Source organism: Schistocerca piceifrons, chromosome 6 (genome assembly GCF_021461385.2).
Source record: "Schistocerca piceifrons isolate TAMUIC-IGC-003096 chromosome 6, iqSchPice1.1, whole genome shotgun sequence".
NCBI lineage: Eukaryota > Metazoa > Arthropoda > Insecta > Orthoptera > Acrididae > Schistocerca > Schistocerca piceifrons.
Genome location: NC_060143.1, coordinates 378,858,568 through 379,876,697, shown reverse-complemented (window position 1 = coordinate 379,876,697; position 1,018,130 = coordinate 378,858,568). Strand labels below are relative to the sequence as shown.

Below are 1,018,130 nucleotides of genomic sequence, written 5' to 3'. Positions count from 1 at the left end.
ATGGTCTTTGCCTTCTTTGGCGCACTTTCACCAGCCTTCGCCCATTGTTATGAGTGCGTGTAATGAAGGATCCAAGTTTCATCAACAGTCACAAATCGGCGCCAGAAGTCTTATGGCTTGCGATTGAACGTCACCAGACGCTGCGCTGAAATGTTGTGCCGGATGCGATTTAGTCGACGGTGAGCAGTCGCGCCACTTTCCTCACACACAGCTTCTTCGCAGCAAATTCTTCGTGCTCAGCAGAAAGGCCTACAATGTAAGCAATATCACAAATTTTTATATGTCGGTCTCTCATTACCGTATCACGAACTTTTTGAATGGTTTCCCTTGTGGTGATCTCAAGTGGACGACCGGAGTGTGTTTCGTCTTTGGTGATTGTCCGACTGCGTTTAATTTCATGAATCCAAAAGTAATTGGTATTCAATGATGGTGGAGAGTCGGCGTGAACTTGATGCAATTCTATTTTGACCTGTGTGGCAGTCCAACTCTTCAAAGAAGAAAGCTTAATAACAGTACTAAACTCAGTTTATCCATTTCCTATTGCACGCCACATTTGTCTTTCCTAAGTTTCCGAAGGATCCTCGGCCGTACGCAGCGGTACATTAAAGGACAGTTTATTGACGGTTGTGTTGTAACCTGCAGATATTTACTGAAGAACAAAAAAAAGGCTGGTAAACAGCAGAAGACCTGACATTTTGCAGAAAGACGTCGTATGTCTACCCATCAACGTGAACTTTTGGTCATTCCACTTCCAGTCAAATCACTGTAAGTGGAACATAAGAAACTCGCATGGAATGCAGTACCTACATTATGTAACGTACCAAATAAGCCACCGCAACTGAAGCTCAAAGAAAAACCAAAGAGATGTGACAATAAAACGTAGAGGAAACCAATTCCACATTAGCTGCTATATTTGATCCACAAACGGCAAGAATCTTAAACAGACTTGGTGTTGAAGCAAAGGTAATTACATATACAAAAATATTTATTATGAGAAAGACAAGTGAAGTTTAAATGTCTGAATCATTAGACTTCATACAAAATTGTTACGTCTCAAGAAAAATACTTGTCTTAATGAGAAAAGACAACAACAGAAGTATATCATTCTCAGGCATGAAATATGTAAGCTGCATTTATACGGATACTCAAAATAATTTCCTCACGAATAAGTTTTAGGTTTCTCACTAAATCAGTGAGATTTCACTATTTTTACATTTATTCCACGGTCGTTCATGCCTCTAAATAATTTATTAATGCTCCGAACGCAAAAACGGTAACTATTTTGTTAATTTAAGTAGAAAAATAATTAAAAACTACATTAATGTAACTGCTGACTTTCTCGCCGCTAGGGCGCTAATATCGTTCTATCTACCAGACAATAACAATTTTCACAGCAGTATGTGTCGCAACTCAATACATTAGGTTATGATCTTACTATGTATTTGCGTGGCGAATTAACAAGTAATTTTATCTACAAACGTAAGTTGTCTGCACGAAAATATTTCGCTGCTGTATTTTGCAATTACTTACAGTTATTTTCGAAGTGTCCGTCCAGATTCGCACGCTCCTCTGTTGGAGGAATGCACAGAGAAACGCGATACATGTGTTTGAGAACCTCCACTCGCATGTTGCTCTTTTCACTTCAAAAAGCACGTTGTTTATGTTGCTGCTGTGTGTGTGTGTGTGTGTGTGTGTGTGTAGTTCTAGAAAGCCTGTATACAGAGAGTGACCAATGTTCTTTACACCACAGATAATATGCACAGGCGGCCGCCATTTGTTTGCCAGAATTTGCTCGGGAAATACTGCCTGTTGACTATCACAAGACACCATAGCGGATACTCTAGCTTGTTATTTAATATATGGCTATTATACATTTAATGTGGGGTACATTATAGTATGTACTATTACAACTTTCAGGAAAATGTGGGAATCGATCAGGCAAAACGTTTCATTTGGATTATTTTAGACTCTCTGAAGGGTTTCCAGAGTTCCCTGCTTGGATATTCAGTGTGGATGTTAGTAGCCTCTAAACTGTATATAGTTTTATCATTTTCAGCTTAATATATTTTTGATTACCCAGAAACTTATATTAATTTGACCGCTGTACCTATTAATTTTAGACTGCCTTACGCGTCTTGGCCTTGCACTCAAATGTCATCAAGCAATGCAGACCAGATACTTGGTCTTCATGTTTGACAAACTCAGTTTCGTTTTATCTAAGAAAGTGTTATAGGTATTTTGGGCCTCTAAGAACTGCGTAAGGGTGAAACACACGAGGCAGCATAAAAATAATAAATACTGTGGTCAAGACAATGTCAGTTCTTGAGTGCATTGAAAATGGTCACAATATGTCACAAAGTGCTGCTATGTGTTTAGTTCTAGAAAGCCTGTATACAGAGAGAGAGTACCCAATGTTTGCTGTTTTACATGAGATCATAGTGTATCTCGAAACTATGTCTTATACCGGAAAAACAGAGAAGGCATACTTCTCTGACGATATTTAGAAATGATAAAGAATGAAAGCAAGGTGAAACACTATAAATACCTTACATTGTCGGCTGGAGAGCAGTAAATTAATTCAGTGTATAGAAAACTTCTGAAATGAAGTTTTTAATTGCCTTGATCACGTATATGTGCTCTGGATTTTTCGACGGGACAAAGCTGCCATCCACAGTGTACAGGTTATGAAATCATGCTGTGCGACTAACCGCAGTGTTGTTTTCGTACTATCGTAATGGACTCATAACAAAAAGAGAGTATAACACTAAAAAAATAGCCGTGTCTTCACGGCAAGACAACGTCATACAAGTGTGGCACATGAAGAAGTGCCACATATGTCTGGGTTGGCTGCCGGCTACATACTAAACCACCTTCGTATACAGGGTGTTACAGAAAGGTAAGGCCAATATTTCAGGAAACATTCCTCACACACAAATAAAGAAAAGATGTTATGTGGACATGTGTCCGGAAACGCTTAATTTCCATCTTAGAGCTCATTTTAGTTTCGTCAGTATGTACTTCCTCGATTCACCGCCATCATTTCATACGAGTACTCTACCTGTGCTGCTAGAACATGTGCCTTTACAAGTACGACACAACATGTGGTTCTTGCACGATGGAGCTCCTGCACATTTCAGTCGAAGTGTTCGTACGCTTCCCAACAACAGATTCGGTGACCGATGGATTGGTAGAGGCGGACCATATTCCATGGCCTCCACGCTCTCCTGACCTCAACCCTCTTGACTTTCATTTATGGGGGCATTTGAAAGCTCTTGTCTACGCAACCCCGGTACCAAATGTAGAGACTCTTTGTGCTCGTATTGTGGACAGCTGTGATACAATACGCCATTCCCCAGGGCTGCATCAGCGTATCAGGGATTCCATGCGACGGAGGGTGGATGCATGTATCCTCCCTAATGCAGGACATTTTGAACATTTCCTGTAACAAAGTGTTTGAAGTCACGCTGGTACGTTCTGTTGCTGTGTGTTTCCATTCCATGATTAATGTGATTTGAAGAGAAGTAATAAAATGAGCTATAACATGGAAAGTAAGCGTTTCCGGACACATGTCCACATAACATATTTTCTTTCTGTGTTTGTGAGAAATGTTTCCAGAAATTTTTGGCCGTACCTTTTTGTAACACCCCGTATAAGCACGGCCAGGTGAGTTTTGTTACATCTGTCCCTAGATCCAGGTACATACAGCGCAAGCCACCATAAATTTCATGGCGCAGGGTACCTTGTAACACTTTCTCTTTCCTGTTTCCTTCACAAATAGAGCGACAGGTAAAACAACTGTCTTAAGGCCTCTCTACGAGCCTTAATTTCCCGTGGTGTTTACGCGAAAAGTACGTTAGCGGCAGTAGAATCGATTTGCAGTCGGCTGCAAATGCTGGTTTCTGAATTGGCACATTAATGCCTTGTGGAAACAGCTCCGGGGTCCCTCCAGAGATTCCCTTTTGAGTTCACGAAGCATCTCAGTACTACTCGGGTGCTGATCGAACCTACCAGTAACAAATCTAGCAACTCGCCTCTAAATTGCTCCGATGTCTTTCTGTAACCTGAACTGGTGGAGATCCCAAACACTTAGAATAGTACTCACGAATGGGTCGAAGCAGCGTTTCATACGCTGTTTCCCTTGTGGATGAGCTACACTTTCCCAAAATTCTCCCTGCTCATTTCATTTCATATCGCTTTGCGACATTATGTCTAAGTATTTATTCGAAGTAACTACGCCAAACTGCATCTTACTAATGCTGTTTCCAAATGTTGCCAGACTGTTTTTCCTACTTATCCGCATTAACTTACATTTTTCAACATTTATAGCAAGCTAACGTACATCACACTAACCAGAAATTGTGTATAAATCATTTTGTATATTCCTGCAGTCACTCGACGAAACCTTCCTGTGTACCATTAGTAAACAGTCGTAAATTGCCTCTCACAGTGTCCGTCGGGTCATTTACGTACATAGAGAATAAAAGAGGTACTATCACACTTCCCCGGAGCCGGCCGGAATGACCGAGCGTTTCTAGGCGCTTCAGTCTGGAACCGCGCGATCGCTACGGTAGCAGGTTCGAATTCTGCCTCGGTCATGGATGTGTGTGATGTCCTTAGATTAGTCAGGTTTAAGTAGTTCTAAGTTCTAGGGGACTGAAGAAGTCAGATTTTAAGTCCCATAGTGCTCAGAGCCATTTGAACCATTTTTGAACACTTCCCCGGGGCGCTCCTGGTGATCCTTGCCTGTGATGAACACTCGCCGTCGACGACCATGTACTGGTTCTATTACTTAAAATGTCTTTAAGCCACCGATATACATCTGTGAACCTTAACCGTAAACCCCTGAGCCACCGATGTATCTGTGAACCTAAACCATATGCCCGGACTTTCGCCAACAATCCACAGCAGGCCACCATGTCAGATGCTTTCCGGAAATCTAGGAATATGCAATCTGTCTGTTGCCCATGGTTTGTGGGATATCTAGTGAGAAAAGAGCAAGCAGAGCTTCGCACGAACGATGCTTTTTAAATCTTCATTGGGATGTGGACAGAAGCTCTTTTTCTCAAGGAAATTTGTTACACTCGAACTCAGAATAAGCTCAAGAATTCTGCTGCAAACCGATGTTAAGGATATTGATCTTTAATACTGTTTTCATACAGCATGAATCACCTAATTGAACCGCAAATATTTCGATAACAGAAAGCGGCGTTGACATGAGGATTTCACAGAATGGTAGGCAGGGGCCCGCTTACGCAGCCCAAACACAGAATGTTATGTGTTTCAAATGTTATTTCTTCTTCTTCTTTCGAATAACCCATCTGTAAGGTACGATGAATCAATTCTAGCTGCTCTTCAGTGTGTTAGATTTCCTTAATTTCCAAATTTCCTTCATTCTTTTAAAGTGTTGTTCCCTTTCTTCTTGAGTTTACTTTCGTCCATTTGTTTTCTTTCTCTCCTGAAATTCTGACTTTTGAACTGCCATTCTGAAATGTGTTCTGTTTTCTGTCTATTGTAATTCCAGCGTTTTCGTCCTTTTCAGTTTCTATGAACCATGCGGGCCAGGATTTGCAGCTATTGAGTAGTGTGAATATCGGAATCGTTAGTCTGTTGTTATCCATTCTGAATATATGTCCAAAAAACTGTAGTCTTCTATTCCTCATTAGTTTTTCAGTTCTCAAGTATAGCTCTCTGCTTGGTCTTACTGTATTCAGCATCATCGTTCCTTTTATTCCCCAGTATTTTCCTTAAAATTCTTCTTTCGACCATCTCTAGTTTCTCAAGATCTCTATTGCACTTGACCGCGAAAGGCAAAGGTCCCGAGTTCGAGCCTCGTTCCGGCACACAGTTTTAATCTGCCAGGAAGTTTCATATCAGCGCACACTTCGCTGCAGAGTGAAAATCTCATTCTGGATCTGTATTTCTTGTTAGTTTAAGTGTTTCTGCCTCATATACAGCTTCAGGTCTGGCCACTGTTTGGTAATTACTTAATTTCGTGTTCCAGGACAAGGATTTTTTGTTGTAAACGTTTTTGGTCATATGAAACACTCTTTCCGTTTTGTGCACCCTAGTTTCTATAGCTGCCTTTTCTTTTGCATTGTATGTAATCCACTTTCATAGGTATTTAAAGGAATCGGTTTTGTGTATTGTATTGTTGTCAACTGCAATATTTTTGCGGAGCATCACAGAGATTTGTCATAAACTTTGTTTTTTCAAAGGATATTTGTAGTCCTACTTTGACTGCTTGGTTTTGCAGCTCTCTTATGTGTTATTGGGCATTATCTAGCGAAACGGTAATTAATGCCACGTCATCTGCGAAGGCTAAACAGTCGACAGTGATCTTGTTTCGATTTCTTCCTAATTGAATCCCTTTAGTATTGATGGCGTTCCTCCATTCTCGAACTACCTTCTCTAACACACAATTGAAAAGCAGAGGTGACCATTCATCTCCCTATCGGTTACCTGACTAATAAACATTTTGAGAGCTCTCCCCTAAGTTTTACTTTCGATTTTGTATTTGTCAAAGCTGCTTTAATTATTTCAGTTTTTTAGTATCGAGTCATAATTCTTTTAAGATATCAAGCAGTGTATTTTTGTAAATTGAATCATAGGCGTTTTTTAAAATCCACAAAAGTAATTACATACTTTAAGTTCCTGACTTTCCTCATTTCTATTACGTTCTTTAAGTTTAATATTTGTTCTGCACATGACCTTGCCTTCCTAAACCCAGCCTGATACTCTCCTAGTTGTTTGTCAAGTATTTCTTTTGCTCTTTTTAAAAGCGGCTTATACAATATCTTATAGGTCACTGGTAAGAGGGAGATTCCCCTATAATTGCTAAAGGTCTGTTTTCTTCTCTTTTTTATTTAGTCGACATATTAGTGCAGATGTCCATTCTGGTGGTAAGCTGTGTGTTGTCCAGATCTCTCTGAGTATTTCTGATAGACACTGTATTATGTTGTCACTAGAGTACTTCCATTGTTCAGCAACTGTATTATCCTTTCCAGGTGCTTTATTATTTTAAGGTCTTTTATGATTTCTTTGATTTCTTGTGTGGTTGGCGGCTTTGAGTGTGGTGGTGTTGGGTTTACAATATAGAAACGAAATTTTTCTTTCGGTGGATCACAGTTATGTAGTTCTTCAAAGTATTCGGCAAGTATTCTACAGTTCTCTGTGCTAGTATATGTAACTTTCTTCGTTTTTGGGTCCGTGAAAAATAGACTTGGTGGAGTATATTTCTTTAAGCTACTTTTAAAAGTTTTCTGTATGAAGTTGGGGTTTATTGATGCTAGTTGGTCTTTCATGTATTGTACTTTGATCTTTTTAAGGCATTTTGATGCTTACTTCCGGGCTTGTTTTAGGGAGTTCCTATTTTTATCATTTCTATTTGCATTCCATATGTTCCAGCCTCGTTGTCTTGTTAGGATTAGTTTGTCACACTCATCATTCCACCAGGCATGTTTCCATTGCTTTTTAAGTCGTTCCCATGTTTTAGGTGTTCTCTTTTCCAAAAGTATCCTGAAATTATCGTCCATAGTTAATTTCTGAGTGTCAAACTTTTTAGGTGGATATTGGCTCTTTCTTTATTATATTGGCCTAATTTTGAATTTAACGATAGATAGATAGTGATCTGAATCTAAACCTGCACTCTTAACAACTTTTACATGGAGTATCTCTAGTGTAAACTCTCTGCTTATAGAAATATGGTCAAGTTGTTCTCCCCACAGACTGGATTCGTGGACACCCATTTAGTTTGTTTCCTAGGGATTTTTTTGAAAGATGTAAATTTTAGAACTGTGTCATGTTCTCTGCACCGGGACCATCCGACCGCCGTGTCATCGTCAGCTGAGGATGCGGATAGGAGGGGCGTGTGGTCAGCACACCTCACTCCCAGTCGTTAAGATGGTTTTCTTTGACCGGAGCCACTACTATTCGGTCGAGTAGCTCCTCAGTTGGCATCACGAGGCTGAGTGCATCCCGAAAAATGGCAACAGCGCATGGCCGCCTGGATGGTCACCCATCCAAGTGCCGGCGACCCCCGACAGCGCTTAACTTCGGTGATCTGACAAGAACCGGTGAATCCACTGCGGCAAGGCCGTTGCCATTCATGTTTTCTGCAAAAATTAATAAATCTTTCTCCATTTGCAATGGTCCTTTTATGTTATTTACTTAGAAAAGTACAAATATTTAAATGGAACAATGCCCGTTGACAGTACCACAATCAAAGTAGACCAAATTACAAAGTCAGTGGCGCCTGTCGCAGGATTCTTGTGCAAGTAGATGACTAGACATCGTAGTTTGAACATTGTAAACATCGACTGTTGTTTGTTCCACGTTGTAGCTAAACGAATACGAATTTCAAATGGGTGCGTGTGTGCAGCCTTACACAGATGTTGATAAGTCTCCGTAGTTTACGTAATTGTTAGATAGGACACTGCCTAGGACAAACGAAAGGCAAACCACTGTAGGGTCTGATACGTAAAGAACTATTGTACCCTAAAAGCCTGAACTCAAAATGACCGGCACCAGCGTGAGTACAAGCTTGCAGTCTGTCGAACACGTTCTAACATTTCAGAGCAAATTGCAGCACACGCAGCAGTAATAAGCCATTTCGTATCATCTGTAATTGTTTGAAGAGGTTGATATCTGTTGGGATATATTTCTGCATAGACGATCCACTAACGAACGGCATACTTCCTACATTCGCCATAAACCACGATTATGTCCGCTTTTCTTGCACTGGGAAATACCAAGCACGTTCTACTATGTCTAATATCACACAATAGGTGACAGGACCGTTGAAGTACAGTCAAGTGTACACACAACACAATGTAAACAAACATAAAATCGACGGCTAACATCTAAGGTATAGGATGGGACAAACAGCTGTCGGTGTTTCCAATTCTCACAGTACGATAACTCGCAAACTGCTTCCACTAGTTTACTGTTACGAACACCACTGACATTTTCATTTACGCTACTTTTAAGATTTGACTGACAATAGTCATTGACTCATTTAAACATTTCTAACTGTGTACAAAATCTGCATTTTCTTCAACGGCTGCAAATACGTGCCATTGCCTACAATTCAGTTCCGCCTATCGATAGTACATTCCATGTCCGAAATATTAGCGATACCCTGTATAAAACAATCGCCTGTGGTTTTTTCCTTTCGCTTGGAACTTTTCGTTGGGCGAGAGATTGGCGATAAATGTTGATGTAGATGTAACGCAAGCTGAGTAAGGGGTCAGTGCCGTAAAGTACTCACTGTAAAACTGAACAGTGATTCCATCTGGATCTGGTGACTTATTTGTTTTCAGCTCTTTCAGTTGCTTCTCCACACTACGAATAACAATTTCTATGTCCTCCATGCAGGAGTCTGTAAGACAGTCAAACTACAGTATGTTTGTACTATGCTCTTTCGTGAATGATTTTCTGAAACATGTAATTCAAAATTTCAGCTTTCCTTTTGCTGTCTTCTATTGGCACCACAGACTGGTCGACGAGGAACTTAATGGAAGCCTTCTACCCGTTTAGTGATTTTACGTGTGACTAGAATTTTGTTGCATTCTCGCTAAGGTACAACGGTAGAAGTTGTATGCTCCTAGCATTGCTTTTCTTACAGACAAATTAATTTCTACAACTTTTCCCTGTCAACATTTGCGCTCTCTTATTTGAACTGAGCGTGCAACAATCTCTGTTTCCTCAGCATTTTGATAATTTGATTATTCAGCCATGGAGAGCCCCTTACCATTTGTTCACTTACTTAACATATACGTCTCCAGAACACGATTTACATTCAGTTTAAGCTTCGCCAGTAACCGTCTACGGGCGTCATAATGAAGCTACACGATGGCCATTCAAGTTGGATGTTAACAACTGCTTATGTTCTTTTTGTAGCTCAATCCAGATATAGTGGAGGCAAGTGAAGTAAAAAGAAAAGAAGACAGGGATTTATAGTCACACGAATACAGGCAAATATCAATAGCAGCAGAAAAGTGCATAAAGTGATTAGGATTCCTTATGGATAGAAGGTAGTCCAAAGAATGAGCTACGGTGAACAGTTCAGTGATGGGTTTGCTCTCATCAAAATCGACAAAAAACCAACACCCACAACAAAGTTTATGTATGTATATCGACGTGGCAAGCAGAAGATGAAGACATTGAGAAAGTGTATGTGAATATTGAAACAGTAATTCAATGCATAAATGGAGATGAAAACTACGATAATGACTGAAGAGACTTGAATGTCTCTGGGAAAAATGTAATTATAAGGTCTAGGAGATGAAGACGTAATAGTCATCAGGGGAATGGAATGTGGTTGTAGGCGAAGGAGTAAAGGAAACGGTTACGGGAAAATATGAGCTTGGTACTAGGAATGAAAGAGCAGAAAGACTGAGTTCTGCAAAAAATTTCACATGGTAATGGTGAATACTCTGTTCAAAAGTCACAGGAAGAGGAGATGTACTCGAAAAAGGCAGGGAGATACAGGAAGATAACAATAAGATTACATCATGGTCAGACAGAAATTCCGAAATCAGAAATTGGACAGTAAGGCGTACCCAGGAGTAGATATAGACTCATCACAATTTAGTAATGATGAAGAGTTGTCTGAAGTTTAAGAGACTATTCAAGAAGAAACAGGGCGCAAAGAAATGGAATACGGGGTATCTAGGAATGAAGAGAGACACTTCAAGTTTTCTGAGCTCATAGACAGTACGATAATAAATAGCTCCCTAAACATTTCATTTGAAGGGGAATGGAAACCTCTAAAAAGGGCAATCACAGAAGCTGAAAAAAAACATAGGTACAAGGAAGGTGACTGCGAAGAAACTACGTGTAACAGAAGGAATACTTCAGTTGATCGATGGAAGAAGGAACTACAAAAATGTTCAGGGAAATTCAGGAACATAAAAATACAAGTCACTTGGGAATGAAATAAGTAGCAAGTGTAGGAAAGCTAAGGCGAACTCGCTGTATGAAAAATTTGAAGAACTCTAAAAAGAAATGCTTGTCTGAAGGACTGACTCCGCTTATAGAGAAGCCGAAACAGTCTTTGGTGAAACTAAAAGGCGGTATCATTAAGACTACAGTGGGAATACCACTGGCAAACGCAAAAGAAAGAGACGATAGGTGGAGATATTCCATTGAAGGTCACTCTGAGGGGGACAACTTCTATGATATGATACAAGAAGAAACAGGAGAGAGGTCCAGTATTAGAATCAGAATTTAAAAAAGCTCTGGAAGGCTTAAAAAATCAAATAAGGCAGAAAGGGTAGATAACATTCCATTGGAATTTCTCAAATCGTTGGGGGAAATGCAACAAAAAGATTATTCACGTTGGGGTGTAGAATGTATGAGACTTACGATATACCACTAGACTATCGGAAAAATATTATCGAGACCATTCCGAAAATTGTAAGAGACGACAAGTGCGAGAATTATCGCATGAACGGCTTAACAGGTAAGGCATTGAAACTGCTGACAAGAATAATATACAGAAGGTACGTTAGGTGATGATCTGTTTCGCTTTAAGGAAGACAAAGACACCAGAGAGGCAGTTCTAACGCACGGATTGATAATGCAAGCAAGACTCAAGAAAAACAGGACAAGTTCATAGGATCTATAGGCCTGCAAAAAGTGTTCGACAGTGTAAAATGGTGTAAGACGTTCGAAATTCTGAGAAAAATAGCGTTAAGCTACAGGGAAAGACGGGTTCAAATGGTTCAAATGGCTCTGAGCACTAAGGGGCTTAACATCTGTGGTCATCAGTCCCCTAGAACTTAGAACTACTTAAACCTAAATAACCAAGGACATCACACACATCCATACCCGAGGCAGGATTCGAACCTGCGACCGCAGCGGTCACGCGGTTCCAGACTGAAGAAAGACGGGTAATATACAGCATGTACAAGAATCAAGAGGGAACAGTAAGACTCGAAGACCAAGAAGGAAGTGCCCTACTTTTCAATATATAATCGAAGAAACAATGTCAGAAATAAAAGAAAGGTTCAAGGATGGAATTAAAATTGAAGATGGAAGGATATCAATGATAAGACTAGCTGATGACATTGCCATCCTCATTGAAAATAAGGAAGAATTACAGAATCTGTTGAATGAAATGGACAGTCTAATATGTACAGAATATGGATTGAGAGTAAATCGAAGAAAGACGAAAGTAATGAGAAGTAGCAGAAATGAGAACAGCGAGCAACTTAACATTAGAATTGGGATCACGAAGTAGACGAAGTTAAGGCATTCCGCTACATGGCAACAAATAACTTGTGACGGACGGCGCAAGGAGGACGTAAAAAGCGGAAAAGGCATTCGTGGCCGAGAGAAGTCTGCTATTATCAAACATAGGTCTGAACTTGGGGAAGAAACCTCTGAGAATGTGCGTTTGGAACACAGCATTATATCGTAGTGAGACATAAACAGTGGGAAAACCGGGAAAGAAGAGAGTCGAAGCATTTGAGATGTAGTGTTATAGAATAATGTTGAAAATTAGGTGGACTGATAAGGTAAGGAATGATCAGGTTCCCCGCAGAATCGGCTAGGAAAGGATTGAGGGAGGACAAAAAAGCAACTCAGAGGCGGGCTGCTAGATTCGTTACTGGTAGGTTTGATCATCACGCGAGTGTTACGGAAATGCTTCAGGAACACGGGTGGGAGTCTCTAGAGGAAAGGAGGCGTTCTTTTCGTGAATCGCTACTGAGGAAATTTAGAGAACCAGCATTTAAGGCTAACTGCAGTACAATTTTACAGCCGCCAACTTACATTTCGCGGAAAGACCACAAAGATTAGGGCTCATACAGAGGCATATAGGCAGTCATTTTTCCCTCGTTCTGTTTGGGAGTGGAACAGGGAGAGAAGATGCTAGTTGTGGTACGAGGTACCCTCCGCCACGCACCGTATGGTGGGTTGCGGAGTATGTGTGTAGATGTAGATGAATATATGTATGCATATAAGAGCACTGACAAGAAGTAGGGAATAACTTCTATGGTACTAAAGAGAGAGCTGCTGTGGGTAAAAACTGTAGAAGAAGACAAAAATTGGAATATATCCAGTAAACACTTGAGAATGTAGGTGCTACTGTGAGATGAAAAGGTGGGCACAGGAGAGGTGTTACTGGTCGGCCGCAGCCGGCCGTTGTGGCCGAGCGGTTCTAGGCGATTCAGTCCGGAGCTGCGCTGCTGCTACGGTCGCAAGTTCGAATCCTGCCTCGGGCATGGATGTGTGTGATGTCCTTAGGTTAGTTAGGTTTAAGTAGTTCTAAGGGACAGATGACCTCAGATGTTAAGTCCCATAGTGCTCAGAGCCATTTGAGCCATGTAAACTGGTCGATCGCATCAAACCAGCAAACCAGTCAGAAGACTGGGTGGATTTGTTAACTTTCGTAACCATCATCGCTGTGACATCATGATCACTAATCCCTGTTTATACGCTGACATCGTCTCTGATACCACATCACTAATCCCTGTTCATTTACTTACACTTTCGATAAAGTCAGGTCTGACAAAGTTAAAAGGTCTACAATATTTCCATTGCGTGTGGATTGTCTAACCAGTTGCTCAACGCAAATTTCGGAAAACGAGTTCAGATGCACTTCACTGGACTGCCTGGCCGTGCTAACTGCAGTGTATGCATAGACTTTCGAGCCGATACTCAGTGGGTTACAGTAACTTCTAACTAATATTGCATAATCTGGTTATTTCCGCGATACAGACCATAGATTTCCGTTGAATGGCCCTAAACCTGTCACGGTGGAATTAGGTGACCAGTAAAGACATCCATCAATGAATTTGACTTCACCTAGATCCGTTGTACGCGCCCAGATGACTTCGATGTCAGTAGACAGAACATTCTTGTCAACTGCAGTGAACACTCCACCTCCTATTGAATCTACTCTGTCTTTCCGAAATACGTTCCGTGAATCGCTAATGACCTCAGAGCTTTCCACTTTGCGTTTCAGCCAGCTCCCCGTTGTGAGCCGAATTTGAGCGTGAGAAATTTCGGGGAGGGCTGTAAATTTGTGATCTTTGTCACGAAATTTCGACAATTGACTGTTAAAATTTTGACTATCGAAGTGTCTCTACTTTGTACGTGATATGATTTCGTTCTATAGATATCAACTAGCGAGCTTTCATCACAGGATCTGAAACTACCGCCTAGCCTAAGAAATCAGCTTGTGCTCTTCATAAGTGCTCTGGTACCTGTAGAGCTACATCCTTTGTACAACTTACTGACTGAAATGCGGTAGGGAGCTGGTGTTGAGTGTAGAGGTACTGAGGCATAATGAATTTATTAAAGATGCTAAAAACACTAATGACTTTATTTTTAGAAAGCAAAAGTCCAAGAATAACATTAACAAATTGCCTCCAGAACTGAAAAGACTAAATTTCAATACAATTGATAGCAAGCACCTCAAAATGGCAACAGTATAAAATCACTTCCTTTTAGTAAAGAATATTAAATGAAGCAAACGTACTTTTATATTACAAACAGCAGAACATATGATCAAATGAATACGTCACAAATATCAACCCATCGGTTGTTACCATTAACTACCAAAACGCCATTGCCTTCGAAGTGGCCAAAATCACTGACAAGTGTGGTTCACATTTATGATGATAGAGGCGGTGGCAGGGGCAAGGATAATAGCAATTAATTCTTCCGTCTTTACTAACGTAGGACGACGGTTGCCGCTAGCACAGTACTAGAAACCTTCATTAAAAATTTTAATCATGGTACACAGGCATCTTTAACCAGACAACAGTTAACAAGAGATACAATCACCTATCCTGTAACACAGATACAACTCGTTAATTATTTAATAAATATAAAACATACTACAAACGCAGAAAAGTATGAACATTATGCAGGAAACTTTGACTACTGAGGCATAAAATTTTTCTTTACCCTTTTTTTGTGAATGCTGTTTGCTGTTTAGTAAACAGATCGAGCTCGTGATACTGGGCAACAGGTAACTACACTACTGGCCATTAAAATTGCTCGTGATACTGGGCAACAGGTAACTACACTACTGGCCATTAAAATTGCTACACCAAGAAGAAACGCAGATGATAAATGCGTATTCATTGGACAAATATATTATACTAGAACTGACACGTGATTACATTTTCACGCAGTTTGGGTGCATAGATCCTGAGAAATCAGTACCCAGTACAACCACTTCTGGCCGCAATAACGGCCTTGATACGCCTGGGCATTGAGTCAAACAGAGCTTAGACGGCGTGTACAGGTACAGCTGACCATGCAGCTTCGACACGATACCACAGTTCATCAAGAGTAGTGACTGGCGTATTGTGACGAGCCAGTTGCTCGGCCACCATTGACCAGACGTTTTCAGTTGGTGGGAGACCTGGAGAATGTGCTGGCCAGGACAGCAGGCGAACATTTTCTGTATCCAGAAAGGCCTGTACAGGACCTGCAACACGCGATCGTGCATTATCCTGCTGAAATGTAGGGTTTCGCAGGGATCGAATCAAGGGTAGAGCCACGGGTCGTAACACATCTGAAATGTAATGTCAACTGTTCACAGTGCGGTCAATGCGAACAAGAGGTGACCGAGACGTGTAACCAATGGCACCATCACGTCAGGTGATACGCCAGTATGGCGATGACAAATACACGCTTCCAATGTGCGTTCACCGCGATGTCGCCAAACACAGATGCGACCATCATGATGCTGTAAACAGACCTGGATTTATCCGAAAAAAATGGAGTTTTGCCATTCGTGCACCAAGGTTCGTCGTTGAGCGCACCATCGCATTCGCTTCTGTCTGTGATGCAGCGTCAAGGGTAACCGCAGCCATGGTCTCGGAGCTGATAGTCCCTACTGCTGCAAACGTCGTCGAACTGTTCGTGCAGATGGTTGTTGTCTTGCAAACGTCCCCATCTTTTGATTCAGGGATCGAGACATGGCTGCACGATCCGTTACAGCCATGCGGATAAGATGCCTGTCATCTCGACTGCTAGTGATACGTGGCCGTTGGGATCCAGCACGGCGTTCCGTATTACCCTGCTGAACCCACCGATTCCATATTCTGCTAACAGTCATCGGATCTGGACCAACGCGAACAGCAATGTCGCGATACCATAAACCGCAGTCGCGATAGGCTACAATCCGACCTTTATGTAAGCCGGAAACCTGATGGTACGCATTTCTCCTCCTTACACGAGGCATCACGACAACGTTCCACCAGGCAACGCCGCTCAACTGCTGTTTGTGTATCAGAAATCGGTTGGAAAGTTTCCTCATGTCTGCACGTTGTAGCTGTCGCCACTGGCGCCAACCTTCTGTGAATGCTCTGAAAAGCTAATCGTTTGCATATCACAGCATCTTCTTCCTGTCGCTTAAATTCCGCGTCTGTAGCACGTCATCTTCGTAGTGTAGCAATTTTAATGGCCAGTAGTGTATATACATGCCCCAGAAATAAAGTAGCTGGATTGAACAATTTTCACTGGCTATAAAGCACAATTCGTAAATTATAAGAATTTCATCTGCATTCTATACTCTTAGATTCTAAAATCAGATTGTAATAGTGACAGACACAAGCCCACACACATTGTCAGAACTGAAATCAAGTAGTATCAGGCAAAACGTTCATAAATAACACATATATATGTAACAACGGGTAACCTGGATACGGAGTCAAAATAGACACCACGCGGCGCCAAGTGACGTGCAGAGGGATCGGATGCTCACTGTGATTGAGGGCTGGTTTCTCAGGATGGGTTACGATTGTGGATGGGGCCGTAATCAGTTACTATCGGTTGCACAACAAATACGTAAACTTTATTTAAAGAAATTAAAATTTTAAAACAATCTCTTAAAAAAAGCAATTGACTCTATGACGGATCAAAGAAAAAAAGAAGTGAAATTATTACTCAGCTGAAGGCCACAAACAATAATCAGAAAATTACAAATATCCTTAAAACAAACATCACAATCTAAGGAATCAGGACAAGTGGTTCTCAACAAGTACTCCAAGGGTCTGCCTGGGAAGGTAACTCGAACAAAAGGTAAGGTGAGACAGGCAGCCAAGAGTTGTACTCACGTAACAGGATGGCAACTCAAACTAGGGGCAGCTTAAGCGCCGACCGACCGACTAACCAATCCGCCTAACGTCCGATCACTGCTACACCGATGGACTATTTTTAGGCAAGGGCGAAGAGACGGACAGCGCTACGTCTTCAGAAAACACTCAAGGCCGAAGGAAACACTAGCACCAAGGTAGACCTCCTAGAAAATATGCACAGTACAATACAAGAATCTGTCGAACTACACGCCGTGTCGGACAGCACCAACACGACGAGGAAAGGTACACTGCCGGAAAAGTACGCTAACCTCCAGGGCAGGTAACTGGGGTGCTAGCGGCCACAGGCGGAAAAATACCGCTGTTTGCAAAAAAATGGTTCAAATGGCTCTGAGCACTATGGGACTTAACATCTGATGTCATCAGTCCCCTAGAAATTAGAACTACTTAAACCTAACTAACCTAAGGACATCACACACATCCATGCCCGAGGCAGGATTCGAACCTGCGACCGTAGCGGTCACGCGGTTCCAAACTGACGCGCTTAGAACCGCACGGCCACACCGGCCGGCCGGCTGTTTGCACTTCACTGATAAGAATAATACTAAATTCAATTATGAATAACAAATAGAGAAAGACGGCAGCAATATTTCACTGCCTCGAAACACTTCACTCGTTGCCGCCAGGCTCAGCGACCCTGGGAGCAAGAATCGGCCGACCAAAGGCGAAATCTCAGAATAGTCAGGGCTGCATTAGCAGTTAACTCTTCACTCAACTTTAACATCCAGGGTTTGGTGCGCGATGAAGTCGTCGCTCCTCGTTGATCTGGCAGTGGCAATACGCTGCCAGCGGCCCTGACTTCCCCTCGCACTGCACGGACATGCCCGCTGCTGCGCCCCCAACCGACCTGAAGTCCGTTCGTAACTCCCCACTCCACACAACGCGACCCGGAAATACTAGTGGTCGCTCCAAAGATAGTACCACAGTAATCGTATCGATAAGCACTGCTGCTCGCACTCACGGGCAGGCAAGCCAGCAAATTAGTGACGCCAGTAAATCGAATAAGAAACGAGATGCCATAACCGCAATGACAAGATGCCAAGCAATAAACGGCATGAACACGAGCCACGCACGGCTCAGTGATTTCTCGTAAAATCTAGCACCCATTGACAAACACTTGCTTAGAGAGCGCCGATAGAAGGATGTAACGAAGATTACTCGTAGTCGGAAACCCACGGGTATCATCCAGCCGACGCCACCGCGTCCAGTACTTGCAAAGTTCAGACCGGACTCCAACCCGGCACCACAATAGACACAAACTGCTTGCAACATCAATAGCAGAGGACACGCCGCCGGATACTGTGCGTCCTGCCCAAGTAACTTTTAACGGCAATGTTCACGGCTGCGACGAACACTCGGCCCCGCAAGACCCACAGTCAGCGAGGGCACCACTCTTGCTAACAGGCCACGGCCGACGCTTGGCCACAACAACACGCCGCCTCACTTGCGCTCCTCGCCGACCGTGTCACACTCTCCTCTCCTCCAGGACGCCGCAGCCCTTAACTACCTTCTCCTCCGACCTGCCCTCTACCGGCGGCAGTAGCGCCCCATGTGCTCTTGCGGCCAGAGAGTTTCCAAATCCGCGGGAATTACGCGAAATTAAACGCAGGCGCACGACTGTACCCTGCACTCTCGATAGCCGGAGTCAGGCACGCCGCCACATCTCGGTTGAAGCCTCCCGGCTGTCACACCCATGGCACACTGGAATTCCTACCGGTCCTGGACGACATTTCCCTAAAGAGGTTCATAACGAGCTGTCATTGGAGCTCCCAATGACTACCAAACCCCTCACCCCGCGCCCCTGCTGAAGCACCTGTCGCCGGCCGCGGTGGCCGTGCGGTTCTAGGCGCACCAGTCCGGAGCCGCGCTGCTGCTACGGTCGCAGGTTCGAATCCTGCCTCGGGCGTGGATGTGTGTGATGTCCTTAGGTTAGTTAGGTTTAAGTAGTTCTAAGTTCTAGGGGACTTATGACCACAGCAGTTGAGTCCCATAGTGCTCAGAGCCATTTGAACCATTTTTTGAAGCACCTGTCACCTGTCCACTCACTAGTTTAATGCCTGTCCACTCACAGGGTTAATGGGCGAGGCCACACGGTCATTCACCACATTGATTCTCCGCCTCGAGCCACCATGTAACAACCCTTCCCCACCCTGCAGTGATTGAGGATCCCCCGCGTCGGTTGCGCTGGAAGGTGCCTCGACAGCTGAGCCCGTGGGCGAAACAAGCGACACCTGAGCCGTCCCATGGGACGCGCCAGTTTCTTCGCTGCCGCCACATCCTTAGGCAGCAGCCTGCAGATGGTTCACTGTGGCCATAAGCGTCTTCAGCTTATCGTGTACTGCGGCCAGCTCCTCCCTCGTCCACACGTAGCACAGACGCACCCTACCACTAGTAAGTTGTGAATTGTGAGTTAAACAATGAAAACAACCAGAAAAGGCTAAATATGTGACTCGCTAGTCTCCGGGTGCTTCACCAACGGAGAATGGCAGCTGATTAAACTGTGGTGAACGGTTTTGGCCATTCAAAAAGAAACAAACGAAAGACGACTGCGTGAATGTACACCTTATTATGCGGACATTATATCGTGACAGCCGGCCACAACCGTAAACAAACGAGAACTTAGACTGAATGAGGGGAGCCGAGCGGTGTGGGGGAATAAGCGCCGCCTCCCTATCGAAGGGCTACCATCCTACGTCAGCATCCTGTGCATCCATAAAAGCAGAACGGTCATAAGGATCGCTGATTCCTTTTGTTGGGGCGAGAGTCGCATTCAAATCCCTTTATGCACCAGGGGCAGTCTCTTCACTCATTTCAAAATAAGAAAAAAAAGCAGCAAGCAATCGACAACACATAGCACAAAGCTACCGCGCAATTGTTTGCTGCGATTGGCAGTGGTAGTTCAGGCCCGACCTCTACTGGTGTCTTGCGCAAGCATAGTTCAAAACACTCCCCACCTAAAACTGCCACGATATAGTGTTCACATAATACCTTTACTAATACGAATTACTACACCTCTAAAACACAAAAATACTCAATGAATTTAAGAATTGAACACAGAATGAAATCACATTAAACTGAGAACACAAACAGAGAATCTAAATATGCTACTTGGTAAGGTCCTGGTGTTTCACCATCGAAAGCTGACAGCTGGCTAGTGGCACGCCTATGAATTTCTTCGATGTCTTCCTGTAATCCGACCTGGTGGGGATTCCAAACACTCCAGCAATACAAAGGAATGAGTCCCACAAGTGTTCCGTACGCGGTCAGCCTTATAAATAAGCTACACTTTCTTAGAATACCGCCCAATAAACCGAATTAGTTCTTTCGTCTACCCTACAGTTTATCTTATCTGTTCATTGTGTTTCAAGTCGCTTTATAGCGTTACACGCAGATATTTAATCGATGTACCCACTACTGATAGCGCTTTCCAACACCACTGTACTTTTTCCCCATTCATCTGCATTAACTTACATTTTTCCACACTTAAGAGTAAGCTGCCCTCGATTACATCTAATAAATGTCTAAATATGCTTTCCTCTGATGTCGATTCGCTTAGATACATCTAGGCACTTCTTATATATTATGCACAGTATGCACGAGTATACGTGTACCTCAGAGTGTCAGTGTTAATCATCAGTGGAACGGGTTTTCATGACAAGTTTCAAATGGTTCAAATGGCTCTGCGCACTATAGGACTTAACTTGTGAAGTCATCAGTCCCGTATAACTTAAAACTACTTAAACCTAACTAACCTAAGGACATCACACACATCCATGCCCGAGGCAGGATTCGAACCTGCGACCATAGCGATCGTGCGGTTCCAGACTGTAGCGCCTAGAACCGCTCGGCCACCGCAGCTGACATGACAAGGTAGTTATTCAACAATTATAATGTTTTTACGGCGTTTAATGACTCTGAAATACTCGAAAACATAGCTGGATAACGCAGCAGCCGTCAGTGCAGTGTCTACGCTGATGTCAATATTTTCTATGAACTGTTCACCTCTTGATACGGCCATATTTGAGACTAAATTAAACTGCGAGGTACTGTAACCTAGGTCGAAGCGGAGGTTCTAACGCTTAACGTAGGGACCAGAACACCAGTCATAAATTCCATAGAAAGGGAAGCTTCCTGAAATGGCAAGCTGTAACGTGGACAAAGCTTGTGCGGCAATTGAGTGAAATGAATCTATGAAAACCATGGGAGAAGATCGCCAAAAACGGTAAGACAAATATATCCAGTAGGTTGTGGGTATTATCGGCAAAAGAGCAGCCCAATATCACGTTAACCACAAGAATTTGTTATCAGCACACGTGTCACGAGGCTGCAACAAAAAAATGGTTCAAATGGCTCTGAGCACTATGGGACTTAACTTCTGTGGTCATCAGTCCCATAGAACTTAGAACTACTTAAACCTAACCAACCTAAGGACATCACACACATCCATGCCCGAGGCAGGATTCGAACCTGCGACCGTAGCAGTCCCGCGGTTCCGGACTGAGGCTGCAACACCTATAATAGAGAAACTGTTGGTTACTTTAGGACTATCACATAGAAGTATATACTGGGCGTTAAAAAAGTGTCACATATCCCTACAGGTGGTTAACTGGTCAAAACTAGAAGAAAAGTTCCTATTGAGTCCTGCCAACATTGAATTATTAAACTGTTCTGTCTGGCGCCACTGGCTCAGGTGTAGTATCGACTATCCATCTTGCGGCCTCATTGCCAGTATCTATGAGGAAGAGGTGGAATCTGTGGGTTGTGTCCTTAGAAGGTCTTTGCTTGCCGATATACACACGGGGTTCGCTGGCCCGAGAGGGAGGTATGAAGTTTGGGAATTGGCCGTAGCGTCGCGACAAGAGGTGGTCTTGAGGTCTGAGCGGCCGAAACCATGAGCTGCGCAAGGAAGGCCTGCGCAGAGCGAAGATATCGGAGTACTTCAACGGGGTCAGCGCCGACTACAAGCAGCAAGCCGACATCCCGTCAGTTGGTTGGCAACATTGGTGTCGGACGACCGCTCTTGGCCTCGCCGCCCTCTTCTAACCTGGACTCGCATTCGGGAGGAGGTTCCTTTGAAAGGGCACGGCTGACTTCCTTCAACGCCCTTCCCTAATCCGATGAGGCCGATGACCTCGCTGTTTGGTCTCTTCCCTCACACAATCCAATCCCTCTTCTACCTGGCTTTCATCGGCACCACTCAGTAACCGCTGCGACGCACCGTGGATCCATGGAACTTCCTGCTGATAAAGGGGAGTGACTTTCTGTAATCCTCGTGTGATTTGTGTCATTGTCTACCTGCCCTCCCTATTATTTTCTGGTTTGAACCCGACCCTCAGAGTTTTCCTCGGTCGGCTCTTTGGTTGTAAATATAGGCCGTAGTATTGTACTAAGACACTAGTTGTCGTTTGAAAATTTGTCCCGCTATTATATTGCCTTTCCTATCTGGTTTGTACCAGATCATTAATGTTCTAATGAATCAGCTCTTGGTCCTAAATACAGCCGAGACAATTGTAGTAAGGCACAGGTTGCCGTTAAACAAAAGAGAGACCTTGCAGTTAGATTTTGACGTTAACCGGCTCAGTTCTTTGATTGTAATTTCATTTCTCAGTCATTAGTTATGATCTGAACAACCTGTTGTACTAAGCTGTTCGTTGCTGTGCTTGAAAGACCTGGTCATTATTGGTGTATTTTAGGTGGATCTTTTGGTTCCACCGAGTGAGTTCTCTTGTAATCCTTTAATGTAATGTTTTAGGACGTTCCTTCAGAGCGGTCTTAATAGCTGACAATCAGTTTAACTTTGAAAGTATCAACAGCCAACTGTCACCAGGGCTTTAGTCAAAATAAAATTGTCGGAAGGGACGCGTTGGGGTCCAGTCGCCGCTTGGTTTCCGATCGAAATTAAAAGGTTGGTGGCTTTGAAGTAAGACTTATCATTGTCACATTCTTTCCTAATCTGTTTAACCTTTAAGTGCAGGTGTGCATCTTAACCCCGAACCTTCCGACATACAGCTTTCAAATTAAAAGTTACGTCATCTGTTTTGAGTAACTGAATCACTCTTGTCGTCAATGGTTCTTATATAGTTGTCATGTGTTGAGAAGGGTATATAAGACAGACTGTGTCCAGCGCGGTAGTAAACACCCCTGTTTCACCCGATAACGGGCGGGCTGTACGCCCGGCCGTCTTGTAATCATTTTCATGTTGTTTGCTGTTGTGCAATACAGCACTTGAGATTTCTTCTGTAAAAGCTTATTCAACTGAGGGTTTAAGGTCAAAAGAATTTTGCAAATTTGTTCATTTTGATAAAAAATTTATGGTTGTGTATTGTTAAATAAAAAGTGTGAAAAGAAAGTTATGTTGGTGGGTCCTCCCTTCCACGTTTTCCTTAATTCCAGTAAGAACCACGTCTCACTTATAATGATATTTTATTTATCTATTTATTTATTTAACTTTGTCTGATTCTAGCCACCACATCATCTCTTTCGTCAGACCAGGTTTTCACACATACGGTGTCATTTTTACATAACACTTTTCTATGAAATAATTTTAATATCATAAATAAAATTAAAATGGTTTGAGTGTCTGAAGTGGCAACGTGAGTAAATAATACTGACTGTGAACTAATAAAGTTAATACTGGCAGTACTTCTACTACTAGTGCTGGTGCTGCTAATAGTGATAATAGTAATAATAACAATAATCACAATAATAACAATAATGTTAGTGGCAGACACAAAAAGAATTTATAGGTGTAAAGACGTTTATGATATAGCGAGTTCTGGGGAAAGGAAATTTAAGGAGATTCCGCCAGCTAAGAATATTGGGAAAAGTGGAGGATCTGCTTGAAGAGAAGGGTGTAAAAGAGGGGACGACTGCTACAGGGACAGTGGTAGTCCTTATTGTTGATTTAGTAGATATGTCTTCCGAAGCTGGAGGTGTTGTTCAGTTCTCTGATATACTGTCAGAGGTTATTCCAGAGGCGGATTCCTATTGCTGAGAAGGTCTTCGAGTTAGTGGGTGAAGTCATTTTGTTGTGATGTGGATGGGTGTTTCTGCCATGTTGTTTAGACAAGATCTTGAGTCGCTGCGACAGCAGAGACAGTTTGGAAATCTCTGCGCTTGTCTGCAAGTAGCCAGGATAGCTGTGCATATGTTGGTGAATACGATCCAAGAGTCTAACGTCACAGATATAACGAACGCCGCCATTCATAAACAGTTCCAAGCTATCCTGAGAAAGGCCTTGCAGGGTAACATCGCTGTAATCAATGATAGGAGATATAAGTGTTTGTTCAAGTTTCTTTTTCAGATCAAGATGGAATAGCTTTTTACTCGTATACTTTAGTAAGGTAAGGAGAGATGCTGATGCCTTCTCGCACACTGTAGTTACGTGCTCAGTACAATTGAGATTTCCATCTATTATTACACCTAGATTCTTTGATGAGGGAGAGAATGTGATATTTGCCCCCTTAGGACTAAAGATGGTAGGGAATTCCCAATATTTCGGGCTAATGAGCCTAAAACGATCAACCGATGCCACTTTGGTTTTGGATGGGTTGAGATTCAATCCCATATCCTGCGCCCATTTTACTGGTGCACACAAGTCGATTCTGACATTCTCGACAGCTGTCTTTAGGTGTGCTGGTTTTGCACTTGGATACAACTGAATATGTAATGAAGTCAATATCCATTGAAATACAGGTCAATCTCTCTTCTCAAATGGCTCAAATGGCTCTGAGCATTACGGGACTTAACATCTGAGGTCATCAGTCCCCCATAACTTAGAACTACTTAAACCTAACTAACCTAATGACATCACACACATCCTTGCCAGAGGCACGATTCGAACCTGCGACCGGAGCGAATCTCTCTTCTCATTTCCATCTGTCTCTTACGTAGTAGACACTATAGCAGTGGTGCATCCTGACACAGTCATCAGATCTTCTTCGCAGTGAATCACACACTCTTTGAGATACACTTGGTTTCATTCGGACTGCGTCACATGCATTGGCTGTACGTTTCTGCAACGTCATCATTGTCGGCGGGTGGCGTATACACCAACGCACAGCTAGAAAAACAACGTTAAGATCGAGTGAACGGGCAGGTTTTGCTACCGGATCTCCTCGGAAAATTCATCGCCTGTGAAACGTTGCAGTGAAGTTCTGCTGCGCGATCCGTAGAAAATGGGGTGGTGCCCAACCGTGCATAAACCACAGTAGTTGACTTCTGCATGGTTTCATCTGCATCTACATACATACTCCGCAAGCCACTGTACGGTTCGGGGGAGTGGTGGGGGGTTACACTGTAACACAGCTCAAAAATGGTTCAAATGGCTCTAAGCACTATGCGACTTAACATCTGAGGTCATTAGTCCCCTAGACTTAGAACGACTTAAACCTAACTAACCTAAGGACATCACACACATCCATGCCCGAGGCAGGATTCGAACCTGCGACCGTAGCAGCAGCGTGGTTCCGGACTGAAGCGCCTAGAACCGCTCGGCCACTGCGGCCGCCCCTGTAGCACAACTAGTCACTTCCTTTCCTGTTCCACTTGTAGACAAAATGAGGGAAAAACGACTGACTATACGCCTCCCAATGAGCCCTAACTTCTCGTATCTTATCTTCGTGGTCCCTATGCGAATTGTATTTTGGCAGCTGTAGGATAGTTCTGCTGTCAGCTTCAAATGCCGGTTCTCTAAATTTTCCAGCAGTGTTCTTAGTAATGAATGTTTTCTTCCCTCTAGGAATTCTCACTCGAGCTCCTGAAGCATATCCCTAACACTTACGTTTTGTTCAAATGAACCGGCAACAAATCCTGCAGACCGCCTTTAAATTGCTTAGATGTCTTCCTTCAGACCGACCTGGTACGGATCCCAAACACTCTAGCAGTACTCAAGAATAGGTCGCACCAGCGTTCTGTGCGCGGTCTCCCTTACAGGTGAACCACTATTTCCTAAAATTCTCCCAATACACCGAAGTCGACCATTCGCCTTCCCTACCACAGATCGCACATGCTCGTTCCACCTGGTATCGCTTTTTAACGTTACACCCAGGGTATCGAACAGGACACGACTAATGGTGTATCCGAAAATTATGGGTTTGTTTTCCCTATTCATCACCATTAACTTGCTTTTTTCTACACTAAGGGCCAGCTGTCATTCATCACATCAACGTTCACCAATAGCGCTGGTAGCTCATAGCGCAGTGAACTGCAACAGTAAGACGGCTTACACCGTCGAATACCACAAATTACTCGTTACAATTAAAGCGGTCCGTATCTCAATTGGTATTCATTTCCCGACAAATAATTATAGGGAGTTTTCTTGTAGCTTTGACCAATATCACGGGTACCTCCTGTGGGAACATGTGAGACTTTAAAAAAAAGACCACACTGTACATTAGGGAACGCGACACTAAAAGAAGTAGAAATAGAGAGGATACACGATGTAGACTGGCAATAGCAAGAAAAGTATTTCTGAAAAAGAGAAAGTTCTTAGTATCCACACAATGTATAAAAATGGATGTACATATGTATGTATGTTCCACATTTTCTCCTAAACCACTGGCCCGATTTCAACCAAACTTGTTACACGTGTCATTTACTTTCTGAAAAGAATCAGTGTGGGGGTAAGAACCGCTCTTATACAAAGGGATGGCCGTCGGGGTGAAAAAGAAGTGTAGCGAACGACGCGAGAATACCCATACTTTAATTATGCATAAGCATAAAGAGAATTGCAACAAACTTTACACATAATTTCTTACCCTTACAAAAAGATTTTGTAACTGAAGACCTACACAAAATGACGAACGGTGAAAAATTTGTCGCTTATTCCATTTTCGCTGTTCATACAGTAAAACTGCGATATGAAGCAGGAAGTTTCAATTCATTACTTCTTTACTATCGACTGTATTCGTGACACTTTTTGCAGACAGTATTTACATATACCACACAATGTACCAGAAGAATTACATCATTGTACGGCACTTAGTTCAGGATATACGACGTCTAAATCACTGAATGCGTGAAAAACTATCGCATCATGCAAGACGTTTTAATTTATTACTTCTCTACTACCAATTCTATTCACAAAACATTTCGGAGACAGCTGACATACACCACTAAATGTACCTGCAAAATTACATCACTGTACAGCACGAAGTTCAGAAGATACGACGTCATAAACATTAAGCTGCGTGAGAACGAAACTGCAAGGGCGAAATTTGTTAGAAATATATATTAAATACACGCATGTGTACACATACGGATGAAATACTTTAAATATGTGTGAAATATATTTGACGTGTACATTTGGGAGCAAAGCTATGGGTAAAAGGACATCCTAAACCCCTAGAACAATTTCAATCAAATTTGGTACACATATTAGATACAATCTGGAAAGAAATACTGTAGGGGTAAGAACAACCAGCCTCCTGTTGGAGTGAGTGTAATTACGTGTAGAGAGAGGAGGGACGATGAGGAGATGGACAAACAGCGAGAGGAAAGCAGGAGATAGGCATGCACAGAAGGAAAAGGAGATGGACAAAGAGAGAAGGTAGAAAGAGATAGACAAAGAGAGGGTAAGAGGGAGATGGCAAAGAGAGAGGTAGGAGGAGATGGAATTAGAGGGAGGAGGAGGATGTCGACAAATGGGGAACAAACAGATGGCCAGAGGGGGGGGGGGGGCGGAGGATCAGATGGGCAGATCGGCAGAGAGAGAGAGAGGGAGAAAGAGATGGAATGGCCGAAGGAGATGGGCAGAGTCTATGGGGGTGGAGGAAGCGGACAGAGAGATGGGGTGGTGGTGACATACAGACGGAAGGTTGGAGGAGACGGTCAGGAACGGGTGGGATGTATAGGGAGAGAGGAGAGAAGGGAGGTGGATAAAGAGAGAGGGATGGGTAGACATAGGGGGAGGAGGTGTTGGATAGAGACAGACGGAAGGAGGAGATGGACAAGATAGAGGGCAAGAGGAGATGGAGAGAGGGAGGGGGGAAGAGGAGAGGGACAGTTAGAGAAGGGAAGATTGGAATAAATAAATACCTGGACAACGTCAGGTTTCTCGGCTAGTCTAATATAAATTTAAATGTTAGCAAATCTTTTATGAATGTATCTGTCTGGAGATTATAGCATTTTATGGAAAGGAAATGACGACGATGAACAAATCAGACAAGGAGACAGTAGAAACTTTTGAAATGTGGTTCTATAGAACAACATTGACGATTAGATGGATGGATCGAATAACTAACGAGCAAGTACTGAATCGAATTGGGTGAAAAAAGAAATTTGTGGTACAACGAGACAGGACGTATTTGGGGCATCAAAAATCGTGAATTTGTTGGTGCAAGAAAATATGGGGGGGGGGGGGGGGGAGAGGGAGACTAAGACTTGACGATAGCAAGCAGATTCAAGTGGATGTAGTCTGCAATAGTTGAAGAGGATAGACAAACACATAGAAAAGTATTTTTACACAAGCTCATGCTGTAACAAACCAAAAGTTGTAAATAAAAAATATTATATAATATGAGGAAGCTAGTAAAAATATTCTCATGTTTACAGCCAGATTGGAGGATTTGAAAGAAAAAGCGACAGAGCAACTCTACAGCAAATTACTCAACCATTAAGACCAAGTTGGCAGAACGTCACTGAAGTTTAAGCTCGAAAAAAAAAACAGTCACGAACTGTCAACTCTACGATTAAAAACGTAGGAGATACAAATGTAGTGCACAATTCGAAAGATCTGTAGTAGCTTCACTAGCCAAAATTGTCTTGCATCAGGCGGATTTACTTTATTAGTGAGTAGCTTTCCCAGAGACTAGTTAACAAAGTCATTAATATCAAATATGCCAGACCGCGAACCATTTATCTGCCTTTCGTACCCCAGATCAATCAATTTATAATTCCCTGCAAGTAAGTTTACAGAACGTAGTAACGTAAGCACACGATATAAAAAGGTTATTCGGAGCCTGACATCTCATTAATCATAATCTGTCCAAATATACTTGTTCTTTTAGATTCAATTTACCTGCAAATAGAAATAAAGCATTGCTAATTCCGTGAAGTGGAATAAAAAACCAAATTACGGAGGTTCTTAGAATGTAACAAATATTTATATCAATTGTTTCTAGTTCAAATGGTTCAAATGGCCCTGAGCACTATGGGACTTAACATCTAAGGTCGTCAGTACCCTAGGACTTACAACTACTTCAACCTAACTAACCTAAGGACATCACACACATCCATGCCCGAGGCAGGATTCGAACCTGCGACCGTAGCGGTCGCGCGGTTCCAGACTGAAGCGCCTAGAACCGCTCGACCACACCGGCCGGCAATTGTTTCTAGTCATAAGCTGTAAATATGTCTCTGAAAAATTGTTTTGTACAACAATTCGTAACAACATTAGTCAAACAGTTAAAATCGACAAGAGAATTTGTAATCCTCACTTCGCAAGACCTAAGCAGTTTATGGTTTCATCACATATGGAAAATTGTCAATAACAACATTGGTGGATGAAGTCGCATGTGCCGACAAAGAATATTTATTTAAGAATGTATCTCTCATCACAGTGCCTAATATGCAGGTACTGCATTTACACAGTATTTTAATTACCTGTATATCAGAATCTGCTAATTAATTTCTGTTCCTTTTTCACTAGAAGGGCACTAGTACTGATGGACCATATGGCATCAGGCGACGGCGAATATTCATTTAATTAAGAGCCTCCAAAATTCTTCCACAATTAAAGGTCGTTTGGCTTTCGTTTTTCAGTTGGCTGTATGTTCAATACATGAATTTGTAGTATGTGAGCTGCAGAGACTGTTTGACAAATGTTTAAGTCATATTGTACACATAAAATACCTGAGGATTCTGTCTTCGAGTTATTCTGTAACAGCATCTATATAAATAAAAATGTAATTGTTAGTTTGTTCAGAATGTATATCTCCGAAAGTTCTTCACCGATTGCTTTGAAATTCTGACACAGCCACACGCTGTATTCGAAAACGAGCGTGTTATTATATACCTACTGGAGCGCCATATGCTACTATCAAACATTTCAGCAGATTATAGTATACATCAAAAAGAGACACAAATATCTTATTACCATGGGTCCTACAAAGCATACGTTCTGACATATGATATATGAACACGAGTTCGTAGGGATGATCTTGTGATGCAGTTCATGGCAATGCATTACTTGTCCTACTACAGACAAGTACGACATAATTAACGTTAATTACAACCCCTAGCATGGAATACTGCGAGGTAGGAAGACATCACGAACATGTGGTTGTGGATATGAGCACCGTTGTTACACTGGCGCTCCGTGTCTTACCAACAACGTGCTGGGATACTGCCGTGCAGCATCGATGCAAACATTAGTCGGCTCTGTGGTTCTGCTGTGAGTTGTTCCGTTTACATCCCTGTGTGATTGCGTTGTAGTCGTGTTACATCTGTTTACGTTCGCGTACATTTCTCCTAACTCTAGGTGCATACTGTGATGTCTGGCCTACTTACAGATCACGTTTAAAAAATGATTCAAATGGCTCTGAGCACTATGGGACTTAACATCTGAGGTCATTAGTCCCCTAGAACTTAGAACTACTTAAACCTAACTAACCTAAGGACATCACACACATCCATGCCCGAGGCAGGATTCGAACCTGCGACCGTAGCGGATCACGTTTAAAGTTATTCTGATGTTTGAACTACCAATGAATGTCTTTTATTCCGTGAGGAAAATGGCAGACATTATTTACTGCTATGGTTTAGCAGATGGAGTTAATCTGAGAGCCCGTGACCTGTATACTGAACGATTTCCAGAACGTAGGGTACCACCAGATAAGCTGTTCGACCGATTGTCCAGCGTCTTTGGGGAAACAGATGTGGTAGCACACAACAAAGTAGACAGTGGAAGGCCTTGTTCAGTTCGCACGGCTGAAATGAAGGAACGTGTTCTAAGTGCAGTGGACGACAATCCTGGAACACGAATAGCAGCAGATGGACGTGTTAGTCATCCTTTGGTCTGGGGTACTACATGGGCAAGTTAGTGTCCATACCACGTTCAATATATACTGCACCCGTCGTCTAGGGGTGCCGAAACGGTAGATCAGCGTGTTCGGTCAGACGGTTAGCTGCTCTCTGTAATTAAAAAGAAAAAATTTGAGTGAGTGGGTCAACTATGAACTTGAACACATGCAACTAACATATACGAACAAAATGAGACTAAAAGAAAAGAGGCGCAGCATCTTTGATTAGTAATTTAAACGTTCTCGGTCCCGGGTTCGAGACCCGCCACCGCTTAAATTTTGATTAATAATCAGCATTGGTGGCCGAAGATTTCCGGCATGTCACCCTTCTTCTGCCAACGGCCTTGTGAAAGAGGGCGGAGAAACGGACAGAGGTTCGGGTCACTCTCTCGTCCTTGGGGTCGGAAACTGCCCCTAAAGGCAAAAGAATCAGCAGTTATCAATGGTATGAGGATGCCGAATGCAACGGAAACCACTGCGATAAAGACACACAATGTGTATTCACAAGACATGCGGCCTGTAATTGAAAAACAGTCATGATGATTTCTCCATTGGAAAAACAGTCCGAAATTGTCTCCATTCGTATCTTTGGTCGGGACTGCCAAAGGGTAGGTGACCATGAGGAAAAGATTGAATAACCAACGAAAGGATAACTTTCCACGAGTATGGGCGTGAAATATCAGAAGCTTGAACATGGAAGCTAGAAAATCTGAAAAGGGAAATGCGAAAGTTCGATTTAGATATAGTAGGGGTCAGTGAAGTGAAATGGAAAGAACACAAGGATGTCTGGTCAGATGAGTATAGGATAATATCAACAGCAGCAGAAAATGGTATAACAGGAGTATGATTCGTTATGAACAGAAAGGCAGGGCAGAAAGTGTGTGACTGTGAACAGTTCATTGATAGGGTTGTTCTAATCAAAATCGACAGCAAACCAGCAGTAGTTCCGGTATATATGCCGACGTCACAAGCCGAAGATGAAGAGATACAGAAAGAATATGAGGATACTGAAAAACTAATACAGTTCGTGAAGACAGAGGGAAATCTAATAGTCATGGGGGAGTGGAATGCAGTTGTAAGGGAAGGAGTAGAACAAAACGTGACAGGAGAACGTTGGCATGGGACAAGGAATGTGAGACGAGAAAAACTAATTGACTTCTGTAATAAATTTCTGCTAGAAATAGCGAATACTCTGTTCAAGAACCACAAGAGGAGGAGGCCGGGTGATACTGGAAGATTTCAGTTAGATTAAACCATAGTCAGAAAGAGATTCCGAAATCATATGTTGTTGGTGTTGTGGTCTTCAGTCCTGAGACTGGTTTGATGCAGCTCTCCATGCTACCCTATTCTGTGCAAGTTTCTTCATCTCCCAGTACCTACTGCAACCTACATTCTTCTGAATCTGCTTAGTGTATTCATCTCTTGGTCTACCTCTACGATTTTTATCCTCCACGCTGCCCTCCAATGCTAAATTTGTGATCCCTTGATGCCTCAGAACATGTACTATCAACCGGTCCCTTCTTCTCGTCAAGTTGTGCCACAAACTCCTCTTCTCCCCAATTCTGTTCAATACCTCCTCATTAGTTATGTGATCTACCCATCTAATATTCAGCATTCTTCTGTAGCACCACATTTCGAAAGCTTCTATTCACTTCCTGCCCAAACTATTTATCGTCCATGTTCCACTTCCATACATGGCTACACTCCATTCGAATACTTTCAGAAACGACTTCCTGGCACTTAAATCTATACTCGATGTTAACAAATTTCTCTTCTTCAGAAACGCTTTCCTTGCCATTGCCAGTACACATTTTATATCCTCTCTACTTCGACCATCATCAGTTATTTTGCTCCCCAAATAGCAAAACTCCTTTACTAATTTAAGTGTCTCATTTCCTAATCTGATTCCCACAGCATCACCCGACTTAATTCGACTACATTCGATTATCCTCGTTTTGCTTTTGTTGGTATTCATATTACATCCTCCTTTCAAGACACTGTCCATTCCGTTCAACTGCTCTTCCAAGTCCTTTGCTGTCTCTGACAGAATTACAATGTCATCGGCGAACCTCAAAGTTTTTATTTCTTCTCCATGGATTTTAATACCTACTCCCAATTTTTCTTTCGTTTCCTTTACTGCTTGCTCATTATACAGATTGAATAACATTGGGGAGAGGCTACAACCTTGTCTCACTCCCTTCCCAACCACTGCTTCCCTTTCATGCCCCTCGACTCTTATAACTGCCATCTGGTTTCTGTACTAGTTGTAAACAGCCTTTCGCTCCCTGTGTTTTACCCTTGCCACCTTTAGAATTTGAAAGAGAGTATTCCAATCAACATTGTCAAAAGCTTTCTTCTACAAATGCTAGAAACGTAGGTTTGCCTTTCCTTAATCTTTCTTCTAAGATAAGTCGTAAGGTCAGTATTGCCTCACGTGTTCCAATATTTCAATATTTCTATGGAATCCAAACTGATCTTCCCCGAAGTCGGCTTCTACCAGTTTTTCCATTCGTCTGTAAAGAATTCGTGTTAGTATTTTGCAGCTGTGACTTATTAAACTGACAGTTCGGTAATTTTCACATCTGTCAACACCTGCTTTCTTTGAGATTGGAATTATTATATTCTTCTTGAAGTCTGAGGGTATTTCGCCTGTCTCATACATCTTGCTCTCCAGATGGTAGAGTTTTATCAGGACTGGCTCTCCCAAGGCCGTCAGAAGTTAATGGCATGTTGTCTACTCCCGGGGCCTTGTTTCGACTTAGGTCTTTCAGTGCTCTGTCAAACTCTTCACGCAGTATCGTATCTCCCATTTCATCTTTATCTACATTCTCTTCCATTTCCATAATATTGTCCTCAAGTACATCGCCCGTGTATAGACCCTCTATATACCCCTTCCACCTTTCTGCTTTCCCTTCTTTGGTTAGAACTGTGTTTCCATCAGAGCTCTTGATATTCATACAAGCGGTTCTCTTTTCTCCAAAGGTCTCTTTAATTTTCCTGTAGGCAGTATCTATCTTACCCCTAGTGTGATAAGCCTCTGCATCCTTACATTTGTCCTCTAGCCATCGCTGCTTAGCCATTTTGCACTTCCTATCGATCTCATTTCTGAGACGTTTGTATTCCTTTTTGCCTGTTTCATTTACTGCATTTTTATATTTTCTCCTTTCATCAATTAAATTCAATATTTCTTCTGTTACCCAAGGAGTTCTATTAGCCCTCGTCTTTTTACCTACTTGATCCTATGCTGCCTTCACTACTTCATCCCTCAGAGCTACCCATTCTTCTTCTACTGTACTTCTTTCCCCCATTGCTGTCAATTGTTCCCTTATGTTCTCCCTGAAACTCTATACATCCTCTGGTCTAGTCAGTTTATCCAGGTCCCATCTCCTTTAATTCCCACCTTTTTGCGGTTTCTTCAGTTTTAATCTACAGTTCATAACCAATACAGTGTGGTCAGAGTCCACATCTGCCCCTGGAAATGTCTTACAATTTACAACCTGGTTCCTAAATCTCTGTCTTACCATTATATAATCTATCTGATACCTTTTAGTATCTCCGGGATTCTTCCATGTATACAACCTTCTTTTATGATTCTTGAACTAAGTGTTAGCTATGATTAAGTTGGCTCTGTGCAAAATTCTACCAGACGGCTTCCTCTTTCATTTCTTACCCCCAATCCATACTCATCTACTATGTTTCCTTCTCTCCCTTTTGCTACTCTCGAATTCCAGTCACCCATGACTATTAAATTTTCGTCCCCCTTCACTACCTGAATAATTTCTTTTATCTCATCATACATTTCATCAATTTCTTCATCATCTGCAGAGCTAGTTGGCATATAGACTTGTACTACTGTCGTAGGCGTGGGCTTCGTGTCTATCTTTGCCACAATAATGCGTTCACTATGCTGTTTGTAGTAGCTTACCCGCACTCCTATTTTTTTGTTCATTATTAAACCTACTCCTGCATTACCCCTAATTGATTTTGTATTTATAACCCTGTATTCACCTGACCAAAAGTCTTGTTTCTCCTGCCACCGAACTTCACTAATTCCCACTATATCTAACTTTACCTATCCATTTCCCTTTTTAAATTTTCTGACTTACCTGCCCGTTTAAGGGATCTGACATTCCACACTCCGAACCATAGAACGCCAGTTTTCTTTCTCCTGATAACGACGTCCTCTTGAGTAGTCCCCGCCTGGAGATCCAAATGGGGGACTGTTTTACCTCCGGAATATTTTACCCAAGAGGACGCCATCATCATTTAACCATACAGTAAAGCTGCATGCCCTCGGGAAAAATTACGGCTGTAGTTTCCCCTTGCTTTCAGCCGTTCGCAGTACCAGCACAGCAAGGCCTTTTTGGTTATTGTTACAGGGCCAGATCAGTCAATCATCCAGACTGTTGCCCCTGCAACTACTGAAAAGGCTGCTGCACCTCTTCAGGAACCACATGTTTGTCTGGCCTCTCAACAGATACCCCTCCATTGTGGTTGCACCTAGGGTACGGCCATCTTTATCACTGAGGCATGCAAGCCTCCCCACCAACGGCAAGGTCCATGGTTCATGGGGGGGGGGAGGCCGAAATCATACACTGGATTGTAAAGTGTACCCAGGAGCAGATATAAACTCAGACCACGATGTAGTAGTGATGAAGAGAAGGCTGACGTTTATGACAAAATGGGTGCACAAAAAATGTGAATAAACAAGAAATGATTGTCTGAAGGACTGACTCAGCATACGGGAAAGTCAAAATAACCTTTGGTGAAATTAAAAGCAACGGTGGTAACATTAAGAATGCAACGGGAATTCCACTGTTAAATACAGAGGAGAGAGCAGACAGGTGGAAAAAGTACACTGAAGGCCTCTATGGGGGGGAAGATATGTCTGATGTCACAGAAGAAGAAGCAGGAATCAATTCAGAAGAGATATGGGATCCAGTATTATAATTAGAATTTAAGAGAACTTTGGAGTACTTAAGAAAAATTAAGGCAGAAGAGGTATATACCATTCCATCAGAATTTCTAAAATCATTGTTGAAATTGGCAACAAAATAACTATTCACATTGGTGTATACAATGTATGAGTTTGGTGACATACCACCTACTTTCGGAAAAAATATTGAAAGGGTACAGTACCGCCCGACATTGAAAATAGGTACAACATACTTCATTATTTTTGTCAGAACAACACATTTTTTTTGTAAAATAACTCGATTTCAATTAATACAGCGAAGCCGGATACCAGTGTGGGAAAGAATGACAGTTTATTTATTTAATTGATCACATGTGCACTCCCACAAAGTAAATCCCTACATCCAGTTTGGTGAGATCTGTGAAATGAATGAATGTATGGTCGTCTGCTAACTGCAGATAGTGAATGTGAATATATGATCATCTTTGAGTCGATCCTTTGGCCACCTTTGGTGGGACCAAAGAGATGAAATTTACCAGAGCTTTGAGCACCTGAAATGTGGCTGACCAATATGATAGCAAGGTGCTTCCCCCACCTCGACAGAGATGGGAGAGGACCTAGAGAACGGCCATGTTTCAGCACTCTGCCGCTGGATCTTGTGCTGTTAAGACATGTTTTAGTTGTGCTCCGTAATGACGAAAGAGTGGAGACATGGTATGCATGTGGAATATTTAAGAGTAGTTTGAAATATTAATTTCTCTATTTCAGGAACTTTTGTGGGGAGAATTAAATGTCAGGCAGGTAATATTAATGGGATTGTAGTAATCTTCGGAAGTGACCAACGGTCACAATGAAACCACGTGTAGCAATAAGTTGAAATACTTCCGTGTGCTTAAGTTAATCTGAATTACTAGCGTGTGTACAGTAAGTTGAAATATTTAAGAAATAGCGTGTGTACCATAAGTTGAAATATTTAAGAAATGGCGTGTGCAGGACTTGAAATTAGAGACGAGTACTTCCACGTGGTGAGTACTGTGTGAGTCTCAAACTGTGTATGAGACAAAAGATAAAGAGAAGTACTCGTCCATGGTATCAGTTGAGGACTCGCGTATGTGATGAATATGTTCTTAATGTTACTTTGCGTGATATGATTTCGTGTGACGCTAGATTTAAACTCTGAGAGAGAATCAAGGTGAGTCGGTCGTCTATCCAGCGACGCCACTTGGCTTGCATTGCACAGGAAGACGTGCATATATCTCCAGAGTTCACAGTAGGAAAGTAGAATTACGAAGTGGGGCAGTGTCGTGTGAAACTGGGATAAATATTAATTGAAGTGGGAAAGCTGAAAGTGATAATGTTGTGACTATTCTCTGTGTAGTATTTCATGTTGTAGTGTGGTGTATGTCATGTAATTTGGGTATATGTGGTTTGCATGGGAGAGTAGCGAGGTAGTTTCAAAAGATTAGTGGGTTATGCTTGTTCCTTTAGTACCGCTCGGTCTGGAGGAAAGTTTAGTGATGATGATTGTGAGAGTCGAAGTGTGAGGTATAATAAAAGATCCACCATCCTATCCAGAAAGTGCACTGTAGTGTTAAAAATAATTACGAGACCATAATATAGAGATTCACCATTGTAAAGCCATGCCAACTGGGCGCAATTTCTCATGTGTTATTGTTGTAGGTTGTAGAATTTGTGTGTTTAGGTTAGAGAATTTATCGGAATAAATAAGATAGTAAAAAGAAAAAGATTGGTGGACTTTCCCTTCGAATTGTATGTTGTCATAATGTCCCGAATTTATAATGTGTGCGCCATTCATATTCAGTGCGGTGGCCACGTGTTGACAAAAGCCATTAAATAAAAGACAAAAAAGAAAATGTGGTATTGCCAGTGCGTAGTGTACAGTCAGAGTTCTGTAAATTACTGATAGTCAGATGCGTGTTTCCGTTGCGTATTAATCATATAGGAGGATAACTTGTAACTTAGGTGTGAGTACTAGAGTTCATGTTACTCGATAAATTATGAATGAATCCACTCGCTTGGCAGACCACTCATCTCGCAGGCCTGACTGCTTGATGCCACAGTATGAGCAAGGCATGTGGGTGCCTCTCAATATTATCCACATATTTCCGAAGACTAAGAGCTAGTAAGTGTGAGAATTATAGCACAATCAGCGTAACAGCCCATGCATTGCTGACAAGAATAATATAATGAAAAAAAACTGAAAATTGTTAAATGACTATCAGTTTGGTTTTACAAAAGGTAAAGACACTAGAGAGGCAATTCTGACGTTGCAGCTTGTAATATCTCTTTATATTTGATGAATTATTCTGATACAATTCTACCCTTGAATGACGTTTACTAATTTTCTATCTTCATACTCGCAGAATCCATGCGAAAAGTGGTTCATACAATAGCTATGCCATGAGCGCATAAGAATTCTTTGTAGTACTCTCTCTGGTGGTTGTTAGAAAAAAAAAAAAAAAAAAGAAAGGGAGCTTCCGAGATTGTCTTCGTGTCGATTAGCCTGAGCTTGGTTTGGAAAAACTGTAATCTGATTATTGAGATTTATGACAGGAGATAACTGAGACGAAACTGTACGATTAAAAAGGAAATATATATAGATTGCTCCTTCAAATAAAAGGTGTGTATTGGAAATTTGTGAATTAATGATATTTATCGATATATTGCGTAGTTGTTAATCAGAAGGGAACTTCCGAAAGACTGGATACGAACCTGCATTTAATAATCCAAGAGCTCCATTACTTCTTCGGAAGGTTAAACTTCATCAAAGCCAAATATCCGCTTGATATGAGGTTTCCAGACTGATTATACAACGCTCCCAAAATTACGAGGCATTTTATTTGTACAGATTAGCAGACTGCCGCAAAGCACGAGCCTGCAGAGAAGAAGAATCATCGCCTGATTTCATTCTAACAAGTAAAATTTCAGAATCATTTTGAGTGACTGAGCTATGACTGTGTTTCCTATCGTGAATGATTGATTGCTCGAACGAATTGAGAGCTACAGAATTACGTAGAAAAGATAGGAGGAAAAATTACAAGCTGATAAGTAAGACTAAAGAAATATCAAGGCACGTTCATAGAATTTGTCTACCTGAAAGCTTTCGAGCATGTAAAAAAGATTCATGATGTTCGATATTCAGAGAAAAATAGGGTAAGTTATAAGGAGAAACGGGCAGTACAAAATATGTACAAGAGCCAAAAGGGAGAAATAAGTATGGGCGACTAGGAATGAAGTGTAAGGCAAGCATGGGTGTAAGGCAAGCATGTAGTCTTTCGCCTCTACTGTTCAATCTGGATATCGAAGAAGCACTGATGGAAATAAAAGAAAGGTTAGCAGAGGAATTAAAATTCAAGGTGAAAAGCTATCATTGATACGATTCGCTGATGACATTGTTATCCTGAATGAAACTGAAGAAGAATTAGATGATCTGCTGAGTGGAGTGAATAGTCTGATGAGTACAGAATGTGGACTGAGAGTAAATCGATGAAAGACAAAAGGAACGAGAAATAGGAGAAATGGCAACAGCAAGAAACTTAACATAAGGATTGATGGTCACGAAGCAGACGAAGTTAAGAAATTCTACTACCCAGGCAGTAAAATAACCAATGACGGACATACCGAGGAGGGCAGCTAAAGCAGATAAACACTGGCAAGAAAAACACCACTCCTGGCCAAGAAAAGTCTATTATTATCAAACATAAGCCTTTATTTGAGGAAGAAATTTCTAAGAAAGTACGTTTGGACTACAGCATTTTATGGATATGAATGATGGACTGATGGGGAACGAGAACAGAAGAGAATCGAAGCATTTGAGACATGGTGCTACTGACGAATGTTGAAAATTAGGTGGACTGATAAGGTAAGAAATGAGGAGGTTCTGCTCAGAATCGGAGAGGAAAGGAATATGTGGAATACACTGACAAGGAGAAGGGACAGGATGATAGGGCATCCGTTAAGACATCAGGGAATGACTTCCATGGGAAGATGAAGAGGTTAGCACAGGAGAGGGCTTCGTAGCAGGCCGCATCACACCAGTCAGAAGACTGATTTCTCAACAACAACATAATTTTCAAGCAACAAGGCATCACGATCGATTTGCAATCAGTGTATGGACAAGTGTTACCAGGACCATACTTGCTACCACAGAGATTAACAGGGGCTCGTTATCACCTCTTTCTGAAGGATGTCAGGACAGACTACAGAAGTGGTTCATGCATTATGGCGCACCAGCACATTTTCATTGCCTTGTGGTCAGCATCTGATGAGGACATTTTAAAACCAATGGATTGGCCACGGAGGGCCCATATCTTGGCCTGATCGTTCTGCGGACATAAATCCATTAGACTTCTGGTTAGGGGGACACACTGATCTATGCCACACCAAAATACAATGTGCAGACACTACACGATAACAATATACAATGTTCAAGATCAGAAGGGGGTGGGGGAGAGGAGATGGGCAAAGGGGTGGTAGGAAATGGAGTTAGAAATCGGAAAGGAGGAGATGGGTAGAGCAGGAAGAGAAGGGGAGAGAGAGGGGAAGAGAAGATGGACATGGTACGAGGGGAGAAGGTTGAACCGTGATTTATTTTCAAAGAATATACTAAGAATTTATTTTATTTACTAGCGAATCATCAAGAACATTAACACATTTAATCACACTATGTGAGCGTGGAAGTAGTTGCCGGTGAGTAACTGATGAAAACAAATCAAATTTATTTCAACAAATGGAAATTTTATTCCTAAAATCCTTTTTTGAGAAACAGATGTAAAATTATAATCAGAAAGCACCCTCTAAATTTCAAGTTACAATTTATTCAGAGGCAGAAACAACAAATTTTTGACGGTATGAGCTTTCGGGCTGAGAACCTTGCCGCTCCCTTTTGACACGGCCGTAGTCACGACCGCTCACAACAAAATGGACTACACTGGTACAAATCTGCAACACACCAAATTACTTTAAACTAAAAATTTTAACAACTCAGACAAGCACAATAACTATGCACCCCGTAGGAGGGATGGAAATGGTACAAAACACTAACATTAAAAGATTAACTTGCCACTGAAGCTGCACCTTAATTTTTTAAAAAAAAAAACAAAAAACAAAAAAAAACCTCTTACGGCGGAAGGGTGGCAACTTTATATACTAAAATGACCATTTAAGTAAAACCCATGAAATGCAGTCTTACATAAAATATACAAGGTTGGCCCAAAAATGCTCTACATTAGACATATACCGCCTCTCAAGATAATAGGCAAGATAAAAACATATTTCAGGAATTCGGCCGTTACACTTCAATCAATAAATTCTTTAACACCGAATCCGACAAGCATAAACAGAGGCAGCTATTAACGTATGGCAGATTGACAGGGAGGTTACCGAGCAACCCGAACCGCAGGTTGCTCTGACCCGCCCCTACTCCAATAGGGAAAAATGGACCACCCAATTCATAAATAACCACCTTCCCGCAGGTGGGCAAACAGAGAAGAATGGTGGGACGACCCCAAAACAAAATGGCTGGTGACCTCACCAAGAAAACAAGTAGAATTTAACAAGTAAATGAAACAACGTATCTCCAATCGCTTAGCTTCTAACAAACTGCGATTTCTGGCGAAGACCTGGCGCAGCACCCCCAAAACGCTCTCCCGAACCGTCCTTTGCCAGCCGCTTCAGCGGACGCAGGAAGGCGCGCCGATCTCCCGTCTCACGGCGTCGGAGCCCGCACCGGCCAGACTGATGTCGTGGATTGACTCCTGTTGCTCTCGTGTCGGCCGCGAAGCCACTACCCCTCGCTATACGGCGCGGCCCCCTGGACTCTCGTGGCGACCTCACACGCGCCGACGCCCAAGGCGGGCAAGTCATCTTGTGTCTCAGTGCGCGACCGACGAACCGATCGATCCAACCGCCAATGATCGTTGCCTGAGCAACTCGAGCGGACTGGCGGCCAAACGCACAGATTCAGATGCAGGAACTCAGCCCCGACAGGGCGACCACTAGCTGAGTTCTGTTACTGGCGGAGTGGAAATACTCTCACTTTGCCGGCTTTAAAGTTTGATCCAAACGACCGACATACTAGCACTCCGAACGACAGACAGACATTAATTGCCGCACGAATGTATACGAGAGACGGACCAGCAACTGGTGACGAGTGACTGACCCAGACTCACTCCGACTGACCGACTGGCGAGCTTATGGCGCCCCTTAAATGCACGTGAACAGGGAGACACCAAAGCTACAACGCGGTGCGACGCTCAGAGGTTATGGACAACGAGTGTGGTACGGGGGGGGGGGGGGGGGGGGGAAATTGAGAGAGAGGGGCAAGAGCAGATGGAGAGTTACGTGCGAGGAGAAGATGAACAGAGAGGGGAGGAGAAGGTGATGGACAGAAAGAGGGGGAGGAGGAGGAGACAGACAAAGATAGGGGAGGCAGAGATGGACCGAGGCAGAGGAGAGAAGGTGATTAGGTCGTCTGTTCAATTCCCATATATATTACAAACATGCTCTTGCTCTTTTGTTTTTTGTCCATTTAATCAGACTGAGCCACAGCAACTTGTGGCTGGGAAAAGCTAATATTCAAATAAATAAAAGCTCTCTTTTATAGTATATGCGTGCAGAGCGAGATTATGTTGTTCAGGTAATTGTTACATTTCTTCGCAAAGTGGCTATATGGGGCTGTTGTATTTTAAAATTAAAAAGAAGTTGCCGTGGACATCTCGTAGAAGATAAAAAGAAATTGGAAACCCGTGTTACAACACCGTGCAGCTCCTTCGTTAATCGCTAATAATAATAAGATTTTGGAGAAAATACAGAGCATACCTTACGGCCTGGAGCTACAGTTGAAAATAAGGTGTACATTATAAAACTGCATTTCAGAAAACTGCAACACATATTCTTTCTAAACTAAGATTTGTCTTTTTCTTTCGGCAGTAGGTCTTACGTTTGACGTGGAAACATCGTGTAAAGGAAGACAAGGAAGAGCAATGCTTACTAAAGTTTACTAAGAATCGTGCGCAATATAGCCAGAGTCGAAAGAGAATGTGCATTACACAGATAAACATGAAAAAAAAAACGCGTCTACGTTATACACGTTTCATTGTTATGACGAAAACTGTACATTACGCTAAATTATGTCCGAATCTGTATTCAAGCCTTCTTTTTTAACGTATCACCCAGCAATAAAAATATGTCCTTTAATAATATCAATACAAGGTATGAATCAACTTCTGTTATGAAATCAGCATTCTGCTTCTGTGATGTTTCAGTTTTGTGAGCATTATATCGCGCGTTCGTAGCACGACTTGTGCTGCCATCTGACGATAAGACTCGAAAGCTTTAGAACACAAGCGTCTGCGGAGTACTGCCATCTGCTGGTCAGTTTCGAAACAAATATTGCGCCGTATAGAATTGGATCAACTGAAAGGTATCCTTCGATTCATAGTCGGTTTAAAAGCGAAGATAGTTCAATGATGGTAACGTTAAACGTAGACCGCTGCGTCACCAGTTGCGGATACTACTGAAAATGAAGCTACTTTTAGACGCGAAATGTGGTCGTTTGTTCCTCCCACGAGATCTGTGAACTTTATACCGGGTTACAGCACAAAGTTTTATTAAAATTTTAATGAAATATTTTGTGACCAAGATACCGACTTTTATTATATACTGTTAGTAGTTAACATTACGTGTACGTCGAAGACAAACATAAGCTATATTGCGCAAAGTAGACAAAAAGTACAACACAAAGCATTTTTCAGCTTGTTAACAGGGTGCTTCCGTAAGAGCGTGCAAACACTTGACAGGACATAGAGAATGCTCCACTGAATTGAGGCAGGGAAAATGGGGTTGGAGAAGCCAGCTGAAGGAGATATGGAGATAAATTTCTCTATCGCTTTGTGTAGTATTACTGTATTCCAGCTTATTTACAACTAACATGCTACAAATTTACACGTACTCTGCTGTTTATTTACTTGTACATTCTTTATTTCCTGCAAGGAGAACGAGCCTGATTACTAATAAGTCTACCTGGCCGTGTGAATGGCCGCCTGTACTAGAGATTCGTGCAGAGAGTTCCACATGAGTTGTTGGAGAACTTACCGTTACCTGTTCGTGAGAAGATGTGGATACAACATGACCGTGCACCGCCTCACTTCAGTGTGGATGTCCGGAACCAGCTCTATGCTGTATTTCCTGGTCGCTGGATTGGTAGGCGTGGTCCTATCCCATGGCCTACATGGTCGCCTGACCTGAATCCTTTGATTATTTCCTATTGGGATGTCTAAAGTCACTTGTGTATGAGGCCTCAGTGGATAAGGAGATGGAATTTGTTGCCAAATTTTAGCTGCCTGTGATATGATTCGAAACACACCAGGGGCATTTGTCATGGTGCGTCAAAATCTTGTTCGCCGATGTCATGTTTGCATTGAGTTTGATGGCCGTCAGTTTCAGCAGATTGTGTAAGATACAGTACAAATGGTAACTTCATTGTGTCAATTATGGTACTTGCAGGTAGCTGTAAATAATGAAAATAAACAAGTACACAGTAATTTGACTTTACTTCTATTATCTCCCTCAGCTGGCTTCACCCACCCCGTAAATAATGAAAATAAACAAGTACACAGTAATTTGACTTTACTTCTATTATCTCCCTCAGCTGGCTTCACCCACCCCAGATTCCCTAACTCATATTGTTCAGTGGAGCATCCCCTATGTCCTGTTAAATGTTTGTACGCTCTTATGGAAACATCCTGTATAAGGTCGAGATCACTCCCAGGTGCGTATAATTGTTAGACACACCAAAAAAAAAAAAAAAAAAAATGGTTCAAATGGCTCTGAACACTATGGGACTTAACTTCTGAGGTCATCAGTCCCCTAGAACTTAGAACTACTTAAACCTAACTAACCTACGGACTTCACACACATCCATGCCCGAGGCAGGATTCGAACCTGCGACCGTAGCGGTCGCACGGTTCCAGACTGTAGCGCCTAGAACCGCTCGGCCACTAGGGCCGCCTAGACACACCACCTGTGAAGCTAATTTCTTCCATATCATTCCTGCTTGGCGAAGTGTATAGGTACTACGCGCAATCTTTAATAACAAATCAAGATTTCTTTACCGAGCGAGGTGGCGCAGTGGTTAGCACACTGGACTCGCATTCGGGAGGACGACGGTTCAATCCCGTCTCCAGCCATCCTGATTTAGGTTTTCCGTGATTTCCCTAAATCGTTTCAGGCAAATGCTGGGATGGTTCCTTTCAAATGGCACGGCCGATTTCCTTCCCCATCCTTCCCTAACCCGAGCTAGCGCTCCGTCTCTAATGACCTCGTTGTCGACGGGACGTTAAACAACACTAACCTAACCTAACCAAGATTTCTTTCGGCGTTACAGGCACGAGACATTTATTTTTGGAAGAATAGAGCAAAAATTAAATAAGCGATAAATATTTAATTCCTCTACAGGTTGGTATACAAATTCGCAGCAGATGTAACAACATATCTGAATTAGTAAATAGATTGTCTGCTTTATTTTACAAATGTTAATAATTAAAAAACATACTGGGAACATGAACTTTACATTCCGACACCCCTTGCAATTTGCAATGACTTGCTTTGATTTTTATACTGCTGCAGCTCAACCAAATTTTCGAAAGTATCTTCGGTAAGATAGTCTGCACCCCTTTCTCTTGCTACTGATTTCTAGCAAGACACGGTTCCACAAAAGTGAAGTTCCTGGTGATTCTGGTGCATGTTTCGGTTATCCAATGCTTATCAGTGCAAGTGAAACTTTCTCTCGAAATTCAGTTACGTGCACATTTTTGTCAGTTACCTTTTTGCACATAACATGACCACTGCGAATTGCGCTATTTGTGAGGAGCTCGAACGCAATCTTGTGGCACCATTTCACTCCTTATCGTGAAGTTGAGGAATAAGATACCATTTTATCTCACATGTCTATGAAGTGTTTTGCGGCATTATATTTCAAAATTGTGGATGGTTTTTTGGTTACTCCTTTTCTTGAGGTGGTTACTAACATTTCTGGAACTTCGTTAGTTTCCAGAAAGAAGATCTCTCTCTTGTTTTTCCATTTTTCTAGAATAACATTCGTGATACCCTGCGTGCATAACATTTCACCTTTTTCCTTTTGCTACGGTCGTTGTATCATATTTTTTTGTTATTCCTCAATGTACGAAAGAGATGGGTTGAATGTTTCATTCAACTTATAGACTAAGACAACGCTTGTGTAATAATTGTCGACGTATAAAATATGTTCGACATTCAACAGTGGACCCGTTAACTCCATCCCTAAACGGTAAGACACTTTATGATCTGCTAGAGCAATCTCCTTTCCAGCATAGTTTCATCAATGCATACTTTCTCGCGAGGACAATACGTGAATTTTATTAGATCAGCTGATGGTGAAATTTTTTACAGTTTACCTTTGTGCCAGAGTTGTCCGAAACATGTAGCACACTCAAAAGAGCATCAAACCTGTTGTGGGGCAAAGACTTACTTACTTCATTTCTATACAGTACTCTTTGACCAACAGTTTTGGTGTGTAGATTTTCGATGCAAATCAATCCAAACCACGAATCCAAAAAAGCATTTCTTCATTATTTGCGTCCACTAAATGTTGTAATCTGCTGTGTACTGTACGTTTTTCAATTACAACACTGTCAATAATTCGTTGCTCGGCGTAACGGTTCGTCATGGTGACAATCATTCTCAAAACTGCATCATCAAAAAACAATCGATAAATATCCAGTTCATCACATTTTCCACTCGTTTTCGTCTTCATATGATAAGCAATTCCCTCTATATAGGTTGTGGTAAAATCATTCATATTTCCACTTATATCATGTAAATTAACTTCGGAGACGTCTTCGGGAGGCACATTTGCTGATTCCCCAACAGCAATAGTTTCCGTGTCAGATGTTGTAACAAACTGACAAGAAAACAAGCTGAAATCTCCAAGGAAACACGATTTCAGACACTCATAATCTCTAGCAACATTGCCGCTTGAGTTAACATGACTGTAACAGAGGTCTTAACCCTGCAGTGGTGGCGTGGAAATTCAAATAAATTTGAAAGTCCAAAAGCGACAACGCTTCGAGCTTCTGTTTACTTTAAGATGGATTATTGGTGGACCCTCTCAGTGTTGTGCGAGCGCTGGTCACGTGTGGTGGCCTCACAGGACGTCGTCGATTCGGCAACCTACCAGTGTAGTCCGTGCGACCTGTTACGTAAGTATTTTCAAAAAAACTTTTTTTTTCTTAGTCCAGTTTTTCCACTTTTTTGTTGGAATACATATTACATCTATTCATTATTTTTTTACCATGTATAAACATTTGAAATAATAGTAGAATTTCATTGAATTTTAGGTATATTATGGATCAGAGTCAAGAATCTCGGATTTTGGCATGGCTAAAGGAGACTAAGGATGGGGAAGCTGTTTCCGACTCAAGTTCTAAAGATGTTGATGGAGAGCAGGACCATCAGTCTGAGTCTGCGCAAGAGAGCGAAGTGCCAGGTGAGGCAACTGAGAGCAGTCCTGAATATTCATGCGATGAACCATCCAGGAGAAGCAGACGGGTTGATTTTCATACTGGTGAAGATGACACTATCTGGTCAAAGACTCCTCCTCTCAATATAGGAAGAACTAGAGCTCATAACATTGTGTAAGCTCCTCCTGGTCCTAAGATTGCATGTCCCATTTTTAGACGATAATATCATTTATCTCATAACCAAATACACTAAAATAAAAATAGACCACATCAAGAATAATTTTTCTAGAGAGAGAGATGTTAAACATACAGATCCAACTGAAATAAAGGGACTTGTTGGGATTATGTTGATGAGTGGAGTGCTGAAAATAAGCCAATCGAGCACAAGAATGTTTGACCACATAAAACATACTGAAATTGATGCAATTTATTTGACTATGTTTGAGCAAAGATTTAAATTTCTTATCAGGACTTTGCAATTTGGTGATATTAATGATCGTGAAGTGCGTGCAAAAATTGACAAACTGGCCCCAATATGTTAAATATTTGATCTGTTCCTTACAAACTTTCAACAGTACTTTGTTCCGAGTGCTGAAATGATTTTGGATGAACAACTTTTGGCATTCAGGAGACGCTGTCTATTTAGATAGTACATTCCCAGCAAGCCCTCAAAATATGGACTGAAAGTATTTATTTGCGTTTGTGGATGCTCGCTACCAGCCGGCCGGAGTGGCCAATCGGTTCTAGGCGCTTCAGTCTGGAACCGCGCAACCGCTACGGTCGCAGGTTCGAATCCTGCCTCGGGCATGGATGTACGTGATGTCCTTAGGTTAGTTAGGTTTAAGTAGTTCTAAGTTCTAGGGGACTGATGACCTCAGATGTTAAGTCCCATAGTGCTCAGAGCCATTTGAACCATTTTGCTCGCTACCTCTATACTTTCAACTTGGTAACATATGCAGGCAAACAACCGGAATGGCCGTATCGTTTGAGAAATGAAAGAAGTGATGTGGTAACAAGAGTCGTACATCATGTTCTCTTCACTTCATGTTGCCAAGCAGCTGATTGAAAATAGAATAACCACGGTTGCCTAGGTACGGAAGGACAAAAGAGAAGTGCTCAGGGAATTTCGTGTGGCGAAAGGAAATCCAATAAATTCATCAAAATTTGGCTTCCACCTCTCTTGCACATTGGTTTCTTACGTTCCAAAACCTAACAAAGTAGTGATTTTTATGTCAACAGTGCACAATGACGCAAAAATCGATGCCGAAATAGGATCTAAACATAAACCAGAAATGATAACCCACTACAACCGTACAAAGAGCGGTGTGGATATAGTTGATAACATGTATATGCTTTATGATGTATCCAGAAACTCAAGAAGATGGCCTCTTACCGTATTCTATGATTTGCTGAACCGTAGTGCCCTCAATGCACTTTGGATTTGTACAGCGAACCAAAACTACTCCGTTATTCGACATCGAGATTTTCTTATTGACCTGTCTTCGTCTTGGATGAAATGTTGCGAAGAAGTCTGTCCCTCCTCAGCATTCCTCTCGTGAAAAGTCAGCCAGTAACTTCGGGAACAACACAGAGGAGTTCTGAGGGTCGCTGATACGACTGCAGATGATCAAGGAATAGAAGTACGAGAAAAGTGAGTAACGCGTGTAAAGTTTTTTTTTGCCCCGATCATTCCAAGATTGTATTTTTTGTTCAGAAAATCATGATTAGATTTGTTTTTGCGCAAATATGTGTTTTTTGAAAGTAAATCGAAGCCAATGATGCTATCTTACTTAAAATTGTGACTTTCTGTGAAAAGTGTATTGTTTTTTTCAAATATGATGTCATACGTATGCTTTTTGTTGATAGTTTTAAAAAAAAACATTACTATGGGCAACGTACAAAACACTCAATAAAAATATCTGAAAATTCAATGGTCTCTTTTTTTAGTTGAGAAAATAGTATACATATGTAATCCATGCGACCACTTTCATTTCTTTTTATAGCGCGACCACTGCAGCTTTAAAGGCAAAGAAACAATTGACTAGAGGGCAAACTGCAAGAGTCGACTGTCACACTATCTGGCACCGAATTTTGAACCAAAAGTGCCCAGCCTCTCCAGGAGACCAAGACAACTATATATGCATTTCATTTCAATGTATCTTTGTACGGGATTTATGCACACAGCCTGGAATTTGTGTACCAATTTGATGCAAATGGCTTGCAGGAAAGTCGGCTTGAGTATCAATTTGATAGACATGAGAGCCAATGAGTTAACTTTCAGAGAGCCTTATTTTCATACGGTTGTCATAATATGGTTCACTCAACTACCAGTTCTTCATTGCATTAGTTTTTATTTACCTTTTTCCTTTCGCTCGTCATGAAAAACATTTTTAAACAATACTGGATTCCAATCGTAACGTATTATCGTACTCATATAGAGTTAATTCACACTAACATCATAAATGCGGGAGTAACTCTGTTACGTTTTCACGGCCTAAACCGCTGAAACGATTTTGATGAAGTATGGTATGGAGATAGCTTGAACGATGAGGAAGAACATACGCTAGTTAAGAAACTACGTAGTACATTTATCGATTTGAAGAGTAAAAGCTTTTATTGATTGATATGTTCTACACAATACGATTCAACGTAATGAATACAATATTTATTCAATCCTCAATGTGTTTAATCCACACTTCCGTGCTAATATTATAATTTCGAAAGTAACTCTATTACGTTTTCACGGCTAGGCCACTGAACAGATTTTGGTGAACTTTGGTATGGAGATTGCTTGGATGCTGAAGAAAACCAGAGGTTGCTTTAGAAACTGTGTAGTACAAGATATTTATTTACTTTAATAGTATTACACGGCTTATTGAAAAAAGCATTGACTCGTGGCAGTGATACGTTTTTTGTGTAACTGTGCATCGTAAGAGTAACAGGTAGTATGCGTGAACGCACTGACATGTGTTGTTATCTTTACCTCATTATAGAAGTTCATTTGTCTTAGAGTTTAAGTTTGACTCGATCTAACGCCGTTGTATCTTCAAAAAAATGGCTCTGAGCACTATGGGACTTAACATCTGTGGTCATCAGACCCCTAGAACTTAGAACTACTTAAACCTAACTAACCTAAGGACATCACACACATCCATGCCCGAGGCAGGATTCGAACCTGCGACCGTAGTAGTCGAGCGGTTCCGGACTGAGCGCCCAGAACGTTGTATCTTCAACAATCCCAAATGAAACTTACTTCTGTAAGTCCCAGAAGTGAGTAGAATTATTTATGAGGATATAATACATAATCGGTCGAAAGACTTTCGCAACTTCGGGCTAACGGCGTAGGCGGCAAGCAGTTAAATGCGGAAGGAGAAAATGAGCTCGACAGCATGCTATTCCACGGCGTCATTGATGAAATTAACAAACTTCGAAATGACCTAAAGGCGTTGGAGCTTCAATACTGGTACATTCTGGAGTAAAGTCTATGCAATACAACAAAAACGGCGTTAAGCCCGCAACACCCACACACTGTAGAACAGTGGATACTTCTGCGTAGGTGAAGGACGATTTTAAGCCAGAGTTAAAGAATCTGCAGGCACAAATAAATCCTCCCACTTAGCGACGAAGAAATCACACTTAGAAGTAACAAGATATCCGCCTGCCTGTTTCAGAGGCTCGCTTCTGCCGCAACAGTAATTACTAGCACCTTCATTTATGTGCTCCTAACCGCAAACGTGGTTCGCGGTAATGGAGAACATATTTCGATGGTAAAAGATGATCAGTGTCCGCGAACAGTTCACCTTGCGTGACAAGCAATTTACAGCAACAAACAACAACAGTGATGTCGTATATTATGAGTCACCCGCCGCCAGACAGAATTTGCAATTAGTTGAAAGAAGAGATGATCCATTGACCACAGGCAGGTACTACACTGTCGAGACAAAATTGCGACACCAAGAAGAAGTTGTCGAATATAAACGAAAGTTGGTATGCGTGTTTCTACATCTGAAAGGTGATGTCTATTCAAATTTAGCGCCAGTCACTACTCTTAGGATGCAAATTAGTCAAGAGAGACTCTTGATTAACCGTGATGAGTTGATGCAAGTCAAGAATGCCTTCATGGCGACAAAGACGCCATTATCAACACCTCACTGAGTTTGAACGATGTCTTGTAATAGGGCTAATAGAAGCTGGGTGTTCTTTGCGTGATACTTCAGAAAGAGTTGGCGGGAAGGTAGCCTTTGTACACGATTGCTGGCTGAGGTGGGCACGAGAATGTACGGTTGCAAGAAGATCAAGCTCCAGACGGGCGTGTGGTACTACCGTGTTCGGCGTATGGCTCTGTCGCATCGTACTGCATTTGTAGCAATAATGTGAGCAGCATTTGACACCAAGGTGACCCAACAAACTGTTACAAATCATTTACTTCAAGGAAAGCTCCGAACCAGACGCCCTGTAGCGTGCATTTAGCTCACCACAAACCACCGCCAACCGCCATTTGTGTTTTCTGTGGGGTCAAACGAGAGCCCATTGGAGGGCAGGGTGTAGGTCTGTTGTGATTTCTGACGGAAGCTGGTTGTGCCTCGGTGTCAGTCATGACCGAATGTTGGTTAGAGGGAGGCCATCTGAGGAAATGCAACCAATCTGCCTGTATGCTAGACGCACTCAATCTATACCTGGTATTATCGTCTGGGGTGTGATTTCGTGTGCCAGCAGGAGCACTCTCGTGGTCGTCCCCCGCAACCTGACTACACTTTTAAACGTCAATCTGATGATTCAACCTGTTGTGCTGCCATTTATTAACAGCTCTCCAGGGACTTTTTTCCGATAGGATAGCGGTCGCCCACATACCACCCTACCACTCTACAGGGTCTCAAAAAGTTGCCTTGGCTTGCTCGATCACATCTGTTTCCAACCGAGCATATATGGGACATCATCGGACGACAACTCAAGCGTCCTCCACAACAAGCATCAATTGTCCCTTTATTGACCGAACAAGTGTTCAAATGGTTCAAGTGGCTCTGAGCACTATGGGGCTTAACTTCTGAGGTCATCAGTCCCCTAGAACTTAGAACTACTTAAACCTAACTAAACTAAGGATATCACATCACACACATCCATGCCCGAGGCAGGATTCGAACCTGCGACCGTACGGTCGCACGGTTCCAGACTGTAGCGCCTAGAACCGCTCGACCACTCTGGGCGGTGACCAAGTGTATCAGGCAAACTGACATCCTGCACCCATACAACTTAGTTCATCTACGTTTGCATGTTCGCATTCAACAATCTGGCAGTTACATCCGTTAATAATGTACCAATAGTTCACATGTGCTTACATTAACCTACGACCTAATCACTTAAATATGTTACCTAGACAATTTTATTCCCATACTTTCATTACTCTACACTAATTGTTTTTTACTGCTGCGAGCCGGCCTATCTGGCCGAGCGGTTCTAGGCGCTTCAGTCCGGAACCGCGCTGCTGCTACGGTCGCAGGTCCGAATCCTGCCTCGGGCATGGATGTGTGTGATGTCCTTAGGTTAGTTAGGTTTAAGTAGTTCTAAGTCTAGGGGTCTGATGACCTCAAATCTTAACTTCCATAGTGCTTAGAGCCATTTGAACCATTTAGTGCTTCCATCAGGGCATATCAGGAGATGCGTGGGGACAACACATCATCAGAGTTCTGGCGTCATTTGCGCAACTTGTTAGACAGCTCCAGAGTGCCTGACAAGTTGTTGCTACACATTTATCAGTAACAACTATCGGCACAAGTACTGATGGCGTTGGTGGTATACGACGATTGATCACCTAACAAATTATTGCAGACCTCAGAGTGTCTGTCGTATCGTGAGCTTACGCCTGTTGTGCCGGCAACACACATTACATCCAAGTTACGCGGGCAGCCGGCTTCATAGCAGACAAAATACAAGGGCTACCGCATTACTCACGGCTACCAGACGGCATCACAAGCGCTGACGGAGGTCACAGGCCCAATGTACCTCTTTTTTACTCCCGCCATAGGAAGCAAGCCCGTCTGTGTCCTGGCGCCATGGACTGTACTTAGGCCGGCGCATGGTCCCTGGAAGAGAAGTCCACTCCAAGTGAGCTACCTAGGCCAGGTGCCGAATGCCTTTGCATTCCATCTATTAGAAAATCACTCGGGGCCAATGCTATGCCGTCAGCGCTGTTCGTGCGAATCCTCGCAACCTGGAACCTTCGACGTAGCCTTTCCGGTCGAAGATGTGGATTCCATGGCCGCTATATTTTCTCTTGATATTTACTGACATCACGTCGGACTTCGGCCATACCTCCTGAACATTGACTGTGTCTCATCCTTCAGGTGTCCGCCCCCGGTAGCTGAGTGGTCAGCGCGACAGACTGTTAATCCGAAGGACCCGGGTTCGATTCCCGTATGGGTCGGAGATTTTCTCAGGGGCTGTGTGTTGTGTTGTCCTAATCATCATCATTTCATCCCCATCGACGCGCAAGTCGCCGAAGTGGCGTCAAATCGAAAGACTTGCACCAAGCGAACGGTCTATCCGACGGGAGGCGCTCGTCACACGACATTTCATTTCATCCTTCAGGTCCTTGACCAAGTGCACTGTTCTTCCTGACTGTAGTAGTGAGACATTCTTGCTCTAAGTTCTTCCACGCTAAGTCTACAACGAGAAATTTTCTAAGATACAACGACAGCCGCAATAACCGTATCTGTGTTCTTTAATTATGCAAGTTTTTCTGATTTCATAAACCTTTCATTACACATTTACATGAAAGAGTTTATGGGCCTTCAGCTTTATGTTCTTTTGTTCAGACCACACAATTAACTTGTTGAAGTTAGTTTGTTCGTTAAATATTCAAGTCTTAAGACAGTCAAAGTCATAGTGGTTCTTTTGCGTTCGGTACATATTGAAGAGCTAACATTATTGAAGTCTACGTTCTTAAAACTTTCTCCTGTCGTAGCTGATGATTTGAGAATAACAAACGTTTTAAGCATATTCTACCTGCGCATATTTTCCTTGTGCCACCGCCGGCTAAGACATTAGAGTCTGTGTAATACTGTTGTAATGAACAACGCCACCATGGTGTACCGTAACGACTCGCTGATTGATACATACAGTCTTTTCCCGTTCCTTCAACTGCCTCATGTTGCCATTGACGCTACAGCCGAGCTGACCTCAGGCCATAGTCATAGAGGGCATTTAGGGAAAACTCAAGTGGCAGTCAAAACCTTGAATATGCTAAGTAGTTTTTGGAGGACGTGACTATCAGAAGATTAGCAGAAGATAGGAAGATATGGAGGTAAAAATCATTCACCTTATGTTGTCGAAAGAATAATGTGTTCAAAATGTCAGGACTACCATTACGAACATAAAGTTTGTTATTTAGGACCGGGGTACTCCCTTTTGCGTTCGCAAGTTCTCCTTCTTTCACGGTATACCACGCATCCGTGTTTTAAGCTCTATCTGAGACAGCGCCGATGGCACGTAGCTTTTACTAGGCAGGAAGGCAACCAAGCGAGCGACCAAGTTTGTGTGGATGCCTAATGACCAGGCATCATAGCTATTCGTAAGCTTGAAGGTAGCCTTCCTAAGAAATTATTTCGACCAGTTGGTGCAGCTTTGTGATAATCGACTTAACGCCTCAGACCTTATCAACGTTTCCACAATTATCATGTATTCGTTTTAATGTATATATATATATATATTACAACACTCGGATACACATTATAGTATTATCGTTATGTAACGTATCATACAGGGTGTGGACAAAAGTATGGAAGCACCAAAAACGCAACAAGTTACCAGGTCTATTGCGGTGTAGGAAAACAGTTGGTCTTCAGAACAACTACCAGTCAGACTGGATAAATACAGGTTTTTTGCGGTTTTCAAGGGACTCTTATACAATTTTTCTTGCAAAATGGTGGCATATTCATGTGATGATGGAGATGGATAGCGTTCATGCACCGTTATCTCCAAAGCAGACGACAACGGTTCAAAAACATTGAAATCTGGCGCCTGTGATGACCAGGGTCCACGCAACAATTAATCATTGTGCTCACTAAATCAGTCCTGGACGATGCGAAACACAACTTCACCAGTGAACCACGTACCATCGGATAGAACTGATGAGCCCCATGGTCACATAACCCTTGGCAGTAATGTGAAGGTTGTGTTAGATGTTGATCAGTTTGGCTTTAGCAAAGGTAATGTCACTATAGAAACAGTCCTGACGTGGCGCTTGATAATGGAAGAGAGACACGATCATAAGATTTGTCGATTTGGAAAAGCTTTCTACAGTGTAAAATGGTGCAAGATGTTCGAAATTCTGAGAAGAATAGGAATAAACTATAGGGAAAGAGGGGTGATATACAATTTGTACAAGAACCAAGAGAGAACAATAAGACTGGAAGACCAAAACCAAAGTGCTCAGATTAAAAAGGAGTGCTATCTTTGGCTCCTACTGTTCAATCTATACATTGAAGGAAGAATGATGGAAATAAAAGAAAGGGTCAAGAGTGGGATTAAAATTCAGGAAAAGGATATCAAGATTCGCTGATGACATTGCTATCCACAGTGAATGTGCAGAATAATTACGTTATTTGTTGTACGGCATGAACAGTCTAATGAGGACAGACTATGGGTTGAGAGTAAACAGGAAAACGACTAAAGTAATGAGAAATAGCAGAAACCGGAATAATGAGTAATTTACCATCAAAACTGGTGGTTATGAAGCAGACTAAGTTAAAGACTTCGGCTACCTTGGAATCAACGTAACACGTGGCGAACGGAACAAGGAGGACATAAAAGGCAGGCTAGCGCAGGCAGAGGGGGCATTCCTGGCCAAGAGAAGTCTACTGGTATCAAACATTGACCTTCATTTGAGGAAGATATTTCTCAGAATGTACGTTTGGAGCACAGAGCTGTGTGGTAGTTAACCACGGACAGTGAGAAAACCGGAATGGATGAGAGTCGAAGCGTTTGAGATGTGGTACCACAGAAGGATGAAAAGCAGGTAGATTTGTAAGACTGGGAATGAGAAGTTTCGCAGTAGAATCGGAGCAGAAAGGAGCATATATCCTTGGGGTTGTGAAGCAGCTGAATGGGTTGGAAACAAATAAATCGCCAGGTCCTGATGGGATTCCAATTCGGTTTTACAGAGAGTGCTCTACTGCATTGGCTCCTTACTTAGCTCGCATTTATCGCGAATCTCTTGCCCAACGTAAAGTCCCGAGCGACTGGAAAAAAGCACAGGTGACGCCTGTATATAAGAAGGGTAGGAGGACGGATCCTCAAAATTACAGACAAATATCCTTAACATCGGTTTGTTGCACGATTCTCGAACATATTCTCTGATCGAATATAATGAATTTCCTCGAGACAGAGAAGTTGCTGTCCATACATCAGCACGGCTTTAGAAAGCATCGCTCCTGCGAAACGCAACTCGCCCTTTTTTCACATGATATCTTGCGAATCATGGATGAAGGGTATCAGACGGATGCCATATTCCCTGACTTCGGGAAAGCGTTTGACTCGGTGCCCCACTGCAGATTCCTAACTAAGGTACGAGCATATGGGATTGGTTCCCAAATATGTGAGTGGCTCGAAGACTTCTTAAGTAATAGAACCCAGTATGTTGTCCTAGATGGTGAGTGTTCATCGGAGCTGAGGTTATCATCTGGAGTGCCCCACGGAAGTGTGGTAGGTCCGCTGTTGTTTTCTATCTACATAAACGATCTCTTGGATAGGGTGGATAGCAAAGTGCGGCTGTTTGCTGATGATGCTGTGGTGTACGGGAAGGTGTCGTCGTTGAGTGACTGTAGGAGGATACAAGATGACTTGGACAGCATTTGTGATTGGTGTAAAGAATGGCAGCTAACTCTAAATATAGATAAATGTAAATTAATGCAGATGAATAGGAAAAACAATCCCGTAATGTTTGAATACTCCATTAGCCAAGTCGATTAAATATTTGAGCGTAACATTGCAGAGCGATATGAAGTGGGACAAGCATGTAATGGCAGTTGTGGGGATGGCGAATAGTCGTCTTCGATTCAATGGTAGAATTTTGGGAAGATGTGGTTCATCTGTAAAGGAGACCGATTATAAAACACTATTACGACCTATTCTTGACTACTGCTCGAGCGTTTGGGATCCCTAGCAGGTCGTATTGAGGGAGGCCATAGAAGCAATTCAGAGGCGGGCTGCTAGATTTGTTACTGGTAGGTTTGATCATCACGCGAGTGTTACGGAAATGCTTCAGGAACTCGGGTGGGAGTCTCTGGAGGAAAGGAGGCATTCTTTTCGTGAATCGCTACTGAGGAAATTTAGAGAACCAGCATTTGAGGCTGACTGCAGTACAATTTTACTGCAGCCAAATTATATTTCGCGGAAAGACCACAAAGATAAGAGAGATCAGGGCTCGTACAGAGGCGTATAGGGAGTCATTCTTCCCTCGTTCTGTTTGCGAGTGGAACAGGGAGAGAAGATGCTAGTTGTGGTACGAGGTACCCTCCGCCACGCACCGTATGGTGGATTGCAGAGTATGTATGTAGATGTAGATGTAGATATGGACAACTCTCACAGGAGGAAGGGACAGTGTCATGGGACATGCGTTAATACATAATGGAATAACTTCCATATTACTAGAGAGAACAGTAGAGCATAAAAACTGTAGGGAAAGGCTGAGTGGAATACTTCCAGCAAATATATAATTGAGGACGTAGATTGCAACTGCTACTCTGAAATGAAGAAGTTGGCGCAGAAGAGGAATTCGTGGTGGACCGCTTCAAAATAGCCAGAAAACTAATGATACAAAAGAAAAGACAACTATAACTGTTCTTCACCTATTCCACACTTCATCAGGGCCTCCTCCGTCACCGAGCGAGGTGGCGCAGTGATTAGACACTGGACTCGCATTCGGGAGGACGACGGTTCAATCCCGCGTCCGCCCATCCTGATTTAGGTTTTCCGTGATTTCCCTAAATCACTCCAGGCAAATGCCGGGATGGTTCCTCTGAAAGGGCACGGCCGACTTCCTTCCCCTTCCTTCCCTCATCCGATGCGACCGATGACCACGCTGTCTGGTCTCCTTCCCCAAACCAACCAACCAACCTCCTCCTTCCTCTTTCTTCTCATGCTCCCCATCTGTTCGTCTCTTGATACTACGGCCCTGCTCATACACCAGCCTCTTCCTCACTTTCTGTCTTCCCGCTATCCACTTCAAAACCTACTTTCATCTTCGTAGATACTGCCCAACGGACTCACATTCTACGACCCTACAGATTCGGTTTCTTCTCCCCAGATCTTTTTATTCTAGTGCAAGTCCCTTAGCTTTTTAGTGAAAGTGCAGTGCTCCTTTTTAAAAAGTATGTAACCATTTCTGTAACATGTTTTAAATACATATCTTTGTTTTTATTTTTATCTTTCAGTCCTCCGATTTCAGTTTCATCAACAACGAAAATCAAGAGCTTAATGTTGTGTAAGAACTAGCAATATTTGTCTTTTTATAGATTTAATTAATATATGTAAAATATTTTACCTTCCAATCATGTTTGCTTCATATTCATTTCAATTGTTAAGGCTTTTGAAGAGCTGAATGTTGTATCACTGGCAGCTCACCCTCCGTCCGTATGAGATAGAAGCAATGATATATCAACAAATAAAAAATGGACATGTGGGGAATGGCAAACACACAAGTTCCACGGCCTGCACGTCCATCAGACATCTGACTGCATTGTTCACTATCTCTGTCCACCACCTACAGCAATGTGTTTATGCAACATACGTTGCCAACGCAGAATCATGTCATGGAAGCCTGAGAAACCATTCAGCACAGTTAGGGGACGTTTAAAAGGACTCAACGAACCATGTTCTGACGAACGCATGAGCTTTTGGAAGCAGAAGAACCACTTTTTGAAAATAATTTGTGTTTCTGACATGGAAACTTATAAAATATTATTTAATTTACAACAGAAAAACGAATTTCAGATGAATTTTTTATGGACTACTGTTGTGATATGAATTCCGTACTACAGTTTATATTAGAATTTTTCATACATCGTATAACAGTTGCTTATATAGTGAAGAACGCGAACACTGAAATAACGCTAGGATAGGGTGTCAGGATGCCACAGTCCACCACATATCAGTGGAAGCAACGGTTTAACTGCAGGAGCAATCTCCCGGTCGAATAATTTCACGTAAATATGTACTTGCCACCAAGGTTTTCTAATTTGGTACCAGAGTTTCTAAACGTCACATGTTCCCATAAACCTATTTTATTTTTATGCTTCAAGATCGAAATTCTAAGTATCATTTAGAAAATGATTTCTATATTACGTCGAAAGCTTCTTCAAATAGTTAAGAGTCAATCAACAGTGTCGTGAACACATTTTAATAATTGGGTAACGGTAGATCCAGCTTTTATCTAGTTCTAAGAACTTAAATTTTCCAATAAATTTTCATACAGGCATGAAGTTCTAGAGATAGGGTGTGTGGACTTCCTCTGTAATGCCGAGAACCATTTCCTGAAACGAGTGCATAGTTGGGATATGTGCGGGTGAAATAACTTAGATTGTGTCGAAATATCCGTTTGGCCGCCTTCATACCTCAGTTGTTTGCAAAGATACCGCGACAAAGGTCAAAGGAATCTGTTCAAGGTTTTGTACTCTGATAAATACCGTTCCGAAATGACTCAGGCTTTCATATCTGAGGTTACGTGAATCATCTATATAAGTGAAAAATACGGTGATGGAGATATCGAGATAAACGCTATTGTGCTTTTTGTTGCAAGATGGTTTCCATAGGAACAGCTTTGTATAGTGTCCTTGGAGGATAATGCTACACTTTTCCATGGTGCAATGCGTCGTAACTTTGTTGTCATGCTCTGTGGCGTACGTCACAATGAACCGTCGGCTTCATCACCGAGATACTTGCGAAGGAAGGTCATCCGTCCTATCCATTGACTGATATAGTCGCCATATCTGAATCACAATGCGAACGCTTGGACGCCTTAGGATGACGTGTTGTGTAGTGAAGATTGCCACATTGTATCCTTCACAGTAGTAGAGCTGCTTTGAAGGAGCTGCCGACGTCTTAATAACGTAAGTACTGTGCTCAAATTTCAGGGCCGCATCGAGAGCGTGGCGAACCAGATCTCAGCCAAGGGCGCAGGAACATATGGGGCGCGACCACTGACAAGACGGTCGAAGAGCTAACACAGAGAGAGCTTGAAACACTATTATCGACGTTACCTATATTAACTCGTTAACTTCTTTGTCTGCTTGTATTTAATGTGGTTTCTGTATAATCATGTCTTTTGATGTAACACACATGTACGCGATTTGTTGATAATCTACATCCATTTATGTCACTCTAGAATAATACATACCAGTTCTAAGCAAAGAAGGGAAAGCATAAAGGTGGAAGGATTATATAGAGGGTCTATACAAGGACGATGTACTTGAGGACAATATTATGGAAATGGAAGAGGATGTAGATGAAGATGAAATGGGAGATATGATACTGCGTGAAGAGTTTGACAGAGTACTGAAACACCTAAGTCGAAACAAGGCCCCGGGAGTAGACAAAATTGCATTAGAACTACTGACAGCCTTGGGAGAGTCAGTCCCGGCAAAACTCTACCATTTGGCAAGCAAAATATATGAGACAGGCGAAATACCCTCTGACTTCAAGAAGAATATAATAATTCCAATCCCAAAGAAAGCAGGTGTTGACAGATGTGAAAATTACCTAACTATCAGTTTAATAAGTCACGGCTGCAAAATACTAACGCGAATTCTTTATAGACGAATGGAAAAACTGGTAGAAGCTGACCTCGGGGAAGATCAGTTTGTATTCCGTAGAAATATTGGAACTCGTGAGGCAATACTGACCCTATGACTTATCTTAGAAGCTAGATTAAGAAAAGGCAAATCTACGTCTCTAGCATTTGTAGACTTAGAGAAAGCTTTTGCCAATGTTGACAGGAATACTCTCTTTCTAATTCTGAAGGTGGCAGGGGTAAAATACAGGGAGCGAAAGACTTTTTACAATTTGTGTAGAAACCAGATGGCAGTTATAAGAGTCGAGGGGCATGAAAGGGAAGCAGTGGTTGGGAAGGGAGTCAGACAGGGTTGGAGCCTCTCCCCGATGCTACTCAATCGGTATATTGAGCAAGCAGTAAAGGAAACAAAAGAAAAATTCGGAGTAGGTATTAAAATCCATGGAGAAGAAATAAACATCAACAGAAGCAAAACGAGGATAATGGAATGTAGTCGAATTAACTTGGGTGATGCTGAGGGAACTAAATTAGGAAATGAGACACTTAAAGTAGTAAAGGAGTTTTGTTATTTGAGGAGAAAAATAACTGATGATGGTCGAAGTAGAGAGGACATAAAATGTAGACTGGCAATGGCAAGGAAAGCGTTTCTGAAGAAGAGAAATTTATTAACATCGAGTATAGATTTAAGAGTCAGGAAGTCGTTTCTGAAAGTATTTGTATGGAGTGTAGCCATGTATGAAGTGAAACATGAGCGATAAATAGTTTGGACAGGAAGAGAATAGAAGCTACGGAATGTGGTGCTACAGAAGAATGCTGAAGATTAGATGGATAGATCACATAACTAATGAAGAGGTATTGAACAGAATTGCGGAGGAGTTTGTGGCACAACTTGACTAGAAGAAGGTTGGGTTGATAGGACATGTTCTGAGGCATCAAGGGATCACTAATTTAGTATTGGAGGGCAGCGTGGAGGGTAAAAATCGTATGGAAGACCAAGAGATGTATACACTGAACAAATTCAGAAGGATGTAGGTTGCAGTACGTACTGGGACATGAAGCAGCTTGCACATGATAGAGTAGCAATCTAGAGCTGCATCAAACTAGTCTCAGGACTGAAGACCACAACAACAACAACAGTATAATATATATGTGTAATTTCAAAAGCAATGTTCTGCAAAAGTGCTAGCCACAGAAGGTCGCCAGAGCCACCACCTTCGTCTCAAAAAATCAGTGTGTAATCTGTAATTGCATGTATCAGTTATGTGGTTTCTCACCAAATAATAAGTCTGTGTTATTGAAATTTTGTGTTGAACGGTTATATTTTATCCTTAGTCATTTACCTACACAAGGTCCTCTTCCAGTTGCTGCAATGTTTCCGAGTATCCTATTTTACCGAACTGAGAAGTAATTACTTTATTTAATAATGAGGAATAACTTCCGGGGAAAAGTACATTTCTTTACCATTCAGTGAGTTTTCTTCCTGAAGTACTCCATTTTTTTTATATGAGGGTATTCAAAGTTACACTAAAGTACAATTATAAAGAAAAGATCTAAAGTGCTTTCCTTAAACGTTATTCCTATTGAAAAACAATTAAAGTTATCTGCATGAAACCGTAATCATTCAGAGTAGTCATTGCCTACCAAATTTGAAGGGGGACACGGAAAGAGCCTCCAAAAAGTGTGAATGTTTCGTGCTTTTCATACCTTCGGGCGTCCTCTGGGCAACAGTTGAAATTTCTCTCAACCGCCTGACCTTTCCAGTACAGTAGCATTGCAGTGTGCGATAGGAAAAGTGTAAGGTCTACCTCAAGACCAAAATTGACGATAATGACCTCAAACACTGAAGGCTTATCAACCAGCAAAAAAGAACTTCTTCAAACTATATGTCAAGATATACATTGTGATATTTCGTGCATGCAAGAAACGCACAGAGATATTACTCAAAGAAGACCAAAAATAGCAGGCATGCAGATTACCACTGAGAGACCCCCACATGCAGAATGGTAGTGCCAAAATTTGTGAGGCCCAGTCTAGCAGTACTCTCAGTGTCTCTAACAGAGGAGAACGATATCGAAAGCTTAAAAATTGAGCTGGGCAGTTGTATAGTTACATCCGTCTACAAGCCTCCTGGTGAAAAATTTAACTTCAGTCCTCCGATGAATTTTTAAAATCTGGACACTCACTTCATCGTGGGCGACTTTAACAGCTTCAGTAGCGCTTGGGGACACGAAGTCAATGACCTAAACGGAGAGGAGATACTGAAGTGGGCTGATTGCAAAAGATTAACTCTCTTACACTGCAGGTTACCATCCTTATATAACAGAAGCCGCTGGAGAAGGGGATATAATCCAGACATAGTTTTCGCTAGCGACGCCCTTTCTCGTCACTGAAGACTTTATCATCACCTGTACCTGGCACCCAACATAGGCCAGTCTGCTGTAAAGCGTTTGCGCCTGTTAAATCACAGGTGATCGCGTTCCGTAGGCGGTTCAGCTTTACGAAGGCCAACTAGAGGAAACTCTGGATGAGGCAATACTAAGCATCGAACCTATACCTTCCATGATCGTTTTGTAGGCGCTGTGAAAAGATGCTCTCGCGCTTCGATCCACAGAACCTGCCGTACAACATACATTCCGGGTGTGAATGTCAAAACTGAAAGAATATCGTAGACTGTTTGATGAGGAGCCGTTCGATACGGATACAGTAAAAAAATGGTACAAATGGCTCTGAGCACTATGAGACTTACCTCTGAGGTCATCAGTCCCCTAGAACTTAGAACTGCTTTAACCTAACTAACCTAAGGACATCACATACATCCATGCCCTAGTCAGGATTCGAACCTGCGACCGTAGCGGTCGCACGGTTCCAGACTGTAGCGCCTAGAACCGCTCGGCCACCCCTGCCGGTCTACAGTAAAGCCAGAACAAACACTATCCCAGGAACTGGCGAAAGCCAAACAAAATCGATGACTGAGACGGTAGAGAGTATTGACTTGTCTAAGAGTAGTAGGAAAGCTTGGCAACTGCTCAGACGACTCAGTAATGACTCTACTAAACCCAAAGTAAGAGTCAATGTTACTCCAAATCAAGTCCCCCACCAGGTGATGCTAAATGGGAAAACTGGAGGAAGAAAGATAAAATAGAGATTAACCGGCAACATCCAGAAACAAACTTACTGTCCACTAAGTTTATTTTGGAAGAACTGAAAGCTGCTATTAAAAAGTGTAAATCCGGGAAAGTACCAGAACTTGACAATTTATTGGTGGAGCACGTAAAGCATTTTCACCCTGTGGCCATGGGACGACTACTGGAATTCTATAATAACTTTCTAGCACGACAGCAGATTCCTAAAATCTGGAATAGGACAAAGATCATCGCCACACAGAAACCCGGCGAGACAGCTTGCGATGCCAAGAACTTTCGCCCTGTATCTATGTTGTGCTGTCTCTATAAAATCCTCGAAAGAATGTTGCTTAATCATCTCAGCCCTGTCACCGAGCCAGAACTGATCCCACAACAAGCTGGATTTAGACGCATTAAAAATTGTGCAGTAGAAATCCTCAATATGACACAGAATATCGAGGATGGTTTTGAGCGGAGTTATGTCACAGGAGCAGTATTTGCGGATCTCTCTGCAGCTTATGATGCTGCGCAGCACAATATCACATCAGCTTCATAGGAACTCTCCCTTAGGACCGTAGATTCTGTGTCGAGCTAGACGGTAAGAAAAATAGATTGAGAAAACAAAAAAGCGGTCTGCGCCAAGGTAGCGTCTAAGCACCTATCTTTTTCAATACCTGCAGTAACGATCAATTTCTTAACACAAAAAGCTTCATCTGTGCTGACGATCTGGCGCTAATATCTCAAGCCAAAGATTTCGAAACAATAGGAAGGTATCTAACAAATGTACTTCACACTCTCGCGGCATACTACCCAATTAACTACCTGAAAACGAGCAGCACTATCATCATTCAAAATATCTGGGGGTCACTCTGGACCGTGAGCTTACATTCAGGAAGCACTGCCTAAAGGGAAAGATATCCGCCGGCAACAGCATCATCAGAAACCTCTAAAGTAATGGGTGGGGCGCCCAAGCGGTAGGACTCAGAACATTGGCATTTGCGTTATGTTACTCTGCCGCTGAATACGTCTGACCTGTTTGGTACAGTTCTGTTCATTGCAGACATATGGATGTTGCCTTTAACATATTGAATACCATCAGGATGCTTGAAAGCGACGCCTACCTGTTAACTCTTCAGCTGGTGAGGGTAGCTCCTCACACATAAGACCGGGGGTTGACGCAAGCACAGAGGCACGTAAAGTGGAACTAAACGCTGCTCACCCATTTCATGGACACCCACCTCCCCCACGCCCGGGTTCCCGGGTTCGATTCCCGGCGGGGTCAGGGATTTTCTCTGCCTCGTGATGACTGGGTGTTGTGTGCTGTCCTTAGGTTAGTTAGGTTTAAGTAGTTCTAAGTTCTAGGGGACTGATGACCATAGCTGTTGAGTCCCATAGTGCTCAGAGCCATTTGAACCATTTGAACACCCACCTCCCCTAAGGAGCTGAAATCTAGGAAGAACTTTCAGTAAATTTCCGTCAATGACAGTGCATCACCGTCAATGGCACGACAAAACTTGTGGACAACCAGAAAAGCAAATATCGCGTTATGGATGCCACCTTCGTATGCCCTAACCCCAGATCAAAATCTGGAATGGGAAACGTGTCAGTCCCTCAACAGACTAAGGAGTGGAGCAGGAAGAAAAAAAGTATAGTGTGGTCAAATGGAACTACCTTGGTGACCCATCAACTTTAAGCGAATGTGGAGCCTAACAAACCACCAAGCACCTGTACGACTGTCCTCGGAGCCCAGTTTCCGGCACGTATATGTATTATATTATTAATAATTTATGAGCAGCGAATAAATTCTCTTCTTTATTATACCAGGTGAATGTAATTAAAATGCAACTACTGACGGAGGTCCAATGTGGGCGGTATTTATGGTAAGACAGCGAAACTTGTTAGATATGCTAATGCGTTAATGAGGAATGGACTTACGTTGGGAATAATTAGTTCCAGGTTTGGCCACCAGGTGCAAATCTGGCGCTGTAAACTAATTGTGTGACTGTCCACGCTGTCATTTGACCAGCCACAGCGTGAGTGACCCGTGTGGCTATCGAGAAGACAGGCCGTGGGCTGTTAGTGAACCCTCTTACTTGAACGGCAGTAGTTACAGTGCTGCATTGAGCAGTATCGCCGACTGAAAGGTCTGAGAAGAGGCACGATGCCATTAAATGGTTTAAAGAAGATGGTAATGAAATTCGAAATCACGGTTGAGCTTGGTGTGGCCCTGGAAGAGGATGGCATCCTATCGCGGTGGAATTACTGATGAGGTTGCTGTTGCTGTAATCGACCATGCAGCATGTCTCCCCCCCCCCCCCCCCCCCCGGTAGCTGAATGGTCAGCGTGACGGATTGTCAGTCCTCTGGGCCCGGGTTCGATTCCCGACTGGGTCGGGGAATTTTCTTTGCACAGGGACTGGGTGTTGTGCTGTTCTCATCATCATCCTATCATCCCCATCTGCTGCAGGTCGACGAAGTGGCGTCAAGTTGAAAGACCGGCATCCGGTGAACGGTCTGCCCGACGGGGGGCCCTAGCCATACGATTAAACAAATAAAAAAGAAACATGCAACATATGTCCTGGCTAGTGCTAGTGGCCGTGCAGTGGCACGAGAATTGACCAACATATGGTCAATAGTATAGAAAGTTCTGCGGCCAGATGGTGCAGCAGCCGAAACATCATGATCTTCTGCAACGTTCTGAATTTGCTCTTCGCTTTCCGGTACAGATCGAAGTTGATAACGTGTAGCCAGGCAATATTCTGTGAAGCGACGAGGCAGATTTTACACTACAGGGTGCAGTGAATACACAGAATTTCCGAATTTGGGGTAGTATTAAACCACGTGTCGTGCACGAAGAGCCAATGCACTTGCCGTATGTGACTGTGTGGCGTGGAATTACATACGCTTTTATTCTGGGTCCCTTTTTTGAAGAGAAGACAGTCAGGGGGCCTGTCAGGTGTATGGAGACATCTGCACGTTACCGAGGCATTTTGGTGCAGCATGTCATTCCTTCTTTAGAAGAGAGATGCTGTGTGGAAACCACTGTTATCATGCAAGATGGGGCAACACCTCCTGTCGCTCGCCCAGTGAAACATCTGCTTAATGCAACCTTCCACGAGCGTGTATCTCCAGAGGTTTTGCAGACGCATTGCCTGCAAGATGACCTGATCTGAATCTATGTGACTTTTGGCTCTGTGGATATCTAGAAAGTGTTTAGGATCCTGATCTGAGGGCCAGTACACAGGAACACGTTGTTCATATTCCACCGAAACCGCTGGCAGCAACTGTTGATCACGTCGTTTTACGGTTGCAGTATCTTGTCGACGTCTCTGGTGTTCATAATGAACAAACCGTGTAAGCGGTGGTTAACAATAGAACCAACATTATGCCATTCTCAGTTGTTTGACCTCTTCTGCCCACGTCCCGTCTCTCGTCCATTACACATGGAAACATTTCTATACTTTGTTGCTTTCACAGCACCACATTTGCATCTGGTGGCCGAAACTTGAAGTAACTTCTTTTCCAGCGTAAAACGGCTCCTTACCAACGCATTAACATATCTACCAAGCTTTGTTGTCATGTGATAATTACAGCCCACACTGGGCCTCCGTAAGTTACTGCACTTTCATTATAACCACCCGATACTTATACTAGAATCAGTGTACCACAACTTCCACAAACAACAAAACACAGATTTTTGTCTTACTTCGAATTTTTTAGAAAGTTTATGTAATTTGTAATTTATTTAATACATTTAAATTTTTGGTGAAATGTTATTCATCGTATACTTCATTTAAGTAATGTTTTCATGATGCTTCATTTGTATTAAACCTTCTCGCAAAATACGTAAAATTTTCAAAATCTGTGTGCGGAAAATTGCAGGATGGTAGTTTTATGGGGTGATGGGGGCGGGGGGCCTCGGCTTTGGCAATTATGCCAGGTGGTCTCGTTCAGACTTTCTTTTGTTTATCTCATATCCTTCTCTTTACTTGCAACGGGCCCACTCACCTATAAAAGCGTCTACATTTTTATAAGGTTTCTAATGTTGCTGCACTTACGTCGACAAACAAATCGAAGTAGATGTCAGCTCTTTAGGAACTGTCAAATACGGTAGATTACCTACGAGAGCATGTATCTAACAAAAAAAATGGCTCTGAGCACTATAGGACTCAACTGCTGTGGTCATCAGTCCTCTAGAACTTAGAACTAATTAAACCTAACTAACCTAAGGACATCACATACATCCATGCCCGAGGCAGGATTCGAACCTGCGACCGTAGCAGCAGCGCGGCTCCGGACTGGAGCGCCTAGAACCGCACGACCACCGCGGCCGGCGCTGTATCTAACAACTGCTTCCTTAGAGCTTTGGAATACTATTCAGTGACCACTCGAAAGTAACTCCTGTTAAAGAGTTTGGATCATTATGCTTCTTTTTTTTTGAAAAAGAAAACTTGGTCGAAGGTCAAGAGGGAGGATCCGATTCAGACGATGTGGTATCGTTAGAATATTCTAAAATGCGGTAAATTTTAGTTATTTCAGGCCTGAAGCCTAAACTTTACGAATAAATAGAGGAATTTGTGCGTCCAATTCGTTACAGATATACTTGAGATAACTGGGAGATGATAGCTGCTGCAGTACCTCTTCGGTATCACACACTACTTTCCTGTGTATCATCGAATCACTCTTTTTGTTACATGTTTTTGCTCTTTGGCAAGAGAATGAAAACTGTTAAATAAGTTATATATTGTTATTCAGAATTAAAGAAATTACTTTGTATTCTTCAGTTTCAGTATTTCATTGACGGGGAACAGCACCGTTATTTAAATTCCTTAAAGCATTTATTGATGGTTCTATTAACACTTGCAGTATTTATTCGGAGACTAGTTTCGAATCCTTACAGGTTCATTTTCAAGCCTGACCTACTAAGGCTACAAAAATATTACTTAGTTGTCACTGAACGGGCAACGACCTTGCCGCAGTGGATACACCGGTTCCCGTGAGATCACCGAAGTTAAGCGCTGTCGGGCGTGGCAGGCACTTGGATGGGTGCCCATCCGGACCGCCATGCGCTGTTGCCATTTTTCGGGGTACCTCAGCCTCATGAAGCCAATCGACCGAACAGTAGCGGCTCCAGTCACAGAAAACCATCATAACGACCGGGAGAGCGGTGTGCTGACCACACGCCCCTCCTAACTGCATCCTTATCTGAAGATGACACGGCGGTCGGATGGTCCCAATGGGCCACTTGTGGCCTGAAGACGGAGTGCTGTCACTGAACAGTGATTACAAAAATGATATTACAATAAAAAGTTGGAATGTGACAGAAATTAATTATCTGAAGACAAACATACCTGCACTGACAGTGTCTGGTCTCAGTCACAAACACTGATCGCAAAACATGCTATATAAATGTTTACAGGATGAATGCCACAGCCGGACGGTGTGGCCGAGCGGTTCTAGGCGCTTCAGTCCGGAACTGCGCGACTGCTACGGTCGCAGGTTCGAATCCTGCCTCGGGCATGGATGTGTGTGATGTCCTTAGGTTAGTTAGGTTTAAGTAGTTCTAAGCCCCATAGTGCTCAGAGCCATTTGAACCATTTGAATGCCACAATCCACACATGTCTGTTACCAGGTCCAAATCGAAAGGATGTCAGCCAACAGTATGTCTAAATTGAAGGGGATTACTGCTGTCACACGCAGCTGGACATAACGCGGAATCAGCGGCGACGAGCGAAAATGTTTACCGAACCAAGAATCGAACCTGGGATCTCCTGTTAATTAGGCAGGTTCGTTAAGCAGTACGCCACCCAGGACATAGCGTTACCGCCAATACGCGGACTATATCGATATGCCTCAGGGCCGATCCACATACACATCGAGCGCTACCTATCCAAAGTCGTTGTCCATTTTACTACCATTCGCTACTTTGAGGTTCCCACAAAGAATCATATGCATTTGTGCATTCGCAGTGAAGAAAGTGGATCTATTTTCCAGAACAGACACCATGCATTGATGTAATTTGATACGGCCAGCTGGGCAATATATCCACCTCCTTCATTGCGGATGCATAAGTACGTCTGACCCCATGTACCTCGGTCTGGTACACATTTTCGCTCGTCGCCGCAGATTCCTCGTAATGTCCCCTGCAGCTGAATCAGTGATCACCTTCAATTTACATATAACGTTTCACAGCTGCGGATTCTGCATGGTGTCTGATGTGAACAGAAAACAAGCATTTCATCTTCTAGTGCGCCACCACGGTCAGTAGACGCATCTAATTAAAATAGGAGGCATTGCAGCGCTTTACCAACGTGTCACATGTAATATTAAGAACAAAGAAACAAATCACACTTCTTACTCCATCACAAATTCTGATTCGTACAGACAGATGGCTGTCCTCGAAAAGTCTAAACACATATACGAATTTACATACATGAAACATTTACAAACAATACATATCGTACAATATGCATTAGATGAGTATGTGCCAAGCAAGATCGTAAGAGATGGAAACGAGCCGCCGTGTTACAACAATCTAGTTAGAAAACTGCTACGGAAGCAAAGGGAACTTCACAGCAAACATAAACAAAGCCAAAGCCTTGCAGACAACAAAAATTACACGAAACGAAATGTAGTGTGAGGAGGGCTTTGCGAGAGGCGTTCAATGAATTCGAAAGTAAAGTTCTATGTACTGACTTGGCAGAAAAGCCGAAGAAATTTTGGTCTTATGTCAAAGCGGTAGGTGGATCAAAACAAAATGTCCAGACCCTACGTGACCAAAGCTGTTTCACAGAGGAAGACTGCACTGTAGTTCCTTCTATAGGTTGTCGCACAGATGACAAAATGGTAGATATCGAATTAGATGACAGAGGGATAGAAAAACAATTAAAATTGCTCAAAAGAGGAAAGGCCGCTGGACCTGATGGGATACCAGTTCGATTTTACACAGAGTACGAGAAGGAACTTGCCCCCCTTCTTGCAGCGGTGTACTGTAAGTCTCTAGAAGAGCGCAGCGTTCCAATAGGTTGGAAAAGAGCACAGGTCATCCCCGTTTTCAAGAAGGGACGTCGAACAGATGTGCAGAACTATAGACCTATATCTCTAACGTCGATCAGTTGTAGAATTTTGGAACACGTGTTATGTTCGAGTATAATGACTTTTCTGGAGACTAGAAATCTACTCTGCAGGAATCAGCATGGGTTTCGAAAAGGACGATCGTGTGAAACCCAGCTCGCACTATTCGTCCACGAGACTCAGAGGGCTATAGACACGGGTTCCCAGGTATACGCCGTGTTTCTTGACTTCCGCAAGGCGTTCGATACAGTTCCCCACAGTCGTTTAATGAACAAAGTAAGAGCATATGGACTATCAGACAATTGTGTGATTGGATTGAAGAGTTCCTTAATAACAGAACGCAACATGTCATTCTCAATGGAGAGAAGTCTTCCGAAGTAAGAGTGATTCCAGGTGTGCCGCAGGGGAGCGTCGTAGGACCGTTGCTATTCACAATATATAAATAAATGACCTTGTGGATAACATCGGAAACTCACTGAAGCTTTTTGCGGATGATGCTGTAGTATATCGAGAGGTTGTAACAATGGAAAATTGTACTGAAATGCAGGAGGATCTGCAACGAATTGACGCATGGTGCAGGGAATGGTAATTGAATCTCAATGTAGACAAGTGTAATGTGCTGCGAAATCATAGAAAGAGAGATCCTTTATCATTTAGCTACAATATAGCAGGTCAGCAACTGGAAGCAGTTAATTCCATAAATTATATTAACAGAATCTTCCGTCGGTTCTTGGTAGAACAACATTATAATAATAAATGAAAAGCACCAGTTTGCTTTTGTTCTACAATATTATTTTTATTGCTAACCGGTTTTCGGCTTACAAGGCCATCTTCAGGCATTTACTGAGTATTATCACCAAAGAAGTTAAATGTTAGCAGACAACACTTCCTAATCATAGATAATTTCTTGTTCTGACGCAAAAATACGTCGTGAATAAGATCACTTACACTTTGACGAACTTCTCGATCGAAAACATCGAACTCACACGGGTGTAACTTAGATGTGATTGCCATATGTACCACTTTTAGATGTGTACACACGTTGTCACGAACACGATACCATTTCTTCATTTCTTCCTTTATCCACGTGTATCTTGCGACGTCAACGGCTTTGTTTGCTGCGGCGGATGTTCCTCTTGACTTTATGGAGACGTATTTTGGCGTGATTTTGCGTTGCAAACACTGTTTGTTAAATCAAATGTGTTGTGTTGATTTAGCTTTTTGTCTCAGTAATCTACTATAAAAGACGGATAATTGTGCTGTTGTGGCACATTTTATCATATTAACAGAATCTTCCGTCGGTTCTTGGTAGAACAACATTATAATAATAAATGAAAAGCACCAGTTTGCTTTTGTTCTACAATATTATTTTTATTGCTAACCGGTTTTCGGCTTACAAGGCCATCTTCAGGCATGTACTGAGTATTATCACCAAAGAAGTTAAATGTTAGCAGACAACACTTCCTAATCATAGATAATTTCTTGTTCTGACGCAAAAATACGTCGTGAATAAGATCACTTACACTTTGACGAACTTCTCGATCGAAAACATCGAACTCACACGGGTGTAACTTAGATGTGATTGCCATATGACCACTTTTAGATGTGTACACACGTTGTCACGAACACGATACCATTTCTTCATTTCTTCCTTTATCCACGTGTATCTTGCGACGTCAACGGCTTTGTTTGCTGCGGCGGATGTTCCTCTTGACTTTATGGAGACGTATTTTGGCGTGATTTTGCGTTGCAAACACTGTTTGTTAAATCAAATGTGTTGTGTTGATTTAGCTTTTTGTCTCAGTAATCTACTATAAAAGACGGATAATTGTGCTGTTGTGGCACATTTTATCATATTAACAGAATCTTCCGTCGGTTCTTGGTAGAACAACATTATAATAATAAATGAAAAGCACCAGTTTGCTTTTGTTCTACAATATTATTTTTATTGCTAACCGGTTTTCGGCTTACAAGGCCATCTTCAGGCATTTACTGAGTATTATCACCAAAGAAGTTAAATGTTAGCAGACAACACTTCCTAATCATAGATAATTTCTTGTTCTGACGCAAAAATACGTCGTGAATAAGATCACTTACACTTTGACGAACTTCTCGATCGAAAACATCGAACTCACACGGGTGTAACTTAGATGTGATTGCCATATGTACCACTTTTAGATGTGTACACACGTTGTCACGAACACGATACCATTTCTTCATTTCTTCCTTTATCCACGTGTATCTTGCGACGTCAACGGCTTTGTTTGCTGCGGCGGATGTTCCTCTTGACTTTATGGAGACGTATTTTGGCGTGATTTTGCGTTGCAAACACTGTTTGTTAAATCAAATGTGTTGTGTTGATTTAGCTTTTTGTCTCAGTAATCTACTATAAAAGACGGATAATTGTGCTGTTGTGGCACATTTTATCATATTATCCGTCTTTTATAGTAGATTACTGAGACAAAAAGCTAAATCAACACAACACATTTGATTTAACAAACAGTGTTTGCAACGCAAAATCACGCCAAAATACGTCTCCATAAAGTCAAGAGGAACATCCGCCGCAGCAAACAAAGCCGTTGACGTCGCAAGATACACGTGGATAAAGGAAGAAATGAAGAAATGGTATCGTGTTCGTGACAACGTGTGTACACATCTAAAAGTGGTACATGTGGCAATCACATCTAAGTTACACCCGTGTGAGTTCGATGTTTTCGATCGAGAAGTTCGTCAAAGTGTAAGTGATCTTATTCACGACGTATTTTTGCGTCAGAACAAGAAATTATCTATGATTAGGAAGTGTTGTCTGCTAACATTTAACTTCTTTGGTGATAATACTCAGTAAATGCCTGAAGATGGCCTTGTAAGCCGAAAACCGGTTAGCAATAAAAATAATATTGTAGAACAAAAGCAAACTGGCGCTTTTCATTTATTATTATAATGTTGTTCTACCAAGAACCGACGGAAGATTCTGTTAATATGATAAAATGTGCCACAACAGCACAATTATCCGTCTTTTATAGTAGATTACTGAGACAAAAAGCTAAATCAACACAACACATTTGATTTAACAAACAGTGTTTGCAACGCAAAATCACGCCAAAATACGTCTCCATAAAGTCAAGAGGAACATCCGCCGCAGCAAACAAAGCCGTTGACGTCGCAAGATACACGTGGATAAAGGAAGAAATGAAGAAATGGTATCGTGTTCGTGACAACGTGTGTACACATCTAAAAGTGGTACATATGGCAATCACATCTAAGTTACACCCGTGTGAGTTCGATGTTTTCGATTGAGAAGTTCGTCAAAGTGTAAGTGATCTTATTCACGACGTATTTTTGCGTCAGAACAAGAAATTATCTATGATTAGGAAGTGGTGTCTGCTAACATTTAACTTCTTTGGTGATAATACTCAGTAAATGCCTGAAGATGGCCTTGTAAGCCGAAAACCGGTTAGCAATAAAAATAATATTGTAGAACAAAAGCAAACTGGTGCTTTTCATTTATTATTATAATGTTGTTCTACCAAGAACCGACGGAAGATTCTGTTAATATGATAAAATGTGCCACAACAGCACAATTATCCGTCTTTTATAGTAGATTACTGAGACAAAAAGCTAAATCAACACAACACATTTGATTTAAAAAACAGTGTTTGCAACGCAAAATCACGCCAAAATACGTCTCCATAAAGTCAAGAGGAACATCCGCCGCAGCAAACAAAGCCGTTGACGTCGCAAGATACACGTGGATAAAGGAAGAAATGAAGAAATGGTATCGTGTTCGTGACAACGTGTGTACACATCTAAAAGTGGTACATATGGCAATCACATCTAAGTTACACCCGTGTGAGTTCGATGTTTTCGATCGAGAAGTTCGTCAAAGTGTAAGTGATCTTATTCACGACGTATTTTTGCGTCAGAACAAGAAATTATCTATGATTAGGAAGTGTTGTCTGCTAACATTTAACTTCTTTGGTGATAATACTCAGTAAATGCCTGAAGATGGCCTTGTAAGCCGAAAACCGGTTAGCAATAAAAATAATATTGTAGAACAAAAGCAAACTGGTGCTTTCCATAAATTATCTGGGAGTAGGCATTAGGAGTGATTTAAAATGGACTGACCATATAAAATTAATCGTCGGTAAAGCAGATGCCAGACTGAGATTCATTGGAAGAATCCTAAGGAAATGCAGTCCGAAAACAACGGAAGTAGGTTACAGTACACTTGTTCGCCCGCTGCTTGAATACTGCTAACCGGTTTGGGATCCGTACCAGATAGGATTGATAGAAGACATAGAGAAGACCCAACGGAGAGCAGCGCGCTTCATTAAAGGATTATTTAGTAATCGCGAAAGCGTTACGGAGATGATAGATAAACTCCAGTGGAAGACTCTGCAAGAGAGACGCTCAGTAGCTCGTTGAAATGGTTCAAATGGCTCTGAGCACTATTGGACTTAACTTCTGAGGTCATCAGTCCCCTAGAACTTAGAACTACTTAAACCTAACTAACCTAAGGACATCACACATATCCATGCCCGAAGCAGAGTTCGAACCTGCGACCGTAGCGGTCGCGCGGCTCCAGACTGTAGCGCCTAGAACTGCTCGGCCACCACGGCCGGCCCTCAGTAGCTCGGTACGGGCTTCTGTTGAAGTTTCGAGAACATACCTTCACCGAGGAGTCAAGCAGTATATTGCTCCCTCCTACGTATATCTCGCGAAGAGACCATAAGGATAAAATCAGAGAGATTAGAGCCCACACAGAGGCATACCGACAATCTTTCTTTCCACGAACAATACGAGAAGGGAGAACCGATAGAGGTACTCAAGGTACCCTCCGCCACACACGGTCAGGTGGCTTGCGGAGTATGGATGTAGATGTAGATGTAGATATCGTTAGTTTAGCCAATACGTTTAGTAAAAAACAGGTACATAGTCCTATTAAAACAGCGTCTCATAGCGCCGAATCATTACTACCTCAGGCCATCCCGACCACTTTGAAATCGCCTTGCCCTGTACTCAAAGTACGTAACTGTTTATGCGAATACTTGTGATTTACAGAGGACGAATACTGAAATACGGATACTGAAGCATTTTACGTAATTCCAAACAGCTTTGCGTTACTGGCCATGCATGCTGCATGAACAATCTTTTTCATATAGTGCCCCTATGATCACGCCAACCTGCAGACACACACATCATGATTTGACATAATGTACTCCAATTACAGATGCTCTTAAATGCTCTCCTACGAAACACTGGTTCAGATACAAACATTTTGATCCAACATGGTTGCTGGCTTAATATACATCTCTAATTACGGATTACACTCGAATGGTGTAATACATTTTCGTTCACGGCATTGAAACTAAGGTATTTTCTGGAGGGCACGAAAGTTAATATTATACAAACGGTTCGTGGACGATACATTTGTAAGGTGATAAGAACGATTTGATTCATCTGCACTCCGTCTGCAACCAACAGTTTAGCGGTATTAGGTACACACTAGAGGTCGAGAAAGACAGGAAAATTAAATTTTTAGATTTGGCACTGACCAGGCTTGACGATAAACTTAGCTTTGCGATTTACCGTAAACCCACAGATATTGACGAAATACTTAATGAAAGTTCTAACCATCTCCAGCAACATAAGAAAGCCTACTTCAACGCCACGATATCGCGTCTATTGAAACCACCATTTGAGGAGGAAGAAGTAGAGGGTGAGCTGAATATCTTAAAGCAGGTAGCGGTGACCAATGTGTTTAAATGCGGCATAGTCAGACATATTTTAAAAAAGCAATCACGTAATATGTCACAGAAGGATAAAGATAAGAAATTTATCACTTTACAATATCAAGGCCCCTTATCTCAAAAACTGGCGCATGCGTTTCATAAGGAATATAGAATCGCATTCCGTACCTCCGGGCCGCTACAACAAGGGCTAAGACACAAAGTTGCAGATAAAATGAGGAAGCGTAGATCAAAACTTGAAGCGTCAGGAGTGTATACATTGAAATGTGGAGCCTGTGATAGTTATTACATAGGTCAGACTGGCTGAAGCTTTCTAACACGATTCAGGGACCACATTGGCTCCAATAACAAGCCTGACGTTGGACAGCATTTAATTGCCACTAAACACAAAGCGGGTAGAATAGAAGACGTTCTGGAAATACTGCACAAGGCACCAAAAAGAATGAAGCTAGATATTTTAGAGGAATGGGAAATTTACAAACATAATGTAAAGGAGCCAGATGAACATCTCAATGAGTAATCCGATTTTAGGTATAATATTTCGACCTTTTTAGAAGAGAAATTTAGGGCAATAAAGTAGAGCCCGCTTAGGTAGCACCATGATAAGCTGCGCGTCGAATGGCACACACAATATTCGTCTAGAGTACATTTTAATTTGGATATGGGGACAACTTATTGCTTGAGTCACAGGTAGTCTCTTGTTTCATTAATACCATTATGTATCAGGGCTCCTCTTTCGACGAGAAACATACATAGGCAGGGATCATAGTAAATGAGTCCCTATAACGCACACATGCACATGGCGTAGTAATAATGTGATGATATAGACATGAGGCGTGACTAACTATACCACGCTTCACATGCAAGCCACTGGTGTTGTACGTCGTATTATTTCTTACCACTTTATCAGATCTCATAGTGAATGAACTTTAACACCCTGATCGCTGCATAGGCGGGGGTACGCATTACAACAATGTTGATGATACGCCGTGCAATATACTCACGACGCACAAATGTTTCTTCTTAGTACGTTTGCATGTTTTTAAAAGTACAGCCTAAGGATTAGTTTCCCTAAATGGTGATTTGAGAACTACAAGCTACAGACAGGTACACAATGGCTGAACACATACAGTGTTAAACGACTACGTTGTACATTTGTTATGGTTGCGTTACCTGAGGTGTATTGGGGTTTGAACAAAATCCTATTAGCTACAGTAAGTGGATATGTCGGTTGACCAACCAGGGTTTATAATTGTATACTCAAGCTCCGCAAAATGATCTGGGACATGCAGTGACTTCTCTTTTTTTGATTTCTGGAACTGATTAATAACACGCACTTTGACAAGTGCCTACCCATGTATTTATCAAGATCTGGACATTTCATTGGACTCCCACTCAATGTCACCAGTGTCTTTACGACGCCGTAGGGGGCCACAGTGCCGTTTCCCGATAATGTTATGCAAGGATATTAACAGAGTCTAAGGTTTGTATAGCATGATGTCTAGGATAAATGGTTTCAATGTAATGTGTGCAGCTGACGTGCAAAATGCTCGTACACAGACGGTGGACAACAGCCTGATTTTTAAATTTTTATAAAAAAATATTTCTTGTCTTCCTAAATTTTATTAATTTTAAGTTTTAATTTATTTCGTTTTCAGTTAAAGGTACGTGGGTTTTCGCATGCAGCTACATACAACGGCCCTTTCAGTTTTAATTACCACGCTAGGTCCAAAAGTAGTATATGATGATCTCACAGCGATTAAACAGGAAAGTACTGCTCACTGTATAACACAAAACACAATGTTGCGCACGAGAGTGCTTTCTAGTGGATATTATATCATTTGAGTGTAATCTGTAATTAGAGATGCATATTAAGCCAGCAAACATGTTGGATAAGGATGAATGAATCTGAAACAATGTTTCGCAGGAGAGCGTTTAAGTGCATTTTTAATTGGATCAGCATGTCAGGTGATGTGTGTATAGGGTGGCGTGATCATAGGGGCACTACATGAAAAAGGTTGTTCATACAGCATGCGTGACCAGTAACGCATAATTGTTTGAAATTACGTAAAATGCTTGAGTACCTGTATTTCAGTATTCGTCTTCTAATTCACAACAGGACTCGCATGAACAGACACTCAGTTTCAGTACAGGACATAGTGATTTCAAAGCGGCCGCGCAAGACGAGACTTAGTAAGGATTCTGTGCTATAAGACGTTGTTATAGAAGGATTATGTAACTGTTTTTTGCTAAAAGTACTGGTTAGAAACGATATTATTGTTTTTAAATGCTTTATGTATGTAAACCATATGTATGTAGGCTTTTGGAGGACAGCCATCTGTATGTACGGCGCAGAATTTCTGATGGAGCAAAAATTGCGATTTGTTTCATTGTTCTTTATGTTACACGTGACTGCTTAGTAAAAGCGCTGCAATGCCTCCTATTTTAATTCGGTACGTTTATTGGTCGTTGACGCGTACTGAAACATGAAAAGCTTGTCTTCTCTTCAAATGTGTAACGAGTAGACGTCACACTAATATTGCATTTGTGTAATATCTGTACATTTGCAGTTGTCATTTACTATCCCGATTTCAGGTTTATAAACGGTGCTTAGACACATCCCCATTTTAAAACGCTACACGCCCAGTGGCTATGGATCTGCTGTTGTACGCGACGCGCGACGGTAGCGCCATCGAAAGTTTCCTCGTGCTGTTGGCTGCGTCGATCTCTAGTTTGATTTTGCCTTATAGAGCATGTATTGCAGCTCAGTGTTTATTATTAAGATCAGGCACAAAGAGTGCAGGTATGTTTGTAATCACATAATTAATTTCTGTCACATCTGAACTTTTGTTGTAATACTACTTTTATATTCATTAAGAACTATATACTATTTTTGTAGCTGCTGTAAGCCAGACTTGAAAATGAATCTGTAATGGTTCGAAAGTAGTCGACTCACCTAATAAACACTGCAATTGTTGACAGAACCATCAATAAACGCGTTAAGGAATAAAGAAATTATATTGCGAAGAAGAAAAAAAGTTATCAGTGTATGTCCCTACGAAATCTGACAACACGTTGTTTATTCCTCGACGCAGACAATAATTATGTTTCTGAGTTTTCTTCTATTTTCTTAACCACAATTTGTTTCAAGGAATGTGAACTCAAGGAAGTAAACAAACGTTTAATGCAGCTACTAATGCTTTATCACTCTCCCTCTCTCTCTCTTTCTCCGAGACTCATTTGTCTTCTTCCGTCGTTAAGTCTTTTCATTGTATGAGATGGACTCAGGGTAACGCTATTTCACGTCACCCCCAGACAGTAACCTCCATGGAAATCTCTGAACCATACGCATTTCCATCAGCTTTCCTGTTCACAGTCATCCCACAATTGGCACAGATTACATAGTTGCCAGATTTTCCCGAAAAAAGAAGAGCCAGAGATACAGGTGCAGCCTGTAACATCACAGTCCAAAATTTGCCGGCTAATTCCTACGGCGCTGCAGTCGCATACCCCCACAACTCATCCGCAACAGCTAAGCTTATTAATGATCAGATCAACACGACACTCATGTTTAGTACACACTAGTGAAAGGCTGATCCTATGAAGCACATCAGAGATCCACAACTCTCAAGCTGAATAAAAAACAAAGTCGCACAGTTGAATGAAAGCATTAACCTCTCTCAACTTTTATTATTATTATTGTTTATTGTGTGCGTCTGTTTTCACAGTTTTCATTTACTTCTGCCTCAGCAGAACATCTTCCTGACATAGCCGATGCAATAAGTAATATACCTGAGCACCAGCAGAAATCAAGTCAGCATGCTAAAAGACACCATGATGTATCGGAGAAGGACACAGAATTGTTTCCCGACTTTGCTTTTCCAACGTATCAATTTATGCACCCTTGCGCCACCAGCATTGCATAATCCACCTGATACACTGGAGCAGAAGTGCGTCAGCTTGTAGACTTTTTCCCAGACTTCGGGTTTTCTTTATCACTATAGTTTGCACCACTCGTCGAGGTGCTACCATGATAAAGTGCAGCTATGAAAGCGGTGTTATTCTCTACAACATACAAGATTAATGCGAATGACAGTAAATCCGTCATTGTAGGCTTGTCATCAGATCATGAGAACAATGAAGTGATAATTTTTGAAAACCAACGATTTAGTGACATAAAGGTAACGCTTTCAGACAGTGAGTGGTATCAATTACGCCAAAACACAACACAAATAGCTGGAATGCACTGTTCCTTATACACGATATGTTTCGCTTGATTTCCATACGGTATGTGATGGGGCTACCTAAGAACAGTAAAAATATACAACAAAGAGAATGCCACACAGTGCATTTACTTTCTGAAACTTGATGTGCGCTGAGCCAGCCATCCAGTGTGTGCCGTATGAGCATCTAGATGTTTGTGGGAGGGAAGAATTCCGCCCCTGCACGATTGGCACCCCGTTCTGCACTGTGCCGTCACGTAATGATATTTTGGCGAGGGGGATAATGAGGGTATACTACTGGACAGGTCCTTTTCTCGTTTCTTAATGAGCTATGCTTCACAAATGTTTGTACTCTAACTTTCTTCAATGATGTCTCAAGAAACGAAGGGCATCACGCTTCCAGATTGTTTCGTCGTCTTCCTAAGTGATGTGAACTGGGGTGCAGCAGGGCGATCGTATGGTGTGGTGGTCAGCCTCCTCTGGGCTGTGCGGAGATTTTTTATGTAAGTGGGCTAGTGGAGATCGATGGACGCCGCAAGGAGCCAGTTAAACAACTCCAAATACACTCCTGGAAATGGAAAAAAGAACACATTGACACCGGTGTGTCAGACCCACCATACTTGCTCCGGACACTGCGAGAGGGCTGTACAAGCAATGATCACACGCACGGCACAGCGGACACACCAGGAACCGCGGTGTTGGCCGTCGAATGGCGCTAGCCGCGCAGCATTTGTGCACCGCCGCCGTCAGTGTCAGCCAGTTTGCCGTGGCATACGGAGCTCCATCGCAGTCTTTAACACTGGTAGCATGCCGCGACAGCATGGACGTGAACCGTATGTGCAGTTGACGGACTTTGAGCGAGGGCGTATAGTGGGCATGCGGGAGGCCGGGTGGACGTACCGCCGAATTGCTCAACACCTGGGGCGTGAGGTCTCCACAGTACATTGATGTTGTTGCCAGTGGTCGGCGGAAGGTGCACGTGCCCGTCGACCTGGGACCGGACCGCAGCGACGCACGGATGCACGCCAAGACCGTAGGATCCTACGCAGTGCCGTAGGGGACCGCACCGCCACTTCCCAGCAAATTAGGGACACTGTTGCTCCTGGGGTATCGGCGAGGACCATTCGCAACCGTCTCCATGAAGCTGGGCTACGGTCCCGCACACCGTTAGGCCGTCTTCCGCTCACGCCCCAACATCGTGCAGCCCGCCTCCAGTGGTGTCGCGACAGGCGTGAATGGAGGGACGAATGGAGACGTGTCGTCTTCAGCGATGAGAGTCGCTTCTGCCTTGGTGCCAATGATGGTCGTATGCGTGTTTGCCGCCGTGCAGGTGAGCACCACAATCAGGACTGCATACGACCGAGGCACACAGGGCCAACACCCAGCATCATGGTGTGGGGAGCGATCTCCTACACTGGCCGTACACCACTGGTGATCGTCGAGGGGACACTGAATAGTGCACGGTACATCCAAACCGTCATCGAACCCATCGTTCTACCATTCCTAGACCGGCAAGGGAACTTGCTGTTCCAACAGGACAATGCACGTCCGCATGTATCCAGTACCACCCAACGTGCTCTAGAAGGTGTAAGTCAACTACCCTGGCCAGCAAGATCTCCGGATCTGTCCCCCATTGAGCATGTTTGGGACTGGATGAAGCGTCGTCTCACGCGGTCTGCACGTCCAGCACGAACGCTGGTCCAACTGAGGCGCCAGGTGGAAATGGCATGGCAAGCCGTTCCACAGGACTACATCCAGCATCTCTACGATTGTCTCCATGGGAGAATAGCAGCCTGCATTGCTGCGAAAGGTGGATATACACTGTACTAGTGCCGACATTGTGCATGCTCTATTGCCTGTGTCTATGTGCCTGTCGTTCTGTCAGTGTGATCATGTGATGTATGTGACCCCAGGAATGTGTCAATAAAGTTTCCCCTTCCTGGGACAATGAATTCACGGTGTTCTTATTTCAATTTCCAGGAGTGTACATTATTGCGGCCCCCACCGCAGGTCAAGACAGAAAGTAGCAGCTGGCGGCGGCACTCAGCAGCCTCCCGCTTCTTGTCGCCCCACAACGCTGACAAGGCGCAGCGTCGGCCGGACTGTGGCCTATGACGTAACTGCTTGTGTCAGCGGTGACTCCACCTCTGGACGACCTCGGCTAGCTGTGACTGCTCGTGCACCCTACACTGTCCAGTGGATGGCAGGTTGGTGATGTAACGGCAGCGACCCACTGCCTCCGAGTCGATTTCTGGCGAGCTGCTTTCTGGAGCCAGTGCTGGTGCGTCGTGGCGGCGGCTGCCTCAGGTCCCCCAATCTCAGGGCGTACTGTCCTAATGCAGAGTCAAACTGTGGTCCACAAACCATTCCAAACGACAGCCAAGTGACACAGTCCTGTGGTCATCGAACTGTGATACTAACTGATGTGCCTTTAGCTCAAATGGCTCTGAGCACTGTGGGACTTAACATCCGAGGTCATCAGTCCCCTAGACTTAGAACTACTTAAAACTAACTAACCTAAGGACAGCATATACATCCATGCCCGAGGCAGGATTCGAACCGGCGACCGTAGCAGCAGCGCGGTTCCGGACTGAAGCGCCTAGAACCGCTCGGCCACAAAGGGCGGCTGTGACTTTAGTATAAGTGGCTAGGTATTTATAAGTTTCCAAGCTGTGCTTATTTGGGTGTTGCTATGCCTTGTGGAATGTATACCAAACATTTCGGTGGCAGACAGTGTAGAAAGGTTTATGGCATCTACCACTTGGGTATTGCTGTTCCAATTGTTTCCACATCCTGCCAGCCTGTCTCGCCTCACACCATTGTTAACGCTGTATTATATTTTGTAAAGCAAAACACCTACACTATCCTGCGTCTGGCACTTCTGCAATTCACTTCCAACTTCGTGCATTTATTACCAAATTTGGTTGGTGCGCTACGGTTGCTATGGTGCTCAGAAATCCCACACACCACTATACTAGTCTACAATTAACAGGTACACTTACACACACGGCTCTCATACTTCACTAAGGAAAGGTGCCTGTGGGTGTTGAGGACAGAGAAAACCTTACTAATTAGAGGACTGAACCTGCCCTTCGGGCCTCTCTGCTACTCGTGCCATACTACTTTACTTTAGTGGAGCTTCTTTCCGCCGTCCACAGTACATTTTCCAAGGTGGGTGTGAATATGTCTGATGGAATGAGACTGACTACATTCCAGTCTAGATCATTAATCTGCTGTAATGCTTTCCTTGACTTACGTTGAAATATCTGAATTTCCTAGGTGACCTACGTCTGTTGCAGAGGGAGAAAATTTGAGTCTCTGAGCCTCTTCAGATGTTGGATGAGTTGAGGTTGCACTAATGCGCTTGATACCACTCATGCTGTGAAAAGTATTCCAGTCAGTGGTAGCGGAGTAAATGAAATCGGCAGTGTCTAATACATATTGACAGCAAGCATGTTACATTTCTGACAGGCTCTCCAGTGCAGTAGACAGTTGATAGCTCCAGCTGCTGAACTTTCTTACATAAAAGCTCACTTAACAACAGCACTCATTTGACTAGCTGAAAATAACTCCACTGTATAAATACAAGCTCAGAGAATTAATTCTGTCTTCTCAGATAAGAGAATTGGACAAGAAATGCTGGAGAGGTGTGTCTGTCTGTAACCTGAAAAAAGAGTGTTAGAATCAATTTCCCCTGTAGCTATGTACATAAATTCTGTCACATGCATTACTATTATTAGTAACCCATATATGTGTGTCATGTACGCCTGACACACTTTGTGGAAAAACACAAACACACACACACACACACACACACACACACACACACACACACACACACACATACACATACACATACTTGGCTTGTCCACACACCGCATCACCACTGATTTATAAAGGCGCATTGCAGACGCTTGTGCAACACTCTTTAGTTTCTTCTTGTGACATAGCAGGGTAGATAGAGTGGGAAATCACCAGCTGTCTCATTAGTTTGCAGATCTATGATGAAGGGAACTGCTTGACCACGTTCCAGCGACATACCTCCGTGGCAGTTCACCACCCCTTCCACTCTGTTACACCCCAGAATACAATTTATCCCTTAATAGCTCTACTGCACTTAGATGTGTTACACACTTTTAGTACTTGTTATTTACCCACTTCATTTTCCATCCCTTCCAACTTAGAAGCTATATGCCCCAGATAAAACTGAGTCGAATCATTTTTGTAAGAAATTTAATGTAATTCAATTTTGTACTGGGAAATATTTTCGCTAAAAGCCAGATTTTTGGAGTTATTCAAGAAAAACGTAACAAAGTGGCGTTTAAACAACCCTCTTCCTTTGCCATCCCAACACTAGCGCCTAACAGATGGAGATTTTTAGTATGTTGTTTGTGACACTCGATCCTATCAACGTACAAAAATTGGCGACTACACGAATTATTTCCCCTAACTTTCCTGTGTTGACTGGATGAAGTAGACTTTCAACCACTACTCTCGTGAAAAGTATCGTTCATTCCAGCCAGATGTGTTTGCCATATTTTTGTCACTGTCACTGTTACATCATATAAACGTGTTTAGCTCTCATAGGTTGTCGCTACATGTCTGGTGCGTATAACTTGACGTGTGTGACGGGTTGTGGCTGTGGCTAGGTCACTGCAGGACTCAGTTTCCATTCATCCCACACACAAACTTTTTGTGGCGAACTTTATAAATATAAGATCTTATTTTTTAGTCTTCTGAGGCACTGCACAAGTTCTTTCCTCTATCAGGAGGACAAGTGTGCACCTCCCTATCTTTTTACCCCCTTGCGGAATGTACGTGTTGGCTATGGGTCGTTTTAAATTTTGATGAATTTTCACATTTCCCACGCTATTTTAACTTAGACCATATTGGCCTGTGGTTGCAGCGCCATCACAAACAGCATATTAATGGCAGTAGCCAGAATAACTATTCTGCACTTCCTGTTAGTGAGCAAAATTGGCAGTATGTTGCCACTTCTCTTTTTACGGAGCTGTCACTGCCAGGTGGTGGCACGACTAAAGGGTGAAAGGAACTTAGTGCTTGCTGCCCAATCTGACCCGGCACATTTCAACACTGAACATGGCGGTTCGGCCTGTCATCGGCCAATGGTGGTGCAACTTCTGGATAATTGGCTGGCGGTGTGCCAGATTCATATATCTGCTGTAGTCTCTGAGGGGGTTGTGATTCAATGAGTGAACTTAACGTGAGTCAGCTCTAAGCTTAGGGTGACAATCGTTTCTACTACACTGAAGAGCCACGTGGACTCTACTACTGTCTGAACGGATTAACTCCATGAATCTTGCAGAGCTGTGCATAAATCAGTTAAGAGTACCAGGGGGTGGAAATCTCTTCTGAACAGCATGTTGCAAGGAAACCCAGATATGCTCAATAATGTTCATGTCTGGGGAGTTTCGTGGCCAGCGAAAGTGTTTAAATTCAGAAGGGTGTCCTGGCAGCCACTCTGTAGCAGTTCTGGACGTGCGGAGTGTGACATTGTCCTGCTGAAATTTCCGAAGTTCATCGGAATGCACAATGCACATGAATGGATGCAAATGATCAGACAGGATGCTTACGTACGTGTCACCTGTCAGAGTTGTACCTGCACATAACAGGGGTCCCATATCACTCCAACTGCACACGCCCCATACGATTGCAGCGCCTCCACCAGCGTGAACAGTCCCTTGCTGACATGCAAGGTCCATGGATTCATGAGGTTGTCTCCATAAACCGTACACCACGTTATCAACAGTCCCATGTCGGTGCTGACGTGCTCAGGCGAAGCGTAAAGCTATGTGTCGTACACTCATGAAGGGTACACGAGTGGGCCTTTGGTTCCGAAAGCCCATATCGATGATGTTTCGTTGAATGGTTCACACGCTGACACTTGTTGATGGCCCAGCATTGAAATCTGCAGCGATTTGCGGAAGGGTTGCACTTCTGTCACGTTGAACGATTCTCTTCAGTCGCCGTTGCTCCCATTCTTGTAGATCCTTTTCCGGACGCAGCGATGCTTTACCGGATTCCTGATATTCATGGTACACTCGTGAAATGATCATACGGAAAAACCCACTCTTCATCGCTACCTCGGAGATGCTGTGTCGCATCGCTCGTGCGCCGACTGTAACACCACGTTCAAACTCGCTTAAATGTTGATAACCTGCCATTGTAGCAGCAGTAACCGATCTAACAACTGTGCCAGACACTTGTTGTTTTATATAGGCGTTGCCGTCCGCAGCGCCGTATTCACCTGTTTACACATCTCTGTATTTGAATACGCAAGTGTGTACCAATTTCTTTGGCGCTTCAGTGAATTAAAATTGTTTCAGCAGTAGATAGTCATATTTTTTGAACGCTACAATATAATTTTCGACGTTAGTTACACTTGGAAAGAAAATAAGATACAAAGAATAAAGTAAAAAACCACTTCTAAATATTGTTCCAAATATTGTTTGATGTGTTTATATGTATATATTTTACGAAGCAAATGAATGTTGACGTTTTGAAACGTTTAGATGACACCTTTCCTATTCTTTCAGCTCTCAGCAGCGTGGAGAATTTACCACACGACCATAGTCAAGAACAACCATTATAAATTTTGCTTCGGCCATTAACGGACTTTAATGTCAGTCATAGTTCCTGAATTCTGTTTCTATATTTCGACTTTTTGGAAACTGGATGGTCCTTCATAGCTCACTTTCACCGTTCCAGCGCCATACTACATAGCAGACAGTTTTCACAAGATGGTACAATTTCGACACCACCATGTAAACGAAAAAGACCACTCGTCGCAGGCGATACTCAGTACAGGAGTAATTGGCCTGGAGCTCTGTTGCAACCTCACTTGTCACGAACAGTCGACTGAAACAAGGAAGGTGCTCTTGTACACTGAAGCGCCAAAGAAACTGGTATAGATAAGCGCATTCAAATACAGAGATATGTAAACAGGCAGAATGCGGCACTGCGGTTGGCAACGCCTGTATAAGACAACAGTTGTTAGATTGGTTACTGCTGATACAGTGGCAGGTTATCAAGATTTAAGTGAGTTTGAACTTGGTGTTATAGTCGGCGCACGAGCAATGGGGACACAGCATCTTCGTGGTAGCAATGAAGTGGGGAATTTTCCTGTAAGACCCTTTCACAAGTGTACAGTGAATACCAGGAATCCGGTAAAACATCAAATCTTCGACATCGGTGCGGCCGGGAAAAGATCCTGCAAGAATGGGACCAATGAGGACTGAAGAGAATCGTTCAGAGTGATAGAAGTGCAACACTTCCCACACCTTGCTGCAGATTTTAATGCTATTCCATCAACAAATGTCAGCGTGCGAACCATCCAACGATACATCATCGATATGGGCTTTCGGAGCCGAGGGCACTTTCGTGTACCGTTGATGACTGTACGACACAAAGCTTTACGCCTCACCTGGGCCGGTCAACACCGACATTGGACTGTTGATGACTAGAAACATATTGCCTGATCGGTCGAGTCTCGTTTCAAATTGTATCCAGCGGATGGACGTGTACGGGTATGGAGACAACCTCATGAATCCATGGACTCCGCATGTCAGCAGGGGACTGTTCAAGTTGGTAGAGGCTCTGTATGGTGTGGGGACGTGTGAGTGATATGGGACCCCTGATACTGTTCAAATGATTCAAATGGCTCTGAGCACTATGGGACTTAACATCTGAGGTCATCAGTCCCCTAGAACCTAGAACTACTTAAACCTAACTAACCTAAGGACATCACACACATCCATGCCCGAGGCAGGATTCGAACCTGCGACCGTAGCGGTCGCGCGGTTCCAGACTGAAGCGCCTAGAGCCGCTCGGCCACATCGGCCGGCCCTGATACTGTATGTCTAGATACTACTCTGACAGGTGACAACGTACGTAAGCATTCTGTCTGATCACCTGCACCCATTCCGGTCCATTGCGCATTCCGACGGACTTGGGCAATTCAAGTAGGGCAATACGACACCCCACATGTCTAGAATTGTTGCAGAGTGGCTCCAGGAACAGTCTTCTGAGTTTAAAGACTTCCGCTGCTCATCAAACTCCCCAGACATGAACGTTATTGAGTATATCTGGGATGCCTTCCAACGTGCTGTTCAGAACATCTCCACCGCTCGTGCTCAAGTGGATTTATGGACAGCCCTGTAGGATTCATGGTGTTAATCACCTCCAGCACTAATTCTGACATCAGTCGGGTCCATGCCACGTGGTGTTGCGGCATTTCTGCGTGCTCGCAGAGCCCCTACACGAATTTAGGCGGGTGTACCAGTTTCTTTGGCTCTTCAGTGTAAAAGAGGCCTGAAAGGCGCTTAAGCAATGTCGTATCGAGAACATATTGTCCATGCAAGCAACATATCAATTGCTCCCTCACCTATCATTTGTTCATCCCCTCTCCCTCCCTACTTCAGACATTAGTTGTCTTACTTGGGCTTTAACTCATTTTACTAATATTACCATACATTCATCCCTCTCCGCAGCTGACAGGTAACGTTCGCGCTTTTTAGGTAGTACAGCTTTTCAGCTAGTAGAGCAGGGTTCAATTACTAGTGATAGCGCCAGTTTAAACTGACAAACCCGTCGGTGGAATGGCGTCTGATCAAAATATTTGCATCAGAGCCGGCCGCGGTGGCCGTGCGGTTCTGGGCGCTACAGTCCGGAACCGCGGGACTGCTACGGTCGCAGGTTCGAATCCTGCCTCGGGCATGGATGTGTGTGATGTCTTTAGGTTAGTTAGGTTTAAGTAGTTCTAAGTTCTAGGGGACTGATGACCTAAGATGTTAAGTCCCATAGTGCTCAGAGCCATTTGCATCGGACTGAGAGACACACGACATATATTATTTATTTAGCGATAAATATTATAATAAAACTTTGTTTTTATACGGGGTGGTCAGTAAGTGTCCAAAAAGCTCCTAAGGGTGTCCCAGGTTAGGTTGCGCTGAGAAATAATTGTTAAAAAATTTAATACGTGGCGCAGTTGTTTCCGAGTTAATTTGCGTTGAACTTAGCCAATCAGATCGTTGCGCGGAAAATTCAAGTGCTCCTCCAGAGTCAATACAAAAATTGAACATGGGTTGGTAGTTAGGATCGAACCCCGCCTCAGCTACACTATGTCGGCGATTGCTGCACAAACAAGTTCTCCACGTACGCGTACACCACCATTACTCTGCCATGCAAACAGGGGTTACACTCGTCTGTGAGACGTGACGTTCATTTCCGGGGGGGGGGGGGGGGGGGGGGGGGGAGTTCACCGGGGACCGAACCGCACAATAGCCCTGAGAGAGTGGGTCGGAGTGGGGTGGCGGAGGGGTGAAGTGGACTGCGGTAGTCGTCGTGGGATTGTGGACCACTGCGACTGCAGCGAGGACGGAGCCTCTCCGTCGTTTTTAGGCTCCCGGTCAACATACGATACGATACAAAACAAGGATCGAACAAGAGCCAAAGGCTGAACAGTATTGTGCGCTATCAACTACGCAAAGAGAACACCTGACAGTAATTGTATCGGGTGGGCCGTTTGAACCTGCGCGCAGCAACGTCATTACGTATCTTCAATGCTAATTATCTCGGAAATGGCGGAACGTATCCAATTTTATTCTTAGCACCTATTTCTCAACAGAAGCAATTCTGCAAGACATTTGCAAGCTCTTCAGGCTGTTTCTGACCTTCCTGTATGGCCTGCCGTTGTGGCCGAGCGGTTCTAGGCGCTTCAGTCTGGAACCGCGCGACCGCTACAGTAGCAGGTTCGAATCCTGCCTCGGGCATGGATGTGTGTGGTGTCCTTAGGATAGTTAGGTTTAAGTAATTTTCAGTTCTAGGGGACTGATGACCTCAGATGTTGAGTACCGTACAACTACGAGGGCATGCTGAATTTTTAATGTGAAAACTATTGTTGTTGTTGTTGTTGTTGTTGTTGTGGTCTTCAGTCCTGAGACTGGTTTGATGCAGCTCTCCATGCTACTCTATCCTGTGCAAGCTTCTTCATCTGCCAGTACCTACTGCAACCTACATCCTTCTGTATGTGTTTAATGTATTCATCTCTTGGTCTACCTGTAGGATTTTTGCCCTGCACGCTGCCCTCCAATACCAAATTGGTGATCCCTTGATGCCTCAGAACATGTCCTCCCAACCGGTCTCTTCTTCTGGTCAAGTTGTGCCACAAACTTCTCTTCTCCCCAATCCTATTCAATACCCCCTCATTAGTTAAATGATCTACCCATCTAATCGTCAGCATTCTTCTGTAGCACCACATTTCGAAAGCTTCTATTCTCTCCATTCCGTTCAACTGCTCTTCTAAGTCCTTTGCTGTCTCTGACAGAATTACAATGTCATCGGAGAACCTCAAAGTTTTTATTTCTTCTCCATGGATTTTAATACCTTCTCCGAATTTTTCTTTTGTTTCCTTCACTGCTTGCTCAGTATACAGATTGAATAACTTCGGGGAGAGGCTACAACCCTGTCTCACTCCCTTCCAAACCACTGCTTCCCTTTCATGTCACTCGACTATTATAACTGCCATCTGGTTTCTGTACAAATTGTAAATAGCCTTTCACTCCCTGTATTTTACCCCTGCCACCTTTAGAATTTGAAAGAGAGTATTCCAGTCAACATTGTAAAAAGCTTTCTCTAAGTTTACAAATGCTCGAGACGTAGGTTTGCCTTTCCTTGATCTAGCTTCTAAGATAAGTCGTAGGGTCAGTATTGCCTCACGTGTTACAACATTTCTACGGAATCCAAACTGATCTTCCCCGAGGTCGGCTTGTACTAGTTTTTCCATTCTTCTGTAAAAAATTCGCGTTAGTATTTTGCATCCGTGACTTTAAACTATTAAAGCTTTGTAAATAAAACAAACGTTATTGATGTTCTGCATCTTTATTCTTCATGTCTACATGTTTATATCCCAACAAAGTCACCCTGGCGAGAACAAAAACAATTCTGCCAAAGGGAGATTAATGTGTTGATACCGACGCTGTAGAATGTGACTTGTTGACGGAGCCATAACCTCGTCTCTCCTTGCACCACTTCATCACCATCAGAGTGAAGTTCTCGAAGGTATCCTCTAAGTTTTGGAAGCACGAGAAAATCAAGCCAAGCCGGAACTGTACGGTGCGTTGTGTTGGCTACTCTGGGAGTCCGCACCGACACCAACAAAATGCACAGAAGTTGCGATGGTCGGCGGCAGGAATCCAAAATGATCAGTACATTCACTTTCAGATCATTATAATTCTGTATTTTAAAAAGGAAAGGAACTAAACTTCTCGTAATGAGATGGCTTGATGTGATTAATGCGCTTCCGTGTCTAGTTACATGCAAGTACTTCCATACACTATTAGTACTCGCATAAAGTAGACTAAGTATCGGCTTCCTGTTACTCATACTCTCGAAGTCTGCGACGGAACGGGGTCCCGTAAATTTAAAATATGTTACCCATTGGTCGACTGCTGGTGGGGTCACTCCTGTCTACATAACGGCAGGAAATGGGTAACATATTTCAAATTTACGTAATTTTAGCTGTTGTATAATGGAGTATTTCTGGCGGATATCTGTAATTTCACAGTGTAAACGCCCAGAAGATAACCCTACGTCGGGTTGAAACCGGTTGGCGGTGTAATAATAATAAATGCGATTAAGACTGTTTTTGAATAATTGTGCCTGTGTTATCTGACGATTATGATTTCAACAACCCGATTCCGATGAGTCTCGTCGGTTGCCAAACACAGCCGCCCACTCCGAGCTCTGTCAACACGTTGAGGTTAGCATCCCAGTTTCCACCATTACAACCGCGCACACCCCAGCATCGCACTTTACTGCACATTATCCTACACAGCTTTTATTCTTCCAGGAATTTCAATGGGAATCTCGTTTTTCACACGCAGAAACTCAGTTGCAGCACAAAGTGTCTCACGCACCAACGTAGCTATTGTCATGATATACACTACAATTCGGAGCCCTATAGCGGCAGAGAGCTGCAATTTACGTCAGCGGAGCGGAAAAGTAGACCGAGTTATATGTATGACATGTAATCCCGCAACCGCTATTGAGAACAGAATAAAGAATTATGAGGCTTATCTTTTTAGCAAGCCCTCTTACTAGGGAAAACTGACATGTGTAAAAGACTGCTATAATAGGAGCAGAAACGTTCAAGTAAACATGTGTCCGCAGGCGAGCCGTTTCGGACTACGAAAGCGTGTTTATGAGACATTACTCATTTCAGTATCATATATTGTCCTGGCTGGTATGAATATATGTGACATATTAACTTTTCGATTGAACTGGGCTGAAATTTCATCCTTGCAGTATCATACTTTGCACAACGTTGGGGAATGTGGTACATTCAGGATGCGGCACAGTTAGATTTTGCTGCTGCTGCAAGATGCCATCTAGGGCGCCAGTATGTTGCAAGATACACTCCTGGAAATGGAAAAAAGAACACATTGACACCGGTGTGTCAGACCCACCATACTTGCTCCGGACACTGCGAGAGGGCTGTACAAGCAATGATCACACGCACGGCACAGCGGACACACCAGGAACCGCGGTGTTGGCCGTCGAATGGCGCTAGCTGCGCAGCATTTGTGCACCGCCGCCGTCAGTGTCAGCCAGTTTACCGTGTCATACGGAGCTCCATCGCAGTCTTTAACACTGGAAGCATGCCGCGACAGCGTGGACGTGAACCGTATGTGCAGTTGACGGACTTTGAGCGAGGGCGTATAGTGGGCATGCGGGAGGCCGGGTGGACGTACCGCCGAATTGCTCAACACCTGGGGCGTGAGGTCTCCACAGTACATCGATGTTGTCGCCAGTGGTCGGCGGAAGGTGCACGTGCCCGTCGACCTGGGACCGGACCGCAGCGACGCACGGATGCACGCCAAGACCGTAGGATCCTACGCAGTGCCGTAGGGGACCGCACCGCCACTTCCCAGCAAATTAGGGACACTGTTGCTCCTGGGGTACCGGCGAGGACCATTCGCAACCGTCTCTATGAAGCTGGGCTACGGTTCCGCACACCATTACGCCGTCTTCCGCTCACGCCCCAACATCGTGCAGCCCTCCTCCAGTGGTGTCGCGACAGGCGTGAATGGAGGGACGAATGGAGACGTGTCGTCTTCAGCGATGAGAGTCGCTTCTGCCTTGGTGCCAATGATGGTCGTATGCGTGTTTGGCGCCGTGCAGGTGAGCGCCACAATCAGGACTGCATACGACCGAGGCACACAGGGCCAACACCCGGCATCATGGTGTGAGGAGCGATCTCCTACACTGGCCGTACACCATTGGTGATCGTCGAGGGGACACTGAATAATGCACGGTACATCCAAACCGTCATCGAACCCATCGTTCTACCATTCCTAGACCGGCAAGGGAACTTGCTGTTCCAACAGGACAATGCACGTCCGCATGTATCCCGTGCCACCCAACGTGCTCTAGAAGGTGTAAGTCAACTACCCTGGCCAGCAAGATCTCCGGATCTGTCCCCCATTGAGCATGTTTGGGACTGGATGAAGCGTCGTCTCACGCGATCTGCACGTCCAGCACGAACGCTGGTCCAACTGAGGCGCCAGGTGGAAATGGCATGGCAAGCCGTTCCACAGGACTACATCCAGCATCTCTATGATCGTCTCCATGGGAGAATAGCAGCCTGCATTGCTGCGAAAGGTGGATATACACTGTACTAGTGCCGACATTGTGCATGCTCTGTTGCCTGTGTCTATGTGCCTGTGGTTCTGTCAGTGTGATCATGTGATGTATCTGACCCCAGGAATGTGTCAATAAAGTTTCCCCTTCCTGGGACAATGAATTCACGGTGTTCTTATTTCAATTTCCAGGAGTGTAGATATGGCAGACAGGGCCTGCATCTTGGATACAAAGTCACCTGAACACAGTCTCGTGGATGTTTCTGTCTAGGGTCGCCTCATCTACATCACACTCCGGATGCCACCTAACGGAATGTGGCGGTGGGTTCTTCTGGTACCAGTAACTGGACACCCTCTATCCTGCTCCTCTCTTGAACGGCGCATGAGAAGTATGATTGTCGGTAAGCCTCTGCATTAGCTCAAAGTTGTATTTCGCGAGATGTATGAGGGACGAAGTAATATACTGTAAAGCTTTCCCCCCGAAAGCGTTATCTCGAAATTTCGACAGTAAACCTTACCGTGATGCACAACGCCTTTTTAGCGTCTGCCACTGGAATTTTTTGAGCATCTCCGTAATGCTCTCGAGCCAACTAAACGATTCCGTGACGAAAAACGCCGCTCTTTGTTGGAACTTCTCTATTTCTTGTATCAGTTCCACCTGGTAAGAATCCCATATTGGTGAAAAATACTCAAGAATCGGTCGAATAAGCGCCTTGTCGGCCACTTCCCTTGTGGGTGGGCTACATTTCCTTAAATTTCTTCCCGTGAATCTCAGTCTGTCATCTGCTTTTCGTACTGTTTTATGTAGTCATTCCACTTCAAGCCGCTCTGGTTAGTTACTTCTAGTTACTTTATGGCAGATTCTATTTCCAGTAGTTTGTCGTCTATAGTGTAGTTGTACATTAGTGGAACTGTTTTCCTATGTAAGCGTAATATGTTACGTTTATTCACGTTCAGGTTGAACTGCCAGAACCTGCACCGTTCATCAGTCCTCTGCAGATCATTGTTCAAATGTGTGTGAAATCTTATGGGACTTAACTGCTAAGGTCATCAGTCCCTAAGCTTACACACTACTTAACCTAAATTATCCTAAGGACAAACACACACACCCATGCCCGAGGGAGGACTCTAACCTCCGCCGGGACCAGCCGCAAAGCCCATGACTGCAGCGCCCCAGACCGCTCGGCTAATCCCGCACTGCTTGCAGATGATTCTGGAAACCGATATTGCCTCCTGGCGTTTCTTATAACCTCTTCATCTTTGAACAAAGGGTCTTCCGACACCTTCTTCTACATCATTTGTCCGTATGTAAAAATTAACGGTCTTCTCACACTTCCATGAGGTACTCCAGAATTTAGTTTGCATCTGTGGATCTTGTTCCGTTAAGGGTGTCGCGTTGAGTTCAATCTGCAAGTAAGTCTTGAATCCAGTCGCAAATCTAGTCCGATACTCGGTAAGGTCACATTTTTTTCAGTAACTGGCAGTGTGGGACGGTATCATATACCGTCCTGAAGTCAATAAACACGGCAGGCCCCAACCTGGACATCGTTGTCTATAGCGCTATTGGTCTCATGGAGACAGGGAGAGATTCGAAGTTCTCTGTTTGCGGAATCGTTGTTGACTTTATAGAGGAGATTTTCGTTCTCCGAAAACGCCATAATTCTTTAGCATAAAACTTGTTCCGTGATTCTACAACAGACTGACGGCACGATATAGCCCTATAAATATGTGTATCTGTCCTAAGGCCCTTCTTGAAAAGGAGAATGACCTTCGCTTTTTGCCAGTCATTAATTATCCTTCATTGCTCAAGCGATTTAGGATAAACTGCTGCTAGATGGGGAGCAACTTCTTTCGCATAATCTTTGTAGAATCTTTTAGGTATCTCATCTGGTACTGATGCCTTTCCACTACTAAGCAATTGTAATCGCTTTTCTATTTCGCGACCGGTCATCTAAATATCTACCATTTTGACGTTTGTACGATGATTGAAAGGAGGGACCGTGTTACAGTGTTCCACGGTGGAACAATTTAGGGAGACCGAATTGAGTATTTCGGCCTTTTCTCTGTTATCTTCTGTTTTGGTGCCAGTATTGTCAGTTAGTGAATGAATAGAGGATTTCTAACTATTACTGATTTTACGTAAAGCCAAAACGTCTTGGGATTTTTACTTAGGTCACTTGACAAGGCTTCTCTAATTGCTCTTCTTACCCTCATTTTCGCTTGGTTCAACTTTGTTTGCTAGCTAGGTTTTGATTTCTCTTGAATCTGTAGTGAAACTCTCTGCATCCAAATGCGAGCATGACATATCGAACATCTCCTTTAATGCAAACGAGTTCGCAGGAAATTTCAGATACATTTATACGAACCAGGAGAGCACCTAATACTGAACTCAGTAGCGGCTCATAACCACACATTCGCTATCATTTCGCAAATGACTCATTTGCATTCTTATATTTACCGGAGCGTCGTTGCTCCTGTTACGGTATACTTTCACCTGTATAATTTGACAAAATAAAATGAATCATTTGAGAAAATAAAAAAAGCAGCGTTTCGGCGCCTCTGACGCCCCACTCCGCTTGGCTCCGGAAACGGCCACTTGTGTTGCTTGGGCCCTAAAACGGCACTGGGCTTAAGGGACTGCAGTGTCAGGAGGCTGTCACGTGTGCAGACTGTTACAGGCTCGTGACCTTGTGTCACGGCTACAATGGACTAGCTTAAGCGCTCCCACGCAGTGACAACCTCTGCTCTCCCACGGCCCCAGGTAGGCGGGCGCCTTGCATACCACTACCGTTGTTTACAATTTCGTCGTGTCCCTGCGTTTCTGCAAAAGAATAGATGGGCAGTTGTAATACACCTACTAATCTTTGTAAAAGCCATTAAACAGATACATTTGAGAAAGACTTGAAAATAAGAGGATCGAATTTCTTTGGTGTGTAAAAATCAGCCTTTGAGGTTGAGAAAGTAATGAAGGTAAAGAAAGTCTGATTAAGCTCTGCGACATTTCCTTGTAAAATTAACGATAAATATACTTTCAATCGACTGAAATACTAGAAGAACTGACTGGCGGTACCCAACGGTCAACCTTAGGGTGGCATAGAAAGGGGCGAAGTATTTAGGCATAAAAGTTGTGGACCATTTATTCAGTGACGTGAAGAATCTAACAGGTAATACAATCATCTCGAGACAGAAACTGAAGTACATCGCCGGACAAAGAAAGTGACGCTCCCGGATTACCTGGTTGGATGTCGATGTAACTTTATACTCGGCGGGTACGTAAATTAGTAGACCTGCAATTTTCTGCGACAGGTAGAACTGACTGCCATCAGAGTACATTAGTGTTGTTCTTGTTTAGTGTTGCTACAAGACTTAGTACTGTTTATAAGGGGCGTGAATAACGCCATGTGTTGAGTGATTACAGCGATTGACAGGAGACGCCGCTTATTCGTGGTAGCCAGCATTCTCAGAAACAGACAAGGGTTTTGAAAGACCCTCACTAAGGGTCTCCTTATTGGTGACTGGTCGAATCGCACAATTCCCAGATTTACGGGGCATTCGGATGCTAACAGTGGCCCCATACTGAGCTGCGTGGGAATGTGAAGGCAGGCATATTCGTTATGGTCAACCATATCTGACAACCACAAGGAACAATTCCTCTATTGTGCACCAAGCACGCCATAACCCAGTCACATCTGTGCCTGCCTTCCAAGAACTAGTAATGACAACCCTACAACTCTGTGTCATCCCAAACCATTGCTTTGACGCTAGCAGTAGCCGGATAGGTAATTACCGCCCTTCGCTTATGCCGTTAGCATGAACAGCTGCGTTTGGAGCAGTGCCACGACTGGAAAGCTAGGGCTGCTGATGTAGGACGTCGCATTGTCTTCAGTGATGAATCGCAGTTCTGCTCTACCATGGATAACCACCCACAATGATATAACCAATATGGCGGAGACCTGGGGAGAGGTCTCATTCTTTCAATATTTTTCAGGGGTGCGGCGGTGGTACTCCTGGCGTCATGGTGTGGGGAGTCATCAGGTATGACGTCTGGTCATTACTGGTAGCTATTAAGGGAACTCTGACGATACGACTGTACACACGAACATCCTGCGACCTCATGTGTTACCTCTCGTGGGATAGTATTGTGGTTCAATTTTTCAACAGGACAATGCTCGTTCATACGTGGTACATGTTTCTATGAATTATCTGCGTGATGTTGAGGCTCTACTGCATCCAGCAAGGTCCTCAGATCTGTTCCCAACAGAACACGTTTAGGACCAGCTTGGTTGCCGGTACCATCCCAGTACCAGTATTGGGGCATAAAAGGAACAGTTACAACCTTTGTGGTCAAGCTGCCTTGGGAGAGGATACAACAGCTTATGTTACCCTCCCAACTGGATCAGTGCATGCATGCAGGTCAGTGGGGATACAACGTCAGTAGCATAGGTATATGCTCTTTGATTCACCTTGTTTAGATTGGCAACTCTGGCACACTGAAGTCATTAACCTAGTGATGTCATCAATCTTATCTGTTTCGTCATTTACTTTAATCAGTGATGTCATCACCCTTATCACAGGGATATCACACCCTCCCTTATGACTTCCCTTCCCCTCTCCTACCTACAGCCAATCATAACACAGCATTAAAAATCCAAGATGGCGGAAATAGTCCATTAGTTTTATGTGGAAAAATCTTTCTATTGCCAAGATCGTTCCTAATTTCTCATCATGAGGAAAATCAACAAATCGTGTTAGTGGAAAATTAAAAATCACACCCTCCCCACCAACCCCCGCCCCCCTCCCAATCTCCAACCAATCACAGGGCACTACTTGTTACATCCAGGCAATCACAGCACTGTATAAAAAATTCAAGATGGCAGAAATAGCGCAGTTATGTTTGTGGAAAATTAATAACCATACCCTCTTCCTTATCTCCGCCCAATCATAGTTCAATATCACAAATGCAAGATGACGGAAGAAGACCAATTGTGTGCTATATACCCTCTCCTTCTCCTCTTTTCAACCAGAGTGTAGTGTTAGAAAATAGCCCAATTGTGTTAACTGAAAATTAAAAACCCTTTCCTCCTCCCCCTGCCCCAATCTTCAACCAGTCATAGCTCGGTATTAAAAATCCAAGATGATAGAACCAAACAGAGTGTGCTTGCCACCCTCCTCCCCGTCCTCTTTCAGCAGATCAGAGCATAGTATTACAATGGTGCACCATATATGCAGTAAACAATTATGTAACCCCCATTTGAAAGTCGAATATATTTCTTATTTTCTTGAAAGTCAAAGATATTATTTTCTGACATAAAAATGGTGTCATGTTATTTTATTTAACTCACATTCACAAATCTGTGCTGTAACATTAAAGCTATGTCAATGTCAGAGTTATTTACCTACACATACATACCTTGAGCTTAACATTAAAATCACTCCAAGGTCAAAGATATGCATCATATATGTACACACACGTATCACTATATTTAATACATCAAATACTGTGATATCTAATAACCATTCTTCTCTGTCTCTCTCTCTCTCTCTCCCTCTCTCTCCCTCCCACTCTCTCTTTCTCCTCCACAAACACACACATGTCAAAACGTGTAATCCTGTCAAACATTTTATCTCTTTGTATTTATATGTCAAATTATGTGCTCCTCGCGAACTTGTGATCTCTCTCACACAAAGCAGTCATTCTCCCTCTCTCACCCATATGCACAAATATGATCTCATAAACACATCTCCGTATTTCATTCATCAACTATTGTGACCCTTAAAACATATATTTGAGTCTATCTCACACAATATTAAAAAAAAAGTTCCAATTCTTTTGGCGTCATGTTCAGAAAAAAAATCTATAAATACTCCGAACTCTGAAGCTTTTTCGTCACAAACGTGCATAGAATAGCTGTACACATGTCAGTACAGGGAACTCTTGTTGCTGTGAGCCAAAAAAAGCCCGAGTGCAGAAAAAGTTATATCTCCACACGTCGCAGCTATCATGACTAGATACAACACGGACACAGATAGAGTCTCGCTAACATTTTGTGGAAGAGCAATAGAGGTAGTAGGAAGTAAGACTGAAACACAAAGAAAACACTAGGTGAAAACTGTACTATAAAACAAATTGTTTTTTAAATATTTACATTATTAATATTTTTATAGTATTCGCATTACATTTTTAAGTATTTTTATGTTTAAAATTGAAACCAATCAGATATATGCATTTATACACAATCATCATTCTTTCAAGTATTTACATTATTACAGTAGAAATCAATCAGGCATTTACATTATATTATACAATCATCATTTTTTCTAGTATTTACATTAATTACGTTAATCAAGCATTTGCAATATTTACAATCATCATGATCATTTTTGAAGAGGCACTGTCTCCCAGCCAGTGCATTTACCTCATCGGAAAATGTATACCGTATGTCACCATTAGCTAATAAAGAGAGTATAAATTGTTCAACAGTAGAAAAGCAATGCTGCTTCTGGGGAATGACTAGCTGCCCAGTGGTTTTCACTTCAGAATCCACGAGCACTGCTTGTAATCGTCAATGGTGAACCTATTTACAGAGGAGTGTTTTACGAATTTTGCTCTGCGCACTCTGTGCCCAGACTCCGTTAAAAGACGTACATTTTTGCGTGCAGGCCCACACATTCTGTGACAGGCTCCCCACTCAGCCGTTCCCACGAACCAACCACTTTTTATTGTATTACATCGGTTGTTCTCTATGAAACCTAAACTATGGTATCCCTTATGTACATCGCTCCTGATGCCCTCACACGTTTTTCTGTGGGTTTGGATGCGGTTTATGAGCCTATTAGTGTTTGTGAAGTACAGTTTTACACAAACTGGTGGGAATTTGTTCACTATATATCTGTAATGGACATTACAATGGAGTGTTTTCGAAATATCTAAAATTACCATTCCAATTACGATTAGTTTATCAAAGACTACACTTAGTCTGCTAAGTTCGTTAGCGACAACTTTTCGTTAAAAAATGACACTCCATTGAAAATTAGGTTTTGCAATTGATGCATTCCCCGGAATAGACCCACTCATGATGTTGCTAATCCAAAGTCCTGCACCTTTTGCACATTTTGCACGGTTTTGCTGAATAGAGCATTGTTGAAAGTTTCAAGAAATTTTTCGCAAACTCATTCCGTGCATTCATGTGGTTTTGTGCGTTAATCTTGCTATATGACTTCACCAGGGAACTTGCGTAAACAAGAAGATTCACCGTATCTTTTTTTAAACCAATTTATTTCTCAAACATTGTTTCAGATTTCTGTCATGAGTCATGTAATTTTTCGTACCATTCAAGGTCGTAAACAGTTCCGTTGGTTTATTGTTATCTGATGGTGGTGCCATTTTTTCCGGACATGGGGGTAATCTGAAAGTAAATCGTGAATAATTTTGGGGTGTTCAAGATCTACTAGTGCTTTCGGTACGTATTCTGTATTCGAATCATCCGGAACATTTTAAACATCAAAAATTTTGACCCTTTCCGAAGGAACCCATTCAGAATTAGATATGGGAAGATGTTGCAACATTGCATAGGTATACTAGTTGTTCACATCAGGATATTCATTAATGTCTTCATCATAATCGGACATAAATATGTTTTTCGTAGCTGCATGTCTGCAAGGACAATACACAATTCTGCCTCTGATGTCTCATTCAATAAATTGATATCGCTTATTAGCTGCAACTCATGTTTTGTAATTTCGTACTGAGCATCAAACGGCATACCAGGTGAGATACTAATTTGCTGGATCTAATTCACATGTCTTAAGACAAAGACCGTGAAATAGTTCGAACACGTCAATTTTTAAACATAAATCAGAGTATTGCTCAAGTAATTTTCAATTTAACGCGTTGCATACACTGCAAGATCTTTCGAATTCGGTATCGTTTCGCCTGTCAGAACTCTCAAACTTTTCGGCTGACGACAGGCGATCTTCCAGCAGAACTATTAATTGGTCACATATACATATGGGAAATTTCCTTTTGCTTAACTAAACTCATACTCCTTGGGAAAATATATCCTCGTTATTCTGAGTTCCTCTGGTTTCAGATAGGATTCACACTTTTCGAGTGAACACGTCAGAAAACGTAGTGAATCAATAAATCCTAAGTTTTTGTTGCATCTCTTCTTCTGATACATTACTGAGACACTATTTGTGAAACATTTATGTTTTTCCATATTCGATGGTAGAGTAGAAATCCGACCTGGATTTAATGTAATGTCTTCATCGTCATTTGTTGTCTTTTGTTCATATAGATTCGTGATCGAGAAATGCCCGTTTAATTGCTCTGGTTGTGACACACGACGGTCGCAGTATAGTGATGCCTGTAATTCACACTGCAGCCGAGATGTACTGCACCTCGGTGTGCACCTATGAAATGACTATGATCCCGGAGCTTTACATTGTTTTCCGCAAAGTGTTTCGTGCAATCATGAGAGACTTTTGGTGAGCAAAACGCTGATTCTTCTTCGGGGCTTATTTTCATCATTTTATTTTGTAATAAAAAGGTATTCACAGTCTCGGAGATTATATAGACTCAGTGATACCATGCCGTAGGTACCTACATAGAATTTCATCTAGAAATATCCCTGGTCATAGCTAGAGTGTGTGTGTAATAAGCGACATTGAATGATCTGTGTTAACATATCTGATCAGAATACGAATCAGGGTCTGTACCACGACAGCAACCATCAACTGTTTCCAAACCGTAATCCATACCAACATAATTCACGAAAGGCAGTTCGTTGAAACTCATTTTCTCATTATAATGATTGAAATACGCATTTTACGTACAAAGTATAGAATGTAAAGTTGCAAGTAATATAAATCACACACTTTTTAATCAGTATTCAGTCATCCATTGCAACTGCTCATATACTGCAAAATATTTATATGTTAAAAAGTTATTTATAATGAATTTCATTCGTAGAGTATTTTTTGTGTTGGAGTTTTCCTTCCTACTCACTATGCAGTTTGTTTCCACACAGCGTTAGCGAATATCTATGCCACTCAGCTGGACTGAGTCTTATCAGGATAGCTGAGACATGCAGAGATATCCCCCGCCCCTCCTCTCTCTCTGCACTGGACCTCCATCCCTATCTCTCTCTCTCTCTCTCTCTCTCTCCCTCTCTCTCTCTCTTTCCTCTCTCCCTCATCGCCATCCTCCTCTGTCTCTTTCTTTCTCTCTCTGCGTCGTACCAGCAACTGAACACGTGCACTGACGCTCCATAATATGTGTACTGTATGCATTTCGCTGGAGTATTTGTACTTTTTCACAATAACTTATGAAAGATGACATTCAATAAGGAGACTTAGGTGGAAAGATGTTCACAAACACACATGTGAGTTTCGATCTAATGGAGAAATATTTGCATTTGTCGTATTAAATATGGAGATATGTGTGTGTGCGTATATAATACATATCTCTGGCCTTGGAGCCATTTTAATATCAGACAATAGTTGAGTTTGTGCAGGAAAATAATGCAACACAGTGCTCTTGACATAAGAAATACAGGGTGATCACACCTGTTTTGTACGTATACAATGCATATCTTTGACCTTGGTGTCATTTTAACATTATGTCAGAGTTATCTATGTGTAAATAATGAAGGATACTTTGATATCAGCTTCACTTTAATATTTGTTTTAAAGGACATCATATTCGCCATTGACTGTCAACATAATTCTACATGACTGTGGTCTCTGACCACAAGAAGTTAATCACTTTAATATTGATATTATTAATTTAATATTAAGTGATATTATCACTTTGATATTAAGTAAGAGGTATGCGACTTTCGCGGACGTAATGAATAAGTTTGACTTTAAACTGAGTGGTCTGTTTCCATCATCATGCACTTCATAATTAACTAGAGATAAGGTGGAGTGGGAGGGGAAAGGGCCTGACCTGATGTGCACATCAGAAATGGTACAACTTGACACCATTTTTACGCATTTCGATCTCACTTGGTGGAAAGAGAAAGAGTTTTAAACTTTCCCCTAACACAATTGGGTTATTTCCCAAATCGTGAACTTTTAGGACTCCACTTTGAGAGAGGGAAGGGGAGGAGGGTTTAATCCCAATATCTTGGGTTTTTTAATACTGGGCTGTGATTGGCTGGTGATAAGGGGTGAGGCAGAAGAGATGTATGATGCATAACATGTCTAGTTTGATTTTTTAAATTTATTTTATCCTCGTTGGATACCTCGTCTTAATACTTCACTGCAATTGGTTGGGAAGAGCAGAGAGGAGTGTTTGAACATGAAGCACAACTGAACTAGCTGGACTTTTTAATTTTCCGTCATTTTTTTAAAATTTGCCCACCAATGCCAGCTTAATTTTTTAATTTTCAGCCATCTTTTTTAATTTCCCAGCATCATCCGTCTTTGATTTTTTGATTTCCTACGATTTTTTTTTATATTTCCCGCCATTTTATATGCAAGACAAGCGGCCTATTCCGAATTTCTCGTCTTTTTTTTAATTTCCCGCCGTCCTCCATCCTGGATTTTTTAATTTCCCGCCAAAAGCAACTGCAGCATCGCAACTGTAGTGCCACTCAGGGGCAGAAACTGGAATTATGTGGTAAAGAGTTGATAGACATTCTAGTACGTAGTCATTTATCTACTTTAGTTACCTGGTTGCGGCCTAGAAAGAGATGGGCAGACCAGGCTAAGGAAGATCTCAAGAGGAGGAGAGTAACATGGGTTGTAGTGGAGAGGGAAAAGCTACCTGGCTCGCTGGAAGGAAATCCTGATGATGATGAGTTACGTTGGTGACTCTGGCAAATCGAGGCTATTGACACAACTGCGTCATCATCCTTATTAGTGACGTCATCACTGTTGTCAGTTATGTCACCATATGTATTGGGGGAAGCCACGTTCCCTCTCCCCTCCCCATTCCTTATCTCCAATGAATTATGAAGCATTATTAAAAATCCAAGATGATGGAAAAATTCCAGTTGTGTTAATGGGAAGTTAATAGTAATGTTCTCCCATCCGTCTACCTCCAACCAATCACAGCATACTACTCCTTATCTCCATCTAGTCAATGCAGCATAAGAAATCCTATATGGTGGAAATAGTTCAGTTTTATTAGTGGAAACTTAAAAACCATGTTTTTATGTCCTTATGTCGAGCCAACCATAGAGCAGCATTAAAAATTCAAAATGACCAAAATAGACCAATTGTGTGCTTTATATCCTCTCCCTCTCCACTGTCCAACCAATCAGAGTATAGTATTAGAAAATATACCAATTGTGTTAGTGGGAAATTTAAAAATTGCTTACCTTAACCCACCAATTTACTATTGGAGGGCAGCGTCGAGGGTAAAAATCGTAGAGGGAGACCAAGAGATGAATACACTAAATAGATTCAGAAGGATGTAGGCTGCAGTAGGTACTGGGAAATAAAGAAGCTTGCACAGGATAGAGTAGCATGGAGAGCTGCATCAAACCAATCTCTGGGCTGAAGATGACAACAAGAACAACCCACCCCTATCTCTACTCATTCAAAACACAGTGTAAAAAATCCAAGACGATGGAAGTAAACCAGTTATGCTCTACACAATCTCCCACTCCTCTTTGCAACCAATCAGAGCGTAGTGTTAAAATGGTGTACCAAATGCACAGTAAAAAGTTATGTAATCTCCATTTGAAAGTTGAAGTTGTTATTTAATTGAAAGTCCAAGACACTCATTATTTCTGGCGTAAAAATGGTGTCAGATTACGTATATCATTGTTACAAAAATATAAAACAATGAAAAAACATTCATCGAATCTTAACGTTTCCTTGGATGAAGCCATGTACTGAGATTAATGCACGCAATGCGTTTCAGAAAAATTCCTCGAAACTGATCAACAATTCTGTATTCGACAAAACCATCCAAAATGTGCAAAAAGTGAGGGGTGGGTGGGAGACATTAGATTAGCAGGATCATGGATGGACATAATGGGGGCAGATGCATAAATTGCTAAACCTAATTTTTAAATTTGTATCTTTTTTAATGAAAATCTTGTCACCATTGAACTTATCAGACTAAATGTAGTCCTTTGATAAACCAATCGCATTTGCAGTTGTAATTTTAGATATTTCGAAAACGCTCCTTTTCGATTTCTGTACTGAACAAATTACCGCCAAACTGTGTAAAACAGTGTGACACAAACGGTCCCAGTATGTATCATGGCATCAGCAGTGATGTGCGTAAGATGCTCGACACTTTAGATTTCCCAGCGAATACCCAATACAGTATTCCGCTGGTGAATCAAAATATGGTTGGTTTGATGGAAGAGTAACTGAATAAGGATCCTATCACAAAATGTACGCCCCCAAGACCGAGTCTGCAGCGTAAAGCACAGAGCAAAAAGTGTAAACCCGTGGTCTGCAAATGGGCGTCCTGCAGCGTCCTGCAGCCTGAAGTAAAAGCCACTGAGCAGTTTGTCATTCATTCGAAGTACCAAGTTGTTTCGAATATTAAATAACTTAAACTCAGGATGACAAATGATACATATACTTCCTGATAAGTACAATGGCCTGGGGACATTATGTGGTATCCTCTGCACCTGGCACATATGAAGGAACTATACCTAGTAGGGCCAAAGGTAATAATTAATATGCCGCATATAGAGAGATACAGACCCAGTTTTTTATTTCAACTATTTTCGATATTCATCTAATTTTCCCCGTCGGCAGCACACAGTGAGTTAATGTTATCTGTCTCTCATGTCTACGTGTTCAGCCTTAGTTATATGTATTAAAATACCTTTTCATAGTACAAGAAGACACAGATAGGTATATTGGTGAGATGTAGAACAACAATATCCAAGTTTTAAAGTATGATGACGAGGACCTTACCATGCTAATAGAGCATATATTATCAGGCGTCCAGAAATGGGTAAAGGCATAAATAAAGACGTGCCACACCTCAGTAGTAAAAGAAGTTAAGCAAAATGGCGATAAACTCAACGATAAATTCCAATCACTTGATTTGTCATTGATTAATGTGAGCAGCGTGAACAACGGCCCGAGATGCACAATAATAGCACTAGACCGATCGAGTAGACAGAAAATGTGTCTGCCCGCACGAGTAATATAGTATATGGTCTCAGTCTACAGCCTGTACCTGTCAATACGTTACTGGAGAAGAATGTTCCGTGGAGTAGACAATTAAATGTTCATCTACCTGAAAAATTATCAATTCATACCGTTGTATTCACAAGAGCTTTTCATGACATACTACCAGCACCGTGGAATGAACAACAGTGCCATCCGTTTCGTCAGCGGAAATATCCAAGGAAAAGTGGCATTATGAGACACATAAAATGTGGAACTGTGTCATACTTACAATGAATTCGAACGAACTTCTCTGAACTAGCATTGGTTATGAGATCCAGCAATGTTTAAAAAAAAGAGTTTTCAATCCTGAAACATACAGGGTGAGACTTGATAGTATCAGGAAGTATTTCGAAAAGTACTTCAATAAAACAAAATACTGGGGTGAGAGTAAACTGCCCAAGCGTGTTAGAGTAAATTTTTTTAACACACCAGATTACTCTTTGTCTATCATTGATAATATTGATGTAATTCAGGTGGATGCGCATAGCTCAGGGAATGCACGTACACATACAAGAATAATTCTGATAACAGTAATGGATCGCACAACCGTGGCCTAGAAAGCTACAACATATTTCACTATCGCTGCCAACATGAGCGCCATTCTTCAAACACGCACTGTGACTACCAAGTGTTGCGTTCGTGCAACATTGTTGATAACTGACAAAATGATAACCATCCTCCTAAAGTGGACAACCGCCCATGGAGAAACAGACGTAATGGTTGTTACGTCGTTATTTACCCAGTTATCAAGTTCTTCGTAATAGTCACCAACAGGAGAATCGACATTGATCAAATGAACCGAATCAGGGCACAAAAACAGTAGAAGTGACGAAAGAGGAATTTCAGGCACTGAAATGGATCTCATTGCGACAAGTGAAAATTTGTGCTCGACAATTACTGTAACCAGAATTTCCCGTTTATTGCGAGTGGTCGCCTTAACCATTTCAGCTATACCACCCCGATTTCAGTCCATCCTAAATTCCCATATGTTGCACACTACATAAGTAGTCCCCCCTGTCTAGTATCCCCATTGCTCGTAGTCTCACCTGATTCCCACAAGAGGTCAAACGAAAAGCATATACGTTGTGAAGGTATCATCATTTGCCGTCAAGTTGCATCTAGTTATATCTACTGTTGCAGGATGTAACATGCCACTTCAGTAACGTCTGCTGTTCTTTCACACATGGCCCTCTATTGCTCCCTGCCTTACAGGCAGTATTCAAAAATTTGACGGATTATCGCAGGGGAGTGGAGGATGCAGAAGGAGAGTAGCATGGCCAGTGAGCGCTACAAGAAGTGATGTATCAGCATTGTCTATAACACATGACGCAATTTCTACCAACCTTGACACACGTATCACTTTTTGTCTGGAAAAATATATTTTGACAGTAACACATTCCTAGCACCACTATAGCTCAGAATGAGGGTGAAAAGCTGTAACATGAAAGTGTAACTTAGAACGCCTAGAGCAATGTCAACCAAATTTGGTGAGTACACAATTCGCTATTTGCCTAAAAGTACTGTGAGGATAAGGTGACCCTACTCCTTTGAAGTGCGGTTGGAGATGAGAAGGTGACATCTAAACTTCATTTGTTCCATTTTGACGCCTAAATAGTTAAACCACTTTCCACAGTTTTTTTTTTTTTTCGTGCACCTTGCCCACGAATAATTACAAGCTTCTTCAGGATTCAAATAAAACAGCAGGGTGAAATTTGCTACAGATACCTCTCTGTATCTACATCATATTCCACAAACCACATAAGGGTGTACGGCAGAGGGTACTCATCGTATGAGTAAGTGATCTGCCACTCTGAGTTCCATACGCGAATAGCGTATGGGAAAAATGATTGTAGGTAAGCCCCTGTATTGTCTCTAAGTTCTCTAATTTTCTCGTCATGGTCGTTTCGCGAGATGTGTGTGGGAGGAAGTAATGTGTTGTCCGACTCTTCCCAGAACGTGCTTTCTCGAAAGTTCTATAGCAAACCTCTCCGTGAAGCTCAACAGCTGTCTTGTAATGTCTGCCACCGGAGTTTGTTGAGCATCTCCACAACGCTCTCGCGCCGACTAAACGATCAGGTGGCGAAGTCTATCGATCTTCGTTGAATTTTCTCTGTCTCTTCCATCAGTCCTACCCGGTAAAGACCCCAGATAGATGAACAATACTGAAGAATCGGTCGAACTTGTATGCCACTTCTTACGGCTGTATTACATTTTCTTAAGAGTGATGAGTTTCAGCTTGGCATTTGCTTTTCCTACTGTTTGCTTTATGTGGTCACTCCACTTAACGTCGCTCTGGCTAATTAGTCCTAGATCTTTTACGGTAGATACTGTTTCCAGCAATTTTTCACGAATGGTGTAGCTGTGCAATCACGGATTTCTTTCCTTTCTACGGGGAATACGCTACGTTGAGGGTCATCCGCCAGAGCTTGCACCACTAACCAATCCTCTGCAGGTCACTCTGCAAGTCGACACTGCCTTCTGACGTTGCTACTCTCTTATAAACAACTGCATCGTTTGCGAACAGTCTTAAAGACTTCCTACGCCTTCTACTGGATCATTTATATATACCGTAAAAAGTAACGGTCCTATCACACTTCGTTGGGGTAGCCCGGAGATTACAGCTATCAATTTTGTTCCGTTATGAGCGACGTGTTGAATCCTATCTCAAGGATGGCTTGAATCCAGTCACAAATATAGTCCGATATTCGGTAAGCTCTGATTTTTTTTTTTTTTTTTTTTTTTTTTAGCTGAACAGCAGTGCGGGACGGTGTGAAACGCCTTGCTGGAGTCAGGTAACAGGGCGTCATGCTGACCGCCGTTGTCTACAGCGCTGTGGATCACATAGAGGAACAGGGCGTGATGAATTTCGTAATGTCTCTATTTGCGGAATCCATGTTGATTTTTATAGAAGAGATTTTTCGTTCTTCAAAAACGTCATAAGTCTTGAGCATAATATGTGTTCCATAACTCTACAACAGTTTGACATCAACGTATATCTTTGATATCAAACTGTAATTATGTGAATGTGCTACTTACCATCACTAGGTACCTTAAGCTGCCCCAACTATCTACGATGAACTGCTGTTAGAAGGGGGTAAGTTCAATACTGATCAAACATGTGTGCAAAAATGCCTGAAATATTTGAAATTATCTCTATACGTTGGCCAAACCGCAGGCCAAGGCTAGTAGTAGTTAGAATTAGCTTTCTTGTTTATTTAACGAGCTTATTTGACATACCAGCATTTACTAAAGTCATTCAGTCTCAAAATCAAAACGTAATCAGTGCCACTGAAGGGACCCGATACAATTTTCTTCGCCAATAGTCAATCTGTCACAGTGTTTTTTCATAATTGTTTAACAAGCCAATGCGAACCTTAAGTTTTACTGGGCCAATCTTGTTATGCAGTATTAATCATCATTCTCAGTGCAATATTGTTTAAGGTATTACTCAGGAAAAGTGATTTTAATAGTCTTGGACAGGTAAGCATTAATGTGTTTGCAATATCGTGTATGTATTACTTGAGTGTCACTAATTGCAGAACAAATTGTAATACAGTACTAGCCCTTTTCAAAATGTAACTAGAAATGCTTTTTTCAACACTATCCACTTAAAAATGAGATAACGGTTGTTATGTTTTAACACTTAAGGTATGGTAGTATTCAGTTCTATTTCTGTCCTATACACAACTCACCAATGTGTTTCAGAGACAACGCTCTCATCATCAGGTAGTAAAACTTAGTGCATGAGGTTCAAACAGTAAGACGTCTACAAAGATAATTGCAGCTTTCATAAGACAAACCAGAATAAAAATCATTGGTTTGTTGGTCTTCGTCTTACATCAAAATCGTCGCCTTCTGTCACCAGCCATCCCATCTCAGGCAATATACTGCACCAGGCTGCGTCCTGCTCATCAGCTGCGGGTCCCAGTGTGTCAAGTTGACGGTGCTGCGCAGGTCCAGGGGTACTGCTGTGGAAGCGCAGCTACTGGTTCGTCCATAATGCTCATGCACTGGTCGTCTACTTCGCCTCATTTCTGATCGATCGTCAGTTTGTGGCTGTTCCGTCAAGAGATACTGCAAATTTATAATTACGTAAGCGCCTTAAAATAGTCCTAAAAAAGCCGCTAAGAAACTGAGCCGTTGACAGCTAGAATCGATCTTTTACCACCGAAGACGGTTGCTTAGGACTTGATGCGCATTTCCTCGCTCACTGCGTGAGGGCGGTAAGGTGGTCGGAAAAAACTAAACGCCAGACGCGACTGCGCAAGAGAGAGGATACGACCGTCCACCATTGTGCTCTGAGAGTCAGGCCGCGAGTGGATCGACACGGCTATGTGCGGATAGCCAGTGATCGTTTGGCGTGCAGCAGTACTTTGGCTGTGGGGTTCTGCAAAGGAAATATTCTGCAGAAGACGCCCTTGAGGGGCTTGGAGTCCGTCTTTAGCTTATATAAGGGCGCTGTCAAATGAGAGGCGTGGGACAGCCCCAATGGAACAGCACCACGACCATTACTTCTCCTGAGGATTACCTTTTAAAGCTCATTACGGTGTCACGATAATACAAGCACGACCAGGCATTAATCAGGAATCACCGACCGACACCGTTATGCCATGAACGGCATACTTTAATCCGGAAGTGTTTCCACACTTGGCCCGAAAGCAAACGATCGTGCCATTTTGGATGTCAGATAAATTGTTGCGTTTCTACATTACGACAACGACTACACGGATCCCCGAGACACATTTTATACAGCCTCCACTGATAGTGCTGTCAGCTGCCGTTGTGAATGATTATTGTGCGTTCATGTCAAATATAGGCAGTGGTTGCATTAATGTGACTGGACGTGTACATTGCCCGTTATAAGCGATAGTTTTCTGAAAATTGATAAATAATGAAGAAATACGAGTGAATCAGATCTTCGGACACATAAAATAACGAGAAAGATGAGGCATGTTCTTTGTATAGAAGTATAAAAAAGCTCTCAACATCCGAATGGTTGATTTTAACACCTCAATGCTTTCTGGTCCTCTTGAAGATGGCGGGCCTTTTTCTTCCGGCTTATCAACTCATTTAGGCACCAGATAATAGAGAGATCTTCAATTTAACGTACACTACAAGCCATGGTAAAATTCGACACTCTTACAACAACAAACACTGCCAGAGGTGAAAGAACTGGTAAGTGACAGAATGGATGGCAACAGATTAAGCAAAACAGTGAGCATAGAGAGGAAAAAGAAACAGTATAAAATTATGATGGAATGCTGGAGAGCCAGCCGGTGTGGCCGAGCAGTTCTAGGCGCTTCAGTCTGGAACCGCGTAACCGCTACGGTCGCAGGTTCGAATCCTGCCTCGGGCATGGATGTGTGTGATGTCCTTAGGTTAGTTAGGTTTAAGTAATTCTAAGTTCTAGGGGACTGATGACCTACGATGTTAAGTCCCATAGTGCTCAGAGCCATTTGAATGCTAGAGAGCAGAAAAGAGAAAAAAGGAACTGTACAAAGAATTGAAATTGTCTCCGGATCCTCAGAAAGTCTCGAAGACAGTTAACTCACAACTTACGAACTATTTTGAAATTCTTAACTATTATCGCGGTATTGTTGGTGTCTACGCCGATTGCACAGAACACTGTCATCTCGCCACCCAAAAGTCATAGCTAACTGTCACACCCTCAACCCTGTGAAATGTATCCTCCGCCGGCCGGAGTGGCCGAGCGGTTCTAGGCGCTTCAGTCTGGAACCGCGCGATTGCTCCGGTCGCCTCGGGCATGGATGTGTGTGATGTCCTTAAGTTAGTTAGGTGTCAGTAGTTCTAAGTTCTAGGGTACTGATGACCTCAGATGTAAAGTCCCAAAGTGCTCAGAGCCATTTCAACCATTTTTTTGTCTTCTCCGGCGCCTCTTTGTAAGAAAACACGCTAAAGACACGACGAATCTTGTTAGGTTGCCATTGTTGTCTGACCATAAACATCAGTTACCATAAGCGATTAGTCAGTGAACCAAAGACGGTACTCAGTAGGATGAAAAATTATAAATACAACAGGCAGGGAATTTGTTACTCCTCTTAACAGGTCTACATCTACATACATACTCAGGAAACCACCAAACGCTGTACTAGTTCTCTGTACCAGTATTTCGCTTTCCTTTTCCACACGCAGACAGAGCGAGCGAAAGGCGACTGCTTTTATGTCTCCGTAAAAGCCCTAATTTATCGTATCTAATATTCGCTGCCGTTACGTGAAATGTATGTTGGCGGCAGTAGGATCGTTCTGCAGTCACCTTCAAATGCAGTTCTCTAAATTTTCTCGATAGCGTTCCTCGAAGAGAACGTCGCCCCCCTGCAGGAATTCCCATTTTAGTTCCCGAAGCACCTCCGTAACACTCGCATGTTGTTCGAAACTACTGGAACAGTATTGATTGGCGACTCCATGGAGTGTCCTGTGCACCACGACCAGAGAATGGATATACTTAGAAGGAGAGACAGCATTGGTCGTTTTTTTTTCTTTTATTAACCGCAAAATTGATTTTCGGTCACTTAGTGACCATCCTCAGAGCTGTAATATACAATTTAAATTGGTAGGTGTGCATACCAATTTAAATTGTATATTACAGCACTAGGATGGTCACTAAGTGACCGAAAATCGATTTTGCGGTTAATAAAACAAAAAAATACGACCAGTGCTGTCTCTCCTTCTAAGTATACTGGAACAGTTCTAGTTGCCAGCCTCTGAATTGCTTCGATGTCTCCCTCTAACCCAACCTGGTGCGGATCCCAAATACTCGAGCAGAGTAGGTTGCACTCAAGTCCTATATGCGGTTCTCTTTACAGACGAATCACACTTCCCTAAAATTCTCCCAATAAACCGAATTCAGCCATTCGCCTTCCCTACCACAGTCTTTACATCCTCGTTGTATGTCATATCTCTTTGTAACGTTACGCCCAGATATTTAAACGACGTGACTGTAGGGCAGCACGCCACTAACGCCATATTCGTATATTAGTGGATTGTTTTTACGACTCATTTGCGGTAACATTTTTTCCACTTTAGAGCTAGCTACCGTTCAACACACCACGTAGAAATTTCGTTTAAGTCATCTTGTATCCTACAGCCACTCGCTTACCCTACCTTACACTGCAGCTCGCGTATCATGTCGTTTTTGGAAACCCAGAATCTATTCTGTAGGAATCAACATGGATTCCGGAAACAGCGATCGTGTGAGACCCAACTCGCTTTATTTGTTCATGAGACCCAGAAAATATTAGATACAGGCTCCCAGGTAGATGCTATTTTCCTTGACTTCCGGAAGGCATTCGATACAGTTCCGCACTGTCGCCTAATAAACAAAGTAAGAGCCTACGGAATATCAGACCAGCTGTGTGGCTGGATTGAAGAATTTTTAGCAAATAGAACACAGCATGTTGTTATCAATGGAGAGACGTCTACAGACGTTAAAGTAACCTCTGGCGTGCTACAGGGGAGTGTTATGGGACCATTGCTTTTCAAAATATATATAAATGACCTAGTAGATAGTGTCGGAAGTTCCATGCGGCTTTTCGCGGATGATGCTGTAGTATACAGAGAATATGCAGCATTAGAAAATTGTAGCGAAATGCAGGAAGATCTGCAGCGGATAGGCACTTGGTGCAGGGAGTGGCAACTATCCCTTAACATAGATAAATGTAATGTATAGCGAATACATAGAAAGAAGGATCCTTTATTGTGTGATTATATGCTAGTGGAACAAACACTGGTAGCAGTTACTTCTGTAAAATATCTGGGAGTATGCATACGGAACGATTTGAAGTGGAATGATCATATAAAATTAATTGTTGGTAAGGCTGGTACCAGGTGGAGATTCATTGGGAGAGTCCTTAGAAAATGTAGTCCATCAACAAAGGAGGTGGCTTACAAAACACTCGTTCGACCTATACTTGAGTATTGCTCATCAGTGTGGGATCCGTACCAGATAGGGTTGACGGAAGAGATAGAGAAGATCCAAAGAAGAGTGGCGCGTTTCGTCACAGGGTTATTTGGTAACCGTGATAGCGTTACGGAGATGTTTAGCAAACTCAAGTGGCAGACTCTGCAAGAGAGGCGCTCTGCATCGCGGTGTAGCTTGCTATCCAGGTTTCGAGAGGGTGCGTTTCTGGATGAGGTATCGAGTATATTGTTTCCCCCTACTTATACCTCCCGAGGAGATCACGAATGTAAAATTAGAGAGATTCGAGTTCGCACTGAGGCTTTCCGGCAGTCTTTCTTCCCGCGAAACATACGCGACTGGAACAGGAAAGGGAGGTAATGATAGTGGCACGTAAAGTGCCCTCCGCCACACACCGTTGGGTGGCTTGTGGAGTATAAATGTAGATGTAGATGTAGATCGTCAGCAAACAACCGCAAATTTCTGCCCACCCTGTCCAACAAATCATTTATGTATGTAGAGAACAATAACGGTCCTATCGCACTTATCTGGGTCACTCCTGGCGATACCCTTGTCTCTGATGATGACTCGCCATCGAGGACAGCATACTGGGTTTCATTACTTAAGAAGTCTCCAAGCTACTCATATATCTGTTAACCTCTTCTGTACGCTCGTACCTTCGTTAGGAGTCTCTAGTCGTGTACAGCGTCAAATACTTTTCGGAAATCTAGATACATGGAATCCGCCTGTTGCTCTTCATCAATGGATCGCAGTATATCATGTGAGAAAAGGGCAACCTGATTTTCACATGAGCGATGCTTTCTAAAACCGAACTTGTTCGTGGACATAAGTTCTTCGGTCTTTAGAAAATTTACTATACTCTAACTCAGAATATGTTCCAGAATTTTGCAGCAAACCGATGTTAAGATCATTGGTCTGTAATTTTTCAGGTCCCTATTTTATCCTTCTTATAGAGAGTATTAGGGTGGCCGAGTTCTGACAAGACGGCCCTCCTTGTCTCCCTCAGACAAAAATGGTTCAAATGGCTCTGAGCACTATGGGACTTGACATCTGTGGTCATCAGTCCCCTAAAACTTAGAACTACTTAAACCTAACTAACCTAAGGACATCACACACATCCATGCCCGAGGCAGGATTCGAACCTGCGACCGTAGCAGTCGCGCGGTTCCGGACTGAGCACCTAGAACCGCGAGACCACCGCGGCCGGCCCCCCTCAGACAATGTAGAACCTTTGTGAAATGCATTCACAGGAGGCGCTGCCCAAGGCAGTCGTTTTATGAGCGCGATGGGGTTCGTTGTTGGCCATTCTTGGCGGTGTGCATCGGGAAGGAAATTTCACTGACTGACAGTGGAAACGCGCCTCTTGCAGACGCGGTAACTCCAGCCCCGAAAAGACAGCTCAGGAACTGACGGCTGTGCACATCCCCAGGCGACATACTGGAGCCATCAGAGAGTTGATAGCCTGCTGATTAAGTAGGAAGGTACACCTCCGGCAGACGTACCGATGCCAAAGGTATTCACCAAAACTGTGGGAAGAGTTAAGGCATTTCCGAAAAATCTTCAGGATGTTAGGGGGAGGAACGGGCAGTTGCTCTGGTCTCTTAGACTAACGAGATATACTTCATATATTTCTTGTCATTTCTGAACGAATAGGTTCCCTGTCTTTAGCTTTTACCTTGTGTGTAGGTCGTTGTAAAGAAAATTCATAATAATTGAATTCTGCTTAATTTCATTTTGGTAGTTAATTGATGCGTGAAGAAATTGACAGAGCGTTGAAAGACCTAATGCGGAACAAGACCCGGGACGCAGACAACATTAGATTAGCACTACTGATAACATTAGTGAGCAAGATGTATGAAACAGGAGAAATACCTTCAGACTTCAAGAAGAAGCAGGTGTTTACAGATGAGAAAATTACCGAACTATCAGTTTAATAAATCAAGGTTGCAAAATACTAACAAGAATTCTTTACAAACAAATGGAGAAACTGGTAGAAGCCGACCTCAGAGAACATCAGTTTTGATTCCGTAGAAATGTTGGAACACCCGAGGCAATACAGACACTACGACCTATCTTAGATGATAGAGTAAGGAAAGGCAAACCTACGTTTCTAGCTTTTGTAGACTTAAAGAAAGCTTTTGAACAATGTCGACTGGAATACCCTCTTTCAAATTCTGAAGATGCCAGGTGTAAATTACAGGGAGCGAAGGGGTATTTACAATTCGTACAGAAACCAGATGGAGTTATAAGAGTCGAGGGGCATGAAAGGAAACCAGTGGTTGAGAAGGGAGTGAGACAGGGTTGTAGCATATCCCCAATGTGATTCAATTTGTATATTGAGCAAGCAGTAAAGGAAACAAAAGAAAAATTTGGAGTAGGAATTAAAATCCACGGAGAAGAAATAAAAACTCTGAGGTCTGAAAACTCTGGGGTTTGTCCAATGACACTGCAATTCTGTCAGGGACAGCAAAGGTTCTGGAAGAGCAGCTGAACGGAATGAACAGTATCTTGAAGGAGGATGTAAGATGAACACCAACAAAAGCAAAACGAGGATAATGGAATACAGTCGAATTAAATCAGATGATGCTGAGGAAATCAGATCAGGAAATGAGACACTCAGTGTTGTAGATGAATTTTGCTATTTGGGAAGAAAAATAATTGATGATGGTCGAAGTACCGAGGATTTAAAATAAAGACTGGCCGTGGCAAGGAAAGCGTTTCTGATAATAAGAAATTTGTTAAAGCCGAATTACACACTTCAAAAAAAGTTTAGCATAACCTTGGTTTCGAGAGTTCTGGGACTTGTACACAAAATTGGAATAGAGATCAATATAAACATCATTTCTGCCCTTTTTATTGCTCATGAAAACCACACATTGCATGTTGCACCATCATACAGCCAGATCTTCGGATGTGGTGGCACAGATTGCTGTACACACCAGTACCTCTAATACCCAGTAGTACGTCCTCTTACATTGATGCGTGGCTGCATTCGTTGTGGAACTGTTTGTCCAGATTGTCCCACTCCTCAACGGCGATTCGCCGTAGATCCCTCAGAATGGTTGGTGGGTCATGTCGTCCGCAAACAGCGGGTAGAGTTGCGCTATCGGTCGGAGGATGGCATTCATGTATGGTACAGCCGTTACGGCGCCAACCCTGATCAGCAGCGGCGTACGTCTGCCCCACATAATGCCACCCCAAAACAGCAGAGAACAAACACGACGATTGTCTGGTTGAAGGCATGTGCGACACTCATCGGTGAAAAGAACGTAATACCAGTCCTGAGCGGTCCATTCGGCATGTTGTTGGGCCCATCTGTACCGCGCTGCGTGGTGTCGAGGTTGCTAAGATGAACCTCGCCATGGACGTCGGGAGTGAAGTTGATCGTCTTGCAACCAGTTTGAGTCGTAACACTACGTCCTGTGGCTGCACGGAAAGCATTATTCAACATGGTGGCGCTGTTGTCAGGGTTCCTCCAAGCCATAATCCGTAGGCAGCGATCATCCACTGCAGTAGTAGCCCCTAGGAGGACTGAGCGAAGTATGTCGTTGACAGTTACTGTCTCTCTGTATCTCCTCCATGTCCGAACAACATCGCTTTGGTTCACTCCGAGACGCCTGGGCAATTTTCTTGTTGATAGCCCGTCCTTGCACAATGTAACAATGCGGACGTGATCGAACCGCGGTATTGGCCGTCTAGGCATGGTTGAACTACAGATAAAACGAGCCGTGTACTTCCTTCCCGGTGTAATGACTGTAAGTGGTCGGCTGTCGGACCCCCTCCTTCTCATAGGCGCAGCTCATGCATAGTTCTTTACATCTTTGGGTGGGTTTAGTGACATCTTTCAACAGTCAGAGGGACTGTGTCTGTCATACAATATCCGCAGTCAACGTCTATCTTCAGAAGTTCTGGTAACCGGGGTGATGCAAAACTTGTTTCATGTGCGGAGTATTACGTATCAGGAAGTCTTTTCTGAAAGTATTTGTATGGAGTGTAGTCATGTATGGCAGTGAAACATGGACGATAAATAGTTTAGACAAGGAGAAAATAAGCTTTCGAAATGCGGTTCTACAGAAGAATACTGATGAATAGATGGGTAGATCACGTAACTAATGAAGAGGTACTGAACAGAATTAGAGAGAAGAGGAATTTGTGGCACAACTTGACTAGAAGAAGGGATCGGTTGTTTGGGCACGTTCTGGGGCATCAAGGGATCACCAATTTAGTGTACGAGGAAAGCGTAGACGGTAAAAATCGTAGAGGGAGACAAAGGGATGAATACAGTAGGCAGATTAAGAAAGATGTAGCTTGCAGTAGTTATTCGGAGATGAAGAGGTTTGCACTGAATAGAGTAGCATGGAGAGCTGCATCAAAAAAGTCTCTGGACTGAAGACCACAACAACAATAGTTAATTGATCACATGTCATTTCAAAATAGATTAATCAAGGCTATCAGCCATATCTATAGCCGGCCGCTGTCACCGAGAGATTCTAGGCGCTTGAGTCCGGAACCGCTCTGATGCTGCGGTCGCAGGTCCAATCCTGCCTTGGCCATGGATGTGTGCGTTGTACTTAGATTTAAGTAGTTCTGGTTCTAGGGGACTGATGACCTCAGATGTTAAGTCCCATAGTGCGTAGATGGTTCAAATGGCTCTGAGCACTATGGGACTCAACTGCTGAGGTCATTAGTCCCCTAGAACTTAGAACTAGTTAAACCTAACTAACCTAAGGACATCACACACATCCATGCCCGAGGCAGGATTTGAACCTGCGACCGTAGCGGTCTCGCGGTTCCAGACTGCAGCGCCAGAACCGCGCGGCCACTTCGGCCGGCTATAGTGCGTAGAGCCATTTGATCCATTTTGAACCATATTTATAGGTGAGGGACATTGTTTCTTATTACAATTACGTAGTGCAATTCTTCTTAAAAATAACAGACAGATCATAGGACACACTTCTCTATTTTGTATTAATCATTGATGCTTAGGTATTTAGTGACCCTTGTATTGACTTATTTGTATAAACAAACAGCAACAGTTTGCTTGGTTCCTCCTAACATTGTAACAGACTTCTTTTATTTAGCTCACCCTGCCAGGATAATAGTAGACATCCTTAAATAAAAGTGAACAGCTGATGACATTGTGTTTGTAGTATAAAGGTCTACGTCGTATCCGCCTCATTCAACTGCAGACACAACAGTTATAACACCACTTGGATGCATTCCAAGCTGTTCGACACACAGTATTTTTAGCAGAATATCCCTTCTAACCCCCTATGCCCATTCGTATTGACCGTTTTCGTAGATTTATACTCTTGATGTCGATACAAACCTATGATCACAACCACGCGTCATGCTGAGCATGTACACAGAACAGCAGAAATCCGTCGTAGTTGATACTAAAACTGCAGTTGTTTTGTGAAACGAATTTTTGAATTGATAACATAATCAGTGCTAAGGCCTCCAATAACAACTTGCCTATGTAGATGAATTTGTGGTTGCTCTTGACTTCTCTGTGCACTCGCTTGTACTGCAAAAAATTCCTGCACGAGTTGGAGAACGCAAAGGCTTTTCCAGACTCGCCCGTAACTTTCCTGCCGCCAACAATAGCGGCGATGGTCCGGGACGCTGCCGATGGAGCGGAGCGGTCCACGACCTGCGAGATAACGCCGTGTCACGGTCGCCATGTTGTTCTGCCCGTGACACAAAAACCTGTCCCCGCGTCTGTGGTCACACGTCAAGGCGCGTGCCTCCGTGCTGTCCAAGTCCATCAACGACGCTGTGCACTTCATATTGTCTGATGACGGCGGGACACGTGTGGGAGATTGCGCACACGCGTAATAGTAGCAGTACGGCGTACGTCTTCCTCTGCTGCTATCACCAGTCTCTGCCGTTATTTGCCCAAAGTTAAGCTGCAAGCAACCCGGTTAAACTAGTAACATGTCCTGACAAACAGAAATGATAAGCAAGTCACTTACCACTTCAGCAACTAAAACTCATTGTTGTTGTTGTTGTGGTCTTCAGTCCTGAGACTGGTTTGATGCAGCTCTCCATGCTACTCTATCCTGTGCAAGCTTTTTCATCTCCCAGTACCTACTGCAACCTACATCCTTCTGAATCTGCTTAGTGTATTCATCTCTTGGTCTCCCTCTACGATTTTTACCCTCCACGCTGCCCTCCAATACTAAATTGGTGATCCCTTGATGCCTCAGAACATGTCCTACCAACCGATCCCTTCTTCTGGTCAAGTTGTGCCACAAACTTCTCTTCTCCCCAATCCTATTCAATACTTCCTCATTAGTTATGTGATCTACCCATCTAATCTTCAGCATTCTTCTGTAGCACCACATTTCGAAAGCTTCTATTCTCTTCTTGTCCAAACTATTTATCGTCCATGTTTCACTTCCATACATGGCTACACTCCATACGAATACTTTCAGAAATGACTTCCTGACACTTAAATCAATACTGGATGTTAACAAATTTCTCTTCTTCAGAAACGCTTTCCTTGCCATAGCCAGCCTACATTTTATATCCTCTCTATTTCGACCATCATCAGTTATTTTGCTCCCCAAATAGCAAAACTCCTTTACTACTTTAAGTGTCTCATTTCCTAATCTAATTCCCTCAGCATCACCCGACTTAATTAGACTTCATTTCATTATCCTTGTTTTGCTTTTGTTGATGTTCATCTTATATCCTCCTTTCAAGACACTGTCCATTCCATTCAACTGCTCTTCCAAGTCCTTTGCTGTCTCTGACAGAATCGGCGAACCTCAAAGTTTTTATTTCTTCTCCATGAATTTTAATACCTACTCCGAATTTTTCTTTTGTTTCCTTTACTGCTTGCTCAATATACAGATTGAACAACATCGGGGAGAGGCTACAACCCTGTCTTACTCCCTTCCCAACCACTGCTTCCTTTTCATGTCCCTCGACTCTTATAACTGCCATCTGGTTTCTGTACAAATTGTAAATAGCCTTTCGCTCCCTGTATTTTACCCCTGCCACCTTTAGAATTTGAAAGAGAGTATTCCAGTCAACATTGTCAAAAGCTTTCTCTAAGTCTACAAATGCTAGAAACGTAGGTTTGCCTTTCCTTAATCTTTCTTCTAATATAAATCGTAAGGTCAGTATTGCCTCACGTGTTCCAGTGTTTCTACGGAATCCAAACTGATCTTCCCCGACGTTGGCTTCTACTAGTTTTTCCATTCGTCTGTAAAGAATTCGTGTTAGTATTTTGCAGCTGTGACTTATTAAGCTAATAGTTCGGTAAAAAAAAAAAGTGTGTGAAATGGGACTTAACTGCTAAGGTCATCAGGCCCTAAGCTTACACACTATTTAACCTAAATTATCATAAGGACGAAAACACACGCCCATGCCCGAGGGAGGACTCGAACCTCCGCCGGGACCCTCATTATGTAAGTTCCAAGTTAATGTATGATACATGCAACTAAGTGGACATATATTTCAGCCCTTTGATCATCTGATTCCTAATAAGAATCATTAATCTGAGTACTATCAAGAGCGTGCAGTAGGCACTGGCTAGTGAGCAAAAAACATTTATTGTATAGATAATTCGTGTGCTACATAAGGTGTCATCAAAATATACGTTGAATGAACATTTTTAGCAGCAACTGCTGACGCTACAATCATTTCATGTAATTTGTCCGAAAGTCTGATTCGTTCAAACAGGCAGCGTCAAGTTGGTATACGTTATGCCTTGTCAGTCAGCGTCCAGATACGATAGAGCAAGGTTGTGCTTACCGTGTTTGTCGCGCATCCTTGAATTCGAACAACGTATGAACATTAAGTTCTGTTTAAAGCTGGAAAAAAGTGCCGAAGAAACTCATCACACGTTGATAATGGTGTATGACGACAATACTGTAACTCTGAAGACTGGTTAAGAGTGGTATGAGCGACTCAAAAGCAGAAATGAGTGGGTAAAAGACAATCAACATACGGGACGTCCATCAACCTCAAAAACAGAAGGAAAAGGGCAAAAAGTGACAGAAATTGTTCGTTCAAACAGGTAATTAACTGTTCGAAAGCTTACCGAAGAACTTACCATCTCGTATGGGTCCGTGCGAAGAATTTTATCCGATATTTTGCAAATGAGACGAGTGAGTGCGAAATTTCTTCCCAGACTTTTGAGTGGTCAAGGGATTTCATGTTCAATCTGCACGGAGTTGAAGGATAGTCTTCATTCAGATCCGGGCTTCATATCTAAAACTGTACCAGGAGATGAAACTTGGGACTGTGGGTATGACCCTGAGCCGAAAATTCAGTTCCAAACAGGAAACTAGTGAGTCTCCTCGCCATAAAAAGGCAAGCGCATACTAAAGTCACGCTCATTGTATCTTTCAATACTGATGTCACAGTGCGATCAGTGCTCGTTCCAAAGTTAACAACTGTAAACACTGAATTTACAAGGGCGTCCTGCAATGTTTGAGACACAATTTACGAAGAAAGTGACCACATAAATGGGCCAGTAGCTTCCTCCTTCATCACGGCAACGTGCCGTCCCACACCTCGCTTTTGAATTCGCTAGTGTTTGGCCGGGAAAGTGCTCATGTCTGTCCACATCGACATTACTCGTGACATTTAGCAACATGCGACTTCTGGCTCTTCCCAAAAATTAAAACCGTGCTTAAAAGAAAACGTTTTGACACCATTCCTGATTTGTAGGGAGCCACGATAGAGCTCCTGAACGCCCTTATAAAAGGAATCTTTCAGAAATACTTCCGGGCATGGATTGAAAGATGGAAAAATGTATTGCTAGCGCAGGACAGTACTTTGAGGGACATTAAATGAACTTCCGTGTAAGCTTATTACATTGTTTCTAATAAAATTATTCACCATATTTTTTGATCATGGCCAGTCGGAGTGGCCGAGTGGTTCTAGGCGCTACAGTCTGGAGCTGCGCGACCACTACGGTGATGTCCTTAGGTTAGTTAGGTTTAAGTAGTTCTAAGTTCTAGGGGACTGATGACCTCAGAAGTTAAGTCCCTTAGTGCTAAGAGCCATTTGAACCATTTTTTTGATCACGCTTTGCACTTTGATCTTGTGTCACACTATGCGAGGAACATAAATTCATTGATACGATATGTATTTAAAAATATCAATACATTAACAATAAACTCATGGCATCGTACTAACCACAAGAGTAGCACAGATGGTTCATATAGGTAAAGGAGAATTCAGACGCAGTAGTCAGCTGCAATTCTTAACTGTGTGACACAGTTTGGAGAAATGACTATTACCATACTACTATAAGTAGGTCAACATACAAAACAAAATATATTAGACGTAGAATAATTAAAACAACCTTTACTTGCCCCATAGCACAGCAAAACTGACCTACGGCCATGTGGTTCAACATACAAAAAAAAAAAAAAAAAAAAAAAAACTGGCATGAAATCACACAATTAAGCTGGTAATACGTAGGTAATGAAACAAGCATGAAATCTCGTAATACAGAATGACAAAATCGACGTACAACCATGTGGATCAGTGCACAAAAAAGGTGGCATGAATTCCAAAGGTAAATCGGAAATTTATAGGAACGCAACAAACAGAGTATTCCTAAATTGCATGAAGGAAGGGACAGACTCACTAAACACTTAAATAGCACTCAGGAATATAAATAACCGAAAATAATCGAGACCTACAGGCTCCTCACGCCGGAAAACAGTATACCTGAGCCATCCATCTGCTCATGCCCCATCCTTGCGATCCGCCAAAAACCAAGTGATGACCCTTGAATGTTGGCGAGCCTGCTCTCTCTTCTGGTGGTTCCCGCCCAGAGACTTGTTCTTATGTTTTACTGCCGACATCCACAAAATTCCGAAGATAGCAAGAGCCGACAAGTGTGAGAATTGCCGCACAATCAGCTTGACATCCCATGCATCCAAGTAGCCGACGAGAATAACATGCAGAAGAATGGCACAGAAAACATGATCTGTTAGATAACGATCAATTCATCTTTGGGAAAGGTAAATGCACCAGTGAAGCACTTCTGACGTTTCGGCTGATAATGGGAGCAATACTACAGAAAAATCAAGACACGTTCATAGGTTTTGTCAACCTGGAAAAACGTTCGATAGTGTAATGTGGTACAAGGTGTTCAAAATTCTGAGAAAAAGTGGGTTAAGCTTTAGGCAAAGACGGATAATACGCAATATGTGCAAGGACCAAGAGGGAAGAACAAGACTGGACGAAGTGCTGTGCTTAAAAATGTTGTAAGACAGTAATGCAGTCTTTCGCCCCTACAGTTCCATCTGTACATCGAAGAAGCAATCACTGAAATAAAAGAAATGTTCAAGAGAGGGATTAAAATTCTAGGTGACAGGATATCAGTGATAAAATTCGCTGATGACGTTGTTATATTCAGTGAAAGTGAAGAAGAATTACAGGATCTGTTGAATGGAATGAACGGTCTAATTAATATTGAATCTGGATTGAGAGTAAATTGAAGAAAGATGAAAGTAATGAGAAGTAGAAGAAATGAGAAGATATATCATTAGCAGAACACTAATTACAAGAATCTTGTGGTCGAAATGAAGACCGTTGTTGTTAAATATCGGTCAAAATGGGATTTCACGTCATGCTTGAAGGAAAACCCTCATCCCATTAAAATGTAATCGAACTTAAATAGAATCCTTTAGAAATCATTTTCAGTACCGGGAAGCAGGAGCGATCATTTGTGTCTCGTTATACAACATCTCACGTCCCTCATTGAGAAGAGTATTTCACTAGATGGAGCAAACGAGTCTGACGATATTGTTCTACTCATCGATCCTGAATAATACAGACAGTTCGGCCAGCATTATCCGTCGTACAGTGACAAGGAATTTTGTATACTTCTTCAGTCCCATATCCTCCTCCACTGATCCAAGAGCCGGCCGCGGTGGCCGAGCGGTTCTAGGCGTTTCAGTCCGGAACCGCGCGAAAGCTACGGTCGCAGGTTCGAATCCTGCCTCGGGCATGGGTGTCTGTGATGTCCTTAGGTTAGTTAGGTTTAAGTAGTTCTAAGTTCTAGGGGACTGATGACCTCAGATGTTGAGTCCCATAGTGCTCAGAGCCATTTGAACCAACTGATCCAAGAACAGCTCTAACCTTAGCCGGTGGCATAAATACACTGTTTATGTCATATATTCTTAAAATTCTTGTACTTTATAAGGATGTACTCTTGCAAATGGTAAAAAAACACCATATTTACAAGTATCCTTTGATGGTTTCCTCAGCGGTCCTTCTTGTTAGGTATCAGTACCATCTAACAGGCATCACAGCAACGGAATAGCAAGGTTCCGTGAGACGCCGATAGTAGTCATGTGAGATCCGGTGGACCTAATGGAGCACGCCTGCTGAGCCACACCCCCAGCAACTCTGTACTTCGAGCGTCCTCTGCCGCCGCGACACTGAATGGCCGGCGACAGAGACGTGGTCCACATCACTTATGAAGCTAGGCAAAGACTGTCTAGTCGCGGCTCCGTCATCGTCACTGTTGCTGTTGTAATAGACGACCTCTGTTTCTTAGTGCTTTATTTGTAATACCTTCGTTTGCGTAGAGAAATACAAGTTAAATAAATCTTATTTTTGTGATGTTAACTTGTTTGCTAATCATTTCTGCTCCTGTCCAGGTTACCTACGATGACAGTTGCTGCCCCACCTTGTAGCCCACCTCTCCTTACAGTTTATGAAGTCGTACACAACATGACTCAAAGTTATTTTTAAGCAGTATAGTTATACGGACCAACAAACATATCTTGCTCTTCAGTTCAGACAACCGGTGAAACCAACAGAGCTTACTTGAAAATCTGTTGCTTTCTTACCTTTTGCTGGGAGTCTGTCCTCGGAAATTTCAAGAGCAATGTCTTACTGATAGACATAAGATGTTATATAATCAGACACAACTCATCTGTCCCACTACTAAGAATGTGCTCTAACAGAAATTCTATTTCCTGATGAATTTTGCTAGTAGGGGTAAGAGTTTTCCTTTAAGTAAGACATGGAATCCGATTTTATCTGATATCGAACTACAACGGTCTTCATTTCGACCTGAGAATTCCTTTAATTATTGTTCTGCTTCTTCCAGCAGTGCATTACCAGTTCACCTGTGCTTGATGGCAGCAATGCTGCTGCCCGCGCACACTCGGCGGGCCGGATGCGGTTTATGAAGGAGACGCCGATTCTGTGGCAAACTCAGTTCTAGCGAGACTGTGCATGAGCATACTCACCAAAAGATAGCGGCCAGTTGTTTCGTTGAAATATTGTGTCATGATGACTGCATTGTCCGGTTGCATATCCAGGAACATTATAAAAAAACAGTTGACGAAAAACAATAAAAACTGAAGAAATACTATTTGTTTCCAGAGTGAATACTTTCGCATTCGATTTGCGTTTCATCTGGGGTAACTCCGTGGGACTGGGATGAGGTTATTTCACTGGCCATTCATCAAACCACCGCCTTGTTCTAAAATTCAAAGATACTGATTCGTATTCCTGTATATTGTACAAAGTAATAATGTTGGAGGGATTGAAATAGTGACTAGTTCCGCGGGAGGATGCGAAGTCAAAATACTCCGCTGCATTTTTCCCACATGTCCTCGTTGATGTCACACAGACCATAGCAGTTAAAACTTGAGGAATATCTCGAATATCTCGGCAAAATCTTAAGAGTTCAATGCTACTCCCACATGCATGTAGGTGCAATTCCGTAATTTACTTTTTGACGGTGGCAGAAGGGAGAGATTGGAGAGTTTCTGGTGTTACTTCTGGCTCCCATAGTCGGGAAGACCTCGAGCTCCCACCACACGACTACTCTATTAAGATGCCGGAATGCCGGTAACGAAAAAAATCATCACATCAACGCTACCAAAGAAATGATCAGTCTTAGCTAACAGGCTTCGACACACACGCTTCGTGGAAGTAAATTCTGTATATCAGTACCCAAATATGAAAAAATGGACACATGGTCAATTTTCTTTATTAATTTTCCAAAAATAATGTTCTCTGTGCTCACTCTTGTTTATGGGATCTACTACTCCACATGACGCTCTCCATTGTTGTAGAGCATTCACATTAGTTATTCACTGCAGTCAGATAGTACCTCCAAGTCTGTGGCAATGCTTCCAGGCGAGGCTCGTCGGCTGAATTCCGTCGAGTAAGAAGACACCTAGGCAGTCGAGTTCTTGTTCCCTGATGATTTCATCTCATCTCTAAGCTGCTCACTGTGGGCCACTTACTTATTTACTTGTACATCCATTACCCGTGATCTCTTTCTCACGAATGACAACTGAGAGTTTTGGGTGCTTCATCTACTCTTATAATAAGCCAAGCCGTACAACATAGCATGTTCTAAAAACATTCTTATTTTACTTTATGTATTTATTTATTTAGCGTATGGCTCATAACATCACAGTAAAAATTACAGAAACAACACGATTTTAAAAAAAAAAATCACATATGTATAAACAGAGCAATAAATAACAGTTTGTATATAAGGACACCGCCAATTGTAAATTTACACTCACAGAAGAGCAATCACAAGCAGACGTCCAGCTTAGATAATAAATAGTCGATTGCCTCTTGGGTCGCCATTAGGAAATCCTGTGGGTCACCCTCATATGCCCTTAGTGGGCATTCCTGCACGATGTGTTTGACCGTCTGTCTCTCAGCGCCACAGTCGCAAGCGGCCGAAGGAAGTTTACCCCATCTGTGTAAGGAGTCGGCGCATCTCCCACAGTTGGTTCTGATGCGATTAAGAGTTGACCAAACTTTATGTAGCACTAAAGATATCGTGAAAACCACGATGCATCCATCTATCATTTGCTATCAAGTGCTGAATGGAAAAGCTTCTTGGAACCAACCAAACATACTACAAAACAAGGTTCCTTACGATCCTGTCCTATCTGTATGTGAATCCTAATCTCAGGAACTATTGTATGGATTTTCGTACAGTGTTCACTAATAGATAGACTGAATGAAAGGGAAGGATTCTGGGCACAGAAGATACGTGTAAGGCCACCCAACTTCAGCGTCACGCTGGTGCGACTTAGCATTACTAGGAGGCCAGCACGAGTGATCATCAACTTCTTCAATGAACTGTTATGCAGGACGTAACATGTATTAAGCTGATCAGAGTAGATTTTTTTTGTGTGTGAGTCAACGTTTAAGGGCTGTGAAAGGAAAGGTGGAAAAAACACAAACAGAAAATGTAGCTCAAACCGGACTAGTACTGGAGCTGTGTGGCTGGCAAGTGGCCATTGCGATAGCTTATAGTTCTCATCATTAGCCATGAGATGTCGCACCAAAGCCCAATTAATTATGGAACAGATAACATCGTGCCTAATGAGGATTTTCCTGGCATGTACTGCTTAAGTCGTTTAAGTTACATGAAAGTCATGATATTCAGTTACCTAACGTTCACAGAATTTTAATTATAACTATACAGTTGCTCATAAATAAAATTATCACTATTCCAGACAAGTCATCCAACTGCAGATACTTACAGGGGAACATTTCCAATGGTCTATAAACGGTCTTGATGAAATTTGGCGGGTGTGTAGAGGGGCAAAAGAGTACAATAAGCATTTTTTTGTTTGTGCCCAAATTCACTTCTAACGGGTAAAACACACCACAAAAGGTAAGTTGGCATTTTAGGTTTAGAAGAAATATCTTCGAAACGATGATTCATATAAAAGTTGACACGTAATTAATGTTCTTGAAAATTATGTACTCAGCTTTTGCAATAATTTGAAATTTTGCAAAATACCCCACCACCATTAATTAATATTGAAAAATTAAGACATTTGTTCCAACTTAAATGAAGGAAGCTTTCAAGCCATATACTTTCCTGTGTAATAAAGCTGGTTTCTGAAATATCACCTTTGGAATATAACCTGTACACATTGTGATGGTGGAGTATTTTCAACATACCTAACTGAAATATCTAAACATTCATTACTATTCTAATTATTTATTTTACTCATATTTGTTAATGTATTGAATTGTAATTTTACATTTTACATTCACTTTTTTGGTTTTGGTTTTTAGTTTTCTATTTCACATACATCTATTTTGATAATGGAAAATAATAAGGAACTTAATATTATGGTAAAAGATAATTATAATAATGATAATCTCCAAAGAAATGCTCAAGCCGTAACTTTTTTTACAACTAGCACATATTTCAGTTCCCTGGTAAGCCATGGTGAAGGGAAATGAATATGTACTACTGACTGCAGCTTGAGTATATTGTTTCTTAAGAGGATACTGACACCATAACTGTTCAACAGAACCAGACCTGAAAGCCTTCTCACAAAATTCTTCCAACATCGAAAGCCATTTACGTTCCATAGCTGTACATGTGCCATCGATCCCTTTGTGATCACCAGATGTTTCTTGTCCAGGGGCACGACACCCGCCTTTTCATAATTTTACAAAATACTTATCGTGAGTATGAACCGATAAGTCGAAGATTTCTTTTTGAAGCCCCAAATGCCCTTGTGACAGCATCAAAATCAGGTAAACCAACAAATGACCAGGTCAAAATACACTACTGGCCATTAAAATTGTTACACCAAGAAGAAATGCAGATGATAAACGGGTATTCATTGAGCAAATATATTATACTATAATTGACATGTGATAACATTTTCACGCAGTTTGGGTGCATAGATACTGAGAAATCAGTACCCAGAACAACCACCTCTGGTCGTAATAACGGTCTTGATATGGCTGGGCATTGAGTCAAACAGAGCTTGGATGCGTGTACAGGTACAGCTCCCCATGCAGCGTCAACACGATACCACCGTCGATCAAGAGTAGTGACTGGCGTATTGTGAAGAGCCGGTTGCTCGGCCACCATTGACCAGACGTTTTCAGTTGGTGAGAGATCTGGAGAATGTGCTGGCCAGGGCAGCAGTCGAACATTTTCTGTATCCAGAAAGGCCCGTACAGGACCTGCAACATGCGGTCGTGCGATATCCTGCTGAAATATAGGTTTCGCAGGGATCGAATAAAGGGCAGAGCCACGGGTCGTAACACATCTGAAATGTAACGTCCACTGTTCAAAGTGCCGTCAATGCGAACAAGAGGTGACAGAGACGTGTAACCAATGGCACCCCATACCATCATGCCGGGTGATACGCCAGTATGGCGATGACGAATACACGCTTCCAATGTGCATTCACGCCGATGTCGCCAAACACGGATGCGACCATCATGATGCCGTAAACAGAACCTGGATTCATCCGAAAAAATCACGTTTTGCCATTCGTGCACCCAGGTTCGTTGTTGAGTACACCATCGCAGGTGCTCCTCTGTGTGATGCAGCGTCAAGGGTAACCGCAGCCATGGTCTCCGAGCTGATAGTCCATGCTGCTGCAAACGTCGTCGAACTGTTCGTGCAGATGGTTGTTGTCTTGCAAACGTCCTCATCTGTTGACTCAGGGATCGAGACGTGGCTACACGATCCGTTACAGCCATGCAGATAGGATGCCTGTCATCTCGCCAGCTAGTGATACGAGGCCGTTGGGATCCAGCACGGCGTTCCTATTTCCCTCCTGAACCCGCCGATTCCATATTCTGCCAGCAGTCATTGAATCTCGACCAACGCGAGCAGCAATATCGCGATACGATAAATCGCAATCGCGATTGGCTACAATCCGACCTTTATCAAAGTCGGAAACCTGATGGTACGCATTTCTCCTCCTTACACGAGGCGTCACAACAACGTTTCACCGGGCAACACCGGTCAACTGCTGTTTGTGTATGAGAAATCGGTTGGAAACTTTCCTCATGTCAGCATGTTGTAGGAGTCACCACCGGCGCAATCCTTGTGTGAATGCTCTGAAAAGCTAATCATTTGCATATCACAGCATCTTCTTCCTGTCGGTTAAATTTCGTGTCTGTAGCATGTCACCTTCGTGGTGTAGCAATTTTAATGGTCAGTAGTGTATATTTGAAAGACTTTTTTTTACACTGAGGGAGAAAGATCTGTATTATCGTTTGATTCTTGCGGTGGACAGTGTGAAAGATCCGTTTAGAGCATCACGCATGGAGAGAAGGAACTTGTTCATCCTGTGAACCCAGAGAGCTCGACGGCACAGGAGTAGCCCTGGAGCGTATACAGCTTATGATGCTGGAAGAGCTTGATGGGAAGACTTTCAGATCTGGTTCTGTTAAATGATTGTGATGTCATTAATTTCAGAAACAATCTAATCATGCTGCAGTCATTAGTACATAACCAATCAACTGAAATATGCTTGACACAAATAAGGATATTTCGACCCTCATCCGTGAGAGTTTGAAATCCTGCTGGATTTTTACATTGGTCCATTCCATATCAAATTTCCTGCTTGACCATCACTTATTTCGGCGAAATTCCATGTAAATATTCGCACACTCCATGATGAACATTGGTTTGACACCGTGCACGACTTTTCGCAGAGCGAGCGTGAAGTTTTGGCGTGAAGTTTTGGCGACTTTGAGCCGTCATATCTCGGACAAATATTCTATTGAAAGAAATTAAATTAGACCGTATTGTACAACTGAAAGCGTTGTCTTAAGAATACATAATAATGAGAAGAATTTTACGAGCCACAATCAGCCCTAAAATGTTAGACAAAATCGCCTGAAAACATCGGCGCACGAAAAAATTTCAACGTCATTTATCAGGGATAACGGTACGACGAATGTGAAACTTGACTTGTAGTAACCTAATAACGCATGTTTCTAAAATATTAAATTTCATTTCTGTTCCACTTTCCAATACTGAATAAATTAAGCGCAACCTTGAAGATTTTGTAAAAAGGTGAAAATGCGCAATTTTAGACCTTATTTTGCAAAAATCTGTGTTCCATAAAACTCTCCAAACTGGGCTCATTAGAAAGTCCATGGTTTGACCAGCCTAAAAAGTGTATTTGATTTCCCAACGCGGGCTAACAATGAAAATAATGTACATCCGATACTTCTGTTACAAATACCGCTTTCTATTAAATCTTCAAAACCAGCCATTCGCCCTCCAGAACAGTGGGTAAAATTTCCAACATGGGCCAACAATGCTACATGAACTGGAGCAAACTACGCTGAAAAATCCCACTGCGAATCAAGTTTTAAATTTGGCTTCTTGTACCTCTTTGATTAAAGGCGTGATAAACATAAATATTTGGACACAAAAACATAATAACATAAAGTTTTCCATTATAAAACGTCATTCATGTACCGATTACAAGAACTAATCACATTCAGTTTCCTTTTGGAAAAACAGTTTTCTGTAATTTATCTGTAACTAATCACAGTTAGAAAGAGTATGTCTTCAAGCAATCAGAAAATCACGTTCGATTTTCCAATGTGCTCTAACAATATCTGAAAACGACAAATATGAGAGAGCGTACCCCGGCAACAGGAGACAGGCTACAGCAACCTGTTATCCGTGTTTCGTTACATGTGGTTTTTGTTTTTAAATTGACAATCAATATCTCACCATATTTAGTTGACCCACAATTACGTTGTCATTACAGGTTCAAGAACATGAACCGGCATCCCCGTCGCGGTAGGGAAAGGAAATTTGTGGTGAGTTGTGTGGGACCAAACTGCCGAGGTCATCAGTACCTAGGCTTACACACTACTTAATCTAACTTAACCCTTTCATGGATAAAATTCATTTTTTACATATTTTTAAAATAGCAAGATGATAACAGTTTCTTTTCAGTCCCATTATTATATTTTCACCACCAAAATATTTTTTAAGTTCTCCATTTTTTCACAACAGGAAGTGGGACACACATGTCCCATGAATCAACGCAAGATACCTTGTCTGCTGACTGACTGATTTTGTAATTTTATTTTTTTTAGCCATAAACAGGATTTTGCAGAGAATAAAATAACTACATATTATACATGCATGTAATCTTTTTATTTGTGTAGAGCCAGTGTAAAAAATATTCATTGCATTTCAGTTTTCATGATACATGATCAATACCTACAAAATTTTACATGCCATGAAACTTGGAAAAACATGGTGTGGCACAGAGTGGTACACGACAAGCAGTGCAAACAACTTTTGTTCTCTTCTCTTTAGAGTTTGTGCTGCAGAATTTGCATCGCTTCCTAGTGCCACTGTCTTTCGGTACATGTTTGCCTACGTTCACGAGCCGGGCGTCATCTGGCACACTAGAGACCCTTCTTTTTGCTGGGAAGAAAGTGGGCATTGATCCCCTCTTTTTCCTGCATGAATACCCATTAATCAATTGTCTTGCTAATCTTTACAAATAATGTCTGCTGGGACACATGTGTCCCACTAATTTTATTTCGATTATAAGATAGTACAGTCGCTGAGAAGTACATTCCACACTGTATTTGCACTAAAAAATGATTATTAAGTTAATAATAAGATGAATTACTTACTTCAGACATCGCTGGAAAGTGAGAAATGACGAAAACTGAAGAATGACACAAATAAGTGGCGTTGCAGCGGCCATATATACACGCCAGTCAACAAAAGTAGTCACCGCTTCTCTATCGCCTTTGCAGTGCAGTCCCGATTTTTTCCTTAGGTTCAGTACAGTCGTCCCTAGATGGCAGCACCGTGCAGAGCTGGGTAACATATATCCCGACACTCGAACCGGCACTCAAAGTTAATGGGACATATATGACCCATCAACCACGAAAGGGTTAAACTAACTTACGCTAAGGACAATACAGACACCCATGCCCAAGAGAGAACTCAAAGCTCCGACGGAGGGAGTGCGCGAACCGTGTCAAGGAGCATCAGACCACACGGTCACCCCGCGCGGCGTTGCGGTAGGGTTCACGACCGATAGATGTGCAGTACCAGCTACATGTGGGTCTCTTCGTCCAGGCTCCCAGGCCTCTAATTTGGAACAGCTTTGTTATTTTTTTCACTCATGTAGTCTAGTCCCACGTTTCTTTGTACTTTTGCCTTTTTTTTCTTCTGGGCATCTTCATTTCTTGGACGTTTCTCACAACAACTAGTCAGAATGATTTTCACCTACAATCATGACGGCAACGCTAAAACATGTGACTGTAAGATCGTGCGCTGTTGGCTACCACTAGCTGGCATTATATTACCGCTTGATTTAGCTCTCTTCCGCACTGTAAGATTGCGATTCATTATATGATGTCACTACAGCAACTATGATTACGAAAGTTAATAAATCAGTCAAGAAACCTAAAAGAGTGTTTATTCTAGACAAAGCAATTAAGAAGTTATTATCATCTCACTTGTACAACGCAGTGGCATCACTTCGTTCCAGTAAGATGGATGTAGAGGTTTTTGTAACGGCCTCGTCGCTACTGCTGTCGAGGCCGAGTTGCCACTGTTGTCACGGTAGGCCGAGATTGTGAGTTCGTGAAACAGCTTCTGGTGCAGTACACCGCTAAGGCAATTTCTCCCTGCCGCTATTACACAGCTATGCCACAGGGTGGGTAACAGGATGGGAGAACGGAGGTTCTACAACACTGAAACAAATTAGTAACAAAGTCGCACAAATTAGTTAAACGAGTTTACTTATCTTTGTGACTTGTCGAATATTGAAGTCCGTAACACTGGATGTAATATAACACAAAAAAGGCCCGCAATGGATAAGTGCAAATAATTGTAGGTAAACTTCATAGGACATAGCAAATGTTCACTTCTAAGAGTTCACTAAACGATGTTCCCTGTCTAAGTCGGCCCTGGACGACTGACCTACACTGAAGCACCAAAGAAACTGGTACATCTACATCTACATTTATACTCCGCAAGCCACCCAACGGGGTGTGGGGTAGGGATGTGTATTTAAATACAGCGATATGTAAAGAGGCAGAATACGGTGCTGCGGTCGGCATCGTCTATATGAGACAGAAAGTGGCTGACGCAGTTGTTAGATCTATTACTGCTGCCTCAATGGCAGGTTATAAAGATTTAAGTGAGTTCGAACGTGGTGTTGCAGTCGGCGTACGAGTGATGGGACACAGCATCTTCGAGGTAGCGATGAAGTGGGGATTTTCCCATACTACCATTTCACGAGTGTTTCCGGCAAAACATCGAATCTCCGACATCGCTGCGGCCGGAAAAGATCCTGAAAGAACGCACACAACGACGACTGAATAGAATCGTTCAAAAAGACAGAAGTGCAACCTTTCCGCAAATTGCTGCAGATTTCAGTGCTGGGCCATCGACAAGTGTCAAAGTGCGAACCATTCAACGAAACATCATCGATATGGGCTTTAGGAGCCGAAGGTCCACTTGTGTACCCTTGATGGCTGCACCACACAAAGCTTTACGCTTCACTTGGGCCCATCAACACCGACATTGGATTATTGATGACTGGAAACATGTTGCCTGGTCGGACGAGTCTGTTTTCAAATTGTATCGAGCGGATGGACGTGTACGGGTACGGAGACAAACTCATGAACCCATGAATCCTGCATGTCAGCAGGGGACTGTTCCAGCTGGTGAAAGCTCTGAAATGATGTGGAGCGTGTGCAGTTTGAGTGGTATGGGACACCTGATGCGTCTAGATACGACTCTGACAGGTGAAACGTACGTAAGCATCCTGTCTGATCGCCTGCATCCATTCAAGTCCATTGTGCATTCGATGGACTTGGGCAATTCCAGCAGGACAATGCGACACCCCATACGTCGAGAATGGACACAGTGGCTCCAGGAACACTTTTATGACTTTAAACGCTTCCGCTGGCCACAGAAGTCACCAGACATGAACTTTATTTAGCATATTTGGGTTACCTTGCAACGTGTTGTTCGGAAGATGTCTCCACCCCCTCGTATTTTTACGGATTTATGGGCACCCCTGCAGAATACATGGTATAAATTTCCTCCAGCACTACTTCAGATATTCGTCGAGTCCATGCTACTTTGCGTGCTCGCGGGAGCTCTACAAGATATTAGGCAGGTGTGCCAGTTTCTGTGGTTCTTCATTATATAACCAAGTGGGCGAGAGCGCTCTTCTATTTACCGAGTAGGCTTGTGTCCGTTGTCGTCCGCTCATTGGCGGTTTGCACTCGGCTGGCAATTGGCCGAGGCGGAGTCGATATCTTCTTCAAGAAATGGCTCTGAACAGTATGGGACGTAACTTCTGAGGTCATCAGTCGCCTAGAACTTAGAACTACTTAAACCTAACTAACCTAAGGACATCACACACATCCATGCCCGAGGCAGGATTCGAACCTGCGACCGTAGCGGTCGCGCGGTTCCAGACTGAAGCGCCTAGAACAGCTCGGCCACTTCAGCCGGCGATATCTTCACCGTCAGCGCCGCCCGTGGCGCTGCTGGAACTCGCGAAAGTGGCGGATCTCTATGGTATTGGCACCAACTCGCATCCTAGGTTGTTTTGCACTCTCGGTTCAAAAGGGAACGGTTAAATGACGACAAGCAAAGGTTAGTAGAGATTCGTGCGTCTGTGAAAAAATGTATGCGCGAAACATACAACGATGACCATCGTCACACCTTAGCAAAAGATGTGGCAGAAACTGGGAGAAAATTCTGGTCGTTTGAAAAATCGCTAAGCGGGTCTAAGGCTTCCATTCAGTCCCTTGTTGACCAGTCTGGTGTGGCAGTTGAAGATAGCAAAACGAAGGCTTAAATTTTACATTTCACGTTCAGGAAGTCGTTCACGCAGGAAAATCGTGCCAACTTACCGTCATTTGACCGTCGGACAGACTCCCGTAATAACCATGCTTGGGGTAGAGAAAAAACTGAGAGATTTGAAAAAAAAAATCACCAGGTCCAGATGGAATCCCAGTTCGATTTTATAAAGAGTGCTATACGATTCTGGCTCCTTACCTACCTTGTCTTTATCGTGAATATCTCGCCCAACACCACGACCCAAGCTATTGGAAAAAATCGCAGTTGGCTCTAGTACATAAAAGGGTAAAAGTACGGAGCCCCAAAATTACAGAGCACTATCCCTAACTTCTGTTTGCCACAGAATCTCAAATCGTATATAATGAAATTTCTTGAGGTTGAGAAGCTTATGTTCACGAATCAGCATGGTTTTAGAAAGGATCGCTCGTGCGAAACACAGCTTGACCTTTTCTCACATGATATACTGAGAACTATGGATGGATGTCAACAGCTAGATTCCATATTTCTATATTCCGGGAAAGGATCTGACAAGTTGCCGCTTGCAGGCTGGTAATGAAGGTACGAACTTATGGAATAAGTTCACGGATACACGAGTGCCTCGAAGACTTCTCAAATAATAGAACCAAGTATGTTGTCCTTGACGGCGAGTGTTCATGAGAGACACGCGTATCTTCAGAGTGCACCAGGGAAATGTGAAAGGACTGCTGTTGTCTAGATACATAAATAATTTGTCGGACAGGGCGGGTAGCAGTATACGGTTGTTTGCCGTGTTGTACGGTGAGGTGTGGGCAGTTACGAGACGACTTAGACAAGATTTTCAGTTGTTGTGATGAACTGCAGCTAGCCTTAATTGTGGAAAAATGTAAGTCAATGCAGATGAATAGGACTACCGTTCTGTTTAACACAGTCATGTCGTTTAAATATCTGGGTGAAACGTTCCAAAGCGAAATGAGGTGGTAAGAATACGCAAGAACTGTGGTAGGGGAGGCGAATGGTCGAATTTGGTTCATTGGGAGAAAGATTGCTTCACCTGTAAAGAAGACCGCATATAGGACGCTGGTGCGACCTATCCTGGAGTACTGCTCGAGTGCTTGGGATCCGTACCAGGTCGGATTGAAGGAAGACATCGAAGCATTTCAGAGGCGGGTTGCTAGATTTGTTACTGGTAGTATCGATCAACACGCAAGTATTATGGAGATGCTTCGGCAACTCAAATGGGAATCCCTGGATGGAAGGCGACGTTTATTTAGAGAAACACTACTGAAAAAATTTAGAGAATCGGAATTTGAAGCTGACTGCTGAACGATTCTACTGCCGCCAACGTATATTGCAAAGATAAGATACGAGAAATTACGGCACATACGGAGGCATATAGATAGTCGTTTTTTCCTCGTTCTATTAGCGAATGGAACAGGAAAGGAAATGATAAGTAGTGGTACAGGGTGCACATCAGCACATACCGTACGGTGGCTTGCAGTGTGTCTACGTGGATGCAGATGTACATAAAACTTTTGTATAGTGGGAGAGTAAAAGTTGATAAAAATTATTCATATAGTATGTGATAGTAAATGTGTGATAATAATATCCAAATACGGAGCATTTTAAAGTCTTATATAACTTACACAAAATCTCCTCTGCATTTGTGAATGTTGCTGAAGAAGACAATGAATTTTCATTGAAAATGGTGTAAAACGAGGTGACCCTATTTAAAACTATTTTCAGCAATGCTAGAAAAAGCAAGTTGGGTTGGATAACAAAGAGAAACCAAATTATGGGAAAGAGATTAAATAACCTGAGATTTGTTGACGATATTTTTCTGTTCACAAATAGTACAGAGGAACTTCAAAAACGGGTTAGTGAATTTGCTTTTGTCTGCATTGAAGTTGATCAAAAAAATGAACTGTCATGAAACGGAGATCATGATGAATGAATGGAGACCAGAGGGAAATATATCTGTTGGAAGTACGAAACTGCAAAGTCTCACGGAATAAGTCTATCTGGGTCATCCTGTAAGTATTAATGGAGATCTAAAAACAGAAATATTTCGAAGTATTAAATTAGGCTGGCAAGCGTGTGGAAGACACTCTTCAGATGTCGGTGGCGCGCGGAGTGGCCGTGAGGTTAGAGGCGCCACGTCACGGATTGCGCGGCCCCTCCCACCGGAGGTCCGAGTTCTCCCTCGGGCGTGGGTATGTGTGTTGTTCTTAGCATAAGTTAGTTTAAGTAGTGTGTAAGTCTAGGGACCGATGACCTCAGCAGTTTGGTCCCTTAGGAATTCACACACATTTGAACGTTGTCAGATGTCGACTGAGACGGAAAAAAAATTTTTTTTTGACCTATGTATACTGCCAATAATAGCTTACGACTGTATGACATGAATATTAAATGAATTCATTGTTAGAAAGCCGATTGTTGGGCTACACTAAGAAAGAAAGAAAACACAAATGGACAATAAAGGGCAGTGACATTAATGGAAAGCGCGAGCACCTTGAAATGGCGGTGGACTGGTCGTGTCACTCGCAGAAGTAATGACAGGTAGTCAGAACAAGTAATAGATTGATGCCCAGTTTACGAAAAAACACCAAGGGGAGACCACCGGACAGATGGGACAAAGACTTAAGAAAGACAACGGAACTGAACTGTCAACGGGAGACAGAAATGGAAGAACGGGCAGGGATCATATGCGGCAAGCCGACTCAAAGAGACCACATCACCAATCGATCGAAATGGCTGACGATGAATATCCAGAAACATCAATAACCCATTTTTAACAAAAAATGGTTCAAATGGCTCTGAGCACTATGGCACTTAACATCTCAGGTCATCAGTCCCCTAGAACTTAGAACTAATTAAACCTAACTAACCTAAGGACATCACACACATCCATGCCCGGGGCAGGATTCGAATCTGCGACCGTAGCGGTCGCGCGGTTCCAGACTGAAGCGCCTAGAACCGCTCGGCCACCAGCGGACGGCCATTTTTAACAATTTGTGGAGCAGCTCCCTCCCGCATTACAGGGCACAAATATTCCCTCATATATCTCCGAATTGTGATCTAGCGGGTAAGTCCCTAGACTCCGGCCCTGGGGTCCAGGGTTCAACGCCAGATAGTAAACGCTCTGTTTCCTCGTTCCAGTTGCGTCAGGATGGTTCCAGCTCCACTGAACCTGCTATCAAGTGAGCACGATGGATTTTTTCTGCCTGTAAAAGGCGGCCGGGACGTTGAGCGGCCCACAGTCACACCGTTAGCCCGGTCACAGACTATGCACCACAGACTTTACTGTTTTACGTTTATCTATAAAATAGACTTTTATTTTTAAACAACCTTAACTCTTTCATATCATATATTGAGCTATGTTGTTCTTTAAAACAGTTTAAGGAATTCTGTCGTTTCACGTATTGCAATCAATATATTTATTTAGATTTATTTATGCTCTTGGACAACTGAAAATGCTTTAACAATTGCAGTCACAATTATAAATAAAAGGAAAAACTGAAGAACAATATTCAGGTTGTTTCAGTTGCTTTAGAGCCAGCTGGTGCAAGCAGACAAGGGACAGTCGTGGATGACATGTGGCACTTATCGTTTGGGACAAGTCAGCCCGAAACAAGAATAACCAATAGTTGCAATCGGAAAACGGTTATGTGACGTCCCTCTGCTCTGTTAAAATCATGAATCGGTCAAGGGACGCCGCTGCGAGGGGAGGTCCTTGTCCAAATCGTCAAATTTACGAAAGCGTTTCTAAGAATTCGATCATAGCTACATATTTGTGACAACTGAAAATGTTCAAATTTGTGTGGACTCCTAATGGACCAAACTACTGAGGTCATCGGTCCCTAGACTTACACACTACTTAAACCTACTTAAACTAACTTACGCTACGAACACCCATGCCCAAGGGAGGACTCGAACCTCAGGCGGGAGGGGCAGCGCAATCCGTGACATGGCGCCCTAAACCGAGCGGCCACTCCGCGCGGCTTGTGAGAACTAAGACTTTAAATATGACTGATGCACTTTACATTCGCAACAACTTAAGCTCTGCTCTGAGGCTACTGCCTATCCATGCCTTCGAAACTCACGACATATTTCGAATAAACGGCAAAGTCTTGCTGCCCGTCAAAGCTACAAATGTGATTCCTCCACTTGTCATTCGCAGCAATTTAAGCTGTGCTGTTACGTTCCTGGCTATCCACACCGTCGGAAATGGTGACATATTCGGAACAAAACAGGTAAATATTTGTGACAGGAAGAACGTAAATTCATTTAAGCTGTACTTTTATGTTTCTGGCTAACCACACTCTCAGAAATCGCAACATATTCCCAAAAAGAAAACAAAAAAAAGTTCAGATATTTGTGACCAGAAGGAATATACACTGAAGAGCAAACGAAGCTGGTACACTTGACTAATATCGTGTACATCTCCCGCTAGCACGCAGAAGCGCCGCAACACGACGTGGCGCAGACTCGACTAATGTGTAAAACAGTGCTGGAGGGAACTGGTAACATGAATCACGCAGGCCTGTCGCAAGAGTACGAAGGGACTGACACCCCTTCTGAACAACACGTTGCAAGGCATCCCAGATATGCTCTATAATGTTCATGTCTGGGGAGTTTGGTGGCCAGCGGAAGTGTTTAAGCTCAGAAGAGTGTTCCTGGAGCCACTTTGTAGCAACTCTGGCCGTGCGGAGTATCGCATTGTCCTGCTGGAATTGCTCAAGAACGTCGAAATGGCACAATGGACATGAATGGATGCATGCGATCAGACAGGATGCTTACGTACGTGTCACCTGTCAGAGTCGTATCTAGACGTATCAGGGGTTCCATATCACCCCATTCTGCACACGCCCTACACCATTACAGAGCTTCCAGCAGCTTGAACAGTCCCCTGCTGACATGCAGCATCCGTGGGTTCATCAGGTTGTCTCCATACCCGTGCACGTCCATCCGCTCGATACAATTTGAAATGAGACTCGTCCGACCAGGCAACGTGTTTCCAGTCATCAGCAGTGGAATGTCGGTGTTGACGGCCCCAATGAAGCGTAAGCTTTGTATGGCGCACCCATCAAGGGAACACGAGTGGACCTTCGGCTCCGAAAGCCCGTATCGATGGTGTTTCGTTGAATCGTTCGCACGTTGACACTTGTTGATGGCCCTGCATTGAAATCTGCAGCAATTTGCGGAAGGGTTGCACTTCTGTCACGTTGAACGATTCTCTTCAGTTGTCCTTTGTCCCTTTCTTACAGGATCGTTTTCCGGCCGCAGCGATGTCGGAGATTTGATGTTTTACCTTATTGCTGACATCCATACCGTGAAATGGTCGTATGGGAAAATTCCCACTTCATCGCTACCTCGGAGATGGTGTGTCCCATCGCTCGTGCACCGACTATAACAACCCGTTCAGACTCACTCAAATCATGATAACCTGCCATTGCAGTAGCAGTAACCGACCTAACAACTGCGCCAGACACTTGTCTTATATAGGCGTTGCTGACCGCAGCCCCGTTTCCTGCCTGTTTACATATCTCACTATTTGAGTACGCATGGCTATACTAGTTTCAATACACCAGTTTCTTTAGCGCTTCAGTGTAAATGTCATTGGTGGTTGTGTTACTCACAGTAATTTCATTTTTCTAATCAGACTACAGTCAAAAAAGGAAGAAACTCATTAATGAGAGATAACGCATTTTTATATACTCTAACATCGATTATTGCAGAACGTACCTCTGTTACTGGAATAGGAAAGTCCCAGAATTTAAGCACAGTATTAGATACGGACCTGCACCCCTCTCCTGTACAACTACATGTCTCTAACAACACAATCCCGGCATCCTCTGACAGCCTTTGGCTTCTTTACCATTCATGTTGACATCTCCTTACGTCTTTCAAACCAGTAGTGACATTAACTGACATTTAATTATAACAAATCTTACCTGGAGTGACTTTGTGATAAATATTAGTCGCACCGTTGTCTTGAAACGGAAAGTTACACCCACATACGAAGAAACGCAATATGGCATCTCATACGAAGCCAGTAACGGACGTCACGTGACCGGAATGTCAGACGCTTGCCGTGGTATTCCCGAAGCAATCCTATTGGCTGCCGCTACTCTGAAATGCTATCGGTTTTTCTTTTTTCGTGCCTGGTTGCCCATAACGAACACTTGTGTGGTACATCTGCGCCACCTCGTTACAGTCACGGCTTGAAGAGCCTCGTCATCCCGAGTTGTAGCACATAGTAGTAGCTGTTCTGTCTGTCCCACGTCTCATTCGGCTGAGTTTCCGCCCGGTTGAGCGAAGAAACGTAGCTCAGACAATTTGATGTTGGATTATCGACTAGCAGAGAGATGACACTCCTATTTCCTCGTATCCATAGTACTGAAAAAGCCGCTTAAGAGGCTCATGACGCCTCTACAGCGTTGCTGTCGAGATTGCAGTCGGATTCTAGAACCTTATTGAATGACACCTCATATGGAGAGACACGGTTCTTCTGTATTCTTGCCCATAACTGACTGGGAGCTTGCTGTCTTCTTACGTGAGGTGAAGTATAATGCTGAACATCTGGAGCAACTAAACAGGCGTAAGCTGGCCGCTGTGGCCGAGTGTTTCTAGGCGCTTCAGTCCGGAACCTCGCCGCTGCTACGGTCGCAGGTTCGAATCCTACCTCGGGCATGGATGTGTGTTGTCCTTAGGTTAGTTAGGTTTAAGTAGTTCTAAGTCTAGCGGACTGATGACGTCAGATGTTAAGTCCCATATTGCTTGTATTGTATTGTATTGTATGTTAACCGGGGACCTAGAAACAACGGAGAGGCTCCGTCCCCGCCGCAGCCGCAGTGGTCCGCAACCCCATGACGACTACTGCAGTCCACTTCACCCCTCCGCCGCCCCCACACCGAACCCAGGGTTATTGTGCCGTTCGGCCCCCGGTGGACGCCCCCAGGGAACGTCTCACACCAGACGAGTGTAACCCCTATTTTTGCGTGGCAGAGTAATGGTGATGTACGCGTACGTGGAGATCTTGTTTGAGCAGCAATCGCCGACATAGTGTAGCTGAGGCGGAATAAGGGGAACCAGCCTGCATTCGCCGAGACAGATGGAAAACCGCCTAAAAACTATCCACAGACTGGCCGGCACATCGGACCTCGACACAAGTCCTCCGGGCGGATTCGTGTCGGGGACCAACGCTCCTCCCCACTCCGGAAAGCCGTGCGTTAGACCGCTCGGCTAACCGGCCGGGCCCCATAGTGCTTAGAGTCATTTGAACCATTTTTGAACAGGCATAGGCAGAAGCGTACCTCAAATAATTCGCATGGCCTGCCGAAGCTGAACATCCGCTAGGAGGGTGTGGGAAATGTTGATCCATAAGGCGGAGCAGTACTCAATCGATAAATAAACCGTAATATGCTTGTCCTCAGAGTGCTTACGTCTGCTCCCCACGGGTTTCCAATATTAGCTTATGCACTACATTATCGTGGTTTTCCAGTTTTTCAGCTGTTTTCCGAAGATGGTGCTGATAGGAAACTGACCTTTCCAAAATGCCCTCACGTGCGTATTGTGCATTAAACCGGGGACCTAGAAACAACAGAGAGGCTTCGTCCCGCGGTAGCCCTCAGTGGTTCGCAACCCAACAGGCCATAGCAGTCCACCCACCTCACCGCCGCCCCACACCGAATCCAGGGTTATTGTGCGGTTCGGCCCCCAGTGGACCCCTTCGAGAACGTCTTATACGAGTGTAACCCCAAACGTTTGCGTGGTAATTATGGTGTACGCGTACGTGGAAAAGGTGTTTGCGCAGCAATCGCCGACATAGTGTAACTGAGGCGGAATAAGTGGAACCAGCCCGCATTCGCCGAGGTAGATGGAAAACCGCCTTAACAGCCATCCATAGGCTGGCCGGCACATCGGACTTCGACACTAATCCGCCGGGCGGATTCGTGCCGGGAAGCAGAGCGTTAGACCGCGCTGCTAGCCGGGCAGCCGACACTAAGGTTCATCGGACTGCTGTTCCATTGTAACAAACTGTTTCAGAATTTTACCTGTGGACAGTAGTTTATTGCTCACAAGGGGACCGTACGAACTTTCCCCAACGCTTTCATTCATATTGACAGGATGTTCATATTGACAGGATGTGTAGGTCACTTCTCGCACTTCGTGTGTAAACAGACAGACTCAACTCTCAACCATTTTCCGAAACCGAAGTTGAACATTTTAGGCCTGCTTATATACTTCCTACGATTTCTACCATTCAAGGTGTTCGCATTCAAGCGAGTAAGCGCTTAGTTTCATTAACGCGAGTTCTCTGAATCGAATCTCGCTTGCAGTACCGCTTTTTCTCATTGCCCGTAATTCTGACAACAGATATCTGTGGTAAGCGACGAAATTCTGTGATGACGGAGAACCCTAGAAGGTTTGTTACATTTTCTGAAGTGTCCTGCCAATCAAACGGCAGTCTTTGGTTAGCCTTCCCCACAACATTTTCTACGTGTTGCTTCCAATTTAAGTTGTTCGGAATTGTAATACCTAGGTGTTTAGTTCCTTTTAGCACTCATGTGGATAACTTCACACTTTTCGTTATTTACGGTCAACTGCCACTTTTCGCACCATTCAGATATTTTTTCGAAATCGTTTTGCAGTTTGTTTTGATCTTCTGATCGATAAACGACAGCGTCATCTACAAAAAACCGAAGACGGCTGCTCAGATTGTCTCCCAAATCGTTTATATAGATAAGGAACAGCAAAGGGCCTATAACACTACCTTGGGAAACGCCATAAATCACTTCTATTTTATTCGATGACTTTACGTCAGTTACTACGAACTGTGACCTCTCTGGCAGGAAATCACAAATCGAGTCACATAACTAAGACGATATTCCATAAGCACGCAACTTCACTACGTGCCGCTTGTGTGGTACAGTGTCAGAAGCTTTCCGAAAATCTAGAAATACGGAATCGATCTGAAATTCCTTGTCAATAGCACTCAACACATCATGTGAATAAAGAGCTAGTTGTGTTTCAGAGGAACGATGTTTTCTAAACCAATGTTGACTGTGTGTCTCTAGACCGTTAACTTCGAGGTAATTCATAATGTTCGAACACAATATATGTTCCAAAATCCTGCTGCATATCGACGTTAACGATATGGGCTTGTAATTTACTAGATTACTCCTACTACCTTTCTTGAATATTGGTGTGACCTGTGCAACCTTCCAGTCTTTGGGTACGGATCTTTCGTCGAGCGAACGGTTGTATATGATTGTTAAGTATGGAGCTAATGCATCCGCATAATCCGAAAGGAGCCTAATAGAGTCTGGACCAGATGATTTGCTTTTATTAAGTGATTTAAGTTGCTTCAGTACTCCGAGGTTATTCACTTCTACATTACTCATGCTGACAGCTGTTCTCGATCCGAATTCTGGAATATTTACTTCGTCTTATTTTGTGAAGGCATTTCGGAAGGCTGTGTTTAGTAACTCTGCTTTGGCAGCACTGTCTTCGATAGCACCTCCATTTGCTATCGCGCAGAGATGGCATTGATTGTTTCTTGCCGCTAACATATTTGACATACGACCAGAATCTCTTTGGATTTTCTGCCAGGTTTCGAGACAAGGTTTCGTTGTGGAAACTGTTATAAGCATTTCGAATTGAAGTCCGCGCTAAATTTCGAGCTTCTGTAACCTTGGGGACAACGTCCGTCCCTACATGTAGTTTGTTTTTTCTCGGCACAGTGACGTCTACCAGGAGGACAATGCAACGTGGCACGTTGGTCACAGTGCATTACCGTAATCTTCTGGCAGTCAGACTCCCATGATTATACCCAATCTAGAATCTGTGGGAGCACCTCGATTGGGCTGTTAACACAATCCTCGACCGGGAAACCTAGCGCAGCTGCCCACAGCACTGGAGTCGTTATGGCTTCACATCCCTGTCGTTACCTTCCAGAACCTCACTCACTCTGTTTCTGCACGCCTCGTAGCTGTCCGAGCTGCAAAAGATGGTTATCTACGCTTCTGACAGGTGGTCACATTAAGATGACTGGACTGTGGTTGCGTGGCGCAAACTTTCAGAGTGCGCAACCAAGGCTGAAAGGTGAAGAACGAAATGGCCTATCGTCTCACTGTGAACGACCGGGAGTCGCAAGAGAAGTGGGGGCTCCTGTGCACTAACACCGGTGTGCCTCAATCGAAGCGGGAGTGGAAAAAGGGAAAGTAACGTAGGTCTGTTTTCAATATCTCGCTCGACACTTTGAGACTGAGGAAAGCCGCCACCCACTGGCTTCTGTTCACATAGAAAAAAGTCCATCGAACCGACGTTACAGCAGGAATGTTGCAGCTGTGTCAGGCCTGTCGAGACCACCTCTTTAGCTGCCAAATTATATTGAACGAGTGCTAGATGTATCACTGTGAGCCAGAGAAAATGCAGCAAAGCAAGTAGTGCAAACATATGGATTCACTACCGGAAACCAAGGGAAGACCCAGCCACCAGCGAGCAAGGTAATGTTGAGTTTTTCTTTTTTTGGGAGGCAGGGGGGGGAGGGCCTCGGGCGCTGCACGGTCCGTCGCTAACGGATTATACCCGCAAGGGGCAAACCGTCACTGGAGCAAACTACCGAAATCTCCTGATGAGGTTAATTTATTTATTTAACCTGATCAGATTAGGGCCTTCAGCCTCTCTCTTATATGGGACCAGGGTCTCACATATACAGTACTTACGTAAGAGCCGGCCGGAGTGACCGAACGGTTCTAGGCGCTACAGTGTGGAGCCGCGCGACCGCTACGGTCGCAGATTCGAATCCTGCCTCGGGCATGGATGTGTGAGATGTCCTTAGGTTAGTTAGGTTTAAGTAATTCTAAGTTCTATGGGACTGATGACCTCAGATGTTAAATCCCATAGTCCTCAGAGCCATTTAGAACTACTTACGTAAGAAATAACAATAATTTAGTATGGCAAATAGTAATTGAATGATTCGAGAAAATGTGAATTATTAATGCTGACTAAAAGCTAGTAATGTCAATACTGGTAGTACTTCTGTTACTGCTGTTTCCAATAGCAATAATAATAATAACAATAACGACAATAATAATAATAATAATGATAATGGCAGATGTAAAAGAGTTTATAGGTGTACAAAATACAGGGCTATTACAAATGATTGAAGCGATTTCATAAATTCACTGTAGCTCCATTCATTGACATATGGTCACGACACACTACAGATACGTAGAAAAACTCATAAAGTTTTGTTCGGCTGCAGCCGCACTTCAGGTTTCTGCCGCCAGAGCGCTCGAGAGCGCAGTGAGACAAAATGGCGACAGGAGCCGAGAAAGAGTATGGCGTGCTTGAAATGCACTCAGTCAGTCATAACAGTGCAACGACACTTCAGGACGAAGTTCAACAAAGATGCACCAACTGCTAACTCCATTCGGCGATGGTATGCGCAGTTTAAAGATTCTGGATGCCTCTGTAAGGGGAAATCAATGGGTCGGCCTGCAGTGAGCGAAGAAACGGTTGAACGCGTGCGGGCATGTTTCTCGCGTAGCCCGCGGAAGTCGACGAATAAAGCAAGCAGGGATCTAAACGTACCATAGGATGGTGCTCCACCGCACTTCCATCATGATGTTCGGCATTTCTTAAACAGGAGATTGGAAAACCGATGGATCGGTCGTGGTGGAGATCATGATCGGCAATTCATGTCATTGCCTCCACAGTCTCCCGACTTAACCCCATGCGATTTCTTTCTGTGGGGTTACGTGAAAGATTCAGTGTTTAAACTTCCTCTACCAAGAAACGTGCCAGAACTGCGAGCTCGCATCAACGATGCTTTCGAACTCATTGATGGGGACATGCTGCGCCGAATGTGGGAGGAACTTGATTATCGGCTTGATGTCTGCCGAATCACTAAAGGGACACATATCGAACATTTGTGAATGCCGAAAAAAAATTTTTTGATTTTTTGTATGTGTGTGCAAAGCATTGTGAAAATATCTCAAATAATAAAGTTATTGTAGAGCTGTGAAATCGCTTCAATCATTTGTAATAACCCTGTATATACACTGCTTAACAACTACTAAGTAACAGAGACAGTGTTGGATGAGAATAATCACAAGCAATGATGGACAACATGAGATGGAGCGGCATATTTATAAGGAAAAATGGCGCAAAATGTTCAAATGTGTGTGAAATCTTATGGGACTTAACTGCTAAGCTCATCAGTCCCTAAGCTTACACACTACTTAACCAAAATTATCCTAAGAACAAACACACACACCCATGCCCGAGGGAGGGCTCGAACCTCCGCCGGGACCAACCGCACAGTCCATGACTGCAGCGCCTCAGACCGCTCGGCTAACCCCGCGCGGCAAAAATGGCGCAGATTAAACACAAGGGAAAGCAGCATAACAGGCGTGAGGTCAGACTCCCCAGATAAAAGTCACTTTCAGTAAGGGACATGCCCTCCTCGGGAACTGATGTAGATTTTGCACCTGTTATTCACTGTTGCAGAGTCCATGGACTACTAGCTAAAGTCTGATTGAACTCGGGGTTAATGGTCTAAGAAAGGTTGGAAACCACTGCTTTAGAGGGTCTAAATCTAGGAAATGTCAAGCCAATCTATACGTTAAATATCTTCACATTACAGTGCGTCCGACACCTCAAGTAGTCCCGTCTGGGTGGGCATTGTTTTCCGTAAACAGGGAGTCGGGAATATACAGAAAGTCGGGAACCACTGCACCCCTGAACAAAGCCTTGTGCTGTAACAGTACCTCGCGATAAGATATGCAGCAGTGTTCAGACATTTTGCTTAATGACTGCCCATACCATAATGCCTAGGACATACCGACGATGTTCATGAATATTCTGTAATGTATAACGTCTTCCCCTCTCTCTACCCACACGGTGGCCAAGATAATTTGCCACAGTGAAGCGGAATTCCTTGGAGAACATCATTCTGGACCACTGTTGCTGACCCCAACCACCAAGCTCCCTACATCAACGAAATATTTTTCAATGATGGCATGGTCGAAGTGGGATGCATTTAACATGCTTCCGAGCATACAAACCATCCTGATTTAATTGCAGCAAAATGGTTCTGGCAGACACACATGTACCGCTAGCAGTTGCAAGGTATGCTGTGATCAGCCTAGGAGTGAAACGTCTGTTTCTCTTTGCCACTACGGCTACGAATCGATCCTCTTGCGGTGTATTGGTCCATCTACGACCACCAGCGTGCTTTCACATAGTATTTCCACATCCAGTGGCCTTTTTTAATCGCTAAGCACACATTTGGACACACCCATTACTGTGGTTACAGTAGTGACACTTTGACCGGCTTTGACCATCCTACTACTCGTCCACGGTTGTAAAAACTCAAATGATGTTTTGCAAACACATTGCAGTACCACATCCTTCCTATCACGCCGCCCTTCCTGTGTCACACTCCACAACACCAACTCCTGTATCTTTCATCCCACTGCTGGCGTCCCCCAGGGCACAGTCCTCTCCCCTCTCCTCTATTTCCTGTACACCGCCGCTTTGCCCAAGCCACCCCCACCTCTCCTCCTTTTCCAATATGCTGATGACACAGCCTTACTGGCTCTCTGTCCTACCCTTCAACGGTCCCAACGCACCCTCCAAACCCACCTTGACCACTTCGCTTCTTGGTGTAACCAGTGGTTCCTTCATCTCAACCCCTCCAAAACCCAGGCAATCATCATAGGCCGCAACACCCGCTCCTTCCGCCTCCATGATTTCTACCTCACCATTTATGGTCGCCCCATCCAGCTCACCCCCACCCTGAGATACTTTGGCCTCAACCTCGACCGTTACCTCACCTGGACCCCTCACCTATGGACCATCCAGCAGAAACCCCATTCCCAACTCCTGTCTGGCCGGACATGGGGATTGCATCCTTCCACCATCCTCCACACCTACAAATCCCTCATCCGTCCTATCCTCTGTACTGCCAGCATTGCCTGGATCTCCACACCCACCAGCTTTTACAGAGCCCTCCAAATCCTTGAACATCATCTGCTCCACCTTGCCTTCCGTATCCACCTTCCTTCCCCCACATGGCTCCTGTAGGACCTTTCCCCACCTCCTCCTTTCCTCCATCATCTCCACATCCTTTACACTGTCCACAGGCTTGATCCCCACCCCCCACCTACTCGTTTCCTCCTTCCTCTCCACCCCCTGCCTGTTGCCGCTCCTCTATCGCTGTATCGCTCCCTCTCTCCTCCTCCACAACCTCCATCTCCTTCATCAGGGCAGTTTCCAGCATATCCCTCTCCTGAATGTTGAACTTCGCCATGACATCCACCCTTCCTTCCAACTGTAACCTGGTCTCGTTCCCCCCTCCTTCCTCTCTCCTCGGACACGAAAACCATTGCGTGGCAGGCATTTCCGAAATGACGAGGAGGTCGTTTTCAAGATGGAACTTTTCCTAAACAACCAAGATGCAGTCTTTTAAAACCAAAGTGTCCGCAGGTTCATGCATTGTCGGAAAAAATGTGTCGCATTGAAGAGTAAATACGAAGAGGCGGTCGAACACCATCACCAAGTTTCACTGCCGCATCCTGATTTTTTTCGAGATCATAAAATTAAACATTTTCCGTCTGCCCCTCCTACTTAACGATTAACACTTACTCATACGAGGGTTACAGAAGAAGTTTTTTGCATTAATTCACCCTTTTTTTAACAATGTAACTGTTACAACAATTCAAAATACTCTTCGTAAGCGCATTTCTCCATCTTTTGCAGCCACTTCAAAAACGTCTCAGTCCAAGCTTCTTTAGGGAAGTCACTTACAGTACAGTTGTATGCCTCGATAGTCTCTTCATCGGATGAAAACCGCTGCTCACGAATTTTTTCCTTCGTCTCTAGGAACAGAAAGGTCACACGGAGCCAGGTCAGCTGAATAGGGTGGGAGCGGTAGCACTTGCACTATTGACTTCTCCTGTTGTTCTGACAGCCGTGTGTGCTGAGGCATTGTCGTGTTATTCTTCGATTTTGGGTGCTGTGGGTCCAGTATGGCTGTGACTTCCGGCAGACATTCACTCACATACCAGTCAGCATTGACTGGGCGATGTGTGCCCTAGGTCACAGAGGTGAGATGGCCCATATTGCTGAAGAAAGTAGCTATCATCTTCTTTCCAGAGCTCCACCTTCTCCGAAATTTCGTGGGTGGTTCCTCACGTGGAAAGCATCGTAGTGAAGACTGCCTCTCCATTTAGGTGTCACACTGGAACAACTATATTTCGCACCTGTGACAATATTGAGTGTCTTTGGACCGCCCTTTGTCGAATTTTTCAAGCATAAAACGACGCATACCCGTTCTTCAAACTGAAATAATCCCATTCTCGTCAGACTTCGGCTTTAAGAGTCACTAAAAACTTTTGAGAGAGCCTTCGTAGGTATCCACGCTACCTGCAAAATATCTGAGTGTGCATTTAACGTCCACAAGCTCTTACGATGAACATTGACAGTAGTTCCTGCCTTGACCTCAGATATAAAAGTAATACTGATAAGTCCACAAACTCTTATGGCGAACCTTGATAGAAGTTCCTACTTTGACCTCAGATATAAAAGTAATACTGATAACTCAGACCTGTGACATCCCTTGCGGGCTCCTTGCAAAACACATGGTACTGGGCCAAGAGCACGCTGTGAGGACATCGACAGGAGTCCGTTTTTTAACCCTCCAGGCCGAGGCGTGGGCTGATAACCCCCAGGGGCAGTCTAGGGGCCGCGCCACGCACAGACGGCGACAACGTGCTCATGCCGGATCTTGCACTGACCTCGCCGTCTCCACCTACATTTACTTTTTGGCCTGAAGTCGAGCCCACATTCATCTCTCTCTCAAACCCACAACTCCCCTGGAGGTACGTATCTTTCTTGTAGTCCTTTTGTCCACCTTTGCAGGTTGTAATATACCACTTCAATAACGTCCATATAATAACGTGTCTAGTAAAAGAAATTTCGTCATTTTTCTGAAAGAAGTGACATTGAACGGCTGTGTCCACTTTACTAAAATATAAAACTTTTACTTAGCTAATTGTCTTGAAGGTGGTCTGTTTGTACTCTTTTCGGGGGTATTAAGGTCTCCTATATTTTCTATGCGAAAAAATATATTATTCTAGATGTATATGTGCAGACTGACCCGGCGAATGAAAATTTGTACTAAGATCGTTATTCGAACCCAAGTCTCCTGTTCACTGGGCAAATGTGCTAACAACTACGCCACCCTGGCACAGTGGCTTTGCACAACCGCACTGACAACCCTAGCAAGCCTCCCTCCTCAGTACAAATGCCCATTCACGCCTTCAGGCCTCATACCGCTTTGGTATTCTCCCTAAAGTCGAATAGCGTTTCAGGGGCTCTTGAACTGTACTGGGATATCACCTCAGCATCGAACGAAACAGGGGTCCAGACTGAGCCCCAGGCTTTAATCTTACGAAACTATATGGTTCCAGAAATCTTTCCAAGTGTAAAACATCTGTTACCTATTTGTGCAGATTGAAGTGAAGAATGAAAATTTGTATCAAGGCCAGGATTCGAACCTGGGTCTTCTGTTAATTAGGCAGATGCACTAACCACTATGCCATCCTGGCACAGTGACTTCGTTCAACTGTATAGACTATCCTATCATGCCTTTCTCCTCAGTCCAAATTCCCCATATTTTCATTTGTCGCTTCAGGCTGCACAATACTCGTACACCCACAGATGTTTGAGCCTTGAGAAGGTCTCAGAACTATATATTTTGATTTGATTAAGCGCCTATGCGTGGGTTTCAGACGAGATCACCTGTTTCGTTCGAAGGTGAGCTGCTTTTCCGATACTGTTGAAGAGCCTCTGCCATGCTGTACGAGTTTAGGATGAATGCCAAAGTGGCCTGAAGCGTGAATGCCAATGTTATTGAGGAGGTAGGCGTGTTAGGGTAGTTCGTGCAGGAGATCAGAGCCGCTGTGCTGGGTTGGGTTAGTGGTCAACACATCTGCCTAGTGAGCAAGAAATGCAGGTTCAAATCCTGGCTTTAGTACAAATTTTCAATCATCGCTTTCAGCCTGTACATATATGTCATAGATATTTGGGCTTGAAACAGTATATTGAAACATATAGGTCTGTTTATTACCTCTAGACCTGTCGAGATGACGGTTCATTAACAACTAAATAAAATATGGTCTTCGATGAATCTTTGGTGTTCATAAATTGGTTGGATTAGTAAATACGTCTAATAAAAAGTTCAACAAGACTGTTCTTTCAACAATTAAACATAATTACTCTTCACAACTCCCTTCCCAGGGCTCCATCATACAACTACTCCTCCCACCAATTGTGAGTAAGAAGAAGGACAAAGATATACGTAGTTTAGTAGTCGTCAAAAAAATTCAATGGAGATGTTTGAAACTGTTTTCTACATAAATCGACATTTAAATATTATAAAAGTCTGCGTAAATATTTACACAAATGATTTTACAAAATGAATAAATTTTGTCCTACGTAATTTTAATTATACTTATACTGAAAGTGTATTCAGTGAAATGGTAGTTCACAATCTCTATAAATATCGATTTTTAGGTATGTTGTGGATTGGCAGGAGACCAACCCACTAAATTTAGAGGAAGCCGAAAGGCACGCGTTTAAGCTCACGCAGGCTGGCGTGAGGTCTGGAACAGGACAAGGAATTTAGACTTCAGAAAAAAGGAGGTAACTGGTAGAATACTTAACTTTAATCCGTTAATGTTGAACGTAGCTCTTGTCTGTACATTATTTACAATATCAATAGCAACTGATAATGGCGCCTTGCTAGGTCGTTGCAAATGACGTAGCTGAAGGCTATGCTAACTATCGTCTCGGCAAATGAGAGCGTATTTTGTCAGTGAACCATCGCTAGCAAAGTCGGTTGTACAACTGGGGCGAGTGCTAGGAAGTCTCTCTAGACCTGCCGTGTGGCGGCGCTCGGTCTGCAATCACTGATAGTGGCGACGCGCGGGTCCGACGTATACTAACGAACCGCGGCCGATTTAAAGGCTACCACCTAGCAAGTGTGGTGTCTGGCGGTGACACCACAAGGTACATGTGTTATTTAAGCACACGTGAAGAGATCGATACCCACTGTTATCGTAGATTTCAAAATATGTATTAGGCATGCTTATGTCGCAAGCTCCACAGCTTCCTGTGTTGGGAATGATTTGCAATATCTGAATAATAAACTAATCATAGTTAAAGAATAATTAGCAAATACGATTAATTTTTGAAATGATTTGCAACATTTTAAAAATAAACAAAAACTGGTTAAAGCAAAATTAGCGAATATGATTCATTTAACTGAACAAGTATTTATTAACTCTTACATCTATTTAAGAGCATATGCTTTGACAAAAATATCCACAGCAAGAAAGGCGCAAGTAGATAAACTAAAACACTCTATCACAGTGATAAGACCGGTATTTTTATACACCTGTGAATTTTTTAACGATGATCTATAAGCTGAGCGGAATAGAGGTACTTGAAAGAAGGTTTATTGCAAAAATAATAGCTGCAATACTAACTATACATGTAACGAGGGGTAACTACGAAATGTACGAAAATGTAGAGATATCAGAAGTAATAGCATAGTGGAGATTAGCCTTCTTTGGACACATCTGTCGAAGAACGAAAACAGGCTAACTAAGCAAATATTCCTGTTTTTCTGGAAGATAAAATCGACAATAGCATCGATCACAGAAACAAGGAAAAAAACTAGAAACAACATCAAAGGATAGCCAATAACAAAAGGAAATCATTTTAAGAATAAAATTCTAAATTTAGAAAGTTTTCTAGACAGTAGAAATAAGAAATTGGGAACGACGTGGACAGAAGAAAGGAAAAGATAACATGGGGAGAAGATGGAGGCGTACCGGAAGAACAGGAAACAGCAACAAACAAAGAAGAGGAACTGTGGTTGTTACGCGATCCTTACTTATTTGCTGTGTCCGGACGAGAACATCTAAACTCTCTTCTTTCAAAACCGTGGAGCTCTAATGGCCTTATCATTACACAACAATAGATGTTTAGCAGTGTAAACAAACTCCATCCCTGGGCACATGAGTAAATGTTCAATCATTTTAGCCCCACCTAATCAAGTTTACTTTGCATCTTGTGACCCATGTTCTTAATATATTCAATGCACCCCATGTACTACATTGTTGTTGCTGCCCTCGTGTGATTTCTTCTTTAGGGTGCAGGTTTGTATTTTGCAGAGAATCCAACCATAAAGATAGGCAGTGGGTCTCAGGTCGGCCTTCTAGCGGTACAGTCCGCTGGACAAAGCTCTTCCTTGACTTAAAACGAGTTGTAACTGTTTGGTGGCTATACATTAAGTGGCGTGGGTCGGTTTGCTGCTTTTTCCTCTGTTTCACTGGCTAATTTGGAGCTGATATTTGGTGGTGCTGTGGTCTCAAGTTGAATCAGTCAGCTTATGTACAATATAGTTTGTTTTTTTTGCACATATTTTTCCTTTTAGATAAGTGCAGTGTTTTTAAATGACAAGGAACGGTTCTAGGATGATTCTCAAATCTTTTGGTGTTGTTCGGTGTTGTAGTCTAACCTGTCTCCATTCTATTTCCAACTGTCTTGAGGCTTGTCTAGTATGCAAATGAAACGCGCATATTTGCGTTTTTTCTGGATTAGGTTGCAGGTGATTTTCTTCATAGTAGTTGTCCAAGGTATGCAATGCTTCTGTTAGTTTTCTTCAAATGACGTTTCTTGAGCAATAATGGCAGTGTCGTCCGCATATATAAATCTCTTTATTTCCGGCTCGTGTGACTAGTCATTTGTAGATCTACTGTATAGAAAAGGGGAAAGAACACTCAATTGTGGCAATGCATTCTTTTTATTTCTCAGTCTACTTTTCTTCCCTTGGACAGTTGCGTAGAATCTTCGATTCTGCAAGATGCCTCTTAACATGTAAATTAAAATTTCCTAATGCAATACTGATGTTTTGGTTATGCAACTATTTGGCTTATGGAAGGTAAAATCAGTATGTATTATTTTATTCATGGCTGTAACTTTCAGCAACTGTGGCATATATATTTTTCAGCATAAAATTCAGTTGTCAGTTGCAAATATATTTTTATTATGCTTTACCGTTTTCGATAAATTGATTTGTCCTCTTCAAAAGGTTAGTATTTGTTTAGCATGTGATTCAGTCACCGTAATTTGTCAGTCTGTGTTTACAATAATAATATATAATATGTACATTTCTGAACATGTCTTAGCATTAGCTTCTATGAAAAAGATATTGGCATCTTATATACCAACACTAAGCTTCTGAATATGACAAATTCGTTTGCCGGAAACCGGTTTCGACTGATAGGTCATTTTCAAAACGTTATTTTTGATGTAGCATGTGATCCAATCAGTGTGAATAGTCAGTCAACGTTTACGAAGATCACAGACAATACGTACGTTTGTGGACGTGTCATGACATTATACTTCTATGAAGAAAATATTGACATCTGCTAAACCAGTACTAAGCTTCTGAATATGACAAACTAATTTCTCACGACAGGTAAACCATAATAAAAATATATTTGGAACTGACGACTGAATTTCATTCTGAAAAATTAGGTAATTTGTACACTGACTTAGTAGTGCATGACTGTATCTCAGTTGTTAAAATTTCAATGTTCTTTGTGTCCCTGATACATGTTGACTTAAACTCTATATCTGGGTTACAAATATGGCACTATCATATGTCTCATGAGAGTGTCCTAATATTATCTTCATCTCCGCAATATTGTTCTCTGTGTGTTGCTTGCAATGTTAAAATGTCCCATGAATGTCGTTTGCACTTGCCTGATAGTAAGACTTCTTTCCCTCTTGTCAGTCCTTGAATGTTTAATGAAGTCGTAGCAATTTTTTGTCGTAAAAAAGGTCCAATTTTGTGTGTTTCGCATTTTTCTTTGCTGTTTCCCGGTGGTAGAAGGATTAGCCATTACAATAGTTCAATGTTTCCAGGGCCCGACCGATTGCATTCTCCCTACAACAACTATTAATGGAGGCTCCTTCGATGCGCCCATTTTACGTGATCCTAGTTGGTCAATACGAAAATTTAAAACAAATGGTTTCTCTTTGATTATCTTATTCATATGTCTCTTTGATTATCTTATTATTATTCGGCACAAAACAAAAACAATATTCTCTGAAACACTCTCCAGAACGATCGCCCTCCAGATGAGCTTTCATTACGGTGGATCCTCACGTCGATGTTGTGGCGCCAGTAGAGCCCTTCACCAGACTTAAAAAGTGTCTCATGAATCAAATAATCATTAGTATCGTTTCAAGAATTCAGCAGCTGTGATAAATTAATATGTCAAAAATCCGCCTCAGTTGCGGAATGGTACTGAACTTTACCCAGAAGAAGGCTAGATTACTCTAGCTGAAACATGGGTAAAGACCAGTAACATTCCGCAACTGAGGCGGATTTTTGACATATTAGTGCCGTTTCAAATGACACTCAATCATTACTTTCACAGAACTTAAATTATTTAAGGAATGCAGTCCACGGAAGTTCGCAAAAGACATGAACGTTATCTGTTCCATATTTAATTGACACTTAAAGTGCGATCTCATGGCAGTGATTGGAGCTAGGAGCTACCGAGCTTCCTTGTCCACTGTAGCACCAGTTCAGTGCAAACTACTGTCACTTGCAGCGTTGTCGCTGCTGGAGTACTTATTCTTCCTGTTTTCCTGTCACTGTTAATAAGCATCGATAAAACGAATATCGCATTAGACTAATTAGGGGCCGCTCTACCGAATGGCCATGCAACAGTCCGCTGTAAAAATCGTGTTGTTTGTAACGGGAAACGAATCGACGCTTTACGTCGACGTTGGGCGTAGCAGACGTGAGTGGTATCTGTTTGAGCTGTCTCCAGCTACATATATCAAAAACGAAATTGCATGTATCTGCCAGAATACCAGACAAAACGCGCCTGGCGACCCCTAGGTGGGGCACCCCGTATATCAAGGGCTACGGGCCTTCTCAAGTCGACGATTTGGTAGGTAGATCAGAAAACCGATAGATGGTAAGCTGAGCAAATGGAATCATTCTGTTACTCGTCACAAAAGGACAGCAGCTCAGCTTTCGAAGGCTTCTTAGTTTCTGGGAAAACTATCCACTCTTCAATGCGTAACAAATCCAGCAAGCTTTGAGCCTCGCTGTTAGCAGTAGGACTGTCATTCGTCGTCCGAGGGAAACAAGGAAATGCTACTGTGAGAGAGTCATCATCTATATCTTACAGAGAACCCCACAATGATTTTGCTACTGTCAATGTCGACAGAAGCCTCGAGTTTTGAAGACGAGTGATTTTCACTGGCGAAAAAGTTTTCTGTACGGCATCGGCAGGAAAAGTATTTGTTTACCGACGAAAAGGTGAAAGAATGACCCAGAATATTTTTACATTTGCTGAACAAATAACAAGGTATCGGTAACGGTATGGGCATGGATATTGGAGAGGGGGTGTCGTTTCCTGTGCGAAATGGAAATAAAACTTGAGGTCCGCAACTACCTTGCAAGTCTGGAGACTCTAATGCGGCCTTCTGTGAGAACTAGATTTCACGATGATCAGGTCATATTCCAACATGAGTGCTCGCCCATTCTTATCTCATATGTGGTTAAGAGGTGGCTCCATGACCACAGAAATGTTACCTTACTGGAATGGCCAAATGAAGGAGCTGACACAAATTCTATCGAGGATATTTTGTTTGAAACTGTCAGATTAATTAAGGAAAAGGGACATTCACTGTCTACTAACATCATGTTTTCTCATGCAATGCATGACGCTCGAAACGAGTTGTTTCAATGTCCAAGATATAAGGCTAGAGTTGTGGATTCAATGCCCAACAGACCTCGGGTCATTGTGTAGGCGAAAGTGAAGGCGACTCCGAAAAGCGCTTGCAGAGCTGTCTCCTTTCTTTTCCTGAAGGTTTAGTTTGTGGCGACTAAGCTGTGCTGCTTCATAAGATCCACAGTATTTCCGCCATAGGCTACATAGCAAACATGTCAAGCCTTTTGAGAGATGCTGAAGCTCTCTGTAACTGCCACAAGTTGTCCACAAGAAAATGACATTATTTTTACTTTACCGCATTTAAAAACGTTCCGATTGTTGTATTGTTTGTATTTTGACATTCTAATCTATGACTTCATTTTATTAATACGTGTTTTTCATCAGTTAAAGAGGTTAATATGAAGTTTCAAGGCATAAGGAATAAATGAAAGTTTCTAATTTAAGGAATTCACTATCCTGCAGTTTACATTTTGAACAAAATCTGAAGCCGTCATAGTCCACTGAAGAAGAAAGTCGAAAAAGGTGTCGTGCAAAGAACAGGCTAGTCTTTAAAGGCTCATGGCCATGAAAAAATAAATTGGTGAAAACTATTGCTTATGGTGAGACGCCATAATTGATATGCTGCTTTCTTTAATTTTGAATTTTTTGAACTTTTTGTCAGTCCAGGCACTGAAACTGATACCCATTAATACAGATTGAATTTGGAACATCCCAAATGTGTATCACCGGCATTTTATCAATTTTTTTGGTTTTCAGTGTGCTTTTTATAGCATACTACATCTGTGTATACTGTGTCACATTTTCCTCTTGTTTACTCGTTTAAGTCCAGAATCACATTTTCAGCGATGACGTGGCTGTATGGGTGTAACGAAGGCCAACAAAATAAAAATACTGATCCCTATTATTTTCAACTGTCGGAGACAAATATCCACATTTCTTATAAGAAAGCAGAAAAACATCGATCTGGCTACATAATATTTTTTTATTAAAACCACGACGAGTTCATGCCACTTTAGGTGCATCCTCAGGTGATGTAAATTGTGTCCACAACATTATTTGACGCAATTTATCAGTAACGTGAAGGACGGGGTAGGCTTCAAGACAGCGTAAAATAAAATCATGGACACAATTTATATCACCTGAATATACGTCTAAACTGAAGTGAAACGGGTCGCATTTATAATAAAAAGCTTTTTTACACCCACAGTGGTGATTTTTACCTTCTTATAAAAATGATCCCTATTGTTTGTAAAGAGTATAATACTCGTAAATGTACACTACTGGCCATTAAAATTGCTAGACCAAAAAGAAATGTAGATGATAAACGGATATTCATTGGACAAATATATTATACTCATACACTAATTATATATATATATATATATATATATATATATATATATATATATACATCTCATTACGTTATCATGCAATTTGGGTGCATAGATCCTGAGAAATCAGTACCCAGAACAACCACCTCTGGCCGTAATATCGGCCTTGATACGCCTGGACATTGAGTGAAACATAGCTTGGATGGCATGTACAGGTACAGCTGCCCATGCAGCTTCAACACGATACCACAGTTCATCAAGAGTAGTGACTGGCGTATTGTGACGAGCCAGTTGCTCGGCCACCATTGACCAGAAGTTTTCAATTGGTGAGAGATCTGGAGAATGTGCTGCCCAGGGCAGCATTCGAACATTTTCTGTATCCAGAAAGGCCCGTACAGGACCTGCAACATGCGGTCGTGCATTATCCTGCTGAAATGTAGGGTTTCGCAGGGGCCGAATGAAGGGTACAGCCACGGGTCGTAACACATCTGAAATGTAACGTCCACTGTTCAATATGCCGTCAATGCGAACAAGAGGTGACCGAGACGTGTAACCAATGGCACCCCATACCATCACGCCGGTCGATACGCCAGTATGGCGATGACGAACACACGCTTCCAATGTGCGTTCACCGCGATGTCGCCAAACACGGATGCGACCATCATGATGCTGTAAACAGAACCTGGATTCATCCGAAAAAATGTTTTGCCATTCGTGCACCCAGGTTCTTCATTGAGTACCATCGCAGGCGCTCCTGTCTGTGATGCAGCGTCAAGGGTAACCGCAGCCATGGTCTCCTAACTGATAGTCAATGTTGCTGCAAACGTCGTCGAACTGTTCGTGCAGATGGTTGTTGTCTTGTAAACGTCCCCATCTGTTGACTCAGGGATCGAGATGTGGCTGAACGATCCTTTACAGCCATGCGGATAAGATGCCTGTCATCTCGACTGCTAGTGATACGAGGTCGTTGGGATCCAGCACGGCGTTCCGTATTACCCTCCTCAACCCTCCGATTCCATATTCTGCTAATAGTCATTGGATCTCGACCAAGGCGAGCAGCAATATCGCGATACGATAAACCACAATCGTGGTAGGCTACAATCCGACATTGATCAAAGTCGGAAACCTGATGGTACGCATTTTTCCTCCTTACACGAGGCAGCATAACAATGTTTCACCAGGCAACGCCGGTCAACTGCTGTTTGTCTATGAGAAATCGGTTGGAAACTTTCCTCTTGTCAGCACGTTGTAGGTGTCGCCACCGGCACCAACCTTGTGTGAATGCTCTGAAATGCTAACCATTTGCATATCACAGCATCTTCTTCCTGTCGGTTAAATTTCGCTTCTGTAGCACGTCATCTTGGTGGTGTAGCAATTTTAGTGGCCAGTAGTGTAGTTTGCATCTTATTGTAACTAATGTACATACAGCCTCACATTTTGGTTCATTATCAGGTTCCACGCACCTACCTTAATTGTGTAAAGCTACGAGAGCCGTTCAGAAAGTATCCTCCGGTTGATTTAAAAAAATACACCATGTTAAATAAAAATATTTTAATATATACATCTTACAACTACATCTTTGCACTATTTTTCTACATAGTCTCCATAGCGATTGGGGCACTTATCGTATCTCTTCACAAGCTTTGAAATTCCTTCTGCATAAAAATCACCCGCTTGTGCCTGGAGCCAGCCTGTGACCGCATCTTTGAGCTCTTCGTCGTCATCAAACCGCTGTGACCCGAGCCATTTCTTCAAATGCATGAAGAGGTGATAATCACTTGGCGCCAGGTCTGGGCTGTAAGGTGGATGGTTGATAACGTCCCACTTGAAGGACTCAAGAAGGGCCGTTGTTCTGCGAGCAGAGTGAGGACGGAAGTCAGCATACCACGGCGTTTGTTCTGTATAGCCCGTCGTAACTTTTTTATTGTTTCACAGAACACGTCTTGATTAATGGTCGTACCACGTTCCATGAATTCAACCAACAACACCCCTTTGGTATCCCAAAACACCGTTGCCATCAGTTTTCTGGCAGAAAAATCTTGCGAGGCTTTTCTTGGTTTGGTAGGCGAATTTGAATGTGCCCACATCTTTGATTGTTCTTTTATCTCAGGGTTCACGTACTTAAACCAGGTTTCGTCACCGGTCACGATTCTGTTTAACAATGGTTCTCCTTCGTCCTCATAACGTGACAAAGTCTAATGCAGAGGCCATTCTTTGAGTTTTGTGGTGGTCGGTAAGAATTTTGGCCACCCATCGTGCACAGAACTTACGGTAACCCAATCTTGCTGTCACTATCTCGTACAAGAGAGTCTTAGAAATCTGTGGAAAACCAGTAGACAACTCCGACATTGAGAAACGTCGATTTTCACGAACTTTTGCATCAACTGTCTGAACGAGTTCGTCAGTCACCAATGATGGTCTACCACTCCTCTCTTCATCATGAACGTTTTCTCGTCCACTTTTAAATAAACGTATCCATTCACGGACAACTCCTTCACTCATAACTCTTGGTCCGTACACGGCACAAAGCTCACGATGAATAGCTGCTGCAGAATATCCTTTGGCTGTAAAAAACCTTGTGACAGCACGCACTTCACATTTGGCGGGGTTTTCTATTGCAGCACACATTTCAAACTGCCACAAAAACTAAACTAGCGCAGGTACAACGTTCACTCGACCACGGCTTGATGCCGACTGACCTGTCGAGTGCGTGAACGCACAGATGGCGTCGCTACTCCCCCCACAACCCGCACTGTGACCAATCGGACGTTACTTTCTGAACCGCCCTCGTATAAATTAATGAAGCAAAAAAATAATGTGGCGCTGTTGTTAGCACACTGGACTCTCAGTCGGGAGGACAACGGTTCAAATCCACGTCCGGCCATTCACATTTTGATCTTGCAAGATGTTCCTAAACAGCTCCAGCCAAATGCCGAGCTGGTGCCTTTGAAAGATCACGGCCAGTTCTATTCCCCATCTGCGCTCTATCTTTAATGACCTCGATGTGGACGGGACGTTAAACCATAATCTTCCTTCAAATCACTATGTAACTGTCATATCATGAGTAATACATAAAGATGTATTTAAAACATGTGACTGGTCGCAGCTTCCAAGTTTAATGGGCTACACATTCAACAGATTGCAATTTTAGTGCACCATATACAACGTTTTTAAAGCATCACAGACTGTTGTTGATCTTACCAAGTTGTATTCTAAAGTAAACTAAGGTTAGGAACTTGTCGTTTAGCAACGAAAGAAAGCATTATCGTGAAACATGGTAACTAACGAGCAGACAATCCAAAAATATCAAAATATGTAGGCCTATTTCCTGTTTAATTCATTGCAAAAGATGCATTGCCCAATGCTATAAACTAGGAGCAGAGTCCGTTAGTAGACCGATATCAGGAAATTCAGCCCTCGTAAAGCAAGCCGTCTGTATAAGAAGCGCAACCGAGAATATGCGATGCATTCCTGTACTCAGTCGGAGCACGTGTCGCATCGTTGAGTATCTGTGGATTCCGCCAGAAACCATCATTCTATTATTATTATTATTTTAAGTAACAGCGTCTTTCGCCCGAAAGCACCGATAATATTGTAGGACAGAGACCTGTAGTGTTACACTGAGGTAATTCTGTGAATGTAGTGCGTTTAGTGCGTTACAGCAGTCACTTAATAGCGTTCAAAGCAACAGTCGATGTGGGCACTGTGCTACGTGGTTGTAGGAAGGTCTGAAATGAGTATGAGTTTTTTTTTTGTAGTCGCCATATTGAAGAGAGCCTCGACAGTGAAAGTCTGCAACTTAAATTTGACTTTGCGCTGCTCCTTTTATGAGTACCGTCGAAATGAAACCACAGGAGCAGTACGTAGTTCAGATACAAAATTTATAAATTTTAGAATATTTTTTGCTTGTTATTTGGGACTTTGCTTTGTTTTGGACATCAAGAATTCTTGGAAGTTACGACACGTGGCTAGGACAAATGCGAATTTGCTTTCAAATTATGGCTGATTGAAAACTGCAAGTCCCAGTGGATCCAAAGTGAAACCACCTCCTTAAAACAATTGATTGTTTCCTTTTTGCCAGTTTCTTCTTATATGCGTTTCTCAGTATAGTGATGAAGATTAATTTTGTGAAAAATTTTACAGTTATATATTTTTTGCATACTGTTGGGACTCAAAGGGTTTATCCCGGCAATAGCTCTGCATCAGAGTAAACTGCGACACAACAACCCAGCGATCGAGGATAAACAAGATTTCCTTTTTACACGGCAACCTGCTGCAGCTAAATACACGGAATGTTTTTCAGTTTGCCTTAGACGTCTTAGAAATGCGTCTTACTTTACGTGTACCGGTAATATGAAACTGTTAAACGATAACTCAAAGTCAGATAATATCCGAACACATTCCTATGAAATCTTCTCGCACTTTATTTCTAAATAAATAGTGCTCTCATTGTCACTGCAGTCGACGGAAATTCAATATCAAGTTAGAGTAGAATGAACATCTCCACATATCAAGACCTTACTTTTGAGTGTTTTGTGATGTGACTGGTCTATATAGGTATACACGTTCTGTCATACGTTTACTGCAAAATTACTTTTAATTACAGATAAATTTTCACTTAGGAAACAGAACACCGTGATAAACATGTCCATGTTAAAAATTTATATTCGTGAATGTTTCGTAGATTCGGCGTTGGTAGATGGTATCTCTGTTCCGTTTTCTCCTTGCAATGCTGATCTGCTCAGAACATTTGCACGCAAACAGATGTTCCATTGATACTGGGGAGTGAAGTAAGAATACAGCTTCATCTAGCGACTGAAAAGTATATTTTGGTTAATCATCCAACAGATCTCATAGCGATTATGTGAGTCATCACAGTGGACAGTTCAAAGCTTTACAAGTTACATAGAAACTTCGGATGTTTTGGTACTATATTCCCTTCAAAGATGGTAATTCGACACAAAACTTACGTGTCTGTGAATGTCAAATATATGGGCTGCAAATTTTTTCCTCGCGTAGATGAATGCAAATGGTTCAAATGGCTCTGAGCACTATGGGACTTAACATCTATGGTCATAGATGAATGCACATTAAAAGATAAACCTGGTCCTAGATGTGCTCTGACCTACGACCACATTTTACACATCATTGCGTTGATATATGCGCTGCCTATTCCTAAACTTAGTCTGAACATGCTATGTATTAGGAACAGCAACCTTAATTTTGGAATGATATTTTTTTGAGATTGACACAAAATGGTATTTTATGCTTCTGCCTATTTTAAGTTCAGATCATGAAGGAATGAACGGGTGAGAGAACTTTCATCTCCTCTCTTGTAAGAAGCGTTACCGAGTTTCAAGCTTCTGTAAGAAAATACGGCTCACGCAGAAGCGACAGACGCCATCCGGAAACCACTCATTCTTTTTGTAGTGTTGGCAGAAGCGCCAACACTGTGTTGCTAGAGGAGGCCGAAATGCACGCGTTTAATTACACGCTGACTGGCGTGAGGTCTGGAACAGGACAATATCTTGAGAATTGGAAATAAAGTACGTAGATGATGTAATACTTAACTTTAATCCACAAGTGTAGAACATCTCTCTTGATGATACATGCTTCACATAATAAATATCAATTGAATACGGCGCCTTGCTAGGTCGTAGCAAATGACGTAGCTGAAGGCTATGCTAAATATCGTCTCGGCAAATGAGAGCGTAGTTGTCAGTGAACCTACATCTACATCTACATCTACATTGATACTCCGCAAGCCACCCAACGGTGTGTGGCGGAGGGCACTTTACGTGCCACTGTCATTACCTCCCTTTCCTGTTCCAGTCGCGTATGGTTCGCGGGAAGAACGACTGTCTGAAAGCCTCCGTGCGCGCTCTAATCTCTCTAATTTTACATTCGTGATCTCCTCGGGAAGTATAAGTAGGGGGAAGCAATATATTCGATACCTCATCCAGAAACGCACCCTCTCGAAACCTGGCGAGCAAGCTACACCGCGATGCAGAGCGCCTCTCTTGCAGAGTCTGCCACTTGAGTTTATTAAACATCTCCTTTGCTATGAACGTCGGCTGTACAACTGGGGCGAGTGCTAGTAAGTCTCTCTAGACCTGCCGTGTGGTGGCGCTCGGTCTGCTATCACTGACAGTGGCGATACGCGGGTCCGGCGTATACTAATGGACCGCGGCCGATTTAAAGGCTACCACCCAGCAAGTGTGGTGTCTGGCGGTGACACCACACTTTTATCGCTGAAGAGAAACCGTGGTTTTGATTTCTCTGTATTAATTGAGACGTGCCATAGGATAATGCTGTCCTTCTACATCAGCATTCGTAAAAGAACAAGATTCGTCTTCTAAATCGAAGGAATCAGCGTGCTAAGCATTTAATACTCTACTTTTAATTTTTAGTTTTTGTTCTTGTTTTCACACAGTGTGATTGCCATTACGGAAAATCAAGTCGACATTTAGAATCTTAGACACGACATTTTACTTCACACAAGTTACCCAACAACTTTGGTTTCCTGTTGGAGCCGGCCGGAGTGGCCGTGCGGTTCTGGGCTCTACAGTCTGGAACCGAGCGACCGCTACGGTCGTAGGTTCGAATCCTGCCTCGGGCATGGATGTGTGTGATGTCCTTAGGTTGGTTAGGTTTAATTAGTTCTAAGTTCTAGGCGACTCATGACCTCAGAAGTTAAGTCGCATAGTGCTCAGAGCCATTTGAACCATTTTTTTTTCCTGTTGGAAACATCAAATTAATGCCTGGTTCTAGGAAAACATGTCCGGTTTCGACATAAGACGATAATTGAGAAGTCTGCTTTCTGCTGATTGTATTGGTTGGAGTGGATGGTGTGGCGACCTGGTTTTCGCTTAGTATGCGGAAGGTCTCGTGGTCGATGTTCACCAGCGACAAAAATTTTCAGTCACACCAAAAGACCTACTTCACATCTGGCAATACCAAGCGAAAAACGCCGAGGACGATGTTACTCGTAATTCTCGTCAGACATGACGTCATCCCACTACCAAGCTGGGTGACAACGGATTAGATTAGAGCACGGCAGTGGTGGATGACGCGACCATTAAAAATTGTTTACGTTGCTTACTTTCAAAATGTAGCTTTTGGTAATTACTGAAAAATTGTATGTAAAATATCATTAAGTGCTTACATACGATGGTTCCGAGAAATTCGACTGGTGAAACACAGTTCTCTGTTACACATGTTTCTTTTCTTGCCATCCGTATTGTTTCCAATTGAAGAAACACGTCTGTGAATGAAAACAATAATTTCGTCATAATGTTTACGATACTCATTGTTATTAAAATTTCATGAGCGTTAGTTTTCGCGACAAGAAAAGGAGGTGAGAAGTGTGTAGAAATGCAAGAAACACGATAAAAAGACAGTACTGGAGCCGTCGTTTGCTGACCAATGGTATTTCAGCTTGTGAGATTTGCTTATCTGTAAGCAATGCTCGGTTCTCTGAGTTTTCAATTCAGATATTCGTATGTGTTAACATTAGGCCCCAATAAGTTATCTTATGGTTACCATTAATTAACAACAACAACAACAAGGACCTTGCACACATATGGACACTCACAGTCGATTGTCAATATTTTTGTTTTGGGTACTAAACAAGAAATGGGCTTAGGTATGCAGCTCTTATTCAGGAAATTACAAAATTCGTTTCTCCATTACGTGTGCACTTAAGATACGCTAATAATAAAATTAATAACTGCTGCACCCTGCACCTCGTTGGTTTATTTTTTTCTGGGTACCGTTAGAACTCTTTGTTTCGAGATCGATTCACGACGCCCGGTAGCTCATTATATAAGGGGGCGATCCAAAAGTTTCCGTTTGAGGGCATTGCTATAGCCTATAGGCAACACAGCGCGACTCCGATGCGGTTTATAAGCACCGACATGTGGGCAAGGGGTTAGTGTGCCCTCCCAACGGAAACATTTTGATTGCCCCTTACATTAATAAGGTACAATACTGGCCATTGAAATTGCTACACCAAGAAGAAATGCAGATGATAAACGGGTATTCATTGGACAAATATATTATACTAGAACTGACATGTGATTACATTTTCACGCATTTTGGGTGCATAGATCCTGAGAAATCAGTACCCAGAACAACCACCTCTGGCCATAATAACGGCCTTGATACGCCTGGACATTGAGTCAAACAGAGCGTGGATGGCGTGTACAGGTACAGCTGCCCATGCAACTTCAACACGATACCACAGTTCATCAAGAGTAGTGACTGGCGTATTGTGACGCGACAGTTGCTCAGCCACCATTGACCAGACGTTTTCAATTGGTGAGAGATCTAGAGAATGTGCTGGCCACGGCAGCAGTCGAACATTTTCTGTATCCAGAAAGGCCCGTACAGGACCTGCAACATACGGTCGTGCATTATCCTGCTGAAATGTAGGGTTTCGCAGGGATTGAGTGAAGGGTAGAGCCACGGGTCGTAACCATCTGAAATGTAACGTCCACTGTTCAAAGTGCCGTCAATACGAACAATAGGTGATCTAGACGTGTAACCAATGGCACCCCATACCATCACACCGGGTGATACGCCACTATGGGGATGATAAATACACGCTTGCAAGGTGCGTTCACCGCGATGTCGCCAAACACGCATGCGACCATCATGATGCTGTAAACAGAAACTGGATTCATCCGAAAAAATGACGTTTTGCCATTCGTCGTTGAGTACACCATCGTATATGCTCCTGTCTGTGATGGAGCGTCAAGGGTAACCGCAGCCATGGTCTCCTAACTGATAGTCAATGTTGCTGCAAACGTCGTCGAACTGTTCGTGCAGATGGTTGCTGTCTTGTAAACGTCCCCATCTGTTGACTCAGGGATCGAGACGTGGCTGCACGATCCTTTACAGCCATGCGGATAAGATGCCTGTCATCTCGACTGCTAGTGATACGCGGTCGTTGGGATCCAGCACATCGTTCCGTATTACCCTCCTGAACCCACCGATTCCATATTCTGCTAACAGCCATTAGATTTCGCGATAAACCGCAATCGCGATAGCCTACAATCCGACCTTTATCAAAGTCCGAAACGTGATGGTACGAGGCATCACAACAACGTTTTACCAGGCAATGCCTGTCACCTGCTGTTTGTGTATGAGAAATCAGTTGGAAACTTTCCTCATGTCAGCACGTTGTAGGTGTCGCCACCGGCGCCAACCCTGTGTGAATGCTTTGAAAAGCTAATCATTTGCGTATCACAGCATCTTCTTCCTGTCGGTTAAATTTCGCGTCTGTAGCACATCATCTTCCAGGTATAGCAATTTTTTTGTCCAGTAGTGTATCTATTGAGTGTACTGTCATTAGTCATGACACAGCCATCTTACTCGTATAGTTACTAAATTTACATTAATATTTTAGTTGCAACGTCAACCACAAGTGTTACAACCACTGGAGACGACAATTATAATGAAACCTGCACTGACGAGAAAACCACCAACGATCCACCACGCCAGACGGTTCTCGCCATTCTAGTTCCTGACGGATCGGATGGGCAGAAACCGACAGACGGCCGATCCGAACGATACGCTATGGCTCCTAGACATTCGTAACAAAGGATGTAGAACAGGATCCCTTTTGTCGATTCTGTCAACGAATAAATGTTGTTGCGTGGATCCAGTAAACGTGCCGGTTGTAGCACTCACCAACCAACCGTCGACTCGATCTCATATGAGCAAGGTTACTTTAAGTCTAGCAACTGTCGACAATTTGTTGTCCGTGTTCTACTCCACGGAAATCCATGTTGTGTTAGTAACTTTACCATTCTAGTGTGTAAGAAATGGCTGAATAATGTTCGCAAATTTCAGTTTCAATTCTGATTGCCGTCTTCATTCACTGAAACTATGGTAAAAGGTATAGGAGGATTTAATGTATCATTCGTAAATAGCTTAGAACACTGTGGGAAAGGAAATGGACAGCAGTTTGAAAACCTGTATCCGATATCCACTTCATGTCACAGAAAAAAGCGTGCGAGCTGTTTCTACTGGCTGTGTTGCTCGTAGTTAATAGTTTTCACCTCAGCTTTCGTTCCTTGTAACATAGGCTAGGTAGACACGAGATTGACAATATGTTGGTAGCATTGTGTTTCATAGCCTTTTATGCTCCAGCGCAGACACTAAAGTTTTGGAGTTCAGCATAACGAATAGTCGAGGGGTCTCGCTAATTCTGTCACCGACTGACTACTACAGCTGCGGCTGCCCCAGCCACAAATTCGTTTGTGAATTAGACAAAGAATCGCAGCCAAGTGACAATATTGCCACATACGTTCTGTTCCTCGCATTCGATTTATTAGACAACTTCGGAATTTCGGACGATCAACCATCTATCGCTGTAACGTGACATTAGCTCACACACATGCGATCTGCGGGCAAATCGCGCGTTCCGGAGATGGGCAGCTACGATTCGTCGCTCGTGTGTGCGGCCTCTATTGAGTGGGGCTTCAACTCCCCCGACCGGAGCTAGAGTGATATTAAAGCGCCGACTACACATTACATTTCCTAAGATTGATTGTCCAGTGAAAAGGGTTACGTATCAGTATACAGATGGCAGTTATAAGAGTCGAGGGACATGAAAGGGAAGCAGTGGTTGGGAAGGGAGTGAGACAGGGTTGTAGCTCTCCCCGATGTTATTCAATCTGTATATTGCGCAAGCAGTAAAGGAAACAAAAGAAAAATTCGGAGTAGGTATTAAAATCCATGGAGAAGAAATAAAAACTTTAAGGTTCGCCGATGACATTGTAATTCTGTCAGAGACAGCAAAGGACTTGGAAGAGCAGTTGAACGGAATGGACAGTGTCTTGAAAGGAGGATATAAGATGAACATCAACAAAACCAAAACGAGGATAATGGAATGTAGTCGAATTAAGTCGGGTGATGCTGAGGATATTAGATTGGGAAATGAGACACTTAAAGTAGTAAAGGAGTTTTGCTATTTGGGGAGCAAAATAACTGATTATGGTCGAAGTAGAGAGGATATAAAATGTAGACTGGCAATGGCAAGAAAAGCGTTTCTGAAGAAGAAAAATTTGTTAACATCGAGTATTGATTTAAGTGTCAGGAAGTCGTTTCTGAAAGTATTTGTGTGCAGTGTAGCCATGTATGGAAGTGAAACATGGACGATAAATAGTTTGGACAAGAAGAGAATAGAAGCTTTCGAAATGTGGTGCTACAGAAGAATGCTGAAGATTAGATGGGTAGACCACATAACTATTGAGGAGGTATTGAATAGAATTGGGGAGAAGAGGAGTTTGTGGCACAACTTGACTAAAAGAAGGGATCGGTTGGTAGGACATGTTCTGAGGAATCAAGGGATCACCAATTTAGTATTGGAGGGCAGCGTGGAGGGTAAAAATCGTAGAGACCAAGAGATGAATACACTAAGCAGTTTCAGAAGGATGTAGGCTGCAGTACGTACTGGGAGATGAAGCAGCTTGCACAGGATAGAGCAGCATGGAGAGCTGCATCAAACCAGTCTCAGGACTGAAGACCACAACAACAACAACATCAACAACAATAACAGTATACAAACACTTACAGTTAGTAGATAGATGGTGGAGGACGAAAAACCGACCCCGAGGATAGGCTGCTTATTGTCGCGCACGAGTTGTCATCTGTTGTTTCGAAGCTGTCACGGGTAGATCTGTAAGTACGAAAGTCTTCGCGACTCGGTTAAGACGTGTGAAAGAAATATCTCAGTGTGATGTACCCTCCGTGAACGTACGTATGTTGTCTTTTAACAGGATGGGGCGACCTGTCACACTTCACGAGATACTATCTCACGATTTCTTGGAAGATTCACATAGGAAAGGACTGTCATCAGACGACTGCAGTTGCAGCGTACGTCGTAACTAACCACTAGTGACTGTTATCTGTGGAGCAGTCTAAAGGGAAAAGTGTTCTCAAACAACCGAGTAACGTTAAAAAACCTGAAGTACAATATTCGTAGTGAAATTTTGGTAATCGATGCGGCAGAATTGTCCAGAATGTATGTTGACATGTACTGAAGCACAAGGAGGTCATTTTGAGCACTCATTGTAATGTAATGTAAAAGACAAGATGAATTCAGAAAATATAAACCTTTGTACATGAGTACCTACTTGTTGTATGCTAGTGGCCCGCATCTCGTGGTCGTGCGGTAGCGTTCTCGCTTCCCACGCCCGGGTTCCCGGGTTCGATTCCCGGCGGGGTCAGGGATTTTCTCTGCCTCGTGATGGCTGGGTGTTGTGTGCTGTCCTTAGGTTAGTTAGGTTTAAGTAGTTCTAAGTTCTTGGGGACTTATGACCACAGCAGTTGAGTCCCATAGTGCTCAGAGCCATATGCTAGTGGCTTGCAACAATTCGTGCGTAATTGGGGAGAAGTGTGTAGTCGGGGCCACTTTAACGTGCGCCTTCCTGTATTGGCATCTGAAGCATCACGTTTGCTCTCTCTCACGTATCTGGAATGCAGCATCCACGTGCTATAACGCGCAGGTTCTTTCGAGGACGGCCTCGACAAAAGGAAGACCCTCGGGCAGGTTGACCCCGCCGCCGTCCCTTCCCAAGGTCGCTTCCTCGCCCCGCAGATGCCCTTTAAGTGGAGCCTCTGAATGCGTGGACCGAGTGCTCCCCTTTAACGGCGCGGGTTGCAGGGCGCATGTGCGGCTTTGGCGGCCATCTGTGCGCACGCTCTGACGCATTCGAATAGACAAGACAGGCAGTTTGGTTGCTGCAGCAGGGGAGGCGTGGTGTGTTGTGCCGTGTTGTGTTGCTACGAGTGTGCAAGTACTGTATATGCTACCGTAGTTGATAAGCGGGCAGAATCAGCTGCTTCGTGACGGAGCAGTGGCTGTGAACTTCGCACCGACTGGACTGGTAGTGGTGAGTAAACGCCTTGTCTGACTCAAGAGAGCTGCTCACTACTCACGTGCTTTTATCGCTGACGCAACATTATAGTAGACACGTTCGCTCCCGGTGAAACTGAGTTCGACAATGACTCGTTTTGTAGTGAAGAGTATACATAATGCTCAGGATGTGTTGGGTAACTATTGAGCTTTGTATATAATTAATATGTAGCCGCTTACTCAGGAAAAACAGTTCGTGGAACAATATGCAGTCGTTTAATACCACTCCGGTTTAAAATCGGCATTTGAACACTGAAGATTTGAAGCCTCTACGAGAAAAGTAATGAATGTGAAAAAAAGAAATCTTAGTAGTTGCGACATACTCATTTGGAGCGTAGCCCGAGGTCAGAGTTAGGTTGAAAGGTGACTGGTTGTGAGTTGACGAAGCTAACGTATGTTAGTAGATCCAGTATTTCCACGTCAAATGTGTATAAACAGTGGTGCGCGATTGCGTTCGGTCAACAGCAATACGTTACATTGCCAACTGCCTAAAAATATTAAAACAAGTGTTGTCGTTACAAAAGACTGAATTTTACAGTAATGTGAGCAGTCTCGCATCTACTTTTACTGCAGCTGGTAACTACAAAACCACACGATATGATCAAAAGAAAAGTAAATACTGTTTAAAGACTGCAGTGAGCTATTCGATTATTTCACAGTACAATGATCGCATTTATCTTAGTTCATAATTTTTATTCGATTTTCTTCATCATAAAGCTTTTTGAATAAAATTACAAGTTCCGGCTATGCAATACCCATCTACAGAATCTATAACAGAAAATAAAGAAAATAAATTACTAGAACCTACATTAAGAGATTAGAACAGATGACAGTAGGTATAACAAAACCGCGATATATCTCACATTCTGCGGCAGTGCAACAAGTCGTGGGATGTCAAATAACAAAACTACCATACTAGCGTTGCTGCCTCTGGATCACTGAGGATTTGTCATTTAGATTTTTGTTTATCATTTTCAGAAACTGTTTTTGAAGAACACCAATGTGAAGAAGTAGCACACTATTTGCGTTAAATTATTATTTTCTTCATGCAACTGGTGTGCTATTTCTTCACATCGGGAATTTTGCTATTCCATTCACAGCGTTGCAGGGTCTTTCCCATCTCCTCCGAAAATCGTCGTGAAAAGCCGCGAACTTCATCAAATCCCGGCTCCTAAATACGCGGCTTTTCAACGTTCCGTGTCGCACTACACTTCTGCTACAAACAAGTACAAATAGTTATCGCAAGTTAGTGTTACTGCGAATTTTTTACTTACAAATGAGATACTTGACGTTTTTGCTATTGAGGGGCACGATTATGTGGCTTTATTTGCAGATAATATATTTCCGATATTTTTGTACACTTAAATGAACTAAACAGCAAAGGCAAGGTAGAAACGAAGATATCCTGACTGGAATGTCTAATATTCAAGTATTTATAAATAAGGTAAATTTGTGGATTCAGGCAATTGACCATGGGAGATGTTGCCAACTGCATGGCTCCATGCTAGCGATAATGTGTTGATGGACGTAATTAAAGAACATTTAGCACTCGTGTAGCATAATTTCAAAAAAAATATTCTGGAGAGGGTGATGAAGACTTTGACCGGGTTTACGAATCACTCGTGGATTCGAAAGATCTTCCGAATAATTTCGTTTTAGGCTTACAAGTGAAACTGGCAGATTTGAAGACAGGCAGAACATTGGAATCATAATTTTTCATGGTGACTTTGGGTACATTTTGGTTGTCAATAAGCAGTGAATGCCCGACTATCACCCAGATGGTAGCTTATGTGTTATTAACATTTTCAATTACGTTATTTGCGCGAACTGGGCTTCTCGCCGCTGACTGAAATTAAAATATCGAAGTGAGAGGGACTCGGCATTCTTAGATATTGTCTTGCAGGATAAAATATGAATGTAATATCAAAATTTTGGTGGTTAACTTCGTCTTAGTCGGAAACAAGCAGCTGACAGTGTGTAAAGTCTTTGTTATTGTTTCATGCCCGATCGCAAGTCTGATTGTCCGGAGAACTGAGATAGCGTCTTTTTCAACAGAATCATACAATGAATATCTTTCGTATCTTGCAACTTTACGCAACGTCCGCGCCTGCCGTTCAGAAACAAGCGTCATCTTCCATCTCGAAATGTAAACTGTTGTTGATCGCATTGTTTTGTGATCTCTTCCGCTAAGCGCCCCTCAACAAAATTAGCTGAGGATTGGGAAGTTGTAGCAGTACCGCAATGTCAGAGCGAGCGTGAGAGAGCTCAACAACAGGTTACATTCTAGTATTGGCAAAAGTAGAACAGCTGTCGCTCCATGAGCATCCAGCAAAAAATTTATCATTGAACTGGGCACAGTCACGGTGCATTATATCCACGTATAACATAAATAAACCAATCTCATAATTTCGGAACTTCTTGTTTCGTAAAAATTGCTGGTTTTTAACACAGGATTCGTTTATTTTGGCATCTTGTAAAATCATTGCACGGTGGCCGATATAGAATAATTTTTTTGTGTTTCTTCAGTGGTCTTGAAATCCAACATGTGCGAGAAAAGCAGTGAAGTGTCTTACACTGCCGCGTTATAGCACATTTACCCACATTATTAACTATTTCTATGAACAATTTCTTCCTTACATTCGATTATCGCTCCTTTTGTCATCCTGACTCTCTTATAATGTAACTTTACTGACCATGGACATAGCTTAAAATAATAATTTCAAAACACATCCAGTGGGTAACCTTACAACTATTTTCCGAATCGTTAATATTTTTTTAAATTTGTTAATGACTTTTGGACATAGTCTATGTAGCCTACCTCAAAATGATTTTTTTTTTAACATTTCGCCTAAATGTATAACAGACTGGAACCTCAAAATCCGCGCGGGATTAGCCGAGCGGTCTGAGCGCTGCAGTCCTGGGCTGTGCGGCTGGTCCCGGCGGAGGTTCGAGTCCTCCCTCGGGCATGGGTGTGTGTGTTTGTCCTTAGGATAATTTAGGTTAAGTAGTGTGTAAGCTTAGGGACTGATGACCTTCGCAGTTAAGTCCCATAAGATTTCACATACATTTGAACATTTTTGAATCTTCAAAAGGAAACGTGCGACGAAAGTGCGTTTATAACAACATATCAGTTTAACCTGAAATTGAGTCTGTGAGCTAAGAAAATTAAAATACCATCATTAATATAAAAGGTTTGTTCACATCACAAATAATTATCCTATGTTATTATTTGCACTTTCGCTATAAAATCTCACAGGAGTTTGCACACTTTTTTTCGTCTTCTCTGATTAAGTGTTCAAATGTTCGTTCATAGTGAATTGCCGAGAAGATAGGATAATGTTGAAGTGGTAGAGGTGTTGCCGCAATCTCCCGTGATTGAACTGGAGGCGTGCCATTGTCACTACAAAGTTTCTGCTGTATTTACAATTTTGGTAGGAAGGGCGTTTGGGAGGTTGGGTACCACTGCGGCATAGTGTCTCCCTTTAATTTTGTAAGACTAGTGCAGGTTTTCGTTCCATCGTGCCTTTATTCAAGTCTCTGTGGTATGTAAGAGACTGTCAGGAAATTAAAAAGAAACCTGTTATCTCTTATCTCCCTTAATGATTTGTTACGTGAAAGACCCAAGTTGCACTGCGCTTCAGAGTTCATATTAAATTTTTGATACCAGATGACGGTTCAGAGATCGAAGGAAGATAAGTTCATACTATTTCCAGTAGGAGAGAGCCACGTAAAGGCCCGCTGTGTCCAAACCAGATTCGGTTGAGAAAAGCTTTACTTGATTTACTGTATTATAAACATTGGAAACGTGAGAAATGGGGGATGGGAGCCACCTGAAAAAATTACATTATGGATTAGATTTAGCTTCACAAGGCAGATCTATTGCGGCTGACACTTCATGCTGTTGGGATGTTCTGTGACTTATTTTCCTTACTATAGGTTCTCTGGAGCTGGTCAGAAGTTCTCGCGAATTAGTGCTTCTAATTACACATGAAAATCCCGATATGTGGATCTTCAACAGAGTTAGTGTATATAACTTAATGTCACTTAAATAGTTATTCGCTTCCAGCCAGGACGGCTGCTGGCACTCGTAAGACCTGTACTTCACGTGCTGTGACGTACGCACCACGGCCTGTCTTTCTCGTGGCCTCAAATGGTTCGAATGGCTCTGAGCACTATGGGACTTAACATCTGAGGTCATCAGTCCCCTAGAACTTAGAACTACTTAAACCTAACTAACCTAAGGACATAACACACATCCATGCCCGAGGCAGGATTCGAACCTGCGACCGTAGCAGTCTCGCGGTTCCGGACTGAAGCGCCTAGAACCGCACGGCCACCGCGGCCGGCTCTAATGCTATCGTTCGGTAAATGTCTTGTAAGTGTACTTGTATAAAACTCCCATTTCTGTATTATTCATAACTGGTAGACACTTAGTATTTATGTGAATACAGAGTCTAGTCAAATCTACAAAGGACTTAGTAGCATCAGTCCACTTTTCAGTATGATGATGCGTCCCTCTAGCCTCGATGCAAGCATCGATTCGGTTAGGAAGATTTTGTATCCTCTCCTCAGGCAAGCTGGCCCACAAATGTTGTTACCTGGTCCTTGACATCGCGAACATTGGCACTGGGAAGGACTATACGTCCTATACATGTTCCCTCGGAGCAGGTCCTGTGAACCCAGCTGCACACGAAAGTGCCTCAACACGCACGGCGTTCATGGACAATGACATATATGGAAGTGCATTATCTAGTTGAAAACCGGCACAATAATACTGTCGCATGTGAGGTAACACATGAAGTCGCAGGCTGTCAGTGATATACCGTTAAGTCATTGGGGTTCGCTCGGTCACTAGCAGCCGTCACCTGAAGTCATACACAGTGGCTTCCCACACCATAAAGCCAGGAGCAATATGACTAAGCCTCTCTAGAACAATGGAACTGTTCCCCAGGTCGCCGTCATAGTCACAGACGATTCGTCACTGAGCACAATGCCATCCTATGCATTTGCAGTCCATGCTTCCCTCTCATGGGACCACTCCAAACACACACGTCTGGGGTATGGTGTTAACTAGCCTGGCATCGGACGGTAGTTCCCTAGCCAGGCTGCAGCTACTCTGCGACCCATGGTGCGGGATGACACGGAATGCTGGAGGGAGTCCATTACTTCTGCTCGGATGGTAGACGCAGGTGTCAAGAAGTTACGATGTGCTTGGTGCACAATACTGCGATCCTTCGATGGGGTTATCAGATGTAGCCGACCGTAACCGTAACGACTTGTATTGTATTGTATGGAACTGGGGACCTAGAAACGACGGAGAGGCTTCGTCCCCGCCGTAGCCCGCAGCGGTACACAACCCCACAACAGGCTACAGCAATCCACTCACCCCACCACCGCCCTAAACCGAACCCTGGGTTACTGTGCGTTTCGGCCCCAGGTTTCTCTTTCCTTAGTCTATCTTCTAAGACAGGTCGTAGGGTCGTTATTGCCTCAGGTGTTCCAACATCTCTATGGAATCCATACTGATCTTCCCCAAGATCGCGTTCTACCAGCTTTTTACGTCGGCCTGTAATGAATTCGTGTCAGTATATTGCAGACTTATTAAACTGATACTTCGATAATTTTCGCACCTGCTTTCTTTTGGATTGGAATTATTATATTCTTCTTGAAGTCTGAGGGAATTTCGCATGTCTCAAATATATTGATCACCAGATGGAACAGTTTTGTCATGGCTGGCTCTCCCAAGGCTGTGGAATGTTGTCTACTCCCGGGGCCTTGTTTCGACTTAGGTCCTTCAGTTCTGTCAAATTCTTAACGTAGTATCTTATCTCCGATTTCATATTCGCCTACGTCCTCTTCCATGTCCATAATATTGCCCTCGAGTACATCGCCCTTGTACAGACCCTATATATACTCCTTCCACCTTTCTGCCTTCCCATCTTAGCTCTTGACATTCACACAGATGGTTCTCTTTTCACCAAAGGTCTCTTTAATTTTTCTGTAGGCAGTATCCATCGTGACCCCTAGTGATATACGCCTCTATATCTTTACATTTGTCCTCTAGCCATCCCTGCTTAGCCATTTTGCACTTCCAGTCGATCTAATTTTTTAGACGTAAACATTCCTCTTTTCCTGCTTCATTTACTGCATTTTTATATTGTCTCCGTATGAGCCCTAATTTCTAGCATCATATCTTCGTGGCCCGTATGCGCGATGTATGCTGGCGTGAGCAGAATCGTTCGGCAGTCAGCGTCAAATGCCGGTATCCTAAAGCTTCTTAATAGTGTTTCCCGAAAAGAACGCCGCCTTTCCTCCAGGGATTCCCGTTTGAGTTCCCGAAGAGTCTCCGTATCACTTAAATTTTATTCGAACCTACAAGTAACAGATCTAGTAGCCCTCCTCTGAATTGCTTCGATATTTTCCTTCAATCCGACCTAGTACGCATCCCAAACAATCGAGCAGTACTCAAGAACAGGTCGCACCAGCGCCCTACAGGCGATCTCTTTAACAGGTGAACCACTCTTCCCCAAAATTCTCCCAATAAACCTAAGTCGAACATTTGCCTTCCATGTCACAGTTTTCACATGCTCTTTCCAGTTCTTATCGCTTCGCAACGTTACGCCCAGATATATAAACGACTTGACTGTGTCAGGCAGGACACTGGTAATACTGTATCCGAACATTACCGGTTTGTTCTTCCTACTCATCCGCATTAACTTATCTTTTCTTACATTTAGGGATAGCTACCATTCATTACTTTCTCATGTGGCAGTGACTTTTGACCTTCAATCTTCCGTTCGTGCTGTTTTTCGCTATTTTAGTCATGCAATGAGAGTTAGTGTTTTCTGGGATTTTCATTAGGAAAATTAAGTACATTTTCAAATTAGAGCCCTTTTCCAGGTTTTCTGAAGCCTTTTTCGAAGCTCAAAAAACTGCTTTGTGGGCAGCACGTGAACCGTTTGTATTTAAATGAGAGACGTGATTAATTGCGGGAAACAATGACACCAGCACCTTCCTCTCCTTCCATTTTCTGTTTCATTATGCATGCGTCCCATCGAAATTCAATGAACCTACGCAGCTGCATGGGTCGGTATAAGACAACGACTTAATTCGGCATCTCATTTTCCTAGTTTCTATCGTTCAAGTAGAACTGACTCCAAATACTGAGATTGTCGTACGATTTGTTTACCGAGTTAATGGAAGGCTCTTCCATTAGAAAACTTCTGTCATCCTTTCGAATATGGAGGGTGCATTTTACAAGATATAAGAACAATAGACTTCAACCACTATAAATACCAACATTGAGGACGCTGACCCATGTATTTTAGTAGAAGATACTTGTTGGTCTATATTCGGAAACCCCTCAAAAAAGAAAAAAATATCTGTGCTCAATAAGACATCGGGATGGCTTCTTTTCAACGAGTCAGACCACGCTGTTCCGGTCTTCTTGCGTTTTCCTGCCAGGCTGTGTGTCCACTCGTGAATTTTCTGCCTAAAAGTTTTCCTGTCTTGGCATATCAAATTGTATTAATTAACCCTTCCCTCCGGTCTTCTCTTACTGCACCGATTCATTTTATTGTTTCAATTTTATCTGCATTGTGGCTTTTGTAGAACTCCACAACCTGTCTATTTAAAGCTTTGAGTACCAGTGTTTCTACCAGAAACCACCATTTTATTATTTTTTAAAGTACCGTAGCCCTTCTCATGAAGCCACCGATACTATTGCAAGACAGACATCTAGTGGTACACAGAGAGATTTCCACAAAGATAGTGCATTGTAACAGTTCCGTACAGCTTTCAAAACAACAGTCGTTGCGGAGATGCGCTGCGTGAATGTAAGAGATTATGAAATATGGGGTCTTTATAGCGATCAGATTGAGGAGATAATTAACGCAGAGAGTGAGTATATCTAAAGCTACGTAAAGTAATTTGCGTTTGTACTACTGCTGTCATGAGTGGTTTCTAAATGAAACCACTGGAGCAGTAGGTAATTTTCATACAAATTTATTAAATGTTGAGCGCATATTTATTTCTTATTTATGACTATAATTTGTTCTGCCCTGCGGGTCTGGGGGTTAGAATAGGCCCGAGGTATCCCTGCCTGTCGTAAGAGGCGACTAAAAGGAGTCTCGCACTTTTCGGCACTATAAGTTCAGGTTTCATTTTATGGTTTGACCTACCACTTTCCAAACTCTACATAAGGGGGGGCCATATGGGGAAGGAGGCCATACTTGGTGCATGAGTTATCCATAGTGCCCTTAGATTCGATCTGCTGAACCTCTTCTCCTGGCTTTGCATCTCCACTTACAATTCAACCATTTGGGCGAGGGCACTTTCTGGGGTATATCATTTTCTTTTGTTGTCTCCTATCCTCTTTCGCCCCCATGACAGTATTGGATTTCTCTGCACCAAATATCCAGCACAGTAGCCAGTTCGTTGTTGTGGGGCCATCATGTACCCATTTGGTGGTAGCCCCCTTGCAACACAGTGATCGCACTGCTCATGCCTGAGCTGTAAACTCCCCACATATGCCAAGGAGTAGATGCCTATCTTCCTGGGGCATAAGGACTCCTGGCAAAGGCCATCATGCTAGCTGGCCTGTGCTGTAGCTGGGTAGCGCACGTGGGTGGCATCAGGGCGGATGACCCGCAAAGAAGCGGACTAAGTCAGCTCTTGCTGGTGACCATACTGCACCAGCAGTCTGTAAGAAGGGCAAGATCGAATACAATGCCGACAGGCATGACCCTAAATCGTTTCCCTCCCTCGCTACATGGGAGGAATTTAGGGCTACAGAAAGAAGAGAGCCATATTCGCCTCAGTATTTAGTCTGTAGCAGACCCGTGGTCTAGGGGTAGCGTCTTTGATTCATAATCAAAACGTCTTCGGTCCCGGGTTCGATCCCCGCCACTGCCTAAATTTTGATAAATAATCAGCATTGGCGGCCGAAGACTTCCGGCATAAGAAGTCAGCCTCATTCTGCCAACGGCCTTGTCAAAGAGGGCGGAGGAGCGGATAGAGGTTCAGGGCACTCTCTTGTCCTAGGGGTGGGAAATTGCCCCTAAAGGCGAAAGAATCTGCAATGATCAATGACATGAGGATGCAGAAGGCAATGGAAACCACTGCATTAAAGACACGTAACGTATATCCACAGGACATGTGGCCTGTAATTGAAGAAGTGTCATGATGATCTCTCCATTGGCAAAAGATTCCGGAATAGTCCCCCATTCGGATCTCCGGGAGGGGACTGCCAAGGGGGAGGTTACCATGAGAAAAAGATTGAATAATCAACGAAAGGATAATGTTCTACGAGTCGGGGCGTGGAATGTCAGAAGCTTGAACGTGGTAGGGAAACTAGAAAATCTGAAAAGGGAAATGCAAAGGCTCAATCTAGATATAGTAGGGGTCAGTGAAGTGAAGTGGAAGGAAGACAAGGATTTCTGGTCAGATGAGTATCGGGTAATATCAACAGCAGCAGAAAATGGTATAACAGGTGTAGGATTCGTTATGAATAGGAAAGTAGGGCAGAGGGTGTGTTACTGTGAACAGTTCAGTGACTGGGTTGTTCTAATCAGAATCGACAGCAGACCAACACCGACAACGATAGTTCAGGTATACATGCCGACGTCGCAAGCTGAAGATGAACAGATAGAGAAAGTGTATGAGGATATTGAAAGGATAATGCAGTATGTAAAGGGGGACGAAAATCTAATAGTCATGGGCGACTGGAATGCAGTTGTAGGGGAAGGAGTAGAAGAAAAGGTTACAGGAGAATATGGGCTTGGGACGAGGAATGAAAAAGGAGAAAGACTAATTGAGTTCTGAAACAAGTTTCAGCTAGTAATAGCGAATACCCTGTTCAAGAATCACAAGAGGAGGAGGTATACTTGGAAAAGGCCGGGAGATACGGGAAGATTTCAATTAGATTACATCATGGTCAGACAGAGATTCCGAAATCAGATACTTGATTGTAAGGCGTACCCAGGAGCAGATATAGACTCAGATCACAATATAGTAGTGATGAAGAGTAGGCTGAAGTTCAGGAAGAATCAATAGGCAAAGAAGTGGGATACGGAAGTACTAAGGAATGACTAGATACGTTTGAAGTTCTCTAACGCTATAGATACAGCAATAAGGAATAGCGCAGTAGGCAGTACAGTTGAAGAGGTATGGACATCTCTAAAAAGGGCCATCACAGAAGTTGGGAAGGAAAACATAGGTACAAAGAAGGTAGCGGCGAAGAAACCATGGGTAACAAAAGAAATACTTCAGTTGATTGATGAAAGGAGGAAGTACAAACATGTTCCGGGAAAATCAGGAATACAGACATACAAGTCGCTGAGGAATGAAATAAGTAGGAAGTGCAGGGAAGCTAAGATGAAATGGCTGCAGGAAAAATGTGAAGACATCGAAAAAGATATGATTGTCGGAAGGACAGACTCAGCATACAGGAAAGTCAAAACAACCTTTGGTGTCATTAAAAGCAACGTTGGTAACATTAAGAGTGCAACGGGAATTCCACTGTTAAATGCAGAGGAGAGAGCAGATAGGTGGAAAGAATACATTGAAACCCTCTATGAGAGTGAAGATTTGTCTGATGTGACAGAAGAAGTAACAGGAGTCGATTTAGAAGAGATAGGGGATCCAGTATTGGCATCAGAATTTAAAAGAGCTTTGGAGGACTTACGGTCAAATAAGGCAGAAGGGATAGATAACATTCCATCAGAATTTCTAAAATCATTGGGGGAAGTGGCAACAAAACGACTTTTCACGTTGGTGTGTAGAATATATGAGTCTGGCGACATACAATCTGACTTTCGGAAAAGCATCATCCACACAATTCCGAAGACGGCAAGAGCTGACAAGTGCGAGAATTATCGCACAATCAGCTTAACAGCTCATGCATCGAAGCTGCTTACAAGTATAATATACAGAAGAATGGAAAAGAAAGTTGAGAATGCGCTAGGTGACGATCAGTTTGGCTTTAGGAAAAGTAAAGGGACGAGAGAGGCAATTCTGAAGTTACGGTTAATAATGGAAGCAAGGCTAAAGAAAAATCAAGACACTTTCATAGGATTTGTCGACCTGGAAAAAGCGTTCGACAATATAAAATGGTGCAAGCTGGTCGAGATTCTGAAAAAAGGTAGGGGTAAGCTATAGGGAGAGACGGGTCATATACAATATGTACAACAACCAAGATGGAATAATAAGAGTGGACGATCAAGAACGAAGTGCTCGTATTAAGAAGGGTGTAAGACAAGGCTGTAGCCTTTCGCCCCTACTCTTCAATCTGTACATCGAGGAAGCAATGATGGAAATAAAAGAAAGGTTCAGGAGTGGAATTAAAATACAAGGTGAAAGGATATCAATGATACGATTCGCTGATGACATTGCTATCCTGAGTGAAAGTGAAGAAGAATTAAATGATCTGCTGAACGGAATGAACAGTCTAATGAGTACACAGTATGGTTTGAGAGTAAATCGGAGAAAGACGAAGGTAATGAGAAGTAGTAGAAATGAGAACAGCGAGAAAGTTAACATCAGGATTGATGGTCACGAAGTCAATGAAGTTAAGGAATTCTGCTACCTAGGCAATAAAATAACCATTGACGGACGGAGCAAGGAGGACATCAAAAGCAGACTCGCTATGGCAAAAAAGGCATTTCTGGCCAAGAGAAGTCTACTAATATCAAATACCGGCCTTAATTTGAGGAAGAAATTTCTGAGGATGTACGTCTGGAGTACAGCATTGTATGGTAGTGAAACATGGACTGTGGGAAAACCGGAACAGAAGAGAATCGAAGCATTTGAGATGTGATGCTATAGACGAATGTTGAAAATTGGGTGGACTGATAAGGTAGGGAATGAGGAGGTTCTACGCAGAATCGGAGAGGAAAGGAATATGTGGAAAACACTGATAAGGAGAAGGGATAGGATGATAGGACATCTGCTAAGACATGGTACTAGAGGGAGCTGTAGAGGGCAAAAACTGTAGAGGAAGACAGAGATTGGAATACGTCAAGCAAATAATTGAGGACGTAGGTTGCAAGTGCTACTCTGAGATGAAGAGGTTAGCACAGGAAAGGACCCCCCCTGCGGGTCCGGGGATTAGAATAGGCCCGAGGTATTCCTGCCTGTCGTAAGAGGCGACTAAAAGGAGTCCATCCCCCTTACGGGGATAGTTAGTGCCTGCGTCCGGAGACGGACGGTTTCACGACCTATAATCGTGGTCTTTTTGGTTTTTCACTTCTCGTTTCTTCCTTCCTTTTGTTGGTTCCTTTCTTTGCTCTTCTCCACTTCACTGTCTTCCTTACTCTTTCCCTTGACTTCTCCTTGCCTTCTCATTGCGTTTTTCTCCTTGCCTTCTCATTGCCTTCTTCTCCTTGCCTTCTCATTGCCTTCTTCTCCTTGCTTTCTCATTGCCTTCTTCTCCTTGCCTTCTCTGGTCTCCGCCTCGGCGTTTGAGACAGTCTGTCCTCTTTCTCCCTCTCTCTCTTCTTTTTCCTCTTCTTCCTTCCTCCCTGTGCGTGTCTGAAGGCCGACCCACGCGTTCGCACGCGTAGCCGGTGACGGGGTAACGCGTAAGTCCCCGCCCTGGGTAGACATGTAAGGCACGCGCGTACCCCCTGGTAAAGGCCAGGCCCGGGGAGGGCTGATTGCCTGAGCTGATACCTTCTGACCATGCCGATTGGTCCCTCCGTCTGTTTCTCGGGAGGTGTGACCTGAGGTGTAAACATTCACCTAAGGCGGGAGTGCCCTCTGAGAGGGTCCCCACAAGGAAGGAGCGCGCCATCGGAGACGCTGGCAATCATGGGGGATTCCTCCGCAATGGATTCTACTCCATCGCTTTCGACTTCGACCCACAAACGGAAACGTGACCAGCCAACAGTGACAAAAGTACTACCGCCTGCCCCACAGTTCCTCGTAGTTTCTCGATCTGAGGACGGAAAGGATTTTTCCTCTGTCAACCCTTTCGTTATTCAGAAGGGCGTAGATGCCATAGCCGGATCTGTCAAATCTTGTACCAGGTTGCGTAACGGTACCTTATTACTAGAAACTGAGAGTGCCTTTCAGGCACAAAAACTGCTTCGGGCCACACTCTTGTACACGTTCCCTGTCCGGGTGGAGGCCCACCGCACTTTGAATTCGTCTCGTGGTGTAGTCTATAGTAGCTCCCTCGACGGATTGACTGACGAGGAGCTTCAATCTTTCCTCGCTGAGCAGGGCGTGACGGCTGTCCATCGGGTCATGAAAAAGGTCAACAATGACCTTGTACCGACCCGGACACTTTTCTTAACCTTCGATAGTGTTAAGCTGCCATCGCGCATCAAGGCGGGCTACGAGGTTATTTCTGTTCGCCCCTATGTCCCGACACCTACGCGCTGCTACCAGTGTCAGCGTTTCAATCACACTCGACAGTCTTGCGCCAATGCGGCTAAATGTGTCACTTGTGGCAGGGATGCCCATGAGGGTGACTGTCCACCTCCGTCTCCTCGTTGTGTGAACTGTCAGGGTGACCATGCCGCATCCTCCCGCGACTGTCCTGTCTATAAGGAAGAACGCTGTATCCAGGAAATTCGAGTCAAAGAGAAAGTGTCCACCTCGGCTGCTCGCAAGCTATTGGCTAGTAGGAAGCCCACGCTGCTCCCAGCGGGGAAATACAGCACTGTCCTCGCCTCTCCTCGGACTACCCGGGAGGTAGCAACCCAGACATGCGATCTGACTTCAGCACCACGGTCGTCCGTTCGGCCAGTGCTAAGATCGCGCGGTCGACGTCTCCTCTTCCTCCCATCACCCCACAGACACCAGCCACTTCCTCAGCTTCTGCTAAGTCGAAGACCCCGAAGTCAGATGCACGGGCCTTCAAGAAGGAACCATCCCGTGCAGACTTCCTCCGTCCCTCGACCTCCCAGCCTTCGACCGGTACTTCCACCAAACGTCCTTCTAAAAAGGCGCATTGGAAGCACAGTTCTCCTTCTCCGCCGCGGCGCCTTTCTTCTCCTGCGCCACCCAGCGGTTGCCGCCCCAGGCCGTCATCCGTTTCGCCTGGCCGCACCGCTGGTAGCCGAACATCTGGCCGTTCACCGGCGGAGGACGCTCCCCCTCCCGGCCATCCTCCCGAGATGGCCGATGACCCTATAGACCCCATGGACGATGACTGTCCGCCTCCTGATAGCGGCGGCAGTGCTCGCTCGAAGCCAGGCCCTAAGCGGCCTTTGAGGTGACCCCTTCTTTCATCTTCCTTTTCTTACGATGGCACTTATTAACTGGAATATTCGCAGCATTCGCTCCAACCGAGAGGACTTGACGTTGCTGCTCCGCTTGCATCGTCCGCTTGTCGTAGCCCTCCAGGAAACGAAGCTACGCCCATGCGATCAAATTGCCTTGGCACACTACACCTCTGTGCGTTTTGACCTACCCCCTGTGGTAGGTATCCCAGCTCATGGAGGGGTTATGTTGCTGGTCCGGGATGATATTTACTACGATCCCATCACGTTGCACACCGACCTGCAGGCAGTTGCCATCCGCATTACTCTCCCCACTTTTACATTTTCCATTTGTACCGTTTACACTCCATCGTCATCTGCCGTTACCAGGGCAGACATGACGCAACTTATTGCTCAGCTACCTGCACCATTTTTGTTAACTGGAGACTTCAATGCCCACCATCCTCTTTGGGGCTCTCCAGCATCCTGCCCGAGGGGCTCCTTGTTAGCAGACCTTTTCAACCAGCTCAATCTTGTCTGCCTCAATACTGGCGCCCCTACTTTTCTTTCGGACACATCTCATACCTATTCCCATTTAGACCTCTCTATATGTACTCCCCAACTTGCACGCCGGTTTGAGTGGTATGCACTTGCTGATACATATTCGAGCGACCACTTCCCGTGTGTTATCCATCTCCTGTGGCATACTCCCTCTCCGTACTCCTCTAGTTGGACCATCTCCAAGGCAGACTGGGGGCTCTTCTCTTCCAGGGCGACCTTTCAGGATCAAACCTTCACAAGCTGCGATCGTCAGGTCGCACACCTCACGGAAGTCATTCTCGCTGCTGCTGAATATTCCATCCCTCACCCTACTTCTTCTCCACGTCGCGTACCGGTCCCCTGGTGGACCGCAGCATGTAGAGACGCTTTACGTGCTCGTCGACGTGCTTTACGCACCTTTAAACGCCACCCTACAGTGGCGAATTGTATTAATTATAAACGATTACGTGCTCAGTGTCGTCGTATTATTAAAGAAAGCAAGAAAGCCAGCTGGGCTGCTTTCACAAGCACCTTCAACAGTTTTACCCCTTCTTCTGTTGTCTGGGGTAGCCTGCGCCGGCTATCTGGCACTAAGGTCCACTCCCCAGTTTCTGGCTTGAAGGTCGCGAATGAAGTCCTTGTGGCCCCTGAGGCTGTCTCCAATGCCTTCGGCCGCTTTTTCGCCGAGGTTTCGAGCTCCGCTCATTACCACCCTGCCTTCCTCCCCCGCAAACAGGCAGAGGAGGCTAGGCCACCTGACTTCCGCTCCTCGAATTGTGAAAGTTATAATGCCCCATTCACCATGCGGGAACTCGAAACCGCACTTGGCTGATCACGGTCCTCCGCTCCAGGGCCTGATTCTATTCATATTCAGATGCTGAAGAACCTTTCTCCTGCGGGTAAAGGTTTTCTTCTTCGTACATACAATCGCATCTGGATTGAGGGACATGTTCCCGCATGCTGGCGCGAGTCTATTGTTGTCCCGATTCCTAAGCCGGGGAAGGACAAGCACTTGCCTTCCAGTTATCGACCTATCTCGCTTACCAGCTGTGTCTGTAAAGTGATGGAGCGAATGGTTAACTCTCGATTGGTTTGGCTGCTCGAGTCTCGACGCCTACTTACCAATGTACAATGTGGATTTCGAAGGCGCCGCTCTGCTGTTGACCATCTGGTTACCTTGTCGACCTTCATTATGAATAACTTCTTGCGGAAGCGCCCGACCGCGGCTGTGTTCTTTGATTTGGAGAAGGCTTACGACACCTGTTCGAGGGCGGGCATTCTCCGCACCATGCATACATGGGGCTTTCGCGGTCGCCTCCCTCTTTTTATTCGTTCCTTTTTAATGGATCGACAGTTTCGGGTACGTGTGGGTTCTGTCCTGTCCGACACCTTTCGCCAGGAGAATGGGGTGCCACAGGGCTCAGTTTTGAGCGTCGCTCTCTTCGCCATCGCGATCAATCCAATAATGGATTGCCTCCCGGCTGATGTATCAGGCTCCCTTTTCGTGGACGATTTTACCATCTATTGCAGCGAGCAGTGTACACGTGTCCTGGAGCGCTGTCTTCAGCGTTCTCTTGACCGTCTTTACTCCTGGAGTGTCGCCAATGGCTTCCGTTTTTCTGCCGAGAAGACGGTCTGTATTAACTTCTGGCGCTACAAAGAGTTTCTCCCACCGTCCTTACGACTCGGTCCCGTTGCTCTCCCAATCGTGGAGACAATCAAATTTTTAGGCCTTACCTTTGACAGGAAACTTAGCTGGTCTCCACATGTGTCATATTTGGCCGCCCGTTGTACCCGTTCTTTAAATGTCCTCCGTGTTCTCAGTGGTATGTCGTGGGGAGCGGATCGAACCGTCCTACTTCGTCTATATCGGTCGATCGTCCGCTCCAAGCTGGATTATGGGAGCTTCGTATACTCCTCTGCACGGCCATCCATCTTACGCCGCCTCAACTCCATACAACATCGGGGTTTACGACTTGCGATCGGAGCATTTTATACCAGTCCCGTAGAGAGTCTTCATGCTGACGCTGGCGAATTGCCACTCACCTACCGGCGCGATATACTGCTTTGTCGGTATGCCTGTCGGCTACTGTCAATGCCCGACCATCCGTCTTATCGTTCCTTTTTTGACGACTCTCTTGACCTTCAATACGGGTTGTATGTCTCTGCCTTGCTACCCCCTGGAGTTCGCTTTCGTCGCCTCCTTCAACACCTTCATTTTTCACTCCCTGCAACCTTTCGAGTGGGCGAGAGCCGCACGCCACCTTGGCTCCAGGCTCAGGTCCGCGTTCACCTCGACCCCAGCTCGCTCCCAAAAGAGGTCACCCCCGGTTCGGTCTACCACTCCCGTTTTTTGGAACTTCGTTCGAAGTTCAACAACATGACTTTCATTTATACAGATGGCTCTAAGACCAATGACGGGGTCGGGTGTTCCTTTATTGTCGGGGCACAAAGTTTCCAATACCGGCTCCATGGCCATTGTTCGGTCTTCACAGCTGAGCTCTTTGCCCTCTACCAGGCTGTTCTTTACATCTGCCGCCACCGACATTCTGCTTATGTCATCTGCTCAGATTCCCTGAGCGCCATCCAGAGCCTCAGTGATCCGTACCTGGTTCACCCTTTCGTACACCGGATCCAACGCTCTCTTCAGCAGCTGGTGGACGTCGGTACGCCGGTTAGCTTTATGTGGGTTCCTGGCCATGTCGGTATCCCTGGGAACGAAGCTGCAGATGCCGCGGCCAAGGCTGCGGTCCTCCAGCCTCGGACAGCTTCTTGTTGTGTCCCTTCGTCCGATTTTAGCAGGGTCATTTGTCGGCGCGTTGTGTCGCTGTGGCATGCCGATTGGGCTGCACTTGCCGACAACAAGCTTCGGGCCTTAAAACCTCTTCCCGTGGCTTGGACGTCCTCCTCACGCCCTTCTCGGCGGGAGGAGGTCGTTTTAGCAAGGTTAAAAATTGGACACTGCCGGTTCAGCCATCGCCATCTGCTGACGGCTGCGCCGGCGCCGTTCTGCCCATGTGGGCACTTGCTGACGGTTAGACACATTTTCATGTCCTGTCCAGATCTTAACACACTGCGCCTCGATCTTAACCTGCCTAATACTTTAGATGCCATTTTAGCGGATGACCCACGAGCAGCTGCTCGTGTTCTTTGTTTTATCAATTTGACAAACCTCGCTAAGGACATTTGATGTTTTTTTAATCCTATGCCTGTCAGTCTGTCTTTTATTGTGTTTTCCCTTTTAGTTGTTGTTGTCAACTTGTGCCTCGCGGTGCATTCTTAGAGTAGTCAGGGCGCTAATGACCATTGAAGTTGTGCGCCCGAAAACCACAAAAAAAAAAAAAAAAAAAAAAACAGGAAAGGAATTCGTGGCGGGCCGCATCAAACCAGTCAGTAGACTGATGACAAAAAAAAAAAGCAGAATGGAAAGGGACTCGTTTCCACCTAGGAAGCCTCAATTTTTTGTTGAACATCTTGAGCGTAAGTTTGGGGAAGTGACAGCGCTGTCCAAGATGAGAAGCAGTGCAGTCTTGATTCAGACAGCATCCTCAGCCCAATTCCGAACACTACTCACTTGTGACCGACTGGGTGGTATTCCTGATTCCGTCACTCCACATAAAAGCCTCAAGAAGGTCCAGGGGCTTATTTTCCATCGCGACTTCGTCTTGCAGTCTGACGACGAGCTCCGCACCAATCTAGAACGGTGGGGCGTTCATTTCATCCGGCGTGTTTATAGGGGACCCAAAGAAAACAGGGTTGCTACCGGTGCCTTCATCTTGGCCTTTGAGGGTGATTCATTGCCTGGAAAGGTCAAGGTGATGGTTTACCGCTGTGACGTTAAATCATAGTCCCTCCTCCTATGCGGTGCTCTAAGTGCTGGAAATTCGGGCACACGTGTTCCCGCTGCACTTCCACTGCACCCAGATACTCCATGTGCGCCTCCTCCCACTTGTATCAACTGCAGACAGCAGCACTCACCCTGCTCGCCAGACAGCACAGCACTCCAAAAGGAGCGGAAAGTCATGGAGTACAAAACCCTGGACCAGTTGACTTACCAAGAGGCTAAACGTAAATTTGAGCGATTACACCCTATTTGGTTGACATCCACATACCTTGCAGCTACCTTACCATTGCCATCACAAGTACCAGTTATACCACACTCTGTGCCACTAACAGTGGGCCCTCCAGGCCCCCAGAACACATCTGCCCCCTTGCTGGTAGGGGCGAAATCTCCATCCATTGCTCCCGAAGTACCTACTTGAGGAGCAAGGCCCCCCCCCCCAAACATAGGGGACATTGGTCCCCTCTCCTCAGCCAGAGAAGCAACAGCCTCCTCTGGCTCCTCTAGTGTGGAAGGGGTCCCTTGGAACCCTATCTCCATTAATGCCACAGAAGACACTCACCAGTGGCTAAAGGAGCCGAAAGTTGCTGGACGAAGAGCTTCACAGCCGTCCTCCATGCCTGAAGCTACTTCGCAGAAGTCCTCCCAGCAAGCCCCTAAAGAGAAGCGAGAGGGCAAGCAAACAAAGAAGTCTGCTAAGAAAAAGGACTCTCTGGTGGCCCCAACACCACTACTCCCTACCAATTCTCCTCCTATGGATGAGGTGGAGATCTCGACATCCCCTGAGGACCTGGATCTCACTGATGCCTAATAGCCGCGCGGGATTAGCCAAGCGGTCTAGGCCTTGCAATCATGGACTGTGTGGCTGGTCCTGGTGGAGGTTCGAGTCCTCCCTCGGGCATATGTGTGTTTGTTTGTCCTTAGGATAATTTAGGTTAAGTAGTGTGTAAGCTTAGGGACTGATGACCTTAGCAGCTAAGTCCCATAAGATTTCACTCACATTTGAACATTTTTTGATGCCTCATCCATAATAGAAATGAATACAAATACTCAACCGGTGGCAGCAGGTGATCCTGAGGTGTAACCTGCCTCCTTGCATGCTTCATGCCTTCCCAGCCTCACGATAACGTTATCCTCCAGTGGAATTGCTGCAATTTTTCCACCACCTGGCTGAGCTATGGCAACTGTTAAGTTTTACACCTGCTTTCTGCACTGCCCTTTAGGAAACCTGGTTCCCAGCAACGTGCACCCGTGCCCTTCGTTGCTGTAGGGGATATTAAAAGAACCATAGCGACAATAATAGTGTCAGGTGGAGTTTGTGACTGTCCTGAACTCAGTATGCAGTGAACCAGTGCACCTTCAAACCCCTCTTGAAGATGATGCAGTTCCCCTGAACACATTGGCTACACTGATTCATCAACTCCCTAAACCTTTCCTACTTTTGGGCGATTTTAACGCCCATAACCCCTTATAGGGTGGCACTGTGCTCACTGGCCGAAGTAGAGATGTCGAAACTTTAATGTCTCTACTCGACCTCTGCCTCCTAAATACTGGGGCACCCACAATGTCAATGTGGCTCATTGCACTTATTCAGCCATTGACTTATCCCTGTGCAGCCCCGGACTTCTCCCACCTGTCCGCTGGAGAGCCCACGATGGCTTTTGTGGCAGGGACCACTTTCCCATCTTCCTGTCACTCCCCCACCGCCATTCCCCCTGACGTCTACCAAGATGTGTTTTAAACAAGCAGACAGGAAAGCTTTCACCTCTGCTGTCACCGTTGAATCTCCCCCACATGGTATCATCGATGTGGTAGTTGAGCAGGTCATTAGAACGATCATTTCTGGGGCGGAAAACACGATCCCTTGTTCTTTAGGGTGCCCCCCAGCGAAAGTCAGTGGCTTGATGGTCGCCGGAAATCGCTGAGGCCATTAAAGAGCGTCGGAGACCTCTACAGAGGCATATGAGGCACCGTTCCCTAGAGCACCTTGAGCCCTGGCGGCTAGCGCTAGGGAGTTCGACTTGCTTCACTGATATCGATATTCGTCTGTCCTGCAATCTTTGACTGTTCCCACGCGGGTTTTCCGGGTGAACGTGTGACTAGTGAGTCTCCCATAGTTGCCTGATATGCAGGAGAATGGGGTCCCGCGGGGCTCTGTATTGAGTGTATCTCTATTTTTAGTGTCCATTAACGATCTAGCAGTGCTGTCGGGCCTTCGGTCTCACCTTCTTTGCATGCAGAAGACTTCTGCATTTCGCACTGCTCCTCCAGAACTGGTGCTGCCGAGCGGCCCTTACAGGGAGCCATCCACAAGGTGCAGTCATGGGCTCTAGCTCACAGCTTCCAATTTTCAGCCGCGAAGTCATGTGTCATGCACTTCTGTCAGCGTCGTACCCTTCATCTGGAACCAGAGCTTTTACCTTAATGACGATCCCGTCACTGTAGTGGAGACATATCGATGTTTAGGAGCGCTCAGTCCGGAACCGCACGACTGCTACGGTCGCAGGTTCGAATCCTGCCTCGGGCATGGATGTGTGTGATGTGCTTAGGTTAGTTAGGTTTAAGTAGTTCTAAGTTCTAGGGGACTGATGACCACAGATGTTAAGTCCCATAGTGCTCAGAGCCATTTGAACCATTTTTTGATGCTTAGGACTGGTCCCCGACGCTCAATTGACGTGGCTTTCTCATTTCGTCAGCTGAAGCGGAAGTCCTGGCTGCACCTCAATGCCCTCCACTGCCTGAGCAAAACCAACTGGAGTGCAGATCGCTCTACGCTGGTGCAGCTCTATAGAGCCCTTGTTCAATCCTGCCTTGACTATGGGAGTCCGGTTTATGGTTCGGCGACGCCCTCAGCGTTGCGTTTACACGGCCCAGTGCATCATTGTTGCGTTGACTGGGAACAGGAGCTTTTAGGACGAGTTCGGTGATACGCGTCCTGGTGGAGGCCGGAGTCCCACTGTTGAAGTTTAGGCGTGTACAACTGCTCGCCAGTTACGTTGCACACATTCGTAGTTCACTTGAGCATCCGAATTACCGTCTCGTTTACCCATCCACAGTGGTTCATCTCCCGCATCGGAGGCCCAAGTCAGGGCTTACGATTGCGGTTCGCGTCCAATCTCTTCTGTCTGAAGTGGAGTCCTTGCCTTTACCACCTATAATCGAGGTCCATTCACGTACACCTCCATGGTGTACACCTAGGCCGAAGGTTCGCCTGAACCTTTCACGTGGTCCTAAGGACTCGGTTAACACCGCGGCTCTCCACTGTCGCTTCCTCTCGATTCTTGGCATGTGTTGGGACCATGAAGTGGTTTACACTGACGGAACGCTGGTCATGTTGGCTTCGCGTAGATACATGGAGGACATATTGAACAGCAATCCTTACCAGGTGGCTGCAGTGTTTTCTCTGCAGAGCTGGAGGCCATTTCTCGTGTTCTTGAGCGCATCCTCTCATGCCCTGGTTAGTCGCTTCTTCTCTGTACTGACTCCTTGAGCAGCCTACAAGCTGTCGACCAGTGCTACCCCCGCCATCCTTTGGTTGCGATCATCCAGGAGTCCATGTATGTCCTGGAACGGTCTAGTCATTCCGTGGTATTTGTGTGGACCCCAGCCCACGTCGGAATCCCAGGAAATGAACTTCCCGACAGGCTGACCTAACAGGCTACATGGAAACCGCTTCTGGAGATCGGCATCGTTGTAACTGACCTGCGGTCATTATTACGTCGCAAGCTTTTTCAGCTTTGGGAGACGGAATGACATAAGAGTACGCACAACAAACTGCATGTCATTAAGGAGACTCTGAATGTGTGGAAGACCTCCATTCGGGCCCCTCGCAGGGACTCCGTGGTTCTGTGGCTCACATACGACTGTCGTCCACATCTTGCTGGACTGCCCAGTTTTAGCCGCTCTGCGGCGGACTTTTAACCTTCCCATAATCCTACCTTAGGTGTCGGGCGACAATGCCTCAACAGCAGATTTAGTTTTATGTTTAACTCGTGAGGGTGGGGTGACCGAGCGGTTCTAGGCGCTACAGTCTGAAACCGCGCGACCGCTACGGTCGCAGGTTCGAATCCTGCCTCGGGCATGGGTGTGTGTGATGTCCTTAGGTTAGTTAGGTTCAAGTAGTTCTAAGTTCTAGGGGACTGATGACCTCAGAAGTTAACTCCCATAGTGTTCAGAGCCATTTGAACATTTGAACCGTGAGGGGGGTTTTTATCACACTATCTAAGGGTGGGCATTCAACGTTCTCTCAGAGGTCGCCACTCTCCCTCCATTTTAAGTCTGTCGCATTTTCTTTGCATTTGTTTGTCTTGATGGTCGTCTTTTCCCTACGTGTGTTCATCTCACCTTATCTTTTTTGGGTTGGACATTTTAATGTGTTGCAGAGTGGCTGGCTCGTCCTCTTTTATTACTGTGATCAGCCAGTCCAGACCATCTACTCTATGGTTTCAATACCTTCTCCTACTTTTCCTTGTGGTGTACGTTTTCCCCATTTTTTGTTGGTTCCATTTGTTTTCTTTTTAGGTGTGGTGTTGGGTGTTTTTGTACCTTGTACCTTGAGCCTTGCTTGTGTCAGGGGAAAGGGACTGATGACCTTGTAGTTTGGTCCCTTTAAACCCAAAACCAACGAACCAACCAACCTGGCGCTAGAAGATGTGCCTTTCAAGATATTCCTCCATAATGCCTGTGCTACTGCGTCCAGCCAGCAGGCACGAATGACACAACAACAACACATTTCTGGCTGCAGAATCGAGAATCATAGATCTTGATAAAGTCCACGAAGGTAACTATAGTGTTTTTGCTTTTCCTGTGATGGTGTTCTAATATCCTTTTCAGTCGAAAAATGTCCGTTAAGGTTACTCTCTTTTCGGAAGCCGCCTGATAGCCTCCAATGTTTGACACAAGCTGTTCTTCCACCCTACTCAATAATAATCTTGTCCGACGTTCAATAGTGAGACCCCTCTGTAGTAACCCGGAGTCTTTTTGTCATTCGTCTTATGAGTAATGACGGCTTCTTTCGATTATTTTGATATCTTTCTGTTCATCCTGATATGCACTGTTATGTCGTACCTGTTGTCTTCTGTAAGACAACCCATTGTCTTTCCTCAGCGCAAATGCCATTTTACAGTATTATTCTTGAGAGTGTTAGTTGCTTTTAACACTACCATTCTATTGTTTTCCTTGTCGAACTGTAGCGTTACCACTTATGTAGGTGTTCCAGTGTTCAGCCGATCGTTGAAGTATCCTGCCATTTCCTCACATGCATCTTTCACTCCTATTTGCAGTTCAACAGTTGTCTCACATACTTATTGTATCCCAAGAGGAATTGTCAGTATTCAGAGATATGACAGAGACGATCATTCGATGTCAAAAAGTCAAGTAAAAATAAGGTCTAAAATGCATACCTTTAAGATCTAAGAGTAGTTTGTCACCTTCAGTACTCTGAAACAAATCTCTTCTTTTGGACATCTCCAATAGAATAGACACCAAGCATTTATGCAAGTAATTCGCCTCAATGGGCAATGAATCCAGCACCTTCAGGGCGGATGCACAGTTACGTCCGACCTCCTGCGGGAATCTCAAAGTAGCGAGCGTGGAGCACGTGGACGGGGGATTGCGGATAGGGGGCGCGAGGTGGCAGAGTGGGCTGACAAGGCGGCGTACCGAGGTAGTCCGCGCAGTTGCACTGAACGCTGTGCCAGGGTGGCGCAGTCGTTAAAGCAAGTGCATAGTAAGCAGGAGATCCCGTGTTCGAATCCCAGACCAGCACACATTTTCAGCTGTAGCCGCTGATTCTACATTATGTCCCGAAGCATCTGAAATCAGTATTTCCTTCTCTTTCCTTACTCACATTCCACCTTAAATTGACATAAAACCTCTTCTATTTCAAGATCTTCGCTTTCCATATTTTAAGAGGTAGTAGTATGGATCAAAAGAATGAAAGTATCTAGTAAACATGAGTTCTAAAGTGCATAGCTTAAGAACTGTGAGCACTTGCTCGTCTTGGATACTGGAAACACCGCTACTACTGAACGAATGTCAGGCCTGGCAGTCTAAAGTACGTGGTTAGAATCCAAGAGGTCGCGGGATCGAATCTCGGACGGATCACGGAGTTTTCAGTCTTCGTTTTACCCTAGCCTTCACCTCTCAAAACGAGCGAGGTGGCGCAGTGGCTAGCACACTGGACTCGCATTCGGGAGGACGACGGTTCAATCCCGCGTCCGGCCATCCTGATTTAGGTTTTCCGTGATTTCCATAAATCGCTCCAGGCAAATACCGGGATGGTTCCTTTGAAAGGGCGCACCCGACTTCCTTCCCTTTCCTTCCCTAATGCAATGAGACCGATGACATCGCTGTCTGGTCTCCTCTCCCAAAAAACAACCAACCAATCACCTCTCAACGATATGAAGAGTCGCCAGAAACAGCACGTGGTTCGCGTTCCACGTTAAACGTTGGGTGCCCTTCCCGGGGTTGGATAACTGGGAGAGGTTAAAGGACACGCAAGTCGCCGAAGTGGAGTCCAATAGAAAGACTTGCAACAGGCTGTTGAGACACACGAAACTGTATTAGTACTACTACTACGACTACTACTTCCACTATTATTATTAGAAATAGAAAATCCAGGATGGAATAATGACAATATTAAAAAAAGGATAGTTGCTACTCACCATATAGTGGGCATGCTGATTCGCAGATAGACTCAACAAAAAGTCTGTCAAACAAACATTTCGGCTAAACAGGCCTACACACACACACACACACACACACACACACACACACACACACACACACACACAACCACAGTCTCTGGCTGCTAAGGCCAGACTGCCGTGGCAGTCAGAGACTGTGGTCGTGTGTGTGTGTGTGTGTGTGTGTGTGTGTGTGTGTGTTTGTATTCTCTAATTCTGATGAAGGCCTGTTTGGCTGTTTTGGCTGAAAACTTTGACAGTCTTTTTGTTGGGTCTATCTGCGACTCACCATCTTCACCATTTGATGAGTAGCAACTATTGTTATTGTTGTTGTTCTACTGAAGAAGTGCTCAGCGCTCATGTATTTTTGTGCCAATGTTTACTGGATGTTTTTTGCTTCGATTGATCGTTTGCCATGTCCCTGGATATTACGACGGTATTCCTACCATTTCCTTCATTACAGATAGGCTTAAGGGCCCACGTCGCCTCCGGCGTGCTAGAGGTCGGTAATTGCTTTAAGTCTGTTGTAAGTCACTAAGTACTCTCATGATGAAACACTTCATAAGTATAATCTGGGTAATTTGCGCTCCATTTTAAGCAACAATTAATTTTTGTCACGAAACTCATTGTTTGTGACGTCATTTTTACTGAATTATGGTTCAAATGGCTCTGAGCACTATGGGACTTAACATCTGAGGTCATCAGTCCCCTAGAACTTAGAACTACTTAAACCTAACTAGCATAAGGACATCACACACATCCATGCCCGAGGCAGGATTCGAACCTGCGACGTAGCGGTCGCGCGGTTCCAGACTGTAGCGCCTAGAACCGCTCGGCCACACTGGCCAGTCTTGCCATAAACAACTATAATTTACTATCTAATGTTTTCTGCACAATCGTAACTATTCACCGTTCTGCGTCCACGTGTGCAGACTTCAATACTTAATATGCCGCCCAGGGCAAAATAAGCATTGACGGCTTCCTTTGGCCACGTTTACTTAGAGGTACTAACCAACCTAAGAGCATACAACTCGTAATAGCTATAATTATAAGTCTGAAAATGAAGTAAATACACAGGGTGTCCCAGCTATCTTGTCCACCCACAATATATCTGGAACAATAACAGCTATTGGAAAACGACTTTCACCGGTATCGATGTAGGGCTGGGGCCCATGAATGTACATATTTGGAAACATTCTAAAACGAAAGCATATGTGTTTTTAACACAAACTTATGTTTTTTTAAATGGACCTCCCATATTTTTTCTTCAGCAATCCATAGCATGACAAAGCACATACACAATGGTGTTGATTGCATCGCAATATTCCCATTACATCCCGAGATATTAAGACGCGAAGTTGACGCTTGAAACACCCGACATGCGCTGCTAGCGCACGTCCTGAGGCTCGGGCGTGAACCCCATGCTGCCCGTAATCGCGATGTGATTGACATGCGTAATCACTCTTCCATACTTATCAAGAGGTCCGAAACAAATAATACGGTCTGCTGCCATCCTGCATTAACGTCGTACATTCCAGCAGGTATTTATCCCATAGGCTAGGGGTGATGCGGTTCTGTAACAAATCTGTGTAACGCAATGTTAGTCACAAAGTTAACTTCGCCTATCGTTAATCCGTTACTAAAAAGGTAATGCCGTTCAACGTTAAAACTTTACTTTACTGTAGATCCAGCGCAACTGACAGTTAATCATTCACTCGTAATAGTAAAATTCATGTTGATGGTTTTAGTGAAACGAGCAAGTGGACTAAATGTTTTACCGTTGTTTAGGTAAAAATGTTTTGATTTGGGAAGTTCAGGTAGGACATAGAAGATGAATGTAAACATGTTTAACCAATTAGTTGTATTATCACATAATTATCAATGTTATGTTTATCTAATGCGTTAAATGACAAATTGTTGCAAACAAATGTTTCTTAACATCACTGGGTAAAATGGACTTTGTAGAAACTTCCACTGTGATACCAGCACTACATACTAAACATAGCGTTCACTTCTCATGCTCAAAGTGATGCCCATTGGCTTGCATACATAGGGTCACTCTGCGGAAGAAGGATGCCCTACTTCGTGCTACTGTTTCCTCTTTGATGGCTGTACAAGCATCAATAATGCGTTGCTTCATGTGCTCTGGTGGTGTTGGTTCATGTTGGTAAACAGCATCCTTCACTGCTCCCCAAAGAAAATAATCCAGCGATGTAAGGTCCGGAGATCGGGCAGGCCGCCTAACTGGGCCACCTCGTCCAATCCACCTACCAGGGAACTTACGGTTCAGAAGTCGTCGTGCTCGTAAGGCGTTACGTGCAGGGCATCCGTCATGCTGATACCACATGACCATTCTCCGGTTCAGAGGTACGGTGTCCAAGAGAACAGGAAGATTGTTTCGTATAAATCTGAAGTATTGTCTGCCATTTTGGATGCCATTTATAAAGAAAGGTCCGATAATGGTATCTCCAATAATCCCACACCAAACATTAACTTTCCACGTACGTTGATGCTCTACCTGACGGAGCCATTTTGGATTGTCTGCGGACCAATAATGCATATTCCTCATATTGACAACTCCTTTGTTGGAGAATGATGCCTCGTCGGTAAAGAGAACATCTGCAAAAAAAATTGGATTAGTCAGAAGTTTTTGCTGAGCCCACCGACAAAATGTTACCCTATTGCGGAAGTCATTTCTATGAAGATCCTGGTGTAAATGAACATGGTAAGGATGAAATTTATGACGTTTAAGAATACGCTGTGCACTTGATTTCAACACACCAACTTCACGTTCAATTTGACGTGTGCTGATTTGAGGATTCACAGCTATGGTAGGGAGCACAGCAACTTCTGCACGTTCATCTGTGCGTGTTCTAGGACGATGTCGAGGTCTTGGATTTAAGCTTCCCGTTTCACGTAGACGAGATGTGAGACGACCAAACATCCAGCGCGAAGGCGATGACTTGTCAGGGAATCGTCTTCTGTACAGTCGTTCTGCCTGAACAGCATTTCGTCCACCTACAACAGGGTACAGTACAGGTATGTAGAGTAGGGTAGAAAACAGACATATTAATAATCATAATGTTCGCTAACAGTACTATCAACAAACAAGCAATCTCATAACGTATTTCCCGTCAACGTACATTCTCCATAGATCAGCAGTATTTCTACCATATCTTCATGTGTGTACATTATACTCTACGTGTAAGTTCCACAACACAACGTTTATTCACAATGTGTACTACCTCCGTGCCGTCACTAGATTACTCTGATGCACGACTACACTGGCAAGCGGTTTACTGCACGCCAAAGCAACAACAAATGGGGTGCTCGGAGGGTGGTGGAGTACAGGAGTTTGCAAAGGTCGCAAATCATAAACAAGGCGAAGTGGTAACTGTGGCAGTAGTGAGAACTACGTTGGACACTTGACTAGGTAGAGCCAGGCCCTGCGCGACAGGCACAATGGGTCATATAACGCATTAGATAAACCTTATTTTGGGTGTGCAGGATAAATAAGACAACCTGACGGGTGTACACCGATCGGTACTGGTTCATATTGTGTACGTAGATACGTAAAACGTGCGCGAGGGAAGCCATTATGTGCTTATGAGAGTTGATGGCAGCAGACCGTATTATTCGTTCCGGACTTCTTGATAAGTATGGAGGTGCGATTACACATGCCAATCACATCGCGATTACGGGCTGCATGGGGTTCACGCCTGAGCCTCAGGACGTGCGCTAGCAGCGCATGTCGGGTGTTTCAAGCATCAACTTCGCGTCTCAATATCTCGGGATGTAATGGGAATATTGCGATGCAATCAACGCCATTGTGTATGTGCTTTGTCATGCTATGGATTGCTGAAGAAAAAATATAGGAGGTCCATTTAAAAAAACATAAGTTTGTGTTAAAAAACACATATGCTTTCGTTTTAGAATGTTTCCAAATATGTATATTCATGGGCCTCAGCCCTATATTGATACCGGTGAAAGTCGTTTTCCAATAGCTGTTATTGTTACAGAGATATTTTGGGTGGACAAGATAGCTGGGACACCCTGTATATGTAATGTTTTTCAGTGCACTACCACATCACCAATAAAAATATCTAATACCCTGTATAATTCGGCAGATACATTTCAGTGGTGTATATGGATACCGTCTGTAAACCATGTAGCGAATACAATTAGTCGGAAAGAAGCAATAAATTAAAACGTCATGTTGCCTGATGCAGAGGTTTAACTACGTGGACGGCAGAAATGCAGTAAGCGATCAATTTTTTTCCTTTCTTCGTTTAGTGGAAGGGTTACTAGCGAGAAAAAGTTTCAAAATGGTTTGAAAAAATGTGTCAAGTTTATTGGAGGTCGCTTAGTGGTCTCGTTTTTCGATTGTACCTCTTAAAGAATCGATTATAACAGTATTATAAATTTTTAAATTTGGTCAGAATTAAGGGAAATATCGAAAAACAAATTTTTGTTGCCCCTGGAAACCGTTAGACAACCTGCAACTGGTGCTGGGGTCAGAGTTCCGAGACAGTCGCTTGGTAGTACACTGTATACAGGATGGTCCATTACTACAAGATGTTTCACTGCATGACAGAATGGCGAATGGCGAATATCTCACGAAATAAGCGTCAAACGAAAAACTACAAAGTCGAAACTTGTCTAGCTTGAAGCGGGAAACCAGATGGCGCTATGGTTGGCCCGCTAGATGGCGCTGCCATAGGTCAAACGGATATCAACTGCGTTTTTTTTTAAGTAGGAACCATCAATTTTATCACACATTCGTGTAGTATGTAAAGAAATATGAATGTTTTCGTTGGACCACTTTTTTCGCTTTGTGATAGATGGCGCTGTAATAGTCACAAACGTATAAGTACGTGGTATCACGTAACATTCCGCCAGTGCGGACGGTATTAGCGTCGTGATACATTACCCGTGTTAAAATGGAGCGTATACCAATTGCGGAAAAGGTCGATATCGTGTTGATGTATGGCTATTGTGATCAAAATGCCCACCGTGCGTGTGCTATGTATGCCGTTCGGTATCCTGGACGACATCATCCAAATGTCCGGACCGTTCGCCGGATAGTTACGTTATGTAAGGAAACAGGAAGTGTGCAGCCACATGTGAAACGTCAACCACGACCTGCAACAAATGATGATGCCCAAGCAGGTGTTTTAGCTGCTGTCACGGGCTAATCCGCACATCAGTAGCAGACAAATTGCGCGAGAATCGGGAATCTCAAAAACGTCGGTGTTTAGAATGCTACATCAAAGTCGATTGCACCCTTACCATATTTCCATGCACGAGGAATTGCATGGCGACGACTTTGAACGTCGTGTACAGTTGTGCCACTGGGCAAAAGAGAAATTATAGGACGATGACAGATTTTTTGCAAGCGTTCTATTTAGCGACGAAGCGTCATTCACCAACAGCGGTCACGGAAACCGGTATAACATGCACTATAGGGCAACGGAAAATCCACGATGGCTGCGACAAGTAGAACATCGGCGACCTTTGCGGGTTAATGTATGGTGCAGCATTATGGGAGGGAGGATAATTGGCCCCCATTTTATCGATAGCAATCTAAATGGTGCAATGTATGCTGATTTCCTACGTAATGCTCTACCGATGTTACTACAAGATGTTTCACTGCCTGACAGAATGGCGAATGTACTTCCAACATGATGGATGTCCGGCACGTAGCTCGCGTGCAGTGGAATCGGTATTGAATAGCATATTTCATGACAGGTGGATTGGTTGTCGAAGCACCATACCATGGCCAGCACGTTCACCGTATCTGACGTCTCCGGATTTCTTTCTGTGGGGAAAGTTGAAGAATATTTGCTATCGTGATCCACCGACAACGGCTGACAACATGACAACATGCGTCAGCGCATTGTCAATGCATGTGCTAACATTACGGAAGGCGAACTACTCGCTGTTGAAAGGAATGTCGTTAGCCGGCCGAAGTGGCCGTGCGGTTAAAGGCGCTGCCGTCTGGAACCGAAAGACTGCTACGGTCGCAGGTTCGAATCCTGCCTCGGGCATGGATGTTTGTGATGTCCTTCGGTTAGTTAGGTTTAACTAGTTCTAAGTTCTAGGGGACTAATGACCTCAGCAGTTGAGTCCCATAGTGCTCAGAGCCATTTGAACCATTTGAATGTCGTTGCACGTATTGCCAAATGCATTGAGGTTGACGGACATCATTTTGAGCATTTATTGCATTAATGTGGTATTTACGGGTAATCACGCTGTAACAACAGCGTTCTCAGAAATGGTAAGTTCACAAAGGTACATGAATCACATTGGAACAACCGAAATAAAATGTTCAAACGCGCCTACGTTCTGTATTTTAATTTAAAAAACCTACCTGTTACCAACTGTTCGTCTAAATTGTGAGCCATATGTTTGTGACAATTACAGCGCCATCTATCACAAAGCGAAAAAAGTGATCCAACAAAATCATTCATATTTCTTTTCGTACTACACGAATATGTAATAAAAATGGGGGTTCCTATGTAAAAAAAAAACGCAGTTGATATCCGTTTGACCTGTGGCAGCGCCATCTAGCGGGCCAACCATAGCGCCACCTGGTTTCCCCCTTCAAGCTAGACAAGTTTTGTTCTTTGTAGTTTTTTCGTTTGACGATTATTTCGTGAGATATTTGGCCCGGTCACTATCTATGGACCACCCTGTATATAAATAGGAGAAGTGTGGAATTTGTGACAATCAATTAAAAGGTAAAGTAAGATTCACAAGCAACTCACTGTTTATAGTTATTGATTATGTAGTAGAGGTCTCCTCTCTCTCTCTCTCTCTCTCTCTCTCTCTCTCTCTCTCTCTCTCTCCCCCTCTCTCCTCCTCCCTCCCCCTCCCTCCCTCTCTCCCTCCCTCCCTCCCTCCCTCCCTCTCCCTCCTTCGCGCGCGCGCACATATTCACTAGCAGTTCTTCAGATCTAAAAACCATTATGTGACGACGAAAAAGGATGTAATACTCCAGGACACCCACTGAGATAAGTGCGATAGGACCGCTATTATTCTCTACATACATAAATGATTTGTTGGATAGGGTGGGCAGAAATTTGCGGTTGTTTGCTGACGATCTACATCTACATCTACATTTATACTCCGCAAGCCACCCAACACTGTGTGACGGAGGGCACTTTACGTGCCACTGTCATTACCTCCCTTTCCTGTTCCAGTCCCGTATGGTTCGCGGGAAGAACGACTGTCTGAAAGCCTCCGTGCGCGCTCTAATCTCTCTAATTTTACATTCATGATCTCCTCGGGAGGTATAAGTAGGGGGAAGCAATATATTCGATACCTCATCCAGAAACGCACCCTCTCGAAACCTGGCGAGCAAGCTACACCGCGATGCAGAGCGCCTCTCTTGAAGAGTCTGCCACTTGAGTTTGTTAAACATCTCCGTAACGCTATCACGGTTACCAAATAACCCTGAGACGAAACGCGCCGCTCTTCTTTGGATCTCCGCCAACCCGATCTGGTTGGTTGGTTGGGTTGGGGAAGGAGACCAGACAGCGTGGTCATCGGTCTCATCGGATTAGGGAAGGATGGGGAAGGAAGTCGGCGGTGCCCTTTCAGAGGAACCATCCCGGCATTTACCTGGAGTGATTTAGGGAAATCACGGAAAACCTAAATCAGGATGGCCGGACGCGGGATTGAACCGTCGTCCTTCCGAATGCGAAACCGATCTGGTACGGATCCCACACTGATGAGCAATACTCAAGTATAGGTCGAACGAGTGTTTTGTAAGCCACCTCCTTTGTTGATGGACTACATTTTCTAAGGACTCTCCCAATGAATCTCAACCTGGTACCCGCCTTACCAACAATTAATTTTATATGATCATTCCACTTCAAATCGTTCCGCACGCATACTCCCAGATATTTTACAGAAGTAACTGCTACCAGTGTTTGTTCCGTCATCATATAATCATACAATAAAGGATCTTTCTTTCTATGTATTCGCAATACATTACATTTGTCTGTGTTAAGGGTCAGTTGCCACTCCCTGCACCAAGTGCCTATCCGCTGCAGATCTTCCTGCATTTCGCTACAATTTCCTAATGCTGCAACTTCTTTGTATACTACAGCATCATCCGCGAAAAGCCGCATGGAACTTCCGACACTATCTACTAGGTCATTTATATATATTGTGAAAAGCAATGGTCCCATAACACTCCCCTGTGGCACGCCAGAGGTTACTTTAACGTCTGTAGAAGTCTCCCCATTGACAAAAACATGCTGTGTTCTGTTTGCTAAAAACTCTTCAATCCAGCCACACAGCTGGTCTGATATTCCGTAGGCTCTTACTTTATCAGGCGACAGTGCGGAACTGTATCGAACGCCTTCCGGAAGTCAAGAAAAATAGCATCTACCTGGGAGCCTGTATCTTTTTCTGGGTCTCATGAACAAATAATGCGAGTTGGGTCTCACACGATCGCTGTTTCCGGAATCCATGTTGATTCCTACATAGTAGATTCTGGGTTTCCAAAAACGACATGATACTCGAGCAAAAAACATGATCTAAAATTCTACAACAGATCGACGTCAGAGATACAGGTCTATAGTTTTGCGCATCTGCTCGACGACCCTTCTTGAAGACTGGGACTACCTGTGCTCTTTTCCAATCATTTGGAACCTTCCGTTCCTCTAGAGACTTGCGGTACATGGCTGTTAGAAGGGGGGCAAGTTCTTTCGCGTACTCTGTGTAGAATCGAATTGGTATTCCGTCAGGTCCAGTGGACTTTCCTCTGTTGAGTGATTCCAGTTGCTTTTCTATTCCTTTGACACTTATTTCGATGTCAGCCATTTTTCGTTTGTGCGAGGATTTAGAGAAGGAACTGCAGTGCGGTCTTCCTCTGTGAAACAGCTTTGGAAAAAGATGTTTAGTATTTCAGCTTTACGCGTGTTATCCTCTGTTTCAACACCATCATCATCCCGGAGTGTCTGGATATGCTGTTTCGAGCCACTTACTGATTTAACGTAAGACCAGAACTTCCTAGGATTTTCTGTCAAGTCGGTACATAGAATTTTACTTTCGAATTCACTGAACGCTTCACGCATAGCCCTCCTTACGCTAACTTTGACATCGTTTAGCTTATGTTTGTCTGAGAGGTTTTGGCTGCGTTTAAACTTGGAGTGAAGCTCTCTTTGCTTTCGCAGTAGTTTCCTAACTTTGTTGTTGTACCACGGTGGGTTTTCCCCGTCCCTCACAGTTTTACTCGGCACTTACCTGTCTAAAACGCATTTTACGATTGCCTTGAACTTTTTGCATAAGGCCTCAACATTGTCAGTGTCGAAACAGAAATTTTCGTTTTGATCTGTTAGGTAGTCTGAAATCTGCCTTCTATTACTCTTGCTAACCAGATAAACCTTCCTCCCTTTTTTTATATTCCTATTAACTTCCATATTCAGGGATGCTGCAACGGCCTTATGATCACTGTTCTCTGTTCTGCACATACAGAATCGAAAAAAAATGGTTCAAATGGCTCTGAGCACTATGGGACTCAACATCTTAGGTCATAAGTCCCCTAGAACTTAGAACTACTTAAACCTTACAGCTTGCCACTCAGATTCAGCTTTCTCGTGATTTACCTAATCGCTTAACACAAAGGCCGGGTGGGTTCTTTTGGAAAGCACCAGGCTAATTTCCTTCCTCTATCCGAGCGTGTACGTCGTCTCTAATGACCGCATGGCCGATAGGATTTAGACCCTGGTCTTTCTTCCTCGACGGATTTCATCAGATTCTGCCCGAGTTGTCGGACCGCGCTTACGTTGCCCCTTTCCGCGATAGAACCGCGCGTTGGTTTTGGTTATGAGGTTGGCATTTTTTGTACCTCCTCTCTGAAATGTTGTGCCTGTGCGCTATTTTCACTTTCCAGGGTGTAATTTCTGCTTACAAATATTTCGACATTTTTACGAAAAAATGCAAAATTTCAAATACTTAGAAATTCATATGATTTTGTTGTTTTTTTTAGGTTGTTTTGTGGTAAGATCCTATGGGACTAAACTGCTGAGGTCATCGATCCCTAAGCTTACACAAGACTTAATCTTACTTCAACTAACTTATGCTAAGGACAACATACACACACCCATGCCCAAAGGAGGACTCGTACTTCCAACGGGGAGAGCCGCGGGAACCGTGATAAGGACCCTAGACCGTGCGGCTGCCGTGCGCGGCCTTCTTTGAGGTATCTTGGAGCCAGGACGAGTGGTTAACACACACTCCTCTTCAAAGTAACACTTTGCTTACTCAATTCGGGTAATTACTCTTTAACCTATGATCCCATTTATGACAGCGTGCAGATTCTGAGAGCTCGGAAATCGTGGGTTCAAACTGCGCTTACAAACTATGCGATGTCTATTCCGGCCGACAACACTGCACTGGTCGTTCAGTCAACCGTCTTCTGTTGAAACTTTCTGAGTACAGTGTACACCAATGAAGAGAAGGCAGAGATATTACTCATCCACGGACAATGCAAGTTAGCAGAACAGTAATGACCAGTGCGTATTTTTAAAGGTGACCATGTTTCTGGAAGTCGTAGATGGGACTGTTTTTATAACTGCCCACTACTCGGAATGCAACAAAGCTGTGTAATGGTTATTCTTTATTAAAGCTTACAACGAAATGATTAGCAGGCAGCAAATGATAATATAACAAACATAATCTGAAACATACGCGCATTACTAGTTACTGTATAATTTATAATACACTTGAATCTTAAAAGTTAGTAAACTACTACACACAGATTTTAACACTCACTGTTCATGCCTCCACAGTGCTGTGTTATGTGAATTTGATTCAGCAAATGTTTGTTTCCCGAGGCAGGATTCGAACCTGTGACCGTAGCAGTCCCACGGTTCCGGACTGCAGCGCCAGAACCGCACGGCCACCGCGGCCGGCACACAGTCGAAAAGTTCGGGTCTGTTTGTTAACAGTAGGTCCAAGATGTTATCTCCACGAGTCGGTTCTCTGTTTAATTGCTCGAGGTAATTTTCGGATAGTGCACTCAGTATAATGTCACTCGATGCTCTGTCCCTACCACCCGTCCTAAACATCTGAGTGTCCCAGTCTATATCTGGTAAATTGAAATCTCCACCTAAGACTATAACATGCTGAGAAAATTTATGTGAAATGTATTCCAAATTTTCTCTCAGTTGTTCTGCCACTAATGCTGCTGAGTCGGGAGGTCGGTAAAAGAAGCCAATTATTAACCTAGTTCGGTTGTTGAGTGTAACCTCCACCCATAATAATTCACAGGAACTATCCACTTCTACTTCACTACAGGATAAACTACTACTAACAGCGACGAACACTCCACCACCGGTTACATGCAATCTATCCTTTCTAAACACCGTCTGTACCTTTGTAAAAATTTCGGCAGAATTTATCTCTGGCTTCAGCCAGCTTTCTGTACCTATAACGATTTCAGCTTCGGTGCTTTCTATCAGCGCTTGTAGTTTCGGTACTTTACCAACGCAGCTTCGACAGTTTACAATTACAATACCGATTGCTGCTTTGTCCCCGCATGTCCTGGCTTTGCCCCGCACCCGTTGAGGCTGTTGCCCTTTCTGTACTTGCCCAAGGCCATCTAACCTAAAAACCGCCCAGCGCACGCCACACAACCCCTGCTACCCGTGTAGCCGCTTGTTGCGTGTAGTGGACTCCTGACCTATCCAGCGGAACCCGAAACGCCACGACCCTACGGCGCAAGTCGAGGAATCTGCAGCCCACACGGTCGCAGAACCGTCTCAGCCTCTGATTCAGACCCTCCACTCGGCTCTGTACCAAAGGTCCGCAGTCAGTCCTGTCGATGATGCTGCAGATGATGAGCTCTGCTTTCATCCCGCTAGCGAGACTGGCAGTCTTCACCAAATCAGATAGCCGCCGGAAGCCAGAGAGGATTTCCCCCGATCCATAGCGACACACATCATTGGTGCCGACATGAGCGACCACCTGCAGATGGGTGCACCCTGTACCCTTCATGGCATCCGGAAGCACCCTTTCCACATCTGGAATGACTCCCCCCGGTATGCACACGGAGTGCACATTGGTTTTTTACCCCTCTCTTGCTGCCATATCCCTAAGGGGCCCCATTACGCGCCTGACGTTGGAGAACTACCAGTAAGCCCACCCTCTGCGACCGCCCGGATCTTGTAGACTGAGGGCAACCTCTGGAACAGGACAAGCAGCCATGTCCGGCCGAAGATCAGTATCAGCCTGAGACAGAGCCTGAAACCGGTTCGTCAGACAAACTGGAGAGGCCTTGCGTTCAGCCCTCCGGAATGTCTTTCGCCCCCTGCCACACCTTGAGACGACCTCCCACTCTACCACAGGTGAGGGATCAGCCTCAATGCGGGCAGTATCCCGGGTAACCACAGTCGTGGTCCGATCGGGGGATACGTGTGACGAGCTGGCCGTCCCCGACAAACCCTCATCCGGACCCCCACAGTGATGCCCACTGGCAACAGCCTCAAGCTGTGTGACCGAAGCCAACACTGCCTGAAGCTGGGAGCGAAGGGATGCCAACTCAGTCTGCATCCGAACACAGCAGTTGCAGTCCCTATCCATGCTAAAAACTGTTGTGCAAAGAACGTCTGAACTAATCTACATATTGCGCAAACAAATCGACACAAAATTTAAACGGTTATTAAAATACAAGATTGCCTAGTAAATGCAGTAATGCTGCTACTTGCGCACGGGGGGCCTTAGCCACACGACATTTCATTTTTACTTGCGCACTGCTGACACACTGCTCGGCGGCGGAAGGAGACTACGCGATTTTACACTATTCAGGTACTAAAACGCGATGCTAAAACTCTCAAATACTATAATACGCCCGAAATTTATGAATTAAGGAATGCAAGTAGCAAAAACACGCAAAGAAATTAAGAATTAGACTATGTAACAAATGAGTGAGCTAGGAGTATACGACTTGCTGCTGCAGCTGCTTATCCAACGGCGGCAGGGAGCACACTGACTACTAAAGTATCCTGTTACATGCTTTTTTGCTTCTTCTACGTAAAAGTTATATGACAGCGGGAGTAAACGTTAGACGCTGACGTCCTGTAAGACACAACCTTGAGCAGTTACTAGTAGCAGTCGCGTTCAGTGGACAGAGTTCTGTAAGCCTGTGCCTAAGCACGAGGACTATCCCGCAGAGGACACGGAGAGAAATCAGGACGGCTTAGTCAACAAAGCGAGGATGGTATACAAAACCACACGATCCGCACACAACTGGCATTTAGTTAGGCTTTACACAAGCCTAAGTCAGTCAAGGTTGCCGCTCCCAGCAACTGGCCGCACACATAGTTTGAAAGTTCTGTCGCCGTTTGTTATGGGTTTGGTAAACCGGTTGTTTCTTGACAACGCCAGTTTTCGTCTTGAATGGTGTTTCATACTGTTTGAAATACCCAGAACGGCAGACGCTCTCTCACTATTTTGTGAGAGAGTGCTGCTTATATTCAAATGGAATACGTAAAGGTGTTCGCTGAGCGACATTCTAGAGGGTGTCCGGGAAGTACAGACGAAGATTAAAGTGCTACAGAACATACAGAATTTATTCAAAACGTAATGCGCTTTCTTTTACACACACACACACACACACACACACACACACACACACACACACACACACACACACACGTTAAGTAACTTCTCCCATTTATGTATGAAAAATTATATCCTCCATATGACCACCCAAGCCCAAGCAACAACGAGCAGTGCTTTCATTGAAGTTCTCGATGACACGATCACAAACATCTGACGGGATGCCGTTAATAACCCTTTTAATTTCATCCTTCAATTAGTATATTGTTTGTGGTTTGTTCACGTACACATTTGATTTCACAAATTCCCACAAAAAATGTCACAAGGCGTAAGATCGCATGATGTGGCAGGCGATTTCTGGTCGCCACGCAAATAGATAATTTTTCGAGGAAACTTTTCATTCAGTAGAACAATCGTTCACGGGTTGAGTGACATGTCGCACCGTCTTGTTGAAACCCAAAATCGTCATTTTCATTAATAAGTGGACAAAGTTCAAAATCATCCTACAATATGCGTTAGATGAGTATGTGCCAAGCAAGATCGTAAGAGATGGAAAAGAGCCACCGTGGTAGAACAACCGAGTTAGAAAACTGCTGCGGAAGCAAAAGGAACTTCACAGCAAACATAAACGTAGCCAAAGCCTTGCAGACAAAGAAAAATTACGCGAAGCGAAATGTACTGTGAGGAGGGCTGTGCAAGAGGCGTTCAATGAATTCGAAAGTAAAGTTCTATGTACTGACTTGGCAGAAAATCCTAAGAAATTTCGGTCTTGTGTCAAAGCGGTAGGTGGATCAAAACAAAATGTCCAGACACTCTGTGACCAAAATGGTACTGAAACAGAGGATGACAGACTAAAGGCCGAAATACTAAATGTCTTTTTCCGAAGCTGTTTCACAGAGGAAGACTGCACTGTAGTTCCTTCTCTAGACTGTCGCTCAGATGACAAAATGGTAGATATCGAAATAGGCGACAGAGGGATAGAGAAACAAAATCGCTCAAAAGAGGAAAGGTCGCTGGACCTGATAGGATACCAGTTCGATTTTACACAGAGTACGCGAAGGAACTTGCCCCCCTTCTTGCAGCGGTGTACTGCAGATCTCTAGAAGAGCGTAGCGTTCCAATGGATTGGAAAAGGGCACAGGTCATCCCCGTTTTCAAGAAGGGACATCGAAACGATGTGTAGAACTATAGACCTATATCTCTAACGTCGATCAGTTGTAGAATTTTGGAACACGTATTATGTTCGAGTATAATGACTTTTCTGGAGACTAGAAATCTATTCTGTAGGAATCAGCATGGGTTTCGAAAAAGACGGTCGTGTGAAACCCAGCTCGCGCTATTCGTCCACGAGACTCAGAGGGCCATAGACACGGGTTCACAGGTAGATGCTGTGTTTCTTGACTTCCGCAAGGCGTTCGATACAGTTCCCCACAGTCGTTTAATGAACAAAGTAAGAGCATATGGACTATCAGACCAATTGTGTGATTGGATTGAGGAGTTCCTAGATAACAGAACGCAGCATGTCATTCTCAATGGAGAGAAGTCTTCCGAAGCAAGAGTGATTTCAGGTGTGCCGCAGGGGACTGTCGTAGGACCGTTGCTATTCACAATATACATAAATGACCTGGTGGATGACATCGGAAGTTCACTGAGGCTTTTTTCAGATGATGCTGTGGTGTATCGAGAGGTTGTAACAATGGAAAATTGTACTGAAATGCAGGAGGATCTGCAGCGAATTGACGCATGGTGCAGGGAATGGCAATTGAATCTCAATGTAGACAAGTGTAATGTGCTGCGACTACATAGATAGATAGATCCCTTATCATTTACTTACAAAATAGCAGGTTAGCAACTGGAAGCAGTTAATTCCATAAATTATCTGGGAGTACGCATTAGGAGTGATTTAAAATGGAATGATCATATAAAGTTGATCGTCGGTAAAGCAGATGCCAGACTGAGATTCATTGGAAGAATACTAAGGAAATGCAATCCGAAAACAAAAGAAGTAGGTAACAGTACGCTTGTTCGGCCACAGCTTGAATACTGCTCAGCAGTGTGGGATCCGTACCAGATAGGGTTGATAGAAGAGATAGAGAAGATCCAACGGAGAGCAGCGCACTTCGCTACAGGATCATTTAGTAATCGCGAAAGCGTTACGGAGATGATAGATAAACTCCAGTGGAAGACTCTGCAGGAGAGACGCTCAGTTGCTCGGTACGGGCTTTTGTTAAAGTTTCGAGAACATACCTTTACCGAAGAGTCAAGTAGTATATTGCTCCCTCCTACGTATATCTCGCGAAGAGACCATGAGGATAAAATCAGAGAGATTAGAGCCCACACAGAAGCATACCGACAATCCTTCTTTCCACGAACAATACGAGACTGGAATAGAAGGGAGAACCGATAGAGGTACTCAGGGTACCCTCCGCCACACACCGTCAGGTGGCTTGCGGAGTATGGATGTAGATGTCGAATAAGAGGGGAAACCCATCAGAACGCTTGTTTCGGTAACGGTTTTCATTCACAGTGACGCAGCTCCCTTATCATTTCCAGAACAGTTTTTGCCGATCATTTCTCCTGTCCAGTCGTGCGTTGTGGATGCTTCTTATCTTCCACAGTCACTCCCGGATTTTCGCTACCCCAAATTGGCAGGTCCGCTTATTGACGTACCCCCTGAGGTGGAAGTGCGCCTCATCTGAGGAAATTATTCTTTTTGTGAAGTTCTCGTTCTCCGCTTGTCAAGCCTAGACCCATTAAACAAATCAATTTCTCTTTCCATGACCTGCAGGCTTCAACTCTTGTGTAAGTTGAATCTCGTACGCATGCATTTTGAGATCTTTTGAAAGGATTTCATGCAATGAAGTTGGTAATAAATTCAATTGTTCAGGTCGATGGCGAACCGATTTTGTGGGGATTACGGTCACTTTCTCACGCACGACAGCATTGTTTTCTTTTGTTCGAACATAACGCGGTCGTCCAGTTTTGTTAACGTTTGAATCAGAACCCGTGATCTCAAACTCCCGGATCAATTGCCGAATTTATGATTCGGTTGGAGCAGCATTACGTCCGAGTGTAACAAGCAGTTCACGAACTCTTGCCGTGGGACTTCTACTGTTTTTGTAATTACTTTTTATCACTTGGATAGTGCTCTGTTGTCGTCTGCTCCATAATGAAAATAAACATCAAACAACAATGCTCGCCACACAAAAGCTATCAAGTTGCTAATGAGAAAGATCGCTTATAACAAACATGAAAAAACCACGGCTGCCAACCATCATATGACAAAATGGAGCAAAATCCAAATTCGTCCTTACCTCCCGGACGCCCATTACAGTGCTTGCAGTGTGCTCAAATTAAGGGGCGTAGAGTTCAAATCCCTTTCCAGTCATCCTAAAGTAGGTTTCCTGTCGTTTATTTGAATTACCTTTCAAGAATATTGCTGTAGTTTCTGAAGTGAGGCAACAAGCTATTCCTTCATTCTTTCTCGCTCAGATGATGTAGCGCTCCGTCTTTAATTACAAAATCTAAACTTCATTCCTTCTTCCTCAATAGGTTCAGCTGTATTTGGAATGTGTCTCCAGTTAGAAGAGAGAACGCCTGGCACAGTACTAAGCGGCTAATTAGGGTAATTTGTTCGATTCCCAGTGCCCCAGATTTCTCATCAACCTACCCGCATCTTTGGTCGTTATGCTGTAGAGAAATCTGGAATGAGTTCCTTCAGTCTCATGCGAATACATGAAGAGCTACTTCAAATGAAATGCTGACAGGTGCAATTCTTACAGCAGTAAAGGTTATAGAGAGCAACCTCTGGCACAGACAGGAAAGACAAATAAGGTTCCAGTCTGCGAAATGGAGACAATTGTACTTTGGTATGCAGAAAGTTATTTGGTAATATAGTCGTCCCCAATTCACGTTTACATACAAAGAAGTGGAAGTGTAGTGTTTTGCCCACGATGAGAGACGTGATTCATGCTCTATTGTGCGTCTTCCTAGATGGTAACTCAAGACTGTCAGTCTTTGGGTTATCCTTATAACTTCTCTCATTTCTATTTAGGTAGTCCTACCTTGCAATTTTCTGTAAAATGTTTCTCATAACGTCGAATGTGTCATGCGAAGAATTCAACGTTATATGTTCCGTTGACGAAGGTGAGAGAATAAGTCGGCCGTGATTGCTCAGATGGAACAACCACAGGATTTGTCTCAAGAGGGATTCATTAACTACCCTATAACTAGTCCTACTGCGACCTCTTAATGGTATGAAGTATAATACCATCGCTCTCTTCCCGAACAGACTCATTTTCTTCTCAAGTGGGCCGGTTATGATGATAGTCGAAAAGGAAACCCTGGACATCCTGTAAACCACCAAGTGGATATCCATCACAAAATGAATTGCATGGCTGCAGGCGGTCTTCATTTAGCCGGTACGTGGAAATAAGTAAGATAAAGCATCTTTTTCCACCAGCAGCACATCATTCGCCACCCGTCATCTGGATTCTAGGTGTTGATGTGATGTAAATTAAATTTTAAAAGTGAAATAAAATTCTAGAATCAGTCTGACTCGACTTGAAGTCATTCGTCAATAGTTGTAAGCCAAACGGTGCACCTATCGAGTTTCACTTGTTTCATGTTCAACCTTATGAAATATTGCTTGAATCTCTTTTTTGTTTATTCAATTTGACGTGAAAGAGTGTAAGTGTGTCGTATAGTTGACTATAGCAGTGGGCTGCGCGTTTTAGAGCGTTTTATCTGATTTAGTAATGATAAAATAAAAGAAATAGCAGTAAGGAGCTTAACGTTGCCGTCTAGTGAACAAATCACACGCCCTCTGTCTGTTAGATGTCCCGTGGAGCTCTCAAGTCCAAATACTCAAGACAAACAATTTAGCATATAGGTCTCGAACTGATAATTTCATTTTCGAACACCATGGCCGAAGTAAGCGTCCTAGCAGCTGAGGCGGGTAGAAGTTAATATCTCTACAACTCAGATTTACTTTACCAATTTCATACAAAGCAGTAAAGTGCGCTTGACTACATTTAGTTTGGACTGTTGTCGATATCCCTGCGTCCTGTTTAAGTGGTATCTTTAGTACCAAGCAGATTTCTTAAATTAACCACTTGCTTTCATGACACAAATGTGTACTCATCGTCTTCCAAAATGTTATTTATGTGAAGTAACGATAGTTTTTTCTGTGTTATGTTCTTATATATATATATATTTTACCCTTTTTTATCATCAGGGCCCGGATTCTACCGTCAAATCATATTTTTTGTGAACTTTAGGGTGAATTTTACATTAATTTATGCACTATTCCAGATATTGGAATGTGGAAAAATGCATTTTTATTGTGCGAACCCGGGAATGATTCGCAATTCGCAGTCGCTAAATATGTTTGGGAACTGGATATACATCCCAATCTACTTTTTTACAATTCTATGAAGCTACTACGGCCGGTTGGTGTGAACAGAGACAACGTTTATATACTAGTATCAGATGGTGTTTAATACATGGTTAAAGCAGCCAAGTGGCTTCAGATTTCTCTACCCCATTATGGTGTAAGACACTTGCGTCGCATAGGCGTTGCATAGAGTTGCATGAGAGGTCGCAGTAGCACTAGATAGGGCAGTCAATGAATGCTCGATTCCACTAAAAGCTTAGCATGTTGTATGTTACACGATCTACAATATGTAATGGACAAATGTTAGAAAGTATGGTTTACCTTAATTTCCATCAGCAAATGAAATTGTATAGTTCACATATATACCAAATCAATATCATTAACATAATTTGAGATCTTTTAAGTGTAATTAACAAAAAGCTATAATTAGATAGAAATCCTAATGTTGTGAATTGATATACTGGCGTAAATTTCAGCAAAATTTATAATTTCATTCTCATAATTGTATTATTACACTCCCATAGAAATGTTACGCAAAAAGTCTATGTTATAATTAATTGACAAAATTCATAAATATCAAATTACCTTAAACAGACTTAGGGAATATTAATCAGTCATCTGACGTATTTAACGTGACTTGGGTACTTTGTGTATCACGTAATTAACGAAAAACCGATTAGATCAGTTGTAATTAACTTTTTCCTTAACGATTCTGGAACATTCTGGTTTAAACGCCATTAATTTCAGTGATTTTGGTACCACGAAATTGTCATCTAGAAATCTATTCAGAATGAATCACCGTTTATTGTCTTTAAAACCGTACTAACACTTTGTTGTAAATCATTAACTTTTCATTATAAATCAGTAAATGTAATTCCGCATCGGCATTTTGTACTATGTCTCAATTAATGTTAGGAATAAAATCCAGCGTGAAATCAAGATGTAATTAATAATTTTACTATAGGAATAGTTACTGTAACTTCGTAACCAAGTTTCCACATAAAAATCAAAAGAACAATATTTAGAATTCTATTTAGAAAGAATCATCATTTATTGTTTTTAAAACTGTACTAACAGTTTGTTGTAAATCGTTAACTTTTCGTTATAAGTCAGTAAATGTAGTTGATTTTGACAATAGCCCAAATAACATACGTCGTTAAGATAAGGTATGTATTGAGTGGTGCAAAGCACTTGTCAGTCGCAGTCTGGCCAATGTAATGACGCAGTCTGTAATAGTTGATGTGTTGTCAGTCAGGTTGTTAGAACACAGTTTGTGTTAGAATCTTTGTAAATGCATACGGAAAATACATCTGCTGTTAAAAGGATTCATCAGTGTGTTAGAAAATATTTCAACATCAAAGTTTTCATCACGTCCGAAATCCAGGCAAATCTGCAGTATACATCCCGTAATTACTGGTAGAGGAGATTCGACTATTCAAATATTTCACTGCAAAAACTACAGCACTCTCATACTACAATGACTCTCTCGTAAGGAGAAGTATTTAGCCAGTGCTTCAGTAGGAGTAACATTAGATGGCGCGATCGGATTACCTTGATTTTGGCAAATTAATTTCTTGTGGAAAGAAAATCTATGTGAAAGCTCCCTACCAGTGCACCTTCACTTCCACTCACTCCTGAGGCTGTTCTTGAGCGATGGCGTTCTTGGCTTAATGCTGCTGAGTATTACCACACCAAAATAGTCTTTTGCGAGCTCGATAGCGATGACTCACGTGCATCAAAACTGTGAAAGAGATCTTTGCAGATACTTTCTAGAAACTTGGCGTACATTAAAGCAAACGTCTCAATGGTATCAAAAGCCGTCACACTACTGGAAGCAGCTTGTGCTCTACTACGTGACTTCCTGGATTTCTGCAACATGTACACGGCGAATCAGCTAGAATGTATTTAAATAAACTTATATAAACTCATATTTAATTTTTAAAGTGATATATTCATAAGTTTCAGGTCATAAATGTTTGTATATTTCGCGGTGTTTTAGGTCATTAAAATCTAGACGACCCCCCCCCCCCCCCCCCCAGTACCGCTGGTTATGCAATATTTTCACCCTCCTTCACAGTACGATTCGCTTCTCTCCTACATTTAAAGCCATTAGCTCTTCTCCTTGTTCGTGAAACAGAGCTGTAGACGTCATTTTGCAAAGATCATTTTTATTTATACGGATGCTTGGGCTGTCCTGTACCGCTTATGCTATAAGGACTGCGTGAAAGCACTGCATTCACAACTTACGTTAAAGATTGCAAGGTAGATAAGGAGGAAAACCACAGTCTTAACTTCCCTTCTACATCAAGGGTACTGGAAAAAGAGCACAGTGGGATGGGTAAATCAACCTTGTCATTTTCAAATGAACTCTTACGACATTCTCTCTGACTCATTCTGGGAAACGATAAAAAACTTAAATCTGGTAGGAGATAAGGTACTAGGGGAAGTAAAGCTGTGCTGGAGGGTCGTAAGTTGTGCGAGGGGTACCTGTGTGTGATTCTTGAGACAGGTTAAGAATGAAAATTGACTATCAAGTTAGTAACATAACCATAGATGGAAAAAAGCATATAAAGTTACAAATATTATAAGGAATAGTCAAATGAAGACGAAACAGTAAGAAAACTGTTTATTGTTTCGAAAATAGTCGCCATAACTGTAAATACATTTTTTCCATTGTGAAACAAGACGGCCGGTGCCTTCATGAAAATGTTTGCGGTAGCCTAAGGAACTTTCATTGTACATAGGCGCGCATCTATTCATCCAAAGCAAATTGACTTCCCCGAAAGTCTGGCTTCGGGCATCAGAAATATGGAAATCGCATGGGGGAGATATGGACTGTATGGAGGATGAGAGACAGGGTTGAGATTCTTGTGGAATAACTGGAAAACCTATCATTCTCAAAGAGTTACATTATAGGTTGTAGAAAATTTTCCGCTACCAGTCACAATAAAAGGTTATTTATTTGTCACCCGACCGATTTCGGGCTTACGCTCATCCTCAGGTGTTCATACATTCATGTACTTGTTTATATTGCTGGAGATCACTGTACAAATACAAAAAAAATTATTTGCTAGTGACTAAACAGATACTGGGACAATTGTAAGTGGAAAGGCAGCATTTGTCGAAAATATATCTGTATTTACATAAAAATGAAGCATCATTATTATAGTTACGTTGTGGTGACAGTTTTTCCGCTTAGTTACACACTTATCATTTTCACGTTCATATTTCAGTTTTATAAAGTTTAGCTGCATATTTCACTATTACGATGTGCGCTCGTGAAATACACTGTGTTTACAAACGTGTGGGCTGTGGTTAAAGAACTTAGACGTAGTAAGTGTAAAGATGTTGCTCATACAGAAACATGTAGGTTATGATCAAAGATCTTAGCCACAGGAAGTGCAAGGGTGTTGCACATATAGAAACTTAAAAAGCTGTTATAGACCGCAAAGATTTTTTATATACAATATTAAATTTTTTTGATCCACAATTTTGTCGGAGAACTCAGATCTAGGAAGTCCAATGATATATATATATATATATGTGTGTGTGTGTGTGTGTGTGTGTGTGTGTGTGTGTGTGTGTGTGTGTGTGTGTGAAATTACTAAAAGCTATTACAAATTAAAAATTAGATGACAGCTAGAACTGTTTTGAGCCACACTGTTGTTAGAGAACGTATATCTAGTAAGTACAATGATGTTACACACATGAAATTTTGATAGCTATTAAAAATTATAGTGACACTTACAGCTTGTGTTTACAATATGACTATTACAAATTACGATAATGACACTTGAACTGTTGTATGACTGCTACATCAAATTTCCAAAGAATATTACTTTGTTATTATATCAGAGGATAATTAGTTCTTATTTTTGAATATTTCATGAAATATGTGAAGATTTGTTTTCAAGCTCCACTTGTTCGTTGAGAATAAGGTCTGGTGAGTTAGAGCTATGGATATAAATTTCTAGCTCTTCGAGCGGATTCATTTTCTTTCCTTTGTTCACAGTGTGTAGTTTTTGTAGGTTGTCTATAATGGATGTGGCTGGGTGACAATGGTTCGGTTAAGCCGTCGTTCGGTTGACCGACTTGGGGATAATAGACTCTTACTTGTACTGGAGTATTCGCTCCCTCTGTTTTCCAGGCTTTCATGTGACACTTTACTTCATTTTGTCGGATGATACTTGCAAGTGTGTCTGCAACAGCCAGATACCCTTAGAAACTTAACTAAACCATATAAGGAGCTACGACATATTCGTTCTGAGAACTGCCACAGACGGATCTTGTGATGTGTCCCGGTTCCAAGGACTTCAGATATTTGAATGGACGTACTTGTATGTGATGGGACAATTTGTGTCCAGACACAGCTCAACGCCTCACGTGTTTACAAACAAAGCTCCGTGCCGCCGTAAATAGCTGTTTCCTTGTTGGCGGAAACCAATTAAGCTACGTCCGCGTCACGGTGAAGGAAGGCCGTTTCTGCTTACCATTGTTAAGTGGGCGCCATTTGCATTTGTTTACGGACGGGTGTAACGGCCTCTTTTATCCGGCCTGCTTTGTGAAACGTCGTACGTGCCGAGAGGAACGTTGCCGCCGATTCGAGGTAGTGGCGTGCGTAGGTCGTGTGTTTTCGTCGTCAACTACGCACGCGGGTTGGCGGATATTGTATATCTATTACCGTAAACTATAGAAAATAGCTCGCTGACACACAAAGAACACAATGCGGCAGTTGAGAGCACTGTTATCACAGTGGCCGCAGGTAACAAGTATCGCAATGAGACCGCCACCCGTGTTACATGTCCATAACGAACAACTGCATTGCTGTTTATCCTGTAGATGAGAGTAACTATTACTTCTCTTTAGCAACAACGAGACGTGTTTTTTTAAGTAAATACCATTTTGAAATTTAAAAAAAGACGTGCTAATATATCTAAATAATTTTATTTTTACATGAAAGCCTGTACCTTTATCTACTTTTCTACATAATTTCCACTTCAAGAAACACCTGGGAGGACAGCGTCCTCATGACGAAGTCAAAACAATGGTGATGCAGTGGCTAACAATTCAGGCGGCAGACTTCTGTGAGGAAACTGGTACAACGTTATGACAAGTGCGTCAATATTGAGGGAAATTATGTATAAAAGTAGATTAAGGGACAGGTTTTCATGTAAAAATAAAATTATTGAGATATCGTAGCACGTCTTTTTTAATTTCAAAACGGTACTTACTTAAAAAACACGCCTCGTATCTTTATTAATCAAACATGTACCGCATAATTGCTTCGTGCAAAGGCGGCTTGTAGTGGGGTGCCCAGGAGCTGTGAAATAGTATCTGTATCAAGTAATCATTCAGAGAGAGTCACGAGAAGTCAGTTGTAGTATAAATGTAAGCTGATGTAGACTTTGTGGCCATTTGGCTTCATGAGCACTCTGCCGCTACTGTTTTTTGCGCTTCGAGAAGCAAGCAGTGCTTCCTGCACTGGGTACGAGTTGTGCATGCACTGTGACTGCCGTGATGAAGCGTGAAGTAGCAGTCGGTTAGCACCGTGGTTCCCAACATAAAAGTAAATAAGACGGTAGTTCTGTTTCACAGATTCAAAATATCAATTTTTTGTGCTGAAAATATTCTCTGGAATCCCTTTTTATGTAGTGTTTATCGCAAGTTCGCCAGAAATTCCGTTATCGAGTTAGAATGCGATTTGTGAAAAAGTGTCTCCGGAAACTATTCACAGCTGGAAAAAATAGTCTACACGTAATTTCAGCGATGGTCTAACAGGCATTATGGCAAATACGAGCATGCTCGAAATTGAGATCGGACCAGCCTGTCACAACTTCTGCACAAAAGCGGACGAAAAGCGAATCGAGCGAGCAGAGCAACGGATGAAAGGCGCTGCAGAAAGGCCAACAGGACCATCACAGCCACGAAGAAGATGGTTGAGGCCGTCGTTTTGCACATGGAAGGATTGCTGTATGGTCCACGCTTCGCTGACTAGAGGTAAGTGTATCTTAACTATAAAAACTGTAATCCAACATTCTAAACGCGTCTTTCGCGAAACCATGTTTTTCAAATTGGCAGGAAACATAACTTTTGATTAAAATTTTATGCTTGCATTCTAGTTTGAATTCGCTATCAGCGTACGTAGCCGTTTCGCGAAGTCTTATAAAGTTTGTCGGTGCACGCTTTTTCTCGGTTTTGTAGGCGAAAAAAATGACGTATGATGATTTATACAAAATCATTTCGTTACAGATCCAATAGGAAAGCTTCGGCAATTCCCGTCGATAACCAATGTTCAAGCTGTAAGGCGTCCCTCCATCTGGTGCAGTGGTTGCAGGGAGCGTCCGGTGTGGACGTAAAAATGATTTCTTAGTTCAAGGAGGGCTGCCCCCTTAATCCGGCGGGAAGGGAGAGGTTAAAATGAAATTTTCCGAGGGGGCAGAGAAATGGGAGGAACACAAATTTTGTATATAGTTTATACGAAACGAATTTTTAAAATTATCTTTATCATTATTCCCTTATATAGCAACATTTATTAAATTGGAAATCAGTCCCGAAGTTTCAAAGGCAGACGAATGTCAGAACTATCACATAATCGCCTTGAATGTTTGTATATCCATATTGCTGACAAGATTAATATTCAGAAAAATGGAACAGTAAACAGGGAATCCGTTTGATGATGATTAGTTTTCTTTCGGAAAGGTAATGGCAGGGTAGGTTGTTTTGATGTTACGCTTGATAACGGATCCAAAACTTCATAAAATCGAGATACCTTCGTTGGATATGACGACTGTAAAAAGCCTCTGATGAAGTAAAATAGTAAAAGGTGTTTGAATTCTTACGAAAATAAGTGTAAGCTATAGCCTAAGACGGGTGCAACTTTTTGAAGAACGAAGAGGAAGAAACAAGAGTGGTTGAAAAGAGAGAAGTGCTCGTATTACAAATTATGTAAGTCAGGGATACGATCTTCTCGCCTACTGTCCAACCAGTACATCGAAGAGACAAATAAAGGTCAAATTTCTGGACGAATGGATTTCATTGATAGGATTCGCTGGTGACAATGTTATCCCCAGTGAAAGCGAGGAATTACCAGACTTTTTTCTTTTTTTATAATCACACCACTGAGTATCGAAATGGATTGAGAGTAAACTAAAGAAAGGCGAAAGTAATTAGCAGTAGCACAAATGAGATTAGTGAGAAACTTATCAAAATTACAGACCGCATAGACATATTGAGGGAATTCCGCTGCCTGCGGCATGTTTAAACGGTTGTGTATTGTGTGTATTAAACCGGATACCTAGAAACGACGGAGAGGCTTCGTCCCGTCGTGGCCCTCTGTGGGGGGAAGAGGGGGGGGGGGTGGAAGCATCAGTTACAGCTCGCGGTCATATTTGGTGTTTCTGCAGACAGAAGTAAGTAGCGCCCTCTACATTGTCCAGGCTGTTATCCCCCGTGCTACTACCATTTCTTCGACAGGAAGGTTATGTGTTTTTCAGCAAGACAATGCACGTCCACATACGGTTGCTGCGATGTAACGTGCTCTTAGTGGTGTGCGGCAACTGCCCTGCCCAGCAGGATCACCAGGCATATCGCCAGTTGAGCAATCATCGGCCATGCTGAATCAGGAGCCTGCTCGTTCTTTAGGACTTGCAAGAACCATTGCCGAATTGGAACAAAAGGTGCCAGATGCTGACAGTCTGTTGTTGGATGCCATTCGGCAAATTTATGATCGTTTGCTTACGAGATACACGTCTGTTTGTCGGAACTGGGGGCTACACTGTGTATTAATGCAACTGTTTGGGCATCTTTTACTGTGACGTGTGTTATATTTAGTCTGATTTCGTTATCATGGACTCTTACAGCGATGCAGTACCTGTCAGCTCACTTGTCACTAATATGCCGTTGTCCCTGACGATTTTTCATTTTTTTCAACAGTATATTATTGCGGTGTATGCTATCTTTGAAAATGTATGAAATTCGGTATTACTCAAATTCCCTCCACGACTCTGCAGACAGTCTTTCTTTCCATGACGTTTTCTTACAGCTTTTCGGTATACTTGCACCTCCATTTCAGAAGTTACACTCTCAGTCTCGGCGAGCTGTGGAAGTGATCGTGATTTGTCGGCGTACACTCGAGATTCCAAATATCCCCACTGAAATAAATAATATGGTGCGCAATCACAAGATACGGATGGCTAATTCACATTTTATATTACAGGGTGCAGTGAGCACACAGAACTGGCGAATTTGGGGTTCGAGTCCTCCCTCGTGTGTGTGTGTGTGTGTGTGTGTGTGTGTGTGTGTGTGTGTGTGTGTTGTGGTTCAAATGGCTCTGAGCACTATGGGACTTAACTTCTGAGGTCATCAGTTCCCTAGAACGTAAAACTACTTAAACCTAACTAACCTAAGGACATCACACACAGCCATGCCCGAGGCAGGATTCGAACCTGCGACCGTAGCGGTCGCGCGGTTCCAGACTGAAGCGGCTAGAACCGCTCGGCCACACCGGCCGGTTGTGTGCGTTGTTCTTAGCATAAGTTAGAGTATGTTAGTTTAAGTAGTGTATAAGTCTAAGGACTGATGACCTCTCCAGTTTGGTACCATAGGAATACACGCTCACGCTGACACACACACACACACACACACACACACACACACACACACACACACACTTGAATATTTGTGCACGACGAGCCATTGCATTCGCCGTGTGTGACTGTGTAGTATGGATTCACAAGCACCTTTATTCTCGATCTGTTCTTCTTTGAAGGGAATACACGCAGAGGTCCTGTCAGGTATGTTGTGACATCTGCGTGTTACCGAGAACTCCTTGTGTAGCATGTGATTCCTGCTTTTGATGAGCGCAACTGTGTGGAAGCAACTGTTTTCAAGCAAGATGAGCCAACACCTCATGTCACTCTCCTTGTGAAAAATCTGTTTAATGCAACCTTCCACGAACGTATGGTTCAAATGGCTCTGAGCACTATGGGACTCAACTGCTTAGGTCATTAGTCCCCTAGAACTTAGAACTAGTTAAACCTAATTAACCTAAGGACATCACAAACATCCATGCCCGAGGCAGAATTCGAACCTGCGACCGTAGCGGACTTGCGGTTCCAGACTGCAGCGCCTTTAACCGCTCGGCCACTCCGGCCGGCCACGAACGTAGGATCTCAAGAGATTTTACGGATGTGTGGCATCACCCAATTTTCGGCTGTGGAGGTATTTAAAAGAACGCCTTCACGAGGGACACATTCGGTCTTTACCTGAAGGCCAGTACACGGGAAAACGTCAGATTCCACCGGAACTGCTGGGGGGCAACTGTTGATCACGTCGTTTTGCGGATGTAGCATTTCGTCAACGTCTCTGATGCTCATATTGAAAAAAATTCTACAAGTGGCGGTTAATAGTAAAACCAACATTATGCGTTTCTCACTTGTTTTAACTTTTCTGCCCACGCCTCGTTCCTAATCCATTACATTTGGAAACATTTCTGTATATCTTTCTTGGATTCAAAGTGTCAGATTTGCACCTGGTGGGTAAAATTAGAACTAATTTTTTTCCAGAATAAATCGGTTCCGCCTTAACATATTACCATGTCTGCCATACGATAATTACAGCTCACACTGGACCTTTGTAAGTAGCTGAATTTTGATTATAGCCACCCAGTAAAACTGATAAAAAATATGGATCACTGCAAATTTAAATCTCTAGTCAGCCTATAGTACAGGGTGTACATAAAGTCCAGGAACACTTTCAATTATTTATTGCACAAGAATTAAACATTTTACAGACAATACATATTGCATTTTGATGATAAACTCTGAAAGATTTCTTACAAACATTCGATATACACGACGCACAAATTTCTTTGGATTCCTTATGATTGTCTCTCGTACTCGCTCCACATTCACTTAACCCACACTGGGACGACCGCTTCTCTTTGCCAGGCACAAGCAACCCGTCGGGACGAATTTGTTGTACCAGTGGTAAATGGCCTTCCTTGTTGGTGGCTTCTTACCGTACTTGGATCTAACCATCCGCTGAAGAACTGTAGCACACTAGATTTTGTCGAACTCCAACACACACAAAGCTCGCTCCGCACCCGAACTCGCCATGTTTGCGACTAGCGCTGACTATCGGCATATTACCAAACTACGCTGTGGCGGCATACATGGAAAAAGACTTTCAGGGCTTCTCTTCATAATGACATCTGTATATCTGTACAATGTTTGGTTCTTATGCAATAAATAACTGAAAGTGTTCCCGGACTTTATGTGCACCCTGTACTACTTGTGACAAAATGCTGTAGAATGTTAGCCTATGGAGTCATTTAATTACTGTTCATGGAAGATACTGGACTGGCAGTTTGTAGCGGGCTGTTTGGTGACACTCGGAGTGTTGATGTAAATCACATCCGGCACGTGCTAAGTAGAAGAGCTTCACTAAAGGAAAGGTCACCATCGACTCCTCAAAGTCGCAGAAATTCAGAAAAAAAGAGGAGAAAAAATCGAAGGAACTATTCACAATGGTCGCAAATTTCTCGAAAAAAACTTGGGCCAATATAGCTGCTAACTTTCCAGAAAATCGTATAATCGCTTTCCAACTGGGCTCTGTTAGGCAAGGAAGAGTGGAAGCGAGATAAGTGCCGTAATTTTTGACTGTGTGCTACATCAAAATGTTCCACGTAGCTGAACAGTAGACATGACACTGAAAGAAACGTGTGCAACGCACTGTCAGAATTTTCCTCGGCGGCATTTACATGTAATTCGTCATAGCTTATCTAGAGTAATTTGCGGCCAGCAATTTTTCATTTGCGTAGAAAGAAATGTAGTTACCTCTTTCCGGAGCGGGGGTCGTTAATCTTGCGTCCCAGTCGGTTAGAGATTTCAGATCGCACGTCGGAATCAGTGATACGCATCATTTGCGGAGTGCTTCACATAGACGGCTCCACGTCACTGGGTGGGTGGGGCGGATTTTCACGAACGGGGTTAAAGGGTGTGTAAGCACTGACGAGGCCTTGTCGCGTACCTGTCGCTGGTATGCTACACTACTGGCCCTTTAACATTGCTACACCAAGAAGACATGCAGATGATAAACGGGTATTCATTGTACAAATATATTGTACTACAACTGACATGTGATTACATTTTCACGCACTTTGGGTGCATAGAACCTGAGAAATCAGTACCCAGAACAACCACCTCTGGCCGTAATAACGGTCTTGATACGCCTGGGCATTGAGTCAAACAGAGCTTGGATGGCGTGTACAGGTACAGCTGCCCGTGCGGCTTCAACACGATACCACAGCTCATCACGAATAGTGACTGGCGTATTGTGACGAGCCAGTTGCTCGGCCACCATTGACCAGACGTTTTCAGTTCGTGAGAGATCTGGAGAAGTTCTGGCCAGGGCAGCAGTCGAACATTTTCTGTATCCAGAAAGGCACGTACAGGACCTGCAACATGCGGTCGTGCATTATCCTGCTGAAATGTAGGGTTTCGCAGGGATCGAATGAAGGGCAGAGCCACGGGTCGTAACACATCTAAAATGTAACGTCCACTGTTCAAAGTGCCGTCAATGCGAATAAGAGGTGACCGAGACGTGTAACCAGTGGCACACCATACCATCACGCCAGGTGATACGTCAGTATGGCAACGACGAATACTCGCTTCCAATGTGCGTTCACCGCGATGTCAACAAACACGAATGCGACCATCATAATGCTGTAAACAAAGCCTGGATTCGTCCGACAAAAAATGACGTTTCGCCATTCGTGCACCCAGGTTCATCGTTGAGTATACCATCGCAGACGCTCCTGTCTGTGATGCAGCGTCAAGGGTAACCGCAGCCATGGTCTCCGAGCTGATGGTCTATGCTGCTGCAAACGCCATCTAACTGTTCCTGCAGATGGTTGTTGTCTTACAAACGTCCCCATCTGTTGACTCAGGGATCGAGACGTGGCTGCACTATCCGTTACAGCCATGCGGATAAGATGCCTGTCATCTCGACTGCTAGTGATATGAGGCCGTTGGGATCCAGCACGGCGTTCCGTATTACCCTCCTAAACCCACCGATTCCACATTCCACATTCTGCCAACAGTCATTGGATCCCGACCAACGCGAGCAGCAATGTCGCGATACGATAAACCGCAATCGCGATAGGCTACAATCCGACCTTGATCGAAGTTGGAAACGTGATGTTACGCATTTACCTCCTTACATCACAACGACGTTTCACCAGGCAACGCCGGTCAACTGCTGTTTGTGTATGAGAAATCGGTTGGAAACTTTCCTTATGTCAGCACGTTGTAGGTGTCGCCACCGGCGCCAACCTTGTGTGAATGCTCTGAAAAGCTAATCGTTTGCATATAACAGCATCTTCTTCCTGTCAGATAAATTTCGCGTCTGTAGCACGTCATCTTCGTGGTGTAGCAATTGCAATGGTCCGTAGCGTATTTGTTCTTCGTACTCAGGCATTCTTTCTGTACATTCTTGATGCTGTTGAAAGTTTCCTTTAAAAATCATGGTTTGTTTGATTTTTTGAACTCTTACTGGCTGGATTGATTGGTTGCATCTCTGCTGCTGTTTAGCTTTGGATGACTTTTTGCATTTCCAACTGCGAGGGAAACCAAATATATTTGCCTGTGAGATTACAACATGAATTTAGCCGTATTTTACAATCTTTCTAAGAAAAAGAGCAACCTGATTAAATCCTGGACTTTTCAGTTAATCTGTAATTAAACAAATTGATCCCCGTGTGTTAATTATCTGCTTAACAATTCTGCTCGGGAGATGGACCCTGTGTGTTGATAACTTTTGTAGCAAACTAATCCTGAAATGAAAATGCCTTACCTCGTAACGTAACTGCTTAGAAACGCGGTGCTTGCTGCTCTCTGTGCACGAGCTGCACATTGCTAACTACAGATGCTGAGAGCTTAGAACAATGATCCAGACGACAAGTAAACTATTTTATATACATCATTTAGTGAGGCACTCCTTTAAATCAAAATGAATTGGATCGAGGATGTGTACAATGCTGTTAGCTGAAATATTCCTTTAAAAATGGCTTTTAAATTATCTGATATGTTATTACTCGTACAAAATTCATGTTACAATATTCATTAACACTGCCAGACGGCAACATTGATACCAAACTGGTACTCTCACAAATGTTAGACATACAATTAATAAACATGAAAACTATCTTACAGTGAAAATTACACATCTTAAATGAAAAACATATAGTACCCTGCTATGGATGTCTCATACAACAATGAATGCTAACTACGCGACTCCGGTGCCAATAAATAAAAATTGTCTTCATTCCTTTTCATACTCTTTTCAATCTAAATCACTGATCTACATCTACATGGATGCTCTGCAAATCACATTTAAGTGCCTGGCAGAGGGTTCATCGAACCACCTTCACAGTTCTCTATTATTCCAATCTCGTATAGCGCGCGGAAAGACTGAACACCTATATCTTTCCGTAAGAGCTCTGATTTCCCTTATTTTATCGTGGTGATCGTTCTTCCCTATGAAGGTCGGTGTCAACAAAATATTTTCGCATTCGGAGGAGAAAGTTGGGGATTGGAATTTCGTGAAGATTCCGTCGCAACGAAAAACACCTTTCTTTTAATGATTTCCAGCCCAAATCCAGTATCATTTCTGTGACATTCTCTCCCATATTTCGCGATAGTACAAAACGTGCTGCCTTTATTTGAACTTTTTCAATGTACCCTGTCAGTCTTATCTGGTAAGGATCACACACCGCGCAGCAGTATTCTAAAAGAAGACGGACAAGCGTAGTGTAGGCAGTCTCCTGAGTAGGTCTGTTACATTTTCTAAGTGTCCTGCCAATAAAACGCAGCCATTGGTTAGCCTTCTCCACAATATTTTCTATGTGTTCTTTCTAATTTAAGTTGTTCGTAATTGTAATACCTAGGTAATACTTAGGTAGTAATCAAATACTTCTCCTCTTTTTCACGTTATTCAATCCCAAATCATTTTACTTAAACACAAATGCACTTAACTTTGCATCTACATTGCCATGAGTCGTCTCTTCGGCCTCTGTCTCACTGCTAATGTAACGATAGAACTCCGGCGCTCCTCGCTGCCCAGCAGCGATGACAAAACAAATGCATCTCCTAGCGTAATTCTTACTCTGACCAAAGACTGCGCGCGAGCAATAAGTAATTCAAAATTGTCGCTTAGCGTTTGAGACACCCTAAGTATGTACAAATTCCAGAAATGCAAATAACAAACTCCCAGTAGACCTGTTTCACAGTCACACCACTCGTTTGGAAGGTGACGCAAGACGAAGAGAGAATTTACCCTTTAATCACAGGAATGTGCGTCAGTGTCGTGGGTTAAATACCAAAAGTCATTGCTGTGACTCTACTTAGGTTTGCCCACAGGTGCACACTTCTTTTTAGTCCTGTCCAAACTGAGAGTTTCTCATCTCTAAAGCATTTGACCACGGGCTGCCAACTCAAAAAATGAGCAGAAAGACATTTATTGTTTGACAGCCCAGCGCAATTTCCTCGGCTTTTTAAAGATAAGAGGCAGCTGGACTGTCCAAAATCATTGCGTGAGAATGTAGAGGCGCTGTTGACAGCACAGAAGCAGCTGTGTGCGGGTAGGAGCCTCGCTGACGGCTGCATCGTCATTGTCGGATGAGAAATTTCTCACAGTCTGTTGCGCCCCTTTGTTCCGCCCTCGGAGTTGCCATTGAGCGCGGATCATTTCTGAGAATCGCTGTTTACATCGACTCTACAGGAACTACTAATTTCCCTATCATTTTCTTTTGTACGAAAATGCCTGTCTCTCAGACGAGTAATGTTACGCCTTCTCAGCACCTAATTACTGGAATTCTACGCTGTCATTAATATTCTAGTGGTTCTCTGTGTTTTGAAAAAGGCAGTCAAAACTTCTTAATTTCATGCACTGTACCTAAATACAATGCATGCCAGTAGCGAATTATTTTCTTTGAATGTGAAACTTCTTTCGAAATAGGGGCGGGAGGCACAGGCACTAATGACAGCGCAATGCGAGTAGTCTCATTGTAGATTAGTCTGCAGAAGCTGCGGTAAGGCCAAACGATTCACTATACAGTCGTTTCTTCCTGTGATGGCGAATCTTATACCCAGATATGGAATAGTGGATGTGGAGGACCTTCGTCAGTGATATATATAAAATTTGTCTTCGGACCGTTTCGTCCTCTGTACCAACCTCTTCATATCAGAAACTTCCTGGCAGATTAAAACTGTGTGCCGGACCGAGACTCGAACTCGGGACCTTTGCCTTTCGGGGGCAAGTGCTCTACCACTGGCGGAAGTAAAGCTGTGAGGACGGGGCGTGAGTCGTGCTTGGGTAGCTCAGATGGTAGAGCACTTGCCCACGAAAGGCAAAGGTCCCGAGTACGAGTCTCGGTCCGGCACACAGTTTAAATCTGCCAGGAAGTTTCATATCAGCGCACACTCCGCTGCAGACTGAAAATCTCATTCTCTTCATATCACATTAGTACTTGCATCCAATGTTCTTCATTGGATATACTCCAGTCAGCTTCATATTTGCCACGTTATTATCAGAGAGCATTGGTAATCAAATTGTTTTCAACTGCTGCTGTTGCGATCTTCGCTCTGAAGGATCGTTTAATGTAGCTTTCCATGCTAGGTTAGCCAACGGCCTTGCCGCAGTGGAAACACCGGTTCCTGTCAGATCACCGAAGTTAAGCGCTGTCGGGCTGGGCTTGCACTTGGCTGGGTGACCATTCGGTCTGCCGAGCGCTGTTGGCGTGCGGGGGGCACTCAGCCCTTGTGAGGCAAACTGAGGAGCTCCGGTTTCGGAAACTGATATACGGTCGGGAGAGCGGTGTGTTGACCACGTGGCCCCCCATATCCGCATCCAATGACGCCTCTGGGCTGGGATGACACGGCGGCCAGTCGGTATCGTTGGGCCTTCATGGCCTGTTCGGGAGGAGTTTAGATTTTTTTAGTTTTTTTCCATGCTAGGTTTCCCGGCGAATGGCTGTTCATCTCTGCATAACTACACCTATAAAAGCCTGAATAACCAATTACTGCCACGCGGATCGCTGTGAGACGTAAAAGCATGAGTGTTAATGAAGTTCTGGAACGTTCTGACAGGGATGTGCAGCAATGCCAACCCCAGTACCGTGACCAGCTGCGCTAGATTTCTCGGTTGAGGAATGTCTCAGTTGAGGGTTCTTGGCGCCTACAGCCTGATCAAGGTGATGCCACAGATTCTCGATCGACTTTAAATCAGGGCAGTTCATGGCCATAGTAGTACAGCAAACCATCCTGCTGCTCTGCGAGCCACGCACGTGCACTGCGAGCTGTGTGACACGTTGAATTGTACTGCTGGTAGATGTCGTAGTGCCAATGAAAAACAAATAGCATAATGATGATGATCCCCAAGGATAGATACATACTTGTGTTCATCAATTGTGCCTTCCAGAATGCCGAGATCGTCCAGGGAATGTCACTAAAATATTTCTCAGGCCAAAACGCTTCCACCTGCGACCTGGACCCTTCCGACCATTGTTGTAGAGTGTTCGGATTCAGACGTTTCACTCCGACGGTGCATAAACGGTGATCCATTTAAAAGGTAATCTATCGCCACTGTGGCCGGCCGTTGTGGCCGAGCCGTTCTAGGGGCTTCAGTCTGGAACAGCGCGATCGCCACGGTCGCAGATTCGAATCCTGCCTCGGGCATGGATGTGTGTGATGTCCTTAGGTTAGTTAGGTTTAAGTAGTTCTAAGTCTAGGGGACATGACTTCAGATGTTAAGCCCCATAATGCTTAGAGCCAATTGAACCATTTTTTCGCCACTGTGTCGACGGTCAGTTCCGGTACTGGCGTGCAAATTCCAGCCTTCTTCGCTGATGAACAGCAGTCAGCAAGGCCTGCTGCGGAGGCCTGTACACAGCAACGTTCGCTGAATGGTCGTTGAGGAGACAATTTTTCTAGCCTCTAGGTTCATCAGGGCAGTCAGTTTCTCAGCAGCTGCACGTCTGTTCGCCCATATACATGTCCGCAGTCGTCGTTCCCCCTTGTCATCTATGGCCCATGGTGCACCGCAGTTGCCCCGGTACAGGATTTGGATAGTGTCATTTTGCCATACACTGCATACTTCAACCACGACGGCACTAGAACAGTTTACAAACTTAGTCTTTTCGGTAATGCTTCTAGGCTTGGATTGAAAGCCAGTGATCATGCCCTTTTGGACATCAGATTAATCGCTCTGTTCCGCATTAAGTCAACATCTGATCTGTTTTCCACGTCCACCCCCGCCCCCCCCCCCCTCTCCCCGACCCGAAAAGCTTTATATACTCTCCTCTGCTTGTGTTGCAACCTGACGTTTGTGTAGGGTTATTGCACGTTCTCGTCGAAAATGGGCGGTGCTCAAATTAATGTGACTGGACTGTATACTTAAACCAATATCCATTTGAATCTGCTTGCTATATTCGAGTCTTGGTCTTCCTCTACAACTTTTACCCTGTGAACTTCGCTCAATTACCAAGGACCATTTCTTCATGCCTCTGGATGTATGCTATTATCCGATTACTTCTTTTAGTTAAGTTATTCAATAAGCAACAAATGTCTGTTTTCCACAGTTCGATAGAGTACCCTCTAATTATTTACTTTATCTGCCCATCTATTCTTTAGCATTCTTCTGTAACACCCCATTTCAAACCTGTCTTCTCTTTGTGTGTCTATTTTCTTTATGTGTTTAACGCCAACGTTTCACTTCCGTACAAGGCCACTAGAGAAGTACATCCAGAAAAGACTTCCTAACACTTAAATCAATATTCGATGTTAACAAATTCCTCTTTTTCAGAAATGCTTCCCTTGCTATTTTCAGTCTGCGTGCTATATCCCCCGTACTTTAGCCGTCGTTAGTAATTTTGCTGCCTCCTTATCCATTTCCTTCATCATCAGATGTTTTAATTCGATTACATCCCCTTAGCCTGGTTTTAATTTGTTGGTTTTTATCTTCTGACGTCTGTCTAAGGCGCTATGCATATCGTTCAACTGTTCTTCGTAGTCCTTTTGCCGCCTCTGAAGAGCTTTAATTCCCTTACCAAATTTCTCCGTGGTTTCCTTCACAGCTTTCTTGTACAGACTTAACATCGCCAGGAATAGGATACAATCCGGTTTCACTCCGTTGTTAACTTCACTTTGTAGCGTTTCTCAACAGAAAAAGATAATAAAGAAAATACGACGTATTTTTATATGATTATCGTTTGGTTATGTAGATATGAATTAATTAATTAAAATGTGGTTCATGGATTTTATCTCTGCTAGTAAACATGACTTTTAAGGAAGCACTGAATAACTGGTAAATAGTCACGGACGGTTTTCTTTAAATGTACAAGCGATCTCAGACGCTAAGCGCCGATGTTTAAATATCGTAGCTAAATGGCCAGGATTGCAGTATTTTTCGGAAACTCAAGTGTACATGCTCAACTGGAAACAGGAGAAATTCCCGAAGACATACTTCTGGGAGACAGTGGCTATCAGTGTTGCAGGTTTTTGTTGACGTCGGTACTTCGTGAAGAAACGGCGGATGAGTGGATCTATAATCTTGCCCACAAGAAAGCAAGATCAGCAGTTGAGAGAATGTTTGAGGTACTCAAAACACGATTTCCCTGTTTGAGTTCAGGACTCAGAGTGAAAGTGAATCGTGCAACAGTTATAATAGTTGGACCATTTGTCTTGCACAATATGGCTGTCAACGCATCTGAGCAGGCGCCTGAAATTGATGACAATACATACGCTAGGAGAAAAGTGCATGCAGAATTTGCAGTACCTGCAGAAAATGAAGCCAACAGGGGTCATAATGCAGTGAGAGCGGCATTCATTAAAAACATATTTACGTAAGAAGTTAAAAATTGAAATGTACAAAGTGTCAATTGGAAAGCCAGATTTTTTTTTTTTCCTTTCTTTTAGTTCTAGTTACTTCTGTCTCCTGGTTATTAAATTTCGTATCAGAACAAGAACACCCAAATGATATTATAAACTATCTGTTACACAACCAATTCGTCCCAAAAACATTAATCAGAGATAATGAAAATGTATTGCCGGCCGGTGTGGCCGTGCGGTTAAAGGCGCTGCAGTCTGGAACCGCAAGACCGCAACGGTCGCAGGTTCGAATCCTGCCTCGGGCATGGATGTTTGTGATGTCCTTAGGTTAGTTAGGTTTAACTAGTTCTAAGTTCTAGGGGACTAATGACCTCAGCAGTTGAGTCCCATAGTGCTCAGAGCCATTTGAACCATTTTTTTTGAAAATGTATAAAAAACACAGCATATAACTTCGGGATGAAAAATCTGTCCACGAAGAAATTCCATTAGGCAACATACCAACAGAAAACGAAGGTAACAGCAGTCACAATACGAGTGTAACATTTATTAACAAGGTATTTACACAAAAGGTTAAAAGATTGGAAAAATTTACAATCTGTCAGATTCAGAGTTTCCATTCTTATCTCAAGTTGTGCAAGCAATCAATGTACTTTGATTTTATGTTCACACTCGAGGCATTCTATTCTTCTCTTGTAAAACTTGTATCTCTTATCGAAAACATTTTCTGTTCTTTCGTTTTTGGGATCAGATGCTGACACTAAAACAGAATCCTGGCTGGCTTGGTGCGCATCTACCTGTAATTAGAGGTTATTTCATTTCCAAAATACGCGATGATGTGCTCTCACAGTAAAGTTATTACATTACAGGGTGAATCAAAAAGAATTATCAGATTTTAAAAAATATCATAACTATTATGTTACTTGAGATATGTGCGTGAACAACGTACTGTTGGAAACAAAAGAGCAAACTCTCGAGTTTTACATGGTTCCCGATAGGTAGCAGCAGTGTGCGCCCACTTCAGTTTTAGTAAAAATGGTGTCGGGACAACAAAAAGCGTTTTGTGTTCTACGTTTTGCGCAGTACGGGTCAGTAATAACGGTTCAGCGTGGCTTTCGTATTGGGTATGGTGTGGATCCTCCTACAACACAGAGCGTTAGACGATGGCATGAACAATTCCGTAAAGCAGGTTGTTTGTGTAAAGACAATTCGCCGGGCCGTCCCCGCGTGTCTAAAACAGACGTAGAATGCATCCGCCATAGTTTCACGAGTCCGCGGAAATCCGTTCGACAGCTCAAAATGCCCCCGATGTCCTTCTGGCGTGTGTTGCGTCGACGTTTACACATGGAACCATACAAAATTTAGCTACACCAAGCTCCTCGTGTAGATGACCAAAAAACGTGTGCAGTTCTTTAATTTCATTCTTGGCAACATGGAGGATGACAGTTTTCTTCAACACTTAGTGTTTAGTGACGAGACAACATTCCATTTCAATGGAAAGTTGAACCGTCATAATGTGTGAATATGGGGTGCGAAACAACCACATGAAGTTGTACACCGTGACAGGAAACTTCCAAATTTAATGTGTTTCGTGCAGTTTCACGGGGAAAGGTGTATGGTCAACCTGTCTTTGCCGAGAACACTGTTACAGGAACTCTATATGCTCGAGAACTTTCTTTTCCCACAGTTAGAGAATGATTCGAACGACTTCATTTACCGACGGGATGGGGCACACTGGCATCTGGAAGCGCGTGAATTTTTAAATCAAAGGATTATTGAACGATGGATCGATCGCACTGGACTACATGATTCAGCCTTACATTACTGGCCTCCAAGGTCACCGGACCTCACTGTATGTGATTATTTCTAGTGCAGGTTTATAAAAGACTGTATATATGCCTCCGTTACCAAAGACAATGAATGAACTGAGACGTTGCATAACAGCAGCTGTGCAACTGTAACTCAAGACATGTTCGCAGCAGTGTGGGAACAATTTGAATACCGCATTGACATATGCCGTGCATATCAAGGGGGCATATTGAACACCTATGGAAAGGTATGAAAAAACTGAGTTTCCCATTCATCAAAAAACAAAATTGTTTTTTTATTAGTTTCAGAAAAATAGACGTGCGTAATCGGATGACACACCCTGTATTTAAACGCTTTACCTTTCTTAAGAGGTCAATGTAAACATCCTCTTCTGCGTTTTCATTTTCATTGTCATCAACAAAATATATTCGTGTGAAGTTACAACTATCTCCTCACTGCCAGAGCTGTAACCAGTATTATCTATATCAGAACACGAGAGTAGCGGATAACATTATGAACTACCTTTTACGCAGCAAACTTGCTTCAAAATAATTTATGCGATCGTTTAAAAACTTTTACAAACTGCTACACATTACATCAAGATGAAAATCTGCATCGTCATGGTAGGGACTGGAAATAGTAAAAAAATTGTAGCTTCAGGTCTGCAATTAGCTTTTGTCCACTTTCTGTAACAGTAGGCCTTTCGAAATTACCACCTCAAGTTTTATGCATTTCAACCTTGAATACATTTGACACTGGTTTTGCTCCAGTTTACATACCACATACCTAAAAAATGGAATCTAATAATTAGAAATTGTGTCTTGAAATTATACCTTCTCGTGCGCTAATGCTTTCTTGGTCCTTTTCTTAACGTTTTCGTAACAAGCTCTCAAACTCTTTCAGTCACGATCTGTCCCGATACTACGAGACTTAGTCAACGCCAACTTCTCTCCATGCCTTCACCTTTTTGGCCGCAGTGACTTTATCTGTTTTTTTTTTTTTTTTTTTTTTTTTTTGCTCTCAGTTATATGTTTATATTGTCCCAACACAATTCCCAGCAGTAAATCTTTCTCGTATTGAGAAAATTTTGAGGATCGCTCCTTTTTCTGTTTACTTGCTTCCATAGTTATAGCACGACACCGTCGATAATAAATACTGTGTATCTCTGACGTACGATAAATATCTGCGATCGAAGCACAATAATCGTGTCGATAGTCGATTTCAGCCGTGTTGCCAGAGCATTTTACGCGCTACCTTAGATTAAATCTGAACCTGCTTCGGTGGATCCAAGTTCAGCGTTATACAAGAGAGCTGTCCTGAACGAGCTCAATTTCTGATCGAATTTCAAATTTGATCTCCATTCAGCGATATTCCTAGCTCGGTCCAAGGATAACCTTCGTTCAACACCTACAGATAGAACAACATACCACAGACAATGTAGAAAAAGCAATCGAAATTTTGCATATAACACCTAAAGGTCACTTGCTCAATATTCTGGAAGAGGTCGAAATCTACACATCTACACACATGCACACAAATATCCTCAACGAATACTCAACCAGAAATTAGATCTAAAACATAAACATTGTATAGAAAACTTTATTCAAACCATCGATCATGAAAACGGACAAACAATCAAAGTCATAAGCTAAGCCAAACCAATCACACAATCATAGATAAAAATAAACAACATGGTAACAAAGGGAAATCGATAAGTAACTGCTCTGATGTAAACTTTTAACATCGTTGGTTAATCGTCAAACAAAAAATTGTCAAACACAACAAACAAAATTAAGGCTATAATTTCCAACAAAGCTACGTCAAAAAATAACTTTAAAAGACATGAGAAAAACGCTTAAGTGACTAAACAGCGATGTTATAGGTAAGTAAAGAATTCCATAAATGTATGGTTGTTAATCTCATATATGGCAAGTAGACTACAGTCTGCCCTAGAAAATAGTATACAATAAAACCATTACTCTCAGATCGCCTGATGATGGCAATAGTGATGAAACAGGCCTGTCTTGATTAAATAAACATCTCAAAAAAGAAGCAGCTTTTTGGACTTAATTCATAATGTCTTCACACGATAACGAGGTTGTTTTGAACCACGTTTTTACTGGGTGCAACACCTGGGTTTCTCAGAAGCGTCCAGACCCAAAGCTTCCAGTCAATAGATTGGCATCTTTTACGATCTGCACCAAAAAAAAAATAAATTAATAAATAAAAATAAATCTGGGCGCCAAAAAGATTAAGGTACAGTGTTTTCGGACCTAAAGGGTGTCCTACTCAAAGGCTTAATATGTACAGGAGAGACTAATGCGCAGCAGCCCACTGTCTGACCCTTCATTGACTACGCCGCGCCATTCAAAATGAGGGGCGTGGGTTGTCCAGCGCTATTGTGCTTCTTCACGGCATTGTATTCTGATACGTTGAAGCGGGAAGTTTTAGAACGTCCGCCTTTTAGCTCGTACTTGGTACATTGAGTATGCAGAAGGCGCAGGAAAACTTGTGGTGAGCTACGGCAAACGTTTCAGTTTGAAATGCAATTACGTAGCAAATTTGTTATCAAAATATATTGTGAAATAAGATTTCTTTCGTCATCTCCAATAAAAAAGTTCTGGAGAAACAAACTGTTTCTTTTAGAATAACACTCATATTTCCTCATTTATTGCGACACTAACATGAATTTGCTATCGTTGGTCCTGGGTGCAGCAGAAGAAAAGGGGCAGATACTGTGAAAGGCACACTTCTCACTAGGTCATTAACAGCTCGTCATGGCGGCACTAAGTTTCCGCGGTGCTCGGACAAAGACTCATTCGCTTATCTCAGCTCGAACAATAGCCAGCTTTTACCGAGTATAGTGCGGTGCCCCTCTGTTCTGCGATGGGAAGAATTTAGTCAACTAACATCACTGGTTCAAATGGCTCTGAGCACTGAGGTCATCAGTCCCCTAGACTTAGAACTACTTAAACCTAACTAACCTAAAGACATCACACACATCCATGCCCGAGGCAGGATTCGAGCCTGCGACCGTAGCGGTCGCGCGGTTCCAGACTGACGCGCCTAGAACCGCTCGGCCACACCGACCGGCCAACTAACATCACCGACATCGCATGCTGTTAGGCGCTGGTCGGCTTGTGATTAGCGTTGCTGACTCCCGATCACTGCTCCCATGGTTCTATTCTGCACCTGGTCTCGGTCTTCCTTCGCTCTGAGTTAATGTCGTGTCGTCCTCATTATCATTTCATCATCATCGTAGCGCAAGTCGCACCATATAAAAAGACCTTTACCAGGTGGCCGAACAACCTAGAAGGGGCTCCAGGCGAACAATGTTCATTTTCTAAAATCAGCTGTTGACGTCCACAGTGTTGGACCGAGAGTACGCCAGTTTGGAAAAATAATGAATTGTTAGCGTGTCGTAAGACACCAGCTACATATATATGGCGCCAGGGTTTCTGGAACTATTCAGCAAAATCCGAAGAATTCTTCGGACGGAATCCCTCGGATTTTGCTGAATAGTTCCACCGTAGCGCCATTTTCAGGAGTGGCCAACATTTGCAACTGGTTTTTTTTTTCTTTTTTCTTTTTTTTCCCATACACTTTCGTGTGTGTATGTATTGTAACGTGAGCGTTCAGTCAACAAACAGTGGAAGTTGTGCGCTTACGTAACCGGTATCTGATGAAAAGAGTCGCCAAATCCCTCTGAAATTGTGACACTTTTAATAAAAATAGTCAGAAAACTTACAGCTATGTACTAAAGAAGGGGGGTGGTGGTTAGTCCCGTCGACAACGAGGTCATTAGAGACGGAGAGCAAGCTCGGGTTAGGGAAGGATTGGGAAGGAAATCGGCCGTGCCCTTTCAAAGGAACCATCTCGGCATTCGCCTGAAACGATTTAGGGAAATCACGGAAAACCTAAATCAGGATGGCCGGAGACGAGGTTGAACCGTCGTCCTCCCGAATGCGAGTCCAGTGTACTAACCACTGCGCCACCTCGCTCGGTATGTACTAAAGAAGCTATCATATGAAATTCTGTACTGTTCAGTGAAGCCAACAGTGCTGTAATGCGTGATGCGTAACACGGTACGTGTCTTGCAATTCCAACACACAGAACTAACAGAGTAAAAACCCTGCATAAAATTACAAACTGAACTTCGAAAGAATAAATGCTCAAAATGCTTTTGTAAAAATCCCCTGCAAATTTACACGTCCTAAGTAAGTAAAATATCGAAAATCAAGACCCACACGCGCGAACATGTAAAACTGGACTGTAAAGCCATCCATCCATCGACAGTCGAACATGTTGGCCAACAAGCACCTGACACCAAACCCAACGGCGAACCCAACATGTTGGGTGTGCTCCATACACTGTCAAGCTTCAGACCGAGTTTGATGATACAGCGTCATTTGTGCAATGGATTTCGAATCGGCTTTGGTTGTTTGTGGCGCTATTTTTTGCCTGATCAAAAGGACTTTTTGTTGTTCTCAAAGAAGATTTCTTAAAGGTATTATCTTAGTGTTAACCTGAACTCACTATCTTTTGTCATCAGTCTACTGAATGGTTTGATGCAGCCCGCCACGATTTCCTTTCCTGTGCTAACCTCTTCATCTCAGAGTAGCACTTGCAACCTACGTCCTCAATTATTTGCTTGACGTATTCCAATCTCTGTCTTCCTCTACAGTTTTTGCCCTCTACAGCTCCCTCTAGTACCATGTAAGTCATTTCCTCATGTCTTAGCAGATGTCCTATCATCCTGTCTCTTCTCCTTATCAGTGTTTTCCACATATTCCTTTCCTCTCCGATTCTGCGTAGAACCTCCTCATTCCCTACCTTATCAGTCCACCTAATTTTCAACATTCGTCTACAGCACCACATCTCAAATGCTTCGATTCTCTTCTGTTCCGGTTTTCCCACAGTCCATGTTTCACTACCATACAATGCTGTACTCTAGACGTACATCCTCAGAAATTTCTTCCTCAAATTAAGGCCGGTATTTGATATTAGTAGACTTCTCTTGGCCAGAAATGCCTTTTTTGCCATAGTGAGTCTGCTTTTGATGTCCTCCTTGCTCCGTCCGTCATTGGTTATTTTACTGCCTAGGTAGCAGAATTTCTTAACTTCATTGACTTCGTGACCATCAATCCTGATGTTAAGTTTCTCGCTGTTCTCATTTCTACTACTTCTCATTACCTTCGTCTTTCTCCGATTTACTCTCAAACCATATTGTGTACTCATTAGACTGTTCATTCCGTTCAGCAGATCATTTAATTCTTCTTCGCTTTCACTCAGGATAGCAGTGTCATCAGCGAATCGTATCATTGATATTCTTTCACCTTGTATTTTAATTCCACTCCTGAACCTTTCTTTTATTTCCATCATTGCATCCTCGATGTACAGATTGAAGAGTAGGGGCGAAAGGCTACAGCCTTGTCTTACACCCTTCTTAATACGAGCACTTCGTTCTTGGTCGTCTACTCTTATTATTCCATCTTGGTTGTTGTACATATTGTATATGACCCGTCTCTCCCTATAGCTTACCCCTACTTTTTTCAGAATCTCGAACAGCTTGCACCATTTTATATTGTCGAACGCTTTTTCCAGGTCGACAAATCCTATGAAAGTGTCTTGATTTTTCTTTAGCCTTGTTCCATTATTAGCCGTAACGTCAGAATTGCCTCTCTCGTCCCTTTACTTTTCCTAAAGCCAAACTGATCGTCACCTAGCGAATTCTCAATTTTCTTTTCCATTCTTCTGTATATTATTGTAAGCAGCTTCGATGCATGAGCTGTTACGCTGATTGTGCGATAATTCTCGCACTATCCTTTATCACTCAAATTATTACTTCTTTACATATCATAATGGAGAAAGTGTTATACATACCGATCGTAAAGGTTATTTAAGTTCTGATGGAAATAACAATTTTGTAGTGAGACAGCTGTAGCACGATAGAACACTGAGTCAGATCGGAAGTCGAACCCAGTTCATGGGGTGAAGTTCTAACAATTTTCTATTTTATTTTTTTATTTCTTTTAATTCAAATCCCGATTGACGCCCTCTTGCAAAACCGTCCATGAATGCCACGTCGAAGAGAAATCGTAATGGAGAAATGGTTGTTACCCAGCTTGGGTTTCAAATGCTACAATTGTGCTACAAAGTACTCGAAACAGCGAATACGTCGCCAACAAGTCAAAACCTAACAACATAAATTTTGCTATACGTTGAGAATAATGCAATGGTCTTTTGTGTTTTAAATGTTAAAATTTAGCATAGTAATCTAATGAAACCCAATATAAATCAGTACGTTTATTTCAAACGTTGTAATTACCAATTCATTAAAATATTAAACATTACATTGGCCTTGGGCCTATGTGAAACCTTTGGCAACCTACATTATCACAATTAAAACTATGATTAAAATGCAAATCACAAGATTCTGAAATTGTAAAAAAGTATGACTCCATAGCATTAAAAAATAGATTTATTCACAAAATGGTTAAATACCACTCAAAACCATAAAAAGATAGATGTTACTCAGTATTCATTATTTGCAGCACTATCCACATGCGAAGACTGTTTGAGTTTTACCCTGATCTCATCACTGTTAATTCCTTCGTCAGATAAAGTATTGCCTGCTTCTGTCCGAAAAAGTTGAATGCCAGCATCTGGCATACTTGGGTAGGTGCTCTTGCCGTATTTGAAGACTATAAGTATGAGCAGCTGTATGTCGAGGCTATGCACCTGTTTCTGTAGAAGATTGTTGGGAACGTGCTCATTTGCAATATGGAAAGTAATTGGAAGTACTGGAGGAGTATGAATGAAATGGGCAAAATGCAATGGACGTTGATTGCATATCCTGCTGTGGATGTATCTGCGAAATATGAATTTGATCGCTGATCGTTGTCGATGTAATTGTTGATGAATGGGCGTGTCCGTAACTATGGTACAGAAGGCTTTCAGATGCCTAGTTCTTCATGGAACAGAACACCGGCTATTAATTTTTGAGCAATCGCTTGCTGACGCTGATCCATGTAATCAAAATGGAATGCCACATTATTTCCAAATGTTTAGAACTTCGTCTGACGGTCAGAACAGACGGCCGGCCGGGGTGACCGAGCGCTACAGCCTGGAACCGCGTGACCGCTACGGTCGCAGTTTCGAATCCTGCCTCGGGTATGGATTTGTGTGTTGTCCTTAGGTTAGTTAGGTTTAAGTAGTTCTAAGTTCTAAGGGACTGATGACCTTAGAAGTTAAGTCCCATAGTGCTCAGAGCCATTTTTCAGAACAGACGTAGCAACTCGAAGGAAGTTTCTTGCTCTTTATTCAAAGGTGATACATTATTCATTTTCCTGTACTCGAATGTGGAGTACTTGGCGTAGGTGAGTCACTTCAACCTGGACTTTGGCCAGTTGAAACTATGGGTACACTATATTCAAGTCTTCCTGAGGAAGCGTTGCGCTCCTAATACAAGAAATTGAGTCAAAAGTGTGGTTTTTAAGACAGTTATAAATACAGCACATTTTATAACGATAAGAATCGTGAACTGTAAATTCAGTCCACGTGAGTCATCTTAAAGTTATATTAATCACTGTGTAGATGAAACCTCGCAAAAGATGTTAACCACAGTTTTGCTGATACATCCACATATAGACAGCGACGCACGACGAGGAATCATTGGACGGTCTGGGGGTACTGAATGTCCCCCAAGAAAACGGAGTTTGCACGCCTCCCCTCGGAAAATTTTTACACTTTTACTTTATATCGATGGGTGTTAACGTCCTGGCATAAGGGGTGCATATATTTTTTTGCTAGTAAAACAGAAGTTTGATGGATTTATTTTTACTCAGTGCGAAGTATTCACCGGATTTATGAATCATAACAACTTATGACTATTTGCCAATCCTGGACTCGAAAACCGGACCAGGACGACTGCGCTACCGACTGCTCCATCTGAGCGAGCACGCCTCAAAGCTGGTTCTATTACAGGCCTCTTTTACCCTCCAAACTCCACGATCGATCTCCTTCAATCTCCGCAGAACTAACACCTCCGTAATGCGGTTGACATGGAAAAGCAATGAGTGGTCCTGGGTTAGAGTTTTTGTTATACACACAGTTTTCACTTGTCTTGATTCATCAGCACATAAAAGTTATATTTTTTAAAATTATTCTTACAATAATTAACTTCTATTGCAGTTTCCTTGATGAACATAGCGACAAACTTCAAAAAGTACTGACAGGCTGAAAACTGAGTCGTCGTTACTGAGGGAAGAAGACACGTAGCGATACGCCTGCCACCGGGAGTGGTTCATATTTCTTCAGTTATAAATGATTCTGCAGTATTGTTCTTTTTGCTGTAGTCAGCGAGAACTAAGAGTCTATTTACGTACATTCTGGAACTAATGGAAGAACATCCGACGGAGGAGTACTTATGGAACCAGATTTTTGGGAGTTGATGGAAAACAAGAGACTGAATTTGCCCTCATCGGCAAGTTTCTCTGACGTTAGAGATATTTAATTTCCGTTTACATTTCTTGGAACCGAAGCATTTCCCCCGAGCGAAAATTTAATGAAGCCTTACCCAAACAAAGGAATAATCCACGACGAGAAAATTTTCAACTATCGGCTGTCTCTCAGGGAATAGGAGTGGTAGAAAATGCGTGTGGCATTCTTGCCGACAGGTTTAGATTTCTCTAGACGACAATGAATGTTGACGTAAAAACAGCAGACATTGTTCTTACGTGTTGCGGTCTCCTTATAACTTTTTACGACAAAGAAGTCCTTCGTGCATTACCCCTAGATGCGAAGATATGGAGGATACTGCAGCTAACAGAAGGCGAATGGATACAGTGTACACGTGAACTTCGGGGCCTTCAGAAAAGTAGATGGTATGGTAAAGAGCAGGCAGTCGCTAGTGCAGTTCGAGATTGGTACAAATTTTTTATAACACTGGTGGTATGTTGAATATCAAGAACAAATAATCAAAAAGTGTTGATTGTATGAGGAGGTGCAACCCAACTGAATTGATGTATCATGCAGTATTAATTTCATTAAATACTACAAAATGATTCTAATTATTTTTGCTTGCAGAAACAATCATCATTATTGAAATAATACGAAAAATGAGTCTTCAAAACCTGAACCGCTCCCTTTCCAAACCACCCCCACATTGTTCACCATTTTCTCCAATATTTAGCACATTTCTAGTAAGATCAATAAGTTTTTATTCTTTCCATTTATATATTTGTAATACTTGAGAAGTTGTTACATTACTTAGTCTCTTGTAGTTACTATCAGAAATAAATTAACACTTTTTGATTGTCGCTCACTTCCAAATTTTCTCAACGATAATTTTTTCGTCAAAGTCCGGAAATAGTTCTTTGCCTTTTTCAATAAGCACTGTGTAACCTTCTTTACGGATGTCTTTATTCCTACAACTTTTATTTTTTGAGTGACTTAGGGATGCCTTCAGCTGCTGTTCTCTTTATTTCATGAACGATTGTACAATTTCCGCCATAGGCCGTTTTGGAATATTCTATGGATGATTTTTTAGTAGTAAATTATGCCATATATGTCGTTGCTCCTATGACTCCATGTTATGCTCATAAAATAAATTAGAGAGGTTTTACGCTATTTTAGGAGCACGTTTCTTTAGAGAAGTTGTTGCAAAGCATATACTTCAACATTTAACGTCCCACAAGCATGTTGCTCTCCATACAGTTCAGTATATTCTGTGCAGAGTGTCTGATTGTTATTAAGAAATTTTGATACGTTAATCATTGTAAAAATGCAGTACTGCACACTGCTGAAAAAGACAGACTCAAGCTGCATCAGGGGAACCGGTCGATGGTCAACAAAATCCAAATCCCACCAGGTTGGGGGTTGGGCTTGTGTTGGAGGTAGCTGCTGAGTCGAGTGCCCAACTTGACAAATCAGTTGAGCATGTTGGAAGTGAACTCATCCACAGTCGAACAGGTTGCACCAGCCGCTCCGAGCAAAAGTTTGGCCAACATCTTCGACAACTGATGGGGGCTTAAAGAGTGAGAAAGTCTGACAAGGAAAATGAGATCTGAACTCTACTTCAACTGAACTGTTTTTGATGATATTCTGTAGTAACAGTGAAGATTAAATGACCCTAACAAACTTTCTTGACTTACCTTGTGACAACGGAAAATCGGTACTGCTCAAATGCTGTGAATGTTAAAATGCACTGCAGCAGCAAACCAGCTAAAGAAGTGCCATCCAAGGAAAAGCACCTATGCCAGATACGCATAATACTTTACGCCTTGAGCAACTGCGGTCCAGTAACTGCAATGTGGTGACGCACAATTAAAAAATATAATTTTAGTGAGGGAATCATAAAATAAATTGAACTTATTGCATGATACGGAAGAGATTAGTATTTAAAAACTGTATAATGAAACTTACTTTCATCTATTACAACAATCTTTACAAAATCCACTTCTTAATTAAAAATGTCATTCTGCCACGTAATTCGTTAATAGAATGGCAAATGAGTGGTGAATCTCTAACGCTGAGTCCGAGCCATGTGATCAGATAATTTGTTTAATCTCGTCTTAACACTGAAACTGTTGTTGTTGTTGTTGTTGTGGTCTTCAGTCCTGAGACTGGTTTGATGCAGCTCTCCATGCTACTCTATCCTGTGCAAGCTTTTTCATCTCCCAATACCTACTGCAACCTACATCCTTCTGAATCTGCTTAGTGTATTCATCTCTTGGTCTCCCCCTACGATTTTTACCCTCCACGCTGCCCTCCAATACTAAATTGGTGATCCCTTGATGCCTCAGAACATGTCCTACCAACCGATCCCTTCTTCTGGTCAAGTTGTGCCACAAACTTCTCTTCTCCCCAATCCTATTCAATACTTCCTCATTAGTTATGTGATCTACCCATCTAATCTTCAGCATTCTTCTGTAGCACCACATTTCGAAAGCTTCTATTCTCTTCTTGTCCAAACTATTTATCGTCCATGTTTCACTTCCATACATGGCTACACTCCATACGAATACTTTCAGAAATGACTTCCTGACACTTAAATCAATACTGGATGTTAACAAATTTCTCTTCTTCAGAAACGCTTTCCTTGCCATTGCCAGCCTACATTTTATATCCTCTCTACTTCGACCATCATCAGTTATTTTGCTCCCCAAATAGCAAAACTCCTTTACTACTTTAAGTGCCTCATTTCCTAATCTAATTCCCTCAGCATCACCCGACTTAATTAGACTACATTCCATTATCCTTGTTTTGCTTTTGTTGATGTTCATCTTATATCCTCCTTTCAAGACACTGTCCATTCCATTCAACTGCTCTTCCAAGTCCTTTGCTGTCTCTGACAGAATTACAATGTCATCGGCGAACCTCAAAGTTTTTATTTCTTCTCCATGAATTTTAATACCTACTCCGAATTTTTCTTTTGTTTCCTTTACTGCTTGCTCAATATACAGATTGAACAACATCGGGGACAGGCTACAACCCTGTCTTACTCCCTTCCCAACCACTGCTTCCCTTTCATGTCCCTCGACTCTTATAACTGCCATCTGGTTTCTGTACAAATTGTAAATAGCCTTTCGCTCCCTGTATTTTACCCCTGCCACCTTTAGAATTTGAAAGAGAGTATTCCAGTCAACATTGTCAAAAGCTTTCTCTAAGTCTACAAATGCTAGAAACGTAGGTTTGCCTTTCCTTAATCTTTCTTCTAAGATAAGTCGTAAGGTCAGTATTGCCTCACGTGTTCCAGTGTTTCTACGGAATCCAAACTGATCCTCCCCGAGGTTGGCTTCTACTAGTTTTTCCATTCGTCTGTAAAGAATTCGTGTTAGTATTTTGCAGCTGTGACTTATTAAGCTGATAGTTCGGTAATTTTCACATCTGTCAACACCTGCTTTCTTTGGGATTGGAATTATTATATTCTTCTTGAAGTCTGAGGGTATTTCGCCTGTTTCATACATCTTGCTCACCAGATGGTAGAGTTTTGTCAGGACTGGCTCTCCCACGGCCGTCAGTAGTTCCAATGGAATATTGTCTACTCCGGAGGCCTTGTTTCGACTCAGGTCTTTCAGTGCTCTGTCAAACTCTTCACGCAGTATCGTATCTCCAATTTCATCTTCATCTACATCCTTTTCCATTTCCATAATATTGTCCTCAAGTACATCGCCCTTGTATAGACCCTCTATATACTCCTTCCACCTTTCTGCTTTCCCTTCTTTGCTTAGAACTGGGTTTCCATCTGAACTCTTGATATTCGTACAAGTCGTTCTCTTATCTCCAAAGGTCTCTTTAATTTTCCTGTAGGCGGTATCTATCTTACCCCTAGTGAGATAGGCCTCTACATCCTTACATTTGTCCTCTAGCCATTCCTGCTTAGCCATTTTGCACTTCCTGTCGATCTCATTTTTGAGACGTTTGTATTCCTTTTTGCCTGTTTCACTTACTGCATTTTTATATTTTCTCCTTTCATCAATAACATTCAATATTTCTTCTGTTACCCAAGGATTTCTACTAGCCCTCGTCTTTATACCTACTTGATCCTCTGCTGCCTTCACTACTTCATCCCTCAAAGCTACCCATTCTTCTTCTACTGTATTTATTTCCCCCATTCCTGTCAATTGCTCCCTTATGCTCTCCCTGAATCTCTGTACAACCTCTGGTTCTTTTAGTTTATCCAGGTCCCATCTCCTTAAATTCCCACCTTTTTGCAGTTTCTTCAGTTTTAATCTACAGGTCATAGCCAATAGATTGTGGTCAGAGTCCATATCTGCCCCTGGAAATGTCTTACAATTTAAAACCTGGTTCCTAAATCTCTGTCTTACCATTATATAATCTATCTGATACCTTTTAGTATCTCCAGGGTTCTTCCATGTATACAACCTTCTTTCATGATTCTTAAACCAAGTGTTAGTTATGATTATGTTGTGCTCTGTGCAAAATTCTACCAGGCGGCTTCCTCTTTCATTTCTGTCCCCCAATCCATATTCACCTACTATGTTTCCTTCTCTCCCTTTTCCTACACTCGAATTCCAGTCACCCATGACTATTAAATTTTCGTCTCCCTTCACAATCTGAATAATTTCTTTTATTTCATCATACATTTCTTCAATTTCTTCGTCATCTGCAGAGCTAGTTGGCATATAAACTTGTACTACTGTAGTAGGTGTGGGCTTCGTATCTATCTTGGCCACAATAATGCGTTCACTATGCTGTTTGTAGTAGCTTACCCGCATTCCTATTTTCCTATTCATTATTAAACCTACTCCTGCATTACCCCTATTTGATTTTGTGTTTATAACCCTGTAGTCACCTGACCAGAAGTCTTGTTCCTCCTGCCACCGAACTTCACTAATTCCCACTATATCTAACTTCAACCTATCCATTTCCCTTTTTAAATTTTCTAACCTACCTGCCCGATTAAGGGATCTGACATTCCACGCTCCGATCCGTAGAATGCCAGTTTTCTTTCTCCTGATAACAACATCCTCCTGAGTAGTCCCCGCCCGGAGATCCGAATGGGGGACTATTTTACCTCCGGAATATTTTACCCAAGAGGACGCCATCATCATGTAATCATACAGTAAAGCTGCATGCCCTCGGGAAAAATTACAGCTGTAGTTTCCCCTTGCTTTCAGCCGTTCGCAGTACCAGCACAGCAAGGCCGTTTTGGTTATTGTTACAAGGCCAGATCAGTCAATCATCCAGACTGTTGCCCTTGCAACTACTGAAAAGGCTGCTGCCCCTCTTCAGGAACCACACGTTTGTCTGGCCTCTCAACAGATACCCCTCCGTTGTGGTTGCACCTACGGTACGGCTATCTGTATCGCTGAGGCACGCAAGCCTCCCCACCAACGGCAAGGTCCATGGTTCATGGGGGGGACACTGAAACTAACAGATCCAAATCAATAAAGAAACCATACTAAAAATTTACCTTTTTCAAACGCATCATAAATTATGTGCAAGCAAGCAATGCAGCGACAACATTAAGTGAATCTCTTCCTAATTCCAAAATCAATCTTTCCAAAACCATATTCCCAAACATCAACAATCTCAGCGTTTGCATCTCTGTGTCCTGCTACTTATTCCCACATAGCTCAGCAAGGTGACCGACAACAAACTCTCTCCCTCGAATGCTATAAAGGTAACGACAATGCTAATGACAGTCAAAGATTGCATTGCTTGTACTCAGAACCTCCGTGGCGTAACATATGTGTCTCAATAAAATATACACTGTATAACTATGAAGTATGACTCACCGAATAAAAACAGAACTTAGATCAATCTTACTGAATAGCATAAATAGATCATCAGCCGCGCTACCTGTCCGTTGGAATTTGGCGAAGAGCTTGCGAATGGTTTTCGCGTCGGGTCCTTTCAGAACAGCTTTCGAAAACAGCGCCTTGGTGCCGTAAGACTGTGTTCTAACCTGTGATATTCCAGTACTATAAAAGACACATTGTTCATGTGGAATACATGATTTCAACCCCTTCCTTCGGTACGCTCACATTCTTTCACCTTTGAGCGGTGGAACTGTTATTTCTAGGCTACGGCGCACTCCGTACTGAGATTCCAGCTTCATTTGCTGGCATCTTTTCGGACTATTTTATAAACTTCTGCTCAGAACTGTTGCAGCTTTCACTACAAACATACGGCTTATTGCACCCGTCAGTCGATCTTAGTTTTCGAGATATTTTATTTTGAAATCAGCAACTTCTTCACTGGAAACCCTAGAACTCCAGATGAAGGAACCCGAATCTCTTACAGCTGGGGAATGGAATGGCCAAGTCACATAAATAAAGGAGTACACGGTTTGGAATCACTTTGGCGCCATGTGTGAGCTGTTACACCATACTGTTTAAACCAAACAATGTTCAGCTAACTTCTCCTCCGGAATTCCAGAATGAGGAAATTCTGCAACATTTTGCAGTAGCGGTCGGCATTCACTGTTGCTACACGTCTGGTGCTAGCAACTACTTTCCTGAGACCATTACCAGGAAAGTTGCTTATTTTGTCTTCCAACGCTTGAACCACTTGCAGTTCATGCGGAAGAAATTTCAAATCATCCAATAATCGTGATCATAGTGACAGTTGTAATATTCATGCATGTCGTCATGCTCAACGTCTGGGGCTGCATTCAAGTGTTACGCCCTCTCGTTCCAAGTTCGAACACTTCTTCCCCGGATTGGTGACGGGAGGGACAAAATACTAACAATGATACTCCACTGCCACACCCACCTAAGGATACTGTGCCTCTCGGCTGCAGCCAAACATTAATCCTTATTGTCCGCTGAGCCTCCGTGACAGGACCAGTTCAGATAAAGGTATCCACCGCCGTATTCGTATCTGCGGAGACCACCGCTCCGCTGCTGGTGAGATATCCTCCTATACAGCACTGAACGCGCGTGCAGCATTCAGCGCACATTTCATAAGCGTTGGCATCTGACAGAGACAGTTCGCCATCCGGTAATATGGTAGTGCGAAACTCTTACTGGGAATGCCACCTCATGTTGCTTTTTCTTCACGATGATGTGTGGATCATAACATGCGTTTAGACTTGCAATTTTTGTTGTGATGTAGCTTGATAATAACCGGGGAGAGGAGGGGGGAGCGGGGGAGGGGGAGGGCGAAATTAGCTTCTTGGTAAATCCATACATATCCACATCTCCTCGTAAACTACTGGCGAGTTCAACCAAACGTGGTACACTTGTCCTTTTACTGTCAGGGAGCATCTGCTATGGGGGTAAGAGGAGATATGACGTCATAAACACTGAGACGCGGGAAAACTGCCGCATTGTACATGACGTTTGAATGTGTCACTTCCTTTGTACAAACTCTGTTCTAATCACGTTTTGCAGACAGCATCCACATCTGACTCTGAATGTAACAACAAAATTTTATCATTGTATGACACGTAGATCAGGATATACACTATCTGATCAAAAGTATCTGGACGCCTGGCTGAAAATGACTTAAAAGTTTGTGGCGCCCTCCCTCGGTAATGCTGGAATTCAATATGTTAGCCCACCCTTACCCCTGATGTCAGTTTCCACTCCCGCAGGAATACTTTCAGTCAGGTGCTGGAAGTTTTTTGGGGAATGGGAGCCCGTTCTTCACGGATTGCTGAACTTAGGAGATGTATCGATGTCGGTTGATGAGGCCTGCCGCGAAGTCGGCATTCCAAAACATCCCAAATGTGTTTTGTAGGATTCAGGCCAGGACTCTAAGCAGGCCAGTCCATTACAGGCATTTTATTGGGGTGTAACCACTCCGCCACAGGCCGTGCATTATGAACAGGTGCTCTATCGTGTTGAAAGATGCAATCGTCATCCCCGAATAGCTCAACAATGGGAAGCAAGACGCTACTTAAAACATCTATGTAGGCCTGTGCTGTGATAGTGCCACGCAAAACAACAAGGGGTGCAAGCCCCCTACATGGAAAAACACCCCCACACCCTAACACTACCGCCTCCGAATTGTACTGTTGACACTACACACGCTGGCAGATGTTCAACGGGCATTCGCCATACCTACCTACACCCTGCCATCGGATCGCCACATTGTGTACCGTGATTCGTCACTCCACCCAACTTTTTCAATTGTTCAGTCGTCCAATTTTTTCGCTCCTTAGACCAAGCAAGACTCGTTTGGCATTTACTGGCGTGATGTGTGGCTTATGAGCACGCGCTCGACCACCAAATCCAAGTTTTCTCACCTCCCGCCTAACTGTCATAGTACTTGCAGTGGATCCTGATGCAGTTTGGAATTCCAGTGCGATAGTCTGGATAGATGTCTGCCTATTACACATTACGACCCTCTTCAACTGTCGGCGGTCTCTGTCGGTCAACAGGCGAGGTCGGCCTGTACGCTTTTGTGCTGTACGTGTCCCTTCACGTTTCCACTTTACTACCACGTCGGAAACAGTGGACCTAGGTGTGTTTAGAAGTGTGGAAATCTCGCGTACAGACGTATGACAGAAGTGAGACCCGATCACATGACCATGTTCGAATCCGTGAGTTCCGCGCAGCGCCCCATTCTGCTCTCTCACGACATCTAATGACTCTTGAGGTCGCCGATGTGGAGTACTTGGCAGTAGGTGGCAGCACAATGCACCTAATATGAAAAACGTATGTTTTGGGGGTGTCCGGATACGTTTGATCAGCTAGTGTATAAAGTCACAAACACTGGGATGCGTGAAAAACTGCCGCATCGTGCTTAATGTTTAAATTTATTACTACTTTGCTACTAACTCTGTTCACAGTATACTACGGAGACAGTATCCGCTCATGACTCTGAAAGTACCTACTTCACTACATCACTCTACGACACACAGTACAAGAGATAAACAGAATATGCGTGAAAAATTTCTGCATCACGTATGACGTTTTAATACATTCATTCTTTACCACTAAGACACTCGTAAAGTTGAGTCGAATTAACGAAATCCCTGACACATGGCAGCGATTCTGACAGCTTTCAACTGGCAAGAGCGAACTGCTGTTGATGAAAACAATGGCTGTCTATAGAGCTGTGAAGAGGTTTTGCCATAGAGACGTATATAAAATCACGTTGTAGACACGCGAAGTAGCTTCACCCAGCACTGCACTTGTACACTTGTACATTATGCGTATCTCATTGTAGGACATTCATAATTTTGAAAGTATTTTCACGAATACATGGAAAAGAAATTTTTTTCGATGCTCCACTGCCAACAGAGTTCACTTTCTGTTTTCGTTTTGATATAAAATTGATCAAATGAATACATGCTCACTGCAGGGTTTGTCAGCTTATTTTTAAACATAACTTCATTTGTTTCTCTGAGTGAATTAATCAGTGATGTAAAGCTACTTTGCCTGAGTCCTTGAATCATGGATATTCTGGTAAATTACTTCTGTGGAAGTATTAAAAACTGTAGCCGTTTCAGTCCACAAACTTAGCATCCTGTCTCAGTTCCTGTAATTCAGTAACTATGTTTCTTCGTACAAAGTAATTAAATTCACAACGTCGTCCTGAGTCCACTTCCTGGCAGCTTTCTTCATTAGTTTCTTTGCCGACACATCGCTGACACTCACGATTGTTTTATTTTCGTTTGTTATTTTTTTATAATGTCGTTTGTTAATTCTTTATAATATGTCTATGATCTTTTATATTCGTAGCTTTGTTTATGTACAGAACTTTCGAAATAGGCTAACTGGACGTTTAGGAGGTAAAACGGGCAATGTCTTTGCACAAAAAACATGACACGGCCACGTATTAAGGCTGAAAACACGCAGTTTCGTGGGTATTTTTATTTAATGTATGCAAGAGTACGGCAAAATATGTTACCAAGATGGGGCAGTGAAATATGGCACAAATCTCGGGCGCTATGTTGCTCTCCCGACAATGCCGGTTTTTGTTTGCTGAGAGAGCTACTGCAAGCTGCTCCGAGAGATGGAGGTGGCCGTATACACGAGAAGTCTAAAGTCGCAGAGTGCAACTATCCGAAATCGTGCCCCCATTCTCGGACATTGTGAGAGTTCCTAATGGGCCTAACTGCTGAGGCCATCGGCCCCTAGACTTACACACTACCTAAACTAACTTATGCTCAGAACAACACACGCTCGTGCCCGAGGGAGGACTCGAACCTCCGGCGGGAGTGACCGCGCAATCCCTGACATGGCCCCTTAAACCGCGCGGCCACTCCGCGCGGCTCTTGGACACTCCCGGCTAGCTGACTGTCGGTGCTGTTCACACGACACGTATTACTCGAAAATGCTGTCTGAGAGTGACAACTCGCGTGTGTATACCCAGACTGATGCTTGTCGTCGATCAAGGTTCTCTTCCGTGCTGTTTCATGCATCAAACGTTGCAAAGCTCTTCTCAAGAATCCGTAGTGTCCTTAGTCCTGTACCACCAGCACGAGGCACGTGTGTAAGCTTACCACGTTCCCCACTCCCACGGTTCTTCCAAGGCTGAACGGGAACGATCTGCCCTTGGAAGCAGGTGCAGGAGGAGAACACTTTACTCCGCACGTAGCTCTGGCCGGAGATTGGTTCATCGCTTCTATATTTACCAAAGCTCACAATAGTGGCCAACGATTGAAGAGGTGCCCCAAGTGCAAGAGTTTTTCAGCTATGCAGACGAACCAAGGCAGTTTTTTGTTAAGATGTCTGTCTGCTTTCATTATGACAGCTATCGGCGCCTTTCAAATGCAGGCGAACGTAAAGCCGAGAGCTCATTCACGCAAAATAATCAAGAGCGGTGTAACGTTTCTTCCGCGTCAATCAGGAATGTGAAATGATTCATTGCTGGCTGTCGGTGTTTGGATGAGTGTCTATAAAAAGAGAGTTTAATGTAGCTGGCATACGAGAGATGCGCTGTGGACCGCAACCCCGAGCGATGCACCAAAGGGAGCCTGGCATTGTTGAGTGCTACTCTGTTGCCACTTCCGCTGCGTAAAGCGTTGCCTGCCAGTTCTTAATTACTGGTGGACAACTCTGAAACTGTCACACGAACTGTACACCAGGCGTCATAGTGACCATCAATTAGTTGTTTTTAAACTGCCTGAATATAGAATATTTTATATTGAAACTGGACTCTCATATATTGACGCAATAATGCATCCAAACTCGAGACAAGGACAAAACTGTCACCGAAGCTGTTACGTGATGAAACTTGAAAGTGATCTAGATCTTAAGAGCTCTAATTAGATGTAGATGCTATTCATGTAATGAAATACACATGTTACAAAAATATATTGAGGTGGTCTCTGTTATTCATAAATCCATTCAATCATTAATTCCACAGTGTTGGCACAACTTAGAACTGTGTTGAGGGAAGTACGACTTGCAGCATCTACCGCATACCAATGATATTTTCCTATACTTGGAATACAGGCATATGAAACACCTCGTGCACTTTGAAGTCACAACCTGTTTAGATCCGTGAATGGCCATGACCAGAGAGCTTTGACAAACGAACAATTCTTTCCTTCATACTTATTTACGTAGCTGGAGTTGAGACTCTCTTTACCACGACTGTTTTTCAGAGAGCTAGAGAGAGATTTTTCGGAAACTGCCTCCTTCTATCCATACTTTGTGGCTGGCCAATCTATACAAGAGTCATTGCGTTGATGTGTGCCTGCTCCATTATGACGAACCACAGGCGAAGCGGCTAACGCCTTGTTTGTCTCGCCACAGATGATGTGCTGCATAACTGATCGAAGGTATCAATGGCCACCGTTTGTGGTTTTCCAGTTTCATCATCAGTAGCAGTATACCTATCCATGATCGACAAATGCGGGATTAACTATTCGTTCTTGGTATATAATATAGGATCGAAACCATAAAGACATGTTTCCTCGGGTTTTATATAAACAAATGAAGGGGTTATCTCGTTTTCTTTTCAGAGCGTGTCCAGAGTCGTTACGTTATTTATCGTATAATTTGTCCTTGCACCATTTATCATTACATTTTCGTACCATATTTACTTTTTTATGTGGCATGTAGGCCTTGAAAGGCCCCAGAAACTGAGTAGCTGCTCATCTATAGTGCAATAAGCATGCGGAGTGTATAATGTTTTGATATTTTGCAGTTATTTGCAATAGTATTGCACACCTGATAGGAGGCGGTTTATGTACTTTACCATCGAATCTTAGGCAAGTTTTGAGAAACTTGAAGCGCGTTAGTCTCATTTTTGCGCGAATCAATGTGATCCCAAAATCGTCAGACCATAAATGTTCTAAACCACTTTACTGCTTTTGAGTAGTCCTCCAGCGTAATATAAGCGAATGAGCGAAAGAACGTCACCCTCATTCGTCACATGAGTAAAGTTCTTACCAGAACCATGCAGACTTGTACCTTGAATATTTTGATTGGTGAATGTGACAGTTATTTCTACAACTGACTGATACATCAGAAATTCCACGCTTCTTCCTCTGACTCCATCCTTCACATTGCCTTGAACACCTTGAATATGGACTACAATGTTATCAACAACTAGCTGCCCTCTTCTATTAGGGACAGCTGTGTTCCAACAATGACAATTCTTACCGCGTACGTTCGATGCCTGTCGATCCAGCAGACAGATCAGTTTCGGCATTTGCCAGTAACTGCTGTAGGAGCATCAGCTTCAGGATCACTTTCATCAGGAAAGTCACGTCACTTTCACGTTTGAGTTCATCTAACAGCACTTCCCGCATAGTAAAGTCATTTCTACGTGCCATTTTGATATAAATGTACTCTACGTTTAGCAGTATAACAGTTACGAAATTCCTTCGAATTAACTAAACAACAATGCCACACAGCTTCGAACGTCCGTCATGTACTGGGTTTCACTTAATACTGAATTTACATTCGTGGTAGTAGGATGTGTGTGTGTGTGTGTGTGTGTGTGTGTGTGTGTGTGTGTGTGTGTGTGTGTGTGCGCGCGCGCGCGCAGTAACAAACAAAAATACTCCAGGGTCAGACCGATCCTGGTGTACACGTTTAAGGCTAAGTAAGAAGCATTTTCCAGACACGAAAAATTTGCCTACTTGAAGAAAAAAACGTAACATTCTTGTTCCATAAGACAATGTTGGTGTGTCGAGGTTTCTGAACAGTACTGTTAATTGTTGGCAACACAATTTTCAATTTCAAATAATGCGAAGTATTTCACGCTCAAAAATACTCTAAAGTATGAATATTCTAAAAGTAAGGTACTCTTAAGTCCACTTACGTACTTAGCAATAGCATAATTAAAGTACTGTCACTGGCTTAGTCATTTGTTTATAGAACGTTCCAAAACATTCGAAAACATTAAAGAACGCTTTAGGGTGTTCTAAACCATTGGAGAATATTTTAGTCATTTGAAAACATTCGCTAATATTCGAAAATGTTCGTAAAGCTCGATAACAGTCTCGAATATTTTCTCTTGGAACACATTTGATGTTTGTGACGTTTCGGCAGCACGAATGGCTGGTACTGTCACGTTCACCGTTCTGTCCGCCACCAGCAGTGGAGGATGAATCTTTGACAATGTTAGCCACTCGTGATTGCAAAACGCCAGAAAAATTACGAAACAAATGTCGGTCGATTATCCGGAAAGGAAAACCAACAGTCGTCACTAACGAGTTCGATTTCTGTGTTGGAAGCTTTTTGTTTACGTTTACAGGGTGTAATATATTGGCGTCGCCAAACTTTCGGGGCACGTTCTTCACATTCTCTACAACAAGTACAAACGAAAGGGGCGACTACAGAACCGTGGAACAAGAAAATAATCGTAATGAACAAAGTTCCGAAAACCAAGGGTTTCCTCGATACGACGTATTACAACTGAGTACGTGAATAATGAAAACTATTTAACAGAGTCCTCGAGGATTGAAACTGGAGTGTCCCATCGCCACTGTAGCGCTTGTACGATAGGAATCAAGGGAGAGGATGTTGTTTGGTGGCCGGTATCCTCTTTCTGCACCACACGTTTTGGGAGGGTTCTTTATTTACATTAACAGGAAGCTACTTATCTTTAAGACTGTCCATGTGTTGTGGTACAAGCTCTTCAAATAATATTCCACGTTAGCCTCACTGCTGGTGAAGTACAAGTCCCGCTTTAAACACTACTCCAGTCCTTACACACTCTCGTAGCCACGCCAACTGGAATAGTGTATGAACTGGTGACCGGGACTGAGACCGTGGCCTCCGGTCAGCGGCGGCGATCTAAATACTTGCGGTCGAGAAGGGCATGGCGGAGCGTTGCTTGCGAGTCTGTCTCTGGCCTCTCTCGTGATAGGTGCGCTTTATCCAGCGTCTACTATCGATCTTCTCGCAACATCTTTGGCGACCGGTGCGCTGGCGACAGCTTACACCAGCACACAAACTGCAGGTGTGCGGTTGAGGGCAAAGACATTACAGCAAGGGTTCCACATTGTAACGTTCCAACTGTAACGTTCTTTTGATAAATAATGAGAAAACTTTACAATTACGTAGAATGAATGCCTAAACTGTGGAATGGGTACTAAACTCGAATTATCGTGTAGTGTGTTATAGCTGCGAGTGGTGTGCTTATTCTGTGTTATTGTTGACAAAACTTTACACGAGTTGATTGGGCGACGAAACTCCCAATATGAATAAAGAAATGAAGTCACTGCAAAATACATTCAGCCATTTAGGCACTGAATCATCTCGCCCTGTTCAAAACTGATAACTTTAATCCCTGTGCACATAGCAAATAAATTAAATTGTCTTACCCCTAAAACGGCAACAGAGCAACGCGATATATTCTGGTCTCTCATTAAAAAAATATAAATATGCTAGCTACAGGCTCAGTAGTGTGCAATGCTGGCCGTAATACTTGAAATGGACATGAAACTCATTTGGCTGATAAGAAAATTTAAGAAAATCCAACTTCTTTGAAAAATATATGAGCTGAACTGGGAGGCGGTACTGATAATGGTGAAATACTAATACTGAGATTTTTAGCAAAATTATATTGCAAGTAAAGTTTGGCTTTTCAAAGACATTTGACAATTGAAGTTACACAGCTCTCAATTGATTCACAAACAATGAAATTTACTTCACTAATCCAACATAAATGCCAATCATTAAATTACACATAGTTCTGTTAAAAATCTTAAGCATTACAAAAATGAAATATCTAACTAGCCTTTTCATCAAAACCGCTTACGCACAGTCTGGAGTTACCCAACAATTACAAATCATCAGCCAACTCGTCTGTACTAACGCACTGGCAAAAACAAAAATCGTTATTATTGAACATCTGTACCTTGCTTACATGAAGACTTCTGCTTGCATGTTCAACAGTATTGACATACCTAAATTAATCTAACTCTTAGTGCCCTCACACACCGTGCCACAAAAGCTGCCTACTCCATTGCCTTTCCCTCACAGACAGCTATCTACAACTGAGCGCCAAGCGCTCTCTTACTTCAACACTATAATCATCTCAGACCAGAAGCAGTATCTCTGGGTCTGCAATATATAGCCTATCAAACACATACATCGTTTATAAAATCATATTCTGTTTTTTATAGTTTACATTAATATTATCGTTTTCGGGTGCCACATACAAGTGTGCCCCAGTATACTCCTTTCAACGTCACCACCGTTCATATGAAGGCAGGCTTCAGCAAGTCCCCTCATCGATGCCCGTACATGTTCAAAAAACCCAGGGGTGTTCCGAATGTCTTGACAACCACTCAACATGTGTTCTCATAGTTCATCGCCATGCTTAACGTGGCTAGAATACACCAAAGCTTTTAAATATCCCCCCACAAGAAATCCAATGGATTCAGGCCGGAGGACCTGGGAGATGATGGCGAACCACGACTGTTACAGTTGTTACCAAAGATTCATGCTACGTTACAAGATGTCGCACGGTGTTGCATCCCATATACACTGACAGAAAAAAATCTTAACATCAAAAAGGAGTTATGCGAGGTAAACGAAAGTTGGTAGACGTGTTTCTACATCTGAAATATGATGTCTCTTCAAATTTAGAGACAATCCCATAATAGTGGATCTGGTAGCGTCACTATGAGGATGCAAATCATGCTTGCTTTAAATACATGCTGTGGCGGTCTGAGCGTTAGTTATACCTTTGAGATTGGACGTGGTGAGTTGATGTTCGTGAAGAATGCATTTAAGGCGACAAAGACGCCATTATCAATACCTCACCGAGTTTGAACGAGATCGTGTAATAAGGTAACGACAAAGTGGATGCTCCTTCTGGGATACTTCAGAAAGGCTTGTCAGGAATGTAGTCTCTGCATATGATTGCTGGCATCGGTGGTCGCAGGAATGTAGTCACAAGAAGATAGGGTCCGGATGGCGACGTGTCACTACCGAAAGGGAAGATCATCGTGTTTGGCGTATGGCTCTGGCGCATCGTGAGAAAGCGAACTGTTACAAATCGATTACTTCAAGAACAGCTCCGAGCCAGACGCCCTGTAGCGTGCATTCCACTGACCCCAAACCGCTGTCATTTGCAACTACAGTGACGTCAAGCGAGAGGTCATTGGAGAGCAGGGTAGAGGTTTGTTGAGTTTTCTGATGATGAAAGCTGCTTCCGCTACAGTGCCAGTGATGGCTGTGTGTTGTTTAGGAGGAGGCCAATTGATGGCCTGCCACCAACCTGTGCGTCTGACAGACACACTGGACCTCCACTTGGAGTTATGATCTGGGGCGAGATTTCATTTGACAGCAGGAGAACGCTCTTGGATATCCCGCTCACCCTGACTGCAGATTTGTACTTCAATCTGGTGATGCTATCTGTTATACAGCGATTTACGAAAAGCATTCTAGGGGTTGTTCTCTAACAGGGTAACGCTCGCCCACATGCTGCTGTTGTAACCCAGCATGCATTGCAGAATGTCGACGTGTAGCCTTGGCGCCTTTAATCAACAGATCTATCTCCAGTCGAGCACATACTGGACATCGACAACTTCAGCGTCGTCCACAAACATTAACCGTCCTTCTTATATTGACCGACCAAGTGCAACAGGCATGGTACTCCATCCCATAAACTGACATCCAGCACCCATACAACACAACGGCCGGCCGGTGTGGCTGTGCGGTTAAAGGCGCTTCAGTCTGGAACCGCGTGACCGCTTCGGTCGCAGGTTCCAATCCTGCCTCGGGCATGGATGTGTGTGATGTCGTTAGGTTTAAGTAGTTCTAAGTTCTAGGGGACTTATGACCACAGATGTTGAGTCCCATAGTGCTCAGAGCCATTTGAACCATTTGAACCATACAACACAACGCATGCCCGTTTGAGGGCTCCCATTCAATATTCTGGCGGTTATACCGGTTATTAATGTACCAGCATTCCATATGAAATGGCTTACCTCGTGCTTACATTAACCTGTAATCTTGCAATGTTAATCGTTCCTAGACAAACTTATTCTCGAAACTTCATTACTCTATATTAATTACTTTTTGGTGTTGCCACTTTTTTTCGTCAACGATTTTCAAGAATCGTATAACTTAAGGAGATCGAAACAGCTTCTCAACATTTATATAGCACCATTTTTTCCTCTCGTCGAGAGAAATTCGTATTTTTTTGTGTATTTGGGCTCGCCGAAGAAGTATACAGGTGAATATACCGACAGAATATCATGACCATCTTTTAATTACTAGAATTGATCTACGATGTGCAACTGAATAAAGACGTAACGAGCCCCGATGGGTCAAATCCAGATTTACTGTGTAGATTAAGATGAGTACACGCGAAGCTCTGGCTCATGTGGAAAATGGAATTGGATTATTGGGAGGTAAAGCACAGCCATGTTTATACCGTGCCACATGTTAGAACTGTCACTTTCTGTAACTCATTAACCGTACTTTGACGAGTCCGAATCGTGTAAACAAACGCGGAGCAAACGTGAACATCACGTGTCACACTCATGGGAATGAAGTCGGGCCAAACATTTTTTTATCAGTCGTAAACGGTTGTATTCATTAAGTACATTTTCCAAAAAAAACAATGCACGGCCAGAGAAATGAAACATATGTTGATAACCGAATAAATATAGGAGAGGTAATGTTAAAAGTTGTCCAGTCACCCGACTACAGTTAGAAGACTAGCACTAGGTGAAACACCTCTAACACCTCTTCGGCTTCAAGCGCAATATTAGGTTCATTTCCCAAAACATATCGATCCGATGCAAAAAAAAAAGGATGTGCAAAGTCTGCATCAAACGCAAAGTTAGAAGCAGAACGACATGGGAGTGCAGGGAGAGTAACGTGGCTTTACATCTATCACAATGCTTTCCATGCCATGCAGGACTCTTAATTTTTAGAGTTTTAGGTATCTTGCTAGTAGAAATTCGCTCAAGGGAAACATTTCTTCTTGTAATTACAGTTTTGGTTGACAATATCTACTTTTAGGCGACGTGTTATTCCATTTCTTCTGAAGAAGTCACACCCCAAGCCGCCCATAGATATTGTATTGTCTATTAAACTATTGTTTATGTTTAAAGAATTATGTTTCACAGTATTATATGAGTTACTGTGTATCAAAAAATATATATAATAAGGAACAAAAATCAAAATAGCATTATCTTATACAAGAGCATTATCACGAGAAACAACTAAACGAGTAGCTACATAACAGGTATTCGCATATGTATAGTCTGCAAAATGTTCCTTAGGTCGCTGAGTGGAAAATTCATTGACTGAATGCAAAATTACTTCATTAATCCTTTTTACGCGTTTCGGCGTTTGCCACTATCAAATATACTGGAACTTAAAGCAACCAGTGGACATAATATAGGGTGTCCCATAAAGAACGCAATTTTTAATTTGACAGTAAAACACATAATTTATCTGAAAATTTCTAATATTATTATGTCATGAAATACAAGGACTGCATGAAACAAAATATCAGGCAAATGTTCTCCACTGTTTCGTGTGCACACATCTTCCCTGCGGACAAAATTTTCGAGCCTCTAGAGCAAAGTTTTGCTTGAATTGCTGTTTTGAGTTGAGGGATGGTTCGTGGATTGTTCACATAGACAAAAGATTTGACATACCCCACAAAAAAGTCACATGGTAAAAAATCACACGATCTCGGTGGCCAGTTCTGATGGCCATTGTGAGAAATGAACAGGGTATCTTTCCCTCAGCAACCTTGTTGTTCCAGCGGCAGTGTCTCAAGTTGTTCCATCCTGTCAGAAGTTCTTCCCATTGGAGCCATAAAAACTGTTTTGTTATGTGGCGATAACGATCATCAGTCACTTTCACTTGTTTTCTGTCTCGTCTTCAAAAAAATACGCACCAAGCAGCGACTCGTTCTGGATAAAAACATTTCTCAAGGACCTTGCAAAGATTCTCTGTGGCCAGAATCCGGCAGTTTTGTTTGTTCACATATCGATTAAGCTGGAAGTGTGCCACGTCACTGAAGATTATTTTCTTATGAAAATAACTGTTAAATCTTGTTTTGTAAATACGCAAGCGGCAAATATGGTCCATCGGCTTCAGCTCGTGTGTTAGTTGGATCTTATAAAGGTGCAAATCCAGATCTTCTGTTAAAATTCGATGGAAACTGCTTTGCGTTGTGGGTAACTGTTGGGAACGGCGGCGAATCGACTTCACTGGATGCGCAGCGACGGCCTCACTGACGAGGAGGATATTCTCTACCGATCTACGAGAACGATGACGTCCAGGCGATCTGATGTTCACTGTCGATCCCACATCTTCAATTTTCCCTTCTAATCACTTCACTGTTAAGACATTAGACGCTTTTCACACGAAGTTTTCGAATGGGTTCTGGGTAGTATACAGAGTTCTGGAAATGCACTTTCAAAATCTGGATCCGTTGATCCATCGTGTGTCGCTCCATTTTAGCTAATAAAAATAGCCTCAAATGCCAATTGAGAATGACAATCAGTAATTTCATTAACAACAGACGATAGTCGCTTGAGTTTCTGGTCCAACAACCTAACAGGCTGAAAGAGGTGCTCAGTTTAAAATTTGCGTTCTACATGGAACACCCTTTAGTTACATGTTGTAGTGATAACAAATATATTTCTCGTCGTCATTGCTTTTTCTGGCTCAGGCTCTCGAGGAAAAATGGGTTCCCAATACTCGACAGACATTCAGACATCTTATTGTAAGTGTCCACGACAGAGTTCAAGAAGACGTAAAAGTGAAGTGTGGACGCACCCCATATTAATGTTCACTTATAGGTGTCTGGATACATTTGATTAGATAGTGCGCATACGTCAAGTTTCGTATACGTTAGAAATACGTAAATGGAAAAATATAGGTATTTTAGAAAATGCTTGCGTCTACAACTGGGAGGTACACATTTTATGGACTGCAAGTGATAATAATTATAGTCTTGACACCAAGGAACCTTACTTTAATGTGATTTAATAGTATACTCCACGTGAGATCATCTCTTGACCGACGTAGCTTGTCAATAAATAAATACAAATTACAGCAGCTATTCGTGGTTTCGTGGTGCCGTTCCTTAAGTCATCAAAGAAAGGCAACAATTATTTTTTAATGTGGATGTATTATTTGTTTGTGAATGATACGTGATCCACCAGTAAAGTTCTTCATTTGTCGCAATCTTGATGGATCCAGTATCCAATCTACATGAGTTCTTAGTGTTTTGACATTATTTAAAAAGTAAAGTTCCTTTTATGGACGCGAACAGACAGATTCATTCCTTCAGTTCGTAAATAACAACTTTTATTGTTTCTTTATTTTTTAAATTGCAGTCGCAATAGTTGCCTTTCTTTGATAAATTTAAGATAACAGTTGCTCCAGGTTCTTTTCGTTCGGCGGAGACCCAAGAAGACTGAATTATGTGTACAGTATTTTAAATAATCGTAGTCTCTCATTTTAAGTGAATTTAACCAGAGATATTTCTTTTTATCTACGAAATCCATGGTCACGTAAACGCAGAGGTATTTCTGTAACTATTGTCGGCTTCTAGTAGTATTCTTCTTATTAGGAACTTTGATATAAAACTACGGAACATCCATAATTGCATTAATGCTAGCATAATTTTTTATCGTTTTCGGTAAACAAGGTTGTAGATATTATTAAGTGAATATTTTTTCTCCGTACGTTCATTCTTAGCTGGAACAGGTAACTTGAATGATATTATATATACAGGGTGAACTTTTATATAACCGATAATCCGCAGCGACGGATTCCTGATTGAGAAAGGAAGAAAATAGGTGGTATGAACATGTGTCCGGAAATGGACGGTGTTCGTGCAACAACAAATCGTCCCGGAACACAATATAGGGAAATCCGCTACTGATAATCATTTCGCTCGTTGCAGGCGGTATAGATAGTAGCGGTTGTCATGCAGGAAACACGCAATCGTGCTTTGGCTTCCACCGTGTTGGCGGGCCACTTGTCTGGAGCTTGTACTAGGGTTCATCTCAATATCGTGTAGCACCCGGTCCTCCAAATCTGATATACGCACAGTCCACTTGCACGTTCGTCTGTCTGAAACGACCCATAATCAAACAAATGCCCAAAAAGGACTTGAAATGTTAGTGTCTGTCAGGGTACTTACTTTGGTATTGCTGTGCTCCCTCTCGACCGTTTCCATTTGCTTGACCGTACACAAACACCATCTCGGCTTGTTTCCAATATGCATACTCGACCATTGTGCTGCTTGCAGTACGCCACGTCAATCACACAGCCTGCAACACACAAGTAACACACGTCACGCGGTCAGAGGAACTGTCTATCCGTCTGCGCCGCCTACCGCGTCAACGATGAGTTTCCGGACACCCGCTGATAGGATCTTCTTTCTTTTCCAGTCAGGAATCCGTTCCTGCAGTCTGTCGGTTTTATTAATATTCACCCTGAATGTTGCACATAATAAACTGTACATGTTTCCTCTGAAGTTGGTAACAGAGACGTGACTAAACTTAAAACAGCCGGCCGGAGTGGCCGAGCGGTTCTAGGCGCTACAGCCTGGAACCGCGCGACCGCTACGGTCGCAGGTTCGAACCCTGCCTCAGGCTTGTATGTGTGAGATGTCCTTAGGTTAGTTAGATTTAAGTAGTTCTAAGTTCTAGGGGACTGATGACCTCAGCAGTTAAGTCCCATAGTGTTCAGAGCCACTTGAGCCGAACGAAATACAATGTGTTACCCTATTCTCACTTCAGTTTGTCTTGTGTCACATTTACAAAGAGTAGAAAGTTTGTTTATTTTATTTGAGTAAAAATGAATGCAAAGGTCACCAACACTGAACTCCGGCATCTTCCTGCAATCACTTGATGTCCCCTATTTGTGACAATGACCTGCTAAGCGGATACAGGTGCTACTACCATAGACACGTTGCATCGCTCGTGCGATCTGAAGAAAAAAAAAAGCTTCCATTAGGTACTGGTTACAAATAAATTACGTAACACACACAATCAAATTTACTTTGACCCTATTATAGCACTTTAATAGATATAAATATTACGCGTTATTACATCTCCCACCTGTGATGGCTTAGACGGGAAGAACAGCAGTGTGATAAGTCTCAATGCATTGTCACACTAGAATACGAATTAACCTTAAATAAAAAAGGTATTTTTCGCAACTTTGCACATAGACATGATTGATACAAGCGTAGCATCCCCTAATTCGTCGCGAAGTCACCCTAACAGCCCGAAAGGGCAGTAACACTGACATTTATTTCTGCTTTCAGAATCGTCCACTGAGGCTGTGACTGATTGGTTCATCACTGCCTTGTGCTGAAAAGGTAAGTTCTTCTTTTCGCTATGTGAAACGACCGTAGAATAAAGTTGGTATGATTCCTCCCTGCAGAAATCATTTTGTAGGAGGGCATCGACAGTGCAGTGCTGGGCCCGGTGCTGCAGAATTTCTGTCCCTCGATTACTTGTGTTCTGGTCCAGGGTCGTGCTGTATAGATTTTGAAATTGGTACCGGAAGTTTTCCCCTTCTTTTTTTTTTTTTTTTTTTTTTTTGTTATAGTTCTAGCCCAGTGTGATCATCCACTTCATTCTGCGTGACTCGGACTGCACTATTTACAAAAATTTTTAATTGTATCTCCACTTTCTCTGTTTTGTATACGGAAACTATTTCTGTTAAATTATTTACTGTGGTGTTCGTATTCTTTCTGTTTATATTGCAAGGAACGTCTGTTTATCAGAATTTATTTTAGTTAACGAATGAAAATAAAACATCTGAACGCTGTTATCATAGCCTTTTACTGTTAAAGTTATTTGTAGAATCCAGTGTTGAGTTTCAGCCTCGCAGCGTTTTCAAGTGCAAAAATCGCTGAATGGCCGGAATTATAGCAGCACATTTTACAAATAAATTATCAGTGAAAGGCGACGACGTTGTCTTTAAAAATATTTCATATGAGTGGGATCCCCAAAGAAGCAAAATATAATGAGACTATAATTACCTTTCTACCTGTTTCCTCAGTTTCTACCTAAAAATATTTTCAGTAACGTAATGTTTAAACTTTCTGTTTACATCACTCTTGTTTTGGTTTCTATAATATCGGAGGCCAACGACCTTGCAGTAATGGTAGCACCGGTTCCTACCAGATTACCGAAGTGCTATCTGGCTTGGCTAGCACTTGGATGGGTGACCATCCAGGTCAGCCGAGCACTGGTAGCAATCGGGGTGCACTCAGCCGTTGTGAGGTCAACTGAGGAGCTGCTTGACTGAGAAGTAGCGGCTACGGTCTCGCAAACTGTGACAACGGCTGGGAGGGCGGTGTGCTGACCACATGCCCCTCCATATCTGCATGCAGTGACTCCTACCAGCTGAGAATGACACACGGTTCGGTTGGTACCGTTGGGCTTTCCGACGCCTGTTCGGACGGAGTTTATGGTCGTGGAGACTCATGTCGGTTCTGAAACAAATAACGTCTTCACCTCAAGGTTACTTCCGGTGTCAGGTTACAGCTGAGGCCAAGGTCGAACTGTGCAAACTCACCGAGCCACATTTCAGTGCTACCAGAAAAGTGCTGTTTTGCCAGTGCCTATAATTTGACTGCTGGTGGATCTTAACATGTGGGTGTAGGCCTGGCATCTGATAGCCATTTTGAAGCGATAATTGAAATCGAGAATGTTAAACATCTTGGTACTAGAGTGCAATACACGTGGTATGAATGGGACGCTGCAGCACGATGGACTACATTGAGAGGAAAATGGCGGTAGACTACGACCGGTCGTACACTCCTATTAACGTTCATGTGTTTGTAAGGAGGATATAAATCGTTAATATGTACCCAGGAGCAGTTCTGGAATTAACTTCAAGTGACATTAACATTTATATTAAAAAATCAAGTGTCGGTGAATTCGCGTGACATACTCTGCATTAGTGAAGTGACAGACAAACTAAGCCACTGACGGCCATATGTTAAAGCTGCATACTATGACTTAATAGGTTATTTATGTGACTATACTGTAAATATGAGTCGGTTAGAACAATGTGCAAATTTCTGTGTTCATCCTGGCCAAAGAACAAAAATGTTAATCCCATAAGCATAAAATCTGTAGAAACCGATTTTACACATGAAATATTGATTTCTTTTGTTGCTCCTGTAAGGTTGTATACAATTTGAGAACAGAATGACTGTAAATCTGTGATGACTGATAAAGGGAGTATGTATAAATAAATAATATATTTCCTACAAAATTGTTTCCCCCACAGTTGTGACCAATCCCCATGGAGTCGTTAAAATTTACTGGAGAGGCAGTTGCAAAGCTACCGATTTGTCCGAATACGCAGTCTAAAGAGGCGCATCAATAATTTACTTCCATGAATACACTGCAGGAATACACACCAAGCCTTGTTCAGCCTAGCTCCGGTCAACAGTCGAGTCACAACGAGCAACATCTCTCTCTCTCTCTCTCTCTCTCTCTCTCTCACACACACACACACACACACACACACACACACACACACAAAATCACATCTCTTAGAGAGTGATAATATTTTCTACTACTACCACCACCACCACCACCACCACCACCACCACCACCCCAAATCGTCCACCTCCCTTGCCACCTCTATGAGAGGAACGCCAGGCTAAGGATGGCAGTGAAACTTATTCATCCAAGTATCTCGTATGTACGAGAGTTGATCGAGAATCTTTCTTGGCAATGAAACCCCAGTCCTTTGTGGAGCATTTAGAGGACAAGTTTGTGGAGTTGGAGGGCTTGTCCAAAATGCGGTCAGGGTTGGTCTTGATCAAAATAGCATCCTCTGTCCAGTCACTGGCGCTACTCGCCTGTGACAAGCTGGGGGATTTTTCAGTTTCCATCACGCCCCATTAAAGCTTAAATATGGTCCAGGGTATATTTCACAGCGACCTTCTTTTGCAGTCTGACGATGAGCTGCGCGCCAATTTAGAGCGGCGAGGTGTCCATTTCATCTGACGCGTCCACTGGGGTCTGAGGAATAATTAGGTTGCCACTGGTGCCTTCATCTTGGCCTTTGAGGGTGACACATTACCCGAGAGGGTTAAGGTGATGGTCTACCACTGTGATGTAAAACCATATATCCCTCCCCTGATGCGATGCTTTAAGTGCTAGAACTTTGGCCATATATCTTCCCACTGCACTTCCAGAGTCACATGTTGAGATTGTGGAGGTCCATCACATCCCAATACTCCACCTGCCCCGCCTCCCATCTGTGTCAACTGCGAAGAGCATCATTCCCCTTGCTCGCCAGACAGCAGGATTTTACAGTGCGAAAGGAAAATCATAGAATACAAGAACCTGGACCGACTGACCTACACTGAGGCTAAGAGAAAATGTGCGAGGCTATATTCTACAGATCTATCTACCATCTTCCATTTCGCTGCATGCAGTTGGCTCTCAGAGCCCTTGATGGTGGGGGGGGGGGGGGAGGGAGGGGGGCTCCTGCACAGCCTACTTCAGTAGCAACACCCCCCCCCCCAACCACTGGGGACGTCAGATCCCACTTCTCAGCCGGGGAAGCATAAGTTTTCTTTGGCTCTTCCCACCTGGAAGGGATCCCTTGGGTCACCCCCTTCCAAGTTCCTACCAGTGGCAAAGCTAACAGCCGCCAGTGGCTGAAGCAACCACAGGTAGCTGGTTGTAGGGCTTCATGGTCCTCTTCAGTCCCTGAGACTGAATCAGTGAAGCCCTTGATGGCGGGGGGGCTCCTGCACAGCCTACTTCAGTAGCAACGAGAGAAACTTAAAAAGAGAGAGATTCCCAAGAACCAAGGCATTGTGGGGGCACCTACACCACCACTATCTACAAGCTCTATGTCTGAGGATGATGTCGAGATTCTGGCGTCCACTGAGGACCTAGATCTCGCTGGGCCCTCAGACACTATGACACAACGGATGTCGATCGCACAAGTACTCATCTGATGGCAGTAGGTGACCTTGAGGTGTAGACAGCCTCATTGAGTGTTTCATGCCTTCCAGTCTGATGATAACGTAATCCTCCATTGGAATTGAGGCGGTTTTTTCCACCACCTGACTGAGCTACGGCAACTGTTAAGCTTTACACCTGCTTTCTGCATTGCCCTCCAGGAAACCTGGTTCCCGGCAATGCGGACTGCTGCTCTCCGGGCTATAAGGGATATTACAGGAACCTTAGCGACTGTAATAGTGTGTCAGGTGAGGTTTGCGTCCTGAACTCAGTATGTAGAGAACATGTGCCCCTTCACACCCCACTTCACGCTGTGGTTGTCAGGATAACGACGACGCGGGAAATAACTGTCTGCAATGTATATCTTCGTCCAGATGGTGCAGAACCTCTGAACGTATTGGCTGCACTGATAGAACAACTCTCTGAACCTTTCCTACTTCTGGGAGATTTTAACGCGCATAACTCCTTGTGGGGTGGCGCCGTGCTTACTGGCCGAGGTAGGGAGGTAGAAAATTTACTGTTACAACTTGACGTCTGCCTCTTAAATACAGGTGCCCCCAAACATTTCATTGTGGCACATGGCACACATTCAGCCATTGATCTCTCGATTTGCAGTCCTGGCCTCCTCCCATCCATCCACTGGAGAGCACATGACGACCTGTGTGGTAGTGACCACTTCCCCATCTTCCTGTCACTCCCCCAGCGTCATGCCAATGGACGCCTACCCATATGGGCTTTCAACAAGGCAGACTGGGAAGCCTTCACCTCTGCTGTCACCACTGAATCTTCCCCACAGGGTGCCCCCCACATGGTTGTCGTTAAGCAGGTCACTACAACGATCGTTTATGCGGCGGAAAACGCGATCCCTCATTCTTTAGGGTGCCCCAGCGAAAGGCAGTCCCTTGATGATCGCCGGAAGTCGCTGAGGCAATTAAAGAGCGTCAGCGAGCTCTACAGCGACATAAGCAGCACCCTTCCCTAGATCACATAATAGCCTTTAAGCGGCTCCATGCCCGCGTTCAGCAGCCTATAAAACGATGGAAACAGGAGTGCTCAGAGACGTAGATGTCGCCCATCGGGTGTCATACGTCACATTCCCAAGTCTGGATGAAGATCAGATGTCTTTTTTGGGTACCAGACCCCAACAGGTGCCCCTGGCTCTAACACCAATGGCGTGTTATCTACCGACGCAAACGCGATTGCCGAGCACTTTGCTGAGCACTATGCTCGAGCCTCTGCGTCGGAGAACTATCCGCCAGTCTTTCGCACCTTCAAACGGCGGATGGACAGGAAAGTCCTCTCGTTCACTACAAGCCACAATGAACCCTATGACGCCCCATTTACAGAGTGGCAGCTCCTCAGCGTCCTCGCACATTGCCCTGACAGAACTCCTGGGCCGGATCGGATCCACAGCCAGATGATTAAACATCTCTCATCTGACTATAAGCGACATCTTCTCGTGATCTTCAACCGGATCTGGTGCGATGGCGTCTTTCCATCTCAATGGCGGGAGAGCACCATCATTCCGGTGCTCAATGCCCATCAAAACCCGCTTGATGTGGATAGTGGCCCATCAGCCTCACCAACTTTCTTTGGAAGCTGATAGAATGTATGCGGTTGCGTTGAGTCCTGGAGTCACGTGGATTACTGGCTCCATGTAAGGGCAGCCTTCGCCAGGGTCGCTCTACCACTGATAATCCTGTGTCCCTCGAGTGTGCCATCCGAACAGCCTTTACCAGACGCCTACACCTGTTTGCCGTCTTTTTTGACTTACGTAAAGCATACGACACGACCTGGTGACATTATATCCTTGCCACATTGTATGAGTGGCATTCCAGGGCCCGCTCCCGATTTTTATCCAAAATTTCCTATCGCTTCGTACTTTCCGTGTCCAAGTCGGTGCCCTCCATAGTTCCCCCCGTATTCATGAGAATGGCGTTCCTCAGGGCTGTGTATTGAGTGTCTCTATTTTTAGCGGCTATTAAAGGGTCTAGCAGCAGCAGCAGTAGGGCCGTCGGTCTTACCTTCTCTGTATGCGGATGACTTCTACATTTCTGTCGGCGTCGCATCGCTCATCCAGACCAGAACTTTACCTTAATGACGATCCACTCACTGTAGTGGAGACATATCGATTCTCAGGACTGGTTTTCGACGCCCAGTTGACTTGGCTACTTCACCTTCGTCAGCTTAAGCGGGAGTGCTGGCAGCACCTCAATGCCCTACGCTGCCTGAGCAACACCAACTGGAGTGCAGATCGCTCTCCGCTGCTGCAGCTCTACAGAGCCCTTGTTCAATCCCGCCTTGGCTATGGGAGTCTGGTTTACGGTTCGGCGACGCCCTAAGCGTTGCGTTTACTCGACCCAGTGTACCAATGTGGCGTTCGCCTAGCGCCGGGAGCTTTTAGAAGGAATCCGGTGACCATTGCCCTGGTAGAGGCCGGAGTCCCTCCATTGAAGGTTAGGCGTGCACAACTGCTGGCCAGCTACGTTGCACACGTTCGTAGTTCTCCTGCACATCCGACTTACCGTCTCCTTTTCCCAACCACGGCGGTTCATCTCCCGCACCGGCGGCCCAAGTCGGGGCTTACGATTGTGGTTCGCATCTGGTCCCTTCTGTTTGAACTAGAGTCCTTCCCGTTAGCATCTCTCCTCGAGATCCATTCACATACACCTCCATGATGTACACCTAGACTGCAGATTCTTCTGGACCTTTCACATGGCCCTAAAGACACCGTTAAACCTGCGGCTCTCAGCTGTCGCTTCCTCTCGATTTTCGACATGTACCGGGGCCATGAAGTAGTTTACACCGACGGCTCAATGGCTGTTGGTCACGTAGGCTTTGCGTATGTTCATGGAGGACATATTGAACAGCACTCCTTACCAGACGGCTGCATTGTTTTCACTGCAGAGCTGGCGGCCATATCTCGTTCTCTTGAGCACATCCGCTCATGCCCTAGCGAGTTATTTCTCCTGTGTACTGACTCCTTCAGCAGCCTACAAGCCATCGACCAGTGCTACCCTCTCCATCCTTTGGTAGCGTTCATTCAGGCGTCAATCTATGCCCTGCAACGATCCCGTCGTTCAGTGGTGTTTGTGTGGGCCCCAGAACACGTCGGAATCCCAGGCAACGAAGTTGCCGACAGGCTGGCCAAACATGCCACGTGGAAACAGTTTCTGTAGATGCACATCTCCGAAACTGACCAGGGGATTACGCCACAGGGATTTTCGGCTTTGCGAGGTGGAATGGCATAAGAGTACGCACAACAAACTGCGTGTCATTAAGGAGACTACGAATGTGTGGAAGTCTACCATGTGGTCCTCTCGCAGGGAATTACTTGTCCTCTGCCGGCTCCGCGTTGGACATACGTGGCTAACGCATTGTTACCTCCTCCGTCTCGAGGACCCACCTCGGTATCGCTGTGGCTCACAAATGATGGTCGTCCACTTCTTGCTGGACTGCACACTTTTAGATGCCCTGCGGCGGACTTTCAACTTTCCCAGCACCCTAATACCATGCCTTCGGTGTTGGGCGACAATACCTCCACAGCAGCTTTAGTTTTACGTTTTATTCGTGAGAGTGGGTTTTATACATCTATGTAGGTTTTAGCGCATGTCCTTTGTCCCTCTGTGTCCTCCACCCTAGTGCTTTTAGGATGGTGGTTTTAATATGTTTCAGAGTGGCTGGGTTTTCCTTTTTATACTCATGGTCAGCCAGCCATGGTAATCTGCTCTCTTGTTTTGATCTCTTCTGCATGTTTCTTGAGTCTCTCTGTAGTTCTCTTGTCCGATTTCGTCCATTTTAATATTTGTTGCCCTTCTATCATTTTGTGGTTGTCTCCTTTCTTCCAGCTGTGCTTTTTATGTCTCGATTATTTTACTCCCATCCTTGTGGAATTATTTTAATCGCAACGAGGGACCGATGACCTAGCAGTTTGGTCCCTCGCGCCCTCTTTTAAACCAACCAACCAACACTGGAGAGTGTTAACGTAGAAGTATTTGTCTTCGAAACGGGACTTACACTGTGCGTTTTGAATGGAAACGGCAAACGGTCTCCAAAACAATTCGGAAAGAGATGTAGGATTGGTAGCGTCCTCAAAAACGTTTAGATAACTATCCTTGTAATTCTTTCAAGGCCACAGGAATTCTTGAAACCTTGCGTTTTCTTTAATGCCTACGGGCTTAGAGTACTGGGCTGTTGTTTTTGTCAGAATGTGCCCCGTTTACAATGCGATTTTCTTTGTAAACTATCCACATCAAATCAGAAACAAGTTGTTTCTCGACTTGCAATGTCTAACTGTGGGCAGTGTGCAGTCGTTTCCACTTAAAATTCGAGGTCTGCAAACCATTGCGGATGTTCTAATTTTCGTTCTGGAACTATTTTTTTTCCTTCACCAATTCAACAATATCAGGCTTTCTATCCAAAAATCGTTCCAGGTATGCCCTTAACCAACGTACTTCACAATAATACATAAAGTCTCTATACTCTTCGTTCAGTCCCATCGAAAACTGTTGCAAAAGACAGTGGAATAATGCACGCAACTTCAGAAATGCAGTTCGATTTCTACACGTGATCCATGCTTGCAAATTTAGCACAGAGTTCTCCTTGATGTATAGAAAATTGGACCATGTCCGTCTACCGTTGTAAATTTTTGCTCCTTCACTGTAGAATTTATAGTCCAATTGACTCATATTTACACTGTGCTCATGTAAATAACCTGTAAAGTCTGTGCTGAGTGGTCCACGTATGTTTCGACATTTGAAAACCCACTGTTCATGGTGCGCAAAGCTCGCGTTGGAAGAAGCGCCACGTCATGCCTCGTGTCACGACCTGACGCCTGCAGCAGGAGAGGATGGGGTCTTTCGTTATGTGGGATCCAACAGTGGCGAGTACATCATGAGTAGTGGGCGTGTTCAGTAGTTGGGTGATTGTATTTGCCTGACACCAGTAAGACTTGAGGTTATATAGGCAGCCTTTCGATCATTCTGTTGGTTGCAGCAGAGTGAGCTGGTATACCATCAGAACTTTCACAATATGCAGGTGACTTTGAAGATAACTATCCCAGTTGTGTAGGGTTTAATATGACCAAAGAATTAACCTGGAGTTAAAATCGTTATCTGTTCCAGAACCCATCATGTTCCTCTACTTATAATGCTAGGTGATGCGTGAAAAGGTGGATAATTTAAGACAAAATTAGGATATTCCTTCCAAAGTTGAAAATACGTAGGAATACTTAGTTTTCGATGTGCTTATCCGTGTACTAGGGCTAGAAACACTAACACTGTGCTTCAATGTGTGTTTTTACACCATCGCTTCAGATACTCTGAAAAGTTCAGAAGTTCCCAAAATGTGCATCTCAATATGCAAGAATAATATAATACATATTTCAGTAAGTTACACATTTTACAAAACTCCCAAACTTAAGAAAGTTAATTATCCATGGTATGTTCTAATGAGGGAGGTAAAGAGGAATCCGTGGATCATATTACTTTTTCACAGAAATTGCGAAGGAACACAAAATTTTTCTTCTTCATCTTCTCCTCCTCCTCCTCCTCCTCCTCCTCCTCCTCCTTCTTCTACAGTTTCCAGCTGCTGGCGAAGTCTGTTTAGAACATAAGCCTCTCCATATTTTGCTGTCCTCCCATCACGTTTCTATTGACATTCTGCCCAAGTCTTCTCCTCTAAATCTGAAACTTTATTCCACTACACAATTCATCTGTCTGTTGGTCTTCCTCTATGTCTCTTCGCTTCTATCCCCTGTCTCGGTATCCCACCAACTCCCTTTCTTTCAGCATGCTCATACCATCTTAATCTGGTATTTTCTACGGTCTCTTGCACGGGCTTGTGTTTTACCATTTCTCTCACTGTTTCCTTCCGTACTCCATCCATTCTAGTAAGTCCTATTCTACTTCTTTGAACTTCCATCTGTCAAACTTGTACCCTGCTCATCTACCTTTCCTTCATTAGCCATGTTCCTGACGCATATGTGAGTACTGAAGCATACTCTGCACTGTATAGTATTTGCATAGGTTTTGATGGTTCACACTTGCTTCCAGACCCGGCTTCTTACACTCTACAAGAACTCTTGGGCTTGTGGTCCTCTTTCATTCCTTATCATTCCCCCCACTGTCTTCTACTCTAGATACTCAGGTAATTTTTTAGTACTTGCCAACTAATACTTATATCCCTTGCTACTCTCATTCCTCGTTGTGACCATCACATCACACAACCTTGCATTAAATTTCAATGGATTCTGTCCTATTATAGCCTCCAGTATATTTAGCCTTTCTTGCTCCTCTTCTTCTCTGTTTCCCCATACCATAACATCATCTGTAAACACCTTTTTTGATATTTTTATCTTCTATTCATTCTGCCACCGCTGTTATTAGATCATCCATAAAGATGATGAAAAGAAGAGGGGATAGTGCACTTCTTTGCTTCAGCTCGTTTCTCTGTTCAAACCAGTCCGCCTTCTCTCCTCTCCTCTTCTTTTTACATAAGTCACACTTTCTTGACACATTTCCTTTATCCTTCTGATAGTCAGCCTTCCAATTCCCCTTTTCTGAAGGGTTTCCCATATCTTGCTTCTTTTCACTCTATCATACATCCTATCAATGTCCAGGAACACAGTTACTAAATCCTTACCGTAATAATTGTGTCTACCTTGCAGTTACCTCACACTAAATGTTTGATCCACTGTTCACTTTCCAGATATTTCGAGATAATAATAATTGTTTTTGCATCTCATACTACTAGTGTAAAATGTTTAATTACATTACTATAAATATTTTATAATATTATGTTTCTCTCCGTCCAAAAAAATACGTGTCTACATCTTCTCATAAATGTAGAATTATAATATTAAGTTAATTCTTACTAAATTAAACTTTTAATGATCTATTCAGTTAAATAAAATATCTTAAGTTATTTATATTGAAAGAAACAAAAGATTTTTTAGTTCGTAAACACAAGTTACATGAGAAATCCACATGTGCAAATTATTTATAAATCGTCTAATTTGTGTATTACATAATAAAAAATAATTAACTGTCTGATTAAAGGGCTCTTTTGGTAAGGTAAATACGGTAAATAAATATTACCTCCATTAATGTTACGTAAGACAGACTGCCTTCTTTAGTATCATTATGTGCATCATGCGCATTAATGTAATATTAAAAAAGGTAAGCTAACTAAGCTAATAGGTTCATACACCACTATGTTGTTTCACTGGCATATTGGCAATACATCGTTAAACATTACACAAAACAAGTAAAAGCATTTTTAGTATATTCATGTTCCTTTTCATATTAATGTTGGTGAGGCTTTTTAAAAAAAATTCTTTGATTATGGTAGGCACCTTGGGCGCTACTATACTGATTCAGATCATTCAGGTAGGTCTTTATTATGATACAACTGGCTTCGGCTGTTTATTTTGGTTTGACAGTGCTGACTCCAGTAACTTCCGTCGAAGACGATTATGTTTTTCTACTTGTCCCTAATTACATGTGTTGCACAGCGCTAGAAGAAAGCAGACGTTAAGATAAACGTTTAGCTGAAACTGTGTTTTGTTAACTCAAGTCTCGTGTTGGTCTTAGTTTGCATTAATCACGATGGTCATAATTACTTCTCGGAAAACCATCCGTGAATACTTAGTGTGACTGTGACAGATGTTGTCCGTGAACGAACGCTCGAGCATTGGTACACTCGGAATCTGGATTACAGAGGAAGAATCAGGTTCTCAGGTGGTGTAATGCGTTGGCACAACAAGGATTAGAAACTAGACTGACTGCGAAGACTACTACTGAAAGTGATTTCGAGAAAAAGTACAGATAAAGGCAAAAGCGAGAGCAAGTTTCCGCAATGTACTTTTCACTCTTCAACAGTGTGTACGCCGATCTGAAACTTCCTGGCAGGTTCACCCTGTGATGCACCATTTATTAATAAACCTGAGAAAATGATTACAAATCACCTCACTAACACGTTGAGTACTGACGTAGAACATCGAATTTAATTCATTTTTGTAATATCAAAAAAAAAAATGCATTGCCGTCCACGGCAGTGGATACTGTACATCTGACTTGCCTGCTTTTATGGAGGAGAAATTCTCAAAGCAGTTAGGATACAGCGGCTGCTTACATGTGGAACAAAATATATTTAGTCTTTCTTTTGCACTCACTCTCGTAGTAACCATTTATACTCTTGATGTTCGCTACTTTCTGCCAGTGATTTACCACATGGAATCGGACCTCCTCGACCGCTCTGGAAATGCGCCTCCTTTTCTTTGCTGGTGGTGAAGCTGAGGTCTCCTTTTTGATGTAGCATTTTCAAGTTTTCCCGTGTTTATGAGGCTTCTGGCTACCGGTGCTTTGAGGTTCAGAGGTCAAACTTCATTCCTTGCTGCCTATACAGAAGCCAACAGTTTACCGCAGTCACATCAATGAAACGAAAGAAAATGCGCGAGCATCATCTCCTGTTTCGACGTCTATGGGCATATAAGGCCACGCATTGGTCGTAATGTTGACCCCTCGCGTATGACTGTTGTAGTACGGAACAGAAAAGGGCCAAGGGATATTGATTATTGTCTTCTCCTTTTTGCTTCAACGTTCAACTTGGAACATTGATTGGATAGTAGTACAAGCTGAAGCAACAGGAATGCACTATTTTGTGATTATAATGCCATTTCGTTCAATCACATTCTCATATTACAGGAACGAAAATGACACATAAGAGATTTCTCACTGGAAATACGCAGCGATAGTCATGAAAATGCTTCAATAATCGGTCATGTGTAGTTAATCACGTCGTCATTTGCTTCGTTGATCATATTAGCTAGCTAGTTACATCTCCCATAGATCATCTGAACGATTGTTTTATCGAAATTCTGTGGAACGAGTCAGTTTATGGGAGATCTATACATGATAAGTATTAACATTATTGGACACATCCTTCCATCCTTTCTCATGCAACTGCACTTAGAAAGGAGTCGTTTTTTCTCCACACGTTTTTAAGTAGAAATCCGTCAATGGAATAGGAGTAGTTGTCGAGGAGAAATCATATTAAACTACATTTAAAACCTGCTTCGCTACCTGTCAGACATTTCATGTTATTGGGCAAATGATCAGAAATTGTCGTCGCTGCATACGGAACTCCTCTCTGAACCCCTGACAGCTGTAATAATGAGCAATAAGTCATTTTTCCCTCTAGTGTTGTAGGCATGTACATCAGTGTCCTTCTCAAATTGTGATCTACATGTACATCTACATCTACATACATACTCCACAAGCCACCGTACGGTGCGTGGTGGATGGTACCCTTTACCACAACTGCTTGTTTCCTTTCTGGTTCCAGTCGCAAATAGAGAGAGGGAGAAACCACTGCATATATGCCTCTGCATGAGCCCTAATTTCTCGTATCCTACCTTCGTGGTTGTCGGTGGCAGTAGGATCAAATGCCAGCTCTCTAAACTTTCTCACTAGCGTTCTTCAAGATGAATGTCTTCTTCCCTCCAGGAATTCCCACTTGAGCTCTTGAATCATATCCGAAACATTTTCACGCTGATCGAATCTACCGAGCTCGCCTCTGCGCTGCTTGGATGTCTTCTTTCAATCCGGCTTGGTGCGGATCCCAAACACTCGAGCAGTACTCAAGAACAGGTCGTACTAGCGTCAAATAAGGGGTCTCCTTTACAAATGAACAACACTTTCCTAAAATTCTCCCAATACATCGAAGTCGACCATTCGCCTTCCCTACCACGATCCTCACATGCTTGTTCCATTTCATATCGCCTCGCAACGTTACGCCCAAACATTTAAACGGTGTGACTCTGTCAAGCATGACACTACTTATGCTGTATCCTAACATTACGAGTTTGTTTTTGCTACTCGTACGCATTTACTTTCATTTTTGTACGTTAAGAGCCAGCTGCCATTTATCACGTCAACTAGAATTTTTGTCTAGGTCGTCCTATATCCTCCTACAGTCACTTATCTTCGACACCTTCCTGTACACCACAGCATCATCAGCGAACAACCGCAGATTGCTGGCCACACTGTCTGCCAGTATAAAATAGCTGCGGTCCTATCTCACTTCCCTGGGGCACTCCTGGTAGATTATTTATGACGAATGTCATTAGCGAAAATATGTATTGTGGCGGCGCAGTTAAGGAAAGTGCCACATGTCGATCAATAAAGTAAGATCTATAGTGTACAATGTCCACTTTAGTGTACAGATGTATAATGCGTTACAAAAACTGTAAGATATGTTTAGGCGTATAAAACCTTGATAATTATATAGCAGTACATCTAGACAACAACTGTAAAATTAATTACCAGCCTTGATGACCGGCCATAGAAACAGCCAGGAGTAATAGCGGATGCTGCAGCTGGTTTTCGTTTCATGCCCGCCATCTTAGCTACCTCTGTTTTTTCCAGCCTTTATAAGTCTTAGGAGTTCAGCAGGAACTACCTAGGGAACATCAGCAGTTGGGCCTGGCCGCCACAGTGCTCTGCATATGTCTGCAGGCTTAGGACTGATTCCAAACACCACAAAAACGACCAATGACAGCTGCCCACTGCAGTGGACATGACACACCTAGGATTAAAACTGTATGCCAGACGGGAACTAGAGTCTGAACCCTTTACTAGAAGTCAAAGACTCAGTTTTAATCCGTCAGGTAGTTTCGAATCAGCTCACACTCCTCTGAAAGTGAAACGTTACTTCGAGAAACATTTTCCTAAGCTGTGGCTGACCCATTTCTCCGCAACATCTTTTCTGCCTGAATAGTTCCGTATGCAGGAGAACTTGTGTGAAACTTGGAAAGTTAGAAAGAAATAATGGCGAAAGTAAATCCGTGAGGGGGTTTGTCAATGGAAGGCAAATATTCTGCGTACGAGTCCCCGTGCGGCACACAGTTTTCATCAGCTAGGAACTTAAGAAGCAGTTCACTGGATGTACAGTAGAAATAGAGGATCCTATATCAGTACTTTGTTTAGTTATTTCAGTTTTCTCAACGCGGACATCGGAAATTGTGTCACTTGGTAATGGCTCCTGTCGGCGACAGTGACTATTGGAAAAAAACGGATCCCCAGTTGAAGTTTATGCAACCTCTGTACTTTCGTGATGTCCGCACGGGATCGCCGAGAGATGTCATTAAATGCATGCTCGCTTTATTCCCTGTTGTGTTTTTATCGTCTGTTTGATAGACACTTAGTAACTGTTTATCCATAAGGATGCGTTCTTTCAAGGGGAACAGACGTAAGATTTTTACTTTCGTTTTAGTTCAGTTGCCCCATATTTGTTCGTCACGCGCTTCCCCGGTGTCGCCATGATATAGCAAAACTGATGTCTCCTCGTAGTGTAGCCATTTTGGTCTCGTTTCTAAGACCTGCTGCAACGTAATTCCATTGTGTTGTAACCTTAATTAATGTCAGCTGGTCTGTGAATGGGAAAGAAAGTGTGCGTCATTTATCATGTACTGTTGAGCAATAGGCTCTCGTATAAGGCAAAGTGAAACACAGGAGGAGTGGACTGGTTGAAACTGCAAAGGCATTTTGGGTCTGGAAGTTTGTAACATAGTTGCCTCTCCTCCCTCTTCTCCAATTCTCTCTCCTTCATCACACACACACACACACACACACACACACACACACAATACAGCCTTTCTTCTCGCTACGCAGGAGGAAAGATAAAGGTTTAATGTTCCGTCAACACCGGGTCACTAGAAGTGTAACACGGGCTCCGATTAGGAAAAAATAGGGAAGGAAGTGAACTTGAAGGCAGTGATATAGAAAGGGAAAAGTATTTGATCAAGATGAATTGGGAGATAGGATACTGACAGGAGAATTTGACAGAGCATTGAAGGGTTTTAATCGAAGCAAAGGCTCTGTGGTAGACGACATACTCTCGAAAGTACTGGCAAAATCAATAAAATTTCGCGTCGAAACTGGCGACATGGTTCCTCAAAAGTAAGACTACCATATATTTGTTTAATATATGGGACACCTACAAAGATACTCTTGTATCACGCTCGGGGATGAAGACGACCTGGACATCCACTAGAACGACTTATGGATCCTGTTTAACTGGAACCTAAGCGGGTCAACAATGACTTTTCGTGACTGGAATTGACGATGACGATGATGACGATGGTAATGATAATAATAACAATAATAATAATGACTTTTATCGTCGATATTCATGCAAGGAAATTTCATTTCAAAGATATAAAAACCCATTATTACTTATATAAAACTAGTACAAGAAAGAACACTATCACATTTAAAACAATTTAACATTTCTCACAAATTTTTCATGGATAGAACAAATCTCATGTAGTCATTCATGACTGCTTATTTAAATATTTTGCACTGGTCATATATTTCCGTGCATGGAACAGTGAAATTACATTGTAGCATTAAAGAACTTGCAATCGTAGATTCCAAAATATTGGTCTTGCCACATGACCGGTTCTTATTCATTTTTGAAAAAATACACACTATGGATGAATTTGAGACTGGAAGGCAAAACATAAATTCTGAAACTTACGGGAGGACTGTTATTGCAATGTTTTTCTCCTTGAATACTTTGAAAATGTCTACCCACCTATCCTGACTGCTACAGTGTTAACATTCCATTCACATAATTTTTCTTCTAAAATTGTTTTAGCCACACAAAATTCCTCAAACAAGAGTGAATAGTCAAGGATTACGTTACGTTACTTATATCTTCTATTGTTGAAATATTGGCCTCCACACCTGACAATTTGATTTGAAAGTAGAAAATGGTTCAAATGGCTCTGAGCACTATGGGACTTAACATCTGAGGTTATCAGTCCCCTAGAACTTAGAACTACTTAAACCTAACTAACCTAAGGACATCACAAACATCCATGCCCGAGGCAGGATTCGAACCTGCGACCGTTCCAGACTGTAGCACCTAGAACCGCTCGGCCACCCCGGCCGGCTCTGAAAGTAGACCAATGGAAGTCAGTGTCATGTGGAAATTTCTAACTCCATGAAACTAGATAGTCATATGCTACGCTGTAGGACATATTTACGAATGAGTGAAATCTATCTTGACCTCCGTCGGTCACACTCATAATAGCAGCAACATGGATTTAAGTTGGAGACTCAAAGAATTGTCTGTCCTGTCTCTTACCTTTGTTTTTAGTAGCTCATAACAACCTAATGCTTCTGTAATAAATATTCTGCCTTTCAATTTCTAGAATGCTTGTTTAAAAGATTTTTAGCTGACTGCGCACGAACCTTAACCATTATTCCTCCTTATTGAATAATGAATGCAAAGCAGCAGGGCAACCTGATTCAGACAAGAGAAATGATTTTAAAGCAAGATATAATTTCATAACTCTTTCGAGAGTGCTGCTGGAATCCAGTACTTGCTGATACTCAATATTCATGAATTCACAGAAGTCCTTTAGTCGTTCCACCCTAACAATGTATACATGGAAATTCTTATAAATTTTGCACACAACGTTTTATACATAGACTAGTAACTTGCCTGCTGCTGTTTCTATGCTTTTGTGAATTATATGTGCCATGCAACCAATCCCTACAAGAGACTTCAGACTTACTTCCATTTTACTGGAAACGTTTTCTTTACCTCCTCTCTTTACCTCACCAAGCATACAATTCGTGTTGTCAGCTGTGAGACACACAGATTTTGACTCCAAATTATGGGCCTCTACAACATGTTGCAGACGCGGTTATTAAGACAGCTGTTGTTTAATTTTCGACAGAACAGAAATCTAACAACTTTATATGTAACCCACGTTCAGGTTTGAAATATCTGACAATGACAGAAAGTAATTTAGTAGATTTATGATCGTTGGTATCGATAGAAATGCTTATGATATTCACTTCATTAAAGTCTACAGTAAGAAGCTTTTCGCACTATGGAGCCAATACATTATTGACAACACATTCTTTTTTTTGTCCTAGTACAATTAAAATTGATAACGTAGAGTTTCTTAATCATTTTCGGTGTGCAGTCCATGGAAGTTTAGCTGTAACTGTTCCTTCTGCCGCTGCCAATTTTAATTCTTCATTGCTTGAGGCAGAAGAAATTTGTAAAAGTTACTAACAAAATAAAAAAAAAATTGCAGTAGTTAGTAAGAAAAGTACAGGATTTCAATATTACAATATTCTGTTAAAATGCCTAGGTCGTATTGCGGAAGGAGGTTTCTCGACGATGTTGCAGCAGCTTCTTGAACCCAATTTAAAAAATGGTTCAAATGGCTCTAAGCACTATGGGACTTGACATCTGAGGTCATCAGTCCCACAGATGTAGGACTACGTAAACCTAACTAACCTAAGGACGTCACACACATCCATGCCCGAGACAGGATTCGAACCTGCGACCGTAGCAGCAGCGCGGTTCCGGACTGAAGCGCCTAGAACCGCTCGGCTACAGCGGCCGGCGAACCCAATTTATAATACTTAGTTTTCTCGTGTTGTAAAATACCTGACCTTCCATCATGTGCAATGGAAAAATGCGTTGTGGCAGGTTGTTAAATAAACTTCACAATTTATTTTGGTGCTTTCCAAAAAAGGATACTTTCCCTGGAGTTTAGGTGAAAACATGCACTTGCGTTTAGGTATAATTTGAAGAAGTGTTGTACCGCAGTAGGGAAGAGAGGTGTTCTCTGAATACTGATTGTGTCTACAATACTGAAATGATTATTCACAAAACTGGCAAGAGCACTCGCACTTCATAAAGCATTCAACGCTCAACCACTAAGTCACCACTGAGATGAGGTCGGCACAAGAATGCACAGAAAAGAAATAAGAGTTGTCGATGTTCAAATAAAGAACCAAAACATGTGGCTAAATTTAAACCTTCGCTAAACAATAGTTTTACTTCTCAGGTAAGTCACGCGTTATTGCTGTTCGAAAGTAAATATTGACATGGTTTAGTGCAATCGAGAATAGGAGCATTATTAATTTATGGCAGAAAATTTATTTGCGAAATTTTAGTATACAGGACATTTGTGCGTCCTGACAGAAATAACGGGCACGCTGGACACCTGGCCCAGAAAAGGGGACTGTCCCGTTTTATACGGGACCAATGGTAGGTTTTTCAAAAGAGTAGGTAAAAACGAGAATTAATTTACATTTATTTTCTTGATTTGGGATATGTTGGGCATTATAGTAATACAAATAATTAAATATGAAAGTGCAGCATTATTTGAATTGATGCATTTTTAAAAGTTCAAAATGGATGATGTGTTAATTTAAACATTAGTTTTTATACGTGAAATCTATATTTAGTATTGCTTCATCCAAATCATCTGCGCACTGTTGTGTGGTTGAGACCTTAGCAAACTACTGCACTGAATAGGAGTTCGCTGTTCCCCTCCTCAGATCAGTCGCTAGCCCGTCGTTTATTTCAGGTGTGACACATTCGACTTCTGATCCATCATGCGTAAATCAAAGCTTGCTTTGCTTAGAACACTGTTCTTCATTATTTTGAAGTAGCAATACTTTGCTGATGTCAGCTATGCTGCAACGACGCTTCCAGTAACGCTCTCAACATTTTATATTTAGTAGTTATGTTTTTCTTCTTGCGTATATGTATTCTGACGAAGCCGGAACGTACATCAACACAGCTTTAGTTTGCTTTTTGATTTAATCTAATACTACATTTTCATGGGCTATTAATGCGTGTTTTGAGAACTTAGACCAGTGCAAATAATTTTCTTTTAATGGCTCCGAGCACTATGTGACTTAACTGCTGAGGTCATCAGTCCCCTAGAACTTAGAACTACTTAAACCTAACTAACCTAAGGACATCACAAACATCCATGCCCGAGGCAGGATTCGAACCTGCGACCGCAGCGGTCGCGCGGTTCCAGACTGTAGCGCCTAGAACCGCTCGACCACTCCGGCCGGCTTCTTTTAATGAACACGAGTTTTTCACAATAATTTGGCTTTTTTCTGGATTTCTTTTTCTTGAGATTGAAAAGCATAAAAGAAGCCGAATCATTATGAAAAAACTCATAATTGCAGACTCCTGTTAAATCACTCGTTTACCAGGTAAATGGTATTAAAAGGGAGCCAGAGTTAGCTCTAAAGAAGCTGAGTTGACAACACCGTGCGGTTCTCTCGCGCTCGCCTACCTTTTATACCCAAGAGAATTCTTGTTCGCTTGCGATGTAAACTGGTGTTGTCGATGTAAACTGGTGTTGTTGTTGTTGATATGATGATATTATGACGATGATAACGACGACGACGATGTCAGCGTTGCCGTCGAAAGCTGTTGTAGAACTAAACATACATTGCTAGTCATTAATATGTTGGAAACTTTTATGTAGTATATCAAAACTTAGTTATATAAGAAAATAGGAATCTTAAATTTCCTACACACTATCGTCATTGCTAGCCGTGATTCCTTTATCACTGCAGTCCTGCAGTCTGTCATCATTGTTACTAAGGCAACTCGAAGATGTAAGATGCCTACTCCCTTATTTGTATCTTTCACTCTAGAACCCGCTGTGTTGACGTAACTACGACGATCGGACCAATGTTTATGCTGCCCAGCTTATATTGGGCATCTTACTCCAAAGGAACATGCACCTGAAGACTAAAAATGGGGCTGTGTACCACCGCTACATGCCCTATCAAAATTACCATACTTGACATTAAAAATCTTCACACTCTCTTGCTTACCAGACTGCGCGTTGGGCATAGTCCTTCCACACATCGCTCCCTCCTCCGGCAGGAGGATCCACCATTCCGTGAAGTTTGTGGCGTGCCGCTTTCAGTTCAGCATATTGTGGCTACGTGTGTCCTGTATACTGATATTAGGGCAGCCCACGGTCTCGCTGGAGATCTGCCCGCCATGCTAGCAGATACGGATACCAGCGTTACAAGAGTGAAGAAATTTTGTGAAAGGTCAGGCCTCATCCCTAAACTAGTGGAGAAGGGCGGAAGACTTTCATACATTATAAACTGCTCCGCATGTGGGGACAGCCTTCGTCCCCATCCACGAGATTTGCATGTTGACTTTTCGTCAGGGCGTTGATGACCATGATGTCGAGCGTTGCTTCAGCCCAAATAATCATCATCATCATCATCATCATCATCATCATCATCATCTTCACACGCAGTTAGTTGTAATATATCCGAAAAGGATTCGAAAGGAGATACTGACTTCATAGAACTGAAAGGTTTATTGTCTGTACCACACGCCACGTTACACATTCCTTAAGTTTCTAAGCACACGTACTAACGTTCACTCGTACTTCAGCTTGTTTTTACCTTTCTGAAGTAACCATTGCTTCTACCGATCTTTGCTAACGGCTCGCTTCTAATATTGATGAGTTGTCAATCCCATGCACGAATACTGCAACATTTAATGGATTTATCGAACTTACCACGGCGCACGGGTACGTATCGTCCAAACTCATCTGACCTCCAGCCACGACACACGACTACACTGCCCTTCCGCACCACCCGTTACGGCTGGCGCCAAACCGAGCTTCTCGATCACTGCTACGTGCAGCGTACAGATATCGATACTCAAGAAGTAGCTATATCTGTTACTTTACAAAGTTTGTTGACAACAACGCTCAGTAACAATTCAATTTGCTTGCCTTCAATCGGGGGACCTGTTGACTCCGCACTAATTGTGTGTGTGGAGGGTGACGGGGCAACGGGGAGAAGCACGGAATTTAGTATTTTGTCATGAATAAAGTCTTTCCAGAGGCCACAGGTGAGAATATTTAAGTGCCAGAAACACTGTTAGGGTCGGATCGTGAACTATCGGATCACCAATGTGACAGTAGCGGTACCTAATCTACCAAAACATAACGTATGTCGATGCTCTCTCGACACAATAAGGCAGAAATGGTTATTACTATGGCACAGTGCGTTAGGAAAGTCGCTGTGCATTGGACTACTGATGTGGATTACGTTGGAAGTTCCAAACAAAGATGCCGTACCACAAGCTGGTAGAACTGTTTTTTACAGATACGCGAATGGATTCGGACTACTGTTGCTTTAGATTTAACTGTTCGATTCCGTTGATGGAAGCTAGTGAATGCAATGTGTAGTGTTTAAATGTTTCATTTGTTTTCAAATTATGAGGAACGTATTTTTCTTGTTGAGAATGTGATTCGACAAGGCGATAAATACGCAGAGTTAGTGCAGCAGGTATTTTCTGGAAAATTCTCGGAAACACCAACAGAGCGAGGTGGCGCAGTGCTTAGCACGCTGGACTGGCATTCGGGAGGACGATGGTTCAAACCAGCGTCCGGCCATGCTGCTTTTGGTTTTCCGTGATTCCCCAAATCGCCTCAGAGAAATGCCGGGATGGTTCCTTTGAAAGAGCACCGCCGACTTCCTTCCCCATCCTTCCCTAATCCGATAGGACCGATGACCGCATTGTTTGGTCCCCTACCCCAAATCAACCAACCAACCAAGCGGAAAAATCTGTGCCTCATAGTAATGCGGTTTGTCGACTTAAAAGACAGGCTCAGTGTTGATGCTGAACGAATTAGAAGACCACGTAAACTAAACGAACATAAGTAGTTGGACATTTTGGACTCTATGCATTAGAATTCAACAAAATCCGTGCACAAGTTGACATAAGAAAAAGATACGATATCGGGCTCGCCCCCGCGCACAAAGCTGTTACGCAAACATTGAAATGTTCCCTTAATAAAGTGACAGCAGTGTAGGAGTTGAAAGATTCTGGTCATAGAAAGATTCTGGTCTGGTTAACATCTTATATTGAAAGGAATACCGCTGATATTCTTCGTATCTCCTATTCAGACAAGGCCTGGTTCCACTTCTCTGGCCATGTTAAGAAACACAGCACACGACTATCATCAACGGAGAATCTTCGTGGGACGCCATTATACAATCAGAAAACTGAAGTGTGATTAGCAACATCTAGATGGCGCATTATTGGACCTTTTTTTTTAAGAAGCCGTGAACAATGAACGTTACTCTTTAATGATCCACAATTCCATTGGCCAGCTAATGGAAATCGAAGTAAAATACTCGTGGTTTTAACAAGATGGTGCTACTGCGCACACACCTAACAACACTATGCGTCTTCTGGAGGAGTTGTATGGGGAACTTATGAGCCCCCTCGTTCGCCAGACCTTAGTCCATCTGACTATTTCCTCTGGGAAGCAGCAAAATCTGTAGCGTATCGCAAAATAAAATTAAGCTGGTCCAGTCGTGGACAGCAGCCCGTGGGCGTCATTTTCAATACATTTTGTAACTGTACAGCGGCTTTCCGAACACCCTGTTGATGGAAAGAACATAAACGAATAAAACTTTGTAATTAGCGGAGCGGATAGGTATTATCGGCCGCGACGAGAGCACGGCATGGCAATGGGCTGGCGAAGGGCGTGACGGCGCAGATGGGCGGCCTTTCCAGACGCCATTGTGGGGGCCGCCGCGATGAAAGGACTGCTATTTCAGGCCTAGAGCGAGCTCCATTCTTCTGCGTCGACGCCGTGGCGAAACGCGGCGACGGCTTCTCGCGCACCGCGGCCACGTATCTGCGAGGGTTCACCGCCCTTGCGCAACACCAACGGTATTCTCGAGAACAGAGGTCTCCGAGTAGCGAGCAGTTCCTTCTCGTGAGATCAGCACTGGCATCAGTAAATGTAATGTGGATTAGCGTATTTGCCCACGACATGCCTGAGGAAGTAACGGCTTGTGCACGACACGATTTATCGGCCAATACAAATTTGTTCTCCATTTGTGTGACCACAGTGACCGTAGATGCTTTACAGTTATTAAAGATATTTAAAAATCCATCTTTGCACCTAATAAAAAAAAGTGTGCTTATACACTAACTGATCGTAGTGTCTGAACAGCTTATAGACTAGCCGTCAGGAAATTAGACAACTGATGTTCACACGCGCTCCCTGTCGTTCACAGGCGCTGAGCGCAGCGTTCGGTCGCCTTATTTCTGTCGCCACTTGTACACTGCTTACAGTGCAGTAGGTGAGCGCAAACTGACTGTCCAGTGTTGCCGTCCGATATCGTGCGTTCACTTGCGATTTCTAACCTCCGTGAAGCACTGGCCTGACGTGTGCTTGGTAGTGAGCATAATGCGGGAGCACGGGCCTACGTGTAGTGCTACTCTAGTCGGTGTACGTAAAGGACGAAATGACATTCGAAAACAAACAAAGATTGTCATATATACTGATCTGGTCGACAGTAAGATGCCAGGAATAATATTAATTTTCCACAAGTTCATAAAAGCAGTGCAGTAACATCGGCAGAATCTGTATATGTGAGCAAGTGCTTTGATTATCCAAGAAAGGGATACAAATGAAAACGGAAATCTATGGAATGTGAAGATTTTGGTTAAAAACCCGAAGAACTGTACTTCGATACTACGACAGAGGAGAGTATCCGAGAACTAGAAAAATACACGACGATCTCCGCGAAAAAATTAATTACTGTGGCTTTGGGACCTCTATGTTCTGTCTTACTCGGTCACTTGGTTTTCGGCTCAGAAAGTGTAGTTACCGGAATGCAGAGGCACTGCAGCAGCAAGAACAAAATTTTGTGTACAACGCACTTACTGCGAGCTGATGACAACAGTTGTGTAGCATACGTCGAAAGGTTTCACAAAATCGTGCTCATAAACACACACATCAAAAAAAGTTTTGTGTCACCTCGGTTCCGAGAGTTCCGGAACCTGTACAGAATATAGGAATAGAGATAAACATAAACCTCATTTCCGTCCTTTTTATTGCTCATGAAAACGACACATTGCATGTTGTACCACCATACAGTGACACCATCAGGGCTGGTGGTCCAGATTGCTGTACACACCAGAACCTCTAATACCCAGTAGCACGTCCTCTTGCATTGATGCATGCCTATATTCGTTGTGTCATACTATCCACAAGTTCATCAATGCACTATTGGTTCAGATTGTCCCACTCCTCAACGGCGATTCGGCGTAGGTCCCTCAGACTGGTTGGTGAGTCACGTCATCCATAAAGAGCCCTTTTCAATTCATCCCAGGCATGTTCGATATGGTTCATGTCTGGAGAACATGCTGGCCACTCATGTCGAGCCTGTTGTTAGCCTGAAGGAAGTCATTCCCAAGATGTGCACGATGGGACGATGAGGCGCGAACTGTCGTCCATGAAGACGAATGCCTCGCCAATATGCTGCCGATATGGCTGCACAATAGGTCGGTCGCACAGCCGTTACGACGCCTTCAATGACCACCAACGGCGTACGACGGCCCCACATAATGCCACCCTAAAACAGCAGGAAACCTCCACTTTGCTGCACTCGCCGGACAGTGTTTCTAAGGCGTTCAGCCTGCCCTGGTTGCCTCCAAACACGTCTCCGACGACTGTCTGGTTGAAGGCATACGCGACACTCATCAGTAGAGAGAACGTGATGCCAATCCTGAGCGGTTTATTCGGAATGTTGTGGGGCCTATCTGTACCTCGCTGCATAGTGTCGTGGTTGCCAAGATGGACCTCGCCATGTCGGGAGTGAAGTTGCGCATCATGCAGCCTATTGCGCACAGTTTAAGTCGTAACACGACTTCCTGTGGCTACACGAAAAACATTGCTCAACATTATGGCGTTGCTGTCAGGGTTCCTCCGAGCCGTAATCCGTAGGTATCGGTCATCCACTGCAGTAGTAGCCCTTGGGCGGCCTGAGCGAGGCATGCCATCGACAGTTCCTGTCTCTCTGTATCTCCTCCATGTCCGAACAACATCGCTTTGGTTCACTCCGAGACGTCTGGACACTTCCCTTTCCGAGAACCCTTCCTGGCACAAAGTAACAATGCGGACGCGATCGAACCGCGGTATTGACCGTCTAGGCGTGGTTGAACTAGAGACAACACGAGCTGTCTGCTCCTTCCTGGTGGAATGACTGGAACTGGTCGGCTATGGGACCCTCTTCATCTAATAGGCGCAGCTCATGCATGGTTGTTTACATCTGTGGGCGGGTTTAGCGACATCTCTGAACAGTCAAAGGGACTGTGTCTGTGATATAATATCCACAGTCAACGTCTATCTTCAGGAGTTCTGGAAACCAGATGATGCAGAGCTTTTTTTGATATATGTATTATTTTGCTCGACTTCAACGGAAATGAGACCTGAAAGTACCTACAGTTACTTCTTCATAGCGTACATAGGTGATTTGGGTGATGGGTTCAGTGATGAAGGGTCAGTATCAGGAAGAGCTGCAAACGAAAAGTCTTCGAGGGAGAGGGGGGGGGCGGGAGAGAAGGGAGGGAGTGGGTAGGGAACATTCTCGGCTGTATTAAGGCAGGCCGTCGGAACTAAAATCCTGACCGCAGCCCACAAGTAACGGCGTGCTGTAGTACACAGACTCCCTCGTAGATGAAATGCGTCCATAGCTGACACAATACAGTAATGATGTCTCAGATGTTACCAAAATTAATTTTGAAGTTGTTTAACGTCTACTGGAAGTTTACAATGTCCTACAGAACGCAAATTAATCAGCGACGACATTTTTCGTTCCACAGGCGGAATAGTTTCACACATCTTACGGTATTTTATTTTTATCTAGGAGTACATTTTAATTTTGCGCGGTAAAATGTGTATCACATTCATTCCGTTTTTTTTTTTTCAGTCCAAATATGTCTGTGATTCTGTTATTTCCCCAAGTTGAATTAAAAAATTACTTTTCTTCAAAATTTCTTGTAAAGTTAGTTTTTATTTTTATTTTTGCTTTAGTGCGAGCTGGCAATTTTCTTTTGGAAACGACGCCATCATATACCACACCAAAAACAGACATGTCTGTTTTTCCATAATTTTTACGAACATTTGAAATTATCTAAAACTAGCAATGCTGTAATAAGGTGAGATGACCTTTCGGTGCTTATTTTCGCTACCGCTGCTATGGTGGATACTAATATGGAGTGTGTTCACACTGCACTTCTGTGACGGCCCGAAATCTGCTGGGGACACATTTAATATAGTGTCTGAATATCCGCGGAGAAATAGCGGCCCATTCCTCCTCAAGAGCCGAAACCATAGAAGGTAGTGATGGGGTCGGGAGCTAAATCGACAATCCGACTCATCCCAAAGGCGTTCCATTGTTTTCAGGTCGGGATTCTGGGCGGGTAAGTTCATTTCAGGAATTTTATTCTTCACAAACCAGTGCCTAAAAGATGCTGCTTTATGACAGAATGCATTATTTTGCAGATATGAAGAAGTATAGTCTCCCAAGTGTTTCTCTCCTGTAAACACTATACAATGCGATAATGTGTGTTCATATCCCACCGCATTTAGCGTTTTATCAGGCGCAATAAGGGGACCTCACCCTATCCATGAAAAGCGCCCCATACTGCAACACCACATTTCACTGTTAACACCAGTTGAAGTTCGATTGTTATGGATACCATTTACTTTTATAGTTGTGTCTCCAAACTGAACTCATTCTTAACACTCAGACACACTTTACGATAAACGTCAACTATTTTGCAATTAGCAGACTATTTGCACTTTAGTCAATAAAATTTAAAAAAAACTTTCCACTGAACAAGAAGTTTTAAAAATGGTGACACTTGCTGCCTAACACAGAATAGTTGAAAATGTGGAGTAGGGTTGCAAAAGCTGTGAATAATAATGTAAATTTGGGAAAACATATTTTGTGTACACAAAATACAATTCTGAGATTGCTGTTAATTTAAACTCGTAAAAGAATTACTTACAAGTGACAGAAAAAATAATTTGATTCGATACTAAAGCTTGTAAGTAGGCTGTTTAGGTTTTTATATTGGTAACGCCACGTAGCGCTCTGTATGAAAATCACTGGCTGTGCTGTGTGCAGTCTGTGGCTGGTTGCCATTGTTGTAATATTCGCTATTGTAGTGTTGGGCAGTTGAATGTGAACAGCGCGTAGCGTTGCGCAGTGAGCCTCCAGCAGTGGTGGATGTGGGGAGAGAGATGGCAGAATTTTAAAAGCGGATGGTCTGGACGTGTGACCACCACAAAGAGTAAATATGTAATACTGGATATCATGAACTGATATGACTTTTGAATATTATTAAGGTAAATACATTGTTCTCTATCAAAATCTTTTATTTGCTAACTATGTCTATCAACATTTAGTGCCTTCAGTAGTTAGAATCTTTTATTTAGCTGGCAGTATTGGCGCTCGCTGTATTGCAGTAGTTCGAATAACGAAGATTTCTGTGAGGTAAGTGATTCATGAAAGGTATAGGTTATTGTTAGTTGGCAGGGCCATTCTTTTGTAGGGATTTTTGAAAGTCAGATTGCGTTGCGCTAAAAATATTGTGTGTCATTTTAGTGTTGATCAGAATAAGTAAAGAGAGTAATGTTTGAGTACGTTCAGTTTTGCTCAGCTGTTTGAAAAGCAAATAACGTAAGAGGTTTCCCAGCACAGTAATTCATAAATTTTTCTAAGGGGACATTTCAAGCTATTACATTTATTAAGTTCAAAACAAAGTTCTGAAAGAATTGCTTATGTAGCAGAGATGATTCATTTTACATTCATCTACTTGCATAAGTCTCAAATATAATCTTCGTTCTCAGCACCTGTACAGTCAAGGTGGGTTTTGTGGAAAACCAAGTATTCCTTATTGCTCGATGCGCTAGCTTGGTCTTCACAACAGAACTAACTGTATCGACAGCCAAAAATGTAGCTGTACATAACGATCAGTTACTCTTTTACTTAATAAATTTCATTGAAATAGTCAGTGTAAATTTTTAATAATTCTAGCAAATTTTTTTGAGAACTCTCCTCCAAAAATTTTGCCAGACTACAAAGAAAGCTGTCTGGAGACGAACTGAGATCGCTACAGTGCATTACGGGAACACTTTGAAGTAGCTGTTGCGTCTCCCTCTTGGGAACACCACTCCACAGATGAGAAATTGCTGTATTCCGTATTGCCAGCCTATTTCATGATAGATGTGACTAGAGAACGCAGCGATTGTGTCCGCTATTGCACTGGGAGCGCAATGACAAAGATATAGAAGATTTGAAAAAGAAAACTGTTCTGATTGCAAAAAGACTGCAACCAAGACAATTTCGTAGCGGTTGTTGTACCGGCCAGCCAATGGAGTGGAAAAGATTTTAGACATAGAAGAACCTCATTGTTAGTTTGTGTGTCTCGGGGCTACACTCTTGAGAAAAAGGGTATCGATGGGGGCTGCTGATGAAGGAAGGAAGCAGCTGTTGTCAAGGGTGCACCATTCGCTCCCTCCCTCCCCTGTGTAGGCACCGCATGAGGCCGTGCCATTGAGGACTACAGTGCGCTCTTTATCCCTCGTACTCGGTAACGCTCACAGGGCATGCTCTGTGGTAACGCTCCTGCACGTACACTCTGCAGAACCTTGCTGGAGGGCTGCAGCCTTTCATCTGTCAGTGCATATACGGCGCTGAGTCATAATGATTAACACCTGCTCCAGAGGACGTCCTTTCGGTGGCCTCTTTCCAGATGTGATTATTAGTCATCTGATAAGGACAAGCAACGGTATTGTTCTCCGCCGTTGGTCTATCATTTGGCTCCCCGTTCCCTTGGCACTCGTTCACAATGCGGAGTAGCTGAAAAACTTCAGGTCAGGGACAACTTTCTGGTCTGGGTTCATTTGCCGAATGGTACAGTTCAGAAAATTGAGTCGTCTACGTGGACGCCACAGAGACAGGCTCTACGCTAGGCGGACTAGACAACTTTCAAACCCAACGACCATATTGGAGAAAGTAAGATCACCGGAAATGTTCATCTAGGTCGTGGAGGGTCCCTTTGTCAGTTGTAACGTACCTCGGTGCTACAAATACTATTGCATCGCTGACGGAGAAAATAAGAGTACAGCAGCAATTATGCAGATGCAGAGCATTGTACCATGAGGTATTTCGTGTTGGGTAACACTCTGCAACGTACGGGGAGTTTATGTAAAATTATCGATATCTTAGTCGACCTTGAGTTGCTATCTGACTTAAGTTGGCTCTGTTTAAACGCGCGGTTATGCCACCAGTATCATTTGTATCTAAATTATCATTACACTCTAATTATTAATCAAAAATATGGTGATTGCTAGCTACGAAATCAATAATGCGGTGATTAGCATATGATACCAAATTAAGATTTATTCAGAACAGGATGAGCAATATTTCTAGCATAACATGACAATAGAATACACTCGCTAACCTAACTAGCCTATCATTGGCACAATGTGGCCTCTTTTCCTAACTACTTAAGTGAACACTGAACCCGCAAGTGACTCTATTGCAGTTCTGCCTGAACGGACACAGACTCAGAGAGCGCCAGTCAAAGAGCTAGCGGAATAAGAACTCATTTAGAATTACAGTGCCCTACTTTGACTCATGATTGCTAATATCACCGTAATTCTCTGTGATGATTACGACGGCCGGCCCAGCCAACGTCGTGATGCCGTCTTTTCCGTGAGCGAGCTTGGCTTTAATCTCCAACGTGGACGTGGTTTGCGCCCGTAAACTCCTGTACGTAAGTGTTCAATTGCGGAGTCCGTCAATACTCAAGCTACTTGCACATATGCCAAGAGTAGTTGGTCGACTCAAGTGCGCGGCAGCAAAGGTACACTTCAGATTGCATATGAACACCACAAGTTAGTACAAATCTGTTTCTCTCCTCAGAGGAACAGATAATGCTACGTGTGTGGAGTCGTACGCTCTAAACTATTCAGACTTGGAGAGTAACCTCTGGACTCAATGCCGGTTAACTTCTCCAACCTACTTCACTCCACGCTTTCCAAGCAGGGCAGCCAGACACAGCGACTGCTCTCCTCCACAGCCGACCTCAGTCCTCCTTCAGAGTTTTTGCAAACCTGGCCGTTCTTCGCCGCATGGATCCGTGCGCGTTGGTAGCTAATCACGACACAGAATTCTCCAACGGTTACTGTTGCCGCCAAACTTTTAACACGTATCTCTACGCGCTCTGCGCCAATCCCGTCACAGTCTTCCGCAAATTTTCCACTGCGGCGCGAAATCGTCTTTCTCTCTTTCGCATATAGCTCCTTCTCACTTCTTGTTGTGATGGCCCAGCCTCTCCGAACGTCTTTGGTGGTCTGAAGTGCCAGCCGACAAAGGGGACCGGCCGCGGCCATCCCGTTAGTTTGACATGACATAAACACCTTCCTTAGGTGTTCCGGCTCGTTAGTCTAAGATAGAAAAGTATATTAGCATACTGTGAGATCTGAACCTCCATCCTTCAGTTCCAGAAACCACGACCTTCTCCGTTACGCTATAGCCTTTTCATGTTGTGTGTGTCTTAAGGATCGGTTATGGTGGTATCTCTTGACGGCTTATATCGCTGATGCGTTATTAAATGACATTTAATGATAAGGGGGACATGTTTGTTATACATTTTCAATGCACCGTTGCTTTGAAACGGCATAATGTAAGTTATACTACAAAACAGCTAAATATACAAAAGTAAGTCTGGTGCCTGCCGAATCGATTGTCGAAATTGCGGTGCGCCTCACGATACAGTGTGTGACGTAAAAATGACGTCACAATTGCAGGAAACGTAGTGAGACGAGTGTTACCCTTTTGTATGACTACGAAGCGATATCATCCCGAAGGAAACGAAGGTCATGGAACGATCACTAATTTGTATACATCGTCAAGCAAGTTCCACGTATCAAATGCATTCAAAAAGAAACGAGCCGGAGGATGTTAAATGAAAATGGCTGAAAGAATCACAGTGCTACTGTCAGCGGAAGAAGGTGCGTCCCTCTAGAAGGACGCTGAGTTCCCAAACTCGCCGCTAGAGGGACATGGGGCGCACACTCACGTGCCGACGGCGCTAACAGTACACCCATCGGTTGTCCACTGTGCTTCAGCGACTTCTGATCGGTTTCTTCACGATTTTGGGGAAAAATATTTTTTTTTTCTTTGGGGGGGAACTTTAGAAGAAACAGGGAAGTTGGGAAAATTTAGGGATGAAAATTTCGACACTGGGAAAATTGGATAAGTGCTTTATCTGCCTAGCCTTACTACTAATGCCATCTCTGATGTTTTAGTTCAAACTACACACATTTAGTTTACTAGATATTCGCTAGATCTCTCTCTCTCTCTCTCTCTCTCTCTCTCTCTCTCTCTCTCTCTCTCTCTCTCTCTCTCTCTCCGAGCGACTACTACGGTCGGCTACGGTCGCAGGTTCGAATCCTGCCTCGGACATGGATGTGTGTGATGTCCTTAGGTTAGTTAGGTTTAAGTAGTCCTAAGTTCTAGGGGACTGATGACCTCAAATGTTAAGTCCCATAGTGCTCAGAGCCATTTGAACCAATATTGAGAATCTCTCGAAAACACATCGGAATTGGTATGACTTGTTATGATTAATGCAAGATAATGACGGATCGGCGGTTAAGAGCCTTTAGATGGTGTAAGTAAAAACACAGGCACTTATTTTACATGTTCACAGGACCGTTGTGTGTTGTGTTGGCAGAAGAGCCAACACCGTGTTACTGGTGGAGGCCGAAATGCACGCATTTTAGCTCACGCAGGCTGGCGTGAGGAGGGAAGAACTATACTGACGTGAGGTCTGGAACATGACAAGGAATTAGAATTCAGAAAGCGGACGTAATTAGTTTGATACTTAACTTTAATCCATTAATGATGAACGTCGCTCTTGACGGTACATGATTCACAACATTATTTGTTCAGAATAGTAACTGAATATGGCGCCTTGCTAGGTCGTAGCAAATGACGTAGCTGAAGGCTATGCTAAACAGTCGTCTCTGCAAATGAGAGTGTACGTAAAGAGTGAACCATCGCTAGCAAAGTCGGCTGTACAACTGGGGCGACTGCTAGGCAGTCTCTCTAGACCTGCCGTGTGGCGGCGCTCGGTCTGCAATCACTGATTGTGGCTACACGCGGGTCCGACGTATACTAACGGACCGCGGCCGATTTAAAGGCTACCTACCACCTAGCAAGTGTGATGTCTGGCGGTGACGCCGCATAGGGGATAGAGGTGTCAAGTTGCGAAATGAACTATAGGTGTTGCGCTAATGATAAATCAGTTGTGGTGACGGTACTCTTAACACCGGAGAGTACCGCACCACAATCGATAAGCCGCGCTCGAAACATTCATAGCGCAACAGCTGTGTGGATTGGCAGTACAAACTATACCGATCCGCCAGAGGCCGCAACTGCCAATCTATGTGCATCAGGTTTGTGGATAGCGTCTGGTCGATACCTCCTGAAATACCTGAGCTACCGCTACCGCCGAGTCGTGTACTGTCCCCAGTTAACGGCGAGTCTATAAGCTGCTATGTTCCGTCGCCGCCTCAGAGACTTAGGCTCCGTAGGCATTGTAGGCCAGCTCTGGACTCTACGTAGGCATCACTCAGAGATCCAGTGACTGTACATTAATATTTTAGACGACATGTAATAATTTCAAACGTCTGTTTGTGCTGGATATTTCACAAGAAGAAACATCAATTAAGTTGAGTATTTCTTCATATTTAATAAATATCATTTTATTAATAATTGTTGGGAATCTTTCTGATTGAAGATAACCTACGGTTTCCTCCTGCATTCCCAGCATCAATAGAACATTACAGAAACATGAAGAAAGCAAATGTGGCACCCCTAGAGCAGGTTTTTGACTTTTTGGTCACGTTGTTATTTCATTTACAAATTAAAAATTTTTAGTTTATTTACTGTAATTTTTTGATGCGCACGACAATTTCACGACCCTGAACACACAATTCCACCTCTTCAAACCTCTAATACTGATAGCACACGATACTAGGTGTATCAAAAAGAAGCGTCCGATATGTCACGTCTATATTTCTGAAACTAATTAACAAATACGATGAATTTTGTTTTTTGATGAACTGGAAAACTCAGTTTTTTCATACCTTTTCATAGTTGTTCAGTATGCCCCCCTTGAGATGCACGGCATATGTCATTGCGGTATTCAAATTATTCCCAGACGGGATAGGTGAGCAGACGTTATGGTAGGATGGGCAGGGGTGGGGGGGGGGGGGGTGGTCGCTACCTGTGGGGTCAAGGATGACGACAGCGATATGCCCAAGGATGTTGGCGGAGGCAATGACAACATCGGGGGTGGTGTTGCTTTCGGGAAAGGTGTGTTGGGGAAGGGAAACAAAGTTACCTTGGATGGTGAGGGGCAATTGATGCCACCGCCGAAGGGCGGCAGGGGAGCGGCTATGGATGTTGATGTCTTGAGTTACAGCTGCCACAGCTGCTGTTATGCGATGTCTCAGTTCAGTCATTGGTGTTGGCAATGGAGGCACATAAACAGATTCTTTTATAAATTTCCACAAGAAATAAACACATACAACCAGGTCCGGTGACCCTGGAGGCCAGTAATTTAAAGCTGAGTCATTTGGTCCAATGCGACCGATCCATTGTTCAGTAATACTTTGATTTAAAAATTGCCGCACTTTCAGATGCGAGTGTAGCAATGCCCGATGCTGTTGGTAAATGAAGTCGTTTGAATCAGTCTCCAGCTGTGGAAAAGAAAGTTCGCAAGCATATCGAGATATGTGCTTCCCGTAACAGTGTTCTCATCAAAGAAAAATGTACTAAACACCTTCTCCCGTGAAACTGCACTACACACATTACATTTTGGAAAGTCCCTCCCATGTTGAACAACTTCATGTGGTTGTTCCATACCCCATATTCTCACATCATGACGGTTCACCTGTCCATTTAAATGGGATGTTGCCTCGTCACTAAACACTAAACGTGGAAGAAACTGTCGTCCTTCATCTTGCCAAGAACGAAATTATAGAACTCGACACGTTGTGTATGTCACCTTCACGAAGAGCTTGAAGTAGCTGAATTTTGGATGGTTTGATGAGTAAATGTCGACGCAAGACACGCCAGATGGACATCGGGTGCATGTTGAGCTGTCTAGCTACACGTCGAACAGATTTCTGCGGACTCCTTGTGAAACTATGGCGGATGCGTTTGACGTCTGTGTCAGACACTCGGGGACGGCCCGGCGATTTGCCTTTACAAAAACAACCTGTTCAAAAAAATGGCTCTGAGCACTATGGGACTTAACTTCTGAGGTCATCAGTCCCCTAGAACTTAGAACTACTTAAACCTAACTAACCTAAGGACATCACACACATCCATATCCGAGGCAGGATTCGAACCTGCGACCGTAGTGGTCGCGCGGTTCCAGACTGTAGCGCCTACAACCACTCGGCCACTCCGGCCGGCCAACCTGTTCCTACATGCCATCGTCTAATGTTCTGTGCTGTAGGGGGATCCACACCATACCGAGTAGGAAAGTCACGCTGAACAGTTATTACTGACTCGCACTGCGCAAAACGTGGAACACAATACGCTTTCTCCGACTCCATTTTTACTAGAACTGAAGTGGGCGCACGCTGCTGCTACCTAGCAGGAACCGTGTAAAACTCGAGTTTGCTCTTTCCAACAGTATGTTGTTCACGCACATATCTCAAATAACATAATAGTCGCGACTTTTTAAAATTGGGGTGATTCTTTTTTATACACCCTGTAGTTTAGAGGGGTTAATAAGATTAAGATACCTGGGGAAAAGTTGTCGAAATAGAGGAATTTTTTGAATAGTATGGAAAAATTTCGAAAACTCAACCTGGAAACGCTGCTGCACTCGGTCGTGCTGAAAACAGCGAAATGGAGTCTTCGAAAGAAGAACAAAGGGATCTAGTGCCTTTTCTGGCAGCGAAAAGAGTGCAGTGAATGGAAATTTATCGAAGAATGGTTCAAGTGTATGGAGAGCACTGCATGGCCTTTGCAGCCGGGTCAAGGCGTGACTCAAGCGATTCAGTGAAGGACGGATGTCGTTGGCCGGTGATGCACTGCCTGGAACGCCACACCGCATTGCCGATCCCTTTCTCCAGCAGGTGGAGGCCCCCATTATTCGAGTCGGGCGAATTACGTTAGCAGCCATTGCCGCAGAGGTCGGATCGAGTGTCGAAATTGCATTGTCATTCTTCGGCGAGTTTCCGTTCCCCGCACTCTTTGCGCTGCCAGCAAAGGCACTTCACGCCTTTGCTCTTCTTCTGAAGCCCCGATCTGAGTGTTTTCAGCACGACTGAGTACAAAGGACGTTGGACGCGTCAGCGTGCTCGCCCTTTCGTCACGTGGGTGTGAGCTGGACCTCACGAGAAATAGCGGTTTCGCTACAAAAATTGTGATTTCACACTGGTGGCCTTGTCCGGCATACTTCGCGAACACTCGTCTCCGTGCAGTGCCCGCGATAAATCAGTATGTCATTGAAAAGTTACCCACTAAAGGTCTTAACTTTGACGTGTGCTATCGAGAACTTGGTGCATTTAAGAATTACATTGAAGCGCCAGAGACACAGATATAGGCATGCGTATTCAAATGCCGAGATATATAAACAGGTAGAATACGGCGCTGCGGTTGGCAACGCCATGTAAGACAAGTGTAAAACGCAGTTGTTAGATCGGTTCCTGCTGCTACAATGGCAGGTTATCAAGATTTAAGTGAGTTCGAACGTGGTGTTGTAGTCGGCGCACGAGCGATGGGACACAGCATCTCCGAGGTAGCGATGAAGTCGGGATTTTCCCGTACGACCATTGCATGAGTGTACCGTGAACATGAAAAATCCGGTAAAACATCAGATCTACGACACCGCTGCTGCCTGAAAAAGATCCTGCAAGAATGCGACAAACGACGACCGAAGAGAATCGTTCAACGTGACAGGAGTACAACCCTTCCGCAAACTTCTGCAGGTTTCAGTGCAGGGCCATAAAGAAGTGTCAGCGTGCGAACCATTCAACGAAACATCATCGATACTGGCTTTCGGAGCAGAAGGCACACTCTTGTGTACCCTCGATGACAGCACGACACAAAGCTGTGCGTCTCGCCTGGGCCCGTCAACACCGATATTTGACTGTTGATGACTGGAAGCATGTTGCCTGGTCAGGCGAGTCTCACATCAAATTGTATCGAGCGGATGGGCGTGTATGGGTATGGAAGCAGCCTCAGCCCGCCGTTGTGGCCGAGCGGTTCTAGGCGCTTCAGTCTGGAACCGCGCGACCGGTACGGTCGCAGGTTCGAATCCTGCCTCGGGCATGGATGTGTGTGATGTCCTTAGGTTAGTTAGTTTTAAGTAGTTTTAAGTTCTAGGGGGCTGATGACCTCAGATGTTAAGTCCCATAGTGCTCAGAGCCATTTGAGCCAAACAGCCTCACGTATTATGGACCCTGCATGTCAGCAGGGGACTGTTCACGCTGGCGGAGGCTCTGTAATGGTGTGGGGCGTGTGCGTTGGAGTGATATGAGACCCCCAGAAACGTCTGGGTACGACTCTGACGGGTTGCACGTACGTAAGCATCCTGTCTGATCACCTGCATCCATTCATGTCCATTGTGCACTCCGACGGACTTAGGCAGTTCCACCAGGACAATGTGACACTCCACTCGTCCAGAATTGCTACAAAGTGGCTACAGGAACACTCCTCTCAGTTTAAACACAGACATGAGCGTTATTGAGCATATCTGGAACGCCTTGCAACATGCTGCTCGGAAGAAATCTCCAACCCGTCATAGTCTTACTGATTTATGGACAGCGCTGCGGGATTCATGGTGTCAATTCCCTCCACCACTATTTCAGACTTCCATACCACGACGTTTTGCGGCACTTCTACGTCTTCGCGTGGGCCCTAGACGATATTAGGCAGTTGTACCAGTTTCTTCAGCACTTCAGTTGAAACGCCCCCTTAGAAAAATTTATGAATTACTGTGCTTGGATACCCCTTACGTTATATGATTTTCAAACAGCTGAGCGGAACTGAACGTACTCAGACATTTCGCTCTTTACTTATCCTGATCAACACTAAACTGACACACAATATTTTTAGCGCAACGCAATCTGACTTTCAATAATCCCTACAAAAGAATGGTCCAGGCTAACAATAACCTATACCTTTCATGAATCACCCTCACAAAAATCTTCGTTACTCGAACTTCTGCAATACAGAGAGCGCCAATACTGCCAGCTAAATAAAAGATTCTAACTACTGAAGGCACGAAGTACTGATAGACATACTTAGCAAATTAAAGATTTGATAGAGGACAAACAATGTATTTACCTTAATAGTGTTCAAAAGTCGTAATATATACGTTAGTCCATGACATCCAGTCTTACAAATTTACTGTCTCGATGGACACACGTCCAGATCATCCGCTCTCAAAACTCCGCCATCTCTCTCCCCACATCCACCACTGCTAGCGGGTCACCTCCAACTGCGCAACGCTACGCGCTGTTCACATCCTACTGCTCAACACTACAATAGCGGATATTCCAACAATGTCAATCAGCCACAGACTGCACACAGCACAGACAGTGATTTTCATACAGAGCGCTACGTGGCGTTACCAACATAGAAACCTAAACAGCTACTTACACAGTGTAATTAGTAAACTCGTCTGAAATACACTCCTGGAAATTGAAATAAGAACACCGTGAATTCATTGTCCCAGGAAGGGGAAACTTTATTGACACATTCCTGGGGTCAGATACATCACATGATCACACTGACAGAACCACAGGCACATAGACACAGGCAACAGAGCATGCACAATGTCGGCACTAGTACAGTGTATATCCACCTTTCGCAGCAATGCAGGCTGCTATTCTCCCATGGAGACGATCGTAGAGATGCTGGATGTAGTCCTGTGGAACGGCTTGCCATGCCGTTTCCACCTGGCGCCTCAGTTGGACCAGCGTTCGTGCTGGACGTGCAGACCGCGTGAGACGACGCTTCATCCAGTCCCAAACATGCTCAATGGGGGACAGATCCGGAGATCTTGCTGGCCAGGGTAGTTGACTTACACCTTCTAGAGCACGTTGGGTGGCACGGGATACATGCGGACGTGCATTGTCCCTTGCCGGTCTAGGAATAGTAGAACGATGGGTTCGATGACGGTTTGGATGTACCGTGCACTATTCAGTGTCCCCTCGGCGATCACCAGTGGTGTACGGCCAGTGTAGGAGATCGCTCCCCACACCATGAAGCCGGGTATTGGCCCTGTGTGCCTCGGTCGTATGCAGTCCTGATTGTGGCGCTCACCTGCACAGCGCCAAACACGCATACGACCATGATTGGCACCAAGGCAGAAGCGACTCTCATCGCTGAAGACGACACGTCTCCATTCGTCCCTCCATTCGCGCCTGTCGCGACACCACTGGAGGCGGGCTGCACGATGTTGGGGCGTGAGCGGAAGACGGCCTAACGGTGTGCGGGACCGTAGCCCAGCTTCATGGAGACGGTTGCGAATGGTCCTCGCCGATACCCCAGGAGCAACAGTGTCCCTAATTTGCTGGGAAGTGGCGGTGCGGTCCCCTACGGCACTGCGTAGGATCCTACGGTCTTGGCGTGCATCCGTGCGTCGCTGCGGTCCGGTCCCAGGTCGACGGGCACGTGCACCTTCCGCCGACCACTGGCGACAACATCGATGTACTGTGGAGACCTCACGCCCCACGTGTTGAGCAATTCGGCGGTACGTCCACCCGGCCTCCCGCATGCCCACTATACGCCCTCGCTCAAAGTCCGTCAACTGCACATACGGTTCACGTCCACGCTGTCGCGGCATGCTACCAGTGTTAAAGACTGCGATGGAGCTCCGTATGCCACGGCAAACTGGCTGACACTGACGGCGGCGGTGCACAAATGCTGCGCAGCTAGCGCCATTCGACGGCCAACACCGCGGTTCCTGGTGTGTCCGCTGTGCCGTGCGTGTGATCATTGCTTGTACAGCCCTCTCGCAGTGTCCGGAGCAAGTATGGTGGGTCTGACACACCGGTGTCAATGTGTTCTTTTTTCCATTTCCAGGAGTGTAGTTACTCGCTCCCCCGCCGCATATGGCTTCTGGCACCCTAATTCCTACAGTGTTGTTAGATGTCATGACGTACGCGCCGCGGCCTGTCTTTCTCGTGGGCCTTGGTGTGCTCCTATGTCCCTCTTGCAGCGAGTTTGGGACCTCATCGGTTTTAGAGGTACCACACCTTGTTCTACAGGCAGTGATACTAAGATACTTCCAGCGATTTTAATTTTGAAGCCTCCAGCTCGTTTCTTTTTGAATGCACCTTGTATGTGTGGATTACGAAAGGAATCTATAATAAATAGAGGATACTGGGGTGCGAAGATTTCCAACTTGCTTTAAAGGTTCAAAAATGTAAGAACTGTGGACTTCACAAAGGGGAAAAAGCTTAGTATCCTATGATTATAGTATCAGTGAGTCACCGTTGGAAGCGGTTAACAAATACAAATACCTGAGTGTAATACTTGTATGGATATGAAATGGAGTGAGCACATAGACTCAGTCGTGGGTAAAGCAGGTGGCAACTTCTCTTCAATGGTAGAATACCGAAGGACATGCAATCGGTCTACATAGGGAAAGGCTTACAAATCACTCGTGCGAGCCATCCTAGAATATTTCCCAAGTTGGTGGGACCCGTACCAAAATAAGATTAACGGGGGATATTGAGCGTATACAGAGAAGGGCAACACGAATGGTCAAAGGTTAGTTTGATCCGTGGGAGAGTGTCAGGGAAATTCTGAAGTGCCAAGAACCTGAACTAGCAGGCTCTTGAAGATAGGCGTAAACTATCCCGAGAAAGCGTGCTTACGAAACTTTAAAAATCGACTTTAAATGATGACGCAAGAAGTATGCTAGAAACGCATTACATATCGCTCACATAGAGATCGTGAGGACAAAATTACATTAATTACAGCACGCATGGAAGCAGTTAATCATCCTTTCCGCGATCCATACGTGGCTGGAACAGGAAAAACCCCTAATAACTAGTACAGTGGGATGCACTTCACAGTGGTTGCAGAGTATAGACGTAGATGATGACATAGGAAAGTTTAAGCGGACAGTTGGGACAATGCTAGGGGTTTAGAGGAAGGAGTAGAGAAATACAGCACAGAGTATGTAACCATCGACTGTGAGTATGACATGACAAGAGGGACACATGATAATAACGTGCTGGCATAGAATATCAACGGGAAAATTCTGGAATGTAAAAAAGGGAAATTAGTTTAAGGATTCTTTGAAAAGAACGTCAATTGTTCCTGTATCTTATACGACTCTAAGGCTTATTGGCTAAATGCAAACCTACAGATTAAAAGATTTGGCATTCGATCCCCGGTCAGTCCAGGCTTTTTATCCATCGCTTATTACTTCGCACACCTCTGGGAATTATTTGGTAATAAAAATGCTGAGTAGCGTCGTTGTTCGATGTCCATGTTAAACAGTAGATGTCCTATAAATGGTTGGGTCAGCCAATTCAAGTGAGAGAGGAAGACAAAGGCATACAGTGTCCGATAGGCCAGTGGGCTAACATCGCAGTGCTTCAACAGGCAGTCTTCGGAGTTGATAACAATACTATGACTTTCTTTACTTTTTACCTTATGACCCATGGTAAATGCTTAATCATCTGAAAATATTGATGCAATACTACAGTGCAACGAGATGCTTAGTTACATTCGTAATTGAAGTCACTAAGGGATATTAGGACGCCTTTCGATTTATTATGAGGGAAGAAATTATCAGCAGTGTGGGCAGAATAGGTGTAAGAGATGGTAGTTCATAAACCGTGATCATAGAAAAGGCAAAAAACGCATTTGTCGTATCTAGTAACTGATGATCCACCCGTTGGGGCGTTCTTTTCATGCTATTCGTCAGAAGTAGGCTATATGCGTGGACTGGGTCTCTCTCTCTCTCTCTCTGTCTCTCTCTCTCTCTCTCTCTCTCTCTCTCTCTCAACCCCCCCCCCCTCTTTCTTTCGTTCACCACTAGCAACCACGCAAGCCCAACAGTGCAGACCTACACGTACCCACGGAATAACCACAGGTCATAAAACGCACATAGGCGCACACCTGACGCGGTATTACAGTTAATAATCCCGTGTTACATATAAATTTTACACAAAACCTACTTCTGATCAACTGATAAATACTTCGTGAAAGTCATATGGGACATACCAACAGCTGTGATATAAATACCATCATTTTGCTACCGATTTCGATTATAAAAGATCACCTTCAATCACATAAACTATCATCTTATCATCTCTATGTGTGAACTATCAGTAAGACAGATATGACCATTCTATGTAGATTTAGTTACTACAAGGTCAAATCCGCTTCTAACGTTTTTATCTTTGAGAGTAACATTTTGTAACAAACACAAGTTGAGATTTTGTTCTCTTGAATTTCGACGAAAAGTTTTACTTGTCGATGATAAGTGTTTTGTGTAGATATGTTGATGCAGATGTGGAATTAATGAAATCTACGTGCACATCTCAACTTACGATCGACCAAAAAACGTTATCAGAGGTATACTTTTTGGAGCAGATTTGACCTTGCAGTTTCTAATTCGGCTCAAAATAGTCGTTCCCGATATCACGATTGTTTATCCATGTTGATAATAAGGTAATGGGCGTGTGCCTAATGATGATCGCGTATGATGGAAACAAGTAACAAAGCAGTGATTCCTCCCAATTGTAATCGCTGTTTTCAACGTCATTATCTTTTTTCCCTTAATTGTCAAAATTACTTGGGGGTAGGAAGAAACGACCTTACACTGGGCTAGCGTTCTTGGGAACTGACATTTCTTTATCCAGAAATTGCATTCCTGCAGTAAAGAGTGGAACAATAGTCTTTTATAAGTGAACGCAACACAGTCCCCAGACAGTGCTCAGCCATGCAGGTACACCACTGCAATCCTGAAGAAGATACAAACTGAGGGACCGAAACTTCGAGCACTGAAGATGTTTGAAGTGGAATACGACCCGACGTAACGAATCAGAAGAATTTATAGTCAGCTAGCTCGACCCTGCTGTGTTACCCACGGTTAAACAGTAATTTGTAAAATAAATGACCAGGTGTTTATTTATTGCAATTTCCTATAGTTCATTTTCTCCTGCCACCATCCCTGTCCATCCCCTCCTTCCCCCCCCCCCTACCCCCCACTCTCCATATCCTCGTTCCCCCTCGAACTCTTCATCTCCTTTTTCGCCCATTCTCTGTCCATCATCTCCTTCATCCTCAGTCTTTGTCCACCTCCTCTCCCCCTTCCCCCCACACGTTATCGATCTCCTCCGCTCACTCTTCCTTTCTGTCCAACCACTCCTTCCCCTGTCTTTGTCCTCCTCCTCATCTCCTCTTCCGTATCCACGTTGTCATCCCCAACCCAGCAGGAGGCTGTCGGTGTTTAGCCCGACAGTAATTCTTTCCAGATCGTAACTAAAATATGTACCAAATTCGCTTGAAATCGTTCTGGGGTTCTGGATGAGATTTTCACCCGTGGCTTTGCCCATATACTCGTACGTCAGATATATTTCAAACGTATTTAACATTTTTCGCACTTATTTGTGCACATTTCACACAGCTCAATACTTACGACGTCGTACCTCCTGAATTATGTGTTGTACAATGAAATAATTTCGCTGATATAGTCAGTGGTATATATGAATATTGTCATATATGAATATTGTCTGCAAATTGTGTCGCGAATACGGTTAGTAGTAAAGAAGTAATAAATTAAATGGTTCAAATGGCTCCAAGCACTACGGGTCTTAATATCTGAGGTCATCAGTCCCCTAGAACTTAGAGCTACTTAAACCTAGCTAACCTAAGGATATCACACACATCCATGCCCGAGGCAGGATCCGAACCTGCGACCGTAGCAGCCGCGTGCTTCCGGACTGAAGCGCCTAGAACCGCTCCGCCACAGCGGCCGGCTCGTGCTTCATGCAGCAGTGGTAAGCGATAAACTGTTTTTCTTTCATTGTTTTGTGGTGGTTCTCGGCCAGAAAAGGTTTCTTAAAGGTTTGATATTATGTGTAAAGTTCGTTGCATATCACTAAGTGCTATCATTATCAAATACTGGATGAATAAAGTATCGGAATCGCGCGTCGTGGGCTACACTTCTTTCTCACCCGAACCACTTTGATCGGTATGTGTATATAAGGTATCCTGTGTGTTAATTCACGGTATTAGCTACCCCAATTCCAAATTCCATGTAAATCCGTCCAGCTGTTTCAGCTTGAAGCAGTAAGAAACACACACACACACACACACACACACACACACACACACACACACACACACACACTAAATTTCGCATTTGTGATACATAAAAGATGACAACGTCACGATAGCCTGCAAACTTACATGTGGTCTTAGTTTAAAAACTGTATTTGACACTGACTCGGGCTTGTAACAATTGCATCACACTGCACTAATGGTTCTTCGTGACAAGAGTTGAATCATATTTCACTGCACATAGGGCACTGCTCTGGAATTCAGTGACACTCTCAGCTCCTGCGTAGTGAACACGCTAATAATCGTCCACCAACTCTTGACCTCACAATCTAGTAACCTCACAATCACTTTAGTGTAGAGGCGTGTGTCTTTATCTAGTCGAGTGACTGCCATGCTGAAAGTACCTGGCCGGCCGTTGTGGCCGTGCGGTTCTAGGCGCTTCAGTCTGGAATCGCGTGACCGCTACGGTCGCAGGTTCGAATCCTGCCTCGGGGATGGGTGTGTGTGATGTCCTTAGGTTAGTTAGGTTTAAGTAATTCTATGTTCTAGGGGACTGATGACCTCAGATGTTAAGTCCCATAGTGCTCAGAGCCATTTGATACATTTTTTTTTTTTTTTTTCGAAAGATTCTTCTACATAAACATGTGCCACACTTCTTTTGTAATGAGAAGATTATACGAGTATATACTGTTCGGAGGCAACAGATTCTGAGGCTAATTGAGATTTCATTCAATCTAAAATTAGCCTGCCATTAATGCTTTGAAATATTTACTCAGTTCCCAGTTGCCTGCTGAATAGCATCAAAACTGTTAAAGAAGCAAAATACAGGGCTATTACAAATGATTGAAGCGATTTCATAAACTCACCGTAGCTCCATTCATTGACATATGGTCACGGCACACTACAGATACGTAGAAAAACTCATAAAGTTTTGTTCGGCTGAAGCCGCACTCAGGTTTCTGCCGCCAGAGCGCTCGAGAGCGCAGTGAGACAAAGTGGCGACAGGAGCCGAGAAAGCGTATGTCGTGCTTGAAATGCACTCACATCAGTCAGTCACAACAGTGCAACGACACTTCAGGACGAAGTTCAACAAAGATCCACCAACTGCTAACTCCATTCGGCGATGGTGTGCGCAGTTTAAAGCTTCTGGATGCCTCTGTAAGGGAAAATCAACGGGTCGGACTGCAGTGAGCGAAGAAACGGTTGAACGCGTGCGGGCAAGTTACACGCGTAGCCCGCGGAAAATTGGCTCATGCCAGAACTGGAGACCGACAGCGCCGACTTCATCTTTCAACAGGATGGTGCTCCACCGCACTTCCATCATGATGTTCGGCATTTCTTAAACAGGAGATTGGAAAACCGATGGATCGGTCGTGGTGGAGATCATGATCAGCAATTCATGTCATGGCCTCCACGCTCTCCCAACTTAACCCCATGCGATTTCTTTCTGTGGGGTTATGTGAAAGATTCAGTGTTTAAACCTCCTCTACCAAGAAACGTGCCAGAACTGCGAGCTCGCATCAACGATGCTTTCGAACTCATTGATGGGGACATGCTGCGCCGAGTGTGGGAGGAACTTGATTATCGGTTTGATGTCTGCCGAATCACTAAAGGGGCACATATCGAATATTTGTGAATGCCTAAAAAAACTTTTTGAGTTTTTGTATGTGTGTGCAAAGCATTGTGAAAATATCTCAAATAATAAAGTTATTGTAGAGCTGTGAAATCGCTTCAATCATTTGTAATAACCCTGTATTTCTGTGCATACTAATTACGAGACATAGAAATTCACAAAATTATGGAACACATGCCGCCTTTTCTTTTACGTCATTGTACGTCGAGATCTTGTAATCTCGTTAAATTGCAGATCCACTGGAGTCAAAGATGTGTGGTTTTCGCTGATGAGCGGAAACCAGTACGACACCGGCGGTCACGTCCTCCCGCCGGAGGAGAAAGCATTGTATAACAGCACGTTGCACTGTGTGGAGGCAGGTCAAGGTGGCGTCGGTCCCTCCGCCTGCCGAAAGTAAATAAACGACCGCACTGTCATGCCCCGTGGGTTATCGTCTTTTGCTTCTACCACTTAGAACCGACTGTGGTCAAAACGGCGTTAAGGGCAAGCCACTGAACCGGTAAAATGTGCTGCGACGTGTCACTCAGAAGTTGCATCAATTGTAGAGAGTCCTATATCGTTCTTGATCTCAAACGTCTCACTATCCACCAAAACGAAGCATCGTTTTGTTCTCTTCCTTGTTGCCGAATAATATACTTAATCACTTCGATAACTTCACGACTCGTATAACAGCGGAAACATCATCTGTTAAGTAATACATGGATAGAAACCAGTGAACAGAATTTAATGGCCGGCCGTTGTGGCCGAGCGGTTCTAGACGCTTCAGTCCGGAACCGCGCGACCGCTACGGTCGCAAGTTCGAATCCTGCCTCGGGCATGGATGTGTGTGATGTCCTTAGGTTAGTTAGGTTTAAGTAGTTCTAAGTTCTAGGGGACTGATGACCTCAGATGTTAAGTCCCATAGTTCTCAGAACCATTTGAACCATTTTTTGAAGAATGTAATGCTCCAGATGTTTTGGTGTACATTTTGATGAAACTTTGAATTGGAGGACACGCGTTATTGAACTTCTCAGACAGCTCAAGTCTGCAACTTCTGCTCATTTCATAATTACTGGATTCGTAAATAAACAAATTAGTCGCTAATCGTCGTCGTCGTCGTCGTCAGGGATTAGGCCCCTTCGCCCGCTCCGCCTCAGAATTCGTCATGCCATCTCTTAAGGAGACGGCCAACGTTTATCTTATCTGTTGCGTTATCCCTCTGTTAGCACTAAGCGCTTCGAGACTGGATTGAAAAAAACTATAGAAAAGTTAAGTCGGTGGTTTCAGTGCTTCAGATGCCGTATGCAGTCTCCGCCAACTTTAGTGCGTCTCACAGAACGTCCAGTCAACTATGTAAAAGCGTCAGAAAAGTACTCCTTGGGATGATGATCAGATCGAGCTTCGCGTTGGCTTGAATGTTGGTGATATCAAAGTGTTGACCCTACATGTGAATTTCTGCTGTTTGTTGTGTTGTAGTCAGTTCGCGCTAATAACTCGTCACCCATGACGATTTTTCCCCAGGAAAGAATTGTCCGAGTTTTGAATTTCAATCCCGTCGCGGAAGGCATTCACATGTCGTTTTTTCCGAGAGTGAAGGTGAGCTGATTAGCTTTTCCTCACCCTTTTCTCTGCTTCAAATCCTTCTGGAGAATGTCTTGAACACTTCATTTAAATATGTTGCTCCACTGAGACGTGTCACGGCAACATTGACAAAAGATTGCCGCACGTCCACAGTTAACACTGCCCGCTGACAACTGACGAATCTAACACAAATCTGTTGATTACACTTGTTAGTTCAAGCTGACACAGCACTTACTAGCTGATATCGCTTTTACGTCATGAACAAAAACGCCGTCGGAACGTCTTGAACAGATCGTGTATAGTAATGTAGCTGTATTTTTCCTATTATTAGACATACAGCTAAACGTATTTTAAATTACTTTCACTCATTAATGTCGTGCTTCCTAAATCATGAGTTACTGTAGAACATTTTGGTGTAAGTGTTCGCTGTCCAAAAGTGACAAAATCTGTGGACCTTGGAACTAACAACGAAAACCCACACAAAAGTAAAAGGCTCACCTGCTACTGTGCTCCGATACTTACAGTTGAATATTCCTTCTTTGTGTGCCTATACCGACATCTCAGTACTGGAAATACTACAGTAGTTTGTTTTGACAACGCCGGCGTACGTTGGTCCCTAACAGTGGTAGTGTCCTGGATGCGGCAGCACCGCACACCTACCTTAACTAATAACGTAACGCGATTTTGTAAACCTCTCTATGGCGACGCCTCAGTGTTGTCACACCTGTATAGACGACCGTTGTTTTCGCCTACAGCCGTTTGCATTTCGCAGCTGAAAGCTGACAGTGGGTCTGCGAGCTGTCACGGATTCTCTTACGCCGTTTCGACTATAGTCCCGTGTTTATTAAGGCGTAAATTTCGTTCTCACGTGGAATCTACCGAGTCACCTTATAAGAACCCGCCCGTACTTATTTGACAAAGGCGCGCGAACAGATCGCATTCTGAATTTCGATTTATTATATGATTATTGCAGTGGTAGAAGAAGCGATCGACTAGTGGTATACGAATGGAACAATGATTGGAATGCAAACCTTGTCGACAGAGAAATGATTAGTGTCTCAGCAGTAGTTCCGTTGAAAAACAATTGAAAGAAAACAGCCCTCGGTCACTATTTTTAACGAATTAACCGGGTTTCAACACTGCTAGGAGTGTCTTCCTCAGAATTTAAATCAAAGAATGGTCTATAACATGGTTACAGAATTATGACTAAAAACGTATGATACAGAGTATAGGTACAGAATCATCGTGAAAGATGCAACCTGTAACCGCGTAAGTAACGAGCAGTCCTTAGTGGCTCGCCATCACAATTTTTATCTTAAATATCTTTGCCCTTTTGGCATATTTATTATTTTATAAATGACATATAAGTACTGCCAGTCTTTCACGATGAATCTGTAGTTATACTCTGTATCATACGTTTTTAGTCATAATTCTGTGACCATGTTATAGACCATTCTTTGATTTAAATTCTGAGGAAGACACTCCTAGCAGTGTTGAAACCCGGTTAATTCGTTAAAAATAGTGACCGAGGGCTGTTTCCTTTCAGTTGTGACTATTCACGGTCTCTGAACGTGCAGACATGTACAAAATTTTCCATTGAAAAAGTATGGGGAAGTTACCTATACATGGACCTTTCAGAGGAACAGCCTCAGAATTCGCCTGAATTGATTTGCAGCAACTGTGGGCAACACAAATCAGAGTGCTGCATTTGGAATTTGAACCTCACAGTTCCAGGAGAGAAACTACAGTGCACTAACTAATACAACTGATCGCTCACATCTGTCTTATCACTGATAATGAAGCCAGATTGGCTGTGACTTCAGCTTGACATCATACAACAACAGGCTGCCGCTGGAAAGAAATCAGTCTCAGCATTACACGTACGTGCTGGCGATGGTCGTCATGTAAGTCCCTTCGTGATGCTTCGTCGCTTATGTTATAGTCGCGTTAACTGACTGTTCAGTTGCTTCCTAGTTGAATATTTTATACATTAAAAATGAAAAAACAATACTTGTGTAATATTATACAGTATTTCTTGTTTTATAAGCCGGATATAAGCTGTTACATCATCTTCTGGTACAAAGATAACCAGCTGAAAAGTGTTCCTGTCAGGGCTCAAAAAAGGCGAATATGTTCCTCTTTAAAATACTGACAGAAAGTGGGTAACCAGCTTCCTCAATCCTCATTTCACCTGCTCTTTAAACACGGAACATCCTAAATCCTTATGCCCAGTATCTCTTTGTAGTGCAGTCTTCACAATCAGCATCTGCCTCTCGCTGCCACTTTTTCTCCCATTGCCACCTCTCTCTCTCTCTCTCTCTCTCTCTCTCTCTCTCTCTCTCTCTCTCTCTCTCTCTCTCTCACCACTGTCCACTGTCACCTTCTCTGCCCTCTGCCACTTTCACTATCTCTCTGTCCCACTGCCATTGTCTATGTCCCATTCTTTTCCTCTCCCATTACCACTATCTCTTTGTCTAATTTACAGTCCGTCGCCTGTCTCTTTAGTCAACATTGTCTCCGCTCCACACATGTCCTTGGGGATGGTTTCCTCGGGGTTTGACCCCTACACTGGAAAACGTCAGTTCGTGGGAATAGGGGATGGGGGAAAGCGTGCAAATTTCTTCATGTTAAAGTTTGCCAGGCGAGGGCTCCAGATGCACCTAGCTTATGCACGTTCTCCTATCATTTCTGTTTTTCATTTCCACTGTTTCGTCTCTCTTTTGCCCCAGATATATTTCTCTTTCTCTTTTTTAGTGCCACTGTCTCTCACTGACCATCACTGTCTCCTCCCTCTTTGGCTCCCACTACTACTGTCTTCACCCGTCTCTTTTTCTCTTCTCCTGCCACTTTCTCCTGAGTACCAGCCATATATGCAAATCTATTTACCCCAGCGCCAGCCAATTTTCTGAGCCTGCTTCACTCAGTGCCAGCCATTCTTATAGCATTTTGTCCCTTTGGTACTGATACAGGAATAATCATACATACGTTTTCCTTAGACGGGAATAAAACTTACTTTTTCCTCTTGAAATACGTGTATGTCACTTACGGTTCCCTGCTTTGTAACCTTTCTTCCCCACAAACAAAACTAAAGAAGCTGTTTCCGGGTAGGTGAAAAATTGTTTTTGCGTGTTACGAACTATTTATTTATACAAATGGTAGAGTTTGTGTGTGTATACAGAAATCATGATCGTCTAGCACGTTTTCTCCCGCCTCCAGTTGAATGTCTACGAACGCTTCAGAGGTTCTGAGGACCCTGCATCAGCAACTGGCATCGTGATTTCAGTGTCAGTGCTCGAGTCTGAAATAATATGTAACTTTCATGTTGAACGAATATGAATTACATTTAGCGTAAGTGCGAAGAAATATCACAATAAATTATTTTATCTGAGAACATGTGGAGGAAATATATGTGAAAAATATAGAAAGTTATAGCAATTACCTTTACCGTCTCATCACCGTCAAAAAAATCACTCGGATTATCTCCTGTTTCTTCAAGAATGCGGGGATCTCAGCGTCACTCAGTGGACTACCGCTTGATAATTCGAATCAGAATACACCCGCACTGGTGGCTCACAGTCGGCTGCCACATACGCTTGTTTCGCAGAGCCAAAAGCTTTGTGGCGCGTCCAAGTGGCAGAAACGTGTACTACGAGTATTTGTCTCTCTTGTGAGAACTGCCGCGCCAGTAATATTACTACACGCGCAAAACAAGTCGACACTCGGCGCGGCGGCTGATGATGGCGACGGCAAATGGAAAATGCCTTTACGGTCGCTCCCGTCAAACAATACGCCGAGTGTCAACTTAACTTGCGCGAATAATACGCGCAGGAGATAGGAGTCCAATGAGAAGGGCCTGCCGTAAAATTACTGGCGCGGCGAACGTAAAATTACGAGTGTCGCATTCTTCGCACAGCCGACAGCAGCGTAATATTATGGACATGTCGCTCAGAGTGTTACGGTTCTTCGGTCGCCAAGTGTTACCATCGAATAATTTCCAGGTGAAGTGCTCATTATACAGAGACAGCGCATCATGAAGTTTTATTGGTGAAAAAATGGCGACTAAAAACATCGTATGTTAAACATCAAAAGCATTGTGATGACCACAGAACGCATGCAATATGTTTATTACGTCAGTTAAAATTACATTCACGCATCAGAACGGATATTACGTGCATATTTTACGTGCGTAAGTTCGTATGGTGACATCAAAAGCCTTGTGATGGCCACCGAACGCATGCCATATGTTTATTACGTCAGTTAAAACTGCATTCACGCATCAGAACGGATATTACGAGCATATTTTACGTGCATAACTTCGCAACTTCGAACGTTTCGATCTCAGTAACCGATAACGACATCGAAAAAAATTCCAGGTTCCCCGAGAACATCATCTTAAGAACTTAAAGTAAAATTTTGACGTTTTGCCATGAATAGGAGTTATAGAATCGGCGATCCTCGGAATTGGTACTTTTGTTACCCAAAAATCATATTTTTTCGTGATTTCCTTCGGAACCACCTGTGAACAAAATGGTTCTTTTATAAGCCGGCTAAGGTTCATCCCAGACCACACCTGATGCAAAAGTACCAATCGATCCGCTCAGTTTGCCAGGCTGGAGCACGTGTCCAATGCTTCAATTTTAACCCTGTACTGTAGAAAAGCTACTGTATGCTCGTCCTTCCACTAGGTATACAAATGGACACTACGCCAGGGCCTATTCAAAATACTTGACACTTTCTCTCTGTGATCGATAGAAATTTCGGTATTACCCCCTGAAAATTGCATTTTCTCGCGCGGCTTTTTGCAACATATTGGTTCTGAGCTCGATTCACTATTTCAGAACCAGAATATGTGAGACTGTGAAATTATTGTGGTATCAAAGATTTTGTAACTAGGTGTACGTACAGAGTATCTTAGTTGGTTTTCAAAGATGACAATAATTGTTCCTCCTAGAGGGAGGTAGTGTTGCAAGTCGGCTGTTTAGGTTTTTATGTTGGTAACGTCACCTAGCGCTCTGTATGAATATCACTGACTGTACTAAGTGCAGTCTGTGGCTGGTTTGCATTGTTGGAATTTGCTATTGTAGTGTTGGGCAGTTGGCTGTTAACAGCGCGTAGCGTTGCGCAGTTGGAGGTGAGCCGCCAGCAGTGGTGGATGTGGGGAGAGAGATGGCAGAATTTTAAGAGCGGACGATCTGGACGTGTGTCCGCCAGAAACAGTAAATTTGTAATACTGGATATCATGAACTGATATATATATATATTACGACTTTTGAACACTATTATGGCAAATACATTGTTTGTTCTTTATCAAAATGTTTCATTTGCTAACTATGCCTATCAGTAGTTAGTCCCTTCAGTAGTTAGAATCTTTTATTTAGCTGGCAGTAGTGGCGCTCGCAGTATTGCAGTAGTTTGAGTAACGAAGATTTTTGTGGGGTAGGTGATTCGTGAAAGGTATAGGTTATTGTTAGTCAGGGCCATTCTTATGTAGGGATTTTTGAAAGTCAGATCGCGTTGCGCTAAAAATATTGTGTGTGAGTTTAAGCACAGTCATTTATAATTTTTCTAAGGGGACGTTTCAGTGTTCCTCATACGTTATGCCTTAGCGCCCTCTCCTGCAATAGTAATTGGTAATGTTATGTCCGATTCACTTCTCTTGCTGACTCATCTTGTAGTAGATGTAACACAGCGATGTACACAATGGTTCTGTTCAAATGATTCAAATGGCTCTTAGCGCTATGGGACTTAACAGCTATGGTCATCAGGCCCCTAGAACTTAAAACTACTTAAACCTAACTAACCTAAGGACATCACACAACACCCAGTCATCACGAGGCAGAGAAAAAATGGTTCTGTATTCGAATCGAGAGCTTGTCCACATGGCGCTTACTTACGTGTGTGTGTGAAATCTTATACGACTTAACTGCTAAGGTCATCAGTCCCTAAGATTACAGACTACTTAACCTAAATTATCCTGAGGAAAAACACACACACCTATGCCCGAGGGAGGACTCGAACCTCCGCCGGGACCAGCCGCACAGCTTACTTACGGAAAGGCGAATAGCAACAGGCAGTGCGCAGATAGGATGTATCAGGATACATATTACCGCCGAGAACAACCACAGCATTTGATGCTTACAACAGTGTTTCGCCGTTTGTTTGAGACAAGGTCGTTCCAGCAAGTATCAAATCATGAAGAACGTACCCGAAATATTCCGACACCAGGCTCGGTGATTAACGCTGTGGAAGGCGACCACCGTGTGAGTACCAGGCAGTTGGCCCGCCAGTACAGGGTAAGCCAAACGACCATGTGGAACATTCTCCATGACAATTGTTACTACCCTTATCACCTACAGCATGTGCAGGGCTTACTAGCGACAGACTTTCCACATCGGGAGCAGTTTAGTCACTGGTTTCTTCACCAGGCAACCAAGGTTCCGGGATTTATGCCATTCATACTATCCAGGGGGTAGCGTCTTTGATTCATAATCAGAACGTCTTCGGTCCCGGGTTCGTTCCCCGCCACTGCCTAAATTTTGATAAATAATCAGCATTGGCGGCCGAAGACTTCCAGCATAAGAAGTCAGCCTCATTCTGCCAACGGCCTTGTCAAAGAGGGCGGAGGAGCGGATAGAGGTTCAGGGCACTCTCTTGTCCTAGGGGTGGGAAATTGCCCCTAAAGGCGGAAGAATCAGCAATGATCAACGACATGAGGATGCAGAAGGCAATGGAAACCACTGCATTAAAGACACGTAACGTGTATCCACAGGACATGTGGCCTGTAATTGAAGAAGTGTCATGATGATCTCTCCATTGGCAAAAGATTACGGAATAGTCCCCCACTCGGATCTCCGAGAGGGGACTCCCAAGGGGGAGGTTACCATGAGAAAAAGAGTGAATAATCAACGAAAGGATAACGTTCTACGAGTCGGGGCGTGGAATGTCAGAAGCTTGAACGTGGTAGGGAAACTAGAAAATCTGAAAAGGGAAATGCAAAGGCTCAGTCTAGATATAGTAGGAGTCAGTGAAGTGAAGTGGAAGGAAGACAAGGATTTCTGGTCAGATGAGTATCGGGTAATATCAACAGCAGCAGAAAATGGAATAACAGGTGTAGGATTGGTTATGAATACGAAGGTAGGGCAGAGGGTGTGTTACTGTGAACAGTTCAATGACCGGGTTGTTCTAATCAGAATCGACAGCAGACCAACACCGACAACGATAGTTCAGGTATACATGCCGACGTCGCAAGCTGAAGATGAACAGATAGAGAGAGTGTATGAGGATATTGAAAGGGTAATGCAGTATGTAAAGGGGGACGAAAATCTAATAGTCATGGGGCGACTGGAATGCAGTTGTAAGGGAAGGAGTAGAAGAAAAGGTTACAGGAGAATATGGGCTAGGGACGAGGAATGAAAGAGGAGAAACACTAACTGATTTCTGTACCAAGTTTCAGCTAGTAATAGCGAATACCCTGTTCAAGAATCACAAGAGGAGGAGGTATACTTGGAAAAGGCCGGGAGATACGGGAAAATTTCAATTAGATTACATCATGGTCAGACAGAGATTCCGAAATCAGATACTTGATTGTAAGGCGTACCCAGGAGCAGATATAGACTCAGATCACAATATAGTAGTGATGAAGAGTAGGCTGAAGTTCAAGACATTAGTCAGGAAGAATCAATACGCAAAGAAGTGGGATACGGAAGTACTAAGGAATGACTAGATACGTTTGAAGTTCTCAAACGCTATAGATACAACAATAAGGAATAGCGCATTAGGCAGTACAGTTGAAGAGGAATGGACATCTCTAAAAAGGGCCATCACAGAAGTTGGGAAGGAAAACATAGGTACAAAGAAGGTAGCTGCGAAGAAACCATGGGTAACAGAAGAAATGCTTCAGTTGATTGATGAAAGGAGGAAGTACAAACATGTTCCGGGAAAATCAGGAATACAGAAATACAAGTCGCCGAGGAATGAAATAAATAGGAAGTGCAGGGAAGCTAAGACGAAATGGCTGCAGGAAAAATGTGAAGACATCGAAAAAGATATGATTGTCGGAAGGACAGACTCAGCATACAGGAAAGTCAAAACAACCTTTGGTGACATTAAAAGCAACGGTGGTAACATTAAGAGTGCAACGGGAATTCCACTGTTAAATGCAGAGGAGAGAGCAGATAGGTGGAAAGAATACATTGAAAGCCTCTATGAGGGTGAAGATTTGTCTGATGTGATAGAAGAAGAAACAGGAGTCGATTTAGAAGAGATAGAGGATCCAGTATTAAAATCGGAATTTAAAAGAGCTTTGGAGGACTTACGGTCAAATAAGGCAGAAGGGATAGATAACATTCCATCATAATTTCTAAAATCATTGGGGGAAGTGGCAACAAAACGACTATTCACGTTGGTGTGTAGAATATATGAGTCTGGCGACATACCATCTGACTTTCGGAAAAGCATCATCCACACAATTCCGAAGACGGCAAGAGCTGACAAGTGCGAGAATTATCTCATAATCAGCTTAACAGCTCATGCATCGAAGCTGCTTGCAAGAATAATATACAGAAGAATGGAAAAGAAAATTGAGAATGCGCTAGGTGACGATCAGTTTGGCTTTAGGAAAAGTAAAGGGACGAGAGAGGCAATTCTGACGTTACGGCTAATAATGGAAGCAAGGCTAAAGAAAAATCGAGACACTTTCATAGGATTTGTCGACCTGGAAAAAGCGTTCGACAATATAAAATGGTGCAAGCTGTTCGAGATTCTGAAAAAAGTAGGGGTAAGCTATAGGGAGAGACGGGTCATATACAATATGTACAACAACCAAGAGGGAATAATAAGAGTAGACGATCAAGAACGAAGTGCTCGTATTAAGAAGGGTGTAAGACAAGGCTGTAGCCTTTCGCCCCTACTCTTCAATCTGCACGTCGAGGAAGCAATGATGGAAATAAAAGAAAGGTTCAGGAGTGGAATTAAAATACAAGGTGAAAGGATATCAATGATACGGGTCGCTGATGACATTGCTATCCTGAGTGAAAGTGAAGAAGAATTAAATGATCTGCTGAACGGAATGAACAGTCTAATGAGTACACAGTATGGTTTGAGAGTAAATCGGAGGAAGACAAAGGTAATGAGAAGTAGTAGAAATGAGAACACCGAGAAACTTAACATCAGGATTGATGGTCACGAAGTCAATGAAGTTAAGGAATTCTGCTACCTAGGCAGTAAAATAACCAATGACGGACGGAGCAAGGAGGACATCAAAAGCAGACTCGCTATGGCAAAAAAGGCATTTCTGGCCAAGAGAAGTCTACTAATATCAAATACCGGCCTTAATTTGAGGAAGACATTTCTGAGGATGTACGTCTGGAGTACAGCATTGTATGGTAGTGAAACATGGACTGTGGGAAAATCGGAACAGAAGAGAATCGAAGCATTTGAGATGTGGTGCTATAGACGAATGTTGAAAATTAGGTGGACTGATAAGGTAAGGAATGAGGAGGTTCTACGCAGAATCGGAGAGGAAAGGAATATGTGGAAAACACTGATAAGGAGAAGGGACAGGATGATAGGACATCTGCTAAGACATGAGGGAATGACTTCCATGGTACTAGAGGGAGCTGTAGAGGGCAAAAACTGTAGAGGAAGCCAGATATTGGAATACGTCAAGCAAATAATTGGGGACGTACGTTGCAAGTGCTACTCTGAGATGAAGAGGTTAGCACAGGAAAGGAATTCGTGGCGGGCCGCATCAAACCAGTCAGTAGACTGATGACCAAAAAAGAAACTATCCACTGATGAGGCCACCTTTACGCGGAGTGGTATCTTCAACTCTTATAACAGTCATCTGTGGGGTAGTACGCAAAACACTTGTGGAATGGTGGCAGCGAGTCATCAGCACCGGTGCAGCCGGAATGAGTGGGGCTGGGTAATTGGCGACCGTATTTTGGGACCAGTCTTCCTTCCACGTCGCCTAACAGGCAGGAACTGTCGTCGTTTCTTGCGGGTGACTTTGTCTCCCCCGCTGGAGGAAGTGTCATTGATGATTCAAAGGGATATGTGGCTGCCACATGATGGAGCTCCAGCCCACTTCGCCTTTCACATCCGGACGCATGTCAATGATGTCTTCCCTGGCCGATGGATCGGACGAGAGCGTCCAGTTGCATGGCCTGCTCGTTCACTGGATCTCATCCCGTGCGATTTCTGCTTATAGGGCCATCTCAAAAGTGGCGTGTATGCAGAGCCCATTCCAGAAGTGGAGACACTGTAACAACGTATTCACGCCTGGCCGATGTGAACGTGTGAGACAGAACATGCTACAGCGCGTACAAGCAGCCGTTGAGGCACATGGAAACCATTTTCAACGCATACTGTTAATTGGGCAGCATGGTACAGTGCGCATTAGAGCGCAGTCTCTCTAACAAAGTATGATAGAATAAATCGTCTCTAGCATGGAAATCACGCATTTCCGGACATACGTTCATTAGACCTTTTTTGTTCCGTATCCTCTCATCGATCAATACCCAGAGTTCGTACGCGGTGGAAAAATCGCCATGTATGTAAACTTTGGTGGAAGAATTCTGGGAAAGGGTAGCTTATATCATTTCATCCTCATCACAGACGCGCAAGTCGCCCAATGTGGCGTCAACTGAGTCAAAAATGTTTCAAATGGCTCTGTGCACTATGGGACTTAACATCTGAGGTCATCAGTCTCCTAGAACTTAGAACTACTTACACCTAACTAACCTAAGGACATCACACACATCCACGTCCGAGGTAGGATTCGAATCTGCGACCGTAGCGGTCGCGCAATTCCAGACTTTAGCGCCTAGAACCGCTCGGCCACTCCGGCCGGCCGCGTCAACTGAAATAAGACTTGCACTTGGAGGCCGAACTTTCCCGGATGAGGCCTCCCGTCCAACAATGCCATCCGCTCATTTCCAATTTTTACCGAGTACGGAACAATAGTGGGACCCATTATTGAGTAAGAGTACTGCTCGAATGTTTGAGATCGAAACAAGGTCGGATAAAAGCAAGATATCGAAGCAGTCTAGAGGCGAGCTGCTGGATTCGATGAACATGCGAGCGTTGTCTAAATGCTACGTGAACTGAAAAGGGAATTCGTGGAGGCAAGAATTTGTTGTTTTCGCGAAGCACTGTTGACAAAGTTGGGAAAAATGGCGAGAGACTGCAGAACGATCCTACGGCATCCGAAATACATCTCGCATAAGGATCATGATGGCGAAAGGGGAGAAATGAACTCTCTTAAGGAGTCGTGTAGATAGCCGTTTTTCCCTCGCTCCATTTGCGAGTGGAATAAGAAGGGGAATGACCAGCAGTAAAACAAAATATGATCCGCCACGCACCGTTTGGTGGCTTGGGAAGTATGTATGTAGATGCAGAGAATGCGAACACAAGCAACAGCAGTCCGTTGCCTGACGTTTGCTAAGTTTCTGGTCTTCACTGCATAGACATTTATTACACTACAGGCCATTAAAATTGCTACACCAAGAAGAAATGCAGATGATAAACGGGTATTCATTGGACAAATATAATGTACTAGAACTGACAGGTGATTACATTTTTACGCAATTTGGGTGCATAGATGATGAGAAATCAGTACCCAGAACAACCACCTCTGGCTGTAATAACGGCCTTGATACTCCTGGGCATTGAGTCAAACAGAGCTTGGATGGCGTGTACAGGTACAGCTGCCCATGCAGCTTCAACACGATACCACAGTTCGTCAAGAATAGCGACTGGCGTATTGTGACGAGCCAGTTGCTCGGCCACCATTGACCAGACGTTTTCAATTGGTGAGAGATCTGAAGAATGTGCTGGCCAGGGCAGCAGTCGAACATTTTCTGTATCCAGAATGGCCCGTACAGGACCTGCAACATGAGGTCGTGCATTATCCGGCTGAAATGTAGGGTTTCGCAGGGATCGAATGAAGGGTAGAGCCACGGGTCGTAATACATCTGAAATGTAACGTCCACTGTTCAAATTGCCGTCAATGCGAACAAGAGGGGACCGAGACGTGTAACCAATGGTACCCCATACCATCACACCGGGTGATACGCCAGTATGGCGATGACGAATACACGCTTCCAATGTGCGTTCACCGCGATGTCGCCAAACACGGATGCGACCATCGTGATGCTGTAAACAGAGCCTGGATTCATCCGAAAAAATAACGTTTTGCCATTCGTGCACCCAGGTTCGTCGTTGAGTACACCACCGCAGGCGCTCCTGTCTGTGATGCAGCGTCAAGGGTAACCGCAGCCACGGTCTCCGAGCTGATAGTCCATGATGCTGCAAACGTCATCGAACTGTTCGTGCAGATGGTTGTTGTTTTGCAAACGTCCCCATCTGTTGGCTTAGGGATCGAGACGTGGCTGCACGATCCATTACAGCCATGCGGATAAGATGCCTGTCATCTCGACTGCTAGTGATACGATGCCGTTGGGATCCAGCACGGCGTTCAGTATTACCCTCCTGAACCCACCGATTCCATATTCTGCTAACAGTCATTGGATCTCGACCAACGCGAGCACCAATGTCGCGATAGAATAAACCGCAATCGCGATAGGCTACAGTCCGACCTTTATCAAAGTCGGAAACGTGATGGTACGCATTTCTCCTCCTTACACGAGGCATCACAACAACGTTTCACCAGGCAACGCCGGTCAACTGCTGTTTGTGTATGAGAAATCGGTTGGAAACTTTCCTCATGTCAGCACGTTGTAGGTGTCACCACCGGCGCCAACCTTGTGTGAATGCTCTGAAAAGCTAATCACTTGCATATCACACCATCTTCTTCCTGTCGGTTAAATTTCGCGTCTGTAGCACGTCAACTTCGTGGTGTACCAATTTTAATGACCAGTAGTGTACCTTCACATAACCTCATAGATATTTAAGCGACGACCTATTCACGTTCGGCTAATCTGGATATCCAGTTGATTGGAAATTCTAAAACGGGTAAAGGTGAATTGGAAGCCAAGAAATGTTATGAAACGCAGATTTTAAATAGGAAGGATAGTACGACATATTTATTGTCTTACGGAATGTTTGTTTACATTTATATATTGTGCCCAGTCAGTTAATGTGACCAGGTGCCAAAAGCCTGAATAACCACCTTTTGCAGCGCGTACCGCCGCGAGACGTGTATGAAGGGAGTCAGTGATGTAGGTACCGGCAGGGATGAGGAGCCATGGCGGCTCCATTATCTTGGCCAGCTGCGCTGAGCTTCTCGGTTGAGGACGCATGGCACGATCGGCCCGATCAGGTGGTCCCATGAATTCTCGATTCGATATAAATCGGAGGAGTTTGGTGACCATGGTAGTAAGGTAAACACACCGTGGTGCTCTTCGAACCAGGCACATACACTGCGAGCTGTATGACACGTTGCATTATCAAGCTAGTCTATGCCATCGAGCCGAGGAAAAACAAATGCATGTAGAGGATGGACACAGTGCCCAAGGATAGAGGCACGCTTGCGTTGATCCATTTGGTATTCCAGAATGACGAGATCACCCAGGAAATGCCACGAAAACATACCCCAGACCTTAACGCTCCGTCTACCAGCCCGCACCCTTCCGACGATTGTTGCAGGGTTTTTGCTTTTAGGTGTTTCGAGTAGTACACGCATAATAGTCCAGTGAAACTGTCATAAAAAAAGCCTGTACCTTGCAAAAGGTGGGGTAGAAGATTTTATTTTTTTAACTCGTTGATATTGTTGGAAAGGTTAGAAAACCAAGTTTTGCCAACAAAATTTCTCTTGGGAAAACTTTCTGCAGTCAAAAATCTTCGAAAATTTCAGCCTTTTTTCAGTTTTTTCAGAATATCTCAGTTTCATTTGCTCCTATCGCTTTCACGTCTATTTTCTTTTTTAAAGAGCACAAAATTCTCTACAAATTTGATTTTTACCATTTTTTTCTACTCCCAATATCTAAGGAGCTACAGGCGTCAAAAAATACCAATTTTTCAAATTTCGAGCAAAGTGGCAAATTACCTAATTTTTGAACACTGGTATTTCAGTTTCTATGTGTGTAGTATAAACATATTACTCGTCATGTTATTCATTGGAATTTACCATCTCACTCTGCTGCAGGGCCAGGACAAACAGCATCATATTCAGTAACTACGAACACATTCACGTCGGATTGCGTGAAGTTTATTTGTGATACAATATGTAATACGATTGCATGCAGGTGCCGTACATTTTCTACAGTTGATTGACGTTAATGATCAGTTATAAGAAAAAGTATATAGGAATTGTTCTTTAGTGGACAAAAGCGTATTTATTCTTTGGCGGGCGGAAGGCAATTATCTCTAGTGATTGTTCACAGCGCGCTGACAGCTATTAGCACACAACAACAAGGGTCCTACAGTTTGGAGTCGCTTCCAATCAGTATGTGTTGTGGTGCTGAAAATGAGTATGTCTGATATGAATTTGTGTTTCATTTGCGAAAAAACTGTGGTGAGTGGTGGATGCAATGTCAAGAAGAAAGGACTGAGCACACTTATCGATTGTAGTGCTAAACGCAGGGAGTCTGCTCACACCCGTTTTTTGAAAACGCTCAGTGAAGTGATTGCGCATGAAGCATGCTACAAGAAGTACATTAATGAGAGAATGATGGCAGCTAGCCTTCGACATCCTCAGGAACCAACAGGCGTGCTACGTCGGTCGCAGGGAAAAGGTCAGTTCAGTTTCAAAGAGAAACGCTTCTTATGTTGAAAAGGGAATTCTGATGACATTTTAACCAAGCAGTTACGACTGCCATATGCCAAACGAAATTTTGATGGAGAGTACCTTATCCACAAAGTGACTTGGACTCGAAATGTTTGCTTCAAGTCAATAGCCCAAAGCTATGTTTCTTACCTACAACGTCAATTTAGACCTCAATTTGCTATTGTATTTGATGGGTATCCATGTGAGGGAGACAAATGTAGCACAAAGAGTGCTGAGAGGATTCGTAGGTCCAAAAAACATTCTTCGGTTGACGTTGTGGTTGAATTAGAGACGGTGAACCAAGTCCCTCAGGACAAGTTCTTGTACAACGAACGAAACAAGATGCGTTTGATTACACTTCTTAAAAAGGAATTTCTGGAGTGTAGCGTTGAAGTGCACCAGGCACAAGAAGATGCTGACGTTATGATTGGTTCTTGAAATGACAGATGTTACAAAGATTTTGGAAGTGTTGTCATTGTAGGAGAAGATGTTGACCTGCTTCTGCTCTTGGCCGGTTTGGGGCAAGGCATTGAAAACTTATTTTTCTTAAAGCCAGGAGGAGGAAATGCAGAAGACAAGTGGCTTTCCACTGCATCTTACAGGTTTGACAGTGAATATGTTCTGTTCACTCACGCCTTTAGCGGATGTGATACAACATCCGCTTTTTTTGGCCAAGGAAAAATTAAGTGCTGCAATATTGTTGCGAAAAATGAACACCTAACCTCAGCGCTTTGCACGTTCAATAAACCACATGCTACCCGTGAAGAAATAAAAACAGCAACAGAACAGGTTACTATCGCATTGTATAGTGGAGGTGTCAGCAGTTCCCACACACTAGACCATTTGCGGTACCAGCTATTCGCCAAGTCTGCCACAAAAAGCAAACTGAATCTTGCACGGTTGCCACCTACACTAGATGCTGCACAACATCTTCGCTGCGGACTTACAAACAAGTCCAAATTTGGATGGGAAACTGGAAACCTCCTGAGAAATGAGGCTGGAATCACAGTGACCACGGTCCAATACCCGTTATAATGAGCCAATATCCAGCACCTGAAGCACTTCTTCACATTGTTTCATGCTCATGCAAGCTGAACTGTGGCGGAGCTTGCTCCTGCAGAAAAGCGGGTTTGAAATGTTCTTCAATTTGCAAGAAATGTATTGGGGTCAAATGTGAAAACATGCCAAAATTTTTATATGAAGACAGTGAAGAAGATGTTACTGAGGATGTTGAGGAAACCGCTGACGAAATCAATGAACTTGCTGAGGCTGACTCGCTGTTTAAAGAAGAGGTCAGTCTGGGATCAACTCTAGGTACAGACCCTGAATCCGTAACTCAAGGTATTTCTGGTGACACTGAGGAACCTGGCCCATCAAAACGTTGGAAGTGATGCTCATATCTGTCTCAAGTGCGCTAATGTGCGATATTGCAAGTATTACACACTCAGAACTGTCAACATTTTTTAGTAACTGACAATGCATTTTAATTGTAATAAAGCTATTTATTTTTAATGTCAACTGTGTGGCTTTTATACACAAGAATAATTACCTACCTAATTAGGTTGCCTATTACAGCTGATAATAGTTCAGTTTCCTGAGACAATTTATTTTGTTGTGTGTGTGTGTGTGTGTGTGTGTGTGTGTGTGTGTGTGTGTGTGTGTGTCTAAGTCTCTTAATGATGTATTTTCATATTTATAGTTTTCCAAATACCAGGACTGAGGTGGCCCATAGTGAACTTCAGGTAGTGATGTAAGAATTACAATAGTTGGGTGCCCAGCAATCCTCATGTTGCATACAGAGAAATCGAATACCTGAAAGTGTGGTGGTAAATTCCAACATATAACATGATGTATAATGTATTTATACTATACAAACAGAAACTGAAAAAATAGTGTTAAAAAATAAGGTATCTTGCCATTATGCTCAAAATTTGAAAAACTGGCATTTTTGAGGCGCTGTAGCACCTTAGATATTGGGAGTAGAAAAAAATGGGAAGAATCAAATTTGTAGAGAATTGTGTGCTCTTTAAAAAAGAAAATAGACGTTAAAGCGATAGGAGCAAATGAAACTCAGATATTTTGAAAAAACTGAAAAAGGCCGAAATTTTCCAAGTTTTTTTGACTGCAGAAAGTTTTCCCAAGCGAAATTTTGTTGGCAAAACTCGGTTTTCTAATCTTTCCAACCATATGAACGAGTTGAAAAAATAAACTCTTCTACCCCACCTTTTGCAAGGCATATCTGCAATTTGACTGGACTATAAAACTTGATTCATCTGGCGCCACTCTTTGGGCGTCCAGTTGCGGTATTGGCGTGCAGATTCCACCTTCGTCACCGGTGAACAGAAGTCAACATGGGTGTGTGAACCAGTCACCTGCTGCGGAGGTCTATTCGCAGCAACATTCGCTGTGAGCAGACACTGATTCGTGTCCATTTGTTTCATTTGGACAATCAGTTGCTTAGCAGTTGCACGTCTATTCGCCCATACACTTCTGCACGATCGTCATTGATCCCTGTCATCTATGGCCCATGGTGCATCACAGTTAGCTCGGCGTTGTGTTTGGGTAGCGTCATTATGCCATTTACCGTTTAACTACGGCGGCGCGCTAACAGTTGACAGATTTAGCCGTTTCATAAATGCTTCTATCCTTGGCCCGAAAGCCAATGCTCATGCCATTTTGGACTTCACATAAACCACACCTTTTCCTCATTACGACAGCGACTGCACTGCTTTCCGCGCCTCCCTGATACGCTCTCTATACCCTCCACTACTAGTGCTGCCAACTGCCGTTTGTGACTGGTTCTGCTCGTTGACGTCGAACTTAGGCGATGGTCACATTAATGTGACTGAGTCGTGGGCATGAAGACACTAAAAGCTAAGGATGGACAAGGCTTGGGACCTGGTAGATCAACTGCATCAGATATGTTACTGCTTGGAAATAAAAAAACATCTCTTCAAAGAACACTATCCAGACTTGGAGGAGTATTGCAAGATTACGAAATGAAAATCACCGCGAAGAAAAGTAAATGATGAGAGAATGTGACAAGCCGGCCGATGTGACCGAGTGGTTCTAGGCGCTTCAGTCCGGAACCTCGCTGCCGCCACTGTCGCAGGTTCGAATCCTACCTCGGGCATGGATGTGTTTGATGTCTTTAGGTTAGTTAGGTATAAGTAGTTCTACGTCAAGGGGACTGATGACATGAGATGTTAGGTCCCATAGTACTTAGAGCCATTTGAACCATTTGAATGTGACAAAGAATATGTGAAAACGTAAACAGTAGGTCAAATTGAACAGATTGCACATTAGATATTTGAGATGCGCGCTGACTGATAACTGAACGAGTGAGAAAGAAATAATATCAAGAACTGCAACGGCAAAGGAAGCTTTTCAAAAAAGAAAGCGCTTATTACGCAGCATACTGAGGTTCGAGTTAGGAAAAAGGTTGGTTGAATACTTCGCGTTGAGAGTCTTCTGTACGGCTATGAAAGTTACACACTGAAAAAGAGAGAAGGAGGCAACATTTAAGCATTCGAGATGTGGATTTGGAGGATAATGAGTGGATAAAGGAAACAGTGAAATACCTTCTGGGAAGGGTAAATCAACGAAGAACTCTCCTGGTTAAGGAAAACAGGATGATTCGGACATACACTGCGAGGAAATTAACTCTGGGTTGGGTTGGGTTGGGTTGTTTGGGGAAGGAGACCAGACAGCGAGGTCATCGGTCTCATCGGATTAGGGAAGGGTGGAGAAGGACGTCGGCCGTGCCCTTTCAAAGGAACCATCCCGGCATTTGCCTGGAGTGATTTAGGGAAATCACGGAAAACGTAAATCAGGAAGGCCGGACGCGGGATTGAACCGTCGTCCTCCCGAATGCGAGTCCAGTGTCTAACCACTGCGCCACCTCGCTCGGTCAATTAATTCTGACTGTAGCTGTTGATAATGCAGTGCAAGGACAGAAGATAATAGGAAACATAAGAATAAAATTGCAGCATTAGATGGTGACAGGAATGGTGTGAGGAAACTACCAGTTGTCAGAATGCGTGGTGGTGGTAGTGGGGGTGATGAAGCAGAAGAAGAACAGAAACCTCATGTGGATCGCAAACATAACTGGGATCGAATTTCACATTAAGAAAAAACTTTTAAAACTCCAAAACGAAGATAGGATCTTTCTCAGAAAAACTTTAGAATCAAAATGCGAACGCGTAGACGAAAACATGTCACACGGAGCTAATTAACTCAGAATATCTCGTATGCATTCAGGTAATAACTACTACAGTTTCAAGAACAGACGTATAAAACAACGTTTCCTTATAGATAAAAAATCGCGAACAGAAATAAAGAAGTACTTAAGGAAATCGTTAGATACAGCGAAATCACACAAGACAGTACGAAATTCGAAACCTGAATTTTAAAGCACAAAGTTGCTGAGAAGCACACAAAAGAAAATACAGGATGGACGAAACAATATTCTTAACAAAGAAGAAAAACTGTTAAACAATTTCAAACGCGCTTATTCACGGGGCGTAGGAAATGTTAAAAAAAAGCATAAATATCTCAGTGTCTTTAGAATACTAAAGAGCATTTTAGCATCTTTCCCTGTGGTTTTTCTTTATTATTTTTTTTTTACTGTCAGCTATAAAGAGCGATAGATTAGTCACCCTCAGATAATAAACAAAGATACTGTGAACCGTATCAGTTAAATGTGAAGGCACCAGAGTCTGACTTCAGTGGCGTCGAACCGGGTAGCATGGAGTCAGACGGTAGGATAATAGCTTAGTTCGTTGTTCACGGTTTACCGCCTGTGACAGCAACGCATGCGATACAATCGATCTGTTACGCTCGCGATGTCACAGCAGACAGACCGAGTTAACGATGTTTGAATGAGGGCGGCGATACGACGAAATCTCACACTAATGCGATATTTATACGCCTGTTCACGGATTTCCGGATAGTTTTCTAGCTGAAATACGATTTGTAGGCGTGTTTGCTTCCGGTTATAGAGCCTGGCTGGTGTAATGACAACCCCGCACTACGCGCTGTAATTAGTAGCAAGTGTTTACTAGCTGCTTCCTGGACGTGGGAATGTGCTGTATCTTATCGCAGCTGGCGGGTTGCAGACGCTGCGCTAAGGAACACGCAACCAGTGGCGTGACTTACGCCTCCTGAAGCGTGGAGCATGTCGACAGAAACGGAGATGCGAGACCCTGAGGCTTTGGTAGCACAACATGTAAGGCAAGGTATTTTTCATAAACTTTAACGAGCTGTTAAAGTATTCAACTATTCTTGTGACGGATTAGAAGGGTGTAATCTTCAGTCCGAAACAAAGCAAAACAAATGAGCGTATCTGACTCGATTAAGGTATTAGTACTCCTATAATACGCAAGTTACAGCTCTTGAGTCAACCAAAGCATCAGAGGATTTTCTTTTACATTGGTGGAAACTTATCTGAAACTTGGGAGGCAGATAAAACGAGAATGCTATGTAGTTATGGAGAAAGGATATGGGCGTGGTCGAATCGGCTAAAACAGCCCAGAAGTGATTACGAAACGCGTTGATCTTCAAGTAACCGATTCCCTAACTGTGATGGTATTAATATCACGCAGAAGTCGTCATATGTAGCTGAGATCCTCCAGCACACCGAATTTTATTCTCGAATAGAATTCTAAAATTTTCACTAGTCTTAAATGTTCTTTACTACTGTATTTACAACAAACAACTGATTTTATTGGTTTTAATATATTCACAGTATTTTTATGTTTCTAGATCATTAGGTTTGAGATTTCAGCGAAGAAGTGGGTAATGGTATGAATATTTCCCCACGGTCTTTCAGGCAATCGTCTTTAGAGCTGATTTTGTGTTCAGCTAGCATTTCTCACCTGTAGATTTACTGTTATGATCTCTTCTCTGGTGTAAACAACACCAAGTTCAAAAAAATGGCTCTGAGCACTATGCGACTTAACTTCTGAGGTCATCAGTCGCCTAGAACTTAGAACTAATTAAACCTAACTAACCTAAGGACATCACACACATCCATGCCCGAGGCAGGATTCGAACCTGCGACCGTAGTGCCCGCATCTCGTGGTCGTGCGGTAGCGTTCTCGCTTCCCACGCCCGGGTTCCCGGGTTCGATTCCCGGCGGGGTCAGGGATTTTCTCTGCCTCGTGATGGCTGGGTGTTGTGTGCTGTCCTTAGGTTAGTTAGGTTTAAGTAGTTCTAAGTTCTAGGGGACTTATGACCATAGTTGTTAAGCCCCATAGTGCTCAGAGCCATTTGATTTTGCGACCGTAGCGGTCTCTCGGCTCCAGACTGTGGCGCCTAGAATCGCACGGCCACTCCGGCCGGCAACACCAAGATCAATTACTGTACGTTTCCTACACTATAAAGTATAAAAAAGTATAAAATTAACACGGTAGTAGTTTGTGAGCATATTTACAGCTAGTTTTTTTTTCCCGCGCCTTACATGTAAACAAATAAATTGTCGTGAGTTGATTTCCTAGTCACATCTAATTTTACTGATTATATACTGTGAGCAGCTTCTTTTAATGAAGAATGAACACTGCTGATAGTATTGTTTCACAGATTATGGGACCAATGACCTCAGCAGTTTGGTCCCATAGAACCCTACCACGAATTTCAAAATTTTCTCAAATTATCTTGAAAATCCTAGTCGCTGATATAAGATAAATTATTTCCGCTGACAGTGCACTGTAAATATGCAACTTGACAAAAACAATTTACGGACGCACTTGAATGTAATAGGCATATTATTTACTCGTTTTTTGTTGGTGTCCATAGTTAGAGGGATCATAATGGCATTGAATATTTCTTTCAGATCTGTAAGAAAGACTTCATAGAGGTGGCATAGTTCCATGGCAGCTGAAATTGTGGATAATCGTGTAATTTCTTACTGGAAAGAGGTTACAGTAGAGCATGCAGAAAATTCAGAATCTGTAGAAGACGGTGATGCAGTTTCAGATACTGATATGTGGACAAAAGCTTTTCTGCCTCAAGGAAATTTATTACATTCGAACTGAGAATGTGTTCAAGAATTCTGCAACAGACCGATGTTAAGGGTATTGGTCTGTAATTACGCGGCTTCGTTCTTTTTATTTTTCGAATACACAGGAGTCAAGTGCGGTTTTTTCCAGACGGTCGGTAGCTGGCGCTGGGAGAGATGCGCGGTAGGTGCTATCTAAGGAAAGCAAATTGGAATTACGTCTAGATCTGGCTACTTATTTGTTTCGATCTCTTTTATTTTCTTCCCTACGCCAATGATTCTTATCTCTATGTCCTCTATCCGCTGGTCTGTGCGAGGGTGTGTTTGTACGATCGTCCTGCGACGATGACTTCTTGAACGTGAAATTTAAAACTTTAGCTTCCCTTTTGCTGTCTTTTGTTGCCACCCCAGAGTGATCGGCGAGTGACTGGATAGAAGCCTCCAACCCACTTAATGATTTTATGTATGGCCAGAATTTTCTCGGGCTCTCTGCAAGATCTTACGTTAAGGTATGACGCTATCAGTTGTTGTGTGCTTCCAGCTTTAATCTTCTTAAAGACGCACTAATTTCATTAACTTTCGCCTATCAACTTTTGGACTTTCTTTTTTGAAACGATAGTGCAACAATCTGTGTTTCTTCAGCATTTTCCTAACTTGATTAATAAGCCACGGAGGGTCTCTTCCATCCGTAGTCCACTTACTTCGCTCATACGTCTCCAGAGTGCAATTTACAATGTCTATATTTTGCCCATATTTCCTCTACGTCCGCCATATTGGAAGTAAATCATGTCCATTCATTGTCTAAATGGAATCCTAACAGTTACTTACCTGCTGCCCGCCCCCGGTAGCTGAGTGGTCAGCGTGACAATGTCAGTCCTAAGGGCCCGGGTTCAATTTCCGGCTGGCTCGGATATTTTCTCCGCTCAGGAACTGGGTGTTGTGTTGTCCTAATAATCACCATTTCATCCCCATGCGACGAAATGGCGTCAAATCGAAAGACGTGCAGCCGGCGAACGGTCTACCCCACGAGAGGCCCTACTCACATGACATTTACATGTACTTATCTGCTGTTTCTGGCATAAAGTAGTCTCCTATCCTTTTTGATGGATTACTTCAGTAACCATCGTTGATATGATATATTGATCACTAATCCCTGTCTCTGTACTGACACCGTGGATGACGCCAGACCTGTTCGCAGTTACAAGGTCTAAAATATTTGCATTGCGTGGGGATTGTCTAAATAGTTGTTCAAGGGAGTTTTTGGAAAAGTCTTCAAAAGTACTTCACAAGACTGACTGTCCGTACCATAGATGTCCCAGTCGATATTCAGTAAATTAAAGTCACCTCCAACTAATACTGTATGGTCTGGGCACTACTGAGCTAGACTATCCTTGAATGATTATTCAACTGTTATGACGAAACCAGGTAGCCGTTGAAAACATCTCATAGTTGAATTCACCTAGAATTTATACTCGTGTTCAAATAACTTCACAATCAGGCTCAATGTCGACCTGGATAGACACAATATTTTTGTCGACAGCAATGATCACTCCCCCCTCCTATGGCGTCTAAATTACCTTTCCGATATAGTTCCATGTCTCACTAAATATTTCGAAACTTTCTACTTCTGGTTTCAGCCAACTCTCTGTTCCGAGAATAATTTCAGCGTGACAGCTTTTCTGGAGGGCAGTACCTTCAGGAGCTTCGTTACGAATAGTGCGACAATTTCATGTTAACATTTTGACAATCGAAGTGTGTCTACTTTTTAAGTCATCTGATTTCGCTCTCTGCGTATCGACTGGCGAGCGTTCATTAGAGGACATGAGACTACCGCCTAGCCTAAAAAACCTGCCACTCGAGTAGTTTCATCCTTTGTATAGTGCAACCATGACCCATCAAGGGGAGTGCTACAACTCTCGACCCCACAGTGCAGGTCCAGAAATCTGAAGGCATGACCGTCACAGGATCGACAGAGGCTCTGTTTGAGACCCTCCGCTCGGTTACAAACCAAAAAACCCCAATCGACTATGGGTACTAATCTGCAAATTGTGAGCTTTTATTATTATTATTATTTCTTTCTTGTCTCAGACGTTATGTCTGGTTAAAAATGGAAGGTGTCGCGGACCTTGATCAAGCGTGACTTCCTTTTAACTGTACGGTATATGTTATATTGCATTTAGGAACTTTCGAGTAATTGAACAAGTGTCAATAATTACAGATTTCTGTAGGTGTATATATAAGTTTGGATGTAGCTGTATTGCATTGATGTACTGGTGGATATTGTGTGGTATGACTCCTGTAGTTGATAGTGTAATTGGTATGTCAACTTTATCCTGATGCCACATGTCCTTGACTTCCTCAGCCAGTTGGATGTATTTTTCAATTTTTTCTCCTTTTTTCTTTTGTATATTTGTTGTTTTGGGTATGGATATTTCGATTAGTTGTGTTAATTTCTTCTTTTTATTGGTGAGTATGATGTCAGGTTTGTTATGTGGTGTTGTTTTATCTGTTATAATGGTTCTGTTCCAGTATAATTTGTATTCATCGTTCTCCAGTACATTTTGTGGTGCATACTTGTATGTGGGAACATGTTGTTTTATAAGTTTATGTTGTAAGGCACGCTGTTGATGTATTATTTTTACTACATTGTCATGTCTTCTGGGGTATTCTGTATTTGCTAGTATTGTACATCCGCTTGTGATGTGATCTACTGTTTCTATTTTTTGTTTGCAAAGTCTACATTTATCTGTTGTGGTATTGGGATCTTCAATAATATGCTTGCTGTAATATCTGGTGTTTATTGTTTGATCCTGTATTGCAATCATGAATCCTTCCGTCTCACTGTATATATTGCCTTTTCTTAGCCATGTGTTGGATGCGTCTTGATCGATGTGTGGCTGTGTTAGATGATACAGGTGCTTGCCACGTAGTGTTTTCTTTTTCCAATTTACTTTCTTCGTATCTGTTGATGTTATGTGATCTAAAGGGTTGTAGAAGTGGTTATGAAATTGCAGTGGTGTAGCCGATGTATTTATATGAGTGATTGCTTTGTGTATTTTGCTAGTTTCTGCTCGTTCTATAAAGAATTTTCTTATATTGTCTACCTGTGCATAATGTAGGTTTTGTATGTCGATAAATCCCCTTCCTCCTTCCTTCCTGCTTAGTGTGAATCTTTCTGTTGCTGAATGTATGTGATGTATTCTATATTTGTGGCATTGTGATCGTGTAAGTGTATTGAGTGAGTGCTTCTAGGTCTGTGTTACTCCATTTCACTACTCCAAATGAGTAGGTCAATATTGGTATAGCATAAGTATTTATAGCTTTTGTCTTGTTTCTTGCTGTCAATTCTGTTTTCAGTATTTTTGTTAGTCTTTGTCTATATTTTTCTTTTAGTTCTTCTTTAATATTTGTATTATCTATTCCTATTTTTTGTCTGTATCCTAGACATTTATAGGCATCTGTTTTTTCCATCGCTTCTATGCAGTCGCTGTGGTTATCCAATATGTAATCTTCTTGTTTAGTATGTTTTCCCTTGACTATGCTATTTTTCTTACATTTGTCTGTTCCAAAAGCCATATTTATATCATTGCTGAATATTTCTGTTATCTTTAGTAATTGGTTGAGTTGTTGATTTGTTGCTGCCAGTAGTTTTAGATCATCCATGTATAGCAAATGTGTGATTTTGTGTGGGTATGTTCCAGTGATATTGTATCCATAATTTGTATTATTTAGCATGTTGGATAGTGGGTTCAGAGCAAGGCAGAACCAGAAAGGACTTAATGAGTCTCCTTGGTATATTCCATGCTTAATCTGTATTGGCGGTGATGTGATATTATTTGAATTTGTTTGGATATTAAGTGTGGTTTTCCAATTTTTCATTACTAAGTTTAGGAACTGTATCAATTTAGGATCTACTTTGTATATTTCCAATATTTGTAGTAACCATGAGTGGGGTACACAATCAAAAGCTTTTTGGTAATCAATGTATGCATAGTGTAGCGACCTTTGTTTAGTTTTAGCTTGATATGTCACCTCTGCATCTATTATCAGTTGCTCTTTACATCCTCGTGCTCCTTTGCAATAGTCTTTTTGTTCTTCATTTATAATTTTGTTCTGTGTTGTATGTGTCATTAATTTCTGTGTAATGACTGAAGTTGATATTTTGTATATTGTTGGTAGGCATGTTATGGGGCGATATTTAGCTGGGTTTGCTGTGTCTGCTTGATCTTTAGGTTTCAGATAAGTTATTCCATGTGTAAGTGCATCAGGGAATGTGTATGGGTCTGCATCCACATCTACATTTATACTCCGCAAGCCACCCAACGGTGTGTGGCGGAGGGCACTTTACGTGCCACTGTCATTACCTCCCTTCCATGTTTCAGTCGCGTATGGTTCGCGGGAAGAACGACTGCCGGAAAGCCTCCGTGCCCGCTCTAATCTCTCTAATTTTACATTCGTGATCTCCTCGGGAGGTATAAGTAGGGGGAAGCAATATATTCGATACTTCATCCAGAAACGCACCCTCTCGAAACCTGGACAGCAAGCTACACTGCGATGCAGAGCGCCTCTCTTGCAGAGTCTGCCACTTGAGTTTATTAAACATCTCCGTAACGCTATCACGGTTACCAAATAACCCTGTGACGAAACGCGCCGCTCTTCTTTGGATCTTCTCTATCTCCTCCGTCAAACCGATCTGGTACGGATCCCACGCTGATGAGCAATACTCAAGTATGGGTCGAGCGAGTGTTTTGTAAGCCACCTCCTTTGTTGATGGACTACATTTTCTAAAAACTCTCCCAATGAATCTCGACCTGGTACCCGCCTTACCAACAATTAATTTTATATAATCATTCCACTTCAAATCGTTCCGCACGCATACTCCCAGATATTTTACAGAAGTAACTACTACCAGTGTTTGTTCCGCTATCATATAATCATACATTAAAGGATCCTTCTTTCTATGTATTCGCAATACATTACATTTGTCTATGTTAAGGGACAGTTGCACCTCCCTGCACCAAGTGCCTATCCGCTGCAGATCTTCCTGCATTTCGCTACAATTTTCTAATGCTGCAACTTCTCTGTATACTACAGCATCATCCGCGAAAAGCCGCATGGAACTTCCGACACTATCTACTAGGTCATTTATATATATTGTGAAAAGCAATGGTCCCATAACACTCCCCTGTGGCACGTCAGAGGTTACTTTAACGTCTGTAGACGTCTCTCCACTGAGAACAACATGCTGTGTTCTGTTTGTTAAAAACTCTTCAATCCAGCCACACAGCTGGTCTGATATTCCGTAGGCTCTTACTTTGATTATCAGGCGACAGTGGGGAACTGTATCGAACGCCTTCCGGAAGTCAAGGAAAATAGCATCTACCTGGGAGCCTGTATCTAATATTTTCTGGGTCTCATGAACAAATAAAGCGAGTTGGGTCTCACATGATCGCTGTTTCCGGAACCCATGTTGATTCCTACATAGTAGATTCTGGGTTTCCAAAAACGACATGATACTCGAGCAAAAAACATGTTCTAAAATTCTACAACAGATCGGCGTCAGAGATATAGGTCTATAGTTTTGCGCATCTGCTCGACGACCCTTCTTGAAGACTGGGACTACCTGTGCTCTTCTCCAATCATTTGGAACCTTCCGTTCCCCCAGAGACTTGCGGTACACGGCTGTTAGAAGGGGGGCAAGTTCTTTCGCGTACTCTGTGTAGAATCGAATTGGTATCACGTCAGGTCCAGTGGACTTTCCTCTATTGAGTGATTCCAGTTGCTTTTCTATTCCTTGGACACTTATTTCGATGTCAGCCATTTTTTCGTTTGTGCGAGGATTTAGAGAAGGAACTGCAGTGCGGTCTTCCTCTGTGAAACAGCTTTGGAAAAAGGTGTTTAGTATTTGAGCTTTACGCGTGTTATCCTCTGTTTCAATGCCATCATCATCCCGGAGTGTTTGGATATGCTGTTTCGAGCCACTTACTGATTTAACGTAAGACCAGAACTTCCTAGGATTTTCTGTCAAGTCGGTACATAGAATTTTACTTTCGAATTCACTGAACGCTTCACGCATAGCCCTCCTTACGCTAACTTTGACATCGTTTAGCTCCTGTTTGTCTGAGAGGTTTTGGCTGCGTTTAAACTTTGAGTGAAGCTCTCTTTGCTTTCGCAGTAGTTTCCTAACTTTGTTGTTGTACCACGGTGGGTTTTTCCCGTCCCTCACAGTTTTACTCGGCACGTACCTGTCTAAAACGCATTTTACGATTGCCTTGAACTTTTTCCATAAACACTCAACATTGTCAGTGTCGGAACAGAAATTTTCGTTTTGATCTGTTAGGTAGTCTGAAATCTGCCTTCTATTACTCTTGCTAAACGGATAAACCTTTCTCCCTTTTTTTATATTCCTATTTACTTCCATATTCAGGGATGCTGCAGCGGCCTTATGATCACTGATTCCCTGTTCTGCGCTTACAGAGTCGAAAAGTTCGGGTCTGTTTGTTATCAGTAGGTCCAAGATGTTATCTCCACGAGTCGGTTCTCTGTTAATTGCTCGAGGTAATTTTCGGATAGTGCACTCAGTATAATGTCACTCGATGCTCTGTCCCTACCACCCGTCCTAAACATCTGAGTGTCCCAGTCTATAACTGTTAAATAATTTAGTTAGATGTGCATGTGTTGAGGTGAATTTCTTTAGCCAGAAATTTGCTATTTTACCTTTCCCAGGGGCTTTCCAATTGTGAGTAGAATTAATTGCTTGGGTGACTTCATGTTGCAAAATTATCACTTCAGGCATTTGTGGTATCATCTTGTATGCGTCTGTTTCTGCTTGTATCCACCGTGCATGCCTGTTATGTTGTACTGGGTTTGACCATATGTTGCTACAGAAGTGTTCCATGTCTGTTATGTTTGGTGGATTGTCTATTTTAATGTGTGTGTGTTATCTATTGTCTGGTAAAATTTCTTTTGGTTTGTGTTGAATGTTTGGTTTTGTTTCCTTCTATGTTCACTTTTTTGTATCTTCTAAGTCGTTTGGCCAATGCTTGTAATTTCTGCTTCTTTTCATCTAATTGCTCTATCACTTCTTGTTGTGAGATTTTACCTAACCTTTTTCGTTTTCTTCTGCCATTTCATTTCTTATAAATTGTGTTAGCTGTCCGATATCTTTTTCTATTCTGATCTGTAGCCTGTGTTGCCATGCTGGTTTTGTGGGTTTCTTCTGTGTGTTGGTTGGTTCTGATCTCTGCCTAGTGTGTACATTTAGTGTAGTGAGTGCTCCTATATAAACCAGTAGTTGTAACTCTTCCATAGTTGTGTTTTCATTTATTTTGTTGTGTATGATTGTGTTGATAGTTTTTATTGTTGTTTCGACTTGTGGGTTATTTGGCGGTCTATGCAAGAATGGTCTAATGTCTGTATTTGTGTCTTTGTATTCCATATATGTGTCAGCTGAAATTTTTCTTCTATATCTAACATGTGTGTCACTTCATGTTCTATTTGTGCTTGTTCTGGTGGCTGTCTTAATATTTCGTTTTCCTCTGACTGTTTAATTGATGCGTGTTGTTCTTTGTTTGTTTGCTCTGGGATGTTTGAGTCCATTACTGTATTTTCTTCTTCTTCTGATTGCACATTATTTTGTTCCAGTATTTGTTGTACTTGTTATTTGATGTTTTCTAATTCTGACTGGGGTATCCTGTTATTTTTGATTATTACACGGATCTGATCAGCTAGTCGTTGTTCTGTTAAAAACTTTAATTCTGGGTATCTGGTAATAAATGTTGTGCATACTTGTGATCTGTATCCAGTTGTGTTGGTCCCTAGGTTTGTTGCTTGGTAATAACAGAACATGAGGTGTCGATTAACTTCATCTGACCACCTCATCCTCTGTCTTTGTTTTCCTTCTAGGGTGGTTGCAGGAAGCATATCCTGCAAAACACCTCTATTTGGATTTGAATCATTTTCCAGTTGGCTAGCAGTGTCGTTACCATTGTGGGCGGGCATAGGGTTCAAGCGTCGTCCCCGACCATGACGGCGCTTGTCCGAGGCCTCTTTAGTTCTGTCCTGAACCAACTAATCACACTAAAAGGGGGGTTAGCCCTATTAGTGGTTTGTTCTTTTCGTCGCCTTTTACGACTGGCAGAACATACCGGAGGCCTATTCTTTTCCCGGGCCTCCACGGGAATTATTATTATTTTACCCCTCACCCCGTGTGCCCGCTCGAACCCTCCTGAAGGAGCGGCCACCTGTCCACTCTAGCAGCGTGAATGGGTGGGGACAGACGACGAGCCTCCACATTGACTCTCCACGCGACCGTGTAACAACCCGTCACTCAATCCGCAGAGAGCGCGGATTCCCCACGTCGGGTACACTGCAAGGTGTCCCAACAGCGGAGCCCACGGGTTAAACAAGCAGCACGTGAAGTGTTCCATGCGACGCGTCAGTTTCTCCACTGCGGTCACACCCTGAGGCAGCAGCTTGTAGACAGCTCACTGTGGTTATAAGTATCCTCAACTGTTCGCGAACTGCCGTCAGCTCCTCCTGCGTCCACACACAGCACGCATACATCTACATACATACTCCGCAATCCACCATACGGTGCGTGGCGGAGGGTACCTCCTACCACAACTAGCATCTTCTCTCCCTGTTCCACTCCGAAACAGAACAATGGAAAAATGACTGCATATATGCCCCTGTATGAGCCCTAATCTCTCTTATCTTATCTTTGTGGTCTTCCCGCGAAAATAAGTTGGCGGCAGTAAAATTCTACTGCAGTCAGCCCCAAATGCTGGTTCTCTAAATTTCCTCAGTAGCGATTCACGAAAAGAACGCCTCGATTCCTCCAGAGACTCCCATCCGAGTTCCTGAAGCATTTCCGTAACACTCGCGTGATGATCAAACCTACCAGTAACATATCTAGCAGCCCGCCTCTGGATTGCTTCTATGTCCTCCCTCAATCCGACCTGATAGGGATCCCAAACGCTCGAGCAGTACTCAAGAATAGGTCGTATTAGTGTTTTATAAGCGGCCTCCTTTACAGATGAACCACATCTTCCCAAAATTGTACCAATGAACCGAAGACGACTATCCGCCTTCCCCACAACTGCCATTACATACTTGTCCCACTTCATATCGCTCTGCAATGCTACGCCCAAATATTTAATCGACGTGACTGTGTCAAGCGCTACACAACTAATGGAGTGTTCAAACATTACAGGATTCTTTTCCCTATTCATCCGCATTAATTTACATTTATCTATATTTAGAGTTAGCTGCCATTCTTTACACCAATCACAAATCCTGTCCATGTCATCTTGTATACGCCCTATCCATCCCAGTAAATCAAGAACTAAACTATGAAAACAAACAGAAAAGCATTATATATGTGACTTGGTAGTCCCCTGGTGTTTCACCAACGAAGCCTGACAGCAGTATGCAATCCCAAATTATCCTTTGCCTTTCCTTTCCAAGCCTTATATGAATATATTAATAAGTACTGTATATTGAGCATTATTTTTGTATATTTGCAGTGCATGCAACGAAAAACCTGAAAATAAAAATAAAGTTTCTGCATAGGGACTCGACCCCACAACCCTCGCATTTACCGTTCTGTACTCTTTCCGCTGCGCCAGCCGCTGACTGCAAACTACGATAACATAAATGCCTCATGCCTAACACATTGGTTTTCTTGAACGCTTCTTTCAAAAACCATGCTATGAGTAAGACACGAAACGATTAAGATTGTTAGTTTTCGACCGGACAGCCTGTACTATCATTGGTTTCTTTCAGAATCGTAACCTATGCTCGTTAGTACAGTATGGAAATGTGATAAATTTAGAGAAACAGAACGTTACTATTGCTAAGATTTGTTGTTTTTTGTTTTTTGGGGGAGGAGACCAAACAGCGAGGTGGTTCAAATGGCTCTGAGCACTATGGTACTTAACATCTGAGGTCATCAGTCCCCTAGAACTTACAACTACTTAAACCTAACTAACCTAAGGACATCACACACATCCATTCCCGAGGCAGGATTCGAACCTGCGACCGTAGCGGTCGGCGCGGTTCCAGACTGAAGCGCCTAGAGCCGCTCGGCCACAACGGCCGGCGACAGCGAGGTCATCGGTCTCATCGGATTAGGGAAGGACGGGGAAGGAAGTCGGCGTGCCCTTTCAAAGGAACCATCCTGGCATTTGCCTGGAGCGATTTAGGGAAATCACGGAAAACCTAAATCAGGATTGCCGGACGCGGGATTGAACCGTCGTCCTCCCGAATGAGAGTATTGCTAAGGAATAGAGACATTGTTGTACAGGACTAACCAGTGGCAATGATGGAGGACACGAAATAGTATATACGTAATAGAGGTGGAGTAGTATATTTATAACGAAAAATCGTACAGATTTCACCACATGAGCCGGCCGAAGTGGCCGTGCGGTTAAAGGCGCTGCAGTCTGGAACCGCAAGACCGCTACGGCCGCAGGTTCGAATCCTGCCTCGGGCATGGATGTTTGTGATGTCCTTAGGTTAGTTAGGTTTAACTAGTTCTAAGTTCTAGGAGACTAATGACCTCAGCAGTTGAGTCCCATAGTGCTCAGAGCCATTTGAACCATTTTTTACCACATGAAAACAGCGGGATAACAGACATAAACAACAACCGTATTTGACACAGGTCAGACTCCCAACATAAAGGTGGATATCGGACTCTCAGTAACGAATATGCCTTCCACGGTCACTAACGTACATTTTGCACCTGTTATTCGTATTGGCTACTAAACTGTTGTTGCTTCCTTGGGGATATTGTTTCACGCCTCTCGCTAAATGGTTTTCATTTCTTGCACGGTTCGGGGAGAGGGTGTTCGTTGAGAAACACGTCTTCCAGGAGCATCCCATGCATGCTCAGTGTGATTTTGGTTTACGGTTCGCAAGTTTTTCCAAACTTTCAGTACCTTCACTTTCCAGTGTGTTCGGTACATCATAGGTCCTGTGTGAACGGACATTGTCCTTAAACTGAAAGTCTGGACCTACCGCACCCCTAGAGAGACGGACACGATTCAGAATAATCTTCCTGCAATACCACTGCGCTGTAATGGTAGCTCGCGCAAAGATGTGCAGCGGTGTTCGGCCACTGTGCGTAATGTATGCCCACACCATAACGCCTAGGCCCATACAAATGACGTTCACGACCGTTCTGCGGTGTGTCACGTGTTTCTCTCTCTCTCTCTCTCTCTCTCTCTCTCTCTCTCTCTCTCTCTCTCTCTCTCTCTCTCTCTCTTCCTCTCCCTCCCTCTCCACACAGTGGCCAGTATCACTTGCCAAAGTGAAGAGGCATTCATCGAAGACAGTCACTCGGAGCCCAACCAGCGTTCTCCCTTCGCCAATCAATTCCTTATCAACGATGGCATGGTTGAAGTGGTATACATTTAACAGGCTTCCGAGCATACAAACCAGCCTGATTTAACCGCCGCGAAATGATTCCGGCAGAGACACAACGTGCCGGTATCGGTTTGCAAGGTCTACAGCGACCTGCCTGTGAGTAAGATGCCGTTCCTTTTCGCCACTAGGGGCCACACGATGTGGCGGTCCGTCTACGACCAACGGCATGGTTTCGTATAGCATTTCCACCTTAAGCGCCCTTTTTCTATCACGAGATCTCCTTTTTGGACACACCCATTACTGTAGCCACAGTTGTTGACACTTCGTCACTTCTCGCCCTCTACATTTCCTTTTCCTGCCATTGGTGGGGTTGTGCTGTAGCAACTGGCAGTGCTCCGTAGAAAGTGTCACTTGTTCTCTATCAATTGTCAATCGGTGTAATGACGTAAGGGCTACGAAGCAAATACTTGCTGATGTTGGCGGTGTCGTAAACGAGATAGTTCTGGCCCGATCTCTTCCGTTATCTTACGTAATCATAGTTCAAAACATACCTCGCCTAAAACTGCCACGTTGTAGTGTTTTCACTACAGTAGCAGCTGCAATTTGGTAACATAGCCATGTCGCTTAATCACTATCGTTCACTGCCGTTTTTTCGCACATATTATGGAGCCAATCATGTCAGTACCACATACCGCGTGATTTGCGTTTTTTGCACATCCAAAGCCCTGTAAGCGTCTCCATAACCATCATCGTGCAGTTTGGTTATTTGGAGCACAGAAATGAATGAAAAGTACGCTGTTCATTTGCACCTAATTGTAAATGCTATCCAAGTCATTATAGATTAGTGTAACTTTAGTTTACATTGATGACGAGTACAGGGCGCCGGGAATTACCGAGGCGTATTAATTTATTTTGTGCACTTTACTCCGTACTCTAAGGGGTAGAATGGGCTTTTTTTTTTTAATTTAGCACCTCATGTGTTTTCACCCAAATACTAGGCTAGGAGAGAGGCATAGGGGTTCTCAGTTGGCGATGAATAGGAGGGGATTACCAATTACGGCATTTGCCCAGCTTCAGGCAGTGTTGGCTTCGGTCACACAGCTTGAGGCTGTTGCCAATGGGCATAACTGTGTGGGTCCGGACGGCGGTTTGTCGGGCACGGCCAGCTCGTCCCACGCATCCCCCGATCGGACTACGGCTGTGGCTGCCCGGGATGCTGCTCACATTGAGGCTGACCCCTCACCTGTGGTAGAGTGGGAGGTCGTCTCGAGGTGTGGCAGGGGACGAAAGACATTCCGAAGGGCTGAACGGAAGGCCTCTCCAGTTTTTCTGACGAACCACTTTCAGGCTCTGTCTCCGACTGATACTGATTTTCGGCCGGACATGGCTGCTTGTCCTGTTCTAGAGGTTGGCCCTCAGCCTACAAGATCCGGGCGGTCGCAAAGGGTGGGCTTACAGATAGTTGGGAGCTCCAGCGTCAGGCGCGTAATGGGGCCCGTTAGGGACATGGCTGCAAGGGAGGGGAAGAAAACCAATGTGCACTCCGTGTGCATACCGGAGGGAGTCATTCCAGATTTGGAAAGGGTCGTTCCGGATGCCATGAAGGGTACAGGGTGCACCCATCTGCAGGTGGTCGCTCATGTCGGCACTAATGATGTGTGTCGCTATGGATCCGAGGAAATCCTCGCTGGCTTCCGGCGGCTATCTGATTTGGTGAAGACTGCTAGGCTCGCTAGCGGGATGAAAGCAGAGCTCACCATCTGCAGTATTGTCGACAGGACTGACTGCGGACCTTTGGTACAAAGCCGAGCGGAGGGTCTGAATCAGAGGCTGAGACGGTTCTGCGATCGTGTGGGCTACAGATTCCTAGACTTGCGCCAAAGGGTGGTGGGGTTTCAGGTTCCGCTGGATAGGTCAGGAGTCCACTACACACAGCAGGCGGCTACACGGGTAGCAGGGGTTGTGTGGCGTGGACTGGGCGGTTTTCTTAGGTTAGATGGCCTCGGGCAAGTACTGAAAGGGCAACAGCCTCAAAGGGTGTTAGGACATGCGGGGACCAAGCAGCAATCGGTATTGTAATTGTAAACTGTCGAAGCTGCGTTGGTAAAGTACCGGAACTTCAAGCGTTGATAGAAAGTACCGAAACTGAAATCGTTACAGGTACAGAAAGCTGGCTGAAGCCAGAGATAAATTCTGCCGAAACTTTTACAAAAGCACAGTCGGTGTTTAGAAAGGATAGATTGCATGCAACCGGTGGTGGTGTGTTTGTCGCTGTTAGCAGTATTTTATCCTGTTGTGAAATAGAAGGGAACAGTTCCTGTGAATTATTATGGGTGGAGGTTACACTCAACAACCGAGCTACGTTAATAATTGGCTCGTTTTACCGACCTCCCGACTCAGCAGCATTAGTGGCAGAACAACTGAGAGAAATCTGGAATACATTCCACATAAATTTCCTCAGCATGTTATAGTCTTATGTAGAGATTTCAATTTACCAGATATAGACTGGGACACTCAGATGTTTAGGACGGGTGGTAGGGACAGAGCATCGAGTGACATTATGCTGAGTACACTATCCGAAAATTACCTCGAGCAATTAAACAGAGAACCGACTCGTGGAGATAACATCTTGGACCTACTGATAACAAACAGACCCGAACTTTTCGACTCTGTAAGCGCAGAACAGGGAATCAGTGATCATAAGGCCGCTGCAGCATCCCGGAATATGGAAGTAAATAGGAATATAAAAAAAGGGAGAAAGGTTTATCTGTTTAGCAAGAGTAATAGAAGGCAGATTTCAGACTTCATAACAGACCAAACGAAAATTTCTGTTCCGACACTGACAATGTTGAGTGCTTATGGAAAAAGTTCAAGGCAATCGTAAAACGCGGTTTAGACAGGTACGTGCCGAGTAAAACTGTGAGGGACGGGAAAAACCGACCGTGGTTCGACAACCAAGTTAGGAAACTACTGCGAAAGCAAAGAGAGCTTCACTGCAAATTTAAATGCAGCCAAAACCTCTCAGACAAACAGGAGCTAAACGATGTCAAAGTTAGCGTAAGGAGGGCTATGCGTAAAGTGTTCAGTGAATTCGAAAGTAAAATTCTATGTACCGACTTGACAGAAAATCCTAGGAAGTTCTGGTCTTACGTTAAATCAGTAAGTGCATCGAAACAGCATATCCAGACACTCTGGTATAATAATGGCATTGAAACAGAGGATGGCATGCGTAAAGCTGAAATACTAAACACCTTTCTCCAAAGTTGTTTCACAGAGGAAGACCGCACTGCAGTTCCTTCTCTAAATCCTCGCACGAACGAAAAAATGGCTGACATCGAAATAAGTGTCCAAGGAATAGAAAAGCAACTGAAATCACTCAACAGAGGAAAGTCCGCTGGACCTGACGGGTTACCAATTCGATTCTACACAGAGTACGCGAAAGAACTTGCCCCCTTCTAACAGCCGTGTACCGCAAGTCTCTAGAGGAACGGAAAGTTAAAAATGATTGGAATAGAGCACAGATAGTTCCAGTTCTCAAGAAGGGTCGTCGAGCAGATGCACAAAACTATAGGCCTATATCTCTGACATCGATCTGTTGTAGAATTTTAGAAAATGCTTTTTGCTCGCGTATCATGTCATTTCTGGAAATCCAGAATCTACTATGTAGGAATCAACATGGATTCCGGAAACAACGAACGTGTGAGACCCAACTCGCTTTATTTGTTCATGAGACCCAGAAAATATTAGATACAGGCTCCCAGGTAGATGCTATTTTCCTCGACTTCCGGAAGGCGTTCGATACAGTTCCGCACTGTCGCCAGATAATCAAAGTAAGAGCCTACGGAATATCAGACCAGCTGTGTGGCTGGATTGAAGAGTTTTTAACAAACAGAACACAGCATGTTGTTCTCAGTGGAGAGACGTCTACAGACGTTAAAGTAACTTCTGACGTGCCACAGGGGAGTGTTATGGGACCACTGCTTTTCACAATGTATATAAATGACCTAGTAGATAGTGTCGGAAGTTCCATGCGGCTTTTCGCGAATGATGCTGTAGTATACAGAGAAGTTGCAGCATTAGAAAATTGTAGCGAAATGCAGGAAGATCTGCAGCGGATAGGCACTTGGTGGAGGGAGTGTCAACTGACCCTTAACATAGACAAATGAAATGTATTGCGAATACATAGAAAGAAGGATGCTTTATTGTATGATTATATGATAGCGGAACAAACACTGGTAGTAGTTACTTCTGTAAAATATCTGGGAGTATGCGTGCGGAACGATTTGAAGTGGAATGATTATATAAAATTAATTGTTGGTAAGGCGGGTACCAGGTCGAGATTCATTGGGAGAGTTTTTAGAAAATGTAGTCCATCAACAAAGGAGGTGGCTTACAAAACACTCGTTCGACCTATGCTTGAGTATTGCTCATCAGTGTGGGATCCGTACCAGGTAGGGTTGACAGAGGAGATCGAGAAGATCCAAAGAAGAGCGGCGCATTTCGTCACAGGGTTATTTGGTAAGCGTGATAACGTTACGGAGATGTTTAGCAAACTCAAGTGGCAGACTCTGCAAGAGAGGCGCTCTGCATCGCGGTGTAGCTTGCTGTCCAGGTTTCGAGAGGGTGCGTTTCTGGATGAGGTATCGAATATATTGCTTCCCCCTACTTATACCTTCCCCCTACTTATACCTCCCGAGGAGATCACGAATATAAAATTAGAGAGATTCGAGCGCGCACGGAGGCTTTCCGGCAGTCGTTCTTCCCGCGAACCATACGCGACTGAAACATGGAAGGGAGGTAATGACAATGTCACGTAAAGTGCCCTCCGCCACACACCGTTGGGTGGCTTGCGGAGTATAAATGTAGACGTAGATTTGTCTTACAACCAAAGAAAACATCCCGAAAACGTTGTTCAGACTGAGGTATTATTAAATTTATTTCTGGGACAACCTTGTCAGTTCAGTGTGTGTGTGTGTGTGTGTGTGTGTGTGTGTGTGTGTCGTGTTTGTGTGTGTCGTGTTTGTGCGTGTGTGTGTGTGTCGTGTTTGTGTGTGTCATGTTTGTGTGTGTGTGTGTGTGTCGTGTTTGTGCGTGTGTGTGTGTGTGTGTGTGTGTGTGTGTGTGTGTGTGACAGAGACAATAATAATAATAATGCGGACCCCTGTAGTATAAGAACTACATGGTTCGTACTAAGAGATTTAACAGCATCAACCACATTAAAGGTCCGTAAACTTTCCGAAATAAAATGGCGTGACACATTTGCCTCGACGGAAATGCTTCTGTGTTTGGCGAATACGAAACAATAACCTGACGCTGTTACGACAAATAGCTAAGGATATTAAAGGTTTATTTAGTCGTTCAGCAAATCTCTGTAGTTGGTTCACACTATGACTCCCTCGTAGAGAATTCAGCTTCCTACATAGTTCATTCCCAGCTCTTTTCTTGCACTTGCAAAACAAATTCTTCACTCGCTAAGTACGTACGTTTCGTCTTTCCCAAGAGTTATGTACGAACAGGAGTCCGATTTGCAGACGCTTGGAGGTTTGCTTATGAGGAGACGTTTATTTGTAGTCGACGGTGATTTCAACATCGAACTCAAAGAGCGCAGTCACTTCTGCCAGCTGCAGCTGAAGTAATAGCGTCTTCTCTTCAATTGTTGGGCGGGATTAACTTGCAGTTTCCCCATCAGTAGGTTATGAGCACTAAATGCTGTTATTTGTAGCCGGAACTGTAAAAAAATCAAATTAGACTTATTTTAGTGTGCTCATAGCGGCTATGTGTTGGTATCTCTTCGATGATTTTGTATAATTTACTAACTTCGTGGCCTCATGCTGTTTGCTATGTGCTATTAAGTTTTGTTAAGTTTGGATTAACCAACTGTAAATACAACTGTTGGCTTTAAAAGTACGGTACTTTTCTAAACACGTCGCTGTTGAATTGGTAAGTTCGTCTTTCTCTCTCTTGAGAACCGGCTAGTTACAATAGAGCCCTGTAAATCTAATGCAAGATACCACAAACAATAGAAAGTACTGCCGAACAAAGACTCTTTGATTGCTATAAATTAATCCATATGCAACCAGCAATAAAACTTCAACGATCTATTTGCGTTACTGATTTTTTTTAATTTATTGTATCCGCCTCCCTGCTAAACGATCCACAAAATATATCGCTCATTACACACACCCACGTTTCCGCTTCGCCGCGTGGAGTGGCCGCGCGATTTGAGGCGCCATGTCACGGATTGGCCGGCCCCCTTCCGCTGGAGGTTCGAATCCTCCCTCGGGCATGGGTGTGTATTGTTCTTAGCATAAGTTAGTTTCAGTAGCGTGTACGTCTAGGGACCGATGACCTCAGCAGTGTGGTCCCTTAGGAATTCAACACATTTGAATTTTCCTCTTTCTAGATAAAAATAACCACAAACTTCTGCTAGTAAGTCATAGGGTAAAGTCTGTACCAACTGACAGATATTTATTAGATGGTGTACTCTGGTATTATCAGAGTCTTCGGCTAATCTCTAACGTTGTACCTAGCACTGGAAATGGAAATGAAGTCCCATGCTTATTGACAGAGCGTAGGGGAACGATGCGGGAGACCCGCATCGCCGTTTTAGGCAAGGTCCTAATGGAGGTGGTTTGCCTTTGCCTTCCTCCGACCATAATGGGGACGAATGATAATGACGATGGAGACGACACAACAACACCCAGTCATCTCGGGGCAGGGGAAAATCCCTAGCCCCACCGGGAATCGAATCTGGGACACCGTGCTCGGGAAGCGAGAACGCTACCGCGAGACCACGAGTTGCGGACATAACTAGCATTAAAAAAAGAAGAAGAATAAATGTGATAACAGTGTGTAAGTAAATGTAACCCCAAACTGTGGACAGTGATGTTTGGCACCATGATTTATGAGTTTAATTTAAGAAAATTTTAATAATTAAACTACCACATTTGTGTTAGATTAGCTATTTTCGTACAGACAACATCTTAATCTCATCTGCGCCGGTTATTCCACGAATTCTGCGTCGCAGAACGCAAAGAAAATGTTTGTTTGAAAGGCAGAAAGAATAGTATTCAGAAGTTACCGAATCGTTACGTCAACAGTAAACAGCCATACGTATGCAGGGATACGTATGCTGCTGTCAGCGTGTTTCACAGTTTGGTCAACACGGGCCGCCCTCTGTTTGTACAGCCGGGAGATTTTAGCACGTCGAAACACTGCACACAAGACGTCGGGGATAATATTGTCATTGTGTGTCATGCGCTTCAGGGAGAGAGTGAAACAAATAAACAAACTTGTAAATATGAAACAAATAAATACAATTACCGTACAATCTAAGAAATTTGAGTTTCCTGTAGCAAGTTCTTCAAAGACTTGGAATTACAAGAAGCGACAAATACACTGCTCAAAAGAATTAGGGCAACAAGGGTCAACGGAAGCGTCCGCTTCCACCCGTCTGCTTTGACCCATGACGTAAGGGTGTTGTGGTGTGTGACGTCATTACGGCGCGGAGTTTATGAGCTTGTTGTGTTTGTAGATGTCGTCTTGTTGTGTTTAATGGCGCCCTCTGTGTGTGTGTGTGTGTGTGTGTGTGTGTGTGTGTGTGTGTGTTTCTTTGGAATGGCCGACGTACTCCGCAGCGCCGAAATTTGTTGGTGGTAAGTATTTGCTTTTTGGGTCTATTTTTCTCGAGTTGTAATGTTTTGTGTACCTATTGTGTATTGAATGTGTTTTAATTTACGTAGGGATGTTTGACTTTTGAATTTTTGAGGTGGTGTGGTTTTGGTTTTGTTTTTCGTAGTTTGTGGTTTCTTCGTATCAATAGTTATGGTTGACCTGTACAGGTCAAGAGAAATGACCGACTTCAATTTTCGTGGTTTTATATGTAGGTATTAGTGATTTGGTACCGTCATCTTTGGTCAAGGGAAATATCTGATTCCAATTTTCGTAGTTTTTGCTGTAGGTGTTGGTGTTCTGGTATCGTCAGCTGCGGTTGACCTATATAGGTCAAAGGAAGTGTCCGATTCCTGTAGATTTTGTGTTTTTATTTATTTATTTATTTATTCGTCATTTTGTGTGTTTTGGGATCGTGGTGTGCTTTTTTTTTTTTTTTTTTTTTTTTTTTTTTTTTTTTTTTTTTTTTTTTTTTGTCCCCCCCTAAAACCCCCAATATCCCTCAATTGTCCTGTTAGTTTGACCATATGTTTGAAGGGAGATGTTATTGTCTTATTTATACGTATTTTAGTGTTTGTTGCCGTGTGTATGTAGTGATATTATAGGCTCCATATTGGAGACACTTGGAATAGCGGTTTCCCCCATATTGATGACGTCATGGGTCAAAGCAGACGGGTGGAATCGGACACTTCTGCAATCCCCATTATCTTCTATAAATAAAGTGCACAACAAAAAATCATTACACCCTCGTTCATTTACATAACGAGAAAAGAACTGACCGACAGGTGTCGAAATCAGTGTGGAAGCAATCACTCATCCCGTCATCTTGGGTGCTTTTCTCTGGACTTAAGAGATTCAACAACGTTCATGCAGTCCGCGAGCGTTTATCACCGCCTGATACCTACCTGACATGTTGCTCACAAGTTTGCGGAGGTCACCCGGTGGTATCCGTTCCCACTCTTCAGTGGGCCCTGGAGAGTTCTTGGAGAGTCTGTGGTGGAACAGGACGACCACGAACACGTGTGTCAAGCGTCTCCCACACAATCTCGATAAGGTTTAGGTCGGGACTCACCACTGGCCATTGCATTACTGCAGTGTCCAGGATTCGCAGGACATCACTGGTGACAGCCGCCACATGGGCCCTGACACAATCGCGCGTGAGAAGGAATTCAGGGCTGCCACCGTATGCAACAGCCACCACATGATCTAACAGAAGCTGTTGAATGTACTGCCTGCCGATGATGCGACCATGGAGAACAAGATCCGTACGACTATCAACACTGATGCCTCCCCACACCATCACAGAACTTTGGCCGAATCTACCGATTTCCTGGTCAGCATTTCGAAGGTACCTCTCACTATGGCGTCTCCACATACGAGCACGGGCATCACCTTGCTTTCGAGAAAATCTAGACTCTTCTGTGAATCACACGTTTCACCAGAAACTGCCAGGTGACATGGGGACAGCAGAACTGTAGACCAGCTGCGAGGTGCTGTCGTGTCAAGCAGGGTACTCGAACACGATGTCTGTGCCGTATGTTCCTTTCTCGTAACCTGTTCCTTACAGTCTGGTCGGACACAGTGGCTCCAGTGGGCCTTCTGAGATCATCTTGCACTGCTCTGGCTATAGCCGTGCAGCGCCGCAACATAGAGATGGCCAGATATCGGTATGCACGTTGGGTTGTAATGCGTCAGCAACCTTGTCCAACTCCCCTTGTGTGCTGACCTGTCTCCCTATAGCGCACTGGACTCGCATTCGGGAGGACGACGGTTCAATCCCTTCTCCGGCCATCCTGATTAGGTTTTCCGTGATTTCCCTAAATCGTTTCAGGCAAATGCCGGGATGGTTCCTTTGAAAGGGCACGGCCGATTTCCTTCCCAATCCTTCCCTAACCCGAGCTTGCGCTCCGTCTCTAATGACCTCGTTGTCGACGGGACGTTAAACACTAACCACCACCACCCTATAGCGTGACGGCAAGCTATGGGTGACAGATGGCTTGACATTGGCATCGACAGCAGCACGATGGGAAGTCCATCCTTCTTGCACTGCATTAAGATGATGTACTGCATGTTCTTGGTTGAATAAGACTTCCACAAATGTCAACTGCTGTCTGTGTACCTCGCTAGAGAACAATGGGACACAGGTACTCGCTTCTTTCTGAGGGGACACCTGGTACTGTAATGCATCACACCCGACAGACGGCAAACGACTTTACTTGCTGCGTACATTGAAAGCGAAATGCTCCGGTTATGAACTAAGACCATAGGTGCCACCTGCATCAAAATAGATTTAACATGCCGGACGTTGATACATATTTTGAGCAGTATATCTTTCGGTATTCCAGACTTAAGGTAAGGATGTTATGGTCTACCAAAGAAAAAGCGTAACTACTAGCATGGGCTTCACACGCACATGCGTGAGGTGGTCGCGTGTGTGCATCGTCACTACCTGACACAGGTAAAGAACGACGTGTATCCAGAATGAAATTTTCATTCTGCAGCGCAGTGTATATTTGTACATTTATGTACACTCTACAATGTTAGCTGAAATGATAAAAAAAAGAAAATAGTGTCTCCAATATGCAGTGCAGTATTTAAACTATTGCTGCGGACCAAGTCTACGAGAAACTTTTCCCTGAATTACTAGTGTGTGTTACAAAAGAAAGACGTCACTGTAACAGGGTCTTACATATTAAATGGTACTGAAGAGAATTTTTTTATGTGGAGAGACAAGCTTTGAATTCTCTAGCAAGGGAATTTTTGTATGCAGAACGAGTCGTCTCTCTATAAAAGACGTATTGGGGATTAATTATAATAAATTTGTAACATCAAGATTTTCACCCACAACTCTGGGGGTAGGGGGGGAGGATATCCTGAAACATATCATGTGTTCCGCCACCCCCCCCCCCCCCTCTCCACTTGTCGCTCCTTTTGGGCTATGGCGTAACTAAAAAATGGCGGCAAACGGAATTGTGTGTGTTTCATCATTCGATATCTGTACCACATAATGAAAGGAGCATGAAGTGCGAGCAGAGATCTGTCAGTGTCTCCGGCCACATTAGAAAGAATATGAAGTCTTTAGTTATTAGTCCATCCATCTTTCATTATTATTATTATTAATCTGTTAATATATTTATTTATCTTCTACGTACGTTTTGTTACTTTTTGCAACAACATAATGGGCCCATAATAAGGCACTAGTTGAAGTGGTGGACCAGGACACGCAGGATATAGGGATTCTGTCATATACACAACCATAGCAGCAGCACATACCAATAATATTGGATCAGGTAACTTAGTAAATGTATGCACCCCAGCAACAGCGGCACGAGAGGATGTCGGAGCAGCCATCCGATGTTTCATCAACTCGCCAAGCCACAGCTGAGTGCTTTCAAAATACAGCTCATCGCCAATACTTAATGCGACTGCCAGCGGATTGAAACACTGAATCTAAAATTAGCAACGGATAGTGACTTTGGCGTAATAACTGAAATAAAGAATTTCAGGGGTTGAAAACGCAGTTTTCTTTGATGGAGTGGAATTATCTATGTAGCATGATTGAATACATCAGTGCTCAGATCACAACAGAGTGTGACCCATCTCTTACTCCTGTAGACATATACATATTTATTGTGTATAGGGACGCAGCTCTCAAGCTAATTTCCAGAGACTCCTCCGTTTACTTACGTCATTTTAGTGTTATGAAATTACGTGCTCTAAAATGTGTGTTATCTGTTGCTACAGACAGGTTGAGTCGTTGGTGTCCACATGTCTAAGCTGCATTCTATGACTCTGTAAGCTATTTAAGTGGGCATAGTGTATGTGAGAAGGTTTTGGAACAGCGTGTAAATTTGCGTGTTCATAAATCCTAATATTGCCCTCAGAAGTGTAAAATCTGTAGAAGCAGAATTTATAGATGGAATACCTATATATGGTGACTCAAAAAGGAATTATACAACTTTTCGGAAAGACGTAGAAATTTATTGAGATAACTTACATAGTCAATAGCTGTGTCATTTTGTAGCAAAAAACTTCAAGTTTAACGTAAGTGTCAAGTGTCATTTTGGTTCGATGTGAATACCATTTGTGATGCGGCAAACATCCCACTGTAATCAATTTCTTCCCACACTCCTTGCAGAAAATCGGGCGTAAGTTGTGCGACGGCGTGAATTCGATTTTTCAGTTCGGCTAAATTGTTTGGTAGGGAGGAACATACACACGGTTTGTAATGAAACCCTGAGAAAGAAATCCAATGGTGTCTAGTCTGGTGATCGAGGTGGTCATTGCGATTGCTCCTTCACGGCCAATCCATAGACCTGTCAAGCGATTATCCAGGAAACCTCGATTTTCTATGAGGAAATGAGATGTGGCGAGTTCATAACACACAGCGAGCACGCTCCGCACCAGTAAAAGTAGAAATTTTAATTGCGCACTACGCTGGCGCTGCTGGTGGCGAAATGGAGTACTGATGCACTACGTGAATCAAACTTGGGGTTGTTTGCTATAGAATGACCCATCAACCGATTCTGTAACGCATTTCAATAAATTTCTATATCATTCCAAAGTTGTAAAGCTTTTTTGACTTACCTTGTATATTTTGTTCCTGCTATTGGTTTGAATGTGACACAGAATGAATTTAAGGAATACAGAGAACAGTTATTTGTGAAATATTATAATATAGAATGACTTTAGCCATGTGAGGAATGACAATGTATATCAGTTGGGAATGTATGAATTTCAATGACTGTTGTACTTATGTACGTAGAATTTATGGTGCATCGTAACTAACTGACGTAGGTAAAGAACGACGTGTATCAAAAATGAAATTTTCATTCTGCAGCGCAGTGTATATTTGTAAATATTTGTACACCCTACAATGTTAGCTGAAATCACAAAAAAAGAACATGTTTCCAATTTGCAGTGCAGTATTTAAACTATTGCTGCGGACCAAGTCTACGAGAAATTTTTCCCTGCCTTACTAGTGTGTGTGTTAAAAAACAAAGACGTCATTGTAACATTGTCATGGAGGAGTCTGGCACCCCAAATTATAACCACCTTCCATTGTTATTCACAATTTGTTAAATTTTTTGGTTGACTTTCTGACATTATTCCATAAATTCCAACTTTCAAATAACACACATAAGTGTAGACTTTAACAATTAGCAAGGTACAATATTTTTACCCCACGTTAAGCAAACAATCAACGCATTACGATAAATATGCTCTTGCTAAGTGTCAAGTCTATGAAGAACTTCTGCCCGAATTATCAGTGGGTTAAAAACAATGACATCACTGTAACACTGTTTTAATGGACAAGTGCTTCACTTTGTATAAACGCCATAAATCACACTGTAAAAAATTTCTCTGAGCTCTGCTGTTACCGCCGCCACTGGCATTGTATAGAAACGCAAAGAAAAACTATACCCCGATTAGTGCTCCGTAAGTGCACGCAGCATCGGTCCCCACATTTCTGTTGGGGACGCGGTCCAGCTGCTGCCTTGTTACCGCAGTATGCATTAGAAGGTTATAAATGCCGTACACGTCTGATATGTAAAGCTGCTGGCGGATGAGCGAAAATGAGAAATGCCCCTTCCTTCGTCGCGCACTGGCACCCATATTTCATATAGGTAAACATCATGAGCATCCCACACACACTGGAGAGAGAGAGCAAATGTTTGTGTTCTCTATGTCTGCTGCACAAGACACCATCCGGCAAAACTTTGCCCTCAAACGAAAGATAGCAGCCAGCAAGAAGTACTGGCAGAGTAGCAAACTGGAGAATGTGGGCGCACGGTAGATGAGCTACAACTCGTTGGAACATGTTTTGGTGAAACTTGGTGCCAGTGTGACATCATTAAAACACCGTAAACTTCTGAGCTCTGGCCTTCATTCGCACATGTCGACACCGTGCTGTTTGAAGCGTCGTGAGCCTTAGGATGATGCCACAGTCGGCTACCCTTTTGCACCGTCGCAGAGGAAGATTGTAGGTACCTTTGAGCCAAATTTTAAACTTGTGCCCCGCAGTGAGAGACAATTAAGGGGTTTCAAAAAAAAAAAAAAGTTCAAATGTGTGTGAAGTCTTAGGGGACTGAACTGCTAAGGTCATCAGTCCCTAAGCTTACACACTACATAACCTAAATTATCCTAAGGACAAACACACACACCCATGCCCGAGGGAGGACTCGAACCTCCGTCGGGACCAGCCGCACAGTCCATGACTGCAGCGCCTTAGACCGCTCGGCTAATCCCTCGCGGCCCAATTAAGGGGTTTCGAAGAAAGTGATCCTTTAATTGTGTTGCGAAGTGTACTTCTTGGCCGAGGGACTGATGACCTCGCTGCTTAGTTCGTCAACCCCTGTCCCCCCACGGAGAGCTTACGGGATGCTGGTGATACTCGCGTATGCTCGATGAACCTAGCACCAATTACGCAAGGTAGGACTGCAAGGTGCGTGGATTAACATCTCTCCAGAACGCTTCTAAAGCATCTTAGAGGCCATGCCTCGACATGTTACTGCAATATTGTAAATCGTGGAGGTGTGACTCGCAGTTTACATCGCATTCATCGCCTTCCTACGAGTTTCGGCCAGTAGTGTGTCCGCTGCGTCGGCGCAGTGCGGGGCCGGTGAGGACACGTGAAAGGACGCGGCGAGGCCCGTGGAGGCCCCAAGGCCGGCGCCAGAAAGTGGCTCGCCACGAGCACCGCTGCAGCAGAGGTCATCGCCGGCGAGTCCCGTAGTGGCCGCGGGCTGCCGCAGGATCGCCGCGTTGCGCAATACGGACGCCGAGCCGGGAAAGTCGGCGTCGTCTTCGGCGGCGGCGCTGGGACTCAGCCGAGGAAGATGCTGCCGCGCGCCGCCACGCCTAGCCTAGCCGGCCCGGGCTGCTGCTGTTGCGTCACTGCTGAGCTAACGCGCCGCTATGTTAATGACTCGGGCGATTATTTGACGCCCAGACACGCACCGCGGTCGCTGCCTCGCTGTGGGTGATGCGTGTTTACTGAAGCCACCAAACACGCCGGTCTCGTGCCAACGGAGCCTTCGCCTGGAACGATAATGCTGCTGTAAAAACAGCGATGCGGGAAGTATACGAGGTGTGGCTAGAAAAAAACCGGACTAGTACTGGTGAAACAATAAAACGAATGCAATAAGGCTGAAAGTCGCGTGGCCTGTCACGTGACTCTCGCTCCGCCTACTGCTCGAGTTTCATCTGCCTCCTGCACTCAGTCTGCCCGTGGCGTCTGTTTTAAGTAGTTGCCGTTTTGTCTGTGCGTCGGAAAATGTTGAGTGTACAGAAAGAACAGCGTGTTAACATCAAATTTTGTTTCAAACTAGGAAAATCTGCAAGGGAAACGTTTGTAATGTTACAACAAGTGTACGGCGATGATTGTTTATCGCGAACACAAGTGTTTGAGTGGTTTAAACGATTTAAAGATGGCCGCGAAGACACCAGTGATGACACTCGCACTGGCAGACCATTGTCAGCAAAAACTGATGCAAACATTGAAAAATCGGTAAACTTGTTCGACAAGATCGCCGTTTAACAATCAGAGCAGTGTCTGAGTTAACAGGAGTTGACAAGGAAAGTGTTAGGCAGATTCTTCATGAAAGTTTCAACATGAACAAAGTGAGTTCAAAAATGGTTCCAAACTGTCTCACAATGGAACAGAAGGAACGCCGAAGAATGATTTGTTCTGACATCCTGGAAAACATTGAAAGTGATCCCACCTTCTTACAAAATGTTATTACTTGCGATGAATCGTGGTTTTTTACTTGCGATCCCGAAACTAAACGCCAATCGATGCATTGGAAAACTCCTGGTTCTCCACGACAAAAAAAAGCACGAATGTCAAAATCGAAATTCAAGGCAATGATGATTGTTTTTTTTTATATCAAAGGGATTGTGCACATTGATTGGGTACCAGAGGGACAAACAGTGAATCAGCATTACTACATTAGCGTCCTGGCTACCCTACGTGAGCGAGTACGGAGAAAACGGAACGATTTGTGGAGAAAAAAGTCATGGATCCTTCACCAAGACAATGCCCCAGCTCACAGTGCGTTGTCAGTGAAGACGTTTTTGGCAAAACACAACATTCCCATCTTAGATCATCCACCCTACTCACCTGGTTTGGCCCCCTGTGACTTTTTTCTTTTCCCTAAAGTCAAGTCAGCTTTGAAAGGAACTAGATTTGAGACTGTTGAAGCAGTAAAAGAAAAAGCGACGGAAGCAATGTATGGACTTACCGAAAATGATCTGCAGCATTGCTATGAACAGTGGAAAATTCGTATGGAGCGGTGTAGAGACCGAGGAGGAGAGTACATTGAAGGAGATAACATGAAATTGGAAATAATTGTAAATAAATGTTTTTTCCAGCATCAGTCCGGTTTTTTTCTAGCCGCACCTCGTACAACCACTACCACCGTCATACTTAGCAAAAGATCTTGCTGAAAACCCAAGGAACTTCTAGTCTTACGTAAAATCGGTAAGCGGATCGAAGGCTTCCATCCATCCAGTCACTCACTGATCAGTCGCCGCGCGGGATTAGCCGAGCGGTCTGGGGCGCTGCAGTCGTGGACTGTGCGGCTGGTCCCAGCGGAGGTTCGAGTCCTCCCTCGGCCATGGGTGTGTGTGTTTGTCCTTAGAATAATTTAGGTTAAGTAGTGTGTAAGCTTAGCGACTGATGACCTTAGCAGTTAAGTCCCATAAGATTTCACACACATTTGAACATTTTTTGAACTGATCAGTCTGGCCTGGTAATGGAAGACAGCAAAACGAAAGCTGAAATTTTAAATTTAGCATTTGAGAAATCTTTCACGCAGGAGGATCGTACAAACATACCGCCGTTTGAGTCTCGTACAGATTCCCGTATGGAGGACATAGTGATAGACATCCCTGGGGTTGTGAAGCAGCTGAATGGGTTGAAAATAAATAAATCGCCAGGTCCTGATGGGATTCCAATTCGGTTTTACAGAGAGTACTCTACTGCATTGGCTCTTTACTTAGCGTGCATTTATCGCGAATCTCTTGTCCAACGTAAAGTCCCGAGCGACTGGAAAAAGAAGCGCAGGTGACACCTCTATGTGAGAAGGGTAGAAGGACGGATCCTCAGAATTACAGACCAATATCCTTAACATCGGTTTGTTGCAGAATTCTCGAACATATTCTCAGTTCGAATATAATGAATTTGCTTGAGACAGAGAAGTTGCTATCCATGCATCAGCACGGCTTTACAAAGCATCGCTCCTGCGAAACGCAACTCGCCCTTTTTTCACATGATAGCTTGCGAACCATGGATGAAGGGTATCAGACGGATGCCATATTCCTTCCGGAAAGCGTTTGACTCGGCGCCCCACTGCAGACTCCTAACTAAGGTACGAGCATATGGGATTGGTTCCCAAATATGTGAGTGGCTAGAAGACTTCTTAAGTAATAGAACCCAGCACGTTGTCCTCGATGGTGAGTGTTCATCGGAGGTGAGGTTATCATCTGGAGTCCCCCAGGGAAGTGTGGTAGGTCCGCTGTTGTTTTCTATCTACATAAATGATCTTTTGGATAGAGTGGATAGCAATGTGCGGCTGTTTTTGCTGATGATGCTGTGGTGTACGGGAAGGTGTCGTCGTTGAGTGACTGTAGGAGGATACAAGATGACTTGGACAGGATTTGTGATTGTTGTAAAGAATGGCAGCTAACTCTAAATGTAGATAAATGTAAATTAATGCAGATGAATAGGAAAAAGAATCCCGTAACGTTTGAATACTTCATTAGTAGTGTAGCGCTTGACACAGTCACATCGATTAAATATTTGGGCGTAACATTGCAGAGCGATATGATGAGGGACCAGCATGTAATGGCAGTTGTGGGGGAAGGTGGATAGTCATCTTCGGTTCATTGGTACAATTTTGGTAAGATGTGGTTCATCTGTAAAGGAGACCGCTTATAAAACACCAATACGACCTATTCTTGTATACTGCTCGAGCGTTTGGGATCCCTATCAGGTCGGATTGAGGGAGGACATAGAAGCAATTCAGAGTCGGGCTGCTAGATTTGTTACTGGTAGGTTTGATCATCACGCGAATGTTACGGAAATGCTTCAGGAACTCGGGTGGGAGTCTCTGGAGGAAAGGAGGCGTTCTTTTCGTGAATCGCTACTGAGGAAATTTAGAGAACCAGCATTTGAGGCTGACTGCAGTAGAATTTTACTGCCGCCAACTTATATTTCACGGAAAGACCCAAAGATAAGATAAGAGAGTTTAGGGCTCGTGCAGAGGCATATAGGCAGTCATTTCTCCATCGTTCTGTTTGGGAGTGGAACAGGGAGAGAAGATGCTAGTTGTGGTACGAGGTACCCTCCGCCACGCATCTATGGTGGATTGCGGAGTATGTATGTAGATGTAGAAATGACGTAGAAAGAATCTGGCTTTGATTTGCAGAACAGCAATGCAACAAATCTCTCAAATGTCGGAGTTACAGCCAGATGAAAACTTTCGTCGCACAACCAAGAAAAATAGCTGGACTACATAATTTGCTTTCCTGAAGTATTATACACTCATGCTCATAAATTAAGGATAATGCTGATGCATGGTGAAACAACGCTCTGGTGGGCGCTTTGAGGGTTTAAATCACCTCGGGGTATGACCATGCTGTGCATTTGGCCTGCGGTCGTCGCACGGTGGCACTGGCAGCGGTCTTCATACGGAGAGGTGTGTTGGTGCATGACAGAGTACGGTGCAGCGAGTAAGTGTGCAGACGATTTCAGACGTGCTAATGGTGACTGTGTGTTGAAAAAGACTCAAAGAACACATATTGATGACGTTATGAGGGGTAGAATACTAGGGCGACTGGAGGCTGGTCAAACGCAGCAGGTCGTAGCATGGGCCCTCTGTGTGCCACCAAGTGTGATCTCAAGATCATGGCAACGATTCCAGCAGACATGAAACGTGTCCAGGCGCCACAGTACGGGACGTCCACAGTGTACAACACCACAAGAAGACCGATATCTCACCATCAGTGCCCGCAGACGGCCACGAAGTACAGCAGGTAGCCTTGCTCGGGACCTTACCGCAGCCACTGGAACAGTTGTCTCCAGATACACAGTCTACGGACTGAACAGACATGGTTTATTCGCCCGGAGACCTGCAAAGTGCATTCCACTGATCCCTGGTAACAGGAGAGCCCGTAAAGCATGGTCATTGGAACAGTGGTCCCAGGTTATGTTCACGGACGAGTCCAGGAATAGTCTGAACAGTGATTCTCACCGGGTTTCCATCTGGCGTGAACCAGGAACCAGATGCAAACCTCTTAATGTCCTTGAAAGGGATCTCTATGGAGGTCGTGGTTTGATGGTGTGGAGTGGGATTATGATTGGGGTACGTACACCCCTGCATGTCTATGACAGAGGAACTGTAACAGGTCAGGTGTATCGGGACGTCATTTTGCACCAGTATGTTGCCCGCCTTTCAAGGGTGCAGTGGGTCCCACCTACCTCCTGATGGATGGTAACGCACGGCCCCACCGAGCTACCATTGTGGAGGAATACCTTGAAACAGAAGGTATCTGGCGAATTAAGTGGCCTGCCTGTTCTCCAGATCAAAACCCCATCGAGCACGTCTGGGATGCTCTCGGTCGATGTATCGCTGCACGTCTTCAAACCCCTAGGACACTTCAGGAGTTCCGACGGGTACTGGTGCAAGAATGGGAGGCTATACCCCAGCAGCTGCTCGAGCACCTGATCCAGAGTATGCCAACTCATTGTGCAGCCCGTCTACGTGTGCATGGTGATCATATCCCATATTGATGTCAGGGTACATGCTCAGGAAACAAAGGCGTTTTGTAGCACATGTGTTTCGGGACGGTTTTCTCAACTTATCACCAATACCGTGGACTTACAGATCTGTGTCGTTTGTGTTCCCTATGTGTCTATGCTATCAGCGCCAGTTTTGTGTAGTTTCACGTTGTGTGGCACCACATTCTGCAATTATCCTTATTTTATGAGCATGAGTGTAGATTATGCCAGCAAAAGGATTTTTTGACTGTGAAACTTTCTTAAAAGTTAAATTGTATTGAATGGAACCGTGCGCCGCCCGACATATAGGCAGCTGTAGTTGGTCGATGGATTAGTTCACGAAAAAATTCGACCAGCGTAATACTTTCTCTCCAATGAAGATATTCTTAAAAGATGGGAAATGGTAACGAGAGCTTCAATATATGCATTTGGAAACTGGTACGGGAACATCTTCATTCTTGCCCAAAAAATTGAAATAGCACCATATATAGCTATAGGGTATTAATCTACTCTGGAGAATGTTTTTAAGAATCGTCATAGGGACGGACAGCAAGAACTTCGCGGAGTTGTGTGACAGGAAATGCGTGGCCGTCACGAAACTAGGGATGTCTCAGTTTGTTAAAAAGAGGGCGTATCGAATAAATACAGCACCATATTCAGAATCAGAGCGTGTCTGAGGAAGATGAAGGATGCCTCAATGGCCATAGGATCGCAGAGTAGCCGTAAGTTTTCAAACAACTTTTTCTTTGTCAGTTTAAACTTTGACACTATTTTCTCGAAACAACTTTTTTAAGCACGTGAATCGCTGTAGAGTCTCGAGAGGTTAACTGGTTTGACCATTTTTAATGAAAGGTAATTAAATTTAGGGGATCACAGTGAGATCTTTCTGTATTCGAATTTTCTTTTGAACATTAGTACATAGTTTTTCGATTAGCTGCCATTTTTTGTAGGTATTTTGTAAACCCTCTTCGTCATGACCCTCCATATTCATTCCAATTTAAGAATTTTCTGTTTTTATGAGTTTCAGAAACAGCCACGAGCCTGTACAACGATTAGCGTAAAACAGTACGCGCCGAAAGAGACATACTGCCGCCATTTTTATGAGATTTTTAAAAATGTTCACACGCGGATGTATAGATAATAAGACGGTAAAACTTCCATTTTAATGAAAACAGTTCTTGTATGAAAAAAATCTTTGCCAATTTCTCGTCCCAGGACGTCCCTTTATAAGCAGTGACCAGGAAGAGGATCACATCCGGGCTATAGAGCGTACATTGTAACGCAAGCACAACTACTAACGAAAGACGCTAAATGTAGGAAACATTACACAAACTGTTGACAATTCTGGGTCCTTTGTTAATAAAAGCAACATGTTGTAACACAAGACGAGTCACAGGATAATACGTAAACCCTAATCATACTAGTAAGAGATGAGCGCATGCAGTGCTCGTTACTTCTAAAAAAAATAATACGTACGTTATCCTTGTAGTCCGCCACTATGCACAAGGACAACCGAGACGTAGTAAAATGAACCAGTTGGGTATACAACACGTTACATTTATTTTTAATGGGTTCACTTAGTGAGGAAAAGCTTTAGAATAAGTTAAAGGATTTTGAAATCTAGGTCAAGAACTGAAATTAAGTTATTTATTTGGCCTGATTATCACAGTGAATTAACAAAATGTGATGTTCTCAGAACTTGGACAAAATTTACGAAAGGTCCCTAACTCAGTGGGGAGGTACTAAAAAGTGTGGAAAACTGTATGGAGTAACTACAACAAGATCTGCGTATTTGAGTGGCTCATACTATAACAATAATACAATCAAACAATTTATAATCAAATTAAGCACCAGAAGTTGCATGGCAAAGTAAGCAAGTAACGAGATGCATAGAATAAGGTTCACGTTCCTGCAATTGTGACAGTTACATTCCCCTAAACAGCTAGCATGCATCGTTAAGCATCAGAAGGCAACCTAAGATGATTCTCTCTCTCTCTCTCTCTCTCTCTCTCTCTCTCTCTCTCTCTCTCTCTCTCTCTGTGACGGCACAGAGCAGAATGAGGACAACTCTATGCTGGTGCCAATGTGACAGGCGAGAATGGTTGCTAAATTCATGAAAGAACAGGGGAAGCACATGTAACTTCCCTCCTTTTGCATGCAAGACGCACATTTTTAAAGATGAAGCAGTGTCTTCCTGATTGGTCAACCGTATCCACCAAGAGCACTGTCCAGAGTGATTTGGCTGATCTGGAGTTTTAGAGTGAACACAACTGGCGTCTAGCTCTTTGAAGTACACAGAAACGCAAAAATATAGTGATCAGTTAATAATTGAAGGATGGAGGGGGGGGGGGGGGGGAGGGAGGCGACTGCAGCATTCACTGACAACAGGCGGTGCCCGTGCCTGCCCAACATTCAACAGCCGCAAAATGGGTCACATCCTGACTTCCGCAAAAGTGCCCATGAACCCAGAGAAGGCCCTCTTGACCTAATGAAATACACAGGCTGCCTTCTGTCGACAAAAATGGGCCATAGAGACGTTTCTGGCATCACACCGTTCCCACAAGGTTGCCTGTATTATCATCACTACAGTAACTGAGCAATAACGACAGAAAACAAGTTAATACAATAACGACAGAAAACAAATTAATATCGCGTAGCGATATGTGACTGTAACGTCACACTATTTTTCAGAACCAGTACTACTGAAAATATACAGGGTGTTTCAAAAATGACCGGTATATTTGAAACGGCAATAAAAACTAAACGAGCAGCGATAGAAATACACCGTTTGTTGCAATATGCTTGGGACAACAGTACATTTTCAGGCGGACAAACTTTCGAAATTACAGTAGTTACAATTTTCAACAACAGATGGCGCTGCAAGTGATGTGAAAGATGTAGAAGACAACGCAGTCTGTGGGTGCGCCATTCTGTACGTCGTCTTTCTGCTGTAAGCGTGTGCTGTTCACAACGTGCACGTGTGCTGTAGACAACATGGTTTATTCCTTAGAACAGAGGATTTTTCTGGTGTTGGAATTCCACCGCCTAGAACACAGTGTTGTTGCAACAAGACGAAGTTTTCAACGGAGGTTTAATGTAACCAAAGGACCGAAAAGCGATACAATAAAGGATCTGTTTGAAAAATTTCAACAGACTGGGAACGTGACGGATGAACATGCTGGATAGGTAGGGCGACCACGTACGGCAACCACAGAGGGCAACGCGCAGCTAGTGCAGCAGGTGATCCAACAGCGGCCTCGGGTTTCCGTTCGCCGTGTTGCAGCTGCGGTCCAAATGACGCCAACGTCCACGTATCGTCTCATGCGCCAGAGTTTACACTTCTATCCATACAAAATTCAAACGCGGCAACCCCTCAGCGCCGCTACCATTGCTGCACGAGAGACATTCGCTAACGATATAGTGCACAGGATTGATGACGGCGATGTGCATGTGGGCAGCATTTGGTTTACTGACGAAGCTTATTTTTACCCGGACAGCTTCGTCAATAAACAGAACTGGCGCATATGGGGAACCGAAAAGCCCCATGTTGCAGTCCCATCGCCCCTGCATCCTCAAAAAGTACTGGTCTGGGCCGCCATTTCTTCCAAAGGAATCATTGGCCCATTTTTCAGATCCGAAACGATTACTGCATCACGCTATCTGGACATTCTTCGTGAATTTGTGGCGGTACAAACTGCCTTAGACGACACTGCGAACACCTCGTGGTTTATGCAAGATGGTGCCCGGCCACATCGCACGGCCGACGTCTTTAATTTCCTGAATAAATATTTAGATGATCGTGTGATTGCTTTGGGCTATCCGAAACATACAGGAGGCGGCGTGGATTGGCCTCCCTATTCGCCAGACATGAACCCCTGTGACTTCTTTCTGTGGGGACACTTGAAAGACCAGGTGTACCGCCAGAATCCAGAAACAATTGAACAGCTGAAGCAGTACATCTCATCTGCATGTGAAGCCATTCCGCCCGACACGTTGTCAAAGGTTTCGGGTAATTTCATTCAGAGACTACGCCATATTATTGCTACGCATGGTGGATATGTGGAAAATATCGTACTATAGAGTTTCCCAGACCGCAGCGCCATCTGTTGTTGAAAATTGTAACTACTGTAATTTCGAAAGTTTGTATGCCTGAAAATGTACTGTTGTCCCAAGCATATTGCAACAAACGGTGTATTTCTATCGCTGCTCGTTTAGTTTTTATTGCCGTTTCAAATATACCGGTCATTTTTGAAACACCCTGTGATTAGTAAAAAAGGGTGATCAAAAGGAAGACATTGAAATAAGAATGCTCTTATTGCAGTTTTAGTCTGGTTGGCTCCTGCTGGTGGCTTCCTTCCTTGAATTTGACCTTGCCCTTGCTGATGAGCGCAAAATATACAAATAAGTGCTCCAAGGAGAAACAAATGAACCATCTAAGGTGGAAAACATAGCTGTGCTTGGCCACTTTTCTAATTTAATGTATTTTTCGCGCATACCCAGTGGCACAGATATTTTCAGTAATCGTTTACTGAAACTGGGAAGAGGGAAAGGGACCATGTCCTTAAAGGTTACATGGTGAACCGAGAAAAATCAGAAGAGTTTGCTGGGGAAGGAACTGACTGTATAAACACACCAGATCACTGAAGAAGACGACAACGATGACGATGACGACCAAACTACTGGTTGTGATGGCACTGTAGCTCTAGCCTCTAAAAGAAAGAAATGTTAATTACTGCGATAATAAAACGTGAACTTACATACTGTGCAAATAGCAAGAGACATTTTTTGTGTGATACCTGACGCGAATATGTCTGTCTTATGTTGCTAAATCGCATATTTACTATTAACAAAATACCTTTGGGAAAAACCCATGAGTTTGTGTATGTGGCGGACGACGCGTCTTAAAAGGTAGGAAACAAATACAATAACCAAATTTTTAAAAAAGGTTAATGATAACAATACAGTGTGTCCGGATTGTGACCTAAAAATCAAACTTTAATCACTAAATTCAGCAAAATGTCCCGAGTAGCCTCCTTTAAGCATCTCGGAGAAATTTAAACCAGCGCGGCTAAAACTGGAAATTAACAAAGAAAGAGTTGCAAAACTACAAAAAGCTGGCAAACTCACCAGACATAATTACAACAAAAAACATGCATCCCAAAGCGAAAAAAGTATTTATGACAACAAAGTTTTTAAAAACAAAAGCTCGAATGCATGTGGAACCATAATAATTGGTGGCAGATCAGAAATAAGTCATTCAAAAGGAAAGAAAATTCTGAAAAAAGTGTTAGTATGAAAATGCTAAAATGGAATGTGGATGAAAAAGAAATTGCAGGAGCTCTGTCAAAAAATGGTTCAAATGGCTCTGAGCATTATGGGACTCAACTGCTGAGGTCATAAGTCCCCTAGAACTTAGAACTACTTAAACCTAACCAACCGAAGGACATCACACACATCCATGCCCGAGGCAGGATTCGAACATGCGACCGTAGCGTCGCGCGGTTCCAGATTGCAGCGCCTAGAACCGATCGGCCACTCCGGCCGGCGGAGCTCTGTCAAGTTAGAGCAAAAAACTCAGACACCATCAGGAAATTGTGATTAAATTCTTTGGCGTTCATGAAGAAACAGTCAAGAAAAAACGAAATTTAGAGCCCAAATTCACAAACACAAATTTGCTGAGCATCCATTCAACAAAAAACGTTGTGCACAGAAGAACGCGAAAATACACACAGTGACCGACTTATAAGATAGAAGGGGGGAGGAGGGAGGGGGAGGGGGAAGAGGTGCTAAATAAATTCAGTAGCGCTCCTTACGTAGGCACAAAGAGTACGTAGGACATTTCAAAAAGTTTCCTGTTAAGTGTCATGACACGTTGTCAAGTCTAGAACACATGACACAAAACAGGAAAGGATAACTAGAGATTTGTGATTTCTGTTCCGGCATCGGAACATTTGTCTGCGGTCCATTAGTGACATGCGGTACGCTGTAGCGTTGATAACATTAATACGGAATGTTGATTACCTCCAGTTAGCAGTACAGCGCATTCAGCCATGTGCAGCGGTCTTAACGGTAATATCTGCATTCCGTAGCAACAGAATACCAATCTACTTGCAAAGCTGCTCTCGGTATGGCTAGGGGCTGGTGCGACAGTATGCGATCACTAACATATATCCAGAAAGTATCACAAACATGTTATTTGGTATCCAACTTGCTATTTCATGTACAGAATTATTTCACCTATTCAGATTGTCTTGGCTATTAAATCGTGTTCGAATGAGTTTTCTAGGTAAAGACAACGTTTCGTCCCCATCTCAGGAGGAAATATTCGGTGACTGGAGCGGGATGGAGATTTCCGCTCGGAACGAAACGGATGTTCATCTTAAAAAATTAAAACTAAAACTTCCGACTGCCACTAAATTACCCAGAAAATGCTAATAATTCAAGCAGTTCCAGGTCTGACTGAGTTGTTTGCAGAAGAACATACTCGTCCACAGGGACGAGCTTTGCGTGTTTGTGCTTTGCTATACTGTAGAATGAAATGGGTACCTATGCTCTAAAATAATGAGCTATTTTAGAATGTAGCGTGCTATTTCTGTAGGCTAGCGCAGTCACCATCGGAAAATACGGTGGTTTGTGCGTCCACTGAAAGACATATCGCATCCATTCACAGACACTGTCAAGTCTGGTTTCCCTTCTAGTACAGACAGTGGGTTATCTCTCCCAGCCCAGTCAGAATACGACACGCGGTTTAAAATTAACGCCGGTCACATACGTACAACGATTGGCGATACGGATTTGTTCGGATATTCGTTGTAGTCTCAACTCACTTATTCTGAAAGCTATCCATTACTGTCTGGCTTGGCAAGCCTGCGTATTAAAATGAGAGTGGCAGTAAGAAACCTGCCAGTTCTTGAAATTGATTTATGAGTGACTGGACTCTTCAGTCTAAGAGGACGTACTGTTCCTGAACTTCGCCGTGAATCTAGCTACAAAATTGTAAGTTTACAATAATTTAGCTGAACAAAATTCTGGCGAGAGGAGCTACTATGCAAGTTTACTGCGACTTTCATAAGAAAATCATGGCAAGGAGAGTTATTAAGCAAGATGCGTAAGAGAATAAAGAGCAGTCTTACAGGAACCGGTAACGTATTCATATAACGTTTCGTAGTTCTGGTGCTATCTCACTGAAAAGCAAGCGGGTCAAGTGCATTGACTGATACGATACTTTCAGCTTTTCTGTATTAAGCGCAACAGAAACAGTGGTTAGCCTTTTCTACCAAGATAGGGCGAGGGGAAATGGGTAGCAACTGAAACATAGGAAATTATAATCAAGTTTATTATACAGGAATCCATTATCCTATACCCTTATAAGATATACAGAAACAAGAACATGGATTCAGTCAACGGAACACACCCATTTAAATATTTGCTCCTTAAAATTCATAAGCTATTTAGGCAACAGACCATACAACTAATAAAGACAACCACGCAGTAAGGGCTCTTAAGGAAAAGCTGAGGTTCAAGAATCTGCGGATATACTAAGACTGTCGGGGAAATCACTCGCTACGGTAATACACTGAGCCGGAAAAAGTCAAGAGTTATAGATACATATAAAGATGATTGTAACATCGCTTACGTAAGGTATAAAAGGGCAGTGCATTGGTGGCTGTGTCATTTGTACTCAGGTGATTCTTGTGAAATGGTTTCCGACGTGATTATGGCCACACGACCGGAATTAACAGACCGTTTTCTTTTTTTTTTTTTTTTTTTTGTCATCAGTCTACTGACTGGTTTGATGCGGTCCGCCACGAATTCCTTTCCTGTGCTAACCTCTTCATCTCAGAGTAGCACTTGCAACCTACGTCCTCAACTATTTGCGTGACGTATTCCAATCTCTGGCTTCCTCTACAGTTTTTGCCCTCTACAGCTCCCTCTAGTACCATGGAAGTCATTTCCTCATGTCTTAGCAGATGTCCTATTATCCTGTCCCTTCTCCTTATCAGTGTTTTCCACATATTCCTTTCCTCTCCGATTCTGCGTAGAACCTCCTCATTCCTTACCTTATCAGTCCACCTAATTTTCAACATTCGTCTGTAGCACCACATCTCAAATGCTTCGATTCTCTTCTGTTCCGGTTTTCCCACAGTCCATGTTTCACTACCATACAATGCTGTACTCCAGACGTACATCCTCAGAAATTTCTTCCTCAAATTAAGGCCGGTATTTGATATTAGTAGACTTCTCTTGGCCAGAAATGCCTTTTTTGCCATAGCGAGTCTGCTTTTGATGTCCTCCTTGCTCCGTCCGTCATTGGTTATTTTACTGCCTAGGTAGCAGAATTCCTTAACTTCATTGACTTCGTGACCATCAATCCTGATGTTAAGTTTCTCGCTGTTCTCATTTCTACTACTTCTCATTACCTTTGTCTTTCTCCGATTTACTCTCAAACCATACTGTGTACTCATTAGACTGTTCATTCCGTTCAGCAGATCATTTAATTCTTCTTCACTTTCACTCAGGATAGCAATGTCATCAGCGAATCGTATCATTGATATCCTTCCACCTTGTATTTTTATTCCACTCCTGAACCTTTCTTTTATTTCCATCATTGCTTCCTCGATGTACAGATTGAAGAGTAGGGGCGAAAGGCTACAGCCTTGTCTTACACTCTTCTTAATACGAGCACTTCATTCTTGATCGTCCACTCTTATTATTCCCTCTTGGTTGTTGTACATATTGTATATGACCCGTCTCTCCCTATAGCTTACCCCTACTTTTTTTCAGAATCTCGAACAGCTTGCACCATTTTATATTGTCGAAAGCTTTTTCCAGGTCGACAAATCCTATGAAAGTGTCTTTATTTTTCTTTAGCCTTGCTTCCATTATTAGCCGTAACGTCAGAATTGCCTCTCTTGTCCCTTTACTTTTCCTAAAGCCAAACTGATCGCCACCTAGCGCATTCTCAATTTTCTTTTCCATTCTTCTGTATATTATTCTTGTAATCAGCTTCGATGCATGAGCTGTTAAGCTGATTGTGCGATATTTCTCGCACTTGTCAGTTCTTGCCGTCTTCGGAATTGTGTGGATGATACTTTTCCGAAAGTCAGATGGTATGTCGCCAGGCTCATGTATTCTACACACCAGCGTGAATAGTCGTTTTGTTGCCACTTCCCCCAATGATTTTCGAAATTCTGATGGAATGTTATCTATCCCTTCTGCCTTATTTGACCGTAAGTCCTCCAAAGCTCTTTTAAATTCCGGTTCTAATACTGGATCCCCTATCTCTTCTAAATCGACTCCTGTTTCTTCTTCTATCACATCAGACAAATCTTCACCCTCATAGAGGCTTTCAATGTATTCTTTCCACCTATCTGCTCTCTCCTCTGCATTTAACTGTGGAATTCCCGTTGCACTCTTAATGTTACCACCGTTGATTTTAATGTCACCAAAGGTTGTTTTGACTTTCCTGTATGCTGAGTCTGTCCTTCCGACAATCATATCTTTTTCGATGTCTTCACATTTTTCCTGCAGCCATTTCGTCTTAGCTTCCCTGCACTTAACAGATCATGAACGTACAACGGTAGTTAGAGCTAGAAGCATGGGACATTCCATTTCGGAAATTGTTAGGAATTCAATATTTCAAGATCCACAATGTCAGGAGTGTGACGAGAATATAAAATTTCAGGAATTATCTTTCACCCCGGATAACGCAGTAGCCGACGGCCTTCACTTAACGACCGAGAGTTGCGGTGTTGGCGTAAAGTTGTCAGTGCTAACAACACAAGAAACACTGCGTTAAACGACAGCAGATATCAATGTGTAACGTACAATGCGGCGAAATTTGGCGTTAATGGGCTATGGCAGCAGGCGAACGACGCGAGTGCCTTTCGTAACACCACGATACACGACACCGCCTGCAGCGCCTCTCTTGCGGTCTTGATGACATCGGTTGGAGCCTAGACGAGTGGAAAACCGCAGGCTCGTCAGATGAGGCCAACGGCCTTGCCGCAGTGGTAACACCGGTTCCCGTCAGATGACCAAACTCAAGCGCTGTCGGGTGTGGCTAGCACTTGGATGGGTGACCATCCAGTCTGCCGAGCGCTGTTTGCAAACGGGGTGCGCTCAGCTCTTCTGAGGCAAACTGAGGAGCTACTTGACTGAGAAGCAGCGGCTCCGGTCTCGGAAACTGACATACGGCCGGGAGAACGGTGTGCTAACCACATGCCCCTCCATATCCGCATCCAGTGACTCCTGCGGGCTGAGGATGACACGGCGGCCGGTCGGTACCTTTGGGCCGTCATGGCCTGTTCGGGAGGAGTTCGTCAAATGAGTCCCGATTTCGGTTGGTAAGAGGTGATGGCAGGGTTCAAGTGTGGCGCAGACGCAACGAGGCAGTGTGCGAGTTGGTGGTGGCTGCATAATGTTGTCGGCTGTTTTCACATGGATGGCCTGGGTCCTCTGGTCCAACTGAACCGATCATTGGCTCGAAACGGTTATGTTCGGCTACTTGGCGACCATCTGGAGTCATTCATGGATTTCATGTTCCCAAAGAAATTTTTTGTGTCACTGGACCCAAGTTGGTCGCGTTTGGTTTGGAGAACATACGGGACGTTTCAGGCGAATAATTACGTCACCCAGATCGCCCGACATGACTCCCATCGAACGACAATGGGCCATTGTTGAGAGGTCAGTTCGTGCAAAACATCCTACAATGGGATCGGTTTCGCAATTATAGACGGCTATAGAGGCAGAATGGCTTGACATTTCTCCAGGAGACTTCCTACGTTTTGTTGAGTCAATGCCACGTTGAGCTCCTGCTCTATGCTTGGAAAAAGGAGGTCCGACACGATATTATGCGGTATCCTACGACCTTTGCCACCTCACTGTGTGTGAACAATGAAAACGAGAAGGCTGCTACACACACATACACACACACACACACACACACACAGTATCTTCACTGACTCAGCGTCAGAATAGGTAAATTCGAATATAAACTACTGTAGAGCGTAGGATCATAACAGGAGTATCATAAGATACTCGGACAGTCCACGTAGATTTTATGACAAAGAAACACCTGGAAATTGATGAATTAACCTCGCAATTTATACAGTAGTTGCAGGCAAATTATAGCCTATACCATACAGAAGGAAAGAGGAGATACCACAAAATCACTCATTTCTTATACAGTGCATGTAAATGGTACTCTCAACACATGCTTCATATTACAAAGAAAACAAAGACTTAATACGATTACCGAAGTTTTAGACTTCTGCGAAATTTTCAGAGGACGAAATGATTATTTTTGCTAAAATTCACTGTTGCGATACACACAGTACTATTACGTGATGTAATTGCACTACTGTCAGCGAATGAATTTTCAAATGAGCGTCACAGACTGGCTGTGCACAAAAAACTTGGCCTACGCCTGTGTACTGGGCGCGGTAAGGGAGGGTGATAAGTAGTGGAGGGGGCTCCGTTGTGAGCGAGTTCTGCATGGTAGGGAAGATGCAGTCCGACTTCTGAAGGCTAGGCACATATACATAACTTGTAAGCTACAGGCAGCCAGTCTGAAAACGAACATCGCATTAACAGGTTGTGAGAGTACGATCAATAATTCGACAAAAATGGACGTTCAGAGCCATAGTTCTCATTTGAATACCGAAAAAGAAAGCAATATAAATTCGACCATAAGCTGCCAGAAGGAAATCTCGTAAAATAGAAGAAGAGCAAAAATTGTAGCATAACAAACAAGATCGCTTACTGTCTTGCTGAGATACTGACAGTGTAAAATAAAGAACGTGTATTATGTGGAAACTCTGTCTTTCTACTGAGAACCTGTTCTCCAGCATGGGAGACCTTCTGTGAAGTTTGGAAGTTACGAGTTGAGATACTGGCGGAGGTAAAGCTGTGAGTCGTGCTTGCTTAGCTCAGTTGGTAGAGAAGTTTCCCACGAAAGGCAAAGGTCGTGAGATCGAGTCTCATTCCGGCACACAGTTTTAATGTGCTAGAAAAATTCATATCAGTGCACACTGCAGAGTGAAGAAATCATTGTGAAATTTTTTGCTATGTTCCCCTCGCCTTCATTACTTTTAATGATAGTTTTGCTTCCTTATTTGCTTCGTCTGCTACAAACCTAATCGCTCTTCATATAATCACATGTGCCTGACTTTGAAATCTTCCACTGCAGCTATGATACGTGAAGAAACACACTATTTAAACAGTTACCACGATTTTAATTACTCACTATCAAATGGATATCAGGGTACAGGCCTTCAACAAGCATCCAACGCTGACTGAACAGTCAACTGCAGGAGTAAGTTCACAGAGAAGTTAGCCGAATGTGTCAGACACAGCTTCCCAATGCAGTTCCGGGGGTTAGAATAGGCTCGAGATATTTCTGCCTGTCGTAGGAGGCGACTAAAAGGAGTCCCACATCTTTCGGCCTGTATGGGATGGTCCCCTGTCTGGTTGGGCCATCTTTCTAAATTATCCCCAAGAGCGAACCAATTGAGGAAGGGCGCCTTACATGGTGCATCGTGTCCATCATGCATTGAGATCTTTAGCCCACTTTCTAGTCGTCGCATTGCAGTCCTGCTCATTCTCTCCATCTCTTGAGCGAGGACACCTTCCTGGGTGCGTTTTCCACCATGCACTTTGCATTGTCGCTTTCTGCGCCGACGATGACCATGGACTTCTTAGCACGTTATATCTAGCACGGTAATCAGTCCGTTGTGGTGGCACAACCATGTACCCTGTTGGTTGTAGCCCCCTGACCACACAGGGATCACTCTGCTGATGCCTGCGCCGTTAGCTCCCCACGTATGCCAAGGGGTAGATGCCAATCACCCTGGGGCTTCGGGACTCCCAGCAATGGTCACCGTGCTAGGTGGCCTTTGCTGCGGCTTGGTGGTGCCCGTGGGGAGGGCTCCTGGTCGGAGTGGGTGACATCAGGGCGGATGACACGCCATGAATAAGAGTAAGTCATCTCTTCATCTCTTACTAGTTGTCCGCCGCCAGCAGTCTCTAAGCAGGCAAAGTCTAACTTCAGTGAAAGAATTATGAACCCAAATCGTTCCCCTCCCTGACCACACTATGGGAGGAACACCAGGCTAAGGATGGCAGTGAAGCTTATTCACCCGATACCTCGTATGTACGAGAGTTGATGGGGAATCTTTCTTGTCCATAAAGCCTCAGTTATTTGTAAATCATTTGGAGGACAAGTTTGTGGAGATGGAGGGCTTGTCCAAAATGCGCTCTGGATCAGTCTTGATAATGCCCAGTCACGGGCATTACTCGCTTGTGACAAGTTGGGGGATGTTTCTGTTACCATCACGCCCCATAAGAGCTTAAATATGATCCGGGGTATTATAGTCCACAGCGACCTTCTTTTGCAGTCTGACGACGAGCTGTGGGCCAATTTAGATTGGCGAGGTGTTCAATTCGTCCGGCGCGTCCATCGGGGTCCGAGGGATAGTCAGGTTGCCACCAGTGTCTTCATCTTGGCCTTCGAGGGTGACACATTGCCCGAGAAGATAAGGTGAAGGTCTACTGCTGTGACGTCAAGCCATATATCTACCCCCAGTGTGGTGCTTTAAATGCTGGAAGTTCGGCCTTATGTCTTCCCGGTGTACCACCAGCGTCACATGTCGAGATTGTGGACGCCCATAACATCCCAATATTCCACGTGACCTGCCTCCGATCTGTGTCAACTGTGAAGAGCAACATTCGCCTTGCTCGCTAGATTGCAGGATTTTACAGAAAGAGAGGAAAACCGTGGAATATAAGACGCTGGACCGACTGACCTACACAGAGACTAAGATGAAATTTGATTGCCTACATTCTGTGGCTATGACCTCTTCTTACGCCGCCGCTACGAGAACAATTGTCGCCCCATCAGTTCCTCGCATTCCCGTCGCCTCTCAGAACCAGAAGAGTACACCTGCCGCCTTGATAATGGAGGGCACTTCCCTCTCTGTTGCTCCCACATAACCTACTTTGGGAGCAACACCCCTCCCCCCCCTTTCACAACCATTGGGAATATCAGTCTCCGCCTCTGAGCCATCCGTTGTGGCTAGGCACTTCAGTCTGGAACTGCACTGCTGCTAAGGTTGCAGGTTCAAATCCTGCCTCGGGCATGGATGTGTGTGATGTCCTTAGGTTAGTTAGGTTTAAGTAGTTCTAAGTCTAGGGGACTGATGACTACAGATGTTAAGTCCCATGGTGCTTAGAGCCATTTGAACCCACCTCTGAGCCAGAGAAGCGTAAGACTTCTGCAGCTCGTCTCACTAGGCAGCAGTCCCTTGTGTCACTCCCTTCCCAAGATTCTGTTAGTGGGAAAGATGACACCCACCAGTGGCTGAAGAGCCTAAAAGCAGCTGGTCATAGGGCATCACGGTCATCCTCTGTCCTGGAGAATGAATCAGTGAAGTCCTCCCAGCCAGAGACACCCATGGAGCAGCAAGAGAAATCCAAAAAGAAGGTCCCAAAGACCAAGGGAATTGCGATGGCATCGGCTCCACCGCTACGTCCAAGCTCTGTGTCTGTGGATGAGGTGGAGATTCTAGCGTCCGCTGAGGACCTAGTTCTCACCAGACCCTCAGACACAATGTATATAGGCTGCTCAGGCAAAAAGTCGGTGGCAGCAGGTGACCCTGTGGCGTAAACTAACTCATTGAATTTTCCGTGCCTTCCCAGTCTCACGATGACGTCATCCTCCAGTGGAATTGCGGCGTTTCTTTCCGCCGCCTGACTGAGTTACGGCAACTGTTAAGCTTTACACCTGCTTTCTGCATTGCCCTCCAGGAAACCTGGTTCCCGGCAATGCAGACCCCTGCCCTCCGCAGCTATAAGGGATACTACAGGAACCATAGCGACTACAATCGAGTGTCAGGTGGAGTTTGCGTTCATGCCCTAAACTCAGTCTGTAGTGAAACTATGCCCCTTCAAACCCCCTCTTGAAGCTGTGGCTGTCAGAATAAGATCGACGCAGGAAATAACTGTTTGCAAAGAATATCTTCAAAAAAATGGTTCAAATGGCTCTGAGTACTATGGGACTTAATATCTGAGCTCATCAGTCCCCTAGAACTTAGAACTACTTAAACCTACATCACACACACCCATGCCCGAGGCAGGATTCGAACCTGCGACCGTAGCGGTCGCTCGGTTCCAGACTGAAGCGCCTTTAACCGCGTAGCCACACTGGCCGGCAGAATATCTTCCTCCGGATGATGCAGTATCCCTGAATGTATTAACTGCAGTGATTGATCAACTCCCTAAACCTTTCCTACTTTTGGGAGATTTTAACTCCCATAACCCCTTATGGGGTGGCACCGTACTTACTGGCTGAGACTGAGATGTTGAAACTTCACTGTCTCAGTTCGACAACTGCCTCTTAAATACTGGGGCTGCCACACATTTGAGTGTGGCTCATGGTAGTTACTCGGCCATTGATTTATCAATTTGTAGCCCAGAGCTTCTCCCATCTATCCACTGGAGAGCGCATGACGACCTGTATGGTAATGACCACTTCCCCATCTTCCTGTCACTACATCAGCGTCAAGCCCTTGGACGCCTTCCCAGATGGCAGACAGGGAAACTTTCACCTCTGCTGTCACTGTTGAATCTCCCCCACACGGTAACATCGATTTGATGGTTGAGCAGGTGACTACAACAATCGTTTCTGTGACAGAGAACACGATCCCTAGCCCATTAGGGTGCCCCTAGCGAAAGGTAGGCCCTTGGTGGTGGCCGGAAGTCTCTGAAGCAATTAAGGACCGTACGGGAGCTCTAAAGCGGCATAAGTGGCACCCTTTTCTGGAGCACCTCGTAACCTTTAAACGGTTCCGTGTCCACGTTCGCCAACTTATCAAACGATGGAAGCAGGAGTGTTGAGAGAGATAAGTCTCGGCCATTGGGTGCCATACGTCACCTTCCCAAGTCTGGACAAAGATCAAACATGTTTTCGGGTACCAGACCTCAACAGGTGTTCCCGGTGTTAACATAAATGGCGTATTATCTACCGACGAAAACGCGATTACCGAGCACTTTGCTGAGCGCTGTGCTCGAGCCTCTGCATCGAAGAATTACCATCCAGCCTTTTGCACTTTCAAACGGCGGCTGGAAGGGAAAGTCCTCTCGTTCACTACACGCCACAGTGAATCCTATAACTCCCCATTTACAATGTGGGAACTCCTCAGTGCCCTTGCAGATTGCCCCAACACAGCTCCTGGGCCAGATCGGATCTACAGCCAGATGATTAAATATCTCTCATCTGACTGCAAGCGACATCTCTTCGTGATCTTCAGCCGGATCTGGGGCGATGGCTTCTTTCCATCGCAATGGTGGGAGAGCACCATCATTCCGCTGCTCAAACCTGGTCAAAACCCGCTTGATGTGGATAGTTATCGGACCATCAGCCTCACCAACGTTCGTTGTAAGCTACTGGAACATATGGTTTGTCGGCAGTTGGGTTGGGTCCTGGAGTCACGTGGCCTACTGGCTCCATGTCAGGGCGGCTTCCGCCAGGGTCGCTCTACCACTGATAATCTTGTGTCCCTCGAGTCTGTCATCCGAACAGCCTTTTCCAGACGCCAACACCTGGTTGCTGTCTTATTTGATTTACGAAAAGCGCATGACACCACCTGGCGACATCATATCCTGCGGAAGGTCGTAGAGTACGACGAGATGCGTCACGTCGCACCACCCAGACCGCCTCCCGAGAAGATCGACACGTCATCCAAATGGGATTGCAAGACAGATCTGCGTCGTCCTCGGCTCTGCCGCAACAGAAGAACAATGTAACACATCGTACACTATAAAGGGTAACAGTCTGTCGCCATTTATTACGGCATAGGCTACGTGCGCGTCGTCCTCTTCTCCTACTAAATTTCACGAATGTACACAAAAATCCTAGACGGCAGTGGTGTGTGGAACGAGGTCACTGGGCACAGGAAAGGCATAAGACAGTGTTTTCGGACGAATCCAGATTCTGTTTGTTTGAAAATGATGGCCGCATTTTGGTTCGCCGTAGACAGGCGGGGGGGGGGGGGGGGGGGGGCATCACAGTGAGTGCATTCACGCAAGATATACAGCTCCATCTTAAGAGGTGCTGTTGGGTGCAACCACAAACCATAGTTGGTGATTGTCCAGGGCACCGTGTGCAGTGTTACGTGAATGACGTCCTGCGACCTGTAGCCATACGCTTTCTGCACACCACTCCAGACGACAATTTTTAGCAAGACTGAGCACGACCACATGTTGCTGCACGAACATGTGCCTTCTTGGAGTCGCCGGATGTCAGCCTTCTGCCCTGGTCCGCTGGATCACCAGACTTGTCACCAATGGAAAATGGGTAGAATATGGTGAAACGACATCTGTGACTCATTGTCAACCACCACAGATGAACTTTGGAGCCAGGTGAATACAGCATGGATGGCTATACATAAGGACGCCATTCGCTCCTTATAAGCGTCGATGCAATCACGCATCGAACAAGTTATCAGGGCCTACTACGCAACAGGACACATGCTGAACCGAGGTGACTGAAATGGCCGCCCGGGGTGGTCGAGCGGTTCTGGGCGCTACAATCTGGAACCGCGCGACCGCTACGGTCGCAGGTTCGAATCCTGCCTCGGGCATGAATGTGTGTGATGTCCTTGGGTTAGTTAGGTTTAAGTAGTTCTAAGTTCTAGGGGACTGATGACCTCAGAAGTTAAGTACTATAGTCCTCAGAGCCATTTGAACCTTTTTTACTGAAATGTTCATCATTTCTGCAGAACATACTAATGTACATGTCCTGTGAACATGAACGTCCTATTTCTAGTCGTTCAAGGTGTTTTGTTTTCTCTGAACAGGATTGTATACCTCGTATGCTGTTAGCAAACTACGATGCTGTTCATTTTCGGAACATAACCTACGACCAGCTTAGAGACAGAAGTGATGACACTTTCTGCAGGAACTGACCATCATTTTGCAGGACAATACTCAAGCACGTACAGTGCAAGCTGTTACTGATCTGTTTGACTGGTGGGATTGCTAAGCGCTATACCACCTATTGCACTCCCCTGACTTAATCCCTCGTAAGTTCAACTCGATTTATAAACTGAAGGAAACACTTCACGGCATTCGCTTCAGAACTGCTACAAATTCGTCGGAATAGAACGCGCCGCTCGAACTGTCAACGCAACTGGCACTGCTAAAAGTATCCTACGACTTCCACATCGCTGGCACCGGGTTATACACAATGACACAATGATGTTGACTACTTTGAAGGTCAGTGAAACTTTGAAACACGTAACTATTTTATACGAGCTGTAAGTAAATAGTTGCCACTATTATAGTTCCAACCCTCGTAAATAATTTTTCGAAACGAAGCTTGAAGTTTGGGACGGAAAGTTTACAATCCATGTATAATTATTACTAGTTTTGGCTTGCGACAGTGATACTTAAACTTATAAGGCGATAAGCATTCTAAACTTGAGCACTGCTCAGCGACTAATCGAAAAACTCAAGTTGCCAATAAGTAAAAGAGACAGGAAAACAAACAAATGGATGAGGGAACAGATCAGGATGTAAGACGTATTTCTGACTCCAATGAAAATGAAGTGGAAGTGGGCTAGACATGTAACCAGGAGGGTGGATGGTAAATGACTGAAAGAAATTCATAACTGGATTCCAAAACAAAGTTCGGACACGGCGAGGTATGGAAGATCGGTAAATCATCTCAGAAAATCTGTAGTAGCGTCAAGTTTGTTGTGCAAGAGGAAGTTTGGAGGGGATCTCTGTCCACCAGCTGATATGAAATGAAATGGCCGGTGATTTTGATTATTATTATTATTATTATTATTATTATTCGATCTTCTGCCTTTCTGACAGGCTTGATGCGGCCTGCCGTGACTTCCTCTCATGTCCAGACCTCTTCATGTCAAAGTAGCTCTTATATCATACGTGTTCAGTTACTTGCTGGATGTAGTCCAGTCCCTGTTTTCCACCAAACTTTTTACTCTCTGCAGTTCCCGCTAGTACCATGGAGGTTAATCCCTCATGTCTTACCACTTGTCCCATCATTCTGCCCCTTCTTATTCTCAGTATTCTCCATGTGATTAACTTCCCGTTGCTGCAAATTTTTAAAAAGACACCATAGGCATCATTGACTGTAAAACTGATTTATTTGCACTATTGCATTTCTAATCTTATGGCCGTAATTGAGTACTACATTGCAGAACCTAAGAAATATCGGGCAAAAGTTACATTCAGGGTGCTCAGAAACAGTCTGAATAACTTGTAAATGTGTTAGCAGGATAGGATGTGCTGATAAATAATTGTTTACAGAAATTCGATACGTTGTGCCGTTTCCGAATTAATTAGCATTGAACTTAGCCAATTACACCGCTGCACGCGCAGATTCGAGCGACGTACCAGAGATATTGTCTCCAAACGTTTTCATCGTTTAGTTTCCTAAAACCGAACAAGAGGGCGATGCAGCAATTGGACATGGGGCGTTAGTAAGGATCGAAACGGAGCCAAAAGCTGAGCAGTCCCGTGTGCTAGTATCTACGCTAGGAGAACAATTGACACTAACTTTATCTGGTACGGCGCTTGAATTTGCGCGTGCAGCGATCTGGTTGCTAATTAATTCGAAAATGGCACAACGTATCGAATTTTTTCTTCACAATTATTTCTTATCACAGCCTACCCTGCAACATCTTTACACTCTTTTCAGTCTGTTTCTGACCATGCTGTATAAAATTGCACCTACATCTTTTCGTGCATGCGGCAGTTCTATTACAAAAACGCCAAAAATAACACATCACTTATACTGTGCTTTAGCACATGTGAAATCTGAAGCTCGTCCGACATGTATACATGAGCCTTCGAACTGAAAGAATACAGCATTAAACAAGCCCGAGGCTACGTACGTCGAGAAACTGGCATATATTAAACATTCTGTTACCGATGTTAACACCATTAATATAAATCGCACCAAGATATTGTCCTTGTACACTTTTTACATTGTGGTTTTGCCACTGAGGCAGTTAGTGGGGAAAACCACGTTCACAGATAGTATTTTTTGCTCTCGTCAGAGATCATACATCCCAGAGTAAATATTTGTTGCTAGATTATGATAATACCAGATTTCATTCCTTGACAGAATTTGTGATATGATATAGTCACATGGAGTGAGGGATGAGATAGAAAATTTATTTATTAGGGTGCGGTTCAAAAATGGCTCTGAGCACTATGGGACTCAACTACTGAGGTCATTAGTCCCCTAGAACTTAGAACTAGTTAAACCTAACTAACCTAAGGACATCACAAACATCCATGCCCGAGGCAGGATTCGAACCTGCGACCGTAGCGGTCTTCCAAACTGCAGCGCCTTTAACCGCACGGCCACTTCGGCCGGCTAGGGTGCGGTGTTATCGATAAACATTGTAAGTGCTATGGAATTGCAGACTAAATTTTTACAATATATTTTACATATTAGATAATGGTACGGATAATGCCCTGTAATTGTTGTCAGTTATCCCATCACACATTTTTTTCTCAGTTCAGTATACTTCGTTTATTAAGTTGTTTTTGGTTCAGTCCATCTACGAGTTGTGTTGTGAATGTGATTTGAGCGTTTGTGTTGTTAATATGCTAAAACGTGTAAGTGGTGTGTGTTATTAGTACTGCTATGTTTTTGTGACCATTCAAGCTACTAAAAGTCTTTCACGATGGGTAACGCACGTACCATAACGTCACACCATAAAACTAAATAACTTATCCTACCCCTGAAACCATATGACTGTATCACAATACAGAATGCTGAATTCTGTCAACGAATCTAAAAGTTATATTAAGACACTCTAATAATAATTATTTACCTTGGTATGTATGCTCTCTGACGACAGCAAAAAATACCACCAGTGAATACGCTCTCCCCGCGAACTGCAGCAATTGTCATGTAATAGTGATTTGCCAGTATTTATGTTAAAGCTGTTAACATCGGTAACAGGATATGCAACATACGCCATTTTCGTGATGTGTGTAGCATCCTGCTCGTTTAATGTGGAAGTGCTCTGGCTTTTAAAAGGCTCAACATAGAAATAGGACGATGGCTTGTATTTATGTCAGATGAATTTTAGATTTCACATGCGCTAAAGCACATTGTAAGTAATGTGTTACTTATGACATTTGTGTAACAACTGCCGTATGCATGGCATTATCAGAGCTGTGTTCGAGCACGTTTCGAACTGTTCGAACCGTTTACGTCTAAGTTTGGGAAATCTTGGGTTCTGTTCGATCTTTTGATCGACGTGCGATCTAGTGCCTTTTGTTGGTACTATTACAACGACCTTTCTTAATGTTTTTAATGATTTATAGATTTTAATAATAAAATAATTTAAAATAATTGTGAAACACCGACTGAAAGATCTTCTAGGATGCTGGTCATGCATAACAATGGTACCTAACAAATAAATGAAAGATTGCAATCATGATTCTGTCCAATTCTGGCGCTTTCGCTTATCCTGCCATCAAGTGACGTCTGATGGTACGGTCTCCAAGATGGGTCTTGGTGTTGTAATTCATTCTCGCGATAAAAATTACAGTCACTTTAATATGATATATTTCGCTTGTTTGGCATTTTATTTTTGAGTAATTGTCTTGATTGTTTCATCTTAATTTTTTTGTCTTATTTTCAAACTAATTAAAATCTGGTAACATTTTTATCTGCTATTCTAATACGTAGACAGGCATTAAACTGCTCGATTGCAACCTACTTGGTAAATCACAAACGCCTCTCATAAAGAAATAAAATATTATACTTGACTCGGTCAGGTAATACGTCTATTTTCGTCTTGCCTGTATCAGCGTAATTACTGATATGAGTATTGTAAATTGGTTCAAACACAATAGGAGTGAGTGCAGTGGTAGGATTTATTGCTTTTTTCGTCCAGTGTTTCCCGAAAATCACATTCTAAGCAGATCCGCAACTTGTTTTTATGGCTAGTTCCTAGTTTCTTGCGTATTTCTTGTGCTCGCGCCACGCCGGTCAAGTGTCACGTGATTCTTCGAAGAAGCTCGATACTGTATCGAACTCTGCGACGTATCGGGAAATGTCGAGCCTGTTCAAACGCGAATATCGTTTGCACAGCCCCAGACATTACGTTAATGCCATTTTATATATTTACTCTGTTCATTATTTCTTAGTTTTTGCAGTATACCACTTGACACTGGCTTTAAGACGAAATTGCAATTGTGCAGAAAAATAACTTTTCCAATCGAATTGTTTCCCACATATTATATTGCCGGCCGCAGTGGCCGTGCGGTTAAAGGCGCTGCAGTCTGGAACCGCAAGACCGCTACGGTCGCAGGTTCGAATCCTGCCTCGGGCATGGATGTTTGTGATGTCCTTAGGTTAGTTAGGTTTAACTAGTTCTAAGTTCTAGGGGACTAATGACCTCAGCAGTTGAGTCCCATAGTGCTCAGAGCCATTTGAACCCACATATTATTCTTTTCGCTGTCATGCGTAGTTTTGCTTTAAAAGTAGCAGAAGTCTTTCTCTTCGTCTTCGATATGGTCTCAAAGTTTGATCTTAAGTTTGTCGCTAGTCACGTTTGCTGCTCTTAATTATTTCGTCTTCGTGTGATTATTTCCAATCCAAATTTTGTGTTCGTTAGGCTGTTCATTCTGTTCAACAGATCTTGTAATTCTTCGTTATTTTCACAGAGCATAGCATCTTACCATAGATATTCTTTCACCTAAAATTTTTATCGCATTCAGAAACCATTCTTTTATCTCCGCCATTGCTTCTTCCATCTATGGTTTGAACAGTAGAGGAGAAAGATTGTCTCTGTATTGCTCCCTTTTTAATCCGAGCACTTCGATATTCTTTTTCCGTTCTTATTCTTGGATCGTGCACATATTGTACACCACCCGCCTTTCCCTATAGATTACACCTATCTTCTTGAGAATTTTGAGTATATGGCACCATTTTACCTTGTCGAATATTTATAGCCATCCGAACTCATAATCGAACCCTTTTTATTTTCTCCCTCAGCTGATAAATACTCCAATCTGGGTACCATTACCAAATGCGTATCCACATGTGTATATATATATATATATGGTGATGTAATCAAGGCTAATGCATGGTAGAAACTGTTCGATACGTGTAGGGATCTAAACTAATTAACAAGATCGGAACTATGTAAATTTTATAAGCTTGCTTACAACATTATTTTCACTGAAGTTTGTTATATTTACGTAAAGCGAATCTGTTAACTCAAAGTAAATTCTTGTGTTGTCCTCAATGTAAATGTTTAGATTCTTTGCCTACAGTTGAAATCGCTCTAATCTCTATCACTTGGTGAGAAGAGACGATGCTAAGGCACACCTGTTCCGGTAGCCGTAGTGTGTATTGGAATTTTGTAGCTCGTGTGAGCAGATTAGATTATAGTGGAAACTTAATCGTTATTGTGTGATCAGTTATTTTGGTTTTCAGAAATACAGAAGCTAATTGGGAACTGATCCTTTACATCTCGTCACATAAAGTAATTGGCTCTGAGCACTATGGGACTTAACATCTGTGGTCACCAGCCCCCTAGAACTTAGAACTACTTAAACCTAACTAACCTAAAGACATCACACGCATCCATGCCCGAGGCAGGATTCGAACCTGCGACCGTAGCGCATAAAGTAATTGCTCAGTTATTTCACTAATAACTTTTATTCTACTTGAACCGTGATTTATTTTCAAAGAATATTTTTAAGAATTTATTTTATTTACTAGCGACTCATCAAGAACATTAACACATTTAATCACACTAGGTAAGCATGGAAGTAGTTGCCAGGGAGTAACTGATGAAATCATAAGCAAATTCCTTTTAACAAATGGGGATTTTATTCACTTTAACTTAAAAGAAACAGGCGTAAAATTATAATCAGAAAGCACCTTCTAAATATCAAGTTACAATTTATTCAGAGGCAGAAAGAAACAAGTTTTGACTGTATGAGCATCCACATGGACATCCACGAATAGCCTCTTTCCTTCCATCTTCCCTTACGTCATGACCAGCCAATCATATTAAAGGGCCAATTAAAAGTTTTACAGCCGTGACGTCAGACATCGATAGTCTGTAATAAATAGAAGCACCTATCCCCATGCAAAACCAGTCGTGCCCTGAGGAAGGCCGTTGCAATTCGGCCGAAACGTCGGTTTTAGTTTATTATTCTTATTAGTTTTTAGCAATGATGCGGCACAATACCCAGAATAATTTAAATCACTTTAATCACCAAAAATATTTTATTTGCAACAGCTAGCTTCACCTTCCAGCTACTTCTGTACATAATCACCACTCCGGCTTAGACATTTGCCGTAGCGTTGTACCAACCTTCCAATACCATCGTATCAGAAGGCAGCCGCCTGCACTGTTCACCAATTCTCTACGCTGGTCTGCAGCTCGTTGTCTGTACACTTTCCATCGGAAAATCTGCAAGAGCATCTTCATTGCCCTCGCATGGTGCGCCCGAGAATTGTCATGAAGAAAGAAATGTATGACAGTAACGTTATGAGGGCTGCATGAAATCAGGCGTATTTTCTAGGCATCTTTACGTGCTCACTGTGCACTCAAAACCGAAAATAGTGACGTGACGGTCATACAAGAGACTCTGCCCAACACATACATATGCGCAAAGCTACATTGGATTTTCATGACTAAACGGTCAGTCACCCATTGAGCCATTACGATTTTTTGGCAAGTTCCAGATTTCTTTGTACAGGAAAAACTAGAGACAAAAATCGTACCTTGGAGAAGACAATGTGTCACTGGAAGCATGACTACAATTATTAAAGTGCCATGTCTCAGTATAGATGATCGTTTTTCTTTCATTCATTTGTCAGTTTGATGGGAAAAATTAGTGAGGAAGTACGTTCCCTCACATCATTTTCACTTCAAGCATTAGACCTTCTTTTGTTTTGCCTGTTACGGTATGCATATCCCAACTGGCTTAAATATTCTTATCTGGAGTGTTAGTCTTTCTTCGTGCATTCTTTCAGGATGTTCATTCCAGTTTCTCTATTATCTTGTATTTTATTGAGGATGGTGACTGTATCCAGTTCTTCCCTAATTTCTGAATTTCAAAATCTGTCTGCTCTTGTGCGTCCCTTTACTACTCCTAGGAACCTCATTCCTGTTGCTTGTATGTGATAGTCTTGATGTTTACTTATAACCCATGCATCACTTCCCAAAACAAGCATTGGAACTGCCATTATCCTATAAAATTATATTCATGTTTCTTTCCTCCTTTTATTTTTCACACATCTGTTTATTGTTCCACGTATATTCCCAAACTTCGTTAGTTTCTTCTAGATCTTTGTCATACTCGCACACTTGAAACGTCGCCTTTGAAAAATTATGAATGACACTGCTGGAAAAAGTCTTACGTTATTTGATTTTCAAACAGCTGAGCAAAACTGAACGTACTCAGACATTACTCTCTGTACTTATTTTGATCATCACTAAACTGACACACAACATTTTTTAGTGCAGCGCAGTCTGAGTTTCAATAATCCCTACAAAAGAATGGCCCTGACTAACAATAACCTATACCTTTCATGAACCACTTACCTCATAAAAAACTTAGTTACTCGAACTAATGCAATACAGCGAGCGCCAGTACTGCCAGCTTCATAAAAGATTCTAACTACTGAAGGCACTAACTACTGACACGCATAGTAAGCAAATGAAAGATTTTAGTAGAGAACAAAAAATGTATTTACCTTAATAGCGTTCAAAAGTTATATATATATATATCTCAATTCATGACATCTATCTCTACAAATTTCCTTTTTCTGGCGGACACACGTCCAGATCGTCCGCTTATAGTGACCTCTCAAAACTCTGGCATATCTCTCTCTCTCTCTCTCTCTCTCTCTCTCTCTCTCTCTCTCTCTCTCTCTCCACATCCACCACTGCTGGCGGCTCACCTCCAACTGGCTACGCGATGTTCACATCCAACTGTCCAACACTACACTAGCGAATATTCCAACAATGAGTCCAACCAGCCACAGAATGCACACAGCGAAGTCAGCGATTTTCATACACAGCACCACATGGCATTACCAACATAAAAACCTAAAGAGCCTACTTATGTGATCAAAAATATCCGGACCTCCCCCCCCCCCCCCAAAAAAAAAATACGTTTTTCGTATTAGGTGGATTGTGCTGCCACCTACTGCCAGGTACTCCATATCAGTGATCTCAGTAGTCATTAGACATCGTGAGAGAGCAGAATGGGGCGCTCTGCGGAGCTTACGGACTTCGAATGTGGTCAGGTGATTGGGTGTCACTTGTTCTTACGTCTGTACGCGAGATTTCCACTCTCCTAAACATCCCTAGGTCCACTTCTTCCGATGTGACAGTGAAGTGGAACCGTGAAGGGACACGTACAGCGCAAAAGCGTACAGGTCGACCTCGTCTGTTGACTGACAGAGAGCGCCGACAGTTGAAGAGGGTCGTAATGTGTAGTAGGCAGACATCTATCCAGGCCATCACACAGGAATTCCACACTGCATCATGATCCACTGCAAGTACTATAACAGTTAGGTGGGGGGTGAGAAAACTTGGACTTCATGGTCGAGCGGCTTCTCATAGGCCACACACCACGCCGGTAAATGCCAACCCACGCCTCTCTTGGTGTAAGGAGCGTAAACATTGGACGATTGAACAGTGGAGAAACGTCGTGTGGCGCGAGGAATCAGGGTACAGAATGTGGCGATCCGATGGCAGGGTGTGGGTATGGCGAAATGCCTGGTGAACGTCATCTGCCAGCGAGAGTAGTGTCAACAGTAAAATTCGGAGGCGGTGGTGTCATGGTGTGGTCGTGTTTTTCATGGAGGGGACTTGTACCCCTTGTTCCTTTGCTTGGCACTATCACAGCACAGGCCTACGTTGATGTTTCAAGAACCTTCTTGCTTCCCACTGTTGAAGAGCAATTCGGGTATGGCGATTCCATCTTTCAACACGATCGAGCACCTGTTCATAATGCACAATAACATCCCTGTAATGGACTGGCCTGCACAGAGTTCTGACCTCAATCCTATGGAACACCTTCGGCATATTTTGGAACGGCGACTTCGTGCCAGGCCTAACCGTCCGACATCGATACCTCTCCTCAGTGCAGCACTCCCTGAAGAATGGGCTGCCATTCCCCAAGAAACCTCCCAGCACCTGACTGAATGTATGCCTGCGAGAGTGGAAGCTGTCATCAAGGCTAAGGGTTGGCCAGCATCATATTTAATTTGAGCATTACCGATGGAGGACGCCACGAACTTGTAAGTCATTTTCAGCCAGGTGTCTGGATACTTTCGATCACACAGCCTATGTGACGTCATAACCTAAATAATTTAAATGTGTGATCTGTGCTTTTGTTCTATTCTTGATCATAATTTTTGTCTGTACAGGATATTTCCTTTTGATAGCTATTGATCTCGTCGTCTTTTCTGAACTCGTCAAATGGTACTCTTCACAAATCTTGTATTGTATTGTATTGTATTGTATGTTAGCCGGGGACCTAGAAACGACGGAGAGCCTCCGTCCCCGCCGCAGTCGCAGTGGTCCACAACCCCACGACGACTACCGCAGCCCACTTCACTCCTCTGCCGCCCCACACCGAACCCAGGGTTATTGTGCGGTTCGCCCCTCGGTGGACCCCCCCCCCCCCCCCTCCAGGGAACGTCTCACACCAGACGAGTGTAACCCCTATGTTTGCGTGGTAGAGTAATGGTGCTCTACGCGTACGTGGAGAAATTGTTTGCGCAGCAATCGCCGACATAGTGTAACTGAGGTGAAATAAAGGGAACCAGCCCGCATTCGCCGAGGCAGATGGAAAACCGCCTAAAAACCATCCACAGACTGGCCGGTTCACCGGACCTCGACACAAATCCGCGAGGCGGATTCGTGCTGGGGACCAGGCGCTCCACAGGGTGGGCTTCACAAATCTTACCTAATAAATGTATTTCCCCTTTCTAGGTCATCTTCATTATACGCCAGCAGTGAGGTCTTTTGCATATAAAAAAACAGTTAGAGGGGGAATTGCTGCTTCTCTTAATTCCTCCGTTAAAAATATCCTTCCATTTCCGAATTTCACTATCAAATGATAGAGCACAACAATCAGTCGTCCTTTTCTTGCAGGTTTTATTCGACAGATCTAGATTTCAGCTAGTGCCTAGCCATTGTTAATGCACCATTTCATCGTATCAGTGCATGTTCTGGTTCGTCAGTCCCCTTTTGTACGGGCTTTTGTCACAGTTGTTTCAAAACTACTGTAACAGAAGCCCGAACAACAGGGGACTGACGGACTCAAACATGCATTGATGCGATGAAATGGCCGAAATCTAGATAAGTCGAATAAAACCTGCAAGAAAAGAACGACTGGTTGCTGTACATCATTTGAAAGTCATATCGCAGTCGTTGAGTGTTCCTCGTAGAAGTTAACCTGACGCAAAGAAATGTTATAAGGTATGGGTGAAATGCTACATCCTTGTCTTACTCGTTTGTTTGCGGCTATAGACTGTATTAGAGTGCTATTTATATCAAACATTACAGTTCTGTGTTTGTAGACGTTTTAAAACATTTATTAGGTGTTGGCGATATCGTCTTTTCTTCATAATTGTCTACAATTTCTTCCTGTCAACATTACTGAATACCCGAATAAAATCAAGGAATGCTAAATTGGTTTCCCTATTACACTCTCTTTCGATTATTTGTTTTATTGTAAATACTGTATCTGCTGTCTAGCTGCCCCTCCGAAATCCCATTTATTCTTCGCCTACTAAACGCTCAGCTATAACCTTTAACCTGTAGTTCACTACTCTTGCATAAACTTTGTACATGGTGTCAAGCAAGCTGATTCCTCTATAGTTCTGGCAGCTGTAGCAGCTGTTACCTTCCGTCGTGTACCGTTATGTGACTCGCGGAACAATTATCAATCGGGAGAAAGGTCAAGGGCGTTTCCTATAGCATCTGTCAGCGTCATTAAGGAAGGCAGAAAAACAAGCAAATACTTCTGAGCGGCAGTCGAAGCTGCCGCCAGCATTATCTCTAGCGCTTTAGGGACAACAGTTTCCGACGAGCCAAAAACACGGCAACGTCCTGGAGGCCCGTGGAGGGGACGGACTTGGCGGTGGAAAATTACGCCAAGCAAAACACAGCGTTTGTGTTTGTGTTTGCGCCGGTCGCTAGCTGCACGCTGTTCGCCCGGGGCAGAGATCACGCGTCTGGCGCGGGTCTCTGACTCACGCCCAGTGGAAGCTGCCCGCGCCAGCAGTCTAGCCGAGCACGCGGCTGCCTGCTCTTTTTGCGCCTTGTTGCAGATAACCGCCCAGCTGGGATACGTCACTCGTGGCTTACCCCGCACATGACGCACGGTCGCACGAAGAGCGGGAAGCGAAACAACAGATGTGCTTTCGCTTTGTCCCCGCAGTAAGAGCGAACAGCCAAACTCCACGGAAAGCGTATTCACAGTGAGAGCAGATCGCCCGCCTGTAGCACGAATGTCGGCAATGACGTGCTACTAATTACGCTCATCTACATCTACGCTGTACATCCATACACCACTATCCACCCAACGGCGCTGGCGGAGCATACCCTGTACCCTTACTGATCGTTTCCTTTCCCGCTCCACCCGCAAAAGAACGAAAAAAAAAACTGTCTGTATGCCTCCTTATGAGCCAAAATTTCTAGTACCTTATCTTTGTGGTCCTTATGCGCAGTGTATGTTGGAAGCAACAGAATCGTTCCACAGACGGGTTCAAATGCCGATTCTCTAAATTTTCTCAGTTTTCCTCGAAAAGAACGTTGCCTTTCCTCCAGGGATTCCCATTTGAGTTTCCGAAGCATCACCATAACACTTGCGAGTTGTTCGAACGTACCGTTAACAAATCTAGCAACCCGCCTCCGAACTGCTTCGATATCTTCGTTTAACCCGACCTGGTACGGACCCCAAAAACGCTAGCAGTACTCAAGATTAGGTCGCACCAGCGTTTTTTATGCGGTCTACTTTACAGGTGAACCACTCTTTCCTAAAATTCTCCCGTAGATCGAAGCTAACAATTCGCCTTTCCTACCATAATCCTCATATGCTCGTTCCATTTCATATCCCTTCGCAATGTTACGCCCATATACTTAAACGACATGACTCTGTCAAGGAGGACACTACCGATGCCACGTCCGAACATTAGCCAGAGGTTTTGTGTAAGTCATCTTGTATCATCCTGCAGTCACTCAGCTTCGACACCTTACCGTACACCACAGCATCATCAGCAAACAACGGCAGATAGCTGCCCACCCAGTCTGCCAAATCATTTGTGTATATACAGAATAATAGCAGTCCTATCAAATTTTCCTAGGGCAGTCCTCACGAAATACTTGGCTCTGACGAATAAGAAGTCTTCGAGGCACTCACGTACCTGTGAACCTGTTCCATATGCTCGTACATTCGCTGACAGACTACAAAGTGGCACCGTGTGAAAAACTTTGCGGAAATCTAGAAATATGGAAACTACCTGTTGCTCTTCATCCATACTTCACAGCAAATATTGTGAGAAAAGGGCAAGCTGAGTTTCGCACGACCGATGTTTTCTAAAACGGTGCTGGTTCGTGGACATAAACTCCTCGGTCTCAATACAATTTATTTGATTCGGACTGACAGTGTGTTCGAGGATTTTGCAGCGAATCCGTGTTACGGATATTGGTGTGTAATTTTGCTGGTCCGTTTTACTTTTTTTGTCTTTCTTATACACAGGAATCACCTGGGCTTTTTTCCAGTCGCTTGGGCCTTCGCGTTGGGTGAGAGAATCGCGATAATTACAAGCTAAGTAAGCGGCCAACGCCGTAGATTGCTCATTGTTCGTTAATAGCAGGTACCGATCAATGTTTTCTTCTACAATTTATCGTTAATTTGCCGTCTCAGTTACACATGTATCTGTATGTATAATAATAATAAAAAAACTGTAAGCCGTCATGTTTGTCTTGTAATTTGATCGTAGCTTGGGGCACCGTAAACGCTTTAGTTCATCAAAATCCGATCACGAAGAAAAGGTATCGTAACTCTGTTTCATTCCCTCGTTGCTGCTGATACAACAAGCAGTGTAATATCTGAGATAAAAATTCAGTCTTGGTTGCCGAGGTTTTATTTGTAAATTTTAATGACACGTTTTTCTTGTGGTAGGCATCTTCAGATAACTTACAATGCAAAAAATTACAAAAATGGGTATAAGGAAATGTCCTGATTCCATTCAGTGCAAGAACGTGCTCTACGGAAAAAGATTTTTTATGCAAAGTTACAGAAACTTGTCACGGTGCACGCTGTCAGAAAAAAGATTACACTTAGGATATCAAAAAGTTGAAATCCCCAATGCCCATCAGGTGGGTTCATGAAAAGAATATGTTGGACAAACGAGAAGAATGTTTGAATCCAGGTTTCAAGAACACGTTCTCACAAAGAGAGACCAGACAATACGAAACTCTCCATTTTCAGTACATCTCAAGGCATCTGCTCATTGCCCATCTGCTATAAATAATACGGAAATTTTGCATTTTGCCTATAAGGGACGGAAACTCAATGTACTTGATGAATTAGAGATCGCTAAACGCATATTTTGGGTATCGATGGTCTCGTCAATGATCATCTGAGCGCCAAAAATCAGTCATTTTTTGATATAACGATGTCCCTTTTTAAAGAAGTTTAGCTTCGATGCTGTGAAGTATATTGGTATCTCTTTTTTTTACTCCTTTATCCTTAAGGCATAATTTCATTCTTGTTTTTTATATTTATAACGACATTTTCATTAGGTATAATTATGTTATTGGATAGGTGCCAGTTAACTTTAATGTTATTTTTAGGGCCCTCATGTTGGAAATTATGTGCGCTTTGATTTATAAGGCTATTTAGTGTTCTTTGTATGAATGCGGTCCTGCACAATGGATATAGTGTAGACTATCCAACGCCATCTGTCTGATTCTACTGCACTACTTGCACTCCAGGTCCGATTACCACACTTTTCCGCATTCTGTTTGTCAGCAGGGTCACGTACCCATGTTGTGGTCCCACTCCATGAAACTCTGCTGTGCATTTATTCCTAACTTGCGCGGCGTCCTTTACGCATGACAAAGGGTAAGGCATTTAAGTCCGCCCAGCTAGCCCTGCGATCTAACTCACTGCTTCCCGAGAGGGAAGGCGTACAGGTCCCCGGCACGAATCCGCCCAGTGGATTAGTGTCGAGGTCCGGTGTGCCGGCCAACCTGAGAATGGTTTTTAAGGCGGTTTACCATCTGCCTCCGCGAATGCGGGATTGTTCCCTTATTCCGCCTCAGTTATACTATGTCGGTGATTGATGCACAAACACTGTATGCACGTACACGTACACGTGCCGAACCGCACAATAACCCTGGGTTCGGTGTGGGGCGGCGGTGGGATGGGTGGAGTCCTGGGGCCCGTTGTGGGGCTGTGAACAACTGAGGGCTCCGGCGGGACGTAGTCTCTCCATTGTCTCTAGGTCCCCGGTTCTGTACATCGGTACACAATACACAAAGGCAGTTAAAGAATTTTTCGCTATTTTTTTCACAGTCTACTTAGCCGCCCTTCTTACATCCAATTTATCAAACTTTAAAATTTTTGCACTGGAATCTTTCATCATTCCGGTTCTTTTGAACTTTCTGATATCCTAAGCCTGCAGATGGCTAATTGCATTTTGCCGATGTATTAGCATCGTGCAATCATTTTTATGGACGACGTGCGCCGTGACCAGTTTCTGTACATTTGCATAAAAAATCTTTTGCCGTAGAGCACATTCTTGCACTGAATGGGATCAGGACATTTCCTTATACCCATTTTTGTAAGTTTTTGCATTGTAAGTTATCTGAAGATGCCTACCACAAGAAAAACGTGTCATTAAAATTTACAAATAAAACCTCGGCAACCAAGACTGAATTTTTATCTCAGATATTACACAACTTGTTGTATCAGCAGCAACGAGGGAATGAAACAGAGTTACGATACCTTTTCTTCGTGATCGGATTTTGATGAACTAAAGCGTTTACGGTTTTGTTGCACAACATGGGATCAGCATAAGTCCTTGCACCTATTTCTGTAATTTTTTTCGCAGTAGATAATCTGAACATGCCTACCACAGGCGAAACGGGACTGTATTTTTACCTCAAAAGATACTGTGACTGAAAGTTTTGTCCTTACTAATATTATAAATGCGAAAGTAACACTATCATGTTTTCACGGCTAACCTGCTGACCCGATTCCGATGAAAATTATATGGAGATAACTTGAACCGTGAGGAAGAAAATAGGCTGTATTAGAAAATGTGAAGATTTGATTTGAAGAATATTATGCGAATTAGGTAAAACTACTCTTGGAGATAGCTTGTTTGCTCTTTGACTTTTGATCATCATCATGTTGGTGAAAATGCTTTTTTTGGTTGATACGTGCTACGTTATACGATTCAAAGTAATAATGCAGTGCTTATACAATCTCCAGTGTGATTAATCTGTATTTCCATACTATTTGCTGCATAACGTACACTTTATATTATATATAAGTACTTCAACAGCAGAATAAATAGATGCATGCTCCTGGCCATGCACCTCTGTACACATTGCTATTGCTCGGCAACAACGCTGTGCATGCCGATGCATAGTGTTTGGGACAGGCAGACAGAAGAGGGCAGCTGATGTTACTGCATGTAGAGTGGCTTACTTTTATCACTCGTCATAACGCAGCTTCTGATATGTGAGTGCAGCTGCAGGGTTCTCTTTTTTTTCCTTTATTGGATTTTGATTCCCCCCGAATGAGGCAGGCTGGCAGCAGCTCAGTACGTTGCTCTTCAGCCTACAGAATTTTTAAAACATAAGAAGATAAGAAACAATAAAAGCAGGCGATAAAACGGTAACGAAAATTGTAAAATGGAGGAAAATTGTGGAAAGTTAAAACATAAAACAAATGGTAGGCAATGATAATAAAATACAAAGAAAGTAGACAGGGAATTAAAATACACGGCGACAGTCTGGTTTCTGTTCACAAGAGATATGAAAAACATACCCTGCGGCAGTATGATGTCCGTTCCCAACATGTCGGAAAAGACACACAACTCTTAACAAGGGAAAAAAAGGGGAGGAGGAGAGGAAAAATGAAAGGTGGGGGGGGGACCAACGAAGGGAGAGGACTCAGAAGATGGGAGCAGGGCAGATGCGAAAGGGAATGGAGAAAGACAGAGGAAGGAAACGCAGAAGGGCTCGGGGGAGAGAAGGGAGGCAGAGAGAGGGTAGGCAGGGAGAAAACAGGATGGAAGGGGGGGGGGGCAAGAGGGAGCCCAGGGAAAGGACAAAGGAAAGGAGGGGGAGGTGAGAATCAGAGTTGATAGGAGGGATAAATGGAGGGAGAGAGGGCATCATCTGGGAGGGGGAATTGACAGAAGCCATCTCGGGAAACGAGATGAAGGGTGTACAGCTGGAGGGTAGGGGGGACTCAACAATGAAGGCGTGGCAGAGGGCGGGTGTTGGAGAGGAGAGGAGCAACCAGGGACTGGGGGGGGGGGGGGGAATCAAAACGGCGGGAGGTGTAGAGTGTGTAGATATGTTCAAGGATTAGGAGCAGATAGGGGAAAGGAATCAGGTTGTAGAGGATCCACGTGGTGGACGGGAGGCAGACACGGAAAGTGAGGCTAGTGCATGGCGCTCACAGATCTGGAGGGACTAACAGAATTTGGGCGGGGCGGATATCCAGGTGGGACTGGCATAACAGAGGATGGGACAGATTAAGAATTTGTAGGTGTGGAAGGTGGTAGAGGTGTTCAACCCCCATGTCCGGTGAGAGAGCAGTTTGAGGAATCAGAGGTCTACATCTACATCCATACTCCGCAAGCCACCTGACGGTGTGTGGCAGAGGGTACCCTGAGTACCTCTATCGGTTCTTCCTTCTATTCCAGTCTCATATTGTTCGTGGAAAGAAGGATTGTTGGTATGTCTCTGTGTGGGCTCTAATCTCTCTGATTTTATCCTCATGGTCTCTTCGTGAGATATACGTAGGAGGGAGCAATACACTGCTTGACTCCTCGGTGAAGGTATGTTCTCGAAACTTCAACAAAAGCCCGTACCGAGCTACTGAGCGTCTCTCCTGCAGAGTCTTCCACTGGAGTTTATCTATCATCTCCATAACGCTTTCGCGATTTCTAAATGATCCTGTAAGGAAGAGCGCTGCTTTCCATTGGATCTTATCTCTCTCTTCTATCAACCCTATCTGGTACGGATCCCACACTGCTGAGCAGTAGTCAAGCAGTGGGCGAACAAGCGTACTGTAACCTACTTCCTTTGTTTTCGGATTCCTTAGGATTCTTCCAATGAATCTCAGTCTGGCATCTGCTTTACCGACGATCAACTGTATATGATCATTCCATTTTAAATCACTCCTAATGCGTACTCCCAGATAATTTATGGAATTAACTGCTTCCATTTGCTGACCTGCTATATTGTAGCTAAATGATAAGGGATCTTTCTTTCTATGTATTCGCAACAGATTACACTTGTCTACATTGAGATTCAATTGCCATTCCCTGCACCATGCGTCAATTCGCTGCAGATCCTCCTGCATTTCAGTACAATTTTCCATTGTTACAACCTCTCGATATACCACAGCATCATCCGCAAAAAACCTCTGTGAACTTCCGATGCCATCCACAAGGTCATTTATGTATATTGTGAATAGCAACGGTCCTACGACACTCCCCTGCGGCACACCTGAAATCACTCTTACTTCAGAAGACTTCTCTCCATTGAGAATGACATGCTGCGTTCTGTTATCTAGGAACTCTTCAATCCAATCACACAATTGGTCTGATAGTCCATATGCTCTTACTTTGTTCATTAAACGACTGTGGGGAACTGTATCGAACGCCTTGCGGAAGTCAAGAAACACGGTGTATACGTGGGAACCCGTGTCTATAGCCCTCTGAGTCTCGTGGACGAATAGCGCGAGCTGGGTTTCACACGATAGTCATTTTCGAAACCCATACTGATTCCTACAGAGTAGATTTCTAGTATCCAGAAAAGTCACTATACTCGAACATAACACGTGTTTCAAAATTCTACAACTGATCGACGTTAGAGATATAGGTCTATAGTTCTGCACATCTGTTCCTTCTTGAAAACGGGGATGACCTGTGCCCTTTTCCAATCCTTTGGAACGCTACGCTCTTCTAGAGACCTACAGTACACCACTGCAAGAAGGGGGGCAAGATCCTTCGCGTACTCTGTGTAAAATCGAAGTGGTATCCCATCAGTTTCAGCGGCCTTTCCTCTTTTGAGCGATTTTAATTGTTTCTCTATCCCTCTGTCGTCTATTTCGATATCTACCATTTTGTCATCTGTGCGACAATCTAGAGAAGGAACTACAGTGCAGTCTTTCTCTGTGAAACAGCTTTGGAAAAAGACATTTAGTATTTCGGCCTTTAGTCTGTCATCCTCTGTTTCAGTACCATCTTGGTCCTTTGGATTGGATAGAGCGGAGATGAGGGATCCAGGTGAGGTGATGGTCAATGGTGAGGCAAAGGTAGGTGAGGGTGGGAGAGAGGCAGACAGGATGGGCGCAGATGCTAGGGGAGAAATTAAGGAGCTGGTGGAGCGAGTGGTACAACCTACGATGATTGCCTGGGTCTTGGAAGGATTGACTTTCAGGAGGCATTGGTTACACCATGTGGCAAAAAGGTCAAGGGGATTCTGGAGAAGGCGTTGGGACGATTGGAGGGTAGGAGCAAGGGCAAGGAATGCAGTGTCATCGGCATACTGCAGGAGGTGAACTCAAGTGGGAGGGGGGGGGGGGGGTTGGGGCATATCTGCCATGTACAGGAGGTAGAGGAGAGGACAGAGCCCTGGGGCAGACCTGCAGAGGGGTAGAAGGTGCAGGAATCGGCGTTATGGATGGTAACGTTGGAGGGGCGGCAGGAGAGGAAAGAGGCAATCAGATGGACATAGTTGACAGGTCTCAAGTTTGAACAGGAGACCGGGATGCCAGACACAGTCATAGGCCTTTTCAAGGTCGAGGGAGACAAAAATGGCAGAGTGACAGAAGTTGAGCTAGAGGGAGAGGAGATCAGTGAGGCGTAGGAGTTGGTCATTGGCAGAGAAGGGCGGGCGAAAGTCACACTGAATGTTGGGAAGGAGGTGGTGTCGGTATAGGTGGTGATGGATGCGCCAGGTAAGGATGGATTCCAAGAGTCTGCTGAACACTGAGGTGAGACATATAGAGCGATAGGAAGAGGCATCAGATGGAGGCTTGTTGGGTTTGGAGAACAGCAGGATATGGGAGGTTTTCCACAGGTCGGGGTAGAAGCTGGTGGCAAGGATGACATTATAGAGGGTGGCAACGACTGGAATGAAGGAGGGAGAGCAGTGTTTGAGGTGGCGGTAGGTAACACCATCGTGGCCAGGAGTAGTGTTGCGTTTAATGCGAAGTGTGAAGCTGATGTCCTGTGTAGTGATGGGAGTGTTAAGTTCAGATGGTGGTGTGTGGCCCAAGTACTGGAAGCTTGGAGCAAGGGGAGGAACAGAGGTATTTGTACGGTCGATGACGTCAGGGAAGAGGGAATAATCAAATTGAGGATCATCTGGGATGGAAAAAACATTGGGTAGGTGAGAAGCAAAGTGGTTGGCCACACTGAGGTTGTCAGGAAAGGGACATTTATCAAGGAGGAGAGGGTACTGGGGGATGGGGCGAGTCCCAGTAAGGCAGTGGAAAGCACGCCAATACCTGGAAGAGTTTATTGGGAGTGCGATGTTGGCCTGTGTACATGTCTGTCGCAATGCGCAGTGTTTCTTCACAGTAAGCAGGGTGCGGATGTGTCGTCATAATTGCCGGTGGCGGGTGAGGTGTCTCGGTCACGAGTGCAGACAAAAGAGCGGTAGAGGCGGCGGGATTCACGAAGAAGAAGGACAGCCTGTTGGGGCAGAGCTGGGCAGTGACGGTGGATGGCTTTGGTGGGGATATGGGTGGCGACGGCGTCAGACAAGGTCTGGTGCAGGAAGGCAGCAGTGCAGGAGATGTCATCAGGAGATTGGAGGGTAAGGGTGTGGCCTTCGACCTGGGTGTGAATGGAGTCCCGGTAGGCATCCCAGTTGGCATGGGAGTAATCATGTACAAGTTTAGGAGGGATGTGAGGGCGAGGAGCGGGTCTGGGTTGGTGACCATTAGAGATAGGAGAACGGGAGCATGGTCACTGCCAATGAGGTCAAGGACATCTGTGGTGACGTGCCCAAGGAGGGTGGGAGAGGCAAGGATCACATCAGAAGTGGTATTGGATTCGGGTCGGGTGTGGTGGAGGAGGGGAACCAGGTCTCCCTGGAGGGTGGTGATACACCGATGCCACCACTGGAGGTCGGCAGGAGCTCGGCTGTGGATATTGAGGTCGGCGGTAACCACATAGGTGCAGCCGTAGGCAACAGCTGGTCTATGCTAATAATAAAATTGTAATACCGTCGTGCCTGCCTGTGTGTTTGGGCACGCTAATCTCGAAAACTACAAGACGAATTTTCATGGGGTTCTCACAGGTAATCTGTATGTAGCTTGGGCACCAAATAGGCTTTATTTCATCAAAATCAGAACGTGAAAAGTGTAATATCATAATTTAAAGTTTTATCATCGGCTGCTCAGCTTAGTGCAGCGGATATTTAATCAGCACAGGTTAGTCAATGTGAAAACCAATAGATGGCGCTGTTAGTTTTATCATCTCAGTGACAGATTATTTTTGGATGTTTACATCAATGACAGAATTAAGTGGTGCGATCTTATCTTTATAAATACAGACTAGCAGTGAATTTACGTGCCTAGGAATACGGATTAACTGATTCTGCTTCGTGTTAAAAATTACTGTAAACGCTTTGCTTTTTTCGATATGTTTTATTTATATTCTTTGCTATGAAAAACGAGTTTTGATTTGGGTGCCTATTCATTACATTTTCAGTTCATTTTGTTTACGAATAAAAATGCGTAGAAGATGATCGAGTCTTCCTGAATGCACAAGAGTGGCTAAAAACAGAGGATTAAGTGGTCTCAAAAATCCAGCGATGATCATGAGGCGACATTCGGTGCAGGTCTAGAACATCAGGCTTTAACTCATAGTTTTAAAACTACTTTCGAAAGGGAAGTGCGACGTAACTCTGATAGAAATCATAATGCTCTACCTCACTCCTCGGAACCCTTAACTCACAGAGGCTTAAAGATAGTTCTTTCCAACATAACATCTAGTAGAGGAAATTTTGACGAGAAGTGGCGTAGGCAAGCGAGTTTTTACACCCCAGATCCCTCTTCCCCCTAGCAATTCACCATTTTGCTTTGAACGTATACAACTCCCAGTCAGCTTATGCTACGCGATGGCTATAAAGGAAGCACAAGGCCAAACACTGAGTTTTGCGGGTTTAGATCTTAGTGGCATTTGCTTTTCACACAGCCAGCTCTTTGTGGCTCTCTCCCGTGTTAGTGAAGCAACAAACTCTTCTTTCACGTTCCCAGACACACTAATTTAAACACTATATACAAAATAAATCTCACATTTATGAAGTTTGGGGCACAGCTGTAAATAAATAACGAGAAACGCCGGCTCTTTCTGTTAGTTTTTATAATATGACTAGTTTCGATCAAGGTTGATCGTCTTCAGATACATGTTTTATTTAAGCAACCCGTCGCAATCATTTGGAACTACAAATCAGTATTCTGAATCGCTCCATCTGGATATGACAGGTTGCTTACACAGCTGTAATGGTCACAGTGATACTTTGGCTCACTTGACGTGGCGGTACGATTTGGCATAGCCAAGTGAACAACACGTCTGAACTCAAATTCGCTAATGGTATTGCGATTTCGAGATCCTGCTTAGTGTTGAGTTTAACCTTCGTGAACCAGTCAATTCCATTTTCGCATCCCGACCAACACGAGAATATCGCGAAACGCTAAACATCATTATCGGTAGTCCACGATCGTGCCACTGTCGAATTCCGACACCTGTTATTAAACATATATCCATCAGTGATACAGTCGTCTATTCGTAATTTTTGCTTACTACATTTCATCTCCTTGTTGAACACCACATAAAAATTCGGACAGCAAAGAATCTCATCAAAGTCTTATGTTCTATACTGAGTACCAAAATTCTCCATTAACGGGTAATTTTAATTTCTTTTTTTAGTTTTGTAGGTTCAACTTTCTATTGGTTGAAACAGAAAATATAATAGTACACACAGACCAGGGATGACGACTGTGATAAACTTCTCTACATCTCTCGCCAATAGCATTCATTAAATCGCAGCTGAACTAGGCAGAACGTGTGTAGACGATTCGAAAATATTAAATCCAATTCCTCTCTCTTAAAGACGTCTCCGTACACCTAAATAATTCACCAACCTTCCATCGTACGTCCCATAAAGTCCTCGGGCGTATAATAAATACTGAAATATATTTTTCTCCCATAAAATTCAGTGTATTCAAATCCAGAGGAACTATTTCTTCAGCTCTCAATATTCGATAAACTTTTGTTAATGTTACGAACTTTGTACATTAAAATGAACAAGCCTATTCCGATTAACTGGACTCGATACAAAATCAGTTCCAATAACAAATAGATACGAATTATGATAAAGATCTCAGGGAAAACACAGGCACAATGTGTGCGGGACGATGGAGTTAGACACGTCGTAAGTTGCATCCAGATATTCGACAGCGCGGCCTGTCTTCAAAGGTGTGGGACCGATGTCCATAGTAGTCTGGTCCCTTTAATCCCCCAACCAACCAACCTTCAAAGGTGTCACACATTCTCCCCGTGATAGTCGTTACACTTAACAGACACACATTTTACCATATAATAAAACGTAAAAAACGAGTTGTACATACACTGGGTCGGCGATTACGGGTACCGAGTGTCACCGACAATTTCTTGGAACTTCACTTCTTAGACGAGGCATAACAATCTTCTCACAAACAAAAGAATTCAAATGCGATTTCTGAACAAGAAATCAATTGCGTAAGACTTCCTTGCATACAGAATGTAGACAACGTTACTCCTTCAGAGTTTGTGCTCTTACGCAGAAATGTTCTCATTTACATATCCAAGTAATGTCAGTTTGACGTTAGTTACATGCCGCCTTCATGGTCTTGCAACGTTTAATGGGCAGCAGTCTATAGTTTTCTGTGTCCTTCGGTCACAATCAAGCAGTATTCTATAAGAAACGACGTCGTGTTCCGCCTGGACTGTTGTTTAATGTTTTTGTTTACGATCCCGATTCTCGTTGATGTACCATTCTCAAGTAACACCTGACTGTTGTGTGGCGTCATTGCATATAAATCTACAGGGTGATTCCACAGTTATAAGTGAAAATTCTCTTGATTCTGTAACGCAAAACATCGTGTTACGAACCCTCCAAAGAGACTCACGTGCAGTGACGGGCACGTGGGTGGCCGCCCAAGGCCAGAAACAAAGGATGAATCGAGAGAAATTAACGAATATGAAATCATATGAGACATTCGAGACCTTTTGATGAGAAACAAACTGCTGCTCTATCAATAATTTACATATAAATTTTATTTCGAAGGATTTCAAGATACAACAGCGAATAAAGGCACCTGAATAATTACAGGAACGAAAGAAACCTTGTAGTAACAATCCCTACTTACAGGAGAACCGAGATCTGTAAACAGAGCTCGGCTGTCGTCGTTTCTAGAGGAATTAATAAACTGTTCAAAATGCGGCGGGACCGCTTCTCTAAAATGGTTCAAATGGCTCGGAGCACTATGGGACTTAACAGCTGAGGTCATCAGTCCCCTAGAACTTAGAACTACTTAAACCTAACTAACCTAAGGACATCACACACATCCATGCCCGAGGCAGGATTCAAACCTGCGACCGTAGCGGTCGCGCGGTTCGAGACTGAAGCGCCTAGAACTGCTCAGCCGCACCGGCCGGCACCCGTTTCTCCATGACCCCTCAGGGAGCGGATTTGCGGCTTTACTCCACAACATCAAGGCTAAACTTCTTTAAAAAGAGACATTGTTATATAAAAAAAAGTACAGATTTTTGGTGCTCAGATGATCATTGACGAGACCATTGGTACCGAACATATGCGTTTAGCGATCTCTAATCCATGAAATACATTGAGTTTCCGTCCCTTATGGGCAAAATGCAAAACCTTGTTGTTACTGACAGCAGGCGGGCAATGGTCACATGCCTTTAGATGTACTGAAAATGGCGAGTATTGTATTGTCTGGTGTCTCTTTGTGAGGTGTTCCTGAAACCTGGCTTTAAACATTCCTCTCGTTTGTCCAACATACTCTATTCACGAACCCACTTGACGGGCATCGGGGATTTTCAAATTTTTGACATCCTAACCGCATTTTGCCGACGTATTCGCATCGTGTAATCATTTTTACTGACAGCTGCACCGTGGCAAGTTTCTGTCACTTTGCATAGAAAATCTTTCCCGTAGAGCACGTTCTTGCACTGAATGGGATCAGGACATTTCCTTATACCTATTTTTATAATTTTTTGCATTGTAAGTTATCTGAATTTGAGGAAGAGACAACGGCTTTCGATGGTTCAAACGGCTCTAAGCACTATGGGACTTAAAATCCGAGGTCATCAGTCCCCTCGACTTAGAACTACTTAAACCTAACTAACCTAAGGACAACACACACATCCATGCCTGAGGCGGGATTCGAGCCTGTAGCAGCAGCGCGGTTCACAGTGGCCGGCTGGCTTTCTATAGCATAGCATTTGATTACTTAGAGAAATGGGTTATTTCATTTAATAAATATCAGGTATTTGACTGGATGATGCTGTCTGAAACCCCAGACGGGGTGATGACTGAAAACACTATTATATATCTGACTAAAAATTGTTGAAGACTCCAGGCGAGAATTGTTTTCAGAAATATATGTATCTGAAAGGCTGTTTAGAAACAAAGCATAAGTCGGAAGAACGGTAGTCTAAACACTCTGCGGAAGAAGGATGGATTTACGTTTTTAAGTAAACCGAAAATCTTGAACTCAAATGCCAGCTGCTAAAATTATGTGATTATTTGTTTTCTATTCCCGGAGACATCGTTGTTGTGGAAAGAGTATTTTAGCTATGTCGGCCCAACGGCCTGATGAAAGAAATCGATTAGTGCCAAGGATTGTGGAATCAGTCTTGCAGTGCCAGCCCAGTGATCTGGGGTGCCAGTTTACTACAAGCTGATTTGCATAAGAGTTTTATAAATATGTAGAAAGGAAAAAGAGACTTGCTGAAAAAGGTGAAATCTTCCGAAAAATATGGTGTACCAACTACTTCTGCCTCAACAAGTTCCATGTAATCGTGTTCTAAATAAAAAGTAAATATGTTAAATACATTATTTACTTCAGTGTCTCCCGCCGAGACCCCGGCTATATTCCCGGGTTCGATTCCCGGCGGGGTCAGGGATTTTTCTCTGCCTCGTGATGACTGGGTGTTGTGTGATGTCCTTAGGTTAGTTAGGTTTAAATAGTTCTAAGTTCTAGGGGACTGATGACCATAGATGTTAAGTCCCATAGTGCTCAGAGCCAGCCCAGCTAGATATGGTTCGAATGGATCTAAGCACTATGGGACTTAACATCTGAGGTCATCAGTCTCCTAGACTTAGAACTGATTAAACCTAATTAACCTAAGGACATCACACTCATCCACGCCCGAGGCAGGATTCGAACCTGCGACCGTAGCGTTCGCGCGATTCTAGACTGTAGAGCCTAGAACCGCTCGGCCACTCGGGCCGGCAAGGAGGACTAAAAAAAATGGTTCAAATGGCTCTGAGCACTATGGGACTCAACTGCTGAGGTCATTAGTCCCCTAGAACTTAGAACTAGTTAAACCTAACTAACCTAAGGACATCACAAACATCCATGCCCGAGGCAGGATTCGAACCTGCGACCGCAGCGGTCTTGCGGTTCCAGACTGCAGCGCCTTTAACCGCACGGCCACTTCGGCCGGCGGCAAGGAGGACTGTTTTCATTTTAGCAGAATACGCAATATTCATAGATTACCATAAGAACCATGCTACAGGAATTATTAAATTATTTAATAGCGACTAATAAAAGTCCCGATTGAAGTCGTCTGTAATGTAACATCATACGCTGCCTTGATTTTCTTTCCTATGCTAGTCACTTGTTTAACCGTTACACCTTTGCAACAGTTTAGCTGTCGATATTAACTGCAAGGTATTTAAGAAATTAGTGATTTGAGACATTTTGGTGTGGTACTGAAAATTCACGTGTGTGAGTTTTGGACTTGGCGGTATGCAGCGTCTGTTTATTCGCCGATTCACTCGCTTGACAGGAAGGGCTGTACAAACCGCTGTTATAAGCAGTTCTTCGTGCGACAGTAAACTTTAATTTTTTTTCAAATACTTGCAGTGTGGCTTAGCAGATAGGATTTTGACAGTGCATTTGTTTCGGTGCATTCGTCCTGAAATTTCAGGGTAGGTTTCTGCATGTTGGATTGGACCATTCCCTTGTTAGTCTGGAACCCATTTGTTAAATTTGTGACTGTATTCAAAAATTTTAACCATCCGCTGAGAGTGCTTGGAGTAGAAATGTGCGATGAGACAAGTAAGTGGTGTCGTGGGATTGAACACGTAGCATGTCGTTGTCTCATAACGTATTCAAACGTTCATAAATACTCGGATACTGTAATGAATGCTACAGCGTAGGCTATCGATATATTCGTACGTCAGCAGACAGGCATTCACACTATAAACACAGCAGACATTTATGAACTGAGTCGGCCGTAAAGCGAGCACCTTGCCGCCTTAATCACCTATGAGTAACGGCAACTGCCAGAGCACTGTACCAGGAGTCGTACACGGACTTCTGGCTCTGTCCCAGGTCGGAAGCAGCGGTACGGAAAATGCGACAAAAGTTTATCACGTTGTAATCTGCGCGATCTGGTGATAAAGCTTACGTTGCAAAATGGTTCAAATGGCTCTGAGCACCATGGGACTTAACATATTAGGTCATCAGTCCCCTAGAACTTAGAACTACTTAAACAGAGAGGCAGAGAAAATCCCCAACCCCGCCGGGAATCGAACCCGGGAACCCGGGGCTTACGTTGCATACCGCGTTAGACAATAGGAGTTTAGCAGGCAGTTCAACGACGGATTGTTGGAATTACTCCGGATTCTGGTCATATAGAGTGATGTAAACCATCATCGACTGTTTTCTAACGGGAAATACAACTGTATTTCTTTGTCACCACAATAGAAAAAATTTTAGTCCTCTGAAGTACAGCCTGCTACGGAAAGGAGACGTAGGTCATTCCGATTGCCCTGTCGTCAAGCCGCCTTCTTTTTCTTCGTCTTCTTCTATATAACTTAAGAAGAAAAATTTTGGATCCACTTTAGAACAGTGTTAGAGTTTTTCTATACAGGGTGAACTTAATTGCGGTTCGATCTGCAAAACGCTGTAGAAAGAGAACCACTCCTCAGAATGACGTAAAATTTGAACATCATATTATTGACGCAGGGGAAAACATCATGGAAGCAAAAAGAAAAATAACAGAAGTTTTACCAATGCATGGCGATATAAGCGTCTTAACGCAAACAGGGTCGGCAATAAATGACAGATTAATCGTAATGCGACAGCTATGGTTTGAGTTGCACATTACACTATCCGTACTATTCAATGTGCATTACTGCAAAAGTAAGGCAGTAGACAGCTGTGGCACTGCTAGTTAGGAAAGCCCGTCCAGCACGGCAAGGTCGTACCACATAGGGTGGGAAAAATCGGTGTATAATTGTCGTGAGGCCAAAAACAGCATATAAAGCAAGATGACTTGGGTTTTTCATTGATCTGGGTCCAAAAATCGCATAAAAATCAAAATGATATCGGTTTCTAAATATCGTGAAACTGGCGCAAGACATGTTCGATATGCTGTCCACCGTTTACTGCCACAAGTTGAAATCGAAAACAGTATGTTCCACAAAAGATCAGAGTGTCTCCGGGGTCATGTTCAGAATGCGAAGCGCAATGCATATCTTCAACTCAGCTACGTTTATAATTGGAGAACTGAACACAATATCTTTCAGGTAACCCGACAGCCAGAAGTCATAGGATTGAGATCACGTGATCTGGATTGGCAGGCTGTAGGGAAATGACGGCTGGTAGTTTAGCATATCCGAAATGCCTCTGCAGCAGCTGCTTCACTGGCTGTGCAATGTACGGAAGAGCACCATCTTGCATAAAAATGGCACTACCCAGACGTCCTTGCTGCTGCAGGTTTGGAATGACGTTGGTGCGCAAAAGACTCTCACGGCGTTTAGCAGTGACGGTATAGCTAACAGGACCGGCAGGACTCATCTTGTAAAAATACGGCCCTACGATACACGATACCCTCACAACCAGCACTAAAGTCACCTTTGCAGAATGAAGTCGTACCGGTTGATGTACGTGCGGATATTCCGTTGTCCACATTCTGCATATTGACATGTCCTAGGAGATGTCGGTCGGCTTCGTCTGTCCACAAAATGTTCCACGGCCATTCGCGGCAGCTTCCGAGCGTGCAAGGAATTCCAGAGTGAACGTTTGCCTTCCTGACAGGTCAGCAGGATTGAACTCTTGAACATGGGTGACTTTGTATGGATACCAATGCAGGATGCTTCGTAGAATTGTATGCACCATGCTCGCAGGCATTTCCCGCGCATTTCGTCTTCACACAATACCGCTCGACCTCCTATAATGCTGTGGCCACGTCTTCGACAGATGTCTAATCAACTGCTTTTCTTCCTCTGCCACACCGAACTTAAAAAGAACCTGTCTTTTCGAATCTTGCAGTAATTTTCTCCGGACCCTTATCAGACATCGGACCCTGCCATTTTCCGTACACTTGAGTGTCCGGAACTTCTGGAGGGCTACTGGCGCAGAGTCAACGTTCTTATAAAGGAGCTTTACCAGCAGCGCGCGATCCTTTATGGAGACAGCCATGTCAGGCGTCTCAGACGCAGAGTGAGTGACAGTGGTGTGCCGTGCGTCTCTTGGTGTGTATATTCTGGTTATTACAGCTCCATCTATTGAACAATTTTCGTTAAATTCTTTTGTTCATGACGTTTCTCTCAGCGCCAATAATATGTTGTTCAAATTTGACATCATTCTAAGCAGTAACTCTCTTTCTACAGCGTTTTGAAACTGGATCTTTGTGGACACCATGTATTTACATTTTTTACCTTATTTCTCATCAACCTTGCATCTAACCAAATATTTATTTGTAATGTGACTGTCGTCAGGCGTAAGAGGTTAGAAAATAAAAAAAAAATTGCACTTTCATTTAGTAATACCAAATGGGCTGTTTTTAATTCATCAAGCCATCCATAGTTTTACGAGTTTAAAAGCTCATAATCCGAACTATTTGTGGTAGTCAGTGCAGGCCTCTTCAGTAATGTTGCCAGTATATTTATCCCTTGAAATCTGTCTTAAACCTGCGGTCAACTCACATTAATGTGACCATCAAATATGTTCGACGTCAACGTGCAAGAACTACTCATGGACGGCAAGTGGCTCGAACTATAGCTGAAATTTTCACGAACACGTTAGAAACACGCTTTTTCGTCGATTTCTAGTAGATACCAAAGAAAATTCGGTATAAACGATATGTGGAAGACATTTTAGAACTTTTTGAGGGGTCTGTTACCGATGCAGATATAATGCATGACCAGCTTAATAGCTTACACCCCAGTGTAAACTTTACGAGAGAAATAGAAGTTAACAAAAGTACAAGTTTCCTAGTCCTCCAAATTTCTAATATCAACAGCCAACACAAATTTGGAATTTTTCGTAAGCCAACCACCACGGATTGCACAATAAGTAATGATTCTTGCCATCCAGAGTGCCACAAGCGAGCCTATTTTAACTCTATAATACACTGACTAAGTAACCTGCCGTTAGACGATAATGAAATAAGACAACAACTAGATATCTTTCGAGTACTAACAACCGTTTCAGAGCGTAAATGATCACTGAACTATTTGAGTTAAAAAAGACAGTGCAGATATAACTTACGACATTACACCGGAAAAAGGAAGTGGTAAATAACAAAAACACTAAGTCTGCCACATTACCATACTTAGGTGCAACCTCGGGTAAAATCGTCCAGGTATTCAAGAAACCTAACGTCGGGATCAGTTTTCACACAGACAATACATTAGGCAAAAATCAAACAATGGTAAATCCAAGATGGAATGCAACAATATTATGTAAAGGAAAGTTTCTACTCACCATATAGACTCCCGCAATTAAAGCTATCAGTCATTAAGGCTTTCGTCAACAATAGACCACACGCACACACACACACACACACACACACACACACACAACTAAAGTCTCAGGCAACTGAGAAAAATTCAGTATGTTATCTAAATTTCGTACAAACCAAGATATGATATAATCATACTGAGCTCTATTTTTTATTGCAAACTTTTTCGAATTTCGCGCAGTATCATACCTTAATGCAAATATCACAAAAAATATAATCATTAATGGTATGATCGGCACTTTATCACGAAACTGACATACAAAGCTAAAAATAACGCATAAACAAAACCTCTTCACTGAGTAGTTTCTTCAAAATGATGCGAAATAGACTGCAGGGCATGCGCTTCGATTCTGTTAGCATAGCGCATTGCCACCAGCGGACAGTGAGTATTTAACAGCGGCCTCCCCTTCTGAACGAACGAATAAACTCGCCTAGCGCTTCGGAGGAAAATTCGGCACTGCGCATTGGGTACCGTATCTTACGTTGACTTTTCTTCTTTGCGGTACCATTGGATACTCAATAATTTGCACAGCAGTCACTACATTTCCGACCTGTTAAGGCCTCCTTGGTTTTGGCGTTTGAACGAATAACATTACACTACTTGTTGCCCATGCTGTGGTGACCTAGTTAAAAAGTTTTCCTGAACAGCACTTTTTCCAGATCACTTACTCACTGTAAACATCTGATAAGGCACTACCGAGAGACTGGCACCTCACCACTTGTCATGCAGTACGATTGATGGCCTTGAAATACCATGCAGTTTTGTACCCATATCTGTCATCCAAGTATGAAACGTCCCCTTAGAAAAATTATAAATGACTGTGGTTAAACGGACACACAATATTTTTAGCGCAACGCAATCTGACTTTCAATAATCCCTACAAAAGAATGGCCCTGACTAACATTAACCTATACGTTTCACAAATCACTTACCTCACAAAAATCTTCGTTGCTCGAACTACTGCAATACAGCGAGCGCCACTACTGCCAGCTAAATAAGAGATTCAGACTACTGAAGGCACTAACTAATGACAGGCATAGCTAGCAAATGAAAGATTTTGATAGGGAACAAACAATGTATTTATCTTAATAGTGTTCAAAAGTCATTATATATATAATCAGTCCATGATATCTAATACTACAAATTTACTCTTTCCGAAGAATACACGTCCAGATCGTCCGCTCTCAAAATTCCACCATCTCTCTCCCCACATCCACCACTGCTGGTGGCTCACATGCAACTACGCAACGCTACGCATTGTTAACAGCCAACGGCCCAACACTACAATAGCAAATTCCAACAATGCCACCCAGCCACAGACTGCACACAGCACAGCCAGTGATTTTCATAACAGCGCTACGTGGCGGTGGCGTTACCAACATAAGAACCTAAACAGCCTACTTACTACTCGATGGCAAGCTGGGGTGGAGTCATTCTTGCAGCCAGAGAGTCATCTACATGTAGTAAATCTCACACCCTTCCAAATAAGCTGTACGATAAACTCATCCTGGTGCCCTTCGAACCACCCACATACACTCTGAGATGTGTGATGCGTTGCATTATCCTGCTGGTACAAGACATCATACCATGGAAAAATAAAGTCCAGGTGAGGGTGTACAGGGTCCCCAAGGATAGATGCATACTTTTGTTGATCCATTGTGCCTTCCAGATCACCCAGGTAACGCCAAGAAACCATGCCACCGCCATAATGCTCCCAGCTGGTTACAGTGTGTTCGCTTTCAGGCGTTTCACGCCAAACACGCCAGCGGCAGTCTTGTCATCTAAAAAGGGTATCTGTCGATACTCATTAGACGTCCATTTGCGGTACTGGCGTGGAAATTCCAGCCTTCGTCGCCGAGTAACAGCAGTCACCATGGTTGCATGAACCAGGCCCCTGCTGTGGAGGTCCATACACAGCAACATTCGCTGAACTGTCATTGAGGAGACACTGTTGGTAGCCCCTTGATTCATCAGCGCGGTCAGATACTCGTCTTTTCGCCCATACACGTCTCTGCAACCGTCGTTCAATCCTGTCATCTATGACTCGTGGTGCACCACAGTTTCCTCGGTGCCAGTGTTGGAGAGCGCCATTTCAGAAGTCTTCCCTTGGACCAAATGCCAATGAACATTTCTCTTTTGGACGTCAGATAAATCACTCCGTTCCCTCATTACGACAATGACTGCACTGTTTTCGCGTCCTCCCGACACGATTTATACGGGGTGATCCGTTGATAGTGACCGGGCCAAATATCTCACGAAATAAGCATCAAACGAAAAAACTACAAAGAACGAAACTCGTCCAGCTTGAAAGGGGAAACCAGATGACGCTATGGTTGGCGCGCTAGATGGCGCTGCCATAGGTCAAGCGGATATCAACTGAGTTTTTTTTTTTTTAAATAGGAACCCCCATTTTTATTTCACATTCGTGTAGTACGTTAAGAAATATGAAAGTTTAAGTTAGATCACTTCTTTCGCTTTGTCATAGATGGCGCTGTTATAGCCCCAAACATATGGCTCACAATTTTGACGAACATTTGGTAAAAGGTAGGTTTTTTAAATTAAAATACAGAACGTAGGTACGTTTGAACATTTTATTTCTGTTGTTCCAAAGTGATACATGTACCACTGTGAACTTATAACTTCTGAGAATGCATGCTGTTACAGCGTGATTACCTGTAAATACCACATTAATGCAATAAATGCTCAAAATGATGTCCGTCAACTTCAATGCATTTGGCAATACGTGTAACGACATTCCTCTCAACAGCGAGTAGTTCGCCTTCCGTAAGGTTCACACATGCATTGACAATGCGCTGACGCGCGGGATTAGCCGAGCGGTCTGTGGCGCTGCGGTCATGGACTGTGTGGATGATCCCGGCGGAGGTTCGAGTCCTTCCTCGGGCATGGTGTGTGTGTGTGTGTTTGTCCTTAGTATAATTTAGGTTAAGTAGTGTGTAAGTTTAGGGACTATGACCTTAGCAGTTACGTCCCATAAGATTTCACACACATTTGGACATTTTTCGACAATGTGCTGACGCATGTTGTCAGTCGTTGTCGGTGGGTCACGATAGCAAATATCCTTCAACTTTCCGCACAGAAAGAACTCTGGGGACGTCAGATCCGGTAAAAGTGCGGGCCATGGTATGGTGCTTCGACGACCAATCCACCTGTCATGAAATATGCTATTCAATACCGCTTCAACCGCACGCGAGCTATGTGCCGGACATCCATCATGTTGGAAGTACATCGCAATTCTGTCATGCAGTGAAACATCTTGTAGTAACATCGCTAGAACATTATGTAGGAAATCAGCATACATTGCACCAATTATCCTTCCTCCCATCATGCCCCACCATACATTAACCCGCCAAGGTCGGTGATGTTCCACTCGTCGCAGCCATCGTGGATTCTCCGTTGCCCAATAGTGCATATTATGCCGGTTTATGTTACCGCTGTTGGTTAATGACGCTTCGTCGCTAAATAAAACTCGTGCAAAAAATCCGTCACCGTCCCGTAATTTCTCTTGTGCCCAGTGGCAGAACTGAACAAGACGTTCAAAGTCGTCGTCATGCAATTCGTGGTGCCAAGAATATGGTACGCGTGCAATCGATGTTGATGTAGCATTCTCAACACCGATGTTTTTGAGATTCCCGATTCTCGCGCAATTTGTCTGCTACTGATGTGCGGATTAGCTGCGACAGCAGCTAAAACACGCACTTGGGCATCATCATTTGTTGCAGGTCGTGGTTGACGTTTCACATGTGGCTGAACACTTCCTGTTTCCTTAAATAACGTAACTGTCCGGCGAACGGTCCAGACACTTAGAAGATGTCGTCCAGGATACCGAGCAGCATACATAGCACACGCCCGTTGGGCACTTTGATGACAATAGCCATACGTCAACACTATATCGACCTTTTCCGCAATAGGTAAACGGTCCATTTTAACACGGGTAATGTATCGCGAAGCAAATACCACCCGAACTGGCGGAATGTTACGTGATACCACGTACTTATACGTTTGTGACTATTACAGCGCCATGTATGACAAAGCGAAAAAAGTGGTCCAAATCAGACATTCATATTTCTTTACGCACTACACGAATATGTAACAAAAATGGGCGTTCCTATTTAAAAAAACGCAGTTGATATCCGTTTGACCTATGGCAGCGCCATCTGGTTTCCCCCTTCAAGGTAGACGAGTTTCGTTCTTTGTAGTTTTTTCGTTTGATGCTTATTTCGTGAGATATTTTGCCCGGTCACTATCAATAGACCACCCTGTATACCCTTCTTCACTGATAGTGCTGCCACCCGCCTGCAGAGAGTGGTTATTGCATGTTGACGTCTAATGTAAGGGATGGTCACGTTAATGCGACTGGACTGTGTATCTGAAATCCAATTTATCTATGAAATGTAGTGAACACAGAGATCCGTAATAAGTGTTATTTACAAGTTCAAATGGTTCAAATGGCTCTGAGCACTATGGGACTAGCATCTGAGATCATCAGTCCCCTAGAACGTAGAATTACTTAAACTTAACTAGCCTAAGCAGATCACATACATCCATGCCCGAGGCAAGATTCGAACCTGCGACCGTAGCGGTCACGCGGTTCCAGACTGAAGCGCCTAGTACCGCTCGGCCACACCGGCCGACGATTCCTTTCAGTGTGCTAGAAACAAAGGGCCTTGTGTGTGAAGTGATGGAGCACTCTTCGCTCCCAACAGAGTTGTAAATAGAGAAACATAGATGAGCAAAAAGGAAAACGTGCAGGAGGTGGAAGTGCGTCATGGCGTACGCAAGGCGAGACGACGCTTAGTTACAGAAGTGCGTAGTCACTGCTGTTCTTTGTAGCTACCTAACAAGGGAAGGTCGTCAGCCGTACAGGTTAGCCAGTCGAATAGATATTCTCTCGCCATGGGGGGTTATTACGCTTCAATTATTTTTCGTTGTCCTAGGTCCATAAAATGCATGTCATGGCGAGGGAGTAATTTGAATATTCGCAGACGTTGACGTCAACTGGTGGGGATATCAAACGCAAAGGAGACCTTTGAACTGTTTTGCATTAGTGACGACCAAGGTATTATTTTGAGTATCATTGTTTTGTCTTCATTACGAAGATGCGTGAAAGATTATTTCGTGTCTCGAATGCCAAAATAAAAAAGAATTCCTCACGACTTCTTAACTCTCCAGCGAACTTTCAAGAGTACGACTAATACGTCGTCACTTTATCATAGAAACAAGACTAAATTACGAACAATGGTAAGAATTTCGTACCACACATCATCGTTTTAACTTCTCTTCTATTATTTGTATCGTCTAACTGCATGGAGTAGTTCGACACGCCATTTGATAAACGAATATTTGTGGAAGTATAGTTAGTCAAAGGACATATTTGGCACATACATTTGTATTCAAAATTAGGATACCTGCTAATGATAACTCCAAAAACCACTGCGAAATGCATGGCAGTGTGTACGTCCCATTGAGCCAACAAAAACGAGTTTTGAATAAATAAATCTCTGAATTCAGAATCTAAGTAATAAAACATATTTTACATTACTGGAAAAGCAAAAGTTGAGGTATAACAGTTGGTCACCACTTTCATGCCATTTCGTAATATGTCATTAACTATGCTAGTGAAATGATGCAGCCTCGTGATAAGTTCATTCTTTTCCTTTCCACTATTTTTTTTTAAATTCTGTCCTAATCAATCAGTTACGTAGCTATCCTCTTTAATAATTGTTCATGCTAGTGAATTTATGTAGCTACGTGATACGTTCATTCTTTTCGTTTCCATTAATGTTTTTTTTAATACTGGCCTAATCAATCAGTTATGTAGTTATCCTCTTTAATTATTATTCATAAAGTAAACGTAATATAACTATGACTGAATGTAGTACATGTGGTAAAATGTAAGAACAAGACATTCGTTGATACAAGATGCTACGTTAGCAGGGACATTCACAGGAGATTCTTTCACATTGATTTTCATGTGGATTATATGTGAATAGTGTAAGACTATTTGTGAGTTTCCCACTTACAAATAGGAAGCTGAAGTTTTTAGATGTAATTTGTTCTATGCAGTAAACCAGTTCCGCAAGGAGTATTGTGACACCCTGTTTTAAACAAGTTCATTAAATGAGCATCTTGAGCTTGAAGCTTTTCTGTCCGTGTTTGCTTACAAATAGATTTGTTTTTGGAGAGGGTCTGTCTTGAACAAGACACAGTTTTTCTATTTATTTCCCATACACGTTTCGCTGAACATCATGAGTGGTTTTTTTTATTGTCTTGTACATGCGGTACATCGAAACATGTATGGGAAATAAAAAGAAAAAGAAGAAAAATTGTGTTTTGCTCAAGGCAGACCTTCCCCAAAAGCAAATCATTAAATAAGCCTTCTTTCTTGTATTATTTGCACGACAGATCGTCCTTTACAATTACCTTATGGAGACTGCTTGGATAATATGCAAGTCCTAAGCGCTTCGAAGTGGTTGTTGTAGTACGCTGTTTCTTCGGACTCAATTACGAAAATCGTAATTTGCGTCGAATGACAGCTTAAATGTGGACATAAAGTATTCTGTACATCTTTGTAGGGAGCCAGTAGCTGGACGATTCCTCGTGATCATGTTTCTTGATTAAAAGAAAGAAATAAAGTAGAGTAATGCGTTGGAGTGTGACTTTTGTAATACAATGCTTCCGTAGGTCATACATTGTTTAGTTACGTTTGGTTGTGATCCTTAGCTTTAGAAATCGATGTTTCATTTTAATTTTATTATTTACTTGATCGAGTTCGTTGCTTGTTCTTTCAACACATGTCATATGTGCAGTTACCGTTTATCTGTAATGGTGTTCAAAATTATTGGAGGTATTGTTTCTGCTTGGGCTCAATGGTATTTTTAAGTGTCTAGGGCGGCTTAGTTGATGGCGTCTACGCTAGTCTCGTTAAATGCTTCTACTCTATTCACGTCGCTATTTCTTCTTGTTTTGGCAGGGATACCAATAAATGTTCATACTGTATTTTGAACCTAACAGAAGGATCCTCTTAGTGTCACTATCCTACAGTACAGGAACAAAATATGAATATTACATACTTCCTCCTGCTTAGACAAATGGAGCTAATCGTTTGTACAACATATTCCTAAGAACCAGATCTCGAACAACTTTGAAAATTTTCTTGATATCTTTATCTGTTTCCGAAATACAGAGGTTCAAGGTTGCGCTACTTGTACACGTAAAATACGCAAGTAAAAGCCGGTGTGAGGGGGAAAACGAAGATCATGAACTAACGTAGCACGGGAAAAAAAATGGTTCAAATGGCTCTGAGCACTATGGGACTTAACTTCTGAGGTCATCAGTCCCCTAGAACTTAGAACTACTTAAACCTAACTAACCTAAGGACATCACACACATCCATGCCCGAGGCAGGATTCGAACCTGCGACAGTAGCAGTCGCGCGGTTCCGGACTGAGCGCCTAGAACCACTAGACCACCGCGGCCGGCGTAGCACGGGAAAATACGGTGTAAAGTATCTCCGTGTGCACGTAAAATCTGGTCTGACGTGTAAAATTAGTTTTGCGTTGTTTCAGTTCCACATAAGTAAACTAACAAAACCCTTCTTACCCGTAAAGTTCTCCAGGGAAAAGAAGAGAACCAGCGGAAAAATACTCCTATTGGAGCACAAAAACGGCGAATATGCTCCTGTTTATTAAGACAGATTGAAAAATTGGTCTCCAGCTGCCTCGTTCTACCTTCCTCAGCATCTTTAAAAATTTTCCCAAAAATTTTGGCATGCGAACATATTAGCGCCTTTTTATGTTGGGAGAGAAGGAGACAGTGGCAGTGGGAAAGAGACGGAAAAGTAATAAATACTGGACGGTAGTAGACAGTCGTTGTTGTATAGAAAGGGTGGAGGAGACAGTGCCAGTGGAAGAGGAATAAAGAGGAGGAGGAAGTGGAAATGGGGAGAGCTAGTAATAATGAGACAGTCTATGGCCATGAGAACGAGGAAAAGAGAGATAGCGATACAGGGAAGGGACAGCAGCGGTTGGAAGGAATGAATGAGACAGTGATAGTAAGAGAGAGCAAGAGGGAGACAGAGAGAGGAGACAACGAAGGAGACTGTGGCTGTGAGACAGAGGTCGTGACAGTTAAAGACACACAAAGAGTTAATGGCAATTAGTTGGGCTGTTTGATTGAGTGAGAATAGACAGTAGCACCAGGAGGTGGTCGCTCCCTATGCTGCCCTAGCGATTTAGGGAAGGCTTCTGTGTCCACGGAGTGCTATGGGTGCACAGTATATGATCTGGTACTGACAAGCCGTTATAGCTAATGAAGTCTGGAGTGATGTTGAGTAGTCTCATGGGGCTTGTTTCGTAGTTTTCAAGTAGTTTTAATAGGGCATTGCCATTCCATGTCACCAAAAGACTGACGTGGTATTCAGATCTTCCGTAATGCTGGTTGCGTATTCTAGGAAATCTGTTGGTACTGGGTCACGTGGTGGAATATACTATTCGGATTCGATGGAGAGGCTTAAATTATGGAATGATGGAATTTTTTGTATTCAGTGAGATAGTCTGACGTAGTGAAAGAATGCTACTTCCGTACGTGGCTTTGTTAGATGGGCGACATCTTTCCTGTGACATAGAGGCAGCCTATCAGCAGCTCGTGGTCTTATGATTAGCTTGGCTGACTCTCGATCTCGGCTCCCCGGTCGGGTCGGGGATTTTCTCCGCTCTGGATTGGGTACGTACGTTGTCCTCATGATCATTTCATCATCATCGGCGCACAAGTCGCCGAAAAGGTGTCAACTGAAAAGATCTGCACCAGGCGGCCAAACAACACCAGACTGGAGCTCCCGGCCAGAAAGGCCATACGCCCATTTCGTTTCAGAGACAAGCTGCTATCTCTTGTCTCAAGAATGCAAATGACAGAAATCTGCTCTTCAATGTTAGTGATCTATGAACAGTTGCTTGGTGTGGAACCATTAGCATTAACGCAGCCATTAGTGACGGTTCCGTTACTTTTCGTCGTCGTTTTCAAGCCTATTTTGGGCTTTGCTAGTGTTCAGTTTTGTTTTAAGAGTCTGTTGTGCTTGTTTTTTAATCGGACTGTTCATTGTTAGTACTACCTGTTTCAGTACGTGGCTCTGACAGGACGCGATTTCCTGAGTTAAGTGTTCGTGGTTTGTCTGACTCAGTCTGTTTCATAGGTTGTTTGGCGTTTTGCACTTGACGCAAAAAAAGGACTATGAAACAAGTGGAATTCGACTAGCCGCTGTCACTGTCCGCTGGCGAAAACGAGCTCTTAGTAGCTAGCATAGGTGATCTGGCCACTCGAATGGAAAAAAAGGGTTGAGCTTCTGGGTAAACTAAGTAACAAGAACTATTTACTCTGAAGTAATTTATTCACAGTGATCAGTCACAAAACGGTCAATTGATTAAAAGTACAATTTTCATGGATTTAAAGAATTGAATGCGTAATATTATATCAGGCAGCATGGCCGTGGGGGAGTTGAGGATGCTGTTGGTTTTACTGGACAGATGTCAATTCATCATTTGTTTACAAAAACGGAATATGAACATTACACTTCATAGTAAGAGGCATTTCACTTACAAGTATTAGTAGTTACCAAAAAAATATATCTTCGACCCAAAACTAAAAAGATGCATGACAGTCATAGATCAGTTATCTTGCACACTTTGAACTCTCACCATAACCTTGGCGTAACTGATACACTGTACAATAATTAAATGGTGGCAGCTTAGATCCCTAGCCTTCACATGTATGGAACCATCTGTTACACAATCTCGGCGCTACCAACGCAGTAAGTTTTTAAAATCAATCAAATGGTGGCAAGATTCATAAATAAATCTCCCAGTAAAACTTCACAATCCTTTTCATCACTTAAAAGATACAGGGTTAGGGGCGTATGCAAAAGATAAGCCAAACTGGACACTGATTTTAAAACGAGAGATGAATTAGAAAGACACTTGGCATTCAAAACAAGCCTCTCACTTATACTAGATGTTGTAAGTGCGACCGGAACTGTCGCGGGGTTGAAGTTACGGAAAGCGCGGCGGGACCCGCGGAGCAGTCCACGAACAACAATACAACGGGAGAGGACGGACACGACGAACGAACAACAACAAGATTGACACAACGGAGTAACAAGGAAACCTAACAACCACTGAACAAGGAAGTAAGTAAACTGTCTAACGCGAGGCGATGGGTCCAAAGACGTACGCAAGATTAGACTGGCAGGCTGAGCGACAGGCAGGCGCTTAAGTACTCGATCTGGGACGCCGGTGTTGGCCGCTGCAACCACGTGTTCCACTGTGGCGCCCTCAAAAAGCTCAAATGGCTCTGAGCACTATGGGACTCAACTTCTGAGGTCATTAGTCCCCTATAACTTAGAAATAGTTAAACCTAACTAACCTAAGGACATCACACACATCCATGCCCGAGGCAGGACTCGAACCTGCGACCGTAGCGGTCTCGCTGTTCCAGACTGCAGCGCCTAGAACCGCACGGCCACTTCGGCCGGCGTGGCGCCCTCACTTTAAATGCGGGCCAGGAGGCGCGCGCCGCCACAGCTTACGGCGCGATGGTGCAGAGACCTCTAGGGGTCTTCGACGTCCATGACGGCTGGCGGGGATTCAAATTCCGCGGCGCGCGGTAGCAGATCCCTCCCCCCTGATGCTTGCGCGTAGGGGCGGAAACGCCCCAGACGGTGCCGAGGCGGGCGGCAGTGGGGAGAGGAGCCGGGCTCTTCAACCGCTATTGGCGGGGAGGAAGGGACGCCCGAGGTATCCGTGACAGCCGATCCAGAGTCGAGGGCGTGGGAGGGAGCCACCGATCCACCCGGAGGCGGAGAGGGCCGGCGGCAGGCACGCGGGGTGGCGGCAACCGGGGGCTCGGACGGTGACTCGAGGACCACGTTCGTACCTGAAGGAGGTAGGGACAGATGCGGCGGCGCGAGTCCCGTGGCGGACGCGGGCAGAGCTGATTATAATGGCGGAGCTCCAAGCCTTTCGATGTCTATACCGACGTCACACGCCGCCCATGGGCCGCGACGACCGTGGCGGGTGTCCAACCCGCCTTGCGCCCGTATTCGCGGGCCCACACGGCCGTGCCAGGGGCGTACCGCTGCGAGGGCCGGGAGTGGGGGCGGGAGGAGAATGGCATTAGCAAATGTAGGAGGGTCCGCAACTGTCACCCATTAAGGAGCTCTGCCAGACTGCGTCCGTCAATGGTCGTAGTGCGATAGGTGCTCAAAAACAGGGTGAGGACCGACGTGGTTGGAGATGTGTCGACCGCCTTAGTCAACTGTTGTTTAAAAGTGCAGACAAGCCTCTCGGCCGCGCCATTGGACGAAGGATGGACAGGTGGGCTATAGATATGTTTGACACTGTTGGTCTGACAGAAGTCGTGGAAGGAGGACACCGTGAATTGGAGACCATTATTGGAGACCAATGTGTGTGGCAGACCCTCGATGACGAGAACTTGAGCCAGGGCCATGAGTGTAGCCTCCGTGGTGGTGGATGCCATTCGGACTACAAATGGGTATTTGGAGTAGGCATCAACGATGAGGAAACACATGGACCCCTAAAACGGGCCAGCAAAATCGATATTGATGCGATCCCAGGGCTGGCGAGGCACAGGCCAGGGTGCAAATGACTGAGGGGGACTCTCCTGGTGACGCGTGCAGACAGTGCACCCACGGACCAGGCGCTCAATATCGCCATCAATGACGGGCCAATACACATGCCGGTGAGCCAAAACTTTCATACTGGACAAACCTCAGTGCCCACAGTGTAACAAACTGAGCACCCGAAGCCGGAACGCCGGAGGGATGACCACCCGATGGGCATCTGACTCTGTGGCCAACAGAAGGACATCATCGACCATGGAGAGCCTGTTGGACAGGCGGCGCCAGGGGCTGAAATCAGACTGCATCCGACGAGTGACGTAGGACAGCCACCTGTGGACCCCATAGTTGAGAACCTGCCGCAAGACAGGGTCGCAGTGGGAAGCCGCAGCAATGTGAGCAGCCATAACAGGCAGACTGTCCAGCGCAACCCGGCGGGCGGAATCAATGTGAAAGCAGAGGACCTCCTGTTGGTCAAAGGCTGGATCGGGGCCTGCTGAGAGACGTGACAAAGCGTCCGCGTTAGCATGGCGGGCGGTGGGCTTATACTGGATGGTGTAAGCTTAATTATGTAAAGACAATGCCCAGCTCTGGAGACGTTGAGCCGTCCACTCTGGAAGGTGAGAGTGAGGTCCGAAAAGTGTAACCAAGGGTTTATGGTCCGTCAGGAGGGTGAACTTTGCCCCAAAAAGATAGGTGTGAAATTTTTGGACAGCGAACATGATTGCCAGAGCCTCCTTTTCAACCTGGGAGTAGTTCCGTTGTGCTGGGGTCAACGTCTTAGAGGCATAAGAGATGGGCTGTTCGGAGCCGTCGTCATCCCGGTGCGCAAGGACGGCCCCAATGCCGTATGCTGACGCATCAGCCGCCACAACCAAGGGGCAGTCCGGAGACAAGGGAGTAAGGCAAGGGGCGGACCAGCATCGCCTTTAAAGGGAGAAAAGCTTGGTCACAGGCAGGGGTCCAATCAAAAGGTACCCCTTTGCGATGCAAGTGATTGAGGGGTTGAGCAACAAGGGCAGCCTGGGGCAAGAACGCTAAGTAATAAGTAACCTTGCCCAAAAACACTCAGAGTTCAGATAAGTCTTTGAGATGAGGAAGGGCCTCAATCGCCGCGACATTACGACCTGAAGGGCGAATGCCATCTTTGCTAAGCCAGTGGCCTAAGTATTCCACTTCCGGTTGAAGAAAACAACACTTGTCCAGCCGATAGCGTAAACCAGCAGACTGCAGAGCGTGAAATTTGCAAATGTTCCTGGCGGGAACGCCCGGTGACCAAGATGTCATCCAGATAATTCACACAGGCAGCGATAGGCTTCGTAAGCTGCACCAGGAATTGCTGGAAAATGGCCGGCGCCAAAGAGACACCAAAGGGAAGGCCCTTGTACTTACACAGTCCGAACGGTGTGTTGATAACCATTATGTTCTGAGATTCGGCATCCAAGGGCAACTGGTGGTATGCCTCAGCCAGGTCGATCTTGGAAAAATACTCTCCCCCCGCCAAGCTTGGCAAGAAGGTCTTCCTTCTGGGGCATGGGGTAAGTGTCAATGAGGGACTGAGCATTGACTGTAGCGCTGAAGTCCCCACACAGCCGAAGGAACACATTCGGTTTCCATATGACCACCAGTGGTGTCGCCCATGCACTGTAAGTTAAAGGCTCCAGAACGCCAGCGGCCTGGCGCCCATCAAGTTCCTGCTTGACCGCTGGTGGTAAGGCTACCGGAAGGGGCCGGGCCCAGAAAAAGCGAGGGGGAATGGAACCGTCTCTGTAGGCGACCAAACAGCGAGAGGGAGGCGACAAATCAGGAGAGCCCAGCCGGGTATATGTCGTCATATTAATCAGGGAGACGGTGGCCCCAGTGTCGACCTGAAAACTGATATCCTCAGTGAAAATGCGGAGTGTGAGGAAAAGCTTCCGTGCTGACGGGTCGTCCCGTGGGGCGACCGATTGCACAGCATGGACTGTATCTTGAGGCCCAGTAGGGGCAGGACTGGACCAGGTCGAGCGACTACGACAAACCGATCGGATGTGTCCCTCCTTGTTAACACAGCGTGCACGTTTTTCAGCGATGGGGACAATCAGCCCGCGAATGTGCAGTAAAGCACTGTGGCCAAGGTGGAAGTTGGCCGCGCGACCGGCGACGAGTGGCGACCAAAGGCGCCGATGCCATAGAGCCGTCGGACAACGAGGAGTCCCGACGGCGCTGGCCTCTGTCGGTCAGGCCACGTCGACGTCACGAGGGCGGAACCCGCCGTGACGCCGAGATCGCCGCCACCTGCGGTCGCGCCATAAGACGCTCGTTAGCTGCTTGAGCAATTTCAAAGGAGTGGGCAATGCGGAGAATCTCTTCCAAGGAGGGATTGTCGAGTTTCAGCGCCGCAGTACGGACCTCAGGATCGGGAGCCAGCTGAACCACCACATCCCGGATCAGGGAGTCCACATACGAAGCCTTACACTGCTAATTGGTACACGTAAAATCGCATCGACGGCTGAGACCCTGCAAGTCCGTGATCCAGGAATGATATGATTGACCAGGCTGTTTATGGTACTGGTGGAACTCCAGCCGAGAGGCGACCACATGGTAGCGTTGAGAATAATAGTTTGTCAGCAAAAGGCCGCTCTCCTGGAAAGAGAGGGCCACAGGATCGGACAACGGTGCCAACTTGCGGAGAAGAAAGAACGTGTCCGGGGAGGCCAAAGACAAAAACAAAGACCGCTGCAAGGAGTCGTCCGTGACTTGAAAAGCCGTGAAATGTTGTTTCAGCCGATGTAAGTAGGTTTCCCAGTCCTCGTTAGCGTCATTAGAGGGTGGAAACGATGGCGGACGTGGGAAAGCATCGGACACACGAGAACTCTGAAGCTGTTGTGGTAATGCGTCCCGGGCATCGACTTTGTCCGTTAGCAACTGCAACGACTTTTGTAAGATGTCTAACTGCAGCTGCTGCTGCTGCATGAGCTGCTACTGTTGCTCCAGCAGACAGACCAACTTCGCCTCCATACCAACAACGACCACCGTTTACCTCGTCGCCAAAATGTTGTAACTGCGACCGGAACGGTCGCGGGGTTGAAGTTACGGAAAGCGCGGCGGGACCCGCGGAGCGGCCGTGAACAACAACACAACGGCAGAGGACGGACACGACCAATGAAGGACAGAACGAACAACAACAAGATCGACACAACGGAGTAACAAGGAAACCTAACAACCACTGAACAAGGAAGTAAGTAAACTATCTATGGCGAGGCGATGAGTCCAAAGACGTACGACATATTAGAGTGGCAGGCTGAGCGACAGGCAGGCGCTTAAGTACTCGATCGGGGAAGCCGCTGTTGGCCGCTGCAACCATGTTTTCCACTGTGGCGTCCTCACTCTAAATGCGGGCCAGGAGGCGCGCGCCGCCACAGTTTACGGCGCGATGGTGCAGAGACCACTATGGGTCTTCCACGTCCATGACGTCTGGTCGTGCGGTAGCGTTCTCGCTTCCCACGCCCGGGTTCCCGGGTTCGATTCCCGGCGGGGTCAGGGATTTTCTCTGCCTCGTGATGGCTGGGTGTTGTGTGCTGTCCTTAGGTTAGTTAGGTTTAAGTAGTTCTAAGTTCTAGGGGACTTATGACCACAGCAGTTGAGTCCCATAGTGCTCAGAGCCATGACGTCTGGCGGGTATTCAAATTCCGCGGCGCGCGGTACCAGAAAGAGAACAATGTACCAACATACACAGTTTAACAAGGACCTAAGCTGATGCGATGAAGCACCATTAACTCAAACTATCGAATGACACAAACAAGATGGAAGAAATACACTAAAACGTCAAGACCATAAAGAACCACAATATCAGCCAAAACAACGTCGCTCATAATCGCCCGCAATATCTGCCCAGCGACGTCACCCAAATGCTTTACTAATCAATGATAATGTCTGCCGAATAATGTTGCTCGGACACTGAGTTATGACACTCCTATGTAATCGTCACAAAACGTTCACCATCCTGCAGCAGTAGAGAGGAAAACAGACCTAATAACCTCTACCAGAACAAAACGCACATTGTAGCACAACGAACAGGTGAAGATATCGAAACGACGTTTTTTTGGAAATGACAGACCATCGAAAGGGCTGTTTTATTCTGTGATTAACACTCGATACGTTTTTGTCCAAGCGGAACGGAAACAAGACTGCCTATAACGTACACAATGAGGCCTTGCCCGAATTTTCAAAGCCAAGCAAAGAGAGAGAAACAGGCAAACGGGGTGCGGAAGTGACCAGCCTGAGGTCTAGTTTTGCATGCAAATATTCAATTGCTTGAAAGTACTCAGGGTAATTAAGGAAAACTTAATTACTGAGTTGAGGAAAAATCAAAATATCTCACGAAAAGCTGCTGAGAAGTGTCAAAAAGTTACTCTATTCAAGGCCTAACTACATTGCACATAAAAAGATACATTGGTGCTATACTTAAAGGCTTTTCTCGAATCAAGTATTAAACTTAGGAGTTTCTAGAACAGAAGACGTTAGGAAGGCAAATGAGGTGTCAATAAGATCATACTTTCTGAATAAAACTTGAAAATAAAAAATGAAAGGAACTGGTCAAATACTCAGAGATATGATTTGCATAAAAGAAATAAATAGACAGAGAAACATTCGACGTGCTTTTAGCCCAGCGGTCTAAGGCGCTGCAGTCATGGACTGTGCGGCTGGTCCTGGCGGAGGTTCAAGTCCTCCCTCGGGCATGGGTGTGTGTGTTTGTCATTAGGATAATTTAGGTTAAGTAGTGTGTAAGCTTAGGGACTGATGACCTTAACAGATACGTCCCATAAGATTTCACACACATTTGAACATTTTTTTTTTTTTTTTACGTGCCTTTGAATGATACTCGAAATCATGAAGAGAAAATGAGGTGCATCAAATATCTCTCTAATGTTTTTTATTTCGTACTTTTAAACAAATCATTTCACAAAACGTTTGACTTTTTTCAAAAATTTTGTATGTTTCACTTATACAGACTATTTAGACTAACTGAAACGCTCGGCCTTAACGTTGTCTGCTGATGAATTACGTCCCCACAATCAATTAACAGTAAAATTTCATGGTTGTTCACTGTAATTTGTTAGGAATTCAATGAGTGTGATATACTGAGGTAGGCATGTATACAGTTAATCATTAAGTACTTTGGTAATACTGTAAAAATATACTTGGCATTGCAGTGTAAACAGAATGCTTAAAACTTAGTATACAGAATTGTAGCTGAGTTAATCAAAATATAGAAGTAACGAGGAACGCACCCAAGACCTTACCTCAACCCCATGTGCTAGTCGTAAACGCTACAGTTACGCCACTGCTAGCCTTGCGGTACAGTATTCATTCTTTTGTATTTAGGGAGTCAGTCATTCTTCCGCATGTTTTTGTTGCTGAAAGTTCTTGATCATTTAAAAAACATTCGTCTTTAATTTACTGATGAGATAATCGATTGGTCCTCGGCTGATTCACCTGCGTTTGATGAATTTGCCTGGTGATCTTCGTAATTGGTGATATAAATTATCGCCGGCCGCTGGTGGCCGAGCGGTTCTGGCGCTACAGTCTGGAACCGCGCGACCGCTACGGTCGCAGGTTCGAATCCTGCCTCTGGCATGGATGTGTGTGTTGTCCTTAGGTTAGTTAGGTTTAAGTAGTTCTAAGTTCTAGGGGACTTATGACCTCAGCAGTTGAGTCCCATAGTGCTAAGAGCCATTTGAACCATATAAATTATCAAATTCTCCAGGAAGATTCCTCCCTTTGCAAATTTCATGCGCAGCTTCCCTTTGTCGCCTTATTTTCCTAAGAAAAACTAATTTTGTAGCCCTATTCTACATCTACATCTACATTTATACTCCGCAAGCCACCCAACGGTGTGTGGCGGAGGGCACCTTACGTGCCACTGTCATTACCTTCCTTTCCGGTTGCAGTCGCGTATCGTTCGCGGGAAGAACGACTGCCGGAAAGCCTCCGTACGCGTTCGAATCTCTCTAATTTTACATTCGTGATCTCCTCGGGAGGTATAAGTAGGGGGAAGCAATATATTCGATACCTCATCCAGAAACGCGCCCTCTCGAAACCTGGACAGCTACAGTATTCTACAATATAGCGGCGCCGTTTTATAGAACCATCTGGTCGGCTCTAAGTAGCCATCTTGTAGCGGGAGATGGTCGCTCTCACGCACGACACTCGAGATCTTCGCCCAGTGCTACTGCTTGTTACTGGTGTGTCGCGTATCCAGACGTCGCTCGCTGTCTGTCGCTTCTGACCTTAGTCAACCACATGCGCGATTTTGTATACTTCTATGTGCCGAAGCTTCAGTGCTGTCGCAGTTCTATAGAAGACCGTTGTTTTCCCCTGTAGCTGTTTCTGGTTCGCAGCTGGAAGTTGCCGACAGCACAGGCAGCTGTCACTGAGCTTCCTTAGCCGACTCTACAGTAGGCGTGGTCGTGTTGCAGCAGGTGGCATACCGTCGCCTTCCTCCGAGCTTTGAAGTGACTGACCCAACAGTTACAGGGGGACCCACAGCGTAATGTGGACTACGAGCCGCTTTGCAACTCGGCGGTTTCAATGTAGACTGATAAAGGCTAAGTAAGCGACAAGTGATATTAAAATCCTACTACTCACCGGAGACTGACCCCCACGGCTTGGGTGCGTAGTCTGGCACTTGTCACTGAGTCACTGAGCACGAAAGAGCAGCTCTTTCTGCCAGAGGTTGCTGTGTGAATCAGCGCTCGGAGCTGGCCATGTCTAGAAGGGTACATCTACATCTACATTTATACTCGGCAAGCCACCCAACGGTGTGTGGCGGAGGGCACTTTACGTGCCACTGTCATCACCTCCCTTTTCTGTTCCAGTCGCGTATGGTTCGCGAGAAGAACGACTGTCTGAAAGCCTCCGCGCGCGCTCGAATCTCTCTAATTTTACATTCGTGATCTCCTCGGGAGGTATAAGCAGGGGGAAGCAATATATTCGATACCTCATCCAGAAACGCACCTTCTCGAAAGCTGGCGAGCAAGCTACACCGCGATGCAGAGCGCCTCTCTTGCAGAGTCTGCCACTTGAGTTTGCTAAACATCTCCGTAACGCTATCACGGTTACCAAACAACCCTGTGACGAAATGCGCCGCTCTTCTTTGGATCTTCTCTACCTCCTCCGTCACCCCGATCTGGTTCGGATCTCACACTGGTGAGCAATAATGAAATATAGGTCGAACGAGTGTTTTGTAAGCCACCTCCTTTGTTGATAGAATACATTTTCTAAGGACTCACCCAATGAATCTCAACCTGGCACCAGCCTTACCAACTATTAATTTTATATGGTCATTCCACTTCAAATCGTTCCGCACGCATACTCCCGGATATTTTACAGAAGTAACTGCTACCCGTATTTGTTCCGCTATCATATAATCATACCATAGAGGATCTTTCTTTCTATGTATTCACAATACATTACATTTGTGTATGTTAAGGGTCAGTTGCCACTCCCTGCACCAAGTGCCTATCCGCTGAAGATCTTCCTACATTTCGCTACAATTTTCTAATGCTGCAACTTCTCTGTATACTACAGCATCATCCGCGAAAAGCCGCATGGAACTTCCGACACTATGTGCTAGGTCATTTATATATATTGTGAAAAGCAATGGTCCCATAACACACCCCTGTGGCACGCCAGAGGTTACTTTAACGTCTGTAGACGTCTCTCCATTGATAACAACATGCTGTGTTCTGTTTGCTAAAAACTCTTCAATCCAGCCACACAGCTGGTCTGATATTCCATAGGCTCTTACTTTGTTTATCAGGCGACAGTGCGGAACTGTGTCGAACGCCTTCCGGAAGTCAATGAAAATAGCATCTACCTGGGAGCCTGTATCTAATATTTTCTGGGTCTCACGAACAAATAAAGCGAGTTGGGTCTCACACGATCGCTGTTTCCGGAATCCATGTTGATTCCTACAGAGTAGATTCTGGGTTTCCAATGGCGACAGGATACTCGAGCAAAAAACATGTTCTAAAATTCTATAACAGATTGACGTCAGAGATATAGGTCTATAGTTTTGCGCATCTGCTCGACGACCCTTCTTGAAGACTGGGACTACCTGTGCTCTTTTCCAATCATTTTGAACCTTCCTCTAGAGACTAATAGAGTACACGGCTGTTAGAAGGGGGCAAGTTCTTTCGCGTACTCTGTGTAGAATCGAATTGGTATCCCCTCAGGTCCAGCGGACTTTCCTCTGTTGAGTGATTCCAGTTGCTTTTCTATTCCTTGGACACTTATTTCGATGTCAGCCATTTTTTCGTTCGTGCGAGGATTTAGAGAAGGAATTGCAGTGCGGTCTTCCTCCGTGAAACAGCTTTAGAAAAAGGTGTTTAGTATTTCAGCTTTACGCGTGTCATCCTCTGTTTCAATGCCATCATCATCCCGGAGTGTCTGGATATGCTGTTTCGGTCCGCGCCTGCGCGCCACATTAGCCACGGTGTCTGCCGCCCCGGGCGCGCTGCCAGAGCCGGTGCGCTGTCGGCTGCCTCCTGGCGAGGGGCCGAGGCCGGCCGACGCGTCGCGGTCGGCGGAACTGCAGAGGGCGGGCGGGCGACCGGAAGTGCCCCCATTGTCCCCTGTGTGTGACGAGAGACGGGCCTGCTGCGCTGCGGGAGACGGTTATCACACGACACTGTTCAGTCTGACTAGCACCAAGCACGCACAGTGTTCAAATGTGGACGGCTGCCAACAGCTCGAAATGTACACTACTGGCCATTAATATTGCTACACCACGAAGATGACGTTCTACAGACGCGAAATTTAACCGTCAGGAAGAAGGTGTGGCGATATGCAAATGATTAGCTTTTCAGAGCATTCGCACAAGGTTGGCGCCGGTGGCGACACCTGCAACGTGCTGACACGTTGTAACGAGGAGAAATGCGTACCATCACGTTTCCGACTTTGATAAAGGTCGGATTGTAGCCTATCGCCATTGCGGTTTATCGTATCGCGACATTGCTGCTCGCGTTGGTCGAGATCCAATGACTGTTAGCAGAATATGGAATCGGTGGGTTCGGGAGGGTAATACGGAACGCCGTGCTGGATCCCAACGGCCTCGTATCACTAGCAGTCGAGATGACAGGCATCTTATCCGCAAGGCTCTAACGGATCGTGCAGCCACCTCTCGATCCACGAGTCAACAGATGCGGACGTTCGCAAGGCAACAACCATCTGCACGAACAGTTCGACGAAGTTTGCAGCAGCGTGGACTATCAGCTCGGAGACCATGGCCACGGTTACCCTTGACGCTGCATCACAGACAGGAGCGCCTGCGATAATGTACTCGACGACGAACCTGGGTGCACGAATGGCAAAACGTCATTTTTTCGGATGAATCCATGTTCTGTTTACGGCATCATGATGGTCGCATCCGTGTTTGGCGACATCGCGGTGAACGCACATTGGAAGCGCGTATTCGTTATCGCCATACTGGCGTTTCACCCGGCATGATGGTATGGGGTGCCATTGGTTACACGTCTCGGTCACCTCTTGTTCGCATTGACGGCACTTTGAACAGTGGACGTTACATTTCAGATGTGTTACGACCCGTGGCTCTACCCTTCATTCGATCCCTGCAAAACCCTACATTTCAGCAGGATAATGCACGACCGTATGTTGTAGGTCCTGTACGGGCCTTTCTGGATACAGAAAATGTTCGACTGCTGCCCTGGCCAGCACATTCTCCAGATCTCTCACCAATTGAAAACGTCTGGTCAATGGTAGCCGAGCAACTGGCTCGTCACAATACACCAGTCTCTACTCTTGATGAACTGTGGTATCGTGTTGAAGCTGCATGGACAGCTGTACCTGTACACGCCATCCAAGCTCTGTTTGACTCAATGCCCAGGCGTATCAAGGCCGTTGTTACGGCCAGAGGTGGTTGTTCTGGGTACTGATTTTTCAGGATCTATTCACTCAAATTGCGTGAAAATGTAATCACATGTCAGTTCTAGTATAATATATTTGTCCAATGAATACCCATTTATCATCTGCATTTCTTATTCGTGTAGCAATTTTAATGGCCAGTAGTGTATATATATATTAGGTTGTAAAATTACAGTGAAGAGTGTAATATTTCTGGCTTATTCAGCCATCATATTAGGCTCCAGGAAGCTATTCCCAGGGCAGTGGAGATGCAAGAAGCATAGAGATGACGCAATGTGGGATGAGGTACCGGTGACAGATGTTAGATTCGGTACCATTCCCGTGAGAAAGACCGCCCGCATGATGCTGCTGCTCTGTGATTGGCTGCTGTGTTCGGCGGTAGGGCGCCAAAACGTTAAACTTTAGTTGTTATTATTAATTAAACCTGTCATCCAAATTACTTCATTTTTTAAATAAACATCTCTCAACAGCCAGCTATCAATCAGTCATTTCAAAATTATTATAATCAAAGTATTACTAAAACAAAAGACTGCCGATATTACTGCCGATGCACTTCGGTGGCGTTCGGGTCACGCCTTGCTGGCTTGGCGTGCGAAGTGTCTCGGGCAGTCCGGCTCTCCAGTTCTGACCGTTCCAGTAGACAGACATGTTGTCTGTGGCAGGATGTATTTCATGCTATTTTAGACAGATATAATGACTTTGGAAACATATGTTCAATACGTTGTGATCAAGAATAGTTTATCGTGTCTATATCAATAACAACGCGAGTAGCATCCCAAATGAGTTATAGTTTATTCGTAGCAGCAGTTCCTTGCGAAGTTAATTTCAGCCTCAAGAAAAAGAATCCACGACGTGCGTGCTGTTTTCTGCGCTGGGGACATCATCATCATGAAGACAGCAGGTTAGTGAAGTGTACAAGAACGTGTACTGCATGCACAGTACAAATTTGCTCAGTGACACGTCATCTGCAGTAATGCAGAGGAGGTAAAGAAGGCTGAAAGTATTAACACTATCTCACTTTTATTCCTTTTTTTTCTTGCCATACATGGCATCCCTTGCGGGGAAATCTTCGATGTTTGAGTGCTTTGGAGATATGAGGCATGATTATTAGAGAGCATACTGGAATTTAATTAAAGAGAATTTTACACCAGATGCGTTTCGATTATATTTATAAAGCATCTTCCGTAGTTATTCTGCAAATTGGATACATACGTTTGTACATTGTTGTATGTTTTAGATTAAAAACAAAGTTTTATTCATAAAGTTGGAATGGAAATTACCTTGTTCCTGCCCCTTTTTGTGTATTCTCCCAACCCCTGTTTCTTCTCTGCTTGTTAGCAGCAGTCGATGTCGAAAGCCGTTGGGAGAGTATGTAAACATGAGGCATAAACACAATAGGTAATGTGCACTGCAACTTTATAAACAAAACGTTGCTTTTAATCTAAAACAACCAAAAATGTACGCAGTAGGTATCCAGTTTGCAAATAACCAGGGAAGATGCTTTATAAATGAAAGCGAAATTATTCTGGGGCAAAATTCTCTTTAAATTGCAGTAAGCTTAAGGCGGAAAAACCAGTAATAAATGAAATGTCGTGTGGCCAGGGCCTCCCGTCGGGTAGACCAGTCGCCTGGTGCAGAGTTGACGCCACTTCGACGACTTGCGCGTCGATGGGGATGAGTTGATGATGATGAAGACAACACAACACCCAGTCCCTAAGCGGAGAAAATCTCCGACCCAGCCGGGAATCGAACCCGGGCCCCTTGGCATGACAGTCCGTCGCATTGGCCACTTTTTTTCCACAGTAATAACTGATGAACAAATATGTTCGCAACTAGGCACCATCAACTCAAATGTGAACGCGGCTAAATCGGAAAAATGAAGAATTACACGGTGCACCTGTCAAAAGCCTGAATAACCACCTTTTGCAGCGCAGACGTCTTCAAGATGTGCAAGAAGAGAGTCAGCGAGGTCCTGGAAGGTACCTGCAGGGGTGTGGAGCCATGCCGACTACAGTTTCGTGGTGAGCTGCGCTAGGTTTCTCGCTGGAGGATCCATGACGCGGAAAGCCCAATCGAGTTGACCCCACAGTTTCTCGGTTGGGTTTAAATACGGGGAATTAGGTGGCCAGGGTAGTACGGTAAAATTCTGCTGCTCTTCGAAGCATGCACGTACACTGCCACCTCTGCGAGACGTGGACAAAGTCCCCAAGGATTGACGCGTACTTGTTGATCCACTGTGCCTTCCAAAATGACAACCCAGGGAATGCCACAAAAACATAACCAGAGACCACGACGCTTCCTCCTTCGCTCTCGACCCTTTGCTCTCAGACGTTTCGCGCTGCACATGCCAGTGTCCATCGGACCGATGGGGCGTAAACATTATTCATCTGAAAAAGCCCCCTGTCGCCACTCAGTGAACATGCCGTTGCGTATTGGCGTTGAAATTCCAGCCTTCGTCGCCGAGGAAGAACTGTCAGCATGGTTGGAGACCCATACGCAGCAACGTTCGCTGAACTGTCGTTGAGGAGACACTGCTGATAGCCCCTTGGTCTGGGGGGTCAGCTGCTGAAAACTTACACGTCTGTTCGCCCATACACATCTGCGCAGCAGTCTTTCACCCTTGTGATCGTGGTCCGTAACGCACTACAGTTGCCTCGGTGCCAGTTTTAGACAGCGCCATTCGCCACGCACGGTATACTTCAACCAAGGCGGCAAATGTGCAGTGTACAAACTTATCTCTTTCGGAAGTGCTTGTACCCTTGTAGCGAAAGCAGAAAATCAAGCCTGTTTGGACGTCAAATAATAGCTTTGTTGCCGCAATACAACGACGTGCGTCCCACCGACACCCTTTATATAGAATGAGATTTTCACTCTGCACTGGAGTGTGCGCTGATATTAAACTTCCTGGCAGATTAAAACTGTATGCCGGACTGAGACTCGAACTCGGGACCTTTGCCTTTCACAGGCAAGTGCTCTACCAACTGAGCTACCCAAGCACGACTCACGACCCGTCCTCACAGTTTCAATTCTGCCAGTACCTCATCTCCTAGAAGAGCTTCTGTGAAGTTTGAAAGGTAGGAGACGAGGTACTGACAGAATTGAAGCTGTGAGGAGGGGTTGTGAGTCGTGCTTGGGTAGCTCAGATATTAGAGCACTTGCTCGCGAAAGCCAAAGGTCCCGAGTTCGAGTCTCGGTCCAGCACACAATTTTAATCTGCCAGGAAGTTTCACCCTTTATATACTTTCCACTGCTAGTGCTGAAAGCTGCCGTCTGTGAGTGGTTATTGTACGTTGACATCGAACATAGATGGTAGTCACATTAGCGTGACTGGACCGTGTAGTAACAGAAAACGTGTTACCTTCATGTCACCTAAATTGCAAAAAATTTAGGAGACTGTATCTTCCCTTTCAGAACTTACTTTTATTGTGACTTTTTTTTAAAATTTGCCCTCATTTCGAAAACTAAGAGCAGCTTTTCCATGATTTTCTAGTCTGTATAGTTCATGACATATAATACATGTTTTGAGGACGCATACGAAGAACAAGTTTTCCACTTAAGAAAAAAGTATTTATTATGCTAAAAACCTGAGAGACAAGAGAAGTGATTTCCTTACCATGTAGAAGAACGAACGAAGGCTTACTCAAAATCAAAAGAAACGAGTAAAGACATCATTCCATCGGGCTGTAGTTTAAATTGCTTTATTTGGCACTAATAATTTCAGGCATGGACCGTTTTAAAATGCTTGAGTAACAGATGTGCTGCATCGTTCTGGTCTCGTCACACAAAAGTCACTTGTTATGCGTTTCCTCTTCCGTCGTTAGCTCTAACAGATTTTGTTTAATGTAAGTGCACCACCTGAAAGTCACAGCAGCGTGTGCGGTGCGCTTGATTTTGGCACATTTGTGTTCTTCCTCAATTGCGACACTCCTATTTTGTTACTCAAATTCGCATGTCCTGCGAGTTTATTACCGGTGGGAAGATTTCATCTGATAATCTTGTTTTTAGTATACGCTAGTTATCTTCGCAATCTTGTGTGGCTGACTTCATTATTACTGATGCTGAACTAGAAAATAGCCATTTTTTACTTCAGTATTGCTCATCTGAAAGTAATGTACCTGCGGCAAGTAGTGGAATTAACAGCACAGCTTACCAAGGCCGGGGAGTAGGCGAATGACGTGTCCTCCAGCGAGAGCTAAATGTTTATTTTAATTTTTATTTAAATAATTGAGACATGTCCAAAGGAATTGTTGATAATGATATTAACTCAGTAAAGATAATTCGTACTTAAAATTCTTAAGTTTTGTGTATGAGGGCGTGCCGAAAAGTAACGTCTCTGAATGTTTTGTGTGACACTTTTAAAGGTTTTTAAACAAAACAAACGATATTAACAATCTACATCTTTATTCTTCATTTCTACTTAGCATTTGTTTTTCAACATAGTTACTCTGGCGACGAACACATTTCTCGCAACGAGAGTCCAGTTTGTTGATGCCGTCACTGAAGAATGTTTGACTCCGTCGATGACGCTACAACCCGACCTCTGCTTGCATCATTTCATCACTGTCAAAAGGAAGTCTCGAAGGTGTTCTTCAAATTTTGGAAACAGATGAAAATCGGATGGGGCCAAGTCGAGACCGTATGGAGTATGATCGATGACAGTAAACCCAAGACGTCGGATTGCTGCACATGTCGCAGCTTTGTCCTGCTAAGGAGAGGGTGCTCCACGTGTAGACGAACTCAGCTTCGTTTACAGTCTCAATTACAACACGCTGTTTCTTACGCACAGCCTAAGTTACGTTACAAATCGCCGTGATAAACGCTTCAATTTGGAGCTCTGTAGCCGCCAGTGGGTTGTAATTTGCTTCAGCGAAGCGACAAAATCGACCTAATAGTATTCATCACAACTGACATGGAGAATACCTCAACTGGTATTGAAAACATAATAAAAAATTTTGGAAGCATGACCTTTCAGCACGCCTTCATGGAATGGAAACAAAAATCCATAACTTTACCTTCACAGAAAGATGATGTTGTGGACAGTACAAGGTGTTACGTGGTCGGAGGTGCGACTTATTCTACATCTCCCAGGTAGATGTTTTTGTCATACACATGGGCTACATCATAGAGTTCAAGAGAAGACTGTTCTCACCTTCGATTCACACACAGAAAATCTCTCGCAGACGGAAGCGAGTACTACTACAAGTTGCTAAGGTAAATTAACGTAATCCTGTGTGAACGAGAAATGCGATTTGCAAAAAAAGGGTTTTGTATTTAACTTTTGTTTTCTTTTTTGGGTCATCAGTCTTCTTATTGGTTTAAAGCGGTCTTCCGCGAATCCCTCTCCTGCGCCAGCCTCTTCATCTCAGAATAGTACTTGCTCCCAACGTCCTCAGTTAATTGTTGAATGTATTCCAACCTCTGTGTCGCCCTCTATAGCTTCCTCGAGATCCATCCTTGACCCATCGTGTCATCTCAGATGTTACCCGCAGATCACGAGTCACATATTTCCCGGGGTTGACGAGATATACCGGTCCTGGAACGAACTAGTGACGTCACACTAGTCGGCTTGTCCGCCTCACTTCGCGAATTCTATGCTCCATGCAGGGCCCACGGGAAATCAATATGTAATTAAAAAAGTACCCACTTAAGGTCTTAAATTTCTCTTATGCTGTCGAGAGGCCACATACATTTAAAGGAGCAGTCAAGCATTATAAAACTAGCCTGAAATAGTCACTCGCTTCCAGCCAAGACGGCTGCTGGCACTCGTAAGACCTGTAGTGTCACGTGCTGTGACGTACGCACCACGGCCTGTCTTTCCCGTGGCCTCGCATATTTCCTTATGACCTACTCATTTCTGCCATAAACCTCTTTCGTCGAAATGGTGCACGAAGGAAATAAGTGTAGAAGAGTGAATTAGAGCAACTACACCCAAGAAATACCGAGAAATGGTATGAGCTTTGATGGAACAACAACTTGAGAAGCTGTATTGCAGTATTGACGAAAAGTATGACCATTACACTGACGTTCTCACCTCCTGAAAAACGAAAAGAAGTTTGACCAATATGGCGACAGAATCAGTTGATGAAAAATAAAATTTCGTGTTGCGAGGGCCTCCCGTCGGGTAGACCGGTCGCCTGGTGCAAGTCTCTTTAGTGGACGTCACTTGGGCGACTTGCGCGTCGAATACAGTGGATGAAACTTCAGTTTAAAGACTTGGGATTCACTTCGGAACTTATGGCTGTTTTTAACACTCGTAAGGAACCATTGTTGGTAAGCAATACTTGCGACATGTAGAATTATATTTATCGAGGATCAGCAATGTATAGACACTGAGTGTACCTGTAGTTTTCTCCCCCAGCGTTGGCGCGAGTTCTGCATTGATGGTTCAAAACATTATGACCGTCTGCGTAATAGCGTGATGATACACTTTTGGAAGGCAGTGCAGCAACGATTCTGCATGACATGGATTGCAAAAGTCTTTGCGGGTTTTGGTATGTGTGCACAGAGCTGCCTCCAGCAGGTTCAGATGAGCTGAGCGCGATCGCTAAGACGTCGACGTAAGTCCACTACCATACTCCTCACTGTGGTGTAATTATGTCCTTTTGCCACGGACGGTTATCCTACTGGAAGATGCCATCGCTCTCGGGTAAGACATCCTGCATGAAGAGATGCAGGTGGCCCATGCTGGGGGACGTTCTAAAATCTGTAAAACAAAAAATTCGTGTCACTCTCTCTATTTCTCTCCGAGCTCTTCATCACCACCGTCCCCTGTCTCCATCTAACTTACAGTTTATTAACGTTAGCCAATGCTGGCGTTTTTTACGTTGCATAAACATTCATTTTGTTTCTCTAGCTTTCAGTGCATTCTAGATAAATGGCCAGTAGTGTACATTTTGAGCATGGTGGTGCCTTCCGCCAAACAGTGAGCCTTCTCATTCCAGTGCCAGGTTGTAAAATGTTTTAGCCAGGAGTTTGCTCCATGGAAGATGTTATCTGTTTTTGCTCACAAGGTGGCTGGATATCCTAGGGCGGGACCACAAAGACATGGCCAATGACCGGTGGGCTATTGACCCTTGGCTCTCCCACGACAGTCCTTCCGCGAATTGGATCTAAAGAGCGGTCGACTCTACTGCCTCTGGCGATCCGCGTGCCTCCTCACTATTCAGAATGATTCCAACATTTTCCCGCTTGTACAAGGCAAGCAAATTCGCATTAAAAGTAAAAGAATAGTAAGGTTGCATTTATGATTCACTGAAAATCACTGGTACTGCTGTTTATCATATTCCTAAGTGTCAATTAAATATTCCGACCAAGCGGACGCTAATTACGAATTTGCATTCGTTAAGTGACTGTTTCTGGAAAAACTATCCCATAACACCCATTGGTGCCCACGGTGTCTTCGATTAGAGCCATCAAGAGCCATGGAAGCCTAGATGGATGTCTCTCGTAGCATAATAGTGCCACCAACGTACTGTGTCCGTGACGCAGTCCATGTTCGGAGAAGCCGTTCGGCTGGATAACGTGAGTCAACAGACCAGGTGACACGTTTCCATTTCTCTGTGGACCAATCTCAACGATCCTGTGCCCCGTGCAGCTGTAATTGATGATATAATTGATGACGATTTTGCGTCAACATGGGAACATGTAGCATTCATCTGCTTCGGAGCCCAATGTTCGAAATGTATGTTGAATGAAGTGGTCCAAAACATTTGTGCCTGCACCACCACTGTGCTCAGTCGTCGCACCTGCCACAGATCGCCGCCTATCCTGCTCTACAGATCTGGAATGCCTCCAACTTCAATCGGCGTCCTTCAATCACTTTCCTTAGATGATCATGACAAACGTACACGAACAGCCAACCAACTCCGCCGTTTCCGAGAAGGCCTTTCCCAGGCGCTGGGCCATAACAGTATGTCCTTCGCTAAAGTCGCCTACGTCAGTGGATTTTTGCCATTTGTGGCTCCTAGAATGATTCCTCTCTGCTCTGCTTATACTCGTATATTTTTCCTACCGCGCCATGCACTTGCAACGGCACCAGGCAGCAGTCAGTCTTGCTGTGGGCAGTGGTCATAATATTTTGGTTTATCAGTGTAGCCTATATCAATAATCAACAGCCTACCGCGCGCAGCAGAAAGTTATACAGACAACTAATACAAGCGATACAGATGTCTTCACACTGTGTCAGACACACCCGTGCACCTACGTAGGAGGACTGGACCGGACCGGAAGTAATAATCCACATTGTGCACCCTTGGTGACAACGGAAATCGGTGTGGTAACTTAATTTCAAAGGTCGCCTTCATATAAATGAACATCGTTTAACAGAGAATCATGTGCTGTATACAGATCTTGTCATTGGTCTCTGCGTAAACAATTCAGGTACAGTTCGAGAGCCCGTCAGGTTTAATGATTTCTGTACCACGACAGTAAGTAAGCAGTTATAACAATAATAAATGGAAAAACTCCCTCAAGAAAAAAGACCGTGAGGTACGGATGAAGACTTTCTCCCCTACTTTTCAATATGCACAAGGAAGAAGAATCGACTTAAATAAAAGAATGACTAAGAGGGGGATTAAAATGTAGGGTGAAAAGATATGATAAGATTAGCTGATGACATTGCTAGCCTCAGTAACAGTGAGGAAGAAACGCAAGACCTGTTGAGTGGAACGAACAGTCTATAGAATATCCAGAATATGGGCCGAGAGGAAAACGAAGAACGCCCAAGGTAATGAGGAAGGCATAAATTAGATTAATGAAAAGTGGTGGCTTCGAAGGAGATTGGGTGAAGGATTTCTACCTTGGATGTAAAATAACGCTTTGTTACATAACCGTTTTTCCCGTAACTGATGTAAAACCCAAAGTAGAGAGAGAAATCACACTGGAATAAATTAATCTCAAGCGATAAATGAAATATGAGTCACTACCGGTGATTGCCAAGAGTTAACTGTTATGTAGATTACAATTTACTATATTGAATTGCATCCACACGTAAATAAGAAGCCTCTGTGAAAAAATCTTGCACTTGCTTGTAGGCAAGGGGACGTTCCATGGATCATAAACTGGCAGGGAAAACAGCCACAGCAGAATTCGCGGAGAGTCCTCTGGGCCGCTTGTACGCGTACTAGGGACCTCCCTGGACAGTCTGGGGCTGTGCTTTGAGGAAAGTCGACTCGGCGCCGGATGCACTAAATTGGAAATTTGTGGTAAGTTCCTGTGGGACCAGACTGCTGAGGTGACCGGTCCCTAGGCTTACACACGACCACACTACTTAATCGAACTTAAACGAACTTACACTAAGAACGACACACACACACACACACACACACACACACACACACACACACACACATGCCCGAGGAAAGACTAACCACCGTCGGGGGGGGGGGGGGGGGCGGGGGGGGGGGGGGGGGGAGCGGATGCGCTAAGAGTCATAATGCATATTGTATCTCTAGGCTGTTCGGGGACAACGGAGACACTTTTTACTGAACTGTTTGTGACCTGGGTAACTTGCTGTTTTGGCAAAGTCCTGAAAGAACAACTATTGTGAACAGTTCTGCAGGCAGTCGGAATTCGCTGAAATTCATGAGCCGTTAAGATAACATGTTGGAGAGTGTAATGGGCTCAGAAGTTCATGGTGCCTTTGAAGATTCTTAGAAACCACCAGCGAATTCAGGAACTCAAAAAAATCCCGACTATTTAAAGAAACGTAAAAGCAGGTACCACTGGATACTGTTAATAACTTATGAGTGGGAGTGTGAAATACGATTCTGCTACCCTTATTGGCCAGCACACGAAAGTGGACAGGGAGGGAGAGGGCAGGATGCAGTTATTTAGCTCCAGATACATTGAATTTCGTCACTGGTTAACCACCTGAAATGAGACTAAGTTTCGAATCCTGCCTGGGGCATGCATGTGTGTGATGTCCTTAGGTTAGTTAGGTTTAATTAGTTCTAAGTTCTAGGGGACTTATGACCTCAGATGTTAAGTCCCATAGTGCTCAGAGCCATTTTTTTGAGCCTTCCCCTTAAAAAAAAGTTCGCTTAGGACGTTTTTGTCACAGTTTAGGATCAGATTTGTTTAAATCAAATATTTTTAGTTATATCGCCTCATTCATCTGAGGCGGGTATCATATTTCACTATCTCCAAACACTACGCAACACGTACCAGTCATATTCGCGCATCTTTTCAATGAAGAGACTTCCGACGGGCGTGTGAACCTTCTCGTGGAGGATAAGTGGTGAGCTTCGAGCAACTGAAGTCACGTTTTTTGTATTTATCTCCACAGTTTCGGCAAGAAGTAGCAGTTACTCCACAAGGTACTCACGCTGTCATGAATATTCTTCGGCAATCATAAAGCTCGTTTCACCATGGCTCAACAATAGCAACAATTTGATGGAAGAATTTTTGTAATTAAGAGCAGTCCAGATCGCAATAAATTTATTTTTATTCGCGATGTGGACTGCTATTTAACTTACTTTCATAGATCGTATTAGATGTTTCAGGGAAGTCTGCACTGTGTGATTCATGATTTAAATAATGAAAACTGCACCTGTTACTTATGTTTTGATGTTTAGCACAACACGTTTCGCGAATTTATTCTCATATTCAAGTGCATTTGTGCATAGTGATGATTTGCATGTATGTGATATTCAATATAATGGACGAGGTACAGTATCTTCTAACCGGAAAAATACGCAAGAGACGCAGAAAATCACACACGCGAATAACACCAAACATATTCGTAGAAACAAATGCACTGTAAGATTGTTATATTTAACGAGGTTATTGGATGTGTTAATATTTGTAAAGCAAAATGATATATCTGAAGAATTGTGGTCAGAGAAACAGTTGTTAGGCAACAGTATCTGTGTGAAGCGCTGTGAAGCCGTAGAATCTTGGATAGTAAGTAATGGATAGCTGGGGTGTGCAGCAGCCGGGGGTTGGTTGAGTGTACAGTGTAATGGATGGTCGCACTTTTCGAACTATGTGAATTGCAGATTTATTACAGAGGAGGAATGATGACTCAGAACAATGGTTGGATAGCAACGTTGTGAAATGAAGAACATAATTTTTTTTAAGTGTGTTCATGCATTACATCGTACACTCAATAAATCCCCAGCTGCTGCACACCATAGTTATCCACTACAGACTGTCAAAGATTCTACGACTCCAAAGTGCTGTCATCGCAGGCAGACACAGACACTGTTGCCTAACAACTGTCTCTCTGACCACAATTTTTCAAATATAGCATTTGCCTTTACAAATATTAACACATCCATAACATCATCAAAAAAGAGCCATCTTATAGCACTTGAGAATAAATTCTCGAAACACCTTGTGCTAAGCATCAAAACATAAGTAACTGGTGCAATTTTCGTTATATAAAGCATGGATTGCTTTTTTTCATTAAAATATTAAGTAAGAGCGCTGTGGTTCCTCAAAGACGTCAAAAATTATAAAGCAAGAATGCATCTCATTTAAAGAAGAAAATCTGCTCCAACAAGCCTGCGACGTTCCTTCATTTATGCTTCTGTTCAGCAGTCAAGCAGTCAAAGGGCAATCACGCAGAAATTCATTTCTTGTTGAATAATTACGTTGATGGAATCTTTCTGGTCTCAGAAGGTTTGATATGTTCATCACTTGTTGACTTTTCCGGCCTTCCTGGCCTTGGATAAAGTATACGTTAACGGCAGAATTATACCAAAAGAAGTCATAAAATGAAGTGTCAAACTCTATATTGATTTTGGCGTATTTAGATGTTTTGTGCTAACTTGCGGTATGCCGTTTCACAGCAACGGTGCAATTGAAGATTCATCACAAATACGTCACTCTTATAACTGTCAGTTAATGACGCATCAGCGATATAAGCATCCGAGGGATACTACGATAACCGACACAAAAGACGAAAGTCGCATGTCTTCATTGTAGCGTAGTGGATAAAGACGAAGATTACAAAGTCGAAGGAAATAGTTTCGTGTCTTGCCATGTGGTTTTTTTTCCCTTCATAGCGTTTTTAACACATACTCTCTTAAATGTAATACCCGGATGCTCTGCAATGTTCGCTGTTATTTACATTTCCGTTTGGTTAGAAAACGACCGATGAAATAAATATTTGGCTGCTTATTTTCGAATTTGCGGCAATTTCAGAGCGTTTGGTTAGGCAGGAACCTAAAAGGACAGCTTAAATCACTGCAAGTGAAAAGCGCAGCAATGAAATCCATGTTGTTCTTTGACACAAAGATTTGGCTGTTTATTTCCTAGTTCAAAAATGTTCAAATGTGTGTGAAATCTTATGGGACTTAACTGCTAAGGTCACCAGTCCCTAAGCTTACACACTACTTAACCTAAATTATCCTAAGGACACACACACACACACACACACACACACACACACACACACACACACACACACACACACACACACACACACCAATGCCCGAGGGAGGACTCGAACCTCCGTCGGGACCAGCCGCACAGTCCATGACTGCAGCACCTTAGACCTGTTTCCTAGTGCACGCAATGTTCACGAAGAGACATATACTTCGCAGGCTACAGCCAATGGCACTTCCGGCTGGTATATTCTGCCGATGACTACATGTCTTGGCTAACCATGTACGCTCACACGCCCATTACGAAAACGATTACACCTGGGAGAAACTATAATACTCCACTGCTAAAGCGCGAAAACTTCACTGTTGCACTGTGGGCGCCTGTCTGGTATTTCCGCCCAAGTTTTCATCTTAATCTAAGGCCTTTGCACCTAAACAGCTACAGTACCTGAGGCCTGTTCAAACTTCATTTCAAGATCTCTACTTGAAAACAGATGACTACGAATGAAATAACATAAAATGCACTCCTCTCTCTCATGTCTTCTGCTGCAGCTCAACGTAATTTTTGGTATTGTTACGCCATTCACCATCACAATTACGAACCTATGCATTACTTGTGGCATGGGTCTCGTATTTAAAATATTGTTTCCTTTCTCTAGGAAATGGGAGGAGACAACAGCAAAACGTAAAAAAAAGTTCAAAAGTGTATGTCTTCAATTATAGCCACCAAAATAACGTAAATACTTAGAAGTAAATTATTTAGCAAGTATTTACAGTTTTTTACATTTTAATGCAGCACATTTCATGTAAAGTTCTTTTACGTCTGCTCATTTTCAGGTGCACCTGAAGCTGCCGACAAAAAAATTAGGAGCTGTTGATAGTGCACCGTAAGTAAATCACTATTATTACGTGACTTTCATCCATAATTAGCCATTTTTATATGTAAAGACATGGAAAATTTGCGGCCCTTAACTTAATTTATACATGATCATGTTGTTTTCAGTAACTGTCGAAAAAGTTACTTGAAAAAACACAAAAACCTAGTGACTTTTTGTATCACTGTACAATGGCAAAAGATGTTGACTTTCAATCATCTTCAGTTGCTCAGGTGTAGATGGGTAAAATGCCAAAACGCGTCCTACCGTGAATACACTTATTTAAAAAGTGATTTGGTTGTTGTATTTCTTCAAGTAACTCCTAACTGTCCGCCGCTCGTGGTCTCGTGGTAGCGTTCTAGCTTCCCGAGCACGGGATCCCGGGTTCGATTCCCGGCGGAGTTAGGAATTTTCACCTGCTCCGAGATGACTGGATGTTGTTGTGTCGTCTTCATCATCATCATTCATCCCCATTACGGTCGGAGGAAGGCACCACCTCCATTAGGACCTTGCCTAGTACGGCGGTGCGAGTCTCCCGCAACGTGGCCCTACGCTCTGTCAAGAAGCATTGGACTTCATTTCCACTCCAAATCCTAATTGCTGTGGCATAAAATCCGTTCAAATGTACTCTGCTATTTTCCATTATCACACGACTGGTTCTCTGCGTAAATGACAAACACTGCTCATATCGGTCCAAACGAAGTCCTTTCCTGTAAAACAAAAAGAGAATCTAACTTTTTTCTAACATTCGAGTGTAACGTAACATACATTTTGAAAACAATGGTCGGCCGCTTTGGCCGAGTGGTTCCAGGCGCTTCAGTCCGGAACCGCACTGCTGCTACGGTCGCAGGTTCGAATCCTGCCTCGGGCATGGATGTGTGTGATGTCCTTAGGTTAGTTAGGTTCACGTAGTTCTAAGTCAAGGGGAATGATGACCTCAGATGTTAAGTCCCATAGTGCTTAGAGCCATTTTTTGAAAACAATGAGGTAATCGAATTTTTTTCCTTCTTCACACTAAAGCTTTTGTCCATTCAGTTAAAACTTGTGAAATTTTTGTCGTATGCTTTGTTCAATTGTTTGAGTTTCTGTTAAAAAGCTCTACGGAATATTTGGAATATACGTTCATGATTTTCCCTATTTGAAACAATACTTTTTAAACATATTTCAACAATTAAAATAAATCAGATGGAATACTTTTGCAATTAGACTAGGACATCTATTGTAACAAGAATTCAATGTTGTCCGCTGTCCCTTTAAAACTCAGTCTTAAGCTTGTAACAAGAAATGGCTCACTGTGACGACTAACAACACGCTACATACCGTTAAAGTGGTCTACGAGTGGATGGCATTCTATCTTCTCTTCTCGAAGGGATTCTACTATCCTTTGCCGGTTACCTTACTGCCAGTACCTGACTCACTGCCATATCGTCAGGAGAGAGGATCCATCCCGTTGCCGGTGTGACTCTCCTTTGTCGATGGCCTATATTCTACTGTTACGCCGCAAATAGTTAATTTGGTGCAGCGGAGGAAACTTTAAGACAGCTTCCACGGCTGATGCAAAGAGTGCCGCATAAGCGGGTTAGACAAGAGCAGACCAAAGGTTATTACATTGGGGACCGCTGCTGATTCAACTAGAACAGGGGTATGACGCCAGGCGGTACTATATAACAAGGCGCATCAGGAGTGATAACACCAACGGCACAACGGAAACGCATAGCCATTGCAGTGGTGGCCCAGTTACTTCACACCCGAGCCACGAACTTCTTGTGGCTTACATCATAAAAACCAATACTGTAGCAAATCAAGGACAGGCCAAGAACACGTCATTTTCAGTCAGAGGTATCGCAGTCTGCTAGGTACCACTCTTGAGTGGGTACCAACGTCGGCACGTGAGTCTTACCAGTCTCCATGGCTCATCCAGTCAGACTCATTGTAGTCTGCAGCTGCTAACTGCAGCCCTACTGCTGGTACCAAGTCCGATGCTGTGGACTTAGCGCTCTCTAAGCTGTAGGCCATTTCAGCTGCCGCTCGCCTTGAGGTCTGGAGGTCTCTGGCTCTCATACAGGCCCATGCAGCTATTCATCCGCCTTCGTTTGGCGACGCAAACTACTGGCTGCCTGCCTCTGACCTGGGCAGACATTGCTGGTGAACCATATACACTGGGTCCACACGTTAAAATCGCGCACCAAGTCGCACATAATCCAGGGCTGGTTGGCCACTTGTAGGCAACGCAGCTGAGCCAGTGGAACACCGACTTTTTGGTGACAGTGGCCTGGCACTGCTGTTGGCATAATCGCTTCGTCACCTGTGAGACACTGCCGAGCCCCTGACCATAACACCTTCCACCTCAGTTGATATACGGCTTTCATCCCGCAGGTATTGGCCACCCTGTGAATCGGCACAACTACTCTAGTACTGAGTAATAAATGTGTGGCGTATCAATGCTGTTTCACTGATGACACGTCGGACGTCTACCAGGCACCCACTCACCGCCCCATTGTCACCCTGCTTAGGTGGTGGACTGACCTCCAAGTACCTCATTCCGTTACAGACCAAAAACGCCGACTACCCTGGTCGCTGTACCACTCTTAGCGAACACTGAAGCATGACAACTTTGTCTCTATTGTTAGGCGACGACGTCGAAGCGGGGGAGCTGGTTTTACATTTATTATAGAGAGTGGTTTAAAGTCGGTGTTTGGCCGGCAAGGGCAAGGTGGCGTAAAGTTACTTGTCAGTCTTTGCACCAATTTATTAACGTATCAGAAAAACAGTTTTACAGCCCAATTCAAAACTTAAAGCAACACTGTGCGCTAATACAAAAACATCCGGTAACACATTCATAGTCTCTCACTCAGACCAAAACACCAATTCGTTACAATAAGTATTTAAAAACTCAAGAACAGGTAACAGCCCTAAAGGACACGAAACACTGATGTATGAAATTACCCTGGGGCTGCTCACAAAAATAAGTACAATCAGGAAAAATTCTAAAATGCATAGCAGTATTAAAATAAAGTTGGTCTGCCAAGGCTAGAGCTCCACATACAAGTTTGCTATAACTGTGCGAATTCTTACCTCAAGGCTTGCTCTAAATAGGGATGGACACAGTGTCTAACAAATAACACAATTACAATCCAAAGGTAATATTACCAGGATAACAAATATCGGGACAATTTTAAAGTAGCAAAAAATGACCAAATGCTTTCAAAAATTTCTCAAGGGAGCCTAGACCTTGATTCATAGTGGACTCTGGCAACAGCATTACCAAGAATTCAAGGCTTCTGAACAGTGATTGCGAAAGGGAACTAGAGCGGTAATACAAGAACTACAGAAGAAAATATGCCAAGGGTTCGTTTCAACTGTATGTGCTCACATCACCTGGCAGCAAGTGCAACAAGAGGACTCAGTTCATTGATTATTACGACGCGACTACACTGAATGGTTAACACGACGTACTCAGAAACAGGAGTAATTTTAACACAAAATTAAGACGCCCGCAATAATTAGTAGTGATCCTAGCACAGACTAGAAGCGTAGCAAGAGCTTAGGGAAGCACCATATCACACACACACACACACACACACACACACACACACACACACACACACACACAGCTCAGGAGACTGCCCCATGCTGTGCCTTCCAGAAAGCGACGGGACGGACGGCTCTATAGCAAACAGAGCCGGGCGTGCCGTAATTCCACCGCTGGGCCAGCACACCCTTCTTATCGCCGGCCGAGTATACAGTAGCTACCCAAGCATTCCGTCAAATCCATCCTGCTCACTTGCTCGCCGGTACTTCCTCGATCCCTCCTCTCATGTGCAGTCTTCTGCAGTGCTCGCCATTCCGCCTTGCAGCAAACCACGATCTCTCTTCATGGCTCCGGAGGACGCGGGTGAAATGTTACGGCTGTCGACTTACTAAAAGTAACTAGACCGCTCACTGGCGGTAGTCTAACATTCTCATACTGAAGCTGCCATTTGCAGTACAGTGCTGTGTTTGCACGTAACAAATGATCTCAAATATCTGATAAAACTTAAGGACTCTGTATCCCTGCTAAGAACAAGTGCAAAAATGATATGGCTAGTACAAGACGAGAGTTTATTCAAGTCCACGTTAGTTAAAGAATAAATTACGATAAAATTGTGCAAATGAAGGGAGATAAAACTGCGTTACACGAAAATAAGGACTGAGAAACAAGCGCAAAAGACAAACGCGAAGGATATGCAAGGGAACATTAACTAGGAACATAAAGTGAAAAACTTAATGAATTAAAAATTAATTTCACTATCTGCTACATACATTTCATGCAACTGTCTTGAAACGATAACTTGCCGCATTTTCACTCCTACTTGCAAGAAATGAACCCTACAATCTTGATGTACAGGGCGGGGCAAATAAAAGTGGCCCAGACGAGTGCATAAGATTTGTGGCAGCATTAACGGAGCAGGAAAAGACCCACAGTTACTTTTAATAAGATGGAGCAACTGCCCGTACAGCCGGCCGAACTTTGGAGCACATTTACACGATCTTCACGCCAGACAGATATGTTTGCAGATATCGGTGTTGGTCACGGCCCTAACTAGCCACCCATGTCACCCATGCCACCTGACCTGCCAGTGTGCGATTACTTTGTGGCGAGCTCTCAAGTCTAAAGTGTATCGCAGCAACCCTCACAGTCTTCAAGAACTGCAGCAGAACATTTCGAATGAGACTTCAGCAATTCCAGCAGTCCAGCTATGATCCGCCTTCAGAAACTTGCTAACCAGGCCCAAAAGTGCCAAGAGATGAATGGTGGTCACTTTCCACATCTGCTATCACTAGGTTAGTAATGCATTTCCTTTGCTGTGTTTCTTTGTACCCTGGGACTCTATTCTCCGGTCGACTTTTATTTGCCCCACCCTGTACAATTTCCCGTCTTTTGCGTAGACCTAGCACAGAAAACAAGAAAAGTACAATCATTTAACACAGAATGAAATTACAATGAAATGAATACCCCTGGCTGCACACAGGCGTTGACATAAGTCAATGGGGACAGTTGAAAAATATGTACTCCGACCCGGGATCTCGTGCTTAATGACAGACGCTCTATCCATCGGAGCAACCGAGGACACAGAGGATACTGCGACTGCAGGGACTTAACTCTCGCACGCCTCCCGTGAGACCCACGCTCGCAGCTTATTGTCCCGCACTATATTCATAGTGCCCCTGCCAATTGTACTCATTACTCGCGGCTTTACTGCCGATTCCCGTAAGAGTTCGGCCGGCCGGCGAGGTCAGTAACCGGTTGAAGTCAGTCGACTGAGCATCCGATGAAAGACTCGGGTATAGGAAGATGCGAGATTAAAGGGAAACCTTTGAAAAGCAGCTAAGCAACCTGAAGAGGACCGTTGTAAGCTCGGTCGAAACGTTCAGCATATTACTTGTTTCAGTGTTTCATAACGACGCGGTCTGATATACAAAATTATTTTATTCAAATTGACACCAGCTTCGGAACCCTACGAACTTACAGTAGTGGACCGTGTTTAGTGGTTGTATTGAGGGGCTCATTTATTTGATATAGGAATCTTGAACGGCCTGTTGCGTTTCGGAGTGAACGATCTTGGATTTTGTAATTTTGTCAACGTCAATGAATGGTATATAGCCAATCGTGTACTGTTGTTGAAAGATCAACAAACTTTTACTGTAGAAGACCGTATCATAATTTATGAATAATATTGTGTGGCAGATGATGAAAGACACGCCACGGATAGTTAGCACCCACGGTCGTCGGTCTGATGTAAGTCGCCTCCCTTAAAGATCTGATAGCCGAAACATTACGAATATGGTAACTTTAATTAGAATTTCCAAGGGAGTGGTTATTACACTCTTTAACGGGGCTTCGAGCAGATAATACACGCCCCCGCTATCCGTAAATACTGAGGTGACAAGCGGTATGTGATAGCTATATGCACATTACAGATGTCGGTAGTACCGCGTACGCAAGCTATAAAAGGGCAGTGCGTTGGCGCAGGTCTCATTTCCACTTAGGCTATTCATGTGAAAAGATTTCCGACCTGATTATGGCTGCACGATGGGAATTAACAGACTTTGAACGTGGAATGGTAGTCTACGCTAGACACATGGGACATTCGATTTCGGAAATCGTCAGGGGATTAAATACTCCAAGATCCAGTGTCAAGAGTATGCTGAGAATACCAAATTTCAGGCATTACTTCTCACCAAGGATGACGCACTGAGCGACAGCCTTCACTTAACGACCCAAAAGCAGCGGCATTTGCGTAGAGTTGTCGGTGCTAACAGACCAGCAACACTGCGTGAAATAACAGCAGAAATCAATGAATGTCACATTCGACGAACGCATCAGTTAAGACAGTGCGGTGAAATCTGTCATTACTGGGCAATTGCAGCAGACAACTAACGCGAGTGCCTTTGCTAACGGCACGAAATCGCCTGCAGCGCCTCTCCTGGGCTCGTGACCTTTTCGGTTGGACTACAGAAGACTGGAAAACCGTGGTCTCGTCACATGAGTTCTTATTTCAGATGGCAAGAGCTGATAGTAGGGCTCGTGTGTGGCGCGCACCCCGTGAAGCCATGAACCCAGGTTGTCAACAAGGAACTGCGCAGGCTGGTGGTGGCCCCACAATTGTGTGTGCTGTGTTTACACGGAATGGACTGGATCCTCTGGTCCAATTCAACCTATCATTGATTGGAAATGGTTATGTTCGGATACTATTGGCAGCCATTCATGGGCTTCACGTTCCCATACATGTCACCGGGCTACAAGTCTTCGCGTTTGGTTTGAAGAACATTCTGAACAATTGGAGCGAATGATCCCCAGTCGCCGACACGAATCCCATCGAACAGTTACGAGACGTAATCGACTGGTCAGTTCGTACACAAAATCCTTCACAGGTGACACTTTCGCAATTCCTGACAGCTGTAGAGGCAGCATTGCTCAGTATCGGCTCAAATGGCTGAGTACTATGGGACTTAACTTCTGAGGTCATCAGCCCCTAGAACTTAGAACTACTTAAACCTAACTGACCTATGGACATCACACACATCCATGCCCGAGGCAGGATTCGAACCTGCTCAGTATTTCTGCAGGGGTGTTCCAACGACTTGAGTCCATGCCCCGTTGAGCTGTTGCACTACACCGATACGATGTTAAGAAAGTATCCCGTGACTTCTGTCACCTCAATGTAGTCTACCACCAGACCACAGGGACTTGCGATGTGGGCTCGATGGAGTGATTGCTGATGCCTTGAAAGAGTAGAGAAAGCAACTACTTCATTGAGCCATCATTCTGTTCGCTTTCATTAGTCGCAAATCACAATGAGGCGTAGGTTAATTTGACGAATGTGGACAACGAAAGCGTCCGTGCCGCGTCTCAGATAATGCCAAACCGTTCTGCTGCCATTGTATCATTACTCGTCTTTATCTCTCTCGCTCATCTCGTTATTTAATGTTTCTTATTGCCTGAGAATTGTTTCATACAATTATCTGAGCAATGTCTTCTGAATTTGTCCTTGCATTTATTTTTTGTTATTGATGATTTAAGCACTCTTTGCCGGCTTTTCAGTGCTACTATTGCTGTTCTGTCTGTGTTATTTAATTGTATGTGAACTGGTAGACCCTAATGTAAAATACAAGGTGCGTTCCATAAATAATGCGACAAAATTCATAAAAAATCATTTATTGAATATATTCGTACAAATAATGAAAAATTTTCTATATAGCACCCTCTTGCGTCGATAAACTTCTGGAGGCGGTGTTTCCATGCCTGGAAGGCATCCTGGAATGCCTTTTCCGGAACGTCCTTTAGAGTTGATGTAACATACACCTGGATGCTTGCAATCGTGTCCCAATGTTTTCATTTCATGACTCCTATTAACCGAGGAAACAAAACAAAGCCAGCAGGAGCCAGGTCAGGACTGTAGGGAGGCTGGGAAATGGGAAACCAATGTGGTCTTGGTCCTGGCCAGCAAGTAGTTGACAATGACGGCGCTGTGACTCGGCTTGTAGTCGCAGTGAACTTTCCACGTGTCCTTGATGTCGCTTCAGCAGCGCGAGACCCTCCTTTCCAGTCTTTTGAGCACTTCCAAGTAGAAAGCTGAGTTCACTGTAGTCCCAGTAGGTACGAATTCGTGGTGGACAATGCCTCTGACGTCAAAGAAGACAATGAGCATGGTTTTGATCCTGGACTTGCTCATGAGTGGCTTCTTTGGATGGGGTGGCGATGGGGTGTGCCACTCTGAATTCTGCCTTTTTGTCTCAGGGTCGTACTCAAAAATCCATGACTCATCGCCAGTGAAAACTGAGTTTAAAAAATGAGGGTCATCTCCACACATTTCCAACATTTCTCGGCATTGAAGCACTCGCATGTGTTTGTGTTCGTCGGTCAACACTTTTGGGTCGAATTTGGCACACACCTTTCTCTTGCTGAAATCTTCGGTCACAATGCGGAAAACTGTTGTTTTTGACATGTCTCGAGCTTGTTATGTCAATTGAAGGCTCAGCCGTCTGTCAGAGTTAAAACAAACGCCCACACGTCACATTTTCGTCGACTCGTGCGGTTGATGCCCGTCCACTGCGAGGTTCGTCGGTGATCTCCTCTCGGCCCTCCATGAACGACTTGTGCCATCGGAAAACTGGTGATTTGGACAATCAATCAGTCCGAAAGGCATGCCGAAGTAACGGAAACGTTTCGGTGGCGGACTTCCCAGGTTTAACGCAAAATTTGATAGTATACCGTTGCTCTACAGTCTACACAATGGTCCATTGTGCCGTTTTACATAAACTCAAAACGGGGTTGACGGAAACGCACGTCCTGGCTCTCCGGCAGTTCGCAGTCGAATGAGACAAAGAGCGCTTTGAAGCTAACACCCTCCCCCCTCCCCCCGCTCTCCACTTAGCCCAGCCGGTTACAACATGCTGTGGTGTACTGTTGCGTCAGAAAAAAATTGGTCGGATTACTTATGGAACGCTCTCTGTATATCCATATTTGCAAGTTACTTATAGCTAATTCCACTTCTCGCTTATCAACCTCCATAATTTGCGGTCTCCCAATATGCCTCTTGGATACCCCAGGGAAAACGAAAAACAAAGTCGACCAACGCATCTCAATATCTTCTTTGACCACGCATTACTATCAATTCGTTCCAAATGGCCTTACTGCACTGACATCTGCCTCTCAACAGCTTCCGTTATCTTCCTTTCAGTTTTCATCATTTTTATGAAGTGGACTGCTATTGAAGACTCCAGCACTTCGTCTTCAGTAATGCATAGCAGTTAATCTTTTTTTCTCTCTCTCTTCCTTATTTTTCAAACTTGTGACGCATGTACACATCTACGTGTCGTCTTGTATGTAATCTTTTTATCTTCGTTTCTCGCCTTATTATTCCATTATTTCAGTATCGTGTACGCAAGATATAAAAGGGCAATGCATTGATGAATCTGTTGTTTGTACTCAGGTGATTCATGTCAAAAGGTTTCCGACGTGATTATGGCTGCACAGCGGAAATTAACAGATTTCGTGCTAGACGCATGGGACATTTCATTTCTGAAATCGTTAGGGAATTCAATACCGAGATGTAGTTGCGGAAAACATGCTTTCTCGTTAGGGAATTCAATACCGAGATGTAGTTGCGGAAAACATGCTTTCTTTGCGCAGTGTTATTTAAAATATCGTCTACACTCTTCCAAGCTGCAAGTGTAGCCATGCCTAGATATTTAGAAGAACAAAAATATTTGATGTTAAAATTCTCAGCATCTAAATCGTGTTCGTCACCAACCTTTATCGTATACTCAGACTCTAATGCATTTATGCAAACTGAAGGTGGAGGGAGGAGAAAGGAAAGGTAAGGGAAGGAACTAATGATATCAGCTGCATCGGAACTTTATGCGGAAACAGTGGCATGAGTGATAATGCGTGCCGGACCGCTACTCGAACCCGAGATCTCCAGCTTACTAGGGAGTTGTGTTGATCACTGCACCACAAAGACACAGTGTTTATTGCAAATTCGAGAACTATCTCAGCAAGCTGCCCAGCGAACCCACTTTCCCACCTAGTGATAATCTGTGCCGGACCGGGACTCGAACTCGATGTCTCCAGCTTACTAGGGAGTTGTGTTAACCACTGCACCACCCAGGCGCAGTGTTTATCGCAAATTCGCGAACTATCCCGGATCTTCAGTAATTAACATAAAATTTTGAATTTCAGAGCTCTGAGTTCATTTCATACATTGGTGGCAACTGTCACCAGCTCAAGCCACTCAAGCGCTTAATGAATCAAACAGTTCCCTGTCTTACACGGGCCCTCATACGTTCGGTAATACAGTTAAGCCGCCCATATATTGAACTTCTGAGTGCGCGTGCTGACATTGTCAATACTAGAAAGAATGATGAGCAACAGTGATGGTTCCAAAAATAAACGTAATATTGTCAACATGTACTGAGCGCATGAGGTTGAGAATTGACCGTGTGACAATGTTTTCGCCAGTCAGAGCCGGTTGACAGAGCTTCATGATCCAACCACACGGCTTCAGTGTGCACTCTTCATGCTGTGTACTTGTTATATTACCTCAGATTCAATTTTTCAAGTAATCTTTTAGCATGAAATAGTTTTAGTAGTATGGTGCAAGAGTAATCATAATTATCAATTTGGGGTCGTCAATATAGGATTCACCACAGCATTGCTTTCTTCATTAATTTAAAAACCTAGTGGACCTATTAGCTTATTCATTGTATCAAAAAGGCTTGTACGTCATGTATATGCAATGACTAGTAAGAGTTTTGAGAAATATATCTCAGCCTAACCACAACACCATAAGAAACGTACGTTAATTATACGAATACATCGTTGCAGGATATTTATAATTACTTCATAGGTTTCAATAACGTTCTGGCCAACTGTGCTGACATTACAGCACTAAAATTGAATCATTTTGATGACCTACCTGTCACCGGAAATCTCAAAGTTATGCCTAATCTCTCGTCGAACTCGACTGCCTTTCTCATTAACTATTTTGCTTCTGTCTTTTGTGTCGTGTCAGCATTAGTAATTTCTCGTAAGATGCACGACTCGTCCGAAATTAGTTTATGAAATCTATCGGGCCCACCGGTGGGATTCTAGTTATTAAATTAACATAACGACAAGTCGCTCCTTGTTTAGCCATTGTCGTCGCCATTTCCTCTTCTTCGTTGTTTTCTGTTATTTACCAGTTATATCTAATATAATTACGACACACGATTTTTTTTTTTTTTTTTTTTTGATACTCGACATCTTAACTTGCAAAACCGCATTGCCAACTAACAATATTATTGATAGTGTGAGAGTTGTTCAATATACTGAAGATTTGACAAAGTAGTTTGTCAGATCTAGTGACAAAACAATATACAATGCAGAGAATGAAAGCAATGCAATGTGGGAAGTCATTAAAGAGGAAACAGGGAGGCTTAAAGAAAGGCGTAATAACATGCTTATAAGTGAGGGATATGAAGTAATATATGAACCACAACACCTGGCCAACTATGTGGATTACCATTTTTCAAGTATTGCAGAGAAATTACAATAAAAATTCGCAAAAACCAACATATTAGTTGTACATAATTATGTACTAGGTACAATGAAGTTACTACTAACCACAGAGCATGAAGTCAGTAAAACTGTACAAAACCTAAAAAATAGAAAGTCAGTAGGCTTAAATGAAGTAAAAAAAAAGCGTGCCAAATTCAAAAGAAAACAAAATCTGGAAGATAGATGATGTTTTACCGAAGCTGCTATTAACAGCTTCCAGAACGAAAACTCTGCCTCAAAAATCTGGCAGAAAATCCAAAGAGATTCAGGTCACGTGTAAAGTACAGCAGCGCCAACACGCAATCAATCCCATCAATGCAGGATACCAATGGTGATATTACCGATGACAGAGCCGCTAAAACGGAATTGCTGAACAAGGTTTTCCGAAATTCGACCACCAAAGAAGACGACGTAAATATTCCAGACTTCGAATAAAAACAGCTGCCAACATTAGTAACTTGAGTCACTTAGAAAAAGACACTCTCGGTGTGAGGAAGCAATTTAAATCATTTAATAAAGCCAAGTCCTCTGGTTCATGTTGTATACCAGTTAGGTTCCTTTCAGAATATGCTGATATAACTGTCCGATACTTAATCATATACGAACATATACTCAAAGAACGATTCGTGCCTGAAGACTAGAAATTTGTACGGGTCACATCAATAATCAAGAAAAGAAATAGCAGTAATCCGCAGAATTACAGACTCATATCACTGACCTCATTTGTAATAGGGTTTTGGAACGTGCACTGTGTTCGAACATTATTACGCAACGCTATTTTGTAAACAGCTCTCAGTGTTGTCGGTGTCTATAGACAACTAACGCTTTTGCCGGCAGTCGTTAAGGATATGCGGTTGAAAGCTGGCAACAGCGCTGCTAGCTGTTAGGATCTTCTTTCTCTGATTCGACTATAGATCTTTATTTACGCGAAGGAATGAATGCTATCAACAGGAAATCAGAAATTTGTTTCATATTTCCAGATTTGCAGAAGGCTTTCGAAATGTCGGTGCCTCTAGTTGCTAGCTTCCCGAACATACAACTTTGCCAAATCCTCCCGAAAAGGCCATGAAGGCCCAAAGGTACCGACTGGCCGTCGTGTCATCCTCAGAACACAGGCGTCACTGGATGCGGATATGGAGGGGCATGTGGTCAGCACACCGCTCTCCCGGCCGTATGTCAGTTTCCGAGACCGGAGCCGCTACTTCTCAATGAAGTAGCTCCTCAGTTTGCCTTACAAGGGCTGAGTGCACCCCGCTTGCCAACAGCGCTGGGTAGACCTGATGGTCACCCATACAAGTGCCTGCCCTCTCCGACAGCGCTTAACTTCGGTAATCTGACGGGAACGGGTGTTACCACTGCGGCAAGGCCGTTTGCCTACTTTTGCCAGATTGTGGGTAATTAAAAATACCGATTTATCATTTACCTAAGTAACTTTATTAATAGCGACAGATATCATATACTTGAATAACAATGCGAAACATGTAGCAATAGAGTTGCTCGAAGTAAAAACTGTTTCTAATCGCTTCGACAAGGCTCTATCATCTCCGTAACTATAAACAGTCAATGAATGCTGTAACATCACAGAGCACAACACAAAAGAACTCTTTGACAGTTCGCGGGAATATAGCAGCTGACATCATTCTCAGCTGACTCCACTCGGCGAAATCGTCGCTACAGCAGCTATCGTGGGGGAAGTGCAGTGCCCTACAAAAAGCGTGTTGGTGCTGGTGCTGCTGCTGACGTTGGTGGTGGCCGAAGTCGTGGTCCATCAGTTGGTTGCAGTTCCTGGAACACATATGGGGGCTTGAATCAGTAGAGACGGTGTAAGTAGGCTGTTTAGGTTTTTATGTTGGTAATGCCACGTAGCGCTCTATATGAAAATCACTGACTGTGCTGTGTGAAGTCTGAGGCTGGTTGGCATTGTTGGAATAGTCGCTATTGTAGTGTTGAGCAGTTGGATGTGAACAGCGCGTAGCGTTGCGCAGTTGGAGGTGAACCGTCAGCAGTGGTGGATGTGGGGAGTGAGATGGCGGAGTTTTGAGAGCGGATGATCTGGACATGTGTCCATCAGAAAGATTCAATTTGAAAGACTGGATGTCATGAACTGATTATATATATATGTTTGTTCTCTATCAAAATCTCTCATTTGCTAACTATGCCTATCAGTAGTTAGTGCCTTCAGTAGTTAGAATCTTTTATTGAGTAGGCAGTATTGGCACTCGCTGTATTGCAGTAGTTCGAGTAACGAAGATTTTTGTGAGGTAAGTGATTCATGAAAGGTATAGGTTATTGTTAGTCAGGGCCATTCTTTTGTAGGGATTTTTGAAAGTCAGATTGTGTTGCGCTAAAAATATTGTCAGTTTAAGCACAGTCATTTATAATTTTTCTAAGGGGACGTTTCAACGGTAGAGGGTGTGCCAATTACTGTTATGTCCACAATGCGCGCTCCTCGTTGTAGGACTCTAGGAGGACCTATGTACGGTGGGTGAACGAAAGGTTTGAAGCCATCCGTACGAAACATGACGAGCGTACTTGTTTCCAGGTCATGATTTACAGAGGTGGAAGGTGTACCACGTCGAGAATCTCGGCGAGGATGATCCGAGAAATGTGTTCCTTCAACTGACGAATGAAGTCGCCATGTTGCGGTCAGAAAGTTGGAAGAGATGCACGTCTACAAATTATCCCGGTAGGCTAGCGCTTCACTGTAAATCCGCTGACGATGAATCTAAGTCGGGCTTGTGGGTATTTCTTAGACCAAGTAAGACCACTGATAAAGCTATAGTCCAGTTGGTATCATGGCACACTAGTTTCGCCTTTAGGGAATGGTGTCAGCGTCCGTAATACCGTTACTGGCCGGGTGATAACTTCTTATTTTGTGGTGAACAGTGCCGCTGAATTTGTTCAAGTGAGCGAACAGTTCAGATTCAAACTGGCGACCGCAGTTCGTTGTTACGAGTAGCGAGAAATCAAATAGAGCAATTCACATTGAGACGAAAGTACAGGCTAAGGTTTGTATGCAGATGTTGTCTATTGGCACTGCAACTGCCCAGCGAGTAGATCCATCAATCATGGTCTACATCTACATCGTTACTCTGCAATTCACACTTAAGTGCCTGGTAGAGGGTTCATCGAACCATTTTCATACTACTTCTCTACCATTCCACTCTCGAATGGCGCGTGGGGAAAAGGAACACCTAAATCTTTCCGTTCGAGCTCGGATTTCTCTTATTTTATTATGATGATCATTTCTCCCTACGTAGGTGGGTGTCAACAAAATATTTTCGCATTCGGAAGAGAAAGTTGGTGATTGAAATTTCGTAAATAGATCTCGCCGCAAAGTAAACCGCCTTTGTTTCAGTGACTGTCACCCCAAATCGCGTATCATGTCAGTGACACTCTCACCCCTATTGTGCAGTAACACGAGACGGGCCGCCCTTCTTTGCACTTTTTCGATGTCCTCCGTCATTCCTACCTAGTAAGGATCCCATACCGCGCAGCAATATTCCAGCAGAGGACGGACAAATGTAATGTAGGCTGTCTCTTTAGTGGGTTTGTCGCATCTTCTAAGTGTTCTGCCAAAAAGCGGAGTCTTTGTTTCGCCTTCCCCACGATACTATCTACGTGGTCTTTCCAATTTAAGTTGCTCGTAATTGCAATTTCTAGGTATTTAATTGACACCCCTTAGATTTGTGCGATTTTTCTTTTAGTACCCATGTGGGTGACCTCGCAGTTTTCTTTGTTTAGGGCCAATTGCCACTTTTCGCACCATACAGAAATTCTCTCTAGATTATTTGATCATTTTGTAATTGGAATTGATCGTCTGATGATTTTAGTAGACGGTAAATTACAGCATCATCTGCAAATAATCTAAGGGGGCTGCTAAGATTATCACCTAGATCACTTATGTAAATCAGGAACAGCAGAGGGCCTATGACGCTACCTTGCGGAACGCCAGATATCATTTCTGTTCTACTCGATGATTTACCGTTGCGAGGTGCCGGGGCTAGCAGTGTATTTAACACTACATTCTACTAGAATCTACATATGTAAATGATGCTCTAAGCCCCCCCTATTCTGACTCCGACTTTTGCTGTTGCACAAGGATTAAAAAAAATACGCGAACTGACTCTAATCAACCCTGCCAGTGGAGCAGAAGAGAGTTTGGCACCTGCAATAATTGAATTTGATAAATAAGTGAAGTAAACGAAGGTTTCATTAACATAGTGAGGAATGATAGGGTTGCTCTACCGATTAACAGAATGAAAGTTCTGTCCAAAATAACAATATGATTTATTAAGACTAAACACAAAATAATAAACAAAAACACATGAAACATTTACAATACATCAAATTGGCTCAAATTGGATACTCATACAAACACTGTAAAGGTGAAGTTGTCCCTAAACTAGATTGTGAGGTTTAAGACGAAGTGGTATGTGGAGCCAATTCCTTGCTACTCAAATCATAAGAGAGACACACAGCTAACCCAACATTAATTGCTGCTACTCAAGACAGGACAAAGTTAGAAAAAGACGAACAGGCGCGCTCTGCTGAGCTCTGATAATCACCTAGGAAAATCCCTATCTGCCGGTGCTGCAGACATACATTACCAAACTGTCTTCTTAACTGCCATAACACGATCTGGCGTACCGGAGGCGATGGCTGGTTGCTTCGACGTCCTCGATCGAAAAGCGAGAGCCGACTACCTAGAGCACCCGTACAGGCCAAACACACAACATTCCCACCCCCACGACAGTGGCCGTGGTTAAACGTTCCAATCAGCAACTCGAAACCGGCGGAAAATTCCACTCCATTGCCGGAGCACTACCATTCCACCAATGGAGATTCTTGGCGCCAATTTCTGCGCTGATTTTTGCTACGTCACGGAGCTATGCCCTGAGCAAGCCAATCACAATTTTGCAGAAAGTGCGGGAATTTTCCCGCCACAATTGCCTGGGTACACAAGTCATTCCCACGCCTCGCTGGTAGCCCGCCAGAAAGTGTTTTCGCTAAGTTTCTGCGAAGTAACGGAACCTCTAGCCCAGCCGCTACTTCAGGCCCTGGCGGGCATGTCTCTTGACAATGTCGGCGTCTGGAAAGCATTCACTCGACTGCCTCACACACGTCAGCTTAACCCTCTCGAGATCAGAGGAGCCCGCCTGTCACCGGGCCACCTGGGTGACGAGAGACGCTGCGTGGGAAGTCCGCGTGTGAAGGAATAGGAACTTTTCACTGCATGCAATTAGAGACAAAAATCGTAAGACAGAAATATGAGAGGGGGCTCATGCCACCTCTCACCGTCTATCACTAAGAACTGTGACCTCTCTGAGAGGAAATCACGAATCCAGTCACACAACTGATACTCCAGGTGTACGCAATTTGATTAATAGTCGCTTGTGAGGAATGGTATGAAAAGCCTTATAGAAACCTAGGAATATAGGATCGATCTGAGATCCCTTGTAGACAGCACTCATTACTTTATGGGAATGTAACGTTGACCATTAGATGGAGGCAAGGGGTCTAAACCGTCAATATGCACATGTTCAAACCGTGTAGTTGAATCTGGAAATTCGCCCACAGGTGCTTGCACGTGGCGGGAAGCACTTCACAAATTCCACAGTACTGACATCACATAGGGCTAAACGTCGGGTGTTGTTGCTACGTTGTTGCAACGGCAATAGGGTGTGCTGGAGCATCTGCAGTACTCTGTTGAGATTGCACCAAGACCTACGCATATGATCATGGCAGTACGGTAGGAAGACACAGTGATAGGCTCTCCTCACGTCGATTAATTGTCTCTGAGGTCTATTTGGTGGGATACATCACTAGTCTAGGTCTCTTCTCTCGCTGGACAGAACTTTACGTTTCCCAATATTGCAGTTCGACGAGGGATGATAGCACGTGGAGTGACTCCACAAGTGTGTGAGGTCATCCATACAGGATCGAACTAGGATCGACGATTGATAAAACTGCTCTCTAATAGAGAGGAGAAGTTAGAAATGAGACCATACATTTGTTAGTGTGGCACGATACTGCTTTGTGTATGCAGATCGGCCAATGCTAATGAGTTGTAAAAACCCAAACAGGTGAGTATAGAGCGTCCCTTTCTGTCCTGAGGCACATGAGGCGCAGGTTCTGTCACTATATGTGATCTTCTTCGTGTACTCACAACAACGTGGTCTGCCACAGGGAATCCCTCCAAACGGCTGCCGCGTCCGGAGAGCTAGCAGGCTGTCGCGTGTGGGTCGCGTGTCAGGGTCAACGGTCAGCCTCACTTTCGCTTGTGGCCCGGCGAGGATCCCGCCTAATCCCTCAGGTATACGGCCCGGTGACTGTCAGCTTGCAGGACCGAACGCTCGCCCTCTAGCAGGTAGCCGAAGACCTCTTGTTTTTGCGCTGGCTGGCCTCTGCATTGCCACGATACCTGTCATCTGCACAGTTCTGACAAAAATCTTATGCCCAACTTTTTCCCATGACCTTCTATGTTAAAATAAATTTACATAATGACACATTGATGGTCTGTCATTTCAGACACTCTTATTTTACTTTTATAGTTATTTATCTGTAGCTATCATTATAACATCTAATCTAGACACGGAAATAATTTATTTTGATATATGTGTAGAGACCGATCTCAGTATTGTACATGGTGTGTGATAACTGATGCTATGTAATGGATGAACAACTAAATGTGCGGGCCCTCACCAATATTACTATTACTTACATAGATCGACAGTAGACATGCTCAAGAATTAACTACCATATGCCAACGATCTACATCCTATGTCTTCTGAATAAATTATGTTATTATGCAGGCTGAAGTTTTACTGAACTATAAAGAACATGCAACTATTCTACGTTCGCTCGCCGGTCGTCCCTCCATCTCGGGTCTGTGATTTGATGACCTGAAAAATAACATCCCAACAGGCGCGCGCCAAACACTTGTGGTAGAAAACCCCCACAATATTAATCTAGTTATTGTTAAATCCTACAGTTTGACTTATCCTAGTATATCGTACCCTTTTTTTATTTATTATTTTTTTGTTTACCTTATACAATACTCTTACATAATTCCTGTTACGTTGAGATGTCTCGCTGCTCGCCGCTATTGACGACAGTGGTGTGCGCGCCGTACGACATGGCCTCCGAGTTCTCACTACGCCTCACTGAAACTCCAGAGACTGGGTTAGCCATGGCTATACAAGACAATAAATTTATCGTTGCAACTTCTTTTTCTATGTTATGCAGTATTCGCGATCAAAGCACACCTTTCCAGAGGCAACGTAATATGACCAAGCCAGGACTGGTTCCTGTTGAGGATTCCGTCGCCCACCACACATCAGCTACACAGTATGTCACGAATTTCCAAGTATAATTCCTTGGTTATTCATCTGTGACATTCACAAGCAGCACGCTAAATCCCCAACCAGCACATTGGCGTGGTAGGCTTTATGCCCGCATTTCTACCGTCTAGGCCCTAGGGCACCGTTGGAGTCAAACGCTCACGGGTTCACCCCGACTTGCAAGACAACGATGCTGGCGCATCACTGTAAAAACTATACTGCACATGTTCATCCTCGAAATCACGCAATATACCACAATCTTGCAGTGCACTGACGCGTGCCTGCAGGCATTGGTATGAACGTCTCACGAACTGGTTGTGGCCGCTATGGAGCGTATCACGACTTCTCAGAACGCTTCTAAGAGCACGTTCTTGTATGCGCCCGTTTGTGCGACATCTCCTCACTCATCATTATCCCTCAACATGGACACCAGACAGGAAAGGACTAAAACATTGCTCATGGAAAGGTAGTGTCTCAAACTCCATCGACATTGGAAGTCGCGAACAGAAACAAAAAAAGGATAGCAGCAGTAAATTCTTATGTGAGACAATGCAGCGTGTTAATAATTTAACAATCTTAATCTATTAATGCAACAATTATTGTTCCCCGAAGAAAGGTTCATATATTTGCCTATTCTACTATGTACACCACTTAAACTACTATTATTCCACGAACTTCTTTGTGTGAGAGATGTGGTGGAATCCTATGGACTAGCGCCAATCCCTTGTTAGACTCCCCCTCCTCCGACGTGCATTAGGATTTGCAGGTCTAATTTCAATCTCCTAGTTCTCCTGTTGTCCTTGATTTCGCTCTCTCCAATTACGATCGCTTTGCCGTCCCAGATTCCTTGTCTAGATTGACCCTGTTCCCTGACGTTCTGGTTTCCGTGCCTCTGGTTTCCATAACCTTGAATAGCGTAACCTTGATTTCCGTAACCCTGGTTTCCTAACTGACGAGTGCGATTTTGCGATCTGTTGCCTTCTTCCCTTGCTGGCCCGTGGTATTTGTTATTTTGCGCCTTCTTCCTGTCCTTTGCGTCTTGTTTATCGAAGACTACTTAGAGTTCGCGCAATAGACTCTTGAATGCTTCTATGTCAGATCCACACTTCCCGACAAGTGTCTGTTGATACCTAACAGGCAATTTGGAAAAGCAAAATTTAATGATTTCTCCGTTGCTATATGGATTATCTAAAAACTGATTCTTCTTGAGTAAATCATCAAAAAATTTGGTTGCGTTCCTATGCCCGGACACTTCCAGTTCAGGACAAAATATTATTTCCTCTTTAATCCTGTCTTGCGTTTCCTTTGACCAGTAGGTCCGCAGGAATGCACCAACAAATTCCTGATAAGTCCGACACGTCACTGCCACACCCCGCATCTTTTCCGCGGCTTGGCCTTCGATGTGTCCACACATGAATTCTAATTTTGCGTGGGTTGGCCATGATGACGGTAATGAATTAGTAAACTGCGTCACCCAGCTCTTCGGATGCATCGCCCCTCCATTATCTTTGAACTTCTGGAATTTTAGTATCGACAGGAAGTGATTGTGATCAAAATCCTGTCCGATCCTCGCACTTCTGTTGTCACTCGTTTCCGATACTTGCACGTCTGCTGAGTGTCCTGATCTATCTTGCTGATAACAGTGATTTGCTACCTCTGTATCACAGTGGACGTGGCATTCAGCATTCACTCTTCTAAGTGGGCTGCAATTATTGGAGCTATTACTCTCTGTTTCTGCGTGTGCATCGTTAGTTCCGCACTCTGTCACTGGGCTTGAGCACGGCGGGCTTTTCCTCGGAGACACAATTCTGTGTACTCCATCATTGGTATCCGAACGCGCAGTGCTCGTGTGCCCGTTTCGCTCTAGTATTGATATCCGACTCTCCACTTCTTTCTTTCGTTTCGTGATGTTCGTAACCACAATATTACCTTGAGTCTTTAAGACCGCTAGGGATTTTGAGTGTGCTTGTGTCGCACGTCGCAAGCGCCTTGCGAGTTGAGAAGTTACTTTTGCGATTTTCATTGCCCCTGTTGCTGCCGTTTTGGCTAGGCCTGCTACTTTTTGTGCTACCATTGACATTTGTTTTGCTTCTCCACATTCTTTCTTTATTGTTAGTAATTCCTCCCGAATTTCCCCTATATGCGAAATTATTGCCTCAGTGTCCTTCTTACGCTGTTCGTCAGCTTCTTCCTTCTCCCTCTTACGTTGTTTCTCATCTTCTTCCTTCTCCTTCTTACACTGTTCGTCAGCTTCTGCCTTCTCCTTCTTACGTTGTTTCTCATCTTCTTCCTTCTCCTTCTTACGCTGTTCGTCAGCTTCTTCCTTCTCCTTCTTACGTTGTTTCTCATCTTCTTCCTTCTCCTTCTTACGCTGTTCGTCAGCTTCTTCCTTCTCCTTCTTACGTTGTTTCTCTTCTTCTTCCTTCTCCCTCTTACGCTGTTCGTCAGCTTCTTCTTTCATTGATCGTAGGAAGCTCAGTATTGGGTTTACGTCATCTTTTTGATCCTCTTCAAACGTGGGAGATGTAACTCGGGACACCTGGGCGCTAGAGCTCTGACGTGGCCGAGCTAGCCCCTGTCTGCTCTCATTCGTTTGATTATAAACTTCTGCTACCGTCTCGACCTGTGTGCTTGTCTCTGTTTCATCCTCTACTTCACTATCATAATCACGGCCGCAACGCTGCTCTGAGATCGCGTCCAAATCACCTTCCTCATCAATGACCCTGGCGTCCTGTCCTGCTAAAAATGTGCCCATCTCATCTCCGAACCTATTCCCGTCAGTAAACTGCCCCTTATCCATTATGCTATCTTCTTTTGTTTTAGCTTCGCTCGATAATAGTCGTGCCTTACTTCTCGTTATCATTCATGAAAAACAAATTTATCTAAAATGCACAATAAAATTAACCTACTCCATATATTTTTACACATAGACATAAAATTTCAACAACGCCTCTCCAACACTGTAATTATACGCACGATTTGTTGTGGTACAGAAACCACACACAAACCCGACAGTGTGATGTGATACGGACACACCATCAAAGGAACACAAAAACAATGAACAAAAGAATATATACACTGAAAACAAAAACTGTAATCATGCGCCGCTACTTAAAACTAAATGCGGAACTACCAGAAAAAAAAACTTGGGTATTAATCAATAAAAAAAAATTAAGCAAAAAAAAAATTCTAAATGTCCCTACTACTAATAATACTTGCTTATCAGCGATTCACAGGAAAGATCCGAGGCTAAGGGTCCCCATTTTATGCGAGGTGCCAGGGCTAGCAGTGTATTTAACACTGCATTCTTCTAGAATCTACATATGTAAATGATGCTCTAAGCCCCCCCCTATTCTGACTCCGACTTTTGCTGTTGCACAAGGATTAAAAAAAATACGCGAACTGACTCTAATCAACCCTGCCAGTGGAGCAGAAGAGAGTTTGGCACCTGCAATAATTTAATTTGATAAATAAGTGAAATAAACGAAGGTTTCATTAACATAGTGAGGAATGATAGGGTTGCTCTACCGATTAACAGAATGAAAGTTCTGTCCAAAATAACAATATGATTTATTAAGACTAAACACAAAATAATAAACAAAAACACATGAAACATTTACAATACATCAAATTGGCTCAAATTGGATACTCATACAAACACTGTAAAGGTGAAGTTGTCCCTAAACTAGATTGTGAGGTTTAAGACGAAGTGGTATGTGGAGCCAATTCCTTGCTACTCAAATCATAAGAGAGACACACAGCTAACCCAACATTAATTGCTGCTACTCAAGACAGGACAAAGTTAGAAAAAGACGAACAGGCGCGCTCTGCTGAGCTCTGATAATCACCTAGGAAAATCCCTATCTGCCAGTGCTGCGGACATACATTACCAAACTGTCTTCTTAACTGCCATAACACGATCTGGCGTACCGGAGGCGATGGCTGGTTGCTTCGACTTCCTCGACCGAAAAGCGAGAGCCGACTACCTAGAGCACCCGTACAGGCCAAACACACAACATTCCCACCCCCACGACAGTGGCCGTGGTTAAACGTTCCAATCAGCAACTCGAAACCGGCGGAAAATTCCACTCCATTGCCGGAGCACTACCATTCCACCAATGGAGATTCTTGGCGCCAATTTCTGCGCTGATTTTTGCTACGTCACGGAGCTATGCCCTGAGCAAGCCAATCACAGTTACTATTTTGCAGAAAGCGTGGGAATTTTCCCGCCACAACTGCCTGGGTACACAAGTCATTCCCATGCCTCGCTGGTAGCCCGCCAGAAAGTGTTTTCGCTAAGTTTCTGCGAAGTAACGGAACCTCTAGCCCAGCCGCTACTTCAGGCCCCGGCGGGCGTGTCTCTTGACAATGTCGGCGTCTGGAAAGCATTCACTCGACTGCCTCACACACGTCGGCTTAACCCTCTCGAGATCAGAGGAGCCCGCCTGTCACCAGGACACCTGGGTGACGAGAGACGCTGCGTGGGAAGTCCGCGTGTGAAGGAATAGCAACTTTTCACCGCATGCAATTAGAGACAAAAATCGTAAAACAGAAATATGAGAGGGGGGGCTCATGCCACCTCTCACCGTCTATCACTACGAACTGTGACCTCTCTGAGAGGAAATCACGAATCCAGTCACACAACTGATACTCCAGATGTACGCAATCTGATTAATAGTCGCTTGTGAGGAATGGTATCAAAAGCCTTATAGAAACCTAGGAATATAGGATCGATCTGAGATCCCTTGTAGACAGCACTCATTACTTTATGGGAATGTAACGTTGACCATTAGATGGAGGCAAGGGGTCTAAACCGTCAATATGTACATGTTCAAATCGTGTAGTTGAATCTGGAAATTCGCCCACAGGTGTTTGCACGTGGCGGGAAAGTTTGCTTTGCTGGCATTCGACGCATATAGGAGTCCACTGTCCACAGTGTTTCTGAACTACAGGCCAAACAAGCCGCCGTAAGACTAGGCGGAACGTTGGCCTGACGCCAAGACGGCGCAAGTAGTGCACGCGTTCTAAGGCGATTCTGTGGAATGTAGCTGGCAAGAATTGAGCAGGTTTTCCAGCAGATGAGTCACGATATAATTTGACATCTGCGTCAGGGACGCCAATATGTTGTAAGTCTAAGGCTAATGATGTATCCTTGGGGAGATTATGGAGTTCCTGTTTGGTCTCTTGTGTCTTGGCGAGTCGCCGCGAAATCGATAGTGTTTCGAATGCTGCTGACACAGAAAAGACAATCTGTTACTACATTGTCAATTCCAGGGACTTGTCTGATGTCCGTGTTAATGGCTCTGAGCGATATGGGACTTAACATCTGAGGTCATCAGTCCCCTAGAGCTTAGAACTACTTAAACCTAACTAACCTAAGGACATCACACACACCCATGCCCGGGGCAGGATCCGAACCTGCGCCGTAGCGGTCGCGCGGTTCCAGACTGTAGCGCCTAGAACCGCTCGGCCACCCCGGCCGGCGACGTCCGTGTTAAATTGGGTGACAAATAAAAGTTGATTATGTTTGCGAGGCGAGCAATTGTTTTCGAGAATGCACAAGTGAGCGGCTAATGGTCCACCTTCTAGTTGTGTGCTAAAGTGCCTGATGGCCTCGTAAATCGCAATTAGTTCCCTGTATTTTCTTGTGATGGAGACAGCTTAGGCGAGATAAAAGCCAATGGTTGCCATGTCCCATCGTGAAAGTGCTATAACGCTGCACCTATAACTGTTTGACTCGAGTGTACAACTAATGTGAGTGTGCTGTGTCCGCTGTGCTCTGTTTTGCCACTTCGAAGGCAGAGCTCATGGCATTCGTTCACTGATTCAATGAGCTGCCCTTGATTTTCGGACCAGTGAGTCTTGCGGTCGACAGTTGTTGTAGCTCAGCCGAGTGTAAAAGATTTCGACAACAGGAAGCTTAGCATGTCAGAAAGCGACGTAATTCTTTAGCAGTACTTGGTCGAGCAAACTGTAGGATGGCTTCGACTTTTTCCGGCAATAGTGGCGAACCAGCATATGGAAACTGGTCCTAGAAGATTAATCTGGGACTGACTAAACACACACTTAGCGGCGTTGAGAGTCACGCCATACATTTTTATCCTGCTATTTGTGTTGCTCAGCGCTGGACGAAAAAAACGAGAATATCGCCGAAGTAGCAAAGCAGTGGGGAAGACCTTGCAGTACCGATTCGACAAATCTTTGCCAGGACTGCTCAACACCCCTGAAGCCAAATCTCATAAAAAGACTTTCAAACAATCCAAAGGGAGTGAATATGGATGTATTTGGAATACCTTTCTCTAACACTGCGATTTGTGTAAACACCTTAGCACAATAAAGCATACTGAACAAGGCTGCTCCGAATAAAGCGTGATTATAGTATCATAACTAACGCACTGGGTACCAGTCTGGCATTGTTCGGGCGTTATGTGTACCATAGTCTCCACACGGACGCCATGCACCACCTTTCTTCGGCACGAGATGTACGAGAGACGACCATGGGCTACGGGATGGACGAATGACGCCTTCCTTCAGCATGCCGTCAAACACCGTCTTCGCAATGACTGAGAGGTCGGGAGCTAAATGTCTGCGTCGACACGAGATAGGTGGACCGTCAGTAGTCTTTATACGATGTGCGGTATTGTAACGTACCGCTGTAGACGCCCCAGGCGGACACATCATGCCTGAAAACTGTTGCAGTAGGCCCGCGTACTCTACGTCACCGCTAGCCGTTTGCAGTCTTGGCTCTTTGCACAGTCTTCGCCCAGTGCTCAGTTGCGCTACGTCGGAAACCTGAAGCTGTCAGGACCGTGACGCTGTTGGCAGTTTGCGCGTTGGCCGTATATGGTAGCAGATGGTAGAATACCAAAACGTCGGCTCCAGTGATAAGCTCCGAGACGTCCGCAGTTGTAAAATCCCTTACAATCACACGACGCTGTCCAAGATCCAGTTCCATACACTATGTGCCATGCGTAGTAATAGAAGAAATGAAATGGTCGTGTGGCACTGATGACCGGGAGGTCTCTCCGTGGAAGTTCGGCTGCCGGGTTGCAAGTGTTATTTCACGTGACGCCACACCGGGCGACCTGCTCGTCGGTGATGAGGAAATGATGATGAGGATAACACAACACCAAGTACACGAGCGGAGAAAATCTCCAAGCCGGCCGGGAAACGAACGCGGGCCCGCTACATGGTAGGCAAAGACATTACCACCCGGCTAAGCGGGCGGACTTTAGAAGAAATACCCGCCACAAACGGAACAAGGTTAGTGATCGACTGTCGTGTAACAAAGTCCGTGGAAATATACTCAAATCTGACCCTGTGTCTACAAAATGCTTCAAGCCCGACTATCCGCCGCTTATAAACAGGCGCTGCGATTGTGCTCGGCAATTGGATGATGCACCGATGTCCGACTGCCGCTAGCATTTGGGAAGGCACAAGGTACACTGCATTTGCGCGCCGTATCACCAAATCTGCGATAGTTGGAGTCGAAGTTGTTGCGGAAGAACGGCTTCTTGATCTTTCGCGGTATCGGTTTCCATCGCTACAACGCTCACGCCAAGATAACAACTCGCTAATCTGTTTGGTGAGCACATAAATCTTGCCTGCAAGACTATATTAGTTTGCACGTGTTGCCATTGTTTACGATATGCTGCTACACGAGTCTGTCAGAGTACTCACTGGAATGGAGGTCATTGCGTCCATGATCTTGTCAGCCCAGTTGACCACTGCGTCCAAGAGCACCTCTGTTTGTGAGGCTATTATTGCCTTCACTTGCTGTGACATGGCTCATAACGCACTTAGCAAGTTGTCAGGTAGTGTGCCAATGTCGATCTCGATTTCATGTGCCTGATATACTGACAAGGAACCCCTGAGTGCGAGGCTGCAAGCTCAAACTTTATTGAGGCTCATTCAAATGTGTTGCCTTAATAATTATGACAGGAAAAATATTAGCTGCTAATGACTCACCACATGCACCAGGAGGGCAGCAGAAAATGAGTATCCGGGAGGTGCAGAGATCAACCTTCTATGGTATGTATACATTGTACTTCACACAATGGACATCGTCTGCGATCAAGAAATGTTCAAAACAAACTATCAACTTTCACCATGAACACAGAATGAAAAACGCCGTGTCACACGGATCACAAAGCTTCACACCATCAAAGTTGTAGGCGAACTCCTTGGAATTACAAACCGTGTAGGACGTTCAGCTTGATATCCGCTCTTGAAGAACGCATGTAGAATCACATTGGTGTAACGGTGTGATGAGCACTGATGAAATGTGATGCCATGAAACCGAAAGCGAAACAGTCTGTCGTGCAGCTCACATGGATGTTCAAAAATGGTTCAAATGGCTCTGAGCTCTATGGGACTCAACATCTGTGGTCATCAGTCCCCTAGAACTTAGAACTACTTGAACCTAACTAACCTAAGGATATCACACACATCCATGCCCGAGGCAGGATTCGAACCTGCGACCGTAGCAGCCGCGCGGTTCCGGACTGCGCGCCTAGAACCGCTAGACCACCGCGGCCGGCTCACATGAATGTGATTATCCTTTAGGACGTAGCTGCAGATAGTGCGATAATGTGTCTTATAGGCACTAAATAACAAACATAAAGAGGTTGAATTTGTCGAGTGGTTCCACGTGGTATGAATTGCAATGTCACACACTTTTCAGAAGGGAAAGTTTGGTCTAAAGGAATATTAATTTTATAGATAGACAAGGAATCAAACAAAAGCAAGTCATTTTGGCCAGCTGTTAGGCAAAACCAGTGCTCTTTCCATAATTACAGTTCTCTTATGTCTAATTTTCCGTTTTCGCTTGCCGTGGCGTAAATATTCCCTATTGTCCTTCCAATACCACGCACACAAGAAAGAACTGTAAGGCGAAGAACACTTCAAACCTCTCGCAGCACTATAAATAACTTCCTAGCCAATTTACGATTTAGTCTAACAGTCGAAATAATCGTACATGAATGCGTTAAGGCACTGATGTTAGTTGATCTTGATACATCTCTCTTGGTACCTGTAATTTCCATTCTTTTCATATACCTTCCCTCTTCAAATCCCGACTGATCGAAGTGAAAAAGAAATTGCTTATTGAGCGATGCGATAAGTTTATCTCATCTACAAATTTTCGGGTCGATTCCACAGTATGCTGTGCATCGTCGAATTGACGGTTTGTTTGAATTTTCGTTACCTTACCTGTTCCATTACTGTAGCGAAGTTACGCAACCATCCACAGCTTCCCTTCAAATCACTGTTATCTATCTCCCGCGCAGTTTTATGTGCATAACGCAGTAGGCCACTATCATGCACATCCTGTAAATTGTATCGAGCATACTTGAAAAGCGAGAACACCAGTTTTTGTAACAAGTGCGCTTTGTCCTCCCTTGAATATCCGTAGTTTTTTCCTTGCGTTCTACACGGTCATATTGTTGCGGATTTATTCGAAATCTCGTCATAATAGTTTTTTAAATATTCTGCGGATGATGTTCCATGTACGTAATTATGTTTAGTACCCGCTCCTAGGACAACGATTGTCCTTTACTACGTTTCACTGGAGGCGGGGTTTGTGGCTCCCTGTCCGGCAAGGTGTTGAACTGCACGGCTCGACCTCTGTTTCAGCATCACTTTCACTTGATAAGCACGCATCGTCATCATTGTACTCCTCATGTACATCGTCCGCTCAGTCGAGCATATTCCACCGACTCATCTTGCAGAAACGTTAATTTTTCATCATCCACTTCTTTCTCACTCTGCAAAACTCCTTGGGTACCTTTCTGACGAAATATCAACTTCGATAACTGTTGCTGTACATACAATGCAGTGTTTTCTTTGTTTATCGTTGCCATTGTTCTACTTTGTATAAACATCACTAGGACGGTAACAGTGTTGCGAGTTACTTATCGACTAAGCAGTTCAATTACGTTCACTAGGCTCAGGCTGTCCTCACCATTAGATTTCAGTTTGAAAGTGGAAAATGATACTTCAGTTAATTATAGACGGCATCTCTACAGACTGCGCAGCCAACACATAATTTCTAGGAACGAAGGTTGATTCTCAGTTGAAGTATCGTGCGCACGCGAAGATACTTGGAAACAGAGTGTCATCAGATTCGTGCCCTAATAGTTCTGTCAAAGCCAGTGTTTTTTAGTTACGTACTATTAATGTAGACTCAGTTCATAGCTTTGGAATTCTTTTGTAGGGAACAAATGCACAAATATGGTTTTCAAACTACAGAAATTGACCACAAGAATAATAACCAAAAATAGTAGTTAAGTTCATTGTAAAGATCTGTTCAAAACATTGGTGGTTTTAACTTCACCATCCGATTTCATTTACAAATAAATTGTACACACCAAAAAAAAGTTGATAATTATTGCTCTGTCCATGACCGCGGAAGAGGATCTAGACTGAACTTACATTTATCAAGAAAGAATAAACACGAAACTCACAACAGCATTTTCTACCAACGAATAAACAAGACAGCAAATCTCCCAAGTGAAGCATTTATCATTTCAGATAACTCTTTCACGATATGTTTTTTCCCTTCTTTTTTTCGCTGGAAAAACTTACTCCCAGAGCTATGCAATGTGTAATAGTAACATCTTATCCTCTTTTCGAGTTCAACATCTCACTTGTTGTAGAGCGATGCTTACTCAATTTTTCAGGCTAGCAAATGGGAAGTCGCAGAACACAAAATGGAAACAAGACATCGTCTCTATAGACTAGACATCAGCTGATTGGGTATGTAATGTAACATTATGAAATAACGTGTGTGTAGTGACTGGGAATGAGAAATGAGCAGTGTAGCACTAGCCTTTTACACTATTACACAACGTTTTGTAAGACAGTATTGTACGCTGCGCAACCCTGACAAAGTTGCTCTGATTGAAACAGACTGGCCTTTGTATTCGGGAGGGTGGAGACTCCACTCCTTACCCGGCCATCTTGATATAGGTTTTCCGTGGTTTTTAAAATTACTTCAGGCAGATGCCAAGATAGTTCCTACTACAAGGTCACGGATGTCTACTTGTCCCACCCTTACCTAACTAGACCTGTATCACTAACTTCGTCTACTTCGTGATCATCAATTCTTAGGTTAAGTTTCTCGCTTTTCTCATTTCTGCTAAGTCTCATTACTTTCGTCTTTCTTCCATGTTCTGTCGTCATTAGACTGTTCATTCCATTGAGCAAATCGTGTAATTCTTCTTCACTAGTGATTATTCCATTCAGCAAATCGTGATAACTCTTCTTCACTTTCAATGAGGATAACAATGTCATCGGCGAATCTTATCATTGACAAACTTTCACCTTGAATTATTATCCCACTCTTGCGCCTTTCTTTTGCTTACGTCATTGCTTCTTCGATGTGTTGATTGAACAGTATGGGCGAAAGATTACATCCCTGCCTTACACGCTTTCTGATCCGAACACTTGGTCTTCCAGTCTTATTCATCCCTCTCTTGCACGTATTGTATATTACCCGTCTTTCACTATAGCTTACCCCTACTTTCCTGAGAATTTCGAACATTGTCGAACTTTTTTTCCAGGCTGAAAAATCCTATGAAAGTGCCTTGGTTTTTCTTCACTCTTGGGTTCTCCTGCTTAGCTGAGTGGTAACGTGTTTGTCTACCATGCAGCGGGCACGGTTTCGATTCCTGGCCGGGTTGGAGATTTTCTCCGCTCGTGGACTGGGTGTTGTCCTCATTATCCTTTCATCATCAACTGACACCCAAGTCGCCCAATGTGGTGTCACCTGAAATAAGACTTGCAACTCGGCGGCTGAACTTCCCCGGATGGGCCCTCCCGTCCATCAGTGCCACGCGATCATTTCATTTCAGTCTGGTTTGCATTATCAAATGCAACGTCAGAACTGCCTCTCTGGTAACTTTACCTTTCCTAAAGCCAAACTGATCGTCATCTAGCAGCTCCTCAATCTTCTTTTCCATTCTTCTGTATATTATCCTTGTCAGCATTTTGGATGCATGAGCAGTTAAACTGATTGTGCGATAATTCCCGCACTTCTCTTCGGTATTGTGTGGATGATGCTCTTCCGAAAGCCTGATGGCATAGAGCATCTCATACATCCTACATACTGACGTGAATAGTTGTTTTGTTTCCACTTTCACCAATGATTTTAGAAATTCCGATGGATGTTATCTGTCGCATCTGCCTTATTTTAAGTCATACAGAGCTCTCTTAAATTTTGATTCTAATATTGAATACCCTATCTCCTACCTATAGACTGCTGTTTCGTCTTTTAACACATCATCAGACAAATCTCTCCCCCCCCCCACCCCCCCATAAAGGCCTTCAATGTGCTCTTCCCAACTGTCCGCACTCTTCTCTGCATTTAACAGTGGAATTACCATTGCACCTGTAATGTTACCGGCCTTACTTTTAATTTCACGAATCATTGTTCTGACTTTTCTGTATGCTGAATTATTTCTCTCGACAATCATTTCTCTCTCGATTTCTTCACATTTTTCATGCAATCATTTCGCCTTAGCTTTCCTGCACTTCCTGTTTATTTCATTCGTAAGTAACCTGAGAAAGCAGTATATTACACGTTTTCCCCAGTAGTTTTCTCCTATCCTGAGAATTTCGAACATTCTGCATCATTTTACGTTGGCGAACGCTTTTTCTTCGTAGGCAAATCCTTGAACGTGTCTTGATCTTTCTTAAGTCTTGCTTCCTGCATCAAGCACATAATCAGAACTGCCCCTCCAGCGACTTTCCTTTCCGAAAGCCAAATTGACTGTCATCTAACAGATCCTCAGTTGTCTTTTTCATTCTTCTTCATTGTTGACGGTTATTTCCAGAAAATGCTCACCTGTTCTCTTTATGTTTTATCGTATTTCTGTTTATTCCTGACTTCGCAGAGGAACTGCGGTAACATACGAATTACGTCATTATCAGCGAACGAATCACAGAACAGAATAAAAGATATTAAAACGCCATGTGTTGATCAAAGTGTCGCATCGACTTCGCGTAGCGCTGGAGAATGGGCAATGAGAAACTCCATATGGACACACTGAGGGGAAAAAAACAGAATTTTGCGACGTTGCTAATGATAAGTATAAAAAATTCCGACGGTAGATTATTCAAGTAATACGTAGTGGTGGTAAGCAGCAATTTTCAGCATATAAAATATACAGCCAACCTGTTATACATTGGAAATATGTGTAAAATTTTGACTTATTATTATCATTACTATTATTATTACGCTTGCCTTACAACTTGCCATCTGGTTCGTGATACTGATATGTACATATATTAATTTGTTCTACAATATATTATTCTAATAGTCCTCCAGAGCAGTAAACAGTTTGTGGCACATTGTTGCAAAATTTGTGTTTTTGACAGGTAATAAAAAGAACAGACTCATGTGGGTGTGGATAACGCAATACTGTTTGCGGCCACTGTCTATGGCCTTTCTACGCACCGAGCGAGGTGGCGCAGTGGTAGCACACTGGACTCGCATTCGGGAGGACGACGGTTCAATCCCGTCTCCAGCCATCCTGATTTAGGTTTTCCGTGATTTCCCTAAATCGCTTCAGGCAAATGCTGGGATGGTTCCTTTCAAAGGGCACGGCCGATTTCCTTCCTCATCCTTCCCTAACCCGAGCTAGCGCTCCGTCTCTAATGACCTCGTTGTCGACGGGACGTTAAACAACACTAACCTAACCTAACCTATGGCCTTTCTACCGATGAGTTTCGCGGGCACGAACTCTCAGACTGGGTCATCTGAAACGCAACGTAGGAGCCAGGCCGACTCAATTGGCTGCATCATTAGGAACTACTACGTGACGTTGTCTCTGAGGCTTACGACATCCACTGCTTTTCTTGGCGGCGAGTGAGCGTGCTGAGGTACTGGTTAAATCTGACCGAGACTGCTGCTGGCGCCCATAGCGCTCTTTGTGCACTCACAAGCTGACCACACTTAACAAACTGACGCACAATTCATTTTCCCTTCAGATAATTCAACAGATTACACGAGATAATAGAGGCAATCACTTGTTTGTGCTAGAGTAATATTATGCTTTTTGATTTTGTCTATCGAAAGCTAGGAAAAATCTAGAAAAAAAAGGTTGTTGGAATTGTTTGCGTGCTTCCATTGTACCCCTTCTTGAGGGGGGGGGGGCAGGGGGGAGGGATGGACAGCTCAGAAGAAAGCAGATACATCCGATCACACAAGTCAACAATTATTTATTCTTATTAGAGATAGCGAGAGCATTTACTGTACAATTGCCAGCATCGGCTTTGCCTCACACATCACGAAGTTATTGCTAACATAACAACATTCTTCAGTTTGCGTCGTGTAAAATCAGTATCACGCCTGTTGTGTGCTCTTCAGAAGTAAATAGCATTTTTGTTGGTTTTGTACGTTGAGTGAAAATATCTGCTAAAAGAAGATAATGTAATGAAGAAAATACTATGGATTCACGTATATTACTAAGAGATAATGTCCAATTGGCACAGTGTGTTGTGTGTCGTAACGTCCTTAGTAGTGACACATTGGGGGTATGTGCTTCTTGAACCTCATCTAACAACAGCTCACACGGCGTTTAAAAATAAACCAAAAGAGTTTGCTTTTTCTGGGAAAAGAAATTCTTTAAATCGCATGAAACTGGACTCTTGTGGGATCTATGAGCAGGAAAATGAGGAAGTTACTGAAGCGTCATATGAAATTTCTCTTGTCAAAGACGTAAATCCTCAAACATTAGTGACACATCAATCAAACCTTCCATTTTTAAAGCAACCACAATTGTTTTCGGGGGAGATAGTCAGCGAAAAGTGGACGAGATACCTCCTTCAGACAACAGTGTGCAACGTGGGATCGAGGAAATGGCCCTGATTGTGAAAGAACAGCTGGTGAAAAGACTGAAAACGTCTCCATTTTGTGCACTGCAGTGTGACGATTCAACTGATATAGCTGAACAATTTCACTTAATAATATCGTGCTGATTTATGGAAGAACTATTGGTTTCTAAAAACTTGGAAAGAACATCAAAAGGTTCTGATGTATTTTCTTCCGTTACTGAATTTTTCATTGAAAATGGTCTGTCTTGGGACAGAGGTACGACAATTTGTACTGATGGAACACCAGCCATGTTAAGTTAACCTTCTCACAACCTAAGTATTGCCACAGAAACAAAATCCTAATCTTACTGGCTCGCATTGTATGACCCACAGACAAGCCTAAACTTCTAAAACTAAGTCAAGTGCTGTGATTATTCGTTTTTTCCGAGCCCCACGAGTCCTATGTAATGATCTCAGTACTGAAAAACAATCTTTAATCTTTCACACACAAGTGCAGTGGCTTTCGAAGGGTAATATGCTTAGGACGCTGTATGAATTGAAATCAGAGGCAGAACTGCTTATTTTGAATATAGGGAAAGCTGAAGTTAATCATTCATTCACTGATGACTGCTTTATATTTTCCCTAGAATACCTTGAAGACTTGTTTCAAATCCCAAATAATGTCAATTTGAAACTACAAGGTAGAAACACCGCAATAATGGATGCCAATGATGCCAAAAGAGGCCTTCTTGGAGAGACAACTGTGGAAGCGTCGCATGATGCTTCCGTCAATTTATCATTCCCTCGATTCAGTAATGTTTTAGACAGGCAACAGTGCGACGTCAACGAGCAGAGAGTTATCATCAGTGAACGCCTGTAACGACTTCTAAGATTTCAAAATCATTTTCCGCATTTGTCTTCAGAAGACTGGCAGTGCAAATTAGTAATATCACCCTTCACAATTGACGCGCATGCACTTCTTGATGAATTACAAGAGGATGTAGTTCAATTGAACGGCGTTTCAAGTGCTAAAGAATAGTTTCAACAAAAGGATGTGGAAGAATTTTGGGCAAGTTTCCTTCCTATTTATCCAGGAGTGGCAAAGGAAGCCATAAAATTCCTCATACAGTCACATACCTATGTGAGAGTGGATCCTCGACATTAGCCATCACTAAAACAAAACACCACAGTCACCTGAATGTGTAGAGTGATCTTGGATGTGCTCTAGTCCAAACCAAACATTCAGAAACCGTCTCATTGATGCTCTGAATTTTTCTCGTGACTTCCATCACATCTCATCTTTACTACTGTGATGTAGTTCAACACGGCACAAATAGTGAAAATTCGAGATGCCTCGAGCTAGTGATGAATGCTTGCGTTAGATACGTGTGCAATATACGGTTGTATGATCATATCAGTCCTTCATGCTCCCAGCTAGGTTGGATACGCCCACATAAGGCACGCGATCTCCACACGATGTGCTTACTTCATCGATTTCTTAGCCACTGGTGCCCCAATACTTATCTCCTCACATTAAACACTTATCATCATTCCACAACCGCAATACCAGATCGGATACGTCTAGCATCTTGGCTGTACCTTTACGTAACACAATATCTTTCTCCGTGTCATTCTCCATCTCAGCCATACGACCATGGAACGCGCTCCCCTGTGATCTGCGTCTTATCCAGAACCACTCAACATTCAAGAGGGAACTCAAAACTTACGTATTAGGGACGGTATAGCCGCCATTGTTGTGCCCCTCTCATCTCTTTCTTTCTCTTCTCCATCATAGCTTCGAATTTTACCATTCTATTTCTCTTCCTCTAACCTTTCTACCTCTTATATATCTCTTTCACCCCCATTCTATCGTCTTATGTCTCTGCTCGATGAGCACAACTCGCAAACTGCAAGAACATAACGAGAAAATTTCCAACTAGCAATAGGACTGACATTCATAAAAGAAAAATATGTTTACTTTCATATACATAGTCATTACTATTATTATTATTATTATTATTATTAGTATTAGTATTATTATTCTTGATTGTTATAATAATTTTTTGATTGTTATAATTATCATTGTACTACTGTTATTATCTCTATTTTTTTCTTTAACATTAATACTGTATAACACGTTATATGTCCTTAATGTTCTGTAGAAACTGAAATTCGTTCAATCTGAGTATGCGTGGTTTGGTGTAAGAGAGGGCCTGAAGGCCCTAATCTTGCCAGGTAAAATAAATGCATAAATAAATAAATAAAAAATGTTGGATGTGAAAAGTGTTGTCCAATTAAAAATACTATCATTAGGCGTTCCAGTAAGACAAAGACATTTCTATTTTGGTTACCAAGCCCTTTGAAACAGTTTTATGTAACTCTACATGTGATGATCCCTTTTACTGAAGTGTGGATTGCAGATTATTGTCAAATGAAATTTACAGAAAGAAGCAAATAAATAAATTAACAAATTTATTAAATAAATAAACGTAGGGGACGTGAGGTACTCCGGGGCTGCAAAGGTTGGGAACCACTGTCTTCAAGGGGTTGTCTAAACTACTTAGATGATGATAATGATGATGATACATTGTCATGAGAGATGCTGCAACTGTATATTTATAAAAACTATTTATTTTAACAATGGAGCAACAAATTGTCGTAAATGATTTCTAGTTTAGATCACTTAATGATTGTTTTCAGATCTGATTAATAATGAGTTGTGAAAAGTCAAATTCTTTTGTGAAAGAACTGTCATAAGCTGCAAAATAGGAGGAACATATCTATACCAGTCTTGTAACAGCACTCAGTGGTCTGCAACATGCTTACTGGCAATATCTTGAAGACCAGTGAATGCCGTTACAAGTCTGATATAGAGCTATTCCTCATGTAATAACTCATAATATGTTGGGGGGGGGGGGGGGGCAATGTAAATGTCGTATGGGAAAGTAGGTTGCGATATCTCACGACGTCGGTTGAGCCGTCGGTCGAAAAGGGAGCTCTACTTCCGCGCGTGTGTGAGATTTGCGCATATGTGAGAGATGGGTCGTATGTGTATTTGGAGAGCGTAGGTGAGTTTAAGGGATGCGTGTGTAAGGTAGTGTAATGTGTGTGTTGTATGATGATTATTATGATTATGATGATAATGATAAGAGAACAACAGCCTGCACCTCTCGAATAGCACCAAGGGGACATCCGATGGATGTCACCGTCAACAGTGGCACGTGGTCTCACTTTATGAAACGCTGCAGATGGCTTTGGAATAATCTGGGACAATGCGCAAAGACAGGTGATCGGAAACTATATGCCACTGCCCTTCCTTCCCTTGGAAGCCAAATACAGGCAGTGGAAATTCCATGCATCGCCAGGATTCCAACCGGCTTGTCTTACGTCTCAGTCGTGCCATGTGTTGGCGACATCAGCTATGGATGTGGGTAACACGTTGGAGACCACTGAATGCTGCTAAAAGTTTGATGTAAAACTATTCCTCTTATTTTACGGCGTATGACTGAGTTCTTTGTCAAAAAATATTTGACTTTCCACAACTCGAAATTCGTCAGATCTGAAGGTGCACAATGAAGCCTTGTCACCGCAGTGTTCTTTTTTCCGGGACTGTTAGTAACACAAGGCATGTAAGAGAACTTCGGTGAAGTTAGGAAAGTTGCAAGTGAGATAGTGTATTAGAAACTGCCTATGACTAACAAAAGTGATAACAGAATTACTATTGGAGACAACTTTCATGTAACTGAAATATTCGTGCTGCAGGCCCTCCTACTCAGGACAGCTTTACATGTTTCTCACACTCATCAGTAGGTGAAATGATACCTTCCTGCTAAGGGATTTAGTCCAGTCAACGAAAAAAAGTCAGTGGAAAAATTGATACAGCCACAAGTTTTTGTACAGTGGTTGGTGGGAGTGACAGGAACAACGTACTAAAAATCATGACCAGTGGGATGTGAGCATGGGGGGAGAGGGAGGGTTGGGGAGCTTTTAAACGATATTTCTATGTTTTTCTTAAATAACTCGAAAACCGCGGCTTCCAGCGATAATATGTCCCAGTACAAAATTAAATGCAACTTCCTACAAAAAATTTTCGATTCATCTTATCTCTACGACTAACAGTTTCTGCATTGCAGGGGATGCAAAAATCGGATTATTGAAAATAGGGTTTTAATAGTACAAAATTAATGTTTATTGATAATGAAGTGGATTGATAACAAATGGCTTCAAATGGTTCAAATGGCTCTGAGCACAATGCGACTTAACTTCTGAGGTCATCAGTCGCCTAGAACTTAGAACTAATTAAACCTAACTAACCTAAGGACATCACACACATACATGCCCGAGGCAAGATTCGAACCTGCGACCGTAGCGGTCACGCGGTTCCAGACTGAAGCGCCTAGAACCGCACGGCCACACCGGCCGGCTAATAACAAATATTAAATGCGTGTACCACGGTGCTAGAACCGTATCAAGGCATGTATTGTTTTCTGTTGGTGTGACAGGCTGGAGGGAGAGTTACAGGGTAGATGCGGACGTGTGAGGGAAGTAGGTTCCCGGATTGCGGTCATGCAATTTTCTCCTTCGTTGATCTGTAAACTAAAGGGCGAGCAGGTGATTGCCCAATCTCTCTACTACACTACTTCACAAGGAGAAACTAAAGGGTATTTCACAAAATTATACCGACATCTCCGAGCTTGCCTCTTGAGTCACTGGCGACACAGTGCACAGAAATGTCCACGGGATGTTTATTTTCCACAAAGTGCGTTGACATTATGCGGAATACTGATATGAGTTACTGATAATACTAATGCAAGAAACGCATATGAAGAGTGTCTACGTTAATCTCTGCACACTGTACTACACTGCTAGAGGTGAAATTGATTCCTAACTATCCTCTACGGTAGCTGGAGAGTTCTTCTAGGAAAGACAACTTTTCCCACCATGAGCGCTGCTCGCTTTTCATTTCAAAGCCAGATTACACCTCACTAGCATTTCCTGTCCAGTTCTCGTACGTGAACATTTTCGATTCATCTTTTCGCTACGACTAACAGTTTCTGCATTGCAGGGGATGCAAAAATCGGATTATTGAAAATAGGGTTCTAATAGTACAAAATTTATGTTTATTGATAATGAAGTGGATTGATAACAAATGGCTTCAAATGGTTCAAATGGCTCTGAGCACTATGAGACTTAACATCTGAGGTCATCAGTCCCCTAGACTTAGAACTACTTAAACCTAACTAACCTAAGGACATTACACACATCCATGCCCGAGGCAGGATTCGAACCTGCGACCGTAGCAGCAGCGCGGTTCCGGACTGAAGCGCCAGGAACCGTTCGACCACAGCGGCCAGTTTCATCATTGAAGAAGGACTTGAAAGATGAAGGTTCTGCGAGGAAGTTTGGAAACTAACGTAACACAGTAATCATAATGTTGCTAAGAGAACTGTATGTGCTATTTAGAATACTTGTCTAAAAAATAAAACAATAATCACAAAAATATAGGCCATGATTGCAGTTTTAATTTAAAATTTTGTTTTTGTTATTTTAGTCTTGAAAATATGAGATCTTATTTTGTGAAAAATGCGGTCATGATAGAAAGCAATTTTCAAAATCAGCATTACAAATTGCTTGTAGAACAGCTGTTTTTGAGAAATAATCAGACGAAAATACTGTCTCTTATTTATCATTGTGCGTTAATTATATGTGGCATTCGAAGTCGTCCTCTTGACTGGAAAGAATAATCATTGACACACTTCATAGTGAGCGATTACCCGAGGATGGCACAGGGGCTGAAATCACGATCGCAAATGAAATAAAGAAATTTAGTAGTAGTCCATCCGGAACGTGTTGTCGTTCCTAAAACATTGCACAACTGTGGACAAAAGGAAACAGCAAATAAGTTTTTTTGTATATTCGATGCATTAAGCGTTTAATAATAGGAAAGCTCTGAGATGCTTTAAGTTTGAATGAGGATACACACTACCTGATTCTATGCATGGTAGTACATCTCTATCAAGATTACTCAATAGTGTATCAAGTTTCTTTTTTTTTTTTTAAGTTGGTCTTCGGGACTGCCACATACAGCCATCTTAACACTGAAATGTCATTTCTGACGATACGAACGTAAGGATAACACAAAACACAGTCCCAAAAGCCGATAAAATCTTCGGCCAGGCTGGTAATCGAACCCGGGCTTCTTCAGTTAGCAATGCGCCGCCCTCACTGCACAGCTACCGAGGCGGACTGTGTGTATCAGGCTCATCGTATGACTTGGGATATTAGGTATCAAAACAAAACAGCAGTAACTGGAGGCAGGGATAGTCTCGGTTTCACAAAAAAATCTCACCTGGGAGCCCTCAGCTGAATCCAGATCGCACCACTGAAGAAATTCCAACAATTGTAGTGCCATCATCACAGACAAGTTGCATTTCTCATGCGAATGTAGTAAAAGAATTCATTTGCAATAGTGATAATTGTACGTAACATTTGAGATGAGTAAATCACAATGTTCATGCTTGTTTCACTGACGAGGGGACCTTCTGGGAGGTGCATCGAGTTATGAGCTCCCACGTCGCCTGCTTATAGTGTGGGTAGGCATCTTTAACACCCTAAAATTGTAGGTTTCAATGCGACCTCGTTTTCGAAATATTGTCTGTTAAAGTTTCGGCAGCTCGTTACATACAGAAAAGTTTCATTATTGTGGGAAGTGAGCGAGTAGTCGAGTGGCAAGCGAGCGAGACCCATCTAAGCTACTTTTATTTTCTTTTTGTTTTTTCAGATGCTTGTTTTAATTTATAATTACTTATGAAAATGTTGCAAGGAATTGATTAAAAAGAATTACAAGCCTCTATAAATCAAAATGACGAAGTGGATGCCACATTTTGTTTCAATCTTTTGCGTTTATTTTTATTTTATCAGGAAATTAACCGTAATCAAAACATTGGCATACATAAATTTGCCTAATTACCTGAAAATTGAGAGAAGTTGTTAAAACATTTCTTCAAAAAAAGTCATAAACCCGTCATACAAATGTTGGGACAGGGTCCTAGAAAATTTTATATTTTTCTGATCGTTGACGCGTCGTGGCGCCTAAATCCTGTTTACGGTCTGTGACCGTTGGCGTTTTCCTATTTGTACCTGCCGTTCCACGAATAAAGGGACTCTACTGTCTGAGTACGTGAGTAGCGACGGTTACAACTGCCGAATAAACGTTTCTCGTCAGTTGAAAGCTTGGCTTTGAAGCGTGCAGACGTTTATCCTTTAAAATGGAACAAAAAGTGAAAGTTGTTCACATGTTTTCAGTCATTGCAATTTTTACAATATTGAACATTTGGTGGAAGACCAAGGAAGTCTTTTGTGGGCTCCACCTAACAATGAAGAACGGCAGGAGTTAACAAATTTTGATAAAATTTGACATTCATTGTGTAATTTTGATTTGTAGAGGCTTGTAATTCTTTTTAATTAATTCCTTGCGTAATTTTGATGATTAATTATAAATTACAAAAGGCATTTGGAAAAAAAAGTAGCATAGACAGGTCTCGAACCAGGGTCGCCTGGACGGGAGTCTCGCTCCCTTGTCACTCAGCTACTCGCTCACTTGCCATAATAGTGAAACTTTTGTGTATATAACGAGCTGCCGAAACTTTAAAAGGCAATATTTTAAAAACGAGGCGGCATTGGCACCTACAATTTTAGTGTGTGATAGGTGCCTATCCACACTATAAGGAGGCGAAGGCGAAGTGGGAGCTCATAACGCGATGCACCTCCCAGAAGGTCCCCTCGTGAGGTTCCATAGTCTGAGTCGTGTGATGCAGAACTTAATCCGTGGAGTAATTTCAAGTCTGGTGATTAAGAAGTGCGTAGCATGGATACACTTTCATGTCGTTGAGACCATGGCCGGTGTACGGAGGTCAGTTTGCGCAAGATGCGTCTAATCTGCTCGCAAGCAGGATTCTCACTTTTGAGGCTTTCCCTAAGCTGAGAAAAATCGGCTCTCTAGAGGGCATGAGCGATAGCACAATTATTGTACGGACGTTACCGTCCTGTTTATCATGACATTAGTGGAATCTTTGCTAAATGTGAGCAAAAGCCAGTCACTTAGTAAACGCAGTGCTAGTAGGCGAAGATTGAATGTTGAGCAATTTTCCGGACTTGTTTACGAGACGAGGTTTCAAGAAATTGTGACGCAAGAGTTTCGCAGAAATACTGTGGGAGGTTTAGCATTATACAGAACTCGGAACAGCAGCAATGGCTTTTCAACAAGGGTAAAGGTGCTGACCGGTGGATTTACAATACAAGTGAGTAGAGCGAGCAGGGATTTAGTAGGCAATGGATTTCTTTTGTAAATGGTTAATTTGGAAAGGGCCGTTGGAAAGCTCTGACCGTACTTATATCTAGTGTGGTACTTTCTACTGGCTGTTCTATTTTAGGTTTCATGAATGATAGTTAACGTGAGCCAGATTCGATATACCTTCCGAATTAGATGTCTTTCGATTAAAGTGGCTATAACCTATATTCTTTGTGTAGGACCTAACGTGTTTACTTTGGTGTGCAGTAAACTCTCGCATATTAAGGAGTGTCCTGGAGCTTAAATCTCCATAGATTCAACCATGTTTAAAGAAACCAGAAAATGGTTAAGCGGAGAGTGAATTCTGTGGTTGGAAGGCAGTTTACTGACAAGGGACGCCTTTGACATAGCTGTGAAGCAGCCAAGCAGTTTTCCAGAATTATACTTTTTCCAGAGTTTTTTATAGATATGCTATAGTTCTAGAGTTCTCTGTACAAATTCTGAATAGTTTTATAGGATTTCGTGAAAAAAATCACGTTTTTGAATAGTTGACTAACTCTAAAGGTGATGCCCGAATTGCGAGAAATAAACGTTTTCTTCAGAGTTCTTGGTAGATATGCTACAGTTCTAGAGTTTTCTATACTAAATTTGAATAGTTCTACATCTACATCTACATTATACTCCGCAAGCCACCCAACGGTGTGTGGCGGAGGGCACTTTACGTGCCACTGTAATTACCTCCCTTTTCTGTTCCAGTCACGTATCGTTCGCGGGAAGAACGACTGCCGGAAAGCCTCCGTGCGCAGAATTTCGCGAAGAAAACGCAAGTAATCAGAAAAATTTTAATGTTGTAAATAATTATTTACCAATTTGCGGAAGTAAAATTGTGATCACAATTCTGAATAGCTCCCCAAGAACTCTACAGAAAATCATAATGATATTTTTTGTACAGGTAATAGTGTATGAGGTAACTGCAACAATGAGCGATCTATTTTCACTACAGAAAATGCACGAAATCGCACTAGAGCTCTGATGACAATTCCGATTACAGTTCTGGATAACACCCCAAGACTTTTATCGAAAAACCCATTGTAATTTCTTGTGAAGGTAATCGTTTATAATTATAATAATGTGGGACCCACTTCACTCGTGACAACAGTGAAAGTGAGATTACGTACGTCCATCACATCGTGATTATGAGCAACATACGGTTCACGCTTGCATCTTGAGGTGTGAAACAGCGGCAACGTTTAAGTGAGCTACCCTGTTCTATAAAGATATAGAGAGGAAGCTTGTCCTGCTTTACGCCGAACAATTACACTGGTCACGTCTCGCATATCCTGCTGCGGCACCGCTTCCTACCTTTTGGTCGTGTGTCAGCGGCCTTGACTCTCTTGTTTGAACAAGATAACTGCAATACTTGTTCCTCCCACGATAAAAGTTATCTGCTCCCTATTGTCGCCAGATCCGTTCGTAGAGGACAGCAAATGGCCAGTCTGTGAAGGCAAGGAAAGCATCACATTTTGTCTAAGCAACAGCATTACTCTGTGTGTCATTGATTGTAAAAACTACTCTCAGATGTATTGGAAAACATTGCTCACCTGACAGTCTGCCTCTAACACATCGCCGGCCGCGGTGGCCTAACGGTTCTAGGCGCTGCAGTCCGGAACCGCGGGACTGCTACTGTCGCAGGTTCGAATCCTGCCTCGGGCATGGATGTTTGTGATGTCCTTAGGTTAGTTAGGTTTAAGTAGTTCTAAGTTCTAGGGGACTGATGACCTACGATGTTAAGTCCCGTAGTGCTCAGAGCCGTTTGAACCATTTTTTCTAACACATCGCGCCAATGGTATTTTCAGTTATATTCACCGATCAACCAAATAAGTTTTATTCGTAGGCGTTGGATTAACTCTATAACGAATATTTTTAACGCTATTAGAATCATTACGCTAAACATTGTTTGACTCGTTCACTACCCTTGAATAGCAGAAGCAAAAAAAGGTTACCATCCTTGCAAAGTGGCTGAGTGGGAGGAGATCTCGCAGATCTGTTGATTGTCATGAATTTGATTTATTTTGCTTTAGAAATTGTGTTTTCATCTCAAGGAAAATGGTATGTATGCTGCTTCACATTAATAAGTAATTTTGTATGGGCTCTAATGATCTGAATTTACACACTGGACTAGAATTTACATGACATTGTCTTTATCTCCTACGACAATTACGACAATTTGCTAACACAAAACAGTTTTTTTTTTGTCACTGACGGGCAAGTTGTAAAGAACCAGGCTACGGTTGAAAAGGTCGCTGGTTCGATCCCCAGTTAGTCATAGGACTTTTATGTTTCACTCAGTATTTATTTCACCTCTGGCAGTGTTTATTAATGTGAGAAATACCTAGTTGCGCCATCTCCACGTTAAAGTAGGCCCCCATGGCGTCACTGAGTCAATTCAGAGGTAGTCGAAGACAAGGGCATGCTGCGTCCGGTACGACAGTGTATAGTAAAGTCTTTACGTTTTTAAGAATGCATTGATTCTTTAAAACCATATACTGAACGTTAATTGCTCATCGAGAAGTTTTCTTGGCTTTTGTCTCTAGTAAAAACCGTAGATCTTCCGAGGCGTTTGCCAACATTGGAAACCACTAAGAGTTATTCTGGACTGATAGTGTCATAATATAATTTTAAATCGCATTTACAGTAGTGCCGAGGTTGCATAAAGTTCCCGGTCGCAGGTTCGAGTCCTGCTTCGGGCATGGATGTGTGTGATGTCCTTAGGTTAGTTAGGTTTAAGTAGCTCTTAAGTTCTAGGGGGCTGATGACCTAAGATGTTAAGTCCCATAGTGCTCAGAGCCAGCCATAAAGTTCCACACGTTGATTGTTTACGCATAATAAAGTCCCAAAAACGTCTGAGTTAAATTCTTCGTTTGTGTGGCCATAATGTCCCCAGTTGCTTTATATTTAATGAAGGTTATCTCAACTCGTCTGCGCAGCTATAAGGAAGTCCGTAATTTTTGCAACCAAACTCAGTTAACTTACGTAAATCTCTAGACGAGGAAACTGGTATAAAAAACAGAATCTGCAGGCTAAATTTGACTGAAGATAAAGGAGTAATTATTAACCAGAACAGAGCACAGATAAAAATTTTCATGTATATAATTATGTCGATCAAATACTAAGTATGTGAGAAGAAGAGTGACAAGCCAGTTAAATACTTTCGTGCATACTTACAGATTTTGTCTGACGAATTAGCCAGGTTATTTCAGCACATAAATGCCAAAATAATATCAGCCCCCTAACATAACTGGAGCAAAGTTACCGCCAGTGTCTACAAGTGACACGTACGGAACAGCCGCAAACACGAGTACTTTCAAGACTGTTCAGTCACATGTTACTTGTGCGCGTTTGAGTTTTGTTCTTCCTGTGGCGAAAGTGAGGTTAACCGGGACCTATTAATTATTGACGTAGACCGTGTAATTCTGGATTCGGAAAATGAGAGTAACAGTAGCAATTTTGGAAAAGTAACAATTTGGAGGAAATGTATACAAATTGCTAGGACTTTAACGGAAAAAATAGAATATGCTATGTATTGTTGTTATTAAAGTACATTTCAGATGTTGCTTATTTTCAATGGGACAGCTCCTTTGATGAAATAGTTCCCATTTTTTTATACAACTGAAATCCATCTGGCTTGTGGTCAAAAAGTGCTGCATCTTCCAGTTATTTCTGCAGGTAGGTTCTCCTTCATAGTTAAAAAGGGATGGCAAATCCACTGGGTGTGAGATAATACTTGTAATTGCTCCTTTCCCTTATATCACTGTAATCTTCATTGCCTGAGACGCTGAACTCGTTGGTTTTTGTGTCTGCTGTAGCTACTTATTTAACAACAAGTTCTTATAATTTGTGTTTCAGGTATTGTGTTGGTGAACAAGTAACAAAGCACCTTGCGAAACTATGACGACATGCGATTCTGAAGTCCATTAACAGCCACGTCCTGTACAGTTTGTTTGCTGATTTATGTACGCGCTCAATTTCACTTTTAGTGGAATTTGGTCCTTCCATGATCATGTTCTATTGACTGATATTATTTTGGCATTTATGTGCTGAAATAACCTGGATAATTCGTCAGACAAAATCTGTAAGTATGCACTAAAGTATTTAACTGGCTAGTCACTCTTCTTCTCACATACTTAGTATTTGATCGACATAATCATATACATGAAAATTTTTATCTGTGCTCTGTTCTGGTTAATAATTACTCCTTCATCTTCAGTCAATAGACTCAATTTCACTTTTAGTGGAATTTGGTTCTTCCATGTTCATGTTCTATTTGGTTTATTCTCTCAGAACGTGTTGTGAACATATATGTTGTTATTGTGAAAGTCTGGTAACGTATGACTTACGTGTGATTTCAGGCATTAAACCGAGAATGAAGAATCGTTTTCGTTAAGCACTTCCTGTAACATTTAGTAGAGGTTTATCACCTCATGAGAATGCGAGAACACTGCTGTCTAGACTTGAGTGAGTACAATGAAATGAACACCCTTAGCTGCATATAGACGTTCATACAAGTCAACGGGGACAGTTGAAAATGTGTGCCTCGACCGGGACTCGAACCCGGGATCCCGGGATCTCCTGCTTACATGGCAGACGCTCTATCCTTCTGAGCCACGGAGGACACAGATGATAGTGCGAATGCACAAACAGTGACCGAACTCTTACGGGAATCGGCAATAACGCCGCGAGTAATGAGTAGAATGGGCAGGGGCACTATGAATATAGTGCGGGACAATAAGTTGCGAATGTGGGTCTCACGGGAGGCGTGCCAGAGATAAGCCCGTGCAGTCGCGCTATCCTCTGTGTCCTCGGTGGCTCAGATGGATTAAAGTGTTTTTTTTTTTTTTTTTTAAAAAAAAACTGAGTCCAGGAATCAATGATCAACTTGAACGGATGTCTTGTGACGTCTGCCCAGACCAAACGCAACGAACTATAACGAACAAAATGAAGGTAAATGAAAGATAGATAGAGCGTCTGCCATGTCTGCTGGAGATCCCGGGTTCGAGTCCTGGTCGGCGCACACTTTTTCAACTGTCCCCGTTGACACATATCAACGCCGGTATGCAGCTAAGGGTATTCATTTCATTCCAACGAGCTGCATGGTCACCGATGGTATCTGTTCTTTCGGACATATATACTTGAGTGATTCCCATGCAATATCTTCTCTTTGTTTTTAAAACAAGTCTTGCTGTTGCGCCTGTGGATGCTGCAGTGTTGTTTTTAATGTTTTGGCATGCCATAAAGTCTTCGTCTGAAATTCCTCCCTACACTGTTCCTCTGGACCTTGTCCATAAATTCCAATTGTCGTGTACAGTGACACCTCACTTTTCAGTGACATATCAGAAGAGAAGCGTCATTGATGCAGTTGTAAGTATCCGTATATCAAGTTCCATTGCCACTCTGTTGCGTGACTGCGCGGCAGATGCAGAGTGTAGAAAAGCTTCTGCCATCACGTGTCGGCAGGCCATCACCACACACACCACTAATAGCATGCGCTGTTTGTAAACAGGTTTGGAGCCACGCCTGTTACGCTGAATGCAGAACGAATCGTTCTCTTAACCTGCTACCGATACTGCTGCTATCGGGATGACCTTAGAGCCACGCATGACAGGGAGGGCTAAATGTAACTGACTCGGAAAATATTTGTAAGACTGACTCGGAACTGACCCACAAGAAACGAGAGAACTATCCATCACAGAAAATTGTGGAAACTTATTTAAATGTACCAGTCGGTTGATGTCTCATGTCTGCTAATGCTCATCTCACTTGTACCGAGTACTTCATTGTGCCGCCGGCCGCGGTGGTCTCGCGGTTCTAGGCGCGCGGTCCGGAACCGCGCGACTGCTATGGTCGCAGGTTCGAATCCTGCCTCGGGCATGGATGTGTGTGATGTCCTTAGGTTAGTTAGGTTTAAGTAGTTCTAAGTTCTAGGGGACTGATGACCACAGCTGTTAAGTCCCATAGTGCTCAGAGCCATTTGAACCATTTTTTTCATTGTGCCGTTAAGTCTGAGAGAGTGAGAGCAGCAGACGGGTTTACTAACAAGTTGAGTGCAACACAAAATGGCGCTCCCGATAAAGCAGCACATGTTATTGCCGAGCTTTATGCAAAGCACAATCGGTGAAAAGCGTGTGCGAAACCGTTTGCACACGAGTTTAAGACTGGAACGTATTGGCAAAACCTCCAGCAAAGACTGCAACTCAAAACTTGCTGACAAAATAGTGCGAAACTGGTTCTGTAGCAAATAACAAATCGTAATTACAGTAAGAGGGGCAATCCCGAATCAGTCTCACTCTAAGGTGACAAAAATCATGGGATACCTCCTAATATCTTGTAGGACCTCCTTTTGCTCGGCGAAGTGCAGCATGGACTCAACAAGTCGTTGGAATTCCCCTGCAGAAATAATGAGCCATGCTGCCTCTATAGCGGTTCATAATTGCGAAAGTGTTGCCTCTCGGTTATGTCCGACTGGCTGGCCAAATCAGTCGCTCGAATTGTCCAGTGCGAGCGACGTATCGCAGTGGTTTGCACACTGCGCGCATCAGGGAGAACGACGGATCAAACCCGCGTTCGGCCATCCAGAGTTAGGCTTTCCGTAATTTCTCTAAATCGTTTAAGGGGCTCCGGAAAGGCTCAAAATCATGAAAAGTTCAATTTTTACTTTTTTGCGTTTTCTAAATCTCCAGACTATTACCTTTTAATAGATCTATAATTTATTCAATTCCGAAGACTGCAACTATTTTTAAATTTTTTTTGAAATGTGTTTTACATGGGCGTGACCCACTGTGGCGCTGTTAAACTGCTGTCAAATGGTGTTATTATTAACGTCCGTGTTCATCAGGTACATTTTAGTGATGTGAGATAAAGTATGTGTTGTGGCTAACCTGTGATGGTTCAATATATATCGCTGGTGTGATTGTCGATTGTTTCATGTTTATTTACTCTGTCGTTATCTCGAAAATATTCGTAATTAATTCTGTTTCTTGAGTCTCTGTTTTGTTGAAGTATAATAATGAGTAAAAGTAAAGTTATTAGAAATCCTCTGAATGCTTTTAAGAAAAGGAGAAATGTTGGAAAGCCAAAGGTATGTGTTATTACTGTAAACAAAGACGATAACCAAGTGAGTGAACCTAACCTCTCAAGTACACCTGCCCATAGCAGTCAAAGTGGGAAAGAAAATACTTCACAGAAGAAGCTTGGTTCAATGAGTGAAAACTATGAATGTTTTATGGGCGAATCGGATTGAATGAAATATTTGATATGTCGGTTCTCAAAGGAATTTTTTCAAACTGTGTAAGACGTATTCATTGTAGTGAAGTTGGTCTGGAACTCTCCATAATAAAGCACGTAGGACTTGCTAGTGAAATACGACTGAAATGTGATAAGTGTTCATACATGACCACCTTTTGGAACAGTGTTGCAGTAACTGCAACTGAAGAAAATGGTAGCAAAATCTACGAACACAACATTAGATTTGTTTATTCCTTGCGTTCAGTTGGTAAGGGTGCTACTGCAGGTGCAATTTTCTGTGGCATCATGAATCTTCCAAATCCCCCAACCAAGTTTACGACCTATAATAAATTAATAGGGTCTAAAGTAGAAGATGTCTGTATAGAATCCATGAAGAACGCTGTGAAAGAGGCAGTAATGGAAAATAATGGCAACAGAGATTTGACTGCAGCGTTCGATGGTACCTGGCATAAACGGGGACACACATCTCTTCATGGTGTTGTATCTGCCACCAGTATGTATACAGGGAAAGTTTTAGATGTAGCAGTAATATCAAAGTATTGTAGATGTCAACAAAAATATAAAGGTACACATGAAAATAATTGCAAAGCTAACTATAGTGGCAGTAGTAGAGGAATGGAAGTGACTGGTGTTGCCAGTATATTTCAGCGTTCTGAGGCGTGTGATAAAGTGCGATATGTTAATTACCTTGGTGACGGTGATTCTAAAAGTTTCAAACATGTTCAAGGACTGAAGCCCTATGGTGATGATGTTGTAGTGCAGAAATTTGAGTGTATTGGACACGTACAGAAGCGAATGGGAACAAGACTTCGGCGACTGAAAGCTTCGTACAAAAAACAAAAACTCAGTGATGGTAAAGGGTTGGATGGGAAGGGAAGGTTAACTGACAGTGTAATTGACAAAATACAGAACTATTATGGAATGGCTATTAGGCAAAATACACAAAGTGTCGACGAAATGAAGAAGGCTGTTTGGGCTCTTTTTTTTCATACTTCTTCAACCGATGAAAATCCCCAACATAGCTTGTGTCCCAAAGAAGAAGACAGTTGGTGTAAATATTGTAAGTAGGCTGTTTAGGTTTTTTTTTATTGGTAACGCCACCTCTGTATGAAAATCACTGGCTGTGCTGTGTGCAGTCTGTGGCTGCTTTGCATTGTTGTAATACTCGCCATTGTAGTGTTAGGCAGCTGGCTGTGAACAGCGCGTAGCGTTGCGCAGTTGGAGGTGAGCCGCCAGCAGTGGTGGATGTGGGGAGAGAGATGGCGGAGTTTTGTAATTTGTCGTGAACTGCTATATATATTATGACTATTGAGGTAAACACATTGGTTGTTCTCTATCAAAATCTTTCATTTGCTAACTATGCCTATCAGTAGTTAGTGCCTTCAGTACTTTGAATCTTTTATTTAGCTGGCAGTAGTGGCGCTCGCTGTATTGCAGTAGCTTGAGTAGCGAAGATTTTTGTGAGGTAAGTGATTTGTGAAACTTATAGGTTAATGTTAGTCAGGGCCCATTCTTTTGTAGGGATTATTGAAAGTCAGATTGCGTTGCGCTAACAAAATATTGTGTATCAGTTTAAGGACAGTCGTGTATAATTGTTCAAAGGGGACGTTTCAATATAACAAAGGATTGCTAACTGGTGAAGTGTACACTCATAAGCATAGTCTGCCTCATGCAATAATGGAGGTGATAAAACCTATTTTCAGAGACTTAGCAGCACCTGAACTGTTGAAAAAGTGTATTCACGGAAAAACTCAAAACCCCAATGAAAGTGTAAATAGTGTTATATGGTCGAGAATCCCCAAGACTGTATTTGTTGGAATAGAAACACTTCACTTTGGTGTGTATGATGCTGTTGCGGCTTTCAATGATGGCAACATTGTAAGGTGCAAGGTATTTAGAAATATGGGAATGAAGATAGGTTCTAACATGGTACGAGCGATGCTTGCTTTAGACAAGGAACGCCTTCGGGCTGCAGACAGGGCTGTAAAGAGTCTAGAAATACAAGCAAGAGTAAACAGGAGGAGGAACAAGAGGAAGCTGGAGGAGGAGTTTGCAGAGGATGAAGATAATCCATCCTATGAACCTGGAATGCACTAAAAAGTTAATCCAATCTTTGTCGCTCGATTCCCAAAACTTTTATTTTCTCATACTAATTACATGTTTTCTAAGGATCTTCCAAACATATTTGTTTCAAACTTTCAGTAAATGTTACACAGTACCTTCTGCATAATTTAACACAGCCTTTTTCCAAAAAACTGTATATTTTTGAATATATAAATAAAAAATTGCAAAAAAATGTTGTGAATTTTCATTACAATTGAAAAAAAAATCATCTTTAATAACTGAACTAAAATTTTGTAAAATACCTGTGTTAAGTTGTAGCCCATATTCCAATAAATAATCTGTAAAAAGTTCAACTTCCTACCTCAAATACTTTGTGAGGAAAGATGTAATTTATAAGCGTTATTTTAACATTGCAAGTATAGGGCGTTCCGGAGCCCTTTAAGGCGAACAGCGGGATGGTTCCTTTGAAAGCCAAGGGCGATTTTCTTCTCTATCCTTCCCTAATCCGAACTTGTACTCCGTCTTTAATGACTTCTTTGTCGATGTGGCGTTGAACACAAATCTCCTCCTCCTCCTCCTCCTCCTCCTTGAATTGTTCAGAATGTTCTTCAAACCAACTGTTGGTTCCCAGTGACATGGCGCATTGTCATCCACAAAAATTCAATCGTTATCTGGGAACATGAAGGCCATGAATGGCTGCAAATGGTTTCCGAGTAGCCGAACATAACCATTTCCAGTCAGCAATAGGTTCAGGTGGACGAGAGCACCCAGTCCATTCCATGTAAGCACAGCCCACATCACTATGGAGCCACCACTGCTTACACAGTGCCTTGTAGGCAACCTGGATCAATTGCTTCAAGGCGTTGCGACACACTGGAGCCTTATCATCAGCTCTTGCCAACTGAAATCGGGACTCATCTGGCCAGGTTATCACGAGCTCAGGAGAGGCAGGCAATATCATGCTGTTAACGAAGGCACTCACGTCTGTCTTCTGCTCCATAGCCCATTAATGCCAAATTTTGCCGCACTGTTGTAAGGATACGTTCGTCGTACGTGCTACATAGATTTCTGCTGTTATTTGACGCAGTGTTGCTTGTCTGTTAACACTGGCAACTCTACGCAAACGCCGCTGCTCTCGGTCGTTAAGTGTAATCGTCGGCCACTGCATTGTCCGTGGTGAGAGGTAATGCCTCAGATTTGGTATTCTCGGCACACTCTTAACACTGTGAATCTCGGAATATTGAATTCCCTGACGATTTCAAAAATGGAATGTCCCATGCGCGCAGCTCCAACATCCATTCCGCGTTCTGTCTGCTTATTTCCGTCGTGCGGACATAATCACATCGGAAACCTCTTCACATGAAGAGTCCAAACGACAGCTTTGTCAATGCATTGCCCTTTTATACTTTCTGTACGCGTACTACCACCATCTGTATATGTGCATATCGCTATCCTACATGTGCACATCGCCATCCCAGTGTATTGTAAATACACCCTAAGACAAAGTAAGCTCACCACGAAAGAATGACCCGAATGGGACGGGAATAGGTAGATGTGATGTACGTGCACATACAAACAAAAGATAGCAATTTTACAAAAACTGGCTGATTTATTCAAGAGAAAGAGCTTCACGAATTGACCAAGTTGGTAACTCGGTGGTACATCTAGCCCTTATGGAAGTAGTTATTCAGATTGACATCCTGAGGGGTATAGTGCCAAATCCTGTCCAATTGGCGCTTTGGATAGTCAAAATTCCGAACTGGTTGGAGGGCCCTTTCAGTGTTTCAGATGTTCACAACTAGGGAGAGATCCTGCGATTTTGCTGGTCAATATAGTGTTTGGCAAGCACGAAGACAAGCAGTAGAAATGGCCGTGTTGGGGTGGACGTTATCTTGCTGAAATGTAAAAAAAGGTACGGCTTGCTGTTGAAGGCAAGAAAACAGCGCTTAGGATATCGTCGAAATACTTCCGTGCTGTAAGGGTGCCGCGGGTGACAACCAAAGGGGTATTGCTGCGAAAAGAAATGGTACTGCAGAGCATCACTCCTGGTTGTCGTGCCGTGCGGTGGGCGACAGTCAGGTTAGTATCCCATTACCGTCCGACGCGTCTCCAGACAGCTCTTCGCTGGTCATCGAGGCTCTTTTCGAATCGGGGCTCACCGCTGAAGACAGTTCTGCTCCAGTCAATGAGATTCCAGGTCGAACACGTATCTGACGACGCACCGGACAGCGGTGTGGACAGTTTTATTTTGCCTCTGTTCTATTTTGGCCTGTTCGCGTTTAACAGTCTACCTGTCTCTGGAACAAACTCACTGTATCTCCAGGAGGGTACGGAAAGCATCCTCGTCCGACCATCCAACTTTAGTTTTCTCGTAGTCTTCGTGAGGTAGCCCTAGGCATATTCTAGATGTTGGTTCACTGACGACACGGCCTACTTCCTTCTCCATTCCAATCATTATTTAAGTTTCACACTGGACTTCGCCGGGCGTCAGATCATTCTGCTGTGCCTTTCAAATGGCGACATTGTCTTAGATCATCAACGGAACGTCAACTTAAACTTGCAGAATTCACGGTAAGAACTTTTCGACGTTGACGTCGGGAGAAAGTTAATCTATTTGTACCGCGGTCACTAGAGTGTAACAAAGGAAATTTGTGCTTCCGTGTCTTCGATCGTTATCTTATAGTTTGCTTTATTTTTCGTATACTGCCATTGCTTAATGAGGACTTGGAATTTTTTCCGTGAGTGTTGTTCTACTAAGCCAACGGTCTTGCCGCAGTGGCAACACCGGTTTAGTGTCAGATCACCGACATTAAGCGCTGTCGGGCTGGGCTACCACTTGGATGGGTAACCATCCGGTCTGCCGAGCGCTGTTGTCAAGCGGGCTGCACTCACCCGTTGTGAGGCAAACTGAGGAGCCACTTGATTGAGGAGTAGCGGCTCCGGTCTCGTAAACTGACATAAGGCCGGGAGAGAGGTGTGCTGACCACATGCCCCTCCATATCCGCATCCGGTGATGCCTGTGAGCTGAGGATGACACGGCGGCCGGTCGGTGCCGTTGGGACAGCCAAGGCCTGTTCGGACGGAGTTTTTTTAGTTTTTTAGTTCTTCTACTAAAGAGGCCAAATATCTGAATATGAAAAAGGCTTTAGGTTTTGCGCTACTGTGACAGAAAAAGTACACTGTGTATAAATCCATACATATTACAAATGTGTGTGTGTGTGTGTGTGTGTGTGTGTGTGTGTGTGTGTGTGTCTGTTTTGCATGTCACCTCCTAAACCACTGGACTGACTTCAAGCAAACTTGGCACACATGTACCTTTCTGTCAAGCAACAATCGCTCTGGGGGTAAGAACTACCTACCTGTCACAGCTCAAGAGATATGACGTCATAAACATTAAGCACAAGGCCAGACGCAGCGAGGCACGGGCGTGGACGCACAACTATAAATATATTCCTGGGTAACGCCAGGTTTCGCTACTAGTAAGAACGTAAACATACGTCAAAATATTCATTAAAAACCTTTTAACAGTGAAAAGTCTAGTCTATTGGCGAAGAGAACAACAGCTGTTTTCGCCGTTGTTTGATACTTAGGAAGATAACAAAACACACGAATAAGCTAAAGAGGCTCTATGTATTCCCTTCTAAATATTAGTCTTTTATATGTAATGAGATCGACAGGAAGTGCAAAATGGCTAAGCAGGGATGGCTAGAGGACAAACGTAAGGATGTAGAGGCACATCTTACTAGGGGTAAGATAGATACTGCCTACAGGAAAATTAAAGAGACTTGAGAAAAGAGAACCACTTGTATGAATATCAAGAGCTCAGATGGAAAACCAGTTCTAAGCAAAGAAGGGAAAGCAGAAAGTTGGAAGGAGTATATAGAGGGTCTATACAAGGGTGATGTACTTGAGGACAATATTATGGAAATGGAAGAGGATGTAGATGAAGATGAAATGGGAGATTTCATACTGCGTGAAGAGTTTTACAGGGCACTGAAAGCCGAAACAAGGCCCCGGGAGTAGACAACATTCCATTAGAACTATTGATAGCCTTGGGAGAGCCAGTCCTGACAAAACTCCACCATCTGGTGAGCAAGATGTATGAGACAGGCGAAATACCCTCAGACTTCAAGAAGAATATAATAATTCCAATCCCAAAGAAAGCAGGTGTTGACAGATGTGAAAATTACCGAATTATGAGTTTAATAAGTCACGGCTGCAAAATACTAACACGAATTCTTTATACATGAATGGAAAAACTGGTAGAATCCGACCTCGGGGAAGATCAGTTTGGATTCCGTAGAAATGTTGGAACATGTGAGGCCATACTGACCTTACGACTTATCTTAGAAGAAAGATTAAGGAAAGGCAAACTTACGTTTCTAGTATTTGTAGACATACAGAAAGCTTTTGACAATGTTGACTGGAATACTCTCTTTCAAATTCTGAAGGTGGCAGGGGTAAAATACAGGGAGCGAAAGGCTATTTACAATTTGTACAGAAACCAGGTGGCAGTTATATGAGTCGAGGGGAATGTCAGGGAAGCAGTGGCTGGGAAGGGAGTGAGACAGGGTTGTAGCCTATCCCCGATGTTATTCAATCTGTATACTGAGCAAGCAGTAAAAGAAACAAATGAAAAATTCGGAGTAGGAATTAAAATCCATGTAGAAGAAATGAAAGCTTTGCGGTTCGCCGATGACATTGTAGTTCTGTCAGAGACAGCAAAGAACCTAAAAGAGCAGTTGAAGGGAATGGACAGTGTCTTGAAAGGAGGGTATAAGATGAACACCAACAAAAGCAAAACGAGGATAATGGAATGTAGTAGAATTAAATCGGGTGATGCTGAGGGAATTAGATTAGGAAACGAAACGCTTAAAGTAGTAAATGAGTTTTGCTATTTAGGGAGTAAAATAACTGATGATGGTCGAAGTAGAGAGGATATAAAATGTAGACTGGCAATGGCAAGGAAAGAGTTTCTGAAGAAGAGAAATTTGTTAATATCGAGTATAGATTTAAGTGTCAGGAAGTCGTTTCGTATTTGTATGGAGTGTGGCCATTTATGGAAGTGAAAAGTGGACGATAAATAGTTTGGACAAGAAGAGAATAGAAGCTTTCTAAATGTGGTGCTACAGAAGAATGCTGAAGATTAGATGGGTTGAGCACATAATGAGGAGGTACTGAATAGAATTAGGGAGAAGAGAAATTTGGGGCACACCTTGACTAGAAGAAGGGATCGGTTGGTAGGACATGTTCTGAGGCATCAAGGGATCACCAATTTAGTACTAGAGGGAAGCGTGAAGGGTAAAAATCGTAGAGGGAGACCAAGAGATGAATACACTAAGCAGATTGGGAAAGATGTAAGTTGCACTAGGCACTGGGAGATGAAGAAGCTTGCACAAGATAGAGTGGCATGGAGAGCTGCATCAAACCAGTCTCTGGACATAAGACAACAACAACATGTACAGGTTTTCACCCGCTGTTAAATTTCTGGAAGAAAGTCGTATTCATGTGTTGTTTTGTGACTGACCTCTCCTCTAGTATTTTATTATACGATATTCTTTATTGTAATTTAGCTGGGTATTTGTTTCCCCACACTCACAATAAATAACTTGGACACTCCCCCGTCTTTCTCCATTTTTAAAGCCTCACGTGCCTTAAATATAATTATGTTTATCAGATTAAGCCTATTTATATAGCACACATTTTGACCAGCTTTTTTTTTCTTTTTTTTTTTTTAGTTCGTTTGCATCTTTGACGATACGCTTCTTCTTTTAAGCTCGGTGAACGGCATTTCATCGCGCTGAACACAATGCTGACATCAGCAGTCCATGCTCTCTGATCACGGCACCTCTGCAAACGCAGCCGTTTGTGTTGTGATGTGCCCGCATCTCGTGGTCGTGCGGTACTGTTCTCGCTTCCCACGCCCGGGTTCCCGGGTTCGATTCCCGGCGGGGTCAGGGATTTTCTCTGCCTCGTGATGGCTGGATGTTGTGTGATGTCCTTAGGTTAGTTAGGTTTAAGTAGTTCTAAGTTCTAGGGGACTGATGACCATAGGTGTTAAGTCCCTTAGTGCTCCGAGCCATTTGAACCATTTTTTGTGTTGTGATGTAAACGGCAGACGAAGCAAGGGGACGGTTATTCCCTAGTCCGGCTGCTAGTCATCTCCCGCGAATAGTGCGGGGTGACGCAGAATGTTACAGGGTGTCCGTGACTTGTTCTCGGATATCAGGTGCAGAATCGAAGGGGTTACGATGTGCTTGATGCACTGTACGACTTTACTCCCTTGTGGTTGTCAGACGTGGTCGACCGGAACGAGTATCCTTGCTCTCACTACTACAGTGGAGTCCATTATCAGGGACTGTCTCACCCTAAGCCCTACACCTGTGGATATTACACGATTCGACCACCCGGCGAAATATGGTCGTATAATGAGGCCCTCTTCAGACCTACTTCAGGTTCTAATAACGCTGTCTCACATGAGTACGAGATATCTCCGTATCCTTCACAGATATCACTCAGCACCTGACGCTGTTCACGACCTTTGTATACCTAACGGTCCGTGTAACAAATCTGTACACGAACAAAAGTAATGCACTCTCTAACAAAAAAAATTCGCCAAACAGCCGTGTAAAATAAGCAGTAATTTTATTTTATTTTCGTTACCGCCTTCATGCGAATTGGTGTTCAACTTGTCACATAGAATTGCAACTCTAATAATTTACATATCTGCCGATGGGGCGTACGTGTATGAAATTACACTGACAACCGACCATGTCATGTGGATGCTTCACTTTTTTATTTTTGTCAGGCAGTGTAGTTACACAACACACATTATGGGGTCGTATGCTAGAGCATGGAGTATATGCGTATAAAGGTAGCGCTTTACTGTTTCACATACGTAGTTCACATCAGAGATAATAAGTTGCTACGTCATTCGACGTTAGCATAACACGAAAAATAACAACCTCCGCAGGAAAATGACTTCCTTCAAAAAACTTCTGAAGACTGATGTATTTGTATGTATATGTTTTCTTGGGCGAATAAATGTTTCAGTTTCGAATTGTTTTCCTATTATTTCACTTCTGAACAATCTGGAAAATTTACGGTACAACAAAATTCTTAAGGCTTTCGTGGCCACTTGTTGACAAATTGCCTGTTGATTTCTGTCTCTGGTTCTTCTGCTGAAGTTTGTCCACCACCAGCAATGGAGGGTGAAGCTTTGACAATGCCAGCACTCATGTGCTGGCGAAACGTCAGAAAATCCATCAAACAAACGTCGCCCGGAGAACCCGACACAGAAGCCAACAGACAGTTACGATACAACGTTTGTCAAGAATACCCACAATGAATTTTGCTTTTGCCATTAAAGAACTCTGTAACTGCTTATTCTTTCAATATAGTACTGTATTCCCATATTTTGTAACACGAATGGCATTTCATAGCCTCACTTACAGCGTTCAGTATTGGGCTAAGCAAAGAGAAATATTGACGTTCCGCCTAATGTGAATACACCATAATTTGACGGTGACGTTGGCTTCCTTTCCATCCCGCTCCCCCGTTGAGATCTATTGTGAATTGAGCATCAACATTTCCAGTACACCGCCAACTGCTTGATGGGCCATCCTACATTTTTATTGAAGATTTGAACAATTTTCAGCAGCTTTTAACGTAATCGAGGGCGTTGAAGACCACAGGCCTTATTCCGACGATGCCTCTTATGGGTCACTGTACCCTACTTTAGTACTGACAGTGGTGGCCGCATTACAGGTATCTCACAAGTAGAAGGCAAATACCTATATGGTGAAGAGTACGGAATACTACCAGAAAGCTTTAAGCCCCTCCTTCGCCTTCATTCATTCTCACAACAACATTTTATATTTCTCGCCTTTTGATTATCGAGCTCGTTATAAGAGGTTAAAAAAGGAAGACTTGTGATTTAACTTGTAATCAATGGAGAGGTCTGTACAGTCGGAGTACATTCTCTGGTCAAGCATGACGTTTGTCTTAGATAATTCATGGAACGGGCAGTGAACCTACATCTCCGCACAACCGACGCTCGGGTATAAAGAAATGATAATGGAGCAAACATAACTGTCATTTCATAATTGATACATAGTGTAAGTAAACATGAAAACTCAAGTGTAAGAAATACTAGCGGAATGGAATTGTTACTGAGCACTTAGCAACGAAAGGAAGAATAGAGGCCAGAAACATTTAACTTCATTTGTGGACCTGGAGGACCTCGTTTTTTTTTTTTGGTCATCAGTCTACTGACTGGTTTGATGCGGCCCGCCACGAATTCCTTTCCTGTGCTAACCTCTTCATCTCAGAGTAGCACTTGCAACCTACGTCCTCAATTATTTGCTTGACGTATTCCAATCTCTGTCTTCCTCTACAGTTTTTGCCCTCTACAGCTCCCTCTAGTACCATGGAAGTCATTCCCTCATGTCTTAGCAGATGTCCTATCATCCTGTCCCTTCTCCTTATCAGTGTTTTCCACATATTCCTTTCCTCTCCGATTCTGCGTAGAACCTCCTCATTCCTTACCTTTTCAGTCCACCTAATTTTCAACATTCGTCTATAGCACCACATCTCAAATGCTTCGATTCTCTTCTGTTCCGGTTTTCCCACAGTCCATGTTTCACTACTTTACAATGCTGTACTCCAGACGTACATCCTCAGAAATTTCTTCCTCAAATTAAGGCCGGTATTTGATATTAGTAGACTTCTCTTGGCCAGAGATGCCTTTTTTTGCCATAGCGAGTCTGCTTTTGATGTCCTCCTTGCTCCGTCCGTCATTGTTATTTTACTGCCTAGGTAGCAGAATTCCTTAACTTCATTGACTTCGTGACCATCAATCCTGATGTTAAGTTTCTCTCTGTTCTCATTTCTACTGCTTCTCATTACCTTCGTCTTTCTCCGATTTACTCTCAAACCATACTGTTTACTCATTAGACTGTTCATTCCGTTCAGCAGATCATTTAATTCTTCTTCACTTTCACTCAGGATAGCAATGTCATCAGCTAATCGTATCATTGATATCCTTTCACCTTGTATTTTAATTCCACTCCTGAACCTTTCTTTTATTTCCATCATTGCTTCCTCGATGTACAGATTGAAGAGTAGGGGCGAAAGGCTACAGCCTTGTCTTACACCCTTCTTAATACGAGCACTTCTTTCTTGATCGTCCACTCTTCTTATTCCCTCTTGGTTGTTGTACATATTGTATATGACCCGTCTCTCCCTATAGCTTACCCCTACTTTTTTCAGAATCTGGAACAGCTTGCCCGCATCTCGTGGTCGTGCGGTAGCGTTCTCGCTTCCCACGCCCGGGTTCCGGGTTTAGATTCCCGGCGGGGTCAGGGATTTTCTCTGCCTCGTGATGGCTGGGTGTTGTGTGATGTCCTTAGGTTAGTTAGGTTTAAGTAGTTCTAAGTTCTAGGGGACTGATGACCATAGATGTTAAGTCCCATAGTGCTCAGAGCCATTTGAACCATTTTTGAACAGCTTGCACCATTTTATATTGTCGAACGCTTTTTCCAGGTCGACAAATCCTATGAAAGTGTCTTGATTTTTCTTTAGCCTTGCTTCCATTATTAGCCGTAACGTCAGAGTTGCCTCTCTCGTCCCTTCACTTTTCCTAAAGCCAAACTGATCGTCACCTAGCGCATTCTCAATTTTCTTTTCCATTCTTCTGTATATTATTCTTGTAAGCAGCTTCGATGCACGAGACTCATATATTCTACACACCAACGTGAATAGTCGTTTTGTTGCCACTTCCCCCAATGATTTTAGAAATTCTGATGGAATGTTATCTATCCCTTCTGCCTTATTTGACCGTAAGTCCTCCAAAGCTCTTTTAAATTCCGATTCTAATACTGGCTCCCCTATCTCTTCTAAATCGACTCCTGTTTCTTCTTCTATCACATCAGATAAATCTTCACCCTCATAGAGGCTTTCAATGTATTCTTTGCACCTATCTGCTCTCTCCTCTGCATTTAACAGTGGAATTCCCGTTGCACTCATTATGTTATCACCGCTGCTTTTAATGTCACCAAAGGTTGTTTTGAATTTCCTGTATGCTGAGTCTGTCCTTCCGACAGTCATATCTTTTTCGATGTCTTCACATTTTTCCTGCAGCCATGTCGTCTGAGCTTCCCTTGCACTTCCTACTTATTTCATTCCTCAGCGACTTGTATTTCTGTATTCCTGATTTTCCCGGAACATGTTTGTACTTCCTCTTTTCATCAATCAACTGAAGTATTTCTTCTGTTACCCATGGTTTCTTCGCAGCTACCTTCTTTGTACCTATGTTTTCCTTCCCAACTTCTGTGATGCCCCTTTTGTAGATGTTTCATTCCTCTTCAACTGTACTGCCTACTGCGCTATTCCTTATTGCTGTATCTATAGCGATAGAGAACTTCAAACGTATCTCGTCATTCCTTAGTACTTCCGTATCCCACTTCTTTGCGTATTGATGCTTCCTGACTAATGTATTGAACTTCAGCCTACTCTTCATCACTACTATATTGTGATCTGAGTCTATATCTGCTCCTGGGTACGCCTTACAATCCAGTATATTTTTGCGACTCTTTGGTACAATAGTTAAAATATGACGTCTCAAATATGTAAGAGATGCATTTAGCGGTAAGAGACGAAAACAACAAACAGTAGGAATGGAAAACTTAATATGGAAAGAAGACTCACATTTGCAATGTGTCATCATCGTCGTGGTAGTTGTTGTCATTGTTGTTGTGTTTAATTTTATGCAGAAGAATCAGCCAATAGCGTCTAAAAGTATTGCAGAACAGAAATAAAATTGCAATGGACAAAACTCAGTCCTAAATTTGTTAGTTTAAATATACTCGCTGGCCGATGGTAGATAAAACTTCGAAGGAGTTACTGAGTGGAACAGATAGGGTACTCACCACAGAATGAGAATAGAGGGTGAAAAAATAGAAGTAAATTTGGATCTTATTACCGTTGCTTTGTTAGAGGTGTAGTTCAAGGTCGGAATGAAGAATGTGGGGGAGAAGTCAGCGGCGTACATTCAAAGGGAGCAGTTGCCTTGAGCGGTGCAGCGTGACCATAGTAAACATCAAAATTATGAGCTAAACGGTAGAATAAATGAGAAAATTGTATTGGCAAGAATACAAAAGGACGCTATACAGCGGATTAAGGGAGATGTCTAAAGCACAGCGACGCGCGCCCTGAGGAAACTATCAAGAATTAGGATCTAATGGTAACATACAATGATAACATAAAGGCTATGTTTATAAATCTGTATTCTGAGGTACAAGATTCCATGGGAGTGAATCATGGAAAAGTTGAGGAAGAATACGAAAAAGAACGAGAAACACTGGGTGCGAACCTAAGGGCGGAAGTAATTTTCGCATGGTGTGTAGCTGCAAAGCAACATAGCTCGTTGAAACTTGGACCATACGTAGAACGAACTGGTATAGTATAGTACTGAACGTAGTTGAAAGAAATACGCAACGAGCAGAAAATTACAATCTCGCCACAGTTATTAAATGGAAATAGGAAGCCTGGAATTACTGGTGATGGACAAGCTTGTGATTGTTTTACAAATTTAATTTGACTCAAAACAAATTTTACTATAAACTTCAATTCGAACATTTGCCCTCTTACCGATACAATATACAAATCTTCACTTTAATTGAATTACATAAACACGAGTAAGAATCATATTTTTGCGACCGCAACCAAAATCATTGATAGTAGGTACGGTGAATAATCAATCAAAAACAATCGTTCTTGTTTAACCATATCTCAAAAGACTAATAGCATTATCCAACCAAACTTACCCAGCCACACCATACCACAACTTCATAAACAATAAGAGGTCTTAAAGCTTAATAAAACATAAAGGCCCACAGTGAAACATGCTACTACTAAATATACAAGGCGGGCCAACCAGGGTCGCAAAACTCGCACACAGAAATAATAACAAGTTGCATGCTTATTAAAGATACACAAATGATTAAAAATAGGTGTTAAATAAGAATGGCTACTAATAAATCAACCAGAAAATAACTTACAGAAACGCTGATATTACAACAGGGTGGCCTCACTTAACTAACGGACATAATGACGCAGAATGATTCCCAAATTGCACATAACTTTAGAGAACGGCGTCAAGGCCCATAGCAGTGTTTGGAAGCAATAACGCTACTGCCGGCACACAATACAATAATACAAGCGTTCACTGCCCACGGCTTGTGCACAGTATATATCTATATATGATCCGACCGGCACCACAATGAGCGGTCCTGACAATCCATAACCGCGCCGACGCCAGGGAACAAGCAGTCTTAACAAATGGCCTGCAGCACAAATAGTTTGCAATGAAAACAAGGTCAAATCACAGCCACACTGGAATAAATAATGACACCCCCAAATTCTTACAGAGCAATACTCTTAACATTACCAGTCTCCCAGTAAATTAGCGGGAAACTTTAGAGATCACTTCCAGTTGCCTTAAGGCACTTTCAACATTAAATAAACATACCAAATGCTGCCGTGACACATGATTAAACCATCAACTGTATGGCTGCCGAGCACATACACAACCACAGCCAGTCCCAAAGCTGGCAATATGCACTAAAACAAGTTAAAATTGGCATGAAAACCACTTAAAACACACACTCCACGGATAAACAGAAACGGAATGTGGGACATAAGTCTCTTTAAAAATAAACTGTGGAATCAAGTTCAGAACAGTCTCAGACAGCAACCCATGCCACCATAAATTTCAAAATGCTTCTTAGTTGAACACGGAATAAAGGTCATACGTAACTTGGAGCTTGCAAGTTATGAGCTTGAAGCTGTTCAGCGTTCGGTGACGAACCCACCGCAATTTTGCACGTCAAGGCGCCCAGTGACCGGCGCCGTACATCCTGCGCGCACCAAAAGACAAGGGCGCCGACACGGCGAGGCCCATGCACCACGGTTAGGGACGCGGGCTTGTTTTCAACACAAGTTGGCTCGTTGAACGCCGACAGGTGACTCACTCGTCACACGTGCACCCGGAAAACCGCCGGAGGGGGGGGGGGGGGGGCAGTCAAAGACAGCAGGACAGCCGAATTTCGATTCAGCGATGGAAATGGAACCTCCTAACGCCAGCCGCCACGGCTGAATTACAAAGGGTGAGACATCGTTAGTAGTAGGGTTTATGGTCACCACGGATGACAATTCGTGCTCTGCAACGTGCTCCAAAGCTGACCACAAGTTTGATAAGGAGTTCTTGTGGTAGTGCGATCCATTTCTCCACCATACCGGTTCACAAGTGCTAGCTGGTCATTGGTGCATGCGGAAGTGCTCCAGTGCGCCTGGCCAACGCTTCCCACACGTGCTCGACGGGTGAGGCGAACGGGCGAGCCATTCCGTTCATCGAATATCGTCTAGTTCCAAGACTTTCCCGCCGGCCGCGGTGGTCTCGCGGTTCTAGGCGCGCAGTCCGGAACCGCGCGACTGCTACGGTCGCAGGTTCGAATCCTGCCTCGGGCATGGATGTGTGTGATGTCCTTAGGTTAGTTAGGTTTAAGTAGTTCTAAGTTCTAGGGGACTGATGACCACAGCTGTTAAGTCCCATAGTGCTCAGAGCCAAGACTTCCTCCACCGGTGCAAATCGATGCAGGCGCTGTAACATCCACGAGATAAATTTTAGCTACAGTGCGACGAGAGGAAACTCTAACAGTTATAAACATTATCTATCCGACATATGAAAAACATATTTTTATCTTTAACGTGAGCAATGTTGTCTGAACCATTTCATAACTATTTACTCTCTTTGTCTACTGTTACGTAGCAGTTAGCTAGGATGTAATTTTATTACATATATTTATTAATTTTTATATTATTCCAAAACTCTGTTATAGGTAATGTAATTTTTTTATACTTCTGATGAAGGCTGCCTTAGAGCAGTTGAAACCTAGGTAAAGTTGAAAAAATTTTTACCTGTGCAACCGAAGAGCTATATTTTCAAGTAAAAAAAAAATGGCTCTGAGCACTATGGGACTCAACTGCTGAGGTCATTAGTCCCCTAGAACTTAGAACTAGTTAAACCTAACTAACCGAAGGACATCACAAACATCCATGCCCGAGGCAGGATTCGAACCTGCGACCGTAGCGGTCTTGCGGTTGCAGACTGCAGCGCCTTTAACCCACGGCCACTTCGGCCGGCTTTTCAAGTAATATTATAAATTTCGCCTACGGTTGCTGCATCATCGGCCATGTTCAAAATTGTAATATCGATGTGTATCATATAAAGACAATGATAATTGTAAATTCCTTTTATGATCTGCGTTTGTCTTCCTTTGTTTTTTCCTTTTGTTGATTGGCTTTTGTAGGTTGCGGACGCAAGACGCATATCAAACTGAGGTCTGTTAAGAAATTGTAATTATTTGTTAATTATTACTTGAGAATAGAGTTCATTATTATTATAAATATGAGTAAATAATTATTTGTAACTTTAATTCCTTTCTCAATAAGCATTATCTGTGTTAATTATTTCTTTCCGCTGCAAGGAGCGCAGCCATTGATGATAGCGATTTGTATCGCGTTTTTATCTGTGTTTCTTAGGAAAAAATCAAAGGTTTGCTTGATGAAAATTAGTCTACATAGTGCACAATATGAAAGTAAAGTTTAATAACCATTTCAAATACTTATCCTGTTAAAAGGAAAGTTGGTCTAACAATAGAAATTCTCTATCAGTTGTCTGCCGCCATCTTAACAATTATCTCAGCGGCAAATTCAAATTACGCAGCTCTGCAGACAAATGCCGAAGGTAATAAAAATGTGTAAAAATAAATGTGCACCGGTGGTCCCGAACTCATTTTAATGAAAATAATTCGAATCAGATTGGTTCTTTAAAAACAGTGCTCATAGCACGATCCATACAACAAACTTTTCTAGCTGATGTATCGAGCCGAAATTAATTACGCACGAGTTGCGTATAGAATCTGTTGTATGAACTGTGATTTAGTGACACTTAAACAACTTACGGACAACACTTTAACACAACAGTAACTTTGAGTTCTTTAGTAACTTGACCAAACCTTTAGCCGGGAGAAAAATTATTTAGTAATTACTCACTGTAACAAGATTATCATTTTCATTTACAAATTAGTTAAATACCAAACCACTGAATAACACAGCGAACGCTACAGCGCGCATTGCCATCCAGAAAAATGAAAATACGAACAGGAGGAAGAAGTGCAGTGTCACCGTAACGCTGACCGAAGAGTGCAATGTGTTAAAAGGTTTGGAGGTCAGCCAGCCCTTGCAACGTTATGCCTCCCCACACCGTGACACCCAGACCACGAAAACAATTAAAATTGATCATGCTCAGCAATTTTCCTCGGTGCATTAATACCCTCATATGGCGAGAGGTGGCAGCACGTCTTTTCAGCGATGCGTTTGGTCCTGACTTGATTTTTATGTATGACAATGCGCCAGCACATCGAACTGCGCAGGCAAAGGAACTCTTGGAACGAGAGGATATTTAGGGATTGGACTCCCCTGCCCGTTTCCACGCCAGCGTTGAAGCACTTTGCAGAGCATTCATCGTCCCCTATGGTGGTCACACAGCCTATTATGAACCATGCCCCACCTTTTACTAATGACGAGGCGTTCATTATACATCACGATGACATCGTTGTAATTTCTGTTCGTCCTATCGCGCATTTCTTTCAGTTGGCTTGTGTATTTTAGTGTAGCAATAATTTGTAAGCACGGTCCAAGTTTCATTGAGGTAAGTTACTTGGCAGCATTACATTGTGTGTAAGCTACTTTCATCCTTTTAAATTTTGCTCACCAATGTCAATGAAGCATTTGAAATGTGGGGCCACGTTATACCGATAACATTTCTGCTTTCAGTGTGTTAACTGTATATTATTTTGTTATTCGGGTCTAGTTATAGCGTGAGACGTCTCCATCCATAGAGGATAGCTTAGCACTGACTGAAATGGAATAATTATGTGGCCAGACGAAATGTTAAAATGTATAGAACAGATTACTGAATATTAGTTATGCAGAGATGAAACCAACAGAGAAACTTTGGAGGAAGACATCAAACTGTTAGGAGGACATTAAAGCAGACGTAACTTCCGAGGAACGCTCAAGACTCTTTAATGCATTTTAAATTGCAGAACTTGTACTGGCGTTGCGGAGCCTTAACGACACGTGGGATGAAGGACTCCCAACGTGAATAGATTATGTGTTGGCATAATCACTCTCCAGCATATTTGTCCGTATCCTAATTCTGCAGACAAATTACGGGGCCTGACGCAGCTTGACTCAGCATATTCGTTTCTAAAATAGCGTTCGTCAAGTCTTGAGAACGGCACTTGTCACGGTCATTGCCGAAAATCTTAACACTGAATGAAATTTTAACCGGAGTTGTGCTTAACTGGCTTACAGTAGATGGTTCGGCGTTCTGAACCACTGTGAAAAAGCCATATTTGGTGATACACTCGAGGCTTTAGAGACAAAAGATTGAGAAAGGGGACCTCGTGAACGGACGAAATTACGGGAACTACTCCGAAATAATCAGCAGGAACCTTTTAGTAATGTATCAAGAAAGTTGAAGGTGTAACTCCCTAAGGAGAAGTGTTTAACACTAATGGAAAACTGACTGTGTGTATTTTGCTCATTGTCATTTGTAAATGAGTTGCAAAAAGGAGTTTCATTCCGCTTTCTGGCTTAGTTGGGCATAATTTCTTAAACAGCAATGTTTTTTATCTGTTTAGGTATCTCTGTTTCTAAAGTGTTTCGTGATGGTCCGATGTTATCATTGTCGATAACCATCGTGGGAACGGCGAAGGCTCGCTTGCTTTTGATATGCCGGCGATCATCTATGATGGTACATGAAGGGCAGCCAACATACTGCAGCTCACCGTCCAAATGAACAGCAAGCAAACAGAGTCTTTTAAGTTACCGCAGTTCTGCAGACAAAGCTGCATATAGTGGTTAGTAAAGTACAAGCGCTTTCTACCGAGTACCTGTCGGCAGTTCCCAAGTAGTAAATTACTACCCTTTGATCGATATCCGCGCTACAGCTGCTACACTGCAATCATACTACGACAGGCGTGGATCAGGCGTTTGCATCTGGGAGATCTGGGCTGTGGTACTTTCTTATGGTCTCTTACCCATTCCTCCCTCCCCCTCCGCCTATCCCAGTGCAACTTGCTGTGATCCCAACTTTTAAGAAGCCACAGTTCCTTATGATTCTAATTATAATTACAATAATAAAAAATGTAAAATGCTCTCATTTGCGTCTACTTCCACTACTACTCACATTAATAATAATAACTATTATTATTATTTATTAATTAAAAAGTAATATTATTGTTATTATTATTGATTTCCATTGGTGCTTAGTACCCCGCTTTAGCATAACAATCAAGAAAAGTGCATTTCAGCGAAATATACAGTTTGATAATTTGATAAATGTGTGTTTCATGCAATTAACTTAACCACTATGATAGCAATAAATTCTCACAAATTCGACAGCTTCATAATTTGTCTACTATACTACTATATAAAGGTAAGTCGTTTTTTCAGAGTTGTTACCAAAAATCTCGAAAAGTTGTTGACCAGTTTACTCTGGATTATTACATGATACTCAAAGGAACGCACGGAGTGGCATAGGCCACATGTTTTAAATATGTGTAATCTAAAAGTATATATGCAATATATAAAGGATAAATGTTACCAGAAATGACGAAACGTTACTTAAAAATTTGCTTCAAATTTTTACACGATGCTCTGATGAATATTTAGACAGACACAGGCTATGTATTTTTATTATACATAATATATAAATATATAGCTAATAAAATATCTCCAAAATAACAGACACAATGCGCATGAGAAGAAGACACAATGCGTATGAGAAGAATCCAATTCATGGGGCATTTAGAAAGAATGGACTCAAACAGGTTAACACACAAAATCGATACTTTTTAAAGAACAAAACTACAAGACCGAACTGGTACAAACAGACGGAAAAAGACCTGAGAGAATTAGAGTCTCCAAATCTACATGATAAAAATGAAATCAGAAAAATCACGAACACACGGGGTTTTGAGGAAGAAGAGAGAAAAACTAACCGACATACGTGGTCTACGCAACGAAAGCTAGCCCATTCGTTGTTTATGAAGGAATACTGGGCGAAAAGGAAGGCCAACAAATGTTGATTACGCGTGTTCCTAAGTGATCTATCCGCGAAGAAGAAGAAGAAGAAGAAGAAGAAGAAGAAGAAGGCCGGCCGTGGTGGCCAAGCGGTTAAAGGCGCTACAGTCTGGAACCGTGCGGCCGCTACGGTCGCAGGTTCGAATCCTGCCTCGGGCATGAATGTGTGTGATGTCCTTAGGTTAGTTAGGTTTAAGTAGTTCTAAGTTCTAGGGGACTGATGACCTTAGAAGTTAAGTCCCATAGTGCTCAGAGCCATTTTTGAAAGAAGAAGAAGATATAGCTAATACATAAAGGGGAAACGTTGTTACTGGAAGTATCGAAAACTTCTTGACTGATTTACTTCAATTTTTTGTACTTTACCCTAATAAGCTTTTGGGTAGACATAGGCTGTATATTTTTAAATATATACAAAATGGAAACGTTGTTGGCATAATGTATCTATCAGGTATGTTAATTTCATCTGGTGAACCAATAGTGTTCATATGGCGCACTGTTTGTTGTGACACAGCAGTACATTATTATAATCTGTTTTCGTGTCCGTCACTGCACGTACAGCTCCCAGTTAAACACAGGAGAGACTAGATATTGTCATCTGCTACAGGCAAGCAAGTGGAGGTAGAAGTGCCTGCGACGCAATCCGACAACAACCTGGGGTGTTCCAACCAATTCGTGATTCTGTCAGACGTATAGTGGAAGGCTGCATTGCAATGGATGACAGTTACATGGAGCACGTGTTGTGAAAAGTAGCACAGAGACGTGGTGATCTCTGTCATTAGTGTTAGCAGACCATGAGAGAGAGACAGAGTGTCACTAACTATTGCCACCAACAATAACTCCGGAAGTATGATAGTAGGTGAAAAGTTTGTGGGACAAATGTTGCATGGGACAACGGGGGACATAATATGACGCTGGTTTTTTTGTTGCTAGGTGGTGTCGCTGCAGAGATGTGAAAGTCAACTTTGTTTTCGGAATTTTTTTAATGGGATGCTACAGTTTGGTACTCATTTTCTGATAGCGGCTATCGAGACGAATCGAATGATGTGTAACAGTTAAGGTCTTTGAAAGTCAACGGAGGTCACAAAAGTGGCATGAACGTCCGTTTACAGAAGGTTGCAGCACTGCATTGATAACTATGGTCATCACTTCGATAAGTGGTATTCCTTATGACATCGGTACTTATCGAAGCACATGCTCTGACAATTCTGTCTCGCACATCTTCAGGAGTAGTTGTAACGTCTTTATAAACAATGTCTTTTACAAATCCCCACAAGAAAAATCCAGAGGCGTCAAGTCTGGCGAACGAGCCGGCCACGACACATCTCCTCCGCGTCCAATCCAATGATTTGGGAATTGTCTCTGCAACTCATTCCTACCCATCAGTAAAAAATGTGACGGACACCCATCGTGTTAATACCACATTCCGTGCAATGTTCCTAAAGGTATTTCGTCCAATAACAGACCTAATGTTTCTTGCAGGGATGTGATGTACTTCCTACCATTGAGATTTCCTTCGATGAAGTAGGGCCTATAATTCTGTCCTCCAGAATCCCACATCATTCCTTCACCGACCACGGTTTTTGGTATGTAACTTGCCGCATCCAACACGGATTCTCAGTTGCCCAATAATGCATGGTATGCAAATTAAGATTTCTATGGTTTGTGAATGTAGCCTCATTAGTAAATAAAATCAAATTAATAAATATGTCATCGCTCTGAATCTGAAGTTGATTCGGCAGAATTCAGTGCGACGCATACAATCCGTACCAGTTAATTATTGGTGGAGACTGATATGGTAAGGATGATATTTATGGTAAGGATGATATTTATGGCGATGCAGAACACGAACAACACTACCCTGGCTCATGTCAGATTCGCTTGCGATTTGACGCGAACTAACACAAGGATCTCGAACCACAGTGGCAAGAGTACCAATTTCCGTTTCCTCGTTCGTGACTTTCCTTTGCCGGATATGTTCCGACATGTTAAAGATACAGTTGTTCTCAATTTATTATACCCATATTTAAATGTACTACGTGTAGGGCGTGCACATTGAGGATATCTTTTAGCGTATAAGTCTCTAGCTCTCACTGAATTTCGTTGGCATTCTCCGTAAATGCGAAGCATATCGACATGTTCTTCGAAGGAATACATCATTCACATTCGCTCGATTCGAATAGTCTTACCGTTCCTATTAGTGTTATATTGCGAAACCATCGAATGGTGTTTAGATGTCAAACGCACTTTAGATGGATACGCCCTATTCGGCGAATATTTACTATTCGCACGATATACGACAGAATTGTCAGAGCATGTGCTTTGATAAGTGGATAAGTGCCGAAGTGATAATGAATACCACTCAATTCATGGTAAGAAGACTGCAGCACTGCATTGATACCAATGGTCATGACTTCGAACACCTTCTGTAAATGGACGTTCATGCCACCTTTTGTACCTTCGTTGGCCTTCAAAGACCTTACTGTTACAGGTTATTGTAATCGTCCCTATAGCCGCTATCAGAAAATAAGTACCAAACTATAGCATTCCATTTAAGAAAAACAAAGTTGACCTTCAGATCTCTGACGAGAACGCACCTAGCAAAAAAAAAAAAAAAAAAAGGTTACCAACGTCATATTACGGCCATCGTTGACCCATGCAACACTTGTCCCACAAACTTTTCAGCTACTATCATACTTTCGGAGTTACTCTTGGTGGCAATAGTTAGTGACGCACGCTGTACGCGCGCGCGCACACACACACACACACACACACACACACACACACACACACACACACACACACACTGTGTAACAAACGTTGTATATACAACGCGCTGTTTTATTTTCTTCCTGATGATTTGTTCTCAGAGAAAACAGGACGTTTGCAAAAATCTAAATTTACAGTAACAATAAACAAGCAACTAGATGTAAAATCATAAAATTTTAAAAATTTTCTATAAAACTTCTTAAAACGTTCAATATTTTCTATATAATTTTAAATGCGATTGAGACAATATATTTAAAATTTTGAAAGGTTTTAAAAATTTTACAATTTTCATTTGATTATCTGCTTACAATCGTTTACCCTACTCTGATAATGTGGCATATATTTAACTAGAAACAGGGCTCAAGGTCAGAGGGGGGGTGGGGGTGGAGAGGAAGAGAAGCTGGAAGAGAGAGAGAGAGAGAGAGAGAGAGAGAGAGAGAGAGAGAGAGAGAGAGAGGTGCAAGTAGATTCGGACGTATATCCAGTTCCCATACATATCTACATATTTAGCTATTACGAAGCATTTCCAAGTTCGCTAGTACGATATAAAATCGAAGTGGTCACTCAGCATTAGGATCTATCAGTATTTTCCTGAGCACTAGGACCGTAACCAATCTGTTAAACCCTGCCTAGTCGTCAAAGATGGGATGTCTAGGAAACTTGCTTTCTCGAATCACTGGATAACATTCAAACAAATCGTATTAATGGGTAACAGAAGAAATACTTCAGTTGATTGATGAAAGGAGGAAGTACAAACATGTTCCCGGAAAATCAGGAATACAGAAATACAAGTCGCTGAGGAATGAAATAAATAGGAAGTGCAGGGAAGCTAAGACGACATGGCTGCAGGAAAAATGTGAAGACATCGAAAAAGACATGATTGTCGGAAGGACAGACTCAGCATACAGGAAAGTCAAAACAACCTTTGGTGACATTAAAAGCAACGGTGGTAACATTAAGAGTGCAACGGGAATTCCACTGTTAAATGCAGAGGAGAGAAAGCAGGTAGGTGGAAAGAATACGTTGAAAGCCTCTATGAGGGTGAAGATTTGTCTGATGTGATAGAAGAAGAAACAGGAGTCGATTTAGAAGAGATAGGGGATCCAGTATTAGAATCGGAATTTAAAAGAGCTTTGGAGGACTTACGGTCAAATAAGGGAGAAGGGATAGATAACATTCCATCAGAATTTCTAAAATCATTGGGGGAAGTGGCAACAAAACGACTATTCACGTTGGTGTGTAGAATATGTGAGTCTGGCGACATACCATCTGACTTTCGGAAAAGCATCATCCACACAATTCCGAAGACTGCAAGAGTTGACAAGTGCGAGAATTATCGCACAATCTGCTTAACAGCTCATGCATCGAAGCTGCTTACAAGAATAATATACAGAAGAATGGAAAAGAAAATTGAGAATGCGCTAGGTGACGATCAGTTTGGCTTTAGGAAAAGTAAAGGGACGAGAGAGGTAATTCTGACGTTACGGCTAATAATGGAAGCAAGGCTAAAGAAAAATCAAGACACTTTCATAGGATTTGTCGACCTGGAAAAAGCGTTCGACAATATAAAATGGTACAAGCTGTTCGAGATTCTGAAAAAAGCAGGGGTAAGCTTTAGGGAGAGACGGGTCATATGCAATATGTACAACAACCAAGAGGGAATAATAAGAGTGGACGATCAAGAACGAAGTGCTCGTATTAAGAAGGGTGTAAGACAAGGCTGTAGCCTTTCGCCCCTACTCTTCAATCTGTACATCGAGCAAGCAATGATGCAAATAAAAGAAAGGTTCAGGAGTGGAATTAAAATACAAGGTGAAAGGATATCAATGATACGATTCGCTGATGACATTGCTATCCTGAGTGAAAGTGAAGAAGAATTAAATGATCTGCTGAACGGAATGAACAGTCTAATGAGTACACAGTATGGTTTGAGAGTAAATCGGAGAAAGACGAAGGTAATGAGAAGTAGTAGAAATGAGAACAGCGAGAAACTTAACATCAGGATTGATGGTCACGAAGTCAATGAAGTTAAGGAATTCTGCTACCTAGGCAGTAAAATAACCAATGACGGACGGAGCAAGGAGGACATCAAAAGCAGACTCGCTACGTCAAAAAAGGCATTTCTGGCCAAGAGAAGTCTACTAATATCAAATACCGGCCTTAATTTGAGGAAGAAATTTCTGAGGATGTACGTCTGGAGTACAGCATTGTATGGTAGTGAAAAATGGACTGTGGGAAAACTGGAACAGAAGAGAATCGAAGCATTTGAGATGTGGTGCTATAGACGAATGTTGAAAATTAGGTGGACTGATAAGGTAAGGAATGAGGAGGTTCTACGCAGAATCGGAGAGGAAAGGAATATGTGGAAAACACTGATAAGGAGAAGGTACAGGATGATAGGACATCTGCTAAGACATGAAGGAGTGACTTTCATGGTATTAGAGGGACCTGTAGAGGGCAGAAACTGTAGAGGAAGTCAGAGATTGGAATACGTCAAGCAAATAATTGAGGACGTAGGTTGCAAGTGCTACTCTGAGAGGAAGAGGTTAGCACAGGAAAGGAATTCGTGGCGGGCCGCATCAAACCAGTCAGTAGACTGATGACCAAAAAAAAGGGTTTTTATTATAAAATGAGCAATTACAATACTTAATTTTCTGTTACACAGATATGTCGCTAGCAAAGAGCGACATACGACATAATCATGTTTCTTCAGTCTAACAATTCCAAGGTCGGGTTATATAGATTGTACAAGCAAAGCAAGTAGTGTCGATACTCTTATATAACTCGCTAATCTCGAAGCTACTATTCATCTGGATGGCGATCAGTCGGGCGCGGCGCTTATGTTCTTTACACATAGGGGCCGCTGCTGTTGCGTTGTCGTCCTGGAGTGTGGTCGATCAGCGTGCAATAGGCTGACGCCTTCTCGCAGCCATCCATTCTCTATCACTCCCGACCGGAATGCCGGCGCTTGACCTTACGCTGTTGCAAGGTGCCGGGGTGGAGAATAGTTTGTACCTTTTTAATTCAGATGAATTTTGCATGAGGACTAGACATGCACTCGATGCCCTCCTTATCCACTACCTAATTAATTATGTGCACAATGGTAACGGAAGGAAGGATTGCACACTCACAATAATTTAATAAAAATCGTAATCTACTCAGAAAAAAAGAGAACTTCATCATAATAAAAAACAGGAAATGCGATTTGCATATATCTACGAAATGATATGCGGATTAAATATTACAATGAGATTTATTATACAACAGAACATAAAAGCACATGATTATCGACACAAACAGTAGGTTAGAGGATAGGATATTCTGAACTATTATGCGAATAAAAGTTGGCTCGAGAACAAGGGCTCCTACCCTCTGTGACGCAATAGCTTGACGATAATGACTGGACGTCCTAATAAATCAAATATTACTCTCTCGACTATATTGCAGTATCGCGATTAGTAGTGAGAGCTCACATGGAGAAACAAGCAAGGTGGACTTGTAGCAAAGGGAGCGCGCGTGCTGCTGAGGGATTCAGTATAAAACTGATAAGGTCCTATAATGCCAGAGCCGCAAAATACTGTACCAGTACTTAAATCTGCAGCACGTCATCGGTAGGCAGCGTCCTGTTGATGTAGGCGCCGACTTCAGCCGGCAGCAACTCTGTGTCAACCCCTGGCCACGAAGGCTGTCCGCGAATTCTTAGTTCTACCGAAAACAAGCGACCAAGTCGCAAGCCCGTGTGACTCTGACGAAGATCAGATCCTGAATCTCCCGCCCACGCAACGCAAGAGTGAAGCCAACATTGCTCTACTTCCTACTCTCCTCGAAAAACCGCGAATCAGCATTCAGTTCTGATTCCAAAATTCCCCCACACTGTCTCAGAACATCGTTCACGCCAATAGCGACTGTTCCCTCCAATTTCGAGCAGGGCTTTATGATGTCAGCTAGTCTCAGTTTAAGTTGACCAATCATGCCTCTGTTATTCAGCTGAGTGCACCGAACTTGCCGTTTGACCGGCTACGAAAACAACCTGCCTAGACCACCGGCCATCCAGCACCAGACAGTCGTACCCAGCAGGGCACGGTCCACAGGTATTCTCAGAATCAGAATCAAGAGGACAATGCAGTCAGTCGGTGCCAGGAGACATCGTTCGAGACGCGCCGGAACGATAAACACACAAACTGCGGCGACACTCCATACAGTAGGCGAAACTCGACCGACGTCAGTCGTTCCGCCAGGCGCGCAAGTCCATTATGCGAACCCTCAGAATTCGGGGAGGTGCAGTCCCAAACCGGAAATGCAGTGTGCCACGTCCTCCGATGCTCACCTCGCACAGGCCACACAGGGAAGTAACCCAACATGCAGAGGAATCAAGTGAAAAGTAAGTTTGAGCTCTCAGTACAAATACTCTCATTACAATAACCTTATTCGGTCTGTTACCACCGTGCAATGACATAGAAAATTAATAAAATTAATGAAAATGAGAGGCGATATGCAAAAGAGGGCATGGAACCTCTCAACGCAACACAATCACTGCAGACTAAAGCTATGGCTATGTAAACGTGGGAATTCTGTACTTCTCAGCCGTTACCGCTTATGTTTGGTGAGTCAGATGACTTATTTTAGTGTGGCGGAGGGGGCTCTTTCACTTCTTTTCCCTGTCGTGCCTTACTCGACATCCTGTGGTTTGTCGGCTCCACCTATGGACCAACGAATAGTATTGGATTTGTTACTGACAGCAGGTGCAGCCAGCGTATGAGTGTGCGCCTTTACCTGTCTGAAACATTACCACAAGCACATCCACGTGGGCAAGGCCTCTTATAAGCAACTGTAAAGTTCGCTACGTTAGACATAGCTTATAATTTCTAGAATCTTCAATTTCATGCTACTGTATTCTCCGTAAACTCTCTGTGTGTGGGGGGGGGGGGGGGCGGTGACCATATAACCCCCTCCTTTCCCCTTGAATCCGTATCCGTTGCATCTGGGCCAGTTTATTTTAAGAAACGCCTAATTATGTGTGTTGTTCTACATGTCAATCGATTTTTTTTTGAACCGATAAAACTTGTGCTTACTTTGTGACCGTGTGGGCAGTGTTGAGTGTGCATCTCCGTACTAAACAGGGGGATGCCTAATTACGGAAATAGGATACTACCCAGGGCAAACGCAGTTTTCTTGTGTAACACACCGAGAGTTGAAGAACGAAATTATAATTGCTGAAAATATAATCGCATTTCCGTAATTACATATTTAGAAGCAAACAGGGAAAGCACGTGAGCATCAGTCACAGAATGAAAACAGAGACGAAATGTACCCCGTTACTAGGAAGTCAGAGTCTGTAGACCACTAGTTGTATATCGTAAAGAGTCACAACTAAGATACTTTTCTAGTGCGGCGTAATATATCAAAATATCTTTAAGGGTTCCACCTTGGCCCAATGTTGTTACTTCTTTTTACCTTATGTATCTGAATTTTTAACGACATCTTGGCAATGATATAAGTCCAACAGGGTAGAGCTGCTTGGATAGTTAAGATTTCTTTGTAATCAACCGATATCGAAAATCACCTCATTTTCAACTGACAAACAAGCGGAAAATATGTGTCAGTTTCGTGGAAAAACACTAGCCGCGCCTTAATTAATATACCCATGAGTCATGGCATATTCGGCAAAGACAACAGCACGTCCTGTCATGGAACCTATGGAAGCCATACTGTTAGGTAGCTGCATCACTCAGGTTTTAAACAATGCCAGATGGTAAAAAATATCGTCTGTGATATTATTTCGGGCTTTTTTAATTGTGTGTTTTGTTTGTTTACGGTCGTGTTTAGCGCTGTTAATAGGTCCATCTGGTAGGATTGCGTTAACCGTTACTGCTGTGGTCAGATACTCAGAAGGAGAGCGAGCGACAATATACACTACTGGCCATTAAAATTGCTACAACACGAAGATGACGTGCTACAGACGCGAAATTTAACCGACAGGAAGAAGATGCTGTGATATGCAAATGATTAGCTTTTCAGAGCATTCACACAAGGTTGGCACCGGTGGGGACACCTGCAGGTGGTGACATGAGGAAAGTTTTCAACCGATTTCTCATACACAAACAGCAGGTGACCGGCGTTGCCAGGTGAAACGTTGTTGTGATGCCTCGTGTGAGGAGGAGAAATGCGTACCATCACGTTTCCGATTTTGATAAAAGTCGGATTGTAGCCTATCGCGACTGCGGTTTATCGTTGGTCGAGATCCAATGACTGTTAGCTGAATATGGAATCAGTGGGTTCAGGAGGGTAAGACGGAACGCCGTGCTGGATCCCAACGGCCTCGTATCACTAGCAGTCGATACGACAGGCATCTTATCCGCATGGCTGTAACGGATCGTGCAGCCACGTCTCGATCCATGAGTCAACAGATGGGGACGTTTGCAAGACAACAACCATCTGCACGAACAGTTCGACGACGTTTGCAGCAGCATGGACTATCAGCTCGGAGACCATGGCTGCGGTTACCCTTGACGCTGCATCACAGACAGGAGCGCCTGCGATGGTGTACTCAACGACGAACCTGGGTGCACGAATGGAAAAACGTCATTTTCTCGGATGAATCCAGGTTCTGTTTACAGCATCATGATGGTCGCATCCGTGTTTGGCGACATCGCGGTGAACGCACATTGGAAGCGTGTATTCGTCATCGCCATACTGGCGCATCACCCGGCGCGATGGTATGGGCTGCCATTGGTTACACGTCTCGGTCACCTCTTTTTCGCATTGACGGCACTTTGAACAGTGGACGTTACATTTCGGATGTGTTACGACCCGTGTCTCTACCCTTAATTCGATCCCTGCGTAACCCTACATTTCAGCAGGAAATGTACGACCCCATGTTGCAGGTCCTGTACGGGCCTTTATGGATACAGAAAATGTTCGGCTGCTGCCCTGGCCAGCACATTCTACAGATCTCTCACCAACTGAAAACATCTTGTCAATGGTGGCCGAGCAACAAGCTCGTCACAATACGCCAGTCACTACTCTTGATGAACTGTGGTATCGTGTTGAAGCTGCATGGGCAGCTGTACCTGTACACGCCAACCAAGCTCTGTTTGACTCAATGCCCAGGCCGTTATTACGGCCAGAGGTGGTTGTTCTGGGTACTGATTTCTCAGGATTTATGCACCCAAATTTGCGTGAAAATATTACACAAGTCAGTTCTATTATAATATATTTGTCCAATGAATACCCGTTTATCATCTGCATTTCTTCTTGTTGTAGCAATTCTAATGGCCAGTAGTGTGGCGGTCGGGGTGGCCGAGCAGTTCTCGGCGCTTCGGTCTGGAGCTGCGCGACCGCTACGGTCGCAGGTTCGAATCCTGCCTCGGGTCTGGATGTGTGGTGTCCTTAGGTTAGTTAGGTTTAAGCAGTTCTAAGTTCTAGGGGACTGATGACCTCAGCTGTTAAGTCCCATAGTGCTCAGAGCGAGTAGTGTATGTAGCCATGTCCGGGTCTAGGTCCTAGTGAAGCTGGTTTTCCATTATCACACCACGTCGTGCATGGCTTTCAAGGTCGTGTCTTCTGTAACACGTTGTTGGTTTTCACAAACACTTCAGCAATACAGTATTTGGAGGGTAGGAAGAAAACGATTACCTCGAAACCGAGATCTACTGCAACAGCCTTTGTTTGCAAATTCGTCTGGAGAAACGATTTTTATATACTTTTGTTTGGCGATTACTGTTTGATTCGGTGAAGTTTGACATTGGTGGGTGATATTCCTGTCGGTAGACCCTCGGTATGGAAACAAAGTTGTTAGTATAACTTCTAGCATCACACCTTGAAGTGCAAATGAGAATTCATAATTGTCCGCTGTATCGATGCCTCGACCTTCCTGGGCACTCATCTTTTCACGAACTTAATGACGGTGCTGAAGATGGTCAGTGTTGTCTACGGCAACGAAGGAATGCCATTTCATATAATGGACCGACTGCTGATGTGCATATTAGTTCTCATTAAGCTGTCAGTGCGACCGCAACTCCGGCACCACATCGTCGTGTCCGGCCATTTTCATGCCTCTGATGGCCTCTGTCATTCCGCAGTGCGGTCACAAAAATATTGTCATGGTGATAAGACAGCAAAAGACGAAGAAAAATACATTAGAAGGGTACTGCTGTAGGTCCGGGAGCTACTGGTCCAACTTTTCCGCTGTTTGGCGGCCGGCCGACTACTAATTTCGTATTGTCTTGCGCCGAGGCGACGGTAAACACGGTGAGCCCCAGGGAATTCCTAATACTTCATCCTACGGTCGCTCATTGCGCATCTTGTTGTCCGTCACCAGTCAGTTCACGCTATCCGAAACCTGGGACGGAAATTTTTGCAACTTACTTCTAGTAAATTGTTGTCCTGGATTCTGACTACGGTCTCTCGACGCCAGAAAACTTTTCGTGGCCATTATCACTTTTCACGTTCTTAGACGTAGTGCCGTCTGTTACGTTCGCTCATTCATTACTGCATGAAGTTCACCTCACAGATGTGTCAATGCGTCTGTGAGATGTTCTCAGTTCTATTAGGTTACGAGAACCATATTGTAATAACTGCTTAGGGCACCCTTTGATACTCACGTCGACAAGTCAGATTTCCGAAATGAATTTTCACTCTGCAGTGGAGTGTGTACGCTGATCATGTCAGATTAAAACTCTGTACCGGATTGGAAACTGGAACTTTTGTTCTTTCGGGGGCAAGTGCTCCAAGGCCTAAGAACACTTGGTCGCGAAAGCCAAAGATCCCAAATCGAGCGTCCAGGACACAGTTTTAATCTGCCAGTAAAAGCACTCCGTCGTCAGGCCACGAGTGGCCTACCGGTACCATCCGACCGCCGTGTCATCCTTAGTGGAGGTTGCGGATAGGAGGGGCGTGGGGTCAGTACACCGCTCTCCCGGTCGTTAAGATGGTATTTTTGACCGAAGTTGCTACTATTTGGTCGAGTAGCTCCTCAATTGGCATCACGAGGCTGAGTGCACCCCGAAAAATGGCAACAGCACACGGCGGCCTGGATGGTCACCCATCCAAGAGCCGACCACGCCCGACAGCGCTTAACTTCGGTAATCTCACGGGAACCGGTGTAGCCACTGCGGCAAGGCCGTTGCCCCTTTAATCTGCCAGTAAGTTTTTTAAAAAAAGTGGTTCAAATGGCTCTGAGCACTATGGGACTTAACAGCTATGGTCATCAGTCATCTAGAACTTTGAACTAATTAAACCTAACTAACCTAAGGACAGCACACAACACCCAGTCATCACGACGCAGAGAAAATCCCTGACCCCGCCGGGAATCGAACCCGGGAACACGAGCGCGGGAAGCGAGAACGCTACCGCACGACCACGAGATGCGGGCAGTAAGTTTCAGTTCCTCGAAACAATCCCCAGGGCTGTGACTAACCCATTTCTCAACTATATCGCTTCTTTCAAGAACAATAGTCACGGATGGTATGCGAGAGAACTTCTGTGAAGTTTGGAAGGTAATATACGTGGTACTGGTGGAAGTGAAGCTACAAGGACGGGTCTTGAATCGTACTTGTGTAACTCATTGGGTAGAAAACAAGTCCGCAAAAGGCAAAACTCCCACGTTCGAGTTCCGATTCGGCATTTTAATGTGCTAGATTTGTTATAAATACGCTAACGTTATTCAGAATTGCAAAAACCAAGGATGTATGTTGCTGAAATGAGCTCTGTACCTCAGGTAAATACATAACAATACATTTACGATCAGCTTACTGAATTTATATCATCGTTAATGCAGCTCTATTCAGAAGCAATTTATGTATAGAGTTGAAGTTTTCGGTAAGATATAGCGGGACAAGTGGCGAAATTTCTGACGTACACAACGTTTACAGCTTCCGATATACGACGCCGCTTTTTTTTTTATGGAACTGTTTGCTTTTTGCTGTAGCACTGTGAAGATCTTCCCAAGAGTACTTCAGCATTGCTTGTGTTAAACTTTATCAAATAATAATAAGATAATAGCGCTCAGATGTTGTCCCATGGTCAGGAAGAGAGATTCCACGAAGAACTGCCCTGCTGGACCAAATGTAAGCAAACATCTAACTCTGGAATGGTTCGGTTGTTTATTACTATGACTTTGGAATAAAGTAGTCAAAATGTCCTTGACCGTTGATATATGCTCAGTCTAAAGCGATTCCAGATACGAAAAGAAAATAACAGTATATATGAAACACTTCGTAATGTTCTGGAAAGTTATATTTATTCGATCACGAACTGGATTTGGCTTCTTAGGCCACAAGGGACTTGGTAGAACAGGGGAACAGAATGGACAGTGGCTTGAAAGTAGGATATAAGATGAACGTTATCAAAAGTAAAACAAGGCTAATGAAATGTAGTCGAATTAAGATTAGATTAGAAAACGAGATACCAAACGTAGCAGATGAGTTCTGCTATTTGCACAGCAAAATAACTGATGATGGGCGAAGTAGAGAGGATACAAAATGTAGACCGGCAACGGCAAGAAAAGCATTTGTAAAGAAGAGAAATTTCTTAAATTCGATTATAGATAGTGTCAGAGAAAGTCTTTTCTGAAAGTATTTGTCTGGAGCATGGCCTTGTATGGAAGTGAGATGTAGGCAGTAAATAGTTCAGACAAGAAGAGAATAGAAGTTTTTGAAATCTGGTGCTGTAGGAGAATGCTGAAGATTATATGGTTAAATCATGTAACTAATGAGGAGGTACTGAACAGAACTGGGCAGGAAAGGCGTTTGTGGCGTAAATTGTCCACAAGAAACGATCGTTTGATAGGAAACATTCTGAGACATGAAGGGATCATCCTATTTAGTATTGGAGGGAAGTGTAGGGCGTACAAATTGTAGAGGATAATCAAGAGAATAATGCAGTAAGCAGATTCAACAGAATGTTGGTTGCAGTAGTTATTCGGTAATGAAGAGACTTGCACAGGATAGCGAAGCGTGGAGAGCTGCATCAAACCAGTATTTGGACTGCAGACAACAACAACAACAGCTAGTGCGCTGCTAGCATAGCGGCTATCAGATTCCTGAAGCCTTATACAGTTTCATCTTATAGGGTATCACTTGATTGTGTGAGATTAATTTCCGGTGGAAGGATGCGACTCCTAAGGTCCTCTGAATCCCCTTGTAGATTTGTGTGTAACCTGAGAGCAAGGTGACTATTTTATTTACTGCGCAAGATCACACATTTAAAAACCAAAATAAGTTGTAAACTGAGAGGATAATTTCATTTCTGCAACTAGTATTGGTCAATGTACGCCATCTGCTGTTAGATATGCAGAACAAAAACTTCGCGAAGAATTATAAAAGCCTCCATACTTATATTGTAGAATAAATTTCAGCTTAAAGAACCGCTACGCTAACATTTGAAAAAAGATTTTGGATGTATAGTTGGTTTCATACAGAGCAGGATCCAAGTCACAACGAAAGCTACATTTCAAAAAGAACGAGTAAATAAAATGGGAAATTACACAATAGTGTGTCATTATCATGAAACGTTAAACGGAAAGAGAGAACGTAAAGCTCTGTTGATATCCACTGCGATCCGATATAGACTAATGGTCGCCTGTTTATACCGATAAATATATAAATAAGCTACACTGTGTAAAATGCGAGGCAATCGATCTCGATGCTATTACGGTTATCAGGGAGATATGACAGCAACCTGTAATTCTTTGACTTCTAATGTTTGCAGTGATGACTGCATCTTCTGAAGGTTTTGTCGTAGAATAAATCTACAGAATAACAAACTAATATACCATTGGTCAAGCACAAAAAGCAAAGGGATTAAACACAGGTAACTCATAATTAATAGACTTAAAATCTGTCATCTGTGACAAATTGCGTAAAAGATAACTCATCTTGTCAGTCTGAAAGAATAAAACCATTGACTAATGACGGCTGTATAATCGAGGTGTTTTCCAAGTTCACTGCTCTCATAAGTAGCTCTCCCTTACCCACACCCATGTTAAATCTGCGTAGTGGTATTTGTGTTACCCCCACGATAAGCAGCTTATAGGTTGGTGGCATTTTCGGGTAGGGTACAAATTTCGAGACGGCTTTCGAGCGCTCTGCAGTCGAACGTGGAAAAATGGGTTCAAATGGCTCTGAGCACTATGAAACTTAACTTCTGAGGTCATCAGTCCCCTAGAAGTTACAACTACGTAAACCTAGCTAACCTAAGGACATCACACACATCCATGCCCGAGGCAGGATTCGAACCTGAGACCGTAGCAGTTGCGCGGTTCCAGACTGAAGCGCCTAGAACCGCCCTCCTCATTTCCAAAGTTTCCCCAGAAATAAGTTAACCAGCACTATGTTAGGTTAAAGAAAGGAAACGAAATAATCGCATGCGATCACTGTAACCTCATTGCTTCATCTAAACTAACTCAACTCCCCTGTAGTCGTATTACTAATCGTAAATAAATGAACAGAGTCCCGCTGAACAGCTTGCCACTTTTCAAAAGACACACTGTATGTATCGTATGTCACACGAACCATTTGAAGACGAAACTTTCTGGCAGATTAAAACGTGTCGGACCAAGACTCGAACTCGGTACCTTTCCCTTTCACGGGCAAGTGCTTTACCCTCTGAGCTACCCAAGCACGACGCACGACCCATCCTCACAACTTGACTTCCGCCACTTCATGGTGTTGAAAGCAAACTTTGGTCAACTACATAAACATCCGTAGAATACCCAAAGCCAGACAGATGTTTTGACTGGAGTGTGTGTGTGTGAAATCTTATGGGACTTAACTGCTAAGGTCATTAGTCCCTAAGCTTACACACTCCTTAACCTAAATTATCCTAAGGACAAACACACACACCCATGCCCGAGGGAATACTCGAACCTCCGCGGGACCTGCCGCACAGTCCATGACTGCAGCGCCCGGACCGCTCGGCTAATCCCGCGCGGCTGACCGGAGTTCTTATAATGAAAGTGTACAAAATAAAGTTCCTGAAGCTTCAGTTTCACATTAACACCAAGAAGCACAACTGAGTTCCCCGGTGTTTAGCAACTCCATTTAGTTACTGCATTATCGAGCTAATGCAAATGTTGAACTGCAGCCGCTTAGTTCCTCGCCCACGTCATGTAGAGGAACTAAGGGCGAAAGACGAGAACAATGGTATTAGCTGAAGAGGCGCAGTATCAATATTCACAGCAAGAGAAATCAACTGAAGTGTATGGCATCCCTAACAGTTTCCTTGTACAGATGTGCATCAACTGTAATGGCACAGTAGGAAAAATGATAAACAGAAGAATTCGGTCATCATTGATGGATGATGATTGTGTTCTGGCGTGACCACAAGTGTTAGAATGAAGACGAAGAACGCAAGACAAGAGAAGGTAGTGAAACGATGACGGCCAAAGGTGCGCGGAATGGGACCGCACCACGACGGAAGCGCCCTCGAGCAGAAGTGAATATAAGCGCCGCCCCTGCCAGCCTCGGCCGCTCAGATCGGCTCAATATACGGACATTAGTGGAACATATTCGAGGAGCACAGCACGGCCTAGCAGAATGTGATACAAGAACAGCTAGTAGTGATTCACAAACTGTTGTTCGAAACTTGTTTATAGCAAGTACTCGGATTTATGTTGCATGTCGCCCATCGCTTGCGATACCTTTGTACATTAAAGTTAAGTATTGTCTATCTGATTTGTAGAAATAAAACTATTAATGTTATTTGCTTGATTTATTGTATAGCATCCCGGAACGCAGTATCCCTGAGACACTCTAGTGGGCAAGACTCAACAGGTAGGGATCCAATTATTGGCCATTGATTATTTTCTTACACACCAGTAAGCATAAACGTATCCGTTGCTTTAATTTCCTAGACATCATTTAGTTGCACTTAGAACTGTGCGACAGTTATCATCTTACGTCTTACTTTCCTAAAATCAGTGACGTTAACAATGCGTACTTCGTGAGACAGTTATACTGCCTGACAAAAATGTGAAGCGCACAAGAAGGGGAGGGTATTTGATGTTATTTCAGTGATTACAACATATGGGGCCACTCATCTGTATGATACATTGCTTTTGGCCTGGATACGTGCACTGAGGCACGCTGCCCCACAAATTGTAACTCACCCTCGATATGTACTGGAATGGTGTTGACATCCAAACTGGTCCCACACATGTTCTAGTTGGGACAGATCTGAGAATCTTGCTGGCCTCCGGAATGCCTCTACATCACGTACATAGCTCAAAGATACGTGCCAAGTGTGATCGAACAGTATCTCGTTGAAAAATGACACCACAACTGCCGCGTGGAAGGTAACGCATGACTATAGGATCTCCGTGATGCACTGTTGTGCGCCGGCCGGAGTGGCCGAGCGGTTCTAGGCGCTACAGTCTGGAACCGCGCGACCGCTGCGGTCGCAGGTTCGAATCCTGCCTCGGGCATGGCTGTGTGTGATGTCCTTTGGTTAGTTAGGTTTAAGTAGTTCTAAGATCTAGGGGACTGATGACCTCAGAAGTTAAGTCCCATAGTGCTCAGAGCCATTTGATTTTTTTGTACTGTTGTGCAGTCAGAGTTCTCCTCAAACACTACCAGCTGTGACCTGGTCAAACTCGATGACTGCGCACACAATGATGCCAGGAGTAACACTGCTGTGACTCTCCGAAACACTGGAAGTGTGGGAGGTCTCTCCATGTCACTAACTTTCTCACCGACGATGGTAGTTCAGAACTGCGATTGACTACTGAACACTGTGTGACTCCATTCATCAGCAGTCCATGCTTCCTGGTCATGGCCCCACACCAGACGCAGCGGTTCGTGTTGTGGGTTAGCGGCAGCCTACGCATGGAACGTTAAGACGCTAGCCCAGCTGCTGCTAGTCTCCGACTAATGCTGTGAGTTGGCATAGAATGTTGCACGGGGCCCATTATTTGTTCCCTGATGTGAAGGGGCTAAGACGTACTTGGTGCACACTACGGCAGTCCTCAAAAAATGGCTCTGAGCACTATGGGACTTAACTGCTGTGGTCATCAGTCCCCTAGAACTTTGAACTACTTAAACCTAACTAACCTGAGGACATCACACACATTCATGCCCGAGGCAGGATTCGAACTTGCGACCGTAGCGGTCTCCCGGTTCCGGACTGTAGCGCCTAGAACCGCTCGGCCACTCCGGCCGGCTCTATGGCAGTCCTCTCTCGTGCTGGTCGGATGCGGTCGATCGGAATCTTGATAAGAAGTTGTAAGGTGGCAGAATAAATGAAGGTCAGATTCGCACCTTACATGAGAGCTTTATACATCGCAAGAGGAAGGTGAATATGGCACCTAACTTAATTCGGCGGTAATGGGCAAATTTGCCTAGCAGCGTGTAATGCAAAAAGAGATGTCATTCAATAGTTGGTAATTAACACACCGTTCCTATAATGCATGTTTGAGCGGAAGGTGAAAGAAACAGCGAGAGGCATTTTAGTTTGGAATTCAGAGGGACGACACAGAGACAAGGCCACGCTACAGAGGGTACCACAGAAACCACATAAAGGGGTGTCCCAGGCGGAAAGTCAACGGCCGATCAGGTGATTCAGACATGGAGATCGAGTATAACGGCCCATCTGAGGGAGGACAGGAAAGAAAGTTTTTAGAAAACTCCCTTTCGGAATTCCAAATGGATACGAAACAAGACCAGTCATGCATATTTGATCACGTGTCTAGCAAGTGGTACACACATGAGAGAGCCAATGTACGCATTTAGGCGTCTGGAACGGGCACAAAACGTCCCATTGGCGGAAACGCGCTAGGAAGGAGAAAAGAGCCAAAGTTTCGACGCAGTTTGATGGTAGAGTCCTTGCCATTGGTAGAGTGAGTTTCCACAAAATAAGAGGAATGCCCCTATTGGTCGAAAAAATCCGTGACGTGAAGAACGAAAGAACTCGGGTGGAGAACAGTTCGGCTATGAGTAAGACAAGACGGAAATTTTCTGAGACTCTTATCTGAACTGGCGTCAAGTGCAGAATGGAGCACATAACGTTCTGTACGACGCAGAGGAGTAATTTGTTTGAACTCTGCGTTCGCAACGGCTGATATCCAGCTAGAAATTAGCTATAGCATCGTTTAGCTCCAGCTGTGGAGAAACGAACCGGCCAGTTAGGTAACTGTTCTTGTGAAAACTGAGAGGGCATTATAATATGGACACTGCTCCAACCACGTGCGTGTATATCGCCACATTCTAAGACTAGGGATGAGTATATGTTCTCTCGTATAACGAGAAACATAGGGGAAGTTTCAGCTGGAAAATTCAGCAATGGTGTAATCAGTTTTATAGGAATTTCAGCGGAAGAGAGCGGCCTAGCAGACGACGGCTCATCGCAGCTTAAAGTAAATACCGCGTGCAGAGGCGTAAACTTGTTGGTTCACCAGCTTCCGTCCACTGTAAAGTAGAGCGACCTTGGGTAATCTTTTGCTCAATTTGTCAAATAACTAACCATCCGCTGTAGACTTGATTGTCATCCTAAAAATAGTCCCGAACTTTGAACCGGAAACGGACGATTTCCGTAGTACTGACCAACATCATAACGTAAGTGCAGGAACAATTTTGTAAAGAACTTTAATATTTTCGTGTTTAGGATAATTTAACCTTCTGAGAGTTAATATTTAATATTGTTGTGTTTAGGATTATTTCACTTTTTGATGTCGATGAGATGCGTTATCCTGACAATTGTTTTTTGTTGTCGCATTGAAAACTGTGTAAAAGTGTGTTTTTGTGCTAATGTTGCGACATTAAACATGTCATTTCAACTTACACAGTTGTCTTCAATCCTAGAATAAGTAAACCACAAGTATTGCACCCTTACAAAGTATACCTGCCCCCATGCTCCCATGTGGTCCAACATCGGCCCACTGTCCCATCCGAATGCCCCACAAGTATGGAAATTAACGATTCGACCAGCCGTCCAAATGGAGGCCAACAGTGAGGCCTCTTTCGAACTTTTTCACGTGCTGAGGCCGGCCGTGGTGGCCGAGCGGTTCTAGGCGCTACAGTCTGGACCCGCGCGACCGATACGGTCGCAGGTTCGAATGCTGCCTCGGGAATGGATGTGTGTGATGTCCTTAGGTTAGTTAAGTTTAAGTAGTTTTAAGTTCTCGGAGACTGATGACCTGAGAAGTTAAGTCCCATAGTGCTCCGAGCCATTTGAACCATTTGTCACTTGCTGAGAATGCTGTCTTATACGAGTACACGGCATCTCAATGTCCTTGAAAGTGATCACTCAACATGTGATACTGTTTACGCTCCTTATTGTACCTTATTAAGCCTGATTACAACGCTAAACACGAAGAACGCTAAAGCATTCTGGCGGCCGGTGTACCTGTCACAGAGAACTGCAGCTCTAACCATTTATATCCCCGTCGATGTAAGAAGTTTCACTAACATCCGATCCCGTCACCTGGGTGCTTACTTGTTCTGTAGGTAGTGTACTTCGTGCATGGTTTTACAGGGCTAGGAGACTCAGTGGTTTGACTCAGATCATGTTTCGGGAGGACCAACTGCAGTTAAGTTCATGTGAACTTCAGAGGCGTCTTTTGTGTGTGTACGTGTGTGGGGGCGGGGGGGGGGGGGGGGGGGGGACGTGCGCGAGTATCTAGATGGTTTTGTGTTACGTTGTTCCTAATGCGCTCAGTTACTGTATCGTTTTTTTCTGAATGGCTTTTGTCTTTTTTGTTTTTGCATGCAAAAAATTCTGCCCGTCTACTAACACGTGCACTCCGCTGCAGTTATTACGTAATTTGGGCACATCTCAGACATCGAACAATAACTGTTATTCAGCGACTGCTGGATAAACAAGCTGAAATTCTCGCATCCATTAAAAAGAAGAATGACACCGCTCAGAAGGGAGAATAGTTCGTGATTGTAGCCTAGCTCTGTGCATTTACCTGCAGGATGTCACGCAAATTGTTAGTCAGATATTTCTCACGAAACAAACAGACCTCTCTCTCTCTCTCTCTCTCTCTCTCTCTCTCTCTCTCTCTCTCTCTCACTTCCTGTTGCTGCTTAGGCTTCAGCAATACTTTCTCAACAGCAGGCGTTGACGAAATCCTCGCGACTGAGTGTGTTTTCCGCCGGTACGCGGCATATCTCACGGGAGAAATCAGCGCTTACTGGAGCACGTAGAACAAGCCTGCGGTTCTCACACAGCCTGCAGTGGCAGGTTGCTTACACGAGTGCTGTGGTGCCGGTTGGCGCAACGGGCAGCATTCTGCGACAGGAAATCCCCCACAGAGGCAGCTGGCCGGCGGTTCCGCGTCCCTGCCCTTTCCTGCTCTGTATTGCTTCACTACGGAGCCACGCTATCCAACGTCCAGTGGCCCATGGTACGCTGTGCTAACAGCTGCCGCAGAACCGTTTCGCTAAAAGGTGAGAGTGTCACACGAGAAGAACTGACTCTTACGCGGTACATCCATATTTTTAGGTGAGCAGGATCGTTTTGAATACTAACGCACAATGCATTACGCTCGTACGAGGTGTGTTTTTTAAGTACCGTTTTGAAATTTAAAAAAGACGTGCTAAGATACCTCAATTTTATTTTTTCATGAAAGCCTGTACCTTAATTACTTTTCTACATAATTTCCGTCAATATTGAGGCACTTGCCATATCGTTGTAACAGTTTTTGAATACCCTCCTCATAGAAGTCTGCCGCCTGACTTGTTAACCACTGCATCACCACTGTTTTGACTTACTCATCATCTTGAAGACGCTGACCGCCTATGCGTTTCTCCAAGTGCAGGAACAGATGGTAGTCACTGGGTGCAAGATAGAGGCTGTACGGAGGATGATCTACATCTACATCTACATTTATACTCCGCAAGCCACCCAACGGTGTGTGGCGGAGGGCACTTTACGTGCCACTGTCATTACCTCCCTTTTCTGTTCCAGTCGCGTATGGTTCGCGGGAAGAACAACTGCCGGAAAGCCTCCGTGCGCGCTCGAATCTCTCTAATTTTACATTCGTGATCTCCTCGGGAGGTATAAGTAGGGGAAGCAATTTATTCGATACTTCATCCAGAAACGCACCCTCTCGAAACCTGGACAGCAAGCTACACCGCGATGCAGAGTGCCTCTCTTGCAGAGTCTGCCACTTGAGTTTATTAAACATCTCCGTAACGCTATCACGCTTACCAAATAACCCCGTGACGAAACGCGCCGCTCTTCTTTGGATCTTCTCTATCTCCTCCTTCAACCCGATCTGGTATGGATCCCACACTGATGAGCAGTACTCAAGTATAGGTCGAACGAGTGTTTTATAAGCCACCTCCTTTGTTGATGGACTACATTTTCTAAGGACTCTCCCAATGAATCTCGACCTGGTACCCGCCTTACCTACAATTAATTTTATATGGTCATTCCACTTCGAATCGTTCCGTACGCATACTCCCAGATATTTTACAGAAGTAACTGCTACCAGTGTTTGTTCCGCTATCATATAATCATACAATAAAGGATCCTACTTTCTATGTATTCGCAATACATTACATTTGTCTATGTTAAGGGTCAGTTGCCACACCCTGCACCAAGTGCCTATCCGCTGCAGATCTTCCTGCATTTCGCTACAATTTCCTAATGCTGCAACTTCTCTGTATACTACAGCATCATCCGCGAAAAGCCGCATGGAACTTCCGACACTGTCTACTAGGTCATTTATATATATTGTAAAAAGCAATGGTCCCATAACACTCGCCTGTGACACGCCAGATGTTACTTTGACGTCTGTAGACGTCTCTTCATTGAGGACAACGTGCCGTGTTCTGTTTGCTAAAAACTCTTCAATCCAGTCACACAGCTGGTCTGATATTCCGTAGGCTCTTACTTTGTTTATCAGGCGACAGTGCGGAACTGTATCGAACGCCTTCCGAAAGTCAAGGAAAATAGCATCTACCTGGGAGCCTGTATCTAATATTTTCTGGATCTCATGAACAAATAAAGCGAGCTGGGTCTCACACGATCGCTGTTTCCGGAATCCATGTTGATTCCTACAGAGTAGATTCCGGGTTTCCAGAAACGACATGATACGCGAGCAAAATACATGTTCCAATATTCTACAACAGATCGACGTCAGAGATATAGGTCTATAGTTTTGCGCATCTGCTCGACGACCCTTCTTGAAGACTGGGACTACCTGTGCTCTTTTCAAATCGTTTGGGACCTTCCGTTCCTCTAGAGACTTGCGGTACACGGCTGTTAGATGGGGAGCGAGTTTCCCATCGAAAATATGTGATGAAATCTTTGGTCTGATTCGCCACATGCTGACGGGCATAGTCTTGCAGCAAAACGATGCCCTTGCTCAACTTCCATGGACTGCTGCTTTGAGTCTGGTGTGACGTAGGCCACCCAAGTTTCATCGCCCGTAACAATTTGGCTTAAGAACTCATCACCGTCGTTGTGGTACCGTACAAGGAAAGTCAATGCACTGTCTAAACGTTTGGTTTTGTGCACATCCGTCAACATTTTCGGTACCCAACGTGCGCACAATTTTCGGTAGTTCAAGAGCTCGGTCACAGTGCCATACAAAACACTACGGGAAACATTAGGAAAGTCATCCCGCAAGGAAGAAATCGTAAAGCGTCTGTTTTCTCTCACGTTATTGTCCACTTCCTGCACCAAACTTTCATTAACGACCGAAGGACGCCCACTCCGTTGTTCATCATGCACATTTGTGCGGCCATCTTTAAGTGCTGTCACCCACTCATAATGTTTTCTCTGTAAACTGAGCAGATCTCACGATGAATATCGATCGCTTTTAGGCCTTTAGCACTAAGAAATTTTATAACAGCCCGTACTTCACAGTCGGCGGGACTCAAGTTTATCGGAGGCATCTTAAACACTCTGTACACAACGTAAACAAGGTACAATCAGACTATAATGGGGTCAGTGGGTAGATTAAAGTACAGGCTTACATGTAAAAATAAAATTATTGAGACATCTTTGCACGTCTTTTTTTAAATTCAAAACGGTACTTTCTTAAAAAACACGCCTCGTATCACTCTCATGAATGAAGTAACACAAGACACTGCTGTAACATCATTTGCACGCGTCCATCTGTATACACCGGCAAATTTCACAGACTGTTGTAGAGAGTATTAGTTGGTTTTGTCTAATAGATACAATGATTCACGAGGAAGATTTTTGTGTATAATTTACAAATATTTCGTGCAAATTATTTGAATTATGACGAAGTCAAGTTAAGCTGTGAAAACGATGCCATCGCCACCTAGTGAACAGCCACCGCAACTTGAGAGTGTCGTAGTGCCTCCAGAACGCAGCAAGTGGGATCTAATTTGCATGTGATGTGGCGGTGTAGCGGCGCGTGTGCTGTGTGCTAGGAAACTGAAAGGGTGTGAGATCTATTCCCGGCGGGTCACTTCATTTCACTCTGCGTTTTAATCTAGCATTCACCTCTCAATGAAGTGGAAATACGCATTTCGAGGTATGACGACAATTTCAGACTGCCAATTTCTGCTTCCTCAGATTAGCAGTCACAATTCACACTCTTAACTCATAGCAAATTCTTTGAAAAAAAAAAGGCGTAGTAAGTTACTCAGATTCGAAGTATAGTAATAAATATGACCAAATAACGAAAAGGTAACACCTCGTCATTCGCTGCGTGGCACGGCAAAGAAGCCTGCCATAAGGAGTCCACAACAGAGTATTGCGGCAATAAGCCCTAAACATGAAATCATGAGTGTTGTTTTCTATTTTTCTTGTATTTACACACACGATTTACATACAATATTTACATCAGTTGTAAACATCCTACCTATATCACGATGTGCTCCCATCATTGGCATGAGATGTTCCACCAAACACTAATTCAATATAGAGTACATAACATTCATGCCTCCAGACACCTTTCCTTCGTCCGCAGCTTACATCGCTTAAGTTACGAGTAGATGAAAGTGATGATATTCACTTACTTACCGTTATCCTCCGAAATTTGTTGGTAACTTTATGTTGTGACCCGGAAACAAAATACGCTACGCAAAAGAAGTCGTGTAATCGTAAATACTTTATGCAACCCGTGTGAAGCCTGGCTGGGTCGCTAGTTTTACAATATTTATTGTCTTTGACCCAAAAAATTTCACAGCCACACATATTTGTCTTTGTATCTAAAAATGGCGTAGCAGTCGAAAACCAGTTTCTAAAATAATAATTGTTTTATATTATTACACTAGTTTTTACTATTAAAAACAGTCTTAATCACAGTTTATTTAGTACGGTGACCGGTTTCGACCACTACTGTAGTTGTCTTCAGACCTACAAGTCGTATACAAAGCTTTAATTAGAGGGCTACATACATTAAAGAAAATACATAAAATTAGAAAGCAATAAAACGATGAATTACCAATGAATAAGAACCTCGGCTCACGCCCGGTACTCACAGCTTTACTTCTGCCAGTACCTCGTCTCCTACCTTCCAAACTTTACAGAAGCTCTCCTGCGAACCTTGCAGAACTAGCACTCCTGAAAGAAAGGATATTGCGGAGTCATGGCTTAGCCACAGCCTGGGGGATGTTTCCAGAATGAGATTTTCACTCTGCAGCGGAGTGTGCGCCGATATGAAACTTCCTGACGAGGTACTGGCAGAAGTAAAGCTGTGAGTACCGGGCGTGAGTCGTGCTTCGGTAGCTCAGTTGGTAGAGCACTTGCCCGCGAAAGGCAAGGGTCCCGAGTTCGAGTCTCGGTCGGGCACACAGTTTTAATCTGCCAGGAAGTTTCATATCAGCGCACACTCCGCTTCAGAGTGAAAATCTCATTCTGGAATAAGAACCTCGTTTTGCTACAGAATCACTACTGGAGAAACCAGTGCACGTCTTATTATATATAATGGAGGCTCCGCCACTTCTGACGGAATGATGTCATTACTAACCAACAGGTTATAGGTCGAATAACGAAGTAAAATTTCTTAGTTAAAAAAACATTGTCAAGAAAGAAAATAAACACACACTAAACTTAGCTTATTTAACAGCTATTGTCGATTAAGAAGCGTTAAAAATATTTAAACATGTAGGATAAATGAACTTCGTTTTCACAGAACTTGAGTCGCCCTCTCAAGGCCTGTTAGTTTGGAACCATACCGTCATTTGGAACCATACCGTCAGAAGTGGGCGAAGCCTCCATTATATATAGTAAGACGTGCACTGGTTTCTCCAGTAGTGATTCTCTAGCATAAGGAGGTTCTTATCCATTGGTAATTCATCGTTTTATAGCTTTATAACTTTATGTATTTTCTTTAATGTATGTAGCCCTCTAATTAAAGCTTCATATACGACTTGTATGTTTGAAGATGACCACAGTAGTGGTCGAAACCGGTCACCGTACTACATAAAATGTGATCAAGGCTGTTTTTAATAGTAAATATTTGTCACATATTGATCACTGTCACTCCCATAATGTATTCAAAAGTAATTATATTACAGTAGTGCCGTAAGTCTTTCTCGTATGTTTTAATATGGTCGCGCCTTGTTGACCGTGTTACTGGAAGTTCACTTGGCTTGCCTGAAACAAAAGCACATTTCTTCCAAACAAGCAGAGTTTCCTTACGAGGCGAGGTCTTGCCTCAGCTATCTCTAAACGAATTCATTATCTCTGTCATTGTTTTCCCGGTCTGGGCACGTTCGTGGAGTCACCCACCCGCCTACACACGGGCACGCGCTCGCCACACCGAACATGCCGCTGGCTGGTGTTTATACAGGCATCAAGTGTTCCAGAATACACACATTTCGAGGACGTTCCATATATACTAAATAACCAAAAACTGTTGGCGATCGGGTTTGAACTGGCAGCCCGCAGCACGCTAGCCAGTGGTGCTAAAGTCGTCTTCACACGAACCGTGCTGTCGAACGTCAACGTAGAGCGTGCCGAGTTCAACGTGCTGCTGAACGCTCAAAGCGACGCGACTTGTACGTATGGTACCTGTTCTGTATTACGTATATTCTGAATTACACTACTGGCCATTAAAATTGCCACACCAAGAAGAAATGCAGATGATAAACGGGTATTCATTGTGTGGTGTCACCGCCAGACACCACACTTGCTAGGTGGTAGCCTTTAAATCGGCCGCGGTCCATTAGTATACGTCGGACCCGCGTGTCGCCACTGTCAGTAATTGCAGACCGAGCGCCACCACACGGCAGGTCTAGAGAGACGTCCTGGCACTCACCCCAGTTGTACAGCCGACTTTGCTAGCGAAGCTACACTGACCGATCGCTCTCATTTGCCGAGACGATAGTTAGCATAGCCTTCAGCTACATTTGCTACAACCTAGCAAGGCGCCGTATTCAATTGATAATTAATATTATGAAGCATGTACCGTAACGAGAGATGTTCTACAATTGTGGATTAAAGTTAAGTATTACTTCATCTACGTACTTTATTTGCAATTCTCAAGATATTGTCCTGTTCCAGACCTCACGCCAGTCAGCGTGTAATTAAACGCGTGCATTTCGGCCTCCTCTAGAAACACAGTGTTGGCTCTTCTGCCAACACTACACATTGGACAAATATATTATACTAGAAATGACATGTGATTACATTTTCACGCAATTTGGGTGAAACAACCACCTCTCGCCGTAATAACGGCCTTGATACGCCTGGGCATTGATGGCGTGTACAAGTACAGCTGCCCATGCAGCTTCAACACGATACCACAGTTCATCGAGAGTAGTGACTGGCGTATTGTGACGAGCCAGTTGCTCGGCCAGCATTGACCAGACGTTTTCAGTTGGTGGGAGATCTGCAGAATGTGCTGGCCAGGGCAGCAGTCGAACATTTTCTGTATCCAGAAGGCCTGTACAGGACCTGCAACATCCGATCGTGCATTATCCTGCTGAAATGTAGGGTTTCGCAGGGATCGAATGAAGGGTAGAGCCACGGGTCGTAATACATCTGAAATGTAATGTCCACTGTTCACAGTGCGGTCAATGCGAACAAGAGGTGACCGAGACGTGTAACCAATGGCACCATCACGCCAGGTGATACGCCAGTATGGCGATGACAAATACACGCTTCCAATGTGCGTTCACCGAGATGTCGCCAAACACAGATACCGACCATCATGATGCTGTAAACAGACCTGGATTTATCCGAAAAAAATGGAGTTTTGCCATTCGTGCACCAAGGTTCGTCGTTGAGTGCACCATCGCATTCGCTTCTGTCTGTGATGCAGTGTCAAGGGTAACCGCAGCCATGGTCTCTGAGCTGATAGTCCCTACTGCTGCAAACGTCGTCGAACTGTTCGTGCAGATGGTTGTTGTCTTGCAAACGTCCCCATCTGTTGACGCAGGGATCGAGATGTGGCTGCACGATCCATTACAGCCACGCGGATAAGATGCCTGTCATCTCGACTGCTAGTGATACGAGGCCTTTGGAATCCGTATTACCCTCCTGAACCCACCGATTCCACATTCTTCTAACAGTCATTGGATCTCGACCAACGCGAGTAGCAATGTCGCGATACGTTAAACCGCAACCGCGATAGGCTACAATCTGACCGTTATCAAAGTCGGAAACATGATGGTACGCATTTCTCCTCCTTACACGAGGCATCACAACAACGTTTCAGCCGCAACGCCGGTCAGATGCTGTTTTTGTATGAGAAATCCGTTGGAAACTTTCTTCATGTCAGCACGTTGTAGGTGTCGCCACCGGCGCCAACCTTGTGGGAATGCTCTGAAAAGCTAATAATTTGCATATCACAGCACCTTCTTCCTGTCGGTTAAATTTCGCGTCTGTAGCACGTCATCTTCGTGGTGTAGCAATTTTAATGGCCAGTAGTGTATGTATACGCGACTGCGTCGCGCTCCGCCGGCACTTGTCGGCTGTACGAGGTCTTCTCATGAAGTCCCGGAACCTTGTGTACAAAATTTTTCTACGCTTACCTTTTAATTATTGTGTATGGTCTCCTTCGAAATACTCTACAATTGATACACAGCTCCCAATGCCGTTTCCCATTTCCGAAGCAGCCTTGCTGGATCGCGCAAGGCGCCGTCTGCGATTTTTCTTTCATCTCGTCTATCGTTGTAAATCTTCGTCCTTTCAACAGTGTCTTCAATGTCGGAAATAAAAAAAAGTACTTTGGGGTCAGATCTGGAGAGTACGGATGACGAGACAGCACAGTCATTTCGTTTTTTGTGCAACAGTCAGGCACTAACATAGATGAATGTGCGGGTGCGTTATCGTGATGCAAGAGCCATGAACTGTCTCGCCACATTTCAAGCCGTTTCCTTCACACACATTCTCGCAGCCGTCGCAAAACATCCCGATGGTAGCATCGACTAACAGTTTGTCGCTGTGGCACGAATTCATGATGAACTAATCCTTCAAAGTCAAAGAAACTAGCAGAAAACTGACAAGCTTTTTTTTTGGTCTTGGAGAATCTTTCCCGACCCACTGTGAAGATTTAGCCTTCGTCTCAACATCATAACCGTAGACCTGCGTCTCATCACCAGTTATGATTTTCTTAAGAAACATCTCGTTGTCATTTGCGCGATCTAAAAGCTCTTCATAGACCACAAGGCGGAGGTCTTTCTGGTCTTGACTCATGAGCTGTGGGACAAAATTGGCGGCAGTACTATGCATTCCAAGATGTTGTGTCAGGATTTCATGACATGATTCAACTGAAATGTTACATTCTTCTGCAATTTCTCGGGACAGACAGTTTTCGATTGGCACGCACAATTTCGTTGACGTTCCTGACATGAGCATCGTCGGTAGACGTCGAAGGGCGTCCTGGACGAGAGTCATCTTTAACTTCCGTCCGGCCATTTTTAAACAGTGTGAACCATTCGTAACACCGAGTGCGGCTTAAGCACTCATCACGATAAGATTGCTGCATAATTTGGTGTGCCTCTGTGAAGGTTTTCTTGATTTTGCGCAAAATTTAATGAAGACGCGTTGCTCCTCTAAGTCTGCCGTCTAAAAATTCGTAGGACACAGCTTTCTACTCAGTACAGAGTAATGTAATAAAATAAAAATAGTTGTGACTCTTTTTCTTTACTATCAGTGTAATGTAACAGAATGAATATGAGCCGTGACTTATATAAAAAAGAAACACACATTAATGCAATGGCTCTGCATAAAGGAGAAATAATCAATGTACGAATATTATTAACGGTGTAATATGTTGTTTAATTTAGCCCGACGCGTATAAGCACTCAGTGAACTAGCTCAGTTCTCAGGGGGTTACGGAACTGTAAATACTCGTTTATTTAATTATTAAAACACCATAGATATTCCTCAATATATGCCTAGTCGACGTCAAGTTAAAAGTCGTGTGCTTATAGCACCAGAGAATGTTTCACCAGTCCGTTCACTGTACAACAATAAATTCCGTAACTCAAAATCGTGGTTTCGTCTTGATTCCCAATATGAGATAACAAGCGTAGCTTTTGCAAATGAAATCTTGTACCAGAACTAGAATTCTGTGACTAGGCCTTCCTGCCTGGGATGTTATCTAGCAACTTTGAGAAAATCTGAAAGTGAATCTTATTAAATTATTTGCAGCGGCTTCCAGGCTCGTAGAATCTGAAAGAAAGGTATAGTTCCCTAACCGGCGGCACGTCTCGACGATGAGCTAAAAGAAAGTTCTAAATTATTTTTTAAGATGGCGCCTAACAATGAAGAATTTCTGTTAAGACCCATGTCTACTCTAGACAAGCAAGGTTTAGGATTACAAACGATTTCAACGCGGACACAATTTTTAAGTTACAAACAACTCTATTTTTAGTTTTGTTAATGACCTACATTGGCTGATACAGCAAGATGAACCTTCGTTAAACGTTCCTTACGGTTCGCGTCCAGATCATAAGCCAAAAAGAAGAATAGTAATAATAATGACAAAAGAGGTCAGAGTTCAAACATTGAATCTCAATTCCATGGAATAGGCATATATTGTAGCACAATATATTGTTCCTTGGTAAAACTCGCAAGTTACTCATACAATACTTACCGTAAAAACATGTAATCTATACACTTCACATGTCCACCCAGGAGAAACAGTACAACAGCACTGAACAATAACTAACAGACATACAATAGTGAAACTTCCCAGGGCATGCCGTATTGAATTCCCGCGCAGACTGTTGGCGAAACGCCGTGATGTCATTAGGAAGGCTGGAAGCGAGAAGCGCGAGGCGAGAACACTACGCGTTCATTGTTTATGCAATCAAATTCCCAAATCTCTGCGTTGAAATAAATACAACGCAGTTGTTTATTAGATATTTTTCTTGCTGGTCGATTTGTGGTACAGGAGAAAAATAAGGAATAATTGTGCTACTGCTGAATGTAAAATTGCTTCTTATAAAAATACGGATGTCGTTTGCCATCGATTTCAGAAAGGTAAGAGAACTACAGAGCAAACGGGTGTCACGCTGTAAAAGAAGTGATCCTGTTAATGTGAATAATGAGGGGTTTTGTTGAAATCATTTCCTTCTCGAAGATCGGTAACGGGACTTAAAAAATATGCTTTTAGGGTTTTCTTTCAAAAGATAATTAAAAGCTGACTGTTTACCATTACGAAAAATTCTATATTGGCACGGTGATGCATCCAAGGTTGTCGGGAACAATAGCGAGGACAACGTACATATAATTGCCAGATACTCATTCTCTTTAGAAAAACGTTTCGATGTGTTATCGGCATTGGAACTATTCACGCATTTTCTTTCTTTTTTCGTGAAAAGAGTACGCTGTCTGCATTTGGAAGCATTATCTCTGAAGAAAATTAAATTATATCAGTCGATCAACACAGAGGTAGTACCTTGATCTCGATGTTACTGCTAAACACGAACTAAATTAAGAACTAAGATAAAACTGCTAAGGAGAGGAAACTGCGCTGTGAAAAAAAGTAACAGGATCCTGCACGCTATGTGGAACAAAACAAAGGTAGCTCTTGTACATCCACACGACTACACTGCAATTAACTGCCCGGCAGAGGGTTCACCGAACCACCTCGAAGCTGTTTCTCTACCACTCAAAAAGCGCGCGGGAATAACGAACATTTAACTCTTTCCGTGCGAGATATGATTTCTCTTATTTTGTTACGATAATCATTTCTCCCTATGTAGGTGGGCGCCAAAAAATAAATATTTTCTCATTCGAGGGAGAAAGATGGTGATTGAGATTTCATGACAATATCACACCGCAGGGAAAACGTCTTTCTTTTAAGGATTGCCATCCCAATTCGCGTTATCACATTCGTGGCACACTCTCCCCTATTTCGCGATAATACAATACGGGCTGCCCTTCTTTGAATTTTTTGATATCCTCCGTCAATCCTATCTAACGCGGATACCACACAACACAACAATAATCCAGAAGAGGGCGGAAAAGCATGTTGCAAGCACCCTCTTCACAAGACCTGTTGCATTTTATAAGTGTTCTGCCAATAATTCGCAGACTATGGTTTGTTTTCCCAGAATCTTAATTATGTGATCGTTGCAACTGAAGTTATTCGTAACTGTAATCCGTAAGTATTTAGTTGGATCTGCAGGCTTTAAATTTGTGACATTTATCGTGTAACCGAAATTTAGCGGATTCCTTTAAGTACTCTTGTGGATGACTTCACATGTCAGTTGCCAGTTTTCTTCTGCAGTAAAACAACAAATCAGTTTTTCATACCATGTGAGATTCTATCTTACAACGACAGGTCTTTGGATTCAGTCTCAGAGAAACTTCTTCTGGATTCAGTTATATTACCATTAATGACTGGACCTTCGTAATCTCCAGAGGTGAGTTCACTTGTCCTCCAGTTGACATGTTCAATGAAATAAACGAGTTTGGTGTGACATTTTGCAGTTTTCAGAGCGACGTGTTGCTAAGTGTGACGGAGTGATGCAAAAGATGTTTTCCATAATAACGTTAATGTTTCCTGAAATGCATCACAAAGTGGTTTCTTCCTACGTGAAGCCAAGAACCTTCATTAGAATAGCGCATCTGAACATACAAGCTAAAACAGGAAACATAAAAACTTGCCGTAAAGAAAAATCTCTAATGAGTTGCTTAGTGATCGTCGAGCTACAATGAGTATTTACGAACGAAGTAAGATGTTCTAGTTCTTAATACTGCATTAAGTTTTTGAAGGTGGCTGTTACTATAAAATACTAGTGTTCATGTAGTAATTTTGGTTTAAGCGATGCTTAATAATCTGCATCAGCACTTTACAACTGGCAGGCGTTAGAACTCTAGCGGACCGTGGGAGACAGTATTCCAATGTCCACGAGCGGGAGACCGGAGCAGTATACCCGCTAACATCATACGCGTTAGCCAATAGCAGCGCGACCCCCCGGAATGGCCTACCTCATTGTTTCTAGTTGCCTTGGAAACTTCCGGCAGTTACATGTTAAACACAGGCGAGTGCAACGATGCCAACCGCATTTCGCTCCGACGCACCGTTGGTGCGAAATTACGAATGTTCCGGAAATTTTTGAACAGGCCTGTATCTGACTCGCACATCACTCTGTTTACGAAATAGACGGGAGTAAATTCGTACGTTAGCTCTATTAAAACGTTCATTTGCTTACTCGTTCATATGCTACCCATGTTGTTCTGCTTGTAGTATATATAAATAAAGACTCCAGTATCCTAGGAAAGTACCATGTCCAGTCAATAAGGACATCGCCTTATAAAAGTTCCGTTACAAATACTGCGATACAATTTACAGTAATTCTTCACATAAGATAAAAATTACTTAATCACTTTCAATTTAATTCTTACTTGATCACTGTCCATATTCAGCAACAAAATCTTTACAAAATGTGAAACAGAAAACCTAAAACAAGAAAGTTCAAAATATCTTACTGTAAATAGTGCAAGCTATCTTGTTTACGCACTTATATTTATCATTATTTGTCGATTATTATAGAATATACTTTTAATAAAGTGTAAGAAAGTCTCAGAACCTACTATAAAGCGCTAAGTTTAATATTCATGTAAACTGCTGCAACTGTTTATTTACCAATGGTACAAAGTCAAGAGGACATTCTGTACAGATACAGTCCGCTAGCCAGTACACACTGAATGGCACAGGGCACTTCTTGCCGGTATTATCGATGTTCTGTGCTGTTGCTTTCGCGTATAAAGTGAGTCGGAAGTTCCTTTCCATAAGCTTTGGTCAACGAGCAGCCACAAGTTCAGTTGAGGAAGATTTCTGTAAACGACATCCCCAAACGGATGAAGAGCCACAATAGCATTTTCTATCTTAAGATGACTTAACGTCAAAATTTATATAGCTGGAATGGTTCTTTGTGATTGAAATTAAAAGTAAAATTATTATGTTACAGCCAACAAGCGCTGATCACTCCATCGTGAAAGAATAATTTCAAAGACTTCTCACTTAAGTTCCCTGATATCGGTAATTAGACTTACGTATGGTCTGTACTGGTCTTTTATAATTGTAGCCGCGCCTGGCTGAATTCGTTCAGTGACTTACGTCTTGCCTACTTCACTAGAATTACAAACACTGGAGCGCTAGTCTAGAACTGGCCAGAGTAAGGAATTGTATGCAGTTATCTTTGCAGTTGCACCGATTATTCCCGGGAGTTTCTCAACAAGTCTAGATCTTCCACTTCTAATACTGTAATTTGGTTCTTTCTCTTCGTTATGAATATTATGAATCTCAGTTTTGGTTGGTACATTCCACGGCCAGTTTGGGTTCCGTATGTGTTGTAAAACAAAACAAAACGTTTTCGCATTCACACAATTTTCCTGTGTGATAAAGTGGGATTGGGAGAACACCATTCCCCATCGACTATTCAAGGATGGCAGTATTTTATCACTCTAGTCTCCAGATATATGCGTTCCAAACTCTGTTGGTTTTTTTATAATCTATTTTCTCTGTTGTTGATGTGTCAAAATTCCTTATTTATAAGTATTGAATCTAACAAGAGGACGCCAGGACGTTCGGATCACGGATTGACTTCAAACATTATACACATTTAGTAGTCCTGTAGCACAATATGATGCATAAGTAGTTAGGTGTCCAACTTGCACATTGTGTTGTTGTAACGGACTACTAAAAGTGTACAAAGTTTGAAGCAAATCCGTGATCCGAACTTCATAGTCTCCCCTTGTAAGAGAAAATTGTAAAATAATTTAAAAGCATTGTTCTAAGTATTTATATTGTGATTTTCCCGTGTTGGTAACCAATTGTGGGACCTTTCATCAACTTTATAGTTTTTCTGGAGGACGATTCTTTTCCTGGATTTGCAAAACTGGCGGAAGAGGTGTACTCAGAATATTTTTTTAAATAACATTCGGGTAAAAGAAGGGTTCAAAAATGAAGTTAAAAAGTACATCAATGGCAGAATCCTCTGTGAAAGTGAGGAGGAATCTCAACTGGTACCTCGAAGAGAACGGTCTATTGACACACAAGTCAACATGGATTTAGAAAACATCGTTCTTGTGAACACAACTAGCTCCTTACTCACACGGAGTGTTGAGCCCTATTGACAAGAGATTTCAAATTCATCCCGTATTTCTGGATTTCCAGAAGGTAAACCACACAAGCGGATTGTAGTGAAACTGCGTGCTTATGGAATATCGTCTCAGTTACGTGACCGGATTCGTGATTTCCTATCAGAGAGGTCACAGTTCGTAGTAACAGACGGAAAGTCATCGAGTAAAAGAGAAGTGATTTCTGGTGTTCCTAAAGGTAATCTTATAGGCCCTTTGCTGTTCCTTATATATATATATATATATATATATATATATATATATATATATATATATATATATATATATAAACGATTTAGGAGGCAATCTGAGCAGCCGTCTTAAGTTGTTTGCAGATGATGCTGTCATTTATCGACTAGTAAAGTCATCAGAAGATCAAAACAAATTGCAAAACGAGTTAGAAAAGATATCTGTATGGTGCAAAAATTGGCAATTGATCCTAAATAACGAAAAGTATGAGTGCTAAAAGGAACCATTAAACTTCGATTCCACGATAAATCAGTCATCTAAAGGCCGTAAATTCAACTAAATACCTAGAAATTACAATTGCGAACAACATAAATTGGAAGGGACACATAGAGAGTGTTGTGGGGAAGGCTTACCAAAGACTGTGTGTTATTGGCAAGACAGAGAAAATGTAACAGATCTACTAAAGAGACTGCCTACACTATGCTAGGCCGTCCTCTTTTAGAATACTGCTGCGCGGTGTGAGATCCTTAGCAGATAGGATTGACGGAGTACATCGAAAAAGTTCAAGGAAAGGCAGCACGTTTTGCATTATCGCGAAATAGGGGAGAGAGTGTCACTGAAATGATACAGAATTTGGAGTGGACATCATTAAAAGGTAGGCGTTTTTCGTTGCGACGGAATCTTCTCACGAAATTTCAGTCATCAACTTTCCCCTCCGAATGCGAAAATATGTTGTTGACGCTGATCTACATGGGGAGTAACGATCATCATAATAAAATAAGGGAAATGAGAGCTCTCACGGAAACATAGAGGTGTTAGTTGTTTCCGCGCGCTCTTCGTTATTGGAATAATAGAGAATTATTGTGAAGGTCTTTCGATGAGCCCTGTTCCACGCACTTGAATGTGGTTTGCAGAATATCCATGTAGATGTAGAGACGAAGTTCAGGAATACTGTTACTTTGGAAAAAAAAGATACTAAAGCGAGAAGAAAATACGAATGATGTAAAAGTGGCATTCCTCCACAAAAAAAAATTAAGTCGTCAGTCTTCTGAGTACTTGCTGGCCCGCCACTAATTCTTCACTTGTGCCAAGTTTTTCATCTCAGAGTAGCACTTGCAACCTACGACCTCAGTTATTTACTGGATCATCTTGGCCTTTCTTCTCGTCAGAGTTTTCCATATATTCTTTTCCTCTCCGTTTCTGCGGAGAACCTCCTCATTCCCTATCAGTCCCCCTAATTTACTACATTCTTCTGTAGCACCACGTCTCAAATGCTTCTATTCACTTCTGTTCCGGTTTTCCCACAGTTCATGTTTAACTACCATACAACGCTACATACATTCTCGGAAATTTCTTCCTCAAATTAATGCTTATGTTTGAAACTAGCAGACATCTCTTGGTCAGGAATTTCAATTTTGTCAGAGCTACTAGCCTATTTATGTCCTCCTTGTTCCACTTGTCATGGGTTATTTTGTTGCCTAAGTAGCAAAACTCCTTAATTCATCTACTTTGTAATCCCCAGTCCTGATGTTAAGTTTCTCGCTGTTGTCATTTCTGTTACTCTTCATTACTCTGTCTTTATTGGATTTACTCTCAGACCGTATTCTGTACTGTGATGTGTTTGGAGCTTATGGGTGCTCAACGGCGAGTTTATCAGCACCCTATTTTGTACTCATTAGACTGTTCATTCCATTCAACAGCTGCTGTAATTCTTCTTTTTCACTTATGACAGCAATGTAATCAGTGAAAATTATCTTTAATATCTTTTCACCCAGAATTTTACTCCTACTGTTGAACCTTTCTTTTTTTCTTTGCGTCATTGTTTCTTCGATGTAAACCGAGCTTTTTAAACCGAGCATATCGTTCTTAGTCTTCCATTCTTATTGTTCCCATATTGCACCTCTGCACATTGTCAAACTTAATTTCAGATCGACGATACCTATGAACATGTCTTGACTTTCTTTAAGTTTTTCCTCCCTTATCAACCACAGTGTCAGAACTGCCTCTCTGGTGACCCTACGTTTGCGATAGCCAAACTGATTATCGTCTAAAGATCCTCAGTTCTGTATTGGTGGTAAACGGAGACCTTAACTTAGAAATTTCCGATAATTTACATGCAGTGCACAGTACCGTACAGAAATTAATCATGGACTGTGAGAAAACTGGGAAAAAAAGGGAATAAAATCGTATCATATATGATGTTTGAGATGCTGAAAATTAGAGAGATTCGTGAGATAAGAAATGCACAGGCTTGCCATAGAATCGACAAGGCAAGAGGTTTGTTGAAAACGCTAACTAGAAGAAGGGCATTTGTTAAAACACTTGGATGGTACTAGAGGGAACCGTACATGGAGAAAAAGCTGTAGGGGAACCAGTAGTAACTGAGGCGGTCTATATTCATCTACATCTACATAACTACTCTGCACTTCACACTTCAATTCCTGGCTGCCTTTCCACTCTCTTAACATTGCATGGAGAAAATGAATACTTGTATCGTTCTGTAGGGGCTCTAAGTTCTCTGCTCTTCTTAAGATGGTCATTTCTTCCTATATAAGTTGGCGACAATAAAATATTTTCGCACTCAGAGGATCCTTTCATTGGAGGATCGATGTTCGTCGCTACATAAACAACGAATTTCCGCTGGATTTTGTGTAGTGATGAAAATGATGTGGCTCTGCGCCCCCTCCCCCTCCTCAGGTAGCCTGATGTAACGCTTTTTCCTTTGGGGTGCACTAAGGACCGCATTTACGTAGCCCCACTGCGAAGAACACTGGAACATCTCAGAGAAGGTGTCAGTGCTGTTGTGATTACCATTGGTAGGATGTTGCTACATAACGCAGAGAGAAAGAGACTCATCAGATCATTCTCATATAAGGTATGTTTCTGCTCGTATTCCTTTTATCCGTTGCTTTTCTGTGCCAGTATTCTCTCGCAAGGAAGTTTTGTTTCTTTTCTTCTTTATGTTGTCAGTAATTGGGCACCTTAATCATTCCCATATCATTGTTCCATCATTTAACCTGTTGTGCGTGACTGAAGCTAGTGAATGTGAGTTTTCCTGAGAGTAGCCAGTAGCTGTCTATCTGCTGCTGCATTTCGTTTGCTACTTTAGTTTTACCACTACTTGTATGGAAGCAGAAAGGCAGAGAGATCTAGTTGCATCATCAGAGCTGATTCAATAGCAGGTAAAAAGAGTGAAGGTGGGAGGTAACGACGTTCGCATTTTTTGTGTCTTGCCCCACCAGACAGGAGCGGAAGTGGTTAGACTATGTGTGGAAAGGGTTTCTATTCTGCTGGAGCTTGGTGAGTATGGGCTCGTCTGTGGGCAGCACACGGGTGGAGGTATTTGAATTATTTAGTGTGAATTTCAATCATTTTTCGTTTCAGTCCTTTTCGTAAATAGATATGATCACGCTAATTACCGTAGGAATAATTTCGAATGAAGGTTTTTATCATTCTCGAGGTTCTTTTAGTAAGAACACTTCGGGTATGAGAGACCAAGGCTCGACATGTAGGGTAGACGAAAAAGACTTGGTCTTCCTAGACCGATAGTATAATGGATTTATTCACAGTGTATAGGGCGAAATTACGAGAGGCGGGAGATGAATGTTAGATATTCTTGAGTATTTAGAACCTGAAAGCCGGTGTCTTTGCGTGGCCACTCTGCTACGTGGCCAGTGGTAGAGAGTGAAAGCCCATTCTTTGTTAAAACGTGCACTTTCAGTACGTGAGTGTTGTATGAAATGCATTTCAAATTCCTACTGAATTTTTCTGTTGTACATCGAACCTCTCTTCACTGTGGGAATCTAGATTTCTCAATCGCGTTTTTTACAATCGGTCGGTAAAATGACCTCAGTCTGTAGCTTGGACTATGTATTTTTTTAGCCAAATTATTTTTTGGTTCAAGAATTGATAAGTTCAGAGTATAATATTTAGTTCGTCCTTTCAGTAATTTTCCAACAAACGTTCACGCCTTCAGCGTTCGAGCATCGTTTGCACGCTTTATTATATTTCTGTAAATTTTGTCGAAGCTATAACCGGGGTTTTCTCTGTATGTACTGTGCCATGTGCGACCACGTGTTGATCAGTCTGGGTCTCGTCTCTAGCCAAGATACCCTCAGCTGGTAGCCGTTGAGTTTCGCGGTAGTTTTGGTAGTAATAATGCAGTATTCATTTCTGTGTGTTGTGGCGTGAGCGAGTGTAAGAGTGTTAGATTCGCTTCCCTAATTGGTTTAGAGGAGAGGACAATACCAACTACTATTTTTGTACTTGTGTTGTTTTGTCTATACTTAATCCACGTCCAATCAAATTGTGTAACAAACCATTAGGACCGTATGTTGAAAAGTAATTCTCGAGTTATATATTGCAACCCCGTCCCTTTTCCTAGTGTATTTAAGAAAGAGTGAGTTGAAAACCTCCTTAATAATTAGCGTCCTATTCTGTCTCCTTGGTTAATGTGCTGAATGTAAAAGACAGCTATCGGTTGCGCATTCCTTTTACACTGAAGAGCCAAAGAAACTGGTACACCTGCCTAATATCGCGCAGGGCCCCCGCGAATACGCAGAAGTGCCGCAACACGACTTGGTATGGACTCGACTATTGTCCGAAGCAGTGCTGGAGGGAACTGACCAAGAATCCTGCAGGGCTGCCCATAAAGAGTACGATGGGGTGAAGATCTATTCCGAACAGCACGTTTCAAGGCATCCCAGATACGCTCAATAGTGTTCATGTCTGGGGAGTTTGGTGGCCAGCGAAAGTGTTTAAACTCAAGAGAGTGTTACTGAAGCCACTCTGTAGCAATTCTGGACGTGTGGGGTGTCGCATTGTCCTGCTAGAATTGCCTAAGTCCGTCGGAATGCACAATGGACACGAATGGAAGGTAGGTGACCAGACAGGATGCTTATGTACGTGTCACCTGTCAGAATCGTATCTAGACGCATCAGGGGTCTCACATCACCCTAACTGCACACGCCCCACACCATTATAGAGCCTCCACCAGCTTGAACAATTCCCTGCTGACGTGCAGGGTCCATGGATCGTCTCCTTTCCCGTACACGTCCATCTGCTCGATACAATTTCAAACGGACTTCTCCGACCAGGCAACATGTTTCCAGTCATCAACAGCTCAATGTCGGTGTTGACGGGCCCAGGCGATGCGTAAAGCTTTGTGTCGTGCAAGAGTACACGAGCGGGCCTTCGGCTCCGATAGCCCATGTCGATGATGTTTCGTTGAATGGTTCGCACGCCGACCCTTGTTGATCGTCCAGCATTGAAATCTTCAGTAACTTGAGGATGGGTTGCACTTGTGTCACGTTGAACGATTCTCTTCAGTCGTCGTTGGTCCCGTTCTTGCTGGATCTTCCACCCGCAGCGATGTCGGATATTTGATGTTTTACCAGATTCCTGATATTCAGGCACACACGTGAAACGGTCGTACGGGAAAATCCTCAATTCATCGCTACCTCGGAGATGCTGTGTCCCATCGCTAGTGCGTGTACTGTAACACCACGTTCAAACTCAAATCTTGATAACCTGCCATTGTAGCGGCAGTAACCGAGCTAACAAATGCGCCAGACACTTGTTGTCTTATAAAGGCATTGCCGACCGCAGCGTCATATTCTGCCTATTTACATACATCTGTATGTGAATGCACATGCCTATACCAGTTTCTTTGGCGCTTCAGTGTAAATGATTATCGGATGCAAACTGTTAGTGGGGCTGTAGCTAAATATGAAATGAAAGTAGCTCTCTCCAAACTGAAGTAACTAATGTTTAACCTCTTCTCTACTTGCGTATTTAATGATAATAATGAACAGACACGTTTCAGGATATAGAACGAACTGACCAACATTTGGACCTGTGGCGTATGACCAGAGAAGCACTCATGTTTTTGGCGAGGAGAGGATAAGGGTTAATGACCCCCGTGGCAACGCCACCCCAGCCCCCCACCCCACTCCCTTGGATCCCCGCTTGGTCATGACCCCTTTGCATCACCTCCTGCTTCGGGAAACCCCCGCGAGAAGGAAAGCCGGGGAGACGGCCGCTAGGCGCGTGCCCTTGGCTGCCATCTTGACCACCATCGGCGGCGTCCTTCCCCGTCCCGCGGACCGGCTGTTATTTCCGCAACGCAGCGCGGCCCGGTCGTCGATAGGTCCGGTTCCTGGCCACGTGGAGCCAGCCACTCGCAGACACCGGCGTCTTCCATCTCGCACCGCGCGTCACGTACAGCCGGCTCTCCACGTGCAGCTGAGTGCCGTCGCGAGTGGGAGCGCTTTTTGCCGCGCCATTACAAATCTGTTTTTAACTCTGCAAGCCAGTACCCTTGGCGGCTTCATTTCGAAACTCCCTCAGAATGTTTTTCTTCATCGGAAGCCACAACAGAAACGTTTGAGAATGTTTTCTGAATGTTTTGTGCAGGAGCCGATATAAATTGAGATTGTGGGCTGGGGAGGTGTGTGAAGGATTTGCTGACCCAACAGGGGGGAGATTGGGGGGGGGGGTCCATACGGAGATCCAAGGAGGATCATGGGGGCAAAAGAACAATGTACTAAAACCATTTTGCACCCATCATACAAAACTGACACAACAGAATTCTTCGTTTTTGAGTTTTAGTGTGACAGAGTTGAAGAAACGATTTGACCCTCATCAGAAGTGTGTTTCTATAATTTCATTATTTGATCGTTAGAGGGCAGCTCTGTCACTTTCACTGTCTGGAGTGGGAACGTACTCATAACAACAAGAGCGTTGCAGCATTAGTTGAACAGTGAATTCCATAGCGAATAGATCGTTGTTAAGAAGTTCACTGAGTTGTGTTGTTCTGTTGGATTGTAGCCACAAAAAAGCTGCGTGATAACTTTGTGTCTCTTTAGCTGATGAAGGAAAGCGTAGAATGGTTAAATAATATGGCGTGTGCCAAATTTGAAGAATACTTTCGGAGAATATCGAGTCACGTCAGTTTTAATGAATAACTGAAATATCCCATCTCTGTGCTTTGGCCACAAAAAGTTCCTAATTGTCTGATTTACCCATTGTTAGCTCTCCAAATAAACAAGATACTTTTGATTATAATGTGAGTTTTCTTATTTGCGATAATGTATTGTTGGTATTTTGAGTAGCTTTACTTTGAAGAATTACTTTCAATCTCACTTACTTTTGTCGGTTTTGAAGAAGTGGATTAGGATATTTTGAATTGTCATTTTCTAAGAATATCTACAGCAACATGGCTACTCTACAAATCACAACTAAGTGCATCGCAGAGGGTTCATCGAACCACCTTCACACTAATTCTCTAATATTGCACTCTCAACAGCATGCGGAAGAAAAGAAAATAATATCTGTATCTCTCCGTGAGAGCTCTGATTGCCCTTATTTTATTATGGTGATCGTTGCCCCATATGCAAAAGGCGTCAACAAAATATTTACGCATTCGGAGAAGAAAATTGGTGATTGAAATTTCGTGAGAAATTCCCGCCGCAACAAAACATGCCTTTGTTTTAATGATTTACACCCCAAATTCTGCATCACGTCAGTGACACCCTCACCCTTGTTTCTTGTTAATACAAAACATGATCACATTCTTTGAACTTTCTCGGTGTAATCCGTTAATCCCATCTGGTAAGGATCCCACACCATGCAGCAGTACTCGAAAAACGGAAGGACAAGCGTAGTGTAGGCTGCCTCTTTATTAGATCTGTTGCATCTTCTAAATTTTCTGGCAATAAAATGCACTCTTTGGTTCGCCTTCCTCACAACATTTCCTGTGTGTTCTATCCAATTTAAGGTATTCGTAATTGTAATTTGTAGATATTTAGCTCAATTTATGGCCTTTAAATTAGATTGATCTATCGTGTAACCGAAGTTTTTTTTTAACCAATATGGCCTTTTTTACAAATTTCCCTTTGCCTTTTTATCGTACCATACCTCTTTATTAAGTTCTATCCACATGATAAATGGAATTTCAGTTACAGTATAACATGTGTAGAGATTGTGCGAGGTGCCGGGGCTAGCAGTGTATTTAACACTAAATTCTTCTAGAATCTACATATGTAAATGATGCTCTAAGCCCCCCCTATTCTGACTCCGACTTTTGCTGTTGCACAAGCATTTAAAAAAATACGTGAACTGACTCTAATCAACCCTGCCAGTGGAGTAGAAGAGAGTTTGGCACCTGCAATAATTTAATTTGATAAATAAGTTAAATAAACGAAGGTTTCATTAACATAGTGAGGAATGATAGGGTTGCTCTACCGATTAACAGAATGAAAGTTCTGTCCAAAATAACAATATGATTTATTAAGACTAAACACAAAATAATAAACAAAAACACATGAAACATTTACAATACATCAAATTGGCTCAAATTGGATACTCAAACAAACGCTGTGAATGTGAAGTTGACCCTAAACTAGATTGTGAGGTTTAAGACGAAGTGGTATGTGGAGCCAATTCCTTGCAACTCAAATCTTAAGAGAAAACACATAGCCAACCCAACATTAATTGCTGCTACCCAAGACAGAACAAAGAAAAAGACGAACAGGCGTGCTCTGCTGAGCTCTGATTATCACCTAGGAAAATCCCTGTCTGCCGGTGCTGCGGACAAACCTTACCAATCTGTCTTCTTAACTGCAAGAACACGATTTGGCGTACCGGAGGCGATGGCTGGTTGCTTCGACGTCCTCGACCGAAAGGCTAGAGCCAACTACCTAGAGCACCCGTACAGGCCGAACACACAACATCCCCGCCCCCACGACAGTGGCCGTGGTTAAACGTTCCAATCAGCAACTCGAAAACCGGCGGAAAATTCCACTCCATTGCCGGAGCACTACCATTCCACCAATGGAGATTCTCGGCTCCAATTTCTGCGCTGATTTTGCTACGTCACGGAGCTATGCCCTGAGCAAGCCAATCACAGTTACTATTTTGCAGAAAGCGCGGGAATTTTCCCGCCACAACTGCCTGGGTACACAAGTCATTCCCACGCCTCGCTGGTAGCCCGCCAGAAAGTGTTTTCGCTAAGATTCTGCGAAGTAACGGAACCTCTAACCCAGCCGCTACTTCAGACCCCTCCGGGCGTGTCTTTTGACAATGTCGGCGTCTGCAAAGCATTCACTCGACTTCCTCACACCCGTCAGCTTAGCAGAGCCCGCCTGTCACCGGACCACCCGGGTGACGAGAGACGCTGCGTGGGAAGTCCGCGTGGGAAGGAATAGCGACTTTTCACTGCATGCAATTAGAGTGGAAAATCGTAAGATAGAAATATGAGAGGGGGCTCATGCCACCTCTCAGTTGGGTGACATATTCTTCTAACTGATGTGTGTAACATTGTTGATGTATTTTACACATATGTATTAGTTTGACTTTTGAATTTATATCTCTATTATAAATGGAATTTCAATTACTTTTTGTGATTGCATAGACTTTGGATGACATTTTTCTTACACATTTTTCTTTGACTTTTTATTATACCATTTGTCTTTATTAATTTTTAGCTGTCTGATAAATTAAATTTCAGTTACATTTTGTGATTGTGTAGACATTGGACGACATAGTCTTATAACTCATGTGTAACAGTTTAGTTGGGACTATACTAAGCATGTCCTTCACTTCAACTAGAAAGAAAAGGGGAAACTGTCTGGGCTACTAGCAAATAATTTAAGAGGGGCACCATCACAAGTGGTAAAGCACCAGTGGTTACAAGTGACAGATCAGCAGTTCATTTAGGGTAGGGAGGGCAGAAGCAAAAGATGTTCAGAGACAGGCTGAAAATGACATTCTCATTGATAGAATAGGCAGCCATAAAGCAAATTTTAATGTACATAATTCATGCTGGCAGCCTCTGATTGAAACTAGAGATACTCAAAAATTGGCAGGAAAATTAGGTTCATCCAGTTGTAATTCAGCCAGTGCACAAAATCAGTTATCGTTATTCCATCAGAGTATCCAAGGACTACGGGTTAAGCATAATGAGTTACTTATTTGTGTTGAAGAATTAAAGCTGAGCAAACCAGTTAATATAATGTGCCTCTCTGAATAACATGTGAACACTGGTATAGATATGTTAAATGTTACAGGAATCAAGTTAGCTTCTTACTTCTGTAGAGAAAATATGGAGAAAGAAGGAGCTGCCTCATTTGTCAGAATCTGTTTTGATTTCAAGACTATTTATATCAATAAATTTTGCTCAGAGCAACACTTAGAAGCGTGTGCAACAGAAGTAATATTTCATAATACATCCTTTATAATAGTAGGTATAATAGATCACCATCAGGAAATTTTAACCTCTTCATAAAAAATCTTGAAGCTCTGCTGTCCCATTTCACGGTAAAAATAAGTAAATAGTGGTTTCTGGTGATTTTAATGTGGATTTATTGAAAGTTCTGTCAGTGAACAATTACTGCAGTCAGTAACACTATCGTTCAATTTAGTTCCTACTATGAACTTTGGTACAAAGGATATGTAAATGCTTCGAGACTGCTATTGATAATATCTTTGTAGACAAATCTAGGGAACAAAGGCATATCACAAAACCAATAGTAAATGGGCTGTCTGACCATGACATGCAATATCTTGTGTTAAATGTTGAAACTTGTCAGTATTAAAAATCTATTAAATCTGAGTACAGGAGGGTAATAAATAAATCAGAAATTGAGAAATTCAGGAATCTGCTCGAAGACATGATTTGGATAGATGTTTACAATACTTCTGACTCAAATGGAAAATACAAAACATTCATTAATAAAGTTACCTCCGCTTTTGAAAATGGTTTTCCCCTAAAGATAACTCAAATCACACAGAAGTCAAAAAATAAACAGTCGATTACGCAAGGAATAACGATACCATGTTGGACAAAAAGGACACTGTATCTACTGTCTAGGAACAGCTCTGATGTTAGAATTGTAATGTATGACAAAGAATACAGCAAAATATTGAAGCTGGTAAACCAGGAATCGAAGCAGCTTTATTATGAGAAAAAGATAATATCATCAAGCAACAAAATAATAACTGTATGGGATATAGTGAAGACAGGAACAGGTGAGGTCACAAAGAAAGAGGAACAAATAGCTCTAAAAATAAATGAGACTTTGGTAATAAGTGCATGTAGTGTTGCAAACCTCTTAAACAAGTACTTAATTTCTGTTACCGACAGCTTGGGGTTATCAGGATCGGTGAACAGTGCAATGGAGTATCTGAGACCAGTCAATAAAAATAACATCAGTAAAATGGAAATGACGCTCACGTCTTCCAAAGAAGTAGCATCCATAATAAAATCCTTAAAATCTAAGTATTCCAGTGGGTATGATAACATATCAACAAAGTTAATCAAAGAGTGCTCATGCGAGTTGAGTTCTATCTTGAGTTATTTGTGTAATCAGTCTCGTTGTCAGCGGAACATTTCCAGATTGGCTAAAATATGCTGAAGTTAAGCCTCTTCACAAGGATGGGGGTAAAGATATACCATCAAACTATCGACCAATTTCACTTTTGCTGGCTTTCTCAAAAATATTTGAAAAGGTTATGTTCAAGTGCCTCCTTAAGTATCTGACTGCAAACAATATATTGTCCAAGTCACAGTTTGTATTTCTTAAGGGTTCTGATATAGAAAAATCTATTTACACTTACAGTGAGAATGTAATTAATTCATTAGATAATAAATTACAGGCTACTGGCATTTTCTATGACCTGTCAAAAACCTTTGACTGTGTGAACCACAGCATTCTCTTAAATAAATTAGAATATTATGGTGTCACTGGCAATGCTGCAAAATGATTTGAGTCTTATCTATCTAACAGGAAACAATGGGTGTCGTGAAATTCCTGTGCAGTAAGCAGTCAGTCTTCATCTGGCTAGGAATTAATTGCATGTGGTCTTCCTCAAGGTGACATCTTGCTCTTTCTTGTGTACATTAATGACCTCTCGTCTCTTACATTGCCAGATGCTACGTGGTTTTTTGTTTTTGTTTTATTTTATTTACACATGGTACAAACATTGCAAATAGGTAGCAAGCCAAATACAGATTTAGGAATAGCTGCTAATCAAATGTTCACTGATATTAGTAATTGGTTTAAAGCTAATTCACTGTCATTAAACTTTGAGAAGACCTGCTGTATGGAGTTCAGAGCCTGTAAGAGATTTCCTTCCAGCACGTGTATGACATATGAAGACATGCAGATCAAATAGGTTGACAGTGTTAAATTTCTGGGATTATAACTTGATAATAAATTCAGTCGGAAAGGGCATACCACATAATTGCTTCAGCACTTAAACAAGTCTGTATTTGCAGTGAGAATGGTTGATTATATATATAAATATAACAAAACTTGCATACTTTGGTTACTTTCATTCTACTATGTCATATGGGATCATATTCTGGGGCAAGTCATCAAACTGAGCAAAAGTTTTTATTGTGAAAAAGCATGTGATAAGAATCATGTAGAAACCTGTTCAAGGAACTTCATATTCTAACCACTGCTTCTCAGTATATTTAGTCCTTAATGAAATTTGTTGCAAGTAATACATCTCCACTTCCTACCAATAGCTCGATACATAGTATCAATACTAGGAACAAGAAAAATCTATATGAAGACCTAAAATCACCTGCCTTGGTCCAAAAAGGGGTCCAATATTCAGGAACACATACTTTCAATAAACTGTCAGCAACCATTAAAAACTTTGTTTCAGATAAAGCGCGGTTTGAACAGAGTTTGAAAGACTTTTTGATAGGCAACTCCTTCTACTCTACAGCTGAATATCTTAACAGACTGTTAAGCCAGCTTAAATAAAAATGTTTGTTCGATTTCAGTTTTGACAGCACTTGGTCACAACAGTCAAGATTAGGTATTTTGTGTATGGTAAATTTATTAATTAATGTTTCATTCTGACTGTGTGCTAATTCTGTAAATATTAGCTGTTCCAGTTTACTGCATTGTATTCACCTATTTCGACAATCTCCTGACACATGATCAGGGTAATAAGTATTATATTCAAAAGTTTTAGGTTTTTATGTTACACATTCTGATATGTTCCACACCCAAGAGAATCATGTCATTTTTTGAGTCTACGGAACAAAAACTGAATTTAATCTAATCTAATTTGTAAACCATGTTTCTTCACCAAAAAAAGGAAAAGAAGAAAAAAGGTTAGATTGTAGCATAAGCATAAATTTTCGATGTTACAAATGCACGTATTCTATAGTCCTTTTGTTTTCCTTCAGTCCTAAAAACTGTATATCCTTAACATTAATTTATTTTAATATGTATTTTTGTCGGATATGACTTCACTGCTTGTAATTTCGTGGACTGCTCTGTAGATTGTGTTTTACAGGCTTACATTTTTTACTGGATTGTAAAATATTGTATATTATTACAGTCATCAATCCTGTTACTCTTTTACTTTTTATGTAATTTATTCTTTTATATAATATCAATCAGTGTAGCATATTTCAATTTTGTAATCTGTTTACCACAGAAGTGTTCAAGGGCAACTTCTTTTGATTTATCAAGACTGTCTTCTGTGACTTTGAAGTTCTTTGACTTGTATTGCTATACATCACGTGTTGTCCTTTTGTCAATGTGCCACTGTGTTGTAATTTTCATTTTTATTGGCAATTGCGGTTTTCAGTAGTAACATATGTCAAAGCATGTATGACATATGATAAATCTGCGATAATTTTTGTGAGTATTTCCATTGATTCCACTGTTTTTTTTCTGTTTTGATTTTATATCGTTTCGCAATGTGTAATTGCCTACTTCAGTATGTTGTACACCTGTCGTTGAAGATGGTTTAAGACCGATCCTGGTAAAGGAATAAATGTTATTATCAAAGACAGCACAGTGTTACCAATTTTGTAAAACTCGTACATGCTGTTGACCAGCGTTTAAACAAGATGTTTAGAAATAAAACATTATAAGTAAGCACAAATTGAACATCAAAAGTGACATATGTATATGTTTTATCGTAGAAAAAGTCAGAACTCCAGATAATCTACTGCTGTATGTCAGATCAATACACTACAAGTGACAGAAATAAAACAAAGGGCACTTCTTTGGGGGGCGGGGGGTTATATTATAAATGACTAAAACACTATTTGATCCTGATGTTATATCCGTTCTCCTCAGTGCTGATAATTTAGTCTTTGTGATATTTCATTATGCCGAATATGGTTTTCCCTGCTATATGAAAAGCTTGACATTTTGCATTGTCACTTTTGTAGCAAGAGCGCCATTTGTACCTTTACCAATATCAGTTTCAAAAGATAGGACGTTAAACCCCAATCTTCCTTCAATTTCAAGACTTCTTAACCAACATCTGGAGAATACTGCAGCATAAAAAGTTAGGGCTTCAGCAATGGCAAGGAATTCCACATTTTATTGGCGCGCCGGGATACACAGGCTTGCGTCCTGACCATGTGGTGTCACCGCCAGACACCACACTTGCTAGGTGGTAGCCTTTAAATCGGCCGCGGTCCGCTAGTATACGTCGGACCCGCGTGTCGCCACTGTCAGTGATTGCAGACCGAGCGCCGCCACACGGCAGGTCTAGAGAGACGTCCTAGCACTCGCCCCAGTTGTACAGCCGACTTTGCTAGCGATGGTTCACTGACAAATTACGTTCTCATTTGCCGAGACGATAGTTAGCATAGCCTTCAGCTACGTCATTTGCTACGACCTAGCAAGGCGCCATTATCATTTGCTATTTATCTTGTGATGCATGTACCGTCAGACCGATGGTCACCAATTATGGATTAAAGTTAAGTATTCCACAGCTACGTCCTGTTTTTGCTAGTTCATTTCCGTGTCCTGTTCCAGACCTCACGCCAGCCTGCGTGAGCTTAAACGCGTGCCTTTCGGCTACCCGTCACTGTGGATTGGCTGTCTTGCCAGTCCACAACAGACCACTTACAGAAAATATACCAGCCAGCTAAAGGCACCGGCTCACAGGTAGACCGTACCTGCTGCCAACAATAAATCCGACATGTTCGTGAGTCTAGGGAAGCTGAGTTAGGCTAGATCAGTGAGCTCACTACTACACTGGAGAGACTACACGAAGCAAAGCCTTAACACGTTACGGTACAGCCACCACCGAGGGCGGGACAATCTGTGAAATTTCAGAAGAAATACAATTGTAATTGTGCGTACCATGTGACTCTATCTGGGTTTAGTTTGTAGTTCACTGCTAGCATTCATCTGTATCTACAAATCCTTCCCTGCAAAATCAAATTCGCGATTCATGATATAAACAATGAAACTCTGCAATATCAAAAAAAAAAAAAAAAAAGGTTCAAATAGCTCTGAGCACTATGGGACTTAACATCTATGGTCATCAGTCCCCTAGAACTTAGAACTACTTAAACCTAACTAACCTAAGGACAGCACACAACACCCAGTCATCACGAGGCAGAGAAAATCCCTGACCCCGCCGGGAATCGAACCCGGGAACCCGGGAGTGGGAAGCGATCTGCAATATCTCACTTTTTATAAGTTCTCGTTTTTTGGTGCGTAACTTGATGCGTTTCGAGAATTTATACTCACGTTCAAGTCGAAGTATTTACATTGATGTTTTATGTGCTGTTCTTCCTGTGTGTTGTTCCTCTATCGCCCCGCAATCGTCTTTTTGTGATTCTACTACAATCGCAAAGTCTTAAAAATAAATTTTGTGGTTTTTTAAGTCCTAATATAGTAAAGCTAGTATTGTAAAATGATATTTTCTTTGCCTGTCTGCTTACAGGTACTGTACCTCATTCATCGTGGAGAAATACACATAAACGCAAACCCCAAATCACACTGTTGATAAACCAGTATGTGTTACAAATATATTAAGACAGCACGGCTTCGCAAAGAGTTTGGATGCGGTCAGAAATGTTCAATTTATCTTGCACGGAACATCTCTGACTACATCCAAACTCTTTGGGAAGCCACACCGTTGTAACATCATTCTGCCATATTTCAATTTCACATTAAAAAAAATCGTAAGTTATGATTTATGTGGATTTCTGCACAACGAAAGACGCACAGTACTTGTAAGTAGACAGACGACAAATACTATTTTTTATCATTAGCATCTAAAAGTTCGCAAGATTTATTTTTCTGACTATCCGATTGTTGTTGTTGTTGTTGTGGTCTTCAGTCCTGAGACTGGTTTGATGCAGCTCTCCATGCTACTCTATCCTGTGCAAGCTTTTTCATCTCCCAGTACCTACTGCAACCTACATCCTTCTGAATCTGCTTAGTGTATTCATCTCTTGGTCTCCCTCTACGATTTTTACCCTCCACGCTGCCCTCCAATACTAAATTGGTGATCCCTTGATGCCTCAGAACATGTCCTACCAACCGATCCCTTCTTCTGGTCAAGTTGTGCCACAAACTTCTCTTCTCCCCAATCCTATTCAATACTTCCTCATTAGTTATGTGATCTACCCATCTAATCTTCAGCATTCTTCTGTAGCACCACATTTCGAAAGCTTCTATTCTCTTCTTGTCCAAACTATTTATCGTCCATGTTTCACTTCCATACATGGCTACACTCCATACGAATACTTTCAGAAACGACTTCCTGACACTTAAATCAATACTGGATGTTAACAAATTTCTCTTCTTCAGAAACGCTTTCCTTGCCATTGCCAGCCTACATTTTATATCCTCTCTACTTCGACCATCATCAGTTATTTTGCTCCCCAAATAGCAAAACTCCTTTACTACTTTAAGTGTCTCATTTCCTAATCTAATTCCCTCAGCATCACCCGACTTAATGAGACTACATTCCATTATCCTTGTTTTGCTTTTGTTGATGTTCATCTTATATCCTCCTTTCAAGACACTGTCCATTCCATTCAACTGCTCTTCCAAGTCCTTTGCTGTCTCTGACAGAATTACAATGTCATCGGCGAACCTCAAAGTTTTTATTTCTTCTCCATGAATTTTAATACCTACTCCGAATTTTTCTTTTGTTTCCTTTACTGCTTGCTCAATATACAGATTGAACAACATCGGGGAGAGGCTACAACCCTGTCTTACTCCCTTCCCAACCACTGCTTCCCTTTCATGTCCCTCGACTCTTATAACTGCCATCTGGTTTCTGTACAAATTGTAAATAGCCTTTCGCTCCCTGTATTTTACCCCTGCCACCTTTAGAATTTGAAAGAGAGTATTCCAGTCAACATTGTCAAAAGCTTTCTCTAAGTCTACAAATGCTAGAAACGTAGGTTTGCCTTTCCTTAATCTTTCTTCTAAGATAAGTCGTAAGGTCAGTATTGCCTCACGTGTTCCAGTGTTTCTACGGAATCCAAACTGATCTTCCCCGAGGTTGGCTTCTACTAGTTTTTCCATTCGTCTGTAAAGAATTCGTGTTAGTATTTTGCAGCTGTGACTTATTAAGCTGATAGTTCGGTAATTTTCACATCTGTCAACACCTGCTTTCTTTGGGATTGGAATTATTATATTCTTCTTGAAGTCTGAGGGTATTTCGCCTGTTTCATACATCTTGCTCACCAGATGGTAGAGTTTTGCCAGGACTGGCTCTCCCACGGCCGTCAGTAGTTCCAATGGAACATTGTCTACTCCGGGGGCCTTGTTTCGACTCAGGTCTTTCAGTGCTCTGTCAAACTCTTCACGCAGTATCAAATCTCCCATTTCATCTTCATCTACATCCTCTTCCATTTCCATAATATTGTCCTCAAGTACATTGCCCTTGTATAGACCCTCTATATACTCCTTCCACCTTTCTGCTTTCCCTTCTTTGCTTAGAACTGGGTTTCCATCTAAGCTCTTGATATTCATACAAGTCGTTCTCTTATCTCCAAAGGTCTCTTTAATTTTCCTGTAGGCGGTATCTATCTTACCCCTAGTGAGATAGGCCTCTACATCCTTACATTTGTCCTCTAGCCATCCCTGCTTAGCCATTTTGCACTTCCTGTCGATCTCATTTTTGAGACGTTTGTATTCCTTTTTTCCTGTTTCACTTACTGCATTTTTATATTTTCTCCTTTCATCAATTAAATTCAATATTTCTTCTGTTACCCAAGGATTTCTACTAGCCCTCGTCTTTTTACCTACTTGATCCTCTGCTGCCTTCACTACTTCATCCTTCAAAGCTACCCATTCTTCTTCTACTGTATTTATTTCCCCCATTCCTGTCAATTGCTCCCTTATGCTCTCCCTGAATCTCTGTACAACCTCTGGTTCTTTTAGTTTATCCAGGTCCCATCTCCTTAAATTCCCACCTTTTTGCAGTTTCTTCAGTTTTAATCTACAGGTCATAACCAATAGATTGTGGTCAGAGTCCACATCTGCCCCTGGAAATGTCTTACAATTTAAAACCTGGTTCCTAAATCTCTGTCTTACCATTATATAATCTATCTGATACCTTTTAGTATCTCCAGGGTTCTTCCATGTATACAACCTTCTTTCATGATTCTTAAACCAAGTGTTAGTTATGATTATATTGTGCTCTGTGCAAAATTCTACCAGGCGGCTTCCTCTTTCATTTCTGACCCCCAATCCATATTCACCTACTATGTTTCCTTCTCTCCCTCTTCCTACACTCGAATTCCAGTCACCCATGACTATTAAATTTTCGTCTCCCTTCACAATCTGAATAATTTCTTTTATTTCATCATACATTTCTTCAATTTCTTCGTCATCTGCAGAGCTAGTTGGCATATAAACTTGTACTACTGTAGTAGATGTGGGCTTCGTATCTATCTTGGCCACAATAATGCGTTCACTATGCTGTTTGTAGTAGCTTACCCGCATTCCTATTTTCCTATTCATTATTAAACCTACTCCTGCATTACCCCTATTTGATTTTGTGTTTATAACCCTGTAGTCACCTGACCAGAAGTCTTGTTCCTCCTGCCACCGAACTTCACTAATTCCCACTATATCTTACTTCAACCTATCCATTTCCCTTTTTAAATTTTCTAACCTACCTGCCCGATTAAGGGATCTGACATTCCACGCTCCGATCCGTAGAACGCCAGTTTTCTTTCTCCTGATAACGACATCCTCTTGAGTAGTCCCCGCCCGGAGATCCGAATGGGGGACTATTTTACCTCCGGAATATTTTACCCAAGAGGACGCCATCATCATGTAATCATACAGTAAAGCTGCATGCCCTCGGGAAAAATTACGGCTGTAGTTTCCCCTTGCTTTCAGCCGTTCGCAGTACCAGCACAGCAAGGCCGTTTTGGTTATTGTTACAAGGCCAGATCAGTCAATCATCCAGACTGTTGCCCTTGCAACTACTGAAAAGGCTGCTGCCCCTCTTCAGGAACCACACGTTTGTCTGGCCTCTCAACAGATACCCCTCCGTTGTGGTTGCACCTACGGTACGGCTATCTGTATCGCTGAGGCACGCAAGCGTCCCCACCAACGGCAAGGTCCATGGTTCATGGGGGGGGGGTATTGTTATGAAACCACAAAATGACTACTGCAGGGCAATAGAATCAGAACAACATAAACGACGAATATTACATAAAACACCAATGTAAAATTAGCAACTGATATTGAGAATAAGTTCTGGATATGCGTCATACTATGCATGAAAAAAGTAACTCGTGCAGAGTTTTTACTTGAGCTATGAATGACACAGTTGCAGGCTTTCTAAAAACATCAGTTATCGTGAATGAAATTAAACTTTTCAATTATTCTTCAGTGCTTACATTTATAATTTTCGAATCGCCGCTGAAGATAGTCCTATATTATACTTTTCAAAAATATAGCCGTTATATAAAAGATTTATTGCTTTCACTTTTCGCGTTTAATTTCCTTAATGACGGAACCATATGACGACACAAAATGAGCATAGCATTGACAGGAGAATGTTTTTCATAAAGTTATTTCGCCATATGGCCGATAATTCATTTGATGGTAAGCCCTTATGCTCTATGCCTAACATAGAAAGTTACGTACACGTCATTACTGCTAAACCATTGCTTTGTTCCTCATTCCAAGGACTAAACTAGCTACAAACATAATGAAAAAAACTAACATTTCTGTGAATCTCTTAACAGGTTCTGTTATGTTAACAATTTGCAGACAAACATTTTAGGAAAGTAAGAGATACATGAAATACAATTAATAGTAACATACTGCTGCTATGTATCTTCATGCTAGATTAAAGGCACAAATAAAGTAACAGCCGTTTGCACAGGGCAGCTATACTGCTATGAGGCCGAGATTAGACAACCTTATTATTTTGCCCATGTTTGACATGTTTAAAATGTATTGAATGAAATAAAATAATAAAAACAAAATGTACTGTTTACATGTTATGTTTGGTTAATTTTAGGTGACACTTTGCTGTTTGCTAAATGTAACTAACATATCGAAAGTGTTTTTATAGTTGGAAGGAAAGCCACAGCTCACTACAGTATGGAGAAAATTGAAGTTTAAGGTTTCTTATTTGAGCGCAGCGCCACTTGCAAGTAGCCTGCACCGAGCGAGGTGGCGCAGTGGTTAGCACAATGGACTGTCATTGGGAAGGACGACGGTTCAGTTCCGCGTCCGGTCATCCTGATTTAGGTTGTCCGTGATTTCCCTAAATCGCTCGAGGCAAATGCCGGGATGGTTCCTTTGAAAGGGCACGGCTGACTTCCTTCCTCGTCCTTCCCTAATCCGATGAGACAGATGACTTCGCAGTTTGGTCTCTTTCCCCCAAACAACCCTATCCCAACCCAAGTAGCCTGCAGCTCAGAGCAGTTCGTGGAAGTAGACGCTCGTTCCTCGGTTATCGCGATTGATTGTTATACTTATTGATGGAAGAAAATGGCGAAGAAGAAGAAGCTCAAACACGTCTCATATTTAAGACAAAGGTAAAAAAAATTCCGTTGGGACACTTATTAATCATCTATCAAAAGAGTATGACTCATTTTACGTAATACATACTGGTCCGAGCCTAATTCAAAACATTTGTATAATTTCAATTTTAATCCAATGGGCTGTCTTCCTTTAAAGTAACACCTTTGTTAATTCTAAGTAAATTCGCTGACTGCGAATATATTGGCATTAGCTATGTTAGGAATACACATAACATCTATTGGTGGCATACGAAAAACTGTGCCGAACGGAGATTTCAATGTGAATTTACCGCGTATAGCGATCGGTCGTGTTAACCACTTAGGCTGTCCGGCCGTGCACTTTAATTTATTTCTGATTAGTTGTGGACGGCTGCCAATCGTCATTAATGACTTTTCATCCAGATGTGCTGGTAAATAATACCTATGTGATACTTTCAGGTTGAAGATATGAATGAAAATTCCAGCACTGATGCAAAAGATGACACTCGTGCAGTATACCCCTAACGGTTGTTCCTGTTGGAAGGAAAAGTTGATTTATTAGCTCACAGTCTCAGAAGAAAAAAAAAAGTAGTACAATAAAATTGCTGCAAGGAAAAAAACTGAAATTTGCAAATCAATGAGGCTTTATTTTCGCCTGAAGCTAAAAGCAGTGGCAGTTCACGGCTTGCACATGTGAACAGTAATGAATTTAAAAGATTGCGTAATAAGCTTTTAACTAAAGATTTATCAAAACTTGTTTCATTAGCATTTCCTTTCATAAAAGTTTTCATTTACCTGGTTATAGACTGACGGAAAATATCGCAACACCAACAAATATTTCTTGTCGTTGTGGTCTTCAGTTCTGAGACTGGTTTGATGCAGCTCTCCATGCTACTCTATCCTGTGCAAGCCTCTTCATCTCCCAGTACCTACTGCAACCTACATCCTTCTGAATCTGCTTAGTGTATTCATCTCTTGGTCTCCCTCTACGATTTTTACCCTCCACGCTGCCCTCCAATGCTAAATTTGTGATCCCTTGATGCCTCAAAACATGTCCTACCAACCGATCCCTTCTTCTGGTCAAGTTGTGCCATAAACTTCTCTTCTCCCCAATCCTATTCAATACTTCCTCATTAGTTATGTGATCTACCCATCTAATCTTCAGCATTCTTCTGTAGCACCACATTTCGCAAGCTTCTATTCTCTTCTTGTCCAAACTATTTATCGTCCATGTTTCACTTCCATACATGGCTACACTCCATACAAATACTTTCAGAAATGACTTCCTGACACTTAAATCTATACTCGATGTTAACAAATTTCTCTTCTTCAGAAACGCTTTCCTTGCCATTGCCAATCTACATTTTATATCTTCTCTAATTCGACCATCATTAGTTATTTTGCCGGCCGGTGTGGCCGTGCGGTTCTAGGCACTTCAGTCTGGAACCGCGTGACCGCTACAGTCGCAGGTTCGGATCCTGCCTCGGGCATGGATGTGTGTGATGTCCTTAGGTTAGTTAGGTTTAATTAGTTCTAGGTTCTAGGCGACTGATGACCTCAGAAGTTAAGTCGCATAGTGCTCAGAGCCATTTGAACCATTTTGAATTAGTTATTTTGCTCCCCAAATAGCAAAACTCCTTTACTACTTTAAGTGTCTCATTTCCTAATCTAATTCTCTCAGCATCACCCAACTTAATTCGACTACGTTCCATTATCCACGTTTTGCTTTTGTTGATGTTCATCTTATATCCTCCTTTCAAGACACTGTCCATTCCGTTCAACTGCTCTTCCAGTTCCTTTGCTGTCTCAGACAGAATTACAATTTCTTCTCCCTGGATATTAATACCTACTCCGAATTTTTCTTTTGTTTCCTTTACTGCTTGCTCAATATACAGATTGAATAACATCGGGGAGAGGCTACAACACTGTCTCACTCCCTTCCTAACCACTGCTTTCCTTTCATGCCACTCGACTCTTATAACTGCCACCTGGTTTCTGTACATATTGTAAATAGCCTTTCGCTCCCTGTATTTTACCCCTGCCACCTTTAGAATTTGAAAGAAAGTGTTCCAGTCAACATTGTCAAAAGCTTTCTCTAAGTCTACAATTGCTAGAAACGTAGGTTTGACTTTCCTTAATCTATTTTCTAAGATAAGTCGTAGGGTCAGTATTGCCTCACGTGTTGCAATATTTCTACGGTATCCCCGAGGTCGGCTTCTACCAGTTTTTCCATTCGTCTGTAAAGAATTCGTGTAACAAATAATTAATATACATTAATGAAAATTCAGGAATACATTTGTCTTGTTAACATATTTAAGTAACATTGCAATACAACAGGTTAATGTAAGCGCGATATAAGCAATTACAAATGTGAAACGCTATACGTTATTAACTTGTGTAACCGCCAGTATGTTGAATGGAAGCACGTGTTGCGCATTGTGTTGTACACATGCTGGATGTCAGTTTGTGGGATGAAGTTCCATGACTGTTGCACTTAATTGGTCGACACAGGGACGGTTAATGCTGTTTGTTGATGAATCTGACGTACGATGATATCCCATATGTACTCGATGGGAGACAGACCTGGTGACCGAGTAGGCCAAGATATCTCGACTTTGTAGAGCATGTTAGGTTACAACAACGGTATGCAGGTGAGCGTTATGCTGTTGGAAAAAAACCCTGGAATGCTGTTCATGGACGGTAGCACATTACATGGAATCACCAGATGGACGTACAAATCTGCGCTCAGGGTGTGCAGGTTAACCATGAGAGTGTCCCTGTTGTAAGAAATCGCACACAGACCATAACTCCAGGTGTAGCTCCAGTGTATCTAGCACGAAGACTTGTTGGTTGCAGGCTCTCAACTGGCTTCCTCCTAACCAATACATGGCCATTACTGGCAGCGAAGCAGAACTGGATTTCATCAGAAAACACAACATACCTCCACCCTGCCCTCCAACGAGCTCTCGTAGACACCACTGAAGTCGCAAATGGTGGTGCTTTGGGGTCAATGGAATGCCCAATGACCGCTACAGGACGTGTGGCTCGGAGCTGTCCTTGAAGTAACCGATTTGTGATAGTTCGTTGTGTCACTGTGGTGCCAGCTGCTGCTCAAATTGCCGATGCTGTACGATGCGCCGGAGCCAACGCCGAAACGCCGAACACGATGGTCTTCTCTTACGGTAGTGCCACGTGGCCGTCCGGAGCCAGATGTTCTTTCGGCTGTACATTCTCATGGTCACCGCTGCCAGCAATCATGTACAGTGGCTGCATTTCTGCCAAGCCTTTCTACAGTATCTCAGAAGGAACAATCAGCTTCTCGTAGCCCTATTACACGACCTCATTCGAACTCATTGAGGTACAGATAACGGCGTCTTTGTCGCCTTAAAGGTGTTCTTGACTGAAGCCAACTCACCGCGTGTAATATCAAAGGTAACCAGCCCTCACTATGGTTACAGCGTGTACTTAAATCAGGCCTGATTTGCATCTTCATAGTGGCTCCACTAGCGCCACACTTATGTGACTGGAGCTTCGACCATAAATATAATAGACTGGCCCTGACGTCATTTTCGTGGCTCCAACATCTCTGGGCTAAAGTCACGTGAATGTTGGCAAAATATGGTTGTTTCGTGTTGCGCTTATGGCTGTACTCTGCGTTTTCTATGATAGTGCAGATACGTTTATTGAAATCTGCTGAAGTGACTTTTATGTTTTTTACACTTGAAAGAGAGTATCACGTAAATTAAAGTGTTGAAAGTGATGCCTGTAAAGTCAGACTCATATTAAATTTTGGAAAGTGATAATTCGGTTACAGAAGTAAGTATAACTGTTTCTGGTTCCTACTCATAGGTTCCCTAAGGATGAAAACCGAAGGTAGCTTTGGATACAGGCCCTGAAACGGAAAAACTTTAAACCATCTGCACATACGCGCCTTTTTGTATATACAAGTGAGATTATAATAAGGTAAGAGCACCTATAGTCGACACATGAAGAGAATTTTTTTCTACCTTCTAATACTATTAAATAAATGTAGGCTCCTAAATTATTTTCTGAAACTTCAAAGTCTCACCTTTCATCTAAAATATCACTTTTCTAAACTGATAGTTTAAACTTTTGTAAAAACAGTAGGAACTGAACCTTTGAAGTGCACCTAAAATTGATATCTAAAATGGACCTGCTCCTAAAGTCGGCAATATTGGCACCTATAGTTGACATAATTCCTATATCCCATTTTCTTTTATAAGTGACTAGAGCTCAAAACGCGGCGGATCCAATATTTAAAGCTTTGATACGAGCCCACTCTTACTGTTTAAAAGAATTTTAACGACATTTTACTTTAATTGATAGTTTATAGTAATTTCGTCCCGCTGCCCACCAGAGGGGCGTTCGATGTATTTGTTAGATTTTATAAATGGTACTGTGAACAAATCCAGGTCAAATGTAATTCTGACATAATTTTTCGCAAATAAAAAAGTAATTTTTATTGGAAGCGTTTGGCAGTCAATTGAGAAATGTGGGTAAAATACGATACAAACATAGGATGGCAGACCGCTGATTTGAAATCTTGCCACGTTTTGCCAACAGTCACGTGGTTTATGTTGGAGCCACACCAACCCTATAGCTTCTGCACAGCAAGGCCAGTCTAATAGTATCTATGGTCGAAGGACTGGAGCGAAATTTGAATAGAAAGCGTCTCAGATGTAGACACACGCCTAAGAACTTTCGTTTACGGGGCACAAATCCTTCTTGGTGGGGCAGTTTTTTTTCGTCAGTGTATTACTTCCTTTTCGTATGAATGCCCATTTCCAGGCGCAGTAGTAAGTAGCTATCTTTTCTCGTTTACTCGGCTTCTGAAAGGCGTCTGGCGCAACGCTTGACTTCATACAAATCGAAGGAGCGGTCCTCAGGTTTCCTTTCTGTATATTGCGTATACTGAGCTATTACGTTACGTTGGCGCCTTTTCTGTGTCACAAATACGAACGCGCCAGACCGTACAGCATGCAGCACCTTCAGGCTGCGTTACTTAATAACTCGGCAGGAACAGCTCCCTGCTTGCCCCTGCGCTCCCCCCACGTCTCGCCGGCCTGCTGTGACCTTGACCGCCATGCGCTCGCTCCGCCCCCCCCCCCCCCCCCCTCCGCCCAGGGGACTGAAGCTTTGCCAGTCTGGCAGCCGCGCTGTCACAACCAAGCCCACACCGCGCTTCTGCCGCCTCTTTACTGTTGCGTTGCGATGTCCGTGGAACATGTGTAACGACTTATCTTATTTTCAGTTTAACCAATCAAACGACGTCATGATATACTGCGTTCATCTTAAAAATAATCTTGATGTAAACGTTGCACAATGTATTCGTTCGCCGTTCGCGTTTGCTGGAATATCATTGGGTTTCGTTTCACGTGGAGGTGGAGCGAAAGCCAAGCAGTCTCGAGTACGAAGTACGATGATAAGGATACGTTATGCTGTGCGTTACGGGCACATTGACTGAGCGATAATACAGGATAAGAATTTTACCGGCGCTGTCGACTTGGAGAGCACTGGCCAGCCAGCTGGTGCAACTAACCTGCAGTGGCGTTAACAGTTGCAGTTGCGACGTAGAAAGAGACAAGCAGAGAAACACTACAGCTTCGAACGTCATTTAATTTTTAAACAGAATGAAATTATATTCGCCAAAACTCTGGAAATTTGGCAATGCGCTTCTTCGGGGAGCAGACGGAAAACATAATGTGCTGTCGGACTTAGCTAACATAGTATTGTAATTAAGAACCAGAGCGGAGAAAATTCCTAACTTAAACGTGGGGTAACTTTTCTGCGTGAGCTTTGTATGACGCAAAGACGTATTGCAGTGAGTTCACCGTATAGTTAAATATTGAAGCCACTGAAGGAATTACCTACAGTCTGGTAGTTTCTAAATTCCTTCCGTGTTCGAATCCCGAGAAATTCATTTCAGTAGTGGAACAGTCATGCTACATTCATAAAGAGCTGATCAACAATGGAATCCACGAATCCCAAGCGCCACTTATTTATTTATTTTTTATAATGCACTGTCCTGCATCACGCCAGCGTTGGGCAGTGACGAGTGGCAAAGCTTTGTGCATTAGTTCCAGTACGTCTGGTAGCTTAAATGCCGTGTTATTTCTCGTGACAAATCCCTTAATTTGTCTCCACATCAATTTTATTGTGTTCAGATTGTAGTTGTACGATAGAAACTGTAAAAATGCAGCATTTATGCGGTGTGCTCGATGTCGTCAAAATTATTGTTTCCCATGTTTCCATGACGCCTATCACTCTGGCTGTTGTGAGACTACACCTGTGGTATAAAGCTGTGGACATGATCCACTCCAAATACAGTGTTCGATTTTACACTTTTGCCCCTTTATTTACAATCTTTTATAAAATATCGATAATATCTTATATTTTTGCAATGAAAACTGCAATTATAATTAGAAACTAGAAGACCTGCATTGTTCGTAGAAAAAATATAAGATATTTGCTACTCAGGATAAATTTGGTGAATTTCATATTTAAGTGATTTAGGTATTCAAATTGAACAAAAATAAAAAAATCGATAAACAGACTAAAATGAAATTCGAACCGCGACCCTTGGAAAATACGATTACGCCTCTCCAACGCTATCTGTTGAGCCGCGCGTCTCGTTTACAAAACGTCGTTAGAACTTAGAACTACTTAAACCTGATTAACCTAAGGACATCACACACATCCATGCCCGAGGCAGGACTCGAACCGGCGACCATAGCGGTCACGCGGTTCCGGACTGAAGCGCCTAGAACCGCTTGACCACCGCGGCCGGCAGTACATAAGGTTCCTCGGAAAACGTCAGAGTCGATTTTCTATGTAAACTTGTGAACAACATTTTAAGAACAAGCTGTTTCTCGCCATTTTTAACGGTGTTCGAAGCGCTTGTTCCACAATGGAGCAGGAAACAGCGTCAACCATTTTCACACTGCGACAATCAGACCTGAACAATGCGGAGCCTGCGACTGTACACTGATTTTCAAATAAAAACTGCATAGCTAACGTATGATTAAGAAGAACGTTGATGGCTGTTACTACATCAGAATTTCTGAATTTCATGTATAGTAACGTGGTAATAAGATTCCTAAGATGTAGTAAGAAGGATCTACTTCAAAGAGCGCATCACCAGTGCGAGTACTACGGCAGCAGACCGATTGCCGCGTTTATTTACGACAGGGTAATTATCATGATGGACGAAGTATAGCATCAACAGTCTTTCGCATAAGCGTTCGCCAGGGAGAGGGGACAAAGAGGGGCCACATGCTCTCTTCGGGAATCTATTACGGTATTTTTTCTGAATTTCTAGTAATGATAGTTTACTACTCTACAAAACTGTGTAAGTTACAGAACCTTTTTCTTCTCTCCTTGAATCGAGACCTTCTCAAACCCCGTTGCGTGCGACCGGGTCGATGGTTTTCTCCTCTCGAGGATTGGGTGTTATGTTGCCGTAATGTTCGTAATTGACATTCCACTGTTGAGGGTATACGGACACGTCCAGAATGCCAGTAAGAACTTGCGACGATGATTTCAGAGATTCATCACCACGAAAGTCAATTTTACAGGTCAATTTGAGGGTGATTTTGGGAGATTTCCCACGTTCTTCATATAAGACAGTGGTCCCTAAACTTTCTCAGACCAGTACTCCAGGATGGATTCCGATATTAGCTAGTTCCACCCAGCCGTGCCCCCCACCCACCCTCCCTTTACCGACTTTACCACCTAACTAAACTTTAGAGTGAATAATTTTCTTTGAACGTTTAAGTTTTTAAAATGATGAAAGGTAAATTTTAGGTTTTTTAGCTGCTTTATTAAATCACGAACTAAGGAATCAATTAAACAATTGTTACTGCTTATTTCTAACAATCGTTATTTATAGAATAATGGAACAATCCTCAGTGCATCGCGGGTGGTAACCACAGCTCCTCAGGAAAGAAATCTAACTCTCCACACAAGCTACAAAACACGCTACTTCAGCACCAATTCTCTCCCTAGCGATACTTGATTCACCCACATCTTGCATCCACATTTAAAATCAACCTAATTAAAACGTGTGTACAATACTGTGTTATTGTTCGTAAATCATTTGATTGCTGGACTCATTACCTCTTCCTGGAAAGCTTCAGACTGCCAATGATTTATGTCTGATCACTGCTGCCAAGAATAATAATAATAAAGTCAATAATTCGCCATAAAATGTTACCTGCAAACCAATAATAGTGCAATTTACTGATTTCAAGGAAGCATTTGATTGTATAGACACAGAAACAATAGATAAGGTCATTAGAGAATTTTGTGTTAAATCAAAATTAGCAAACGTAATTCGTGAAACACTTACAGGTACAACATCTAAAGTCAAATTCACGGGAGAAGTATCTCAGCCATTGGAAAAAAAAAAAAAACTGGTGTTAGACAAGGTGATGGTTTATCACCTTTACTGTTTAATTATGTTCTAGAAAAAAGTATGGATATGGAATTCGGAGCTAAAAAATCACAAAATTGAACCAATGACTCTCGGAAGGAAAACAAATGGAATTAAGGTAAGCTGCTTGGCTTTTGCGGATGATTTTACAATATTTTCAGAAAACCAGGCAGAAGCAGTTATTCAAATAAACCTTCTGGAAAAAATAGCAAACAGGACTTTGTCTCAAACTTTCAGCTGAAAAATTCATGACAAATATTAAAAAATGCGCCAAAATTCATAGACACAGATGGGTAAAATAGAGCAGGTAAATAAATGTAAATATCTTGGAGAAACTGTACAACAGAATGGACTAGAAAAATCTACAATAGATGTAAAAATTAACAAAATGGACAGAGCATATGGTTTGACCAAAAATATTTACAACAAGAAATGTATATCTAGAGAAAAAACCAAAACTAAAACACTACACCACAGTGGTACGAGCAGAATGTTTATATGGATTCGAATGCCTAAAGATGAACACAGAGGTACTGGAAAGGAGGATTATTAGAGAAATAATGGGTGCAATAAAAACTGCAGATGGTTGGAAAATATAGAGAACATATCGAAAGTTATGGCCATCATCCTGCAGCCATTATAAATCAAGTCACAAAGGAATTAAAGATTAGCTGCCAATGGGCATTGATATCAATGGGGTAAGCTGAAAATTTGTGCTGGACTGAGATTTGAACACAGGTCTTCTACTTACTACGCAGATTCGCTTACCATTAGGCCATCCGGATTCAGTGGTCACCGCAACAGCACAGACTACCTTAGCACGCCTCCCGTCAGACAGGAAAGGGTATCTGATGAACCCTTAAAGTAACCATATCGAATCCGTTCATAACAATAACGACCCTGTACCGATGCGGGACAAAACCTAAAGAAAAAGAAGAAAAACGTGGTCGGATTTGAAGTTTTGTATGCAAACTAAGTGTTGCAGATGCCATCAGAGTTGAATAAGTCCTTTATAAAGTTCAGTCCCAGGTTATTCACTTCGAGTACTGGTTTTCGGAGTGTCATGTTTCAAATTAACTTGTATAAATAATGTTTCTGCAAAAATACTTTGTTGCAATTACATTTGTTAAATGAAATGAATATCTGTGAAACAAATGATGTGAAGTAATTATGTATATGGTTTATTTATTTTTTAAATTTTTTTCCTCACCTAGTTTACATAGTCACGGGGTGAGGTTTGCGGCACATGGTACAAGCATGTTTTTACGCCTCTGGTATACAGGGAATGAGACCCACATCTCCAACAGATACATCTGTGAGGAGAGTAGCTTCAGTCGCATTATTTCCCGTAATTTTAATCTGCAACCAGCCTCTTTGTCGGAGTGGTAACACCGGTTCCCGCCAGATCACCGAAGTTAACTGCTTTCTGGCCTGGCTAGCACTTGGATGGGTGGCCGTCGGGGTGTGGGCAAGCGGAATGCACGCGCAGCCCATCTGAGACCAATTGAGAAGCTGCTTGATTGGGAAGTAGCGACACCGGTCACGAAAACTGACAACGGCCGGGAGACCACGTGCCCCTCCATATCCGCAACCAGTAAAGCCCATTGTCTGAGGATAACATGGCGGTCGGTCGATACTGTTATGCCCTCCGAGGCCTGTTTGCACGGAGTCTACTTTAGTCTGCGAACAGGTAGTGTTACAAAGTTTCGGCCGCTTCAAATCGCTTAGTAGTTTTCTAGTCATAAGTCGACACACCATAAATATAACTTTGCGAATATACAGATTTTCTGTTAAAACCGACAGCGATGGAGAAAATAAGACAGCACATTGTTGAGTGTACAATTTTTATTTTTAAATTATGTATGCAGGGAAACAGTATACAATGGGAGAAGTAATCTGTGTTGCAGTTTGAATGCCCTGCTATCGTAGTTAAAATCGACTGTGAAAAGAAAACTAAACCGCACAGTTGTACAGCACAGCGTTTTCTTCCTCGCAGTCAATTTTAACTTAAACCTGTACACTGTTGTTTACAAATAATATATAGTCATGTCTCTCCAAATATTTATTAGAGTATCCTGCGAAACAATGAATTAAATGAGTCAAAAAATTTTCGAGATCTTTTTCATTCACATTCTACAGGATTTATTATAATTTTAAGTTCCAGAGTAGGTGAAGTCAGAACGAGAAGCCGAAGTTTATGTCCTGACGCAATTCCCCCAGACCAGGACGTATTCCCTTTCCCACGAAAATTTAGCAATTGTGAAGCGTTGCAGGGTTATCAAGTAGAATTAAGAAATTCGAATAAGTTCTTCTTTTTTGTATTTTACACTCTTTGAATCCTGGTCATTTAAATTTTTGAAGAGTGTGTAGGGTATGAAATAATAATATGGAAAAAGAACCATTTTTGTTACAAATACTTTATGTAGATCATAAATGGCTGTCAAAAAATCAGTCAGCTTATTTATTCCTTGCTGAAACCTGCGGCTCGCTGAAAATTCGTGGACTCAGCAGCCCTCCGCTTTAAATCTTCATGTCTTTTCATAAAATCATAGTAAAAGTCTTTACTCTCCTTCATTTCAATGTTATTGAACCGATGCTTCATTTCCAGTTGCTCTGCATATTTGCACACTGGAAATAAATAATTCATTCTATTCAAAAGGCATAAGCTGACATCTAAACTATCAAAAAGTTTGTAACGTATCGTTTCCTTTTATCACTGACTGTTCTCGGAAAAAAAAATTTCTATTCCTTAAAAAGATTTCATGGCCACCTCTTTGTTTTGTCTATTGCCTAATGTACTCCTCGGAACCGAACATTCCTCTCTCTCTCGCCTGATTGTCATTACAAGAAATCTGACTTTTCTACAGCATCCTTCTTGTTAATTTCATCGCCGGCCGAAGTGGCCGTGCGGTTAAAGGCGCTGCAGTCTGGAACCGCGAGACCGCTACGGTCGCAGGTTCGAATCCTGCCTCGGGCATGGATGTTTGTGATGTCCTTAGGTTAGTTAGGTTTAACTAGTTCTAAGTTCTAGGGGACTAATGACCTCAGCAGTTGAGTCCCATAGTGCTGAGAGCCATTTTTAATTTCATCCCATTTACGTCGTGTCTTCTCGATCTTTGTCCGTTAAAGAAAAAATGAAATGAGCGTTTGTCGTCATTGGCGGGGAGGCCGCTTGCAGGGCAGGTCCGGCCGCCTTGGTGCAGGTCTTACTAGATTCGACTCCACACTGGGCGACCTGCGCGCCGGTTGGGGATGACATGATGATGAAGACAAAACAACACCCAGTCCCTGAGCGGAGAAAATCTCTGACCCAGCCGGAACTCGAACCCGGTCCCGTAGGACGGCAATCCGTCACGCTGACCTCTCAGCTGTCGGGACGGATAAAGAAAAAAACACAAAAAATTAGTTTTTATACTATCTATTTTGTCCGCTACAACCCTAAACTGCTATGTTCGATGTCACTCCCACGTAACACTGTGCTAGTTGAACGTTCCAATTGTTATTACGCGTGATACACATTGTTGTACCCTACAATATGTACAAAAACAACTAAAGATGCAATTAGAAGAAATATTGCTTACTCGCAAACAAAACACAACACTGCAAAGCTAATTCGTACACCGAAAAACACTACCTAGAGTTACATGTTACCACTCCGAACCACACTGTTGTTCTGATGCAAAACTTGCGTGGGTGGTTTTGTTCCCCCATAGTTAAAACTGTGATAGCGTCCGCCTTCTTAGCTAAGTGGTTACGGACTTGCCTAGCATGCAGCGGGTGCGGGTTCGATTACCGGCCGGATTGGAGATTTTCTCCGCTCGGGGACTGGACGTTGTGTTGTTCTCATCATTATCTCATCATTTACCGACGCGCAAGTCGCCCAATGTAGCTTCATCTGAAATAAGACTTACACCCGGCGGGGACCTCCCGGCCAAAAATGCCACACGATCATTTCATTTTTTACTGCAGTGGCGCGACAGGTGCCGTCATAGGGCTGGTACGTGTCCCCGGATTTGTCCTGGTTTTGAGGGCGTCCGTGGGCGTCCCGGTGTGTGTGTGTGTGTGTGTGTGTGTGTGTGTGTGTGTGTGTGTGTGTGTGTGTGTGTGTGTGTGTGTGTAGGGGGGGGGGGTATAAAGTGTCCGGGGTAAACGACGATCTCTTTTGTGTCTGAAGAAATCACATTGATTGGAAATCAGTAGATTATAATAAATCTTCGTTAACTGTGACTTAATAGGGATTGGCGCGTATGTTGTTTCGTACGATTTACACCCATCAAAAAAGTTTTGCATCACCCCAGTTCGAAGAACTCCTGAAGATAGACGTTGACTGTGGATATTGTATCACAGGCACAGTCCCTTTGACTGTTCAGAGATGTCACTAAATCCGCCCAAATATGTAAACAACCATGCATGAGCAGCGCCTGTTACACGGAGGGGGTCCGACAGCCGATCACTTCCAGTCATTCCACCAAAGGAGTTACACGGCTCGTGTTGTCTGTAGTTCAACCATGCCCAGACGGTAAATACCGCGGTTCTATCGCGTCCGCATTTTTACTTTGTGCCAGGAAGGGCTCTCAGCGATGGAAGTGTCCAGGCGTCTCGGAGTAAGTCAAAGCAATGTTGTTCGGACATGGAGGAGAGACAGGAACTGTCGCTTATATGCCTCGCTCAGGACGCTCAAGGGTTGCTACCGCAGTGGGTGACCGCTACCTACGGATTATGGCTCGGAGGATCCCTGACAGCAACGCCACCATGTTGAATAATGCTTTTCGTGCAGCCACAGGACGTCGTGTTACGACTCAAACAAACTGTGAGCAATAGGCTGCAAGATGCGCAACTTCACTCCCGACGTCCAAGGCGAGGTCCATCTTCGCAACCACGACACCATGCAGCGTGGTACAGATGGGCCCAACATGCCGAATGGACCGCTCAGGCCTGGAATCACGTTCTCTTCACCGGTGAGTGTCGCATATGCCTCTGACCAGACAATCGTCGAAGACGTGTTTGGAGGCAACCCGGTCAGGCTGAACACCTTAGACACACTGTCCAGCGAATGCAGCAAGGTGGAGGTACCCTGCAGTTTTGGGGTGGCATTATGTGGGGCCGACATACACCGCTGGTAGTCATGGAAGGCGCCGTAACGGCTATACGATACATGAACGCCATCCTCCGACCGATAGTGCAACAATATCGGCAGCATATTGTTGAGGCATTCGTATTCATGGACGACAATTCGAGCCCCAATCCTGCACATCTTGTGAATGACTTCCTTCAGGATAACGACATCGCTCGACTAAAGTGGCCAGCATGTTCTCCAGACATGAACCCTACCGAACATGCCTGGGATAGATTGAAAAGGTCTGTTTATGGACGACATGACCCTCTAACCATTCTGAGGGTTCTATGCCGAATCGCCGTTGAGGAATAGGACAATCAGGACCAACAGTGCCTTGATGAACTTGCGAATACATGATGAACACAGGCATGCACCAATGCAAGAGGGCGTGCTACTGGGTATTAGAGGTACCGGTGTGTACAGCAATCTGGACCACCACCTCTCAAGGTCTCACTGTATGGTGGCACAACGTGCAATGTGTGGTTTTCATGAGCAATAAAAAGGGTGGAAATGATGTTTATGTTGATCTCTATTCCAGTGTTCTGTACAAGTTCCAGAACTCTCGGAACCGAGGTGATGCAAAACTTTTTTTGATGTGTGTATATTAAAAAACCATCGGCAAGCACGGTCAGACGCTCTACCATATACGTATTTTCCATCCCTGTGACAATCACGATCGCAGCCCCGCGCCGCCGCCCGCCCGGAAGAGGATAACACTCAGTTCATAACACTCAGCTCACAAGTCTTCATACATACGTGACGTCATTCTGGCGTCATACGCTGTATCTAAGACAAAAGGAGCTGTCTACCGACTTTCGTTATCGTTAGGTTCCCAAGAGGTGATTAACAAGTCGTTCAAAACAATGAACTTCATTTCAATTAGAACTGGAGGTCACGTTTTTTCTTTACTGTAACCTATGTTATCCTCGAAGTTAAAGTTCTGCATTCGTTTTGACTGGGCTGGGGATAAGAGAGAGATTAAAATATTGGCAAGAATTAAATCCGAGACTTACTGAAAAGTTATGCTGTTTTCCCCATACACCTTCGTCAACTCCCAGTGTGAGACGACTTTCCGATTTACAAGCAAAAAGCAAGCTGAAGCCCGCCAGCATTGATTCTATTTAACAGAAATGTTCGCTATTATTCATTAACGTTTCTCAGCAACGTAAGTAGGTTTTTAAAAAACTCAGAAAACGAGTTTCTGGAGTTGGTCTGTAATTAAAAACGGTGGATAGCCATTCTAGGAGATGAATTTAAAGTGGCATCTCATCTAACTTATATTCTATGAATATATACTGTCACAAATCACCAGCACATTGAGTATCTCTCGAAAATGTGTCGGTAGTACATTCTGTTGTAATAAAATGACGAAAAACGTCGTATTGATGGTTAAAGATGGACTTTAATAGAAGACATGCTTGTTTGGCAAAGAAGGGTCCTAAAAGAACTAGCTCTTAAATTTTCTTTTATACTATATAGATAGCTGCGATTAAGTTACCTTTTAATTTCTATGCAAATGTTAACCCTTTTTATGGTTTTTGTTGCGAGTAGTAGTTCGTTTTACTAGACGATCAACATGTTTTAAACATTTACCCCCATTTGCGTGTCCCATGCTTAATTTGTAAGTTATTGACAATAGCTCACTCCTTAGAGAGCACTCTTACGTGTATGTGACATAAAGTATTACAGAACACACTTGTACTAAATTAATAAGGAAGTCCCAGAACCTGTAGAAAAGTGAACTTGAAGAAAAAATTAGAAACGGCTACGTTGCCTTCATAACTCCTCACTAATAACACTACACCGAAACAACGTGTCGAAACCTCAGACTTCATGCTGTAACTTAGATTTCTTGAAAACTTTAACCGGCCATATGTCATTATGTGACGCTCAATTGTAACAAATCATGGCAGCAACGACGTATTTTTAAAAATTTTACATGTACCGTTGCCTTGAAAGGCATACTTTCATAACACGAAAGTTATGATACGAAAACTATCAACTAATGAATCCAATATGGCGACTCCCAATGTCCTCACGTCGAACGCTCTACCATGAATAAAAGTCGAGAGCCGTTCCTGCTGTTATTGATAGTGCATGAAGTGTCGAGAACTGAGTCGCCTATCGTGCAACCGTACGTTCACTCCACATGTCCGAGACGCAGATGTGATATTATTATGTTCGATACACTGTTTGGATCGGAGAAAAATAATCCGATTTCGTCCAGATGTCGTGTGTTCGCGAAGCCTTTGTCCGGGTCGGTAATTTAAGTGATGCCGGGCCTTGATGTTACTAGTACTAGAGCTTAGAAATGGTGTTTTCCGAACTGTTTCATGTACTAAGACGACCTTGTCCATTGCTTTTTTGTATTTTACCGACATTTATTTCGTCGATTAACTTTTAAGCAATTGCGTCAAATTAAGCAGGAGATAACCCATGGATACCGCGGTCATGATAAGTTTATTGTGACTAAGAAGCAGGGCAATACTCGTGTGTGTGTGTGTGTGTGTGTGTGTGTGTGTGTGTGTGTGGAAAATTCAGTTTGTTTTTAAAATTGCTCTGATTTGTTTGTCCAGCACCTCGAAATCATAAGAGATATGGTCGAATGTTTTTATGACATCACAATTGTCATTATTCTCTGCTGTAGTCAAGGTATGTTCATGAGTAGTAGAAGTCATTTTTGTTCCTATTAAATGTTAGAAATTGTACGAATGATGCTATTGCTTCCAGATTTTAGTGTCTCTTCTTTCGTATCACTCTAGTGTTGGCTCGACAACGTGGGCCATAAAACTCACATTTCAGTGTAGATGGGTTTTCCTGTGCTTCCATCTTTCCTCTTTCCTTGTAAGACTCTGACGATGCGTCGTTGGTCAAACTTTTTCCTCGAGGCGACGTGATGGATTAAGCTAAGGGACAGAAAAAAGCATTCTATCATAATCTAGGGATTGAGGTGTTCAAATTGTGCAGGACAGACTTTATTCTGCGCAAAAGGCTGATGAAAGTTGTAGAGTTACCTTGCAGAGTTGAAACTGTTAATTTTCTTGGAATGTCTGCGGCTACTGGTCATATATGTTTAGTAATAAAATACTTTTTAAAATACAGGCGTTTCTTCATTGTTACTTTCACTTAGACTGGCTCGTCCAATGTGTCGATCGGTGAAATAGCGCTGGAACCAACGTTGGCTCCAGTGTTGGTACGACACCGTTGCTTGTCGGTATTTCGACCAAACATCGAAGGACGTTGGGCCAATATCGATACACCGACCACATTGGCGTCAACGTCGTTTGTTTTCTGTCTTTGCCATTTCGAAACCGAGTTTGCTTTTTTGTTCGTTCGTTGTTGTCGTATTTACTTTCTAGCGGAGTTCTTCGAAATACCGCAGAAACAGTGGAGCAATGTTATTAACACTCAAAACCACAAATACATCGGCCGTGATTGTGCGTCAGGCATGTTTACGGTTCATCTACACGAATTCAACTCAATGTTGGCTCCAATGAGTAAGTGGCTATATACCGTTGTGCCGTCATCTATGTGTTCTTTTATGTCTTTGTTCCAGATTTTGTACTTGGTTTTCTACTTTAATGGTACATGCGTTTTTTTTGTTTTGTTTTGTTTTATCAGCAGATAGCCGTCTTCAATGATTTTTAAATTAACGCTTTTGCTGGTGTGACCATTTCCCCCCAGCAAGCATATAAATATTCCGTTTTTAAATTGAAACGCCATTTTTTCCTTACAGCATTCTACATTTATTAATGTTCCACATGCGTTTTGCCTTTCTAGATTAAGGCTTCTTCGGTGGATTTAATCTCAAGTAATAGAATTTTGTTTTTAGGTGCAATACTTGTAAATTAAAAACCTGTCTTCAGCATAATCCTTGCTTTAATGAATTATTACTTACACTGACACTTATTCGTCTGTTGGGCCGAAATCTGTGTTTCAGGTTTTATAACCACATTCAACTACCTATCTGCCGTCCTAGCCACAAACGCAAGTTCTCTCTCTCTCTCTCTCTCTCTCTCTCTCTCTCTCTCTCTCTCTCTCCCCCCCCCCTCTCCCTCTCTCTCTCTCTCTCTCTCTCTCTCTCTCTCTCTCTCTCTCTCTCTCTCACACACACACACACACACACACACACACACACACACACACACACAGACAGAGAGAGAGAGAGAGAGAGAGAGAGAGAGAGAGAGAGAGAACAGTCGTTTGGTTGGCCACACTCACTTAAACAAATGAGGAAAGAGTGACCATGTGAACTAACATAACAGTAATCGCTCACAGTTCTCTGTAAAAAAAATCTGCAATTCTTGACTGTTGAGAAGTGATGTTCCATGTTCCATAGTAGTTACTTTACAAAATATGAGAACTGTAAAACAAACAAAAAAGTTGTCGATATTGCGTTTCTAACCTATGACCACATAACCAGATAAGAGGAAATGTAGATTTCCACCGGAACAACGAATAACTTCGAGTATTAATTTGTTAATTTAAAAATTCTGACGTGAACTCTGTGAAACTATATTATTCCTGATTCAATGCACTGAAGCAGCGTTAACATAAAAGGCGAAACACATATTGAATATAAATAAATACAGATTGCAGTAGTAAAAATTTAAATTAAAGGAAAATATTCGTTTTTAAATTGAATCTGTTTCATCATTCTTGCTGACGCGCATTGTATCTATTTTTGTAATCGAAAATTGGTTTCGATGGTTATCTGTTACTTAGTTTTTGCAGTGCATGCGTTAATGACGTGTTTCACTGTGTAGAAAGCGTTGTTATAGCTTGTTAATGCTCAGTTAGTGTCCAGTTGCCTCCGTAATAATTGGCATTGCGTAATTGTGCAACTCTCTTGTTTGCAGGAGACGGAGGTTTGCGCATCATCATGAGTGAGATCAATTAATATCTTCCGAGGCTGTACACAAATTTCTGGTGAGTTGCCTTATTCATATTTTAATTATGAACATTATGTCTCTAAATATAATGAAATTAAAGCATACAAATTCTGGAAAAACTGATGTACTTGCTTTGGATTTCTTGTCACTTTAGTGCTGTCAGCGAAGAACTACTCGAACGGAGCCAAAATATTTCTTGAAATCGTGTTGGCCTGGGATCTGAACCACGATCTTTCCAACCATAGCTATAGTGTCTCAATTACTGCACGGACCCGTTTGCCAGCCATAAGGTACTGACTTGCAATTAGTGCACTCTTAACACCACTCTTACACTAAATGTACAGACTGTGTGCTAGATTCGCTGGGTTCCACCTGAATAACAAGGTGAAATATATAAATTAAACAAGAAACTCAGTTCAGCATTTTTTCCCCAGTAGAAGTATCGTCATTACGCCGCTCTGAAGATCCAGGTGATGGATTATTTAGCAGGTGATGGATTATTTAGCAAATTTTAGTCCTTGTTATCTTGTGGAATTATCACATGCGGAAATGCAGCTGAGTAATGAAGTAGGTAAAAAAGGTAAAGCTGTCATCAACATGAAGATTGGTTTCAAACCACACTGTGATATACTACCCATTGTGTCATAGGTGGTGATATGCCGTGCCTTGATCCGAGCACTGAACTCAGTTAGTAGTTTTAAGAGTATGCGGAACCACATTATATGGAAGCATTATTCACATTAACAAACGTTGTCAATGCTGAAAATAGTGATCAGCGACAAAAATCCTAGGAATGACCGAAGATCTAACCCAAGACCTTTGAATTTTTTGTCAGGTACTTTACTACCGATCTGTACTTAAGAAAAAAAACTTAATATATTCAGATGAAATGGGGAGTGTGAATGTTGTGCGAAGTAGATTACCAAACTTTTGTAGGGGCCTCTACAAAAGTGTTGGAATGTATTTATTCTGTAGTAGTACGTGTTGCTAACAACAAGAATGAACTACAAATGATTTATGATTGCACCATCACAAAAAGACAAAAATAGTTCTCATTTAAATCTCTCCTTTTTGTCCACGCTTCGGAATAAGATTATGTGTTCTTAGGTGCAAGTCTTCTACATGTTTAAATCAGAAATAAAACAAGAAACTGAGGACTCCCAATAAGTTTGAAAGAAAATTTTAAAAAGCTCCCATATATTACACTCCTGTAAATAATCCGATTTATCTAGACTGAAGAGGCCTGTTAGCTGCGTGACTTGGGAGTAATGGTCATTGTTGTCCTGATTTAATTCTTAACATAAAAATGAAGATAACTCATTCTTTCATAAATATCACTCTGTTCCAGAAAGTATTTAACAGTATAGTCATTATTCTTTAAAAAAAAGATGATAAAAATTTGAAAACTCTTTTTAAGTTGTTTATCATTTCACATCTACAAGATACTGGTTTACAGAAAATAAAGTTACAATATCGTTAACACCTAGCAGACAGCATCCTAGAGACTCTGAAGATCTTACAGATATTAGTTGTGGGTGTTACTTATTTCTACCGCTCCTAGGCGTTGTAAGCATATGTTCCACGCCCTGTAGATATTTTCTCCATTGATTTTAAACAGAATCATTATTAATAAAATTAAAGTCAACGTTGAGTACCAAAGTAATTCGCTTTAGAGAGCCAGAATGTATGAAATTCGTAAAAATTGTCATTCGGAAGGACCATTTCATGTGTTGGGTCTGGTGCAAGCAGCGCAATCAAGGGGCCTAGCGGTCACGTGACATCTCCCTCGCTCGTATGGTGCAATCTTTGTCTTAACCGAAAATTTTCGAAATCGTTGTTAAGGATTCGATCGTAGCTTTGTTACAAGCACGTCTATAGGTATGAATGCTGCTCGATTCGTTTGCAGCAGTTTAAGTTGTGCTCTTAGGTTCCTGCTTAACACACATCCGAAAGTCGCAAGTTTAACCTGTACTATTCTTAGGTTCCTGCCTAACCAACCTCGGAAATGCAAACTTATTCGGAGAAAACTGATTATGAAAAAACTATCAGATATTTGTGACAAGGAAAATAAATATCATTGTTGGTTCTGTCACTGGCAGCAATCCCATCTTTTGTTTATTAATCTGACTGAAGTCTCAAAATGGAGGAAACTCGTTAGTGAGAGAGCAACACTGTTTTACATATATAACATCGAATATTCCAGAACATGCTACTTTTAAATGAATAATGAATTTTCAGAATGTGTTACAAACGCAAAGATGAAAAAACAATCAGCGTATATGTAGGTTCGAACAAACTTGCTATAACTCCGCACGACCGGATAGCGCTCATACACATAGTGGTTCTTGGAAAACAGTTCATTGTAAATTTTCTTACGACTTTTGCAGACGATGTGTCATTAACTGTCATTTAATTACAACCAATCGCACCTAGAATGATAAATTTTCATTGCGCCTTTGCCTTAAAACGGCAAACTGTCATAACACGCAAGTTATAATACGAAAATAACCGAAATATGATGAACCGGAACCTAATGTGGCGCCCCAGAAACAACGAACGAGGTACATCGCGTGACTCCTTCAGATGTTAGCCTAATACCAGACGCACTTCTGATTTTTAGTCAGCCGACTTTGGACGTTTCCTACAGCATACCAAAATCTAAGGAGTGCAAGGCCCATCTTACAGAACGGAAGCAAAGAACGACAGTAGCGTTCTTCGTGGCGTGGCAGTGAACTTCTGATACAGTAAAACATGGATAGAAAATCCATATTCTTGGTTTCGAAATAGGAATATTAGATGACATTATTTTTCATTTGTGCTTTATGGGTGAGCCTCGTATCTAGTAGCGAAGTGCGGGCCTGGAGGCTTTTGTGAGTTTGTGTTTGTTGTGGTCTTCAGTCAAGAGGCTGATTCGATGCAGCTCTCCATGCTACTCTATCCTGTGCAGGCTTCGTCATCTTCCAGTACCTATTTCAACCTAAATTCTTCTGAATCTGTTTAGTGTATTCATCTCTTGGTCTCCCTCTACGATTTTACCCTCCGCACTGCCCTCCAATACTAAATTGGTGATCCCTTGATGCCTCAGAATATGTCCTACCAACCGATCCCTTCTTCTAGTCAAGTTGTGCCACAAACTCCTCTTCTCCCCAGTTCTATTCAATACCTCCTCATTAGTTATGTGATCTACCCTTCAGCATTCTTCTGTAGCACCACATTTCGAAAGCTTATATTCTCATTTTGTCTAAACTATTTATCTTCCACGTTTCACTTCCATACGTGGCTACACCCCATACAAATACTTTCAGAAACGACTTCCTGACACTTAAATCAGTACTCGATGTTAACAAATTTCTCTTCTTCAGAAACGCTTTCCTTGCCATCGCCTGTCTACATTTTATATCCTCTCTACTTCGACCATCATCAGTTATTTTGCTCCCCAAATAGCAAAACTCCTTTACTACTTTAACTGTCTCATTTCCTAATCTAATTTCCTCAGCATCACCCGACTTAATTCGACTACATTCCATGACCCTCGTTTTGCTTTTGTTGATGTTCATCTTATATCCTCCTTTCAAGACAGTGTCCATTCCGTTCAGCTGCTCTTACAGGTCCTTTGCTGTCTCTGACAGAATTACAATGTCATCGGCAAACCTCCACGGATTTTAATTCTTACTCTGAATTTTTCTTTTGTTTCCTTTACTGCTTGCTCAATATACAGATTGAATAACATCGGGGACAGGCAACAACCCTGTCTCACTTCCTTCCCAACCACTGCTTCCCTTTCATGCCCCTCGACTCTTATAACTGCCATCTGGTGTCTGCACAAATTTCAAATAGCCTTTCGCTCCCTGTATTTTACCCCTGCCACCTTCAGAATTTGAAAGAGAGTATTCCAGTCAACATTGTCAAAAGCTTTCTCTAAGTCTACAAATGCTAGAAACGTAGGTTTACCTTTCCTTAATCTATTTTCTAAGATAAGTCATAGGGTCAGTAATGCCTCACGTGTTCCAACATTTCTACGGAAACCAAAGTGATCTTCCCGGATGTCGGCTTCTACCAGTTTTTCCATTCGTCTGTAAATAATTCGTGTTAGTATTTTGCAGCCGTGGCTTATTAAACTGATAGTTCGGTAATTTTCACATCTGTCAACACCTTCTTTCTTTGGGTTTGGAATATTATATTCTTCATGAAGTCTGAAGGCATTTCGGCTGTCTCACACATCTTGCTCTCCAGATGGTAGAATTTTGTCAGGCTGCCTGTCCCAAGGCTATCAATAGTTCTAATGGAATGCTATCTACTCCCGGAGCCTTGTTTGGACTTAGGTCTTCCAGTGCTCTTTCAAACTCTTCACGCAGTATCATATATCCCATTTCATCTTCGTCTACATCCTCTTCCACTTCCATAATATTGTCCTCGAGAACATCGCCCTTGTATAGACCCTCTACATACTCCTTTCACCTTTCTGCTTTCCCTTCTTTGCTTAGAACTGGGTTTCCATCTGAGCTCTTCATATTCATGCAAGTGGTTCTCTTTCCTCCAAAGGTATCTTTAATTTTCCTGTAGACAGTATCACCCCGAGTGATATACGCCTCTACACCCTTACATTTGTCCTCTAGCCATGCCTGCTTAGCCAATTTGCACTTCCTGTCTATCTCATTTTTGAGGTGTTTGTATTCCTTTTTGCCTGCTTCATTTACTGCATTTTTGTATTTTCTCCTTTCATCAATTAAATTCAGTACCTCTTCTGTTACCCAAGGATTTCTATTAGCGCTCGTCTTTTTACCTACTTGATCCTCTGCTGCCTTCACTATTTCATTCCTAAAAGCTACCCATTCTTCTTCTACTGTATTTCTTTCCCCCATTCCTGTCAATTGTTCCCTTACACTCTCCCTGAAACTCTGTACAACCTCTGGTTCTTTCAGTTTATCCAGGTCCCATCTCCTTAAATTCCCACCTTTTTGCAGTTTCTTTAGTTTTAATCTACAGTTCATAACCAGTAGATTGTGGTCAGAGTCCACATCTGCCCCTGGAAATGTCTTACAATTTAAAACCTGGTTGCTAAATCTCTGTCTTACCATTATATAATCCATCTGAAACCTTTCAGTATCTCCAGGCTTCTTTTTTGATTCTTGAACCAAAATGATTAAGTTATGCTCTGAGTAAAATTGTACCAGGCGGCTTCCTATTTCATTCCTCACCCCCTTTCCATATTCACCTAATGTGATTCCTTCTCTTCCTTTTCCTACTATCGAATTTCAGTCACCCATGACTATCAAATTTTCGTCTCCCTTCACTATCTGAATAATTTCTTTTATCTCATCATACATTTCATCAATCTCTTCATCATCTGCGGAACTAGTCGGCATATAAACTTGTACTACTGTGGTAGGCGTGGGTTTCGTATCTACACTCCTGGAAATTGAAATAAGAACACCGTGAATTCATTGTCCCAGGAAGGGGAAACTTTATTGACACATTGCTGGGATCAGATACATCACATGATCACACTGACAGAACCACAGGCACATAGACACAGGCAACAGAGCATGCACAATGTCGGCACTAGTACAGTGTATATCCACCTTTCGCAGCAATGCAGGCTGCTATTCTCCCATGGAGACGATCGTAGAGATGCTGGATGTAGTCCTGTGGAACGGCTTGCCATGCCATTTCCACCTGGCGCCTCAGTTGGACCAGCGTTCGTGCTGGACGTGCAGACCGCGTGAGACGACGCTTCATCCAGTCCCAAACATGCTCAATGGGGGACAGATCCGGAGATCTTGCTGGCCAGGGTAGTTGACTTACACCTTCTAGAGCACGTTGGGTGGCACGGAATACATGCGGACGTGCATTGTCCTGTTGGAACAGCAAGTTCCCTTGCCGGTCTAGGAATGGTAGAACGATGGGTTCGATGACGGTTTGGATGTACCGTGCACTATTCAGTGTCCCCTCGACGATCACCAGTGGTGTACGGCCAGTGTAGGAGATCGCTCCCCACACCATGATGCCGGGTGTTGGCCCTGTGTGCCTCGGTTGTATGCAGTCCTGATTGTGGCGCTCACCTGCACGGCGCCAAACACGCATACGACCATCATTGGCACCAAGGCAGAAGCGACTCTCATCGCTGAAGACGACACGTCTCCATTCGTCCCTCCATTCACGCCTGTCGCGACACCACTGGAGGCGGGCTGCACGATGTTGGGGCGTGAGCGGAAGACGGCCTAACGGTGTGCGGGACCGTAGCCCAGCTTCATGGAGACGGTTGCGAATGGTCCTCGCCGATACCCCAGGAGCAACAGTGTCCCTAATTTGCTGGGAAGTGGCGGTGCGGTCCCCTACGGCACTGCGTAGGATCCTACGGTCTTGGCGTGCATCCGTGCGTCGCTGCGATCCGGTCCCAGGTCGACGGGCACGTGCACCTTCCGCCGACCACTGGCGACAACATCGATGTACTGTGGAGACCTCACGCCCCACGTGTTGAGCAATTCGGCGGTACGTCCACCCGGCCTCCCGCATGCCCACTATACGCCCTCGCTCGAAGTCCGTCAACTGCACATACGGTTCACGTCCACGCTGTCGCGGCATGCTACCAGTGTTAAAGACTGCGATGGAGCTCCGTATGCCACGGCAAACTGGCTGACACTGACGGCGGCGGTGCACAAATGCTGCGCAGCTAGCGCCATTCGACGGCCAACACCGCGGTTCCTGGTGTGTCCGCTGTGCCGTGCGTGTGATCATTGCTTGTACAGCCCTCTCGCAGTGTCCGGAGCAAGTATGGTGGGTCTGACACACCGGTGTCAATGTGTTCTTTTTTCCATTTCCAGGGGTGTATTTTGGCCACAATGATGCGTACGCTATGCTGTTTATAGTAGCTTACCCGCATTCCTATTTTTTATTCATTATTAAACTTACTCCTGCATTACCCCTATTTGATTTTGTATTTATAACGCTGTGTTCACCTGACCAGAAGTCTTGTTCCTCCTGCCACCGTACTTCACTAATTCCCACTATATCTAACTTTAACCTATCCATTACCCTTTTTAAATTTTCTAACCTTCCTGCCTGATTACGGGACCTTACATTCCACTCTCCGACCCATAGAACGCCAGTTGATTTTTTCTCCTGATAGCAAAAAAGTGTTCAAATGTGTGTGAAATCTTAGGGGACTTAACTGCTAAGGTCATCAGTCCCTAAGCTGAGCCGGCCGGGGTGGCCGAGCGGTTCCAGGCGCTACAGCCTGGAACCGCGCGACCTCTACGGTCGCAGGTTCGAATCCTGCCTCGGGCATGGATTTGTGTGATGTCCTTAGGTTAGTTAGGTTTAAGTAGTTCTAAGTTCTAGGGGACTGATGACATCAGAAGTTAAGTCCCATAGTGGTCAGAGCCATTTTTTGAACCCTAAGCTGACACACTACTTAACCTAAATTATCCTAAGGACAAACGCACACTCCCATGCCCGAGGGAGGTCTCGAACCTCCGCCGGGACCAGCCGCACAGTGCATGAATGTAGCGCCCAAGACCGCTCCGCTAATCCCGCTTTGTATTTTGATAAAAATTTCCTATCCGTAACTTTACGACTGTCATGGGTACGGACATCAATAAAATGACAGCAAAATGTATAAGACCTGTAATAAGTGAAGAAAGAAGTAGCGTCAATTTTAACTGTTCAGTAATGTCGAACACATTGTTCGATAATGAATGAGATAAAACGTTGAGAATGTTTAAAACGTGCTGTAAGTGTAATAGTCATGAATGACACCACTTCGTTCCAGTTACAGAGGTACAAAAATTAATCAGTGGTAGCAAATAAACAGTATTCCGTACGCTTCATAAATTACGTGAGGGAAGGGCTGTATTTTGTACTACGTTTCTCTGTAGTCCGTCTCCATAGCGTAGCGGTAGCGTTACCGCCTACCATGTAGGGGGCCCGGGTTCGATTTCCGGCAGAGGACTGGGTGTTGTGTGTCCTCCGTCATCATTGACTCGCAAGTCGCCGATGTGGCGTCACCAAAAAAGGACTTGCAATACGGCGGCCTCTCAACCCCGAATGGGGTCTCCCGGCCAACAATGCCATACGATCATTTCATTTCATTTCTGTAAAATGTCGTACAATTCTGATGTACTATACCTAACTCATTGAAAATATCTAACACAGATAACCACAAATCATCAGTGAAAAATAAACTATTATTCGACTTCCATACTTTGATAAAATAACATTTATTGGAATTTAATTTTCTAGTTTTCTACAGTCACAGCAAAGGCAGTATTGTTAAGTTTTTCGATTTGTTGCTTTAACTTTAAAATATAATACGCTATAGCATACTACAGTATACTATCTTACATAAGGTACTCAGTTATCTTTGTTTTCTTTCTGCATTTAAGGTGTGCGTAAGCATTTTGCATTTGACATGCTTTCGTTTTAACGCATGATTTGAAACCAACAGTCTGCCGATAAAAAGAGTTTGAAAATAAATGTTATGTTGTTGTTAGTAATCCCCAAATGCGTAGCAAATAAAAATGAACTTTGGACGTTGTAGCCGATACGTTTCTCCGAAAATGTAATAAAAATTACGTCGTTTTATACATTACCTCGTAATAAGCAATGTCGTATTAGGGGAATTCTTTTAAATACAGCGTCACATAGGATTTAGACAGGACCGTTAGATTTCGTAGTTATAGCCAACACGTCATTAAAAGTGACACCGCTATAAACGGTATCGACGGGGTAAAATGACGATAGTAAGATATTTGTCTCTACCTGTGCAGATCTAGCGAAATGAGCGAGCATAAGGGTTCTGGACAACGAGACATGTGGAGGTTTGGGTCGGTCCTGGAGGCGTTGCACGGATAACGGAAGTGGTTAAGGGAGCGCTCGGGATAAGCGGGAAATGCGGGTTCGAGTCCTGGTCCGGCATAAATTGTCGCGTGTCACAAACAGCTGACGTCAATAGATATTCGCAAAATACGAATCCATTTCGTAATAGACACTTGCTGTAGTTGTTTGTTGTCGTGAGTTTGTTGTGCAGAGGAATGGAAAAGTGGACAAAAGATAGAACAATTTTATAAATGCCATTCATCTACAACCAGAGTTATGGGACGTCTACATTAATATTTACAAAGAGTGCAATCTGAAAAAAAAATTGGCAAACTGTTTCCCATGAGTTCGGAATCACGCTTGATAAAACGCACACAAAATTCCTAAGTCTTACAGTTTACGCCAAAGCAAGACAAAGAAGTTGCTTAAGATGAGTGTAAGCGCAGGTGGCTCTTCATCAGTTTGGTTTGCAATTGATGTCATGAGTTTCATACTGTCTCGAGATGTACTCTTACATGAGGCAGGAATTGATAGTATAAAATTTGTGTTCTTATATCAGACTTCCCTTAATGAAATCTTTCAGTCCTTCTAACAAAGCATTGCATACCTCTTGGTACCGTGAAGTTCATTTATGAATAGTGAACTTCAAATAGGTACATTAAACTTGTACACGAATTACCAATAGCGAGAAACCGAAGGATGGTCACTAAACTGGTTTTAACTGGTATACGCTTTCTCAGTTTTAACAATTCTGGGACAGACTGCATGTACGAGTTGTTCGATATCGTGTTTGGACATTCTGATCAAATTCTGGAACAGGTATGTACCAGCAGTTGTTCACTAGTTAAGTTTTCTGGCCCATTCCGCTTGCTTGAAAAAATAACGCATTCACAAACCTCGATTTCTCTGATGCCTTGTGTGATGTACTCGTAAAAGCAGGAGAGCTTCACTCACATCCATTAGCTTGCATTCGTACATTTTCTGGAAATAGTTTGTCTCTTTGGGAAAACTTCTGTCCCGGAAATGTATTGCCACAAACATTTCTAGGAAATAATGGCCGGTAATGTAGTACATATGGCTGCAATTCGTGTTGCCGGACAACACTGTCAGGAAATATTGTCCGCAATATGCAATTTTTATAGCCCACGTAAACGTATTTAAAGAACAGTGGTCGCAAAAGGATTGTAACCAACAGAGACGAGTGTCATGTATTGTCAATTACTGTCGGTTTCAAAACCGGTGCGAGTTGTTGCTGTGAGTGAATACAGATCCATTTCAGTCAGATTCCGAGGGCACATTGACAAGAGAATTGTATGCAGTGGACATCTGGAGTACGGTACCTCGCAAAAACTGGTGCTCGCAGTCACACAGAGCTGCATACCTTCAGTTGGAAAAGAATAAAGAAACTGGAGAGCACCTGACTGGGGGCGTGTAGCGTGGTCGGACGAGTCTTTATTTTGCGAGGCGTCTGGGGCGCCGACGGCCCGACGAAGGCGTTTTGCCCATAGTGTGTGAAGGCAGCAGGTGGTACAGTGATATTATGGGGTGTTTTTCGGTGTTAATGCCACTGGACAGTGCAGCACTACAAATTTTCTATAGGATTAACATCGGGTGAATCAGCGGGCCATTGGGAGGTGAGCCGAGTAATTCAGGTTACAGTAAACATGAACCACGATGTTACTTCAACATTCTCAGCGCCCGTATGTTGCCTTTTCTTCTGCATCTCCATGATGAGTAAGTTGTGGACACCACTTTCTTCAAAAGGCGAAAATAGCGTTTTCACATTACTACACGCGTATGTTCCTAATCTGACGTGACGAACTCTCAAATATGTTGTCTCACCTCGAATGGCCCGCTAATTCATCCGATGTTAATCCTACAGAAAATCTGTAGTACTATACTGTCCTGTGGTATTAACGTCACCCCTGTCAAAAGCCTGAATAACCACATTTTCCGGCACTGACCGCTGAGAGACGTACAGGAAGTCAGTGGGGATCTAAAGTTACCGACTGGGATGTAGAGCAATGCCGACTTAAGTGCTGTGGCCAGCTGCGATACGTTTATCGGTTAAGGATCCATAGCGCGAACAGCCCGGTAGAGGTGATCTCACAGATTGTCGATTTGGTTAAATACGGAGAGTTTGGTAGCCAGGGAAGTACGATAGAGTTTGAACCACGCATGTACAGTGCAAGCTGTGTAACACGTTGCATTGTCCTGCTGGTAGAAGCCATCGTGCCGAGGAAAAACAAAATGCATGTAGGGGAGACATGGTCCCCGAGGACAGATGCACAATTGTGTTAATCCGTTATCCCTTCCAGGATGACCAACCCAAGGAATGCCATGAAAACTTTCCGCAGGTCATAACGCACCCTCCTCCGGCGTGGTCCCTTCCGACGGTTGTTGCAGGGTGTTCGCTTTCGCACCTTTGACGCCGTACACGCCAACGACTATCTGTGGGATGGAGCACAAAAAGTGATTTAACTGAAAAGGCCCCCTTTCGCCGCTAAATGCGCGTCCAGTTACGGTTCTGGCGTGCAAATTCTAGCCTTCGTCGCCTATGAACAGCAGTTGGTTCAAATGGCTCTGAGCACTATGGGAACATCTGAGGTCATCAGTCCCCTAGACTATGAACTACTTAAACCTAACTAACCTAAGGACGGTACACACATCCATGCCCGAGGCAGGATTCGAATCTGCGACCGTAGCAGCAGCGCGGTTCCGGACTGGCGTGCCTAGAACCGCTCGGCCACAACAGCCGGCTATGAACAGCAGTTAACATGAAACAGGCACCTGCTGCGGAGGCCCATGTTCATTGAGCGATAGGTGAGGAGGTACTGTTTGTAGCCCCTTGGTTTATCTGGTCGATGAGTTGATCAACAGTTAACCGTGTATTCGCACATAGTTGTTGTTGTTGTGGTCTTCAGTCCTGAGACTGGTTTGATGCAGCTCTCCATGCTACTCTATCCTGTGCAAGCCTCTTCATCTCCCAATACATCCTTCTGAATCTGCTTAGTGTATTCATCTCTTGGTCTCCCTCTACGGTTTTTACCCTCCACGCTGCCCTCCAGTACTAAATTAGTGATCCCTTGATGCCTCAGTACATGTCCTACCAACCGATCCCTTCTTCTAGTCAAGTTGTGCCACAAACTCCTCTTCTCCCCATTTCTATTCAATACCTCCTCATTCGTTATGTGATCAACCCATCTAATCTTCAGCATTCTCCTGTAGCACCACATTTCGAAAGCTTCTGTTCTCTTCTTGTCTAAACTATTTATCGTCCATGTTTCACTTCCATACGTGGCTACACTCCATACAAATACTTTCAGAAACGGCTTCCTGACACTTAAATCTATACTCGATGTTAACAAATTTCTCTTCTTCAGAAACGCTTTCCTTGCCATTGACAGTCTACATTTTATATCCTCTCTACTTCGACCATCATCAGTTATTTTGCTCCCCAAATAGCAAAACTCCTTCACTAAAAAATGGTTGAAATGGCTCTGAGCACTGTGGGACTTAACTTCTGTGCTCATCAGTCCCCTAGAACTTAGAACTACTTAAACCTAACTAACCTAAAGACATCACACACATCCATGCCCGAGGCAGGATTCGAACCTGCGACCGTAGCAGTCCCGCGGTTCCGGACTGCGCGCCTAGAACCACTACTTAAACCTAACTAACCTAAGGACATCACACACATCCATGCCCGAGGCAGGATTCGAACCTGCGACCGTAGCAGTCCCGCGGTTCCGGACTGCGCGCCTAGAACCACTAGACCACCGCGGCCGGCTCTCCTTTACTACTTTAGGTGTCTCATTTCCTAATCTAATTCCCTCAGCATCACCCGACTTAATTCGACTATATTCCATTATCCTCGTTTTGCTTTTGTTGATGTTCATCTTATACCCTCCTTTCAAGACACTGTGCATTCCGTTCAACTGCTCTTCCAAGTCCTTTGCTGTCTCTGACAGAATTACAATGTCATCGGCGAACCTCAAAGTTTTTATTTTTTCTCCATGGATTTTAATACCTACTCCGAACCATTCTTTTGTTTCCTTTACTGCTTGCTCAATATGCAGATTGAATAGCATCGGGGAGAGGTTACACGTCTATAGCCATCGTATAGTTCACATCTGTTATCTATGGCCCGTGATGCACCCCATTTGCCTTGTCGAAAGAAATATTCAGTGATTATAAAGACGAAAGTCGTTCGGAAGTGTTGTGTGGTTTGATGGTGAGAACCTGCAGTTTTACACGGTTTTGGGATTCGTCGAGAATATTTCACCGAAGACCTAAATAATTTCACGAACTAAAGTTGGACACCACATCCCATACACATGACACGGCATAGCTCTTGGCTGTACAGATCGATTTCCGTAGAGCGATAAATTATCTAAAGCGATTTGAGGTGGAGAGGTTCCAGCACGGAGACTCAACGAGATCTGCTGCTGCGAAACGCATATGGTATTACCGTATTCTTTAACTTACGGAAAACATTAAGCAATATAGACTTCATAACCACCGCAAACATTATGAAAAGTACTCAAATAAAAGGAGCAAACAGTAAAAGGAATCGCTAGACCAAACCATTAATAAAAATCAATATTAATACGGAATCACATTAATAAAACGCTCATTAAATAATAGAATAAAAATAAGAACTTTAAACAATGATCTTGCCCTTTTGTACGTAGGATAAATCGCTTCGTTTTCGCGTTATGACAGCAATTACACCCCCCCCCCCTCTCCCGACACGTTTTATATACCCTCCATTGGTAGTGTTGGCAGCTGCTGTCTGTGAGTGGTTATTGCACATTGAAGCGAAACATAGGTATGTCTAATGTGACTGGCCCTGTATTTGAAACGGCGCTTGAAACACAAAGGTTAACATCTTCGCAGTTTGATAGCTCCTACAGGTTGATATCATCCATGAGTGATGTCAGCACGGTTCATCGCATACTTGAAGAAACTTGTAGATACAGAAAGGTGTCCATTTTAATGTGCCATCTTCCACATTCTTTTTCTAGCTTCGTCTTTGAAGCAATCTTTGCTGTTATATCTATGGCGCATTGGTGGACTTCCGTATATTCACGGCTGTTGCGGCTACACAATTGTATCTGCCTGAGGTCTTTAAGGCGAGAGTGCCTTCAAACATTGTCAAGCGAGGGCGTATTCGCCACACATGGCTTGCCAGTTGGGAAGGAAAACAAGGCGTTCTGTTTCGTGTCATTCTGTACGGTCTGCTCTGGAGTGCAGGTGCATTTTGCTCGTGTCTGATGGGGTGTACTATCGAGCGTGGCTGTATTAACATACAGGGATATTCAAAAATACGGACCCAATTTAATTAATTTTTATTTCTTCAAATTTAAATTAGAAATAAATTATTTACACTGCGTTGAGAGTAAAAGGATATAAAGTTTCAATTGCTGCTGCTATCGCACTAATGACGGTTGTATAAACGACCGCTAGAGCGCTTCCGCCAACAGAAATCCAGTGCACGTCACTTTTACATACCATACAGCACCAAGTTTTCTGCGTTACTTAGTCCGCAATTTCAGTGCAGACGACATTACGTCTTCTGTTTTGTATTGAACCAACAACTAGGAAATGTACAGAACATTGATTTCAAGAATTTCGATCACTGCGAAGGATAAAGTACCTGCCGACCGCAACGGCGCGTTCTTGTACCGCTTAGATGTCTGACGTGCAAAAAGAAGGGGACACATTGGATATTTATAACATGTGTTTGTAACCGTAATACCTTTCTGTTTCCTCGTACATACGCTGTCGGAGAAAAATCACAACACCGAAAGATTAACGTTGTAAGATCAAAGGTTAATGTAAGCGTGAGATACGCCATTGCAAATGTGAAATGCTGAAACACTAAAAACAGATGTAACTACCAGGATGTTGAATACAAGCATGCAAACGTGCATGCATTATTATGTTTTATAGGTGACGGATGACAGTCTGTGGGATGGAGTTCCTTGCCAGTTGCGCTTGGTCGATCAATACAGGGACGGTTAATACTCTTTGGGGATGATGCTAGAGTTGTCACCCTATGATGTCCCATACGTGCTCCATTGGAGAGAGATCTGGTGATCAAGCAGGCCAAGGCAACATATAGACACTCTGTAGAGCATGTTGGGTTGCAACAGCGATATGTGGGCGAGCTTTATCCTGTTGGAAAACGAATGGCAGCCCAGCAGGTCGAACACCAGACTGACGTACAAATTTGCAGTCAAGGTGTGTGGAATAACCACGAGAGTGCCACTGCTGTCATACAAAATCGCACTCCAGACCATAGCCCCAGGTGTAGGTATAGATCCAGTGTGCCTAGCACACAGATAGGTTGGTCACAAAATCTCAACTGGCCTTTTTCTAACCAACACACGGCCATCATTGGCGCCGAAGCAGAAGCAACTTTCGTGACAAAACACAACAGACCTTCACTCTGCCCCCAATGAGCTCTCGCTTGGCACAACTCAAGTCGAAAATGGTGATGTTTTGGGATCAGTGGAATGCACGCTACAGAGCGTCTGGCTCGGAGCTGTCTTTGAAGTAACCGATTTGTAACAGTTCATTGTGTCACTGTGGTGCCAACTGCTTCTCAAATTGCTGATGCAGATGCAGTACGATGCACCAGAGCCATACGCCGAACACGAGATCCTTCCCTCTTGGTATGGCCTCGCAGATGTACGAAGCCTGAACTCCTTGCGACCGCACATTCTCGTGACCAGCGGTACCAGCAATCATATAAAGAGCTACATTGCTGCCACTATCGAGGAAGGAACATCCAACTTCTCGTAGATCTATTACATGACTTGTTCAAACTTAGGTGTTGATAAGGGCGTTTTTGTCGCCTTAAAAGCGTTCTTCACTTACATCAGCTCACCACGTCCAGTCTCAAAGGTAACTAAAGCTCACGGCCGTTACAGTGTGTATTTCAAGCAAACCTGATTTGCACCCTCACAGTGGCGCTAGCAGCACCACTCTTACGCGATGGGCGCGAAGTTTGTATAGACCTCATCTTTCAGATGTACACTCATGCTCATAAATTAAGGATAACTGCAGAATGTGGTGCCACACAACGTGGAACATAGGGAACACACACGACACAGATATGTAAGTCCACGGTATTGTTGATAAGTTGAGAAAACCATCCCGAAACACATGTAGTACAAAACGCCACTGTTTCCCGAGCATGTACCCCGACATCAATATGGGCTATGATCACCGTGCACACGTACACAGGCCGCACAACGGGTTGGCATACTCTGGATCAGGTGGTCGAGCAACTGCTGGGGTATAGCCTCCCATTCTTGCGCCAGTGCCTGTCGGAGCTCCTGAAGTGTCCTAGGAGTTTGAAGACGTGCAGCGATAAGTCGACCGAGAGCATCCCAGACGTGCTCGGTGGGGTTTAGGTCTGGAGATAAGGCAGGCCACTCCATTCGCCTGGTATCTTCTGTTTCAAGGTACTCCTTCATGATGGCAGCTCGGTGGGGCTGTGAGTTATCATCCATCTGGAGGAAGATGGGACCCACTGCACCCCTGAAAAGGCGGACATACTGGTGCAAAATGACGTCCCGATACACCTGACCTGTTACAGTTCCTCTGTCAAAAACATGCAGGGGTGTACGTGCACCAATCATAGTCCCACCCCACACCATCAAACCACGACCTCCATACAGGTCCCTTTCAACGACATTAAGGGGTTGGTATCTGGTTCCTGGTTGACGCCAGCTGAAAACCCGGCGAGAACCACTGTTCAGACTATAGCTGGACTCGTCTGTGACCATAACCTGGGACCACTGTTCCAATGGCCATGTACGGTGTTCTTGACACCAGGCTTTACGGGCCCTCCTGTGACCAGGAGTCAGTGGAATGCACCTTGCAGGTCTCCGGGCGAATAAACCGTGTCTGTTCAGTCGTCTGTAGACTGTGTGTCTGGAGACAGCTGTTCCAGTGGCTGCGGTAAGATTCCGAGCAAGGCTACCTGCAGTACTCCGTGGCCGTATGCGGGCACTGATGGTGAGAAATCGGTCTTCTTGTGGTGCTGTACACTGTGGACGTCCTGTACTGTATCGCCTGGACACGTTTCCTGTCTTCTGGAATCGTTGCCATAATCTTGCGATCACACTTTGTGGCACACGGAGGGCTCGTGCTACGGCCTGCTGTGTTTGACCAGCCTCCAGTCGCCCTAGTATTCTAACCCTCATAACGTCATCAATAAGTGTTCTTTGAGCCATTTTCAACACAGTCACCATTAGCACGTCTGAAAACGTCTGCACACTTACTCGCTGCACCGTACTCTGACATGCACCAACACACCTCTGCGTATGTGGACTGCTGCCAGCGCCGCCGTGCGACGACCGCAGGTCAAATGCACCGCATGGTCATACCCCGAGGTGATATAAACCCACAAACCGGCCACCAGAGCGTTGTTTCATCATGTATCAGCATTATCCCTATGGGCATGAATGCAGAAACACGCCTACCCACATTAGTTTATGTGGCACAGCTCCAACTTGTCAATGTACATTGCGTTTTTCAGTAAAATTTAATAAACACAACAGGTACACACGACGTAGACTTTAGTCATGAATAATATATTCCCCTTCACTATTTAAAACAGTCTACCAACGCTGGGGTAACTTTTCAATTCCGCAACTGTAGGAATCACGTGGTTTTGAGGCGATGAACTTGTTGAGCTCGTATGTTCGGAGCGCATATTCATCCGGAAGGTTGCTCAATTTAGAGCGGAAAAGGCTGAAAATGTGAGGGTGCAAGATCAGTAGAATAAGGCTTGTTCAAATGGCTCTGAGCACTATGGGACTCAACTGCTGAGGTCATTAGTCCCCTAGAACTTAGAACTAGTTAAACCTAACTAACCTAAGGACATCACAAACATCCATGCCCGAGGCAGGATTCGAACCTGCGACCGTTGCGGTCTTGCGGTTCCAGACTGCAGCGCCTTTAACCGCACGGCCACTTCAGCCGGCAGTAGAATAAGGTGGGTGCGGAATGTCTTCCGAAACCAACTCCTGTATTGTAATTTTTGTCAGTCTAGCAAAGTGGGGGGCGGACGTTTCCATCACTTCACACAGTCCTACTGGTCGTTGTTATTGGACTGCGTCTGCAAGACGTCTCAGTTGTTAACAGCAAAAAATGGTTCAAATGGCTCTGAGCACTATGGGACTCAACTGCTGTGGTCATAAGTCCCCAAAACTTAGAACTACTTAAACCTAACTAACCTAAGGACAGCACACAACACCCAGCCATGTTAACAGCATATGTCAACAGTGATGTTTACACCTCGGGGAAGCAATTCGCAGTGCACCACACCGTCAATGTTCCGCCAGATGCACAATACTATCTTTTGTGATTGCACGCAGTTCTTTGTACGGGGAGTTGCTGCTTTGATTGGGCTCAACCATTCCTTTCTTTCTTTTTTTGTGTGAGGATAAAGACACACGTTGATTTTTGTCTCAGAGCAAGCGAAACCGATAGAGCCGATTTTTGACCCTCCCCCATTGCATGCAAATGTCGCACGATGGTGGAATGATCACAGTTCGTCACCCTTGCCAGTTCTCGAGTACACTAACGAAGATCACCGATGTCAAGGCGATACTCGTTAAAACTAGAAAACCGTTTTCTTGCCATACTCTGTCCAATGGCGTTATCCTTATACACGGCGCAAATGTTTCTTGCTGCGTCTGCTGCTGTCAACCCTTTTTTGAAGTTTATTCTGTCGGAAATGTCCCGATTTCTCCGTTTGGCACTGCATTTTGTAGCGTCCAGAGCTTCAGTCACTATCTCCAAATGACAAAACGATACGATGGAAACTCAAATAGCAGCCGTCAACTACAAATATAAAATGACGGTCGATGAATAAACTCATAGCGTAGGAATACCAAGATGCAAACGAATCTATGCACCAACCTAATAGATTATTCATGTCTGTCTATATTTCATGAAAAAGTTTCTGAGATTGGGTTCATCTTTTTGAATAATTCTGTATATATTGAGAGGGAGGGAGCAATGTATGGAAGCAGCAATGGGCTTGTATTGAGGAAGTGGTTATAACAAGCACATACAAATCCTCTCTATAGTATATTCGAGGACATAAGGCAATGTGTTTATTATTTTACTACTTGCCAAGCTATACTGGAACAGTGAGGTCGCTTAGGCAGTGTTACTGAATGAGCAGCAGACGGGCACTTGTCGTTACGGTCAGTGTGGGGCAGAACCCGTTTTGTTTCTGATTCGTAATTGGAATTAGCAAGCCGATATCTCATTCACCTCTGTGCTGAAGGCACTACATAAATCATGTAACATTATTCTGATTGTTCTGTGTAGAATCCTTGTGCTTTTAGAGATCAAATAATAACCGTCAAGTTAAAAGAAAACTTCATGCCTTTATTACTACACTACTGGCAATTAAAATTGCTACACCAAGAAGAAATGCAGATGATAAACGGGTATTCATTGGACAAATATATTATACTAGAACTGACATGTGCTTACATTTTCACGCAATTTGGGTGCATACATCCTGAGAAATCAGTACCCAGAACAACCACCTGTGGCCGTAAAAACGGCCCCGATACGTTTGGGCATTGACTCAAACAGAGCTTGGATGGCGTGTACAGGTACAGCTGCCCATGCTACTTCAACACGATACCACAGTTCATCAAGAGTAGTGACTGGCGTATTGTGACGAGCCAGTAGCTCGGCCACCATTGACCAGACGTTTTCTATTGGTGAGAGATCTGGAGAATGTGCTGGCCAGGGCAGCAGTCGAACATTTTCTGTATCCAGAAAGGTCCGTACAGGACCTGCTACATTCGGTCGTGCATTATCTTGCTGAGATTTAGGGTTTCGCAGGGATCGAATGAACGATAGAGCTACGGGTCGTAACACATCTGAAATGTAACGTCCACTGTTCAAAGTGCCGTCAATGCGAACAAGAGGTGACCGAGATGAGTAACCAATGGCACCCCATACCATCACGCTGGGTGATACCTCAGTATGGCGATGACGAATACAAGCTTCCAATGTGCGTTCACCGCGATGTCGCCAAACATCGGATGCGACCATCGTGATGCTGTAAGCAGAACCTGGATTCATCCGGAAAAATGACGTTTTGCCATTCGTGCACCCAGGTTCGTCGTTTAGTACACCATCGCAGGCGCTCCTGTCTGTGATGCAGCGTCAAGGGTAACCGCAGCCATGGTCTCTGAGCTGATAGTCCATGCTGCAAACGTCGTCGAACTGTTCGTGCAGATGGTTGTTGTCTTGCAAACGTCCCCATCTGTTGATCGAGACGTGGCTGCACGATCCGTTACAGCCGTGCGGATAAGATGCCTATCATCTTGACTGCTAGTGAGACGAGGCCGTTGGGATCCAGCACGGCGTTCCCTATTACCCTCCTGAACCCACCGATTCCATATTCTGCTAACAGTCATTGGACCTCGACCAACGCGAGCAGCAATGTCGCGATACGATAACCGCAATCGTGATAGGTTACAATCCGACCTTTATCGAAGTCGGAAACGTGATGGTACGAATTTCTTCTCCTTGCACGAGGCATCACAACAACGTTTCACCAGGCAACGCCGGTTAACTGCTGTTTGTGTATGAGAAATCGGTTGGAAACTTTCCTCATGTTACCACGTTGTAGGTTCTAGGTGTTGCCACCGGCGCCAACCTTGTGTGAATGCTCTGAAAAGCTAATCATTTGTGTATCACAGCATCTTCTTCCTGTCGGTTACATTTCGCGTCTGTAGCACGTCATCTTCGTGGTGTAACAATTTTAATGGCCAGTAGTGTATATTCAAAATTAAGTATGTGTGAACATCAGAAAATTATTTTCAGACTACGGAAGGTAAGTTTGCGTCTAGAGTTCCAGGGCAACAGTTGTTTTGTCGTCTCGTTGTTATGCTCTGTAAAAACGTTGCATTGTGATGTCACATAATCAATACTAAAGTAGAAAATCCATTGCAATACATAAGAGTGTCTGTGACGGATTATTCTTGAGGATAGTCAGATCGCGTAATACTACCATTTCCTTTTGACTTAGAAGGCTTTTTTCATTAGGACAATTTCTAGTGAAACTTTAATGTGTACTGCTAGTACTGAAGTTTCGTACAATTTAACAAATACCATACAACCCTTTTCCTCTCCGAATTGAACCCGTTATCAAAGGTAGAAGCGGAGTTAAAAGGTATTAGCCGGTTGTATCCGGGACTGACGATATTTTTGTCTGTTTTGCGTATAAAAGATAATGCCTGTCAATTATTTTGACAGTTACTTTTCGTACAGACTGCGGCAGTGTGCTCTACGTTGAGCAACTAGGTTCGGGGGACGATGGTGGCTCAGGGCCTTTTACGCACGCACCGCGGTGACAAATGACGCGGTCTGCGCTGCAGTGCGTCACGTGTGTCCTTTGCGCAGTGCCATGCTGTTTGCACGGGGTCTCTTCACGTGACAGCGTCCCAGTTCCAAGAAACACCTCAGACGACACTTTCGCTAGTAACCTTGCGAGTACCTTTTGTTGGCGATGTTTTGAAAGGGGCCCGATTTGCATTTTCCTCTTCACTATAACTGTAGCAAAGTTCACTGTGATAGAACCATTTTGACGTATCTGTGTTACTGTATTCTCGTGTGGTAATTCTAAGTGAGAGAAAAGGGCCACGGTGCACCCTTCCTTCCCAGTAAGCAGTTACCGTCTACTCAATTTCGTTGTGCCACCCATGACAATCTGTACTTACGTTATTCCTAGGATTCCATATCTTAATCGGTAAAAATGAAACCCTGAAGCGCCAAAGAAACTGGTATAGGCATGCGTATTCAAGTACAGAGATATATAAGTAGGCAGAATACGGCGCTGCGGCCGGCAACGCCTATATAAGACAAGTGACTGACGCAGTTGTTAGATCAATTACTACTGCTAAAATGGCAGGTTATCAAGATTTAAGTGACTTTGAACATGGTGTTATAGTCGGCGCACGAACGATGGGACACATCACCTCCGAAATAGCAATGATGTCTGAGTTTTCCCGTACGACCATTTCACGAGTGTACCGTAAATATTAGGAATCCGGTAAAGCATCAGCTCTCCGACAGCGCTGCGGCCGGTAAATGATCCTGCATGAACGGGACCAACGACGACTGAAGAGAATCGTTCAACGTGTCAGAAGTGCAACCCTTCTTCAAATTGCTGCACATTTCAATGCTGGGCCATCAACAAGTGTCGGCGTGCGAACCATTCAACGAAAAATCATCGATTATGGGCTTTCCGAGCCGAATGCCCACTCGTGTAACCTTGATGACTGCACGACACGAAGCTTTACTCCTCGCCTGGGCCCGTCGACACCGACATTGGACTGTTGGTGACTGGAGACATGTTGCCTGGTCGGACGAGTCTCAATTAAGATTGTATCGAGCGGATGGACATGTGCGGCTATGGAGACAACCTCATGAACCCATGGACCCTGCATGTCAGCAGGGGACTCTTCAAGCTGGTGGACGCTCTGTAATGGTATGGGGCGTGTGCAGTTGGAGTGATATGGGATCACTGATACGTCTAGATATGGCTGACAGGTGACACGTATTTAAGCACCCTGTCTGATCACCTGTATCCATTCATGTCCATTGTGCATTCCAACGGACTTGGGCAATTCCAGCAGGACAATGCGACACCTCACACGTCAAGAATCGCTAAAGATTGGCTCCAGGAACACTCTTCTGAGTTTAAACACTTCCGCAGGACACCAAACTCCCCAGACTTGAACATTATTGAGCATATCTGGAATACCTTGTGACGTGCTGTTCAGAAGAGATTTCCACCCCCTCGTACTCTTACGGGTTTATGATAGCCCTGCAGGATTCTTGGTGTCAGTTCCCTCGAGCACTATATCAGACATTAGTCGAGTCCATGCCACGTCGTGTTGCGGCACTTCTGCATCCTCGCGGGAGCCCTACACGATACTGGGCAGGTGTACCTTTTGCTCTTCAGTGTAGGATCACTTTGTTGTCCGTCTCGCTGTTTGTCCGACTGTTAAGAACCATTTTTTTTTCAGGAACGGTTGGACGCATCAAGTTGAAATTTATGTCACATACTAAGATGGCGTTCCTTGCCGATGTAAACAATTCAAGCTTCTATGTCAATGCAATCAAAAGAAACTGCTATTAGTCTGAAACATTTTGATGTCTTTCCAGTATTGATCTGTAAGAGGCAGAAAAAGTCGTAATTCTCGATTCACGGGGTGGGTGAACTGTCTATATACACAACTCTGTACGGAACACTCGGTGTGCGGGACCTGCTTGCCCCTACTCGGATTTTTGCACATCGTAACTAGTCAGTCTTCTTGTATTATTATTTTTACAACATTGCGAAGCGCTTCGAACTGGTTTATTTTTTTATTCTTTTAACCTTTGGCATGTCGGGAAAGCAAAACCTTCAGATAATGTTTACGTTACTAGGGCTATTAACAAAACTCTCCGTAGTAGTTCGTCCGGTTGCCACAGTCTTCATTATTTCCACACCAGTACACCCGACTCGCTAAAGAATTAAACCCCGTTTATTGATAGCTTCATACGTCCGATTATCCGCCAGAATAGCCGTGCGCGTTAAAACGCCGCTTCCTGGACGGGGAGATGCGCCGAGCCCGGATCGAATCCGCCCGGCGGATTAGCGACGGGGGTCGGTGTGAGGGCCAGGCTCGATCTGGCCTTCTTGCAGTTTCCCACGTCCCACTAGGCGAGTGCCGTGCTGGTACCCAAATCATCGGCTCAGCCTTAAGATCCGAAACATTTAGCAAACTTTCGCTCACTTTAACATCAATAATACTACATGCAGGTAGCTGAGGTACAGATATTCCGTCCCTAGGGGTAACGGGGTGGCGACAAAAGCGGATGTAGGCACCTCTTAAATTAACAATGCCAAATTCATTGATAACCATGCCTAGCAAGTGCCGCTGTTGCAAAAAGACACAAGCAAAAGAAGAAGAAACGTCTGATTACTTTACCAATGAGCTATTCTGTTAAATATTTCACGTTAATGTAATCCAAAGAGCCCTTTGGAGAAAAGAGAACCACTTGTATGAATATCAAGAGCTAAGGTGGAAACCCAGTTCTAAGCAAAGAAGGGAAAGCAGAAAGGTGGAAGGAGTATATAGAGGGTCTATACAAAGGCGATGTACTTGAGGGCAGTATTATGGAAACGGAAGAGGATGTAGATGAAGATGAAATGGGAGATACGATACTGCGTGAAGAGTTGGACAGAGCACTGAAAGACCTGAGTCGAAGCAAGGCCCCGGGAGTAGACAACATTCCATCAGAACTACTGACGGCTTTGGGAGAGCCAGGCATGACAAACAAAACTCTACCATCTTGTGAGCAAGATGTACGAGACGGGCGAAATACCCTCAGACTTAAAGAAGAATATAATAATTCCAATCCCAAAGAAAGCAGGTGTCGACAGATGTGAAAATTACGGAACTATCAGTTTAATAAGTCACAGCTGCAAAATACTAACACGAATTCTTTACAGACGAATGGAAAAACTGGTAGAAGCCGACCTCAGGGAAGATCAGTTTGAATTCCGTAGAAATATTGGAACACGTGAGGCAATACTGACCTTATGACTTATCTTAGAAGAAAGATTAACGAAAGGCGAACCTATGTTTCTAGCATTTGTAGACTTAGAGAAAGCTTTTGACAATGTTGATTGGAATACTCTCTTTCAAATTCTAAAGGTGGCAGGGGTACAATACAAGGAGCGAAAGGTTATTTACAATTTGTACAGAAACCAAATGGCAGTCATAAGAGTCGAGGGGCATGAAAGGAAAGCAGTGGTTGAGAAGGGAGTGAGACAGGGTTGTAGCCTGTCCCCGATGTTATTCAATCTGTATATTGAGCAAGCAGTAAAGGAAACAAAAGAAAATTTCAGAGTAAGAATTAAAATCCGTGGAGAAGAATGAAAAACTTTGAGGTTTGCCGATGACATTGTAATTCTGTCAGAGACAGCAAAGGACTTGGAAGAGCAGTTGAACGGAATGCACAGTGTCTTGAAAGGAGGATATAAGATGAACATCAACAAAAGCAAAACGAGGGTCATGGGATGTAGTCGAATTAAGTCGGGCGATGCTGAGGGAATTAGATTAGGAAATGAGACACTTAAAGTAGTAAAGGAGTTTTGCTATTTGGGGAGCAAAATAACTGATGATGGTCGAAGTAGAGAAGATATAAAATGTTGACAGACTCTGGCAAGGAAAGCGTTTCTGAAGAAGAGGAATTTGTTAACATTGAGTATAGATTTAAGTGTCAGGAATTCGTTTCTGAAAGTATTTGTATGGAGTGTAGCCATGAAAGTGAAACATGGGCTATAAATAGTTTGGACAAGAAGAGAATAGAAACTTTCGAAATGTGGTGCTACAGAAGAATGCTGAAGATTAGATGGGTAGATCACATAACTAATGATGAAGTATTGAATAGAATTGGGGAGAAGAGGAGTTTGTGGTACAACTTGAGAAAAAGAGGGGACCGGTTAGTAGGGCATGTTGTGAGGCATCAAGGGATCACAAATTTAGCATTTGAGGGCAGCGTGGAGAGTAAAAATCGTAGAGGGAGACCAAGAGATGAATACACTAAGCAGATTCAGAAGGATGTAGGCTGCAGTAAGTACTGGGAGATGAAGAAGCTTGCACAGGATAGGTTAGCATGGAGAGCTGCATCAAACCAGTCTCATGACTGAAGACCACAACAACATGTAATCGAAAAAAAGTGTAGAAAAAATATGAAACTATGTTCAAAGTACGTTGGAAGTCATTAAGTGTATCCATTATCAAACACCAAATTAATATAGTCTGGCTAATCTGCGCTCTAGTTTAAGCATAAACTACTCTTCCACACATTCATTTTCTATGATGCCACACCTCCTGAACTATGTGACAAGTGTACGCTTAGAGGTATATGTGGATTTCGTCTGCAAACTGCGTTACGAAGAGAGTCGGTAGTAAAGAATTAATAAAGTAAAACGTTGTGTCTGATGCTGAAGTTTTGCTCCATGAAAATCGAAAAGTTAGTAAGTGATAATTTTTTTTCTTTTCATCGTTTTGTGGAGAGTGTTAGGGAGGAAAGGTTTCTTAAACATTTTAAGTTATTTGTCGTGTTTGTTTTGGGAGCCGCTAGGTGGTCTCATTCGCAAATACTAAATGAACAAATTCCGAGTATTTTCGCGCTTCGTCAGTAACGCTGCCTTAAGATAATACAGTTATTAACTGTAATTGTTATATTATTGTGTTAAATTTTTTAACCTTTTTGAACTCGGTCATTAATTTTTGTTGCCCCTGGAAGCTGTGAAATAGGCAACCTGCAACTGTTATTGGGTTCCGGGACAGTCGTTTCGTAATATCCCAAATCACGTAATTTCTTGAGTTATCTGGGGTAATACAGAACGTTTGAGTGTTGCCTCTGTCTGCAGTAATAGTCAAGCATGCGTCCAACAAACAAGTTAAAAAACGAGGAGCAGATGTTCGATCACAGCAGCAGCCAGCTATAAGGAAGACCATCACAACTCAACAAAACATATGACAATCTAATTAATAGTCTTAGTAACGTAAATATTATTAGTGTTTGCGTCCCGCGATGTCTGAAGGAAAGCACCAGTGGCTGGAAAGCGTCGCAAAGTTCTAAAATGAATAATCGATAAAGATTTTGATTGACTTCGATGTTCATGTTAATGCTGTCATCAACCCTTATGTTGGTTTGAACACCGTACTGTCTTACGAGGCACTGTCTTAGTGGTGGTGGTATGCCGTTGCCTTATTCCTACCTCGGTTCTGGCTTACCCAGTTAATTATAGAGAGATCTTATGCTTAATGTGGACTACCAACCACAATGCAACATAACATTTTTCACATTAACAGAGCATTGCCAGAGGTGATAGAAGTGACACGAGACAGATAAAAGTATCAGGACTCACTGGAGATCGAAGTGATACGTGACAGATACAAATATCAGGACTCACTGGAGCTAGAACTACAGACCTGTTGACACGTATTCTGGCACCTGGTGACCAAACCACCGAGCAACCTTTATTATACACATTACAAGCACATTAATGTCACCATCTGTAAAAAGCCTGAATAACCATCTTTCGCAGTGCGAACTGATGCGAGATGTGCTGGAAGAGAGTCTGTAAGGTTCTGGAACTTACCGACAGGGATGTGGTGCCATACCCAGCTGCGCTAGGTTTCTCGTTTGAGGATCGATGGCGCGAACAGCCCGATCGAGGTGGCCCCACAGATTTTCGATTGGGTTTAAATATGGGGTTTTTGGCGGCTAGGGGAGTACGGTAAACTCGTCCTGGTGCTATTCCAACCACACACGTACACTGTGAGCTGTGTGATACGTTGCCATCTTGACGAGGCAAAACTAACTACATGTAGGGGTGGACATAGCCCCAAAGGATAGATGCATACTTGGGTTGATCCACTGCTCATTCCCTAATGGCCTGCTGGTATAGGCCATCTTGGCGAGGCAAAACAAACTACACGTAGGGGTGGACATGGTCCCAAAGGATAGATGCATACTTGGGTTGATCCACTGCTCACTCCTTAATGACGTGCTGTTACAGGCCATCTTGGCGAGGCAAAACAAACTACATGTAGGGGTGGACATGGTCCCAAAGGATAGATGCATACTTGGGCTGATCCATTGCTCACTCCCTAATGACCTGCTGGTACAGGCCATCTTGGCGAGGTGAAACAAACTACATGTAGGGATGGACATGGTCCTAAAGGATAGATGCGTACTTGGGTTGATCCATTGTGCCCTCCCTAATGATGAGATCACCCAGATAATGCCACGGAAACTTTCACCAGATTATAACGCTCCCTCCTCAGGCATGGACCCTTTGCTTTCAGAGGTTGCACGCCAAACACGCAAACAGCCATCTGTCCGGTGGAGGACAGATTCATCTGAAAAGTCCGCCTGTCGCCACTCATTGGTACTGGCGTGCAAATTCCAGTCTTCATCGCCAATGAACGGTAGTCAGCATGGGTGCACGAACCAGATGCCTGCTGCAGAGACCCATACACAGCAATGTTCGCTGAACGGCCGTTGAGGAGGTGCTGATGGTAGCCCACTTGTTCATCTGGACGGTCAGTTGCTCTAAAGTTGCACGTGTATTCGCCCGTACACATCTCCGCAGTCGCCGTTCAGTCCTGTCATCCATGACCCGTGGTGTACCACAGTTCGTCGGTGCCCGTTTTGGATAGCGCCATTTCGCCATGCATGGCACGTGAACAGTTAACAAACTTAGCCGTTTCGGAAATGCTTCCACCCTTGGCCAGAAATCAAATGATCACGCCCATCTGGACGTCAGATAAGTCGTTTCTTTCTCTCATTACGACAACGCCTACACTGTTTTCCGCGTTCTTCCAACCCACACCCCCGACCCCCACCTACCGATACCTTTTATATACCCTCCACTGCTAGTGTTGTTACCTGCCGTCTGAAGAGTGGTAATTGCATGTTGACGTTGGACAAATGGTTCAAATGGCTCTGAGCATTATGCGACTTAACTTCTGAGGTCATCAGTCGCCTAGAACTTAGAACTAATTAAACCTAACTAACCTAAGGACATCACACACATCCATGCCCGAGGCGGGATTCTAACCTGCGACCGTAGCGGTCGCTCGGTTCCAGACTGTAGCGCCTAGAACCGCACGGCCACTCCGGCCGGCGACGTCGGACATAGGTGGCAATCACATTACTGTGACCGGACCGGGTCATACAGTGGCGGAAAAACCAATACTGACAGTTTGGCATATGGATTATGTGCACGTTTACCAGGCGACATAACACTGTCGGTGGCACCAGTTTCATGTAAGCCAAACATACATGAAGCAGCATCGAATAATCAACTGAATTTAAACCACTCTGCCGTCTATGTGACTGGAAAGACATGAAGTGGGAACACTGGAAATATAATGCTACTAGCTGCATTAAAACTGAATGGACAGCACGTGGACAGAGTATAAAAAAGAATGCAAAGATAAATATGGGTATCGAAAACTCTCGCCAGAAGCAGGCATTATTATAGAAGATGTGCAAAGATATCTAGAACTAGTAAATCTTAAAGTTGGGAAAATGGCGGCAAAACTGAGAAGACATTTTCGGTGTGCAGAGACAGATGAAAGTTAGAACAGTGTAGCTGCAGAACTGTTGACTAAAACGATACTAGTCAGTAAATTTTTCGCGTTTTGGACCTATGACATTTTCCATCCTCTGAAGCCTTACGGTCTGTATACAATGAATAACTTCGCACAGTGTGAAATCCAAACACGTGAACTTTCTCGGAAGTTATACTGCAAGGAAAGTAATACATATGCAAATAACTTGTAATCTACTTGTGTGTATTCACACAACAAGCCACTGTAGAGTGCATGGGTGGAGGAGGTGGGCTACTTTGTATTAATATTATCATTATCTCTAACTCTTATTACTCCTGTGCGAGGTATACGCTGTAAACAACGTAATTAATGCACAGGTTACGCAGACTGCCGCTTACCCACATTTGCAAACAGAGTTTCGCGTGCGCAAACAAGGTCGCTTGTGCAGCAAAGATTCACATTTAAAGTTATTTTAGCATTCTTCTAATAATTAATAATTAATTCTAATAATTAGAAGAAGAAATACGCCGGGAAAATTTCAGAAGTCACATTATTTTAGCATCTCTGTTACACTTTCGTGTTAGGCGTACCGTCCTCTTACGAAGCTGTCTGCTAATTTCCCAGTTATCTTTGACATCTCCTGCCAGGCGTACATGACGACTCAAAAATGTTTAGCAGTAGTCTATAGGACAGGGTGTCTGAGAAGTCACTCCCTATTTTCAAACAGTCATAATTTCTTTATTTGTGAACCAACTTTCTAACATCATTTGGGGCTTCCACATAAGCTCCAGAATTCTCTACGCCTTTTTAAACGAACTTGTACGTGCCATATTGCTGCCTCAACATATTAGGTGAAAGATTGGCTAACACATCAGATATTACTTTTTCTTTTGTAAACCTTCTTACTCCATCCCCAGAGAAAAAAATCGCAAGGCATTACAACAGGGCTGTGGGCAGGCACCACGTCTGCCAATCCAATGACCTGAGAAATGATCGTGCAGGCATTCGCGGACGTCATTTGCAAAATGTGCGGGTGTTCCATCCTGCATGAAGTGAAGCTGGGTGTTGTTCCATTGTGAAATTACTGGACATACACGCTCATGAAGCATTTTCATATATCTTTCGCCATTCTCTGTGTTTCGCAGAACGAAAGGACCAGCACCTTCGGATGACGAGATACTACACCATACTGTCACTTTCACACGCCCCTTTGCTTTTTCAACACATTCGTACGGGTTTTCGGCTGCCCACTAATGGCAGTTATGCCTGCTTACAAATCCGCCAATATGAAAAACTGCCTCATCAATCCACAGAATATTCTCAAAAAGTTCAGGCCAATCATCATTCCAACGCAAGAAAATTTCTTCAAACTCCAGTCTTCTGTCACAGTCATCAGGAAACAACTGCTGCATATAATGTGGCTTCCACAGCGTAAAAGTGAGATCTGTCTTAAGAATCGTTTCAACTGCGTGAAGTGAAAGGTCACTGACGCAGTGATTTCTTAGGGCTCCTCGTGAGCATTTCACAAGTTCTGTCAACATTCTCAGGTGTCCTCGAAACTGATGTCTTTCTGATCTTCTTGCATCGGCGACACTTCCTGTTGTTAGTAGTTTAGAATGACAATTTTTAACTGTTTTTGTATCCATTGTTACATGGATCCCTCGTTTATCACTCCACCAACTTTGTACTCGCACCACAGATCTCCAGACCTCTAACGAGCTGCTATTTTGGCCCGTTCCTCCATAGTCAACACAGACGGCGTTTCCCAACTGAAACAAAAGAAAAAATGTTAAACACAACCTCAGGAAGTGCTGTTTCTAACAAAAGTAGTTCTAAGAAGATTGGTTAATAAATAAAAAAATGAGAACTGTTTGAAAATAGGGAGTGACTTGTCACACACCCTGTAGAAAGCGCGCCCCTGAGCAAGCGAACGGCGCTTTCACACTGTTATCGTACCGAATTAACTTGCCATTCGACTTCCAGAATTGTAGTGAGGCGGAATTGACGTATATGGTTAAAGCTGATTAGTGGAAAAAGAGTAGCATACACGACATATCTGCGTTATACAGAATTATTGTTTTTATTCCTTCAAATATATGTCACAGTTTGTGTCTCAGATTTACTATTTGTATGGTGTACAGTAATGAAGCTGTATAACTCTCCTTATTCTACAAAATGACAAACGCCGATGGAAATAAGACGAGCGTGCTTCGATATAACATTTTTCCTCAATTAACTCCAGCCATTGACCCAGGTCTTTCGAAAAATCCAAAACGGGACTCTTCAAAAATGTTCGTCGGCTGATAATGGAAATACACGTATTTCGATATACATGTCGCCAATGCTTAGAACACAACAGCTCTAAGCACTGCTCACCTGTGCACATTCGTGACAGCGAGTGTCCATTACACAAATGATGCATTTATAATTGCCTGTCTTTGGCTGCATGAGCCTTGTTTGTCTCAGATGAACTAATTAGGTTCTGTACATGACTGGAAGGCCGAGAGACTATCCTTGGGGCTAGCAAAGCAAAATGAATTTCTTGACGTCAATTGCTTGCGTCAGTCGCACGTCGCTTGATCATTAGCGCTTTGTATCAGGTGTCAGAGACGTGCCCTCTTGTCTCTCTCTCTCTTTTGTAATTTTTGCCATATGAAGAAAGGTCATTTCGCACGTGTCATATTGCACATTGAGGGTAGCCAGTCAGAGGAGTTCATTTTTTTTTCGTTACAAGGCCGAGCCTTTCCAGGCGCGGAACACGATACAAATGGCCCTTCTCAGTCTTAACTCCGTTTTGGGAACATTTGCGGCATATCATCTTTCTCTCAAGGTCGACTGATGTTCCGTTTTAACGTTACTCAGTATGTACAACCCCAGTATGTTACAATTTACACATGTGTGTCGGATTTGGAAATAGTTTTTCTTATCAGTAGATCACCTCTTCGCTTTCAGGGATGGTAATTTGCGATACATTAAATGGAAACCAATCATCGTCCTGACGGCAGCTCATAGTGTTACATTATGAAACCATGGGGTGGTGGATTTCCGGGTTCCGCTTAATAGATGAGGGGCCCATTACACACAGGAATTGGCTTCATGGGTAGCAGGAGCTGTGTTTGGTTGGGGGGGGGGGGGAGGGGAGGGGGGCGGAGTGGGTGGTTTTTTAGGTTAAAAGATTTCGACAAACTACAGAAACATCGGTAGGCTAAAAGGGTGCAGGACAAACACAGGAAGGTGGACTTAGAAACAATCGGTATTGTAGTCGTAAACTGTCGTAGCTGTGTTGCAAAACAACCAGAGCTCCTAGAGCTAATAGAAAGCACTACAGGGCTATTACAAATGATTGAAGCGATTTCATAAATTCACCGTAGCTCCATTCATTGACATATGGTCACGGCACACTACAGATACGTAGAAAAACTCATAGTTTTGTTTGGCTGAAGCCGCACTTCAGGTTTCTGCCGCCAGAGCGCTCGAGATTGCAGTGAGACAAAATGGCGACAGGAGCCGAGAAAGCGTATGTCGTGCTTGAAATGCACTCATATCGGTCAGTCATAACAGTGCAACGACACTTCAGGACGAACAAAGATCCACCAACTGCTAACTCCATTCGGCGATGGTATACGCAGTTTAAAGCTTCTGGATGCCTCTGTAAGGGGAAATCAACGGGTCGGCCTGCAGTGAGCGAAGAAACAGTTGAACGCGTGCGGGCAAGTTTCACGCGTAGCCCGCGGAAGTCGACGAATAAAGCAAGCAGGGAGCTAAACGTACCACAGCCGACGGTTTGGAAAACCTTACGGAAAAGGTTAAAGCAGAAGTCTTACCGTTTACAATTGCTACGAGCCCTGACACCCGATGACAAAGTCAAACGCTTTGAATTTTCGGCGCGGTTGCAACAGCTCATGGAAGAGGATGCGTTCAGTGCGAAACTTGTTTTCAGTGATGAAGCAACATTTTTTCTTAATGGTGAAGTGAACAGACACAATGTGCGAATCTGGGCGGAAGAGAATCCTCACGCATTCGTGCAGCAAATTCGCAATTCACCAAAAGTTAACGTGTTTTGTGTAATCTCACGGTTTAAAGTTTACGGCCCCTTTTTTTCTGCGAAAAAACGTTACAGGACATGTGTATCTGGACATGCTCGAAAATTGGCTCATGCCACAACTGGAGACCGACAGCGTCGACTTCATCTTTCAACAGGATGGTGCTCCACCGCACTTCCATCATGATGTTCGGCATTTCTTAAACAGGAGATTGGAAAACCGATGGATCGGTCGTGGTGGAGATCATGATCGACAATTCATGTCATGGCCTCCACGCTCTCCCGACTTAACCCCATGCGATTTCTTTCTGTGGGGTTATGTGAAAGATTCAGTGTTTAAACCTCCTCTACCACGAAACGTGCCAGAACTGCGAGCTCGCATCAACGATGCTTTCGAACTCATTGATGGGGACATTCTGCGCCGAGTGTGGGAGGAACTTGATTATCGGCTTGATGTCTGCCGAATCACTAAAGGGGCACATATCGAACATTTGTGAATGCCTAAAAAAACATTTTGAGTTTTTCTATGTGTGTGCAAAGCATTGTGAAAATATCTAAATTAAACAGTTACAGGCACGGAAAGCTGGCTAAAGCCGGAAATAAGTTCAGCCGAAATTTTTACAAAGTACCATCTCGCGTTCAGAAAGGATAGGTTAAATACGGTTGATGGTGGAGTGTTTGTTGCTGTCAGCAGTAGTTTACCGTGTCGTGGAATTGAAGTTGATAGTTCCTGTGAGTTAGTGTGTGTAGAGGTTATACTTGATAACCAGAATAAATTGATAATTTGGTCCTTTTACCGACCCCCTGACTCAGATAATACAGTTGCTAAATAGTTTAAAGAAAACTTGAGTCCCATTTCAAGCAGGTACCCCACTCATCAATTATAGTTGGTGGTGACTTCAATCTACCCTCTATATATAGGCGAATATCCTTGTTTAAGGCCAATGATAGGCGTAAAACTCGTCCGAAATCGTTCTGAATGCTTTCTCAGAAAACTCTTTTGAACAGTTAGTTAAGAAGCCCACTCGAAATATAAATGATTGCTAAAACATACTTGACCTGTTTGCAACAAATAATCCTGAGCAAATAAGGAGCATCATGAGCCGGCCGGTGTGGCCATGCGGTTCTAGGCGCGTCAGTTTGGAACCGCGTGACCGCTACGGTCGCAGGTTCGAATCCTGCCTCGGGCATGGATGTGTGTGATGTCCATAGGTTAGTTATGTTTAAATAGTTCTAAGTTCTAGGGGACTGATGACCACAGATGTTGAGTCTCATAGTGCTCAGAGCCATTTGAACCATTTTTTTTTAGCATAATGAACACATACAGGTATTAGTGATCACAAGGCTCCAGCGAGACTAAATACCGTAACATCAAAACCCAGCAACTGAGAGATATGTACCAAATAAACTAAGAAGAGATGGTGCTGATACATTGTGGCAAACCAAAGGTATCACGACATTGTAGCAGAAGCAACGAAAGACACATGCCAGATGTCAAGGAACGCAAAATCCCCAAGATTGGCATAGTTTTCAAGAAGCTCGAAACTTAGCGTGAAATTCAATGCGAGATGCTTTTAATAGTGTCCTTAACGAAATCTTTCTAGAAGTCTGGCAGAAAATCCAAAGAGACTCTGGTCGTATGTAAAGTACACCGGCGGAAACACACAGTTAGTATCCCACAGTAACGATGATGATGATATGGATGACAGTGCCACTAAAGCACAGTTACTAAATACAGTTGTCCGAAATACCTTCAGATGAAGAAGATGAAGATGAAGTAGATATTCCTGTATTCGGATCAAGAACTGTCAACGAGAGTAACTCAGAAGTAGATACCCTAGTATAGCGAATTAGCCTGAATCACTTAATACAAGCAAGGCCTCCGGTTCAGATTGTTTACCAGTCAGGTTCCTTTCAGAGTATGCTGATACAGTAACCCCGTACGTAGCAGTCATATACAACCCCTCGCTAGCTGAAGCATCAGTGCCTAAAGACTAGAAAGTTGCGCAAGCTCTACCAATACCGAAGGAAATAGGAGTATCCTGCTGAATTACTGTCCCACATCGCTAACGTCGATTTGCCATAGGACTTTGTAACATATACCCTGTTCGAACGTTATGGGTCACCTCGGAGAGAACGATTTATTGACGAATAGCTAACATGGATTCAGAATATATGGTTGATGAAAAATTCAACTAGGTCTTTAGTCTCACGAAGTAATGAGTGCTAACGACGGGAGACGTCAAACTGGTTCCATATTTTTAGATTTACGGAAGGCTCTTGACGTCTTTCCTCACAAGCGATACTAATCAACTGCGTGCCTGCGGAGTATCGTCTCAGTTGTGCGACTAGATTCGTGATTTCCTGTCAGAAAGGTCACAATTCGTAGTAACTGACGGAAAGTTTTCGAGTAAAACATACGTAATATTATGGCTTTCGCCACTACTGCTATTACTATTACCACTGCCAGCATTCACTTAGAACTCTTTAGTGAGTAAAATACAGGTATTTTATATCAAGAACGTCTGAGGCAAATTTGAGCCCAGCACCTTACGACTTCCAGACCAGCCATCTTGAGTTTAAACCTCGACGTACGAGTATGACGAGAACGGCCTTGCCGCCGTGGTAACACCAGATCCTGTCAGATCAGCGAAGTTAAGAGCTTTCGGGCTTGGCTAGCCACTTGGATGGGTGACCGTCCGGTCTGCCGAGCGTTGTCGGCAAGAGTGGTCCGCTTAGCCCTTGTGAAGCCAATTGATGAGCAACTTGATCGAAAAGTAGCGGCACCGGTCATTAAAACTGACAACGGCTGGGAGGGCGGTGTGCTGACCACATGCACCTCCATATCCTCATCCAGTGGCGCCTATCGGCTGAGGATGACACGGCGGCCGGTGGGTACCGTTAGGCCTTCAAGGCAAGGCTTGTTCGGACGGTCTTTAGTTCAGCAGTACGAATATGACGAGCATTGTTGCCCCACCCCCTCCCTTCACCTCTTCATCTTCCGCAGGGGTAAACTGACTGGACGTATGATTAATTTACAGAGGAGTGGCCAGTTCCTTATGAGAGTGTTTTTCTTTTCGCGGCGGGGGGGGGGGGGGGGGGGGGGGATAGCTAAGCTACATGTTAGTTGACGCTCCTTGCTATGTACTGAATTGCAAGGGCCCACGCCTCATCAATCACCACCGATTGCAGAGGGCCACGCATAATCATCATCACCGATTTGATTACAATTTATTTATGAGAGGCTTGTCAGCTATAAATGTGATAGAATTGAAAGCTCCAGATGTCCAAGCCCTTTGAAAAAGAACAACATTTTTCGCAATGGGTGGGCGAGGCATGAGGCATTTATGTTAGCGTAGTTTCCAGGTAGTTTTTGGCGCAGAGGAAATAGTGCAGAATGGTAATCCGAGGGGCGTGGGGGTCAAGTTTCTACCTGGGAACTTTTTTATTTTTTTAATTGTCAGTTTTCGTGTTACTTACGGTACAATAATGTTCAACATATTGTATGTCTAACAGTTTTATAAAAAGTCAAGAAAAGGAAAGTCAACGAACGCTTGGAATTGCAAATAAATTTCCAGGAAGGGATGGTAAGGCGCGCATGAGAACTTCTTATACAGTGTGGTCAGAAACAGTTTGAAAAGCTTCTAAGGGTGTTGCAGAATTAAGAAAAAAATTTGATACGTTGTGTCATTTTCGATTTTATTAGCACTGAGGTTAGCTGGTCAGGCCTTTGCGCTCCCAAATCCAAGCGACCCGCGAGAGACAGTCTCACCAAGGGTGTTCTTCTCTGGGTTTCCTAAATACGAACAAAGAGAGCGATACAGAAATTACACATGAGGCTGTAGTAAGAGTCAAGGACTGAGCAGTCTCGTGCGCCACCGTCAATCTACGAGAGCATTGACACTAATTGTATCAGGCGGGCCGTCTGGATCTGGGAGCGCAACGGCCTGATAGACTGACCCCAACGCTAAGTAACGGGGAAACGGAGCAAGTATCGAACGTTCTTCCTAACAATTATTTCTCACAGTTAATAAAATATCCCTTCGACCACGGCATAATAGCCCAGATTATTTTATTTATTGTGACAATTCAGGCCGTGAAAGTTTACATTACAGTTATTTCTCAGCACAACCTACCCTGAAAAATCCTTACAAGTTCCTCAGACTGTTTCTGGTCACCCGCATAAAATTTGATACTTTTATTTTTTTTACAGTTGATGATTTGCAGCTACCGGTGCTTTCCATCGTAAAATGAGAAATGAGGGGCAGAGATAATTTATTGTCATCTTGCGCACTTTATAAACGGTACATTTGTACAGTTGCATTATGGCTTTAAAGTCTTAATAGCAAAACAAACTTGGTTTACATTAAAGTTTTCTCTCATCGCACAGTTTGGCATCAAACCACGCGTGACATGTGATTTCACCAAATGGACAATGCACCAAAGGCTGGCTATGAAATGTATTTTGAAACAGTCTTCTCGGAATTTGATTTCTTTTTCTCTATCTGTGAGATAAGAGAAGTTTTGAATTTTTTCGATCAAATTGTTTACGTAACGATAAGAATAGACATCACAGTTGCACCAGCGAGTACATTTGGGTGTGGGCAGTTGGGGGGGGGGGGAGGGGGGGAGATCAGTTTAATACTGCATGATGGCAGTCCTCCGTCGGCTGCAAAAATCTCGTCGTACAATTGTGGATTTGTTTGTCCTCCTCACGAGTCAGTTAGCAAAAGAAATTTGTTCTCCGGCACATAGGGCTTCATGACCTCAGTCAAAAGATTATTGTTTAAGGCTGTTATTAGTTTATCGGATTTTGATGAAGTACTGACAACATTCCTGTGTTTTGGCACCTTCTCGTGCACTAAATTTTCCCTTTTCCTTTATTATGAGCCTTTTATGCGAATATTAATAAATACAGTATACTGAACAATATTTCGGTTTATATTAAGTGTAAGTAATGTAAATACTGGAAAAAAATGTTTCTGTGTAAGGAGCTGATACATGGCTCTTCGATTACCGTTCTGTACTCTTCACCAGCCGCTGTCTGAGAACTTCTCTAACACAAAGGGCTAGTGCCTCACGTGACGCGCACCAAAACTGATATTTTGTTTCTAAATGCTTGGCCATCTTGAGCTCTCACTTCTATCAATCTTATTTCTGGTCAAGGCCTGAATATACCCCAATTTGGATGAAATGAATGATTACGAGTAGATGCAGTCCCCTTGTGAGATAGATATTCCCTAGATCTTTTTTTAATCCAACATTTTAAGGTTCCTAGATTGAATAATACTCAATTACTACTGAACAATCTGCCGGATGAGTATTTTGTAAGCTACTTTTTTTAGTAATATATAACGTTTCCTTAAAATTTCTCAATGAATCTTGGCCTGGCATTGACTTTTCCTACAAACAGGGTTTTATATTCTCGTTGTGCTTTAGATGGCTCCAGTCTGTTGTTCCAAGCTATTTGTTATTGTTAATGTTTCTTATCGCCCGCATCCTAATCGAACACTAACCGAACTCTTCGCCTATTTATACATAGTATGTTACATTTATTTACATCCAACTGCCACTCCCTGCATCAATCGTCCATCCTCTGCAGGTTTTCCTGCATGGCCTCCTAAGATTGCAACAACTACGTCGTCACTGAACATCCTCATGGTGTTCCGACGTTATTCACTTTACCACTGGTATACACTGTAAACAATAATGCCTGTGTAATACTGTCGTGAGATACTTCTGAAATTATCTTTGCGTCTGTTGTTTTCGTCAAGAAGTTATATCTGCTAGGAAGTTCGTAAGTCAGTAATTTGTTCCGATACACGGTAAGCTCGTATTTTGTTGGATAAACGTGCGAAAGCTTCCAACACCTTCCGAAGACGAAGGACACGGCACACTATAGTCCGGTGTCGTGAGTCAAAAATCAAACCTTTCTTCCATCATTATTATACTTCAGCAATAGGCTGTTGTGATTGATGCGATTTTATGAAGGCAGGTGGTGTACTGTCGAGGTCAGCCGACTCTTACGTACTGCATCTCGCGATCCACATTCCGCGTGTCAAACGTTTCACTGAAACTGTCTCGGAATGTTAGTCCCGTAAGTGTAGGTTCGATGAGCGACAGGTCTGGGCACTGCGAGACCAAGGCAAACTTCTCCAAGGCAGTCGAAGATAACGGCTTGGTTGGTTTCTGGTATGTGCCTATACACTGATGTTCAAAACTTAAGGACGAAAGTGGCTTTCGGTTGATGTGTTACTGTCAAGTAACAAGCCTCGATGCAACTTGAACCATACGTAGAAAGAATTGCTACAGTATAGTACAGAAAATGAAATAAATACGCAATGAGACGAACACTTGCGTTCAAAGACAATAGCTGCACATAGGTTACTGCAATTTATTATGGTCCTCTGGAAATTACAAACGGTGGGACATGCTTCGTAATAGGGTTTATGATCACCACGGACGACTTTGGATACTCTGCGACGCTCTCCAGTGGTGTTTGGGTATGTATGTGTGTGTGTGTGTGTGTGTGTGTGTGTGTGTGTGTGTGAGAGAGAGAGAGAGAGAGAGAGAGAGAGAGAGAAAGAGAAAGAGAGAGAGAGAATTCCTAAGGGACCAAACTGCTGGTCCCTTAGGAATTCTCTCTCTCTCTTTCTCTTTCTCCTCTCTCTCTCTCTCTCTACTCTACTCTACTCTCACAACACACACACACACACACACACACACACACACACACCCATGCCCGAGGGAGGACTCGAACCTCCGGCGGGAGGGGCCGTGCAGTCCGTGACAGGACGCTTTAAACCGCACGGCCACTCCAATGCTGGCCCCGCAAGGTTGGTAGAGAATTCTTGAGGTACGGCGTTCCATTCCTCCACCAAGGGTTGACGATTGCTGGATGGTCGTTGTACATGCGGATTTGCTGCAATACGTCTCTCCGCCTGGTCACACACGTGCGTTGTGGAATTTAAACCGGGAGGAATGGGTAGGCCAGTTCTTTTTGTACCGAGATCTCCTGGTTCTTGTGCTGTTCTATGCGGTCACGCAATGTCATCCATGGAAACGGAGTCAGGACCGAATGCACGTGTCAAAAGACGCGCGTGGGGAAGGAGCACAGTGTCTCAGTAACGTTAAACAGTGAGTGCACCATGTTCAAAGATTTGGAGGTCGTTACAGCCTTGTAACATTATGCCTCCACACAGCATAATACTTGGAACACCAAAACGACCGTGTTTGACAATGTTCCTGGGTGCATTACTTGTTCGCACCTCTCGTCATATGAGAATACTTCCAAAATCCGTACTCAGACTGAATCTGCTCTCACGCGAGTAGAGCACGCGACGCCACTCCTCGTTGGGCCAGTAACTATGCTCTTGATAGCATCGCCAACGGTGTCGTCGATGCTTAGCTATGAATGGGACACAGGGTACTGGTCGTCGGGCAGAGACATCACGCTGACACAGTCGCTGTGCCATTGTGGAGGGTGCGGTTGCATGCCTTGCAGTTTTGTTAAATGTGGTTGAAATCGCACAAGCTGTTTGGCGTTGGTACCTTCCTGCGTGTTACACAGAATAGCTGTCATCTGCTTCTCTAGCTGGCCGTGGTGACCACCTCCTCTTCTCCGCGCAGCAGTGCCTGTGGTTCGGAGAGCTCCCCAGCCACATGAAACAATGCTGTGAGCAACGCCGAACTCCAGGAATACAGGGGTCACACTTCCTATGTCTTCCAGTTTCCAAATATTATCTATTGGCCATGTTGTAATGACGAACACTGCAACAGTACACTAAATGCTCGCTGATTGACACAAAACTGTCTTTCCTCGTTTCTTCAACCATATCATGTTGCGGGGCCAGCTCCATTTGGCGTTTGGGTCACGCTGACATCACTCCATGTGACATCTAGCTTTCTGTAGACGACTGGTTGACGTCTGCCAACATGGTGCCGCAGTTTCATTCATTTCCACCGAATAGTTAATATGTTACGTTACTTTATCTATCTCGTCTGCAAGTTTTGCACAGCAGTGTAGTTACTAAATTCCGAAACATGTCATTTCGCGTCATTGCTCCCTGGTTCACAACTGTGAGACTTGGAACGGTGTGAGGGCGGGATGCTTTGTTACAAAAAAAGTTCTGTCGGCGTGGGGGTTCTGAATAAACTTCAGTTTTGCGTCTCATGAAGCTTCTCTTTATTTGGGTATTCCATATCGTTATGAAATCTAGGTTCTTCGGTCAAGGCTATTTGATGACCTATATATAAACTCGCAATCTATCGTACTTCAGCTAGCACTATGTTACTTGTTTATAGTTTGTGAAAGGTGCTTGGGAAGAACGAACAGGACCCCGTCTGAACTCGAATTTCTATAAAATAATAATAATTATTATATTTTTCGTGAAACTCATTTCGTGAGATACAGGAGATGCTACGTTGTTCGACTCCTCTAAAGTACGCCCTCCAAATTTAACACAAAACTTCTCCATGACTTAATAGCACTTCTTTTGTAATGTGTGTCACTGGAGTTGAATGTGCCTCCGCTCGCCTTTTATCTTCTTCTCTACTAATCCTATCTGGTAAGGCACTCAGTGTGACCATAACCTATACAATAGAAGTCCCCCACCGCTTTATTCTATCCACATTTGAAGGTTAATCTCAGGAACTATTGTAAGGATTTTGATACGGTTTTCACTGATGGATAAAGTTATTCACAAGGAACTTTTCTCTGTGTAATCTGTTACGGTCACAGATAGCAAATACCTTTGATAATAATTTCTTAAATTTAGTAGTAGCACTGGGAAAAACAGATAATGAGTAAAATCAAGAGTTTGTTGAACAAGCAACGTACATAAAGTTCAATCGTATGGGGATGTCTCACCCACTTCTCCTTCTGAAATAAACAAAATTAAACGTTATCTCAAAAATTAAAGCTCATCTGGATTAGATGGAGTTTGCAGCAGAGTACTAAAAACTACTTCTCATATAGTAAACACTGTCTTTTCTGAAATATGCGTCACAAACTCCGGGCGTTTTTCCATAGAAATTGAAATATGCCACTGTTAAACCACTCTTAATGAAGGTGATAGGAGATATGTCAGTAACTATCTACCCGTTGCACTAGTGACATTCAAAAATTTTTGGGAAGGTCAAGTGTTCTAGAACATATCCCACTGAGTAACAATAATATCCTCAGTAAATCCTAGTTTGAATTTAAGAAGAGTTACTTAACTGAGAACGCCATTTACACCTGCACTCACCAAATTTTACACGCTCTAAATAGCAAATAGCACCTGGCCTGCCTAAGGCATTTAAATCTGTGAATAGCAATAGTCTTCTGGATGAACAGAGGTTTCATGGAATTAATTATATACCAAGCCAATGAACAATGTCATGCCTAAATAACCAAATGACAAAGTTACACGTAATAGTTCAACCAAGGCGGAGATTCTTCTCACTGGTGGGGGGGGGGGGAGAATCACTTACGAGAGTCCACAAGGCTCAATTTTAGGTCCACTGTTGTTTTTTACGTTCAACATGCGACAAGCAGAATTAGTTCTTTTTGCGGATGACACTAATATTGGAATCAGTATAAACATATGTACGGCAGCAGAAGAAATGGTAAATAATCTTCTTAAAAGTATTGAGTGGATTTCAACGAATGGTCTCACCCTGAATCTCAAAAAGACACAACATATTCATTTCTGCACATCAAGAGGTACTAGACCTACGATAAATGTAATACATGGCGAGGAAACAACAACTAGGGTGGAAACTTCAAAATTTATAGGTGTCCGTATTGATGAGAATTGAAACTGGAAAAACTTCATTTCGAATCATTGCTAATATTGGGGAGAGACAAATCAGTAAGCTGAAATATTCTAACTATTTTCAATGAACATTGCCATATGGAATAATATGCTGGGGTAACTCAACTTCAAGACAGGAAGTGTTCATTGCTCAAAACCGTGCTGTCAGGATAATCTGTGGTGCTGATATGCGATCATCTTATAGATATCTGTTTAAGGAGTTAGGCATTATGACTAGACTTTTACATTGTATTGATTCCCTTATGAAGTTTGTTGTAAATAATTCACTGCAGCTCAGTAGGAACAATGATGTACATAATTAAAATACCAGAAGAAAAAACTGACATTTATTACTGCACATTAAGGTTGTCTTTAACACAAAAAGAGGTGCACAATACTGCCACTGAAGTTTTTAATCACTTACCCAAAGGTAAGACACTGAGTTTAGGTTTGAAAAAGTGTATCCTTGACCACTCCGTCTATTCTGTAGGAAGAATAAGTTAAGAAGATCAAGATGAAGTCATATTTGCACCTGAATGTGTAATGTGAACGTAAAATGATGTTCCACGTCGTTACGATTAATGGTGCACATGATCCACGGACAGGTACGATAGACAAATCGTCCGATGGTACGCACTTAGCAATACCCGTGTGGAGCCAGGGTAGGTAGGTAGTGTGTACTAACGAATCGGCCGAACTAGTTTTCTGTAAACTGCTTCTCCCGTGGATGAATTTCACAAGCTTCGGATTTTTTCAAGCGAATCTCTGGCGGCCAGCCGAAGTGGCCGAGCGGTTCTAGGCGCTACAGTCTGGAACTGCGCGACCGCTACGGTCGAAGGTTCGAATCCTGTCTCGGGCGTGGATTAGGTCAGTTATGTTTAAGTAGTTCTAAGTTCTAGGGGACTGGTGACCTCAGAAGTTGTCCCATAGTGCTCAGAGGCGTTTTTTTGAATCTCTGGCTTCTGCTTTGCTCGCATTAGATCGCTCCACACGAATACTTCCATACTTTTAGGGTCGCAACTGTTTACTGTAATACACCACCAGTCGTGTTATCGGAGAACAATAGTGCTATGTACTAAGTCTGCAGGCATCGTAGCCATTGTCACTAAAGTTAAAATCCTCTGGGATTTTTGGCCGTGTCATATTTTATTTATATTTGCTGTGCTACAAGTCCCTGCATCACCCATCGATTCGGCGGGGCTTCCAGAATTTGTACAGTTTCCCAGCGTTGTAGCTTTCCTATACACGGAATGACTTTTCATTGTGCATCGAAGATCAAAAGACGCACAGATAGTGCTGTAAAGAATCGGAAAATTGTGCACGGTTTTTCACGCAAACTAATGTTTACGAAGCTATTGCTTCTTTATTCTTGCTCACAAATGACGTCAGAATAATATACAAAGGGCGTTCAATAAGTAATGCAGTACATTTTTTTCTCTGTCAATTTCGATTGAAAAAAATGCAGAATTTGCTGTGGGACACTGTGAAATATTCTCGCTTCACCGTAACGGAGGTGCGTTCCAAGCCAAGAGCGGTCATCGAGTTTCGTTTGACGGAAAACCAGATCATCACAGATATTCATGGGCGCTTGTAGAACGTCTTCGGAGACCTGGCAGTAAACAAAAGCACGATGACACTTTCGGCGAGGCATCTGTTTTCATCGCAACAAGGCCGCACGAACCTGTTCCGATCTCCCGCGCCGGCCGTTGTGGCCGAGCGGTTCTAGGCGCTTCAGTCGGGACCCGCGCTGCTGCAACGGTTGCAGGTTCGAATCCTGCCTCGGGCATGGTTGTGTGTGATGTCCTTAGGTTAGTTAGGTTTAAGTAGTTCTAAGTCTAGGGGACTGATGACCTCAGATGTTAAGTCCCATAGTGCTTAGAGCCATTTGAACCATTTGATCTCCCGCGTGTCGGTCGGCCACACATAGCTGTGACTCCACCCATGTTGGAACGTACGCACTGCCTTATTCACGGCGATCAACGGATCACAGTCAAACACCTCCTGCACAACTACACTCATGCTCATAAATTAAGGATAATTGCAGAATGTGGTGCCACACAACGTGGCGCTACACAAAACTGGTGCTAAGAGCATAATCACATAGGGAGCACACACGACACAGATATGTACGTCAATGGTATCAGTGATAAGCTGAGAATACCGTCCCGAAACACATGTGCTACAAAACTCCACTGTTTCCTGCGCATGTACCTCGACATCAATATGGGATATGATCACCGTGCACACGTACACAGGCCGCACAACGGGTTGGCATACTCCGGATCAGGTGGTCGAGCAGCTGCTGCAGTATAGCCTCCCATTCTTGCACCAGTGCCTGTCGGAGCTCCTGAAGTGTCGTAGAGGTTGGAAGACGTGCAGCGATACGTCGACCGAGAGCGTCCCAGACGTGCTCGATGGGGTTTAGGTCTGGAGAACAGGCAGGCCATTCCATTCGCCTGATGTCTTCTGTTTCAAGGTACTCCTCCACGATGGCAGCTCGGTGGGGCCGTGCGTTATCATCTATCAGGAGGAAGGTGGGACCCACTGCAACCCTGAAAAGGCGGACACACTGGTGCAAAATGACGTCCCAATACACCTGATCTGTTACATTCCTCTGTCAAAGACATGCAGAGGTGTACGTGCACCAATCATAATTCCACCCGACATCATAAAACCACGACCTCCATACAGGTCCCTTCCAAGGACATTAAGGGGTTGGTATCTGGTTCCTGGTTCACGCCAGGTGAAAACCCGGTTAGAATCTGTAGTGTTGGCAGAAGAGCCAACACCGTGTTACTAGAGGAGGCCAAAATGCACGCGTTTTAGCTCACGCAGCTGGCGTGAGGAGGGAAGAACTATAGTGACGTGAGGTCTGGAACATGACAAGGAATTAGAATTTAGAAAGCGGACGTAGCAGGTTTGATACTTAACTTTAATACATTAATGATGAACGTCGCTCTTGAAGGTACATGATTTACAATATCAATATCAATAGAAACTGAATATGGCGACTTGCTAGGTCGTAGAAAATGACGTAGCTGAAGGCTATGCTAAACTGTCGTCTCTGCAAATGAGAGCGTCTGTTGAGAGGCCCCCACATGCCTTGCTCATACTGTGGCATCAAGCAATCAGGCCTGCAAGATGAGTGGTCTGCCAAGCGAGTGGATTCATTCTTATTTGTCGAGTAACATGAACTCTAGTACTCACAATTAAGTTACAAATTATTCTCCTGTATGAATATTACGCGACGGAAAAGCACATCTGACTATTAGTAATTTACACTACTCTGACTGTCCACTACGCACTGGCAATACCACATTTTCTTTTTTTTTTTTTTTTTTTTTTTTTTTTTTAATGGCTTTTATCAACACGTGGCCATCGCACTGAATATGAATGGCGCACACATTATAAATTCTGGATATCATGACAACATACAATTCGAAGGAAAAGGCCACCAATCTTTTTCTTTTAACTATCTTATTTATTCCGATACATTCTATAACCTAAACACACAAATTCTATAACCTACAACAATAACACATGAGAAATTCCGCCCAGTGGGCATGGCTTTACATTGGTGATTCTCTGTCTTATGGTCTCGTAATTATTTAATGCTACAGTGCACTTTCTGGATAGGATGGTGGATCTTTTGCTATATCTCACACTTCGACTCTCTCAACCATCATCACGAAACTTTCCTCCTGACCGAGCGGTACAAAAGGAACATGCATACCCCACTACCTCTGAAACTACCTTGCTACTCTCCCATGCAAACCACACATACTTAAATTACATGACATACACCACACTGCAACATGGAATACAACACAAGGAATCGTCACAACATTATAATCACATCACTTTCAGCTTTCCCACTTCCATTAAAATTCATCCCAGTTTCACATGACACTGACCCATTTCGTAACTTATCTTTCCTACTACGAACTCTGGACGATATATGCACGTCTTCCTGTGCAATGCAAGCCAAGTGACGTTGCTGGATAGACGGCTGACTCACCTTGCTTCTCTCTCAGAGTATTATAGTTTGAATCAAGCGTCACACAGAAACATAACACGCAAAGTAATATTAAGAACATATTCATCACACACGCGAGTCCTCAACTGATACCATGGACGAGTACTTCTCTTTATCCTTTGTCTCATACACAGATCGAGACTCACACAGTACTCACCACGTGGAAGTACTCGTCTAATTTCAAGTCCTCCACACGCCATTTCTTAAATATTTCCAACTTATAGTACACACGCTAGTAATTCAGCTTAACTTAAGCACTCGGAAGTATTTCAACTTATTGCTACATGGGGTTTCATTGTGACCGTTGGTCACTTCCGAAGATTACTACGATCCCATTAATATTACTTGCCTGACATTTAATTCTCCCCACAAAATTTCCTGAAATAGAGAAATTATTATTCTAAACTACTCTTAAGTATTTCACATGCATACCATGTCTCCACTCTTTTGTCCTTACGGAGCACGCCTAAGACAGGTCTTACCAACACTAGATCCAGTGGCAGAGTGCTGAAACATGGCCGTTCTTCAGGTCCTCTCGCACCTCTGCCGAAGTGGGGGATCACCTTGCTACTGTATTGGTCAGCCACATTTCAGGCGCTCAAAGCTCAGGTAAATTTCATCTCTTTGGTCCCACCAAAGGTGACCCAAGTACCGTCTCAAAGATGATCATATATTCACATCCACTATCTGCGGTTAGCAGACGACCATACATTCATTCATTTCACAGATCTCACCAAACTGGATGTAGGGATTTATTTTGTGGGAGTGCACATGTGATCAATTAAATAAATAAATTGTCATTCTTTCCCACACTGGTATCCGGCTTCCCTGTATTAATTGAAGTTGAGTTATTTTTACAAAAAATGTGTTGTTCTGACAAGAATGATGAAGTATGCTGTACCTATTTTCAATGTCGTGAACCATCGCTAGCAAAGTCGGCTGTACAACTTGGGCGAGTGCTAGGAAGTCTCTCTAGACTAGACCTGCCGTGTGGCGGCGCTCGGTCTGCAATTCACTGAAAGTGGCGACACGCGGGTCCGACGTATACTAACGGACCACGGCCGATTTAAAGGCTATCATCTAGCAAGTGTGGTGTCTGGCGGTGACACCACAAAATCACTGTGTTCAGACTATGCCTGGACTCGTCCGTGAACATAACCTGGGGCCATTGTTCTGTGACCAGGGGTCAGTGGAATGCACCTTGCAGGTATCCGGGCGAATAAACCATGTCTCTTCAGTCGTCTGTAGACTGTGTGTCAGGAGACAACTTTTCCAGTGGTTGCAGTAAGGTCCCGAGCAAGGCTACCTGCAGTACTCCGCGGCCATCTGCGGGCACTGATGGTGAGATATCGGTCTTCCTGTGGTGTAGCGTGTACTGTAGCGCCTGGACACATTTCCTGTCTGCTGGAATCGTTTCCATGATCTTTAGATTATGGCACACGGTGGGCCCGTGCCACGACTTGCTGTGTTTGACCAGCCTCCAGTCCACCTAGTATTCTACCCCTCATAACGTCATCAATATGTGTTCTTTGAGCCATTTTCAACACACAGTCACCTTCAGCACGTCTGAAAACGTCTGCACACTTACTCACTGCAATGGACTCTGACATGCACCAACACACCTCTGCGTATGTGGACTGCTTCCAGGGCCACCGTGCGACGACCGCAGGTCAAATGCACTGCATGGTCACACCCCGAGGTGATTTAAGCCCGCCGGCCCACCAGAGCGTTGGTTCAACATGTATCAGCATTATCCTTAATTTATGACCATGAGTGTAGATTCACACAAGTCTGCGCACCCGCGAGAAGATCACAGAACTTCATTGGACTGTTCTTCCACATTCACCCTACACCCCTTATCTCGGACCTTCCAACTTGCGGCAGTTTGGCTCAATGAGGGACGCACTCTGCGGGAAGCAGAACGTTGATTGGGGACGTTATTCATGCAGCAAGATGTTGGCTCCGACGTCGACCAGTGGTACCATGCGGGCATACAGGCCGTCCCAGAAAGATGGCGTAAGGTCGTCGCATTGAACGGAGACTGTGTTGAAAAACAGAGTTTTGTAGCTAAAGAAGAGGGGAGTAATATGGTGTATTGGAATCCTGAATAAAACCTACTTGCTTTCAGGAAAAAATTGTTACATTTCTTATTTTTAAGCCCCCCCGTAATAAATGAAATATCCAGTATAGGCTCCCATACATCTAAATACGAGGGGCGTTTGAAAAGTCCGTGCAAAGTCCGAGAGATGGCACCACCGGCGCGTATCGAAGTCATGTTTAGTTAGTAGCATCTCTGGAAAGAACGCACGCCAAGTTACAGCCATAATGGTCTATTTCTGTGTGTTTTGGCATTCGTGTGAATCAAGGGAGTCGAGTGATTGTCAGAAAATGGACGAAAAAGAAATTCGTGTGGTGATTAAACATTACTTTATGAAAGGCAAAACGCCTCAGTAGACTAAAGAGAAGCTTGATAAACATTACGGTGACTCTGCACCTTGGATTAGAACAGTTTATAAGTGGTTTCAAAATTTTCGGAGTGGCCATACGGGTACAAGTGATGCTGAACGTTCTGGACGCCCTGTGGAGGTTACGACTCCAGAAATCATTGATAAAATCCATGATATGGTGATGGATGACAGAAGAGTTAAGGTGCGTGATATTGCTAGTGCTGTGGGCATCTCGAGTGAACGGTTACGTAATATTTTTCATAAACATTTGGACATAAGAAAGCTATCCGCAAAATGGGTTCCGCGATTGCTCACGCTTGACCAAAAACGGAATCGTGTGAAGCGTTGCAAGGATGATTTGCAGCTGTTCAGGAAGTTTCTGCAGGACTTTAAGCGTCGTTGCGTCACTGCGGATGATACATGGATACATTGTAAGTAGGCTGTTTAGGTTTTTATGTTGGTAACGCCACGTAGTGCTCTGTATGAAAATCACTGACTGTTCTGTGTGCAGTCTGTGGCTGGTTGGCATTGTTGGAATATTCACTAGTGTAGTGTTGGGCAGTTGGATGTGAACAGCCTGTTGCGTTGGGCAGTTGGAGGTGAGTCGCCAGCAGTGGTGGATGTGGAGAGAGTGAGATGCCAGAGTTTCGAGAGGTGGCTATAAGCGGACGATCTGGACGTGTGTCCGCCAGAAAAAGGACATTTGTGAAGATGGATGTAATGAACTGATAGATATATGTATGATGACTTTTGAACACTATTCAGGTAAATGCATTGTTTGTTCTCTATCAAAATCTTTCAGTTGCTAACTATGCCTATCAGTAGTTAGTGCCTTCAGTAGTTTGAATCTTTTATTTAGCTGGCAGTATTGGCGCTCGCTGTATTGCAGTAGTTCGAATAACGAAGATTTTTGTGAGGCAAGTGATTCATGAAAGATATCGGTTATTGTTAGTTTGGGCCATTCTTTTGTGCAGATTTTTGAAAGTCAGATTGCGTTGCGCTAAAAATATTGTGTGCCAGTTTAGTGAGGATCAGAATAAGTAAAAGGAGAAATTTCTGAGTACGTTCAGTTTTTCTCAGCTGTTTGAAAAACAAATAACTTAAGAGATTTACCAGCACAGTAATTCATAATTTTCCAAAGGGGACGTTTCAACATTACAGTACTCCTGAGACCAAAGAACAATCTAAACAATGGGTTACCAAGGGATAATCTGCACCAAAAAAGGCGAAGACATTCCTTTGGCCAGAAAGGTTATGTATGGCAATTATCTTTTGGAATTCGGAAAGGATAATCCTAATCGACTATCTGGAAAGGGTAAAACTATTACAGGTGCATATTATTCATCGTTATTGGACCGTTTTAAAACCGAGCTCCAAGGAAAACGCCGTCGATTGGACCGCAAAAAAGTCCTTTTCCTCACGACAATGCACCAGCACATACATCAGCAGTTGTCGTCGCAAAATTAATGGAAACCCCCCCTATTCTCCAGACTTGGCTCCCTCGCATTACTATTTGTTCCCCAACTTGAAGAAATGGTTGGCGGGACAAAGATTTTATTCAAATGAGGAGGTGTTTGCAGCAACTAATAGCTATTTTGCGGACTTGGACAATTCCTATTATTTGGAAGGGATCAACAAATTAGAACAGCGTTGGACGAAGTGTAAAAGTCTAAAGGAGACTATGTCGAAAAATAAAAAGTGGTTTACCCCGAACACGTTAGTAGTTTTTATTTTTGCACGTACTTTTCAAACGCCCCTCGTAGATCCGTAAACTCATACAGCGAAAAAATGATTTGCAACAGCCAAGAAATATCATAAGAAAAAGAAGTGTATCGAGAGCTACATAAAACGCAGCAGTATCGCTATCCATTATAGCACAGGAATTACACAAGTTTAGGCTCATTTCAGTGGTCTCCATCCTCGTTGGATACCCGCCTGTGTGTGTGTGTGTGTGTGTGTGTGTGTGTGTGTGTGTGTGTGTGTGTGTAATGGAGCAAGACGGTTGAGGTTCGGCTTGGACAGACTGCAGCTAGAAGAACGGGTGAGCTTTGTGGCTGGTGCCCGTTGCGTCGGAACGCGCAGTCGGCCCTCTCCTGGAAGGGAGGCACAGTTACCAAGTACGGCGGAACCGTCCAGCCTCCGGCCAGTCACTTCAACTCCGGCGTTTGCGCAAGACTGAGGATGTTACATAAAAACGCCGCCGTGGGAGCAGATTTCTCCTCTTTATCGTCCGTGCCCAAGTGGGCCGTATGAGGCGTCGAGAGGAATGTCTGCCGCCCGCTCGCCAGGGTTGCGTCAAGATGTGACGGAATGGATACAGCTTATAAAGGAACGAGTATCACTCTCAACTGCTACCGAGTTAGCACATCTTAGGCACGACTCTGTAGCACAAAGGAAAGAGAAAGGCAAGGCTGAGTTTCGAGACGGCTTATCTATTAGCGGGTCCCAAAGTCGTAAACTGCTTAGGCGACGTATATGGCTAGACGATAGTTATTCTAAGTGCTTCGAAACTACGTTTCATTCATTACAGGCCTATTTCGTCAGCTGCTAATGGTTTCCTAATTATATACATGATGTCCGGGTCAAATCTTTTAATATAAAAGGCAATCTCCCGACTGACTGATTGACTCATCATCGCCCAGCCCAAACCGCTAAGGATTGAAACTTGAAACTTGGAGAAGGTGTGGATCTTATACTGAAGACGTAGTTAAAGAAAAGATTTTTCGAAATTCCTGCCATAAGGGGGTCAAATAGGGAATGAAGTATTTTTAATGTCGTTATTAATGCAATTTTGAAGCTACACCTACGAAAATTGGTATTTGGTTTCTCGGTCGAAAATAAAGACACACGTATTTCAGCATTCTTCGAAATCTAACCATGGGAGAGTAAAATAGTGGGTGAAAGCTTTTTTTGGAAATTTTTCACTGTTTAAGAACTGCTGAAGTATTTTGGAAGCTACATCTATGAACACTGGTATTTAACTTTTCGGTTATAAATTTTTTAAAATATGTCATTCAGTGTTTTTGAAAATTGAATCCCTAAGGGAGATTTTTGAAAGAAAATATTTTATTATCAAAGCATTTTTAAAGCTACATCTATGAATATTGAAATTTGATTCCCCAGAAATTTAAAAAATTGGTGTTTCACTGGTTTTGGAAATTCAACCTTTATGGGGGTTAAAGGAGGGATGCAAGTATTTATTGAAATATTTCATTATGCAACAATTTTTTAAGGTTAATCTATGAAAATTTGTATTTGGCTTCTTTGTTAGAAATAAGACATACGTTTGTTACTGTTTTTGGAAATTCGACGCCTAAGAGGGTGAAATAGGGGATGAAACGTTTTACGAAAATATTACATTGCGAAAGAGTTTTTAAAGCTAAATTCTTGAAAATTGGTTTGGCTTCTCGGCTAGAGGTGAAAAAATTACGTGTTTCACTGTGTTTGGAAATTCGACCCCTAAGGGGTGAAATAAGGTCACATTGATTCACTGACACATCATCGCCAAAACTAAACAGCTTGGAGAGGGTGTGGATTTTGTAATGTAGGCATCGTTTAAGAAGGGACTGACTGAAATTCCACTCCAAGGGGGGTGATATAGGGGATGAAAGGCTTTTTAAAGTATGTTGCTATTAAGGGAATTTTGAAGCTAGAACTACGAACACTGGTGTTTCCTTTCTCAGTCAGAAAAATAAAAAATACGTGTTTCAGTATTTTTGAAAATTCAACCACTAAAGGGGTAAAATAGTGGGTGCAAGTTTAAAAAATAAATAAATAATTACTACAGAACTGTTAAAGGATTTTTAAGGCTATGTCTATGACAGTTGGTATTTCACTTCCCGGTTAGAAATTAAAAAAATATTGAAGTATTCATCTAAGGAGGTGCAATAGAGGATGAAAATTTTTGAGAAAATATTTCGTTACATTAATTGGGAAGAAGAGGTATTTGTGGCACTACTAGACTAGAAGAAGTGTTCGGTTGGTAGGACACGTTCTGAGGCATCAAGGGATCACCAATTTAGTATCAGGGGAAAGCGTGGAGGGTAAAAATCGTAGAGGGAGACCGAGAGGTGAAAACACTAAACAGATTCAGAAGGCTGTAGGTTGCAGTAGTTATTCGGAGATGATGAGGCTTGCACAGGATAGAGTAACATGGAGAGAAGCATCAAACCAGTGGACTGAAGACCACCACCACAACAACAACAACAGCAGCAAAATTCTAAAGCTAAGTGTATGAAAATTGGTATTTCACTTCTCGAGTAGATATAAAGAAATACTTCTTAGGGGATGAAAGCTGCTGTGGAAAATTCTCCGCAAGAACGCAAAAGACATGATTAACGAAAACTTTGGACTCCAGCTACCAGAATCGCTTTTTGGTCAGAAGCACATTCGGAAAGGATCATGGCCTTAATTAGCGTGAAAAACTTAGAAGATGTTGAAATTTGTGGACAACATAAAGACGTCATTAAATAAAACAAAAAATTTCTGCAGGCCAGTCTACGCGAGCGCTATAAGCTAGTGTATAATAATATAACATGTGATAACTTGAGAATAATTGAGGTATTCATTGACGATGTGTATCTACAACTATGGTAACTCAAAACTTTTTTTACATACGTAACGCACGTCGATATGCGCACCTTCAGCGCCGCAACAGACTTCTGCTCTGTTTTCCACTTGTCTCTAAGTGTTTTGCACCATTGCAGGTGTAACATTTGCGATAGCTGCACGTATGCGATGGTGCAGATCTGGTAGATCATGTACTGGTGTGTCGTACACTTGATTTTGAGGTACACCCACGAAAAAAAAAATCAAGCGAGGTAATGTTTGGACTTGCAGGGGGCCAACCAGTCGATGGACTACCTCTCCCAATCCATCGATTTGAGAACTCATGTTCCCTCACAACGTTAGCAGAATGACATGGTGAGCTATCTTGTTCAGAGAACATGGTACGGGGAAGTTGTGGCACAATACAGCTACAAAATGTGTATGCATATTGTTACATTAATTATAGGCTCGGCGAAGAAGAATGACTCTATAATCCCGTCCTTAAAAACACACCACACATTCGGAGAATCACGTTCCCACTCTTATCACGAAGGCAGGGGAAGTGGGGGGAATGCCCCTTTCGGGGCAACTGTGATTGTTTACCGTGCCGGAAGTGTAAAATGTGGCCTCGTCTGAGAAACAGACAAAATCGTGGAATGCCTCGTTTTCATCCATTTTTTGCCAAAATTGTCTCCGCAAAATGCCGTACGTCGCGACCACTCCTCAGGATTGATTTTGTGATGAAGCTGCAGTTTGTATGCCCGTAGGCGCAACCTTTTATGGACGATATCATGTACTGTCGAACGAAGTAAACGTAAATGCCAACTTGCTTGTCGACTTGACTGACGAGAGCTCCGTTAGAAGGACTTCAGGATTAATTCAGCAGTAGCCTCTGGAACTGCGTGCTTGGTGTGGTGGCCCGACATTGAAAGCAAGCTCCCAGTTTCCAGAAGCCGCTTGCCCCATTTCTTGATTGTTACGTAAGTCGGAACATCGTTAGTTGGTCGCAGTCCATACTCACGCCGAAAACGACATTGTACCAGTGGAACAGACTTAACCTCCGCGAGAGAAAGCACATAGAACACTTTCTGCTGTGGAATCCTCACAGCTCCTGATACGTGTTTACGTGAACAAAACAGTAATGCGCATGCGTACGTGCTAACCCCCAAGCAAAAACAGAAAACATTTTGAGTTACTATACTTGTAGAAGCAAACCGTCAACAAATATGTCAACTACGTCACGTTATTAAATTTTATATTATTATGTGTTTAACCTCGGCTTCCCTTATATGTTCTAACACTTTATGTAGTCTCCGCGCATTTACTGTTTGCCAAGATCATGAAATTTCCTTAATAGATATGTTCAATACAGCATTCGACACCCTTTGACCTTTCAGGCAGCTGCAATCTTTTTTTCTCACTAGTTTTTGCATTCCGCTCCGGATCTTCTTTCCGGTGGATTTCGTACGATTTTTCTTCTAGTTCAGTCTTAGTTCCGTCAGTCAAATGAGCAGCCAACGCACACTACTAGCGTAACCTAGAACCGCACACAAGTTCCTCCTTCAGACTCTGAGTTTCATTGGTTGAGCTAGGAAATGGGGAGAGATGAGAACTCATTTCGACGCTCTGCTTGAACAAACTAACTTCGTGATCAGTCGCAGAGGAGCATGCTATGTCGGGCGGCTGTCTTGTCATCCTAGTGACACATGGCATCATCCGGATGCGGTAGGAGAGGCGTGGGATAAGCACATCGTTCTTCTGGCCGCTGTAAAGTCTCCTGCCTCTGGAGCCTCTACTTCTCTATTTCCTTCCACATCCTTGACCCACCCTCTCTTGTGTTGCGTCTGTAATGACCTTGTCGTCTGCGGGATGCTCTAGTGTTTTCGGCTTTCGTGCGATCATCTTTAGGAAAATAAGATGAATTTTTTCTTTTCAAACAATCATAGAACACATGAACCGTCTTTGGAGTCAACTGACACCATCTGTTTCAGATGAGCCCGTTAGTAAACATGCCGGGGACACTACGTAGAATTTAATTTTAAGTCATGACTAAACTCCTATTGCCATACCGAGGGTGATTTCAATTCTCGTGTACATCTCTCTGTCGATGTCGTGCCTCCGTTGCCAGAGTCATGCTACGAATTTACCAGTTCTTCACAATGGTCTGGACACGTGTGCGTTTCTCTCTCTCTCTCTCTCTCTCTCTCTCTCTCTCTCTCTCTCCCTCTCTCTCTCTCTCCCTCTCTCCCCCTCCCCCCCTTTTCTACAGGACAGTATAACGAATGAGTAAAGCACGCTTCTAAATAAAGTAGAATAAATATTCAGGTAAGCTTTCAAGGGACAGATCACACTAGTTTTAAAATTTGGATCATCCAGTGTAACACACTAATGTGGCGCAAAACCGAAACTGTTTTGTTTTGGTTGTAGTGCCTAACTACAATATAGAAGTCACAAGTACAGGCGGAACGCTTAGACTGCTGTGGTTCTACAGAATGCCCAAAATAAAAGAGGTCTCATGTCTTATAAACAACATACAGCCGGCCAGTGTGGCCGTGCGGTTCTAAGCGCTTCAGTTTGGAACCGCGTGACCACTACGGTCGCAGGTTCGAATCCTGCCTCGGGCATGGATGTGTGTGATGTCCTTAGGTTAGTTAGGTTTAAGTAGTTCTAGGGGACTGATGACCTCAGAAGTTAAGTCCCATAGTGCTCAGAGCCATTTGAACCAACATACAGACAATTCAGTCCTTTACTGTAAGTACAGAATGCACAGTGGTATAAGACCTGAGTTTCTCACAGAGTATACAATGATCAAATAACTAACGGGAATGCAGACGACTGAAGTGGTCACAGCGGCCGATATTTCGAGAGAAGCACACCCTGTCATTTACAAGGCAAACCTGCAGCAAGTAAGCACTGTGCAAGAGAATTTAATACGGCTGTTTTCAGATAAACTCCGAAAAGTCAACACACGCACACACACACACACACACACACACACACACACACTGTTAACACAAGATGAGCGATGTCAGAAGGTATCGATAATGAAAATTAACAATCAATAGATGAGATAGAACTATAACCGTCAGTTTTTTGAGAAGGAAGAGAGCAGGATTCCATGCAGAATTTAAACAAAAACCACCATCTCTATTTATATAGTTACTTGCTAATTTAATTTCAACAGCTTTCTTAATAACACCAATGTATTGTGGCATGACGTATGTTTGATGTATAGATGAAAGTGCATGCCAGATTCTCCGTATCCATTCCATTGGACAACCGGTACCAAGACACTGTTCTGTAATGGCGGATTTGCTCGGCTGTTGTAAGCGTGTGTGCTGCTTATGCTCAGTACACCGGTCATCCACAGTCCTGATAGTCTGACCAACTGCCACAACTGGAAGGGATATGGTGGACACCCGCCTTACGCAAACCGAGATCATCCTCTATGGAACCTAAAAGGGCCCAGATATTAGATGATGATCGAAAAACCACATCATGTTTCCGCGAAATACGATCAGTTCTGTTCGAAATGCTTCCTGAGAAACTGTGCACTGGGTGAGTCATGGTATTTACCGATGTGGCAACAAAGTACTTTTGCCTTATACACCGCGGTGGTCTAGCGGTTCTAGGCGCTCAGTCCGGAGCCGCGCGACCGCTACGGTCGCAGGTTCGAATCCTGCCTCGGGCATGGATGTGTGTGATGTCCTTAGGTTAGTTAGGTTTAAGTAGTTCTAAGTTCTAGGGGACTGATGACCACAGATGTTAAGTCCCATAGTGCTCAGAGCCATTTGAACCATTTGCCTTATACAGCCTAGCAAATTTGCCATTGCAGAACATTATCTAGGGACCGGTCATCCTATGGGAAGTAATAACACAGAGATTCTGGCATGCACTTCCAGCTGTTGGGTTAGTGTTATTAAGGAAAGTGTTGACAGCAAATTAGCAAAGAAACCGTCCATGTCAAAAAAGTGAGGGACAGAGTTTATGCTATCTTATCCACTGATTATTAATTTTCATCGATAACTTCTGTCGTCGGTCATCTTTGATTTGTGATGGCGCTTGTGTGTGTGTGTGTGTGTGTGTGAGTGAGTGATTTTTTCGGAGTTTCTCTGAAAACTGAGATTTTAAATTCTTTTGCACAGTGCTTACCTGCTGCGGTTTTGCCTTGGAAATGACAGAGCGCGCCCATGTCGAAATATCAGCGGTTGTCGACGCCGCCACCCGGCTACATTCCTGTAAGTTATTTGTATAGAGTAGGAAACAGTTATTATGAAAAACAATTTTCAGTAGTTCACTGGAGGTGCTGCAAATGTTCACCGTAAACTCTGAGACACTCAGCACGTCTCAACATTTCTCTGGAAACTTTTGCCAATTCATTTGGGCTGATTTCCGCAATCGCATTGGAATGTTTATTTTCAATTCTTCAGTTGTTTGTGGGCTGTTACTGTAGACTTTACCCTTAAGTTACCCCACAAATAAAAATCACAGCTAGACAGATGGGACGATCTGGGAAGCCATAAACCTGCGGAAACAGTACGTTCTTCTCCGAAAGCTTCATGGACGTATTATTACATTGAAAACCGTGAAATATGTTCCTTAGCGCCATCTTGCTGGAAAACCACATGCTCTCGTTCTTCCTCCGTTAGCTGCGCTATGAATGATGACAACAGTTCCGTTACACTCACCTCAGAGTTCACGATGTTGTTAAAAAAAAATGTAGCCTACAATCCGTTGGCCTTAAACTGTACGAGAAGCGTTTCAGATCATGCAGAGGCAGCTCAAAGCATTCCCAGGGATTGTCTGTTGAGCAACAGCATGTGTCTTGAGAGTTCACGTAAAGTGAAACCATGCTTTGTCTGAGTTGAAGTAAAGATTTTGGTCCAGATAACCATCAGCGACATGCGTGAATAATCATTCGCAATACTGTTGTTGTGCGTAATCCGTAGGTTTTAGTGCTTGCATAACTTCACTTTGTATGCCCGCATATGTAACAACTTCAATGTATTGTGGCATGACGTATGTTTGATGTATAGTTGGGATGATAGACGTCTCGCTGATTTCCGTTGACTTCTTACCGTAGTCTCATGAACACGTTCAATATTTTCTGGTGGACAGACTTTTTTTACATTGTTGCATTTGTCGTTAGCGACTGAGCATGTTGCTCTAAATTTGGTGATCAATTTTTGCACAACACAATTTGCAGGAGCATCTGTCTCTGGATATTTTATCCTGAATCTTTCATTTCACATTTTAAACGATTTACATCCAAAAAAGTTTCAGCAAGAAACTCTGTTCGTTGAAAAAGGCATTATGCAGAACTGTATTCACAACAAGCTTCAAACTGATTACTGACAACGAAGCACAATGATCACTAAATCGCCGCTCGAAATCATGTGACACCGGTCGGGCGCCATCCTAGCTTTAGGATGTAACACCAGTCAGATAACTTCAATTATAACGTTCATGGGACCTCTTTTTATCTTGACGGCCCCATGCATCCAGCCAAGGTAGAAAGATCGTCAGTTGAATACTTCACCGACATTGGCTTGTGGAGCAGAGGAGAAAATATTATAAAGTGAATCTTCCCATCATGTCTGTATTTCTGAAACCACCTTATCGTGTGTGGAGGAAAGTACGTCCGATACCGTTATCATACCCACCGTTCCCTGTTTCATTCGCGAATGGTGAGTGTGGATAACGACTGTCGATAATGTCCCATGTGAACTTTGATCTGATTTTTTCATGGAGATCATAGCACGAGATGCATGTGGGAGGAACAAATACAATGTCCATTAATGTTAATTCTGTCAAAATCTTGAGTAACCACCTTTTGCAACGTGCGGGAAGAATGTAAATGAGGCTCTGGAAGGTACCGAGAGTGAAGTGGAGCCATTTAGAGATACACACCTCGTGCCGATTCAGTATAAACCCACATGGATGTAATTTGTATAAGATCGTGGTTCTGCCCCCTAGCTTACATATCAGTTAAGGATACTACGATAGCAAACATGCAGCTATTTTCCAAGCCCTGCAGACAGTATTTCGGCGATGGTTTCGTTTTTCATGACGATAATACACGAAATTACAATTAAATCAATACAATGAAATGAATACCCTTAGCTGAATACAGGCGCTGATGACGTCAACGGGACAGTTCAAAATGTGTGCTCCGACCGGGACTCGAACCCGCGATCTCCTGCTTACAAATGGTTCAAATGGCTCTGAGCACTATGGGACTTAACTTCTGATGTCATCAGTCCCCTAGAACTTTGAACTACTTAAACCTAACAAACCTAAGGACATCACACACATCCATGCCCGAGGCAGGATTCGAACCTGCGACCGTAGCGGTCTCGCGGTTCCAGACTGTAGCGCCTAGAACCGCCCGGCCACTCCAACCGGCTTCCTGCTTACATGGGAGACGCTCTATCCATCTGAGCCACCGAGGACGCAGAGGATAGTGCGACTGCAGGGACTATCTCTGGCACGCCTGCCGCGAGACCCACGTTCCCAACTTATTGTCCCACACTATATTCGTAGTGCCCCTGCCCATTACACTCATTACTCGTGGCTTTACTGATTCCCGTAAGAGTTCGTGCAATGTTTGTGCATCCGCACAGAAGATGGTCATGTGGCCGGTCATATAGATAACACACGAGCTGTCTTCAGCAATCTCGTAAACACGTTCTTTCAGGGGGCAGCAATCAAAAGAATAGCATGGCCTCCGGTATCTGCTGATACGAACCCGATTCGACATGCTTGAAGCCAGTTGAAACTGGCAGTGGGTCGTCACAGGAACCTTACACATCGCATGACGTCAGGGAGGCAGCCGTAGACGATTGGATCTCTCCTCCATCATGTGCACTGCATAGCAAGGACGATCCAACAGTATTGATTGTTACTCAGAGTAGATTTTCATTTCAAGATGTGCATGTTCTATCAGGATGCCTTTGTTGCACAGCAACCCTGTTCCAGAGTGAACTAACAAATTTTCGAAACTATTCCTCGACACAGACGGTAAAAGAACCAAGTCCGACTCAGACAAATTGTCAACATCATAATCTAGAACACACAGGGAACGGCAATATTGCAAAAACAGGGCAGTGCTCGTAAGTCATTGCCACACAGAGACCAGAGGCAGGGCAAAGAGCGCAAACAGTGTAGTGCGACAGCACACATAACGCTGTTCTGAAAACTGTACAATACAGAATAACAGCATGCAACATCCGGGCCCTGCTGCTCCAGGGCGTTCAAGTACTGATGAGAAATGCAGAGGCAGGGTGAACCGTACGTAATTGAGACACCACGGTGTGGACACGCCCGCTGATACCTCAAGTTAAACTAGGGCAAATGGCCGCATAACCAGCTAGAATGATGTGATGTCTCGCTTTAAATACCCGTGTTTCCGACAGCTCGTCCTCAGTACCTGGTCATTCCGTCTCCATCACCGACCCCGAAGAAGTGACAGTCTCGCTAGTTACAGGTTAACTCCACTGGCGAACCGTGATGTGCTGCTCTCTGACTGTTTGAAGACTTCAGTTATGAAACTGCAGCATGGTGGCTGTAGTTAGACTTCATCACAGCCACAACGAAGGAAGCCCATCCACTATATGGTCGTCAGTCCGCACATCCTAGGCTGAAATCAAGGGAGCTTCTTGACAACAACTGAGGCTCTCATCGAGAATCCACATTCGGCAAGGATCTCGCGATGGCGGGAGAAATGTCGGTATTTGGGAGAATGGATGGCTCCAAAGGAAGAACTTCCCCCTGGACATTCGGAGAAGCGGTCAATATGGAGGTCTCTCACACAACGAGATGCAAGACCAGTCTGCGGACTAAGGGTTTCTTAGTGGACTCAGTTCTTTGCCAGTGTGGCGTTGAGCAGACTAACGCCGTTTCCTTCAGTGTTCCTCATTGCCAACCACCTGACCCATGCAAGACCTTATGAGAGCTACACCGAATGCAATTCAAGTGTCCAATTTTTGGTCTTCTTTTGTGTAAAATTATGTCAACACTTATATATTTCTATACTTTTGACACGATAAATAAATCACAGCTGTGGCTAATACACTACTGGCCATTAAAATTGCTACACCACGAAGATGACGTGCTACAGACGCGAAATTTAACCGACAGGAAGAAGATGCTGTCATACGCAAATGATTAGATTTTCAGAGCATTCACGCAAGGTTGACGCCGGTGGCGACACCTACAACGTGCTGACATGATTAAAGTTTCCAACCGATTTCTCATACACAAACAGCAGTTTACCGGCGTTGCCTGGTGAAACGTTGTTCTGATGCCTCGTTTAAGGAGGAGAAATGCTTACCATCACGTTTACGACTTTGATGAAGGTCGGATTGTAGACTATCGCGATTGCGGTTTATCGTATCGCGACATTGCTGCTTGCGTTGGTGGAGATCCAATGACTGTTAGCAGAATATGGAATCGGTGGGTTCAGGAGGGTAATACGGAACGCCGTGCTGGATCCTAACGGCCTCGTATCACTAGCAGTCGAGATGACAGGCATCTTATCCGCATGGCTGTAACGGATCGTGCAGCCACGTCTCGATCCCTGGGTCAACAGATCGGGACGTTTGCAAGACAACAACCATCTGCACGAGCAGTTCGACAACGTTTGCAGCAGCATGGACTATCAGCTCGGAGACCATGGCTGTGGTTACCCTCGACGCTGCATCACAGACAGGAGCACCTGCGATGGCGTACTCAACGACGAACCTGGGTGCACGAATGGCAAAACGTCATTTTTTCGGATGAATCCAGGTTCTGTTTACAGCATCATGGTGGTCGCATCCATGTTTGTCGACATCGCGGTGAACGCACACTGGAAGCGTGTATTCGTCATCGCCATACTGGCTATCACCAGGCGTGATGGTATGGGGTGCCATTGGTTACACGTCTCGGTCACCTCTTGTTCGCATGGACGGCACTTTGAACAGTGGACGTTACATTTCAGATGTGTTACGACTCGTGGCTCCACCCTTCATTCGATCCCTGCGAAACCGTACATTTCAGCAGGATAATGCACGACCGCATGTTGCAGACCCTGTACGGGCCTGTCTGGATACAGAAAATGTTCAACTGCTGCCCTGGTCAGCACGTTCTCCAGATCAGATCTCTCAGGAATTGAAAACGTCTGGTCAATGGTGGCCGAGCAACTGGCTCGTCACAATACGCCAGTCACTACTCTTGACGAACTGTGGTATCGTGTTGAAGCTGCATGGGCAGCTGTACCTGTAGAGCCCATCCAATATCTGTTCGACTCAATGCCCAGTTGTATCAAGGCCGTTATTACGGCGAGAGGTGGTTGTTCTGGGTACTGATTTCTCAGGATCTATGCAACCAAATTGCGTGAAAATGTAATCACGTATCAGTTCTAGTATAATATATTTGTCCAATGAATACCCATTTATCATCTGCATTCCTTCTTGGTGTAGCAGTTTTAATGACCAGTAGTGTAGAAGCTGCGGACCTATTTGGCCTTCCTCTGGTGAAGGACCGAATCGACTGACTTGCTGTGTGGGCACCTGAGTGCCTCCTCCCAGGCTATACATATACCGCTTTCCTGGCTGTACGCTGTGTGTGCTGAGTGAGCCCCGGGCTTCCGGCTTCACAGCTGGCACCCGGAAGATGCTATGAGTACAGGTCTGGGCATACATCCATCTTCGAGAGTGCTGAGATTGGCCCCCAAAACCGCACCCCGCCCCGTCCCGCTGTGAGTCAGTGTGCCTGAGCTGCCACACGCTACTTGAGCTGCGGTGAGCTGTGTCTAGAATCCCTCGTCGACGCTTGAGTAAGCAGCCTTTTCCTTTACGCCAGACAAGGCTGTATTCGTTGTAGGAATCACGTTTGCACCACCGACATCGTCGAGCATAAGACTAACTTACCGGTCCTCGGAGCTCGGCCTCCGACACTTGCAATGTCAGCGCCTCACCTGTCTAACCTCGAGGGGTGACAGCTACACCTTTATTTTCATTATTATTTGTTTTTATCTCGCAGTAAAGGTATTTTTTAGTTCCATGTGGCTTTTTCATTCGCTGGTCCCTTGAATCGAGCCTCACACATATTCTGAGATGTGCAGGTGGTGCAAAACGTTTTTGATCTGTTTTGTATCACTATGGGCTTTCGTGGTCCTTTTCAGTGCACTGCATTCTGAACGGCGTCACATTATCAAACGTAGCCGACGTTTCGGTTACTGTTGGGAAGCTTAGATGACGGATAAATTCGTTTGTAAGGCACAGTTCATAATCTAATTCTTCGTTATCTCCTCTAATTTAAAAATGCCGTATCCATAAACAGAGGTGACTATATCAGCTTATCAGCCACAGATTGGTAAAATCCATGCTCCCGACAAAAGTGCACCTGTCTTGCATGTAGAATATCATCGATCATTATGTGAATAAAACTAATAAAAGCAGTTATACGTTTAACACTTGCCTGTGGCTCACTCGAAGTTTTGGACTGGTAAGAGGAGATCGAGTAGCCAGCCTAAAGTATTCAATATACTTTACAAGTAAATATTGTTTTGTAACTTAGTCATGCAGCTGTCATCATTACCCCTGACTAACTAACTTCTCGTATTTACACAGTTGTCATCGAACAAGCATTGTCACGGCGGGGGGGGGGGGGGGGGGGGGAGGGGGGTGTCAAATGAGACATATGGAACACTTTGACGACAAGGATAAACATTTGAATTGGGCCTATACTAAGAAATGCGCTGGTAAAGGAACGAACAGCAAAGGGCAAACGTATGCTATAAAACACTACATAACTGATTACGGTTGCAGTAGTTACAATGAAGTGGAGGAAGTATCTGACGATAGGATAAAATGGTTCACATGGCTCTAAGCACTATGGGACTTAACAGCTGAGGTCATCAGTCCCCTAGACTTAGAACTACTTCAACCTAACTAACCTGAGGACATCACACACATCCATGCCCGAGGCAGGATTCGAACCTGCGACGGCAGCGGTCGCGCGGATCCAGACTGTAGCGCCTAGAACCGCTCGGTCACAACGGCCGGCGACAATAGGATAAGAGGGGAGGGTAAATGCAATGTGCCCTGCGAGTTGATCGCTGAAGAAGATGAGGGAATTTATCTGTATAAGTATGTCTGTGTCTTGACTGTCGTTGTCACTATGGTCTGAACATCGGAATAAATAACAGTGCTGAGAGGAAAATATATTTGGCATAATAAATAAGTTATCTGCTGACAATTATCACAATGTTAGGCTACAGTCATTCAGACCCTCTATTGTCTCAAACATGGGTCATTTATAAATGGCTAGTATGTAGCACAGCTTAGCTTAGCCAACGTTTCTTACAGATGGAGCCCAAAATGCAAAAAGGCAAAAAAGATGAGCCGGTCTGTGCACCTCAGGGACTTTCAGCATGGAAGTGGAGAAACATGTCGGCAAATGTGGCGTTAGTCCTACCGTAGGATACATCTTCAGTCGTTCACATGGACACGTTGAAACGTCTTTATTGTCCATGGATGATGTAGCGGTTCAGCTGAACCAGTTGAACAATTTTTTTCTTGCAGAAAGACGTATCATAAATTCGCCTGTAAATCTCCAACGGAGACCGTCTTCCCAGAGATGCTGCTTCACATTCCGCGGCATTAAAAAAGTTTGCTGTAGTCGCTTTCTGCGAATTGATTTGTGGTCGAGACTTCGCACACTGTATTACAACTTGCTTCGCATCGGTACTAGTAACATTTTATACATAATACCCGCCGAGACATTACTTACCAGTCAACGCTCACACACTCAGCAAAAGTAGCATCAATCCGCCAAAACGCTGTGCTAGATGATCGAAAAAGCAGCTGACTTTGTAAAGCAGAATTTAGCGATAACATTGCTAACTTGACAAGTAACAACCTGGCGTTACCTGAATCCGCTGGTCAGAAAACACGAGCAGCGATTTACAAAACGGAGATAGGGGCTGCACAGGCCAGACCAGAAAGACAGGTTCGCCTCTTTGTCCGTCAGGGAAAGGTAACCCAAGGTTAGCATGGCAACCACATTGGCCTTACTCTCCTGCAAATTCTACAGGCCGGCGTGCCAATTCTGGACTCATCTCCTCCGAGGCCTACCATCTAAAACTTTAAAATACCAAAATAATCTCACAAAAAAGATAATTATTGTAAAAACCTTGAGACGGATTCATCTAGGATAGAAGCCTTCAACGCCGTCGTGTCCTGAGCTCACAAAACTAATACGGTATCTGTAGCAGGATTGTAATATGCAGTACTGACAACTGCAGAGGAACTGAGGGAATACATGAGATTTGGACCAGAAAATACAGTACCATACCTTTCGTTCGTTTTTAAGCTTTTTCTACTTTGATTATGTCTTTATATGAGATTTGGTTATAGAGATTTTCGACGCTCTTGCCCGTTCTGGACAAGAGAATTAAATTCTTTCGTACTTTTACCCACCTTCGTCATCATGTGTCTACTTTTTTTTTTGTACATATCGCCGTCTTTTCTTAGAGCCGGTTACTCTTGCACTGTTGACTGGAGTGCTGTTGCTATCTGATTGCTCTCACAAACGCTGCTGATGCGAGCACTGGACTGGAAACTTAACCTGTTGAAGTTCTTCACTTAACTTGCCAACGTGTTCCTTACAGCTTTAAAGCATCTCAGAAAAGACTCGAGATAATATTTAAAAACAGAAAAAAAATACCGCAGTCAAAGAGTTTACCTAGATACAAAACACTTCATTGACTTTCTCTTTTGGAGAAACTAGTATTAGCTACTTCAATAAAGCGAGACATAAATATTCGACTTGCTATTTCTCCGGATGAGTAGCTACTCATTACAATTATATAAGTTGGCAAAGTGTTTGAACTACGTTAAAATGCCTTCGTGAAAAATTTATCTTTAATGAGACCACATAGTGTGATACTTGGCGCAGCGAAGTACATATTTATAAAAGGTAATGAGTTTAAAACGATGGTACAGATTTCACAGCAAATTCTTACATGGTTTCTTTTTTTTTTCATTTCCGTTGCTATCATCCTCCGCGCCAAATTCGTCACATCTGTCCTCGAATACGATGTCGTAGTATAACCCCACAGACAAGGGCTTTTGTCAACAAGCTGGACGAAAGGTATCATCTTCGGACAGTCCTCTTGTGTGAATGACATGCTGAGTATGCGCAGCACAGAAGGAAATGCACAGGTCAAGACTTCTTTCCAGCTTGAAAGCACACATGCGAGTGAATGCTTCGGCTTCTATCGGCAGCAACAAGAGGCAGCTCCTCATAGCTTCGAGTGCGGCTTGTCGCGATCAAACGCCAAGATGTATCATGTATTTACTCGGAGCAGGAAAGAGGTACGCCTTTCCTTCTAGCGTTAAAAACAATTTGGACGGGTTCGCTACATTTCTTACGCAGAAATATTTGCCTTAAAATGCACCAAACGTAAACTGGCCAGCGACATTTTTCACTGCAAACTTTTCAAAATAAGCGCCGTGCTGCACTTTACTTTGAAGAATCGCAATAACCAAGGGAAATAACGAAAAGAAAACCAGTTCGCTGTTAAACTGTGATGTGTGGCTGTAGGATGCGGGAAAATAATTTTTTTATCGAATACTTTCCACAAAATCGAATGATAGAGAATGGGTAGCGGAGAAAAAATGGTTCAAATGGCTCTGAGCACTATGGGACTTAACATCTGAGGTCATCAGTCCCCTAGAACTTAGAACTACTTAAACTTAAATAACCTAAGGACATCACACACATCCATGCCCGAGGCAGGATTCGAACCTGCGACCGTAGCAGCAGCGCGGTTCCAGACTGAAGCGCCTAGAACCGCTCGGCCACCAACGCCGGCTGCGAAAGAGCGTTCAGTAGTGTTCTGACAGCTCTGCGGTGAATGCCATAGCTAATACGAGCATTAAATGTGATCGTAGCAAGTTGTTTCGTGAATTTCGATTCTATTTGTTGCGAGTTGTCATTGCTGATAGTGGTGGTAAGTGATAAATTCTGTATAAGCAATCTGGAGACATATTTTGCAGAATATACGTTTTCTTCAGCGCGTATCGCAACTGTCGTTTGGAATCGTCAATTCAATCCCCGTCCGGGCCTCGAAATGAGCTAACCGCTGTCTTTCGTGGATTAGACTATAATTTGAAGAACATTCTGGAAAATTCGAGCAAATGATGTAGCCACCCAGATCGCCTGACATGAATCCCTTCTAACATTAATAGGATGTAATCGAGGGGTCAGTTCGTGCACAAAATCCTGCACCGGCAAAACTTTCGCAATTATGGACTACTATAGAGGCAGCATGCTCAGTTTTCCACATCCCGCTAGGTGAATACCGGGCTGGTCCCCATGTTACGCCTCAGTTACACGGCTCGCAGACATCTAAACACATTCGCACTATTCCATGGATTACACTCGACGCAGACAGTTGGGGAACACAACTTCCGTCCCGGGGGGTACGGGGTGGTGGCAAGAAGGGCATCCGGCCACCCTTTAAACATTAACATGCCAAGTCCGATTAACGATGGCTGACCCTGCGTAACTGCGGGACAAGGGTGAAGCGATAGTGTAGAGATAGTATGCTCAATATTTCTGCAGGGCCGCGCGGGGTAGTCGCGTGGTCTCGGGCGCTTTGCCACGGCTCGTGCGGATGCCCCCGTCGGAAGTCCAAGTCCTCCATCGGGCATGGGTGTGGTGTGTCGTCCTTAGCGTAAATTGGTTTAAATTAGATTAAGTAGTGTGTAAGCCTAGGGACTGAAGACCTCAGCAGTTTGGTCCCATAGGAACTTACCACAAATTTCCATAAATTTTCAAATTTCTGCAGGGGACATCCAACGACTTGACTACATGTCATGTCCACTTGCTGCACTATGCCGGGCAAAAGGAGGTCAAATGCGGTATTAGGAGGTCTCTCATGACTTTTGTCACTTCAGTGCATTGTTCTCGATAATGAAAATGCGTAAAACAGTGATTGACTGTATTAGTGACGGTAGGCTGAGGAAATACCCAACAGGTTTGCCGAGACATCTGCAGGAGAATAATTTCATCGACTGTTAACTTTTAAATAATTTTTATTTGAAAAAAATATCTGCAACAACACATGCAAACGAATTTCTCGAGTTTAAATATTAATTGCAGACGTACACCACCAACAGTTGGGTAAAACATCTAAAGCTCTTTATTATTTCGAGCTATTAATAAAAATGATTTAGCGGTAAGAATTACTTCGTAAACTTATGACACATTCGCTGACATCAAATAATTTCATGCAATATGGCAAAATGAAACCTGTCGACACTGTATCTTTAAGCTCTCGTTTTAAATATTCTCCGTCAATAGCTGAGTTGGCATTGGTTTAACATTAACAAATAAAACTTTCAAAACAATAGTAATGTCGCAGCTGAATAACAGCCTCCAGTGGCCTTTTATAAAAACGTAAAAGATGACCCTTGTAATTACTTTGGTCGTAGTAATAGGTTCTCCGAAAGTATCGTCTAGCAATGATGGTCGGTGAGACACTTTCCGGTCTGGTTTTATATAAGAGTAACTGTGCGAGTACGTGTCGTTAAGGGGGAACTCCTGGAGGCCAGGCGGGCTGGCCAGAGCGGAACCAAACAGCTGAGGTAACTGCTCCCGCCCGTGCATCTGCCCACGTCTGGGCACCCGCTGTACCCTTAGCGCCTCAAAGTGTTCTAATGACCATCCCAGTGCTGCCGACCGCTGACATTTACCTCTAACGGTCAATGAGAGCTGTCCTGCGCCAGAGTCGATGGTCTAAATTCGGTCGTAAACAGAGATGTCGTAACTGCCGTATTTTCACACCGGAGCGGACCTGATATGGATCTTACCACGCTCGCTGCTTATAACGTTTTATAACGCCAGCTAGGCGCTGCCGTAAGCGTCTACGTCGTCCATACCTAGTGTCAAACGTAGCCACACCACAAAGCCAGGAGCGACCTTGGCGATCGAAGCTAGTGGACACACACACACACACACACACACACACACACACACACACACACACACACACACACACCGCTTTCCACGCAACTTCGGAAATCAATTTTCACCGTAGCGTTTACACGTTACGCCGAACAGACGTTGTCAGCCCGATAAAATTTAGGTTTGTACTCGAATGAAGTCTGTATAGAAACTGTTGCGACATTGTCAGCACAGTGAAGTGAGGTTATTACTACCTAGTTTTTTAATGTTTTTTGTAGCAAAATGCTGCAGCGTAGCGACGCACTCGATACCCACACTTGGATCTACGTCTATACTGCGTAGACGATTGTGAAGTGCATAATAGAGAGAACCCGTTGGGCGCGGTTCACACTGAGACGATGCGACGTGTGATACGATACGCGATACAATGCAGAAGCGACCCACATCGGCGGAGCGCACCGAAACATAACGGAAGCGATTTCACTGGTTCACTCTGGGACGACGGCAGTACGGCACCGATACGTACACTATGTGATCAAAAGTATTCGGGAACCCCCAAAATGCGTTTTTCATATTAGGTGCATTGTGCTGCCACCTACTGCCAGGTACTCCATATCAGCGACCTCAGTAGTCAGTAGGTATCGTGAGAGAGCAGAATGGGGCGCTCTGCAGAACTCACAGACTGCGAACATGGTCAGATGATTGGGTGTCACTTGTGTCATACGTCTGTACGCGAGATTTCCACACTCCTATACATCCCTAGGTCCACTGTTTCCGATGTGATAGTGAAGTGGAAACATTAAGGGACAAGTACAGCACACAAGCGTACAGGTCGACCTCGTCTGTTGACTGACAGAGACCACCGACAGTTGAATGGGGTCGTAATGTGTAATAGGCAGACAACTATTCAGATCATCACACAGGAATTCTAAACTGCATCGGGATCCATTGCAAGTACTATGACAGAACGGCGGGAGTTGAGAAAACTTGTATTTCATCGTCGAGCGGCTGTTCATAAGCCACACATCACTCCGGTAAATGCGAAACGACGCCTCGGTTGGTGTAAGGAGCGTAAACATTGGACGATTGAACAGTGGAAAAACGTCGTGTGGAGTGACGAATCACGGTACACAATGTGGCGATCCGATGGCTGGGTGTAGGTATGACGAATGCCTGGTGAACGTCATCTGCCAGCATGTGTAGTGCCAACATTAAAATTCGGAGGCATTGGTGTCATGGTATGGTTGTGTTTCTCATGGAGGGGGCTTGCACCAATTGTTGTTTTGCGTGGCACTATCACAGCACAGGCCTACATTGATGTTTTAAGCACCTTCTTGCTTCCCACTGTTGAAGAGCATTTCGCGGATGCCGACTGCATCTTTCAACACGATCGAGCACCTATTCATAATGCATGGCCTATGGCGGAGTGGCTACTCGAAATTAACATTCCTGTGACAGTCTGGCCTGCACAGAGTCCTAACCTGAATCCTATAGAACACCTTTAGGGTGTTTTGGAACGCCGACTTCGTGCCAGGCCTCACCGACCGACATCAATACCTCTCATCAGTACAGAAGAATGGGCTGCCATTCCCCAAGAAATCTTCCAGCAGCCTGCGGGAGTGGAAGCTGTCTTCAAGGCTAAGGGTGGGCCAACACCTTATTGAATTCCAGCATTACTGATGGAAGGCGCCACGAACTTGTAAGTCATTTTCAGCAAGGTGTCCGGAAACTTTTGATCGCATAGTATATCTGTGTCATCTCGCCCTACGGTTGCTGTTGGTCAGTACGTGATGTCTACCCGGTCTTGGTTTAGCTTTGGTTTTTCCTTCGGATTTCCAATTCACGATCCCATCACTAACAGTCAGCTTGGCCATCTTTAGTAGGGTTGAAATGTCCCTGATAGATTTATTATTCAGGTGACGGCCTGTGAGTAGCCAACGTTAGAAGTCACTGAGCTATTTTCCTGTTAATTGATTCTCTATTGACAACAGTTCTTCCCGTTTCCTTTCATACTAACGCGACCACCTCTCGTGACGTCTGGTGGTCTTACACTCTAGTTACGATACGCATAGTATTCCAGGTTGTTGCGAAGTTCCAGCAATAGTTTCCGTACATTCTACAATTCTTATCGTTTGCTTTATCCTCAATATGTTGGCCTTATAGGTATTTTTTTCTTCATTTTGGCGAAGCCTGTTTCATTAGTTACATTTTCACTCTCCGAGATCCGTAGGGAGTCCATAAGCATCCCTCTCTTACTCCAATGAAGGAAGGCAGGAAGATTAGGGTTTGACGTCCCGTCTACGACGAGGTCTTTAGAGGCTGGACGCAAGCTCGGGATGTGCACCTACATGGAACCACCTTTTTTGTGTTTTTCAGGACCAACCCGATATTAGAATTTCGTGACTGGTTCTAGCTCAAAACCACAGTCAAGTTTCGGTTATGTATTTTTGCTGAGAGAGTATAAAACTCACGTTAAGAACTCATTTATCAGTCGGAGGTGTTCTGTTCATTGGTTTTTTATGTGAATTAAGCGGTTACATTTATTTTGGAAACGTTTTTAAAATTTAATATTTGTAATGGAATGAAATTTTCACTCTACAGCGGAGTGTGCGCTGATGTGAAACTTCCTGGCAGATTAAAACTGTGTGCCGGACCGAGACTCGAACTCGGGACCTTTCCCTTACGCGGGCAAGTGCTCTGCCAGGAAGTTTCATATCAGCGTACACTCCGCTGTAGAGTGAAAATTTCATTCTAGAAACATCCCTCAGGCTGTGGATAAGCCATGTCTCCGCAATATCCTTTCTTCTAGGAGTGCTAGTTCTGCAAGGTTCGCAGTAGAGCTTCTGTGAAGTTTGGGAGGTAGGAGACGAGGTACTGGCGGAATTAAAGCTGTGAGGACGCGGCGCGAGTCGTGCTTGGGTAGCTTGCCCGCGAAAGGCAAAGGTCACGAGTTCGAGTCTCGGTCCGGCACACAGTTTTAATCTACTATTTGTAATGCTTACAAAGATGAAAATTCCGAGCCGGCCGGAGTGGACGAGCGGTTCTAGGCGCTACAGTCTGGAACCGCGCGACCGCTACGGTCGCAGGTTCGAATCCTGCCTCGGGCATGGATGTGTGTGATGTCCTTAGGTTAGTTAGGTTTAAGTAGTTCTAAGTTCTAGGGAACTGATGACTTCAGATGTTAAGTCCCATAGTGCTCAGAGCCATTTGGACCATTTGAAAACTCCGAATTTATGATAATTACGGCTGTCAGCGCCCGTACAAAGTAAAAATTTTTACACAGCCCAATCGAGCCATTGTCACGAATGATGATGACGACGACGACGACGACGACGACGACGACGATGATGATGATGACAATACAAATACCCAATCCCTGGGCAGACAAGTCCCCAACCCGGCCGGAAATCGAACGCGGGACCCCGTGATCCAGAGGTAGCAACACTATCCACTAGACCACAAGCTGCGGACACTCCGAAGTGTGGACATGAAACTTTTCTTCTCGTCCGTATCGTAATCTTTAAATTTTCATCACTAAGAACGAAGTGCACATGGATGGAAACTTAGCCTTAACTTGTCTAATCAGCAGTACACCAGTTGAATCAGTCCTGAGAAAAGGTTGGCCAAAGTCCTGCAGAAGAAACAGTTTCAGATTTCGACTGAAATTAATTCGAAAAACTACAGTACGCTTCAGTCAGGACTACTGGTGACTGGAATCCAGCATTTGTTTTTATCAACCCCAGATTATACTGTGTAAGTGAAGCTTTTAATATGAGTAATTGTAAAGTTTGTTGCACTTCCTAACAATAAAATCATGAATTTTATTTAGTTTTATAACACGTAGTGTTTTAGTGTTGATTAGTTTTGTTGGGCAAATATTTTACACGATGAGCAGAGCAAATTTTTCTCTATAATGAGACAGATTTACCACAGTTTTAAAAGTATGACGTCTTATAGAAGCAAATTATAGCCGCACGGAAGTAATCCACGGTCATTTCTGATGGCAGATTAATGCAGGAGATGACATCTTTCGATATCAAAAAGAGAAAAATATGACGACGGTCCTTTAATCCAGGATTTCGTTGTGTGGGTCTAGTGCAGAGAGAGTGGTTATGGCGTGTAGTCCTAATTCCCATTTGCCATTGTCATTAACAGCATAACATCCAAGGTAAAGAACCGAGTGCACCGCTCCCTATTTCTGGACTACTCGCAGTTTTTTTTGTTCCTATTCCAGCCTGCAATATCAACTCCTACACATTATAATCAGGTTGAAAGAGTGGGGTGCCCTAACTCAGTTTACTTTCTGTAAGTGTGTGTGTGTGTGTGTGTGTGTGTGTGTTTTGATTTTATCCATTCTCGTTGGATTTTTAATTTACCTGCCCTAAAAATGAAGGACTGGATAAGGTTTATTGTTCTCATGTTTGATTTAAGGATGCCGTGGCTACCACAGCTAAGGTGTCAGAATGCAAGACCCGTCAAGGCACTAAACATCTTGAAGCGCCTTCGTCACAGGGCTTGGGGAGCAGACAAGGCGCGTCTGTTCCACTTTCATAAAGCCTTTGTACTATCCCAGTTGCACTGTAGATCCCCTCTTTCCAGATCAGCATGGTCTACATACTTAAAACACTCTCCATGCTATCCCCTACGAGAGGCGCTTATGGGACACTAATGGTGCCAGCCCTATACCTAGCATCTGCGCTGAGGTTGGAAACCATCATTTGCCATCCGGGTGCAGCTCGCCAAGATGCATCAGGCTTCCCTGCTGTTCCAGATCCATCGGCATACCATACCGTTGCTCGACTTCCCATGGAAGCAATTTTCCGTGAACAAGGTGATCATTTAGAATCCGTACAAAGCACGAACTGTCGGCATTTGGTGTGACACAAATAACAATACAACCCAAGATAGGAGCCACCTGCAGCCTCAGTTACAGAAAAGGTCTACAGAATATTTAGGGACTGTATTCCTGCGTACGTTTTTATTTTGATTTTAACTAATTTTTAAATTGCACCACAACTATGTCGCTGTATTGACAGACGGGTGTAAGCAAGGGGACTGTCTCGGTTATTCAGTTTTCCCGTGATCGTGTCGTCAGGATTCGTTTACCAAAAGCTTCTCACTAGCTTTGGAATAGGCGACGACGCATGGCCTTCTGCTCAGGGGGGGGGGGGGGGGGGGGGGCGGCACTGCACTGTGTATTGTTCATGGCGTACAAATTTCAGTACGTAAATTCTAAGTGAATATACTGTATTTAAATGTAGAAAAGAAGATAGATTGTAATTTAACAGCTAATCTGTACCCTACTTTAGCAGGCGAATTCGGTGAGACTATTTAGATTTTGTGAAATGTGTGATTTGCTCCTTAAACCATTAAGGAGAAGATTCAGATATGTCGGTGACGTGTTCATCGTGGTATTTTTAATTTTTTTGTGATTCATCAGAGAGCCTCATTTCTCTGGCCTAGTTTTTTAAGCCTTCATGCTCTTCTTTGGGTCGGATTTTAATAGAGCGTTTTAAAACTGACCGAGCTCTCAATTTTCTTTTGCTTCATTGCGTGTGTGATGAATATGTGAATGCGAGTAGAAATTGGAAAATGTTCAAATGGCTCGAAGCACTATGGGACTTAACATCTGAGGTCATCAATCCCCTAGACTTAGAATTACTTAAACCTAACTAACCTAAGGACGTCACACACATCCATGCCCGAGGCAGGATTCGAACCTGCGTCCGTAGCAGCCGCGTGATTCCGGATTGAAGCGCCTAGAACCGCTCGACCACAGCGGCCGGCTTGGAAAGTGTGATTGTAATTTTAGTGCTTTCGTGGTTTATATATTTTTGGTTTTCACTGTTTTAACTACAAATTGTTTTAGACTGTCAAGTGTCCTAAATATAGACAAAAGCGCGCAGGAAACGTACTTCCCGCACTTCCTTATCACGTGCTTCTGAGATTGAGATGTCTGGCGTGACGAAAGACAAAGCTGAATGCAGGAGATACCGCTAACGAGCAACACAGCTTGACGTAACAGGAATGCTTGCGCGTTCTTCCCGCAACTTACCATCGAGATGACTGAAGGCGACTGGGATTTTTGATAGGTAAATTCGTCATAACAGTTCGCCTTCCACGACAGCGTAATATTTATTCTGACGAGTGAGGGGAGTTAACCGCGTCCGTATTCATGTCACGAATTAGGGTTGGTAAGCAACATGACAGACTTAATCAATTGCCCACAGCGTGTTTCACATGATAGTATACTAACAAAGAAAGAATATCGATAAACCTGTTTGAAGACGGGTTCGCACTTCTTTTTCAGAAATAAATTGCTTGTTTTTCTGAGTTCAGTGCTTTGTCTGGCGTGGGTCTGTAAGGAGCAGTTCCAGTTCTTGTTACGAAACAGTTGGTTGCTTCATGCGCTCCTCAATTACAACTGTTCTGTTAGATTGTCGTAACGCCAGTAGCAACACTTAACGACTACTACTTTTTTTAATGTCTGTTACAAATGTGACGTCTCTTACTTGCTCATAAAGTATTTCTTTCATGTTGTTGTGGGAGCCAGCGGTAACTACAGAGTAGTACAGAGTGCTCGTAGACTGCCGCCGATTTGCTTAACAGATCATGACGAATTCAGCAAAGAAGGACGCCAGTTGCTATTATTTCATAAAGCTTTACTTATTTTTATTAATCTAGTCAAGTTAAACATTGAGACAAGTTGTGGAACAGTGCTGAAATTTGCCATTTCGGAGTTGTATAGTACTATTACTTCAGTTCAGTTCATAAGAGGGCAGGTATTCGTTTTAATTTTGCGAAAAAGTGGTCAGTTCGGAGATGTATAGTACTATTATCTCAGTTCAGTGCATAATAGGGCATGTATTCGTTTTTATTTGCGGAATACCATGGTTAAAACTAATTGATGAGCAGCATAAATTACTCTTTATTATTATTATTGATATTTTCTTGGAGATGTGGTCCGTCTATGCAACTAAATAAAAAACGTAGGTTCAAGTGGCTCTGAGCACTATGGGACTCAACTGCTGAGGTCATTAGTCCCCTAGAACTTAGAACTAGTTAAACCTAACTAACCTAAGGACATCACAAACATCCATGCCCGAGGCAGGATTCGAACCTGCGACCGTAGCGGTCTTGCGGTTCCAGACTGCAGCGCCTTTAACCGCACGGCCACTTCGGCCGGCAAAAAAAAAAAAAAAAATTATGAATTACTGTGCTGATAAACCTCTAACGTTATTTGATTTTCAAACAGCTGAGCAGAACTGAATGTACTCAGACCTTTCTCTCTTTACTTATTCTGATCAACACTAAACTGACACACAATATTTTTAGCGCAACGCAGTATGACTTTCAACAATCCCTACAAAAGAATGGCCCTGACTAACAATAACCTGTACCTTCCATGAATCACTTACCTCATAAAAATCTTCGTTACTCGAACTACTGCAATACAGCGAGCGCCAATACTGCCAGCTAAATAAAAGATTCTAACTACTGAAGGCACTAACTACTGATAGGTATAGTTAGCAAATGAAAGATTTTGATAGAGAACAAACAATGTATTTACCTTAATAATGTTCAAAAGTCATTATATATTAGTTCATGATATCCAATATTACAAATTTACCCTTTCTGATGGACACACGTCCAGATCGTCTGCTCTCAAAATTCTGCCATATCTCCCCCCCCCCCCCCCAATCCACCACTGTTTGGTCATGATTTGCGTTGTAAGAATAGCCTTGTCGTGTCCAGTTATTGTTTCTGTCGTCACGGAATTGTGACTGATGTGACCTGTAATGATTGTTTTCCTGTTTTCGCGTCCCGCGATTGTCAGTGTCAGTTTCCAATTCGATTGTCAGTGTCAATTTCCAATTCTTGTAACAGTCCCTGAAAAGCTTCAATGTCGTCTTTGCAACGTCCTGCCAAAAAAATATGTCGTAAATGTTCAGGCAATTTGATTAAGCGAATTTGGATGAGTTCTGAGGGGCTGTATGGGTTTGTCATGTACTGATTCTTGTGCAACATGTCTTCAAAATATTTCACAAGACTGGAAAATTCAGATTGTTCAAAGTGTTTCGATCATCATGATGCTATGTTTTACGCGATTTTGAGTAGCTTGAGACCAATATGCTGAGAGGAAAGCATGATAAAATTCTCCTTGACTGTGACAATCGTTAATAACCGATCGCATTCTTACAGCTGGTTCATTCTCTAAGTAGCCACACATAAATTCTTATCTGTGCTCCAATGACCAGTTGGGAGGAAAACAATGAGAGAATTTACGAAGCCACGCTTGTGGATGAAGTCGTTGCCAGAGTTCTTAAATGTTTTGAATTTACGTGTAGTAATGAACAGCTTATAGTCAAAGTCATCGTGACGGCGAGTCGCATATCGGTCATTGTTACGTCGTGTTGGCGCTTCCATCTTAAAATTCGGTGCACCTTGCCAATTTCTTTCACAATTTCCGAAATGCCCTGTGTTATTATTTTGTGGCCTTTCCGTATTTCTAAGTCCCTCTTCCCGTGTTGGAGCGCGAGTCTCCTTTGAAATATGTAATTCTTGTATTACTTGTGCCAACTGATCTTGTACTTCCCGGATTTCTCTTTTGTACTGTGTATCAATTTGATTCTGGTTTTGTTTGAATTTCCTAATTTGTTCGTACTCTTCTGTGTCAGTAAAGACTACCGGTCTTGTGTCATTCAGATTATCATCTACCTTCGTAGGTAAATTATTTAGCTGATCCGAAAGTTCGACACTTCCTCTGATAATGAACTAATTTCCTCCATGTGTCTCACTGAACCAATTTTCAGATTATCTACCGTGTCCTTTAAGTTTTCCTGAGTTTTTGCAAGTTGCGTAACCGAATTGGTAAATGCAACTGAGTCAATTTTAGCCCGCAAGGTCTCGTGATTTTCACGAACAATAGTTTGCAGTTTTTTATGGCTGCGTCGTGATTCTGTAATGCATTTTCATGCCGCGAAAAAATAGGTTGGAAATGCTCACAAATTTGTGTTTTTACGTCATTACAGACTTTTTGATATTTCGATTCGATTTTGACTAACTCAGCAGTTAAACCTACACGTGTTTGTTGAAGTGTTTCTTTAATTTGTTTCTGATTTTGTTCCATTTACTGCTGTGATTGTTTTTGATTTTGTTCCATTTGTTGCAATAATTGCAATAATAATGTATTAGTGTCTGTAACATGTTCCTTTGTGCCTATCGGCAGTGAATTTGCACCAGCAGCATCCGTATTTTGAAAAGCAAAAAGTGTGTCGTGACTTAATTGCGAAAAAGGTGAGGACGCAAAACCCGAATTTACGGTATTTGCAAAATTTTGTCCTGTCATTTCGGATTCCTGAGGTGAGCTGTTGCCGACCGATCGATCGACAATGCTTCCCTGTTCATTAATTGTTTCACTGTCTACACCATTATTTATTGCCTGGTCCATTTCCCTATGCACAGTTACCAAATTACTATTCTGAATATTTGTTAATTCATTACCTGGTGGCGCTAACACACTACTGTCGTCTTCACTGTCATTTCTCAACTTACTTTGTAGCCTAGTGTTACGTTTTTCACACGCCATAATTGTCACAATATTTCACACGATAACACAGAAAAGCACAATTTGAAGAGCAAAAAGAGAAAACACATTAAAATAGCACTGAAAATAATATCCAATTAATTGGAAGCGCGGCTGCGAAATACTTGGTGCAAATCTACATGCATGCCACAACTTTTTTACACTACAACAATGAAAAACTACAACTACAAAGAAAATTCTCTCAACAATTACGCGCTAGCAATAAACAATAATTACACTAATTACTCAAACTACAAGAAAAAAATCAGAAGATTCCAGTGAGGTATCCTCGGCTAAGGGTCGTCATATGAACCGTCCCCTCAGAAAAATTAATGAATTACTGTACTGATAAACCTCTTACGTTATTTGATTTACAAACAGCTGAGCAAAACTCAACGTACTCAAACAGTTTTCTCTTATTCTGATCATCACTGAACTGACACACAATATTTTTAGCGTAACGCAAACTGACTCTCAATAATCCCAACAAAAGAATGGCCCTGACTAACAATAACCTATATCTTTCATCAATCACTTACCTCGCAAAAATCTTCGTTACTCGAACTACTGCAATACAGCGAGCGCCAATACTGCCAGCCTAATAAAAGATTGTAACTACTGAAGGTACTAACTACTGATAGGCATAGTTAGCAAATGAAAGATTTTGATAGAGACTGATAGGCATAGTTAGCAAATGAAAGATTTTGATAGATAACAAACAACGTATTTACCTTAATAATGTTCAAAAGTCATTATATATATATATATATATATATATATATATATATATATATAGGGTGTTACAAAAAGGTACGGCCAAACTTTCAGGAAACATTCCTCACACACAAATAAAGAAAAGATGTTATGTAGACATGTGTCCGGAAACGCTTTATTTCCATGTTAGAGCTCATTTTAGTTTCGTCAGTATGTACTGTACTTCCTCGATTCACCGCCAGTTGGCCCAATTGAAGGAAGGTAATGTTGACTTCGGTGCTTGTGTTGACATGCGACTCATTGCTCTACAGTACTAGCATCAAGCACATCAGTACGTAGCATCAACAGGTTAGTGTTCATCACGAACGTGGTTTTGCAGTCAGTGCAATGTTTACAAATGCGGAGTTGGCAGATGCCCATTTGATGTATGGATTAGCACGGGGCAATAGCCGTGGCGCGGTACGTTTGTATCGAGACAGATTTTCAGAACGAAGGTGTCCCGACAGGAAGACGTTCGAAGCAATTGATCGGCGTCTTAGGGAGCACGGAACATTCCAGCCTATGACTCGCGACTGGGGAAGACCAAGGACGACGAGGACACGTGCAATGGACGAGGCAATTCTTCGTGCAGTTGACGATAACCCTAATGTCAGCGTCAGAGAAGTTGCTGCTGTACAAGGTAACGTTGACCACGTCACTGTATGGAGAGTGCTACGGGAGAACCAGTTGTTTCCGTACCATGTACAGCGTGTGCAGGCACTATCAGCAGCTGATTGGCCTCCACGGGTACACTTCTGCGAATGGTTCATCCAACAATGTGTCAATCCTCATTTCAGTGCAAATGTTCTCTTTACGGATGAGGCTTCATTCCAACGTGATCAAATTGTAAATTTTCACAATCAACATGTGCGGGCTGACGAGAATCCGCACGCAATTGTGCAATCACGTCATCAACACAGATTTTCTGTGAACGTTTTGGCAGGCATTGTTGGTGATGTCTTGATTGGGCCCCATGTTCTTCCACCTACGATCAATGTAGCACGTTATCATGATTTCATACGGGATACTCTACCTTTGCTGCTAGAACATGTGCCTTTACAAGTACGACACAACATGTGGTTCATGCATGATGGAGCTCCTGCACATTTCAGTCGAAGTGTTCGTACGTTTCTCAACAACAGATTCGGTGACCAATGGATTGGTAGAGGCGGACCAATTCCACGGCCTCCACGCTCTCCTGACCTCAACCCTCTTGACTTTCATTTGTGGGGGCATTTGAAAGCTCTTGTCTACGCAACCCCGGTACCAAATGTAGACACTCTTCGTGCTCGTATTGTGGACGGCTGTGATTCAATACGCCATTCTCCAGGTCTGCATCAGCGCATCAGTGATTCTATGCGACGGAGGGTGGATGCATGTATCCTCGCTAACGGAGGACATTTTGAACATTTTCTGTAACACAGTGTTTGAAGTCATGCTGGTACGTGCTGTTGCTTTGTGTTTCCATTCCATGATTAATGCGATTTGAAGAGAAGTAATAAAATAAGCTCTAACATGGAAAGTAAGCGTTTCCGGGCACATGTCCACATAACATATTTTCTTTCTTTGTGTATGAGTAATGTTTCCTGAAAGTTTGGCCGTACCTTTTTGTAACACCCTATATATGTATATATCTCCACTATTACAAATTTACTCTTTCTGATGGACACATGTCCAGATCGTCCGCTCTCAAAATTCTGCCATCTCTCCCCCCACATCCACCACTGCTGGTGGCTCACCTCCAACTGCGCAACGCTACGCGCTGTTCACATCCAACTGCCCAACACTACAATAGCAAATATTCCAACAATGCAAACCAGCCACAGATTTCACACAGCACAGCCAGTGATTTTCATATAGTGCGCTACGTGGCGTTACCAACATAAAAACCTAAACATCCTACTTATTAGTAGTAGTAAGGAACGATAGTGAACATAAAAATGTCGAGTGTGAACTGCGCTCGGACGGAGTGTGATTAGAACGAATACAGCTGCGAATTACACATTTCGTAGAAAACTAGTTAATAACGCAGTAGTATTGTTTAAATTAAGTACGTAACTGAAAAGTTTTAGAGTATCATCAAAATTGGGCGAGATATGCACTGAAGCGACAAAGAAACTGGTGTAGGTATATGTATTCAGATACAGATATGTAAACACGTAGAATACTGCGCTGCGGTCGGCAACGCCTGTATAAGACAAGTGTCTGGCGCAGTTGTTAGATCGGTTACTGTTGCCACAATGGCAGGTTATCAAGATTTGAGTGACTTTGAACATCATGTTATAGTCGGCGCTCGAGCGATGGGACACGGCATTTCCGAGGTAGCGATGAGGTGAGAATTTCCCCGCACGACCATTTCACAAGAGTACCTCGAATATCAGAAATTCGGTAAAGCATCAACTCTCAGACACCGCTGCAGTTGGAAGAAGATCCTGCAAGAGCGAGACCAACGACGCTTGAAAAAGCCCACAAATGTACCCTTGATGTCTGCACGACACAAAGTTTTACGCCTCGCCTGGGCCGACGTTGGGCTGTTGATGACTGGAAATATGTTGCCTGTTCGGACGTATCTCGTTTCAAATTGTATAGAGTGGATAGATGTGTACAGGTATGGAGACAACCTAATGAATCCATGGGCCCTGCATGTCAACAGTGGACCTTTCAAGCTGGCGGAGGCTCTGTAATGGTGTGGGGCGTGTGCAGTTGGAGTGATATGGGACCCCTGACACGTCTAGATACGACTCTGACTGGTGATACGTACGCAAGCATCCTGTCTGATCACTTGCCTCCATTCATGTCCATTGTGCATTCCGATGGACTTGGGCAATTCCAGCAGGACAGTGCGACACCCACATGTCCACAATTCCTACAGAGGGACTCCAGGAACACACTTCTGAGTTTAAACACTTCCGCTGGCCTCCAAACTCCCCAGAGATGAACATTTATGAGCATATCTGGGATGTCTTGCAACGTGCTATTCAGAAGAGATCTCCACCTCCTGGTACTCTTACGGATCTATGGACACCTCTGCAGTATTAATGGTGTCAGTTCTCTCCAGCACTACTTCAAACATTAGTCGAGTCCATGCTACGTCGTGATGCGGCACTTACGCGTGCTCTCGAGAGCCCAACAAGATATTAGGCAGTTACATCAATTTCTTTGGCTCTTCAGTGTACTACGGCTTGCTGAAAAGAAATGCCTCAGTTTTTTATGTAAAAACTGTTAATACTTTCTAAAATAAAACCAACTTTATTGCCATTCTACACCTGTATTCTTCATGTCTACATATTTACTTATCAACATAGTGACCCTCGCGACGAATACGTTTCTCCCAACGAAAGACTAGTTTGTTGATACCGTCATTGTAGAAAGTCTGACTCTGTTGACGGTGACACAACCGCACCTCTGCTTGCAACGCTTCATCGCTACTAAACCGAAATCCTCGACAGTGTTCTTTACATACGAAGGATGATCGATGACAGAGAACCCAAGGTGTCGGATTGTTGCAGAAGTCGCAGCGCTCGTGTGTGGTGTGGCACTATCGTACTGAAGGAGAGGGTGCTTCATGCGTGAATGAACTCTCCGAATTCGAAACTCGATTACAACACGCTGTTTCTCACGCACCGACATGGTTGCATTACAAACCGCCACGTTACACGCTACAGTTCAGCCTTCTGTAGCGGCAGAGGGCTGCAATCACGTAGACAAAGAGAATAAAGATGTAGAATGTTGATAACGTTTGTTTTATTTTAAAAGCCTTAACAGCTTTCACATCAAAAATTCAGAGCATTATTTTTCAGCACGTTCTCGAACTTCTAATCCGTTGAAACCTAGCATATTGGTGTTTTCGTTTTCATTTCTTTTGATTTTCAGTTTCTCCTATGTGGTCTCTGTTGTTTCTTAAATTCACAACTTCCACAGTAGTGGTTTTTTTCCATTCTTGATTATTTTGTATATGTTCTACTTAAACCTCTATCAAAATGGTAACAGCTGAAATTAATATATCTCCACAGCTACCGGTGTCTAAGGCAGTAAAACAGTATAAAATTAGTTTTATGTAAGATTGTCATAAAAATACTGGAAGAATTGCAGTGGGAGACGTTAGAAGGAACTCTCTGTGCACTGCATAGAAACGTATTCACGAAATTTCAAGAGCCCACATTGCAAAATGGGACAAGAATATTACTTCCCTGCATTATACCTGTAACGCTGTAATTAGAGAAATTAGAGGTAATGAAAAAGGTATTGATATTCTTTCTTCCGGCATATAGTACACAAATAGAATAGGGAGGAGGAGGGAGCGGGGTGGGGTTGGGGCGGGGGTTAACACTGACACAGTATGCATTCGATTCGAAATAAGGATATCGATGTAGTAAATACACTGATGGTCCAAAATATTATGATCTCCTGCCACACGCTACTGAATGCCGTCTTTTGGCGCTGCGAGCACCTGCGCTGTAAGCAACGAATATAAATAGAGATGAATGTGTAATAACTCCACCGACGATATAGGCCGTAAATGGGGAAATCCACCGAAGTAAGTGACTTTGACAAAGGGCAGAATGTTATGGCCCAACACCACGGAAAGAGCATAGTAGAAACGGCGAATCTGATCGGCTGTTCACATTCTGCTGTCATGTGTATCTCTGAAAAGTGGTTGAAAGACGGTGAGACCACAAATAAGGTGTTGGACGTCCCGCCTCATGACAGTGCGTGCAGATCGGAAGCTTGCCCGCTTCGTAAAACAGCATTGGAGGCGACCTGTGCCAAATCTGACGACAGAGTACAGTGATGTTGCAGGCACAAATGTTTCGGAGCACAGCGATCAGCATACATTCTCGAAGATGGGCCTCCGCAGTAGACGACCTTGTGATACAGCTCCAGTCACATTAATGTAACCACCTGCCACAAGCTGGAATAACCACCTTCTGTAGCGCGGACGGCTGCGAGACGTGCGGGAAGAGCTTCAGTGAATTCCTGGAAGGTACCGATAGAACTCTGGAGCCATGTTGTGTCCAGTGCCGTGACCATTTGAGATAGATTCCTCGGCTGAGGATCCATGGCGCTAACAGCACGATCGCCGTGATCCTATAGCTTCTCCATTTGGTTTACATCCAGGAAGTTTGGTGGTCAGGCTCTAAGTGGGCTGCTTCTGTGTTGACAGCGCTGTGTAGCGCTTTGCATTGGATCTCTGACTGCGCTTTCTTTGCAAGAGACTCTGTGGCTGGTTAGACTCGTTGAAACTTAGTCGCCAGCAGTGATGGAAGTACTGCTGGGCAATCGGAAGTTAGTCGCCAGCAGTGATGGAAGTACTATTGGGCAGTTGGAGGTGAACAGCCAGCAGTGATTGATGTTAGATGTGAGAAGTTAGCATTGATAGAGGGTAGAGGTCTGAAGTGTTAGCGAAGACTAACGATCTGGAAGTATCAGACTTGGAGATCGAAAATTATTCATGATTATATATCTTTGTACTGGATGTCAGTGACGATTTATATTCATGTTTGAACTGGATGTCACATTATTAAGGTAAAAAAATACATTATTTGGTTTGCAACAAAATTTTTCCTTTGCTAACCACATGCCTATTAGTAGTTCGCGGCTTTAGTAGTTAGAATCTTTTATTTAGCTGGCAGTAGTGACGCTCGCGTAATGAAGATTTTTGTAAGTGCTTAATTAAATGTATAGGCTATTGTTAAGATTTGTTTTTAGTCAGGGACATTCTTTTGAATTAATTATTTGAAGTCAGGTTGCAATTTTTTTGAGCAGTCAGATTGCGTTGCGCTAGAATACTGTGGATCAGTGTTGACATGATAAGAATAAGTAAAGAGAAAGTAGGCTCAGTACGTTCAGTTTTACTCAGCTGTTTCAGAATCAAATAACATAGAAGTTTCATCTTCTCAATCATTCAGCAATTTAAGTACAGACACACTCATTTAAATAAAGAAGTTTCAAGGGAAGTACCGTAAACTAATCTTGGTGTTCTTCGAACTACAGATATACACTGGGAGGTGTGTGACACGTTTTACTGACCTGCTGGTAGACGCCATCGTGCCGAGGAAAAAACAGACTGCATATAGGGGTGGCCATGGTCTCCAGGTATAGATACGGATTTCTGTTGGTCCATTGTGCCATGCAGAACGACGAAATCAACCAGGGAATGCCAGAAAAACATTCCCCAAACCATAATGCTCCCTCCTCCGGCCTGGACCCTTCCGACGATTGTCCATGGAGCATAAAACACGATTCATCGTCACTTCTCAGCGAACGTCCGGTTACTGTATTGCCGTGGAAATGTCTGCCTTCGTCCCCAATGAACAGCAGTCAGCATGGGCGCACGAACTAGGCGCTTGGTGTGGAGACTCAAATGCAACAATTTTCACTGAACGGTCGCTGAGGAGACGCTGTTGGTAGCCCCGTGGCTCATCTGGGCGGTCGGTTGCTCAACAGTTGCACGTCTATTCTTCCGTACACATCTCCGCAGCCGTCGTTCACCCGTGTCATCTACGGCCCGTGCTGCACAACAGTTGTCTCGGCGCCGGTTTTGGATAGCGCCATTGTGCCATGCGGTATAGTTCAACTACTCTGGCAAAAAAACAGTTTACAACCTTAGCCATAACGAAAATGTTTCCTTTGTTGGCTCGAAAGCCAGTGATCATGCCCTTTTGGGCGTCAGATAAATCGCGTCGTTTCCTGATTACGACGACGACTGCACTGTTTTCCGCATCTCCCCGACAAGCCTTATATACCCTCCTTTGCTATTGCTGCCACCTGCCGCCTGTGAGAGCTTATTGTAGATTGACATCGAATGTAGGCTGCGGTCACATTCATGTGACTGGATCTTGTTACTGCAGTGGGCACATGAACATCTAGACTGGACTTTGGGTAAATGAAAACGTGTCGCCTAGTGGGGTAAATAACGTTTCTTGTTACCCGAGGCGATGATCGTGTCCGAATACGGCGTCATTCAGGCGAACGGCAGATCAAGGCGGACGCAGTCTGGTAGGGGCAGGATTGTGCAGTAGGAGACACTCACGTGGACTTCCGTGGGACCTGTGGTAGTAGTCGAAGGCATCACGACAGCTGCAGCCTACGCTGTCATTATTGCCGACAACATGCATCCTTCCATACTTAATGTATCGATGGCATGGCATCTTCCAGCAAGGTAATTGTCCTTGTGACAGTAATACTACCGAGCTATGGTGGTTGGGGGAGCAAGATAGTGAACTTAGGATAATGTCATTGTCACCAAATTCGGCTAACTGAACCCGATGGAACACATGTGGGACACTGTCGGGAGGCGCTGTGCGCCTACAGACTATTAGCCCGAAATGTACGTGGATCGCGTGCACACGGCCCCGAAAACCTTCTAAGATCCTGACGAGTCCATACCGCGCAGCATCGCTGCTGTGTTGCGTTCCAAAGGTGAAGCGACACGCTGTTGTCTAAAAACCTTTAGGTGTCGGTCTGTACGCCGGCCAAAGTGGCCGAGCGGTTCTAGGCGCTACAATCTGGAAACGCGCGACCGCTACGGTGGCAGGCTCCAATCCTGCCTCGGGCATGGATGTGTGTGATGTCCTTAGGTTAGTTAGGTTTAAGTAGTTCTAGGGGACTGATGACCTCAGAACTTAAGTCCCATAGAACTCAGAGCCATTTGAACCATTTGTCGGTCTGTACGGGCAGAAGTTAAGCGCAAAACGGTCAGAAATTGCGCTCTGATCATCAGGTTCAGTAATAACGAGGGGATTCCGATTAAAAATGAAAACTGCAGTGTTTTTTTATCGTTTTGCAGGTGAATGGAACAAAATTTCTTAAAAACCAATATGGCCAACCATAATATTTCTCAGGAGTTAGCCGGCCGAAGTGGCCGTGCGGTTCTAGGCGCTGGAGTCTGGAAGCGCGAGGCCACTACGGTCGCAGGTTCGAATCCTGCCTCGGGCATGGATGTGTGTGATGTCCTTAGGTTAGTTAGGTTTAACTAGTTCTAAGTTCTAGGGGACTAATGACCTCAGAAGTTGAGTCCCATGGTGCTCAGAGCCATTTGAACCATTTTCTCAGGAGTTAACAGTGAAGTAACAAAGTAAAACGAGGTAAATGTAACAGATGACCTGGAAAACTGTTTTCAGATTCACACGGCAACCTCCTAAACAGTTGCATATAAACAAACACTTTTTGAGGCACACTAAAGACGCTGTGGATGCTCTCCACATTGCAGTCGCCTACGAACTCCAACGTGAACGCGATAAAATCTATGTTGATGAAATCTGGAGATCAATTAGCACTCGATTGTTGTAGCATGAACGTAACACACTACTGAGACAGAACAGCAAGTCAGCTACAGCTGAACACCACAAGGAATGTGGCCGATCTGTAAATTTTCTAGAACCTCGCGTGATTCCTCGACAGCCGTGGATTCAGCAGCGAAAAATAAGAGGGGCTATTGAAATAATCAAATTCCTGAACAGTATGAACAGAGAGGGTGGCTGTAATTTACCTACGGCCTGGCAACCAGCTATTCCAGATCAGCGGACCGCGTATGTTCGCCAGCCAACAGCACCACTTGACCCGTGTTTAGAAGCATAAACAGCGGACACTAGACAACTGCCGCGCGGCCTTAACATTCCGCTGCACGAAAACGCAATCCCATGGCTACTAGCTGCAGCCTGTCGGTAGACTGTTACCTGTGCCACTTTCGTAAGTGATTTGCAGGCAATTCTCATTGGTGGTTGGCAGGCTGTTTTCATCCAGTCACCTACAAGACTCACGTTCCAATCAGCTATTAGAGTAGCACAGGCAATACCCATTCGTATCGCCATCACCGTTTCTATTTCTGCAGCGGGGCAGCTCGGTCACTAATAACCAGTTCATTTTATCTAATTTTCTAATCTACCTCCAAAACTTCCCGTTATTACTTACTGATACTGAGAAAGCTCATTTCACTCTCATTTCACTTGTTTATTCTGTCGGTGGGCATTGCTGCCAAATATGGTTGAATAGTGCTAAAAAAAAATGTTCAAATGTGTGTGAGATCTTATAAGACTTAACTGCTTAGGTCATCAGTCCCTAAGCTTACACACTACTTAACCTAAATTATCCTAAGGACAAACACACACACCCATGCCGGCCGCGGTGACCGTGCGGTTCTGGCGCTGCAGTCCGGAACCGCGGGACTGCTACGGTCGCAGGTTCGAATCCTGCCTCGGGCATGGATGTGTGTGATGTCCTTAGGTTAGTTAGGTTTAAGTAGTTCTAAGTTCTAGGGGACTTATGACCTAAGATGTTGAGTCCCATAGTGCTCAGAGCCATTTGAACCATTTGAACACACACCCATGCCCGAGGGAGAACTCGAACCTCCGCCGGGACCAGCCGCACAGTCCACGACTGCAGCGCCTGAGACCGCTCGGCTAATCCCCCGCAGCAATGAAGCTCATATAGACATGGCTACTACACGCCTGAATATGGCCATGAGAAGTATACCTGACACAATAAAATCCACACCCACAGAATGGTTATATGTTCTGTCTAATATAGAACCACAGAAGAAACGACGTCAACCTGCACTGAAAACGAAATGGGAGAAATGTTCCAAAAATCTTGAGCTGCCACTACATCAGGACAGTGATACGATTCAGAGGCAACAATTTAAAGGTAGCAAACCCTGAAGGTCTAATTTTCGATCCTGAACTATCTCCTTCTGGATTCCACCTACCTATGACGTTGCGGACTACCCTAAATCAGATGAGCACCATGCACAAAAGATGCCAAGACTTGAAGCACAGGTCGGGAATCGCTGAAAGTGCCGAATGTGACTGTGGACACCGGTGACAAACAATGCACCACATAGTCAAAGAATGTCCTCTACGGAAACGTGCTGGAACTCCGTCCAGATACATGATGTCCCTGAGAATGCACTGTCCTGAATGGAAACGTTAGATATGTACCTAAAACCAGTTGCCTGCAAATATTTAAAGACAATTCCTACGTATTACACTCTTAAACTTAGAACATGTTTTCTGTTTATAACAATTACCTTCTTTTCTTTTATGTCTAATCTATCCAAGTGTTTTAAAAATTTATTCTGGTCCCAGGGATAATACTGTCTTATCGAATTAATCTAAGACTTCCGTAATCTGGAGTGAAGGTAGTTTATTTTATGTGTACTTTATGTATATTGTATTACCACTAACACCATTGTTTTTCAGTCGAAGTGATGTATCTTTGATGGCATACGAAATAAATAAAAACTGAGACACTGTAGAAAAGTTTAGGACATAATCCTGATTATTATGATCAGGAATCGTAAGTCATCACCTCTCCTCACCTTGGAAACCAAATACGTGTGACGTAAAATTTTTACCACAATCACAACCAACAAACTCATGGAGAAGAAGTAAAAACTTTGAGGTTTGCCGATGACATTGTAATTCTGTCAGAGACAGCAAAGGACTTGGAAGATCAGTTGAATGGAATGGACAGTGTCTTGAAAGGAGAATATAAGATGAACATCAACAAAAGCAAAACGAGGATAATGGAATGTAGTCAAATTAAATCGGGTGATGCTGAGGGGATTAGATTAGGAAATGAGACACTTAAAGTAGTAAAGGAGTTTTGCTATTTAGGGAGTAAAATAACTGATGATGGTCGAAGTAGAGAGGATATAAAATGTAGACTGGCAATGGCAAGGAAATCGTTTCTGAAGAAGAGAAAATTGTTAACATCGAGTATAGATTTAAGTGTCAGGAAATCGTTTCTGAAAGTATTTGTATGGATTGTAGCCATGTATGGAAGTGAAACATGGAAGATAAATAGTTTAGACAAGAAGAGAATAGAAGCTTTCGAAATGTGGTGCTACAGAAGAATGCTGAAGATAAGGTGGGTAGATCACGTAACTAATGAGGAGGTATTGAATAGGATTGGGGAGAAGAGAAGTTTGTGGCACAACTTGACTAGAAGAAGCGACCGGTTGGTAGGACATGTTTTGAGGCATCAAGGGATCACAAATTTAGCATTGGAGGGCAGCGTGGAGGGTAAAAATCGTAGAGGGAGACCAAGAGATGAATACACTAAGCAGATTCCGAAGGATGTAGGTTGCAGTAGGTACTGGGAGATGAAGAAGCTTGCACAGGATAGGGTAGCATGGAGAGCTGCATCAAACCAGTCTCAGGACTGAAGACTACAACAACAACACAACCAAGCGTCGAATAGATTATCCCTGGGTCAAGCGCCATGCCACCGGTGCAGGCTAGCGCTTTAAAATATGGAGTTAGGTGTTAGGCGACGCACTGTGTACATCTGAAAAAGTCTGTACTTACAAGTGCACTTTACACTGTGGCCCCCTTCGATTATCTTCATATTTACAACTTCTGAACAAAAATTCGGAACCACCGCAAGACATACGCCCTTGAACATGAATGGAGGTGCTGGCCTAGCCTGCACTTTCCGCTGCTGTGTTTGACCACGAATGGCATCTGTGTAGTGTTCCCCATACGATGCCAATGTCAGCTGTTGTTCCCTGCCCACTCATCTAATAAAAGGTACCTAGGAAACCTGCTTTCTCGGATCGCTAGACATCAGTTCAAGCAAATCCTGTTAATACATTTTATTACAAAAGGAAATGATTATAATACGTACATAACTTTGTGAGATACGGACGTGTCGCGAGCAAATGGCGACAGACAAATAGAAGCAAGCTCTTCAGTATATAAAATTCGTAATGCAAGTGAAATAATACAGTATTCTAAGACACTGCTGTAAAGTTCGTAGACGGCTAGACTTCAACCGGCCCGCGGCCAGGCAGCGCGGTGCTTATGTCCTCTTCATGTAGATGGTGCTACCACTGCATTGTCGTCCTCGAGTGGGGTCGACCAGCTTACTATTGGCTGTCGTCGTCTCACAGCCCTCTCTGCTCTGACGTTCTTGACCGACGCGCCGGCGCTTGACTTTACGCTGGAACATCAGTCTTTGTCAGAACAGTGTTGTGTGTAATTGTGAGTGCCTTATGTTAGAGCTAAGTGAATTCAAACATGAGCAACTTAGTGGTGCTCGTATGCTAGGTGCTTCCGTAATCAAGGAAGCGAAAGTGTTTGATGTTTCAAGAGGCACAATATCGAAGAAGGAACATCACACAGCGGACGAAAATGTGAGCTGAGTGATCGTGACGGACGGTCATTGAAGAAGACTGTGACGACAAATACGAAGACGACAGCTGCGATAGTTACTGCAGAACTAAATATCGCGCTCGTGAACACTGTCAGTACCAAAACGAGACGAAGGGAGCTCTAGAAGCACTGAATTACGGGACGAGTTGGACTTACAAAAACACTTATTAGTTATGCAAATGTCCTTAACTGGAAAACATAGTGCCGAAGCCATAAAACTTGGACTGTGGAGCAATGGAAGAATCATCCTGTCGGAGTCTTGTTTCACACGGATTCCAACTGGGCCGAGCTTACGTCCCAAGAGCGAAACGTGACTGTGTTTCGGTGATGAGTTGGGAAGCTACATCGTCGTATCCTATGAGCTCCATGGTTACTCTTCAAGATAGCTTTACTGCCAGGGATTATGTAACTATTTCGGCTGATCAGGTCCATCCCATGGTGCAATGTTCCGTAAAGGTGTTGGTGTGTTCCAAGACGACAACGTCCCTGGTCACACAGCTCCCATCGTCCAGGACCGGTTTTGTGAGAACATTGGGATGAAGTGTCGCATCTCTCCTGGCGACCAGTCATCAGATCTTAGTATTACTGAGCCTTTGTGATCTACTTTTCTGAGGTGGATGCATGATCGCTATCGACTTCCATCATCATTACCTAAACTTACCACGATTTTGGAGGAAGAACGTTATAAGACATCCTTGAAAACGACAGATGACCTTTATTTATCCATTCCGAGACGACTAGAAGCTGTTTTGGACGCCCGAGGTTTTCATACACCTAATTAAGGATGGCAACGTGTGTGCTTTTGGTGTTAGCGTGTTTCTGTCCAACTTCTGGAGCTTGCAACGAATTCATCGGTAGTCGAATGCGCAGCATAATAGATTTTTAACCATAATGTTGCTGGTTAGAACTACACTCATAACGAAGTTTTATTACTTTTATTCAGACTACATTTTTATTGACATATGGAACTGTTAATTAACAAATACTGAATCACAGTGTTAATAAAATAACATTTTGGTATGTTTAACTAATGCTCGTATGAAAATAAATTAAAATTTAATGCAAATATGGTGAATCCATTTTTGTTGAATCAGAAATATTGTACAGGGTGGTCCATTGATAGTGACCGGGCCAAATCTCTCACGAAATAAGCATCAAACGAAAAAACTACAAAGAACGAAACTCTTCTAGCTTGAAGGGGGAAACCAGATGGCGCTATGGTTGGCCCGCTAGATGGCGCTGCCATAGGTCAAACGGATATCAACTGCGTTTTTTTTAAATATGAACCCCCATTTTTATTACATATTCGTGTAGTACGTAAAGAAATATGAATCTTTTAGTTTTTCGCTTTGTGGTAGATGGCGCTGTAATAGTCACAAACGTATAAGTACGTGGTATCACGTAATATTCCGCCAGTGCGGACGGTATTTGCTTCGTGATACATTACCCGTGTTAAAATGGACCGCCAACGGGCGTGTGCTATCCTGGACGAAATCATGCAAGTGTCCGGACCGTTCGCCGGATAGTTACGTTATTTAAGGGAACAGGAAGTGTTTAGTGACATGTGAAACGTCAACCACGACCTGCAACAAATGATGGTAGGTGTTTTAGCTGCTGTCGCGGGCTAATCTGCACATCAGTAGCAGACAGATTGGGCGAGAATTGGGAATCTCAAAAACTTCGGTGTTGAGAATGCTACATCAACATCGATTTCACCCGTACCATATTTCTACGCACCAGGAATTGCATGGCGACGACTTTGAACGTCGTGTACAGTTCTGCCACTGGGCACAAGAGAAATTACGGGACGATGACAGATTTTTTGCACAGCGACGAAGCGTCATTCACAAACAGCAGTAACTTAAACCGGCACAATATGCTCTATTGGGCAACGGAAAATCGACGATGGCTGCGACAAGTGGAACATCAGCGACCTTGGCGGGTTAATGTAGGGTGCGGCATTATGGGAGGAAGGATATTTGGCCCCCATTTTATCGATGGCCATCTAAATGGTGCAATGTATGCTGATTTCCTACATAATGTTCTACCGATGTTACTACAAGATGTTTCACTGCATGGCAGAATGGCGATGTACGTCGGACATGATTTATGTCCGGCAACGCCTGACAACATGCGTCAGCGCATTGTCAGTGCATGTGCGAACATTACGGAAGGCGAACTACTCGCTGTTGAGAGGATTGTCGTTACACGTATTGCCAAATGCATTGAGATTAACGGACATCATTTTGATCGTTATTGCATAATGTGGTATTTACAGGTAATCACGCTGTAACAACATGCGTTCTCAGAAATGGTAAGTTCACAAAGGTACATGTATCACATTGGAACAACCGAAATAAAATGTTCAAACGTACCTACGTTCTATATTTTAATTTAAAAAACCTACCTGTTACCTATGTCTGTGAATATTACAGCGCCATCTATCACAAAGCGAAAAAAGTGGTCCAACTGAAACATTCATATTTCTTTACGTACTACATGAGTATATAATAAAAATGGCGGTTCCTATTTAAAAAAACGCAGTTGATATCTGTTTCACCTATGGCAGCGCCAGCTAGCGGGCCAACCATAGCGCCATCTGGTTTCCCCCTTCAAGCTAGACAAGTTTCGTTCTTTGTAGTTTTATCGTTTGACTCTTATTACGTGAGATATTTAGCCCGGTCACGAACAATGGACCACCCGGTATACATCAAAAATACTGTTCAGTACTTATAAATAAAACAATGTTTTATTTTCTATTTCATCTTTCGCATTTTTGTACCGAATACTCGTATTTTCATCCGAATAATAAACATTGATTTCCGATAGCCATTGTATAATAATTAAGAACCTTAACACATTTTAACTTGTACAGTTTTTATCAGTCGGCTATTGATTACGCACCGTTGGTAGCACCTGTCTTGGTAGCGTGACATTTCGTCATCATGTGATACAAATACAGTGTGCTGCATAGGAAATGCGAACAGCCAAACAGCACATACTTACTTTCTTTCATATACGTTACATAGTATATACTCCGAAAGCCACCATATGGTGCAAGGCACAGGGTACCTTGTTTCACAGTTGGTCATTTTCTTTCCTGTTCCACTCGCAAACAGAGCTGGGAAAAAACGACTGTCTATATCCCTCGTTACAAGCCCTAATTTCTCGTACCTTATCTTCGTGGTCCTTAGGCGAAATTTATGTTACCGGCAGTAGAATCTTTCTGCAGTCAACTTCATGTGCCAATTCCCTAAATTTTCTAAATAGTGTTTCGCAGAATGAACGTCGTCTTCCCTCCAGGGATACCCATTGGCGTTCACGGAGCGTGTTGACTGAACCTACCTGTAACAAATCTAGAAGCCCGCTTCTGAATTGCTTCGATGTTTTCGTTTAATACGACTTGATGGGGATCCCAAACACTCAAGCTGTACTGAAGAATGGGTCGCACTAGGGTTCTATACGCGATCTCTTCTACAGGTGAACCACACTTTCTTAAAATTCTCCTAATAAACCGAAGTCAAGCTTTTGCCTTCTCTACTACAATCCTTACGTGGTCATTCCATTTTATATTGTTTTGGAACGATACACACAGCTATTTAATCGTCGACATGATTGTGTCAAGCAGCACACTGCTAATGTTGTATCCGAACATTACGGGACCGGTTTTCCTACCATTGCCTACTGATCTGCATTTAGAGCAAGCTGGCGTTTGTCACTCCACCTAGAAATGTTGTAGAAGTCATCTGGAGTCCTTATACAGTCGTTCAACGCGATACCTTCACGCACACCACAGTTCATCAAAAGACGGCCGCAGATTGCTGCTCATCCTGTACGTCACACATTCTTTCTCCCGTCCTTCCTTTTCTCCCGCTCCTTTGAGTAAGGCCTGACATTCAGGCAGGCGTTGTCAGGTCACATTTATAAAACATATACGAGTTTGTTTAAATTTAGTTTCATGAAAAGAGAATAGTGTGTTACGCACTAGAACGACTTAATTAAATACGAGCAACATCCATTCTGTTTATATATACTTATATATATTAATTACATTCTGGGAAACCTCACTTACACGAAACACTAGAATTTTTAAAAGAACGCCAAATAAAAGGTTAAAAATTATGATTCAATATTTGTTAAGTAATTTTTCCATTTGTTAGTAATTATTGAACTTTAATAGAAGAAAAAAACATACGTGCTGTTAACGTGATTCGAACTAGCGACTTCATAGTTACAACCCTATCACGCTGCACTTTTACCCACCAGCGAATGCGTTAATAAGCCAAAAGTTATTTATACTTAGCAGCGCTAGGAAATATTACCTTTAAAATCTATTTTTCCGATTTTTTAAATTTGAGATTTGCCTCCTGCTGCATTGGGAAATTGATGTCTGGGCACTGACCTTCTTTCGTCGAAGGAGGCCAGTTCGTAACGTGCCGCTGTTAGATTACAAATCGTGTCTTTACAAGTTGTGGACTTGATGGCTTGACAAGGACAGAAACCGATTTTTCTCGTTTTCCAAGCCATGTTAAGATTACGTGTTTCTTATTCAGTTGATCTGCTGCATCCTTAGAGCAGCAACCTATTGGTTTGGATAATCGAATTTCATAGACAACAGGAGTTACCCTCCAGCAGTAGAAGTTGAATAGAAAATAGTACTCGAGTATTTCTAATATCTGTAACAGATGTTCTGTTCTTGTCCGCTCTCCGCTACATTCGCAATAAGATAGATACGCCTCGGAAAGTGCAGTATTATGCTTGCAGCGTATGTTACTTGCGGCGATAGGCAGAAAAAGGCGGCAATACATCAAAAGTCTTAACGGACGAGAAAGTTACATCACAAAGGATTCTTGCGAAGAATGTGTAACGAAGGCCAAAGTCGGCAGGTTCGCGGATTTCCAAATCGGCGTCGTTTGTCTGCTATTCTGCAGGAAACTCGAAACACTCGAGGACAACACCTCTCTGCGCGTGGACGAAGACTGGAAATACTCGTACCAGAACGTGGGTTTGATCGGCTGTCCTTCCTGGAATCAGGTACGCTTTGGGTAACTCGCTGTCCCCGGTGGTATCCGTGTTCATGGCAGTTTTAGACAGCCCGTTGCACAATGACTCGCTTATTTAGCTGTTTTTCCACTAGCGTTTGTTATGGAATCCCTGTAATTCCGTGAATGTCAGAGCACTGAACTGCATTAACGGGTGTCAGTAGTCGGTGACGATACATTTTAATATCACATTTACGATCAGAAGATACTATCACCTAATTCGGTATAGTGAACAGTAAGTAGCAATTGAAGGCGAGTGACGTCGAGCATATTTAGTTATAGCATTATTTTCGCAAGACTAATGTATGTTGTGGCTGATTTTCGTTTTGTGACCTTCAGCATCTGGTTGAGGGCTGCGGATACAATCCCTTATTCAGTGTAAGGAATATCGAAACATGTAAGGAATAGCGAAACAAAGAATCTGAGCGACTCCTCCAGGGTGTGTGTGTGTGTGTGTGTGTGTGTGTGTGTGTGTGTGTGTGTGTGTGTGTGTGTGTATGTGTGTCCGTGTGTGCGCGCGCGCGCTTTCTTTATTTTTTATTTTATTTTATTTATCTTCTGACTGGTTTGAAGGGGCCTGCCACGAACTCGTCTCCAGTCCCAACCTTTTCATCTGAGAGTAGCACTTGCAACCTACGTCCTCAATTACTTGTTGGCTGTATTGCAATCTCTGTCTTCCTCTGCAGTTTGTATCCTTTACAGCACCCTCTAGTACCATGGAAGTTATTCCCTGATGTCTTAACAGATGTCCTATCATCACGTCCCTTCTTCTTGTGAGGTGTGTTTTCCATATATTCCTTTCCTCTCCGATTGTGCGGAGAACTTCCTTACCTTATCAGTCCACCTAATTTTCAACATTTTTCTGTAGCAGCACATATCAAATGCTTAGATTCTCTTCTGTTCCGGTTTTCCCACAGTCCACGTCTCACTGCCATACAATGCTGTGCTCCAAACGTACGTTCTCACATAATTTTTCTCCAAATTAATACTAGTGTTTGATACTAGTAGATTTCTCGGTATGAATTCCCTTTTTGTCAGTCCTAGTCTGCTTTTTACGTCCTGCTTTGTCCGCCCATAATGAATTATTTTGCTGTCTAGGTAGCACAATTCCTTAACTTCACCTACTCTGTCATCACCAATAATAATGTTAAGTTTCCCTCAGTTCCTATTTCTGCTACTTCTCATTACTTTCGTCTTTCTTCGAGTTATTCTCAATCCATATTCTATATTCTTAGACTGTTCATTACACTGAAGACGTCCTTTCACTCAGGATAGGTCATCAGCGAGTCTTAACATTGATATCCTTTCACCTTGAACTTTCTTTTATTTCCGTCGTTGCTTCTTCGACGTATACATTCAGCAGCAGGGGCGAAAGATTACATTCCTGTCTTACACTCTATTGAACCCGTGCACTTCATTCTTGGTCTTCCAAGTCGAAGTTATTAATAGTATTATTAAATTTTTTGTGTTCGTGTTGACCAATTAGAGTCACGAAACAGTTTCGGTTACCCTCCTTTTTCCGTTGTTTTCTATTTTTTTCAGAACGCTTTCATCTTCTCACCATGTTCTCCTTTCCTTTCTTCTGATCATCTTGTCTCTGTGTCATCTCATCGCTCCCGAATTTCGTCAGAATGATCTGAGGAACTATCCATGGATATGTTGGTGCTTGCGTAGAGTTATAATAAATGTTCCAGTTTCAAAACGCTGTTAAAAAAACAATCGCTGCTCTGAATGACATCAGATTTAAACAGAATGTTATCTTAGAATCGGCAAACGTAAATGGGTTCGTAATGTGTGAATTGAAGCTAGAGGCGATGGAAGGAGAGAATTGAAAAGGAACTGATGAAAACAGCTGCATCGGGACTTAATGCAGATTGGGCGGTGACTAGTGAAATTTTGTGCAGGGCCGGGACTCGAACCCGGGATCTTGCGCTTACTAGGCAGTTGAGTTAACCAATGTGCCATCCAGACACAGTTTTATCGGAAATGCGCGGACTATCTCGACATGCTCCCCAGCCAACTCACATTCCCATCTAGCGCCACTTATCCGCACTCCCTGTCCATGTGTTCGATGCTCCTAATTTTAGATTTCCGCAGGACGTCGAACGATATTGTGGTTCCGCACGGAAGGTTATCTACCGAAGTTTGTGAATACACGTCCGAAAGAGCAGACACCACGCATTCATATAGCTGATGAGCTTCGATGGGCAATGAATCCACAACCTTCGGTACGGATGAAAAATATCGTTCGACCTATTACGATACGTGCAGATGGGAGAACGGCTTGAACCCATCACTTCAGGACCAGACGCCGAGTGAGCGTCTCCACCTGTTGTGTGGGACCACTTGTTCCTTGCCGTCATATTTTGAAAGTGTTTAGAAGATAATGAGAAAAATAGGAAAAGTCGTGTCTACTATGGACACCGTGAAAAGTGATTGTCGAATTGATTTATGAAAAGATTTACTTCTTCTCACTTCATTTCAAAATAGGATGTTGAAAGCCTCTCTGTGATTGCGGTGCACTTCAAACTAAGGACCGTATTTTACATTGCATTATTCGTCGTTTCAAACAAGGAGGAATTAACGACGTTCACGATGTCTCTCGAGAAGCCCTCCGCTTGCTAAGTAATTTTCAGTGTGCTATCTCTTACCTCATTAATGGACTTCTGTATTTTTAAAATATTTCCTTTAGATTCATGATGTTTTGTACTTTGCAGTTCATATGTGCTGTCAGTTTGCAGAGTGTATAGTGTATTTCTTATGAGTTTAATATTTTTTCTGATGTGTTATTAAGCAATTTTTAAACTGCCTTCGTCATGTCGAACGAATATTGCAATGGAATTTGCCAATAAAAAAACCTGCTGTCTTTGTTCCTGCCAAAGTAGATGCTCCAGTACTAAATAATAATGAACACATAACAGTGTTATGCCTCGAAAGTTAAACTTTAACGAAAGTAGCGAGTTCTACGAGTTGTGAGTGGCTGCTGTGGTTGAAAGGTGTTCCTAGTCCTTGGAATGTAGCTAGAAAAAGTGGCTCTGTGACACTTTCTGCATTTAAAGCTGATGTTCGATCTGGTGCCCATTTTCCCTTAAAAAGTACTACGTCCAGTCTCAAAAGGTACTGAAATTACAGATCCAGTTTACCATCCCGTACGAGTGTATCGGGGTGGGAGAAAAATTATGAACAGCCACTTAACGCGGTACACGTGTTACCTTCGGCCTATTGACTAACCTAAATTCTTACAGCGATTGATGCTTACACATCTTGACTTTCGGTGAAAGGTGTTTCATATCATTCCAGGATATGTTTTTTAATGCCTTGAGTCATGCAAGGGGCGGGTGACGTTCTAAAGCAGATAATAGTGGCGATCATTGGACAGGCCAGGAAAGACATTTCATCCTCAGTCGGGTATTCCCAACCACTTGACAGGGGCCATTTCCTCGAGAGACGCGAACGCCCGTTAATAATAGTAAACGCCGTTACCACACCTTCTGCCATAGTCTTCACCGACTAATGTTCGTAACATTATGACCTTAAGGCTTACCAGAAACCACAATATGACAACCAATTCATTACAGAACATCCAGATGTTGCAAGAAGACTGTATGGGTTGTTCACTCTCTCCGGTATTCTCCTTGCGTAAATACATTGCGTAGTAGGAAAAGTGTGATAAGGGACTCAGAATCAGTGGACATTATTTTCATTCGTACGTTTGTTTTCTTTGTACCACTGAAGACTCATCTTTGACGTCAGCAGTTGTATCAAGTAGTTCTAAAACAAGGAGTCTGAGGAACCGAGAGAAGCACTGCTAGCAATGTAAGGGGTAGGTATAGTTCATACTAAAGAGTCAAATGGTTCTGAGCACAATGTTACTTAACTGCTGAGGTCATCAGTCCCCTAGAGCTTAGAACTACTTAAACCTAACTAACCTAAGGACATCACACACATCCATGCCCGAGGCAGGATTCGAACCTGCGACCGTAGCGGTCGCGCGGTACCAGACTGTAGCGCCTAGAACCGCTCGGCCATTCCGGCCGGCCCTAAAGAGTCACAGAGATATGCAGGGAACTTGGGTAACTTTGGAACATAAACGATTTTGTTAACGCAAAATTCTGTTCAGTAATTTTAGAACTCAAAGAACACTGTGCAACAGTACTGCGACGTCCATTGTATATCTGACTTATGGACACTGACAATAAGATAAGAGAGATTAGGGTTATGCTTACCGACATTTATTTTCCCTCGCTCCATGGGAATGGGGCAGAGAATGACTAATTTTGGTGTGAAGTACCCTTATCGGTTGCCCGCCCGGTTAGCCAAACGATCTAACACACGGCTTTCCGGAGTGGGAAGGAGCGCCTGGTCCCTGGCACGAATCCTCCCGGAGGACTTGTGTCAAGGTCCGATGAGCCGGCCAGTCTGTGGATGGTTTTTAGGTGGTTTTCCATCTGCTTCGGCGAATTCGGGCTGGTTCCCCTTATTCCGCCTCAGCTACACTGTGTCAGCGATTGCTGCGCAAACAAGTTCACGTACGCGTACACCACCATTACTCTACGATGAAAACATAGGGGTTACACTCGTCTGGGGGGTTCACCGGTGGCCGAACCGCACAATAACCCTGGGTTCGGTGTGGGGTGGCGGAGGGGTGAAGTGGACTGCGGTAGTAGTCCTGGGGTTGTGGACCACTGCGGCTGCGGCAGGGACGGAGCCTGTCTGTCGTTTCTAGGTCCCTGGTTAACATACAATACAATACCCTTATCGGATCCCCCTTTATAAGCCCAAGTCTAGTAAAGAGTACGTGTTTGGTGGAGACAGCCCTTCATACCGCTATCACATATTTTATATTGACAATGTCCCGGCGATTATATTTAATCGAGATCTGATATGTCCAAGGGGAACTCGAGAGTACATGAGTTGCGTTTGTTAATGTCTCAAACGAATACCGATGCAACGATGTGAATAATAGAAAACTTTTTTATGCTTCCTGTTTCTAATGAGTTCCCATTTAGAGAATTGCTTGCTGCGATGCATTCTCATTGGTTTCCGCATTTTTCTGAAACACCTGCGACATACGAGAGAATAATGATAGTTTATTCAGTAATACCAGTTTATACTACACTGATCACCGACCTGCTGTCGACATAAACCCGCCCAGGCGATAGCAGCGTCACGTGGCGAGGAATGACTGCTAGTCAGATATACACCCCGCCCGGCTAGCCGTGCGGTCTAACGCTCTGCTCCCGAGCGGGAAGGCGTGCCGGTCCTCGGCACGAATCCGCCCGGCGGATTAGTGTCGAGGTCCGGTGTGACGGCCAGCCTGTGGATTGTTTCTAAGGCGGTTTTCCATCTGCCTCGGCGAATGCGGGCTGGTTCCCCCTACACCATAATTACTCTACCACGCAAACATTGGGGTTACACTAGTCTGGAATGAGACGTTCCCGGGGGTTGCACTAGGGGGCCGAACCGCACAATAACCCTGGGGTTCGGTGTGGGGCGGCGGTGGGGTGAGTGGACTGTTGTACCCTGTCGTGGGGTTATGTCCCACTGAGGGCTGCGGCGGGGACGAAGCCTTTCCGTCGTTTCTAGGTCCCCAGTTCAGTACATACATACATACATACATATAGATACACTCACTGTGCGTGTAGCATATGTGAGCGTCCTGACCGTTTGTATGATGTGGAAGGCGTGCAATCTATCCGAGTTTGACCGAGAGCAATTTGTGATGGCCCGGAGGCTTAGCATTTCGGAAACTGCATGACTTATTGGGTGTTCGAGAAGTGCTGTGGTGAGTGTTTTCAACATGTGGCGATACCAAGGTGAAATCACGTCCAGACGTCATGGGATTGGGCGGCCACCGCTCGTTACGGATGTCGGACGTCATAGACTGGCCAGACTGGTGAAACAGGCAGGCTGCGAACTGTGGAGGAACTAACTTCAGACTTTAATGCTGGGCAGAGTGCAAGTGTGTCCGAACACATAGTGCACCGAACACTCCTAACGATGGGCTTCCGCAGCCGACGACCCATGCATGTGCCAATGTGAACACCATGACACCGGCAATTACGACTACAGTGGGCACGTGACCATCGGCACTGGACGTTGCCACGCATCTGGGATGGGATTGAACGTGGCGTCAGAGCTCATCGACTCCCTCCTCGGAATTTACGGGAATTACGTGAACTGGGTGTGCAGATTGGGTGCCAGCTTCCTCTAGAGACCTACCAAAGCCTCATTGCTTTCATATCACGACGTGGGGCCATTGTTATCATTGCCAAAGGTGGGGATACCGTTTGTTAGGTATGTGGTCGTAATGCTGTCGCTTGTCAATGTGTATACTGTAACAAAGGCTTTAAGCTACCTTGAAAAATTATTGTCTTATTTGGCTTAGCTTTTTTAAAAAAAGAAAAGGGAGAGTAATATAATTGTAAAATTGATGACAAGGTATTTTACGATTTTCTTTTCTTGGTGTTACTTATTTTTTAGAATATGTTGTTACGGTTTTACTTTTATATGTATATGATGAATGCATCAGTGACTAAGTGTGCGGTGGAGTATACTATTGATCAAAATACTCGTAGCTTCACTTCCGAAACAGCATGTTGAGGTTAAAATATACTGACGGGAACAATATAAATTGTAATTCTATTACCATTGAGACGTAATGGCGTGAATACTAAAAAATCGCTCATACTAAATAATAATAGTTATCTAAATTTTAAACTGAGTAATTTACCTACAATATGGAAAAAAAACCCTCTGACATTAAGTAATTTACTCTAGAGCTATTTGTAACTCTGGCAATGAGTCATTAACCAAAACGTTCTACACAACAAAAATAAAGGCTTAAAATCTCCTCGAGCATAGCCTTGAATAAAACTCCACTACAAATTCTAAAGAAAAATACGACTCAAAGAACACTGCCCACATAAAGAGGATATCGCCTTTAAAACATAATCTAATGTTTCCAGAATGAAATTTTCACTCTGCAGCAAAGTGTGCGCTGATATGAAACTTCCTGGCAGGTTTTTTTTGTTCGATATACTTCGTTGCGTTTGGTCTGGGCGGACGTCACAAGACATCCGTTCAAGTTGATCGTTGATTCCTTGACTCAGTTTTTTTTATTACAGAGAGCACGCAGCCCTCTGACCGAACACGCTGAGCTACCGTGCCGGCAGCAGGTTAAAACTGTGTGCCGGACCGAGGCTCGAACTCGGGACCTTTGCCTTGCGCGGGAAAGTGCTCTACCATCTGAGCTACCCAAGCACGACTCACGACCCGTCCACACAGCTTTACTTCCGCCAGTACCTCGTCTCCTACCTTCCAAACTTCACAGAAGCTCTCCTGCGAACCTTGCAGAACTAGCACTCCTAGAAGAAAAGATATTGCGGAAGCATGGAAGAAAGAAATTTTCACTCTGCAGCGGAGTGCACGCTGATATGAAACTTCCTGGCAGATTAAAACTGTATGCCACACCGAGACTCGAACTCTGGTTCTTTGCCTTTCGCAGGAGAGTTTCTGTGAAGTTTGGAAGGTAGGAGACGAGGTACTGGCGGAAGTAAAGCTGTGAGGACGTGCCGTGAGTCGTGCTAGGGTAGCTCAGATGGTAGAGCACTTGCCCGCGAAGGGTAGAGGTCCCGATTTCGAGTCTCGGTACCACACACAGTTTTAATCTGCCAGAAAGTTTCATAATATGATGTACCTCAATGCTGTCACATTACTTCAGAGCAGCAACTTTGGGTACAAGTCGATAATCACAGTAGCTTCCCAGAAGGAAGAACAAAACGGCGGCACGGTAACTCCTTCCTGAACAATTAAAACAATTACACAGATGTTTGGCATTATTAGTAACCAGATATTAATTTCGGGATTACAATATATTTTATCTCGCTGTTTTCTCTCAACCATTAATTCCACTGGGACTAGCTAGACTGCAATTTTTCTGATTCACTGCTCATGATTTGGTTGCTGTAATGTCTTACGGAGGTTTCTCGCATTCCTTCTTCTCAGCCGACGTCCGCCCCCGGTAGCTGAGTGATTGCCGGTAGCTCAGCGTCTTGTCTTCGGTCAGAGAGCTAGTTGGCCTCTCAGAAAGAAAAAAAAAAGTGTGGTTCGGAGATTTTCTCCGCTCAGGGACTGGGTATTGTTTTGTCCTAATCATCATCATTTCATCCCTATCGACGTGCAAGTCGCTGAAGTGAAGTGGCGTCAAATCGAAAGACTTGCAACCGGCGAATGGTCTACCCGACGGGAGGCCCTAGTCACACGACATTTACATATTTTTATCTCACCCGATGAAAGTAATACAGGTACAAGACAAATTTTTAATGCAGATTACCTCATTTAGTAAATAATTCACTTAAACGATCAATTTTTCATACCATAAATGCTATAAACATAAAGTGGTCACTATGGCCTTGAAGTTCAAAAGCTGCCCGCATCTCGTGGTCGTGCGGTAGCGTTCTCGCTTCCCGCGCCCGGGTTCCCGGGTTCGATTCCCGGCGGGGTCAGGGATTTTCTCTGCCTCGTGATGGGTGGGTGTTGTGTGCTGTCCTTAGGTTACTTAGGTTTAAGTAGTTCTAAGTTCTAGGGGACTGATGACCATAGCTGTTAAGTCCCATTGTGCTCAGAGCCATTTGAACCATTTTTTTTCCAAAAGCTGGGATCTCTCACCGTTCGCCATGCTGCGTATAGATGAGGAGGTGAAAGAGGTTGGACAGTTGTAGCTCTGCTAACAATATTTCACGGACGCACTTCCACAGGGCCTCGTGTTGGTCGAATCTGTGTTCTGTTAAGCACAATATTTGTACTTTTGTAACAGCTGTGTCATTAAGGATACCAGTCCCCTCTAATGACACTGTCTCTCTGTCTGTAAGTTTTTATTCGACTACGAGTGTGTTATGACACTAGAACCGTAACTGGAGGTACCACTAGTAAATTGGTGACTGTTGTCGCAGACGTACTAACTAATCGGTTCGGTAAATCTATGCACACTTACTATCTATGTAAGGTCCAACATGACGATAGATCACTATAACAGCAGATGTAATGACACTCAAAGTGCATGCTAATGCGTTTAGTAAGAGGGCAAAAGAAAGGCTTCAGCGTAAAATATGTCTGGAAACTATCTCCAGCATTGGGGTGTTTATAGCTGGGCGTTATTATCGTTAGTATTTCTTTCTCTCTCTCTGCTTCTCTTTTTAAATGGGTGAAACCACGGTTCTGTCGTGAGTGTAGCATTTGACGAGAATGTCAAGCCATAGCAAATTGCCAGTTTCGGACTTATTGAATAGAAACAATCCCATTTTGCCGATGTTCAATTTCTATTGTATTTTAATTTTAATAATTAACAGCCTCAGTTGCACAGTTTGCCTAGAATGTAATTATTAAAATTAAAATTAATATTTGCACAGTTGCTGAAAGGGCCGCGAAATGTTGAATATATTCAATTTCTATTGTTATTACCCATTATTTTAGAGACTGTTTAATATAGGGATTTGAGATTTTTACCATATCCTTACTACAGTGTCATTATTCTACAGAGTTAATACGCGTTAGTACGAAAGATTTTATAACGTTTCTACATAATGATTAAATTATAGTTGCAATTTTGCTATTGTGAATGTACGTCAACAACCACAGCTGAATGTATATTCATGAGTATTGAGGCATGGTTTTGCGTATGATTGAGGAACAGTCTAAAATTGTTTCAAAGTAACAGATGCAATAGGATGAATTTGCACCTTGTAGCGGAGTGTGCACTGATATGAAACTTCGTGACAGATTAAAACTCGCGATCTTCGCCTTTCGCGGGCGTGTGGTCTGCCTACTGAACTACTCTAGCACCACTCACGACCCGTCCTCACGGCTTTATTTCCTGCAGTATCTCATCTCCTAGTTCCAAACTTCACAGAAGTTCCCCTGTAAAGCTCGGGGGACTAGCACACTTGGAAGAAAGGATACTGCGGAGACTTGGCGTAGCCACCGTCTAGAAGATGATGTTTCAAGTACGAATTTTCACTCTGCAGCGGAATGTCCACTGATACGAAGCTTCCTGGCAGATGAAAACTGTGTGCCGGATCGGGGCTCGAACTCGGGAACTTTGCGTTTCGCAGGCAAGTGTTCTGCCAACTTCTTTTTTTATATTTTATTATGTAAATTGAAGATGGAGGGGTGGAGGAAGGAAACTTAACCTTTTTTTTTTCCAATGGAACTTCCTGGCGCCCAAACTGAGCGATGGAAGCAAAGTGGTAGGAGGTCGCAGCCCGAGGCATGGCCAACATGTCCTCCCCCCCCCCCCCCCACACACACACACACATCAGTGAGACAATATACAGGGTTATTACAAATGATTGAAGCGATTCACAGCTCTACAATAACTTTATTATTTGAGATATTTTCACAATGCTTTGCACACACATACAAAAACTCAAAAAGTTTTTTTAGGCATTCAGAAATGTTCGATATGTGCCCCTTTAGTGATTCGGCAGACATCAAGCCGATAATCAAGTTCCTCTCACACCCGGCGCAGCATGTCCCCATCAATGAGTTCGAAAGCATCGTTGATGCGAGCTCGCAGTTCTGGCACGTTTCTTGGTAGAGGAGGTTTAACCACTGAATCTTTCGCATAACCCCACAGAAAGAAATCGCATGGGGTTAAGTCGGGAGAGCGTGGAGGCCATGACATGAATTGCTGATCATGATCTCCACCACGACCGATCCATCGGTTTTCCAATCTCCTGTTTAAGAAATGCTTCTGCTTTAGCCTTTTCCGTAAGATTTTCCAAAATTTTCCAAACCGTCGGCTGTGGTACGTTTAGCTCCCTGCTTGCTTTATTCGTCGACTTCCGCGGCTACGCGTGAAACTTGCCCGCACGCGTTCAACTGTTTCTTCGCTCACTGCAGGCCGACCCGTTGATTTCCCCTTACAGAGGCATCCAGAAGCTTTAAACTGCGCATACCATCGCCGAATGGAGTTAGCAGTTGGTGGATCTTTGTTGAACTTCGTCCTGAAGTGTCGTTGCACTGTTATGACTGACTGATGTGAGTGCATTTCAAGCACGACATACGCTTTCTCGGCTCCTGTCACCATTTTGTCTCACTGCTCTCTCGAGCGCTCTGGCGGCAGAAACCTGAAGTGCGGCTTAAGCCGAACAAAACTTTGAGTTTTTCTACGTATCTGTAGTGTGTCGTGACCATATGTCAATGAATGGAGCTACAGTGAATTTATGAAATCGCTTCAATCATTTTTAATAGCCCTGTATATGTATTGTACAGGGTGTTTAAGAAGTGATGGCCAATAATTCACACATGGAAAGTACGGTCCAAAAGTAGCTAAAAGCTGCAATAAACATGCGTCCGCAAATCAACCGTAGTCCAGATACAACGCATTGTCTGTTGCAAATCATCAGTGTCCAGGAACACATGACATCTCTAAACGATAAAGTAGGTTTTCGAAATGTTGTCCATACATCTGAATGCAACATTGAACTCATCTCTGAAATGAGTTGCGAATCCACTCAGGCAATCCTGGGGATTTCTGTAAATGCTGGAAGGCTGCTTCAATCCGCAAGCGTAATTGCTCAAGCGAGTTGACCTCGGTAGCATAGACCAGGCTTTTGACATGACCCCACACACAGAAACCCACGCGATTAAAATGCGGAGACTTTGGAGGCCATGGCACAGGGCCTCCTCTACCTATCTAATGTGACCATACGTCCGACTTAGAAACCGGCGAACTCTTAAATGAAAATGTGCTGGAGCACCGCCATGCATGAAGCACATGTTCAGGCGTTGATTCAGTGGGACATCATCATATACATCTGGAAATACAGTCCACGGAAACCACGTGTACTGCCGTCCGTTTAGTTTCTGTGGTAGGAAGTGTGGTCCAGTTGTGCGGCCTCCGAGCAGTCCTGCCCAGATGTCGTGATACGTGTGTTGCATTAGGATTGATATCGGCCCAAACGTGACAGTTACGGCAGTTAAACATATCGTCTCGGGTAAGTCCAGTCTCGTCCGTGAATAGAATACTGCTTAGAAACAGAAGATTCTGGGTACACTGTTGTTGCACCCATTAGCAGAAATTCTTCATTGTTGAGGACTTGCAATCGCTGGACATGATGTGGGTAGAGTACTTGCCGATGTAAAATCCGCCACACATTGATGTTACTCAGGAAACGCTCTTGGATAGCTAGCCTCCTTGTCCAAGTACTCGGACGTCCGTGTACAAGCGTAACACCCTTTCCTCGACATCGGGTATTATGGATCTGGGTCGACCTTCTCGTACATAGTGTGCTTAACTCCCGGTTTCTCTGAGGCGCTGTTGTAACCGGCTAAATGTGTGCCTGTCGGGCTGCCTGCTGAGAGAAAAAGCTTCTTCGTACATATTGCAATCTCAAGGGCACTGCCATTCGCCTTGCCACACATGAAGTACATGTCAGCGTACTCTTCATTGGTGTAGCCTCTGTCCATCGTGATGATGATGATGTTTGGTTTGGGGGGCGCTCAACTGCGCGGTCATCAGCGCCCCTACAAAGTCCCAATTTTTACATTGTCCAGTTTTTTTTACCCAGTCCAATATAGCCACTGTCACGAATGATGATGATGATGATGATGATGATGATGATGAAATGATAACAACACAAACAACCAGTCCCCAGGCAGAGAAGATCCCCAACCCGGCCGGGAATCGAACCTGGGGCCCCGCGACCCAGAGGCAGCAACGCTCGCCACTTGACCATGAGCTGCAGACTCTATCCAAGGCGCCTTCACATTCGTAACTGATTGTGAGGCCGGTACACCACAGTGCACGGAGGGGGAAAGGGAAGTAGTCGCGCATGTGTAAACAAGCATATAGTCGATCCAAAACCTTGAGATACCAACGCAAATACCACGGTATCCAGGGACCTTTACAGTTGGTCCCCAATTCTGATTAATTCGATACTTCGGCAAGGGTTGATTTGCGGATCCATGTTTATTTTAGCTTTTTAGTTACTTTTGCTCTGTACTTTCCATGAGTGAATTATTGACCGTCACTTCTGAAACAATATATAAACTGTCGACGCATGGTTTTTCGAGAGCAGCATTTGTATGGCCAGAGAATAACCATTACTAAGAGTGGAAAAGGCGTGGATAATCTCTTCATTGTAGTAACACCCCAACTCCGGCGTGGTTTAAGAAAGACGCTACAAAGAGAACTAGAGAAAAATTTTCTCAATTTGTGATTATGAACAACAGCACAATGTCGTTCATTAAGGAAGTGCCAAAAATCAAGGCCATTTTTCTCGCTATCAGCAGAAAAGTAGTGAACTGCGTGTTCACAGATCCAGTTAACGGAATTCGTTTGTTGGAAGTGTCCCGAGTCCAAAAAGAGGAACATATGAGAAGCTACCTGAAGAAAAGTCGTATGGCTAATTACGGCCAGCACCTGTCGCTCCAAGAGCCAGACATCTGTCGCCTATCTACACGCCAGGCGATGCTCGTCCGTATCCAGAACATCACAAGCGGCACACAACGGGACGTCTGCAACGTGAATCCCGTGAAGGCGTGACCGGCATAGTTGCTACCCATTGACTGTAAGGTACCATGCAGACTGGACGTTAGTGGTAAGATAAGGAGTGCACACTCATCGCCAGACGGCACACCAGTCGGCGTGGGAATGCTTCCTCTCAACCACACCTATTCTGCTGAAGAAAGCCATAGATGTCCTTCCTGGACATCAAGCGCATTGAAAATTGTGCAGTACGGACATAGATCATGCAGCCAACAGCCAGGTAAAGATCTACATGTCGCTGTTGAGAAACATCAAAGGGAATCGCGTATCCATGATGTACCCCAAGGCTTGTGGAGGGAATGAGAAAACAATCGTGGAAGCCATTTGGGACTGCATCATAGGCGACATGAGGTCCCGACGGGCGCCAGTAGGGGACGAAATGTCCGATAAAACTGTAGTGAGAAGCCGTCAGGCCCGGGGGACTCGTTCATGGAACCCGCCTGGATAGCATCGTGGACCTTGTCCTCTCTGACGTCGGCAAGCAGATCCATCGTTACATCTCCAGGAACCGAGCCGAAAGATAGATGGGAGACCACCGTAACGTTGACAGGGTCGTGACGTTGTGCAGAGTACAGCATAACATAAAGTGGATGGTGCACAGACTCCATATCGTGGCGGGCTTCTAAGCTCCGCCTATAATCAATCGTAAGTAAATTAATCGAAGACTTCAGACAGTGGCACCATTATACTGTCACGTGGTTCATAGGTAGACGCTCCCTGGTTAACCCATCGTGTCTGCACGCCCTGACCATAGTTCCTTCAAGGTGACGTCGAGAGAGGGCAGTGAGCTATACCTTGGCACGATTCACCATCGACTGACGGTATGGCGAATATGGTATCATAGTTCTGTCAGTGTGTGGGTGTTACATTGACGAGTTGCGCAACAGAATGATCTGACAAGTACCCTTTGGCTCCTGCAAGATGCAGCTTCCACCCTACACTACTACAGAAGTCAGACAGACGCTCCTAACGTACCAAAAAGAAATGCCTGAAAAACTATCAGCAATAAATATCTTCTGAAGTTTTCTGCTGTAAGGAAAAGACACAAAAATAATTATTTTCTTGCGTAACTAGTGGGATACTTGGGTACTGAAGTATTGCTAGTTAGTATAAGAAAAACATTAACCGAACGGAAAATATTATTTATTGCAAAATCTAAGAAAAATCAAATGAAACTTTTATTTATAAACTGATACACAAATTTCTGGGTTCTTTTCGGAATAGGAGATTACCTCTTATGGATAGCAATCAAGTTAATGACATTTATATACAAAGTGTGGGAAATCTCTTTTATCCCTTTTCTTTAAGAATGTTATGTACTGGACAGAACGGCTGAGAGCCGCACCTACTCAACTTCAATAATTATCCGATTGAATTTTTCTAAGTACGGTCGAGGCTGTCGCGCGAGAAATGTAGTGGAGTGACGTGAATGATGTTATTTTTAATGGAGGAAAGATGGGGCTCGACTACGCTGTAGCGCACAATATCGTGAGCTGCGACGACTGCTGCCTGCGCCGTTCGCCGCTGAGAAATAACAAAACTATCTCTTTCTATCTGGATTGACCTTCACCAATCGAACTCTCACTAAGCCTTGATGAAGTCAAGGATTCCTATCTGCCCCTAGTCTAACTATTGGCGTGGTACACCGGTCGGATAACCAGTCCACTGTGATGCCACTCAATGTTCGCTTACAGGCGCTAACTAATACTCTGTCTGTGTTCACATCACACATTAAGTGTCGCGAGCGACTCAATATAGATTATCACTCCGATTCGCTAGCGACAGAGGTGCTCTCTCAGTGCAGTACTGAGTAGAGACTTTGTTCCTTGCTCTCTGCATACACGCACAAGCGCACTCGCTCCCGCTACGTGATCCTGCTACAACAGCGTCACCGGGACGACCTCCCTCCACGCAAAAAGCGATAGGATATATCATCCGCTGTCTTTCTCTCACTCCTCCGGCTCACTGCGTCAGAAATAGTCCTCCAATCAGTGTTATTCTTACAAACGGGAGAATGGCTAAGCCGGCCAATCCGGAAATATATAGCATCTGGGTTGGGCATTTACTATCCACTAGTGAGGACTCTGAAACTGCGCACTAGGTCTGTCGAAAAATGCGTAAGCTGGGGCTCTCCGAAACAATACAGCAGATTTTGCTTATAAGGTGAACACGCAGGCCATTATCCTTTTTATCTGGCAAAAACTGTTGTGGTCCGTGGGCGGTCAGCTGGCCAGCGCAGCTGCATGCTAACCCACCCTCCTATGGACTTTCCAGTGGGATGGTTGCCTCCACCGAATAAAAACTCCTGTGGCCGTCATGTCTTTAATGTTTGTGTACACCAGCCTCGACCTTTTAATCTCGGTGCACACTTGCGATTTATTTATTAAATTTGCATGTCGATTAAATGGAAATATGTAAAATTGACTCTACCCTATCGAGTTTGGTCTCGAATGAAACGTCTTGATACGCAGAATACGATGGTGAGGTCGGAATATGTAAGAATTGAAGATCAGGAGACCATGCCAACTTACAGTACATACCCAGAGAATGATGAAGTAGAAATCCTAGGTTCATCGCCATGGTAAGGAATGAGCTGCCAGTAGTCGGGTGAAGTAAGATGGATCGTGTTCAATCTCCATTGTCCCTGGCTGTGCCACACCCTTTGGCGGCAGAGGTAACGGCATAGTTAGAGAGTGCAATGGGTCAGAGTTCAGCAGCCTGCACTCCACTGACGATATCGCGGGAAATATGAACACGATCGATGTGACTGGAAGAATGCCTAGTGAAATGCTTAAACCCTGGACGGTCACCATAAACATGATCACGAGAGTGTACAAAGTGGAGGTGATCGACAATTTCGGCTGGCGCCAAGCATGGAGTACGACGCGGCAGTTGGGTCTTTGGGCTCTTGGTTAGAGATGAAGTCGCCTCCCATGTGTAAGGCATCCTGCTGACCCAAGGGGAGAGGCGTGATCGCCTCAGAGAAGAAAGTGGAATGTTCACGTCGACCACCTGAACCAGGTGACGCATAAACGTCCATGTTCCTGATCCCACCAAGCGTGAGAGCAACACTTCTGGCATCAGGGAGATAGGCAACTGCATCACCAAGGATACCGTCACGATTGCCGCCCTATTACCAGTAGAGGAAGCCGTGGGGAGCACAAAAGCTTGTAACATGTACCTCCTGAAGGATGGCAATGTCCGCAGCATACAGAATTTCATGGAGCAATGCCAGTTTATGGCGCGCGCGCGAATGTATTGACGTGACTGTGGCTATGCCATAAGTTTGAAAAGCTGCCTTCACCAATAGGGCGCGTGATATAAACATGGAGGAAGTACGTGGAGTTCCCGTTTGGTCCCCGAGAAAGACGTCTCACGGGGCTGGTTCATTGGAACACTGTAGAGGCGCGCTCATAGGCAGCGTCAGACACAGAAAGGGGGGGTAACCGTAGATGGATGCTCATCGGAGACGAAGGCGGGGAGAGACTTCGCGTCATTCGGTGGCAGGGCATCGGAGGGCAGTGCATCATCAGTAGAAGGGTCGTCATACCGTGCACAGATCTGATGGAGGCAGTCGTCACAAGTGGTAAGGCGCTTTCTCCTCCGTTTCCTCGGCGGCCGTTGCATCCTAACTTGTTCCCTGTCCGATGGCAGACGGTTGTCGTGCAATATGGGGCCAGACGGCAGGAAAGCGGAGATCGGTACAGCTCCAAGATCAACAACCGTGGGGTCGGGGCAGACGTCTTGCGGTTGCTGACGGCCGTTGTTAGTTGGTACAGCGGGAAGCGGCAGTATAGGAGAGACAAGAAAAACGTCCATCGCGTCGTCGACAGCAGTCGATGCCGGGGCATACTGGGGGCAGCAGGCAGCCCGTCTGCGGACGCGTAATGTACAGGTAACACAGTGGGTGCCGCAGGGAGAGCGACGTCTCCGATCGGCCTCGGAACCAGTCTACATCGGAGGCATTCAGAACGGTCACGGCGTTCATGGCCACAGCCTGAACAACTGCGCGGCTGGCTGTCGCCCATGACGGCAGTCGTACGGGCGGAAATTTAGTCGTGGCTTGACGATAGCAAAACGTCATGATGGTCGAAGTATTCGGACACGAAGACAGGCCGCTACGTGGGAACAAACACGCGCTCGGCCGCAAGCAGCACAACAGGCGAGACGCAAAAAAAGGTGTGCCAGCGTCACCAATGCCGAAGACAGATTGCTGCCGACTGATCTACCCCAGAGAGACTCACGACCCCCCTCACAGCTTTACTTCCGCCAGTATATCATCTTCCACCACGGAAGTCACGAGTCTCAGTCCGGCAGTGTTTTTTAATTTACCAGAAATTTTCATTGGATTCAATAGTTTCTGAGAAAATTTGGCATTTATAGGGAAAAATACTCAAACTGAGAAAAGCATATTTAAAATATTCGTATAAAATTTCTTATCTTTACTGTTACCTGATGTTAATTAAAAACACTCTGCTCTGTATTGTGGCTCATCTTCATCACCACTGAAGTAGCTGCAGCTCCTTCTAGCCTCTTTGTTTACATTTTTTTTTTTTTTTGCTGAAACCTCCACCTTTTTCATCATTGCTGTCTTCACTGTATGCTTCCCCAAACTCACTCTTAGATTCTCAAGTACTGTCTGTCTACTACTATTTCCATCGTTAAATGTAATAAGAGCGGCATAGGTCAATTCATCCCAACAAATACACAGACAGACAACAAATATAGCATAACTAATTTCCTTACTGATACAGTCACTATTACTGCATCGTCACGACCGGACTGTTCAGTGTTTCTTTAGAACAAGAGCTAGAATGCAGACCTTCTTAATAACACTGAAGAGCAAAAAAACTGGTATACCTGCCTAATATCGTGTAGGGCCCCCGCGAGCACGCAGAAGTGCCGCAGCACGACGTGCCGTGGACTCGACTACAGTCAGAAGTAGTGCTGGAGGGAACTGAAACCATGAATCCTTCAGGGCCGTCCATAAATCCGTAAGAGTACAAGGGGGTGGTTGCAGATCTCTTCTGAACAGCAGGTTACAAGGCAGCCCAGATAACACTCAATAATGTTAATATCTGGAGAGTCTAGTGGCCAGCGGAAGTGTTTAAAATAAGTAGAGTGTTCCTGGAGCCACTCTGTAGCAATTCTGGACGTGTGGGCTGTCACATTGTCCTGCTGCAATTCCCCAAGTCCATCGGGATGCAAATTGGACATGAATGGATGCAGGTGATCGGACAGGATGCTTACGTACGTGTCACCTATCAGAGTCGAGTCTAGACGTATCAAAGGTGCTCGATACAATTTGAAGCAAGTCTCTTCCGACCAGGCAACAAGTTTCCATTCGTCAACAGTCCAATGTCGGAGTTCAAGGGCCCAGGCGTGGCGTAAAGCTTTGTGTCCTGCAGTCATCAAGGTTACACGAGTGGGACTTCGGCTCCGAAATTCCGTATCGATGATGTTTCGTTGAATGGTTCACACTTTGACACTTGTTGATGGCTCAGCACTGAAATCTGCATCAACTGGAGGAAAGGTTGCAATTCTGTCACGGTGAACGATTTTTTTCAATCGTCGTTGGTCCCGTTCTTGCAAGCGCGATGTCCGAGATTTGATGTTTTACCGAATTCCTGACATTAGAGGTACACTCGTGAAATGGCCGTACAGGAAAATCCCCACGTCATCGCTATCTCGCAGATTCTGTGTCCCATCGCTCGTCCGCTAACTATAATATCATCGTCAAACTCACTTAAAACTTGAGAACCTGCCATTGTGGCAGCAGAAACTGATCTAACAACTGCGTCCAGACACTTGTCTTATATAGGCGTTGCCCACCGCAACGCTGTATTCTGCCACTTTACATATCTCTGTATTTGAATACGCACACCTGTAGCAATATCTTTGGCGCTTCAGTGTATATTGGCATCCATTTCAAAAAATGGTTCAAATGGCTCTGAGCACTATGGGACTTAACATCTGAGGTCATCAGTCCCCTAGAACTTAGAACTACTTAGACCCAACTAACCTAAGGACATCACACACATCCATGCTCCAGGCAGGATTCGAACCTGCGACCGTAGCGGTCGCGCGGTTCCAGACTGAAGCGCCAAGAACCGCTCGGCCACTCTGGCCGGCGCATCCATTTCGCTTTCGTCAATGTGCTCGTCGTAAACACCAAAGTCTATTTTCTTTTCTGGATCAGTAGTGGGTATAAATATTGCATTTATCTCTTCATAGCTACCACTCGCAGTTTCTTGTGAAATAAATATGCGATTTTAACAAGGTCTTCATAATGGCTGTTAAAACTCTCACCCTTGTTTGCATGCATATTAAAGATCGCTCTTCGGTTTGTCATAATTCTTCTGAAAAACCACCCATATCGTCGGCTTGCTGCGTTAATCAAAGAGACTACTATGTTTGTTCTTTATGAACCGCATCGTAATATTTCTATGAAGACAACTTATGTGAAGTTTTACAAAAGTGAAGTGAGAAAAACACAAATGCAGCAAAACAAAAAACGTGTTGGTAAAAGCTGAAATATTGCGAAGGATGGGAGTTCGGCTTCAACCTCGGCGAACAACGAGAGAAAAACTGCCAGAACTTCAAGACACGTAAGGAAGGGGAGTAAACATCAACGACAAATGAAAATGCTTTGTAAATAAAAACTAAATGCGTGAGCTGAAAACACACTCAGACTCCAGTAAGATTAAATTGGAGAAATCAAATAACAATTTATACATAACAGCTATGCGGACTGTAGGCGTGCAACGAAACATATCACGTCATAACGAATTTTTAATATCGCAGTTTTTGAAGATTCAAATAATATTCCATCATTTTTCGGGAGTGCATCCGGGATATTATTAACTCTTATACCGATATTTCGGCTGACATTCCATTCAGCCATTCTCGACGTCAGTCGCTTGCAAGATTTTAAAACACTTTACAATGTGGAGTAATCGCGCATACGTCAAAGGTCTTCAATTCCTGACATTTCAGCATGTGCCATCCGTAATAATGAACCAGATACTTCGCAAACAATATGGATTCGCTGACTCTACACTTTATTTGTTTTCTCTTGGTGACGTAAAGTTTTATCTATGACTGACGCTCTTGTTACCAACAATGTTACCTTTGACACATGTTCGTTTATTTCGCATGTGTAACGTGCTTTTGAAAATCTTGCAAGCGACTCACTTTGAGATTGGCTTAAAGGTTCTTAGCCGATATATCAGTACAAGAGTTAATGACGTCCTGGATGCACTCCCGAAAAATGATGCAATACTCGATCCGCCGGGAAAACTTCAAGCATCACACCTAAATGAAAGTTTGTGGCAATGTTGTGTGTAGTTTTTTGTATGCTAAATTGTCTGTTAAGTGTGAAGATGAATCTTTTTCTGAAGCATAGGGAAATTGAGTGGCTCATTGATCAACGAATTGGTGGGACGAAGTGGAAGCCTTCTCAGAGAGACTGTCAGGATTCCCCTTGGTACAGGATGACTTGGACAGAATTTCTATTTGGTGTGATAAGCGTCAACTTTCTCTAAATGGTCGACTTCGATTTACGCTGAGAATTCTAAGAAAGTGTAGCTCATCTGCAGAGAAGACCGCGTACAGAATATTTGTGCAACCATTCTTGAGTACTGCTTAAGTGTCTGGTATCATCAACAATTCGGTTTAAAGAGAGACATCGGAGCGTGCTGCTCTATTTGTTACCGGTAGGTTCGATCAGCACTCAGATGGGAATCCGTGGGCAATGGAAGGGGTTCTTTTCGCGAAACGCTATGGACAAAGTTTAGAGAGGTGGCGCCAGACCACAGACCTATCATACTGCCACGAAGATACATATCGCGTAAGCAGTGCGAAGACAAGTTAAGAAAAATCGGGACTTGCACGGAAGCTTGTATACAGTCGTTTTTCTTTGATTCCATTTGCAAGTGGACCAGGAAGGGCATTGACTATCAATGATATAGTGTAACCTCCGTCATCCACTGTACCGTTGCTTGTGGAGTATCCATGTATCATATTTACACACTACTTGCCATTAAAATTGCTACACCAAGAAGAATTGCAGATGATAAACGGGTATTCATTGGACAGATATATTATACTAGAACTGACATCTGAATACATTTTCACGCAATTTGGGTGCATAGCTCCTGAGAAATCAGTACCCAGAACAACCATCTCTGGCCGTAAAAACGGCCTTGATACGCCTGGGCATTGAGTCAAACAGAGCTTGGATGGCGTGTACATGCCCATGCAGCTTCAACACGATACTACAGTTCATCAAGGGTAGTGACTGGCGTATTGTGACGAGCCAGTTTCTCGGCCACCATTGACCAGACGTTTTCAGTTGGTGAGTGTTCTGCAGAATGTGCTTGTCAGGGCAGCAGTAGAAAACATTTACCGTATCCAAAAAGGTCCGCACAGGACCTGCAACATGCGGTCGTGCATTATCCTGCTGAAATGTATGGTTTCGCAGGGATCGAATGACGGGTGGAGCCACAGGTCGTAACACATCTGTAATGTAACGTTCACTGTTCAAAGTGCCGTCAATGAGAACAAGAGGTGACCGAGACGTGTAACGAATGGCACCTCATACCATCACGCCGGGTGATACGCCAGTATGGCGATGACGAATACACGCTTCCAATGTGCGTTCACCGCGATGTCGCCAAACACGGATGCGACTATTAAGATGCTGTAAACAGAACCTGGATTCATCCGAAAAAATGACGTTTTTCCATTCGTGCACCCAGGTTCGTCGCTGAGTACGCCATCATAGGCGCTCCTGTCTGTGATGCAGCGTCAAGGGTAACCGCAGCCATGGTCTCCGAGCTGATAGTCCATGCTGCTGCAAACGTCGTCGAACTGTTCGTGCAGATTGGTGTTGTCTTGCAAATGTCCCCATATGTTGACTCAGGGATCGAGACGTGGCTGCACGATCCGTTACAGGCATGCGGATAACATGCCTGTCATCTCGACTGCTAGTGATACGAGGCCGTTGGGATCCAGCACGGCGTTCCGTATTACCCTCCTGAACCCACCGACTCCATATTCTGCTAACACTCATTGGATCTCGACCAACGCGAGCAGCAATGTCGCGACACGGCAAACCACAATCGCGATAGGCTACAATCCGACCTTTCTCAAAGTCGGAAACGTGATGGTACGCATTTCTGCTTCTTACACGAGGCATCACAACAACGTTTCACCAGGCAACGCCGATCAACTGCTGTTTGTGTATGAGAAATCTGCTGGAAACTTTCCTCATGTCAGCAGGTTGCAGGTGTCGCCACCGGCGCCAACCGTGTGTGAATGTCTGAAAAGCTAATCATTTGCATATCACAGCATCTTCTTCTTGTTGGTTAAATTTCGCGTCTCTAGCACGTCATCTTGGTGGTGTAGCAATTTTAATGGCCAGTAGTGTAGATGTAAATGGTAGAATGATGGTTCACCTAGGAGATTAACAACATGTCTTGCGGATGCCTGTATCGTATACCACACCCAAGAATTTGGACGATGTAAAACATGGCTAAGCTTTTTCGGTTTGCTTCAATGTCCACGCTGTTCTGCCTGTCTGTGTATAATCACGTATTGCTTGAAAAAAACCTGCACAAATATTTAGTTTGTAACCTCCCCACCGTAATTTAAAAGGAAAAGACAATACTTAATACAAATGGGAGCCGAGTGTAACCTCCCCACAAAGAATTCTACTGACAATGACAATTAAACAAAAATTAGCAATCTGACCCAAATAAGTTCTTCACAAAAAATTAAAGTCCATTCAGTGATAAGAAAATTCAATTAAACCGAAATATCGGTCTTTGGCCCTGTGTAAAACAATCAGAATTAAAGTCTTACCTCATTGTAACTGGTAGTCAAATTTCTGCTCTTACTCGTGCGCACGGCTTGGAGGAACTGCATTGCAAATAATAATATTCCTTTTTTCTGTGATTTCACTGAAATTTTTCTTCAAAAGAAGTGGAATGAAATGGGAAGTGCAACGAAATCTTCAGTTCAATAAAAAATTAAATTTTTGAAAAAATGCTTTTGAAATCAAAATTATTATTGGGGGACTTGTTGGAGATTGATTACAATAAATAAATTTTACATTATCTAATGATTATATTAATTAACAGTATATCTCATTCAGCATCTTGACCAGTGTTGCCGACCGCCTACATCACACAACCGCACTGGGCTGCTACTACTGACCGACCGCTCTGCATGACGACTACTACCGTACTGCACTGCACGACTACTACTAGCGAACTGCACGCAACTAAATCGAGCTACCGACTGAGAACCGCTCGCAACACTCGCGCGGTCAAGCGCAGGCTCTCTGGTCAGAGACGCTGCAATGCCTCGCCATCGCTGCTGCGTTACATACGTGTTTCATAACCCTCCACTGGGGGGGCAAAAATTTGGCAGCGATGGTGAGTCATTTGGACTTGCCAATCGCGGCAAAATTTTTTTTTAATTAATAAACTTCTACAATTTACAGAATATTTAGATGTAGTACATGAATTAGATGTTGTGCACACGCACTAAGTACAAAATATATAAGACAAAGACAAAATGTGAGTACAAAACATAGTAACAAAGCAGAAAAAAGTATATACAAATTATTTGACAGATAACAAAGTGCACAGGCACTGAAAAAATTCTTTAGCATATTCAGAACAAATAAACAGACTGGCAAAAAATATTATGTTGACAAGTGACATGAGTGCACATGCACTGCAGTTGAGAACATATCAGTAAATGATGAAATGTATATAGAATTTGTAACAAATGACATAAGTGCATATGCATTGAAGTATTGAATATACAGAATAGTACAAATCATATTGAAAAATGAGAAAAGTGCACAGGCACTGAAGTTCAGTAGAAAACATATTAACGCCTAACATAAGTGCACATGTACTGTAGTTCAGAACATATCATTAAAACAAAAATGTATATACAATATAAAAGACAAGAGTGTACATATACTGTACTTCAGAACAAATCGAAAAAAATGTCTTTAGCATTTTCACAACAAATAAACATAATGGCAAAACATCATGTCGACCAGTGACATAAGTGTACTCGCACTGGAGTTCATCGAATTGAAAAAAAATGTATAGCCATGAACATAAATAATGTTAGCAAAAAAATGATTTTCACTATGTGACAAGAATTAGGATAGGAAAGGGAAGGATTGCATCATGGTTGTAGCACTTTAGATTGCACACAGCTGTTCTGAAAGTCCATATCTTTCCACAGAAGTACAACACCAAGTGACACAACTTGAAGTTCTTTTCCCATCAGAATTTATCAGCGCAGCCAAGACACTGAATTGTCGTAGTAATGTTCCATGTTCTCATTTTGGCAGTACATTAGGTACACCAAACAGTGGGACCATAATAATGTCTTCATCGCTCACGGTGGTGGACAGCATATCGTGTCAACACCACGCTCTTACACGGCACACCAACGTAGAATTAGTGCAAAACCAAATATAGTGCTCCATGATCACTGGGATAAACAGGACAAATGGACATTGCAGTAATTCAGGGTAGTTAACTCATGAGGTGAAGGACATTAAGTCACATAATATTGACAATTACAGACTTAATTAGTAGTTTGTGGCATTCATAGCCCAGTTATTGAACATTTCTGTACCAAGTATGTAGTATTACAGAAAAATGTTCATTAATTGTTTTACATAGAATCAGTAGCCTTCTTTTCCTAGTTACAAAGCATTATGAAATAATCGCATTCTTTTCCAGTTACAAAATATAGCATAATTAATTAATCATTTGTCTTCCAATAGTAATAATCATTAGCTTTTTCCTAACCACAAAGCAGTATGAAACAATAGCATAGTTAATTAATTATGTGTCATTCCAATCTAGTAAGAATCATTAGCCTTCTTCTAATTACAAAGTATTATTAAACAGTCACATTCATTTCCAATAACAAAGTATGGCATCGTTAATTAATCATTTGTCATTTCAATAGTAATAATCATTAGCCTTCTCCTGATTACAAAGCATTATGAAACAATCACATTCTTTTCCAGTTACAGAGTATAATTAAGAATCATTAACCTTCTCCTAATTACAGTTAATTAATCATTTGTCATTCCAATATAGTAAGAATCATTAGCCTTCTTCTAATTACAAAGCATTATTAAACAGTAATTAAGAATCATTATCCTTCTTCTAATTACAAAGCATAGCATCATTTGTCATTTCAATATAGTAAGAATCATATTCTTTTCCAGTTACAAAGTATAGCATTGAAAACAAGAGTTAATTAATGGCATAATTAATAACATAATTCGTTGATTGACATTAATTATTGGCACTCAGTGGCCAGCAAGTATTGAATAGAACAAAACATAGTTCATCATTCAGTATTATTCAGATCATTACGAAGTCATTATTAAAAATCAGTTAATTACAGTCATAGCATTAATAATTATGGGCATTATAAGTAGTCTCATTACAACAAACAGTGGCAATTATTAGCTAGTGACAAAGCATTATTAAATATATATACTTTTTGTCTCATTAAGAGGTCATTACTCAAGTGACATACTATTCAGAGTTGATCAGTATTATTCAGAATTATCATAAACTAGTGACATTATGTGGGACTGGTAATACCTCTTTTAGCAATGCATTGCGTTGGGATCGATAATTAATTGCTGAGGCATAACACTATTTGCTTTTGACCTATTGCTGCAAATGAGGATAGGTAACGTCATTCGTCAGGAGTCAGCTGTAGCAAGGTTATGTAACAAGGCAGTATATGTGATCACATTTATAAATGATAAACACAAATGGGTAAAAAAATAAAAATGCAAGTACTAGAACAGGTATAATAAGTAACAGGTTTAGTAAGTATTATGAAGAGCTTCTCCTGGAAAAAATACAAAATGGATTATTGACCTGAAAGAAGAAACGCACACTATGCTGAAAAGTAGTGAACTTCGAATTAACAGGTAGTGAAATGTGTATAAAAATGTGTTCCATAGCTGTCCTTTCCAAAACTTTCCGTCATCCTACTATGCAATATAACACTTGCTGTCAAAACAAACTGCAACAAATACTTAAATAACTACATAACATAAATACATAACTTCAGCATTATCCTCATCTGTAAAGAAAACTTCATTATCCATCACTTCATTATCCACATTACCATAACTTCATTATTATCATCACCTGTAAAGAAAAACTTCATTATTCATAATACCATTTCCTTCATCAGTATTCATTATCATCTGCAAAAAATCACTTCATTACTCATTATACAACTATTCCTTATCTCTAGCATATTTCATCACTAAAACTAAGATGTGTAATTCTCTCTGACAGCCTGCATCAATCACCTTGTATTCTGAAAGAAAAAATTAGTGAAGACTGCTATTCTACGATGAGTATAGTATATTCTTGTTAATGCTTGTTAATCCTGATCCATTTACTCTTCCTCATAAAGTTATTGCATCTTCTATCGTTTATTCCGTAGGTGAAATTCCCATTTATATTAAATTTATTTCTTACACGCATCATTTCTTTCTGAAATTGATGAACAAAGATTAATGTCTTGCATTTAAATCCTATACCCACTAAATAATGACTGGTTTATGGTGACACAATTAAGCATACAGCATAACATGACAGAAAACGTAATATGTCAAAGACATTGACAGTGTTCAAAGCTAAAATGTACACAGAATATCACAATGCAGCAGCAAAAAATGCAAAACAGTCACGATGTTGAGATGTCATAGGGCAAAAAAAATGTCAAAGTCAACTGGTGTGTTATATCTTAACTATTTCACAGTGCATATAAACAAAACTGGAATACAATCGTACATAAAAAGACAAATGTGACGTTCGTTGTGTTCAGCTTGTATGTAGTGTAGTTAATAGAGGCGAGAATTAAAGACTTTAATGAAAAAAAATGTAATGAAATTAACATGTCATTAGCTAACATTGCATAATTAGTCATAAAATACGTAAGTGTCTCTGAAAAAATATGCACGGTCTGATGTGTAACGACAAGAAAAGCGACCTGCTAACCTTACCTTGCCGGGCACTTGCCAAGAAAAAATACGATAATCATCAGTAATTAGTCAGGTGAAATAATTGCATTAGTAAATGGCATCATAGTGTGTTGAATCATACAGTGGTTTCACTCAATAAAGGGTTTAATATTTGAGATGTGGTGATTGCCTTTCGATTTTCTGGTTCTCAAAGTTTCGACGTGTACAACATTGGGGTGAGGGATGCTGCGAATCCGATATGGACCTGCGTATAGAAGTTCAAATTTACTGCACTTACCTTTTAATTTACTGGATAAATAGTGTGTACGTACTAATATCTTCTGTCCAACGTGAAAGTCGCGGCGTGTACAAACCTGTTTTTGCTGTCTTCTCCGGCGCTCTGCGGCACGTTTGATGTTGTTCAGCGCAATGTCAATTATTTCGTGGTGTCTTAGTCGCCGACATTTGGGGAATTTTACTAATTCTTTAATTTTGTTTGGTGGTTCAACGTTTTTCAGTATAATAGACGGAGATAGCATAGTGGATTCATTTGGAATGGAATTAATTATATCTTGGAATGAGAGTATGTGTGTATCCCAATCAATATGTCTTTTGTGGCAGTATATTCTACACAGTTTACCAATTTCTTTCATTAATCTTTCACAGGGGTTCGAAGAAGGGTGGTACTTGGATATATAGATCGGAGAAATGTTTCTGGCTCGTAACATGCGTGTCCATACGCTACTACGAAATTGAGATCCATTGTCAGAAATTACTTTCATCACATGCCCTACATGAAATAGAAAATGTTTTACAAATGCCTTCGAAACAGTTTTGGCAGTAGCTTTGCGTAATGGAGTGAAAGTAACAAATTTTGAAGTGAGCTCAACAGCGACAAAGATGTAGCAAAAACCTCTGTTAGTTCTGTGAATCGGACCAAAAATGTCTACAGCGGCCATATGTCTTAATTTAACAGGTATAATGGGATATAAAGGAGGAATATGTGAAGTGGTGTCTGATTTAGCTTTCTGGCAAATTTTACAAGACGCTAAAACTCGTCGTATACGTTTCTCCATGTTGGTGAAATAACAGTTCTGTCTCAGTATAAGAAAACATTTTCGTGCTCCGTAATGTGCGTAGCTTAAATGAGTGTACCAGATTAATTTGTTGACCAGTTCGTCAGGAATGCATAATAACCAATTGTTGCTGTCAGGATGAGAGCGGCGAAACAGAACGTCATTGCGTACAGTGTAATGGTTTCTAATCGTAACATTTTTTCTATCTTGCCAAAGGTGTTTAATTTCTTTCCACACATTGTCTTTATTTTGCTCCTTTGCTATGTCCTGTAATGACGATGAAATAAAGTTTTCAAATGCAACTTGCTGAATGTACATGACACTGAAATTTGTTTTGCAGAAGTTGGTTGCTACGTCTTGCTGATTGTTGCCAAGAGAACGCGATAGTGCGTCTGCTATAACATTTTGTGTGCCGGGAATGTGGACAATCGTAAAATTAAATTCTTGTAAATATAGTTTCCATCTACTTAATCTGTCGTGAGTGAATTTGGCCGAAAGTAAAAATTGTATCGCTCTGTGGTCTGTGTAAACAGTGGTATGTCTGCCATAAAGAAAGTGCCTAAATCTCGTGAAAGCCCATACAACACATAATGTTTCAAGTTCTGTAACAGAATAATTTCGTTCAGCGGGTGACAAAATGCGGCTTGCAAATGCGATGTTTTTAATTACTGTAGAACCATCTTCTTCAATTTCCTGGAAAATATGTACGCCTAAAGCGGTGTTGGAACTGTCGGTGGCAATGGAAAAATTTCTAGTAAGATCTGGGTGCGATAATAGTGGTGCATTCAACAAAGCATGTTTCAGGTTCATGAATTCAGAGTGTGCTTGCTTATCCCAAGACCAAATAGTGTTTTTACCTGTTAATTGGCACAATCTGGGTGTGTCTAAAGCAGAGTGATGAATAAATTTACGAAAAAAGTTAATTAAGCCCAAAAAACTGCGTAGTTGCTTTTTTGTCGTAGGAACAGTAATATCACGTAGAGCCTGAAGTTTTTCCGGATCAGGTGCAATGCCTTCTGCTGAAATTACGTGTCCAAGAAATTTTATGGAAGTTTTGCCAAAGTGCGATTTACTAAGATTAACTGTAAGTCCTTGTGCATGAAAAGTTTGTAACAGTTGTTCAAGAATCAGATTGTGTTCGAACCAGTTAGCTTCTGCGATAAGAATATCGTCTACGTACGTCGTAATTCTGTCTTTAAGTTCTGTCGGAAGTATAGTGTTCAAACCGCGAATAAAAGCTGCAGAAGAAATAGTTAAGCCGAATGGTAATTTGCAAAATTGATAACAGTCGCCAAAACAGAGAAAAGCTGTGTATTTTCTGCAATTCGGATGAAGCTGAATTTGCCAAAATCCCGATTTCAAATCTAGTGTAGAATAAATAGCAGTACCGTGAAATTTCTGTAAAAGTTCCTCTAATGTCTGTGGTCGATCTGTTTCATTAATAATAATGTCATTAATGTGACGTGAATCAAGTACAAGGCGAAGTGAGCCATCTTTTTTCTTAACAATATGTAACGGGTTTATGTATGGACTAACTGCCGGTTCAATAATTCCTTGATGAAGCATATCTTGCAGCTCTTTTTTAACCTGTTCTCTGTGAATATATGGAATGGGATAATGTTTAGCTTTAAATGTGTCGTGCTGTTTCACTTGAAATTCATACATAAATCCGGACATAGTACCAGGAATGTTGTCAAAAACTGGAGCTTGCTGTAAAAGAATTTTGTGTAATTGCGTTCGTTCGTCGTCTGTAGTTGCACTGCTTTGTTTAACTTTATCGGAAATCATTTGCATTACGTCGTAGTCAGCTTCGTCTGGAGTATTATAGTTGTGTACGTACGTATCCGTGAACAATGTGGGATTACAGTCTATGTTACGTGTTGCGGAAATGACCTCTGTGCGGTTAATTGTTTGTTCCTCCGCAGATAAAGAGTGCTGAAATTCTAAAGCCAATTGTATATTTTCATCCTTTAACATTAAATAAGAATTCTGAAAATCAATAACTGCGTCGTGTTGTACCAGAAAATTCGTGCCTAAAATTACGTCTGTCGTCAATAAAGGAACTATCCAAAAATTTGAGTGAAATGTGTGACCTGCGATACAAAATGATAAATGCGTCTGTAATTTAACGTCTACTCCTTTACTCGATACTGCTCCCTTCACTTTGGTTTTGCCTAAAGGTAATGTCGGATAAGTATTCTCTTTGTTACACTCGTTAAAAGTTTCTTCATTTATTACTGATATAGGTGAGCCGGAATCGATTACTGCTGAAAATTTCGATGAACCAATTTCAATTTCGATAACAGGATGTGAAATAGTTTTCCGAATAACTGGTCTTTCCTGCAAGAGAGTGTCTCTGATATCGTCAAAAGTAATTACATTTTCGTGAACAACATTTTGCGTGTCAAAAGTAATGTTTGCGTTACTGTAATATGCAATCTGTGCTGTATCTGGTTAAATTCTATCGTACGTGCTGTTATTTACGGGAGAATGTTGTGGCATATCCACTATATGAACTGCTCTGTTATTTCTTATTGACGTGTTACGCTATAGATAACACCTATTGTCTGTTTCATTCATGATTACTTGTTGTTGCTGATGTTGTTGCTGCTCATAAGATCGACTGTTATTAAATGTACGCTGAAAATTGTGCTCATCATTTTTACGTCTGTCGTGATAGTAATTTCTATACGGCGCATTGCGATGCGAGTTGAAATAGTGTGTTGTCTGTACGTAGTTATTTCTTTGCTGCCATGCGTTACTATTTGTTGGAGCTGGGACTATACGTGCACGCGGCGAAACATTAAAGTTTGGTTGACCTTGTAGACTGCATTGTTGGTTAGGTATGCTAAGCGGCTGACTTTCATGCTATTGTGATGGAAAACATCTATTGTTACAAAAATGTGGTTGCGACTGCCGAAAATTCTGTACATACTGATGATTACGATTTTATCTGTTATTAAAGTTACGGCGGTAGTTGTCATTACGGGAGTGCCTACTGAAAATTGTCACATTCGGTAAAAGATTTGTCATATCGGGTTTTCATTACAATGTTTCTTAATTCTAGATAGAGCAATAGTTAAAGAGCAGTTTGGATAGATATAAAGGATAGTAGAAGAAAAGGCAGCAGTGCAGAAAAAAACTAAAAATGAAATAGCACTACTACAGCTCGGGGCCCTATGCTCGCTACGGCACATATTCATTAAAGCGTAATGAATCCCCTGAGGTCTATTACGCACTGCAAATAAATTTTAGCTTTTGCGTTGCGTTGCGTTGTAAAATTCCAAAAGTAAATTGTTGTAAGCACGTTAATTCAAGTTTCCTCATTACACGCAATGCTGATGAAAATGCAATAGCAAATTGTCGCATCAGGTTCAAAGCTAGCTTCTGCATTACAGGCAATATCGGTGAAAGTACAAAAACAAATTGACGTATACAGTTCAAAGCGTGTACCTGTGTTCTGTCATTATTAAATTCTTTACATTTTCTTACAAATGCAAACTGCTTATTATCAACGCTCTCGTCACTGAATTTGAGAACACGTTCGGGTTTGTGTGTGAATCTGTTTGTCTGTGTCGTTTCGTACTTCAAGTTGCGTAGCTTTTCTGATTTTAAGTTACGTAGCTTTTCGGATTTTAATTCGCGTAATCTCTGTAAATTGTTCACATTATACACGCTGCGTGAGTCAGACAAATGTTCACAACGTGGCGGGTTCTGTGACGTATTGGTGACTGAAATAATTGTTAATTCTGTTACTTTAATACTTTCGTCAATTTGGTTGTTGTGTCGTTCACTTTTATTAACAAATTCCATATTCACAGTGTGTGAAACTTCCAGTGACTTCAAATTAAACTCGTCGCGTATCTGTACTGCGTTTTTACGGCATTGTTCAGAGATTGCATTAATTTCGTGTATCTGTGATTCTGTTGTGCCTACACGTGTACTACTTAATTCTTGTGCAACAGTGCCAACTTCATTATTACTGTTATTAGCACAAGCCTTAGTATCCTCACGTAATTGTATTTTAGTGTCCTGACATTGTATGGTAACAGCTGTAATCTGTTCGCTAGCTTGTTTGTTCTGTTCATTAAGGTTATCGTGTTTTTCTCTCGGCTGTTAAATACCTTCAGAAAATTGTTTGTTCCGTTCTCTAAATTGTTTGTTCCCTTCTTCCAGTCGTTTGTTCTGCTCATCAAGTTTTTCATTAAGTTGTTTATAATCTTCCCTAAGTTGTTTGAAATTTTCATCAATTTTATTAAATTTTTTGTCCTGTTCACTAAGTTGTTGTTTGAGATCCGCATTATTATTGTCTTGTTTTTTATCTAGTTGTTTGAAATTTTCATCCATTTTATTAAATTTTTCATTAAACTGTTTGAAATTTTGCCGCAAAAATGCCATAATTGGATCCGATTCAAAATTAGCATTTCTATTCTCTGTGCTATTCAATTGTCGATCTGGAATTGTTTCGTTTTGCGTGACCATTTGGTCATTCTGTAATTTACAAAAAGGTTTGCCAGTTAAACATACACTGTCAGTCCCTATTTCGGAATTAAATAAATCCGTCGTACTTTCACTACACTGACCATTTTCATTCGAAAAATTTGTTTGTATGTTACTTATATTTTCCAAATCGGGTGTGTTAAGCTGGGCAGCGCTCATTACAATAGAGCGTCCCGCGTCATCGATTGTCGTCAAATCAACAGAGGACATAACCGAGTTCGTTTGTTCATCATTAAGATAAAAGTCATCATTAGTGGTTGGAATACACTGATTGTTAATGAACGCAGGATTGACATCATTACACTGCGTGTCACATGTCCTATCGGTAAAGTCGTTTGAGCCGGTAATTTCGCTCGTAATACCTCGCGATACACTATTCACAGTCTTTCGCGGCATTTTTTACGGTAGTCACAATTATTCACAAAACAAATAAGCACAATGCAAAAGCAACACACAAATACAATAGAGCAAACGAATTGTCGTTGATCTGTGGAAAGAAAGTCACAAGTTAATAAAAGCGTAGCGCCAAATCCTAATTATACTTAAGCAAATAAGAGCAAATATCTGACTGTCTTTCAAAAGATTCTCAACGAAATACGATCCTGGACTGGGTGTCGCCAAGTGTAACCTCCCCACCGTAATTTAAAAGGAAAAGACAATACTTAATACAAATGGGAGCCGAGTGTAACCTCCCCACAAAGAATTCTACTGACAATGACAATTAAACAAAAATTAGCAATCTGACCCAAATAAGTTCTTCACAAAAAATTAAAGTCCATTCAGTGATAAGAAAATTCAATTAAACCGAAATATCGGTCTTTGGCCCTGTGTAAAACAATCAGAATTAAAGTCTTACCTCATTGTAACTGGTAGTCAAATTTCTGCTCTTACTCGTGCGCACGGCTTGGAGGAACTGCATTGCAAATAATAATATTCCTTTTTTCTGTGATTTTACTGAAATTTTTCTTCAAAAGAAGTGGAATGAAATGGGAAGTGCAACGAAATCTTTAGTTCGATAAAAAATTAAATTTTTGAAAAAATGCTTTTGAAATCAAAATTATTATTGGGGGACTTGTTGGAGATTGATTACAATAAATAAATTTTACATTATCTAATGATTACATTAATTAACAGTATACCTCATTCAGCATCTTGACCAGTGTTGCCGACCGCCTACATCACACAACCGCACTGGGCTGCTACTACTGACCGACCGCTCTACATGACGACTACTACCGTACTGCACTGCACGACTACTACTAGCGAACTGCACGCAACTAAATCGAGCTACCGACTGAGAACCGCTCGCAACACTCGCGCGGTCAAGCGCAGGCTCTCTGGTCAGAGACGCTGCAATGCCTCGCCATCGCTGCTGCGTTACATACGTGTTTCAAGTTAGATGTTGCTAAATCTCGTGGTCGTGCGGTAGCGTCCTCGCTTCCCACGCCCGGGTTCCCGGGTTCGATTCCCGGCGGGGTCAGGGATTTTCTCTGCCTCGTGATGACTGGGTGTTGTGTGCTGTCCTTAGGTTAGTTAGGTTTAAGTAGTTCTTAGTTCTAGGGGACTGATGACCATAGATGTTAAGTCCCATAGTGCTCAGAGCCATTTGAACCGTTGCTAAATCTCAAAGTGGTGGAAAGATCGGCTACTTGCTTCCAATGTTCAGAAATGTAAAATTGTGCATTTCACGAAACGAAAAAAACGTAGAATCCTATTAACTACAGTATCAATTAGTCAAAGCTGGAATCGGTGTCAACGGCCTTGCCTATTTGTGGATAAACCAGTTCCTGTCAAATCACCAAAGTTAGGCAACGTCGTTCGTGGCCGTTACTTCGATGGGTAACCGCCCAGGAACGCCACGCCCTGTGGTCTGGTGGGGTGGGCGTAACGTTGCTGATCACCAAACTTTGCTCCATTGTCCAGAAATAAATTCCCCAAACCCCTCTGCAGTGTTTCATGGAATGAAGGCATGTGACTCTGTTCATGGTAACCCCTTCGTCGGACGGGGACGTTAAGCTCGGTGGCCCACTTGGTGCTGTTCGAGAAGAGTAGGCTAAATCCCTTTTCTCATCATCACTGAACGCACACATCCGTTATATCCATTCAGTTGTATCCGTTCAGTTCAAGGCAGTAATCCTTACTGATCGTCTGACCTCTTGGCAACAACTCCTGATGCACTTTGTCGTTGAAATCGAAGGAAACAGTGAGCAGAACCTTCACATTCGACTCCAGTTGCCGAGCTTTTTTCGGTCTTGGCGATCTAGAATGCCTCCACTGGGACTATTGAACCTCAGTTTCGACGTCATATCCGTACAGCCATGTTTCGTCACCTGTTATCACACTTTCAGTAGTTTTTCATTGTTATTGGCTTCATTTAACGACTCCTGAACAACTTCCACTTGCTGCTGTTTTTGCCCGAAGTCAACACCTTTGGCCCAAATTTTGCTCCACACGTTTCATACCCAAAACACTTGTAATGTATAGCATGAGCCAGTTGATATGCCAACATCATCAGCAACTTCTCTGACTGTGATTCGGCGATCGTTCATAATAATTTCTTTGACTTTTTCCACGTTTTCATCTGTTGTTGTGCTGTGGCGTTCAGAAGGCTCGTCATCTTCAACTTCTTCACGGCCATTTTGAAAACGCTCAAACACTCGTAAACCCTTGTTTTACTCATAGCAGACTCAGCAAAAGCAGTTACCAACCTTTCTAAAACGGTGTTACATTTTTGTCGTTTTATAGCAATGTTTAATGCAAATTGTGTGATACGTCTTTAAAACAAATGCAGCACATGTAACCTTCTGGACAACTGACGACAGACTATAGATCCAATGTGGCTGCCAGTTTACAGACACGTTTCAGGCGTGTTTACCGCGACAACAACGAAAAATTTAGCGAATCGCACTAATACAACTAGGTTGACCAACTCTCCTGTATTTCCTGGAATCTTCCGTATTATTGCTTTTTTTAAACCCACACGGCTTCGTATTATCGCCTGTTTCTCCCCTGTGTTTCATAAGTGATCACTGTTATAAGTACTGATCCTGCGAAGTACTATCGATAGGTCAAGTTCCCCGATCGATATGTCTTGGAAAGCTTTTATACAATAATCGATACTATTGTCGATATAGTCTTTTTTCTGTTCATGCTTGTACGGAAAAAGACGGCTTAGCTCAAGGGAATGTGAGCAGGGGAGAAAAAGTGGCATTGGATACGCGTCTAGAAAGGTCGTGAGAAGGGAAATGTTTACTTCCTTCTCCGTTAGTATTGACAATCCATGCATGTGCTCACTTCGTGCCGATCCGATAGGTCGCTTAAGTTTTCGGGATCGAAAACAGAGGACAGTCAACACGAAATGTTTCGATTTGTGTAGTTTTCTTTCTGTAATCGTACCTATTATATTGTTCAGCGTTCACGTGTATATTCATTTGCTTCTAATTTGTACCAGTTTTGCATCACGTGCTATCACAGTGAAAATGAAGATGTAATAACTTCACGAAGTAAGAAGTTAAATTCTTATGAGTCTATTTGAGGAAGTGGAGCAGCCTTCTTAGTTAACGCCAGAGCCCCCAATGTTAACTGGAGTTATTGTGCTACTAAGCGTGACTTCAGCGTCAGCTGCAATAGTTGTTCAAGCTGTCAGATATAATAGCAGCTACAGAAGTATGGATTGTGGAAATAAATTATTGAAGGATATTTTCTATGACCCACATTTGACTAAGATGATGTCATGTGGACGAAATAAGGTAGAAGCAATTGTGAGAAAGATTTTGGGTCCAAGAATTGTTGTCGCCAGTTCCAGGAAAATGAGATGCAGAAGTGAAGTTGAAATTTATTGCGGCTAAATGTCTCATAAACCTCCCTCGGAATCTAGGTCAGATGCTGGTCATCTTCCTTGAGACTGTGATCAAATGTTGGTCGCCTGAATACAGTATGCGAAATTACAGTATTCCCGATACTTTTAGATCGCCCATCGAATATACAGGGTGGTCCATTGATAGTGACCGGGCCAAATATCTCACGAAATAAGCGTCAAACGAAAAAAACTACAAAGAACGAAACTTGTCTAGTTTGGAGGGGGAAACCAGATGACGCCATGGTTGGGCCGCTAGATGGCGCTGCCATAGGTCAAGCGGATATCAGCTGCGTTTTTTTAAATAGGGACCCCCATTTTTATTACATATTCGTGTAGTACGTAAAGAAATATGAATGTTTTAGTTGGACCACTTTTTTCGCTTTGTGATAGATGGCGCTCTAATAGTCACAAACATATGGCACACAATTTTAGACGAACAGTTGGTAACAATGGTAGGTTTTTTAAATTAAAATACAGAACGAAGGTACGTTTGAACATTTTATTTCGGTTGTTCCAATGTGATACATTTACCTTTGTGAACTTATGACTTCTGAGAACGCATGCTTTTACAGCGCGATTACCTGTAAATACCACATTAATGCAATAAATGCTCAAAATGATGTCCGTCAACGTCAGTGCATTTGGCAATACGTGTAACGACATTCCTCTCAACAGCGAGTAGTCCGCCTTCCGTAATGTTCGCACATGCATTGACAATGCACTGACGCATGTTGTCAGGCGTTGTCGGTGGATCACGATGGCAAATATCCTTCAACTTTCTCCACAGAAAGAAATCCGGGGACGTCAGATCCGGTGAACGTGCGGGCTGTGGTATGGTGCTTCGACGACCAATCCACCTGTCATGAAATATGCTATTCAATACCGCTTCAACCGCACGCGAGCTATGTGCCGTGCATTCATCATGTTGGAAGTACATCGCCATTCTGTCATGCAGTGAAACATATTTTAAGAACATCAGTAGAACATTACGTAGGAAATCAGCATACATTGCACCATTTAGATGGCCATCGATAAAATGGGGGCCAATTATCCTTCCTCCCATAATTCTGCACCATACATTAACCCGCCAAGGTCGCTGATGTTCCACTTGTCGCATCTACGTGAATTTTCCGTTGTCCAATAGTGCATATTATCCCGGTTTACGTTACCGCTGTTGGTGAATGACGCTTCGTCGCTAAACAGAGCGAGTGCAAAAAATCTGTCATCGTCCCGTAATTTCTCTTGTGCACAGTGGCAGAACTGTACACGACGTTCAAAGTCGTCGCCATGCAATTCCTGGTGCGTAGAAATATGGTACGGTTGCAATCGATGTTGATGTAGCATTCTCAACACCGACGTTTTTGGGATTCCCGATTCTCGCGCAATTTGTCTGCTACTGATGTGCGGATTAGCCGCGACAGCAGCTAAAACACCTACTTGGGCATCATCGTTTGTTGCAGGTCGTGGTTGGCGTTTCACATGTGGCTGAACACTTCCTGTTTCCTTAAATAACGTAACTATCCGGCGAACGGTCCGGACACTTGGATGATGTCGTCCAGGATACCGAGCAGCATACATAGCACACGCCAGTTGGGCATTTTTATCACAATAGCCATACATCAACACGATATCGACCTTTTCCGCAATTGGTAAACGGTCTATCACGAAGCAAATACCGTCCGCAGCGGCGGAGTGTTACGTGATACCACGTACTTACACGTTTGTGACTATTACAGCGCCATCTATCACAAAGCGAAGAAAGTGGTCCAACTGAAACATTCATATTTCTTTACGAACTACACGAATATGTAATAGAAATGGGGGTTCCTATTTTACAAAACGCAGTTGATACCCGTTTGACCTATGGCAGCGCTATCTAGCGGGCCAACCCAAGCGCCGTCTGGTTTCCCCCTTCAAGCTAGACGAGTTTCGTTCTTTGTAGTTTTTTCGTTTGATGCTTATTTCGTGAGATATTTGGCCCGGTCTCTATCAATGGACCACCCTGTATAGATATTCGGTCTCTCCGGGTGGTCCTTCCTGCAGAGTAATTTTCGGCGGAAGAGCTGGAAAAATACTGGACGGCTGTTTTCGAGGGGTGTGCGGCGATTAGAAAGAGGGAATCCCGGACGCGGCGGAAGCCCTCGCGCGTGGTTGCCAGGGCTCCCCCCGCCGCCTACGGGGGCGGCAGCTGCGACGGCGCGCGCGGCTCCCGGGTCCCGCATCGGCCTCCCCACCACCAGCCGCCGCCCGCAGCCCGGCTTTAGGCGAGGCGTCCCACAGGCGCGCCGCTCAGTCGCTCTTCGGAAGCCGCAGCCGCTGCCGCCGACTCCCGGCGCATATGTGGCTGGCAGCACACTTGCCGTTCGTGGATGCTTCCACGACAGCTGTGCCCACACCAGTATCTAGTCACTCCAAGAATATGAGTTAGCAGCCAAAGCCTTGACGATCCTTATATCTACGGGAGAGTTCCAGGGAAACTGTGCTCAGACCTCTTGTCGGACACACGTACAGTGACTGTCGTAGGAGAGTAATGCATGACCAGAATAGTTTGTTCGTGGATATTTGTCGTTTCGATTTCCGAGGGGGGCTCGGTGGGAGAGGACTGCAGCACCCGAGCTGGTGACAGTAGTGGCTGACGACGAGTAGGTGACTCGCACGGTAAGGTACTATTCCGAATGCTGCCAGCGAGATCATTTGTAGTGATTGTGAACAGTTTCTCCCTCGAATGCCGTGTAAATAATTTCTCTCGCGAGGGTCGGCAGTGAAGCGAGCGTCTCGTTGTCGCTCTGCTGCAGGTGGTGCACGCCGGAGCTTTCGCTGACATAAGCGCTTCCCGGAGCGGGCATAATCTGCGCGTGCGCAGAGCGGATAGTGGGCGCGCAGCTTATCAGCCAGCCCCTCGCCGCGGCGGCCCAGTCTCTGCCGCGTAGCACGCCAGCCATGACGGTGGCGTCGCCCTCCGCCGGCGACGGAGCGTCGTCGTCGACTTCGACGGCGTCGGTGTCGGCGTCGTGCTGCCTGCTGCCCAGGGGCGCGCCGGCGCCCGGTGCCGCCTCGCTGTCCTCGTCCACCACGAGCTCCGTGTCGGTGGCGGAGCCGCTGCAGAACAACAATTACTACTTGCACCGGCTCGCCGAGGCCGACTGCGGCGACTCGACGCCGCGCTTCGCCACCGCCGGCCCACCGGTCTCCGTGCAGTTCACCGACGTGCGGTACAGCACCTATGTCTGGTCCGTGCAGCAGCCGATACCACGTGAGTACCCCAATAACTTACTTCGTTTCTTATTTATGTCAGGGATTGAAAGTTGTAAGTCGAGGCGAGACCCCGGGAGTTGACGATATTCTGTCAGAACTGCTGATAGCCTTGGGAGAGCCAACCGTGACAGAACTCTTCCATCCGGCAGGCAAGGTGTATGAGACTGGCGAAATATCCGCAAACTTCGAGAAAAATGTAACAATTTCATTCCCAAACAAAGCAGGTGCTGACAGGTGTGAAAATTATCGAACTATTTGTTTAATGGCTCATATTTGCAAAATACTAACACGAATTCTTTAGGGGATAATGTCCGCCCCGATAGCTGAGTGGTCAGCGTGACGGATTGTCGTCCTACGGTCCACAGCGTTTCGCGAAAAGAACGCCTTCCTTCGTCCACGAATTCCCATCTGAGTGCTGATCGAACCTACCGGTAACAAATCGAGTAGCACACTCCGATGTCTCCCTTTAAACCGAATTGGTGGTGATCCCAGACACTCAAGAATTGGTTGCACAAATATTCTGTACGCGGTCTTCTTTGCAGATGAGCTATACTTTCTTAGAATTCTCAGTGTAAATCGAAGTCGACCATTTAGAGCACGCTGACGCTTATCACACCAAATAGAAATTCTGTCCAAGTCATCCTGTACCAAAGGGTCCGCCCCGACGGCTGAATGGTCAGCGTGACGGGTTGCCGTCCTAAGGGATCCGGGTTCGATTCCCGACAATGCTGCTCAGTCGGAGCGGCGACTATGCACAGAAGTTGCGGGAAGGTGTAGCCAACAGTTGCAAGCAAATAAGATATTTTTTATTTTCACTGTGGACTGCATTTCGCGACTGATCGGACCTTACTTTTCAAACAGCCCTCGTAGAAATCAGAACGAGATGATCTCTGTGCGTTTAATTCGTGCGTAACTAATTTAAAATTCCTGAAAAAGAAAAAAAAAGAAAATATTACTGAAAGAGAACTCTATTTTCGGGAGGCATAATTGTTGCTACGTATCTTTGCGAAAGTTCTGAATGGTCAGCGTGACAGACTTCCGTCCTAAGGGGCCCGGGTTCCATTCCCGGCTGGGTCGGGGATTTTCTCCGCTCAGGGACTGAGTGTTGTGTTGTCTTCGTCATCATTTCATCCCCATCTGACGCGCAGGTCGCCCAATGTGGCTGGCAATGACGCCAAGCGCTCATTTCCATTTTAGGAAAGAATGGAAAAACTGGTGGAAGCCGACATCGGGGAAATCAGTTTTCCTTCCGGAGAAATTTAGGAATACGCGAGGCAGTACTAATCCTACCACCTATCTTAGAAGAGCGATTAAGGAAAGCGAAACCTAAATTTATAGCGTTAATAGACTTAGAGAAAACTATCGCTTATGTTGATTGGAATGCTCTCTTTCAAATTGTAAAGATGGCAGGAGTAAAATACAGGGACCGAAAGCCTATTTACAGCTTGCACAGAAACCAGAAGGCAGTAATAAGGGTCGAGGGGAATGAAAGGAAAGCTGTGGTTGAGAAGGTACCGAGACAGGTTTGTAGACTATCCCCGATGTTATTCAATCTGTACATCGAACAAGCAGTAAAGGAAAACAAAGAAAAATTTGGAGCAGGAACTACAGTTCAGGGAGAAGAAAGAAAAACTCTGAGGTTTGCCGATGGCATTGTAATTCTGTCAGAGACAGCAAAGGACTTGGGAGAGCAGTTAAATGGAATGAACAGTCCCTTGAAAGGAGGATATAAGATGAACATCAACAAAAACAAAACAAGGAGAACGGAATTTAGTCGAATTAAATCAGGTAACGCAGAGGGATTCAGATTAGGAAACGAGACACTGACGAGTTTTGCTGTTTGGGCAGCAAAATAACTGATGATGGCTAAAGTACAGAAGATATAAAATGAAGACTGGCAGTGGGGAAAAAAGAGCTTCTGAAGAAGAGAAATTTGTTAACATCGAATATTGATTTGATAGTTGGGAAGTCTTTTTCTGAAAGTATTTGCCTAGAGTCCGCGCATGGTAGTGAAACATGGACGATAAAGAATTCCGACAAAAAGAGAGTAGAAGTTTTCGAAATGTTGTGCAGAAGGATGTTGAAAGTTAGATTGGCAGATCACGTAATTAATGTGGAGGTACTGAATAGAATTGGGGAGACGAGAAATTTGTGGCACAACTTGACCACAAGAAGGGATCAGTTGATAGCACACACCCTGAGACACCAAGCGATCACCCATTTTGTACTGGAGGGAAGTGTGAGGGTTAAAAATCGTAGAGGGAGACCAAGAAATGAATACACTAGGCTCATTCGGAACGATGTAGGTTGCAGTAGTTATTCGGAGACGAAGAGACTCACACAGGATAGAGTAGCATGGAGAGCTGTATCAAAGCAATCTTCGGACTGAACACAACAGCAACAACAACAACAACAAGGATTGAAAACCCATGAAATCAAGATCAGACATGAAATATTCTTTATTTGGATCGATTACTAGTTTCAGCTAATAACCCAGCCATCTTCTGATCATAAAACATTGTTGACGGATTTTGGTGACATTACATCTTCTCGCACTTCGTTAAAATCTTTCATAAAATGGCGACATCCATGCATGACATAATGAAAAACAGCTTTTTGTCGTTGGTGGCCAGCATATTATTAAACGATGGTCAGGAAAGAATGGCGTTATGTCATCTATGGATGTTGTCATTTTAAAAATGATTTTTAATAATGTGTGAAACCGTAGTGACGGCAATACTAATCAAGAATGTTTTAAAATCGGAAGATGGCCGAAACAAGTAGTTCATCCAAATAAAGAAGATTTCATGTGCGATCTTAACTTTATGAATTTTTGATCCCTAACATAAATAAAAAAATTTACAACAGGTCGTGTGTCTCATGGTTGACAATGTCAACAAACTTGATCTTTCTTTGTAATATGATATGCGAAAGATACAGACTTCCTCGGGCTGCACTAGATCGTTGTTGCTTATTAATACAACATACGTGATCGATTTCAAAATACACATTCCATCATGAGATGTATCAGAAAAACCAGTCATATCTATACCGATTCTGTGAAATACGTCCATGCAGTGGCAGCCGATATCCACCTGTGTCCTTGCCATACTGCTTAACTGGTTAAGCAATTTTGTGAAGACTTTTTGTTTTGCAACACGTTCGAAACCATGACAGACACTGGAGCATACCATTCAAAACTGGAAAAAAAAGTTTTCAGATAACTATTCGTGATTTTAGATATGCGGTAAATTGATATGGTAGGATACCAGTAGTTATCCGCTGCTCATTCCCGGACATATTTCATCAAAAAATTGATATGAAGGTGTTTTGCCTTACTCTTCGCTGTCAAGACCGGTTTGAAACAACTGAAGTACTTCATTCGACCTATACATACATAGAAGCATGAGTTAACGGTTGTACAAATAAGTTAGCGATATCAAAAATTACTAAATTTGTCGGTACAGTGAGTGATCTGCGTCAGTGCGGGGTGGGAACACTCGTGCCGGATTGACGCTGCTGCGGAGAGAGTTCTGCGAAGCCTAGGGTTGTTGCTGGGAAACTGTCGAATACGAAAGCAAAAAGCCTGGTTGTGACGATAGACTGTGATCTGTCCCTTAGCACAAGGTCTGAGTTCGATTGGAATGTGACAGTTTGGTTGTGAGTTGGCGGAGCCAGCGAATGTAGAATCAAAAAACTGCCTGAAATGTCTTGGCCTCCGCAGAAATGGCAACACATTTCATCTCGGCACAAGAGTCACAAACGCGAAAGTATACATTTAACAGATCCGCTGTTGTGATGTTGCTTGCAACTTGCATCACCACCACGCAAATCCATGGGAACAAACATTACAAGGTTTTATGTTCAAACAGCGTTTCGTGATTTTTGACTGCAAGCAAACTGTTTCGTAATTCTTTACCGTAACTATAACTTACGCATTTCTTTTAACATCTAGAACCTACTTGTATGTCTTTCGACATAATGTAAACTCACATTGCCTGTATGTATAGGCTGCCGGAAAATCTTTGGATCGAACCTAGTCTCAGTAACAAAGAAATAGATAATTTGCTGCAGGCTTTTGCTGCCTAATGGGACGTCCTTCAATTAAGAATAGTGTAAAGACCTACTAATCAAACCAGAAATACCAAGGATGAGATTATTACATTTTGCTTTCTCCTCGCTTGTTGAGTCTCTATTTACCAAGGGAAGTTTCCGATTAGGACCTCAACTTTCTAAGCGTGCGAAAAGACTACGTGTTCGGCAGAAAATAACGCAGGGTTTAAACAAGATAATACGACGTAACATTCTCAGGATCTTACTTCGTACTCCATACGCGTCTAACTGAAGGCGGTGGAGTCTGCGACTGGAATCTGGATATTCAAAGTTTTCAACAGCTGTAGGACACCCTGAACGCAGGGTGTACGCAAAATACTGTGCCAAACCAGGAATCGATACCGGAACCTTCGCCTTTCGCTGGCAATTTCTCTACCGATTGAGCTATCCAGCTATACCACTCACTACTCGTCCTCACTGCCCTACTTGCACCAGTACCTATCTCTTACCACCCAGATTTCACAAAAGTTTTCGTACATACTATGTGGGACTATAACTCGTGGGAGAAAGGATATTGCAGAGACAAGGTTCAGCCGCAACCTGGGGGACTGTTTAGAGAATGAATTTTCACACTGCACCGGAGTGTGCGCCGATTTGAAATTTACTGGCAAGTTACTACAGTGTGCTGGGCAGGGGCCTTACCCGTGAAATCAAAGGCCCCAGGTTCGGTACCCAATCCGGCGCACAGTTTTAATGTGCCAAAAAGTTCATCGCATTTTGCAAAAGAACCTATTATGGGAAACACCTACAACATTGCAGACACTCTACGGTGGTGGTCCTCTAAATTTGCCTTTCTTCAGCACACTTCGAAAGCCAACGTCCTCATCGCAGATTAGTCTTTTAAGCTCGAGATGCAACAATCGGACTATCTGGAGCGACTTAAAGTGGAGCGACCACATAAAACAGATGTTGGAAACAGAAATGTCAGGCTGAGTTTCATGGAAAGAATCTCAAGGAAATGTACTTCGTCCCCGAAAGAACTGGCTTACAAAACGCTTGTCTGACTGAATGTCGAGTATTGCTCAATCAGTCTTGAGTACAGCTTTCCAGACTGGATTAACTGAAAAGAGAGAGATTATCTAATGAAGGGCGACGTATTTCTTCACGGGATCGTTTACTCGGTGCAAGAGCGTTTCAGGGAGACTGAAAAAACTCCAGCTGCAGACGCTACAGGAGAGATGCTCTGCACGACGGAGAAATTTACTATTGAATTTCCGAGAGAATACATTCCGGGAAGAGCAGGACAAATATTACTTCCTTCCACACACGTCTTGCGAAATGGCTACAAAGAGAAAATCCAAGAAATTTGAGCTAAGACGCAGCTACATTGACAGTCATTTTTCCCATACACCATTCGCAAATGGAACAAGGAACGGGTGGGAGCATGGGGAGGGAGAGGAGGGGAAGATCATGGACCAAAAGTACCCTCCGCGACGGAACATAAGATGGCGTGCGGAGGACCAGTTTTTACGTAGATGCAGTGTGTCTTTACATTCGTTTTTCAATGAAGAACGACACTGTCAATAACCAAGAAGGTGTTAAAGTGATGTATTCTTTAGTAACGAAATTGCTTTCGATGAAAAGAATGTCTTCAGTCTATTTGCACATATACAGAAGTATTAGTTAACATTATCTGAAATAAGTCCTTGATATCATTAATGCTGACGAAAGTTACCTGATACGACAGACTTAAGCATCTTTCCCTAGATTCAAAAACATGTGTATGAGATACAGAATAAAATGTTTGAAGAAAATCTAATTACAGTCAATCCCTCTACCTTCTTGAACTGTGCATGTATCCATGGAGACGGTCCTTTTGTTTCGTTTAAAGTTTGGAGAATTTCGCCATCTTCGAGTAGTTAGGCGCTGTTGTGTATCTCAGGTTCCCCGGTTTTCTGCTTACAGACTTTTTCTGTACGTGATGCACGTTTCCGTGTCAACTGTTTGGATTTACCTTTGTAGCCGAACTACACTAAATGGGGCAATGATTGTGAGATAAATGGAGTTTCTACCTCTTTCAACAAACCGATTTGCACTTTATGTGGTTCATTTAATCACTTCAGACGAACGACGGGGACAGACGATTCTAAAAGCTAAAATTAAAATGTTAGTATTCTTTCAGTGGCCGAAGGCATCATATTCCGGAGATATACGATTGTAATTGCGCTGGCGAGAAGAAGTAATTAAGATTTCCAAAATCAAGTCTCAACGACACAATAATTGTGTTGTACAGTTTCCAATTTCGTGCTTCTCTGGACGGCGGTACACTGGTTTGATAATGGTTGGAACGGAAGTTTTGCGCTATCGACGGACCTATTCACGTACTGAGGTGGTGCATTAGATGATGCGCTAGAGTCCTTTTTGCAATAAGTGTGGGATTCCTGGAACCACGCGACCGCTGAGGTCTCATGTTCGAATCCTGCCTCGGGCATGGATGTGTGTGATGTCCTTAGGTTAGTTAGGTTTAAGTAGTTCTAAGTTCTAGGGCACTGATGACCTCAGATGTTAAGTCCCATAGTGCTCAGAGCCATTTGAACCCTTTTTTGTTTCCTGTCGGCCTCTGGCAACCAAGCTATAAGCATTACAGGGTTATTACAAATGATTGAAGCGATTTCACAGCTCTACAATAACTTTATTATTTGAGATATTTTCACAATGCTTTGCACACACATACAAAAACTCAAAGTTTTTTTAGGCATTCACAAATGTTCGATATGTGCCCCTTTAGTGATTCGGCAGACATCAAGCCGATAATCAAGTTCCTCCCACACTCGGCGCAGCATGTCCCCATCAATGAGTTCGAAAGCATCGTTGATGCGAGCTCGCAGTTCTGGCACGTTTCTTGGTAGAGGAGGTTTAAACACTGAATCTTTCACATAACCCCACAGAAAGAAATCGCATGGGGTTAAGTCGGGAGAGCGTGGAGGCCATGACATGAATTGCTGATCATGATCTCCACCGCGCCGAAAATTCAAAGCGTTTGACTTTGTCATCGGGTGTCAGGGCTTGTAGCAATTGTAAACGGTAAGGCTTCTGCTTTAGCCTTTTCCGTAAGATTTTCCAAGCCGTCGGCTGTGGTGCGTTTAGCTCCCTGCTTGCTTTATTCGTCGACTTCCGCGGGCTACGCGTGAAACTTGCCCGCACGCGTTCAACCGTTTCTTCGCTCACTGCAGGCCGACCCGTTGATTTCCCCTTACAGAGGCATCCAGAAGCTTTAAACTGTGCATACCATCGCCGAATGGAGTTAGCAGTTGGTGGATCTTTGTTGAACTTCGTCCTGAAGTGTCGTTGCACTGTTATGACTGACTGATGTGAGTGCATTTCAAGCACGACATACGCTTTCTCGGCTCCTGTCGCCATTTTGTCTCATTGCGCTCTCGGGCGCTCTGGCGGCAGAAACCTGAAGGGCGGCTTCAGCCGAACAAAACTTTATGAGTTTTTCTACGTATCTGTAGTGTGTCCTTACCATATGTCAATGAATGGAGCTACAGTGAATTTACGAAATCGCTTCAATCATTTGTAATAGCCCTGTAGATGTTTTCCCTTAATCACTCCGGGCGAGACGAGGGAAGATTCCTTCCAGGGACTGGTTCAGCAGTTTATCCACGACTTCCTTTCAGCCCTTACCACGAGGGAGCCTTGTATTCATCTGGACGTTAGCTAAAGTTATAATATTCTTCTCTTCTGAGTGCTTATACTTCCAGTTACATCTAAAGAGCTTTTAAGCAAAGCGCTTGAAAATAGCGTTTAACTCAGACAAACGAGGAACAGTTTCACTCCAAATCCAAGTTTGACAATTGCGTTAAAACATAATTTGTGTAATATAATATTTTTTGTAAAAAGAGTTTATCTTTCCTCCATTGCCATTTCGCTAGAAGTATAAAAAAAATAGATTTAATCACAATTTTATACTGTTGCGATATCTCACAACCAAAGTATCATCTTTTCATTAATCGAGAACCAGGGTAAGCTAAAGATCAGCATGACACCACGGTTAAGGTTTCCGTACACAGCTTCGCTGACTTTAACTCTCAACCAAATTTGTCACCTTTTAATGTAACGTAGACCTTGGGCTGCGCTGCAGGTTAGTCTGTCACCGAAATCTGCCTTCTGAAAACTAATATAAAATATTGTCTGTGTTCATTCCCTCTTTGGTTACGATCGTACGTATGGCTTCACAACCCACGTGGTCATTACGTTACGTGACGCAGCGGAAATTCGGTATCGGTAGGCTCAGTTTACCCCTGCAAATAAACGCAAATGTACTCCAGCAGACTGTGATGGTGCTTTAACGTACGAAGCTTCGTAGATTGTTCAAGATAACGTTTTTATGCAAATAATAGAAACGAAGTGCGGAGAAATGAAATTTCGCTAGCAAGATTCCAGAGCCATTTAAGCGTGTACTTGATAAGTGGTTAAAGCTTCCAGTGAAAGGTAGCAAATGTGCAAAATATGACGAAGACGTCTGACACAGCGCAGTTACCCGAGAACTGCTGTCTGCCTGCAGCCTTTGGTCTCATGTTTAGCTCATTTCCAGCTCTTCGCCGCGAAATGTTCGAATGGTGATGCTAACAATCGTTTATATTCATCTTTTCAAGAGATCTTCAGCCTTTTTATGAAAGCTACATACTCTCATTGAAACCACGGTCATTGCTTCATCGTAATTTCAGTAAATTGCGTTGCAAACGTCAGCCATACCTGCGCATTAGGACGTCTCCAAATGATGTTTCGATATTTTCGGAGGCCCGTGGCATATTTCATGTAGCCGTCTTAGGTGTCCCACCCTATACATTTTACAATATTTACATCCTAGACGGTAGTTAAAGTCACTGTTGCACATAATTTAAGTCCTTTTTCTCGGGGCTGATGGTAATTCGAAATAAGTATAAACTGAAAGCAACTGGCTGCTCTAATGAACAGCCGGCACGGTAGCTCAGCGTGTTCGGTCAGAGGGTTAGCTGCCTTCTGTAATAAAAATAACTGAGTTAACCGATCAACAACGAACTTAAACGGATGTCTTACGACGTCCGCCCCGAGCAGATACAACGAACAAAAGCGCACAAAATTAGATATATAAAAAAAATGGATATGGCTTCAGCTGAAAAGCGTCACGTGATACATATACCATACAGCAATAGCTAGTTGAAGGTGTGTTTCAAGAAGAAGCGACTTGGTTTCATTCTTGTATTTCTGATAGAGAGAGTATCCAGATGCACACAAACACACATATTCCGACTGAGTAATGTTACACCCTTTGAACTTCTCTTACATTTGAATGAATTGACCTTCAGACGCCTTGCTTCACTGGCTTAACGTGGGACTTAATGTGGGACCTTGAACGCCCGTACAGTAGCAAATAGCGGCACTATTACAAAGAAGTGCGATTCAGTGTGTGCTTACCGAAAGTGTGAATTAGCTGTAAACGGTGAAAGAAAATGCATTTTTTAAGGCGTGGACTGAGCGTTTCTGCTTCGCCATTTTTTAGTGCCAGTTTACGAACGAGTCGCAAAGTTCATCACCTTTTACCAAATAAATATCTTCTACGAGTTGATAATGTGAGTCGTAAAGAGATGAAACAACACTTTCTTTTTCCGTTTCTCCGTCAGCAGCGTATTCTGCAGGTCCTGTTTCTCTAGGACAAGTGACGAAACGATGTGGAACTGGTTTAGAAACAGAGGGAGTGTTCAGACACTTTACAGGTGCATGAGTTTTGTAGCGAAGTCCTGCGGCGTTTCCCAGATAAGAGTAAGTCATATAAACTCTTTAATGTCAGATTACGTTAGTTTTATGCCTTCCCACCCAACTGTTCAAGTTGGGTCTAATACGTTAACCACGTGGAGTGCCCACGACCTTACACTCTCCACTTTCGAATCAAAGCTGAGTTCATTCTCGTTATTCAGAAACGATGAAATAGCTTTCCGATGCGATTTGTCTGTTATGCAGCTGCATATGAAGCAAAATAGATACGATGAATTTCAGTCACCTTTGGACACCACAAAACTGCCGTTTCTGAATGAAAAAGTAAAAGCTCGTAAATAGTATGACGTGTTCAAGAACTGTTTCTTTGGATTTCTTTTCAGAATATTTTTCCATTCACTAAAACTGTTTTAGCAAACTACGAAATAAATTGAAGTTGCTGAAAAATTGTGAAAGAAAAATTCGTTTGACAATTTTCTGAAAGAGCGTCGTTTTCGCCGTTGACTGTAGGAATTATTTACTTCACTATTGCAGTTTCGATCTTTGCGCCATTCTGAAGTTGTACTGCAAAAGACTTTGCTTCAGCACATGTTGTTGTTGTGGTCTTCAGTCCTGAGTCTGGTTTGATGCAGCTCTCCATGCTACTCTATCCTGTGCAAGCTTCATCATCTCCCAGTACCTACTGCAGCCTACATCCTTCTGAATCTGCTTAGTGTATTCATCTCTTGGTCTCCCTCTACGATTTTTATCCTCCACGCTGCCCTCCAGTACTAAATTGGTGATCCCTTCATGCCTCAGAACATGTCCTACAAACCGATCTAGTCAAGTTGTGCCACAAACTCCTCTTCTCCTCAATTCTATTCAACACCTCCTCATTAGTTATGTGATCTACCCATCTAATCTTCAGCATTCTTCTGTAGCACCACCTTTCGAAAGCTTCTATTCTGTCAGACTTCAAAATGCTCTAGCATGTATACATGTCATCGTCAAAAATAGGCATTTTCACTGTAGAAATACATTAATACCAGACGAGAGCGAAGCTTTGTACGTCGTGAATTTATGTAAATTATGTAAAATGTTACCAATGTTAACATAATTCACGTAAATCATTAGAAATCGATATTCTCAAGAGCAACTCGTCTGGTGTTACTTTATTTCTACAGTAAAAATGCCTGTTTTTGACGATGACATGTATACATGTCGGAGGATTTTAAAGTCTGACATTTGCTGAAACAAAGTCTTTAGCAGTACCACTTGAAAATGGTCCACAGGCCGAAATTGCTAAAGTAAAATAAATAATTTTTACAGTGCACGGCGAAAATGATGTCCTTCAAAAAATTATACGTGAATGTGAACCCCGACCATGAGAAGTTAATCATTGGACATTGTTCCGTGAAAAACTGTCGATAAATTCACAATCTAACGTAATAAAGCAAAACTGGTTTCATTTTCGACATCAGAATGAAAGACTGCAATATAAATAATGATGTCACATTTCTACTGCTCGTCTATCACTGTGTTACCATTCACTGACGTTCTGAAGATCTTTAAAATACGTATTGTACGAACTGAGGAGAACTCTACAATAATGATTGCGTTAAGTTTAGTGAAGTGTTGAAAGGCGACGAGTTCGGCACGTACGAGTGTCTTCACTCGTAGCTGCGCTGGCGTAGTGGACCAGCGGCTCGCGAAGTGTTGTTGAGCCCAGCTCCGAGGGCGCTGAGTCTTGTTTTCATTCATTCGGCTGTGACGCGAGATGATAGGGCGACCTGACCTTGCTCGCCCGTTACTGCTCTCACAGTGACGGGAGACTGTTCTCCGCTGTTCAATAGACGCCCTCCTTTGCTCTCAGCGTTCTTGGCGGCGATTCTCTACGGTCGACAGTATAGTGAAGGTCGTGTGTCTCCACAGGAAAATGGCGCAGTAGCTACAAAATGGACACGTATTCGAAAGGTCAGTGGTTGGAGTCTGACATGGAAATCATTTTTAAGCTTGTTATGATTGCGGTCAGTTAGTTCAAGCGAATATCCGAATGCTACGCCTGACCTCTCCCCTGTCCCTTCATCTACGTGGATACGCTGCAAATCACATGTAAGTGCCTGCCAGAGGGTTCATCGAACCACCTTCACAATAATTCTCTATTATTCTAATGTCGTACAGCGCGAAAAAGAAACGAATACCTATATCTTTCCGTGCGAGCTCTGATTTGCCTTATTCTATTATGAAGATCGGTTCTCCCTACGTAGGTCGGGGTCAACAAAGTATTTTCGCATTTGGAGGAGAAAATTGGTGATTGAAGTTTCGTGCGAAAATTCTGCAGCAACGAAGAAACCTTTATTTTAATGGTGTCCACCCCCAAATCCTGTATCATTTCTGTGACACTCTCTCCCATATTTCGCGATAATACAACACGTGCTGCCCTTGTTTGAACTTTCTCGGTGTACTTCGTCAATCCTACCTGGTAAGGATCCCACACCGCGCAGCAGTATTCTAAAAGAGGACGGACAAGCGTAGTGTAGGCAGTCTTCTTAGTAGATCTGTTACATTTTCTCAGTGTCCTGCCAATAAAAAGCAGTCTTTGGTTATCCTTCCCCACAACATTTCTATGTATTTCTTCCCATTTAAGTCCATCGTAATTGTAATTACTAGGCATTTAGTTGAACTTTCGGCCTTTAGATTTCACTGATTTATCGGTAACCGAAGTTTAACGGATTCCTTTTAGCACTCATGTGGATGACCTGATACTTTCCATTACTTAGGATCAATTGCCAATTTTCGCACCATACAGGTATCTTTTGTAATTTGTTTTGCAATTTGTTTTGATCTTTTGATGACTTTATTAGTCGATAAACGACAGCATCATCTGAAAACAACCTAAGACGCCTGCTCATATGTCTCCTTCAGGACCAGCAAAGGACCTATAACAGTACATTGAGGAACGTCACAAATCACTTCTGTTTTACTCGGTGACTTTCCGTCGATTACTACGAACTGTGACTTCTCTAACAGGAAATCACAAATCCAGTCACATAACTAAGATGATATTCCATATGCATGCAATTTCACTACAAGCCGCTTGTGTGGTACAGTGTGAAAAGCCTTCCGGAGATCCAGAAATACGGAGCCGATCTGAAAGCCCTTGTCAATAGCACTCAGCGATTCATACGAATAAAGAGCTAGTTGTGTTTTACAAGAGCGATGTTTTCTAAATCCGTGTTGACCGTGTGTCACTAGACCGTTCTGCAAAAATTTTGGAAATTTGTGGTAATGTGGGACCAAACTGTGGAGGTCATCGGTCCCTAGGCGACAAGAGACACATCCATGTCCAAGGGAGGACTCGAACCTCCGACGGGGGAAGCCGTGCGAACCGTCACAAGGCGCCTTGAACCGCATGGCTACCCCGCGCGGCAGACCGTTCTCTTCGGGGTAGTTCATAATGTTCGATCACAATATATGTTCCAGAACCCTGCTACATACCGACGTTAATTATATGGGACTGTATTTTTCTGGATTACTCCTACCACCTTTCTTGAATATTGGTGTGACTTGTGCAACTTTCAAGTCTTTGAGTGCGAACGGTTGTATATGATTGGTAAGTATGGAGCTATTGTATCAGCAAATTCCGAAAGGAACCTAATGGTATACAGTCTGGATCGGAATACTTGCTTTTGTTAAGTGATTTAAGTTGCTTCACTACTCCAAAGATATCTACTTCTACGTGTAGTATCCTGCCCATCCCTCTAATATAGGGCGCCAAGGAAGCTGTTTTCCCGGATCGCTAGACAATAATTCAAGCAAATCATATTAATGGAGTTTATTAGAGCGAGTTAAATTGACCATACTTAACTTTGCGTATTCACGAAAATGTGTCGCAAGCAAATGGCGACAAGCTAATAATCAATGTCATTCAGTATATACAATTTCAATGCAAGCAAAACAAAACAGTTCATAAGTCACTGCTGTAGCGTTTGTGTGTCGGCTTGTCTTCTACTTTCCTAGTCAGCGTACTATTGACTGATGTCGTCTCACAGCCCCCTCTGGTCTTCCGTGCTTCATCGTCGTGCCGACGCTTGCCGTTACACCGGAATACTACGTAACTTGGCAGTTGTTCTTGGTTCGAATTGTGGAGTATTTATTTCGTTTTCTTTGGTGAAGAAATTTTGAGAGTCTGTGTTTAGTAACTCTGCTTCGGCAGCACTGTCGTCTATAGCATTTCCATAGCTGTCGCGCAGAGAAGGCATTGATTGTGTCTTGCCGCTAGCATACTTCACATACAACTAGAATCTCCTTGGATTTTCTGCCAGGTTTCGAGATGGAGCTTCGTTGTGGATACTATTGTAAGCATCTCTCATTGAAGTCCGTGCTAAATTTTGAGCTTCTGTAGAAGATTTTGCGTCCGTTTAAATTTGGTGTGTTTTTGTGTCTTTTTTTTGTTATTGTTTCTGCAACAGTGTTCTGTCCCTTTTGTGTACCAAGGAGGGATATCCGAATGCTTCCTTAACAACATTTCGCCTGACCCTCCCATGTTCCTGTATACGAGGAGCATTCAATAAGTAACGTAAAACTTTTTTTTTTCTCAGACACTTTTGGCTGAAAAAATGCGGAGTTTGTTTTGGGGCATCGTGGAATATTCTCACTTCAGTTCCTACAGCTTCTTGAAGTTCCGACAGGTGTTGGCGCAGTATGTAGCCTTCAAAATTGCTTAAGGGAGGTGCGTTCCAAGAAGAGAGCTAAAATTGAGTTTCCTTCGGCGGAAAACCAGAGCATCGCAGATATTCATAGGCTCTTGCAGGACGTCTACGGAAACCTAACAGTGAACAAAAGCACGGCGATTCGTTGGGCGAGGCGTCTATCATCATCGCAGCAAGGTTGTGCAAACCTGTCCGATCTCCCACTTGCCGATCAGCCCCATACAGATGCGTGACACATGCAGTGTTTGGACTAATTCGAGGTGATCGACGGATCACAGTCAAACACCTAAGTTCCTCCATATTGGAAACAAAGTACACGTACGAAGAAAGGGGACGCAAGAAACAGACCAGCATAGGCAAGGAGGCCATAGTTCGGTAAAATAAGAATACTGGTAAGAAACATTTGAAAAAGACATTTGTGTGACTGTCCGTCTGGAATCACCGGTTCCCGTGCGATCACCGAAGCGCTGTCGGGCGCGGTCGGCTCTTGGGTGGGTGACCATCCAGGCCGCCATGCGCTGTTGCCATTTTACGGGGTGCACTCAGCCTCGTGATGCCAATTGAGGAGCTACTCGGCCGAATAGTGGCGGCTTCGGTCAAGAATACCATCATAACGACCGGGAGAGCGGTGTGCTGGCCCCACGCACCTCCTATCCGCATCCTCCCATGAGGATGACACGGCGGTCGGATGGTCCCGGTGAGCCACTTGTGGCCTGTAGACGGAGTTGAGTGGTACGTCTGCAACAGAGTACGGCGTGGAAGCGAATCATGGATTGTGGGAAAACTGGAAAAGAAGAGAATCGTTTAAGATGTGGTGCTACAAAAGAATGTTGAAAAATAGGAGGGCAGATAAGATAAGGAATGAGGTGGTGCTCCGCGGAGAAACAGTAATTAGAAAGAGCTACGGGATGCTATGAAATGATTCTAGAGGGAGCTTTCGCGGCAAAACATTTGGATGATAACGATGTTAGAAATACGTACAGCAAATAATTGAGAAATGCGGATGTAGGTGCTACTCTGAATTGAGAAAATTACCACAGGATAGCAAAACGTATTGGGCAGCATCAGAGCAGTCAGAAGACTGTCGAAGAAACAAGAACACTTCAGGTCTGAAATTTTTAACAAAAAAGCGTTGCTAATAATATTTCCGCAAGTGATAAATTTAATATTGTTATTTTGTGAAGTAACAGGATGTGTCGGAAGTATTTAATGGCGTAGTTACATGGTCCAGTAAAACTAACGTGACGATCGCCTATGTTTGACAGTCACGCCCAATAACCACTCACAGATGGCAAATAGCAGCACTGGGTATATAAAGCGTGCCGGAGGACGCAGCAAATAGTGCAGTCATTGTCGTAATGCGGAAACGGAGCGATTTATCTGATGTCCAAATGAGTATGACCACTGGCTTTCACTGCTGCTACTGTCGCAGGTTCGAATCCTGCCTCGGGCATGGATGTGTGTGATGTCCTTAGTTAGGTTTAAGTAGGTCTAAGTCTAGGGGACTGATGACCTCCGATGTTAAGTCCCATAGTGCTTAGCGCCATTCGAACCATTTGAAATGGCTTTCGGGCCAAGGATGGAATCATTTCCGAAACGGCTAAGTCTCTATACTGTTCGCGTGCCTCCATGGTTCGCGTAAACCGTGCATGCACAATGGCGCAATCCAAAACCGGCGACGACGCAACTGTGATGCACCACGGGCTATGGATGACAGGGGTGAACGATGGCTGCGGAGGTGTGTACGGGCGAACGGGCGTGCAACTGTTGAGCAGCTGACAGCCCCGATGAACCAAGGGGCTACCAACAGTGTCTCTTCAAAGACCGTTCAGTGAACGTTACAGCCTCTGCAGCAGGCCCCTGGTTCATGTACTCATGCTGACTGCTATTCATCTGCGACGAAGGCTGCAATTTCCACACCAGTACCGCAACTAGACGTCCACTGATTGGGGACAGTTGACCATTTCAGATGAATCTCGGTTTATGCTCCATCGTACTGGTAGCTATTGGTGTTGTACGGTGCCAAACGTTGTGAAAACGAAACACACTGCAGCAGTCGTCGGAAGAGTCCAGGCTGGGGAAGGGAACGTTATGGTCTGGGAAATGTTTTCATGGCATTCCCTGGGTGATCTCCTTATTCTGGATGCACAGTGGATTAACCAAGTATGCATTTATACTTGGGGACCATGTCCACCGCAACAATCAGTTTGTTGTTCCCTCAGCACGTGGCATGTACAAGCAGGAGAATGCTAAGTGTCGCGCAACTCGCATTATACGTGCGTGGTTTTAAGAGCGCCAGGTTGAGTTTACCGTACTCCCTTGGCTAATAAATTGCCATGACTTAAAACCATTCGAGAATATGTGTGACCACCTTGATCGGGGTGCTCGCGCCATGGATACTCAGCCGAGAAACCTGCCGCAGCTGGCCACGGCATTGGATTCGGCGCGGCTCCATACCCCTGTTGATACCTTCCAGAACCTCACTGACTCTCTTCTTGCAAGTCCACGTTGCAAAAGTTGGTAATTCAGGCCTTTGACAGGTTCTCACAGTAATGCGACTTGATCATTTATATCTGTCTTCTCTGAGTGTTATGCTCACATATTGGCACAATTTTAATAATCTTCGTTGATCCATTATGGATCGTGGGACGACGGCTGGCACGAACTTCTTGATGCAATGATTTACCAACAGCCGCATGATTTGTAGAAGTTTATTTTATTTTATGAACTTCTGTGTGCTGCTACCAGTTTCGGCATTACATTGATGCCATCTTCAGGCCCCACTCGTCATAGTCGTAAAATCGCTATACACAGAAGGGGCTATATAACTGGATCCGTGAATCAGTCGTCTTGCAACAGCTCTTGGTGGCCAGGCGACACAGACTGAGGCGGCTTGCAAACATCGATTGATTCAGGGATCCAGTCTGTGGCTTCTTTCGTGTATAGCGATTTTACAACTATGACGAGTGGGGCCTGAAGATGGCATCAATGTAATGCCTAAACTGGTAGCAGCACATAGAAGCTCATAAAATAAAATAAACTTCTACAAATAATACGGCTGTTGGTAAATCATTGCATCAAGAAAAACAATTTTAATACACGCAATTCTCAGGATTCGGTAGAGGATTAGTCCTTTCTTCTCACTGACTTCTTGTACAGATTCTGATTCATTGCAGTAATCAGTTGTTAATAAATAAGCTATTTGATATTGCTTATGAAATTCAGGAAATATTTCAGGTAAAGAATGCTAAGATTTTTCAGTCGTTTGTGACTAATTTTTTGTACAACCACAAACTATAAGTCGTAAACAACTTATTTTCTCGTGTTTAACCGCTGTTTCATATCTCCTTTTAGCCATATCGAATCCTATTGTTGTGAAGTAATTTCCTTAACCAGTGTTTCTGATCAGCAAAATGTATTATAGTGTATCGAATTAAAGTCTAGACATATCAGTAGTGTTTCACGCTATGTAACTCTGCTACTGATGATCCATCAGTCGGACAGGGACATTAAATACGGCAGTCCCTTTGCTGCTACTCGCGAGTAATAATCCAGATCACTTGATAATTCGTACGTCATCTGTAGTAGTAGTAGTAGTAGTAGTAGTAGTAGTAGCAGTCTACCTGTGGCCACTATGTTACTCTTTGACGCCCTCCCCCCGAGGAGAGAAGAGGGACGGGTCAGTGGTTCGCTTCTCATGGTTAGGGTTCACAGCCATGTAGAACTTTTCAAAAGGCATCATATCCGCCACTGGCTATATAAATTATTTATATTCGCGATTGCAGTTTCGGTTTTACGGCCATTATCAAGTGATACACTAAAACCACTGTGCCTCAGCACATTTCTAGCTTTAAAAATCCTTCTATATGTACAAATGTCATGTCGTGTGATTTGTGTTAATGATATTAACCTCGTTGAAAGGTTGAGAGACGGCGATAACATTTTGTATATCTAGGAAGATTTTTAAAGCCTGACATGTGCTAAAGCGCTGTTGTCTGCAGTACAGCACTTGATAGTGTCCTCAAGGCCAAAATTACAGTTGTGAAAATAAATGCTGTCTACAGTCAGTGGCGAATATGATTTATTTTAAACAGACATTATTGTTCCAGTATTTTTCACGAATACCTAAGGGAATGGCTCAAGAGGTCAGTCACTGAGGATGAATCAGTTATGCACTATTAAACGCAAATTATGAGGCCTGGAAATTAGTATAATCAGTTTCATCAGCCACTGCACCAGATAACTACATACACAACGCACGCCCTTGCATTCTTCAGTTGGGCCGGCGCTTTCGCACTGCTGATGTGTGTTCAAGTGATGCTACCACTTCTCACTGCTAATCTTAGACATACCTGTCCTGTACTGATAAAAGTCACAGAGAAATCTAATATAGATTTCTCTGTACCATCGTATTGTGATCACTGTTACGGAGTTTTCGTCTCGTTTCGCCGCTTTCGCGCGTCGTTTTAACAAAAGGAAAGAAAAGTGTGAGCTGTGAGTAAGCAGATATGTTCAATTGGAGACAAGGATGCAGATGTCGCTGAGACAGCAACTCAATTCCTGTAAGTTGAAGGAGACATCTGTACTGTTAAATATAAGTGTTATCGTAATTGAAATACAGTTTTGTGGAGTTTCATGGACGACGGAAGATGCGTGATAGCATGATTTTCTTAAGTCAGTACTTTAACCATGACTAGAGATCGTTATGCAGTGGTGCTCTTCCACCCACTTAGGTATGATAATTTTACTAGCCTGTGCATATTGTAATTAATCACACCTGTGTAGGAAGAGCTTCAAACATTAACAATGACTAATTCTGGGACTGATCTGTGACAAAGGAAGAAATCGTTGAAAAATGTTACGATCCGAAGAGCTACGTACAGAGAATTCTGCCACACAGTCGACGGAGAACAGGAAAGAGAAAGAGATCGTTCGCCTTTTCAACCAGAAATGTGGTCACTTAACAACAAGTAACTGACGTATGTCTTCGCATAACACTGCTTCCTCCAGATTTAGTGTCGTCCTTCGTCAAGATTACATTTAGAATTGTTGGGCACATTTCCTCGCCGCAAACTAAGCACGTGGTTATCAGCACAGCATTGTCGAGGTCGTTGCTTGTTTACGGGCTACGACCTCACAACAGTTCACTTGTGTTATCTGTATTACTACATGTTCAAAAAGACCTTGTAGTGCGTAGTCTTACAAAATATATTAACGGGAGGGAATAGTTCGCAGCTAAGTTTCTTTACTGCGCTGCAAAATAATACAGCAATTATATGGAGTATATACTTACTTTGTCCTTTTAGTACAGACCAAACGCTCCAACCAACTTGAGCAGCGTAAGATACTGCTACCGCCAATAACAGCAAGTGGTTGAAAGCAGCAATACTAATGTCGCGAGTTTCCATGTCGTATAGCAATATGCGGATATTAACCAGCCTGCTCGCAAGATTCTTCACGTGTACGTGATTGTATATTACGGGCTTTTTCTCTGTTGCGAACATATTTTCCGAGAAACAAAGTTAACCGAGGTAGCAAACCGAATAAACCATAATTACACTATTACTCTATAACGAGGCGGAGTCCAAGGTTCGGTTGTATCTAAATAATCGGGAAATGTCCCTGAACAACCACCGAAATGTTGTCGTCGGAGCTCCGGTGCAAAAAATGGTGCAAACGGCTTTGAGCACTATGGGACTTAACATCTGAGGTCATCAGTCCCCTAGAACTTAGAACTACTTACATCTAACTAACCTAAGGACATCACAGACATCCCTGCCCGAGGCTGGACTCGAACCTGCGACCGTAGCAGTCGCACGGTTCCACACTGAAGCGCCTAGAACCACCCGGCCACACAGGCCGGCTCGGAGCTCCGGTTCGCCTCGTACAAATATAAGGGCTTTTCATTAAGAAAAATAAGTTGACGTAAAACAACATCTTCCGTAATTTTAAGATAGGAGAAGAAACACAGTTAACGAAGTGAGGAATGGAAGTAAACGTAATTGGTTTTCTCTGTCTGGTAATTTCACAGTTGAATTAGTTACTGAATCAGTACTCGTCTTGCATAAGAACTATAAGCCCACTAAAGACAAAGGATTACGAATTCAATTAGGCATACACTTTGAAGTAGAAAAGAGGTACGCGCGTGCGCACTCAAACACACACACACACACACACACACACACACACACACACACACACATACAGGCTGCGGAATTCGCCGCTATCAGATCTGTAATGGCAAACATATTGGTTATTTGCATGTCGGGAGGATATGGAAACACGCGCGTCTCTGACGTGATACCGCCTTGAAATAGAATGATAACGGGAAAAATGAAGCAGTTACTGGCGACATCCTTGCCCTATTTCACATCTCGTCCAACTCCAATACAAGAATCGAACAGGACATTGCCAAATGACTAGCGGACTTGCCTTGCTCAACTGAGAGGGTATATTGCACTAGGGCGCTGTTAGTCGTTCGAATTTTATTCAGCGTGTGGCGTCTTCAGGAGAAATACGCCTTTGAGGAGCAGCTTGGAAGCTGATAAATTACAGAAAAAATGCAGAGCAAAAGATTTGGGGACGGGTAATTTTCTCACATCGGACTTCCTATAAACTATTGGGAATAAGCTGACCCCATTGACTTGTGTGGTTTGCTGACTGTTTGCCCATTTTTTTAGCCTTTTGATCGTAATATTATATTCAGTAGTGGTATTTGACAAATCACACTTTGGATGAGTGCTATTAAAGTAAGGGAATAAACCGAAAATGTGGGCGTGAGTAGGCGGGTATCTTATCGTGGACCCGGCTTGACACAGGCGCAACTTCGTAAGCAGTGCACTTCCTAGCGATAACGCAGCGACTGACGTAACATTGCTTGCGTTGTAAGAACGAATCGTCTTCCAGAAGTGTATATAGATTTAGCAGAGATTATATCTGACTCAGAAATTTTGAAGTCCGTAGAGGTCTAAATCAGTGTCTTGTAGGATGAAGGCGTCTGCGTCTGTTTGTTTCTACACTATTTATTGAGCAACTCCAGACAGCAGTTGCAATTGGGATTATGATTGGTTTTCACCAAAATTATGTTTAGGTTTAGGATACATATTTACCATCCATATTAGTTACCTCAATTGATAGCTCTCATCAGAAAGATTTTCTGTTTATCAGACCAATCATACCACATCGTCCATTTTAGTCTTGTGAAGCCTGTTGAAAACAACAGTCTTTATGTCTCCCTCCGCCCCTCCTACTCTTCCCACCACATTTAACGAATATTTATGTGAACGAATCAGTTGTATCACGTCGTCACATGCTTAGAGATCGCTCTTCTTCCATCAATATAATCGAAAACTCCCTAATATTTTCACCATATTCGGTTCACGGGCTGGCGTTTTCTATCGCGTTTGCTGGTTTCAAAGCTGAAAGATGCTGTAGTCACAGAAACAAACACTCCAGTTGAGCCGGCCGCGGTGGTCTCGCGGTTCTAGGCGCTCAGTCCGGAACCGCGCGACTGCTACGGTCGCAGGTTCGAATCCTGCCTCGGGCATGGATATGTGTGATGTCCTTAGGTTAGTTCGGTTTAAGTAGTTCTAAGTTCTAGGGGACTGATGACCATAGATGTTGAGTCCCATAGTGCTCAGAGCCATTTGAACCATTTGAACCAACTCCAATTGAGACGGTGTAAGATGATCCCTCACAGCTCGCAGTGCTGTTGCCAACTTTCCAATGCCGAAACTATATCCGTCTACATAACTGTGACAACACTGAGACGTTGCCATAGAGACGTTTACAAAATCACGTTGCGTAATTGGTTGAAGTAGGCCCGCGAAGCTGCCACGCCACAATGCACTGCAACTGTCAGGGATCAGCTTCTTCCGACTCAGCTACACATTGAGGTGTCGGAAGTCATGGAATACTTCCTTTTGCCCGGCGTACTGCTGCAGCTCGACGTGGCATGGACCTAACAAGTCGTTGGAAGTCTCCTGCAGAAACATTGAGCCATGTTGCCCCTTTAGCCGTCCATAATTGCGAAAGTGTTGCCGGTGTAGGAGCTTGCGCACGGACTAGCCGCTCAGTTATCTCCCACAAATTTTCGGTGGCATTCATGTCGGGGGATCTGGGTGGCCAAATCTTTCGCTCGAAATGTCCAGAATGTTCAAACAACTGTGACCAAGTGACACGGCGCGTTGTCGGGACTCATCTGACTAGGCCACGACTGTCCAACCGTCTAAGGTCCAACCGATTGGTCACGATCACGAGAGAGGCGCTGCAGGCGATGTGCTATTACCAAAGGCACTCGCGTCGGTCATCTGCTGCCATAGTCCATCAACGGCAAATTCTGCCGCTCTGTCCTAACGAATACGTTCTTCGTACGTCCGACGTTGATTTCTGCGGTTATTTCACGTAGTTTGCTTGTGTGTTAGCACTGACAACTCTGCGTAAACGCCGCTGCTCTCGGTCGTTAAGTGACAGACCGTCGGCCACCGCGTTGCCCATGATGAGAGGTATTCTCGACACACGCCTGACACTGTGTATCTCAGAATACTGAATTCTCTAAAGATTTCCGAAGTGGGAAGAGGAATGTCCTATGCGTCTAGCCCCAAGTAACACCCCGCTTTTCAAAAGCTGTTAATTCCCGTAATGCGGCCATAATCACGTCGGAAATCATTTCACATGAATCACTCGAATGCAAATGACAGCTCCGCCAATGCACCGCCCTTTTATACAAAGTTTACCAATAGTACTGCTATCTGTATATGTGGGCATAACGCTATCCCATGACTTTTGTCACCTCAATGTGTCAGTTGGAAGCGCAAGAATAATATACATTACTGCAGTAGGGTAGCACTGGGGAAGCGGCAGGCCACATTGGTTTCGCCACTATCTTTTCATTCAAAGCATATGCATTCCTGCCACTGAAATTGAAACTCCAGGAAAGATAGAAAATAACTTAATTTTACTTATTGTGCCTGTACGCTGCAATGGGAAGAATACATTGTTAAATTTGTAGGTGGTTTATGGGTATAGAGTGTACTGTATTTAGTGCACAGATGGTTGGTTCGTTGTTTTGGGGAAGGAGACCAGACAGCGAGGTCAACGGTCTCATCGGATTAGGGAAGGACGGGGAAGGAAGTCAGCCGTGCCCTTTGAAAGGAACCATCCCGGCATGTGCCTGGAGCGATTTAGGGAAATCACGGAAAACCTAAATCAGGATGGCCGGACGCGGGATTGAACCGTCGTCCTCCCGAATGCGAGTCCAGTGTCTAACCACTGCGCCACCTCGCTCGGTTTAGTGCACAGAACTGCCACCTCTGGCAACAATAAGCACTGTAACCTGGCTGGGCATAAAGTCGAACTGAGCGTCGATAACAGATGCTGGTACGTCTTTCCATACTGCTTCAACTCTATGCTTGAGAGTGGTGGCGTAGCAGTGTCTCTGCCACCCATGCTTGATCTTTTTAGTGGGTGAGAGGTCTGGAGAACATTCTGGACATGACAAAAGTGTAACATCCTCTGTATCAACATAGGTCAGGACAGTATAAGTGACGTGCAGTCTTGCCTTGTTTTGTTGGAAGTTAACGTTACTGATATTTCGAAGACAGGGCACAGTAACATGCCCAAACACTTCGGAAAAATGGTTCAAATGGCTCTAAGCACTATGGGACTTAACATCTGAGGTCATCAGTCCCCTAGGCTTAGAACTACTTAAACCGAGCTAACCTAAGGACATCACGCACAGCCATGTCCGAGGCAGGATTCGAACCTGCGACCCTAGTAGCAGCGCGGTTCCGGGCTGAAGCGCCTAGAACCGTTCGGCCACAAAACACTTCGGAAACGTAGCGCCTGCTGTCTGATGTATGCGATCCAGAGGTGGCTGTGTTGTGTGTCCAGTGGCACTCAACTTCATCAACGTATGTGCTGGGTTCGTATGATGATGACTGGTGCAGTGTGGCAAACATCGTTTTCCTTGGAGCCTCCACACAATCGTGGTACTGTTCGCAGAACAGGGACTTGTCTGAAAAGAGGATGTGTCCAGCGTTACTCTTCGTTGCACCACTGTCGACGCGTGTTACTCTGCTGCCGTGCCAAACGAAGCCGCAACAATGGTCGTGGTGCCTGACAGTCTGTTATGCTCCAGATGTAATCGTACTGCCCGTGTGGGTACTTGTCTTGTTGGAAACAAGCCATATTGCTGGCTCAAGGTTCTTGTGACTGTACGACCCTGAACAGCCAAGCGAACATCGTACGTCAGCCCACTCGGGCACTAGAGTCGCAGCGGGCCGCTCACATCCTGCATAGTGTTGAATATTACTCTTCTGAACCTATCGATTTCATATCCGCGTAACAATCATGGGATCCAGATCAAAGTGAGCAGTGGTATCGCAGAACTACGCTCTCCAGCTACAGTAATGTGACTACCCATCAAAAACCTTTGCCGGTGCGGACCGCTGCAAGAGTTCATTGAACCCTCTGCCAGGCACTTTATTGTGAATAGTAGAGTAATCACGTAGATGTAGATGTAGAAGACGTGCAGGAAGAGAGTCAGTGAAGTTATGGAATGCACCGTCAGGTAAGTATAGCAATGCCGACCTAGTGCCGTGGCGAGCTGCACTAGGTTTGTCAGTTGAGTTCTATGGCGCGAACAGCGCGATCGAGATGTCCCACACATTCCCGATGGGGTCTAAATCGGGACTACGGCAAACTCATCCTGATGCTCTTCGAACAACACACGTGCATTGCAAGCTGTATAAAGCGTTACATAGTCCTACCGGTTATTCTATTGTGATGAAGAAAAAGACTGCATGTAGGGATATATGCATACTTGTGTTAATCCATTGCTCCATACAGAATCACTAGATCTCTCAGGGAATGCCAAGGAAACGTTCCCCAGACCATAACGCTCCCTCCTCCGGCCTGGAACCTTCCGACGATTGTTCTAGTATGTTTGCTTTCAGACGTTATCACGCCCTACACGCCAACATCCATCTGTCCGATAGATCATAAAACGTGATTCGTCGAAAAAGGCCACCTGTCGCCATTCAGTGGACGTCTGATTGCGGTAGTGCCGTGAAAACTCCAGCCTTCGCCGTCGATGAACAGCAGTCGGCATTGGTGCACGAAGCAGGCACCTGCTGTGGAGGCCCATACGCAGCAACGTTAGCTGAACGGTCATTGAGGAGACACTGTTGGTTGCCTCTTGGTTCATCTGGATGGTCAGTTGCTCAACATTTGCATGTCTTTCCATGTAGGCTTTCACGGCCGGCGTCTTTATCAGTAAACTCTTCCGGGCTAAGTTGCCGTGGTCGATCTGTAGAACTTCTTCTCCCTGACGTTTCGTTCTCAACTACGGAGAACATCTTCCGAGGTGAGTCGACGACTGGCTGCTAGGAGCTGGGGCCGCCGCTTATATAGAGATCGTAGGGGGCGCCACCACACGTCACGTGGCGTCGATGTGCAGCTATCTCTGGCTATTGTCTGTTCACTCGATTGCAGGCAATCGATTGTCACGTGATTGATGCAACGTCGACCGCCATATCTTATCCAATTTTAATCCTTCTTCTTTACGATTAAAATTGTATTGATGTTTGTGGATTTCAATTGCCTCTCTATACATACGTGTATAATAGTGCGACGTCCTCGCTAGCACGCTTGTTTCACCAAATTTTATGTCGTGATCTCCATCCTTAAAAAGGATTAAAATTGGATAAGATATGGCGGTCGACGTTGCATCAATCACGTGACAATCGGTTGCCTGCAATCGAGAGAACAGACGATAGCCAGAGATAGCTGCACATCGACGCCACGTGACGTGTGGTGGCGCCCCCTACGATCTCTATATAAGCGGCGGCCCCAGCTCCTAGCAGCCAGTCGTCGACTCACCTCGGAAGATGTTCTCCGTAGTTGAGAACGAAACGTCAGGGAGAAGAAGTTCTAAAGATCGACCACGGCAACTTAGCCCGGAAGAGTTTACTGATAAATTTGCATGTCTGTTCGCCCGTACACATCTTCGCAGCTGTCGTTCACCCGCGTCATCTATAGCACGTGGTGCTCGGCTGTTGCCTCGGCGACGGTTTTGGATAGTGCCATTGTGCCATGCACGGTATAGTCTAACCACGGGGGCACTCGAATTGTTTGCGGACTTAGTCGTTTCGGAAATCGTTTCACCCTTAGCCCGAAAGCCAGCGATCATGTCCTTTTGGACGTCACATAAATCGCTCCGTTTCCACATTACGAAACGACTGCACTGTTTTCAGCACCCCCTTGACATGCTTTGTATACCTTCTATTGCCAGTGCTGCCACCTGTCTTCCGTGAGTGGTCGTTGCACTTTCGCATCGAATATTAATTAGACTGGGCCGTCTATAAAGTACGGTGCGAGCTGGCCACTACCTGGCTTCCGTCGAATTACGATGCGTATTGGTAGACGTTTCTTCTTCTTACACGAGGCGGAATTTATGGTCTTTTCACAAACCACCACAATGAAATGCGATTTATGAATGAGAAACCCACTGCGTAATATTTCCCTACATACAGAATGTAGATGACGTTACTCCTGATTACTTGTGCACTTACGCTGAAATGCTAATCATTTGCATGCCAGCTTGATGTCGAGCGGTCTAAGGCGCTGCAGTCATGGACTGTGCAGCTGGTCCCGGCGGAGGTTCGAGTCCTTTCTCGGGCATGGGTATGTGTGTTTGTCCTTAGGATAATTTAGGTTAAGTAGTGTGTAAGCTTAGGGACTGATGACCTTAGCAGTTAAGTCCCATAAGATTTCACACACATTTGAACATTTGAACCAGTTTGATGTTTGCTATAAGCCGACTTCATGCTGTTGCAATTATAGTGGTCAGTGTAGTTTCGTGGTGATACCAGATGGAACGCGAAACAAAGCATTTTCCAGTCAAACATCTCTTCAGAAATTCTTGCGGAGCAACGCCTGTCCTACCTACACAGCAGGGGAGGTGGTGCCAGGGAAGGCATGGGACTCGCAATTGGGAGGGCCCCCTCCATTCCTCGTCCGGTCATTCAGATTTATGTGGTTTCACCTAAATAGCTTAAGGTAAATGCCAGGATGGTTCCTTTCAAAACGACAAGGCTGACATCCAATCTGAGTCTGAGAGTGCGCTCACTTTTATGCCCTCGTCATCGATGTGACCTTAAACTCTAATCTTCCCTCTTCTTTTTTCCTGTTTAAACTCAAATGCCGCTTACGAAGTGAATAATCCTATTATTGATCCATTGCACCAATAGGGGGCATTATTTCGCACATTCAGATCATTTGTAATGCCGTTAACATCTTTATCCGGAGAATATGCGGGATTAACTGTTTAAATTCATCGCTTTAAGCAGGAAACGCGAAAAAATGTTGTTCATTATCAAGGAGAACATGTACATTATAGTTGTGCTTAGCGTAATAGTCTATGTGGTACAGAGTGGTTGCAGTTAAACTTTCGCTACCTGGCCCAGCGTTGACGGAAAACTATTTACCGTATTGGTACCCAATTTAATAGGAATGATATTCAGACTGTGCGCTGCAGCATTTGCTTTGTTAGTAGTATTAGCGCCATGAAATATCGTTAGGCGCCGGTACAGGTACGGTGACGTAGCGTTGAATAACGGGCATGACTGTGCATTAGAGTTGCAGTCAATCAACATGGGTCTGGACGAGGTGAGCAGGTCTTTACTCGTAAAGCTGTTTTATCAAAACTACCACTTAGTGCTGCTCATCTTCACGAGGACCGACTCAAAAGGAATACGAAGAGGTCATCTATTCGCACCGGGGTCGAAGAACGTGATTCGGAAGTTATAATTGGGAATTTCTCCTGGGAGAGGTCACCAGATTTGAACCAGTGTGGTTTCTGGCTGTGGAGTTACCTGAAGGACAGAGTTTATCAGCGGGACACTAACACATTTTGGAGGCTGAAATGAGCTTAGCGAGGGAGGTGGCCAACATCCCACCTGAGACGTTTCGGGCAACAGTAGTGCGATTCCAGGCTGTTGTGGATCCAGGTGATCGTTTCTGTGAGCAACGCTTCTAACCTGTTACGTAAACATGGTACGCAATTATTGACAAGCTTTGCCCACTCTTGTGGAAATTGAAATGTGTTTCTATCAATCGTTTACTCGTTATTTCTCTTCCTCATGCCCTTCCAAATGTTTGCACAAAGTTTCATTGTCCTACAATCATTCGTTTTTCATAGGTGCCCTCTCAAGCAGCAAAAGTTTAATTATAACCACTCTCTATATTTTTTGTATTTGGGGCAGTAGCATCAGTCTCAGAGGGAGAAAAAGAAACGTATAAGTAGCTTCAGTGTTTCGATGTTCAAAAAAAAACGTGCACTTCAAAACTTGCAACGATAAATATTTACACCCGCAAGCCGATGACAGTCATGTTTTAAAAATAATTAGGTATGTGGTGTTGTCAGAACTCGAACAGGTCACATGGAATGCTGTAGTTCCCTTGACGGCAACAGTAGAGCACCTGCCCAAACCAGTTTAGTATGAGCGGACACCGGCCGGGGAGCCTCCCGCTTGCTTTGTAACATTTGGGATATTGCTTTATGGCTACCGCCAGTTGTTTCCAGGGATCATAGAAGCCGATCAAGCGGCGAGGAATTGCACGAGCTCCTTACCACTTATTTGTTTACCTCAGAGCCTGTGGTTAGGTATGTCACGACAGTGTTTCCATTACAGAAGAAAATTTGTACTTCGCGACGGAGTATGCGCTGGAATGAACCTCTGTTGGACGACAATGCGTGCTGAACAGGGAACAGAGTGTGGCCCTTTGGCAATATCGGGCCACACTCTGCTGTCAGAACTAAGCGAACACCCAAGAGCGAATCTTCCAAGCCGTCATTCCTTCCTCCCATTTTTCAAACGTGAGGGAGATAGCCTCTACTCTGCAAACGCCACAGAAGATCTCGTCTGTGTAGAAGTCGTTCACCGGAATATCTACAGTAAAACTGCAGGAAATCGTCTGGCAAATGCCTAGATAGTTACTTTGTAATAGCCACGAACAGTTTCCTTTCATCATCCTCCTGAAGCCTAATGTAACGTAACATCTATAGGAGCCTTCATGGCCTGTTCAGAAGGAATTTAGTTTTTAAAGAGTTTAAAAAATAGGGGGGAGAGAGAGAGAGAGAGAGAGAGAGAGAGAGAGAGAGAGAGAGGCGGATTTAAACATAGATGTCATATTTCGAGGCACATACGGATGGCTATTTTGATAGAACTATGTCAGTTACACAAGCTGCGACATCGTCGCGAAAAAAACAGTGACCCGTATATGTAATAAGTTTCCTTTAATTTACATGACCATAGACTTAAATTAAAGGAAACTTATGTCAGTTACAGTTTAAGTTCTTAGTTTGAATACCGATCCGGCGCCCATTTCGTCAGAGATTAACCTATTGAGTCCCAACAAAATGGAAAAATATTGAATTTTTTCACAAAATTAACCTTTATTATCATAGCAAGCAAGCAAACAAGAAATTGGCAAAAAGCAAGCAGCAATTAAGGAAGCCATTTCACTTTGAAATATAATTACAAAATTTTTCACGAAATTAACCTTATTACGTAAGCAACGAATAAAAGAAGAAATTGAATAAGTTGTTTTAAGGAGGTGGTTTCACTTTGAAACCACTGTGGGTCATATACTTCACAACCACCCATCATTTCAAGCGATATATTCGAAAGTGATTTCGCTTTTCTGCCTAGACACAACCCCACATCTCGGAACTCCCATCAATTCATAATGCCAGAAACAAATCATAGTCTTTAATAACGAAGAGAAGTGTGCCTAAAATTTAATAAATTTGTATGAAAAGTACACACTGCTCCAATGCTTTCATTTTGTATTCACTCAAATTTTTAAGAACTTTATCATATACTTTCGCTGTCATTGATTTCTTCAATATGTTCACTAAAAGAAAGTCACAAATTCCAACTATCACGTACCACAATCTCCAAGCCGACTGTTGTTTTCAACACTGTAAATGACAGCTACAAAGCACTACGTCCGTGGAAGTATCTTGATGTAGCACTAGATCTCTCTGTCTTGCAGTAGCGTCAATAATTTCATGGGGAAGCCACATGTACTTCAAAACAAAATTAATGAAATGGTGGTTTCAGGCAGAAACCACTGGTACTCAGAGGTTTAATCTAGACCACATTTATGGTTTGGATCGTACTGCCGAGTCATCGTGATCACCAGCAACAGCCAATTCACATCCACTGCTCGATGGATGTATCCTCCAGACTTTTCCTTGCATTACGATTTTCACTTATACGCCTCTGTTGCCCATTGATGTTCTCTGACATCCACCAACCTTCCACTGTGAAGTCATCTAGGTCCGTTCCTGTCTCACTGAATGCAGCATAGATCTCCCTTTATTTGTCTAAAATATGTGCATCTGTCTATATGTGCCGTCCACCTCAGTTTTCATTGTGCTTAAAAGTGGTGCTACAGAAGAATTCCGAGACTGTATGGATAGAATGAATAACTAATGAGCAGGTACTGAATCAACTGGGAAAAACAAAATTTATGGCACAATCTGCGTAAAATAAAGGTTCAGTTGATAAGACACATCCAGAGGTACCAAGGAATTCTAAATTGAGTAATGGAGGGCGAAGAGCAAAAAGTGTAGAGGGAGACCAAGGGATGAATACAGTAATCAGGTTCAGATTGGTGTAAGTTGCAGTATTTATGCGTATATGAAGAGGCTTGCGCGGAATAGACTAGCATAGAGAGAAGCCTCAGAGCAATGTTCGGACTGAAGACAGAAGCAGCAGCACAACAACAATAACAAAATTAAGTCTTCTGCTCGAGTCTTTTCCGTGGTTAATTTGTTTGTTTCTTGCCTTTCTTAGTACTTCCCTAGATGCAGCTATGCATTGTTTGTTTTACAACCGTCAGTTTTGGAGCGGTTTTGACGTTAAAAGTCCACGTTGCACTGAACAATTTTTTTAAAAAACTATGTAGTGGCATACACACTAATTGCCAGCGTTCCTTTCCAGACACATCGGAAGCTCAGTTTCGAAACCTTTTTTAGTTCCCGAAATGCACTCTAGGCCTAGTTTACTCTTCCTATTCCTTTCCTGTCCATGCGGTCATAATCTTCAACATCCCTATGCTTCATTGTTACTTGTGCTTTTATGTTAATTATTTTAGCCTGATTATAATTCATTTCATAAGCATAGTTTTCTAACTCTTCGACTAAGTTGTTAAATTAGTTATTTCCCTGTAACAGAGGTGAACATTACTTACTTGTCGTCATAAAGACGAAACAGGTTCAGATATGTTCCATTAATACGTCTTTCTATTCATTTTCCCGGGGTAAGGATCCGAAAACTTCCTCTGGGACTGCTGAGAATAGTTTTGGTGAGACGTATTAATCTTCCCTGACTAACCTTTCAGTTCTGAATTTCTCGCTGGGTAGTGGTGAATCCTGATGACAGCTGTAACACTGAGTATATAGGGTGGACCATTGATGGTGACCGGGCCAAATAGCTCACGAAATAAGCATCAAACGAAAAAACTACAAAGAACGAAACTCGTCTAGCTTGAAGGGGGAAACCAGACGGTGCTATGGTTGACCCGCTAGATAGCGCTGCCGTAGGTCAAACGGATATCAACTGCGTTTTTTAAAATAGGAACCCCCATTTTTTATTACATATTCGTGTAGTACGTAAAGAAATATGAATGTTTTAGTTGGACCACTTTTTTCGCTTTGTGATAGATGGCGCTGTAATGGGACGATGACAGATTTTTTGCACGCGTTCTATTTAGCGACGAAGTGTCATTCACCTACAGCGGTAACGTAAACCGGCATAATATGCACTATTGGACAACGGAAAATCCACGATGGCTGCGACAAGTGGAACATCAACGACCTTGGCGGGTTAGTGTATGGTGCGGCATTGTAGGAGAAATGATAATTGGCCCCCAGTTTATCGATGGCAATCTTAATGGTGCAATGTATGCTGATTTCCTACGTAATGTTCTACCGATGTTACTACAAGATGTTTCACTGCATGACAGAATGGCGATGTACGTCCAACATGATGGACTTCCGGCAAAGCCTGACAACATGCGTCAGCGCATTGTCTGTGCATGTGCGAACATTACGGAAGGCGAACTACTCGCTGTTGAGAGGAATGTCGTTACACGTATTGCCAAATGCACTGAGGTTGACGGACATCATTTTGAGCATTTATTGCATTACTGTGGTATTTACAGGTAATCACGCTGTAACAGCATGCGTTCTCAGAAATGAAAGGTTCACAAAGGTACATGTATCACATTGGAACAACCGAAATAAAATGGTCAAACGTACCTAAGTTCTGTATTTTAATTTAAAAAATCTGTTACCAACTGTTCGTCTAAAATTGTGAGCCATATGTTTGTGACTATTACAGCGCCATCTATCACAAAGGGAAGAAAGTGGTCCAACTAAAACATTCATCTTTCTTTACGTACTATACGAATATGTGATTGAAAATGGGGGTTCCTATTTAAAAAAAAAAAACCGCAGTTGATATCCGTTTGACCTATGGCAGCGCCATCTAGCGGGCCAACCATAGCGCCATCTGGTTTTCCCCTTCAAGCTAGACGAGTTTCGTTCTTTGACGTTTTTTCGTTTGACGCTTATCTCGTGAGATGTTTGGCCCGCTCACGATCAAGGGACCACCCTGTACATTCCTCTGTATGCTGACATGGGTTGAACCAATGCCTTGTTTCTGCACGGTCGTTAGCTCAGATCTTGCTGATACAGAACCAAATGCCTTTTTTTAAATCGCTGAATCCTAGACAAAATGGTAATTTATACTCATTCCTCCGCTCTATAGCTCGCAAATGATCCACTGTACTACATCCACGTTTGAAATCAGCTCGTACCTCTTTCCTGTTTCAAATGTTACGTTGTTTTCTATGTGTTTGGCGCACTGCCATATACGAGGGATGTTCAATCAGTAATGCAACACTTTTTTTCAAAAGCGGGTTGATTTTATTCAGGATTACAAAACACCGTACTGTTCTCACTCTTCTAGCTACAGAACCTTATTTTTCAACACAATCTCCGTTCACTGCGACGGCCTGACGCTACCGTACTAGGATGGCCTGTATGCCTACATGGTACAACTCTACTGCTCGGTGTCTTGTGCATCTATAACCTCATCCATCCAGTAGTACATCCTTCATTAAGCCAAACAGAGGGAAGGTGAGAGTTCCGGGCTGTAGGGTGGATGACGAAGACCAGTCCAAGGAAGTTTGGTGAGCTCCGCAGACTTCAGTGAGGGCTTGCGTTGCCCATTGAGCAGCGAAGTGACTGTGATCTGTCGATCAGCTCGAATGAGAGTGTCCGCCCGTCCCAAATGCAGGAGTCGCAGCCGTGTGCGGGAGTCATAGCCGTTTGCTGCCAGCCTGCACGCAGGAGATCGGACAGGTTTTTCCGACTTTGTTTCGATGTTGATAGACGCCTCGTCTAACGACTCACAGTACTTTTGTTCACTACCAGGCCACCATAGACATTTTGTAAGAGTCTACGAATTTTTGTGATGCTCTGGTTTTCCGCCAAAAGATACTCAACGACGGCTCTGTGCTTGGAAAGCACCTCCGCTGTAGACGCCATTTTGAAGGATATATGTAACGCCACCACCTACGGAACTTCATGAGACAATCGGGGCTAAAGCGGGAATATTGAACGATGCCCCTCAACAAATTCTGCATTTTTCCAACCGAAACGGGTGGAGAAACAAAATGTGGTGCATAACTTATTGAATGCCCGTCGTGTGTTAGTTTTTATGCTTCGCTTGTACAGCTGTCTCGAAAAAAATAATAGGAATACAATAAAGAAAGGAAAGTAAAATATTCTGAGTGATTAGACTGCATCATTTTCTTCTTACACTTCAATAATCTCTACGTTTCGACACTCTGTTGGAATCTTCACCTGCAGCCTTCTGGTGTTCACGGATGCATGAACACTCACTGGCTGATTGTGACGTGTAATACCTCTGGTACTTCCTACGTTTACTGTTAATTCGCTCACCAAACGGCAACGGATAATTGTTAAATTGCAAACCACGGATTGTAGACGTCTAGCCGAACTTACTGGCTCAAAACTAAAATACCATCAGAAAACTGTAATCTTGCATGCAGATACTATTTATCCACGCACATGTTGTAGCAGGGTCTAATACGTCTTATTTAGTAATCTCTTATTACAAAAAAAAGGTTCAAATGGCTCTGAGCACTATGGGACTTAACATCTGAGGTCATCAGTCCCCTAGAATTTAGAACTACTTAAACCTAACTAACCTAAGACATCACACACATCCATGCCCGAGGCAGGATTCGAACCTGCGACCGTAGCGGTCGCGCGGTTTCAGACTGTAGCGCCTAGAACCGCTCGGCCACATCGGCCGGCTCTTATCAGAAGTCCAGTAGGGGTTTCCACATGATAACACGAAGTACTTTCCTCGCTTGGATAAACCGTTCCGTACACGGAAACAGTCTTTTTGCATGAAGTCAGCGGAACTATCAGGCGATGCCGTAATTCTCTGCTAGTCTGCGGTTAACCTGCGTCGTTTCGTCGTCCGGAGTGTTTACGATGCGTTTCAGACACTGTAGCCGTCTTTTGTGAGACATTTACGACAGGAGACTGACATTCAAGACCGCGTTATGCGAACCTCTCGTAGTTAATCTTCTTCCGAGACACTTGAGCGTCATGAATGACGGCAGAAGTTAATCTTCTGACGTTGAGAAACGGACAGCTGCTGCTGACCCTGCTTACAGCGTCAGTCCACCGCTTCACCAACGTCGGCTCCAACAACACGGACGAGGCAAAACATTATGACCATTTTTGCCTCCTGGCGTTACACGCACGTGACGTGGTAAGGAAAGTACACCGCTGCCCAAAACTTAAGGAAGAAAGTAGCTTTCCCACCACGTGCCACCGCCACGTAACGTAGTTCTATGAAACTTGAACCATACATAGAAAGAACTGTTACAGCGCAGTGCAGAAGGTAACTGAAAGAGGTACGTAGTGAGACGAACAGAAATGACACTTTAAATAAACAATAATTACACTGAAGTTATGGCGATATATGGGATCCGACAATAAAGTAATGAGACTTATGTGAAAAAAAATGTTGCTTGCCGTTTTAGTCAAGTTTAGTGTTGTCTCCTTCAAAGTAGTTCCCTTCTAATTGCACACACTTTTTCCAGCGCTTCTGCCATTGATGGTAACATTTCTGGAACTCATCTTCTGTAATATCCTCCATGACCCTTGTCACAGATTTTTGGACATCTTGTGTTTTTTGAAAATGGTGTCCCTTGACCGCCTTTTTGACTCTTGGAAATAAAAAAAAGTCGCACGGAGCGATATCTGGTGAATAAGGTGGCTGTGGCAGTACTGAAATTTGTTTTTAGGTTAAAAATTGCTGTACTGACAGAGCAGTATGGGATGACGCTGAAACGTCCCCTTTCAACAATTATACAAGACTGTGCTTATCCTGACACACAATATTTTTAGCGCAACGCTATCTGACTTTCAAAAATCCCTACAATAGAATGGCCCTGACTAACATTAACCTATACCTTTCACAAATCACTTACCTCACCAAAAATCTTCGTTACTCGAACTACTGCAAAACAGCGAACGCCACTACTGCCAGCTTAATAGTGTTGAAATATCATAATATGCATAGGAGTTCATAACATCCATTCTTACAAATATCAAAACTCCGCCATTTCTCTCCCCACATCCACCACTGCTGGCGGCTCACCTCCAACTGCGCAACGCTACGCGCTGTTAACATCCAGCTGCCGCTGCCCAAAACTACAATGGCAGACAACTATGCAAACTAGCCACAGACTGCACACAGCACAGCCAGTGATTTTCATACAGAGCGCTACGTAACGTTGCCAATAAGAAAACCTAAACAGCCAACTTACAACGCATTATCGTGATACAGAATCCAATTATCAGCAGTGTTGGCACGGATACGAAGAACTCTTTTCCGAAGTCTTTCTAAAATTTCTTTGTAGTAATATTGGTTAACTGTTTGTCCAGGAGGCACCCACTCTTTATGAACAATTCCCTTGGAATCAAAGAAGCACACAAGCATGCATTTCACTTTTGATTTTGACATGCGAGCTTTTTTTGGTTTGGGTGATGCCTTTGAGCACCATTGCCAACTTTGGCGTTTTGTCTCTGGATCGTACTGAAAAAAACCAACTTTCATCACCAGTGATAACACAACTCAACAATTCTGGATTGATTAACGTTTGCTCTAACAGATCGGCTGCCACATTTTTCCGTGTTTCTCGCTGTTGTGGTGTGAAATTTTTGGGGCCCATTTTTGCACAAATCTTTCTCATACCAATATCTTCAGTTATTATTACACGAAATGTTTCTCGATTGATGTTCAGTTCTTCCGCAATCATTCTCACGGATAATCTGCGATCAGATCGTACGAGTTCACGCACCCTGGCCAAGTTGACATCCGTCTGTGAGGTTGATGGTCGTCCACTGCGGTCTTCACCTACAACATTCGTTGTGCCTTCACTAAACATTTCATGCCAACGAAAATCTTGAGCTCTTGACATAACCTCCTCTCCAAAATCCTTCTGAAGCTTACCGTAAGTTGTCGTCGCGTTTTCACCCTATTTAACGTCAAAAGAAATGGCATACCGTTGCGCAACATTATGCGGTTCCATTTCCGTGACGAGAGAGACAAACACGTGTGACTTATTACAGCACAACTCACGACTGAGTAGTTGCATCGGTGTGTCACTTGGACTAGAAGCAGCTTACAGACCAAGGTCAAAGATACTGTGCCTACGCAAGCCTGCAGGGTTACCACATCTTGCAAAGAAAATCAGTCTCATTACTTTATTGTCGCACCTCATATAATGGACCCCTCGGCATTACAAAAGGCGTGACATGGTTCTTAATAATGCGTGCGATTACCACAGACGGCAATGCACACTCCGCAAAGTGTTTCCATGCTGGCCACAAGGTTGGTAAGGAATTCTTGTGGTAGGGCGTTCCATTCCTCAACCCGTGCGGTTGACCGCTGGATTGTCGTTGTCGGATGTGGACGGGCTGCAGTACGTCTCTCCGAACGCATCCCACATCTGCTCGATGGGATTTAAGTCGGGGGATGTCAGCCGAGTCCATTCGTCGAAAGTCTTCTCGTTCCAGTATGTCCTGCAGCTGCTCAGTTCGGTGCGATAGCGCATTGTTAGCCATAAAAATGAAATCACGATCGAATGCTCCCCTGACAAGATGCACATGAAGGAGTACAATGTCACAATAACGTGTATCGCATTCAGAGATGGAACGTTGTGCCTCCTCAGATCCTAAGACCTATACAATTGAAAATTAGCTAATGGAGTTATAATTCATTGGTGTCACTGAGCTGTTTCCTTTCAATCAGACATAGCAGGACGACAGAAAAAAACAATAATTTAAGGAAAGAACGATTCAAGGCGAGCTGAAATATTTCATCTACATCTATAACGCAACAAAATAGTCTCGCTTTCGGTGGAAGAAGTTGGTGATTGAAATTTCATGAGAAGATTCTGCCGCAAAGAAAAACGCCTTTGTTTTAGTGATTGCCACCCCAATTCGCGTATCATAACCGTGGCACTGTCCATGTATCGCTTTAATATATAACGAGGTATTCTTCTTTAAACTACTTCGATTTAAACTTCTTGGATGACCTCCGTCAAATCTATCTGATGCTGATCCCACACCGCGCAACAATACTCCAGAAGAGGACGGACATGCTTAGTGTAGACAATCTCTTTAGCTGACCTGTTGCAGCTTGCAAGTGTTCTGCCAATAAAACGCAGTCTTTGGTTGGTTTTCCCTGCAACGTTATCTGTATGATCTCTCCAATTTAAGTTACGCTTTACTGTAATCCCTAAGTATTTAGTTCCATTTACAGACATTAGATTTGTGTGATCTGTTGTAACTGAAAGTTAGCGGACTCCTGTTAGTACTCATGTGGGTGACTTCACAACTTTCGTTATCTTGAGTCAATTGCTATTTTTCGCACAGTACAGATATCTTGTCTGAATCATTTTGCAATTGGGTCTGATCATCTAAAGACATTACAAGACGATAAATCACAGCATCATCTGCAAACAATCTAAGAGGTCTGATCTGATTGTCCCCTAAATCGATCATGCTGATCAGGGACATCGGAGAACCTGTAACATTTCGTTGGGGAACAGCTGATATCACTATTGTTTGACTCGATGACTTTCCGAAAATTATTAGAAACTTTGAACTTCCTGACGGGAAATAACTGATGTGTTGGCGAATGTGCCAACACCTTGTAGATAGAGGAGGCCGAAATGCAAGCTATCTAACGCAGACGGGCGTGAAATCTGGAACAGGATAAGTAGTGAATTCTAATAAGAAAAGTATGCAGCTCCTCGAATACTTAACTTTTATTCTTTGTTGGTTTACAACGTTCTTGATGAGACATTTCATACGATAACTATCAAACTATGTAAGGCTAATGGCGCCTTGCTAGGTCGTAGCCATGGACTTAGCTGAAGGCTATTCTAACTGTCTCGCGGCAAATGAGAGGAAGGCTTCGTCCGTATAGTCGCTAGCAATGTCGTCCGTACAACTGGGGCGAGTGCTCGTCCGTATCTCGAGACCTGCCTTGTTGTGGCGCTCGGTCTGCGATCACACAGTGGCGACACGCGGGTCCGACATGTACTAAATGCACCGCGGCCGATTTAAGCTACCACCTAGCAAGTGTGGTGTCTGGCGGTGACACCACAATCACAAATCCTGTCACACAACTGAGGCGATATTCCATAGGCACGCAATTTGATTAGAAGTCGCTTGTGAGGAACAGCTTCGAAAGCTTTTTGGAAATCAAAAAATATGGAATCAGTTTGAGATCCCCCGTCGATAGCACTCATCACTTCGTGTGAATAAAGAGCTAATTGTGTTTCAGCAACACGATATTTTCTGAATCCCTGTTGGCTATTTGTCAATAAATCGTTTTGTTCGAGCTAATCGTTACAGTACGAAAGCGCTGCAACAAATATATTTGAGAAGGCCGCACGCAGAATTGCAATTTGGGGAGGAAGGGAGGCGGGGATGGGTGGGTAATTTCGTGGTGCTTATTTGAGCGAGGAACATGCGGGAGAAAGTTTTTCGTTTAGCGCAGACCAGCGGTCATTTGTATAGCCATTCCGAACATCTGTCATACTGTAGCTATGTTACAGCGTAATAAGCAAGGTTTGAACGGTGAACAGGAGCTGGCGCGCAGGCAAATTGTGCAAATCGATTAATTCCTTTTCCAAAATATGTTAATTGGCCTGAATTCTCACGCAATGGCACCACTTGTATGTGCACCGTTCGGATTTTAAGTGCAAATATGTGCAAAAAACGCGTTTTCTGGGAGGTTTTTGAAGCGCGCCACTTCTATACTTAAAACTTGCACGATTCAGTTCGAATATTCACGAAGGTAGTTGAACGGATAAAGTCAGAACGGATTTTTTTTAAAGCAATAATCTTTATTCATTGTCGAGATACGATGTTTTAAAGTCGAAGTAAACATATCACGTAAAAGTCATTCTACGTGAACTGAATGCGCGGAAACGGTTTACAACGTTTCAGATAAATAAAAGATGCATTATTACGACAAAACTGAAAACATGCTTTAAAAAATCTGACTTCATCCTAATTTTATGTCCAAAAAACATGTTTTTTTTGTTCTTTTTTACACGCGCCACTTCTGTGTTTCACACTTGTGTGAAGCGGTTCAAATTTTGTAAGAAGGTAGATAAATACATGTAAATAATGGTCGTCCACTTGTTTGTGAACGTTTTATCCGTTGCCATGATAGGAGCAACATAGTTTGAGAGACAATAAGAAAAACCTATGCCGAATCAGTCGTCACACGAGTGAACAGAAAAGTACATCAGTTGCCAAGCTATGACGGTATAATGTCAAAATTCTGGCTGAGCATAAGTTGGGAACCGGAGTGAAAAATGCTCCTATCATACCACAAAAAGGCGAATATATCCTTGGGAGAGCTAGGGGTTAGAGATGTAAAAGTAGGGAACTAGCTTTTCGACTTACCTGGCAGTTTCAAAGACATTTAAATCAAAACATCTTGATATATTCGCGCTTTTTTACTAGTTAACCTACTTCCTCTGCGCAGTGAGCTCTCTTAACTGCTAGGTGTTGGCCCACCAGCATCTTTAATTTATGGGCTAAGGTCCCTAACACTGTGATCAAAATGAAGGAGATTCACCAGCCATAATAAGCGATATATAATATCATATGGCTAAAGAGCAAACATTAATAGCTAATAGTTTCTGGGAGGATAAAATTTCTGGGGGTGAATTTATTCCTGGGGGGTGGGGGTGGGGGGGATGACGTCCTGTATCGTGTTACTGTACTTGACACGATGTCATATTACATGACATTGGTAGTAATACTAACACGTAAAAAAGTGCGAATATGTCATGATGGTTTGGTCTAAGTGTATTTGAAACTGCCATCTAAGTCAAAAAGCTACTTCGCTTCTTTTACATCGGTAACTCTGCCCAGGATATATTTATCTGTTTTATGCTACGATAGGAGCATACCTCATGTTCGGACACAGTACATTTTCCAAAACGCTACTGGAAATCGACGTTACCAATTTCTATTCGTTTGTTTGGTATTGATGTGACCTCTGCAACATTCCAATCTTTAGGTACGGATCTTTCAACGAACGAGCGGTTGTATCTGATTGCTAAGTATGGAGCTATTGTATGAGCTCCTCTTTGACGTAGCAGCAGTTAAAAGTCCTCGGCTGCTGCATGCACTGCCGAAGTTACATCGCGACTGCCTCGTAAAATGTCCTTCGCCTCGTCAGTGCTCTTGTGAACACGGCCTATTGTCTGTAGTAATTGTTTGCATATGAGGAGGTCGCAGCGGTGTCAAGTTATCACTTGTTTGTGCTCCTTTGTTCCTCCGATTTTACTCTATTATTAGTAGACATTTTAACGATCCAGAGAGCAACACAGCCACGGAAAAACCAGCTGGAAGATCGTTTTATGGTTTTGCTGCGTGTATGTTCCCATTGTGTTGAATTGGAAGTGCCAGAGGTCGGGAGAAATGAACTTGTTTGCCACATACCTTTTTTTAATATATAGCTTACACCTACGTCATTCGGTGGACCTAATGGTTCTTCAAAACGAGGCTGTTAGAGCTCATCCCTTCTGTATTATGAGCAGCAGAGTTTGACTGCGAAGATGTCTTAAAGTTTATACACGACTGTCTATGGAACACGTCGGAATAGAAGTGGAATGACAAGAAACTGTATATTACGAGATTCTTGTGTTGTTTCGTACGTCGAACAATTTTATATTTAAGGAGAACGCCAAAAAGTTCGTTTTGTTCCAACAATACTCATTTGTTAATAACCCATTCTTGGTTCATCAGGTGAAGGATTGTTTTCATTGCTTGCTTTTACTGTGTCTTCTCCTATAGTATCGTATTTAGGGGCACTGTCATGCTCACACCAAGAATATTCGTAGACTAGAAACGAACGGTCCGGAAAACCTGCGGTGTCAGTTTATAATGGAACATTTTAAAGGAGCATCCTCAGCTTCCCATGCTCTGAGATAATACCGTAAATATTTGTAGCTAAGTAAAATCTGTGAAATATTCACGTTATGAATTGGTTTTAAAAACAGTTGCTGAGACTGGCTCAGCTTTTTCTTTCTAGAGCCTCTCCCGTCTGCATGGAAATCATCAGGTGGCCGTGTTTAACCTCCACTGGATTCGTGTTCGGGAGGACGACGGTTCAAACCAGCGTCCTGTCGTCTTAATTTAGGTTTTCCGTGATTTCGCTAAATCGTTTCAGGCAAATGCCGGGATAGTTCTTGAAAGGGCACGGCCGACTTACTTCCCCATCGTTCCCTAATCCGATGAGACCGATAACCTCGCTGTCTGGTCGCTTCCCCCTCTTAGCAATGAATCAACAATGACTGATTACTCTAATTCTCGTCTCTGCTCCCGTGATTAAAATAATTCTGATTTATCTTGTTGCTAGCCAGTTAAACAAATAACATTCATTACTTTACTAAGGAAAAGGAGAAATTACAAGTTTGCGAAATTTGTGTAGGCATTTTCCAGGTGTCTAAAAATTCTAACACTGCCAACCCGTACAGATATTCAATCATGGGATTTGTTGTTGACAGTATTGACTTATTCCGAAGAAACTGCAACATTCATTCAGTGACCACAATACGGGAAAACGATACACACTAGGATAACACTTCCTTAAGAATCGCACAGAAAGATTTGCTCTATTCAGCTGGTTTCTTTTTCAAAAGCCGTCAAGCAGGCTGAAAAAAGACGGAGTATTAAACCTCAAGAATTCAAATCGAAGTTTTTCGCATGTGACAGGCTCCTAATCTTTACAGAAGTCCCTCGCAGTGAATATGAACGTTTCTCTGTAATGTTCTATTTATTCATATACTTCCTCAAATTTTTTGTGTAGTTTTAATCTTTGAGTTAGTATTCTGTAGTCTATGTACTGACTCGTTCCATGATGAAGTTCTGTGATCTGCTTGGTTCCACGGAACCTGAGAAATGAATAACTATTCACCTGAGCTTTAGGTTTCTCGTATCGTAATGATCGTATCGTAAACACATCAAAAAAAATTTTGCATCACCTCGGTTCCGAGAGTTCCGGAACCTGTACAGAAAATTGGAATAGAGAGGAACATAAACATCATTGCCGCCCTTTTTATTGTTCATGAAAACCACACATTATATGTTGTACCACCATACAGTGAGATCTTCAGAGGTGATGGTCCAGATTTCTGTACACACCAGTACCTCTAATACCCAGAAGCACGTCCTCTTGCATTGACGCATGGCTGTATTTGTCGTGGCACACTATCCACAAGTTCATCAAGGCACTTTTGGTCCACATTGTTCCACTCCTCAACGGTGATTCGGCGTAGATCCCTCAGAATGGTTGGTGTGTCACGTCGTCCATAAACAGCTCTTTCCAAACACGTCTCCAACGATTGTCTGGTTGAAGGCATATGCGACACTCGTCGGTGAAGAGAACGTGATACCAATCCTGAGCGGTCCATTCGGCTTATTGTTGGGCCCATCTGTGCCGCGCTGCATGGTGTCGTGGTTCCAAAGATGGACCTGCCATGGACGTCGAGAGTGAAGTTGCGCACAGTTTGAGTCGTAACACGAGGTCCTGTGACTGACCGAAAGGCATTATTCAACATAATCTCGTTGCTGTCAGGGTTCCTCTGAGCCATAATCAAATGGTTCAAATGGCTCTGAGCACTATGGGACCTAACATCTGAGGTCATCAGTCCCCTAGAACTTAGAACTACTTAAACGTAACTAACCTAACGACATCACACACATCCATGCCCGAGGCAGGATTCGAACCTGCGACCGAAGCGGTCGCGCGGTTCGAGACTGAAGCGCCTAGAACCGCTCGGACACTTTGGCCGGCCAAAGGGACTGTGTCTGTGATACAATATCCACAGTTAACGACTATCTTCAGGAGTTCTGGGAACCGGAGTGATGTACAGCTTTTTTTGATGTGTGTATTTTTGGCCGGTACATCGTCTCTGGCGTTATTCGTCCGTCTAGTGCAAGACTTTTTTTGACACTAATTTTGCGACTTGCTCGTCGATGATGATGAAATGATGACGAGGACAACACTGCACCCACTTCCCGTGCGGATAGAAATCTCCGATCCGGCCGGCAGTCGAACCCTGGCCACCTGCGTTGTAGTCAGACGGGTTGACCTCTCAGCTACGGAGGCAGACACGTAACGTAGTCAATGAAACACGCGCACCCGGCCTCAGTTCCAGTCACGTATGTTCATCGTCAGATATCAGAAACTTGTGTTGTTAATTAGTGGTCGCTTATGCCTTGCATTGTTTTCCGTACAGCACTTGGTTCGATAATTTTGTGTTTGTTTATTCTTTTCCTCTGTAGGATTGTTCAACGGTTCTAGGGTCCACAGGTAGAATTGGCGTGCTGTAGGAAGATGAATATGGCAAGACGGAGAGGAAAGACGCCCTCCACCAAGGGAAAAACTAACACAAACATTGACGTTCCTGATTGTAGGCAGAAACGGCTGATAGAAGCTGCATTCCCTTCATTCACACGGGCTTATATTCGTAGCCTGCAGACCTATGTTCACAGTCGTAGTGCCGGCCGTTGTGGCCGAGCGGTTCTAGGCGCTTGAGTCTGGAACCACGCGACCGCTACGGTCGCAGGTTCGAATCCTGCCTCGGGCATTGATATGTGTGGTGACCTTAGGTTAGTTAGGTTTAAGTAGTTCTAAGTTCTAGGGGACTGATGACCTCAGATGTTAAGTCCCATAGTGCTCAGAGCCATTTGAATTTGAACCGTCGCAGTGCCAAGAGAAATACAGACTGCGGCGGATGCCCATTTGTATTTTATAACTTGTAGTTTACTATTATTGTTAAGTTATGCTAAAAGGATGAACTAAGCATCATTCATGGTGGACCATTTGAATCATCGCTACAGTTGCAAGTTTGTAGTACTTTGGTCTAACCAGAGGTGGCAGGACAAACAGTAGAAGTGTAATCACTGCACGATACTGCACGTTGTCCCAACCGCTGTCAATACGTGAGCGGACGACATGGAATGTGATCAGCAAGGACAGCGTTGGACGCCTTGTTTTCTGTGGAAGCAGGGTGAAAACACTGCTGTTATTCACGGGTGATTGATGGCAGTGTGTATAGACTGTTTATCATCACGAGAAATGCTCTTGAACACGACAACGTTCGTTGCCATACGAGTCTGAAAACCACGACTGCTATCGCTGAAATGGTGTTCCATGTACTGCCATACCTGCTGTATTCTTCTGAATTGGCCCCTTCAACTTTTGCAGGCCCTCCTCGAACCACTTTCCTGGTGTCTGTCGCACCAATAGGAGGACAACTGCCCGCAGCTTCCGGAAGTCTGCGAAATGATGCCCGCACAGAAGTTTCCCCAGAGGTGGTTATCAGAAGGGGTCAAGTCAGGAGAATACGGTGTCGCAGTTCCTGGAACCCCATTTCAGTGATGGCAGCCGTGGTTTTCCGAATGGTATGGGGACGAGCGTTGTCGTGTTGCAAAAGCACTCTTTGTGCCGGTACACGCTCACCACACCTTTCCACCGATCGCCCGTTATTATCCGTAGTGTTTACACCCTCCTTCCACAGAAGCCTCATCGTCCAGCACTGTCCTTAATGATCACTCTGCGTGTTGACGAAACAGTTCAAAAAAATGTGTGTGAAATCTTATGGGACTTGAATACTAAGGTCATCAGTTCCTATGCTTACACACTACTTAACCTAAATTATCCTAAGGACAAACACACACACCCATCCCCGAGGGAGGACTCGAACCTCCGCCGGGACCAGCCGCACAGTCCATGACTGCAACGCCGCAGACCGCTCGGCTAATCCCGCGCGGCGAAACAGTTCGATCGTGAACAATTTCGCCACGAAGTACGCTGGGAGAAGGCGGAGTATAACACGCTCTATGTTGGCCGCTTACATAATGACAATAGCTCTGAATACGGCTGTACTGTGCAGGAATTACGCTTCCAGTGACAGTCGTGCCACCTACGGTTAGACCAAACTATTACATAATCGTAAGTGCAATACTGGCCATTAAAATTGCTACACCAAGAAGAAATGCAGATGATAAACGAGTATTCATTGGACAAATACATTATACTAGAACTGACATGTGATTATATTTTCACGCAATTTGGGTGCATAGATCCTGAGAAATCAGTACCCAGAACAACAACCTCTGGCCGTAATAACGGCCTTGATACGCCCAGGCATTGACTCAAATAGAGCTTGGATGGCGTGTACAGGTAGAGTTGCCCATGCAGCTTCAACACGATACCACAGTTCATCAAGAGTAGTGACTGACGTATTGTGACGAGCAGATCTGGAGAATGTGCTGGCCAGGGCAGCAGTCGAACATTTTCTGTATCCAGAAAGGCCCGTACGGGACCTGCGGTCGTGCATTATCCTGCTGAAATGTAGGGTTTCGCAGGGAACGAATGAAGGGTAGACCGACGGGTCGTAACACATCTGAAATCTAACGTCCACTGTTGAAAGTGCCGTCAGTACGAACAAGAGGTGACCGAGACGTGCAACCAATGGCACCCCATACCATCACGCCGGGTAATACGCCAGTATGGCGATGACGAATACACGCTTCCAATGTGCGTTCACCGTGATGTCACCAAACACGAAGGCGACCACCATGATGCTGTAAACAGAACCTGGATTCATCCATAAAAATGACTTTTTGCCATTCGTGCACCCAGGTTCGTCGTTGTGTTCACCATCGCAGGCGCTCCTGTCTGTGATGAAGCTGATAGTCCATGCTGCTGCAAACGTCGTTATTTTTGTCTAGCAAACGTCCCCATCTGTTGACTCAGGGTCGAGACGTGGCTGCACCATCCATTACGGCCATGCGGATAAGATGCCTTTCATCTCGAATGATAGTGATACGAGGCTGTTGGGATCCAGCAAGTCGTTCCGTATAACCCTCCTGAACCCACCGATTCCATATTCTGCTAACAGTCATTGGATCTCGACCAAGGCGAGCAGCAATGTCGCGATACCATAAACCGCAATCGCGATAGGCTACAATCCGACCTTTATCAAAGTCGGAAACGTGATGGTATGCATTTCTCCTCCTTACACGAGGCATCACAACAACGTTTCACCAGGCAACGCCGGTCAACTACTGTTTGTGTATGAGAAATCGGGTGGAAACTTTCCTCATGTCAGCACGTTGTAAGTGTCACCACCGGCGCCAACCTTGTGGAATGCTCTGAAAAGCTAATCAATTGCATATCACAGCATCTTATTCCTGTGAGTTAAATTTCGCGTCTGTAGTACGTCAACTTCATGGTGTAGCAATTTTAATGGCCAGTAGTGTATAATGATGAGTCAAATGTATAAACGATAACAAAAAATTGTATATCAGTATGTAACGTCCCCTCGCAAGTTGTTATTAAATCCTTGGCAGCTGTGGTATGCTAACAGATCCTTAGCAGCTGTGACATGGTAAAAGAGGGCGTGATATCAAATGGTCTTTGGTCCCCCCCCCCTCCCACGCTCACCACCCACCCACCCACACACACACACACACACACACACACACACACACACACACACACACACACACACACACACACTCCCACCCATGATACGTGCCTGTTTACGTAATGGCAGAAACATTCGAGGAGTCAGGGTAGATCACATTTAGGTTGTGGCTGACCTCTGAGGCTTTGAATCTGGACACTATTATGTCATCCATTTAGTTTTCCTGGATTATTTAATATGCCTGTCAACCCGGTTATTCAATAAAAATTCGCGTGCGAATGGCCTTCACTAAACCTGTGAAACCGGAACAGCAAAGTGTTGCGATCAAGACCGTATCGAAGAGGCAATAGCAGCTGTGTGGGCCTCCAAATCAAGTGCTCCGGTATTTCAGTGTCATCAGGTTTCCGCGCGAGCTTAATAGCTAACGATCTACAAGTATATATCATCTTCTGCTACTGCCTATTTCCAATGCATAAAGTACTGATTTGGAAGTAGGTGCAGATTCAACAAAGTTTACGAAATATATTTCGATCGAACCTTTCGCAGCGTTTCTTCAGCGCTACACGATCTTCTCCAGTTTCTTTTGTCTGCACAGTATCTTCGTCGATCATTTCTTCCTTCCCCGGACCAAGTCAAAAATGAAATTACTCATCATGTAAAAGCAGATTATCAATTTCAGTGCGACTCTGACTATATGGTGAAAATGAAGATACAGTCCGAGTAAAGTGGAGATGGCATTTATATTTCTCCATGGCCCGATTAATTTCTGCATATCGGTAATTACTGTTAAGTGGACCTTCGTTTGACACAGAATAGGGTATTCACCGCTTGCTCTCAGCTAGTAGCTCTGTTAGACGCCAGTAGAACTCCATACAAGTGGAGTGATATGACTCTGAGCTCAAAAACTGGACTTATTCATGATGATTCACAAAGTTGCACACAAATTGAAGGAGCTGATAGGGAATTCGTAACACAGCAACTTTGGAGCAGGTACTTACTATCTTGGAAGTAATCTTGAGCACGTGAAACTTTCAAATGTCAGGAACAACAATGAAAATCAGTGTATACTTACCTTAAGTTCAGCAAAGATAATGTACTGTTTCTTTGTGCGTGCGGTTGAATCTAACTAGACGGAGCAGCTGTGTACGTTTCTATGCAAATGCGTTACGTACTCAATGCCACATATACCAGCGTTTGGTTGGAATGGGACGTCCAATTACATGGCCACCACACTCCTCTTATCAAAACCCTTTTTATTGTTCTGTATTTGTGTGTCTGCGTTGGGGGACAGGGGGCGCCGGGCAGCATATGAAGTCTTGTGTACTTGACTCCGCACCGAAGATGTTATTTCTGTATTCAGTGCGCTGTAAGCGCCATTTTGACCACACGCCCTAATGTACAACGTTGTTAAGTCAACAGTACTTTACCTTTGCTGAACTTTATGCGCGCGTGCATTAACTGTCCCGTTGTTCCTGTCATTCCAAAGCCTTCACTGACACAGGACTGCTTCCAAGACCGTAAGTTCCGGTTCCAGAGTTGTTACATTTCGCCTTCTCCATTAGCGTCTTCAATTTGTGACCAACCTTTTGAACCACCTTTTCCTTACTTCTCAAAGCCTCTGATTTTTCCAAATCACTGAAGGCGAATGCCTAATGACTTCGTTTCAAAAGGACAATTTTCTTCTCCATCGTCGTCCAATTCTTCAATTACAACTAAAATGTATATCCCAAAAATTATATCCTTATTTCATTTTGTGGCACTATTTCCATTAATTTGGTAGTGGACGCTATTTTCTGCTTTGGCATATCTGTCTTACGACAAGCTCGACTGTTCGGCCTCCAGTTTCGTCTGCCATGGACCACTTCCTTAGCCACGTGGTAACTTCATCGTGTTTCTCCTGCCATCCGGTATTAGAAAAGCGTATTTCTACTTCTTCCTCGCCATCACCTCCCTGAAATCTTTACTTCGACGACACTTCATTGCAGGCAATTTCTTTTGTTTCTTTTTCGTTAAACATGTCTCAGCCCAGATGTGTTCCATATTTTATCATTTCAATGACTTTCCTTTTCTCTGCTATTCTTAGAAGTGCAACAGTTCAAAACAGTCAAGAGTTCTTGTATTCTTCTATTTGACTATCCATGATTCACTGCAGTCTTGAAATTTCTTCGTAACAAAATAATCCAAATTTTCCCTTGTTTTACTAACTTCGTCTTCGAGATACTTTGCTAGTGAAGACAGTGTGTCCTGAAGATGATCTGAGCTTTCCACGGCTGTTGTGATACTTGGAGGAAACAGATCAGATTACGATATTAGATTGGTTCGTTGAGAAAGAGAAGTTCGTAGAGGCTGTGTACTCACCCCTGCCTTGTGTGGTACATTCTTCTCCTTACTTCGCAAAATTGGTTTCAGAGAAACAAACCTGGGCATTCATCTACGTACCAGTGCTGACGGAAAATTTGCATCTCGCTACTCAGATCCAAGCACTATCGTGAGGACTTGTTTGTAAACAACCTTCTATTCGCTGACGATGCAGCGACCTTCGGTATCTTATGGACAAATTTACTGCTGTATACAAGCTTTTCTCTATGTCTGTGAAAGTAAAGAAGACTGATTATGGCACAAGGTTACACCGATGTGCCTGCATAATATTGGATGTCTCGTTGTTGAATGTTGTCGACAAATTCTGCTACCTACGTTCATTAGTGTCGGAAGATCTCTCTGGACGACAAAATGAACGCGAGAATGGACAATGCGGTGAATACTTTGGAAGTCTTGGTACAAGAATATGGGATAACAAACACTTAACGATGACCTAAAAATACTCGTCTATCAAGTACGTGTACTGGGCACCCTTCTGTATTGTGCTGAGACCTGGTCGTTATATGCTAAACAAGAATGTAAGCTCAACGCCTTTCGTCGGCCGTTGTGGCCGAGCGGTTCCAGGCGCTTCAGTCCGGAACCGAGCGACCGCTACGGTCGCAGGTTCGAATCCTGCCTCGGGCGTGGATGTGTGTGATGTCCTTAGGTTAGTTAGGTTTAAGTAGTTCTAAGTTCTAGGGGACTGATGACCTCAGATGTTGTCCCATAGTGCTCAGAGCCATTTAAACCATTTTTTCAACACCTTTCATCTGCAATGTTTGCGAAATGTTCTTGTTTAACATGGAGGGACCACGTGACAAATGACAAGCTCATGAATACTGCGAAGCTGCCGAGTATCACCGTCACTCTCATGGGAGTCGCCTGGGGTGGCTACGATACATATCTCGTGTTGACCACACCCATCTTCCCCGACGCACACCATTTGTTAGTGAAATACCACTTCCCAAGCGACCACCTAGAAGACTTTAAACATTGCGCCAAATGCGATATGAATACATGTAATACCAACTGCGGCAAATGGGAGCAGCTCGCCTAAGATTATATTAGATTAGTACTTGTTCCATAGATCAGGAATACGACACTTCGTAATGATGTGGAACGTGTCAGGTTAATAAAAGGTGTCTATACAAGATATTATATTACACAAAATATTACATGACACTTAATATTTTTTTGGGTAGGGGGTTGGGAAATTGCCCACTTACTATATCCAAAAATTCGTCTAATGAGTAGAAGGCGTTGCCATTCAGAAATTCTTTTAATTTCCTTTTAAATGCTATACGGCTGTCAGACTTTTGATGCTATTAGGTAAGTGACAAAAGACTTTTGTTGCAACCTAATTTACCCCCTTCTGAGCCAAAGTTAGATTTAACCTTGAGTAGTGAAGATCATCCTTTCTCCTAGTGTTGTAGCCATTTACACTGCTATTACTTTTGAATTCGTTCGGATTGTTAATAACAAATTTCATAAGCGAATGTGTATATTGTGAGGCTACAGTGAAGATCCTTAACTCTTTAAATAAATGTCTGCAGGATGATCTTGGATGAGCTCCAGCAATTATTCTGATTACACACTCTTGTGCAATGAACACTCTCTTACTCAATGATGAGTTACCCCAGAATATGATGCCATACGAAAGCAGAGAATGAAAGTAGGCGTTGTAAGCTAATTTACTGAGATGTATATCGCCAAAATTTGCAATGACCCCAATAGCATAATTAGCTGAACTCAAACGTTTCAGCAGATCGTCAGTGTGTTTTTTTCCAATTCAACCCATCATCAATGCAAACACCTAGAAATTTTGAATATTCTACCTAAGCTACCGTTTTCTGATCTAAGTCTATATTTATTAATGGTATCATTCCATTTACTGTGAGGAACTGTATATACCGTGTTTTGTCAAAATTTAGTGAGAGCCCATTTGCAGAGAACCACTTCATCTTTTACAATTTCATCAGTTAATTCTTGTCTGTTGGCTGTGATAGCTATACTTGTATCATCGTCAAAAAGTGACAGCTTTGCATCTTCGTGAGTAGAGAATGGCAAGTCATTAATATATATTAAGAACAGCAGAGGGCCCAAGACCGAACCTTGCGGCACCCCATTCTTGATTGTTTCCCAGTTTAAAAAAATCACCAGTTTTTTGCATATTATGTGAACTGCTTATTTCGACTTACTGCACTCTTCCAGTTAGGTATGATTTAAACCATTTGAGCACTGTCCCATTCATACCACAGTACTTGAGCTTATGTAGAAGTATTCCATGATTTACACAATCAAAAGCCTTTGAGAGATCATAAAAAATCTCAACGGTTACTCAGATCACTTAATATCTCATTAGTGAAAGTATATATAGCATTTTCCGTTGAAAAACCTTTCTGGAAACCAAATTGACATTTTGTTCAAACTTTATTTTTACAAAGGTGTGAGGCTACTTTACAATACATTAGTTTTTCAAGAATTTTGGATAAGGCAGTCATAAGAGAGATCGGGTGGTAGTTGTTGACATCAGACGTATCCCCTTTTTTATGCAGTGGTTTAACAATGGCATACATCAGTCTATCTGGGAAAATACCCTGCTTCAGAGAGCTATTAAATGTGTGGCTAAGAATCCCACTTATCTCTTGGAAGACCGCAGCAGATGGAGGAAACGCGTCAAAGGACGGGAGTAAGTACCACGACTGTGACTGACTCAACAACGTACCCGTGAAACGAGCGTGTATACTCGCGTTTACGACAAAATTCTCTTCCAGGTTGAGACACAGGTGCCCCATCGTTGAGCGCCAAATGCGCTCTCCACCGGACTCGTCAGTCACCAACGGAAGTGCCTGTGAGACGGCACTTGAATCTTCCGTTAGCAAGTATATGCCATTGATTGACGACATGAAAAGTAACTTGGAAAATTACACTCCCGTTCCTATCCTTGTTTACCGCAGAACGTATTCATCACCACGCGTGTCCCCTAAAATATCAATTTCAAGCGATGTAAAACACTTACAGTCCCCAAATCCTCAGTAGATAGCGCAAGAACAAAAGAACAAAAAGTCTCTCCTCAAGACGCTCAGTGGAACACAGCAAAACATATTTCATATATTCTTGACATCATTCAAGTATGAGGGCAGTCTAGAACAATTTGAAATAGAAGTAAAAACCTCAACAGCTGATATCCCTGTTTAGACCTTGTGGGTACTGATACTGGTCGATAATACTTTTATATCTTCAACATTTCGCGGCCCTGTCAGCAACTGTGTAAATATTAATTTTAATTTTAATAATTAACAGCCTCAGTTGCACCGTTTGCCTAGAATTTACCTAGATTTCAGTCGGGATAACCAAACCTTCTTGAAGATTATTAAAATTAAAATCGATAATACTTTGATTGCACATTATATTTTAAGAATATAGCATTTTAGTTGTGTCTCTTTGTTACTTACATACATTATGATGTACTTCGTGCATGTTTCTGTATTTTTATCACCTAGACTTCGAGTAATATTCTGTAAGATTATTCAATGGTGATATATACTGAGGTATCTAAAGTGTTGGTAAAGCGATATGCACATGTACAGCTGACTGCGGTATTTCGTTCACAAGGTATAAAAGATCGGTGCATTGGGGGAGCTGTCATATGTACTCAGGTTATTCACGTGAAAAGATTTCCGACGCGATTGTGGCCGCACAACGGGAATTAAAGGACTTTGAACGCGGAACTGTTGTTGGGGCTAGACACATGGGACATTCCATTTCGGAAATCGTTAGGGTATTCAGTAGTCCTACGTCCACAGTGTCAATGGTGTGCCGAAGTAGGTGGAGCTAGACGCGTGGGACATTCCATTTCTGGAATCGTTGGGGAATTCAGTATTCTGAGATCCACAGTGTCAATAGTGTGCCGAGAATGCCAAATATCAGGCATTACCTTTCACCACGGGCAACGTAGTGGCCAACTGCCTTCACTTAAGGGGGGGTAGGACGTCAAACGGGCCGACTTGGAGCAGGAGAGGCACCACAGGACATTGTAATTTCCACTATCTATACTTTTACAAGTAAATTCATAAAACTATGTCAGCATGACCAGGAGGGATTCAGGATTCACACTCGTACCAGCGGACGTTCAAAAACATAACAAAATATTTTTTTTTTACATGTGAAATTTCATCATTTTTTCACTTACTATTGGCTGCATTTGTTGCTATATGTACACTTTTCTTCATAAGTAAGAGAGACTGTTCGATGAATTTTGCACAGCGTACAAACCATACTTACAGGTGTGTGTGAAACTCTAGAATCTATTTAATTTATGAAAAAATGAATGAGCTGTTACGTTTTAAACTTTATGTTTAGAAAAAAATGAAATTTTGTAGTTAATTATCTCAATTTTTACCACAGTTTTTAATAGATTTGGAAAATTCTAGAGCTTCATACACCTGTGAGTATGGTTTGTATGCTGTACAAAATTCATCAAGGAATCTCTGTTACTTGTGAAGAGAAATGTACCTATAGCAACAAATGCAGCCAATAGTAAGCGAAAAAATGATGAAATTTCACATGTAAAACAATTTATTTTGTTATGTTTTTGAACTTACACTGCCATGAGTGTGAATCGCGAATCCTTCCTGGTCATGCTGACAAGGTTTTATGAATTTATTTGTAAAAGTATAGACAGTAGAAAATAAAATGTCCTGTGGTGCCTCTCCTGCTCCAAGTCGGCCCGTTTGACGTCCTACCCCTCTTAACGACACAGAGCAGCGTCGTTTGCGTAGAGTTGTCAGTGTTAACAGACAAGTAATACTGCGTGAAATAACCGCAGAAATCAGTGTGCGACGTACGACGAACGAGTCCGTTAGGACAGTGGGGCGAGATTTGGCGTTAATGGGCTATGGCAGCAGACGACAGACGCGAGTGCCATTGCTAACAACACAACATCCTCTGCAGCGCCTATCTTAGCTTCGTGACCGTGTCGATTGGACCCTACACGACTGGAAAACCGTGGCCTGGTCAGATGAATCCCAATTCCAGTTGATAAGAACTGATAGCAGGGCTTGAGTGTGGCACATACCCCAGGAAGCCATGGAGCTAAGTCGTCGTCAATGCACTGTGCAAGGTGATGGTGGCTCCATAATGGTGTTAGCTGTGTTTACAGGGAATGGACTGGGTCCTCTGATCTAACTGAACCGATCATTGAGTGGAAATGGTTATTTTCGGCTACTTGGAGACCATTTGGTGCCATTCAGGAACTTCAAAACAAAGATGGAATTTTAGGGTTGACAATACGCCATGTCACCGGGCCACAATCATTCGCGATTTGGAGATCATTCGGGACGGTTCGAGCTAAAGATTTGGCCACACAGGTCACCCGTCGTGAATCCCATCGAACGTTTATGGGACATATCGAACATTTAAGGGACATAATCGGAGGTCAGTTCGTGCACAATATCTCCACCAGCAACAATTTCACAATTATCGACACGTACAGAGGCAGAATGGCTCAATATTTCTGCAGAGGACTTCCAACTTCCAACAACGTCGAGTTGCTGCACAACACTGGGCAAAAGAAGGTTCGCCACGATATGAGGAGGTATTCAAAGCCGGCTGCTGTGGCCGAGCGGTTCTACGCGCTCCAGTCCGGAACCGCGCGACTCCTACGGTCGAAGGTTCGAATCCTGCCTCGCTCATGGATGTGTGTGATGTCCTTAGGTTAGTTAGTTTTAAGTAGTTCTAAATTCTAGGGGACTGAAGACCTCAGAAGTTAAGTCACATAGTGCTCAGAGCCATTTGAACCATTTTTGAAGGAATAAAAAAAAAAAAAGTTCAAATGTGTGTGATATCTTGTGGGACTTAACCGCTAAGGTCATTAGTCCCTAAGCTTAAACACTATTTAACCTAAATTATCCTAAGGACAAACACACACACCCATGCCCGCCGGGATCAGCCGCACAGTCCATGACTGCAGGGCCTTAGACCGCTCGGCTAATCCCGCGCGGCCAGGAGGTATCCCACGACTTTTGTCACTTCAATGTATTTTCCGCATTGTACTTGCCTTTGTAAGTAGGCTGTTTAGGTTTTCTTATTGGTAACGCCACGTAGCGCTCTGTATAAAAATCACTGGCTGTGCTGTGTGCAGTCTGTGGCTAGTTTACATTGTTGTCTGCCATTGTAGTGTTGGGCAGCTGGATGTTAACAGCGCGTAGCGTTGCGCAGTTGGAGGTGAGCCGCCAGCAGTGGTTGATGTGGGGAGTGAGATGGAGTTATGATAGCGGATGATCTGGACAGAGACAGTAAATTTGTAAGACTGGGTATCATGAACTGATATATATATTATGACTTTTGAACACTATGAAGGTAAATACATTGTTTGTTCTCTATTAAAATCTTTCATTTGCTAACTATGCCTGTCAGTAGTTAGTGCCTTCAGCAGTTTGAATCTTTTACTTAGCTGGCAGTAGTGGCGCTCGCTGTATTGCAGTAGTTCGAGTGACGAAGGTTTTTGTGAGGTAAGTGATTTGTGAAAGGTATAGGTTATTGTTAGTCAGGGCCATTCTTTTGTAGGGATTATTAAAAGTCAGATTGCGTTGCGCTAAAAGATATTGTGTGTCAGTTTAAGCACAGTCATGTATAATTGTTCAAAGGGGACGTTTCACCTTATTCGACTAAATGCAATAGGCAGTACACTTGGTATACAATACGTTCTTTTATTATTTATAAGAAATGTGAACTTAAGAAAATTTTAGTTTAAAAAATTATTAATTAAGAAAAGGAATTTTGTTAAAATGCTTGTATTGCATCCCTTTGTTCTTGTATTTAACTTCTTCCTTACGCTTTATATTAGGGGTGTCCATACTTTAAGCTTACATGGGTCGCGCTGCATGAAGACGAGTATTTTTGCACCAAGCGTGAAGTACTTAACACTAGTCAACGAGCAAAAAAAAGTTAAATTAAGTAATTTAGAATTTATTAATTTACGATTCTATATTGTAAAGTGGCAAGCTAGAATTAATATGACATTTTATGTATGAGGTTCCATTACTATAATAGCGTTACATAGACAGAATTCTATGAATTATTTTTCTTCTTTTTTATTTATGAATTTGGCCAGCTATGGACCGCATACAATTTAAGACTTATGGTTTCTTTTTCTTCCGTTCTTCCCAGTACTTCTTCATTTTCTCGCCAACTGCTCGTCTCTGCTCATCTGTCCACACTCTCTTGGGTCGAGATTTTGACTCATCTTCTTCATAGTTTGCATTTTCTATCAGTAGCCTGAAGTGATTCCTGTCACGTATTATTTCTTCTGTAATACCTGTTTTGTTGGCGCGTTTCTTTCTGCTTCTATCCATCCTACAGTATTTTTCAGCTTACTAACGTAATAAAAATTTTCTTTGTAATCCGTGTTTCTTCAATTCTTTTTAAATGTCCATAAAAATTTAGCCGTCTCTTCCTCATTGTATCTGTGATCTTTTCTGTATTTTTGTATAAGTCTTCATTTCTCCTTTTAATCCACCTATTTTCATTGTTTTTCTCAGGACCTAGAATTTTTCTTCATGTTTTTCTCTCTCTTTTTTCTAGTTCTCTTAATTCGCCTTTCTTATTCAATGTTAGGATTATATGTGTAACTTTTTTTTTTGCCGACCGTTTGAGATATGCTAAATTCTTGGGCCGTATGCGGTCCGCCCCCCCGCGTGTTGACACCCCTGCTTTATGTCTTACGATCGTATTTCTGTATGTTTACCATTATAGCGGAACCTGCTCGTAATTCGCAACATCTTTGCCTTGACTTGTGACCCTCAGTCTCGTTTAATCTATTGTGTCAGTATACATGATATTTTACGTAAATCTTGATTTGTTACTAACAAGACGATTTATCACTTTTTTCATGTTCCTAGAATAACGTATCACGACTTGGCACGATATATTGTAGATATGATGGAGATGAGTTGAGATTTATTTGCATAAGGCGTGTTGTATATACTAATTTTGTGAAAATATGTACCTCACCGTACTGCATCTGACATTGTAATTTGCGATCTACATGCTTTACAGATCCGATGACTGCGATTTAAATTGGCCGAAACCGGTCATAAGAAACAAAACTATAATTATCGATGTGTTTTTACTTCTGTGTCATAAAACATATTTCAGACAGCAATTTAGTTGGATAAGACTGTAGTGGATTATTTTCTAGTCAGGCAGATGTGAAAGATGGTAAATTTCCAGTGACCTCTATTCTTCTGTGACAATAAGCCGTGAGCCTCGACCGAAGGTGAATGTGACGCTTTGCAGCGAATAAGAAAAAGCACCCGTCTAGTAGAAGAGGAACAGCTCGTCGTGGTCATACGTAAAAGTCACGATCGCGTGGAGACATTTGTAGATTCCCGGAACGTGATAAAACTGTGTACACATCCTGCACTTCCCATGTATGCACTGCATTATCAGTTGTAACTCAGCACATGCTGGCTGCCGAGAATTGAATACCGATAGTCCTGTACGGATTAACACGTGTGTCCTTCAGACGTCACGTCCTGCTCTGGTTGAGCGCTGTACGCAGATACGTGTCTGGAAAGTACGCAACCCTATCCACTCAGCAGAAGAAACATTGCCGCCTTCAGTACAGTATGGCTCATTGTCTACATCTGTGATGACCTGATAGGTTTATCGGTAGTGATACAACTTCTGAGGTGAATTTTACACTCTACAAAAATAATAGAAAAATAACGGAGCGTTTGGGGTAGCATAGCGGCTTTTCTGGCACAGACAAGAAATGTCACAAATACCATATTTAGATATCTTAGAGATTTTTCTACGTGGTCACCGTTCAGATTGAAACGTTTACATACTGAGTTGCAATCAAATTGCTGAGCCAGTCAATAACATCCTCTTTCAGTTCACTGTCATTTCCGTTGTGCTTTCCAAGTAAAAAAAAATCTTCACTTTGGGTCAAACGAATGGTAATCACGTGAGGCCAAGTCCGGGCTATAAGGCGGACTTGGCCTTCCCACTTAATCCTTTCTCCCACTAATCCTTTCTCAGCGCAGCAGAATCCAGGCAAAAGTCATTTTGAAAAAGTACATTTCCTGGACAGAAATCGACTCAATTTCTTTAGAAAGGCGCGTCGTAGTCGGTGAAGGATCTGACTGGACGCCACTGCATTTATGGACTGTGCTGTAGACGTAACGAAGATGAGTAGAACGCTCTTTAGGTCTGAAAACACTGTAGCGATAACTTTTTTGGTGCTCAGAATTTGTTTGGCTTTTTTGTTGTTGTTGTTGTCGTTAATGGTGCCATTCCGCTGATAGTTGCTTTACTTCTGGGGTTTATGCGAAATCCAGGCCTCGTAACTAGCAACAGTTTGGTTCAAAACGTCCTCTTCATCCATATCGTGTCGAATGAGGGAAGTCAGTGCAACTCCCATTCGTTGTTCCTTGTGTTCCTCTACCAAAAGTCGAGGAAACCGCCTGGAATAATCATTTTGTAGCCCAAATCACCACTACATAAATTTGATAAAGAACTGATAGTTTAAGCTCAGTCTATCAACAGTGATACATATATCCTGTTGAATTTTTTCCTCAGTTCTTGATTTGAGTTCTGCAGCGGGAACTGAAGACCGGGCAGTTCGCCATTAAAGACGTTGTACCATTTTTGCACTGAAGTTTCATTCGACATGTTTCATTAAACTTCGGTTGTCTGCCTGTAAATTTCGAGTTCTTTTTTTGCATTCAGGAACCGTATTACTGTACGAACCACACATCTGGCTGTGCCTGTTAAATGGAAAATTGCTAGATATAAATGGGAACTGGATATCCGTTCTAATAGTCTTCTCCTACTGCCCCCTCTCTCAGTCCGCCTCTTTTTTTCCGATTTATATGTCCATTTTCTCCCACCCGTCAGTCCATCCCTCTCTTCGATCTTCAGCCTTATTTATTTTTATTGCAAATTCAGATAATGTAGTCTAAATTTTTAATAGTGTATTGTGTAAAATTTTAAGCAAATCAGTCAAGGACTTTCCGAGATTTTTGCTAGGAACATTTCCCATATTTGTGTATTATGTACTCGCATATACAAACATATATAGCCTATATTCGTCCACACCTTCATTAGAGTAACAATTAAAAATTTGAAGGAAGTCGGTCAAGAACTTTCCGAGATTTTCGTTAATAACGTTTCCTCTTCACACATTACATATATATATCAGGAGTGTATGTGAATGCAACGTTGTGTCAAAATTTCAAGTCAATCGACTGACTAGTTTTAGAGTTTTCCGAGCACAAACATACGCAGGCTGAATTTTTGTATGTAAGGAGTGCTATAATTTTGCTTATTGTCGAAGGACTGTGTTCTGCTCAACCAAGCACATCGATCTCTGCACTTACACATTTAACGAGTCCACAACAGAAATGTCGGTTTCCAAGTATGAGCAGTGTGTCAGTGACTTTTTAAATATAAATATTACATATCTTTGACAAGGGCCTGGTTTACGTAACACGTAGTGACCCTGAATTGCGAGGGCATCAACCACAGCGGAGTGATTCCGTGGTCGGCCGGTTATCAAGGCAAGTTGCGATGTCACTATAGGTCGTTCGGCATAAAGCTTTCCACATACTATCGATATTAGAAGTTCGTAAGCCGCAATTAGCAGAAACAAGCATTGTATTGCGCTCCTCCCGACTCTTGGTTTTTTTTCCAAAGGGACCCAGATACATACAGTGTGGCTATCACTCCTCACGCGTATTGGGGAGGATGTGGCTCAGATCTTCGTCTGGACACCCGGGAATTGGCTTGCGATAGTCTTTCTCAGTCGCTTAAAGGGAATGCTAGTATGGCACCTTTAAAATGGGTAAGGTTAATTTCCTACATTGTTCTGAGCGTAGTCTTGGGGTGTGTCTGTAGTGACGCGTCGGGACTTAAAATCCTTCTTCTCTGTCCCTTTCTTGCTTTCATCCACAGCAGATTTTGTTGGTGAAACTCGCCGTACTGAGGCACGTGTTCGTTCTCCTTGCCTTTCCACCGCTGAGAAGCCAAAGAAAAGATATTTTTCATAATACAAACTTCACTATTGGTCAATCCGAAATGATCAGACGTTTTGCAACCTACATCTACATGACTAATCTGCAATTAACACGTACGTGCTTGACAGAAGGTGCATAAGACCATTTTCAGACTATTTCTCGACTGTTCCATTCTCGAATAGCACACTGAAAAAATGAACACCTAAATCTTTCCGTATGAGCTCTCATTTCTCTTATTTTATTATGATGGTTATTTCTCTTTTCCATGTGTACGTGGAGGAAAAAAAGCTCGCTTTCGGTGAAGAAACTGGTGCTCAAAATTTCGTGAAAAGGTCTCTTTGCAACCCCAACTCACTTACCATATCTGTGACACACTCTCCCCTTTTTTGCGATAGTACAAAATGCACTACCCTTCTTTGAACTTTTTCAGTGTCCTCCCTCAATACTATCTGGTAGGAATCCCATACCAGGTAGCATATACTCCAGAAAAGAACAGACAAGCATAGTATAGGCAGTCTATTCAGCAAATTTGTTCCATCTTCTAAATGTTCTGGCAATAAAACGCAGTCTTTGATTCACCTTCCTCACAACATTTTCTATGTGATTGTTCCAACTCAAATCTTCTCTAATTGTAATCGCTAGTAATTTTGATGAATCAACAACCTGGAGTTGGTATGTGGGGGATGTTTAGTGTGTGATATCGGTAACAGAAGAGTTTTGGGAGAAGTGGCTAGGCTAGAGGCCTGGCCATGGTTATAGAATGCAAAGAAAAGGAAGTGAAAGAAGAGAGAGAGCCCTGATGCGAGAAATGAGAAAAAGAATTACGAGTATATCTAACATGATTCATAAATGTGCAGGGGAATATTTTTGTCTGCGAGAGCTAAATTGTGGGAGTTGCGCTGGGAGAGGATACGGAGGGTTAGTAGATGTAGGGTCATAGGGTGTGTTTGTAGAATCGACTGCATGCCAAGATTGGTAAATAGGGAGTTGCTGGAGCCAAGTTTGCAGAATGTATAGAACACGGATATATTCAGTGTGGATGAGGAGTAAGAGGAATTTGATGAGTTGATAATGGATTCGATTAGGGGAGATTCAGCGGTTGACATAAGTAAAAGGGAGTGGGTGGCGCTGAATGATTTGGAAGGACTGATAGAAACTGGGTGGGGTTGAGGGATTGTTATCTATGACACTGACATAGGAGGGAGTCGGCTGAATTGGTGTTGATGGTGCTGCCAAGAGCGTGTCTAGACTCTAATCTGGGATGAGGAGGGGGGTTGGGCGGGGTTAATATCGAAATGGTTTTGAGACCACCATCCATGCCCCAACCCACAGCAAACCCACCCTGGTCTGCAATGAATGTAAGATTTTGAGGTATATATATATATATATATATATATATATATATATATATATATATATATATACTCCTGGAAATGGAAAAAAGAGCACATTGACACCGGTGTGTCAGACCCACCATACTTGCTCCGGACACTGCGACAGGGCTGTACAAGCAATGATAACACGCACGGCCCAACGGACACACCAGGAACCGCGGTGTTGGCCGTCGAATGGCGCTAGCTGCGCAGCATTTGTGCACCGCCGCCGTCAGTGTCAGCCAGTTTGCCGTGGCATACGGAGCTCCATCGCAGTCTTTAACACTGGTAGCATGCCGCGACAGCGTGGACGTGAACCGTATGTGCAGTTGACGGACTTTGAGCGAGGGCGTATAGTGGGCATGCGGGAGGCCGGGTGGACGTACCGCCGAATTGCTCAACACGTGGGGCGTGAGGTCTCCACAGTACATCGATGTTGTCGCCAGTGGTCGGCGGAAGGTGCACGTGCCCGTCGACCTGGGATCGGACCGCAGCGACGCACGGATGCACGCCAAGACCGTAGGATCCTACGCAGTGCCGTAGGGGACCGCACCGCCACTTCCCAGCAAATTAGGGACACTGTTGCTCCTGGGGTATCGGCGAGGACCATTCGCAACCGTCTCCATGAAGCTGGGCTACGGTCCCGCACACCGTTAGGCCGTCTTCCGCTCACGCCCCAACATCGTGCAGCCCGCCTCCAGTGGTGTCGCGACAGGCGTGAATGGAGGGACGAATGGAGACGTGTCGTCTTCAGCGATGAGAGTCGCTTCTGCCTTGGTGCCAATGATGGTCGTATGCGTGTTTGGCGCCGTGCAGGTGAGCGCCACAATCAGGACTGCATACGACCGAGGCACACAGGGCCAACACCCGGCATCATGGTGTGGGGAGCGATCTCCTACACTGGCCGTACACCACTGGTGATCGTCGAGAGGACACTGAATAGTGCACGGTACATCCAAACCGTCATCGAACCCATCGTTCTACCATTCCTAGACCGGCAAGGGAACTTGCTGTTCCAACAGGACAATGCACGTCCGCATGTATCCCGTGCCACCCAACGTGCTCTAGAAGGTGTAAGTCAACTACCCTGGCCAGCAAGATCTCCGGATCTGTCCCCCATTGAGCATGTTTGGGACTGGATGAAGCGTCGTCTCACGCGGTCTGCACGTCCAGCACGAACGCTGGTCCAACTAAGGCGCCAGGTGGAAATGGCATGGCAAGCCGTTCCACAGGACTACATCCAGCATCTCTACGATCGTCTCCATGGGAGAATAGCAGCCTGCATTGCTGCGAAAGGTGGATATACACTGTACTAGTGCCGACATTGTGCATGCTCTGTTGCCTGTGTCTATGTGCCTGTGGTTCTGTCAGTGTGATCATGTGATGTATCTGACCCCAGGAATGTGTCAATAAAGTTTCCCCTTCCTGGGACAATGAATTCACGGTGTTCTTATTTCAATTTCCAGGAGTGTATATATATTGGCCACAATTGGCCATATACGAATCCTTACAGACCTGTGGGCAGTACTGTCGTCTGCACACATGTTAATTTATAATAATAAGCAACCACCACATCCCCTCCTCCACCCACCTTCTCCCTTAGGAGAGCGGCCATAAGACATAAGAAGGCACTGGATCATAAAGTGTCCGCAAGGGGGGAGTTGGCAAGAGGGGCTCCCTCCTGGTATCTAAGGTAGATCCTTTATTAATTTCAAAATTATTTCATATTTCTAGGAATTATAGTCTCTGATAGTACTCAGCCGCATGCAGGGATAACACAGTGGCTTCATTAAATACTACATTGTTTGGTTGTAAGGTTATTCCCGAGAAATTGTACCCTTCCTTGTCGTGGCTGCTACTTCGACGTTGTTTTGCAATCTTGGGTGACGTGAATCGTTATAGAACACTACTGAAATAGAGTACCCGCTCTTCTCCTTGTCGATTCCTTGTACAGACCTTAATGAGGTACAGGAAGGGTCAGTTCGAAAACGTAGCGCATTATAAATTTGGCTGTATTATACCTGCCCAACATTTGTCCCTAGTTACCACAAGAAGAGCCCCTTCCCTCGGACACATCTTAACTTCAACAGTAAGTTGCATTTTACCCATCAAGGTATGCTGTGACTCCATTGAGTTTTACTCTGAAGCGCGATTGTAGCAGAGTATGAAGAACACGATCATACCATACTGTAGGTCTATTCACCTATATTTCGCCTGCAGGCCCAAATACAGAACATATTCTGCTCTCGATGACAGTAAAATACCGATTTCAAAAAGATGTTTGGATGTTCTTCAGCTATATAAGGTTCAACCCTGCGCGACATCCAGCAATAGAGTTAAGAGTTCTATAGTCCAGTTGCCACAATAACGTGCCAAATAGGGGAGACGAAGACCATTTTGCTTCCATCGTAGTCTGTTAAGAGTTGGTGCCACCAGACCAATTTGATGGATGTTTCCAAAGGTTTCGTACATCCACGTTCATACTACTAGCTTAAAAACATAAAAATATTGGATATTCTTATCAAATATGCTTAGCTTTAAGGTAAAGTCGCAATCCACATTTTAAAAAAATTGAATGAATAACTATCAAACGTTTCAGAAACAATCGTCTTTGTGTAGTTTCTGTGAAGTTCATTTACTGGGCCAAGACAATTTCTCAAACTCAGTTAACCAGTTGTATAACAAATGGAACTTTTGGAGTCTTGCCCCTTCTTGGTCAAATTTCTACGGACACACATGCACTGGATGTAACGGCATTCATCCACTGCTGACCGTATTGCTCGGGTAGAAATGTATTCTTCACGCCCCCTATTCAAATCGGCGAAATCTGAATCACAGTAGACCGTCTAGGACCCGTATACCTCTGCAGAGATGATGTATCGTCAGTTTGTCAACACTTATGCTCGTCCTGTGCTGTGCCCTGTGGAAACATCGTCTCTGCGATGTTGAATATTTGCCCTAGATACTATTGGTCACAGAAACTGAGTTCTTATCTAACTTCAGTTACGCTATGACCCATGCGCCTTGCAAGGATCATCCCGCGCTGCAAGACAGTCAACGAGATAGCAGTCTCTTCATAGACATGTCCACTACTGGCCATTAAAATTGCTACACCAAGAATAAATGCATTCATTGGACAAATATATTATAATAGAACTGAAATGTAATTACATTTTCATGCAATTTGGGTGCATAGATCATAAGAAATAAGTACCCAGAACAACCACCTCTGGCCGTAATAACGGCCTTGATACGCCTGGGCATAGAGTCGAACAGAGCTTGGATGGCGTGTACAGGTACAGCTGCCCATACAGCTTCAACACGATACCACAGTTCATCAGGAGTAGTGACTGGCGTATTGTGACGAGCCAGTTGCTCGGCCACCATTGACCAGACGTTTTCAATTGGTGAGAGATCTGGAGAATGTGCTGGCCACGGAAGCAGTCGAACATTTTCTGTATCGAGAAAGGCCCGTACAGGACCTGCAACATGCGGTCGTGCATTATCCTGCTGAAATGTAGGGTTTCGCAGGGATCGAATCACGGGACGTAACACTTCTGAAATGTAACGTCCACTGTTGAAAGTGCCGTCAATGAGAACAAGAGATGACGGAGACGTGTAACCATACCATCACGCCGGGTGATTCGCCAGTATGGCGATGACGAACACACGCTTCCAATGTGCGTTCACCGCGACGTCGCCAAACACGGATGCGACCATCATGATGCTGTAAACAGAACCTGGATTCATCCGAAAAAAAAGACGCGTTTCCATTCGTGAAGCCAGGATCGTCGTTGAGTTCACCACCGCAGGCGCTCCTGTCTGTGATGCAGCGTCAAGGGTAACCGCAGCCATGGTCTCCGAGCTGATAGTCCATGCTGCTGCAAACGTCGTCGATGTTGTCTTGCAAACGTCCCCATCTGTTGACTCAGGGATCGAGACGTGGCTGCACGGTCCGTTGCAGCCATGCGAGTAAGATGCCTGTCATGTCGAATACTAGTGATACGAAGCCGTTGGGATCGAGCACGGCGTTCCGTATTACCCTCCTGAACCTACCGATTCCATATTGTGCTAAGTCATTGGATCTCGACCAACGGGAGCAGCAATGTCGCGATATGATAAACTGCAATCGCGATAGGCTACGTTCCGACCTTTATCAAAGTGATGGTATGTATTTCTCCTCCTTACACGAGGCATCACAACAACGTGTCACCAGACAACACCGGTCAACTGCTGTTTGTGTATGAGAAATCGGTTGGAAACTTTCCTCATGTCAGCACGTTGCAGGCGCCAATCTTGTGTGAATGGTCTGAAAAGCTAATCATTTGCATATCGCAGCATCTTGTTCCTGTCGGTTAAATTTCGCGTCTGTAGCACGTCATCTTCGTGGTGTAGCAATTTTAATGGCCAGTAGTGTAGCTGCCTACCCTTTACTGGCAGCGCTATTAACCTGATTATAAAGAGCTAGTTTTCACTGTAACTGACGGCCAAAATAAGTTGCGTAAATACACCATTCCAACTTCTGGCCCCAGAAGTAGTTTTGGGTGATATTAGGAAGATACTGGGCGAAACGTTTCACTTTTTGATATTTGCTGCCTGGAATTCTGCACAGAGCCTAAGTGCACCAGGAGGAGGATGCGTGGCATCATCTTGTACGAAAGTTTGAGCGATCAAACACAGGTATTGTCAGTAAACTCTCCTCCTAAGCACAAATCCAAATAACTACATGTCATGTAACTTTATGCCCAGTAAGGCTACGGCGCCACGTGCGTTTTTTCCAGCGGCATTTGAGCGGGAGAAAACGTGGCAGTAATTCCAGAAAGTGTGGCGGCTACACAGAGTAGGAGAAACTGTTGGGTAGTGGCAGTCAGACGGCCAACTACACCTGGATTGGTGCAGTTTCCTCAACTACTGGAACTGATTCCTCACTGCTTTCTGATTTCTGCAAACATTTTTTTCCGTATTGGAATAGTTAAAAGTAATGGAACATCCAATTTAATTTAAATATGACTCAGTAACGCACTCTCTTAATTTAAAACATGACAGAAAAATGGTCATTTGCTTGTTATACAGAAAAGTCGTCTTATTCTTTGCTGCATCTCCACTTCGGCCTTCCTGAAATTTTAAGGTTCTCAGGTAGCTATCCTTTATGTTTTCCAACGTTTCTGTACCTCCTTAACTAAAACGAAATTTTACGTACATCATAATAAACTGATTAAAAGTTTTAAATAATCAGGAAGCTCATTCTGTTCACTTCACTTCAATTCACTTGGCCGTATTAGATTACACGCGTTATTCGTTATGATGAGTGTGGCTATACGGGAGACGCTCAGGAAACATTTCATGAAACAATCAACAGCTGAAGATTGGATGGAAATCAGTCAGAAGTATGAGGTTAAGGCCAATTTCCCTCATTGTGTAGGTGCCATTTATGGGAAACACATCGTTGTTACAAAACCGTGAGGATCGGCAAGTTAACTTTTCAAGTATAGAAAGTTCTGTTCGATTGTCTTAGAAGCTATGGCAGAAGCCAATTATTGTTTTAGATAAAATGATGTGGGAGGCTATGGGCATGAAGTAGATTGAAATTTGTTCCAAGCGGCTGAGGTAGGGGAAAAAATCTGCGAAGAGACATTAAACTTACCGCAGTCGGAACGTCTTCGAAACTGTCCTACAGACATACGTATTTCAGGCTGACGAGGCCTGTGCACTGTGTGAAAAATTCTTAATACCTTATCCAACAAAAGAGTTGACGCCTCAAAAAAAATTTAGCAGTAAATTATCAAGAGCTAAGTCTCCTGTTGAAAGGGTGTTTGACATTTTAGCAAATAAATGGTGTATTTTGCGCTGACCAGTATATGTGAACGTTGAATTTGTTGACAGTATAGTTAAAACACGTTGTGTACGTCACAACTGTGTCAGGCTATCTGGTGGTTACAACTTAGAGGACACTCTGATTTGTGCACTGACAAGTATGCTTGCGGTACTAGAGGGAACACAAGCCGAAAATTTGTCGGAGATCAGTTTGCAGATTACTTCTGCTCTACTCGTGGACCAGTGCCTTAGCAAAACAGGTGCACAGAGTCACCCTTAAAAGATTGACCTAACTGTGATTTTGAGAGGAACTTGCTTGAAAGATAAATGAAGTAATAAATAAAACTTTTTGTACAGTGTGCGTGCTTATCGACTGTGTTATTTTCTCCGGTTCCATTTTCTCTCACTCTCACTTAATAAGTGCCATGATAACTGCTCGCCGCTACTCCATCTTTAAAATACTGTTTTTTTTATAGTGTGGGTACGATGTATCGCCGGCCGTGGTGGCCGAGCGGTTCTAGGCGCTTCAGTCCGGAACCGCGCGACTGCTACGGTCGCAGGTTCGAATCCTGCCTCGGGCATGGATGTGTGTGATGTCCTTAGGTTAGTTAGGTTTAAGTAGTTCTAAGTTCTACGGGACTGACGACCTCAGCTGTTAAGTCCCATAGTGCTCAGAGCCATTTGAACCATTTTGAACTATGTATCACAAACACAGCGTTCTGGTCGGTAGCGCGCAACATATCCAACGCGGCGTGGAAAACAGCTCGTGTGGCCACTCAGGCAGCTGGAATTCCAGGGGACAAATAGCCCGCGGTGCATTTTTCTCCACGCAACCATCGAAACGCACAACGCCTGTACTGCAGCCGCATGAATTCCAGCGCTCTGTGGCCACCCTCACTTAGACACTGCAGTTCTAGTTCTGCCGCGTTATTTCCAGCTCAGATCCCTCTGGAAAAACACACGTGGGGCATAGCCTTAAAAGAATGCCGAAGTCGATCGTATACAGAGGGCAAAAATTATTATTAGCATTGCAGAGTTGCTGTAGTGGGGCACTTGAATAAAATTGACAATCATGCATTGGAAATACATGAGATCTGAACAGCAACTAACAAATCATCACCGTCCTCATCATCATTATCGTTTTGCAACTCCAGTTTCCCGGGTGTACAAGCGCTCGCCATCTTCTTCGTCCTTTTCCCTCCAAATCTGATCTTACAGTCTCTATTCGGCGTTTTCTTGGTCTTCTCCATGCTCTTATTCCTACGATGTTCAGGTTGAAATACTTTCTGGCAGGTCTTTCGCTGTCAATTCTCATTATGTGCCCATACCACTGAAGCCTGAGTTTCTTTATAACACTGGTAACAGGAACCTCAATATCAGCTACTTTTCAATTGACCTCACTCCTTATTTTGTCCTTGCTAGTTGTTTGATTGGTTGTTCTAATGAATCTCATTCCTGTTGCCCGAATTCTACTGAGGTACATGTCTTTAAACCAGCCGGCCGGAGTGGCCATGCGGTTCTAGGCGCTACAGTCTGGAACCGAGCGACCGCTACGGTCGCAGATTCGAATCCTGCCTCGGGCATGGATGTGTGTGATGTCCTTAGGTTAGTTAGGTTTAATTAGTTCTAAGTTCTAGGTGACTGATGACGTCAGAAGTTAAGTCGCATAGTGCTCGGAGCCATTCCTCTAAACCATATGTAAGGACTGGTAGGAAATAGGTGTGGTACATGGCCGCCTTTGCTTTTCGTGGAATTTTATCGTCCCAGAGAAGATTTTGTGATATGAGTGAAAAACTGGATGCTTTGTGTGTCCTGTTGAGCAATTCATGCTTAATGGTGTTGTCTTTCGAGATCATGCTTCCTAGGTACTTGAAATGGGAAACAGATTGTACTTTGACTCCTTCTAGAAATATATTTGAGGTTGTTCCTTGCCTGTTGGTCATTTTTACTGTCTTTGTTTTATTTATTTTTAGTCCGAAATTTTGGAATGTGTTGTTCCAGTCATAAAGTTTCTTCTGTGCTGCAGCTTCTCTCTCTCCCCGTACTATCAAATCAAATCAAAGCAACGAACAAATACCATTAATCATATATAAATTATCCTGTGGTATTAGCTGGGTGGTAACGTGCTTGCCTCCCATACAAGCGGGCGCGGGTTCGATTCCTGGCCGGGTTGGAGATTTTCTCCGCTCGTGGCCTGGGTGTCGTGTTGTCCCCATCACCGTTTCATCCTCATCACTGGTGCGCAAGTCGAATGAAAAAATACTTGTACTTGGCGGCCGAACTTCCCCGAATGGGGCCTCCCGGCCAACGATGCCATACGCTCATTTCCAATTTTTATCCTGTGGTTGTGATCTCAACGAATAATTCTGCAGGCAGAGACGTTGTTGTCCGCCTTTCGTCGCGGTGTGGTTGGTAGTCACCAATATTAAATAGGCTATATGAGTTTAAAATTTACTGAAAAGATGTTTAGTGCGTTATCGCAGTCAGCTGCCCCTCAAAAGTACTTCACTTCTTGTTAGGCGGGCCACGCTCTTATCGGCACTGTAGTTGACGCTGAGAAGTTTGAAATGTGTATCTGTGTAAGCACGAGGTGTTTACTTCACCTCATACCACTTCACGTATCTCTGAAAGACTGCCGGCCGAAGTGGCCGTGCGGTTAAAGGCGCTGCAGTCTGGAACCGCAAGACCGCTACGGTCGCAGGTTCGAATCCTGCCTCGGGCATGGATGTTTGTGATGTCCTTAGGTTAGTTAGGTTTAACTAGTTCTAAGTTCTAGGGGACTAATGACCTCAGCAGTTGAGTCCCATAGTGCTCAGAGCCATTTGAACCATTTGAACCATCAGAAAGACTCGCATGGAATTCTTTTCGTGGGTTGCTGCATTCCTTCCCACATTGTTTATGTATTTATTTCGTGCCAGATACTGATACGATATTGGAACTGACTGTTTGTGCGAAGTGGTAGGCGTTGGCTGTCAATCTACATATGCAGTCTCTGTGGTTATCCACTGACAGGGTATTTTTGTTCTGTTTTTTTTTTCTGAGAATCATTAGCTCCCTTTGTCTCTTCTCACCTCGTGTTGAGCGCAGCCGAATCAGTAAAATGATGAAGGCACATGAACGACCTTCAGTCAGGACCCTTATTTAACTAGGCCGTTGTCCCGAAAGATAGTGTTGGCATATGACCAACTTACGAGCTCCTACTAACCGAATCTCTTGTGCGCATATGTAGTGAATCATTATATTAGATGAAATTTAAATTTTAATTAATGCCACGTTTTCGTTGGGATGGTATCTTCACTATTGCATTTTAAGTGCGGCATAGGTATCACTCTCATATTTACAAGAATAACAATTAACAAGGCGATTACGTTGTGTTTGTTTCAGATTCTAAGATGTAAAGGTATAAAATACTGCATTTTATGCCATTGTACAACGCTTAGGTCTTTGTTGAGTACAAAGCTACTTGGGCAAAACTGCCTGATACAAACTGGGAGTGGTGCAGTGGTTAGCATTCCGATTTCGTATCGAGATGAGACGTCAATCGAATTCCCTTTTGCTAAAAGCGAGGAGTTTTTCCTTTTGTTTCCCTAAAGTCACTGCAGGAGATTACTGGTATGAGTACCTATTCCGGCCACGGGCTTTTATTTTTGTTTTTGTCCAACTGAGCCATTGCTCGGCATACTGTTGGTGGACGATCAGGCGAAACTAATTTCCAAGCAGTTCTTTAATTGTTTTAGGTGTAACCACAGTAGTGACAAGCTATTGTTAAAGGGTGTAAGGTTGAGTTGTTGCTTATCGTTAATGTTGTTTGTCGAAGAAATAATGACGCATATGAAAGAAAATTCCACAAGGTTTCAGAAGAGATAGCGTCCATATACAATAGGTTGAATTACACGCAACGCCTGCAGCAAGGTAGGCGCCACATGCAGTTTAGTGTATTAAGCACGGAAAAAGATTTTCAACAAGTGCTAACTCTCAGTAGGGGGAAAAATTCGTGAAACTGTAAGTATGGGTCCCAAAATAGTGTCGAAACAAAACAGGGACATTGCTGAATTCTGATAAGAATCAACTAGAGACGTTTGAAATGTGAAGCAATCGATGGATATTGAAAAATTGTTTCCTTACTGAAAATCAGACGATCGCGTTGTTTTCCAGAAATGTGGTTTCGTAATTAACGTCTGCAGGAACAGTGGAAGGAAAAATTATAGCGGCAGACAAAGACTAGCATAGCCAAAACAGGTCTAGATGATGATGGATGTAAATAGATACGAAAAGGGCGTCCACTGTAGTACAGGCTAGTGCAATATACATCAGAGCAAAGATTTTACATTAAAAATGGGAAATCCTAAGGAAATCTTGGGTACCAAATAAGGTCGTGCAGCTTGGTGAGCGCGTTCATAACAGGTATAAAAGAAATTATTAAATATCTGGGAGAGGCATCAAGCGAATTTGGCGTACCCATAGTTTTGCGACAAGGTGATGCTGTTTCGCCGCTATTGCTTAACATAGTGCTCTAGAAACTCGACCGAGTAGTAAACTGAAAGCATATATTCAGATGAAACCGCTACCGAAAAAAAAAACAGTACTGTCTGAAGTTAAGATGTGGGAATGATCGAGAGGGCTATCCCACAGTGCAAGCAACGTCTGTCTAAAAATGCGTGCTGAGAATTTTATAGTGATGGAACTTTCTAGAGGAACAGAGCAGAATGCCCAACTGGACGTTGCGGATTTGAGACTAGTTAAAGTAGAGGACTTTTGGGCACGTGGATAGCAGATTCAACAACAATTTAAAACTGGAGATTAAACGATGGATTATTTATGTATCCTGAACTTAGACTTCGCCTCGAGTAAAACTGAGATAAACGTGTATATGAGAATGCAGGCTTTCTCGGCGAATGTCGATGATAATATCTTCTCGGGTTGACAGCAGAGTCATTGTGTTGTTCTCCAGCAACGTTTCAGCAAGTTTCTTACTTGCTATCTTCAGGCGAAGAAGATGACAAGTAAGAAGCTTGTTTAAACGTTGCTGGAGAACAATGCATTGACTCGTCAATCAACCCGAGAAGATTTTATCATTGAGATAAACGAGTATTATGTGTATCACCATAACAGGTGACGACAGGTTCATTTTTAGCGCCAGTTTTCGGAGAAGGTTTTTTGCCAAATGCGAAGTATAGGTGGTGGGAGAGGAAGCAAGAAACCAAAACTGTGGCAACCAAAGGCTGCTGAGATAAGGAAAGTGAGAATTCGATAGCTAGAACATAATGGCTTTCGAGCCAGCCTGTCATTTCGGAAAGGGTAGAGAATGAGATGTACGGGACAGACACCCAATGGTTGGGCAGATTAAGAGAATTGCGACTTCTGTAGGCCGAAAATAACCTTTTTTTCTTTTCATAAGTCTTCTGATTGATTTGATGTGGCTTGTTACGAATTCCTCTCTTGTGCTAACCACTTCAGAGCTGCACTTGCACCAAAAGGCCTTAATTATTTCTTGGATACAGCCCAATCTGTCTTCCCATACAGTTTTCGCCCTCTGCAGCCCCATCTCGTACCATAAGTTACTCCTTGATGCCTTAAGACATATCCTATCATCCTGTCCCTTCTTCTTGTCAATGATCACTCCTCGCCGATACTGCTGGAAAGATAACCCAAAGAAGATAAAAATCCAAAAGCATCGTAACTGGAGGCAGATTATGAGGACAACAGATGACCTTCTACATCTACGTACACTGATGGAAAAACATTAGTACACTCTTTTAGCGGTTTCCAGTTCACTCAAGATTTATTATTGCAACAGTAAATATGGAGTAAATGGCATGACTTCATATATAGATCAGTAGCACAAGTGGTTCTGAGGTGCCAGGTATCGACCCATGCTGAAACTTCCATATAGTACGTGGTGTACACTGCACTGGCGGCAATGCAGGTGCTGATTCTGCCATCTGGTCGATTGTTCAGATGTCTAATACTGTCCTGGGATACATTATACCACGCCTGCTCGACATGTTCACGTAGTCATATAAGAGTTGTCGGTTGACGAGTCGGACGAGTCACTTCTCCTGCAATATACCACACTTGCTCGACTGGAGGGAAGTCCGGATATCGTGCTGACCAGGTAAGTTGCTGGACGTCTTGTAGAGCACGTTGAGTTTCATGGGCAGTCTGTGAGCGAGAATTATGATGTTGGAACAACACATCACCTTCCTGTTGCAAGAATGGCAAAAGAACGGATGTAAGAACACTCTGCACGTACCAAGCTCTCGTTAGCGCCCACTGCTAAAACACCAAAGGTTGACGAGAGTTGTGGTTATCGCAGTCCATACCACAAGGCCCTGGGTGGGGCCGGAGTGTCTTGGACGAATGCATTCTACGAGACGGCACTCACCAGCCTATGTCGTACGCACAAACGAATATCACACGCATGCAGACAAATATGCTTTCATCGCTGAAGACCACGCGCAATTGCATCTTCTAAGTGATCCTCTGAAGGCACCAGTTGCGCCGTGCGCGTCCATGCTGTGGCGTGAGAGGAAGCCGGGATAGAGTATGCTGATAAAATAGCTCCATATTTAGGAACTCGCTCACAGAAAGACCCGTACCTAAAGGCTGGAAAATTGCTCATATCACACCAATACCCAAAAAGGGAAGTAGGAGTAATCCGCTGAATTACAGGCCTATATCACTAACGTCGATTTGCAGTAGGGTTTTGGAACATGTACTGTATTCGAACATTATGAAGTATTTCGGAGAAAACGATTCTGCATCTACATCTACGTGATTATTCTGCTATTCACAATAAAGTACCTGGCAAAGGGTTCAATGAACAACCTTCAAGCTGTCTCTCTACCGTTACACTCTCGAACGGCACGCGGGAAAAACGAGCACTTAAATTTTTCTGTGCGAGCCCTGATTTCTCTTATTTTGTCGTGATGATCATTTCTCCCTATGCAGGTGGGTGGCAACAGAATGATTTCGCAATCGGAGGAGAACACTGGAGATTGAAATCTTATGAGAAGATCCCGTCACAACGAAAAACGCCTTTGTTTTAATGATTGCCACTCCAATTCACGTATCATGTCTGTGACACTGTCTCCCCTATTTCGCGATAATACAAAACGAGCTGCCCTTCTTTGTACTTTTTCGATGTCGTCCGTCAATCCCACCTGATGCGGATCCCACACCGCACAGCAATACTCCAGAATAGGGTGGACAATCGTGGTGTAAGCAGTCTCTTTAGCTGACCTGTTGCACCTTCTAAGTGTTCTGCCAATGAATCTCAGTCTTTGGTTTGCTCTACCCACAGTATTATCTATGCGATCGTTCCAATTTAGGTTATTTGTAATTTTAATCCCTAAGCATTTAGTTGAATTTACAGCCTTCAGATTTGTATGACTTATCGCGTAATCGAAATTTAGCTGATTTCTTTTAGTACTCATCTATTGACACATACTCAGCACGGATTCAGAAAATATCGTTCTTTTGAAACACAACTAGCTCTTTATACTCATGAAGTAATGAGTGCTATCGACAGGGGAAGTCAAATTGATTCCAAATTTTTAGATTTCCAAAAGGCTTTCGACACCGTTCCTCACAAGCGTCTTCTAACCAAACTGCGTGCTTACGGAGTATCGCCTCAGTTGTGCGACTGGATTCGTGATTTCCTGTCAAAAACGTCACAGTTCGTAGTAATAGACGGAGAGTAATCGAGTAAAACAGAAGTAATATCCGGCGTTCCCCAAGGAAGTGTTATTGGCCCTCTATTGTTCCTGATCTATATTAACGACATAGGAGACAATCTGGGTAGCCGTCTTAGATTGTTTGCAGATGATGCTGTCATTTACCGCCTTGTCGAGTCATCAGATGACCAAAACGACTTGCAAAATGATTTAGATAACATATCTGTATGGTGCGAAAAGTGACAATTGACCATGAATAAAGAAAAGTGTGAAGTTATTCACACGAGTACTAAATGTCTCGGTCACCTCTTGTTCGCATTGACGGCACTTTGAACAGTGGACGCTACATTTCAGATGTGTTACCACCTGTGGTTCTACCCTTCATTCGATCCCTGCGAAACCCTACATTTTAGCAGGATAATGCATGACCGCATGTTGCAGGTCCTGTACGGGCATTTCTGGATACAGAAAATGTTCGACTGCTGCCGTGGCCAGCACATTCTCGAGATCTCTCACCAATTGAAAACGTCTGGTGAATGGTGGCCGAGCAGCTGGCTCGTCACAATACGCCAGTCACTACTCTTGATGAACTGTGGTATCGTGTTGAAGCTGCATGGGCAGCTGTACCTGTACACGACATCCAAGCTCTCTTTGACTCAATGCCCAGGCGCATCAAGGCTGTTATTACGACCAAAGGTGGTTGATCTGGGTACTGATTTCTCAGGATCTATGCACCGAAATTGCGTGGAAATGTAATCAGATGTCAGTCCTAGTATAATATATTTGTCCAATTAATACCCGTTTATCATTTGCATTTCTTCTTGGTGTAGCAATTTTAATGGCCAGTAGTGTATAACTCCCTCCTACGTTGTCGCATTCTCTCCGATGAACTGGTTAGACTCTGACAATGCAGGAATATTACACGACAAGCAAATTATAATAAAGGAGAAGGCGATCAGACGTTCTGGTTATGAATGAGCCGACAGCGGCTCAGCCGTCAAGGCGTAGATAACGGCTCAGGGGGAGAAAAGCTGGTGTCAGGCCGCAATCAGGCGTAATCGGATCAGCGCGCGGCGTGTCGCGTCGCTTCCTGTTGTGCCTTGTGGCAGCAGTGCGCCACGCCGCGCCCGCACTTTGCATTGCCGATGAGCAGGGCGTGCATGGCCGCATCTGCAGCCCGAGCCGGCGTGTCCTTCTGGACCGTGCCATCGTCCAAACGACGCGGAAGCTTGCATCTGCAGCTTGCAGCATAAGTTCACGGGGTGTTGTTAGGTGACAGTGAGGTGCTGCCATCGCGAAACGTGCCTGACTCCTACAATTCCCCCTTTGCGTCGATAAACACAAGTAAATTTTCGTTACGCAGGATACTTCATCTACATTATATTCGCCAATTCACACTTAATTGTTTGGCAGAGGATCCGAAGAACCGCTTTCAGACTTATGAGACAAATCTTAATGCTCCAGTCACTGCTCACTAATATTTATTAGCACGATACGTTTCGACAGCCTGCTGCCATCATTATGTGCATCACAGTTGCACATACATTAATCTGAAATTCGATGAGGATCATTTTGTCGGTGGCCACTGGCGTTCTTTATCGGAATATAACTTTGTACAGAGAGATTCATTTATTTTAGTGTACACCTTAAGTGAACTGCACTTCCAGGCTATACTTTAAGACAAAAATAAATCAAGCACCACGAAGAAATTATCTGAATATGAGTTGGGAATCAGTAGTTGTGGCGTACATCTGGAGACAAACAAATGGTTACAGTTTCAGGAAAATAGGAAGATTTATACAAGAGAAAGAGCCTCACAAAGTGAGCATGTCAGTAACACGTTGGTGCACCTCTGGCCCTTATGGAAGCAGTTATTCGGCTTGGTATTGATTGATAGAGTTGTTGTATGTCCTCCGAGGGATATCATGCCCAATTCTGTCCGATTGGTGCGTCAGATCGCCAAAACCCCGAGCTGGTTGGAGGGCCCTACTGCTCCAAACCTTCCCAACTGGGAAGAGATTCAGCAACCTTGCAGGCCAACACAGGGTTTGGCAAGCACGAAGGCAAACAGTAGAAACTCTCATCAAGTGCGGACGGGCATTACGTTACTGAAATGTGGTGCAGGATGGTGGTTTGCCATGAGGGGCAACAGAACTGAGCGTAGACTATCGTCGATGTACTGCTGTGCTACGAGGTACGACAATAAAGTAGTGAGACTGATGTGAAAAAAAATGTTGCCTACCGTTTTAGTCAAGTTTAGTGTTGTCTTCTTCATAGTAGTTCCCTTATGATTGCACACACTTTTTCCAGCGCTTCTACCATTGATGGTAACATTTCTGGAACTCATCTTCTGTAATATCCTCAAAGACCCCCGTCACAGCTTTTTGGACATCTTGTGTTGTTTGAAAATGGTGTCCCTTGACCGCCGTTTTGACTCTTGGAAATAGAAAAAAGTCGCACGGAGCGATATCTGGTGAATAAGATGGCTGTGGCAGTAGTGAAATTTGTTTTGAGGTTAAAAATTTCTGTACTGACAGAGCAGCGTGGGATGGCGCATTATTGTGATCAGGAATCCAATTATCAGCAATGTTGGCACGGACACGAAGAACTCTTTTACAAAGTCTTTCTAAAATCATTGTTCTGCAATCATTTTCACGCATAATCTTCTATCAGATAGTACGAGTTCACGCACCCTGACCAAGTTGACATCCGTTGATGAGGTTGATGGTCGTCCTCTGCAGTCTCCATCTTCAACATTCGTTCTGCCCTCACTAAATATTTTATGCCAACAAAAAAAAAATTGAGCTCTTGACATAACCTCCTCTCCAAAAGCCTTTTGAAGCTCACTGTAAGTTGTCGCGTTTTCATCCAATTTAACACAAAAGAAATGGCATACCATTGCACAATATTATGTGGTTCCATTTCCGTGGCGAGAGACACAAACACGTGTTAACTTATTACAGCACAACTCAAGAATGAGCAGTTGCATCGATGTGCCACTTGGACTAGAAGCAGCTTACAGACCAAGGTCAAAGGTATTGTGCCTGCGCAAGCCTGCAGGGTTGCCACATCTTTCAAAGAAAATCGGTCTCATTACTTTATTGTCGCACCTCTTATAAGTGTGCCATGGATGAAAATCAAAGGGGTCATCTTATGAAAAGAAATAGCTTGGCATCCCAGACCGTCCCTCCTGACTGTCTCCAGACGCGTTTTCGCTGGTCATCGTGGCTAAATTCTAAGCAGGAGTCGTCACTGAAGACAATTCCACACCAGTCAATGAGATTTCAGGCGGAATGTGCCCGACACCACTGCAAGCCGACTTGCTGGTGTACAGAGGTCAATGATACTCGCACCCCTTTCCGAGAGCTACCTATTAATGGTCCTTGTGGTCACTGAAGCACCAATTGCACGTCGGATCGGTGATGGTGATGGTGATAATGGTGGTGGTGGTGGTGGTGGTGGTGGTGGTGGTGGTGATGATGATGACGATGACGATGGTAATGGTAAGTCCGGGCTTTGAGTGCCTTTCTAACGATTACTCAGTCCTTATGTGTCTCTAGGTTGACCACTTACTTCTTGACGCTGTGTTCGACCATGGTTCCCCTCTTTCCTCCCAACATCGTCGAATAGTTGCATCGCTCCAATTCATGCTTAATGCGATTCGCCGATAGCCGGCTTCTTTGAGCCCAATTACACATTCTGTCTCCGACTGCTGACATCGGCATATATTGAACATTAGCCTGTCTGCGAGGCATAGTTCCTGATCATTGTCAGCTGCTTGGTAAAATGGCGCTGCAGCGTCACAGATTCATCCATCGGCCGCCAACGTGAACAATTTTGCATCTTTCCGTCGATACCTACACGAATGTAAATTTGTGACTAATTGACATGGCTACTTAGTGGTGGGTCCTTTTCTTTTAATCTATTTCTCGACCGTACACTCTCGAACGTACGTGGGAAAAACGAACAGCTAATTCTTTCCATATGAGCTCTGATTGCTCTTACTTTTTTACCACAGTCATTTCTTCCTATGTAGATGCGACTCATACAAAATATTTTCGTATCCGGAGGAGAAAGCTGGTGATCCCACAACGAAGAACGTCTTTGTTTTAATGATTCCCACCCCAAATTGGTTATCAATCCGTGACGGTCTCTCCACTGTTCCACGATAACAGAGAATAAGATGCCCTTCTTTAAACTTTTTTCTAGTTCCTCCGTCGGTCATATCTGGTAAAGATCGCATTCCGCGGAGCAGTACTCTAGAAGAGGACGGAAAATCATAGTGTAGGCAATCTCTTTAATAGACCTGTTGCCTCTTCCAAGTGTTCTGTCAATAAAAAGTAGCCTTTGGTTCGCTTTCCCCACAACATTTTCAACGTGATAGTTCCAATTTACGTTGTTCGTTATCGTAATCCTTAGATATTTAGTTGAGTGGACGAACTTAAAATTTGTGTGATTTAACGTGTAACCGAAGTTTATCGGATTTTTTTTAATACTTATAAGGAGGACCTTATACTTTTTATTGTTTAGGAGCAATTGCCACTTTTCGCAACAGACATATTTCTTGTCTATTTTGGAATGCGTTTTAATCTTGCAATGAGTTAATTAGACTACGGACAGCAGCATCATGTTCAAAACAATACAAGAGGGCTATGTAGAGTGTCTCATAAATTGTTTACTTAATTTAAGAACAGCAGAGGGAATATAACAGTTCCTTGGGGACCACCAGACAGCTCTTCGGTTTCGGTCAATGACTTCCCATCAGTTAAAACCAACTGTGACTTTTCTGTCAGAGTATCACGAATACAGCCGCACAACTGAGATGATACTTCACAGGTACGCAGATTGGTTAGGAGGAGGGAGAGGAATGGTGTCAAAGCCCTCTGTAAATCTACAAATGTGGAATGAACTTGAGATCTCCTCTCGATAGCAGTCATTACTTCGTGTTAATAAAGAGCCAGTTGTGTTTCATGGCGTCACTCGCTGCCTTTAAAAAATGTCGTAGTTATAAACTCATTTTCTCTTTTCTGGTGTTCATTACGTCGTACGGAGTCCGTTGTTTTCGTGATTTGGCAAATCTGTTTTACTTTAATTTTGTGGCCGGATGCCTTTTCCGTAGTCACTCGTCGGTTAACCTGAACGAGGGAAGTCTGTCAGTCGCGCAAACCCTGAAACTTCCTGGCAGAATGAAACTGTGCCGGGCCGAGACTCGAACTCGGAACCTTACCCTTCGTTGGCAATGCTGTGGTGGCAGAGTACGTCTCATAACTTGCCCTCACAACTTTACGTCTGCGAGCACCTTTTTACTAAAGCTAAAGCTGAACCAATCAAATGGATCGGGGCAACAGAAAAAAAGCAGACCGAAGCAGCGCGACTTGATGTATCAGGCAGAAAAAAATTTTGGCAGGATATTCACGACTGGATTGTTCGCCTTTAAGAAAATCCCAAGAAGACCGAAATAATTTGGTCTCATGAGCGGAAAGAACCCAGTCTGAGTGAATGAAAGTAATGGGACCACAAAGGAAAGCTAAAATAAATCTGAAAAGGCCCTTTGTTGAACATCGCGTGGTCCAGTAGGGCCCAAATATGAATCGTATTTTAACATCCCTTCTGAACAATTTACTAAATGATAATACTGTTTATAGCACAACCTAGTTTCGAGATACTTTACGTGAAAGACTTATGCCTCTGCAGTAACCAGGACTCGGCGTATCGGCCATGATCATGGGTCCACTTGACCAACCTCTCACTGGCGAACTTTAGTTTCGTAAAGAAGATAATAAATTTATATTGCATTCAGCAAAAGGTCAGCACTAAAACAAAATTAGACAGCATGAAGAGTAATGGTGATAACACTATTCACGTCGCATACAGACTTCTGTTTGCTCAACTCACTAACGAAGTTTGCAGAAAACTCTTGTAGCAGAGAGAGAGAGAATAATAGTTCAGTTTTCTTAGATCTACAAATTAGATTAAGGCCTCTGACGGTTGGCTAAGGCTGTTAGTCACCCCCTCTTGACCCTTGTGGACAAAAAGAATCGCAGGGAAAGGAATTGCTCTCATTATACATGGTCTGCTTCTTGGCGTCTTGCCGGCTCCGAGGTCAATTGAGTCGGTATTTGACGTTAATTGACCTTGATTGCACCACGTGCTGTTCATTGCAACCTACCGAGGAACGTGTAGTGGTCGTTGACCTATTGGTACAGTCCGCTTATATTTTCAAGACACGAGCTTATTAAGGGAGCTCAGTTACGACATATTTATCGTTCCATTCAAATAATGGGTCACTTTTAACGAACGTTGCAGCTAGCGCTTTTGTGGAATTACATTGAATTTCTGTCGCCTTGTAAATACGTTACCTATCAATTAATATAGAAAGTGTTTATGCAGATTTCCCTTTATGTCCTCTACCTATGTAATAAAATTTATTACATGACGATTTCACAATATTATGTGAACAAATGAAATCTTGTACCGCCTTCGGCTTGCTGCTGAGGTTGCCTTACTCTTTTCTCAATATTCTTTAATAGGATGTAAATCTAGCCATAATAATATATTCCGAAACATTTATGTCGCACAAGTATAGGAATGTACTGAACTCTAAATTGGAAACGAGGATGGTCATAGCGATGGAGGTATCATTTGTGATGTAAATTGCATGTGGAAATGGAGGTAGGGTGTTGGGGTGGGGTGGTTGAAGTGGGTACTATACTCGCAACACAAATTGCTTTTGGCTTATTACGCGTGTTTCACGAAATGAGACATGCTGAGAATTCTCTGTCCAACTTTGGTGTTTACTGCTAGAGATTTATTCACACGACATAAGCTGTTAAGAAAAGTAAATTTGCGAACCTAAAGGATGATGACGCCCTAACGTACCACTATGCAGAGTACTTTAAGTCTTGTGATCGGAAGATATCTAAAGTAGGCTATAAACATCCAGTTTGTAGTCTTAGAAAAAGAACTGAAACCTTGCTTATTATTAAAAGAACATTTGAATATGTAAGATTACTAGCCTAAATGTCTTGTGGCAGCATACTTGAATGACATTATTTTTGGGCGATTTAGTAGTAACTATAACTTACGATGTGCAGTTGTTGTGTCTGAGCCACACTCTGATAAAACTCACGACGTTTAAGCGTCAAATTACAGACGTAAGCTTGCACGCTGTATTGAAAACCTTAATTTTTTTAAGGCTGTCGAAAGTGCATTTACGAAATGGAAAACAGAATGAGTATATGCGTCGAATACATATAAAATAATGCTATTGAATTACTGCAAATATACTTAGTTCGTAAAGGAGTCACATTGTGTTCAAACAAAACATATTTGCTATCGTTCATATATACTTTGTACAAGCTCTTAATGGTGGTCCTCTATCTTTTGACGCCTGATTCAACTCAGATCTGCACATTTTGGATAAGTTCCTTAACGTACGTGCTGATGTTCAATGAACAACTTATTCTATTTATTTTTAGTGTTACAATACATCTTCTTTAATGAAATGGACCACTGTTGTGTTACTCATTACCATATGAAATTAGCGATGATAGGGCGTAAACCAGATAGCGCTCTTAGAAAGAGACGAAGTATGTAGTATATCAGTGACCTCATAGACACCCGTGCTGGCTCCATTTTTATTCCTAGTACATTTTTTAAGAAAATAAAAAATGTAGATTTCACAAAGAAGTGAGGCTATGAGAAAGAGAGCATAGAGTGGGAGTCATGTGAGGTGTAGTATGTTCAAAGATAGTTGAGAAACTGATCGATAAGCTTGTCTTTCGTTTTCTAGCAAAAAGGCACAAAGACTCAGAGGCACAGTGATTTCTTTTTTTCTCTCTCTCTCTCTCTCTCTGCTCCTTAGAGTTGCACCAGTTTCCCCAATAGACAGAAGACTAAAAAAATCCGTGATTTACTGGAGGAAAAAATGTTCAGAAACCCTAAACGTGTCGTGCCCTACTGAGTACCCTCTACCATTCACTTCACAGTAGTTTGGAATGTGTGTAGATGTTCATATCGCCTCACACAGGTTTAGTTCCCGATAGTGATATACACCAATGAATAACTAAGGAATAATTAAGTTGCAGAATACTGTCTGGTAGCGGCCAACATCCCTTTCGCTGTAATAATGACGGCGAAGCAACACATCGTGGATTCCATGCGATATCGAAAGTGTTCGGTAGACGTTCCGGAGCGTGGATGAACCGGATCCACGAATCAAAGATACTGGTCGGAGATGGGTCTAAGATGCCCACACGTCATCTGATTACCTGTCTATGGTCGCAGAAAACTGTACGTGTGGTGACGATTTTTAACTATTTAATAATTTTTAAAACAGTTTTCACTAAATTCTCGACAGCTCATTAATACTGTAAAACGCTCTTATTATTATTTTACGGAAACTTAATTTTAATCACGCCTACACATCAAATTGAATTAACTTATACAGACATGTCTAGCCTTATAAAGATTTTCACTAGCTAGCTCCACTCATTGCTGTTGTAGTAGACGGGAGCAGACGCAGCCACCGGCTCATGAGTGCTATGCTGTCACTTTTAATTTATGTAGTGTAGTTATTTAATTTATTAAGTTGATAAAACTAGATTTTGTATATTCTTTCATGTTTCTTAGGCCTATTGACAATGATTTGACTGTCGAAAAAGATTTAGCCAACAAACAATATGTGTGAGCATTGACTTATAACCTGTGCAATCAAATTTAGTGCACTCACTGATGCTCTATGCTAACAACATGGTAAACCTCAACAATTTATTTCACTTAACATCTAGGGACATATTTTGGTATTTTAAATATTAGTTACCGCTGTACTCTAGCGAAACACGTCGATGCTGATATATCGAGAGGCTTTATCTCAGTAGCAAGGAACTTTTAGTAATACAAGAGAACCCACGACATCTTCCGCACTATCGGTACCAAAAATATTATCATACAGTGCAATTGCTCTCTGAGTTTTTAAAGAATCCAAGGAAATGAAAATCCCATAACATTGTGTGTACACAGCTTTAAACATTTAACAAAATGCAATTATCTTCATCCATCCATAACTGTGGTGCATAAATATTTCTTCAGTGCACTTTTAACTACATTCTTAACGAAGAATCTGAATCTTCGAGCTGATCAATTACGGAAAATGTGTGTACATACTCAGCCTATGTAATTGTTTCAGATTTATTATTTTTCCTTACTGCTGCGTCAGCAAATTCGTGAGAACTTGGCAGTTTTCTGTTCTTAGAATTTTGATTAGCGTGTCGAAGTCTTTTCATACGGCAATGATACATAGTTAATTGTGGTCTCGTTGTCGAGTAAACTAACTTTCATCAAACGTTCGTGTAGACTTTGCATGTTTCCACGACCTGTCGACATGGGTAGCATTACAGATACCTCTTAAACTAAACCGTGACCACGTATTCAGTTTGCATCCTGTCGTTAACAATGCATGGATCCCACGTTTGGGAAGTAGTTTTCTATTATGTTTCTCACGTGAGACACAAATGCATAGTATCATGTACAGCGGAGACGTATTCCTGTTCTTTAATCCAGATATAACGTGAGCATTTTTGAGCGTTTTGTGATGCTCCCAGTCAGTATATTGCGATTATATAATTTCTAATACTGAATCGCGTATGTGGGAAGGCCCTGTGGTATATCAACTTTTTCAGTTTTTATACGCTCAGTCACTTGGATCTTCACGACGTTCTCGTCTTTGCCTTCGACTGAATTATTCGCATTATTTAATGCCATATACTTATGTGTAATTCATATTGTATTGTACTGATGAGCCAAAAAATTATGACGACGTGATTAATAGCGTGTTAGTCCACCTTTGAAACGCAGTACAGCAGCGATTCTGAGTGGCACGATTCGACAAGTCCTTTGTAGGCTTCCGGAGTGTTGTGGCTTTAGATGTCTAAGCACAGATCACGAAACGGTGCCCAAAGATGTCCCGGATGTTTTTCGTTGGGTTCAGATCAGGCGAATTTGGTGGTCAAGACGTCGTCTAGAGTTCGCTGTCATGCTTTTCAAAACACTGTAGCACAAAAAAAATGGCTCTGAGCGCTATGCGACTCAACTTCTGAGGTCATCAGTCGCCTAGAACTTAGAACTAATTAAACCTAACTAACCTAAGGACATCACACACACCCATGCCCGAGGCAGGATTCGAACCTGCGACCGTAGCGGTCGCTCGGCTCCAGACTGTAGCGCCTAGAACCGCACGGCCACTCCGGCCGGCTAAATGGTTCAAATGGCTCTGAGCACAATGGGGCTTAACATCTATGGTCATCAGTCCCCTAGAACCTAGAACTACTTAAACCTAACTAACCTAAGGACATCGCACAACAACACTGTAGCACATTCTGGCCTTGTGACATGAATAGTTATCCTGATGTAACATGCCGTCGCCGTCGAGGAAACGATGAAACATGAAGGAATGCAGGTAGTCCGCTATGTTGATCTTCCACAGCTTCCATGGTGCCTTCGATTACTGCCACAGGCCCAATAGAAGCCCAGGTGGATGGCCTCCATACCATAATAGGGAACGTGCGAACTGCAAGTGCTACACTCTAGCGGATAGCCTTGCAACAGTCTTTAAGGAATAAATTGGTCCTCGCTTCCCACGCCCGGGTTCCCGGGTTCGATTCCCGGCGGGGTCAGGGATTTTCTCTGCCTCGTGATGGCTGGGTGTTGTGTGCTGTCCTTAGGTTAGTTAGGTTTAAGTAGTTCTAAGTTCTAGGGCACTGATGACCATAGATGTTAAGTCCCATAGTGCTCAGAGGCATTTGAACCATTTGAATTGAGTTGGATATAATCTCCACTTTCACGTTTTTCTCGTATTATGTCATAAGAGGCACTCTGCTTTTCAAATACGGCACCCCGTACTTATTAAGAAGTTGTTAATCGATTGTGTGTGCTTTTTGCTGTGAAACATTTCTTCAACCGTTTCACCTTTATAGTACAAGCTGCAACGAGAACAACATCGATTCTACCGTTGTTGCAAACCTGTTGTTTTAGAAAAATCACTTTAACTAATAACGAAGCAGCACAATGCAGCAATTTGTTTGCAGCATAATGACAGGCGTGGTATACTCACATTCACTTGGAATCACCTTCCTGCCACAGTCTGTCTGAAAAAAGAGTATTACATACTGCACATGCCGCTTATTAACGTTATACACATAACATTCTCATGTTAAACAATTACAACAAACATACTTACGCAACTTACTTTGACTTTTACCACATAAGGTTACTAATTAACTATAGTTTGTCTTAAACACTTACCAGACAATTAATCTCTCAATATTTCCCAAACTTAAAAAACATCGTTATTGTTTTGAACGTATGTACATGCCTTTCTTTATGGAGGAAGACCTGAAATACGACGAGTCCCATGTAGTATTGTCCAGAGAACGTGGTGCCACATCACAGTCTGCAATGCAATCGATACCACAGGCATTAGCGAGGGATCGCTGCAGTCCGCAATGACGTATGGAAGCCGTTGTAGAAGACCATGCTTCCCTCTCAGCAGCACCGCTCTCGCGCGGAGGCCCGTATAGAACCGAGCTTAGAAGAGCTCAGACCAGTTTGAGGCCTCAGCTATAGCAGCCACATCATCGTCTTTAAAGTTTCAGGTGAACTTTTACTGTTGTTAATGTTGAACTTTGTACCTCAAGAGAGTAGTTTTAATTAGTGCATCGAGCGATAGTTTGTCAGCCCATGACAGTTGCAAAAAATCCAGCACTCCTGTGGCAAAGAAATATGTCAAATACTTTTTTCGTCTATGTATCAAAGAGAAACTAATGTTTCATGTGTTCTAGTTTGACGAGCCTTTTCTCAGAGCAATCAAAAGAGCCCACAGTTATGCCCGGACGAAAGTAGTTTCGCCTGGTCAAAACATGCCGCTTGACATTCTGGAAGCCAACAAGAATTAGACATGTACAGTGTGACCTAAGGGAAACGGACGTTTTTTAATTGTCTAGTACACCGCTGCCACTGGCGAGAATGTGGCGGTGCATATATCATTTAATTCGAGACACTCTACCATTTCATTAACAATGAAACAGTTAACGACAGAGCAATGCATTTATTTTTAGTAAACAACGGACTATTTCTTTTCTTCCTTTTTGTTGAACCTGCAGCATATATTATGTCGAAATAAGATATTATGCGAAGAAATGGTAGACAGTATGCTATTTGATATTTCATTTTTGTATATAAGCTTATTTCGGCTTTATAGCCTCCGTCAGTACATGTCCTGTCGTTGTAGATGGACATATGTCAACTTTGAATAAGCCATTATTGCTGTTGTTGTTGTTGTTGTTGTTGTTTGATGTAATATTTTTCTAAGCAACGTTTTAAAGTTGTTCGATAATTGACTGTTGACGTATATAATGATACGTTCTCCATTATCAGTCAGTTGTGGAGATTTAAATTTGACAGCTAGTTGTGCACAAAGATATTTTTGAGTATCTTTGAGTTAACAACTAGTCGTCAAACTTCAATTTCTACAACTGTCAGATGATAAAAAAACGTATTGTAATATAGGTGCAACAGCAAATATCGAACAACTTTAACACACTGCTGAAAAAAGTGCTACATCCAACAACTGCAACAGCAATAATGGCTTAGTCAAAGTTGACATATGTCCATCTACAAAGTCAGGACATCTACTGATGAAGGAAATAAAGCCGAAATAAGCTTATATACTGAAATAGAATATAAGCAGCATACTGTCTTCCAGTTCTCTGCAACAGACTACTGTTCATTGGAGAATTGTCCGTTTCCCGTATATCACCCAGTTGTATCGGACGCCATATCCAAAACAAGCACTGGAATATAGCTGACATCTCGGTCTACAATATTATGAAACGGACAGATTGCTATTCATTGTAAAGAAGACCTGTTGAGTCGTTGAGAGGCACGACGAAAAGACTGTTACACGTTACAATTTTCGGCCAAAGCCTTCATCAGCAAATAAAACACACACACACACACACACACACACACACACACACACACACACACACACACACACACACAAGCCATCACACCTCATGCACGCATGACCGCTTCCACCAGCCGCTCCGACCGCAGACCTCGCTTACCGCTCGTGTTGGCAGACGCTCGCGCAGTCACAAATGTTGCACTCTCTCGCTCCGGCCCTATACTGCCCCCACCGGCTTACGTCAGTGGCACGGTTACCAACAGCTCTTCACCTGGATGATGACGTATCCTGACACGACTATCAGATTGTTATAACAAGAAACGTGATTCATTGCATCAGTTGATATGTTTCCATTGGTCCACCGTCCAGTCTCGGTGATCCCATGCCCACTGCAGTTATAATTAACGATGTCGTTGGGACAGCATGGAAACACGCAAGAGTCGTCTGCTGCTGAACCCCAGGTCCAACAATGTCCGCTTAATGGTGTGTTCCGAAACTTCCTGCATCAGCGTCGTACTCCGTTATCAGACCTGCCACAGATAGGGGCCTCTGTTTTACAGACTGACAAGCCTTCGACCTCCACGTTCAGTGATGAGGTATGGACGTCCAATGCCTAGTACACGAACAGCCGACCAGTTTCGCTGTCTCCCCGGGGCACATAAAATGCGCGCTTTGGTAATGTCGCTGAACTCAGTGGTTTTCCCCTTTTTCGGCCAGTATCGTCGCTAAAACGGTTTTTCATTCATCTTTGCTCCGTTTGCGTAGTTTCCCTACCCTCCTCACTTGCAGCGCCACCAGGAGGCATTCAACTCGCTGTTGGCAGTGTTTACAATGTTGTGCACATCAATATAGTCCCACTTTCAAAAAAACCAATACCATTTTTCACAACGTACATACTGAACCATGAGCTTCGTCCTCCTCGGTAGCTGCTGTGTCAGTGTGGCAGATTGCCAACTTCAGGGACCCGGGTTCGTTTCCGGCTGGGTCGGAGATTTTCTCCGCAGGGGGGTTGGGTCTGCGTTGTGCTTATGTTCGTATCGTCGTAACGTACTAGAAAATAGTCAGCAATACACTGTCGCATCGTCTTTCCATTACTGAGATGGTTGAATGGGCATCTGCCGAAAACCAACAAACAGAAATAAAATTAAAACAGCACATGAGGTTTGAAACTGACCGTGAATGGCTAAAACCAGTTCGACATTGTTATAACGTCACTATCCGGTTCTTTGTAGCTTCCGATTTCTTATGTTAAGCCGCAACATCTTGAGTGGACAGTGCCGATATACACTGAAGCGCCAAAGAAACTGGTATAGGCAAGCGTATTCAAATACAGACTGAATACGGCGCTGCGGTCGGCAATGCCTATATCAGACAAGTGTTGTTAGGTCGGTTACTGCTGCTACAATGGCGGCTTATCAAGACTTAAGTGAGCTTGAACGTGGTGTTACAGTCGGTGCTCGATCGATGGGATACAGCATCTCCGAGGCAGCGATGAAGTGGGGATTTTCCAATACCATCATTTCACGAATGTACCACGAATATCAAGAATCAGGTAAGACATCTAATCCCCGACATCGCCGCGGCCAGAGAAAGATCTTGCAAGAACGGGACCAACGACGATTGAAGAGAATCATTCAACGTGACAGAAGTGCAACATTTCTGCAAATTGCTCCAGATTTCAATACTGGACCATCAACAAGTGTCAGCGTGCGAACCATTCAGCGAAACATCACCGATAAGGGCTTTCGGAACTGAAGGCCCACTCGTGTATCCTTGATGACTGCACGACATAGAGCTTTAGGCCTCGCCTGGGGCCGTCAGCACTGACATTGGACTATTGATGACTGGAAACTTGTTGCCTGTGTGGACGAGTCTCGTTTCAAATTGCGTCGAGCGGATGGACGTGTATGGATATGGAGACAACCTCATGAATCCATGGACTCTGAACGTCAGCAGGGGACTGTTCAAGGTGTTGGAGGCACTGTACTAGTGTGATCCGTGTGCAGATGGAGTGACATGGGATCCCTGATATGCCTAGATACTACGCTTGTGGGGCGGCGGGTGGAATAATAGAATAAATGTTTTGTATTTATGCTGTTGTTTGCCGTTCTCAACACTGGCTCTCTAACTACAATATTGGCAACCAGAAAGTGATTAGCAAAACGTGAAGCCTGTAATTAGAATTCCTAGTGCCCACTTCATCTGAGAAATACATTTACAGCTACAGCTTATAGCTCTGAGGAATTAGGAGATTGTCTGGGATTCATAATCAAAAACCAATCTCTCTAAAATGTTCACTATATTCTGAAAGTCACAGACCAAAAAGAATCCACACAATCCAACTACCAGAGCAGTTCAGAGTCTAATGCGCTGATGCAACTATAACTGTTCAAATTAAATGCTCGCCATAATTTGATGATAATGTTCATCAAACGCCACGCTAATAATGGTAGAATGTCTGTCCTGTGGCGGCACGTGAAAATACGACATACGCAAACTAAAGATAGATCATTAACGTCATCCCAGAATTAGCACTTCACTCGAAAACGATTTCATGGTTACGCGTATCCCGAGTAACTTATTACTGCATCCGAGGCTGTTTATATCAACGATACCGACGCGACGCTTCCCGGCACAGGTGGCGCGCTAATCGGCGTCTGGAGAGAACTGGGTCCTTCCTTTTTCTCACGCAGCGTTCTTACATATAAAGCCGCGGTGCGGACGGCTAAGGGAACGCCTGATCAAATCTGCTCTCCCGACTAGCCGCTGGGCTAGTAATGCACCACTTTGTTATCGAATAAATCATTGCTTCCTTTGCTGATGGCCGATGAAGCTTTCAATTTAATTGTGCAATCAGCACACAAGTAAGTAATCATAATAAAAGTCTGACGTGGCTAAGTCAAATATTTTGGGCGAGAGAATTAATTTAATTACACTACACACAGTAGACGAGCTCTGAACTTGCTCTTTGGAGATGCGCTACAGCTATAGTTTTATAGATATTCTGTTGAAACTTCTCACATTTTTATGATTATAGCGGATCTCCCTTTTACTTAAATTTAAACATCCTAGCTTTATTTATTCGCTTACTTAATCTATCTTGCTTCCTTAATTTCTAAGACAAAAACCAGAAAATCATGAATTTCAACTAAAATTTTAATTTGTGAGATCCAGAATACTGTTTCTACTAAATTATTATGCAAAAGGAATCTAAATATAAATTTTTAAGTTTCTAGCTCTTTTCTGTTGCGCCAATGATTTTTACAGCAAAACATCCAAATTTCGAAAATGGTTAAAGTTATTGAACTGATATCCAACACATATTGATTTTGTATTACTCCTGACATGCTAGAAACGTTTCTGGTTATTTAGTTGATTTTTAAAGTATTGCGCAACATTTATGACGTCAGAGCTAGTTACAGCGGACTGTCTGGCACACAATGGAAAGACTGATGTGAATTTTATAAGGCGTGAGTAGGCTGCTTCCCTACACTCTGACAGGTGACACATACGTAAGCATCCTGTCTGATCACCTGCATCCATTCATGTCCATTGTGCATTCCGACGGACTTGGGTAATTCCATCAGGACAATGCGACAGCGAACATGTCCAGAATTGCTACATAGTGGCTCTAGGAACGCTCTGAGTTTAAACGTTTCCGCTGGGCACCAAACACTCCAGACATGAACATTATTGAGTATATCTGGAATGCCTTGCAACCTGCTGTTCAGACGAGATCTCCACCCCCTTGAACTCTTAAGGATTTATGGACAGCCCTGCAGAATTCATGGTGTCAATTCCCTTTAGAACTTCTTCATTCGATAGTCGGGTCTACGCCACGTCGTGTTGCGACACTCCTGCGTGCTCGCGGGGGGCCTACACGATATTAGGCAGGTGATACCAATTTCGTATTTAACTTTCCTAGCCCCTTGTGTACGACCTCTTAAACATATGCTTCTGACTGGACTAGTAATTGGAAGACGAGTGACATTCCTTTATATTTCTGCAAAGTAATGATTACTTGACATTGATAGTAAAATATGACGGAACAATTACATTATCTTATCACTCAATCTCTTGTTATCCCATATTTTCGGATGTGAAAATTTATCAATTAATGATGAGCTTGATAAAGATAAGAGAGACTAACCCAATCTAGGATTCCAAAAGTGGCGTTATTTACATGGAAAGTTTGTGTATTCTTCGAACTTGTTAGTCCGATTGGCCCTGAAGTAGAGCTTTTGATATTGCCGTCGTGAGAGTGCTTTGCTTATGAGGTTGCGTTTATCTTAGAATGAGCGTGTTTTGTTAATAAGATAAAAATGTTTGTAACATGTTATCGGTATCGATGTATTTTCGGCCAAAACTTCCTTCACGCATTTATTAGTCGCTTTCAGAGTAGCTGGGCTGCGCCTTATTGGTTTTGATAAACAGAAGGTAAATACGACAAGTGGTTGGAGAGGAAACAACTACTAAGACGTACTCTGTGGATATTAAGCTACACAATTTCATGTTCCTCATAACTGTTATAAATATCCTAGTTCCTCATTATTTTCTCTGTGTGCCTTGTACGGATGTTCCTTCCTCTTCGTCGTTTTCGTTTCCCGGGTTGGGACGTTTTACACTGCCTTTCCACCATTCTGCTTCATAACTGTTTTGTTCTATTCTAGATTCCTTCTTTTTGTACCGGTCTTGATCGAGTTAGTCCATATTGCTCTGGATCTGCCTCTCGCTGTCAGACTTACTCCAGTCATTCATTTAGGGATTCTTCCATCCTCTTTACATGACCAAACCATTTTCACCTACTCATCTCAACTGTATCATTCAGCTTTCTACACCAGTTTCCTCCCTATCATCTTCATTTCCTATTCTCTCTCTCTCCTCGTTTTGCCTAACATACGTACCGTGTTAACTGGTTCCTCCGCCGCTTCTTGGAAGAACAACATAATTATAAATAAAAAACACAATGTTGTATTTTCTCTACAGGATTTATTTGAGTTATCGGCTTTCGGCTTACAAGGCCTTTATCACACTTGAACTATCATCACCAAAGAAGTTACGATAGTTTTAAACAACATTAGGTGAGATATTACTCATCTCAATTGAGGCGCGAACAGTAAAAGTCATCTTTGACACAGGAGTGATAATATAATTAAAAAGTTAAAGGTTGGACAGTAAGTAAATATAAAGGGAGCAAACCAGATAAAACATTAATACTAAACTCGAAAAGTAGTTTTTGGTGCACATCTGCCAGTCACTGGTTGATTTCAGGTTAGTTTATTCAGAAAGCCCCGTTAACGGTGCATAACTTATACACTTCGTCACCAGACAGCTTTCATGCTTCCGTCACAGTATTTGATGCTCTGGCTTACTGGCGAGTTTCCTAGGATAAACCAAAGTTCACAGTAACAAACGTGTAACAAAGATGGTTGGGCTACAAATTTGTCGTAGAATGCAACTTACATGAAATATCCTTCTGTAGCATTTGCTTTTACTGTTTTCTTCCAGCGAATTATATTCGTAATGTATTTTCACAGTCACTAACGTCTGTTTTCATTACTAAACACTTTCGTTTGGTCCAAAACGTAATCCAACGCGCACCACATGTTTTGACTAACAGCGTATGAAAACAAACACGGAGTTTTCAAAGTACATTAGTGTCAAAGACGCTGCGATACAATTATGTATTAAAACGATATGGCATTTTGGCAGAGGAAACGTAAGTTACTGTTAAGTGAAACTAAGTTACTGTTAAGTTAAACTAAAAAAGTGTTTTACGTTAGATGTAGGGCATTAAGTACAGAAAAAAATAGATTTTTTGAATTTCAGCGTTCAAACCTGTTTTGCAAAATGACAGAGAAATGTAGATAACAAAGTATGTGTAATTCTTACGTGCTCGATACGGTCGCAGGTTCGAATCCTGCCTCGGGCATGGATGTGTGTGATGTCCTTAGATTAGTTAGGTTTAATTAGTTCTAAGTTCTAGGCGACTGATGACCTCCGAAGTTAAGTCGCATAGTGCTCAGAGCCATTTGAACCATTTTGAGCCATCTTAAGTGCTATTCGAAGTGCATTAAAATTTATTTTATTTAGTGCCATGAAGATTATTGACTGTTGCAGAAATATACAATATTATAAGATTTGTAACTTGATTGGAAGATAGTGCGCCAGTGATAAAATATTAGAAGATCTGTTACTAACTTCAGCACCTTTCCCTTCGAGTTTATGGGCGGCCAGGGGGGGGGGGGGCGACGGGGAAATAAAAACCCCCTATGTGATCAAAGTCACACGACTTGGTGAATCCTTAGCAAATCGTTCACGAAACCTGTTGTTTACCTGTATCATTTGTACGTTGTTTTGTTACCGTTCATGGATCCACACACTGGTCTCTAAGCGTTATTCTAAGTGAAGTAGCTGGTATCTACCTTTGTTCTTTACCAAACCCGGAAATGCGAACAGTGAAATGGCCAACGTACAGACTTCATTCTCCTCCCCAGGAAGTCATGTGGCAGTTAACGCTGCAATCACGATGTGGATCTCCAGAGTAAATAAACAATTCTCCACCTGAAGATAATGGTGTGAACCATCGAAACGCGTAGTGGAAAAATAAACAATTGACTTACGCAGAAAATGTTTTGTGTTCATCAACAGTCACAACCCTCATAATGTCGTCCCTTATTGACGAATTATTTATATACGCATTTAGTTCGATGCAAATAGACTTTCTGGCCATCCTGTATTATGGTCGTGCTGAAGTGTTATTAGAGGCGACCACAAGCTGCCCAGGCGGGTGAAACGTAGCTAATTGCGAAATAAAAACGTGGTTATTTCAAAATAAAAGATCAGTCTTCACAGGAAAATGACTTCCTTTAAGAAATTTTTGGCTTACTACCATCTTAAGCACTTTAACTAGCGGGGCATAAAGCCTAGAGAATACTTAACCAGTTACTGATAAGCACGCACTTGAACGGTGTATTTACGCAGCCTATGACACTTATCTTCGACACGCTGAAATGCCTCGACGAGTGAGGCAGTTGAGAGCAGTAATTCCATGTGACTCACTTCCTTGTCCAATCTTCACTAATGGACACGGTTTCGATGTATTGTGTGTCCTATATTTCATAATTATATGTAATGCTCTAATTTCAGTATAACAAAGAGCGACTAGCGAAATAAATCCTTTAGTTCCTTTCTGTTGAATAGGTTATTAATTAACGTAGACCACCCATAAATAATTTTAAACACACCATTTATTTAAGCAAAAGTGCTAAAAAAAGCTTGAGTTCGCTTCTCTGCGTCCGCTCAGTTCAACATCCACCAGGATAAGACAAAGTTGATCTGCGTCACCATTTTTCGTCTTAGGGCATCAGAAACTGAGGCAGCAGAAGATATAAAATTTTTAAGTGAGCCCCTAATCGATAGAACAAATACCTGGCGAGAAAAACGCTCCGAGCCGGCCGAAGTGGCCGTGCGGTTAAAGGCGCTGCAGTCTGGAACCGCAAGACCGCTACGGTCGCAGGTTCGAATCCTGCCTCGGGCATGGATGTTTGTGATGTCCTTAGGTTAGTTAGGTTTAACTAGTTCTAAGTTCTAGGGGACTAATGACCTCAGCAGTTGAGTCCCATAGTGCTCAGAGCCATTTGAACCATTTGAAAACGCTCCGAAAACGTTCCGAAAGTAAGTTTCGTAATTGTTTTGCACACAGAAACTTTACTGCCAGAAAGAAATACACCGGGGCAACATGGACTATACACGTTGCACTATTTTTCGGCATAATCGCCACCGAAATTGATACATATGTCGTACAATGAGTTTGAAAAAAACACTCTGTTAAAGCTCGGTGCCCAGCGATGCAAGGAGTTGTTGCACAGCCCCTTCCAACTTAGCAATGGTTCATCCTAAACACTCTGTATTCCTTTTCTGAACATGCAACACCATCGAACAACCATTTGACGAGACATGACCTCTTCGGCATACACGGTCTGCATGACGGATACAGCAGTCCCACGTGCCCATTTATACCGGATAACAGTAGGCACTTCCATTGGAAAACATGTTGTCAGTACAAATCCGTCTGCCATCGTGACGTGTACTCCAAAACCTCGGGCACGCCTGTCAGGTACCACTCTCTCTTATTCGGCGCTCTGAGCATGCGCCATTCCTCTTCCGCTGTCGCCCCTTCCGTCACTGAAGTAGCAATGAGTGTAGATTCATATGGCGTTTGTTTCTGTGTATCATCTTCTGTTTCAAAAACAATGACGAAACTTATTTGAGGAACGTCCTTCGTAAAACCACGAAACTAAACGGAAGGAGAGATTTAAATTTTCCATCGTTGATGGAATTTTGCTACCTTGGAAAAACATACGACACATTGACTAGATGCATACAGGATGTTACAGAATTACATTTCAAAATTTAGGACATTGTAGAGGATGATATTTTGAACGTTTGCACTTTCTACGCGTTCTGTAGACTAAATTAAACACAAGAATACTGTATTTTGGAAAACTTTTACTGACAGTAGAGCACAAATAAATATTGCAAGTCGAATCTGTGGCTTCACTACTGTGGGGTAAATATTCATTGTGACGACCATCAGCTTCGTTACAACAAACTAGTGTGCAATAGAAGGAGAACGTCTTCCAGAAGATGAGACAAGACATTGTACAAAAAGTTCAAATACCATGCACTATCAATCGATCTGTTGAGAAGTGTGGTCCAGTGAGGAGATCTTCAAGAATTCCGGCCCAAATACTGACTGAAAATCTCGCCTGGTAACTTGTCGTACAGGTTTTTCGATAGCCCAGTGATGACCGTAGAAACTTCTTCACATTTCCGGCTGTAGGTTCCTTATATCGAAACGCTCAAAATTTCATCCTCTTCAGTCCTTCAATTTTTAAAAAGTCATTATTTAACACTCTGTATAAATCACGCCAATCTGAGTATCGGGCTGGTAACTACGAAATCAATCGTGACTCAATAAAAAGAAACTGAAAATCATTTTTGAAGTCAGAAGCAAGTTATTCCTAAGCTGAATGTTTACTTTGCAGCCGTGGTAGGGGTGATGTAATACATTCTGTCAGTGACGGTTATAAGTGGGCAAAGAATGTAGTACCCCGATTATTTGTTGTTGGTGGTGAGTTTGCAGATATGTTTTCTTTTTTTTTTTTTAAGTTTTGTTTTGACAGTAGTAAATGCGCGAGAAGCAGCAACCTCTTTAGTTGCTTTGTTTCAGACTTCGTCTTTTGCAGCATTTGCTGATTATACACAGACCAGTAATAGTAATGTGGCCACCACCTCTGTTCCACGCCAGTCTTCAATAACCATTCACCGATGGCAGGTGGCAGCAGTGGAGGGTATGTAAAACGTGTCGTGTCGTGTCGTGGGGGGGGGGGGGGGGGGGGTCAGGGAGCGATTTATCTTGCGTCCAAAAAGGGCTTGATTATTGGCTTTCGGGCCAAGGGTAGAAGCATTTCCGGAACAGCTAAAGACCAACACTGTCTCCTAAACGACTGTGCAGCTAACGTTGCTGCGTATCGGTCTTTGCAGCAGGCGCTTAGTTCATGGACCCGTGGTGAATGCTGTTAATTGGCGACGATGGATGGAATTAGTACGCCAGTACCGCAGCTGGAGATCCACTGTGTGTGGACAAGTGGCCGTTTCAGATGAACCGCGTTTTATGCTTCATCGGACAGATGGCCGTCGGTATGTTCGGCGTGATAACGTCTGCAACTAGGAGAGAGTATTACGGTCGGAGGAATGTTTTCGTGGTATTCTCTGGGTGATTTCGTCATTCTAGAAGGCACAGTGGAGCAACACAAGTATGCATCTTTCCTCGGGGATCATGTACACCCCCTACATGCAGTTTGTTTTTTCTCGGCACCATAGCATCTACCAGCAGGACAGTGCAACGTGTCACACAGCTCGCAGTCTTCGTTGCGTAGTTCGAAGAGTACCAGAATGAGTATACCGTACTGCACTGGCCACCAAACTCCCCGGATTAAAACTCAGTCGAGAGACCATCTGTGAGATCACTTTGATCGAGTTGTTAGCGGCATGGGTGCTCCACCGAGAAATCTAGCGGAGATGGTAACAGCGCTGGAGACGCCATGGCTCCGAATTTCTGTCGGTACGTTCCAGAATGTCATTTAATCTCTTCGCCCACGTCCCGCGCTGCAAACGCTAGTTATTCAGGATTTTGACAGATGGTGACATTAATATGATTGGACAGTGCTCACTGATGACATAATAAGTCTTTGAAAGGATTAGATAACAGATTACTCTGGCGGAATTGCATCGCGCAGTGGTTTTTGTGTCGTTGCGAACATGAAGGAATGCACTTACCGTTCTAAGTCTGAAACGCACGCAGTTTTATGTCGACCATTGTAGCTACGGAAGCATTCCACACGGACCGATAGGTAGCCATTTTAACCGTTTAATGATATGCGTCTAGCCTTCAATGTAATTAGAGATTCAGATGACCTGTGAGAACGCTGAGGTATTGTTTTCTTCAGTTCGTCAGCGTAAGATCTGTTCTGGGAATTGGTTACGCGGCGCGTGACGTTGGTCTTTGTTGTGATGTCTGCAAACTGTAGGAGGCGGCACGGCTTGACGATTATTTCTTTCCTCTCTTTCCATTGTTCTCAGGCACACTAGATAGTACTAAATTTACCCTTCATGACAGAACTGTTGCGCCAGGAGCTTTTTCTAGAACATCTAACCGCCGTGATGTAACTGAAAAAAAAAAAATGGTTCAAATGGCTCTGAGCACTATGGGACTCAACTGCTGAGGTCATTAGTCCCCTAGAACTTAGAACTAGTTAAACCTAACTAACCTAAGGACATCACAAACATCCATGCCCAAGGCAGGATTCGAACCTGCGACCGTAGCGGTCTTGCGGTTCCAGACTGCAGCGCCTTTAACCGCACGGCCAGATGTAACTGAAGTAAGACGATTTATTAAGCACGAGGACAAATGAACTAAAAGTCAGTCTACAGATGGGACTTCCAGTGATTATGCATATATTTTTCCGAGGGAAAATTTGCAGATGCAACGCGTTACATGTTTTAGGTGGGACTGAAAGACGCAATGCACGAAAGATCACGTTGCTTGAATGTAGAACAAAGAGAAGGAAAGCTACTCTAATAGCGATATTTATGTTTATAAACTAGACAAATCCAGATATTTCTCCCCTCCATTTTTCTCCTCCAGTGGGTTGTCTGTTTTAAAAACGAATCAAGAAGAGACGCGTCACCACGTTTTATCACCTTGCTCCGAGAACAGGAGCTAGAATCAGCTGCTCAGCCGAGGTAGATATCGCCATGGCCGAATCGCTACTATCAATTGCCTCAGAGGGAGGTCATATATTGTGACAGTTTGCTTTAACGTAGGATTTCATTTTTGTAGTGGGAACACAATAATGTGCTCTATAATGGGAAAATGTGTGCGGCAACTGAATAAGCTGCACATTTGTTCATGTCATGGTGTGAAACGAAAGACAACGTTTCGGTCATTTGTCCAAATTGCTTAAACTGTCTTTCTTCTCGAAAGGTTGCACGCTATAGCTGTTATTTACTACTGATCGTATGACTCGTTTTCCAGAAAGTAAACAACGAATCATTTTGATAGAGGAAGATATATATCTAACAGCTGAACGCTTTTTCGAAATTACTGAAATCTAAAAAATAGAGCTCAGTGTTTGCAGTCCAGGTGACAATTACCTGCGTACAAAGTTCTAAGATAAGCATGTAAGTCTCAGTTCTTGTTCGTCTACTGTAGTTATCCGAGCACCGTTCAGTCGCCAGCTGTGGGATCATGACGCGTGAACATAAGGTGAAAGAGAGTGCAAAAGCAGAACTTGATTCAACAGAATATACCCTGAGTCCGAAAGACAGTGGTCGTAACAATGTTTGGGAGAGATTTTCGTTAGTGACTGATAAGGATGTTGACAACATGTGCTGTGGCAAGTGCTCTGTTCTCCTGTCTTACAGATGCGCCATCACTCATTTGCGGGAATATGTCTGCAGAACACGACAAAGTGGAAGTTCTAAAGCATTACCAGTTTCATTGAAATGTACACTAATTAAAAAGGTGCGTTGAAATGTGCGCCAGAGATCTTCGTCCATTTACATTAACATTAGGTGTAGGATTTCGCGTTTTATGTCAAGAGCTTGTAAACTTCGGTTCTCAATTGGGACACGTACACCTCTCGAACATTTTGCCTCATCCTATGCATTAGCACGAAACACTGAAAGACAAGCCGATGGAATACGTGCGAGTATGGTGCCCAGCATTATCCAGGCCATAGACGTGAATGCATTTGGATGTACAGCGGATGTACGGACGGATACATATCGGAACATGTGTTACCCATCTGTTACTACGCACTTTGTTTATCAAGATTAGGCAATGCGAAATATTGTATGGGTAACAACTCACTTTTCTGAAAAGAAAATATGTGGGGAATTTAATAATAATAACTCTATCGATGAAATATTATTCAAATTGCTAAAAGTCATTCTAATAACATTTTATTTGTCGCTGGCTGATACGCTAATACACTATGTGATCAAAAGTATCCGGTCACCCACTAAAACATACGTTTTTCATATTAGGCGCACTGTACTGCCACCTACTGTCGGGTACTCCATATCAGCGACCTCAAGTAATCATTAGACATCGTGAGAGAGCAGAATGGAGCGCTCCGCGGAACTGACGGACTCCGAAAGTGGTCAGGTGATTGGGTATCACTTGTGCCATATGTCTGTACGCGATATTTCCACACTCGTAAACATCCACTGTGATAGTGAAGTAGAAACGTGAAGGAACACGTGCAGCACAAAAGGTACAGGCTGACCTCGTCTGTTGACTGACAGAGACCACCGACAGTTGAAGAGGGTCCTAATGTGTAATAGGCAGACCTCTATCCAGACCATCACACAGGAATTCCAAACTGCATCAGGATCCACTGAAAATGCCAAACGACGCCTCGCTTGGTGTAAGGAGCGTAAACATTGGACGACTGAACAGTGGAAAAACGATGTGTGGAGTGACGAATTACGGTAGATAATGTCTCGATCCGATGGCAGGGTGTGGGTATGGCGAATACCCGGTGAATGTCATCTGCCAACGTGTGTAGTGCCAACAGTAAAATTCGGAGGCGTTGGTTTCATGGTGTGGAACCGCAGGCCACACGAGCACTTGACGATCACTGGACTAGACTGTGGGCCACGTCATTCTCATCCTATAGATGAGGTTAACTTGTATACATCCTGAACGGATAGTGGTTATGGCGAAGTTCGCTTGAGAGCTGAAAGCGTAACCGAAGTCTCTTTTCCAAGCTGTTTAGTTTAGCTAGAAGAATGTTTCGCGTTTCAGTCTCAAATGTGGCTAGCGGAAGAAATTTCTGTGTAGCATGGAACGTTATCTCGGGCGGACGAAGCAAACTTTATCCCAAATGAATCGATTCGTTGCAATTACGCCAATAGTGAATTTGTAATTGAAACAAGCTACACTAATGGTTTAAAAGCCTTAGTTGACTCAAATCATGACCTGTTTCGGATTTCTGAAGAATCCATCTTCAGATGGTTATTACATATTTCTTTATTTTCTTTCTAGGACTTCGTTTTGTGTTCGTTTTTGGTTTCCTACACTATGGTAGCGGAAGTGTTTTGTTCACTGTTTGGTAAAATTCACTTGAGATTTAGTTCTTTTGACCTATATGAAAAAAATTATGAACATGTTTTAAAGTTGTTAAAACGCGGCAGGTGTGTTCACCACATGACCTAGATGCGGAAGGGACGTTAAACGCCAAACATCCTTACTTCCTTCCATAACTCAGTGTTAGCACTACACATGTTTGCAGGTAGCGATCTCCAGGCGTTCACTAAATCCACAGGGTATAGCGTGATTCATCACTCAAAATCACTTGTTTCCAGTTATCCTGTCCATTTCACCACCACAAGCGTCGCTTATCATTGGGGACAGGAATGTGTGGCTTACGAGGGGCTGTTCGAACATTATATTCCATCACTTCCATCCCTACACACAGACAGTGTGCTAGGTGGACTGCTGGTAGCACTTTGAAACTCACGAGTGAGTCCGTCCCCTGATTTCATACGATTTTTTTACAACCACCCTTATCAATGCTCAAGGTCCCTATCCGCCAGTGCATGTGATCTGCTTGGTCTTGGTTTAGCTGCGGTAATCCTTTGCGTTTCCACTCACAGTTATACCACCATGACTTGGGAAGATTTAGAAGCGTTGAAATGCCCCCGATGGATTTGTTACTCAGGCGACATCCAATGATTAGTTCACGTTCGAAGTCACCCAGCTCTGCTGTCCGATTCATTCTTGCTGTTACTGCTTCTGTACTGACGACAATATACGCCACACCTCATCGCATTCTGGTGAATCCGCTTCTCGTGTCGTGTAGTGCTCAATTCCGCATTACACAGGAGTACCGGATTTTTTTGATCATACAGGCGAAGTAAATATTCCTGAATTCCAGTCAAGAACAACAGCCAAGACGGGAAACATAGAAGTAGATATCCTAGGTGTAACAAAGCAGCTTAAATCACTTAATAAAGGCAAGGCCTCCGGTCCAGATTGTATACTAGTCAGGTTCCTCTCAGAATACGCTGATGAAATAGCTCCATATTCAGCAACTCGCTCACAGAAAGATCCGCACCTAAAGACTGGAAAATTGCTCAAGTCACACGACTACCCAAAAAGGGAAGTAAGAGTAATCCGCTGAATTACAGGCCTATATCACTAACGTTGATTTGCAGTAGGTTTTTGGAACACATATTGTATTTGAGCATTATGAAGTACCTCGAAAAAAAAAGCACTCCGTCTTCAGGCCACAAGTGGCCCATCGGGACCATCCGACCGCCGTGTCATCCTCAGCTGAGGATGCGAATGGGAGGGGTGTATGGTCAGCACACCGCTCTCCCGGTCGTTATGATCGTTTTCTTTGACCGGAGCCGCTACTATTCGGTCGAGTAGCTCCTCAATTGGCATTACGAGGCCGAGTGCACCCCGAAAAATGGCAACAGCACATGGCCGCCCGGACGGTCACCCATCCAAGTGCCGGCCACGCCCGACAGCGCTTAACTTCGATGATCTAACGGGAACCAGTGTTTCCACTGCGGCAAGGCCGTTGCCAAGTACCTCGAAGAAAACGATTTACTGACACGTATTCAGCACGGATTCAGAAAATACCGGTCTTGCGAAACACAACTAGCTCTTTATACTCATGAAGTAATGAGTGCTATCGACAGGGGATGTCAAATTGATTCCCTATTTTTAGATTTCCAGAAGGCTTTCGACACCGTTCCTCACAAGCGTCTTCTAACCAAACTGTGTGCCTATGGAATATCGCCTCAGTTGTGCGGCTGGATTCGTGATTTCCTGTCAGAAAGGTCACAGTTCGCAGTAATAGACGGAATGTCATCGAGTAAAACAGAAGTAATATCCGGCGTTCTCCAAGGAAGTGTTATAGGCCCTCTATTGTTCCTGATCTATATTAACGACATAGGAGACAATCTGAGTAGCCGTGTTAGATTGTTTGCAGATGATGCTGTCATTTACTGTCTTGTAAAGTCATCCGATGACCAAAACGACTTGGAAAATGATTCACATAAGATAACTGTATGGTGTGATAAGTGGCAATTGACGCTGAATAAGGAAAAGTGTGAAGTTATTCACACGAGTACTAAAAGAAATCAGCTAAATCGATTACGTGATAAGTCACACAAATCTGAAGGCTGTAAATTCAGCTAAATACTTAGGGATTCCAATTACCAATAACCTAAATTGGAACGATCACATAGATAATGTTGTGGGTAGAGCAAACCAAAGACTGCGATTCATTGGCAGAACACTTAGAAGGTGCAACAGGTCTACTAAAGAGATTGCTTACACCACGCTTGTCCACCGTTTTCTGGAGTATTGCTGTGCAGTGTGGGATCCGCATCAGGTGGGACTGACGGATGACATCGAAAAAGTACAAAGAAGGGCAGCTCGTTTGTATTATCGCAAAATAGGGGAGATGGTGACACAGACATGATACGTGAATTGGAGTGGCAATCATTGACACAAAGGCGTTTTTCGTTGCGACGGGATCTTCTCATGAAATTTCAATCATCAGTTTTCTCCTCCGATTGCGAAATCATTCTGTTGCCACCCACCTACATAGGGAGAAGTGATCATCACCATAAGACAAGAGAAATCAGAGCTCGCACAGAAAAATTTAAGTACTCGTTTTCCCCGCGTGCCGTTCGAGAGTGGAACGGTAGAGAGACAGCTTCAAGGTGGTTCATTGAACCCCCTGCCAGGCACTTTGTGAGTAACAGAGTAATGACGTAGATGTAGATGGAGATATAGTGTGATTGTGTAAATTTGCTTGCCCACATCTCGTGGTCGTGCGGTAGCGTTCTCGCTTCCCACGCCCGGGTTCCCGGGTTCGATTCCCGGCGGTGTCAGGGATTTTCTCTGCCTCGTGATGGCTGGGTGTTGTGTGCTGTCCTTAGGTTAGTTAGGTTTCAGTAGTTCTAAGTTCTAGGGGACTGATGACCATAGATGTTAAGTCCCATAGTGCTCAGAGCCATTTGAACCATTTTTTTGTAAATTTGCCCCCTGAAGCTGAATGCCGTATGTTGTTATTCAGTACCAAGTCTCGTAACGCGTGCGGCGGCAGATGCCTGCAAGTATAGGCACATCTCATCCAAGGCGAGAAGAGGCGGCCACGCGCGAAGTGGGTCGTGGACCCAGCGCAGTTCGCCGGCGTCCCATGGCGGGCAGCTGCGCAAGGCGCACGCCCCGGTGGCGCAAGGCCCGGCGAAACTGCGTGCCTGCTGCGACGGAGCCCGAATCTCTCTCCGTAATCACGCTGCCGCAGTCGCGAAATACCGGGCTCGCGTGCGCCTTCGCCGACGGAAATGGAAAGTGTTGCCCCATGAAGCACTAGACCCATACTTACCAAACTTAGTGGGGATGGTCTTCACATTACCGATATTGTACACTACTGCCCATTAAAATTGCTACACCTCGAAGATGACGTGTTACACACGTGAAACTTAACCGACAGGAAGAAGATGCTGCGATATGCAAATGATTAGCATTTGACAGCATTCACACAAGGTTGGCGCCGGTGGCAACACCTACAACGTGCTGACATGAGGAAAGTTTCCAACCGATTTCTCATACACAAACAGCAGTTGACCGGCGTTGCCTGGTGAAACGTTTTTGTGATGCCTCGTGTAAGGAGGAGAAAAGCGTACCATCACGTTTCCGACTTTGATAAAGGTTGGATTGTAGCCTATCGCGATTGCGGCTTATCGTATCGCGACATTGCTGCTCGCGTTTGTCGAGATCCAATGACTGTTAGCAGAATATGGAATCGGTGGGTTCAGGAGGGTAATACGGAACGCCGAGCTGGATCCCAACGGCCGTATCACTATCATTCGAGATGACAGGCATCTTATCTGCATGGCTGTAACGGATCGTGCAGCCACGTCTCGATCCATGAGTCAACAGATGGGGGCGTTTGCAAAACAACAACCAGCTGCACGAACAGTTCGACGACGTTTGCAGCAGCGTGGACTATGAGCTCGGAGACCATGCATGCGCTTACCCTTGACGTTGAATCACAGACAGGAGCGCCTGCGATGGTGTACTCAACGACGAACCTGGGTGCACGAATGGCAAAACGTCATTTTTTCGGATGAATTCCGGTTCTGTTTACAGCATCATGATGGTCGCATCCATGTTTGGCGACATCACGGTGAACACACATTGGAAGCGTGTATTCGTCATCGCCATACTGGCGTATCACGTGGCGTGATGGTATGGGGTGCCATTGGATACACGTCTCGGTCTCCTCTTGTACGCATTGACGGCACTTTGAACAGTGGACGTTACATTTCAGATGTGTTAAGACCCATGGCTCTACCCTTCATTCGATCCCTGCGAAGCCCTACAGTTCAGCAGGATAATGCACGACCGCATGTTGCAGGTCCTGTACGGGCATTTCTGGATACAGAAAATGTTCGACTGCTGCTCTGGCCCAGTACATTCTCCAGATCTCTCACCAATTGGAAACGTCTGGTCAATGGTGGCCGAGCAACTGGCTCGTCACAATACGCCAGTCACTACTCTTGATGAACTGTGGTATCGTGTTGAATCTGTATGCCCGCATCTCGTGGTCGTGCGGTAGCGTTCTCGCTTTCCACGCCCGGGTTCCCGGGTTCGATTCCGGGTGGGGTCAGGGATTTTCTCTGCCTCGTGATGGCTGGGTGTTGTGTGCTGTCCTTAGGTTAGTTAGGTTTAACTAGTTCTAAGTTCTAGGGGACTGATGACCATAGATGTTAAGTCCCATAGTGCTCAGAGCCATTTGAACCATTTGAATCTGTATGGGCAGCTGTACCTGTACACGCCATCCAAGCTCTGTTTGACTCAATGCCCAGGCATATCAAGGCCTTTATTACGACCAGAGGTGGTTGTTCTGGTTACTGATTTCTCAGGATCTATGCACCCAAATTGCGTGAAAATGTGATCAGATGTCAGTCCTAGTATAATACATTTGTCCAATGAATACCCGTTAATCATCTGCATTTCTTCTTGGTGTAGCAATTTCAATGGCCAGTAGTGTATTAACTTTCATCCCAGACGGAACTGATGTTCATCACCAACTTCAGTACGAAGTGTGACGTCCACAGACTGCAATACACTCTTGTATTCTACATCTATATTCTGCAAGCTAGTTGATTGTGTATGGGCGAGGGTGTTTCTGGTGCCACTATCGTATCCCTCACCCCCTGTTCCATTCGCGAATGGCGTTTGGAAACAACAACTACTGGTAAAGCTCTGTCGTGCTCGTTGCGGTTATTCGCACGACGTATGTAAAAACGGGCTCCTCACCAGGCCGTGAAGGTCCAAAAGTACGTGTTCTGGCAGGTGTGTCATCCTCTACCTTACGGGGTCATGCAGTCGGTGTGCAGAGGAGCATGTTATCAGCACACCTATCTCCCGGCTGTTTTGGAGACTTTCCAAACGCTGGAGCCCCTTATAGTCGGTCAACTAGCTCCTCAGTTGGCATCACGAGGCTGAGTGAATGTCGCGCCATCTCCCACCAAGGAAAAGTCTTTGCCAGTACCGGGAATCGAACGCGGGTCCTCCGCATGGTGGCCATCTACGCTGACCAGTCAGCTATGGAGGTGGACCCGAGACGTATGTGGGAGGTTGTAATATTTGTCAGACTCTTCCCGCAGTGTACTCTCTCGGAATAATAGTAAATCTCTCTGTGATGCACAACGCCCTCCTTCCAATGTTTGCCACTGTAATTTGTTGAGCGTCCTCGTAATGCAGCCCCGCCGACTAAACGATCGCGAAACGAAACGCGCCACTCTTGTTTCCGTCGTGTCTATGTATTTTATTAATCCAACCTGGTAAGCGTCTCATACTGATGAACAATACTCTAGAATCGGTCGAACAAGTCTTTTGTAAGCCAGTTCTTTCGTGTACGAATTAAATTTCGTTAAGATTTTTCCTATGAATGTCAGCCTGGCATCTCCGTTTCCGACTCTCATTTTTATGTAGACGTTCTAGTTAAGATCCCTCCGTATGGTTACTCTTACTTATTTGATGGTTGTTTACTGTTTTCAGCAATTTGTCATCAGTAGTGTAACTCTACAGTACTGGATTTCTTCTCCTACGTGTACGCAGTGTGTTAATTTACTTATGTTCAGTCCCTGCACCATCCATAAATCCTCTGCAGGTCTTCTTGCAGATCGTTACTGTTTTCTGGCATTGCTACCTTCCCTTATGTAACCGCATCATCTAACAAGCGTTTGTTTAACTAAATTCACTGGCATTTATTTAGCTAACACCGCACATCCAGCCCATATTTAGATAGAATGGTGGTGTTAAAACATTGTCCACATACAGTGAACAGCCAAAGAAACTGGTATACCTGCCTAATATCGTGTAGGGCCCCTGCAACACGCGGAAATGCCGCAACACGACGTGACATCCACTCGACTAATGTCTGAAGTAGTGCTGGAGGGAATTGACACCATGAATTCAGCAGGGCTGTCCATAAATGAGTAAGAGTACGAGGGGGTGGAGCAGCACGTTGCAAGGCATCCTAAATACGGTCAACAATATTCATGTCTGGGGAATTAGGTGTCCAGCGAAAGTGTTTAAACTCAGAAGAGGGTCCCTGGAGCCACTCTGTAGCAATTCTGGATGTGTGGGGGTGTTGCATTGTCCAGATGGAATTGCCTAAGTCCGTCGGAAAGCACAGTGGGCATGGATGGTTCAAATGGTTCAAATGGCTCTGAGCACTATGCGACTTAACTTCTGAGGTCATCAGTCGCCTAGAACTTAGAACTAATTAAACCTAACTAACCTAAGGACATCACACACATCCATGCCCGAGGCAGGATTCGAACCTGCGACCGTAGCGGTCGCTCGGCTCCAGACTGTAGCGCCTAGAACCGCACGGCCACTCCGGCCGGCTCGGGCATGGATGGATGCAGGTGATCAGACAGGATGCTTACGTACATGTCACCTGTGAGAATCGTATCTAGACGTCAGTGGTCCCATATCACTCCAACTGCACACGCCCCACACCATTACACAGCCTCTACCAGCTTGAACAGTCTCCTGCTGACAAGCAGGGGCCATGGATTCATGAGGTCGTCTCCGTACCAGTACACGTCCATCCGCTCGATACAATTTGAAACGAGACTCGTCCGCGCAGGCAACATCTTTCCAGTCATCAACAGTCCAGTGTCGGTCTTGACGGTGCCAGGCGAGGCGTAAAACTTCGTGTCGGGCAGTCATCAAAGGTACACGAGAGGGCCTTCGGTTCCTAAAGCGATCTTAGTAAATGAGTGTTGTCAAATAATCCTTTCATATAGTGTTCATTAAAAAAAAGACGATCTTTCCACTTTTGACCTGTGCAGGAACATTAGCGTAATTGTTTTAGTTGTAAATGTTTGTCATGTATTATTGTTTTTCTGACATGTTCTACATCCTGGAGGACCTCCTCACTACGGATCAATCGGAATGTAGCAATTTGCGGAAAGATCCTGGCCCCGTTCTTGCAGGATCTTTTTCCGGCCGCAGCTATGTCGGAGGTTTGATGTTTCACCGGATCCCTGATACTCACGGTGCACTCGTGAAATGGTTGAACGGGAAAACATCGACTTCCTCGCTGCCTCGGAGATGCTGTATCCCATCGCTCGTGCGCCGACTATACCACCACGTTCTAACTCACTCAAATCTTGATAACCTGCAATTGTGGCAGCAGTAACCGATCTAACAACTGCGCCAGACACTTGTTGTCTTTGCCCCGCGGAGTAGTCGCGCAGCTAGAGGCGCCATGTCACAGATTGCGCGGCCACTCCCAGCAGAGGGTCGAGTCCTCCTTCGGGCATGGGTGTGTGTGTTGTTCTTAGCATGAGTTAGTTTAAGTCTGGAGGCCGATGACCTCAGCAGTTTGGTGTCTTAGTAATTCACACACATTTGAACATTTCTGAACTTGTCTTATACAGGCGTTGCCGACCGCAGCGCCGTATTCTGCCTGTTACATATCTCTGTATTTGAATACGCATGCCTATACCAGTTTCTTTGGCGCTCCAGTGTATTTCACCTTATCTCATGCGAGTGGCGCCCTGTTATTTCATTTTCACACAGTTCAGTGTTTATGACGTCATATTTCTGAACTACCTGTCGTTACAGTGATATACTTTCGCTGTTACATTCAGTGGCATATGTGAAAACCGTCTGCAGTATGTGTTACGAATACAGTTAGTAGTAAGTATGTAATAAATTAAAACGTCGTCTTTCACGCGGCAGTTTTACTGCATGAACAGCGGAAGTGTAATAAGCGATTAACTTCTTTCGTTTCATCATTTTTTGGGGATTATCAGGAAGAAAAAGTTTCTTCAAGGTTTGACACTACATATTAAGTTTCTTGCAAGTCGGTAAGTGCTGTCATTCACAAATACTCGATGAGTAAAGTATCGGTATTTGCACATCGTGGGCTACACTTCTTTTTCAGCCCCACCTCAATCCCGATGATCGGTAGATATATACTTATAATGTACCCAGTGCGTTAATGCAGGGGATAAGCTACCTCCATTCCAAGTTTAATCCTAATCCGTCCATCCGTTTCAGCGTGAAGGAGTGAAAAACATACTAAAACACACACACACACACACACACACACACACACACACACAGAGACAGACACACACACACATTCGTAGTCTAAGTCACTCACAAACTTCCACATTCATAATATACGAGTATATATGATGTACGTTCTAGCCGAGAGGTGGCTCTAGTGTGAGGGACGCTGCATGCAGTTATTTTTCCCTTCTTTCCTCATACTTATAAAATAAACAGACAGCCTGTAAATTAAAGACGTCCACTGTCAAATTCTAAAATACAGTTTACATGAGTAAAGTTGCATATTCATAAAATTAGCTTTCGAAATAAATGTTCAAATGGCTCTGAGCACTATGCGACTTAACTTCAGAGGTCATCAGTCGCCAAGAACTTAGAACTAATTAAACCTAACTAACCTAAGGACATCACACACATCCAAGCCCGAGGCAGGATTCGAACCTGCGACCGTAGCGGTCGCACGGTTCCAGACTGTAGCGCCTAGAACCGCACGGCCACTCCGGCCGGCAATTAGCTTTCCAGATGGCGGCAGTTAGTCCATGTGTAGTTTATCTATACTTTGCAACGAGTTTTCATTGACGCTGCTACACAGTAACCTCTACATAACAGCCACATAAAGTTTAATATTACTAATTTGGTGACTGAAGGTTTTTAAAATTTTTTTTAATTTTTCATCTTGTTCTCTAACAAACGCCTGTCACATCTGCTGTTCCTTCAATCATCTTAATTACAGATCTGACGATGACAATTGCCGAAATGGAGTAAAATATAAAGAATTATAGTAAACGATATAGAATATAAATATAAAATATTTGCGACGATCGCAGACGCGTACGGGTAATTTATTTTTTATTAATGACTAGATAGGACTGGTGAGGGAAAAATCGAGTGGACTTCCAGCAATCGAGAATTTGATCACACGTGTAACAACAATAGTAATATTTTCGTGTTGTTCAATGGCATGGTGCAAGTCTTTCTATTGGACGCCAGTTCGGCTACTTGCGTGTCCCTGATCTACCCAGTTATGCAACTGGGGGAAGAGGAGCTACAATTTAACGTGGAATTCGAACCACTTGTTGTTCCTGGACACTCCTCACATTGTTGAGCGGTGAAGGCTGGGTTAAAGGGAGACTAAATTTCCGTAGTCCAATCGGTATTCGATCCCGCGACCTCTCGGTCTACAGGCACACGCCCTAACGCTGGAGAACCAGGCTTGCTTGTTTTGAGCAGCTAGTTATTGGAGTTGAGTGTCTGCGTGTGTTTGGGGGGGGGGGGGGCTACAATTTAATATGGATTCCGAACCACAGTACAAATTGGCACTTTGCACATTACCATATAATTGCCCGGGACGAAAGAAGCACGAGGGACACTAGAAAGTCTAGGACCGATTGTGGTTCGAACCCGGTTCTTTAGATCTATAATCTGACACGCACTTTGCCACCGTCGTCATGAAAAGGGGGGGAGAGGGGGGGGGGACACCTCTCGTAATTTTCACTACTTGTACGATATAACATCTTGAAATCAAGTGGAGTTAAAAGGTTAAATGAGATTTTCACTATTATCAGTAGCACATACTTCGACAAGAAGTAATTCCATTTAAACTACTTCTTTAAAATGTTTGTGTGTAAATATAAATTACCTGTTCTCTAACGTAGTCCCCAACATATAACCGTTATCCAATTTGTGTCTGGTGATAAAGTTATCTACTGGCAGAGTGTCAGAGTTCAACAGATGAGTCATTTCTTCAGCTGTTTTTCTGATGTCTGTGGAAGGTCGCTTACAGGCAAATGTACGTTGAATACGTAAATATTAGTAATACAGTGGTATCACATATACACGGATAGCTAAGGCTCAAATTCACCAGTACCCTGAAATTAAAAGCAGTAGTTTTAAGTTGACAAAGAACAAATACAACATGTCAGTTTAATTGTCCTTCACAAAACTTATCTTCCAATTTTTGGCAGTAATAGCAGGTAATACAGCAAATAAGCTGAAACATCATACAGAACTAAAGAAACTTTCACGTACATAGTTCCAGACCTAAAACAGTTTTAAACATCCTCTTGCTGTAGGCATGGGACCAATAATGTTCCTGGAGGATGGAGATTCAGGGTTCGTCCAGCAATCCAGAGCTACGTTTTCCGCGGTTCCCCTAAATCACTTATGTTAAATGACGGGATGTTTCCCTTGAAAAGGATGCGTCGGAGTTTCTTCCCTACCCCTCCCGAATCCGATCTTGCTCCCTGTCACTAATGGCCTCGTCTTTGCTGAGGCGTTACATCCTAATCTTTCTTCCTTCTTTAAACAATGTGTCATGCAGAAATATTGAGAATGAAGAAGACACTTCGTACACTACGATCGTAATATAGACGCTTTCATTGTTCCAAGATCACCATTTCCGGCAGTCTTATGCTGCCATCATCTAGAATTTGTTATAAAAATGCCATGTTACGGTGTACGAAGTCAGAGTATAAAAGTCGCTCCACACACATACGGTACATATCTTGATAAAAAAAACACATAACTGATAAAATGCACACAGTTGATAATATCCTCATATCATCCATGCAGCCGGCCGAAGTGGCCGTGCGGTTCTAGGCACTGCAGTCTGGAACCGCGAGACCGCTACGGTCCCAGGTTCGAATCCTGCCTCGGGCATGGATGTGTGTGATGTCCTTAGGTTAGTTAAGTTTAACTTGTTCTAAGCTCTAGGGGACTAATGACCTCAGAAGTTGAGTCCCGTAGTGCTCAGAGTCATTTGAACCATTATCCATGCATATCGCCGTCGGACATGACACTCTCAACGAGGTGGGGCAGAATCGGACAATGTCCCCTTCTCTCCCTTTGTTTTTTGATACAAGTAGGTTTCAAACTATACATTTCCTTCTTTTGCTTTTCCAGGTGGTTTGAGCTTACATTAGAAAGACTGATAGACAGCAATTGGATTTTAAACCAAGGGAAATGGCAGCTTCAGCCGTTATTTCTTCAGAAATTGGCGTTATAAATGCATCTGAGGAGTTTAAAGTACCCAAATAAAAGTAGGATAGATGCGTTCGTAAAACCAAGTATAATCCAAACTACGTAGTTGACAAAGCAGATGGGAGATATAAAAATGGGTCCATCCAGAACAAATAGACGAGTTGGTAATATAACTGAAGTCAATGGAGGGCACACTTTTTAGTTCAGTGGCGTTCCTCCACGGTTGACCGTCAGTGCACAGTATTACTGTTCGTTTTTGGAGCATCACCTGCGACCAGCCTTGCGAAAGAAGCGGCGACACGTTCTGCGCAACCCACCCAACATTTTGCACGACAATGCGTGGGCGCATACAGCGCAAGCTGTGGCTGCTCTGTTCGTTCGATGGGACTGGGAAGTGCTGTACGATCCACCATACTCTCCGGACTTAAGTCCTTGTGACTTTGATTTGATTCCGAAGATGAAGGAACCACTCCGTGACATTCGCTTCAGAACTGTTCCAGAGATTCGACAGGCAGTAGACCGCTCCATTCGCACCATCAACAGAACAGGCTCTGCTAACGGTATATTACGCCTTCCACATCGCTGGCAACGGCTTCTACACAACGGTGGCGACAATTTTGAAGGACAGTAACCGGTGCAAAGATGTAACTCTTTTGTATCGGTTGGGAATAAATGGTTGCCACTATTTAAGTTGCAACCCTCGTATTATCCATACTACTATGTAAAGAGCAAAGAGAAGTCGTCGTTTAACGTTGTTACAAAAAGTCTCGAAATATTCTTGACCGATTTATTTCAAAATGAACTTTCTGACAGACATAGGCTTCGTTTTTAAAATATATTCATAAGACAGGGAAACGTTTCTAGCAAAAAATCTCGAAAAGTTCTTGCCCGACGTATTTAAGATTTTTACACCGTAGTCTAATAAAGATGTAAATAACTATTTTTTACAACAGCAATGTACAGATTACGTTAAAACCAAATGTGAGAAACAAAAGGCTGTGCTGCTCTGTACTGTGAAAATGTGTGGTTTAGTTTTCATCCTCGCAGTTTGTTAACTACGTCAGCAGCGCGTTTAAACATTGAACAAATTGTTTCTCTCACATATATATTCTTTTTCCTTATATACGAATTTAAACAAAAATTTGTATACACAACTATGTACTGTTTTCTTTTTCCCTGTTTTAACGAAAAAAACAGGAAACCTGTATTTTTGGCTTATTAGCATACGGTTAGAATACTACTACGGTGTCTGAATCGTCCGAAACTTCGTAATCTAATTCGTTTAATGATTAAAACTATACGAAACGCTGTCAATAAAGCAACTGTCCTCACGGATACACCGCAAGAGAGATCTCTAACATCCCCTATACTAGTGATTCCAACCGATTTACCTATTCATGTTAAACTGCTAACAATATTCAAGGTCAGAGAGAGGGCGGAAGAATAGATAAACTGAGAGGGGGGAAATGGACATAGGGAGGGGAAAAGAGGAGGAGCAGGTGGAGAGAGAGGTTCAAATGGTTCAAATGGCTCTGAGCACTATGGGACTCAACTTCTGAGACCATCAGTCCCCTAGAACTTAGAACTACTTAAACCTAACTAACCTAAGGACATCACATACATCCATGCCCGAGGCAGGATTCGAACCTGCGACCGTAGCAGTCGCGCGCTTCCGGACTGAGCGCCTAGAACCGCTAGACCACTGCGGCCGGCGGAGAGAGAGGGGGGAGGAGCAGATGGACAGATAGACGGGAGTCCCATATTGAGGGAGAGGGAACGTGACTGTCTTTCACACGTTCAGGATAAGATGTAACCATTTGACAGCCACGCACAGTGTCTGGTAGCTTCACCCCGCTGGGCGAGAAGTGTGTCCCCTGGCACTCGCTCGTCAGTGCAGATAGCTGCACCGCCCGGCAGGTGGAGGTGTGTACTGACAGGTGTGCTGTGTGTGTTGCAGGCCGCAAGGAGATCTTACACGGCGTCAGCGGCGAGTTCTGCGCGGGCCAGCTGACCGCCATCATGGGGCCCTCCGGTGCCGGCAAGAGCACGCTACTCAACGTGCTCGCTCTCTACAAGTAAGTTCGCACGCTGCTGCCTCTCTTCTCTTTCGTTTATCAACGACTGAGGGCTACATGCAACAGAATAAATACAGGGTGCGTCAAAAAAATGTATACACACCTTGAAGCGTCATAGAAAATTTATTTCCCGTTCTACAGTGTTAAATTTCTGGAAATGGAAAGCTTAAAGTCCAATTGGAAAAATAAATGTACTCTGCAAATGTGATTAATATTCAAACTGGTGGTCTTCAGCATCAATACATTTCTGAGTACGAGTCACCACTGATTCCGTACATCGTACAAAAGTGTCCAATCAGATTTCTGCACACACCACCTGAATCTCATTCCAAGGTGTGTCCAGGTTACGTGGTTTACGTTTGTACACCTCATCTTTTACTGCGCCCCATAAGAAGAAATCCAGCGACGTGAGGTTGGTTGGTTGTTTTGGGGAAGGAGACCAGACAGCGTGGTCATCGGTCTCATCGGAAGTCGTGTGAAGTTAGCACCCCTTTTTCGAGAAATATACATTTTTTTCAGAGTTCTTGATAGATATGGCATAGTTCTAGAGTTCTTTGTACAAAATTTCAATAGTTCTGCAGAATTTAGCGAAGAAAACAACAATATTCGAAAAAATTTTCGTATCGAAAACGTTCTTTGGCAATTTGCGCAAAATGTAAATAAGTGCAAGAGTTCTGAGCACAGTTCTGAATAGAGCTCCAAGAGTTCTTTCGAAAATCCCAGTAACATTTTTTTGTGCAGCTAATAGTTTACGAGATAATTGCATTTTAATGAGAAAATCTTTTCACTTACTGTGAAGTTGGCACCCTTTTTTTCAGAAATATATATTTTTTTCAGAGTTCTTGATAGATATGGCATAGTTCTAGAGTTCTTTGTACAAAATTTCAATAGTTCTGCAGAATTTAGCGAAGAAAACAACAAAATTCGAAAAAATTTTCGTATCGAAAACATTTTTTGTCAATTTTCGTAAAAATTAAACTTGTACAACAGTTCTGAGGAAAGTTCTGAACAGAACCCCAAGAGCTCTATCGAAAATCCCAACAACATTTTTCTATGGCGATAATGGTTTGAGATAAATTGATTTAATATGGGACACACTTTCTGTACGGAAAATATAAATATATTCGTACAACAGTTCTGATGACAGTTCTGGACACCACGTGAAGAGTTCTATCGAAAATCCTAGTGAAATTTTTTTGTGCAGGTAATAGTTTAAGAGGTAATTGCAACTTAATTAAGAATTCCATAAGAGCTCCTACTGTGAAGCTGGCACCCTTTTTTTCAGAAATGTATACTTTTTTCAGATTTCTTGATAGATATGCCATAGTTCTAGAGTTCTTTGTACAAAATTTCAATAGTTCTGCAGAATTTAGCGACGAAAACAATATTCGAAAAAATTTTCGTATCGAAAATATTCTTCGTCAATTTTCGCAAATTGTAAATAAGTAGAACAGTTCTGAGCACAGCTCTGAACAGAACTCCAAGAGTTCTATCGAAAACCCAACTAACATTTTTTTGCGCAGCTAATAGTTTACGAGATAATTGCAATTTAAGGAGAAAATCTTTTCACTTACTGTGAAGTTGGCACCCTTTTTTTCACAAATGTATATTTTTTTAAGATTTCTTGATAGATATGGCATAGTTCTAGAGTTCTTTGTACAAAATTTCAATAGTTCTACAGAATTTTGCGACGAAAACAATATTCGAAAAAATTTTCGCATCGAAAACATTCTTCGTCAATTTTCGCAAATTGTAAATAAGTACAACAGTTCTGAGCACAGTTCTGAACAGAACTCCAAGAGTTCTATCGAAAAGCCAAGTAACAGTTTTTTGTGCAGCTAATAGTTTACGAGATAATTGCATTTTAATGAGAAAATCTTTTCACTTACTGTGAAGTTGGCACCCTTTTTTTTAGAAATATATATTTTTTCAGAGTTCTTGATAGATATGGAATAGTTCTAGAGTTCTTTGTACAAAATTTCAATAGTTCTGCAGAATTTAGCGAAGAAAACAACAAAATTCGAAAAAATTTTCGTATCGAAGACATTTTTTGTCGATTTTCGTAAAAATTAAGCTTGTACAACAGTTCTGAGGACAGTTCTGAACAGAACCTCAAGAGATCTATCGAAAATCCCAACAACATTTTTCTATGGCGATAATGGTTTGAGATAAATTGATTTAATATGGGACACACTTTCGTTACGGAAAATATAAATATATTCGTACAACAGTTCTGATGACAGTTCTGGACACCACGTGAAGAGTTCTATCGAAAATCCTAGTGAAATTTTTTTGTGCAGGTAATAGTTTAAGAGGTAATTGCAACTTAATTAAGAATTCCATAAGAGCTCCTACTGTGAAGCTGGCATCCTTTTTTTCAGAAATGTATACTTTTTTCAGATTTCTTGATAGATATGCCATAGTTCTAGAGTTCTTTGTACAAAATTTCAATAGTTCTGCAGAATTTAGCGACGAAAACAATATTCGAAAAAATTTTCGTATCGAAAACATTCTTCGTCAATTTTCGCAAATTATAAAGAAGTACAACAGTTCTGAGCACAGTTCTGAACAGAACTCCAAGAGGTCTATCGAAAAGCCAAATAACATTTTTTTGTGCAGCTAATAGTTTACGAGATAATTGCAATTTAAGGAGAAAATCTTTTCACTTACTGTGAAGTTGGCACCCTTTTTTTCAGAAATGTATATTATTTTCAGAGTTCTTGATAGATATGGCATAGTTCTAGAGTTCTTTGTACAAAATTTCAATAGTTCTGCAGAATTTAACGAAGAAAACAACAATACTCGAAAAAAATTTCGTATAGCAAACATTAGTTATTAATTTTCGCAAAAAGTAAATTCGGACAACAGTTCTGAGGGCAGTTCTGAACAGAACCCCAGTAGTTCTATAGAATATCCTAATTACAATTTTTTGTGCAGCTAACACGTTACGATATAATTGCAATTTAACTAGGGAACCTCTTCACTTACTATGAAGTTGGAATCCTTTTCTTCAGAAATATATATATATTTTCAGAGTTCTTGATAGAAATGTCATAGTTCTAGAGTTATTTGTACAAAATTTGAATAGTCCTGCATAATTTAGCGAAAAAAACAACAATACTCGAAAAATTTTTCGTATCGAATACATTCTTTGTCAATTTTCGCAAAAAGTAAATTCGTACAACAGTTCTGAACAGAACACCCAGAGCTCTATCGAAAATCCGAATAACATCTTTTTGTGGCGATGATAGTTTCTACGGTAATTGTTTTGATGTTAGACCCACTTTCTCCACAGAAAAAGTAAATTCGTTCAACAGTTTTGATGAACAGTTCTGGTTAACACGTCAAGACTTCTATCTATAATCATAATAACATTTTTGTGGTTGTAATAGTTTGTATGGTAATTGATTAATTGTGGGGCACTCTTACTCAAAAAAATAATAATTATGTCTGTTCGTATGCTCTCATGCCAGCTCTGGATAGCATTGTAAGAGTTCTATCGAAAAAACTAGTAACATATTCTGTGCAGGTAATTGTTTACGTAGTAACTGCCATTATTAAGGAATGCTTATGAGCATTTCCCGTGAAGTTTGAACCCCTTTTACGATAAATATAAATTTTTTTCACAGTTCTTGATATATATGCAATAGTTCTAGATTTCCCTGCTCAAAACACGAATAGTTCTACAGAATTTCGGGAAGAAAACAATAACAAAGCAAAATTTTGGTATGGTAAAAAATTATTTGTCAGTTTGGAAACAATAAATTTGTATAACAGTTCTGTTGGCAGTTCTGGATAGCACCGGAAGAGTTGCAATGAAAATGATAAGAACATTTTTGTGGCGATAATAGTTTATACAATAATTGTTTTAATCTGATACTCACTTTATCTAATACAGCAAAATTCGTAGAATAGTTCTGATGACAGTTCTGAATATCACCCACAGAGTTCTACCAAAAACTATAATAACATTATTTGTGACGATGACATTATATGAGATAATTAATGTGGGACTCACTTTTGTCATGTAAAAGTAATAAATTCGTACAAAAGATCTGACGGCATTTCTTAATACGACCCTAAGAGTTCTACCGACAACTGTAATAACATTTTTTGTGGGGATAACAGTTAATGAGATAATAGCATTTTCGAGAGACCCACTTGGTCTACATTATAATAAATTGGCACAACCCTTTTGCTGCCAGTTCTGGATAGCACCGAAAGAGTTCTTTTAAAAACCCTCATAACATTTTTATGGTGCCAGTAGATTATGAAATAGATTGTGTGTTCACTCTGCAATGGGTGTGCGCCGATGTGAAACTTACTGCAAGATAAAAACTGTGTGCCGGACCGGGTCTCTAACCCCAGGCTGTGACCAAAGAATATCGTCACAATATCCTTTCGTCCAGGAGTGCTTCTTCTGCAATTTTCGTAGGACAACTTCTACGAAATTGGGAACGCAGGAGATGAAGTACTGCTGGAAGTACAGCTGTGAGTACGATCGTAAATTCTCACTTTTATTTTGGAAAACCGAAAATCGAAAACCGGATGTATATTCTACTAAATACAAAAAGTCTAAATGTTCAGCACTATACAAATGCCAGTACACCTTCTTAAGACTGACTGTAGTAACTGTAGGTGGAAGCGTGGGATGTGCACGCTTAGATGATTCAAGGAGAGAAGGCTCGTCAGTGCAAAACAAACAGATGGCTGAGAGAGCAGATACATTCACACGCGCCACTAACCAGATGGTGTCACACCTGTCGAGAATCGCACCAGAGGTACAATGAGCTGTGGTGGAGTGCTGTTGGCGTGGTTACTATGCAACTTACTTGATGGGCATCAATACACCGTTATATTAATGTACAATACTTGAGAAACAATGTCATTCACACACTCCGAGTTCCTTATCACTCAGTACTAGACTAAATTACCGGCCTGGTGATAAGCAGCCTATGTACCTCACCGACTACACATCTTCGTGTTATAAGAAAAAAAAGAGAAAAATACCAAGGGACATAAAATATGAATCCGGATAAACCGGAAATCCGGATTATTGAGGACCAAATAAACGAGGTTCTTATTTACAAATTTCGAACTTCTTATTAACTTTAATACTGTATCCCCTCAACATTATAACACCTCTATCAGTCATGTATTGAATTAGGATTTAAACATACTACTTAGTTCGTTTGTACGATATATTCAGTAAATATACTTACATTTCTATACATTGTAAAGACTTTTAACTCTCGCTGTAGTGTAACTCATCAAACTTCCACACTTCCTTTCTAACTAGAACAAATGTTTGCAACAATATTAACGACATCAATTTCAAATTTATTCGTTACACACAGCACATGTTTTTATGTATCCTAGCGGCTGGTGATGTTGCAATATAACTTTCATCCATGAGGGTCCTGGGCATATTTTTAGCTGTTAGTGGGTCCTGGATGTCATGAGAGTTCAAAACAATTACTGTTTTACGTGATAAAATTCATCTGGTTCTTCCTGATTCTAAAAATATACACTTCATGTGTGCCTTTCATTGTTGTATGTATGATTCAGTATCGACGCTAATGCTCTCTTGATGAGATATGAGCCGATTGCTCGTTTTTATCCACTGTGCCATTTCGTATTTCATTTCAGCCATTAGTTTATTTGTTTATCAACGTAGTAAGTAGTAAAAAGCTAATCCAGAATGTAAACTGCACTTAAATTCTGTTTGAACTGTTTAATAGTCAGTGTCCGCTGTCTGAACGTCAAATATCAGATTAATACACTGCGCCTGGTTGCGTTATTTTATAGGAATTTTATTATTTTAAGTGGGAAGTACTAGATAATGTTGAAGAAATTCGAAGCATATTGTTCGAAGAGCATAATATTATTCGAAATTTACCTGTACCAATAGGTGCAGCCAAAGCAGCATTTGTGATGCTGTAATTACCTCATAGATAATGATATTTGTCTATTGTAGTTTTGTATTCCAATCCGAATTTTGAGAGCATCAAAGCCTCATTTCAGCGTGAGAGAGGGGTAAAATCAATAGATGATTTTGAATTGAAAGCCTTCATCAGTCTCTTTTTTTTTAATTGTTGTTAACAAAAGTAACAGATAAAGCCTGGAAGATCTGTGTGGAACTGATGGTGATGGCATTGAAAAATTTCACCTCGCAAACGAACATAAAACGTTTCAAAGTTATTCTGGAGAGACTTAGATTTTACAGTCGCGCTATTCGTGATGAAAGGAGACAATTAGACAAACTAACAGCTATTCGGGAAATATTTACTGTGTTTGTACGCAACTACCACAAATCTTACACCCTTGGAGAAAATGTTACAGTAGGCAAGAAGCTGGAAGGATTCTGTGGAAGGTACAGTTTTCGCCAATATGTATCAATCAAAACAAACGAGTATGGATTCTTAAGTGTGGATTCTTAAGTATTTTACCTGTACAATTTGGAAATATACGCTGTGTTGCAACCAGAAGGATTTACCAACTGAGCAATAAACAATTTGATGTTGTTCTGTGACTGTGTAAACCTATATATCAGTCAGGTCGAAATGTGAAAGCGGACAACTGGTTTACTAGTACTGGAATGATAATAGAGCTATGAAGGGAGAGTTTTTCTTTTGTTGGCTTGATGAAGAAAAACAAGTGTGGAGATTTCTCTAGAGTTTGCTATCAGTAAAAGAAGGGCTGCCCACATTTCCTTTTTTGACTTCCACAAGACTGAACTCTAGTTTCCTCCGTACCTAAAAGAGGAAGTGAGTGATCCAGGCATCACGTTTGCATGAAGATAATTCGATAGATGCTGACATTGTAGATAAACGGAAGCCATCCACCGTAAATTTTAAAATAGCGTTAAGTGTGGTATTTTCACAGCGGATAAGCCGAATGCTTTGTACAACGCTGCAAGAAATGTGCGCCGCTGGTCAATGGTTGTATTTTTGTAATGATCAGTACAGTTGGAATCTATGCACAAGTGATTTATTGTGGCAACAGGAAGAATTGTATCAAAAGGAAAGGGTTCCTGAATCAGCTTTGTTATACAATGTTGTTTTCTTCGCTAAATTCTGCATAACTATTGAAATTTTGTACCGAGAACTCTATAACTATGACTTATCTATCAAGAACTCTGAAAAAAATATATATTTCTGAAAAAAGGGGTGCCAGCTTCACAGTAGGAGCTCTTATGGGGTTCTTAATTAAGTTGCGATTACCTCTTAAACTATTACCTGCACTAAAAAATTCTGCTAGGAATTTCGATAGAACTCTTCACGTGGTGTCCAGAACTGTCATCAGAACTGTTGTACGAATATATTTATATTTTCTGTAGAGAAAGTGTCTCCCACATTAAATCAATTTATCACAAACTATTATCGCCATAGATAAATGTTATTAGGATTTTCGATAGAGCTCATGGGGTTCTGTTCAGAACTGTCCTCAGAACTGTTGTACCAGTTTAATTTTTGCGAAAATTGACAAAAAATGATTTCGATAGAAAATTTTTTTCGAGTATTGTTGTTTTCTTCCCTAAATTCTGCAGAACTATTGAAATTTTGTACAAAGAACTCTAGAACTATGGCATACCTGTCAAGAACTGTGAAAGAAATATACATTTCTGAAGAAAAGGGTGCCAACTTCACAGTAAATGAAAAGATTTTCACTTTAAATTGCAATTATTTCGTAAACTATTAGCTGCACAAAAAAATGTTAATTGGGTTTTCGATAGAACTCTTGGAGTTCTGTTCAGAACTGTGCTCGGAACTGTTGTACTTATTTACAATTTGCGAAAATAGACGAAGAATGTTTTCGATACGAAAATTTTTTCGAATATTGTTTACGTCGCTAAATTTTGCAGAACTATTGAAATTTTTTACAAAGAACTCTAGAACTATGGCATATCTATCAAGAAATCTGAAAAAAGTATACATTTGTGAAAAAAATGGTGCCAACTTCACAGTGAGTGAAAAGATTTTCTCATTAAAATGCAATTATCTCGTAAACTATTAGCTGCACAAAAAAATGTTACTTGGATTTTCGAAAGAACTCTTGGAGCTCTGTTCAGAACTGTGTTCTGAACTCTTGTACTTATTTACATTTTGCGGAAATTGCTAAAGATTGTTTTCGATACGAAAATTTTTTCGAGTATTGTTGTTTTCGTCGCTAAATTCTGCAGAACTATTGAAATTTTGTTCAAAGAACTCTAGAACTATGCCATATCTATCAAGACCTCTGAAAAAAATATATCTTTCTGAAAAAAAGGGTGCCAACTTCACAGTAAGTGAAAAGATTTTCTCATTAAAATGCAATTATCTCGTAAACTATTAGCTGCACAAAAAAACGTTACTGGGATTTTCGAAAGAACTCTTGGAGCTCTGTTCAGAACTGTGCTCAGAACTCTTGTACTTATTTACATTTTGCGGAAATTGCCAAAGAACGTTTTCGATACGAAAATTTTTTCGAATATTGTTGTTTTCTTCGCTAAATTCTGCAGAACTATTGAAATTTTGTACAAAGAACTCTAGAACTATGCCATATCTATCAAGAACTCTGAAAAAAATGTATATTTCTCGAAAAAGGGGTGCTAACTTCACACGACTCTCATCGGATTAGGGAAGGAAGTCGGCCGTGCCCTTTCAGAGGAACCATCCCGGCATTTGCCTGGAATGATTTAGGGAAATCACGGAAAACCTAAATCAGGAAGGCCGGACGCGGGATTGAACCGTCGTCCTCCCGAATGCGAGTCCAGTGTCTAACCACTGCGCCACCTCGCTCGGTGCGACGTGAGGATTGGAGAGCGTGCAGGAAACTCGATTGGTCCCCTGCGTCCTATTCACTGGCCTGGCACATTGTGATACAGGTATGCTCGTACGTCCCTATGATAGTGCAGCGGGGTGCCATCTCGTTGGAAATAAAACTCATCATTACCGTATAATGCGGTCCGCAGCTCGTGATCGTGAGCGTTCTCACTTCCCGCGCCCGGGTTCCCGGGTTCGATTCCCGGCGGGGTCAGGGATTTTCTCTGCCTTGTGATGACTGGATGTTGTGTGATGTCCTTAGGCTGGGGGACTGATGACCATAGATGTTAAGTCCCATAGTGTTCAGAGCCATTTTTTTTCGTATAATGCACGAATGGCAGGGAATATGGAGTCAGCAAGCATTGTTAGGTACGTTTCTCCAGTAACAGTACCTTCAAAGCGGAAAGGCCCAATGAGTCCCCTTGCAGACAAACCACACCACACATTTACACCAGGCAAATTCACAGCCTTTTCGACTGTAATGTGAGGATTATCTTCAGACCAGTACACGCGATTGTGCCTATTGACAGTTCCATTGAGTTTGAATCGAGCTTCATCCGACCAAATTATGCTACCCATAAATCCCGGTTCACGTCTCACCATCTCCTGAACCCATTCACAAAATTCTAACCTTCGATCTGGATCGTCGTCACTCAGCTGTTTCACCAGCCTTGGAATGTACACACGAAACTTGCCTTTCTTCAGAATGCGTAGCACACTACTAGCACTTACATTACTCTCACGTGCCGCTTGCCTTGAAGATTTTTGAGACGAACGCTGAAACAGTTCCAAAACCGCAGTTGTGGAATCATAACTTGTAACTGTACGAGGTCACCCTGATCGACCTTTATGCACATCACACACCGTTCCATGAATTTCGTATTTGTCTCATAGACATGTAATTGTTAACCTTGAAGGTGGTTCTGTACCATACTCACTTCTCCACTGTCTTCGAACCGCAGCTACATTCTCACACTTCCAGTACCACTTAATCATCTGCTTCCGCGCTTCAAAGCTCAAACGCACGTCCGCCATGTTGCAGTTACTTCCTTGCCACTGCTGCTGCCTGTTGAAGAAACATAACATTACTTTCTCACAGATATTTAACCTTGTAGAACGAGAAATAAATTGTCTATGACAGTTCAAAGTGTGTATACATTTTTTGACGCACCATGTATTTTCCGTAAGGGATAGATGTCAAATATTGGCCAGTGATTAGGAAACATGTGACCACAGCAAAGCACTTTATGATATTAAAAGGAGGTATTGGAGATCAGGGAGAGGGGAAGTTGAAAAGATTTGTAATGTAAAACTACATAGCAATTAACTGGGTGAATGAGGTAAAATAAGGAAGGACTGTTACGTGGAATCGGCACCGAAAGAAACTTATGAGACTCTAATATTCACTGATGAAGCAGAATACTACCAGCGGGAAAGTGGTCCTATCGGAGTGCAAAAAAGTCTAATACACACCTTTTTTAAAACACTGTGACTGAAAGATGGGGTACCAGCTGCCTCATTCTACCTTTCTCAGCACCTTTAAAAATTTTCCCAATAGTTTTGGCATGCTCTTTTTTAACATACAGGGTGTTCAAAAAGTCTCTCCGCAGTGCCGTATGACTGTTAGCCGTGCGTGCCGTATGTCGCAGTGAATATACCAAAATAAAACTCAGTGAAATACAAGTTATTAATTTATTGAATATTCATATTTGCTTACAAATTTTCACATTAAATGTTAAAAGTGTCCACCCTGTTGTTGAATACACAATTCAATTCGTCTAATCATGTTTCCAAACACAAGCTGTAACATTTCTTCTGTAACAGAACCAGGAAAGTGAATATTGAAGTTTTCAATTCATCGATGGATTTTGGACGGTTTTTATATACAGTTGCTTTCGCTGCACCCCAGAAGAAAAAGTCAGGTGGTGTTAGGTCAGGCGATCGTGGAGGCCAAAGTCCCTGTGAAATTATGTAGTCACCAAAAACATCAGCAAGCAGTGACACTGAAATGCGAGCTGTATCCGCGGTTACACCATCTCGTTGAAAATAACCGTTCAGTATTCCACTTAACACAAGTTCTCCCATGAATTGATACAGAACATCACAATAGTATCGTTGTGCGTTTATTGTTTTGTTGTAAAATATGGGACCCACAATCCGACATCTAGAAATTGCAATCCAAGCTCCTATTTTCACAGAATGAAGTGGTTCCTCATGAATACACAATGGATTTGCAGTATTCCACATACGAGAATTTTGCGGGTTCATGTACCCGGATAAATGAAACCACGCCTCACCAGTGAAAAACGTTTCATTAAGAATATCCCTTCCATTTTGTTGAACGAAATTTTTGAACCACTGACAATAATGCAGTCTCTTGCCATGATCAGTATTTTTCAGTTCTTGCATGACTGTAGCTTTGTATGGGAAAAGTTCTAATTTTTTCCTTACAGCTGTGTGGCCGTTCCGACACTAACATCGATTTCCTGGGCGAGTTTTCTCACTGTCTCGTTCGGACTCATGGACATTTTATCGGAAATATCGCGTAGTTTATCCTCAGACAATACGCTAGGACGACCACTTCTCGGTGCATCTGTCACTGAATCCGTACTTCGAAATTTGTTAATCAAATCTCGCACAGTATCGCGATGTGGGAGTTTTGTCTCCGGGAAAACTGAATTAAATGTTTGACGAACTGAAACTGTGTATTTACCACCAGCTTTGAACACATGTTCGACTAAAAACACACGTTCTTCAATGGTTAGCATTTTAACAGTGACAAAAACGAAACAGACGAACAAAGGAACTAAACTTCAACGTTCACTACAACACGTAACGACACACACCAACTATACTACTGACGCTGGATGAGGTAAACGAAACAGTGGAATGTTGGGAGAAGGGAAGTAACCCAGCCAGGCGAACAATCATACGGCACGCGCGGCTAACAATCATACGGCACTGCGGAGAGACTTTTTGAACATTTACTCTCACAAGCTCCCCTAATTGTAGCTCGCTCACACCCATTTGTCCATCGCTGTAAGTTGCTCGTACCCATCCAGTCCTACTCATTCAGCCCTACTCATTGTCATCATCTCTTTGTGTCTCTCTGGCATTATCTCCTGTCTCTCAGCCACAGTCTACTTCGTCCTGTCCTCATGCTGTCACTTTGTCTCTCTTGCTGTCTCTTACTGTTACTATCTCATTCATTTCTTCTCATTGCTGCTGTCTTTTCTCACTGTCACTATTCTCTAGTCCTTGTTGTCATTATCACTGACTCTGTCATTAGCACTGGCTTTCGCCTGCGTCAACTTTCTTCTTCTCTTTCTTTCTTTCCCATTGATACTGTTTCCTTTACTCTTTTCGTAGTACTATTCTGTCACTGTCAACTGTGTTCCACTTTCTCTCACACTGCCAGTATCTCTCTTCACTCTTTCTGTACTACAACTACTGTGTACTACCTTCCCGTATTGGTTACTTTTCCGTCTCTTTTCTCTTTCCCACACCATTGTCTGCTTATCTCTCAACATAAAAGAGCGAGAATACGTTCGGATTCCAAAATTTTTGTGAAAATAGGTAAAGGTGCTGAGGAGGGTAGAATGGGGCACCTGGCACCCCATTTTACAATCTGTCTTTTAAACAAACAGGAACATATTTGCATGTTTTTGCTCCTATAGAAACATTTTTCCCCTGGCTCCCTTCTTTTCACTGTGCAGCAGGACATGTAACTCGTATGGGAAGAAACATATTGGCCAGTAAAATTTAGATAATTTGTTTATGTGAAATAGAAATAACGCAAAATTAATTTTACACCTGAAACCGGATTTTACGTGCAAAAAGTTTTGCATGTCATTCGTATTACATAGGGTTCCCAGATGACAACCGAGAGACTTTACAGCGTATTTCTCCATGCTACGTCATTTTAAAAATTATGTTTTCGCCTCACACCGGATTTTACCGTGCGTGTTTTACGTTTGCGAGTAGTGTAACTTTGAATCTCTGTATCCTGAATACGTATAAAGATATCAAGAAAATTTTCTGTGTTATGCGAGATCTGGATCTTAGGAATATGCTGTTAAAATTTCAGCCATTTGCTGTTTGTAGCCGTCTTGGAATCCCCTGCTCGGTTTCGTTATCCAAAAATCATGTTTTTCGGGTTTTCAAATGGTTCAAATGGCTCTGAGCACTTAGAACTACTTAAACCTAACTAACCTAAGGGCATCACACACATCCATGCCCGAGGCAGGATTCGAACCTGCGACCGTAGCGGTCGCGCGGTTCCGGACTGAAGCGCCTAGAACCGATCGGCCACACCGGCCCGCTTTCGAGTTTTCTCAGGAACTGCCCATAAAATAAATAGTGTCTCCAGAGGTCCTCACGGCGCACCATGTACCGTGTGTAATGAAAAAAGAAGCAACCGATTTGCTCCATTTGCCTAAGATGGATGAAGTGTGTAATATTCAAACTTTGTTCTTTAGGAAATTTACAATAATATGATCCTTCTGTTGTGCATGCATATGGTTCGTAACCCAAGGGCTATCCAAAATACTTGACCCTACCTTTTTATCACCAATAGAGTCTGAGATGGAAAAAGTACCGTTTTTATGTCCGGCGTTTTGGAACGCATTAGGTAGCGCATGCTGTTGTATGCTACGGATGACCTCTGCCCACAGCTAGACTGAATTCTGCCTGATGATGATGCAGGCACACGCTAAAGGAAGATATGTAAGCGGAGCAGAGATGAATCATTCTAACGATGTCGTGGGCCGCAAATGGGGAAGTCCACTGACATAAGCGACTTCGACACAGGGCGGTCTGTTACAGCCCAGCGAGTGGGAACGAATATCTCGGTAACGTTGAAGCTGTTCGGGTGCTGCTGTCGTGAGGTCTGTGGAAAGTGTGAAGGACAGTGAAGGAACGAGTGGGCGCAGCAAGGTGTAGAACGAACATGTCTCTTCACTGAACGTGGAGGTCGGAAGGTCATCTGCTTGTAAAGCGGAACGGGTGACGACCTGTGACAGATCCGACGACGGAGTACAAAGCTAATGGAGGGGCAAGTGTTTCGGAGCGTACACTTAAGCGCATATTGTTGAACATTGGGCTCCACAGCAGACAACCACTACGTGTTCCCATGTTGACCCAACGACAGCAACAATTTACGACAGCAGTTGGCACGGAGCCATCGAAACTGGACCGAGAGTCATTGGAAACCTGTCGTCTGGTCGGATAAATCAAGTTCTTTGTTACACTAAGTCCAAGGTCCTCACGGGGTACGCATGATTTGAACGCAATGGAATATTTCTGGGACTCTGTCGTGCGCCAGCTCTACGCTCACGAACCACTGCCTGTGGGTAGACATCCAGTGCACCACCGAAAACCTACAGAGGACTTGTCGAATCCATGGCAGAACCGCTGCTGTCTTGCTTTCCAAAGAAGGATCATCACGTTATAAGCAGATGGTCAGAATATTTGGCTTATCACTGCAGGTTTATGGTATGTGTGACGGATGCAGACTTACTTAATTACGCTTTCGAGATAGTAACACAAACTGTAAATATTAAAAATGGAACACTTTCTTCATGTTATTTGATCACGGACAAATTTTCGGCGTCTCGTCAGATGACAACTGAATGTCACAAGCACAGATAAAATAACGTGCGGCTCAGGCAGACGTTGACCACACAGATGATACGCAACGTGATAAGATACAGTGTGTTAACAAAGGAAAGCACTACTTTTCTATATTATATGAAAATTACTACCTGTTAAAGAGAGACCTAAGATGTAGTTTTAATGCAAGAATAGGGATACTTAACAGAGGGGAAAGTTACAAAAACTGGTGCACTATACTATGCGTTGGTAAAATTGCACATAGCCAAGCTAAAAATTTAGTCTCCAACTACAGACCGGCGTTCAGCAACAACAAAGTCAATTATTATTCAGTAACAGACACAATACAACCTTTGGACCAAATTGATGCCCATAAATCATTTGCAAGCACTGCGGAAAATTGAGTGTTGGTCAGTCAGGTAGAGCTATGAGAATTTAGTTAACGGAACATAAGAGAAGCTGGACACTTCGAAAGACAGAGTCAACCTCTGCTTGTGATGTTAAACACAAGCTTATTTTTAAATGAACAAACACAATTTACTCTTTCCCTCTTTGTTAAGTGGAGTCTCAGCTATTTAGATATTAAAGTACAGTAGTAAACATTCGGGAGGATGACGGTTCAATCCCGCGTCCGGCCATCCTGATTTAGGTTTTCCGTGATTTCCCTAAATCGCTCCTGGCAAATGCCGGGATGGTTCCTTTGAAAGTGCACGGCTGACTTCCTTCCCCGTCATTCCCTAATCTGATGAGACCGATGACCTCGCCGTTTGGTCTCTTCCCCCAAACAACCCAACAGCAGTAAATTCAACTTGATTTTTTTGTTAAATGTATTGATTATCACATAATACGAAAAAACTGTGTATATCGTTATTTTATATTTCATCTGTGTCAATGATACGAGTATTTTCGTTATGTCGCTCATCATAAACTTAAGCGCCAAAGAAACTGGTATAGGAATGCGTAATCAACTACCGAGATATTTAAACAGGCAGAATACGGCGCTGGGTCGGCAACGCCTGTATAAGACAACAAGTGTCTGGAGCAGTTGTTAGATCGATTACTGTTGCTACAATGTCTGGTTATCAAGATTTAAGTGAATTTGAACGTGATGTTATGGTCGGTGCACGAGCGATGGGACACAGCATCTCCTAGGTAGCGATCAAGTGGGGATTTTCCCGTACGACCGTTTCACGAGTGTACCGTGAATATCAGGAATCCGGTAAAACGTCAAATCTCCGCCATCGCTGCAGCTGGAAAAATATCCTGCAAGAACGGGACCAACGACAACTGAACAAAATCTTTAAACGTGACAGAAGTGCAACCCTTTCCCAAATTGCTGCAGATGTCAATGCTGAGCCATCAACAAGTGTCAACGTGCGAACCATTCAACAAAACATCATCGATATGGGCTTTCGGAGCCGAAGGCTCACTCGTGTACACTTGAAGACTTTACGACACAAAGCCTTACGCCTCGCCTGGGCTCGTCAACAACGACATTGGACTGTTGATGACTGGAAACATGTTACCTGGTCGGACGAGTCTCGTTTCAAATTGTACCGAGCGGATGGACGTGTAACGGCATGGCGACAACCTAATGAATCCATGGACCCTGCATGTCAGCAGTGGACTGCTCAAGCTGATGGAAGCTCTGTAATGATGTGGGGCGTGTGCAGTTGCAGTAATATGGGACCCCTGATACGTCTAGATACGACTCTGACAGGTGAGACGTACGTAAACATAGTCTCTGATCACCTGCATCCATTCATGTCCACTGAGCATTCGACGGACCTGGGCAACTCCAGCACACGTCCAGAATTGCTACAGAATGGCTCCAGGAACACACTTCTGAGTTTAAACCCTTCCGCAGGCTACCAAATTCCTCAGACATGAACATTATTGAGCATATCTGTGATGCCTTTCAAGGTGCTGTTCAGAAGAGATCTTCACCCCGTCGTACTCTCACAGATTTATGACAGCCGTGCAGTTCCCTCCAGCACTACTCAATTGTGTGTGAATTTCTAAGGGATCAAAACGCTGAGGTCATCGGTCCCTAGACTTACACAATACTTAAACTAACTTATGCTAAGAACAACACACACACACCCATGCCCGAGGTAGGACTTGAACCTCCGACGGGAGGGGCCGCGCAGTCAGTGACATGGCGCCTCTAACCGAGCGGCCACTCCGCGCTGCTCCAGCACTTCATACATTAGTCGAGTCCATGTCACGTCGTGTTATGGCACTTCTGCGTGCTCGCGGGGACCCTACACAATATCAGGGGCACTACACGATATTAGCGAGGTGTACCAGTTTGTTTAGCTCTTCAGTGCATTATCCGTGGTTGCGGTATTCAACAATCACCTCAAGACAGCCTTAGAACTCGAAAACTGATCCAACATTAAGAAAAGTGTTTGCACAACATCAAAAAAGTTTCCCTTTATAATATAATTCTAATATTTTGTCCAAGCACCGATGGACAATTCAGTTAATGTTAGAAAGGATAAAGGCAATAAGTAAAGACAACACACACTATTAAATGTACGAGATGAAGTCAAATCAAATCAGTCACCTTTCCTGCCATTGCCTTTGTAAGTGGTCCAGATATGTGGCAATCGCTCAGGGTATGAGTCTGGATGAATGCCGAAAACACTGAAATTTCAGGTTTGAGATTGTCGTATGAGACCGTGCAGCGTCATGTTGTTACAGAATATCTGCAAGTCACATTGTTTTAATTTTATCGCCGGCTAAAACTGATTATTGGTGCATGATACACTATCGACAGTGTTTCCTCGCGACATGCAGTACTTAAAGATGACGATATTTGTCCCGAAAGTCAGAATATTTTGAATGTCATTGGATCGAATGGCGAGGAATAGCGTCAGTCCTTACTTGCCGACTTCATTTCTAGTTTAGTTAGTGGATCCAAATTTCATCTCCGATGATGATTCTTGGAAAGGAAACATCTTCTTGCAGTACAACGTCCTATTTGAAATGGCTCTGAGCACTATGGGACTTAACATCTATGGTCATCAGTCCCCTAGAACTTAGAACTACTTAAACCTAACTAACCCAAGGACATCACACAACACCCAGCCATCACGAGGCAGAGAAAATCCCTGACCCCGCCGGGAATCGAACCCGTGAACCCGGGCGTGGGAAACGAGAACGCTACCACACGACCACGAGCTGCGGGCGACGTCCTATTTGAGTTCACGCGCGACTGATCCAGTACAGGAATCAGCTTCCGAGGCACACATCTTACGGGTTATGAAATGGAAAACACGGTGTACGTGACCTGGACGAGTACGTTTGACCTTACACGTTACAGATTTTTGCAAACTTATCACTCTATTGTTAGTGTTGCTTATGTGAGAAACGTGCATCACCATATTGCACCTTCATTCCGCGACGATTTTCAATAGTTTTCACTTTTAAACTATGTGGAAACTAAATATTAGAGTGCTGTGTGTCCCCGATGTAAGGTACTAAAGAGGCGTCCATCGTCACACGATTTTTGGGCAAATGTGTGTCTTCATCTGCACGATGCTTCCATCAAGTGAACATCCGACATACTATTCCTATTAGGAACATGCTTATCAACTTACTAGCTATAATCCCATTTTTACGATTTTTTCCAGTTTTGAATTTTTTATTTGACTCACCATCGTTTTCGATGTAGTATTAAATGGAGATGGAAAATTTTGCATAGGACTTGGTGCCGGCCGCGGTGGTCTCGCGGTTCTAGGCGCGCAGTCCGGAACCGTGAGACTGCTACGGTCGCAGGTTCGAATCCTGCCTCGGGCATGGATGTGTGTGATGTCCTTAGGTTAGTTAGGTTTAAGTAGTTCTAAGTTCTAGGGGACTGATAACCACAGCAGTTGAGTCCCATAGTGCTCAGAGCCATTTGAACCATTTGAGACATAGGACTTGGTGAAACGAAGGAGCTCAATAAGTCATTTCCATATTAATTCTGAATGCCCCTGTCCGGGCTGTGCGTGGCAAAGTCATCAAGTTGTAAATAAAGCTACGTAATTAATTTTTCATTTGTTTGCAGCTACATATCTGCAGGCCTGGTACACATATATCCGCAAACAAATGAAAAATTAGTTACACAGCTTATGGTTTGCTGGAGGTGATGATTGCAACTTTATGATTACGTACCACGTACAACAAGGCACATATTGCAACTGTTACTGCTGCACAACCCCTTGTATTCGTCGCAGTATCCCATTCGACGATCTTGCGTGAGAAGCCAGCATTCTGGCATTTCATAAAGGGGACTGTGTAAATGAATCCAGAAATATGTTGGGCGGCGATATTTGACCCGTTTAGCTTACATAACCGATATGTTTTTCATCACATCAGCAAAACCTTTGGTTTAATACCATACTAACACTTGTTACAGAAATAGCGATGACATTGGGTATCAAACGAAATATGTGACTGAACTGGAGTAGCACGCAGCTTTTTATCTTTGGTGAAAAGTCATCGACAGATACTGAAGTAATTTTAGGCGTGTCCCAGGGAAGTGATAGGGACTCATGTTGTTCATGTTGTATATTAATGACCATGCAGACAACATTCATAGTAATCCCAGAATTTTCACAGCGGTGCAGTTATCTATAACGAAGTACTCTCTGAAAAAAGCTGCGCATATATTCAGTCAAATATTGATAAGGTTCTAGATTGTGCAGAGATTGGCAACTTGCTTTAAACGTTCAGAAATGTAAAGTTCTACATTTCACAAAAAAGTAATATCCTATAACTACAATTTTAATGAGTCATGATTCGAATCGATCAAATCATGCAAATATCCGGTTGTAACAATTCGTAGGGACATGAAATGGAACGTTCACATAGGAACAGTGGCAGTTAAAGTAAGTGCCAGACTTCGGTACACTGACAGAATGCAACGGGGAGTAGTCTACGAAAGAGATTGCTTACAAATCACTCGTGCGATCGATCATAGAATATTGCTCAAGTCGGTGGGACTCGTACTAAGTAGAACCAACAGAGGGTATTGAATTATACAAAGAAGTGCAATATGATCGGTCACAGGTTTGTTTCGCCCATAGGGGAATGTCACAGAGGTGCTGAAAGAACTGAACTAGCGGACGCTTAAAGATAGACGCAAACGAACCAATGAAAGCGTGCTTACTAAGTTTCACTATAGAGTTTAAGTGACGAATCTAGAAATATATTACAGCCCCCTCCCTCCCAACGTATCGCTCGCGTAGGGATCGCGAAAATAATATCAGGCTAATTACAGCGGGATCAGATGCACTGAAGCAATAATTTTTTCCGCGTCCCGTACGCGAATGGAACGGGAAAAGACCATAAGAACGGTCACAATGGGAAGCACCCTTTTCCATGCACTTTCCATTGGTCTGGAGAGGTTGAAGTGTGTCTAAGTTTGAGAGAAATATATGCAGATTTTATCAATCACCGCTTGAGATTACTGGCAGCAGAGGTACAAAAAAGTGGCGTGTTAAATTCACGGTTTTACGTTTAAAATTGAATACAGGCTGCCACAGACTGTGCGGCTGATCTCGGCGGAGGTTCGAGTCCTCCCTCGGGCATGGGTGTGTGTGTTTGTCCTTAGGATGATTTAGATTAAGTAGTGTGTAAGCTTAGGGACTGATGACCTTAGCAGTTAAGTCCTATAAGATTTCACACCCATTTTTTGTTAACAGGCTGCCACAATGGTCCTCTTCAGTTACGTCTGCATTAATGAAGTTATCCGAAAATAGCGCATACCGAGCGAGGTGACTCAGTGCTCAGCACACAGATCTCACATTCGGGAAGACGACGGTTCAAATACCTGTCCGGCCATCCAGATTCAGGTTTTCTATGCTTTCACGAAATCTCTACAGGCAGATACCGGCATGGTTCCTTTGAAAGGGCACAGCCGATTTCCTTACCCATTCATGAAACATTCAGAGCCTGTGCTCCGTCTCCAATGGCCTAGATGTCGAGAGGACGTTGAATCCTTCCCTCCCTCCTTCCTTCCTTCCTCCTATAGTACGCGCGTAATGTACAGGGGTAGACATCGAAAAATCGACGTTTAATTTCACCATGATTCATGTAGTATGTTCTGTGAATCTACAACAGGCAGTCAAATGAAAATGAGATAGTTGGAAAATAAACTGTTTACAGTTTCAAAAGTAATTGTCGTAACTGTTAATATATTTACCCCATTGAGAGGCAAAACAATCAGTGCCTTCATGGAAGAAAAGTTTGCGGTTCCCTACAGAACCATGATAGTGCCGAGGAGTGCACCTTACGTCCGAAGCAAATGTGCTGCAATGAATGTCTCTCTTCAGGGGTCCAAAAACATGAAAATTTGCTTGGTGAGAGATAGGGACTGTATGGAGGCGGGCCCATATGTTGCCAAGGTTGTATCGTCTACGCTGCAGAAGTTTCGCTGAGAAGCCCTTACACATCCTCCATATAGTCCCGATCGCTCCCATTCGATTTCCGTATTTTTGAAGTTCTGAACAAAGACATTAATGGCTGTCTATTTGTTTCGTACGAAAGGTGCACGCCTGGGTACAACAGTGGCTCCATAGGCAATCGCAAACATTTTTCCATGAAGGCATTCCGGTTTTGTCTCACAGTGGAATAAATGTATGGCGATTACTTATGAAGTAATAAACAGATTACTTACTTTTTTCCCCCTCTATCTCGTTTTCATTTGACTGCCTCTTGTGTCTTCGTGATACGTGGCGCAAATGGCAGATGGCGTATGTTTTTACTTTCCTAGTTTCAATTACTACACTCGGTATCTGAGATCCCTGCTGATTACGATCTAACGTTTCGGTACAGATCAGAGACCTTATGCAAATTTCGCCGACATAAACACGGTTGATATGTGACGCACCGCTTTGTCTTATTACGATCATTAACCAAATAAATTGTCATGTCAGAGGTCAATCTCCGTTGGGAACAAACTGTTTTGACGTGGTAGTTTGTGATTCGTTCTTACTTCCAAAGTAATCGCCGATAGAATGGAAAGTAGAAGGTTGATACACTGTGGCGTAGTATTGACCTACCGAGCAAAAGATTGTGGAATAAATCCATGGCCTCCATGATAGAAGCGCTTAAAGACAAAATATTGGTCATTGGGAAGGGTACGGGGGCATAGAGAGAGCCATTTTTCTTTCTATCGAGGGAGGAGACTAATAACATATAGCTACACGTTTCTAAAGACGCGCTTTCATCATCTGGCTCCCACTGTTTAGAACATCAGTAATACATACTCAAACACGAAATTTACTGTTCATGAACTAAATTCATTTGGGAAAAAGTCATCTTACTTTAAACTGCCAACCATTGCTGAACGGCTTTATATCTTCTTGACATTCGCAGATAGTGAGAATGTTAAGTTGCAATAGGAAATCGAATATAGTGTACACTTTTCTTATACCACGTGACTTACCTGTACTATGCAATTGGTAATAGAAGAAGGCCAGCGCAAACCGCCATATCAGAAAAATGACAATAGTATGTCAAGCATACTAAGATAAGCCTTCAGGGGTCGAAATCCATCATGATTTAAATAAAAACGACGTTTATGACTGAAGGCTCATATCCTCTCCGTTTATGAATATTAACCCCAACTCAAAATAATTATGCTAATATTAAAAGAAAGTACCTTATTTTCAACCAATTCTGTATGTTCAATACAGATTTACTGTACACGTTTTAGATATCATTCATCGTTTTTTGGCTTGGAAAAGAGCAGTATTTTTTCCTGGCCTTAGAGTCCTTGGCACGACAGGGTAGAGATCTACTTCCTGTTATCTGTCCTTCGAAATCAAGTGTTTAGATAGAATGATAGCAGATAAAACACTGGTGTTCTAAGGGCTTAAGAGCGAGACGGTGATGACATTTCTCGTGGCCTCAGAGGTGGCCATTACGTGAAAATTTCGGCTCCGTTAATCTAATCTAATAACACTGCCATGGAAGTTTGATAAGCAACGCACTTCGGCAGCTGAAAACGCTATTATTTCAGGACGTTAGGAGCGTACTCTGGCGCAGAAATGTTTCAAAAATAATGTGTCTTACGCAGCTAGTGGGGTCTGTTCTTGTTCTGGTCAAGGCTTGTACCTCTGAATGGGATCGTCTTATGTGGCTTACGGAACAGTGTCTAAATCTACCTACGCAGATGCTTACCACATTTTACGCAAATATCTGACAGACATCAATACAAGAAGCATGACTTTATGGCAGGTTTCGTAGCAGTTTAAACCCCCAGGACAAGTTTATGGCCATTTATTTAGAAGCAAGCCGATTCACACAAATGCGTACAATTTCAGAAGCAGTAACACATAGTCCAGACACATTAACGTGACCACCCCCTATGCTCGACGTCAACGTGCAATAATCACTGACAGACGGCAGGCGGTAACGCTAACGGTGATGAGTATATGAAGTGGGTCGGGGAGGGGGAGGAGGTGGAAAAAAATGCAGTCGTTGTCGTATTGCAGAAACGGAGCCATGTAAGCCATGTATCTGATGACCAAACGGACATGATCATTGGCTTTCAGGATACGGGTAGTAGAATTTTAGATCCTGCTACGTATGTAAGCTGTTCGCGTGCCGCCATGGTTAAAATATACCGTGAATGGCAAAACGGCGCTATCCAAAACTGGCACAGAGGCAACTACAGTACACCACGGGCCATAGATGACAGGGGTGAACGACGGCTGCGGTGTTGGGGACCGGCGAATAGATGAGCAACTGTTGAGCAACTGACCGCCTGGGTGAATCAAGAGGCTATAAACAGTGTCTCTTCAACGACCATTCAGCGAACATAGCCACGTTTGGCCCTCCTGAGCAGACGCCTGGTTCATGCATCTGTGCTGATAGCTGTTCATCGGTGACGAAGATCGGAATTTGTATGCCATTACCGCAACTGGAGTGAGTGGCTCAGTCAGATTGGCGTTGGCATGTACGGCGTGAAATGTCTGAAAGCAAATACCCTGCAATCAAGAGGGAACTTAATGGTCCGGGGAATGTTTTCGTGACATTCCATAGGTGATCTCGTCATTCTGGAAGGCACAGTGGATCAACACAAGCTTGTATCTGTCCTTGGTGAGCACGTCCATCCATAAATGCACTTTTTTTCCTTGGTATGATGGCATCTACATGCAGGACAATACACCGTGTCACACAGTTCGCAGTGTACCTCCGTGGTTCGAAGAGCACCAGGATGAAGTTACCGTTATCCCCTAACCCGAAACTCCCCAGATCTAAACCCAATCGAGAATTGTATGAATGCGTGGTGTCCTTTCCACGTGGAATCCGCAGCTGTGATACATTATATCTAAATTGAAGGTGGAGGGGGGAAATAAAGAAAAGGGATTACTGATGTCAGCTGCATCGGGAGAATCTATGGGACCATCTCGGTCGGGCTGTACGCACCATGCATCCTCAGCCGAGAAACCTTGAGCAGCTGGCTACGGCATTCAAGTCGGCATGGCTCCACATCCCTGTCGGTGTGACTGCACAGTGTAGTTTCCATCGCACCGTGCTATATTGCTTTATTATGAGTGTTAGACCGCTAATTTATTCCTAGGAAACATACCGTTTAAAAATCCGGTATTACTGACGCGGTTTCCTTTTAGTTATTGTGCGATGTTATATGCTTAGTCTGGTTTAAGATGTCTTTCACTGTAAGGCAGAGAATATTGCCGGAAAGGCGTGAGGGCTTCCGATTAGTACGGTTTCACGATAAGTACACCAGATAAAATATTAGTCACCTCCACAAAAAAAAGCATGCTTGTCGGTATGGGGCGGTCATGGGTCCTCCCTCCTTAACCTTTCTGGTTATCCGTGTCATGCGGGGCCGGCTGTTTTTTCATGATCTAGCAAATTTATTTTATTTTAACACTAGCGATCCGCATCGGCTTTTCACTGGTAGCTGTAAGTATCTGCAGCCGGGCGACTTGATTATAATATGTAGAGATGTACACAAACCTTTCTCGTGAATTAGTCTTTCTATTAGTGAAAACCGTGTCAAAATACCTACAGTCGTTCCCGAGACTAATCTTCACAAACAGATAAAAGCCGGCCGCGGTGGCCGAGTGGCTCTAGGCACTTCAGTCCGGAACCGCGCGACTGCTACGGTCGCATGTTCGAATCCTGCCTCGGGCGTGGATCTGTGTGATGTCCTTAGGTTAGTTAGGTTTCAGTAGTTCTAAGTTCTAGAGGACTGATGACCTCAAATGTTAAGTCCCATAGTGCTCAGAGCCATTTGAACTATTTTGAACAGATAGAAAAACGTGATGGAGGTCTTTAATTCCTGACGCCACAGTCGTCTCCTCCAGGTTTCTTAGTAACTGTGTGCGCTATGTGCTTGTGAATCATATAAAAATTGTTGTGTATTACTGTGTGTTAACTGTTTGTGTGTCATATTTTCCGAGACGCCAATTGGGGATCAACGCAGCATTTGTCTAAACGAACGCGGAAAACCATCTAAACAGCACAGCAGTGTTCGCCAGTGTACCAGACACATGGTCGCCAATCAGCCGCTCGGATTCGGTCCGAGTCTGTATCACCTACATGTGTCAGAAGCTTATACGTTTAAAGTTAAGATACACGTGCCGGTCGTTGGTGTTTATACACCAACATGAATATTCGCGAGAGCGAGAATAAATCCCTTATCGATGTACTGCAAGTTGAATCTTAACAGGTTTGTGCAGACAAGTTAAGCACTTGTGCACACTAGTATAGACTTACTTAGACATATTTCCTCCAATGCTAGGTAGGAATCGAAGAGGTCCAAAAGTGGTCAGCTCGTTTTGTATTACCGCGTTATAAGCGAGAGGGTCACGGATATGAAAGCGAGGTAGGGTGGCAGTCATTAAAACAAAGGCATTTTCATTGCGGCGTGATCTTTCCACGAAACTTTAGTCCCCTCTGAATGGGAAAATATTTTACTGTCGCCAACCTACATAGGGAGAAATTATCATCGTAATAAAATATTTGTGGAAATCAGAGCTCATGCGGGAAGATTAAGTGTTCGTTTTCCCCATGCGCGGAACGGTAGAGAAATAGTTTTGGAGGTGGTTTTAAGAATTCTCCACCAGACACCTTAGTGTGAACTGGAGAGTATTCGTTTGGATGTAGATGTAGTATATCGGGCAACAAGTTTTCTCCAGTGAACTCGGTTAGGTTTTCAGTGTCCTCTACGTTCATGTCCATGCAATTAAGTTCCTTAGCAAACGTTCAAAAGTTCGTTTCCAGGGTCACGAGGTCTTCGTCCACTTCTGTATCCATCCGTTAGTTTCCAAAATAATGTTTATTTGGGATTCTTCAATCTTTCCTGCGTAGAAAGTGCCACACAAGCCTCAGTCTTTCTTTCAGAGACGATTTTATCCGGGCTTCGTAGACCACTTCTTCCCAGCAGTCCATCATTTAAACGTTGTCACGGTAGCTGATTTTCAAAATTCGCCTCAGGTTTCGTTGGTGAAAAACATTGAGATAATATACTGATTTTGCAGACATACACCGTAGCCATCAGTAGGATGATACAGGAGAGCAGCCGAAGCGTTGTGGACATACACGTACAGTGTAATTGGCGGTGGGACTGCGTTCGTTGGTAGACTGCAAATTTGTTCCCAATTCTGCAGTATCTTTGTCTCCGGTATTACTTATAAGGCTGCCGATATATGGAAGTCCGTCAACATCCTGCGATTTTTTAGTAGATACAATTCCACTTTTTATGAACACTGTTTTTGTTTTATCACTATCTTTAGCTCTACAGGACTACTCATTCCATCCATCTAGGTAGTCATTAGTCGTGAACTTTGGAGTGTTCCTGCTAGAGGAACTATGTCATCAGAAAAATCCGGATCCGTAAGCCTAGATTGCTCGTTTAAACCTATGCCAAATTTGGTGGTGTCCATAGTTTTTCTCATTTGAAATCTTCCACTAATATGAAAAGGAATGGTGACAGAATGCGTCTTTGTCTGATATCTGTCAATCTGTTCCCGTCTTCTGTTGTCATACCCAACTCGGATCTAGGTGCAGGTTTCTGAAATCATCAATGACATGTTCAGGAATACAATGTAGGTATACTGTATTCTACAATGATTCTATGTGTATATTGTCAAATTCTAAACTAAGCTTGGAAGGCCCAACGGTACCTAACGACCGCCGTGTCATCCGCAACCGATAGGCTTTACGTGATGCCGATATGGAGGGGCATGTGGTCAGCACACCGCTCTCTTGGCCGTTGTCATATGTCGTGGCTGGAGCCGCTAGTTCCTAATCAAGCAACTCCTCAATTGGACTCACAGGTGCTCCGTGCACCCCGCTCACCAATAGCGCTCGGCAGACCCGGACGGTCACCCATCCAAGTGATAGCCAAGCCCGACAGCGCTTAGCTTCAGTGATCTGAAAGGAACCGGTGTTACCATTGCGGCAAAGCCGTTTGCGTCTACTGTCAAATGATTCTTTTAAAATCAACAAAGTTTAGGTGCAGTGGACAGCTGAATTCCGTGCATTGTTCTCTCACGTTTCGCAGAACAATCGGAAGCCAGCGTGTTCTTTTCATAATCGACAATCTGCTGCTTGTTCTGTCCTTTTCAGTACGAGGCAAAACATTATGCCTGGTACCGAGAGAAGCGAGATACCTCTCCCATTCGTACATTCGGCTAGATTTCCTCTCTTCGGTAGTTGGTGATGCCAAGCCTCCAGTCTTCTGGAACTTGCTTTGTTAGCACTAACGTAGATGTGCCCCAAGATTTGCGCTTAAATCGTCGTTTATTAAATTCTTGTAGTAATTTCGTACAGAAATTGCGCAAATTATTCCGTGAGGCCACAATAGGGACTGCTTTGCTCTAAGTATGGAAGCTGGCACATGACAGTGCCGATCGTCTTCATATTTCTTTTTCTCTGTCTTTTGATGACAAACGAAACTGAGTCGGCAGAAGAGATATGATTGTTCAAGTACCTCCTAATCGACTGGTAAACACGCAAACAGAACCGCTACAGAGAATCGTGAAACGGAACTAAGTAAACTAGGTCGCATCCGGGGAGATGAAGTCCGACAACTGGTTTCACTTTCGGAAGAACGATTCAAATAGAAACCACATTTCGGTTTTCCATGGTTCCTCCAAATTACTTGGTAAATGCAAGGTGTGTAACTAGGGCCTCCCTTCGGGTTGACCGTTCTCCGGGTGCAAGTCTTTCGATTTGACGCCACTTCGGCGACTTGCGCGTCGATGGGGTTGAAATGATGATGATAAGGACAACACAACACCCAGTCCCTGAGCGGAGAAAATCTCCGACCCAGCCGGGAATCGAAACCGCACCCTTAGTATTGACATTCTGCCGCGCTGACCACTCAGCTACCGGAGGCGGACAATGCAAGGTGAACTCCTTTGAAAATGAATCGGCCTATTTCTTTCCCCTATCCTTCCTAGATCCGAGCTTGTGCTCCGTCTCTAATGATCTCGTCTTCGGCACGACGATAAACTGTAATCTTTCTTTTTCTTTAAATACAAAACAAGCCACTCACGTGTATTGTGTGCGCAGTTGTGTAAACATCAAACTTTCAGGGAGAAAGAATGTAAAACTAAAGTCCCAAAATGAAAATACCGATGTTAAAATATTTCTACAACAACTTGCATTTGTTTACTCCTTAGCTTCGTGAAATATTAGTCTGACACAATATTATTGCACCTCGGAGAGACTTTCTATCTTGATATTTCACGAGGACACGCTGAACCACTTGATAGTATATACACAACCGTTCTGCAAGCATTCACATTACGATGCGTTTTCCTTAGTCACCGCTGCACTTGTTTACTGTAACGTCGCCGTATGTTTCCTTTCAAATGGCTCTGAGCACTATGGGACTCAACTGCTGAGGTCATTAGTCCCCTAGAACTTAGAACTAGTTAAACCTAACTAACCTAAGGACATCACAAACATCCATGCCCGAGGCAGGATTCGAACCTGCGACCGTAGCGGTCTTGCGGTTCCAGACTGCAGCGCCTTTAACCGCACGGCCACTTCGGCCGGCTATGTTTCCTTTAACGGCCACGGGAGATGAAGTGCAGTAATATAGTGGTCGCTAGTAGTAAGTTACCAGCCTCATCAGACTAGAGTACGCAATTAAGGGTAAAAATGCGGTTACCAATTTCATCTTTTATTGCAATCTTTTTATACATCAATCTGTGATTTAAGCATCTATACAGGGTGTTACAAAAAGGTACGGCCAAACTTTCAGGAAATATTCCTCACACACAAATAAAGAACAGATGTTATGTGGACATGTGTCCGGAAACGCTTAATTTCCATGTTAGAGCTCATTTTAGTTTCTTCCACCTACGCTCATTGGAGCACGTTATCATGATTTCATACGGGATACTCTACCTGTGCTGCTAGAACATGTGCCTTTACAAGTACGACACAACATGTGGTTCATGCACGATGGAGCTCCTGCACATTTCAGTCGAAGTGTTCGTACGCTTCTCAACAACAGATTCGGTGACCGACGGAGTGGTAGAGGCGGACCAATTCCATGGCCTACACGCTCTCCTGACCTCAACCCTCTTGACTTTCATTTGTGGGGGCATTTGAAAGCTCCTGTCTACGCAACCCCGGTACCAAATGTAGAGACTCTTCGTGCTCGCATTGTGGACGGCTGTGATACAATCCGCCATTCTCCAGAGCTGCATCAGCGCATCAGAGATTCCATGCGACGGAGGGTGGATGCATGTATCCTCGCTAACGGAGGACATTTTGAACATTTCCTGTAACAAAGTGTTTGAATTCACGCTAGTACGTTCTGTTTCTGTATGTTTTCATTCCATGATTAATGTGATTTGAAGAGAAGTAATAAAATGAGCTCTAACATGGAAAGTAAGCGTTTCCGGACACATGTCCACATAACATATTTTCTTTCTTTGTGTGTGAGGAATGTTTCCTGAAAGTTTGGCCGTACCTTTTTGTAACACCCTGTATATTACTCATTGTAAATAATTTATTTTTACTCTTAAGACAGACACAATAAGAGAGAGAATACAAACAATTTTAACTGTGTACTACCAGCCACAAAGGCGACTAAGAGTACACGTTCAGTCGGATAAGAATTCGCTCGTGAAATTCTCCTATATTGTTCACAAAGGTAACGTTTTACTCCATCAAAACCTGTACAGTCTTCATGCCACAGTTGTTTCCTTTTACCATAACGTATCCACACATTATGAAAGTCATATCCGCACTCTCGGCAAATACAATTCTTTCCTTTTTTCCTGAGGTGCTGTGAGCAATTTCCTTTTCGCACATTTTTTTCTGTTGTAGAAGATCCTGTTTACATTTTCTGCTGTCCTTCGGTTTTGCTTCTTCTCCTCAGTTTTCCGTTTCTGTCCCGGGTATTCTTCACCAGTGATGCAGAGAGAATTTCCTGGTTTTGGGCGGCCTCTCCGTGCTGTCTACAGACGACAGACAGAGGGCAGATGTCAGAAACGGTCATGTGCACCCGCGAGTCATTGACTTCCTGCTGCTTTTCTGTCGCTGCACCACTGTCTGCAGTCGTGTTCTTACACTCGACGACATGAAATGCAGTTCGTCTCATGCGATTACATGAGCCTGAGCAAAATCTTGTGCTGAATAAACATTAGGACTGTATGGGTGTATCCACGTTACTTCAAATGCTTTTGCTGCCTCTTCTTACTGTTACTGCCCGGCAGTCGGCACTTCTGATTAAACCGCCGCAATGCTGAGTGCTCTTGCCAAGAAGTTCTGTAGTTGACAGACATGTCGTTACATCCCACCACATCTGTCCATCGACAGACAGTTGCTACCACGCGGATGAGGGCGCAGTACCATGTAGACCAATACATTAAATTAAACTGCAGTAACTGTTTGCTTTAAACCGCTTTAGTTAGGAGGTGGCTGTGTTACTTTCGATTCTAACAAAAACGCGCTCTTACTTGACTAAAACGAAGAACAGAGGAGCAGCAGCAAACGTATGGTCTTTACATATCAGAAATAAGCTCCGTATACTCGCTTTAAACTTGCCAGCGAGTCCTGTAACATCATCTCCGAACTCAATGTCTCCGTGTGCCCGTAGACTCGACTAGTGAGTCTGCGCCGCTGCCCACTCGTCACCTGATTCCGTTGTAGGGTACAGGCTTTTTTTTATTATTATAGAGATGGAGCTCCTCCACGCCCACACCGGCATGACGGCCAACACAAAAGGTCTACTGCCATCTCTGCAACAGGATAGAACGTTTCTACTGCGATGTTTGCGAACGTCTGGTTAAGGTTAACTATTAATACGCGCTCATCTGGAGATAGACTGGATCGAAGTTGAACGAAGGATAGCGGTTTGAAGGGCAGAGGGGGGAAAAAGTGCCAAGACAAGAGCCAAGGGAAAAAAAACCTCTGCTGTAGTTGGGTCGGGTTGTAAGAGCAGTAGCCGTTTTCTTGCTGCCTGCGACAGGTCATGCAAGGGTAGGCTCTATAGTAGTGTGTATCATGCAGGTCGATACCTTTGACGTTGGGCGGTGCTGTTACTAGGCGGCTGCCGCTGGGAGCCGGTGTTGGCTTCTCGGTCAGCGTCAGCATACCTGTAACAGTTGGGTTCATGATCGCTTTGTATCCGATAGGTCATATATCAGATTCACAGTGTAGGGTGACGGCGATTTGTTTGTGCGTAAGTGTGCGAGATTGTCGGTCTCCCTGCTGTAGCCCGTTGGTCGGCTTTAATAGCAGCTGGCATATCCAGTCAACGTTGCTAATATGCAGAGGCTTGCCGGCGTTTGTCGCTTGAGCGTGTGTGTTAGCTTGCAATAGGTGGTTATGCCCTAGCTATTGGTGTCAGAGTGCAGGCGGACTCGCAACCATTTTGAAAGATATTTCCACCATTAAACCGTGAATTACTATTCATTTATTTCACACAGTCATGATTTCGACTTTATAGCCATTTTCAAGTGCACGCTCAAATTTCACACAAATGAACTGCCTAATTGATAGAAGGAAGTTTTATACCAATATAACGACTGATCGTTTAGCAGTGATTCTTGTTTTGTTTATATATGCATTTATATAGATAAATTTTTTCGAAGACTGCTATAAATTTATTTTAATATTTAATATCTATTCAGAGAATGTCTAACAATTGCGCTGACGTATAAACACATTTGAGGCTTCAGCTAGTGTGTAACGACAGTGCCAGAAAACATGACATGATGATCATTTATTAACAGTAAATTGCAGAAATGAATGATAAGCTACACAGCTCACTGTTAGCCCATAAACGCTTGTTGCTATGATCAAAAGAATACAGGAATAGAGCGCTTTTTGGTGCAGGGATGTAACAGTCATGTTGCTCTGTGCCCAGTTTTCGTTTGACACAGGTCATATGTTTTCTGATGGTGAAGGTGGAATAAACAAGAACACACATTTCGTTTGCAAAGGACAAAATTCGTATGTTTTTCATTTGAAGTGTGGGCTAGAGTGTGAGACTTATTCCAGATACCACTCCTCCTGTGATGGAACACATCTGCATTGTTACTTTACCTCATTTAATTTTCGTCTTGTACCCTTTCCAGTCCCACAAAACACAGCTTCGTTAAAGGCTAGCCGATCTCGACAATCGATCATTTCACCATGTCAATTATGCTTTACACCAGCAACATCGTGTACTCGTCTTTCGTACTAACAATGTCACGACTAGTCTTACACTCTGCACCCTTCAGTAAGAGAGAACGTCGACGAGTATGAAGTGACCGCAGCGCCACAGTTCTCAGACCCGTCATACTCGCGGAACTACGGCGGGAATGAAATAAGCCCGTTAGCACTGATGTAACAGGGGCGCCTTGATTTGTAAGTTATGCAACCCGAACGTTAGACTCACATTTGCTCCGTTTCTATTCTCTAATAGTTCAAAATCAAATCTGTGTGAAATCTTATGGGACTTAATTGCTAAGGCCACCAGTCCCTAAGCTTACACAGCACTTAACCTAAATTATCCTAAGGACAAACACACACACCCATGCCCGAGGAAGGACTCGAACCTCCGCCGGGATCAGCCGCACAGTCTATGACTGCAGCGCCCTAGACCGCTCGTCTAATCCCGCGCAGCTTCCCTAATAGTCCTATATCACTAAGCAATGCTACATCGAGCGAGGGGGCGCAGTGGTTAGCACTCTGGACTCGCATTCTGGAGGACGATGGTTGAAACCCGCGTCCGATCATCGTAATATAGGTTTGCCGTGATTTCACTAAATCGCTTCAGCAAATGCCAGGATGGTTCCTTTGAAAGTGTACGGCCGATTTCCTTCCCCGTCCTTCCCTAATCCGAGCTTTCCTCCGTCTCAATTGACCTCTTTGTCAAAGGGACGTTAAACAGTAATTTCCTCCTCCTCCAGAGCACTGCTACAATTGTAACTGAAAGTCAGTTTCATTCCAAGCGCAAGCAACACAGAAAAATATTAACTAGAAAAATTTTAGACCATGCGTACATAACTGAACTAAGCTTTGCTAACTTTGCTGTAAACCATCCCACTGATAAAAACTGGAATGTAACGAACGGTACATCGGTCCACTCCTCTACAGTAAACAGAACAGTTTCAATGAATGAGGCAAGTGTTTTTGCGCGAGACACGTTGCTTACTCGTGCCTATTACTAGGACATGCAGACAGTTGATCATACTTCGCGTAAGCGCCCTTTGTTGAACTGCTCGCCCTCGTGAATCAGCTGCTCACATGCTCCAGCCTATGACAATGATTCACGGTTTCCGCCACGCAGCAGCTGCTTTATCTGTGTTGTGCTGTTTTTGCTCCGCTTTCCTTCCGCCCCGCGTCAGATAAACGAAGCAGGCAAGCAACTGTGATTCGACTCGTTTCGTAACAGCGCCGTTTCCAGTCCACGGTCACAATAACAGCACTTGTCGCAGCCTTGAACTTGCGACGACCTCGTAGTTGTAGAAATAATTCTTACGTGCATGAAACAGAGCACGCATGTGAAGCTTCATTGCGGGACTTCAGTCTACGTTGTTTGAGTGCTGTGAAATTCAGTACATGCGCAGCGAAAGTAAAACATGGTGTATATATGAAGATGGTATCTGTTCTTTCGGACATGTCCGAAAGAACAAATACCATATATATATATATATTAGTTAAGCCCATTTCACCATCTTCTTCTGTGCGGATGCACAAACAGTGCCCGAACTCTTACGGGAATCGGCAGTAAAGCCACGAGTAATGAGTATGATTGGCAGGGGCACTATGAATATAGTGCAGGACAATAAGTTGCGAATGTGGGTCTCACGGGAGGCGTGCCAGAGACAAGTCCCTGCAGTCGCACCATCCTCTGCGTCCTCGGTGGCTCAGCTGGATAGAGCGTCTGCCATGTAAGGAGGAGATCCTCGGTTCGAGTCCCGGACGGGGCACACATTTTCAACTGTCCCCGTTGACTTATATCAACGCCTGTATGCAGCTAAGAGTATTCATTTCATTATAAAACATTATGGACTGTTAGTAATAAGCACAGAACTTACAATTCAAGAAAGACAAGTCCTGCTTCGATTTTCTCATTCCTTGTGAATCATACAGTACAAACGCGCTGAGAATACAAGTTACAGAGATGTAGAGTGTGCTAAGTATCAATCTGGCCAATCGGCTCCCTAGACCTGAGTCAGTAGGCAGTCATTTGTTTTCTGTAGCAGTCAACGTTAACCAGCTGGCAATACTGTGTCGAGTAATCATTGGCGTTTGCTGTGTCACTGCTTTGCACTTCAATCTATTACGTATGGTTTCCCTTCCTTCTGATATATGTACGTAATTGTTACAGTTAAGATCTTTATTAAACATGTAAATATACTCTAAGACAAAACAAAATCGCGCACCATGAAGGGATTGTCCGAATGAGACGGAAATCTATGGATACGATGTACATGTAGAGACAAACAAAAATTATAACTTCAGAAACATTGGATGATTTATTCAAGAGAAAGAGTTTCACAAACTGAGCAAATCAGTAATGCATTGGCCCACCTCTGGCCGTTATACAAACAGATGTTCAGCTTGGCATTTTGATTGATAAAGTTGTTGGATGTCGTCCTGAGGGACATCATGCCAGATTCTATCCAGTAGGGGCGTTAGATCGTCAAAATCCAGAGCTAGTTGGAGAGCCCCGCCCACAATGCACCAAACGTTACCAATTGGTGAGAGATCTGGCGGCCTTGCTGGCCAAGGTGAGACTTGGCTAGCACGAAGGCGTGCAGTATAAACTCTCGCAGTGTGCAGGCTGGCATTATCATGCTGAAATGTAAGCTCAGGATGACTTGCCATGAAAGGCAACAAATCGGGGCGTAGAATAACCTCGACGTACCGCTTTACTGTAAGGGTGCCGTGGATGACAACCAAAAGGATCTTGCTGTGAAAAGAAATGGCACCTCAGACCATTGTTCCTGGTAGCTGGGCCGTATGGCGGGCGACAGTCAGGTTTATATCTCTCCGCCGTCCGGGGCATCTCCAGACACGTTTTCACTTGTCGTCGGTCCTCAGTCTGAAGCATGAATTACCACTGAAGACAGTTATATTCCAGTCAATGAGATTACAGGCCGAAGACACGTGTAGAAACGTCCTGGGCAGCTGTAGGATACCAATCGGACTGTCGCCCACCGTACGTCCCGACAATCAAGATTGATTGTCTGGGGTACCATGGCACCCTTACAACAAAGCGCTACGTTGACGATGTTCTACATCCCATTTTCTTGCCCTTCATGACAAGCCTTCCTGGGCTAACATTTCAGCATTTTTCTTATTTTAGAGAGTACGTACGACGATTTTAGTTTCGATTGCGTACAAAATTTAAATGATTTTAATCTACACTACTGGCCATTAAAATTGTACACCACAAAGATGACGTGCTACAGACGCGTAATTTAACCGACAGGAAGAAGATGCTGTCATATGCAAATGATTAGCTTTCCAGAGCATTCACACAAGGTTGGTGCCCGTGGCGACACCTACAACGTGCTGACATGAGGAAAGTTTCCAACCGATTTCTCTTACACAAACTGCAGTTGACCGGCGTTGCCTGGTGAAACGTTGTTGTGATGCCTCGTGTAAGAAGCAGAAATGCGTACCATCACGTTTCCGACTTTGATAAAGGTCGGATTGTAGCCTATCGCGATTGCGGTTTATCGTATCGCGACATTGCTGCTCGCGTTGGTCCAGATCCAGTGGCTGTTAGCAGAATATGGAATCGGTGGTTTCGGGAGGGTAATACGGAACGCCGAGCTCGATCCCAACGGCCTCGTATCACTAGCAGTCGAGATGACAAGAAGCTTATCCGCATGGCTGTAGCGGATCGTGCAGCCACGTCTCGATCCATGAGTCAACAGATGGGGACGTTTGCAAGACAACAACCATCTGCACGAACAGTTCGACGACGTTTGCAGCAGCATGGACTATCAGCTCGGAGACCATGGCTGCGGTTACCCTTGACGCTGCATCACAGACAGGAGCGCCTGCGATGGTGTATTCAACGACGAACCTGGGTGCACGAATGGCAAAACGTCATTTTTTCGGATGAATCCAGGTTCTGTTTACAGCATCATGATGGTCGCATCCATGTTTGTCGACATCGCGGTGAACGCACATTGGAAGCGTGTATTCGTCATCGCCATACTGGCGTATCACCTGGCGTGATGGTATGGGGTGCCATTGGTTAAACTTTTCGGTCACCTCTTGTTCGCATGGATGGCACTTTGAACAGTTGACGCTACATTTCAGATGTGTTTCGACCTGTGGCTCTACCCTTCATTCGAGCCCTGCGAAACCCTACATTTCAGCAGGATAATGCACGACCGCATGTTGTAGGTCCTGTACGGGCCTTTCTGGATACAGAAAATGTTCGACTGCTGCCCTGGCCAGCACATTCTCCAGATCTCTCACCAATTGAAAACGTCTGGTCAATGGTGGCCGAGCACCTGGCTCGTCACAATACGCCAGTCACTACTCTTGATGAACTGTGGTATCATGTCGAAGCTGCATGCGCAGCTGTACCTGTACACGCCATCCAAGCTCTGTTTGACTCAATGCCCAGGCGTATCAAGGCCGTTATTACGGCCAGAGGTGGTTGTTCTGGGTACTCATTTCTCAGGGTCTATGTAGTCAAATTGCGTGAAAATATAATCACACGTCAGTTCTAGTATAATATATTTGTCCAATGAATACCCGTTTATCATCTGCATTTCTTCTTGGTGTAGCAATTTTAATGGCCAGTAGTGTATGTGCTTTGGTGGAAGCCTGAAGCACAGGTTAAGGATCCTGCACTTTGGGAGGTAGGCGGACCTTATCTCGTACCCCGCACTGCTCCCCATCCCTTGGCGTTCTGCGTGGCCGTCGGGCTTCCTTCCACTGCTTCCTGCAACTCTCTCAGGCAATCAGCAAACTTACAGATAACACAGTGTATTATATTTCTCAGTCATGTCATGTCAATTAGTTGTGTACAGGAAAGTAAACTGCGGTAAAGCTTGAATTAAGCAGGGTACCCATAATTTTTTACCATGTTCTCATTCTCAAAACATGATTAAAAAATAAAACATACTGCAAAAATACACTCCTGGAAATGGAAAAAAGAACACATTGACACCGGTGTGTCAAACCCACCATACTTGCTCCGGACACTGCGAGAGGGCTGTACAAGCAATGATCACACGCACGGCACAGCGGACACACCAGGAACCGCGGTGTTGGCCGTCGAATGGCGCTAGCTGCGCAGCATTTGTGCACCGCTGCCGTCAGTGTCAGCCAGTTTGCCGTGGCATACGGAGCTCCATCGCAGTCTTTAACACTGGTAGCATGCCGCGACAGCGTGGACGTGAACCGTACGTGCAGTTGACGGACTTTGAGCGAGGGCGTATAGTGGGCATGCGGGAGGCCGGGTGGACGTACCGCCGAATTGCTCAACACGTGGGGCGTGAGGTCTCCACAGTACATCGATGTTGTCGCCAGTGGTCGGCGGAAGGTGCACGTGCCCGTCGACCTGGGACCGGACCGCAGCGACGCACGGATGCACGCCAAGACCGTAGGATCCTACGCAGTGCCGTAGGGGACCGCACCGCCACTTCCCAGCAAATTAGGGACACTGTTGCTCCTGGGGTATCGGCGAGGACCATTCGCAACCGTCTCCATGAAGCTGGGCTACGGTCCCGCACACCGTTAGGCCGTCTTCCGCTCACGCCCCAACATCGTGCAGCCCGCCTCCAGTGGTGTCGCGACAGGCGTGAATGGAGGGACGAATGGAGACGTGTCGTCTTCAGCGATGAGAGTCGCTTCTGCCTTGGTGCCAATGATGGTCGTATGCGTGTTTGGCGCCGTGCAGGTGAGCGCCACAATCAGGACTGCATACGACCGAGGCTCACAGGGCCAACACCCGGCATCATGGTGTGGGGAGCGATTTCCTACACTGGCCGTACACCACTGGTGATCGTCGAAGGGACACTGAATAGTGCACGGTACATCCAAACCGTCATCGAACCCATCGCTCTACCATTCCTAGACCGGCAAGGGAACTTGCTGTTCCAACAGGACAATGCACGTCCGCATGTATCCCGTGCCACCCAACGTGCTCTAGAAGGTGTAAGTCAACTACCCTGGCCAGCAAGATCTCCGGATCTGTCCCCCATTGAGCATGTTTGGGACTGGATGAAGCGTCGTCTCACGCGGTCTGCACGTCCAGCACGAACGCTGGTCCAACTGAGGCGCCAGGTGGAAATGGCATGGCAAGCCGTTCCACAGGACTACATCCAGCATCTCTACGATCGTCTCCATGGGAGAATAGCAGCCTGCATTGCTGCAAAAGGTGGATATACACTGTACTAGTGCCGACATTGTGCATGCTCTGTTGCCTGTGTCTATATGCCTGTGGTTCTGTCAGTGTGATCATGTGATGTATCTGACCCCAGGAATGTGTCAATAAAGTTTCCCCTTCCTGGGACAGTGAATTCACGGTGTTCTTATTTCAATTTCCAGGAGTGTACTACTGAACGTGTTAATTAGGTACAACAGGAGAAACAAATGAAAACCTTCGGAGTTCAATAAAAATGTCCACTTTTACCTGTATTGTTCTCAATTTGCATTGTCACAGTAATTTCTCAATGGTAATAGCGAATAAGTAAAGGTTTTATTTGGGGAAAAAGTTTTATTTGGCGACTACATGCTCGCAGAAATAGTATAAGTTCCAGAAATACTCCACATTCTACAGATAACTGCAGAAAGACACAATTTTTGAAAAATTGAGTTCGTAAAATAAAATTTATTGTTATGAAACGCAAATAATAATAAGAAGACGAATGAACAGATCAGTACATTTGTTTATGTGGGTTCCCTAATTTCGTAAGACATTGAAAGAAACGTTGGAGTACAAGCTATCAAAGTTCCAATAGTTCTATGGGATTATTTTATTTATAGTATTCTTAAAAAAATTGCAGGGAAGAGGTAGGTTGGGACGGCGAGGGAAATACTCAGCGGTGGTCACAAGAATGTACGGTCGAAAGAAGATAGGGATCAGGGCGGCCACGTGGCAGACACCACCAAGCCATCGTGTTCGGCGTATGGCTCTGGCGCATCGTACTGCATCTGCAGCAGCAACTTGAGCAAAAGTTGGTACCACAGTGACACAGTGGACTGTCACAAATCGATTACTTAAAGGACAGCTCCGAGCCAGACACCATGTAGCGTGCATTACATTGACCCTAAACCACCACCATTTGAGACTTCAGTAGTTTCAAGCTGAGAGGGCGTTGGAGAGCAAGGTGGAGGTCTGTTGTAGTTTCTGATGAAAGCTGTTTGTGCCTCAGTGCCAGTGACCACCTTGTGTGTTGGTTAGGTGGTGGACAATTGAGGGCCTGCAACCAACCCCTCTGTATCCTAGCCACAATTCAGCAACACCTGGAGTTACAGCCTCTCTCGTGGTTATCGCGCGGACCATCATCATCATCATCATCATCATCATTTACGACCGATTATGCCTTTCAGCGTTCAGTCTGCCCCCGGACCCTGACTGCAAATTTCTGCGTCAATCTGGTGATTCGACCTGTTGTGCTATCATTTATTGACATCATTCCAGGGGATATTTTCCAACAGGATAACGCTTGCACCCATACAGCTGTTGTAAAACAAAACGCTTTACACAGTGTCACCACGTTCCCTTGGCGTGTTCGATCACCAAATCTGTGTCAAATCCAACACATCTTGCACGTCATCGGACGACCATTCTAGCATCATCCACGACTAGCACAAGCCGTCCGTGTATTGACCGACCAAGTGCAACAGGCATGGAACTCAATCCCACAAACTGACATCCGACACCTGTACGGCAAAATACATGTACGTTTGCATGCGTGCATGCAACATTCTGGCGTTACACCGGTAATTAATGTACCAGCATTTCACATTTGCAGTGACTTATCTCGCGCTTACATTAATCTGTAATCTTGCGATGTTAATCCCTTAAATATGTTACCTAGACAAATATATTCCCGAAATTTGAATACTCTACGTTAATTTTATTTTTGATGTTGTAATTTTCTTCCTTCATCGTATGTAGTCTTGCGTTGAACGATAACGTCACGTCCATGAGACCTTAAGGAAGGTCGGGGAATTGTAACGATTATTGTCCAAATTATCGGAAATTCGAACCGGAAGTGATTATGTTGTGCAATCATTCATTGACAACATTCCAGGGTGTATTTTCCAACAGGGTAACGCTCGCCCCCATACAGTTGCATTAAAACAAAACGCCTCCCTTGTACTTCCTGTGTCGTGTTGCCACTGACTACATCACTGTCCATCCACCTCTCTCTGCTGTCACGTCAAGGAAGACTGCAACAATAGACTCTACTGTAGTGAACTGTCTGTGTTGTAGTACGTAGTCCGAAGTAAGGTTCCTTCGGAGATGGATGCAATGCGTTAACGATTAACAACGGCATTCAGTGCAGAATGAATTCGCAAACTGCGATTATGGCTCAGCATCAGCTGTTGCGTATTTCAGATCAAATTAAAGTTCGTGCCGGAGTTGGTCTCGAACCCGGATTTCCTGCTTGTCATGAGCAGTCTTAACAACTTCGACTGTTCGAGCACGCCTCCAGGTGCGACCCAAATCTCCAGCTGTCCTGTTGTCTTCACTCCCTTGTACACCCACTATATTACTGTGATTCCCGCCCTGGGTAAGACACTGCGTTTCTCCCGTCAAATTGCTTACCATGGCACTAAATACTTAAATATTTAGTGTCTTGGCAATGCAATCTGACGAGAGAAAAAGTTTCTTACCCTCTGCGGGATCGCGGTATCTACTGCGAAGACAAGGGAATACAGCAGACATCAGCACAATTGAATATTTGGGTCGCACCTGGAGGCGTGCTCGGGTATCTGAAATGGTTAAGGCGGCCGTTAGCGGGTTCGGGTCCGTATCCGGCACAAATTTTCATTTTTTTCTGGAATATTGTGCAGCTAATGCTGAACCATAATCGCAATTGGCGAAACCATTCTTCAGTAGTCTCTATGCTGACAACCCGTGGTGTTCCAGACGACGTCGCATCGTCCGTGTGCATCCTTATCATGCTGCGGACAAGCTCATTTCCTGACTCAACCTAGGTGGTATCATTCTGCATGCCAGGGTGAACAACATATCAATGCACTCTGGTGCTAGTCCTGAACGCCGCTGATATCTTGGGTACCGTTGACTACGGCCGTTCCAAACCAATATACTCTATATTTGCTTGGCATCGTGGGATCCTAACCCAAGCGAGGAGCAATACAGCGAAATCGGTGAACCAAGGTCGCGACGGGCCACGATCTTGCGTCTGTCGAATTCCAAAATGTGCTGGTGGGCGTTTCTGGTTCTTACATAACGCATAGTACGATTTTCTCACAAAAAACGGACATTCTACGTAATTTTTAGGGTTTTGTCCCTGAACTGAAAACTATGGAATCCTGAAAGAATGACAATATTATCCTGTGTCTGTCAGTACGTTCGTCTACTATGACTCCTTTTTCTCAGGAACGGGCAGGGGTACAAGTTGAAAATTACACCGCCCAGTCACCCTGAATAACCACCTTTTTAGCACGGGCCGCTGCGAGACGTGAAGGGGAGAGTAAACAAAGTTCTGGAAGGTACCAACGGCGATGTGGAGCCATGTCGACTCCAGTGCCGTGGCTAGATACGCTAGGTTTCTCGGTTGAGATGCCACGGCGCGAATAGCCTGATCAAAGTGGTCCAGATTGGGCTCTAATCCGGACAGTTTGATAGGCATGGAAGTATGGTAAACACATCCTGGTGCTCTTCGAACCACGCACGTACACTGCGACCTTTGTGGTACGTCTCATTGTCCTGCTGATAGACGACATCGTGCCGGGGAAAAAGAAAGTGCAAATACGGGAGGATATGGTTCGAAAGTAAAGATGCATACTTTAGATGATCCATTGTGCCTTCCAGGATGACAACGTCACACAAAGAATTATACGAAAATATTACGCAGACCATAACGCTCCCTCTTCGGTCTGGACCCTTCCCACGATTGTTGCAAGGTGTTTGCTCTCAGACGTTTCGCGCCGATGAGCATAAAGCGTGATTAATCTGGAAACGCCACCTGTCGCAACTCAGTGGACGTCCGGTTGCCGTATTGGCGTGCAAATTCCAGCCTTCGTCGCTAACGAACAGTAGCCAGCATGGGTGCATGAACCTCGCGTCTTCTGCAGAGGCCTACAAACAACAAATTTCGCTGAACGCTCATTCAGAAGACATTGTTGGTGGCCGCTTAATTCGTATGGGCGGTCAGCTGCTCAACAGTTGCACGTCTACAAGTCCGTACACAAACGCACAGTCGTCGTTCACCCCTTTCATCTATGACCCGTGGAGTACCACTGGTGCCTCTGCGCTGGATTTGGATAGCACCATTTTGCCATGCACGGTACACTTTAACCACGGCGCCAAGCGAACAGTTTACAAACTTAGCCGTTTCGGAAATGCTTCCGCCTTTGCCCCGAAAACCAGTGATCATGCCTTTTTGGACGTCAAATAAACCGCTGTGATTCCGCAATTACGAGGACGACTGCACTGTTTTCTCCGTCGCCCTCCCCCCACCCCCACCCCCACCCTGATACGCTTTATATACTCTCCACTGCTAAAGCTTTCCACTGCCGTTTGTGAGTGGTTATTGCACGTTGACATCGAACATAGGCGGTGGTCACATTAATGCGACTGGGCCATGTATATCGTATTCCACACTGCGTTTTGAGATCCGCATCAGATGGGATTGACGGAGGGCGTCGAGAAAGTTTAAAGAAGGGCAGCAAGCTTTGTACTGTCGCGAAATAGGGGAGAGAGTGTCTCGGGTATGATACGAGATTTGGGGTGGCAATCATTACATTGCATTACATTAAAATTCGTTGCATAGATCATGAATACCACATTTAGTACATTTGGTAATGATTTTTGATTTTGAACGTCTCAGTGTAACGTAAGTTTTCTTTACACGGTATATATATATATATATATATATATATATATATATATATATTGAGTAGAAGTCACACATTTCGAGATCTGCTGACTCGCTCATCAGAACCCATAGGGCTCTTCCCGTTGACATAAAATCATAAAATTTGGCAACAAGCAAGATTTCACAGTAAAAGTAAAGGAAAAAGTCCGAAAATTGTTAATTTGTTATTATATCACATGTATAAAAATACTTCTTTGCCATTTATTGTACATTTGCCTGTCTGCCTGCCTGTCCATCCGTCTGTCCGTATTGATAAGACCTCTTTTTCTCAGGAACGGGTATGTGTATCAAATTGAAATTTATGTCGAGTACTGAGGTCTACAGTCCCTTGGCAGTCTAAAAAAATTAAGTTTCCAAGTCAGTGCAGTCAGACGATAGGGCCATATATGTTACATATTTTGATATTTGGAAACTCATTCGGCTAGACTTATGGACGAACTGTCTATATACATGTCGGGCATTGTGGTCTAGCGGTAAACCTCGTACCTGGTAATTCATAGTCGCAAGATTGAATCTCGGTTGGGCCACAGATTTTTCAGTCTTCGTTTTAACCTATTCCCCACCTCTCAACAATGTTAAGAGTCGTCAGAAACAACACGTGGTAGGGATTCCACATTGAAATGTAGGTCCACTTTTCCCATTTGGATACATGGGGTAAGTTAGGGACACGCGAGTCGCCGAAGTGGCACCCAATAGAGAGGCTCGCACCAGGCCGTTGAGCCACACGAAATTGTTGTTATTATCTGTATACATAATTAAGTTTGTACAGAACCCTAGAACGCGTGTCCAATTCGCACGTGTTCGATTTTTTTTCATGTGTAGTTGACTCTACTTCCGTTGCAGTTGCGCTGAAATGTTTATGACGTGCTTATCCGGGCATGCAGTAGTGTAGTACCCCTAATATCAGTTTATTGTTTATTACAAGGTGCCTCCATGGTGTTGCATTTTTAATGGTCAGCAGTATATTAACAGTAGAGTTGCACTCCACCAAAACTACGGTTCGGTCGTTTTGGTACGTAGTAAATGTTAGAATTACCGGTAGTATTGGTATCATTGGTAGAGAAAAAGACATAAATGAACGAGCGAGAGAAACTGGGAGCCGGCCACTTGTGTTTTTTGCACAAATTAGCACCGCGCACATCGTTAGTGTTAGTCCATTGTGTATTTTATATCCTTACAAAATATAAATTGTATTTTGTAGTAACTATTAGTCAATCGCCTAACTTCTGCGCTTTCACGTAGCCGAAGCAAGTACGTTTGATGCAAGTACAGTTTACGTGCACAAAGATAAAAAACCTATACTACTATTTTTATTTTTCGTACTCAATAGAATCATCATGATCAAAGCCACGAGTTTCCTGTCATTATTTATAAGTGCGAAAGTTGTTTCAGCATAACATAAACGTGTGTTATATAAGCTCAACGACGTATTGAAGAGTTGATATGTTTTTGTTTTGCATTTTATTGTAAATTTTATCTTTTTTTAGGAAACTGCTTTTCATTGTGCTGTATCAAATATCTATATTGTTTTTTATTTGTGCTACAACATTCCTCTCTTTCACGTTACAGATCAACAATTTTTGAATAAAAGCTGAATTAAGTATTGGTAATTTTAATTTTGCTATAAAGGCTGTTTATTTTTAAACCATAGACAGAAGAATAGCTGTGGTGACCATAAATGTTCCGTAGGTTACATGACCGTTTATACTCTCCATCACTAAGGTTATTGTCAGTTCATCGCTTCTAGTTTCTAGGGTAATCTAATAAGACACTAATTGCATTCGAAAACAAAGCGAGCCGGCTGGTGTGGCCGAGCGGTTCTAGGCGCTTCAGTCTAGAACCGCGCGAGCGCTACGGCCGCAGGTTCGAATCCTCACTCGGGCATGGATGTGTGTGATGCCCTTAGGTTAATAAGGTTTAAATGGTTCAACTGGCTCTGAGCACTATTGGACTTAACATCTGAGGTCATCAGTCCCCTAGAACTTAGAACTACTTAAAGTTAGGTATAGTAGTTCTAAGTTCTGGGGGACTTATGACCTCAGATGTTAAGTCCCATAGTGCTCAGAGCCATTTGAACCATTTTTTTTTTTTTTTTTTTTTTTTTTTTTTTTTTTTTTTTTTTTTTTTTTGCAAACAAAGCGATCGAAATGAGTCGACGCCCGATAGGAATGCTACACGCATAAAGTACAGGCAAAGCGATTACGATCTTAACTGACGAAAGCTACTGGGAAAACCACCGTAGTGTACGATTACTCATGATGATCTACGGTAGCCTACGGTAGTTTTACAACTCTGATTAAGAGCAGAATCTTGCGGGAGTTCTTGGCGTGCAGCAGATGACCTCATACGTTGCTGTGTGCTTGACAGGACTCGTGGCGCGGAAGGCGACGTGCGGGCCAACGGTGTGCGGTGTGGGCCAGCGTTCCGGCGTCAATCCGTCTACATCCAGCAGGACGACCGGCTGCGGCCCGCCGTCACGCCACTGGAGGCGCTCGTGCTCGCCGCGAGGCTCAAGCTGGGCTGTGGGCACCAGGAGGCGCTGCAGCAGGTACTGTAGGCGCGCCTGCCACCTATCGTCCTTAATACCACATCGGATGGAGCTCACAACACTGATCCACCCCTGTAGTTGGAGCCTGTGTAGCACCACCGTGCAGTGGCTCTGATTCAGAGGTAGCCTGTTCGAATATTGGAGGTCATCAGCTACATTTTGCAGGTGCGATATTAAAGATCGCCAATGCTTCACCCATCCCGGAAGCCAAACAAAGCCTCACACGAACGTGAGATTCCTGAACCAATAAAATCCACTCTCCAAACTCCATCTCATTCCTTTGTCCTATCCTAAAATACCTTATGTTTCGAATTTTAAAAAAATCTCCTTCACCACAACACCACCAAACTCATCCCACGAAAAGTTTCTGTAATCATCAAACTCACAGTTTCTGACTTCCAGAGCATCCCGGTGTGAAGGGATTTTTAGTTGTTGTGTCACATACCAGTGCTCGGTTTCTACTGCAGAGCTGTTTGCCCTTTATCTGGTCACCTCGTACATCTGGCGACACGGAAACTCTAATCTGTTGCATGCTCAGATTCCCTCGGTATCCTGCTGAGCCTCTGTGCGATATACCGAGTGATCAAAAAGTCAGTATAAATTTGAAAACTGAATAAATCACGGAATAATGTAGATAGAGAGGTAAAAATTGACACACATGCTTGGAATGACATGGGGATTTACACTCCTGGAAATGGAAAAAAGAACACATTGACACCGGTGTGTCAGACCCACCATACTTGCTCCGGACACTGCGAGTGGGCTGTACAAGCAATGCACAGCGGACACACCAGGAACCGCGGTGTTGGCCGTCGAATGGCGCTAGCTGCGCAGCATTTGTGCACCGCCGCCGTCAGTGTCAGCCAGTTTTCCGTGGCATACGGAGCTCCATCGCAGTCTTTAACACTGGTAGCATGCCACTACAGCGTGGACGTGAACCGTATGTGCAGTTGACGGACTTTGAGCGAGGGCGTATAGTGGGCATGCGGGAGGCCGGGTGGACGTACCGCCGAATTGCTCAACACGTGGGGCGTGAGGTCTCCACAGTACATCGATGTTGTCGCCAGTGGTCGGCGGAAGGTGCACGTGCCCGTCGACCTGGGACCGGACCGCAGCGACGCACGGATGCACGCCAAGACCGTAGGATCCTACGCAGTGCCGTAGGGGACCGCACCGCCACTTCCCAGCAAATTAGGGACACTGTTGCTCCTGGGGTATCGGCGAGGACCATTCGCAACCGTCTCCATGAAGCTGGGCTACGGTCCCGCACACCGTTAGGCCGTCTTCCGCTCACGCCCCAACATCGTACAGCCCGCCTCCAGTTGTGTCGCGACAGGCGTGAATGGAGGGACGAATGGAGACGTGTCGTCTTCAGCGATGAGAGTCGCTTCTGCCTTGGTGCCAATGATGGTCGTATGCGTGTTTGGCGCCGTGAAGGTGAGCGCCACAATCAGGAGTGCATACGACCGAGGCACACAGGGCCAACACCCGGCATCATGGTGTGGGGAGCGATCTCCTAAACTGGCCGTACACCACTGGTGATCGTCGAGGGGACACTGAATAGTGCACGGTACATACAAACCGTCATCGAACCCATCGTTCTACCATTCCTAGACCGGCAAGGGAACTTGCTGTTCCAACAGGACAATGCACGTCCGCATGTATCCCGTGCCACCCAACGTGCTCTAGAAGGTGTAAGTCAACTACCCTGGCCAGCAAGATCTCCGGATCTGTCCCCCATTGAGCATGTTTGGGACTGGATGAAGCGTCGTCTCAGGCGGTCTGCACGTCCAGCACGAACGCTGGTCCAACTGAGGCGCCAGGTGGAAATGGCATGGCAAGCCGTTCCACAGGACTACATCCAGCATCTCTACGATCGTCTCCATGGGAGAATAGCAGCCTGCATTGCTGCGAAAGGTGGATATACACTGTACTAGTGCCGACATTGTGCATGCTCTGTTGCCTGTGTCTATGTGCCTGTGGTTCTGTCAGTGTGATCATGTGATGAATCTGACCCCAGGAATGTGTCAATAAAGTTTCCCCTTCCTGGGACAATGAATTCACGGTGTTCTTATAAAACGAAGTTCACAAAATGTCCGACAGATGGCGCTGGACAGCAAAACGTCAGTGACTGCGCATGACAATCGTCATGCTTGGCCTCCCAGGTCCCCAGACCTCAGTCCGTGCGATTATTGGCTTTGAGGTTACCTGAAGTCGCAAGTGTATCGTGATCGACCGACATCTCTAGGGATGCTGAAAGACAACATCCGACGCCAATGCCTCACCATAACTCCGGACATGCTTTACAGTGCTATTGTTGAGGAATGATGGTGAACATATTGAGCATTTCCTGTAAAGAACATAATCTTTGTTTTGTCTTACTTTGTTATGCTAATTTTTGCTATTCTTATCAGATGAAGCGCCATTTGTCGGACATTTTTTGAACTTTTGTATTTTTCGGTTCTAATAAAACCCTATGTCATTCCAAGCATGTGTGTCAATATGTACCTCTCTATCTGCATTATTCCGTGATTTATTCCGTTTTCAAATCGTTCGCTGATGCTGACACCAATGAGTCGTTCATTTGTATTCCAGGTCATGCTGGGGAGTTAGGCTGCTGATGCTGCTGCCATGCTGCACTTCTATCCCCTCGGACGATTAACAGCTTTTCTGATAAGAACACAGGTCATCTCTCGGCGGGAACATGATCAGGGAGCTTGGGCGACTTCCTCTCGTCCGTCTCGTCGCTAGGTGATAATTTTAACTAGACTAAAAACAGGACAGTGTCTTTTTAACCATCGTCATCTGTTAAGCGGCGATCCCGCATCACTTTGCTCTCACTGTAAGGAACCGCTCACGGTGCGTCATTTTCGAACCTAATGTCCGTTTTTAACACCTCCACTTTATTCAATGTGTGTTTGCCACCTGAATTATCCGAGGGCAGCACAGGCTGAGAATGTGTTGTACTCTTTACTCGCTGTGACAAAATGAAGCAGATTTAATTTTGTACCATCAACACCGGTTGCTCTACAAATTTTTACTCTTGTTCATGTTACCTTTTCCCTATCTTTGTTGCTTTTTAACTAGAGTTCCAGGCTCGCAATCACTGTTCATAGCCCCGCGGTCTGGGGCGTCTTGCCACGGTTCGTACGCCTCTCCCCGTCGGAGGTTCGAGTCTCCCCTCGGGCATGGGTGTGTGTGTTGTTCTTAGCGTAACTTAGTCTAAGTTAGTTTAAGTAGTGTGTAAGACTATGGACCGATGACCTTAGCAGTTTGGTCCCTTAGGAATTCACACACATTTGAAGATTTGAACGCTATTTATAATCATGCCGTTTATGCGCCGATGTGTCAACTAACTTGATGAACCACGGAATGCGTTCCCTAGAAAACCATACATTTTAAGTCATGATTTGGGCGTTTATGGCCTCAGCTGCTTTGCGTCTTACAGCGCCAACAAACCAACCTCCATAACCATTGGCCACCCTGCAGCCTTGCTTACTCTTGGCCCTTAGGAGGCGCTACAGCAGGTATTGTAGTCACAGCTCCAAGCTCTGTTTCAGAGGTAGCCAGTTCAAATTTTGGCAGAAATTTTCAACAACAATATTTCGCCCGTGTGAAATATATAGGGTGAGCCAAAAGTCCGTTAACATTTGAAAATTCAGTACTTCACGGAATAATGCAGGTAGAGAGGTGATAATTGGCACATTTGCTTGAAATAACATGGAGTTTTATTGACACCCTACCAATGTGTACAAAATGACCAAAACATGGCGTGTCATATGCTACAAAAGCAATAATTAGCGTAACAATTGATTTTTAGCATTATAACAAATGCTAAACATTTCGGCCTTCATTCATCAACAATACCTGTAGTCGAGGGACAACGTTATGAACAGCATTGTACAGCATATATCGGTGGATATGGTGAGAAATTACCGTCGGATGTTGTCTTTTAGCATCCCTAATGAGGTTGGACGTTTGCGGTAGACTTGCGATTTCAGGTCGGATTGAGGTTTGGCCAAGCATAACGGAAGTGACGCGTCAGCACGCGACCGTCACCAAGAAATGTGCACAGGCGATCTTCCACACGTGTAACAATATGGGACGGAGCGCCATCTTGCATACCTTCCAGCAGGTATTTACCACCCAGGCTAGGGATGATGCGATTCTGCAACACATCGGCCTTTCTCGTACCTTCACGCCGACGGTTTATGCACGGTTCTCATCCGGCGTATCTAACATGTTCTGTCCAGCGCCATCTGTTCGTTGGCTTTTGCACTCGTTTTTGCTTTCAGTAAAATCCATGGAATTTCAGGCATTTATATCAAGTTTTATGTCTCTTCCTACATTATTTCATGAAGTTGTACATTTTCAAATGTTAACGGATTTTTGATAACACTGAAACGATCGTGGAGGCCAAAAAATTCCATTCATGAACTCAACAACAACACCGAGCGCGGTGGCGCAGTGGTTATCACACTGGACTCTCATTCGGGAGGACGACGGTTCAAACCCGCTTCCGGCCATCCTGATTTAGGTTTTCCGTGATTTCCCTATATCTCTTCAGGCAAATGCCGGGATGGTTCCTTTGAAAGGACACGGCCGACTTCCTTCCCTAATCCGACTGGACCGATGACCTCGCTGTTTGGTCCCCTCCCCCGAATCAACCAAGCAACCATGAACTCAATATTTCTGAACGTGTGATATTCGCCCCAACAACCATCAGGCTCCAACTCATTCCTTTGTCCTGCGCCGATCTGGTCCATAATTCCTCAACCGTAAAAAATTGTTCGAAATCAGAAAGTATCTCCCTAGCTTCACCCAACATTCCCATGAAGCCCCTATAAAATAACTGTCCAGCGGCTCTAATTCAAAGGTAAGCGATTTAAATCTCAATGGCAGGAGAAATTTTCAAAGGCAGTATTTCCCCAGTGTGATATAATGGAAAGAACAGTTCCGTGTCCATCTTGATCGCTTTTCATTAAATTTATTCAAATATGCCTGAGCCATCTAGAGCATTTTCAGTCGACTGTCTTGCATTACTATATCACCGATTTTTTTTAACGATATTCTATGTGATGACCTTAACTGGAAGGCCGAACTGATTTCATCGTAAATGCCATCAAGGCAACGTTGGCACATCGGTGGTCTTCAGTACTGGCGCAGCCCTGCAACTCAATTTTGATCCCTCCAGCAGTCCAACACTTAAAAACAATAGTATTACACTCATTTCTACTTTTTTCTTTTTTTGGTGTTTCGGAACAGGTACTATAAATACCACTTCAGATGTACGTCACCATCAACTGCGTCAGACGTTTATCAACAATAATGTCTTTTGATAAAATTAACAACCATTTCAGATATTAAGACATAGTGACGTCCTGATTGGCCTGTGTTGCGTATGCGTTCACAAAAATTGAATGTTAATGAATGGATGCACACATCAACATGGATGAACGGTGGCAAGTAGTTAATCGGCTGTTGGAACAGCCATTGTGCCTGATTCATTGAGCTGCGCAACCTCGTTGTCGATGAATGTTATAATTGTTTGGGGTCAGCAGACTTGGTATGCGGGTACTCTTCGTACTGGTGAAAGCACTGACACTCTTTTACTGTTCCGCCGTATGGGTTAACAACAGGGGTCTTCTGGACGGGAAAACACGCGATACGCACTGTCCGTGTGCTCACGATTCATGAAAATGTCGCCAAAAAATGTGTCCTCGTTGCTTACCCATTTGTGGCGTAACGGCACGTGTCAAGGTAGGACGCTATGCTTCCCTGAGCAGAAATCAAAGTATCTTTACAATTAAGCAGCCGGCAAAATTTAATGGTAACTTTCCATTTGAGTGTATTCCCTGTTGCGAAACTCACAACTATAACGAAGTGAACTGGTTCTATAATAGAAGTGTAACAGTAGTAGTTGTAATTATTCTGGTGGTTTATACATCCGTAGATCACTTTTACAAGCATTTTTTCCATGTCTTGATATTACGGTATATTAAGATCAAAGAAACCGTAGTTAATATATACAGCCGTTTACATACAGGTACTGTTGACAGGGACGGGATAGGTAGTCGGCCTTGGCCTTGGCCTTTTAGTGGGAACCATTCCGGCATTTGCCTGGAGTTTACGGAAACCAAGGAAAATCTAAAGCTTAGCCTCCTGAATACAAAATCAGTGCAACCTCATTCGGTTTATCCGCAGTTTACATGACTGTTATTAAGTTATTTAGTAATGTGAAAAGCTAGTGCTACACTGTTCATTTATTCCTCAATATCGATCACCACACACACTAGATACATATTATTTCATAATGGGGCGGGACTTCCCGTCAGGGGGAATCGCTTGATCCCACAGTTCTAAGTTTTCTTGCAATTGTAAAAGAGAAAGACAGGGATGATACTTTCAATGAGGCAACGTTCAGTTTCCTTTTGGTCCATCATCTCAATGAGATATCGCCTAACGTTTTCCTTCCGATCAAGTACACTGCGATATACTGTTCTTTCTAATGATCCACTATCTAGCAGTAAACGATAGTTACCACTGTAATGCACAACTAACATGATTTTTCCGAATTTGTTAGGAGATTTCCATGGCTATTGACGCTCTCTATAGGTACTAACTGGGCAAAATATTACAACCCCCCCCCCCCCTTAAAAGATCGCACTGGTCGCCTTTGAGCACTGTAAATATTGTAGAACTGGTACCAGGCAGTCATGTGGCACTCCACCACTGATGTAAGTGATGACAGTGAAGTGTTGTGTGTGTGTGTGTGTGTGTGTGTGTGTGTGTGTGTGTGTGTGTGTGTGTGCCAGTCGGATGTACGGAATCATCGCATTAAGATGGGTCGACGTGATACAATGGAAGAAAGGAGCTATTGAGTTCGGAAGTGCCCGTGACCACACCGTGACTAAACTTCCCCCACGTATCAACATGGATTATCGAACTTGTTTTCAAGGACTGGTGATCCATTTGCAACCATCTAACACGGCATAACAACATTGGCCGTGAAATCAAATGATAGGAAGGCATAGTTCGCTGGGAGATCCCGTCTGAGATAGTTCACCCACCAAGAGCATGTTTTTATTTGACGCCCGTTCGGTGACTTGTGCGTTGATGACGCTCGTAAAAGCTGTTACATGGCAGAGATCGCTGATGAGCGTCAGGACTCTTCAATGACAAACGGTTTTGAAGCCGACAGGGACTTCAGCTGCAGAGTAAATGCAGGTACATCTCCACTTGTGTCCAAGTGAACACTGCGAATGGAATCGTATGCAACGGAAATTTTGAGTCGGGTTCCTAGCAAAAGGCCGTTACCACAGCCGAGCATAGAGCTGCAGGTCTTGAGTGGGCCAAACAACACGGAAACAGGACAGTGGCTGACTGGAGGGATGTAATGCAGTTCGCGATTCGCAGTTTTTGCCTCTTTCCAAATGACGCAAGGCGTTGAGTGCCGAATGAGGCGCTTAACCCGCAGACTGTGGAGGGTACAGTTCAGCCAGGTGTTGTTCGGTGGTGCTTTGGAGGTACCTTGGCTTGGGCCGACTCATTCATGTTACCGTGGGCATGAACTAGGATGTTTATCTCAGTATTCTTGGCGGCCATGTGTTGTTGGCCTTTCAACAACATCTTGATTAGTGTGCTGTGAACCCTCCTGTCTCGCGTGATGACAACCACCGTGTTCTATGGACTCTGTTCATATGTTTTTGTTTTGACGAACACTCAGATATATTTTGAAACCAGGCTGCACTACTAAATCAAACGATCTGTATCCCATAGAAAATGTCTGGAACTGTTAGAAACAGCGGGTGGAAGGTAGTAGTCAGTATGTTCACAGTTTGGTAGCTCTGTGGGATCGGATCATCTTTGACTGTCTTCAAAAAAATTGTTCGAATGGCTCTGAGCACTATGGGACTCAACATCTGAAGTCATCAGTCCCCTAGAACTTAGAACTACTTAAACCTAAATAACCTAGGGACATCACACACATCCATGCCCGAGGCAGGATTCGAACCTGCGACCGTAGCGGTCGCGCGGTTCCAGACTGAAGAGCCTGGAACTGCTCGGCCACACAGGGCGGCTGACTGTCTTCAGCTGGATGTGTCATACCTGAAGGAACTTTTCTACTATCTTCCTCTCCGAATCGAGGCCATTACCACAGCTAGAGGCGGTTACACGGTATTCTACTACTGTCTCGTTGGAGGGGGTTGACTAATTTTTTTTTACTTGGTGTGGTTCTTTTGTAGGTTGGATTACATCGGCACGAACAGAGGGTGGACAAAAAATGTGGAAACAGCACAAGCACAATACATTACCATGCCTAAGACGGTGTAGCAAAAACTTTTGGCATTCAAAACTACTTGTGATCATCTCGGAATAGATAAATACAGGTCCTGTACGTTTTACAAAGGAGTCTTATACCATTCTTCCTGCATAATATTGCCAAGTTCAGTTGAGGATGATGGAGGTTGCTAGAGATCACGCACCCTTCTCCCCAAAATAGACCCCAAAGGTCCAGTAAAATTGGGATCCGGTGACTGTAGTGGCCAAGGGAGATGCGACAGTTTATCTTCGTGCTCACATAACCAATCCTGAATAATGGAGCTGTGTGAACAGGGACCTTGTGGTCTTGCAGCGCAGTTCCACCATTCGGAAACAAACATTGTGCCATGGGATGGACATGATAAGCCACAATGGTCACATAATCTGTGGCTGTATTGTGACCTTGAGGATTAGCCATTCAGCCTACGATACTGCTGCCCAACCGAAACAGTGTGCCACAAGACTCATCCGACCAAATGACATCCTTCCATAGTTCAGGCTTCAATGGCTTCGGCACCACATTTTCCTGTTAGTGCATTTACATAACTGATGAGTGGTTTTGGAATTCCAGCTCACTCAATTCCTAGCTTACTGAGCTCTCTTCTTGCTGTTTTCGTGCAGACTGGGTTTGCGGGTGCGATATTCATTTCAGCAATGACTTTTGGAGCTATATCTTATCTGTTGTCTCAATCCTCTTCAATGATCCTTCTGTCACGATCGCTCAAACACGCTGTCGCCAGCATTGTGTCTTAGCGGACGAGATTTTCTGCTTTCGCTGTACGCTGAACAAATCTCCGATACAGTCTCCTGAAACACCAAACACTTGGCCACCCTTGGTTGCAGAAGCACCCACCATACGAGCTCCAACAATCTGACCATGTTCGAAGCCACTTAGCTCCTATATAATGCACTCACAACTACACATAACATTGTTCTGACGACGACTGACCCTTACCGTGTAGTGAAGACATTACACAGGCCCGTTCGTGGTCAAATGCAACAGTGCAACGTGCAAGCGTGGCTAGCATGTGCATTTACCGTCAGTCAGAACTGGGTTAGAGGCTCTCGGGGGAACACAGAAAGGGCTTCAGTCTCCAAGGGTGCAGGTCGAACACAGGTAGGAACCATAGATATAAGAGTCGCAAATTGTCGTAGATGTGTTGGGAAAGTACCAGAGCTTCAAGCGCTAACGGACAATTCGTTATAGGCACTGAAAGGTGGCTAAAGCCGGAGATAAGTTCAGCCGAAATTTGTCGAAAGCCCTAAAGGTATTCAGAAAGGATTGGCTAAATACAGTTGGCAATGATATGTCTGATGCTGTGAGTAGTAGTTCTTCTTATAGCGAAATTGAAATAGATAGTTCCTGTGAATTAGTATGGCAACCGGAATAAAATAATGATCGGATCCTTTTACCGATCTCCCCACTCATATGATACAATTACTGAAATGACAAAGAAAACTTGAGTCTAGTTTCAAACAAGTACCAGACTCTTACAATTATAGTTGGTGGTGACTTCAGTTACCCTCGATATGTTGTCGAGAATGCATGTTCAAATCCGGAAGTACGCATAAACCATCATCTGAAATGGTCCTAAAGGCATTCACTGAAAATTATTTCGAGCGATTAGTTCATGAACCCATTCGGATAGTAAAAGCTTGTGAAAACACGCTTGACCCCGTTAGTAACAAATAATCCTGAACTAATGACAAGCATCAAAACAGATACAGATGTTATTGAACTCTGGGTTGTCGTAGCGATATATATACCATAAATCCCAAATTCTCCAAAAATAAACAAAAAATATACCTATTCAAAAAACCAGATAAAAATTCAAATGGCTCTGAGCACTATGCGACTTAACTTCTGAGGTCATCAGTTGCCGAGAACTTAGAACTAATTAAAGCTAACTAACCTAAGGACATCACACACATCCATGCCCGAGGCAGGATTCGAACCTGCGACCGTAGCGGTCGCTCGGCTCCAGACTGTAGCGCCCAGAACCGCACGGCCACTCCGGCCGGCGATAAAAATTCGCTCGATACCTTCCTGAGAGGTGATCTCCACACCCTCCAAAGGAACAAGGTAAATTGTGTGTGGCTTGAATTCAAAGAAATAATATGAACAGCATTTGAGAGATTTATACTAAATAATTAACAAACGACGAAACTGGTACCCCACGGTATACAAAACAGGTCAGAATATTACTGCGGAGCAACGAAAAACGCACGCCAAATTTAAACGAACCCAAAATTCCCAAAACTGTCAATCATTTACAGAAGCTCGAAATTTAGCGCGGTCTGCAATGTAAGATGCATACAACAGTTCCCACAATGAAACTTTGTCTCGAAAGCTGGCAGAAAATCCAGGGAGATCCTGGTCGTATGTAAAGTATGCTAGAGGCAAGACTCACTCAATGCTTTCTGTGCGCGCTCGCCCGCATCTCGTGGTCGTGCGGTAGCGTTCTCGCTTCGTACGCCCGGGTTCCCGGGTTCGATTCCCGGCGGGGTCAGGGATTTTCTCTGCCTCGTGATGGCTGGGTGTTGTGTGATGTCCTTAGGGTAGTTAGGTTTAAGTAGTTCTAAGTTCTAGGGGACTGATGACCATAGATGTTAAGTCCCATAGTGCTCAGAGCCATTTTTTTTGTGCGCGCTAGCAATGGAAATACTGTCGATGACAGTGCTGCTAAAGCAGAAATTCCTTCACCAAAGAAGACAGAGATTCTAGAATTCGAATCAAGAGCAGCTGCTAACATGAGTAATTTAGTAGTAGATATCCTCATAGAAGTAAAGCAACTTAAATAACAAAAGCAGTTCTTCCGGTCCAGACTATATACGAATTAGGTCTCTTTCAGAGTATGCTGATGCAATAGCGCCATACTTAACAACCATATACAGCCGCTCGCTCGACGAAAGATACGCACCCAAAGACTGGAATGTTGACAGTTCACACGAATACTCAAGAAAGGAAATACGAGTAATCCACTAAATTACAGACCCATATCATTGACGTCGTTACGCAGCAAGATTTTGGAACGTATAGTGTGTTCGAACATTATGAATTACCTCGAAGATAACGGTTTATTGACACACAGTCAACACGGATTTAGAAAACATCGTTCTTCTGAAACACAACTAGCTCTTTACTCATACGAAGTGGAAATGGCTCTGAGCACTATGGGACTTAACAGCGGAGGTCATCAGTCCCCTAGAACTTAGAACTACTTAAACCTAACTAAGCTAAGGACATCACACACATCCATGTCCGAGGCAAGATTCGAACCTGCGACCGTAGCGGTCGCGCGGTTCCACACTGTAGCGCCTAGAACCGCTTGACCGCCCCGGCCGGCTCACACGAAGTGTTGGATGCTATAGACAAGGGATTGCAAATTTATTCCGTGTTTCTAGAGTTCCAGAAGGCTTTTGACGCCGTATCTCACAAGCTGCTTGTAATAAAATTGCGCGCTTATGGAATACCGCCTCAGTTATGTGACTGGATTCTTGATTCCCTGTCGGATAGGTCACAGTTCGTAGTAACTGAAGGGAAGATATCGAGTAAAACAGTAGTGATTTTTGGCGTTTCCCACAGTAGTTTTATAGGCCCTCTGCTGTTCCTTATCTTTAGAAACGATTTAGAAAATATCTGAAAAGCCGTCTTAGGTTGTTTGCAGATGATGCTGTCGTTTATCGTCCAGTAAAGTCGTCAGAAGATCAAAACCTGTTGTAAAACGATTTAGATAAGATATCTGTATGGTGCAATAATTGGTAATTGACCCTGAATAATGAAAACTGAGAGGTCATCCCCATGAGTGCTAAAAGGAACCCGTTAAACTAAATCAGTCAAATCTAAAGGCCGTAAATTCAACTAAATACCTAGGAATTACAATTAAGAACAATTTAAATTGGAAAGAACACACAGAAAATGTTGCAGGGGAAGGCGAACCAAAGACTACGTTTTATTGGCAGAACACTTAGAAGATGCAACAGATATACTAAAGAGACTGCCTACACTATGCTTGTCTGTCCTCTTTGGAGTACTGCTGTGCGGTGTGGGATCATACCAGTTAAGATTAATTGAGTACATCGAGAAAGCACAAAGAAGAGCAGCGCGTTTTTTGTATTATCGAGAAATAGGGGAGAGAGTGTCACGGACATCACAGGATTTGAGGTGGACATCATTAAAACAAAGGCGTTTCTCGATGCGGCGGTATTATCTTCTCACGAAATTTCAATCACCAACTTTGTCCTCCGTATGCAAAATATTTTGTTGACGCCGACCTACATAGGGAGAAATGATCATCATAACAAAGTAAGGGAAATCAGAGCTCACATGGAAGGATATAGGTGTTCATTTTTTCCGCGCGCTGTTCGAGAGTGGAAAAAAAGAGAATTACTGTGAAAGTGGTTCCATGAACCCTCTGCCAGGCACTTAAGTGTGAATTGCAGAGTATCCATGTAGATGAAGATGTAGATCATGCATTTCTCGGTGTGCTCCCGTATTTTTCTCCAACTCCTGCTTGGTGGCTGCTGGAAACAAATGAATGTAGGTCTATCTCGCATTTGTCTTTGTGAGTTTTTCACTGTGTATTTGAACCAGATTCACTGTGCTAGACAGGAATGCAGACTTTGAAAATACTCTGAGACATTATCAGAAATGAAAAATTGTTCTCGAATCTTATGAACGCGTAAGTAAATTAAAAGAACTGAACCTACGATCATTACAAAATATTATCTCGTCGTTGGCATTTGCACACTTCGCTTTATAAAGTGAATTTCGCCAAATATTTTGTCTTTGGAAGAAATCTGAGAACTACATAGACTTTTGAAATATATCGTAATGAAATGACGTACAACGCTCCTTGTGAAGTGCGACTAACATAGATCATAGGTCACAATTTTTGGGTCATAATTTTTAATGGACGTAATGAATTTTTTATTTAGGGAGATAGTGCTCAACATTTTGTTTCTTCGGTGTCAGTACACTCACTCTGTGCCATCAAGGTTAACACAGCTCTAGATGATATATACAGTCATATTGACGTTTTCAGTTTTCTGTGCCCACTTCCAAGTAACATTAAAAAGTTGCACGGATGTAACATTTCTTTCTGTCATCTAGAATGAAGAATTAGTTGCCGTAGCTGCTCGTGAACGTTTGTTAGTCACTGTTTTATCACAGTAGTTGTACGTGTGAAATATTTGTCAAAAGACGGAAACTTTTGGTGTTGTTACACTTGACAGAGGAGAACGCCATGTAAAATCCGTAATCTATCCAAGATGGCATCCACATAGAGACTGGAGGATCCTGTTTATTCTGTATTTGTTAAAAGGCAGGCATACAAATCTTATCAATACATGTAATTCATACATAACAGAGTAATACATACCCAAATCAAAATAATTTTACGTAGATGGTAATCAGTTACAACTAGACGATTATTCAACTCAGTTGGTTGCTGATATGTATATACCATTCAAAACAACAGCGCTACAGTGAGGTGACAAAAGTCGTGGGATACCGCCTAATATCTTATCAGACCTCCTTTTTCCCGCCATAGTGCAGCAACTCAACGTGGCGTGAGCAAGAAGTCGTTGTAAGTCCCCTGCAGAAATACTGAGCCATGCTGCCTCTATAGTTACCCTTAATTGTGAAACTGTTGCCGGTGCAGGATTTTGTAAGCTAACTGACCTCTCGATTATGTCCCGTTAACGTTCGATGGGATTCATGTCGGCCGATCTGGGTGGCCAAATCATCCGCTCAAAATTTCGAGAAGGTTCTTCAAACCAATGGCCCGGTGAAACGGCGCGTTGTCATCCACAAAAATTTCATCGATGTTTAGGAACAAGTAGCCGAAGATAACCTGTAATAATCCACGGTCGGTTCACGCTTGGACCAGAGATCCCAGTCCATGACATGTAAACACAGTCCACACCCTTGTGGAGCCACCACCAGCTTTGCACAATACCTTGTGTCCATGGCTTCTTGGAGCCGCCCCCACACTCGAACCCTATCATCAGCTCCTACCAACTGAAATCGGGACTCATCTGACCAGGCGAAGCAATATGGTCCGAGCCCAGGAGAGGCGCTGCAGATAATGTCCTGCTATTAGCAAAGGCACTCTCGTCGGTCGTCTGCTGCCATAGCCAGATTTCTCCGCACTGTCCTAACAGATACGTTGGTCGTACGTCCCACATTGATTTCTGCGTTTATTTCACGAGTTACTTGTCTGTTAGCATTGACAACTCCACGCAACGCCGCTGCGCTCGGTCGTTAAGTGAAGGCCGTCGGCCACTGCGTTGTCCGGGATCTCGAAATATTGAATACACTGACGATTTCAGAAAAGGAATGTTCCAAACGTGTAGCTCAAGTATCATTCACCATTGGAAGTCTGTTAATTCACGTCATGCGGCAGTAACCACGTAAGAAACCTTTTCACATGAATCACTTTAGTATAAACGACAGCTCCGCCAATGCACTGCACTTTTATACCTTGTGTAAGCGATACTACCGTCATCTGTATATGTGCATATCGCTATGTCATGACTTTCGTCACCTGAGTGTATAACGTATGCCTAACTTAGATTTCAGCTTGGATTTTGTACATTAGCATCAAGCAATTAGCATCCGCCTGTTGAGTAAAAGTATCCTCTTCTTGAGTTTTCGATACTTTACAGTCTTCAGTGATACACGTGTTCGTATAGTTCAACCCGCAGTACGCTAGCTGGTGAGACAAGCATGTGGGCCAGATCCAGATCCAATCCGTGCGGCGGACCCTGTACATCGGACAGCCCGAGTGTGGTCTTCAGTTGGCTCTCCATACTGATTTTGGCAAATGCTGGGCTGATCCCCAATATAAGCCTCTTACGGTGCACAGACGGATAAAAACACAACGCACAGAACAAAATTTACACATTTCCCATACAGACGACGCTCACAGTTTCCTCGCTCAGCTTAACTACCAGCTACAGCGACAGAAAGAGCGTCCACCCGCAAAGTTAAACTGTAATAAATATGTAAAAAACGAACCCTCCACGACGGGATAAGTTTTAGGAAACAGAGACGGTTCCCAAAAATGCGCGTCCATGTCAGCTTCATTTAATTTTCGTTATAGCTACGGTTATGCGTTCGGCTCTAGTCTGTTCCCTCACCATTTGTTCTATTTTTAATCCCTTTTAGTAATTTCTAACATACATCCTTGTATAGCCCATTAGACATCCTTCAATTTTTGAATGGTTACCGTATTATCAATGTCTCAGTGGTAAAAACCCGAGGTGATTATTCACACTGACTGTAAACTTTCCGTTTCAGACACAATTTTTCAGGTTTTATCTAATGTAACGCTTGCACTCCAGAACACAATTATTATTCTATTTTATTTATGTCCTACTTTCAACTGCTATATACAAAAGTCATCAACTAGTTCCAGGACATCGCTAGTAAATTGTACTATTTTCAATTCTTCCAAAGGTTAGCGGCATTTGGGCATTGAATATATGCATGGTAACTGGTGAAAATTTGTGCCAGACCGGAATTTGAAGCCGGCCGTTGTGACCGAGCGGTTCTGGGCGCTTCAGTCCTGAACCGCGCTGTTGCTACGGTCGCAGGTTCGAATCCTGCATCGGGCATGGATGTGTGTGATGTCCTTAGGTTAGTTAGGTTTAAGTAGTTCTAAGTCTAGGGGACTGATGACCTCAGATGTTAAGTCCCATAGTGCTCAGAGCCATTTTTGAACCGGAATTTGAACCTGGATTTTCCGCTTTTCGCGAGCGGTCTCCTTAAACACCTAGGTCATCCGAGTACGCTTCCTTTACGACCCAAATTCCCGGCCTGGTACTCATTACTGACGTAGTAACACCAACCCATTTGCCTGTACATTGTTTTAGTCTTCTGGGCAATTGGGTTTGAAGCTTATTTTCAAACTTACTCTGTTTTTATTCGTGACAATCCGTCCCGGTAAATCGGATTTCTATTCTCGTCTAAAAGTATGACTTGGTAGCTAAGGATCATGTTATTCACGTCCTGCACCACTCCACAATCACAGAACAATGAGGCGACACAGTTGCGTCAGAATAAATGTTTCGTAAATTTTCAAGTTAGGCCCTTAGTCTCACCAATGTAACTACAAATTTCATACTGTATTTCTGTCTGCCACACCACCTCCAACTAGGGATGCCTGGCGCAACAACAACGTAGGAAGTATGCCTCCCCGTTTTGCATAATGACTTTCCTAAATTTTATTAAATATTTATTAATTTTTGCATCATCTCTATTCCACGATTATTGCTCCTTTAGTTAGTTGAGCTGCCAACACAATTCCTAATATTCTAGTGTGCTCCTTTATGAATACAACGCCAATTCATGACCTTGTTTTCTAATATGAAATCCTTTAACCGATTTCAAACATTTTGATAGGATTACTACAGAGACATGTTGTAAATTTCAAGTTTATTTCAATATCTCATCACCTGAGCCAACCGACATATTGCTTCCTCCTACATGTAGACTGCGGAAAGACCGCGCAGGTAAAAATTTGAGAAATTCGAGCTCACACTAAGGCTTACCACCACTAACCACGAGACACTCTCAACTGGAACATGGAAAGACGGAAATAGCAGTGGTACACAAAGTACCCTCCGCCACACACCAGACAATAAAGCGTGTTAATACAGCATTGTCATCCAACAATGAGCTTTGTTGAGGTCTCTAGCTCATCGGAAAATTTGTACCGAACAGACAGAAAAACAAAGTACCCTCCGCCGCATACCTGACACGAAAGCGAGTTATGCTGGAAGTTTCAAGTCTCTAGCTCATCAGAAAGTTAGTTTGAAATAACTACAAAAATTGTATCAGAGAAGAAAGCGACCTAATAGAAACGTTTTAATTAAAAACAGAAAATTAATTGACCTTATTTCCCTGAACTATAGGCCTACTTTAATGGCAATATGAACTTTTTAAACTGTTACGTAATGTTATACAAAATATATATTTACAGTTTTGTTTTCAGTTCATTGTTTCGTTGTTTGACATAACTTTGCACACTGGCACAATATGTTTTCGTAATTGGTCGGTTATCCGAAAAATGATTTGTCCGAACCCCGCCCCGCCTCCCATGTCTTCAGTTGTTTTAGATAATCGATCTTCTAACAAGGGAGATCTCTCAGCTCGAACAGGAATATGTACTTAGACATTTGATACACGGACCCGTCTCACATTTCTAACCGCGCCTGCAGCGGCGTGTGATTGTGTTGCTCTTGGTTCGTACTCGGCAGCGCTTCCTGTATGGAGGAGGGGAGCGGGGGTTTAATAAGCCAGTCAATCAGTTACCTCAGCAAGTAATTGATATGTTAAGTGTACGTGTGTCAGTACTGTCATACATACACAACAAAAATTAACGAAACCATTAATGTTTGGAACGTTTTAAATATCGTGCCATCCAAGGTAAGAAGGTGCTGTCCAACGGACGGCGGTGCAGGATGATGACACTCGCGCAATGTTTTTCGTGGATCTGATTATTCAGAACCATGTACATTCACTTGATATCTCAACTGAAGTTACGTTGGATAGGATAGTGAATGAAGAAAACTACTATAAAGTCTTTATCCACGATAACGCGATTAATAGTGTTGAAGATTGTAGCGCTAGTGGCAGTGGCGGAAACAGTACTGCTCCAAGAGAAGTTAACAGTTGTGGTGCCTATGAATCTTCACCAGAAAAGAAATCCAATACCATTAGTATTTTTTTTTTAATTCGAAAGAACGTTTTGAATGTATTTATGATGTTTATCGTACACCTCTATATAAAGTTGCTACATACAGATCTTTATTGGAGAGACATCAGTCTATAAAAAGCACATCGAACATCAGAGTAATGTTTGATTACGTAGAGAACAAGAGATATAATGAACATCCATTTCGATTAAACAAAGGCAATCGAAAAAGTGGAGGTAAAACAACATATTCATGTACATCTAAGTGACTACTCTGCTATTCACAGTAAAGTGCCTGGCAGAGGCAATTTGATGTTGCAAAGAATGAAGGAAGATGTGTCCATTACTGTCACCTGAAATTTTGGACAATGCAAAAATCAAGAGAAATTGGACACCCAAAGTATAAATTTTCTGCAGCTTTCATAGCACGTCTCAAGGAAGACTAAAGTATGTGCTGTACACATCACTGCTTTCATGATAGCCAGAGATATACAGGAAGACAAAGATATTCGCTAGTCTGGAGCCCCTTTTGTCAAAGAAGTAATCCACGAAACTGGAGATTTACAGATACATCCACACTGCATTTAGAACACTGATCAAAGTGGATTATATATGAACGCGATACTACTTTAAAAAAAAAAAAAGAGAGGCGAAAAATCAATAGCTGCCTTCGTCCAGTCTGACAACATGTAACTCATAATTTTGCAATAGATGTTGGACTTCCCATGAGTGGACACCTAACAAAAACAGCGCACATTTGTTTTTGGGAAAAGACACTCAGCCCGAAAGTTAAAAAGATATCGAAGACAGTCTTCCATCAAGTATACATTTGCAGGCTAGCACAAGTGAGAAAATGTCAAAAGACCATTTAAAGTCCTTTTTCGTGAACTTTGTTAATGTCGCCAATAACCTGAGGTACATACACTACTTTGTGACGCTTGTAGTGGACAGGGGACACAAGGAGACAATAGTAGTAAATGATTCATTTGCGGGTGAAGACATTGAATGCATGATTATTCCGCCAAAAACAACAAAATACGTATCGCCTTTGGAGGCATTTTTTCCAGCAATAAAAAATATACGCTAAAAGGATAACACACTCTACAAGGGCTGTCTGCAGTGACTTTGACACTAAATTAGGAAATAGAATTTTCGTAATGAAAATGTGTAGAATTGCTCATAACCAGCTGTCTGTTCCAGTGTATCAGCCTATGGTTTAATATTCCTGGCAAGCGGCTGGGTACAATATCCCCGTACAAGCTGCTAAATTCAAGAATGTCACTCAAGTGGCATTTGATTTTGCACCTCAAGAATGTGATTCTGAGGATTGTCCAGATATTGTTTTTGCCAAATGTGCCTATTGTGATTCTGCATATTGTTTCACGCATTTTGTTGAGGAACAACATGTATATTTTTAAAGTCCGATAATGGGCAAACCAAGAGTAACGCAATCGAATGCTTTCACCATCGTAATGACAGCAGTACGTAAAGCTTCTAAATACAATTGGAACACCAAATTCCTGTTCTAGCCGAGAGACTTCTCTAGTAAGAGCATTTGCTCCGAGTCACTGGGCTATTCCCCCGGCGAGTGAGTGGTGTGTGACCTCGGAGTCTCTTGAAGCAGTCACGGGACTGCGCCAGTGTGCAAATAACGCCTTCTTAATCACGCCTTGGAGGCCGTGACGTGTCCAGATGGTGACTGTGTGCCTTTTGGGTGCCGCAGGCGCGGTCGCTGCTGGAGATGTTGGGCCTGCTGGAGCAGCGCAACACGCTAACGAGGCGGCTTTCGGGCGGCCAGCGTAAGAGGCTCGCAGTCGCGCTGGAGCTCGTCGGCAACCCGTCCGTCATCTTCCTCGACGAGCCAACCACGTGAGTCTGCCGCCTCAACTATAAACGTGATATCCGGTGTGTGTGTGTGTGTGTGTGTGTGTGTGTGTGTGAGAGAGAGAGAGAGAGAGAGAGAGAGAGAGAGAGAGAGAGAGAGGGAGAACGCGTTTCTTTTCTTGCAGGTAGATCAAAAAAATTTATCTAAAACGTCCTGGCACATTAAAACTGTACGTCGGATCGGGTCTCGAACCTTGGGCTTTCACCTCTCGCGGGGAAGTGCTCTGCCCAATGAGCTACACAAGCGCGATTCGTGACCCGCCCTCACAGTATTACTTCTGCCAGTATCTCATCTTCTGCCTTCTAAACTTCTTGCTGGAAACATTCCCCTAGGCTGTGGCTAAGTCACGTCTTCGCAACACAGTACAGTTTCGACAGGACCATAACCACCTCGAACTATTGCAAACTCGGTCTATCGAAATTTACAGGGTGACAATTATTGAACTAGATGAAAGAAAATCGTCATAACTCTGAACGATTTGCGTTAGGACGTTCAAACTGCACGATTGGCCGCAGGGTATGATGGAGATCGGTATGCGCATTAATGGTTTGGTTTAGCGACGAAGCCCACTTTCACTCGGATGGGTTCGTCAATAAGCAAAATTGGCGCATTTGGGGACTGAGAATCCGCATTTCGCGATCGAGAAGTCTCTTCACCCTCAACGGGTGACTGTGTGGTGTGCAATGTCCAGTGACGGAATAATCGGTGCGATGAAACTTCCTGGCAGATTAAAACTGTGTGCCGGACCGAGACTCGAACTCGCGACCTTGCCTTTCGCGGACAAGTGCTCTACCAACTGAGCTACCCAAGCACGACTCACGCTCCATCCTCACAGCTTTACTTCTGCCAGTACCACGTCTCCTACCTTCCAAACTTCACAGAAGCTCTTCTGCGAACCTTGCAGAACTAGCACTCCTGAAAGAAAGGATACTGCGGAGACATGGCTTAGCCACAGCCTGGGGGATGTTTCTAGAATGAAATTTTCACTCTACAGCGGAGTGTGCGCTGATATGAAACTTCCTGGCAGATTAAAACTGTGTGCCGGACCGAGACTCGAACTTGGGTCCGGCACACAGTTTTAATCTGCCAGGAAGTTTCATATCAGCGCACACTCCCCTGTAGAGTGAAAATTTCATTCTACAATCGGCGCCATATTCTTCGATGGCACAGTGACTAAAGAAACGTACGTGAAAGTTTTGGAAGATGATTGCATCCCCATTATCCATAGTGACCCTGATTTCGATAAGATGTGGTTCATGCAAGACGGAGCTCGACCACATCGAAGCAGGAGAGTGTTTGATATTCTGGAGGAGCACTTGGGGGACCGCCTTCTGGCTCTGAGGAACCCAGAAGCCACTGGCATGCGCATCGAATGGCCGCCATATTCTCCGGATCTGAACACATTCGACTCCTTTTTGTGGGGCTATATTAAAGACAAGGTGTACAGCAATAACCTCAAACCATTGCTGAGCTGAAAACAGCCATTCAGGAGGTCATCAACAGCATCGATGTTCCGACACTTCAGCGGGTCATGCAGAATTTCGCTATTCGTCTGCGCCACATCATCGCCAATAATGGCAGGCGCATCAAACATGTCATAACCTAAATCTGAATATCTGTAGTGACGTTTCCATGTTGAATTAAGTGTGTGCATGCTGTGGTTTGTAACTAACATTCGTAAAGTTCAATAATTGTTACCCTGTATGTGGGAAAAAGAAATAGAACGATGTCGAAAAGAATAAAAGCGTCAAATTGTGAACTTTTAATAGTGGTCACCGAAGCATTTACGTTTCCAGAATAAAGGTTTTAACTTAAGTCTAGTGATAATTTACTTCGTGAAATAACGGTGGAGTGTCTTTTGCTTGGTGAAGCTGCAACTTTTCAGTGCGTCAGCGTCACGCTACCTTCTGAAGACAAGACTGTCGGTTGGCGTCGCTTTCAGGCTGTTCCACGCACCGCATGGCGGCCCCAAGTGCAGTGTAGCCGTCGGTGTGTCATCATCAGTACAGTCTCATCAGCCTCTTCACTCTCACACTGCGTGGGGGGTGTTAACCGTGCCAATTGCACAAAAGTACGTAACTTCCAACTGTTCATCTGAATTTGACCATACAGTTATTTCCACATTTTCTGCCTCTTCTCAGCCTGGCAACCTTCTGATTAGATTACACAACGGGTGATTGTCCTCTTAGTCAGAATTTTCAGTTTCTGTGTTAGACCGGCTTTCCTGCAGAACTTTTCTCCATGACTTAGAAACTGTATCTGACTTCAGCTCGCTCCAAGACTCACTGATTCAGTTCACAAAGTCCCTCACGGACAGTTACTATAAAGCTCGTACAGTGCTTCATTGTCTTCCGAATGCAAGACTCATTGTAGCAATCGCCAACGATCTTTTTCTTCAGACATTGCGGAACGCCCCGATCAACTGGCTGAATCAAACTGGTAACGTCTGATGAGAGAAAAAAGGCGCAGATCCCGTCGCTCTGCAGTTCTTCTACACTTGGATGTGAAGATACATCATCCATCGTCAAAATAGCTTTGCGTGGCAATCATTTTTCCTTTAACAATTTTTTGCACTCCAGTACAAAGGAGTTCAGAAGCAAAGTCTTGAAGATTTCCTGACTCATCCAAGAGTTATTTTTGTGCGTGTAGTTAACTGGAAGAGGTGACATGGTTACATTCTTGAACGCTCTTGGCTTGGCAGATGAAGTGGCCGTGCGGTTAAAGGCGCTGCAGTCTGGAACCGCAGGACCGCTACGGTCGCAGGTTCGAATCCTGCCTCGGGCATGGATGTGTGTGATGTCCTTAGGTTAGTTAGGTTTAACTAGTTCTAAGTTCTAGGGGACTAATGACCTCAGCAGCCAGCCAGCCAGAGCCAGCCAGCTTGGCAGATTTTCCAATCACAGCTAGTTTTTGTTTGTATTTTCCAGTTGCATTTGAAGCTCCCGTGACTGTGAGTTGCTTCTTTAATCTTTTTTTTTATGCGGGTCAAATTTATGGGAAACTCATAGTTCCGAGACTCGAAATATCATGACTCTACAGTACCTTTCCTTCCAGGAGTGCTTGCCTCGCAAGGTGTGCAGGAGAACTGTGAAGTTTTCGAAGGTGGAAGACGAGGAACTGACCGAAGTAACGCTGTATGGGCGAGTCGTGAGTTGTCTTCTATAGCTCGGGAGATAGTACACTTGCCCGCGAAAGACGAAAGTCTCAGGTTCGAATACCGGTTTTAATCTGTCAGGAAGTTTCATATCTGCGGCACAGTCCGCCACAGTGTGAAAATTCATTCTGGAAGTTTATCTAGCTTTAGTAATGTATTCAACCACCACAATTGCTTAGTGGTCAGCGGAGAGCCCGAGTTCAATTCCCGGTACTGCCAAGGATGTTTCCTTGGTGTGAGGACTGGAATGAGGTCCACTAAGCCTTGATGGCTGATGAGCTGCTCGAATGAGAAGTGGCGGCTCCAAGGTTTGGAAAGCCGACAACGGCCGGGAGAGTGGCCTACTGACCCCATGCCCTTCCATTATGATGACGATGTTTGGTTTGTGGTGCGCTCAACTGCGCGGTCATCAGCTCCTGAACAAAGTCCCAGGTTTACACAGTCCAATTTTTAGACAATCCAAAAAAAAAGGCTCTGAGCACTATGGGACTTAACTTCTGAAGTCATCAGTTCCCTAGAACTTAGAACTACTTAAACCTAAGTAACCTAAGGACATCACACACATCCATGCCCGGGGCAGGATTCGAACCTGCGACCGCAGCGGTCGCGCCGTTCCACACTGTAGCGCCTAGAACCGCTCGGCCACTCCAGCCGGCTACACAATCCAGTTTGCCCTTCTATACCGCAACCACATGACACCACAGAGCACAGAATGACGCGACGACCGGTCGGTAACGCGTGGTTCTCTGGCCCTGATCGCAGAGTTACTAACGTTTTTTGGCGTCTGAGGGTGCTCGTTGCAGAACATGACCACCTTAATAAAGTGGAAATAGAATGAATCTTTCACTCTGCGATGAAGCTCAAGTCGTCTCCACACCGAACGTGCCACCGAACATACGTGTGTGTGTGCTGGAAAGTAATGCTTTCGAAATTTTGATGTGAAAACTCTTAAATATTTTAAACGAGACATACTTCATTAACATTCTACATTTTTGCAACACTCCACAGCTAGAGGGCTCCGAATTGTAGCATGTAACATGGTATGTGACGTAATTTATGTCGGTGTGTGAGAAACAGCGCGCTGTAGTAAGAGTTTCGAATTCGAAGAGTTCATCCCCATTTGGTGCAACCTCTCTTTCAGCCTGACTATACCAAATCATACACAGCGCTTCGAAATCTGCAACAATGTGACTCCTTGGGTTCATTGTCATCGATCATCTGCCATAGATTCCCGACTTGGCCGTATGCGATTTTCATCTGTTTTCAAAATGTAAAGAACACATTCGAGGACTTGACCTGACCAACAAAGTCAAACATTCTGCAGTGGCGGTATCAACAAACTAGTCTCTCGGTAGTAGAAATGTGTTCGTTCCCAGGGTGGCTATATTGACAAATAAATATGTAGGCATCAGGAAAAAGATGTAGAATATTAACATTTGTTTTATTTTAAAATCTTCAAGAGTTTTGACATAAAACATTCGGAGACATTACATTTCAGCACACCCTCGTACAAAGCGCTGGCTTGCCGCTGAACGCTCAGGAACGACCTGGTTTATTGGTACAGATATCATTTCGGTTTCATATGCAACCATAATGTCCTCGAGCGATAATTGGCGGCTGCAGGTGACGCACGCGAATAAGACATGATTTCTCGAAATAGACAAGCGTAAAATTAGCTTTGCACTTCAACGAAGGTGCGAGATAGAGACCCTGAGCAACAGTATTTATTGTGATAATTTGTACTGTTGGTCTTGTACACGTACTTTTCTGCTTTAATTAATACATCTGTCAATTTAAAAAAATCTTCCGTGTCGATGCAGCCACGATAGCCTTCTATGAATTGGAATGACAAGTAACCAGAATGTGATGTCGGTGGCGTTCTTCCATTTCATTGGTTCACGTTCGAAATACCTGGCATGCTTGATTTTGCTCTGCACTTAAGGAACGACTCCACAAAGCGCCATTTCCGTGCTCTCAAGTCAAAAGTTCGTAACATATCACGCTGACATTCGAGTCCACAGCCCTTAATGAAGACGGCTTAAGAGAAGGTTCCGGGTTCGACTGCTTGTGCGGCACACAATTTTAATCTCCCAGGCAGTTTTGAAGCTATCATCATAGTGAATGCTGGTTTTAACTGCACAGCGCTTTATTGCGTATGGTTTTGCTGGAGATGGTACTAGTGCGAATCAACAGTTAAAAGTCGCAAAACAGAGTAGCGACATACGCGCCAAACGCTCCGACTTGAAATTCATTGTGCTTTTCGACAAATTCTCTCTGTAATGAAAACTCTTATCGCGTCGTTTGAGAAGGCCTTGACAACTTGCAGCAAAGATTTCTTGTAGCAGCTGTCGCATCCAACGAGTCACCTCTGGGCTACGGCGTCGTCGCCAAGGTGCTGCGCATCCGGATAGTTTGTAATGGGCTCAGGCAGATGAAAATCACTGGCGACCAAGTTATGTCTGTACGGTGGAGGTTCCAAGACTGAAAAGTTTGCTATGTGAAGGCCATCATTATCCTCCAGAAGCATCAAGCCCACTGACAGGAATCCACGTTGCCTGTAGTAATTGCCGCAGTCGTACTGTGGGATGCTGCTGTAACTACCTGATCAAGAGACTGGAACTTCGGCATTATGACGCCCTGAATGTCCCAAAACTTTGGTGCCGATGGAACTGCCTCGAAGGAATTTTTCATGGCGGGTGGGAGGAATGCTTCCATACCAAAGAGAATCGCCTTGACTCTGTCTTATAGTGGTGAACACATGACATCCATGTAATGATCATCTTTAGGAAAGCATCTTCGCCTTCATAGCGAGACATGGGTTGTTATATGGATAATTCTGTTCCATTTGTGTTCTGGACTCAACCGCTTTTGGACGTAACGCATAGGACCATTATGAGAATTCAACCGCTAACGAATAACGCACCAGTTAGTCGATTATCACATGACGATTTTCACATATCATTCCTTCCATACGCTGCAGAATGGCATTACAAAAAGGTCCACAGGACGACTAAGATACTCCTTGTTTGTGATACTTTCTCGTCCTTTCCTCAGTTCCTGTATTCAGTTGAATACAACTACCGCGAATTACAGTTCCCGCCAAATGCGGACTGCCTTACACGGTGACCTTCAGCTGACAGTCTCTTCGCTTATAAAAATCGGCCAACAACGCGTTGTAAAAGTCGAGCAACTTCTGTAGCACATCTGACATTTTGCACTACCGACCGTTCATTAATCGCTTACCGCATAGTACTGCGTATCGAGACTTTTTCCACCCAGCAGGTGCTGTCAGCTTCTAGAAAAACACGAGTGCGAAATTTGGAACGGTATCCAGTAGTCTGGTGTTAGCGACGCGACTCGTATTACCACGGTCTTCCTGTGATCTGTGAATGGACTTACCGTCAGTCTTTGGGAGACCTATAGTTCAACTTGATATGAAAACTGAGACCGGAAGTAGTGGCACAGTGGCGACTCGCGTTCGGAAGGACTACGGTTCGCATCCCCGTCCTGCTATCCAGATTTATGTTTCCTTCCTTTTGTCACTTAAAGCAAATGCCGGGCTGGGCATTTGGGGAACTTGAGAAAGCGGCTTGGCTGATCTACCATCATGCTTTTGGAAACATTGCGTGCAAAGGAAATCCGTGTCGGGGACACCGCTATAACGCTGTGTGAGCATCCTCAATCTACTGTTTCCTGTCTCCTCCACGTCGCCACTGTGTCATAAAGCTAGCGGGTTACCTCTCTGCCAACCGTAACTGCTGACGAAACGGGGCATTCGCGCTGCTTTCTCCTCACTTACGTCCCCCTTCTCATTCTTTTCGCGCGACGGCAGTCTTTGGGTATTGTACGCTTTGTGACAATTCACAGCTGGACAAAACACTGCAATGCCGTGAAGCAATTAGTAGTTGCACTGCAAATCGAGTACGGATATACTCACACAAATGCAATAGACAAATTACGTTCAGAGCTATACATCCAACAATTCGCTTCTCCTGTCTTCAACAGCGCGATGTCGCGAAAGCAGTGTACTGAAGTCCTGATCTAGTAATGTGAAACACAGTAGAGCACTCTTCGCGCAAATGCACTTAGTTTCCATTTATTCGACAGTAACAAGGAGAGGATGGTTTTGTTGATACAGTATATAGACATGGAGCACAACCCCTTTAATGTATGAATATCTTGCAGAATCCGACTTTATATAAACTCCGGAAAGTTTAGTAAAAATTTCGCATCTAAGTATAATTTTTTCCTAAAACGAGGTTAAAAAGACACGACTTAGGTACAGCTCAGCGCAGACCTGTAGCAATCCGATCGCACTGAGAATTCCAAAAGATGACTAGTGGACTAAAGCCGATTCTGTTCAACCTCTAATTTTTTGTTCCTTGGCAATCTCAGCAAGTAACAGTACCTGTAGATTAGATATCAGACATATGAAAGTCAAAAGCTCACCTCACTATCTGACGCCCAGTTTTCACCGAAAAAATATTTTATTCCCACTTCAATCAACTTTGCCAAGTCCATTTCTTCGATCGTAGTCTCCTCCAGCCAACTCATTTGTTGATCGTTTGGGCTTCTGAACGTCTGTAAGAAAATACCGCTCAGGCTCGTGCCCGTCGCTGCAACCATGCCGGTCTGCTGCACCAGAATTAAAGCAAGTGAAATAACGCTAAGTATCGAATAATTACTCCTTCGACGCGAAAAAGATGTGCTCTATATTAACTAGAAATGGTGCCCTGCTCGTGTAGCTTGCGAGACGGAGGTAAGCCTGACATGGATAGATTCCGCGCAGCGAATTGAAGACCGTCAATCTAATTTGCCAGACATTCTGTGGTTTTTCTTTTTGGAGGTTTTCCACGCTCATGTAGGGAAATGCTAGGCTAGTTCCCACCCAAACTCCACCTCAGAAAATGCGATACCAACAAAACATGATAACACACAGAACAACGGGTACACAACACACAGACAGATGGGCACACGACCTCCCGTCCTTAGCTTAAAAAAACTTAAACTTGCTAAATTATGAAAATGGGGGAACCCCAAGACACGATAAATAATAGGAAAAGGAAGATACAAGATATAAATTGGAATTGGAAAGAAGCCTTTGAGTTTTATAACGTCGCATAAAAGAGGAGCATCAAAGTTTCTGAAGAGTTGCAACACTGTTTTCTCCAAAGCCCATAATTTCTTGGCTCTGAGAACCGGGCTAAGCTGCTAAAAAAGGAGCCCTCTCCCCGACCGTTGTGTTTGATAAGCTGCTTGTGGTACTAATTGTTAAATGACGGGCACTTCGGTGGAGCTTAGCCTGTAGTGGCTCGGATATGATGATCGGAAGATTTCTTAACTGGATGCTGATCAGCGCCGCCTGTCTTCTGTGAAAGTAGATTGTAATGGAGCCGCCCTGGGCAGATGAGCATTACAAAACGTTGGCCGACCACTGTAGCAGCTCTTTGCGTTCAGATACCACCAAGTAATTCCACCCCCGATTCCTTAAAGAATTGATCTCCTGTGTACAAAGCAGCTTGGAACTTATGATTACTTTGCAGATGAGTTACTGTGTTAAATATTTGACGTTAAGCTTGTAAGCGGGAAAAAGTTGAGAAATTGTGTAAAATTACTTTCATAGTTTGTTGGAGGTCGCTAAGTGCTCTCATTATCGAACACAGGATAAGTGTAGTCTGGGCAATTTGCACTCTCTTTTAAGCAAAAGCAAGTTTTTCACGCATCTCATTGGTTATGACGTCATATCTGCTGAACTATGTGTTGTACAGTGACATAATTTTGTAGATACAGTAAGTGCTATATGTGGATGCTATTTGTAAAATGTGTTGCGAATAGAGTTGGTAGTAAAGAAGCAATAAACTGAAACGTCATGTCTGATGACGAAGTTTTACTGCATGAACGGCAGAAATGTAGTAACCGGTAAACTGTTTTCCTTTCGTCATTTTGTGAAGGTCGTCAGTGAGAAAAATCTTCGTAAAGGTTTGAAATTACGTTTATAGTTTGTTGAGAGTCACTAAGTGCTCTCATTCTCATATACTGGATGAATGTCGTCAGGGTAATTGCGCGCAGTGATTTACGGTTCCTCAAGACATATACCTACAGTTTCCAATTGCAATACTTCTCTTACTGTGTTAAACCTGGAACGTAGATTATACATCTTAATGATTAGATTATGAAAGCATTTGAAAATCTTAAATTCTGTCAGAAAGCATATGAAATATTGAATATAAATTTTTTGTGCCCCTAAGGAATTTCCAGTTGAGACCAGGTGACTTTGCACGGGGTTCATACACGCAACTAAATTGACGCCACAGCTCGTGGCATTCTGTGGCGGCACCGTGAGCTACCGTTCACACAGGGCGCAACAAATCCTACGTACAGTTTTCAGTATGGTGTCAACTGAAATCATATGGGCAGATATTTATGTTACAGCGCACGTTATTGCATTAGAGCAGCAACAAGAGTTAAACACAAGGAAAACGAAACAGAAATGTTGGTTCCGAAAACAGATTTCACGCAGGAACAAAATGAGGGCAACAAACACAATTAGAAGAGAAATAACACTAGAAGGTAAAAATGCTGTCTGCTGTAGCAAACCAACCAACAGCTGGCATGTAAATAAGATTTTAGAATTTTATTCTCTTATCTGACATTTCGAGTACGTTACCTCTGATTTTTGGTTTCACAGCAGTCACATCACACTCGAGGACTGTTTTCCGCGTGCAGTCCACAATTTGTACAGTACTTGATTATCTAAAACTACGAGGTTTACAACAGTTCGCTCTCTTGGTTACGATACGTATTAAGCTTGTTTATTTATGTAATTTCCAGAAGGTAGGAGACGAGATACTGGCAGAAGTAAAGCTGTGAGGACCGGGCGTGAGTCGTGCTTCGGTAGCTCAGATGGTAGAGCACTTGCCCGCGAAAGGCAAAGGTCCCGAGTTCGAGTCTCGGTCGGGCACACAGTTTTAATCTGCCAGGAAGTTTAATATGTAATTTAATTTTCAACCTCATTAATACAATGGTTACACAGAGTGATAACATGGTTACAAAAATGGTTCAAATGGCTCTGAGCGCTATGGGACTTAACAGCTGAGGTCATCAGTCCCCTAGAACTTAGAACTACTTAAACCTAACTAACCTAAGGACATCACACACATCCATGCCCGAGGCAGGATTCGAACCTGCGACCGTAGCGGTCGCGTGGTTCCAGACTGAAGCACTTAGAACCGCTCGGCCACACCGGCCGGCAACATGGTTACAGAACAGATAAATCACAAGATTGGACTGTCACTGTCGCTGGCTGCTGCATTCGCGATGGGCCAGATGCGTAAACGCTTAGCGCGGTTGTCTCCAGTTCCTTTACGACGCAACCTTAGCCCTCGCATTCGCTGGCACTGTATTTTGTCACACAAGAAAGTTCGACCGACGAGCGAATCGGCGTTTTCGTGCCAAAATTTCTTAAACCCATACTATCTTCTAGTTTTAACTTTCGAGAAGATTATAGCAAAAATGTTGCCTCCCGAAAAAGGGTTCTCTTTCTTTTCTTTTTTTCCTTGTTCAGTAATTTTAAATTAGTTACACACGAATTAAAAGCACAAAGACCATCTCGTTCTGATTTCTACGAGGGCTGTTTGAAAAGTAACCGTCCGATCGGTCGCGAAATGCAGTCCACAGTGAAAATCAAAACTGTTTCATTTGCTTGCAACTGTTAGCTATACCTTCCCGCAGCTTCAGTGCATAGTCGCCGCAGCTTGTTGTCTATGACGAAATCTTGTCTTCATGGCCAGCGGTTCATGTGAGCAGAGGTGAAAATCAGAGGGAGCCAAGTCCAGACTGTATGGTGAATGATCAGACACTTCATATCGAAAATCCTGCAGGAGCGTCCTCAGTATGCGGTCGTGAAAAAGCAAAAGCATGACAGTTGCGTTGTGTGGGCTGCATGCAATCAGGCGGAATTTCTCACAGACACCCTTACTTGACGGGAGACACTATTGTTCTAGGCATCTTTACGTGCTCACTGTGCTCTCAGAACTGAAAGGAGCGATGTGACGCGATAGACGGGCATACAAGTGACACTTACCAACACATCTATGCAAAGCCTCTTCGGATTTTCACTGTGGTTTCTATTTCGCGATGAATCGGACCTTACTCTCCGAATACCTTCGTATAGTTCAGTTGACCCTGAAGGTGTGGATGCGCGACTTTTTACAGATAGCGGCTGTGGCGATACGATATATCGGGACTGCCCGCATAGAATGTCTCTAGTACATGCATTAAGGCTGACGATACAGCCTCCCTCCCTCTCCGTGGCCTAACAAAGACGTCTGTGCTGACATAGACCATCGCAGCCGCAGAAGTGACACTCGGCCATCATCTACATCTATGGCCATACTCTGCAAACCTCTGTGAGACGCATGCCAGAGGGTACTCCCCATTGTACTAGTTTCCACGGTTCCTTACCATTACGGTCACGTATAGAGCGTGGGAAGTATTACTGTTTAAATTCCTCTGGGAGGCCGTAATTAATCCAGTCTTGTCCTCGCGACCCCTACGGTTCATAAAGGTTTGCAATATATTCCTACTTACAATTTAAAACCGATTCTTGAAACTTTTTAAATAGGCTTAGACAGGATAGTTTGCGTCTCTCTTCAGGTGCCTACCAGTTAAGATTCTTCATCACCTCTGTGACACACTTCCACTGGTCATACAAACCTGTGACAATTTGTGCTACCCTATCTTTATATGTTTATTATCCCCTGTTAGTCCTATTTTGTATGGGTCCCACACACGTGAGCAGTATTCTAGGATGGAGCGCACGAGTGATTTTTAAGCAAGCTCCTTTGTTGTCTGATTGCCCAAAGGCTGACTGAGTCTGTGATCGTTCCATTTCATATCCCTACAAACTGCTACACCCACGTATTTGTAATTTCGTTTTGTGAAGTGCAGAGATTTACATTTTTGAACATTTAAATCAAGTTACCAAACTTCGCACCACTTTTTAAATCTTATCAAAATCTAACTGAATATTTGTGTAGCTTTTTTTCAGACAGTGCTTCGTTAGAGATGACTGCGTCATCTTCGAAATGTCTGAGCTTACTGTTAACATTGTCCTCAAGGTCATCAATAAATACCGAAAGCATTTCAACAAGATTCCGTGGGGCACGCCTGAAGTTTCTTTCATATCTGTCGACGACTCTCCATCCAAGACTACATGCTATGTCCTCCTTACCAAAAAATCCTCCATGTAGTCATAAATTTCACTTGATACGCTACGTTCATACTCTTGACAATAACCGTAAATGTGGTACCCAGAGAGATGCTTTACGGGAATCGAGAAACACTGCATCTATTTGACTACGTTGATCCATGGCTTTCAGGATGTCATGTGAGAAAAGTGCGAGTTTTGTTTCGTATGATCAATATTTACAGAATCTGTGCTGGCTGGTATGGAAGAGGTCATTTTGCTCGAGAAACCACATTATGCTTAAGCTCAGAATATGTTCTAAGATTCGACAACAAATGGGTATCAAGGAAATTGGATGGTAGTTTTGTGATCACTTCCGCTATCCATCTTGTGTACGGGTGTGACTAGTGCTTTCTTCCCACTACTGGGTACGGTGTTCTGTCAATGGATGGGGATAGCTGTATGTTTGAAAATACAAATCCGTTTGTACTGGGCTGTGGTCATCTCTGTGTCCCTAGGAGCCACCGCTATTACAAAGAACTAAAGAATCGGGAAGAAAACAGAGAGACATAGGTCGTTTCGTACCTCCATGGTGAATTGTATGTTTTTAAAACCAACAGAACTTCGTCCTTATCTCCGCTCAAACTGATATTTCGTAAACAAATTTTCTGTACATGCTGTACCTTCAGTCCTGAACTCTTTCGTCCTCTTTCCTTCTGTTTCGTCGGTCCTCCGTATGTACTCCTAGTTACTATTCGATATAATTTCAAACCAGAAGTTATGTTTTTTTCATTCTTTTTCCTTATTCTGCTTCTTCAAGGTGCCCCCCCCCCCCAATCTTCCGCCGTCCCCCCCCCCCCCCCGCCTGTCTCTCTCTCTCTCTCTCTCTCTCTCTCTCTCTCTCTCCCGTCCCCCTCCTCCTTCCCCATCCATCCCACCTCCCCTTCTCCCCAACAGAACGGAAGTACACAATTCATTCCCTTATTCTTAAGTGTCTTCTTCGTCTGCGCTATTTCCTTCCTTATGTGTCTCCTTTGTCCTTTGTCTGCACTATTTCCTGTGTCACTTCCAAAGCATTGTTTATCTCAGAAAAAGTCTCTTAACAAACAACAAACGTTACTGTGCATGTTGTTTTCTCTACGTATACAATAGCAAAAAAAATCAATCTAGCCTACCATTTGCATGGAGTGAGATTCAAGTACGCGTGCTCTTTCCTATCATAACGGACTTATCTTATGAACCTACTGTACACTCATTTCTGTGAAAAGTGTCTCAGATTTGAAAAGCAAAACTGGGGGAGCCTGCAACATACACGAATTGAATGTTCTCGCGAGAGACATCGGAATTTTATGGAACTCAGAAAGTTTCACTAACGAAGACTTACGTTATGTGTCGAGAAAGAGGACTAAGAGTAATGGAACACGCTCCCAACTAATAACACGTATTCTCTTAGCCAAGTGTCTAATAACCCTTCTACATAACAGAGTCTTTATGTATTGCAACTGTCTTTTCCTCGACGCATTAATCTCAGCTTCCCAAGACGGAGGGAGAAAGTCTTTACACTCGCAGAGGAATATAATTAATAGGCGGTATTGCACAGAAAAGTGATTCACTTTTCAGTGTCGCTTTGTGGTTTCGGACTTCCCTTGTGCTGAAAATACACGTCACCAAACCCCGGTAGTTCATGCAGATTTCTCCGTTCATTTTACTTCGCCCCTAGCCGCGTTTTCCGGATGCGAAACCGTCGTGTATGCTTGGGCTGTCAGTTAGTTATCACAGTTTTAAGTGTTATGCCTGAATCTTTGCCTCGTTTCCGAAACTTGCATTTTTCTGTTGTGATATTCGAGTTTAAAGTGCCGATACGGAAGTAGAATCACAGTACTAAAAAAAGACACTAATAACGACAAAATTTAATAAAAACAACGCAGAGACTTCGTAGTGAGAATCCCAGAAAACGGTTCTGAATATAAATCAGCCTCCATATCTTTTGATCGGCCGTATGTTGACTTCTTATTTCAGTAACTACAGTAAACCCTCGGTTCTAAAGAATCAAACTCCTACAGTATGTACAGGGTGCGGCACGTAAAACTGCCCCGTAAAGTCTGACGCTCCTCCTCCGTCAAGTTTCAATAAAACTCCTCCAGGATTCCCAAATGCACGTTAGAGCTCACTGCCGTATCAATAGATGACGCGTGTCGCGGAAATGGCACCCCAAATACCAATCTTCTCGTGATGAAATGATACGAGATCGATCGCGTATCGCATGTGGATTTTCTGTCGACCAGTACCGGTTGTTTTGGGAATTTATGTACACAGACAGATGGAACCACGCCTCGTCACTCATGATGAGCCTTGGTGGGTCCAAGACACCACTAGCAACATTTCTCAACAGCCATGAACACAAATGCACTCTCTTCTGCAGGTCAGGCTCCTTCAGTTCTGACACAACACTTACCCGGTATGGTTTTAACTGAAGTCCCCTTAAAACACATCTGCAACTTCTGTCATTTGCATGAACCTGTTGACTTATGAGAACTTCTTGTCATTTTTTCGTGAACCTGTCTCTTTAATTCAAATGTGCAGACAAGTGGAGGTCTGGATGGAGAGTCATCAACAGATGTAAACTTAACTTCAGAGTGCTGAGACCTGTGCTGTTCATGTTGTGTATCAGTGACTTTGTGGATAATATTAATAGTAATCCCTGATTTTCACAGATAATGCAGATATCTATTGTGAAGTAGTGTCTGAAAGAAGCTGCACGAATATGCAGTTAGATGATGCTAAAATTTCAATGCACAGATTGGTAACGTGTTTCACATGTTCACAAAGATAAAAGGGTGTCCTTCACACAAAAAAAAAAAAAAAAACACGTAGTATATGACTGCAGTATCAACTATCAACGAGTCAGAGTTGGAAGCGTTAAACTCATGCAAATACTTGGGTGCAACATATTGTAGGGATGTGAAATGGATGGCCACATTGGCTCAGTCACGGATATATCAGGTAGCAGGCTATCCCGACACTGCTTGCTCACAAAGTTCCAAGAGTCGGCTTTAAATGATGACTCTAGAAATGTATTACAAGCCCCATCATATCACTCAGATAGGTATCGCGAGGACGAGTTTCGGTTAATTTCAGCACGCACAAGGGCATTTAAACATTAATTCTTCCCGCACCCCATAAGTGAATGGACCGAGAAAAGCCCTTACAGCTTGTACAATGGGCCATACCCTCTGTGACGCACTTCAGAGGGGTGCAGAATATAGAAGTAGGTTATTTATGGGTAACACAAAATAGAAATTAGATCTTGGATATAGTCTGGCATAGGAGTTGCTTGGTTTCCTTCAAAGGCATTCATTTATTCAAATGTGATACTGTAGTAGTCTACGAAGCTGCCTCTTACTTAAAATGTGCCATAGCATGCTCTGCATTTAGTTGCATACCGCTTACCAGCGTGCGCGTCCCTGTGGCCATGACAGATTCAGTTTGTTAAGTGTTGACGCAGATCAGATAATCTCTTCTATAGCTGTGCAAGACATTCCAATTTTAATACACACTTGCTTTACTGTCCTGAACACAATAGCATGTTCTAGCTGAAGTGAAAATGCGATTGTTCTGCTTTTGTTTGTAGTTCCCAGGTATTAATATGTGAAAAAGCACCATTCGCGACAAAATAAATCGTAAATAAACGACTGTGGTCTTCAAAGTATGTTGACCTATTAATGTTCTGGCTAATTTTGCGTCAGGTGTTATTGGATAGAAATATCTATTTGATGGATCCTTCCCGAACCTTTTTTTTTTTTAAAAAAAATCTTATGGGACTTAACTGCTAAGGTCATCAATTCCTAAGCTTACACACTACTTAACCTAAATTATTCTAAGGACAAACACACACACACCCATGCCCGAGGGAGGACTCTAATCTCCGCCGGGACTAGCCGCACAGTCGATGACTGCAGCTCCTGAGACCGCTCGGCTAATCCCGCGCGGCCTTCCCGAACTCTTCTTTTATCAGATCTAGGACATAGTTAAGCTAGGCCATATTGAACCTGGAGAACTCACATAACTTTATTCAATACATGGCCATTGATAAGTGTCGTAAAGAAACTTGTGTAACACTTTATCGTGCCGGCCGAAGTGGCCGTGCCGTTAAAGGCGCTGCAGTCTGGAACCGCAAGACCGCTACGGTCGCAGGTTCGAATCCTGCCTCGGGCATGGATGTTTGTGATGTCCTTAGGTTAGTTAGGTTTAACTAGTTCTAAGTTCTAGGGGACTAATGACCTCAGCAGTTGAGTCCCATAGTGCTCAAAGCCATTTGAACCATTTTTTTGTAACACTTTATCCTAGATATGGCTTGTTTTTTAGTTTTTCCATTATGTAACTGTTGGTGTAGAGCGTCATCATCATTTTCTTTCAGCAGCAAGTACAACAATAAATCGCGATCGCTAGTTTGAAAAAGGTGCCTTGATTTCCACGAACTATTCAAGACCTACCTGCAGGTACTTGCACGTGGCACGCTCAAATAAAAATATTTTAACTTCTACTTTCTTCATACTTTAGTGAGACATGGCTTTTGTTCCAACTTTAAAAACAATTTCGATATATTAGCCACATTTAGTACACAGCAATCTATCACCTAAAATAACCAAACGTCAAGCAGCCAGTGACGTTTTTCACTGCCAAACCTTTCAAAATTTGTGTGCATCATACTTGAAAATTAAATATCACAGTAACCATCACAAGTGTCGGAAAAATAAGACACTTCATCTTCAAGCTGCGATATGCAACTATAAGACACGAAAGAAATCAGTTTTGAGTGCTGGTTAGTTTTCTCGGAATAGAATGAGAAGCATTATATAGTGAAGAAGACGTGCAAACCCGAAATGAGTCGTTTATAATTTTTTAAAGAAAAGGAGAAACTCTATCGAAAAACTGACTCTAGGAGTTGATGTAGCATTGCTTCATGTACATATTGTATTTTTTACAGCAAGAAAATCGAAAAACGCGTTTTTCTCATGTACTAAATACTGTAAGTCGACTCGTAGGTTTTGTGTCCCGCCTGGAAGGCGGCGCGTGGATCTGCTCCTGAAAACTGAAAGGTTGGCCGAATGACGAAAGCTAGTAGGAGCAGGAAAAGGTGAAAATTTCTCGGTACTGCAAGTGTGAATTAAAATCACCTTTACTTTAGCAGGAAGATGAATACATAACTTTGCACTGAGGTGCGAAGCCTTAGACCGGTCGTAAGTAGTGCAAAGCCGCTACATGAAGCGAAGTGTCCCAGACGTCTACTCTTGATCAAATGGGCAGAATCTGCAGCGGCGCTCGTAGGACTGCGCAGCGCCTGCTAGAGAGCGCTGGTCTATATTTGCAATCATTCTTCCCATTCATGAATGGAACAGAGAAGGTGGGATCAGAAAGTACCCTCCACCACACAGCATCAGGTGTATTGATGTACATGTAAATAAAGATTCGGTATTTGTGCACTGTGAGTTATGTTGTCTCAAGACAAACACAGTTTCTAACTGTAATATGTGTCTCATTGTGTTAAACATTTAACACAAGATTATACCTCTTAATGAATAGAGTATGACAACACTTTTTTTTTAATTTGGTCAGTAACTATGCAAATACTGAAAATCGTATTTTTGTTGCCCCTGGAAGTCGTTACATATGTAACATGCAAACTGGGACTGGGTTCAAGGTAGTCACAGAGTAATGTCAACTCAGACAACAAATTCAGATTGTGCGAATTCTGGGCCTCATTGCTGACATGACTTTGAACTCTTATAATATTAGGTAGGTATTTTCACAGATTGAAGGAAGGCAGTGGCATATCTACATTTACCTCAGGGGCAGTCAGTTTGTTTTACGTACTGCCCACTTTTTATCTCAATAAACAGTAAAATTTTCTGACCATCCACCAGCTCCACACTGATGGTCATTTATAAAGTGGGGAAGTAGCTGTATGTTACAAAATTTTGTAAAGCTGGGTCAAAGCAAGTTAAATAATAATTACTTACCACATACTTTTTTTCAAAATTTTGTGAAAATGAATGCAAATTTTTCAATCCTCACTTGTCTAGCTTCCACTATGAAAGCTGGAATGCCCACAAGTGGGTGGTAGGGACCAGGTTGACTACCACTGATCTACATCCACTCTCTATAAACCACTGTGAAACACATAAGGGGCGATACTTCAAACTGTACCAGTTTAGGGCTTCTCGTTCCAGATCGAGCGCCAGAAGAATAACTGACAGTGCCTCTGTGCATGCTGTAATTAATGTTATCTCATCCTCATGATTGCTACAGGAGAGAAATTTTGTAAGTAGGCTTTCTCAGGATAATGAGTTAGTTTCTTATTAGTTACATTTTCCATAGATCATGTGAATGATTCTTTTATCAAAACTATGTGGAACGAGTCAGTTTACATGATATGTATACATGATTAGTAATAACTTTAATGAACACATTGTTTTTTAGTCCTATGCATGTAACTACACTTTTTATGCAGGTTATCAGTTTTCAAATAGAAATCAGTCCATTAAATAGAAGGAATTGTCCAGGGGGAAATGATTTCAGGACAGATTTAAAATGTGCTTTGCTACCTGTCAGACATTTTACGTTACTGGGCAAATGATCAAAGAATTTTATTGTTACATATTAAACTCCTTTCTGTGCCACCGACAGCTCTCAAAAAGGATAATGAAGATCATTTTTCCCTATAGTGTTATATATTTGGGTCTATCTTCAAGTGTCTTCTTACTTCAGTTTCTTCAGTATCTCTGTAACACTCTCCCATGGGACAGACAAGTGTGTGACCATTCATGCAGCCTGACTCTGTATATGTTCAATATCTCTTGTTAGTCCCATTTGGTATGGATCTCACAAACTTGTGCAGTATTCTAGGATGAGTCACACAAGCGCTTTCTAAGCAATCACATTTGTAGACTAATATCATATCACTACTATTCTACCAATGAACCAAAGTGTTCCACCTGCTTTACCTACGCTTGAGACTATTTGATTGTTTAATTTAATATCTGCAAACTGATACACCCAGTAATGCTCATGAACATGTTGTATGATCGGAACATCTCAGAAGTATTTACTCGGTCACTGGAATGTGCAGTGCTACAGAGTGGGTGGCTTTACATTTTATGTTAGTGATCAGCCAGCCTGCATTTAAAACAAAAAAAGAAGAGGTTGCCATCATGGTGATACTTAAATTTATTCTTTCAGATTTAATAATCCATAACTTCTTCTGGTATTTTAACTGTGAGTCATCAAATGCTCCAATGCAATAAACTAAACATCAGCAAACCATTTCCAGAGAGAGATCATTTGTTACTCTTTGAAATCCATCAATTTGCTCTTGTGGCCCTGGAATCCCCCCCCCCCCCCCCTTCTTTGACTTCAGCTTCAGTGTGATATAATGATCTCTTACACAGCATTTACTGCTGGCAGACAATGATACACACACCTCAGCATTTCTCCTCAGTGATTTGTGGTCATTCTGAGGATGTAGATATTGTCTGTCAGTAGAACATATTCTTGAGTGTCATTAATGTTCATATTATTAACAATCTGCATAAATATAAAAATATTTTGATTGTTCTGACTGCACCATAAATTCATAGAATTAGTCAAAATGTGTCACCTTTATGTGTTCTCTCTTGTGAACATTGGCAGTGATTGCTGTTTTTCTTACATCCACAGGGGCCTGGACAGTTCGTCGTGTTCTCAGTGCTTGTCATTGTTGAAGCTACTGGCACAGGAGGGCCGTACAGTAGTCTGTACAATTCACCAGCCCAGTGCACTACTTTTCCAGATGTTTGACCATGTATATACACTTTCTGCAGGTCGCTGTGTTTACCAGGGCACACCATCACAGTTGCTACCATTCTTGGACTCTTTTGGATTGCACTGCCCTCCTTACCACAACCCAGCAGACTTCAGTGAGTATTTCCAAGCATCTATGTCTTTTACTCTGTAGATATGTTACCTTACAAGGCTTCAGGCCAAAGAATGGAACTTACCAGACCAAAACAGTATATTTATTAATTTATTTATTTTGCTTTGAGAAATGTGCATTGTGTTAAATACATTTTTCACCTCACTTACACTGCAACACATAATATTCAAAACTTTTTTTAACTTTCATGTTAAATACAGGGCTGTTAGATACACAGCATGTTCCAAAGAAAGATCTACTGTTAACTTATTCTTGAATGGTACAAAAAGTCATATAAATAATTTGGACTAATAAGTCTTTGATCCAAACAGTGGTGGTAGCTGTCTTCAGGGATGTGTTGTCATTATGCAAGCAGATTCTTTCTGGAACACTTCCTATATACTTCATTGTTTGCTTCCAATGCTTTAGAACAAATAACTGTACAAAATATCCACTTAGGCAACACATATCTGATTCCCCAGATTTTAAAGTTGAACATCACTGTAAGAGGGACCACTCAAACATGGGATTCCAGAAGAGGGGCAGCAGCCTTTTCAGTAGTTGAGGGAGCAACTGTCTGAATGACTGACTGATCTGGCCTTGTAACACCAACAAACATGACGTTGCCTTGCTGGTACTGCGAGTGATCGAAAGCAAGGGGAAACTCCAGCCTTTAGTTTTCCTGAGGGCAAGTATCTCTACTGTGTGGTTAAATGATGATGGTATCCTCTTGGCTAAAATATTTAAGAGATAAAATAGTTCCCTTTTCTGATCCCCAAGTGGGGGTACTCAATATGATGTCACCGCCAGGAAAAGCAAAACTGGCATTTTTTGGGTCAGCGTATGGAATGTTAGATCTACTAATCAGCAGGTAGGTTAGAAAATTTAAAAAGGGAAATGGATAGATCGAAATTAGACATAATGGGGATTAGTGAAATTTGGTGGCAGGATGAACAAGCCTTCTGGATAGTTGAGTACAGGGTTACAGTACAAAATCAAAAGTAGATTGAATAATGAACAGGAAGATAGAAATGTGGGTAAACTATTACTAACAACACAGTGAATGCAGTATCATAGTCAAAATAGACATGAAGTCAACGTTTGTCACAGTAGTGTACATTTATATGCTAACTAGCTCCACAGATGTAGCATAGATTGAAACAATGTGTGATGAGATCATATAAGGAAGGGGAAAATTTAATTATGATGGGTGACTGGAATTCGGTAGTAGGAAGAAAGAAGAGAAGGAAAAATAGTAGGTGAAGATGGACTATGAGAAAGGAATGAAAGAGGCACCCACCTGCTAAAATTTTGCACAAAGAATAATTTAATCATCAGTATCACTTGATTATGAATTGTGAAAGAAGGTTGTATATGTGGAAGAGACCTGAAGATGCTGGATGGTTTCAGATGATAAGACAGGTATATTGGAACCAGATTTTAAATTGTAAGACTTTTCCAGGGACAGAAGTGGACTCTGACCACAATTTATTGGTTCTGAACGCAGATTAAAATGGAGAAATTGCAAAAAGGTAGGAAATTAAAGATATGGTTCGTACATAAAATTGAAAGAACCAGATGTCGAAAGTTTCAGAGAAAGCAGAGGTTGACTGAAACAGGGGTAGCTTTGAGAGATGAAATAACAAAGGCAACAGAGGAGCAGATAGGTAAAAAGACAAGGCCTGGTGGAAATCCTTGGATATTGAAAGGACAAACATAAAAATGCAGCGAATGAAGCAGGCAAAAGGAAGTATAAAAGTCTAAAACTGAGATTGATAGGGAATTCAAAATAGCTAAGCAGGAAAGGATAGAGGACAAATGCAAAGATAGAGAAGCATATATTACTGGAGGAAAGGTAAACATTAATGTCTATGAACACTTTATCAATGATATATTCATTGCTCAGTTGGAAAAGGAGATCTGGTTCCATACCAGCAAGATCACTGGATCTCCTACTGATTTTTTTCCTCTGATAATGCATGCAGTAGTTGGTGTATGGGACCCCTACAGAAACTGAAATATCTTCTAGCTAGACATTACCCCACAACAGACAGGAGGGATATTTTAGGGAGTCTAGCAAAAATTAACATTGCTGTACTGTACCAACTGAGACTACTAATCATCACTTTGAACAATTGCTGCTAATGGGTGTAAATTGTTACTGACAATAATGAATTGATTTTCATTTCCACCTGTTAGTTCTTAGTCATAGAGTATATCTGTAGAGGGTCCTTTGTGATCTCTCTAATTTTGAGTGTATTTTTTGGGACACCCCCCCCCCCCCCCCTCCCCACATATTCTTCAGTGAACTGTTATATTAGGTTGGTGCATAAGTTCATAGCCTTTTTTCCATAAGTTTAATAAACACAACAGATACACAGAACAGAGACTTTAGTCATCAATAATGTATTCTCCTTCACTATTTACAGCAGTCTGCCAATGGTGGGGTAACTTTTCATTTCTGCGACTGTAGAAATCATGTGATTTTGAGGCAAAGAAATAACACTAACTGGGATAAAATGCAAATGTGTAATTTCTTATCAGAATTGACATTTCCACTGCTCACTACTGTTCAATCATGATTGACAGCATACAGTATTCAGCATTTGTTCCAAATAACACCATTTCCATTACCCAATGTAATAAATATCACAAGAACCGCAATTACAGTCCCAATTAACAGGGTCTTCTACTTTCACTAATGACTACCCTGTCTGTGGTCCTGTTTTAGTAGCTGTATGGTGTTCATCTTGTGTACACTCATTTCCATTACAGTCGTACTTACATCCACCTCTCTTGTCTGACCCTGACTCATACTTACAATCCCCCATCTTGCCCAGTAATTCCAAACAAGTGTCTCCCCATTGCTGTCAGATGAACCTTCATCTTTTGAGTAGTTCTTTCATTTAAAGTACACCAGCATGTCTCATTTACCAAAAAGAAGCTTTCATGTAAAAAAAAGCCACCCCCATAGCCTTGTACCCAAGTGCAAGTCATCAGCTTTAACAGGTCCAGAGCAATCCAAGAATGAGCCATATTCAGTGCACATTTTCATCTGGAAAGGAAGTTCCTTAAAGATTTTTTAATAGAGAGTGGAAAAGGTGAAAATCTGAGGGCACAAGATCAGGTGAATAAGATGGGTACAGAATAAATTCCCAGCAATTTGTTTTTTATCAGTCTAGCAGAATACGAGCAGGTGTTATCATTGAGTAGCAGCACTTGACAATAAATGTCAGCAGATATAGTTACACCTTGGGGAAGCAATTTGTAGTACACTACACTGTCACTATTGTACCAGATGCACAATATTACCTCTTTTGGATGTGTACAGGTCTTTATACAGAGTGTTGCTACCTTGCTTTGGCTCAACCAGTCCTTTCTTTTACTTATATTAGCTTAAAGACACCATTTCTCATCAGCACTGACAATACAGGATAGGAATGGTTAGTGGTGTTAACAAGCCAATTTATGACAAGCATGTTCATATGGCCACGCACTGATTTTTATGATTTTGGTTTAGAGCATACGTATCCATACACAGAAGTTTTGAACCTTCTCCACTGCATGCAAATATCACATGATGATGGAATGATGATGATTTATCACTTTTGTCAGCTCTTGAGTACACTGATGTTGATCATTGTACATTGATACTTTTAAATGATCTTCATAAAACCTAGAATGTCTTCCAGAAAGTGGAGAGTCACCAATGTCAAAACGATCCTCCTTAAAATGAGTAAACCATTTTCTTGCTGTGCTCTGCCCAGTGGCATTATCCCCACACGCGGCACAAATGTTTCTGGCTGCCTCCACTGATGTCACTCCTCTGTTGAACTTAAACAGAAGAATATGTTAGAAATGTTCCGATTTCTCCATTTGGCACTGTATTTTCTAGCATTCATAGCTCCACTCACTATCTCCAAATGACAAAACAACAATAAGTAAACTCAAATAGCAATAGTGAAGTACAAATAAAAAATGGCAGTCGATAAATAAACCCATAGAAACTGGAATACCAACATCCAAAATAAAACCCACTACGAACTTACGTACCAACCTAATAGATGGAGTGAATGTTTTACAAGTGTAGGTGTGAAGGATTTTGTTGGAACTGACTCAAAGCTTTCTTAAAATTTATGAGTTCCAAATAAATCTATACTTCTTACTCTGTTGTATAATGCATAAATGGTCCTTTGTTCAATATTAATTTCTAAAGACAGGTTATTCCTCTTCTTGAATAATACTCACTTTTCCCCCATATGGTTGATGGTGTCTTATACATTCCAGAGAAGTGACATACGTTTATAGCTTTTTTTACACAGGGGTGGACAAAAATACGGATAAATCATCAGAAAAGCATGCTTGAACATACATGCAGATGCTATCCATGCCTGATGATTGCGCTGTTGTGTTGGACCAAGAACGAGTGTTAGTTGTGGTCAGAACAGTATTCTGTATAGTTGTGAGTGCAAATTGTTGGTGCTCATATGGAGAGTACTTCCATAATGAAGGTAGCCGAAATGTTTTGTGTTTCATGAGGCACTGTATCAAAGATTTATACTGCATAGAGAGAAAATGGAAGAACATCATCCACTGATTCACAATACAGACAAAAGTGTGTTTTGAGCAATTGTGACAGTCTGTCATTGAAGGTAACTTTGACAAAAACAAAAATGAACAACAGCTGCAAAAGTCAAAGCAGAACTGAATGTCACACTGATGGATCTTGCCAGCACCGAAACAATATGAAAGCAGATCCAGAAGCTGGGAATTGCAGGCAAACTGAAATGTCAAAACAACTCATCAGTCATGCAAATTCCCATAACAAGAAGACACGATGCTGAAGCCACACAACGTGGGCCGTGGAGTGACGGAAGAATGTCATTTAGTCAGATGAGTCTTGTTTTCCACTGCTTCAAATTTCAGACTGAGTTAATGTCCCAAGAATGTAACATAGCAGGAGTTTTGTGATGATCTGGGCAGCCATACCCCATACTCCACAAGGTCACATTACTAAGAATTATATGACTATTTTGGCTTATAAACCCCACATCATGATAAAATGTTTGCTCCTCAATGATGATGCTGTGTTCTAAGACAACAGAGTCTCTCTATTCACATAGCTCGCATCATCCAGGACTGGTTTTGTGAACATGAAGATGAATTGTCATGTCTCCACTGACCATCACATTCAGCACATCTCAGTATTGTAGTGCCTTTGTGACCTACTTTGGAGACAAGGGCGCATGATCACACTCCACTTCCGCCATTATTACCTGAATTGCCACTACTTTGCAGGAAGAATGGCATAATATTACTTGAAAACCATACAGGACCTGTATTTATTCATTCCAAGATAATTGGAAGTTATGTTGAATGCCAACGGTTTTCCTACACCATATTAGATGTGGTAATGTGGTGTCCTAAACCACTTTCAAACTGCTAGTGTTGATAGTCTCATAAGATGCAGATTAAAAATAATTGTAAACTAGAAATGGACTAATCAGACAGGAAATTTAGTGCTTGGGAAGGTAGGGAGGTATACCAGATCAAATCAAGCAACAAGTTCAGCAACATAGAAATTAACCAAGGTATTCAGGCAGAAAGCAATAGATGATGCAGTTACAAGGAAATCAAAAGAAAAAATCTCTAATGGAATAAAGAAAATAAAGATGATGGGAGTTTTAAATTGTACCATAAATTAGCAGTTTCAGGGCACATTTGAATTCCCACCCTGCCCAGAGTTCATGCCAGCACAGCTGATGCACTCTGCAGCACACTAGAGGGTACACTTATAGCTCGTTGTGGAGTGCATTGCCACACTGAAGATACCATTGACATCCAGGCAGTGCTGATTGGAATCTGATGATTGGATGTAACAACAGACAGTGAAAGTTCACGAGACACTCAGTAATAGATCTCAGCCCAAAACCAAATTCCAACTCCTTCTGCACTGCATCTGTATGTAGTTGATGACAACAGTGGCTGCCCTGAATTCAAAACTACCTGGAGTCGCAGTGTCACAGGCAACTACCTGGACCAGTCACACTGGTATAAAACAAACTTAGCCAGCACACACTGCATGGCCCCGGGGCCAAGTCAAGATTTGTCCACTGCTGTCCAAGGCTGCACATTGAAGTTGCAACTAAAGTTCCAGTCACCAAACTCCCATCAACTAAGCCTGGACAGAGCTTGTCACTTTCATGTGGCACTGCACTCAGCAACCAGCTGATACGTATATCCTCTAGTGCACTTGGAGCACATGAGCGGTGCTGGTGTGAACTGCTGGGTGGAGCGGGAATTCAAATGGGCCATGAAATAGCTAATTCACAGCACATTGGAAAACATAATAGTACAGGTATTAATTAATAAACAAACAGAAACTTACATTGTTGAGACACCATGTTTCATCAGTTGAGATGACACATGGCACAGTAAATAACAGCTATAAGGACAACATACAGCTATAAGGACAAAGATATTTTTAAATGTTTGTATAGTTCAAGACAGGTTGCAAACTACTAATAATAACAATAAATAATGGACAAAAATTTAAATTATATCTTAAATAATAATGAAAATAATTAAATTACAGAAGCAATTCCAGATTACTTTTATAAAGCCAGTCAAGATATTAACAAAAAAATGATGCCAGGAGAGGATGGTGATTCAGAGGAAATGGTTACAGCTAAAGAAAATGTAATACAGTAGGAATGAATTGCTAAATATGTACGGGAATTGCATATACTCTTAAACTCCCCTACCTCCCTCTTACCTCTGTCTATCTCCTCCTTCCCATCTGCCTATCTCCTCCTCCACCTCTTACCCCCTCCCTCTGTGCATCACCTTCTTCTCCCCTCTCCCAATCCATCTCCTTGTCTTCCCTCTCAATGTCCATTTCCTACCTCCCCCTTGCTGTCCTCTTACCTCTCTCTCTGACCTTGAGCATTGTTTATTGTTATTACAAACAAAACTTTGATTGGGAATTGAAGTCACTTAAAATGAATGGGTAAATTGGTTGAGATTATTGATGTACAGGGTACGATAGTACTTCAGCTGGATCTGAAAGAATTGTAGCTTCAGTGAGAGTATTTTACATAGTTTAAAACTGTGAAAGGATAGGATTACAAAAGTTTTGGATGATTCAGATCCTGTAGTAGGATTCTAATCATAATGTGATAAGCCATAAATCCAACTTCCCTCATTTTTTGTAAATAGGTGATGATGAAAACAAAGAGCACTTTGTTGTGTACACAATTTTTGTTTGATATATATATTATAAGGAGAAAGAAGAACACGACAGAAACAAATTGGCTAATGGTTTACATGTCCTCCTACATCGTCATTTTCAAAAAAAATGTGTAGCTATGTCTGTCTGAATGTTCCTTAGAGTGTTGTGTAAAAATTTGAAATTGTTCAAAAAATTTTTGAGATTTTTGGTAACAACATTTATGCTTCATAGATTACATGAATATTTGTATATTATGTGTATTAAAAAAGATATAGCCTATGCCCATCTGAATGTTTGCAGAGTATAAAATTTGAAGGAAATTGGTCAAGAACATTATGGGGTTTTTCATAATATTTCCACTTCCTATGTTACGTATATATGGCACACGCGCGCGCGCCCACACACACACACACACACACACACACACACACACACACACACACACACACAGATATATTCTTGCACATTACTGTTTATTAATAGCAGTTTCACTATTTCAGTGATTGATGTCTGCGTGGGTGAATGTGGTGTAGACATAGAGGAATTAGCTGCAGCCAGTGCTGAAAAGATGAAAACTGATACCTCTGTACATTACATTAGCAAAGGAGGTAAGGGTTTTTTTTCTTAACTTAAACCTTGAAGATCATTTCCCTCTCAGGAAAATATTAATAATGTTATTTGCATGGAAATGTTGCAAAATAATAACAATAATAATAAAGAAAGGGCAAAAACTTAAATTGTTTCTTGAAAATATATTTTGGAAGATACTGAACACTGCAAAAACAGAAAAATAAGTACTGGTAGAGCCAAAAATTATTCATAATTATTGTAGAGATGTTAAGTAAAGGTGCTTTTTAAAATAAGGACTCTGTTATAAACTTCATGTTGTTTTGTAATTTTTATCTTTGTCAATAAACTGTAAATACTTCTGTAAATGGTAGAAACTCATTTTCATACATGTGAGAAAAATGACAATTTACTTGTTTATAAGATGTCGGCAATCTGATATGTAAAATGTCTCTCTTGTGCGGTATCTCAGGATATAGCCTTAAGGGATGTCAAATTGCACTGTAGGTGAAATATATGTACTACTACTGCTGCTGCTGCTGCTACTACTTCTAATTCTACCCCATCTGAACAGGCCTTGGAAGACCCTGTCAATACTAACTGACCGCCATGTCATCCTCAGATTATAGGCATCATTGGATGTGGATATGGAGAGGCATGTGATCAGCATTCTGCTCTCCTGGTATTGTCAGCTTTCATGACTGGAGCTGCTACTTCTCAATCAATTAGCTCCTCTCAGTTTGCCTCACAAGGGTTGAGTGTATCCTGCTTGCGAAGAGTGCTCGGTGATCTTTCAGGAACCATTGTTACCATTGTGGCAGGGCCACTGTCTGCTTTGTTACACAAAAATCAGTGCACATGACAAGGATTTAGATGAGACTCTGTAACAGAAATATCAATAATAGTGGTACTACATTTCATTTTGAGAGATAGTATTCTATGCTTCTTCTACCTTTCATTGCAACTGGTTTAAGGATATAGCTTCTAATGCTGACCAACCAATAGCTGTCCCACTATGTATGATACAAACTTGGTGATTGACAAGAGAGTTTACAAACATTGTGGAGGGCATCTTGAATAACATGAGAAGTGTGTTTATGGGCATTGTCCTGAAGGTACAGATGTATCTGTCATATTGTAGGAAAGGTTATAGAATAGAATGGATGTGGCTCTGCGCGTAAGCACGCTGCTCATTGTTCGCTCAGCAAGAATGACGTACGTATAATCTTTGTAATCTAACGCTCGCTCTCTATACCATTATGCCAGAATCAGCACAGTATATTGCTGCTTGATATATTTGAGTAAATTGCACTTTCCTTGTCAGTCTCACTCTAGCTAATGATCACCACTAACACCATGGCAAAATCTGCTCCCAACCCCCTGATTACAACTTTGTGCCATTCAGCTGCCCAGCTGAATCTTTTGCTACAATATTGGAGATAGCTAGAAAGGTTCTGGTGTATAAGCAGGAGCCTGGTGAACAGCATCATTACTCATAGTCTAGCTTCCATCAGAGTAATACTGATGGTTCTGGTTGACACTCTGGCTCTAGTATGGATCCTAGTTTGCCATCCACAGTCAACAGTCACTGCTCTCCAGGTAGGACTCTTGGTCTAGTGCTTGACGTAACTGAAATTCAGTGATTTGCATGATATGTGCTAACTCATTTGGTCCTGGCATATGTGCTAAATTTATCAAGTAAAAAAAAAATGGACAAATCATTTGGGAAGTCAATACAGTTTCTTGTCAGCTCATTGTCTTCATAGTTAACCCATCTCCTTCTCTGTTGTTTTGTGTGAAACTTTGAATTGTTGCCTTTCCTGTATTACAACACAGAACAGATTGAATATTATATTTTCCATGTCTTAAATCTTGTTAATTTTTTTCATTTTCCATGTTGTGTAATATGGGTAAATTTTATTTTCTGGTACTCAATTTTATAATGTCACTTAGATACTACTAACTAGTTGTTAACATTCTGTCAATATTTAGTGACTGCTTTGGGGATATGTAACATGCATTTATTGCCAGATAAAATTTTTCAGTATTGATGACTTATTAGCAATGTTGCTGCTTCTGTGACCATGTAATAAGAAGTGACATGTTTCTTGGAATTTTCCCATCAGATAGAATAATCCATTATCTTTCGAGTACATCCAAGACAGTAGTATTTCTCCTTCTGATATCTCAGCAGATGTCTTCGTTGTTTTCCATTGTGAAAAATTTAAATACGGGGCTTGTTGCCTCCCTTACCACCTAATGTATCTTACTCTGGACAAGACTGTGGACTAAAGTGATGTTACATGTACGCTTCCCATTTGTCCACTTTATATTGTGTGTGTAACAATACTTATATTTCTGATTAACTGATCATCCTTAGGTCTATGATACCTAATAACCAATGCTATATTTTATTGAGTATGTTTATTTTCTTTCAAGACGTGGATCTGCATAAACTGGAATACCATTTTAGTGATGATAAAAATAAAAATAAACAATCACACAAGGAGGAAAAATCTACCCAAGGAGCTAATATATTTCTACAGTACTATTTATTGTACAGGAGGAGCCTCACATGCCTACGTCGAGACTGTGTAAGTTAATAAATGGAAGTAGTCTCAGTGAGCTAAGTTAATTTGTTATCATGCTATTTAATAATAATAATGACAATAATGATGGTAATAATATTAATAACGCAACAATCATTCAGTTGTCAGCCATTAGTAGAATGTTTTCTGCTTTAAGCAAGAATATTCCTATTATTGCTTTGCTTTTTTTGCTCTGCAGAGTCACCTCATCAACAGGCTCTTAGCTCATTTGACCATTGGGTTGGTTTTTGGATATCTTTATTACAACTGTGGCAACTCAGCAGATGCAGTGTTTGCAGATTTTGTTTATTTATATGGAACAGTGCTTTTCCTTCTGTACACTGGGAAAATGGCAGTCACTCTTCACTGTAAGTATCACATACCAAATTGGGGTAAGTTAAGACATACACTCTTTCACATGCTCTTGCATGGAAGTAGACACATTTGTTAGGGACCTATTCTGGAGTACATGAGATGCACAGAGTGCAAGAGATTTGTTTGACTGTTACGTAAATGTAATGGTACTTTTTCACCTAAAAACAGGGAGACAAATGAATACCTGGGTCTTCAATTATTGCAGGGCCTATTTAAGGGTTTATTATTCATACTGGGCCACGACACTATTCACTTTATATTGTGAAATAGTCCTTAAGCCCATAATGGGAATCCTGGACAGAATATAAAAACCATTTGTCTTAAATATGATGGTGGTCTGTAGTTGATGACTGATAGACACATAAGTAGTGTGAATGACTGCTTAACTTTGAATTCATGAGTAAATGTTGAATACAGAAACGGATGCACAGTTGTGATACTACTGTGTTGAGTGCTGGTCTAGGCTGAGAAGATTACAAATGGTAGAGGAGAGAAGCCAATGAAAGGCCTATAAAGTGGAACAGGGATGGGAAGCAGGGCAGGGAAAAGGGAATCTTTCCGTAAAACATTACTTACTTCTCCTGTATCCAACTAACAAATAATTAATGACCATACTACTCAAGAAACAATATTATGAAAAGGATAGTTGCTACTCATCATATAGCACAGATGCTGAGTTGCAGATAGGCACCAAAAAAAGACTGACAGAAAGTGAGCTTTCAGCCAACAAGGCCTTCTTTGGAAATAGACAAAAATGCACACAGACACACACATAAGACCACAGTCTCTGGCTGCTGAGGCCACACTGTGAGCCGCAGCGCATGATGGGAGAGGCAGCCGGGTGTTGAGAGTAAGGAGGAGGCTGGGGCAGGGAGAGGAAGGGGCAGCAGAGTAGGAGACAGGGGCGGTAAAGTGCTGCTTGTGGGAATGCTGTGATGAGGTGAAGAGAGGGTTGGGCAGCTAGGTGCAGTTGAGAGGTTAGATGGAGGGTGGGGGGGGGGGGGGAGGCGGGGGGGGGGGGGGGCAGTAACCGAAAAGGAGAGAAGTAAAAAGACTGTGGGTGTGTTGGTACAACAGTGGGCTCTGTAGTGCTGAAATGGGAACAGGGAAGAACAATGACTAACAAATGTTGGAGCCAAGAGGGTTATGGAATTGTAGAATATATTGGAAGGAGAGTTCCCACTTGTGCAGTTCAGAAAAGCTGGTGTTGGTGTGAAGGATACAGATGGCACAAGCTGTGTAGCAATCATTGAAATGAAGAATGTTGTGTTGGGCAACGTATTCAGCAAATCAGTGGTCCAGGTGTTTCTTGGCCACAGTTTGTTGGTGGCCATTCACCTGGACAGGCATTTTGTTGGTTGTCATGTCCAAGTAGAATGCAGCACAATGGTTGCAGCTAAGCATATGAATCACAACTAGTTTCACAGGTAGCCTGCCTTTGCTGTTTCTATTCCAGCAATACACACCCCTCTATTCCGCCACCGCACTTTCAGTCTTTTTACTTCTCTCTTTTTGCGCTACCTGCAGTTCCTGCCCTCCATCTGATCTGCACCTAGGTGCCCTACCCTCTCTCCACCTCGTCTCCGTATGCTCCCACAGGCAGCACTTCACTGTCCCCCACCCCTACCCTGCTATCCCTGCCCTTTCTACTGTCTCTCAACCCTACCCTGCTATTCCCACCCCTTTCCACCCCAGCCTCCTCCTTACCCCCACCACCTGATTGCCTTTCCCATCATGCACTGCTGCACCCAGTCTGCCCTCAGCAGTCAAGCAGTCAGATATTGTGGTCATTTGTGTGTGAGTCGCACTCGCGTGAGTGTATACCTGCATATTGTCTATTTCCAAACAAGGTCTTGTTGGCTGAAAGCTCACTTTCTGACAGTCTTTTCGTCATGCCTGTCAGTGACACAGTATCTCCACTATATAGTGAGTAGCAACTATCCTTCTCATGATATTGTTACATTCCATCCTGGATTTTCTGCTCAATAAACAGGGACATTGATACTGTTTTTCACATTAAAGGCTGTAAGTTTTGATGAATAGATTGCATTTGAAAGGAAAACTAACAGCAATTCTTGTTTCAGTCCCACTAGAACTGAAGATAATCAAGAGTGAGCACTTCAATCAGTGGTACTCCTTGCCATCTTACTATTTGTCACTGCTGTCTGTGGAAATTCCAATTCAGGTATGTAAAATACTTCTTTTTAGATTTAAATTTCATTGGATAACCACATATAAGCAGTATTATTTCATTTGTTAAGTGTGTTAGAGGGGCAGGTATAATACGGAAATTTATAAAAAACTTGTCCCAAGGTGTTGGAGTCTCTGTAGACAGCTGACAATGAGAAAAGGTCTCCTTGACTTACTAATATACACCACCCATCAAAGGGCATGTGTAAGGGCATAGTATCTTCTTCGTACTGGAAGCTGTTATCATTATCTTTTCAGGATTTTGCAACATTTGGTAAGCTTCCTAAATATATACCAGACACTTGTAAAAAAAAAAAAAAAAAAAAAAAAAAAAAAAAAAAAAAAAAAAAAAAAAAAAAAAAAGAAGAAGAGCAGCAACAACAACAACAAGTTTTCTAATTTATGTCATATACTATTCAACCACATTGACTGACTATACTATTTTAATTATTATTTTAAACATCCTCATCCATCTACTGCACCATAAATGGAGGACAAACAGGTGAAGATAATCACAGTAAAAAACAGTCATGTGGCTGTGATTTCTACATTTATGGTAAAGGAAACTGTTTGAGATGGAGAAAAGCACAACCACCAGCTAACGTCAGAAGGAGGCAATGTACCATAGAGATGCAGATTCCTGGTCTGTGATCAGGGCTAATGTCTTGGGGAAGGAACCCAGATGCTGAACAACTTTGGATCTACTTTTTACTTATAACATTTTAGATGAGATTATGCAGTAATTGAAGAATACAATCAGTAAAATAAAAGTACTCCTATAAGATTACATATTTTCTACATGATATTTATGTTATTGAACTGAAAGCTTTTGTAGGCTTATTTATATTCACAACAATCTCCAAGTCTGACAATGACCCCATAGATAATCTTTTCTTGGTGGGTGGAACTGGATGTATTATTTTTCACAGTACTGTAAGAAAAAGTTTTTGTTTATATCAATTTCTCTTCTACTTGAGCATCCAGATTACAAGGCAGAAAAGAAAAAAGAAGAATGCAATTGCTGCAGTGTCAAACATTTTCAACAGATTTATTACAAGCTGTCAGTAATGTTACTCTCAAGGCTGTACTCTGTGCATTGATGAAATGCTTGTGCCGTTCCACAGTCAGCATAGATTTCAGATGCACCAGCCAAAAAATGGGTTAAAGAGTGTGTGTAAAATAGACACCAGGACCCAGTACTTACATAATGCCTGCAATGTGGTCTCTAAAAATTTTTAAAGTGAATATCAAAATATAAATTTATTCTTAAAGTTTTCCAGAAATTTTGTTTCTGTTTCTGATTCTTGGTGCTGAAGAAAGACTACCATAGCACAGGATTAATAACTAAAAGTTTAATTTCTAGATTTTTGAGGAATGTAGGAAAGTCCAATTTTTCAGAACATCACTTGTGTACTTTCTGTGTTTTCTTCTTGATTAGTAATATTCTTTGTCAGATTTCACTTTCATATGTTTTAAAACACAAGATGTAACTAGTTGAGGTTAACAAAAAACTAATAAGTTAAGACAACATTATACAAATAAACAGTAAATTTCTGGAGTCCGACAGATACCATGATACCAGTTAGATTACAAAATTGCACGATACCAGTTAAGGATTCAAACTCTCTCTCTCTCTCTCTCTCTCTCTCTCTCTCTCTCTCTCCCTCCCTCCCTCCCTCCCTCCCTCCCTCCCCCCTCCCTCCCCTCCTCGTTTCCACAGTCTTAAAGGAATATTCAAGCAAGTGTTTTCTGCAGACAGAATAGTTAATGCATTCATTTACATCCATCCAATCCAAACACGAAAGACAGCACCTTGGAGGACAACTGATTCACACTCTGTGATAGCTGAATAATTTTAAATGAGGAATTGGTAGCACAATAGTGATGCAGCATGACTAGTCATTTTGTATGCACTGAACTCCTCTGCATAATTAAAGGTGTATAAAATGCCTAAAGGCATGCCTTTTGATGATGTCTCACAGATGATCAGTAGAAATCAAATATGGAACTTTGGAAGTGATCCAAGAGAGAGAAAACCTGTTCCACATTCTTAAAACCATTCCAAGACATGGCATGTCAACCTGTTAGGTGCTTTTCTGTCTTCAAAAGTATATGATCACCTTTTGGAAGAAAGTGAAACATTTTTGGATGTGCGCAGGCCACAATGACGTTATTACACCAGTAACCTTCACCTCAGTAAACGAAAGTTGATACTGTCAAGTAAAATGAAGCTGTATGCTATATAAGCATCACCACTGGATAATACAGTGGTTCCCATGCAAAATGTATTGCATGCTGTATGTACAAGTGACTGACGAGAACTGAATGGTATTTAAATGGCTAGTATGATGGTCCTGTGGATGTAGAGTGGGGAAACTTCTGCAATGCTCTCACCATCTGATGCCATTTCAGTAGCAGTGGTGCAGTGGGTGGCAGAGCACCGCATGTTTGTGTATGAAGCATACATGTGAAATGCTGAGTCAGTCACAGCAGTGCAGTTGGCTTTTTTGTGTTCATTTCAACCATGGATAACAAGGTACCATTCCCAACTGAAATTTGATTCTCAGGTGTGTTATCAGTCTAAGGGTGACAAGCAGTACCATAAAGAAGAAGCCACCTGTCCCTAAGAAGAATGCAAGAACACCAGGAAACATCCAGATGGTGAGACAGGCTTTGATTTGGAGCCCAGATCAGTCTGCATGATGACATGCACATGAGTTAAGGTTAAGTTGTGAATTGGTGCACACTATTTTGAAGAAAGATTTAACATTTCATCCATACAAGACATGTATTGTTCAGCAGCTGAATGCAATAGATTATGAGCAATGATAGGACTTGGCAGTTAAAATATAAATGCTGCTTGAAGACAATGAAAATGTGAAAATCATCATAAGCAGTGAAGCTCATTTTCATTTGAGTGGGGATGTTAACAAGCTAAATTTAGCTTCTGAGAATCCATGCATCATTCGTGAAACACTGCTCCATGCAGAGAGTGTAATAGTATGGTGTGCAGTTAGCAATTTGAACATCATTGGCCTATATTTTTTTAAAGATGGAAATGTCACTGTGACTGTCTACACTGAAGATTACGTCATATGCTTAACACTTTTTTGTGCCATAGCTGTGATGGTGATATCTACATAACAAGAATAACATTTATTATCAACAGTATGGGGCCATCATGCACACTGCACGTGAGTCTATCGAGTTGGTTTGTCACTCCTTTCCAGGGAGGGTCATTTCCTGTTTTGGTGACATCCCATGGCCTCCAACATCCTCCAGTTTAAGCACTTAGAACTTCCTTTTTATGGAGTACCTAAAATTGTGTGAATCCCCACAAACCCTGCACTTAGCTTGTTTAGAAATGTTGGACCGTGCTTATACTGATTTTCTGAACACACAAAATATTTTCTCTCTTCTTAGTGTGCTAATAGTTTCCTCCACCTGCTGAGTCCAGGACCAAATTGTATTCACATTAGAAATGGCATTGTTGTGTGAAATGTTGAACTATTGCTGAAAATAGAGAGGAGGTGGGGTTTGGGAAACTGGAGGTCCAAGAAAACTGTCATAGCTTGTGTTTTGTCTGTCTCATTTCAATTTACTTAGGATGAAGTCAAGTATTTCAGTTTATTTGTATGAAGTAGTCTTAAACACAGCTTGTTCAGTTACTGATAATTCAGGCTCCATATTTTTTTCTAAGGTATTGTTGCCCTTATTTCTGAGCTCACTGGGCGAAATTCAACTACTCCCTCGACACAACACACTGGTCACTTCAGAATGCTGTAGAACTGGTATCAGTTAGTCATGTGACTCTATTACAGCTGACAAAGTTCTGACAGTGAGGAGGTGTGTATGTGTAACAGGGATGTATGGAATCATGTAGTCAGATGGGTTGACGTGGAGATGTGACAGAATGGCAAAAAGGAGCTATCATGATTGGATATGTCAATGAGCACACTGTGAATGAAATTGCTTGGTTTCTTGGTGTATTAGCATGGACTGTTCAATGTGTCTGCAAGGAATGGTGTAACAGAGCCATGTAGGAAGATGTAAGAACAGGGTCATAAAAAAATCCTGCCTAACAACAATCAAAGCTGTGTCATGGCTACCAATCACAATTTTCTGCATGTTCTGCCTTGTGCTGCCACAGCTGTTATTACTTTGAAATATTTGTAGATTACCACCTCTGCTTCTGCTACAAATTGCTTCAATAGCAGGTGAGTTGGTGATGTTTTATATATACCTTAAAATTAGTTGGTTTCAAAACTGACAAGGATTGCTGCTGTCAGAGAATGCAGGCCCATCTCAACTAAATGCAAAGGGAACTGCCCTTAATGGACATTTGGAGTTGATACCTCACAGAAGACCATTGTTCACAGAAGCAGATAAACCCCCATGTCTTCAGTGGCCCACATATAAACTGACCGGTAACTGGTTGTAAATGCTGTAGTGTGGCCTGGCAAGTTGCAATTTTGAAATAAAGTGAGGTATTGAGTGCACAGACAGCCCAGTGAGGTGTTTACACTGCAGTGTGTGTGTGTATGGTGTAGTACAGGTTGGAGGTGCTTACATGACATTTTTGGAGGGTTTCTCTGTCATAAGTCGGGCGCACTCATTCATTGCCAATGAGTGGTTTCAGTAGGATATGGCAAACCTGAAAAAACTTGCGGACTTCCTTCTCACCGGATTGAGCTTAATGTCCAGGCTACACAGTGTTACATGGTATTAGTGTGTTCCCTGGAAGTGACTAATTTTTTGTACTTTGTGCTGAAGTTATCCTGGCCTTGTTACTTACTCAACACTATATGAGAGGCATGTGCAATCAAATTTGCTGGAATGTTTATACTTTTATGGTAGTTGGTATCTGTTCATCTGCTTGTTGTTCATGATATTTGCCTTCCATTGCTTTTGAGTATGTATAGAACATGTAACATACAAAACTATGAAAAATACTGAAATCATCGTATTATTTTTCAAGTATTTGAAGTAATTTTTCTGTTATATTCTGCGTACATGTGTAACAGACTTTTACAAAATGTTCTGGTTTGTTACTAATTTTAAATTTTTTGCCTTTACAGATTGCATGTAACAGCATTTACCTAGGAATTTCATATTATGCAACAAGTCAGCCACCAGAGCTATACAGGATAGCCATGTTCTTTATTCTGACTAATGCAGCATCCCTGGCAGCTCAAGGGTCAGGATTCATTATTGGTGCTCTGACACCAACAAAGGTAGTGTTTCTTTCAAAACAATTTTTGTAATTTTAGAGGACTGTAAAGTGGTTGTCTGACAGATTCTCATTGGCTTTTTTAACATTTAAATGGTGTGACAAAACAGTTATGCAGTTTTGAGGAGTTATAAAAAAGAAATTGGGGTATATAGAGAAAAAATCTTTTTGTTTTTAGAATTAGATGTTCATACCATTCTATATTCATTTAGTATTGAAAATAATGTTCTCAAGATGGTAGCTGTTAGCAGCAATACACTTTAGGAGACGATCTATGACATTTTGAAGAGCTTGTTTGCACGCGTTGTGGGGTATGGCATTCACTGCTTCAATAATTTGATCCCTTAGCTCTGGTAGGTTTTAGGGCAGTGTTTAAACACCTTTTCATTCAGATATCCCTGAAGAAAGAAGTCACAAATGCTCAAATCTGGTGATCATGCAGACCATCCCACACCAACCCTCAAAGACCGTATGTCCCAGAAACATTTCTCTCAAAACATAAAATAAATTTCAGACTGTATGAGCTACACCCCAACCTGTTGGAAAAAGTCCCCTAATCCCTCTTCTTCAACAATCTGTTCCATTCTGGGCTGCAGAAAATTTTGCAACATTGAAACATAATGTCTGGAATTCACATTCATAGTCACACTTTCCTCCTCAAAGACGTACTGGCCTATCATGCCAGATTGTGATACGGGACATCACACTGTTAGTTTAGGGGAACGTAGCAGCCTTTGGTGAAGAATTTGGGGGTTGTTTTCAGCCCAGTAGCGAAAATTTTGTTTATTCACAATCCCACTTAGGTGAAAATGTACACCATTGCAATCATTTCCTCACACAGGCCTCAGCAGTTGGTGTAGTCTGTTGGACTCAGTTCTTGAACCACAATATTCTGAAGGGGTGGAAATTTAAGTCGAAATGCAGAATCCTCTTAAAACTGTGGTCTGAAAACCCCAATGCAACAGCGTGCCTTCAGGCAGAATATCTTGGTGATTGCTCAGCTGCTCTTCTCACCAGCTGCACATTTTCAGGTGTTCTGATGGATCTCCAATGGCTATGCATACCTCTTTGTAAACAATGAAAAATCCAGGATGGAATAATGACAATATTACAAAAATGATAGTAGCTACTCACCAAATAGCGAAGGTGCTGAGTCACAGATACACCAAAAACAAAACTGTCGGACAGTAAGCTTTCGGACAACAAGGCCTTCACTGGATATAGACAACATACACATACAATCATGTAAACGCAACACACACACACACACACACACACACACACACACACACACACACGGCCAGTCTGGCTGTTTGTGGTCATGTGTGCGTGAGTTGCATTTGTGTAAGTGTGAATGTTGTCTATATCTGATGACACCCTTGTTGGCCAAAAGCGCACTTTCTGACAGTCCTTTTATTGTGCTTATCTGCGACTCAACATCACCACTGTATGGTGAGTAGCAACTATCCTTTTCTAATATCATATTTCTTCTTAGTGTGCTAAGAGTTCGCTCCAACTGCTGATCCTAGGACCAAATTGTATTCGCAGTAGGAATGGCATTGTTGTGTGGAATGTTGAACTGTTGCTGAAAAGCTCTTTGTATTGCAATCTCAAATCAGTTGTTTTCAAGATACACATGCATGGCAAAGCACCAGTGAGCTCTGGTCCAAACAATGTTGGCTACTGAAATAGAATCACTGATGGAACAAAGGGAGACCATGTGCAACTGCCCCCCCCCCCCCCACGCACGTACTATCTATGTCTACATACATACTCCCCAAACTACCATATGATGTATGACAGAGGGTACCCTGTACTATTTCTACTATTAGTAGTTTCCTTTTCTGTTTCACTCGCAGGTAGAGCGAGGGAAAAATGCCTGTCTGTATGACTCCATATGAGCCCTAATTTCTCGTAGCCTATCTTTGTGGTCCTTACGCGAAATGTACATTGACGGCAGTAGATTGTTGTGCAGTCAGCTCCAAATGCTGCTTCTCTCAATTTTCTCAACAGCATTCCTCAAACAGTTCTATCACATCCACGTATTCCCATTTGAGTTCCCAAAACACCTCCATAACACATGCACGTTGTTCAGACCTATGATAACAAATCTAGCAGCCTGCCTCTGAATTGCTAAAATGTCTTCCTTTAATCTGACCAGGTGCAGGTCCCAAGCACTCTGCAGTACTCAAGAATTGGTCACACTAGCATCCTGTATGCAGCCTACTTTACAGATCAACCACACTTTCCTAAAATTATCCCAATAAACCAACCACCCTACCACAATCCTCACATGCTTGTGCCATTTCATACCACATTGCAACATTAAGCCCAGATATTTCAATGATGTTACTGTGTCAAGCAGAATACTACTAATGGTGTATCAAAACATTATAGGTTTGATTTATCTACTCACCTACATTAGCTTACATTTTTATACATTTAGAGCTAGCTTTCATTCATCACACCAACTACAAATTTAGTCTAAGTCATCTTGTATCATCCTACAATCACTCATATTCAACACCTTCCCATACAACACAGCATCTTTGACAAATGACCACAAACTGCTGCCCACCCTGTCTGTCAGATCATTTATGTATATAGAAAATAATAGCAGTTTTATCACATTTCATGGCACACTCCTGACAGTACCCTTGTCTCTGATGAATATGTGCTGTCAAGGACAATGTACTGGGTTCTGTTACTTAAGAAGTCTTCAAGCCACTCACATATGTGGGAACCCATTCTGTGAGCTCATACCTTCATTCACAGTCTGCAGTGGGGCACTGTGTCAAATGCCTTTCAGAAATCTAAGAATGAGGAATCTGTCTGTTGCCATTCAAGCATCATATGAGAGAAAGGCAAGCTGAGTTTCACACAAATGACACTTTCTAAAACTGTATTCATTCATGGGCTTAAGCTTTTTGGTCTCTAAGAAATTTATTATATTCAGACTTGGAATATGTTCTAGAATTCTGCACTAACTGATGTCAAGGATACTGGTCTGTAACTTTGTGGGTCCATTATTTTACCCTTCTTATACACAGGAGCCACCTGTGCCTTTTTCCAGTCCCTTGAGACTTTGCACTGGGCGAGAGATTCACTATAAATGCAAGCAAAGTAAGGGACCAATGGCTTTGGTCACCACATCGGTGTAGGCATGGAGGGGGCTCATCCTATCCTTGGGGCCAATGGCATACAGTACTCTTTGTGAAACTGAACTGGGATTCCATACAGGCCTAGCCTATGCCAGTGATGTTTATTAGTGTGCCATCCATAAGGAACTCTGTATGATGGTCAAACAATGGTATGTTTGTATGATTCTCCTGCATGAATGATTTCCTAAATGCAAATTTAAAACTTCAGCATTTGTTTTGCTACCTTCAACTGCCACACCAGACTGGTCAACAAGGGACTCAATGGAAGCCTTAGACCCGTTTAGTGATTTTACGTAGGAGCAGAATTTTCTTGGGGTCTCGGCCAGATCTTTTGGTAAGGTACAATGGTAGTAGTTATTGTATACTTTGTGCGTAGATCTTTTCACAAATGCATATATCTCTACTAACCTTTGCCTGCCATCATTTGCCATTTCTCTGTTGAACGAAGGGTTCAAGAGCTTTTGCTTCCTCACCATTTTCCAAATTTTGTTGCTAAATTGAGCTGTATTTTTTCCGTCCTTAGTCCATTTACTAGACACATACTTTCCCAGAACATGATTTACGATCTATTTAAACTTCACCCATAATACCTCTATGTCTATCACGCTGGAACTGAATGACTGCATTCACTGTATTATAAGTGATATGCTAACAATTGATTACCTGGTCTTTTAAGCTGAAACACTCTCCTAGCCTTCTTGACTCATTAATTAACTTTTGTAACCACTGTTACTATGACGATGACATGATCAGTAATCCCCTCTGTATTGTGAGACCAACAACAACGACTGGCCTGTTTGTAGCTACAAGAGCTAAGATATTACCATTGTGTGTGGGCAGCCGAACTAGCTGCTCAAGACAGTTTTCAGAAAACATGTACAATAGTACTTTACAAGAGTGCCTTTCTGTACCTCTTGCAATGAATCCATACATGTCCCAGTCTGTAATTGGTATGTTTTAATCACATCCAATTAGTATTGCATGATATGAGTTTTTACACACTGCTGACCATAGGCTTTCTTTGAATGATGCTAGAAAAACCATAGCAGAATCAGATGGCAGGTAAAAACCTCCAACAATTAACTTGGTTTCACCTACACCTGTTATACACAACCAGATAACTTCACTGTCACACTAAATTTCAACCTCAGTAGAGACAATATTTTTTTCAGCTGCAAAGAACACTCCCCCTCGTATGGTGTCTAATCTGTCTTTGTGATAAATTTTCCTTTACTCACTAAATATCTCAGAGCTTTCTATTTTGGGTTTTAGCCAGATCTTGGTACAAAGAATTAGTTGAGTGTGAGAACTGTCTTGGAGGGCAGTAAATTCAGAAACTTTGTTATGAATTCGTAAACAATTTATTGATAAAAGTTTGAAAGGTGAAATGTCTTTACTCTGAATGTGTTCTGTGTATCGAGTGGCAAGTGTTCAGCAGAGTACCTCAATCTACAACCTAGCCTAAAAAAAACCCATGTGCACCCCACAAGAACTGTTCTACCCAAGTAAGTGCTTCCTTCATGTAGTGCACTCCTGACCTATCAAGGGAAGTCCTACAATTCCCCACCTGATAATGCAGATCCTAAAATCTGCAGCTAAGATCATCACAGACTTGACAAAACCTATGGTTCAGATCCTCCACTCAGATCCAAACCAAAGGACCAAAATCAACACTGGACACAACACTACAAACTGAAAACTCTGCTTGCACCACACACATGAGACCAGCTTCCTTTACCACCTCTGCCAGCTACCTACACAAACTAAGGATGGCCTCATAACATAAGTAATAGGTGTCATGGTGCCAAAGTGAGCCATAAATTGCAGACAACTGCACACTCAATAGCCATCTCCACACCTCAGATGACACCTCCCAGCAAATGTACCGAGTGCAAATTGGCTTTCTTTCCAACTGCGAATGCTATCTTACTGCAGAGCTCCAAAAAGTGCCTAATGTTGGAGCTCCCAATAATTAGCAAGCCCTCACCCACATGTGCCTGCTTGGACCTTACTGAAGGAACAGTCACCAGTTCACTCACAGGGCAGATAGGCGAGGCCAGGTGCCCAGCCTCCACATTGGCCTTCTTCCTCGAGTGACACAAATGCATTACCACCAGCCACTCACCCTGCTGTGAGTGCAGATCCACCATGTCATGTCCACTCGGAGGTGCCTCAGTGGCAGAGCTCGTGGGTGAAACAAGTGACACTTGAGGTATGCCATGTGACAGGCCAGATTCTCCACCACTGCTACACCCCAAGGAGCAGCCTGAAGTAGGCTGATTGTAGCCAAAACCACATTCAGCTGTTTGCAAACTGCAGCCAGCTGCTCCTACATCTGCACAAATCATGCACACGTCCTACCCCTCCTAGTAAGACTAACTGAAGAAGTAAATTATAAAAGATACCTTGATACCCTCCTTTTTACCATCCTGATGTGTCACCAATAGATGCTGATAGTTTAATGAAACATGTAGCTGGCTGTTCAGTAGAAATGACAACTGATCTATAGACTACCTGAATTTACACTTACAGAACATGGGGTTAAACTTCATAAATACAAAAAAAACGCAAAAAATTTAAACAATTTATATTACTAAGAAACCACAGGAAAAGCTAAATATATAACTTGCTGCCCTGGAGGTTTGTCATAGGTGATATCTGGAGCTGGATTGAGTGGCTAACTAGGCTGAACCGAACGGTTGCTTGTCTTGAAAACAAGCAAATGAGCAACTACTGCACTACTGACTGCCTGACTTTACACTTCCAAAACTTTCTTACTTACAAACACAAGATTAAACTTTGTAAATACAAAAACACACTCAGAATTTAAGAAATGTGTACTACTAAGAAATAACAGGAAAAGCTAAATATGTAAATTTGCTGCCCTCAAGATGTGTTACAGATGTCAGCTAGAGCCGGACTGACCATCGTCTGAACAGTTATCCCTCAAAACCGTTTACTCAGTTCTGCCGCGCCTCTATCATTACTGCAACTTAATGTAATACTGTGTTGGTGGTTTCTGATCAATTTCATATGTCATACCACATAAATGACAAGTGAATAATGATAGGGGAATGGCTGAACGAACAATCTAACCTTTATCTCCAGCCAGACATTACAAGTTATGAACCTAACTGATGGATTAATGCAGTGTCCCACGCTGGTACTCAAACAATTATCTTTATTTATGGTACTCAAACCATTATCTTTATTTATCTCAGCCAACAGACTGCCAAATGAGCAATCAGAGCTTACCCCATTGCCAAATTCAAAGCTTCAATCTGACAGTAACTCTCACTTAGTATTCATAACTTTAAAATTCTGGGTTCAATTCTGGATCCAGCACATGTTGTTTTTTCCTCCTTACCCAGGAAGGTTCATTTGGGCAAGCCATGAATTTAAAACACAAAGTTTTATTCTGGTACGAATGTGACACAGACACAAAAATCTTTTGACATTTCTTCTAACACTTTGAAACAACAGAAAGTTCAGATAGGAATATCAACAATATTATGAAAATGATAGATTGCCACTCACCATAAAGATGACACATTAAGTTGCAGAACAGGCACAATAAAAAACCTGTTACATATTGAGCTTTTGGCCAAAGCCTTCTTCAGAAAGAAGAACATATACATGTTCACACAAGTAAGCGCACCTCACACAAACCTAACCACTACCTCTGGCTGCTCTGGTCAGAATGCAACAGCATCGCATTGACAGAAGAAGCAATCTGTAGTGGGCAGGGAAGGCGGAGGATTAGCAGGATACAGGTGAGAGGAGAGGAGTCAACGGAGCCAGGCTTAGTATGCAGGGACTAGGTGGTCACTAGACATGACTGCCAGGTGCAGAGCCAAGAGGCTGGGACAGGAGGAGGGGGGGGGGGGGGGGCGGGAATGGGGAGCGAAACAGGAGAGAAGCATAGAAGTGAGAAAAGACTGATGGCTGTGCTGGCAGAGAGCAGTGCACGTTGAGCATGAGGGGATGTGAAATGGTAAGAAGTGACAAGACAGAGGGGGGTGGGAGGTGGGGCTGGTAGGTTACCATAGTTTGAGGTTTGAGGCTGGAATTATTTCAGGAGCAAAGAATGCGTTATAAAGATAATCTCCACCTTCGCAATTCAAAAAGCTGGTGGTGGAGGGGAGGATCCAGATGACTTGCATTGTGAAACAACCACTGAAATCAGGCATGTGATATTAGGAGGGGAGGATCTGGATAGCTCAGGTTGTGAAGCAAGCACTGAAATCAAGCATGTGATATTCAGCTGCTTGTTGTGCCACAGGGTATTCATTTTGCTCTTGGCCATAGTTTGGCAGCGGACATTCACCCTAGTGAGCACATGGTTGGTAGTCATACCAATGTAAAAATGCAGTGATAGCAGCAGATCTGATACATGACATGGCTTCTATCACAGGTGGCCTGGCCTCTCATGGCATAGGACAAACCTGTGAAAAGACTGGAATAGAAAGTATTGGACTGAGCAGTTTTTGCATGTGGGTCTTCCACAGGGATATGATCCTTGTGGGAAGGAGCTGGGATTTGGAGTGGCATAGAGATGGATTGAGATGTTATAGAGAGAAAACCACTTTATGGAGGTGGAAAGGATATTGGCTTGGATATCCCTCATTTCAGGCATAACAATAGATAATAAAAGCCTTCATGGAGGACGTGGTTCAGTTGTTCCAGTCTGTGCTGGTACTGGGTGATGAAGGAGGCACTTCTTTGCAGCTGGTTCTTGGGGGTCCCGGGAGAATTGAGTGTGTGTGGGAATATGGCATGGCAAATCTGTTTGCGGACTAGGTCTGGGGATAGTGCCCATGAAGTCCTTTGCGAGACCTTCAGCATACCAAGCATGGGAATTCTTATCACTGCAGATATGCCATCCCCGGATGGCCAGGCTATATGGGAAGGATTTTTTGGTGTGCTGTTGAAATGCAGGTACTATTGGTGGTTGGTGGGTCCAGTGTGGACAGAGGTGTGGATGCAATCGCACCTCAGGGACTGGTTGCTATGAGGAGTTGACGAGAAGGAACCCTTCGTAGTATCCAGAAACTGCCCAGCTGACCTTTTCAACTTGTCACATCCTCCTAAACTCCACACCAACACTCCACTAAATCTAGAGCTAAAACAATCCCAGCACACTGCTGTTAACTGTTCTGCCAAAATCATCAGATCAGCTGCATGGAAGTTTCAGTCCTACCCAAAAGCCTCTCATTTAGCCATACACCTAAATTTAACCACATTTGACTTGTAGAAGACCTACTCTCCTCTTCCCAATTCCTGTGATGGGAACACTTCTTTGCCACCAATCCCTCCAACCAAAGCCAACATAACTGCAACATTGAATCCTGCATTGCACAGATCATACCACCCCTATTCTCCTCCCAGGAATTCCTAACCTCCAACTTGGCCTCACCATCCTTCCCCAGGTCCCTTCCTAAGAGCACCAGCCTTTCAACAGAAGCCTCAAAACAGATCCTGACCTAATCATCCTAGCTGCAGACTGTAGTTCCACCACTGTCATTATGAATCACAGTGACTACCTGGCAGAAGGTCTCTGACTCCTCCACCTATAAACTCTGCCAGAGTGATCCCATCCCAGAAGTCCAGCGTAGCCTCTAATCACTACTTAATGGCTTTTGCCTTTCCCAGCTCACTTCTGAATCTATTTCCCTCCCCACCCCTATGACACCTCATACACTAAATTCTACATGCTTGCCAAAATCCACAAACCCAGCCATCCTGGATACCCCATTGTGGCTCATTATTGTGCTTCCACTGAAAGAATTTCATTCACCAACACCTCCAACCAACTGCCCAAAATCTTGCCTCCATATCAAAGATACCAATGACCTCCTTCATTGACTGTCCACCATCCCCATCCCCTTACCACCTGGATTACTACTTGTCACTGTTGATTCCATTTCCTTATACACCAACATCCCCCTTGCCCATAGTCTTGTTACTATTGAACGCTACCTCTCCCAATGTCCTTCAGACTCAAACCTCATTCCTCATACTCTTTACTAGCTTTATCCTAACACACAACTACTTATCCTTTGAAGGGAAAGTATATAAACAAATCTGCAGCACAGCTCTAGGCACCCATATGGCACGCTGCTATGCCATCCTGTTTATGGGCCACCTAGAGGAAACCTTTCTAGCCTCCCAAAACCCAAAACCCCTTGTATTTCAGGTTCATTGATGATAGCCTCATGTTGTGGAGTCGGCCAACACATATGCTCCTCATTCCTTCATAACCTCAACACCTTTCTCTTATGTGCATAATCTAATCCTCCTCAGCCTAGCATGCCATCTTCCTGGGTGTTGACTTCCTCCTCTCTGATGCCTCCTCCCAACATCTGCCCACATTAAACTCACGAACCACCAACAGTACCTGCATTTTGACAACTGCCATCTCTTCCACAACAAAAAACCCCTCCCACACATCCTATCAGGAACAGTATATCTGCACCGACAAGAACTCCCTTTCCCAGTATACTAAAGGTCTCAAAAAGCTCTTCACAGACTGGCAATATTCCCCGGACCTAGTTCACAAACTGATTGTCCTTACCATATCCCCACACATCCCCAAACCTCCCACCATCCCCAAGAGCTGCCACCCAATACTGCCCCAGACTGGAACAATGGACACCACCAAACTGTGTCAAGAACAAAGTTAACCACCTTATGGCATAACGCACAGCTGAACATAACATGCTCAATTTCAGAGGCTGCTCGCAACCCAGGCCATGGATTCTCCCCGCCATTACCAGCTTTTCTGAACTGTGCAGATGGGAGTTATCCTTATAACACATTCTACACTTCTGAAACAATTGTGGCCTCAACCTAGGCATCCTACAATCCCCACACTCTCCACCTAACAGTAACCCCTCCCCCCCCCCCCCCCCCCCCCCCACTGTACCATTGTATCACCTCCTCCCCATACATGACTCCTCCCTCTCACTGTGTGCCATTCTCTGCTAACACATGCAACCGTCTTTTCACCTTCTCTGCTCCTCTCCTTCTCCACTCCACCTCTGTCCCCCAAAGCCTCTTGATACTGCTCCCTGGTAGCCTTATCTTACCACCCTTTAGTCACTGCATGCTTCGCCAGGCTGTGCTAATTCCTCTCCCTCCTCGCCAGCACCCTGCTATCCCTCCCCTTTCCCATACCACTCCAGATTGCTGCTTCTGTAGGCATGACACTGTTGCATTCTGATCAGAGTGACCAGAGAGAACAGTCACGTGAGCGTGAGGTGCACTTGCCTGTGTGAATATGTCTGAGTTCTACTTTCTGAAGAAGGCTTTGGCTGAAACCAGGAAGTCTAGCAGTCGTTCTGTTATGCTTGTCTGCAACTCAGTGTGTCACCTTTACATTGAGTAGCAATCTGTCCTCTTCTAATACTTCTTTTACTCAAGACTACTCCCACATTTCTCATACGGAATTTTGCTTTATGAAGTCCTATACCATAACATTTATTGTGAATATGATCTACAAAAAGTGGAAGGAACTAGCTAACCAAAATACAGTCTGTCCTTAGGCCTATAGGTATTCCAGAATGAAACTTTCATTGTAGAGTAGAGGAGAAGGACACAGATATGGAAGAAATAACGGAGCAAGTCATGTGGCACGAGTTTGGTAGATCACTGAATTATCTCGGCTCATAAGTCAGCAGGAGTAGGTCATGTATTTTTGGGCTTGGAAATTTATGGAAGCTGTAGGAACTAGGTTATTTGTGAAGGTGTTAAAAATCTGTACACTGAGTGACTTGCCATGAGGTTTCCAGAAAATTTAAGGCACTTTACTAAATAAGGCTTGAGTCGACAAATGTGAAAAGAATCAGCTGAATAGTCTGTCATATTACACTCATAAACTGCAGAGCAGAATAATGTGTAGGTGAATAAAGAGAGAAGTCAAAGGACAATGGATAAAAATCACTTTGATTTTAGAAAATACAGAGGTATAAAAGAAGTTGTTCTGATATTGCATTTTATGATGTGAAGATAAATAACCTGGGCACCTTCCTAACATTTGCGGACCTGCAGAAAACCTGTAATGCTACAAGATGGAATAAAATGTTCATAATGCTGAGATGAAAGGGGCTAAAGTAAAAAGACAGAGGATTAACGTACAGCCTCTACAAAGCCAAAGTGTGAGGATTGGGTAAATTAAGAAAGGTGTAAGGCAAGGTTACAGATCATTACCACTATCACTTAACATTTAAAGAAAGGAAACAGTGAAGGGAGTGAAAGAAAATTCTGGAAGACAAAACAAGTGCAAGAGGAGCAGATACCATGCTTAAAGATGAAAGACAGGGTATCTATTCTGGCAAAATATTAGGAAACCTCAGAAGACTTGTTGAATGAAATGGTCGGTATCCCTTAGACAGAACTTGAATTAAGGATAAGACATATCAAGCTGAGTAGCAGAAAGAACAGGAATTTGCTTTACATCACAACTAAGAACAACAACAAACTGGTTAAAAGGCTGGTGAAATTTGAAGGTATAAGACATCACACTAAATGTGGTCCCAACAAACTTCACTCTTAACACTCATTTATTCCCACTGTAACAGCTAATAACTACATATTTAGAAAGAACTTTAACAACTAATTCACTATAGCTATAATATTAATTGCAGATACATCCTATTTTGTCCCCAAGAACTGCTATGTAAACTCCTTTGTACATAGACAACATGTCAATTATTAAATAATTCTATAAAAGCTCCATCTGGAAAGAGAAATGGAGATAAAAACTACACAGCATTTTATAGACTGTGGGAACTATAATGCAGGACATTTGTTTTTGGTTGACTTACATTACTGGAAACATTTCAAACAAAAATTCTAAAGTATTTATCAAATTTTGCAGAATAAGGAGGAAGATTACCATTTTATGACTTATTGATCTTAGCATTATAGCAAATGTAGCATTAACTCAATTATAGAGAAATGGGAAACAAAGTTGTTATTTGTTTAAGGGATCACGCTGAAATATTTTCCTTTTGCAACTGATCCATTTCTTCTGTTTCCGTATACGTGTATGTAATTATTCAGTTTCAATAAATTATTTTATACAACCTAGGATACTAACAATTTTCTTTTCTGTTTGAACAGGTTGCTGTTTTTCTTGGCCCAGTTTTGCTTGTTCTGATTTCAATGTTTGGATTCAACATATTTCACAAGGATATCCCATCTTCACTGGAGTTCATGTTCTACATCAGTTACTTCAGAGCTGCATTTCAAGGAATTATTACTGTCACTCTCGCTGATGGCCGAGATGAACTACCCTGTCCTGAAGATGTGTTATATTGCCATTATAGGTATACAAAAAAGTTTCTGACAGAAGTTGACATTTTAAATGTTGATGTAATGGGAAACCTATATATGATTTTAGGTGTGGCTGTGATGATGTATGTTGGTGCCTTTCTTTCTGTGTGGTATAAAGTTGCAAGGCGATGATTATATCATCAGTGGGCAAAGCTTTAGAATTGCAGTACAACTGAAGAAAAATGAAGCAGTATTTAACTTATTAGCCACTTGGTGCAAGTTTTACAAAACATGTGTACAACTATTAAAGCCATGACAGAACTAATGTGTTCCACAGGTGTGAAGTGTCTCAGTGACTGAGAGCATTCCTTAAATGATTAGCGTCAGTCTCAGGAAAGTGCTTGTTTTGCAAATAATGTGAAAACTTAATCATCATTTTACTGCACAAAACTCTGACCTGGAATGTAATCAGGAAATGTGTATTGCTTGTAGCATTTAATAAGTCTAAGACATATGCATAAATATTGCACAAGGCATATGGTGAAAAGAAAAGTTTTCTTAAGTGAAGGCTTAGTCAACTGAATGGCCTTGTTCCTCTGGAATGATTCAGCACATGTATGTAACTGCTCTTATGAAGAGTGTACTGTCACAATGACAGCAGTAATTTTGTAAAAATTATTATGTTTCACAGTTTTCTGTACGATTTGTTGTGTTATATTCCAGTTATTGGAATAGCAATAATTTATTTATAATATGTATGTCCTTTGTGTGTTATTTGTATGTATTTTATAGATAACTGTATATGATCTATATGCAGCACAATGAAAATCTCTGCCTAATTTAAGAAATAAAGTAAAACTTTTAAAGCATGATTTAAGTTTTATTTTTTGATAGGACCATACGCTTTTTGTTTTGTTTCAAAAGCGTCTTCAGTGGTCAGATTTTTCTGCTTCCTCTGCATTCTAAAGTTCTTCCTCAAGTAAGTGCTTGATTTTTGGAACATTACGCTTCATTGGCACTGGATACATTTTCATGTTGTGAGCAGGCACATACACAAAGTATACTCATAGGAAACTGACTGAAATGTAAGCCTGTCTCAACAGGCAAGTATGACATTACTATCTTAAAAAGCTGGAATAAGATCTTGACAATCTTCCAGTAAGAAATTCTGTAATCTGGCGATATATTATTAAAACAGTATGTTATCAGGAGAAAGAAAACTGGCATTCTACGGGTCAGAGCATGGAATGTCAGATCCGTTAATTGGGCAGGTAGGTTAGAAAATTTAAAAAGGGAAATGGATAGGTTAAAGTTAGATATAGTGGGAATTAGTGAAGTTTGGTGACAGGAAGAACAAGACTTTTGGTCAGGTGAATACAGGGTTATTAATACAAAATCAAATAGAGGTAATGCAGGAGTATTTTTAATAATGAGTAAAAAAAATAAGAGTGCAGGTAAGCTGCTACAAACAGTACAGTGAACACATTATTGTGGCCAATATAGACACGAAGCCCATGCCTACTACAGTAGTACAAGTTTATATGCCAACTAGCTCTGCAGATGATGAAGAAATTGAAGAAATGTATGATGAAATAAAATAAATTATTCAGATAGTGAAGGGAGACAAAAATTTAATAGCCATGGGTTACTGGAATTCGGTAGTAGGAAAAGGGAAAGAAGGAAACGTAGTAGGTGAATATGGATTGGGGGGAAGAAATGAAAGAGGAAGCTAACTGGTAGAATTTTGCACAGAGCATAATTTAATCACAGCTAACACTTGGTTCAAAAATCATGAAAGAAGGTTGTATACATGGAAAAAGCCTGGAGATACTAGAAGGTATCAGATAGATTATATAATGGTAAGACAGAGATTTAGGGACCAGGTTTTAAATTGTAAGACATTTCCAGCGGCAGATGTGGACTCTGACCACAATCTACTGGTTATGAACTGTAGATTAAAACTGAAGAAACTGCAAAAAGGTGGGAATTTAAGGAGATGGGACCTGGATAAAATGACAGAACCAGAGGTTGTAGACAGTTTCAGAGAGAGCATTAGGGAACGATTGACAAAAATGGGGGAAAGAAACACAGTAGAAGAAGAACAGGTAGCTTTGAGAGATGAAATAGTGAAGGCAGCAGAGGATCAAGTAGGTAAAAAGACAATGGATAATAGAAATCCTTGGGTAACAGAGGAGATACTGAATTTAATTGATGAAAGGAGAAAATACAAAAATGCAGTAAATGAAGCAGGCAAAAAGGAATACAAACGTCTCAAAAATGAGATCGACAGGAAGTGCAAAATGGCTAAGCAGGGATGGCTAGAGGACAAATGTAAGGATGCAGAGGCTTATCACACTAGGGGTAAGATAGATACTGCCTACAGGAAAATTAAAGAGACCTATGGAGAAAAGAGAACCACTTGTATGAATATCAAGAGCTCAGCTGGAAACCCAGTTCTAAGCAAAGAAGGGAAAGCAGAAAGGTGGAAGGAGTATATAGAAGGTCTACACAAAGGCGATGTACTTGAGGACAATATTATGGAAATGGAAGAGGATGTAGATGAAGATGAAATGGGAGATATGATACTGCGTGAAGAGTTCGACAGAGTACTGAAAGACCTTAGTCGAAACAAGGCCCCGGGAGTAGACAACATTTCACTAGAACTACTGACAGCCTTGGGAGAGCCAGTCCTAACAAAACTCTACCATCTGGTGAGCAAGAAGTATGAGACAGTCGAAATACCCCCAGACTTCAAGAAGAATATAATCATTCCAATCCCAAAGAAAGTAGGTGTTTGCAGATGTGAAAATTACCGAATTATCAGTTTAATAAGTCACAGCTGCAAAATACTAACTCAAATTCTTTACAGACGGATAGAAAAACTGTTAGAAGCTGACCTCAGGGAAGATCAGTTTGGATTCCATAGAAATGCTGGAGCACTTGAGGCAATACTGACACTACGACTTATTTTAGAAGATAGATTAAGGAAAGCAAACCTACGTTTCTAGCATTTGTAGACTTAGAGAAAGCTTTTGACAATGTTGATTGGAATACTCTCTTTCAAACTCTGAAGGTGGCAGGAGTAAAATACAGGGAGTGAAAGGCTATTTACAATTTGTACAGAAACCAGATGGCAGTTGTAACAGTCGAGGGACATGAAAGGGAAGCATTCGTTGGGAAGGGAGTGAGGCAGGGTTGTAGCCTCTCCCCGATGCTATTCAATCTGTATATTGAGCAAGCAGTAAAGGAAAAAAGAAAAATTTGGAGTAGGTATTAAAATCCATGGAGAAGAAATAAAAACTTTGAGGTTCGCTGATGACATTGTAATTCTGTCAGAGACAGCAAAGGACTTGGAAGAGCAGTTGAATGGAATGGACAGTGTCTTGAAAGGAGGATATAAGATGAACATCAACAAAAACAAAACTAGGATAATGGAATGTAGTCTAATTAAATCAGGTGATGCTGAGGGAATTAGATTAGGAAATGAGACACTTAAAGTAGTAAAGGAGTTTTGCTATTTGGGAAACAAAATAACTGATGATGGTTGAAGTAGAGAGGACATAAAATGTAGACTGGCAATGGCAAGCAAAGTGTTTCTGAAGAAGAGAAATTTGTTAACCTCGAGTATAGATTTAAGTGTCAGGAAGTCGTTTCTGAAAGTATTTGTATGGAGTGTAGCCATGTATGGAAGTGAAACATGGATGATAAATAGTTTGGACAAGAAGAGAATAGAAGCTTTCAAAATGTGGTGCTTCAGAAGAATGCTGAAGATTAGATGGGTAGATCACATAACTAATGATGAGGTATTGAATAGAATTGGGGAGAATAGGAATTTGTGGCACAATTTGACTAGAAGAAGGGATCGCTTGGTAGGACATGTTCTGAGGCATTAAGGGATCACCAATTTAGTATTGGAGGGCATTGTGGAGGGTAAAAATCGTAGAAGGAGACCAAGAGATGAATACACTAAGCAGATTCAGAAGGATGTAGGTTGCAGTACGTACTGGGAGATGATGAAGCTTGCACAGGATAGAGTAACATGGAGAGCTGCTTCAAACCAGTCTCAAGACTGAAGACAACAACAACAACAACAATAACAACATGTATTACCTGTGCTATTTGTTTGTACATAGTTCATATAAAAATGCAATAAAACCATACAAATTACACAAACAAACCTTTGATTGAATACTATCTATAGAAAAGAAACATTAGAGTTCAAAAATAAGACAAAGTAAAGTCAGATTCTCGATTGTGAAACTTTGGAAATACCAGAGGTCACATGCTAGTAGTCTTTACCAAGAACAACAATATATTAGTCCATAACAGATTCTTTCAGAAGAAAACTAATAGCATATGTACTTGGAAAGAACCAAATCGAACTCAAAATGAAGTTGATTTTATTGAATAATAAAAATATGTACAGCATGTGATAGTCCTAAACCACATCCAAGTAGAAGTGATCACAGACTCATAAAATGCACAGTCACATAAACAGGCTAATCAGGCAGTAAATTATAAATATAGATTATGACTGTTTATCTTGCCAATGGATTGGTAAGATTTGTCATGTCAAAATTTGTTTTAATACCTCTGCCATTAATCAATTCTGAAAAGGTGAAATTTCAGTACTGCCAATAGATACATGTAAAAGTGCATACAATAGCCCAGCTTTTGGAATTAATAATCCTTTTTATCTAGAAGAAGATAGGGATGGATTGTGAAAGATAAAGGGAATGGTTCCTCTCATACTGTGGTCAGAGAGGCTTCCCTTCCTTTTTAACCTTCTCAGTCCATCCCTCTTCCCTTCTTGAGGAAGAAACTATTAGTTACAAAAGCTAGAATGCTGTATATACTTTTATATGTGTCTGTCATAAGTACTGACATTTCTCCTGATAAGTACTATCCAGCAATTTTGTCTCTCAGTTCCATATTTTGTTGTGAGAATTCTCCTTTTGAAATACAATATTTTTCACATCTGAAACTTCTTGGTTTATAACCTTAAATTCCTGTGCTATGCTAGATGGTGCTCTCTTGTCACTGCAATCATTGGTTTGCAAGGCAAGTATGGAACTTCTGACTGAAAGCAAGGGAAAGACAACTAAATACTTGTAGAGAAATACAATTTTATTTGATATGTAACAGTATTTCTAAATTGATCAGGAGTATAATCAAGTAAAAACAATATTTGTGAAAAGGCAACATTACTGTATTATTTTCAGACACAACAGCACATAGCTATCATTTAATTTTGGTTAGCTTTATTCAGAATTTACTATTAATGGTTTTAAATTTAAAAAGTCATTATCAAATGGTTTGCAAGCTTCTATCAAAAAAGATAATATGTTGCTTTATAGATGAGTTTCCATGAGATGACTTATTATTATTATTATTATTATTATTATTATTATTATTATTATTATTAATGTCATCATCATCACATCATCATCATCATCATCATCATCCATGGTTCGTAGTCAAAAACAATGTACAGAGACCCACCATGTGTTTGATTGACTCATATTAAGTGGAAACAAAGTAAGTTCCAAGGTACTTTAGTATCAAAGATACTGTGACAGAGAAATATAGCATTGAGATATGGGACTTCAAGAAAAGAAGGCATATATTACTGCCAAATTAAATTTCAATAGGTGTTTTAGAACAAACATACAATATTTCTGAAAAAAAAGAAAAACCTTACATTTAAAGATTTACAACAAAATAATGTAGAAACAAATGCGTTTGAAGAAAGCGTGTACAAACACATTTGCCATTTGAATGGTGATGTCGACAGTGTATTAAAAATTTATTGTACAAGGTAATTTTGCTAAATGGAAACAAATTGCAGGAAACAATTCCTGAGAGGATAAGGAGCAAATAAAGTCATATCAGTCCATGCAAGGCAGTGCCCGGTACCAATATGTTCCAAAAAGCCACATGCAAAAATTCAGTTTTTGAGAGGGTCATGTCTTGGGTTCCATTCATCACAGAGATAAGAGGTCAAATGCTCTGGATAGCCTCGAGCATAGCAACCATATGTACACCTATCAAAAGAACTGGTGTACTGTAGCTTTCCTACAATACTAAATCAGAATTTAAATATTATGATATTATGCAAGTCCTTCAGGCCAGGCAAAGTGAGCAAATTGCCCCCTACCCCCCCCCCCCTTTTTTCCCCAGTCTAGGGTGGACCTTAGGTGGCTTATTTAAACACCATTTGGGCAATGGGCAGCTTATGAGAAAATCCTGGAAAACCATGATTATTGGGTACAAAAAGTATCAGTTGCTGGAATGGCCACTTCTACACTTCTATAATTTCTTTTCATGCCAGATCATCAAAAGTTTTGCATGTGTTCTTAAGATGGTGTTTTGGGAACCTTGAAACTTTTTCCATCATTATCTCTTACTGAAACCCAGGTTCAAAGTTACCATTCTTCTTCTTCTTCTTCTTCTTCTTCTTCTTCTTCTTGTGTCACGGCCTCTGTAGGACCACGGGTAGCCCCTTCGTGGACTGCATTTTTTCTTCTTCTCCTAGAACCTCTTTATTCTTTCTCTTCTCCTCTCCCGTTCTTCTTCCGAGATCTTCAGTTTCCATTTCTCCTGCCTGCTCCACTGGTGACATTCTAATCTTTTCCTGTATTCTTCTCTGTCATTGATCTGCAGCATATTTGTCGCTGTATATTTGTTCCTCCAATTTTCCTTTCCTTCGACCTTGATCCCCAATTCCAACCAGTCCTTCTGAAGCTCAACAACCCACTTGGTTCCTGTCTTTCCCCTTGTCCTCCCTGTTGTTTCCCACACTCTCTTCATCATTCTGTCCATACTCATCCTAACTACATGCCCAGCAAACCTTGCCCTTTTAAGTATGATTTCCCCGGATATTGTTCTCATGTTCCGGTACAATTCTTCCCTAGGTATTCGCATCCACCTCTCTCCACCTCTTTTGGGACCTAGTATTTTTCTCTCTTCTTTCTCTAGTTGTTCTGCCCCATTTCTTCCTAGTGTCATTGTCTCAGCAGAATATAATACTGCATCCTCTGCAGTGGTGTTTAATGTCTTTGTCTTGTTATAGGCGATCCTCAGTCCCACCTTTCTGGCTACCTTACTTAAGTCGTCGAGTTGTGTCTTTGCGTCTTCTTCTATCTCACTTACTATTGCTGTCATCTGCAAAGGCTAGGCAGTCTACTTGAGCCCTGTTGTCCTTTTTGTCCCCCACATGGGTCTTTGGTATTCCCATTTCCTCGTTTATTGCTCTCCACTGCCTGATCACTTCATCCAGTGCTATATTGAATAGCAATGGTGACAATCCATTTTCCTGTTTAACACCAGTCTTGATCTCAAATTCTTATGACAGTGCTCCTCTGAATCTCACTCTTGCTTTTGTGTCTGTCAGAATTTCTGTTATGAGTTCTTGTGTAGTTCCATCAAGTCCTCTGTTCTTCAGTATCCTAACAAGAGTCTGTCTGTTGACGGAGTCATATGCCTTTGTGAAGTCCACAAAGGTTATTACTGTCTTTTTGTTTTTTAAAGCCCTATGTTCTATCAGTTGCTTCAGGATAAATATCTGTTCTACACAACCTTTTCCCTTCCTGAATCCCGCTTGGTAGTCGCCAACTGTACTTTCTACCTGTTCTTCTACTCCCTTGAGAAATAGTTTTGACAGCACCTTGTATCCAACCTCTAGTAGCGATATTCCTCTGTAGTTGTTTGCATCTCTCTTGTCCCCCTTCTTGTGTATTGGTACTACAATTGCATTCTTCCATCCTTCTGGCAACTTCTTTGTTCTCCAGATCTGGTGAATTATGTTGGTCATGTTGTCTATTGCTTTGTTGCCTCCCCACTTTATCATATTGGCTGCTATACCATCTTCTCCAGTTGCCTTATTATTCTTCAGATCGCTTATGGCATGTGCGACTTCATCCCTCGTTGGAGGGCGTGGCTCTCTCTCTTCTGTGTCAGTCCCCAGTTCCAGCTCTTCTTCAGGTGGTTCACAGTTCAGCAGGTCGTGAAAGTGCTCTGCAAAAATCCGACAGTTACCATACTTATGCACATTATATCCATCTGAGGTATAAATGTAGTTTTAACTGGTATAGTGAACACATGATAAGGGTTTTGAGGTCACCCAACCATGTTTTTAGTCAGCATTTTTTCACCAATTAAATTTTATGATGCACTGCATCTGTACGATGGGCACTTTATGCCTGTACAAATATGCCAAAGGGATATTGCAGTGACAAAAAATGAGCTAAAAAGGGTCTTAACATGCCTGAAAAGAACTTAAAATGACTGCCAAAAATTATATAAAACTGGAACCACTGCAAATTCAGAAAAACATTTCTAATGTTTTTACTCTTTTAAGATGCAAACCATAAGTCTTGTATGTTTGTTGAATTGCAATGAATGAACAAATGAAGTATCCAGAAAAAATGCAAAGCAAACAATTTTGTGTTAACCTTATACTATGTGTACAAGGGGAAGGGGAAGGGGTAGTACTGTGTGGGTGGGGAGAGAGATGAACATTGTCTGGTGTAGTGTGCAGTGACTAGACTCCTACAGGAGCAGTGTCAAGATGATGTGGGGCGGGAAGATGGGGAAAAAAGGAACAAAAAATGAGAGGAGCAAGGAAAGACAGGTGGATGCATTGGCAGAGGTCTGCAAATAAATAGGGTGGGAGATGAGAATGGAGAGAAGATGATAGGATGTAGAGGGTGGAAACTGTTGGGTGGAGGGTGTGGGGACAGTATTATACCACAGGTTGAGGCCAGGATAATTATGAGAGCAGAGAATGTGTTGTAAGGATAACACCCATCTGCACAGTTCGGAAAAGCTAGTGCTGGAGGGAAGGATCCAGATGGTTTGGGTAGTGAAGCAGCCATTGAAATCAAATGGGTTATGTTCAGCTGCATGTTGGGCCACAAGGCAGTCTACTTTGCTCTTGGCCACAGATTGGCGGTGGACAGCTGGTTGGTAGTCATACCAGTACACAAAGCTGTGCAATGATTGCAGCAGAGCTGGTAAATGACCTGGCTGCTTTCACAGGTGGCCCAGCCCCTGGTGGGATAGGTTAAGCCCGTGACAGGACTGAAATGGGAAGTGCTGGGTGGGAATACTGGGCAGGTTTTGCACCTGAATTTTCCGCAGGGATATGGCCCTTGTGGCAAGGGTTCGGACTGGGAGTGGCATAGGGATGGACTAGGATGTTGTGGAGGTTGGGTGACTGACAGAACACCACTTTAGGAACGGTGGGTAGTACCTCGGTTAGGATATCTCGTGATAGATAATCAAAGCCCTGGCGAAGGATGTAGTTCAGTTGTTCCAGTCCGGGGTGGTACTGGGCTATGTAGACAACTTCCTTGCTGAGTATGCTGAGGATCTCATCAAGGTCTTCACAGACAGACACTATCCACCAGACCTAGTCTGCAAACATATCTCCTTTGCCATTTCCCGCCACGACCCCAGTCCTCTCATCACTCCAAAAACCAGCCACAAAGGAGTGTCCCCTTTGTCACCCAGTACCAACCCAGACTGGAACAACTGAGCCACATCCTTCATCAGGACTTTGATTACCTATCATCGTGCCCTGAAATAAGGGACATCCTACTCGATATACTTCCCATCCCTCCTAATGTAGTGTTCCATCACTCACCCAACTTCCACAACATCCTAGACCATCTGTGTGCCACTTCCAGTCCCAACCACTTGCCACAAGAGTCATATCCCTGTGGAAGATGTGGAAGACCCAGGTGCAAAACCTGCCCAATCCACCCACCCAGCACTTTCTATTTCAGTCCTGTCACAGGCTTAACCTACCCACCAGGTGTCGGGCCACCTGTGAAAGCAGCTCTGCTGTAATCATTACACAGCTTTTTTTTTTTATTGGTGTGACTACCAACCAGCTGTCCACCAGGATGAATGGTCACTACCATACTGTGGCCAACAGCAAAGTAGACCACACTGTGGTACAATATGCAACTGAACACAACACACTTGATTTCAATGGCTGCTTCACTACACCAAGCCATCTGGATTCTTCCCTCGACCACCAGCTTTTCTGAACTGCACAGATGGGCGTTATCCTTACAACACATTCTCCAATTCCATAATTATCCTGGCCTAAACCTATGGTAACATATTGTCCTAGTACGCTCCACTCAACAGTTTCCACCCCATACATCCTATCATCTCCTCCCCATTCTTGTCTCCCGCTCTGTTTATTTGCCAATACAACCACCCGTCTTTCCCCACTCCTGTCATTTTTTGTTCCTTTTTACCCCACCTGCCTGCCTCATAACATCTTGACACTGCACCTGTTGGGGTCTAGTCCCTGCACACTCCACCAGACAGCATTCATCTCTCTCTCCCCACCTGAACAGTACTTTCTCTTCCCCTTCCCCTTCCCCACTCCCTCCAGATTGCTGCTTCATCCTAAATGGTGTTGCATTCTGGCCCGAGATGCTGAAGTTAGTGGTTGTGTGTGCATGATGTGTGCTTGCTTGCTTTTGTATGTGTGTGTGGGGGGGGGGGGGGGGGGGCTACATGTGAGTGTCTTTTAATCATCCCATCTCTAACTTGATGTGTCTTCTTTACAGTAAGTAGCAATCTGTCTTTTTCTACATTGTTGTTTGTTGTTATATGTGTCAAAGTATATAAATGTGTCAAAACTTTACTGACCTATAGAATTCATTTTATATAAGCAGAGCCGGCCGGTGTGGCCGTGCGGTTAAAGGCGCTTCAGTCTGGAACCGCGTGACCGCTACGGTCGCAGGTTCGAATCCTGCCTCGGGCATGGATGTGTGTGATGTCCTTAGGCTAGTTAGGTTTAAGTAGTTCTAAGTTCTAGGGGACTGATGACCACAGAAGTTAAGTCCCATAGTGCTCAGAACCATTTGAACCATTTTTATATAAGCAGCAGATCTTGATGTAGCAGTGCAAAGAAGGGAACCAGAAGAAAAATTCTCCTATCAAAACACAAAAAAGGCAAATATGTTCTTCTTTAAAGACTCTGACAAAAAAGTGGGGAACCAGTTGCCTCAATCCTCTCTCTGCCTTCCTCACCAAAAATTTTGGCTTGTGAACATATTTGCAATTTTTTGTGCTGAAAGAGAGTGGCAGAGAGACAGGGATGGTGAAGAGAGAGGAGATAGATCCAATGGGAGAGAAAGAGAGAAGAACCAATGATGATGGTAGAGAGAAAATGGCAGTAAGAGAGAGAGAGAGAGAGAGAGAGAGAGAGAGAGAGAGAGAGAGAGAGAGATATATATGGTTGAAGACAATAGCAGTGGAAGAAAAAGAGAGGGCAGACAGTGGAAATGAAAAATACTGATGAGTGGAGCTTACACAGGTTTGGTGGGTTTGGACTCTCCCCGACTGACATACATTAAGATGTACATATAGGGGAGGACACGTTCTGGACTGACATTTTTAACACGTGGATATAGAGGAAGAAATAAATTGGATTCCCATAATCTTTGACCTTCCAAGGATTTTTTTCCCCGCTCTTACATCTGACCAGGAGCAACACATACCAAAGATATTACAAAACCTTCCCAATAATAATAATAATAATAACAATGATAATAATAAGTAATAACTGACACTAACAACAACAATAATAGTAAAGGACATTTAGAATGATATCGATTAGACTACCACATTTGAAACTATATTTAGTATTATCAGAAGCAGAATGGATAAAGAAAGGGAGACTGGAATGACAGTGACAGTTGCTGATAGGGAAAAATAATAATAATAATAATAAGAGAACTCTTCCAACAAGGCATATGGAAAAGTTCTATGGGAGAGAGACTGATGAGAATGAGATGCACAGAATGTAGGAGAGATGGTTATTATAATAGAAGATGGATCATTAGCTGTTTTTTCGAAGTTTGAAAGGAATTTAACTTCGCTCATATTTTGAGGAAGATTGTTACAAATTCAAGTTCCTGATACAGAAAATGATTTAAAAAACATGGCAGTGCTACTTGATGGTACAGAGAGAATTTTACTTTGTTGAGAACAAGTATTTCTGCTGTGCTGCTGAGATAGTAGAGTAAAAGACAAATAAGAGGGAGTTCAATGATTGAGAAGACAATGGAGCAAACATAGTGTGTGTAAGTCTCTACACTTAATAGAACACAGCTGTCATAATTATTGGTAGGCAGGTATGATATGGTCGACAAAGCATGCATGTGTCATACACAAGCATTCATTGCCAGTTCCAGCCTGCATAAGCTACTGTACAAAACTCCATGGAGAATGGCATTACCATAGTCAAGTATGTGGAGTATTAGTGTCTCTATGAGCTTCTTTCTAAGCTTGAAAGGCATACTTTTTTACATTTCTGTAGTGACTGAAGTGCAAGTATGGTGGAGGCAGAGGCAGTGGGAAAGAAAAACAAAGGGAGATAGTGTAAGCGAGAGAGGAGACAGTGGCTGTGGGATATACTGTAAACCAATGGAAGAAAAAGAAGACAGTGGGGGAGTAGCATATATAGTATTATCAGAAACAGTACAGATAAAGGAAAAGGAGAAGATTTCAATGACAGTGATAGTGGCTGTTAGGAAAGGACAGAATATAAATAGAGAACACTGCCGACAAGTCATAGGGAAAAGTCTTGGGGAGGAGCTTAACTGCAGTTCTATTCGTATTTACATACATAGACAGTGGCAGCAAGAGGAAGATACTGCATATGAAGTTTACTCTACAAAGAGAGACTGGGTAAAAGGATTTATAAAATATTTTGCATTGTAAGAGTGTGTATTATGTTCAAATGCCAAAATTTTTGGGGAGGGAGGTGGAATGAGGATTGAGGCAGCTGGTTCTTCACTATTCTGCCAGATCCTTTTAAAGAGGAAAATATTCACTTTTCTGGGCTCCAATAGGAGCATTTTTCCACTGATGGACATATGGCCAGAAATGTGTTCCAAGGGAGGTAATCCCACTTGAAGGTGGAGATAAAAGATCTTTGACAATGTAAGTTTCAATGACTGAAAACACACTGAGAACACACAAGGCAAGTGGGAATGTTCTCTCTGAACTAGTGTTTTAGCTGTATGGCAGCAGTGAACTATCAGCACCAGTTCAACCTCAATGCACATTGGGGATTATTGGCAATTGCCTCATGAGACTAGTCATCCATCCACAACACCTCATGCATATCTGCACTTCTTGCAGGTGGCCTCCCCTGCTGGAACACATTTTTGGTGGTATGAGGGGTATTGTTGCTACTATATGATGACGCTCCAGTTCACTTCCGCATTTCTGTGTGGAGGTGTCTTGACAATACCTATGCTGCCCACACACTGATGCTGAACCGGTGCTACTGATTTGTTACCACCATACCACTAAAATACTTGTACAGGTAGAACATTCCCATCTGCCTGGTGTGTTTCATGTACACTTTCAATCACTTGAACACCTACACTGTCAAAGATCTTTTATCTCCACCTTCAAGTGGGTGTAACACTCTTGGAACACATTTCTGGCCATATGTCCTTATCCTCTCAGGAATTATTTCCTGCAGCCTATCCCTATTTAGCAAAACCACCCTGTTCATTCCCTGTCAGGAAACTGAATGATCACAATAAAGAGAGACAAGGATTAGTACCTTAATCTGCAGATAGGTGGAGAAGCTCTATTTGCAGAGATGTATGGAAAGTATCTCGTGGATTATTTTTTTAGAAAAGAAATATTAGCCAACTTGGTCTGCTCCCTGAGGACATCATCAGGGAAAATGTGTGTGTGTGTGTGTGTGTGTGTGTAAATATATGAAGATGTTCTTTATTCTTGTTTCAAAACTTGTATCTGTGTGTGACCAAAGTAGAACTTTGGCATGAAGCATATTTTAGCTTGTATATTTCTAATTATCCCCATCTTCAGTTTCGCTCCATTCTCCAACTACAAAAATGACATCATCTTTTGGTGCCCACAGCAATAGTTCACACAAATCTCCATAGAAATGGTCAATAACGTCCTCTTCAGAATCAGTGATTTGCATAGAAACTTGAATGACTGTGATGTTAAGAGACTGACCTTGAAATCTGATGGACATCATTCTGTGGCAATATTATGAAAATGACAGGCTGCTATTCACCATCCAGAGGAGATGTTAAGTAACAGACAGACATAACAAAAAGATTGCTAAGCACAGCTTTCTGCCCAAAAGACCTTCTTCTAAAGTAGACAACAGACAAGCACGCGCGCGCACAAACACAAACACAAACACAAACACACACACACACACACACACACACACACACACACACACACACACACACACACAATCTGTGTTGGTGAGGGTAACGAGGAGGCTGGGGCAGGGAGGTGGAGGGATAGTAGGGTAGGGGTGGGGGATGGTAAAGTGTTGCTTATGGGAGCATGCAAGGATGTGGTGGGGAAAGGGTATGGCAGATAGGTGCAGTCAGGAAGGTAGATGAGGGGGAGGGGGGGGGAGGGGGAGGAAGGGGAGTGGAGAAGGAGAGAAGTGGAGGAGTGGAAAAAAGAGTAATGAATTGTCTGTCCTCCACCAACCTATCCCATTCCCTGCTCCCACTCAAGCACTACACAGCCTTCTGTTCTACCAACACGCCCACTATTCTTTTCTCCTTTCCTCTACTTCCCTTATCTTCCACTCCCCACCTTCCTCTCCACCTCTGTCTAACCTCCCGAGTGCACGTATCTGCCCCACCCTGTCCCCCTTATATTCCTGCATGCTCCCACAAGCAGCACTTTACCATTCTTCACCCCCACCCTGCTGTCCCTCCCCCTCCCTACCCCAGCCTCCTCCTTATCCCCACTACTGAGATCCTTTCTCCCATTATGCATGGTTACGTGCACTCTGGTCTCAGTGCCCAAGGACAGGTCGTGTGTGTGTGTGTGTGTGTGTGTGTGTGTGTGTGTGTGTGTGTGTGTGTGTGTGTGTGTGTTGTCTACTTTAGAAGAAGGCCTTTTGGCTGAAAGTGCACTTGTTTAACGGTCTTTTTGTTGTGCCCATCTGCAATTCAACATTTCTCTACATGGTGAGTAGCAATCTATTCTTGTCATAATACTGTTATTATTCCATCCTGGATTTTCCTTGATTTGGACATAGTTCTATCATTTTCATATTAGCACCTCATCACAGTTTTTCGTATTCTATTTCTAATTATGAAGGCTACTCCGTTGTTCTCTTGTCTAGAATTGTACACCATACAGACATCCAATGCAAATTCTCTCATACCAGTCTACCTCATTTCACTGATTCCAAATATGTCAATTTCAATTCCTCCATTTCTCTTTTGACTACACGCAGTTTTTGTTGGATCTCACATTCCATGTTCGTAGACAGGACTTCTCCTTGCAGCATCATACTCTGCTTGAGATATTTCTCAACCTGTTCCCACCCTCCCAGAGATTCAATTGGCAAACATTAAGCTTCAAGAACTGAGTAAAGCCATGGGTTTTCTTGGGGTAATATCCAGTTGCCTTCCACATATCTCCCAATCCTGTCTACTCAAAGACTCAGTTTCCCTCTGGTATCATCATGCAGTCTTTCAATGAGTTACTCAGCTTAATAAGGGTACCATGTGTAGGTAGGTAATTTGAGAACTGAGGTGACAGAGGCTAAGAAAACTCTTCCTAAGTTCTCCTAATGACATATCACGTCCATTATTTTTCCAGAAACTCACGGTATTCACAGAGACTCCCCCAGTCTCTCTGGGGTAGACAGTACAATGGGAATATGTGGTGCCAGTTGTAATCTACCCCCTCCTTCCTACTTCCATCTATTTTCCACATTAAAGTTTTTTATGAAGATTTGAGGGGAGCGAAGATTGCAATAAACTTTCTAGTTTACTTAGCGTGTCATGTTGAGTTGGCTCCAGTTCTTCTTGTCTAGGGGTCTGATTCTGTAAGCTGAAAAATGTCACTTCAGGTCCTCACAGTTGGTTTGAACTAAATAAATCTGAAGATTGTTGTAGCAGCATTTTTTTCACGTAAATATATTTTCTCATATTTTAGTATATCATACAGTCTTTTGATTTTCCACATTAACAAAGCCGAAATTACAATGTTTGCACAAAAATATGTCCAATCACATCAGTGGCATGCTTACGACTCACCCACTCTTTGGATATAACAACAATATTCCAAAGAAATTTCTACTAGTTTCTGTTACATTATTAATTTCGATTATTATCTCATGAATAAATCCAGAAATAAACAAAGTAAACAGAACAGGATTGTGTAATTAATAATATAAATTTTTAGTGTGCCAAGAATTATTAATTTCAAATGTTTCTAAAAAAATAATTTTAACTATACATTCAGAACTAGTACTTATCGATTATAACATCGAAAATAAAATATTTTATAAAGTAATTCCTTTTCACAAATTTTAGCTTGAAATATAACATACTGTGTATAACATTATATGAAAGTTTTTAGAAAAGCAACTGCAGTAATACAGACCTGTCCAAAATTCAAAAAAATAATACTGGTATCAACAGCTACCATTGAGGAAAAGTAATGCTACAGGAGGATGTTCCATTACACAGTACAACAAATGAAGCAGAACAGACAATAAGAATTCTGCCAACATAATTCACTGGTTATTACAAACTCGTAGCTGTAACTACCCAAACAAAGTCTGTACACCTGGATTTCACCAGACAGTGGATACTAAAATCAAACAAGCTTTGTAATCAGAGGTGGAAGAACACTATCCAGTCTGCTGACTGCGTATCAGATCATGGGTTCTTAATTGCAAAATTCTTGCAGAAACGAAGGAAAGTAGTGAAAGCTATTTCATCTTACAGATGAGACCTTAAGAGCATACCTTCTGATTATACAGTAGAAATCAGGGACAGATTTAATACATTAGAGTTAGATGACAAAACCCAGAGGAGTTGCAGATAGAAGTATCCTATGCTGTTGAGAAGGTAGCAGATAAACATATTCCCAAGAAAAGGAATAACAAGAAGGCCAGATAGTTATTTTCTGAAGCACTCCAAATTGCAGAAGAATGAAGGAAGGTAGAAATCAGCAATGCTTACATTAAATGGAGAGGTTTAGAAATTAGCTAGAACAGATGACAGAATATTTTCTTAAATGAATGAATGATAAAAGGCAAAAATGTTAAAAATCTAACAGAAGCAGAGGATTAAGAAAAGATAGGCAGAATATGTAGAAGATCTGTATAAGAAAAAACTGCATGCTAGTCGTGATGAAGTTAATATGATCGTAGAATCAGGAATTTTAGAAAGTGAAGACAAAAGGAACCCAGAAAAAATTGCTAAAAGCACAGCTATTGGACACACTGGAGTTCCAACAGAATTGTTCAGAGCCATTAGAGAGAATGTGGTGAAAGTAATGCATTCAATTTGTCATCACATACAGAGAACCTAACTGTGGCCAAACAATTTGAAAAGGTCAGTATTCATCCCAGTTCGAAAGGGAATTTCTAAAGAATGTTTGGATCACAGAAAAATCACACTTATCTTACATGCTAGCAAAGTCATGCTTAAAATCTTACAAAATAGACTTTGCTTGTATACAGATTGAGAGCTACTTTAAGAAAAAGCAGGATTTCATAAAGGAAGATTGACAACATCCAATGGAGTATGGAGAGGGCAAGAGAAATCCAGAAAGATGTGTATCTATGCTTTATTGATTATGCTAGAGCTTTTGATTGTGCCGACCACAGTAAATTATAGGAAGTATTACAAAACATGGGTGCACCAGATCACCTCATATGCAGTTTATACCTAAGAACTGTATATGGAGCAACTGAATGGGTCAAGATGCAGAAAGGAGTAAGGCAAGACTGCATACTGTCACTTTATTTATTCAATCCATATGCAGAACAAATTACAAGGAATGCCAGAGGTGAAGAAGGAACCAGAATTAAAACAGCTGGGATAAATATAAATTACCTTAGATATTACGAATTATTTAGGAATAAAGAAGACAACCCACCAAAATGCAGAAGCACTGCATCATCGGTAAGTACACAAGCAAAAGATACAGAGCTTTGCCAGCTTTCAGTATGAAATTCCTTTTTCAGGCTTGCAGGAGAAACAAGCACACATATACACGTACACATTCACTCACATGCACATGCCTGTCTCCCTACATTGTGCTTAGTCAACAGCCAGCTCTTTCCTGGCCCACAGTAAGTGCATTCTGGGGTGAGGTGGTGGTGCAGGGTGGGGTGAGGGATGGAGAGAGGCAGGAGGCAGAGAGAGGGTTGGGGGGAGGGGGGGGAGGAAGTGTCTAGTGGCTCATGGGAGAGAGGGGATCCATCTGTGGGCTAGCTAGGCATGTAGGTAGAAGGGGCAGGTAGCAGATGGATGGGCACACTATGTATAACTGACACTAAATGACTTTTTTCAGCCTTCAGAAAAAAATACTTCCATATTGTTCTGCAACTTACTTGTTTTCCATCTATACAATCACTTTCAGAATTAACAGAACAAAATTTCATCTGGACAACATTAAAACATAAACATTTCTTACCACCTTCTTTCATCCTGTGTACCATAATCTTTTATTTTGTCTCACACAGTAATTTTAATTTCTGACTTTTCTTTCAAAAATAGTCGTTCATCAGAATAATGCAGCTCTATTACTTACACATTTGACATTACTAACCATCTTCAATTTCATCCCTGTTTTCACTGTCTTTGATATTGAAAGTCTGTCACTTCCAGCCATATGTTTGCATTATTTTAATGTATATCTTACCCGTGCAACACAATCTTCACACCTGTTTTCTGTTGCTGATTTTCATTGACCCACTTGGTGAGACTAAACGTACAGAATATTTTTTGAAGCTTAAACTAAGACCAGAACGAGTTTTCCAAACATTTACTAGGAGTTAAAAGAAATAGCACCTAAAAAACACTTCCATTGTACATCAATAGTGGAAATTTTGTGTTTGGATCGTAAGTGAGACGTTAACTATAGTGGCAAAACAAATTGTGACACGTTTTGAAATTGTGAGTCTGACCACTCTCTTGTAAGAGCAGTGATGTGTACCAGGTTAAATCAAGCAATAAGGTCACAGTGTAAGAAAATTAATATTACACAGATGCAGATCAAAGGAGCAATTATTTACCAAGAGTACTTATGCAAACAGCAAATGATGTTGCAGGCATGAAGAAGGCAAAATGAAATAAATCTAGGATAGAACAAGACAGCTGTTGAAGACAGAGAGAGAGAGAAGAGAGAGAGAGAGAGAGAGAGAGAGAGAGAGAGAGAGAGAGAGTGTGCGTTTGAAATAAACAATTATAGGAAAGTGATAGAATATGTTGAATTAAAGAAAGCTATCAAGAAATGTCTACAAAAGAATGAGGGAAAATACAGTGGAAATTTCATAAAAAGGAACAAATGGGAAGAATAAAGGTATGAATAAAATAAAACACAAAATTAAGTTGAGTAGACGATATATTTGACCAGCTGATATGGCAAATAGCAGGACAACTAACCACATGGAGAAAAATGTACAAGCCGAGTTGAGTCATGCCTGGACAACTCAGTGGTACAACACTTGCCCACGAAAGGTAATGCTCTGCCAGACTACCACACCTGCAAGAAATAATACTGCAGAAAAACGGCTTAACCAGAGCCAGGGGGATTGTTTGCAGTATGAATTTTAATTCCGCAGAGGAGTGTATGTTGATAGTGCGCTTGTCCACAAAAGACAAAAGTCCCATATTTGAGCCCTGGTCTGTCATACAATTTCAGTCTGCCAGAAAGTTTCAAATTAACATAAGCTCTGCTGCTGAGTGAAACTGTTTTTTGGAGAAAAATACCCCACACCTACTCAGGACCCTAGGCCTAGCAAAGAATCACCAGTCACAGTACAGTTATAGAGTAGTGATAGGTCCTGTCTTTCTTGGAGAGGAGACAATATTCATAGGAGCAGATGGTACTTGGGGTACCTTTGGTATCTTCTGTACAAGACTTTCGGTAGTGTGCTCAGCGCACCAACCTTCCTTACGAGGCTTGTTGTCAACAATCAAAGTTTATAAATAACAGTAGCATTTGTTGATATAACACTAGAAGGGGAAATGGTTTACTCTATCCATCACTCATCTTTGGTGTGACCTAGAAAGGAGTGAGGTATTCAGCCATAAAATATTACCCTTTGGTATAAAGAATTTAATAGATAATATAGTTAGTTTCAAAAACTGAAATGAAATCTGTTTGACAGCTCCTCCTACATCATAGGAAATTTCTAAATGTGTGGTAGTATAGTGTGTGTGTGTGTGGGTGGGTGGGGGGGGGGGGGGGGGGAGGAAGAAGGGTTTTTTTTATATATATAGAACACACAACTGTAGCTCACAGCTGTTTATTTACTTTGGAATGTGTAATGCACAAAAATCATAAGCTTCCAAAATTTCTAAAAAATATAGCTTCAATCACGTTGATATACCCTGAAAATAGGAGGATACTACTACCAAAATATGGAGAAAGCACAACGTAGTTTTCAAGTGACTAAATATTTGACATGCAAGGTCTCAATGGTACACAACGGGGAAAATTAATAGTTTGGCTAATCTATAATCAAATTTGCAAAATTGAGTGGTTTTGTGCTTAGCTGATTTAATGACATCTTCTACAGCAAGTACCAAAGCTAAACCCTGTAGTGTCAGTTTATTCACTTCAAAACAGCGAAAATAATGGAATACTAACAAAGCATGTCCTCCACCTGGGGTAACTAAAAATGCAATTTCTATCATCTCTAATGACTTTTCAAAGCTCTGTACAGCCATCCAGCATGAAATCACCTCACAGTAGGACTCAACTAGGGTAGTTGGTCAAGTCTCAAGATTTTTGCTACCACCTTTTGTTAGAACAGATATGCAACAAAATTATTACACAAAAATACATACACACACAAATTGCTTTGAGCCTCCAATTTCTTTGGAAACTGCGGCTGCTGAGTCAACTCTAAGCTCTCCAGAAACTTTGTCTTCCACACACCATATGGTTTTGTTGTTGAATATTGATTTTTGTTGTGAAATTGTTGCCCTTGGAATACTTTGTACAAGTCTACAGCAAACTTTCCCTATGTTTTGGACCTGTTGCCAAAACACTGAAATAACACTTTGTTCCATATTCAATGCTGTTTAGACTGTGATTTCTGCCTGACCTATTTCACGGTGGATTCCACCTGGCAAAACAGGGACCAAATTCCACAACCCAAGAATTTGTCGCAGCCAAGAGTGGAACTACCAGCAACACACGTACTGCCACTACAACCCTCCAAGTCTGCCTTTGTATCATTGGTGTGCCAGGATATTAGGAAGTGTTAAACTGCATATGCAGTTTGCTTTTCTCACATTAGTCATAGATATTTTGGAAATGTAACTAATTCAAACTGTGACCCTATCTATATTCCATTCAGCTATTATGGAAACTTCTGATCAACTTCTACACAATAATAACAATACCAGAGAAGGGAAGTTGCTACTCACCATATAGCAGAGATGCTGAGTCGCAATAGGCACAATAAAAAGATTCACACAATCATAGCGTTTGGCCATTAAGACCTTTGTCAGCAGTAGACACACATACACACATGCACACACACACACTCACGCAAATGCAACTTGCACACACACCTGCAGTCTCAGAGAGTTTCAGCTCTACTGCTGACAAAGGCCTTAATGGCCAAAAGCTATGACTGTGTGAATCTTTTTATTGTGCCTAACGCAACAGCATCTCCACTATATGGTGAGTAGCAACTTTCTTTCTCTTGTATTGTTACATTCCATCCTGAATTTTCCATTGTTTAATTTCTGCACAATAATATACATTCTTTAACACAGATGTTGAATATGGTGCTGTGTTAACAACACAAATGGAAATTATTTATGTACTAAATATTTTTCTTGTCCTCTGTATTATATTATGATAAAATTACTTTTACCTGTATGTTTTTAAAAACAGAATGTGTTCTGTCACCCTTTTGAATAAACCAAGATAATGTGAAACTGATTTAAAGAATATTTTATAGAAAGCAAGAGTTTAAGTGCTCTCCCCATACAGCACCACTGAAACATTGGCACACAACCACAGAACATGTGTAAAGTGAATAATAAATAAATAATTTAACAATAATCATTATACTGTGAGTGCATAAATTATACAGCCCACAACTAACATTACTTGGTGACTGGCTGTCCATTCTCACATTTTTTCTTTATGCTGCCCAGCTGCCCAATACTTTCCACTGTCACATTAATTACATAGCTTTTGTAGCTATGTGGGTGTTGGACTACCAATCCAAAGACTGAAGGCTTGAATCCTCGGTCAGTACCACTGAAACTGAATTTGTTTTGTGCCGTTTGTGCTCAGAAAGTTTATGAACCTTTTTTGTTATGGAGGAAACTATGACAGGAATATCATACCTGGACATGCTGCCAAACTGGTTGTTTCCTGAACTTCACACATATTCCAATGATTTCATTTTCATGCATGTCGCACCCTATCCCACTTTCACCTTCCGACAGTTTTAGAATGGAAGAGGTGAACAAGATCTTGTTCATTGCTTTTGTCACCAGACCTCACACCTTGTGATTTTTTTCTGTGGGGATGCATAAAAGACAGAGACTTTGTCCCATCCATGACAGCTTCTGTTCAAGAGCTGAGAAACTATACTGTTGAAGCTGTCGATCCAGTAAACAGGAACCTGTTGATCTTTGTGCAGAATTAAACAGGTTACTATTTTGATGTTTCTCGAGCGATGCATGGTACTCATGTTGAGTGTATGGTATATTGTCTGTGTGAACATAAAACTTTGAATCTTCCTCTAGCCAGTGACATATGCAATGTGTTCCTATCTTTCATAGCTTGTCTATAATAAACAACTTAAATCAAGAATCTTCAACTTAAATCTGTTCTTTCTTTTTGGATCACCCTGTACATTCACTGTCAGGGGAGGGGGAAGTTAGTACCCTGGAAATACGACATCATTGATGGTCTAAGCCATCTGAGGGATACTGGATGTAACAGTAATGGTTTCAACATCATCCACTAACAGACAGCATAGCAAAATAGCTAAAAGGGCACCATCTTTGTCTACTATTTAACAGGGAATCAAACAGCCAAAGGGCTCAGTGTGGTGCAAATGTCTAAAGAAAGCAGACTACCATGCCATGGAGACGCAACTATGCTTCCTACAGCCAACTGAGCAAGTTTGGAAGAGGTCAAACAGTGCCATTCGGAGTGGCAAGATGGACCTTTTGCAAAATTGTCACACAACTTGGACATGCAGCATCAGTTGTGCAATGACACTGGTGAACATTCTCGCACCCATAGTTGAGGTTCTGGACAACCACAAAGCACAGGCGCACACCTTGGAATGTCATTGTAAGGGCAGCAGTGGCAGATCATACAGTTACCACAGCACAGGTAAGGGCTTGTGAGCCCAGATGTGTCAACACGGACTGTTGCGAAACAGCTATTAGGAGTGGAACTATGGGCAAGCACACATCTAGCCTGTCTTCTGCTCATACTACAGCATTGATGTGTATGGCTTGACTGGTACCATTAGAGGATCATTTGGAAGATGGAATGATGCACCATGGTCTTCAGCAATGAAAGCAGATTCTGCCTGCATGCCAGCCAGCGATGAAAGCAGATACTGGCTGCATGCCAATGATAGTAATTTTCTAGACAATGTAGACCTGGTGAGTGCTGTCTCATAGAGTGCATTCATACAAGACACACCTGCCCCACCCCAGACATTATGGTGTGGAGTACAATAACCTACAAGTCTTGTTTACCTTTCCACTGACCTTAACATCAGCTCTTACGGAACTACATCAACAGGTCGAGCAGGCATGGTGTAACATATCTCAGGACAGTATTCACCAACTTTGTGATCAACTGGATGCCAGAGTCAGTGCCTGCATTGCCATCCATGGAGACTACAGCATGTACTAATATGAGTGTTTCAGCATGGATCAATACATGTTACCTCAGAACCACTTGTGCAATTGATCTGTAAATTTCATGTACTCCATATGCACTCTCACAACAATAAATCTTGAGTTAATTGGAAACCTGTAAAAGGGTATAAGAAGACTTTTCTTCATGAGGAAATTTTGAGAACACAATGTGTGAATGAAGGAATGAATGAACAAGGCTTGATTAAAGTAAGCAGGTTCAAACAGATGTAGGTTACAGTAGTTATAGTGAGATGAAGAGGCTTGCTTAGAATAGACTAGTGTGAAGAGCTGCAACAAACCACTCTTTGGCCTGAAGCACAGAATAACTAATCAGAGCACAAAAATTGGGATATTCTACAAAATTAATTTACTTAGTTAACTAACTTTCAGTTAAAAAAAGGCATCATCAGACAATAACTATCAACTCCAAAGCGGTTACAGTACAGAGGAAAATCTTCTTAAAAAGATACTGGAAACAGTAAAAACCACAGTAAATGTCATCTTTGACAATGCAGTTTTAATATACGAGGGTTGCTCGGAAAGTAATGCACCACCTTTTTTTTCTCAGCTGAAAACAGTGCTACGAATGTGAAACATTATATATTATTTGAAGTCTCCTGAGTGAGGGCACCAAGCTTCCTTCACTTCTGACAGATAACGTAGCTGCAGGACAGTTTCAAAATGGCATCTGTAGTAGGTGGTGTTCGTTACATGCAACATGTCGTCATTGAATTTCTCAATAGGAAAGGAGGAGGAATATTCACAAACACTTGTGCAAAGTCTGTGGAGCATCTGCTGTCAACAGAAATACAGTTATTCACTGGACATGGAGGGTGAGGTCATGAGAAGGCGCATTTTACTGGAGCTCCACGATTTGCAGCAGTCAGGGAGACCAGCCACGGCTGTCACACCTGACATGTTGCAGCGAGCCGATGTCATCATTCATGAGGACAGACACATTAGACTTGGCAGTTGGTGCTGCATCTGTCAACCAGCAAAGGAAGTGTGGATGCAAGTATCCACACTCTCGTATATTAAAAAATGTGTGCAAGATGGGTCCCATGGTGTCTAACAGTGAATCACAAATTGCACAGGGAAAACATTTGTCTTGATTTGTTGCAACATTTTGAAGCTGAGGGGGAGGCCTTCTTGTCCCGGATTGTAACAGGTGATGAAACCTGGGTTCTCCATTTTGAGCCCGAAACAAAATGGCAGTCAATTCCATGGCACCAATTCCCATTCCCCACAGAAGAAAAAATTCCAAGCAACTGCTTCCACCAGTAAGGTCATTATCATCATGTTCTGGGACTGTGAAGGTATGATTCTCATTGATGTGATGCCAAGAGGTGGTACCATTAATTCAGAAGCATATGACAACACATTAACGAAACTCAAGATGTACTTCCAGTGACTTCGGCACCACAGCAACCCAGCAGATGTTTTGCTGCAACATGATAACGCTCGGCCCCACACAAGTATGAGGACTGCTGAATATGTCACAAAACAGGATTGGACAGTGTTAGCCCACCCACCCTACAGCCCTGACCCAGGTCCCTCTGACTTCCACTTGTTTGGGCCATTTAAGGATGTCATTTGTGGAAGACATTTTGAGGACAATGAGAAGATGATTTGCACAATGAAGCACTGGCTCCACCACCAGGACAAGGATTGGTAACAGAAGGGCATACACACCTTTATCTCATGCTGGAGGAAGGCCATAGAATGGGATGAAAATTATGTGGAACAATGGGGTGTGCAGATATAATATCATTCTTTTGTGTGTGTCATTCTCATTACGTTCAATAAAGAATTCTTGAAGAAAAAAATGTGATGCATTACTTTCTGGGCAACCCTCATAATTATGTGTCATCCTTTTTCAAAGTTGCTCATCAATACTGTATCCTCTTTAATGGAGCAGTCAGTCACTGTCACTGATGGCCTTTTGAGCTGAAATCTGGTTAAATAAATAAATTAACATTGTAGAACACACCTATCTCTGTGTGCCTTTCATTTATAAATATGAAGTTTCTCTAACAAGAATCTACAGCTACATCTACATCTACAGCTACACTCTGCTAAACACTGTGAAGTGCTTGGCAGAGGGTATGTCTTATTGTAACAGTTATTAGGAATTCCTCCCATTCCATTCACATACAGAGCATGGGAAGAATGACTGTTGGGCTGCAATTAATCTAATCTTGTCCTCATGACCCCTATGTGAGCAGTAAGTTAGGGTTGCAGCATATTCCTAAAATCATCATTTGAAGACAGATTTCTGTGACACACTCCCACACATCAAACAAACCTGTGTCCATTTGTGCTGCCCTTCTCCTTGTATGTTCAATATCCCCTGTTAGGTCTATTTGCTATGGGTCCTCCACATTTGACCAATATTCCATAATAGGTTGCATGAGTGATTTGTGAGCAATCCCCTTTGTAGACTGATTGTATTTTCCCAGTATTCTACTAATAAACAGAAGTCTAACAGCTGTTTTTCCCAAGACTAAGCTTCTGTGATCATTCCATTTCATATCCCTACAAAGCATTATACCCAGATACTTGTTGGAGTTGGTCAACTCCAACTGTGACTCATTGATATTAGTCGCAGGATATTGAGTTTTTTCACTTTGTGAAGAGCAGAATTTTACATTTCCGAATATTTACAGGAAGTTGCCAATGTTGCACCACTTTGAAACTTTGTCAAGATTTAACTGAATAATTATGCAGCTTCTTTCAGGCAGTACTTCATTATACATGACTGCGTCTGCAAAAAGTCTGAGGTTACTATTAATATTGTCTGCATGGTCATTAATATACAACATGAATAGCAAGGGTCCAAACAGCAAGCAGCAACAGAAGAATCAGTTTTTAATCACCATCAAAACAAGCAAAATTACTGTCTTCATCAGATGGCCTTTTCTCCACTACCATTATTCCCTGTTTAGTCCAAAGAAGGTGTGACACATGTAAAACAGAAAGTAACTAAAAAGCTGCTTTTTATCTTCTGGTGAATAAAATATCATAGTGATGTTATTCTCAACATCTTTCGTCTGCTTAGGGTATAGGATACATTTTACTACCTCTGTTTCTGGTTTGTCTTGTACACTCATTGCAGCAACAGTCTTGTCATTATCATATGCACATCTTACAGGTCATAAAGGCACAAAAAGAAAAGAATTTTTTGAAGCTTCGGACAATATCATCACAGACATACATACAAAAAGAGCTTCAAACATCAAGGAGATTCAGATTCAAATTAAATTAATTTAAAACAGAGCCTTGAGAGGTGGAGCAGCAGGTATCACACAAGACTCATATTCTGGAGGACCATGGGCCAAATTCTCATGCATTGTTGGTCTTCTTTGGTTTACCTTATAACTTAAGGCAAACTCCAGAATGCTTCTTTAAATATAAGTTTTGTGAGTATGACACATATTTGACTTATGTATCCTAAGAAATTAATATAAAAATTGAAAGGCACTTCAAATAATCAACTGATTAAATTACTTTTAAATAAATATTTAGTACCTCTTATCCATTTTATATTACTTGTTGGCAAACTCAAGATTTGAGTACCAACGTACTGTACTTGGCTCATTTGCAATAGTTGTTAGTTAGCGTTTAACAACCCATCGACAACGAGGTCATTAGAGATTTGTATCAGTGACAAATACTAAGTCAATGGAGATCATCTCATGTTATTCTAATAATATGCACAATTTGTTACGTGATCTTTCCTCAGAACTTTTTAAAAGTTTTACAGTTTTCTCATTTGCACCAGTGAACAAAAGTCCAAGTACTCTTTATCTGTGCTGTGAAAATTCAGCCAATCCCTCTTTAAACTACTATTTTGCCTCTAAAAGATTAATACCATAACAAATTAAGGAATAGAAATAGTCAAACTATGTTGGCTTTGAGACATTGGTGTTCTTATAGCTGTACATAATTCTTGAAGTATATATGCAGTTGAACAACCCATTTAATATCTGGAGAACATAAGTATGTAGTTCTATCTGCATTAATGTCAATATGTATGCATCTACAGAATTACTATTTCAGTTTGCATGTGTATGAATCTGGAGAGTTAAATTTGCTTTATTGCATGATAACAAATTTGTATTCTGTGTGGAAAATTGTCAAAGTACTGTTCTGTCCAAGGTCCTGGCAATCTTGGTAGTGAGCAACTCTGCACATGATAAGTATACCAGGCACACGTTCTCTTCCTCAAACTTCTTTTTATGTCATTACAGCTACTATGGGTGTCAGCAGAAATTTACAGATTTTCTGGGAAAGGCGGGGGTCTGGGGGAAGGAGGTGGGGGTCAATGGAAGACACTAAGACTGTCAATTCTTTTTTAAACCCCTACAAGAGCAGGTGTGAGAGGATTCAACACAAAAAAAGTTGTAGGCTCTATTTCAGCATTGTTCTGCAAATTCTTCATCTGCTTTGAGTTTAGCTCAGCATGAAATTTTACCTGTACCAAAAGAAATAATTTAATTTTCAATGAACTTTTTAACAGCCAAACATGTATTATACATCAATTGCTAGAGCCACAGTACTGTCTTGCTGCAAACTGCCATATAATTCTACAATTGGTTATATGAGAGGTTTAAGGAAATCACTACTGGAAATGTATCAGAACTCTTTTATGAATAAAACTGTTTACCACAGGGGAGAAACAAGAAGCAGAGAAGGGGTTGGCAGGTGCTCCCCCTCCCCCCCCCCCCCCCCCCCCCTGTTCCACATGATTAGAGTTTGTTCAACTTGTACCTCTGAGTAGCTGCTCCTGTAGTTTCTACAAATGTGCCACAAAACTGAAATGAAGATAATGATCTACCCAACATGCAAAATGAAAGGCATTGTGGGAGATTCACTGGGGCTACAAATGACTGGCATGTACAGAACTGGGTCCAAATGTGACCATGAGTATGAGCCACACACTTAGCACTGTCTAAAGCAAGTGATAAGTGTTCCTCTGAGACACACAGCCCAACATCAGCAGCAGAACATCTTAGGAGTGAAGGACACACACGATTTTGAATAAACAATAGTGGTATGTCAGGCTACTGAGTTCTCGGTCTCTGAATCAAAGCATAGAAAATATGACTTAGTTATAAATTAGGCAACTAAGGCAGTGACTTTTTTTTAAGATCCATAAAGGATACTATGACTATGACCACTCATCAAAAATAGTATAACTGATTTCTACAAAGTGTCCATAAGTAGGCTGCAATAGTGTTCACAGTACTCAAAATGTGTAACTTTGTGATGACCTAGTATGGCCAATTATTGCAGCTGTACCATCCATATATATGTAATGACATGGTACTGTAGTACACTGCATTTATTCAGGTCTGAAGATTGTCATCGTTCATTGAAATTATTAGGTTGCTGCACAAGTTTTTAGTGGTTTTCCACAAGTTTAATAAGCACAACCGATACACGTAACAGTGCCTTCAGTCATCAAGAACATATCCTACTTCACTATTTACAACAGTCTGCCAATGCTGGGTTAATTTTTTATTCTGTGACTGTAGAAATCAAGTGGTTTTGAGGTGAAGAACTTGTTGAGCTATGTTCAGAGGGCATTTTCATCCAAAAAGGAAATTCCTTAAAGGCTGTTTGACAGTGAGTGGAAAAGGTGAAAATCTGAGGCTGTAAGATCTGATTAATAAGGTGGATGTGAAATGATTTTCCAACTCAACTCCTGTATAGTGTTTTTTTGCAGTCTAGCAGAAAGCGAGTGGGAATTATTTTGGAGTAGCATCACTTGACGCAGTCTTCCTGGTTGCTGTTCTTGGACTGCACCTACAAGACATCTCAGTTGTTGACAGTAAATGTCAGCAATGATGGGTGCACCTCAGGGAAGCACTTCATAGTACACCAGACCGTCACTGTTCCACCAGATGCAAAACGTTGTCTTTTGTGGATATGTGTAGGTCTTTGTATGGGGAGTAGCTGCTTTGTTTGGGCTCACTCATTCCTTTCTTTTCCTTGTGTTAGCATAAAGACACAATTTCTTGTCACCAATAATGATACAGGATAGGACTGATCAGTGTTGTTCGTGAGCAAACTGGTGACAAGCAAAGAAATGCACATATGGCCATCAGCTGATTTTTGTGATTGTGGCTTAAAGCATGCGGTACCCATATGCCCAATTTTCGAATCTCCCCCACTGAATGCAAATGTCGCACACTTGCGGAATGATCAAGTTCGTCGCATTTACCAGTTCTCAAGTACAATGTGTGAATCTTTGTAGATTAATGCCTTCAAACAATCTTCGTCAAATCCCTAAGCTCTTCCTGAACTCTGAATATAACTAACGTCAAAATGATCCTCCTTAAAATGAAAAAACCATTCTCTTGCCATGCTCTGTCCAGAGACAACATCCTCATACATGGTGAAAATGTTCCTGCCTGCCTCTGCTTGGGCTACCCCTCTACCAAATTTAAATAGAAGAATATGTCGGAAATGTTCCGATTTTATCAACTTATCTTCAATTTCTAGTGTCCACAGCTTCATTCACTATCTGCAGATGACAAAATGCAATCTCAAATAGCAACAGCAAACTACAAATAAAAATGCAGCAAATAAATAAACCCATAGCAACCAGAATACAAACATACAAAACTAAAACACTATCAACTTATGCGCCAACGTAATAATAATGTGATAGAGAAACACTAGTGGTCTGTGACTTGATTTATAAGAAAATAAAAAATATTTGTGGTTGAGTGTGATGCTAATGAACTGCCTGAGACTTGATGTTTTCTCCCTCATTCCCTATTACTATATCTCACACCATCACAGGGGCCACTTCTGATGCCACACATTTCAACATTTGTTGGACTGGGACTAAGTATGATCCCTTCTGTTTGTGAGCATTGCACTTATCCAGGCACACCTTACAGACCAACTCAGTGTTCAACTTACCACTTGCCCCTCTTCATGCCTTCCAAGTAGTAGTAACAACTGAATGAAAACAACTGAATCAGTCAGTGGTGGTTGGTAGGGCTAGGTATTCATTCTTTCAAGTGAAATAAGTCAACACAGTTGTTTGTAGTTTTGCATATTGACTGAATTATTTATTTATTTATCCCAAGTGAATCCAGCCTGTAGTTTTTCGGTTGGATGAGTGATATATATCTGTTTTTTTCAACAGAAGCAACCCTTTAGTGTTTTAGTTGAATGAGCTATCCATTCAGTCTTCTGAGTGAAACCAGTCTAGTACTTTCATTAGACACACACACACACACACACACACACACACACACACACACACACACACACACACACACTCCTGCAGGGAAGCTCTAACCTGAGGGTATGTGAAAACATCACACAGAGTGTAGCAAAGTTAAAATAAGCATTATACACATTCATTTAATTACATCTTGAATAGCCTTTTCATGGTTTAAAAGATCAATAAATTGCTGTGGATTAAGTTGTTCCAGGTGAAATTAACACATAACTAATTAACCTTATGTTTCATCAGGTTGAGCATTAAAGCTCTCTTAGCAATACATGAAGAATAAAGAAGCAATGCTGAATTTTAGTGAGTGTTTCCACTCAGTTTTACTGAAAGGGGAGAAGAGGTGTGATGTTCAGTAATTCAAATCAATTGAATCTGGTCCTTAAACACTTATTCAGTCATTTATTTGCATGTGAAGTAAATAAATTGAGAAGAAAAAGAATAATTAGGTTACTGGCTACATATATATACCACACACACAAGTTCGTATACATTTTACGGCCTCTGAAAAGAAGCAGGTAAATTATTTCATGGGCACATTCACACACTGATACTTCAATTTCAGAGTTAAGCCTGTCTCTAATCACTCTAAATCGTCTGTAACCACACAGTCCATCAATTTCAGGGCATGCATCCAGGATATTACTAATTCTTGTTTCAATATTTTGGCTGACAAACTTTCAGCCACTCTGTAGGTGAGTAGCTTCTAAGGTTTTTAAATCAATTTACACAATGGTATGGAGTAATCACACATGTCAGAGATAATATTAGTTACAAGAGAATCAGTCATAGATACAACTTTACACATTTGCGAGTAAGACAAAGCAACTGCAGAGTCAGAAAATCCACAGGGCATACAAAGTATTTGGTTGATTATTACAGAGGGCAAATGTTGGAATGCCAGGCAGTGAAGACCTAGAACAATATTTCCTCTGAGAGTTCAGACATGAAATGATGGGTTTCCATGATCTTCAAGCTGGAAACCCTTGTTTTGGTTACGCAGCATGTTTACTAACTGTATTTCCACAGCTTCCTTGATCACTGAATCTCAGTAGGATGAGGCTGTAGCTGGTATCTAAACTTTCTGTTAATCCATGGAATGGTCAGTGGAAATACAGTGCTCAGCCACTGCAGGTTTATTGGACTACAGGAGGCAGGCGTGTTGCTGCAATGCATCATTCTTCTACAGTGCATTTTGTTTGTCCTATGTACCTTTTACCACACTCACAAGGAATTTCATATGTACCCACCTGTTGTAAAAGCAGATCATCCTTCACGGAATCCAGAGGAGCTGCCATCTTGGCTGGTGGAATGAAGATGTCTCCACTTTATGCTCCTTCATTATTATTGCAACTTGTGGCCTGAAGACGGAGTGCTATGCTATATATATACGTCCTTTCTGAAAGTTTTTGTATGGAGTGTAGCCATGTATGGAAATGAAACATGGGTGATAAATAGTTTAGATAAGAAGAGAATAGAAGCTTTCGAAATGTGGTGCCACAGAAGAATGCTGAAGATTAGATTGATTAATCACATAACTAATGAGGAGGTACTGAGTAGAATTGGGGAGAAAAGGAATTTGTGGCACAACTTGACTACAAGAAGGGATCGGCTGATAGGACACGTTCTGAGGCATCAATGGATCACCAATTTAGCACTGGAGAGAAGTGTGTAGGCTGAAAATCATAGAGAGCAGATTCAGAAGGATGTAGGTTACAGTAGTTACTCGGAGATGAAGAAGCTTGCACAGGATAGAGTAGCATGGAGAGCTGCATCATATCAGTCTCTGGACTGAAGACCACTACAACAACTTATCCATTCTATTGGAATATTTCTTCCAAGTGTACTAGTTCACTCTGTAGACTGTCACTTTTGGACACTACATGATTCCTGTGTAGTGAAGTTTTAAGTACACTCATAGTTTGTGAAGTATGGTGAGAATTAGACACCTGAAAGTATAAATCAGTATGGATGGAATTACTGCAGATACAGTGTCCAAAAAACCCATCTTCTTAACACTGAACTAATGCATGCAGAAATGGTAGGCATTTATTCATTTCCTGGTATATTGTAAATTTATTATTTCCATGAATGGAGTTTGGATGTCCAAGAAACTTGAACAATTTGTTCTCACAGTGGGACGAAGTTATGAATGTGACATGTGTCCATCTGTGCTCTGTTTTGTGGAAAAGGAAAGTAGTTCCACCTATCAATGCTCTGTGTTGCAGCTGACATAACTGTTGATAGATGAAGCAAACTATTTGTAGGTGGAATCATGTGTAGGTCCCAGAATATGAGCACAATACAGCTGGCAATACATCAGAACCAAGAGGTGCCCAGTTTGGTGAGTGCATGCTGGATGGTGCCTCTGACGATATCTCTGTGTACCATATGACAGCTTACTGATGAAGCTGGTTTCATTAGTTTCATACTTGCTCACTTGTTGACATGCAGGTAAGGTGAATGCACACATAAAAACCATGTCTAAAACCTCAGTGCCAGGGCAGTTGGTCAAGCGATGGGCCTTGTCAATATTTTAAGGCTAATCTGTTGCAAGAAGTGTGACATCCACCACCATACGTTCGTTACCAGTTGGCTGCAGCTGGGCCCCACTGCCAGAGGCAAAACTGGGGGCAGCTGCCTGCTGCATCTATAGGTCCCCCAGACAGCTGGCTGCATTGAAGTCTTGTGAGCCTGGAAAACAGAACAACCTAACAGTTATACCTACATGTGCATGAGCATGTTGCAGTCTCAGCTGATTTTTATAGTGAGCTGTGACACCATTTTTAATTCTATTTTAAACACTACATTGCCAAGCTGCAGTATGATTGTGCATGGTACCCCAGGATTTCTTTTCATAATTATACATTGTAATGAGTGGATAATTTACTTTAAAAAACTTTAATCATGGCTGTAGTCAACACTCAGATTAGATTTTGCATCATGTGAAGTGGTCCTGTACTGGAGAGAAAAATCAATAAAGTTCTGTCCTTATTGTACTAATGAAAGAGCTTCATAATGTACAACTTGAACATTCATACAAATCTTCCTGTGAGTCCTTTGGCTTCAGGATGAAATGGTGTGCTTCCCAAGGGTGAAGTGACATTCCTTTTCACAAAAAAGTTTGAACCCCTGAGATAAACATAGAGTGTAGTTGTCCGTGACTTTCATTCAATGGAGAAAATCTTCGATAATGTCCAAATTGTTTTCATGGAAGTTATCAATGACATTTGATCACAAATGCAGATTTTGAAAATGCACTGATGATTACGAGCCAACAATTTAGTAAAAATGGGCCAGCAAAATCAACATGTAGACATGACCAGGGTTCTGATACAAATGAGCAAGAAAAATATTCTCAAGGAGGAGCTGACTGCTATTTTTGACATTAGCAGCACTTAGCCAGCATTATTTCTATGTCCTTACCTACAAATTTCCCACAGCAATGCCTCGTGGCAATGCATTTGGTACATACTCTGCCCAGTGGCATTAGCATTTGCAGTACTTTGGATTTAAGCACCTCGGGAAGAAACACTCATGTCTTTCCCGGTTCTGAATGTACTGGAATGACACCTTTATGAGCTGTGGCAGCATGTCTCCTGTGCCTGTATGATTAATCTCCAGGTGGTGAACAATTTTCTATCAATAGGCCACTTCAACTGAATGTGGTGCAAGCCTTGAAATTAAGTTTTAATTGAGTGGGGAATTTTCCATTGTATATTGACTGATTAAGTCTGTAGAAAAACATACATCTGCTAAAGAATCAAAACTTTTATCCTGCCCTATTGGGACATGTGAAAGTGAATCAGCAATAGCGTGTTGAGCTATGGACCTTGCTATAGCAAGAACAAACACAATTTATAGAACATAGTACTTTATAGAGCAACATACAGGATACAATCAAGTATAGGTTCTGTATAGCACTGAATACATTGACTGAACAACAGTAATACAGGTTACAGAATAAGCTGGGCACTCATTTGCAATCACTTAAATAATACTGTTTCTTTGGTGGCTCACCACAGTGCACCAGGGGGCCAACCAAGGTGGCCTTTATAAGCAGGCCTGTGAACTATATGGATGCATGATTTCTGAAATTGCTTGCATCATGAGTGAGGGTACACCACTCCTTGCTTCTAGGGGTTGGGAAAACCACATACATACAGAAAAACATGAGGCACTGAAAAACACAGAAAAATACGTGATACAGAAAAAATGCATGGTACAGAAAAAAACCACTGGTACCATGACAAAACCACTGGTACCATGAAGAAATGCACTGATCTCACAAGGTGCTGAGATTATGAGTCAGAGAAAACACCTATGATGGCGCTGGCATGCATTTCATTGCCTGATGACAGTGGCTGCTATGGCCTGTGATGTGCAGTCATCAGTGAGTAGGGATGGAAGTGGTGAGGGCACAGGTTGGTGCACTGTCCCCTCTCTCATGAGAGGCCACAGGGCAGAACAGGGGAAGACATCTCCATAGCGATGTCCTTCTCAATGTCAGCGGTCGGCGCCGGGGGTGTCAGCGGGGGTGTCGGGGGGATTACAGCTGTTCAGGATCCAGCATGGAGATGACATCAGGTGCAGCGTGGGCTGCACTGAAGACAGCAGTTGACGAGTGGCAGCAGAGACTGAACCCCAGACAGCAGTCTGACAGGTAGTTACCACCTGCTGCAACATGAAATGGACCATCTGTGACACAGGAACAGGCATAGGTGGCAGCAGGGACAGAGGAGGTGGTGGGCACTCTGGAACAGAACCTGCTGTGCATGGTCGCAGCTGGTCGATGTGGTGGGACATCCACCCATCAGCAGCATGGATGACACACAGGTCCCAGCCCCGACAACACATGATGATGGTAACAACCAATTTCAGCCAGAGTTGAAACCACAAGCCCAAACAGGTGCACCTGGCCAGTACTGCTGTGCAGCCGGCAATGCCGCTGGATGTAGCATGTGAAGGATGTGGGTGGATGGGTATGTTAGTATGGGTGCACGACAGCAAGGTCTTCAGTACCCACGTGAAAACAGTTTGAGATGAGCTTTAAGAAAATACACAAAACAGGAGTATAAAACAGTACAGAAATTAAAAGTAACAAAATGTGGAAAACCATGTGTGTACCTACACAAAAGCACAAAATGAAGTATCATGCCAATATTAAAACATCAGCTAAACAGGAAGAATGAGTTAAAACAATGTAACAGATGAACATGGCTGGCTGACTGCAAAAAAAGAAAAAGACTTTAAAACTTTAGTCACACTAGTCTCACCATCACCTAAAATAGGGGGCATGTCTCCACCTATATTTGCTTCTGCTCTTGCATCACAGCATAAAATGCATTCTGTTACAATATGGCATACAGAGATGTGCACACCACAAGAATCACAAAATGGGGGATTCAAGTGCCATAGTAAAAAGCCGTCTGTATAGACCATGCAGGGCACAGTGGCTGATGCACGGTGACCAATTTTCATCCAAAGTGCTGGGTGAGTTCATTCGTTTCTTCAGAACGGGAGGCCGACAGGGTCTGAAACCTTTCGGCTGGTCAGCGATGATAGACTCAAAGCACATAGCCTGCAATTTTTCTCAAACAATTTTACAGAAACTATCGATAAAAACATTCACTTTTGCTTTGCTTATAGTTTTATATGTCAGGTTCATGATGGCATGTCCATCATTTTGTTAATGGTTGTAGTTATTATGATATTTACATGGAAGTAAGACACTGTAAAATTCAAAAAATTTGTAATGAAAACTAAAGGTCATTACAAATTTTGCATTTGGTACATACAAAATAATATGTTGCAGTGTATGAAATTTAGCTAATATATTGAATTTTTCTTTAGACTTGGCTGGAGGTCTCCATCTGTCACCAATCTCGAGAAAATTGATCTGATGTGGCACACTCATTTGCGATTGCACCACACCAGCGATAAAGCCAGATTGAAATATCCACAACATTCCTCATATTTCATAAACAGTTTGTGATACTGAAATGAGATTTTGGCAAAAAAAGGAGACTATTTTGTGATGTGGTTATTATGCAAAACTTCATTATCTGCCATGTTATTCCACTAACTACAGACTTTTTCAATGAAAGATTGCAGTTTTTAAGGGCCATCGATAACTGGTGAAATGAAAAATGCTATGGATTTTGGAACAACATAAGTGAAGACATTACATGTTTATTTTGTAACGAGAATGTGCTTCTTCATAAGCTACTGACCTTACTTTTTCTCAGTTCCTCATGTAACAAACCACTTTCTCAGAATTATTTTGCAACAGCATCTGCATAACATGTTAGTGAGTTGAGACTGTATAAACTCCTCTGTATTTTGGCAAAAGAAGCAAATTTTAACATGTCAACCAGAGAAATGTGGAGGTTTTACTCAAAATTCACCACTCATGGTGCTTCTCTGAAAATTACAAAGAGCTAACAAGCCAGGCAAAATAAATTGCTGCATTTTTGGCAAAATTCTTTTCAGATACTAACCAAAGTGGAGGTGACAGCAGATCTTATTGAATGGCCACCACGCAAGTGTGGGCACGGAGAGCTACACTTAATATTTACAGGAAATGTGAACATAGGCTTCAGTTTAGAACAGAACTTTCCCTCCAGTTCTCTGCATTTCTCCTACATCCCCTGCCCATAACCTCCATCACTACCACTCTCCCCAAGTGTGCCCTGCCATCTGTAAATCTAGTGGCCACAGCATTCTTCGAGCACTATAAGAGGACTTTGCCCAATCCATTCCGATTATGGTCTGTTACTGCCAGCCATTCCTCATCCCACAACAGCATGAACTAACTATGCAGCGCAGAAATGACAGCCTGCAGGGGAATAGAACACTGTGCCACATCCTGTCCTATGAAGGCCTCCTTGGCCTGTTCATTGCCCTGTATCCCCACATTCCCTGGCACCCAGCAGAATGACACCTGCTTTCCCTGCCGTTGGGGTAAGTATAAGTTGTCATATATCAGCTGGGCCAACTTCTCAGCTGGGCACAAGTTCTGTAGTGATTGTCAGGCACTAAGAGAATCAGAAAAGACGAGAAACTGTTTGCCCTAAATATGATGCATCTGCTTCAGTCCCTTCAGGATTGCACGGAGCTCCACTGAGGAAATAGTATACTCATCACGAAGATGAATCCTAGTGACATGGTTGGGAAACACTAAAGAGCAGCCAATGGAATTGCCTTTTTTGGAGCCATCAATGTAAACTACTGTGAAACCGTGATGCATATCTAAAATGTTAAAGAACAGAGACTGAAATGTAAAATCTGGTGTGCTATCTTTCTTAAAATTGGTCAAGTCTAAAATAAGTCTGGGTCTCTGGAGGAACCAAGGTGGAAATCTGCTCCAACCTTGATGTAAAATGTTAAGACTGGCCACACCCATCTCTAAAAGGCAATCCTTTGCACAAATCCCACAGGACATCATCACTCATTGCTGGTTGCAAAACAGCCATTCCATTGGTGGCCGAGCAACAGTATAGTATGCAGGTGTGTATGGTGTGGACAGTGTTTTATACATCTGGTGTGCCATAAGCAGCTGTTGCCTGATGTGAAGTGACGGTTCACCAACCTTTGCACAGAGGCTTGGTATGGGGCTTGTTATGAATGCCCCAGTGGCCAACTGAATCCCTTCATGGAGCACGACATCCAACATCTTTAAATAAGAGGGTCTTGCAAACCATACACTGTGCGCCCATAATCTAGCCGAGAGCACACAAAGGCTCTGTAAAACTCAAGCAGACAAGTCCTGTCTGCTCCACATGTGCTATGGCTAAGATATTTTTAAATACTTAGACCTGTAAGGGATCATTTTTTTCAAATCCTTAATATGTGGCAACCTTGTAAGTTTCAGCTAAATATGAGGCCCAGAAACCTCACTATGTCTTTAATATTACAAGCTGTGTGCCTCATCCTCAACTCAGGAAAGTTTGAAATGGAACAAGAATGGTTAAAAAGAACATACACAGACTTCTTGGGTGAAAATTTAAAACCACTATTCTGCACCCATTCATCCAAACATTGAAGAGTTAGTTGCAACTGATGCATTGTGATTGCAAGGCTTGAAGAAGAGCAAAAAAAAAAAAAAAAACAGAGAAGTCATCCACAAACAAAGAACACTGGACGGAACTTCTCACTACTGACATAATCTATCAATAGCTATGGCACAGAAAGTCATACTTAAAACACTACCCTATGGGACACCATGACACCATTCTCCTGCTCAAAGCAGTCAGACAGGACATCAACGGCTCAGTGTCAAAAACACCACCAAGATGAGAGAAAGGGCCAAAAAAAAAATGGGAAGACATCCATGAAAACTCCATTCGTGAAACTACTAGACGGTAAGATGCTTCCAAGTAGTATCATAGGCCTTCTTGATGTCAAAATATATACCTATAAGGTGATTTCATTCAGGAAAGCCTGTTGTATACCCGCCTCCAGGAGAGCCAGGTTATCAAAGGTGGAGCAATATGTCCTGAACCCACACTGAAAGTGACTAAGGAGTTGCCTGGATTCTAAAACAGAACTGACTATTTGCTCCAATGTCTTTTCCATGCAGCTAGTTAGGGCAACACTATGATAATTACTTGGGCATGTATGGTCTTTCCCAGGTTTTAAAGGGGGAATTAAATTACCTGGTGCCACAAATCAGGAAAGTGACCTGATGCCCAAATGGCATTAAAAAGTGCAAGGAGGATCTCTTTGTTGTGGCTTGTGAGGAGCCGTAGCATACTGTAACAGATTCTGTTGTGACCCGGGGACGTGTCACAAGCCTCTTGACAATGCAGAATCCAGCTCCCACACTGAAAATGGGCAGTTGTAATTTTCATCACTGGTAGACCAGAGGTCCGAACTGCTCCTCTCAACAACTGCTCTGTGACGCTGGAAACCTGAATCCTGACTATTAGTTGCAGTAACAGTAGCAAAGTAAGCTGCCATAGTCTGGGCAATGTCTCATGGTCTAGTTTGGAGAATGCAATTCCCCGTTACTGCATCCCTCCTCTCCTTGAAATTCTCCTGATGGTCTCACACATAACAGAACTCTTTGTGGAATGATTAATGATGATCAGGAACTGTTGCCATGACCTCTTCTGGCTCATGCAAATAGTCCTGCGACATGTTGCCCATACCACCCAAAAGATTGTAAGATTCTCCGCAGTTGGCCAGCACTTGAACCTACATAGAGCCACACACCTAGGCCCGATTTCAGAGTAACATTGGTCACTCCACCAAGACTGCCTCTTCAGTTGTTACACGGACTGTGGATGGATGCTTCAGCAACATGGTGGACCATTTTGGTAATATGATCCACTCCTACCTTGACATTGACATGATGTTAAAACTGTCCTAGCTAACTATAAAGTGTTCTACTGAGCATCTATTGAGGCAGTTTCCTTATGGGTTTCCCTCCATATGGCAATTGAATCCAGATCGGGAAGTGATCATTGCCAGGCAAGTCATCAACCACTTCCTCTTGAGCAGTGTGAGGAAGAGCTGGAGAGCGCAGCGAAAGATCAGTGGTAGAGAACGGCCCAGCTTCCGTATTTGTATTTAACAAATAGGCACATGACAATATGAGAAGCCTCTCAATTCCTCTATCCCTGGAGCAGGTAGCTGCAGATCCCCAAAGCACACTGTGTGCATTAAAATCACCACAGAGGATGAAGGGGTGGGAGGTGATGTGTAAGAAGGTTGTTGAGAGCCTCTTCGTTGATTGCGTCATGGAGGGGCAGGTAAAAGGGAATATATTGTAATGTATTGTCAATGGATGATGCACGTGCACTGCTTGCAAATTCATTGTAAGGGAAAGAGGCCAGGAGTGGTAGTCAGTAGTGAGGAAAATACCTACACACCCTCTAGCTCTCTCTCCACTCAGGCTGTCCTTTTTTGTGGAGTACATAGCCACATAGCTCAGGGGTGTATGATTGATGGAAATTAGTCTCCTGAAGATGCAGACACAGTGGTCCACCCTGAGGTAGTAGACAAAGTTCCCCCACATGTGTCCCGAATAGGTGCAAGTTCCACTGAAGTATGGGAGTCATCTGTCAAGGGGGTAATACCTTCATCCTTTCTCTCTACTGGGGTGGGGAAACTGCAGTGTGTGGTGGTTCAATTGTGGGGTGAGATGATTGCCCCTCACATATCTCATACTCCATCAACTCTGAGGAAGAGTCAGATGAAGCATCAAGGATAATCATGTTGACATGGTCCAACGGTTTACTACTGGATTTTACCTGTTGTTGGTGCTTGACATGAGTTTTGATCTGTTTTGAGGGCTTTGCTGGAGCTGGAGTAGCAGTGGTAATAGAGTGCTGGGCTTCTGTAAAGACTCAGCCATTAGAGGTGCCTGGAGCTCCCCATGTTGGCCACTGTACCTTTTTCTGCCTTTATAGGGGGACTACAGGCTCTGAATCACTTATTGCCTTGCAAGTGCATTGACACGTCCAGGTGTAAGTCCTGACACTCCCAACCTCCATTTTGGAGCAGGCTTTTGAAGGATTGATGCAAACGATGTAGCAAATGTGGGAGGCTGCATGGACTTGTAGATCTTTTTGGCCTCACCAGGAGGCAAGAAGCAAGTTGGCACAACAACTGATAAATGTGTGCCCACATGAAAAATCTGGAAGTGTTGTCACAACTGTGTCTCATAGGAGTTCCATATTCAGACGATTAATCATATACCGGAAAGGGCAATGATTGCACTGACAGGAGAGTAACCTGCCATGAACATGCAAATGCCACATGAGTGAGAGCAGTGGCAAGAGACTGCTGTCGTTACATGAAAGGTTGCTATAGCAAGAAAAAACAAGATTTATAGAACATAGTACTTTACAGAGCAACACGCAAGATACAATGAAGCACGGGCTGTTTGTAGCACTGAACACATTGACCAAACAACATTAATACAGGTTACAGAATAGGATGAGCACTTATTTGCAATTGCTTAAATAATACAGTTTCCTTGGCAGCTCCCCGGAGTATGCCAATGGACCGTTTGCCCCCGGTAGCTGAATGGTCAGCGCAACAGAATGTCAGTCCTAAGGGCCCGGGTCCGATTCCCGGCTGGGTTAGAGATTTTCTCCGCTCAGGGACTGAGTGTTGTGTTGTCCTAATCATCATCATTTCATCTCCATCGACACGCAACTCGCCGAAGTGGCGTCATATCGAAAGACTTGCACCCAACGAATGGTCTACCCAACGGGAGGCCCTAGTCACACGACATCTACATTTTTGCCTATGGGCCGACCCATGTGGCCTCTTTAAGCAGACCTGTGAACTGTATGGACTCCTGATCTCTGAAATCACATGCATCGTGAGTGAAGGTACATCAGACCTGTCAAAAGTTTCAGAGTCATAATTTGACAAATGTAGCACTGCAGTCATTTAACTGGCCTGGAAGGAACAGTATTATTTGGTCCAAAACTTTTTACAGCAAAAATAATCACAAGAGCTTCCTTCTAAATCTGTCCATAGTTCCTCTGACAATCTGTCAGCATTTTTGATGTTACTGTTGTCGGCAATTCAGAACCATGTGGCTAATGTGACAAAATTGAATTGATTCTGTGTTCTGAGAAACTTCGGCAATTTTCAACATTTTAAGTGGCTCATACATCCTACAACATTTAACATTAAACAAACAAGTGCACTTTGGCAGTGACTCTTCCAATTCCAATTTGTGCCTTTGTGTGACAATTTGTGAACTGGTTTTCTTAGTGGGATAAACCTGTTAGCGACAAACTTCCTGCAGTAATTAATTTGTCCTAAGATGTCACATAATTGCTTGATTTCTTTGGTAGCCAGTAGATTTTTAATTGTGTCATTATGTCACAGCACTGGTCTAATGCCATGTTTTCACAGTACATGTCCTAGGTATTGTACTTCATGCTGAAAGAATATGCACTTGTCTTTGTTACATTTTAAATTTGCTGCTTGTAAAATTTTGAAGACTGATTCTATATTATGTAACAGTTCGTCCACAATTTACTGAGACAATGGTGCCACCCAGATAGTTCAGAGAATTTGGAGCTTTCCTCCTGGTGTACCAGCAATCCCAAATGGTAACCCTTTGTATCAGTGTATTCCAGAATATTTATAATCATAAATCTCTATATTTCTTCATCCAAAAGGATTTATAAATAAGCCCCCTTGAGATTAAGTTTTACAATGTGTAAACTGCCAGCTAATTCAGACATCCATTTTTCTAGTTCTGGAACTGGATAAGAATCAGTGATGGATGATGCGTTGACTGTCCCTTTGAAATCACTGCAGATACGTAATGTGTCATTCTGTTTCTGCACTATTATGTCTGGTGTGGTCCATTGGCTACTGGTAATGGATTCTATGATACCATTTTATTCTAGATGAACAAGTTCTTTTTTCACTTTCTCCTTTAATGAAAACACAATACAGTGTGCTTTGCAAAATTTTGGCACAGCATTCGACTTCAGCTGCTAGTTTATTCTGAAAAAATCCTACCACATTTTTGCAACAGTTCTTGTCACCTTTTGTTCAGAACATCATTATGAATGTGACCCACTCTTTTATGAATTGTGAATCCTAGTGTACCAAACAGATTTAGGCACAGTAGATTCGTTGTTTTCTCTAAATTGACAACTACAAATCTGGTTTGTTTGTTAACTGATTGTATGCAACGTCAATTGACCTTTGAAAATTAATTTGGATTCAGCAATCCTAATTTCTTGTATGTCTGCAGATAGCAGATTTGTTATAGAAATTGTCAATTTGAAATTTTAAGTGTGTAAACAAGTCAACATCTTCACACTGTTTCGTGTCAGATGATACTTGCATCTGTTCATGTGCCCAAATTAATGGCAGACAGTCTAGTGAAGGTGAATTAGTTAAACTAAGCAGGTCTTTCTTTAATTTATTATCTGGCAAATGTGTGATAAGCATATCTCAAATTACAGAATCTGCATAAGACTTTTTACACTTGCATTTTTGCACTGAAATTTACACTCTCTAGTTAAGTCCTGTAACCATGATATCCCTTTCCTTGTAACCTTGATTTGATTTCCTAAAACATTAAAAAATATGTGTGGCTGCAGCAACACATATTTGTGACTCAAAAATTGATTCTAACTTATCCTTAATTTTGGAATAGGAAAGAGCCACTGGATCTATTTCAGGACAAAATTTTTGAATGAATCTACAAACAACTGGCCCTGCATATGCATTTAAAACAGCTTTGTGTTCAGCATCAGCTCGCACTTGGTGTGAGACAAAATGTTACTCTACCCTTGATATGTACACTATGTGATCAAAAGTATCCGGACACCTAGCTGAAAATGACTTACAAGTTCAAGGTGCCCTCCATTGGCAATGTTGGAATTCAATATCGTGTTGGCCCACCCTTAGCTTTGATGACAGCTTCCACTCTCAGAGGCATACGTTCAGTCAGGTGCTGGAAGGTTTGTTTGGGAATGGCAGCCCATTCTGCACTGAGGAGAGGCATCGATGTCATTCAGTGAGGCCTGGCACGAAGTCGGCGTTCCAAAATATCCCAAAGGTGTTCTATAGCATACAGGCCTCTGTGCAGGCCAGTCCATTGCAGGGATGTTATTGTCATGTCATCACTCCGCCACAGGCCGTGCATTATGAACAGGTGCTTGATTGTGTTGAAGGATGCAATCGCCATCCCCAAATTGCTCTTCAACAGTGGGAAGTGAGAAGGTGCTTAAAACATCAATTAGGCCTGTGCTGTGATAGTGCTATGCAAAACAACAATGGGTGCAAGCCCCCTCCATGAAAACCACCACTTTTGAATTTTACTGTTGGCACTACACACGCTGGCAGTTGACGTTCACCGGACATTAGCCATACTCCCATCCTGCCATTGGATCACCACATTTTGCATCGCAATTCGTCACTGTACACAACGCTTTTCCAAAGTTCAGTCATCCAATGTTTACGCTCCTTACACCAAGCGAGGTGTTGTTTGGCATTTACCGGCGTGATGTGTAGCTTATGAGCAGCCGCTCAACCATTAAATTCAAGTTTTCTCACCTCCCGCCTAACTGTCATAGTACTTGCAGTGAATCCTGATGCAGTTTGGAATTCCTGTGTGATGGTCTGGATAGATGTCTGCCTATTACATATTACAACCTCCTCCAACTGTCGGTGGTCTCTTTCAGTCAATGGACGAGGTCGGCCTGTATGCTTTTGTGTTGTACGTGTCCCTTCATGTTTCCACTTCACTGTCACATCAGAAACAGTGGATCTAGGGATGTTTAAGAGTGTGGAGATCTCACATACAGATGTATGACACAAGTGACACCCAATCACCTGACAACGTTCGAAGTCCATGAGTTCCACAGAGCCCCCCATTCTGCTCTATCACAATGTCTGATGACTACTGAGGTCACTGATATGGAGCACCTGGCAGTAGGTGGCAGCAAAATGCAGCTAATGTGAAAAACATATGTTTTTGAGGGTGTCTGGATACTTTTGATCACATAGTGTAGTTGGACCACACTTCTAATTTTCAGTCAACAGCATATAGGGTGGTGGCAGCATCTTAAAGTTTCCTTGGCCATTTCCCTTGTTAGTTTCAAGTTTGACCAGGTTCGTCACCAACATCTCTTGAATAATAGGGCATAGCTGTAGTAAAATTATCACTGGCTCTAGTTTGTGACAAATGTCTGCTTGTGTCTGTGTATGTGCGGATGGATATGAGTGTGTGTGCGAGTGTCTACCTGTCCTTTTTTCCCCCTAAGGTAAGTCTTTCTGCTCCCGGGATTGGAATGACTCCTTACCCTCTCCCTTAAAACCCACATCCTTTTGTCTTTCCCTCTCCTTCCCTCTTTCCTGATGAGGCAACAGTTTGTTGCGAAAGCTTGTATTTTGTGTGTATGTTTGTGTTTGTTTGTGTGTCTATCGACGTGCCAGCACTTTCGTTTGGTAAGTCACATCATCTTTGTTTTTAGGTATAAATATTAAGATACCAATAGGTGATAAACAGCAGCTGTTTAACATAACTGACGAGGAAGCAGCCATTTTTTTATAATTTAGTTGACTTATTTTGTCGGTCTGTCACTCAATACTTCCTCATTTAGCCATGAATTATAACAATAATAATGACTATAACAACAAAAACTGACCTGCCCTAAAATTATTTCAGCCTAGACATTAAAATTATATTAAATTAGTTCAATTGCAGACGAGAGATAACAATCCCATAAACCTGTTCTTCATATTTACAAGTAACAACACACCACAGGAGTTATGCAACCAACAGAAAGCATCATCGATCGTGGTCTATGGTACAGATAAGCATGATGGCCGTCAAAACCACCACATGTGCTTCACTTTTCACTGGAGTGGACCGGACTGGAATGATCACTGAAGAGAGGCAGGAACTGGCTTGAAGTTTGTCAAGAGGCATTTGTCTCCCATCTGGGGCATCCTGAGTTTGTACGATAGCAAGGAAGACTAGAGTGACTTCAATATGTAGCTGCATAGGAAGGCAAGTGGGAGACAGGCTGCTAATAGACATGAGTTTGAACATAACAGTTCTGTATTATTTCATTAGGGTTGAACAATTACATCCAGGGCATGGCTTGCATCATTTTGTGTTGCACTGTGTCTGAGCAAAAGGCGTAGTGAACAGCCCACAGTGTGTGCACCCAGCTGGAAGGTAGGCTGCTCACTCCAGTGAATGCCAACACAACGGGTGCTGATGTGGCAGCTGAAGCACTTGGCACAAGGTCTTCCATTCATGTCTCGGACCATAAAGTATTGGCAGGTTGCTCTGTGGGCAGTCTCGTACAAGTGACAACGTAGTATTGGCTGCACCTTAAGTACAGCATAGCCCAGCTCTAGCAATTATGACGGCATCAGAAGAACACATCAACCTTGCAGCAGTGCCATCATGCGGTGGGCATCATAACATAGCCCTGGCAGACCGATGATCAGCTTAACTGGGCTGGGAGTTTAAATACAGGTGCCTGGCAGGTGAATAGTCAAAAGGAACTCCTCTATGTCAATTGACCCTCTGGCTAGCACGGAAGCTTATTGAATGGACTGACAGCGTCCTTGGTGGCTGCTGACTCACAGAAGAAAGTTGGAGAGCAGAAGCATCTGCTGGTGCTGTTGCTGGTGTTGCGCTATGTTGGCAGATCATTGACTGTGACTGTTGGCAGTGGCTAACGCTCTAGATATGACATTGGGCTGGTGTTGTGGCCCAAATTGCTACATAACATAATAACTAGGTATTGTGACAATTTGACTATATGACATCTATCTCTACCTTAGAAATATTTTTGACTATATTCTCAGTTCAGTTAATGCTTTCCTACATTACTTTGAGTCAGCAAATTTTCAGTCTTGTTTATGTGCTTAAATAATTGTTCACTTTCATGGCAATTGCCTATATGTATGTAGGCTTAGGTTTCTGTAGATACCGCCATCTTCAGTAAAATGTTTCTGGATGTGCAACCACATCATCATGTTTATAAAATCAAAATTTTGGCCACTACTGCAAGTGGCTTACACCAAGGTTATGTATTTACAACAAGCACCTGATAAAGGTCACTTTCAACAGTGGTGAAATGTTGGTTTTACAAACAACATGATAACATTACCACATAGAAAGAAATAATGTGAAACCAAAACAACAACAATAACAAAAATAATGTTGGTATTTGTTGCAGGTTGGTAGCACTGGCAGGAATCCTAGTTGTTTGAACTTCATAACAGCATTTTAGATGACACTGAAGAAATATAAAATCTGTATCAACAACCAATATAAAAAAATGGAGACAAATATTTATTGCTACATAATGTGTATGGATTGAAAATTGTAATCTAGCGTAGTATATAATGTAGTTCAGCAGCACAGGCAAGGGAATTCTCACAGATACACTGAAATTGTCATGATTTAAAAAAAAAACACGGATGGTGTCATTTCGGCTCAAAGGTTTTAATGACCTAACACAGACAGTACGGGCTGATGCATTTACAATGGAACAGAAATCACTATTTAAATACAGCAATCAAGGTTTCTTCATGGTTATTAGAGCACAGATCTGAGAAATTATAAATTAACAGTGGAAAAAGCAGTTGCAGGGTAGTTGTGGTAGAACTGCTTGAGTTTGTATACTTAGTTTGTTGGTGTGAAACTAAAAATGACGAAATGAACTAATTAACAGCATTTGATAAATAAATTCTTTCATGATTGAAAAAGCTAAATACTTTATGTTTGAGTGCCTAAATTATTCAAAAGTTACATTCTTTCAGATTACTTTGCAAAAGGATCTGCCTCATTATATTGAGAGAATAGTCACAGCAAACACAATGGTGGTGATAGTGCACTGAGTTTCAAGTATGGACACCACATCATAAAAACTGTGCACAATCCTATATTGTCGTAGCGTCTTGTTATTTACCATCTATAACAACTGATCTGTGTGTCAAATTTACATTGGACTGGGAAAATATTTAGTTTTATAAATTATGCCAGCGATGTTGAGAAACATCTGAAATCGCTAAAAACATATTTTGATCTCATACACAATGAAGTATCTTGAACAGAATGACCTCCTCAATGCCAGCCAGCGTGGATTTTGAAAACATTAGTCATGTGAGACCCAATTCGCATTTTTCTCACGTGACATACTGAAAGCTCTGGATCAAGGCAACCAGGTAGGTGCAGTATTTCTTGATTTCCAAAAACCTTTGATTCTGTACTACACCTACACTTATTGTCAGAAGTACGATTATGTGCGGTATTAAGCGAAATTTGTGAGTGAACCGAGGACACAGCATGTAATCTTGGATAGAGTGTCATCGTCAGATGTAGAAGTAATTTCAGGTGTGCCACAGGGAAGTGTGTTCGAACTCTTCCTGTTCGTGTTGTATATTAATGACCTTGCAGACAATATTAATAGTAAAATCAGGCTTTTTGCAGATGATGCCGTTATCTGTAATGAAGTACTATCTGAAAGAAGCTGCATAAATA

General features: G+C 43.1%; 1 protein-coding gene and 3 pseudogenes across 3 annotated transcripts; 3 read left to right on the top strand and 1 right to left on the bottom strand.

Moving 5' to 3' along the window:
• The first annotated feature begins 69,436 nt into the window (after positions 1–69,436).
• On the top strand, positions 69,437–69,554 carry LOC124803937 (annotated as a pseudogene).
• A 106,231-nt stretch (positions 69,555–175,785) lies between these two features.
• On the top strand, positions 175,786–969,816 carry LOC124802407 (ATP-binding cassette sub-family G member 1-like). 3 transcript variants are annotated; one of them, XM_047263166.1, is made up of 16 exons: positions 175,786–175,931; positions 272,029–272,082; positions 454,567–454,616; positions 598,830–598,899; positions 599,017–599,152; positions 736,052–736,509; positions 852,509–852,626; positions 897,946–898,126; positions 917,873–918,018; positions 938,092–938,330; positions 946,058–946,165; positions 948,564–948,718; positions 948,912–949,080; positions 951,172–951,272; positions 956,356–956,511; positions 968,792–969,816. In XM_047263166.1, the coding sequence occupies exons 6-16, from the start codon at positions 736,197–736,199 to the stop codon at positions 969,134–969,136; spliced, it is 2,031 nt and encodes a 676-aa protein (XP_047119122.1). In that variant the 5' UTR covers positions 175,786–175,931; positions 272,029–272,082; positions 454,567–454,616; positions 598,830–598,899; positions 599,017–599,152; positions 736,052–736,196; the 3' UTR covers positions 969,137–969,816. The 3 variants fall into 3 exon arrangements, with proteins under 3 accessions (XP_047119122.1, XP_047119123.1, XP_047119120.1); XM_047263167.1 differs by lacking the exon at positions 599,017–599,152; XM_047263164.1 differs by lacking the exons at positions 175,786–175,931; positions 272,029–272,082; positions 454,567–454,616; positions 598,830–598,899; positions 599,017–599,152 and adding an exon at positions 735,540–735,914.
• Positions 235,872–235,989, top strand: LOC124803625 (annotated as a pseudogene).
• LOC124803487 lies at positions 840,423–840,540 on the bottom strand (annotated as a pseudogene).
• Positions 969,817–1,018,130: the final 48,314 nt, after the last annotated feature.

Excerpts from the sequence above, each read along its gene's own strand:
- LOC124802407 (XM_047263167.1), top strand. The coding sequence starts at position 736,197 with ATGACGGTGGCGTCGCCCTCCGCCGGCGACGGAGCGTCGTCGTCGACT. Across the intron at positions 736,510-852,508 it reads CGTGCAGCAGCCGATACCAC|GCCGCAAGGAGATCTTACAC; the intron begins GTGAGTACCCCA and ends TGTGTGTTGCAG. Across the intron at positions 898,127-917,872 it reads ACCAGGAGGCGCTGCAGCAG|GCGCGGTCGCTGCTGGAGAT; the intron begins GTACTGTAGGCG and ends TGGGTGCCGCAG.